Here is a 1110046-nt window from a genome sequence, read left to right as displayed (position 1 = left end):
AGTCCTTCAGTTGGTTCAATGTTCATTTTTTTTTTGGTTCAGGATTATACTTATTTTTTGCTGGGTAAGTTACCCTTGATCACAACCCAAGCTCTTTTGCTGTACAGAATATAGTATGCTAAGACCTATGGTCCTTCAGTGTAGTAGCTGCTAGGTCTTGTGTAATCCGTATTTTAGCTCCATGATATTTAAATCATTTTCTTCTTGTTGCTTCCAATATCTTTTTCTTAACCTGGGCACTTTCAAAACTTGGCTAAGATATTCATTCCATAAGATTTCCTCCAGGTGAGATCTCACCTCAGACACTTGCCACTCACTAGCTTGTGACCTTTGGCAAGTCACTTAACCCAAATTGCCTCATCCTGGGTCATCTCCAGTCATCCTGATGAATATCTGGTCACTGGAATCAGATGACTCTGGAGGAGAAGTGAGGCTGGTGACCTGCACAACCCTCCCTCACTCCAAACAAAGTCAAGTGCAAGTCATGTCACTAATTCTCTGATGGCATAGTCTTCTTTGGCAATGAAGGATGAACACAATCCTCCAGGGATCTCTTTCAGATGGTAACTGGTAGATTTTTTCTATTTCTGCTTTGTCTTCTTGTTCTATAACTTCAGGGCAATTTTCCTTGATAATGTCTTGCAGTGTTGTATCAAGATTCTTTCTTTTTTTAATCATAATTTTCAAGTAGTCTGACTATTCTTGTATTATTTCTCCTCAATCTGTTTTCCAGATCAGTTGTTTTGTTTTGCTGATGAGGTGTTTCATTTTCTCTTCTATTTTTTTCATTTTTTTGATTTTGTTCTATGATTTCTTGGTGTCTTAGAACATCATTAGCTTCCTCTTGCCCAATTCTAATTTTCAAGGAATTATTTCCTTCCTTAATTTTTTGATTATTTCCAGTTGGTTGACTTTCTTTTCATAATTTTCTTGATTTCTTGGATTTACCTTATTTTCCCCCTAAGTTTTCCTCAGTCTTTCTTATTTGATTTTTAAAGTCCTTTTTAAGTTCTTCCAAGAACTCTTTTTGTGCTTGGGACCATATGATCACTGAAAAAGGAGTGGCTTTTTTAGTTCTAGAATCTTCCTCTGAATGTGAACCCAGATCTTTTCTATCCCCGTAGTAACTATTTATAGTTGGGTTCTTTTTCCTTTGCTTACTCAATTTTATTTATTTATTTTGTTTTTAGCAGCTATTAGTGTAATCAAGCTGTAGTCCCAGCTTATGAGGAATGATGCCCCAAGTCTCATGTCCTTCTTACTGTTGTTTTCTGAGGTCTGTTTTGGGGGTCCAATCTTGGGCTTATTACTTGTAAGCCCCAGCTAGGGTCTGCAGTCACACTGTCTCTCAAATGATCTTGCTCCCTGTAGTCCCTCAGGTGGCTGCAAACTATAGTTGTCCTGTCTGCCCTGGAAGTGAAATCAGGGATTCTGGTCTTCTATAAGTGCCCACAGTCAACACAGTCCCGGCCCTTTGCTACTACACTCACTAGGTATGTGTTACCTCCTCCCCACAGCCACAGCCTGAGATGTGTCTGATCAGCAAAGCTGTGCTTAAGATCCTTCCACAGTGAAAGGTCTTTCAATCTTGTCCTACTTAGCTGTCAGACCTTCACACTGTCTGCAAAATCAAAGTTTTTAAGGCTGAGGCTGCTTCTCAACACAGCTGCCCCCGGGGATTGTCATTTGTTGGGTCTGTAGAGTCAACCTGGAGGTGTTTGCACTTCACTCAGGCTGAAACTCCACCTGCAGAGGTCTGGTCCTTCATGGAGTCTTCCTCCAATTGTCTTAGAAATAAGTTCCTAAAGTAGGCAACACCTCCCCCAGAAGGGCACTGAAATGATTCTGGGAGGTGGTAGTAAAGCTTCTGATGCAATTGAGGAAAGGCAGTGAATAAAAATAAGAGTGTGGTGGAAGCATAAGGAAAGAAGGGAAAATAAGAAAATTTGAAAAAAAATGTTCATACATATTTCATATGTTACATAGCAGAGTTGAAGTTGTAGTGGTTACATTATTTTCCAAATAAACACACAAAATGCAAGTTATAACCAATGAGTGGTCAAGTCCACTGACAGGTCTTAACCAGCAAGTGTTGGTAGGCAAGCATGTTGTGCACTGTCGTGAAGTCCAGCATGCATTGGCAAGAATATGTGCATATAATGGCTTGTTTATAATATGACCTTATACTGTTACATGGCACAATATTGCATCATCAAAATTTCAATGCAGGAAAACCCACAAATTTAAATTAATTTAAGAGGTGTTATTTAAAAAAATATGCATTTTTTGAAATGATGCAAATTTTAAAAAAATGTTAAAGGGTTAAAGGAAGTAGATTTCCAGCAGGGTACTGAGTAATTTTTTTTTAAAAGGGGATGGTAGGCCAAATCAATTTGGGAACCTCTGTCTTAGGAGATCAATTGCTTCACCCCACGTTTATTTCTGCTGCTCTGAGGTGATGCTCTGTCTTTTTTTATGGAGGAAATTTGTAGAGATGAAAGTTTTTTGACCTAATCTACCATCTTCCCCTTGTGTACATTTCGAAAAAAGTCTCTCCCTGGTCTCCGTTGTCAGTCTGTTGATGTTGCTATCCATGCCTGCTTCATTTATTCATTCCTCCTGCATTTCTATTTTTTGGGGTGTTTGGGAAGTAAATTATCTCTTTAGTTCTATTTGCCTTTCTAAAAATATTTCAAATGCATTATTATCTTTTGTCTGGTAGGGTTAGCTCAAATTTGCTAGTTCATCCGGGGCTGCATCCTGAGTTGCATTGGTTTTCAGAACACATTATTTCATTTCCTCCTCCTTTCTCTAGTTAATACAGAATAGTGGAATGTCCTTTCCTTTGTATTTGAAAGTCTTTTTCCTAATGACTTGCAGAACTTGTTTCTGAATTGAATTATTAAATTTAACCACTATTTGTTTTGGGAGTTTGTAGCTTTGGGTAATTTTTTTCGGGGGTTGATCTGTGAATTCTTTTTTTTTTTTTTTAAATTTATTTATTTAAGTTTTCAACATTCATTTCCACAAAATTTTGGGTTCCAAATTTTCTCCCCATTTCTCCCCTCCCCCACCCCAAAACGCCAAACATTCTAATTACCCCTATCACCAATCTGCCCTCTCTTCTAACATCCCTTCCTTCCCTTATCCCCATCTTCTCTTTTGTCCTGCAGGGCAAGATAACTTTCTATACCCCATTACTTGTATTTCTTATTTCCTAGTTGCAAGAACAATACTCAACAGTTGTTCCTAAAACTTTGAGTTTCACCTTCTCTTCCTCCCTCCCCACCCATTCCCTTTGGGAAGGCAAACAATTCAATATAGGCCATATCTGTGTAGTTTTGGAAATGACTTCCATAATAGTCATGTTGTGTAAGACTAACTATATTTCCCTCCATCCTCTCCTGCCCCCCATTTCTTCTGCTCTCTCTTTTGACCCTGTCCCTCCCCAAGAGTGTTGACTTCTAATTGCTCCCTCCTCCCATTGCCCTTCTTTCCATCATCTCCCCCCCACCCTGCTTATCCCCTTCTCCCCCCCTCTCCTGTATTGTAAGATAGGTTTTCATACCAAATTGAGTGTGCATTTTATTCCTTCTTTTAGGTGAATGTGATGAGAGTGGGCTTCATATTTTTTCTCTCACCTCCCCACTTTTCCCTCCACTGAAAAGTCTTCTACTTGCCTCTTTTATGAGAGATAATTTGCCCCATTCCATTTCTCCCTTTCTCCTCCCAATATATTTCTCTCTCACCCCTTAATTTCATTTTTTAAGATATGATCCCATCCTATTCAATTCACCCTGTGCTCTCTCTCTCTCTCTCTCTCTCTCTCTCTTTCTGTGTGTGTGTGTGTGTGTGTGTGTGTGTGTGTGTGTGTGTAATCCTACCAACTACCGAAATACTGAAAAAAGTTTTCAAGAGTTACAAATATTGTCTTTCCATGTAGGAATGTAAATAGTTCAACTTTAGTAAGTCCCTTATGATTTCTCTTTGCTGTTTACCTTTTCATACTTCTCTTGATTCTTGTGTTTGAAAGTCAAATTTTCTTTTCAGCTCTGGTCTTTTCATCAAGAATGCTTGAAAGTCTTCTATTTCATTAAAAGACCATTTTTTTTTCCCTGAAGTATTATACTCAGTTTTGCTGGGTAGGTGATTCTTGGTTTTAGTCCTAGTTCCTTTGACTTCTGGAATATCATATTCCATGCCGTTTGATCCCTTAATGTAAAAGTGGCTAGATCTTGTGTTATCCTGATTGTATTTCCACAATACTCGAATTGTTTCTTTCTAGCCTCTTGCAGTATTTTCTCCTTGACCTGGGAACTTTGGAATTTGGCCACAATGTTCCTAGGAGTTTCTTTTTTTTGGATTTCTTTCAGGAGGTGATCAGTGGATTCCTTGAATACTTACTTTGCCCCCTGGTTCTAGAATGTCAGTGCAGTTTTCCTTGATAATTTCATGAAAGATGATGTCTAGGCTCTTTTTTTGATCATGGCTTTCAAGTAGTCCCATAATTTTTAAATTGTCTCTCCTGGATCTATTTTCCAGGTCAATTGTTTTTCCAATGAGATATTTCATATTATCTTCCATTTTTTTCATTCTTTTGGTTTTGTTTTGTGATTTCTTGGTTTCTCATAGAGTCATTAGCCTCCATCTGTTTCATTCTAATTTTGAAAGAACTATTTTCTTCAGTGAGCTTTTGAACCTCCTTTTCCATTTGGCTAATTCTGCTTTTGAAAGCATTCTTCTCTTCATTGGCTTTTTGAACCTCTTTTGCCAATTGAGTTAGCCTATTTTTCAAGGTGTTATTTTCTTCAGCATTTTTTGGGGTCTCCTTTAGCAAGGTGTTGACCTGCTTTTCATGCTTTTCTTGCGTCTCTCCTTTCTCTTCCCAGTTTTTCCTCCACCTCTCTTACTTGATTTTCAAAATCCTTTTTGAGTTCTTCCATGGCCTGAACCCATTGATATTTATTTTGGATGTTTGGGATACAGAAGCCTTGACTTTTATGTCTTTCCCTGATGGTAAGCATTGTTCTTCCTCATCTGAAAGGATGGAGAAGATATTTGTTCACCAAGAAAGTAACTTTCTATAGTCTTGGTTTTTTTCCCTTTTCTGGGCATTTTCCCAACCAGTTACTTGACTTTTGGGTCCTTTGTCAGGAATAGGGTATACTCTGGGAATCTGTAAGATCTCAGTTCCTCCAAGGTAGCACAATCAAACATGCACAGTAGTCTGGAAGCAGGAAGAGATTTTTGTGCCCAGAATCTTAGCAGAGGTTCCTCTCCACAGCCACCTGTTCTCCAGTTCCACCAAGTTAGCACTGGGGGTTGATTTTCAGATAAGCTGGTTGAGCAGGGTCATCATTCAGTGTGAGACAAAGACCAGCTCTCCCAGGGCTTCCACACGGGGCTGAGGTAAGACTCAGCTCTTCAGTGCCCCCAGGGGTTTTTACGCTCCAACAATGGAGCAGTCTGTACAGGCTGCTGTGCAGCCTCTGTGGCCACTGCCTGCTGCCAGAGCTATGGGAAGGCCCTTCTCCCTTCCTGGCCAGCTGAAAACACTCCGTCACTGACTTTTGGTGCCTGTGGTTTGAAGGATCAGGGAACCACTGCTACTGGGACTGGGGATTCTGTGACTGAAGATTCCACCCCCAAGGTATCCTCCTCCCAGAGTTGCTCTCAGAGGCCAAGGCTGGGCTGGGCTGGGCTCCACGTCTGGTGCAACTGAATTTTCCTGTGGGCCTTTCAGGTCACCCTGGGCTGGAAATCTCCTCCACTCTGTTGTTCTCCACTTCTGCTGCTCCAGAATTTGTTGAGAGTCCCTCTCTGCAGGTGTTTTATGGGCTGTCTGGGGGCAGCCTCCGTATGTTTGTCTTTCTACTCTGCCATCTTGGCTCCACTCCTGTGGTCTGTGAATTCTTTTAATCAGTATTTCATTTTCTATGTTCAGAAGTTCTGGTTACTTATCTTTTATTATTTCCTTCATTCTGGTGGTAAAGTTTTTTGTCTTACTGAGTTTTTTTCTGGAAGACCCACGATCCTTAGGTTGTCTCTAAACATCCTATCTTCAAAATCACTATGTTTTCCCTGCATAGTGAGCCCATTTCCTTTTAATGTTATTGTTTTTGCTTCTTTTCCTCAAGGCTGTTCTTCATTTCTGTGTATTTGCATTTCCGATCTATTGTTCTCTCATTTCATTCTTTGGTAAGGCTTACCATTGCAGATTCAAGTTTTTCCATTCAGCTCATGATTTTTGCTGTGTAGAACATAAATTCTGTTTTCATAAATCTCATTTCTCTTTTTAAAAAATCAAAAACAGTGTGATGTGATTCCATGCTCTCCTTAAATTCTACCAGGTCCTTTGTCTCATCAAGTGTTGAATCATTTCCCCTAATTTTGTAGTATTCATTTATAGATGCCTGAATTTATTTACTTGGTTTGAGGTCATATTTCCTTATGTTGTTACTATTTTTCTATTTAATTTATCTATTTATATTCAAGGTCTTTAAGTCTTCTTCTTCTTGAAATCATTGGTACTTTCAATTTCCCAACTTCCTACCTACCTCCACTCCCCTCATTTTCCTTATGACTCACTTTCTGACTTCCTCTTTGATTGTAGTTTCCTTGGAAGCTGGATCTCAAAGCATTTCAGCCTCTTCATATACTGACCAATACATGGCTCACTAGCCTAGATATCTGCCTCAACTCACCTTTGGGTGGTCAGAATCAATTGTGGATGCTGTGCTCTTTCTCTTAGGCTTGGTGGAGTGCTATGAGGTCTCCCATATGACAATGCCTTCTCCTGGTGGCTTATTCCACTCCCTCTGTTCTTCAGTTCTTTGGCTCATCACCAGCAGTTCAGAGTCTATTTTCCCTAGCATCACCATTCAGAATTTTGTAGGGCTGGTGCTTTTGAATTGCAGCCCTTGATCAGGTTTTTGCTCCTAAAGGGCTGTGATCATGTTAACTGTTGAAACCCAAGAAAACTTCTGGAACCTGGAGCCAGGGTCTCCATGGCAGTGGAAAGAGGGAAGGGACACAGGGGTATTGAAGTAGGTTTTGATGTCATATCTTTGAGTCTGTGTGGGAAACAAATGAGTTATGCTTCCACAGGGCAAAAACTCCCAGATTCGAGTGATGACAGTTAATCAGAGTTGTGACTTAGCATTGTCAGGTACAAAGGTCAGAAATTTGTATATAAGCAGACACACCTTGTGTAAAATTATCCCTCCATTTTCTGATCATGGGTCCTATGTTGAAGCATGTTTGGGAAGGGGAGCACACCAAGGAGAAATGTGTAGTGGCCATGTCAAAGAGTTTGTGACCCGAAGGAGAATGGATCAAACCATCCTCTTATAGGAGGATCTGTTCTGAACTAACATTATAAGAATACCCTCACTTCTGTATCCAGAATTCCCTCCTCCTGAAAAGTGGTGTGGGGTCCACTTTGGCCAAGTGTTCAATTACTCTGAACTTTGCTGTAATAAATTTTCCTTAGTGCAGCCTTGCTGCCAGTAGCATGGGAGGTGGGGTAGAGTGCTGGTCAATGAGCATGAGTTTGGGATTTTTTAGATTCTGGGGATCCTGGACCATGGAGACAGCTGAAATTGCTTTATCTTTGATATATACTTTCTGTTTTGGAGAGGTTTGAGAGGTCATGAGGATCAGAGAAAATCTCTAGTTCACTATCTTGTTGCTTACAAGAAGCTGTAATTTAATTATAGTCCAGAAGGCTCATTCCCCAAGCAGACAGATATTTCACTAAACTAGTGGGATGGTTAGCCCAGAGTCTTCTATCACCTCTAATGCCATCCATCTATAACGTATACCTATATTTTACCTTAATTCAACCTATTGCTCAAAATGTCTTGCTTTACAAAATGGTGTATGCTGATCCAGTAGCCCACAACCACACAAGTATTCCTTGATTAGCTTCTCATCCATCTATCCATCCATCCATCCATCCATCCATCCATCCATCCATCCATCCATCCATTCATCCATCCATCCATCCATCCTCTTCTTCATTTGGTTACCTTTATAACCAGTAGTAGAATGCCTGCCAGCAGTATGTGTGATCTGACTGAAAGTTACAAGAAAACTAGCTGTTATCCTTGATAGAATCCCTGATCTCAGCCTAATGGCTTCAGCATGTAGTCTAATTAGTTGGTGAAAGACAATAATTTGTACAATTTAAATGTTTTAGTATTTATTTTAATATTTCATTTAAATGTTTTAAAATTCAATACTACTATTTATCCTTTAGACATGATTTTGCTACTATTGTTTTTAATCAGAAAGTCAACTGAGAATACCAAGTATTACTCAGCCTGCTTGGTGAATTATTATTGGAGTTCAGATCCATTCCTTTCAAAAGCTTTCTTCTTATCAGAAGAGCTTTGGTAGAGAATTAAGTGGTCTTGGATTAAGCACTGGTGTGGCTAAAATCTGGGCTGATTCTGTAATAAAAAAAAGGAATTAAACTTAATTTTATGAATTGTGGGTATAATTAATATGCAAGTGTTAAATATTACATAAAATGAATACATTTTAAATACTAACATTATATTGTTTCAAGAAAACTACATAAAGACAAAGGATCTTTTTGGCTAGTGTGAAGGCCTGTTAATAAATGTTTGGAGTCAGTTCTTTTGACAACCAAATTTGTACTAAAAGGAATATCTAGATTTTTAACATCTGCATTGGTAGATAAGTTTAGGAGACTGAGCAAGGTGATGTAGAGGTGACAGACAAAGCCTCCAATTTCATTGGGATAGGGAATTTCAGGGAAAAAACTCTTTCTAAAAATGCACTGTAATCTTAGGGCCTCAGGCCCTAAAAGATTAACTTGTCAGGGTCTTGCAACCAGTTTGTCAGAGGTATTTGCATCCTGGTCTTCTTGACTCTAAATTCAGTTAGCTCTTTTCCCACTAGACCCTGGTGTCTCTCTGATTCTATTTGACCTTTATATTACCAGGTCAGTAACACATTTGAGCCCCCAAAGCAAATTGTTTACAGGTAGCTTCCTTGGGCAGCTAGGCAGTACAGTGGCCTGAAGTCAGGAAGCCTGAGTTCAAATACAGCCTCAAACATGTATTTGTTATGTGACCCTGGCAAATCACTCAAATGCTGTTTGTCTCTGGTTCCTTATCAGTAAAATGGAGAGAACAGCCTCTACATCTCAGGTTTGTTGTGAGGATCAAGGAAGATAATATGTGTAAAAAGTGCTTAGCAAAAGAATTGGAAATCAAGAGGATGCCATCAGTTGGGGAATGGCTGAATAAGCTGTGGTATATGATTGTGATGGAATCTTATTGTGCTATGAGAAATCACAAAGCAGGGTGATTTCAGAAAAACCCTCGAAGACTTACACGAACTGATGCAAAGTGAAGTGAGCACAACCAGGAAAACACTGTACACAGCAGCAGCATGATGAAGATCTGTGAATGACTTAGCTATTCTCAGTAACATAATGATCCAAGATGGTTCCAGAGGACTCATGAAATATCTACCTCCAGAGAAAGAACCTATGCTGTCTGAATACAGACTGAAGCAGACTATTTTTCCCATTTTTTCTTTGTCTTTGAGTCTTCTTGTACAAAATGAATAACATGAAAATGTTTTACATGATTGCACATGTATAACCTATATTGAATTGCTTATTGTCTCAGGCAAGGGGGAGCCGAGGGGAGGGGGGAAAGGATAGAATTTTAATTCAAAACTTAAAAAAAAAACCTCAGATGTTAAAAATTGTTTTAACACATAATTGGGGAAAAATAAAATGATATTAAAAAAAGAAAGTTAATCTCCAGGCCATTCCATTTTTTCTTTAAGCTTATATTTCATCATTTTGTTTTCATTTGATCTGTGTTTTACTACACCCTAAGGTGCTACTATAAAGAATGTGTCATGGACCCATTGAACAGTCAGGTGAAGCCTATGGACTCTCTGCCAGAATCATGTTGTTAAATGCAGAAAATAAAATACATAGGATTATAAAGGAAATGAATTATTTTAAGAAAAAGTTATCAAAATATTTTTTAAACATTCATGATGCAAAGTGAAGTGACAATGCTATAAAAACAAAGAACATTATGCTTTTTGTACAGGCTAGCAGGTGGCACAGTGGATAGAGTACAGGATCTGGAGTCAGAAAAAACTTCAAATCTGGCCTCAGCCACTTAGAAACTGTGTGACCCTGGGCAAATCACTTAGCCTCAGTTATGAGTATTATAATAGCACCTACTTCACAGCACTGTTGTGAGGATCAAAAGAGGTTACAATATTTTTAGAGTGCTTACCATGCTACATAAATGCTTATTCTCTCCCCTTTGCCACATCTTTTCAATTTGACTCCCCTGTATCTGTCTGTTTCTTTTCTACTGGCTTTGCCCTCTCATCATCTCTTTTCTTCTCCTTCTGATGGAAGTCTTTTCCTTTAGGACTTCCAGTTAGTCTCTTGCCTGACTAATGCAAAAAGTGCAGGTGTCTCAGGTCAAACATGAGTCCTTAAGGGGCAGTGCTAAGTCTAGGCTTAAGACTTTTGTCTTTATACAAGTATTTTACACAAGTAAACATCTCCTGTCATTTGACACTTTCCCATATATTGCTTGTTGAGTTGGTGCAATGGTTAGAGAGCTGCAGTCTTCCTGAGTCCAAATGTGGCCTCAGGCACTTACTAGCTGGGTGACCCTAAGCAAACCACTTAACCGTGTTTGGCTCAGTTTCCTCATCTGTAAAATAAGCTGGAAAAGAAAATAACAAACCATTCCAGTATCTTTGCAAAGAAGACTCCAAATGGGGTCATGAAGAGTCAGACATGAATGAAACAATTGAACAATAACAACATATAATGTTGCTTGTGGTTTCAGCTATTGGCTTATTACGTATGTTTCCTTTCACCATTTAGAGCTATAGAGTGAATAGAGAGTCAAGGCAGGAACTAGGAAAATTTAGGGTCAAAGTCTATCCCTGGTATTTATTAGCTGAGGCAGGTACGTGGCCAGTGGAAATCATGCGGGACATGGAGTCCAGAAGACTTGCCCCAGATTTTTGCTAGTTTTATGACTCTGGGAGGGTTACAACCTCTCTCAACCTGTTTCTTTATCTATAAAAGGGAACAATTATTGTACTTACCTCATAGGGCTACTGTGAAGATCAAATGAGACAGCTATGTAACATGCCTTGCAGATATTAAAGCACTCAAAATGTTAGCTAATATCATTATTATAATGCTGGCAAGTCACTTCATCTCTGGTTGTAATCTGAATTTTTGAACACAATTCCCACATCAAGAATTCCCTACATGGATGAAACGGCAGATTCCTTGTGCATTCAGATTTGCCAAGTGTTCCAAGGGACGTTATTTCATCTTATCTTTCCAATAACCCTCTTAGGTAAGTACTACTGATATTTCTGTCTACATTCTATAGATGAGGCTGTGGGTCAGAAAACGTAAGTGACTTTCTCATGGTGACATGGCTAATGAGTGTCACAGGTTTGATTTGAATCCCTGTGTAAAGTGAGTCTTTCCCTCCTTCTCAGCTTGGATGAAATGCATCAGTCTGACCCCACAGTCTGCAAGAACAACTATAGTTGCCATAGGTTATTAAATGGAGGAATATTGGTAAATGCCTTTTGGGAAAATTATTCTAATTTAAAATTTTTACTGTCCAAAATATATATTCAACTATTAAATGGCATGTTCTTCTGAAATCCTTTTTCCTTATCAGAGGCTGTAATTAGTTTAGTTGGATAAATGGTAATGAGGCTCTTAGCAGAGTAATCAGACATAAGGAACTTTCCATTCATATGAGCCTGGGGAGAGAGAGAGAGAGACAGAGAGAGAGAGAGAGAGAGAGAGAGAGAGAGAGAGAGAGAGAGAGAGAGAAGGAGGGAAGGAGAAGGGGAGAGGGGGAGAGAAGTTAGAAGTTCAGGAGTTCCTATGTAGCCACTGGCAATTTTGAAACAATCTCTTGTACTCTGAATACTTCACACATTGCAAGGTGCTAATCTGTGATCTATTCTTTAAGGTAAGAAAGGACCAGTTTGCCCAGCAGGAGATTAGGATATATTTCAGAAGAATTCTGAGCACTTGGTTTAACTTACCGAATTTGTAAAATGGCAAAGAGAAGGCTCTTTGGTAAGTGGTTTCATTGTACCACCCCTTGAATGGTTGTGGGTCCTTCCTTCGATGAGAGATGTAGTTGGCAAGGGTTATTTGGTCAAATTGAGCTTGATGAGGACTTTTTGGCTGGTAATAAGGTCTCCAGTCTTCAGGATGCCTTAAAGAAAGTAAGAAGAGTTGTACGCCGTCTCGGGGAGGGAGTGGGGAAGGAGCGGGGAATGAGGAGAAGAGAGTGGAAAAAAATCTAAGAAATATGGAAGTGATTGTTGAACACTGAAAAAAAATAAAATAATTTTTTTAAAAAAAGAAAGAAGAGCTTGTGATGACACATCATGAGTAAGCCATTCCATTTGTCTAAGATTGATTCTGACAAGCTTTTTTTCTGCTCAAAAGCAGTTGTTGGGTCTATCACTTTTAATAAGGTGTCAGGTCTGTGAAGATTCGATGTTTTTAGTGGTTCAATTCAATTAAGTTCCATTTCATTCAACAAGCTCTATGTACTGCTATGTACATGGATCAATGCTAGGCATGACCAGTTCTGTCATGCATACATACATTTATTTATGCACACATACAAAATGAGTATGTGGTGGTGGTGGTTGCGGTGGTGGTGGTAGTAGTAGTAATAGTAATAGTTGTAGTAGTAGTAGTAGTGAGGGGACAGGGGTGAGATCAGTAAAAGCTATGGAGCTTAGGAAATATCTTTGAGTGAGTTGGTGCTTTAAAGTAAAAAAAAAAAAGTAATGAGTTTCAATTTGAACATGCTGAGTTTGAGATGCCAATGCAGGTAGCTAAGGGCTAGAGATATAGATTTGGGTGTCATTTGCAGAAACTGTAATTGAGCTCATAGAAGATACTAAGGTCAACAAGAAAAGATAAAGAAAGAAGAGAGTCCTGGACAGTGTTAAAGGCTACAGTCATGAAATAGGAAATGAGATATGTATAACGTCCATGAAAAGGAGACTAACAGTCAGATGGAGAACCAGCAGAGAGTAATATCAGGAAAAAGCAGAGACAAGAGAATACCTAGGAGGAGAGGAAGGTCAATAGTGTCAAATGCTTCAGAGAGGACCTTGGATTACAGTTAACCTTTACTCGATACCAAAGACCATTACGACTAGGAGGGTCTTAGAATAATGTAGCAATGAACCCCCATTGACAGATGAAGACACTCAGACTCAGAGAAGGAAAATGATTTGCCCAAGATAAAATTAGGCAATTCTAAACTTGCACTAAACTAATTCTTGCATTTCTTTCATGAAACTCTGAAATTATAGATCAGGAACTTGTCTCACCCAGGAGGTCTCTGAAGTTCCTTAGCATAAAGGACTTTTGCCAATTGCCCAGTATAATATCCATTGATATACTTTCCTTGATGAAGAATACGCAATCTAGGGGAGAAAGCATAGAATTAGCAGAGAAACAATATATGGTCATCATTTTGAGGAAAGTCATGTAAGTGGTTTAAGAAATGAATCCCATTTTTAGCACAAAGAGGTTTTGGGAAGGAATAAGAAGAGTAACTGGCAGTTATGTAGGGTGGACCAAAAGTCCTAATGAGGTTTAATCTTTAATAGCTTTAAAGCTAAGATCTCAGAGCTGTAGTGAGGAATCAAAACCTAAACCTGCATGGAGACTTTTGGGACACCCTGTACATCATTTTACATACATCATCTCATTTGATCCTCACTACAACAGTAAGGTAAGTGCTAGCAGTGTTATTATCCTCATTTTACAGATGGGAAAACTGAGGCTGATAGTGGATAAGAGGGTTACACAGCAAAAAAAAATGTGATAGGCAAGATCTGAACTAGAGTATTCTTGAATCTAAGGTTAGTATTCTATCTAAATGCTACAATGTCAGGGTAACGGATCAAGATGAAGAGCTAGCTGGTAAAATGAAAGATTAGGAATTAGGAATAGATTACTTATTCATGATAAAGATGCAGTTTCAAAAGCTTTTCTTCAAATATTTCTTGAACTGGTGTTTTGTTTAAAATGAAATTTGCAAAGAAGTCATTGTAACTATTGAATACATGTGAGTTGAAATGGTGTGAAAGCTGACTAGTTTCAAATGTAAATTGGTCAGTCAACCATAAAAATGTATTTTTAAAACACTTTCTGTGCCTTCATGGAGTTTACAACTTCATTTGAGAAGCATGAATAACAAAGACTAGACTGCAAACTCCTTACTAGACTGCAGATTCCTATTAGATGAGAAGCTCCATGAAGGCAAGGACCAACTTCTCATAATCAAGTGTCTGATAAACCTGAGAACTTAAATTATTGAAAGAAGATACTTCCTATTTGACAAGAACTCCTGGGTAACTGAAAAACATATTTTTTATAGAAATGAAAGAAAACTTGAATAATTACAGAAATATTAATTGCTGCTAATAAAAATGCCATTATTACCTAAATTAATTTACAGATTCAGTGTCATACTAACCAAACTACCAATGGATTACTCTATAGCAAAGGACTGTGTAAAAATTGTACCTTTTTCTGATCTCCCTGACCACTTCCCTCTTCCTCACCCCTCTAGTTGGTATAGTGAGCTACAAGTCATTAATATAAAGTAATAATAGTAGAAAGTAAGATTTCAAAGGGGAACCTAGAAGTCATTACCAGCCTGTCCCATAAATTAAGGGAGCATTACAGTTTCCTGCAAACTGTCTCATAGATTAGGGGGAGCATGGGAGTCACTGGAAATTCTCATATATTAACTAAAGCTTTATCCTGAAACTATGTGCAAACTCAGGGGAAGCCAGTTAGACTTTACCGTAATGGACCCTCAATCCTGCCAACTGCCCATGGTTTATAAGCTTCAGATAAGCCCTAGTAAGACCAGCAGAACACCAGCAAATATTATGCTAATGAATTAACCCTAAGGTATTGCAGGTAACTTTGAGATGATGTGCATATATTAGTGAAACTTAAGGTGACATGTCCCTTCACCACCAAAATCCAAAAAAAATGACATCCCAAATTCCTCCTTTGAGCACTCTTCCATTAGCTACAGGTCCATACCTCCTGAGGGCGCCCAGTTCTGATCCATGGTTATGTAACTATCTGTGCCCTTCCTCATTTCCATTCTCTTCCTCATGCTGCCTGACTTCCTTTACCTTCCCACCCCCTGTTCCCATGCTGTCCACTTCTGCACCCCTGTGCTGCTTGTCTCTGTATTCTCTGTATTTTATTAAGGGGCGATTGAAGCATTACTCCCCAGCTACTGCCATTATGGTTTTTCCTGGAGAGTATACAAAGAATTGAGGATGCCTACCCCTTGCTTGACCCAGAAGGATCTCCTTGTAGTCTCATCCCTTAGTCAAATTATTAATTCCATAAATTAATTGGCTATTTCAGAACCAAATTGTAACAAGATTCTTCTGGAGAAATAAAAGGTCAAGAATCTCATGGAAAATAATGGGGGAAAAGGAGGGTAAGTAGTGGATCTAGCAGTATGAAATCTCAAACAGTATTAAGCAACAATCATGAAAGCTATTTGGTACTGGTTAAAAAATAGAAAAGGTGAGTAGCAGAACAGACAGCTACACAAGATTCATAAGCAGCCAAACAACGTAGTGTTTGATAAATTCAAAGACACCAACTATGGGGTAAGGACTCATCATTTGATAAAAACTGCTGGAAAAATTGGACAACAATCTAGCAAAAATCAAATTAAAAAAAACATGTCACACCATATACCACAATAAGCTCCAAATTGACACATGATTTAAATACAAAAAGCCACATCACTAACAAATTCAAGGAGCAGGGAGGAGATACCTTTCACAACTGTGGAAAGGAAAGAGTTCTTGACCAAGCAGGACAGAGATGATCACAGAAGAAAATGAACAATTTTAAGTACAAAAAATTAAAGCAATTTAGCAAAACAGTATGGAAAAAATACAAGTCATTAATAAGAGAAATGAAAATGAAAGCAACTCTGAGGTTCCGTGTTACACCTATCAGATTGACATATATTTTCAAGGATGAAAAATGGAAAAGGTTCACAAAGATCACAATGACAAACTGTTTTCTCTTTTAAGGCTAGAAGAATCACCCTAATATGCTTAATAGAAGAGGTTGAGCAAAGCTAGATTAGATCAAGTAAATGTAGAGAAGATCCATGCTAGAGGCAATAAAATTGTGAAGGGATTAAGAGATCAAAATACAAGACTTTGAAGGAAAGGAAGATGCCAAAAAAGGTGACCAAAAGAATATTAGTAACTACATGTGAATTTCGGGCTTAAGTTTTTTGCTATTGTGCTAAGAAAAAATCAGCCCCAGAATCTATCGTGACCTTCCTGATGTTGTTTGCTGGCAGCCCGCAGGTCGTTTCTCCTACTGAAGTTTGAAAAAAAAAAATCAAACTTGAGACATAAATAACAGCTCAGGTTTTCCCAGCTAGTTCCATGACCTTCCTGATACAGGTATCCCTATCTTCCCCTTCTGTTGTTTGTTTCCTGATGTGTAAATCTCTCCCTTTCCCTTCTACTCTTTGTAAAATTCCATGGTATCCATTCTGTTTAATGTTCTCACATTCTATGGAAGCTTGCTAAAACTGACAGGCTAGGGTGACTGAGTGCTTGCTAAGTTTTCAGTGCAACCTATACTCTGAGCATTATAAAGCTGCAGTCCTTTCTTTCTCTCCTATCTCTGCAGTATTGATTGTTGATTGGCAGTAGTACTTGTCAGCAGGCTCTTGGGACAATTTTGTCACACTCCAAACCTATATACCCACTCTTCCATTTTCTTTATGAGAATCACATCATAAGAATATCCTTAATCAGGCAATTAGTAGGGAAAATGCAGGCTCTCACATGCAAAGTCAGCTTCTGGAGTAGCCTATGGCCATGCCCAGTAAATATTTCTTAAAGACCTGGATCATGTCCTTCTCAATCTCATGCTTGACAACAGACTCCATGGACTGATGCTTTACCACTTCCTGAAGGCAGTCCCAGTCCCCATCACCAAGGCTTAGCACCTTTTGTAGTCAGCTAGGCTGACTACAAAGGGACAGGCTGACAATCATCTGGGTATGAGAATTCATCCCTCTCTTGGCACCAATGACTCCATCCAACACCAAGACATTGCCATACATCTTACTGTGAAAGAATATAGTCTTTTTGGCAAGCATATATTTTGCATTCAAACAATATGGCCAGTCTATTGGAGTTGTGCTCTCTGAAGCATAGTTTGAATACTTGGCAGTTCAGCTTGAGCAAGGACTTCAGTGTCTGGTACCTTATCCTGCCAGGTGATCCTCAGTATCTTCCTAAGACAGTTCATCACATGGTGGCCAGAAGAAACGATACAAGGACACTCTCAAGGTCTCTCTCAAGAACTTTGAATTTGACTGTGCAGCATGGGAGACACTGGGACAGGACTGCTCAGCATGGTGTGCCCACATAAGAAAAGGTGCTGTGCTCTTTGAGCAAAGCAGAACTGAGACAGCACAAAGTAAACACAGGATGTGCAAATTTGGGATATCCCCCCCAAATATTCATACAGACTATCTGTGCCCAACCTGTGGTAGAGCATTCTGAGCTGGTATTGGTCTGATCAGCCACAGTCGGACACACTGAAATTTCACTTTACAATGGTGATGTCATTTTGGTCCTCTTCGAAGATGAAGAACAAACACCACCACCAACCGCTGTAGAAGACCAGGATCTCCTGGTAGCTGGAGTGCTGGTGGTGGAATAGCTATTCCACCTGCAGGGACATGGTCTGGCTGGGCCACAGGCTACACATGTCTGCCAGAACCAACCTTTGTAGATGGCAAGGTAGCTTGGGCTCCATGGTGAGACAGGGGATGCACAGGCCTCAGTGACTGCAACACACTGGGACCAGTAGCACCTGTCAGTCTGTCCTCCCACCAACCTTATCCTCCTAAATGCCCTGTTAATGCACTTAATGACAGAACAAGGAACAACATCACCCAAGTACAGCACTACCTGGGCACTGCTCTGATTATGAGTCAAGAATCTATGGAGAAAAATGCTCCATAGAAATATGGAGTACCTTTCATGGGACGCTATGATGTCATTAATTGAATGTTTATAAATGTGACCCATCTCAATTCCAACCCTTCCCACCACCTATGCAAGTCTAATCAAATGATCTCAACTCTTAAAATACTGAGAAGATTGAACCTCTCTGGAATGTACTTCCTCAATTCCCATCCTCCATACTGCTCCAAACACAGGACCTTCCACATAGTAAGAGCTTAATAAATACTTGTTGATAGATTGATGTATCTGGGATAAGTGCTACAAATGGACAAGTTGGGCCCAACATGAAATGAAGAAGCAAAGTGGGCGGTATTGCCCTTGAGAAATTGCGCAGTGCTTTAAATGCTCTGAAGCCACCCCAACAGAGAATTTACAAGTCATATAAAGAAGAGAGAAGGTAATAGGGGATGAATATGGAAAACCCTCTAATAGTATCAGAAGTGCTAAAGCTCAGCGTGAGCTGAATCTGGGGAAAAAAGCTAAAAGAAATACGAAGTTCTGTAGCTGTATGGGAGAAAGAAACCTAGGAGAAAGGATAGGACCACGACTCAGGGTGATATGATTAATGGAAAAAGGGAGAAGACAAAGCTTCTCAATTTTTGCTTTGCTTTTCTTTCTTCTTCCAAAGAGAATAATGATTGGCCTGGAGAGAACAAAGCAAAAAAGGTCAATAGTGATTGGATCTTCTAAGATTGTGCATGTAATTAGAGAAGACTTAATGAGTTGAAGTTACCTGACCCAAAGACTTCATGAGGATATGGCCTATCCTGTCCCCCATGGGACAAAGGCATGGAGTCAGGAGCTGGAATGTTCTTAAATTATGTTTTTTTAGAAGCAATCAATTCTGCTAGGTAGTATGTTCCTGTAAAATGTAATTTGATTTTTGAAAAAGAAGTACAACCTACACATTTTTCTGTAGTGACTTATCTGTTCCATTAGTTGAAAAGTGGTTGTACTAAATTCAAAGAGAAAAGCTAGGTTTGGAGAGGAGCAAGTAGAACAGTTTAGCTGAACACAGAGCGTAGAAAGTAAATAACATGCCATAAGCCTGGAAAGTTAGACTGGAACCAGATCGTGAAGAGCTTTGAACGTCATGCTAAAAAATTTGAGTTTGAGTCTAGTAGCAACAGAGAGTTACTGAAGCCTACATAGTCACTGCGAGACTTAGGGTGGGGGCTGAAGCATCTAGAAGAGTCCAAACTGAAGGTCCCAATACAGCAACTGTGGCCTGTCTAAGCTAACTATAAAGTGAAAGCTTACTGTATGACATGGAAAATATCTAGAGTGTTACAGGGGCTTCTATAATACCTATCCCTTTTAAACTCATAGAAGATACCCACTGAATGAAAGTGCTTGGTTTGTTGAGGGTTAATTAATGCTGTGACTCTAGCCTGCCTGGAAAAAAAATGCAAGAGTCTTCCTTAGTCTTCAAAATTTCTCTTTAGAGATTAGAGTAGGAGGATTAAAGACCAATTTATTTTGTGATTAACGAATGACAAGAGGTGACAGGAGAGGGAGCTCCAGATTTCCAGTATGGCTCTCCTGAGGCCAGACGAGTGGCCATTCAAAGTGGAGGGATTTGGGGAATTCAATGAGTAAAACTAACGGCTTGACCATTGATGGAGCTTCCATGAAACTCTGCCAGTCACCCAAGAAGCCCCACTATTGGCATTTCCAATAGCAGCTAATACCAACTTATCAGTTGGGAACCATCTAGATAATTCCTCTAGTGGGCGTCTGCTCATTTCAAATAGGGCATTGGGAAGATGCAATGATACCAATAAATATGTCACCTGGGATGTTGGACAGGCTTGCGATCCTTAAATTCTCGTAGTCTTATGAAAGACATAGTGGATAGAGGCCTGGGTGGGAAAAATTTGATGTACAAGGTGAATATTTGTGCTTGGAATTTTTAAAAAAATTGCCTGTTGAAAGATATTAAGACACAACCTTGACTCTCCCCAGTTACTTCATGGAAGAAAAATGACACATGGGACGACTAGACTCTTCCAGGAGATAAGAACATTCCTCTTTGAGAATACCTAGGGAAGGACATAAATGGTGAGGTTAAGTAATAGTAAAACAAATCCAACGCCAACAAATACTCATCGTGCCTTATGAAGTCTTATTCTCTTTTTAAAAGTCTAGATTTTTGTACAAACTGGAAGTGATTTTTTCACTTGATGCAGTATTCATCCTTTCATTTAATCAACAGTTATTAAACACCTACGATATATAAGGCACTGTCTTAGATGCTGGGAATATAAAAGACAAATCCAAGTACGGTTATCCCTTTCACATCCTGACTATTGCAGGTTGGCATAAAAAAATTCAATGGGAATTTTTTGAGAGTTTTACAGAATCGCAGAGGACATGCAGAGTCTAGCAGATAACAGAGAAAAAGTTTAGACACTCAGAAATGCATAATATATGTATAGTACTGCATAATGTCAACATATTTTATCTTATAATACCATAATGATTCAGACTTCTCTGATACAAAGGGAGGCGAAAACATGTTATGCACATTATCCAGATCATGGCGGGGGGGGGGGGGGGGGGGGGCACACTCCTTCCCTAACCTTTGCTATGTGGAAGGGATAACTGTAGTTTCCACCTTCAAGGAATTTGCATTTAATTGCAATTAAATAGCTAATTTCTTTAGATGTTTATAGACATACTCAGGATAAGGGCTTTATTTCAAAAGAACTATTTTGCATTCCCTTACTAAATGGGTGGGAACAACTTTTTTCCACTGACCATGTAGCTGGAACAGCCTTGGGTCTTCAAAACTGCCAGACTTGGACAGTGTTTCTCTTTCCAGTTTCGTCCAAGGGAGGTAAAGATCCTATTTACCCACAGCATAGGGACCACAAACTGAGCTGAATGAGAGGAAGGAATACCTTTGGGTCCTGTGGCTCTGACAAACACACTTGTGGTTGGGTTCTGTTCCATTTTTCCTATTTAATTCCAGGCATGAGGCATGGAATCTCCCCAGACTCAGGTTCTAGGCTTGGTGATGGTTTAGTCAAGATTCCAGCAGACATTTCAGCAGGAAAGCTCTGAGCATCAAGGTGTGTAGGCTGTGAGGGACCTTTAGCGTTAGTCAGGCAGTTAATAAACGTTTATTAAATGCCTACTATGCTTCAAACACTGTGCTAAGCACCAAGGAAAAGCACTTCTCGCAGAAACAGCTGGAAAGAGAGAAAAATTGCCCCCAGCTAGAAGTGGGAGTTTTCAAGATGCTGCAGCCTGTTCCAGTTATGCAGTCAAAGGAAAGAGGCTGTTCCTATCTACATGGAAGGAGGACACAGATGGTCTTCTTCCAGAGGTAGATTCCTGACATTTCCTATATGGGGATCTTCTTGTTAAGTGATCTATGTATGTGTAAAAAAAAGCCGCATTAAAGCTGTATAAATGATTGTAATTCACATTTGTATGAGCATATTAGGGTTTACAAATCACTTCCCTCACAGTTCTTTGAGGTGAGTAGTATAGACTATTCTCATTTTATGGATGGGGAAACTGAGTCTCAGAGACATTGTCAGTTGTTCATGGTTATCAAGCTAGGGAGGTTAGATCTGAAGCTAGCTCCCTCCTGACTCTGAGCCTGAAATCCTTTCTGATGATACACTCTGAGGCCCTGACCAACAGTTTAACAGATATATGGGTTTTTTTTTATCTTTAAAAAGATTTTTATTTAAAGTTTTGAGTTTCAAATTCTATTTTTCTCTCCCATCACCCCTCTCTGAGAGAGTAAACAGATACAGGTTATACATATGCAATTATGTAAAACACTTCCACATTAGCCATTTTGTACAAGAAAAGTTGAATAAGAGAATAAAATGAATAAAGCAAAAAATGAAAGAAAGTGAAAAATAGCATGCTTCAGTTTGTGTTCAAATTAGTATTAGTTCTTTATCTGGAAGGGGATAGTATGCTTCATCATCAGTCCTTTGAGATTGTCTTGAACCATTGTATTGCTAAGAATAGCTAAGTGATTCACAATTCTTCATCCAACAATATTGCTGCTACTGTATACAACATTCTCCTGGTTCTATTCACTTCTCTATGCATCAGTTCATGTAAGTCTTTCCAGTTTTTTCTGAAACCATCCTGCTTGTCATTTCTCACAGCACAATCATATACTACAGCTTGATTTGCCACTCCCCAGTTGATGGGCATCCCTTTGAATTCCACTTCTTAGCCATCACAGAAAAAGCTGCTATAAATATTTTTGTACAAATAGGTCCTTTTCTTCCCTGATTGATAAATGGTCAAAGGATATGAACAGGCAATTTTCAGAGGAAGAAATTAAAGATATCTATAGTCATATGAAAAAATGCTCTAAATCACTTTTGATTAGAGAGATGCAAATCAAAACAACTCTGAGGTACCACATCACACCTATCAGGTAAACAAACATGACAGAATGGGAAGATGATAAATGTTGGCGAGGATGTGGGAGAGTTGGAACACTAATACACTGTTGGTGGAGCTGTGAGCTGATCCAATCATTCTGGAGAGTAATTTGGATCTATGCCCAAAGGGCTACAAAAATGTGCATACCCTTTGACCCAGCAATAGCGCTTCTAGGACTGTATTCCCAAGATATCATAAAAATGGGAAAGGGTCCCACATGTACAAAAATATTTATAGCAGCACTCTTTGTGGTGGTCAAAAATTGGAAATCAAGGGGATGCCCATCAATTGGGGAATGGCAGAATAAATTATGGTATATGAATGTAATAGAATACTATTGCTCTATAAGAAATGATGAACAGGAAGACTTCAGAGAGGCCTCGAAAGACTTATATGATCTGATGCTGAGCAAAAAGAGCAGAATCAGGAGAACTTCGTGAACAGCAACAACCACAGTGTGAGAGAGTTTTTTCTGGTAGACTTAGAACTTCACTGCAATGCAAGGACTTAAAAAAAATTCCCAATGGTGTTCTAAGGCAAAATGCCTTCTACATCGAGAGAAAGAACTATGGAATTCAACTGCAGAATGTAGCAGACTATTTGTATGTGTGTGTGTGTGTGTGTGTGTATGTGTGTATATGTGTGTGTATTGCGTTTTGGTTTGTTAGAGGGTTTCTCCCACTCATTTTAATTCTTCAACACAGCATGACTATAGTGAAAATGTATTTAATAGGAATGTATCTGTAGAACCTATACAAAATTGTATGCCGTCTTGGGGAGGTAGGGGGGAGGTAGCAGGGGAAGGAGGGAAAAATAATAATCTAAGTTATATGGTAGTGATTGTAGAACACTGAAAATAAATACAATTAATTAAAAAAACCAAAAAAACCCAAATAGGTCTTTTTCTCTTTTTGGGGATGTCTTTGGGGTATAGACCTAGCAGCAGTATTGCTGAATCAAAGGTTATGCACAGTTTTTATAGACCTTTGGGCATAATTCCAAATTACTCTCCAGAATGGTTGGATCAGTTCACAACTCCACCAACAGTGCATTAGTCTCCCAGTTTTCCCATGCTCCCTCCAACATCAAACATTTTCCTTTTTTGTCATATTAGTCACTCTTAGGGGTGTGAGGTGGAACATCAGAGTTGTTTCAATTTGTATTTCTCTGATCAATAGTGGTTTAGAGCATTTTTTATATGACTATATCTATATAGCTTTGATTTTTATAAATTTGACTCAGTTCTCTGCTTATTTGAGAAATAAGTCCTTTATCAGATATATACTTGTTACAAATTTCCCCCAATTTTCTGCTTTCCTTATAATTTTGGCTGCATTGGTTTTGTTTATGAAAAGCATTCTAATTTTATATAATCAAAATTATCTATTTTACATTTTGTAATACTCTTTATATTTTATTTTGTCCTAAATTCTTTCCTTCTCCATGAATCTAACAGATAAACTCTTCCATGCTTTCTTAATTTGATTATGGTATCACCCTTTATGTGTAAATCATGTACATCATTTTGACCTTATCTTGGTATAAAGTGTAAAATTCAACAGACATATATTAAGTGTGCAAGCTAATATATTAGGTTCTATTAATATATTATAACCAAATACCGAAAAAATACAAATTCCAAGACCAATCCTTTAAGCAGGGTTCTTATGGAAATTACTGTCCCTTATAAATATTTTTCTCTAAGGCAGAGGTTCTTACCCTAAGGTCTGTGACCTTATTTATATATACATATATATCATATGTGATATATATGTATTACATTTATAGATTATATATATAAAATTACTTTAATAGTTATATAAGATATATGTATATATAAATCACACATGACATATGAATAGAATTGGTTTCCTTTCAAAGTCTATGCATTTGATTTTATGCATTTAAAAACATTATTCTGAAAATGGGTTTATCAGCTTCACCAGATTGCTAGTGGAGCCCATGACAAAAAAAGATTAAGAACTGCTTCACTAAAATCATGTTTTCGCAGAAGCAATGAACTCTGCTAGGCGAGGGTCTGCCTGTACAAAGTGATTCAAATTAGGAAAAATGTATAATCTGTACATATCTACTCTGTAGCACATTTATTATGTTAAGTGATGTACTAAATTCAAAAGAAAAAGCTAATTTTCCTCCTATGAACTAAAACAGGTTCAGCATTAGTAAGCCAGTGATAAATTCTTTGACCGCCCATTGAACAAAGAAAAGACAGCATGGTCCTCTGTCCTGTTCAGTCCCCTTAAGCTCTGCAGTCAAGGGGCAGAGCGCCAGAAAAGAGGGTCAAGGATGCTAAGAATCTCACCATTTTTGATAATCTATAACAGGTGTGGAGAACCTTGTGTTCTAAACATGAGCTCCTTGTCCAATGACCAATGAGTGGTCATACTGTTGGAGCAAGTGAACAGTATCAACCTTGACATTCAAGCTATAATAAAGCCAGAACACAAAAGGAAGTTTCCGGTAATGGTAAGATGCCTCTCAGCTTCTCTTTGGGGAGGTGAAAAAAAAAGTGAAATAGATTTGATCAAACTGGCCCAATTCTGTTGGACATGCACAGTATTCCAGCTCTTGTCTCTATGCCTTTGCCAGGCTGACATTTACATCCCAACTACCCTCGCTCTCCACTCTTTGTCCTAGAATCCCCACCTCCCTTCAAACTCAGCTCAAGCCATGCTTCCTACAGAGGCCACACTTCCCAGGTTACTAGTTTCCCTTGATTCTCTGCAAATTATTTTTTTGTTTACTGGGTACGTAGTTTGTTTATATACACAAATGCGCATATATATAGAGTCCTCCAATAAAGTATAAGTTTTTTGTTTTGTTTTTGTTCATACAGTAGGCGCTTAATAAATGCTTGTTGATTATCCTGTGCACAAATGCACAAGAAGCATCTTTCATGGGACATCTCATATTGCATGGCTCAAGATAAATATTTGCAACAAGCCTAGGCATCGATATACTTCTCACTTACACATTGAAAGCTTGTCTGTGATTCCCTCTTACATTTATGCCTTATGATTGCATTCAAGGCTTTGTGTGATCACATTAATTGAAGTGTGTGTGTGACACTAACACTTTGCTGACACTAACATTTATATAGTGTTTAAGTTTTGCATAGCGCATTACAAATATGTGATTGGATATCCTCAACAACCCTGTGAAACAGATTATAATAAATTATTATAATAGATTAACAATGGATTATTAATCCACATTTTACACTGGAGGAAACAGAGGCTGAAGGACTTTTCCAAGGTCACGTATAGTAATAATGATGTCTGAGACAGGATTCAAACTCAGGTCTTTCTTATTCAAGGCCAGCTTTCTGTCCACTGCACCAACTAGCTGCCTCATAGACCTATTTCCCCTATGGTTTGTGGAAACATCTGACCAGGATAAGATCGTGCTCATTCATTGAACCCTTCTCCCTCCTCAATCCTTCCTCCCCGACCAAGTTACTACCTTTCCCTTCTTTGTCTCCTCTCAGAAGCTGCAACTACACCAGGGTTCCTATCTCTCCCCATCTTCCACCATGAGAATCCCTTTACTATACTGTTTCACTATGACAACCCCCTTTGACTGCCTCCTACTCTTTCTGCCTCCCAGTTGAGGTTGCCCAGTGCAACTGAATTTAACCAGGGCTGTCTGTCTTAAGTGCCTCAGTGTTCTTGCCTTGACCTGCTTTCTCTACTTGTTCTTCCCCTCCTCCCAAAGGTTTGCCCTTAATAATGTGGAGTGTCTGCCTTCTTTCCTAGCCCATCTCTCCTATCCAACCACTGAGTGTGTCCTAGGCACCAGAATTCAAATAAATCCATGGTTCTCTTTTCTTGACTTCTCCCTTCCCTTATTGGGTTCAAAACATTGCTTTCCATCAACTAATTCACCATAAGGAAGCCTGTTATCACCATATCTTGAAAAGATGGACTATCTTTTCATGTAGTGTGTTAATATTGATATAAGTCCATTGGGACTAAATAATATGGTGGTCTCCCTGGAGTTTATTACAGTAGGTTTTTATGTATCTCACTGCTTTAAGAGGCCATTTGTTGTATTAGAAATAGTGCTGGATTTGGAGTCAGGAGAGACCTGGATTCAGAGATCGCTGATATTTACTAATTGTATGACCTTGGGCAAGTCATTTAACTTCTATGAATCCTTAAAAATGGAAATAAAAATATTTACTACTTACTTCCCAAGGTTGTTGAGAGGACATCTCATGAGATAATGTATGTTTGTTCTTTGAAAACTTTAGAGTGATAGAAATGTCAATTGTTATCGTTACATGTACACAGTGGAGGGAGAAAAGGGAGTAAGCACTTCTATATCTCTTACTGTGTGCCAGGCATTGTGATAAATATTTTTTATAATTATTACCTCATTTGATCCTCACAACCACCCTGAGAGGTAGGTCCTATTATTATCCCCATTTTACAGTTAAGGAAAATGAGACAGGCAGATTAACATCTTAACAGTGATTTGTCCAGGGTCACACAGCTAGTAAATGTCTGAGACTGGATTTGAACTCAGGTTTCTTCCTGACTTCAGACCCAGCACTCCAGCTTCTGTCTTGTAATAAGGAGAAAGCTTTACAAAATGGATTAGGTTATTGCTTAATTACTTAACTTATTGTGTTTAATTTGATAGTGTAAGCCTGAAAAGCAACATAGCTGTTAAGGATCATAGAACTGGAAGGGACCTCAGGAATTGTCTAGTTCAGGGGTGGGGAACCTGTGGCCTTGAGGCCACATGTGGCCCTCTAGGTCCTCAGGTGCAACCCTTTGACTGAATCCAAACTTCACAGAACAAATCCAAAGGAATTCCCTCAGACTCGCACAGCAATTAAGTGGCAGTCAGTGCCTAGTATTCAACCCAAGTCCTTTGACTCCAAATCCAATGTTCTTTCCACTCTACCATGACTCCTGAAGTTTATTTTTCATTTCCAAGGAAGAAATGGCGGTGAGGGACATTGACAAATGAGCTAGTGCCCCTGGAAATAATATCTTCCTAATATAGCTGGAATTGGCTCCTTTGAGAATGGGATATTTTGCCAGTGTCTAGAAATTCTGAGTCAACACTCTTTGGAATAAAGGAATCATACATTGGTTACCAAGTTTTGTCAGTCATCAGAAGCAGCTCTTGTTTGCTACACTCAAGGAACTGCATCAGTGGTAAAAGTTCACAGCAGTCAAAGGGGTTGGCCTTAAGTCCTTGGGGAACTGCAGATAACGTGACCTTTAAAGAACTAATGGATACCTATAGTGCCTGTTTTTCAGGGAAATGGGCTGAGAGAGACTGTCTGGTCACCCCCTCAGCTAACTCACTTAGCATCATCAGTTTTAGATCTGGGAGAAGACTCAAGGGCTGCTAGGTGGCACCATAGCACTAGTGTGCCTGGGCCCAGAGTTAGGAAAGACTCGTTCCTGAGTTCAAATCTAGCCTCAGAAATTTACTAGCTGTGTGATCCTGGGTGAGTCAGTTAACCTTGTTTGCCTCAGTTTCCTCATCTGTGAAATGAATTGGAGAAAAAAGTGGCAAACCACTCCAGTATCTTTTCTAAGAAAACCCCAAATGAGGTCATGAAGAGTCATATACAACTGAAAAACTGAACAACAAAGGGGACTCGAAGCTCTTTCTCTCTCTCTGTCTTGTTATCCAATTCAATAAACATATATTAAGAGCCTACTATGTGGCAGGCATTGTGCTAAGCACAGATGCAAGACAGTCTCTGTCATCAAGGAACTTAGAATCTTAATTTATTAGAGGCAGCAAATATATGTAAAGCAGCCTCTATACGGGATAAATAGGAAATAATGAATGGAGGGAAGGCATTAGAATTAAGAGGGGTTGGGAAAGCTTCCTGTAGAAGGTGGGATTTTAGTGGGGATTTAAAAGAAATCATATGTGTGTATATATGTGTGTGTATAGGTATACGTATAGATAGTGTGTGTGTATATATACATATATCCACACTATATATACTTAAACATATCTAAATAAGTTATATACACACACATACTCATGTACATGTATATATGCATATATATATCACTTTATCATAAAGCGTTCTAGAAATATTAGCTATTATTATTATTATTACAGTGTTTTAAAGTTTAAAAACACTTTCCTTACAACAACTTCATTATGCCATGTAACAGCAGAGATGACAGGTAACATTTATATAGTACCTCATGGGCCCCCTGTTTATTGTTGAGTCACCTCCGATTCTTAGTAACTCCAAGGATCATACTGTCCATGGAGTTTTCTTGGTAAAGATACTGGAGTGGCTTGCCATTTCCTTCTCCAGTGGTTCCTTTTGTCAGACAATCTGAGGTTAAATGAATTACTTGCGCAGGGTCACATAGCTAAGTGTCTGAGGTTGGATTTGAACTCAGGTCATCATGGCTCCAGGTCCAACACTCTATCCAAGGAGCCACTAGCTGCCCCTTTATGGGTCCACAGGCATAGTCAGATAAGTAACCTGATAGCATATTTTAAAGATCAAGCTCCTCATTTTTCAGGAGAAAATTAAGATGCAGAGATGTTAAATGATGTGGCTAAGGTCACATAGATGGGAGTAGGATTTGAACTCAAGTCCTCTGATACCAAACCTTAAAGATCTCACAACAATCTTATGAGACAGTTAGCAGAAGTGTTGTTTGTTATTGTTGAGTTGTGCCCTATTTTGGGGCTTTCTTGGCAGAGATATTGGAGCAGTTCAACATTTTCTTCTCCAGCTCATTTTACAGATGAGGAAACTGAGGCAAACAGGGTTACGTGACTTGCCCAGGATCACACAACTAGCATGTATGCTTGAGGTCAAATTTGAACTCCAGTCTCCCACACTGCACCACCTAGAGCCCAGAAGTGCTATTATGTCCCATTTAATGTACAGAGAAATCACAGCTGAGAAAAGTTAAATAAAATTTTTAAAAATCACACTGCTGATCTAGAAAGCTGAAGACCTGGTCATTAATTCCCAGTTTTCAGACTTCAAGTCTGTTGGGGATGGAAGCTCAATTTCATGTGGACAGTCTCAGGCTGGTAAAGGTGGGAACTTCTAAATCTTAGAGTTCTCATGAGGCCCCCCAGAAAACAGCAGGGAATCGAGGAGTGAGACCAAGCTATCTCGTATATTTCCGCCTCTTCCCGTGAGAAACATGATGGGAGAGAGCTCTCCCCGCCCTCGAGATTGGCCCGGATCTGGGCACACCTATTGTTATCTAATAGGCACGGTATTCAGGTGCAAACTACGCCGCCGGAGAGCTTAAGTAGGGTCAGGAAAGCCTGAAGGCGCTCTTAGCGCGGAGGGGCCCTGACAGGACAGAAGGCTCCGTTTTTCCTCTCTTCGCTCTCCCCTCCCCCTCTCTCCCCACTTACACTTCTACTTCCAATCTCTTACCGTAAGATCTTTGCCTCCTTGGAAGATTTCTCTCTCCCTCCTAAGGAAGAGCTCCCCCTGCACATGTAACCAGGACCCTGAATAAAGCCTAACCCTTGTTCGACTCCGGAAAGTCTCTTCTCTCATACGTTTATCCAGTTTGGCCAACCGAAGACCTGGGACAGGTAAGGTAAGACTTGGGTAGCCCTCAGGCCTCTAGGCCTGGCACAAGTCCAGTGCCTCCTTTCACTATTCCAGGCTATTTGCCTTATGTTCTATTCCCAAAAAAATGCAATCTGTAAGAGGAAATTGAAAACATTTCCACTTTTATTTCATCTTATTCCCCATTTAAGTTCTCTATTTACACGAAACTGATCTTCCAGTTGTAGACCTCCCCTCCATGATGTTCCATTTGCCATTACCAATGTCTTTGCATGGGATGACCTCCATGTCCGGAATGCACTAGTTTTTCATCTCTACTTCAAATTCCTGATTTCCTTTAAAGTCCAACTCAGCTGTTACCTCTACATGAGACTTCTTACTCATATAGACATCAGTGCTCTCTCTACCTTTTGAAATTGCTTTATATTAGTTTGTATTTACTTCATATTTACTCGTCTGTATCTGGTATATACACAAAAGCAAGTTCCTTGAGGGCAGGAACTATTTTTTATCTTGTTTTTACCAAATTTACATTTATCCATTTATATATAATATACAAATTTATAAAATACAATATACAAATTTACAATATGAAAGATACAAATTTATAAATAATTTTAGTTTACAAACAAATAAGCATTTGTTAAGTCCTACTATGTGCTAAGTATTGTACTAAGTACCTGGCGTTCAGACAAAATCTCCACCTTGCTGTCATGGAACTTAAATTCTAATGGTGGAAAGAACATGTAAATACCTATGTACAAAAAGTCTAAAAGGAGAGAAAGCATTAACATTAGCATAATGCCTGACACCTAGTAGGTAGCTAATAAATGTTTGTGGCTGAACTGAATTGAGATGGTTATATGCTTCTGTTGATGTTTTAGTCAATCTTACAAAATGTAACCACATCCCAAATCTAAATGTGACAAGTGAAACATGAACACATGACACTAGCTGTTGAGTTTATATTTACCATAATTTCCATATTCTTGTCAGCCAGGACTGCATAACTGTTTTCTTCACCATCATCAACAACATCTTTCATCTTATTAAAAAATATAGATTATTATTCATTGGTTGTAACTTTAGTGGTAGACTCTCTTTCAGAATTCTTCCACAACCAAAGCAAACTCTAAGTCCCCTGTATCAGAAGAGATATTGCCCCAAGATTTAATTTCTACTTGATCCGCACTTGAGAATTTTATCAGGCTCCTATATTGGTTAGGAAGTCATACTGCCCGTTATCTGAAATTTAAACTTATTAATGGATCTAGTTTTTTAAAAAAAAAATCACTGTCATGAAACTAGTCAACTAGACTAGTGGTGTCAAGCTCAAATAAAACTCTGCCCTGCCTCCCATCTTAACTCAGGAAATCACAAATAATTAACTATGTTGGATTTTACTCTTACTGGTTTTGTTAAGCATTTCCTAATTGCATTTTAATCTGGTTCAGGCTGTACTTGGTGGTTTTGCTGGCCCAAGCTGGACACTTCTGGCCTAGGGGGTTAGGAACAACAGGTTTCTTTTACATGACTGTTTCAACATGCTGGATTTGGTAGCAAGTATTTAGCAATTTCTTTAGTGTTTATCCTAATTGTGAATACAACTGTGCCATATGACATTACTTGGTATTACATGAATATGGATAGGATGTATAGAATCATAGAAGCTAACAAGTGAGAGAGTAGAGCAGGATAGAACCTTGGGGTACATGCACATTTAGGGAGTATGATATAAAAGATGAATTAGCAAAGGAGACTCAGAAGAAAGGGTCAGACAGGTGGGAAGAAAGCTGTGTCATAAAAACCCCGACAGGAGAGAGTATCCAAGAAGCAGTTAATAGTGTCAAATGTTGTAAAGAATTCAGGAAAGTTGAAGGTCCAGAAAAGGCCTGGGTTCTCTTCCTACTTCCTCTGGTAATTAGGAGATCAATGGTAACTTTGAAAGAAAACAATCAAAGTTAAGTGATGGGCTCAGAAGGCAGATTGCAAAGCACCAAGAAGTTAAAGAAAAGAGAGGAAGCAGAGGCAAGGGGTAAAGATAGTTTTTTTTCAGGAGTTCAGCTGAAAAGGAAAAGAGCTTGATAATCTGATACATATACTTATTTGTTTTATTTTCATATTTTTTCTATTTTTATTTTATTTTCATATTTTATTTCCATTATTTATTTATTTATTCATTTCCTTCCTTCCTTCCTTCCTTCCTTCCTTCCTTCCTTCCTTCCTTCCTTCCTTCCTTCCTTCCTTCCTTCCTTCCTTTCTTTTAACCAAATAAATACAAGGTAATTTGGGAGGCAAATGGGGGCAAGGAGGCACTAGTATCTGTGGGAGTCATAAAAGGCTTCAAGTGGAAGATGACACAAGTTGAATTTATAGGAAATGAAAGGATCTAAAGAAGTGGAGGTGAGAAAATACATTCCAGGTATGGAGGACAGCCAGTACAAAGACATGGAGATGGGAGATGAAGGATCATGAGTGAGAAACAGCAAGAAAACCAGTTTTGCTAAATCATAGAGTACATGAGGAGGAGAAATGTCTGGTCTTATCAGACTGTAAAGGTAGGTTGGGGCCAGGTTGTGAAGGGTTTTAAATGACACTTTGCAATGATCCTGGGAGGGAGGTAGACAGCCAGTCAACAAGGAAAGCCTACATTAAGTACTTACTATGCATCAGACACTGTAACTAAGCTTTGGGGATACAAAGAAAGGCAAAAAACCCCACTGTCCTTTCCCTCAAGAGGGGGAGGAAAAAAGCAAACAACTATGTATGTACAAGTGTATCATATTTCCATACACACATATACAAGTGTAACATGTACAACTAGGTATATACAAGTGTAAATGAAAGGTAACCTCAGAGCGGAAGAGACTAACCAGGGAGGGATGAGAAAAGCTTCCTGAAGAAGGCGGCGTCTGAGCTGAGTCTTGAAGGAATCCAGGGAAGCCAGTGGGTAAAGCAAGGAGGTGATTGTTGCAAGATCCAAGGACAGGACAAGGTTTTAGAATCATAATGCCAGGGCCCTAATCTAATCTATCTATTTTAGATAAACTCAGGACCATTTAGGGAGTGGCGTTTAATTTCTGTGATAAACTGAAACAATTTTTCTCTAAGTCCAGTTTGGTTGTCAGTGGGTGTTCCCAGAGCTGCCCTTAATTTCTGCATTATTTTTCTTGTTTTGCCTCTGAGGATGCTGTATTTTTGTCTGAGGCAAAGGATTAGAGTTTAAAGAGTGACTGGGGGATACATTCCAATTAATAATGATAATAGTTGGCAATTATATAGTATCCACTAAGGTTCTAGGGTTACAGGCAGCAAGGTGGTGCAGTAGATAGAATGCTGAGCCTGGAGTGAGGAAGACTAATTTTCCCGAGTTCAAATCTGACTTCAGACACTTACTAGCTGTGTAACCCTGGGCTACACAGCTAGTAAGTTTGCTTCAGTTTCCTTATTAGTAAAAAACGAGCCGCAGAAGAAAATGGCAAACCACTGCAATACCTTTTGTCAAGAAAACCCCAAATTGGGTCACAAAGAGTCAGACACAACTGGAAATGTGCCAGGTGCTCTACAAATATTATCTCATTTGATCCTCACAATCACCCTGGGAAGTAGGTACTAATATTATACAGTGAAACTGAGACAGAGAGGTTAAGTGACTTGTCTAAGGTCACACAGATAGCAAATGTCTGAGGCTGAATTGGATTCCAGGCCCAATATCTTTTGAACTGCCTCTAACCACCATGGGTAGTCCTGGCTAGAGTAGCTTCCTGGTGACTAGAATAAGGCTTGAGTGTTTTCTTTCCAGAATGTGATTAAATAACTCTGGCTAGCAACTGATTTAATACAGCGGGGTATATTGAGTGGGAAGTATATTGAGCATATTTGACTCCCAGGTCCACAACTTTCCCTACTTCTCTAGAGAAAAAAAACCAAATGAAAGCCCAGTTTGTACCCTTCAGAAAAGGTGCAATGGAGGGGATCCAAGCCCAACTTTTGTCATCTGGTTTTTGGGGTTTTTATGTGCATGTTATATGTGGGTTTGGAGTATTATGAATCACCATGGTAGACTGGTGAACTACCAGACTCATGAACTACCCTCCCATCCCTCAGATACTCATAGATCATAGGTTCAAAGCTATGCCCAGAAAAGACCTTTGAGATCATGGAATCCACCCTCTGAAGCTCAGACACTAATTATTTGCCTACTAAAACGATTTACCATAGGATTCCTTTAAATAGCAGTCTGTCTGCTTTCTATGCCTAGTTTTTTTTTTTTTGTTTTCTTTTTTTGGTTCAGACCCTTGACCCTGTGGGTTTTCTATGTATAGGACAAGGAGCAAACCAACTCAGCAACAACTCTACTATTTGTATTTTTAAAGAGCTGCCTGGGGCAGGTAAAGTGTGTCCAGGGTCACTGTGGATTAGATTTGAACTGAGGTCTTTCATCCACGAAGTCCTAATGCCCCTTCCCTTACACCATTTAAAATAGGATTCAATTTGTACAAATTTGATGAGTTTTTAGAAATAATTACTTTTATGGGAAGTCACTAGAGTTACCTGCTTAGACTGGTATCAAAGTGAGAGGAAAATCTGCCCTTCTTAGATGATGAAAGGAAAAAAACAGCCGCAGTAGAACTGTAGTATCTTAGATCCTGAATTTTAGAAATTCAGCAGTGAAACAAAGCTTTCCTTATGGTGACTAGACTTAACCATTTACATCATAATTGAGGTATTATGAAGCACCTCAGAGAGACAGTGGGGCTCGGAATGTAAGATCTTTGAGGGCAGGGGCTTCTGTGGGTATATCCCCCCCGCCCCCATAGCTCAGTACTTGGTACATAGGGGGGTTTAATAAATGCTTGTTGACTGATTGAAAAGTTACTCTACTCTTCCAGGTCTTGGGACAGCATCCTCTTGGTGTCTTCCTGGTTATTCTGGAGAATCCAATTTCATATGAAACAGAACAGCTTATCCATTACTGAAATCCCATTGTGAAAGAGGAAACATAAATGAGACATAGTCAAGAGTGTTCTTGAGCAGCATTTCCTAAACTTTCTTCTACAGAATGTTTCATTGGGTGGGAATAAGAGATCTGTGAGAAAATTTGGACACTGAATGATATTTTCTTCTTGAAAATATTAAGTGATAAAATCGTGTATATGTTTTGTGTACCAATTTTGGGGGACAGAAATTGACTTCAAAGGAGAATTTTAGTGATAATGGATGAGGAGAAGACTGATTCCTCTACTTCCACCCCTTATTCCATCTTCTCTCCTTTAGGACTTTGTACTAACAGCCATGCCTTCATTTTTAGCTTTCAATTTCTTAACTCCCCTCTGTCTCCTTCTACACTTACAAATGTACTTTTAAAAGTCTGTCCTTAAAAATCGTACCAAAAATACCCATCTCCTTGATTCTTTTTATCCTAATAAGCTATGGTTTCATCTCTCACTTTATTGCTAAACTACCTGAAAAGTTGTTTACATTCAATGCTCCTCCCCATCCCCACTTCTTTACGAGTTACTCTCCTTCAATTCCTTAAATTTTTTTTTGTCCCTCTTTCATGCTATTCTGTTAAAGGCCACCTAAAAGCGAAACCAGGAGAGTTGGTTTTTGGTTTGTTTTTTTTTTTTGTCATCTCTACATCCCTATAGCAAATGATGTTACCAACGATCGCTTTTTCCCTTGGCTTCAGCCAAACTGCATCTTGCTTCCCTTCATGCTCAGTAAGCACTGTTGGCTTCTCTTCGGTTGCCCAGTGCTCTGTCCAGGGTTCTTGATTTTCTCACAGGCTGGTGCAATGGAAAAAAGCAGTGGCTCTTGATGCAGATGACCTGGGTTCAAGTCTTATCTTTAAGGCTCATTATCTGAGTGATTTTGGTCAAATACTTAACCTCTTTAAGCCTTGTTCCCTCATGTGTTAGATGAGGAGGTTGGACTAGGTGGCCTCTGAGATCCTTTCCAGTTACGATCTGGGATCCTGCTCTTTCCTGATCAATCTTCTTGACTTCCTTGGCTTTAGCTATCTTTGTCTTTGTTCTCAAGTTATTCCTCAATTTATCCTCCTTCCACCTCTTTACCTGTTGAATTCCTTCATTCTCATCCCTTAAACGGCAACATTGATCTCAATTCTTCAATGAAGCCTTCCTTGATCCCTTTGGTCAACAATGATGCTCTACTTCAGAGCTCAGAGAGGACTTTGTTTGGCAACTCTTTAATGTGGTGTGTCTTACAGACTGTTAGCTCCTTGAAGACAGAAAGAGTGGCTTATTTCAGTTTTTTAATTCTCCTGGCCTCAGTGCTCTCTTCACATAATAGATGCTTTGTAAATGTCTTTTAAATGAACGAATGACTCATTAATCATCCCCTATCATTCTCCATCCCACCCACATACATAAACACTGACTTAGACTTTAAAAACTTCTTTCAGAAAATATGAACATCACCAGACTGAGTATTATGAATTATAGAGAAATAGAAACATGTGGTTATAATATACACATATTTTAAACAGAGCTGCTATTCCTACCTGTGAAATCTTCTTGGGACCATAATGCATTGTTCCAGTTGTGAAATGGAGGCCTCACATTGGTGTGGATTTTCTCAGAAATTTAACAGAAGAGAGTGGGGGTGGGGAAAGAATAGGATTTCTAAAGAAATTTGTATTTGAAAAGGGAATTGGGATCATGATTTAGTACAAATACATCTCCCCTCATTCCTGAAATATCATTGCCCAAAACACTCAGTAGGTTAAAGTGGTGGTTCCTGGGCCACTTGCAGGAGCAAGAGAATAGGAGTAGATGATCCCCCAAATCCTTTGCAGCTCTACTATTTTACAGGCAATTCTCTGACTTCTCATACTCATTCTCATAATGACTTTCTGACAATAGAAGTAGGGCTTGGGCCTGTGATTTCATTGATATAGAGAATAGTGAGGAAAATTCCTCCACTCATGCAGGTCAGTGCCTTCTCTCCAAGAACATGGGGAGAGAAGGAGTGAGATTAAAAGCTTTGTTTAGGGTCATCCACTCAGTATGGGTCAGAGGCAGAATCAAACCTAGGTCTTTCTGACTTTGAAGTTTTTTCTTGCCTACACTCCTAAGAACCCTGCCCCAACTCCCAGCCTCCCATTCTGATCATAGCATAGCTATTAAACTGAATATACTCCATTGTTAAGCAGTCAAATCTATTTATAAGTAGAGGAGAGCAAAAGAGAATTATACACACAAGGATCTACTGTGATTTAAAATAAAGAATATTAATAAAAGCTGAGATGATAATCATTCTCTAATGCAGTATGAGAAAATAGACACATAGAGAGTATTTCCTGACCTAAGTGGCCTGGGATGACTTAAGGGGAAAGTTAGATTCAAGGCTGCTAAAAGTCAAACTCTGGCCAGGAGCTGCTAGCACTGCTGAATCCTACTTTTCCTAATTAAACAATTCTTAAGGAAACGGTACGTATGATCAGTAAGTACACAGGCTTCTGAAAGTCCCATGCTAGATTGTGTTAAAACCAGCAGCTAAACAGATGCTTCAGTGGGAATTATACCAAGGAGATTCAGGTCCAGGGAGAAAAGGTCATATTTAAACCTGTATGACCTTTAGATGCTTAAAAGCTATAAACAAGAGACAGATATTTAGGTCGCTTTAGTTCATCTTTGATGTTCCAGGAGAGGATGACTCTGATCAGTCCTCTGATGTATTATCCAAAAGTACCCTAGAGAGACTTACTTAAGGTAAAGTTGTGGGTCATTCATGACCCATTGCCATCTTTAGTCATTGTGATCTATATCTGGCCACTGTACCCAGATGGCTCTGGAGGAGAAAGTGAGGCTGTTGATTTTGCACAGCCCTCCATCACTTAAATCCAGTTCATTTGCAAGTCATGGCACCACCTCCCTGATGTCCTCTTTGAGAGCAAAGGACAAACAACAATTGACCTAGTGCAATGATTATGTGACTTCAGGCAAGTCACTTCAACTCTGTGAGTCTGTTTCCACATCTGTAAAATGGGGACAATCATATTTGTATTACCTATTCCACAAGGTTGTTGAAGATTAAATGAGCTAATGTATACAAAGGGCTTTGGAAACTTAAAAAAACCCATTTAAATATCAGGTATTATTATCTGGACCTGCGATGCCATCTGGGTAAGGAATTCCTAGCATGGAAACTCCCTCCACTGATTGAGATTGGAGATTCCTCTCCAGCTTAGAGTCTTGGAGAATTGTCAGGGTGTGGTGAAAAAGTTATTGAATGAATGGATGAATGAATAACCTTGTTACTTTGGGAGTCCAAGAGAATTTTATTAAACATCTGCTTATAGGCAGAGCAATGTCCAGAGCACCAGGAGACACAAAAATAAATAAGATACACTTTAGAATCTGGTAAGGGACAGGAGAGATGTACCCAGATGAGTATAATATAAAATGGAACATGATAAGTGATATTTGAAGTCTAAGGAAGGAAATAGAATTTCTGACAGGGTGGATCAGGAAAGGCTCAATGTAGGCTTTGAGCTTGCTTTTCAGTAGGGTAGGGTAGGATTATAACAGACAGAGATGCAGAGAAGGGCTTGCCAAGTACAGGGAATGCTGTAAAGGTAAGGAAAGTGCAGAACGTATGATGGACTGGGGAGGGTCAGGTAGGTACTAAAATTCCCTTCAAGAGTGCAGATCACAACCATAAATTCTTGCCCATACTATGACTCTTGTTCATGTCATCCCTTAAGTTTCCCACAGGGGGAGCCTTCCTTGCTTCCTCTGGACATTGCAATGATATCAGTGGAGTGTCAGAATGTCTCCATTATCCCTCATCCTCATCATGTGATCAGGCCATTTTCTCTTTTAATATATTTCCCTGACAATGGCCTTTACTTCTATTTTTCTTCAAAGTTCCTTATTTGTTATTAATTACAGTGGGCTTATAATCATAACACATACCTCTCTTAAGCTCTTTATGATATCAATTTTTGGTTCCTTAAAGAATATATCTTGCAGTCCTCTAACAACCAAGGATGCTGGTTTTTAAAAAAGATAAGCCTCTGTTTCCAAGAGAAATTTCAAGATATTAAAGGAGCTTTGCAATTTTTATTAATTAATTGATTGGTTTTTAGTTTTCAACACTCACTTCCGTAAGTTTTAAATTTTCTCCCCTTCTTTCCCCAAGATGGCATTAAATCTGATATAGGCTCTTCATATGCATTCCTATTAAACACATTTTCACATTAGTCCTGTTGCATTGAAGAATTATAACAAATGGAAGAAACCATGAGAAAGAAAAAAACATAAAAAAAATAGTTGCTTTGCTCTGTCTTCTGATTCTATAGTTCTTTCTTTGGATGTGGATGGCATTTTCCATCATGAGTCCTTTGGAATTGTTTTAGGCCCTTGCATTGCTGAGAAGGGCTAAGTCCATCAAAGTCAGTCATCAAACACTGTGGCTATTACTGTGTACAAAGTTCTCCTGGTTCTGCCCACTTCACTCAGCATCAGTTCACATAAGGTTTCCCAGGTTTTTCTGAAGTCTGCCTATTCATCATTTCTTATAGCACCATAGTATTTCATTACATTCATATACCACAACTTGTTCAGCCATTCCACAATTGATGAGCATCCCCTTGATTCTTGACCACTACACAAAGAGCTGCTATAAATACTTTTGTACATGTGGGTCCTTTCCCCATTTTTATGGTCTCTTTTGGATACAGCCCTAGAGGTGGTATTGCTGGGTTAAAGAGTAGGCACATTTTTATAGCCCTTTGGGCATAGTTCCAAATTGCTCTCTAGAATTATTGGAAGAAACTTTGCAGTTTTCTAAAGGCCATCCAGCCCATGCTCTTTCTCCTGCTTAATTCTGGGTCCAAGTTTGTATCATCTCAAATATACATGCCGAGCGACAAACTCTACAGTTTGTCCATCCAACTGCATGTAATAATCTAAGCAATAGAAATTCTTTATCTACATGGTTTTCACTGTATGGATGGCAAAGCCAAATTCTATTGATTATTATAGATCTCTTGTAAGAGATCACAACATTTCAGGGCTTGATACAAACAGAATAATGCCATCTGCAGATGGAAGCATCTAGAAGACCTCACCCTTTGTAGGAAAACTCTCTTCTGCTTGGATTCTGAGCTTGATCTCCTCTCTCGCAGTGTTGAACACCTTTGATGGCCATCTATCTCCTTTTCTTGTGATCCAGAGGATTATTGAATAGGGGTTATTTCTATTATATATTGCAAGAAATTTTTTTCATATAAATTTATTTATTTTCAGTTCTCAACATTTACTTCCACACAGTTTTGAATTTAAAATCCTCCCCGTCTCCTCCCTACCCCCACCCCAGAATATTCTGATTGCCCTTTCCTCCAATCTGCCCTCCCTTCTATTACCCCCCATCCCTTTCCCTTCTATTTTCCTGTATGGTAAGATAGATTTCTATACCCCATTACCTATATATCTTATTTTCTATTTGCATGTAAAAACAACCTCTAATATTCATTTTTAAAACTTTGAGCTCCTATTTCTCTCCCTTCCCTCATTCTCCATCCACCCTCATTGAGAAGGGAAGCAATTTGATAAAGGATATACATGTGTGATCATGCAAAACATGTCGACAACAGTGATGTTTTGAAAGACTAACTATATTTCTCTCTGTCATGTCCCACCCTCCATGTCCCTCTACCAAAGTATTTGCTTCCAATTACCCTTTCTCCCAATCTTCCATATCCTCTATTATTTCCCCTCTCTTATCCCCTTCCCCCCATATGCTTTCCTGTATGGTAAGATAAACTTCCATACCCAATTGAGTGTGAGTGTTATTACCTCCTGAAGTCAAATTCAATGAAATGAAGGCTCACTTATTCCTTCTTACCTTCCCTTTCTTCCTCTCCATTGTAAAAGTTTTTTCTTGCCCCTTTTATGTGATGATTTACTACGTTCTACCTCTCACTTCCTCTTTCTCCTAATACATTCCTCTCAACCCTTAATTTTCTTTTTTAGATATCATTCCTTCATATTCAGCTCACTCTGTGCTCTCTCTTTCCATATATCTATCTACATCTATCTATCTATCTACATCTATCTATCTATCTATCTATCTATCTATCTATCTATCTATCTATCTATCTATCTATCTATCTATCTATCTACACACATATGTATACACACACACACACATATATTCCCTCCAACTATCCTAATACTGAGAAAGGTCTCATGAGTCACAAATATCATCTTTCCATGTAGGCATATAAACTGTTCAACTTTAATAAGTCTCTTATGATTTCTCTTTCCTGTTTATCTTTTCAGGCTTCTCTTGATTCTTGTATTTGAAAGTCAAATTTTCTATTCAGCTCTGGTCTTTTCAACAAGAATGCTTGGAAGTCCTCTATTTCATTGAAGTTTCATTTCCCCCCCTGAAGTATTAGACTCAGTTTTGCTGGGTAGGTGATTCTTGGTTTTAGTTGTAGCTCCTTTGACTTCTGGAATATCATATTCCAAGACCTTTGATCCCTTAATGTAGAAGCTGCTAAGCCTTGTGTTGTCCTGATTGTATTTCCACAATACTTGAATTGTTTCTTTTTGTCTGCTCACAATATTTTCTCCTTGACCTGGGAACTCTGAAATTTGACTCTTAGGAGTTTTCCTTTTGGGATCTCTTTCAGGAGGTGATTGGTGGATTCTTTCCATTGCTATTTTACCCTCTAGTTCTAAAATATCAGGGCAGTTTTCCTTCGTAATTTCTTGAAAGATGATGTTCAAGATCACGACTTTGAGGTAATCTAACAATTTTCAAATGATCTCTCCTGGATCCATTTTCTAGGCCACTTGTTTTCCCAATGAGATATTTCACATTGTCTTCTATTTTTTCATTCTCTTGGTTTTGTTTTATAATTTCTTGATTTCTTATGAAGTCATTAGCTTCCATTTACTCCATTCTAACTTTTAAAGAATTATTTTCTTCAGTGAGCTTTTGGACCTCTTTTTCCATTTGGCCTATTCTTCTTTTTAAGGCATTCTTCTCCTCATTGGCTTTTTGGACCTCTTTTGCCATTTGGGTTAGTCTAATTTTAAAGGTGTTATTTTATTCAGCATTTTTTTGGGTTTCTTTTAGCGAGCTGTTGACTCTTTTTTCATGTTTTTCTTGAATCACTCTCATTTCTCTTCCTAATTTTTCCTTTACTTCTCTTACTTGATTTTCAAAATTCTTTTTGAGCTCTTCTGTGGCCTGAAATGATTCATATTTTTCTTAGACGTTTTGGATGCAGGAGCTTTGGCTTTGTTGTCTTCTTCTGGTTGTATGTTTTGATATTCCTTGTCATCAATGATATAAGAAAACACCTCTTCATCGAGAAAGTAAGAATTTATAGTCTGTTTCTTTTCCCCCCATTTACTCATTTTCCCAGCCAATACTTGACTTTTAAGCTTTGTTAAGTGGAGGACTCCAGAAGCAGCCTCTGCTCCAGCAGTGTCTGTAGCCACCATGGGACTGGGGCTGGGACCAGACCATGCTCCCCTCTCAGCCACACGAGAAACCCTTCCCACTGACCTTTGAAACTGTCTTTAGTGTTTGTGGATTGAGATGTCAGGACTACATGGCAGCCACCAGTGATTAAAGCCTGCTCCTGCTCCTTTCATGCCGTGTGTGTGGCTCCACCAAACTGTACTCTGATCTCAGTCTGATGTGATAGACTCTTCCCAACAACCATGAACATTGTCTTGGGCTGAAAATTTGCTTCAGTCTGCCATTTTGTGACTGCTGTTGCTCTAGAATTTGTTTAGAGTAATTTTTTTTACAGATTTTTTGAGGGATTTGAGGGGGAGAGCTGTAGCAGGTCCCTGTTTGTATTCTGCCATCTTGGCTGTGCCCTATTTCAAGAATACTTGAATTAATTTTGATGTATAGATGGGTGACACCTGGTTGGAAGAGACCCCCTTAAGGCGTTGCTTGCACTATCAAATTAATTTTTTAAATTATCAATAAACAAAAATCTCTGTGTGTTCTCTGCATCATTCCTTCAATTGTGTGTTGCTAAAGAGGTAGCCTGTTGTACAAATTAAAGATAATGGAAGGAGGACAAGAAGAAAAGCGGGAAATATCTGCAGAGATTTTTATTATGAACTTTATTATTGTCAGGCATTGTAGAACCAGCTCATTTGGACTGTAACATAACAGATGTGATTACAGGGGAGGCTGAAATAGCACTAAAGGGAACATAGATGGGAAAAGCAGCCAGATTATAAGTACACATAGAGGATCTCTGTTCTGTAGGTGACTTGGTGGTGAGGGGGTTGGTTCAAGGACCATTTCTTGAATTATCTAAAAGAGAAAAAGGTACCAAAGATGCAGAAAAACATCTCTAACTTTATTAGTACCAAAGTAAGGTGACAGAAAGAACATTAGTAACTTCAGACCCAAATGCCTCCTTTTCCATCTATATACAATTTTTATGAGACAGATGTCAATGTATACATTGAGGAGTATCCTTTATGAGGACATTAGTGGCAATCAGGCAGGAAATCCATGAGCTATAAATATACATAAATATGTTTGTATACATATATATTCATTATGTATGTTTATATGTGCATATATACTTATCATCCATATAGACACATGTGTTTATATACAACAACCTACATATGCCTATGTGTGTGTAATTATGTACATATATACACATGTGTATATATGCGTATACACTTTCACACATTTGTACACATGAACCATACATATGTGTGTATATGTACAAATACAGAAACATGCCTGACAGTGATGGGCACTTGAAACAACTCTAATATCATAGGATGTATCTGTTCCCTGGTTCTTCCATCTGATGACTCTTTTGTCATAGAATCTTGGTTACTCAGCATTTACTAGGGAAGATGAGACTGAAGCTTAGTTTGCCAGAGAAAACCAAACAATTCTTATTTACCAAACTGTCAAAATCCTATCATTGCAATTAAGGGGATAGGCAATTAACTGTGTCTTAATTACAGCAGCTGCCACTTCCTCTGAATGCTGTAATTTGCAGAGAAAATGGGAAAAAACTTTAAATTAATGTGTGTCTTTAAACAACAGAAAACATTGCTAGAGCCTAAAGAAAATTGTCTGTAGTGGACTGTGAGACACCTCCAGAAAAGTGTCATTGTTGCAAGATGCACTCACAGGACAAAGATGATTTCCGTTCTCTTTGACAACTGCAGCATTCTTAATAAATGCTAGACTGGCATCATTCTCTCTTATTTTGTACTGTCCAGTTCATTGATTTATGAGTCAACATCATCTGTGAAACTAAGCTCCTCACACCTGTCATCAGAGTTGTGTTTTTTTAAAAAATCAATTTAAAATATTCTCGCACACAAGGACAAACTTCTGAAATGTAGGATTTTAATGGAAATGTGGGTGAATTCATTCAAATTGCCCATTTTATAGTTGAGGAAAGTGAGGTCCAAGGTCATATGAGTAGCTGGGTACAGATTTGAACTCAGGTCCTCAAACTAACATGCTTTCCACAAGATAAAACCCTTTTCCAGATTTTTACCAGAGCTTTATCAATATCTGCTTCCATTGTGTGATTACACTACCTAGGAATGCCCTCCACAGCTTCTTCCTTGTTTCTGTCCATTCTTCCAACCTTTCTTTCTTTCCATTCTTTCCTTCCTCCCACTTGTTCCTTTTATTCCATTCTCCATTCCTTCCTTCCTTCCTTCCTTCCTTCCTTCCTTCCTTCCTTCCTTCCTTCCTTCCTTCCTTCCTTCCTTCCTTCCTTCCTTCCTTCCTTCCATCCTTTTTCACTTCTGTTCAAGAATTATTCTCATTGGCAGAAAAAATAAGTAAAAAAGAGGTGAGAAGTTTTACCTTCTCTCCATCATCAGTTACCATTAGGATCCTATCCAACCCAAGTACTAGTCCTTTTTCTTTTTTAAAAAATTCAACTCTTTTCTGCAATATTCCTTAACAAAACAAACAAAAAAACATACCAACTAACTCATAAACAGTCCCTTTCTGTTGTTGTCAACCCTTTCTTACAAACTGCTCATTGAGAGCTTTAGCACTCCTAATTCTTTTGTTTTTTTTTTTTAAAACAGGCCAGGCTTTTACAAACATTCCCACTTCCCTACCTTGCTTCCATCCTCCATATGTATGCTTTTTCAGTTGTTTAATGAGCTCCCTGTGCAATAGCACTGGTTTCTTAGATTACTCTTCTTTTTCCTTCTGATCAGAACACTTTCTCTTTGAGTCTCCAGGATTTCATTCCTGAGAATTTCCCATTCCTTCCAGGCTGATTTTCCCTTTGAATTTTAATGTATTGGACACTACCTATTTTTTCTACGAACACTTTGAAATCTGCTTTCCAAAAATGTAGGGTGCATGCCAATCTATTCTTGGCTTTCCTCTCCCTCTCTTCCACAAATTCCAAGATGGATTGGTTGGAATGTCCCCCAAAGTTTCAGGTCTTTCTACCATAGCAACCAGGTGCTCCTTGTTGAAGGTCAGATATAGAATAATTTCCCCTTTTTGGTTCCTTTGCTCTTTGAAAAAAATGAAATTATCATTAAAGCAAATCAAGGAATTATTTAGTTGCTCTGCTTTTGGCAGAGAGAGAGAGCTCCAGCAGATGTCTGGATAATCGATCCCCCGTCATTACTATATTATGCCTCTGTGACAGGCTTGTAAGCTATTTCCTGAGATCCTTTTTTTCTTTCCTCTTTCTGTTCATGTAGTCTATGGTATGTTCTTTTTTATAAAAATATACATTTTTATTATCTTTCATTTTCATCTTCTAGATTTCCCCCTGTATCCATCACTGCTTCCTAGAGAGCCATCCCTTATGACAAAGAATACTTAAAAAAAGAAAACAAGAAGAAAAAAATCCAGTAAAACCTATTGATACTTTGAAAAAATCCATTATTATATGTAAAGTTCTGTGCTCATAGACATCTTCTATCCCTCATCCCCACCCCCTGCAAAGGAATAGAAGGAGATGTCTTAAATCTCTTATTTGGGCTAAGGTTATCCTCTGTAATTTCGGGACATTCTTTTTTTTAAAAATTATTTTGTGGTTCTTTCCATTTACATTTCTGTAGTCATCGTAGACACAGTTTTCCTGTCTCTACTTCATTTGGCTTCTGTCCATGTAAGTCTTTCCATGCTTTTCAGCAGTCATCATGTTATGGCACAATGATATTCTATGACACTCATGTCTCAAAATCTGTTTAGTCATCCCCCATGTGGTATGTTCTAATGGCAATATTACTTCTGTTTCTGCCTTGGTTGTACTTAGCCTAAATGTTCTCATTCATACCAATTCTGCTTCCTGGATTTCCTTATATGAGTGTAAAATGGGTTTGCTCTGGTCTCACTGTCTGGAAACTAGGAGATCTGTTCCACTTGTATAACTTTCCAGTGTTCCCTGGTATCCTGAGAAGATTGGGGTTGGCCTTTTATTTTTGTTATTATAGCTCCTAGTGTTTGAATTCTCCTATTTTTAGGAGCCACTGAGTACTATCTCTAGTTCCATTTAACCATTTCGTTTTTACCTCCGATTTGCTTTTATAATGAAATATTTGCTTCAAAGGTATAGCAACAACATACAAAGATTTCCTCTAATACTTTGGGATCACAATCTTCTCCAACAATATGATAGGCCAACCTAGAATATCCAGGCTTGGGCTAGTTTTTCTGTCTCCCAGAAACAGGTCCCTGTAGTGTGCCATGTAGGTACCTGTGTATTAAATGAACTGGACATGTGCCAAACTGTTACATGAATGTATCTTTTTAATGACAGCATTCTTGCCATCCAACCCTTCCATGCTCCCTTTACTTCAATTTCTTTTAAAATAGGCATAACCTTCCATTGCCATATTCCAGACATGGATTTCATCCCATTATGTCTTAGTGATAGCAATGAAGTCAATTGCCTCCCTGTATTAGTATTTCTACTTGTTTGTTCCCTATGCTTACAGATTTTGTGTAAATAATAAAACATTTCATTTTTCTATTTCATTTTTCAATTTCTAGCACTTAGCATGGTGCCTTTACTAGACACTTAAAAATATTTGTTGAATAAGATTGGACTGGGTATCTGAAGCCATACGTGTTGTCTCTGATTTCCTCTTTGGATTTTGTCTCCTGTGAACTAGCTGCTGTCTCAATTGTTTTTCCAATTGCTACATTGTAGCCAACATCTGTGATGAATTCTTTGGTGATTACACATAGGTAGTTTTCTCTCACTGTTTAAAATCTTTTAAACTAAATTTGCAAGATCCTTGTTAGAAGTATTCCAACTTGACCAGAAATCTTCAATTTCTACATTTTAAGCTAGGATTTAGGAACTCAAATTATTTTCTTAACTGGCCATTCTCTTACCAAATCTGCTTTTCCCTTCTGAAGTACTTTGCTGATTGAGCAACAGTGGTAAAATTACTTGTTTGGACTCTAAAGTCTTTAGTTTCTTGATAATTAATTTATAATCTTAATTCCTTCAGGCAGTATTGTTTGTGGTCATATGAATCTCTAGGAATGAGCAGAAGTTTTCTGGTTCAACCAGTCCTGCTCAGTTATGTAGCTTGCTGGTGGAATGGGCAGGGCTCAGAGCATTTACCCAGGTTACATTAACTGAATTGACGGAATCTATACTCCTTTGAAATACTTGGGGAGCCAGGTGATCTTGCCTCTAGGCATGTATTTCTAGAAGGTGGAAAGAATCTAACCCAAACTAAGAAAGTTAAGAAATTGTGTCAGTTTCTCTTTTTAAGTATGAAATTGTCAGTGGAGGAATACATTGTTAATAAGGCCATGGGCTGGCTTAAGACAGTGTACTCCACTTTTTCCAATCAAAGGGAAAAGGAGAGGGAGAATAGGGGTTATAAGGGGGAGGGAACTTCCTTATAAGGACCTATGGAATATGTTTGGGGATGGAGATGATTAATTCTCTTGAAATGATTCTTTGAACACTGATTGATGCATCTCCCAAATAAAAATGAGTGAGTGAGAGAGAGACAGAGAAAGACAGAGAGAGGGGGGTGGTGCTGATGACTGTGCAACTCTATCTCACTTAAATACAATTCATGAATGAGTTACGACATCACCCCCTAATGTCATTGGTCTTCAAAAAATGAAGGACAAATAACAACAAATACACATGTATATGTATGTGTATTTGCACAAATATATAACATGTACACACATTATAAAGTACAGATGTATACACATGTACATATTTGTAAAAAACCAGTTTTTAGGCGTAAAAGAATGCAGCTACCAAATGAAGGGAATTTACTTCCTGTCTCCTACTGCTCTGGCCAGAGTCCAAAACATAGTTCTCAATTGTATCATCTTCTAAAAGAGACCCTACTAGAAGGAAATATCTCTCATAACTATGTTTCCCAATCAGGGATGTGCTTGAGCCAGCTAAAACTAGTTTGTGAAAGCTGGTTGCTAAATTTTGGTGAGAATGTTTATATCTCAGAAATGAGTTATTTTATATATATTTCAATAAATATATAAATAAAACATATATATGTATATACATATTTTCATGTATATATTCAGAGGCTAAGCAACTTAACTTTTAAATAATAGCTTGTGTATAGGAGAAAATTGATTTCATTGCTTGTCTTTGATAGTTGTAGCAATAGTCTTCTCATCTCTGGTTTTGTTTTATTTTTACAAGAATACCTTAAATATCATTTTTTTGTTGAGAGTTCATTTATTTCAAATGATGATAGGTCTCAGCTTTGTAGAATAAATATCTTTGGCTGCAGCTTGAACTTAAAAAAATCCTTTTCTGTTCTTTTTTGTCAGTTTCCCATGGTTAAGGAGTAACCCCATCATTTAATCTGGCAATCCTTCATAGCTGAACACCTTTCCTCTGGTTGCTTGAAAAATCTTGTATTTGATTTGAAATTGTGAAGTTCAAGTATATATGCCTTGGGGTAGTTTTGAGTATCGGTATCTTCTAGGTATGACCTACGCAATGGATGAATTACTCTCTTGTAGAACAAAGAGTCTTGGCTTTTGGATTAATCTATTACTGGGATGGGTCACGCAGGTCACTCTGCAGGACTGGCTCCTTTCTGGGCTTGGCCACTGGACTTCTGGTGGCTCTTTTGACCTTTTAAAGTTTGCAATATCATAACCTTGTCCATTCCATCTCTAAAACTCATTCACCTAAGATTAAGAAAGAAGAAATGTGAGGATAGAAGAAAGTGAAGCACCATAAGTTAGTTCAGGGCCACATTTTAGCCCAAGTAGGAAGAGTAGGTTGCTGGCTCTACATCTCTCCCCACCTGGTGACTTAGAGCTGTTTGCCTTACTCAGCATAAAGGAAGAGAGAGATCTAGCTTCTTTATTGGAACTTATTATATGCACACTCACTTCAAGTTCAGCAATCAGTTAAAAACTTTTCTTCACCATACAATAAGTAGACCAGAAACAGTCACAGAGTACTAGGGTATGCTCTGCTTAGGACACCTTTCTATGAGTCACACATTTCTAGATACTGGCTTACCAAGCCTTCAACATACATTGATGCAATCAGAACTTCCTGCACATGATCTTAAGAATGAGCTTTCATTGTCTAGTTCCCTCCTATACTCTTGCCCCACCTCCCTTTAAAATTTGCTGTCCTTGGCAAACTGTCAGGAAGGTCAGGGTATTTTTGAACACGTTGTCCATACCTCTAATTACATGTGCAATAGATAACTTATAGGATATTTTAGTTATATTGGACAAACAAAGAAGGGACAGGACCCAGTTGATACAGGCAGATCAAATGATGGAAATGAATGGCAGAGAGAGAAGGCAGAAGTGCTAAGCTTTTATTTTGCTTCTGTTGTCTCTTCTGGGAAGAATGATCTTCAGACTAGAAATGATAAAAGATAAATAGGAAAGAGATGGAAGCAATGTATGGAACTTGTAAAGGGACAGATTTAGGCTTGGTATAAGGAAAAACTTCTTAGAAGTTAGCTGCCTCAGGAGGTAGTGGGTTCAACCTCACTGCATGTCTTCAAGAAAAAGCTAGATGACCTCATGCTTCTTATGTTGCTTATGTTATAGATCAAGTCTGATCATGATGGTCTAATGCTTCAGGCTTGGAATTGGAATGAAAAGAGACATCCAACAAGCAACTGACATTTAACAAAAGGAGGTTTATTTAATCATATCTTGGAAAGGGAGTTCAGTCAGGATACATTGATTGAGTTTCATGCAGCTTTCTTGCCTCTGTGTGGGCCATGTTAGTGGGCCGGGCAAACCTAAGTGTGGGTAATTCCTGCTTCCTTGTGGGCTGACTTTGGTAAATATGTCACCAAGGAGCCAAGCAAATGGCTTTTGATCCTGAGCCAGGTAAGTTCTGAAGATGGTTTTACTACTTTTTAAGAAATAACTAGCTCAGCCTAGGTAGTAGATTACTACTCCTAACAAAGTTGTAGAACGGATTTTCATTCAGATATGGAGTGGATTGGATAATGGGGGAGAGGGGGTTGGTTTTCAACCCTGAAATCCAGCAATTCTGTGCTTCTGTGACTCAGTCCCTCCTTGTTCCAAGTTGGGTTATTCTGGATTTATATGATCAATGCACTCTCAGGTGTTTGTTCCTGTAGTATATTTATGGTGAGTGGCTTGGCTCAGTGTCTGGCACATAGTAGCCACTTAACAAATGTTTATCGATTGACTGATTAATTATTAATATGTGAAAGTAACCTTTAGGTTAAAATGACTATTGAGAAAGGAGAATCTGGGAAGGGAAGAAAAAGGAGAAAGTGAAGAAGAATTAAAGATTTAAAAATATGAAAATTCTTATTAGCAAATCTATTCAGAAGTACTTGGAAAAAATAGTACATTTAGCTCTCCTGTTTTTTATCTTAATTTTTTGCCCTCCTGCAATAGCAACTTTCCCCCAAAGTGGTTAAAATAAATATGGATCCTTTTAGAAATCTATTTAGTTGAAATGTAAAGTCAAAATGTTGGTCTCTATAAGTAAGGATTTGCATTAGCAAGTTCTTAGTGATGGGAGGAGGAGGAACACATGAGGGTTGACTTTAGAGACTTCAGAACTGGAAATGTCCTTATAGAGCAATTAATCCAAGCCTCTTATTTTATGATAAGGAAATGGAGGCACCAGAAAGGTTAAATTCATAGTGGTAGACCTGAAATTTGAATTTACGTCCTCTGATGCCCCAAGCCATTGATTTTCTATTCTAGTACACTGTCTCCAAAACTCAGCTGAAATCACACCCCCCTGGCACTTTTACTAAGGTGAACATTCTTGTCTGCCTCTTCTTTTTCCCTTTAAGTTTCTGTAGTGCTTATAGCTATAGAGATACAAAAGAATTTTGCCAAGAATCACTTAAGGACAGAATTCTTCCACATCCACAGATAAAGGAAGCTTAGCTGATTCATAGGACCCTACTTGTTCAGGCAGAATAGGCAGGAGGCTCACACTGCTTCTGTATATCACCATGGCTCCTGCACTGTTTGCTGGGGAGGGCCTAGAGTTCTGGGATGGCATCCCATTAGTCATTCTCTCATAATTGGGGGACAGTGTTGGGATGGACTTGGGTGTGAGGGATATTTGGCAAGATCACAGCCACAAGCTATAAGCTAAACGAAGGAATTAGGGTAGTCCCAAAGTTTGGGGATGTTATTATTTTTTAAAATATTCTTCAAGGCTTTCCCCTCAGCCCATGTTTTCTTGTCTAGTTGAAAATTTCATTTCATTTTGTTTTAAATGCCTACAGTTTCCTGGAGAAACAAAGGAGTACATATAGCATCATGAAAGTTAGCCTTGCCTAGGACAAGCTATAGATAAAGAATCCTGGAATATTAGAACTGGAGGGCAACCTCATTTAGTTTAGTCTTTATTTTACAGATGAGGAAACTGAGGCACAGAGAGGTTAAAGTCACTCACAGTTTATAGAGCTAGGGTTAGAACCCCAGTTTTCTAGTCCAGTGTTCTTTCTACTCTGTGACAAGTAGTAAATGGGCGCAAGTCCTGGGTTGCTCAGAATGGCCACTCAGTTTTAAGTGGAATGAAGCTTCTATGCCTTATTGGAAGAAACTGTGTGTGTGTGTGTTCGTCCATCATTGCGAAAGAAGACCATGCCATTAGAGAAATAATGACATCATTTGCCCTTGACTTTGTTTTGAGTGAGGGAGGGCTGTGCAGGTCACTAGCCTCACTTCTCCTCCAGAGTCATCTGAATCCAGTGACTAGATATTCATCAGGATGACTGGAGGTTAAGTGACTTGCCCAAGGTCACACAGCTAGTGAGTGTCAAGTGTCTGAGGTGAGATTTGAACTCAAGTACTCCTGACTGCTGCACTGGTGCTGTATCCACTACACCACCTAGCTGCCCCTGGAAGAAACTATGGAAAAGTTGAATACACAAAGACCCCTGCCCACCTTCTCCAGGCTGCTGGCAGTTGCTGATGCTGCATATGTGAACATGTATCCATGTCTGCACAGTCTCCTTTGATGCGTGTGTCTCTCAAGCTAGACTGGATTGATACTTTCAAATCTTCATTCCTTGAGAAGCCAGTTTTAGTTCAACTGTCACATTAGTTTTACCCTAAGTAACTCAAGAAACTTGTAGTGGAGATTGCAACATTTCCTGGTTACAGTCAAGTGCAGAGAGGAAGAGTGAGAGACTGTTCACCCACCACCATTCCATTTCTCCAGACATCAAGGGAAGGGACTCAGAATTGGTTGTTTTTTTCCTGTCAGTTTCTGGATTTGGAGGTTACAAGAAGCTGGGTAGGGGATGAGAGACAGAGGAGAAGTTTCAACATGTGGGCTAAAGGTGTGTGTAGGGGTTCTTTCTTGTGATTAGGTATGTTTGTGGATGTGAGAGATTTACAGAACTGTACCCATCATAGACCATAGATTTATGGAGAAAAGGGACCTCTGTAGTCATCTAGTCTAACTTTCATTTTATGAACAAGGGAACTGAGACCTAAGGAGATTAGGGGTGGGATTTGAAACCAGTTTCTCTGACTTCAGAGTCTCTATCTTTCCCCTGTGTTATGATGCCAATTTAGCAGAGTCCTCTGTTAGGCACTGCTGTAGAACAAGGTTTCAAGAGTCCCAAGTCCAGAGTTAGGATCCCTAGGAATACTGACAAAATTCCATAGACAGAGGGATGACACCAGGGCCATCTGATAGAGATTGAGCTGGCAGAGTAATACTGTACAATCAGGCAAGGAAGAGAAAGAGTACTAGAGTTGTAAAGGGCTCTGAGAGAAGGCCGCATACTGAGGAGCCACTGTAAATGCAATGTGTCAATATCTGCCATGGTAGCTATGATTATAAATGCAGATATTATCTGGACCCCTGAGGTGTTTATTATGGATGATTAATGTTATTTTTCAGGTGCTGTCTGCTTTTCTTGGCTTGTAAATAATCCCGTTTACTCTTTTAAACCTTGTAAGCCTGTGCGCTTGTAAGAGGAGTTGGTAACCATCAGAATTTTAATTAGCATTGGTCTTACCTAGAACTTGGGCTTTATTCCAGGGCACCAAAATTTAGAGGATGCAAAAATTTAATGCACATACATTCAAGCAATGCTCACCTTGAGCAGTGTAGAAATAATTAGCTATTAATTAGGGTCCTAGTACCTAGTTAGTGAGAATAATTAATTAAAATAGACAAGGATCAGATCATGTATATTGTAAATGACATCCATCTATGAAAGGGGAAGGGCAGGGAAGTGAATAAGCATTTACATCATATATACTATGTGCCAGGCACTGTGCTAAGTGTTTTGTAAATAATATCTTATTTGATTCTCACAACAACCCTTCGAATTGGTGCTATTTTTATCCCCATTTTACAATTAAGGAAATTGAGGCAAACAAAGATTAACTTGACTTGCTTGGGGTTACACAACAAGTTAAGTATATGAGGCTACATTTAAACTCGAGTTTATAAATGATCAGAGTAACTAATTCTCCTTTTAGGTTAATTAGAATTTCTCTTAGTTCATTTCATTGTTTTTACATCATGATCTACAAATGTATTTGAAGACTTATTTAGCAATAAGCAATGGTTGTTGTCCTTCATTTTCAAAGAGGACCAAACTGACATCACCATGATAAAGTGAAGTTTCAGTGTGTCCAACTGTGACTGATCAGACCAATACAAGCTCGAAATGCTCTACCACAGGTTGGGCATAGATAGTCCGTATGAATTTTTGAGATAGATACTCCAAATTTACACATCCTATGTTTACTTTGTGCTGTCTCAATTCCGCTTCGCTCATAGAGTCCAGCACCCTTTCTGATGTGGGCATGCCATGATGAGTGGTCCTGCGTCAGTGTCTCCCATGTTGCACAGTCAAATCCAAAGTTCTTGAGAGACACTTTCAGAGTGTCCTTGTATTGCTTCTTCTGACCAGCATGTGATCACCTGCCCATCTAACACAACAAAGAACGAAATAGACTACATTGTAAGAGACAGAAAGAGAGGTTTTATGGATATGGGTAGGGGATGGCTGTGCCAGGTATCTGCACAGTTAGAACACTAAACTTTCAGAAATAACATTAAAATTTATAAGAAACCAGAAGAAAGAATAATAATGAAAAAAGATAAGGCATACAATCAAAAAGATTTAACCCTGAATTATTTAAATGAGCCTTTAAACATTTTAAAATGAGAAGTGGATGATAAAAGTAATATTGGCATTAACTATAATAATTTCACCCAGAAGTTAAATTTGTCACCAAAAAAAGCCAGTGTCAGCAAAGATTTGACTTATTTGCCAAATAGAAAGAGGTGACTGCCAAAGGGAATGCTGGGTTAGAATATAATATTGTTGATAAAATCTTACAAAGAAAGATGTTGGACGATTATGAGTAGCAACATTTCATAAAGCAGAGGGAAGCTGGGGAAGGTGAAACCTGTCTAAAAAAAGCTTGGCAAGTTATCCAGGTAAGCAAAGTCATCTCAAAGACATAAAATGGTGGAAATAGAGGGATTATAAATAGATTGCAACATGTATCTGAAATAATCTATAGATTTTGTCCTACTGTACGTGTATGTGGGATAAACAACACTTGAAGTCAATTTCCCTCTTGAATTTTCTTGATCATGACGTGCCCCAATATTAATTTATACGGTGGGATGCAGAGGAGAATGTAGTTAGTGGTAGATCAATGTCAACCTGACATTGGGTGGGGCAAATTTTATGTAAAAGTTGATAAAGTCAGGACTTGATTGGGCCAGGGGTAGAGCAAGGCTTAAACTGTACCTCTCTTATTATTAAATCCTATAAAACTTCCTATTTAAGACTTAAACTGGGTGGTCAATAAGAGGAATAAAAGGTCCCACCTTCTCATGGTGGTTGCCCTTCATACTTGATGGATTTTGGAATACCATATGAATCGTGCTCTGCTGAACAAACAGGTTTCCATTTGGAGATTGGAAAAGCCATGTCTATTGAAGTTAAGTGCTACTATATTCTTGCTGTCATGTTAGGGCTAAGTAAACTGCCTGTTATTAATGGTTAATGAAAGGAGAGAATTTGTAACTCAAAATGAAAAAAAAAAACAAATGTCAAAAATTGTTTTTACATGTAACTGGAAAAAATATAAAAATTTTAAAAAGAAAAATAATTTAATAACCTGCATGTGCCTCATTTTGTCCCAACATTGAAACTGAACTGAGGTGTTGGCACCACCAGCCAACTGTGATGGTCAAAGATAGTGACCACCTGCCCATCTGCACTCTAAGGAGCCACTATAAAAATAATCAGGGAGATTTCCTCACCAGTAATTATTGTCCTTAATATAACCTGCTCCTCAGTTTTGCTGGGTTCTTCCAGTGTAGAAATATTGAGACTCAGTTTGCCTTTTGCAGAATAATTTTTTCTGTGGTATTCCTTTAGCTGACTGATTTCCTCTTTGCAATTGTTAGGTACTCTGTTCACCATCAAAAAACATTGATTAAATGCCTGACTCATTGTTAGATGCTGGGGCTATAAAAACAAAAGAGAGACAGGTCCCCCCTCAAGGAACTGACATCCTACTCCACTTTGCATTATATAAGGATGTGTGTCCTATCCATGACCTGGGACTTCAATCACTGCCCAGGACAGGGCTGATTTATAAATGTCTTTTGAGAGAATGGGGCTAATGTAGTCTTCTATAAAGCTTAGCTCCCAAGAAGGTATCATACTCATTTAGCTTAAGACATCATTTTATTAGAAAAACCAGAAACTGATAAGTAGTGGCTAAGACTACCTGCCTGATGAATTATATTTCTAAATTCCATAGCAGCAGCTGGAGGTGTTTCCCCCCCTCACAAAGACTTTTATTGAACTCTGAAGGCTCATAATGAATCTTTTCAGGCATGAGATGTATGGGTAAGCCATGTTATTATAATAAAATATTTATCCTTTTAATCTATCTTAAATTTGAAAGGAACTTTTAATAAAATCGCTAAAAATGATCAGTGGCAGAAAATGGACAGATGCAGTGGATGCTATTACCTTCTATTTAGTCTTCCCAACATTAAGGAAAAAACTTAAGGACATTGGGGGGACCTAAATGAAATCTCATAGTTTGTTCTGATAAAATGTAACTTATGAGATGTTGGAGAAGGAAACAGAAAAGGTTGAGTATTCATACCTGGTGACATTTCTATGACACAGGAAATGTATCTTTTCCCTGTGTGAAAAATGATTTTACTAACCACCATGATTTGATCGATCTTCCTTACTATCCAGAGGAGGCTAGATTGACCTGGGAATCAGAATCAGTCAATCAGGAGGCAGACTGAGCATCCCTTAGCCTTGAGAGTACTGAGATCTTTTACAGTGTTCGCTTGCTGAACCCAGATCTCCCTCTGCTGTGCCAATGACCACAGAACTGACTTAAGCTGGTTCGTACTAGCTCTAGTGGACAGAATTAGCACAAGCATTCTAGTTCTGGGACCTTAGGAACTTTTTAACCTGACCCTCTTCCTTGTTCCATGTAGTTATCTCATGATCTCAGTGAAATGGCCCTTCCCTGGGAAACCGAAACTGAACCCAAGGGCCGTAGCAGTACCTGATTGGGTCACAATTTTTGCCTGTCTTTGCAGTTTCTCTTTGTCTTTATCATCCGTGTGGCCCACCCCCAAAGGGAGCCCAGTTTTGACTGCAGCTCTGCACGCATGCACAACACCCACTTGAAAGGAATAAATGTGCATGTGACTTAATTCTGCTTGTCTTTCTTAGACTGAACTCTGGAGACTGACGCCTGTAACCTCCAATTCTGGCTATTAGTGTGCGCGCTAGCTCTCACACACAGATGTGTGTCAATTACTTGTGACAAGCAAAAATTTTAATGTGATTTCATTGTGTGACAGCAGTGGTCACATGTAAATTTCTGCTGATGTTAGCCTGACTTTCACTTGATAAAACTGGATGAAGCTAGCTTCCTTACCTTTAACTAGTTTTCTGTTATTTGAGTTCTGAATTTAGTGCAATACACACATTTCATTGATCTCTTTTATTGTGTTTTTAATTCTATGACTTTAAAAGAATGAATATTACTCTAAAGAAAGGTATGGAAGTTATAGCTCCTAAAGAGCATAGTTCAATGACTATTAGAGATATTGCAGTGGATGTTGGTGTTGGTAAGTTTAGAATTTCAGGGATTCCGCAAGGATCAGGATCAATCATAACAAAGCTCAAAGAAAAATGAAAAAACAACACCAAGAACTGACAAGCAGTTATGTCACAAAGGCTAATTGATCCTTAAAACATAAGTGAAGACCTTCAAAGGGCTTTGGCAGCTAAAGGGATCACTATTAATCCCTCTAAAGTATGACATGGACTTCTTGAAGTTGGAAGAAAAAGAAGAAGGCCAGTAAAAAATAAACCATTTACTAAACATTGCTATGAAGAAAAGTCATTTGTCATAGACAAGACAAATAAAAAAACTGGAGTACTATAGATTGGGAAAAGGTCATTTTAATTTAGAAAACTCACTGTTTCATTCAAAGTGATACCAGAACTGTTGTCAGAGCAAGTCCAGGTGAATTTTCAAGATCTGGGCATTTTCATCAAATCATAAAACACATCCATAAAATGTTAAGGGATTTTTAAAGATTTATAATGGACCTGAAAGATTTGTCATTTTAAGTAAATGATGAACATCTATATCTATAGACACATATACTTACATATATATATATATATATGCTCTGAGAAGCCATTTTTTTAAATTGCAAACTCCTGAATGGTGATGACTGAAAACATGACTTTGTATCATGCCCCATGTCAAGAAATGTTAAGAAGTATATCCAAGAGATGGAAATAAATGTAGGAACTCACCTGATTTAAACTCTTGAAAATCTGTGGGTTATAATCAAAGCTAGTCTTGGAAAAATAGACTTCATCAAAGGTCTGCTTAATATCCAATATGATAAATATGGTTTCATGGTGAAGAATTAAAGAATATATGTCAAAATCTAGTAAGTTCAATGTCAAATCATATAAATAAATGATTATAGCCCAAGAAGGAAATATTGCATATTTGAAATATTTTTTAAAATGTCAGACATCATAAGATTTTTTCATAAGGTTCATTTACTTTATTTTGTCTTGATTAATTTGCACGTCACTTTAATGACTTGCCAGTTCCCACCTCCTTGCTTTGCACATGCTGTTCCCCATAATTGGAACATATTTTCTTCCTCTCCTCCACCACCTTTGTATAAACACAAAATTTACCACCTTCCCTACTCACTTCCGGGAAGCCTTCCATGATCCACTCTGCTTAGCTATGATCATATACTCCTCCACTTTTTTAATGTCTCAACACTTAGGTAGTTTTTGTACCATTTTGCACTCGTTTATGCATTGCTTTGTAAATATTTTCATGTCACTTCATACTTTGTCTCCCTAAACAGTCTTTAAGTTTCTTTACAGCAGGAACCATAGTTAAAAATTCTTACATATGGACCTCTGCAGCACCATGAACAGCAAACAAAAGGCATTGAAAAATATCTGTGGACTGTCTGACCGAGAGCATGTGCCATCTCCTAATCTTTCTAGGTTTTCTCACTATTTTTTCTAGTTTAACAGAAAACATATCAGGGAGGCATTTGGGAAGCTTTCTGTCATTATAATAATACCATTATTTATTGGTATAGTGCTTTATACTATTTTTTAAAAAGAATCTTTTTACTGATATATTTTGTTTTTAGGTTAATTAAGCTTCCTCCTATGCCCACCTACTCCAGTCCCAGAAAGCTATCATGTATAGCAAAGAATACTTTTTCCACAAAAAAAGAAAAAGAGGAAGAAGAAAAAAGAAATCAGCCAAACTCATCAATACACTGAAAATCTGAAAGCACATGCAAGGTTCTATCTCTCCAGTGATATAGGGGGAGGTATCTTTTCATATCTCCTTTTTGGAGCCATGCCTATTCTTTGTAACATTGTAATATTCATTTTTAACTTTTTTTGTCTGTTCTCTCCATTTATGTTGTTGTAGTCATTATCAATCTTGCTTTCTTGACTTTGTGCTTTATGCTTTTCGATGTGCTTCAATTGTTGTTGTTCAATTGTTTCAGTTGTGTCTGACATTTTGTGACCCTATTTGGGGTTTTCTTGGCAAAGATCCTGGAGTGATTTGCCATTTTCTTCTTCAGCACATTTTGCACTCAAGGAAATTGAGGCAAACAGGAGTAAGTGACTTGCCCAGGGTCACAAAGTTAGAAAATGCGGTCAGATTTGAACTCAGGAAGATTAGTCTTCCTGATTCCAGGTCCAGTGTTTTATCTACTGCACCATCTAACTGCCCATGGCATACTTTAATATCCCTAAGAAAATTCACATTTCCTAAGAGATCATCTAGGTCAAATTCCAGAGTACTTGTTTCTAATGAGACTTTTCATTGGATTTTAGGAGAGCCATAATATATCTATATGTTCATTGGGATAGATGGTCTACTTTAGAGAAGATTCATGGGGTTTACTTTTTATTATTTTTCTCTCTGGGATTGTCATTTTAAAATTTTTCCCCCTTCCCTTTTTTTATTCATCTATCAATGTCATTGAATGAAGCTGTCATGACCTTTGCCTGCAAAGGTCCTAAGATCTCTGACATAGTCATGCCTCAAGAAATAGGAAAGGGACCAAAAGATACTGTCAAGGAAGTAAAACTGAGTCACAATCATTCAAACTGTTACTTTCTTCCCTCAGCACCTCTAACAGCACAGCACAAGGTACAATTTTAAGCCAAGCACACATACAGATGCAGTTTCTTCAATATCTATACTCCTCAATATTCATGCTTGTCTGCCATGAAGAAGTCTCACCTACCTCTTTTTCTCACCTTCCTATCAAGATGATTGATTGCCTCTGCAGCCTAGGTATAAGAGCCTCTTTAGGAACATCAGGTCAAAGGCTTAGGGGTTTCTCAATTTTTATGTCAAATCAGCCTAGCATTAAGCAGAAAGAGAGAGAGAGAGAGAGAGAGAGAGAGAGAGAGAGAGAGAGAGAGAGAGAGAGAGAGAGAGAGGGAGAGAGAGAGAGAGAGAATTCCACTGAAAGAACTGAGATAGATATTTTGATATCCTAAAGCTATAATGAAATGAGCACTGGATTTTGAATCATGTGACCTGAGTTTGTATTCCAGTTTAACCACTTGGTGGATGTATAATCTTGGGGAAGTCAAGTAACTTCTTTCGGTTTCAGTTTCCTTATCTGTAAATGATGGAGGTGGACCAAATGACCTCTAAGGTCCCTTCCAACTCTAAATCTATGATCTCTATAAAACAGTCTGGTATGTCTACACTGGAGCACAAAGGAAATTGACTGTGTGTAGTCTTTCCAAATGGAAAAAGCACATTGAAATACAATTGTCATTTGAGAACCTGAGAATCCCCATGTTTCCTGGAGTAGTCAGAGAACTTTGAACCTACCATAGATGCATGCAAACAAGTACTTTCAATGTTGGTAATCCAAATGACTCCCCCTGCTAATCTCATATGCCACTGGTTATGACTGAATTTGAGCCAGTTTCCTTGTTATGTACATGCCTGACTTTGCCTGATTAGAAGAAACCAAACAAGAATGCCAGGGTGGCCAACAGCAACAAAGAATGTGCTGCTCAAGCTTCATGCTGGCATACACCATGTAGGAAAAAACCAGTGCCTCACCCAGTGATCATTGTATATCAAACAATACTGGAGAGACATGCTCCTTAGAAGCAGCAAAATAAACTGGCAAAAGCAATTGCTCTGAATGGAGAAGTAAATATCCTCCAAAATTCTCTTCCTTCTTAAGAAACCTAACCAGAATCGTTGTAAAGCAATACAAGGGTTCTCCACCCTTGCAAATGATATTACATATCCAGTTCCTATTTCAAAGACAGAAATTAAATGCAGTCACTTCACCTCAGCCTAACCCTGTGAAGAAATTTGCCAAATATCACTCAACTTTGAAAGAAATATGTCCACAATCATGCAGATATATTTTTGTAATCTTTTTTTTTCTTTTTAGAAGATTCTAATTATACATGCCCCATTCATCTATTCTTTTAGGCTGCTAGGTATAGTTTAATCTTCGTATTATTAGTTTCTGGTTACTTACCAGTTACTTACTTAGTTGACATTACCCCCTAACAGTGGCATGAAATGTAAGTTCTTTTGCTCAATTTGGCTCAGATGAGAATGTTTCTTTATAACATTCTAAATCTTAGCTGGAATCAAGTTTCCTACAAGAGCCAAAGAAAACAGCATTTAATTATTTGGAATGGTAGATTAAATTGGTTCCATGACAACTTACCATCAAACTTCTGAGTAGTATTAGACCCCTGTAATGGACAGACCTCCCTCAATTCACCGTATGTCTCTTTTCTGTTGAGCAGAAGGGACATAATATATATGTTTCATGTTGGTACTTGTTTGTATAAATTCGTAATGAGTATGAAAGGAAATGAAATAATAGGAGAGAAGAGAAGGTGGTGATCAAGCAAGCGAGGGGAGATGAAGTACACAAACAGAAAGAAATAACTAGGAAAATAGTTAAGAAGGTGAGCTGAAGTTAAGAGTTAAGAAGACTAAGTAAGAGTTAAGAAGTTAAGAGGCAGTAGAGGACTGAGTGGGGCAAGAACTAGAAGAAGGAAAGTTGAAAAGTTAGGAAATGATTAATTCAGGAACTTTAGAACTTTCTGGATATGGGGAAGAATTTTTCAGAGGTTGCCTGTTGAATTTTGACTTGAAGTGTGTGTATATGTGTGTGTGTGTGTGCATATGTACATGGGTATTGGGCATGGGAGTGAAATGATCTCCAGTTTACCCTGCATGTATGTTGTATGTACATAGTTGTTGTATACTATTTCCCGATCAAGGGGATTAGGATGTCATCTCCTTGAGGGCAGAGGCCAGTCCCAGAGATTAAGAATGACCTAAACTCTAGGAATTTCCTCCGATCAAACTCTAGAGACTTCCTTTGTCCTAATAAAGGACAGATGAATTTGTGAGAACCTCTGATGCACTCCAGCCTAAGCAACATTATTACCATCCAGATTTCATTTTGTACTGCCTTTGTTTGGTCCTTTTGGCCCATTATCCATACAGCAGAAGACCCCAGCTGAGCTTATACCAATTAGACACGTTGGTCTCAGCCCAATGATGCTGACGTTCACCTGGTAAGTAAGCAAAGATGGCTGCACCTGTTTTCATGCCATTCAGAATTTTTATAGCACCCAGGGGTGTTAGAGCACCTGTTCAGACAATTATTCCTTAATGGGAAGTGGGTTAATACTACTGTCCCTGTTTTACCTGTGGAGAATCTGAGAGATTGGCCTCCAGTCACAAAGAGATAGAGGTGGGCAAAGAGCTCCCAACTGTAGCCACCGAGATAAGTGAATTATTCTCTTTGGGATGCTGGGAAGCCTGAGGCCTGTAGGAGAATCATACTGGGGTCATGATGGCAGTGGAACAGATAGGACAGGAGCTGGGCCAGAAAAGAGGACAAAGATGAGAATAAAATTGGTCTAAGAGTAAGTGGGGTGATGTCACTGCTCTGAAAGTCAGAAACCAGATGAGCAGCCAGAAATCAAAGAACATAAAGATTAGGGCAAAGCAGAGAGGCAGAGATCAGGAAAATAGTTAGGACATCAGATTCAAGGCACCAGTAACAAGGAAACATTAGAAAAGCATGAATGTCTACTATAGGCAGGAAGTTTTAGAATATATTTTCTGTGGGCAAAGGGACCACTTTAATGTATGACCAGCCCAGAAGCCAGAGATGAGGCTCCATATTATGGAGGTGGAAAGTTGGTTGATTGGTCAAGATAAGGAGAGGACAGAGTTCCTGACAAGGGGATTGTGGCCAGTGGAGCATGGCCCTAGGATTCAAAGGTACAGTGATATGGTTGCTTTTGAAGTTACTTTTTCCATATCCCCATTTGAATTATATAATTATAATCCCTTAGAGATGAAAGGTACCTTAAAGGTACCTTAAAGGTATCTCATCCAAACCATTCATATCTTATAGAAACGAAGAGGGTGCAGCCTTATGTCAGGAGTGACATCTTTCTTGGCTTAGCTGACATGGACTTTTGACTACCTCCACTATCTCAAGGGTTCAGGTATTCCTCCTAGAAAGAATAAGATGTTATTTAAGTTAGATTATTTGCCTAATACTCCATGGATTATGCCATGTATTAATAATGGAAATATTGTCCAATTTTTTACAAGTTCTTAGTTTAGAATTTTAAAAAATCCCACAGATTTTAGATCTGGAATTCCTTGCTATGTTATTAAGTAGTGGTATGGCCTTGGGTCAACCACTTAACATCTTCTTTCTGTCCTTTCTTGAGTAGTATGTCGAGGCTAATTTGTATGATCTAGCCTAGTTTCCCAAGAGCAATATATGGAAATACATTGTGGGAAGTAGTGGAAGAGTCCCTCTTAAAGGCCCAGATTGAGGGGGAGAGGCTGAAAGAGTGGGATACCCTTTGCCAAGGAGTAGGGGAGGGGAGGAATATACAAAATGGATTTACTCTAACTCAACCAAGGGTGACGAATCAAGATTAGGTAGAGGAAGGTAAATAGAAGACAATTCCCACAGTTTCTAAAGGAGCCCTTTGTTTATAGGCTAGGGCTATGGGACCTAATGTAAAAGAACAAAAAGAATAAATTAGCCTAAAACCATTCTGACCTTGAACATGAAGGGACTGTAACAGTATAAGTCTCTCCCGAGATCCAGCATCTCAAGAGCTGGCACCACCTCTTGGAGAGAAGTAGCAACTTTATTCGGAAGGAAAGCTGATCAATCTGTGGCATAAGTCTTATGATGTAAATAATTTAAAACACAGTAATATGTATATATATGTATATAATTTACAAGTAAGTATATATACACACATATTGGGGGCACTTGCTTAAAATTTTTTTTGCTGGTAGAGGTACATGGTCCAAAAATCTTGAGGATTGGGAGATCCCACTCAAAACATTCCAAATCGCTCCATTTCTGGAACACTTTTGGAGGGAGGGGAGGGGTGCAGATCTATGATTTCATCCATGTAGGTGACTCTCACTGTGGAATTTCTCTGTAAATGCAGATCAGTATGTTCTCAGAAACTCCTAGTCTTAAAGAGTTACCTGGAGGGTACCGAGAGGTTTTCCCCTTTGGAAAGAGAAACCAGGTTAAAGATATAGAAAAACCTACACCTCTGAAAGTCCTGTGGTTGGGAAACTCTGTTTCCTAGAGAGGTGGTCTTCCCTATACCTCCAGTGTATATATGTAGAAGGCAAACTGAGTCTGAGAAATGGAAAAATTTAAAACTGAGTTTGTCCCTGGGATTGCTGGAGAGAGATCTCAGCGCTCTGGGTACTGTGTACCAGGGCTTATGAATCAGGAATCTGTGAATCACGAAAACTCCCTGAAATATAGGAAGATGTGCTGACCTGCCCATGTTGTGAAGATGATTTGGTTTTCGGTTGTTTTTCCACTGAGGTCAGTGGAGTTGGGCTGATTCATCTAACAAGTATTTATGAAGTATTTACCAGTTGTAAGGAAAGCTGTTCCAGCCCTGCCCATCCTAACCCCTTAAGACCTGAGACACTTATCTGGGAGATAATTGCCTGACACAGTCTATGCTATCTACGGCTAAAGGGCGAATAAAGAATAAAGATTCAACTAAGCCAAGGCTCAGGGAGGAAATCAGAAGAGGCAATGTTTTTTATAAGCCTTGTCACAGCATGCACACTACTAATCCAATCCCTCCTTCCCTTATGGCTTCTGAAGAGCCAGAAGTTGAGGGCTGGGGAGGCATAACTGATGTCTCTTAGGGCTTCCAGAATTCCTGTCTCAGGAGTTCTGGAAATATGCTAGCACCTCCTTCTCAGATTTTATTGAAATTGGGTCAGACAACAAAGAAGTCTCCATTTCCAGACTAGTCTGCTGCATTACTGATCCAATATCTGTCTTACAGCTACATCTTTTCTATAGAGATAATGGGCAATGATATAGTGAGGGAATTTTTGGGAAGGAGGGAGGAATAGACGATGAGTGAGGCTATCATGATTAGAAAGTGGCAAAAGGTTTTGATGATTTTATAGTAGAGGAATGGGATTTAGGAGACAGGTTATCAGTACTATCGATGTAGCATATTATCCTAGATACTCTGTGTGTGTATGTGTGTGTGTATGTGTGAAGGGGGAAGGCAGACATGCTATATGAACTCAGCCAACTAATTTTACCCTTCTACCTTATTTTTCTCATCTGTCAAATGAGAACAATAATACCTAAGCTGAAAGGGTCCAATGTGATAAAAAATGTGAAGGTGCTCTGAGAATTTCCAAGCACCCAAATGCAAGGTGTTATTAGTAGACAGAACTGTGCCTACTTTAGGAAGTAGGTATGGTATGGATATGTATAGTATGGTATGAATATCCCTAAGGTATCATTAGGGGGGTATGGGGAAGACTGAGACTCTACTGCCCTCTCTCCTTTTTGAGGCTTTAAAATAATTTTTATTGACATTTTTTGCATCATCTTTAATTTTAAATATAACCTGCCCCTCTTTACTGAATTATCCCTATAATTCTCATATAACAAAATAACCAATTCCTCCCACAAAGAGATAACCGTTGATAACTAGTTGTTAATGTGTTAACAAGGTGTTCACACCCTGTCATCCATTTGTGAAGGATGGATCTAATGCATTAAAAATGTTGAAAATTGGCCACATCCCTGATGGCCCTTTAAAGACTGAAATTATCAGCTCTGGATTCAGTCTGGGCTAGGATTAGCTTTGTGGAAGAGATTCCTGATTTTATACCCAAAGGGAGCAGGGTAGAGAAGGTTCCCTTTCTCCCTCTATTTCCCTTCCTGTCTCCCAGCAACATTCAAGAAGTAGGACTTTTGGCAGGAAAAATCAGAACTGCTTATTGAAGAGAGAGAGACAGAGAAAGACACAGATACACAGAGAGAGAGACACACACAGGGAAAGAGAGAGAGAGAGAGAGAGAGAGAGAGAGAGAGAGAGAGAGAGAGAGAGAGCGCTGACAATCAAGGGTTGCATTACAGAGGGGAGGGAACCTTGGAATTCCAGTTTGGGAAACCTATCAAGCAGAAATGTTCCCTTTCCAGGACAGACGGGAAAGCAGGTAGAAGACTCCAAGATGACAGAAAGGATATCAAACTTCTAGTACCAAAGGTTTGAGTCACCTTGGTCATATATGTTCCCTGAATGTGTGCCTCACTATTACAAAGGAAACATAGGATGTGCAGATTTGGTGTATCCACCCCAAATATTCACACTATCTGTGTCCAATCTGTGGTAGAGCATTCTGAGCTCAGATTGGTCTGATCAGCCACGGCTGGACACACTGAAATTTCACTTTATCATGGTAATGTCATTTTGATCCTCTTTGAAAACAAAGGATAACAACCAAGCAAACAAACAACCAGTCTCACTATTACTGCAATCTAGGTTTGTGTTTATTCTTCCCGGAAACATTCTGTGTATTTCTGGGAGAATATGCCTTTGGGTTATGATGGGGGGGGGGGGGAATGTTTTGTTGCTACTATTCTTACTATGCTATCCTATTAAAATGCTTTTGCTTTAAGCTTATTTCTCTACAGGCTGATTGCTAAGGGAGAACTCATTGGTGGGAACCTGTGAGCCATAGTTTTAAGTGTGTGGCCACAGAAAACACCTTGGAACCTAGGAATAGAAGCCTTCTTCTGAGGGACTCAATCCATTTCTAAGACTGGGAGTTAGGGGAACAAACCAGATGAGATGTTACCAGGAATTTAAAAAGAGAAAACAAAAGGCAGTTCAGTAAAACAAACCAGGCCATCAATCGAGTTTGATGCGTAGTGTTCCACACCCTTAGTCTCCCTCACCTCTGTAAAGAAGATTATCTACCATCCACTTTCCCAAGTATTTTCTTTCTTCTTCTTTTCTTATTTCTCTTCTCCCTTCCACCATTCCTTCCTTCTCTTAGAGTCTAGCATGGAGGTCCAGGTGATTTGGGGGAATTTTCTCACTTCTCTTTGGTCATGCACCCCAGTTCAGAAACAATTGGGAAGATTAGTACATGTCTCTACCAAGTTCTCTGGGATCAAGTACCCCATTGACAAGCATGCAGTTTATAGCAGCAAAGAAAAGGCTTTTACAACAACAAGGAACAGAAGCCTTTGAATGAATACTGCCTTGCCCAAAAGATTCCACAACGTAAACCTCCACAGTCATGTACAGCCTCGGTTAGGCTTCCCTTGGCTAAGGTCCTCTTTCCACTGGTTGAATCATCCCTGGCTGCTCCGTGGGGGTGGTTCTTTCTGCAGTTCCCCACAGCTGACGGCAGGGGGTTCCAGGTGTTGCTCTCTGCTGCTCCCAGCTGGTGACCACTTGGCATTGCCCTCTCGCTCCTCAGCACAGCTGTCTCTTGGCAAGTTAGAAAAAAACAACTTCAGTGCTTTCTGTCATCGCAGCCAACAAGGCAAGGGACGAAAACCTCAAGAATCCTGCCAGTCTGGCGGGAGTGATGGTTCTCTCTGCAGCATATCACAACTCTAGTAATGGATTACCAGACTGGGATTTCCTCTTACTGAAGTTTTTCCCTTAGTTATCCACTATTTCCCAACCCAAATATCATGGGATGGTATACCTAGAGGGCAGCTAGATGGCGCAGTGTATGGAATTCAAATCTGGCTTCAGATATTTACTAACTGTGCGGCCCTGGGTAAGTCACTTAACCCTATATACCTCAGTTTTCTCATCTGTAAAATGAGCTGGAAACGGAAATGGCAAACCACTCCAGTGTCTCTTCCAAGAAAACCCCAAATGCGGTCACAAGGAGTCAGACACAACTGAAACGACTGAACAATATACCTAGAGCTTGAGAGGACCTTTTAGTCAGGCCCCCTCATTTTACAGAGGAAGAAACTAAAGCCCAGGGATATGAAACGATTTGCCCATGATTCCACAGGAGATACATGTCAGAAGAGAGATAGAAACCTGGTTTATCGGACCCCAGGTTAGATACTTTCTGCTATACCAAGCTATCAGCCTTTTGCCCATAAACTTAGCCTGACGTTCTGTTCAGCTGTACTTAAGTTTCATGATTCCCTGTAGCAAACTCCAGGATTAAGTACAGTAACTAAAATTCCTGACCTCCTTTCCATTTGAATATTAGAGATGGGTGGACTCCAAGCAAGGAAATGTATTCCACTTATCCAAAAGCTCACAAAGGACAGCCAATTTCTCTGATTTAAACACTTGAATGGGATTATTCAAGTAGTTTAAGGCCATTAATGACTCCTATAATTGCTCACCCCACTGTTGATTGACCTGTCATTCCAGCAATACCCAAGACTTACCCTTATGCCACTACCATCCTTCCAAATAAGGGAAGGAGACTGGGACAGGCTGAAGGAGAAGCAGGTCTTTGGCCTGTCCGAAGAACTAGGACAGTGACAACAAGACTTTGTCACAGATGATAATACTGAGAGTGATACCACTTCCTTCTCCAGCTTGGTTCACCCACAATTTGGCTACTGACCTCTGACATAAAAATACCCAGGTATCGTGACTTTCTCCCTGGTCTGGCCCCACCCTGTTCCCTATCCATGGTTGACCTCCTTGGTGTCTCCTTCGATTCTCCCCTGCCTCCTTACCTTAGTCACCAGACTACTTAGTTATGGCTCTGTCTGTCAGTATTTCCCAGTAGGTATTACTGAGTACACTAAATATTTAGCTTTCAGGGCTAAAGAGCTTTCTGACCCCTGGGTCAGGTATTCTTGAACTTTTGGTAGGACTATACTTAATATTCCTACAATTTCCTGGCTTGGTCACAATTGAAGACTCAGACCTAGAAGATGTATGTAGCCTGTGGCAAAACCTCCATTTGTTGAATACTATTTACATAGATTCTGATCACAGGCAAAATCCTTGCTTTGATGAACTGAGTGCATAAAGAGGATTGATGGAAGAAGAGAAAACAGGACAGTTGGAGGGCACTCCAAGGGATGGAGGGGAGCAGGAGTAGGAAGAATTCCCAAGGAGAAGCTAGTCTGTCTTTTTCCTTTCTTTGCTTTTGGCTTTGAGAGGTGGAGGGAGGAGTCAGGGCTTGATGCTGTGTCTTTGAGTTGGGTTTCTCTTGGAGAAAGCTGCAGAGTAACAGTTGTTTGAAGGGGAAAGGAGGTTAATTGTTTTAACTTGAACAGAGTAAACTTGGAAAGTGAGAAATAATCCACATTCCTATAGGTCGCTGGTCCAAAACCACACCTGGCTTCGCATCCCTCTAATGATAATCCCCGCAGAGTTCCAGGTGTTCAGCCCAGTGACTGATTACAGACCCTGCCGAGTTCAGAGGGACAAGATTGAAACTATATATAAACCCCACAAAGTTTCTAAAGGTAAAAAGAAGCATGACCAATCGTAAAGGCTCAAGGAACTCTGGGAGTCAGAAGTCCTGCTTGTGCTCCTGATTTGGCTGGTACCTCATCTTTGTTTCTTTCCAGAAGATGTTTGGCTGCTCTCTTACTGCAGCTTCCCCCATCTGTGGAATGGGGATGAGATTATTGCTGTCATGGGAACTGAGGTTCGTGGGGCACCTTGAGGTCCCAGGAATATAATTCCTCAGAGTACCACAAAGAGCTATGTTGTCACTATTCCTGATGGTAAAGGTGCCAAGGCCATCCAACACTTCAGGGGATATCTGAGATACTGCTGGGGGAGAACTAGCTGCAGACAACATTTTTGAGGCATTGCAGAGAGCTGCCAGGGAAGACTACAAGATGGTGGCAGTTGCAAGACAAGACAGAATTCAGGACCCATTGGCACTCAAACAAGATAGCCTCTTGCCCAAAACAGTCTGCAAAAATTGATGGCAGGCACCTACCTTGGTTTTCGGTGTCTCTGAAGTCACTAAACTTCATTTACTGACAGTCAGAAAATAACATTTAGTAATGCCCAGAAGGAAATAAAAATTTAAAAGGCATGAAATGAATATATGAATATGGTGAGTATGGATTTGCTCACCAAATCATGAATATTAGAACTAGCGGTGCATCTCCTTTCGAAGCTTTAGAGGGTAGTTTTGAAATCAGTCTCAGAAATTTCAAGCTGAATTGCATTGGAGTGATTTTCTAGGCCTCAGTAAGCAAAATGATAAAATGAAGGACTTTGAAATATTACTTTTAATAAACGCATATGCTTTTAGTGCTAGAAAATTATACTCTGTATTGAAGGTATTCTTTGATAAGTCAAATCACATGTGTTAGAGAGAAGGCTACAAGGCTTATGTGGAAGGCAACCCATGAGGACAACATTTGAATGACAACATTGCAGCTGGATTTTTCTATCTGCTTTTGCCTACCGAGTATTCTCCCTGCCCTACACTCAACAAATTCTTCCATTTTACTTCTTAATCTTCATCTTCTCTTTTTTTTTCCAGCATGATCCTTACTTCTTTTCTCTCTCACCTCTTTCTGTTTAATCTTTCATCCATCTCAGCTCTACCCTTCCTTGGTCCCAATCTTTTTCTGTCCATTCTTTCCATTGTACTCTCTGGACCTTGACTCTTCATCATTTAACAAACTTCCTTTCACCCTTTCCTTTTAGGTCTCCACCCTCTTCCTTTTAGGCTATTATCATAGCCCTTGACAGGTTTTCCAATTGTGGCTTCTCTTTTTCTTATACCTCTTGACTCATAAGACCAGGGTGAGGTGTTTGTATACAATTTGTTCCCCACTTTTACTTTCTGATGGATGTTTTAGGGCAGCTAGGTGGCACAGTGGATAGAACACCAGACCCGTGTTCAAATCCAGCCTTAGACACTTGCTAGCTGTGTGACCCTGGGCAAGTCCCTCACTCTGTCTCAGTTTCCTCATCCCTAAAATGAGCAAGAAGGAAATGGCGAACCATTACAGTATCTTTGCCAAAAAAAACCCCACGTGGGGTCACACAGAGTAGGACATAATTGAAACAATAACAAAAGCACATTCTTTTCCTATCACTGAATAAAACATTCCTTTAAAATTCAAACCATTTGAATATATCACCTTAAGAACCATCACTAGCTACACCTCACAGGAACTTAGCCCTAGGGCAACAACTTTGGGAAAGGGAGAGGAGGCCTACATTTTCTTTCTTCCTCCCTAGGGCAGTTGCTCTTTAGGGTGTGGAGTTGAAGATTTTGGGAGGGAGAGTGTGTTCCCTCTCTATGCTGGTGCTTTAGGAGAAGCAACACCCCTCGATGATGCCATCACTGTCCCATACTCCTCTCCTAGGATGATCTTTCTGTGCTGCTGTATTGGGACAACTATAACCAACTGGGGCAAAGTACTTCATCATGGCCTATCCTGGGGACCCCTGCCACATAGAATATCCAGACTCTGAAACGGTGGCACTAACCTTTCAGGATTTCCATTTTTTTTCCCATTGCTCCACTCAATGAAAAAAAGTCAGGATTTTTGGTGATGGCTTTGAATCCCCTATCCCAATGCTTTCTCTCTCTCACTAAAGGGCTCTTTTTTTTTATTTGGAATATTTTTATTGTGGATTTTCCTGTTATCCCAGATTTTAACCATTGGGCTCTTCTTTTAACCTATATTGGCTCAGGTAGTCACCAAATGCTTACAATAAACTCGTGCTGAACCTGGGGAGTGTATGTGAGGGAATGGGATACTCTCCTTTTCCTTATTTCACTGAGGGGCTTCTCTACTCTGGATCCACACATGCAAACCAGGTCTAATTCTTGGAGGGTAAGGTGATATTCTCCTAGGTTCCTACAATACATAATTTCCCCCCAAATAGCTCCAGTAATCTCTTTTAATGCATAACATAGAAGCAGGTGGTAGTGTAGAGAATAAAGCATTAGGCTTTAGGCCATTGGGTTAGATGGTACAATGAATAGGGTTTGGAGTCAAGAGGACTCATTTTCATGAGTTCAAATATGGTCTCAGACACTTACTAGTTGTGTGACCCTGGGCAAGCCACTTAACCTCTGTCTGCCTCAGTTTTCTCAACTGTAAAATGGAAATAATAATAGTATCTGCCTTGCAGGGTTGTTGTGAAGATCAAATGATATAATATTTGTAAAAAGTGCTTAGCACAGTGCCTAGCACTGTGTTTATAAATGCTCATTCCCTGTCTTCCCATATGGCAATCCAATGGGTGGTCAAGACAAAAATTTCCTCTGGGTCCTTGCAACACATAGACAAGTAAAATTTTCCCAGTTGACACTTGCAACAAACAGAGTGATCCAAGTAGAGGTCTGAACTCGTCTCTAACTGTGACAAGTAAATTATCTCAAAAGAAAAATGAATTAGCTAAAAACAAATCCCCAAAGAGGAATGGGACTCCCCAAAAGGGATTAAGTAAGTACTTGGAGTTGGCTACTAGAGGTTTCTAAGACTTTAGGTAAAATTTATCCCATGGACCTATAGTCCACAGAAATTTCAGACAAGCTTCACAGTAAGGCATGCAGTTAAGATCTGCACAAAAGTAAAATAAGGAAAAAAATGAACATGGATGAGGTCTGTAAGCATAACATGCTGTAGGTGAATCCCTAGGCACCAGTACTCTGGAGAGGCTGCATCTATACTTACAGTGGGTGCAATAGTACTACAGAAATGAGTATTTGAGCATTCAATCATGCAAAAGTTATCCCAGAGAAACTGATCTGGCTTGCAAAGGAAACATACTAGAAAACTGACTGCTGAATTATAATCTAAACCAGAAAAAAAAGTCCCAATTCTCCTCATTGGATCCCTGCAAATCTAGACATATAAGAAGGGGAGTCATGGATGGCACATTTCTCCAGTGGGTCCCTGAAAATACATAGGGAACCCAGCTACCTCTCAAATGAGCCCCCACAATGGAACATCTCTTCTAGACTACTTCCAATTTATACTTGAACTTGCTGTTTGGGTCCTCCAAAGCAGCTGTCAACTCTCTCAGGTTCAAGGGAAATACTTAGGAGGGGAATCCTTCAAAAATGATAACTTGCCCACCCTTATAGCTGTCAGTGGTAGCATTGGCTATTTCCATTCATTTATTTAACAGACATTTATTAAAAGTGCCCATAGCACTGGGCTAGGTGCTGGTGATAAAAAGACAAAATGAAACTGTCCCTGCTCTCAAGTAACTTATACTTTTCTGGGAAGAAAAAACACATACACATTTAAGGGAGTACAAAATCTATACAAAGCAAATTAAAACTAGTTTCAGGATGAAGTGAGTTTCACTAGTAATTGAGGGAATTAGTGAGTACTCATGTAGGAGATGGTCCTTGTGTTGAAAGAAACTAGGTTTTACAAAAAGCAAATGTGAACTGGGAGGGCATTCCAGGCATGGAGTAATAGCCTTTGTAAAGGTATGAGATGGAATATGGTACATGGGGAACCTTGAGTAGGCCAGTCTGCCGAGAACCAGCATTCACAAGACATAGGTTGGAGCCAAATTATGAAAGGCTCTAAATGTGAGAGATAGGAATTTGTAATTTATTTGAGTCAATGGGGAAGCTACAGCTGTGACTTCTTTTTTCTTCTTTTAATAATATTTTTATTTTTTGCCAATTATAAATAAAAACAATTTTAAACATTTTTTTTTAAGTTTTGAGTTCCAAATTCTAACCTTCTTTCCCTTTCCCCTCCCTGAGACTATAAGCAATCTGATATAGGTTATATATGTGCAATAATGTAAAGCATTTCCATATTAACCATTTTGTGGAAGAAAACTCCAACAAAACACAAAAGAAAGTGAAAAATAGTATGCTTCAGTCTGTATTCAGATGCCATCAATTCTTTCTCTGGAAGCCGATAGCATTTCTCATCCTAAGTCCTTTGGGACTGTCTTGGATCACTGGATTGCTGAGAATAGCTAAATCATTCGCAGTTGTTCATTGTACAGTATTGCTGCTCCTATATGCAATGTTCTCCTGGTTTCACTCATTTCACTCAGTTCTTGTAAGTCTTTCCAGATTTTTCTGAAATCATTGGCACTGCAGTTTCTTAAGCAGCCTAGGGATATGATCACAACAATGCTTTAGAAGCATGAATTTGTTAATTATGTAGAAGATAGAATAGAGAAGGATAATATGGAAGGCAGGGAAACCAATTAGAATATTTTCAATAGTCCAGGTAAGAGGCGATGACGTGCTAAACCAGGGTAGTGTCCATGTGAATACTGAGAAGTGAATGGGGAAGAGAGAAGTCATGTGGATAGAATCAGCAACACTTTGCAACTGATGAGATGGAGAGTGGCAATTCAATTCTGGCAAAATTCTAGAACAGAGGGGTTCAAACATGGGCCCAAAGGACTGCATTACAGCCTGCAACACTCCTGAATATAGCCCAAACCAGATTAAAATGTAAGAAGTATTTAACAAAATAAATAAAAATACCATAGAACATAGATGATGTCAATATATGGTTTTCTGAGTCAATATACAGCTCAAAGGGATTCTTATTTACGGTTTAGTGACCCTGTTTCTGTTTGAGTTTGACACAACTGTTCTAGAACATGTAATTAAAAGCATGGTTAGGGACTGTTTTACTTTTAGTACTTGTATTCCTAGCACCTACTATAGTGACTGGTACTTAGTAAGCATTTAATAAATACTTGTGGATTGATCGGAGAGTGAATATCTGATGAAGAAAATGGTGATCACAAAGACCCAGCACTGGTTCATCAGGAACAAGTCACATCACACTTATTTCATTTCCTCCTTTTGACAAGGTTACTACATGGGTAGAGCAAAGAAATGCTAGAGACATAGTTTGTTGTTGTTTAGTTGTTTTTCAGTTACGTCGTACTCTGTCACCCCACTTGGGGTTTTCTTGGCAAAGTTACTGGAGTGGCTTGCCATTTCCTTCTCCAGTTTATTTTACAGATGTGGAAGCTGAGGCAAAAGGGTTAAGTGAGTCGCCCAGGGTCACACAGCTAGTAAGGGTCTGAGGGCCAGATTTCAATTCAGGATGAAGAGTCATACAGAAGTATTTTTATAATCTTTTTTTTCTTTTTAGAAGACTCAAATCATACATCCCCCATTCATCTATTCTTTTAGGTTGTTGGGTTTAGCTTAATACTCATATTATTAGTTTTTGATTATTTAGTTAACATTACCCCCTAACAATGGTATGAAATATAAATTCTTTTGCTCAATTTGGCTCAGATTAGAATGTTTCTTTATGACATTCTAAATCTTAACTGGAATCAAGTTTCCTATAAGAACCAAAGAAAACAACATTCACTTCACTTATTTGGAACAGTAGATTACATTGCTTCCATGACATCTTACCATCAAACTTCTGCATAGTATTAGACCTCTGCGATGGACAGACCCCCCCCTCAATTAATGGTGTGCCCCTTTCCTGTAAATCAAAAAGACCATAATAAATATGTTTCAGGTTGGTACTTGTTTCTATAAATACGTAATGGGTAATGAGTCAAATAAAGTAACAGGAGAGAAGATAAGGTGGTGATCAAGATGGTGAGGGGAGATGAAGGACACAGACAGAAAGAAATAACTAGAAAAAAGCTAAGGTGGTGAGCTGAGGATGATTAGTTAAGAGACAGGGAGAGAACTGAATGGGGCAAGAGCGAGAAGAAAGAAAGTTGAAAAGTTAGGAAGGTGATTATTCAGGGCCACCTAACTACCTAGAGATATAGCTTACCTAGAATTAGTAAAGCATTTGATGATCTGTTGTGCTACACTTGTGGACAAAATGGAGACATCAGTCTGGATTTGTCATTGATTGAGTGGACAGACTCCAAGAGTAGTCATTTATGGTTCCATGTTAACATGGAAAGAATCCAGGGGAATGACCCAGGAATCTGTGCTTGGTTCTAGGTCCTTAACATTTTTACCATTGACTTTAATAAAGGTATAGTTTCTCTACTTATTATATTTGTAGATGACACAAAGCTATAAAGATAGGGCATTAGATCATAAAATCAAGATCTGCAAGACTCTGGCCAGGCTGGACAATTGGGCCAAATCTAATAAGATAATACAGATAGATGTAAAGTCTGACAGATTTAAAAGATCAGTTGTGCAAATATGAAGTAGGGGAGTTATAGCTGAACAATAGTTTATCCAAAAAAGAACTGGAGACTTCACTTTGCTGAAAGCTCAATACAAGTCAACAAAAGTGATATAGTAACCAAAAAGCTAATGTCAAGTTAAGTCAACAAGTCAAAAAACATTTATTAAATGCCTACTGTGTGCCAAGTACCATGTACTGGGGATATAAGGAAAAGGGGCAAAATCAGTCCCTGCTCCAAGGAGCTCACAGTTTAATAGGGGAGACAATATGTAAACAACTGTGTACCAATAAGAAATACATGTATGTAGACTTTCATACACATATGTGCATACGCATTTGCATATAAGCATATACAAACATGTACATGTATAGATGTTCTATATATATGGATATACTTGTTCTATATGTACAGATATATGAGCATGTGTATTGATATATATGAATAATACATGTATATCAACACACATTCTATGTGTATATATATATATACTTATAGGTGTATGTATGTCTATATGCATATATATACATACATATATATAGAGAGAGAGAGACACATATATAGTATTACAGCTTAAAATTGTACTAAGACTTTGGGATACTCCGTATATAGGGACTTTAGGATTTATTCTAGGGAGGTGATAATTCTGATGCACTTTTCTCTGCTCAGGCCATATCTGGAGAATTTTATTTAATTCCTCATTTGAGGAAGGACATTGACAAGCCTGAGAGAATTTATAGAAGAGTAACCAGGACAGTGAAATGCCTTGAGGTTGTGCCATCTGAGTAAGCAACTGGGAAGGTTTACCTGGGAGAAAAAAAGGCTTGGAGGGAAGGAGGTGGTGGTATAATGGCTCTCCTCAAATATCTGACAGGCTGTCATTGTGAAAGAGGTACCAAACTCCTGCCTGGCCCCAGAGAGAATTGCTAGGAGCACTTGAGTAGAAGATACAAAGAAATAGATTCAGAATTGAGTTGAGGAAAACCTTCTTAACCATCAAAGCTACCCCAAAATGGAATAGGATGTCCAGTGAGATAATGGCTGGGTCTTAACTCTCTGGAAGTCTCCAAATCAAGGCTGGATGACATCATTTGATATTTTGTGGAGAGTATTCTTGTTCAGAGTATAGATTGGGTGAGAAGATTTCTGAGATCTCTTCCAACTCTGAGATTCTGGGATTCTAGGAAGCCCTAGGACCAAGGTTGGTCAATGTCCTGACTTGAGACCTGGAATATATGAAACTAAATTGCCCCCTGGAAACAAGTAAATTAGAATCCGGGGCAGTTCCACAGGAATTCCAGCTAAGCAATAAAGCATCTCTGAAATGGTCATCCTGTACATGAGACCTTTGAAATATTAGCAGTATCTTCATTATATTAGTAATATAATTAGTATAACTAGTAATTAAGATTCTAATAAATGGTCGTTTGGGGATTCAAAGTATAGCATGATTAAAAAAAAGAGAAATTAAAAACCTAAGTAAAAGTAGTGAATAGGAAGCTGTTTATGGAGTGAGGAAGACTTGGGTTCAGATCATGCTTCTGACATGTCATTTTTCAGGGACACAGGCAACTCTAAAACTATTAAGTTGTACAGATGCTGATCTGTGTTGGTAGAAGAATTTCTTACCAGGAGTTCCCTATACAGAACTGGCAGAAAGGAAGGAAGGAAGGAAACAAGGAAGGAAGGAAGGAAGGAAGAAAAGAAGGAAGAAAAGAAAGAAGGAGGGAAGGAGAGTGAAAGGAAGGTAGAAAAAAAAGGAGGGAAGAAAAAAACAAAGAAAGAAGGAGAAAAAAGAAGGAAGAAAGGAAGAAAGATAAAAGAAACAAAGAAAAAGGAAAGAAAGATGAAAGAAAAAAAGACAAGGAAGGAAGGAAGAAAGAAAAATAAAGGAAGGAAGAAGGAAAAAATCTATATGAATGAACAAACCAAGGCACCGATTTCTACTTTCCTAAGAGGGTTGAGGCTTCTCTGAAGGTTCACTCCTCCCCTCTTGCTCTCTTTCTCCACTCTTGTCTTAGAGGATGAGGTGGTCTCCTTCTTTGACAATGCTCACACCATCAACCTTTGATCTCATCCTATCCGATCTCCTGATTCTTTGTACCCCGTTCTCTCTCATCCAAATCATGCTCAACTTCTCCCTCACTGTTGTTTCCTTCTGTGCCTATAAATATATCAGGTCTCTTATTCTTTAAAAAAAAAAAAATCTCCTTGATTCTGTACTCCCTCAACTTTGCTTCTCTTGCTTGCTGGCTCTCTCTCTCTCCTCCCCTTCACTGCCAGATTTCCAGCAAGAGTAGTGTACTCTCACTGCCTTCACTTCCTCACCACCCCCTGCAATCTGGCTTCTGTCCCTACCACTCTCCTGAAATGTAATTGTTGGGGTTTACAGTAACATACAAGGGGTACAATTTTCATACCTTAAAAGAGTACAGAATCATTTAACCTTTCTTTTTACCCTGAATTTCCTCATTTGTAAAATGAGGATAATAATGTTTGCTTTATTTCGCTCTCAGGTTTGTTGGGAGAATTAAATAATATATACATGCAATCTTTGTGATTGCTATATAATTCACAGCCCTTATTATTCTAGAATAGACATCAAGGATGATTTCTGAAAGAGAACTTGTTTAGATTCCCTTGTTTCTTACAAGATTCCTTTACAACCCAGCCAAACAAATGTTATTCTTGTCCAAAATAGTATCAATAGAACATGGCCAAAGGCATAGATAAACAGTATCATCTATCTTGTCCTATTTTTACTATATCTCTGCCAAGTCAAACAAGTCATACAAAGGGACATAGTTTTTCCCACTGTTTCTCATCTCATTCCCCTCCCTTTACCCCGAATTTGGCAGAAAACAACAGATCTGTATGAAGGAGGGCAACTGTATTATATTTTTTTGTGGTTGAAATGGAAGAGAAATATATTGTTTACACATGTTACATCTAAATTTTGACAAAAGTGGCTAGTCTCCCAAAGCAAGGTAGATAAACAACTTAGTAGCTTTTGCCTTTGACAATCCGCTTGACAATCTGATGATCTCTATGGTTCCTTCCAGCTTGAAAATTCCACAATTGATGAGAAGCCACATGGCAAAGTGGAAAGAGCACAGGATTTGGAGTCAGAGTGCCTATAATTGAAATTCAACTCTCTTACTTACTAATCCTCTCTGGGTTTCAGCTTTCTCATCTGCAAAATGAAGGTCTACGACTAGACGATCTGTAAGGTCCCTCACTGTGCCTCAGTTTCTTTATCTGTAAAAATAGGTATAAAAGATCACCCGCCACAGTGATGTTTTGAAGACTGAACGAGAAAATGTAAATAAAATACTTGGTAAATCTTTAAGCACTATATAAAGAGAAGCTATTATTAGAATGATAAGGTGGCGTAGAGGACCCGACCTATAGTCAGGAAGACTTATCTTTGTGAGTTCAAATCTGACCTCAGACACTTACTAGCTATGTGACCCTGGGCAAGTCATTTACCACTGTTTGCCTCAGTTTCCTCATCTGTAAAGTGAGCTGGAAAAAGAAAAGGCAATCCATTCCAATATCTTTGCCCAAAATAACCAAAAACCAAAACCAAACCAGTGAAAATGGGGTCATAAAAAATTGGACATGATTAAAAAATGACTGAGCTGCAGCAGCAACAAATGTTTCAAATTATGAAAATAGAGCATATATAAGAGAGAAGACTTGAGAAGAGTCAGCTTTCCTGACAACCTAGTTCCTTTGATTCCACCTCAGCAGAAAGCCCCTGGTCTAGTTGAGCTTATGCTGCATGATGGGAATGCAGGTGGTTTCCCCAGGTTGAGAAAGTCCATGCCTCACTCTGGGCAGCAGCATGAAGAAACACAGACATGTGGGAAAGTGTACCCAGTGAGTCATGGGCCCAGCTCCCACAACAAAGAAACCGGATGGAGACTGGGCTTAGGAAGGAAGCAGAGCTGCTCAAGAAATGAAAATTAGGAGGGGGGACTTGATGTCATCTAAAGAAAGCAGAGTGGGAATTGATCTGTGTGGAGGAGGCAAATTCAGGCCGATCTGACAGCTTCTTGGATCCATAACCCAGAACTCAGGCCTCTGATTTTTTCTGTTTTAGGTTAAAAGAAAAAATTCCAACAACTTATTTAGTTCTTCTGCTGAAATTCCAACTAGAGATTCATTTTGGATTAATGAGTATTTGTTTTAAAAGCAAATCATCTTGGGAAGGAATGATGCAGAATCTTAGTTATAAATGACTGACAGAGAGGAGAGGAGAGGCAGGAGAGCGTCAGGTTCTCTGTTCCTGTGACATGAGCCTTTTATTGACTATAAGGTATAAAGTAGCCTTTTCCATCGTTGATCATTCATTCAATGTGTATTTATTAGGGGAAAGGAATAACTTTTATATAATGATCACTATGTGCCAGGCACTGTGTTAAATGCTTTTCCTATAAATATTATCTCATTTCATTCTCACAATAATCCTGAGAGGCAGGTGCTATTATTATCCTTATTTTACAGTTGAAGAAACTGAGGCAAAACCTAGTGAAGGGACTTGTTTAGGGCCACATAACTATTAAGTGCCTGAGACTGGATTTGAACTCAGTTCTTTCTGATTCTGGGCTCAGTGCTCTGTCAATGTATCAACATGCTGCCTCACTGATTTATTAAACATTTACTATGCGCTAGGTATTGTGCTAAGCTCTAGGGTTTACCTTCTAAAGAGGGGAGACAAAATAAAAAACAAACAAACTAGGTATATACATGATAGATAGGGAGTAAAGGAGGATTATTTCACAGATTAAGCTCTCTGCTGGGTGGACTGAGAGGTATTCTGCAGAAGGGGAGATCTGAGTCAAGTCTGGAACGAAGCCAGAGAAACCAAGAGTCAGAGGTGAGGAGTGAACTTCCATTTTTCCTTCTTCTATTCCTTACCTGTTAAAAATGAACTAGATCCTAGTGGAAGAGACAGGAGCTTGGGGGGGGTGTTTCTCAAGGATTTAGGTTCAGGGTTAATTGCAGTACAAATAGAACATCCAGCTGAAAAGAAAAATTGAACTGTAAGAGGCACATTATTTGGAAGGCCAAGTTGAACCATCCCATCATTCACCCAAAGCAATGATTTCCCTCCAGTTAAAGGGCTATTTATTAAAGAAATGAACTTCCTGCTCTTTGTGTGATCCTGCTTACCAAATGTCCTTGCTACCTAATCATGTGATGCATCTTAAATCGAATAGTGACTGAGTTAGAAGGCCATCATTCCTAGAACACTAAGCCTTCCATGAAACCGTGGACTCAGCCCTCTTTGATTTCATCCCTGTGCCTGTCTTGTTCTGGTTTCAGGAGCAACACCTTCAAAGTACATTGCCCATGAAACCAAGGCAGAGGCAAGGGTGAATGTGAACAAAGAATGATGGGAAATTCCTGTTGGATCCCTCCATCCCAACCTGACAGCAGAAGTTCTTGGCTTCCTCCAAACAGCTGCGTGGAGCTGGTGACCAAACCCTCCTGGAGTCTTTGCTGAGTCACTGCACATCACCAGAGTCCTGCATAGCTGGCCTCTAAGTGTTTCTGTAGCTGCTGCCTTTGGGAAGGGCTGCTGGGGAGCAGAGTACACTGCCAAATGTCTCATACCCAACACTGATGTGCCATTTGCATTTAATTTTCATCAGGACCATTTCACCTCCAAAGGGCTTGCCCACATTATCAACCATCCCTGAGAATTCCTGCTTAGAAAAGTCTGGAGTAAAAATTGTTTTTACAAGTGATTGGGGGAAAAATAAAATATTATTTAAAAAAAAGAAAGGAAAAAAGAAAAGACTGAAGAAACAGAATTTACTCAATTAAGAGAAGGGAGGCCTGGGGGATTTCACAGTCTGTAGATTTATGAAAGGATACAACAATTAGTAACCCTTCTGTTTCTCTTGAGATAACAGGCTTATGATATAATATGAGAAGCACATTAGGCATTAGAATGAATTTCCTTATTATTACTATTTTTTTATTAGTATTGAGAACTTAGGTGTGTAAATTCCTTCCGTTGACATTGAACTCCCCAGTAATTAGAGACTTGTAGTAATTAGAGACAGTGCCTGGGGGCACTGCTAGACTCCAGGAACTGTACAGGATTACATAGCTAGTGTAAACTTCCAGTGATTTCCTTTTGCCTTTAGGGGTGAAATATAAACTCCTCTGTTTGGCTCTTGAAGACTTTCACAACTTTGCCTCAATCTATTTTTCTAGTGTTCTTCCTTCCCCTCAATTCACAGTCCAGACAAATGTCCTCTTCGTTCCTCATACCTGGTGCTCCACTTCGAGGTGATTATTTCCTCTTTCTGGAATGCACCCCCTACTTACTTCTTGCCTTATAGAACCTCTCACTCATTTAAGATACAACTCAAGAATGTCCTTCTATACAAAGCTCCCCAGTTAGGTAGGGCCATTGCCCCCCCTCCTTCATCCTCTTGTATTTATTCAGCATATACTTCACATATGTACATACTGTCTCTGAGGACAGAGTTTAGTAGGTTCCTTTAGAGTAGAAACATTTTCAATTTTTGGTCATCTAGCACAATATCTGTTGTATGATCAGTGCTTCATAAATGTTTGTTGATTGATTTATTGATTGTCAAAGATAGAACTTGAACCCGGAGTTTCCTGATTCAGTGACTGGTCCACTATATTCTGTGTTAGACTGAGTCTCTCCCTATGATAAGGAACTATGTGACCATTGGGTAAGTTTCCTTCACCTCCATGAGCTTCAGCTTTCCTGGAAAATGGGCGTAAAGCTGGTACAACCAACATCACAAGTTTTGAATTATTAGTATGATAACCAAGCATGGCTATAGGATCTTTTTCTCCAAAGGATCTTCAAAGGAAGATGGTTACAGAGATCTGACTGGAATGGCTCAGATGGAGGAATTGGACTAGGTGACCCCCGCCCTGAGGTGATGCTAAAATGCCTCTGAGGTTTGGACTAGCGCTTATTGATGAAACATGACTTCCCCAATCTTGCCACCAGATGGCAGAGCAGCCCCAATCATTGGGAATTTGACTTTGGCCCTTGGACCGCTAGAGGGCTGTGGTCCCTCATTTTGGGAAGCGAAGGAAGGGAAAGAAAAAGAGAAAAAACCTATCACTTTCTACGATGATTAAGTAGGAAAGGAGGACTTAAAAAAACTGCAAACGGCCAGGGAGTGGCCAGCGAGGGTCCATTTTCACTTGCGGGGTTGCTCTTGGAGGCCTGGGGTCATGGCTCAGGCCAGACACCCCGCCTGCATTTTTCCAGCCCTGGAACAAATGGGAAGAAACGAAGTCTCCAGGCGGAGGGAAAACAGTGTGGTTATTGTTGCTGGGGAGCGTTCTATTGGCCAACAAACATACAAACATACTTCGGAGCATGGAATGGGGCCCTCAGAGAGGCCTTTTGTTCCATGATTGGGCTGAGTGGCTTCCAGGTCCAAATCAAGCTGGCACTTGAACTTGTGAAGGCAGGGAGAAGAAAGGCCATGCCGAGAAGCCACTGACCCGAAAGTCTGCTGCAGCATCTCTGGTTTTCAGCTGGGTGTCCCTTGACTGAAACCCGCTAGTAGCTTCCCACCAGCTGACTGGGGACATTGCCCTATTTGAGGAGAATAGGAGAAAAGTTGAGGGCAAACCAGGCTTGTGGTTAAAGAGGACAAATATGCTTTGGCGTCTGAGGCCCTGGAGTGAGGAAACTTTCTTTGGGAGTTTGAGGATTCTCCACACTGCTGGCATTTATAGTTACCGGACTTGGCATCAGAGCACCTGGGTTCATATTCCGTTTCTACCACTATCTGACATGAGCTGTGTGACCAGTGTGACAAGTCACTTAACTTTTCTATGCCTCAATTTCCTTATCTGCAAACAGACCTAAGGTGTCTTCGATGTCTAAATCTCTGATCCTATGATCCTTGGGTCACAGCCCTCTGACCTCCCTCATCTGTAAAACAAGGGGGTTAGACAGGATGGTCACCCAAAGTCTTCCGGTTGCATACTTTTCCCCTTCACTTTCACTTAATATCTTTTGGGACTACTTTCCCCAGCTGTCAGTTGATATGAATTTGGGAAATGCAAATCTACTAGCCTAAGTGAAATATGGCTGGGGAGTGGGACATTGAGATGTCCTGGAGTCCGCAGCCCCACCTCTCCAAATCATCATCATTCAAGCTAAGAATCTGCCTCTGAAATGTTCAATCACCCTCACTTTCCCTTTTGCAATCGGAGGAATCAGGCCTCATGGGCTGTATTTACCCTCACATACAGCACACTTACATAGGCTAATTCCTACTCAGTAGTACTATTCCGAGTCTCATTAGCATCCTGAGAAACTTTAAAAAAATGGTAACTCACTGACCTTTTACAAAATAACCTGATGGTGGGGAAATAACGTTCAACAGAACTCTAAAGCTGGGAAAGATCTTTGCAAACTATTAAATATAACTTCATCATTTTACAATTGAGGAGATCAAGACTCTGAGAGAGAAATGAACTTGCTTAAGTTCATAGTGAGTTAATTACTTTACATACCCTCATTTTACCTGTTAAATAACAAATTTTATTGGTGGCTTTGATTTTTACATCATAGTGGTGCCCAGATACACGTATCCCACCTCCCCAACCAAAGAGTGCTCCCGTTCCAACAAAAAAAAATATAGCTAAGATAAATCAGCTGACCCTGGTGATCCAATAGGACAGCATGCTGAGAGCCTACCACCTTTGTACTGAAAGAGAAAGTACTGTCTCATCTAAGGGCTTGGGCTAAAAGTACTCAATGCAATTATTTAGCTTTCTTTTAATCCAAATTATCATTTTATAACCTATTTCAGACCATGTATTAAGCATGAGAAATATCCAAGGAGATATTCCATGTTTTTACAGTTCTGAATGTGCTCTATTCATTGATATAACTCTCATTTCTAAAATGCCCTAAACACATTGTATTTTCCTCTGAGATAGGTGTGTAAGTGGTGTAGGTGTGTAAGTGTGTAGGTGTGTAAATGTGTAAGTGTAAGTATTATTTTCCTAATTTTGAATTCGTGGAGTTGAAGAGATATACCTAGGACTTAACATATATTCAAGTCTGATCTCAGACACAAGTCCTTCTGACTCTAAAATCAAGTGTTCTTTCTACCCCTACACAGTCTTAGCTGCTTATGTAGATTAGGAAATTCCCTTACCAATGTTTAGTCCTAGTGTATGTTTTATATGATCAAGGAGGGAAGATGATGGCTTCAAAGGAAACCTGCTAAGTAGGTCTTTTTTAGACCATGGACTTGCTCTGATTCCTCTGAAACATTGCTTGTTGGTCAAAGTTAATTGGCTCACATCTAAATGAAGAGATGGGAATGCATCCTGGTCAAGGACATGGAGATGTCTGGTGCTGGAAATCAAGTCAAGCCAAGAATCATTTATGAAGCACTTACTGGGTAACAGGCAACATGCTAAGGGCTGAGGATCCAAATCCTGCTTAAAAGCTTAAGGGTTGGTGGGAGGTGAGAACTTTCAACCAATGGACTTTGAGACAAGGGTTTCATAAAGAAAGATGGTCCCTTCCCTCAAGAAACTTAAGTTTTAATAGAGGAGACAAAATCAAAATAACTAAGTTCATCTAAAATATATGTAGAATAGATGGAAGACAGTCTGAGAGAGGAAGGTACAAGCAACTAGGGGGAGGGGGAAGGAGGTTGGGCTTGGTTAAAGGACAGTTGTTGGATCAGAGATAGTTCTCTGAGTTTACCAAGTTCCTCATCAAATGCCTGTGTCAGCTGACATCTCCAGCTCAGCTCTGGGCAGACAGGGTAAAGTCAGCTCTGGGGGAAATAAGAAAACCATTTTGGAAACATTACATAGAGTCTCCTTCCTATTAAAACCACAGCAGACCTGCTCATTCTGGTGGCTTTCTCACAAACAGGGATGTGTTCAGACAGCAGGAAGTTTGACTTGGTATCCATGATAGTTTTCAGCTTTTTCTAGTATAATGACTCCTCTTAAGTTTAAAAAATGATGTGGTCTCCCATCTGATAGTATCTGGACTCTTCAGACCTGTTGGTTGAGAAAATTCAGAAGTGAATATGAATTCAACTGTCCTCTCTTTAAATGAATTTTTATTTTGTTAATGACAACAACATCTAGGTATATCTGAAAAAATAGTAATGCATTTTTATGTGTACATTAGACATTAATTAAAAATCTATAGGAGGTATGCTTGTTAATTTATTGTATGGAATTGTACCATCTAGTTTGTTAGAGCTTAATAAAGATAAAAATGACAATATTTTGGTGTACATGTGGATTTGTGTCTTCTTGCAATAACTCTAAGTCCCTGGGCCTTCAGGAACAGGCTGAGAACCACTGTCCCACAGGAAAACAGACAATCATAAAATATCAGAGTTAGAAGGGACCTTGTTAAGCCTCTTCATTTTTCAAACAAACAACCCAAAGCCCAGATAAATGAAATGACTTGCCAAAGGATTTGCAGCTCTTGGGTGATAGATCTGGGGCTAGAGCTTGGGTCTATCCCTGTGAGATCACTATAGGTCTTACAGGCTAGTTAAACCATTCTAGGCTACAAGTATGATGATAACCTTTGCTGGAGCTGGGCACTCATTCATACGTGCATTTTTCTCACTAACCCTGCTTGTCCCTAGTGGGAAGTATTCCTTAGGGTTTCTCATGAATCCAAACTTCTTCTTTCCAAAAGCAGACCTTCACAATTCATTCATAGTGAGGTTTCCAAAATACCAGAAAAAGAGAACCCCAGGCAAGATGTGAATTTGGATTCCAAGATACAAGGAAGCTGTATTCTTAGAATTTGACCAGCAGGCATGACGCGGTAAGTGGGAGGTGGGTTGCTGAAGATGAAGGGAAATATCTTTCGTTCTTCTTCCTTTATTTAGGGTGTTTGTGTTTAAGATGACAACAGTGGGAAGGCAACACATTGCAGGTCAAAGAGCATTGGATTGGGAGTTAGGAAAACTGCATTCTACTTCCAACTCTACTGTTAATTAGCTATGTGATGTTAAAGCATTTACTTCAAATCATAGGGCTTGATTTCTCTCTTCTGGAAAGCAAACAAGCTCTCTTCTAGGATTATATGAAAAGTGATTTTCTGGATAATATTCATTTAATCAAAAAAGTTAAATTCCCTCAAATATCTCATTTCCTAATTACTCAAGGCTCAGCAAACAAATAAACAATCCAAACTATATTATCTGAAAAATAACAGAATCTGGGACTGAAAGAGATGTCAAGAAATCTACCTGATCTTGGAGCCCTGTCCTCCAGCAGGCGAATGATTAAATATAAGTTTTGCAAATCACTTTCCATAAAACAAGCCTGGAAAATAGATACTGCAAGCTGTATTAGCCCCTTACAGACAAGAAAACTGAGAATACAGGTCTTTTGACACTAAGTTTAGCCATTATGCCTCTTTGTATGAAACCACCTAAGACAGATTATGCTGATTCTTTTCTGAAAAGTAACTCATTCTAACATGTTTATCCTGATTGTCAAGAATTTATGAATAAATTATTAGTTGATTTTAATTCTGACTCTGAATGAAACCAACAAATCCCATGGTCTTGTCCATAAGCCATCTATGGGATTCTGTGGGCCCTGGAGTCAAATCTCAATGTAAGGATAAGCAAGAAGTAGTTGTAGAGCGAGTAGTCTTTCTATTACCAGTAGTATCTACCACATAGGAGGTCTGGGGTTAGATTGTCCCTGTAGGATTACCATATTCAAGTCTTAGAGATTTGTTAAAGCCTCTAATTTTAGCTTGCATGTATGAAGATAACCTTGTTGGAGTTGAAAACTCATTCATACATATGTTTTTCTCACTAAACCTGCTTTGCTGTAATGGGAAGTACTCTTTAGATTTTCTTATCAATCCATACTTCTTTCCAAAAACAGATCTTCTTAATTCATTCATGGTGAGGTAACAGAGGATCACAGAATCATCTATTTAGAGTTGGAAAGGATGTCAGGAGTCATCATCTAGTTTGGTATCCTCACTTTACAGAGGAGGAAACTGAAGCTTGGTTCACCCCTACAAAGTAAGCGACTTGCCCAAAATCACACAGATGATAAGTTGAAGACTCAGGCCTGGAACCTGGTCGTTTGCCTCTAAGTCCAGCACTCTTTCTATGAGAAAGGCTTGGGAAAGTAGGTACAAGAAAAAGAGTAAAGATGGAAAGAAGGAAGGGAAGGAGGAAGAGAAGGAAAATCCCACATGACTTTCAGAACAGCATAGCATAGTGGATCAGGGGCTTATGTAACAGACCAGAAGGCCTCAGAAGGCATCAAATCCAACACATTTATTTTATGAATAAGGAAACTGAGGCCCAGAAAAAGTAAAGTGACTCATCTGAGGTCACACAGTTACTAAAAAGAACAAAAGGTAGGTCACCATCTCCAAAATCCAGCACTTCCTCTGCATGGAAAGGGCTTGTATAAGTGTGTGTGAGATGACAGGATGGGAAAAGAAAAGAAAGAATGAAAAAAGAGTGAAAAGAGAGAGAAAGAAGAGGGAGAAAGAAATCAAGTTGGAATAGAGGGAGGGAAGAAGGAAGACAGGAAAAGAAAGAAGAGAGTGAAGGAAGGTGGAGGGTAAAAGAGGAGAAAGAAAGAAGAGAAGGAGAAAGGATGGAAGGAAAGGAAGAAGGAAGGAAAAGGAGAGAATAAGAGAGGAAAAATAGATCCCTAATGCCCCCCAGAATAATGGAAAACCCAGGCAGTACAGTAAGGGTTTAGGCCAGAGACTGGAGAACACTGTGAAGGGAGAAGGGTAAGGTAGTAGTAATTACAGCTCATACATATACAATACTAACGTCTACATGGTGCTTTCCTCAAAATAGCCCTGTAAGTAAGGTCATGCAAATGTTATTTTCAACAATTTTACAGACAAGGAAATTGAAACTCAGAATGGTTATATGACATAGAATCTCTGAACAGAAAGGAACCATAGAGACCATCCAGTTCGATTCCTTAACTTTTCAAATGAGGGAACTGAGGCTTGGAGACTCACACATGATCATTCAGTTATCAATTGATAGAACTGGGATTTGAACTTTGGGTTCCTGGTGCAATGTCATTTTTCATTCTACTATGCCATGGCTGAAATTTAGTAAGTGAGAGACTGAATAGTTGGAACACAAACATTTACTTTGCTTACATTATAATTCCTAAGGTAGCCTGTATAACCTAGGAGATGGTCTGCCTTCTTTTTCTCCCCCTGCTTGTTGAAGCACCTTAACAGAGACATTGTAGCTCTGAGGGAACAGAAGCTTCACTTCCATCTTTTCTGTAGTCAGGAGAGAGGGAAAAGAAGAAGTCTAGCAATTTGCCCATGATAATCATGTATCATAGGATCACTGATTTAGTGCTGGAAGGATCCCCATTTTACAGATGAACAAGCTGAGTCATAGATAAGTTAAGTGACTTGCCCAGTGTTTCACAGCTTTTTAGTGTCAAAGGTGAGATTTCAAACAATCAACAAACATTTATTAAGTGCCTCCTATGTGCCATGTACTGTGCTATTAGATGGGGATACAAAAAGAGGCAAAAAACAGTCCCTGTCCTCAAGAAACTAGAAATCTAATGGTGGTTGGTGGTGGTGGTGGGGAGAACTTGAACCCAGATCTTTCTGACTCCACATCTCTTGACATATCTATGCTGCATTGTGAGCAGTTATGAGAGATCCCTCCCTACATTATTAGCCACCAGTTAGCACAAATTAATATCACTTAATCCAGGAAAAAGTAGGTCACCAAAAGACCTTGTTTGTATCAAAGCCATGCTTATCATATCTCTCAGACTGACCCTGCCTGTAATCTTTTCCCTGCCCACTGGCCTCTAAAAGGACTATAGATAGACCTAAGATCAAAGCCAAATGTACTAGTTTGCTGAAACACGAACTACTATCTTTCTATTGAACCGTGAACCAAACTAGAATTTTTTTTTTTCCTGGCAAATCATTTTGATTCTTTTAAAGACTTTCTTTCTTTATTTTCCCTCTCTTTCTCCCTTTTATTTCTCCCAGTCCAATATTCTCTGCATTCCTCCATGTAATCAACTTCTAGCATTTCACACAAAGTACCGTCTTCACAGACATCCTGGAGTATAAAAAGTGCATACTTCATTTTCCCCATTTTACAGATAAGGAAACTGAGGCTCAGAGGTGTTGGATGATTTCTCCACAGTGACAATAAATGTGAATATGAGTTAGACCTGATACTTGAGTGCTCTTTCTACTATGTTCATGGCTGCCTCTCATAGAACCTGCATGATTGATGAAAGGGTGGAAGAGTAGAGGTCTGCAAAGGGCCCCAGAATTCATCTATTCAATCCCTTCATTTTCTAGAAGAGGAAACAGCCATCGGGAACTCAAGGCCACAAAAGTTATAGCAGATAACAGGGCTGGATTTGAATACTGGCCTTCTGACTACAAATCTATGGCTCATTCTGATAGATCATAAAAGAGGATCATGGTATAGAATTTAGAAACACATGGCAACCAGTTTTCCTCTAAAATCAAAGAAATTAGATGGAAATTAAAGGAAAGGGAAAAATTTTCCATTCTTGAGAAATGCTGTAGCTATATTCATTTAGAAATCTTTTCACTTAATTGATCACAATGTGGAACTAAAACATATTTTAAATGATCTGTTGTAGTTATTAAGGTTTTATGTTCCCTGTTCCCAATTAATTTTTTCTAAAGAGATGTTTGAAATCCATTATAATTTTCAAATTATTAAATCATGCAAATGAATATTAGTGCCTAACTGTCAATTTTTAAAAAAGAATTCCCTAGTGAGCCTGAACTGGTAACCAAATTATATATTTTTAAGAGAAATGTTGAATTGGAATAAATCTGAAGTATTCCAAAGCTTCTGTTTGCTTATCTGTAAAATGAGGTAGTTGGTGAAGAGGGCTCCTGAGGACCCTGACATATTTAAATCTATGGAACTGCTATGAAAATACTCTATAAACTCGATATGAACTAAGCTGAGCTTTCTTCTGGATCAATTACCTGCGATTCACCTCATTGCATACAGGGTTTGTTTTTTAATTTCAGAGACTGAAAAGAATTAAAGTCTCAGGTCCTCAACACTAGGTACATGTGATACCTAGGCCACATCCAGACTGAACAATGTTCATTTCCAAGAATATGTAAAAGAATTATCTTTTGAAAAAGGGAAGTTGGGGGTAATAAAAACCAGGGTAACTCCTAGAATCACCAGGAGGAAAAAGGAAACAAAAATGTGTTGTTTTGTTCTATATTGCTGTGGGGATCTCCAGCTAGACCTGAGTTCTATGTCAGGAGTGGAGAACCTGAAGCCTCAATGCCACATGTAGCCTTCTAGGTCCTTGGGTATGGCCCTTTGACTGAGTCCAATTTTACAGAACAAATATTTTTATTAAAGGGATTTGTTTGTGAAATTTTTATTTGGTCAAAGGGCCACACTTGAGGACCTAGAGGGCCACATGTGGCCTTGAGGCTGCAGGTTCCCCACCCTTGCTCTATGTTTTGTTCTAGCTCTAAAGAGAAAATTGACTTTTTGTTTTGGATGAGTTCTTAGAATGATGAGAAGGCTAAAAAATGGAATGGTTAATCATCTTCATGCCCTCTGGTGATTTCATTGGGATCACCGGCCCAAACGGTCAGAGCTAAGTCCTAGTACAGAATGAAGCTTTCTCTGCCAGCCTCTCTTCCATCTCTAAAGATAAATTCATAAATGTTCGGTATTCATAATAAAGAAAACCTTTCCCAGTTCGCTGAACAGGGAGAATTGTGCTTGGCTGTATCCTATCTGACCGGGAGATCATAGACTTAGAAAATGGAAGGCACTTGAGAGGTCATTTAGTTCAACCTCATTCACTTTCCAAATGGGGAAAGTGAGGCCCAGGGAAATTAAAGTTACATAGATAGTGTCAGAAGCAAAGTCCCTTAACTCCAAAGTCATACAAGACTCTTTCCACTGTACTACAGTTTCTCATGAAACATTTATCCTGTTATCTTTGTACTCACCATCAACTTGCTCCTTAACCACAACTACACCTCAATATTTCATGGTTTCGTGGATATGGGCATTCCCTATGCCAGCGTAGATCACAACCTTCCCATGTCTTCTCTCATGTATTAATCTTGTCCATGACTTTGTCCATGCCTTCCTAGAGAATTGTACTCTCTCCCATATTGTCATGGAGGCTTTCCTTGGGTCCTTGTAATATTTCATGGACGCTAGCACAGCACTTGGGTTGTCCATCTGTTATCCCTCACTTTTGCTCTATGGCCGGCCCACACCTTTTCCAGTCACAAATGTCTCTGATGATGTCTTCTATACCACTTCTCACATGCCAATCGTCATTGGTAATATGCTAAAGCCTACTTACACCCACTCTGTGTACTTCTGTTACTCATTGGGTCACCTGTAATTTTGACTTTTTTGAGATCATTATGTTCCAGCGTTCTTTGTATAGCATTGCTAAGAGAATATTGATGTGAACAAGACTTAAAAAAAAGACAAACCAGGAAGCAGCATGGAATTACTGATTGAGTTCAACCCACTAAATATTTTACCAAATTTTAATCTATGCCCATCTCTTCTTCATGGTCAATTCTGGGCCAGCTTATGGCGTATCTATAACATTTGTCTAAGAAAGATTCATGGAATCACAGATTTGGAACTGGAAGGGATCTTAGTGTTCATTGAGTCCAATCTCTTTATTTTAACAAATAAGGAAACTGAGTCCAGAGATGTTAAATGACTTGTCTAGAGTCACCTAGTTAAACAATATCTAAGGCACGACTAGAACCCTGATCTTTCTGACTCCAAGATCAACACTTTATCCACTACATTATGCTGTAAACCAATGGAGTAGGTTTCCTTGAAGTAGAAACTAAAATAGCCTTCATTGTTTCTCTGATGTCATGGTCATGATACCATGGAGAAGGAATAACACAACAACGGAATCCCATCTTTTACAAGAAGCCTTTCCCAACTCCCCTTCATTCTAGTACCTTCTCTCTGTCAATTATTTTCTACTTATTTTGTATATAGCTTGCTTTGTATATATTTGTTTGCATGCTTTCTCCCTGATTAGATTAAAAGCTCTTTGAGGGAAGGAATTGTGTTTTACCTTTTGCTTTTCCAAGACTTTGCGACCAAGTCCTAGTCATCTAAATCTGTTTCTAATAACTAGGTCCTAGCTCTCGGTTGCCAGACCAGACTTTTATGATGTGGCCTGCCTATTCATTTAGACTTCTCCCAGTTCCCTGATTCCCTATGCTATCTCCTAGGATCTTTGCTTGTTGCCCACTTCCAGACTTGGTGGAAAAAGTCAAAGCACTTGGATTTAAATCCTGCCTTGGGCAAACCATTTGACCTCTTTAGTTTCTTTAACTATGAAATAAGGGCTGGGGTGGGGGTAGGATAAGGGGGGGTGTTTCAACTAAGTGGCCTCTGAGAACCTCTTCAGTTCAAAATCTGTGATCTCATTTACGCTTGTGGCCTGCCTACCTGGAGCTTCTCTTCTTACTTTCTGCTTTAATTTTTTTTTGGATTTCTTGTTCATCCCTGGGAGTTCACTTGGTCTTTGGGTTCTGCCCATCCCTGGTCTATCTTTGTTGCAAGCTGAAGCCAGTTTGTGATAAGAAGAAACATTTAAACAATACAAAGATTCTACAAAGAGTTTTAATACTACTCTTGCCTGGTACTCCATCTCACCCTTTGAATTTTTGGGGTCCTACTTCATTGGTACCATGAGCTATTAGTATAAAATAATGAATGTTTTTATAAATAGTTATATCAGAATTTATACAACCAAATGAGAGCTGTGCTCTTTAAAAGGTAAGGTTTTTACCTGCATTCTAACAATGCTGTCTTTACTCGAAAAGTATTTGGAATTCCTCTTTTGGGACTACCTTCAAAACAGTTATGCTGTTGTGAAATCAGCCCTATTACTTTATAGTCACTTGATTTAGGTAGTCAAACTATATTTCTTTATGTAGTCATTCACTTTATTTACCAGACATTTCTCTGAATGATATTTAGTATTTTCCAAAAATCAAGTTTAAAAGCATGATGGTTACCCATTACTGAAGATATATGAAAGAATCCCATAAGAGCTAAATGTCTTCTGAAAGGAAAAAATAACAGGTAGATTTATAGATCATAGATTTAGAGTTCGAAGGAGTTACAGAGGTCATCTAGTACCATCCCTTCATTTTATAAATGAGAGAACCAAGACCCAAAGAGGCTGTGACTTGTCCAAGTTCCCATGGATAGTAAGCAGAAAAGCCACAATTTGGTCCCAGCTCATCTGACTCAAACTCTGATGCCATTTCCCAGATTGTGTTATTAGTTGGAGACAAATTTGAAGGAGGGTTATAGTTCTATAAGATTACAACTCCAGATTAGGTGAGTCTGGCAAACAATGATAAGAATAGAAAGAGAGATTTAAAATATGTTGAGGCTGAGGGCAAAAGGAAGGACAGGAAATAGAATCATTGTTTGAGGAAAATGAGAAGTTAACACACAACAAAGCAAAGGCGGAACTACTCAACTTCTGTTTTACTTCTCTTTTCTCTACTAAGGAAAAGTAATGCCAGATTAGAAAGTATGGAATAAAAATGATTTTGAAGGAATTTAAGCTCAAGATAAGGTAGATAAATAACTAAAACATTTATTATAATGTTAGGCACTGTGCTAAGTGCTAGGGATACAAATATGAGCAAACAAGACAGTCCTTACTCTCAGAAGCTTACAATCTAAAGGGAGAAACAATATATAAAGAAGAATTAGTAAGGAGATGTGGAAGGGGTGGAAAGTAAGGCTGCTGGCAAGGAACTAAAGTCCAGAGAGTCGGTTGAATGGAGAATGAAGTGAATATGTTTGGGATTCCTCTTGCAATGGTGATTTAGGCTAAGGACTCACCAATCCTGAGAGAGGGCCATGGTGAGAGCTATCCTTAATGGATTCAAATAAACTGACATGGATGAAATCCATGGTACTGAAAACACTTATAAACTGATCACTCAACCATCATCAGCAATCTTTGGGGTATTACGGAAAATAGGATAGCCAGTCAATAAGCATTTATTAATCAATCACTTACTATTTGCCAGGAATTGTGCTAATTTGGGGGATACAAAGAAAGGCAAAAGGCAGTCCCACTTCTCAAAGGAGTTCACAGTCCAATGAGGGGGAAATATGCCAATATATACAAATAAGATATAGACAGAATAAATTGTCAATAATTAAAAGTGGGAAGTAAGGGGCATTAAGGTGGATTGGAAAAGGCTTCTTTTAGAAGGTAGGATTTTAGCTGGAACTTGAAGGATGTCATGGAAGCTAGGAGGTGGAGATAAGGTGGGAGAGAATTTCAGGCATGGAAATTCATGGAGTTGGAAGGTGAAATGAATGTCTTGAATGAATACAAGAACAATAAGGAGGCCAGTGTCACTGGATCTTACACAATGTAGAAAGGAATAAGGTGTAAGAAGACTGGAAAGACAGGAGGGAAGTAGGTTATGAATACCAAACAGAGATTCTATATTTAATTTTGAAGGTGATAGCTGAGTTTATTGGAGCTGTGTGTGTGTGTGTGTGTGTGTGTGACATAGTAAGATCTGTGCTGTGGGAACTTTAATCTGCCAGTTAAGTGGAGAATAGACTGGGGTGGGTATAGATTTGAGGTAGAGAGAACAACCACAAGGCTTTGCAATAGCCCAGGTGTGAGGTGATGAAGACGTACACCAGGGCGGTGGTAGTGTCAGAGGAGAGAATAGGGCATAAACTAGAGAAATTACAAAGGTGAAATTGACCAGACTTGAAAATATTTAGCTATGAAGAGGGGTAGTGAAAGACAGTTAGGAGCTGAGGATAACTTCTGAGTTATAATCCTGGATGACTAGGGAGATGCTTTTGGCACTCTCCACAGTAATAGAGAAATTTGTAAGAAAGGAGAGTTTTGGGGGAAAAATAATGAGTACAGTTTTGAATTTGTTGAGTTTAAGATATCTACAGGACATTCAGTTTGAGATATCTAATGAAAAGTTGGAGATTGATATAGAGGGAGAAGAGAAGGCCAGAGGGAGAGCTAAGAGGGACACCCATCCTTTGTGGACATGACCTGAATGGAGATCCAGAAAAGGAAACTGAAAAAGAGTGGTCAGACAGTTAGGAGGAGATCCAGGATAGAGTGGCACCATAGAAACCTAGAGAGATGAGGGTTTTAAGGAGAAGATGGTGATCAACAGATTCAAAAACTGGAGAGTGATCAAGAAAGATGAAGAATTTTGAGAAAAGGCCATTAGATAACTAGCAAATTTGGAAGGAGACATTTCAATTGAATGGTAAGGTCTGAAACCAGACTGTAGAGAGTGAAAAAGATAATTAAAGAGGTGAAGACATCTACTCTAGATGTCCTTCTCAATGAATTTAGTCCCCAAAGGGAGAAGAGCTATGGGATGATATTTATCTGGGAGAGACTGATCAAGTGAGCAGTTTTTAAGGATGGGAGACATATAAGCATTTTGTAGGCAGTAGGGAAGCAGTCAATAGAAATGGAGAGATTGAAATAGAGATTATAGGACTGGAAAAGAGCAAACATGATGTTGATTTTCAAAAAAATGAAAAAGAAGGTAGATAATTTAAGCTTGTGAGCTTCTACCAATTCCTGGAGGAAAAAATACAGCAACATATCATTAAAGTAATGACTTGTAAGTGTTGCAGACTGTTGAGAGGGCAACAGTGACCAAATTTACAGGTCAGAAGATGTTAACAGATCAAGTGGGTATTCTTCTGGAACTTTCCTCATAACTAGAAAATCTATCTGGTGGGGAGCAGGGAAGTAAGGCTGAGTACCAGATTAATAAGAACTAGGGAATAAAAACAAAACCAACTCCAAGGAATCAAGACAAGAATGGAGCAATCACAGCCTGTGCTATGGTCAGTGATTTGGTTTGCATGCCCAACGGCGTATGGTCTGGGAGAGGTTATTCTTGCGTACACATACTTCTCCTGCCTGTAAACAGCTTTGATTCTGTGTCAGCACTGGGGCCTGCATGGTGATCACTGAGAGCTATCATGGATCCATTAAAAACATGTCACAGAAGACTGATTTCATCTCCTCTTGTCTTACAGGGTTTTGAGATTTTAAGATCACGGAACAGCCATAGATATTGTTTACCTGACAAGAAGGCACTTGGTGAAGTCTCGCAGTGAGATAAAATATGAGAAATGGGGATTAAATGAGAGTGGATAGGTGATTTCAGGACTGGTTGAACAGATAAACCCAAAGAGTGATGATGAGTGGACTGACATTAACATGACTAGAGGTGTCTAGAAGAGTGACATAGGACCAACATTATTTATCAATGGCTTTAGATAAAGCCATTGATGACAAATTGATCAAGTTTGTGGATTATGCAAAGCTGAGAAAGATAAGTAATATTCTAGATGACAAACTTAGTATCCGTCCCAATTTTGACAGACTAGGAGGATACATGGATTCTTTTAGTCAAGCAAGAATACAAAGTGTTGTGCTTGGGTTAAAAGAAAACCAACTGTAAAAATATAGGATGCAGTGCATGTATCAAGGTAGCATTTCTATAGAAACACTTGAAGGTTTTCAGGGATTGAAAGCCAAAGGAAGTCAACAGAGTAGAATGGCAGCTGGAAACTGGTCCATGGTTTTGGCAAACTAGGTGTTTGTTAGAGCTTCTGTGGGTTAGAGGGCATAAAAATTGTAGGACCATGATTCACCATATAGAGAGAAGAGAATTGGAAGGGATCTCGGAGACCATCTACTTTATCTCCTTTATTTTTACAGCTGAATAAACCAAAGGCAGGAAAGCTAAGTGACTTAACCAAAGTCATGCAGGTTGTAAACTTCAGAAGTAGAATTTGAACACAGAGCCTATTGTTCTAGAGCAGGGGTTCTTCTTTGGAATTAAATTTATTTTTCAGTCAATGAAAATCTGCCTTCTCTCCCTTGTCTTCTTTCTTTCCCATTCCCATTGAGAACAAAAGAAAAATAAAATCCCTGTTAAGAGCTTGTATAATCAAGTAGAACAAATTCCCACACTGATCATTTAAAAAAAAATAAAAAACATAACTATGTCTCAAACTGCACTCTGACTCCCTCACTTTCCTGTTAGTTGGTAGTTAGTATATTTCATCACAAGTCCTCTGGAACTGCATTTTGTCACACATTGATTAGAGTTCCTGTCCTTTAAAGTTATTTGTCTTTATGACGTTGTTGTGTAAAATGTTCTCCTAGTTCTGCTCTAAATCAGGGGTTCTTAACTTAGGATTCATAGACTGAAGATATATTCCAGGATATCCATGAATTTAAATGACAAAAAAATTATATCTTATAATTTTTTAAAAAATCTTATGTATTCTCTTTTATTTTTTTAAGTAGTTATTTTATTTTCTGCAATTACATGTAAAGATAATTTTCAACATTCACTTTTATAAGATTTTAGGTTCTAAATTTTTTCTCCATCTCCTCCTCCCTTCCCAAAATGGCAAGCAATCTGATATTGGCTTGTATTCTGTTTTAGGAATTTGAAAACATTAACCCAAGAAAGGTACGTTTCATTAGATTGCCAAATGGGATCATCTCACAAAAAAACTGAAGAATCCTTACTCTAAAGCCAGTGTTCTTTTTCCCATGCCAACAACTCAAAGACATGCACAATTTTAGCTGAAAATGCTACAGTTATAGTGTTTGGGAGGAGGGAAGGAGAATCTTGATCCACTCAGCCCTGCTAAGACCACATCTGAGATCTAGTTTCCATTCCTGGGTGCTAGATCTAAGGGAGAACCTTAATACGTTAGAATGTATCCGGAGGGAGAAGATTGTGAAAGGACTTTAAACCATTCATAATATGAAGATCACTTGAAATAATTGGGGATGTTTAGTCCGGGGAAGACAAGACTCAGGGGAAATATCCCTCAAACCATTTGAAGAGTTCTTATGTAGCAGAAGGATTTGTTTTGCTCGGCCCCAGAAAGCAGAACTTGTATTAACAGTTACAGGGGGGCAGATTTCAGCTTAATGTAAGGAAAAACTTCTTACCATTTAAGAGTATTTAGAATTAGAGTTGCTTGTGTCAGAAGGCAATAAGTTCCCTAGCATTGGAAGTCTTTAGGGAAAGACTGTTTGATCACCAGAGACAGTGTAGAAAAGATTCTTATTCATGAAAAAGTTAAACCTTAATGACCTTTGAGGTCTTTTTCCATGCTAAGATTTTATTGTTCTAAAATTATTATAAAATTTATTGCAATTTTATAGCAGAAAGACATGGCTAAAGGTCCCACTCATGTCACATACTGTGTCATCCTGGCCAAGTCACTTAACCCGTTAGGACCCAGACAAATCTCTAAGACTAGACATTACAGAGATGTTGATAATTAGTAGAGGAAGTCCCTTACCAGGAAGGCCCTGCATCAACAAAAGCATGGGTCTGGTAACACACACACACACAAACACACACACACACTCTAATAATTCTAAAAAAGGAATCTTCTGAAACATTTGAAGCAGTGACAGAATAATTTGAATTGTTGCATAACTTCCCAAGGGGATTCATTTGAAGGGGGAAACACTCATTTTGGATGTGCAAGTTCTGGTACATTTCTTACATCTATTCTCAGTTGCATTTCTGTTGACCTCACAGATGGTGTTGATCTATAACAAATGTACTAGAACTTACTGTTGTTGTGGAGTGGCTAGGTGGTACAGTGGATGGAGTGATGGGCCTGGAGTCAGGAAGAGTCATCTTCCTGAGTTCAATCTGGCCTCAGACTAGCTATAGGACCCTGGGTAAGTCATTTAATCCTGTTTTGTCTCAGTTTTGTCATCTGTAAAATGAGCTGGAGAAGGAAATGATGAACTGTTCTAATATTTTTGCCAAGAAAACCCCAAATAGGGTTGTGAAGAGTTGGACACAACTGAAATGACTGAATAACAAGTTCTGGTATGTTTCTTACAGATCAGTCTCATTCCTTTATACACATTAAATACAGTAGGGAAATCTCATGTATACAGTTCATATATATTTGATTTGGCATAGTATTAAACCAATTGATTGTGCCATGACTGCCACAGGCAATGGCACCAATTTAAATGATTCAAAAACAAGTATTTTAAAGTGACTTCAATATGGAAAGAGCCTATGCTATATGTGCAAATGTAGCAAACCAATGCTAAATTCAGATTTTTGCTGCTTGTTTTGTGTCCATATCTACTTGAAATGAACTTGATACTGAGCCCCTAGTCTTTCTGAATTTCTTCCTTGTTACCAGTTGCTCTTCTCTTTAGTTTTTAACATCATACTTTCTAGAGGATGCCCTTTTTCCTGCCTCTGAACAAAAGCATCTTAAAAAGCATTAAAAATTTTTTCCCCTTTTCTCCCTGTACCATTCCTCTTTCTATATCAAATCAGTGACCTCAGATCTGCCATCTTGACTCCTTCTTCATTTCTGTCCCAACACCTTTTCTCACAGGCTCTGATTCCCACAGGGAATCCCTCCCTTTCCAAATGGTATAGAGGTATAAGCTCTGGATTTGGAGGCAGAGCACAGGGTTTCAAGTCCTAGCATTTCCACTCGATAGCTTTGTGACCATGAGCAAGTTACTCTACTTCTCTGATTCTCAGTTGCATTCCTACTGACCTCATGGATAGTATCATGAGGATAATTATGTTATCTTGCTAAAATGATAAAGACATACTTTATGCTAATGTTTTCTTAAGGTTTTAAAAAATTTAACTTTTTTTCAATTAACAGTAATTATTCCTTCTTCCTATTCCCTCTTCCACCCATTGGGACCCCCCCCCCCCCAAATCCATGTAACAAACATGCACAGTCAAGTCAAGCAAATTCCTGGATTGGCCATGTTCAAAAATATAAGTCTTATTCTGCACTTTAAGCTCATCACTGTTCTGCCATCACTAATCTCGTGGATTTATGATTGGTCATTGCATTTCAGCTTTCTTAACTCATTTGAAGTTGTTTTCCTTTTATAAAGCTTAGTTTGTTATAGAAATGCCAATTATTATCATAACATGTCTGCAGCACTGCCCCTAGGTGTCCTCAGCTGAACAGCTCCTTTCCCCCCACTTTCCATTGCCTTACTTTGTCCCATTGAGATCTTCACATACACCGCTGAATTTTAAATGGCAACTTGCAGTGAAATCCACTACAAGTAAAAAGAAAAAAGGTACCTTTGACCCCTGTCTTGAGTGAAAGACCTAAATTTTCAATCTTCCCCTCCTTTCTGATTTTAAAGAAAATAGGCTATTCTGTACCCCCCCCCCCCCCCAATCTCTTTAGACACAGCTCCCAAATCAACAGAAATGGACGGTATTGATGTTCAATAAAAATCCCTCACTGAGATGCAAATGGAAAGTATTTTGTTTTCTTCATCTTACCATTGTTCCTTTTCAAGCTCCACAGTAATATTCATATTGGCAGTTGATGAAAAGCTTTGGACAAGATAAGTTAATGGGTTGCCATATTTATAGATAAATAAATGTAATCTTCTTAAGGTCAGGATAGAGAGGAAGACATTGAATTAAAGGATGAACTACCACTAGAGACCGGAAAATGGGCATACCCATTGGTGTATTGAGTAAGAAAATGTATCTTTCCCACTATTACTGAAATCACTGGTAAAAGATAAATGGCCCCATGACTTGTGCATGGGTGTTTTAAGTAGCCATGGCTGTCATTGAATAGTCAAGGACTGAGTAAGTTCTAGAAATTCCATTTCTGCTCCATGGCTGCTATAGACACTCTATGTATAAGAGTTTTTATAAAACAAACAAAAATACCTAGACAGATTTCACCCTCTCAAGTGAATTAGTCATAGGACTTAGAAGTGGAAATTAGATCAATTCTTGTTTGGCTTAGCCAGTTTGCCTTTTTCAAATAGAGGATTCCTGTAAGAGGGGCTGCAGAAATTAAACCCAATAAGAGTTTAATTAAATACAAGGGTTTAGAAGACTAGAGGTCTGGCCCAAGGAATGAAATTGTTTCCTGTTGTTTGAGTCATGGTTGTGAGACCTTTAGATCTACAATATTAAGACTTGACATGGGTTAGAGTACAAAGGAATGGGCATGAAAGAATACTCAGGGGTCAGGATGGGAATACCATTGGATATCACTTCATGGAAAATGCCCCCAATCTGGTATTCTTTACATGTGCCTTTCTTTTGGCTGAAGTTATGAGTCATTAAGAATAAACTGTAAATTATAATAGTTTAATTAGAACTCTCAGCTTTTAAAAGCCCATTCCTTCACATATATTTATCTCCTATGATCCTTAAAATTAGCTTTGTAGAGGTCTTTTACCCATAAATGGATACATATAATGAAAATGACTTCACGTTACAGTGGAAAGAGTCCTTGCTCTTGTTAGGGGACCTTAATTTGAATTTTACCTATGTCCCTTGTTACCTGTGTGACCTTAAGCAAGTCTTTTTACTTTTTCAAATCTCAAATTCCTCATCTGCAGGCTGTAAGTTAGTCAAAAAGCATCTAATAAGTACCAAGTACATGTTAACCAACTGTGGTAAATTCTGGGAACATAAAGAAAGACAAAAGACTCACTGCTCTTTAGAAGTTCATAGTCAGTCATGGGGGAGATAACATGAAAACAACTGTGTAGAAAGAAGATATATACAGGATATATACAGGATAAATTGGTGTTAGTCAACAGTGAAAAGGTACAGCATTAAGAGCGATTGGAGAAAGGCTTCTTGTAGAAGGTGGGATTTTAGCTGAGACTCTAAGGAATCCAGGGGAGCCAGAAGACAGTAATGGAGGGGCAGATTTCATGACATGGGGGACAAGCCAGTGAAAATGCCCAGAGTTGAGAGACGGCATGTTATACTCAAGGAACAGTGAGAAGGCCAGGATTGCTGGATCCTAGAATAATATGTGAAGGGCAATAAAGTGTAAATACATAAGAGAATCAATCACAAGAAGGAATTTTGAGTTTAAAATTCACTTTTATTTGCCTTGATCTCATCAATGAAGACTCTGTTGATTCTTCTTTTTGTGGATGGATTCATCCTTTTGGGATAAATAATAAAGAGATAAATGACCTCTTCCTTCCAATTTAGATGGAAAGCATTGCTTCTACTCTAGGAAATGATCATTTATTCCTTTTTCCCCTTCTTGTTAAGATTAGGTTCCTTTGGGTCATACTTGTGCTATCCAAAAAAAATACTTTAAAGTACCTAGTATCTGAACTAGCTAGGAACTAGTGGGAGAGTATAAAGATGTACAGAGATACTTCATACTGTCAAGGAGACTGCAAACTAGTAGATTCCACATGTTGTAGGATTTAGCAATACTAGCCTTCTTGCTGTTCTTTGAATATGATATGCCATCTCTCAACTCTGGGCATTTTCACTGGCTTATCCACCATGTCTGGAATTCTCTTCCCCCCAGACCCAACTTCTAGCTTCTCTGGATTCCTTTGAGTCTCAGCTAATTTGCCTGAAATAAGTCAAACCATTTTCTACATGGTGTAGTGAGAAGAATACTGAGGCTAAAGTCACAGGACCCAGATTCAAATGATGCCTCCTGAGGTTTACTGCATGTGTGACCTTGCACAAGTCACAATCTTCCTGGGCTTCAGTTTCCTCATTTGTACTATAAGAGGTTGGACCAGAGGTTCCTTCTAACTCTAGGATTCATTGACTTGTCTTCTTCAACTTAGAACCTGGTGTTTAGATTTCCATCCTGGTAAACAACAGTCTTTCTCTTAGAGAGGAGTCATTTCTATAAGGTACAAAAGTCAAAGTCCTTCATTGTCTTACTTTCTGAACTGTATCTTTCATCTGATGAGTAGGGTTTTTTTCTCCCCCAGTAAGTTTTCTGGTTTAAAGGTGTGGTGTATGTTCTCAGGAAAGAATTTCCAGATGCATTTTGGCATCTTCATTTGTGGGCAAAAGGCCAGGGCTTCCTGCCAATCCTAATAGCAGAGAATCCCAATAAAGCTGTGAAATTCCGAGTTTGATCTTGGTAGTAATGGTTCAGGATGTTTACCATTTCCCAAACACATCTTGGACCTTTCTTCAGCCATGCCTTTGCTCACTCTATTTCCTCCGGTTGCAAAACTAGCTTCCAGCTCTGCTTACTGAAAAACTCTCATTCTTTGAGGCAGAGCTAATATATTACCTCCTCCCAAAGGCCATCCCTGACCACCTTAGTCAGAAGCAAGCGCTGCCTCTGAACGCTGTTTAGATGAATCATATGCCCTTTTAGAATATTCTGCCTTATTAGCTTTTCCTGTATCTGTCTTTTTTCCCCTATTAGACTGTCAACATCCTGGGGACAGAGACTGTTACTGGCATATCTTTGCATCCAGCATAGCTTGAGTAATGCTTTGAAATTTTCAATAAATATTTGCTATTGATGCTGAATAAATAAATAGATGGTCCTTTCTCCTAAAAATCTCAATTCACGTGACCCTGATAACCTGTTTCTATTTTCCTCTTCAGTGTTGTCCCTGACTTGAGATAGAACAAACAAAGATCAGAACAGTTGTCCATCACCATCCCTGACTCTGCTCTTCCCATCCCAGCCCTGCTCCTACTGACTGGTCTCCCTGCTGCTGGAAGAAGAGAAAAGAAAGAGGAGAGGGGGATAGGAAGAAAGGAGACTTGGAGCTGCATTTCCAAACTGGATGTCTCTTAGTCATCTCCATCTCAACATGTTCAAAACAGAACTCTTTGCCTTTCCCCCTGCCCTTCCTCTACTAAAATTTGTCATTTTTGTTCGTCATCACCATTGTTCCATACTCAGCTTCCTCACCACACATATCTAAATTAGTTGTCAAATCTTGCCTTTTCCATCTCCACAATACTTGACTCTAATTCCTTCTTTCATATAGCCACTGCCTCAGCTCAGTTCCCCATCATCTCTCACCTAGTCTGCCTCAAGTATATCCTCTCCCCAATATAGCCTCCATATAACTGCCAGTTTTCTTAAATGCAGATTTGACTGCATTACTTCTCTGCTCAGTACATTTCACTGCCCCATGTCTAGTTAGTGACAAAGCTGGTGCTCAAACCTGGGTCTTCTAACTCCCAGTGCAGTGGTCTTTCCACCACAATCTTTTATAAGGAGCAGAGTAAAACAATGTAAATGAGGTGGGGAGGAAGCTGTAAATAGGTTCTGAGGGGCAGCTAGTCAGCACAGTGGATAGAGCCCTGGGCTTGGAATCCGGAAGATCTCCATGAGTTCAAATTCAATCTCAGACACTTACTACGTATGTGACCCTGGGCAAGTCAGTTAACTATGTTTGCCTGAGTTTCTCATCTATAAAAATGAGCTAGAGAAGGAAATGGCAAACCACTCCAGTATCTTTGTCAAGAAAGTCCCCAAATGGGGTCACTTTGAGTCAGATATGACTGAAATGACCAAACAACAACAAACTGGGACATGAACCCTGGAATTCTCAGCCAAGCAGGGGCTGCAGTGAACCTCAGAATCATAAAAGGAGGCTGCCTGCAATGGAAGGTGACTGGTGATTCAGAAATGGGCAACGTCATTCGGAAGCAATGGTGTGAGCTGCTGTGAGTTCAGGGCTGGGGCCAGTGAGAGTTAGGCATAGTCTCCAGCACATCGAACCAATGCAGTCACCAGAGTCTGAGTTTTAAGAGAGACACCTACCTTTCTTACACCTTACTCCTACCCACTGTATGATCACTGTAGATCACTCAGTGATCAGATCTGTGATCCATCAGTGATCTAGTGACAGGGGCTTCTTTGTTCGTTCTTTGCATGAGACATTCTACCTCTGGACATCTTCCATAACTAGAATGCTCTCCCTCCTCATCACCGTTTCTTGACTTTCTTGGCTTCCTTTGGGTTTTAACTAAAATCTCACCTTCCATGGAAAGCTTTCCGAAATCCCCTTAATGCTAGTGCCTTTTCCTATCCTGTTTTTAATCTTATTTGCACTAAGTTGTTTTCAAGTCTTCTCCTCTATTTATCTGTGAACTCTTTGAACGTAGGGACTATCTTTTGACTTTCTTTTATTACTCAGAGGATAGCACGGTGTGTAGCACCTAGTGGGTACTTAATGAGTATTTGTTGATTGATTTGTTGTTGGGTAGGTAGATGGTGTAGTGGTTAAGAGGCTGATCCTGGAGTAAGGGAAACTAGCTCAAATTGGCCTCAGACAATTACTAGCTGTGAATAAGTAACTTAATGTCTGTTTGTCTAAGTTTCTTCATCTGTAAAATGGGTATAATGATGATGATGATGATTTTATCTGCCTCCCAGAATTGTTATGAAGACCAAATGAGATAATAGTTATAAAGTGCTTGACATAATGTCTGGCATAAAACAAGTGCCATATACATATTAGCTATCATTATAATTATTCAGTGACTGCCCTAGAAGAATGTTTATGAAAAATGTGGTCTACATAATCCACCGATTTTATCTGTATCAGGGGATGGGATGGGGGAGCAAGTTGCCTATTTTGCATTGTTTTTAACTTGTTTCTTGTGTGTTGCTTTTCTGTAGTTCTCTGAGGAGACCACTGTGTTCTGGGGGACTCCCAGTAGTAGATGTCCCACATTAACCTTCTTTGGAGGCAGTAACTTCCAGAGTACCATTCATCTTGTCTTTCTGAGGTTGTGGAGATAAGCAAAGGGTAGAGATTGTGCAAGGCGAGCACCCAGGGGAGTTGGCCAGTAATGAGTTAAGTACTTTCAGATCCAGGTGTCTGGGTCTATCAGAAATTCTGCCTTTCAGAAACATCCAAACCCACCCTTCTCTTTTCCCTGAGGGCACATCCACCCTGGGGGCCTTAGTCTCTGATACTCTATTGGATAAACTGCACAGTGGAGCTTAAAGACAAAAGAGCTAGATCTTCATTGATAAGCCTAGATTCAGATCCTGACTCTGCTACTAACTACCTATGGGCAAGATAGTCACTTAAAACTTCTTTCACCCTCAGTTTCTTCATAGTTAGTAAAATAGTAAGCTAGAGTAGTTGATTTCTAAAGTTTCTTTCAGTTCTAAATCTTGTGATTTATGTAGATGGGAGACTATGCAGGCATATATTTCAAAGGACTTTCCATTGGGTCTCAATAAGGAAAGGCAACTTTCTTTACTGTAGATCACAGTATTTTAGTTATGCTTTAAGTGGATGATCTGAAACCATCTGATTCAGACACAGACTTCCTAAGCAACAGGAATTTTATAGGGTTGGTCAGCTCTTCCCTTCTAGAGTCATGGGTCTTGCCTGCTCAGTAAATGCGTCAAACCACTGCCACCACTTCCCCTCAAACCCTAATGGAGGCAGTCCAGACCCCTGAGCCTAAGAGCCCAGGAACCAGAAACCACTATCCAAACTTCCAGCCATCATTAGCTCTTGTGCTACCTGCTACTGCTTCTGCAGGTGCTATGAGCTCCTGTCTGCTCAGCAGCCATAGCTCCTGAAGACCTAGAAAAGAAAGTCCTTGGCCCTGTCACTACCGCGGTGCCTTACCATTTAATCTTAAAGACCTCAAAGTTTTTCTGTCTGACTTGAAACATCCTATACATTAGGTCTCCCCTGTTAGAACATGAGCTCCTTCAGAACAGGGTATCTTTTATATTTGTATACCTAGTAATTAGCTTGGTACTTTGCACACAGAAAGCACCTAATAAACTTTTTAAAAAAAATTCAGTCAGTCCCGAACTCCGTCATTTTGGTCTTTGAGGCTCTCTCTGTTCTCAAGACGTTTTGGAGTCTTCCTCTCACAACCCTCGCAGTCACACTTGGGGACTTTAATCTATATGTTGATATCTCAACAAACACCTGATCTTCCCACTTCATCAACTTCCTTAATTCCCATGACCTATATTTGCATTCCATCTGAACCACACACAAGGATGAAATAATGGGAGAGCCTAGCAGGCTGATCCAATGTTAGTTCAGGAACAAAATGATATACAATTCAACAGTTAACAGAAGGAGGTTTACTTAGCCAACACATAGAAAAGATAGTCAACAAATAGACTTCTATTACTACTACCACGAGCTAGCCTTTATGGAGCACTTATTTTAAAGTTAAGGGGCTTGCCCGGGGTCACACTGCTCTTAAATGTTTAAGGCCAAATTTCAAATCAGGTCTTCCTGATTCTACATTCAATATTCTCTCCAGTGTGCCACCTACTTTATTTTACTTAGTACGGATAGAAACACCTTCTATTTAAACTGAAAAATGTTTGGGCAGTGGGACAGGGTGCAGTGATCTGCTTGCTCTCAGGACATTTTAAAATCCAAAGGGCCCCAGTTTCACAGGTGGGTCCTTTCATGTCCTTTGGTGACCAGGAAGTCATGACAATATAACCAGAGGTCATTAGGAAGCTGCATCAAAAGAGACTGGGCTTGAATCTGACTTATCCCTTTGGGCCAATCACACCCCAAGGCCAGCTTCCTTACCTTTTAGGGAAAGAATTATACTAACTTTTATGGGAGGTGAATGGGGACCCTGGTAGATAGGGATCCTATTACAGATTATTATACCTTAGATCTCACCATCATCTATAATTGTACTTTATCTATGATTCTGAACTCTGAAATTCTTTAAATTCTTCAATTATTCATCCTAACCATAATCAAAACAGAGTTTCTCTCCTCCCAGTCCCCAGTCTAGTCTTCCTTCAAACTTCCCCAAATCTGTTGAGGGTATCACTATCCTTCCAACCATCCAGGTTCACAACCTTGAAATCATCTTTGCCTCTTTTTCTCCCCTTTATAACTCGATCCAATCAGTTGTCAAGACTTGTTTACCTCCCCAACACATTCCACATCCACTGCCTTCTCTTTACTCATCCAGACACTGCTTTAATCTAAGAGCTCATCACCTCTTGCCTAAACTATGAATGAATGAATAGATGGATGGATGGATGGAAAAAGCATTGGTTTAACACTTACTACATACAAAGCACTGGAAATACAAATAGAGAAGTAAGACAATCTCCACTCTACCTATCACAATAGCTAATTGTCTGCCCTCTTTCCAGCCTTTATTCTGTGAGATACACTTTCTACGTAGCTGCCAAAATACTTTTCCTAAGGCACATATCTGACCGTGTCTTTCCCCAGCTCAACAATCTTTACTGCTTCCCTGTTGATTCTAGTATAAAATACAAACTCCTCTGTGTGTCATATGAAACCCATCACAATCTGGTTCCAACCAATATTTCCAGACTTATTACATATAACTCCCTTTCATGCACTCTCTATTTTCCAGCCAAACTGGACAAACAGCTGCTTGGGATTTCCCCTCCTCTCTGTCTCTCTTCTCTCTGTCTCTTCTTCTTCTTCTTCTTCTCCTTCTTCTTCTTCTTCTTCTTCTTCTTCTTCTTCTTCTTCTTCTTCTTCTTCTTCTTCTTCTTCTTCTTCTTCTTCTTCTTCTTCTCTCTCTCTTCCTCTTCTGTTTCTGTCTCTCTTTCTCTGCCTTTGCATAGATTGTCCCTGACCTTAAAAAAAGAGCATTTGTTAAGCTCCTACTATATGCCAGTTCCTGTGTTTTTACAAATATTACCTCATTTGATCCTCACAACAACTCTGTGAGGTAGGTACTAGTATTATCCCCATTTTACAATTGAGGAAACTGAGACAGACAGTTTAAACAACTTGCCCATGTTCATACAACTAGTAAGGGCTTGAAGTTGGGTTTGAACTCATCTTCCTGACTCTAAGCCCAGCATTCTATCCATTGTACTATTTTTTGCTTTCTTTCCCCTGGAATTCACTCTCTTTTCATCTCCATTTAGAATATTTACCTTCCTCAAAGGTGAGTTCAGAAGCTATATCCTCCATTTGTTAGCACTCTCCCTCTCCGAATGGCATGTCATAAGAACATGGTGAATTAGAACAGACCTCAGCAGTCATCTAGTCCAATCTCTTCATTTTATAGATCTGGACACTGAGACCCAGGAAAGTTAAATGACTTGCCTAAGGTCACAAGACAGTAAACATTCAGATGCCATTTGAATCCAGGTCCTTTGACTTAACTCTATAACTGGTGTTCTATTCACTGCACCACATTTTCTCCCATATTTGTGTCTATATTTTATTCTTTTGCACCAATGGAATGCAAGTTCCTTTCAGGCAGGGACTGGTGTTTTTGTTTTTGTATCTCAAGCACTTAGTTAGCCTAATGCTTTACACACAGTGGATACCACTGAATTGAACTGAAAACCAGAAATGTTCAGAACTACTCATGTAAAATCTTCATATTTGTACACAGAGTACTAGACTAGGAATGAGAAGGTCTCCAGGCTCTGATACAAGCTGTGTGATCATGGATGAGCCACTTAAGGTCTCTGAGTCTCAGTTTCCTAATCTGCAAATCAATTATTAAGTGCCTACTATGTGACAGATATCATTCTAGGTCCGAGGATACAAAGACAAGATAAAACATTCCTAACCTTCAAGGGACTTACATTCTCTCTGTGGGGGAGAATTAAAGATTATGTGGTAACTTAATATATGTAAATATGTAATAAATATGAATATGTAAACATGTTAATGAGACAATATGTACAAAATGCTTTGCCAGCCTTAAAGCCCTATATAAGCGTTATCTATGATTATTTCATTACCTATCTCATAAGACTGTTGTGGAGAAAACAATTTGTAAACGTTAAAATGCTATGTAAATATGAGTTATTATTTCTCTTGGCATCCAGCACAATGCTCTGCATACAGTAGGTTCTTAATACATGTTTGTTGAATTGAATTACAATCTGTTCCTTTCTAAAGAAGGAAAACATGTTTTTGAAAGGCTGTTTAACTGACAAGGAGGATATTAATAAATGACATGCAAATTTCTTAATTTCGCTTTGGCTGGATGTAATTGCTACTTCTGAAATGCAGGCTGGTGCTGGCTCTCGGGTTTGTTTTTTTTTAAAGGCTTCTTAAGACTTGAATATGAGCTGTCTCAACCCACTGAACTTTGCTTCGGGGGAATGAAAAATCCTATGTTCAGTGCTCTGGGAGAAGGCAAGACCTGGGACAACTATGAGGAGGAAAAGAGGTTGAAGTGGGAAATCAAATGTCTTTGTTTTAAAGCTACATCTGGGGTTGATATACTGTGAAGCTTTTACTGAAAAGCTGCCTAATGTGCTTTTTATAGCAGTGTTGTTTGCACATGAGAAAGAAATTTCATTGATCATGCTTTTTACTATAACTTTATACGTAAAACTGTGGCTCTTTTTGATCTGAGCATGGACTTTGACTCTTGAGTTTGCTTCTCAGGGGTTGAGTGACTCCACCTTTTATTCCTTTTGCTTTTAAGAAAGAATCCCCAAGGAGCAGCTAGGTGGTGCAGTGATTAGAGCACTGGCCCTGAAGTTGGGAGGATCTGAGTTCAAATCTAGCCTCTGGTTGCTTACTAGATGCCTAATCCTGGGCAAATCACTTGACCCTGGTTGCCTTAGGGGGAGGGTGGGGAGGAAAGAGCACTGAGCTACACTTTTGGATGTTGAGAATAAAAAGTCAACTGCTGTTGCTAAATGGGACAGCTAGGTGGCTTGGTGGATGGAAGGCTGGGCTTCATCTTCCTGTATTCAAATCTGGCCTCAGACACTTACTAACTGTGCGATCCTGGGTAAGTTACTTCATCCTGTTTGCCTCAGTTTCCTCACCTGTAAAATGAACTGGAGAAGGAAATGGCAAACCACTCTAGTATCTTTGCCAAGAAAACCCCGAATGGGGTCACAGACAAGACTGAAACAACTGAACAATTATTGCTAGATAGAGAATGAGTGGTGACGCACAGATCCAGTGGTGGAGCACTAGGTAATGAGATAAGCACCAGAAGTGGGTGGGAGTGGGAGAGGGGCTATTATTAAGAAACAATAATAGCAACTATCTGATAAGTCATTGGGATTTATTGATAACAATGCACTGGCTACAATAATGATAGCTTACATTTGTACATAACAGCTTTGGGGTCACAAAAGACTTTGCATACAATGTTTGACCTTCACAATAACCCCTGACATGGGGGAAGAAAGTCTCATTCTCTCTGTTTTACAGATGAGAAAATTGGGGCTCACAGAGTTTTAGTGGCTTTCCTGAGGTTGTATAGTTAGAAAGATCAGTGCTGAGGGTTAGACTCTAGGTCTCCAAATCCATCATTCTTTTCCATGCAGACACTATACTGACTACATAAAACTGTATTCAGTTATGGGTTGCAAGGGTGCACAAGGCTTTTGATAATGTCTCATGAAAATCTTGGTAGAAGTCATTAGAATGGGATTATGCAGTATATCGGGAACCTTATTTGTCACTCATAATAGGTTTGTAGTAGAAAAACCATAGATATTGTTGCTGCTGCCCTCTGTAGTTTTCTGTGATCCAGGGAGTTAATTGACCTAGAGCTGGAATTGAGCTAGAAGATGTCAGTTATTGACAATATGTGAGAAGAGCCCTATTCTCTCCCCATCTTGAGGCTACTCATGCCAGTGAAAACTGGTAGTTGGTATTTCGAAATTGACTCTTATGCTTCAGGACTTATTGTATGGTTAGAAGGCAGGAGATCCCTGTGTGGCAAAACATTATAGTTCTAGGAAATTTGGTTATCTAGGTGTTTACCTTGTGTGCCTGTTTTCCTTTGGGTTTTGTATATCCCTTGGGTAAGTCTTATATTCTGCACTGTACTGTAAGTTACAGGAGGTCTAAAGGCCTCTTTAAGGTATGCCATAGGTATACCATATAGGTATACCAATAGCACCTGGACAGTGCTTTTATGAGGTCTAGTAAGGCTATTTCTTTGAAAACATATCTGATCTCTTATTGTCTTTGATTTGTTTGTGCCAGAGATTGTGGGACCCTCATATAGTTGAAGGTAAAGGTGATCCTAATGTTTATTCAAGGGCCAAATTTCTATATCTGGTTTTAGCCCTAAATTTCTATTTTTTGAAAAATATCTGAGCCAAAAATCACTTAGTAATATTTGAGTCACTTTTGCTGCTGTTGAAATATTTTCATCTTTAAAATACATTTTAGAAAAGACTTTATACTTTTCAGTCTAGGTAATTGAAGGTTGGTGAAATATCAATAACTATTTACAAATATTGATCAGCAGAAGGTATGAGTGCATGTCATTTTTCTCCTATGTTCAAGAAGAAAAGTAAGATGACTCAGTGATTACTCATACCTGTCATTGTCATGATGCTGATCATAACTTTTCTGTATTGATTTATTTAGGTCCCCAGCTTCCTCTCATTTTCCCTCTTCCTTTTCCTTGGAATCACAGTGTATCTTTAGACAACAGAATACGTAATATAGTAGACATGATCTTTGCCACAGGTTAGATATTAGACAAATGTAAGAAATAGAAACAATAACTTTGTTGTATATTAGTGTATTTTACCAAAGATTTAACATCTCCTAAGTGAGTCTGGATGCCTGAAGAAGTTCACCATCATTCAATCAACAAACACTTATTAAGTGATTACTATATGCCAGGCATTGTACTAAACTCTGGGGTTCAAAGAAATAGGGACAAACAGTTCCTTCCCTAAAAGAGCTTACATTCTAATGAGGAGACCAGATTTAATAGACAATCTTTGTAACTTAAAAAAAAGTCAGCTACTGACCTGTGACCAAACCTTCTGGTGATGAACCTCTCCTACTATAGTTAGACTGATCCTTGACCCAGTCCCTGTCTAGGTACCTTGGAGGAAATGTCTTTTGTACTAGCATAAGAGGGAAGAAGGGAGGGAAGGGGGGAGGGAAGAAGGAAAGAAAATCTGCTCTCCTCAGAGTTGAGTTATAGAGTCCTGCAGGGATGTTGCTAAAAGGAGTTCCTGTTGTTTCTATGTGTAATTCCCTTACAGAGATTGCATTTGAATAATGTCTATAGTCTTTTGGAAAAATACATGAGAGTAATCCAAGGTAATTATCATTATTATTATGCAATTAGGGGAATCCATGGTGGTGTACATAGTCCTTTTGGGCTGCACATATGTTAGTTTCTTTTTCATTATTTCTCTTGATTTTTATGCTTGTCATTTGGCATCTTCCCATCTTCCTACCCCCTCTTTCTTCTAAAAAACTCATTAGGAAATGAAATACACAAATTGTTAGCAGTGTGCTCTCCAGGCTGTACTTGTAAACTCTGAGAAAGCAAAAAAATAAAATATTTCAAGTTAGGCTCTCTCAGTCATATATGGCACTTTGGTAGGCTTTGAGAAAGCAAGGGAGGAGAGAGATGGACCAATGAAGGCCAATGACTTTCTTTTTGGCATTGTCTTCTTCCTCTTACCTCCTTGGGAATCAACCCAGTCTTAATAGAGTAAGGAGCCTGAAAAGTAGCTGGCATTTTATTGTCTTGCTCTTTTTTTGAATTTCCCATAGTGTTTACTATTTATTGTCCCTTGCTCATTGATTGTAAACTCCTTGAAAGCAGGTATTGTTTCACTTTTGTTTTCATAACCCTAATGCCTAATGTCATGGTGACTGACTTGAAATAACTACTTGCTGATTAATAATAGAAACCACTAATTATTTGTGGAAGGAGGGAAGTCAGGAGGAAAGGAAAGAAGGGGAAAGGAATGAGAGAGGGGACAGAGGGAAAAGGGAAGAAAGGAATAGATGGGATGACTGGGCATGTGACTGCCTAGTACAATGCTTTCTACATGTCACCTATTCAAATATTGGAAGGACTGTCCTAGGGAAGGGGCATTAGACTGCTCTCCTTACCCTAAATTTCCTGCCATTGCTTGCTGCCCTTTTCTCCTTCCTGGCCGGATGATAACTGCTAGAACACCCATTTCACTCAGGTGAAGTCCCGTTTCTCAACAGTTATGGACCCAACTCTTACAACCCACCTCCTGCAGAACAGACATGTCCATTTTCCCATTTGGATAAGCAGGGAATCATTACCTACAATTCTTCTCATAAGATGGCAGAAGACTAGGTTTTACTATCTCCTTGCTTCCTATCTTCTGTTGTGTGACTGCACTAAGGACCATCAAGACCATCTTACACCATTACCCCCTTCAAACCCTCAGCCATTACCTTTTGACCTACTGTTGCACCCTGAGGAACCCTGAGTTTTTTCTCCACCCTGAAGCTGAATGCTGAAATCTCCTTAAGAGAAAGGACTGTCTTACCTTTGTATTTGTATCTCCAGTGCTTGGGTACACATATGCATTTAGTAAATGCTTTTTCTCTCATTCATTCATTCTCTTTGGCTTCAAGGAGCCAAAGTAGGATCAAGCAACAGAAAAGTAAATTTAAACTCAACATAAGGAAAAATAGTCTAAGAACTTGAGCCAGCCCCTGGCCAAACTGTGTACTTAGTGACCTATCATCTGTTGGATGGAAATTAAGAATGAAATGCCTTCTTTAATGGAGACTCAAGGAAAATAATCCAATTATCAACTAACTATCCTTCTTGGAGGGAGAAATCTTCTCAAGTAGTCCTCAATGTGGCACATAGCCACTTTCACTAGATCCCTTTGGGGCCTCATCAGCTTCCCTTTCCCCTTTTCTAAATGAGAAGTCAGTTGAGGAGAACAATGTCAAAAGTTAGAAGTACACAGTTCTTGGTGTATTTGTCAGACTGCAGCTGGTTCAGTGGCACCATTTTGGCTACAATCCTGCTGAGTTTCATTTTCACTTTTTTATTGAAAATTCCAAATCTAGGGAATTAGTACTTCTCTGTATTGATTTTTTCAGAGACAGGTGAAAATTACACTCTGTGTGACAACCAAGAAGATGACTCTTTGACTGGTAGCAGGAGTGATAGATCTGCCACAATGAAGGTTGAGACCAATAGAAAGAGGAAAGATACTGTATATACTTTTTATGAAATGACCAAAGCAAAACCAATTTTGGAACCTAGACTCACACATAGCAGGTGCTCAGTAACTATTTGCTGAATTGAATTAAAAATGTAGTCTTGAACAACAAGCAGGTTAGAAGGATTTTTCTTTTTTGTTTGTCACAGACATCCAAGTAAGAACAAGGTTGGGCAATATGAATTTAAAGTTTTTATTTCAAGGGGGCATTGAGACAATGGGCCAAGTCTACATCTACTCTTCATCAGAACAGATAGTTGAGACTGAGCCATGTAGACAATTACTCCATATCATTCAATTAATTTAGAGGTCACGTTTTTACAAAATCATCAAAAGGTCATGGAAAAAACACTGACCTAGAGATAAGGAGATCTGGGATCAATCTCTTCCTTTCCATATATCTATAATAGAATAAATTTCAGATGAAATCGCATAAATAAAAAAGCTTTAAAAATATAAATGCACAGTATTGTCATTATAATTGTTCAACTCCACACTTTATTCAAACTGTGGAGAGCTAGTAGTATGTGAGATACAAAGCAGACAGTGCAACATGACTTGTAATCTAGTTTTGATTAGCTATAGAATGCTCTCTCATTTCATGTAGGACATACATCTAATGAAAGCTACACGACTTGGATATACATGCACTAATTCATCCTTTTGGTGACTCTTTCAATGTTAATGTGCATATTCTATGTTCTAATTCCAGATCTTTGATGATCCTGGGTCCTAAGAGGACTGAAGCAAGATTGGATGTGGATTTGCCTCTGAATGGGCCTCTGCAGGTTACCAATATGATTGGATCCCATTTCCCCCATTTAGGCTGAGACTTAGCATGAGCTCCCTGCACATTGACGATGGGACTCTCATTAGCTCATCCTTCTGTTACTCAAAGTTTTAGATAAAATATGGTCTTAGCTTACAGGAGAATAAAGTTCATAGATGGATAAGTATAGTACAACATAATACATGGTAAGTAAAAAAGAGAGGCATAAAATGCTATGCAAATTTCAAAAGTTGCTACTGCCTGTGGAAATTTCATGAAGGAGATGGGCTTGAATTGTTTTAAAAGAGAAGGAAAAATTTCACAAGCAAAGTGGGAGAGGTGGATGATTCTAGAAAACAGTAAGAAAAGAAGCAGAGTCAGGGACTGGCAGGTCAACTGGGGGATAGGGTAGCACAATTTGGCTGGATCATAGAGTGAATAGAAGAGACTACTCATGCCATATTTAGAAGCCTTCAAATAGCAGGTAAAGAGTTTGAATTTTTCCTGGTAGGTAATAGGGACCCATGAAAGATATTTGAGGAAAGGAGTGGTATGGCTATATCCATACATAATTAAGATTGGTTTGGTAAAAATATGCAAAATGGATTGACATGGAGGAAAGAAGCAAGAAGTTAAGACCTGTTTGTAGGCTATTGCAATAATTCAAGTGAATAACAAAAGTTTTTGGTGATGGGAGTATAGAGAAGGGGGGTTGCATATGAGAGATATTAGGGAGGCAGAATCAATAGATTTGATAAATGGTTAACTATGAGAAGTGAAGGAGAGGGAAGAATGAAAGATAGTATCAAGGTTACAATCACAGGAATCTGGGTGAATTTGATAGAAATGGAAACGTCATAAAGAGAAGTAGGCTTACATAAAAAGATAAGGTGGATTTCATCTAAGTTGCATTGGTGATTCCACTGTGACATTCAATGGAGATTTCCTGTAGGTGTGAAGACTGAGAGACATGAGCATGTTTGTAGACAGAGGGGAAGAAGCTAGTAGAAGGAGGGGGAGAGACAGAGAGGTGATCAAGATCAAGAAGAGAGAATGAGAATGGAAGAGAAAGATAAAAAGAGAGGTAGACAGAAAGAAGAAACGGAGACCGAAGATGCATGAAAGAGAGTGCATCCATTTTGCCTCAGAATCATGAAAAACAGATACTAGATTTGAAATGTGGAGACATCTTAGTTTTTCGGTGGGGCATCTTAGTATTTCTAAGCTCACACAAAGTCTCTTAAAACAGTGCCTGCAATGTCTGGAATGTAGTAAGCAACCCCCCCCCCCCCATAGTGAAGTATAAATTATTTTTTTTTCAAAATATCCCATCGTTTTAGATTATCTATTCCTTTTCACTACTCTACTGGATAGTGGAGGGTCCAGCGTATATTTCACTCCCAGAAAGCCAAACGTTAACCTTTCTTTTTTTCTGAATTCAGACATTTAAAGACAATATAAACAATTAAGTTTTTCATGCCCTGCTCCCTTCTGTTCATCCTCCCCACCTTTTCTCACACCTGTAAAATATTTATTCTTTGTACTTTTTCTTACGTGATGGCTAATTGTTAACATCAACACAGGTTTTTAAAGAAGTGAGTGGCAAGGGAAAAGAGAGAGGAAGAGAGAGAGAGAGAGAGAGAGAGAGAGAGAGAGAGAGAGAGAGAGAGAGAGAGAGAGAGAGAGAGAGAGAGAGAGAGAGAGACAGAGAGAGACGGACACATACGCTTCTGCACGCGCGCTCGCGCACACGCACGCACAAACACACACGCACACACACACACACATACACACACACGCACATACACAAAACCAGAGATAGAGACCTCTTGTTTGTCGTTACTGTTGGTCCTTCATTTTAGAAAAGGACCGATGACTTCAGGACGGTGATGTCTTGAATTGCAAGTGAACTGGATTTAAGAGAGGCAGGGCTGTGCAAAGTCACCACAGAGACAGACCTAGAGACAGCGATAGAGATAGAGAGATAAAGTATGGAAGATGTGCGAACAAAGCCCGGAGGAGTCCTGAAGCCTCCCAGAGAGCACAGCAGCGGACTGTGTTAGACTAGGGGCCCGCTCCAGCTGAGCAGGCTCGGAGCCAAACTGAATGACGCTGTGAGTGTCCCCCCAGGCACCCCCACTTTGAAGGTAACCCACGGACCCGGTTACCCGCCAACGTTTCAGCCAGATGTTCAGCACTCCGAATAAGAAGCCGAACAACTGCTTTGAAGATGAAAAGCCCCACCAACCCGCTAAGCAACCTTCGCACATCCCCGCCGGGGGTGCGGTTACGCCGGAGAATCGTCTCGGAGCCCAGGCCCGCTGCCCCTATCCGGGGCCAGGGAAGAGTAAAAACCCAGGAACGCCCGTGGAGGCCGGACGAGGAGAAGGGGAGAAACGACTAAAGCGCAGAGCCCGGGGCCGGGGCCGGGGAGGGGCTGGCGGCCTGCGCCCTTGACTTCGTGCCACAGAAAGTTCTGTCCCTGGTCTCCTCTTCCAACCTGCCCCGAATCGAACAACTGAAAGTGGCATGTGACTGGCGTGGCAGGCGGATCATGTTTCGCACATACAGCTGCACATATCTGGCACACAGGTGTTAGGTTCGGTATCTGCCAGCTGCTCCGCGGCAGACTGCTTTGGGGGAGGGACTGAGGGGGGAGCGAGGAGGGGGAGCCCCTCACACTTGTTGCTGCTGCTTTTGCTTCTGCTGCTGCTGCAAGAGAAGCGGGAGGAGGAGCCGATCCTGCCCGGCCACAAAGCCCCCAGTGTTCCAGGCAAAGCGACTTTTCTTCTTTGGCGCCTCCCTCCACATCCAGGAGGGGCGGGAGGAGGCGGGGGTCTTCACCCTTCATTGTGTCTACCTAGAACGCTGGCCAGGACTGGCTTTAGGTAGTTGAGGGTCAGATGAAGTTCTTACCGCTGGCTGGGCAGTATCTCAGGAAAGAGAGGTATCGGTCAGTCAGCGAGTATTCATTAAGTACCTACTATGTGTCTGCCAGGTACGATGCTAAGCGAGGAGGACACAGAATAAAGCGAGAACACTCCATCTGCCCTCAAGGAGTTCATATACTAATGAAGGGGACGTCATAAAAACAACTTTGTGCATACAAGAGGTGCATGCAGTGCACGGCACCTAATCTTCGAGTAGGCACTAGCCCTGAGAAGAGACCAAGAAAGATTCTTTACAGGAGGTAAAATTTGAGCCAAGGCTTGAAGCAAGGCAGGGGAGCTAGGAAACAAAGGTGATGGAGAGAGCTTCCTCCCTTCCTCCTCCAGGAATGGGAGAGAGCCACTGAAAAGACACGGAGTTGGGGAAGTTATATGTGAGGAAGGTTAATTGGAGGGGAGCAAAGTGCAAAAAGACTGGAAAAACAGGAAGAGGCTAGGATGTGAAGGCTTTTAAATGTCAAATAGAACACTTTCTACTTAATCCTGGAGGCAACGGGAGGCCATGGTGTTTTATTAAACAGGGAAGACGCGTGCTTTAGAAGAATCATTGTGGTCAAAGGACATGATCAAACAATTCTCAAAAGAAAGATGGCCAAACTATGAATACTCCAAATCATTAACAATAAGAGAAATGCAGATCCAGATCACCCTGATGTTTAACGTCACATTCAGCAAATCAGTAAAGATGATAAAAGGCAGGAATCATCAGTGTTGGAAGGGCTGTGGAAAGACAGGCACAATGAATTAGTACAACCATTGTAAATTAGTACAACCATTCTGGAAAAGCAAACTAAGTGGTTAAAATGCTCATATTCACTAACCCACAGATTCCACTGGTTGACATACAACCCAAGGAGGTCACTGATTTAAAAAACAAAAAGGCTCCATTTATACCAAAATATTTATAACAGTACTTTTTGTGGTCGCAAAGAATTGAAAGCAAAGCAGATGCTCATCACTTGGGGGATGGCTATTAAATTGTGGTTCCTGAATGTAATGGAACTTGGTCAGCACAGAGAAGTATGCAAAGACGTGAACTTAGGCAAAGTGATATCAGTAGAGCCAGGAAAACAATACATAGGATATCTACAAAATATTATGGCCTCATGGCCACACCCTCATGTGATGAGCCATTGGAATTCAGTTAGGATGATCCAGGAAGGACAGGCACACAGTTTGTGATTGAGCCTATACAGAATGCTTTTGTAAGTGATAGGATCTTTCTCAATTTGTGTTCTAGTGGCATAAGCTTCAACAGGCCCTCATAACTTCCATACTACATTGAAGACACTAGCAAAAGATTTGAGTCTTCATAACTCCTCACCTTTTCTCATCTGATGCCCTTGCTGCTTATTTTAGTGGAAAAAAAAAAAGATGCCATGAGCTCATTCTCCTTCCATTCTCTTCGTATCAAAACTCTTGACATCATCTCCCAGTCTTTCCCTCTCCTTGTTGAGAAGGTCGATCCCTCCAAATGTATTCTCCATCCCCTCTCCTCCCATCTTCTTTGACAGATTGTGTCCTCTTTCTGTCTCTGCCTCTTTCTGTCTTTGTTTGTCTCCTATCTCTAACCTCTATCAATTGGTTCCTTTTCTACTGCTTTCAAACATGCCTCAGTCTCCTCCATGTTGTTTTAAACTTTTACTAGACTCTACTAGGCTCTTGAGTTGTTGACTTCTCTTTTCCCATTCTCAGCCAGACTCCTTGAAAAAGTTGTCTGCACTCACCTCCCTCACTTCTCTTTCTCTTACAACCCTTGCGATTTAGCTTTTAACCTGGCCACTTTACTAACACTCCGCTCTCCAAAGTTATCAAATGACTCTTAATGATTTAATCTGGTGGCCAACCCTAATCTTTTTCTACCTCTCTGTAGCATTTGACACCACTGACCAACATCCCTTTTCCTGGTTGCTCCCTCTAGGTTTTTATGACACCTCCCTCTTCTTCTTTACCTTCTACCATTCTGACCACTTCTCTGTCTCCCTTGCTGACACTTAATACACATTATGGCCCTTTACTCCCTAGGGATGTTCTATCCTGGGTCCTCTTCCTTTTTTCCTTTATACTTTCTGTCTCTTTGACTCTGTCTCTCTTTGTCTCTGTCTCTCTCCATCAATTCCCCTAGGCAAAAACTATCCTTCTATGCAGATGAACCCCCAGAGCTACATATCCAGTTTCAATCTCTCCTCTAAACTTTAGTCCTAGATTGACAATTGTCTAATGAATTTTTAAAATAGGAAGTCCTGGAGACATCTTAAATTATACATTTCTTAAACTGAACTTTCTCTCTAAACCCTTCCCCTTTCCAACTTTTTTATTTATGTCAAAGACACCACCATTCTTCCAGTATTTCTTGTTCATAATCTCAGCAAGCTCTTGGACTCCTCGTTCTCTCTCATTGCACATATCATCATCTATCCAATCAGTTGCATTTCTACCTTCACAACATCTCTCACCTCTGACCCCTTTTCTCTACTCAGATAGCTACCACTATAGTTTAGGACCTTAACACCTCTCATGTAGACTAATGTTCAGTCTCCTAATTGGTCTCTTTACTTCTAGTTTTTCCCCACCCCAGTCCATCTTACACTGCTGCTAGACTAATTTTCCTTAAGCATGTGACATTCCTACTCAACCAATTTCAGCAGTTTTCTATTGCCTCTAAATAAAATGAAAAGCTCTTTTGTTCATCTTTTAAGAACTACATAACCTGCCCCCAGCCTAGCTTTCCAGTTCCACTGGACGTTATTCGTATTCTTGCCCTCTGCAACCCAGCCAAGCTGGCCTTCTCTCTGTTACTCATGACACTCCATCTCCTGTCTCTATGCTTTTGCCTTGGCTGTTCTCCATTCATGAAACACACTCCTCCCTTATCTCTGCTTCATAGGACTCCCCTCTTCCTTTAGGATGCAACTCAGGCCCCAAATTCTACATGAAGCATTTAATATTTCATTCTGGAGGTAAGAGGAAACAAGTGGAGATTGTTCAATAGAGATGTGTTGTGGTCAGATCTAAGTTTAAGAAAAATCACTGGTAACTGAATGGAGGACAGATTGGAGTGGGGACAAAATAAGTCCAGGAGACCAATAGAAGGCTATTGTTATAGTCCAGGTAATGGATGGTGAGGACCAATGTGAGGATGGTGGTAGTGAGTAGGAGAAAGGGAGACCTATGAGAGATGTTATGAAGGTAGATATGATAAGGATTGATAATAGATGGAAAACATAGCTTGAGTGAGGAGTCAAGGATGACACAAAGGCTATGAACCTGGGTGACTCTACAGTAACAGGGAAAATGAGAAAAGGGAAGAGTTTGGTGGTATGGGACTAGAACTCAAGAGCAAGATACATAGATCTGGAAATCATCTTTATAGAGATGATAATTGAACCTTTGGGAGCTGATGAGATTATTAAGAGAGATGATATTGAGGAAGAAGAGAAAAAGTTCCAGGACAGAGCCTTTGGGGACAGCCATTTAGTGGGTATGACAAAGAGACTGCGAAGGAGCTGTCAGATAATGAATTTTCTTTTGCTCATGTTGAATTGTATGTGTGTGGGAGGGGGAGTCTACCTGATGAAAAGCTGCATAGCACAACTACTAATGGATAGAAAGAGTCCTGATGCAGGAATAAGTCCTAGCACTTGTTTGGAAGGAACAGTAAACAAGGAGAGGCTAAAACAGAGAGTTAGAGAGGGATGTCTCTAAAGATCTGAACAACTATCATGGAAGAAAGGAGATTTTCTCCATTGATCCAGAGAGTAAAACTAGGGAAAATAAGAGGAAATGAAAGAGGCAGTTTCCAGTTCATAATAAGTAAGTACTCCATATGGAATCTGTGTATAAAACAGTGCTGATAATTCACAGAGCACATACTATATTTAGGAATCCATTATAAGTGAGCTTCTATACTCAGGACATAACTCCTAACTTTTCTGAAGCATAAAAGAGGCTAGACATCTCTTGGGGTCCTGAAGTCTTAATGTGGCAACTCCTACTGTGGAAAACAAAGTGGGGAAAATCTTCTATTTGTCTTTTAAGTTTTTGATGTTCAAATAAATTCTTCTCTTATTGGCTCAACCATATCATACATGGTATCTTGAGGCAGAGCCTGTAGAGTGACCCACTCTATCTCCCTCAGGTTGAAGATGGCAGAACTAAAGCACCATTTTTTCCTTTTTCCAGCATTAATATCATTTTTATTTAAAGTTTTGAGTTCTAAATTCTATCCCTCTCTCCCCTCTCTCTGAGATGGTAAGCAATCAGATATAGGTTATATATGTGCAATTACGTAAAACATTTCCATATTATTCATTTTGAACCAGAAAACTCAAATAAAAGAAAAAAGGAAAAATAGCATGCTTCAGTCTATATTCAGTCAACTGATACTGATATTGATTCTTTCTCTGGAGGTGGACAGTATGCTTCATCATTAGTCCTTTGGGATTGTCTTGGATCATTGCATTGTTCAGAATAGTTAAGGCATTCAAAGTTCTTCACTAAAAAATACTGTCAAGTACCATTTTTCAAAGAGACTGCGAAATGAAACATTTCATGTTCACAAAACTACTTTCAGTGGAGGAGGTGATGCAAGTTTTTATTAGTTAGTCCCAAGATTCTGTGAGGTTTGTTGGTTGGAATTGTGTATCATCACACTACCTTTGAAATGGGAAGAAATGAGGAGTTAACCAAGGATATTGTCCGAAGAAATAGCACAATGTACACAGAATTTTGTCATTCCTCCTAGGCACTGGCAACATTTTTTTAACCAGCTAGGAATACTTGGGATAGGCTAGGATATTGAAGAAAGAGGAAAAATATGAAATTTGGGCCCAAATCAAAACTCAATCCAATAACTATTGGTTGACTGTTTCTTATGCTATGCTTGACACTGTCAGGATTTAGAAATGTAAGGGACTTGGAGACAGTTAAGGAAATCAAGGCCTATGGACAGAGTCATAAGGAGGAATTTTTATGTTAAGGTCAAGTACAAAAACTTGCCTTTCTTGTTCAGAATGTTTTGGGGACAAGTGGTGTGAAACACATGCTCGTTTGAAGGAGGGGAGGGAGGAAGGACAAAGATATGAGGAAACTGGTATGAGGCTTTCCCAAGCATATCAGCAGAGTAGGGAGGGGCAAAACATTTCATGCCAGCTTGTTGTCTGGTAGTTTTTTATTTTTGTTGCTTCTAAGTTGCCAAAAGGACTGCAAATACCATTAGCATCCTCAAAATCTAACACTCTTTATATCTGGTACCATGTTAGAGAAGGAAGGTACCTGGCTCAAAGTCACACAGTTAGCAAAGGCCAAGGCCTTTGAAACCAGACCCTCTGAGTCCAGTGCCTATATCCTTTCCACTTAATCTTATTTCAAATTAGAGAAAAAGTAGATGAAGCAGGCTCTACCATCATTGTCTTTACAGTCTAGTTGAGAAAAGGTGGATACACATCAAAGTTAAATAATGGCATGAGACACTATATAATGAAGGACCAAATGAATGATTCTTGCTATAGAGAGAGATCGCTGTAGTCAGAGGGCTTCATGGAGGTAGGGTTGAGCTGAGTTTTAAAGGATGGGCTAGATTTGTATAGGAAGAGAGGAAGGAGATGAGTAGAGGATGAACAAAGACCTAGGGGGAGGCTTGAACAAGACATTTTGGGTGACAGAAAGTCCATGGGCCTGATTGGAGTTAGGGTTGGTTTACTACAGGAGACTAGTAGAAAACAAATTAGAGGTTATACTGTAGGTGGGGGTTTTGTATTTGGATTGTATTCTATAGGCAATGGGAAGCTATTGGGGGTTTGTCAACAGAGGGATGACCCCATGAAAATGGTGTTTTAGAAAAATAAATTAAGCAAAACTAAGTCTCCTCTTTCCTTTCAATTTCCCATTCTTTGAGCAGCTGAAAAAAATCAATACCCCCTCTTCCACAATGACATTTCTTAAATAAAAAAAGAACCCCAAAGGTGGGGTGGAAGACAGAATTTAATGCAGAAACCAAGATTAGGTTTCTGGCTATGTAGTACTTGTTCATGTAGGGGGGCTAATGTTCATCCAACACCTTTCAGGTTCTCCAGATCAACTTAACAGTAAAGTGTCTGAATCTGCTATTGACTTATCACTTAGGGAGCACTGAACTGATAGATGAGCAGATTGCACATGGAATCATAAGAGATCATATGAGGTTACTTGACCTCAGGTAACTTAAGAGGCCTTAACCAGAAAGGTGATGCTGTGATGGACACGCTACTTAAGTGCCTATCTGACTCTAATGATTTAGAAAGGGGATTAGATGTTCTCCAAAGCATTTTTTTTTGCCTTCGAATTTCACAAGTTGTTTATTTCTTTGTCTTGACTCAGGAGAGGTTCCAAGAAGGGGGTAAAATTCCATAAAGTAGAAGAGAAATGTAGGCCAAGGAAAAAACACAAGCACAGTGCTAGGAGATGGGGATAAGAAGATGTCAATGCAACAGTTCTGCCTTCAAGGAGCTAGAATCTCATCTGGCTTTGCTTCTTGGTTTAGCCATTTCCTTTTTCTTCAACATTTAGCAAGTAATTCTACCCAATGAGTCTTAATTTGCCCATTCAGGCATTGGGACTAATAAATTTTGCTCCATTATCAGATTTCTGCAGATGGATTCACTTTTGGTCATTATGAGACTCCAAAATGAAAGATGCCAAAGAAACTATTTCAGCAACATTTATTTCAAGTTAATTGTTGTCTTGCCCTATGGACCAGATTAGATTAGATGACCATTCAAATTCCTTCCAAGTTCAAGATTTTGTGAAACAGAAGTCATCAATTCATTGACATGTAGCTGAAACTCTTCTAGGTGTTGATGGTGCCTAGCAGGAGATGAGCTCCTTGAGAGAAGGGAATGTCTTGCTTTTTCATTGGTATCCACTTGATGAATTGCAAACAAGTATGTACTAATTTTTTTTCATTCATCCAGAGTTAGAAAGACCTCAGAGAACATCAAGTCGAACCAACTCATTCTACAGATGAGCATATTGAAATCTAGGGAGATTAAATTATTTACCCAAGATGAACCAAGTAGTGGGTAACAAGTGAGATTTAATGAAAATCTTCTGACTCCAGTCATTACTCTTTTTTTCTATGGTATTATATTGTACCGTATCAAAGGCAAGTCCTTTCAGAAGTAAAAGGGAAGAGTGTAGAAAAGTGCCTCAAAAAGTGTAGATGCTGTGGTTTTCTCTGTTTATGGGGCACAGTATACTCCCTTCAATCTCAGACTAAGACTAAAAATGATAAGTTACAAAGTTGGACTGCCCCTCAGGTTGCCACTCATTCAGGATCCTCCTATAGACCAGGAAGTTCAGTAATAGAGTTAGATCCCAATCATTAGATTGGGAGCTCTTTGAGGTCTTTTGTCCCTTTTTGTAATACTCAGTACTTAGCATTTAAGTCTTTGTGACTCCTTTTGGGGTTTTCTTGGCAAAGATACTAGAGTGATTTGCTATTTCCTTCTCTAGATCATTTCACAGATGAGGAAATTGAGGCAGACAGGGTTAAGTGACTTGCCCAGGGTCATACAGCTGATAAGTGTCTGATGCCAGATTTGAACTCATGAAGAGGAGTCTTCCTGACTGGCACATAGTAGGTGCTTAATAAATGCTTATTGACTGAGAAACTGTTGCCATTAACTGCCTTCTTGAACTTCTCTGCTTGCTTAAAAGAAGAGAAAATGATATCTTTGAAAAGTGATGCTGGACCTGGCTACAACCTTTTTATTGAATCAGAAGCAGGAGTGATTAGGGTAGAATATGGTAGAGTGGGGGGAGAGGCAGAGAGTCTTCATCTCCACATGACCCTCCCCTTTGCCTTGTTACCCTGAACATTTGTAATTGTAAGTGTGTAAGTGGCTAGGTGTTACAGTGGATAGAACACCTGACTTGGAGTCTAGAACTCCTCAGTTTGAAGCCTACCTCAGACACTAGTTGTATGATCCTGGGTTAGTTACTTAGCTGCTCTCAGTCTCAGTTTCCTCATCTGAGGGATAATGAAAGCACCTACCTTTCAGGGTTGTTGAGAAAATAAAATGAGATAATATCTGTAAAGCACTTTGCAAACCTCAAGACACAATATAAATGATAGCTATTATTACTAAAGTAACCTTTTCTAAGCCAAAGATTGTTTTCTTTTCCCATTGTAAACCACCATAATTGAGAAAACAGTGACTGCTCTGTGGACTTGAATCCACAGGGCAGAATCAAAAGACCTCTGTTGTCATCAGTCTGAGGAATTCTGATTCCTCCAAACAGATAAAGATCATCTAGGGCTAAATTGGTATATCCTGGGAAGTTGCTTGAGGTACACATAGCTTAAATGACTTCCCTGGGTCACACAGATAATAAGTAGGATTTGAACTCAGATTCACCTGACTATTTGACTACCAAGCTTCACCATTTGTCTGTGATTCTACGCTTCCTCTATATTCTGTTTTCTGTGAACAGACACTCAAAAACCAATATTTGCCGACTGACTGAATATCCACCCAGGATGACTAGCTGTGAGGGTGTCATCACCCATGAAGAGATGCTGCCTAGGTTAAGCAAGGACACTAGGAGCAATAGTCATTATAAAAATGATTTTTAAAAAACATCCCTCTCTTCTGTGCGCAAGGAGAGAGCCATGAATTCATTACTATGAATGAGGAATATTTCTCATAAACAGGATCAGAGGAAGGGCAACAGAAGAGAGAATGGTGATTAACTTGCCTGTTCTTGCCAATTATGATGTCCTTTGTTTATGTTTTTAACAAGTGTTTTTCCATTTCTGGTGGAATGGCTGCCTGGGGTCACTAGACAAGCCTTCAGGCAACTGGGAAAAACACAAACTAAACATCAGGGGCTGCCTGAAGCCTCTCAGACTTCAGTTTTAGTTGAGTTGACAGTACCTAAGTGCCTAATGATTTTTTTTCTTTTAGTTCTGATAAAGCATCCTCTTTCCAAAACCATATATATGGATGTTGGGAGCAATCAATAGCACAAGGTAATAGGACAAGGTAAGCAGTCCCCTGCTATAGTGAGGTTTGAGGTGAATGAGATTTGACTGCTTAGAGATAGCTCCTTCACCAGCCTGCTATAGGGATGCCCTCTACCCCACCTGATTAGAATTTTGCGCCACTAAACAACAAAGGTAGAGATGTTGCCTTCCAAAGGTCATTATAAAAATGGGCACATTATCTAGAACAAAGGTACTCCCATTCATACTTTTCTAGTGTAACTATATGTGTGTATGTATGTATATAATCACATATATACATATAGATATATATAATATGTATACATGTATATGTGTGTATGTGTATATGTGTGTATGTGTATGAGAACAGATGGGCAGCTCCTCTGGCTAAAGCTTGTTCTCCATAGAGTGCTAGTCAGTCAATCATCTTCAAAGCCATCAGTCGGTGGACCCCAAGAGCCACCCCGTGTTTTCTCAATGAGGCATCAGTAGGGATTGCCATAATCCATAAAGGGAAAGGTATGCTCATCAAAGAAACTTTTTCTTGATCAATACCTCCTCGCCCTGCACTATTAGCCTATAACATAGAGTAGTTTATTAAAATAAAAGAAAAACAAGTTGGAACTTAGTAAAGGGCAGTGCTGAGAGGCTTCGTCAGAAAGAAGTTTACTCTAAATTGGAGGAGAAGTTTATGATTTCAACCTCCACCAAGAAAACAAAAGACCCAGGAGTAAGACTTAGAATTTTTTGAGACCACAAACAGAAAATTTCTCCAAGCTGTAATTCCACACATGGGGCATATAGTCTCTGAGTAAAAAAAAAAAAGGGTATGATCCCTACAGGGCATAAAATTGCATGCTCCCTATAGCGGAAACAGTTAGGTGAGTTTTACAGAATGGCTGTGGTTTGGATCAATATAAGGAATACCCACACTGGTGAAAAGCATTGAAGAAAGTTTAAAAAAATGGCCTACTGAGTCAGGCTACCCAAGGCAGGATTCTGACAGCAACCCCAAGAAAGATCCTGCATAACACTGTACTCAACATTCTAACTCTTCTATCGTGGAGTTAATTAAACTTCACAGACTTAAGCACTTCAAAGTCTCATATTTCCATGGCACCTCCTTCACCAGTGCAGATCACAACCCTTTCACACTTTAAGAGATGGTCTTTGTAAGACTCAAAATTTCATGAATTGATTAAGGTCTTCCTTGAATCTTTCGATATTTTTTTGAATTCAATTACTTGGTGAATGGGCAATGAGTTCTGTGAACAAAATTTCACAGGCACTTAATAAATGTGTCAAAATAAAATAAAAAATAAATAAAAATAAAATCCAAAAATAAAATAAAATAAATGTCTGTTTCCTCCTTTCCTTTTTCAGCTTTATAGAACTGAAATTCTCTCTTTTTGCTCTTGTGATCATCTACCCCTTGTTTGGTTAAGAATTCCCTTCCCCGGAAGAGATGTCTGGCATGTCCTGTATGAGAGTTGGATGGCTAATGTAAGCCTGATCACTGACTCTTGATTAACATTTTTTTTAAAAAGAAAAAACAATAAAAATTAATTTGAAGAGTTTTGCCACACAAGTTTGTGATTTATGCTTATTGTAAGTGAAATCAGGATTGTTTTAAAAACTTCAGGTTCAGGATTTTTGAACACAGAAAAACATTAATCTTACATCCTCTACATTTTTCTCCAAATGCCCAAAATTCTTTCTTGGGCCAAATGTTGTGCAGGCCTGATCTAGGATGTAATAATCAAAATGAGTAAAGACTATAATTGTTAAACAATTTCAGCTTTTCTCAAGATAGCTATGTTGTAGGGGTGTACTTAAGCAGTAAGTGTGCTTATATCATATCACATGGAACACTGAGATGCATGTTGGGAGACTTGCTTTGTTTTTTGTTTTTGTTTTTTGTAAAACAGATATGGGAGCTGTGTCTGTAATTCAAAAGTGAAACATTTGGCATGTTCTAGTTTATTTTCTTACAATCCTTTAAGGCACGTATATTTAAGTTTGTTTTTTGTTGTTGTTGTTTTTCTTAGTTAATGGGAACAATTTGAGATACAATACAGATACTTCAGAATTTAGTCTCAGCGTTTGTATTAATTCTGAGGCCTTGATTTAAACCTCCCATTGTATCATGATTTCTTTTCAGGTATGTTGCATTAAGTGAAACTTGTCAAATAAATCTTCCTTTCAAAAACTGGGAAAAAAAAGAATTCCTCTCCCAGCTGTGGGAAACAGGAAGTAAGTTTTATTTTCACACTTTGATGTGGGGCATGTGACCTAATACAGTGATGATCAGAAAACTGCTGCCCATGCTCAATACGTTGTTTGAGGGAAATCCTATTAGAGGAGAACATGAAGCACATGGCCAGGGGGGACAGTAACTGGGGAAATCCAAAGTTCTGAATTTATAAGGGTCCTGCCTCATCCTGACCTGGTGGTAGTCCCTCAGGTGGCCCTGCTGGAAGCTACCCGTTCCTTCAGCAGAAGGAACACAGAAGGCCTTCCCTCTTCTGAACTCCATTTTTAATAAATTTTCCTTGATACCTTTTTATGTGTTAAGTTAGTCTCTAATATAGCCATAGTTGCAAAAAGCACATGATCTGTTTTTCTTTTTCTTTTGTTTTTTAAGCATGACTTTTTTCTGTTTAGATCATGTATCTTTTTTGAGCTTATTAGGATATATTGCCTAAGATATTGGTTTAAACCTGATTTCTGCCAAATTCCTTTCCAGTTTTCCCAGCACTTTTTGTCAAGTAGGGAGTTCTTCTCTGAGTACTTGATGTTCTTGTGTTTATCATACACTGGGTAATTGAGTTCGTTTGTTTCTGATTCTTTCTTATCTAGTTCATTCCACTGATCTACTTTTCTATTTTTTAACCTGTGCCAAAATACTGCTTTATAATACAATTTGTAGCCTGGAGGTGCTATCTCCCTTCATTTCTATGTTTTTCATTATTTCCCTTGAAATGCTAGAACTTTTGTTGCTCAAAATAAATTTTGTTATTATGAATCTAACTCTATAAAGTATCCATTCTCTTGGTAGTTTGGTCAGTATAACACTAAATCTATACATTAATTTAGTTAGTATCATAAATATCAGCTGCTATTATTATCCATTCCCTCTTTTCCACTGCCATTCCTTTGGCTCAATCCTGTGTCACCCTCACTTAAACACCTTAAATAGCCTAGTTAACTAGTTTCTCCACCTCTAGTTTTCACCCCTATAATCCATCCCTCATATCACTGCCAGATTGATCTTCCTAAAGCACAGTTTAAATGATGCCAGACCCAGCTTAAAAGCTTTTATTGGCTTCCTATTGCTTACAGAATAAAATTCAAACTTCTGATTCTGGCATTCAAGGTCTTCCACAATCTGGCTCCAACCTCAAACTCTCCATAGACATGAATCATCATCACTATTACTACCTCCCTCTGCTCCCAAACATACATGAATTCTAGGTTACAGCCAGACTCATCTATTCACAGTTTCCAAAAGATCATTTGTGGTTTTTCTACCTTAGAGCCTTTGCTCACACATTTCTTTTTGTCAGAAATGGCTTTACCCTTGTTTCTTTCATGGCCAAAAATATATCCTTCAAGGTTCATTTCCAGTTCTATCTCCTCTTTGGACATCCCCTCAACTACTCTAAACTCTAAATATTCTCTCTCTCTGTCTCTCTCTCTCTGTATGTGATTCTGTCTCTATAGGTCTGTGCATCTCTCTCTCTTTCTCTCTCCCATCACCATTCCTGCCCTGTCCATATCTTTTCCCTCTATTTCTGTCTCTCCCATCTCTCCTTTGCCTTGCTCTCCTTCATTGTCTGTCTTCCCCTCTTCTCTCCCTTCCTCACCTCTGTCTCTCAGTCTCCACCTTCATCTTTGTTTGTCTCCTTTCCTCCTCCCTCTCTCCCTTCTCTTCTGTCATCTCAGCTTCTGGCACACACATACTTTCCAATGCATTTATTTGCACTTCTCATAGAATTACATAATCTCAGGGGTAGAAGGGAATGAAGGGATTACCTAGTTTAATATACACCAATCACTAATGTTCTGTTTATCTCCCTTGACCACAACAAGTATCATTACTCTACCTTCTGCTCTGAGACCTTCAGAAATAGGGGATGAATTTGGATAGTTCTAATTATCAGAAGGGGAAATTTCTGACTTTCCTAAGAACCTTTGTCAAAGTTATTGGCCCTGTCATTCTCCCCTGTTCCCTTTCCACCACTCCACCCCGTGTTCACACATTAAATCCTTCATTCAATCAAAAAGAGAGTGTTGTGTGGGGCACATGAGCCTCAGTGATGCATTTCACATTCCCACCCTTTGCCAAAGACTTCATAGTGCCTCGCTCCAAGCATCACATTTATAGTTCACCCCATGCTGAACCACTTGGCACTTGTCAGTCCAGTGCTTCATCATTGTTCTCATGTCGTTTCATGTGTGCACTAAAGTCATACTCTGAAGGCTCATTGCAGTGAAGACATAACCCTGGGCTCTCAGAAGCTGAGCCAGCAGCACTTGAACTTTGATAAGAACCAAACTGGAAAGATTTCAAGTACACACCCAGCATCAAACTGTGTGTCTGTCACCAGCCTCATTAAACATGCAGATGTTTATCACTCAAAAGCCAGAGGCCACAATTCTGAGGGTGAAAAGTTCACCAAGGGATGAATTTTTCTGCCATAGTCATGTATGAAGTAGAGAAATAGCTTGGTCTAGGTGAACAAATACTGTCTGAGAACTTGGGTTTTAAGCCCACATACATCACTTACTACCTGTGTGATCTTGGGCAACTCACCTAATCTCTCTAGGGCTAGGTCTTAATTTCCTCATCTATATAATGGGGGTGGGGGGGTAGATTAGATGGTCTCTAAGATTCCTTCCATCTTTAAATTTATGATACTATGATCAAATATGGAAATGTGGCCAGACCACCCATTTGAGTAAAAGAGATCTGTCAAGGTGTCAGAATTAGGTGTCTCCCAAACTCCACTGGAATTTCCCAAATATTATGAGTTATATCACCTAACTTTCTTGTATATTCCCTCACAGTACAAAGATGATGTCCTAGGTTTATTGCTTAGTATTATTAGTTTCCTTTTAAAGAATATTGGTCTTCTCTCCCATACTAGAACTAAATCAGATAATAATATCTGGCATTTGTATAATGCTTTAAAGATTTTCCAAATCACAACAACCTTGGGAGGTAGGTGCTATTATTATCTCCATCTTACAGATGAAGAAACTAAAGAAATCAGCAGTTAAGTGACTTGCCCATGGTCGTACAAGAAGGAAGTAACTGAGGCTGAGTTTGAGCTTAGATCTTCCTGAGTCCAGGTTCAGTGCTCACCTCACTATACCACCTAACTGCCTCACCTATCTCCTTGTGGATAGAGACCGGATCTTGTTTATCTTTGAATAGCTTTATATGGGGTCTTGCTTATAAAAATTTATACATGGATGCACCAATAAACAAGCATTTATTAAGTACCTACTGTGTGCCAGATACTGTAATAGGTACTAGAGATAACCAAGATTAAAAAAAAATGAGCTAATCCTTGCTTTCAATGGAGAAAAAGATATTTTTCACTGAAAACTGATTTATTTGAGCTTCCTCTTGGGGAAGAGTTGACATTTGTTGTTTCTGAAGCCCAGAGTTTAACAGCAGTTCTACCTCTTTGGAAAAGTCCAGTCAGTTTGTGATTGAAGTACCATCCAGATTGCATGATCCAGATTGCTGCCATCCACAATGGTGATATGCATGTTTAGGTTCTAGTTGTGAATGAGAATAGGGTAGGCACAGTCCTTGGCAATAACTGAGCTATAACTTCTGAGCACTTGATTCTTTCACCTTTTATCATAGTTTAAGTGAGTCATTGAAATGAGCAGTTTTCACAGCCCACTGAAACCATGAGACTCAAACACAATTCTCTCCTCTGGGTTTCAGCTTAAATGGACTGTAGGTCAAGAAACTGCTGGCTGTCTCCTATTCAGTGTGGGCCTGCTTGGGACGAGTGTGACATTCATGGGAACAGAGGATTCAGGAATGTTAATCTTTCTTTCTCCATACTTATGTCAACATTCTGGCCTCAATAGTCCACCATTTCCCACCATATCTGAGCTGACTAAAGCAATCTAATTGGTTGGTGTACTAGGTATTATCTGGCATAGAACAACTGGGACTACACCACCCAGTGAGAGACCCCTTCCTGTGAACTAATTTTTGAGGGACTTCCCTCCCTTCAAATTTTAGATTACAATGGGATTATCCACAAGAATCAAAGTGTTCAGTTTCTGGCATAAGGGTTCTATTGTCTTTTCCCAGGTAAATATTACTATTTAGGACTAGGCAGTTGGAACTTCACTCCTGAGGTTGCTGAGAGAAACCACTTTGTTCTGCCAAAAAAAAAAAAAAAGTATAGATAAGAGGGAGAATGATGGATGGAGATCTCAAATGACCATTATGGTTGTTGTTGGCCCTAGATAAAACAGTGGAAAATGATGTCTTGGGCCCCTCCCCTTTTCCTTTTAGTACTGCCTTTCTTCCCCCCCACCCCCCAACTTTGTTTGATGGGTAAAGAAATCTCCAGTAAAGAGACTCTCTCTTCATCTATTGTATTGTGTCCTGAGGATGGGAAGAGATGGGGGAGGTTGCCTGGAAAATATTCATACTTTTCCTAGGCAACAGATTTTTTTTAGTGTCATCATCAATGTAATGGTTTGAAGGCAATCATTGAGCTCTTCTCTGTCCATGGTGCTGTAAAAGGCACAGTACTGAACCAGTGAAGCTCAGTCAGATATGTAGAAAAACATCGTAAGAGTTCTCTTTGTAATAGGAGGTAACTGAAGGGTTGGGTGTTACTCATATTAAGCTTTCAAATAATATTTCCAATTACTTTCAAATCAATCAATATGCACATATGTCATTTATACAATTGCATATACTATATATGATTTATACACTTTATGCAATTGTAAGAAATATATAAAAGATATATAATTAAACATGTAATTATATATGTATAGATAGTTATGTGCACACACATATATATATATATATGTAGATATATGCATTTATGTGTGTGTGTATCTAGGAGAGAGAGTGAGAGCTGCTATAGTCCCTGTAAAGATTGTAAGATTATAGAGTTAGAGCTAGAAAGGCCCTCAATGACTAACTAGTCCAACTGAGACTCAGAAAATGAAATCCTTTTAGACTATGAGATTCTCTGAGCAGGTTATTTAACCTCAGTTTCTCCATTTCCTCATGGATTAAACCAGGACCATAATAGCATCTACCTTGAAAGGTTGATGTGTCAAATGAATAGTATATGTGTTATATGAATGCTAATTATCACCACCACCACCACTGTCATCATCATCATCATCATTATCATTACTTCCTATGGTCACACAGATTGCAAGTAGGGAAGCCTGGATTTCAACCCAGGCTCTTTGGTGCTAAATATGTTACTCTTTCCACTGTATCTCCATCTCTGGATATAACAAGAGCTTATAATTTAATTGAAGACATGAACCTAACATACAAGAAGCCATTAGAGTATGGTAAACAATAATATATACTCAAAAGTTGAGGGTATGGCAACATGGTTCAATGGACAGAATGCTGATTCTAGACAGAGGACCTCATTTTAAATCTGCCTCCCATGTGACTTTGAGTCACATATGACTAAGCCTCAGTTTAGTTGTCTGTAAAGTGAGAGAGGTGCCTCTGAGGTGAGGTCCTTTCCAGCTCTAATTCTATCATTCCAAGACTGAACCACATGCAGTTAGATTTCAGAGTAAGAAGAAACTTTAAGGGGTCAGCTCTGTGGAAGATGTGGAACCAGCCATGGTGACATCAGAAATACCTCAAACAAATACATCGATGATAGCCTTGCCCCCAGTTCAAACACCCATGTAAGCCTTCTTTATTCCTTCTTCTTTCCTCTCCTCAGTAAGGGAAAACAATGGCAGGAAGACATGGCTCTCTCAAGATGCTGACCCTGGGAATGGAGTGAGAGATCCTAGGGATAAATATTTCTGAGGAAAAATTGATGGGATTTTGTAATGTTAATGGCATTTAAGATCTTCCCTGCCCATTAATAGGCTTCATGTGGAGTCCCTTAAAGTCCCTTGTAGAAAGGCTTTCACACCTTTTGCTTATGATGCCCTCTGGCTCTGACAAGGGTATATATACTCTGACTTGGTATTTTACTTTGGGGGCTTGCTTATGAGAAGGATCTTGTGATTCACTGGTTGAGACTGAATGGTCATATGTTCAGACCTCCCCAACTGCTCAGATATAAAAGCTCTGGATCCAGGGCTTGTTTGTAAAGTGTACAGCAATATTGCTTTGATTCAGGCAGTAGAGCTCTGCTTGTTGGTCTTTATTTCTCTGTATTTTCTCTGAATTTCAGAGTGCTGACTTTTCCCCTGAACTAGTGAATGTAATTAAAAAAGACTGTTAACCCCTTAAACAGCTATCTTTCCTAGTATAGCAGATCTAACAATCTGTGCTAGCAACCATCCTGGGCATACCAGCGTGGTTGCCTTTGCAGACTTGCTGCAGTTTGGCTATGGTGGACGTGAGTCTATTCAGCTGTTTTCTATGGGAACAGAGGACAATTCTGCTAGAATTCAGGGACCCTCTTGGCCTTAGATGCTTTCTAGCTGTATGATCCTGGGTAATTCACTTAACAACTGTTTGCCTCAAGTTTCCTCATCTGTAAAAAGGAGATAACATTTCATGGCACCTGCCTCTCAGAGTTGTGGTGAGGATCAAATGTGAGAATACTTGTACAGTGTCAGCACAGTGCCTGGCACGTAGTAGGTGTTCTATAAATGTTAGTTATGGTTGTTATCTTATCAACTCTACTTCCTCCAGATTTCTTTTGTGACTGGAGCCTGACTTTGCCCACAATGACACAAGATGGTAACCTAAGGCAGGAAATAAACACATTCAGACCTCTCTAGTGAACTGAAGGGCAAAGATATGGAACTGTTCCACCTTCCCTGAGCCTGGGGCTGGCAGGCCTTTTGTCCATGTGGCTCTTGTGCAAAGAACTCCTCTGACCCTGCCAGATACACAAGTTAAGAAGGAGACTTCATTTTTGGTAATACCTTTTCTCTCTCCCCAGAACTTTAGTCCAGTGGCACAATGACGTAGGTAAGATAATACTTCTTTTCTCTAGTCTTTGGAGATATCTCTCCTCTCCCCTCCTCTCATTGTCTCCCTGGCCCTAATTTTGAAAGCCCCCCAAATACACAAGTTGCCTGATGTGGGACAAATGGAGAAACAGTACTTACTATGTAACACATTCTGCCTACCAGCACCTGAGTCTGGAGAGATTGTTGTCATTGATCTCCTCTCCATTTATCCCACATTCAGGTTACAGATCACAAAGAGACACTGTAGTCGCAGAGAAGATTACTGAAGACTGATAGGCACCATGCACAATCCTCACTTTGTGTTTCTTCTAGGGAAGGTAGTTGCTCTCCCCTGCTTGACAATTGGCAGGTGTATTCAATAGCCACATGATCTGTTTGAATTGGTCACTTGGTCCCTTCTGGCTGTCCTGTGGAGCCATCCTACCCCTGCCAGGGTTTCTCCTCCAAGGACAATAACATTGTCACCCTGGAGTGGGGGAGGGTTCCAACATCAGAGCATAACAAATAGAACCAGGAGAGATGCCAGTGGCCTCCTGGTGCTGCTCTGGTCCTTAGCATTGATGAAATGTAGAAAACCAATGAGAATTAAGCAACAGTTCTCTCTCTCTCCCCTTCATCCTTCCTCCCTCCCTCCCTCCCTCCCTTCCTTCCTTCCTTCCTTCCTTCCTTCCTTCCTTCCTTCCTTCCTTCCTTCCTTCCTTCCTTCCTTCCTTCCTTCCTTCCTTGCCTGTCTCTGCTTTCATTAGAGAGGAAGAGAGGTGAGTCCTTTGCAAAAAGAATTATCATAGGATCATATATTTAGAGCCAGAAGAACCCTTAAAAGTCACCAAACTTCATATATGAGGAAACTGAATTCCAGGGAGAATTGCCCAAGGTCACTTTGGGATTTGAACTTTCTTCTGTGACTCCCAAACCAAGATGGTTACACCATACTGCCTCATCATTCTAGCCAATATACACAGCACTTTATGGTAACAGAACGCTTTGCATGCATCTTGTGGTTTCCCACCCTCACAAGGACTTTGTGAAGTAGGATAGGTGATTCTTGTCCCTGTTTTGCAGATGAGGAAAATAAGGCTCAGAAAAGCCAAATGAGTTGCCAAGTCACAGAAGTAAGTTATGGAGTCAACAATCAGCACAACAACGGGTGTTTCCAAAAGTCTATTAGTGCAGTGTATTCTAGATTTTTTGTGTGCCATCAATGCCCCCTGTTTACTCAAGTACTACGCGGCATAAACTGATATACCAAACAAGTACTAGTATATTTTCCCTTCCAACACGAGTCTGGATAGATTCATTTATTGAACTCTTTTCCCATCCCATATGCAGACTCCAAATATGATTTTTTTTCTTAAAAGCTGTCCAGATTTAAACATCCAAATGGATTAAAATTAAATTTGAGAAGTTTTTTGAAAACTTCCAGACACCCCCTGGGGTAATTGCAGACACTCCTCTCCTTCCAGGGATCTCAGGAACCTGGGGTTGGTAATCATTACTCCAGTGACCTTGAGCTGCTAGCCTGATGGTCGTAATGGGTCCCATACTCGGTACTGTGCTGTTTGGGAATTTCAGAGCAGTTTGTAATCACGTGTGATGCTTTTTTTTTGCCTCTACATTATTCAACAACAGGAAAATAATTTAATATTATTGACTATCCCTTGGAAACAAAGTACTGAACTTGGTCTTATGAGGAGACACAAAGGATAAAGTAGATAGGATTGAAATGAAAGCAAAAATAGAGGGGAGAAAACTTTTTTTGAAAAATCTAAACACCGATACAATGGAATTATAGTGTACGGTTTGAGTCAGAAATTTTGAGTCAGAAAGACCTGCCTGTGACACCAGTCACTAAATCACTCTGAACCTCAGTTTTCTCATCTGTAAGATGTACCTCCTTCAAAGAAGGTTATAGTGAAGAACAAATGAGACAATGTACATAAGCGATTCTCTGAAAACTTTAAAGTGTTATGTAAATGTCATTATTATTCTCATTAAGTATGTCTGTATGGAAAGAATTATTATAAAATATTCCATAGTACAATGGAAAGAGCATTAGACTTGGGAATCAGGAATTGTTGTTCAGTTGTTTTTTCAGTCATGTGACTCTTCATGAACCCCTTTTTTGGATTTAAGTCTTGACAGAGATACTGGAGTGGTTTGCCATTTCCTTCTCCAGCTCATTTTACAGATGAGGAAACTGAGGCAAATAGGATTAAGTCACTTGCCCAGGGTCACACAGTTAGTGTCTGAAGCCAGATCTGAACTCAGGAAGACTGAGTCTTATTGACTCCAGGCCTAGTACAATAGTCACTGTACCACCTGGCTGCCCTGAGTTCAGATCCTGCCTCTGGAACATACTAGCTATCTGACTGTTGGCAGCTCACTAAGTCTATAAGCCCCTGTTGAATCAGCTATCAAACAGAGATTGACATACTTTACCTAGTGAAGTTGCCATAGAGACATCCTATATAACTGTGAGCTAATAATGTACACACATATGTATGCATACCTATATGTATTCAAATATACACATATGCATATATATACATGCACTTCATCAGCCTTCAACAGTTTTTAGTCATATATACACACACATATATGTGTGTGTGTGTATATATATATATATATATATATATATATATATATATATATATATATATATATATATCTCCATACTGTCCCCCCACATATACATATACTGGTGAAAGTGATGAGGGCACAGACCAGCAAGCTGTGGCATTTGTACAAAAGATAACTCATAAGTTGAGTTCAAGGAGTACAGCCAGGACTAATGTGTAGTAGAGACAATCCTGTGTTGCATGTATAGCTGAAGAAGAAACTGCCTGGTTATCACTGAGTATATCAGGAGCTTATAGATCATGAGAACATTTCTTTGGGGATGTTTTAAATTGCCAAAGTTTGGGGGGAAAACGGGAGTTTCTCCCACTACTACCCCAATTACCTCTCCTTTCTCTTGCCTATCCTCCCCTCTTCCCTCCCACAGGGGCGCAGTGCAACTAGGTAACACGTCGATAAAGCACCAGCGTCAGGAAGACTTGAGCTCAAATTCAGCCTCAGGCCCATACTTGTTGATCCAGTCACTTAACCCTTGTCTGTCTTTCTCAGTTTCCTGAACTCTAAAATGGGAATAATAGCACCTGTCTCACAGAGCTGTGAGGATCAAGTGATGTATTTGTTAAGTACTTAGAACAGTGCTTAGTACATTATAGCTGCTTAATACGGGCATGTTCCTTTCCCTCCTCCTGCCTCCTAACCCCTGTTTCTTTGCCTTGCCTCTTTTTCCCTTCCTTCCCCTCTAAGCAGAAGATATCCAGATCTATCTCAAACCCTAAATTCTCCTGAATTTCATCCTTACATTTTCAGTTCCCTGCTGGACATTTCCACCTGGATGTCCCACCATAACTTCAAACTCAACATGTCCAGAATGGAATTTCTCATCTTCCTCCCTAAATCTCCATTTCCTCCGGACTTCCCTATTTCTGAATATCCCATCATCTTTCCTTTGACTTCAGAGCCATCTTTGATGCTTCCCTTTCCCTTTGACTCCTCTTTCCCATCCATTGCCTGACCCCAACAATTCTAACTTCACAACATCTCTGCCTTTCAGCCTTTCATCCCTTTCTTACTCTTCCCAGTAGCACCACCCTAGTTCAGGTCCTCATCCCATTCCTGGAGCATTTAGTTTGATAATCAAATCAATTCATGTGAAGATCCATGAGACAGTATTTGTAAAGCCATCAACACAATACCTGGCACATAGTAGGTACTTAATAAAGGTTTGTTTCTTTCTCTTCTTCCGCTTGTAATTGGTCTTCCTGCCCACATTCTCTTACTTGTCTAATCCATCTTCACACAGCTGCCAGAATAATTTTCTTAATGCATAGTTTTGATCATGTAGGATCAGATACTATATAAATTCCTCTGATTTGATTAAATACCATTCTGATTGGTATTTAAAGCCCTTCACATTGTGGTCCCATCCTTCCTTCCCAGCATTATCACATATCACTCCCTTTTATGCACATATAGCTCAATCAAAATGACTCTTACTTTTTTTAAAACATGGCATGCCATCTCCTTATGTTTGTGCTATCTGTCCCCTATGCTTGAAATGTCCTCCCTCACTATGTCCACCTCTTAGAGATGTTAGAGGTTCAATTTAAGTGTCACTTTCTACATAAAGCCTTTTCTGATTCCCCTACCTGCTACTGCAGACCTCCATTATCTTATATTAACTTCATATTTACTGTGTGTGTGTGTGTGTGTGTGTGTGTGTGTGTGTGTGTACCAAGAGCTCCACCAAGCCAATAGTGAACCAGGAAGGACTTTTATTAACTTTCTTGCAAAAGTGGGTGTCCAACAAGTAGGCACACCTGTTGAGACAAATACACAGTTTTTTATTTCCTGCTCCAATTTGTATTTCCCTCTCCTGTTTCCCCACTGGCTGGGTATCGCAGGGTTTACACCTATCCAGAATGTCTCACTTCCCCATGTGAGTCTCCACCCCTGTTTACCTCTCCCATTCCCCACATTTAGGTGCCTCCTTCCCCTTATTTTCTTTACTTTACAGCTGCCACGTAGGCACCTGCATCCTATTCAGCAGCTTGGCTTTTATGTAGAAGCAGCTGCCTCCTACAGTGATTTCCTACATATATACATATATATGTATGTATATATACATACACACATGCATACGCACGTACATACATACATACCCACCCCCATATACTGTCTCCCCTTACTAGACTGTTAAGACCCTGAGGGCTGGGACAGCTTCATTTGTCTTTGTAATCCCAGGGCCAAGCGCAGTACCTGGCTTATAATAAGAACTTGATAAATGTCTGTTTATTGATGGCTTGATTGACTGATGTTTCTCCCCAGCTCAAAAATCTTCAGTGGCTCCTTACGGTCTCCAGGATAAACTATAAACCCTTTAGCCAGGCACTTAGGTGCCTCCACACACTGCCCTCCCACCCATCTTTCTGGCCTCATTTCACAGCTCCCCTCCTTCATGTTTAACTCTAGTGATTCTGATTTGCCTTTCCAATCACAGTAGGTGTGCCACTCAATACTACTTGCATTTCAGCCAGAATTGGCGCGATTCCCTTATTTCATCCCATAAACTCCTTCTTCTATGCATGCTCATGGGTAACTCTCTGGGCACTTCCTATTAATCTCTATCCCTGGAAATCATTCCTTCCTCCTGCTGGATTCTTTCTCCTCCCTCAAGGACCAGCTCATGAAGTCTTTCCTCATCTCCAGCTGAAAAAAGATCTCTCCCACCTCCTGTTTTCCAGAACTTTTGTCTAGCTCTCCTCTTTGTTCCTAACACAACCCCCGTTATATCATATATATCAATGTACATGCTGCGTCCCATCTATGAGGCTGTAAACTCCTTGGGAGCAGAGACTATGCTGTATTTCATCTTTATATCTCTATTAATCTAGCCAATGCCATAATACAGTAGGAGCTAAATGAACACTGAATTAGAAATTTCTCCCTTTCTCAGGAAAAATGCAAAAAGTTCATTAAAAAAACAAGAAAATAGGATTTCCCCTCCAAAATGTTTCCATTTTTTTCCTTCATAGCTTTAGTGGCTATACATATGCCCACAGGCTTGACTATGCCAATCAGATGGGTGTGCATATGGGTGCCTCATCCCTTGGAAGATAATTCTGCCTGGAAGATCACGGGCGCTCATTGGGTGAATCATCTATGAGAGGTGCCAGATGAAAGCCGTCACCATCCCCACTCCCTTCCCTTGAAGATGACCAGGGAGTGTTGGCATGATACTTCTGAAAAATAACTGACTGCTGTGTTAGAGTGACTTTAGAGAAGGGAGATAAGTTAGAACGGGCAGTTTTCAAGAGCATTTGGGGAATGATGTGATATGAATATATATATGATGCATATAGATAGCTGGAAGTTTAGGGAATCTGGACTGTCTTCTTATGACCATAGCTCCTTTCCAGAGAGCAGGGCACCTCGCATCTTAACAGGCTTAGCAGATTCTCACTGAAGCCAGATCACTAGACTGAGTTTCAGTCCACTACTGCTTTCTTCCTCCACTCCCACCCCTTAAAAGAGGCAAAGTGTAGATTATCGTCACAGGTCACCAGGCAAATACTGGTTTTTAACTACTTTGGGGACCTGTTCCACACTCTTTCTTCAACCCTAAATTTTTCTTCTCTACATGATTAGATCTTCAATACCAATTCTATTAAAAGGTAAAGAAATATTTCTTTTTTAAATAATATTTTATTTTCCCTCAATTGCATGTAAAAACAATTTTGATTTTTTTTAAAGTTTTGAATTCCAAATTCTATCCCTTCTTCTCTCCCTCCCTTTCTCCCTGAGATGGTAAGCAATCTGATATAGGTTATATATGTGCAATCACGTAAAGCATTTCCATATTAGTCATTTTGTATATGAAAACTTGAACAAGAATGAAAGAAAGGAAGAAAGAAGAAAGGAAGAAAGAAAAAAGGAAGGAAGGAAGGAAGAAAACACTATGTTTTGGTCTGTATTCAGACAGCATCAGTTAAAGAAATATTTCTGTCTTGGGAAAAGGACTTAATGTCATCAGTCAATAAACACCTATTAAATACTATATACCAGGCATTGTCCTAAGTCATGGGGATGCCAATAAAGTCAAAAGATAGGTTCTGCTTGCAAAGATATCACATATCTTGTATATTCACATTCTTAAATTTATTATAGCATTGACTTTAGCCTACATATCTATCAAGGTTCCTAGTTCATCTGCAGTTCATGTGGTAGAAGGGAATGAGTCATTCATTCATTAATGCCACAGTCAGTGTTGGAAGCTTTTACATGGATGCTTTCCTTACATGGGTAAATATTCCACCTGCTGCAGGAAGAACAAAGACCTTAATGTCCCGCTTACCAAGGGTGAATCAAGCAGGCCTAGGAGCCCTCAGCAGCTGTTTTCCCCTTAAGGAGGCCTGGTGACTGCAACCTTAGCTAGGCTCAGCTGTCCAGAGATGTATGACATTGTGAAACCTTGGTGGCATCCATAGAACATGTTTGGCATAACCCATCTCCAGCTCCAGACAAGTAAAAGCTAAGTTCATGTCCACTTGAAAGTGGGCTCCCCCAAAGCTCTTTGCAACTAGTAACTCTGCCAATCACTGAAGAGACTGCAATACCATATGGCATGCTTTAGGCTGCCCAAGTGATTGTATTTAGACACATCCAAAAAGACATGAACGTTTCTAGCAAAGCTTTCAGAGTTTTGCCCATTTCTTTTTTTTCCCTCCTGACTTTTCTGTTATATTTTCTCCCTTTGACTCTTTCCTTGCTAGTGCTAGCCAGCTGTATATAAATAACAATGGGCTACCAGTCCCTTTTCTAATTCAACTAAAACCTTTCATCGAAATTGAAAGGAGAGGTCGCCATCACCCCTCTGGTTTGCAGTTTTGTCATAAAGCACACACACTCATACATGCACATACACACACATGCACACAAATGTGATTCTCTGGGAAATCAAAGGCTTCATATACATATATACAATACCCTCTGATAAAAAGAAAGGTGAAGAGAAAGAAGAGTGGAACAGCATAAAGAGCATTGGTCAGCAAGACAGAGGATCTGGACCTTCGTGATGGCTGTAACCAAGAAAGTCACTTCAATCTTGCTTGGCTTAGTTTCTCCATCTGTAAAGTGGTGGGGGCCAGGTGTGATAGTGCATGTCAATAGTCCCTACTGTTGGGAAGGTTGAGTCTAGTGGACTGCTTGAGTTTAGGAGATCTGAGATGCAGTGGGCTAAGCCAATTGGCTATTTATACTAAGTGTGACATCAATATAGTGAGCTCTAGGAAGTGAGGGGATTGGGTACTGGGGAGCCTGTTGTTCAGTTGTTCTTAAGTCATATCTAACTTTTTGTGACCCCATTTGGGGTTTTCCTGTCAGAGATACTAAAGGGGTTTGTCATTTCCTTCTCCAGCTCATTTTACAGATGAGGAAACTGAAGCAAACAGGGTTAAGTGACTTGCCCAGGGTCACACAACTAGTAAGTGTCTGAAACCAGGAGCTCATGCAGATGAGTCTTCCTGACTCCAAGCCTAGTCTTCCATCCACTGTGACACAGTTGTCCCCCACCCCAAAATTTCTTATCTCATCCATTTTACAAAAGAGGAAAATGAGAACCGGAGAGATTAGCATAATGTCCCAAAGCAATATGTATCAAAGCTAGAATCTGAATCCATGTCCTCTGACTTGAAATTTAGTGATTTTCCTGCGCACATCCTAGTGTTCATTCTAGTTTTTCTAGTTTCAAGTTTTCTAGTTTCTCAGACTGGTCATAATAGAGCTCAGGAAAAAATTGAGTTGTATGAAGGGAAGCTAAGAGAACATAGAACCAGTGGATTCAGGGATACAGTCATACTGGGAGAGGGGGCAGTTTATTCTCAGAAAGTATGGGCTATGAGGGTTGAGGGGGAATAGGGTCCTAGGACTGCTAGAACTCTGAGGATGGGACTTCAGCATTGGTTATACCACATAGAGGATTGTGTGGTTAGGTGCATAGGAAATAGTTGCTATGGGCAGAAATCACTCTCTCTCTCTCTCTCTCTCTCTCTCTCTCTTTCTCTCTCTCTCAGATGTTGATATCCTGAGACAAATCCCCAGTCATATTATCCTAGTTCAAATTCTGTCTCGAACTCAAACTGCATGTTTGTTTTCTTTTTCTATCATTAATCTATTTGCATTACTACTGTCTAAATTTCTGTTTCCTCTTCACAAAAACATATTAAAGCAATTATGTATTCATCAAAAGAACAAAGAATTGTATAATGTTCCTTGAGAGGTGTGTATGAGAGACGAATGCTGAAAATAGCTCAGTGACAAAATGGAGGCTTTGAGATCTCTTACCAGTCCAACTCCTTTGTTTTATGGGAGAGAAAAATGAGACTGGGAGAGGCCAATGACTTTTCCAAAGTCTAACAGTTGACTACTGTCAAAATAGGGACTAAAACCCAGGTCTTTAACTTTTGAACTGATAATCTTTTCATTTCTTTTTTTTAAATGAAAACACACATTTGACATACAAATTAGTTTTACAAAGGTGAATAATTAAAATTTTTGCCTTAATATTAGAGTCAAAAGACAATGTTAACAAAACAGTCCGAAAATCAAGACTACAGGAAAAATCTTAGGCCATAGTTTGAAACCTACCAGGTTATGATAGTGTACCTATATTCTACTCACTTGAAAAAGAAAATTCAAGGACGCAACCAGACAAGAAAGACTTCCTTTTGTTTTAGAAATACAAAATACTCTCATTTTTGTTATATCTATCTACAAGTTGTTTGTTTTCTTCTTTACTAAAAATTAATATTAAAGTACTTTACCCATATAGCATCATTATTATGGTCTGCATGTACAGCATATGGTATTTCTTTTTGTTTTTTGTATTTCTTTATTTATTTTTAGACTTCTACATTCATTTCCGCAAAATTTTGAGTTCCAATTTTTCTCCCCATCTCTCCCCTCCCTCCACCCCATAATACCTTGCGTTTTGATTACCCTTTGCCTCAATATACCCTCCCTTCTATCACACTTTGCCCTTCCCTTATTCCCATCTTCTCTCTTTTCTTGTAGGGTAAGATAAATTTCTATATCCCATTACCTGTGTTTCTTATTTCCCAGTTATATGCAATAATAATTCTCAACATTCATTTCTCATTCTTTGAATTCTAACTTCTCTCCCTCTCTACCTCCCTACCCATCCAAACTGAGAAGGCAAGCAATTCAATACAGGCTATATATGTGTCGTTTTGCAAAAATCTTCCCTAATAGTCACATTGTGTAATACTAACTATATTGCTCTCTATCCTACCCTGTCCCCCTCCCTTTTTTAAATTCTCTCATTTGACCTTGTCCCTTCCCAAAAGTGTTTACTTCTAGTTACTCCCTTCTCCTATTTTCCCTCCCTTCTATCATCCCCCTTACCCCATTTGTCCCTTCCTCCCCTACTTTCCTGTAGTGTAAGATTTTCATGCCAAATTTAGTGAGCATGTTCTTTCCTTAAGCCACATGTGAAGAGAGTAAGATTCACTTTTCCCCTCTCACCTTCTCCTTCTTCTCCTCTATTGAACAAGATTTTTCTTATCTCTTTTATGAGTTAAAGCCTGCCCCATGCCATTTCTCCCTTCCTCCTCCCAGTATTTTCCTCCTTCACCCCTTGATATTTATTTTTTTTATGGATATCATCTCTTCTGATTCAACTCAACCTGTATTCTCTGTCTATATGTGTGTGTGTGTGTGTGTGTGTGTGTGTGTGTGTGTGTATGCATATAATCCCTCCACCTACCCAAATACTGAGAAAAGTTTCAAGAGTTACAAATATTATTTTTCCATGTAGGAATATAAACAGTTCAGCTTTAGAAAGTCCTTTATGATTTCTTTTTTCTTGTTTACCTTTTCATGCTTCTCTTGATTCTTATGTTTGAGAATCAAATTTTCTCTTCAATTCTGGTCTTTTCATCAGGAATGCTTGAAAGTCCTCTATATCATTGGATGGCCATTTATTCCCTTGAAGTATTATACTCAGTTTTGTTGGGTAGATGATTCTTGATTTTAATCCCAGTTCCTTTGACTTCTGGAATATCATATTCCAAGCCCTTTGATCCCATTAATGTAGAAGCTGCCAGATCCTATGTTATTCTGATTGTATTTCAACAATACTCAAATTGTTTCTTCCTAGCTGTTTGCAATATTTTCTCTTTGACCTGAGAACTTTGAAATTTGGTCACAATATTCCTAGGAACTTCTCTTTTTGGTTCTCTTTCAGGAGGTGATCAGTGGATTCTTTCAATATTTATTTTGCCCCCTGGTTCTAGAATATCAAGGCAGTTTTCATTGATAATTTCATGAAAGATGATGTCTAGGCTCTTTTCTTGATCATGGCTTTCAAGCAGTCCCATAATTTTCAAGTTGTCTCTCCTGGATCTATTTTCCAGGTCAGTTGTTTTTCCAATGAGATATTGCACATTATCTTCTGTTTTTTTAATCTTTTGGTTTTGTTTTCTAACTTTGTGATTTATCTCATAGTCATTAGCTTCCCTGAACTCAATTCTCTCTTTTAAAGAACTATTTTGTTCAATGAGCTTTTGAACCTTCTCTTCCATTTGGCCAATTCTGCTTTTTAAAGCCTCCTTCTCCTCATTGGCTTTTTGGACCTCTTTTTCCAGTTGAGTTAGCCTCTTTTTAAAGGTGTTATTTTCCTCAACACTTTTTGGTTCTCCTTTAGCAGACTGCTAACATGTTTTTCAAGCTCTTCTATAGGCTGAGTCTATTTCATATTCATTTTGGAGGTACTGGAGGCAGAGGCCTTGATGTCCTCTGACAGTATGCTTTGTTCTTCCTCATCTGAAAAGATAGAAGGAGACACCTGGTCACCAAGAAAGTAACCTCCTATGGTCTTATTTTTTTTCCCTTTTTGGGGCATTTTCCCAGCCAGTTACTTGACTTCTGAATCCTTTGTCAAGAGGAGGGTCTTAGTGCCCCTCCTCTCTAGTACCATGCTCAAGGCTGAGATTCAGATCAGCTTCTTAACTCCCCCAGGGGCTTTGGGTGGAGGGGGCCACCACTGAGGGCTGAGGGTCAGATCAGCTGCTCCCTATCACCGGAGGCTTTAAGCTGAGCTGCCTGGACAATGGACCAGGTTGCTTCCTTGTAGCTGCCTGCCACCTGCTACTGCTTCTGCTGCTGCTGCCACCACTTGAGGCCAATACTGGGGGAACCTCATTCCCCTCTCACCCAGCTGGGAAAGCCCTCCCATACTGACCTTTGTAGCTTTCTTTGTAGCTTGTGGGTTGAGAGATCTGGGACTCTCCCCGCTGGAAATTCTGCCCTGGAGGTCTGTTCAGGTCCTGTTCCTCTCAGTGCCATGTGACCAGGGCTAGGCTCCACTCTGCTCAGTGTCCTATGAGATAAATCTTTCCTGTCAGCCTTCCAGGTTACCTTTGGCTGGAAACCTCTTTCACTCTGCTGTTCTGTGACTTCTGCTGCTCTAGAATTTGATGAGAGTCTTTTTTTATAGGTATTTTGTAGGCTGTGGGGGAAGCAATAGAGTATATGCGTCTCCATCATCTTGGCTCTGCCCCCTCCATTTCTTTACCCATAGGATCTTGGGCTCATAGGTAGTGAAGCTATAAAGGACCTTAGAGATCATCTGATCCAAAATCCTCATTTTATAGATATCAGAACTAAGGCTAAGAAAGGGAAAATAACTTGCTCAAGGTCACACATTTGATTAGCAGCCATGTTGGAAACAAAGTATGAGGCATTATGGGATTTGTAGCAACAGGGTCCTAGTTCTGATTCTACTACTTACTACCTCTGTGACTTTGGGGCAATTAGGTGGTCCAATGAATAGAGCACTGAACCTGGAGTCAGAAAGACCTGAGTTCAAATCTAGTCTATGACATTTACAAACAGTGTGACCCTGGGCAAGGTTATTAAGGTTATTAAATTTGTCTGTCTCAGTTTCCTTATCTGTACCTTTCCCTGCTTGTTGTAAAGATAAGATAATATTTGTAAAGGGTTTTGTAAACTTAAAAGAATTCTATTTGTTGTTTGGTCATTTCAGTTGTGTCCGACTCTTCATGATCCCATTTTGGGATTTTCTTGGCAAAGATACTGAGCAATTTGCCATTTCTGTCTCCAGCTCACTTTACAGATAAGGAATGGAGGCAAACAGGGTTAAGTAACTTGTCCGGGGTCACACAGCTAATAGGTATCTGAGGCTAGATTTGAACTCATGAAGATGAGTCTCTCTGATTCAAGGCCCAATGCTCTATTTATTATGCCACCTAGTTGCCCTTTTAAAGCACTCTATATGTGCTAGTTATGATTATGTTTATTTTACAACCTCTCTAAGTCAGTTATCTCAACGATAACATGAAAAGGTTGAACTAAATCTTTTTTTTAATTTTTAAAATTTATTTTATTCTGAATTTAAGAAATTAAACAAGTATCTATATCTTCTAGGGTTTTTTCCATCCATAAATTTATGAGTTTATGATTCTAGCACATTTCTCTGCTCACTTATTTATCTATATTCATGGATAGGAGCTGTGTTGTAGTAGAACTGGTTTATATCAGCTTGCAAAAGCAAAGTGTTAAACTTTCAGGGTAAGTGTTTGCATTAGAAATTGGCAAATACTACCCATCAGGACTTGATTTATTATTTTGTTTATAGTCTCAACTTAAGAAAGTCAGGGAGAAAATATTAATGATGTAAATTAAATTAAAAAGTGTGTCATGCATACATTTTCCCCAGAGAGTCAGTTGTTAATCATTTACCAGCACACTTCTGGATGGTGGTAGCATTGAAAAAGGCTTCAGAGATCCATTTTATAGATGAGAAAACTGAAGCCAGTGAAGGTAAGTGATCACGTCCATAGTTGTATGGGTACTAAAGTGTCAGAGGTTAGATTTGAACTTAGGTCTTCTAATTACAGAGTTGATCTTTCTACCACAAGAGCAGTAGTTCAGTATTCCTTGCTTATCTGATATTGAGATGAACATCTGACCCAAAGTTATTTTAAAACAGGCCTTCCACTACTCAATAGGCCACATGGAAATTCTGGGCTGACAAGCAAAACATTTTAGAAAGAGTCCCCCCTTGCCCTTTGTTGAGTGCTAAATGAAAGGAAATTTAATTGTAAGCAGGCCTTCTCTTTTTCCCCCTAAAATCCCTCCTTGTGAAGCCAAGTATACATGCAAGCATTTTGAGCTTAGTATTCTCAAAACACAAGATGAAAAACTCGAACCCTTACCAAGAGAAGAAGATTATGGGGATGATTCATGTATTTCTGGCCTCTATCCCTCCCTCTCCCTCACTTCCCTCTTCCTTTCTGCTGGGCAGTTGACTCCTGTCCTCTGGCTTAAGCTACTGTTCCAGGATCAACAAACATGTTGACTTACTGTAAGTCCTCTTGGCTACCAGTTTTCCTATTCCCGCCCAGTACAGAGCTATTACATGGAATTAAAATGTGGCTGAGCACCCAATGAAGCTATTACAGTTAGAACCCAGTTAACATGACGGGGCTTATGGAATTTCCATGGACAAAACTGTACAGTCATTTCAATGTGGTTCTCAGTGCCTATTTTCAGGATTTGAACTAACCTCATGAATAAGAAATAATAAATAGTAGCCCATAAACATCACACCTCCTCTTCAGAATGTTTTAATTGAGTGATCTTAGCACTCTTTGCTCTTCTTCTTTAGGCAAAAAAACAAAACAAAAAAACCCATGTTATTTTCTCTGAGTGAGATGGGGGGAAGGGATGCTTCGTAAAATAATTTAAAACTAATCCAAAACAAGGAAATACAGTCTCTTCACTTGGTGGAGAGTTCTGCTAGTCTTGTTGAAAACATCAGAGCTTAAACTAGGCAAGGCCAAGAATCCAGTGTCTCCCTCCTTTGTTTCTTTCCTCCTTTGTTTATTTGTTTCTTTCCTCCTTTCTTTCTTCCTTTCCTCCTTCCCTCCTTTCTTCCTTCTCTCCTTTCCTCTATCCCTCCTTTCTTTCTTTCTTTCTTTCTTTCTTTCTTTCTTTCTTTCTTTCTTTCTTTCTTTCTTTCTTTCTTTCTTTCTTTCTTTCTTTCTTTCTTTCTTTCTTTCTTCCTTCCTTCCTTCCTTCCTTCCTTCCTTCCTTCCTTCCTTATGGTTGGAGATAGTCAAAGGTTTCTTTGACTGATGGTAGCCAGAAGGATCTGCTAGGCTAAAAGTCTCATGGATTTAGAGCCAGAAGGGACCTTAGAAGCTATCTAATCTAATACCCCCTAATTTTTCAAATGACAAAATGAATGAGGTGAGATGACTTGAGCAAAGACACACAGGCAGCAAGGGGCAGAAGTAAGATTTGAACGCAAATTTTCTGGCCCCAAACTAGGACTCTTTCCTTTGGCTTTAGGCTTAATTTAGGGACATTGTGGTGTAGTGGGTAGAGGACTAGATTTGGAATCAGAAAGTCTTGCGTTAGAATCTCATTTCAGAGAGTTGTTAGCTAGCTGCATGACCCTGTGCAAATGATTAAACCACTTTGGGCCTCAGTATTTTTATCTATAAAATGAGGAGATTGCATTCAATGATCTTTAAGGTCCCTTGTAGATCTAAATCTATGATTCTACAAACCTTAGACCCAAGTAATTGGCTGGATGAGCACAAATAAAAGAGTATACCAACACAAACACACACATACACATGTATATCATGATGAAAATTATATGTAAGATAACGTCTGGGAAAACTCATCATATTGTTCCTGTTTTAAAAATTCTATTTATAAGACTAATTATTTGCAAAATATAAAATTCTACATAATTTATGGAATACCATAGTATATGATGAATTAAAGTCTTAGGTCATCCTCAAGTTGATAGAGAGATGCATGATAAACACATATAGGCATACTACCTATGAAGAAGTAGATACTATATGCATAGAAAAGCATATATGATCAGAGAGATGTATGACTAGTCATGTAGAAAGAACAAGGAATAATCAATGGATGGGTCACATGATCCACTGCTATCCATGTAATATCAAGAAACTCAGAGGAAAGCACCTAGCATGTTGTGTGGTTCTCTATGCAGGATTTATGGGAGTGAATCAATAAGAGTGGTACAGGATATGGCACAATTCAGACCATTGGATGGGTCCTACAGCAATAAAATCATTGATCCATTGAAGTAGTAAAGAAAGTACTTAAGTGAAGGCTTCTGTCTTTTAGCATCAGATAATTTATCAACTAAACTTGGTCCCTTGCTGAGAAATAACATTTTCAGGAGTAAAGAAGCTATACTATCCATCCATTTACAAAGACTATATAAACACACAAAGACAGGAGAGATTTAAACTCCAGAAAGCTCCCAGATGAAATGGAAACTCTGGGTTTAGACACCTATAACATTGTAGATGAGCAAAGTATCCTCATCATGGACCACAGTCAAGGGGATGGAAAAGATTGCAGGTGTTATAGCTGGGATTCCCGTTGACCTCTAGTGTTTTCTCCTAGATGGTTCCCCCTCTTTTAGTTGTATCTCTTTCTTCCCCATAAATGAGGGTAGCACTTACTGATCTGGGGGCTTTTGAATGTTTTCCTTCTGCTTCCAATGGGTTGCCCTCTCCCCCCAGAGATAAAGATGAGCCAGTACTGAGGGGCATGTGTGCACAGGCTCTGGGTGTTGGAGGATGGCTGTTGAATGGCTGGCACTCTGGCTGGCCTAGGGTATGTAACAATGGAGAGTTGTGGGCTGCCAAATATCAGGCGAGCAGACAAAGCTTGAGTCAGTTTTGGCTCTAGGTAGATCAGAGAGGGCCTTCCACTTTGGAAAGACTCGAGGAGGGGTGTTAGTAGTACTTGGCAAGGCTTTGCCCAGGCTACAAAACCATGCAGTCTCCACTCTGCTTTATTTTGGTGAATTCTTCATAGACCAGATTATAACTTCTCAGACTTTTAGACTATCCTGAAGGCTGACCAAGGGGGAGAGATGCGATAGAATAGTTCTCCCATGTGTTAGAGAGAATATAGCCATAAGGAATGATATACTCTATCTGTATGAAAAGCACATGTGAAATCACTGACATCTTGTGCATCATAAGTAGATTTGCAGACCACATATTAAAGGATGCTGCTTAAAAACTGAATTTGTTTGAAAAGTATCACAAGACTATTCATCAGATACTATAATGGTTCTTTTCTCTAAGCGTCCATCTTCTCACTTACCATTCACCCAGAAAAGGAAATCAAATATTATTTCTATTCTCAATGGACCAAGCTTTAAAGCTAGAATCAAGTCCAAGCTCTTTGTTTTATAGATAAGAAAACTGATGAAGTGATTTGTCCAGGGTCACATAGCTGATGAGAGTCTCAGGTAAGATTCAAACCTTGATCTTCCTGATTCGAGGTAGAATGCTGTATCTACTACAGCACACTACCTTTCTCTTGAAAAGAATGCCATTTGCAAGCATTTCATCCTTATGGAAATACAGGCATAACTCTCTTTCCACAGTAGTTATGTTCCCTGAGAAGTTGTGAGTACAGTTTAAAATTGCAGTAGAAGTGCATTCATTTGGAGTTAAGAATTCTGAATCTGTGATCATTTGGATAGGGTTTGCCTGAGGTTTACTTTTGCTTACTTAGCATGCCTTTTCTTTAGAGACAGCACCAAATGAGAGTAAAAAAGACTGATTGGCTAAGAAGTAAGAGAACAGACATTTCCAAGAACTTTAAAAGAAACTAGTGAGACATGCACTATCGTTGTATTCTCTACAATCATTTTGTCCAATATTTTAAACAGATCCCCCAAGGACCTCTACAGGCAGTCTTTTATGACATCAGTTTGAGTTTTTGCATCGTAGAATTTAGATCAGGAAGGGGCCATCTTGAGATCATCTCACTCATTTTACAGATGATGAAACTTAGGATCAGGGAGGTTAAGTGATATAATGGTTAGCCCAATGTTACACAAGGAGTGCACAATAGCTTTGTACCCAGGTTGTCTTGACTCCAGACAGAATGCTAGAACCTGGAGCCAAGAAGCCCAACGTTTGAATCCTGCCTCAGACACTTACTAGTTGTGTGACCTTGTGTGGTCAAGTCACTTAACATTTTTTGGACTCAGTTTCCTTAAGTGTAAAGTGGGGATAATAATATCTGCTTTCTAGAGTTGTGAGAGTCAAGTGGGATAATATATTAAAGCACTTTGTTCAACTTAAAACTCTTGATAAATATTTACTATTTTCCCTCCCTCCCTCTCCTTCCCTTTTTCCTTCCCTTCCTTCCTTCCTTTCTTCCTTCATTTCTTTCTTCTTTCCTTCCTTCTTTTCTTCTTTCTTTTCTTCCCTCCTTCCTTCTTTCCTTCTCCCCTCTCTGGTAACATATAATGAATATAATGAGTCAAACTGGTCATACTCTTAGACCCATACTTTTTGATCTGATCATATTTTAGTCCCTATTAGTAGGACTATAGCCTGAAGATATAATGAAAAGGGGGGGAAAAGGAACTAACCAACAAAATAATAATAGCTAAAAATAGCCTATGTGCAGTCCCCCTTGATATAAACCTCTGACATCTATACATAGGTTTAAAGTTTTGGGGGGTTAGGATTTATTCCTAATTTTTGTTTCAAAACCTCTGGCTCAAACAACAATCCAGTGTATTCTTTCATGGTCTGAACCAAAATCCAAATTTGGCATATGAAATAATTAGTAAAAGGCATTCAATAGAACTGATTATGCTGATAATTAGGCATAGGAACTAGACCTGTGATTTAATTCATACAGAAAATACTTGGATGAAAATGAAACTTCCTCTACCAATGGAGGCCAGCACATTTTCTGCATCTTGTAGTCTTAAAGAGTTTCCTGAAGCACTAACAGGTTAAGTGACTTGCTAAGAATGACACAATACAGCCTATAATATGTCAGAGATAAGATGTAAAAGGTCTTCCAGTCTCTGAGGCTGGCTTTCTATCCACTATACCCTGCTGCTTCTCTATCCAAGTAATTATCCAAGTAATTAATCCAAATGCTCAAGTAATTAACATGAATAAATCCCTTCCATACATACAAAGGCATAATCTTCCACAAAATCCCAGGCCACTGGTGAGAAGTATGAAAATTTATAGCAGGGTTGCATCCTGGTGTAATATCTGCTTCTGAAGCTTCCATGGGCTGCTTCCTTGCAGGCTAACGGTCAACTGCTAAACTGGGGCTGATTCTCTACTGAGACATTTATCTATTGAATAGAAGCTGTGAGGTGACTTCCCTGTAGAAAGTGTTTACAGCTCTTTTCTCAGGCAGCCCCTAACCTCAGAGCTATTTCAGCTATTTTGTAAGTCAGACCCTTAGCTTCACCCAGTCAGTCCGATAAGTCCCTCAGGTCAAGTCTTTCACTTTGATTCTATAACTCTTTCCACCCCAGGAACTCCTCTAGGCTCATATTTCATTTGAGTTGACATGAGTAAATTCTTTTACAAACCTCATCATGTCCTTGATTGCTGGCACTAATTTCATAGAGATAACCTTGAAACTTTATGTAGCAATACACAAGGCACAGAGTAGAATTAGTATCCTTTGTCCTGCATTACTGAAGTTACATTTTAAAAAATACCACCCTCCTTCCATATATTTAAAACAATTACCAAATAAGTTAGGACATATTAAAGTAATGGAATATTAAGTTACCCTGAAGCAATAATTATAAAAAATACAAAGTAATATGGAAAAAACATGAAATGATACCAAGTGAGATAGCATAATTGAGAACAGCATATATATTAACTATAATTACATAAATAAAAAGAAAGCAAAGTCAAAGGTAATGGCATTTCCAATGAATTTGGAGGACCTAGAGTAAATAAACTTTTTTTGCTTGTCATTTATTAGTTGTAAAAATATAAGGTATAATATTATATGTTTTTTATTCCCTTTCTGATTAAGACAGAAGTGATTCAAATTTGGGTGTTTTTTTGGGGGAAATTTGCCTCATATTTGATTCAAATGATGATCAGTTAGTTTTTGCCACAAATTTTGACTTTGTAGCAAAAATAATCAAATTTTTGAAAATTATCATGATGTAAACAGGAGAGGGAAAGCTAATAGATTAAAACAGGATCCAAAAAGATCTCAAAGGGCTAGAATAGTGAGCCAAAGATAACAAGATGAAATTTCTCAGGAATGGACCTGTTTACAAATAATCAGTGGCAAAGGAGAGAATGGGCAAGATGTGGCTAGGATACAGTTCATAAGAAATGGACTAAAGGATTTCAGTAGACTGCAGACTCAGCATCAATTAGATGTGAAGCAACAGTCAAAAAAGCTGATGTGATTGTTGGCTATTTTAATAAGGGTATTGTCCAGAGTGAGAGAGGGGATGTTGATTGTTTAGACTACATCTGGAGCATTGTACCTATTTCTCAGCATTGCATTTTAGAAGGAACATTGTTAGAGTTTATTCAAGAGTTCAGGGATATGAAATCACATTATAAAAAAGATTTATCAAAGAAACTGTGGATGTTTAGCCTAGAGAAGAGATGACTTGGAGTGGTGGAAACATGTTAGCAGCTCAACTGTCTGGAAGATGATTGTCATACAGAGGATGGATTAAATTAATTCTATTTGGTCCAATAGTGTGCAACTAGAGCTAATTGATGGAAACTACAAGGAGGCAGATTTAAACTCAATATAAGGAAAAACTTCCTAAAATCTAGAGCTACCAAAGATTACTGTATAGACTGCCTTGGATGACAGGTGATTGTCTTTCACTGGAAATCTTTCTATGGATCTTTTACATAGAATTCACACATTATGTAGCAGTAAACAAGTAAGCAGAGGTCCCTTCTGACTCTGAGATTTTAAGACTGACATTCTTACTATTCAAGTGTGCTTTTCTGTATAAAAGATATCTATTTGAAAATTTGTATCAATTGTTTCAGAAGGCATTCTTTGAGAAAGCCTTTTGAGAATAGGATGCAAATAATTTTACCTTTAAAATATGCTTTGCAAATTTGAAGTTTGCCTTTGTGAGTTTTGCTAGAGCTGGGCACACCGTTTTTGAAAGGGGTGCACTTTTAAATGAATTTCAATGTAAAGTGACTGGTACCTCATTGGGGATGGCAGGTAGCAAAAAGCAAGATGTGGAAGATGAAAATGATGCTTGGAAGAATGTGGAGTGAATGCTGAGCTTTGTTCTAACAATTGTTTGATCCCCTTAGATCAGTGGCTCCTAACCTATGCTATATGGAGAATTAGTAAAATAAATAAATTTGTTACTGAGGCCAATTGTGTTCTTTGCAGCTTTGCTGTGGTGGTTCAGTTAGGCAGCTAGATGGTGCAGTGAATAGATTTAGGTAGCTGGCCATAGAGTCAAGAAGACTTGACTTTGAATCCCAGGTCAGATACTTGCTATCTATATAACCCTTAAGCAAATCAAATAATCTCATGAATTTTGCTTTCCTCATTTATAAAATGGAGGTGATCATAATGGCACTGACCTCATAGGAGATCAGTAAAGGGCTTGAAAAAGGTATATTAGTGTTAGCTGTTATTATCAAGTATTAGAGCCAGGATTTAAACTAAGTCTCATGCCCCCAAATCCAATGGTTTTTTTTCTATTATGCCTTACTCCTCCAGTGCTCAGTAGTTAGAAAACACTGCCTTAGAAAGGGTGGTGTGGATGATGGCATGCGACTCTCAGGAGAAGGTATAGACTATCAGCCTCTATAGAAGTTGACCTTTACTCAGGACTTTCAGAGAGTGACTCCTGGGGAGACTGAGTTGAACTCTCTCACCATGCACACAGGACAGTGATGTCCTATCTGTTATGGGACTATTTATTAACATGGTGACATTTTATTTCTTTATAAGGCTGGAAGTCCTTTCTGAGAGATGCATTCTAAGGCTGTATTCTGAATAAAGGTAATGAATCTCAAGCTAGATGAGGGGCCAGTACAGAATGTTTCGTGCATTTCATAGGAACCTCTGATTTTGGTCTAGTGCCTTTTGCCTGTTTGTCAGTCAGTCAGTAAACATTTATTAAACACCTACTAGGTGTTTGGCAGTATGCCAAGCATTGAGGATACAAAAAGAGGCAAAAGATTGTCCCTGTCCTCAAGGAGCTCACTGTCTAATGAAGGAGACAGCACACAAACAAATACATGTAGGATAAATCAGAAATAAACGAGAAAGGAAAAGCATGAAAGTCAGGAGGGATTGAGAGAGGCTTCCTGTAGAACATGGGATTTTAGTTGGGACTTGAAGGAAGCCAGGAAAGGTAAGAGGCAGAGATGAGAAGGGAGAAAATTCCAGGCATGGGGAACAGCCAGAGAAAATGCCCAGAGCAGAAAGATGGAATTTCTTGTTCATGAAACATCCAGGAGGCCAGTGTCATTGGATTGGAGAGTATGTGGTAGGGAGTAAGGTATAAGGAGACTGGAAAGTGGGAGGGGACTAATTTATGAAAGATTTATCCTGGCTTCAGAAGTCAAGCCCAAAGCATATTGCCCATGAAACCAAGGCAGAGATAAAAGTGAATGTGAACAAAAAATGATGGGAAATTCCTGTCTGATTCCTCCATCTCCAGCCTAACAGCAGAAGTTCTTGGCTTCTTCCAAACAGCTGCGTGGAGCTGGTGACCAAACCCTCCTGGAGTCTTTGCTGAGTCACTGCATAGCTGACCTCTAAGTCTTCTGTAGCTGCTGCCTTTGGGAGAGGTTGCTGGGGATCGGAGGCTGTAGCCAAGTGTTTCATACCTAACACTAATGTGCTGTTTGCACTTCATTTTCAGGAGCATCATTGAACCTCCAAAGGGCTTGTCTATATTTCCTATCAATCATCACCCAGGCTCTCCAGACTTCTACCTCTTCTTCAGTGAATTGTATTGGCTTGTTTCTAGAACAATTGAGTAGAATACAGGAAGATTTTTCTGGGGAATTCCTAGTGTAGAAGCTCCTTCCACCAATGCAGATTTGAAAGGTATAGTTTTAGAAAGCTATTTGGGGGAAATTGAGATGCAAATTAACCTTCCCATGGTCTTACCATAAGAATGAGTGAAAGGCAGGATCTGAACCCAATTCTTCCTGCTTCTAAGGCTGGTCTTATGGTTATTATATCATATCATTATAACACACACACATGCACATGCACACACTCACACTCACATACCCATTTACATACAACACATAAAACTACCAGAACATTGGGTACCCTGAGCTCTGAACAGGCATTTTAAGAAATGCTATATCCTAATGGTGACATTATGTTGTCATAGAAAGAGCACTAGACTTTACTTAGGAGAAATGCATTCAAGTCTGAGCCTGACATTCAGATTCAAATAAATTCAGCAAGCATTTATAATGTGCTTACTGAAATAAGTACTTCATGTGCTTAGTGCTAGAGATACAAGGACAAAAATGTAGAGGCTCCTGCCCTCAAGAAGCTTACTTTCCATAAAGGGGGAGGGAGAAGTGTCAGCAATATATACGTAGATGAACAAATGCAAAATATATACAAAATAAAATATAGATAAAATTTTGGATGAGTGGGGGATAGTACAAACAACCAGGGACTAAGGAAAGACCCTATGGAGGGGATGGAATTTTATTTCATTTTATTTTTTAAAATTTTATTTTAGACTCAAACACCAGAACACAAATATGACATAGAGGAAAGAAACAAAACACATCATGAACTTAAATACAAAGTAAGAAAAGGAGAAAAAAAGCATGTCATGTGCATAGCAGAACTGAGAGGATTCAAAATGTGTAAACAACAAATTTTCATTTCAAGAAAGCTTGTGTGATAAATACTACATGTGGTGTTGAGAGCTGTCCATCTTCTCTTTGCTTCCTTCTAAGTTTCCTTTTGTTCTCTGCAGTGCATTTTTTTACTTTGTTCTGTTTTTCTCCGCCCAGTGTGAACCCAAAAGTCTACAGTTATGTGCAGATATATGTCTCTATAGCTGAGAATGGCATTCTAACAGTTTTTTGAAGAGAAAAAAGGATTTCAAGAGTCTGGGATGAGGAGGGAGAGCATTCCAGGCATGAGAGACAGTCTATACAAAGGCAGAGAGGTTGTAGAAAATGGAATGTCATGTACAGGGAACAGTGAGTAGGTTAGTTTGGCTCTAACTTAGCATATATGAGAGGGAATAATTTGAAAGCAGTCTGGATGAATAGGTTGAAGTGATGTTGTTTTAGGAGATTACATGCCAATAGGAATGTTTGTATTTTATCCTAGAGACAAAAGGAAGCTAATGGAGTTTCTTCAATAGGAAAGTGACTATACTTTAGAAACATTAATGACCAACCACAACAATTAGATTAATGTAATGACCAGTCTTAATTACAGAGGGATGATGAGGAAACACATTTCTCTCTTAATAAAGAGTCAAGGAACTAAGAACATGGGATACTCTGTGCCCTGGTGGTCATGATTGATTGGTTGGTTTATGTTGCCTGATTTTCCTTTTTTTTTTGCAAGGGAAAGTCCCATGGCAGGGGTGGGATGGGAGGAGCATCTCATTGGGAAGTGACAATGATATTTTAAAAATCCTCAATAATTAAGAAAATATTTTAAAGAGATATAAGGACTTAAGGAGGAAATGAGTGGATATCATTCTAATTAAATGTATTTCCTGACTACCTATTGTGCACATTATACTCTCTATTCCTCAATCAGCTCAGTTGAAATTTGGCTTAAGTGTAATTTGGATGACTCATGTTCATCTCTCTACTTTCCTCTTGTGCAATTTATATATGGATCCAAATGGTTGATTGATCTAAAAGACCACTGCGTTGATGTTTTTGGTTGAGTGTTGAGGTCAATGCATTTGATACCCCCAGAGAGTGTCCAGGCTAGGCTGATGGTCCCCAACCATTCCGAGTATAAGTGCTTTCTTTCAAGATATTCCTTAAAAATCCTCAGTCCCCTTCACATGATAGTAACTGTACTAAGATGTTTGTTTTGTTTTATTCTTTGGCCCACACCTGTGATTTCAAATTCACTACCCCCTTCCCTGCCCCAAGAAAGTTCTTCTACCGACCTAGATAGGCAGTAGCTTTACTAATCATAGTCTTAGAATAAGACGTTCTTAACTTTTTTTGCGGGGGAAGGAGGGGTTATCATTCATTCCTTTGGCAGTCTGGTGAACTCTATGGACTCTTCCTTGGAACGATATTATTAAATGCAAAAACATAAAGAACACAGGATTTGATAAACTCGGTTACATTGCAACACAGCTATAAAAAATGATAAATTCATAGAGCTCAGGTTTAGAGCCCCCATCTTGGAAAGTTGCCTGACACACTGAGTTTAAATGAGTTACCCAGGGTCATACAATCAGTAGGTGTCAAAGGACTAGAACCCAGGTTTTTCTGATTCTGAGGCTTGTTTACGTTCTCCCTGCCTTCTGTGTAAGCAACTTACTACTAATATCAGTTGCAATTGAGAAATTACAAGATGTCAGAATACTACCATAAATTCAGGAATTCTTTTGAATGAGTGTTGGAGTTCTTTTGTTGTTAATTAAAGATAAAAAAATGATCATATTTGGTGCATGTCTAGCTTCTTAGAGTCCTTGCAGCTATGCTACTACAATCTCCCAAGTCTAACAATAGGTTGGGTATCACAACACAAGATAATTGGTGGAACTGTAACAAGAGAGACAATGAAAAATTATTTCATTGAAAATCCAAGGACAATAGCTGCAGAGCTGGGGTATTTGTGCAATTTAACAAAATGCCTTTAGTAGGCATCTATTGTGTGCTGATCATTATGCGAGATGTTGATGGAAACAGAAATTTTAGATAAGATATACTTCTCCCCTCATGAGTTAGAACAAGGCAAGATAATACATGTTGAATGCAGAACAGAGGTGCAAGCAAGGGGGCTAGCTGAGATCCAAAGACAGAATTCTCATTATCTCCTGGGTTAGGGAGGTGGTAAGCAAGAAAAGCTGTATGGAGAAAGTATTATTTAGGTTGAACTTGAAAAGGTAGGGAAAAACTTATCCAGAGGAGAGACTGACAGGAGAAGGCAGTGAGTTGGTATCAGATGATCTGCGTTCAAGTCCTAGTGTTGATACTAATTTTGGCCTATAGACAAGTCACCTAACCCCTAACCCCTTGCCTCATGTTCCTCATCTGTAAAATGAGGAAACTGGACGAGATAACCTCCAAGATTTCTTTCAACTCTACTTCTATCATCCTATGGATAATAATGCTTGCACTGCCCACCTTACAAAATTCTTGTGAAAGAAGCAACTTGTAAATTCACTTGTTCAACAAACATCTGTTAAGTACCTACTATACACAGTACTATACACCTACTATACAAGTACCTACTATAGCACTCTCTTTATAGTGACATGTAGATGTAAGTGTGACCCTGCTTCTGCTCAAGGCTAAGGATAGTTTTCCTGAGGGTCAACCCTGTGACCTTTGAAAAAGTGAAAGGAGACATGACTCCTGATTAGCTGAGAGAATTCTGAGCACAATGCTGCATATTGACATGAGGGATGCTGTTTTAGTATACTTGGGGGAGGACTTTGAGAGAGATGAGTTAAGAGGAGGTGAGATACAGATTTCTGAATGGCAGACTGGTGTCCTGGAACTGTGGACAGTATGTCCCCTGTCTTTCTGTATCTATAGCCTTAGAGACCACTGAGAGTGAACTTCCCCACACCCCTTGGTGAGATCATTCTCTCTGTCTCTCTCTCTCTCTCTTTGTCTCTCTCTCTCTCTCTCTGATTTAGCTGAGATCTTCTCTTTCTCCCAGATGAAGAGCTCATTTACTCTTGTGCATTTTTTGCTGCATTTTAATCTGTAGAACTCAGATTTCTGTTTACTGTTTAGTTTGGATAAATGAGTTTACTAGCTACTTGCTATTCATGATAATCTTTTGTGTAATCAGTGTTTTGGTGGAAAGGAGCTAAGTTGGTATATGTAGGCTAAGGACTACTTTTTCCCCTAGAGAGTGATCAGAAAAGTGGCATTCATTCTGAACTCATACCTTTAGAGATACTTGAGGGATAGTAATTCACTTATTGGAGATTGGAAGAGAGATGACCTGGGGTCAATCTACTGATCCCTCCCGCTATTAGCTGGGCTGCTGGCAGTGCCTGCATGACCCTTCTTTTATTCTCTGCAAAGATGCACCAGATCCCAGATGATAATCTAGACATGTCACCCATGAGCCATGCTTTTTAGGCAATTTATACATATAGCTCACATGTCTTAAGTGTATAGTAACCTTAAGTCACCTAAATTTAGTCCTTATAAAGACAGGGATGCAGGTAATATAGTAGTGACCATATTGGTTTTTCCCTGTAGAGTAGAAATTGTTACAAAGTCTGAGTTAGGAGGGAAATGGAAAACTTAAGGAAGACACTGAGGATTTGGCTATAAGAAAGACATACAACAAATGGAGACCTGAAAATTAGGCAACTGCACCTTAAACAGGATGAAATGCAATAGGATCCAGCCAGGATGTGGAGGTTGTTGCTCATATGGCATGATTTCAGAAGTACTTTAACCCTTGCCTGCTCCCAAATATCTTCCATTGATCTTTCATGGACCCTGAAATTTTTACCAGTAGCAACACTGCTAAAGGACCTTTTGGAGTCATATTCTTTTCTTTTTTCCTCTTTGGAGGTAATATATTATTAGGGAAATATATTATGCTGAGATGACTTTACATTGTGGATTTGAGGGAGGATTTAAGGGAGGCTAGGATAGTCTAGATTTCAAGAAAAGGAAATTTACATTTAATGAGGTTTCACAAAATAGAATTTCCTTAGTCAGACCATATGTCCCAACTTTTGACTGAAAACATGGTGGAACATTAATGCTCTTTAACACATTAGGGAGCTAATAATTGTAAATTAGTTGTTCTGATTAACTCATTAGCACACATTGTCACCTAACAGAATTGATGAGATGAAACTAATGTTTTTTCTGCCTTCATCTTCCAGGTTTTGATGCATACCTAGGAAGCCACACTGCAAAGTCATTTTAATTTATAATTTTATTTATTTATTGTCACTAGAGAAAGGAGAGGCCAGGCAAATATGTTTTTTCTTGGTTAAATTGTAAACATAATCCTAAAGAAGCTAGAGAGGGATCAATGGATAAGCAGAAGCTACCTATGAGACTTTCTGATGCCATTGTGTCTTCATACTCCAAATAAGCATTATATGCTTTAAAGAACAGGATTTTGATGGTTGGTTGATGCTTGGATATATGAGCTTTATGGGAATGTAGGGTTAAAGTTAGAAATAACTGATAATAGTTGAATATTAATAATAAAAGCATCAAATTACTTCTAGTTTTAAAAATATCTTTCTAAATATGCATAATTTCTCCACATAGAATTTAATGAGAGGCAATGGGGCATGGTATATAGGGAGTTCCTTAGATCCAGGAAGATATGGGTTCAAGTCCTGCTTCTGATATATCCTAGGTGGGTGATCAGCAGCAACTTACTTAACCTTCCAGCGTCCCAGAAAAATGGCTCTAAGTTACAAAGAAGTTGTTTCTCTACATTAGTAGAGAAAATATCACACTGAGAGTTCCTCCACCTCGAAGATCTGAATTGTTTAATCCAACAAAAATTTTAAAAAAAAAAGAATTACATATTTTTTATGCTTAGCCAGTTTAATTTAGGCTTCCATTTTGTAAGATGGAAAAACTTCAGTGAGAGGAAAAACATGGTGTACTTCCTACCTCTTAGCTATGCATATCTATCAGGAGCTTAATCTATTTGAACCATAAGTCAATGGCAAAGAGAGCAAAATAAACTTACGTTTGTGCAATGCTCTACAATGTTAAAAAACAAGAACTATTTTCACAATATTTATATACTTTCCTATGGCTTCGTAGTCTACCTAGTCAACTGAAGACATTGTCTACATAGTCCAATTATTTACTCATTCTTTCAATCATCCATTCTTCTACTATGTACCTACTAATGTGCAAAGCACTGTGGTGCATGGTGGGATGGGAATGATAGCTATGATATGCTCCCTGCCTTTCAAGAGTTTACAATCTAGTAGAGAAATACACACTCTACCTAAAGTTTTCCTTATACTCTTAAACATATACTAGGAATGCAAAAAGTCACTAAAAATACAGTTAATCTGCCAACAAACATTTATTAGATATTGCCCTAGCTACTACTTAAACAGGTCTATTCAATGAATGGGCGTTGCCTCACACTAAGTGAGTACCTGCAAAGACCTTGGCCTAAAGGGCCCAAGGTCTCCCAGTGCATCCTGGGTCATCTCCAGTCATCCTGATGAATATCTGGTCACTGGATTCAGATGGCTCTGGAAGAAAAGTGAGGCTGGTGACCTTACACAGCCCTCCTTCACTCAAAACAAAGTCAAGGGCAAGTCATGGCATCATTTCTCTGATGGCAGGGTCTTCTTCAGCAACGAAGTGTACCCTCAATTCCCAATTTTTTGTCACCACAAAAAGAGCTGCTATAAATATTTTTGTACATACAATTCCCTTTCCTTTTCCTTTGATCTCTTTGGGGTATAACCTTAGTAGTGGTATTCAAAGGATAGACATAATTTTATAGCCCTTTGGGCATAGTTCCAGATTGTACTCCAGAATGGTTCACTCATCCCCTCCTTCATTTGTCACCTCTGATAGCTGTAAGGTGGTATCTCTGAGTTTTTTCTCTAATTAATAGTGACTTAGAGCATTTATTCTTACAAATATACATAACTGATTTTTTTCGTCAGAAAACTGCCTGTTCATATCTTTTGATCATTTATTAATTGGGGAATGGCTTTTATTTTTATATATTTGACTTAATTCCCTATATATTTGAGAAATGTGGCCTTTATCAGAGAAACTTGCTGTTTCTTGATATTACTTCATTGCAAAGTTTTTTGATATTACTTCATTGCCTGTGGTACCTTTTATCAAAATTTAGTTTTCCTGATTATCTCTTTCAGTTAGGTCCAATTTTGCTTTTGCTTTATCTGAGATCATGATTGCCACCCCTGTCCTCTTTACTTCAGTTGAAGCATGATAAACTCTGGCTCAGCCCTTCATTTCAATTCTGTGTATGTCTTTTTGTCCCAAGTGTTTCTTGTATACAGCATACTGCTTGATTCTGGTTTCGGATCCATTCTGCTATCTGCTTGCATTCTGTGGGTTAGCTCACCTCATTCTTATTCACAGTTATGATCACTAACTGTACATTTACCTCCAACTCATTTTCCTATGTTCATCCTTTCTCTCTCTTTTTTAAATTCTGTCCCTCCTCAAAAATCCATCTTACTTCTGACCACTGCTCCCCAATCCACCCTCCCCCTTACCACCTCCCATCTCCAATATCTCTTATTCTTTTCCCCTCCTATCTCCCTATTGGGTAGGATAGATTTCTATACCCAGTTGAATGTATGTGTATACATATACATATATGTGTGTGTATGTGTGTGTGTGTACATATATATATATATGTACACACACACACATACTTCCCTCTTTGAACCAATTCCAATGACAGTGAGGTTTAAGCATGCCCATTCCTCCATTTCCCCCTACTATAAAAGCTTTTCCTTGTATGCCCCCTTTATGTGAGGAAATTTATCCTATTCCTTTTCCTTCCCTTTTCTCCAGTGCATTCCTCTTCCTCACCTCTACATTCTTTTTTCTAGAGATCATCCCAATGTAATCAACTCACACCCATGATCTCTATGTAAATACCTTTTAACTGTCCTAATAATGATAAAGTTGTTAGAAATATCATCTTTCCAAATAAGTATATAGATAGCTTAACTCCATTGAATTCCACATGATGACTCTTTCCTATTTACCTTTTCATGCTTCTCTTGGGCCTTCTGTTGAATGTCAGATTTTCTATTCATTTTTATTCTTTTCATCAGGAATGGTTGTAAGTCCTCTATGTCATTAAATATCCATTTTTTTCCTGAAGGTTTATGTTCAGTTTTGCTGAGTAAATTACTCTTGGTTGTAATCCAGCTTCTTTGCCCTCTGGAACATATTCCAAGTCCTTTGCTCCTTTAACATGAAAACTGCTAAATCTTGTGTGATCCTGACCATGGGTCCCTGCCATTTGAATTGTTTCTTTCTGACTACTTGTAATAGTTTCTCCTTGATCTGGAAAGTCTGGAATTTGACTATGATATTCCTGGGAGTTTTCATTTTGGGGATCTCTTTTAGGAGGTAATATGTGTATTCTTTTAATTTCTATTATACTCTTTGGATCTAAGATATCAGGACAATTTTCCTTAATAATTTCTTAAAATTATGATGTCTAGGATCTTTTTTTTGAGCATAGCTTTCAGGTAGTCCAATAATTTCACCTGGATTTTATATGATATATATATAATATATATAATATAAAATATAATAAATATAACATAATATAACTTAATGTAATATAAATTCAGTTGTTTTTTTACAATGAGATATTTTACATTTTCTTTTATTTTTTCATTCTTTTGACTGTGTTTTATTGTTTCTTAAAGTCTTATAGTCATTAGCTTCCATTTGTCCAATTTTAGTTTTTAAGGAATTGTTTTCTTCAGTGAATTTTTGTGCCTCTTTTACTATTTGGTCAGTTCTAATTGTAAAAGTGATATTTTCTTCAGTACTTTTTGCGTCTATTTTGTCATGACCTTAACTCTCTTTTCATATTTTTGTTGCATTGCTCTTATTTCATTTTCCAATTTTTCCTTTTCCACTCTTATCTCTTTCTTTAACTCTTCCAGGAATTCTTGCTAGCCTTGAGTCCAATGAACATTTTTCTTTGAGGTTTTACTTATAGGTGTTTTCCCATTGATGCCTTCTTTTAAGTTTATGCCTTTGTTTTTCCTGCCACTGTAGTAGCTTTACATAGTCAAGTTCCTTTTCTGTTGTTTGTTCATTTTCTTAGCCTATTTGAACTTTATGTTAAAGTTCAGCTCTGTGCTTCAAATTTTTTCATGTTGCTGTGAAAAGAGCAGCTAGTTCTGGGAGTCTGCAGATTTTTGGTGTTTTTAAGATGGAACCATCAGTTACAACAAATGGAGAAGTTTTGAATGCTGTGGATAAGTTCACTTACCTTGGTAGTGTACTTTCGAAGGATGTACACATTGACAATGAGGTGAACACATGCATTTCCAGAGCTAACTCAATGTTTGGGAGGTTCTGAAGAAAAGTTTGGGAGAGAAGAGGTATTAGACTGACTACCAAACTGCAGATCTACAGAGTCTTTGTGCTGACCTCATTGTTGTATGCCTGTGAAACATGGACAGTCTACCAGGGACAGACCAGGAAACTGAATCACTTCCATTTCAACTGTCTTAGAAACATTCTGAGTATCATCTGTCAGGATAAGGTACCAGACACTAAGGTCTTTGCTCAAACTAAACTGCTAAGTATTCAAACTGTGCTTCAGAGAGTGCAACTCTGATGACCTGTCCATGTGGTTCAAATGCAAAATATACTCTTGCCAAAAAGACTATTTTATGGAGAACTTGCATGGGGCAAGCAATCACAAGGTGGTCAGAAGAAGTGTTACAAAGACACTCTCAAGGTCTTTCTCAAGAACTTTGGATATGATTGTGTGACATGGAAGACACTGGCACAGGATCACTCAGCATGGCATGCCCACATCAAAAAGGGTGCTGTACTCTATCAGCAAAGTAGAATTGAAAGAGCACAAAGGAAATGTAGTATGCACAAATTTGTAGTAACCACCCCAAATGTTCACTTGGACTATCTATGCCCAATCTGTGATAGAGCATTCCGAGCTTGTACTGGTTCGATCAGCCACAGTTGTACACATTGAAACTTAACTTTATCATGGTGATGTCATTTTGGTCCTCTTCAAAAATGAAGGACAACAACCAACCAATCCTGGGAGAGGTATAGTCATTGCTTCCCTAGTCTATGCTCTGGTTTTTATCCAGGAAAAGTCCCCCTTTCCCCTGCAGTTACAAGTACTAGTGTTCCTCTTGGTCCTGGAACTGTGAACAGGGCCACTGCTTTCTTGTGACCAATTACAAGTGCTCCTCTTCCTCCTGGAACTAAGAGCCAGAACTGTTTATGGACAATAGAGTTGTCAGTCAGTGCCAACTGCACCCAGAGCCAGCAAAGGATCTCCTGTAATCTCTTTCTGACCAGTTGTCTGACCACACCCTTCTCTCCCTCACCCCATTACTATCTTTGAAATAAGAGTTCCCAAAGTTGCTGCTGTCACTGCCATCTCCAAAGCCCATTGCTAGTGTTCCTCCTGAGCTCCAGGCCTTTGCCCACCCTGCTGTTATAGACCTCTTCTGGAGACCTCCTAAATTGTCGTAGGCTGGAAAAATGTCTGTCTCTGACCTTTTGTTGGTTCTGCCACTCCAAAATTTGATTTGAGATATTATTTTAAAGTAATTTGGAGGGTAATATTGGGAAAGTTCAGTTGGGTCTCAATTTGTACTCCACCATCTTGTACCCTTTCTGAGACTTTGGATACTTTTATTGTAGCTTTAGGAGCCAAAGAGAGCCAGTGAGAGTGTTGAGAAAACTAGTTTGTGCAGAAAGTTTTGATTTGAGAGTGGAGAGGTGCCTGACTGTGGAGTCAGGAAGAAGGTATATATATTTTATCTTTAATCAATAAGGAATCTGTGGAGAAGATAAAGAGAGAAGGTGGCATGGAACTTCACCCTCATAAGAACTGTTGTGAGAATTCCATGAAGAGGTTGTGATGACCTGATAAGTAAAGGATATTTTTAAAAAACTATTTTTCTGTGCTAACTCAAGAGAGGACAAAGAGAAAGAACTAATCTAGCTTAGTCCTAAAAATCTGAATATAATTCCTGAGAAGAAGTATGAAGATGATTCTTAAGAGTCCTTAATCAGTATCTAGAATGAATTAGATGAAGGGAGACTGAGTTTCCAAAAAAGTGAAAAAAAATCTACTGTTATATTGAAAGTATGAGATGACTCAGGCTGTGAACTAGTCAAAATCTTGTAAATAAATCTTGTCTTTGATTTATTATTATCTTTGTTTGTTAATAAATTGCATTGATTCAGTAATTTTATCATTTATTTAATTATAGAAGAATAAGAGTAATTACTAATTAAAAGATTTCTCCAGTTTATTAAATAATTAATATTTAATGAACAGGGCTGGAGGCTCAAGCTAATTAATGAGAAGAGACTGCAATATTATTAATAATAAATTATGCAAATATGCGACTAGATCACTATAGAGTAGTGGTTCTTTATACTTTTAAAATTGAGGACCTCAAAGAACTTTTGTTATGTGGTTTATATCTTTTGATATTTGCCATGTTTGCCAATTTAAAATGGATAATTTTTAGTATTTATTTAATTTAAAGGAAATATGAATAAACTCATGACATGTTAAAATAACATTTTTAGTAAAAAAAAATAAATAAATACATTTTCTAGAACAAAAAAATGAGAAAAGGGGCATTGTTTTTCACATTTTTGTAAATCTCCTTAATGTCTGCCTTAAGAGCAGACCTCTAGATTCTCATATCTACATTTAATCTGTTGTGATGCTATTTTGGCTGAAATATATGAAGAAACTCTGGCCTCACAGAAATATAACTGGAAAAAAGAGAAATATTTTAAATAGGAAAATAACATCTTAACATTATTATGGAAATAATTTTAACTTCTTGTCCCCTTTGAGATTGTTTTGGGAACCTCCACAGGTTGGTGGATCACTCTGAGAATTGCTGTGATATAGCTCAAGGGGATAAAAGTAAATTAAAAACCGAGCTAACTGATAGGCTGTGAAAATGACACATGAGGTGAGATGTACTATCACCTATAATACATGAAGGTTCATTGGGCATCTTCCAACCTACTACATATATCTTATTTCTAATGTTCTATGTATACGTTGTCCCCACCCTGACCCCTACCCAATAGAATGTAAGCTCCATGAATACAGGGAAGGACTGTTTTGATTTTGTAATGGATTTTGTAATCGCTAATCTCAAAGCTGGGATGTACTGGGTTCAAGACTTTTCTCTAACACATACTAGATATATGACTGTGAGTAAGTAAGTCATTTAACCTTTCAATGTGCTAGACGACTCTTGGAAATATATGTGGCAGAGAAGGTGCTGACCTGCCATCATAAGGGAAGTTCTCTCACCTGGGAGTTTCCTATACCAATAGAATCATAGATTCAGTCTCTATCCCCTATTCTCAGTATCTAACATACTACCTGGCACTCATTAGGAGCTTTATAAATGTTTATTGAAGGGACCCTAGAAGTCATCCAACCCTTTCACTTTAAAAATAAACAAACTGAGGGCCATAGAAGCTAACTGACTTATTCAAAGTCATACTGGTGGCAAATAGATGAGTCTAGGATTTGGACCCAGTTCATATAGCTCCAGATCTATTAGTTTTTTACACTGCTTCCCTTCATACTTGAGCTAAAGAAAATCACCATCCATTATGTTAGAATTCACACTCAATATGACTCACCAGTAGGATATGGCAGCTCCAAAGCTAAGACAATCTTGGGTTTCATGAAGAGGGGCAGAGTATTTAGGATTAAGGAGGGTCTATTGCACTCTGCCCTGGTCAGGCCATAAACAGAATTGCATTCATTTCTGGGCTGCATACTTTGGGCTAACACTGGTAAGCTGGAGAATATTCAGAGCACAATAACCAAGATGGTGAAGAACTTGAACATCAAACCACATGAGATTCTGTCGAAGGAACTAATGATGTTAGCACAGAGAGGGCACAAGATGAATATCTCAAGTATTTGAAAGACTGCCATGTAAAAAAGGATTAGATTACTTTTGCTTGGCCTCTGAGAGCCAGTTGGGGGCAATGTAGAGAAGGTACAAAGAGGTAAATTTAGGCTTGATGTAAAGGAAGAACTTCCTAACAATATCCCAAAATGGCATGAACTCCCTAGGCAAGGGTGGGGAACTTATGGTCTTCTAGGTCCCTGGGTGCGGTCTTTTGACTGAGTCCAAGTTTTACAGAACAAATTTTTTTATTAAGGGTATTTGTTCTGTGAAGTTTGGGTTCAGTCAAAAGACTGTACCTGAGGACCTAGAGGGGCCACATGTGGTCTCAAGGTCACAGTTTCCCCACCCCTGCAGAGAGTTAGTGGCTTTCCTCTGACTGTAGGTCTTCATTGAAGGGCTGGATGACCACTTACCAGAGGATCATATTTTAGAGGAGATTCTTGTTCAGTCATTGTTTGAACCAGTTTGTTTCTGAGGTCCCTTCCTTCTCTAATGGAATCTCTTGAGGTTCTATTATCAACTGTTCTCAGTTCCATGTAAGGAGTTTTTTTTTTTTTATGAAAACTATCATTATGCTTTCATATTAGAAGAAAATAATCTCTCTGGGTTTATACTGGGTGGAATCTTAAATTTGACACTTTAAAAATTTATTCACTCATATGACAAATGTTGATTTTTTTCTATGCCGAAGGCACCGTGCTATTTTCTATTTCAAGTGTATTTAAAAAGAAACCCTTTAAAAAATAGCCTTACTCTGACACCAAAGCTGGTTTTCTATCCACTATTGATGTTAAAAAAAATGGACCTTACTTTCAGGAGTCGTTACAAGCACTCTGCCATTTTCTGAACTCAAGCCAACACATGCTAAACTCTGAATTTTACCAATATTTGTGAATGAAAATCAAAATTCAGACTTTCTATTATTCTTCCCCAAGGGTAATGTTGGACAGCCACTTTAGGAAAACCAGTACCTTGAGGTAACATAGGAACTGGTCTCCATCATCCCCAGAAGCAGGTGAGACAAGTGATTCAGAGTGTCCAATGGAGGTTTGTCCATTCCTGGTGTTGACCATCCTGTCCCTGTACCTATGCTTTGGAGGTAGCTGAAGTCAGCCAGGCAAGAAATATAGCAGTGATCTCTTGTAGATAGCCAGATGGCAGGGAGATGCCTGCTGTGTATTGTAATGACCGACTTAAGCATGGGGCATTTTCTGCTGGAATTTGCTCTTTTTTTTTTTCTCGGGGTGCCAGGTGACGTGGGTTACTCTCACACTTCTAGCCAAGTTACAGGACAATGGTAGAAAACCACCATCTGGCCTTAAAAGACACCTTTAGCAAAACAAACCTTTTTGTTGGTTAGGAACTACAGGTTTTGCTTCAGACTATGAAATTCTTTCCTTATCTCTCCTCAGGTGCCTAACCTGAAGAGATAATAGCATGTAGACTTATGCTTTCATCTTGTCTGCATTTACTGCTTTTCTCAGTATGTTTTCAGGGTAATTTGGGGGCTCTAATACATTGATTTTGAGTAACTATTAATCTTTTTTTTTTTGGACTGACAATCTTTTTCACCAGTCTCTATGGTGTAGTCATATGGACATTGAATTCAGGGGCAGAGAATCTGAATTCATATCTCAGCTCTGTTTCTTAGTACTTATATGACCTTGGATTTCTTTATCTTTATTACAAGGGTATTGGATTAGATAATCTCTAAATACCCTTGTAGCTCTATATCTATTATTCTTTATGAGGCTCATTAGACCTGGAAGAAGGGCTTTACAGGAGATCTTGGATAACCTTTCTATTTTTCAAATAATGAGCCTGAAGCCCAGAGACAGGTGAAATGACTTGCCTGCAGTCATCTGCTAGTTAATGGTGAAGAAAGAACCAAAACTTAGGTCTATGTTATTATAACGTATTGGTAAGGTCCTTAAGCCTGACCTATGTGAAAAAGTAAAAGAAAGTGGGATATTTAACATGGAGTAACTTGAGATGAAACTCAATTCCAGATGTGTCAGACAATGAATGGACGATAAGTCATATCTGAGACAGCTAGGTGGCACAAGCACTGGGCTTGGAAATCAGAAAGACTCATCTTCATGAGTTCAAATCTGACCTCAGATACTTACTAGTTGGTAACCCTGGGCAAGTCACTTAATCCTGTTAATCTCAATTTCTTATCTGCAAAATGAGCTGGAGAAGTAAATGATAAACCATTCCAGTATCCTTGCCAAGAAAATCCCAAAATTGAGAACATAGAAAGTCAGACACCACTGAAATGATTGAACCATGACAGCAACAAAGTGATATCTGATGGGTGGAGCTTAATATAGCCTTGACTGACAGCAGGGTAGAGTTAGACAAAATCAGTCTTTCAGTGAAAGATAAGCAGAAATATCCACATGTTACAATACATGTATTGTGTACTGGACTCAATTACCCACTAAGAGGCACTGTGAAAACCACACCGAAATTGGTGATAGAAATCCTGGGATCAAATCCAGTAGTTATGTGACTCTAGGCAGATCACTTAACCTCCCTGGTCTTCAATTTCCTTATCAATAAAATGAAGATAATAATGCTTATACTACATACCTCACAGGGTTGTTGTAGAAAATAATTCCATAGCCTGAAAAGTATTATGCAAATGTCAACTATTATTAAACAATAGGGAATCATAGAGTTTTGGAGCGAGAAAGAGCCTTAGAATTCATGTAATCCACTTCTTTATAGAAATTAGGAAACTGAGCAATGTCGTTCTCAAAGCAACAGTTTAATGTGACTTTTTCAGAAAATTAATTAAGAGATCATTTGTTCGGGGATATTGATGAACCAGCCCTAGGGGTAATCCATTCCACTGCATAGTTGTTCAGCTGTCTGGACGATGGTTTCATTTTTTTCCTTTGTATAGCCAGTCAATAAGCATTTATTATGTGCCTTCTATGTGCCAGGCTTTGCGCTGGGGATACAAGAAAGGTGAAAGAAAGCCCCTGCCTTCAAGGAGGTCATAATTTAATGGGGAAATAGCATAAAACCAGCTATGTACAAACAAGCTATTTACAGTATGAACTAGAAATAATCAATACAGGGAAAGGACTAGCACTGAGAGGGATAAGAAAAGGTTTCTTGTATAAGGTAAGATTTTAGCTGGGTCTTAAAGGCATCTAGGGAAGTCTTTAGGAGGGAGAACATTCCATGCATGGGGGATAGTCAGTGAAAATGTCTGGAATTGGGACAGGGACTGTTTTATTTAAGGAACAGCAGGGGAATTAGTATCACTGGATTGAAGTGAAGGTTTGGTGTAAGAAGACTGGAAAGATAGTCAAGCAGAACTCCAAGTGAGTATGGTTTCCATTTAGGAATTCAGAATTTGGAGGATTAATGCAATCGGTGCACTGGCATGAGAAACAGGTGTCTCAAGAAGCTCTCATCATCTAGAGGGAATCTCTTGTCCCTTTGGACTCTGCATTGGAACCCTCCATAATATTGCAAACACCTACTTATCAAGCCAGTCCAATGTAAGCATATTGGACAAAATACTGACTATTAAAAAAGGAGTGGGAACCAGAATGAAATGGAAAGAAAATGGGTTGACTTATTTTTGAGAAATGGTGTAGTGCTTTTATTGACCTCAGGCATCTCTCTGAAAAATAAAGAGCCCATATTTCAACATCAGTGGATAGATAACCACCTCATTGTTAGACCTCAAGTCCTGCCTCTATCATATAGTGGTTTTGTGAACCCAGCTAATCATTGAACCTTTCACAGGGCTCAAGACTCCAAGAAAGTTGAAGAGTAAGCAAAGATTTGGATTTGTAGAGGGAGTTTCCTCATCAAAAGTTTGGTGTGACAATGAAATCACAAGTCTACACACACACACACAAACCCTTTTTGTGATGCTTCATGGCTTCTAGTCATGGAACATGTCTTTGGAGGATTAAAGTTGAGGGCCTCACCCAAAGGGCAATGGGGAGGCAAATGGTGGGCATAAACAAGATGTAATATATTACAAAGGGAGATTTATGCAAGAGAAGTACTATAAAGAATCCTTGAGGGAGGAGGGTTATTCACGTAGCTAAAGTGGTAGAGGCATGATTGTTGGAGAGCTCTGCATACCCCACTGATGCCTGCACTCAAAGACAAGATTTCTAGAAAAAGACCTCTAGCAGATTGGGTAGAGAGTCTATGAGTCAAAGAAGGGATGGATAGATTATGATCACCTTTGCTAGAGGGCACACGCAGGTTGCAAATTAGCAAAAAACCAAAGTAAGATTTAATATTTCCTAAACATTTCTTGTAAGCTTGTTCTCATTGCTTTTAACCTTGTTCCTTAGCACTTACGGAATAAAACCCTATTGAAGCACAAATGACTGTTTTCACCAAAGTAGTTATTAAAGTCTTCCTAAAGAGAATGGCTTTTTTTCCTTGTGGAGTCACCAACATCGTCAAACATTCAGGAAAAGAATGGCAAAGTATAGCTTAAGACAAGTCATTATCAGTTACTATTTGATTGACTTTTAATTAAGTCCCTGAAAAAATGAATTTAGGCTCAAGGGCAGGGGCAGAGACTAAAATAATTTTTCCCTATGCCTTCCAGGTCTGTGATAAAAATTATTGCAATGTCATTTTTTTCCTATTATTTTTCAAATTGGGGAAACACACCCCAACGGTTCCTAAGGGAAGAGATGAATTTTACAGGAAACCTGCAGGCTGGGCGCCCATTTCAGAGGGGACACATGGTCCACATCAGCCCTGAGTGCAATTGTAAAGTAGGTGAAATATTTTCTTTGTCTTTCCAACTTCCTCTTGCTTTATTCTTTTCTCCTCTTTGTTCATTAAATTTACTGAAAAGTAAACTCAAGGCCTATGACAAACTTGTTGGTGCTAACTGATCCGGGAATAAGGGTAGACAACTGAGAAGAGTCAGAGCCATCTCTAAGACACAGGGAATGGAAAGGGGTGCTCTGACTCAGGCTTTGCTCTCTCCCTCCACCCCTACATCAACCAATCCATTAGCCAACTAGCACTTATTAAGCACCTACAATGTGCCAAACACTGTGCTAAGTGCTCAGGATACAAGGCGAAAACAAACAAATGAAAAATGGGAAGTGCTGCTTAGTAATTCAGGGATGGAGACGTCAGTGGAAGCGGTGACAAAGAGGAATGAGTAAGATGCCAAGGCTAAAAACAAACAAGCAAATAAATAACCTTTTCCCCCTCCCAAATCTTCCCAATTACCTAGTGTTCTGTTCTCTTTCCTTTCTCCCTGTCAAAACCTATTCTTAGAAAAACTCATTTATGCCGAAATATAAGTGATAAGGAAGAATAAATAATATGCTAATGAGGGATTGGAGACTTAACAGGAATTGTTGGTGTCGTGAAGAGTGCTGGACTTGGGTCGGGAGAAATCTGGGTTCAAAATGCAATTTTTGAATTTACTAGCAGCATGACCATGAACAAGATACTTAACTTCTTGAAGATTTAATTTCCTCATCTATAAAACAGCAATATAAATACCTCTAGCACTTACCTCATTTGGGTTGATACGAAGATCTAACGACATAGTGTACTATAGAAGGCTTTGCAAACATAAAGTGCCATATAAATGTAATCTCCTATGATTAGGATTAAATTAGGACAATTTTGAAAAAATATTTTAATAACTACTATGATATTTATGACAAAATATTTTCCTAATATGCAGGTCTGATTATGTCATTCCCTTAGTCATCAAATTCTGGGTCTTTAAGGTGTAGCAGTAAAGTAGATATAAATGCTTATTCTTTAATGTTATTTCCACTGATAAATCCTATTACTTTTCGATAATGAATCATCTGACAGAACTAAAGATTTTGGGGGCAAAGTCTCATACTGTGCCAAGAGCAGGGAATGCTTCTTTGTATTTCCTAGGGCTTAGCACAGAGCCTGGAACACAGTAGGCACTTGGTAAATGTGATTAGCTGACTAGAAAGAACATTTTCCCTGGGTCTTCGGTAGCTGTGACCATAGCTTCTGCAGGAATGGTTGCCAGGCAGCATCTCCACAGAGGATGGTTGCGTCTCAGGATGATAAGAACTATGATGGGAACATTTCTTTGGAGTGAGGGTCCCAGGCAGGCTCCAGGCAGATCTGAAAGGAGATGGTGGTCAAGGTGGTAGTGGTAGTTTGACTGATCTGGCACATGCTCTCTCCTGTCTCTCTCAGGGTGCCTTTCATTTTGGCTAAGCTGGGTTGCTCCTATTCTGTGGGTGGTAGTTGGTGAGGATGACTGGTCCCCTCTCAGGAGATGTCTCCCTGGATAGTGGTTGTGAGGGCTGGGCTGAAAGGAGGAATAATGGTCTGAGAGGGGGATGTTAATACTTCTAGGCACCTGTGCTTATCTGTCTATTGTTGGCAGTTGGTAAGCAGTTGTCGCAGAGGTGGTGAATAAGATGAGCTCCATACTCATCAGGATGTCCATCACTAACCCATAATGATTTCCTCCCTGATTGATGGCTGTGAAGGCTGGGATGGAAGGTTGCTAAGTCTCTGGGGTTCAGGGTCTTGGGCTGTCTCTATCAGGGTGTGGGGGAAAAAAGATGATTGTCTATTCCTGTAGGTGCTGTAGCTACTGAATACCCAGAAAAGAAATTTCTGGTCACCAAATGACCAAATGAACCAATTTGAATAATAAGTGAGACTGTGATAAGGTAATTATTACTATCATTATTAGAAGGAATTTTGATGAAATGTCTAACAAGAGAGTACTTTGGGAGTAGGATACCCTATATTTGATCACATATAGGTGCTCATCTCATCTTCCTCGTAAATTCTATGGTAGCCTTGAGCATCTAAGGTCGATTGTTATTACTGGGTTTATCGTAGAATCAAATCTCTGGAATGGTCTTAGAATCACCTTGACTTCCATATAGCATCCAGTCTGGATCTGACCTTGGGTGAGGTCAGGTTCCTCCAGACCTATTTTAGTTCGTATTTGCACTCCTAGTCTGTCCAGGTCCCACTTCTAAGCTGAGAAGGGAGAAGGTTTTGCTTCAACAATTTGGCACTTGGTCAGTTTGTGGATGAGAAGTAGGTCATAGCAATTCAAGCAGGAGATGGTCTGGGCCAGGGTTTTGTCCCTATGGAAGCTGATCACGGAAAAATCTCAGTGGGGCCAGAAGAGAGGCCTGAGAGCCTGGACATGCCATCTGGCACCCCTGAGGTGATTATCTTTACAGCTAGCTCTATGCCAAGTGGTGGGGGAGGCAAAATATAGGGGATATGCTGGAAGGAAAGTCTAATCCTTAATCTTGTTACAGAGGGGAAAGAAAAATGTATATGGACTTTTTGAAGACAGGTAACGTGGTATACTGGAAGGCATACTGCACTAAGTTGTGTCCAGTGTGTGTTGGGGATTAGCCAGTGGAGAGCAGGTGGGACAGCGTCAAGGAATTCTGCCAAAATGGGGCAGGCATGGTTTGAGCACAGTGCTCAGTTCCAGGGATCAGAACAGGCGACCAACAATGTAGTCCATAGGTCAAAACCACAAATCTGAGTGATACCTAAACCATGGAGTTAGCCAAGAAAATGTGATCTGACTTCAGGCAACAAAGACCACACATAAAGCTGAGTCAGGAGCACATCATGGAGGAAGAATGATGGTCTATCAAGGAATAATGGATTGATACTTATAAAGAATAAACTTTACTTTTCCTGTTTTGTGCTCATGACTATGCTTATACTCAGATTTTCAAAGAGGTTTGCCTCCAGTGCCTTCACTTCAGAAAGAAGAAGGTATGGTTTCATTCCAGGGAATCCAATGAAATCACCATCATGGATGTCACTCCCATTAGCAGATCTGGAAACTAAAAATGGGCTGATCATCTGGAAGTCTGTCACTTGCCGGGTTACTCTGTACCCAACATTGGAAAAACACTCCAGAAGGGCAGGCACATGAGAATTAGTCAAAGAAAGGATATGGCCAACATGAAATACCTGAGAAGGTGACCAGGGTGAATGAGGATGAGGAGGGTTCTGCTCTGTGTGCTCTGCAGGTAACAGTGATCCAAATAGATTGACTATCACATATATTTGCAGGTAATGGGAAATTAGATGCTCAAGATTAAGTTGCTTCATAAGGAATACCATCCTAAACTAAAGGCAGTTAAGGGAGACTCACAAGAAGCTCCTGCATTGCAAGGTTAAGTCACACATGTCTAAGACTAAGGAAGCAGAAAAGCACCAGGAAGAATATCTACATGCTAAGAATTAAAGGAGATCATTAAGATTGTTCAAGGAGACAAAGGAATTTGCCCCCATTTCCTCTAAACATAGTACCCAGTTACAAATCTTGTTTAATAATACTTCCCCAACCACTAAAAAAAGAAAATCATTCTGAAGCAATGTTATTTTTAGCAATGGTGTGCTAACTATAGGATCAAAGAGTTAGAGCTAGAAAGGATGTTATGAATGTTCTAGTTCATGCCCTTCATAATGGAGATGATAAGAAAGGGGTCCAGAAAAGTGCAATGAACTCACTCAAAGTAATATAGGTAATAAGTTGAAGAATCACATGGCCCCCCTTCCCCCAAATCAATTGAAGATAAAGTAGCCATGTGGTCCTTCATCATTTCTCCTTCCCTAGCCCTTGAAACAATGGCCTGATGGAAAAGTGGAATAGGTTGCTTCAGGAGGTAATGGACTCCCACTCCCCCCACCTCTGAGGTCTTCAAGGAAAGTCTAAATCATCACTTGTTGGCAGTTTTTTATCAATCACTCTTTTTTGGTTATGGGATGAACTAGATGTTCACTGATGTCCCTTCTTACTCTCAAATTCTATGATTCTGTGAAGAATTCTACCATCTCGAAGGAATGCTGGGGATATGTTGGTTCCCATATTCTTTTTTTTTCAATCTCATAGCTTTTCTTTTCTACCAATGTAATGGTAATTTAAATGGGAAGATCTTTTCCATCCGTTAATAGGCCTGGGTCACATGGAAGTCTGAGTCAAATGGAACCTGTGGTGGGAGGAGTTCGCTGTACAGGTGGGGCAGAAAGGGATAGAGCAGGAAGTTAATCAGAGCAGTCAGAGCTGGGAAAGAGAGAACAGGCAGTATCTAGCATGAGTGGGAGAGTTTGTTTGAGATTTTATTTAAGGAAGCCTGCTTGTGATTTGTTTAAGGGAGCTGGTTTGTGGAGAGAATAACAGAGAAAAGGCATAGGGATGGTAATACTTCCTGCATTGCTATTGTGTACAGATTTCTTTGTTGCTATGATATTGGCTTTCTGGTGTTGGGATTCAGCTTTCTGGTGTTTGAATAAATGTCTTGGTTCTGTCTTCCATGTGGAGAGTGTGTTATATTTTGCAATTCAGAACTGTACTGGCATATTCATAGCTGCCAAAGGTGCTGTGAATATTGCATTGGTGCTACAACCAGGTGCTGGAAATTAACCCTGTAGCCTTTGGAATTTTGGGATCTCTTTGACTTATGCCAGAGTTCAGAGTGCTGGACTTGGAGTCAGGGAGACCTGAGTTGTAACTTGTAAGTCACTCCCTGTTCCTGCCTAAAATTAGTGGGTGTGAACAAGGATTTAGGGGGCACAAGTCTGGCTCAAGGAGGACCTGTCACAGTTAATACCAACAGAAAATAGAAGGGATAGATAGTAGGTGGATATTTCTAGTCAATTGACTATGGGGTCCACTACTGCACGAATTGGAAGGCACCTAAAGCCTGATCTGCCTGTTTCTTGGAAGGTTTTTCTGCATATAGGTTTCAGGTGACTAGCTAGACTTGATCTGAAACTCAGATAGGCTCCCTGTAGGTACACTGTGGGTTGGTTCCCTGTTTACATGCTGCTTTTGCTGTCCATATGGTATGTTACAAGTCAGCCTGGGCAGTCTCCAAATCCCTCTTAGTAGTTGTCAATCAGTAGAATCCTGGTGAAAAGCATGAGCATTGTGAACGACTGCTTTGGAAACCAAAGTTTTCACAAAAGGGAATGGTTTGGGTGGATGAGTAAACCAAGTTATTGTAGTAGAGTTCAGTCATTGGAGAGAGGGATGAGCCAGTCATCTTGTTGATATGATATATGGCAGCTGTGATATCACTGAGAATTCAGCTAGTCTGCTCTGTCTGTGACTTGCCTTGTCACTCTTATACCCAATGCTGGCAAAAACACTCATTCACCAGAAGAAGAGGCACATGACCATTAAACAGACAAAGGATACAGTTAATATACCTGAGATGGTAACCTAGCTGAGAACTTGAGTTCAAGTCATGCCTTACACAATTATTAGCTATAGTTCCATAACCTCACACAACTCCAATGTCATCTGCAAAATGGGCATTTTAATAACACTCATTTCACAGGGTTGTTGTAAAGATCTAGAGAGAGAACATTTTATAGCAATTTTCAAACATTAAAGTGTTATATAAATGTAGGGAGGAGCCCATATGTCATCAAGATTAAAAAAATAAAGCAACTGCAGGAAAGCCAATCCTATCCAAAACTGAGATAAGATCTGGACCCTATTTGGAGGTCAGAAGGTTGGAAGACCATGTAATTATAAAATTTCTTGGAGGAACAGGTGAATGACTTCAGTGTTGACCAAGGGTATTGCTCAAGTAAAAAAATGTCATCTTGGTCACACAGCTAGGAAGAGTCAGAGATGGGATTTAAACTCAGGTTTTTCTGGTTTCAAGGCTACTACTATACTTCACCATTGAGACAGAAGTAAAGCATTTCTTGGATTTGCTGAAGATTCCTCTCTTTTAATTGTCCAATGAAATGCTTCAGAGCAGAGAAGTTCTTAACCTGGAGTCTATGAACTTAAAAAGTCAACTTGATAATTACATTCAATATAATTGGTTTCCTCTGCAATCCTGTGTATTTTATTTTATGCATTTAAAAATATTATCCTGAGAAGAGGGTCTATCGGTTATATCATACTGCCAAAGGAGTGTGTGACATAAAAAAGGCTAACAATTCCTGCTTTAGAGGTTTGAAATAAAACAAATGTTATCTTATTTTACAAGGAGAAGGCAGACATTTTTGGTTTATAAAATGTTTCCTTCACACTGGTAACTAAAGTGAACATTACAGTGCTTTATATACATGCATTTTATATATATATATATGTAAAGGAATTATGTTCCCCATCTTCTGTGTAGGATGGCAAGAGGACTGTTGAATGCGTCCCAGATGGTATTAATAGTCAACAAACTTTTTTAAAGTATTTACTATGTGCCTAAGTGATAGGGGGATAAAAACATCCAAAATCAGCGTTCCTGTCTTCAAGGAGTTTATCTTCTAAAGGGGGAGACAACATACAAAAATTGTATGTACCAGATATATATGGTGTAAAGGAGAGTCATCTTGTAGGGAACACACTAGTAGCTGGAAAGGTATCAGGGAAGGCTTCTTATAAAACGGGAATTTGAGTGAGTTTTGAAAGAAGCCAGGGAAGTCAGTAGATTCAAGAGAATCCATAACCCACAAAAACTAGTATTCCTTTCCAGGAAACAAATACATAATCAGATGGTAATAATGTCCAAAAGGGCTTTTTCATCCAAGATTTATGACTTTAAACTCTCTCCATCAATGCAGAATAATTGTGTCACCATATAGTTTTATAGGGTCATCTGAGGCACTAAGGAGTTAAATAACTTGCTAACATACACACAAAGAAGCAAGAATAACATTCAGGTCTTTCAGAGCACAATGGCAGCCTGCTGCAAGTCACTATTCCACACCGTCTCTTCAAATGTAAAAGCCTCAAGTATACAATGCACTAGATCTCTGTCTAGGTAGAGGAAATAAAAAGTGTCTAGAATTTGGATGCAATGAGTTCAGAAACAAGTCTATGCCTTTATACAGCAGTTAGTAAAACATATTGGAAGAAGGAACCTGGTGAATCAATTGATAATAGTCAGTTTCATCCAAAGAATCAGTCCACAGCAATAGTTCTAATCTAACCTAAGACATCTAATTTCCTGTGTGACCTTGGGCAAGTCACTTAACCTCTATAGTCTTCTATTTCTTCATCTGGAATGAAGGGGTTTGACTAAATGAACCCTGAGATCCCTTTGAAATGTAAAAACACGTGTAATATTACGGCAGTTGTGTGGTAACCATGCCTACCGGCCTTCTTCACCTGGCAACTCTCAGTGGAAAGCAATGCAGTCAATAGTTCAGCCAAACTGGCTTGTCAGAAGAACTGGGTTCTAAAATGCTAGCTCTGCCTCTCTCTAGCTGCATGCCTTTGACCAGGTCATTTACTATTTGGGTCTCATATTTATCATGTGCAAAATGAAAAAATAGGACCAAACGATCTCTGTAGTCCCAACCAGCTCTACAATCCTATGAGTGAACAAGTATGGCCAAAGGAGCGAGGGAAACAAAACCTGTTGGTTGGTCACCATCTAGTCAAAACCTCCCACCAATGGAACACTATAGAGAAATTAGACAATTTCAGTGCAGTTGGATTACTCAAACCTTAATAGGGGTGGAGCAGCATAAAGATGACCACCAGGAGAGGGGTTAATTTTTCAAGAGGCTGACTCTGACAGGCCACAGCCAGCCAATAAGGGCTGACGGTAGTGACATAATGCTTGAAATTTGATCTCCTCCCAGGGCGAGAGATGGGGGTGTGGTTCCTGTGAAACCAGACTGAACAGAAATTAGCCTTCACCAGCTGCTCATGTAATTGCATTTAAATTCAGTTGAACTAATTTTTTTACACTTGATAAAAGCAGTTGTTGTCTTTCCAAATTGTTCCCACTCTTAAATACATTTTTTTTCTCCCCCAAACACAATATAAATGTACAATGGCATGGTTAAAAGGGCCCTTCCTCCTTCCTCCATCTCTCTTGGTTAGGACTGCTCTCCTTCAATCAGATGTTGGTACATGGTTTATTGTTGGAAGTCTAGGAAGTAAAGTGGTCCTATTTGCATAAAATTCTGTGACTCATTGACTCACAGATTGTAAATCAGACGAACATTGGATTTTAATTAATTATATTAATTTTATAGGGAAACAACAAAACTGAAAAGTCTGCAGTGCTTCATTTACTGAGAAAGCTCTGAAATGTCTTTTATTTTTAGCAAGAGCCATAAAAACATTTCATACCGAAATAATGTAAAAAAAAATCAAGGGAGGTTGTATTACTCAGCGTGATCGCGCCCTTTAAAAGACTCTGACATTTCCTATATTTTTGTGAGTTTCTTTGGAAAGAATTATGTATACGTACATACATTACATACATTGTGTGTAATATATATATGTATATGTGTGTGTATATATACTTCTATCCACATATTCAGCTATACATAAAAGAACAACTTTATAATACCATCCATTGCAGGTAGAGCTACAACCTGAAATTCTGTTGCTCAGGGCAAGTTCCATGAAACAGGTTGGTCAAAAAGCATGGGAGGTATCCTGGAATGAACTACTTATGACAGATTCAGTTGTGGAGGGGAGAAGTGAGAAATAAAGCTCATAGATCTCAGACCTTAGGAGAGAGGGACAGACATACGGAGACATCCCTTCCTCAGCTGGGTTAAGAAGAGAACTTGGAACACTTCAAAGCCCCTATTAGCAAGGCTGACTCTGTGGGGGAAGGAAGCAGGATAGGGCTGGACCAGGTAAGAGCTGGCAGGACAGAAGGGAAGAAAGCCACCATAAAGTAGCTTCAGATGTTTTACTAGGTATTCTTGCTAACTAAGTGCTAAGCTCAGAGGGTTTGTTCTTTAATTTGTTTTTTATGGAAAGTGTATAGGTGGAATCAGCCCCTAAATTTTGACATTCCTGGGTAAAACCCTGGTTGCCTCAGCTTAGCTATAGCTTTGACCATGGGCAGAATCCAGTGTTAAGAGGGTTTATTTTGGATTCACCCAGGGGGGTTTCATTGTAAGGCAGGTTCCTCCCATGGCATGCACCCCAAGGATAGTGTTACAGTATAATCGTATGTATGTGTGTGTGTGTATGTGTGTATGTGGACAAGTATACATCATGTATATAAATACATAGAACACTAGCAGTTAGGGAATTGACTTTTTTTTCCAGTGAAGTTAATGGGTAAGTCATATTGAAGAATTATTACTTTTCACCCATGTTAAATTTTTGATGAATATAGTACCCTTCCTCACTTTCTTTTTCATGCCTTTGAGTAAGAATCATTCAATGGACAACCTATCATTGAATTAGGAGGTCAGTAAGCGTAGGAAAAATAAACCAAACTGAAAAAAACCCAAAAACCCAACTCCCAAACAAACAAAAAGCCCCAAACCTTGCTGTGAGAAGAGGAATACAGTCCAGATGAACTGGAAGAAAAAAACCAGCTCTCTTCTTGCAGAGTGGTATAGGGGAATTTACTATTTCTGATTCTATTTTTCAACTCAACCATGCCTTCAGGTGCAATGGAGTGCTCCCCTTGAGGTCAATGTGCCTTTTTGTATTTAGAATGCTTTTATAGAGTGGAAACCCCAATTTATTGCTGGCCTCAGGAGTAGAAATAGAAATAGTGCTATAAGCTGATTGGGTTACATTAGACTTTGGCTGCATGCAGCTGTTTTGATCTGCTGTATCTCTGAATCAGAGCTAGAATGACTTCCACTGTGTGGTGTGTTGAAAGAAACTAAAAATGTAGAAATGAGGACTGACTCAGGCCATTAGAGCTCAGTTTTCAACTTTGTGTTCAGATCTTGAAGTTCAACACAATAGGTTTTCTCCTTGACTCTGGTAGACAATATTTGGGAAATCAATCTGAATTTCCTTTTTTATTCAAAGTGGATGGATTTGGAATCAGAAGACCCAGGTTGGAACTCCAGCTTGGCTCCCTACTACCTTTGTGACCTTGGACAAGTCAATTTATTACTGAGTTTACTTATCAGAAAAATAAGGGAATTGCACTGGGACTTCTAAGGACCCTATAATCTGTGATCCTATGATCCTTTGACTGTATGAAATTGTATCAGTGAGGTTGGGAGGAAGGCTGTGGAATGATTAGTATGACTACTATTTCATTTCAAATAAATTTCTATTGATCTTTTGTTTTGAAACTGCCTAAATTTCCCCTTGTATCAATCACTTTCCCTCCTCCCCCTAGGCTATTCCATATGACAAAGACTGTTTTTTTAATAGCCCCCATTTATATAGCACTTTTTGGTTTGCAAAGCACTGTACACATGCTATATCTTTTGATCCTCATAATCCTATGAAGTAAGTGTTATTATTATCTCCATTTTACAAATGAGGAAACTGTGGCTGAAATGGTTAAGTGATCTTCAGAGTCAAACAGTTAAGAAGTCTCTAAGGCAGGATTTGAACTCAGGTTTTACTTCAGTTCCAATGTTCTTACCTATAGTACTAGCAAAACGGGGCAAGAGATTTTCAAAAATCTGAAAACATATGCAGTGTTCTAAAACCAGGGGCCTCCCTCCTTTGCAAAGGAGCCAAAGAGAGGTATCTTCCCATATCTATTCTTTAGATCCACTTGATCTTTGCAATAGTGAAACATTTGTTTTTTATTGTCTTGTGAGTTTTTCCATTAACATCATTTTAGTCATTGTGTATATTGTTTCATTGACTTCGCTTTCTTCACTCTGCATCAGATCATGTAATTCTTTCTATGTTTCTCTCTATTCATCGTTTTTGTCATTTCTTACATCTCAATGATATTTTATGACATTCAAGGTAACACAACTTGTTTATCTGTTCCTCAATCTATCCCCATCATGGCATATTTTTGTTTCTAGTTCTTTGCTATCACAAAAAGTGATGCTATGAATATTTTGGTGTATATTAAGACTTTTTTAAATCAATGATTTCCTTTTGGTATATGCCAAGTAGTAGAATCTCTGGGTCAGAGATTGTAAACATTGTAGTAATTTCATTTTCATAATTCCAAATTGTTTTCCCAAATGACTGTACTAAATCTCAGCTCTATCAGTAATGCGTTAGTAGTTATCAATCTTTCTACAACCTTTCCAACGCTGACTATGTCAAGCTTTTGCCATCTTGGACAATTTGCTGGGTGTGGGGTGAAACAAGGATTTTTACAATTTGTGTTTTTATTAGTGGTATGGAACATTCTTTTGCCTACTTGTTAATAGTTTGTGATTCTTTTAAGAACTGCTTGTCCATTTTCTTTGACTGTTTATGTTTTAAGGAATGGCTTTTGGTCTTCTCTATTTTTGTTAGCTGTATAACCCCAATTTCTAAAATTAGATGCAATTACTATTGCTTATGTCTCATCTCATACCATCATTTTTGTTGAGGCAATGATAAAGGTAGAACTTTATTTCTAGTAATGAACTCCTTTGGTGAAATGAATTAATTAATTAAAAAGCATTTATTAAATGCTTACCATGTACAAGGTAGGGTAGTTAGGTGACTCAATGGATAGAGCACTGGGTCTGGAATCAGGATGACCTGAGTTCAAATCTGGCCTCAGATGTTTACTAGCTGTATGACCCTGGGCAAGTCACTTAACTCTGTTTGCCTCACTTTCTCATCCCTAAAATGATTTGGTAAATTACTCTAGTATCTTTGCCAAAAAAGCCCCAAAATGGGGTCACAAAGAGTCAGACACAACTGAAATAAAAGTAAAATAAAAATGTACAAAGCAAATAATAAGAACAATATTATCTTACATTTGGGCTTAAAGAACAGATTCCCAGAGCACTGAAATGATCAGTTTCAGTTCAGTGGAGAAAACGTATGTGCACAAAATAAAACTTTTTTGGACAGTAATTGTACATAGAAATATAATTGTCTGTCTGAATTTTTCACCATTTAACCTGCTACTTTGGCATTATTACTACATGCACTGGGTGCTAAGTTGGCTTTCATCTAGGTATAAGCAGGCTTTAGTATAGGCACTTACTGGAACACTTACTCTTTAGTCAATTTGTAATTTTCTTTTCCTTTCTAATATTGATTTTTTTATTTAAAATTTTTTACATAATCATTCTTCTTTTAAGTTCGCAGTTTTGCTAGCATATAGTTGTGCATAGTTATTTGTGATATTTCTTGTCATTTCTTATTTTTTGTGAATTCAATCTTGTTCATTTTTAATTTAGGTGATTTGATTTTCTTCTCTTCTCTTTGACCAAATTAGATAATGGCTTATCAATTTTGCTAGTCTTTTCAAAAGACTCGCACCCAGTTTCATTGACCAGCTCTATCACCTTTGTATTTTCAATTTTATCTTCTTTTCTAATTTTCAAGATTTCTTCTTTTGTGTCTATTTGTGGGTTGTTAATGTTGCTATTCTAATTTCTAAATTGCATCCTTTCTCATTAGCCTGATTATTTTTTAGTGGCCAGAAATGAGGAAAGTAATGGCCCCATTGCATTTGGAATACTGTATTCAGATGTGGGAGCTGCATTACAGGAAGAACATGGATAAACTAAGAGCATCTAGAGTTGGACAGTCAGGATAGGAAAAAACCCTGGAAAAAGTGCCATGGGAGGATTAATTCAAAAAACTAGTAATGCACAGCCTGAAAAAGAGAAAATTTGGAGGAAAAGGATATGCTGGCTGTTTTCCAGTATTTGAAGATCCTTAAAAATGAGTGACTTTTGTTTTCTTGGGCACCAGGAGAATTAGCACTAGTGAGCAAAAATGGCAGAGGTAGAAATGGGCTTTCCATGTCCATTAGAGCTGCTTAAAAATGGAATGGATGACTGCAGGCCTTTCAAAGCCTTTATTCACATACAATTTCGTCTAGATGACCTCTGCTATCTGTTCTATTTCTGAGATTTTGCTCTATGACCCTTGGCAAATTATTTAACCTTTTGGTGTTTCAGTTTCCTCATGTATAAAATAGGGATAATTATACTCATATTACCTCATTGGGCTATTGTGATTTAAAAAAAGTACTTTGTTATAAGAATACGTCAATCTCTCTCCCTCACTCCCACCACATAACTGCCCAACTTAGGCAAAGGCTGACTTTTTGACAGTAAGTTGGGGACTATAGTGTGTGTATATGGGGTGGTGGTGGTTTTTTAGCAGTTTTATGTTGTCTGGTGCTTGTAGTACCCAGGAAAGAAGGTAGGATGAGTATAATCAAGGAATATGAATTTCAAGAAGACTAACTATGTACAGCTTTTGTGGGGACCATGGTAGGAGTGTCTGATAAAGGATAGTGGAAATGTTTGGGAGTTGAGTTAGTAAGTGCTGAACTACTCAAATAATTTACTTTTGATAAGTTATGTCTCAGTTTCCTAATCTGTAGAATGAGGATGTTAGGATAGATAACCTAAAGTCCCATTTTTCTATCTGAATTCTATACTTGTTTAACTTAGAATTTCTTAAGTTTGACCTCTATGTTTCCTAGAGAGTTCAATTTTGTGTTTATCTTTGTCAGAAGCATGTAGATTCTGTTGATATATATTCTGTTTTCGATTTCAAAGATAATTTGGGGACATTATTTCCTGGAGGACATTAAGTATTTTTATTGTATTGTCATTTTTTGGCATACAATCTTTAGATTATCTCTAAGCGTTTAATAATCAAGAATTCATGCATACTTCTAAGATTGTCTTTTGATTCTGCTCTATAAAATGTTCTCCCATCTTTTTATTTAAGTTCCCGATGAACTCTTTTTTTTTTTCAGAGAATCTATTGCTTTGGAGTGTTTCAAATATAAGACAGTGTCTATTAGAGGCCACTAATGCTGTGTGTCAAATCCAATAGGGAAACTCATCAGATCTAGATTTCTTCATGATTTGTTTACTTATTGTTCTTCCCAACATTCAATCAATGAGAAAGGGTGGTAAGTTTTCAGAAACTTAGAGACTTTAATTATGGCTCAGGTTTTGTCACTGACTAGCTATGTGATCTTGAGTTAAGTAGTTAATCTCTCTTAATCTCTTTATGAGCAAGGAGCTAGACTAGACGAAATAATATCTTTAAGGTATCTTCAATTTTAAAATTTTGTGATTCCATCAAAACTCTCAAGAATTTATTAGGCATCTATTATACAAAAAGAAAAATAACACCTGCCCCTCAAGGAGCTTACTATGTATGTATTATGAATGTCAAGACATGAGAAAAGCATCTGATAATGGTAGATAAAGCCTTGTACATTTATAAAACAGGTCCTAAAACTACCCTCTGCTGAAAGAAAGTGGATTGTGTAATGAACTTCTATTAAATCTGTGTTATAGGACCAAGATTGGTGATAGCAGAAGGAAGCTATTTTGAACTGGGATCAAGAGTTCTTCCTCCTTCTCTTATTTCAAGTTCATTATAGTAATTTTAGTCTCATAAAAATCAGTGGCTTATTAGAATGGTGCAAGGAAAAGAGCCCTGTAAGAGGTAACTCACAAACAAAACAGTTAAATGTATCAACTATCAAATTATATGGATTGATAGAAATGGAAAATAAAGTCTAAAACCAAGTCTCTTAGGATCAAATATTGTTAAGCATATCCTCAAAAATATTCTCAAAAACAGAGAGCCTTTGTTCTCTTCTACTCGTGGTTAACATTTCCAAATTTTAACATTGACATTCAGAGTTTAAAGTCTAGACAGAAGATGCTGGGAATGAAACAATTCTTGCAATTCCTCTTTTCTTCTTATACCATTTTCTTTTTTCAGTACCTGAAAAAGAAAATGAGTTCTAAACTAAAAAATATCTGAGCACATATTCAGATCTACTGAGATGTATTAATCTAGTTACTTCTTACATTATAACATCTGCTACACCCATCTTCATATCCATCACAAGGTAGTGGAAGGACTAAGGGACAATCCATGCACTGGTAGACCTAACCTATCAAGACCAAGGGTTCTTTAACTGAAATCTGTGAACCTACTGTGAAAAAAAATAGTTTGATAAGTGTATAATAGCATAAGTGGTTTCTTTTCTAACCCTACATATTTTATTTTATACATTTCAAAACATTCTGAAAAGAAGTTCAGACTGCCAAAGGGGTCCATGACTCATATAAAAACATTAAGAACCCCTAATCTAAACATATGCTACAGCTTTCCATCTCTCTGCTAAAATAAAACAGTTGATAAATACTTTTCTTTCTTTCATGAAAATTTTATTCTTCAAAAAGAGGAGAAACATTAATAATAGAATTTATATGTAGCACTTTAAGGTATGCAAAGTGCTTTACAAGTATTATCTCATTTGATCATTCCAACAACCTTGAGAACTAGTTGCCATTATTGATCCCATCTTATAGGGGAGGGAACTGAGGCACACAGAAGTTAAGTGATTTGGTCAACATGAAACAAATAGTAAGTGTATAAGGCTAGGTTTGAACTCAGGACTTCCTGATTCCAGGCCCATCACTCTATGCGCTATACTACTTAACTGACATCACTAATGGGGGTTGCTATTCTGTACTGATTTTAAATATAACTTATTTCCCCGAACCCCAAGGTCTGGTTTTATGCAGAATGGGTTCCATCTTGAGGCCTCTCAAAACTTACTCTTCTGGGTTTATCTTGCCTCAACTCAGAGCTTTCCCTGTGAATCATGTAGATTTAGATCTTTATAGTTATCAGAGAAAGAGTGCTCATCTACTGTGTAAGCCCTAAGCCAGCAATACACAGCACTTTGACTATAGGACAGCTTTTATTTCGCCTTATGGAATGCAAACAACCAAAGGGACCCCTAGTAGCCCATTAAAAATAAATACAAATTCTCCTTCCTTATTCTATGAGTTCTGTGAGTTTCCTACACATTTCTCCAGATTTGTAACTCCCAGAAGAGAAAATTGCATCAGGATTGTTAGAAAGTCAATTCTAAGGGGGGCAAAGCCAAGATGGCAGAGTAGAAAGACACACGTACACTAGCTCGGAACCCACAGCCCATAAAATATCTGTAAAGAAGAACTCCCAACAAATTCTGGAGCAGCAGAAGCCACAGAACAACGGAGCAGAGGAGATTTCTGTTCCAGAGGGCCCTGAAAACCTCTCGCAAAAGGTCAGTTGCGCCCCGGACCCGGAGCCGAGCCCAGCCCTTCGTTGGCTGCACCACACCAAGAGGAGCAGATCCCAGCAGGCTTCAGGGATAGAATCTCCAGTGGCCACACAGTTCCCTCTACCCACAGACCCCAAAGGGTCTTCTCGGCTTGCTGAGAGGGAAGTGGGGTCCCCCCATAACTCAGGCCCCCTCTGGAGGCAGCAGCGGAGGCGGCAGCAGACCGGGGCTCCCCAAGCAGGCAGGAGCCCAGATTCATTGTTGAAGGTCTCTGCATAAACCCCCTGAGGGAACTGAGCCCGTGAGTTGGCCCTGCCCCCACCTGAGCACCTGAACTTAATCTCACACCGAATAGCAGCCCCGCCCCCACCAAAAGCCCTGAGGCTGGGGAGCTGCATTTGAATTGCAGACCCCAAGCACTGGCTAGGTGGATCTGGAGGCAAAGTGGGTGTGAAGAGAATACTCAGAAGTCAAGTCACTGGCTGGGAAAATGCCCAGAAAAGGGGGAAAAAAAAAATAAGACTATAGAAGATTACTTTCTTGGTGAACAGGCATTTCCTCCCTTCCTTTCTGATGAGGAAGAACAATGCTTACCATCAGGGAAAGACACAGAAGTCAAGGCTTCTGTATCCCAGCCCACCCAATGGGCTCAGGCCATGGAAGAGCTCAAAAAGGATTTTGAAAATCAAGTTAGAGAGGTGGAGGAAAAACTGGGAAAAGAAATGAGAGAGATGAAAGAAAAGCATGAAAAGCAGGTCAACACCCTGCTAAAGGAGACCCCAAAAAATGCTGAAGAAAATAACACCTTGAAAAATAGGCTAACTCAATTGGCAAAAGAGGCTCAAAAAGCCAATGAGGAGAAGAGCAGAATTCAAAAGCAGAATTAGCCAAATGGAAAAGAAGGCTCAAAAGCTCACTGAAGAAAATAGTTCTTTCAAAATTAGAATGGAACAGATGGAGGCCAATGACTTTATGAGAAACCAAGAAATCACAAAACAAAACCAAAAGAATGAAAAAATGGAAGATAATGTGAAATATCTCATTGGAAAAACAACTGACCTGGAAAATAGATCCAGGAGAGACAATTTAAAAATTATGGGCCTACCTGAAAGCCATGATCAAAAAAAGAGCCTAGACATCATCTTTGATGAAATGATCAAGGAAAACTGCCCTGAAATTTTAGAACCAGAGGGCAAAATAAGTATTCAAGGAATCCACCGATCACCTCCTGAAAGAGATCCAAAAAGAGAAACTCCTAGGAACATTGTGGCCAAATTACAGAGTTCCCAGGTCAAGGAGAAAATATTGCAAGCAGCTAGAAAGAAACAATTCAAGTATTGTGGAAATACAATCAGGATAACACAAGATCTAGCAGCCTCTACATTAAGGGATCGAAGGGCGTGGAATAGGATATTCCAGAAGTCAAAGGAACTAGGACTAAAACCAAGAATCACCAGCCCAGCAAAACTGAATATAATACTTCAGGGGAAAAATTGGTCTTTCAATGAAATCAAGGACTTTCAAGCATTCTTGATGAAAAGACCAGAGCTGAAAAGAAAATTTGACTTTCAAACACAAGAAAGAAGAGAAGCATGAAAAGGTAAACAGCAAAGAGAAGTCATAAGGGACTTACTAAAGTTGAACTGTTTACATTCCTACATGGAAAGACAATATTTGTAACTCTTGAAACTCTTCAGTATCTGGGTACTGGGTGGGATTACACACACACACACACACACACACACACACACACGCACGCACACAGAGACAGAGAGCACAGAGTGAATGGAATAGGATGGGATCATATCTTTAAAAAATGAAATTAAGCAGTGAGAGAGAAATATATTGGGAGCAGAAAGGGAGAAATGGAATGGGGCAAATTATCTCTCATAAAAGAGGCAAGCAAAAGACTTTTTAGTGGAGGGAAAAAGAGGGGAGGTGAGAGAAAAACATGAAGTTTACTCTCATCACATTCCACTAAAGAAAGGAATAAAATGCACACTCATTTTGGTATGAAAACCTATCTTACAATACAGGAAAGTGGGGGATAAGGGGATAAGCAGGGTGGGGGGGATGATGGAAGGGAGGATGGAGCAATTTGAGGTCAACACTCATGGGGAGGGACAGGATCAAAAGAGAGAATAGAAGTAATGGGGGACAGGATAGGATGGAGGGAAATATAGTTAGTCTTATACAACATGACTATTATGGAAGTCATTTGCAAAACTACACAGATTTGGCCTATATTGAATTGCTTGCCTTCCAAAGGGAAGGGGTGGAGAGGGAGGGAGGAAGAGAAGTTGGAACTCAAAGTTTTAGGAACAGCTGTCGAGTACTGTTCTTGCTACTAGGAAACAAGAAGTACAGGTAAAGGGGTATAGAAAGTTATTTGGCCCTACAGGACAAAAGAGAAGATAGAGACAAGGGCAGAGAGGGATGATAGAAGAGAGGGCAGATTGGTGATAGGGGCAATTAGAATGCTTGGTGTTTTGGGGTGGGGGGAGGGGACAAAAGGGGAGAAAATTTGGAACCCAAAATTTTGTGAAAATGAATGTTAAAAGTTAAATAAAAAATAAAAAAAATCATATTAAAAAAAGTCAATTCTAAACATACCAATGAGTTCTACCTTTCTGCAAAAGATCTGTACAGTTCTAGATTCACACTACTAGAATAATAGTTATATATACTCCAGAAAGCAATAAAACATTTGAGATCTATTGAAAATCCACCCTCCACTCATAAGATCTGTGCTGCCTTAATAACTCATGGTGATAGTAGAGTAATTATGCTTCCAACTGTTCACCTTAAGAAACTGATTCCAGGAACTTGTCAGAACCACAAATAATGGTAGTTGGGGCTATGTGGTTCTGCCTCTTCTCTCCTGAAAGCTGACTTTAGGAATTTGTTGTTGGTCAGTCATTTCAGTCATGTCCGACTCTTCATGACCCCATTTGGGGTTTTCTTGGCAAAGATAATGGGGTGATTTGCCACTTCCTTCTTCAGCTCATTTTATAGATGGGCAAACTGATGCAAATAAGATTAAGTGACTTGCCCAGGTGTCTGAGCCATATTTGAGCTCTGGAAGATGTGTATTCTTGACTCCAGGTCTAGCACTCCATCCATTGCACCATCTAGCGAAAATCTTCCTCTCTTTCTCTGAGTCCCAGGCTCTCAATTTGTCCTGTCAGAAAGTATTCCCTCCTGAGAGCCACATGGTCTTCTGCTTTGGTGCTATCTGTCCCCACCTACATTCTATGAAATTGATGTGAGGGCAGCATGGGTAGCCAGTCCCTGCCATGGACTTCACTTCCCTTGTGTATTCTCAGTTTCTGGTCACTTATCTCAGCTCTCTCTGGATCAGTTTTCACCCTGGCAGATACTTCTCCCTTTAATAGGTTCAATGAAAGGGTGTGACTCTAATCTACAATTTCCTGAGCCTTCAAATTTAGTATGCAATCTACTTGGGGGTGGGGTGTGAAGGGATTCCTACTCATGAAGGGAACCAACCAAAAGTCTCAAATACGACCTCATCTTTTAGCCTTGTTAGGTTGTTTAGGGGTATTCCTGACTATATTCTCTATACAAATGATAATAACAAACTAACTTCTGAAGTAGAAATAATGTGCTGAGTTAGGTTCTGATCCCTGAGATGACTAGCTCCCCCTCTTTCATTGTTCATTGTTTATTTTGTTTGTGTTTTGTGCATATCTATCTAGATGGCATTTCTCTCATAGAATACAACGGCAGACAAATGAGGTTGAATTCAAAGGAATTTCATGTTTCTATTGTTATTGTTTGTCCTTCATTCTCAGAGGATCAAAGACATCAGGAGGAGGAAGTCTTGACGTGAAAATGAACTGGATTTAAGTGAGGCAGGTCTTTGTGAAGTCATCAATTTCTCTCTCTCCTCCAAGGCCATCTGAGTCCAGGGGCAAGACATAGATCAGAAGGACTGTAGATGACCCCAAATGCAGTGGTAGACCTTGGTCTTTTTAAGCTAAGTTCTTTCTCAAGTTTCAGTTTGTTTGAGGCAACACCCATTCAGTGATTTAAGACTAGGTAAGAAATGAGGCAAAAATGGGCTAGTTTGCTTCCTCAAAGAAATCCTGTTTCTGTAAAAATGACAGCATCTCTGACATAGAATAAGCTGAAGTCTCTATCAGTGCTAAATAAAACAAAAGTATTTTTTGTTTCTGTTTGTTTTTTTTTAAGTTATCTTGAGAGTTAAAGAAATATCCAAGAAGAGATAGGGCTGCTGTTCAGACTGAATGGACTGGTGATAATGGTGGTGGAGAAAAGATAAAACTTCTTTATTTTCTCTAACAAGGAAAATAATCTGGGGAGGATCTGTAGACCAAAAAATAGTTAAGAGAGAATCAAAACCCAAAGCAAGTGAGATGGTGAGCTATCCTCAATGAGTTCAAGTTAACAGACTCAGATGAACAATGTCTTAAGGAACTAAAAGAACTTACTGTAAGATTACAAAATTGCTGGTGGTGATCTTTGAAAAATAGTGAAAAATGGGAGATTTGCCATAGGACTAGAGAAAGCTGAATGTTTTTATAATTTTTTAAAGAAGAAAATAAATTTTAAAAATTATTTTCTGCAGAACTTGATGTCAATTCTTGGGAAAATTCTATGACATAATATTTAAGTATGGTTCATAAATATTTAGAAAGAGAAAAAGTAAGAAAAGAAAGCAAGGTGTGTTGGAGGCATTTCAAAGAAAATGAACAGAGGAAAGTTCAGAAGGAGTCACTGACAAGCAGTACAGCTTTGAAAGTAGCATGTTGTATTTGTTCCATGTATACACATAAATTTTAAATCAAGTTGTATATACATAGTACAAATTTGCAGTTTTATGTGCTATCATTTTTTCCGGTCTACTTTGTACACAGAAATGCTCATTTTGGGAGTATTTAAGTTCAGAATAAAAAAAATTTAAAAAGAGAGAATAGATGTTTCCTAGGAACAAGCATGATTTCACCAAGAATAAGACACGCCAGACTGACCTAAATTCCTTTCTTTTTTTGGGACAGAATAACTCAATACTAGATCATGGCAATACTGTAAGAAAAAACTCTAGATTTCAGTGAAATGTTTGTCAAAATATTTCATAATATTCTTATGGATAACATGGAAAGATGTGGACTATATGGTAGTGCAAGTAGGTAGATGTATAAATGACCCAGAGTGGCTATTAATCAACATTAACCTACTGTGTTGTCTGACACTGGATTCTGTCATTGGTGCTTTTCTGGTCAATTTTTATCAATGACTTGGAGGAAGACATAGTTTACATGCTTGTCAAATTTTCAGGAAACTGAGAAGCTGACCTAATGCATTACTAAGATAAAAAAATCTTATTAGGCTAAAACAATAGGTTGAAATTAATAAGATGAAATTTAATAGGAAAAATGTTGAGTGCTTCATTTAGGTTACAAGGGCAATAACCACCATATGTGTAGTAGATTGGACAGATTTGGTTCAATCAACAGTACACAAGACAAAGATCTTGGGGTTTTAGTGGACTATAAGCTTGATATGAGTTAACTGTGAAATGTAACTCTCCAAAAGTTTAAGGCAATCTTAGAATGTTTTAGTGTATATATATATATATATATATATATGCCGCATTCAAAGTGATGGAGGTGTAACAATCCCTCTGAAATGTGCCCTGATCAGACCACATCTGAAGACTTTTTCAGTCATTGGTGTTATGTTTTGGGATGGACAATAGTAAATAGTAAGTTCGAGGGTATCTATCTAGTGGGGGCATCCAGTATGGTGAGGGCCCTTGACCTCTTGCTGTATGAGAATGGGTTTGAGTAACTGAGGATGGTTAGCCTTGCAAAGACAGTGCTTAGATGGGACATGATGACTCTCCAAATTTTTGAAGAATTGTCATATCTCTTTCTCTTAGAAATGTGACTTTTTCCTTTTGTGATGGTCATAGGAAAGAAAATTAGACTTGTTCTGTCTGATGTTAGAAAAACAAAAAAGAAAACATTTTTTGGTGTGAATTGGCTAAATTAGAGCCTTCTAGAGGAATGGGCAGACTCCAGAGGTAATAGATTCGTCCCTACTTGGGAAATTCAAGTAAAGACTAATTACCTATTGGTGATGTTAGACTTCCTCTGAAGTTTCTTCCTACTCTAAGATTCTACAATTTTGTGACTACTCTGTCTCTAGTAGTGATGTGCCTTTTAAGCTCCAGACTTGTCTTTCCAACTGCCTATGGTACAACTAGGGCAGCTAGGCAGTGCAGTGGATAGAGTGCTTATCCTAGAGTTAGGAAGCCCTGAGTTCAAATCTGACCTGAGGCATTTATTAGTTATGTGACTGAGCAAGTCACTTCACTCTGTTTGTCTCAGTTTCCTCATCTGAGCTGGAGAAGGAAATGGCAAGCCACTCCAGTGTCTTTGGACAGACAATTTAAAATGAATCATATATGACTGAATGACAACAATATACTACATCTCCAAATAATGCCTCATCAGTGCTACAAACTCAACACATCTCATACCAACCTTATTATCTTTTCCCCCAGACCTGCTCCTTGTGACTTTATAATTTCCGTTAATGGAACTACCATTGAACCTGCCTCCTGTGTATGAAATAACATATTTTTAAATGTCAGATTTCGTTGATGTATTACTTAGTTTTGCCATACTATTCTCCCCCTGCCCCGCCCCATTTTTATTCTTTATTATAAAGGATTGTTCTCTTAGGGGGAGGGGAAGGAAGAAGGAAACATTGAGGAACAAAGATGATTTAAAAACACATATATCGATAATTTTAAAAAACATCTTCTCCAGACTGAAGAGACTTACTGATGCTGCGTGAAGTGAGCCGAACCAGGAGAACATTGTACACAGTAAAAGCAACATTGTGTCATGATCAGCTATGACAGACTTAGCTCTTCTCAGCAATACAGTAATCCAAGACAGTTGCAAAAGACTGCTATCCACATCCAGAGAAAGAACTGATGGAATGTGAATACAGATCCAAGCATACTATTTGGAGGTTCTCTCTCTGTGTATGTGTGTTTTCCCTTTGTTCTTTCACAACATGATTAATGTGGAAATATGTTTAACATGATTATACAGTGTAACCTATTGCTTGCCATCTTGGGAAAGGGAGGGAGGGATAAAACTCTGGAATTCAATATTCTACAAAAATTCCAATTCCAATTACATATAATTGGAAAAATAAAATAGTATTACATAGCAATTATATTTTCCTTTATTTCTTGTCTTTCATCTCTCATATAAAGTTAGTCACCAAGGACTGCCAATTCCATCTTTGGGGATCTCTAGCATCCACTATCTTCTTTCAAATCTCATTACACTGATATTTCCCAACCTGAAGCCAGGGGTCCTTAACTTGGGGCCCCTGCATCTCCAAGGAGTCTGTGGATATATTTCAGGGGATCTATGAAGTGAAGTAGAAGAATGACATCTTGATTTCAATATAATTGGTTTTCTTTGTAACTTTGTATTTTATTTTACTGATTTTGAAACAATATTCTGAAAAAGGGTCCATAGTCTTTCTTTACCAGACTGTCAAAAGAGTCCATGACCACAAAAATAGTTAAGAACCTCTGCACCAAAACTCTCACTGTCCCCATCCTGAATTATTGAAATATTCTCCTTCCGAAGCTTCTCACCTCTACTCTCTTCTGTTAGTGCAACGTTCCATTTTCACTGTGGCATCTCTCACTATCACATCCTGTAGAGACCCAAAGTCTAACAATAATATAAAAACGTAGTGCATACTTCAAGCATTTCTTATCTCTGCATAGCACTGCCAGCCAGCTATGGGGATCAACCTGACTCCACTCTGGGTCTGGTCACAGCATAATAAAAATATTAAACCTCCTCCTCCAGACATGGCTCCACCCTGTTCCTCCTCTTCAGATGTCACATCCCCCTGCTTTCTGGAAAGTCTGCCTTTGTTGTTGTGGCTCTCATTATATAGTCATTAACGTGTAGCAACATCATTTCTGTAATTCCTGCCCTTGTCGCTGGGTAGAAGTTAGCTCTGCGAAGATACTCTTCATTCTCAAGTTCACATTTAGTTCTTGTGGTCACTTTTCCTTTGGCCAGGTAATCTACTTAAAACCAGTTCCTCTTCTCAGGTCATCATGGCAAGGAATTTGCTTTCTACCATCACTTGCATTCACCTAGATGCCATTTAATTCCTTCCTGCCTGCCTTCCTGTCCTCCTTCCTTCCTTTCCTTTTTCTTTCCCTTCTTTTCCCTTCCCTTCCTTCCTTCCTTCATCTAAATTCTGTATCTCCCCCACATATAAGGGTATGATTCCCCATGTTGACAGAAAGAGAGGAATAAGGAAGGAAGGAAGGAGCAAAGGAAGAAACAAAAGAAAGAAGGAGTAGCAGGAGTAGCATTGTCCAACTAGAACTGGCTAGTTGGGTGTCCAGTGGGGCAGCTACTACTGCTCACAGATTGTTGTAAATACTTCATGCTGGAGGAAGAAGGTGATGTCTTGACTTGCAGGTGAATGGGATATAAGTGAAGCAGGACTGTGTCATCCCCACTCTCTCCTCAGACAAACAGACCTGGGAAAGATCTTAGCTTAAAAAGATCAAGGTCTCCCCACTGTATCTGGGACCATATGCATTGATCCTGACCTAGGTCTTGCCACTAGACTCAGATGGCTCTGGGGTAGAGAGTGAGGTTGATGACTTTGCACAGCCCTGCCTCACTTAAATCCATTTCATTACAAGTCAAGACATCACCTTCCTGATGTCATTGGTACTCTTAGAGAATGAAAAACAAACAACAGTGTCTCCCCCAGATATTGCCTAACTCCTGCACACAGTAAGTGCATTAGAATACTTCCTGAGGCTAGTTATGTTGGGAATCCATATACCTAAGTAACCATTTTTATAAAGTAATCTGGTCACCTTCTGCTTAAACACCTTCAATGGCTCTCTATTGCCTGCTGAGTAAATTTCAGAGGACTTTTCTGAGAATTCAAAGGCTTATAAAATTGGTGCCACCTTTCTATTCTAGCTTTATTCCTCTTCTTCTCATACTTTTTGCCACAGCCAAAATAAACCACTTGCTGTTTCCTGAACATTCCCTGCCCCTTTTTTTTTTGCCTTTTCTTTCTTGCTATGCGACTTTCTGTGCCTGGAATATACCACAGATGCTTTGGATGCTGAATCCTTGCCCTTCCTTTAAAGACCAACTCATATCATTTCCTTTATGAAGTTTTTCTCACCCTAGTGTGTTGATAATGACCTTTCCTCTTGGGTCTTGTATAGCATTTGACTTTTCTCGCTCTCTGATGTACTTACTATGTAATATTTTATTTTATAATGATAGGTTTGTGACTTCTTTCCTTCCTCACCTTTCCTTCTATCCTATGCCTGGTACATAATAAGTACTAAATAAATACCTTTTCATTCATTCCTTTATTCATTCATTCATTTAAGTTTGGTATCTCCCTCAGAGCTCACCTAGCACAGCACCCTGCACACAGTAGGTGCTCAATGGATGTCTAATTTGTGCTAAACTGGATTTAAATTATAGAGGGGCTTATTTCAGCTTTATATAAAAGGCAGCCCTTCCTAATTTGAGCAAGACAAACATGGGATACTCTATGCAAGAAGTAGTAATTTCTCCTGTCACAGGATATTTTCAAATGGAGGTCTAATAGTCACTTCTCAGGGATATGGCAGAGGGAGTACCTTCAAGCATGCACTCTACTGGGTGACCTCTTAAACTCCCTCCCACTTGTAGATTCCCTGATTTCCTAGTTATGCAAAGAATCTCTTTTCCTCTTTTCTCTTCTGAGCTTGATTCAAGAGAAGCCTGAACAGCCTTACGGGAGATTTGTTAGTTTTAGCAGGTGACTGCCACTGTCAACTCCAGGCATGGTCTCACTGGAAAAAAAATCAATAAACAAAACAGGATCTAGTTATTCTCCTCCCCACTTGTCCTTCCCTCTGCTGAACCTGGCCTGCCCCTAATTCACCTCCAGAAGGTACCTAATGTGAGGTCCTACAAGATGCTGCTTGATGGGAGGGCCTTGGCTGTAGCTACTGTTCATTTGAGCTTGGGGCATCCTAATCTGTACCCTGGTATTGGAAGGACTCATTGCACTGGTGTATTTCAGAGCAAGAGAAGAGAAAAATATTGGCAGGAATGAGTGAGAGAGGCAGAATGAGCTAGCTAGCTAGAGGACGGGGCTCACACAAGATTAATGATTCAGAGTGGGGGTCTCTTCATCCAAAATCCCACCTTGCCATTTCAGACCGAGAGGGGATTTTTTTTTTTTTGCATCTCTCTCTCTCTCTCTCTCTTTTTCTCTTTCTTTCTTTCTCTCTCTCCTCTCTCCTTTCTCTCTCTTTCTTAAAACAATTCTTGTTTGTGTGCTGGGTTGGGCCTTGGTCAGATTGTCTTCTCAGTCTAGCCAGGGCCTATGAAGTTGCTATTTAACCAAAATCCATTTCAGTGCTGTAGGAAAGAGAAGGGAAAACCTTTCACACCCAAGTGGCCCCCACAGTAAACAAAGGGAAATCCTGCTGTGCCAGCTACTGGCTCCAGGAAGGCCCCAGTGGGAAGCCCAGGCGGTGTGTGCCAGAAGGAGGGCAGCAGCAGAGGCTGGGCAACCAGGAAGAGCCATTAATGTTTGCAAACTCCAGTTCCTCGGGGTGGCCTGTACTTTCCCCCTGCTTGGAGTCCCGCCTCACCCCCAGATAATACTGGTCTCCCACTGACTCCTTCCCTTTGCTTTTTCAGACCTCCTCTATGTTGGGTCACCACTACACTTCCAATTTGGGAAAGCTGTCATCAATTTCTGGCGACATGCAAGAGGCTCGTTAGGCTGTATTTATGAAGATTTATGGAGAAGCTAACACACATTAGGCCCTGAAAGCAGAGCTCAGGTGGGCTGTCTTCCCCAGGTGGCAAACCCAGTGAGGTAGCAAGCATTTGATGATTCTGGAGGAAGGAGGGCACAGGCCCCAGCCTGCTATGGGGAAGTAAAGAAGCTTCCTCTTTGCCTGTGTTCTCTGCCTGTACTCATTCTTCTTTAAAGAGAGAAAGAGCCTCATTTTCTGTGGCATCTCACATGGAGGGGGAAAGGCCAAGATAAATGGGTAGTTTCAAGGTCATTAGCTTCCTGAGCTCACAGTTTGCCTTGCTCTGCCAGAGTTCTGCTTGGAGAGGTTATAAATGTTTTTTGGTTGGAATAGGGGAGCTCATTGTTGGGCTCGGGATTCTGAGACCAGCTGCCAGTGGCCAATCTGAATTCTGGGGCTGTGGAGCTGGCCTTCATCCCCTTTCAAACTCTGCTTGTGTAAACATTTGAGACAATAATGTACTAGTGATTTTTTGAATGGTGGAGGAGAACCTGAAAGGTCCAGTATCCTTTACAGCCTACCCAGGAAAAGGTGACCTTCCTAGTACTACAGACAAACAAATGACAAAATCAGGTGATCATCCATCCTAGAAATGACCTGAACATGACACTTGGGTCTAAACTTTGGGTTCTCTTTGCCACACGGTCTCTGTGCTCTGGGATGAGAGAGGATACTGATTGCAGAAAGAAAAGCAGAGTGGTTGGAGGTAGTGACAGAGGAGAAGTCCCTTAATGGGATTCTGGACTAGAATGCCATTTCCCTCTCCTTAACCCTCTGCCCATCTCCTCTTTCATTCCCCCAGGTTGTCTCTGACTATCTCTCCTCCCCCTCTCTGTTACACCATTCTAATCAGCCTCTCCAGGGAACCCTTCTCTTTATCCCTCTCCTTCTGGTTGACCTCTCTCTCTGACACGTTCCTCTTCTAACCGCCCTCCCCCATGTCCTTCCCTCTTTTTTTCCTTTCCAAACTGTCTTCAATGGAGCACCTGGCAAATCGTGTGTTTGGCAGATGGCTTGACCTCTGCACACCTGCAGTTAAGCTAGTGTGACACACAGGTGTTCCTGACCTACATAGACGTGTAGATTTAGAACTAGAAGATACCTTAGAGCAGTAGCATCAAACTCAAATAAAAACGGGGGACACTAAACCATTCCTAAGTAATGACACATAAGTAATGACTTAGAAAACCACATATTAACATTATCTATGTTCTACTTTTGAAAAATGTGTTTTGGTAAACATTTGCCAGTTACATTTTAATCTGGCTGAGGCTGTACTGGGGAGGGTTGCTGGTACATTTGCCTGAATATTTGATACCTCTGCCTTAGAAATTACCTTCTACTTTTCAATTCTCTTATTTTACTGATGAGAAAACTGAGACTCATAGAGATGAAATGATTCCAAGTCACCAGCAGCAGAACCAGAATCTTAGCCCAGGTCCTTCAAACCCCAAATCTAGTGATCTTTCTAATGTTCAACCCTTTCTTCCTACAGCTACCTAGCTAGCCCACAGGCAGGTTCGATGTTAGCATCCTCATCCATAGATAACTTCCAAGGAGTGGCAAATGTCCTGTAAAGGAAAGGAGGTTTTCTTGCTTCTGAAAGGTCAATCAAAGGAGAAGTAATAATTTTTAAATTTTCCTCAGGGTAGTGAATGGAGGGTTTACCATAACCTGTCTCGTTCCATCCTTGAATTTCAGGAATACTGGAGAATATTATGTTTTCCAGGCTAGAGCTGTTTCCACCCCTAAATTCACTGCCCAGGATATAACTCTAACAACAGGACACTTATTTTCCCAGGAATCTTTCTCCTAATCTGCCTTCAGGGAGAGATGCAAGAAGGATGCTCCATGCAGGAGAGGTGACAATGAAAGTCAGTTCCCTGTGTATTCCCTGTGCATCAGGTGGATAGGTCTGGCTCTGGCAAGACCACAGCATGAAGCTCTCAAGCCTCAGCTTCTCACACAGAGAAATGGCTTTACAGGGTTCCAGCTTTACTGGGTCTGGTAGCAGAAGCAGCCCAGCCATTCCCTCGGGTCATATTTGCCTCTAAGAGAGCTATTGTTCTGTTGAAATTGGATGAAAAGAGCACAGTGCACATAGTAGGCACTTAAATGTTAGTAGACTGACTGAGGAGTGATTGATAAGGAGGAGAAAGTACTACAGAAAATAGCAATACTGAGAGAAGTTTTCTCATTCTGAGATGCTTGGATCTGCGTAAAAATTTTGGTTGGAGTCTATAAAATAAGGTGTCCATAAAGTTTATAGTCTACTAAACAAGGCAAAGATTAATCAGATCTCATGAGAGGATGGGGAACAGCAATGAGATAATTAAGGGGATGGTGGGATGGAGGTAGCTGTAAATTTAGTGGTAAAATCAATGAATTTGGAATTACAAAACCTCATTTAGAATCTAGTCTTTGCTATTCACTGCCTATGTGATATCAGGAAACTCTTTTAGCCTCTCAGGTCCCCAGTTTCTTCAACCATAAAATGGCGGTGTTTGAATGAGACCAGGAGTCTATCTTAGGTAGGGATTACCTTTTGTCTTTTTTTGTAGCCTCTATGCTTAACACGGTGCCTGACACATAGTAGGTGCTCAATATGTGCTTGTTGACTGTCTAAGCCAGGGATGGGGAAACCTGTCACCTTGAGGCCACATATGGCCCTCTATGTCCTCAAGTGTGACCTAGAGGGCCGCATGTGGTCTGGAGGCCACAGGTTCCCCAACCTTGGTCTAAGCCAATGTTACGCTATTGTACCATGTTGTTTTCCTTTGATGGGTAGAGGAAGGGTAGCAAATTCTATCTAATTAGTTGTCCTATCTTCAGAGAACAAAATAATTATCTACATTATCTCATTTTAGCTTCATAGCGACTCTATAAGGTATTGTTGTCCCCCAATTTATAGATGGGGAAGCTGAGGTATAGAGGTAATTGTTTTGCCCATGGTCACATAATTAGGAAGTGTTAGAGGTAGCATTTCAACCCAGGTCTCTAGTAACCACAGGGCCCCATTATACCCCGCTACCTCTCAAATGGGACAACTAGATGGTTGAGTGAATAGAGTGTTGGGTCTAGGGTCAGGAAGACTAGTGAGTTCAAATCTGGCCTCAGATACTTCCTAGCTGTGTGACCCTACACAAATAATTTAATTCTGTTTGCCTCAGTTTCCTCATCTGTAAAATGAATGGGAAGAAGAAATGGCAAACCACTCCAGTCTCTTTGTCAAGAAAACCCCAAAAGGGACCACGAAGAGTTGAACACAGTTAAAAATTACTGAACAACAACTTCTCAGATACCTGAAGGTAAGGAAAATTTAACCATGAAAGATGAAAATCCTTTAACGTCTCTAAGCCTTAGCTTCCTCATCTGTAAAAAAAGAAAGAAAAATATTTGTACTACCTACTGCACAAGTCTATTGTGAAAGAAGAACTTTGTAAGCTTAAATAAATGGCTACATAAATGGAAGATATTTTATTGCACAGGTGGCTGGGTGGCTCACTGGCTCAGTGGCGAGAGCACTGACCCTGAAGGCAGGAAGACTAGTGAGTTCAAACCTCGCCTCAGACACTTCCTAGCTGTGTGACCCTGGCAAGTCACTTAACCCTGCCTGCCTCAGTTTCCTCATCTATATAATGAGCTGGAAGAGGAAATGGCAAACCACTCCAGTATCTTTGCCAAGAAAACCCCAGTGGGGTCAGGAAGAGTGTGACTTGACTGACTGAACAACAATTTTGTTGTTGGGTGTGCCAGATCTCCAAACATGGAGGTGCTCTGAGGGTCCTTTGAAGTTTTTCTAGACTTCCTAACATAGAGACCTCTGCATCCTCTAGTATGTGAGTGGATGTAGCCTCCTTTGAATGACTTCCTAACCATTTGGCCAGTCTTCTCTCTCCTCCCTGAAGCATCCAAAGGATGAAGATCCCAGTTCACCCAGAGGTTGGGTGCCATGAACTGAATCAGTGAAAGGGGAACTTCCGTCCCTTATTCTCCCTCCTTTTTTCTCCAGCTCTGAGAAATCGGCCTGGGACTGTTTGTGTCTATTCTGTGCTGTTTGTCTTTCTCAGCTCCAGGTGCAGACCTTGATCTCCACTGAATCCTGGAATTCAAGTCACATCAACTTTGGATCCCGGATTCCAATCCGATAATCCAATTCAATAAATATTTATCAACCACGTACTATCTACCAGTTACTGAGCTAAATTCATGATAAGGTCTGGAGATACAATTAGTAAAAAGAAAATCTGTCCCTGCCATCGATGAGTTTATAATGTAAATGAGGAGATAGAACTCAAAGGGAAACAGGAAAAATTCCAAGTGGAATGTTGTAGGTCAGCCAGCATGGTGGGAAGCCCTGAGAATCCAGGGTGCCTGAGACTCAAGAAGAGCTGGAGACATGAAATTGTAACATTCCTGGCAATAGGGGCCAAGGTGGCTAGTGTTCCATCTGAGGCAGGTTCTCTATCCAGTATCTCCTACCTCACTGAGGGTATCTGCTATAGAGCTGTCCAAGTCAGGAGGACCTGGCTTCAATTCCTGCCTTGGATACATGCTGGAGATGATCCTGGGAAAGACATATAACTTCTCGATGTCCCTGATCTCTACAATTATAAATTGCAGAGCAGATATTAATCTACTCTGCTAAGAGGAAGTTTCCTCCTAGGGAACTCCTTTAACTGATGAAATGACAGCAGATCCAAAAAAGAAAAAAGAAAGAAAGAAAGAAAGAAAGAAAGAAAGAAAGAAAGAAAGAAAGAAAGAAAGAAAGAAAGGAAGGAAGGAAGGAAGGAAGGAAGGAAGGAAGGAAGGAAGGAAGGAAGGAAGGAAGGAAGGAAATATATTATCATAATATATGTCTTCACCAGGCAGATTTAGACACTAACCTTTCAGAAGTCAAGGGGCAGGACCTGACATTATCTTCCAGCTTCAGAGTTTTCAGAAGACTAGGAAAAGAAGAGAAAATATAAGTTCCTACGATAAGGTCTTAGGGAGATTGAAGGGTCCCTTCTGGAGATGGTAATTTACAATGTGCCTGATCTCAGATAGGAGATGGCACATTTAGAATTTTTTTATGTACGTGCATTTCTTCATTTGTTTTGAAAGGGTATTTTTCATTAGAGCTTGCAAAAGTAGAGAAATACTTCCCTGTGATACAACTTAGGGAAACACAGGGTTCAGTGAACTAGGTTTCACTTAGCCTAATCTGTCAGAATAATAATAGCTAGTGTTTCTAAAGTGCTTTAAGGTTTGCAAAGCATTTTACACCTCTTTTCCTATTTGATCCTTACAACAGCCATTGGAGGGAGGTGCTATTATTTTTCTCATTTTACAGTTGAAGAAATGGAGGTAGACAGAGGTTAAGTGACTTACTCAAGGTCACACAGCTAAGAAAATGTCCAGTACCAGATTGGAAATTGTCTTCCTGACTCCAGGCTTAACATTCTATCCGCTGCCCACTTTGCTGGAACTGTGGGAAAGACTTTGTGACCTAGAATTCTATGCCCAAGAATGAGGATGCTGCGTATTTGTAGCAACCCAAATCAGGGTGAGAAGGAGCAGCCTGGAACATGCTTACTCTCTTTCACTGAAGCCAGGGTCAAGCCAGAACACTAGAGCCCCCTTCCCCACTGTAGGGCAGTTTGCCTTTTGTACTTTCTAATGAGAGTATGGAGCAGCAATGACCTGTTACTCCTGAAACCTTGTCCACTTGGTGGGTATTCTGGGAATTTACCCAACCTACTTGGTGGTCCAGATTTGGTTGTGTTTATGTTGTGCGTGTGTATGTGTGCTCATGTATAAAACACACACATGCAAATCCTATTTAGACACCAGACACTTAAAATACTCAATTAGTAACCTTGAAGCAGGTGGAGGCTCACCTAGCCAAAAAGAGAGGGAGGTTTCTTAACCATTTCTCTTAGAAACTGTTCCCCAGGGGGAGATGGGAAAGAAGCTCCCCATCCCCCAAATGACAGAGTAGGAACAGAGGTCTGGAGGGATCCTGGATTAAGCGACTTGGCCCTTGTAGCTGAAGGTAAACTGGCAGAGCTCGGTGAAGTCCTGGGATGATGATGTTACATGCATGACTGCCTCTTCCAACAGTGTGGTTTCTGACACCATACACAGGGAGCCCTGACTACTGAGAGATTGGGGATTGGCTCATCAGAGCCCAGGAGTTGGACAAAAATCCCCCCCTCACGGTAGGACTGATCTGGAGTTTGCTGCTAGCTTCTCTCTTTCTCTGGTTGTCATTGTTACTCTTTGTATCTCCCCTCCCTATCCTTCCCAACCCTTTGGAGAGCTTTTCCTCGGCTCTTCTGAGCTGTTTCCATGTTCATTCCACACAAAGGGCCTGCATGTGTAGTATAATTTATCTAGTTATCAGTTACTTAGCATTGCCCCAGGGACTGACTAGTCACTTTGTGAATTGATTTGGTCATACTCTTGTCTATAGATTTCCTTTTCTCTCCACATATTTTCCCCTAAAGGAATAGAAGATCCTTGAGGACAGTCATTGTTTCATTCTTGTCTCTTACTGTGTTGTTCAGTCATTCTCATGTCTGACTTTTGCGAACCCATGGACCATATCACACCAATACTGACCATGGGATTTTCTTGGCAAAGATACTGGAGTGGTTTGCTATTTTCTTCTCCAGTGGATTAAGGCAAACAGAGGTGCCCAGGATCACTTAGTTAGTAAGTGTTTGAGGCTGGATTTAAATTCAGGTCTTCCTGAATCCAGGCCCAACATTCTATCCACTGAGCCATTTACCTGCCTCCTGGCACATAGTAAGTACTTAATAAATGTTTATTGAATGAATGAGTGACCACAGTACATTTCAGATTGCTGATCTGAACTTATTACTGCCACCCAGTGCATCTCCTCTTCCCCTCATGTCAATGTGAGCTCAAGGAATACAAGTTTATTAAAATAGTAGCCTATCATCATTTGAGTCAATAAATAGAAATTCTTAATTTGGAGTTAATGAACTTATTTTTTAAAAAAATATTTTAAGACTATATTTCAATATAATTGGAGGCAGGTAGGTGGTACAGTGTAGAGAGCACTGGCCTTAGAGTCAGGATGACAAGTTCAAATCTAGGATCAGACACTTATTAGCTATGTGACCCTGAGCAAGATACTTAACCTCTGCCTCAGTTTTTCTCAAATTTAATATGGAAATCATAATAGCACTAACCTCCCAGGGTTGTTGTGAGGACCAAATGAGGTAATATTTGTAAAGTTCTCAACGCAGTTCGTGGCACATTGTAGGTGTTATGTAAATCCTTCTTCCTTCCTTCCTTCCTTCCTTCCTTCCTTCCTTCCTTCCTTCCTTCCTTCCTTCCTTCCTAATCCTACGTATTTTATTTTATGCATTTAACACATATTGAAAAGTCATTCATAGGCTTCACCAATTAAAAGGAGTCCAATGATTGCCAAAAAGGGTAGGAACAAGAACCCCTCGACTAATCATAGCACCATAGATTTAGAGCTGGAAGACCTCAGTAAGTGCCAGAGGTTGCATTTGAAACTATGTCTTCAGAGTCCAAATCCAGATCTCTTTCCACTGGAAGGAATCTGGCAGTGGAAACTGTCCTCTCCCCATGGTTAATGCATGCAAAGCCAAACAAGAACATTTTGGGTAGTTATCTGCCATTTTGGATTATCCGTGGCACAGTTTTGCTCTTCCATTCACACAGATAATTTAGCTATGATGGTGCACATGCTCTGAATCATGCTTGAAATCTGACTCCATCTATACTTATAAGGGCACTCCTATTATGGCCACCTGTCAGGAATATTCTAGAGGAGAGCCTTGATCTGAGTGAGAAATTGGAATAAATGATTTCTAAGGTCCCTTCCAACTCTAAGATGCTAGCATACTGTGTTTGGCCCAGCTCACCCTGCTAAGTCTTAAACAAATAAAAATGTCATGGTGATAGCATTGCTTCTCCAACTGGTCACATGGTAAGAGTAGCAACTACTATGTTATCTCTTTAACCGAGACATATATGCATATGTGTGCCTTCTTTGGTGAGGCAAAGGGATAAAAGACAATTGCCAAGTTTGGGTGGATTTGGGTCAAGGTTCATTTGGTAGCTGAGGATGGAGGACAAGGGGGTAAGCAGAGAGGAAGTGTTTTTGCCTGTCCTTCATTTTTCAAGAGAATCAATCATATCAGGAAGAGGATGTCTAGATTTGCAAGTGAACTGGATTTAAGTGAGGCAGAGCTGTGCAAAGTCATCATCTTCTCTCTCTCTTCCAGAGTCATTGAAGTCCGGTGGCAGGACAAAACTCAAGATGACTGACAATGGCCTCAGATGCAGAGGTTGATCTTTGTGTCTTCAGTGTCTGACTAAGCTCCAAGTGCTCCACAGTGCCTGCTTCAGCTGACTTCATGGCTGTTGGAACAAATTGTTCTTGTCTACCCAGAAAAATTTTCACATACTTCGGGTAAACATCCCCCCAACTCTCCAAAGGGTTTGAGGATGGAGATAAAGGTATGAGCTGGATTGGAATGAGACAAGCAGGGCAAACAAAACATAGGCCAGGTACCATTAAAGAACCAAAATGGAAACCATTAGTCAGAAGCACATGAAGTTTTGGAAGGGAAAAGAGGAAGAAGGGAATGGTTATAAAGAGAATATAGACTAGTTTAAAGCAGCCTGTGCCTCTGCACGTCTTAATCTGGGTCATGAGGGTTTGGGTTCAAATCCCTTCTTTGATGTTTTGGGCAAGTCACAAAGCCTCCCTGAGCTTCAGTTTCTTCATTTGAGGTCCCTTCCAGCTCCTCAACTAGAATCCTAAGATGCCAGAGGGGAATGGTTGGCCCTCTCACTATGAGGGAGAGCTCTTTCCCCAGTGCTCTGGCAGACTGGATACTCTTCCTTCATCCTTCTGACCCTTTAAGGAAAATCATCTCCACAGTGGAAAAAGCCCCAGCTCTAGGCCAAGGACCTGTGTTCGTATTTCCCCTCTTATGCTTACTACCTATATGGCCTTGAGAAAGTCACATCCCTCCAGGCCCCACCACCTCGAATATTCCCAGATTGTTTGTCCAGTGAGTTCTGACCCTTCATAACCCCGTTTAAGGTTTTTGTGGCAAAGATACTGGAATGGTTTATCATTTTCTTCTCCAGATCATTTTTACAGATGATGAAACTAAGGCAAATGGGATTATGTGACTTGCCCAGGGTCACACAGCTAATAAGTATCTGAGGCCAGATTTGAGTTCCAGGTCTTCTTGACTCCAGGGCTACACCACCTAGCCTTCCTTTTTCTTAGATTAGACCCTTCTTAATGCCAAGTCTGTCCAAGAATAAATCCTTTGGGGTAAAGAATTGAAGGATCCTATCGAAATATATGTTGTTATCTGAGAGGATAACTAGACTGTTATCTCTCATTAACATTTTAGGATGAAGGAGCTGATTAAATTAGGTAATCCAGTCAATTCTTTAGGCCAGACTTCCTGGCTGAGAAGAGTGCTGCATGAGAAGTCTGAGCATGTAGGCTGGAGTGCTGGCTCTACCATGGCTCCTCTCTAGACCTTTAATGAAGGGGTTGGCATAGATGATCTCTAAGGTTCTTTCCAATTCTAATCTATGAACCTGAAGGCAGGATGGAAAGGAAAAGGAAAGCTCCGGAGCACAGTCTGTCCAGGAATACAACGTAGACCAGCACTAAGTGCCCAGTTGACTTTGGGTCCTGGAAAGACAGGAGAAACCCAACAGAAAGAGGGAGCATAGAAAATGTGTATGATATAGGCACCAAAAAACTACCTTACTCTACTTCATAATCTTGCAAAGGACTGGGAAGAGGGAAAGAAACATTTATTAGGTACCTATTACATTCCAGACACTATGTTAAACATTTTGCAAATATTATTACCTCATTTGATCCTCATGATAACACCAGAGGTGAGGTGCTATTATGATCCCCATTTTACATTTAAGGAAACTGAGACAGACAGAGGTTAAATGTCTTGCCCAGGGTCAAGCTGATGGTAAGGCCAAAATTGAACTCAGTTCAGAGATCTAACACTTGACTGTAGAGGGCTAGAGGTTGGTTGTGGGGAAGACTGCCTAGTTCTTACTCTGGAATCTTTCACTTGCCTTCCTCCGTGGTTCAGAAATGGATTTCAGCAATGAGCCCTGCTTCAGAAGATCAAGTTATTGATGGCTCCTGGAATAGACCTTCTCCTCCCCCTGAAATCCAGGGCAATGAGTCTTCTGTGTTGGGCACTCAAAAGAATGGAAGGGGAGCTGTGACCCAACTTGGTGAGCTTGAACAAAAGGCACATCATTTGACAAGAGGAGCAGTGAGGAGACAACTCTAACAATTAGCTTTTTCCCACTCAAACTGAATAATTAACAAGAAAGGAAGTGTCCAATTAAGGAAGAGCAAAGGCTCATGTTTTCCAATTTGTATGTAGTAAATCTCTCCCCATCTTTAAGAAGTGATAAAGGGCCCTTGTGCTGTACAAATTGCAATCAATGAATATCTTAAGCATTGGATTCCCAAACCTCTCTCAATATAATGATAAAAAAAATTCACCTCTCTATCATAATAGCTAGCATTTACAGAGTGATTTAAGGTTTATAAAGTGCTCTAACAAATTCGTATCTCATTTAAGCCTCACAACAACACTAAGAAATAGATACTATTTTTACTCCCATTTTACGGTTGGGGAAATGGAGGCCCAGAGAGGTTAAGTAACTTGCCCAGACTCACACAGAGAGTAAGTATCTAAAGCAGTATTTGAACTCAAGTCTTCTCATCTCCTGGTCCAGTACTTTATCCATGGTAACACCTAACTGCCTCATCAATTTAAAAGAGAATTTTCTTTATTTTTTTATCCATGCTTAATATTCAGATGCCTAAGTGGCATTATGTAGAGAGTGCCAGAGTAGCTCTCAGTAAGATCTGAATTCAATTCCTGTCCACTTACTAGTTGTGTGACCTGGGGCAAATCACTGATCCTCATTCAGCCTCAGTTCCCTCATCTAAAATAGTAATAATGATAGCACCTACTTCATAAGGTTGTTGTGAAGATCAAATTAAATAACATGTAATATGCCTTGCAAACCCTAAAGTGCTGTATGAAGGTTAGGTATTATTATTCTTATAATTAGTATTAATGGAGCAACAAGGAGGTACCATGACTTTCTGCTTTGTTTTCTTTTTGTGATTGTAGTCAATTAGATGGAGGGCTAAGACTGGAGTCAGGAAGACTCATCTTCCTAAATTCGAATCTGGCTTGAGGCACTTAATAGCTGTATGATGCTGGGCATTACCTGTTTGCCTCAGTTTCCTTCTCTGTAAAATGAGCTGGAGAAGGGAATGACAAACCACTCCAGTATCTTTGCCAAGGAAACCCCCAACGGGATCATAGAGTTGAATGCAATTGAAAAAATGACTGAACTTCATTAACACATCATGTTAAGGATGATCTTGTATTTGTGGGAACTTCTTTCCCCAAGATAGAGTACAACCATTTGTATCTTATTGTTTTAGAAGTTGGTACCACAGACTTACAGAGGCTGAGTAGCTTAGGCTGTAGTTAGATAGATATCAAGTGTCAGAGGGAGGGTTTGAACTCAGATCTTCCTGAGTCCAAGTCCTCTTGACTCCAACTTCAGCATTCTATCTATTATACCATGCTGGTTTTAATATATAGTATATATTACATACACTAACATACTTTAAAAAATATAATAAAATGATAAAAATATAATAATATAATTAACATATCATGATATATTCTAATACAGTACATAGCAAATGTTTTGTATTATGTGTTAGTATATTATATTGATTTATAATGTGATATCTAGTAATATGTAACAACAAATATATAATATGTTACAGAGCAATATGAGAAATACGTACTGTAGGATACAATACATATATATTCCTGAAGTAGATATACACTAATATATAATTTATATATCTAGAATATATATAAAATATATCACACACATATATAAAGTATATATTACAGACTGCATTGTACAATATATGCATATATCTACATACTGTATATATATGTGTGTGTGTGTCTGTGTGTGTGTGTCTGTGTGTGTATAATATTCCATCGATCTAGCCAGCTGGATTGATTGATAGCTCCCCTTCCTTTCCCTCCTTGTCTCTAATTTATACTTAATAAGCACCTATGAGACATGTGATGAAATGCACCTGCACAATTACAATTAAAAGAACTCACAAGCCCATACCATATTACACCATGCATTTGCACAGAGGAGAACCAAAGAAATTAATCAACAAAAAGTCAACAGGAAGTGTGCTGGCTCAGTGTCCTCTTCCAGGCTTGCCTGTTGAGTGAAACCGTTACTTTTAGCTTTGTTGTTTTTTACCGTTGTAGTCAATTAGCACTGTCCTGGTTCTCTCGATCTCCCTTTGTATCACTTCACCTCCCGCAAGTCTTTCAGAACTCCTTGTAGTCTTCATATTATCATTTCATAGCCTCATACTATTGCATTCTATCCAAATACTATGATTTATTCAGCCCTCCTCTACTTGTAGAGTATCAGAGATATGTTGTTTCTATGGGGCGGGGGGGGGGGAAGGAGGGAGTAATATTCCTCCTTTTTTTTAAAGCAACAATTCTGGGGGTCTACTTTTTGCCAGTCTTCTTACCCTCTTCTTTCCTCTACAATATGCTTCGGCATTCACCATTTTTGTGAAGTAAAGCTACTCCAAACTTATTTAAAAGATTAAATGTATTTCCAAGTTCAATCCAAGATCTTGGGATGAAGGACTATCTCAGGAGGCGGGGGCTTGAGAAGCACTACTCTTGCTACATTTTCCCTTAAGTCACATTTTCATTGGCCAATATTCTCAGCATATGGAAAGCCAGCCTTTTAAGGCTAGTTCATTAGGAATCAGTTCAGACTGGTTTGAGGGGACTCGTAGAAATAAGCATTTCCCCCAGTCATTTCAGATAAAGACAATCTGAGTGGGACCCATTCAGGGAAGTGCTGGAGTCAGCTGTGGAGAGCCAGTTGTTAAATGTTCAATCTCAGTATTTACATCGCATCTAATGTTACAAATCAGGGCTTGATTAATTGTTTTATTGATTCTCCAAACTAAAAAGTGTTAATATTGCAGATTAAACTTAATTTTTTTTAAAAGACAATTGCTAAGATATTTCTCATCATGAAATTCGAGGGGGTTTCTAAGTACCATGATCAGATGAGGTCCTCATGATTACAGATGTAATACATTTCCAAAAGGAGCTGCTCTCATGGTTTGATCTGATCATAGAAAAGGTTCTTTATGGCAATAAAATTTGTATCTTTCTGGTAGGTAGCTTTATCTTTCTTCAGTTTTCACATCCAGAAGTTTGGATGCAAAGAGCCCTTATTTGTAAGGACAAGAAAAGGAGAAACAATGAGAAATTCCTGCTCTGTGAGAACTAGGATCAAACTGAATTCTCTTTGCTCTGAAAAAAGGTTCCAGGAAGGGCACTTGAGTGGATCTCATTCAGATAACAATAGCAGCTGCCCCAGGGAGACATTGTCAGAAGTGGAAAGGGAGACTCCAGGGTTGGGGAGGACTGATCTTTCTAAATCCCTCTACTACCATGTAAAATGACATTGGATAGTTGTCTGGGTGGGAAGGGAGGAAAGGCTGAAGTAGCAACAAAAGACAAGAAGATGTCTTGCCCTCTGTTCCCCCTAAACCCTGTCTTCTTACAAAGAGCTGTGAGCTGGGAACCTCGTAAATGCTCAGAACATTCACCCAACAGGCCTCTGACTCAGAGAATAGCTTAGCTTTGTGGGTAGCTTCTCTCCCAAATTTACCAACCTAATATGGGTATTTTTTGGTTCCAAAGGTCCAGGGGAATGAGCTATTGGCAGTAGAGAGATGGGAGGATTGTTTGAAGGAAGATATAAGGACAAATAGATCCCAGTTTTAAGCTGTAATTCTGCCTTCCCCCAAACCCATGTATGCTCACAGGCTATCAGGCTCTCAACCTAGAGAGTGTGTGCATTCTATTTCTCATGACTTGCCATCTAATTTAATGCTCCTACCCACCGTACCATAGGAATTCCCTAATCAGTATCCTTGACAGGTGACCAATCAAGCTATTATCAGAGCCATATCTAGCAAATCTGGCAAAATTTGGAGAATATTTAAGACATCAATACGTTAGAAGGAGACAGATACTCCAGGACACTAGACTGATGAATAGGATGTGTGGGAACAATGGGGAAAGATCATCTTATGGAGGAATTAACCTGGGGTACGGCCACTTGAGAGACTGGAGAAAGAAATAGACTAAGATTCTATTTTAACTAATTATTCTTGATAGCTGGATATTCAACCCCTTTGTTTCTCTACTGCTAAAGGAAAAATGTCAGTCTTAGTGATCTCCAAATAGTGGCACCCTGGGACAAAACCTTGATTGTCCTGTCCTCGTTAGGACTAAATCTTACGCTTCCCCCCATCTTACCATCAGATTGTTTATGCCCTATCTCAAAGGTGAGTAAAGTGAAAGCCTTCATTAGTTTTTATTAAAAGAATTTGAATTATTCCATCTGACTTGTGTCTTCTGATTTCCTTTAAACCCCAAACTTTTCACGTTTGATTGATATTTTTCACTTTTCAAGCTAATTTTATCTACTGTGATAGAAAACTGATGTCAGAATTCCATAAGTCTCTTTCTGCAATTCATTTTTGAAAACTGGCTCATCTGTTTGGTATCATTTTGCCTCAGCTGACTTCTGTGTTAGTGGGGCTAATGTTCCTGGGGAAGTGGATATTGTAGGATTTTTTATTTAAGTCAGAAGGGACTTTAGAAGCCATCTAATTTGATACTCTTACCCAATGTACTATAGGAATTTCCTAATCAGCATCTTAGACAGGTGACCAATCAATCACCAGGCATTTATTTGGGACTATTATATACCAGACGTTGCGCTAGTCACAGGGGATACAAATACAACAGGAGAAAATAGTCCCTACCCTCAAAGAATTTACAATCTAGCTAGGGGAACACCATAAGTGATTTATAGGTATTACAAAAGAGATACACCATGGTTTGGGGAGGAAGGGCCAAGTAACTGGGGGAAATCAGGAAACCATCATCTAGTTTCTGGTTAAGTAGCTCTAGTTATTACTTTCCCTACCTCACAGTGCAGAAGCCCCTCCAATTTGTGAGCAGCTCTAACTCAGAAAATTTTCCCTTTGGAAATTTATTGCTTTATAACTTTTACGCCTTAGGTTTTAGTCCTGCCTTGGAATAGACTTCTTCCACTGGTAACCCTTCAAATATAGCCATAAGACTTAAAAGTGACTTTGTAGTTGTTCAGTCATATCCAGCTCTTCGTGAACCCATTTGGGTTTTTTGTGACCAATGTACTGCCATTTCCTTCTTCAGATCCTCTTGCAGATGAGGAACCTGAGGCAAATCGAGTTCAGTGACTTTCCCAGGGTCACACAGCTAGGAAGTGTATGAAACCAGATTTGAACTCAGGAAGATTATTCTAACCATTGTGCCACCTAGCTGCCCTAGGTGATTTTAGAAATTACTTTAATCTAATCCTCTCATGTTGCAGATAAAGGGACTGATGGCTAGAGAGTTGAAGTTATCTTGCCTAAGATTCACATAGGAAGTAAGTAGCAAAGCCAGAATTTGAACCTTGGTTTTCTCGTTCCTGGGATAATTAGTAAAATTTGAGTCATTCAGGAGAAGAACACTTTAGAATAGAAACTATCAGTATGTTTTTTTCATCATCATGCTCATTATTATTGAAGCAAAAATTTTAAAAATGGTGCTGTAATAAGATTTCATGAATTAAACATGGTTCGCTCAATTAGGCTACAATGGCAAATAAATTTCTCCACTGAGCATGGTTTGAACAGAGAGGATCCATAATCAGCCACATTTTAAAGATTTTTCAGTACTCTGACAGATCAGATAAGTCAAATATTTGAATACAGTGGAAAAAAAACCCACTGGTTTGGGAGTCAGAGGACTTGGATTCTAATTGTGCTTTCCTCACTTCCTACCTATATGACCAGGGGCAGCTAGGTAGTGTAGTGGCTAGAGCACCAGTGCAGGAGTCAGGAGGACCTGAGTTCAAATCTCACCTCAGACACTTGACACTCACTAGCTGTGTGACCTTGGGCAAGTAACTTAACCCCAACTGCCTCATCCTGGGTCATCTCCAGTCATCCTGATGAATATCTGGTCACTGGATTCAGATGGCTCTGGAGGAGAAGTGAGGCTGGTGACCTGCACAGCCCTCCCTCCCTCAAAACAACATCAAGTGCAAGACATGTCATCATTTCCCTGATGTCATGGTCTTCTTAGGCAATGAAGGACAAACACACACCTATGTGACCTTGGACCTGAGTTTCCTTACCTGGGAGGTAAGGGCATTATACTGCTTGGCTTCTAAGGTCTCCTTAACCACTAGAACTAGGCTCAAACAGCTTCTATGTGGCAATGGTTTAGAAAGTAGCTGATAAAATTCCTTTTGAAATATTCAAGAGGCAGCTAGCTGGCACAGTGGATAGGCCTGGAGTCAGGAAAAACCTGAGTTCAAATTTGGTTTCCTACACTTACTAGCTATGTGACCCTGGGCAAGTCACTTAACCCTGATTGCCTAAAAAAAATAGTTACAGTTTACAAAGTACTTTTCTTATCACAACCTTAGGAAATCAGTAATGCTGGCATTATTATTTTTATTTGCTATTATTATTGCTGTTATTATCTCCACATTACAGATTAAGAAAAAGAGGTTTAGAAGGGCTAGACTTGTACAGTTAGGAAGCACTGGCGTCAGGTCTTGTATGTAGGTCTCCCACGTTCCATGGTCTTTCTGCTAAGGCCCAGCGTCTCCCTTTACATCTTGGGCCATCTCTAGTTGTTCTGATAAACATCTGGCCACTGGACCCAGATGGCTCTGGAGGAGAAGTGAGGCTGGCGACCTTGCACAGCCCTCCCTCACTCAAAACAAAGTTAAGTGCAAGTCATGTCATCATTTCCCTTATGTCACAGTCCTCTTTGAAAACGAAGGATAAACACGCTGATAGCTTCAAATCTTTGCAAAGCTGCAGGACGCAAGCTTTACCTGGGACGTTCATCAATGGCTCATAATTTGCAGCCTGACATTTTCTCCTGCTCTAATAAAATTTAATTATTGAGCCAGAACCATATTGTGTGTTAGATGCAGATGAACAAGGTAGGGACAGGGGAGAAGGCATTTATCATTGGAGGTGCCAAAAAGAGTTAGTGGGAATGAGGTAGGAGCATGGTATTTAATGGCACCATCTTTGATGAGAGAAGTCTTGCCTTCTTTTGTCTCTACTACTTACTACCTGTGTGACCTTAAGCAAGTGACCTCTCTGGGTGCTAGTGTTCTGGTCTGTAAAATGAGGGACTAGGACCAGATCACCTCTACTGTCTTGTCTAGCTCTAATCTCACTGACACAGATGTAATACGCATGCACCACAGTGCATTTGGCACCACAATATCAAGCAGGCCTGAACATGAGACAGCAAGAGTCAGAATGGACATGTGGTAGCTATGGATCAAGCCATCAAGAAGAGGCCTACAATTCATCAGTTCTTCAGATCTTTAAGAACCTTCCCCTTCTTCTCCTCACCATGCCACACCCCACTGGCTTTATTAAGCATTAATTAATTAATTATTTATCTATATTCATTTCAGCAGATCACTTTGGAAATAAGCTCTCTCTAAATCACAGTTCTCAAAACTTCTGACAGATGAGCTTTTAAGGAAGTCCTTTCTTTCAGAAATATTTATATTTGATCCCTTTTGGACAGACTGAATGTAACTAGTGCTTATCACATCACTGAATATTATGGACAAAGTAAAGACACTGGGACCCTAAGTCTACCCTGAGGCAAAGACTAATATCCATTTGGACTTGGCTGTATCTAACCTCTATTGTTGTTTGGTATTTTCAGTTTTGTCCTACTCTCTGTGACCCTATTTGGGGATTTTCTTGGCAAAGATACTGGACTAGTTTGTCAATACCCTTCTCCAGCTGATTTTATATATGAGGAAACTGAGGCAAACAGATTAAAGTGACTTGCCTAGGGTTACAGAGCTAGTAAGAGTCTGAGGTCAGATTTGAATTCAGGTCCTCCTAATTGCAGGTCCAGTGCTCTATGTACCCTGCCACCTAGCTGGCACAATACCTCAAATACCTGCAAATACTTTTCAGGCAAGACCTAGGTGCATCAGGATCTAGGGTGGTGGCCATGATTCTGGTTATTGTGTTTTCCACAGTGATTTCTCATCCTCTGCAGTGACGCAAAATGTGGGCAGCACCTGACACTTTGGGATGTATGATCTGCTCACAGTGACTGTGATAAATTTTATGTTTAGATCATAGCATTTTTAATCTGGGTTATGTGGTGGATATTCTGTCTCATTTCACTTTGGAAATATGTTGAAAGTGGTCTAAACAACCCCATAACTGACATACCTTTTTAAAAATTATTCTAATATAACCTGTAGGGGAGGGAACCACATAATATGTAGTGGGAAAGCCTAAATTAAGGGTTAGGAATGGATTCCTTAACAGGGAACAGAAACATGTTTTCTGTGTCAAGTAGATCTGAGTTCAGGTCCCTACTCTGGCATGTAGTGCCAATGGACAGAACATCTAACTAACCTCTTAGGGATCTAGGCAACTCATTAAGACTCAAAGGTGAAGTATAAGCGTCCATCTGTTTTGGTAGAGGGACTTTCCTCATAAGGAATTCTTAGGACAATGGAATCATAGCACTTCCCTAACACTACCACCCCCAATTAAATTCATTAGTATATTATTTGCTAAGACATAATAATAAATCTCTGGGTGAGTTTGTCATTGTTCAACAAGTGCACCCAAACATTCATTAACCAATTACTAGGCCCTGGAGGAGAGAAATGTAACTAAGAGGTGTTCCCTCTTCCTTCAGGAACTTACATTCCAGCAAGTCAATGGAGGAAAAATCTTTAAATCCTTGACTGTACGACCATAACCCTTACATACATTTTCTACACCTTGGTGAGGCCCTGTTTCTAAGCCTTCTCCCATATGTATGATGCATACAGCTTGATGAATATCAGATCTCAGGGGTGAAACAGGTCTGAGTTTTCTGTCTGTCTTGGATCATTATTTAGAGGGAGATTTGGGTTGTTGCTAGGGGGCAGCTAGACGGCACTGAGTCAGGAAGACCTGAATTTGGACCCTGTCTCAGGCACAGTGAATAGAGAACCAGGTCCAGAGTTAGAAACACCTGAGTTCAAATCCAGCCTCAGATACTTACTAGCTGTGTGACCCAAGGCAAGTCACTTTATTCTGTTTGACTCAGTTTCCTCATCTGTAAAATGAGCTACAGAAGGATATTGGCAAACCCTTCCAGTACCTTTACCAAGAAAAACACAAATGGGATCATGAAGAGATGAACACAATGGAACTATAACAGGCATTTATTAACTATGCAACTCTGGGCAAGTCACTTAACCTCTCTATGCCTCAGTTTCCTCATCTGTTAACTAGAGATAATAATAGCAATTGTCTCTCAGGTTTATTGGGAGACTAAAATGAGGTAATATTTGAAAAGTATTTGTAAACCTTAAAGCTCTTATTACTATGAGGTGTTTTAACCTCATAGTAATAGGCCCTACTATGTGCCAGGCCTTGTCCTAAGCACCATTTCCGAGCCATAGCAAGAGCAGGTTAGCACATACATAGTGAAAGAGTTGCATTATGCATTTGTCTAATTCTAGGCCACCAGTTGAGTAGAATAAAGAGGATAAAGCACTGTTGGCATGTTCTTATGAGACTTGTGATTCACCTGAGAGAGCTTCAGGACCCCACTAATGAGTTCATACCAGTCCTTTTCTGGATGTGTATGTGCATTTGTGTGGTACTTGATTTTTGTGTACGTGACAGGTTGCCATCTACAAATGCAAGTGTGGTGGGGACAGAGACCCAGTTCCTCTCAGGTTCTACTTTCATTGGCTCATGAGCCCTCAGGAGCTGAAACATCCCCATTTTCTCTAAGACACTGTATGTTGTTCTCAGGCTCAAGTTCATAGGTAGGCAAGATAAGTGAAAATGTGATAATCTCAAGACAGAATAGACACATATATCTTAGGGTGTAATATTTCCAATCACCTCCTAGCTCCACACTCTCTTCCTAGTTGGAATTTGTTTTCACTGTCTTCTGATTCCTGAGCTGTAAATGGGAGAAATAAGGAAGTTCTTAACTGGTAGATATCCACCTTCTCCTGCCACTGCAGGTGCAGTGATGACAGCCATTACTCACAATGGTTAGGGAAGTAAGTCTCTAGTTATACAACAGATGGTACTAGTCACGTCAGCAGTGGTTTGGTATTGGATTGGCTGGTAAGATAGTCTTTCTAGATCTTTGCTTCTTTTCATCTCTAGGACTCTTGAGAGTAAGGAACCATGCTACCCCCACAGACACTGGTGGATCAGGAGTCACCTGCTGTGACTATAGACAAACATCATTCTCCAGAAACAAAGAGCACCCTCTATCAAGCATGTGCAGTGACATGGGCACAAACAACTCCCCGTACTGGATAACTATATAAATTAACAAAGTCTGTTTCATAAGGCAGGGGTATGCTGATAAATATTTAACAACTGTCTCATTGAAAAATAAAACACACTCATGATACTTTAAAATTTAATGTGCTATTAGCATTTCTCCATCATCAATACCTCATTTGTATCATTTGCTCATGTCCAAAGTGCAAATGCTCACACTGAAAATGTAACAATTGGCTCATGTGATCTAACTCCAGGACACCCATGGTGAACAGATGAGAGAGATGAGATCTCTCTAATCTTATCTCTCCACAGTGCTGGCCACCATGCCTCTGTCCCTTTCTCATTCAAGTTCTACTCACTCTGCCCTGGATCTCGTCTCATGTCTGCAGTCAATCCAATCTAGACCTTACTGGCACAAAAGCTAACCAGGAAATGTTTCATGTCTGGTAGTCTCTCTGGAAACACCATCCCCTATGGTACCAGGGCTGTAACCCTACATTCCTTATATTTGTAGACCCATGGAGTAGGGTCTACCCTCATACCACTCTGCCTTTCAACACCATAACTTTTCCCCCTGAAAATGTTTTTTTTTTAAATTATCTATAAAGAAGGTCTCAATATTCTATTTAAAAGCAAAACATTTCTTGGGCCTACATTCTCCTTTCTACCCTGAGAACCAATGGGAGTTGCACACATGGAAAAAAAAAAACCATGAAGGGAACTGAAAATTTGGCTCTTCTGAAATAAACCTTTTAAATGAGGCAATTTGACTGCCTTCTTCATTTAGCTTTGGAGCCAAGGAATAAAGTATTAAGAGCTCCAAAATGGTGGGGAAATACTGGTTGCAACTGTTCATATCCAAAATGGGCAACTGAAAAAGGGAGCAACCGTGACATGGGAAAAAAGAGAAAAAAAACACACCACTTTCCTTGGATACTTGCCCTAAATTCTTGGTTTCTGAGCAGATAAAAGGATTCCATAACTAGGCAAAATTGTCAAGTAGGGAAAATTCGTCCTTATCTTCTCTCTTCCAGTTTGGTATCTTTATCGCCATCAGCTCCTCCACATTCTGTCTCCTGTATTTGATCCCTGAGAGTTGTAGGCCTATGCTCCCTGGCACTCTCATGCCACCTAATATAATCCCATTCTCTGAGCTGCTTATCAGCTGAAATCTCCTAAAAGTAATGCTCCACATTTGTTAGCTGTCACCAGTGATGCTAATGGTGTGAATTTCATGTCATGGCAGGCTAGTATGACAAGAAGGTAGCATGGGATGGTAGAACAAACGCTGGCTTGAGGAGAGGGCCAGAGGATCTGCCTTCAAGTCCTACCTATATCTCTTCCTACTTGGGTGACCTTGAGCAAGCAACTTCTCCTCCTGGAGACTCAGTTTTTTCATCTATAAAATGAGGAGGTTGGACTAGATGACCTCCAAGGTGACTCCCAGATCTATGATTCTATGATCAAGTTTTTTTCTTCTTCTATGACTTTCGGAGAGGTAGGGTTATTGGGGTATCTCTCAAATCATATCTGATAATTGGGTGGCTCCTTATAGGACCTATGAAGACAGGAGCCAGTCACGTTCTCAGTTTCATCTTTTCTTTTTCCATAAGTATCATTCTAAGGGCAGCTTGGAACAAGGATCTCCTTCCACAAAGGCAACCAAATAATCACACGAGTGTAGCAGTTTGAAATCCTTTATCAACAGAAATGACAACGCCTTTGCCATCTCTACCAGTGTGGTGTGCGGGCAAGTTCATTTGACAAAAAAGAAAAAAGAAGAAGAGAAGAGAAAAGAAAAGAAGAAAAATGTGAATTATTGATTTAAACCACCCTGGAGCCTTGGCAAACACCCTACCTCACAACACCCGAGCTTCTTCCCAACATCCTGCCCCATCCCACTCACTCAACTTAACAAAATTCTCCATACTTTACACGACCATAAATCACAACATGCCTCCTTCATTAGCTGCTCCGTATTTAACAAAGGCCAATCTTTCTTCTCCACTCTTCATGTCACAACACAACTGCTGCTTCACACACACACACACACACACACACACGTACTTCTTTATAACTTTACTTCCCCAGTTTTCACTTGTGCATCAATTGACAGGATTCTCAATTAGCAGAGTCATTTCCAAATCACGGACATATCTATTGATCAGAGGAGATGACAATTTATTTTTAGACAGATACACACATGCTACATATTTTAAATACATTTTTCCATTTTGGCAAAAATGGTGTTGTAGCTAATGTATATACAGTATTTCCAGAAACATTGGTACTTTCCCATAAATATCTTCTGCATTTTTTTTCAGTGAGTAATAAAAAAGGTTGAGGTGGGATGTGTTTTATCCCACCACATTATATCATTCCTATTTTTCCTCTTTGTTGGATGGCAATCAGGGGCCCCGATGCCAAGCTTTGGAAGCAACAGCATCTGGCTCCTTGGCAGATTCCACAGTCAGTCTTGTTGCCAGCCTTTAAGCTGTGTCTGGGTCTGTTGCATGGTTTGGCTGCAGATGGACTCTCTGGGTTGCCTTGTGCTTCTGGATACCAGTTTTGGCTTACCTTTGATTCTGAGGACTTTACTCATTTTTATTCATTTGTGAATAAGGGCCCATCCAAATGCTTTATGAAACCAACATTGAAGTAGTCTAATGGCTCAAATTTTGCCTTTGAAAAGCTAGAGGTCAGTATCTCTGTGTTTGGGCACAACAGCATGGTGTCTTGAAGATGGGTATTTATGATTCCATGTTTCTTCCATGAACCTGTTTTGGGGAGTTTGAAACTTGGCCATATGTAGTCTACCTCCACCCCCAAAGGAGGAAACTATATGGCTATCTAAAAAGATAAAACCATGGGAGTACTCAGACTCCCCTAGGTCTATAAAGCTAACTGTTTCTTCCCTCTTTACCATGAGCCAGATGCTGGGGAGAAAAGGACAGCCACCCTTGAGATTTTTTCATCTTTTCCTCCTGCATCATACTATTGTCCATCTTGCCATGGAAAGAGCTCTATAGGTGGAATTTATACCCTCAAGGACTTTGGACAGGAAATACAGCTAAAAGCCAGATCTACCCCCAACTAACGTTTTTAGAACTCTGGCAGAACGTGGTAGGTTAGCACTTTCAAATCCTTTCACTATGGTGGACCTGTATGAACATTTGTTTTTGTGACCTGGCCCAAAGTGCTGGGTTTGCGTGTATGGAGACACGTGGAAACATACATGCACACACAAATTATTTATGTAGCTGTAAGGATACACAGAAATAAACAATACACTTTAATACCTCAAGGCTAGGTGAATTCATTACAATTAAGTCAGTCCTGGGAATTTTTGAGGGCTTCATGATATTTTTTGAGTTAATTAGAAGAGATACCTTGAGCTATCCCCAAATTAGAGATGGAAAGCATTGCCACAGGGATTTAGGAGTATCTTTGAATCAGAATGAAAGATACAATATTTTAAAGATGGTGCTACGGCTCTTGTCATTTTCCCTGGACTTGGAGATTACAAAGAGAGCCTGAAGTGAAAGAATCGTTGAGGCCTGTGAATTTATGAAGTGGTACATGCTACCTGTCTCCTTGTGATTAAAAACATGTATCTCTACTTGAAACTTCAGAAATGTCATGATGAAAGAATTCGTCAAGATTCACTGGAAAATATGAGTGTCTCAATCAATCAGTCACAGGATGGTAGAGATGTATAGCTGCCAGAGACTTCAAGATCATCTTATATACATTTTACATATAAAAAACTAAAGGGAATCAGTGGCAAATAGTACAGCTTAGATTTGAATTCAGGTCTCCTGGCTTCAATTTCACTGCATTTACTACAATCACCTAGCTGCAACCAATTAACAAGTAATTGATCAAGAACATTAGACCAACTGTTGATAAAGTTCTCTTCTCCCTTTTTCCCTACCCACTTTATGAACAGTTTACCCAAGCCGGCCCAACTTGCCAACAGATCCCTAACCAAATTCATATCACAAAAAAAAATGGATTGTTCATCTCGGACAGCTAAATGACATAAATAGATAAGCATTAGGACTAGAGTTGAGGAATTCTGGGTTCAAGTCTGCCCCCAAACTACTTATTAGTAAAGTGATCATGGGCACTTAAATATCTATATCTATATATCTATATCTATATCTATATATATCTATATATATCTATATCTATCTATCTATCTATCTATCTATCTATCTATCTATATATATATATTTCTGTCCTCACACACACATCTTCAGCTATCAGAGAAGACTTATTAGTATCACACTGTTGCTATACACGAAAATGGAACTTTTAGAGAAGAAATGGAGGCAAAAAATTAAATAAAAACCCAATAAGATGGTGAACATCTCTCAAACCTCACTATTACCTCCCTTAGTGCTTGGAAGATTACAGTCTTGCACACCTGCTCTGACTCAGAGAGAGGATCAAGGTTTGAGAGTAGAAAAGCTAAGTGGATCTATCAATCCTCAATGATGGGAAAAAGTCCCTCTTTTATGGACCCAATATATGGAGAGTTCCACTTGCCTGTCCCTGTCTGCACTTCTTTAATTGTGGCATCCAATGTTCTCTCCTGCTCTGCTCTGATCCCTCTGAGGTAGATAGTTATCCAGAATCCCATTTTACAGAAGAAGAGAGGAAGGACAGGACCTGTCCAGAGTTATAATGGCTACTTATCAAGCAGAGTTAGGATTGCAACCCAGGTCTTTTGTCTCTTAGTTCCGGGCTCTCAAGTCAAAAAGGGAGCAAGAAATTCTTCTGGGTAAAAAATTTAACTTCTTTGTATTTCAGTTTCCTTATCTCTAAAATGAAGATAATAATAGCATCTAATTTCAAAGATTGTTGTGAAGATAAAATGAGATAATATATGCAAGATGCTTTCTGAACATCAAAATGCTATATAAATGCTAACCACTATTATTATATTTATTATTATTATTATTTCATCTTAGAACAAGGGCAAGATTCCAAGAACTCTAAGGTTCCTCCATTTCTGCACTCACAAATTCCAGATGAATTCAACCCAACAAAGTGAAACTTCAAGAAAAAAACAACAGTCAAAATAATGGCTTAACTGAATTGACCAGTAAGTTTAATAAAAATGGTGGTATTATGTACATGTAAACCACCATGTAACTATATTTATTTTCTGACACCATTGTTTTAAGTCTCCCATCATCCAAGAGCCCCTTCCCTTGATTCTCCTCAAATTACTGTCCTATTTATCTTTCCCTTAACTACCAAAATTCTGGAAAGAAAAGTCAATACTTCCTGCTTTCATTTCATCACCATCCACAAATTCCTCAGTTTGCAGACTCTCTATCATTTTACTGAAATAGTCCTCTATAAGGTCATTAATAGCTTCATTTTCTTCCTGTCTTGTCCTCCTCAGCATTTTTCTACCTTCTGTTTCACATAATCTCCATTTCTGACTTCTGTGACATTATGACTTGTACTTCTCTTCTTACCCCTCCAACCACTTTTCTGTATCTTTGGATGGCTCCTTATTCTTTTCCCACTCATTAATCAATAGTTTCCCCAAAAGCTTTGTCCTTCTCCTCCTTCTCTTCTCTTTCTCTATTTTTTCTCCTGATTATTTCATTCACTTCCATGATTTTGATTCTTATGAATCTACATCTCCATCCCCAACCTCCCTAAGTTCTAGTCCCTTATTTCCACCTGCCTATTGGTTATCTGTTGTCATGTCAAACTTAACTTGTCCAGAACTAAACACATCTTCGTCCACAAAACTTCCTCCCTTCCTTGACTTCTCTTTCTCTTTTGAAGGCACCATGATTCTCCCAAATCCTAAAGCTTCTAAGTTCAAAGTGATCCAGGGGAATATAAGCTCCTTGAGTACAGGACTGCTTTGTTTTTGTCTGTGTGTCATCAATTTCTAGAACAGTGTATATGTCTATAGTAGGCACAGTTCATCTTCAATATTCCTGGGTTTAACTTTCACACTTCAAGCATTCATGTGATTTTATTAGTAACTTAATTTTCACATGCACAGTGGCAGCAGTGCATCTTCTTGACTATGCTCTGTAGAGAGAACGATAAAAGGTGTGATACATACAAGTTTGTGGAGCAGAGAGACATCGGGAGACGTTGAGGCTACTGATCCCATCATGGATCATGGGCCTCAACGTTAAATGTCAACTCACCTCTGCTATGCTTCTATACTCTGAGACCCTTAAGGATCTCAAACAGCCACTTCAATAAAGAACTATTTCAAACTGGTGCATCTTTCACAATCTCCACTGCCTTTCACCAACAGTGAAGGACAGAGTGTTAGAGATGATGTTGAGACCTCACTAGCCTTAGTGCCTTCCTACAGCAGCAACTAAAGTCCTAGTAATCTCTATCTTGGTTTTCAGAGGGCAACCAAGTTGGAGAAGTTTACATCAGTATAGTATAGAGTATAATACCCCCACATTACCATCTGACATAGTGGAAGGGCAGATTCAGGTTAAAAAATACTTTCCTTTTAAGAATTTTATTTGCTGTACAGTATTTATGGTACTGTAGATTTTGTGTGTTATAAAAATATTGTCTTAAATTAATGTTTTTTTCATTGAGATGTTAGTAGAAAAGGCCATAGAATTCTAGTGAATTATTAGGGAGAAAAAATGTTTTGCATGTTACCAATTTTATTTTATGTACTATATTTATGGGTTATTTCATGGTCATTGTGTTAGGAAAAGTACATATTATCAGAATTGATATTTTGTTATGAAGAATTATTTGCAGAAAAGTATATTTTCAGCAATCTCTAATGAAAGATTAAAGTTTTTGGTGGTCAAGGGAACCTAACCTCCTATTTCTCATGGGTTTGATGTAACAATATTAGTGTTTTGTTTTTACTTTTTGACACCAGTTTTTACTTTTGACATAATTTTCTGGGAACATTGCTCCTGCAAAAGTTGAGAATTGACTGTGTTTAACAAATGCGTGTTAATTTGTTTGTTGAATTTTCCAATCTTCTCTTTTCCTCACCCTACTTCCAATCGATAAGTCCTGTTTATTTTACCATGGAAGCACAACTCTAATGCTTATACTTTCTTAGTTTGAGTTCAATATTGGGATGAAATGAGCCACACACTAATCTTTAAACATTTAATACAAGGAAGTTTACTTTGCCATAACACAGCACGGATAAGCAACAAGGAAATAGAGGTACTCAGCTTCTCTCCTCACCATACCCTCCTGTCCATATGAAAAGACATCTGTTCAGCAGGGTAAGGTAACTTACTTGTGGGCCTCAGAAATATACAAAATACTAGGGACTTTGATTCTACACAGTTGCAACTTTTTATGTACTTAGATGCTTAGAAAGCTGTCAGGGAAGTCCCAGAGCCCTTTGTCCTAGGTCTACCTCATGATGGGTGGGGGGTGAGAGGGGTCCTTGATAGCATGTAAGCACCTGGAGGGCAGAGGCTATTTCATTTTTGTCTTTGTACCCCCAGCATCCATGCACAGTGCTTGACATATAATAGCCACTTAATAAATACTTGATGACTGATTGATAGTTCAGGCCTGAATTCTCTCTTAGCTGAGTTATTGTTATAGACTTCTGAATAGTCTTCCCACCTCTGATCCATCCCTTCTACAATTCATCTTCCACAGTAGGCAACCTTCATAAGGCACTGCTCTGATCATATTACTATTTTGCTTTCAAACCTTCCAGTGCTTCCCCCTTGTTTCTCGGATGAGGCACAGATTCTTGGTCCTGGTATTTAAGGCCCTTCATCATCTGATCCTACCTTTCCAGTTTTATTTTATGTTCATGTTCTTTATATTCTAGAAAAACTGGGCTACTCTATGGGCTACTTATTGTGCTGTCCTTTTTCTTCTCCATCCCTTTGCTCACACCATCCCCCATGCCTAAAATAGTCTGCCCTCCACCTCCAATCTCCGACTCTTGAATCTTCTTCTTTGCTTAAAAGGCTCAGCTCAGATTGTGTCTTGTCTATAAAACCTTCTTTGACCTTTCCAGTTGAAAGTCGTCTTTATATCCTCAAGGTTCTCATAACACTTTGTGTTCTAAGTTTTCACAGGGTCTGTGATTCCAATCTTTAAACTTCCAGTGCCTTGCATTGTGCTTAATAATTGTTTGTGAAATTAAATTGCTAAGAGCCAACATAGTGCAGTGAAAGACAAGTTACCTCTGGAGTCAGAGAACCTCTGTTTGAATTCCAGCCCCAACGCTCATATGATATTGAGAAGTTCAAGCCACTTCCCTGGTCCTGGGTTGGTCTAGATAAATTCTAAGATCCTTCCCATTCTAAGATGAATTTTTGACCTTTGACATTTGCCAAAATATTTACTTTGGGTTGAAATGTTGCACACTCCCCTCTAAGACATAACTACTTCATGAATATGTCACCATTCTGCTTTGCCCCACTTGAGCATTCTGTAAGAAGGTCTTATTGTCATTTAGAAATGTTACGTCCTTATGACTAGCCGTTCCAGTTCCATCGTTTCCTCAGCCTCATTTTCACAGACTAAGAGTCGGTCCTGAAAGGTGTGTGATGACCATTATTCCTGTTAATAAAAATGGTTTTTAATATGATGATGATGATGGTGGTGGTGGTAGTGGTGGTGGTGATACCAATGATATTTCTAAATGAGTTCTTCATTGTCCCAACCCTGAAAGCCTTTAAGTGATACTTTTGGACACTCTTGAGTCCCTTTCAAATAAACCAATTGAACTAGGCTGATTTTGCTCAGCAAACAATATAATTTTCACCAGAGAGGTTGTTGTCAGGATCCATAGCATTCTGTCATGGGTTGTTTCCCTTGTGGCAATGTAGTGGCAACATCTGGTTGGGTCATAGTTTATTGTACTGTGCACGCCTTGCTACTTGGTGACTTGTCAATATTTTGTTGTGCATAAGTCAATGAAGACAAGAGGACCTAGATTCAGGTTTTGCCTCTGACACGGTCTATGGGACGCTGTGCAAATCACTTAACTTCTCAGAGCTCTAGGCAAGTCTCTAAGTTGCAGAGAAGAAGCTGCTCTGCATTCATTGAGTGAGTCCCCTACCTCCCACCAACCCATGAATATCTTTATATCAATAAATAGCTAGCATTTCTATGATGCTTGCTTTTAAGATTGGCAAAGTGTTTCACATATATCTCATTTAATCCCTAAAGATAAAGATCCCCTGGGAGCTAGGTGCTATTATTATCATGCTCATTTTATAGATGAGAAAATCGAAGCAAACAGAAGTCAAGTGACTTGCCTAGGGTCACATAGCTAATAACTGTCTGAGGTTGGATTAGAACTCAGGTCTTCCTGACTCCAGGTCTAACCCTCTGCTCACTGTGCCATTTAATTGCCTAGGCAGAAGGCTACTCTCCATCACTACCTTCGGAAAGTTGTTTGTCTTTTTTTCATTATGAACTTCCTCACCTGAAAATAGGATTGTTCCCCCTAGGGAAATATGTCAATGTATTGAATGATTCTGATATTTAGAATGATTCCATCCATTCTTGCTCCATTCATCTGGAAACCCTATACCACAATGAAGAGTGGAAGCTATCTATAACTTAGTGTATAAGCCTTAAGGAGTTGCTGGAGGTTCACAGATAGTGCCAAAGGCAGGATTTGAATCCAAGTCTTCCTGACACCAAGTCTAGCGTTCTATTTACTATGCCATGCTGTCTTGCACCTTAGAGAAATATTATGATTAATAAAATAAAAATCTGTACATCATTACCTTTTTTTGAGGGGAGGGGGAATTGGGCTTAAGTGACTTGTCCAGAGTCACACAACTAGTAAGTGTCTGAGACCAGATTTGAACTCAGGTCTTCATGACTCCAGGGCCATTGTTTTATCCACTGTATCACCTAGCTGCCCCATGTCATTATCTTTATCAATTTTAACAGACAAGTTTTTTTGATCACCAAACATATACAGGACACTAAATATGCACAAACCTAATCACTGTATAGTGGCCAGCATGAAATAAAGACAGGTCTTATATCCTGGGAGGTAAAGTTAATTAATATCCATTAGCTTATAGGATGACTAATTGGCATGAACAAATGTTTAGAGTACAGGGACTATGTCCATTCAAGTCATTTTATCTTGTCTGACATTTAACATAACAACACTTGTGAGACCGCCTGAGGCGAGAGCATGGTCACTTATTGGAAAGGTTGTTCACTATACTGGGATTCAGGAGACTTGAGTACTAATCCCAGCTCTGTTGCTAACTAGCTGTATGCCAATGAACAAGGGGCTTAATTTCTGGGAACATCAATTTCCTCATTTGTAAAGTGAGAAGATTGAATAGGTAACCTCCATTCATTGTGTAGAATAAATAATGTGGTTTATTATTCTACATAATTCAGTAAACCCTTGCATTAAACCAAGGTCATGAGGACACTTCCACTCAGAGAGGGATCTTTCACCTTTCACAAAGAGAAGCTTTGGTTCTGACAAGTTCTTAAAATGTTACCACTTTGTACCATGTGATGTTATTCATGACTTGATTTTGTAGCAGCTCTATCAATGTGGAAAACTGTTGGATCATGGAATTTCCTTGGGGTGTGGGAATGAGATTTATTGATGCCTTAAGGCCAAACGTACCCTCTGGCATGTGCCCTTTGGCTACTGGGCAGTATAGGGAGCAGGCGCCACCGCTTCTCTGAGTCCTTTGAGGCATCTAAGTGGTGCATTCTGGATAGGAGGGTTTGTTTGGACTCTGGAGGACCTGAGTCTGGATCCTGCCTTAGACACTTATTAGCTGGATGACCCTGGTTAATTCATTTAGCTTCCGTTTCCTCATTTGTAAAATGAGGTTGAGAATAGCACCTACCTTATAGTATTGTCGTGAGAATCAAAGAAGATAAAATGTGGAGCTCTTTGCAAACCTTAGAGAGCTACCTTAAAGCTAGCTATCATAATTATGTTGTGCCTAGTGGTCTATATTCTAGAATACTAGGTTATTTCCTATAGCATCCTGGACTTAACATTCAAAACACCTGGGTTCTACCTTGACCTTGTCGTCTCCAAGTCAAATGTGTGTTCATCCTTCATTGCTGAAGAAGACCATGCCATCAGAGAAATGCTGACATCACTTACACTTGGCTTTGTTTTGAGTGAGGGAGGGCTGCGGAGGTCACCAGCCTCACTTCTCCTCCAGAGCCATGTGAATCCAGTGACCAGATGTTCATCAGGATGACTGGAGATGACCCAGGATGAGGCAGTTGGGGCTAAGTGACTTGCCCAAGGTCACACAGCTAGGGAGTGTCAAGTATCTGAGGTGAGATTTGAACTCAGGTCCTCTTGACTCCTGCACTGGTGCTCTATCCACTGTACCACCTAGCTGCCCCTCCAAGTCAAATATGTGTGGGACAAATCAACCTCTCCGAGCCCTAGTTTCCTCATCTAAAAAATGGGGATGATTAATAGCTGTCCTGCCTTTCCCACAGGGCTGTCATGAGGACCCCAAGAGCTAAAGGACATATGAGCGCTTTGTAAAATGCCAAGATAAGCAAACCACCACATGCTTGGGAATTGTTGCTCTTAGGAAACAACAACTCGAGTTAGGAGACTAAAGCAATCTATTATTGTTACTGTTATTATCATTACCATTATCATTATTATTCCCTGCAGGGTCAGGAAAAGTGACCAGGGGTGGGGGTGAACAGTTATAAGCCTGAGGTCACTGCCCTGTAGCCAGCAGCAGCCAAGGCTTGAGATCTCAGCTAGCTAGCATAAAGAGGAGCGCACCTAACAAATGGATAACAACAAAGGCATTCAAAGAATTCCTTGGCACCAGGAACCCTCTTGTGAGAGGAAATCCGATCTAGGAGGGGAAGTGAGTCAGAGCCTGCTTACAGTACTGGAGGGAGGGGTGCCTGGAGCCTAATTCCTTGGACTCCTCAGAATTTCCAGATTGGGTGAGTCTACAGGGTCAAGTCCCAATGCAGGGGACTCAGGAAGGAGTCTCATTGTGACCTTGACCCTCAGGGGAAAGAGACAGGCCTCCAGGGGCTCCCTGATGCATGGCCAAAACCAACCCGGGCCTGCCTTTGACCTACAGTTTTTGAAGCACAGATTAGGGGACCCTGCAGCAGGACTCAGAGGGTAGACTCTAAGCAGGCCACTTCAGAGATTCAGCTGCTGTCCAAGGGTGAAATTTTTGTTTCTTTTCAGTTAGGAAGCGGTGCTAATGCTGCAAGGTCATGTACTCAGGCCTGGGGTCAGCTCCTCTTCATAGGGCTTCTTCAAATTCCCAGGATAGTCCATGTTTGAAAAAAAAAAAAACCAGTAAGGAATTTCCTGCATAATTCCTCAGACATTCATAGGCTCAAGGATTTAGAGCTGTAGCAGACCCTAGACACCATCTAGTCTGACCCCTTCATTTTCCCCAATGAGGAAATGGAAGCCCAGACTGGGTCAGTGGCTCACTCATCATCATACAGGTATTAAATGTTTGAGGTAGAATTTGGCTTCAAATCTAACACCCTATCCACTTCACCACACTACCTCCCCAGTGCCCAAACAATGACCATCAAATACAAGGGGAGGAGGGGGAATAAATGCAGCTTTCACAGAATGGAGTTTACTTGCAATAGCCTGCTGGGTCAGGTATTCAGCTTTCTCACTCCCTCTCCAAATGGACCATCTTCATTCTCTTTTCTCTTTGAATACTCCAGTTGGTTTTAACTCACAGTCACTTCCAAGAACCAGGGAACCTCTCCATTTTTTTTTTTTTGTCATAGAATAAGTAACCAAGGAAAATGTATAAGGATGAGAGTTTGTCTCTTTGTCAGAAGAGAAAACCTTAGTTTACTTCTCCCTTCATACAGATGGAATTCCTACTGCTGGGACCCCCAACCCTTAGAGAGCCTCTACTGTGACATATTTTGCCATTTGGTACTGAATTCTCTGGTGAACAATCATCTGCCTTGGAGAAGGGAAGGACCCCGCTGCTGCAGCTCATCTCCTTAACAGGAAGATGGCAAACTAACCATAAAAGCAAGCAAACAAACGAACACACGCCTCAGGACTGGAGCCCTTATGGAACAGCAGCTCTGGATTTATGGGCGATCATGAGTGATGTGATGGCCCTTCTGCCTCAAGAAAGCAGACTGAGAATCACAAGAAGCCCTGGCCAACCTTCCTGGCCTTGAGAAGCCAGGCTCTATGTCTAGTATGGCAGTTGTTTCTCATACTCTTATACTCTTTGCGGTGACTTGATCGGAATCTATGCATTACCCAGATGGATAATGGCAGGAGTGTATTGGTAAATGTTTAACAACAGACTCTTTGGAGAGGGAGGAGAAATATGCACAGTACACTTTTAAGTTTAATTTGCATTATTAACATGTTCTTCATCACTTTCTTCAGTCTAGGCAATCAATAAAATAATAAATCAATCCCTGATTTGTTTGTTGATTTCCAAGGAATAAACGTTCATGCTGAAAATTTAACAGTTTTCTAGGTTAGAGTTTGTTTGAATTAGTTCCAGGACACTCCTGGACCATGGATTCCTAAGACATGCTGTTTTCTTTGGATGAATGAATATAAATGCATTTATTAAATACTCACTATGTGTAAAGCACTGTACTTTGGAATGATTTAGCAGCATGGAGATAGCTACGTCTTTGTTTGTCAACGAAATATTAAAAAGGTGTTTTAATGGTCTAGAGAAATATTGTTTAGCCTTCCTTCCCGGCTATAGGATGAAATCATTGGAATGTCAATTCAGCGGAGCTAGCTCTAGGTTTTGCTTTGGCTTTCAAAGAAGTAGATCTAGGCCCTTCACCACTCCTACCCCACCCTCAGCCAAAGGCGGAAGATGTACTGTATAGCTGGCTTGCTGTTGGGGACGTTTGATGTCCTGATGGTCCCAGGGCTTCATCACAATTCCCACTTCACTGGGGCGAGACCCGAATACACAAAGAGGGTGGATCGTAAGAATAGGAGAATCTGCTGCCATACAACCAAGACATATAAATATGAATGTCAAGCTATTGCAACCCACGAAAGGCTCTGAAAATACCAGGGAGCTCCAGAGCTCACTGGGCCTCACACGAGCACAATGAAATGATAATGAGGACAACCAAGAGCTAAGACACCCACCAGCAGTTTTATAGCCGTAGCCAGGAATGACGGGTCTCCGTGGAACTATTGACACTGGATGGCATTGTCATTTTTAGCACACATGCTAAAGCAGCAATTGTGAAAGGAATTGTCTCTGTCAAACGGGAGCCAGACTATTTATGGACATCCCTGCCTGCCCCACATTCTTGTGCCATGGGCCATAGGTAGGGGAAAATGGAAAATTACTACTTGGTTTCAACAGATTTTCCCATTGACTCACTGTATACACTTCATTAACCAAGAAAGAAATATGCTCAGTAGGCCTTATTATCAGGTCCACTCTTCCTAGCTTTTAGTCTTCCCAGTTTAAGCTCAGTACAGTCCCCTAACTTTACACTGCTTAATTCTCTTGTCTTGTGAACGAGCCCTGGGTTATACTCCTATACTCTCTCCTCCTTGGCCTGCTAATCCTGTGGGTGGCCTAAGAAATGTTACCTAGATCAGTGCTATCAAACTCAAATAAATATGGGGCCACTAAACCATAAACAAGGATCCCTTTGAGCTACTTATTGACTTAGTTTTTAAAATGTAATATCATCTATGCATTGTTATATTTTTAATTTATTTTGTTAAATATCTCCAAATTACATTTTAATCTGGTTTAAGAAGCACTTGGAAGTGGTTATGTGTTGACATCTCTGACCTACACTTTATGGGATTTCTTACTTCTCCAAGAGGAGGTAAAATTATTGGTTTGTAGTCTTTTAAATACTTGTGTCTAATCATAGTATTATAATATATATTCATAATATATTTAAAACTTTTTGAAAAATAGTTTTTAAAATCTTTATGCTCCAGGCACTGGGCATAGTAAGGTGGTTTTTGTGTCTTCACTGATTCTATCATGAAGAGGAGAGCATGTATGCATGTGTGGAGTGCTATTTTAATGTATTTTAAATTCTAGCTCAAAATTTGCCCTCTTTATGCTCTATATACATCAGATGGAGGGACAGGTAAGGGAGATAGTCTCTAAATAGTCTATTTTTGGTGCCTGAGAGGTCAGTGTGGCTCTGGGGAAGGCTAAATCAAACAGGTCTCTTTAGAACCAAGGCATTTCATCCATCTTGCCTAGGGAAAGAAGTTCCCCTCACAACCAGAGCTCTATTCATCTGTAGCAGCTGTGCATCTGGCCCATTGTTCACCCCTGGTTTCTTTTAGGTGCCTGTTGTAATGAAGGATGACAGGGCTGAAGCCACCTTTGAGCCTGTGCCTCCTCCAAGATGAGTGAATTAGAGATTTCACTGCACAACTCTACCCATGATAGCAATGCATTTGGGGCTAAATAAGAAATAGCTATAGAGCCACAGATTCCTACATCATGGGTTTAGAATTCAACTGAACAGTCACAAAGGATCCCAATAAGGGTAAGGACAGAGGTTGAAAGGGAAGCAAGGTGAGGACTGAATGCAGTTTTTGACTGGTGTTCAACAGCATTGAATTCCAAGGTGTACCTAGCTATTCTCACATCTGGGCTAAGTCTTCAAGATTGTGTCCTTATGCTGGGCACAGAATTGGGAATGGGGGTAGGTGATGGTTTGGGAACCAGGCACAGCATGGCAGCCAGGTGTCATCTAATCAGCAACTCATCAGTAAAATGAGGAGGTTGGAGATACCTAATAATTATAATAGTAGCTAGCATTTATATGTTACTTTTATGTTTTAAAAGTTATATATACACATATATACATGTATATACACACATATATTTATATATACATGTATATGTACACACAGACACACACACACATATATAAAATCTCATTTGAGGATCTCTTAAGGTTCTTTTTGGATCTTCAAACTTTGATCTGATAAACTCTGTTTTCCCACTTCTGACTTGTGACTTACCAGGTGAGGAGGCAACCTTAGGGGCATTAGTTACACACCTCTGACCTCATCCCCTGCTTTCCAGCCTCCCTTTCACTGCTATGCTTAGCGTAGCCACAATATTTGGAGTACCCAGGCAATTTCTTGAGGTCAGTTACCACCACCATTGTTATCTTCAGAAGTGGGCATAGACTGATGAGATCTAAGTTGGGATCTTTCCAGACCCATCTCAGACCATCAGACGGAAAAGTGCATAATCTATGCCCTTAGAAAAATTGCTTTTCTCTGCTTTCAGTAGGTTTTTGCAGGTGTCTGATCAAGACTTTCTCCTCCCCCCAATCCCAATGGGCCTGAGTTTGCATGCTCTGGTCAGAAAAATCCCCAAAGATTTCTGCTTTTTTACTCAAGGGAACCTTTTGCCTGAATGAGATCAGCAGAATGATGCCCTAAACACAGGCCTGGCTTCAAAAAGATCTCAGATGCAGATCTGTACTCTCCTGGCATGTATGTATCTGACCTTCTTCCTTGAGAGGACATGTTTTGGGTGGTACAGTTCACACATATGGTTAATCCCCCTTGTCCAAAGCCCAGACAGTAGAGATTCTCTCTGCTTCATTTTAAGTAGAAGGAATTCTCAGATGCATTGACCTTTGACTTACTCCTTGCTAACACCAAATGGATATGGCCAATACTGGTGGCCAGGATACCTTTTCAGAAAAAAAAATGCAGTTTTGGGTTTTGTGGTGAGAAAGAAGCAGGGCTACAGTTGCCTACATAAATATTATAAATGGAATCTGCAATGACTTCACTGATGGTGGTCACTGACTGCGTAGGTGGGGCTGAAGGGGTGGCATCGGGGCCAGCCACAGCCACTCCTACACTCTTCACATGTCAAGAATATCCTTTGGCTAGTGGTTGCAGCTGCTGTTTGCAATGCCTAGCACCGTTTTCATCTCTGCTTCCTGGCCTCGTGACCAGCCCAATGCCTTTACTCTGAAAAGGGCCATTCCATTCCTGATCAGTGCACACCAGGCTTGCTGTTTGCCACTGTTGCTCAGCTGTCTGCAGCTAGGCCGTGGTGTTTAAAGCTGTTCTCCAGTGTGCCTTTGAGGTGACTTCTGCTTGTTTCTTGCAGCTGTCCCACTTGTGCTCACCATATAGCAGCTGCCTGGGTATCCTGCTCTCATCCATCTCTGCACATGTCCTGCCCAGAGGCCCCAAATTGGAACATGCTTCTTTAGCTCTGGGAGACTGGCTAGGTTTTGCCTTGCTGCTGACTGTTAATTATAGATTCAGGTCCCAATTTCAGAGACATAGAGGAGGTAAGACACTATTACTTCTCCATTAGTCTGTGATGGTTTGGTTCAGTTGATTAGAAAAAATTGGGCCAAGGACATGGCTTTCATTCTCACGTGGGTCAGTCAGCTTTGCTCTGCTCATGACACCAGACAGAACCTCTAACCCTGCTACACTGTCTCATTAATCCTTGCCATCCATCACCAAGAGGACTGGAGGAGATATTGTGGATAGGCAGATCCTGGAAACCACTCAAAATTCTCACTCCACCCAATAGATGGAGAGTCAGCATCATTACTTCTACTCATGGAAGACAACATCATCGCCTTTTTGACCATCAGTAGACTCCTGAACATGACAGACTTCTGAAAACCAGGCTGATCTTAATTCCTTTCTTCACCGTCTTCATTTGGGAGCCATATTCTTGTCTAGCTGTTTTTGTAGTCCGGTCAGGCTTTTTGTGACCCCATTTAGGGTTTTCTTTGGCAAGGCACTGGTGCAGTTTGTCATTTTCTTCACCAGATCATTTTATAGATGAGGAAGATAGGGTTAAGTGACCTGCCCATGGTCATATAGCTAGTTATTGTCTGAAGCCAGATTGGAACTCACAAAGGTGAGTGTTCCTAACTCCAGAAGGGATGGATTTTGGAGGGATGCAATGTATACACAAGTAGGAATAGACTATAAGGTCCTTGAGGGCAGGCATAGTTTCATTTTTGTATTTGTGGTTGTATCCCCCAGTGCTTGGCACATCCTAGATACTTAATCAACAAGCATTTATTAAGCACTTACTATGTGATGATCTTAATGCTGGGGATATATAAAAAAAAAAGGCAAAAATGTAAAACCGGCCCCTGACCTCAAAGAGCTCACATACTAATGAGGGAAACCACATGTAAATGAATAGGTGTCTACAAGTGACATACAGGGTAGAAGGAAGGGAAACTTTGAAAGGAAAGTTCAAGTGAGTAGGGGCTTGGGAAGGTCTGAAGAGGGGACCGTTTGAACTAAAACTTCAAGGAAGCCAGGGATTCTCAGAGCAGATAGGGAATTAGAACATTCCAGTCATGGGGACAGCCAATGCAAAGACATAGAGACAGGAGATGGAATGCTGTATGTGAGGAACAGCAAGGGCAGTAGTGCTAGAGTGTGTGTGTGTGTGTGTGTGTGTGTGTGTGATTGGAGGTAGGAGAGGGGTGGAGTAGAGTACCAGAAGACTGGAAAGGTAGGAAGGGACCAGGTTGTGAAAAGCGTTAGGCAGGGGAGGGGAGCCACGTGGTACCCTGGAGTTTATTGAGCAGGTGACAGAATTGTACTTTGTGAAAGTAATTTTGGGGATGAAGGATTGAAAAGGGGAGGGACTTGTGGAAGGGAGACCAATGAGAAGTCTGCTTTGATAATCCAGGCTGGAGGTCAAAATGGTCTGAATTAGGGCATATGAGTGGAAAGAAGGGGACATAAATGAGACATTAATGAGAGCTGTCATAAAGGTAAATGCTTATTGATTGGTTAACAGAAGAAAATACAAAGTAATCAAAATAAGACAAAGAAATTTCAAGGGAGTAGACAGCACTAATAAAGAAGCTTCAGGAAAGCCTTCAGGTAGGAAGCAAAGTTGTATACATAACAATTGATTAATAGATTTCAGTTCTACATAAACAGTGAAAATCTTTGGCTGTTTGGGTGGGAAGGTACAATTTTCTTGGGTTTTATCTAGTCTTAGAGCAGCACTGTCTACATACAGTGCATAAAATCTTTTCTTTGGATTCTTATGCATGGGCTTCTAAAGTGCAGTCATTAGCATACAGCTGTTCCTGTATGATGAGCTCAAGGACTTGCAATAATATTCATGGCCTATTGAATTAAAGAGTTTCCCAGAAGAGCTGAGGTGTGTTCAGAGATAAGCTTCTGGATCTCCTATTTCCTAAAATATGACTATTTAAAAGAGGTTAAATGAGACTAGAGTTACTGCCCAATCTTCTTTTATTGCAGTGGTGATGGGGAAGAAGACAATAAGGTGAAGAAAAGGTAATTGAAGGGATTATGAACATATGGTAGCAACACTTTTAGTGACATGACTGGTGAAAACAATGAATTAGACAAAATGTTGTCTTTGTCATGACATAAACCGTTTCATATGGACTTTTTGGCCTGATGTTGCTCACACAAGTTGTTGGCTACCTCCTCCAAATTTTACCTTGGGAGCTACTTACTCTTTCCATAGCTGAAGTCCTGGGATTGCCCAGTGAGCAGACCACTTGTGATACTATTTAAATTATATAGTTAAAACTAGTACATATAGTTATAACTAGGAAGGGAGGAGGAGACTTCTGGGGCCATGAAAAGCACATGCAGTGGGTGAAGTAGCAAATAGGTTAGAAGGTCATTAAGATAATATGGCTTGTAGAGAGCCCAGAAGCACAGCCCATGGTGTGACATGGGTGGCAGGTAAAGATGAATTAGAGTTCAACTCCATTGGCCTTGAGATGTGGCAAAAATATTGAAAAGACAAGGCTGTTGGGCAGATATTATGATGGGAGAGGAGAAGAGAAAAGAAGGGGAAATGCCTTTTTAAATCACTTACTATATGCTATACATTGTCCTAATGGTTTATAAATATCTCATCTGATCCTCTTTTGAAAGGATATACAACAGCATGGGGCTCGGGAAAGGGAACAGAGCTAGTTGTACTGCAGTCACAAGAGCATGAGAGAGGACCATGAGGCGTACGAAGAGTAAGTCTGGTGGCTGTCACATGACAACACCTTTAAATTTTGGCATCCTAGACAGAGAGAGGCCCAGTTGTCCAGCCCTAGTTTTTGCTTTGCCAACTTCTAATTTGTTTATAATTAATATCCTACCTACTCCTTTGAAAAGGCTCATACAAGTTAATGTAATTGAAAAATAAGACCAGGATGGCCAAAAGAAAAATAGAGATCTTCTAAAAGGATCAGAGGCATAGAATTTCTAATCCTGATGAAACCAAGAAAAACTAGAGGCTATTGTAGGAGGTTTTCATGAGATCATATAGACATTAGAAGGATCAGAATTTGAACCCAGTTCCTCAAACACCAAAGCCAATATGCATTCCGCTGTGTGGCATTACCTCTCCTAAACCTAGCCATTGACGTAACTAGGCTTCTGGGGTGAGTTGATTACTATAATTGGGCACAGCACTTCAATTTGGCTGTAAGTTTTTGGCAGCTAAGGCCAAAAAGGGAAGCAAGTTGTGTTACATAATTTATATTGTCTGACAAAAAAAAAGTAGTTTTGCCTGCAAAACCAAACCTTTGTTCAAAAGCTACATTCAAGGAGGAATTATTGAGTAGGCCTTTGTATGAGGGATACTGGGTAATAGAAGGGGTTCTTCAACTGTGATTTTGCCAAAAACAGAAAAATAGTTTATACAACAGTCTTGAGTTAACTCTCTATAAAGGTTAAAGGCAGAATATGAAGGCATTTCTGTTGAGGGTCTGAGCCAATATGATGCAAATACTTTGCCTTCTGGTGATCTAACAACTTTGCTTCCTACCTGAAGGCTTTCCTGAAGCTTCTTTATTAGTGCTGTCTACTCCCTTGAAATTTCTTTGTCTTATTTTGATTACTTTGTATTTTCTTCTGTTAATCAATCAATAAGCATTTACCTTTATGACAGCTCTCATTAATGTCTCATTTATGTCCCCTTCTTTCCACTCATATGCCCTAATTCAGACCATTTTGACCTCCAGCCTGGATTATCAAAGCAAACTTCTCATTGGTCTCCCTTCCACAAGTCCCTCCCCTTTTCAATCATTGGCGATTTAGATATTCATCTTAGCAGCAGGATGTACCTACTTTATACTAAATGGAATCAGTTCAGTCAATTCATCTTCTACTTCCATTCTGACTCTCTTTTTGGTGCTGACTATGCCCTGGGACTATTCCAAGTCAAATTGTAAGAACACAGGAGATAATTAAATGGACAATGTCCTTAACCTAGATGCCATCTAGACCATTTTAAAGTATTTTAGCCAAAAGTGTTAAAAGTATGTGACCTATAGTGTGCTAGCTTTGGTCCTTTTGTATATTATAGAATATAACAAGTTCCACTCACCTTTTGGAAAAACAAAAACAGATCCCTCTCTGCACCCTTCTCACCCCTGCCATGATGTTCCCTCACTCATCATGTTCTCAAATAGTTAATGGAGTTAAAGGAGAAAATAGACCCTATTTCTACCCATACTTCCCATGTCCTGGAGTCTGGAGTTTCTAAAGATATGGCACTATTGAACTGCATATATTTTTTTCTGAGTTTAGTCATGTTGAAGAGGCGTTGGGTTTTGAAATGTCAAAGCATTGGCCTGAAGGAAGTAGGCATGGTTCCCATTTATATAGCATGGAATTTCTGGAAACAGGGTTGTAAATTTCAGCAACAATGTGTTAAGTCTAAACCCTCAATTGGTTGTCCCTGACCCTCTAGGGAAATCAGTGGTTGTGTGGACATCTTAGCATGCAAGTCAGGAACAAACACACACACACACACACACACACACACGCACACACACATCTTGCTTTCCCCTCGAAAGAAAAAAGCTATTAAAATGCCTTCCCTAAGACCAAAAGATGCTTTTGGTTATAGGCTTTGATTTGAGAACCCAATTTCTTCACACTGGTTTTTCCATGTGGCCTACAGTTAAATGCACAGCTTGGGCTTCCTAAGGCATTGGTCTCTGGAAACAGGAGGGGAAGTATATTTACACTGAATCAAATGAGATTACTTGCTTTCCATCCATGTAGGGGGTAGTGGGATATGATGTAGGCTGGCTTGACAGGCTAGGCAAGAGGCTAGAAATTCAAAGTCTGTGGATTTTGGTCCCTGCTGTGCTATGTGTGACCCTGGGCAAACCACTTAATGTTAGTTAAGTTCACTGTCCACATATATAAGAGGGGAAGCTGGGTCACACAGCTGGTAAATATTAGAAGCATGTTGCTGCTGAACTGATGAATGAGAACCCCTCACAGCTCTGTCATCTTCTCCAAAAATGAAGTAGATTTCTAGAACATGTCTCCTTCTTGTTTTGATCAGGTTCTTGGTATCAAGGTAGCAAGGAATGCCTTTTTACAGAAGTAAAGCAGCCTCTTTTGTGTAAAAACTTTCAGCTTGTCATCAGCGAGGGGCTGGGGTCCATAACCTCTGTCATTCTTGACTTTCTCCAACAGCCTTCTCCATGGGTGCCTTAGAATGCCATGGGCAGGGATGAGTCATAAGCAGAGGAGAAAAAAGGAACAAGAATAAAAGAAGGGAGAGGATGAGGAAGGAAGGAAGGAAGGAAGGAAGGAAGGAAGGAAGGAAGGAAGGAAGGAAGGGAGGGAGGGAGGAAGGAAGGAAGGAAGGAAGGAAGGAAGGAAGGAAGGAAGGAAGGAAGGAAGGAAGGAAGGAAGGAAGGAAGGAAAGGAGGAAGGAAGGAAGGAAGGAAGGAAGGAAGAAAGGAAGGAAGGAAGGAGGGAGGGAAGGAGAAAGGAAGGGAGAGAAAGAAGGAAGGAAGGTGTGAAGGAGGGCCAGCAAAAAGTGTTCCAGGTTTTGTATCAGCACTATAGGTGGCCTAGCTCTGCTTTATGATTTGGCTGAAATATGAAGACCTCATCTCCCACATATCTATGCTCCCTACTCACCCTAGTAAGCAGAGGTCTAGGGAAAGAGCTTGGAGGCTATGTGGTACAGTGCTAGATTTGGAGTCAAAGGACATGGGTTCTAATCTCGACTCTGCTTCTTAGCACTAGTGTGACCTTGGGCATACACTCACTGATTCTTTATAAACCTCAATTCTTCATCTGCAAAATGGAGGGTTTCGATGGCTCTTGAAGGCCCCTTCCAGAACCAAATCTGTGAATCTGGATCCTGCTGCTGACTGAAGAACGCTGTGTTAGTATCCCTTTCTCTCCAACCAGTGGGGTAATGCTATCTGCTGCTGCTTCTGACATCAAAGGGTCACTGTGAACAGAAATATGTGGGGAAGCTTGTTTCCCTTTGGCACCGTCCATCTGTCCATTGAAGTTCAACATGAGCTTAGCTAGAACTATCCCATCTGCTGGCAATTGCCCTGCAGCCGAGCGGAGGCCCTTACCCTCTAGTTGTAGCCAGATACAGGAGTTCAGATGCACTGGAGAGTAAAGAGGAAGGAGGACCCATGTTTTGCTGGGCATATTGCTTTAATTTACCTACATACAAAGGGGAAATCAAGCTTCTGATTATCATTTCTATAAAACCCTTTCCTGCTGCTCCTAGACACATTTGACATGTGTACTATCAGAGTCTAAAACAATTCAAAAGGAAAGAAAAAAGCCTCCCTTGTCTAAAACTTCAGGAAATGCGGTGGCCAGGTCTGTAGGAGTGTTTTCCTCTCACTTAAGCATTATGAAAGGGCAGCTAAGTCTTCAAAGCTAAATCACCCAGTGTCTATAATAGGCAAATGAGTAGAATTTCAGGGGAGCCCAAGTCTGAATGGAGAGGAAGTTCTCTGTTTGAGATCACTGACTAGCCATGAAGTGATTTTTGCATGTCTAGAAGTAGCCCAGTTGTAGAAGTAGCAGGGGCTGCGTTAGAATAGATGGAGAAATTTATTGCCCCAGGGGATCATTGGATCTTAGATCTAGAGCTGGAAGTGACTTCGGTGGCCAAATAGTCCAATCCTCTCATTTTGCATGTAGCACCTGCTTGGAGTTGCAAGATAAAAAGGTCCTTTCTGTAGGCTATAAGGATTTGTCTAATTGGCTTCTGAGTTAAACTGCAGGGATTTACGAAAGGGGCAATTCCCAAGCCTCAGGCCTCTCTTTCCTGCTGGCCACAAAGTGTATGAATTATATTCTGAACTCCAGAGGATTGGTGTGGCCTCCCACAAGCCACTCACGAGTGCTTGGCCTCCTCAGCAAGCCTGTGTCTGGAACAGGGCCACCTCCTGTTTGTGTCTTTTTTCCTTCAGTTCTGGAGCGGGAGCAGAGGGGCCTTGTGAGATCTCAAAAAGTAGCTAGCATCTTCTGTCTTCCCAGGCATTCAAGAAGTGTGATTTTGGAGCTCCTGGACAATTGGACTGGTAGAGGCAGTGAAAAACTACCCCAGAGGAGAAAAGTCATACACACAGCGAGAAACTCTAAGGAAAATAAGAACCCAACTGGTACTGATAACCATCTATTCAATGAAGGTGACATCTGAGAAAAGCTAACAGACAGCCCACTTCTAATGTCACAATGAGGCTTATATACTAGCCTCTGTAATGATTTTAGCCATTCTCTGATTCTTTTTTGTTGCTGTGTTCCCTTTCTATGTGGAATTAAAATTATATATCTCACACTTGACTTATATTTGAGTTCTTGACATACTTTTTCTTTCCCAGCTTGGGAGGATCCTTTGGACTGGAGCAAAAATTAGAATTGTCCTTCATGAATCTGGTGTGGAGGGGGAATCAAAGCCCTGACAGCCCAGTTGCCCTCTTGAGGGGAACCTCAGAGCAATGGACCCAGGACAAATATGAAAGCAGGTAAAGGACAGAGGTTGGCAAAGGTTGCCAGACCGTGGGGCATCAAAAACCCAGGTGCTAGTTACATATGAGAAGCCAAGATCCAGAGTGGTTAATAGCCCAAGGCTGGACCCAGGTGCCCTCACTCCAAAGTCCATACTCTTTCCAATGTACCACACTGTTCTGAGTCCAAGACCCTTATTTTGAAGATGAGGTCCAAAAGCAGGAAACCTTTCAGTCTTCTTTAGCTGCATTTCCCCTTTGTGGCTTTAGAGTCTCCCAGCAATGGTAACCTTGCAGAAGGTTGGCGTCTTTCACCCTGAATTCACCCAACCATGGTTATAATAGCCTAAGGTTTTATCATCCTTGTCACAACCTGCTTGTTTATATATATTTTTAAAGGCCCCAGTCTGGGCCTTAGGGTTCAGACTTTGCCAGGCTCATCCTGAGAAACATTTTCTGATTAGAGAATCAAGACTGTACATTATCATCCCAGTAACAAGTTTCATGCCAGAGACCAGCACCAAAATAATGACTCAAGCAGCAGCCTGGACTAACTGGCACTGTAGTGATGGCCTGAAACTGGATTACTTTCAAATAATAGACATAATGGAATATACTATACAGGAAAAAAAACTGTCAAAAACAGTCAACCCAATATTTTTGTCTTTCTCAATGACCAAATCAGATTGACCATACAGTTGTTCCTCTCTATCATACATGAACTGATTGTTAAAATTGTTAAGAAAAAATGAGCCATATCCTTAATTTTTTGCCTTGTCTCTGTACTCTCTCCCTCAATGAGGCTGTTTCAATACTTCTCTTCTTTCCTCTGGCTCCCAACTCTGTGGCTGATGCTTAACCCCAGATGGACTTCCATTAAGTACGTGAACTACGTCAATTTTCTTTCCCTCCTAGTCCAAATCTCTGAATACTTCCTTTTCTGTTGTTCCCTCTTATCTCTGAGGGGAAAAAATCTCACTCTTCTTATTTGTCAAGACTAACCCCTCCATTTGGTTCTAGATTTCATTTCTTCTCTCTTCTGAGACATTGACCTATCAATGATTTCTCTTAGTAGATCTTCAATCTTCTCTTGGTTTGTGGCTCCTGTCTATAGGTATGTTCAAGTCTTCTTTCTTCCAAGAAACCTACACACACACAAACACACACACACACACACACACACACACACACACACACACACATCCTTGAACTCTGAAGCCCCATCTTTCTCCCTTCCACTGTAAAAGTTTCTTAAAAAGAAACTCAGTCACTGCCCATACTGCCACACCCCCTGCTTCTTCCTCTCATTTTTCAACTCTTCATTCTCTGACTTCTGACCCCACCATTCTACTCCTGCCATCGCATTCATTCTTCATTGCCTAAGAAGACCATGCCATTAGAGAAGTGATTACATGACTTGCACTCGACTTTGTTTTGAGTGAGGGAGGGCTATGCAAGATCACCAGACTCACTTCTCCTCCAGAGCCATCTGAATCCAGTGAGCAAATATTCATCAGGGTGACTGGAGATGACCCAGGATGCAATGGGAGACCTTGCGCCCTTTAGGCCAAGGTCTTTGCAGATATTAAGTTAGGGTGAGATAATGGCCATACATTGAATAGGTCTGTTTAAGAAGTAGCGAGGGTACGGCCCCTTTAATGAGGCCAAGAAAGAGAACAGGCTGGGAGGGAAACAGCACTGGTTATTACTGATAATCACTGTAAAGGCAGGAGAGTGCAGAAGAGCCCTTAGGCAGGGGCCCATTGGTCTCCCATATTCAGAGTGCAGTAGGTTTAAGGTTTAAGGGGAAGGGTAGGGTAGGGCAGGGCAGGGTAGGGCAGGGCAGGGCAGGGGAGGGGAGGGGAGGGGAGGGGAGGGGAGGGGAGGGGAGGGGAGGGGAAGGGAGGGGAGGGAAGGGAAGCTAGCCAGTAAAAGTTCACTGGGCATCTTTTGGCCATTCACATTTACCTTCCTTTGGAGAGAAGGAAGGGGAGCGGGAACCAGATAGGAGAGGTAGAACTGAGCTACCCAGCTAACTGGGTCCCCATTCAGCCAGCTGCATCTCCTCACAGAATTGTGTTCGTCCTTTGCTGCCAAAGAAGACCATGCCATCAGAGAAATGACGACATGACTTGCACTTGACTTTGTTTTGAGCTTCACTTCTCCTCCAGAGCCAGCTATCATTAATGACTTTCTAATCACCAAATCCAAAGGTCTTTTCTCAGCAGTCTTCAAGCTTTTTGCCTTTTTTTAATAATTAAAAAAAGGATTATAACATGATAGATGGCAATGGGAAGGCACTCTAATTTAGAGATCACCTAATCCAACCCTTCATTTTACAGATGAGAAAATAAGCACAGAGAGGCCAAGTGACTTGCCCAGTGTCACACAGCTTCCAGTCTTGAACGTCTCATTCCAAATCTAATATTTTTTTTAAGCTATACTACTATGCCTTTCTCTTAAGGAATTTATATTCTATTTACATGAATGTAATTGGTCAGAATCACTTTTCAAATGAGATCAGAGATTTTTTCAGGGAGTAAAAGATATTTGAGATGCTCTAGTGGCTAGAGAGCTGACCTTGAAACCAGGAAAACCCAGCTTCAAGCACTGGCTAGTGCCATAGATGTGACCCTGGGAAAGTTATTTCACTTTTCAATGCTCTAGGCTAGAGATATCTAACACATGGCCTGTGGGCTGCATCTGGTTTATGACACTCTAGAGAGCAGCCTGAACCAGATTAAAATGTAGTTCCTATCTGCTTTTAATGTGGTGATGTATTAATTAAAAAAAGAAAAATAAACATGGGTGGTTTTCTAACTTAATATTTGGTTTAGTGCCTCCTGTTTCTATCTGAGTTTGACATTGCCACTTTAGACATCTCTCTAAAAGCCATAACTTGCTTTGGTAGGAGGAATTTCCTAGGAGTTCCCTGTACAAATGAAATCATGGGTCCTGTCTCTCTACAGGCATACCTCATTTTATTGTGCTTCACAGATACTGTGTTGTTTTTTTTCCAATTTGAAGGTTTATTGGTAACCTTGAGCCAAGCAAGTCTGTTGGTGCCATTTTTTTTTTCCAACAGCATGCACTCACATCGTGTTTCTGTGTCACATTTTGTTAATTCTTCCAATAGTTCAAACTTGTTCATTATTATTATATCTCATGGTGATCCATGATCTTTGATGTTAATATTGTAATTGTTTTGGGGAGACACAAACCACTCCCATATAAGTCAGGGAACTTAAATGTTGTGTGTGTTTTGACTATTCTGCCAACTGGCCATCTCTGTCTCTCTCCCTGTCCTTGAGCCTCTTTTCCCTGAAATGATACAAAATCGAAACGATGCCAACTAGTAATCCTACAATGGCTTCTAAGTGTTCAAGTAAAGGGATGAGTAAATTGATAGCAAAACTTTGTTATTGTCTTATTTTCAGAAATTACCACAGTCATTTCTAGTTTCTGCACCCACCATCCTGGTCAGCAGCCATCAACATCAAGGTGAGACCCTCCATTAGCTAAAAGATTGCAACTTGCTGAAGGCTCAGATGATGACAAGTATATTTTTTTTAGCAATAAAGAATTTTCAATTTAAGGTACATCCATTTTTTTAGGTATAATACCATTGTCTGCTTAATAGACTACAATCTAATGCAAACATAACTTTAATATGTATTGGGAAACCAAAAAATTCACATGACTTGCTTTATTGGGATATTTGTTTTATTATATTGATCCCAAAACAAATTTCCAATATCTCTTAGATATGTCTGTACTGAGGTAATGAGAGCATTTACAACTGTTGATGACCCTCTCAATCCTTAGTTTCTCCTCCTATATCTTTGTTTACTGATTCTTTGTCCCTTCTAATGTCTCCTTTTCCTGTTGCTACCTAGGGGAAATGTAGACATTCCTCAAAGCCCTGTCTTCATTCTCTCTCTCTCTCTCTCTCTCTCTCTCTCTCTCTCTCTCTCTCTCTCTCTCTCTCTCAAATTGATACTCTTTCTGTTATCCCATATTGACTCTGGGGCTGCTGGGAAGTTTCACTTTCCAAGCTGGAAGGAAAGATGGAAGAATCATGAGAAGGTGGAGCTACACTGGGCAAGGGAATTAAGGTACGATGGAGCCTCCCAGAGAAGGGTGCAGGGATGCAGGTACATATGAGTGGCTGGAGCTCTTTGCAAAGAAAGGGTACTGCCCCAGGTTGATTATAATAGTGAGTAACTGAAGCTATGTCTGGCTCGCTGAGTGATCTATCTGGAAAGAACTTGCTATTTACCTGAAAGTGACTTTCTCTGAGTAACTTGGGAATCACGTCAATTTATAAAGTCTCCACTACTTTTTCTGCTATTCCCTTCATTGCTGCCTGATGAATCCAACATTACTTACCCTTTGGAATTTACTCTCCTTTTAAAATATTATTTATTTGCTGTTTGTACTTTTCTAATGAGTTTTGTCTCCAGATAAGAATAAGTTGGCTTTTATTGCTCTGAGTGTTTGCTAGTACTGTATAATGGGCAAGAGGGGGAAATACAAAGACATTTTTTTTCAAAGTGTACTATAGAGCAAAGAGGCCAATTTCTCTTCAATGGCTAAGGAAGGGAAAGGATTTTCCCTCTTTTGGGGGGGCTCTGAGCTTATTGAATTCCATAAACATCTGGCATAACTAACTGGCTAACTTAGGCAGGAAAAGTTCAACCAGTAAGGAGAAAAACGAGGAGTCTCTATTAAGCCCTTTAGCAATATAAGGGAGAGGCTTCACTCTCTCTGTCAGATTTCATTGTCTCCCATTCTTCCTCACCTGTCTTCTATGCAGATGACTGTTAACAATCTTAATCTATAACTCTGACTTAATCTATCATTCCTTATTCTTACCACAATGATACATACATGCCAGGCCTAGAGGCCTGAGGGCTACCCGAGTCTTCTTACCTCTATCCCGAGGTCTTCAGTTGGCCAAACCGGATGCTCGTATGAGAGAAAGGACGTTCCAGAGTCGAACAAGGGTTGAGCTTTATTTCAGGGTCTAGTTACAAGTGCAGGGGAATTCTTCCTTAGGAGGGAAAGAGAAAGATCTCCCAAGGAGGCAAGGATCTTACAATAAGAGATTGGAAGTAGAAGTATAAGTGGGGAGAGAGGGGGAGGGGAGAGAGGAGAGAGGAACAGCGGAGCCTTGTTGTCCTCACCGCTCCGCGCCCCTCCACCCAAGAGAGCTTTCAGGCTTTCCTGATCCTACTTAAGTTCTCCAGTCGCATAGTTTGCATCTGAATACCGTGCCTGTTAGGTGTGCCCAGATCCGGGACAATCTCGAGGGCGGGGAGAGCTCTCTCCCATCACGTCTCTCACGGGAAGAGGTGGAAATACACGAGATAGCTCGGTTCACCTCTATTCCCAGTCGTTTCCTGGGGGGTCTCGTGAGAACTCTAAGATTTAGAAGTTCCCACCTTTACCCGCCCGAGACTGTCCACATGGAATTGAGCTTCCAACCCCAGCACATACATACTCCAATCTCTGTGTAAGGAGGGCAGTGATCTGAGTGCATTTGCAGGAATGTCTTCGTGGTGATCAATAGTTATATGCCATGTTGAGCCATCTGAGTATTTCAAATGCTCTGGAAACTGAGTTTCTGTTAAGATCTCTAAAGGAGATGGTACATAATCAAGTACATATTAAGTTCCTACTGTGTGCTGGGATCTGGGAAAATAATCACAAAAGTGAAACAGGACTTGGCTTCAACGAGCTTATATTCTACTGGGAAGTTGTTGTCTATTGGAATAATAGTAACTTTGATTATAATGTTTTAGAGAGGTATATGTAGAATTGTAGAAAGAGTGCTGGATTTGGAGTCCAAAGACCTAGGTTAGAGTCCTGGTTCTGACATTATGTGACTTGAGTTAGGTCTCTTAACCTCACTGAGATTTAGCTTCATCACTTGCAAAATGGGAAAAAATACTATTTACTCTACTTGTCTCATAGGGTTGTTCTGAGGAAAGGAAGTACTTTACAGGACCATCGTGATCATTTCTGACGCTACTATCAAGCCCAAATCCCGTTTCTCCTTTCTCTCCACCTCTTGTTTTAGGCTTTTAGTATTCCTTGTGAGTTATGAGGCACCAAAATAAAATACTGATAAGCTTTACTGGCCTGTCCATTTCTTTTGTGAAATCCCCACTAAGTCCTAGAAGTCCTAGTAAGGACTGGGACAACTCTATACATGTAAATCGTCATTCATTTGGACAATTGACACATTCCTACATCTCTCTATGAGACTCTGACAAATAGTTTGAGTTCCTAATACAAAAGGGCTTAAGTGAGAGTGCAATTCACTCTTTTATAGTTATCTGTTCTCTTATCCTTCCAGTGCTGTTTGGCACAATCTGAATTAGTGAGTTTTTAGGTAACTCTCTCTGAGACCCAGGTATTTTTCATCAAGTACTTATTTATTTAGCTACACAAGCACATTTATAGTGACTGGATTTAGCCTGCTAAATACTCCAGGTTTTTAATAGTAATTATTGAGTAAATGTATTCATTGTGAATGCATTAAAGAACACTTATTTGCATTTAATGTAGATGCAAATCAGCATTTAAAAGATTTTAGTTTGGCCTTTAGTGAACTGTGCACTCACACAAAACAACATTTGGAACACAGAGGAATACATAAACTGAAAATCTCAAATTTCTGTCCAGGTAGCAAATCTTGAAGTTAGAGAACTAGAAGGGAGCCCCAAACTAGAACTGAGAACATCTTATTACCTCCGGCAAGACCCTAATTTAGACAGCGGAATGGATACACTAGTGTTAAAGCTTTATAGAGTACCCTCTCCCTTACCAACTATGCTTAGAAAGATTTCACCAGCTTAATTGATACGACCTGAAAGATTATTAATTGCTGATTTTTCCCTGGATTTCTGACGGGTGAGATAGTTACAACCAGCATTTATGTAGCAGTTAAAGGATTACAAAGTACTTTACAAATATTATTTCCTCACAACAATCTTGTAGGATACGTGTTATTACCACCTCCTCCCTTTTACATATGAAGAAACTGAGGCTGAAAGAGGTTAAGTGACTTGCTTAGGGTCACATAGCACATAATGTCTAAGGTAGGATTTGATCTCAGGTCTTCCTGGCTCCAAGTCCAGTGCTCTATCCACTGTGCTACCTAGCTCTCTCGGCATCACCTAACTGCCTCATTTATACCATAATTAGGTTTGTTTAATATTTATATATTCTCTCATGGCAATTTGGTTCATACTACCACTATTTAGATAATTACCAAATCTGACTTTCTAGACCTTGCCTTTCTTCTGAGCTCCAAAGCTACATCTCCAACTAATCTTTACCTAGAAGTCCCATGAGAACTTCAATTTCAACATGTCCCATACTGAGTTTATCTTTCCCCTATACATACTCCTTCTCTAGCTTCATGATATCTATCTGTGGCACCCTCATTTGTCCTGTTTTTTATTTCATAGTCTTGGGGTTCTGTTTGACTCTACCATCTTTAACTCCCACTTCTCTCTATCCAGTTGGTTGCTAAGTCTTGTCAATTTCACCCTCAACACAATTTTCTATAAGTGGCAGAATATTTGTCAATCTGCATTGAGTTTCCTCACCAGGGAACTCCTTACACTAATAAAATCATAAGTCTGGGTCAAGGATATCTCTCACATTTATCTCCTCCTCTTTATTTCCACTGCCATCATCCCATAACAGATCGTCTTTTCCACTGCCTGGACTATTGCAATAACCTCCTTAAAGGTTTTCCACCTCCAAATTGTACTTCATACCACTGCCAAAATAAACTTTCTTAAGCACAAATCAAGTCATATTGTTCCTCCTCTCAAACATTTTCAGTGATTTCTTATTGCCTCTCAAATAAAATTCAAACTACCTTGTCTGGCATGGTATTTAGGATACTTTATAATCTGGTATCATCCTACCTTTTCACCCTTATCTCATCTTACTCTCTGCCACAAATTCTATGATCCAGCAAAATTGGACCACACTAAGCACTCCAACCTTCAAGTGCCTTTCTTTACTTGGAACCTTGTCTCTGGAATGTCCTCACTCTCTCTTTTGAAGGTATGCAAAATGTTTCACACATAGTATTATCTTGATTAAAACTCACAATAAACCCTGGGAGGTAGCTGTTATTATCACCCCCATTTTACAGATAAGAAAACCTGAGGTCCAAAGGGGTTAAATGACTCACCTGGCTTCACACAACTATGTCTCCCTGACTTCAGGTCCAGAGCTCTAACTACTAAATCACCTGCTACCTTTTGACTTCCTACATCTTTCTTTAGAACAATTCAAATACTACCTTTTCCATGGAGACATAGCTGACCACAATGCCACATCTTTCCTCACAGTCACTTTTTTTTGCATGTCTTTAGTACAATTAGTACTATATAATATGATTACAATATATGGAATTATAGTCATTTGCATTTTTTCTCCTTTTTCTTAGCCTACAAGTTCCATGTGTGCAGGGACAGAGATACAGCTAAACTTCACATTTCTTCCAGTACAGTGCTTGGCAGATAGTAGGTGTTTAATATATATTTCTTGAGGGAGTGAATGAATGAAAAATGGAATAATTTATAACCTTAAAAGTAGTTAATCAGATTGGCAGTGTACATTATGTCACAAGAAATTCTCCTTCATTTCAGAGTTTTCATGATAAGGAAGGCATCAATCTTCATTTCATTTATTGAACTGAAAATATATTTTGAAATTTCTTCTCCTGTGTTTCCAAAAAAAAGCAGGGGCATCCTATGACATCTTTTCTCCCTGTTTAATTTTTATATCCAACATAGATCTACTCTCTTGCAAGGGAAGAAAGGACTTATCTTTGTAATGACATATAGAAATTCAACAATGAATACAATTCATAAATACAATAAAAGCTCCTTAATTCAGACCAGTTTGGTCTTTGCAATACTTCTGACTGACCAAGATTTTGCTTATTAAGTCCTTTCCTATTTATAGAGGAAATTAATAGCAGAAAGGTTGTTGGAGGAATATTTAAACTACTTATGAGAACAAACTTTTAAAGTACCTTTCATATAAATAATTGATTGGCTAATTACAAACCATCCTTATCTATTCATTCAAGCAAGTTCCCCAAGGAACCCTCTATGGGCAACATTCTCTTTAACCTAGTTCCCGTAAGTGCTTGAACGTAATATAGTAATAAATGAAGCAATAACATAAAACAAAAAAAAAATGGTCTGTGACAAATACTGTCATTCTGACTTCTCTCTAGTTCTCGTTTAATTAGTCAGAATGAGTGAGATTCTCCTTTAGTTGCTCTAAAGCTAAACAGGGCTTATCTCTATTTTAGGGGTGATGGATATGTCCAATTAGGAGACACTCTAAAACTGTGATGCACAATCTTAGATTAGTCATGTCTGAGTATGGCCCATAATATATCTTTCCCTAAGAAGTTCTTAGCCTTAACTCACTGATGTCTTAGTGTTAGTCAATTTTATCATTTTGGAGTTTGTTCCTTTTTTGTTTTGTTTTTGGATATCACATCTTGCATAGTCGAGAAAGGAACTTGATTGCTCTTTGCCTGCAATAACCATATTTCTTCCAACCTGTAAAGTTGCTTTTGTACCAAAGTTTGAGACTTTACCATTATCTCCATTATATTTCATTGTGGTCGATTTAACTGGATGCTCCAGCCTAAAGCTGTCAAACAGGTAGCCACACACTCCTGAATGGGCTGAAACAAATTAAAATGTTATTGGGAAATACTTAACAAAATAAATAAAAATAAAATAGAATATATATAATATTAATATGTGGTTTTCTAAGTCAATATGTGGTCACAGGGATCCTCATGTACTATTTAATGGCCTCATTTCTATTTGACACCATAAAGATTGCTGAAGCAGGTGCTGTGGAGCACTTAGAGCTTGGTTAGACATCAAAGATGGCAAGGTCATCCACTGCATCCCAGACTTGATACTGGACTCTGACGACTCTGGAAGAAAGGATGAGGTTTATGCCTTTGTGTAACAATTCACACACAAATCAAGACATGATATCAGTGATATCACTGGTCCTCTTCAAAAATGAAGGACCAGCAACCACAAAAACCTTTTAAAATCCAAGATCTCTGGGGATCTTGGGTCTGTTAGCATTTTAGCAATCTCTTCCAACTTTGTGACAAGTGAAAATCTGAAGAGTACATAATCTATGCCTTTATCTAAGTCATCAATAAAAATGTTAACCAACCCAAGACTAGGCACAGGTCCCTAGGGTATGCCACAGGAAACCTTGTGCAACGCTGTCATTGGACTATTAATGACTATTTTTTGAGCTCTGAATTCATTCAATTGTATTATCATTTCTTCTCAATAAGAATTATGAAATATTTTGTCAAAAACTTTCCTAAAACCCAGGAAAAATACTTCTTTTTTCAACCATACCTATGATTTCATTAACATAGGAAACTTCTGGTGAAGATTGTCTTCTACTAATGCAAATCACCACCTTCTCTGCAACTCTTAACCTTACAGAGCTTCCTGGGGACATTAAAAAGTTAAGCAACTTGCTCAGGATCACATAACCAGCATGCTTCAAAGGCAGAACTTGAACCCAAGTATTATTGACTTGGAGGCTTGCTCCCTAGGGATGCACTGTGCTATGCTGCTTTTTTGTGTAAGTATATCTACAGCATTCTCCTCATCTAGTAACTTAATAATCCTATCAAAAAAAGGAAATAAGGTTAGTCTGGCATGACATTCTTAATGAAGTCATGCTGGGTCTTTTTAATCACTTCCTTTTCTAGGTATTCACTAACCAATTCTTTGATATTCTGTTCTAGATTGATTCTAGGAATTAGAGCAAGGCACGCTAGTCTACAGTCTGTAGATTCCAGTCTTTCCCCCTTTTTGAAAATCAGGATATTGTCCATCTCCGATCTTGTGGTACCTCTCCTGTTTTCTACAATCTTTCAAATATTTTAGGAACCTACTAACTCCTGATGCAGCTCATTCCTCTTTTGGACAGCTCTAATTGTTAGGAAGTTTTTCATTATATGGAGCCAAAATCTGTCTCTGTGATTTCCACCCATTGTTTCCAGTCCTGATCTTTGGGGCCAAGTTAAATTGTCTTTCCACGTGATAGGCTTTAAAATTCTTGAGGACTTCTGTCATATCTCCCTCTTGTATTCTGTAATCTAACTAGCCCCAATTCCTTAAATCAATAATAATTTGACCTTCTATCTTCAATACTTAGACAACTATAATCGTCTTCTTTTAAATGATTCTCTAGTTCACTGGAATCCTTCCTAAATGTGATACTCAGAACTAAACACAATAATACACCAGATAAAAATAGCTTTCATTCATATAGTGCTTTAAAGTCTGCAAAACAGTTTTAAATAAACATTATCTCATTTTTGTCCTTACAGCAACACTGGGAGGTACGTGTTATTATCATCCTCATTTCATAGATGAGTCAATTTAGGCAGAGATTAAGTAACTTGCCCAAGGTCACATAGCAAGTAAGGAGCAGAGGCCAGATCTTAACTCAGATTTTCTAGACTCCGGTTTACAGTATCCACTGAGCCACCTACCTGCCTCTATGTCAGATGTGGTCTGATCAAAGTAGACTATAATGGGAATCCCTCTTTTTAGGTAATATGAACCTCTGAATACAGTCTAATGTCGTATTAGATTTTGTTGTTGTTGCCATATTGATTTCTGTTGACTTATGTTGAACTTGTGGGCAACTAAAGTCCCAGTTCTCTTTTATATGATTATCTTCCTAACCATATTCACACTTTCTGTATTACCACCATTATCTTCATACCCTTCCCATTGGAACCGTGGACTCTGCCACTGGGGCCCTGATAGACAAATTTTTACCTCCTCTTGCTTGGAACCAGGCCTCTACATTACTTCCCAGGCATTTCCACACAATACTGCCACCCACATACCTCACCTTCTCTTCCAGTTTCTGCTTTATGCATCTCCTACAAGAATGTAAGATCTTTGAGGATGGAGATTATACTGTTTATTTCTACAATGGTTAACAATGTGCCTAATATATAATACAAACTCACTAAATCATCTATTCATTCATTCAATTCATTCAATCCAATCTATCCATTCATTCAATTCCCCTTTCAGCTTATATTGTAAGTTTGACTTTTTAAACCAAAGTATAGTATACATGTCCCATAACTTATTATTCCTTTAATAGTTATAGAATTTTGTCAGGAATTGAATTCAGGTTCACTGATCTCTGGTTTGTGGACCCAATTTGCTTCCCTTTTCAGAAATCATCATAATATTTACCCTTTAACTAATCTTGCTGCATCTTCAATACTCCTAATTTTTAAAAGATTATTGATAGTAATCACATCTATTAATTGGACTTAGTGACTTGAATTTATTGAGGGCAGAATCACTCACTCATCATTTCCTCATTTCAAACTAGAATGGACCTTAGAGAACATCTAGTCCAGGGGTGGGGAACCCGTGGCCTCAAGGCCACATGTGACTTTCTGGGTCCTCAGGTATGGCCTTTTGACTGAGTCCAAGTTTTACATAACATACCCTTTTATTAAGGGAATTTGTTCTGTGAAGTTTGGATTCAGTCCAAGAGCCACATTTGAAGACCTAGAGGGTCACATGTGGCCTCAAGGTTGCAGGTTCCCCATCCCTAATCTAGTCCAACTCCCTTATTTCACAAAAAGAAGAAACTGAGGTATAGAGAAGTTGTGACTTATCTAAGTTCACATTAGCAGTAAGAAGATATCTTCTTCAGTTCAAAGACTTCCAGGACAGAGAAAACAGAAGCAAAACTTAATAGAAGCCAATCCTCCCTCTGTTGTCTTCTGATCATCCTAAATGACTCCTAACAGGAGAGCTATTTCCTTTTGGCATCTTTCTTTTGCTCCCAACATAGCTTTAAAAGTCCCTTTCCTTACTTAGAATTCATCGTTCAGCTCGTTCTGAGCTTTAGCCCTCCTGTCCCTATACCTATAGGACTGTGTCTCTTATGTATTCATCCTTCTCATTTGTCAATTCCTACAAATAGAAATTAGTCTTAGGGACACTCATTTTTCACACAACAGATTTATGTTTTATAATACCTGATATACTAAACCCATTGAAGAAAGTTGACCTTATGAATATGCTGATTAGGGACTCATCAACACCTAAGATTTGAGGGGATCCAGGCAGAGCTCTTGGTCTAAAACCATCAGTCCAGCAATTTATCATTCCATCATCACAGTTTCATTCTTTGGGTCTGATAGGTTTTGGGGTCTTTAAAAGTTTCTTTTCAAACTTTTACCATATATCCCTAAGAGAATCATGCCCTATCAGTTAACATCTTATGGGGATTATTGGAAAGCACAAATAATTGCCTATTATTTATAAAATAGTATTAGCTTTTAAAAAACTTTGTATAAACCTGGGGAAGTAGAGCCATGATCACTGTTTTCTTCACTCTACAGTTAGGGAGATTGATGCCAAGAAGTTAAACAATTTCCCCATAGTCAGCAAAATGGCAGAGCCAAGACCTGAATCCACATTTTTGGACTTTGGTCCAGTGCTTTTTCTACTCTCTTGCTCTCTCAGTCCTTAACAGCAAGTATCGATAGAGGAATACTCCTGGGGAAGGGGGAAGAAAGACCAGGTCATAGAAGACGTAATTGGAGAGCACTGGAGGCAAACTTGCTACCTGGCCCCTGCAATGTACCCAGGTGTTGGCCCTTCCTTTTCCAAGGGATTTTTCAGGAAGTAGGAATGGAGAGGAAGAGAGAACCTGTCTCACTCCTGTGAATGAATGAAGAAGTTCCTGTCAGTTGTGTATAAACCATTTCAGTGTCTTCAGGGATGACATCTACCACTCTTCTAGAACATATTCATATAGGCCAAGGAAAGTTACAAGGAAAGCCATTCTGCTTTGAAGCTGACTTCACCTAGCCTAAGGTTTTTCTGCTCTAGGCTTCTATATCGGCTACCTGATTGACTAATGGTTAGAATTGACTGACACATGTGAGCCAACCCCCCCAGGAACTGTTCTTTGTAAAAGGGAGTTAATGATAGCTAAGTACAGAGCATAACCTCAAGTATCCTTCAGCACCCAGTCATTAACCTTAAGCAACTCCACGTTGCTCTCTGAGAAGGCAACTGACTGCTTGGAAATGGTTCCATCTGTGAAAACCTTTTCATGCCCCTGATTTTTTTTTTTTTTTACTGCTCCTCTATATAGGAGTGGGGGCAAGGAGGGTTAGTGATTTTGTTGCACACATTCTTAGACCAAGGAGAACTCATTAAAAAAGAGAACATTTTATATGCAGAAAAATTAACATTTTACATGCCATAATGAGGGCAACTTACTTTGAAATGTTCTTGCTTGTCCCTCGTTCTTGAAGAGGACCATGACATCAGGTGCATTTTGGCTGGATACCATTTAAAGGCTATAAGGTAAATTCCAAGATTTCATTTTCAGGCTCTTAAAAAGGCATAAAGTTATGCTCTTAATGTGAAATTAACCATCCCATTCCATTCTTACAAATGATTTAAAGTATAATCAACTATATATAATACAATATCTAAAAGCAGCATGTATATAATGCTGATAGCAGTGCCTTGCAGATGAGGATTATTTTTTTTATGATCTATTCACATGTCCTTAAATGACTAATGGGGCTGATCTGAGAGCAGAAGATTTTGCTACAATCCCAACAGATGTTTCCACATGTGGAGGTTTGGTTTTGATCCTAAAGTTGCTACTCATCATTCCCTTTTTCAGCATTTTATTATGTCACACTGCATATTCAAAGAGGTGGACCCCCTTCTATTGCTGTGTCTTCTTATGAAGCAGTCTTGCGTCATTTTCTCTCCCAGGGTCTTCTACTGGTTGCTCTCTTTTAAAACAATATCTTCGAAATTTTCTTGATTCAGTTTGAAAAGTAGTACTTGCTTGGAGAACCTAGAATAAGATCATTTTAAAATATATAAATATATATTAAATATATAAAATTACAGAAATAACAATAAATAATATATAGAAATAGTTATGTAGATCTTAGTTGTAGCATTTCTTAACTTTTTAGAGGTTGATGATAAATTTGTTCTCTCCCCTTCTTCTCTAAAAGGAAAGGAATCCAGAGGGGGTGGGTAGAGAGAAAAAATTCCTAGAGAAAGAAAGAAAAAAGGAAGGAAGCAAGAGGGAGGGAAGAAAAAAGGAAGGAACCCAGAAAAATCAAGATGCCTTCCAAATGATCTTCAACTTCAACCAACTTATTCAAAGAAATAGAAAGGTTATCACTGGATGGTACTGTAGTTTGAAAAGTTAAACGTGTCTCAAAAAGTGGAAACTAGGTCATATTAGAGAAGGAAAAGCGTAAAGAAATAGCAGAAATGTTTAGACTAAGTAAAATAAAAGCAAGAAATAAAATTCAATTTTCTAAAGACATTGAATGAATCTTTTTCCAGCCATAAGAAAAGAATAAAGGAAAATACTGTCCAATCTTTGGACAGGTAGTGAAAATTTTAGCAGATTACATGAAGAAAGGGGGGGACTTCTAACAATAATTAAGAACTTGTGAAAGGTTGATTAAGTTGTATCTGTTTAAATCTAGAGACTTAGGTGTCTTGCTTCCTAGGGTATTTGAGAAATCAGTTAAGGTCAGAAATTGATCAGGCAGCTCAAAGCAGGAGAAAGTCCAACACAATGCTTATTCTTTACAAATTAAATGAATACTCTTGAAAATTCCTCTAGTCCAATTGCCTGCCTCCAGGAAGGACCACACCTTTACCATGTCAGACAGACGTCTCCATACTCTTTTTAAAGATTGCCAAAGAATGAGATTCTATGATAATCCATGAAAGTGCTGTCTCATAATTTGTCTAGGTCTTTTAATAGATTGTTTTTGCCCTTATGTTTATGTAATGAAATTTTTCCACATGCTTAGAATCTGCCCTCAACTTTTTCTTCTCTAGCCTAAATAATGCCAGTTACCTTTAACTTTCCTTCAAAAACACTGTCTTTTGATCATCTTTATGTCATTTTTCTCGAACCTCTCCAATTTCTTCATCTTCCTTCCCATAAAGATGACTTTACACAGCCCTCCCTCACTGAAATCCAGTTCACTTGCGTGCCACGGTATCATCTCTCTAATGTCATGGTCCTCTTTAAGAACAGCCGCAAGTTAGGAGATACAAGGAGATACAAATCGAAGATCAGAAAATGACCTTCTAGAGCATATATTCTAATAGGAAAATAAGATACAAAGTTATTATAATATGCATTATAAATGATAAGCACATGAAGGAGATGCAGAACAAACTGCTACATGAGGTCCAAAAGGAAAGGTCATTATTGAGTAGAGAAAATGAGAAAGGCTTTACAGAGGAAGTGGAATTTGAAGTGGATTTTAAAACTGTTTAGAAATTCTATAGATGAAGAAGAGGAAATATATTCCCATCATAGGGAACAGAATGAGCAGGAGGATTAAAAAGAAGGCACTCAGGATATGTTTAAGATGTAAGGAGTTGACTAGCTTGAGCAGACTGTAGAACTCATGGAAAGGGTTAATTATATACAACTACAAAAGGAAGGGTAGTCCTAGATTGTAGAGGGATTTGGACCCTGGGCAAGTCACTTAATCCTGTTTGCCTCAGTTTCCTCATCTGTAAAATGAGCTGGCAAAGGAAATGGCAAAGCAATCCAATATCTTTGCCAAGAAAACCTCAAATGGGGTTATGAAGAGTCAAACATGATTGAAAAGCTGACTGAATAACAACTAGTGTCAGAGGATCCGGGTTCAAACAGCACCTCTGACACTTAACTCATCACATAGATATTGGGTAAGACACTTAAGCTCCTCCAGCTCCACTCTAGATCTATGATCATAAGACCTGTCAAAAGCTGGTAGCTGGGAGAATAGTGTTTCCTTAGTTGTAAAAGGAATGAACTATACTAGATGAACTCTAAATCTTGCAAACCTATGCATTAAGGGGACCTATGTGAGATATATGGTGAAAGTGGAATCTACAGGCCTTAATGATTGGCTAGGTGACATGAGGGAGAGAGAAGCATCAACGATGATCCCATTGATAGGGACGCAAAAAATTTGTATTTATCATTTGCCTTGAACAGCAACAGCAGCCACAAAAGTTTTCAAGATTGGAGTAGAAATTTGTTCTTTTTCCCCAATTTAGTTAGCCTTGATTGGGAGTGGGGAACAGACTGATGATTGAAGTGGTGAAAAGATTTCTGAATCCTTTTCCTTTCAAACAAGGAATGAGAATTGAGAAGAGGCTCTTTCATGGCTAAGCCACAAGTATTTGCCGCCATTGCCAAGGGAGCTACATTATGTGTGTCCACAGTGTTAATGCTCATCTTAGTCACATGCTACAAATCAGGAAGCAAGCATTCTTAACCCCTTTTGTTACGGACCCTTTGGTGGTGTGGTAAAGCCAATGGGTGCCTTCTCAGAGTTATATTTCTAAACAATAGAAAGAAAAGCCAACTTGGAGTTAGTGGAAATTAGAAATCTTTTTTTTTTCCATTCAAGTTCCAGGACTTCCTGACATACTTAAGACCCCCTGGTCTAGATGATTCCTAAGTTCTCTCTCTACTCTAAAATATTAAGATTCTAAGTCAGCCAAAGTGAATGAGTGTGAGAACTTTCTTTAAGCAGGTGTTCTAGATCTCCCAACCTTGTGTCTTTAAAACCCTATTTCCATGTCATGCTGCATGGCTCTCAATCTCTCCTTGGAATGATATTATCAGAATTTCCTGACGACATAAACTTTTATACTGCAATATGTTAGGCATGTATGTAATATCTGGGCATTTCGATGTGTGTGACTCAGAGAGCATGTCCATACACAAATCATTTTCTGTTCTCCTAGGATAGCAATACTGATCATGCTTCATCCCTGAGGTAGTTTGCAATGAGAGTTAGTTTTTAAAAACATCAAATGATTCTGGTAGGAACATTTCCAAGAATATCTCTGTTTGTCATGTTTAAAAGAGGAAGGGAAAATTATCTGCATCCATATGAGAAACTATTCTATTGGCTCCTTCATTTCTTTTCCAAGCTGATGGTATTAGACCGATAGATTGATGATCTGGGTTTGTTTTTTGTTCTTTGAAAGGGCTTAAATATGTTAATGAGGGGAAAGTGGCCAAGAGACCTAAGGACAGAGAGTGAGCTCTGTGAACGCTGGGGAGATGGCTTTTTTTTTCTGGGAGCACTTAACACGTCTAAAATAAGAATCCTAAGATTCTTAAGTGTCGTTTGCCTGGAAAAGAGAGTAACAGTGAGACAGATGTTTCCCTCATTATTTTTGTTTGGAGACAGCCACCAATGTTACGACATGTCACCCTCAGCAATGGCCAGAAATATCAATGCACAGCAGGACAGTTGTGCTAAACATGTCACTGAGACTTCTACTGTGGCTGAGGGAAGGGATATATAGGCTATATCTATGTATCTATCTATCACCTATCTTTTCCTTCTCTCTTTCTTTTCTTTCTGTTTCTATCTATCTCTCCTTATCTATCTATCTATCTATCATCTGTCTGTCTGTATGTCTGTCTGTCTGACCTTCCGTCCCATTTAGAGGCAGTGATTTCCAGAATAAAAGGATCAAATTCACTCTTTTTTTTGTGCCACAAGGCACCTTTCATCTTTTCATCTCTAAGGATCTTTCTAGCTCTAACTTTTAGGATATAAATATCATTCGTATTAGAATTTGGGGAGTGAACATACAAAAGCAACTTCTAAAGTCAAAACTAAGCCAAGAAATGGAGTTTAGCAATGCTACCTTGCAAACCTGTGTCTCTCTCTTAGATGTTTAGAAATACATGGATCATCAACAAGTGTTTTCCAAACGACCCAGAACATCTGAGGAGGATTTTCACTGCCCTTTAGCATGATGGGTAAGTGAGATTAATGGCATCCAAATGTAAATACTCAAGGAGATGATTTGGTTTGGTTGAAAGGCTGTAAACCTGCCTCTTCCTTCAAGGTTGCTCATTCTGGTCCTCTGAGTGCTGAGATAGAACTAGTTAGCTAGCTGTGCAGGGAAATGCTGTGTTCCCCTGTAAGTTGGGGCAGGATTTCCTGCAATGGGTCAAGAAAACATGCTTTCCCATTGTCCTTGTTTCAATGGTAAAGAGTCCTTAGGCTCCACAGAGGACCCTCTTAGTCACTGCCATGGTAACTAATAAAAATAGTCAGGTTCATGTTTGGCATTGTGTGTGGAATCACGGTCCCCTTCACAACAGACACTGACAAAAAGAGAAGGCATTCCTGAAGCAGGAGCCAGGGCCACCCCACGGGCAGGGCCTCTTCCCCTTCCATTCACTTGGCTGGCAACGTGGAAAAGTCCCAGTTCCAGTTCAACTTCAATGATTTAAAATAAATGGAGGGGAGAAGGTGGAGTTCAGGAGCCAACATGCCAAAAGAATGTTTTACCTTATTATTGGCTTTGCCTCATAAAGATTTTATTAGAAATATGGAAGCAACAGGGGAGTAAAGATTGCTGATAACAGTAATAAGTGACACTGAAGTTTACAAAGTACTCTGACATCCCACTTACATAGGCATATCAGTACTATTATCCACGTTTTACAAGAGAAGAAACAGATTCGGATAGAGCTAGAGAAATAGACAGAAGGAGAGGGGAAAAGCATTGATATAGTGCCTACCATGGGCTAGGCTCTGTGCTGAGTGCTTTTTACAAATGTCATCTCATTTGATCCTGACAACTCTGGGAGGTAGGTGCTATTATTGCCATTTCCATTTTACAGTGAAGGAAACTGAAGCAAACAGCGGTTGTGACTTAGCTAGTGTCTGAGGTCTGAACTCAGGTCTTACTGACTCCATGCCCTGCCTGTTCTATCCACTGTGCTACCTAGCTGCCTCTATATAAATCTTTGCCTCCATGTGTATATGTTTGTGTACACATATATACATACATACACATATACATATGTGTGCATAAAGGTATACATACGTGTATATATGTATACATGGCAGCTAGGTGGCACAATAGAGCACTGACCCTGAAGTCAGGAGGACCTGAGTTCAAATATGACCTCAGATACTTGCTAGCTGTGTGACTCTGGGCAAATCTCAGGGTTACTGTTTGCCTCAGTTTACTCATCTGTAAAATGAGCTGGTAAAGGAAATAGCAAATCACTCCAGTATCTTTGTCTGTCTGTCTGTCTGTCTGTCTCTCTCTCTCTGCCTCTCTCCTTGCATATATATGTATGTGTGTATAGATCTATATCTATATTCAGGCTCAGAGATATTGTGGGTTTGATTCAAGACCACCACAATAAAGCTAATATTTCAATAAAGTAAGTCACAGGAATTTTTTTGGTTTTCCGGTACATATAAAAATTATGCTTACATCAAAAATAGTCTATTAACTATGCAATAGTATTATGTCTAAAAAATGTATATTCTTTAATTTGAAAATACTTTGTTGCTAAAAAAAAAAAAATGCTAGCCATTATCTGAGCTTTCAGAAAGTTATAATCTTTTTGGTGGTGGAGGGTTTTGCCTCAGTGTTGATGGCTGCTGAATGTTGGAATGGCTGTAGAAATTTCTGAAAGTAACACAGCATTGAAGTTTTCCATATCAATTGACTCTTCCCTTCTCGTGAACACTCAGAGGCCATTGTAGGGTTATCAAACAGCCTAATTTCAATATTGTTGTGACTCATAGAATAGGAAGGCTCAAAGAGAGGGAGAGAGAAGTGATAGTAAGTTGATGAAGCAGTCAAAAATCAAACAACATTTATTGGTCAAGCTCTCTGTCTTATATGAGGTTGGTTCATGGTGCTCCGAAACAGTTATAATAGTAACATCAAAGATCACTGATCACAGATCATCAAAGCAGATATAACAATAAAGAACAAGTTTGAAATATTGGGAAAATTATCAAAATGTGACACAGAGACACAACATGAACACATGCAGTCGGAAAAATGGCACCAACAAACTTGCTTAACACAGGATTGCCACAAACCTTCATTTTGTTAAAAATAAAAAAAAAAGGTGATTATCTGCAAAGTGTCATAAGGGAAGCACAATAAAATAAGGTATGCCTGTATATGTGTGTATGTACACATACATGTGACGTATGTCCCTTTCAGACTTCAGCAAATTAACAGGTTGCAAGGGCCTAGAGCCCAAGATAATGAGATGTAAAGAGTATATCCCAAACAAACTGCCTTTGTACCCAGTAGATCAGGAGACTCTTCCAGGTGGGAGTGTACCATTCTATACCTAGTAAAGGATGTGAAACTTTACATTCCTCATTTGCAAATGAAAAAGCCAACAGAGACAAAGAGCTTGTCCCTAGGGTACTGATTGTCTACCTTTCCCCCAGTCATAGACCCACAGATGAACATTTGAGTGGAAAATAACACTGAACAACCTGGGGAATTATGACCCACCTGGCTGTTTGGTGATTATTGGGCAAATGACCATTGATAAGTAAATGGTCATTGCCTGTTATGGGTTAGCCTGCAGTTAGAGATTTGGGAAACGTACTAGATTGTCACCATAAGTTAGGGTGAAGTCTTTCTTCTTCAAACTCTGAAGCAGAAAGAATTGTCAAAAAGAGATTTTGACAATTTTGACAAAAAGCTTCTGCTCTTTCTTCCCCACCTGAGATCAGGCAGATCTCAGAGCTGAGGCCCTTCTGTAGAAGGAGAGAAGAGAGACCAGCAGTCACCTAGCCAAGGACTGCAGCTGAGCCTGAGGCTGAAGGTGGTGCAGACTACCCCAACCATCGAAGAGCAATCCTAGGGAGTCTATTGGAATGACCTGTGCAGCAGAAACACTGTGCCCTGTGAAATGCCTTGCCAAGAAACTTACCTGTCTGTAAACTTGGTGAGGACTCTATTAGGAGGGAAAAGATGTCAAGCCCATGCAGGTGCACAGCTCTTAGTTGCCTGGGCCCTGTGTTCCTTAGCTCAGTACTTTACTACCATTGTGCTTTAAGGTCATGCTCACTCTTCCCACACCATGGTGTGTGTTTGTGGAACAGCCCATTACAAGTTTGTTGTGGGGAGAGAAGCTTTGTAACCACTATCATTGCTATGCTACTTGAGTAAATGCCTTTTCTAAGAGTTAATTGACATGACTAACCAATTGTAAATGGGAAATACACCAATGTTAGGAGTGCAGCTCCACAGAGTTAATCCTAGAACTTTAAGGCAACACTCATGCAGTGAACCCAACCTACTGTTGCAAATTGGGGGAGTAGCCCAACAGCACTGTATATTGGGGAAGTAGCCCAGTGGGGCTATGTATAGTATTGGGACTTTTGAGGTCAGGGAATCATATGTTGAGGTTTGGGGTACTTGGGACCCCAAAATACTGACACCCCAGGTCTTGCCCGAGTGAATTCTACCTAAACCTTCTTTCAGCCAAAGTAAAACAAAGTTTATTAAAGATTCACCATATTGGTTTGACTCTTAAGAAGCCTCACCATTTGTGACAAGTAGGTTGGATAGAATCTAAGCTAGACTGAATCTCAGCCAGATAGAATCTGAGCACCTTCATGGAGACGAGAAAGATTTTATATACAGAAAGACTGTGGGAGGGATCTGGGGGTGTGATGGGAGGAGGGGTTTAGGGAGGGTCTTGATGAGACTGGGGTGACTAGAGGTCAGAACCAAGAGAGTGGGATTTTGATGTGATCAAGGATGGGAAAGGGCTCCAGGTAGTCCAGAGGTAACATACAATAGAGGACTAGGGTGGTAAGTAATCAAGCATGGGAAGCAGCCAGAGGCAATTGGACAAAGCAATAATGAAAGGTTTATGGCCTCAGGTGAATGCTAGATCAAGTGGCAAGATTCATGGAGGGTTCAAGGGGGTTCCCAGAGTCTGTACCTCATCAGGACTGTGGTATTGGGAGTTCCAACAGAGATAGGCATCTGCTCTAAGGGCACCAAGACTGTAAGTGAAGCCAGTAGGTAACAGAGACATGAACAGAGACATGAATCCAAGTCTTCCTGTATCCAAAGTGACATCTCTTTCCAGTATGGCACATGGCATCTCATGTTTATGTGTATGATAGGTCAACACTTCAAGGACTTGGGGATTTTGTCAATATGGGAAATTGTTTATTCTCTTACAGAGAGGTCAAAGGACTTGTACACAGCCACATAACTAGTAAATATAAGAGGGGGAATTTGAATCCAGGTTTTCCTGATGACAATTCTAGCATGATATTGACTGTACCTGTGTTGTACCTCACCTTTCCAAGTTTTTTTTAGTAAGTACCTAAGATATGAAATGCTCTATGTGCCACAAATATGAACTGTACTTTGGGCCACTATAAAGAACACATAATTCACATGAGATCCTCCTCTCCCATACCTCACCCAATATGTACATACACACATTCAAATATTCAAGTTACCTTTATTGCTTAAGAGAATCACATAAATTCCTCCTTTCCATTGTAGATTTGCTAATGAATAATGGGTCAAATCCAATATCTCTATGTAGTTCCCCATCCCACCAAAAAAACCCAAAAATTCAACACAGAAAAACCAGTGACTGACTACCTTTCCATTTCTTCTTCTAGAATCCCTGCTTTGCTGAGAATGAACTCCTCTTCGTCCTTGATTTCTTTCCCCCCCACATTCTTTCCATTTTCTTGCCTTTACTCTCTAGAAAATGCTCCATCCCTGGCCCCTTTGCCTAGTGTCTGCTATTCCTTTCCTCATATTCCCAATATGCTTGGCCAGAAGAATCCGTAGGTGTATTTCTTGTTCCTACTGCCACTTCCAGACTCTCCCTCTTTTACCATCACTAAGCAGCTTTTCCTTTTCCTTTTAAGACATGTTATCCATCTACATTATTCTTCCCAGATGCTCTTAGTCATCCACCAGCTCCCTAATCATTCTTCTTCCTTCCTCAAGGAAGTCCAGGATACTGACTAATCTTCCTTTTCACCTCAACCTTTGCCTTTGTACTTAGGGAACTCAATAGACAGCAGCATCCTAAATTTCCATGACCTCCACTTTCATTCAGTCTCATCCACCTGAGGCATGGTCAGCCTTAGTTAATATATCATTACCATAACATACATTTCAGCCTTACTGTGATGTAGTCCCTTCAACCCTCCCTGTTCTGCCAGCCCATCACTCCTGCAAGAGTTTTGTTTCTTACCTTTGTAACCTTGACCCTAGATTTAACAAATTAATCTATACAATGTCCTCTATCATTGAATACCTCACCCCTTCTCCTATCAAGGCCCAAGCATTCCTTACCCCCAACCCTGTTATCCCCACCATTTTCTTTTTCTAATCCTATTTCAATACTGATGAATACCAGTGGAAGAAATCAAGCATTCTTGACAACTTGGCCTAAAACCAATTTATGTTACTTAATCTCAATTAGGTCATGACTACTGCAAAGCAAAATACTTCTATTCCTCCCAAACTGACTCCGTAACCCTCCACACCACAGATGTTCCAAACCATCTTTTGTCTCATCAGACCCCTTTCACCACTACCTCCTCACCCCTCTCAGCAATAAATTTCCTCTCCTACCTACTAGAAAAAGTAAAGTCAAACATTTGTAACTGCCTCATTTTTCTTGCCCCTTCCCTCAAAACCTGTCTATATTTGCATCCATTTTAACCTCTTATGATCCTTCTTCCTGCCATGAAACACCTTTCTCCTTCAATTCACTTCAAAAAGAAGCATTTATTAAATACTCATTATGTGCCAGGCACTGTGGGAAGCACTAGCGATGAGATAGAATGTGACAGGACCTGTGATAATGAAAATGATAATAGTAATTATAGCTAGAATTTATGTAGCACTTTAATGTTTGTAAAGAGCTTTTAAACAGATTAACTCATTTGATTTCATCATGATTTAACTTTTATTGTGATTTTATTGGTATAGGGAACTGTCCATGTAGAAATTTCTCTAAAAATCCACATCAGTGCATCCTCTGCAACTTACAGTCTGGGAAAGCTGGATGGGACACTGAGCAATTAATTATCTTTCCCAGGTCACATAGACAGTATTTGTCCAACATAGGACTTAAGCCCAGGTCTTCTTGACTCTAAACCTGCACTCTCTCCACTGTACCTTGCTATATCAACACTGAGCCTACAAAGACAAATCAAAACAGTCCCTGTCTCCAGGGGTTTTCAGTCTTTTGGGGTACACAGATAAACAAATACAAAATAAATACTAAGTAATATGAGGGATGGAAAGGTCTCATATAGGATGTGCACTTAAGTAAAACCTTGAAGACATCTCCAATTCAATATATTCAAGCCAGAACTTGTGCTCTTTTCTCCAAGTTGATGTATCTTTCAAACTTCCTTATTTCTGTTGAAGTCACCACCATTCTTACAGTGTCTCAGGTTCAAAATCTTGGCATTCTCCTCAAATCCTCCATCTTTCTCATCCCATATATCTAATCAATGCCAAATTCTTGCCATTTCTACCTCTATAATAGCTTTCATGTCTAGCCCCTTCTCTTCATTCATATAACCACCATTTTAGTTCAGGGCCCATCACCCTTTGCCTGTTTTATTATAACAGCCTCCTAATTGGTCTTCCTGCCTCAAGTATCACCATAGTCCCTTTGGTCCTCCATACGGCTGCCAAAGCTATTTTCCTTAAGGATAGATCTGATTATGTCACTTCCCTAATCATTGGTTTCCCAATGTCTTTAGGATAAAACACTTTATAACCTAGTCCCAATTTATATTTTCAACCTAAGTGAATATTATTGCCCTCCCCATACGCTACAACCCAAACAAACTACCCTTCTCTCTGCTCCTCAAACAAGGCACTCCTTCTATCCCCATGCCTTTGTACCAGCCATCCTCCAGATGTATGCCTAGAATGCATGCCTTCCTCCCCTCTACTCCATGGAATCCCTCTTTTCTATCAAAGGGTAGCTCAAGCTCCTACTTCTACGTGTAGACTTTTTTGATTCCCCCTTCCAACTGTAAGCACCTTTTCTCCCTATAGACTTTGTATTTAGCCACTTGTATTTATTCTGTTTATACATATATATGTTCCTCTTGTCTCCCCTTAGAATTCAGTTTCCTTGAGAGTAGGAAGAGTTTCTCTCTTTGTATTTGTGTCCCCAGTGCCTAGCACAGTGGTTGGCAAACAGTAATTATCTAATCAATTCTTGTGGGTTGGTTGATTGATTAAAGTAAACTAGGTATTCCAAGAGGTAGAGGTAAAGAAGGAGAATATTCTAGACATGATAGGATGGTCTGCAAAGGCAAGAAGGTAGGAAATTGAATATCACATACAGGGAATAGAAAGTATACTGGTCTGGCTGGAATGTAATGTGGAATAGTTGTGTGAAATCAGTCTAGAAAGATAGGTAGGAACCTATCCCCAGGACTGTTGTGAGGGTGAAGTGAGATCATATTAATAAAGGGCTTAGCACAGTGCCTAGTATATGATAGGTGCTTAATAAACACTTGTTCCCTTTACTCCCATTATGAGACATTGAGGTGGATGGAGTTCTCCAGCTGGCAGTTGATGATTTGGGACTGGAAGGGGGGAGGGTGGGAAAGATGAGAACTGGATATGTAGATTTGGGAATTCTGCACAGAAATCAAAATTGAACAGATGGGAGTTGAGATCACCGAGAGAGCAAAGCCAGATGAGAAGTCCCAAGATAGAGCCTTGGGGCATATACAACTCAATGCTATTTCCAACTTTTTCTTTTGTAACTAGTATTCTCTCTCTGTCTCTGTCTCTGTCTCTCTCTGTCTCTGTCTCTCTGTCTCTGTCTCTCTCTGTCTCTCTCTGTCTCTCTCTCTCTCTTATTTGTCTTGTACTGTACATATTTATGTGCCAGTTTTATTCCCTCCACCTCAAGACTTCAAGCTTCTTGAAGACAGGGACTGTTCAATTTTTTATTTTCTATCTCCAGTGACTCATCATCTACCTTACCAATAATCAATAACTTTAAAAAGTTTGTTTAATTGAATCAATATAAAAGGTTTCTAACTGGACTATCTCAAAGGAAATCATGGAAACCTGAAGAGCAAATTGAGTGGGGAGGGAGGGAAGTGTAGGAGAAAAATAGTTTTAGTGGCCTGCTGCCCTCCGCAACTATGCCCACAACATCGATGTCCTGAGCACGAATTCTTTCAGCTTTGTGAAAGTTACTCCAATGTAATTGTTGCTTTGTTATTCGGGGAAATATATTTGACTAGAATCAGTGGCCTTCAGAATCTTGGGCTTAATGAATTGTCCAAGTCTATTCTTTGGGCTATGTCCAGAGCATGCTAAGGCATAGGGAAAATGAGTTTTCCATCTTTCTCTCTGATATGAAATCTATTGAAATATTTGCATGCTTTCACATTTCACTTCCTTTTATTAATTAGCAGGGACATCTGCATTGCCACAGGATCATTAATTTATGATCTAGTGGGTCTTTTCCACATCTAACTTCCCTGATGAAAGAGAATGAGACAAAAAGAAGTCGTTTGATCAAGACTTCTCCCACAGATTTAAAAGAAGGCCTCTGAATATCATTAAAGGTATTGATTTTCTGTTATCTATTTAGTTTATCAGAAGACAAACATGTCAACAAAAAAAAGTAGAGAATATGTTTATTATCATTTGCTATGTCATTGGCATGGAAGTTGGTTGGAAATTTCTTCTAAATAAAATCAAATTAATTTTGATAACACTAAAACTCACTGCAATATTTCTTGAAAAACTAAAATCTTAATCTCATTTGCTGGTTTGTCTGAAAATACAATGAAATGTTAACCAGTTTCCTAAGATTCATTCACTGAGGGCATATTTTCACAATACATTTCTGTTTCTTTGGGGCTTGGTTTCATTTCTACAAAGCATTCATAGGGTTATTGAATTAGAGCTGGAAGGGGACATATATCTAGTCTAATTCCTTCATTAATAAAGAATCTGTGGCCCAGAGAGGGTAGGCAACTTTTCCAAGATCACACAGGTTGCAAGTAACAGAGACAGGAGTTGAACTGAGATCTTCTTTCTCCAAATCCAAGTCTCTTTCCAATGTACCAAACTGAGACATTTAGGGTAACGAATCCCAAAGAATCCTTATGCCCGAAGTGCTCAATAACAATGAGGGAGCTGTATCACAAATCTCAAATATATGCCAGCATTCTTCTTCAAGATGAAATGCATTTGGTCTTAGAGGAAAATACATGTGTTCAGTTATTTGAAGCAACTGACACTTAGCTTGATGGAAAACTAGATTTAGAACAGGTATGAAAATCATTCTTCCACTTAGTACAGAGGCTTGCCCTGGATCTGGATAGCACTGTAAGTATTTGGAACAATTTTTGGTCAGGACAAATATAAGAAGTGCTCAGATATCTAGAGTGGATAGTTACTCTAGACATCTCAGGACTAGAGCCCCTACTTTTTCTATAATAGAAAGGATTTGTGTGAAAGTAATCTGGAACAGAGTCCAAAAATCCTGGAGTAAGCATAGAGGTTTCAATCATTTATTCTAGCCTATTTTCTGCTAATACCAGAATATGTTTACATTTGCATATTACTATTTCTTTCTCTGTATCATACATGTACAAGTGGCATTTTATGAAATTGAAGTGATTGTATATTCAAACATATAAATTTTATTTATCTGGAATACTGCCTCAAATTCCTAATTCACTATACATGAAGTAGACATAGCTCAGAAATCCGCTCCCCTTCCCTAAATGGATCATAGGATCATGCATTTAGAACTGGAAGAGACTTTGGAGAGCATCTGGTTCAACATTTTCATTTTGCAGATGCAGAAACTGAGACCCAAAGAGATTAAATGATTTGCACAAGGTCAACAGAGATAACATAGAGATGAGATTTTAATGCAGGTTCTCTGATTCCTAACTCAGTACTCTTTCCATCTCAATTCTATGACCTGATCTGACAAAGAGAAAGACAGTACAGCACATATATAGTATATGGGATCATTATTTTTTTGTACTAGCTAAAGCTGGTCACTTTAGGCAATTTTTTAAAAAGTAGTAACAAAACCTCAGTTTCCTCATTCATAAAATGAGAGCATTGGAACTAGATGTACTTCCCAGCTTTAAATCTGTGATACTATGATCTATGAATTTAAAGTCTTTCACAAATTTTAAAAAATAATATTCCAAGAGGGTATAGGTTTGTAATAAAAACCAGAAAAGTTGATTGCAGTAAAGATCATTTTCCCACTTGTAATCTTTGCAGTTCCCTTGCCCTATAGAATGAATTCAATGACAGGACAATGTGTTGACCATTTATGTTCTGGCATTCATTATCTATGAAAATCCTAGGGTCTGTAGGTGGCATAATGGATAGAGCTGAATCTGGAGTCAAGAAGACATGAGTTCATAATCCTGCCTTATCACTTCTATGGCTCATTTAAGTGCTGTCTGCCTCAGTTTTGTCATCTATAAAATTGGGATAATAGCGCTTTTCTCTCAGAGTGGTTGTGAGGATAAAGTGAAATAATATTTGTAATATGTTTTATACATTTTAAAGTGCTATGTAAATGCTAGCTTTTTATTATGAAAGATCACAGGTTAGTACTATGGGTTAATTCAAGATCCTAGATTAAGCAGAGAGCCTTGAATCATATACTCTAGCCCTTTTGCTGCTATATGTTTACATTTGTATATTACTACTTTTTGTACCATAAATAAATGATATTTTATGAAACTTAAGTGATTATATACTCAAGTCTATCACCACTATCTTATTGTCTTCTTTTTTGATGGGGTGTAGATGGAAAGTCTTGAGACAAGCTACTATCTTGTTATTATTCTTTTTTCATTTAATATTCTGTAGCCCATTTCAATTAGATATAAAAACACCGGGTTTTTGGAGTTGAATAAAAGTGTGATATAAGCTCATCTCCATTAGTAGTCTTATCTCTGGTACTCCAGTAGCAGACAGAACCCCAAGAATAGCCTATTCCCACATGATTCTGATATCTTCTGCCAGGTCTATATATTTTAAGAGCTTTTCAATCCATGTAACTTGGAGATTGTGAGGATTTCATATATGACATCTATTTAAAGTGTTGTTCTGAAGTTTTGGCGGTCAATGTTACGTTGATTTTATTACAGGGCTTATTATTATTATTACTAGTATGGGTAAATAACATGTTTAGATAACACTCTGTGCCTACAAAGTCTCATTTGACATTTAGAACAACCCTATGAGGTAGGCAAGGTAAGTATTATTATTTCAATCTGTTAGATGAATTGAAGTTCTAAGAAGCCAAGTGATTTAGCTGAAGTCACACACCCAGTAAGGCTAAAACCCCTAGTCTGCTGACTCCAAAACCAGGTCTCTTTCTTCAATATCAGACATTCATGCAATTCATGCATTTTAGTTCAGAGCAGTGAAAACAAATGAAAATGAAATAATTGCAAGGGCATAGGGCACATATGAAATCAGCAAGATGTGTCTGGCCAAGACAGATGCCATATGTGAATTTAATATGCTTGAAAATACTACCTGGAATTCCAAACATGAAATAAGATGAAACACTGTCCATTATAGCTTCTCATGTAGGAGCCAGTGAACATGTGAATAAAAGAAGATTTATTTCAATGGCAGACGGATGGCAGAGATTTCCTTTTGATGTTCCTTTCTTTCCAATGTAGTTATAAAGAGCTCCGGTGTTGCAAACTCCACCCTTGATTATAAACACACTTAAAAGTTACAATAAGGATAGATGTTAGACATGTGCAGCCCACATTTTTATTTCTATTAATGGATTTTGGACAAATAAGAAGAAATGATATTATATTTTTATGGCACAGGTGGTTTCAGTTACTCAATATGCTTGTCTAATTGTTCAAATGTTACCTACACAATATTTATAGCAAATATTCCTTTTTGAAGGTTTCCTAATCTTCTGGATGCTACCCACACCACATTTAGCATAAATCTCCATATTTTTTTTTTTTGCGTGCAAAAGCTGAAATATGCTCCTATCTTCCCCTTTGCCATCCACTCATAAGGAGCTGGATCTGACATGTAGAACCAAAAAAAACAAAAAACAAAAAACCCACTCACATTCAAAAAGGGGGAACTGCCACCAGCTGTTGCTAATAAAAACAACCATAGAACCTTCCTCAGTAGCTTCCTCCTTTTACTTCACATCTATATGCTGTTGGCAGTAATTGGAAGTTGGGTTAAGGGGGCATTTCTTTCTTAAGTGAGACAACAAGAAAGAAAGAAAGATGAGTGGAAGAAATAAGTGGACATGCTACTCTCCCAGAATATTAATATTCATGCAATATCTACTCTTTCAGATGGTAACGGATAAGATGAAAAATGATTTAAAGAAGGTTTGATCAATCATCCAGTTTCTTGGCAAGAAAATAATCCCTTTGCATTTTAGAAAGCACATCTGGGTAGAATCACAGTGGTTGAAAGAGTTGGGTGGTTGGCAATCAAATCTTTACCCTCCTTGTTAGTGTTGGATTTTTTTCTGAGATTCCAGGCCTTAAGGGGGACAGTTTTATTGAACGTTCTTAAGATTATAAATTCAGTACTGGAAGAGACCTGAAGAGCTATCTCTTTCAACCCCCGGATTTTACAAAAGAGGACAGGGGGAAGGAGAGAGGCCAAGTGACTTCCCCAGAGGGTCATACAGGTAGTAAGTGTCTTAAGTGAGATCTAGGCCTCCCTGGACCTTTAGTTCCAAACCTAAGGCTCTTCCTTTAGTGCCATACTGTTTGCAATCTTTTTATGACTCTTTTCCTGTTGGAGGATAAGGCTGTAGGAAATCCAGAAAGCTGTCTGGTGATCTGACCAATCTTCTCTGACTTCTAAAGAAAGCCTGGCCTCAGTGAAAATCCTCCTGTCATCATAACCCCTTTCCTAGCCTGTGAAGTTATTTCCTTTCTTATTCTTATCTGGAAAGTTCCTACAACCATAAGCAGCATCGTTAACAGGGAGACATTTTCTCAAAATCCATCGAAAGTCTAGGGGAGTCAGGAGGCTGCGGCTTCTGTCCTGGAAAAGGGCTCCAGGGAGGCATCTGCACAAAAGGACCTCGCTGCACATGTCAATATACAAGGGTTTCTTAAGGAATTAAGTATTTCATCGTTTTCTGCTACTGAGAGCACAAGTGAAGCCTTGTATAGGAGACAAAGATGCGTGGCCCCAGGAGGGGTAGGGGGTAGAGAGGGAGGGTCGGGCGGGGGCTGATCCATTTACAGCTCTTTCTCTGAATAGTGAAGGACACAGCATGAAGACTTTTGTGACCTGCCTCTCCCTTGCCAGATGCTAAAAGGCCATTAGTAAGCCAGGCTATCGACCTTTTCACAGATATTCCCACCCACTAGCCCCCTTGCTCTAGAGAATAGCTGCTAAGAAAGGGAGGAGCAGGAGAAATCACAGAAGGGTGGGGCACTAGGACCTCCCCAGAAAGCCAAATTTGAGGGATGGAGAACCCTCCCCTCCCCCCACCCCTCAGTAATTCCCCGGAGATTCCGAGTTCTCAGGATTCTGAAAGTTTTGTGGCAGTCCCAGTTTGGCCGCTGTTCAGCCTTGATGACTTTCTCCATGTTACCCTCTTTTCATGCTTTAGAATGGGGCATCCGTGGTCTCAAACTAAGAAAAAATTATTTCTGCTTCTCGTTTTATCAGATGAGATTGAATTTTCCAACTGCTTCTTTCATAGTAAACAGTAATAGTAATAATATTAAGAATTGTCATCGTCATCAGTATATAGTACTTTAAGAGGAATAAAGTGTTTGTTATATACGTGTCATTTCATTTGATCCTAACAACTGCATGATAGGTACTATTATTACCCCCTTTTTACAGACGAATAAATTGAGGCTGAGAGGGATTAAGTGATTTGCACCGGGCGGGGGCAGGTCCCCAGGCAAACGGTGTGAAATGTGGCTTCAGTAATTGGAGGGGGGGGGAGGGGAGGAGCGGGAGGCAGAGGACACCTCCCAAACAGGGTGAGGAAGGAGAAGGAGACCCTGGGAAAACAGCTGTCGAGACTGGCAGAGATGGTGGAGGAGGAGGAGGAGGCGGTGCAGCCCAGCTCTCTCTCACAATTATTCCAACAAAGAAGGCTCACCCCCAGCCACTATAGGCCGGTTTCCTATTTTAATTGTTCTCCCTAATTAGGTGCTAAAGACTACAAGTATTGCTGGTGCCCTCTGGATTCAAGGTCCTGGGGTGATGCCCCAGTTACCTTGCCCTAATTACAGCTCTACCTTCTGTCCAGGCTGTCTCAAAAGGGTACAACAGAAAGAACGCTGATTTTAGAGTCAAATCCTAGTTCTGATCTACACTACTTGTGACCTAGAGCGAGATATAATTCGCCTGGGACTCAGTTTTCTGATCTATAACATTAGATGATCACACTAGATAGACTCTGAGGTCCCTTCTTGTTCAAAATATCTGAGAATAAAATCTAAGATTTCTCCACTCACCTTTCAACATGGATCATTCTCTGATGTGCCATCCTTAATATGAGTGAAACCATAGGCTACATCAAGGGGCATTTACTACGTGCTGATCTGTACCTAGTATAAGCTTCAGGTACTGCCCTGTGTGCATTGACCCATTTTGCACCCCAAGAACTTGTCATCTAAGCCAGCAGACCAAGATGTAACTAGATAGTCAAGCTCATGGAACTCCATTGTGCTGGAGACCCGCCTCCTCTGGACCATCACTGCTCCAGTTCTGTAGCATAAGAAGTTGAACCGCTTCAATGCCCTCAACGTGAGTGCACGTTTATACACGTGGCTTCTAAAGAAACACTATTCCACTCGTTAGTACATTATGTTATTGCTATGGAAACAGCTATATTTTAAAGAAAAGCACTGGAACTTTCCTAGTTTCCAAGTACAGTTTTTTATTCTTCTTGTGCTAACAAAATAATGTGTTTCGCCTAAGAACTTGTTAGGTGGCCTGCGGCTAAATATAAAGAGCCAGATTCTCATCCTGTGTAACTCTATGGGAGAATCTGAACCATTGGTTTGTTCAAGATATCATATTTAAAAATAGAATTGGTTACAAAACTCTTACCATAAATGTGGTCTCTTCCATGCAACGCCAAGGATATTGTGACTTGTTTTTCATCTAGTGAGGTATATTCATCAGAATTCCAGGAGTATATCTCATGGTACATAAATTCAGGAAATGGTCCATACTTATTTGCGTTGGCTAAACTGAACTATATGACGTGCCCTGTGTGTGACCTGAACTTCCTATCTCTGTGCTTTTGCTCATGTTGTTCCTGAATGCTCTTCCCACTCTCTTCCTAATGAATTTCTATCCATCTTTAAAGCACAACCAAAATGCTAATTTTCCCATGAAACTTTTTCTGACTCCCTCAGAACTTAGCTACTTTTATCCTTTTGAACCTTACATAGTTCCTTGAAATGCATGGTTTTTATCCACTTGTCACAATTTTATAGTTTGTTATCTATATAGATATTCTCCCTCCAGACTGGACCATAAGCTCCATGAGGGGAGGGATCACAACTTATCTGAACTTTGTATCTCCTCCAGACTGAGCATGATGCTCTGAACATTTATTAAATGTTCACTATTGACTTAGCCAAATATTCCAATTTAGCTGTTGTTACCCTTTTATTTTCAGTGAACCAACTTCTCCCAATCTCTTCTACTTATCTATTCAGGGGTACGAGGGCAGATTTTTGTTTTCAGTGAACATTTACACCTCAGAAACTGACAAATTCCACAAGTCAGAGTTTGATTCATTGTTTTGACAATTGTCTACAGTTATGAAAGTGATGAATAAAGGTTAATAATGCAGATTAAAATTTAAAGTATGTTGTCTTTTTTGGACAGCCAGTTGTTAAACATTTACCAGCATGCCACTGTGTCTAACTTTTCCTACTTGTGAGCTGTGGACCCCAGGAAAGTAAAGGATATTGCAGGGGGTCTAGGAATAATATGCACAACAGGAAACTGTTATTCTGACCTTTATCATATCCACTAAAATTCAAACTTATTTTAAAAAATTACTGAATCCATGCCTGTTTTTATCATTACGCAATTTCTCAACCAGTGGATTCTACTAATAAAACTGATATCCTGTGAGGGTCTTTGCAGTTTTTTTTTACCTTTAAAAAGCAGTCTTCATAGTCAAAAAGGTTGGGAAACTGGAAAAAACTGGACATTGCTTTGGTTCATGGAATAGACTGATCTTAAAATTCAGTGAAGGATACTAAAGCAAGGATACTATTTATTAGAGCAATCAAAAACTTGGATCCAGTCTTCAATCCAATCCAACAAACAACAGGTTCCTACTGTGTGTGAGGCACTGTGCTGGGCACAGGGGGTACAGGGATCAAATTACAACAGCAAAGCATGGAGACCCAGAACTGAACATGAGTAAATCAAAGGACACTACAGCCAAATTTCCCCTGATGTTTGTGGGGAGCAGAGAGTGACATGCACACAGTAGGTACTAAGTAAATGCCATCTGTTGATATGTATCCATCATTAATTCTGGATCTCTTTTCAGGCAAACCTGAACAGCTTAATAAAAACAAAAAACAAAAAAAACCACCTTCCTTTTGACTCATAAAAGTTAAGTCCTACTGATCACAGCATATTTTCCCTATATTACTGTGCTTAATTTTTTTTGCCTGTACACCTCGGGCAGCACCTTGACATGTTCACATCTTTACATATTTACGTTAAATAAATCCTTTGTATTGGGAAGTTGGGAGATCTTCCTTAGTGTTCCAGCTCAGGCATCTTGCTTTAGAATGCTAAAACTAAGCCAAATAATGCTGAAGAATGATTGCATTGCATTGCTATGTTATTTTTCAATGCATTGTTATTGTTATGTTCAATCAGAGCAGAGGTTCTTAACCTGGGGTCTGTGAACTTTTTTTTTTTTTAACATTTTGATAACTGTACTTTGATCTCTTTGGTTTCCTTTTTTAATCCTTTGAATTTTACTTCATTTATTTAGAAACATTATTCTGAGAAGGGGTCTGTAGATTTCACCAGACTGCCAAAGGTATCCATGTCCCAAAACTGCTGCTCTAGAACAAATATTCTCTACTACACTGAGCCATTGGAGTTAATTAGAACTCTGCTCTTGGGAGCACACAGCTAACTTCAAGCATACGTTTTTCATATTGCCAATTTAGGTTAAAACAGAAGATAAACACTCATTTGCCAAAAGGTGTTACTTAAATCATTGTCATTTGTATTTATAGATTGTCTTCTATGCTAAGAGTCCAAAGAGCCTAGCCAATATTCCTTCATCTTCAGATTCCCCCAAGGAGATAGATGAACATTCCTGTTTCATGAATGGTCAAACAGACAAAGACAGATCAAGCGATTTGCAAAAGGTCACCACATAGTAACAGTGGCATGATGAGAATGAAGACACAAAGTTTGGTATTCTGGCTATACTTTGATAACCAGACAATTATCCCAGTATAATGAATATTTGTGGGTGTGTTTGCAAATTAGGGTACAGGTTTTAAGTTTCTTGGTTCTTGTTGGCTTTTAAAATAATTTCACTGAAATTATACTGAAAATATTCTGATTTTACATAATCTTTGGAGTGGTTCACAAAATTGGACAAAATTTGTTTCACCGAGTCCAATGAAAATTACTACTTTGTAGAAACTATCCTAAATTCCTAACAGAAAACTTCCCACATTGGAGCTTAAGGCTTATAACCACAGCAAAGTAAAAAGAGACTGTCTGTGTTTAACTCATCCGGGTCATATTTGGGATGTAATCCCAATAATTAGACTGCCTCCATGTTTGTAGATACCTATTCTTCCTATGGAAATTCAGTGGTGAACTTTGCACATGCATTGGAAGTGTTCGATTCTTGAATGACCTCTAAGACTGGGGTTAATCACTGGATTTAAGAGAGTCCTGCCTTCTGTCTATACTGTCTCAGAAGTTGGTCTTCCTGGAAGAATTCACTCATGAAAAGAAGGTGTGTGTGTGTTCATCCTTCATTGCCAAAGAAGACCATGCTATCATGATGACATGACTTGCACTTGACTTTGTTTTTGAGTAAGAGAGGGCTGTGCAGGTCACCAGCTTGACTCCTCCTCCAGAGCCATCTGAATCCAGTGACCAGATATTCATCAGGATGACTGAAGATGACCCAGGATGAGGCAACTGGGGTTAAGTGACTTGCCCAAGGTCACACAGCTAGTGAGTGTCAAGTGTCTGAGGGGAGATTTGAACTCAGGTCCTCCTGACTCCTGCACTAGTGCTCTATCCACTGTACCACCTAGCTGCCCCCTGAAAAGAAGGTGGGATTGTTCTGACTTTGCTGACATCATAAATAAGTAATTTCTTGGAGAAGAACTTCAGAATTGGACTGTAACTTTTTTCCCCCTGAGGTACTATAGTACTATGGCTCTTAGGTCAAGGGCTCTGGGTTCAGATCCCAGCTCACCTACTTGCTACTTGTGTCATTCCTAACTATCTGAATTTAGACAAGTCATTTTACCTCTAGATCTTAGGTTCCTCTTATCCCATCTGTGTCTTCTTTGTTTATTGTTTAGATGTTGCTTCCCACATTAGATTGTGAGTTCCTTGAGAGCAAAGACTGGTTTTTGCCTTTCCTTGTATCCCCAGTGCTTAGAAAAGCATCTGGCACATAGTAGGTGCTTAATGTTTGTTGGCTTGACTTGAGAGGATTGGACCAGACGACCTCCAGGTTTCTTTCCAGTTCTTAATCCGAGATCCTGTGATCATTCCATCTAATTTATAATCTATAACCCAACATCGCAAAATGCTGCCTGGAAGGCCTCTTATCTTCCCTACCTTTGAATTGGTTTATACCTAAAGGATTCCAAATAAATGTGTGTTCTTCCAACTTTTAATCATCTCCAAGGCAGGAAATTTTATTACTTCCCTGGGAAATCCTTATCTGTATTTCAAAAGGTAACAGAGTGTAGCAAGAGCACTGGCCTAGGCACGGATCTGCCTACTTGGTTCAGCTTTTCCACTACAGGGTGATCTTTAGCTAATGCTTTACTTCAGTTTCTTTTTCTGTAAAATGAGAACCTTGGAGTAGATGATCAAATGAGATAATACTTTGTTAACTTTAAAAATGTCTTATTGGATATTCTTTCTAAAATTGTCCGATGTTACTAGAGCTTGTAATTCCTAGAGGGAGAAGGGAATAAACAAAGGGAACAAGTATTTATTAAGCACCTACTAGGTGTCAGGCACTGCTAAGCACTTTATGATATTATCTCTTTTGATTCTCATAATATCCCCGAGAGGCTCTTAATATCTCCCTTTTATGGTTGAGGAAGCTGAGGCAAACAGAGGTTAAGTGACTTGTCCAGGGTCACGCAGCTAGTAAGTGTCTGGTGCCAGATCTGAATTCAGGTCCTCCTAACACCAGGCCCAGTGCTCTATCCACTGCGACACCAAACTGCCTCCAGGGAGCAAAATGTATTGGCAGCAAAAACCCTTTGCTTGGGGATATCCGTTTTGCAGTTGCTATTTCTAACTGCTTCCTGGCCTCCATTTACCAAGCCCATTTTCTTATTTCACACTTTATTTAAATGGGATCTCACTCATATGTTTTCATGGTCAGTAGAAAGTTACTTTGAATATCTGTTATTTACATGGGTTTTCAAATATACATTTGAATTTTGCCTTGACGTGTAATGCATATCGGTTGAATGAAAGAATTTTGGATGATGATACTCATAAAGCTTAGAATGTCCAAAGAAAAAATAAATAAGAATATTCTGCTTTGGGTTCATATGTTTCAGAGGGCGTTGTCAGGCTTGAAAATTTAACTTTGCTTATTGCTAGTAGCAGCTTAGCAATGTTGACACTGTTAGATCCATGTAGGCTAAATATCTCCTAACTTCAAGACTCTTTCAGGAATGATAGTTGCCTCCCTTGGTCCCAAATTTGCAGTTCCTTGGTGGTTTTTGTTTGCTTGCTTTGCTAGAAATCTCCTATTTTAATTATAGTATTAATATAATTATTTATTTTCAAAGCCTACTCTTGCCAGTGATCCTTCAGGCAAAGAAAAAAAATCTAATAAGTACTAAGTGGAAAAGTTAGGAGTTTGCCTTTCTTCTACCCCCCAAATTCTGTTCCAACAAGGTCTGTATAGACAGGGGAGCAAGTTCAGAAGATTACCAAGAATAGGGTCATGACAGCTATATTGCCCACCTTCTCTTAGGCCAGGTAGAATGTAAATTTCAAGGAGGAAAGTTGGGGAGAATGATGCTTCTGGGGTTTGGGGCAGCTTTATCACCAGTACTATTATCTACCACAATTGGTATTCACTAAATCTGAGTTTTATTATATTTTACAATAAAAGGATTATGAAAATTCTCAAGGCACCACAGGTATTTTTGAGAGATCAAAGTACCATGTTGGATAATAAGCAGTTTGCTGGTGCTGAGGAATGCAAGGTTTTGTTATTGGTCTGTGTACTTTGTGCTCCTGAATGGGGCAGGTGGTAACATTCACTATAACCTAATAGAAGATCTGATTATTAGGACCTCCTTGGAACCTTGAAGAATGAGGGAGGGAGGGAGGGAAGGAAGTGAGAGAGACAGACAGACAGAGAGAGAGAGAGACAGAGAGGCAGAGACAGAGAGACAGAGAATGAGCACATCAGCAAGCAGCAGAATTTACAGGTTATGGTCTTTGCTATCCTTCATTATTACACTGAGGGACACAGCTAGTCTTAATGGGAAGGCTCTGCAGGAGAATCAATTTAAATACAAACTTAAGGACCTAAAGAATGGATTGCATCTCCATTCAAGTAAGATAGCTGAAGGAAGCATTTGTTTTCAAGTACTTGCTGAATCACAGGATCTGCACCTCATTCTTGTGGGTAAGGAGCAATGACTCTGGGTCTAGTGATGAAAAATACCTTCCATCTTAATCCCTTTAGTGAAAGGCATCATGTACAGTATAAGGACACCTAGGTCTGTTATTTGAGGAAGGAAGGGAATCAATATAGAAATGAAGCTTGGTTGCAACTCCTTTTTCTGCTATTATCTATGACTTGTCTCCCTAAGATGGATCATATTTTGATTTCTGAATTATTGAAAGATGAAATTTTGGAATGTTGGAGAGACTCGGTTCATTTGTCAGATCACGAAGTCCTCATAACATTTCTCAGCCTTAATAACACATCTGCTCTTAGAATGTGGTCTCTTGATAATAGCTGTCTGAAAGTGTTTGAATTTAGGGATTATTTGAGACAACAGATTTCCTTCTATTTGGAATTGAATGAGGCATCTGCTCCCTTACCGTTAGCTTTGTGGGATATTCTCAAGGCATTCATAAAAGGGCAGATCATTTTGAACATTATGGAAAGGGAAAAAGACCTCTGTTGTCAATACGAGATTTGGAAGGAGGAATTAAGGACCTATAAGGACAGTATTTCATCTCTGGGCACTGTACTTCTCATAGTTTCTTCTCCAATATGAGAAGAAAATGACAGATTGAACAGAGGAAATAATGCAGCCTTCCAAGACCAGCAGTTTAGAAAAGACAATGTTAGAGAAGAAACTGCATAGGAAAACTCACAAAGTGATATCAGACTGTTATACCTTTGGGAACTTACAGAAGATAGGCAATCATGAACTATCATGCCCTTATGCCAAATTAATGGCCCAGTTCCACGATGAGGCAAGACAGGGAAATATGTACATAAAGGTTACCTACCCCCATTTATTTTTCAAAGAAATGTTAAAGATTAAACTGTACCAAGATCAAAGATGATGAGAATACATGATTTTTTAAAAATGTCACAAATTTGCTTTACTTGACACAGTATTTGAAAGATAGAGGGAGACCAGTAATGACTATTTAAACACATTTCAATATTAAGATCACAATTTGTAATTGGACAAATCAAATGTAAAGCAAGAGAGCTACTCACTTTATCTCCCTAAAATCAGCAAAAAACAAAACCAAAAAACAACCTTCCCATCTTGGAAAAGAAGAATTTGAAATTGTTGCCTGGTCTTGGCCTTCCCCTTGCCCACTTTCCATACTTTCTCTGTTTTGAAGAGTTCATACATTCCCACAGTTTCAGTTGCCAGATGTTTACTGGGATGGCTCCCATATCAATATATTTCCAGATCTCCAACTTTGAATTTCTAACTACCTACCAGATATTTCTCCCTAAATGCTCAACCAAGGACCCAAAATTCAGTATATCCAAAGCTGACCTCAGCATCTTTTACTCCACTCCTGCCAAAACCCATTCCTTCTCCTGACTTCATTATTGTTATTAATGGTCCTACCATTCTCATAGTTGTCCATGTTTACAACTTCTGTCATCTTTGATTCATCCCTCTCTTTTTGCCCCTTATAGCCATTCATTCACCAAGTCAATTCTTCAGTCAAAATATCTCTTCAATCAACGACCTACTTTCCATTCCTAACTTAGGCCCTTCATTTGAATTGAGTGTCTCCAATCCTCAGCTTTTATCCCCAACAAGAGCTCCTCTAGTCTCTTCTTCAAGAATTTCGGTGATGGGAACTCACTATTCCCCCAACCTTTTCCCTGCCACCCCTCTTCCAGGCAGACCTTCTTATTTTTGGAGAACTCTGTTGGTATGGGGCCCCTGAATGAATGACTCAGATCCATAACAATCTGAAGCAACTGAATTTTTGTCTGTCATCCTCAATGAGAGTCAAATGGATAGAAAAATGAGCATTTCTACCTCCCATATAGGGAGATACAACTCCCTTTACCCTGCTCAAGTTGTTCAGGAAATTCCCTTGATCAGTCCTCTACCTTTGCAACTTCTTTGTGTCAAACTGGAATCTGACTCACTATAATTTGTCCCTGTTTCTTCTCATTCTACTCTCTGAGACCAAGTACTACTTCTGGCAAATGTATGGATCTGATGATTTCAGCACCAGCAATCTTCAAAGTCCTCTTCTGGCCAAACAAAGTTTCTTTAGATTATACCAAAGGCCTTCCACACTCTGGCTGTTGCCTTAAAAATTTATCTTACATGTTTGCCCTGCCCCCTACCTTCATTCTGTGTTTGAGTCAAACTGCGTTACTTGCTTTTTCCTAATACATTCTGCTTTTCCCACCTCCGTGCCTTTACTCGTGCTGTTGTACCCTATGACTATACCCCCATTTCTACTCATTAAAACCCTTGCCCATTCTTCAAAGCCTGGTTCAAGTACTATCTCCTTCGTGAAATCTTCCTTGATTGATTTTTGCCAGAGAGAAACCTCCTATGAATTTTCGGAGTTCTATTTCCCATAATCCTAGACCTAGAGCTAGAAAGGACTTCAGATGCCACATATTCTAACTCCTTCCTCTTACAGATCAGGAAAGTGAGTCACAGGGAGGTTAAATGACTACAGTCATACAGGTAATAAGTGTGAGACAGGATTAGAACCCAGATCCTCTGAATCTAAAGCCTGTGCTCAAACTATAACATGCCTGCTCCCACAAAGCTGCACCTCTATTGTACAGTTATTTTCAGTCAGTCAATATTATGTTTATTTGTGCATATGTTTGTTTCCACTGTGAGATTGTACCAGCATCTCATTTGTAATTTATCATCACAGAGATTGGTCTGGGGCAATGAGAATCTAATTAACTTGTCCCTTGCCTTCCAGGCAATGTCACAGGTAGGTCTTCCTGACTTCCAGGCTGTCTCCCTGTCTGCTGTACTGTGCTGCCCCTCTGGTAACAGTTTACCAGCGATGGAAGATTCTGAGGATCACCTGGCAGGATAAGGTACCAGACACTGAATTCCTTGCTCAAGATGAGCTGCCAAATATTCAAACTATGCTTCAGAGAGCGCAACTCCAATGGGCTGACCACGTTGTTCGAATGCCAAATGTATGCTTCCCAAAACTATTTTATGGAGAACTTGAATGGGGCAGGTGATTATATAGTGGCCAGAAGAAACAATACAAGGACACTCTCAAGGTCTCTCTTAAGAACTTTGGATTTGACTGTGCAACATGGGAGACACTGGCACAGGACTGCTCAGCATGGCATGCCCATATCAGAAAGGGTGCTGTGCTCTTTGAGCAAAGCAGAACTGAGACAGCACAAAGTAAATGCAGGTTGTGCAAATTTGGGATATCCACCCCAAATATTCACATGGACTATCTGTGCCCAACCTGCGGTAGAGCATTCCGAGCTCGTATTGGTCTGATCAGCCACAGTCGGACACACTGAAATTTCACTTTACAATGATGATGTCATTTTGATCCTCTTCAAAGATGAAGGACAACAACCACCACCAGTGATGTCGACACCCTTCCTTCAAGCCGGAATTGAAACAGTGACCTAAGGATGACCACAAACTTTTTCCCTCTACAGTCCTCCACTCTACCAGCTGAGCCATCAAAAGGAAAATCTCTCCTCAGACACTTGACACTCACTACGTGTGTGACCTTGAGCAAGTCACTTAACCCCAATTGCCTCATCCTGGGTCATCTTCAGTCATCCTGATGACTACCTGGTCACTGGATTCAGATGGCTCTGGAAGAGAAGTGAGGCTGGTGACCTGCACAGCCCTCCCTCACTCAGAACAAAGTCAAGTGCAAGTCATGTCATCATTTCTCTGATGGCATGGTCTTCTTCAGCAACAAAGGACAAACACACACAGCAGTGATATGTTTCCTTTTGCATCTTTCCTTTACATTAATTCAACACTTTCAAACTTTCTTTCTTAAAACTCTTATCCTTGGAGGGCAGAGCCAAGATGGCAGAGTAGAAGGATGAACTTGTTCTAGTTCTCCCCCCATAGCACATAAAATATCTTTTAAAAATGACTCTAAACAAATTCTAGAGCAGCATATGCCACAAAACGACAGAGTGAAAGAGGTTTCTAGCCCAAGACAGCATGGAAGGCCAACAGTAAAGGTCTATCGCACTGGGCTCAAAGTAGAGCTACAGCCCACCTTTGGCCACAAGGTATGGCATGGACAGGACTGGAGCAGGCTTCAGGGAGCAAAATCACTGGTAGCAGCTGCGGTTTCCAGGTGTCTCAGCCTACAAACACCAAAGACAGCTTCAAAGGTCAGTAAGAAAACTCTTTCACCTGGGTGAGAGGGGCATGGATCCAGCCCCAGGGCAGCCACAGTAGCATCCACTTTTTGAACCCTTGGCCTAAAGACCCTGGGAGAATTGAATGGCTGACCTGAATCTCAGCCCTGACTGGCAGTCCAGGAGAGAGGAGGAGCACTGGTGTTGGTGTGGTGGAGCTAATGGTGGCTGTGGAGAGGGAATCCTACTCCCAGATCCTAGGCAGAAAAGAGTGCTTGTGGTTATTCCCAGACCAGAGCACAGGCCAGTTGAGGAGTAAACTCCTCTCCCTTGATTGTGTCACCTTGGAGGAGCTGAGAACTTAGAGGTCCCTAGAGTATACCCTCCTCTTGACAAAGGACTCAAAAGTCAAGTAACTGGCTGGGAAAATGCCCCTAAAAAAGGGAGAAAATAAGACTATAGAAGGTTACTTTCTTGGTGAACAGGTATTTTTTTCCATCCTTTCAGATGAGGAAGAACAAAGCATACTATCAGAGGAAGACATCAAAGTCAAGGCTTCTGCATCCAAAACCTTCAAAAAAAATATACCATTATCTCAAACCATGGAAGAGCTCAAAAAGGATTTTAAAAATCAAGTAAGAGAGGTAGAGGAAAAATTGGGAAGAGAAATGAGAGTGATGCAAGAAAATCATGAAAAACAAGTCAACAGTTTGCTAAAGGAGACCCAAAGAAATAGTGAAGAAAATAACACCTTTAAAAATACACTAACCCAAATGGCAAAAGAGGTCCAAAAAGTCAATGAGAAGAATGTTAAAGCAGAATTGACCAAATGGAAAAGGAGATACAAAAGCTGACTGAAGAAAACAGTTCTTTAAAAATTAGAATGGAACAGATAGAAGTTAATGATTTTATGAGAAACCAAGAAATTATAAAACAAAACCAAAAGAATGAAAAAATAGAAGACAATGTGAAATATTTCATTGAAAAAACAACTGACCTGGAAGATAGATCCAGGAAAGATGATTTAAAAATTATTGGTCTAACTGAAAACCATGATTAAAAAAAAGAGGCTAGACATCATCTTCCAAGAAATTATCAAGGAAAATGGAAAGAATTCACCTATCACCTCCTGAAAGAGATCCCAAAGGAAAACTCATAGGAATATTGTAGCCAAATTCCAGAGCTCCCAGATCAAGGAGAAAATATTACAAGCAACCAGAAGGAAACAATTCAAGTGCTGTGGAAATACAATCAGAATAACACAGGATTTAGCAGCTTCTACACTAAGGGATAGAAGGGCTTGGAATATGATAATCCAGAGGCCAAAGGAGATAGGATTAAAACTAAGAATCACCTATCCAGCAAAACTGAGTATAATACTTCAGGGGAAAAAATGGAATTTCAATGATATAGAGGACTTCCAAGCATTCATGTTGAAAAGACCAGAGCTGAATAGAAAATTTAACTTTCAAATACAAAAATCAAGAGAAACATGAAAAGGTAAACAGGAAAGAGAAGTCTTAAGGAAGTCATTAAAGTTGAACTGTTTATATTCCTACATGGAAAGATGTTATTTGTAACTCATGAGACCTTTTTCAGTATTAGGGTAGTTAGAGGGAATACATTTGTGTAGGTGTGTATGGGTATGTATGTATGTGTATATTATGTATGTGTAGGTATGTATATGTACATTGTGTATATGTATATATATGTATATAATATGTATATATATGTATATATACACATACACACACACACATAGAGAGCACACAGTGAGCTGAATGTGAAGGGAGAATACTTAAAGAAATAAAATTTACTGCTGAATGGAAAGTACTAGGAGTAAGAGACAGGGAGAGGTAGAATGTAGCAAATCATCTCACATAAAAGAAGGAAAAAAGAACTTTTGCAATGGAGGGGAAGAGGGGGGAGATAAAAGGAAATAATTGAGCCTTACTTTTATGGAATTTGGCTTAAGGAGGAATAACACACACGCAATTGGATATGGAAATCTATTTCACCCTGCAGGAAGGCAAGGGAGAAGGGGATAGGAGAGGGAAGATAATAGAAGGGACAGAAAATTGGGGGAAGGGATAATCAGAAGCAAACACTATTGTGAGAGGACAGGTCAAGGGAGAATGGAATAAATGAAGGGCAGGATAGGACAGAGGGAAATGTGGTTAGTCTTTTACAACCTAACTATTGTGGAAGTGCTTTGTATTGTTACACATGTATGACCTATACTGAATTGCTTGAAGCTTTAATAATGAATGTCAAAAATTGTTTTTGCATGCAACTGGAAATTAAGCTATTCAGGCAATAGAGTACCGAGATCTATTTTGCCCTACAAGAAAAGAGAGGGGAAGGGAGATTGAAGAAGGGTGGGTAATAAAAGGGAAGACAGACTGGAGGAAGAGGTGGATGGGGTACATGTCCTGGGGCGGGATGGGGAAAGATGGGGAGAAATTTTTGAATTCAAATTCTTTTGGAACTGAATGTTAAGAACTGAAAAGAAATTATATATTGAAAAAAATAAAAAAAACTCTTAGGCTTTGATATTTCATCTTACAGTAATCTCTTAGTTCTCTTCACCAATGCAATAAACTATTTTCAAGGACCTCCTATGTGTAAAGTATTGTGTTAAGAAGTAGATATTCAAAGACAAAACAAAAAATGGTCCCTGAGCCCAAGGAGTTTATGTTCTACTTACATTCTACAACATACAAGCAGCAAAACATATGCATGATCACTGGACATTGCACAGGTATTCTAGGAGCAGTCTGTGCTAAAGGGATAGAGGTGGAAACTGGAATGCCAGGTCTGGAAAATGAATAGACCATTTTGATTTGAATAAAGAGTGCGTGAAAGGAAATTATGTGAAGCAAACCCAGAAAGGTCGGGTTGTGAAGCTAGATTATGTCCAATTTATCTTTCACTGTCATTGAATCATAGGAGTTAAAGTTAGAAGGGATCATCTAATACAACCTACTCATTTCACACATGAGGAAACAGAAGGACAAACTGGTCCGAATGACTGCCAAAATCACATAGGTAGTAAATTGGACTCAAATTTCCTATTTTCTAATTCCAAATGTAATGTTCTTTCTACTTTTCTTTCCCTATCTTCTTTCAATGAGCTTTGATTACCTGGTTTAGGAGTCATAGATGACTATCCAATATGAATTTTCAACCCTGGAGTCTCACTCTGAAACTATTTCTCCTATCTCCAGTTGGGTAGACTCACCATTTTCAAGAACCTGTGATTGATGGAATCCTACTATGCCATAAGAAACGACAGTCTGGTTAGTTTTAGAAAAACATGGAAAGACGATGAAATAGTGCAGAATGAAATAAGCAGAATCAAGAGAACGTTGTGTATGTTATATATGTTGCAATACTGTTCAAAGAGTAACTATAAATATCTTTTTTAAAAAGAAAGAAAGCCTATGATGTATTTTCTCAAATCCTTAATCCTAATCCTGACCCTTACAACTTTGTCAATTCTCCCTCTTTGCCCTCTCCAATCTAACTCACATTCCATTTCATTCAAGACACACTTTCTATGTGCCAGGCATTGTGCTATGAGCTAGGGATATAAAATAAAAAATTAAAAAAATGTCCTACCCTCAAAATGCTTACATTCTCCTGGGGTTAATTTCATGTACAAGATAAACAGATTAAATATACAATATTTACATACATATTTACATTGTTCAGTATTTAAATATTGTAAGTATACAATACATTCAATACAGGTAATTTCAGTGGAGTAATGCAGTGAAACAGTATTAACAAATAGTGAGGGAAATTTTGAAAAGACCATTCTTTGCCTCATTTCTTACCTAGCCTTAATCATTGAATGGGGTGTTGCCTCAGTCAAACTGAGACCTGGGAAAGGCCTTAACTTAAAAAAGCCAAGGTCTCTCAGTGCATCCAGGACCATCTCCAGTTGTTGTGATGTATGTCTGCCACTGGACTTAGATGTCTCCAGAGGTGAAAGTGAGGCTGGTGACCTTGCACAGCCCTTACCTCACTTAAATCCAATTTACTTGCAAGTCATGGAATCACTTTCCCGATGTCATGGTCCTCTTCCAGAAGGAAGGATAAACAAGTGAAGGAAATGGGAAAGGTCATGTGTAGGTGGAGATAATTAATTTGGTCATCTTATTTTTCAATCCTCCACTCCCTCTTGGACAAACCAGGTGGCACAGTAGAGTTTGGGATTTGGAGTTAGAAGGATCTGAGATCTATTCCTGCTTCGGACAATTATTAGCTGTGTCATTCAGAACAACTCACTAACCTCACCTTCCTCATCTGTAAAATGGGGTAACCCTGGACAACTCATTTAACTGTCCTCAGACTCTGCTTCCTCATCTATGAGACAGATAATAAGAGTACCTATTTCAAAGGGATGCTGTGAGGATCAGGTGAGATTATATATAATACACACACACACACACACACACACACACACACACACACACACACACATATATATATAGCACTTTGGAAACCTTTAAGTACTATATAAGTGATTATACTAATGTTATCATTTATCATCATCCTTATTGTTTTATTTTTGTTATTATTGCCTGGGTTCTCTTGGTTTCTAGCACTGTCAACAATCAAATTTCTTATTCGCTTTTCTCAGTTCTCTGATATTAATCTGTGAAATTAATTCCTGCGGGGTACCATCACTCCTTTCCTTGCACCAATCCATGTCCCACACTTTCAAAAGTCAGCTCAAAAATCACCTCCTTTAAAGAATCTTCCTACCTCCCTCAATCAGTTCTGATTGCCCCACATCCCTTTAGTATTTATCTGCTTGAAAATGTTTAGTTGTTGTTTTTATAAATGTTGTCACTCTTACCTTGGGTATGTTTTGACTCTGCATCTCTAGAATGGAGACTATCCATGTCCTCTATTTTTCTTTGCTTCTACCTCTCACAGTATTGCAATCAGTTTCCACTTACACTTACATCAAGGATACAAGATCTTCAGTCGTGTGGATTATTTCTCTACTGATATAGACCACGGCCCCTTCTCACCTTTGAAACTGGTAAGCATGAATTGCTCTTAAATGGTGTGGTCTTTAGAGAAGGTATAGCATTTAATCACAGGCCAACATGCTTGAGACCTTTCCAGTTTTAGAGCACCCCCCAAGCTTGTGTTCTGTGCCTGTTGGTATTCTAGAACTCAAGGTGATGGTCACCTCTATGTCATGATGAAACATCTGTGGAACTGAGTTAAGTCATGCTATCCACACAGTGTATAAATACAGCTAATAGACTAAAACTTCAGATGAAAGATCTTCATTTTAACACTAACATCTCAGTATTAATTATTGGCAATATAGAAGAAAGGATATGGCTCTAGATTCAGAGAAACTGGGTTCAAATTTTATTTCTGATACAGACTACCTGTATGACCTTGGGCAAGTCACAGAATCTCCTGGAGGGTCCCGATTTCTTCACTTATAAAATTATACAGCTATCTCTTCTGGTTCTAAAACTTCAATTCTGGGAGACAGATCCAAAAATAGAAAATGTGATGCTTAAAGAAACTTCAGAAAGACAAGAATTTTGTTGTTATTCAATTATTTCAGTCATGTCTGACTCTTTGTGGCCTCGATTTGGATTTTCTTGGCAAAGACACTGGAGTGATTTGCCATTTCCTTCTTCAGCTCATTTTACATATGAGGAAACTGAGGCAAACAGGGTGAAGTGACTTGTCCAGGGTCACACAGCTAGTAAATGTCTGAGACTGGATTTGAATTTAGGAAGATGAGTCGTTCTGACATCAGGCCCAGAATTAAATCTCCTGCACCAGTGAACAACAAAAGAAACCTCAGAAATACATAATTCTAGAACTGTTTGTTCTTTTAAAAATTCTCTGTTGCTCACCAATTTCCCTCAATGGTAGGATCTTAAATTGAGAGCCGGAAGGGACCTTGGAAACCTAGTCCAATCCCCTCATTTTACTTATGGGGGAAAAATAAGGAAAGTGAGGGTGGAGGTGGATATGGCAATCTGTATTGGCCCAGTTGCAATGTTGGATGCTGTTCTGAGGCAGCTCTGAGAACTCCCTGGCCTGGGCACTTTTGCCTCCAGTTAGCTGAGCCTTCCCACAACTGTCATCCCCAACTGTCACAGAACCTTTCAGTTCTAACATTCCATCTCTCTCTCAGCAAAAAAAAGAGTTTAAACAGCTCCTCCTACCTCAGCTCCGAAACACATGGCTATCAGATAACAAGGTTAAGCATTTCTGAAGCGTGTGGCAGAATACATTAGCTTCCTCTCAAGGAAGAATAAAAGCATACATGCTTGAAGTTCAGAACATGTGCATCTGAAGGTGGGCTGTCCACAACCAACATAGACTTGGGTGATTCACTCTGGGAAAGGAGGAGGATCAGGAGAGCGGGATGAATTAATGGAACTCCTCTGGAAGTTCTCCCTTCCCCCTTCACATTTAATTGAGTTGTGATATTCAAAGAATGGGCAGCTGGGAATCTAGGTCAAACCTGGCCCTATTGAAGCTTCTATCTCTATCCCTTCTATCTCTACCCCTCTCAGTACTCCCTCCCCATGCCAAAGAATCCCCCTTTTCCACATACAGACATGATTAGCAACCTTAATGGTACAAGAGCAAAATGAAATAACAAAGTTAAGGATAATTATTTAGATGTATTTGACACCTTTTCTAAGTGGCCTCAATGCAAGGCACTTTATAAGCATAAAAGGATATAAATTATGCATGGGATTCCTTCAGCCACTCTGGAAATGCAATCAGTTTTGCATGGGTTGATTATTTTGAAGGTTATATAATACCTTTTCTAACAGCCACACAATAACAAGGACAGAGATGTCGGTAAATAGGAATCAGTTGGCTGTTACTTAGGACAAATACATCTAACTGGTCTGTAGAGTAACTATTAAAACAAGAATCTTTTTGTTTTTCAGTTCACTTGAAAATCAGGATCTGGTTTAAGACACTTACCTGAACATCGTATTGATATATATGGTGGTGTATACTACATTAGAGGCATTGTAAGGTTAGAAAAAGGAGTCTGAGAGGTGATGGTTTCCTTCCATCATAAACTCCTAGTAGCTACAAGTAAGCACCCAGAGCTCTCCCTGAACTACCTAATTAGCATCAATAAGAATATTAAAATTCTTGTACTCACTGACCAAAAGTTTTATTTCTCATAGTTACTACAAAATCAGTATTTGTAAAAGTCAAAGGAAAAACAAAAAAAAAAACCTTAATCTTACCCCCCCAAAACTTCAAAATGTCCATTCTCAAAGGAGAAAAATATAAACAAGCCATTGTGGCTGCGGAGGAAGTTCTTTGATAAGCTTTTAAAGACATATTTTAAAATGAAGGAATCACATATAACCAGTGAAGAATATAAAAACATTGCAAGATGTGGCAAAGGTTGCATCTAAAAGATAAATATACGGAAACTTGCAAAATATGTTGAACACAACACAAAGGGCCAATTTGCGTGAAGGCAAAATGAAAGGAGGTTTGGGGAATATGAAGACAAAGAGAAGATAGAACTTTAATTTTACATTGCTTCTATCATCTCCAAATAAAATGATTTTCAAAAATTCGAAAGACTTCAGAATGCTGACCAATGACTGTATGCAGATTTATTTATAAGGGTATCTTTTTTCTTTTTTCCCTTGGGGAAGAGGGAAGGTGAGAGAGAAGATGAATGCTTGTTAATTGATAAAAACTTAATTTAGCTTAAAAAAAGAAAGGTTACATAAGAGATAGAATGTTGGATTTCAGACATTTATTAGTTAAACCTGGACTTAACCTTAATCTCTCTGTGCCTCAGTTTTTCCATTGGCAAAATGGAGTGATACATTGCATTGTTGTAAGCATCAAATCAGATAATGTATGTAAACCACAGTATAAATAGAAGCCAGTATTATACTAACCATTACTAGTACTTTGTAACTAATGGACTGTGTGACCATTGACAAGTCACAATCTTTTTAGGCCCATCTTCACTTATAAAATAAATTCATTGAACTAAATCACTAAGCAGTGATCCCATGATTCCTGGAATTTCTTACACTGGGTTGAAACCAAGAAGATAAAATTTAATGGGGATTAATATAAAGTTTGGCATTTAAGTTTTTAAAATGAATTGCACAAATAATTGGCAACAGTTCCTGTAAAAAAATATGAAAGAAACAAACACTGAGGCTTTCAATTGACCAAAAGCTCAGTATGACAACCAACAGTATGATAAAGCTGCTAAAAAGTTAATGAAATCTTGGGCTATGTTAAGAGAAATATAGTGTCCTAATTACATGAAGAAAGAGTCCCATTATATTTTGCACTGGATCGACCACACGTGGAACATTGTTCAATTCCGGGGACTATATTTTAAGAGACAAACTGACAAAACCAGAGCGTACCCAGAAGTGGGTTGCTAACATAGAAAGGAATCTAGATATCTTGTAATATGAAAAACAATAGAAAGAGCTGGAAATTCTTGGAAAGGAGAAAACTAAAGGGAAGACGAAATAACTACATTTAAAGGGAAAGTTCTGAAAGAAGTAGTAGTATAAGTAATTGGAAAAGAGAGTTTTCTGAACTGTACAACAAATGCCCACAGGAATAGGACCGTTGGAAGAAGAGCAACTTGTTGTGTGTCATTTCAGAGAAAAGAACTAGGGTCAATGTGATAAAATGTGAGAAAATTAAAAGGAAGTAAATTTGACTCAAATTTGAACCTTTGCTAGTTTATTTAACCATTAGAGATGCACAATATTGAAATGGGCTACCTTATAAAGTAGTGAACTCCTCACAACTAGAGGTATTGTTCACACCAAGGCAGGATAACTGTAGATCAGAAATTTTGTAGATGAGATTTTTTTCATTTGACAGTAAATTGGTTTAGGCGCCTCTAAGCTCTGTTTCAATTCTGTAAGCTTATAATGCTATAAAGTTCTCATTTAGTGGGATAGCTGTAAAAACTGACTGGCCTGACAGTGAGACTTGGGATCACAGAAGTATAAATTTAGAGTTGGATAGGGCCTTGGAGGCCATCTAGTCCAATTTTCATTTTCAGAAAAGGAAACTAGGCTCAGAGAAGTTAAGTCACTTGCCCAGGTTTGCACAGCCAGCATTCATCAGCAGCAGAGGAAGGCCTTGGACTCAGATCTGATACTGGCTTTCAATCCTTACTACCCAGTTACCTCTTAGCTTCCAACAATTGTCCCTCTAATAAAAAAAAAAAAAAACAGTTTCGGCAGCACTGTAGCATTTTGAGTCTTTGACACATTGCACTTCAATTTTCTTGAATTTGGAGGCCATTGCGTCGAGTTTTGTTTTGGAGAATGTGTGCACTTTCATATTGTCTAAAAGTTTCTTTTCTGAGGATGAACCTAATGAACCTTAGGTTCTTTAGCAAAGTAGGGACAATATGCAAACTCCTTTTTCCCTACTGGAAGGTGATTTGTATATAGTTAAAAGAGCCCTGGACACAGAGTCAATTCCAATGCCAGATCTGTTCCTTGTTCATTGTGAGACCTTGAGCAAATCCTTTAGCTTCCACAAGTCTCAGATTCTTTATCTGTAAACATAAGGGGGATAGTAATTGCTCCAACTATGGACAATCCCACAAAATGTATTGGAGGAAGGCACTTTACAATCCATTATGCCCTACATAAATGTGAATTATTTGTTGTTACTGTTACTGCTGGTGTAATTTTACATCATTGTCTAAGTTGTTAGCAATAACAGCAAATATGGACAACATGGTACAAATTAGTCTTTCCTCCCATCCTCTCTTTGAAGAAAATCAATCTTATTCTACCTGGTGTTTGTTGAATGCCAAGACAACATGGTGAGATGGATGGCTAGCCTTGGCGCCATGAGGAGCCAGATCTAAGTCTTCCACTGACATATAACGGTGTCACACAGCTAAGTAACAGCTAAGTAACTCTCTAAGATGAAGTTGCAGAGCAAGGGCTGACCTGCTTTGCTATACCAAGAAATCTCACTGCCTACTCCTCTCCATTAAATAGTCCAGAAAACCTTCTTCTCTAATTTTTTGTACCATTGTGTCACTGGGATCTTTAAATGCAGCTATGTGCTACTATAAAGAATTTCAATATTTGTATTTCCACTTCTGATTAATTATAAGTATTCATTTTATTAAACTTGGAAAGATCACGATTTTCATTCAAGTCATACCAGTTCTGTGGGCATCGCACCAGAACACAGAATTACAGAACATATGAGATTGAAACCTGACACTCAGTTTTCCCTGTTGCGATGTGTTAAACAGAGAAAAAAATGTACTGCTTTATAAAAAGCTGGGTAATCAGCTCAAATCTCAAATAATAAGCTTAAATCAGTAAAGGAAACATTTAAAACAGTACACTCTCATCAGAACCTTAGAAGAAAATCCAAGGAAAATCAAATAATGGAGAAAAAAGCTTCCCAATTTATTTCTTACATTGCACTTGGATTTAGTAATCTAGATTTAAAAAAAAAAATATTTTGTATGAATCCTCATTTATTTTTTCTAGCAAAGATTTACCTTAAAATAGTGAGGTAAGTTTATTTGGAGTATTTCTGATTTATTCCCCCCAAAAAAGATGACTGCCTTTTATGACAAGTAAGAAATTGTTTTCTATATTTGAAAGGAGAAAAAGAAATAGTTTCATCTTTTTCTAGTTAAAATATACCAGCCCGCAAACAATCTCCAGCCCATTAGATTTCCTCAGACCCTCACCCATGCAAAGTAGCATCAAAGGAATAATGAGTCTGGTAAGAATGGCACTTGTTTGCAGAGTGAGAGAGAATACTATGGATAATATTCTAAATTGTAATTAAAATCTTTTTGAGGCTATGTATTGTACTGGATAGACATCTGACCTGAGAGGCAGGAAGACCTGGGTTCATGTCTCATCTCTGACACATACTGGCTATGAGCTCTACAGGCCAGAGGGGTAAAAATTAAATAGAATGAGATCCCAGTAGGCTGCATACTGACTTAGAAAATCACAAATTAACATTACCAATATTGTATTGTATTTTTATTTATTTGGTTAAACATTTCCCAGTTAAATTTTAATCCAGCCCTATAGGCCTTGATCTTGACATCTCTGCTCTAGTCAACTCTCTAAGCCTATATGCTGCAGGGGTGATTTTAGCTGTATTAGTAGAGTTTACTCAGCTAGGAGCTCCTCATACCATAACAGGCCCAGTAACCTGTTCCATATCAAAATCACAACTGTCTATAGATTGATTGGTGGGTTTCCATTCATTGCTATTGAACAAACAGTTACATACCTGTACTTATAGGAAAAAAAAGATTTTGTACAAAATATAGGGTGCAAGTCAGACAATTCCTACATTTTGGTCACTTTCCCCCAAGGTTTTACCTCAGCTACCATTTCCTCCCTATTGGTGAAAATCTGGTAAAGTATGGCAACTCTTCTTGTCATTTCCTCTATCTTCTAGAACAGTTCTTAACCCTTTTTGTGTGTCCTGGGACCCATTTATGTCTATGGATCCCTTCTCAGAATCATGTTTTCAAATGAATAAAATAAAAATATGCGATTACAAAGGAAACTGATAATATTGAAATAGTTATCAGAAAAATTTAAGTTCATTAACCCCAGGTTAAGAACTATTGTTCTAAAGAAGAAAATGATATGTAAAAATGACAAGGATTTTGCTAGTTGAGGTGTTGGTTTGTGCCCCTCCCCTTCAGTGCTTCTAGTACTTTCTTAGGATTTATTGAAGCCTCAGGACAATTATCATAGCCAGATATTAGTTGTCAGAGGGTATCAGGGCACTACTTTTTGAGAAGTGAGGACTAAATTACTCTGTTCAAGAATGAATCAGCCAAATTCTCAGACCTGCAGATGAGATCTTGGTAATATGCTTGTGGATGAGCTCACCAAGGGTCAGAAAGCTTCCTTTCCCAGGCTGCAAGAACATTAAAAAGGTAAGTATTTTTTCCCTCTGTGACTGAAGAAAATATACTGTTATATCTTCAGTGTTGGCAGAGGAGTTTGGTCTAAGTATTTCAAATTAATAAGGAGTCCTAATCAATATAAAATCATAGGCCTCCTCTTTTGAGATCTTCTATATTCCCTACATGGTGACAAATCTCTGGAAGATATAACTTGAACATTTAGAATGATGGGATTCAATTGAATTCTTAAAGATTTCCTTTTGGAGCCTCCATACATTTTGTGATGTCAATTTTGAGTCATCTAGACCAGGAACTAAAGAGAAAATGTTGCCAATTAGATAACATTATTTTTTATTGTTATAGTCTTTTGGAGCTGATGGAGCATAGATTTAGAGCTCAAAGGGGCTTCAGTGTCCATTGAATCCAACCCCTGTACTTTATAGATGAGGAAACAGAAAGACAAGGAAGTAAAGAGATTTGCCCAGGATCATGACATTAGTAACTGTCCAAGGTAGGATTCAAATTCAAGTCTTCTTTCCTCTAAGTCCTATGCTGTCTCCTGGGTCATCTCCAGTCATCCTGTTGACTCCAGATGGCTCTGGAGGAGAAGTGAGGCTGGTGATCTGCCTCCTTCACTCAAAACAAAGTCAAGTGCAAGTCGCTATTATTTCTCTGATGGCATGGTCTTCATTGGCAATGAAGGACAAACACACACGCTCTCTCCATTAGGTTGTCCTGTGAAAGAGGAATTCCGTTTATTCTGTTTGGCTTCAGGAGGAAAAACTTGGATGAGGGAGTTGGAATTTTCCCTAGGGCTAGGGCTGTGTCATATTTATCTTGGTGTCTCCCTCTGTGAATCACAGAATATCTGAGTTTGAAAGGATGTCAGAGGTCATCTAGTCCAAACTGTACTTTGAAGAACAGTTCTCTCCCCAACATTCCAGACAAGTGGTCATAAAACCTTTGCTTAAAGCCTTCTGGGTAGCAGTACATTCTACGTTATGATAGTTGTAAGTAGGTTAGGAGTTTTTCCTCTGATTCTAGCCGAGATCTGTCTCTATAGTTTTACCACTGTTCTTTCTTCTGCCTAAAAGAACATGAATAATGTCTTTCCACATTAAAACTCTTCAAGTGTTGGAAGACAGGTATCATGTACCTATACCACCCCAAATATTCTCTCTGAAAGTGAAATCTCCAATCTCTGTTTCTTATGCTCTAACAATTAACAACAATTAGACCATGCTCTAGAGGTCTTTTAATTGTCCTGATCACCACCTTCCAGTTTATCACTGACTCTCTTAAATTGTGCTACTCAGAAGTGAACACTCTCAATGTGATGTGACCAGAACAGAGTATGGCACAATGATCACTTCCCTCTGTATGGACGTTCTGCACATTTTAATGCAGCCTAACATCACAGTACCTCTTCTGGTTGCCATGTACCTCTGTTTCCTAATAGTGAGCTTGTGCTCTACTAAAATCCCCGGATCTGTTTCAGTTGAACTGCTATCTAACCATGTTTCTACCATCTTGTCCTCATGAAGTCAGTTTTTTTTAATTCAAGTATAAGACTTTGCATTTTTGAAATTTTATGCTATCAAGATTACAGTGTGTGAGATGTTCATAGAAGACTAGTACCTCTGATGTGAGGGCTTGCTGAGCCCTTTACAGGGTTGTACTTCACCTGTCACCCAACGCTCTCCTGTAGCTCTAAGAAGCCCAGTAGCACCTCTGGTAAAAACCACCCCTACAGACAGGCCAAATGAGATTGAGGGTAACTGACAGGCTTCAAACTTCTCAGTGAGTAAAGGGGATGTCTTCTCCAAGCATGTGAAGACATCCCCCAGTGGAATGGGTGGATGGGAACAATCTGTTCCAACAGCCATGAAAGTGACTGAAGCAGGGACTGTGAGGTACTTAAAGCTTGGTCAGATATTGAAGATACCAAGGCCATCCACCATATCCCAGGCAATCCCCACTTATCTTGACTTTTGCCTTGCCACTTTGATGACTCTAGAAGAGAGAGTGAGGCTCACAACTTTGTGAAACTCTGCCTCACTTAAATCCAATTCACCCACAAGGCAAGACATCACCCTATGATTATCTGGTTCTCTTTGAAAACAAAGGACAAACAACTGTCAAGATCTTTTTTGGAATCCACTTTTGGAATCTATTGTGATAACTTTCCTAACTTTTTTTGTCACAGGTGACGGCATATCCTGTTACCTATGTAAATTTGATAAACTTGTCATCTTATCCTTTATCTACATCACTGATAAAACTGTTAAACAGCAAATGGCCAAATACAAATCCCAGAGGTACTTCACTAAAGACCTCCTCCCAAGTTGACCTCAAACTATTAATAACTTACTTTTCTTTGTATTTAATCATTCAACCAGTTATGAATCTGTTTAAATGGAGTATCATCTTGTCCATATACCTCTATCTTTTCTACAAGAATATTATGAGAAACTTTGTTGAATGCTTTGCTAATATATAGATATATCAAATATATGTATGATATATATACAAATATATGTACACCACTTCCTTGATCTATCAATCTAGTTACCCTGTTTAAAAAAAACAAACAGCAGCCATGTTAGCTTTTGATGATCACAGCTTCCTTTTCTAGATGCTCATTAACCATCCCTTTAATAGAATTTTTCCAGAAATCAAAGTTAAGCTCAGCAAGCTATTATTTGTGAATGTGGATATCCTTTTAAAAAAATAAATAAATAAAAACCTCATTTGCTCTTCTCCAGTCCTGTAGCACCTCCACCATTCTCTAAAACTTTTCAAATATCGTAATTCATGACTTAGCAGTAACATTGGTCAGTTGTTTCAATACTTTGGCATATAGTTCCTATGTGTCAGGTGTTTTGTACTCAAGGGCAGGAGAGATCAATGTCTCTCTACGTATCTTGGATTTGAACTTTCTGTAGTCACTTTTTATTTTGTTCTTTCTACAGCAGACATTATTCTCTGGCAAAGAAAACAGAAATGAAACAAAACCTGGATAGCTTTGCCTACTCTCTCTCTTCTATTACCATCGTCTGATCCATCCCTAGCAGTAGGTCCCTCATTCATTTTGTCTCCCTTTTTCCTAACTGTAGCTTTTAAAAATCCTTTTTGCTATCCCTGGTTTTTCTTCCCAGCCCTCACTCTAGTGCTGCTATCACTATTCTTAGAGGGCTATACCAAGCTTCTGTGGCCATGCCTGCCTTTTTTAAAAGAAATTTGTCAGCCAGTGCATTTCCTGAACACCCATGTCAGTCTCTTTTGACAAGAACCTCTTTTCTTCCTCAACAAAATTGCCTTTCTCTGTGTCATCAGAATTTCATTCTTGAGATCTTCTCAACTCATCTGGACTGACCTGCCTATATAATTTTGGGCCATAAAATCCCACCTGTCTTTTCTATGAACTCTTTAACACCTATTTGTCAAAAATCTAGGGTTCCCATCATGTTTCTTCTCCATTATCATGAATTCTAAGTCATGGACAAGATTCTTTCTTCTTCTAAAGGATGAGATGATCCATAATGGGACTGGGGTTTTGCCAGCAGGGAATCTAGATTGTGCTATACTTATTTCATATTCACAAGCCCATCCCACCTTTTTTGGTTTATTGAAACTTCAGAGCAATTTTCATGTGCACTAGTTTGGGGCACATGATGGTAAGAAAAGAGATATGAGTTTTTATTCCCAGCCTCAGAAAAACTCAGCAGGAGCCTGTGTCCAGACACTGACTGTGTCCAATCTGAAACACTAGATAAGAAAGAAATGAATGGAATTCCAGAATCACCCAATCACAGAATTTGAAAGTTGAAAGGGACTCCATAGATCATCTAATCCACATAATCCACATTCACATAAGTCTCTCACCTAAGGTTGAGGAGGACAATAGTAAACTCCTGTAGCTGCTGAAAAACCTTTTTGTGGATCAGCAGGGGCAAAGCTATGAAGCTCACGATAGACCCTGGAATATGTTGAGCAGTCCCTAGGGATGCTGGCCAGGGTGGTTCCCCTCTAAAACTCAAGACACTTCCCTACGGCAATGCCAGGAGTAGTGACAACCACAGAAAAATCAAGCCAGTTGTTGGGAAATGCTGCTGTGAGAACTCACACTGGGGAGGTTTTCTCAGCTGTGATTCAAAGCAAATGACACCAAAGCCCTTTCTCACCACAGAGTGTTAGGTTTCCAGGGATGTATTCTTTTCCTCATTAATGCACAATTCTATGGGAAATTATATTCATTTATGTATGAGAGCTGAGAATGATCCTAATATAAGATTTTACTATTATTTACTTTGCTATTCTGTTCAAATTAAGTATTTTGTTATTAGATTTATGGTTCCTTCATGGTCTGTTGATAGAATAAGCACTGCCTAAGTCCTCAAGCTATATTTCTCTCCCACAGTGAATATAAATAATGTATGATTCCAGGGGTGAAAGGGATACATGGTATATGTTATTAAGGCAAGCCAAGAAGTCATTAACTACCCTGCTTTTGGCAAGGAAAGAGGTTCATTGGGTTCCAGATAACTGAAGTCCCCCTCACTAGTATTTTGTCAAGCTTGTGTTCCCAAAACTATTCATCTATGCTCTTTTCTGAACATGTGGTCTACAGTTTACCCTGATGACAATATTATTTTGACCTCTATTGACCTTCATTCTAAAGCTCTCCACCACATTTCTCACTCATAGATTTCATCAAATGAATATATCTTCATACATAATGCTAGTCTATCATTTTTACCTATCCCATTCCTTTTGAATAAACAATTATCTTTCACTACCATATTCTAGTCATGAGTTCCATTTCATTAAATTTCAATGATACCTGTGAAAAATTTTCTGCTTAACTCAGGCTTACTAATTACCCATAGTTTGTTTATTTGTGCGTAGATATCAGAAGCCATGGATTTTATTGCTGGCTGCCTTCTTGGACTCCATTTTCTATGAATTTGGGGATACCGGTATCTCTATTCTCCTTTCCACTTTGTAGGTACTCTCCATGGCAATAGTATCCAAAGAGGGGACTGTGGTCTGGCTTCTAAGGAGAATGTGACCGATTCAATTCAATAAACATTTATTAAGGGCCCACTCTGTAAACAGGCACTGGGGATACACATAAGAAAAAGAGAGTCCTTGACCTCAAGGAGGTTACCATCTCGAGAACCATGACATCAAGATGATAACATGATTTGCAGTTGACTTTGATTTGAGTGAGCTGTGCAAGGTCACCAGCCTCATTTTCTTTTCCTGTGCCATCTGGATTCAGTGGCCTGATATTCATCAGGACAGCTGAAGATGGCCCAGGATGCAACGTGAGACCCTGGCCCTTTCAGGCTAAGGTCTTATAGTATTCTCACTTTAAGTAAGATACACCTGTTCAATGAATAGGCTTTTTTAAATAGTTGCTCAAGGGATGGTCCCTTTAATAAAAAAAAAAAATCAGACTGGGAGGAGAAGCCCCTCAGGGTTCCTGGGTAAAAGAGAAATAATTAATTACTATTTAAAGAGGGAAGACAACACATAAAAGAAAGCTGGAGAAAAAACACAGAGGGCATGAAGTTTCTGAAAGTTAAGAGCCCTCTCAGGACAGAATGATTGCCTCATGACATAGCACATCACTTGATAGTGCTGGATGGCAAATTACTCCCATCACTGGAGGGGTTCAAAAAGAATCTGGGTGACCAGTTGTTGAGGTTGCTATATAAAGAATTCAACTTTAGGACCTGGCCCAGTAATCTCAATGCCCTTTCCATTTCTGAGATTCTATAGATCTAGTTCATCTACTCTTTCTGGATGTATGGGAATGTATTTTTAAGACCTCCCTAGAAGGAAATTTTACCACTTCCCTAGGGTGACTCATTGAAATGTTTCACAACCCTCCACTGTGGAGTTCTCCCTTGTAGTTAACCAAAATCCCTCATTCTCTATTTAATACTCATTTCCTTTTGTTCTCTACACAGTGGAGATGAAAAATAGTTATTCATCATTCCCTGGGTAAAAATCTTTTATATCCTTTATTTCTCAGCTTTTTTCCCCACTATCTACTTCCTTTATTGCATTGGCTCACTTGGAAAAATTATAGATTATTTTATGACAGTCAGTCAATAAAATTTATTAATTGCCAACTGTGTGCCAGGCATCTATCTGCCTAACCCATACAACATCCAAGTCAGGAGTTATGGTCATTGGATCACAGATTTAGGGCTGGAAGGGGCCTAACTCCCTCATTTTACAGATGAGGAAACCAAAGCTTAGAAAGGTTAAATGTCTTGCCCAAAGTCATACATCTCATTAATGACAGAGGTGAGATTGAATCCAGGTCTTTCTGACAGCAAGCCCAGTAGACTAACCACTATGCATCTGCCTCTCTTGACTTGAGCATGATTCCTCCTTGTGCTTGTCACTCCTAGAAGTTCTATAACCAACAATTCTGCACCAATAGCCTAAAAGAATTACTGCGCTAGTCAGCCATTCGTATCGTACCTGGCCCATAGGTGCTTAAGCAACACGGATTGATTAATAGGAGATATATAAAATAATCAGATAGAGATATATAAAATAATCCATCTCAATTGGAGATTTAACTACATTCCTGCTTCAAAGTAAAAAGTTAGACTTTCTAGGCCTTTCAGCACAACTGAATGAGGAAAAACAGGAGCAACAGTGGAGTGCCTCATACTTCTGAGCAAAACTAGCAACCACATGGCTTCAGAGAGTGAGTAGCCAGGGCAATGCAAAATATATTCAAACACACTATTGAAACAGGGGAGGAAAGAGATGGGCAGATGCACGTGGAACCCAAGATACAAAGGTATCAGGCCATCACCTCTTCCAGATAGCTTTATATTCAATGAAACAACCCTTAGCTTGATATAACCATGTAAAACAGAATAGATTAAGGTAGTCCAATATAAAGAAACAGAATGAAAAGGACTAGAATAGTAAAAGTTGGAGGCTCCTTAGAGATCATCTAGTCATCAGCTTCTGCCCACTCTCCACAGTTACACAGATGAGAAAACAGGCCTAGAAGGATAAGGAGTTTTTTCAAGACTATGGAGTAAATTAAGGGTATAGTACTAACTAAAACCGAGGCCTTTCTGACTTTTCTTCCAGTATTTGCAGATAAAAACATGACAGACAGACCAAAGAAGCATCAACATCTCTGCGTAGAGAAGACTCAAGACCCAAAGTTGCAAGGAGAGCCCACCTTGTTCTGACACAACAGTAAAATCCTTATAATAAACTCATGTGTTTTGACATAAGACTGGACAAAGACTGACCTAAAATGTATTTGTAGGTTTAAAAAACCCAGCACTAATTAAAAGTTTCTCCAGGCTACAACTATCTTAACATTTCAAAGATGAACCTTTTGTTTATTATGGAAAATTCTTTAATTTGCTACATTATTAAAATGGGTATGGCATCCATGTTTAATTGGCAGTACTACTGTGGAACCAGTCACATAACTTGCTTCATCTATCTTGACCAAACCTGACTTATGGGCACACAGTCACATCTTTCTTTTCTTTATTTTTTTTGTTTTATCCTTCCTGCCTTCCTTTCCTCCCTCCTTTCTTCCTTTCCTCTTTTCCTTCCCTCCCTTCTTTCCTTCCCACCTTCCTTCTTTCCTTCCACTTTCCTGTCCTTTCTCCCTCCCTTCCTTCCTCCCTTTCTCCCTTCCTTCTTTCTTTTCCTACTTCATTCTTTCCCTTCTTCCTTCCTTCCTTCCTTTCTTCCTACCTTCCTTCTCCCCTTCTTCCCATGTTACAATGGAAAAAATATTTTCTGGAATCAGAGGATGTGGGTTCAAGTATTAACTGACACTCCCTCTCCTATGTGATCCTGAGCAAGTCACAACCTCCCTGGGCCTTATTTTTCTGTTCTGTAAAATGAAGGGATTATATCAGATCACTGCTAAGTTTCCTACCACCACTGAATTTGTGATCCTACTAACTGATTTCTCTGTAACCCATCAGATCTGCTATGTAATTGACCTAAACTGGCTCATGTAAAAAAATATCAAGTGGATTTTGTGGTGTAGACACAGGGAGGGTTAAAGGACATGTGTCAATTTCCATGTGTCAGTAGCAGACTTTTAAAAATCAGTAGCAGGAAGACACCTGAGGATAGGAAGTATAGCAGAGAAGATAGGATGTTGACACTGGATTCAGAAAACCAAGGTTCATGTTTGCTCTGTCACTTACTTGTATGACTTGGGCAAGTTGCTTCCTTTGGCCTCAATTTCTTTACCTGTAAGGAGGTTGTCTTAGGGGAGCTGTAAAGTCCTTTCTTACTCTATACTTCTATAAATCTCTGTATCTGTTTTTCTTGAAGTATCCATGACAAAACTATCATGACAGCCCACCCCCTCAAAGAGAATAAATGAATGGGGAAAAAAAAACCATCTATTGTATTCTAACTATGTGCCATGCACTGTGCTAAGCCATGTGAGGGGCAGCTAGGTGGCACAGTGGATAGAGCGCTGGGCTTGGAGTCAAGAAGACTTGAATTCAAATCCAACCTCAGATACTTATTAGCTGTGTGTGTGTCTCTGGGCAAGTCACTTAACCCTGTTTGTCTCAGTTTCCTCATCTCTAAAATGAGCTAGAGAAGAAAAGGGCAAACCACTCCAGTATATTTGCCAAGAAAACCCCAAATGGGGTCAGGAAGAGTCAGACACAACTGAACAACAATTAACAGGAAAGCCCTGGAATACAAGTACAGTGGTGAGATAGCCCCTCTCTCAGGGAACTAACATTTTAATAAGGGGAGGCCACATATGTATGGGACAAGGGAAGGAAATTTTCATCTAGGAAATCCGTAGGGCAGTTAATTGGCACATCCTTTGTGGAAATAAAACTATTAGCCTGATCAGTGCTCCCAGATGAAGCAGGGTAGGTGACTCAGGAGGTTGCATAGATGACTGGATGTGGGATGAAGCCTGGTCTGGTCTGGGGCCAAATAGTTAGCTAGGTGAGTTTGCATTCACTGCCTCATCCATCTCACACTGGGACCACTGATCAGAGATGTTTAACTGGTTTCATGGTAAAGAAATGAAGACTTCAAGGTATAAAGATTGTTGCCCTTGAAGTCAGAGGGGCTGAGTTCAAATCCTGATTCTGATACTTACTGTCTCTGAGAACTTAAGCAAGACATAATTTCTATGGGTCTCCATTTCCTTGCCTTTAAAATAATGAGAGAAGACTAATGATCTCTAAACTTCTGTCCAGGGACTAAGGACATTGTTTCAAACAGTTCTCACTCCCAACATGTTGCATGACCAATAGGTTCCACTTCTCATCATCTTAACATTTTGTTGTTGAAAAGGGCCTTAGAAACTACCCCTATTCATTCATTTTACAGGTTAGGAAAGTGACTCTCAAAGAGTGCCTGGTCCAAACTCACTACAGCCAGTTAATGACAACCCAGGGCTCTGGAGTCCCAGGCTAGGTGCTCTTCCCACCACACCATGTTGCCTCTCTTGATGGAAAGGGAATCTTCATGGGGAAAAATCCTCATGAGAGAAGCCATGTGGGGATTTTTAAGTGTGATGCATTTTTTATTCCACTTTGAGCAAAATGCTGCCAAACTATTCTCTAGGGAATAGAGCCTCTATAAGGAGAGGAGAGCTCCCTTACTTGGAGATCACAATGAATAATCAGCCATTTAACACCTAAACTGCATCCCAAAGGCCAATAACTACCCTGGGGGAGGTTGATCAGATGGAGAGCATGACAGGGAGGAGAAGTAGGGAAGCAGACACCAGGGAAGTTGAAGGAATGAACAATTAAGGGTTATTGAAATAGACATGAGAAGGGAACAGGACTAAAGAACAGAACAGCTTTGGGAAGTGGGAAAGAAACATTCTCAGATCCACATACATACATACACACATATGTGTATATATATACATATACACACACACACATATGTATCCAATATATGTATGTAATTCATAATGTCATGTAAATATTTTCTACATATACTGTGTGTATACATACATATTCATTTATTTGTTTTTTTAAATTTATCTATCTATATTCCCTTAATTTTGGTCAGGTCTTTTTCTTTTTTTCTTTTTTAATCCATTAAAGTCTTAGGGACTGGGGAAGAGTGTGAGAGAATAAAGGCATCTAGAAGGGGTCAGATGAACATGAAAGCATAAGGAAATGAATAAAATTGTAGGACAATAGCAGAGAGGGGAAAAAGCACAGAGGAGGATGGCACTGGGTCTCAGCTCAGCCTTGCAACACTGATCAGTTTCCATACTCTACATAGAAATCCATGGGATTTTTCTTGACCTTTACAACTTCCATTTATTTTCCATTAAAGTATTAGAAAGTGACTATGGCTCAATCTGTGACTGTGGATCTATCTACATTATAAAATGTATCTGGGAGGAAAGTTTAGACCTCCAGATATTTCTAAATATTGCAAACTCCTCTATAAAATTGTAAGATCCTCAAGGGCATGGATAGTCTTGGATATCACTTGTTTGGTCCAGCCCTAGCCCAATGATTTTCAACTAAATAGTTCAAAATAAATGTTTGTTGAAGTGAACTCAAAGACCTATCTAGTTGTTGGATGATAAACCCAGTCAATGTATTTGTGCTTCTCTGTGATATCTATGAAATTAAAAATATATTTTAGATAGCCCCTTTCATGAAGAGGAAGGGGAAGAAAAGGAGAATAAGAATTTATTAAGGATCTACTATGTGGCTGTTGCTAAGCACTTAATAGATATTATTTCTTTGACTCCTCACTAAAACCCTAGGAGGTTGATGTTAATCTGGTCCTTTTATAGGAATGAAGGTGTAATAATCTCATAAGAGTTCATTTTTCATTATTATTAAGAGTTTGGTCTTAATAGGTTTATTTTCTTTAGGGTTACTGAAAGATCTAGAATGTGCTGTCTCAGCTAAAATTAGAGATTAAATCATCTAACACCTCTTCACTTATTTCTTTGTCATGAAATTCTCATTTAGTAATATGCTCCCAAACACAAAAGATTAGTCTTCTTCCTTTCCTTCTCTTTTTCCTTCTTTCCTTCTTTGTTTGTGGCTTCCTTCCTTCCATCCTTCCTTTTTTCCTTCTTCCTATGTTTACTTGACATCCTCTCTCCTACCTTCCCTCTGTTTCTTCCTCTCTTCTGCTCTCCCTTCCTTCTTCCCTTTCTTTCCTTCTTCTTTTCCTCTCTACCTCCTTCTCTCCCTTCCGTTCCTTCCTTGCTAGCTTCCTTCCTCCTTTACTTTCTGTGGAAACAAAAGCAAAAATTGCAACAGTTGTTGCCTTTAGGAAGCTTCCATTCTATAGCTTTCTTTTCTTTCTTCCTTTGCTTTCCCTCTTCCACCCGCTCCTTCTTGTCTTCCTTTCTTCCTTTGAAAACAGACAAAAACACAATAATTATCCCTGTCCTCAGGGTGCTTACATTTTGCATCTTCTCTTTCTTTTCCTTTTTTCCTCCTTCCTTCTTTTCTTTCCTCCCTTTCTTCTTCCTTTTCCTTTCTTCCTTGAGCATTTGTGAAGCATGTTCTATATGTGATGCTGTGATGCTGATATTAAGAGCTGAGAAAGCAAAGATGAAAAAGCAATTGGAGATGATTTCTGAGTTTCTTTCTCCCAACTCTAGCAATCTCTGTATCTCAGATAGCCTTATATCAAACCCTAAAAGAGGTAGTTCTTGTTGAATCTCTTTTTAAAAAGTTAAGATTCTGAAAGTTCAGAGGGTCAAAGATACCCTTTGCTGAATCAACTCACTCTGGTTTGGTTGAGCAGAGTTGATGGGCATGACATTGTCTTATGGCAGGTTCTGTCCCAGGGCAGGACTGTAAATTGGATCATGAATCAAAAGGGAAGCCCAAAGGTTCTGAGACAAGTCCTCTTGACTGTTGCTTTTTGTTGGGTGAAAACAGACATCCAAGCTGACATATACATATACATACACATATACATATACATATATGTATGCACAAATATACCTGCATGTACAACCCTATATGTAAATACATACACATATCTAGAAAATTAATTTCCATTATACATTTGTTGAAACATAAGCATAGTAAGTGGCTTCATTGGGCTCCTGGTTTATTTCAGTCTTATCACAAAACACCCATGACCTGAGAAAAAAATGAAGCCATGAGCCTCCAAAGTGACCATGCCATCCATCCTACAGTAAAGAATGTAGAATTCTTCACTATTTATATACATTAGAAAAGGATGAGGAGGGACAGTGTCCCCCATCAGAAGAAATCCCATGCCAGGTCAAAAGAAAAAAGCCTCAATCCCTTGAAGATGTATTCAAAGTGACTTTCACTGAACTGTCTGAAATTGGAAATAACATATAGCCTTGTGCCTAACACCTAACATTTGCTACCTTTTCTGATAACATCTGATTGGTCTTTATTTCCATATCTTTGGTTTGGGTGAGCTTAAATTTGAGCCACGCTAGAAAACACCTCTGCGTCTGATGATCCAGCTGAATGAAAGTACTCAGAGCTCGGTATCAACAAACAATAAATGACCTTTTTAAACACATCTAATTTGCCGAGCCCATTAGGTTTATGATAATAAATAAAACCTCTGTAATGCTTCATAATAACAATAATACCCTCCCGATCATTCAGCACTTAATGGCCAATTTAAGAGCATTAAACATTGTTAACAATCAATTTACCAGGTATTATTGTGCTTCTGTTTATAAATATCTAATTATATAGGTCATCTTGCTACCTTCCCCGGCCAGTAGTAGCACTTAACAGAGATGCACCGTGAAGAATAATTGCTAAGAATTCTATTACGATGGGTTCGTTGGGGAAAAAAAATCAGACCATCGGTGGGTTCCTCAGCTTTTATTTTGCACTGACACTTTTCAGAACTTTTTTTTTTCCCCAGGACCAGGTAATTAAAAGGGTATTGATGCAAAGGAGAGCAAAGCACCACATGGCTTGGCAAAGTGTTTCCATAAAGTTCTGTCCTGTAGCTGTGGATACAAACTCAAGCTGGTCATGTGCAGAACTCCAGCATGTTGAGCCCACTACCCCTCGGCACAGCCAAATGTTTCAGCAGCTGCCCTTTTGTCCTGTTTCTTAAATAAACAAAGAACAGATACAAATTAATGACCTAAATTTATGGCAAAACACACTGCCTTCCCAGAGCAAATAGCCTTCAAAGAACAGATGTTAAAATAACATTTCTTCCTCACAGACACCCAAAGTAGCTACTTTGTGAGCATGTTAGTTTATATCATATAGAAATTAATAATTTGAAGAAATGTAATCAGGTTGTACAATGTCACGCTTCCATTCCCATTCCCCTCTCGGGTTTCCTAAGCTCCCCAAGCCTGAGCAGAACACTGTGATGTACCCTGTTCTTTAGTTTTTGTTGGAGAGCAGAATAGGTTCATTTCACTTTGTCAATTTCCCTTTATTTTATTCTGTTTGGAGAGCAAAAAGGGATTAGGTGATCATTTTTGCCAGGGTTTTAAGTAACAGATAACAATTTGATTATGTTAACATCAGAGCAACAACTCTGTTTCTACAGACTCCCCGATGTCAGCAAATCTCCTTATTCCATTTACTCTGAACTGCAATATCAAATGCTGAGGAAAATAGGATTGTCCCTGATAAGCATTGCTTAGAATTTGCTTACAGATTTTTCCCCCTCTCCGGGCAAATGTCAGTGACACGTATGAAAAGACAAAAATGGCAGAAGAGACCCAAATCCTCATTTAGGGACAAGTGAACATTTTCTCTATCCAGAGACTACATGGTATCCTCATAATTTATGGCAAATGGCAAGGCAAGCTAGGTCACCTCTATGCATGCAGTGGAAGCAAAAGGTACAGTATGTTCATTGGCCACACGTTGCGTATTCTCTTTAGACCACACCGTACAATATTTCCAATCTTATTCAATAATTTAATATACATTTTCTCGTCAAGATTTTTGGCAGCAGGCTATGCAGCTTGCAAGATGGACTGAAAATTCCACAGGTGGGCTGATTAGTGGGTGGCATTTCTGAATTCTAACAAGCTGTTAGCATTATGTCTGTTTGCTTTAGGTACAGATGTGAAATGATTTGACAGTAGATTTCAAAAGTGTGTGAGTACATTTTTGTATGTCAAATGATGGAAATATATTTTTTTATATTTCACACATCTATGATATGCATTGTATTTATTAATTTCAGAAATTATATGCCACTGACGTGGAACAAAAAAAATCAATACAGGCTCCATAATGTATAAAATGAACAGATTGGAGAAGCATCCCACCCCCAGCTAATCAGAAAGACTTCTCTTGTGCCTTAGAAGAAGTCAGAAGGTGGGAATATCATAGCCAGGAAATAAGACTCTTGGAAAAGTTTGTTTTAATTGGTGATAAGACATCTAACAAACACTCTGTGGAATAACTGTGTGCCACATTTTTGCACTGACACCCACCCTATTAAAAACTTGTTTTCTAAAATTATTTCTGGATTTATAAACCAAATTCTCATTGAGACAATGCATGAAGATTTAAGAGGCTTAGCAACATGGTGTCATGGAAATGGCACAGGACTTGGGAGTCAGAAAACAAAATGGGTTCAAGTCTGGAATTAATTCTATGACCATCTCTACAAGTCTCAGTTTCTTTATCTGTAAAATGGGGAGAATGATACTTCCCATCTCAGATACTTACTAGCAGTGTGATCTTAGGCAAGCTAAGAGACTCTATGAGTCTCAGTTTCCTCAAGTGTCAAATGGGGATAAGACCACTGGTAGTATTTAGCTCACAGAGTTGTTGTGAAGATCAAATGAATTAAGTATGGCAGGTGTCTTGTAAACCTTAACTCACTCTATAAACACCAGCTGTTCTTATTAGCTGCCTCTCCAGGTTATTGTGAAGGAGGCCTTTGAGAACTATACAGAACCACAGAAATGTGAATTCCTGATCCCAAATAGAAGAACCCTATAGAGTACTAATACTAGGAAGAAGGAAGCCAGTCCTTTTCAACCCTAATGTAGGTTTCATTGTCTCCCAAGAGCAGTGAGACCAAACATTAGCTTAAATATTAGACTGTATGCCTTCCTAAACAAATCCCTACAGTTAGTCGTATTTCAGGTGCTTCATTTATTTTACTTAGGACACCACCAGGCATTGGAGCAAAAGGTCTCTAAGTGCTGGTACAGATCAGTGATTCATATATTTGATAGCATCAATACTTCAGGCATCTCTTCTAAAGCAGTATACTGATAACAGGGCTCCATCTGTGGGAGCCTCTCCATCACTGTGCTGCCCCTTCAAGGCTTAGATTTAGGAGTAACTTCCCTCCCTCATCACATCTATAGCTAACATTTATATAATATCCACTATGTGCTAGGCATTGTGCTAAGCGCTTTATAATTATTTTCTCATTTGATCCTCTCCACCACCCTGGGAGGTAGGTGCTATTATTATCCCCATTTTACAGATGAAGAAACTGAGGCAAACAGAGGCAAAGGGTTTGTCCAGGGTTATACAGTAAGTGTCCGAGGCCAGATCTGAACTCAGGTCTTCCTGACTCCTCATCTAGACACTTACTAGCTGTGTGACCCTAGGCAAGTCACCTCACTTCTGTTTGCCTCAGTTCCTCACCTGTAAAATGAGCTGGAGAAGGACTAAAAACAACCAAACAGCAGCTTCCTGACTCCAGTTCTAATGCTTACCCACCACACTACCTACGTACCAACTTACTTCCTATAGAATATCCTGTCTTGGTGCAATTATTTCTGTTTGGAAGCTAATATCTGAGAAATATCCAGTTAATAATTCAATCCCACCAGGGAGAGAGAGGTAGAAGAGGTAGGAGTAAAGATTCAGAGCTCCAGTTGCTCATGTGAGAAGTTCTCGAATGAAAGTCAATTAGCATGAGAAAGAAATGCTCCCAGAAAAATGGAACACAAGTCTGGCCAGGGAGGGCAAAACAGACCAGTTAGCACCTTAGAGCATTTTTATTTCCATCATCATCCTAGAATTGGAGAGCTTGAAAGAACCTTAGAAATAATCTAAGGCAGAGGTTCCCAATATGAGTTATGCATATCATCATAGAATATAAGAAACTCCTCAAGGGGGTAGAGGAAATATCTGGTAAATAGCAATTTTAACCTACTGAAATACTCCAGAAACAGCAAATAAAGTTGCGACATTTTTGTGGTACCCTTGGAGAAGAAAAATGAATCCCTTTATATTATTTCTTATATGCATATGCATGGCAAATTCTAGAATTAATTTGCTTTCATGTTGAACAGGGGGTTAGAAAAAAATTGAATGACAATCCAAGAAATACAGAGACCAAAAAAAAAAAAAAAGAGGAAGTGGCATGATGGATGGGACACAAGAAAATCAGAGTTCCAGTCTTGCCTCAGGGAGTTATTAATTAAGTGACTCTGGGCAAATCACTTAACCTCTCCCAGCCTTAGTTTCCTCCTTTGTAAGATGAAGATAATAATAGCCTGTACCTCACAGGGTTGTTATGAGTATCAAGTAAGTTAACATATGATAGACACCTCCTTAAAAGTATATTAACGTTCGCTGTTATTGTTATTGATTTAGTCTAATGGTCTCATTTATTAGATGAGTTGATGCGACTCCCAAAGATTTCTTAGTGCCAGAGCCTAGGCCAGTCTTGACCTCCTAATTAGCCATTCTGTTCTGTTTGAAGTACATATTGCTGCCTTTGTTTGGGTCCTACAACATGCCGTGCAGTTGGCACGAGGCATAATCTATAGGTCATTCTCATCCTTTTCTCCTTAATATGAATGTGAATGATCAATTTTTCTTTGATCCCAAACTCATGTTTAAGAATGATCATAGGGAACATTCACTATAACTTACTATGGTTATTTTTAACACTAGCACGCACACAACAATAAAAAGACAAGGAAAAAAGGCATACTAAAATGTGTCCATCTTCTGCACCTAAGAAAATCAAAAGAATTTAAATTATAAAATCTTTCACAATTAAACAATTTTCTTAAAATCTAATAAATTTGATACAATAGCCCCATGCTTCTCACAACTCATTTTATGAATGTCCTTTCCATATAAACAGACTTCCTGGATGGAACCTCTCCTTGGGCCATAATTTCTATTTGGAATTTCCATCCCCTTTCTGACATTGTAACCATGTTGGAGCCACCTTTTCCTCTTTATGGCTAACCATCAATCAATAAGCATTTATTTATTAAAGACCTACTATGTGCCAGACACTGATCTAGGTCTAGAGGGATATAAAGACAAAAAGGAAACAGTCTACGATCTCAAAGAGCAATTGGGAGAGACAAAATATCCAAATATGATCCATATTTGATCTATCCCTATATGATACCCATATATGATATGTATGTGTGTGTGTGTGTAGTAAGTCAATAAAAATTTATTAAGTAGCGACTATGTACCAGACATTCTGCTAAGTACTGGGAAAAATACAAGATAATTTAGGGAGAAAAGGGAGGCATCAAGGGTCTAGGGGATCAGTTAAGAATTCCTAGGTAGTTTCTGAGCTGAATTTTGATGGTAAGAAGAGACTGTAAAAAGTGGCAGTGAAGAGCTGACAAGGCAGAGAAAGAAATTGAATTCAAGGTTAGCATCATAAGTTCCTGTTCCTCTTCCCTTCCTCTCCACCTAGAAACCATTCATTTTATCTCTACCCTGAAAGTGCTGAAAATGGCAACATCCATTCCTTTTCCCCTCTTCTACCCTACACTGGCAGCAACAAATACTCCCATACATTATTCCTTCCGCTCCCAATGCCTGATGCTATGGTCAGTGCCAGGGTTGGGGGGGGGGGGGCGGGGTGGACAAGAGTCAAAATCTCTGATACTACTACCAAGGTTGCATCAGAAGAAATTTGTTCCTAGAATCTAACGTAGAACTCCATTTTTCCCAAAGAAAAAAAAATTATAAATGACAGAACTCATGGTGCCACCAATCTACTAACATTATACATTAAACAGTCTTGTGTGGGAATCTAGTCACTATTTCTACCACTGTCTGAACTGGGAAAATGAGTTTTTGAGTTCCAAATAACTGATTTGAAAATGGCCCCCTTTAACCCAGCCAATTCTTAAATGGGATCGTGCCTGTGGATGTGAAATGTAGTCCAGAATAACTGAAAGTCGGGAAGACCTGGGTTCAGGTCCTGTCTCTGACACATACTGGCTATGTGATCATATGCAAGCCACAATCACTCAGTGCTCTGGGCCAGAATTATTGAACTGTGACTTCGAGTCCCAGGCAGACCACAATACTCCCAAGTACAAGAACAGGATTAAAAGGTAATTGGGAAATATTTAGCAAAAGAAATAAAAATACAATGTATTTAACTAGTGAATTTCTAAGTCAATAGGTAGCCTTCAGGCATCCCTTTCTCTTTGAGTCTGACACCATTACTCTAGGCAACCACTGCTCCAGCACCAGAGAAGATGCTACCTGCATTGCAGAGGAAATTTCCTCATCTGGAAGTTCCCTAGACCAGTGAAATCACAGGTCCAGGCTCTGTGTACTGTACCTTATCTATAACAGCTTTACAACCTGTGTACGGCAGTATCACAGGGCTCTCTGGAACCTCCTCCAGCGTGAAATGACTGTTTTTTTAAATACCTTTTACTATTATCTGAAGACTTAACATCTCCCTTTCTTGTTTGTCAAATGTGGCACTGTTCCAGTGCTTTTTGTGTCCATGCCAGCAACTGAAATATAAAAAACCTATCCCCTGGATGTTCAATAAGCCAACTCTGGCCTTGGAGACAGTAGACCTAGGTTATAGCTTTGATTCTACCACTTGTAATTTGAGTGACATTGAACAATTGACTTCATGTCTGAAAGCTTCATTGCACTCATCCATTAAATGGGGATTATAAAGCTTGCAGCTAGATAGCTCAGTGGATAGAGTCCTGGTCCCAGATTCAGGAAGACCTGAGTTTAAATCTTGCCTCAGACAAACCTCTGTTTGCCTTAAATTCACTGGAAAAGGAATTGGCAAACCACTCTAGTATCTTTGCCAAGAAAACCTCATATGGAGTCACAAAGAGTCAGATACAACTGAACAAAAAATAGTAATACTGGCACCTTCTCCTTCACAGGGTAGTTGGGAAAATGCTTCATAAAGTATTTATTATATTACTTATCATATCATATTATATACTTGCATCACGTTGATCTATTTGTTTCATACCCTCTACGAGATTGCAAACTCCTTGAGGGCAGAGATTACATTGTGTTTCATCTTTGAATCTTGGTGCCTAACACAGGGCTTTGCCCATAGTTCTAAGTTATATATAGCCTCATAGCTCTAGAGCCAGAAGGGATGTCAGAGTCCATCTAGTGTCAGGGGTGGGAAGCCTGTGGCTTGGAGGTCAATGTGGCCCTCTAGGTCCTCCTTCCTTGAGTGAAGCAAAGGACTGCACTTGAGGACCTCAAGGGCCATATGCAGCCTCAAGGCTGCAGGTTTCTCACCCCCTAATCTAATCTAGACAATCTACAGATAAGGAAAGTTGAATGACTAGTTTAAGTCATACGGGTAATAAGCACTTGAGGTGGGATTTGAACTCAGTGCTCTTTACACTGAAACACACTGCCTCTATATATTGCCACCAACACACTAAGGAAATGTGACCTCCCAGGTATGGGAGCTCTTTCTGTGATACAGATCACAACCTGTTTGGTTGTGCTGCCTGAGGCTTGGGAAAGTTACATGACTTAACATAGCCGTACAGACAGTAGGTTTCAGAGACAGGTCTTGAACTGAGTTCTCAGTGGTTAGAGTACTAGTTGTAGAGTCAGGAAGACCTCAGTTCAATCTGCCTACAGATATTCTTACTAGCTTCCTGATCCTGAGTAAATCATTCACTTGTCCTGCCTGCCTCAGTTTCCTCAACTGTAAAACAGCTATCATGATAGCACCTACCTCCCAGCATTGTGACAAAGATCAAATGAGAATACTCAACACACTGTCTGGCATATAGGTGCTTAATAAGTGTTTATCCCCCTCCCCTTCCCTTCCTGACTCCAAAGTCCAGCTTCTCATGCACCCATATCATGCTGCAACCCATCCCATGATTCTTCTTTAATTAAATATTTCCTGAGAGAAATTTACAAATGAGATTCATAGAGATCTCTGTCAATAGAGATACTTCACATGGAGAGTTGTGTATTTGTGATGAGTCTATCGCCTTTTCAGTCCAATTAAAGTGTATTTGAACCCACCTCACCCCCACATTCCGCTATCATACAACTCACTCCCAGGAGTAACACAGGCAGAAGGCATACAACTGTAACACAGTGTGCATGAGAGGGTTGTAACTATGAGGGGATCTCATTATTCTAGGTCAACACTGAGAAGGGTTTTTTTTAGGTACAGAAAGCTATCCTGTGTTATTGTGAGGTGGAGTGCTTTGATGTATTTTCCCATCCAAATGACTCTTGGAGAGAAGTCAGTGTTCACAAACATGATGTGACCTTTCTTTCATTTGTCCAGCTGCTTTGGATTGTCTCAGTTCACCTGTTGGAGCCCAGCTGCTTCGTGATGCCATCACATGCCTGACATCAACTCTAGCCTAGTCCCAGATATCCAGCAAGACTTCTCAAAAGCACGGAAAAGAAGTCCACACACAATACCTGAGCTCCTTGAAATATTCCTGATCTCCTGAGTCTGATCACAGCCAATCAAAACCTTCAATTTTGGCCACAAAGTGCATTTATTTGCAGCATAGGAGGAAATAAGATTCCTATTTAGAAAAAAACACAACCAAATATTGCTTTGTTGAAATGTGTGACCTTCTACATGAAGACGCTGTCACCACTGACCCGCTGACAGTGGGAAGCATCCAGCGAAGTTCATTCAGTACAAATGATGGATTTGCGTGGATCCATCCACATTCTCTTTTTCACAGCCTCCCCTCTTGCCCAACGGCATGCATTTGTGAGACAGCTGGCGCTGTTAGGAAGGCCAGCATGTGGCTGCTGATGGAAGAAGCTACCTGTCCATACAGGGCCAAAGTCTCACTACCAGCATGCTCTAACCAAATCCACTTATGGGCTCAAGCAATAGATTCTACTTTAAATCATCCTATAATTCAAAACTTCATAATTTAGATTAGATTTTAGGTTAGACATAGATTTAAATTAGAATTTCCATTTGAACAGTTTCTGTCAAAAAAGAAGAAAAATACAAAAGAAAGTCAGGTTCCATCTGGGGTCATTCAAATTCTTTTGGCCAATGAAAACTGCCAATTCTTTTCTGTGGAAGAAAAAGAAAAGTAATTTTAGATTTCAAAATATGACAAATAACAAGAAAGCTAGGGGGGAGAAACTCTCCTAGGAGAGCCACGGCAAAGTGTTGAAGTTCAGTTTTTATGGTTTACAATTTCTCAAGAATTCCTTGAAAGATGAAAAAACTAATAGAATTTAAATCTGGAAGGACATTTTGTGAGCTTATCAAAAACAACTGCTCAGTGGACTACATAACTATTAAGTCAGCCACTCAAAGGTCTGTGGATTCTCATTTATGTTTTATCCTTTACGTCCTGTGTGGCTTTTAATGAGTTACTCAACTTCTCTGAGCTCTCTAGCCATAGGATTTTTGTTTTTCTATGATTAAAAAAAAGTCAGACTGTCATGTGGATGCATTTTCCTTAAGATGAATACTAATGAGAAGAGTTAGTGAGATAGGAAAACTTCTGTAAGTGAAAAAAGCCAATCAAAATGCATGCAAGTATGAATTTTCTTTATCAAAGAAATGTAACTATTAATTCCAAAATCTCCATATATTTTTTACATTTAGCATTTTAACAGAATTTTTTAACATTTTAAACAATGTCTAATAATTCTGTGTGGCACCTGTGCAGTGTATCAAAAGTAAGAAGGCATTCCCTCTTTCCATTCCTTGTTTTTATTTGAAGCAACCTTTGATGAATATTATATTTTTGGCTGCAAGGGTGGGGGAAAAGCCAATATATTTTCCATCTAGGCACCACTGCTTTTTGGATATTCCTAGAGTTCTCTAACCACAGGAAAAGCATCACCCTTTGTGAATCAAAGCCTTCCTTCAAATTACAGTCTTATTGTCAAGCATGGACCATATTCTCTTGTGAGGACTTATACAGCTATATTTTACTGACTTGCCAATTCCTTTTCATTCTGATGAACTTCAAAAGATAAGTCTGTGACTCTTGACATTGCATACTGGCTTGGTCACATCAAATACCACAGTGATAAAAATAGTAGTCATTTGGTTAGTTCCCAAATGGGAAATTTTAGAAAATATATAAAACTTTCCAAAAGGGGGCTGAAAATAGCCCCACGCTGTATACCATGTAAGCTGGAAACAGCTGTTCAGTGGAGGGGATAATGGATGGCTGGTCTGGAGAGCAGTGCTGGGGAGATGGCTAGTGATGCTGGGCGTAAAGCAAGGATCCTCCTGTTAGGGAGAAGGGAGAGCATCAGGGCAATAAATCAAGTCAGGAATTCAAATCATTGTATTTGCAATGAGGATTTTCTTCTCAGTATGTTGCATTTTTCTGCTCATAATTCTCTACAGTAGGGGAAAAAAGATGGAAACCATTTACATTATGGATGATTTAGGGAGCTGTTGAGCTAAAATATGGTCCTGATTTTAAAGCTCTCTTCTAATGAAGACTCACTGGAACTTCTTTTGCCTAGCCACAAAATTAGGCACAGGGATCCTTACCACTTAAATAAAAGTTTTATCCGTTGGATACACATTTACTTCTTTTGAAACAGACTTTAAAGCTTGCATTACTCCCCACCTGAGCCTTCAATTATTTTCTGAGCCTGTTTTGGGTTCTCTCGTCTTAACAGCACTGTCCTCTACATGTTCATGCAGTATTTATTGAATGTTAACTGTTATGGTTAAAGGGATGTTAGCAATCAATTTCGTTGAAAGATCTTCCATTCAACATTATAATTGCCATTGACTATTCATTGGCTTTTCCAAATATTTTCATGCCATCTATTCATCCTTCCTTAAAATATATTACATAGCTCTCAAAACCACCAATCAGTTAATTCAAATGATAACAATAATGATTTTGAAAACAACTTTTAAAATACCATCTTATATTTTCATCCTTCTCTGTAGCTTACAAAGCAATTTTCCATCTGTTTTGGGTATGTTATTGATTCTGTGGTATTTTGAGTTGTTTTTTTTCTTTTTCCTTAAGTAAAAACCCATTTATTTTATTCTCTTTCTTCCCCCATAAAATTGCTTTAGTTTAATTGTTTATGTGGTTTGGTTGATTGGTTTTTCTAAATCTATCCTCTCCCAGAAATGAGTTTAAGTTATGTCAGAATTTAAAAATTATATTCAACAAAGGACAAATCTCAAAATTAAACCAATTTTACCACTGGAAAGCAGGAACACCTTGTGGCTCAGGATTTATCTTATCAGCTTCTTTTCCTAAGCTGGGAAGCTCACAGTTAAAGTAAAAAAGGAATAGATTTGGAGCAAAACTGGCCTTTTTGCTGGGTAGACTAGAAGGTGGCATGGTGCTCCACAGGGTACCAGCATTCTCTTGATGCTGATACAGAAAGAAGGGTCACCATAGTGCCAGGACAAAAACAGCAGGGTCAGCTGCCACCTGACTGGCATGTCCTCACTTGACACAGTGCCTAAAGATAACAAAACTGAACCATAGGAAAAACAGAAGAATTCCATTAGATATAGGATACATCTCACGGGAGAGGTGAGTAGCCTCCAATCTGCCAAAGTTTAGTGAGTAATGAACACAGACCCTGAAAAAACTCATGGATTCCACAGTTTTTAACCACACTCCATGATTTTTCTGTCCCTATCAGCAATTTTAAATGTATGCACCTCCGCTGTCTACCCACTGCAGTGCTGAATTGGCAGCTTAGAAAGGTGCACCTTCTCTTACTGGCAGGGGTTGCTTTCCTCAATGTGAAGAGATAAGAAGTGTTTACCATTTGATGTGATCCAAAATGAGAGATTGGGTGGCTGGGAGCCATGGGGAGGGGGGAGTGATAGAGACATTGGTGAGAAAAGTAGAGGAGATTGGTAATATAGGGAAGGGCAAGAAGGTGGACAACCTCTCACTGATATTTGGCTGTTTCATGGAATGTTTCAACCTGAAGAGAAGGAAAAGTAAGAGAAGCAAAATTTTGGAAATAGTTTTTCTTTTAATACCTACAAAATGAAGGTGATGACTTGAAACACACTAAAGTCAGGAGAACTAAAGTATTATACCATAGGAATAGTAACCAGGACATCTGAACAGTGACAAGAACATTAAAAGCAGGTAGGTACAACCACCCAAGTACTGTACAATCTAACTTCCATTCACTGGAATGCTCTGAGGACTGAGGGGTTCTGGGTAATTGAATTTCTGGCTGACTAAGAGTTGACCTGTTTCAACCTGTATATTTTAAGAATGAATGGTTCTAAAGTACATCAGTCCACTTTCCTGCCCTTGTAAAAAACAATGTCGTGAATACAACTGAATCTTTCTTTGAAGACTGGAGAGCATGCCCTTCATTAGAATCATCATTATGAACAGAAATTCCTAGTGTAAAGGACTGTGGATGACAGTGTGATGGTTTAACAGATTGGAATGAGTATGTACTTAGTCCTCAGGACATCCCTTGGAGGGTTTTCTTAAAATAAATCCTTAATACATACTTCTCATCTTGTCATTTGCCTTTCAACTAAAAATGGAGAGAACAAAAACAATTCCAGTGAATTCAAGCTTCCAGTGAGTTGGATTATAGTTTATTGAAGACTCGCTATGCTTCAGATGTAGTGAGTTATGGTTTCTTCAGCCAAAAAATTCTCTATCTAAATTTCCTGTCATTGTCCGATGGAAAAATTAAAATTGGCATAGCATAAATCCAGCTAAGTATTCCCTGTCCCCTATATTTTTGATGACTCTACAGCAGTGATTCTGGGCTTTTTTTTTGCAATACCTAAAGTATGTAGAAAAATTCTCAAATGTTTCTGAGGACCACATTTATCTTGTCACCCTAATTTTTAAAAAATGAATTTAATGTACTTCATTTCATACTTGCTCCTCCCTATCCCCACCCCAGGCAGGAGGGTGTCAGGAAATCAAACAAACAGTTCACTTTCCAAAAAGACTGGGAATCACTGCTGTTCCCCTCTCACCACTGAGATGCCACCATCTGTGGATGGAATGAGGTGTATGTGCATTTACCAAGTCCAGAAAAATCAAACGGTATGAGAGACAGAAAGCAAATAATACATAATCTGATTGGACCTGGGGAGGAACTTTGCAAGGCCTGAAGTGGAGCCAGGTTTCCAGGCTAACCAGAACACTCTGGAAAATCAGCTGTGATATCTTCAATGACTGTAAGTGGTTAAAGTCTCCATTTTTTGCTTTCATCTGCAAAATAGCTTTTTACAACCTTAGGGGCTTCTCACATTATGTTGGGGAATTATCCCAATATCAGTCTTGGAAGGAAAAGTACCCCCTCCTGGGCCCTTCTAGCAAATCTTCCTATCCAACGACTGACCCTACGTAGATTTAAAGAGTTGACAAGATCACAGCCCAAGATGGTATGACAGCAGTTTTTATTAATAACTATTATCACAGCAGATGGAAAAACTGTAGACAAAACTTTGCATATAATGTGTCTACCACAAAAAATGCCTGATGAAACAGAAGGATTGTTAACTACCACAGAATTTTTTTTGCATTTTTCTTCCTTAATGGGATAAAAATGTTGAATTGTTACCCATTCTTTTGCAATAATTTTTCACAATTTTCCAATGCCTTTCATTTGAGAATCTTTATTCCCATGTGAAATCGGCTACTTAATAATTACAGGTATAATACTTCTGAAGAAAGCAAAATTTTAAATCCATCCATCCGGTATGTTTGAGCGGATGGGAACAAGAAAGTTGATCTTGGTATTTCTTTGGGTTCAGTGGAAAAAATCTAGACTTCAGGTCAGGAGAACTTGGATTCAAATCCGGCCTCTGACACTTGATGTGTAACCATGTGCAAATGACTTAACTTTTCAGGTTCAATGTCTATCTGTAAAATGGAGCTTATATTAGCACCTATCTCACAAGGCTTTTGTAAGGAGCACATGAAATAATGTGTGTAAAGTGCTTCACAAACCTCAGAGCACTCTATAAATGTTAGCTATTATTAGGTGTCCTCCGTCTGCTATATCCAGCTGTCCCTCTGGTACTGAGAGACATCAAATTCCTCATCACCAGAACATCTTTCGAGCCTGCCTTTGGGTTGTTCTCCTTCATTTTTGTCTTTTGTTTTTTAATTTGGTTTACAGTGCAAATAGCCATGGCAGACTCTAGCCATTAATTCAGGAGACTAGAGCCAGCATCTTTCAATCCCCTCTATTTTTTCCTCTGCATTCCCCTCCCATCCCACCATCCTATTCTCACACGGTCCAACTCAATTCAGTGAGGGTCTTACTCTCTCACTCTGACTGCCTTCAGAGGTTGAAGGCACCCTCCATCTTCTGCACATCTGCTGTAGGACAGATAGTCCATTAGGACTGCATGAAGGCGGGCACGGCTCTTAGCGCTGGCACTCAGACAATGGGAGAGTGACCAGTTCCAAAGCAGCAAAAAAAGAAAAACATCCTCCTGCTTCTGTTCCAAAAGAGCCTTCCAATACTCAGCAAAGTTGCCAGTGGTTGCCTGGTTCTTCAAACACAGGCTGGGCTTGCCTTTTCCTGTACCAGAGCTTTTGAATCAGGGAACCCACTCCAGCAGCTTAGCTTAATTACCCTGATCTTCAGAGAGGCTAGAAAACCCCCTCAGCTGAATGCTTCACAAACCGAACCTCAACTGCCAGGAGATGTTTGTCATGGATGCTATTCAGAGTATTAATTATATTACTGAGCACTGGGGGTGCAAGGGGCCTTCCTAAACTGCCTGCTCCCCCCCTTAAATGGGAGTCAAATGTAAAAAGTGGGAGATGGGAATCCAACAGCTGTAATCTATTAAATAAGCACAAACACCAAATTTGGTTGTTGTCGTTCAGTCATTTCAGTCTGTCTGGCTCTTCTTGACCCCATTTGGGGTTTTCTTGGCAGAGATACAGCAGTGATGTGCCATTTCCTTCTCCAGCTCATTTTACAGATGAGGAACTGAGGCAAACGGGGTAAAGTGACTTACCCAGGGTCGCACAGCTAGTAAGTGTCTGAGGCTGGTTTAAACTCAGGTCTTCCTGACCTCAGGCCTGGCACTCTATCCACTGCACCACCTAGCTGCAGGGACAGCACCAAAAATCTAATAGATGGAAAATCTAGAAATAGCAATGAGAAGGCTGTTTACAGTGCTCTATGTTCTGGAAAGCACTTTACAAACTATCTAAATTTTATCCTCACAACAACTCTGAGAAGTAGGTGATAATATTAGCCTCATTTTACAGATGAGGAAACTAAGGCAAACAGAGGGTAAGGTCACACAGCTAATAAATGTCAGAGGTCTGTTTCACCAAGCGGGGCAACATCCTCCCTTGCAGCCTGTCCTTTCTTCAGACTTTCTGAGCTCGTACAGGTAATCGGAATCCAGTAGAAAGAACCGTGACTCTTAAGTCAGATGCTCTAGATTGAAATCTCATCTCTTAATGCTTAATGTCTATATGACTTTAGACAAGTAACCTAACCTAACTTTCCTAAGCTTCCATTTTCTCATTTTTAAAAAGAGAGCATTGAACTAGAAAGCTTCTAATGTGTGTTTCAGCTCTTATTTAATGATTCTCTCTTCCTTCCTGCCTCCCTCCCTCCTTCCCTCCCTGTCTCACTCCCTCCCCCCTCCCCCTCCAGACTACCAAGATTCATCTTTTCTGTGCAGTCCTGGTTCCCTTCACCAGCACTGGCCTAACAGGTGGGTGCCAGAAAACCACTTTATATGTTGTGATTTGAGGGGTGTGAGGCAGCCCTCCAACTTCCCAAAATATTTTTCTAAACACCTCTCATAGTCCTTGTAATTCCATTATTGGGATTTGTTTTCTGTTGTTTTTTTTTTTTACTTTTGGGAGGCCTTTTGGTCTTTTAGAATTCCCTATAAAAGACAAACACCCTTTATCAGCTGAGGCCTTGAGTGAGCTATTACAGCTCTGAGAACTAGCCTTTTTTTAACATAGAGAAGTGATTGGGGCCAGGGAGGGAACTGGGGAATGGGAGAAGGGTAGAGAAGGAGGTATTTAAGGATGCTGGAAGAGAAAGTGGAAGGCACCAAAAACAAACTTCACAATTGTGTAAAAGGTCAGAACAAACCATTTCGTTTTCCAGAACCTCAATTACCTCCTTGGTAAAAACAAAAAAGGTCACAAGACACGTCAATGCAGTGAGAAGGAAAACAGTCAACTGAGGGGAGATGGGGAATCTTTGCAGAAAATTTCTCTAGTAAAGATCTTATATCCAAAATATAGAGGGAATTAAAACAAATATGTGATAATAAAAGCCATTCCCAAATAGATAAATGGTGAAAAGATAGGAATAGCAGTTTTCAAATGAAATTTAAAAAAGAATACAAACTATCAACAAGCATATGAAAAATTTCTCCAAATCATGTACAATGAGAGAAAAGCAAACAACTCTGTGGTTCCATCTCATGCTCATCAAACTGGCTAAGATGGAAAAAGAATTAAAAATCACAGTCATTGCAAGGGCTGTGAGAAGACAGGAATTCTATTGAACTGTACGTGGAGTTATGGATGGATTTAGTCATTCTAGAAAGTCCTTTGGAAATATATCTCCCAAACTGCTAAACTTTTCATACCCTTTGATCAAGGCATATATCCCAAAGAGGTCAAATAAAGTTGAAAAGAACCCCTATATACAAAATTACTTATGCAAGTACTTTTTCTTGACTAAAGAATTGAAGACAAAGTAGGTATCCATCAAGTGGGGAAATGATTAAATAAATTGTGGTATAGAAATTTAACAAATTTTATAAATTTAAAGATAAAAACAAAATATAAATTTATTTAATTTAAAAAGTTTAAGAAATTTAACAAATTGTTGGATAGAATATTATTATACCATAAGAAATTATTAACATGACCATTTCAGAGAAAATGACAAGATATTTATGAACTGATGTGGAGAGAAATTAAAAGAATTAAAAAAAAATTTACACAAGAATTAAAATAACATTGAAGGAAATTATTTTGAACAACAACAGAATTTAGATCAATAAAGTAATCAATCATGACTTTAGAAGACTGATGAAGTTTGCTTCCTGTTGATTGGCTCACAGGTGATGGACTACAGCCATGGTTCTCAAACTTTTTAGTCTTGGGACATCTTTATCCTCTTAAAAATCATTGAATTTCTCAAAAGCTTTTGTTTATGTGGTTTATATCTATTGATATTTTTCATATTAGAAATTAAAGCTGGCCATTTGAAAAAATATATATTTTGAAATTATACTAACATCCATTAAATGTTAAACATAAATAACACATTTTTTTATTAAAATAACTTTTCTAGAACAAAAAATTTATTGAGAAAAGTGATATCATTTCACATGATTTTGTAAATCTCTTTAATGTCTCGCATAACAGAAGGCTGAATTCTCATATCAACCAGTCTGTTATAATATGTTGTTTTGGTTGAAACCAGTGGAAAAAAAATGACCTCGCAGAGATATGTAATTGGAAAATGGAGGAGTATTTTAATAGGCAAATAATATTTTAGCATTGTTATGAAAATAGTTTTGACTTTGAAGACTCCCTGAAAGAGTCTTGGGGATGCCTAGGAGTCCATGGACCACACTTTGGGAACTGCTGGACTATAGGAACAGAATGAGACATGGTAAATATGTTAAATTATTTTTCTTGATTGTATTTGCTACAAGGGAGGATTTCTATTGAGATTGGGGAGTGATTTGGAAATAGTGATAGAGATTTTTTTAAAAAATAAAACAACATCAATAATTTTAAATTACAGAAAAGAAATCAAAAAGAAGTTTCAAAGGAGACACAAACAAACAAGACGATTTTGTTTCTCTTATCTAAACATTAACATACACTCTCATTTCTCTCCAGGCTGCACCCAGACTTCCCCTGCCATGTCTCATCTCTTCACCCTGAAGTATCAGACCTGGAATTCACACATTGGAAATACCCTCTACTGTTGTGGCCTCTCCCTTTGATTGGATATTTCCTCTCCGAACTTCTATTTAAGGAGAGCACCCAGGCGAGCTGCCACTTCTCATTCTTCTCCAGGTTGTACTTCAGACTTCCTCTACCCTGCTCCACCCCCTACATTCCCTTCACCCTTTTCAGCTTCCCTTTATATATTATCTTCCTCCATTAGATTGTGAGCTCGTTGAGGATCTGGGCTCAGACCTGAGTTAAATCAAGCGACATGATTGTTCAATTTTTATCTAATACTGAAGGTACACCTAGGAAATCCCCAAATGACATAAATCAGGACTTGATTTATCGTTTTGTTGATCATCTAGAGATAATAAAGTAATAGAGAAAATGTTAACAATGCAAATTAATACTAAAAATGCATTGTGCCTTTGCAGAGAGACAATCCTGAAACATTTACCAGTCCACCTCTGACAGGGACGTCTTTCTACTTATATTCCCAGTGGTACTTAGCACAGTGCTTGGCATACAGTGTTTCATAAATGCTAGTGAACTGACTTAAAAAAAACACCCAACTATATAATAGAAGTTCAGTTTCACATACAATCCCCTTTTTTTGGTCTTTACATACTGAAATTTTCACATTTGTTGATTAAGTTCATGATAAAAAAGAAAAAATTTAAACAAAAGGGATTAAGCTAGCCATTAGATGAATTTCCTCCAGCTCAAGATCTATGATCTCTGTTCCTACCCACCAGTGATTCATATTCATTTGCTTGACTTCTCTTTACTGGTTTTTTTGTGCCTTGCATTTATAAGTGACAATGCCAATGTTGATACATCCTCTCAGCCTGTGCAGTGAGTGTGCTTATAAAGATGAGTACTTGAGTACACAAAGGACATATCAAAACTGGAGATAGAAGGTAGCATAGACAGTCCAATACTATTTGAAACTTGCCTAATTGACTTGCCAGCAAGGCATGGTGGTTAAAGAAAAGAAAGAGATAACAGCAGCAGGGGCTGGGTGAGCCAGTACCATCTGTACATGACTGGTACATAACTGATTTATTGATCTGTGGGTCAAGTTTATATACTCTCTTAAGCAAGCAAGAAAGGTTATTCCATGAGAACATTTTAGTTTACATCTTTTACTTCCATGTCTTCGTTCCTTCTGCGTAATAACCTCAGGGTACACAATCAGGGTCAGCACAATCTCATCTTTACCTATCAGGAGTAGGATGGTGCGCCAACCCTAAGAACCTCAGTCTTTAAGCTAGTACAAGTCTGAAGTACCTCATATTCAGGACTCCATCAGTACCGGCTCTCTACATTGACTTACAGTTAGATTTGTTCAGGCAACATAATTATGCAATTCTGGAAAACTCTTTGTTCTCCCCTATCCATCACCCCTTCCTTCACGCCCAACATCCAATTAGTTACCAAGTCTTGTGACTTCTGCCCAGACAATGACCTTCACATCCATTTCCTCTTCTCCAATTACTCCCATGCTAATTCAAGTCTTCAGTATCTCTCATCTGGGACACTATAACAGCTCCCTCACTGGTCTCCCTATGTCCAGTTCTTCCCCTCCTCATTCTGTTCTTCCTATAGTTGGCAAAGCAATCTATTTAATGCTTGTCTCTGATCATATTAAGCTCATGACCAAAGATCTTCAGTTTTTCTCCATTGATCACATAATAAAATACAGATTCCTTAGCCTAATACTGAAAGTCTAGTCTAGCTCTGAACTGACTCTATTTTACCTTTTCAGACTTATTTCCTCCTAGTTCCTTTCATACATATCATATTTCAGCCAAAATAGACTACTATACCCTATCTTGATCTGTACCCTTTTGTCCACCTGCTTGGTAGTTACTCAACACATATCTCTATCAGTTGAAGTTTTTCTCTTCCCAAACTCATATGTCATTTCCCCTACGAAACATTCTCTGATCACCACAGCTCATAGTCAGTCATCTCTCTCTCTTCATATTTCTCTTGATACCAATCAAATTGTGTTTGTGTCCCTATTGAGTAAGTTGATTGAGGAAAAGGACATGGTTATATTTTATTTCTGTACTCCTACAGTGCACAGGAGGTTCATAATAAATGTTTGTTGATTTGTTCAATGCTGATGGGAGAATTTCTATGGGTAGGAAAGGGTTTGGTTTTTTTTAAAAATATTTCCCTTCAGTAGAGAATAGAGAAGTATAGTTTCTTCTTTATTACCAAAAGAAAGAATAGGTGGGAACAAAATGACAAAGTAGGTGGCTCTGAGACATCAGGAAATAAAATAAAGGATTAAATTTCCTTGGTGCACAAGATTTAACTTCTTGGGTCTCTTAATGTATGTGTGGGGTGGGGGGAACACCAATGGGAAGTGGAGAGTAAATGTCTGCTTAGAAGCTGGTCCCTTCTAAGATTATTTTAGGAGACCAGCTGCAAATTCCAAAGAGCTAGTAAGTCTTCTTATAGATCAGGCCATCAGTTAATAAGCATTTAAGTGCTTACTACATGCCAGGAACTCTGCTAAGCAGTAAAGGATACAAAGCCAGGCAAAAAAAGTCTTACCCTCAAGGAGCTCATATCTTAATGGAGGAAACAAACATGAAAATAATTAGGTACATGTAAGTAAGTATACAGAGTAGAAAGAAGATAATCTCAAATGGGAAGCAAGGGAATTAGAGAGACCAGAAAAGACCTCCTGCAGATGAGTTTGAGCAAAGTCTTGAGCAAAGTCAGAGAAGCTAAGAGGCAGAGTTAAGGAAGATAACTATTCCATGCACGGGGGATGGCCAGTACAAAAGCACCGAGTTGGGTGATGAGGAGTCCAGTATGAGGAAAGGGTTGAGGTAGGCAATAACGAGTTTTGTTTTGAACATGTTCAGGTTGAGATGCCTATAAAACATACATTTGAAGATATCCAAAAGAAAAATGGTGATATAGGACTGGAGTCCATGGGAGACCAGAGATGAATATAAGATATCAGAATCATATGCATAAAGAAGATAATTGAACCCTTGGGTTCAAGGGATCATAGGGAAAATAGTGTAGAGGGAAAAGAGAAAAGGGTCCCAGACAGAGTCTAGGGAGACACCTGTGGGTAGTGGATGTGACATCAATGAAGATCCAGCAAAAGAGTTTAAGAAGGAAGAATCAGAAAGATAGGAGGAAAACGAGGAAAGAATGATATCCTAAAAACCTAGAATGGAGAAAATGTCCAAAAGAGAATGATCAACAGTTTCAAACTCCGTAAAGAGGGAAAAGAAAGTAGAGGACTAGGAAAAGGCCATTAGATTTAGCAATTACGAAAGATCTGACAACTTTAGAGATGTTGGTTTCAGTTGAATATTCAATTCGGAAGCCAGACTGCAGAGGGTTATGAAAAGAATGTAAAGAAAGGAAACAGAGGCCACTAGCACAGACAGCTTTGTCAGAGTTTAGCTAAGAAATATAGGCCAAAAGAAAGGAGGAAAACTATATGACAATATCTAGTGGGGATAGTTGGTTTAAGTGAAGGATTTTTGCCTTTTTTTTTTTTTAAGGATGAGGGAGACATGGACATGGTTTAGGCATCAAGCAAGGATATAATAGACATGGAAAGAATGCAGATTAGTAAGTGTGGAGATAATAGTGGGAGCAATGTATTGGAATAGATGGTAGGAGAGATCAAGGAAGGGTGTGTTGTAGCAAGGTTGACTTTGGCAAGAAGATGGACCCTTCTTTCATTTGATGCATAAGTCATCGGTCTTTTTTGAAAATGAAGGGTGAACAGTAACAAACAACAAAGTCAGAGGCAGTGGAGGAAGATGTCCAAGTGATATGAGATAAAAAAGGGAACTCTAAGCCAATGGCCTCAATTTTCTTCAGTGAAGAATGATCTAAGGTTCTTAGCAAAGAAGTGATAAAGGGGGTGTAGTGAGAGGTTTGAGGAGAAAAGAGGATAGTTAAAACAGTAGCTGTAGAAAATAGAATCCATTATTTAAGAGTAGAATAGCTGCCTTGCTTCAGTGAGGGTCCAGTTGAGTTTCTATAACATTCGTTTATAATGGACCCAGTCATGATTTTCTCCAGCTTCACTCAGCAGCACATAAATAGGCATGAAGGAGGCAGATGGTAGAAGTAGGCCAGCACTGAAGGTTGGCTGATATCTTTACTCTAAAAACAAATCATCCATCTTTGATTGCAGCACATATAGACAGCCCTATAATAGGTAAAGTTGCCAAGTGGTAGGATTTTAGGGGAGCCAGAAAGTTCCTAGGTCCCCAAATATCTTCCCTACTGATTTGTCAAAGTTTCAAAAATTCCCACCTTCAGAGACTCATTCTTTTGGATTGTCATTACATTATATACATTATACTTATATGTGTATATCTCTCCCTCCCCCATCAGAATGTAAACTCCTTTTGAGTAGGGGTTGGCAAAACAACTACTTTGTTTTTGTATGTCAGTTGCTTAACACAGTGCCTGTGGACTGATTTATTAATAATTTAATTTCACCGAGCCTTCATTACATCATCTGTATAATGAGGAAAATGTTTCTTGGGAAGAATTGAACATGGTTGAGTTGAACCAACTCTTCCTAACATCATGAAAAACAATAATACTTTGCATGTGCATAATGAATCACTTTGTAGGTTTTTAAATGCTTCAGCATCCATTATTTAATTAATTTGATTTTTTACCTTGTGAGCTCTTCAAGGATCATTGTCCATGGTTTCGTGTGAGGGAACAGAGTTCTGGACAGATTAAGTGAATTAATCACAGTCCTATGTCTAGTATGTGGCAGACAGGACTAGAACACAGGACTCCTGATATCCAGTGCCCTTTGTGTTACACTGCACTTTTACCCCTTAAAAATACAATAGTTTTGGGGAGGGAACCATCAGGGTAGGATATCTCCAAGTGTCAATGCCTTCTGAGGATCAGCAGCCCTGAGAAGAGAAAGAGGTCTTGAGAGGTTCTTGACTCCCAGCAATCCCTGGGAAAACAAGCAAACAAACAAAAATCCTCAGACTCCCTCCTCACTGTTGTATTTCCCATGGTTCATTGACCCTAGACTGGTAAATTAGATTTTTCTCTCTCAAGGGCAAAAATATCTCTGTCTTTCTATCTCTCCTTTGCCTTTCTCTTTCCTCTGCTTTTCTCTTTCTCTCTGTCTCTTTCCCTCTCTGTCTCTGTATCTCTTCTCTGTCTCTCTCATTCTGTGATTCTATATTCCTTCTAGGATCCTGACTCTCCTTTGCCCCTATCATCAAAAAACCTGGAAAAATAAAACCAAACCAAATAAGTCTGGTCTGGAAGGTGGAACCCCCTGATTCCCTGAGTTGGTCCCTCCCTTGGTATTTAGTTCTCACTGATGTTTCTCTCCCCATCATACTTAAGGATGAACTTCCTGGCCAGATAGCGCCTTGAATTAGGGACATCCTGCTCAGCCCCACCCCACTGTGCCCAGCCCTGAAAGCAATCAGGCATGTTCCCAGTAACTTGTAGGGTAACATTTTGTACTTTTTCTAGAAGTGGGGGAGAAGCTTATTACCCTTGCGTTGAATTATTGCTAGTTATGCACATCTTTCTCTCCCACGATACACCAGGGGGGTAGGGACTGTGTCCTTCATCTTTGTAACCCCCGCAGTGCCCTGCATTCAATAAATACTTGTTCAAAGAATGAATGAACAAATGAATGACTGATTAAAGAACCTTTATCGGTCACCCTGGTCTTCATGGAGCTGTGCCCTCCAGTTTCTAGCCCTTCCTTAGCTATGTAGCTTACCTCCCACTGTTCGCCAAAATGAACCTTCAGCTTTTACCAGCTTGGCCCTCGATGTCCTCTGAACATAGGGTGCTTTGTTCTGCCTCCAAGATTTGGCCCACATATTTTTCAACCTATGATAGCCTCCCACCTTTACGAAGGGCTATCTAAAATCAGAGCTATCATTTAAAACACAGCTCAAAGACTTACTGCTCCTCAAAACATTCCCCAAGTATTGGAAACCAGATCGATTTCTTTGTCCTTTTTATGTTCTCTGTGTCACGTTAATGTCTGAATAATTAATTTCTGCCTTGCATCAGATGCTATACTGACCTTCCTCCCCAAGCTTCTTGTCACATATCCTTTAGCATCCTGCCATACACTTAGAATATAATTTTGTCATACGGTGACTCTTTCTGTTGGTATGTCAATGAACTCTGAGAGGATAGTTTCTGCAAACTTTGTAGCTCTTCCTGTTCCTATCACTCTGCACATAGTAGGTGTTTAATACTTGTTGTACTCTTGTCCTGTATTATTTTATATTAGTACGTAATCCCAAATCCTGCACTATGGTTCAACATTTTCAAATACATGTTGAACATCTTCACTTGGAAATTCTGCTGTTTCCTCAAACTCAGTTTGCTGAAAATAGAGTGTGCCTCCTAGCCTGACTGATCTGGTTCTATAATTCTCCAAGTAACTCATAATTCCAAGAATCTGTAACTCATAAATATTGACATCATTGACTCTCCTTTATTCCTATTTAGTCACTTATTAAGTCTCCTCCTTTGATTGGTTTCTTTTTTGAACTAAGGATAGAAACTGGACCAGTGATTTCACTGATCTAGAGAACTCCTGGATAAAGAAAACTCCTCTACATATGCAGGTAAGCTCCCTCTCTGAAACTTATAGTCTTAGAGAATAATCAAGAGCACTTAAAGTTAAGTTACTTGCACAGGATCATACAGCCACGTATATTCTAGAGGTGAGACTTGAATCCAGCTCTCTTTGGTCCAAGGCCAACTCTCTATTTACTATGCTACAGGTCATCTCTCCTGTCCATTTCCTCCTTTCCCCATGATGTTGTTGCAGTTCATGCTCTTTCTCACCTTCCGCCTTTTTTTAACTAGGTAAAAGAAGTCATTCTTTGCCTCATTTCTTATCTAGCTTTGATCAATGAATGAGCATTGCCTTAGTCAGACTGAGACCTGGGAAAGACCTTAGCTTAAAAAGTCCAAGGACACTCACTGTCTCCAGGGTCATCTCCAGATATACTGATCTATTTCTTGATACTGGACCCAGATAGCTCCAAAGGAGAAAGTGAGGCTGGTGACCTTGCACTGCCCTCCCTCACTTAAATCTGATTCACTTGCAAGTCATGGCATCACCTCCCTGATGTCATGGTCCTCTTTGAGAATGAAGGACAAAGAACAACAACCTTAGCCTTTGACTTTAATAATCTTCCTCTGTGCTTCTCCTCCAGTGCATCATACATACTAATGCCATGTTAATTGTCATTGAAGATCCCCCAAATCACATCTATCTGTTACTCAAAAACCTTGAATGATTCCCTAACTGCTGGCAAGTCAAGTCTGAACCACTCAGCTTGGCATTTGTAGCTTACCATAAGCAAGTCACAACCCACCAATTTATCTTCCAGTACTCCTGAGTATATACCCTGTGCAGCAGTCATCAGACACTTACTAGCTGTGTGACCTTGGACAGGGCACTTACCCTCTGTCTGCTTCATTTTCCTCAAATGTAAAATTGGGCTCATAATAGTACACACCTTACAGGGTTGTTGTAAGGATCAAATGAGATAATATTATGTGTCTGGCACATGATAGGTGCTTAATTTTTGTTTGTTCCTTTCCCCATTCTCCTTCCTCTTCCTAATTCTAAATATTTCATTATCAGCTTACATATTTTCCCATGCTTCTTTGAATTCTTTATACTTCTCATTCCTTACAATGTCTTAATATTACAATATATTCATGTTCTATAACCTGTTTAATCATTTGCCCATCAATGGATATCAGTTTTGTTTGCAGTTCTTTTATTATACACACACACACACACACACACACACACACACTCATGCACAAATATTTTAGTATATATGAGATCTTTCTTTCTGTCTGATCTCTTTGGGGCAAATGCTTAGCAGTTGAATGTACCACCAACTTTTAAAAGAATTACTTAGTATCTCTAGATTTAATAATGTCCTTATCTAACTTAATTTTTGCTTCTTCTATCTAGGTTATAGTTTCTGCTATTTTTTAATTTTGTCTTAATTATACTTTTCTCATTGACAATGGAAGGTGCAATGGAAAATATTTCCCAATCAATCTCCACAATTCAAGATGGAACCTCAGAATCATATTCTATGAATCATAGAACATAGTTTCATAGAATCTTTAAGTTGTAAGAGACCTCAGAAGCCATCTAGTCCAATCTTCAAACAAAATGTAAATACTGTCAAATAGTTACCTGGCCTCTACTCAAAATGTAAACTCATGAAGCTTCCTTTATGACCTTATCCCATAATGATCCCACCATTCTCTGAATTGTATTGCACAATACCAATGATTAAATATTGTTTTGTTCTTTCCTTGTTTTACAAATGCTAGTTTTGTCTCCCTATTTAGATGGTAAACTCTCCTGATCATGCCTTATACTTCTGTATTAGTATAGGTCTACACACTAACTGCACAATAAATAGTCTTTGAATGATTATTATTCTTTATTATTGTTGTTGTTCTTCCAATATTGTTCCAAACATGCAATGATGCACATGGGAAAAACAAAGTGGATGAAAAACATATATTACCCATACTATGAGATGCAGTTGGATGGGGGCTCATTTAATTAGTCTAAAAGTATTTCTCTTTTGGATAGGCATGATGGATGAACAATGAGCTGGAACATGGAAATTATTCAATGCTTTTAATGATTCCAGATAGCTCATTGACACAAGAATCTCATTTAAAAAATCATCCCTGTGATTCTGGCGTGAATTAACCATTAACTTAAGATAATTCAAAAATAGACATCGCCTCATTGGTATTATGACAGTATCTGTGAATCATGCAGCACTCTAATCTCTAAAGAATCAAAATTGAAAGTGACTCATCAGGCAATGAAATGATGTATAATTGGTATAAGCAGGTTATAGCATATTACTACAACTTCACATGTGAAGAGTGGCATGACAGACACGAGCAAGAACATATTCATGCCCCCAGAAGGAAGTTGTACAGCTATGAAATGAGAGTGAGGGATAACTACTGTACAGTGAATACACTGGCATCCATAAAATATTAAAAGAACCAATGAAGGCCATCATTCATGTCTTCTCATCACTAGACCCTGGACTTCACCCCTCGGACAATGGGGCTCAAATAGGTGAGGCTGAAGCTCATTTTTCCTTCAGGTAGGCTTCCAATCAAGGGTGTACTGGAGTCAGTTCCAACTGGTTCTCACAAGCCAATTATTAAATGTTCAGTGTGAGTCAGCAAACTACAAATCATGGTTTGATTTATCCCTTTATTGACTATCTAGACTTAAGAAAGTGATGGAGAAAATGGTAATAATGCTGATTAAACTTTAAAGTGTGTCTTTTCCTTCCCCCACCCCCATCCCCAGCCCCACCACCCACCCACCCAGCCAAGAGCCAGTTGTTAAGTATTTGCCAGTATGTCCCTGCTTCCATACCATATAATTTCCAACTACTTCCTGGCCATCTCCAAACCACACTACCATGTCATACCCAACCCTTTACAGCTACTAAATGTTGTCTTTCCACTTTGAAATACAATCTCCTTGAGGGCAAGGAGTGGCTTGTTGATTGTATTTGTATACCCAGGGCCTATTACAGTTCTTAGCATATAGTAGGCACTATGTGTTTCATTAAATGTTTTGTCTATCTATCTGTCTGTCTTTTTGCCTGTCTGTCTACATATCTATCTATCTATCTATCCATCCATCCATCTGTTTATTATCTATCAGCCTTCTCTCACTTAAATCAAAGTCATGTCATCATCTTCCTGATGTCATGGTCCTCTTCAAGAACAATGGACAGATACATCTATCTATCTATCTATCTATCTATCTATCTATCTATCTATCTATCTATCTATCTATCTATCTATCTATCTATCTGTCTGTCTGTCTGTCTGTCTGTCTGTCTGTCTGTCTGTCTGTCTGTCTGTCTATCTATCTATATATCTATCTATCTATCCATCCATCCATCTTCAGTTGAAGAAGCTGAGGCCCAGAGATGATACATAAGTAGTCTATGGTCACTGTTATGTAGAAGTAGATGGCATCTTGGTCTCCTGCTTCCCATTTCAGTGCTTTTCTTCCCATATTAAACTTCCCCTTGTTATATGACCATGCTATATAGCTTCCCTAAGCCTCGGTTTCCTCATCTATAAAATAAGGATAATAATACTTAGAGTGTCTTCCCCATAGGCTGCTACAAATTTCAAGTAAGATAATGTTAAAAAGTTCTTTGAAAACTTTAAAGTGCTAAGTAAATGTCAGCAATGGTTATTGAAAATTTCAAATGGTACCTGACAAAATGTGAAAGATGTCATTCTCTAATTTTCTCTTTCCAATATTGTACTTCCATGGTTCAATGAGTGTTATCTACCAAAATGTAACTTATGTTCTTTTGCCTCCTGTCCTTTTGCTAGATGAAGGGTGGAGAATTTCAACCTAACCCAATCCAACCCAACACTACCCAACCCAATCCAACCCAACCCAACCCAACACTACCAACCCAATCCAATCCAATCCAATCCAACAAACTTGTACTGAGATTACATCCTTTAAGTGCTAGGCTAAGACACTAAAATAAATAGCCCCTGCCCTCAAGAGTTGGCAATCAGATAAATACATACAACATAACTAGAGGAAGTAGAGAGAATACTAGTAAGTAGGTAGTTGAATAAAAGTTCTGTGTCAGAGATGGCCCCTAAACTGAACTTTGAACAAAGCTAAGAATTCTAAGAGAGCAGGTAAGGAGAAAGTTTATTTCAGGCATGAGTGACAATAATCAGTAAAAGGCCTAGATTTTTTTGTCTAGTATTGTAGTGTCAAATGTGAAGGGTAACTAATTAGCCAATTTGGTTGAAACAGAGTGATGGGGAAGCTCCAAATGTTCTCTGAAACAAAAATCCTGTATTTGATAAATTAGATAAATGTTACCAAAATTGCACAGTCCACACATAAAATTGGATCATATATTGAAAGCAATGGTTCTTAATAGATTCCCATAGATTCCAAAAAAGTCTATAAATAGATTTCAGGGAATATCTAAAGTTGGATGTGAAAAAAAATCTTTATTTTCGATAACATCTAATTGAAGTTTAGCCTTATATTCAATTATGAATTTTTTTTAAAAAATCATTCTGAGAAAGGGTTCATAAGCTTCACTTTTCCTTCCAAATAGGTCCATAATACACACAAAAAATTAAGAACGTTTATTCTATAAATAGTTCTCAGAAGAAGAATCACAAGCTATTAACAACCATATAAAGGAATTCTCTAAATCACAAATAAAAAGAAATGAAAATCAAAACCATCCTGAGGTTTCATCTAATATCCAGAAAATTGGTTAAGGTTACAGAAGATGGGAAAGATCAATGTTAGAGGGGTTGTGGGAATATAAGTGCATTGTTGGTGGAACTCTGAATCAGTGCAACCATTTGGGAAAGCAATTTGAAATTGAACAAAATAACTAAAACAATCAATACTCTTCAACTGAGAGATTTTGTTACTAGATATATGTCCAAGGAGGTTATTAGTAGGAAGAAGGTTCCCATATACACCAAAATATTCATAGCAGCCTTTTTTGGAGGATCAAAGAATTGGAAACAAAAGAGATGTCCATTGATTGAGGAATGGTTAAACATATTATGGTATAGGAATGTAATAGAACATTACTGTACAATAAGAAATGAAGAATATGATGAAAACAGAAGCATGGAAAGATTTATATAATCTGGTGTGAAGCAGTATAGGTAGATCCAGAAAAACAATATACACAAGAACAACAATGATGTAAATGACCACAAACAGTCACAAAACAATCAAAAGGGAATGTTGTGAAATTACACAGAATAAACATGGCCCCAAAGAAGAGTCATGAAGAGGCAGGAGGTCCACTGGCATGATACAGGGCATATATGTTTGGACTTTTTCAATAGATTGATTGATTTTGCTGAGAAAAATTTCTTCTTCCTTTTTTTCCTTAAAAACGTTGTTTTTAACCAGAGGGCAAAATAAATATTGAAAGAATCCACTGATCATCTCCTGAAAGAGATCCAAAAAGAGAAACTCCTAAGAACATTGTAGTCAAATTCCAGTTACCAGGTGAAGGAGAAAATATTGCAAGCAGCTAGAAAGAAACAATTAGAGTATTGTGGAAGTACAATCAGGATAACACAAGATCTAACATCTTCTACATTAAGGGATCAAAGGGCATGGAATATGATATTCCAGAAGTCAAAGGAATTAGGATTAAAATCAAGAATCACCTATCCAGCAAAACTGAGTATAATACTTGAAGGGAAAAGATGACTCTTCAATGAAATAGAAGACTTTCAAGCATTCTTGATGAAAAGACCAGAGCTGAAAAGAAAACTTAACTTTCAAACACAAGAATCAAGAGAAGTAAGAAAAGGTAAACAGGAAAGAGAAATCAGAAGGCACTTACTAAAGTCAAACTGTTTACATTTCTACATAGAAAGATAACATTTGTAACTCTTAAAACTTTTCTCAGTATCTGGGTACTTGGTGGGATTACACACATACACACACATAGAGAAAGAAAGAGATAAAGAGCACAGGGTGAGTTGAATAGGAAGGGATCATATCTAAAAAATAAAATGAAGGGGTGAGAGAGGAATATATTGGGAGGAGAAAGGGAGAAATAGAATGGGGCAAATTATCTCTCATAAAAGAGGCAAGAAAAAGTCTTTTCAATGGAGGGGAAAAGGGAGGAGGTGAGAGGGAAAAAGTGAAGCTTACTCTCATCACATTTGGCTCAAGGAAGGAATAACATTCACACTCAATTTGGTATGAAAACCCATCTTACAATACAGGAAAGTAGGGGAAAAGGAGATAAACGGGGTGGGGGGTATGATGGAAGGGAGGAAAAATGGGAGGAAGGAGCAATTAGAAGTAAACACTCTTGGGGAGGGACAAGGTCAAAAGAGAGAACAGAAGGAATGGGGGGCAGGATAGGATGGAGGGAAATATAGTTAGTCTTACACAACATGACTATTATGGAAGTCATTTGCAAAACTATTCATATATAGCCTTTATTGAATTGTTTGCCTTCTCAGTGGGGATGGGTGGGGAGGGAGGAAGGAAGAGAAGTTGGAACTCAAAGGTTTAGGAACAAATGTTGAGTAGTGCTCCTGCATACAACTGAGAAATAAGAAATGCAAGTAATGAGGTATAGAAATTTATCTTGTCCTACAGAACAAAAGAGAAGGGGATAAGGGAAGGGAGGGATGTTAGAAGGGAGGGAAGATTGGTGGAAGGGGTCATCAGAATGCTTGATATTTTGGAGCGAGGGGAGGGGAGAGATGGGGAGAAAATTTGGAACTCAAAATTTTGTGGAAATTAATGTTGAAAACTTAAAGTAAATTAATTAATAATTTAAAAAAACATTGTTTTTATATAAAATAGTTGTCTGGTACAGAAAGGGAAAGAAACTGGGAGAAATACTAGAGATATATAAAACAAGAAATCAAAAACATTTATCATTTTTAAAAAACATATTCTAGTGTTAAAAGAAACCATTTCTCTAATTCTATAGGGAAGAGAAGTGAAATGCTAGGGATTTAGGTGACTTGCTCAAGGTCATACAGATAATAAATATAAGAGGTAAGATTTAAACTGTAATGCCAAAGCTAGAATTCTTCCCAGTGTTCCATGCAGCCTCCTATTTAAATGTTCCAGGATCAGCTAATTTCTGTATTTCACCCTTACTGAGCTCAGGGGCAGAACCTTATTCCTGGGCTCCAATTTGCCAAGGCTTGTGCAAGAATAAAATCCTTCTGGGGGAAAAAAAAGAGGCTTACCATGGTGCCTGCATATACAAAGACAACCTAATTCCAGGCGGCATTAGTTCGTTAAAGTTTACTGGAGAAGTGGTGTTGTTGTGGGGTGGGGTTTGTTTGGTTTTGTGTCTTAATCCTTTGAAACTCTGCACCACCTCCATTCATCCCGCCTTGGCAGACAGGCATCCTGTTTCTCCTTCCCTAGGCAGCTGCTGCCCCAATCACCCTGTAAGGCCTCAAACACAGAGCAGTGTGCCGCTGGATGAGGCACAATAATCGCAATGGTGAACCAACACAGAGAGACAAAGTCTAGGCCAGGAGTACCCAGGGAGAACATTGGCTTTCTTTTTAATGGGTTTGGCAAAAAGCTCAGGTATCCCCAAGAGGGGCCCAGCAAAGGCAAACTTCATTTTAATAATAATAATAATATTTTTATACTATTTATATTTGAAAAATATAAAATAGTTTAAAAGTCATTTATATTTGCAAATGGCTCTTACGTGCATGTGTGTGTGTGTGTGTGTGTGTGTGTGTGTGTGTGTGTATGTTTGATCCTCACAATAACCCTGTGAGGAAGGTATTCTTGTTATCCTCAGTTTGCATATCAGGATACTGAGTCTGGGACAAGTTTAGTGACTTCACACAGCTCGTAAGTGTCTGAGACCATTTTCACACTCAGGTCTTCCTGATATCAAGTGATGACCTTGATGACCACCACACCACCTAGCTGGTTAATCATAACAAACATATCCTCACTGGAGTAAAACTCATGGCATCAGATGTTTAAGCACAAATGTTCAAATTTAGGCAGCAAGCAAGAGGAGCTAGAGGTCTTCATGTAAGTAGGAACATCTGGCCTCACAAGAATCGCTGAGTTCTGGGGGAATGCAACCAGGGGTGTCCTCGAGTCAGCTCAAACTTTCTCTGCTAAAATTTCAGGGTGAGCACTTACATCTTGAAAATCAGCAAATGCTACATATCAGGGCTTGATTTATTGTTTTGTTGATGATCTAGATTTAAGAAACTAATTGATAAAAAGTTAATCATGAAGATCAAATTTAAAAGCATATCTCATATATATTTTTCTCCAGGGAGTTTGTTGTTAAACATTTATCAACACACTTTTGGATAAAACCCACTAAGTCTGGAGGGAAAGAGTTATGAAGTAGCATTTCATATTAAAAGCACATACTTATGCGAGGAAATCCATGAACTCAAATGGAGAAGCATGGTGGAGAGCATTTGGGTGAAGACAAATGTATATGTAACAAAAGATGGTATTTTGTCATCAATGTATGTTACAAACCACCTGGACAGAAAGAGGAAATCAATGAGGATTTCAGAAAATTGATAACAAATCTGCCGTAGAAACAGTTGGTGAAGGTTTAGCTGTTCAGTTATTTCAGTTGTGTCAGACTCTTCATGACCCCACTTGGGATTTTTTTGGCAAAGATACTGGAGTGATTTGCCGTTTCCTTCTCCAATTCATTTTACAAATGAGGAAACTGAGGCAAAGAGGGTGAAGTGACTTGCCCAGAGTCACACAGCTAGGTCAGTATCTGAGGCTGGATTTGAAATCACAAAAAAGACCTCAAGCTCTATTTACTGTGCCACCTAGCTACCCTCAGTTGGTGAGAGAAGTGATGGGCAATTTTAATATGAAGACATCTTTTGTAACTCTCTCTCCCTCACCAAAAGCAGAGCCTCTAGTATCTTCTTGACTTGCCCTAATAATTACTGTATCCCTCAAAGATACATAGATGCACATGGAAAAGCATCTTTAGCCACAATTACTAACCAAGTCAATAAATACTTACTATAGTGGGGCTACAAAGAATGATAAACACAGACCCTGTTCTCAAGGAGTTCACAATCTAGTGGGGGAGACAAGATGCAAACAACCAGGTACCAATGAGATATATACAGGAAAAATGAGATAATCTCTGAGGAAAGGCACTAGCATCAGGGGAGACCAAGAAAGACTTCTTGCAGAAGAGGGGATTTAGCTGAAACTTGAAGGAAGCCAGGAAAGCTAAGAGGTGGAGATAAGGAGAGAGAATTCCAAGCATGGGAAATAGCCAGGGAAAATGTACAGAGTCAGGACATGGAGACATCTGTGCAAGAAACATCAATCAGACCGATTATGCAAAGTTTTTGTTGTTTAAATTTCCAACTTTTCTTATGTTGATCCATTGTTCTTACAAACTAATCAGAAGGCGCAGCACTTTTATCTTTTTCATGATAATTGTTATGGAACAGGAGGTATGTGATAGAATCTTTCAGGTACACACAGGGACAACAATATCAAATCCCATCATTTTTCTGCTACTGGCTCTTCAATTCTGTACCTTCCAGGTTCAGAGGCAGTCAAGAGAGTATGCTCCAGAATATTCTCAGAAATTACACCAGTTGCAGAATTCTCTCATTAGCTCAACACCTACTTAAGTAAAACCAGGAAATCTCTTCTTTTGTGGAGTAGTGTCCCTTCTTTCAATCTCAAACCACAAAATACTTATACAAAAGCTTATACAAAAACATTGTCAATGGCCATGTAATTTAATAACAATATTAAGTAACACAAATGTGCAGATAAACATACAAACAAGCTGTAAAGGCCAACTATGGGTCTCATAGCTAGTCTCCTCTAGCCCACTTTCAGTCAGTCTGAGAAATTTTTGAAGAAAGAGATAGAGATTTAAACTCTAGATTAAAAAATGTCTCTAAATGTTGTGGCACAACCAGGGAAGTGAAGGTTCTGTTGATTGGTCTTCACTCTCCCCAAAAGCCGCAGTTGCCAGTTTGGTCCATCCTCAGTTCCAGTCCACTTCTAGCTCATGCTCATTTACTCTTTTCTTACGCTCTGGTCTACACACTCATCTACTTACATCTCATTCTAGCCTCTCCACCTTCCTATTTGGGACCACAAAACATGGATGGAAACTCTTTCTTCAAGACCATTGGAACCTCCCTTTACTGCTCCACTAATAAACTGACCTCTTCTGAATGTCTTCAACCAGTCTAGTCCAAGGATTCTCTAGCATCTCAGAAAGGTACTGTGATTCTGAAGGGGGTCTTCCAAAGTTCAATAATAAATGGTTTCAAAACCCACCGATACTCTTTATTTGGACTTTTTTAGTCCAGCTTGAAAATTAAGCTTCCAAGTATTTTTTAGGTGGCAAGTATGAGAGTTTTTAAAGATCACATTCATATCATTCTCAGCAACAGAAACCACTTAACAATGGAAATATTTCCCAACATCCATTTTCAAAATTCTTTCTCCATACCATGAGATTCTTTTTGAAAAGAAGTTAATTTATCCTTCACTGTTAAAATGTAACCTTTACTTTGAAGGGACAGATGAAGTATGCTTATTTTATTGAAAATACCTTCTAGGCAACCTATTACTAACAGTCCCTTGTCACCCCAGAAAAGGTCAGTAAATCTGAAACATTTGTCTTTTTATAAAAGAAAAATTCATAACATCTTTAAGTCTAACAAGTCTTTCAAGCACATTGCCATCAGATTATGACTTTGTGATACCAAGGATTTTAATGGTCTCTCCTGATCTGAGTTTTTGTCAGATCTGATTAGATCATCTTTGTTTTTGCCTTATAATATGATTCATGAAAAGCTTGTACTAGGAATAAGACACGTCAGTTTTGCCATTTTCTTGTTGATCGCACATGTTTGAATTATAATATTGTTATCTTCAGTCTGCATTTTCTATGCAAGAACCTTTTGAGGTCATTAGTTCATTTCATGAAGTTTAGTTTAGCTAAAATTATATAATATAACCTGTAAACCTACTTGCCTAAGACATGTAAGTTGCAATATGTCATAGTACACTGAAAGTGAATGATGAAGTGAGGACATCACTGTGAATTTCTTCATATTAGGGAACCTCTCATTCTTCCCTCTGAGTATCTTGAAAGCTGTTCATGACATGAGATCACATGGATGGAGGTGAGAGTGCTGGTTTCAAGCCATATAGTAAGTACTAGGTTTATGGATAGAGTTGTGATAGTGTTGGTGTTGGAAACTCCCTGATGAGGAAATTTCTTCTACTAATGCAGGTCAGTGCCATTTTGTACCCTGTAGTCCTTGACTATCTGGAACATTGAGAAGTTAAGTGATTTGTCCATTGTCATGAAGACTGTACATATTAGAGGTGGCTCTTGAACCAAGACCTTCCTGCTTTCAAATTTTCTGTCTACAAATCCAAAGTATATCTACTAATAAAACTTAGTTTTCTTCTTAGAACAATATTGCTGTTACCGTATACTATCTTCTCTTGATTCTGCTCATTTCAGTCTTCAATATTTCATGCAATTCCATCTATGTTTTTCTAAGATCACTGAACTCATCATTTTTTATAGCACAGTAATATTCCATCACAATCACACCACAACTTGTTAAGCCATTCACCAATTGATGGGCATTCTCACAATTTCCAGTTCTTTGCCACCAAAAAGAGAGTTGCTAAAAATAATTTAGAACTTATAGGTTCTCTTCCTTTTTTTCTAATCACCTTTGGAAATAGATCTAGAAGTGGTATTGTTGGGTCAAAGGATATATAGACAGTTTAATAACTCTTTGGGCATAATTCCAGATTGCTCTCCAAAATGGTTGGATCATTTCACAGTTCCACTAGCAATGAATTAGTGTCACATTTTCCCACATTCCCTCCAACATTTGTTGCTAAAATTAAAAGCAGGAGATAGGCCATATTTTGTCTGCAGGTCATACTTTGCCAATCCTTAGATTAGAGCATTAAGCTGAAACTACTAAGATGAAATCCAACACAAATAAACATAAAGCCATACTTTGGGTTCAAAAAATCACCTATACAAGTAATATGGGGGGCGGGCACATGGTAAGACAGTCATATGAAAATGATGTTAGTGAGGAAGGGGTTAGCAAATTGCAATTTCAATGTGAGCCAGCAGAGTTATGTGACAAAAGAAAAAAAAAAGCTAATGCAGCCTTCATTAAAAGAGCCACAACCTCCAAGAATAAGGATGTGATAGTCCCTCTATGCTCTGTCCTAGGCAGAATTCTTTTAAAGTACTCTGTTAATTTTAGGTGTCATGGATTAGGAAGGATATCAACAAGCCATTGGGAATGCAGACGATGGCAAGAAGGTTGGTGAAGGACTTAGAGTCTTTTGTCATATGAGGATAAGTTGCTTTGGAGAAAACTCACAGGTGACATGATAGTTGTGTTCAAGTATTTGAAAGGCAGTCATATAGAAGAAGGTTTAGCCTTGTCAGAAATTCTGTTTAGCCCCAGAAGGTGGAACCAAGAGCAATGCATGAGAGCTACAAAGAAGCAAATTTAGGCTTGAAGTGAGTAGCCAGAAGTGGAAAGGGTTGGGTCAAAAGTCTATGGTTCTCCCTCCATAAAGGTCTTCTAGCAGAGGCTGGGTGAGCACTTACCAGAAATGTTAAAGTGGGGATTCCTTTTCTGATATGGGAAGGACTAGCTAGCCACTGAGATATTTTCTAAATCAAAAATTTGAATTTTTTAATTCTTGCGATCAACTTGTCCAACTATATGGTTTCTAAAAGTATTTAGACCCATTGGACATGGTCATAGGGAAGCTTCTGCTATATTAATAAGAATATTCCACAGCTTGATGGTAACAGTAGCCTAGAAGAGAGAAACATTGTGGTTACAAATTTTTTTGGCCTAGGGACCACTCCAGTAACATATAAGTTCCCTGTGACCATCCATCCTCCCGCTCTTCCTTGATACAAGGGAAAAAATACTAGAATGAATAGTGAGACAGCCATTGACATCAAAGAAGCAATATGTCTTTTTAATTAATTTAACACTTTAATGAGGCTATTTCATCAGTCTATGTACTTACTGCCTTTACCAGTTTAGATCATAACCCACTTTTGCCTTCTCATCCTGTGTGATTCTCATCCATGTGTTTCATTAAATCCTTCAGGAAGGCACCCAAGGCAGGGGAGGGTTGTCTTTCCCTGTTTCTTTTGATGGCTTGTGGATTTCAATGCAGTATTTGTGAGGTTCATCTTTTAACCTTCAATCTCACTACATGACTGGTGGGTGACCTGCTTTTTCAGTCATGAGTCTTTGTCAATTCCTTTAAAAAAATCATATGCAAAGCCAGTTAATCAGAGCTAGGAAAGCAATAAGCACAGTGACTACTACATCAGTGTAAGTAGAAAGAAGATGAGTGCTGCAAAGTGCTAAAAAACAATCTCACCCTCACAGAAGAGAGAATAGTACTTGCCTGTACTCTTTTGCAAAGGTAGGGGGTCCAAGGGTGTGAAATATTACCCTATAACATCCAATTTTTTGATATATTGGTAGTTCTGATGGGCTTTTCCCTTCTTTTCTCTTTATTAAAAAATCTGTATTTTAAGGGATGGTTCTGTGGGGAAAAGGGAAGCAGATACATGGGGCTTTGTGTGTATATATATATGTGTATATATAATATATATACATAGGCTTTATATAAACAAAAGTTATCACTAAAAACTGTCAGAAATAATCATTAGTAAATGGTTAATCAAAAGTATTTAGTAAACTGCAAAATGCTGAGAAAATTTGAAACAAAAATATTTTTACCTTTATGGTGCAGAGATGACCTAATGGAATGACTTTTGAGTATGAACCTAGGAATGCGCTAAATGTCTTTTGTCTAAGAAACAGTCTTGTTATGTTTGGAGAAATCCAGAGTCAAGACAACAAGCATTTATTAAATACTTAGCACACTTGAGGAACAATGCCAAATTCATCACAAGGTTGAGCACTAGGTAACAGAGTTTTTGCTTACTGTCTGAAAGACCATCTACGGAGTCACAGAGGAATTGAAAACTGCATCAGTGGGAGAATATGCACCATGGCAAAATGCTAGTTAAATTAGTTGAGTTGCATTACATTACACTGTGCATTAGGGTTGTAATTTTCTAGGTAGTACTCCTAAACGTATATTTGTACAGCACCTTACTTTCCACTCAATAAATCTTGAGGCAAAAAACGAATACCTTGTCTTGGCATCTGCTCAGCAAAGTCAGAGTGTAGTTTGATCATATTGATTGGTTAGTTCTTGCATCATTCTCAGTTATAGAACTGGTCTTAATGCAAAATGCCAATTTGGGGTAGCAACAGTTCTGTTTTTATTCTGTATAGTCGTGGAGGTAGAAGGGAGAAAATGAATATTTCAAACCAAGGATTTCTCTCTCATCCTTCTCTGCTTTATAATGGGAAGGTAATCTGTACATACATAGATGTACAGATGTATGTACAATAGAAGATGCTACACTCTATGAGGGGTAGAGGCATAAGCACTATAAGACTCTGTAGGAGATATAAATATTTCCATGCTGGATGATCAAGGAAGAGTTATTGTACCAGGTAGAATCTGAGATGAAGAGGAATAGGTAGAATTTTCAAGAAGAAACTAAGGGATCATTCTATTTCAGGCACTCTTGATTACACATGGAACTATTAGTCTTCAAAATAAACTTAAAATTCTCTCTCTCTCTCTCTCTCTCTCTCTCTCTCTCTCTCTCTCTCTCTCTCTCTCTCTGTCTCTCTCTGTCTCTCTGTCTCTCTGTCTGTCTCTCTGTCTCTCTGTCTCTCTGTCTCTGTCTCTCTCTCTCTCTCTCTCTCTCTCTCTCTCTCTCTCTCTCTCTCTCTCGCTCTCTCGCTCTCTCGCTCTCTCGCTCTCTCACTCTCCTTTCTGATATGTCTTCTATACAGCTGCCAAGATAATTGTCCTAAGACACAGCTTTGGGCAAATTATTCTCAAAAGCTTGCTGTGGCTCCCTATTGCCTCTGGGATAAAAGATTTCTCAATCTGGCATTTAAGGTCTTCCGTAATCTGACACCAGCTTACCTCTCTAGCCTTGTTTTCCATTACCTCCTTTACATATTCTAGCATCCAGGTTCTAATTAAACCGTACAACTACCTGTTCCTCACACTCAATATTCTCTCACCTCCAAGAATTTGCAAAAATTATCTCTCATGCTTTGAATATACTTCTTCCTCATGGCTACCTCTCAGACTGATCTTTCTATCAAATCAGGTGTGCAGTTTCATTCGTGAAGCCTTGCTAGATCTTTCAATGTTAATAACCTGAAAAGTTATGTGTAAATCTTTGTTTTTAACTACAGCATATGTTGCTGCTACAACCATCCTCCCATTGTCTTGTGTTTACTATCTGAGTACATGCTGTAGCCCTTTCCCCACCACAACCTATCTCTAAGTTGAATATAAGATCTTAGAAGGAAAGATTGTTTCATTTTTGTCTTTGTTATCTGCAGTATCTAGAAGAGTGCTTTGCACTTGGGAAATGCACAATAAATTCCTAGATGAATTGCACTGGTGTATGTCTGTTAACTCTACACAGTTCATATTCAATTTCTGGTATAATTATAGAATGTCCCAAAAGTAGGAGTGCTATTTGAAGCTTTTAGAGCTTAAAAGCTATTAGGAAGTAGGCAGGTGGGACAATGGACTGTGAGTCAGGAAGACCTGGCCTCAGATACTTACTAGCTGTGTGACCCTGGGAAAGTCATTTAACTTCTGTCTGCCTCAGCTCTAAAATGGGGACATAATAGCACATGATTCATGGGGTTGTTGTGAGTATCAAGCAAGATAATCCTTGTAAAGCACTTAGCACAGTGCCCGACATGGCTCCCCTTTCCTTCCTGGAAAATATGAACAATGACTATGTTCAAATGTGCATGCACCTTGCTTTTAAATAGAATGTCGTTTTCATCATCTAATGTTGGGCTAGAATAAGGATTATAGTAACGATTAAAAAGGAACACTAAAATATCCATTTCTGTAGTTCACACGTGATTGACTTAGTATGTGCAGGTCAAACACAGGAGGGGGTATGCCTTACTGGACGTGGGAGTCAGAAGACCTGGTGGATCTAGTTCTGGGTAGCCACTGTCTCTGTGCCTCAGCCTTCTCATCTATAAAATGTATGAGTTGCACCATGTGACCTCTAAAGTTCCTCAGTTTTTAATATGCTAATTGTATTTTATTATAGGAATCTTTAAAGTCATGTGCCCATAGCAAGTAAATCAAATGAGAGCTAGTTATTGTGTTAAAAAGAAAGAACTCAGTGAGATAGACATTATAAAAATTGTGTTATAGGCATCTGGGTTTGTGTCTTGCCCCTCTTCTGGACTTCGAGTTCCATTAAGGCACCAATTTCCCACCCCCAGCCCCCAGCCCCACCACTGAGTTGCACAGTGTTCTACACACAGTAGATGTCACGTAAAGGTTTGTTCAATTTAATTATGAAAATCACTGTGTAGCTAGAAACATACTGGCTAGGCATGTGGCTTGATGTGATAGATGTAAACCTGAAAAGTTATATGTAAATCTTTTTTTTTTTAACTACAGCATATGTTAAGTGTAGTGGAACTGATTATTTATGGAATCCAAGGTGGGTATTTGTGCAAATGGAAGAATAATTTTCTATTGTGAATAATCCCTTTCTAGCCACTTTATGCATTTGGATTTTTCATTTCTCACGCTTATTTAAAGCAAGGTTCACCTGAATAAAGATGACAACGAAATGATAATTTTGTACTCAGTTGAACTTTTCCCTACCCACAGCTCAAAAGTATTTCATAATTTGGTATTCCATCCATCTTCACAATTATCCCTGAAAGACATTCAGTTCAGCTGTTTTCAGTTGTGTCTGACACTTTGTGACCTCTTCTGGGGTTTTCTCAGCAAAGATGTTGGAGTGGTTTGCCGCTTCCTTCTCCAGCTCATTTTACAGATAAGGAAACTGAGATAAACTGAGTGAAGTGACTTTCACAGGGTCACACAGCTAGTTAAGTGTCTGAGCTCAGATTTAAACTCAGGAAGATGAGTCTTCCTGACTCCTGACCCAGCACTCAGTCCACTGCATCACCTAGCTTCTGAATCCCATCTACAATATCCCAAACAAGTCATCATTCAGTCTGTACTTCAGTAGGGAATTCACTAGGCAGCCCACCCTAGGATAACTAGGATAACTCTAGTATTGTTGCTTATGATTTCCATTTACCCCTGGTTTTACCTCCAAGGTCCAGACCAAGTAACTTTGATTCCTCTTTCTCTTGAAAGAAAGCCAAGAAGCCTTCACATATTTGAAGACAGCTATCCTGCCTTAAATCTTCTTTCCTCCCAACTAAACATCTCTAGTTCTTTAAATTAATTTAATGTTCATATGACATAGTTTCAAGTCCTCTTATCACTTGAGGTACCCTCCTCTGGCTGCATTTCCACTTGTCCATGTCTCTTCTAATATGTGGCACTCAGAAGTAGATACTCCAGATAAGGCCTGACAGGGGCAGAGAACATACAGAGGGACTGTGGCTCTGCCTGTTCTGGATAGTACATGTCATCAAGGCAATCCAAGACATCGTTATCTTTCTTGGCTGTTACAGCATATTCCTTACTCACCTCAAGCTTTCAATTAACAAGAACTCTTAAGGGTTTTTCCTCCCATGTAAACTGTCATCTTACCACATCTCCCACTCATTCCCATCCAGGGAAGCACTTGTATTAGCTGATTTTTTTTTTAAAACACAGTGTAGTGCTTTAAACTTATTTTGATTGGATTTCACCTACTTATCTTCAGCCCATTATTTTAGCTTACCAAGATCTCCTTAGTTTTCAATTCCGTCATACAATGTATTAGCTATCCCATCCAGGTTACTGTAATTCACAAATCTGCTCAGTATGACATCTTGTCTTTCTCCTGTTAGAATGTAAGGTCCTTGAGAGCAGAGTTTGTCTTCTTTTCTTATTGTATCTCTAGTACTCACCTAGTGCCTGAAAAATCAGCATTCTCTCTCTCTCTCTCTGTCTCTCTCTCTGTCTCTCTGTCTCTGTCTCTGTCTCTCTCTCTCTCCTCCCCCTCCTTCTTCCCTCTCTTCTTTCTTCCTATTCCTCTCTCCTTCTCTCTCCCTCTCCCCCTCTTCCTTTCCCTTTCTCTCCCCCCACTGCTCTCTCTCACACACTAATAAAAATGTTGAACAGAAAAATGAAGGCAGAAGTCTATGATACACCTCTAGAGAACTCCCTGCAGTTTAATAGCAATCCCTTAATCAACATTCTTTGGGCCTAGTGAATCAGGATGCATTTCTATACTTGTCCAAACAATCAAGTAACAAGCATTTATCAAGTGCCTATCAGGCATTGTGTTAAGGGCTGGGCATACATAATAAAAAATGGGAGAGTCTGATCTCAAAGAGTTTATATTTTATCAGAGAAGACAACATGGTCCTATGATCTTATATATACAAGAATATTATGAGAGGATTTTTCAGATGCCAACTTGAAATTAAGCTATGTGATACCTATGGCATTCCCCTATCAAACACTTTTTAAATATATATTTAATATTTTCTTTTCCCCAGTTATATGTAAAAACAATTTTTGTTCATTTTTTTTTAAATTTTGGTCTCCATTCCCCAATTGATAAATGGTCAAAGGATATGAACAGGCAATTTTCAGAGGAAGAAATGAAAGATATCTATAGTCACATGAAAAATGCTCTAAATCACTTTTGATTAGAGAGATGCAAATCAAAACAACTCTGAGGTATCACATCACACCTATCAGATTGGCAAACATGCCAGAACAGGAAGATGACAAATGTTGGAGAGGATGTAGGAGAGTTGGAACACTAATACATTGTTGGTGGAGCTATGAGTTGATCTAACCTTTCTGGAGAGCAATTAGGAACTATGCCCAAATGGCTACAAAAATATGCACACCCTTTGAACCAGCAATACTGTTTCTAGGACTGCATCCCCAAGAGATCATAAAACTGGGAAAGGGTCCCAGATGTACAAAAATATTTATAGCAGATCTCTTTGTGGTGGCCAAAAACTGGAAATCAAGGGGATGCCCATCAATTGGGAAATGCCTGAATAAATTATGGTATATGAATGTAATGGAATACTATTGTGCTATAAGAAAGGATGAACAGGAAGACTTCAGAGAGGCCTGGAAAGACTTACATGATCTGATGCTGAGTGAAAGGAGCAGAAGCAGGAGAACTTTGTGCCCAGTAATGACCATAGTGTGTGAGAGGTTTTTCTGGTAGACTTGAAATTTCATAGCAATGCAAGGACTTAAAAAAAATTCCCAATGGTCTTCTTAGGCAAATGCCTTCCATATCCAGAAAAAGAACTATGGGATTCAATTGCAGAATGTAGCAGATCATTTTTGTGTGTGTATACTACATTTTGGTTTGTTATATGATTTGTCCTATTCAATTTAATCTTCTACATAGCATGACTATTGTGAAAATGTATTTAATAAGAATGTTTAAGTAGAACCTATATAAAATTGTATGCCATCTCAGGGAGGGAGGAGGGAAGTAGGGGGTGAGGAGGGAAGTAGGGGGTGAGGAGGGAAAAATAATAATCTAAGTTATATGGTAGTGATTGTAGAACACTGAAAATAAATAAAATTAATTAATTAAAAAAATTTTGGGCCCCAAATTGTCTTCCTCCCTCCTTGCCCTCTCCCCTCATTGAGAAGGCAAGCAATATCCTATCAATAGTTTTTTAAAAATTATGTTAATCTGGTATGAACTGAACAATCAATCTATCAGTTGTATACTTATCAAATTCCTGGGACTTAAGGGAATACCAAGATTAAAAATAAGCAGTCTCCGTACTCAAAGAGCTTACATTCTCTCAAGGGAAACAATAAATACACATATAGTTAAAATACATACAAAATAACAATAATCTGGAGGTGAGTTCTAGACGCTAATATCAGGGAAGGCACCCTGCAGGAAGCAGCACTTGAGCTGAGCTTTGAAGGAAGGGCCAGGGCTAAAAGGAACCTCTTTTCATTCATTCAATAAACATTTATTAAATACCAACTATTTGTCCAGCACTGTGCTCAGTGTTTTGGATACAAAGACAAAAAACTAAATAGTCTCAGCCATCAGAGCTTTTCTTAGGGATCATATCTGTCCCTTCAATAAACCATTACTGAATTTTACCAGAAATATATGGCAAGGTCACTGGCCTGAAGTCTGAGTATGAATCTTCTTTCCTTTATTTTGAAAAACAAGGTATTTGAAAAACAAGTCCAGTGGCACCACTCATGTTTGCCAAAATTCCTCAAAGTTTATTGACAGTAATTACGTCAGCAATTCCTTAATCAATAATCTAATACACCAATAATGTAACCAATAGTCTAAGACGCCAGGCAGATGACTTGAATTCATAGAACAGCTTGAGGAGTGAGTTTGACAACGTGTCTGTGGGAAATCTGCCTGTCTGATGCAGGGAGGAGCTAGATCAAGGCTGGGAAACCACAAGTGCTGCCCTTTGACTGAATTTCTTGAGGACCTAGAGAGCCACATGTGGCCTTGAGGCTGCAGGTTCCCCCACCCCTGATACATGAAACAATCAGCAAGATTCCAAAGGGCTGAACTGCAGGCATCGTGGAGAGATGTTTTGGGGTGTCTGTCCCCAAGACCTGGTAATCATCTTTGCCTGTTCTATGTGTTCATTTCTGTCAGGAGAAAAAGGAAAGGAGAGTCCTGGTGTATAGTGACCTCTCTCACTGCCCTGACTCCTGCCATAGTAGAGTTTATAGATGGGTCATTCTTTCTTTGACAGACTTGACTCTCTCAATCTAAAGGGGGACACTTCATCCCTTACTCACATAGTGTCTCTGGTGTCTCAGAAAAGCACAGTTGGCTCCTATCCAAGCCATTACCTAAAGCATTTAGCATACCCTTGCTTTGTGTAGTTTGTTTGGAATTCCACAGTTTCTCTCACCTAGTAGGCATGCATTTGTCATGTGTTAAACTGAATTCAATTGAATTTGCTGCTCACAAAATATGGCTGTCTGCTAGCAAGTGGAAAATACTCAGCATAGGTAGAAGATTTGATTTGGTTTCCTTTGTTGGGGGATGGGGGGCAAGATTGATTTGTTGGAGTTGGCGGCTCCTTAGAGGGAAGATTGCTCTGGGTGGAGCTCAAGAAAACAGGTAGGTAAGAAACAATGGGAGGTACACAGGTGAGCCAAGTGACAAAGTTCACTTGAGGAGAGGGAGTGTTAACTGAAGAACTGGGTCCAGATAAACCTGTAGATGGAGGGAAACAGTTTGCCTTTAAATTCTTTACCACATACCATGGCTTAGCCTCTTTGGGTCTTATTTTCCATGGCCATTAAAATGGAGATCCTTCACAGGGATATCAATGGAAATTGTTAAGTTTGGAGTCAGTGAGTTGGATACAAATCTCCATATACTACTTATTACCTCTGACCTTGCCTTTCTTAGTAAAATAAGGGCATTTTACTAGTTACTCTGGGTTCCCTTCCATTTCTGAACCTTGTGATTTCTCCATAGCTCACTCACCACGGGATCCCCGGTGCTCTCATACTGATCCCTATGTGTCTAGAGATCTCTGCTCTAAGGCCCCCGCATAAATTTACCCTCTTTAGACAATACCCCATACTCTAGAATTCTTTTAGCTATTCTTTTACCCGTGAAGGCATTCCTGGCTAGATTCCTGAGAACCTTGCTTTCCAGGATGAGAACTACTTGACATGATAAACTGATCCATGCTAATGTATTAATGGGTGCTAATGAGCAGTACCATATTACTCTTCCCAGGTTAATATATATATGTATTGATAATTTCATAGGCACCTACCAGAGATGCAACACTTTAATCCAAAAGAGGGACTCTATGATCGAAATCCCAGTTCCATAGCAGTCTTGGGGAAGGGAGAGAGAAAATCTGGGGCCATTTTGGTGATCCTTCAATCAAACCACATGTGTGGTTCACTCCTTCACCTTCACCTTCAGCTTCATAACTGCACCAGGGGCAGCTAGGTGGTGTAGTGGATAGGGCACCAGTGCAGGGGACCTCAGTTCAAATCTCACCTCAGACACTTGACACTCACTAGCTGTGTGACCTTGGGCAAGTCACTTAACCCCAATTGCCTCATCATGGATCATCACCAGTCATCCTGATGAATATCTGGTCACTGGATTCAGATGGCACTGGATGAGAAGTGAGGCTGGTGACCTACACACTCAAAACAAAGTCAAGTGCAAGTCATGTCATCATTTCTCTGATGACATGGTCTTCTTCGGCAATGAACGACTTACGCACACACCTTAGTACCAGTCTTTGGAGTAGAGTCAGTAAGATCAGGCCAAAACAAGAGAGGAGAAGGAACAACATTGGCATAGTTTTTTTAAAAGTTCTGAACTGGAAGTCAAGGAAACATGAGTTCAAATACTAACTTCTTGGGTGACCTTGGGCAAGTCATCTCACTTCTTGTGACCTTAGTATTTTCCTCAGTAAATGAAGAAAATGGCCATGATGATTTCTAAACTCCCCAGGTCCAGCTCTAACATCTTCTGACTGACTCTGTATGGAAGAAGTGGGAGTCTGGGAGTGACCAGAGGAAGAGTGAGAAGCACATTCAAAGGACGATTCTAAAATACAAAATACACCCTTATTGTAATCCTTTACCAAGGGCAAATTACAATAATTTGAGCTGAAATGAATCCACTTTCTACAAGCTAGCCAAACTTGCTCTTGAGAGATTGTCCTGAATTTATCCAATAAATAGGCAACCTTCTTCTGTGTTATATCTTCTCTGTGGCTGCAGTTACAAGCAGCAGTATTTGACAGTCTCTCAGTAACATACTGAGGATTAGTTTCACTCCAGTCATTGCGCAGCTATAGAATATTCTGGACGATCTAATAAATTGTGCAATCGTGCAATGGGGACCATCGCAAGACCTTTCATTCAAAAACAATCAATGTATTTGTTTTCCCTTAGATTATTGATTGCAAGCACCTGTGTCTTCACCTTTCCCCCTTGGTACAGCGACAGGTGCATTTCAAGATTGTTTATTGCATTAGAAAAGATGGTCTCGGCAACCTGAAGGATTTCATCCTGGCTAGTTAATCATTAATTGCTCTTAAGAGATTATCTTGAATTCACTGAATAAATGCACAACTCTTCTCTCTAATTTGACTTTTTGGAATTGGTTACAAACAGGAATTTCACCCAGTACAGGATACAGCCTGGTTATTTTGTATCACAGAATAACTGAGGGGTAATGAGGTAACAAGCTTCTAATGTACTGTTGATGCTCTCAAGAGCATTTTGCCACAAATATTCTGTTTGCACTGCTAGGTATGTAGAAGTCTCACTCTCATTTATAAATGTCACCACTTCCCCACAACCCAGTGCTCCACACTACCAGTTACCATTCCCCATATGACTCCATTCAGACTCCTCTCTGTCACACCATATATCCAGTCCGTTGCCAAGTATTATTGATATTTACCTCCGCAACATCTCTTACATCCATTCTCCTTTCTCCATCATATAGCTACACCTTCACTCACACACATGGTAATTGATCATCCTGCCTCAAGTCCTTTCTCACTGAAATCCATATAGCTACCCAAAGTGATTTTCCTAAAGCATAGATCTAATCATGTCGCCCAAACTTTAGAGTCTCTAGGATCAAATATTTTTTCATCTTCATTTCATCCTTTTTAATTTCTATTTTTGTGTAGCTTTATATAAATGCATATAATCATTAGTACAGTAGTACATGCATATGATTTCAAATTAGTATACTAATACATGTATATTCTCTTTTTAAATAAGTAAATATGCCTATCTCGAGGGTGCGTGTTGAAAATTATTTATACCTTAGGGATACTTCATCAAAAAAGTTTGGAGAACACTGATGTAGAGGACTATTTTTTTAAAATAAAAACTAATGAAATGAAACTTCTGAAAAAATGTCCCCAAAGTCCTCTTCTGATGCCTCATCATGACCTAGAGGTAGCTTGGAGTTCTCAAAGGCTATGCCAGTAGGGCATAAGCTCTGATAGGTCTTACCAAGATAGAAAGGCTTCAGGTAAATGAAAGTAATGCCATGAAGTGAAAAGAATCCCAAACTTAGAATCAGAAGACTAGATTTCCAGTCATGGTTCTGCCACTTATTGCATTATGATCTTGGACAAATAACTTCACAGTTATTCAATTCAGTTTCCTTATGTATAAATTGAAGGGATTAAGTTAGATAGTCTCATAGGTCCCTTCCAGGTCTACATATAAAATCCTATGATCTCTGGGATGAACTGAACATATTAGGACTAATTTGGTGAAGTTCAGAGTGGCTTATCAACAGAAAGCTAGCCATAGATAATGTATATAGCTATGTATATTCAGATTTATGTGTAGTTATACATATTTGAATATATAGATATTACAGATATATGTGTATATGTACATAAGTATGCATGCTTGTGTATGTGCATGTGTGTATGTTATGGTCATATATACAGCATATACACATGTGTATATATAAATATATAAAAACATACATGTGTTTGTACTACATATGTGTGTGTATCTTATATAGGCATATATGTCTGTGTCCATATGTATATATATGTGTGTGTGTGTGTGTGTGTATACACATATCGGTTAGTGAGGTGGAATGTACAACTCAGTAACATGTGGAAGAATTACCCAACCAACGAAACCATGAATATTTTGAAGTCAAAGCATTTTTAAATATCTCGTCTTTCAGAGATGCAAGGAAAAGGATACTGGCTATGGAAGTACCATAGGACCTGGGTCAAATCATGGCTTGGTCACTTATTACTTGTGTATTTATTATTTAGTTAATTGGGCAAGTCACTTACTCTTACTAGGCTTTGATTTCTTCAACTGTACGATGGGGTGATGTGTGTGTGTGTGTGTGTGTGTGTGTGTGTGTGTATAAGATTGCTTCTAAGGTACTTTCTAGCTTTAAATCTAGGATCCTATGGGATCCATTAAATGACTTAATAAGACACAGGAGGATATACTAAATGACCTATCAAAGTTATTCTCATTTAAAAATTTTTAAAAATCACATCAAAATATAAGAAAATGCAAATTTCCCTCTCCCATTTTTCCTCTTCCCCACCCCCATTCCCAACTACATATCTTAATAGATTTTTAAATTGCAAAGGCCAGTGATAATATTTACCAGCCCTTGACACTTTCCCATTTCATACAATGAACTCTCTGATCTTAATGAGTCTCAGTAGACCAATGGACATATTCAGTCATGATTTTTATTCTGATTAAAATTTTTTTTCCTTATTCATAGTTTAATTTCAAGGTATAGAAGCAACAAGGTATAGAAACAATAAGTAGTTCTAAATGATCCTAGAAAGAAGTCCTGGGGATCTCACTATATAGAGAATCATAGGGCTATTCACTATCCATCAGATCTTAGCCCACACTATGATATGCATGTGGACGGGTGGCCAATTGAATTATTACTTAGTTCATACTTAGACCAGCACTTCAGAGAAGCACAGAGCTAGACTCAGGATTGAAGAAGGGAGAATTCTGGACTGGAATACATTTACAAAAAAAAAAAAATAGTGCTTTCAATGACCCCCAGCTGATCCCTGACCATCTCCCCTACCTACCAAGAAAAAAAAATCTCATTTTTAAACACTGATGTTCTTTCGCAGTAAATCAAGGCATCCTATGATCTCAGAAAAATCAAAAGTTCAAGTGACCAAAAGGGCAATGGAAAAAATGTACCCTTTGGGGTTTGGAGGTGAAGGGTGTCCAGCTCTGTGACTTCATTAGGCTAGGTGAGAAGGCTTCCTTTACCAATGCAGATCCCTACCTGCTCTACAACTTGGAGAAAGCCTCCTCTGATACCCTGAAATGCTAATGTCTTCCCCTGAATCTACTTCATATAAATTTTCAAAGTCTTCTATGTATAAATTATTTCCCCCTAATAGAAAGTGAGCTCCTAAAGGAAGAGACTGGTTTTTTTCCTTTGTATATGAGGAGGGCCTACCACGCAGTAGAGACTTTATAAATGCTTCTAACAATAACAGGAATGGATGTAATAAGTTGCAGCGTGAGAAATGACATAAAACATCTTCAAAGAATAATAACAGATTTAAAAGGAACTTCTGCATGTTGGGCACTATGCTAGACGCTGGGGATACAAAGATAATAACTGAAACAGTACCTGTCCTTAAGGAGCTTATACTCTGTTGGGAACAGACAACAGTTGTGTATGTAAGTATATAAAATAAGTAGAGAATGCACACAAGATGGCTAAACACAAGGTAACATAGGAAAGGAGGGCTCTAGCAGTTGGGGAGGGGGATTGTATAAGACTCCCTGCAGAGGGTAGTCCTTGAGCTACTTTTAATTTATGGAATAAAACAAGCAGTTCCACAACAGAGTATAATAAAAAAAAAGATATTGCACATGAAACTGCAAATATTGTGTACAACTTGCTATTCCTTTGAAATATACAATAAAGTTATCATGTAAATTTTTCCCTTTTTTTCTTCCCTTTCCCTGCCCCACCCTAGAGATAGCTACAATTAGACGCAAATAAGTGTGTGTATATGTGTGTGTGTAAAATTATTGTATACATCTATTTATCAGTTCTTCCTCTTGAACTACTTTTCAAAGGAAGTGAGGTATTGTATATGATAGAGGTGAGGAAAGGATGTATTCCAGACCTGGATGTTTTGTACAAAGGCACTGAGGTGAGGAAGGCAGTGTTGAGTGTTAGGAACAGAAGGGACAGGATGGCTGGATGATAAAGTGGGAATAACACATGAGAAGGCAGGAAGGATGATAAGCTATGGCCCCATTGTGAAGAGCATTAAAAATCAAATAGGGGAAATTATATTTTACCCTAGAAGCAACAGGAAACCAGCAATATTTACTGAGTAAGAGACTGATACAGTCAGACCTGGACTAAAAGAATATCACTTTCACAACCTTGTAGGGGTGGATTAGAATGGCAAAATGTGAAATGGGATAATCCATTGGGAGGCATTGGGAAAGTTCATAGGAAAAGTAACTGGGAACAGGAATTAAGATGGCGGCTATGGGAGAAGACAGAAGAGATTGGATGTGAGGGTTGTTCTCGAGATTGAAATGACAAGATTTGCCAAATGACTGGATGTGTGAGCTGAGGGAGAGTGAGGAGTTGAGAATAACACTGAGGCTAGAAACCTAGTGATGCTCTGTTGTTGTTTGACCTTCTTTCTTGAAGGAAACCATGACATCAGAATGTTTTGACTTGCAAGTGAATTGGATTTAAGTGAGACAGGGCTGTACAAAGTCACCAGCCTCACTCTTTCCTCCAGAGCCATCAGAATTCAGTGGTAAGTCATAGGTCAGGATGATGGGTGATGGCCCAGGATGCAGTGGAGAACCAAGGTCTTTTTAAGCTAAGGTTTTTCCCAAGTCTCAGTTTGTCTGAGGCAATGCCCATTTGGTGATTAAAGAATTAGGGAAGTTCTATAGAGGAGAGTGCAAAAGGAACTGGGAGAAATAACTTTCTGCTTTGGACATACTGAGATGTCTGCCAAACAAAGTCTGACATCCAGCAGTCAAATTGATCCTTTAAGAGGAAACTAGAGCCAAGAGCTAAGGCTGAGGGAATATTCTGTATGAGTGGTGACTGAGGGTCAGGGTAGGGGATGGGAATGGGTTGGGATACAGCTGATAAAATTAGCAGGGAGAACGTTACTGCCCTCCCCACTCCCACTGGAGGGAAGGGAGGGAGCCTTGGGGAAAAATAGCACTACTACTTTGAAATCCCAATATATATATATACATATATATATATATATATCAGTGCCTGTTTTCTTTAATCAATCAATCAATGAGAATTGATTAAGTACCAATTATGTGCTAGAAATAGTCCTAGGTGCTGGGAATATAAAGTCAAAATTATAAAACCATTTTGGTTCTCCAAGACTGCATTTTATCAACTCACATAAGACTGACTGAGGAATTAAGGGCACCTTTACTTCTAAATTCTCCAGAATGTTCTGGGGGAGTGGGACTGAATTTGCAAATGACTTTAGAGGGACTACTGGTAAAGTATACCTTAAAGGTGTTGCCAAATCATATCTATATATGCAGTGCACACCAAACTGCAGAAAGTAAATGTAGGTGTAATAGACTCCACAAGCGGCATGATGTCATAAATAGAGGGTAAGTTAGAAAGATTTGGATTGAAATTCAACCTCGGATACTTACTAGTTATGTGACCTCAGTCAATCAAAATCAATAAGCATTTATTAATCACTTGTTGTCTCATTTTAGTTGTGTCTGACTTTCTATGACCCCATTTGGGATTTTCTTGGCAAAGATAACTGGAATGGTTTGCCATTTCCTTCTCCAGCTCATTTTACACATGAGGAAACTGAGGCAAATAGGGTTAAGTGACTTGCCCAAGGTCACACAATTAGTAAGTGTCTGAGGCCAAAGATGAACTCAGGTCCTTCTGACTCCAGGACTAGCAGTCTATCCACTGTGCCACTTGGCTGCCCAAATTATATATGTCAAGTCATTTTACCTCTATAAGCCCCCGTTTCCATCTGTAAAATAGAAATGTACTTGTTTCACACGATTGTGAGGTTCAGATGAGGTAGAATACATGAAGTGCTTAGTAAATTTATTATTACAATAAGCTTACCTACAGGGATGAAGGTATAGTGGAAAGAGCACTGATTTTATAATCAGAGGACCTGGGTTTGCATCCTAGCTCCAGCACTCACTAGCAACTCCAAGCCTCAGTTTCCCATCTGTACAGAGGAGAAAATGATACCACAGAGGTTTACTGGGTGAAGCACTCTGTGATCTTCTCAATGCAAATGTAAGCTGTTACTTAGTTTTTTTTAATTATGCAGGAATGTTAGCTGATAATGCATTTTCAAAAGGGGGAAAGGAATTTAATTTTTGTGGAGAGTATACACATAGATGTGTCTCTTACTGTCCTTTCCACTTTTCTTCTTCTTTTCACCTACTGTTGTCCACATGCACTTCACCACAGGGCAGAATCTAACAATGAACTTGCAGTGCATACAGAAATATAACTGAGATATAACCACACAGAAGAGAGAGGCATGATTGCTAAGCAGCTTGAGATGGAATGTGAGAAAATCATGGGGTTTTCACATAGCATGTGGAGTTCAGTGCAAACAATCCCAAGCATCTTACTAATCATTAGGGATGGCACCTTTGTTCAATTTCATGAATAGAAATTTCAGGGTATTTCTTCTTAAGAAAGAAACTTCAAAAGCAGCAATTGTGAATTATGAAATATCACTTAGCCTTGATACATGACATAGAACTATCTCTTAATGCTTCATTTTTGGTGGGCTTTTTTTTATTTGTTTGTTGTCATTGTTGTTATTTTAACAATTAAGGATTGACAATACAGTTTAGGATTAGCTGAAGCAAGGAAATACCTGAATGGAATTGGAGACTGTCTATGAATGGGTTCCCACATTTCCATATCACTGGTCACACGGGAAGAAAGGTTACTAAAGCAGGAAAGGGGACTCTTCGTTATGCTTGTGTGTTCAGGTGTTAACACATTTGCAGAAACACATGTTTTTTTTTCCTCATCTACTAGACTGTGCAAGTAACATGCCCAGTATATGTTTTCAGACATCTCAAATTTTTAGCAGTCTCCCAACCCTTAAAATTTTCATCCCTTTACATGGTTAATGTTAAGATTCCCCCTGAGCAGAGATAACCACTTCAAAGTTAGCTAAGAGGAGAGAATGACTCTTGCAGTATAGAGAGTAGAGGCTAGTATCAATTTAGAAGTCCATCAAATCCAAAACAAAATAAGAGAAATAAATCCACAGAATTGATGACATGATTTTACTCCTGTTACATTCCACTCCACAAATGCATATGTTTTACAATATCTTTAATAATAATTATTAAACATAGTAAAATACTTCCAAACTTGGCGCATTGCATAATTGTACTTCTAGTGAAAAAAGAAATGATCTGAAGCCTTGTCAATATGCCGCTTCCTCCTCCCCCAGCTTTTAACAGAAGCAGCCTCCAGTGAAATAATCCAAGCTGTGTTCAAGAAGTTGGCAAGTGGGTCCAATTAAATGTGGTTTTACTGTATTCTGGCATTTGCATATCTAGTTTGCCAAGAAGTAATCTTTCAAAAAAAAAAAGATCTGTGCTGGTTCAGACACAGACTGGATGGTGCAATGTATCACAGAGCTCTACCCCATGACTCAGATAATCTCTCTTTTCTATTTCTTTTTTAATCCCTGTAGAAAATATATCTTACGATTCATACTCGCATTTGAGTTGCAAACACTATTCATTGGGCGGGGGGGTGGTGGGGGGAGGTGGGTGTAGACATATATACTTAAAAAATAAGATAGTTTTCATAGAGGTTTTGAACCATTTTGGTCAGACTAGTGCACTTAAAATCAGGAAGATCCTGGTTTCAAATTCAGCTTTAGACACTAACTAGTGGGGTGACTCTGGGCAAATCATTTAACATCTCAGTCAAATTCCTCATCTGTAAAATGGTGAAAATGTCTAAAACACATTTCACAGAATTGTTGTGAGGATAACTAAGACAATGTGTGTAAATCTGATAATTTGTATAAAATTGAGATAATATGTGTAGAGCACTACATAAGTATCTTTTGTGATTATTATCATCTGGATAGTAATTACTAAAATTCCTAAGACATTAGCTTTTAATCATGCAAACTTGATGCATTCATTCAAGTCTAGTCCAGTTGGATTTTTTTTAAATGGTTCTTTTGAATATTAAATACTCAATTGTCAAAGCAATAGGCACATCCATCGACAGAAATGTTCAACATGCAAAATGCCTCCCCATTCCCTATACTTGACATTTGTGACATGCCTTCTCTCCTCTAAGGGGCATCTCTTCTTGGAGGAGTAATGTTCAGGAGTACCTTTTATTTAACTAATGCCATTTAGTAACAGTTGTAGTGTTATACATGAAGGATGGGTTGTATTCAAAGACCAGATGGAAAGCTGTCAACAAAGGCCTCCTTCCGCTCTGCCTGGTGCATGATTCATCAACTGGCATTAAGACAATCCCTGAGATGGCCCCTTCACCTTGACTCCCATAGACAAACCAGGGAGGAAACAAATAAAATTCCATTCCTGAAGTAAGTGGGGAAAGGATCACATATATAGAAAACATTGCAAAATGAATAACCTAGCCTTTATCACAAATGACTATGAGCCCATTAAAAAAATGCAGAAATTTTGTTAAGCAAAATCCTTTTAAAACCTTTTTATAAAATTGCCAATCTATTAGTAGAACTGTGCTCACAGTAAACTCTCCACTCCAATGTGTGCAACGGAGCAGCTAATGTCCTTTGGACTCAGTCTATGGCACCAAGCGGAGGGTTGGTGTTTTTTTCCCTGTGTTTTTTAAATCTTTAACCAAACAAACTGTTAAATAAATCAACAAAAAAGAATAATTCACCAAACATATATAGTTAAAGCCACTACCATCAAAAAATGTCTATGAAAACTGCAAAATCAAAAGGAGGATTTGAGTTATCATATGAAGAAGAGAAAGAAGAAAGAGAAAAATAGATCATTTGTGGCTCAGATTTTTTTGTGAAGTGGCATTGCATCAAAGAGAGAAGTGGACAACCAGAACTCTGACAAGCTGAATGGGGGTTCTGAGGTCATCCAAGACTTGCTCCTATTATGTTAGAAAGTTGAGTCTCAACTTTGGACTGCTCAATATTTGTTAAAAGTTTATTTTTGTAGGACATTGCATTACACTGTGGTACTTCATTTCCCTGTCATGGATTTTCATTGTATATATTCCTCCCCTACTCACACCCCAAGGGATTCTTTCACTATTAGGCAGCATTCCTTATGCCCCAAAACTTGATATATCTAAATCTAAAGGTGAAAGGGATCTTAGACAGGACCAACTTCCTCATTTTTACAAACAGAGAAACTGAGACCCAGGGAAATTTTGGATTGCCCAACATCGTACATAAGTAGTAAATAATAGAGAAGCAGGCTTTGAATATTGGTCCACTGAATGCAGTCATTCTTCTTTCTAAGGTAGCACAATTCTCACCCTACAGGCAAACAATAAATTCTAGGTATAGATTCAAGGCATCTATGTAACTCAGTGGATAGAGTGCTGGCCTTGGAGTCAGGTAGCCCTGAGTTCAAATCCAGCCTCAGACACTTATTAGCTGTGTAAACTTACCTCTGTTTGTCTTAATCCACTGGAGAAGGAAATGGCAAACCACTCCAGTATCTTTGCCAAGAAAACATCACAGACAGTATGGTCAATGGGGTCACGAAAAGTCAGATGAGATTGAATGACAACTGAGCCCCACCCTGATTTGAGAAAGTCAGTTTATTTCTGTGTAAATCATGTAAATCACATGAGCAGCAAAATGTAACTAAAAGAAGCCTGAGGTCAGGAGGGCTGGCTTGAAATCCCACCTCTGATAATTATTATCTTATGGCCACAGGTAATCTCTGAGCTTGCTTCCTTATCTATAAATTGGGAATAATAATGCCCCTAACTACCTCACATTTTGTGAAGATAACATTTGTCACCCTTAAAGCACTCTGTAAATGTGAATTATTAATAATCACACTGACTTGTGACATTATAACTGTAACGGTATTTAACCTCAGCTTTGAAATGCAAACATGTACATGCCTTAGTCTAAGGCTCCACAAAAAATCAGCAGCAAAATTTAGGAATCAGACAAAAGTTCAGCTCCCCAGGAATGAGGTGGGAAAAAGCAGGGGTAGAGGGAGAGGAAAGGGCTACAAGTTACCATAGGGTAATAGGGCCCGAGCCTTGGGGGAAAAAGACAAATTTGAGTTGGAGAGGGTCAAGAGCACTGGGTTTGTTGTTGTTCAGTCATTTTAGATAGTGTCTGACTATTTGGGGTGCCATCTGGGGTTTTCTTAGCAAAGATACTGGAGTGGTTTGTCATTTTCTTTTCCAGATCATTTTATAGATGAGGAAACTGAGATAAATGGAGTAAAATGACTTGTCTAGGGTCATACAGCTAGTAAATATCAGGGCTGGGATTTCAACTCAGGAAGATGAGTCTTCCTCACTCCAGACCAGGGGCTCTGTGCAGTAAGGCACCACCTAGCTGCACAGGGTTTAACAGTTGAGTTACCTCAAGCATCCCTTCTTCTTCTGTAAAAGGATGAGATCCCTTTTAGTCCTACAGGTGCATATCTGGAGTCTTTGGTACAATCAAAGGAAAGAATTCAGGGGAAGGTGCATTGCAAACTTTAAAGCCTCATATAATGTTAACCATTCCTATTCCCAAAATGAAAGGGGCCATGATAACGTTACCAAGCACCATGGCCAGTCAGGGATCTGTTGAGCCTTGTGCCAGAATACTGGATTAGTTGAATCAGATAAAGATTATAAAAGGATCTGAGGAACTTATTAAATATATACATATATTTTTATATATACACATATATTTTAAATACATATAAATTTCATATATATACATACACACACACACACACACACACACACACACACACACACACACACACACACATATATATATATATATATATATATATATATATATATATATATATATATATATATATATATATATACACACACACACAAGCTTCCATTTGGTATTTAAAGTCCTTCACCCTACCTTTCTAGGCTGAGTACATACCATTCCCCCACGATTTTACATACGCTATCTCCATCTCCCATGCCCAAGATTCACTCCCCACTCACCTCTATCTCATACATGAGACTTTTCCAGACTCTCTAAGATACTAGTGCTTCCTCCTACCCTCTGAAATTACTTTATGTGTATAAATGTGTGTGTATGTGTATATACATACATTTATAAGTATACATGTTGTTTACCCTAATGAGAGATCCTTGAGGATGGAAACTTGCATTTTTTTCTTTGTCTCCTCAGTGGGTAGAACAGCTCCTGGTGCTTAATAAATATTGGCTGATTAACTATGATGTAAGTTACATAATGATCATTTAAATCAACATAAAAACATATCTGCCAATGATTTTTAAAAAATTATTACTATATTTAGAATTACTATACTTAGAATTATTAAAAATAATTTCCTTCATTGTATGATAAAAAGGGATAAGTAGCTGAGGTCAGTTCTGTTCAGCTGTTTTCAGTCATGTCTGACTCTTCATAACCCCATTTGGGGTTTTCTTGGCAAAGATACTGGAGTGGTACCATTTCCTTTACTGGCTCATTTTACCGAGGAGGAACCTGAGGCAAACAGGGTGAAACAACTTGTCCAGAGTCACACAGCTAGTAAATGTCTGAGACCAGATTTGAACTCATGAAAATGAATCTTCCTGACTTCAGATGTGGTGCCATGGATAGAGTGCTGTGGTTAGCAGTGCTCGATAAATATTATGCAACAGTTCACAACAACCTATGATGAAAAGACCTGAAGCAAATGAACTTTATAAAAAGATTTTTTTATTATAAAAAGAGCAATTCATAAGTATTTAATACTTGTCTTACATAGGATCATAAGTTTATAGCTTGAAGGTTACTTAAAGATCATAAAGTACAACCCCTTCAGTTTTACAGCTGAAGAAACTAAAGTTCAAGAGAGGTTGGTCAAAGTCATAAAATTACTAAGTCCCTGAGATGGGATTTTAATGCAGATCTTCTTGATTCCAAATCCAGTTCTCTCTCCATTTTATCACAGGGCCTCAAGTTGTTTTTCCATGTTCATTTGTACAATATCCTCAAGATGCAAATAAAGGCAGATATCAGGTATTTCCATTTTACAAATGGAACAATTAAGTATAATAATGATTACTTTTTTGGTGGGGGGATGATTCCAACCTATGATTTCATTGGCATAGAGGAGGTTCCCTTTGGCAATGAGATCAGCATAACTTATAGCCTTCAGGAGTTACTTAGGTAGGGCACTGAGAGGTTAAATTACTTTTCTAGGTTCAAATAGCCATCATGTGTCTGGGGTGGAACTTGAACCCAATACTTTAGGTCTCTTAAGATTTTTCTCTACTCCCTTTTGCCACGCTGCCTCTTTTATAGTAATGATAACATTTGCAATTCACTTCTGTGTGGTGTTTCTGCTTGCAAAGTACTTAATACATACACTTTTATTTGCTATTCCCACCTTGTGAAATTTTATTACCCCTCTTTACAGATGAGGAAATTGGGACTCAGGCAGGAGATAAAATGCCCTTGACCTAGGAAAATGTTAGGACCAGACATTTAGCTCTCCTGACTCTTGTTTGACAATTCCTTCAAGTGGATGATGCTTGGGAGAAATGAAAAAGCAGTTCCAAGAAACTAAGGTTCCTTTTCAGATTAAATGGAGAAATAAGTCAATGCTTCTATTTTTTAGCACCATAAAAAGCTTGAAGTTGTTCTTTGGCTTTTACCCTCGAACTCTGATATATATTTTTTCTTTACTTCTCTAATAGTCCAGTGAGAGCACTATTAAGTCACAAAGGAAGTCCCATCTGACAAGTATCATTTCATCATTATGTGTGAATAAATTGGATGCTTTGGCAACCTATGCAGCCTTGTCCGTCTTAGCTCATAACTATAGGAAGAGAATAATCTGAAGCTGGGGAAGGTTAAGGCTTCAGCCAGTGGAGTCCTCAGGTCTCAGTGTTGCTTGGGAATGAAACAGTCGTCAAAAAATACCCCCTCAAAAGGCATTTAGGAGTGAATTCTCAGTCATATTTTCCTTCCTTTCTCCCTCCCTCCCTCTCTCCTTTCCTTCTTCCTTCCTTCCTTTCATTTTTCTTTCCATGAAAGTCTTAATGGAAAATAGCATCAATCTTTCAAAGTCCTGATCTTGAATCCCTAAATTTGTAGTTTCCACTTAATTAACATTCATTAAGTATATAGATTTTTTTTTTAGTCTATCATGTTTTGTTAATTCCAGAAGCTTTGAAAAGTTAACAAAAGATGGGAACAATCAAAGTTGGAGGGGCTGTGGAAAGTCAGGCACACTAATGCATTATTGGTAGAGCTGTGAATTGGTATAGTCATTTTAGAAAGAAATTTTGAATCGTACAAAAAAAAAGTGGCTAAAATGAGGATTCCTATGAACTTACATATTCCACTACTAGGCATATATCACAAGGAAACCACTAACAAAACGACAGGTTCCACAAACACCAAAACATTTATAGCAGCACTTTTTTTGTGGAAGCAAAGAACAAGAACCAAAATAGATGCCCAAATAGATTAACCAAAATGGATTAGAGAATGGTTAGATAAATTGTGTATGACACAATGAATATGATGAATACAAAGAAGCAGGGAACCACTTAAATGAACTAATGTAAAGTTAAGTAAACAGAATACAACGTCCACAGCAATGTACCTGGAAAGAACCACAGGACAATCAAAACTAAAGTATGCAAAATTTCAAGGAATGAGTGTGATCCTCCCAAAAACATAAGAAAAGATACTCCCCCTGTCTTATTTTCAGAACTTAGGGGTGGTTCACAGACATGGAATAATGGAATAGTCCACATATGGACCGATGGATTTTCCTGTTCCTTTTTTTTTTCAGATCATTATTTTAAGGGATGGTTCTCTGGTAGGTGGAAAGGAAGGAGATACAAAAGGAAATCTGGGTGATATAAAATCAAAATATGGCAATAACATTTTATTTAAAAATTATAGAAGCCTTAAAATCCAAATTTCAGATTCAACTTTTGTCAGCCTTGCCTCAGTGCAGGACAAGTTATTTAAGCTTTGTGTGTACCTCTATTTTTCTGTCTTCAAAGTGGCAGAAATTCTAACAGTCTATTTTTCAAGTACATGGGGATGAACTGTTTTCTGATTTTAAGACTTCATGATTTAAAGTTGTGTGGCTTTGCTATTATATTTCAGGTTTTAGTAGAGACCTAGTAATGACAGTTTTAGCTCAGCATCATGCAATGGCAAGATCCTAGAAAGGGAAATCAAGAGACCTTAATTCTTAGCTTCAGCTCCTAACACTTAAGTTGGTGATGACCTAAGGCATATTACGTCCCTGCCTTTGGGTCTCAATTTTCACCTCTAAAAAGAAGGCCGAGGGAGGGAGAGGTGGAAGGTGACAAATGATCTCTATAGCTCTAAGAGTCTGTGATTCAATTATTCTAAAATAAATAGAGCTGTAGGCAGTTTGATATATTGGCTATTTATTGGTCCTGTTAGACCTTGTAATTAGGAAGCCCTAGGTTCAAATCCTGCTTCTCTCATATATATATATATATATAATAAACTCTGTGACTATGGACAGATCCCTTAAAGTCAGTGGCACCAGGCAACTCTATAAACTATGTTATAGTTGAGTTGCCAATTCGTATCATGGATAGAACTCTCCTCTACTAGTGAAGTTATAGATTCTGACCCACAACACCCAACCCCCAAAAAGGAGAGGACAAAAGCTTACACTTTAGATCAGAATCTCAGTAGGAGAATAGTTAACAAAGTGTTGTGCAAAATGGATATCGGGTATAGAATAGGGTACTTTAAAATGGGGAATGATTATAGACAATGACTTGTCATTTGAATCACAAAATCAATTCTTTCAAAAGCAAGTGGTCCAGGATACAAATATCTTAAGTCCGGACTATAAAATGATGGTATATGTTGTTTTGTTTACAAGGCTTCTAACTGTTATTATGGCACTTTTGGAAGAAAGGGAAGAAAATTATGTTCACACGTTGAGATCTAAGTAAAGAATTGATGTCTGGATTGCTTTTCTAGAATGTTGTGTTGTGTTGGGTTGTGTTTTTTTACTCACTGGTGTATTGGAAGGAGACTTGCACCTGGAATCAAGAGGTCTAGATTTAAAATTTCCATCTTTGCTAGACAGCTGTGTGACCTTGGGCAAGTCATGTAATTTCTTCAGGCCTTAGTTTCTCTATTGCATCTGCAAAACAGGGGTACTGATATTTAAATCACCTACATCACAAGGTCGTTGTAAAGAAAGCACTGTGATTAATCAAGAAGGAAGAAAGAAATCAATCTGTTGCATTTGAACGTTGTGAGTTTTTTTTTTAAAAGCAGGAATGAAAAAGGCTGAAGAGTCAGGATACTGGGCCTGTGAAAACTGTTACATCACAATGATTGATGTTACATTGCAACTGTCCCAATGTAATTTTATTTGTGTGTATTTGGTGGCCTCAACTCTGCTAATCTCTGCATGAGATTAGACTGTACAGTACTAAAGGACAAGAACTGCCATTTTTCATCTTTGCGTCCTGCAAATAGCAGGTATGTTTATTGAATTCAAAGGGCCTGGATTCAAATGCCAATTCTACTATGTCAGTGTAGGCAAACTCCTTAATTTATATAATCTCTAAGGTCCCTTCCAGCTTTAAAATCATACAATTCTAAACCTCAAAAACCCTAGGTAATTATGAGGTATTTTTTAAAATTAATGATTATAAATCATTTAAGGTCAGTCAATGCTAAACATGCCTACAAACCTCATGTTATTTTTTTTATTAAAATATATTTCACTGTAAGATAAGCTCATTAGAAAGAAAATTGGTTAATCAACTTCTTTTTTGAATTTGAGTTGTTCCAATACTGCTTTGAGGCATCCCTCAAGTAAAGTAACATAAATAGAATGTGAGAAAGCACATTTTCTTGACTTTGCACTTTTCCTGAAAAGTAAGAACTCATTGTGTCCCTAACACATACACAGTTGTTGGGGTTTTTTTTTCCTTCAAAAAAAGGGTTTCATCGAAGGGAACATTGAAGTTAATTGTCATACCTTGTAAGAACAATCCTGAAATGCCTCAATGCTCTCCTTCACATCTAGTAGTTGATAACCATTAAGGATGCTGGTGCTCAAGATCTAGAATTTGATTTTCATTTCAAATCTGCTTCTGGATCTAAAATGTTCAAAAATCAAAAAGCAAACCAATTTGCCTAACCATAAATAAAGGTTCTCGAGGTAACAGGGACAGAAAATTAAGCTATGTTATCTTTATTCTTTCAAATGGTAAATCCACAGCACTCTGGATCACTCTATCAAGTGAGTCACACAGGGCAAATTCTCCACCTCCAGTAAAGCAGACTTAGAAAAAATGTTGACAGTCACAGTTGTGAGTCTTTTCATAAAATGGACGGCTTAAGTAAGCATCATATCTGTGCTTCTTTGGTAAAGGTTTATATCCATATCGTTATAATATCAAAAAATGCCTGGGAGTGGGGGCAGATATTAGATGTGTCTTACAGGATATATTTAAACCTTTTTCCTTGGTATAAATAATTCTTGCAAATTTTCGACCTATATCGTTGCTCTCTCCTAGCATAGTTTTCTAAGACTACCCTTCTAAAAACCAGTTGTTTAGAAGCATCTTTTGTAATTATTTGGAAGACATTTGGGGGCTAAATACCTTTTAATCAATAAGGATTTTAAATAAATTGGAGAAGCAGTTATGAATTAGAAAGAATGAAATTTTTCACACAAAATACAAGTAAATGGCACTAACTTTAAAAAGCATGGTAGCTATGGTGCACGTGCAAGAAAGAGTTTTCATAAATGTTTTAATTACACATTATTGTGCCAATATGTCTTTCCAAAAATTGTCTAAATAAGCATCCTTAGGAAGCATTACTGTCTGTCTGGTAAATATGTAATTGGCACTTAAACATTTACCAAACAGCTAATTTATATGATAACCTTCCCAACAGTTCCAAAGGAGTGATTCCATGAAAAAGGTCACTGTATATTTTAAGTCTGTAAAAACACATTTAAATAAGACGATCAGATGGAAAATCAATAGTGCTTTGGTATATGTATATGTGCATGTATGTATTTGATCAAAGATGTACAAAAAGCTTGTTAGGATTACAAGAAAAATGCTCCTACAAGGTAAAACTGTACTGAGTCTGTCTTTATAAATGAGTAAATGTTTAGATATATACGTATGTATATGTATTTTAAAACTTATGCTTTTAACATGGGCAATTAGTATTCTTTTTAAGCGCTTTCCAATAACAACTTAGCTTTAGTTAGGCAATGTATACAAGGCCATGCTGTACTTTCAAGTACAGTATAATTACATATGTGTTATGTGTTTAAACAACAGACTTAATCCACCCTATAAATATTTTACCAATATTCAAACATATTTTTCATGCAGCAGCTCGGAGTGACTCCAAGCATGCATTGTACAAATCTGTGTATTGGCATGCTGATGCTATGACTTTTAAAATTCATATATATATATATATATATATACATATATATATACACACATGCTTACACTTAATAAAAGCAGTTTAATTTTTACAGAGATATACCTGCAAATAAGTCATTTCTATTTATACAGTCTATATAGATATCTCCCTGGCCTCTCAAATTCATTCTGAATATCCTCACTGAAACTGTTACTGAATAATGTGTTGTACTTTAAAGCCAAACTGGGCTTTTCTGCCAAAGAAATTCTTTCTTATGGCAAAAAAGGTAAATTTCACTGTAAAATCATTTCTGAAGAAAAGAGGTAAAGGAAGATGTCTCACTTGCCTTGAGCTCATAAATAGAATATCCATAAGTTTTTCCTTGAATTTAAGAAAAACTTTACCTTAGGAAAAGCGTGTGTGTTAGCTAGCTTTGGCCAAGCATTACAATGACCTATTTGTAAAGTCCTAGAAATTAAAATTTGTAGTAGAAATACCAACTCAATCTTGACAGGCAAGAACATAAATGTGACTGATATAGAACTAAATTGGACAATCTTTTTTCCAAAATGTTTATTATGGTGAAAATTCTTAAATGATGCTGACGATCTTAAAAAAAAAAAAACTTAAAAAAAAATTAGGTTATGTATGAATCATTGTCCCCACTCAAGTTTTATCTCTACGCGCAACAACTAATTAGAGGTAATTATATAGTTCAAACAGGAAACACTGATTTGTCCTCAATTATCTGAATATTTCAGGCAAAGGTGTTCTCTCAGTTTTTAATTCCACAGCTACACAGAGCTTTAGTATTCAAAGTATTTTGGCTTAAATAAATGCTTCTTAAACCGTTAAATTATAACTGGACAGACTTTTGATAGATTCAGGATAGGGCACCAATTCATTCTTCTTTCCTCTCTTTTAATAAAATACTTGAGCTCTACAAAACAGCAACTCTTACTTTAGAGATTCTATAGACCTTGTCAATGCGTATCAACAAAAAATCCAAAAAGTTTAAATTGGGGAAAAAAAAAGTTATTTTAAAAGCCTCCACAGAAAAAGGAAACAAAACTATGAAAACACCCTAACATTAATATAATCTGAAAGACTTAGCTGTATTGTCATTAAAACAGACTCTACATTTTTGCTATAAACCTGAAGCATTTCCTTTTGCACAAGTATTTTGATTAATTGTGATAAGTAGCTTTATTTTTATATATTCCTAAGACATATGCAACTGGACTTACAGGTAGTTTGTTCCTATAAAAATACTAATTACTTAATGATCAAGTAAAATAATTTTAAGGACAAATTGATTTATTTTTGTAATTGTACTTGATGATAGCTAAAATGAAATTACACAAGAATAATTTATTATTTTTGAAAATGCTTATAACTACCATTTTGTTGAAAAGGAGATAGTGGATAAAAACACTGGGCTTTTGTATTTAAATGGTCACATACTTAATAAAGTATTTTATTTACTATAGCTTTCTTAAGAACTTCCAATGTTGCAATAAACAGCAAACAATATAGACATAGTGGATTAACATCTAAAAATTTTGATTATAATTAAAATTCTTTGAGCTTATCATAAAACAGGGATGTGTAAAATTAAGATGAAAATCAAGGAATGGATTCTCTTTTAAGTTTTAATGAAATATCAAGGATAACATTAGAAAATGTGACATTTTAAGATGAAATGTTAAATTTAATTTTCTCTACATTTATTAGTACGTTTCTACAGTTTGAATATTTGTAGATGTTTATAGTAGCAAGCTTTAACAAGTACTAGGTTCACCATGTTAAAAAAAAAAAAAGAGAGAAAAAAGCTTACTCTTTGATGGCCATCTTAAAAAAACTTGAACAAAAACTGTCTTGGTCACTTAAAAATAAAGCAATGAATCAATTTTTAAAATCTACCCTCCAATCTGTAAATATTCATGAAAGACCAGACACACGTTAATATTTCAAGTAGCAGCCTTAACTGAAGACAACTAATCCAGCTCCCTGCATAGGTGAAAAAAGCACCTTTTGTATCCCCTACAATGTAGTATCACTGAGTAGTTTAAACCATACACAGTGATTACTAGAAAGTTTCAAATAAATGAAAATAGTTCGCAATCAGGGGGAGGTACAAATTTTTTAATTGATATCCCTACATAAGAAATAATTCACTATTCCCCCATTTGAACTCAAATACTATGTATGATAAATGAACAGATCTTTCATTTAATGTAGCAAAGGCAAATTTTGTGCCTAAAATGTTGATTTTGGCAATTTAAAAATTCTCTTTTTTAAATGCTATATCCTCCCTGCTTTCTATAAAATTGTTTTTGCTCTATGTATGCTTTTACAAAAGATCAATTCTATAAAAGTATTTTTTAATGTGTGCATATAAATGCCTTTAGTGCTAAATTCTGAATAGTATAAAATATTCAAACCATTTCTTTTAAAGTTACAGTTGGTGACAATGGAATCAAATGTGAAGCTAAATTGTTGACATGGTGGATAACCTTAATACAGAATATTTAACAGCCATTAATTTGACAAGAATATTGTTACTAATTACTGATTAACAACTAGGGTCGTCCTGATACTGGACTTACTGGAAAAGGTAAGGGAGAAGGTAACCCGGCAAGGCTTTAGAATTCTGTAAAGTTCAATGCAAGAATTCCTTATTGAAACTTAAAATATAAGGCCTTACAAAAGATTAATAGCTATGCAAGAAATAAACTGTTGGAAAGGTTCAATTGTACATTTCCCTTTCATGTGAAACAATGTTTGCTTGGTTACAGTCAAATATGAGTAGAATGCAATACAAACTATGTCAACAAGCTGAGAAGGAAATGAGTTATTCCAAGTTGTATGTTATGAACAGAGCATGCACTCCGATGAAGTCTCCTAGGTTGACCACTATTGAACTTAAGAACCACTGCTGAACTGATATTCAAATACAGTAACCTTGCATACTTCCTTTGAAGTTTATTATTATTTTTTTTTTAAAAACCAACAATATCTTCAGAATTCAAACAAATAATTTCCATCAACCAAGCTAAGTTAAGGTAGTTTTTTTTTTTTTCCAGTACTGGTAGCAATACTGAACCGGCATTTAACTTTTATGCATCCCAAAAACTAGTTTTAAATTAAATAAAAACAGCCAGAGGATGTAACTAACTGTTATGATAGTAATGTTCTTGATAGCATTATTATGAAAGTTTCTTTATATATTTTATAAATTTGTCAACTATATAGCTCAACTAGTGTTAAGTTTCTCAAACTAAAAATCCCAGCAAGACAAGTCTGAAACCATCATTCAGAAAAGCAATAACTAGAATATTTTGGTAGGTTTAGTTTCAGCAATGTGAATTTTTATGAAAAATATTTATTAATTTTTAAAAGTGAGAATTAAAACTTGAGTATTTTGAGTTTTCTCCTCCCAACCACAAAAAGGGATGCAAGCATACAGTTGATCAACGACATTCTGAATGCCTGCTAATTCTATTGCCTAGAATTCCAGTCATTAGCCAACCAGTCTTCCAAATTAAGATGTCCCGTCTCCTTCAATTTTCCACTTAAACTAGAACACAAGAGGATAGATTTGATCAATCTATTTAGGGTAAAATTACACATGAAAAGTGACTTATAACGTATGGATTGGTAATGTGGCACAGAATATCCTGAAAATCTTATGATGTCATTTGGCGTTTAAAAGAAGCCTAAGTTTTCAGACAATTACCTCAACATTTGGTACCTAGAGGATGGGTATTTTACACACAAATCTTTTTTAATCTGTGCATTTAGTAACTTAAATGGATGGATGAAAAAACTTAGGATCTCTTCCAAATGAATGCTTCTTAGTCAAATTATTTCATAAACTGTCGATAGAAGCTATAAAAAAATGATGTATTTCACAGCACAAAATTACCATTTATGAGATACATAATCAAACTTTTAAAGAACACACACCAGAAATCTGCTTCTCAGGTCATATAATTTATTGCAGTTAGCACAGTTTAAAAATTCACCAACACACCAAGAGTACAAAACTAAACAGCATCATAAGTTATTCCCCCCTCAGGAAAATAAAACGTACTATGATTGTCAAAGCTAGATGTCAGTCTAAGTTTTAGAACAAAGGAAGAATGTGAAACTAAGAGGAAAAAGCAATCACTCACAATGACCACAAAAAAAAAATCCAAAAGAAAAGTCCGTTTTCTCACAGACATTGATTGTCTTTTCTAAATTAATAAAAATGTATCTTAACATAAACTGTATTTAAAAAAAAAAAACTAGAAACTCTTCAAGTAACTAAAGATAATGCTCCAAGGCCATTTTCACAGCTTTTTTTTTTTTGTTTGCTTTAAATGCCATTACAGCCAAATTAACACACATTTGACCAAATATTTCCAAAACAGTCCAGCAACACACAATGGAGTTTTCCATTCAGTATCTTAAGCACAAAAATAGGCTATGTTTACAGTAGTTAAGGCGATCAAATTTTAAACAAAAGCAAAGGGGAAAAAAGGGAAAAACAGCAAACGTTTTCCATGCTACTCCCATAGACCTTATTTGTAAGTGCAAGACAGGAAAACAAACACTGTGCAAAATGCGTTCACCCTGTGTGTGTTGGTCATGAAAACCACACGTCGGGCTGCAGCCTCCGCTGCTTGGATACACATAGTCTGCTCACCCCCCTCCCCTTGTCAATCAAGGCTTCCCAGTCCTTTCAGCCTGGGGCTTTTTCAGTCCAAAGAATCTTTTCATGGGAGGAAAGGGTTAGGGAGGTGGGGAGGGGAGGAGGAAGAAGAGAAAGAGAAAGGGTGAGCAAAATAAGAGAGAAAGAGAGTGAAAAAGAGAGAAAGAGAGAGAGAGAGAGAGAGAGAGAGAGAGACTGAAAAGAAAAAGAATGACCTATCGTCAATTTGTGCAGTAGTAATTCTAAAAATGCTCAACTGGGTAAATGTCGATACCTAAACTTTGAGCTGGCATGGGTTCTGTGCAATTAGAAGTTTGTTATAAATGCACACTGCACATGCAAATCTTTAAGCCATTTGTAAACATTTATATTTTCCTTGTTATATAGCTAAGTTATCAATTTGTAGCTTAATTTGTATTCAACTTAACAGCTTCAACTTAAAGACAGTGGGAAAGTAGATTTAAATTATATAAAATAAAATAAAAACAGTGCATTTATGTTCTTCATAACACCAGTTTTTTCAAATGGTGCTATTTTCCTAAGGAAATTAAATAATTTTAAACTCACTCGTTAAAGTTATACAATGCAAACAAAGACAAAAATATATTGAAACTCATGCATTTCTGTAGCGTTAATATTTACTTTTCAAGACTCAACTATGAGCATCAACACAACCTGTCAAGTTCTTTGACACCCCCCCAACCCATGTAATCAATTACAGTATACAATAACAGTAATTCACATTTTTAAACACACAGTTCAACACTGCTGAAGCTGCAATATCCTTTTTTCATCCCAAGCAAACCTTCACAAAAGACAGAGTCCCAGTGATCCCAGTGTACTTTCAGAATTTTTCTCATTGGGAACTGTCAGAAAACCAGAAGTTGCCACAGAAAGTTTAAGTCAACTGCTTGTTTAAAAATAGATAATCCAGCATTTCAGAAATTTTCCATTTGGGTCTAAAAGCATTCAGGTTTCCAACAGCCAGAAAGGATTCATGCAATTTTATAAGTGTAAAGAGGCTAATAAAACTGGAGGGAATTTCTACAGCATTTAAAAATCATAAAAAAAATTACAGAGCTTAAAACACAATCGCAATGTTGAAGAAATAAAACCATATGTAAGCATTTTTGTGATATGAGGATTTGTTTTTTAAAAGTACTTACTGGTTTACTTTCCCTACTCCACAAAAGAAAAAACACCTCTCTATTTCTGACTTGCTCTAAAGTTTTTCTTATCAGAATGCTAAATTAGTGAAATTTTTCATGCTATCCTAAAGTGCAAAAACAAGTTAATATCCCAACTTTTTAGTTCAAGGAAACAAGACTGCTTTTAGACCGTACCACAACTATATATAGATTTTTATATATATATATATATATGTGTGTGTGTATATATATATATTATTTATATATATATAAAATTATTTCCAAAGTTCTTGAGAGCTATCTTCTAAGGTCCAGTCTCTGACAGTAGGTAAGCTCAGTGCTTCACTTTTAACAGACAAGGAGTTCACCAACTCACAGTGAAACTTCCGAATATGTCTGTAAAGGTCTCCAGACTGTGTGAACCTACGTTCACACCACTTACAGGCATGTGGCTTCTCCCGAGTGTGAACCACAGCATGGCGGCTCAGGTTGTGGGAGTACTGGAAGCTCTTCCCACACTGGGTACAAGTGTAGGGCTTTTCCCCTGAATGAGTCCTCTCGTGGCGTTTCAGGGTGTACATGCAAGAAAAAGTCTTACCACACAAGGAGCATGTTGGGACATTGACATCAGTAGCAGGCTTGCTGCGGATCCCATCCTGCTCTCGAAAGTGCGTGCTTAAATGAATTTGCAGAATATGGGGACTGGGAAACACTTTGTTGCAGAGAGGGCACATGAATATTTGGCCAGCTGGACTGAGTATGTTTGAGACATAAGGGAGTAAACTGCTGTCCATGTTCCCTTCCACCTGGACTCTCTCATTCTCTGGAGTTATCATGTCATCATCACTTGCTTTGTCCTCCCGATCTAGCTCCCTCAAGACCGAGTCTTCCCTCATAGGAGCCAGATGGGCCGGCTCATACTGTACCCTGTTATTAGTGCTCACACTTTCTTTCACAGTGCTATGTTCCATGTCATAGTCATTAGTGCCAACATCACTCTCATCACAGGAAGCCTCTTTCTCCACCTTCACCTGCACCAGGTTGTTTCTCAGCACGTCCTGTGAAGAGAAATAAGAGCTGTTCAGATTTTCAACTCCTGAAAGGCTGGACTTGACAGACAGGTCCAGCACACAGTCAACATCTGCTGAATCCCTCACGGAGGTGACAGACCTCTGGGACAAAGACTCTGTAGAGCTGCAGGGGCTGGCTACTGTTTTTCCAGCTGCTGTTGCGTGTGTATCTGCTTCTCCGCCAGTCTGGGGAATGCCTGCTGAGTCTGAGGGCAACCTCATCCACATGTTCCCAGGCTCAGACGCCAAGTCCCTTTTGCTGGGCAAGATGTTCAATTTTTCATCTTCTCCTTCATCTTCATCACTGGGCAAGTCGCCTGCCATGTGGCTACTGCCATCAGAAAGGCTCTCCACTTTGTCCGAACAACTTGAGGCATCTTCTTCCTTTTTGGTACTGTCCGCCTCCGTGGTGGCTTTCTCTTTCAGCTTCTTTTTGCAGACTTTGACGATGTCATACATGTGGAGATAACTGGCAGCTGCTAGCACATCTTCAATGGGCAAGTCTTTGAACTGGAGTTTCCCTTCATACATGAATTCAAGCAGGAGAGCGAAAGCTGGGGCTGTAACAATGTCGCTGTTCAGATGAACAATGTCTCTTTTGTCCAGCTGGTCCTTGTAAAAGAGGTGGAAATACATGCTGCATGAAGCCAGTACAGCTCGGTGCGCTCGGAACTGGGCATCTCCTACCAGAACAGTGCAGTCACAAAGAAAACCCTGATGTCTCTGCTCACTCAGACACTGTAGCAAATGTCTACTATGGTCTGGAAACTCCATACTGTCTTCATAACCTACAAAGAGAAAAATTCCTCATTAATGTTGGGGAGGAAACAACTTTTTAATACCATAGCCTTCACACTTAAAAAAAAAAAGTAAACTTTGGCTGCCATTATACACGTCTTTGAATTTTAATCAGGCATACAACCCAAGAACTACCAACTTACTATACCAAACTGCAGATGTGAAAAGAAAATGTAGTTTCCGAACTTTTTCTATTTCATAAAAATTGTCTTGCTAGCTTCCACTATACTTCTAGTCAAGTTTGAAAATGCTTAACTCTAATCGCTTCTTGAGGATATTAGAATTTAAATCACTTTCAGAAAAAATTTAATTAACTTTACTCAAATTATTTCCTATAAAACATCCAAAATGGCTTTAATTTCTAAGACAAAGCCTTATGCCAATGAACAAAGAACAGCCTAGCTAATGCTGATTAAAATTAAGGAAACTTGTTCAACCACCCTTTTTATTTTATTACTTTTGATGCTTCCATTACTGCACTTAAAACTATACACAATAGCTCCAGTACACACATTAAGTTTAAAGGACAATTCTCACTGAAACAAGAAAAAAAAATAAATAGCATAATTAGTTTAGAAATTAGCAAACAATTTACTTTTTAAAGTCAGAGTGTTATAACAACAAAAGCCTAGTGTATGAAAACAGATGTTAATACCTTAAGATTTGCAGGTATAGCACACATGTATGAGATCAGAAGGGACTACACTAACAGATGGAAAAGATCATTTTTACTATGAACAAATCCAAAGATTTTAGAAGTGAACTGAAAGAAAAATGACTGCATTTCTCTGTAGAAATTATACTTCTGGTTTCTCAGAAATCAGAAGGACTTTAAATTCTAAAAATTCTCAACTGAACTTTCATTAGCTGCAAAAGCAAAATAACTTCTATACTAAAATTCATTCCAACTGTGAAGTAAAGACATATCACTTTCAATTAAGGCAAAAATGACTGCTAGGTAAATGCATATAGAAAATGCATTTCTAAAAAACTATTCTGTTGCCTAGGTCTATATTACCATAACCAGAAGAAAATGTTTTGTTTCAACATGACTTGATATATTTCATCTCCTCCCTACCCTCTCAACTTCCATTCTTTCAAAAATGCATTGTTTCCCATTGTTTTCTGGGAGGGAGGGAGAAAGGAGGGGGTGGAAGAGAGGCAAGGATGTACAAAGGGTCAAAATTCAACTGCAATATGTAATGCCTCTACAAATAAATAAATAAATAGGCAAGCAAGCAAGTTCTACTTCCCCTTTCCTCTGACCAGATGCAAAGTTCTATGCCATTCATCTTAGAATGTGCATCCTGGGGACTAGAGCATATTAATACGGTACCAAGAAATTACTTTCCGTATTTCCCGCCCCCCCCCCCCCAACTTTACCCAAGATGTATTAAAACTTCCATTCAACCACTAAATATATTCTGCAAAATACCACTGCTGGAATAACCCAAGAAGATTTACAATACAATCACTTTAAGTGCCCCACAGCCAACATCAATCCTAATCCTTAAGAGGGCTAAAAATAAAGATTGGAGGGCAGCTCACAAGGTAGCTGTGATCAAATTAGGAGGCTGAGAGGACAGAGAGGGACGAAGAAGGAAGCTTATAAACATCTGATCCAGCTGACTGTGGCCATATGGCAGCTGCTGCCCAGATAAAGAGATTAAGAATAGAGGAGTGCGATTACAGCTGTCTGGCCAATTCAGGCAGCTCAAATCTACAAGTTCTAAATTAGTCGCTAACACAAAAACTCCTTCAAATAATTATTGTTATGCTGAAATAAAAGATCTCTTAAATATATATCTGAAAGAGAAAAGAGGAAACCAGTCAAGCTATTCTCCTGGGGACAAAAAGTTTTTTTGCCTAAAAAACAAAAACAACTGTTCTGTTTCAAAAGCACTACAGCTGTATGCTTCAGTAGTAGTGCTGCTGAACCTTTAAGAATAAAGTTTAAGAGTGTAAAAGTGTTAAGAGTATAATTCATTATACAATCAATTTAGTTTCTCAACTAGAACAATTCTTCCATAAAAAGTTTGAATACTTGATTCCATACACTTTGCTATTTAATATTCCTCAAAGCAAAAGGGAGCTAAAATGTCAGTGAAAAAATAAAACAATTTAACTTAAAGTGAGCTCCATAAACAATATATTTCAAAGCCCTACTTACATTTCAAAATTTGCAATACCTATATGTATTTTTAAAAGTTATTGATTCAAGTGTAAAGGGACAGATAATGCTGCAGTCCAAGCCTTTCGACTACAGCAAGATGTTCATTTAATACTCAATTTCATATATAATCCCTAAACTTGGTTAGAAAAGTAATGTGATTTTTCCAAATTAAATAAACAAAACACCAAAACAGAAATATGCTGAATCTAATCTATTGCTACTCCTACCTTTAGTACACATAAACCTGATTAAGTCCTTTCCTCTGAGTCTTGCTGGCTCCAGGTCTGTTAGATCGGTGGAAAAAAAGCAGACTAAGAGAGACAGATGCAAAGTGGAGATGATGTTAGAGAGGAATGAGATACCTTCTCCACACACAGATCTGCACACACTAACTCCCTGTCTGTGTGTTAGAATAAAAGGCTGAGGGATGGCAGGCTGTCAGCTGCTCTGACATCATGTTCAGATGGAAATGCTACCTCCAGCTGTGCTCCTTTTAATGCCATATGCTACTCCTCTACACTCCTGCCACCAGCTTTTTCTTAGGAGAACTTTTCTCTTCTGTTAGTATAAACAAAATACTTCAAAGTCTCCTTTTTTTTCCCAAACTTTCTAACAGAAGAAATTGAAAAACTAAACATATGGAGCTCTACTGTATTTATGGAATAGCAACACTTGTGTCTTAAGTTGGTGGACTGGCTTATATATTGACAGGATACTCAAGCCACAGTGCTATTCAGGAAATCCACAGATTCACTTTTATTCAACTTAGAGGGTTCGTTTCAAAGGCAGCTTCTTTGGGATATTTCTAAATCAAACCCATTTGACTCTAAATCTATATTCCCATTTTAACGTTAGCATAGGGCTTCCATTTGTTTTTCTGCTGAGATAATAATATACATGTCACAGGAATGTTGGGAGACTTATTGGAAACTATTACTTCAGCCTGGTTCACCACAATTATTCCACTCATACTTAACTACTTATCTCCAACTACCTTCTAAGTATAATTTCTCATACTGTCGTAATCAATATCAATTCCAATTCAAAATACCAACAAGCTGAAAGCTTTACTTTTCTAAAAAATGCTGAGAAGTGATTACATTCAGTGAAACAAACTAATAAACTGGATACAATCTGTAACAGAGGATTAAAATGGCCATTGCACCTGCATATCTGATCTAACTTTCTGGCCAAAAAAGCAGAACCTTGTCTTCCCCTTGATCTGCTTCCCACAACAGTATTTTTGGGGTCACGCTGTAATTTTACTGATCATAATAAAGAGGTCCCTCATATACATAAGTCCAGTTAGTGCAGAAAGTTTTTAACTGGTTTGGGGGGGGGGGGTTTAATGGCTGATGAAATAGAGGTGTAACCTCAGCTGGACAGAATGGTGCTACGCATGGTGCTACTGACATCTGTGAATGTCAGATTCATCCCCAAAGACCTTTGGAAGGGCGAGGTGTGAATGGGGGGGTGGGGAGAGAAACATGGCCTTATAGCTCAACTGTAAGTGCCCCAGCTCAAATGTTAATGAACTGCATCCACGTTAGGAAAAAAGTGAGGAATGTTAAATGAATGGCAAAGTCAACAGCTCTCCCTTCCCTCCAATCCTCAAAAACTAACTTTTCCTAACAATGAGTTTATTACTAAAGTCAATTAGACTTGGTAGTCTAAGGATCCGCTCCTTCTGCACAAATGTCCTCTCCCTGCTCCCCGTGATCAGCCATGAATCACCCCATTTACTCAGTGGGGTGGGGGTAAGTGACAGTTTAATGGGTCCCCAACACCGCAATGGACTGGGCGACTCCTCACTCGACCAGTCGACCCCGCTCGCTCTGCTGCTGGTCCAGAGAGGTTGAGGTTTTACTTTTCGTCTTTAAAGGGGGTCGGAGGAAGGAGGGAAAGGTGCCAATCTCTAGTTAGTACGCTCCAGGTAAAGCACGTTGGGCAGATTTTTTAAAGGGGGTGGGGGGGAAGAGGGTTCGGCCAGAAGGAAAGACTCGGGACTCGCGGCCAGCCCACAAGAAAACACCTTCAGCAACAGAAGAAAACAGAGCCGGGTCACAGCAGCAACAAAAGAAAAGTCGCCAGAAGAAGCCAAAGCGAGCAGAGTGCTCGCCGCCGCTTCCCCGACGCCCCAGCAGCCGGCCCCCGGGCCTCGCCGCAACTGCACCAGCACCCGCAGCCCCCTGCCCCGGCCCGGGCGCCGCCGCAGCTGCACCGCTCCCCCAGGAGCCCCGTCCGTCCCGGGCGCCGCCGCAGCTGCATCGGCTCCCCAGCCTCCCCCCGCTTCCATCACCCCCTCCCTCCCGCCCCCGGAGGCTCTGCAGCTGCACGGGCCCCCTGCCCCTCCGCCGCAGCTGCACCGGCCCCGAGAGGCGAGGCGGGCCCCGCACCGCACCCCCGGGGGGGGCGCCCCGCCGGCCTCCCCGCAGCTGCACCGCCCCCCGGCGCAGAGCTCCAACAGCCCGAACCACGCAAACTAACTCCGCTCCTCCGAGACGAGCCCCGGCCCGGCCCGGCCCCTCCTCCCTCACCTCGGGCTCACTCTCTCCCGGCCCCCCGGCTCCCGGGGCTGGGGCTGGAACAGCTGGTGCGCCCTCCCCCCGCCCCGTCCTGCCCCGGGCCCGCCCTCCACTCCCTGACCCCGGGCCGGGCGGTGGGGGAGGGGGCGGGAGGGGGGCCGGGGTCAGGGGGAAACGTGCCGTAACCGGGACTCACACCCTGGAGCGGCCCTAAGTCACCGCGTCCCCGCCGCCGCCGCCGCCGCCGCGTCCGCGTCCTCCTCCTCCTCCTCCTCCTCGCCGCCGCCGCTCCCGGACTTGGTGGGCTTCCTCCTCCTCCTCCTCCTCCGGCCCCCCTCCCTCCCGTCCCCCCCCCACCCCCCCAGCCCCGGCTCCGTCGCCCGCTCCCCCCCTTCCCCCTTCACTCCCGCCCCCGTTGGCAGCCGGAGGAGCGCGGCGGAGCGAAGAGGGCCCCACTCTCAACGGCTCCCCATGGCAGCAGCCCAGCGGCGGCCGCAGCCAGCCAGAGACACAGCGAGCGCAGCGCCGGGCGGGGGTGGGGGGGTGGGGGGGAAGGGAGGGGGAGGGAACGGAGAGGGAGGGGGAGGGGGCTGGAGAGGGAGAGGGGGAGGGGGAGGGGAGCGCGGGCGGGGGGACGGGGGAGGGAGGGGGTGGGAGGACGCACCACGCACGCACGCGGCGGCGCCGGCCAGATGTTTCCCCCCTCCTCCCCAATCCGACCCCCCCACCCCCCCTCCTCTCCTCCCGGCACCCTCCTCCCCGCGCCGGCTTCCGCGATTGACAGACGGCGGCTGGACCGGCGCTCTTAGCCCGCCCCTCTCTCTGTCACCCCTCCCCACCCCGCTTCCTCCAATAAGAAAGTGGCTCTACGGGAGGATGGAGGGCGAGCGGACGACGGACAGTGTGCCCCCCCCAATGGAGGAGGCGAACTAAAGCAGTCGTCCGCGTCGGCCAATTGGAAGGTGGGGATGTCGAGGGAGGGCGGGGCCCGGGCTTGTGGGCGGGGCCGAGCGTGGAGGCTCGCAGCGAGGCCGTGCGGGGTGGAGTTGTTAGTGCAGCAGCGGCAGAGGCGGCGGCGCTCCGGGGTGACTTGGCCGTGAGAAAGTGAAAGGAACCCGCGGGCGGCGGCCACAGCTGCTCTGGGAGGAGCTTTGTTTCCAGCCCTGGACCGCGGGGCTTCTCCCCCTGTCGGGGTGCCGAGGGAGGGTCTCCAGTTCCCAAAGGGAACAATAAATACCCTCCTTTAGTGGTCTTGACCGCTGCGAGCGGAGCAGGTGTCCCTGCGTGCCCACGGACGCCCCGAGTGCCCGAGCCTGGACAGTGCCGGGGGTGCCTCCCGAAGCGAGCCCTGCAGGCCGGCTTGGCCCGCTCGGCGGCTCCCGGCGTGCGGAAGGCTGAAGTTGCTAGGGACAGTCCTGAGTGGCCCATGTCAGTAGTCACGCGTCCAACTGGAGTTAGCGAACTCTGGTGTCCCTGGCGGAACTGGTGCACCCCGTACTGCACACCCTTGGTGTCCATGCCCAAGGGGCCGGCGTCCGCCCGGTACTGCTAACATTGGGCCGAGGTGCCCTTACAAACACAGCCATGGTCAGGGAACCTTTCCTGAGATGCCCTGTCCAGTACCTGGCAGGAGGCCCCGCTGCTGAACTGAAGACAAGAAAGCAGAGAAAAGATGCAGCCTTCCTCTGTTTCTTTTTGGAAACATGCAATCGCCAGTAGGATTTTGAGAACCCTGCTATTTTTAAGACACCCTACTAGGCCCCAAGGGAATTTTGTTTAAAATATAGAGATCTACCCTCAAACATCCACTGCACTGTTGCTGAATGATAACACGAGTGAAAATCAGATCACAATAAAGTACAGTTTAAAACAAGAGGCAGTAACTAATCTCTAATTGAGTGGTTGTGTGCCACCTATGCCAACTGGGGGCACATCTGGAGACCAACGGTTCAAATGTGGTTTGACTGACTGACTAGATAGGTGAAAGTACTTTAAGTGCACTATTTTCAATTGACCAAATTGTTAAAGAGCTTTTTAAAAGGTTTTAAAAAAAACCATTGTTAGATTTGATTATCATGTTAATCATAGGAAAATGTTAGAGCTGTAGGGGACTTTAAAATTCTGTCTCCAAACATAATGAAATTAAGCAGCTTTTCCAAGCTTCTACCCCTAGCTGACAGAATAGAAACTCGAACCCACATCCACTGACCTTCAGTTCAGTGTTCTTTTCACTGCATCACAGAATTTGGAGAATTAAACACAAGAGAAATCAGTATTCCCATACCATTAGTCAATTTGTCTAAATCCTTAACCAGTGTTTAGACTCTCCTGTGAGCACACTAGTGAGCTAAGAACTGTCATCAGAGTTTTTAGTCCTTACAATTCCCTGATAGAGGTATACTTTTGAAGAGTCCTAGATCTACTGGTAGGAAGTTCCATTTCTAATAGACTCCTATAAAACTTGCATTTAATACATGAATGACTTGTATTTCATTAGCAAACTTTGTTAAGCAGGTATTTGTGCAGAGCAAGGAAATGTAGTTTTGATTAGACATGGTCCTTTACTGCATGGACATAGCTTACCTACTAAGAATTATTTAAAATAATTCCCAAAAGATATAAGCTATAGGTCACTAAATAAGGAAATAGTAAAAATAATTTAGTGGGAGGAAGAGATCAGAATTCAGCTTAGGAGAAGCAAAGCATGAGAATGCAGAGCTTCAGTGGCTGGCTGAATAAAATGTAGACACAAGTTTTTACAGTACTCTCGTGAGAAGCAGAATAACTTAACCACCAATCTCTTAGGAGATCAGATAGATCATAGACTATGGAGAGAGGGTAGAAACTTTAAAAGTTTCTGATGTATTTACAAGGTGCTATTTTTTTTCCTAATACTCGTCACTTAATCACAGCCTTGTAGCTCCAGAGCTAAAAGGGACCTCAGAGACCATCTAGCTTGCCCAACTGCTCTAGATAAGGAAATGTAGGCCTGGGATGTTAGGTGACTTCGTAGGATCATAGCTCTAGAATTCTGAGAACATCCAATGCAAACTCCACATTTTACAGATGAGAAAACCAAGGCTCAGGGAAGTTAGGACACTTGTCTAAGGTCACATAGGCTGTAAACATCAGGTGAAATTAAAACCCAGGTCCTCTAATTCAAGAGCCAGTGATATCTTCATGCCTTCCTCACTGTGTCACAGGGCCCACTTTTAATATGTTAGTAACGGGCAAATTCTGGAATGCCCTGTGCCATTCCCCAAATAACCTATGAATTTCAGGAAAATCCTGCTTTAAAACTCAAGCACTTAGAGGCTGTACTGATGACTAAATCCCTTGTCTGTGAGCCGATTCTATACTGGAAGTAGCACATAGGTTTTGTCCATAGCAATTTTGTATCAGAAGGTTGAAAGAACAAATTAAATTTGACAATGTCTTAGAATGAATATTGGAAAGCTTATAAGGATCTTGTTTAAATATTTGAAATATGCCCTTAAGAAATAGATGCATTGAAAAGTTACCTATAAAATTAATTTATATATTTTTAATATTAAGCAGCGAGGTACAGTGGAAAGAGTGCTGTACTTGGAAGTTCTAGGAGCTGAATTCAAATTCTTACTTCGGCACTTATTAACTTGTGTGACTTTGGGTAAATCATACAATCTCTCTGGTCCTTATTTGTAAAATAAAGTTGTCAGACTATGTAAACTCAAATATTCCTTCCAACTTTAATGATTCCATAACAAACACAAATTCAGAGCAGCAAGATTTTGAGTCTAAAGGAAAAACAATACCATGTGAAATGTAATAGAATGGAAGATGAACATGTGAAAAGTCATTCCGCTTCCATCAACCCTATTTCCCATTATTCTGTGTCAAGATAACCTACAGCTTTCTTAAGTTACCCAGATCCTATTTCCTCAAACTTTGTAGAAATTCCTGGCTTTCAGAGAGGAATAGCTTGGTCTGGGGTAAAGAGAAGAAACAAGCAGACAAACAATAATAGTATATATAAACTTAAGTGAACCAATTGAAAGACATTGCAATAAATTAAACAGTGGGCACATCCACTAAAACAGAGTCCAAAAGGCCTGAACATTCAATAAAGTGAGTTGTGTATCACAGCAATCCCCTAATTCATAAATCCTACACTACTGAATTTCCATAAGCAGCAGTTTTTGAACAATATAATATGCTAAATGACTCCCTACTGCCTGCAAGATAAAAATACAAACTTCTCAGCCTGGCATTTAAAGCCTTCCACAATCCACAAAATACCTTTCCAGGCTTATTTCATATGACTCCTTCAAAAACTCTGTTCTAGTCAAATTGGTCTGTCAGGTGATCTTTGAAAAAGACATTCCATCTGCTGTCTCTGAGCCTTTGCTCTGGATATCCATCAGGTCTGAAATGAATTCCATCTGCACCCTCTCCTCAGCCCCTCCAATTATTAACTCTCCTTTCCTTTAGGATTTTATATATAATTTGTATTTGCTGAAATGGTGGACATATTGTAACACTAGAATACAAGTTCCACGAAGACAAGAATGATTTCATTGTCTTTGCCTGGATATTCTATGTACTTTTTCTCAATTCCATGCTCACAGTCAATGTCTATGTTTGGCTGTTTTACAGCTAGAAACTTAACTGTAGCTGCATGCAGTGGGTTGATTCTCTAGGGGTAGTTAGACCTGAGCCTAGTTATTTTTGAGAATTTGGCAGTGAAATAGGATTTTTTTTTCCTTTCATGGATTTTAAAAAGGATGTTCTGCCCTGTGGCTCTTAAAGGGAAAATTGCACACTGTAATTCACTTTGTGGATTATACCTGGCAACTTTTTAATTCGGTACTATCTTTCGTGAAGATACACTGGGGATTCTCTTCTATTCACTTATGTGAGTTTAAGGAAATTAAAATTTATTTAAACACCATCCTAAGGAAAATATTTAGGTAGGTCAATCTTCTCTTTCCCCACATCTAAGCAAATGGAGAGTCTTTTACATCTTATGGTACCTAAAAAGATACTTGACTAAAGGAGGTTCTAGTGATACTTGTTACTACATCTATTTTCCACTTGGTTAAGTTCTAATATGTTAATCAGTAACAGAGTTTGAAGTAGAAGGCTAAGGTCTCATACTTCCAAGCCCTTCCACTGTTTTACCTCAAGGTCAGGGGTTCTTAACCTGGATTAGATAGATTTCAGGTGGTCTGTGAACTTGCATAGGGAAAAAGATTACATATTTATTTTTACTCACCTTTATCTGGAATTTGGTATTTCTTTAGATTATTTAAAAACATTTACTCTGAGAAAGGACCTCTAGACTTCACAAGATTTCCAAAGAGGTCCATGAACAAAAATTATTTAAGAACTCTTGTACCCTACCATACTGCTTAGGAGATTAATGCTGAGATGAATGTTTAATTTCTTTTTTAAAGTTCTGCTGCTTTCTAGATGTTTCAATGGTGTTAGTTTTATCCCCAAAGTATAAACCCTTAAAAAATTATTTTTATAAAATTCTAATTCATCATTTGGAGTCTGCAAGTGATTATAAGCAATTACTTAACGTGGTCAAAATAAAGGAGTAATAGCCCTAAATATCAAAGTGCTCATATTCTTGACTGTTAAATCATTTGGTCACAGTGATTAGTGTAGTGAGTGCTAGGATCCTTTCCTCTTCAACCTTGCTCTTCCATTTCAGTGAGTAGGGAGAATAAAGATTTCTAGTCAGAGGGCAAGCATGATGATGGGTGGGACTAATAACTCCTAGAATTTTTTTTTCCAGTTGGGGTGGGGTGGTGGTGGTGGTGACATCTGGCCTGGAGATTTCATTGTTATAGGGAATTCACTTTGAGGAAACTCCCTCTCCTATGCAGATCTGCAACTGCTCAGTAATTTATAGTCTCAGAGAGTTGCCCAGGGAAACTGAAAGGTTGTGACTCCCTCTGGGTCACTGGAGGAGAACAAAAAATGTGAAAGAACTTGAGAAAGAGGAGTCCAGTCATAGACAGAAAAAAGAGAGCTTCTGGAGGTTCTGCTGTCATCTTGTAAAGGGAAGAAATGGCAACAATTTATTGAAGAACAGTAAAGAATTATGCTTCCCTTAGCAGAGACATGACCCATACAGTTGGAGAGGATAATCCAGTCTCCATCCTCCCTTTGGTTTGCAAAGAATCAATAGTTGGTGGGAGCACCAAGGGGGAGACAAAAGACAGCAAAAGAGTATTTTATATGTAAGCTGTGGTATTGTTGAAAGATATCTGGATATATTGTCAAAAGACTTGAGTCAGTATGACTAACCAGTATGGTGAAGGGTCTAAAGATTATACCATGGGAGAATCAGTTGAATAAAATGGGGTTGTTTAGCTCAGAGAAGAGAAGTCCATTTGGGTGTGGGAGGGTATGTGAGGGAAGGATGATAGTGAATTTCAAGCTTTTGAAAGACTTTTCTTTGCTTGATTCTCAAAGGCAAAACCAGGATGTACAACCAAGGTTGTAGAGAGACAGATTTAGGCTTGATATAAAAACTTAATTAGAAATCTTTCTAACAATTATAGCTATAGAAAAGTGGCATAGTCTGCCTCAGGAGGTGGTGAGTTCCACTTTGTTACAGGTCTTCAAAGAAAAAAGCTGTAGTAGAAACACTAGCTATAGTAACAAATCAAGAGAAAGAAATAAAAGGCATATTGATAAGAAAGAAACATTTATTAAATGCCTATTATGTCCAAGACCCTGTGCTGAGTGCTATACAATTAATATCTCATTTAATCCTCACAACAACCCTGGGAGATAAGTGTTAATTCTTATTCTCATTTTACAGTTGAGGAAACTGAGGCAGTCAGAGGTTAAGTGACTTGCCATGAATCACATAGCAACTAAGAATTTGAGATTGGATTGGAATTCTGGTGTTCTTGGGTCTAGAGCCAAAGCTGTACCCACTGCACCACCTAGCTGAAAAGGTGATGTACAATTAATCTTGTTTGCTGATGTGATGTTTTACTGAGAAAATCATAGAGAAACAGCAAAGACATTGATTGAGACCATTAATAGCTTCAGTAAAGTTTCAAGGTACTAGATAAACTCAAAAGACAAAAAAGCATTTCTTCATAGCATTAAAAAGACCTAGGAGATAATAAGAGAAAAGGATAAAATAATTACAAAATGCATAAAATATTTGGGAGTTAATCCACCAAAGCACACTAAAAATCACAGTATCTGTATGGATACAATTACAAAAACATTCCTAAAAGAAATAAAGATCAGCTTAAGTAGCTGGAGGAGTATTCAGTGCTCATGGCTGGGCCATGCTAATATAATAAAAATGACAATACTATTGAAATGAATTTGCAAACTTAGTGATATATCAATTAAACTACCAAAGGGAGACTTTACAGAGGTAGACAAAATAATTTTTTTTAAAGATTCATTTGGGAGAACAAAAGATCTAGAATGTGAAGGGAATTAGTGGGAAGGGGTAGAAATGAAGGGGAAATAGCACTTACACATCTCAAACCTTATTATAAAGCAACAATCATCAAAACAATTTATGTGTTTAAAAAAAACAACCAAAAATGGAACATATTAGACAAGCAAGAGTTAGAGATAAATGAACTGAAAAATCCAGAGTGCAATAATTTCCAATATATATGTTACCTAAGAAAGAGTGCCATATTTGTAAACAATGCCTGGGAAAAGAAGAAAGCACCCTGGAAGAAATTAGGTTGAGTAGAGCATTTTATACCATATTCTAAAATAAATTCAAAATGGATATATCACCTGAATATTAAAGATCATATCATACAAAATTTTAAAGGAGAAACAGACCAAATAACTTTTACATTTATGAGTGGTCAGAGAATTCTTAACCAAATAAGGATTAGAGGCAATTACAAAAGGTAAAAAAATAAATGAATATTTTGTATTACATGGAATTGGAAAGCTATTGCCTGAACAAAAATGATACAAGTAGAATAAGAAGGAAAGCCACTTTCCTGGGGAAAATCTTTTTTTTATCAGGTGTTTCTTAAGGATCTGATATCCAAAATATCTAGAAAACTAACTGAAATATATTAAATCAAAAGTCATTTCCCAATAGAAAACAACAGGTCAAAGGCTATGAACAAAAATCTTAAAAAAGAATTGCAAAACTTTAATATGTATTAAAAGAGTGATCCAAGTCACTACTAATGAGAGAAATAAACATCTGTAGTTTCTTCTCACAACTAGAAGACTGGCAAAGACAAATACATATGGAAATAGTCGATGTGGTAGGGGTTGTGGAAAGATGGGCCACACTAGTGCTTTGTTATTGGAGCTGGGAAGTGGTCCAACCATTCTAGAAAGCAATTTGGAATTAAGCAAAGAAAGTGACTAAGATGTCCATACCCTTTGACCCAGAGATTCCATTGCTAGGCATATACTCCAGAGATATTGCTAACAAAAAGAAAAGACTCATATAAACTAAAATATTTATAATAGCACTTTTATAGTAGAAAAGAACTGGAAACAAAGTAGATGTGACAAGTTGTAGTGCTGTGATGTAAGAAATGATGTGAATGTAGAGGAGGATGGAAAGAAATATGAACTAATAGAAAGCAAAAACTATATATACGACTGTAACAATGTAAACAGAAAGAATAAAAACAACGCTAAATTATACGACATTATGATGGAACCAAAGGAAGATGTGAGATAACCGCATCACCTCAACCTTTCCCATTCCTTTTCAGCAGTATGGAACCAAGGGTGAAAGATACCACATACAATTTCAAACATTGTTGAAATGTTGGTTAGTTTTGTGGAGGTTTTTTTTTTTCTCTTTAAGATTTTTTTATTATAAGGAATGACTCTTTGAGAGGGACTACAATGGGAAAAGTAGATGATACAAACCCCCCAAAAATCAATACAATTTTATTTTTTGCAAAAGAAAATTCTAGATAGCCAATTGTTGCATGTCTTTTAGAGAGGATATTTATTTAGGTCCAAGGCTCAATGAGTAATCTCTAACATTTCCCTGGCTTTATTATTACAGATAAGTAAGTGATTAGATGTATCTGAGCATGCCTCCCTATCATATCTATGGCCTTTACTGGTCTCACTGAGATGCCCTAGTGTGGAGGTGATGAAAAACCCAGGCATTTCCCCTTCTCCATCCCAATATGGAACTAAGAGGGACAGTCATAAGCTTAGTTTTTACTCCAATTTCTGATGAAGAGGTGGTCTTTCTCACTAAGATTAACATATCTGCATATATACTTAATTCCATCAGTCCTATTTTCTCCAGTACACTACCCCACTATCATTCCTTTTCTTTTCTCCTCCCCCCCTGCCTCCTCCCCAAACTTCAATTCGTCTCTATCTTCCAGTCCTCCCTCATTACCTGGTTGGTTGTTGTCCTTCGTCTTTGAAGAGGACCAAAATGACATCACCATTGTAAAGTGAAATTTCAGTGTGTTGGACTGTGGCTGATCCGATCAATATGAGCTCAGAATGCTCTACCACAGGTTGGGTACAGATAGTCTGTATGTATGTTTGGGGTGGATATCCCAAATTTGTACATCCTGCATTTACTTTATGCTGTCTTAATTCTGCTTTGCTCAAAGAGCACAGCACCCTTTCTGATGTGGGCACACCATGCTGAGTGGTCCTGTGCCAGTGTCTCCCACGTTGCACAGTCAAATCCAAAGTTCTTGAGAGAGACCTTGAGAGTGTCATTTCTTCTGGCCACCATGTGATCGCCTGCCCCATGCAAGTTCTCCGCAAAATAGTGTTTGTGGCAAGCATACATTTTGCATTTGAAATATTTCCTACATTACCTACAAACATGTTCAAATCTCATCCATCCTTAAAACAAAAAACCAACTCAATAGACCCTGTCATTCCTGCTACCTGTTGTACTATATCTCTTCTCCTTTCTCAAACTCCTTGAGAATGCTGCCTCCACTTCCTCTCTTCTCACTCTCTGATAAATACTTTGCCATCTGGCTTTCAACCTTCTCACTCAACTGAAATTGCTCTCTCCAAAATCAATAGAGGTCTCTTAATGGCTAAATCTAATGCCTTTTGGGGCAGCTAGATGGCACATTCGATAAAGTACCAGGCCTGGAGTCAGGAAGACTCATCTTCTTGAATTCAAATCTGGCTTCAGACACTTACTATGTGACCCTGGGCAAGTCATTTAACCCTGTTTTCCTCAGTTCCTCATCTGTGAAATGAGCTGGAGAAGGAAATGGCAATCCATTCCAGTATCTTTGCTAAGAAAACCCCAAATGGAGTCATGAAGAGTTGGACATGATTGAAATGACTAAACATCATCAATAGCCTTTTCTCAATTCTCATCTTTCTTGACATTTTCACATTTGATACCACTGACCACCCTTTCCACCTGGATACTCTCTGCTCTCTAGGTCTTTTTCTTACTGTTCAGCTTGATTCTTCTACCTGTCTGAGTATTCCTCATTCTCCTTTGCTGGATCATTATTCATTGCCTCCAAGGTTCTGTCTTGGGGCCTCTGCTCTCTTCTATTGGTGAAGTCATCCATTTCCATGGGATTAGTTATCACCTCTACAAATTACTCCCATATTTACCTTTCCAGCTCTCATGTCTCTCCTGAATTCCAGTCCCACAGCAACAATTTTGTATTAGACGTTTCTAACCAGATTGTCCAATAAGCATCCCAAACTAATTGTCTCCAAAACAGAATTCAAGTTGTCCTCTTAACTCACCACTCTTGAACTCCCCTATCTTTGCTGAGAAGTCCTTCCTATCACCCTGGTTCACACCCTTGCATCATCTACTCACTCTTACTTGGCATACATATCCAATCAGTTGTCAAATCTTGTCATTTCTATCTCCCTCCTCTCAGATACATTTCCACTCACATGAAGCCACCACCCTAATTCAGGCCCTTACCATCTCTAACCTGGACTGTTTTATCAGCCTCCTGTTTGGGCTTCCTGTCTCAAGTGTCTCCCCCCTCCTATGCATCCTCTACACAGTGTAGTGGAATGGAGTGGAGGAAATTCAAAGAGAATTTCCTAAATACAAGTCTCTCCATTCTCCACTAAATAAACTCCAGGAACTCCCCATAATCTCTAAAATGAAATTCAAGTTCTTCATTCAATGTTCTTCACAACCTGGTCCCTTCCTATTTTTCTACAGTTATCCCCTCCAATCCCAGGGGTTTGGGATGTGGCAGCCCAAAATGTGGAAAATTCTTGTAAAAATTTTAGGCCCTCGCTTCATGCCAGAGAAGAAGTCTAAATTTTTTCTTTTTCTCTCATGGGGTATTTATAGTACCTTGTTATAAATTTCGAGTTGATATTATCCAATATTTTACATATGTCTTATGCATTTCTGAATTTCTTACCTTTTTCTGTGTCGATTGCTGGCCTACATGTGTCATCTGTAGCTTCTACAAATCTCCCCCAAAATTCCCATTTAATTTCTTATACCAACTCAGGATATATTGAAACCACAATGAGGGAAGTCAGAATGTGGAACTGTACTCTACTTAGGCATTGTTTCCTTCCATGTTTTTTATATTCCAGCCACACTGGCCTATTTGCTATTCCCTACACTCAGTACTCCATCTCCCATATGTCCTTTGCATTGGCTGTCTCCCATGCCTGGAGTACTTTCCTACCACACCTCTGTTTTCTTCAAGATTTAGCTCAAGGACCACTTTCTGCAGGAGGTCATTTTTCTGTCCCCCTAGCTACTACTGTCTTTTTCTCCAATGTTTCCTTGTATTTGATTTGTATCATTGCTGAAAGGTGCACAACAGAAACATTTGTATAAAGAAAACTGATGAAATCACCTTGAGAAACAATACTCCCTCTCAGATAAAATGTTGAAAAAAGACACAAACTAGCATGAAAGAAAATATAGAGATTTGCCTCGCAAATGTACTAAGAGGGTCTGTTTGAGAGCAGAGCAATGACAGGGAGCAACGAATTCAGTGCATTTTTGTGTATCAGCTCATTTTTATGTGACTGTTGTCAGAATTTTGAAATTTTTATAATAAGGGTCAGGCACATGTGTAGATGTCATCAGCTTGTTAAGATGGCATCTCCACCTGGAGAACACCAGGGAGAACACAGTTCTGGGAGAACTGTGAGGATGCATGATTGTCTTTAAATGTACTGGAGAGAATGGAGCATGCATGGACATTCTGTAATTAATTCTAATTGGTCTACTCTATAATTGAGAAGAACCCTTTTTCATTGACTATATGACTGGAAACTTTGGCATCTTCAAAAAAGGTCTGGGTTGAGATCATTGTACACAGTAACAGTAATGTTTTAGCAGTGATCAGCTGTGAAAGACTTAGCTACTCTGATCAATACAATGATCCAAGACAATTCCAAATGACTCTTGATGAAAAATGATATCCACCTCCAAAGAGAGAACTGATGAACTCTGACTGGAAATTGAAGTATACATTTTTCACTATATTTTTCTTGCTTGTATTTATTTTTGTAACATAGCTAATATGTCTGACATGAGTTCCCATTTGACATCCTATTGCTTGACTTTTCAATGGATGGAGGAAGGGCTTGAGGGAAAGAGAGAATTTAGAACTCAAAATTTTTTTAAAAGAATGTTTAAAATAAATACATAAATAATGAATTTAAGCAAACAAAAAAAGACTTTAGTCACATCTTTGCCTCTCTGTTGTTGCATTCATGTTTGGGGAATCAAGATGACTTCTTTACTGATGGTATATTTTGAGATCAGGCAGTAAGGGGGAGGGCCAAGCAAGGATCAATCTTCAGGAATGACTTTGGTGTCTCCATTCTTGAGGAAGAACTCATTCAGAAGTAGAGCTGCCTATGGACATAAACTTGGTGGGATCCGTGCTATGCAGAAACACAGCTAAATTATGTTTAACCTACTGTGCACACACAGACACACACACACCTGATGGGAGTTCAAGTGGATGGCAGAGGAAAAGAGACACCTCCAACCCCCCCTCAAGGTACCAGTAAACCCTGAAAGAGAGATATAAAAGGCCTGCTCCTAAGAGAGTGGGGCCAGAGTGTATACATATTATATTTATAAGTTAGAAATTATAAGTTAAAGATAAAACTGCTTGAACATTATGGTAAATTAATACATGGACTACAAAGGGTCACACCTGGCAGAAAGGTGGGAATTGTTGAGTTTTACATCATAAGGTAGATATGTCACTGTTTACGAAGAGGAACAGATTTGAGGCCAAAGAAGAGGCTATAGGAAAAAGCTAGCAAAAGAACACTAGAAAAGAAGAGGAGGAAGAGTGGTACAGAAAGAATCAGCTGGGGAGAAAAAACTACAAGAAAAGCTGATCATAGAAGACAAAATACAGAAGCTAATAGGACCTTAGTTAACAGAAAGACTTTGCAGCTGTTGTACTGAGACTCTTGCTGATTGGAAGATAGAAATTGCTTTGCAAAAAGCAGATTGTTTTATTGGAAGACAACTGACTTCTACAATTATGCCAGTTATGTGGAGAGATATTTTTGCTCTTTATTGCCATCTGCAGCTAGAGAGAGGAAAAATCTCTTAGGGGTGACTTTCTTATCCTCTACTGTTCTCTCTAGATTGATAAGGAAAATTGTTTATGTGTGTTTGTGTGGGGAGGTAGGGAGATGGGGGTTGGGGATTGTTGTTGCTCGGATTTGAGAAGAAGCTTGGCTTTGTAGAGATCTGATTGGACAAAGGAGTATTCCTTGTTATTTGAAGATCTGGCTAGAGGAGGGTTACATGAACCTATCACAATCAATAGCTAGAAAGGGAGAAAATCTTCAGAATCCCAAACCATATCTGAAGAGTTTTGCAGGCCTCTCTGATTTAAGGGAACTGTTTGTCACTGAAAAAGGATAACGCTTTCTTCTACCTTGCCAAGGGTAGCTATGTGCTAAAGAGTTTATCATTGTATCAGTGGCCCAAGGATAGCAGAAAAGCAGCTTTGTCCAACAGGATAACAGAAAAGGACAGAAGGAGATCAAAAATAGTGAAGTTTTGCCTAGAACATGAGGAAGGTTGCAGATTGTTATCTAACAAAACCAGGACATCAAGACCTACTCTCCAGAGTAACAAATCAGTTGTTCTGGATGCTTAGGTTTCACTACTCATGTGTTTTCCTGATAGTTTTCTGTGCGTACCCATTCTTCCTGATGAACACTCTACATTCTGGTAGGAGAGAATGGCCAAAGTTTATGGGTGAACTGTTACTTTTTTAAAAATTAATTAAATTATGTTGTTTCTAATGATCAAGACTTAGTTTTGTCTCCCTTTCAGCTCCCCACCCCAGCAACTGAAAAGAAAAATTAACAAGAAACCTTATTTTCCGAGGTAGCTGGGTGGCATAGTGGCTAGAACCCTGGACAAGGAATGAGGAAAACCTGAGTTCAAATCCAGCTTACTAACTGTGTGACCCTGGACAAGTTACTTAACAGCTAGCTATTTGCCTCAGTTGCTTCAACTATAAAATTGGGATAATAATAGCACACTTTGTGGGGTTGTTGTGAGGATCAAATGAGATATTTGTAAAGCACTCAACACAGTATCTGATACGTAGTAAGCAATATCATTGTTGCTGTTCAGTGTTGTCTAACTCTGTGAACCCATTTGGGGTTTTCTTGGCAAAGAAACTGGAGTGGTTTGCTATTTCCTCTCCAGATTATTTTACAGATGAGAAAACTGAGGCAAACAGGGTTAAGTGACTTGCTCAGGGTCACATACAATAAGTGTCAGAAGCTGAATTTGAACTCATGAAAATGAGTTTTCCTGATTTTAAGCGCAGTGCTCTATCCACTATGCCACGTAGGTGCCCAGTAAGTACTATATAAATGTTCATTTCCTTTCTTCTCTTCCCCTTCTTACAACTATGCGTAATCAAGCAAAACAAATTCCTACATAGGCCATACTAAAAATGTGTGTCTCATTTTTCACCCTAGTCCTCCTCTTCTCTTTCAACAGGTGGGTAGCATTATTCATTGTGGTCCTTTGGAATCATAGTTGATCAGTGTATTTGTTAGGGTTCTCAAATCTTTCTAAATTGTTCACCTTTACAATGTAGTTGATATAGTATAAATTGATCTCCTGGTTCTGCTCATTTCACTCTGCATCAGTTCATATAAATCTTCTCAGATTTCTCTGTGATCCAGTGACACTGGGCGTCCTTACTGTTCTTTGAACAAGACACTCCATTTTTTCAAATTTGAGCATTTTTACTGGCTATTTCCTATGCTTAGAATGCCCTCTCTCCTCATTCCTGCCTTCTAGATTCTCTGATTTCCTTCATGTTTCAGTTAAAGTTCTATTTTTTCCAAGAAGCTTTTTTCTAGTTTTCCTTAATGTGAGTACCTTCTAGAAAAGTCTCCCCCAATTTTATTTTGTATATTTCTTGTTAGTAAATAGTTGTTTCTGTGTGTTCTCTCCCATTAGACTGTACTCTCCATGAGAAGAGGGAATGATTCTTTTGTTGTTTTGTTTTTACTTTTCTTTGAATTGCTGTAACTTAGCATAGTGCCTGGAACATAGTAAGTGCTTAATAAATGCTAATTGACTGACAGCTGCACTCTGAAAATGTCCCATCATTTTTTTAGCACAATAGTATTCTATTATAATCATTTGCCTTAATTTGCTTAGCTATTCCTCAACTGATGGGCATCCCCTTGTTTTCCAGTTCTCTGCCACTACAAAAAGAACTGCTATAACTATTTTGGCATATAGGATCATTTCCTTTTTCTTTGCTGTCTTTGGGTATAGATTTATTAGTGGTACTGTTGGGTGAAAGAGTATGTACAATTTTGACATAATTCCAAAATAGTTTACAGAATGGTTATTCCAATTCACAACCTTAACAACATTATATCAATGTACCTATTTTCCTGTAGCCCCTTGAACGTTTATCATTTCCTTTTTTGTCAGTTTTGCCAGTTGGATGAATATGAGATGAAACCTTAGAGCTATTTTTAATTTACATTGGCCTAGAGAGAGGTAGATCACATGATCAACAATATGAAAGAATGGACATTTTCTCTGATTCTCATGAACTCTCAGAACTCCCAAAAAGAAAGGCAATTGCAGCCATCTAACCAGGCTAAGACATCAAGAACTCTAAGAAGGTGCCAACTTGATGAATAGTAGAGGAGGCTAATCTCTAAACCCTGATGTGCTCACTCAGAACCCACTCTCCAACATTTTCTTTATATTCTGGTAGGGCAACATAACATGGACCAATGATTTGTGTTCTAGGATTTACTCAGGCAATTTCCTCGCTTCTGCTATTCTGCTGCTTTTTTAGCACACCCTTTCCTAGACCCTGTTCTACCATTCTGTCTCAACAGTATTAGCTAGCATTTAATAATAGTCAACAAAAACAGAATGCAAATTTTCCACCTATGTGGAGAGGGTTGTGTTATAGAAAAGCAGAACAGTGCTTTGCCTTGGGCAGGAGCATACTTCTATATTGCAATGCTCATTCAAAGAACTACAGAACAGAAGAGATTGGGGTGAAGCACCTGTGTGACTGTAGGGCTGCCCTGGGCCTGAAGGGAAAAGGACTATCATGCAACTGGGCCCATTCTATTCCCCCAGAAGTCACTTAGGAAATAGGCTCCAAGCAGCAAAAAGTGAATTCCCCAACATGGGAAGAGTCTGAGACAGTTTTGAGGTTCATCTCTGAGGGGGTCAATCATCAAAATTATAGGGGAATATAGAGGATAAAAAAGATCACAATTATCAAAGCTCTTAAGAGGAAGGAAATTCAGTTAAGAACTTTGAGCACAAGAAGATAAACCAACATGGAATATATTAATAATACAAAGGAAGATGGTCTCTAAGATGTCTAAAAGAGTCCAAATATCCTTGAATATACATTGCAAGATACAGGGAAATGAATCCACATCTGATGAGGAAGAGGATCTTGTGGATTCCCAGGAGAATGAGGAACCCGAAAACGATATTCCTAAATGATTCAAGAGAGAAATAAGAATTATGAAAGCAGAATTTATGATCTTTACAGTAGTAATAATCGACAGAATAGAAAAACTTGAATCCACTAGAGTGAATTTCTCCAAAGAAACAAAAGAGAGAACAACTGGTTCTGAATATAAATATAACAAACAGGGCAGACAGAGGCTCTTGGATGATACAGTGACTAGACTCCTGAACTTGGAGACATGAAGACCTGAATTCAAATCTAGCTCCAGACACTTAACTAGCTGTGTGACCCTGAGCAAATCATTTACTCTCTCTCAGTCTCAATTTCTTTGTCTGTAAAATAGAGATAATAATAGCACCTACGTACCAGAGTTATCATAAGGATAAAAGAAGATGATATTTGTAAAGAGCTTAGTATAGATCCTGAACATTCTAGGCATTTAAAAAATATTCATTAAAAGTCTTAAATTTTAAAAATTCAGAAATGAAGGAAAATCTGGAAGGAGAGAAGCAAAACCTAATACTATTAAGAGAATACATGACCTCTATACAAGCAAAACATATTGATCTCAAAGACAGGATGTGTAGAGACAACTTATATGCCATAAGGATCCCAGAAGAGCACAAATTAAAAAACAAAACCAAACCTAAACACAATAATGTAAGAAATAATATGAGACCAAACAAGAAAAAGAGCACTACAAGATGTAAAATGGACAATTTCGATTACATTAAATCAAAAAGGGTTTGTACAAATAAAACCAATGCACTCAAAATTAGAAGGAAAGCATAAAGACGGGGAAAATTTTTTTTACAGCAAGTTTCTCTAATAAAGGCCTCATTTCTCAAATATATAGGGAATTAAATCACATTTATAAGAATGTGTTATTTCCCAATTCACAAATGGTCAAAAAATGTGAAGTTTTCAAATCACTATTGATTAGAGAAATGCAAATTAAAATAACTCAGAAGTACCACCTCACAACTATCAGATTGACTAATATGACTGTAAAGGAAAATTATAAATGTTGGAGGGAATGTGGGGAAATTGGGACATTAATGCACTATTGGTGGAGTTGTGAACTGATCCAAATATTCTGGAGAGCAATTTGGAACTACAGTCAAAGGGCTAAAATACTGTGCTTACTCTTTGATCCAACAATATCACTACTAGATCTGTATTCCAAAGACATTTTTAAAAGGGAGGGTGGGAAGGACCTATTTGTGCAAAAATATTTCTAGCAGCTCTTTTTATGATGGCAAAGAACTGGAAATTGAGGGGGTGCTCATCAATTGGGAAATGGCAGAATAAATTGTGGTATACAATTGTAATGGAATACTATTGTGCTATAAGAAATGACCAGAAGGATGATTTCAGAAAAACCAAGACTTACATGAAGTGATACAAAGTGAAGTGAGCAGAATCAGGAATTCTTCTTTTCTTTTTCTTCTACTTCTTCTTCTTCTCCTCCTCCTCCTCCTCATTCTCTTCCTCCTCCTTTTTCTCCTCCTCCTCTTCCTTCTCCTTTTCTTCTTTCTTCTACTTCTTCTCTCCCTCTATCCACATGGGGAGTCATACCCTTACATATGGGTGCTCAGTTCAAAGGAATATAATATTTGATCACTTATACTTTGCAAGGTATCTTGGGATTTGGAGGCTAGATATTTTTCCCTATTTGTTTTTTTCAAAAAGGTGGAACAATTAATTCTCATATCTCATGTTGTTTTCATTTATGATTTCTTGAAATATATCTCTGAAAAAAATCTTTGAAAAAGCCCATTGTGATTCAAATGGGGTTACCCGACTATGCCTTTAAACCTAAATCCCTGTGACTTTCATTGGGTTTTGATGGCTCAGAGTGAGGAAGAGGAGGAGGAGGAGGGGAAGAGAGAAGAAGAAGAAGAAGAAGAAGAAGAAGAAGAAGAAGAAGAAGAAGAAGAAGAAGGAGGAGGAGGAGGAGGAGGAGGAGGAGGAGGAGGAGGAGGAGGAGGAGGAGGAGAATAAGAGGAAGAGGAAGAAGAAGAAGAAATTGTTTTCTGTTCTGGCCAAAAACTATGAAGTTCTTCCCTCACAGACTGATTCTTATGTGATGGCAAACTAGGTCATCTTTTGTTTCAATTCTTATCTAGCCCTTAATCACCAAATGAGCACTGCCTCAGACAAACTGAGACCTGGGAAAGACCTCAGCTTAGAAAGGCCAAGGTCTTTCACTGCATCCTGGGCCATTACTACTTATCTTGACATGTCTTGCCACTGGACTTTGATGACTCTGGAGGAGAGAGTGAGGTTGATCACTTTGCACAGCTATGCCTCACTTAAGTCCAATTCACTCACAAGTCAAGATATCACCTTTGTGATGTCTTCCTCAAGAAGGAAGGAAGAACCACCACCAACAATAAGAACAATATCCTAATATCTAAACCAGGGAAAGGTAAAACAGAGGAAGAAAACTACAAATAATCACTAATAAACATTGAATGGAAATTTTAAAACAAAATTCTGTCAGACTACAGTGATTTATCAATGAAATCATTTGTTATAACCTAGTAAGATTTATGCCAGGTATGCAAGAATGGTTTAACATTAGGAAAATCATCAATATAATTAGCCATATTAAAAACCAAAACATCCAAAACCACATAATCATGTCCATAGATACAGAAAAATCCTTTGACAAAGCACAACACCCTTGAATGCTAAAAACCCTACAAAGTATAGGATCTTAGGGGACCTTTTGAAAATATCATAAAAAGTATTTATCTAAAAATAAAAGCAAACATCATAAGCAACAAGGATATAGTAGAAAGTTTTTCAGTAAATACTGATGATTCATATTAAATAAATATGAATTAAGGATTCCACTCTTCTCACTCTTATTTGATATAGTTCTAGAAATTTAGATTATTTTTTAAAAAGAGATAGAACTATTGTTATTTGCTGATGACATGATGGTTTACTTGGAAAATTCTAGGAAATCAGCAGATACTGATACAGTTAATTTCAGCAAAATTGCAGACTACAAAATAAATTCTCAACATTCAATAGCATTTCTATGTAATGATAATAAAACATAAGAAACAACAATACAAAGAGAAATTCTATTCCATATAACTACAAAATTGCATAAATAGCTAGAAATTCTAATAAAAACTACAAAATCCAAAATGCATATCTCAAGACTTGTTTAGATTTAGTTATGAAGAGCTCCTTAAAGAAATAAAGAACAACCTACATATCTGGAGGAATATTCAGTACTCATGGCTCAGGCATATCAAAATAATAAAGATAGCAATATTACCAAAATTAATTTATACTTTCATGTCATATCAATCCAATTATCAAGGACATACTTTATAGAACTTTGTAAAATAATAGCAAAATTCATTTGAAAAAATAAAAGTTCTAGAATATCAAGGGAAACTATGAAATTATGTAGGGAAAAGGGAGGAATAGCATTTAAAGACTTCAAAATATATAATAAAATAGTAGTCATTAAACTATCTGACATTTGGTTTTGGGTATTTTTTTAAATAGAGAGATAGCTTAATGGAACAGACCAGAAAAGGAAGAAGCAGAAACAATAGAACTGAATAGTCCAGTGTCTTACAAAATGGAAAACATAAATCACCTAGGAAAAAACTCTTTATTTGAGATTTTAAAAACTGTTGGAAAAACTGAAAAGCAATTTGACAGAAATTAGATTTCAACCAACATCTTACACCATTTTGTAGAATACATTCTAAATGAAAATGAGGTCATACTATTAAAAAATTAGAAGAGAAACAGACCATATACTTCTCACAGCTATGGATAGGAGATACATTCTTAATTATACAAGAGATTGAGACAAATGCAAAAGACAAGTAATTTTTATTACTTGAAACTAAAAAGTTTCTGCACAGACAAAATTAATGCACCTAGGATAAGGATGGAAGTGGTGGATTGGACAAAAACTTCTATCAAATTTCTCTGATAAGGATTTGGTATTTTACATACACACATGTATGTATGTATATATGTATGTATATATATGTAACTGAAAGTCATTTCCCCAATAGATAAAAGGTCAAAGTATATGAAGAAACAGGAAGAACTGCCAAATCTTCACAACCACATGAAAGAACGTTCCAAATTATTAAAAATAAGAGAAATCCAAATAAAAACAACATTGAAGTCTTACCTCCTACCTTGCAAACTGGTAAAAATGACCCAAAAAATATCAACAGTCAATGTTGGAATTCTGATGAAATAACAGACATACTAATACAGTGTGGCTGGAGCTATGAAAAATAAGCCATTTTGGAAGGCAATTTGGAATTATGTAAATAAAGTGATTAAAATATCCATATTCTTTGAACCAGAGACTCCATTACTGGGCTTATACTCCTAAGGAAGCCATCAATAAAAAGTCTCTAACTCCAAAATACTTTTAGAAGCATTTTTTTAATGATAGTGAAGATTTGGAAACAAAAAAGATGCCAATTAATTGGGGATTGGCTAAACAAATTGTGATAAATAAATGTATTTAAATATTATTATGTTATAACAAAGGCTGAATATGATGAATACAGGGAAGCATGGTAAGACCTATTTGAACAGATGCAAAATGAAGTAAATTGAGCCAAGAAAACAATAGACACAGCACTATAATGATGCAAAAGGAAAGAACTACACACCAAAAAAATCAAAAGTACATATAGGGGGAGGAGCCAAGATGGTGAAGTAGAAGCAAATACCTGCTTGAGCTCTCCCCACAAGCCCTTAAAATACCTGTAAAATATGACTCTTAACAAATTCTAGAGTAGCAGAACACTCAAAATGACAGAGTGAAACAGATTTCCAGCCCAAGATAGCCTGGAAGGCCAACAGGAAGGGTCTATTGCACCAGGCTCAGAGCAGAGTGGAACCCAGTGTAGGCCACAACAGCACAGGTGGTTCTGAAGCAGGCTTCAGGGCATGGAATCACGGGCAGCTGCTGCCCATGAAAATAACACCTTTAAAAATAGACTAACCCAAATGGCAAAAAAGGTTCAAAAAGCCAATGAGGAGAAGAATACCTTAAGAAGCAGAATTGGACATATGGAAAAGGAGGTCCAAAAGCTCACTGAAGAAAATAGCTCTTTAAAAATTAGAATGAAGAAGATGGAAGCTAATGACTTAACAATACCAAAAGAATGAAAAAATAGAAGATAATGTGAAATAACTTATTGAAAAAACAACTGACCTGGAAAATAGATCCAGGAGAGATAATTTAAAAATTATCAATCTACCTGAAAACCATGATCAAAAAAAGAGCCTAGACATCATCTTCCAAGAAATTATCAGGAAAACAGACCTGATATTCTAGAACCAGAGGGTAAAATAGAAATGGAAAGAATACACCGATCACCTCTTGAAAGAGACCCCAAAAGGAAAACTCCCAAAAATACTGTAGCCAAATTCCAGAGTTCCCAGGTCAAGCAGAAAATATTACAAGCAGCCAGAAAGAAACAATTCAAGTATTGTGGAAATACATTCAGGATAATACATTCAGGATAACACAGAATTTAGCAGCTTCTACGCTAAGGGATAGAAGGGCTTGGAATATATTCCAGAGGTCAAAGGAGACAGAATTAAAACCAAGAATCACCTACCCAGCAAAACTCAGTATAATGCTTCAGGGGAAAAAATGGAATTTCAATAAAATAGAGGACTTCCAAGCATTCTTGTTGACAAGAGCAGAAATGAATAGAAAATTTGACTTTCAAATACAAGAATCAAGAGAAACATGAAGAGGTAAACAGTAAAGAGAAGCCATAAGGGATTTATTAAAGTTGAACTGTTTACATTTCTACATGGAAAGATAATATTTGTAACTCTTAAAACTTTTCTCAGCATTTGGGTAGTTGGGGGGAATGTGTATAGAAACATACACACATACATACATATGTAGGTGTGTATGGGTATGTATGTGTATATTATATATATATGTAGGTATGTATATATACATGGGTGTGTATGTGTATGTGTATATATATATATATGTATTTGTATATATATATATATATATGCATAGACAGAGGGCACAGGATGAGCTGATTATGAAGGGAGAATACCTAAAAAATAAAATCTACTGCATTCTGAGTGGAATGTACTAGGAGTGACAGAAAGGGAGAGGCAGAATGTAGCAAACTATCTCACATAAAAGAGTCAAGAAAGAGTTTTTACAGTGGAAGGGTAGAGGGGAAAGATAAAAGGGAATAAGTGACCCTTACTTTCATGGGATTTGGCTTAAGGAGGGAATAACACACACTCAATTGGGTATGGAAATCTATTTTATCCTGTAGGAAGGCAAGGGGGAAGGGAATAAGAGAGGGAAGATAACAGAAGGGACAGCAAATTGGGAAAAGGGATAATCAGAAGCAAACACTATTGTGGGAGAACAGGTCAAGAGAGAGAATAGAATAAATGGAGGGCAGAATAGGACAGAGGGAAATGAGGTTAATCTTTCACAACATAACTACTATGGAAGCATTTTGCGTAGCTACACGTATATGACCTATATTGAATTGCTTGCTTTCTCAATGAAGGTGGGTGGGAAGGGAGGAAGGGAGAGAATATGGAACTCAAAGCTTTAATAATGAATGTTAAAAATTGTTTTTGCATGCAACTGGGAAATAAGATATACAGGCAGTGGAGTATAGAAATCTATTTTGCCCTACAAGAAAATAGAGAGGGAGGGCATGGAAGGAGACGGTAATAGAAAGGAGGACAGACTGGATGAAGTGCATGCTGTTCCGGGGTGTGGAGTGGGGAGAGATGGGGAGAAAATTTTGAATTCAAATTCTTGTGGAAGTGAATGTTGAACAGTGAAAAATTAAAAAATTATATATTAAAAAATCAAAAGTAAATATAACAAGATTATAAATATCAAGTGGGACTCAAATGAAGAGATATGAGAGGACATTCTGGTTTTTGCTCCCCTCTGCTATCTGCTTTTGTTTTATGGGAGAGTTCATCCCATTCCCATTCATGATTATGGTTATTGTATATTTTCCTCCATCCTACTTTTCCTCCTCTTTGTCCTCTGTCCCTCTCTGTCTGTCTGTCTATCTCTCTCTCTCTCTCCTTTCATCATTTCCCTCCTTGACTGTGTTTTGCTTCTGTCTACTACCTCCTCTGGTCTTCTCTCTCTTCTTTCAGTCCCCCTTTACTTAATCTCCTCCTGTCCTGCTCTCCTGTGGAGAAAGATAGGTTTCTATATTCAAATGAATATGTATATTACTCCCTCTTTGAGACAATACTGATGAGAGTAATGTTCAAGCAATGTTTATTGCCCACCCTTCCATCTTTTCTTCCACTGTAAAAGGTTTTTTCACACTTCTTCATGTGAAATAATTTACCTCATTATACCTCTCCCTTCTGCTCCCAGTGTACTCTGCTTTCTCATCCCTTAATTATATTTTTCTTTCCGTCAAATTCACTTTATACACATATCCTCTGTCTATGTATATTCCTTCTAGCTGTACTATTAGTGCTACAATTTTTAAGAATTACAAGTATCATCTTCCAATGTAGGGATGTAAACAGTCCAGTTCCATTGAATCCCTTGCATTTTCTTTCCCCTTTTCCCCTTTTCACACTTCTCTTAGTCCTTAATATTGGAGATCAAAATTTTTGCTCAATTCTGGTCTTCTCCTTATGAAAGCTTGAAATCCTTCTATTTCATTGAATGACTACTTTTTTTCCCTTGAAGTATTATGCTTAATTTCACTAGATAGATGACTCTTGGTTGTAGTCCTAGCTCCTTTTTCTTCTGGAATATCATATTCCATGACCTCTGATCCTTTAATGATGCAATGACTAAGTACTGCATAATCCTGATTGTGGGGTTCCCTGATATTTGAACTCTTTCTTTCTGGCCACTTGCAGATTTTCTTCCTTGACTTGATACTTCTGTAATTTGACTATAATAATGTTCCTTGGAGTTTTTATTTTGGGATCTCTTTGCTGAGGTGATTAGGGGATTCCTTCATTTCTTATTTTGTCCTCTGCTTCCAGGATATCAGGGCAGTTTTCCTATAATTGTTTGAAATATGCTGTCCAGGTCTTACTTTTCATTACAGCTTTCAGGGAGTCCAATGATTCTGACATGGTCTTTCCTGGATCTTTTTTCCAGGTCAGTTGTTCTTCCAATGAGGTATTTTACATTTTCTTCTATTTTTTTGTTCTTTTTAATTTGATTGATTCTTGATATCTCATGGAGTCATTAGCTTCCACTAGCCCAATTCTGACTTTTAGAAAGCTGTTTTCCTCAGTGGTAATTTTTTTCCTCAATGCCACTTTTCCATTTGGCCAACTGTGCTTTTTAAGGAGTTGTTTGGTGAATTGTTGTATCTCCTTTTCTATTTAGCCAATTTTACTTTTTAAAAAATTCCAATTCTAATTTTTTAAACCATTGTTTTCTTTTTTCAAGCTGTTGACTCTTTTTTCACAATTCTCTTGCATCACTCTCATTTCTTTTCCCAATTTTTCTTCTTCCTCTCTTACATGATTTTAAAGCTCCTTCTTTAGCTCTTTTATGAGTTCTTTCCAGGCTTGAGACCACTTCCTGTTTTCCTTTGGGGATTTTCCCACAGGTATTTTAACACTGTTGTCCCTTTCTGAGTTTGGGTCTTGATCTTTCCTGTTACCATGATAACTTTACCAGGTCAGATTCTTTTTTTGTTATTTTGTTATTTTCTTTTTTGGCTTTTTTCCTTTCTTTTAAATTTGAGCTCTCCTCCCAGGGTGGAAAGGGCACAGTCTCAGGCTTCTTGTGTCAGGAACTGCAAGCCCTGACTGCTTACCTGTGCTGCACTGATATTGCCCTGAGGCCCATGGGGAACCTTGGTGTCTGGTGCTGTACTGATGGGGTGGGATGGTGGTGGATTGTACTACTAGATGCTGTAGGAGTCTGACAGCTTAACTGGTGCTGAACCAGGGTCTTAGTGCTGGTGTCTGGCATATGCTGAGGCCAGTGGGGTGTTTCTGAACATTGAATCATGGTGGTCTGACTTCTGGAGGCTGCCTGTTTGCCTGGGGCTGTGCTGAAGCACTTGGAGATCTGACCACTGAAAGTTGCCTATTTGCCCAGGGCTATGCTGAAGTACAAGGCTGTTCTTTGGAGCTGGAGTTTGCCCATTCCCTTGGCTATACTGAAGCACATGGGTGGTATTTGCCTGCTCCATTGCACTGGGGCTCAGGATATCTCTCTGGTTTGCTGAGGTGGGGCTTGCTGCTGGCTTGCTGGGATGCTTCCTATCCTGGATTGTGTTCTCCTTTTACCCAGGGGAGATAGACCTTTCTTGACAATCTTCCAAGTTTCTTGGGCTAAATCTTGTCTTTTTGCTGGTTGTGCTGTTCTAGGGTTTGTTTTGGGGTGCTATTTTATGATTGCTTGGAGGTGAATGTGGGAGAGTTCTGGCAATTTACTACTTATTCCTCCATCTTGACTCCCAGAAGTCTCAGAAGTCTAGTTATTTTAGAGCTTACCTGAAAAGTGCCATCACTTCCAGAGCTGTTGGGATTCTGCCTTGGCTTTCTTACGTTGCTGATGCTCAACTCCCCTATCTGGCCTTTTGCTTTCTCAGCCTCCTGGGAAGTGATTTAGACTCCCCATTCTGAGTGGGAGGAGTTGGTCAAAAACATCGAGGCGTCATAGAAAAAAAATATATATATACATATATACATATGTGTGTGTGTGTGTGTGTATTCATTTGGTATAGTGATAGTTTAGCAATGAGTAGGAAAGAAGTTGGTTTTTTTTACACCAGAAAGAGATAGTTCTTCTATGAACAACAGTTAAGGCAGATATTTTATAGCAGAGAGATTCCAATGGCCTAATTTAAGAATTTTCTCTGGAGGGGACTCATGTCTCCTTGGTTTGAATTCTCCTTTTCCCCACAGAAAATTTAGTCATTTATTTTGCACAATTTGCATTTACTTATCTCTACATATGTTATCTCTCTCTACCTCCACCTTACTCCTCAGGCAATAGAATGTGAGCTGCTTCAGGGAAATTTTTCTCGAGGGCAATTTTTTTCCTTCTGAAAAAACATATTTCATTTATATCTCTTGGTTTTTTTGATCACCTAGGTTTCCTCAGTGAGCTATCCCTTATAACAAATAATTAAAAAGAGAGAGGAGAAAGAAGAGTGCAAATTATCAAAACTGATCAATGCATCAAAAATCAGACTTTATATGCAATGTTATACAACTGTGAACCTCAGTCTCTGCAAATGAACAAAGAGAACTATCTTTGCTTATATTTTCTTTAGCCCAAGGCTTATTTTTGGTAATTTTGCAGCCTTCATTTTTGGTTGTTTTGTGATTGTTGTTCTTTCCATTTACATTATTGGAGTCATTGTATGTATATATAATTTTCTTGGTTGTGCTTTATTTCACTTTGCATCAGTTCATGTAAGTATTTCCATTTTTCTCTATATGCATCATGTCTATTGATTCTTATAACAAAGTAATATTCCATTACATTTATGTACCACAATTTGTTTAGCTATTCTCCTATGGATGGGCATCTACTTTGTTTAAAATTCTTTGCAAAAAGTGCTGCTATAAATATTTTGTTGTGCATGGAAACTTTCTGTCAATGACCTTCTGAAGAGTTTGCCTAGTAGTGTATTCTCTGGTTTTAAAGGGTATCAATATTTTAGCTACTTCATTTGCATAATTCCAAGTTGTTTTCCAGAAAGGTTTTACTAATTATCAGTTCCACCAACAAAGCATGTGTTCCCATTCCCACAGCCCCTTCAACACTAACAATACTCGTCTTCTGCCGTTTTTACTGATTTGTATGTGGTGAAACCTCAGAGTTATTCTGATTTACATTTCTCTTATTATTAGAGATTTAGAGTATTTATTAGGTATAATTCAACCCCCTAAATAAGTTGTTGAGAACTTTTGAGTTGAAAAGTATTCACTATGGCCATTAAAATGGGGTTGGGGTGGGATAGGAATCATTTATTCAAATGTATTAAATAATTTGATATTATGATTTTTTTTAGTAGTAAACCTGGAAATGAGAAAGCAGAATGCTTAAAATGGTCCTCTTGGAGATAGGAAGAAGACCTGAGTTCAAATTCCAATTCAGATACTTCCTTGCTCTGTAACCCTGGGCAAGTCATTTACCTTCTCTCAACCTCAGTTTCCCCATCTATAAAATAAAGAGGTTAGATTCAATGGCCTCTATGGTCCCTTCCAACTCTAAATATATGCTTTTATGAATTATGCATGCTCTTCTTTATGTATGTATTGGATTTAAATTCAAACACCCAAAACTGAAGGGCCTAATGTATTGCCTAATATATTGTGGATGTATGGTGAACTTATATTAGTTATAAGGATAATATCTGATAGTCTAAGATTAATCTTTCTGAAAAAGATCAGTTGTGAACATATTCTTCAAAGTTCATGCAACACATTTTTTGTACCTGCTGAATTCAGACTGCAGTTAGGAAGAAAAGTGGACAGAAGGTTTGTGTCAAACCTAGACTGAAAGATTTGTCAGATGTACTGCTGACACTGCAATGCAGCACAGTTAGAGGAACTTTTCTTCCAAATAACTTGTATCTATGTTTAAGACTAAGCTTCTCACTGGGGAAAAAAAAATTATACATTCTACAATGCAAATTGAGATCTAAATTAAACTCAGTAAAAATAAGCATTTAAAAAATGTAGCTGCAGTAATGACTATTGAAATGCCTTTTTGGTAAATGTTGGCAAAAAAAAATGGCTTGTGTATCCAGAGATGAGTGAATTCAGAATCTTTCAGGTTGTTCTCAAGTTTTAGTACTGCTCTTGCTGGTATGGTTAATTAGCGACCAGCTACTCTAAATGATTGTTTCACAAGTACTAAAGCCATGTCAGTGAGATCATGGCAAAATTAGGTTGAATTGGCGACAGGGGATGGTAAACAGAGTCAAGGATGTTTAGATTAAAATTCTAAGATACTTATTAGTGATGTGGTTCTGAGAATTTTTCTGAGCCTCAGTTTCCCTCCTGTAAAAAATGGTAATGGCACCTACTTCACAGGAATCAAATGAGGATCAAATGAGATTTTATATATATATATATATATATATAATATTATGGAAACTTAAAAGTACTACATACGTATTAGCTATTTTGTTATGAATTAAAATGCCTTGCAAAACTTGAAGAATGCATAAATGCCGCTGGCCAGTATTATTATCCAAGAAAAAAATTTAGTTGAAATGAGATCTATGGGTAACAAGAATTTTCAAGTGCCAGTTCTTTAGTTTGTGCCATGCTAACACAGTTCTATAAAGAGAGAGAAAAGATATATTTCCTGTCCTCAGAAAACTGTGAACATGAGAGAGATAACTCATATAACTGTAGAAGGAAAGAAGAAGAGGACTTGATAATCTTGTCTTCCCATCAACTGCCTGCCATAATCAGTGTCAATATTTTTGTTAAAGGTGATTTGAATTTCTGTTAGGCCATTAATCTGTTGACTTTCTTTGTGACCACTTCTATTTTGGAGTTTCATTGGATAGCAATAGTAATAATCTGCTGAACATTAAATATAGAAGAATAATAGCGACTTATCCCAGAATTCTTTAGAACAAGATGAGACTAATGATTTTCTATAAAATAATAACAATTATAGTACCCCTCAAAGTCTAGCCCCAGGTCGGGGGGGAACCTGTGGCCTCGAGGCTACATGTGGCCCTCTAGATCCTCAAGTGTGGTCCTTTACTGAATCCAGACTTCACAGAACAAATCTCTTAATAAAAGAATTTGTTCTGTAAAACCTGGACTTAGTCAAAAGGCTGCATCCAAGGACCTAAAAGGCCACATTGATCTCCAGGCTACCCGGAAACAGACATTATGAGTTATAAGTGAGAGCTTTTGTCAATTATATCCTTAGCTCCAAGTTATAAAATAATGTATTACAAGTCAATACAAGAGGACCAGAAGAAATAATATCATTTCTGAATCCAGATTAGAGGAACTAAGAGTGAAAATTGAGGAGTTGCTTAAATCTAAAGAAGGAAAAACTAAAGAAGCTGTAATAATTGAAAACTTACACAATACGAACTCCAAAAGTACTACCTGATAATGAAATGGATGGCAAAAAAATAATGCTGGTTTCTTGAATGATTTTGAAAAGAAGATGTGAATATTGAGAATGGAATTTCAAAGAGACTCAGGCCAGGAATCAAACTTATCAAGCAACTATACAAGAAAATAGGTTTCTTTTGTTTTGTTTTGTTTTAGATGCTAATGTCTAAAATAACTTCATGGAAGGAAGGAAGGAAGGAAGGAAGGAAGGAAGGAAGGAAGGAAGGAAGGAAGGAAGGAAGGGTCTACAATGTGTCAGACACTGTGCTAACTGCCTCACAGATTTCATCCTCACAACAATCTTGGGAAACACATGCTATTATTATCCCTATTTTACAGTTGGGGAAACAGAGGCAGAGGGAAGTTAAGTTATTTATCCAGGGTCACACAGCTAGTAAGTGTCTAAGGCTGGATCAGAATTCGTGTCTTCCTTACTCCAGGTCCATCATTCAATTCTCTGCACCACTGAGCTGCCTCATGAATAAATAAGTTCTCCCACAATATTTGACAGATAGTAGAAAAATATTTCAAGACTAATATACAATAATATATGCTGTGACCATTCCCAGGGTGAGGACCATAGGGAGATAGGTGACACTATCTAGAAATATGCCTAAAGGCAGATATCAAAAAAATTACCTTGACAGAAGTGAATTAAAATAATTATTGAAGGCAAGATATTGGAAAATTCTATCACCATCTACATGAAGTCAAAAACTTGAGCCACCAAATTAAAAGCATCAAAAAAAAAAAAAAACCATACAGAATGGAATCTAGAAAACAAAATTATATCAGAAATTCTTGTTCCCCTTAATCAACAATTTAATGAAAGTCATATAGTTAAGGGAATAAAAGATGTTAAATCACGAAGAGGAACAAAGCAAATCTCTATCATTAAAAAAAATTATACTATAGAGGCCTGAGAAACAAAGAAATTAGAGGAGGGAGAGAACTCCAGAAGAAGAAAGATAAGGAAAATATCTGATTTGTAAAATTGGATATTGGAGTAGATTCAAATGAGCTCCAAAATGATTGGCTCAAATATTTCACACTTGTACATAAATACCTAGCAAAGCACTTTGCCAGCTTCTTTATCATGCAACTTGAACCCATATTTCTTTTTTGAAAAGGTATCATCAACTGATTACCAAAAGATAGGAACACCAGTATTCCTTTCAAATATAATACAATTATAAATTTATGTACTTTATACAAAGCATTCACAATTTATATAATTTTAAATAATCTATCAATATTTACTGCCCCCCCAAATGATATATTTGTCTGATGAGAAAAGTGGTATGCCCAAGGGTATAAAGAAAAACTCATTCTTGATTTGGTGATTACTGAGCAAAGCATTTGAAAGCATCAATATTTGTAGGGTTTTGCTGATTATCGGAAAGCCTTTCATTCCATTTTGCATTCCCAGTTTAATCACATAGTGTAAATACACATACATATATATAAAAATACTTAAGCATAGAATATGAGGGTGTCTGACATTCACAAGGAAAACTTCTCTATTTAAAAATGTCACCACCACAATAACGCCCAAAACAGTTGACATAAAAGTAGCATCTTCTGGGGTCACAGTTTAAGCCCACTTCTTGCCTTAAATCCATTTATCATCACTCCTGAAAAAAACTATTTGATTCTTTTCAAGTGCAGAGGGACTCATATCTCTCAAGTCACTCATAACTCTCCAAACAACTTAGCAATCACTTGATATACTTGGATGATGACAATATTGGAGATGCAGTGTCTCCAGTAAAAGGCACATTAAGTCCCTACTTCACCTCATGGAAACTTTCTCCAATCACACCAAAATGTCATTAGGACACATGTAAAATGGCCTCCTAAGAACATTAGAGACAAAAGGCTTTGAACTTGAATCCTGATATCAAATGGAACCACTGAGTGAAGTCAACACTTACAAATATGCTTGCTTTTTCCAGGCAAGGCACATCAAGTACAAAGCTATCAAGGAAAAAGCTGCGGATATGATAGATAATTGGCATCTTCAAGTGAAAGTTTAATGGGATGAACACAATTAGAGCAATTAATATCCATAAAATACCCATCTTGATGTATATTTTTGGTAATATATCTAAAACAAAAACAAACAAAAATCCATACGATACTAATGAAATACAAAGCTCATTACCCTAAGGTGGATAAAAGAAGATTAATATTTCCTCCACCAAATAGAAGGAGGACAATTAATGGACTTCCTCAGAGAATATCATAAACAGGTTAAAAAATGTACAGAAATACTTTTGGAACAAATTGACCTCAGTTCACAAAGCAATAGTAAAGCTTGACAACAGGCATCCACCACTGGAGTTATTGAACATAACCAAAGTTGTTTTATCTCTAAATGGAGACTATGAAATGGGTGTGATCCAAGAATACAATCAAAGGGCATGGTGACATCCACATAAACTCAACCATTGACATATCTACAAGGAAGCATAAAAAGTACAAGTCATCTTTATTTGTTCATAGAGGGGTTTATGATAAGAGTGATTATTATGATAAGAGTCATTATCACCAGAAACTCCACAAAGATAATTCTTAAGGAGATCAGACTTATCAATCAATGCAGATTATGCAATCAGGTGATAGAAATGGGACAATAACTACGGAAGGCTGCAAAAATTTAGCAGATACCAGATGCTGAGAAAGACACAACCAAGTCACTTGAATTATATAAGAGAGCTCTTTGTCCTTTATAAACTAACAGATTGACAAATCCCTCTAATAAAACCCCTAAACCCAAAATATCCTTATGAATTCAAATAACCTGTACTAGAAACAGAACATTATTACAGATGAAACTGTTACCCAGAACCGCCTGGTCAAAATACAGACACATAAAATTTCAGGGATGACATTTTTAATAGATATCATCATACCAGGTACTCATAATCTCCAAAAAGTATAGAATGAAGAGTTTTCAAAATATAGAGAACTAGCACAAGAAAATGACACCAGAAAAGGAAGAAAACTACAAGGAATAGGTCATATCTGTTATCTTATTTGTTTCAGCAGTCAGTTGTCCTTATTATGCTTTTAAGGTGTCTATAAAAATGAGCTTATACCTCCCAATGTTCTTATTAAATTACAAAAATCAGTCACATTATCCACCTGCAATAGTTCACAAAATACTAAAAATGCAAGGACAATGGCCAGATAGCATCTTGTCTTTGGAACATTTCTTTCTGAACCCCATTTGAAAGTAAGAAGAGCTAGATAGTAATAATGAAAAAGAAGTTAACGCAGAAATTATTCTGGTACAAATAGATGTGACTTTATCCATGATACCAAAGCCTGACAAAAGGCACATGTCACTATGTTGAACATAAGTAAAAGTGGAGTGCATATGGATAGAGTACCCAAAGGTACTTCTCTATGGAGGATATCTATGTTAACTAAAGCAATACTATGTCAATAAAGCAGCATCAAACAAATGGCTAAATTCTATGGATTAATTGATAGTAACAAAAAGCAGTAACAATGGCTATCATTGATAGAGTACTTTACAGTTTGCAAAGCACTTTACAAATATTATCTCCTTTGATCCTTGTGACAATTCAGAACTAGATCATAAGGACTAGAAATTACATGGGTGTTATTTTTAAGGAATTTAGATTTGCTAATCAATTTAGATTATGTAAATAAACAGAAGCCATATAGATATCCCTGTAGGTTGAAAGAATTTAGTACCTACCAAATACTTAGTAAGATATGACCTTGTGGCTAGAATAGCACATCAGAAATTTTGACTCTTTCACAAACTAACAGATGATAAATCTCCTCATGCCAAATACAGACTTCAAAACATCCTTAAGAAGTCAAAAAATAAACTATACTGGAGCTGGGCCATTATCACAGACATAACTAGTGCTTGCAATTGCTCTGACATAACATTGATTTGTGATAATTTTAAAAAATATGAACTACTCATAATCTCCAAGGTGCATGGAACAAAGAATTTTCAAAGACAGATGTCTAGAAGAAGAAATCAAAATAACTTGGAACCGACATGAGGTACATATCATTCCTGCTGCCCTGCTTACTACTAGAATTGTCTTGAAGTTGCTTTCAGTGAAGCTAACAAAAATGAGCTTCTCTCCCAGTACTTTTATTCAACTACTAAAGCAGTTGTTTCATGTACTTGTATAACCATTTATAGAATATTAAATATAAAAAACAGCAACTTCTCTCAGCACTGTGTTTATTTGAATTCCATTGAAATAGATGAAAATAATTGTAGTCGATAGTAATAATAATTCACATTTTCCCAATAGCAATCTTAGTAGCTTAAGTGCAAACATTATTATCTCCATTTTAGAAATGAGGAAACAGAGACACAGAGAGGTGAGATGACTTACCTATTTTTTAAGAGTTGGAAGTAACAGAGCCAAGATCCAAAGCAATTCTCTTATGACACCATGTTCAATGGGCTTTTCACTGCACGACGCGGTAGATGTTGCAGGCTACATCTGGAATGCATGCTCGTCATGGAGAGGTACATGTTGGCTTTGAACAGGCTGCAACATGTCACCAAAGAGAAACTTGGAAACAGATCAAGGGTAAAAGATGTCATCAAAGACATGCATAATAAGAAGAAGTGGTCTGGCTCTATGAAAAGGGCGACATAGCCAGGTTACTCCACTCGTACCCTGATACCATATCAAGATATAATATCCAAAGAAAGCAAGGAAGGCCTCCAGAATAATGGGTAGACCTCCTGCAGTAAACTCAAGAAAGTTGCACAGAATAAGGAGTTATAGATGGCTTACAATCTGTACCATTAGAGAGAATTTCCAAATCAATGAGATCACAGATCCCTAAGAAAAACTGATAAAAAGTTATGAACTAATTGAAGGTAAAAGGTAGAGAAATATTAAGCTTTGTTTGTAGAAGATCCTTTCAGCTTGGGAATTGATCATATTTTAGATATTTTTTCATCCAGGAAAACATTTATTGACCACCTGCTGTGTGCTTGGCACTGTGCTAGAGATCTGCCTATGTACAAACATCTGGTCTGGGTTAGGGCCAAATAAGCAAGTAGAAATGGCAATACGTAGAACAAATTTTCAACTGTTTCCATAAAATAGACCAGGTATATTCATAGGATGCCAGGATACTAGGCAGAACTCCCAGGAGACTATTACATAGGTCACTGGGCAAATAGTGAATTAGTTTCTGAGATAAGCCAAACCAATGTAGAAGGAATCCCTGGTTAATTTGGTAGAAATAATTCTTCCAGCCTGATTATAGAAACTCTCTAGCATGTATATAGAACACTTAATCTCTGAAGTATTTAAAAACTTCTGAGTCCCCCAAAACATTCTTTACTGGCATAAAAAGGATTATATTCATCATTCAGAGGAGAGTGTTAAAATGAAGTCTAAGTAATTTAATGAAAGCCTCCAAATTAGGATTTGTGAGTTATAGAACTAATCATCAGTTCACTAAAACCATTATTCTTAAGAAATTCAGGAGGTTGTGAAGAAAGAAACCATTGTTTTTAAATAAACTAGGTTTGTTTCATTGTGGAAATGTATAACCAGATTAAAAAGATGGACCAGTCACATACCAAGAGCCAGAAAAATAGGATGGAGAACTTACATGTTCACTTTGTAAAGAACCGATGGTAACAGAACCAAAGTAGGGCCTCGAGTAAAATTGGGTGGGTCCTCAATTGTTAATTTCTAGGAGGAGGGGAACAAAAGTCACATAGAATGAGTGAGCATCTATGGGTTGCAATCTGCATCACTGAAGGCAACATCCATGTCAATGAGATCTCAGGTCTATCAAAACCCTAAGATTTAGTTATTCTTTTAAAAATTAAAATATACTCTTCATACTGTTGGAAAATATGTATTGAAGTAGCAATAGAAGGATAACACAAGAAACATCAAAGAAATCATTTTTACCTTCAAAAGTGTAACTCCAACAAAAAGTGTTCGCCCATGGTAGATCTGAATCCATAAGCCACTAATAAAAAGGAACTTTGCACTTTGTGGATGCTGTCTCAAAGGGTAGGGGTCTAATAGCAGTAAATCTGAACAGGGGAGGAAGGATGTGTAAAATTGCACATACTGGTTTGTCCTGAGACTATGAAAGCATAAAAGATTATATTTTCATTTGCATGGTTTGCTGGGTTTTATTTGGCAGATACAATAACAACAGGCTACACTGAGGCCATAAAACAAAGTGAGAACAGCAGCTCATTTTTGTGGCAGAATGTAATGGTTATGGCTAAAGGGCTTACATAATTCATCTTAAACCCTTATGCCTATATTTATTGTTGTTTAAATGAAAATTAAACTCTTAGGGCCATAAGGAAGCTTCTGGTATCAGATCAGGAATTTGACTGAGATCCTTTTCTATTCTCTGACTGCTAAAAGCTTCAGTCTGCAATGCTTAAAATCAGCATGAAAAGTACCTAGGACTGAACATACCTTAATGCAAAACAGTTATGTATCCTTTTCCCTCTCCCACTGTTCAAAATAATCCCAAAGCCCTGGGAGAATGACTGGAAGAATGAGAGCAAGCACTATTCTTGATTTCTGACTGAAAATAGTCTATTATGAATGAGAGAGCTCACGGCAATTCTAAGTTATAGTTGGGAGATACTGTTTATGGTGAGCATATACATACATGAGGCAATAAATAGTTTTTGCAGGTGATTTAATACTCAAACAAAACTGAAGCATGTGATAGCAGCCAAGGCCATTTATCACAAATACAATATTCTCTAACACCATGAAAATTATTCTTCTTTTATCTTACCTCTAAAAGGAGAATCAACAATTCATGTTTTAAAACCTGTTTATTCTTGTTCTGTCAAAGAATGAAAACTCTTTGGCAGAATATTGATTTCTCACTTCTTTGACTTTTGTCACTTGAGGGCAGAGCTCTAGAATCTGCTTGAAGGACAGGTTGTTGGGGGCCAATCTGGATTATCAAATGCATACCTTGAGGAATTTAGAAAGCATCAGCAATTATCAGAAAGGAAAGGGAGCAGGGAAATGTATCTTAAAACTGGTCGGTAAAATTCAGTCTACTATATTTCCATTTCTGCAAATCTAGGAAATGAAGGTTAATGCTTACCTTTGAGGAGAGTAGTTTGCAATATTAATAAAGAATGTATGTCATTATATGAGATGGAATTTTTTTATATTTCAGGGTTATTATAACATTTATAATTAAATCATCCTTGCAGATAGTCACAATACATTTACCAGTGTGATTGTAAACTTTTTTCAATCCCATCCCCCCACCAGGAGGAAAATAGGTGACAAACTAAATAAAAAATATTGTCTAAATAGTTACTTATTCCACCCCAACAAGTGAATATTTCTAACTTTTCAAAGAATTCTAGCTTTTAAACTGCTTTCATTTGTTCTTACATAAGTTAATTTGGATAAAAAAATATATATTACCCAAAATTTGGTGATTTTACTTATGACTATTAAAAAAAAACCAGCTAGAAAGGTAAAAAAATAGAATTCAATTGATTTTTAGAACAACTGCAAAATTCAACAAAAAAAAGCTGTTTTCTAAATAATATGTTATTTGACTGGTTGTTTTTAGAAAGGAATTTTATACAAAATCATCACTTCGTTTAGATATTGTGCACAAATTATAATGCGATACAACTTCAAGCAAAAAAAGAAATGTGAAAAGAAATTGAGTAATAAATTTTCATATGAAAAAATCTGTAATTTTTTTGTAACTACCATGTCTTTGAACAAACGGAAATGTTTCAAATCAAAGCATTACTGCCTTTTGTAGAGGTTCTTATCAATGAGATATTGCTTATGCTAATCCATTAGTCATTATTTAGTCAGCTGATTCAAAGGGACTTCTAGCAACAGCATTTGGATTATTGCTGGTAGGAGACACCTTTAGAAAAAGAAAGGGGAGGAATCAATTCATATGGGATATAGCTAAGAAAACTACTTAAAGAATAAAGAAGAATACATAACAAAAATCAAATAAATGAATGGAGGAAGTAATCAGGAAGATAATAAAATGGAGTAAAGCTATAGGGGTAAAAAAAGCATATTAATGCATATTTTAGATGAATGACTTAAGGGAAAAAACCACGAATCATCCATCTTAATAGTTTTTGAAATTTTCTCCCTTCCCTTATCTGGACAAAAAATAACCAGGACACCTACTGCCACTATCATGTTAAAAAAGGGCGATTTCACATTCCATAATTTTGGAAGGAGAAAGGGGCTTTGGTTTGGCTGCTATTCCAGGTCTTCTAGCCATCGACCCCCTTTCCCTCAAATAGAGGTCCCTTTCCTTAAGCAAAGAAGGACAATGAAAATAATTTTTAAAAAATTTTCTTCCCAGGGCATTCTGTAAGCAAGCAGTGTCTGCCACTGTTCAAAATTCTAACAGTTGCCAGTTATGTTACAGCAAATAGGAGTTACTTTGCAAAGAGCCAGATCCCACTTTTTAATTGTCCCACATTAAGGTAAAAAAGGAGGTTTGGATTTTTGGCCTTCTGTGTCCATTTTCACTTAGGTTTTGTATCTCTCGGCTTTAGAATTATTTTCTTAAAGCCTAGTTTCTTTTTTTCTAACAGTCTCTAAAAGTCCTTATTTTAACTCAAAATTACAATACAGGGGACTATGGCCAACGCTATGCAGATGGCCAAATAGATAATAAAGGCTCAGTTCATGAATAATATCCACTCAGAAAGAGGACAAAAGCAATGCAGGGAGGGATTGGGGGGAACAGGACCCAAACTGAACAAAATGTGCGTGCTATATTTAAAAAAACCCACGATCATCATCAGAGGGCAAAGCCCATATTAAGACTGCCCCATTGCTTTAATTATGTGCCAGTGGCAACCATCTGATGTGACTGTTTGCTCTTCCAGTCAATAAAAAAAAGTCATAACTGCCATCAAATTTTAATTTAATGTATTTTCTACACAACTCTTTCTGTTTTCCTTGTTTTTTTTCTTTTATAACATTAACACTTTTTTGTTAGAAAATGTGTGAAAGATTAATTTGTAGAATGAGGGGAGCTGTGGGTGCACAGCACAGGACAGATGGAGTGGGTGTGACATGACAGTTTTCGTCTGTGGCATCATTTTGTTGTTACTGTTGCAAGTGAGCAAAGTATAGCTACTGTTACAGTGATCTTTTCTTATGGGCCCAAGGAAAAGGTATGTTCCTTTTCCCTCCCCATCTCATCCAACCACCATTGACCTCTGCTCCTTAGATATGCAGCTGCATCCCATCATGTCTAGCTGGCATTTCAACGAATGTTGTGAGAGGGCTTTGGTTGGTCTGTTTGAGCAGCATCTTGTTAATTTTAAATCTCAGATTGAAATAAGACTGCATTAGTCTTTTGTATGGAACAGAATAGAACAGACTCTTTTTTTGGAATAAATACAATGTTTTCTGATTCATTAATGTTCTTTCCCATGTGAGATCATGGCCATTTCTGTTTGACAAACCCAAAGGTGTGAAACTATATGCAAAGTGAACTGAATAAAGGAACAGTATTTTTTCCCCTAAGCTTTTCGCAACAGCATAACAATCTATGCATATTAGAGGGGTATTTTTTTTAATTGTCAAAAAATGATGATGTGCAAGGTAAGATTTTTGCCTTGGAACAACTCTCATTTCCCCATAAGTATTGTAGGAGTTTGCTATTGTAAAGGCTCTTATTGAAGAATAAAGCAATTACTGCAGAAACTCACTGTCATATGGCACACAGACATTCCAAGAAAAAGTAAAACTTTGAGGAGGAGAAAAAGGCAAATTCAGGACAGCATGTGGGAAGGGAAGATGGGGGCCCTTTTACACAGAAAAAGAGAGAGAAAGAGAGAGAGTGAAATCCATTAACAATTTCTTTATCCTTTTTAAAAAATTCTTCCTTGTCAATTGAACCAAATCGCCACACATAAAACCCATCTTTGGCTGCACAACAGTGAACAAATGATTTGTAGAAGGATTAAGCCAGTCCATGTGAGCTGGCTGGTAGTTTCTTACAGGTATAAACCAAATTCACCTGAGGCATCTCAGCAAAGCATGTGGCAAACCAATTTAGGTGCCTTACTGAGCAAAGATTTGCCACAGAAAATACCTGTGCTGTGGGCTACACAAGCAAGACACATCCTTTGTCACTTGTCTTTGATCCTATCGGCAATGGTGGCATGCCTCTAGCATAGAGGAAAGAGAAATTTTTTTAAATAAGATGTTCCCTATTATTCTTAAGTCATTTTTATATGTTACCTCCTATCTTTCCAAGTCCTTTTGTAAAAAAAAAATTGTCATTTTTTTTTTTTACTCTTTTGTATCTACTAGACACAGTGGGTACTTAAAAAACATTAGCTGACATCATTAACTGTATAAGATCATATTAGAGTAGAGATTCCCCTAAATGATTCTTATCCAATCTATTTGAGCATTTGACTCTTATGGGAATCTTTCACTAGCCAGCATTTAATAATAGCTAGCATTTTATATAGCACTAAGGTTTGCCAAGTGTTATTTCATTTGATTCTTACTACCACTCTGTGAGGTAAGTGGTATTATTATCCTCATTTTACAAATAAGGAAACTGAGACTGAGAGAAAAGGTAATGGTCTTAACTGTCTCTAATACAAATATTTAACGTAAACACATCTCCTTCTCCTTCAAGGCGATGATACAATAAAAATAATAGTTTATATTAATGCAACATGCTGAACTGTCCAAGGTACCAAGCTTACATTATCTCAACAGTCTTGTGAATTAAGTGCTATTATTATCTTCATTTCAAAGATAATGGATAAGAAAAAGGAGATTCAGAGAGGTTAGAGAGATTCACCTAGGGTTCCAAAGCTACTAAGTGACTAGGGCTGGATTGAAACATGTCTTCCTGACATCCAGTACTCTCTCTGTCAGACACAAGATGGTTTTCAGGAGAGGCAGAGAGTTTATAACCAAATAATACAAGATACCTGAGCAAGTCTGTTTCAAGTAGATGATATCATGTATTTTTCTTTTCCTTTTTTTTTTTTTATCCAGGTCATGATTTCATCGGTATAAGGAGTTCCAGGCAAGGAAATTCCTTTTACCATTTCAGATCCGAAACTATTCTGCAAGCTCTAGTCTTAGACAGTTGTCGGAGATCCCGCAGTCACTATGTGTCAGAGGCAGAAACTGAGACCAGTTTCTGAACTCTGTTCTGAACTCTGAGCCTCCTTTCATATCCACTACATCATGCTCATAGGGCACAAACATAGATTAGAGTATGAGGTTTTGAACTGTATATGTATTAGAGTATTTATGGGGAGGAAATAATAATGACTAAATTCAAAGAATTCTCATTCTATGTGATTCATTTTCTGTACTAGTCACAGTACTGTAAGGCACTCTTAGAAGGTACTATTATCATTACCTCTCTCTCTCTCTATCTCTGTCTCTGTCTTTGTCTCTGTCTGTCTGTCTGTCTGTCTGTCTCTCTCTCTCTCTCTCTCTCTCTCTTTCTCTCTCTCTCTCTCAAGAGTGCATTCATGGGCCTATTTTCTTGAAACCTCTCCAATATTTGTCTATTTGTCATTGATAGAATACTTTGCTTCCTCCTACCCAAGAATATGAATGATTACAACATAGTCCATAAAATCTTTAGAAAATATGGTCTAATAATGTGCTTTGAGATCCTTGTTCTAAGGCATCTGACATATCTTCTTTCTTCAAACTATTTGGATAACTTTGTTCTGAACATTTGATTAGGTAGAAAAAATGAATTAAATAAGACACACACATAAATATGAGGAATTTATATTTCATTGAAATTATAGATTAAACAACATTATTTATATTACATATTGTAGATAACTACATGTCTATGTGTATTTTTATACACAAGCCTTTATTCTTTCTGACCATCTGGGAAGGTAACCAGTTATTAAGACATAGAGAAGAATCCCCTCTCTGCTTCCATGGCCTTTGGTACAACCAAGTTGATACCTAAATACATTGGCTTACATTACAGCCCCAAATGGTACATGGTTAACAGTTCTCCCAGATGCTTAGAGAAGATGAATATAGATATAGATAGATATCTATATATATGCATATGTACACATATTATATATATACACATATGCCATAGGCATACATGCACATTTATATTACTGTCTATAAAACCAATTCCTTAACTCCCTTTTGGCCCTCCTCACAGGAGGGAAAGTTGGAACCACATGAGATTCTTCTTATATACTAATATTACATAATGTACACTACCCAAAGACATGCACTAACTTTCAGTAAGGCATGAATTTTAAAATGGTAATGTAATAACATCACAATATAAAAACAAATCTATGCTTAAATTATCAGACATATTTGCTTACATAAAATAACATATAAATGAATGTAACATTGTTAAATATTATCCTACAAGTCCTCTTCTGCAAATATCTATAAGATATGCTTACCTCATTCAAAAAAATCTTTAAATAAAACTTAGATGCTTAGGCACATTGCATTTCATGTTAAAAGCAGTCTCCGTGCTCTTAAAACATCTAGGAATTCAGCCATTTAATAAAAGAAAAGCTCCTAAACTATCATGAAATCTATTGTAAGTTTTGGTTAAATGTTATTTTCTTGCTGTTTTTCTCATTCTCCATTTTAAAAATAATTTTTTCCTGGCCATTTTTGGATACCTGCATAAGATATTAAGAAATATTTCCTTCTTGTCTAGGTAGCACTTGATGAAAAAAATACCTACATTCAACTAGTGATTTTAGAATTTATGGATTATAGGATAAGCTGCCAATTAATTTAGCTGGGTGGAACTTTTTTACCCATTTTACGTTATAATTTCAGAGTACAGCTACCTTATTGATAATATAAATATGTTCTCCCTGACAGTCAGATAAAAGACAAAATATTTCCTGGGTATTATACTGATTGCTACTTATAAAATATGATCATTTTGTTATTTGAAACAGGCTATATGCAATTTCCCAGTCTACATAATCAGAAAACTATATTTTTCTTCAAAGGTCATTCATGATTTTATTGAACCATCACTCTCAGTCAACATATATTTATTGAAGATTGTCCTTTTTGATGACCATAATTTCAAATAAAGCACTTCCTTCATCATCATATAATAATATAGATAGTATCTATCTTGTAGAGTTGTGAGGATCAAAGGAGATATTTCTTTTAAAGCTCTTTAAAACATAAGTACTACATTGATATCAGTTATTATTTTTTATTACTGCATCTGATGGAATTAGAAACCAAAGGAAGTGGTGGTCACTGTTACCACATGGCTGCCTAGGACCCCCAAGTAGTGGGAGCAACAGAGGACAAAGCATCGGTAGAGCCTCAAATCAGCAAAGAGGGGAAAAGAATCTCCAGGGTTGCTTTGACAGGAAACACTGTTTCTCATATTTGAAGGTCCACAGCAGACTCCACAATGATGGAAGGAAGCAGGGCTTCGCAGATGTTCATTAAGGAGATCATTCTACCTCTCTATGGAACATTGTAGATAGAGTGCCAGATCTGGAGTCAGGAAGACTTATTTTCATGAATTCAAATCAGGTTCAGACACTTACAAGCTGTGTGACCTTGGGCAAATCACTTAACCCTGTTTGCCTCAGGTTCCTCATCTGTAAAATGAGCTGGAGAAGGAAATGGAAAATGGCAAACCACTCCAGTGTCTTTGCTCAAAACCCCAAATGGGGTCATGAAGAGTCAGACATGACTGAAAATGTCTGAAAAACAAGCATGGACAAGCAATCCTTGATCTTCCCATAGACCCCCAGGAATCCTACTGAAGTCTCACAACATTGAACAGAACCTAGAGTTCCTGAAGGTTATCCACAGTCTTGCAACTGTGGAAATGGCATTAAGACTTATATTAGGCTCTGTGTTATATTTTTCTTTGTTTTTCAAATGTCTCATACAATGCCTTGCATAGAGTAGGTAAATATTTGAATGTCGTTTCCTTCCATGGCTCTGAGTTTGTAGTAAGTCAGATAAGAGAGTTTCCCCACTCATATATTCCTCTATATTGATATGGAGGGTTAGACATCTAATCATTTGCTTTGGATCATAATAACTGATTAAAGCTCATGATCACGTAGGTATGGGACGGCCAATACCTCATCCTCCTGATATTAATTTGGTGTGAAAAGAGGGAATCCTTTCTATTTCTTGTTTGGGGTTTTCAATTTTTTCCATTTTACTTTATTTTTCAATTAACAAGTATTTTCTCTCCTTGTTATACTCCCCACCCCCACCCCAGATGCACACACACACACACACACACACACACATTTGGGGGAAAAAAAGAAAATCCTTTTTAACAAATAGGCATAATCAAGAAAAAGAAAGTCCCATACTGTCTATGTCCAAAAGTTTATGCCTCATTCTGCATCTTGACTCCATCACCTTTCTTGCAGGAGATGGGTAGCTCAGTTCATCATCAACACTAGGAATCATAGCTGCTTGTTGCACTGGACAGAGTTCTTAAGTCTATCAGTTATTTGTCTTTACAATATTGATATTATTGTATAAACTGTTCTTCCAGTTCTATATCAGCTCACACAAGTCTTCCCAGACTGAACTTAACCCTTTCATTATTTTTTATGACACAGTAGTATTACATCACAAGAATAATGTTTCAGCCATTCCCCAGTTGATAAGCATCTCTGTGGTGTCCAGTCCTTTGCTGCCACAAAAAGAGCTACTATAAGTATTTTATATAAATGTATCTCCTCTCTCTCTCTCTCTCTCCCTCTCTCTCTCTCTCTTCCTCTCTCTCTCTCTCTCTCACACACACACACACACACACACAGATATTTGTGGGTCAAAGGATATGTCCTTAAATGACCTTGAAGGCATAGTTCCAAATTGCTCCCCAGAACGTCTGGATCAATACAATGATATCCAAGACCACAGCTCTACCAACAGTACATTTATATGCCCATTTTCCTAAAACCCCTCCAATATTTGTCACTGATAGGATCCTTTGCTTCCTTCTACCTGTGAGAATGAATGACTGTTTGTAAATAATTTCACCTCCTAAGAACACAGTGTATATAATCTATAGAAAATATGAATATAATGTGCTTTGAGATTCTTATTCTAAGACATCTGACATAATCTCTCACATCAAACTATTTGGATAGTTTTGTCCTGAACATATGATAAGGTGGAAAAAATAAATTAAATAGGTGCAGGTGGACCATTATCAATTAGAACATCTCAAGTAGAAATCTGCATAACAGTTTAATACCATTATAGGAATTAATGCATTATTTTATAAATGACGCAAGAGTATAATGAAAAACCATTAACAATTTTTGAAAGCAAATTTCAGAAAATGGATGAGACTTAGGAGCAACCTGGTCTACATCCATAGACACTTTCAAATGAGTAGCCTGCCAAAGTCAAAATATTGGGTGGTAGGATTTTGACGGTATGGAATGACATGGAAACTTTATTTTATCCATCATAAATTTTCAGAAATCTTTTCCACACTGCTGCTCTGCTCAAATTGCTGACAACAAAACAGAGTGGACTATTTGGGGTTTGATGGTGTAAAGGATTTTGATTGACTCTTGAAATACCTATTTTTGTCTACTCCAAGACATTTCAGTAGAGAACAATTTGGTTTGAATGAACAAAATCTCTCTCTTTTTTAGGTTGCTTTATTCCAGTGACAAGGACTTTTTGTGCTTTTTAAAATCTTTTTTACCTTCAGTAGTTTATAAATAGTCCATGTAAAACTGCCCATTATTTTTTTTTCCATGCTAAGCTACTTATTGAAAAATTACACCCCCTCACACCTCCAGGCCTTTCTGAATCTAAATGAAGCCCTTTTTGCACTTAGATATCTTTGGCAGGAGAAAATCAGTAAAAAAGCTAGTGTTCAAACCCCAAGGGGGCAGCCTGCACACAGATGAAAATATGACCGTGTAAATCTGCAGTTTTTGCTGTCTGACATTAGACCCACAAGAGGAATTCAAAACTTTCATGGAAAAATTCTGCTAGACAAACAGATGAATTAAATATACCAGTTTGTCCCTGTTTCTGTGTACATTCTTATAAGCCAAGTAGAATGAATGAAGAATTTTGGTATTGACCCAAGTCACTTGGAAACACATTATAATAAGCCCCTGAACTCAGATTAATTTAAAACCTTTGGGGTAACAATATAATTCACATTTATTAATCACTAACTGAATTTACAATTAGATGCATAAGCAGCAGGGCAAACAAACAATCTGACTTTAAGAGCCTATAAGTGTGTGTTCAGTTAACTTGGTTCCAGTATGGTACTAATGAGCTCATGGTTTTAATCCCGATATGGGTGATTTTGCTCTGTTCTCAAGGCTACAACCTTGCCCCCAGTCAGGAGTATTGCAAATATGTGCTGGTAGCCACAAGAAGAACTAGTTAAGATTCTGTCCATGCTTTGCACAAATCCTTCACCATTACAGAAACGAACATTTCAAAGTATAGATTCAGCAGATAGAATTTATGCCATTAGATAATACAGCATGGGGTAGAGGGATGGGTGCTGAACTTAGAATCAGTAGATCTTCACAAGCACCTTGAGACAAGCAATTATCCTTTTCTATTTTACCGATGCGGAAATTGAGACTCAGAGAGAATAAGTGACTTATCTAGGGTCTCATACAGCTGGTAAGTAGCAGATCAATTCCAAAGCACAGCAGTCTTTCCACTCCACTACAGCTGCCTCCTATGAGCTGGAACAAGTTAGACAAACTATATCTTTCATTCTTGATTTGGTTTGTGTTCCTCACTATTTCTCTAGTGTGTTATAGATATCGCATATCCAGGAACAGGAGAGAACAGTAGCGAATAGTCTAATCTGGCTGTGCCGTAATTAAAAATGGCTTGTGACATGTTCAGTATTGAACACCCTATAAGATTTTCATGAACAATCATTTATGAATAATGACCAAGCACTTTTTCTTTTTTTCAATATGAATAAGAATTATGGATTTTGGTCTAATATAATCTCTCTTTAAAAAGAATACTTCCCTTGGACATAGTTCTTAGTATGGTTGTGTGCTGTGTATTCATCCCTAAAAGAGAAGAGTCCATGCAAATTGCCTCTCACCTGTCAGACTTCTCTGCCTCCTTCCCTGCTGCCTTCTCATAGTGGAGAAACCTTTGCTGGGAGGCCTGTTCTCCTGATGAATTGGTGACGCCCCAGTGTTAACCATCATTCCTTGAAGGTCCCTAGCCATGTTGACATCATTCTTGGTTCAGCTCACTTTCTGGGCTTCTCCACCTCCTTTTCTTGCTCCCTTTCAGGTGCCCTTTACCCCCAAACTCTCCATTTATCTCCCATCTATGTCTTGTCTTCTTCCAGTAGGATACATTTCTTGAGGTTAGGGACTGTCTTGTTTGCTTGTATGATTACTACTGGAGATAAAAGCACAGTGCCTATCATGTAGCAAACAATCCACCTCTCTTGTAACTAGGTGGTGGAGTGAAGTAGAGTACTGGGTCTGGAATCGGGAAGTTGTTGTTCAGTCATGTCCAACCCTTCATGACCCCATTTGGAGTTTTCTTGGCAAAGATTTGGAATGGCTTTCCATTTCTTTCTCCAGCTCATTTTACACATGAGGAACTGAGGCAAACAGGGTTACATGACTTACCCAGAGTCACATAACTGGTAAGTGTCTGAGGTCAGATTCAGACTCAGGAAGATGAGTCCATTCCTGGTCCTCTATCTACTACACCACCTAGCTGCAGAGTCAGAAAGGCCTGAATTCAAATCTGGCCTCAGACAGGTACTACCTGTGTAACATTGGGCAAGTCACTTAACAACTGTCTACCTCAGTTTCAACTTATACCTCAACTATAAAATGGAAGTAATAATACTGCCTATGTTGATGGGTTGTTGTGAGGATCAAATGAGATAAAGAGCTTAGCACAGGACCTGGCATGTAGTAGGCTTTATATAAATCCTAATTCTCTTATCTTAGGACCATTACTAAGAGTATATCCCTGAATACACTACGTGGTTCCAAACAGCTCTGGAGTTTGTCTGTTTTCTTAGCTATAAAAATGGGGATGATATTAATGCCATCTCGTTTGATTACCCATCCATCTCTCTCTCTCTCTCTCTCTCTCTCTCTCTCTCTCTCTGTATGTCTATCTATCTATATCTATCCATCTCTATCTATCTATTATATATTAGTTATTATTATCCACTTATGGTTAAATTGCAATCATTCATTCATTTGTTATGCAGAAATTTATTAAGTACCTACTATGTACAAAGATACAGTTTCTGCTCTCCAGAAGTTTAAACTCAAGTGAGGGAAATAAGACATCAGCCCAAATAACAATAATCTAAATAGAATAAAATAGAATAGAATAAAAGTGTACTTAAATAGAATAAAAGTGTACAAATGGAAGACTCAAATAGCTGTGAGAGTTTCAAGAAGGGAGAAAAAATTTCTGACCAGCACTGGAGGCAGCAAGGTGGCTTTCCTGGAGGAGGTGTCTTTTCAGATGAGATTTAAAAGATAAGGATTTCAAAAGGCATAGATGAGGTGAAGAGCTTCCAGGTGCAGGAAACAGTGAGAGAAAAGCCACAGAGGCCAGAAAGCTGAGGAAGCTAACTCAGGTAAAGTTCCAAGTACAAAAAAGCTGCAAAGGCTAGTTGGAGTCTTGTTATCAGGAGTCTTAAATGCCAAGCTAAAGAAATGAAATTTTATTCAGTAGTCCATTGATAGCCATTGAAGGTTTTGGAGCGGTTGAGTGACATGAACTGATTTGTTTTAGAAATATCAGTCTGGCAGCAGGAGAATGCTTATTCTGGAGGTAGAAGTTAGGATTCTTGCACTTGTCTAGCCAAACCTTAACGAAGGTTTGTTGAGATTACTTGACAGAGGGCGGGGGGGAATTGGAGTACAGCATTTTTCACAGGAGAAATCAGAAACATTAGATCTTCCTTCATCCTGCACCACTGGAAAAGACATATCTGGGACCGTTCATTATCTACCAATTAATCCAGAGTGGATCTAATTTGCAGTCTGAAATGCTGCATGCATGGCTTTCCCTGATGTATGCTCCTTGCTCCCCATCCCTCACCCATTATCAGAACACAAAATAACCATCAACATTCAAGAGGGGACCAGGAGGAATTTCACAGATAATTCTCTAAAGACTATGTCTTTATAATCAATCACTCAGCTAATTGATATTTAAACAATATATGATCCCACTGTATTTATTGCTTATTATGTTTTCTCTGGGTCTCAGTTTCTCCTACTACAAAATGAAGGGGTTACTCTAGGGTCATAGAGTGACATATGGAAGAAACCTTAGAATTCATCCTACCCCACATCAATTTTCCAGATGAGGAAACAGACTGATACAGATTAAGTGACTTTCTCAGGGTCACTGAAGCTAATAGTTATCCTTCCACATCACAGGGATGAGAGGTGTGGAAAACGCATGTAAATTTTTTTGTTCCTCCCTTCGTACCAGAAAAGGAGTCTGAATTTTTTCTTTTGTTTTTATGAGGTGTTTATAGCACTTTATTATAAAATTTGGGTTAAGTATTTGATCACAGGCTCCTTTTCATCTGCTGGCCTTCACGTGTCATCTTCAGTTCCACAAAACTACTCCCAAAATTCCCATTTTAATTTCTTATGCCAACCCACTGTATACTGAGACTGTAATGGGGAAAAGTAACTGTAAAAGTTTTAGCTTAGAAATATTGAAGAGAAGGCTAGGTTGAAGGGTATGGGGGAAATTCTATAGTACTTTCATTGACCTCAAACTGTTTGCTTGCTGCCTGTAAGAATCTAGCCTGTTAATGGCAATGTTCTCCAAGTGAAGCTATTGGATCATGATTCTGGATCATTGAATCATCAATTTAGGCAGAACTTCAAATTCTAGACCTCTCTTCTTCCTTACACTCCATTTTTTTAGTAGACATAGTCAGATCACATTAAAAAATTAATAGGAAGTATTTGGTTTAAAAAAAACAACAAACTAATTTCTTAAGAAACAGTAAGAACCCAAAGGCACTAAAAGGTCCAGAATCAACAAACATAAAATTACCCTTATATACGATACAAAAGAGGAAAGTAAATTGTTATATATGTTATCAGTCCAAATAGAAGCTACATCCCCTAAAACAAGACTTTTTTTAATGAAAGGACCATCATCATTCAAAACAATCTCATAAAATTACCAGGAGTCAGTCTAGACCTAGAGTGTCCAGTCTAGCTGAAACCCTGAATAGTGAATGATATTCCCTCCCAACAGCAGAGGGAAGAAAAGGTTCAAATCTGAGTGTCCTGTGTTCCTTAAACTCCTGGGTTTAGGGAACCTATACGGTAAAATGTTTGGAGCTGCCTGTACGTGGGAGGAATTGTGGGTGGATAGGAGATGCATCTGTTGGTTATTTGATGTTTTAGTTCCTTTTACTATTATAAGTAAGCAGCATGCAGTGTAGCCATACTTATGTTCTTCTATTTGAAATGCAGAAAGGACAGGAAGAGGGACAGACTTTTGGGTTGGGTAGTGTCATTTTGTTTTCCAGTCAATGAGGCATTATTAACCATAAGAAACTAATTGGATAAATGCACTCACATTAAATCTTTAGAAAATCAAGATTAGACCAGGTGGAAGACTGCTCTCTATATGGATTTTCTCTCTACAATCCATCCTTTCCACAGGTGCCAAAATGATCTTCCTAAAACTTAAATCTGGCAAAAAAAAAAAATCAACACTTTCCCCCCAATTTCCCCACCCTATCTCAACAAACTCCAGTGGTTCCCTATTGCCTCTAAGATCACATATAATATTATTTGTTTGACATTTAAATATCATCACAACCTGGTTCCTAACGATTTTTCCAGTCCTCTTTACTCCCTCCTTGAACTCAGTCTTAACCCAACACTAGTTCTACTCACTCTCTCTTCCATAAATGCTCCATCTCCCATCTCCATACTTTTGCTATCTGTACTCTCCATACCCATAGTCCTACCTGCCTAGAATGTACTCCCTCCTCAGCCTTTACCCCTTGGAGTCCTTCCCTGAAGATCTGCTTAAATACCACCTTCTCTGGGGATCTTTCTTCTAGTGTCCACAGCTACTACTAATAGTAGCGTATCCCCTCTCCAAATGATCTTGTACTCACTTTATATTTACTCTGTATAGATTTACATATGTACCTGTGGTTTCCCCCAGTAGAGTGTAAGCTCTCTGAGGACCTTCAAGTTTCATTTTTTGGGTAGTTTTTCCTTATATCAGGACTAAATTTGTTGCTGCAATTTGTGCCCATTGCTTCAGGTTATGCTCCTTGGAGACAGAAACAAAACAGAAATAAGATAGAACTATAGAATATAAAATATTGGACTTTACCCTAGAGTGGAGAATAAAATATTTGCTCAAAGATGGAATTTTAAGTTTTTCTTGGCATTAGAGGAAGTAACTGCATTTTGTTACTTATTAATAAATACAATATTTTTTCTTACATACACAAAGCTTTCAATACACCACAATTCCAAAATCAGAACTCTCCATTCACCCAATGCCCCTGTAAAGTAGGCTGCTGGAGAGAATGCCAATCCTGTATTCTTCAGAATATCAAAAGAGACAATATTTAAAAGAAAAGAGTCATAGGGAAGATGATGGTAATTGTCTCCCCTTGGGGAAGGGTCAAAATTTTTCAATTTCATCATGAATTGTTGCCTGGAATATGAGAACAAAAACTGATCAGATCTTCCTGGGGTCCTCAAGATTAAGAATTTTCTGGAGCTGGCCTAAAAATGTTGAGGCTATTGTGGATAGACCGAGTCTTTTAGGTTATCCCCAGCTTGTCTCCGTACAGATATGAATCTCAGGGATCCAGCCAGAACTAATCCAGTAGCAGCCATAACTCATTGTCCGAGACATTTCCTGTCATAGAGGAAATATTCAGAACTGATTTACAAGCTACAAGAGACTATCAGCCTCATTATATAGTAGTTTATAAACTCCTATCTTTCACTAACTTGTTCACCTCAGTTCTAAATATCTTTCAACTATTTCCAAAAATCAGATCCATATTCAGATTTTCCTCTGTGCTGCAGAAAACAGGCAAACATTTTGGAAAATGTATCCTACAAGAACATAAAAAGTATAGAGAATGTCAAGTCCCCCCTCTGCTTACTTATTGACTATAAAAAATAGCAGAGTAAAATGCCACCTAAGAGCCTTCTTTCCATCAATGTGTCTTTCTGGATATGTCACAATCACATAGTCCTTGAAAGATGTAAAAACAGACAGAGCTGGATGACCCCCTTTGGTTATTATTATCAATCACCATCACGATAGTCCTTCAAAGTAACTGTTGCTTTTCACCATTTTGCCTATGTGGCCCCCTTCTCATATAAAATGGAAAAACTGACATGATGTCAAAAATGTAGAGACCCAAAACAAACCTTAATGGGGCAGGTACAATAATGTTACCCTCTCTGGCAAAACAATCTATAAAACCATGTTCTATGTAAATATTCAAATAAGGTTTTAAAAATACACAGCACCATTTTAGCATTTCTATTTTTGAAAATTACCATTGTCTCTCCCAGTGGTCTCCATTTTAATGACACGGCACTGTTCCCAGCAGGATTCTGTCTGAAAGTGAGAGTAAGGCTGACAGTATTTAGATCATCATAGACATCACAGACTCTGAAGTTGTAAGGAAATTCTCTAATTGAATTTTTAATTCACTGTTTAATCACTGTTTTATTTTTCCAAGCAGGATTTCTTTACAGTAACATAAAGACCAATGCTTTCATGGTTAAAAATCTTCTGTTGGGGTCACAGCATGGGTATGACAAGATATTTGTAAAATCACATGGCTGTTTGGGAAAGAAAAGGGAGAAAGAAGATGGTTACAGGATAGAAGCAGTTGGTTCTTCCATTTCCCTTTTCTAACAGACAGGTTAATCAGTTGTAATCAAGATCCAAAACAGGAGATTAATAAGGTCACAGATGTCATCATCAATAGTCATGTAAATGTGATAGTATCTCTCCTCTATCACATCTACCCTGCGAGTGTTCTAATGACTCCAGGCACAGGAGGATGGCAAAGATGCTTGGGAAAATAGCTTCCAAAACTGGGTTGGGGGAGGAGGGATAAGAGGCAAAGGGAAACAGCTTTCCTTTGCTCTTAGTCTTTTTTTTTCAGTCATAATTCTTCTAAAAGAGTTAAATTTTTTTAAGTCAAGATCTCACCTTCTTTTCTCATGCTTACTGTTCTCTATTTACTTATGGTATTGATGGACTGATTCATGTAATTGTATCTTATAAAATGCTAGAAAAGAATAGCAAATCCCTTAAGTCAAAAGGCTAAATAAGGAAATGTGCTGGAGGTGAAGGAGGAAACAATGTGATCACTAGTTAGCAGATATATATATGTACATATATATATATATATATATATACACACACACACACACGTGAATGTGTATATGTATACACACATATGTAAAATATGCACTATATATGCAATGAATTTGAAGGTATTTTTGAGAAGTTAAATCTAGAAAGAAAAAAATAAATTGCTGACAATCTCCAGTGACTTAGAATTCAAATTAAAACCCTATTAGAATAGAATATTATTATCAATAAGGAGGAGCTAATTAATGAAGTGGAAAATGATAGGAACTCTGGGAGATAGTCCTCTTAGGGTTGATAAGCAATGAGGAAGGAGACTGAGGACGTATTCTGACATGTACCCTAGAAATTTAGGAGCTATTGTCAAAGATTTCAGAGGATCCCATGGCCTAAAGAGTCCAAAAGCAAAATCTGCTCAAGAGGGATGAAAGGCTCTCAACCATAATATTCTGGGAGTAGAATCACAAATTATTCCCTGGAGGAAGAAAAGAGGGAGGAATGTAAAGTGAAGGGCAGCTAGGTGGTGCAGGTGGATAGATGAAGCACTGCGCCTAGTAGGAAGACTCATCTTCCTGAGTTCAAATGTGATCTCAGACATTTACTAGCTGTGTGACCCTGGGCAAGTCACTTAACAATATTTGCTCGGGTTTTCTCATCTGTAAAATGAGCTGGAGGAGAAAATGGCAAACCGCTGCAGTATCTTTACCAAGAAAACCCCAAATAGGGTTCTGACAAAATGTCAGATTCAACTGAAATATGACTGAACCACAAACGTAAAGTGAGGATATCATTGTACAAAGAGTTTATCAATGACTTTAGGATTTAAAAGGTCATGTAAAAAAACAACAAGATCTAACACAAATAGAAACAATATTTTGTTAAAAAAAAAAAAAGAGGAGAGCAAATAAGTAATATTGGAAAGGCTAGGCTGAATATGTATCTTTCCTGTCCCACCCATCCCTCTCCAAAAAAATCTTCCCTTCAGAATTTCCCTATTACTGTTTAAGGTACCACCATCCTCTTGGTGTCACAGCCTTGGTGTCATTCTTGACTCCTCGCTTATACTTACCCCATGTATCCAATGTATTGCCAAATCTAGTCCTTTCTACCTTCCCATGTCTTCTATATACCCCCTTCTCTCCACTCAGAGAACCTCTGCCCTAGTTCAGGCCCTCATGGCCTCTTGTCTAGACTATTGGCATCATTTTCTAACTGGTTGCTTTACTACAATTTCTTTCCCACTGTCACCTATCCTCAATATAGTTACCAAAATGATTCTCCTAAAGTGTAGATATGGGTTCAGTGACTTTCAGTGGATCCCTCTATCACATCCAGGATCAAATGTTGTTTGACATTTGAAGGTTTTCACAACCTGATACATTCTGACCTTTCTAGTCTTCTTACACTGGACTCTCTTACATTCTCCCTACAATCCAGTTGTGCTGGCGTATTTGCAGCTACTAGAACAAGACTCTATTTCCTGTACCTTTGCACTAGCTGTCCCCATATGCATGGAATGCTCTATCCCCTCACCTCCACCCCTTAGGTTTCTTGACCTCTTTCAAGACTCAGCTCAAATACCAGCTGCTATAGGAGGCCATTCCTGGTCTCCCAGAAGCTAATGCCTTCCACTCTGAGATTGTTTTCCACCTACTCTGTCCAAATCTTGTATGTACTAAGTAGTTGAGATATTATGTTCCCATTAGAAAATAAGCTCCTTGAAGACAGGGACTGTTTTAGCCTTTGAGGTAGCTAGTAGATAAAGTGCTGGGTCTGAAGTTAGGAAGACCTCAGTTCAGATCTGGAAAATAAATGACACAGTGGATAGAGCATCAGTTCTGGAGTCAGGAAGACTCATCTTCTTGAGTTCAAATTCCATAACCCTGGCAAGTCACTTAATCCTATTTCTTTCAGTTTCCTCATCTCTAAAATGAGGAAATGTCAAGTCACTCCAGTATCTTTGCCAAGAAAACCCCACATAGAACCAGAGAGAACTGGATACAACTGAAAAAGACTTCACAACAACAGTTCAAATTCACAGTTAGATACTTACCAGTGATGTATGATCTTGGGCAAGTCATTTAACCTGTTTGCCTCTGTTTCCTCGAGAGAAAAAGGAGGATAATAATAGCACCTACCTCTCAGGATTACTGGAGATAATATTTGTAAAAAGTACTTCGCATAGTGCCTGGTACACAGTAGGTGCTGTATAAGTGCTTATTCCCTCCTTCCACCTTTCTTTGCATCTCTAATGCTTAGCACAGTGCCTACCCCACACTAAATGGAGACTGACTGATAAAATGAGTAGATGCTTTTAATAAATACTATGGAGAGCAAAAGAAAAATCTTAATGTGTTCAGAGCATAATATAAATGAAGGGAGAGATGGGATCTTTTGGTTTGAAAGGAATGGGGTGAAAATGTATAACGGGCAATAGAAATTCCAAATAACGTAGGAGCCCCCTACCTGCCCTCAGCCTGTTGCCACAATGGGGAGGTACAGCAATGGATTTGGAGGGCAAGGAGGTGACAGCTGTTGCCAAAAGCCCTACCCATCTCATGAGAGTTCCCCCTACTCTGAGGCTGCCAGTGGCCTCAGATTAAAGTGTAGGAAACCCACAGGGCTTTCAAGATGCTGTTATGGCAGCAATGGCACTGGGGTAGCATGCTGGACTTGGAGTCAGGAAGCCTAAAATTCAAATCCTGCCTCAGACACTTACAAATTACATGATTCTCAGCCAGTCACTTAACCTCAGAGTCCTTCAGCTTCCTCATCTTTAAAATGGGGCTATAACTCCCAGGGTTGTAAGAATCAATGAGATAATGTTAGTAAAAGTGTTTTGTAAACCATAAAAACCTATGTAGATGCTAGCTATTATTGGGTTGGCCCATAATATGTCTTTGTGTTTTGGAGAGAAAGAAAAAAAAAATCAGGTAAGACAGACCCCCTTCATTCAGCATAGTGCCACTCTAGGGAGCCTGAAGACCTTGCTTACTTTCCCGTTGTGTCTATGTTTGTATTTGATACATTTCCCAAGGAAGTGTCTTATGTGTATGTTTGCAGCAAGTCATTTGTGGTCTTATGGACAGAAAATACCCAGGGGCTAGGGGATTATGACTTTCACAGTGTGAAGGACAGCTCCATTCTTTCAAACCTCCCCTTATCTTCATAAGTGTGAGGGTGGCAGGACCTCTGCGGCCAGCAGTTGAGGGGCCTGGACACAATGAGGTTGAATCAACTGGCCTGAATGCACAACATTCCAGGATACTGAAAAACTCACAGATGTGATTGCTGAACCATTGCCAGTAAGCTCTGAGGAATCATGGAGCATGGGAGAGATGCCACAAGATTGCACATGGGTAAACATTGTCCTGAATTTCAAAAAGGGAAAGCAGATACTTCAAACCATAGGTCAGTTTTGTAAAAATGCATGTCTTCTCATATTTGGTCTTTCTTCCAATTTGAAATTAATTTTGACTTTCACTAAAAAAAAAAAAAAACAATCTGGATTTAGAATCAGGTGACCTGAGTTCCAGGTCCAGCTCTGCCATTACCCATGTGAGTCTGGACAATCACTACCTTCTCTGCAACCCAGTCACACTTGGCATCTTGCTGTTTCTTGCATACAAAGAATACTCTATGTTGAAGCTTTAACTCCTCTAAGATTCTTTTTGTAGTTAGCAAATATTTGTTCTCTCTCTTTTCTTAAACCTGAGTCATTATCTTCCAAAATATTTTTCATCTCTCATTGTGCTCACTATCTCCTTAAAGTCAATAAGAATTAAAATACACACTGTATTGAAGTAGAGGGTCTTGTTAACGTTTTTTTTTCCCATGACATTTCTTTTTTGTGTAATTTGCTGTTTTTAAGTCATTTTTCAGTTGTGTCCATGACCCTATTTGGTGTTTTCTTGAACAAAATCCTGGAATGGCTTGTCATTTCCTTCTCTGGCTCATTTTACAGATGAGGAAATGGAGGCAAACAGAGTTAAGTGATGTGCCCAAGGTTGTACAGCTAGTAAATGTGAGAAGTCAGATTTGAACTTGGGAAGATGAGTCTTCCTGACACCAGACCAGGTTTTCTATCCACTGCACCACCTAGCTGTCATTTTGTATCATAGGACCCCTTTTGGCAGTCTGATCAATCCCATGTGCCCTTTCTCAGAATCATATTTTTAAATACATAAAGTAAAAATACATGGCATACTAAAGAAAACCAATTGTATTGAAATGCAGTTATCAAATATTTTTGAAAACAAGTTCATGAACCTCTGTTCTAGATATCAAGGTGTCATCTTTGACTTCTCACTCACCCCCACCTCCAAATATCCAATCTGTTGCAGAGTTCTGCCATTTCCATTTTCACAAAATTTCTCAGATAAGGCCTTTTATCTCCTCTGACCCTGTCACTCTCATGCCTGGACTATTGCAATGTCCTCCTGGTTGGTCTGTCTGCCTCAAGTCCCTTTATATGCTAGTTCATCCTTCATTCAACTGCTAAAATGATCTTCCTAAAGCACAGATATAATCAGATCACTCCACCTCAATGAATTCAAGTGGTTCTCTGTTACCTTTAGGATTGAATATAAAATCCTCTAGCATCTCAAGTCCTTCACATCTTGGAACCTTCACACCTTTCCAATCTTCTTATACTTTCTTCCATTTACTCTACAATCCAATGACAAGGCTTCCTTGCTGCTCCTTGCACAGGGCATTCCATCTCTGGACTCTTTACCTTTTCACTGACTGTCTCCCATGGCTAGTGTGCTTTCTCTCCTCATTTCTACCTCCTTGTTTCCCAAGCTTCCTACTTAGTTCAAATCAGACTTTCTATAAGATAGCCTACTAGGCCTTTCTTAGTCTTTTCACCCCTCAATCCCCACTACTACTGCCTTCCGTTTGAAATTACTTCTCATTTACAGGGGCAGCTAGGTGGTGCAGTGGATAGAACACCAATGCAGGAGTCAGGAGGACCTGAGTTCAAATTTCATCTCAGACACCTGACACTCACTAGCTATGTGACCTTGGGCAAGTCACTTAACCCTAATTGCCTCATTTCTGGGTCATCTCCACTCATCCTGATGAATATCTGGTCACTGGATTCAGATGGCTCTGGAGGAGAAGTGAGGCTGGTAACCTGCACAGCCCTCCCTCACTCAAAACAACATCAAGTGCAAGACATGTCATCAATTCTCTGATGGCATGGTCTTCTTCGGCAATGAAGGATGAACATACACCTCCCATTTATACTTACATTACTCATAATTGTTTGAATACTTGTTTCCTCAGAATGGGAGTTCCTTGAGGGAAAACACTGTTTTTACCTTTGTTTGTATCCCCAGTGCTGAGTACAGTGATTGGTACATAGTAAGCATTTAATAAAGGCTGGTTAATCTCCCTGCCTCAAGTCTTTCCTTACTCCAATTAGTATGCAACTCAACTATTCAAAATGATCTTCCTAAATCTGAGATTTGACTATGCCATTCTCCTCTTCCCTAGTTCAGTAATCTCCAGTATCTTCTCTTGTATTTTATTACCTCCAGGATCAAACATGAAATTACCTGGTTTTGAAAACTCTTCATAACCTGACCCTTGCTTACCTTTCCAGCCTCTTTATGCCACGTTCCCCTCCGTGCTGTCTTCTATTCAGTAATACTGACATCCTTGATGTCCACTGTAGAAATGTTTCATCTCTTGACTCTATGCATTTTCGCTGGCTGCATCCTATGCCTGGAACACTTTTTCTCCTCATTGATACATCTCAGGTCTCTGTCTTCTTTCAAGTCTCAGCTCAGATGCCACCACCTGCAAGAAATCTTTTCTGGTCTTTCTTAATCTTAGTACCTTCCCTCTGATATTATCTCCAATTTATGCTTTATTTGTACATAGATGTTTCCATGTTGTCTCCACCATCAGAATATGAGCTAATTGAGGACAGAGACTATTTTTTGTCTTTCTTTGCATCTCTAGTGCGTAGCACTACCTGACACATTTTAGGAGCTTAATAAATACTTGTTGACTTGTCAATGTGTTGATTGACTGACTAGATGATCTAAAAACTGTGTGATTATTAGCATTCTACATCCTTTCCCCATTATTCTACCTCTGTTACTTGGAAGTAGAAGGGCATAGGTTTGAGAGCCATTTTTTAGTTTTCTTTTTTTATAGGTTACCATAGCCAAATAATCCATACCCCAATGGCCAACTAGCTAGTGATATGTTTCTGTATTTAGCTAAGTTGGCCCTCAAATTACAGACTTTATTTGTCTCTACAACTGTGCTTAAAGTGTTGCTAGAACTCCAAAATCAAGTTTTAAGAGGCTTGGATTTCCTCCATTCTAAAGGCTGAGGCATTTGTATAGGACTTAGCAGAGTTTTGACATGATGATGGTGATGATAGATTCATCTAATGCAGCCAAAAGTGGTTTACCTCCTGCTAGGATCTAAAAATGGAATAAAAAGGCTCTCCATGGGTGACATCCACATGAACTTATTCAATAATAAGTCAACAAAAAAGCAGGCACAAATAGCTGAGTATTGTGGAATCATTTGTGAAAATGGAGAAATTTATTCTGGAAATTCAGGTCAAGGAAAAGGCTCTAAAACTATGCATACCCTTTGATCTAGCAATATCACTACTAGATCTGCATCCCAAAGAGGGTGGTGGTGAACCTTTTTGTACAAATATATCTATAGGAGCTTTTGTGTGGTGACTGGAATTGGAAATTCCTATTGGAAATTGACCATCAATTCAGGAATGGCTGAAAAATTGTGGTGTATGATTAAAATGGAATATTATTATACTATAAGAAATGACAAGCAGGATATTTTCAGAAAAACTTGCAACGATTTACATGAATTGATACAAAATGAAGTGAGCAGAATCAGGAGAATGTACAGTAATAGCAATATTATACAATGAAGAATTGTAAATGACTTAGCTATTCTTGGCAATACAATGATCCAAGACAATCCCAAAGGACTCATGGTAAAAATTGCTGTCTGTCTCCAGAGAAAGAATTGACGTTGTCTGGATACAGACTAAAGCATATTATTTTTTACTTTCTTTCTTTATTCTCTTCCTTCCTTCCATTTTCCCTTTTTCTCTTCCTTTTTGTTTGTCTTCTTGTACAAAATTAATAATATGGAAATATTTTACATGATTGTACATGTATAACATATCATATTGCTTACCATCTCAGGGAAGGGACCAGGAGGGAAAGAGGGATAGAATTTGAAAATCAAAACTTTTTAAAAAGATATTAAAAATTGATTTTACATGCAATATATAAAATGTTATCTTAAAAAAAGAAATCTAGGACTATGTTGCTGTCATCAGAAACTACAGAAGGATTATCCTTAAGGAGCCTACACTTAGTAGTCAATGAAGATTAGTCAAGGAAATGGTAGAAACTATGAAATTTATCATTGGACTCTATAAAAATGTAGTACCTACAAAATCCTTAAAATGATATGACCTAAAATTTCTAGAATTATACAATAGAAGCTCCCTATGTTTTGTGGATTGACAAACAACAAATTTCAATTCTATGAATGCAGACCTCAACATATACTGGAGAATTCAACCAAGAAATTATCCTGGAACCAGATTGTTTTCATAGAACAAACTGTTGCCCAAATTGTCTGAGCATAATACATCCATAAAAATTTAAGAACAATGTTTTTAATAAATATCTCCATGTTAAGTGCTCAAAATTGTGTTTGTCGTTGTTGTTGAAGATCATTTTTGAAGAGGACCAATGACATCCCAGGTGATGTCTTGACTTGGACATCAAGCTACATGGAGCAAAAGGCTTTCAAAACATAGAGATCTAAAGAGTGGATCAGGAGAGGAAATGATCATCTCTGCTCTCCTGTTTGCACATTTGGGTGTGAATTCAACTAGAATTCCTGGAAGATACAGAGCAAGAATTTTGAGAGTTTGGAATGTTTTCATAAATGAAATGAGAATGCTAGAGGGAAAAACAACTTGAGGAAAAATGAGAGCTTTGAAAGAAAGGATTAGGAACTTTCCTTCCAGGTCCCCTCCTTGAGTTAGTAAGCAATCTGATATAAGTTATACATGTACAATCATGTAAAACATTTCCATATTATTAATTTGGTACAAGAAGACAAACAAATAGGAAGAGAAAAAGGAAAAAAGGAAGGAAGGAAGAAAGAGAAGAAAGAAAGTAAAAAATAATAGAGTTGTATTGAGAAAGTTTTCAGTGAGCCTCAGAGGGCTTTATATCCTAATACATAATACCTAATAATTCAATCACAAAAAGCAATTATCTTATCTACCTGCAAAATATGAAATATAAAAGGATAATTGTTTGTCCCAGAGCTTTTTCTAACTGAGCTCTGTCAAAAAAGATGAAGAGAAGAAAAAGAAGGAGGAGCAGGAGGAGGTAGATTGAATCCATGCTTTGTGTCAAGGTTTGACCAGATGATTCCTGAAGTTACTTCCAACGCAAGTATTCTATGATTCTCTGAGTTAGAATTCATATTCTATCTAGGCAGTTTGTTTTAAAAATGTTAAATATTAAACTTTATCTAAAACACATTCTGGTTTGTGCAATTATTTGGAAATGTTTGGAAGAAAGATCTTGTTTCTTTAAGGTGACAAGTTGTAAAATGTGGGGGAAAAGTGGGTTCTGCATTAATGCTTTCAGGGCCACATGGCATAAAAAGAGTATGAAGAGCTCTGATTACAAACATGAGGTCAAAAATATATGCAAAGGACACAAATTAATAGCAGTTCAATGGCACATGTTTAGGAGGTAATTTAACAGTTTTCCTCTAAACAGCAAACTGGAATGGATTGGAAAAGATATGGAAAGATACATTCCCTGGGGCAGCCCTGGAAACTTCAGAATGCAAGCTATTTAAGATCATGAACTTTTACTTTGTTTTCATATTCTACGTGCCTGGCAAATAGTAGGTGCTTAATAAATACTTGTTGGGAGAGGAGAGGAAGATGGCATAGTAGCAGTAAGAATTAGAACTGAGCTTCCCCTTCCCTCCTGGAAATCTCCAAACAGATTTTTAAAAAAATATTAGAACAAGTCCTGATAAGGAAATCCAAGTTAAAAAAATCATGGTAAGATATTTTTCTGATCCAGGTCAACATAGGGAGACAGTTGAAGAGGTGTGCAAACACTGGTGGGAGGCTCACCCAGGAACAGCTGTTGTGCTACATTTTGGTACAAGAAGAGGCTCTGCACCAGGGCAAGGAGAGGTTCCAAATCCAGCAAAGAGGTCCTCAGTTGCAAGGTACAATAATAGATGCCAATTGGCAGCTTTGTTGCTCACTAAGTTCCAGTACTGGGGTGGGGACCTGATCTTAGGGACAGATTTCCAGAATAAAGAGTGGTAACATCCTTGAAGACATATACTTATCAAATACCAAGTTCAAAATCAAGCAGCAGTTCTGAGTTGTGAACTCACAAGTAGAGCAGGGGCTCAAATCCAGCCTTTAGTTCAGTATGAGGCTTACAATGAAACAATTAAACAAGCAGTGTGGGACTCCACACCAAAGGGGAGCTTGCGGTTCTGTCGCTCCAAACCAGTAGAACTTTCCAGATGGCCGATAGTACCTGAGTCCAGTAGTAAACAGTCTACTGAAACTCCAACTGGGGAAAACCTCACAGTCCTCACAGTCAGGTCAGGAATTTACAGAACTCAATCCAAGAAGAAAGAAATTAGATTTTTATCCTAAATCAAACCACTTTGGGAGAACTGAAAGCTTGGAGGACCTGAGCCTGAGCTTTTTCTAAAATCCTGGAATACCTTAACAGTCAATATCCCCAAGAAAAGAGCAGCAGAGTCAGACTAGACATTTTTTCCAGAAGTGCGCAGAGTCCAGACCTAACATAGAGTCTAAAGACAAAAAGTAGTCTGGAAGAATAAACAAAGAAAAAAGAGAATTCCAACATAAAAAGCTATAATGGTGATAGGGATTCTCAAGACACAAACCCAGAAGAATAGAATGACTTCAAAATTCTATAAGCAAAGCCTCAAAGAAAAACACAGTTTGGGCATGAATTCAATTAGAATTCCTGAAAGATACAGAGCAAGAATTTTGAGAGTTTAAAATTGTTTTCATAAATGAAATGAAGAGTGCTAGAAGGAAAAACAAGTAGGGGAAAATGAGAGCTATGAAAGAAAGGATTAGAAAGAAAATTAACAGCTTGGTACAAGAGGTATAAAATGTTATTCAAGCAATACACTCTTTAAAAATCAGAATAGACCAAATTTAATGATGTTGTGAGACAATGGAAATATTTAAGCAGAATATAAAAACTGAAAAATAAAAGAAAATATAAAGTATCTCACTGAAAAAAAACAACTAATTTGGAAAAAAAGATAAAGATGAGATGATTCAACAATCAGTGGATTACTGAAAGTCATGACCTGCACCCCTTCCCCCATAAAAAGCCTAGGCATCATATTTTAAGAAATTATAAAATAAAACTGCCCAGATACCTTAGAAAGACTTCAAATATTGAGAAGTCGCAGGACCACACACAATTTAGCAGCCACCATGTTAGAGGAGCAGGGAGCCTGGAATATATTCCAATACTTACAAACAAGAATAGTTCTGAATCCAGAGACCTGATATTCCTCAGGATGATTGGAGATGACTCAGGATGCACTGGGAATATCAGGTCTCTGGATTCAGATGGCTCTGGAGGAGAAGTGAGGCTGGTGACCTGCACAGCCCTCCCTCACTCAAAACAAAGTCAAGTGCAAGTCATGTCATCATTTCCCTGATGACATGGTCTTCTTTGGAAACGAAGGACTAACACAAACCAAGAATAGCTACCTAACAAAACTAAGAATAATCCTATAGGAGGAGAAATGGATTTTTAATAAAATAGATGACTTCCAAGCTTTCCTGACAAAAAGACTGGAGTTGTATAGAAATTTTGAAACACAAACACAAAAGTCAAGAGAAATACTAAAAGATAAACACAACCAAGTAATTATAAAGAATTGAACTAGGATAAACTGTTTATATTCTAATATGAGAAGATGCTACTAAACCTTAAACTCTATCAAAATCAGAGTTCATAGTGACGATAAAATTAGACAGAAGTCCTGGGAGTGGTTCTGTTATGTTTTGATGATCTTAAAAGAAGAACATAAAGGAAAGAAAAAATTAATATAAATGAGTTCAATTTCTGACTTTATTTTCTAGCACCTTAGTGTAGTATTGCCAGTCAAGCAAAACTTAGGCTTACAGCCTGCCTCAGATAGACGTTAAAAATATCACAAAAATATTAGGTATCATAACTTCTAACCAAGTTTCCTCAACTTTAAAGTGGAATAATGTCCACATCATTATCTACCTCACGGAGTTATTGTGAGGAAAGTGCTTTGTAAACTTTAAAGTACTCTATAAATGTGAGCTGTCATTTTTTATTATTGTTCTATCTAAACAACCAACCACAAAGACTGAGCATACAGAAGTCAGAAGCATAGAATATTAGAACTGGAAGTAAAGCTGTAATTAGAACAAGCACCTTCCCAGGGATAGTCATATACCTGGGTTCACCTACCTTTTTCTTGAGTCACATTCCCACTCCTCTGATCAGTCTATGGGCATCACAGAAATCCCCTCCTGGAATGAGTTTCCCCTTCACTGTCTCCTTCCTTGTCCCAGTGACAAAAACTCCTAATTTCTGCTCTAGCTAGAAAGAATCTCAAGAGTCATTTATTCATAAAATCACAGAATCCCTGAACTTTAGAGCTGAAAAGAATCTTTTAGATCATCTAGTCCAACCCTGTAACATTATATTTGGAGAAACTGAGGCCCAGATTAGTTATGTAACTTGCTAAGGACAGAGCCTGGACTAAAATCCCTATTTCCTGACAATAGAGCTTAGTGTCAAAATTAAATAAAATTTACAACAAAATTGATGTGACATATTTAATGGTATGCATAATCATTATTTTCCCATGTGGTAATTAGGCATAAATGGTATGCTATTCATGTAAATGAAAACAATTATTATTTCTAAACAGACAAACCAAGCATTTCTTTGGGTGGTAGTAGAATGGGAATTGCAAAAAGAAGGAATGGCCAAGCTTCTCCAAGGACAGAAGGAGGACATTTATTTTTTTTTGCTTCTCCATCTCCCTACCAGGTCTGACCTTAGGGGACAGTGTTTTCCTGCCTTAAGCCAAGATGATCCTAGGACCCTGTTGTCCATCCTGTTGGTGGTGGGAACACTTGTCAGCTAGAGACTCCTACAGCCACCCCTATTCAGTACTCTACCAAGAAGGGAAAGTAAATAGTTGCTTTGAATAACTGATTCAAAGGCTCCCTAGGAAGTTAGTATAAATGGTTACATCTTCTGATAAATTAGCTTTGAGAAAAGCCCTCCTGTGGGTATTTTTTTAATACTCGGAAGCTACTGTAGTCAGAAACTAAAGAAGTAAAAGAGGAAACAAACTTAAGTTGCAGGTTTGTAAAAAAGTTATGTATTCAGGAATAGGCAGATTTGCATAGTGAATAAAGTGAGAGATCTGTCCATCAACCAATCAACAAGTATTTATTAAACACCTGCTAGTTACTGGGGATACAAATAAAAGGAATGAAACAATTCCTACTCAGAAGGAACTTGCATTCTAAGACATGGGTTCAAGTCTTGACTTCAACGCGTACTGCCTATGTGATGTTGAGCAAGTCACAACTTCTTAATGAGTTAGGTAGTTCTTTAAGACTTTAAATTGCCTACATAAAGGTCCTCCTAATCTGCAGCGATAGAGAACATTCCTTACTGATTGTCTCTATGCTGATGAAATTGTGTGTCTGCTTCAAAAACATTTTTTTTTGGTATTTAGTAAATAATGTAAACTTTAATCAGATTACTTTCCTAACACTTGGAGCTAATGGAATGAAGATTTTGAATGGGCTGAGGAAAGAAATAGGAATGGGACGTAGTTTTGGACTTTGGGATGCTGGTTCTGGGTGGATTGCCACTCTGTGTTTTAGTACATATGTTCAGTACTGGGTGGTGGGGAAGGTCTGGACTGCTAGAAGGTAAGACAAGGGTACTTACTGAGCTCCTGAAAGAAATGGAAGAAGGGAACAAGAAGATGGAATAAAAGTCCCCAAGGTAAGTGACCAAAGACAAGTGATGTCATATAGTTGTTAGATCTGAAATGAGACAAAGTTGGGAGGGATGACAGAATTCAGATCTAAAAATAACTGGACAGGTTAGAATAAAGGACCAAATCCAAGAAGTTTTACACTCAAGATTAAAAAATAAATAAATTTGACAACATGCAGTCTTCTCCATCTGCCAATATGTTTTTGCTTAAAAGAATGGTAGAGAACTAGATTTAGAGACAGAGAACCTGGGTTCCGAATTAGCTCTCCTACGACCTTCATAAGTTACTTCATTTCCCTAGGTTGACTTAAATAAACTTTAAAGTAACTTGCAGTTCATGATGCTAATTTCAAATGTTGCCACTGATACTTTCTTGCTGTGAGAACATTGGAAAGTCATTTATTCTTTTAGATCCCACTCCTTCACCTACAAAAGGAGGGTGATGAGAGCTCACACTAGCTACTTCACAGGGCTATTTTGAGGAAGATATTTTGTAAACCTTAAATCCTCTAAGAATGGGAGTTACCATTATTTAATGAGTCTATGAAAAAGAAAGTGGTCTCTCTTGCCCATTTAATCTCAAAAATGTTTACATACCTATCAATCACCCAAGAAACCATTTTTTTCACTGGTGCTCTCTCTGTATGAAGTCATCACAAACTGCTGAAAAGTGAAAGAGCCAAAAAATTTTTATGACTCCATGACACCAAGTATAGTAACAAGTCTGACTGTCTTTTCCCTGAATTTACAGGTTGTTTTGGCATCTCAGTCAACAAAGTATGACTTCTGATAATTAACTATTATAACTAACTTGGATATCTATTATGTATTAGCAATTTATTATTTCGTAACAAATACTTGCTCCTCTTGGCAGCTCTGGCCAAGTAAAACCTCTCACTCAGGCTCTCCCATGTGATGGGAATTAAATTCTTAGAGAACCAAGGGACCTTTTCTATTATGACCCCTTTTAGAGCACTTAAAAGCTTCTTGATTCCCTGAAAGAGCTCATTGATTTGTCAGGAGAGTTTCTCTTCCAGAAGAGGTTTTGTTTGGCCTGGCTCTCCCTACCTAAGGTCAATCCAGATTACATGTTGTTGTTACTATAACTAACATATTTGGTCCATAAGTCTTGAATGAGAGCCAGTAAGAAAAAAAAAAACGGTATATTGTGAGAGGCTTATAAAGGTCTAGAATATGAAGGAGGAAAGCACAAAAATGTGTGAAATTTGGAAGAAAGCAACAGCATGGAAGGAGGGAGAGGAAGAATTCAAAATATAATTATTGAAACGTTGGGCAAGGGTGTTTGGAGACTCTGAAAACTAGCACAGTGGGAACTCTGGGATGACAATGAACAAATCACTGGTAAGGAGCAAAACCTTCTGGGTAACATCAGGATTGCATACAAATAGCCATTACCTGGATGAACAGAAAAGATGTCATGTTCTATTTGCTCTAGTAAAGCAAAGTCTAGAGCCTAAATTACTACATTGGAGAAGGGTCGTAGAAAAATAACTGGTATGATTGGAAAAGAAGGGCTATGTTTATCTGGGGGGAAAGTTCACTTGAATGCCTTTAATATTAATATTGAACAAATTCTTTACTAGGTGATCCTCTAAGTACCCACACAACCAAATGAAAATATAGAAAATGTTAGAAACATCAAAGAGAAAACAAGGGAGGGAGGGGGAAGATATGTGAGAGCTGCTTTAAATATTGGATGACTGTCATTACAAAGAAGGATTAGTCTTGTTCTACTTGTCTCTAGAGGACAGAACTAGGAGCAATGGAGGGAACTTGAAAAGAGGTAGATTTATATTGTACAGGAAGAAACTTCTGGAAAAACTGAGTTAACCAAAAGTGGAATGGGCTGTCTCTGGAAGTAGTGGGTTCTCCATCACCAAAACGCTTCATTTTGTGGCTTTATGTATAGTATGGTGAAGGAAGCAGATAATAAGAGAAAGAACCAACCTTAGTCAGACTTGCGAAGTGGGTGGTTGGTTTATAAGCCCTTTCGCTCCATCTTTCAGTATCCCCACTTCCCTCTGGAACTACCAGCTACTAGTTACTTAATGTTCTCATCTTCCTCCTCAAACCTCACCCCTAAACTAGTTGCCCAAATACCTTTTACAACTAACCTACACTCTTCCTCCAACCCTCTGAAATTTATCCTCCTCTACAACTGCACAATAATGGCGTGGTAGAGGGTGGATGGAGTCATTCAGAAAAAGTAATCCCTGCTGGCACATAGTTAGTTGGAGAAAGTGTTACTGCTCCCAGATTAGGAGGCTACCTTAATAAGATTCTTGAAAAGAGATTCTAATATTAGTTATTCCTAGAAGTCCAAGAGGGATAGGGAGGGGGTTGAGGCAGATAATTTTAGTTCCAGGCACCTTTTAGTAACCCTAAAATCAAGATGTAGACAATAACCTGTTCTGATGTTATGCCTACAAATATGGTCAGTTCTGGTGATGAACAGAATCCCAGAGTATTTGAGCTAGATGTTATTATGGAAAGCATCCTGGAATATGGAGTCAGAAATCCCAAGCTTATATCCTAGCTTCAGCATAACTTTGGGGAATCACTTATTCTTTCTAAAAACCTCAGTCTTTTCAACTAAAACATGGAGAAGTTGGACTTAGTGATTTCTGAGATCCCTTCCAACTTTAAAATCCTATTATTCTATGTCCTTGGAAATCAATTTGTTCCAATCGCTTCTTTTGATAATGGCGAGGTTTTCCACAGTACATAGAAATTTGCAAAGCATTTTACAAACATTATCTCATTTGATTCTCACAATAACCCTGGGAAATAGGCGCTATTATTATTATTTTGCAGATGAGGAAAAAGAGGCTGAGAGATGTTAAGTGACTTGCCAAAGGTCAGACTTGAAGTTTGGGACTCTGTCTCCTGTAATAACATCAACAACAATAACTAGCGTTTCTATAGATTCAACTATGCTAATCATTATATGTATATATATATATATGTATGTATATATGTGTGTGTGTGTGTGTGTGTGTGTGTATAATTTGATCCTCACAACAACCTGAAGAGATAGGTGTTGGTATTGTTTCCATTTTACAGTTAAAACTGTGGCAAACAAAAGTTAAATGATTTTCCCAGGTTCACATGTCTAGTAAGTAAGTGTCTAATGTGGAACTTGAACTCGTCTCCCTGACTCCACACCCATTGCTCTATCTACTTTGCAACCCAGCTGCCTAATGGAAAATATAAAAACTTCCCCACATTTCTCTGAACAGTAAAATAGAAAAACACTAAAACATGGAATCAAATTTCTGCTCTATGTAATGGAATAGGAATTTTTGGTCCAAGTTAGAATCCTTTCTTTTTAGTCCAAAAATGTCACCATCTGTGCTTCTTGAATTTTGCATTTCCAGATAGGTAAAATGGAATCTTCACTTCAAGGAGTATTTATTATGCATCCATTATGGTGCAAGGCACTGTCTTAGGTACTTAGGGATACCTAGACCAAACCCAAAGCTATCCCTACCTTCAAGCTGCTAACATTCCTCTAAGGTACATACAGCATTTTACAAAATCCTACTTTAAGCAAACAAACCAACATAAAAAGACAATTTCAAATTCAACTAGCATAGCATTTTTAGACTCCCTAACTTAGTTCTAGAAATCAGCACCTTCCTTAGTTGTCTATATCTCTTTGAAGTTCTTGTTCTTTAATCACAAAAATCCACAACATGAACTTTTTTTAAAAATCAGAATGGAGAAATTCAAATTTGATGTTATAGTAGCATTAAGGTTGGAAAATTAATTCACTAAAGTGAGGAAATATAGAAGTTAAATTTTTGATGGTATCAATAATTTTGTTTCATCTATTGCAAGTGAACTACAGTTAGGTTCTCCCAAGAATGTTGCATGATTAGGAATCATGTGACGCTACCGTCTTTGAACAGTCAGAGTTGTATGTCACCAACAAGCTGGTCACAGGTACAGCATATTCTCAACAATGACTTACCTGTAAGAAAGGCATAGGAAATAACCATATAGGAAATGTATGAAGGAAAATGAACATGATTTGCACTGGTACCCACAAATCAAAATGACAGAGAAAAACCTAAAGCATATTGGGTATATCCTCTGTGCATGATTTATTGGACAACTGGACTAAGTTCACACCGTGTGAGATTGGCTATAGCAAAGAAAAAAATACAATGATGAGATCACAGACATATTAAAGTCCAAGTATGCCATAACCTGTCCATTTCATACTATTTATTTCATTTCTTGAATTAATCATTGGAATCAATTTTCTGCCAGAGGGTATCAATGTTGCTTTTCAAACTTGTATTTTAGCATTGATTGAATTAGTTTCATTTTTAATCTTTGTAGGCTTTGAGATTTTAACTTTTTGTTATTTAGAAATTTTATATAGATTGAGTGAAAACTGATCATTTTAGAAGTCAAAAAGCAGGGGTAATTATTAGAAAGGGAACAACCATAACTTTCAAGAAGTCAGCCTCTTTCCCAGGGACTGCGATAACACTTACAAGCACTACTTGCTATTTGGGACTGTAGAAGGATGGACCAAGTAAGGAGAGTTTCCCACACGTGAAAGTGAGTGAGGAGAGGTTAGATAGCCATTTACAGGCATGGTGCAGGGAAATTCATTGATTAACCCAGGAGATGAACTAGATGATCCCTGGAAAATCTCTTTCAATTCTAAAACTTGATGATTCCATAAGAATAAAAGCATACCCCCCGATAGAGTTCATCAGCACAGAGGTGAGTTTGGGCTACAGCATGCCCAGAATAAGGATGAAATTCATGAAAGTTGCCATAGAAACAACAACAGAAATCTCTCACTTCTGTGGAGTAGATTTTTCTGCTCAAAATCCATTTTTTATTTACTTACATAGGAAATAGCAAGTTAATGTGCAAAACTTCCACCTCCTTAACCATCAGGTGCCAGATGATACCCCAGTGCTAAGCAATGGTTTTGAAGCTACTGACCAAACCAGAGTTAACATGAGTCACTCACTATGACTGGAAGCAGTGTTTGAGAGGAAGCTGGTCTTTAGAGCAAATGCTGCACTGTGAAATTGTGCCTGTCATTTAGCTCATCCTGTTCATGCTGGCAGCCAAATGAAATGCAGATCTGCCTTTCAAGAGTAATTCTCTCACAAGATTCGAGTTTGCACTGGCGAGAAAAGTTGCAGCAACCATTTTTTTCACAGATGGAGTTTTACCTCCAAGAAAATATTTGAAGGTTTTTTTAATGACTACATTATCAATTAATCTATAGCAAAACTTGAAATAAATATTTCTATTAAATGTAACAAAAAGCAGCATTTGTATTGCTTGCACCTAAATTATCATCATCCTTGCAAAGCAGATGCAGAATGTAAGACTACTTGAACAATCAGCACTGTAATTTGCCCAGTAACATTGTTTTAGATCTAATTAGTGCTTATGCGAATTCTTTACAAAAATGTGAAAACTGCACCAGGATGTAATTGTTTAATGAATTTAGTGCAAGGCACATCTGCATAAATTCCATTTCAGCTGAAAAAACTAAGTTCAACTGCTATTTGCTCCAGAGCCAAAACATTGTGAATTGTGCCCACTCTGTTTTAGCCTTGCTCGGCTGGCTTTGATATTTCAGATAAATACTACAAAGTTAAAGCCTCCAGCTGCAGACCAACCCATCTGTAGATGTTTGTTATATTTGGCAGTATTGTAGAATGATTGTGCCTTCCTGCTGGAGAAAAAAAAGAGAGAGAGAGAGAGAGAGAGAGAGAGAGAGAAAACAACAAAGTCCTGTCAGCAAAAAGTACAGTTAGGAAACATACTCATCAGCCAACAAATGTAAAGTTTCAAAACGTATTTTTTTAGAGCTTATGTGGCAGGGCCTTTGAAACACCTGTTCATGTACACATTGGATCTCCTATGTAACATCTAATAATGTTCTCAATCTTCCCATGCATTGGCATTTATTTTCTATCATGATCAAAGGAAATACAATGGGAGGCAGATTTACTAAAGATGGTATTTCATCCTTTGTGGATTTCATCAGGCATTTTTTCTGTATGAGAAACAGGTTTAAATGAGTAAATCTTCCATCCCTTTGGAAGTGCTTTAGAAATGAACCTTTGGATTAATTTCAATCATCATTTATCCAGTGCCTACAATGTGTAACACGAAACGTTAGAAATCCCAGATATAAAGATCAGTCATGACACTGTTGCCCTCACAGGGCTTACCATCTAGTTAGGAATGGGGTGGGGGATGTAAATACAAGTTGAAAAACAATTGGGAGGAGTCAAATAGAATGACCTGAAAAGATCAAGGGAGGAATATGCTTCTAACTAAGGGGAACAAGAAAGACTTTATAGAGGAAGTAGCATATGAGCTGGATCTTTAAGAAGGGGAAAGATTGCCACAGACTGAGATGGGGAATGAAAATTACTTATGGACATGGGGAATGGTAAGCAGAATACTACAGAGGGGAAGAGGACAAAGATAGGAAGTCAACAGTTTGGTTGGATTGGAGCACCGAATGGGTAAAAGATGGAAGTGTGTGATAAAGCTAGAAAGGTGGAAATCCTCCAGGACTAGGCTATGCAGTTTGCATTTTGACCTATAAGTAATAGATAGTCATTAAAGTTCTAGGAACTGAGAAGTGACATGATCAGATTGATGCATTAGAGGGGTTGTTTAGCAGCTATGTGAAGAATACAAGAAAATCAACTTAAAAGCTATGACCAAAGTGTTAATGATAGGTGAAAAATCTTTGAACTAAATTAGTGGCAGTGGAAATTAAAAAGGAGAGGATGGATGGGAAAGGTATTCTATAGATGCAATCAGAAGCACTGGGTAACTGGTAGGTTATGGAGTATGAAGAAGAGGGAAGTGTAAAAGATGTCTCTGAGTTTATAAGTTTAAGTAAATAGGAGAGAATCAACTTTGTAAGTATAAGCCCCCATTATCTTTTCAATAGCTGCCTTGCTGCCTAGACCAAAGACCATGCCCTGGAAGATTTAACCCTTTTTAGCTCTAGAACTCCAATCCTAAAGCCCACAGGTAGTGATTATGGATAAACATTTTATGTTTATCAACCCATCGTATCAAGCTAACCACTCCAGCCATGATTCACTTTACTTCCTGCCATATTCTTGCCAGTCACCTGGCTAGCAGTCATTCTTGCCTCTCTCCTTCCACTATTTTTCACTTCTAGAATCAAAATCAAATTAATGCTTCCACTGCTACTAGAAAGGGTAGACTGATTCATTTCCATACAGCTCCATTCATTCTCCTTGTAAGTTTCCAAACCAAAACTTGGCCTCTACTCCCTTATGCACAGTCTTTTCCTTATTAGAAAGTAAGCTTTTTGAGGTCAGGGACTGTCTTCATTTTGGTATTTGTATCTCCAGTGCTTATCACAGTGCTTGACATATACCAAGTACTTAACAAATGGACTTTTTCATTCATTTTCTCAACTGTACAACATAGCACACACACTTAGGGGATAAGGATGAGAGGGAGATTAGTTTTCCCTAAAAGGCAACAAAGATGTGCCAGTGTCCTGTTTTGCCCTTGACTACCTCAACAAAGCCTCCCATTCACCTTCAGATATAAAATTCCCACTCACATGGACTTGGGACCCTCTAACTTGGCAAATGTCTGACAACCACACAAACCACCATATCTTGCCCTACTGAATAGCTGCACTTCTACACAGAGATGGGGAAGGGGCCAGGGAAGGCATGTCTATAGAAAATAAGTACTGTGGTGTACTTGAATACTCTTGTTATCTGAGAGCAAGTAATGTGACACTGTCATCATGCTCCACTCTTATCATCTCACTGTCATCATCACTGTGCCACCTAGCTGTCCTACATGTTATTCACTTTAAAAGGCAGTAGGAGGTGTGTCCTCCTATTTTTTTGCCTGATGGAATATAGCCTCAGCATCTATCCCATATTTTTTGTCTGTTGCAAATAGACAAGGTCTTTCCTTAACCTCTTAAACAGATGAAAACTCAAATGTATGTTCAAGCATGACCTTCAGTTGCTGTGCTGTGCAGTTCTGGAGGCAAGAAGATATGAGTTCAAATCTGGCCTCAGACACTCACTCTGTTTGCCCCAATTTCCTCAACTGTAAAATGGGTCTAGTAGCACCTACCTCCCAAGATCATTGTGAGGATCAAATGGGATAATGTTTGTAAAAATCACTTAGCACAGTTCCTGGCACATAGCAGGCACTATATAAATGTTTGCTGTCTTCCATTTCTCTTCCCTAATCTACCCCCATGTTGGTCCTTTGCTCATCACAGTTGCCACTTCCTTAAAAACCTCCACCTCACCAATACAGAAAACTTAAGAGGACCCAGGAAAGTAAAACATATTGCCACAAAATGCCATATACCTTGGCATAACTTCCTTTTTGGCAGCAAGTTGGCATATTCCTGACACACCTCCTACTGCCTTTTAAAGTGAATAACACGTAGGGCAGCTAGGTGGCACAGTGAATAAAACACTGGTCCTGGAGTCAGGAAGACCTGAGTTCAGATGTGACCTCAGACACTTGGCATGTATGAGCTGTATGACCTTGGGCATGTCACTTAACCCCAATCGCCTCCAAAAAAAAAGTGAATAGCTTGCTAAGATCTGAGGACTGAACATATCACAGGAGTGTCTACTACTACAAGATAATCTCCAATCTATCCTGCTTAGATACTGTTTGTACATAGTTAATTGCATGCTGTCTCTCCCATGAGACGGAGTTCCTTGAGACCAAAGACTCTTCTTTTCTCTTTCTTTGATTTCCCAGTGTTTAACTCCATGCCCAGCACATAGTAGATACCTAATTAATGACTTCTTGACCTTGGCTTGACATCCCTAAAAGATCATTTATCCAGTTTCTATTTATTTAGTTTCTTGCTTCTACTTCTCGTGAACAATTGGCAAGCATTTATTAAGCATCTACTGATGTGCCAGGCACTCTTCTTGCCACTGGGAATAAATAAAAAGACAAAAATGAAATGTCCTTTGCCCTCAAGGAAATTACATTCTTCCTTACAAAGGAGGAAATTTATTTCCTTACAAAGTAGAATACATATATACATATGTATACATACATACACAAATATATATATAGATATATATGCATACACACATATACACACACATATGTATATGTATATAATGGCTAGAAATTTATTGTTTATAATACCTATCCATTGCTTCTATCTCTGACCTCTGGAGCTAAACTGGATATGTCTAATCTCTCTCCCCTCCCTTTAAATATTTGAAGATACTGTCATATCCCCTCCAGATCTTCTTTTCTCCAGGCTAAACTTCACTATTCAGAGAATCCTTACATCATATGGTTTTTAGACCGTGGTGGCCATCTCTTGCATAGATCACTGCCATTTATATGACATTAAAATATATCACAGAATTGTTAGGCTAATTTTATTATAATTGATAAACTTAAAAGATACTTTGTATGTAGAAGGATTTTGTTAGAAGTACTAATCATCAAAATCAACTTCCAATCATAACATTTTAATTTAAATTTTATTTTATTTTTATTTTGATTATTAATCACTCATTTTTTCTCTCACCTCTCCTCACTCACTAAAAAGGAAGGACAGACAGACAGACGCAAAGAAGGAAGGAAGGGTAAGAAAGGATGGAGGGAAGTATACTGTATTACATCAATGTAGTAAAAATAAATTGCCATATTGGTCATATCCACAAATGAATTTATTATTCTTCATATTAGTGCAGTATATCTCCCCCTCATGAGGAGGGGCATTGTTCTTCTTTATCTGTCCTCTGGAATCATAGTTGATCATTTAGTTGGTTAGAATTCTTAAGTCTTCGAAAGTTGTTTCTTTTTATAATATTAATGGTTTAGTATACATCGTTCTGACTACTCACCTGAATCAGTTTGTACAAGTCTTTCTATGAATCTTATAAATCTTTTTTCTCATTTTTATATCACATAATAGTATTCCATTACACTTATATACTACAATTTGTTCAACTATTCCCCAGTTGATGGACATTTCTTTAATTTTTAGGTTTTTTCCATCAAAAAAAAAGAGCTGCTATAAATATTTTTGTACACATAGGACCTTTTCCTCTTTCTCTGATCTCTTTGGGGGCATAGGTCTAGCAGTGGGGTATAATTGGTTCAAAGGAAATTCACTGTTTAATTAATTTTCTGTTTATAGGTACAATTTGCTTTCCCAAATGATTGGACCCATTCATTGTTCTATTAATAATGCATCAATGTGCCCATTTCCTCATAGCCCTTCCAACATTTATTGTTTTCTTTTTTATTATCTTTACCAGGGCAGCTTGGTGGTACAGTGGATAGAGCACCAGTGCAGGAGTCAGGAGGAACTGAGTTCAAATCTCACCTCAGAAACTTGACACTCACTAGCTGTGTGACCTTGGGCAAGTCACTTCACCCCAATTGCCACAACCTGGGTCATCTCCAGTCATCCTGATGAATATCTGGTCACCGGATTCAGATGGCTCTGGAGGAGAAGTGAGGCTGGTGACCTGCACAGCCCTCCCTCACTCAAAACAAAGTCAAGTAGCTAGTCATATCATCATTTCTCTGATGGCATGGTCTTCTTCGGCAACGAAGGACAAACACACACATCTTTGCCAATCTGAGGGGTATGAGGTAAAATGCCAGAATTGCTTTAATTTGTTTTTCTCTAATTATTAGTAATTTGGAGCATTATTTTTCATATGTCTATAGAGACCCTGGATTTCTTCCCTTGAGAACTACTCATATCCTTAAACTATCGATTGGGGAATGACTCTTATTCTTGTAAGTTTGAATCAGTTCCTTATATATCTTGGAAACTGAACTTTTATCAGAGAAACTCACTGCAAAGATTTTTCCCTCAATTACTTGTTTGCTTTTTAATCTTGGCTGTATTGGATTTCTTTGTGTAAAATCTTTTAAATTTTATATAATAAAAATTATCCATTTTATCTTCAACAATCCCTCTTCTTTTTTATTATGTATTCTTCCCTTGTCCATAGATCTGATAGACAATATTTTCATTGTTTTTCTAATTTGTTTATGATGTGACCTTTTATTCCTAAGTCACATATCTTTATCTTATTTTGCCACATGATGTAGCAAGCTAGTCCAAATCTAATGTCTTCCATATTGCTTTCTAATTTTCCCATATATTTTTATAAGTTTTCTAAGTTTAAATGCTGAGACCCTAATAAAAATTTCAGAATGGCCTCTTCAGCCCTCATCAACTGAAAAATTACTAGTGTAGTGTAGAGGGAGTAGAAAGAGTGCTAGATTTGAGGTAAAAAAATTCTGAGTTCAAACCCTGTTCTGTCAATTACTAGCTGTACAACCTTGGGCCAGTTAGTCAACAAATATCCATTAAGGGCCTTCTATGGGCCAGGCACTATGCTAAGACCTGGGGGACACAAAGAAAGGTAAGGGAATAGTCCTTGCCCTCAAGAAACTCACAGTTTAATGAGGAGGACAACATGAAAATATTGTATGGATAGAAGATATGTACGGTATAAGTAGAAGTACTCTCAGAGGCAGCCAGATGGCACAATGGACAGAGTGCCAGGCCTGAAATCAGGGAAACTCATTTTGCTGAGCTCAAATCTGGCCTCAAGCACTTACTAGCTGTGTGACCTCGGGCAAGTCATTTAACCCTGTTGACCTCCATTTCCTCATCTGTAAAATGAGTTGGAGAAGGAAATGGCAAACCACTCTGGTACCTTTGCCAACCCAAATGGGGTCACCAAGAGTTGAACACAACTGAAAAATGGTTGAATAACAAAAAGCACTCAGAGAGAAAGCACTAATGTAGAAGGGAAATGATTAGGAAATGCCTTCTGTAGAGGGTGAGTCTTGAAGGAGGCCAGAGAAACCAACAAGTAGAGGTGAAGGAACAGAATATTAACTTGTCTGGGCCTTCCATTCCTTTAAAAGATGAGGTGGTAGGGCAGATGACTCGAAGGTCCCTTTGGCTCTAAATTAGTGATCCTAAGATCTCCACACAACAATTTAGGTAAGAGTCATTTGGTAGTATTTGTGCGTCAGTATCCAAACCTATAACTTATCAGTATAGGGAATTGATGCAGCAGAGGCTCCTCTACCAGGGAAGATTGGGAACTCCTCTGTGACTTGCAATACTATTGAGTTTCCTTCAAGTACGGATAAGTTGCATGCTTTCCTGTCATGATATAACCAATATGTTTTGAAGGCAGAACTTCAACACAGGTTTTCCTGACTCCAAGGTTGATCTCCCTATCCACCACACCATTATGGCTTCTTATAATAATGATAGTTTTTCAAAAGTCACTTTCAAATTTTTTGGAAGGTCTGTATTCATTTTATTTAGAAAATTCTCGTCTCATTATTGTTCAGTTGTTTTCAGTCATGTCTGACTCTTCGTGGCCCCATTTGGGATCTTCTTGGGAAACATATTGGAGAGGTTTGCCATTACCTTGTCTGGCTCATTTTACAAATGAAGAAACTGAGGCAAACAGGGTTAAATGACTTGCCCAGCTAGTAAGTGTCTGAGGCTAGACTTGAACTCAGGAAGATGGATCTCCCTGATTCCAGGCCTGGAACGCTATTCACTCTGCCACCTAGCTACCCCTGCTACCCCCTACCTCACCTCACCTCCTTCCTCCACTCCCAATCATTCTGGATGGTATCTAATTCTGGCTCATTTTGTGGACTTGAGTAAATCATTTATCCACCTTAGGCCTCACTTTCCTTATCTGTAAAATGAATAGTTTGGACCAGATGGTCAATAAAGTACCTTCAAGTTCTAAATTCTATGATCTTTATTTTCTTTTTCATAAAATTTTCACATATATTTGGTGAACAGGGTTTGTGTTTAAAGGGAGTTTGGGAATCCTTTATCTGAGTTGTATTTCCCAAGCACCTTTTGTCTTCCAAAAGTTATATCTTTTCAGTATCAGTTTACCTTAAAGGTTAGACATTTTCTATGCTTTGGCAGAGATAGGGAGATAAGGGAGGTGAAGGGAGGAGCAGTGCCTTAACTCCACAGAAACTCTGTCCAGTAGGGTAGTATCATGAGAATTTGCCCAACCTGCTTTATGGATGTAGTCCAACTCTGTTCCTTTGTTGTTTTTTTAGTCCAAAACCAAAAGGAATTTTTTAATCTCCCTTTTCCACAGAAAGCTTTAAATGAAGGGATTTTTTTTCCCCCTTTCAATAAATTCAAATTCAAGTCAACAGATATATGCTCCTACTTTACCCTCATGAACTGGCAAGTACTAAAAACGAAGATTTGATTTATTGCTTTGCTGATTTCTAGACTTAAAATTATGGAGAACATAATGATGCAGATTAAATTTAAAAATGTGTCCTGTGTGCTTTTTTTTTTTCCAGAGGTCTGGTTATTAAACATTAGCAGACTACTGGAAGATCCATGCTGTCCTAGGTTACTTAGGTGGCTACTACTGTGGGAGGAAGATTGAAAGGGAACTCAGGAATAACTACTAAAGTTTTTTTTAGTTTTCTTCAAGACAAAGAAAACCACTGACAGATAAGTGAGAGAGGCTAGGGATATGTACATGTGTTACCACCTGAAAAGATCATGAAGAAAAGGAAGAAAGGAAGAAAGGAAGAAAGAAAAGAGGAACTTGAGCTTTATTATTCAACTTTATATACATGGTTTTCATATCTAACTTTAGGATTTAGTAAATCACCCTCACCCTACCCCACACGTACACAAAAGACTCAAGTCGTCTACCACCTTTGCCATTATCATCTAAGGAAACTGTGACCTCATCAATGTGGATTCTCCCTTCAGTGATATAGATCGTTACTCATCCATGACTTCCCATTCTACATGACCTGTCCCCATCTCCATGTAAATCTGTGGAGGGCATCCTTTGGTATGAATAAGATACCAATGGAGCACATGGGCTTTCCATTAGTTTTTCCAGAATTTTCCTATGTGGTAGGCCTCTATTCTTGGCTAATCCTACATTGATCAGAAGGTGCGCTTTATATCATTTCTTTTGTATCATAGTTTTTTCATATCTTTCCTATTGTTAACAGTTTATCTCTCTATTCCCCTTTGTATGATTTTCAGTTTTTATTCTTTGGGAACCAGGGTATTCCAGCAGCATTTGAAGAATATTTTACTTATTTAAAAGAATATTTTACTTACTTAAAAGCAAATGTTGGGCATATAAGAGTTTCTCACAGCATGATAGACATTATACTCCTCCAAGAAGCTTACTGTCCCTTGAACTTTGGCAGAGAAAAAAAAATGGGTAGCTAATACCTTTGTCTGACAGCTTTACTAAAGATCTGAGAAATTTGTTTAACAATATACCATCATAAAGAATGGGGCATTTTAGGTTTTAAGTTGAGAAAAGTGGTATTTACTAATTACTGCTGTCTATTAATTCTTATATGGGCACATTAAGTAGATTTGTTGGATATTTCAACCTCAGTGATGAACTGTTTCCCCTGTTGGATTCCTCTGGAAACCCTAATAATCGAGGGTGAGACATCATTAAAGAAGTGCTTACCCTCTAAGAAATTTAAAGCACAGAAGAAGGATAAATGTTTTCTACCTTCATATTAAATTTAAGAGAAGTTATTGAGTCAGTAGGCTAAGAAGCAGCACTCAATCAAAAGGAAAGGGGCTTCTATATGAAAATCAACTGCTAAATAATTTAGAAAGAGTGGAGAAGTTGGCAGAAAAAGAAGGTCTCTTAAAACAAACTCATCTTGGATACAATTTAAGATTGAAGATCTCGAGGTGCCCAAATCCAACCCCCTCACATTTTGTAACTGAGGGAATTGAGGCCCATAGAGGTTAAATGACTGAGAAGTTTTATAGGTAGCAAATCTGGTATTCAAACTCAGGCCCACTGACTCTAAGTTGAGTGGGATTTTTTTCTACTCTACCACCCTTGACTCAGGGAAGAACAAAGATTTCCCAAATACAAACTGGGAGAATTAATTAAATTAGTCTCAGAAAAGTATTCAGCCATCTTTCTAGATCATAAGCTAAATATGAAATAGCAATGTAGTTATAAGGAAAGCATGTCAAGTTTAAACAAGAGCATTTAAACATTAATTTTAAGTATGAATTAATCTCACTTTCCCTTTACTATGAACTGTCAGGTCATTCATGGGATCATAGAGTTAAAAGCTGAAGGGAATTCAGAGGCTAGCTAGTCTACAACTTTATTTTATAGATGAAGAAACTGAGATATAAGGAAGTTTCAGTGCTTTGTCCAAGATCACACAGGTAGTCTGAGCTCAGTGTACTCTGACTCAAGAGTGTTCATGTGACACTATATTATGATGGTCTAGTAGAAAGAACTTTGTGATAGAAAAAAAGGAGACCTGTGATACCACTAATATTCAATCCCTTTGTGCCTCAAATTTTTCGTTTGTTAAATGGGGAATTCTGCCCTCCCTTTCACAGGGTTGATGCAAATGTAATATATACTAAAGTACTTTGAAAAATCTGGAAATGTTATATGAATCTAAGATATTTTAATATTTTTTAAAGTTAACTCTCAATTCCCACAAAATTAGTTCAGTTTCCTGTCACAGAGTAGCATTGCAGCCTCAACAAAGATATAGGTGTACAGACCTGTCAAAAATTTGTATACAGGCTAAAGTAGATAATATGACCATTAAGAGTAGTCTTGAAAGAGACAAGAAGTTACAAAAAAGTCAGTCTAATGAATGTCTTAACGTGGAAGGGGAAAGGGAAGTCCCCTATGTTTCATAATTTTATTAAATTCAATTCAAATTTGTATTAAGCACCTACTATACATAGGACACTGGTAATACAAAGATGAATAAAAGTGGAATAATGGTCTATGTCCCCAAGGGCATTATCATAGGGGTGTGGAGCATGTATACAGAGGGCAATGATTTTGTTACTGGCTGGAATGCAAGACTAAAAGTAGAGGACTCCTTATAGTCCTACTAAGTGAAACTCCTGAGGTGATATGGATGGATAAGATAGGATCTGACAGAGGTTAAAATAAGTTTAAACAAATTTTCTCATGCCAAATCAAATAATGGAGTGAGGCCAGAGAGTGACAGCTGAGGGAGAGTCAAAGGAGTTAAAAAGCCAGAGCTGTGGACTTTGCTGCTGACTGGGTGCAGCTGCACCTGAACTCACAAAAAGAGATGAAATAGTCTGAGACTATGACTAAAAAAGTAAAGGCACCTTCTTGTGAGAAGGCTGTGTGGGAGTTAAAACTCATCAGAGAATAGCAGAGAACCTAAAGGGAGAATGTCTTTGGAAACAACTCCCAGGAATACCACACAACCATTTTGCAGTACAACAGCCTATCATCAGACCTCTGACAAGGCATCAGTGACTTTGTGGGGAATGGTAGTGAAGGATCAGCAAGCAGCATTATTTGAATCAGAGAAGTGAATCAGCAGAGATATCCCTTTAGGAGCGTGAGATGCCCTAACTACACGTTTCCATGCCCTGTGGGTTTATATAAAATAGAAGACCAGTTGAGAACCCAGGAATTTAAGCATCTTGTAGGAGAGAGAAGAAAGATCCAAGTCCCTGGTAAGAAACAATTTGGGAAAAGGAGAAAAATAAGACCCCCTAGGCTAGGTTTTGTCCTTATTCTTAGTGACTTCCCCTTGGCTAGAGGAAGACCTTGTGAAACTTCAGAGTGCCAGTTGATTGGAACTTTTTCATCCATATCCTGGCAATATCCCTTATGAGAGCAATAACTGAAAGTTGTATATGTATAGGAAGGTGAGAACAAACTAGACACAATAATGGAAGGTTATTAAAGGTTCTACAAAGAGCCCAAGAAGAAAAGCAACTTCATGTCTAAGGAGAAATTTATAAGGACTCCCAAGAAGCAGGGAAAAGGATTTCCAGCAACCAAAGTATGGATTAACCCTTTGCCACAAATGCCAGCAGAGCTTGAACCCACTTTCCCCTAAACTCAGTGTGTACCAGTAGGAAAGTGTGCCGCACACTTTAGGGGATAATATTTTGGACTTATGATACCACCTTAGTAAATACTCCCTATAAAAACTCATTGCCTAATTGATATTAATTGATAATACACATTAGTGTAGGGCTCATGAGCTATATAATTAGAAAAATCACTCCCAACCATTCAGGGTTCCTCCTATTCTTAGAAGACAAATGACTCTGTGGATTCAATCTGCCTTCGGTGATCAGGCTGGGAGAATAAACCCAGAGACTATATATACTTTATTTACCCTTTGCTTCGAACTAATAGGTTATCTTGGGCAGCTAGGTGGCACAGTGGAGAGAGCCCTGGGCCTGGAGTTAGGTGATCCTGACTCATCTTCCTGAGTTCAAATCTGGCCTCAGACAATTACTAGCTATAAGACCCTGGGCAAGCCACAACCCTGTTTGCCTCAATTTCCTCATCTGTAAAATGAGCTGGAGAAGGAAATGGAAAATCATTCCAGTATATATCCCAAGAAAACTCCAAATGAGATCACAAAAAGTCAGACACAACTGAAAAGTGATTAAACAACAACAGATTTTCTCATTGGTCTGGTAAAATTGTGAGGGCTTGTGAGCTATGATGTTAGGGAGAGATTGACCCCAAAATAGGTCTTAAACCTGGGTAGCTTTCAAAAAATCCCACATGTGAGGAGTGCCCGAAGACTGCACATGCTGAACAAGTATGATGAAAAGCCAAACATGATAAATACAAGGATAAAATCAGCAATTCAACAGATATTTATTTATTCAGCAGTCACTACCAGCAATTCTGCGGCATAATAACTGTTACGAGTTCATTTCTTACCTAACCTAAATCACTGAATGGGCCTTGCCTTAGTCAAACTGAGACCTGGGAAAGACCTTAGCTTAAAAACACCAAGGTCTTCCACTGCATCCGCAGCAATCTCCAGTCATCTTCATTTATATCTTGCCCCAGGACCCAGATGGCTCTGAAGGAGAAAGTGAGATTAGTGACTTTGCACAGCCCCCCATCACTTACACCCAGTTCACTTGCAAGTCATGGCATCACCTTCCTAATGTCATGGTCCTTTTTAAGAACAAAGGACAAGTGCTACGAGGACTGTGTGTTGGATATGGAGGTAGAATGATTATAGACTTTTTTTTTTTTTTTACTCAAGCCTCTGGATCTCTTAAAGCACTAACTCCAGGCTCTCGGACAGCTAGATGGTACAGTGGATAGAGCACCAGGGCAGGAGTCAGGAGGTCCTGAGTTCAAAGCTCACCTCAGACACTTGACACTCACTAGCTGTGTGACTTTGGGCAAATCACTTGATCCCAATTGCCTCATCCTGGGTCACCGGATTCAGATGGCTCTGGAGGAGAAGTGAGGCTGGTGACCTGCACAGCCCTCCCTCACTCAAAACAAAGTCAAGTGCAAGTCATGTCATCATTTCTCTGATGGCATGGTCTTCTTTGGCAATGAAGGACAAACACACACACACACACACACACACACACACACACACACATAGCTCCAGGCTCTACCTTCCCTCTTAAGAGATGTCTCTTTGACCTCTGCTGCCAATAACATCAGGCCAGAGAGCATGCAGGGCTTGGGTCAATTACACTAATTTGCTGAACTCAAGATTAATTCTAAACCCCATTCCATGGTACACATGGTAAGTATTGGGTGGAGGAGGGGAGAAGAGCTCCCCAAAAAGAATAAATAGATAAAACACAAATATTTCATCCATCCCTACTGCAGGTATTGCACAAGGTGCTATAAATAATACAAAGACAAATACAATACAAGAAAATCAAGGCTTAATTAATTAAAGTGTGTTCCATTTGGGGCTCTGAAAATGAGTGAAGCACGATAAGAGGAATTTTGAGTGGGTTCACAAGCAATAAAGTTTGGAGGAAAAAATAGATCCTCTGAGAAGTGGGTTTATGTAGTCAGAATAAAAGTTTAAAAAGGGCACTTAATAGTCTTTAAAACTAAGAAGAAAGGCAGTGTGGTGTAAATAGACAGAAGACCAGGTTTAGAGTCAAGAAAGTCTGAGTTCAAGTCTTGTCTTTGACATTTACTGATTGTGTGACCATGTCACATGAGCCATTGTACCTTTAAGTATGACTAAGTTATATATGAGTTTCTGATCTATATCAAAGAAGTGTGTCTTAACACTAATAAAATCACAGATATAGACATCTCCAAAATCAATTAATAAACATTTGTTAAGTACCTACTATATGTGCCAACCATTGCATAAAACACTGAAGATACAAAGAAAGGCAAAAGATAGTCCCTACTCCCAAGGGGCTTACAGTCTAATAGGAGAGGAAAAAATACAAGGAACTGTGTATACGCAAGATATATACAACATAAAATAGAAACAATAAACATCGAATTTAGAGGGATCAGGAGAGGCTTCTCATAGAATATGTGATTTAGCTGAAAGCAACTCAAGGAAGCCAAGAGACAGAGGTGAAGAGGAAAAAAAAATCAAGCATGAGAAAAATGAACTAAAAATGTTACTTGAGTAGATGGTGATAAGTTGTTTTTTTTTTTTTTTTTATCAAGAACAGGGCAAGAAAGATTTTAAACTGCAGCAAAAAGGATATAGATTGGATGTTGAGAAGTGCAACCTTATGGTTGTGAAGTGTTTAAACATACTATATTAGGTAATGAGGCAACAGGATCCCCTTCTGAGAATTTCTAAGCAAAGAGGAAGCAACTTATATTTTTATGCTACTCTCCCCACTAAAGAAATCCCTATATTAGATGAACTGAAAGAATATTTTGGTTTCCCTTCTTACTCTATGATTTTATAAAGCAATTGTTTCTTAATTTCAACCGAAGTCCTGTTCGTAGGTAATTTAGAAACATGCAATTTTCCTCCAGTTTAGCAATATCGTCAATAGAATCTTTATCATATCCAATGTCACCATGTTCAAAGGATTTAAGGGTTCAATATTAAATTCAAATAAGCACAATGTACATTTCTACGAGAAAGGGGCAGGAGGGAAGGAGGGGGAAGGAATCTATTCAGTAATTTCTTTTTTTTTAATTAAATTATTTTGTTTGTTTTCAGTGTTCTACAATCTACAGTGTTCTTCCATATAGTTTAGATTTTTTTCCCCTCCCTCCACACTCCCTCCCTGAGATGGCATACAGTTTTATATAGGTTCTACACATACATTCCTATTAAATACATTTTCACCTTAGTCATGTAGCATAGAGGAATTCAAATGAATGGGAGAAATCATAATACAAAACAAAACATAATACAAAAGAAAATGGTCTCCTTCATTCTGTGATCAAATTCCATAGTTCTCTGGATGAGGAAGGCATTTTGCCTCAAGAGTCCATTGGGAATTTTTTAAGTCCTTGCTTTGCAATGAAATAGTAAGTCTATCAGAAAAATTCCTCACATGCTGTGGTTGTTGCTGTGTACAAAGTTCTTCTGGTTCTGCTCCTTTCACTCAGCATCAGTTCATATAATTCTTTCCAGGCCTCTCTGAAGTCTTCCTGTTCATCATTTCTTATAGTGCAACAGTATTCCATTATATTCATATACCACAATTTATTCAGCCATGCCCCAATTGATGGGCATCCCCTTGATTTCCAGTTCTTGGCCTCCACAAAGAGAGCTGCTATAAACATTTTTGTACATGTGGGACCCTTTCCCATTTTTATGATCTCTTGCGGATACAGTCTTAGAAGCAGTATTGCTGGGTCAGAGAGTATGCACATTTTTGTAGCCCTTTGGGCATAGTTCCAAATTACTCTCCAGAATGATTGAATTAGCTCACAGCTCCACCAAAAATGAATTAGTGTTCCAACTCTCCCACATCTTCTCCAGCATTTATCATCTTCCTGTTTTGTCATGTTTGCCAATCTGATAGGTATGATGTGGAATGTCAGAGTTGTTTTGATTTGCATCTCTCTAATCAATAGTGATTTAGAGCATTTTTTCATATGACTATAGATAGTTTTAATTTCTTACTCTGAAAACTGCCTGTTCATGTCCTTTGACCATTTACCAGTTGAGGAATGACTTGTATTCTTGTACATTTGACTCAGTTCTCTATATATTTTAGAAATGAGGCCTTTATTACAGACACTAGTTGCAAAAATTCTTTCCCAGTTTTCTGCTTCCCTCCTAATCTTGGTTACATTGGGTTTGTGCAAAGACTTTTCAATTCAATGTAATCAAAATTATCCATTTTTTACTTCATAATGTTTTCTCTTGTTTAGTCAAAACTTTCCCCATTCTCCATAATCTGATAAATACACCATTTCTTGCTCCACTAATTTGTTTATAGTATCAATCTTTATACCTAGATCATGTACCCATTTGGACTTTATTCTTGTGTACGGTATCAGGCATTGGTCTATGCCCAGTTTCCACCACACTGTTATCCAGTTTTCCCAGTAATTTTTGTTGAACAGTGAGTTCTTCTCCCAGAAACTGGGGTCCTTGGGTTTATCATATTCAGTGATTTCTAAAAAGTATCATGACAAATTTGCCTTAAATCATTGAAATGCAAGAAGGAAAACATAAGGGGGTGAGATTTGAGCTTACACATGGATATCTCAGCACAAATTTCCCTCTTTGATGTTGTATATTTCAAAATTTTCAAATAGTTCTCAATATTTAAGATCACAATTGCAACAAATAACTGAAGCCACATGTGACCAGAAAGTCTTGCAGAATGAAATCAGTGAAAAACAGCTTATTCAGCCTCTTCATACAAAAATGAATTGTTTTGATGAATGAGAATCCTTTAATGAATTACCATATGTCATGCCAGTAATTTTTTCAGTGTCAAGAAGAGAAAGTTTTCATTTGTCTTTTATTTGGATGTTGCTGCTCAAAAATAATGGAAACACATGACCTACTGGGATACCACATTTCATTATGGACCTCCTGAGTCAGAGGTTATATCGACACAGGGAAAAAGAAAAGGAGAGAGCAAGATTTGCCTTGTAATTTCAAGTCATATTCTTTTCTCTATAACAGAGGCTTAAAATAACCACTAAAGTGGTTTTATGTGTGTGTGTGTGTGTGTGTGTGTGTGTGTGTGTGTGTTTATAAGCAGGCCCACATTTCATAAAGCTTACTTAACTATTAACCTCTTTGGCTGTTTCCTCTTCTAAAAAATGAAGGGTTTGGGCTAAATGTCAATTCCATTTCTAAATTAAGATTCTATGATCCTACAAGCACATTTCTGTTTATACGTACAGGCATAAGGGAAAACTGAGGAGGGACTTCTGAGGATGGATAGCAGCTAGGTGGTACAGTGGATAGAGTGTAGGACTCAGAGTCCAAAAGACCAGAATTCAAATCCCGCCTCAAATTTTAATAGCTTTGATCCTGGACAAGTCATTTAGTTATCTCTTTGTCTCAGCTTCCTCATCTGTAAAATGGGGAAGATAATAGCGCTACCTCATGGAGCTGTTGTGAGGATCTGTAAAGTGTTGTTGCAAATCTTAAAGCACTTTATAAATATTAGCTATTATTACGAGAGAGAGAGGTTGGATGTGACTAAGAGAAACACGAGTTTTGCTAGTGAGGCTTTAGTTCACCTAAGCATCTATGACAAGGAGACTATAGATTATTTTTATATATAATAGAACTCTTGCTGTATACCAATCCCATTAAACTAATATCCCTCTCATCAACATTAAAGGTAGGTGTATACTCAGACACCTTTCCATCAAGAGGCAGCTAATGGGAGTATAGGTTGTTTTATAAAGGATATTGGGTAATATCGTAGACAATATCATAAACTATAATTTTGCAAAAGACAGAGAAATATCCTCCAAATGGAATGCTTCTGATATTGATCTTCTAAGAAGCCATATCATTAAATCATAATGTGCTTAAATTTCTTTCAGAGTAGGGAATCAGGAGAGGAAAACATGAGTTATTTTTGTCCAGGTGTTTTTCCATTCTGATGATTCAACATCCAATATTCAACATTCATGTATAGAAACTGGAGTTTCTAAAAAACAGTGAATAGTGACTGTGTCTGTTAAACTGTCTCAAATTTAAATGTTTAACTGGGTTTTGGCACGTAATAGATCACAATTGCTTCATTATTAAATTGTCTAATAAGATATATTGATATGCTGGTTAGAGAACTGGGCTTGCAGTCAGGAAGACCCTGGGGGTTCAAGCCCTTCCTGTGACAGTCATGTGACCGCATGCAAGTCACTTAACCTCTCCATGCCCCAAAGCAACTCTAAGGCTCTAAGTTATACAAGAGTTTCTCATCTGCATCAGAGGAGGGAGTTCTATATCAGTGAATTTCCTACATTAATGAAATCATAGCTAATAGTGCCCACTGCTACACAAAGCAGAAAAAAGTGCCTTTAATGAGTATATTCTCCTTTGGGTCTAGCCCAAGAGATGAGAGAGAGAGAGGCAAAGGTAACACTCTACTGAGTTAAAGAGCTAGATTTTACTTATATTCTTGCTGCTGCTTAAGGCCACATACCATGGACAGTTATGTAGAAGATAAGGAATGTAAAAGAAGTAGTGAGACTCCTTCAGCCAAAGAAGGTTCTGAGGATACTAAAGGATGCAGTCAATTGCTCACAACTGGGTTCCAGAGCTCACTTTTCACTCATAGTGCTGTGAATGGGACAAAATGAAACAGTTGCTCCATTCACATGACTACCTGTTCTTTACCTGTATCAGATGAGGAGGCAACCAGAGGTGACTGCTAGAGCACTGGAGCTGAAGTCAGAAATACTAGACCCTGACCATGTGTGTGACCCTGGGCAAGTCACATAACCTAATCTCTGAATTCTGCAGTTTCCTCATCTGTACAATGGAAATAATAGTAGTGTCTATCTCCTAAGGTTGTTGTGAGGATAAAATGAGATAATAACTATTAAGCCTTTTGCAAATCTTAAAGCACCATACAAATGCTAGATAACAACAACAACGATAGGAGTAAACAAATAATCCCTTAGCTCCTGAACTCTAAATGTCCCTCTCTGCTAGTTGCACTGGACTGGAGGTGATCCTGATTTTAACTTATCTTCTGCTTCATTCATTATGACTATCTCTAGCCCTTTGAGCTACACAAATTCTTGCTTCCTCCCAGAATATAATTCTGTCCCCCTGAAAGTCCTCCTAAACTACTCATACATGAACACCCAAGGGAAGGGATGGGGTGCACAGTATATGCTTGACCAGACAGGTGGCCACTACAGCGTGTGTGTGTGTGTATGTGTGTGTGTGTGTGTGTGTGTGTGTGTGTGTGTGTGTGTGTAGCAGGAGTGCCTGCACATAAAATGAATGGTTTTTCTTTTTTTAAAAGAACATATTTAAATCTTTCTAAGCACTTGTCCAAAGTGCATGGTCTAGATAGACTTCAAAGTTCTGCATCACATAGCACTGCTTATAAAATGTAAATTTCTTAGCTTAACACTCAAGGCTTTCCAGGATGTGGTAAAAGGAACTGGAATCAGATGATCTCCTGAGTTCAAATCCTGACTCTCAGATTTATTTGTGTTACCTTGGGCAAATCACTTCATCTCTCTTAGCCTCAGTTTACTTATCTGTAAAATGTAGGGAGTAGATTAGATGATATGTAAGATCTCTTCTAGCTCTGAATCCATGAATGCATTCTGGCTCCTTTTTACCCTTATATTACATCAGTTTTCACTTACCTGACATTCTCCAGACAGCTCCTCACTAGCCTTCGTTTCATTCTGCCCTTTTCCTGGATAGAATCCCTATGGACCTCGCTGTCCTGATTGGTGGCTGCCAGTTATATCTAGTTTAGTATTTTATTAGCCTACTAGATTTAGGTCTAGGCTCCAGAACTTCTCTTCATAGAAGTGAGCTTTCACATTGCTTCACCAGCCATGTGTATATCTTATCCTCTACCCTTTCTAGTTCTGGAACCATAATTTAATCAGCTAGATCATTAATCCTGGAACGAATGTATCAAGATACTTCCCTAAAGTTCCACTCACCACCCTTGTAACTTTCCAAACCAAAATAGCTCTCTCTAGCCACTACTCCCCTACATGTTATTTCTCCCTGTTGGAGTGTTAGCTCCTTTAGGGGAGGAATTGTCTTCACTTTTGCATATTTGTATCCTTAGCACTTAAGCCATTCTTAGCACGTTGTAAGTTCTTAATAAATTCTTTTTTTAATTCATTCATTCGTTCATTCACTCAAGCTAACCAAGTCATTCCCCAGACATGCCCTAGACTTTTCTGCCTCAGAACTTTGCTTATTCTTTTAGCTAAAGCTGAAATATCTTTATCCCACTTCTTCCTTTGAAGTCTCACAACACTTTTTTTAACCTATTTTCTTTGTCCTGGTACACTCACACATTTTACCTCATTTGACTTCAAATTAGTACCTAAAGGAGGGATCTTGTCTTGTTCTTTTCTGTATCCCCCATAGTGCTAAACATGGTACTCTACATAGTAGGCATTCCATAAATATTAATTGGATGAATTAGTGAATCATATATTTCTGGCACCCTGACTACAACTAAGTGCTTTTAGAAATATGTTGAACAGACGTATTAAACCTGAGCCAAAGAGAACAAGACAAATGGATCATAAAAACAAATCAGTGACTTCCAGATCATGTGAACAACAAGATAGCAGATGAGACATTTTCTCTGATCTCTATGACCTGTCAAATTTTCCCCCAAACAGAATGCCAGCAATGTCAGCTGTTTCTGTGGTCTAGGACCCCAAGAATCTAAGATTTTTGAAAACTAAAACCCAGGAACGGATGCTCATTGACCCTGTATTCACTCAGGATCACTCCACCACCTCCCATGCTATGAGGTGCAAAGATGTATTAGTAGACTTAAGGACCCAACACACTTATACATCCCTTACACTCTGGTCCTCTCTCCCTCTTTCTAGTGTTATAGAGACCCTGTGTCTAGGCTGTGGAAGCTTCCCTAGGTCTCAGAAGACAGTTTGACCACATCCCTTTAGGAGTAAAAGCTTGCTTGGGGCTGCAACCCAGAAGTGCCAGTGCTACAGAGCTCTGAAGTGCCAGTACTTCAGAAGTACTGGTATCAGGAAAACCATACTGTGCTAGTGCTAGGGAAAGCAGGTTCTGAACTGTTCATGGTGGGTCAGAGAACTAATGAATAGAGGCAGTGAGACTGGTAACTAGGATAGGGTATTATGCATGTGGAGAGCTATGCTGCACTCCCCTAAGCCTGAGGGAGGAGCACAGCATCCAGTTGAGGCCAGTTTTGGCCACTCAAAAGTAAGGTGGGGCAGTGACTATGCTGGGAAACCATTAATTTCCCAGTGCAGGAACTGAAGCTGAAGCACAGAGATCAGACCCCCAAAGAAACTATAATCAGAAGAGAAGGAGTCAGAAGAGGGTGATAAAAATAAAATGGAGGAAAAGATGGAAATTATCAAAAATTCCATGAAGAAGAAATTTCAAAGACCTTGAACATAAACAGAAAAATTGAAAAGGAAAAAAGCAATAACAGTAGAAGGAAATATGACCTCCAGATTTAGTCAATGAGTTTGGGTATCTATGAATAAACACTGCAAAATGAAGGAAAATGAGCCCAACACTTGATGGGTCAGAGAATTTGAGGAGTGGAATTTGAGGAGAATGTGGAACATGAAATGGGCAGCTAGGTGACACAGTAAAGTGCCAAGCCTGGAATTAGGAACACTCATTTTCCTGACTTAAAATATAGCCCCAGACACTTATTAGCTGTGTGACCCTGGACAAGTCACTTAACCCTGTTTTCCTCAATTTCCTCATCTATAAAATGAGATGGAGAAGGATATGGAAAACTACTCTAGTATCTTAGCCAAGAAAAACCCAAATGGGGTCAAGAGAAGTCCAACATGACTGAAAATGACTAAACATTATACAATCACAACATAGTGTTCCTGAGAGGTTTAAAAGAGAAATAAGAATTATGAGAGCAGAATTTATGTCCTACACAACAAAAACATTAGCAGAATAGAAAAATTTGAATCTGCAATGGCAAGCCTCACCAAGGAAACAAAAGAGAGAACAATAGATTGGGGATGCAAATACACAGAAATGATAGACAACCTAGAAGAAGAAAAGCAAAAAATAACAACATTGAAAGAAAACATGTTCACTATGCAAGCAAACCATATGGATTTCAAAGACAGGATATGTAGAAACAACCTAAATATCACAGGTCTCCCAGAAGAACATGACAGGACAAAAAATCTTAACACCATAGTGAAGTAAACAATAGAAGAGATCTGCACAGAACTAAAAAAAAAAAAAAAAAAAGGCTGCAAACTCCAAAATACATAGTGGTTAAATTTAATAATTCAATTCAGAAACAAGTCTTGCAAACCATCAGTGAAAAGAATTTCAAATACAAAGGAAAGTGTTTTCAAACAATATAAGATTATTCTCCACTCACTAGAAAAGAGAGAAGAAAATGGAATAATGTGTTCTGAAGAACACTGGATCTCAGGATGAAGTCCAGCGTGATCTATCCTGCAAATCTGAGCTTAACCACATAGAATTTTTCAAAATGGATGTTCAATAAGAAAGAAGAGTTTGAAACATTCTCAGAAAGAAAACCAGAGCTAAAGAGGCATTTGCTTCTCAAACACCCTAAGCAACAAAAATGCAAAAGGAGTAAATAAATGCATAGAGCAACAGCAACATAGACAATAGAAAAACTAGAAAAATACTACTTTCTAAATGTACACAAGGAGACAAGGGTAAATATGGAAATCTGGTAGAAGTGACAGTGAAAAGGCAGATAGGGCATTATGGACTGATGACACTCTGCCTACAGAACGTTTCCTTTATGGGACTAATTACAACTTTGGAGGGTACATGAAAGGGGGAAGTAAAGAAGGGAGATAGGAATGAGTGATAGAAAGGATATGCCAGGGTCAGATAAAGGCTAGCAATAAGGAGAAGGTTATCTCTGTGTTCTCAGAAAGAGAAGAGTCTTTACATGGGTGGTGGAAGAGAGTAGAGTTTTAAAAGTGAGGAGAAAAAGGAACAAGGCATTACTTTGGAGATGAAAGGTGTTCCATTAATGAAAGCTCTTATGAGTAAAAGGACATGAGGATCTTGCACTGGATGAGACCTGGGGATTTGGTGCCTGAAAAGTCTAGTTGTCCTGGGTAGAGGATGGGGGAGAATTGGAACTCATGAGAGCAATTGGCACTTGGAGGAGTAGGAGATCATGGACACAGAGATGAAATTTCCAGGCAAATGTAGGAGGAAATAGGTAAACAAGAGAGGTTATAGCTCTCAATAACAATTGGCATTGTTCTGGGAGTGAGGCACAGTGGAAAAGGGGAATCCATATTTAAGCTATAAAAGTGAGTGACAGAAAGTGCCTAGAAAGCAGAGATTTAGAATGGATACCTGTAACAGCAGGCAAAATGGGATTTTTTTTTTTTGCTTTCTTTTTGGAGTTCAGTTTCCCAGGCTCAGGCTAAATTGTGAGCATCTGAAGGCTCAATCTCCTTTGAACCCTAATAGTTCACAGCTTTGCTGAGTCACATAGGTTTCATGCCTACTGACTCTAAGCCAATTAGGAGTCAAACCTTTGTTATATATACTGGGAGGTTGGTGTTTTACTTTGGGGGTTCACTTATGAGAAGGATCTTGTAATTCCCTGGTTGAGACAGAGTGGCTGTATGTTCAGACCTTCCAACTGGTCAGATGTAAAGGCTCTCTCGATCCAGAGATGTATGTAAAGTACATAGCAATATTGCTTTGATGCAGGCAGCAGAGCCCTGTCAGTTGATCTTTATTTCTCTGCTTGTATTTTTTCTGTTTATATTTTCTGAATGTAATTAAAAAGGATTGTTGATCCCTTGAAAGACTATCTTTCCTAGTAAAGCAGATCTAAGAATTTGTGCTAGTAGCCATCCTGGGTATACCAATGTGATTGCTGTTACAATACCTTGGAAACTTTGATTTTATGAGGAATATAGCAAAAAAAAGAGACCATTGAGCATAGAATCTGAGAATGAGGATCTAGAGTAAACAGGAAGAGAAGACAGATAATGAGAACAGTGAAAAAATTCTTTTTTCACACACAAATGAAATACAAGAAAACTAATGAACAGGACTGAAGGAGAGGCAGTGGGAATCTATCTGACTGGGAAGAGAAGGGGAAGGGAGAAGAAATAGATAACCTAATAAAAGCAGGACGGAGGAACTAATAAACAAAATTCTAAGAGTAAAGGTATAATAAGTGAGAAGAAAGGATCAGAAGTAAGGGAAAGAATCAGTGGAAACAGGGCCACCTTTAAAAAAAATTTAAAAAACTGAAGGAACATAATACTGTGGTTTTAGTAGAAGAGTGGGAGAAAATCAAAATTTGAAAGAAAAACCAAACAGTCTTAGAGATCAATGGAGGAAACTAAAAACCCAACTATTATAAAGTTATGTGAATGGGTTAGATGATCCAATAAAATGAAAGAGTGACAAATTGGATAAGAAAGTAAAATGCTATAACCTGTTGCTATAAGAAAAACATTTCAAAAAAAAAACCACATATTAACATTTAAAAAAAAGAAAAACATTTCAAAAATAAAGACATACACAAAATAACATTGAAGGATGGAATATTTTTTTTTACTATGAATCAAGTAAGTCCAAAAGGGTAGAAATTGTCATCATGCTATCAGATAAAGCAAAAACAAACATTCAAAATATAAAAAAGGGATAAACAAGGAAACTATATTAGGCTGAAAGGAATCATAGACAACAAACCAATATCAGAAATAAATTTACATGCTCCAAATGCCTTAGTATCCAAATTCATAAAGGAAATGTCATCTGAGCTTCAAGATGATATAGACAACAATACAATAGTCACAGGAGACTTCAATATCCCTATATCATTTTTTGCATTAATGTAATAGACAGATAAGCAAACAAATATAAAAAAGTCAAAACAGTTAATTCATCCTTTACAAATTATAATGCAATACAAATAGAAATTGGTCCAGAGACCACAAGCAAGAGAATTAGACCCCAATGGAGACTTAATAATGAAATCTCAAATGATGAGTGGATCAAAGAACAAATCATAAAAAGGAAATTAATATCTACATAAGACAATGACAATGCTGAAACGGCACACCAAAATTTCTGGCATGTAGCTTAAACAGCCCGCAGAGAGAAAATCATGTTCTTATAGTCACACATAAATTAAATAGAAAAACAGAAGAATAATGAATTACATATATATTTTAAAAAATTTTAAATAGGCACAGAAGAGAAAATATTAAGAATTATAAGGGACATAATTAAATTGAAAACAAAAAACAGAAGTGATAAAACTAAAACTTGGTTTCTTTAAAAAGTATAAAATTGGCAAATCCTTAGCTATTCTGTTTAAAAAGAAGAAAGCAGTAAACTGAATCAATAAATTAGTAAATAAGTGTAGCGGTAAACACCATGGCATACACAGAGGAGCCTGCTGCACAGGTTCTTAGATCTTCTTTTCTAAAAGGAAAGCAACTTTTGAGGGGTCAACAATCACGTTAATCAAGCACATACACCAACAGAGAAAATACAAGCAGGACCAACAGACAGGGCTTTCAATTGTCTGACCATAGGCAATACATACATTATTACCAGAGAGAGAAGCACCAACATCTGGGTTTTCAAAGCCAGGAGGCTTCTTAAAATGGATGCCCAGAGTCTCATGTGAGGCACATGAACCATCTTCCGAAAAATAAATCCCAAAGCAAAACCTTACTTCAGAGTGTATATGTATATATATATACTCTTTTCAGAACTGGAGACCACGCCCCCCTCTCGACCCACTTCCTCATTAGCAATCAGCAAGAGGAGTGAGCCCTCACTGGAAACAAGCATCCCCTAATCAAGCCTCCCTCAATAACCTCACCTGAGGCCCATTAATAGTGGGGAAAATTTTTAACTCCAGATATGAGCAAGGCAAAAATCACAGCAAAACCAGGAGAAATAAAAAGAACAATGAGACCATAGCATGCCCAGTTAGTATGTTAACAAAACAAAAAGCAAAAGAAATAGAGAATACTTCCAGAAATACAGAATATTCAAATTATCAGAAGACCAGATAGAGTTTTTAAATAACACAACCTCAAAAAAGGAAATAGATCTAGCTATAAAAGAACTACCAAAGAAAAAACTCCTCAACCTGATACATACATACATCCTTTAAATAAGTTATTCCTAATGCTTCGCAAATTATTCTCAAAAATTAAGAAAGAACTTACCTGAACCTTTTTATGAGACAAATATAGTCCTAATACTTAAACCAGAGGAAAAATAAAACATGGAAAGAAAACTATAGGCCAATATCATTAACAAATATTGACCAAAAAATGCTAACAAAACTCTATCAAGCAAATTACAGTGATTAATCCAAGAAATCATTCATTGTGATCAAAAGATATTTAAAGATTCAAAAATCATTCAATATTAGGAAAATAATCAACAAAATTAATCATATTAAAAACCAAAGCATTCAAAATCACATGATCATTTAAAATGATACAGAAAAAGCCTTTGACAAAGTACAACCTCTTTTATTCTCAAAAAAAAAAAAATCCTGGCATAGAGAGACTTTTTTTTAATACCATAAAAAGTATCTATCTAAAACCAAAAGAAAACATCATATGCAGAGGGAATATATTAGAACTTTTTCCAGTAAACATAGGAGTGTTTGATTAGTATTAGTATCAGTTATTTGATACTATTCTAGAAATGCTAGCAGTGACAATGAGAAAAGAAAAAAGAATCAAAGGAAGAAAGATTTAAGTAAATAGGAGACACATTTATCCCTATTTGCTGATGATTTGATGGCTTATCTGGGAAACCTTAGGGAATCAGCAAAGGTACTAAGATAGACAATTAATAGCTTTGAAAAGTTCCAGGCTGAAAACTAAATCCTCAAAATCAGTAACCTACCTACATAATAATAGGAAAATACAAGGAGTAAAAATAAAGTGAAATCCCATTCAAAAAACTATGAGATACATGAAATATCTGGGAATAGCCTCCCAAAACACACAAAAGACTTGTACAGATTTAATCACCAAGCCCTCCTTAAAAAATTAAAGAACAACTTAAATAACTGGAGAAATATTCAGTGCTCATGGTTAGGTCATGCCAATATAATTAAAATGAAAATACCACCGAAAATTAATTTATATGTTTAAGGCTATGCCAATAAATTACCAAAAGGATACTTACAGAGTTTGATAAAATAATAACAAAATTCATTTGGAAAAACAAAAGATCTAGGATATCAAGAGAAACGATGAAAAGAAATAAGAACTAAGGGTGATTAGAACTTCCAAACCTCATACTATAATATAAAGCAATAGTCATCAAAACCACCTGGTATTGGTTAAAGAAGAGAGAGAGAGATCAGTGGAACAAATTAGACAAGGGAGATTCAGAAACAATAGAAATCAATAACCCAGTGTTTGATAAAATGGAAAATGTAAGTTACCTAGGGGGAAACTCCATATTTGATATAAACGGCTAGCAAAAGCAGAAAGCAGTCCGGCAGAAATTAGTCTTCTACCAACACCTCATGACACTCCACAAACACATAAACTAATCCATATCTCTGATTTTTCCCAAAAGAATAGCATGAGACATTGTCAAAAGCTCTGCTAAATCCAAGGTATGTGATGTCTATAGTTTTCCCCTGATCTACTAGTTTAGTAGTCACTTCAAAAAATGAAATGAGATTGTCTTGGTATGATCTGTTCTTGATGAAGTCATGCTAGCTCTTAATGATCACCAGTTCTCTTTTTGAATCATCATAAGCTATCTTACTAGAATATACTTCAGCAACATTCAGTGCCCATAAGTAACAACAGCTAAACAAGTTGTGGTATAAGAATATGGTGCAATATTACTGTGCAATAAGAATGACAAAGAAACACTATATATAGCTACAACTGTGTGAATGGAACAACAAAACAACTGAAATGAATACTGTGAAATTAAAACCAAACTTATCTCAAAGAATTGATGTGAGAAGTCACCTTCCCAGTTCTTTGAAGAGATATGGGACTATAGGTGTGAAATGTAGCATAACTGTTAAGAGTTTTTTAATTCGATAGGTTCATTATTTTGAATTTTTTTCATCTATTTTGTATTCTTGGTTACAAAGGATGGCTTTCTGGGAAGGAGGAAGAGGAATTAAATGGGAAATAAAGGCCATATAAAAATAGAAAAACCAATAAAATATATATGTATATTTAAAATAATAATACATTCCAGAATTTTTCTAGGACTTAAAGTGAAATGAACTCCTCTGTATATTGATATCATCATCTCTCTTTAAAAAAAATCAAGACAATTTAAGATTATCTATTTAAATGTTAGAGACTCCATAGATTTTAAGAAGCATTTCAATGTCTTAAAATATCTCCAGGTCATTATTATTAGCATCGCTTTTTAGATTTAGATGGAATAGAAAGGTCTCTGAAAGATAGTGATCCTGTGACATATCTTGGGAATTGCTTTTATGTTCACATGTCATTTCCACATGTTACATGTCAGTTATACTGAATATACTTTTGAAATCTGAATAAATAATAATCTATATTTTATATAGCTAAAAAAAGGCATGATATAATGAATGGAGAGGTAGCCTAAGAATCATGAAAGGATAGATGAATGAATGAAAGAATGAATTAATGAATGAAAAGACAGTTATTAAATGTTTACCATGCTTCGAGCACTGTATTAAGCAACAAGAACACATATAAGAAAGACAGATAGTCCCTGTCCTCAATGAACTTGCATTTTAATAGGAAGGGACAACACATACAGCAGAATGGGGGTTAGGGGAAGGGCATTTTGGTTAGAAGTCACTTAGAAAGAAATGTTTGAGAGGTCTAATGACACACCCTTTCCAGAGACAATGGTAGTAGTGATTTGATTAAAGCTGTCAAAGCAGTTGGTGGAAGTCGGGGAACATACCCACATGACAGCATTCATGGTCCCAAGAAGTTCAGAAATGAGTGGATAGCTCTTCACTGGGTCATATATCTTTAAATAGACAAACAAATAAACAAATCAACTCTTCATATCTTCTGAATCTACCTACTTTGAATAAATACTGAAGAGCAGTTATTTATAATGTACCGAAAACATCAACACAAGGAAGTCCTTTAATTTAACTCAACGCTTATTAAGTGCAAGACACTATGCTCAAACACTAAGGATACAAAGATAAAACAAACTTAAAATTACGAGTATATCTGGTAGAGTACAAAATGGTATGAAAAATTCAAGATGTTAATTTCAAACATATTCCAGCTAATTCCCACTTTTCCTTTCTCCCCCACCATTTAGAAAAGCTATTATCTATGACTGGACTATCTTAAAAGGCATATGGGAATTTGTTTATGACCTTTGAGGTCACATGCACTTTGGGTACCTTTCCAGGTAAAGGGAAAGACAAGAGAAGTTTGGGCCCTGGAAAATATCTCATCTGACATTATAGAAACTTGGATATACTGTTTTCTAAAGGCAATCCAATCAAATTGCTAACTCATTGTTATTAACATCTTTGAATAAATGAAAAAAACTCAAAAAAACTTTACTTGGTTTTGAAGGTAGTACCCTCTCCCCTCTCAGTCTTCAATGCTACACCTTGAAATGGAGAAAAATAAGTTCAGACATTGTTCTCCCAGAATGATTTAAATCCTTCTGTAGACCAGTTATAGTTGGAGCAAAAGCACCAAAATCTGATCTATGAGGAGTTAAATGAGAGATCCAGAGCTGGGGTCCTGCCACAATAAATATCACTAAATCAGTCAATCACCAAACATTTGTTAAGTGCTTAACATATGCCAAACAATCTAATCACTAGGGATACAAAATACAGGAAAAAAAATGAAATACAGTCCTTGCCCTCAAGGAGCTTACATTGTAATGGAGGAAGACAAATATATAAAAGGAAGCTAAAGGAGGGAAAGGGAGAAGGTAACCATGCAGGGGCATGGTGGCAAAATGTGGAGAGTTGGAAGCAGAGGAGAGAGGAAATGAAGGAAGACTGACCTGGGCCCTTCCACAAAATCAAAGTTCCTTAAAGAATACTCACCAATGGGAGAAGTACACCGGAGAAGAGGAGTGTTCCAGAGTGAGCAGGTTCTGAGGGACTTTTTACAGTGAGAAGAAATGTTCCAATGAAGCCAGATAGACTAGTGATTCCAGGACTGGTAGGTGGATCCCTGCTACCCTTCCCTCCTTTCTTACCCTGAAAAAGTACCAAAAGAATAGTTTACAGATCACTAGGCAAATGCCCTAGTTGTCCCCCCCGCCCGTCTGAACTAACCTGGAAAGAGTTCTTAGGCTCTTGCTCCCTAGAATCATTCAGTGCCACTCAAGGAATCCCTAGTTGAATTTTGTTTTAAGACTGTCGCTTGCAACACTGGTCCTTAGAGGACCTTAGGTCCAAAGAAGTCAGGCATACAGCCCCTGATCTGACGACCTAGTCTGAAAAGAAATATACAGAGGGGTAGCAGAGATGGCATCACAGTGGTTTTAGGGGGCAAAGAGAAAGACCTTGAGAAGCAAGATGGTGATATTGTAACTAAAACAATTTTGGATGTAGAGGAGCAGTTTCCTGGGGGACAAAAATTTCATCCTTTTTCCAAGGTTATGGACGATCAGGATTTGGCTGCATGATCTCTCTACTGGACATAGATGAAATACATAGAAATATGTTTATACTTCTAATTTCATATATATACATATGTGTGTATATGCATATACACACACAATATATGTATAATACTTAGAAATAAACTTTTCAAACATAACCCATTTGCAAATTGGGTTCTACTTGTACTCAACAGTTAGTAAGTACATACCATTAAAGTCCTCCTCTGGTACCTCATTGTGCTGTGGAAAGAGAACCAAGTACCACTTAATGGTTACTTTGAGGGCTCTCCTGGTTCAGAGTGAATGTAAATAGTAATGATTTCTCTTTTGGACAGCAATTCTGATGTTCTTCCCCTCCCAGTTTGATTTATTTTTAAATAAAGAAGCCATCCCTTGACTCACTTTTTAAAGAGGTCTGTTCTTTGAATGGACATCACCTCACTCAAAGTGAGAACATGGAAAGACTTTAACTTAAGAGGGTCAGGGTCTCCCACTGCATCCTGGGTGTTCTCCATTTGTCCTGATTGATATCTGGCCTCTGGAGGAGGAGAAAGTGAAGCTGGTGCCCTTGTCCAGCCCTCCCTCACTGCAATTGCAAGTCATGTCATCCTCTCCCTGATGTCATGGTCCTCTTCAAGAACGCAGGACAAACCACACACAACAGCTGTGGAAATAACCCTAGATGTGACCAAGTTCAAGTTTTCTCTGCCTGCCTGAAGATTCTTCTCATGTATCATTACTCTAGCTCATCCAATGGCATTTTTTGCACTAAAACTGAAGTTTTGATTAGTCAAAGGCAATGAAAAGACAATTTTCAAAGGAAGACATCCAAGTTATCAATAGTCATATGGAAAAATGCCCCAAATCACTAATGATTAGAGAAATGCAAATTAAAGCAACTCTAAGGTTTTGCCTCACACCTATCAGACCAGCAAAGTTGATAAAAAAAATAAGAAATATGACAAATGTTGAAGGGACTGTGGGAAAAGAAGCATATTGTTGTATCATTAATGGAGAGGTAAATTGGTCCAGCCATTCTGGAAAACATGTTAGAACTATGCCCAAAATATTACCGAATTGTCCATGCCCTTTGACTCAATGATACTAATGCTAGGCATATATTCCAAAGAGATCAAATATAGGACCCATATATACAAAAATAAGAATGACAGCTCTTTTTTTTTTCTATTGGCAAAGAACTAGAAACAAGGTGGTGGGGGGTACCCATCAATTAGGAATGACAACAAATTGTAGTATATGAATGTAATTGGAAAGTACTGTTCTATAAGAAATAATGAAAGGGATGCTTTCAGTAAAATCTTGAAAGAATTATATGAAGTGATGCACAGTGAAGTGAGCAGAATCAGGAGGAAAAAACAACATTGTAAAGACAGAAAACTTTGAAAGATTTAAGAACTCTGATCAATGCAGTGATCATCCACAATTCCAGAGAACCCACAATGAAGTATGTTGCACACCTCCTGATAGGTGGTGCACTCATGATGCAGAATGAGACATACATTTTTGGACATGGGCAATGTGAGAATATGTTTGCTTAATTATGCATATTGTTAAAAGGGTTTTATTTTTTCCTTTTTTTCCACAATGGGGAAGGTAGGGGAAAGGAGAATAAATTTATATCAATTAAAATTTTTTAATTAAAGAGGCCATCATGTGGGACATTGATGTTTTTATGTCCCTAAATTTTACTATAAAGAATGAATCACTTTCTTATTTAAATTATTAGTTAACAATTGTGCTTTATAACTTAATAGTGAAATTTTGATAGTGTTCCCCCTCTTTACTATCTATTCTTATTGGGCTTCTATTTGGATTATATAGTCTCAGTCAAATACCATTGCTCAACTGGTGGCCACTATTTAAATGACAGGCATAATACCTAGTAAGAGATAAACAGACTGTGGGCAATTAGCTTTGTAAACCCTAATCTATGAAGTGATGGCAAAAATTACATAGAACATAATAATTGTCTTCCACGGTGGCATTCTCACAAGTTAGCAATGTTCCCCCAAAAGCTGGAAAGTCTTCTTTACAAACCATTATAGATATAGCAGCCATAAATTTATCAAAAACTTTCTAAAAATTATTGCTGCCCTTCATTTTAAGCAAATTCAATATACAAAAAACTGGTATTACAACAAGTTAGATGTTTCATAAAAGGTTTCCCCAACTTTTTAAAATGTTCGTCATAAATTTTCTTTCTTTGTGTGAAGCAATTAAGGCTAAGTGACTTGCCCAGGGTCACACAACTAATAAGTGTCAACTGTCTCAGGCCAGAATTGAACTTAGGTCCTCCTGCCTCTGGTATTCTATCCACTGTGCCACCTAGCTGGTCCCATCATAGATTTTCTTTAGTCAGTTCCTGAAAGGAACTTGAAGGGCATGTAGTTTAATATTATTTCAGGTAGACCAAAATGTGAATTTGATTCATATAGCTATGAGGGACACATTTATTGTATCCAATAAGGCACACCTATTTTTATACTTTGACATTTTATAATGAATGATGAACAGCTAACCTCTACTTTGAAAGGACAGAATGAGAAGATATTAGTTTAAATTGTAACAGAGAGATTTAGGTGGGGTATAAGGAAAAACATGAAGTCAATTTAGAATAATTACATAATGGAACATCTTAACAAGGGAAGTAATAGAATCCCTTTAAATTGTATACTATCACTATCACTTCAATATTATCAGAAAATCTTTGATCTCATTTGTGTATATTCTCCTGACTTGGATATAAATTCTATTCCCTCGAGATTTTAGTGGATGCTTCATGAGTTGTAACCAAAGACATCCACCATCTAAGGCCAGTCTTTTGTTGAAGAGCCAGGACCTGTCAGAGTTCTTGTTCCATTGACATACGCTTTAAAAACTTACCCTCAGATAAAAATGAGATAGAACTTAGAATAGGAAATTAGTGGAGATATACATCTTGATGAGCAGCTTATATCCGTTGACTTACAATTACTGAAGTGAAATTGCTTAAAGTCAGCAGAACAGGGAAGGGATTAGTCCTTTTTTGGCCATTATTTCTATATTTTCAGGTGGATCTCCAATTTATTCACAGAATTTAAGAGGTGAACAAGACCTGAGAGACCATCTACTACAAACCCCTCACTTAATAGACAGGAAACTGATGATCATATTTGCCAAGTGACTTTTCCAAGATCACACAGCTATTTAATGGCAGGACCTAAACAAAAACCTGTATGCTCTATCCCTAGTCAGGGTTCTTTCATTACATTATTAACCATCTCCTTGTTTGGACTCTATTACTCTTTATTAATCTTTCTCTGTCATATGATTCTTAATTGATGGAGAATAACTTATGTGTGTGTGTGTGTCTGTATCACTTTAGGATTTACAAAATACTTTCCTCACAATAAATCCATGAGATAAACAGAACAATTGATATTATCCACATAATAAGATAGGAATAGGGACTGGACCCATGATTTCGTTGGTATAAAGAACTCCCAGAAGAGGAATTTCTTGCTACCAAGGCACATCATCTTCTTTGCATCTTAAAACCTTAGAGCAAGGATTCTTAATGTTGTTTTGTGTCACAGATCACACTGACAATTAATTGAAAACTATGGACCTCTTCTCAGAGTAACATAGTTTAAATAATTGAAGGAAATGCTTAATTACAATTAAAGGTTAGTAAAAATAAAGCTTTAATTTTTCTCATCCAAGATCATAGACCCTTTGAAATTTATTTATGGACCTCCAGACAAGAATCCCTGTCTTACAGAGTTGCCTAGAGACAGAGAGATTAATTGCCCAGGGTCACACTGTGACTATATTTCAAAGGCAGTCAGGTCTTGAATTGAGGTCTTCCTGACAAAAGGTCTAGTCACTACGCTACACTGCATTTCTCCATAACAATAGCTCTCATTTACATGCACCATAACTCTGTGATGCAGTTAGTACAAGTGTTATTTTCCTCATTTTAGAGATTAGGAAATCCTCAGAGAGGTCATGGAATTTGGACATGTGCACATAGCTAATACACACATATTAGAACTAGAATTTGAGCCCAGGTCTCCTGATTCCAGATAGTTTTTTAATCATACCATAATAACTATATATCAACTGACTGCTACATATCACTATCTGAAACCAAATTCAACCCATTAACTTCTTCCTTTTGTTAACTTTGCTACTGTAGTGTCAGCCATTCCTCAATCCGTAGTAGTTCTACCATCTTTGTGTTGCTAAGATTAGAAGCAACCCAGGTAGGGGATGTATCATTCTAGATAATACTAAGGCTCCTCAAAAAATGTTAAATGACAATATTAATAACACTTGATGAGAGTTATGAGGTACAGCAGGTGTGAATTATGAATTTTACCATATGAAAGGATAATTTTTAGAAGTTGGAAGAGTTGTGTGGGAAAATATTCTCACCGCTGGTGAAAAATCACGTTTTCACAGGGTTTGCAAACAGGGAAATATTTGTGGTTTTGTCTCATATGTTTTGCTTTTTTTGGCAAAAGCAAAAGGCAGTTTTCTTTGCAATGAAAACGGCCTTTCGTTTTCGCCAATGCTTCACATCCATTTTTGCCAAGCAAAAAGCTGTTTTCCCAGGAGAAAACAGCTCAAGCTGAAAGAAAAGAGAAGCACAATTTGTAAAATTTCCCCTCTTGAAAACACAAATTGTTCCATACAACCTAAATGCCATCCAAGTGGCATTTATATACAGAGAGAGGTACTGGGAGATAGGCAGTTAACATTTATGTCAATGGATTCTAACCAAGTCCATTTGAAAAGTCAAAGGGTCACAAGTCATATAGGTAGAAGTTATTAAATGGTGCTCAAAGTTGAGGCTAGTGTTGTAATCTTAATAATAATCTTAATAATTCACATTTATATAGTGCTTTACCTTTATAAAATATTTTTGCCTACATTATCCAACTTGGTTGTCAACATAATTTAGTTAGGGCAAATAATGTTATCGCCATTTTTCAGATAAGGAAACTCAGATCCATAGTAAATTTTGGAACTGGTGTTTGAATCTAGGTCTTGTGACTTTTAAGTTTAGTGCTTTTTCTACTACCCCTTAATACAATCCAACTGCATTTAGACTGACCCTTTGATACTCTTTATATGGTCTGTCAATATGTCAGGGCATACTTCATTCACTTTATGACCTTTTTATTAAAATATCATCAAGTCTTTGAAGTGTGGTGATGGTATTTGCTTTTAGAAATTTCTTTGGAATAATAATGTTCTTAAGTCAACTTCACCACTAACCCTGTTGGCCCTAGAGTATAAGACAAGAAGTCAAAGATGAAAGTGACAGAGTTGGAGGTTTAGGCTTGATAACAGAAGGGAATATGCCTAACAATCAAAATTATCCACAGATAGAGAAGCCAAGATGGAGGATTACAGGCAAGCACGCAGCTGAACCCTCCCAACATTTCCCTCCACACAACTTTAATGCTTCAAATCACATTTTGGAGCAGTAAAGCCAAAAAGAAGTTGGGATGAGACATTTTTCCAGCCTAAAAAAGCTTAGGAGGTGAATTGAAGTCTGTGACACCAGGATAAAAGCCTGTCTATACTCCATGCACAGGGTAGCAACAACAGTAGCTGAAACAACAGCAGGCAGTGGCTGCTGCTTTGGGAGCTCTCAGCCCAGAGAGAGTAAAGATATAGAACAACAGATCAGAAAAAAGATTACAAGGGACCCTTTGCTGGCATTGGGTACAATTGGTGCTAATTGGCAACTTTATTATCTCTATTTGCAGATTCAAAGCAGAAATGAGCTTTGGTGGATGCTCACAAGGGAGAAGAGACCTTGTTCACAGTTTCAAAGCAAAGAAGAATTCTAGCACTTGTGACTTCATGGGAGCAGGAGTCCTCCCTGAGTAAAGACTACAGAGAAGACTAGGAGAGCAATGAACATACCTATCCCAGGATCATATCACCTTGGAGACATCAAAAACTTGTAAACCCTGAAAACTAACTCTGAAAATAGCAGCATAAAAAAAGCCTGAAGCTCAGCACAGTGCTTCCTTACCCCAAGGTGAACACAGCCTAACTTTAACATAAAGTTCAAATTCAGGAAATAGACTAGAAAAATGAGCAAATAGCAACAAAGAATTTGACCATAAAATGATACTACAGTGGCATGGAAGATGAAGATATAAAATTAGAAGAATACAACAATATGAAACCAGCTACAAAAAAGTCTAAAAGAAAAACTCTGATTGAACTCAAACCCAGCAAGACTTCCTAGAAAAGCTAAAGTAGGAGATAAGAAGAAAAATAGATATAGTTGTAGAGGAAAAATTGGAGAAAGAAATGCAAGTGATACAAGGGAATTATGAAAAGAAAATTAACAACTTGGTAAAAGAATAAAAAGTACTAAAGAAAATAACACCTTAAAAACAGAATTTGATAAATGGTAAAAGAGCCACAAAAATCCATTGAAGAAAACTCTTTAAAAAGTAGAATTGGTCAAGTTTTTAAAAGAGGTACAAAATCACACTGAATAAAATAATTCCTTTAAAATTAGAATTGGGCAAGTGGAAGCTAATGACTCCATGGGGCATCAGGAAACAGTAAAATGAAGTCAAAAGAATGAAAAATAGAAGAAAATGCTGCTATCTGATGGCATAGTAGCAATTAACCTGGAAAACAGATTGAGGAAAGATCATTTAAAAATTATTGGACTACCTGGAAGCCATAATCAAAGAAAGAACCTACACATCATATTTCAAGAAATTATAAATGAAAACTGCCCTAATATCTTAGATCCAGAGGATAAAATATAAATTGAAAGAATTCACCGATCACCTCCTGAAAAATATCTCAAAATGAAAACTCCCAGGAATATTATTGCCAAATTTCAGAGCTACAAAGACCAAAAATATATACTTCAAGCAGCCAAAAAGAAAGAATTCAAATATTGTAAAGCCACAGTTGGGACCATACAAGATTTAGCACATTAAAGAAGTAGAAGGCATGGAATATGATGTTCTGGAAAGCAAAGGAACTGGGATTACCATCAAGAAAAATTTACCCAGGAAAACTGAGTGTAATTCTTCAAGGAGAAATGGATATTCAATGAAATAGAGAACTTCCAATCATTCCTGATGAAAAGACCAAAGCTGAATAGGAAATTTGACATTCAAACAGAAAACTCAAGAGAATAATAAAAAAGTAAACATGAAAGAGTAATAATAAGGGGGTTAATAAAGTTAAACTGTTTCACTTCTATATGTAAAGATGATACATGTAACTCCTAAGAACTCTGTCATTATTAGAGCAGTTAAAAGGAGTTTATTTACACAGAGAGAGGGCTTGGGTGTGAGTTGATTATATTGGAATGATCTCCAAAAAATTGAAGGGGTGAAAAAGAGGGATACACTGGGAGAACAGAGAGGAATAATGGGGAAAATTTCCACACATAAAAGAAGCATATAAGGAAGAGCTTTTACAATGAAGGTGAAAATGTGGGGTGGGGAGGCAGACAAGGCTTGTACCTCACTCTCATTGGAATTAGTTGAAAGAGGGAAGAGTATGCATGTATATATGTATGTATGTACATATGTATGTATGATGCACACACATGCATACACACACATTCAGTTGTTCAAAGAAATTATCCACAAGTGGAATCAGTTGCTTCAAGGGCAAATGACTTCCTCATCACTAAAGCCTATCACACAGTATTTGGATGACCAAATGTTGGAGATATTGTAGAGTTGATTCTTATGAAGATACAGGCTTGACTTGATGAACTCTATACTTTCCAGTTCTAAGATTCTGTGATTGAATGAAATTATGACAAATCGAGCTATGAAATATTTGCTAGTAAATCTATATATCCTAATTTTTAAAAGGTTCATAGTTTCTAGATCTTTTTTTATTTGAAAAAATCAATTTGAATATTTTTCTAATGTAATGTTAATATTTAGAAAATAAAGCAATTATTTCTACTCAGTATTGCACAGACACTTCCAACTCAACTTGACCAAACCAGAATTTATCTTTTCCCTTAAGCCTACCTTTTTTCCAAGCTCTCTTGTTTTTCCACTGAGGGCACTACTATCCTTTCAACCATTCAGGTTTGCAATCTCAATGTCTTCCTCAATTTCTCCTTTTCTCTCTCTCCCTCGCCATATCTAATCATTTTCCAAGTCTTGTCAGTTCTATATCCACAACTTTCTCTCTTTCTCTCTCTCTCTCTCTCTCTCTCTCTCTCTCTCTCTCTCTCTCTCTCTCTCTCTCTCTCTCTCTCTCTCTCTCTCTCTCTCTCACACACACACACACACACACACACACACACACACACACATCTTTCCCCCTTTCCCCACTCACATACATTTACCACTCCAGTATAGGTAGCAATTCTCTACAATCCCATTTCCCACAGGTGTTATTGACCATGTTGCTCATAGGTTCAAGAACCTTCAGTAGTTGCTTCTTCTAAAATAAAATATGAACTTCTTAGCTTGGAATTTGAAACCCTCCATGGTCTGGTTCCAGCCTACATTTTCACGTTTATAACACATTTCTCTCCTTCTTGCTCTCTGCATTCCAGTCAAACTAGTTAGGGGTTTTTCGTGTTGTTGGTACTGGTGGTTGGGTGGTTGGTAAGGAAAGTCTACCTTTGGATGCCAATTTATAGTTTCTGGGATCTCCCTCTTAGTTACTGAAAACTGAAAGTAAAATTCTGGGTTTTTTCTTCTAGAAAGTATACTGATTTATTTAAAATTCTGCCCCATCACTAGTACAGTTTTAATTTTGCACCTTCTGTCTTATTAATTTGGTGAGAGAGGTAGTTTCTTTTACACATAATACCTCACACTCTTGCTCTAGAGATCAAGAAAAAAAAATTTTAATTTGGTACCTATTAAGCTTTTTAAAGGTGTTTTTAGCTGTTCCCTAAACTTGGCATTCCACCTCCCATTTCAATGCCTCTATACAGGTTGCCCTGCATGCCTGGGATATAGTCCTTCCTTACCTTGATTCTTAGAATTCTCAGTTATCTTCAAGACTCAATTCAGCTACAGCATCTTTAGGGAGCCTTTATTGATCCCCTTAGTTGTTAGTGCTCCTCCCTACTCAAGAGAATTTATTTATTTGTGTAAATGAATAAATTTCACTAGTAGAATATATGCTCCTTGAGGTTTGATGCTATTTTTTATTATATCTTTCATTGCCCTTGTTTTAATAGATAGTTATTTAATTAATGTTATTTATTACCTAACTGAAAAAGGAGAACTAAAACAGCTTTTTAAGTTTAATACAATATTTTATAAATTATGCTTAAAGGTTTAACTTTTTGGTAATAAGAGCACAGTAATCAAATTATAAAGTAATCTCCAAGTTCATGATTTTTTAAACTAAGATTTTCCACTCCAGAATTTCAGGTTTTGTTCAATTCATATGGTCCCTTCTGATTCAAACTTTTTTTTTTGCTTTATAATGCCCTATTTAAAGTTATACTAGCAAAGAGTAGATGAAAATTGACCATTTAATTTATAGTTAATCCAACCTAGACACCGACACGTAAGCTAGTCTTAATTTTTTACAGATAGAGTGGACTCGTAATTCCTTAGCTAGAATGCTCATTTCTTTCACTGCCACCTCTCCACATTCTATCTTTCTCAGTCAAGGTTATAGCTCATCTAGTCCCTAAAAATTTTCCTTGTTACTCTAGCTGTCATATCTCTCTGTCTCTGCTGTCTCTCTGTCTCTGTCTCTGTCTCTCTGTCTCTCTCTCTCTCTCTGTCTCTCTCTCTCTCCCTCCCTCTCTCCTTTTAGTTCCTACACAAAGTTTAGCACTTTGCTATATACCATCTTGTTTGATTTATGTGTTAGTTCTGATTCCCCAGTCTATTTCTTTGTCCTTCACAGTGTCTAAGAAAATGGTGAGCATAGAGTAGGCACATAATAGAAGCTTGCTATTTTTCAACTGGTCTGGCCCATTGGTGTGTGCCTTCAGGTTACACAGATAGTAAATAGCAGAGGCAGAGTTCATATCTAGCAACACTGACTTCAAAGTCATCACTCTTTCAGCTAAATAATATGGGCTTTTACCGTATCATATATCCTTTTGACTTTATATAGTTCACATTTTGTAATTAGAGGGTTTGTGAAGAAAGCTTTCAAGCATTACATAAATAGAAAGACGTTGATGGTAGTGATGGTGGCAGTAGTAGAAGCAATAATAGTAGTAACAGTTGTAGCTGTAATAATAGTAATAGTAATCTGAACCTTTGGAGAATAGTAAGTTCCATACAAGACACACAATGGTATGTTTTATTTCAAACAACTTCTCCTGATGCATGATATTTCCTCTTTATCTGTTTTTCTGCTTCACATTTACAAGGAATAGGCTTCACTGAGTCATAACCATTGTAGTAAATATCAAGTTTCATAGTTTTCTATTTGCATGTTATCATCCTGCTTCCAGTCATAATAGGATGCAGTACCTTGGACAGCTCTGTCATACTAACTATACACATGTGGCACACCAGCTCTTCTACTGACTTTGTGGGAGTTTTTATTAAGTTAGCCTGAGGAAGACAACAGGACTAAGAAAGAGGGGATTGGTTGTAAATGCAGGAATATGACTGGCAACATAGCAACAATACTCAATTAGTACATTAGTGCACTTGAGAAATCCCCAGGGGTACTACTTGGAAGACTCTGGCTTCCTGTCTAATTTTACATCACTGGAGGCTGTAGACTCCCCAGAGTCTAGATCAGTCAGATGATTGCAGGACATCTGGGGTATGTCTGCAGATACAGAGCCATTCTGAGATTGGCAAGGAAAGTGAAGATTGGGTCCAGCTCAAATGCATGTGGCTATAAAGTTTGTAAGCTGGTTGCCCTCTAGCATGCACAGCGAGGGTACCTTCAGTTCAGCAAGGGCATTATCAGTGTCTGTCACACTTCCCTCTCCAAAGCGAATGTTAAGAAGCTGACATTTATCAAAATGAACAAACACCTGCTGCCAGTGAATCGTGCCCTGAATAAGGACGCAGCTAAGAGCATCCAAACAGTTTGTGACAAGGACCAGAGGATCTTGATAGTGAGTGTGTTCAGACATCAAGCTTTTACCTACACTGCACATGGCATTTTATTACAACCAGCTGTTACCCTGTAGGACAAGGATATTCATATCCATGACCTTACATCAAAAATAGAGAGGAAAAGAAGGAGAAGAAAAGTATGCCTGCTCCTTCTTGGGCTATGGCCCAGATCTTCAGACTCTTATTTCTTTTCTCATATACAGAAGTTCATTTATATTCCACTGGGCTTTTGCACATGAAATTCATCTCTGTGTGGGTGGAAGTAGCCCCAACTTACTTCCTTGCTGTTCACAGAGTTATTTTCATTATCAGAACATTATGTACTATCCCTGAAACTCACTGTGCTTTGGGAAACAACTGTTGGACTCTGGAGGGGGAAAAGCAAGCTTAATTGACTCAACTTGGCTCTTGCTATTGAGGATAGGCATTTGTTCTCCATTACTTCTAATTCAATAGTTTGGTCAGCAGGTATTCAGATCACTAACACTAAGGCTACACCAGAGGAACTAAAATTGGTGTTGACCCTAGTGACTTGAAATTGGAATTGTGCTCAAGGCTTGGCATTACCATCCTATTGGATCCACATCAGTTAAATGCAATCTGGTGGCAATGTTTGCCACTTTTCACATACCTTAGTGGAAAATTTTACTCTGATCACTCTGACTTTATAGACAAAAGGTTCATATAAGCAACCTCAAGTCTTTATCAGTGAGATTACAGTCTAATGGAGGCCTAGCCCAACTGGTGCTAAAAGATGTTAAACAAGCAAAGAAGAAAAGAAAAGAGCAATTTGAGATATACTCTGGAAGTTAAATAGCATTTTCTACCTTACATGGGTGTAAACCTTAAAGTATTGATGAAATGAACTGCCATAATTATAATGTAGTAATATTTACTGGGTCCTTTATAAGTTCCAAACTGCTTCAGGAACAGATGCTATACATGGTGTGCTAAATGAGTATTCTACAGAGTCTACACAGGAAAATCATGGCAAATCTAGCCTACAAAGTCCCATTTCAATCTTTTTCCAACATTCTTCTTTTGGCATGACTGATGAGAAGAGACTCTAGCCTTTGATAAGTTTGGGATAGAATTGGCAAGATACACAACTGTCTTCTTATTGCAGTTTTTCTTTGTTTAAAAAAAAACCTGGACTTTGAAACTTCAGTTTTACTTCCTGTATGATACACCTTTGAAATGCACATAGTTTCTCTTCTTTGTGTCTATGGTTATGTCAGTTAATAACATTACAAATTTTCTTTGTGACAATGTGCTAAGAGATGGGGATAAAAAGAAAGGCAAAAACATGATCTTTTCACTCAAGAAGTTCATATAGTAAGGTGGAGACAGCATGCAAACAACTATGCATTTGCAAGATACATAGAGTAAAAGGAAGATAATCTCAAAGGGAACGCACTAGATGTATGAGGGATAGGGAAAGACAAGTGCAGAAGGTGGAATTTGAGCTGAATTGAAGGAATTCAGGGAAGTCAGTGAGTAGAAATGGGGAGACCGTTACAGTATAATAAAGAGCCAGTGAAAAGGCACAGTGTTGGGAGACAGTACTTTTTGTGGAATAGTAAGAGGCTCAATGCTGATGTTCATGGAGTAACTAAAGAAGAGTAAAGTATAAGAAGACTAGAAAAATTAAAGGGTAAGACTGTGGAGGACTTAAAATGCCGAAGGAAGGATTTTGCATTAATCCTAGAGATAATAGGGAATCACTGGTGTTGAGTAGGTGGAGGGAAGTGTTAAATGCTCAGATCTACATTTTGGGAAAATTCCTTTGGCAACTAAGTGGAGGATGGATTGGATTGGGGAGATGCTTGAGGCAGGGAGGTCAATCAGAAAGCTATTACAATAGTCCAGGTGTGACATGATGACAGGCAGCTAGGTGGCTCAGTGAAAAGAGTGTCAGGCCTGGAATCAGGAAGACTCAATTTTTTGAGTTCAAATTTAGGCTCAAACACTTACCAACTGTGTGATCCTAGATAAATCGCTTTAACTTCCTTTGCCTCAGTTTCTTCATCTGTAAAACAGAAGCAAAGCATTCCAGTATCTTTGCCAAGAAAACCCCAAATAGGATCACAAAGAGTGTTTTCATGACTGAAAACAGCTGAACAGTAATAAAGTAATGAAAGCTTTTACTAATCAACTCTATGGAAAGAAGTGAGCTTATATGAAATATATCCTGAAGCTATAAATACCAATACTTTGAAAACCTACTGGAAATGTGGAATAAGTACAAGAGAGGATTTGAATATGACATTGAGTTAAGGTGATTGGGAAGATGGTGATGGTTTTTTCCTTTCTTTGAGGAAGGAAGGCAAGGCAATTGGGGTTAAGTGACTTGCCCAAGGTCACACAGCTAGGAAGTACATCAAGTGTCTGAGGCCAGATTTGAACTCAGGTTCTCTTGACTCCAGGGCAGTGCTCTACTCACTGGTCCACCTAGCTTCCCCTAATATTCTTAACAGTAACTGGGAAGTTTGGGAGAGGGGGTGGTTTGGAGGGAAAGAAATGGGTTATGTTTTGGACATGTTGAGTTTGGGATGCCTTCAGGACATCTAGTTCAAGATATTCAAATGGCAGGTGGTGATAGGTGACCATAGTTAACAAAAGAAATGAACTGAATATATAGATCTGGAAATAATCTGCATAGAGTTGGGAACTAATGAAATCACCAAGTGGAATAGCAGAGATGGTTCGTTTGGCTGCTATTCAATATGAAATGGACCTGACAATTTAGAATGCCTTATAATTATAAATACTTATTACTAAAGAATGGTAATAACTTAGGAAGTAAGGTGTTTCAGTGGGTGGAGTGCTGAACTTGGACTCATAGGATCTGAGTTCAAGCCCCAATTCTGTTATTCACTATGTGTATGACCTTGTGGGCTTCAATTTCCTCAACTGTAAAATGAGGGGGTTGGATTAGATGAGTTCTAAAATCCGTTCCAGCTCCAGAACTAGGAATTCCTATGACTTTTCTCCATCATGTAACCTGGGCAAACTCAATTCAATGAAAAAGAGCCTTCTCTTTTCTACACACCAAGAAAGAGATTAAAATTATGCTATAGCCACATGCTCTACCTTCAACAATTGTGATGTTTTCCTTTTATGATCTTCCCAATTTCATTTGCTTCAATTAAAATCTCAAACTGTTGTTGACTATTTTTCTTTTAATATGGTATAAGGCCTTAGCAACTCTGGCTATATGTGAAATCTGAAGGCATCACTGCAGGTGACAATGTTTATTATATTCTACCGGTTTTGTGCAGCTGTAGTTAAGAAATATGCCTGAATCTAATTTTTCCCACAAGTAGGGACATTTGAAAAATGTGAACTGAGAAACTTACTTTTTTAAATGTCTTATTGCATGTGATTAGCATGAATTTGAGAATGGTTGAGCATTTTACAAGGTGGTGGATATACAGAGGACCTTCCATCTTTTTGGAGAAGACACACTTTCACTAATAATAAATTTTATAAACATGAGACTTAGAAAATAATATGGGAAGAAATAGTAACTCAGGAGGTATGGAATGAAGGATGGAAGAGAGAAAGGAAAAATTAATGAAGGACGGAACTTAGGGAAGAGCAAGTTTGCTTGCTAATGGAGAGTCTAAATTTAGAAAGCAGAGATGTCTATCACCTGGTGACATCTTTACAAGTCAAAAATTAATCAGAAAGCAACAACTCAAGTTTTTAATTATTGCTATCAGAAAGAGAAAAGTTTGTTAGCCATTAAGGATTAATTCTTAATCCAAAATGTCATTTAGCATTAATCATCCTATACCCAACATAGCATTTTCCTAGTTCCTATATTTGAACTTGTCTCATAAAAAGGAAGTAAGTTTGAAATGTTCAGCTAAAAACATAATTTCTCTTTTTTATGGGTTAAAAAACAGCCCAATATTAGGGTGCAAAGTGTGTAATAAAACAGTATCACAAATCTCTTAAATAAATTGAACAAAAAATTGTTCAATATGATTGTTTTGTATAGTTTATTTTGTGGCTTTAAAACTCAATGCCCTATTAGAGAGTATCTATTTCTCCTAAAACTGTTAAAATGGCTATAGCAGGAAACTTACCAAACTTTAAAAAAGCATTAAAGTCATATACCTTAAGGTTTTTTTCCTTTTAATCTGTCTGAAGCATGTCCTCTGCTATTTGTTACACTAAGAGTAAGAATAATGAGAAAGTCTGCTTTCAGGATGAAAATCAAAATCAAAAGCCTCTCTCTCCCAACGTAAGATAATAGAAATTAAAAGATAATTTTCATTTCAAAGTAAACTTTTGTAGGAATAAGAGGTTCCCTTTGGCAAATTTCATTAAATATCTATAATACCTGGTTCCTTTTGTGTGTGTCCCTCCAAGTGTGCTATGTATTGTGTGCAATGTGTTGTGTCTTATGTGTTGTGTGCAATCATACAGAAAGCACCCAAGGCTTAGGTATTCTAATGCTACTTTTCTTTCTATGCTATTTAGGCAGTTAAGTGGTGCAGTTGATAGAGCTGGGCTTAGAATGAGGAAGGTCTGAGACCAATTGCATGGCCTCAGGCAAGTTATTTAACCTCTGTTGCCTCAGTTTCCTCATCTTTAAAATGGGAATATTAATAGTATTCATCTATTGTTGTGAAAATTAAATAAGATAATATTTATAAAGTACTTTGAAAATCTTAAAGCACAATGCAAACACCAACTATCATTATCATTGCTATTTCATAAAATACCTTTACTTTTAACTAATTGGGTCTTTAGCCTAAATAATAAAAGTAAATCCATCACTGGGGGCTCCTGAGCTGTGACTTTTGCATGAATGTGTACCTGTTGACTACCTGAATATGGGATAGGGCTTTTGGGGGGGGGGGAGACCCATATAGAAATTGGAAATGCCCCAATGTGATACATGTTTAATAAATTAATGAAGTATATATTTATGTAATATCTAAAGACTTTACCGGCATCACTCTCTCCCTTTCATTTCATAGATAAGAAAACTGAGGGTCAATAATGCTTAATGAGTAATCTAAAACAAAGAATGCTGTAATCTCCAGTCCAAAAAAAAAAAATCTTCTTTTTTTTCCAGTGAAACAAACACAATTATTAGTCTTTCTTGGGTATTTTCCATAAGGTGATACATGCACTTAAATCCAGGAAATAAAGATTCCCTGAATCTACTGAAGTTATCTCTCTAAACAGCTCATCCAAGAATGTATTCCAAAATGAAATATAAAAGACACAGACAGATAGAGCACACATTTTTTCTGTATTTATATCTTCCATATTTATATCAAGAAAAATGCATTTTAATTTAGGAATCTCAGCAACTTATATTTTAAGAACAAATTAGCCTCATTAGCTAAGACAAGATGCTGCATCTCCTTTATTGTTTCAAGATTTTTCATCAGACCCAGAGATGAATATTGGAGTTAGATGACACCCTCAAGTTATACATACACACAATTTAACAGATCAATATATGCCTTTGGCCACTATTTTTTCCAGACTTTATAGAGCACTCCTAAGAGATGAAAAAAATAAACTGTCTGACACAAGCATACATCTAGGACTATGTACTAAATCGAAATAAAAATAGCCTACTGAAATAAAAAGTTCCATCTTAGGAAGGAAGCTATGCCAGATGTCCAGGTCTGAGGGACATACTACAAGGAACTAGGGAGCACAGAATGGCTTTTGTGCTTTTGTTTGATTTGTATGAATTATGAATGTTCACACTTTTTACAAAACATAACTGGCATTAAATGATGTTGAAAAGTTTAAAGGACTTTATATCCCTTTTCTGGTTTGAACTTTAAGACAATTTAGTGAGATAGCTTTGTATCCTTGGACAGTTTCAGAAAAAATATCTTCCACATGGAAGGAAAGGGGGAAATTAGAAACCAAATAAATTAAAAGGTGACCACTCTAAAGAGTAAGATAGTTTTAAGTACCAATGCATTAAAAAGTGTATACATTTTTGTAATTTGTGTTTCATAAATAAGGGGAAAGGAGTTGTTTTGGTGTTCTTGATTTAAAAAAATCCATCTCACTTTACTCCTTCCAAAGCTCATTGTTCATGCAGTTCAAAGTGTCATAAGAAAGATACAGTTTGAAATTTTTTGGAATTAAAAGTGTGACAGTACGGAAAAATGAGACAACAGACAAAGGAGAATGTAAGCTCCTTGAAGACAGGAATGTTCATTTTGGTTTTGTATCCCCAGCTCCTAGCAAGGACCTAGTACACTGCTTCTTGAATGACCTGTTTCAGTCATGGCACTCATTCTATCATGTCTTTCCTCCAAGAACACACTTGCACAATTTCATAGCTTTCATTTGTCCCAAGTTTTCCATGCTATGTGGCCAAGTTGCCTCTCACTTTTGTTTAGCCATCATTCAAAACCATGTACCTTTATGCCAAGCATGGTATTCCCACTCAAACATAGATGCTTAGAGATTTCAGATCAGGAAAATCTCCCAGGCAGAATTCTGTGTCCTACTTGTGGTTCTGTTTAGATGCCAAAACACACAATGAGTTTTCCTCATAAATCAGTCCACCTCCTCTTAATCACTTTGGTAGTTTTATGTCACTCTCCCTCCAGTTATTCTACATCTTTCTTCTCCCAAGGTACTAAGTCCTGAGCACAATAGTCCAGGTGTGCTTCTGTCTACTCAACTAAATTACTATCAACTCTCCTATAGGATGCAAAGTCACTGCACTTACAGACCCAAATTACATTAACTGCCATGCCATATTGTAAACACATCCAATTGTTGCCCACTGCACCCCAGGTTTCTCTGGCATTGCTGGTTTCTGGATTCTACCCTCTTGATGCTCATTTTTGCAGATTCCTTTCGTTCCTGAAAGTATTTGGTTACATCTGCCCAGTTCTCATTTTGCTTGATCCTTTCCATATTTTTAACCTCAGAAACTCTGCACATCATTTCTCTTTATTCATTTGTGTTTGCAACACTTTCTGACTCCATATCATTGGCAAATCTAATTAACATGCTGTTTACTCTTCTTTTCCAGGTTACAAATGGGCACGTTCAGAGTCAACAACACTCACATTGATTCCCATGGCCTTTCTCTACACCTTTCCCGGTCCAATAGACTCAGAAACTATAATTACTTAACTTTCTCCAACTGGATTGTTGGGGGAGATAAGAGGGAGGGAAAGAGAGAAGATATAACTGTTTCAGTCACTTTAAGCTATTTTGATGGACAGCTGTGTCTCTTCCCAATCCAGCCAATTTGGAGATGGAACAATTACAAAAGGCAGCAGTTAACAAAGTCAGCTTGTCACTGTGAAGAGAGTGAAAAGAGGAAGGGAGAATGATGGGTCATAGAAATGGGTCAAAGTTTAGATAGTCAGTCAAAAGTTAGACCCAAACCATAATGTTAAATACCAAAAACATTTCAAGTAGAGCCCAAACAAGGATGGCTCGGCAAAGATCATAAATTTCTCTTCTCTTTCCCTCCTGGATCAATAGAAGTGGCTCTCCCCAATCTGTGCCCTTGGTCCAGTTCCCTTCCTGTCTTCCCTGGAACCTCATTCCATCACACTTTTCATTCTTGCATTGTCAAACTCTCTCTATCCATTGATTCCCTACCTTTCTACCTATGAACATAGTCTGTTATCCCTGTCCTTAAGAAATGAAATTTCCCTTGACTCTGTTACCCTCTCTGATCTACCTCAGCCATAACCTAATTCCTTCCCTTCATTGATTTTACCACATTGCTTATCCACTCTTAAATCTCTTGCACTCTAATTTCCATACCCACCACTCCACTGAAAATACTCTTTTCAGTCTCCCCAATCATCTTTTAATCATGCATTCCAATAGATTTTTTCTTAACTCCTCATTACTTCCTCAAGACATTTGATACTATAGATCACCCTTTCCAGCCTATGAATATGGTCTCCTCCCTTGGCTTCTATGGGCACAAATCTCTCCCAGTTCTTCACTTTCCTCCTAGATAATTCTTTCTCTGTGCCTTCTTCCTTCCTCTGCCCACTTAACACATGGCCATGCCCTAAGGTTCTGTCTTCTTATTTCTTTAGTCTACACTGTCTCTCTCCCATTTATTCAGTTACTATCTCTATATGGATGGCTTCCAAGTCTTTATCTTCATCCCAGTTTCTTCTCTGTCATTCAACCACTTCCAAATTCACCTAGCCCTAATGGTACTATCATCTAGCTCACATTTATCTTTTCTATTTGAATGAGATGACTTATCAAATAAGATTTATTTGTAGTAGAATTACCTGCCTGTTAGTGGGGCTTTCTTGTATTTCCCATGATATGACAGGGGCAGCTAGGTGGTGCAGTGGATAGAGCACCAGTGCAGGAGTCAGGAGGACCTGAGTTCAAATCTCTCCTCAGACACTTGATACTCACTAGGTGTGTGATGTTGGGCAAGTCACTTAACCCCAACTGCCTCATCCTGGGTCGTCTTCAGTCATGCTGATGAATATCTGGTTGCTGGATTCAGATGTCTCTGGAGGAGAAGTGAGGCTGGTGACCTGCGCAGCCCTCACTCACTCAAAACAAAGTCAAGTGCAAGTCATGTCATTATTTCTCTGGTGGCATGGTCTTCTTCGGCAATGAAGGACAAACACACACATGACATGATGTAACCTGAACATGTGCTCAGATGTATTTCATTTACAATTAACTGGTTCATTACAATGCTTTTTTAAATTTTTTTTTAGAAAGCATTTTATGGCAGTCTATAAGAAGGTCTCAAGCAGAAATCCAACTTCTAGCCACTTCTCAATATTCCTTCCTTGAAATAATTATAATTTGTATCTATATAACACTTTGAGGTTTACAAAGTGCTTCAAAAACCATATCTCATTGGATCTTCACAACAACCTTAGGAATTAGGTACTATTAATTCATCCCATTTTACAGATGAGGAAATGGAGGCAAACAGAGGTTAAATGACTTACTCAGGGCCACAAAGAGTGAGGCCAGATATAAACTCAGGTCTACCTAACTCCAGGTTCAGCACTATATTCACTGAACCACCTAGCTACCCTTCTCATCTCTTAATTCATTTCTGAACAAACTTTATTATCTTCCTTTTGTCCTAGTATATTCTGGTTTTTCTGACTTATTTTTGTCCTAAAACTGTTCTGTTTCATTGTATTTTTGAATGCTCAGAGAAAATACAAAAGGCAAATCACCTTTTAAAAACATATCTCTGAGGGTACAAATTATAAAATGGCAGAGTTAAGTGAAGAAACCCTTTTGAAGGGAGGGGAAAATTGAGCATATTAAAAGAATAATCCCCAAAGGAAACCTGTTTCTAATTGGAAAAAAGTTTCATTGTGGAGTTTTGAACAAACCATAGTTCCTAAATCATACATCATAGTCACTTTTTATATTGTTGGGTTTTTTCTGGTCTCATCCTGAAAGAAAAGTTGTATGAAGAGCAAAGCCAGGCTCATTCATGAAAAAGGAGAATGTTATAATTATGGTAGTAGGGCTTCAAGAATTATGCCCATAGGTGTAGAGCTAGAACATTCTAGGGTCATCTAGTCCAACCCATTTATTCTATTAGTGAATAAACAGAGGTACACAGAGTCCAAATGATTTGCCCAACATCCCAAAGGAAATCAGTATCAGAGGCAGGATTCCTACCTCAGCTCTCAAAATGCAGGATCAGTGTGCTCTTTCCATTGAAGCGCCTTGATTTTCAGCATGTCATTCTTAACCCCAGGTAGGAATTACCTGAGAAAAATTAATGCTCTTTTGCTAACAAATCACAGGTGTATCATTTGAGGTAGTATTATTACTAATTAGCTGGCTAAAATTAACCTAGAGAAGTGATGACAACATTGAACTTGCAATGGACCTGGGTTCAAGTAGCAGCTCCCAACTACTTATTAACTGTGTGATTATGGGCACATTAGCTAATTAGTGACAAGGCTGAAACTCACCTGGGTCTCCTGCCTCCTATTCCAGTGTCTATACCACACAACTCAAGCATCACAAAAGGTGAATAGTCCTCATAGGTATATCATTAGAGAATTATGATGGAATCAAATGTGTGTTCCACAAGAAAGTAAGTTCTAATTTTTCCTTTTCTTTATTTGTTCATATGTCTAAGTTTCTTCAAAGTTAGACAGAGATAATGATGTCTTTTTAAAATTAATTTATTTGTTTCCAGTTTTCAGTAATCACTTCCATAAGTTTTGAGTTCTCCCATAAGTTCTCCCCCTTCTTCCCCAAGATAGCACCTTATATGGGTTCTACACATACACTCTTATTAAACCCATCTTCATATTAGTTATGTTGCATAGAAGAATTAAAGTGAATGGGAAAAACCATGAGAAAAAGAGAAAATAGCCTACTTCATTCTGTGTTCCAACTCTACAGTTCTTTCTCTGGATGTGGATGAAATTTTGCATCATGAGTCCTTTGGAAATGTTTTAGGTTGTTGCATTGCTGTGAAGGGCTGTCTATTGGAAACGTCCTCAAACACCATGGCTCTTACTGTGTGTAATGTTCTCCTAGTTCTACTCACTTCACTCAGTGTGAGTTCATATCCAGTCTATCCAGGTTTTTCTGAAGTGTGCCTGTTTCTCATTTCTTACAGCACAATAGTATTCCATTGTATTCATATACCACAATTTGATCATCCATTCCCCAACTGATGGGTATTCCCTCGATTTCCAGTTCTTGGCCACCACAGAAAGAGCTGCTACAAATATTTTTGTACATATATAGGTCATTTTCCCATTTTTCTGATCTCTTTGGGATACAGTCCTAGAAGCGATATTGCTAGGTCAAAGGGCATGCACATTTTTATAGCCCTTTGGGCATAGTTCCAAATTACTCTCCAGAATGGTTGAGGCGGCTCACAGCTCCACCAACAATAAATTAGTGTTCCAACTCTCCCACTTCTTCTTCAGCATTTATCATCTTCCTGTTTTGTCATGTTAGCCAATTTGATAGGTGTGATGTGGTGTCTCAGAGTTGTTTTGATTTGCATCTTTCTAATCAATAGTGATTTAGAGCATTTTTTTCATATGACTACAAATAGCTTTAATTTCTTCCTCTGAAAACTGCCTGATCATATCCTTGGACCATTTGTCAATTGGTAAAATGACTTGTATTCTTGTAAATTTGGCTCAGTTCTCTATATATGTTAGAAATGAGGCCTATATCACAGATATTAGTTGTAAAAATTCTTTCCCAGTTTTCTGCTTCCTCCATAATGATGTTTTCTTTGGTGATTCAAAGTACGTGATTTCAGCATTTTTAGTCCCTTCACCACCACAGATTGTAACCTATCCATTGTTTTCTTTTCATTTTTTGTTATTCTTATCCTTTATGGTACTTATGATAGTCATAATTAGGATTTTGAAGAATATAGGCAAAGTTTAAGACTAAGCTGCCTTAACTACAAAGTGTGTTGAAAGTATACAAACTGCTCTGGAAATACCATTTCATAAACAAAGGATATGTTATGTACACTTTCAATCTCACTGTCATCCCTATGTCCAGGATTTGGTCTGAGGATGTGAAGCTACATGTGTTTGTTTAGCCAAATCCCAGGCAACCAGTTCAGTCATGGCAACTGACCAGTTTTGAATGACCCAAAGATGTTAAGGGACTTTGGTATCAGTAGAGAGGGAGATGGAAGGATTGGAAGCCACTATACCAGTGGTGTCAAATTCAAAAATAAATATTGATTTAGAAAACCACAAATTAACATTGTCTATGTTTTATTGCATTTTAATTTTTTTGCTAATCATTTCTCAATTATATTGTAATCTATTTCTGCTTGCCAGGGAATTGTGTCAGCCCCATGTTCCCAGGCTGAGAGTTTGATACTTCTGCCCTAAGCTATAGTGAACCAACCTCTCCTGCTACTGGATAGTCAAATGATGAGTAGACCAGACAAAATTAAATACAGTGAGTTGGTAGAATTCCTATGATTTCACTCACTGATACTTGCAAGTCATCCTAACTTTTCTCTGTCTGTATATCTTCCTTCTCTTCTGGATTGCTCTAATACCATTCCATTTCTTGATGATACTACTATTAAATTACTAACAAATCAGCATTTGGAATCCAAATAACAAAAATACTATAGGAAGGCCTGAAGATTGTTTAGCCCTTTTAGTATAATCACCATGGTCATAGAATCATAGATTTAGTATTGAGAGGGACTTCAGAGGTCATCTAGTCTGATCAGAGGATGATTATCCCAAGCAGGAAGCCTTATCCTGGTGGAATGGGCAGGTGAGAACAATTTGTTCCAATGGTCATGAAGATTGCTGAAGCAGTCACTGTAAAGCACTTAGAACTTGGTTAGATATTGAAGACACCATGGTCATCTACTATATACCATGCCATTGCCAGTCATTGTCACTTGTCTTGCCATTAGACTTCAATGACTCTGGAAGAGAAAGTGAGGCTAATGACCTTGTGCAACTCTGCCTCACTTAAGTCCAATTCACAGACAAATCACATCACCCCATGTCATTGGTCCTCTTCAAAAAAAAAGGATGAAGAAGCAAGCAGGCTATTTTACAAATGAGCTAACTGAGACCCACAAGGGTTTGAGTACCTTGTCTGAGGTCACACAGGTAATACATGACAAAGTCAGAATTTGAACTCAAATCCTTTAAATCTAAATATCTAAATATAACACTTTGTTCATATATATATGTGTGTATGTGTGTGTGCATATCTGTATGTGTTATATACATATGTGTATGTATACATATGCAATATTGGAATATTAAAAATTAATTTCTAACCATGTGCAGTATTGATTGACATATCAAAGGTTTAATCATTAGTTAAAATATCTAGGATGTTTTCTTGCTAAATGTGAAACAGTTCTCAGAGTTACCAAAACCACCAGATTGCCATGTTTTTTTGTTCTTTATGGGATGAGAGGCTATAAAAATCATTCAAGAAGTCTACGGAAGCACTTTTTCCCAGTTAATCCTTGGTTTTAGACATTTAAGCATTCTTCAGTCCACAGTAGATTCATAGGATCATAGACTTGATCTTAGAATGGACACTCAAGGTCTCTTAGTCTGACCACCTCATTTTCTAAATGAGAAAACTAAGGTCCATAGAAGTTAAGTAATTCACCATGTATATCATCCAAAGTGAACAAATTAGGCAAGGATGATTTTAAAAGACACCCAGATATTTTAATAATCAAGAATACTTTAGTTATTATTAATTGGGACCAGGGCAATATTATAAGATGAATGATATTTTGTAACCATTAATCACACATAACTTATAGAATGCAAGACCAGAATTAAAACAAATGACTTGATACAGAGAATAAATCACTTGACAAGTCCATAAAATATCTAGGTGCATAAAATCTTATCATCTTTAATTTAATAATAAATATCTATTGGCAGACTCATTCAGGTTTAGCATGTTTTGTTCTGTGCACTCTTTTATCAGAACTCATATTTTTAGGATTATGCTATCCTCTAAGTGTCTGTAGATATTTTGCTTCATTTTCATTCATCCCATTATTTTACTAATGATCTGAAGTAGGACTTAGGCCATGTCTACATGGCACACGAATCAATCAAAAGCCAGTCATTGTTGGATAATCACTACTGTGAATTGCCAGATAATGGATTAGATAGCAGAACAGTTGAATCCATTTGGTTGTTAAGATGCCTGAAATACCCAGATCAACCATTTGCAGTCTGGGTAGATACTGCCAACCAATTGATACAATTTGGTTGTGAAGATGATTTGAAATAAGCAGGCCACAAACAGTTATTCTAGCTATTTCAATTATTTTAAAAGACCATTCAGTAACCCAACTACAGATAGTCAATGCAGGTGTGAATAAAAACAGGGTTGAAACAAGGTTGACTCTCTTGAGTCCTGTGGAATAGAAGGCAATTCTAATAAGTCCTGTGGAAAAGTACAACTCTGACAGATGGGTATCAGTCTTCATTCAGGAAAATAAAGTCCACAGTGTCTCTTGGGACTATGACTACAGAAGAGCCAAATCAGAAAATATGTACAGATAATTTAATAATCCTTTGATGAGAAGTCCTCATGTGAGAAGCAGGGCTTAAACGTGATATAATGGAGACTAACAGGTGAGGTCATTCCGTTTGGTGATAGCTTTTAGTATGTTTCTTTGATTCAGAAGTAAATCTGACTATTTTTAATCAGACTGCTTTTTCACAAAAAGAATGACAAATTTAGAAAATGATTTAAAAAGAAAGCTTTAGAAAGTCAGTTTGTAGGTTAAATCTCTATCCTCATGCTCGTTCTATATCAGAAAAGACTCAGCCAACAAGTCTCATATAAATATAAGTTATTAGAGAAATTAGTTTTGTCCCCTGACCATTGTTAAGTATAGCAAAGCACTGTATGATAATAGTGGGAAAACCAATGACTTTTCACTAGAAGACCTGGGTTCAAGTTTTGACAGTGCAGTTCAACAGCTGTGTGATCTCAAGCAAGTTGTTTTATCTGACTCAGTTTTCCCATTTTTAAAATAAGCATAAAATATGTGTTGTGAAGATCAAATGGGATAATGTATTGTGAAAATAAAAACATTTTTATGATACCTTCAGGCTTACAAAGTGCTTTATATACATTCTTTCATTCAACCCTCACAATATCCTTGTAAGGTGTAGGGGATACAAGAATTAGCCCCATTTTAAAGATGAAGAAACAGAGATTTAGGAAACTGTGTCTTGCCCATGGTTATTCACCTAGTAAGTGGTGGAGGCGAGATTCAAATGTAGGCATCTTCTGTCTCCAGGTCTTTCTCTTGTACTGTGTTCAAAGTGGTTCATCCTGTTTCCAAATATTAATGAAAAACAGCAAATTATCTCTAGAAATATAGGATTTCAGATGTAGAAATGAGAAAGACCTTCAAGGTCACAGAGTCTAACTCCTCTCCTTTTATAGATGAGGAAACTAAGTCCGAAAAAAATGCTAGTATCTGAGGAGGGATTTGAACCTGTGGTTTCATGACTACAAGTGCTCTTCCCAATCTTCTCCAAAAAGAAAAAGTCACACAGGTTACTTCTCATCCTCAACCTAGTTTCCCTTTCTTCCCTCTGTGCCTGCATTGATTTCTGCTTCCCTCTCTTTGTTTCCACCACCCCTGTCACAAAGAATAAGCTTTTAAAAGTCACATCATGAGTTCTGAATTTTATGTAATGGAGCCTAGGGAGGGAAAATTATTATCTGCATTCATCCACACTCAATTCCTCTTCATCTTAGCATTGACATACACATACGATCCCTGAAAGCAAACATGGTGCAAATGAGTCTTGGTGTCCATCAACCAAGATCCCAAAGTCTGACTAAATGAGAAAATGCGAATGTGGAAGAGGATAGAGGGAGGTACAATCTAAATGCAAATCATTCTCAGTCCTAGAACCAAATACACAGTTTACTGCCTTGTTTTTGCATCTTAAAACTGCTTTAGAAAGCATATGCTTTATTTCTGTTCACCACCTCTCCAAAAATGACAGATTTATTTTAAAAGCTTAGGGGGGAAAATGTATCCCAGGTTGCCATATGCACAGAGGATAAGCTGCCCCACATGAAAGAATTCCCTGCCCACACCCCTCAGCCCCCTAAACTCCAGCTCACATATCATTCCAAAGTTCTCTAGGGACTGCAGAAAGGCATAATGGGGAACAACTGTTTGAAGGGTGGAATTAAAGCACATCATGGTGTCTTAGAGCAAAGAGAAGGAAAAGAATATTTACATAAGATGAGCCGCCAATAAATTGGAAAGTTCAATGTGTTTAGCAATCAGCATAGGCAGAGACAATGACAGAGGAACCAGATCACTGCAGCAGATTGCGTCTTTAGCGTTTAAATTTCCTAATTCCTGATGAAGGCAGAGACTGAAAAGGGTAGCAACACATCTCAGCCTCCCCCTCCTCACTGCAGGCAAAGATTGGTCCCACCTCTCCAATGCCAAATTACCCTCCTGATACTCTATCCTGGACTGATCATTCACATAGGACAGGTGTCAATCAGAAGAGATGCTTTGTGAATGTCACCTGGGGAACTGTACTTTCAACCAAATAGAAAGAGTGGGGCAGAAATTTCTAGTCTGCTCACCTAAACAGAGACATCTGTCATCAAGGCTGTACCCGAAGGCAACAGTAAATCCTCTTCCCAACTCTTCTGGCTCTTAGTCCCCCTGGGCCTTAAAGCTACAGATAACAAATTAAGGTATTTTATCTGTTTAGAACAGAAGTAGTTTTTGCCAGATCAATTGAGAGTTAAAAAACAGTTGGGGGTGGGAGGACACAAATGAAGTGTTGAATTATCAAAGATAAAGTAAATTAGTTTAACACCAGGCTTTTTTAAAAAGAAATATATGTTTAAAATAATTGACTTATTAAAATGGGAGGTAAATATATATATATATACTAAGACATCTAATTTTCTAAATAGCACTCAATATAATTCATAAGATTATAGATTTAGTGCTGCAAGGGACCAGAGAGTTCATCTAGTTCCATCCTCTCATTTTACAGAGGAGGAAACTGAGATGTAGAGAGAGGAAGTAACTTGCTCAAGGCGACACAGATAAATGGCAAAACCAGAATTCAGGTCTTCCCTCCCCACTCCAAAGTCATCTCTCTTTTTTATATACAAACATACACACATTTGAAGATTTATTCTTTTTTTTTTTTACCTGTACTTTTCATACTGCGATAGGAAATTCCTGGTGTAGAAACTCCCTTTACCAATGGGAGAGGTTGATTAGCAGCTTGCCTATAATTTAGGGTCTTAGAGAATTCTGTGGGGCTCTCTATAAAAAATAATTTGTATTTATAGAAATCCTAAGAAATAAGTAATCTTTACGTAGTGTTTAAATTCTTAAGCTAAGGTAAGAGCTGGAAGAGACTGTCTAATCAAAATGCTTCCTTTGATAATTTAGAAACCTGAGGTCAAGGGAAAATAACTGAGGTCACATATATGATTGGGAACAGGATAGGGATTTGAACATCCATCCTCTAACAACAAATTCATAACTCTTTCCACTTAACCACAATTTTACACGCAGAATATTTAAAATGTTTTACCGCATTTCAATTCCTTTGAGTAGAAGCTGACTTATTTCCCCCCATTTTGCTTAGTGGAAAACTGAAGATCTGATGAGTTTTGATCTCCTGAAGTCACATTTTGGTGAAAGAAAAGAGAATTGAGGATTTCACTCTACTCTTTCTCAGCTAGGGATTTTGGTAGGTTCTCACCAGTGAAAGGAAATTGCCTCACAAACATAGCTCAGCTTAGGGCTCTTTGAAGACAAGCTAGATCTTTTATTAAAAATGTTTTAAACTTCTTTGGTTTCTCCTGGGTAGGAGTTGGTTAATGCAAGAGATTGAAAAAACAGTCTAGGCACTTGCGATGTTCATTTCATATTTTCCAAACTGAAGAATGTTAATTTTATTTAAGATGATAACCTTACAGCTATGATTCTTATCATTTAGAGTTCTATAATGGCATAGTTCTTTTCCAACCAGATCATAAGTAACTTCAATTAGTACAGGATAACTGTGTGTGTATATATTTGTGTATCTATTCTAACTACAATAATAATCTCAGAAAACAGTAGCAATTTCCTGTTCAAACCTCTAATGTTCAAATCATTTATTGTTTTATCATTTCTGCTAAGAACGTAGACCAGAAAGAGTTACTTTAATGCCACAATCATATTAAAATGAATTGTAAAAAAGAGAGCAGCATTTTAAAAAAATAAAGTTCATATAATATCATCTAAAAAATTAAAGTCAAGACCCAAATACAAGTGTATTTGAAGTTGACACCAGTATGGTTTTCCATGTTCTGTCTTTCAGCTTTTGTTGTCTCTTTCCAATCAGAGTTAGTGAGTTATGAAGACACTTTTCCAATTCTGCATTCTTTCTGCAAGTGTGATGCTACAGAAAATTTAATGTAATTGTGAAGCATTCATTATACTTTAGAAAAATATAACCCATTAATCTGTTGTTTAAAAAAGATACAGTTTAATGACAAAACTTATTTTCATCTTCGCATTTAGTCTAAAGAACTGACTCTTTAAAAAAAAAACAAAATAACTCTTGTATGAAGAAATCCTATTCATGACTATTACCTATATGAGAATAAAATGTGTAATTACCTTTTATTAAATCTGTATTTATCAATTGTGACTTTCTCAGGGAAATTATAATTTGCAAAAATGTTCTATATTCCAAGCTTTAACAGTTGGAGGTGGATGTCCTTAAGGATGGGGAAAAAAAGTTCTTTTTTAAATGGCACATTTACTAATTATAAAATGCTCTTATCTCTCTGCAGCCAAAGCCAAAATGAACATGTGCCTTGTACTAAGAAATCCCAGGATTGTCACAACTTGTGCCAGCTGTTGAGGTTATGACACCTGTGCCAGCATCGCCAGCTCTGCCCACTGTCATCTGTTCCAACTGTTCCATCTGCACTGTTTGTACCAATTCTCCCATTTCTGCATCTGTACCTTCTGCAGAAACGGTTCCAACAATGCCAGCTGTGTCATTGGTGCCAAATATGCCAGATGTTCTATTTGTCCACCCTGGGCCAAATCAATGCAGTTTTGTGCTCATTAGTTTGAGCTGGTAGATTCTATTTCACAATTTTTTAGATGTATTTAGATGGAATTCAGGCAAAATATCCCTTATAACTGTTGTGCATCTTTTTATCCACTATTCATAACCAGAACTTTATCTGACAACATAAAGTCAGTCAACATTATTTTGATCATATTAAACTACGCATGATAACCAGTCCAGCCTTAATGACAGAAGAATTTTCCTGCAGTAAGAAGCTACAGATAAATGAATATAGCAAAAGTCATGGAACACAGACTATAAATCGGCAAAGTAATTTAAAATGAATAAACTTTGTTCAAATAAACAAATTGAGAATGCTCAGAGATCAATATGTTGAACTGATTAGAGTAATCCATGGTATAGTTTTCTATTAAACTGCCTGTTTATTGGTCTTTTAATTGATAGAGTTACGCATCCAGATTAATGTGTATGACATATTCCCATCTTCTATGTTCTGCTCTAGAGAGTGTTAACTAACTCTGTATAAGGATGATAGAACTACGCCTTATTGAAACTTACTGCTTTCTCATAGAGCTCAATAAGCTTACAACATAATTTTGGGAAAGTTCTTCCTTCTCCTCTTTTGAACATTCATTCTGCCTACACTGACATAAGCCCTTCCTTTTTTTGTGCTCTTCTGTCTTCAAGAAATCTTTTGATATCCCCAATATTAATATTCCACCCTACCTATGATCTATCAAATCAGCTCCTTTAGTTTGTTTTCTTATCAAAGAAATGTTGTTTAGAGGTGCTAACTCAAAAAGGATATACTACATTTTAACCAGACTGAGTTAATTTCACTCTAATCAGTCGACACATGTACTAGATGAGCCAGGCAGTCATCCTTTGGAGGTCTACAGCTAAGGAAGACATGAGGTCTACAGAAGTTTAGTCTGCCCTCCTTTATCCCAAACTATTCCAATTTACCTTGTCCTGTCCAATAGTGAAAATCATGGTTACTCATTAACATGACTCTAGAGCCAAAAGCTAAATGAATGATTCTATAACTCTTGCTAGACTGACTCCTAAAGGCAACATGTCAGTTCAACTAGCACTCGATTCCATTGATTTGGACTCAAGCTCTCTGAGTAGGGCACAAAGAAGTGATGGCTCAGCAGCTTTATTAGCTTTTCAGAGCCCAAAGAGAAAATAATAAGCTTCCCTAGTGAGTCACTAAATTACCCTAAAACTAGGGCAATAATGGGCTCATTTGGATCTCTGTCTAGGAATTGTAGAAGTCTGCAGTCCTCAGCTCTCCCTAGAACAATGCCATATCTGCCAGGATCTCAACTCCCTTCTATGACTGTGACACTCTCACCATAACCTTCAGTCTTCTTATATGGGAAGAATAATGCCCACGAAATCATATCCATCCTTACTATATCTGGGATAGATTTAACAATAACCATAGCCTCTCACTTTTCTCATCTTTGTATCTCCAATTCATAATTCTTCCCTCCTCATAATACCCATCAGATCCCTTTTTCCTACTCTCACTGCTTCCCTAACAAGGCACATTCCATACAAAGTAAATGGGAAGAGGGGAAAGGAGTAGAGAGAATGTCAATAAATAAATATGCCTGAAGAATAACTAGTTTTCTCAACCAAGTACTCTCAAGTATCAAGTTCTAGTATCAGGACCTTTCTTTGAATCGCTGTAGTCTCTGAGGAGCTTGTAAGTCCCATTTCAAGAAATTCCACACTGTATAATGCTGTCTCCCTACTCCATACGATGTAAGGAGAGAGCACATTTAATTAGGATGAAAATAGCTATGACACTAGTTGGAGTGCACCCTGTACCTTCTTAGAACATTTTAATTAATGTAACTTCTGCTCCCTGCTGACAAAGATGTTTCCAATGGTGTTTTGGTACAATCTATCACCGCCTTCATTGGTATGAGTCACTTAAAGACTCTCAGAAATCCATACTTCATAGTTTCATGGAAAATAAAAGACTGAGAGACCAAGATGCAGATGTGCATGGATACTCTTATTTGCTTTTCACTGTATTGGTGGTGTCTTTCACATAAGTCATTGATAAGTACCTAGAGGTCAGGTTGGCCCCATGCTACAGGCCAAGCATAGTAAAGCATTCTTGTCCAAACACCAGTGACCAAGCAGAGAAAAAGAATCTTAATTTTGGTTCATCAAATATATATCATCTTGAAGAGTTCCTTTTACCTGAAGTGCCTAAATATTGAATTAGCATGGCATCTTGGGAAGAGTGGAAAACTAATGATTAGAAGAGTTAGGGCTGAGTTCTAGTTCTGCCACTTGCTTACTTGAGGAGTCATGTAGATGCTCTCTTTAACTTAGAGATAGAGATGATACTTGCATTATCTCGCCTCAGAAGTCTCCTGCGTGAATAAAATGAATGAATGCATATGGATGCACTGTCAATTGCAAATTCTACACAAATACATTATTGAGGGTATATGTGCAATAAATATACATTTGAGGCTAACAAATTGGACTCTAGAGTTCCTCTGTGAACATTTTGGCATTAAAGGAGACACCCATACCTTTACTAGGTAATCCCCAGGATGGTTCAATGTTTTTGTTTGTTTTCAACATAGAAACTCATGAAAGGAACAAAAACACAAAATGAAATTTAGATCTATATGTCTTTCTTCTGCTTCCAGGATGATGGTGGTTTTGAAGCATCAAAGATGGGTACTAAGGCAGCAGCTGGTAAGAATCACAGAGCTTTTAATCTTGAAATGCTAATATTTATTTAACTGATATTCATAACAGGTAATTTTTATCCAAAGATCCCTCTAATAGTCAACATAATCTTTGAATCATGTGAGCATTTTTGCCAGTAGCTAAATTGGAACATATAAAGAAGTTAAAGCAAAATAGAATGGCTCTCTTTGTAGAATTAAATAAAAGGATTTGCGGACTTGGTTTCATCATGTATCCAGAGACATAGGATTTTAGAATCATAGATTTAAAGCTAGAAAGTACTTTAGAAGCCATTGAAACCACATCTCTCATTTCACAGATGAGGAAAGAGAGGCACAAAAAGTGTAAGTGATTTGCTCTGTGTCTCAAAGTAAATGACTGACACAGGGTTTGAATATCAATGCATTTCATGGTACACATAGTAATATGACCCTGCAGTGCTCAAGTAACAAAAGGTGTGTCCTGAGTATCTTTCTTCCTGTTTACCCTTCACTATTGCCCATGTTTTCAGATGCAGGACATAATTGTCAAGCTACAAATGGGATTATTGGAATTATCAAACAAATGTTCTCATTCAGTTGTATTGCACATATTAATAGTATAGTACTATTGCTATCCTAATACCTCAGAATTGAAGATGGTGCAAAAAAAAATATGACTTAAGATTGTCCATCGTTTCTTTCAATTTCTGTGACTTCCATTTCACAGTATTTTCTACATACAAAATATGGTATTTCCAGGAGAACACTAACAGTCTCAGAGAAGGAACATTATCTGACATGCTGATGTTCCTCCTGGAAATTCCTAAGGCTGATTTTGTTTTAAAGTGGCAATATCCAAAGCTTCAGTGCTGACATATGCAGACAAGCTATTCTTTTTACACCACATACCTATGCAGATTTAATAGAACTGACAACTACCAAGCAAAGAAGCATCTGGATGCAGAAATGAAATGTGTAAAGGTGGAGAAGAGTTTAGAGAGAACAGAAAGTCATGTCAGTTTTTTAAAAAGTAGGACAGAAAAAGGAGCAGATGTTTACCTAGCCAATTATATAAATAAATGAAAATGAGGAGTTCATTTAGTTAAACAAAACACATAAAACAAGGAACTTAAACATTCAGTTTAGTGAGTATTTATTTACTAAGCTTCTACTATGTATCAGGAAATGTGTTTAGGTACAAGAGATACATATACATACATACATAAACATACACACATACACACACACATGTCCTGTCTTCAAGAATCTTGCACTCTATAGGGAGGAAATGTTATGTACATGGATAAGTTAATGCAAAACATGTATGTGTGTATACATGTGTGTGCATGTGTATATATGTATGTGTATCATGAAAGGTCTCATGCAGGAAGCTTCAAAGGGAGCTTGGGATTTCAAGAGGTTCCAGTAAGAAGCGAGGGCAATCCAGTCAGGGGGTACTACTTATGCAAAAGCACAGAAGCGAGAGATGGAATGTTGTGCATCACGAGCAGCAAGAAGACCACTTTTGTTAGAACGTAAACTGTGTGAAGAGTAGTAATGCAAAATCCTTTTACAGAGAATGAGGCAAGTTGAGAAGGGCTTTAAATGACAAAGAGAGGAGTTTGTCACTTATTTATTTTTTATACTTGTTTTTTATATACCTATTTTCATTATCCTAGAAGTCATAAGGAGCCACTAAAACTTCTTTCCGCAAGGGAACATCATGGTCAGATCTTTGTTTTAGGAATGTAAACTTAACAACTGTCATTTCCCTAGAGGGAAACAAATCCTCTCTCCAAATCATTGGGGTTCTCCTACAGCTTGAAGTTCAGGATGAACAGAAAAAAGATTTTTATTGATAAATTATATTATCACTCCCCCCAAATCAAAAAAATGTTAAGCTACCTAAACCTAGGCTGCCATGGATTCCCTCTGAGAAAAGAATAATCCAAGTAGTAATATAAGATGGAAACAGAGGCTTGGTAAGAAACTTTCTCCCTAAGCTATTCTGTGACAATTTGTCACAAGTTTTCTTCCCTATCCCGTATCATGAGGGGCTAAATGAGATGTTAACTAAGGAAAAGTGTCCTTTTGGAGAGGAGCTAGGAAAGAGTGGTTCCACTTATGTGGGCGGGGGGAGGAGATCGTCCAAGAGGGAGTAAAGAACTATCTTGCTAAACCTCAATCTCTATCCATCAGCACAGAGATATAAATGGAAAAATGTCATCCCTCTATTTATACTTTCAGTCCCTTGTATCCTCATCACAAATACACTTTTAATGCCCAAACTCATTCATACATAAATATGCAAAAGGATCTGTGATTTCATTGATTTGTTTGCACCTTCCAAAAATGCAGATCGTATACCTACCTCTTCTATATAATTCTTGTCCAGGTGCGCCTCTAAGTTGAGGACAGAGAATTTATCTAATATGTGTGAGGCTTTCTTCGCTTTTTTTTTCTAGACATAACAGGATACCAATGAAGCACTATCCACCTCTAGGTCTATCCACATGTCATGCTTTGCTCTTGCTACCTGATAACCCTTTTTTTCTTTTTTGTCATATATTTCCCTGATGATATTCTTTACTCCTTTCATTTTCTAAACTTCCTCTTTGGTTATGTATTTCAGACTACTCCTACCCATGTACCTCTTTGCTTATGTGTGATATTCATTTTCAATTCTTTGGAGCCCATAATATTCCATGTCCTATAGCAATACAACATAAGTAGAATATTGATACTTTTTTAAATGGTACTTTCATTCAAGGAAAAGTATGGAATCATTAAAGGAACTCTGCAATTTCTTCAAGGCAATTCATCCTGCTCTCTTCTTTTCATCTTAAATCTGGGTCCAATTTGGACATTTGTATAATGGGTCCCAGATCTGATACTGACAAACTCTATAGGCTTCAGCTATGTAAGTAGTTGAAGTACTATTCAACTACATTTCATAATTTTGGCAATAGAATTTTCCATCCACTTGGTCTTTCCTGTGTGAATGATCAGAAATTTTGCATGGTTCTTAATCTCTTCCAGATGACTCTGCAATGTCTCAGGACTTAATGCAAATGGCACAATATCCATCCATAAGTGGCAGCATCTACTGGACTGCATTAATCTTGGGAAGAGCTTTTTAATTGGATGCTGTCCTCGATCTCCACCATCTCTGTCATAAAAGCCTTTGGTGAATATACTCCTCTCTATTTTATTCCTCTTCTAATATTTGTCACCAAGAGGTCATTGAACATGATTGCTTCTGCAGTTATAAGAAATCTTGAATGATTTTGATTTATAGATAGGAGAAACCACATTAGAAGAGAGCCCTTAAGAAAGTGTTCTGTTGTGCAAAATCAAATGCCTATTTGTAATCATCAAGGGATAAGTATAATGAGATCTTATATCAAGAAGTGGTCTATTATAGGATATAACTTGTGAATGTCTTCATTACTGATATCCTCATCAAGGAGCCCTCAATTCATGTATAGATAAGCTTGAGAAAGATACTGTACAGATGGAAAAGTAAGAACACAGGTTTGGTTTTTTGGTTGACTTTTCAATATTAATAAGGATTGAAAGTTTTTCCATGCCTTTGGTGCCTTCCTTGCTTTAGACAGATACCTTGTGAATGTCCTCCAAATTGTGTCACCTCCAATTTAGATGTTTTTCTTATCTTCGTTCTCTTCAGAGTCCATTAGAGTCTGTTACCACTTCTAAATCAAGTGTGGTAGTTATACTCTCCTTGACAAAAAAGTTTGTCATTAAAGTCTTTGTGTATATTTTCCACTTTTCTTCTATTTGTTGGCCTTCTATTTTTATATTCAAATGTTCTGGGATCAGTTTGCTCAGTTGAAGAACTTTATAAGCTTTCTTTAAACTGGTTTTGCCTTCTATTGCTTCTCTCTGATGGTGAGACAAAACTACTCTTTCTTCTATAATCCTTCATAAGGTTTTACAAATGAGTTTATATTTTAAGCTGGCAATGACTTTGGTCCAGATAAACTATATCTCAGGTCCTGAAAGAACTAACAGAGGGGATTTATGAGTTTCTATCAGAGATGGAATACAAAAACCAAAAGATCATGGGAAAGGGAAACTATGCAAAAGTAGGGCAGGCTCCCTAAAGGTATAGTAGGTTCCCCCTTCTTGAAGGGGGAACTTCAAAGACTAGATGAATAGCTCTCAGTATTTCCAACAGTGGAGATCCCTTTTGCGTATAAGTTGGACAAGGTAGATACTAAAGTTGCTTCCAACTCTTAAATTATATGACTGGATGCTTTTTTTCTCCACTTGGCAAGTAAGTAAAGGGTTTGATGACTAACCCACTCTTTAGAATCTTTTGGTTTCCTTATATAGCAACTGAGATGTCGATTAGATTTCTGTATAACATGAACATATACAAATATAATTTTTGTTGTCCATTATCCAATTTTTCATGATCAATTACTTGTTAAAATAGCTCAGGATTTACTTTTTTAATTGTATGTCATGCATCTCTCATTAAGGTTTCTTCTCTTTATCTTTTTACTAATTCTAATCATTGGCAGCTCTTCTAGTAGTATGTTCACTCATTGACCATTGGACAAGATTTTGTTATTTAGTATGGAATCAAGTTAAAGTTTATGGACTGTCTAGATTCTTAGTACTTTCTGTCTCCTTTTCTGTACTCTGCTGCCATCACCATAGAAGGAGAAGGGGACTGAACAAAGCTGAGGACTATTTTGTGTTTCTCTTTGCTTTATGGGTTGCTATACCCAAAGAATTCATCATCATATGGACAACCAGTGGTGAGAAATTTCTCCATACATAGCTATGCTGGTTCTCAGAAAGCAGACTCAGTCTACTATTGGGGATGTACCCATAGATTCTGTAGTATGATTATTCCTGCCAGATCTTACCCTCCACTGGTACAATACTTGAGAAAACACAGGGTTGTTCCCACATAATAAAGAAGGATCAGAGTAACACTGTGGCAGAAATGCCATTCACACTATAATAAAAAATAAAAGAATTCTCATAATATGTCATATATATTAATGCATTTATCACATTCTAATTTCCAATTTAATTATTTCATAAATATATTTATCATAATATATTTTATATATTATGATAAATATATATTACAAATATATTAATTTTATAATCTAATTATTTATAAATAACTATTTGACTTAATCTCCCCAAATGGATTGCAAGCTGTTTAAGGGAGTGAATATACCTTATTCATCTTTTTATCACCTAGGGCTAGCATAGTACCTTGTGGGTAGAAGGGACTTAATAGTTGCCTATTGAGTTTTGATAAATTAACAGCATTTTTACTACAAGTGCTACTCTAATGTATCTTTGTGATTTAAAGTTGACCCTTGATTCCCAGCCTACTACATGCTACACTAGGTCTTACTAAAGTGAAACTGGTGATGGACTGTGTACCTTACCTAAGATCCACTTTAGCTAAGTTCAGAGAGGTTTAACACTAAGAAATTGGATACCTGGTGATGAATTTTGTGGGTTAAAGTCCTGAAGATCACTTATTAAGGTGTAAATAGATTGTAAACCAGGAGAGAGGATCCACAGATAAAATTATAGATTTTCTGAAGTAGTGAATATGTGGTAAATATCTTTAAATCAGGAAATTTGAAACATTTTTTAAGTAGTGCATAACTTTATTAAAATCTAGAGAGCCATCAAGTTAGAATATGAAGATAAGTAGACTCTGTGGCTCCCTATTGCCTCTGTGATAAAATATTAACTACTCTAGAGGATCAGCAATTGACACTTTTTGCAATTTGCCTTCAACTTGTATTTCTAGAGTGAATTCACATCACTCCCCTTTGCACCCTCTAAAGTCCAATAAAACCGGCCCCCATATTGCTTCCCCCATTCAACATGGCCTACTTCCATGCTTTCTCACAGCTTGGAATACTTTCCTTCCTCACTCTTCCCTCTCATAATTGCCAGCTCTCTTCAAGGCTCAATTTGTGTGCTGCTTCTCACATAAGACTTCCTGATTCTGCCCTATTGTCAGTGCTCTCTCTGCTTCCCTGAAATTACTTTGAATTGATCCTGTCTATATTTTACATTCATTTGTCTATGTACATATTGTTTCCCCCAGTAGAATGTACATTCTGTGAAGGTAGGAACTGTTTCATTTTTGTCTTTGTTTCCTAAAGTTCTGGACAACTCTGGATACATAAAAAGCATTTAATAAATATATATTGAATTGAATAGAAAAAAAATAGAAATATCTTCCAGGAGAGTCAATCTTCTAATTAATGAAACCCCTGAAAAGAGAATCTATGACCCATAGTTTTCTGCCCAGTGACTGAATTGGTATACTTCCAATAACTAACCTATACAATTGTACTTTTCAGTAATATGTTTATATAATCATTCAAGTTCACAAATCCCAGCTAAATTTTAACCCAGAAACAGCTTTTCTGGTGATCAAAGTAAAATTCACTTGTGATTCAAGACCAGTTGTACAACTGTTACTTGAATAGGACTAAATTTGACATCCATTCAGTCCTTAAAGGAACCCACAGTACAAATATAATAGGAACTTTGTCTGCTCCATAGAAGAGCAAAGATAATTGTAATTAGCATCCCTGTTTTCAACAGAAGCCAAGGATTGGGCTAATCTGGGAGGAAATATACATATATACAAATATATGTATATATGTGTGTACATACATGTGTGTACATACATGTGTGTACATATGTATGTATATATGTGTGTATATACACACATATATGTATATATGATATAAGGTACTCATCCCTACTTGTTAAGCTCACTCAAAGCCTCTTTTATAGCTTTTGAGAGCAGTAGTGCGACCTGGTGACAGGACCATGTGGAGAAGCTGACACTGCCATGTCTCCCAGTGTGCCTGCGTCATGAACTTCCTTACTCCCATGAATGCCCTAATTATCACATGCCCCATTTATCTGAAGAGCTTTTCAGTCATGGACAATAAAATAGAAACATATTCAAGCATGAACAAGTCTCAATCATGGTATCCTGAATTACATCAAGGGATTTCTTTAGTTATGCTGATTAGAACTGCAGTATATGTCCAAAGAGCCAGGGTAGGTACTGATTCCAGGGCAATATTGTCCTTTTCCACAAGGACAGGTGAGGGATAGGAGTGAGTCGGTAATACTCTTTCATTTCCCCTGACAATTTTGTAAGGCAGGGGAGGGGGCAGGGGTAAAAGTCTAGCTTTTGTTTTCCATGCTTTCCTACAACTTATGGGGGAAGAAAAAGAAAGATATATTCCTTTAATTCCTGATAGTCCCATTTCCCCCCTTACCCCAACACCTTAAATCTGGAGTCAGTCTATTTTCTTGTTGTCAAAAATACTGCACCTGCACTAGGGCAAAGTGTCACTATCCAGTTTGATTTGATGATAAAAGGATAATTGTATAGATTGAGTCATTGATGAATGTGTTCTCAATGGCAGAGTCATCCAGTTCTAAAGCAACAGAATCTCCCAAGGGCATCACACCAGAATTCTGTAAAGAGGCATAACCCTCTCTGTGCTATCCTATCCATACCATTATTCACTTTCTCCAATTCTTTTTGAAGTACAGGTCTCATTCGGGTTATGCTGTATAGGTATGGTAGACATTCCTTGACTCTTATCAGAAGGAGGGTATGTGTCATGGCTCTTTAAGTTCCTCATATCTCCCTTCCCCAACCAGAACCTTATGCTTCACCTCTGGGACATTGGGCTCTAACAGATGATCTTTCACCTTATCTTCCCTGGAACAAGACCTCCATGCCACTTCTTGGCCATCTCTATACCATGTTGCTACATGTGTCCCTCTTGTCCTCTTTCCAGCTCCCCTTTATATGTCTTCTTCCAGTAGAATGTAAGCAACTTGAGGACAGGGACTGTATTTGCTTGATTGTTATCTGTATCCCTGTTGCTTAGCATAGTATCTGGCACATAATATGTGTTTAATAAATGTTTGATCTATCTACCTAAGCCATTAGGATTTTTATCTCTTACCACAGCTTCTGAGATGCTTCATGGCTAAGTTTTTCCTAGTTCAAATCACTTCAATTCAGAAAGGTTTGATTCAGCAAACATTTATTAAGTGCCTCTTGTTTTCAGAGCTCGGAGCTGTGTCCTAGAGGGTATAGAAATATTAGATATGATAGTTATCTGCCTTTAATGATATTATTCTCTAAAAGAGAGTGTAATACATATACTGAAGAGGAAGGGAATAAGCATTTACATAACACCTACTATGTGCTAATCATTATGATAAATGCTTTTACAAATATTATTTCATTTGATCCTCAAACAGCCATGAGATGCAGGTGCTATTCTTCTTCTCATATTTCATTTGAGGAAACTAAAGTCAAATAACTTGCTTAGGGTCACCAAGCTGGTAAATGTCTGATGCCATATTTGAATTCTAGTCTCCTTGACTTGAGGGTCAGCACTCTATTCAATGTACCAGCAGCTATTTATAGATAAAAGAAAGTAAGAGAACTAAGGTGAAGTTTTATATGAGATCTGAGAGGGAAAGGCTAGTGAGGGAAATGAGGAAAGAATTAATGGAATTAGTGGTATCTGAGTTGAGATTTAAAGAGTAGACAATAATTTACCTTTTTAGCAAGACCTAGATTGTGTTTACATGATACTAAAATGACTAGTCTAAATGTTATTCAAACCAGTTGTCTGGCATCAAGTGTAAAAGCATATAAAACTTTTTTGTTTGTTTGTTTGTTTGCTACATGCCATTGAAGGGGCAGCTAGGTGGTGCAGTGGATAGAGCACCAGTGTAGGAGTCAGGAGGACCTGAGTTCAAATCTCACCTCAGACACTTGACACTCACTGGCTGTGTGACCTTGGGCAAGTCACTTAACCCCAATTGCCTCATCCTGGGTCATCTCTAGCCATCCTTATGAATATCTGGTCACTGGATTCAGATGGCTCTAGAGGAGAAGTGAGGCTGGTGACCTGCACAGCCCTCACTCACTCAAAACAAAGTCAAATCAAGTCATGTCATTATTTCTCTGATGGCATAGTCTTCTTCAGCAACAAAGGACAAACACACACACATATGCCATTGATATGACACAGGACACACTTGTGAAATGGTTACTATAAATGAGGACAAAGGAAAAAGATTCATTCTCACCCAATCATCCACTAGGCTAGCCATTTGTACACTCACACTTATTATTTCACATATTACACACACACACACACACACACACACACACACACACACACACACGCCATCCTTCCTCCTCTCCCCATAGTGATTATCATGACTTCCACCTTATATCTCCTGGATTGAAAATTGTCCAGTAAAAATGATGAAACCAAGGACAACTCAACATACCAAGGATGTCTTAATGACACATCAAAGGAACTCACAACATTTATTGTGAAGCACAGTGCAGATCAATTACCTGCCTTACTGACTCCAATCTCCACCACCATTCTATCCTAACCTGTACAAAGCCAGCACATTCATGCTCCTACAATTACATTTTTGTCATGGAAAACATAAGAAGGCTTCCAATCATCCATAGGATAAAACTTAAGCTTAGCTTGACATTCAAGGCTATTCCCAATCCAGACCCACCCTCACTATCTAATATTATCTCCCTCTACTCCTCAATATATATCCTCTGATTCAACCAACATGGTCTTCCACTATTCCCTAATGCCTACTAAGCTTTTTCTGACTTACTGAATTAGTGAATAACTCCAAACTTTGTTCATACTATTCTCCCCACTTAGAATCTCTGTTTTGTTGCCACTTGCATTTCCAGATATTACTTATCTTTAGTACCACTAAAGACGCATGAAGCCTTCCCCAACTATTCCAGTATACATTAGGATTTTTTTTGTTGTTTTTGTCAAACCCTTATGTTTTTGTTTGTTGCTTGAAATAATTTTTCAGTCACTTAATCATATGGAATGCAGGCATGAGATAATCAGAGTACTCAACTCAGCTTTGAAACTTTGTCTTGGGGGCTGGCCTTTCTGATTGGCAAATGAGTATAATATTACTTATTCCACTTTTCTAGTTGGCCTTAGTCCATGCTTCACAACTCATCTAGCCATTAATCCAGAAATATGAACCTTCTTAGGAATCTGGTCTTCCATACCACATTTTTAATATCCCTCCCTTTCCAATACTGTCCTTGCTATAGGAAAAATCATCAAATAAATACTATCTTTCTTACTGGCAAAAGCACGACATTTGATTATCTTATGGTTTCACTCACAGTCCCTTGGAAGTCAGACCAAACCTCCCTTCCCTAGCTGTTACTCCCTCTTTTACAATGAAAGCCCCTAGAGGTTAGGGATGGTTTCACTTTTGCATTTGCATTCCAAGCACCTAGCACAACAAGAAGACAATACCAATTGTGTAAGTCAGAATATAAACAGAAAAGTATGAGTAAGTAAAATATAAGTAAGAAAAGTATAGAGTCAGCTTGTTAGAGAACAATTTCTCTCTTTGGGAGCTATCCAGGGTACTAGACTCCTTGTAACTCTCTTAACATTCCTCTGTCTTTGTGGCTGACTACCCCATTACCTGCCTTAAACCTTGTCTCTTTGACTTTGAAAACCACAACTAGCCAGTTTTCCCCAGGCTAAGATCTTTCCTGTTACAAATGACCCTGTATAAAAGACAGGATTATAGAGTAGGAACACTAGATTAAGAGTCAAGATATTTTGGTCCAAATGCCAGATCTGTCACTTATTAGGTGTTTTTCTATGGTCAGATATCTAACCTCTCTGAATCTCAGTATTTTCATCTCTAAAATGGAAATAATGCTTGTACTACCTACTTTTTATAATTATTGTGGGGAAAGGTTTTTTTGCACCATTTATAAGAGAAATAAGTTGGAAAGATATTATGTGCCCAACAACTATGCAAACTAAACAACTTGTGGTATATTAATTTAATGCAACATTAATGTTCAGTAAGGAATGATGAGTACAAAGAATTAAAATAAATAAAGGAAGATGCATATAAAGAAACAGTGAGGAAAGTAGATCCCAAAGAATAATATATACATGTATTATAAGCATGTAAATGAAATCAATAATTACCAATAACAAAATTCAAGTTAAATTCAATAGACCACATGGCTAAGGTTAAAACACACAGCCTTCCTTTCCTCTAATGAATGGTAAATTGCAGAAGTTTACATGGTTACATGTTGATTGCTTAAGTGTGGACAGTATATTATTTGGTTTTCTCCAGTAGTTGTTTAGGTTTGTCTTCCATGGTAAAACAAAAATTACAAATAAAAAAGGAAATTGCATTGTAAACCTTAAAGTTATATATGATGTAAGTTATTGCTCTTGCTAGTCTTTGTATATGAATCTTTCTAAGTTAGTTCAATTACTGCTGAAAATACCCTCAGAGCAGGGAGAATGTTTAGCACCTCTTCAAGAATAAAATAGAAAATTATGTCTGATTAGAGAGGACAATTTCATGAAATGAATTATATGCTTTTGAAATTAAAACACACTTAATATGTGTTATTACTTTTTTCTCCTATGGGGAAAAAAGAGTTGCAGGGAAAATTACAGATCTTTCTAGTGGCTTAGAACTCTGAAAGACTGAATAAGGACATTTCTTTGGTTACCTCCAATAGTCTAAAAGATCAAATATCTATGACTGATATGGGGGAAAAAATGTGTCATTCTCATGCTAAAAACATTTGTTGTCCAAGTTTTAAAGAAATCCGTGGGATAAATTGACTAATGTTGTGGTACTGTTGAGGTCAGATTCAGGAGAGTGGTTTGGGTATGAAAGAATTCACTTAGACGTTCTCTGTAGGCAATGGGAGCTTTATTATATGAAAGCTACATGGGCCTCCTTAGCAGGAAAGCTAATTGAGACCCGGATATTCAGGGGAATTATGCTTATATAGAAGTTTCAAAATGATGATGTAGTTTTAGAATTTTTATGGGGGTTAAAGATCAAAGACAGGACAAGAAATGATTTTATGACATAGGATGGAGACAAAAGGAATTCTTTATGTTTTAAAGATTTAAGGACAGGGCAGGGGGACACAAGATAAAGATTAAGTTTAAAAGGGACACAGATAAGGGAGACAAAAGCAATTCTTTTGGTATAGGCTAAGGAGAAGTTTTATGGTATTTCAGGATAAGGGGAAGGAACTTCAGGATGCCCTCAGGGTCAGGAGGGGTCTCACAAAGTACTGGAAAAGCAACTCTTGCTATTCTTTTAACACCATATGTATCCACATCAGTACCACTGACTACTTCACTGAACAATCATGCAATTAGGATTGAGTTGAAATATAAGAGTTTAGGATCAGTGAGAAGCGTATCAGATTGTATCTAGCATTCCTTTCTTTAAAAGTATGCTTTGTATAATTATCTAATGTTTTATTCAATGATTGGTACCATAGCCAAGATTAGGAATAGCAAATCTAGGCAGCTGCCTATCATGCAACATGTAATAGAGTACAATACGGGGCATTTATAATATTCTACTGTATAAATGTACATATTTTGATGCTTTAAAATCCCCACAAACCGTGTAATATGCATATTTATTTTGTAGTCATACATTACTGAGAATTCATAAAACCTGTAAATGACATTTTTCAAAGGGCACAAATATTCTAATTGGTACACTTAGTTTATTTCATTAATAGTTGTATATTTGAAAAATAGTTATTTTTATACTCTCACATATGACATGTATTTATATACATGCATTGAAGTCCCATTACATAATAATAATAATGGCTAATAATATCCATAGATAGCACTTACTATGTGCCAGGTACTGTGCTAAGTGCTGTACAATTGTTATCCAATTCGATCCTCATAACAACCTTCAGAGGGAGAAGCTATTATTATTCCCATTTTATATATGAGAAAACTGAGGTAAACAGAGGTGAAGTAACTTGCCCAGGGTCACACAACTAATAAGTGTCCAAGGCCATATTTGACCTTAATTATAAACTGCATTCATACACACATAGATACATACACACATACATATATACATACACATGTGTAGTATGTGTATATATGTGTGCATACATACTTTTTTACATATGACAAACTATATAGTTCACAGCCTGAACCACAAGATCAAGTCATCTTCAGTTACCTGATGATATCTTGCCCTGATTAAAGGAAAAATGCCTAAATGGAAAACCACTAAGTGCTTGAGGTATAAACTTGTAAATTGCAATTATGAGTGATATACTAATAACAACCATCAAAGGTTCCTTTACTAGTCTCCGTGAATAGGTGCTACACTCAGTCTTCTCCAAGGAACAATTGTTGAAGATAAATCAGACCCTTGTGGGTTAATTAAATTCAGACATTTAGTAGCATCTCAAGAGCATTAGTCTTCTCACACTGGGAGAATACAAAAGTGATTAGCAATTTAAAAGCACAGTTTACAATGATCAGATGATCTGAATCTTCAGTGATAAACCACCTGAGGTTATCTTACTTTGCCTTTTCCTACGTTGGGCATCTTAAGCTTAGAATAGTGAATTTAAGACTTTCCATCCTGAATTATTTCCTTCTAAAGAATTTTGTGGAAATAATGACTCCAGAAGTTTTACTGATCGTTAATTAAACATGGCCTAGAAATTAGGCAAATTATTAACAAGGCAAGCATTGTATTTGGTTACTCCATATGATACATCGAAAAGAATTGTCATTGGAGTCAAAGAACCTGATCTGAATGTCATCTGTACTATTCATTACTTGTGTTATTTTGGACAAGTCACTTTGGGCCTTAGCTTCCACTTCGGTAAAATGAGAAGGTTGGACTAAATCTCTAAGATGTCTTCCGCCCTAAATCTTTTGACTGTGTAAAAGGGGTTATGACTTTTGGGGAGACAGAGAGAAGGGAAAGGTAGGATTTTTATTCCAGAATTCTTAAGAAATGCAGAAAAAATATTTTACCTGAAATTGAGTGAACAGCATTGAGTGAAGTGAAATAGTCATCAGGGATAAATCTAACAAATCAAAACCATGAAATGATTTAGTTCTGGAGGCTTACCTTTGAGAATCTACAAAGAGACTTCCCTAAACAAAGCTCTTAGACTTGACTATGAGGAAGGGGGATTTCATTTTAATTTTAAAGTGTGCCTTGGAAGAATTAAAAGGTCCAATTTCTGAACATGTTTATGAGCATTGCTTGATTTTATTTTGAACCTTTCACATGTGACTCAAACATGCAAATTGGAGTGATGATGACTTACAAGGACAGCAACACCATATGGTAGTGGTTCAGCAGATAACTGTGCTAAGACATGAACACTGAAATAAAAACAGTTCTTTGAGCCCCAAATGACTTGATATTGGCAGTGGCTGTCTTTAGCACTTTGGTAGAACACTAATCGTTCCCCACTTACAAGATTCCCATCATAGAAACATGACATGCAGAGCCAAATCCCCGTTCTTCCTTGGGGGTAAATTTATAGCTCATTGACTCTCTGAATGTAAGAGCCTGTGGGGTGTGCTAGGCACTGTACGTGAAAAGTGTATGTACAAGTCAGATTTTACAAGGTTAAAGTGTGGTCTACATTCAAGCCAGGACAATAAGAACATGGGCTCATGGGAGTCAACTCCCTCATTTTATATTTGAGGAAATGGGCCCAGAAAGAGGAAGTGACCAAGATATTTCAAGTAATGAGTGGCAGCTAGGATTCAAAGCTGAATCTTCTGATTACTAATCTTATACCTTTTACATCATATCATGATAACTAATACTCTCCCCTTTCTTGAGAGCTTCTAAAATTGATTTAACATATCTTCTACTTAAACATAAAATTTCACATCTGAAAAGGACATTGGAAAGAGGATGATACCATGGAAAGAGTTCTAGTTTGGGAATAAAAGGTCCAAGTTCAAACTCATTTACCATCTTTGTGATGCTAGACAAGTGACATCCCTTCTGTGTCTCACTTTTCTCATGTATAAAAGGAAGAAGTTGAGCTAGATGGTATATAAAGGGCCTTTCTGTTCTAAGTCGTTGTTGTTTAGTCATTTTTCAGCTGTATTTGACTCTTCATGACCCCATTTGGGTTTTTCTTGGCCAAGATACTGGAGGGGTTTGCCATTTCCTTCTCCAACTCCTTTTCCAGATAAGGAAACTGAGTCAAAGGGGGTTAAACGACATCCCTGAAGTCAGACAGCTAGTGAGTGTTTGAGGTCATATTTTAACTCAGGAAGGTAAGTCTTCCTGACTCCAGGCTGGTGTTCTATCTACTGTTCCTTTAGATTTCATCCAGTTTAGCCTCCCAGTTTTATAGATCATGATACTGAGGCCCAAAAAGATTTAAACAACTTCCTCAAGATAACTTACCAATTTAATGGAAAAGTTAGGATTAGAGTCTAAGCCTATTGCTTCCTAATTAAATTTTATTTTCATTATATCTCTACCTGGTATTTCTATATTCTAGGGCTTGTGAAGAATCTTGAGAAGTCATCTAACACTTTCCTCCCTCCCAGACAGATGAGCATCTATGCTAGTAGATATAGCTGCATAAAGTTAACTGATTGAATTTAAAACATATAAACCTTAATTAGCACCTCATATTGTCAAATCAACTTCTTGCAAGTTAAAATATCAGAGAACCAAAATATCATAACACCTCTTCTATCTTCCCACGAGAAAGCTATATCTGTACAACTGGCTAAGCTGGCCTAATATGTAGATAGAGCAGGGACCTGCCTACATGGTGTGATTTGAGAGGGCTGCCTAAGGACCCTTGCCCTTAAAAATTCTCTTGCCAGTCTATCAAAATACCTGAAACTCTCACCATTAGATATTCATTTCTTTGGAATAAAGAATAGCCATATTTTAAGAGATGGACACCTCTGAAAAAGGTAATAATACTAAAACTAATAATAATCATTGTGAGGACTATAACAGATATTCAAAAAACAAATAATGTGGTATAATGACTAGAGAACTGACCATAGAGTCAGGAAGATCTGGACCCAAGTCCCACTTTTACCACATACTGGTTGTATGACCTTGGGAAATTCATTTAATCTCTCCATGTCTCAGGTAACTGACTATAAATTGTAGAGCAGATTCCACCCTAACTTAGCAGCAAGTTTACCCACTGGGAGTTTCCTTCACCATTGACATTACTGGTTCAAGTGTAATAGTTTGCAAAGCATTATCTCATTTGAACCTTACAACAGCTCTGTGAGGTAAATACTACAGGCATATATATTTTGCAGATCAGGAAACAGACTAAAATTAATTGACTTGTCCATGGTCACATAGCAAGTGTCAGAGATTGAAATTAAGCCCAGATCTTTCTTACTCTAAGGCTATTGCTCTATCCCCTCTCCAACAAATGTAGAAAGGGCAATATTATAGCACAAATTAGTGTGTCAAATACTAGAATCATAAATCTAGAAATAAAAGGCACTTCTGAAGCTATCTAATGCAATCCCCTCATTTTAGAAATTAGCAAGGCAATCTTCTCACAAATCCATAATGGAGGAGACATAGCAAAATAAGTTTGGATGAAGAAAAGATTCAAAACATAAGATGTCACCTAAGGAAGAACAAAGACTGATGAGACAGTTCAATGAGCATCCCTTGGACAAACAGAGCAACATGAGGACATTGAGTGCCTAGAAATGAGCAATGATGTTCTCCTCATCACCAACCTCAACAGTTATCTATTTGGCAGGTCATTTTTTCCAGGTCATTCTCCTACCTTCTTTATATTGACTTCAGTCTCTGATCTCCAGTATATACTTCTCTGCCATTCCCCTTAACTCAGAAGGCAAGGAAAAAAGGTCGCCATAATCCTTGCTCCCCACTGGAACCTCCAGACTACAGCTATGCCCCTATCATTAAGTAACTTCTCTTTCTTTGAGATTTGCTCCATCCTTACTCTGTGTCCTTTCCATTTTTATCCACATTATCTATTGACCTCTAGCATTCTTGGTTTCCAAAATAATTTTAGCATTCAATTCATAGACTTCTTTTCCACCCCATCTCCTGATATTATCCTAAAGGATTTCAGAATCTTGGTAGAAGAATTTTCCAACACACCATCCCCTTTATCTTCTCAACAACCTCAACATCATTGACCATCACATCTACTTAGTCACCTGCCCACACAGCCATAATTCAGATGTGATCTTCATGTTCATCTTGTTAATGAGACTACCAACTCTTCTCTAAAGACCATAACACAATTGGTAGCCCATTACCATTGAATAAATGAACAACTTTGCTTTAAGGAAATTTGGTGAAGATTGCCAAACTCATGGATCATTCAAGGAACTGAAAAAATCAGTTCCGTATTACAGAATCACATTATCTCAAGCATTGAAAAAAACTAAGCCACCTAGTCCAACTTATATCTGAACAAGAGCTCCACCTGCAACGTTCCTAGCAAATTGCCATTTTGCCTTTGCTCGAGGATGGCCAACAACAAAGAACATACTATCTCCCAAGGCAATGCATTCCATTTGTTGATAGTTCCAATTAATATGAATTTTCTTCACACATCTATCCAAAATTTATCCCTTTTACAACTTCTATCAACTGCGTTTAGTTCTGCCCTCTTGGACTAGGCAGAAAAAATCCATTCCTTCTTCCTCATGACCACCCTAGAAATACTTGAAAACATCTATCATGTACACTCCCCCCTTCATTAAATATATATGTGTGTATATATATGTATGTATGTGTTATATACATACACATACATACATATATATACACACATATATAAATACATATATGTGTGTGTGCATTCTCCTCAGTTGTTTTTCAGTCATTTGACTTTTCATGACCCATTTGGGTTTTTCTTGGCAAAGATACTGGAGTAGTTTGCCATTTTCTTCTCCAGTTCATTTTATAGATGCGAAAACTGTGGCAAACAGGGTTAAGTGACTTGCTTGGGGTAAGTATCCAAGGTCAGATTTGAACTCAGAAAGATGAGTCTTTCTTACGCCACGCCTGGCATTCTATCCACTGCCTCCAAAATGTATTTGAACTCAAAACCTGATCTGATACTTTGTTGTCATTCAGTCAATTAGTTGCGTCCAACACTCTGTGACTCCATTTGGGGTTTTCTTGGCAAAGATACCAGAATGGTTTGCCATTTCCTTCTCCAGCTCATTTTAAAAATGAGAAAACTGAGGCAAACAGTTAAGTGAGTTGCTAGTGTCTGACTAAATTTTAACTCAGGTCCTCCTGACTCCAGGGCCAACCCTCTATCCACTGTGCCACCTAGTTATCCCTATCTTTGCAAGATAAACATCCTCATTTCTTTGAACTGATCTTCACAAGGCATGATCTCAGTTTCCTTTGTCATCCATATCACCAGTTTCTGGATGTTTTCCTACTTATCAATATCCACCTAAAAGGAGTACATGCAACTAAACATGCAACACTCAACTAAACCCAGTTCAACATGTGGTTTGATTAGGACAGAGTATATCAAGATTATCACATCCCTATACCTGAATGCTATGTCTCTTATTGAAAATTAACATGAAACTATCATCTTTTTACTTCCACATTACATCATTAACTCACATCACTTTTCAATGTTACTATATTTTTCCCTTTTGGAAAAATTTCTCTTCTTTCATCAGAATGATGTCCAGAATAGCAACTTCCTTTGTCACTTCTATATCTTAAAGGATGGAACTGTCATTGAGACAACACAAAATTTTATTAAATTTTTCTGCATTAGCAGAGAGAGTATTGGCAGAATTTAGATAATTGAAGTCTCCAATTACTCTTTTCTGCCATATTTCCATGTCAGGTTTGTGGTCTGTTTCCTGAACTTCTCCTCTATTACCTCCTTCTGTCCTGGTGGTCTGTAGTATACTACAATAACAAAATTGCCTCTAATTCGCTTACATACCCAATGTAATGTCTCACATTATATAGGTGTTCTATAAATATTTCATATAAAATTAAGGAAGAAGATAGGTTGAAGGAAGTAGTGGTGAGGTTCTCCAAACAAGTATTTCTCCTGCTTCTGTGATCTATAAAACAATCCAAGACAATTCCAAAAGACTCATGATGAATAAAATGTTCTCCAGAGATAGAACTAATTAACTGAGTACCAAAGTATATTCTTCTCACTTTATTTTTCTTGTTTTTGTGACATGGCTAATATATTTTGTATCATTTCATATGTATAATTGACAATATTGCTTGCCTTCTCAATGGGTGAGGGATGGGCAGGAGGGAAGGAGAAAATTAGAAATTCAAAAAGTTTTAAAAGAATGTTAAAAATAAATAAATAATGCATTCTTAAAAAAATATCCGTGTTCATTTTCAACTCCTGACCAGCTATTTGAACAGAAAAATTATTAAAAATCTGACTTTTATTGTCACTCTTTTACTCACACTGAAACATTATTTCCTATGTTTCTCACTTTAACAGTCTCATAATCATTTCCAACACATTCTCAGTTGTTTTGTTTCCCCTCCCTACAGTACAAGTGCTGAGGAAACTCGTATGATCCAAGTTTAGTACAGTTTTCTTTGTTGTCAAATCAGCAAATAGAGGCAAGTCCCAATTTAAGAGGAGGGTATGTTCTAGGCATACTTACCTTTAAAAAAAAATGGCCAATTTAAAATCCACAACACATTTTCCCATAGAAACAATGTTATAGACAGTGATTACTTTCCCAAGTGAATACACACATCTATTTAAACTTTAACATAGCTATATCACTAAGAGTGCTGTGTAGATTCTAATTACTGTGTGTGACATTGCTTCTATAAAAAAATTTAAGCATTCATTAAGAGCCTACTATGTGCCAGATACAAGGAATACAAAGACAAAAATGAAACAGTTCTTGCCCTAAAGGAGTTTACATCTTTGGAAGGGAGGCAGTGGTGTATATAAACAGATAAATATGCATAAAATATATTCAAAGTAACAAGATAATTTGGGAGGTTGGGGAAACTATGAAGGGTCTCGAGTAAGAGATACAGGTTAAGCCGAGTTTTGAAGAAAACTTTAGAAGGTAAGTTATTATAAACAAAAGATTTAAGATTTACCAATGTTTCAAATTTCATGCAGTCTAAGTTAAAATAATGGAGGGGTAGGAAAAAAAGCTGCCATTCTAGTTATCATAGAGTAGTAGCTAGAGCATAAAAGTAATAGTAGAGAAACCTACGAATTGGCAAGAGACAAAATCCATAAAGAGAGCCAGCAATAAAACCTATAACTTCAGAGGTCTATATAGAATTGCATGAAGTTTTGATAATAAACAAGATGAACTGGATATCCTAACTGAAGCAACGGGAAGTAGGGAATGTTCTAGCATTATACATTAACATATACTTATAGGAGGAAATTTAGGAACCAGAGAGGGCATACACAGTGTCGAATATTTGATGAACATGGGTGAATAGAGAATACAGGTGATTTTATTGTTGTAGTATACTATAAGAGGGAGTACAGTGGATAAAGTGCTGGTCCTGGACTCAGGAAATTCACCTTCCTGAGTTCAAATCTAGCATCAGGCACTGATTAGCTTTGTGACCCTAAACAAGTAGCTTAACCCTGGTTTCCTCAGTTTCCTCATCTATAAAATGAGCTGAAGAAGGAAATGGCAAACTGTTCTAGTATTGTTGCCAAGAAAACCTCAAATGGGGTGACAAATGGTTAGACACAATTGAAAAATGACTCAACAACAATAAAAAGTATATTATAGACTACCAAGGCAGAAGAAGGTAACAGATCAGAAGTTCAAGAGACAAATCACAAACCTGTCGTATCAATGTGACAGAAAAGTATCTGGGAGTTTCAATTATCTGAACATCTACCAAAACTCTCTATCTATCCCTTAATGTTAGTACCTTCACTCTATGTTTTCATGCTTCTCTCCCATTAGGCTGTGAGCTCCTTAACAGCAGAGGCTATCTTTTGCCTTTCTTTTTATCCACAGTACTTAGCACAGTGTTTGGCACATAAATAGGTGCTTAATAATTGCTTCTTAATTGATTACTAAAGCAGAGGGGTTAATAAATGTTTGGCTTGCTTCAATGACAATTTTATTCTTCGAAATATGGAAGAAGTAAAAAATGAAACTACTATATTAACCATGATTCTGTACATTCAGTCTTTAAATTCATGCTAGAGGAGAGAAAATCTGAGCTTAATTTAACATGTACCCTAATATACAACTCCTGTACTCTAAAGATACATTGACAGGCACAGTTCCTTTGTCCCATTCAGAATAGACAAAACGAATGGATGAAGAAACTGCAGAAATATAGCTTGGAGGAAAAACATTTAGGAGAGGGCATGATAAGTGTCTTCAGATGCTTAAAAGATTGACCTGGGAAAGAAAAATTAAATTTGTTCTACTTGTCTTTAGAAGATAGAAGCAGAAACAACGATGAAAATTTCAAAGTGGTAGATTCAGAAACAATGTAAGGAAAAAATTTGCTAACAGTTAGAGTGATCCAAAAATGGCTTAAATCAAGAGGGTCCCTTCTCATTTGAGGGTTCTCGAGGGAAAGCTAAATGGCCAGTGGCTTGAATTGCTAAAGAGGATTTGTGTTAAGGACTCTACTTAGAAAGATTGGAATAAATAGCTTTTGGGGTTCCTCCTAATCCTGGCATTTTATGGGTATGATTCACAAAAAAACCAAACTCAGGCTGTCTTGAACGTTTCATCACAGATGGTGGAATGGAGGCAATTCTGGTTCTCTAGGTTGGGAATGAGAAGATGGGACTGATTCTGAGGTCACTACTGACAAGTTAGGTGTTGGATTGAAGGAACCAGCAGTAGTTATGGTACTAGTAAGGAATAAGGGGAAGGAAAGATGAAGGGAAGACAAACCCCCCAAGTCTACTCTTTCCTTTTCTCTATCCTACTACCTTTCTAATAAAAGGTCTGTCACCAACAACTACCTTGACCCTAACTTTGAAGTGATTTGAGAAATAGAGATGGGAAAAAAAATAATGACAGTTCCAGACAGTAGTCAATAGAAAAGGAAGATGAAAAAAGGAGGAATAGAAATCCCAAGAAGCAACACTGGGGAGAGAAGAGAATTCTCATAGCCAGCAGTGGATCTCAGGGGACTAGACATAAATAGAAAATATGTATTAGCTAATCATATGTGACTGAGAGACAGACTGTATTTATTTGGCATCTACTATGGTTCCAACATGGTGTTACAGTTCCTTACAGAGAAAATTATGTCAGGTGACCTGGCTTGGAATATTCCATTCTAAAAATCTATTCCCTGAGCTTCTTTCCTCCAAACTAACCCACTGTGTTTCCCTGTCTGTTTATCATAGATTACAGTTTGTCTCTGATCTCCCTGAGCTTTTCTTGACCAAAATCTGGGGTTGTATAGATAAGAGCTTTGTCTCAGCTTTGGCTCTATTTCTTTGTCTTTGATTCACTTTTCCCTTTTTTTTGTCACTTAGAATACAGCTCTCATGCTCTTAACAGCACGTCATTGAATATAATAGAGTTCCACAGAGTCACATAAATCATAGCACATTGGACAGTCTTAATATATAACGAGGCAGACAAAATTCAAGGTTAATATCATGGGTCAGATTTCTGAGTATTTTGTTTTTCCTTACAGGAAACAACTTGGAAAGAACACAGGAGATCTATTTATCTCTATTCCCAGCTTTACAACAGACACAATTATGACCTAGATAAAAAATCATAAATTTACCTTTCTGGACCTCAATGTTTCCACCTACCATCAGGTAATGTTAATAGAGCACTTGAAAATTCTTGAAAAAAGGTTCATACAAATATAAAACATTGCTTGCCTTTTGTTATTGATTTTCTCCTTCAGTATCAAAATATTGAATATAGTTATGTGCCATCTGTGAAAATGAACAAAATACCTCAATCAAATAAAATAAAGTCCTGATGACATGAAATACTTCAACACACATTTTCTCAGTTTTGAGAGTCCAAGAAAGTGAGAGAGAAGTAAAAAGGAGTAGTTATAAAGTAATAAAGTAATTTTTTTCTTTTTTTAACATTTTTATGTAAAGTTTTGAGTTCCAAATTCTACTACTCTCTTCTTCCCTCCCCTCCCCCATCCCTGAGATGGTAGGCAATCAGATATAGATTATTCATGTGCAATTATGCAAAACATTTTCATATTAGTCCTTTTCTATAAGAAGACAAAAAAATGAAAGAAAAAGTGAAAAAATATGCTTCAGTCTGTATTCAAACAATATCAGTTCTTTCTCTGGAGGCAGATAGCATGCTTCATCATTAGTCTTTTGGAATAGTCTTAGATCATTGTATTGCTGACAATAGCTAGATCTTTCACAGCTCTTCATCGGTCAATATAGCCATTACTGTGTACAACATTCTCCTCGTTCTGTTTGCTTTACTGTGCATCAGTTCAAGCAAATCCAGGTTTTTTCTCAAATCATCCAGCTTGTCCTTTCTCATAGCACAATAATATTCCATTACAATTATATAACACAGCTTATTTTGTCATTCCCCAGCTGATGGGCATCTCATTGATTTCTAATTCTTAGTTACTACAAAAAGAACTACTATAAATGTTTTTGTACAAAGGTCCTTTTCCCATTTTTGTATGTCTTTGGGATATAGACCTAGCAGTGGTATTACTGAATCAAAGGGTATGAATAGTTTTATAGCCCTTTGTACATAGCTCCAAATTGCTCTCCAGAATGGTTGGATCAGTTCACAACTCCACCAACAATGCATTAGAGTCCCAGTTTTCTCATATCCCCTACAATATCTGACATTTTCCTTTTTTGTCACATTAGCCAATCTGATAGGTGTGAGGTGGTATCTCAGAGATGTTTTAATTTCCATTTCTCTAATCAATGGTTATTTAGAGTATGTTTTTATGTGACTATGGATAGCTTTGATTCCTTACAAAATTATTTTAAGGGAAAAGTGCTAATGACTATAGAGGAGAGGAAGGAAGGAAGGAAGGAAGGAAGGAAGGAAGGAAGGAAGGAAGGAAGGAAGGAAGGAAGGAAGGAAGGAACAAAGGAAGGAAGGAAGGAAGGAAGGAAGGAAGGAAGGAAGGAAGGAAGGAAGGAAGGAAGAGAGGGAGGAGGAGTAGAGGTAGGAAGGAAAGAGGGGAAATAAGAGGAAGAGAAGCTTAAAGGAGGAATTAGTTCTAAGCAAAATGAACTCAGATGGACAAAAAATATTTAATAGCTCCTCTTTTTATAGTGACAACCAATTAGAAACTAATTGGTTTCACTTTCACTTCAGAAAAGTCTGAACAAAGTTTAGCATATAAACTATTGTGCTATAAAAAAATCAGGAGGGAAATGCTTTCAGAGAAACCTTGAAAGTCTTATTTAAACTCATGTAGAGTGAAGTAAGCAGAACCAGAAGAAAATTTAAGCAATGACAATAGTGTAAAGGTTAGGAACTCTGATCACCAAAGTTACCAATGACAATTTGAGAGGAGACATGATGAAGCATGCTACTCACATCCTTATAGAGAGGTCAAGAACCCATCCTGCAGATTTAGACCTATTTTTTGGACATGGCCAATGGAAGAATTTGTTTTGCTTGACTATACATGTTTGTAACTAGGTTTTTGCTTTCTCAATTCAGGGGGAGAGGGAGGGAAAAAGTTGGGTAGGAGAGAAGGTAGAATTTTGCTGATTGAAACATATAAAATTTAATTTAAAAGAAAAAGGGGCAAGTTTCTCAAAGGAATGGGAAGACATGAACCCAGAGAGGTTTCATAACAAATGGAAATGATCATAATGAGAGCAAAGAGTAGTAATGAACTGCACATGAACATAAAAAAAAAAAACATACCAAGTGGCAATGCTTTTACCTTCTCTATCTCCTGAAGGAATAGATATTTCTAAGAGAAATTCACAGCATAAAAAGGGGACAAGAGGCAAGATCTACAAGCGGCAAAATATAGGAACTGTTAAGAGAGAACTCAAAAGACGTAAATACCTTAGAAGCTCTAATTCCATAAGGAATACATAAACTTGGGAGGGAAAGTATAAAGGTCATGAATTAAAGAATAAAAAACTAGAATAAGAAAAGAGGAATGTTAAATGATAAAGAGAATGAGGGGAATCATTTTTTTTTTTAGAAAAAAGACTCAGAAAAAGAAAATTTCAAACTAAAAAAATGAATCAACGAGGAGGAGGGAAAGGGAGATTTTACTTGACTAACATAGAAAGGAAAAAAAAGAGAAGAATTGGATGACTAAATGAAAGAAAAGGCAATTAACAAGCCAGTCAAAATTCCAAAACTAGAGTAAGGGGTAAAAAAAATGGAGTATTGGGGGAAGTAAATGAAAGTGAGGGAAAGAGAGATAAGGAAAATAAGGTTGCCTTGAAGTAAATTGCTCAGAAATAAATGAAGAGAAAAGTTAATATCTTTACAGAAGAAGAGAGGAAACAATTCTCATTCAGGAAAAAAACCTTAAAGACAAATGGAGGAAAACTACACCTGCCTCATAACTTTAAATGTGAATGCATGAAAAGATCCAATAAAACTTAAAAAGAGTAATATATTTCATAAGAAAGCAGAATGCCATGATCTGTTGCTTACAAAAAAAATATAAAAAGCCAAAGATATATCAAGAATAAAAATTAGGGACTAGAAAAAAATTTATTATATACCAGGTTAATTTCCATCTGACATTCTGTCTGACAAAGTAAAAATTAAAATCATAGCATAAAAACAGATTTAAAAAGAAACTATTACACTGAAAGGAACCATATACAACAAAGCAACATCAATATTAAATTTATATGCTCCAAATGCTTTAGCATCTAAATTCATAAAGGAAAAATTAGTGGCAGAATGTTTTAATGTGTCTCTCTATGTTTTGGACAAATTTAATCAAAAGAAACATAAAGGGAAATGGAGAATTTCACAAATTGAATAAACTAGAGATAAAAGACTAATTGTATCTTCTAAACATGACTGGAGAAGAGGGGGATGGTGAATATTCAGCAAAGTTAATCAATACACCAAAAAAGTCAGAAAATATATGCAATGTGCCACACCCATGGAGCTCTCACCTTCTCCAAAGCAGTGGGATGGAGATGCCTTCTCATTTCTCCTCTTGGGGGTCATTGTTGTTTTTCATAACTTTGTGACATTCATTTTGATGGTATTACAGTTGTTCTTTTTCATTTATATTGTTACAGTCATTGTCTATATTATTTTCTTGTCTTGCTTTACTTAACTGTCTCAGCATATGTCTTTCCATTCTTCTCTAGAGTCATCATTTCTTCCCGTACAGTAATATTCCATTACATTCATATACTAAAGTTTGTTTAGCAATTCCCCCAGGTGGCTAGCTTCTACTTTGTTTTCAATTCTTTGCTGCTACAAAAAGTGCTACTATAGACATTTTTGTCTTTATTTCTTCTCATCATTGGCTTCCGTAGAGTATAAGCGTATTAGTAGAATCTCTCAGTCAAAGGGTATAAATATTTTAAGTCATTTTATTTCCATAATTGCAAATTATTTGTACTGATTCACATTGTACCAACAAGGCACTAACATGTCTATTTTCATAAACTCCTCTAAAATTGACTATTGCTATCTTTTGTTGTATTTGACAGCTTGCTGGTTGGGAAGTGAAACATCAGGGTTCTTTTTTTTGAGTTTATCTTATTATTAGTGATTCACAGTAATCTTTTATACAGTTGTTCATAGTGTGCAATTCTTTGAAGAGTTGTTTCTTCATATCCTTTGATCACTAACCTATTATGGAATAGCTTTTGGTTATATATGTATAAGGGGTCTTTTGTAGTATTCCCAGATCACATAACATGAAACACCTGGAGTTTATCTGAGCATGCACCCTAACAGGGAGGCACCCTTTTCTTGGAAGGAGTTCCCTGCCCCCCATACTGAATTTTCCTACATGAAGATGGGAGTAACTTCACTGACAAAAGCCAGGAATGCTCCACTATAATTGGGAGAACAACAATCTAGGATATCTAAAATAAATAAATAAATAAAATCTGAGGCAGAGGCTCTTACTGCAAAAGCAAAGGGCCCAATTTTATCCCAGACAAGGTCTCAATGTGTAACATTCATTATCCTAGCCCTCATTTCCTGGAATGCCAGATGAATTATATTTCATTCCTCCCCCATAGTGCTCTGATACACTTAAAGGGAATTAGGAGGCATCTAAGTTTTCTACCATTGGATCCAGACCCCACTGATGGTGTTCCCCAAATGATGAAAATCCCTGGCACCCCAGTTCTATTTAACCACTAATAGTCAGATTAGTTTTTATAAAAGAATGTTAATTTCAAAAGGTATTATCTCAAACATAAAATTTACTCCCCAACACATGGAGTTTAATCCTCCTCCCCACTTGCACTACTTCAGTCTCTAGGGAGGAAAAAGGATTAAGTTTATAGTAAATTCAGTTCCTATAGTACACATTCCCATTTTCCAAGTCCAAAACCTTCCTTGGACTAGAGTCCTAGGTATCCTGGCTTCAAAAAGTGCTACTATAAATGTTTTGGAGTATATAGGAACATTTTCTTACTGATGACTTCTTTAGAGTTTAAACCCATTAATGGATCTCTGATTCAAAAGGTACAGATAGTTTAGTTCTTTCAATTGCATAATTCCAAATTGTTTTCCAAAATGGTGGTACCATTTCACAATTCCCACTAACAATGTATAATCTTTCCACAACCCCTCTAACGCTGACTTACCACATTTTGTCATTTTTGTCAATTTGTAGGGTGTGAGGTGAAACCTCAGGGAAATTCTCCTGCTCTATTTCACATAAGAATGAGGTTCAATTGATGATCCTCATCCCTTCCTCCATGCTTGTAAACTCTTTTTCTACGTGGTGCACTGGATAGAGCACTAGTGCTGGAGTCAGGAGGACCTGAGTTCAGATCTCACCTCAGACACTTGACACTCACTGGCTGTGTGACCTTGGGCAAGTCACTTAACCCCAATTGCCTCATCATGGGTCATCTCCAGTCATCCTGATGAATATCTGATCACTGGATTCAGATGGCTCTGGAGGAGAAGTGAGGCTGGTGACCTGCACAGCCCTCCCTCACTCAAAACAAAGTCAAGTGCAAGTCATGTCATTATTTCTCTGATGGCATGATCTTCTTTGGCAACGAAGGACGAACACACACATTAAAAATAGAAAATTCCACTCTTTAATTTTTCCTTTCTACATTAGTATATTCCTCCTCTTACATTTGTCATTTCCCCTCCCATCATTTTAGCAAATCTGATAAGTATGAAATAGCGTCTCAAAACTGTTTTAATTTGTGTTTCTCTAATCAATAATTACTTAGAGTCTTTTTTTTATATGACTATATATAGCTTTATTTTCTTCATTGAAAAACTGCTTATTCATATCCTTGACCACTTATCAATTGGGGAATGAATCTTATTCTTATAAATTTGTCAAGATCCTCTATATATCTGAGATGCGAGACCTTTATCTGAGAAACTGTCAATAAAAATTTTTCCCCAATTTTGTGCTTTCCTTCTAATCTTGGCTAAATTGGTTTTATTTGTACAAAATCTTTTAAGTTTAATGTAATCAAAATTATCCACTTTACATTGGGAATTCTTTCTTAAATAATTTGCATTGGTTTCCAGTTTTCTTAAACACTGGGTTAATATATTTGTTTCCGATTCTCTCTTATCTAGTCTGTTTCATTGATCTCCTCTATTTTTTAACCAATTCCAAATGATTTTGATTTCTGCTGCTTTATAATACAGTTTAAGGTCCAGAAATACTATTCCCACCACATCCTATCTCTTTTCATTATTTCCCTTAATATTCTAGGTTTTTTTTTCTCCAAATGGATTTTGTTAGTTCATCAAGGTTGATAGTTTGATTGTTTAAAATCATAAATTAACTGTTAGTCTTGTCAGTTTTATTATATTGGCATTGCCTAGCTATGAGCACTAAATATTCTTCCAGTTATTTAAGCTGTTCCTTATTTAAGGAACACTTTGTAATTTAATCTCTACAGTATTTTGTGTGTTTGGATAAATTGATCCCTAAATATTGTATAGATCTTGTATTTATTTTGAGTGGAATTTCCCTATTATTGTTTCTTTGAATTTTGTTGTTAATATATAAAAATGTTTGATTTTTATGGACTTTTGTAGCCTCAACCTTACAGAAGCTATTAATCACCTTATTAATATTTTTGATTCCCCAGAACTTTCTATGTAAACTGTTATGTCTTCAGAAAATAGAATTAATGTTATCTCCTCTTTTCCTATCTTTATAACTTTAATTTTTTTCTCTTGTTTCTAGAATTTTTATAGCGATATCAAATAATACTGCTTTCTTAACTTTTGTTTATCATGCAAACCTCATGTGTATCTACATTGAATATGATACTTGCTTTTAGTTTTAAAATGTTTTATGATACTAAAAAGGTCTCTCTATGCCCATATTTTATAGGAATTTTTTTAAGCATAAAGGAGTGTTGTACTTTGTCAAAGGCTTTTTTTTTTTTTTTGCATCTATTAAAATCATGTGTTTGAGATTGTTTAAAATGTGATTATATTCATTGTTTTCCTAGTGTTGAACCATATTTGGTATACATCCAACTTGGTCATATGTTTGATTTCTTATATTGTGGGAATCCCTTTGACAGATTTTATTTAGATTTTTAAATCAATATTCACTAATGATATTCTATGCTATATTTTTCCCAAGTTTATTATGAGGATTATGTCTGTCTCCTAAAGAAGTCTGATATACTAATTTATTTCTCAGTTTTTGAGAATAATTTATGTAATATTGGTACAAATTGCTGTTTAAAAATTTGATGGAATTCTCTTGTAATTCAATTAGGACCAGGAGCTTTTTTGTTTAAAGAATTCTTTTTATAGCTAATTCCATTTCCTTTTCTGATATTGGATTAAGATTCTTATTTGGTTTTCTGTTTGTTTAGGTATTTTTTATTTTTAGAACTATTCCACTATTTCACTTACGTTCTCAATATTGTTAGCATATTCTGTTTATTACTTCCATTGTAATTTCACTTTCTTCATTTTCTGTTTTATTGATTAAAATAGATTAATCTATTTGATTTTCTGTCTTCTTTTTAACCAGGTTGACTAAAGGTTTGTCAATGTTGTTAGGCTTTTCAAGGAGTCATCTTAATTTTGTTTATGACTTCTACAGTCTATTCTAGTTTATCTCTTTCTGTTCTAACTTTCAATAGCTCCTCTCTTTTTGCTTACTTGTGTGTGTTTATTGATTTCTTTATAATTTTTAAATGGATATTCAATTTATTATCTTTTTCTACTTTGTTAATGTATGTTTTTATGAATATAATCTTCTGTTAAGCTTTAGCTGCTTTCAAAATTGTTTTATTTTTGTCATTATTATCATTTTTCACATAATTATTAAGTTTTTATGCAATCTTATATAATTTGTCCTTTGATTCACTCAGTATTAAAGATTTCATTAAGTGAATCTTCATTTAGGTCTATGTCTATTGTTTGTATTTTCTGTACTAGTTTTTTTTTTTTAATTCAGCTATGGTCCATAAAGAATGTGTTTACTATTTCTGCCTTTTTATATTTATTTTATTTTATATTTATTTAAAATATATCTGTGTCTTAGACCAGGGCTTCTTAAACTTTTTCAACTTGTGACCCCTTTTCAAGATTCTGCAGTGTTCATTGGTGTTGTGTGACCTGAGGTCATGCACAGCATAAAGTGATCATGCCTTGTGTTCAGAACCAAGGCTTCAGTGAAGTTGTGCAATGCAACATGGTCAAGTACTGCCAGAAACACCTTAGATTCGTTATATGTTTGAATTTGAATTAATTTTTGGTCATTACACATTCAGAAACCTTTCACTATTGCCAAATTTTTCATGAACCCACATGGGATTATGACTCATAGTTTAAAAAATCACTGTCCCAGACCATAGTCAATTTTTGCAAAAGTTCCATGTGATTAGAAATATGAATATTTTTAATAGCCTAGTTTTGGAGATGCCATAAATCTTTTAGCTCTAGTTTCTCCAGAAATTTGTTCAAGTTTATATTTTCCCTTTTGTTTATTATTCTCTTAAATCTGCCCAAAACAGAGAGATGCATGAAGACATATTCCACTATTGTATCATGTTTTATTATAATTTATTTTATTATTTTAATTATATTTTATTTTTATATATTTATTATTTTAATTATATTTTATTATAATTCAATAACTTTTCATTTGTGAATTTACATATGAAGGCATTTGAATCAGATAAATTCAACATCAATATTAGTTTATTCCTATGGTTCCTTTCAATATGATGAAGTTTCCTTGTTTGCCCCTTTTTGTGTTGTCAGTTTTTATTTTTTACTTTGGTAACATAATTGCAGCTCCTGCTTTTTTTTAAAAAAAATTTACCTGGTGCATAGTAAGTTTTATTCCAACCCTTCATTTTAATTTTGTATATGTCTGCCTTTTATGTGTTTTTCCTGTAAGCAACATATTATGGAATTTTGTTTTCTTATCAAAGACTTTTGTCACCCTCTTTAATTTTGTTGGATTGTTTAACCCATTCACACTGAAAATTATGAAAGTTGAGTTTATTTTTCCTCTGTCTTTTTCAAATTGATATTTTTGTTGTTGTTGTTGTTGTTTTTGTTCCTCTTCCTCTGTTAAAGACAGAAAATTGTCTCCAGTAATTTTTGCTCAATCTACTTTAAGGCAACCCTATTCCCATACACTCTCTTCCACTCAAATTAAGCCTTCCTCCACATCCACACCTGATATTGGTCATTCTTTTTTGAAGTTTTACTTAATTTATTAATTCTTATTTCCTTTTATCTAGTTATCTAATTTTTCCTCTCAAAATCTCCCTTCTTTTCCTTCCCTTCAATTCCCCCCCCCTTTTTTTATTTCCTATATCTTCTTCTAAAAACTCTTTTCCTCATTTTCTTAGCTAATTCTCTTTCCTCTGCCTATTCTAGACTTCTATTCTTTGATTCATGATTTTAATATCTCTTTATTCCTTCTTTAGTTACTGTCTTCTTCATGGAATTAAATTTCTAAAGTATCTATTTTGAGTTCCCTTTTCTAAGCAGTTTCCATGTTATTCCCTTATATCTCTTGTCCCTTCCCCTCCCTTTCTATTATGATTTACTCTTTGGATTATTAATTCCTATAAGAAATAGAGTGACCAGAAGAATCATGCTAGAAAATTTCCTGTATCCCTAATTATAGGGTTTATTATTACTCCCCACCTGCCTTCCCCAAAGAAATGAAATCTATTCTTTGAATCCATACCCTAAGGGCCAAATCTATGTAGATTTTACCCAATGTAAGGTTCCCACATCCCATTATAGAATCTCTCTCTTATCCCATGAGAGTTTTTTTCAGTGGAAACCCCCTCTTGCTCCATTGAATCCAGATTTCTCCTTTCTTTTCTCCTATTTCAATCCCTCTCTTTGCCACCTCACTCATTCTCCTATAGGCCAGAGAAACTACAAAAGTAATTTTCCTTTATTTTGTCAATGACTTGATTATGATACAATCCATTCTTTCTTTTTTTCTGCCCTTCCTCCTTCCATGTGTTCTCCCATTCTGCAGTTTAGTCCTACAAAAATATTGATTCATCTGTAGGAAGGGTGCTGTGGAGTTTAATGCTTGGTGTTTGAAGTCTATTTCTCTACCATCACTTATTTTATTTAAATTTCATTTTCACTATTATATTCTCATGTATTTTTAGAAAGAAATTTCTTTTTTTTTTTGCACCAAAGATGCATTTTTTTTATTTTGTAATGTTTAACAATCACTGCCATACACTTGCGATTTTATCCCTCCCCACCTACTCCCCACTACCCCCCTCCCTCCCCACGACTGCATACAATTCTGTATAGATTCTACATATACTTTCCTATTGAGTATATTTTCACTATAGTCATGCTATGTAGTCAGACTAAGATAAATGAAAGAAATCGTTTAACAAATCAGAACATGATACACAAACACAAACACATACACAAACATGATCTGCTACAATATGTGAGTGACTTCCAAATTTCTCTCTCTGAGTGTGGCAGGCATTTTGCCTTGAGATCCTCCATTGGGATTTTTTTTTTTTTTGGTAAGAAGTTCTTGTGTTATTACAAAAATCTAAGTCTTAGATTTTTGTAATAAGACTTAGAAAGAAATTTCTTACTGGTTCCTATGTTATTGATGTTTTTAACACATAGATTTCTCACTTTCTAAGGGTTTCCTCCCCCCAACATTTTTTTGGTTATATTTGTAATAAATATAACAACCAAATTTATACACACACAGACACACACATATGTGTAAAACAACCAAGCTTCCTTGGTTGCTCCTTTTTTTCTATTTTATGTAATTTATTGAAAAAAATAATAGAAAAATTTACACACAATTCTTTCCCCACCAAACACATTCCCTTTCCATTGATTAAAGAGGGTTCCTGATTTGGGATTTTATCAGCAGGTGAGGAAAGCGCTTCAGGCAAAAGAGTGTCACAATCACCAGTCTGCAAGTTATAGTCTTAGAGAATTTCCAGGAGAGCATTGAGAGTTTAAGTGTAAACCTATGAATTCATTTTTAAAATTTATTTATTTTTAGTTTTTAACATTCATTTCCACAAGATTTTGTGTTTCACATTTTCTCCCCATCTCTCCCCTCTCCCCACCCCAAGATGGAACGCAATCTGATTACTCCTTCCCCCAGCCTGCCCTCTCTTGTATAATCTCCTCCCCCCCTTATCCCCTTCCCCTTTACTTTCTTGAAGGGCAAGATAGATTTCTATACCCCATTGCCTGTATGCCTTATTTCCAGTTGCCTATAAAAACAATTTTTTAACATTTGTTTTTAAACTTTGAGTTCCAAATTCTCTCCCTTCTTCCCTCTCCACCCACCCTCATTGAGCAGGCAAGCAATTCAATATAGGTTGTACAGGAGCAGTTATGCAAAACACTTCCATAATAGTCATGTTGTGAAAGACTAACTATATTTCTATCCATCCTATCCTGCCTCCCTAATTATTCCATTTTCTCTTTTGACTCTGTCTCTTTTCAAAAGTGTTTGCTTCTGACAACCTCCTCTCCCAATCTGCCCTCCCTTCTATCATATCCCCTCTTATCCCCTTCCCCCCTACTTTCCTGGAGGGTAAGATACTCAATTGAGTGTGTATGTTATTCCTTCCTTAAGCCAAATAGGATGAGAGTGAGGTTCACTCTTTACTTCTTACCTCCCCCTTTTCTCCCTACATTGTGAAACCTTTTTCTTGCATCTTTTATGTGAGATAATTTATTCCATTATACCTCTCCCTTTCTCCCTCTCCCAATATATTCCTCTCCCATCCCTTAAATTTATTTTTAAGACATCATCCCTTCGTATTCAATTCATGCCGTATCATCTATCTATCTATCTATCTATCTATCTATCTATCTATCTATCTATCTATCTATCTATCTATCTATCATCTATCTATTTCTTGCAACTATCCCAACACTGAGAAAGGACTCATGAGTAACAAATATCATCTTTCCACGTAGGAATGTAAACAGTTCAACTTTTTATTATTTTTTTTTATTTAACTTTTAACACTTATTTTCACACAATTTTGGGTTACAAATTTTCTCCCCTTTTATCCCCTCCCCCCCCCAGACCCAAGCTTTCTAATTGCCCCTGTGACCTATCTGCTCTCTCCTCTATCCTCCCTCCCTGCCCTTGTCTCCGTCTTCTCTTTTGTCCTGTAGGGCCATATAGCTTTCTTGACCCCTTAACCTGTATTTCTTGTTACCCAGTGGTAAGAACATTACATTTGGTCCTAACACTTTGAGTTCCAACTTCTTTAGCTCCCTCCCTCTCCACCCCTTCCCCTTGGAAGACAGGCAATTCAATATAGGCCATATCTGTTTAGTTTTGCAAATGATTTCCATACTAGTTGTGTTGTATAGGACTAACTATATTTCCCTCCATCCTATCCTGTTCCCCATTACTTCTATTTTCTTATGGTCCTTTCCCTCCCCATGAGTGTCGACCTCGTATTACATTCTCCTCCCCTACCCTCTCCTCTATCCTCCCCCCCACCCTGCTTGTGCCCCTGTCCCCCACTCTCCTGTATTATGAGATAGGTTTTCCTATCAAAATGAGTGTGCATTATATTCTTTCCTTTAGTGGAATGTGATGAGAGTAGACCTCATGTTTTTCTCTTGCCTCCCCTCTTTATCCAACCACTAATAAGTCTTTTGCTTGCCTCTTTTATGAGAGATAATTTGCCCCATATAACTTCTCCCTTTCTCCTCCCAATATTTCTCTCTCACTGCTTGATTTCATTTTTTTTTAAGATATGATCCCATCCTCTTCAATTCACTCTGTGCACTCTGTCTCTATGTGTGTGTGCGTGTGTGCATGTGTGTGTGTGTGTACTCCCACCCAGTACCCAGATACTGAAATGTTTCAAGAGTTACAAATATTGTCTTTCCATGTAGGAATGTAAACAGTTCAACTTTAGTAAGTCCCTTATGACTTCTCTTTGCTGTTCACCTTTTCATGGTTCTCTTCATTCTTGTGTTAGAAAGTCAAATTTTCTTTCCAGCTCTGGTCTTTTCATCAGGAAAATTTGAAAGTCTTCTATTTCATTGAAAGACCATTTTTTCTCTTGAAATATTATAGTCAGTTTTGCTGGGTAGGTGATTCTTGGCTTCAGTCCTAGTTCCTTTGACTTCTGGAATATCCTATTCCATTCCCTTCTATCCCTCAATGTAGAGGGTGGCAGATCTTGTGCTATCCTTATTGTATTTCCACAATACTTGAATTGTTTCTTTCTAGCTGCTTGCAATATTTTCTCTTTCACCTGGGAATTCTGGAATTTGGCCACAATGCTCCTAGGCGTTTCTCTTTTTGGATATCTTTCATGCGGTGTTCTGCGGATTCCTTGAATATTTATTTTGCCTTCTGGTTCTAGAATCTCAGGGTAGTTTTCCTTGATAATTTCATGAAAGATGATGTCTAGGCTCTTCTTTTGATCATGGTTTTCAGGTAGTCCCAGAATTTTTACATTGTCTCTCCTGATTCTATTTTCCAGGTCAGTTGTTTTTCCAATAAGATATTTCACATTATCTTCCATTTTTTGAATCTGCGTGGTATGTTCTGAGATATCTGTCTTTCTCATAAAGTCCTTAGCGTCCATCTGTACCATTCCAGTTTTGAAAGATCTATTTTCTTCAGTGAGCTTTTGAATCTCCTTTTCCATTTGATTAATTCTGCTTTTGAAAGCATTCTTCTCCTCATTGGCCCCTTGCACCTCCCTTGCCAACTGAGTTAGGCTAGTTCTCAAGGTGCCAATTTCTTCAAGATTTTTTTGGTTCTCCTTTAGCAGGGAGCTGATCTGCTTTTCATGCTTCTCCCTCATCCCTCTCATTTCCCTTCCCAGTCTTTCCTCCACCTCTCTAACTTGATTTTCAAAATTCCTCTTGAGCTTTTCCATGGCCCGAGCCCATTGGGTGGGCTGGGACACAGAATCCTCGATTTCTGTGTCTTTGCCTGATGGCAAGCATTGTTCCTCCCCATCAGAAAGGAAGGGAGGAAGTGTCTTTTCTCCGAGAAAATACCCTTCAATAGTTTTATTTCTTTTGCCTTTTCTGGGCATTCTCCCCAATCAGTGACCTGACCTCTGAATGTTCTCCTCACACCCACCTCGCCTCCTGGTCCTCCCAGCCAGCGTTTGGGGACTGAGATTCAAATGCTGCTTCCCGCCTTAGGGTTTTTGGCTGGGGCAGGGCTGCTAATCAGTGTGAGAATTAAGTTCAGGTGGTCAGGGGCAGGGCCGCCTCTCTGGCTCAGTTCCCTCAGGGGGTTTATGCACAGACCTTCCACAATGGATCCAGGCTCCTGCCCGTTTGGGGAGCCCCTGTCTGTAGCCGCCTCTCAGCTTCTATCTCCTGGGGGGGCCCGAGCCATGGGGGCACCCCACTCCCCTCTCAACCCGCCAAAGAGACTCTCTCACCTACCCCTGTCAGTCACCTGTTTGTGGGGGGGCTTGTGCCACCGCTGGAGATCCCGTCCCCATAGCCCTCTCGGATCTTTTCCTCACGGTGTCGTGGCCGCGGCAGGGCTGCCCTCTGCTCCCCGTCCCGGTCCATGGCGCGAAGGACCCCCCGCGAGAGGTTTGCAGGTCTCTCTGGAACAGAAATCTCCCTCGCTCCAATATTCCGTGGTCTCTGGGTGCAGAATTCACCCTGGGTTGGTCCCCTCTAGCCGTTCTGTGGTTTGTGGGTTCGGAGCTATGTGTATGTGCATCTTTCTACTTCGCCATCTTGGCTCCGCCCCCCTCAACTTTTTTTTAATAAAAAATATTGTATTTACTTAGAAGCATTCAGAATGTCAACAAAACAGTTGCAACTTTTGTTTTGTTTTTGCAATTACAGAATGGTATTCAGTTAACAGAGCAACAATTATTTCATATGCTGCATCAAAGACAACTGAAGATGAAAATGTACTACATTCCCATATATAACTAATTTGTGCTGTGCACCAACAAGAACCTGCTTTAAATTTCCATGCCAATTTACAACCCACATACTGTACCAGGTAAGGTTAGTAGCTATTGAAAATACCACTAAAGGATAGGGCTATCTAAAGACACATTCTATAATGTGTTAACTATACAAAAAAGACACTGTACAGTTTAAAAACAAATCTTACACAGCCTTACATTTCAACTTTTTTCTTTAAAAGGAGTGTATTGTGTATAGGAAGGTTAAATGCTTTATAGACAAGAAAAAAACTGCTCTAGAATCAAGTTATTCATCATCATCTTCATCTTCCTCATCATCTTCATCCTTCTTCTTGTCTTCTTCATCTTCCTCATCTTCCTCTTCCTCCTTCTTTTCCTCGCTCTTCTCAGCCTTGACCACTCCTCCCATTTTACCAATATCAGGTTTTCCTTTAGCCCAGTAGGCAGCAACATCCTTTTCATATTTTTCCTTCAGTTTAGCTGCCTTCTTTTCATAAGGTTGCTTGTCATCTGCAGCAGTATTATTCCACATTTCTCCCAATTTTTTTTGCCATATCTCCAATGGAAAGACCAGGATGCTCCCCTTTGATTTTTGGATGATACTCAAAGTAGAATAAGAAAAATGCCAAAGGAGGCCTCTTGGGCAAGTTGGGATCCTTAAACTTCTTTTTTGTTTCTCATTTAGGTGGTATATAGGTTTTCATTTCTCTTTCGTGATGAACCTTATCAGCTTTTGCCGTGTCCTCAAATATTCCTTTCTCTTTAGCAGGCATTGTCTTCCACCTTTCTAAGCATTTTTTAGAAAATTCTGAGAAGTTCACAGAAGCATCTGGGTGTTTCTTCTTGTGTTCCTCTTGGCAGGTTTCTATGAAGAAGGCATGTGATGACATTTTTCCCTCTCGACTTCTTAAAATCACCTTTGCCCATTTTGACAACTTTCCCTCCATGCCTCACAGAGAAGCCCAGTGTCTGTCTAGCTCTTGCTTGCCCTGGAGCTGTCTCTATGGAGTTCAATGTACTGCAATGGCTATGGGAGTGTGAGCCAGACACAGCCTCCTCACTCTCTCCTTTCTGTAGCATTCAAAAGTTCAACTTTTATAAATCTCTTATGATTTCTCTTTCCTGTATTTGATGTGACTCTTGCATTTGAAAGTCAAATTTTCTGTTCAGCTCTGAACTTTTCATCAAGAATACTTGAAGGTCCTCCATTTCATTTAATATCCATTTTTCCCCAGAAGGATTATACTCAGTTGTGCTGGGTAGGTGATTCTTGGTTTTAATCCTAGCTCCTCTGACCTCCAGAATATCATATTCCAAGCCTTTCAATTCTTTAATGTAAAAGCAGCTAGATTTTGTGTTATCCTGATTGTATTTCCACAATACTCAAATTGTTTCTTTCTGGCTGCTTGCAATATTTTCTCCTTGACCTGGGAACTCTGGAAATTGACTACAATATTCTCAGGAGTTTTCCTTTTAGGATCCCTTTCCAGAGACAATCAGTGGATTTTTTTAATTTCTATTTTCTCTCTCTTGGATCTATCTGGTTTTTCCAATAAGACATTTCACATTGTCTTCTATTTTTTCATTCTTTTGGTTCTGTTTTATAATTTCTTGATTTCTCATAAAGCCATTAGCTTCCATTTACTCCATTCTGATTTTGAAGGAATTATTTTCTTCAATGAACTTTTGGACCACCTTTTCCATTTGGCCCATTCTGCTCTTTAAGGCATTCTTCTCCTTGTTGGCTTTTTGGATTTCTTTTATCATTTGGGTTAGTCTATTTTTAAGGTGTTATTTTCTTTAATATTCTTTTGGGTCTCCTTTAGCAAGCTGTTGATTCCATTTTCATGATTTTCTTGCATCACTCTCATTTCTTTTCCCAATTTTTCCTCTACTCCTCTTACTTTATTTTCAAAATACATTTTGAGCTCTTTCATAGCCTGTGACTAATTCATATTTTTTCTTGGAGGCTTTTGATGTAGGAGCTTCGACTTTGTTGTCTTCTGATTGTATGTTTTGCTCTTCTTTGTGAGATTCTATAGTCTGAATTCTTTTATGCTTACTCATCTTCCCAGTCAAATACCTGACTTTCTAACTCTTTGTCAAGGTAGGACTCGGCTTCCAGTGGGGGTGGGGGTGGGGTAGGTATACTGCCCCAGGCTTCAGGAATTTTGTATCAGATATTCAATCCCCCACTGTCTGTGGGCTCAGAACTCTGGAAGCAGCTTCTGCTGCAGCTGCTACTGCTGCTGCCACTGCTGCCACCACCACCACTCTGCTGGGGCTAGGGCCAGACCTGGCCAGAAGGTGAAGTCTTGCTTCTCTTTCACTCAGGTCCCACAGAGTTTTCCCACTGACATTTTTGGTATTTGTGGGTTGAGAAGTCTGAAAACTGCCACAGTTGCCAAAGATTCAGCCCCTGAGTCCTGCTCCAGCCTGTCTATGCCTGTGTGGGCCACACCAGACAAAGCTCTGCTACCTGCCCAGTGAGATAGACCTTCCTGTTGACTTTCTAGATTATCTTGGGCTAGGGATTTGTTTTACTCTGTCAGTTTGTAGGTTCTGTAGCTCTAGAATTTGCTTTGAGTCATTTTTTACAGGTATTTGGAGAAGAGCTCGGGAAGTCTCTGCTTTTACTTTACCCCTGTTGCTGTTTTTTGTTTAACGGTTTTGTGTTTCTATTGTCTGAGGTGTTTTCAAAGCTAATAAGCTTTTCACACGTGGTTTTGGGTTTGGGTTATTTTTTGTAGGAATGCTTTGAATACTTCCCTTTTACTGATTGCCTGTATTTTCATTGATGATTAGGCTCAGGTTTTTAGAGTATGCCATTTTGGATTCTATCCTGAGCTTCTTTGTGATTTGGAACATATTCCATTCCCTTTTGCAATTTCTGGGAGTACAAAATAGTTTTGTGTAATACAAATTTCCTTTCCTATAACATTGAAGGTCTTTCTTTTGTTTGCCTACTGAATTTGTTATTGGAATTATTCACTTTCATCAGTTTGTGTTTTAAAGTTTATGGTACAGGGATTTGGGAGGGAGGGGAATTGACAAGGACTCATATATTCTCATATTCCTCAATATATACTCATATATTTAAGTTTTCATATCTTTGTGTCTTATTTCCCAACCAAAGTAAATTCCTTCAAAGCAGGCATTGTGTTTTATCTTGTATCTTCCACAATCTAGCACAATGCAGGCCACCATAAATATAGGTTAATGCTATTCTAAAATGAATTCATTATTTACTTAAGACCATCATAGAACTCTGAAATCATATGGTGCAAGAAATGGAAGAGCTCTTCAAGATCTAGTCCAACTCTCTTATTTTAGGGATGAGGAAACAGAGAGTTTGAACTAAAGCATGATGATTCCCAAGATAATATATGGAGTAATTTAGTAGCCAGAACCAGAACTCAAGCTGTTTGACTTTCTGCCTGTTGCTCTTTCCCCAACACCATGCTGCCTATGTTTATTTCTCCCTAAAAGCAGTGTCAAAATTTGCTTTAATATTAGTGATTTTTTTTTAGCAACAACAAGATGGAGAGGCTGTACTTGAGCCTTTTGACATGACAAAATGTTCTAAGCACTAGAAAGGCTTTTAAATCACTAATACAGGCATACTAAAGGCTAACTCTCCACTCTAACAGCATCAAAGTTATTGTGATTTTAACCTACACTAATTAAGCTTTCTTTGAGAATAAGATCAGCAAAATATTTAACAAAGGAAATGAACAAATCTTAAGGAATAATGATGACCATCTTGGTATTTTATCCACATCTTCCTCTGGGGCAAAATCTGCAGTCATTTGAAATGCCAGTTAGCTGTAGGCCTGACCAATTCTCCTCTCTTCCATGGATATTTCAAGTCAACAGCTCAAATGCCCACAGGCAATAGGAAGGGAAGATGCTGGCAGCCTTTGTTCCCTTTGGTTCACAGCATTTCAAGATGGCATTTCAAATTCCTGTAGGTTAGGAAGAATGGAGCATGGCTAGATGCAATTGGTGTTAAATGGTCTGCTTAGAGGAAGCACATAATTTTCTCTAGTTTATTAAGTCTGGTGAACCCCCAAATCCATTTAGGTCCTGAACTCCTAGAATCTTTTTAAGTTTTGGTTATTGATTACTTGTTATTGGGTACCTGCAAATCTTAACTCTACAAATAATTTTACTCAAGGGGAGTACTCAAGAGATTTAGAGGAGTACATATTTATCTAACACAAATTGAAACAGCAAGCATATGGAATGTCAAGTGAACTATGAACAGAGTAACAAGAATGTCAGTTTATCAAAACCTGACCCCTATTTTCTCTTTTAAAAACTACCTCCACCATTTTGACCACTATCTCATCTCAAAGCATGATGGAGCTAGTCTAGGACCCTGAATCGAAGAGCCTTAAGAATAGCAGTTTCCTCAAGGCCACTAGATCTGCTTCTAGGCTAGCCCCCAAAAGCTTTATGGAGGTTGTGAAAAAGATACTCACTTTTCTCGACCTGATCAGCAAGAGCTTCTGGCCAACTCCCACCAATAGGTGGATAACTACAGGAGCCTGGGGAGGGGGCAGCATGTCTCAGATCACAAGTCTAGCTTCCAGCTTCTCCTTCACAATTACTGTCTGAGAGGGCAGCACCTGTGGATCAGGAACCAGCCATCCTCCCCAGCTTCCAACCAACTATGATTTACAGGGCAGGCAAGCCATCCTAGCTCCTGAAGGAGAGACTAAAGGCAATGTAAATCAGGCAGCTCACACCACCACCACTTTGAGTACTATCTTCCCTTAGATTCTTACAGGGACAGTTCTGGGTCCTGAACCTAAGAGCCTTGGGAATAGCTATACTTATAGCCCAGTGTCATATGGTTCAGAATCAGAAATTCTTTTGATTTCATCAATGGAAATGAGATCAAAAAAGAGGCATTACCATCTACTTTGCTACTACATGCTAAGCACCATGAGACCTTTCCATCTGAGTTGCAACTTAAACCTTCCATATGCATTGTCTTCTCTCAAGGAGCTCATATTCTAGTGGAAGATTATTATTGTTTATTATTAATAAGAGAACAAGAAGTATCTTCCTTTTCTTTTTGTATCACTAGCCCTTAGCACAGTGCTTTGCACAGGGAAAGAACTTAATAAATGTTTTATTCATTCATCAAAAATTACTTCTAAATTACAGAATACTTAATAATAATCATAATAAACAAATAAGACACAGTTATTCCTATAAAGCAGATTACAATGAACTAGCGCTCCTCCTAGGTAGAGAGAGATAAGTCTAGCAGAACCTACCTGAACATAAGGCTAGCTCATAGCACAGAAAGAGAGATTCACTGTAGATAATCCACCAGCCTCAGCTTCCCCAGTGGCAAGAACTACAGACCTAAGCCCTGATGCCTCTTTACTTATAAGATGAAATTATTAAGGTAAGTCAAGAAATGTTTTAACTGATCTGCTTAGGACAGAGAGGGAGCTCCAGTAGATGAGACTGATCTAACTCTTTAGGAAAATTCAACAATATGTGTAGTAGTAGTAGCAGCAGCAGCAGCAGCAGCAATAGCAGTGGTATGTATCTACAGCCTGAAATTTCAGATTTTCCAGAAACATGTACAGTTAAACTGGTATCTCATACAGCTGGAAAGAATGCTAGGAATTCAGAAAGGGATAGGGGGAGAAGAGTATAACTCATCACCCTAGCTTGTTACAAAGAGGGTCTAAAATTGTTGGTCAGGATAGAAGCTATGTCCTTTCTGAAAGACTCCTGCTGCTGAGCAGGGGTCTTAGCACAAGGCAGGTGTGGCATGCCTGTGAAGCATTCATTCAGCCTCCGCCTCTTGGAATGAATTGTTTTGGTGTGCAGATCACACCACGGAAATCTTCAAAAGAATGAAAGGAATGAACAGAGGTTACTGTAGTGCATTATGAGAAGACTAACCCCCATTCACAATTTTAAGTAATAACCTTTCTTTGTGAGCAATCAGAGTCTGGACTCAGATGCATGGAGCTGCTTGTAATTTCTCTCATTTCTACAAATTCAAAAACTAAGACACTCAGGAAAACAGCAGTTTGTTAAGTCATACTCTAATGTGCTGAGAGTACCATGATGAACCAGGGTAGTAAAATAATTCTAAAATTCTTTCAGGACTTTCCCCATTGCCCAGTGTTGGCATTTGGGGGATGTAGACTAATGAGAGGGGATACGAACAACCTGAGCCTGGGTTGAAGAAATGAAAGCCTACTCTCCCTCTCCCCAGCCTATCAAACAGAAAAGAAAGAAGAGAAAGAGGACAGGGAAGAAATGAAAGAAATGGAAAGAAAAACAAGTTAAAAAAAAGAATACAAAAATAAACCAAACCCTTTAAAATGTTTACTTTTAAAGAAAAAAAAACAAACAAAAGAACAACAACTCAAGCTTTTAAAAATGAAAGTGATTAAAGAAACTTGAATCTCGTGTAAATCACAGCAAAGCCAAGATGAGAGTGGGTCCAGGTTGGAATGAATGCTACCTACCAGGTCTGCCAAATCCCCAACATGCCGGATCACTGGAGGAAACCTGTGGGTGGTAGACTTGGAGAAGAATGAAGTAAAGGGCTGGGGGGAGGGAGGGTGCGGAGAATGGTTCAATTCAATAAATATATATTAAGCACTTTCTGCATGCAAGGCTCTGTACTACTTTCTGAGACCCTAAACTTAGATAAATGCTACTTCTCTCATGGAACTTAAGGTCTAGTAAGGGGATAAAACACACACACACACACACACACGCACACACATGCACACACACACATACACATACACACACACAAGTGTAACCAGAGTGTTCCACCTACAGAATCTCAGTCAGCATGCTCTCCACCAATCAAGATTCTCCTTCCACATAGACAATTGTGCGCAAAATACCCCAAGCTTGGCTTGAAACACAGATAAACAAGTCTACACAAAAATCATGAGAAGTTTATTTAGAGAACTGGAAATTGCATTGTTTGAGGAAAAAACAGTAGTGTGAAGGTAAAAGCTAGCATCTTACTGATGCTGTTCTCTTCTCTTCTTTCTAAATGCATGAGCTTGTCTGTAAACTTCTGGAGTTTTGCAGAGTCGGGAGTGGGGGATCTATGACCTTGAGGCCACATATGACCCTCTAAGTCCTCAAGTGCAGTCCTTTGACTGAATACAAACTTCATAGAACAAATCCCCTTAATAAAAAGATTTGTTCTATAACACTTGGACTCAGTCAAAAGGCCACACCCTAGAACCTAGAAGGCCACATGGGGTCTCAAGGTTGCAGGTTCCCCCACCCCTAACATAGTTTTACATTGCCTTGGTTCAGTATTGAAATAGGGCTATAAAATCTTGTGGGGAGTGTATCTCTCCATGTAAGTTTGTTACTCCTCAGAGTAACATTATGAATTATTTCTTTGATGCCTGTGATATAGGTCTAAGTCCCTTCAGTAGTCATTATTCCAATGAGAGTTTTTTTTCCTTAACTGAGTTTATTTTGTTTCTTCAGAACCCTTAATATAGAACTGGATTGAAGTTGCTTTCTTTCAGTATTTTCTGATTTTTTCTATCGAGATCATGAGGAAATGATGTGGTGGTTGGCATTCCAGGCTGGATATAAGAAAATTGAGTCTTTTTGTCCAGTTTGGTTACTGATGTACAATTCTCTCTCTTTGCATCTCTGATTTTCTCTGGGATGTTCTCTGTGTGATCAGAACTGACATTTATATTTCCATTTTAAGGTCTTTAAGGAACTTTATACATATTATTTCTTTACATATATTACATACAAATATAACCTTACATATTAATATATTTCTTTGGATCCTCACAACCATCTTGTGAGGTAGGTGTTATGATTTTTCCCCATTTTATCATTAAAGAAACTGAGGCTGAGAGAGTTTAAGGGAGTTGTTCTTTGTCACATAGGTGGTAAGTGAATGAGGTAGGATTTGAACACAATTCTTCCTAGTGCTGAATCCATTGATTTCCCCATTACAGCAAGCTAAAAATTAATGAATAATAAATTAAGTAATTTTTAAAAGAATCAATTTTTTAAAAAAGTTTTTGAAAGGAAACAACAGCTACAATAAGCCATATTTCCTTTCATTACAATCTCACTCAAAATAAGCATATTACTATCCTGTAGTAATGCAGTCATATCTGACATTCGTATAGCTTTTTAAGATTTGCAAAGCACTTTACGTATATTATCTCATTTGATCTCCACAGCATCCCTGTATGGTGCATACAATTATTATTCCCATTTTTCTGAAGAAGAAATTGACATTTCAAAGTTGTAACAAGGTCACACAGTTGTTAAGTGCCTGAATCAGGATTCAAACTCAGGTCTACCTGACTCCAAATCCATCCAGAATCTCTATAACGCTCAAAATCCTTGTCTTTATAACCAGTGTGGTGAAGCTTTCTAAGGCACATCCCAGTTATTGAGGACCACACCCCAAAGGAGCTTTCTGCTAAGATCAACAGAAACTTTTGTCCTTGTTAGTTCAGGAAGTCCCCCCAGGTCTCCCAAAATGGGCCATATTTGTGCAACGTTCTTTACTCAACTGTCCTGGAGTGGGATGTTATTTTATGCAATATAGACTGCAGCGCTGGATACTAATGCATCATTGACTAAATAATGATAACATGTTTATATAGCACTTTAAGGTTTACAAAAGCCCTGTAAGGTAGTGCTAGTGAAAGTCGACTCATTTTATAGATGAACACACTCACGGAGGTGAAGATTGCCCAGAGTCGCACAATTAGTAAGTATTGGAGCTGAGTTTCTGACTCAACTCTTGTACTCCAAGTACAGTGTTCTTTCTAGTATACCATAGGGCTATTAAACACAAAGACTGAAAAATAGATTAAAGATCTTAAACCTGGCCCAAAATGAAGCAAGAAAACAGGATGGGTCTCAATGGCCTTTTACTCAATGGCTAGTCAAGCATATCTGCCAAAAAATACTGACTCCTAGAAGTTCAATGAAGATAGCAAATGTGAAGATCATGGGATCATAGATCTAAAGCTGGATGGGTCTTAGAAGCCATTTAGCAAAACCCTTCTCATTTTAGAGAGGAGGAGCTGGGCCATCTCCCGTCATCCTGATCAATATTTTGCCTTTGGACCCAGATGACTCTGGAGGAGAAAGTGAGGCTGGTGACTTGCACAGCTGTCTCTCACTTAAATCCAATTCACTTACAAGTCATGCCATCACCTCCCTGATGTCATGGTCCTCTTTGAAAAGGAAGGACAAACAAAATAACAGCAAGAGGGGGAATACTGAGGCCAGAAAGGAAAAGTGTCTTATTCATGGGTCATCTATGCAGCAATTAGCAGAGACAGAATTTGAACCCAGATCTCTTTTCACTCAACCAGGGGCTTGAGGTTGTATGGAAAGGAGGGGGGAAATCTACAAATAAAGCAACAATTAAGCATTAAGAAGCATTATCCTTATTGTGGAGCAGACTAATTTTAGACCTAGCAAAAAGTAAGTTGACTAGATAAAAATTGTCCCCTCCAACCACACCCAAGTCTAATCATACCTCCATTACTTCCTGGCTAAAGATATCACAAAGGATGAAACATTGAATTTGGAGTCAAAAGGGCAAAAGTTCTAATCCTTTCTCATTCTTATTAGCTATATGTTGTTGGGTAAGTCACTTTCTCTTTATCAGTTTCAGTTTGCTCATCTGTAAAATGAGGATAATAACAGCACCTATTTCACAAAATTGTTTGGATTAACAAATAATAAAACATATGCAAAATACTTTACAAGCCTTAAAGCTATATATAATTTAGCTGCTATTATTTTATGATAATTTTCCAATAATTTCTTAAATTACACTCTGGAATTCTGAATCTCAACTGACTGAGCATAACTGGCATAGTGAGCTCAAAGTTGAAATTAAAGAACCTTTATTTATGGTTCATAATTAGATACTATAAAGATGGTATTGCCCAGATATTTTACATCTAGGTGACAGGAGATCTGGCAGCACCAGGGTTAGGACCACCTGAAGCTAAATTATCTCTAATATACTTACTGAGCAGCTGAAGTCCAGAAGTCAGCATCAAGCTTCATACTAACATGATGAGCAATGACCATCTGTCCTCAGAAGCCAAGCAATATGACCTTCAGTTTCAGTCAATTCTTGTATCTCTCTTTCTAATAATAAAAGAGGAAGGGAGAAATCTACTCTAATAACTAAATGGTGTTAGCAGCAACAACAAAATATAGCAAAAAAAAGATGGCCATCACATGTTATTTATCCATATTTTCATTATATGGGCTCTATTTTTAAAAGGGCAGCAAGCTGAGATTCAAGTTCAGATTTTTGTTTTCTTTTCTTAAAAAAAGATACATATATATATAATTAATATGCAATCAAAGATCAAAGCTGAATGCATTATTCTCCAAACTTCATCATTTACTATCAATCAAGATGATATGGAAATATCTGGCTAAAGCAAAAGCCCAGCATTATAAAGCTCGAACCTCAAGCTGCGGAATCTATATTGAGAAACAATAATCAATCTAAAATCTGTGAGAACTGTGTTGGCAGAAAAAAAAAACACGAGAAGTCAGAGACAGTAAATATTATATAGAATAACCTTCTCTATCAGTGGCTGCTAACCTCAATTGATTCATTAATTTCTCTTGTGGATTGGATTCATTTTCCCTACCCTGTTTCCAATATTTTTTTCTCCAAGTCTGTCAAACAAGAAATGAGCATCATCAGAACAAAAAGGGGAGAAAAAAACCAAGTGTCTGACTCTCAGTAGGAATTCAACATTTGACAAAGAATAAGATAAACATGTCCAAGGTAAATAAAACTAGCCATTTTAAAATGTTTCTCATGGACCAAGTGGGTCTCATAATACCAAGTAAATGTGGGATTTGCTCTTTTAGTAAAGAATTTCATTTTTCCATAACAAGAATGTAGTATATAATTGGGAGAAAAACCCAAATGAAACTTTTGTCCTCTACTGAATGTACCAAAAACTTAGTTAAATTTTAAAAAAAATAAAGGAAAAGAAAGGCCTTATCTACCAATTAAGCCAGTTCTCATTGCCCTTCTCATTCCTACATCTCTCTTCTATATACGGAATTTCCTATACAAAGAAATTCTCTGTCCAAAAAAGTCAGACAAAATATATTTTTCAAAGAACTCTCCAAGACCGCAACAAAATTTTCCTAAGAAAACTCCCTTAAAATTTCACTCCATCAACATCTGTCTTGGTGCATATCATTTCCTGTGGTTTTCCTTTGATGCTTCACTTCCCTCTCCTTTTTCCTCTGGCCATTTAATTTTCTTCCTACTCCTGTCTACTCCTCATGCACTTTTCTCAAATATTCTTTTCTCATCTTCCATCTACTATGATTTGAATAAACCTTTCATTCCATACCTGCCTTACTTTCCCTCAATCTCTTGGCCAAGAGTTTTGAAGTTTTTAACATCTTTGGGATTTATTTTGGTGAATTTTTTCCATTTTAATGCCTTCCTACTAGATGTAAGGGTGATATGTAAGACAAATGTAAGGGGTAGATAGGAGGTACTATAGAGCACCAGTGCAGGAGGACCTGAGTTCAAATCTCACCTCAGATACTTGACACTCACTAGTTGTGTGACCCTGGGCAAGTCACTTGACCCCAAATGCCTCATCCTGGGTCATCTCCAGTCATTCTGATGATGGCTCTGGATTCAGATGGCTCTGGAGGAGAAGTGAGGCTAGTGACCTGCATAGCCCTCCCTCCCTCAAAAAACAAAATCAAGTGCAAGTCATGTCATTATTTCTCCGATGGCATGGTCTTCTTTGGCAATGAAGGACGAACACACAAGGGTGATATGAATATGGCATTTGTAGATTCATAAGTCAGTAGAGTTGGTTTGGCATACTTATCTGATTTGGGAGATCTATATTTCCTCCTTTACTATTTGTTTGGTGTTCTGTTTGTTCCACAAATAGAAAGACAGGGCAATTGATATATGAATCACATTGGCAATGATTGTTGCCAATAACTCTTCTTAGAGTATGTGTCCCTACCCCCCACCCCTACCATCCCCAGCCCACCCCAACTCCCACCCCCCCACCCCACCCCTGATGATTATAAAAACAAAACTGCCCATGTTTCTGAGTTGATGTTTCTAACCTGGACTGCAGAGCTGAGTATGTGAGGAAGAGCAAGGGAGAGCTGTGGGAAATCAGGCTGCTTGTGGATCATTCCATGTGATGTCCTATGTTCTGTAAGTGACACCACATACCAAGGGGTGAAGCAGAGATGGCACTGTATCTCTGTCCCAAGGGCAGCAACAACTCCATCCTTAACAATATCATTTAATCCTTTATCCATTCTGTCAAATATATTGTGCCAGAGATTGTAGGATTCTACCAGTCAGAAATTAACAAAAAAGAAAGAAAGAAAGAAAGAAAGAAAGAAAGAAAGAAAGAAAGAAAGAAAGAAAGAAAGAAAGAAAGAAAGAAAGAAGAAGGAAGGAAGAAAGAAAGAAAGAAAGAAAGAAAGAAAGAGAAAGAAAAGAAATTAACCTTGACCTTACTTTACCATAACAAAGAAAACCATTGTACTTGGTCAAAGAGGATGACCTTTCCTGATAGGGGAGTCTTCGGTCCATGATCATACTTTCAATATACCACCCTTAAACATTCACAATTAGAGCTCCAAAGTTATCCTCTTTTTTTCTGTGAATCTTAGAATGACTCAGTTCTATTTCAAATCTGTCAAAGTAGATTCTTTTCATAAAGTATCTATAGTCCAGGATAATATACAAATTATAAATTATCTATTAATATAAAGAGAAATCAGCATTCAGCATTTCTGTATATGGGGACATGATTTGACATCAAAACTAAATATGTGATAATAACAAGGTACATTACGTTATTTTGGTATTTTAGCTTGGGCTTTTATTATTTAGCGCACACACACACATACACACATACACACACCTCATTGCTCCTCTTATCAGCCTAATGTATGCCTCTCTCCTTTTCACTCTACACAAAAAAGAGTTTCAAAATTGAGATATTGTGAAAATCCAATCATAACTGTTATCAAGTGTCCACTCTGATGGGTTTTTTTTTTTTGATGTAAGAAATATGAAGAACCAGATTTAGGTTCCTCCAGAGACAAGGCCGCTATGTGAAAATTCAGTCTCTGCAGTTTCTTTGGCTATTCTTCTTTTTTGTTGATTGGAGACCTTTTTATTTTAAAGTAAGATTTCTTCAAGGTTGATGTGAAAATGTTACCAGGGAGAAGAAACAATGCTAAACAAAAATCAAAGTAAACTTATTTTTGTCATTTCTTGCTACTCACTGACATGAACTATCTCTGCTCAAGCCAGACTGGTCTCTTCACCGTCCATCATACCTTTCAGCCTTTCTGTTGTTCCTTTCAAACCCCATTGATCACCCCAACCTACATGGATTTCTCTTTTTTCTAAATTCCCATCAAACTAAATGTGTATACAACTCACTTCGACACTTCATCTTGTGCTGTCTTATAGTGTCTGTATTATGTAGTTATGTCCCATCTCCAAAATCAGCCTAAGTTCCTTAAGGGTAGGAGTGAGGAAACCATCTGTTTTACCTCCCACAGCACTTAGCCTAGTGCTGAATACTGAATACATAGTAAGTGTTCAAAATGATACTTTGAATTGAATGAACTACCCACAGAGTCAAACAGCACCCAACCAAAAATGTAGGCTATCAAATGAAGATATTAAAAATATATAGATCTGTAAACGTCCTTTTCTTCCTCTTCTTTTTATTTGTGGTAAACTCCCACATTAACTGAGTCCTATACCAAGTTTTGTTCAGAATATTCAAAAGGCATGTCTCTCCTATCCCCACCCCCACTTCTTACCCTGGGGAAATTGTATAGGATATAAGATAAGACAAATAGTACTTTCTGGATGAATCTGTGATCTTATAATGTGGGTGCTGCATCCAAAGATTAGATCACCATTCATGACTTCTCATGTTGTGTTTTGATCCATATTCTCCCATGAATACTCCACCATGAAACACTTGTCTTAGTTGTCTGTATTGAGCATATCAAGAATTGTCTTCTAGACATCTTGACATTGCGTATGAAAACTGTCCATCAGTTATCCCCTACTCTTCTTACATTACTGACCCACCTCCTTTTCTGGACATGTATCTCCAATGAAATTCGTTATTTGATTTCTCATAAGCCATTGTTGGTTAGTTATCTGTTAGAGCCTGTTGTGCTCCCATTATGTATCTCTTCATTGCTATTTGGGTAATCTATAATTTTATCACCATCAATAACAACTCAAACTTATACAGAGCTTGAAAATTGTCTCATAAATATCTATCTCATTTGGGCCTCACAACAACCCTATAATATATTGCCATTATGAAGATAACACTAACAGTGGCAACTGGTGGTGCTGTGGATAGAGTGCCAGGCCTGGAGTAAGGAAGACGTCTTTCTGAGTTCAGATCTGGTCACTAGACTCTTACTGACCTGTATGACCTTGAGCAAGTCACTTAACCCTGTTGGCCTCAGCTTCCTGTAAAATGAACTGGAAAAGGAAATTACAAACAGCCAGACACATCCAAAGCAATCTGCCAAAGGCTGCATTCTGCTGGCACACTCTTTGAAAACCCACTGTCAACTCTGTTCCTTCATGAGGAATCAGAGTTGGTCTTAGCAGAGACAAATAATCAACAAAGGAAACAACATGGATTGTTTTTTTAGATGCTTGGTAATTTTTTGGTTTTATTATTACTTTAGATTATTAGTGAATTAAAATAAGAAATTTGAGGCTAATAACAATATATACCTAACTCTATTTAATCAAGGAACATGTCATGAATAGGTTAGATTTGAAGAAGAATTCTGAAGGCAGGTGTAAAATAAAATGTTGATTCAAACATATATGGTAGAGGGAGGAAAAAAATTTTCTTCTTTCCTTCTCTCAAGAGAAGAAAAAGGAAAAGATGTACAAAACTGAGAGAAAAAAGTTCATACGATTAGGGCAAAGAATATGAACAGGAAAATGACAAGAGGTGAGATATTCCCCAGCACTTGCTGCTGAGTGGCCTGAAGCCTTAATTATCAAATAGAAAAACATGTTCTCTTAACTCAGTAGATAAAGTGGCTAAGACCTCTAAATTCTTAAAAATGCAATTCTAAATTGTAGTCTAATTAATGGTTTAAAATAGAAAAAATTTAGTTCCTTACAATTTCATTCTTAACACTTTCTCCCCCAAGCAAATGTGTGGCAAACTCTGTGAACTTAATGCAGAAAATCTTAACCAGTAAAATTAATTTGATTTTTCATAACTTCTTTTCAAAATAATCATATTGGCCCACTAAAAAAGCATTAGAGACTACAAAAGCATTAGCATTAGAGCATCATTTTCTTTCAGATGAGAATTCATCATTGATCTGAGATTTATGGATCAGATATTTCAAATTAGCATTAAAAAATACATATCATTTACATTTAGACACTAAAGTATTCCAGCAGATCTTCTGCAAATCAAGTTTCCATACTGTGAATATTATTTTTCTGTTGATTTCCATTAAAGAATACTTATTTAATTAAAGAAAAGGTATGTGACATTGGGAAAGTCAACAAACTTATCTGACACTCAATTTCCTCATTTGTAAAATGAGTTGTTCATAAAAAATTATGAAAGGGATGGTTTCAGAGAAATATGGGAAGAAAAAAAGGAAAGGAGAGGAGAGTGAGGAGAGGAGAGGAAACTTCATTGAAGTTTTTTAAGTGTATAGAAAAGAACAAAAGGAAGGCCATAAAGAATTATATATAAGCAAGATAGTTTTGAAAGTTATTGTATTTGTTACATATGCAACCCTCTTCTATTAGATATATGGAAATGCTCACTTTATTTGGTGTTTGTTAAGTTCAAAATAATAAAAATAAAAATTCCCTCCAAAGTAAGAGGGTTAGACAATTAAAGTTGTTTCTGGTCTTAAAAAAATCAGTGTTTCCATGTGTAACCCACTGGGGGAAAAAATTCTTTCATTTATACTTTAGTGAATCTGTGATCTCGCTGATGTGAGTTCCTCCTCTGAGTTCTTCCTCTGAGTCTTTCAATATTTTGTAGTTATCAATGCAGAACTCAGGCTAGCTGTTATCCCTCCATCTCATTACATGACCAGTATACTTCCCTTTCTAGGTTTTTAATTATTTCTTTTATGTCACTATTTCAAAGAAATTATCATTATAGGCATTCTGTAGCCTACTTACATATACCACATCTTCTCCACTGCCCTTCAGTCACCTGTCATCTTTATTTTTCTGAGAATGTGATGTTACATGACTTACAACCATTTACAAGGGTGAGCACAGGAGAAGTTTTCATTAAGTGTCTACAATGTGCTAGGTACTGTACTAAGCCCTTTACAAATATTATTCCATTTGATCCTTAAAACAACCCTATGAAGTAGATGTTAGCATTATATCCCTGGCACGTAGCTAATAAGCATCTGAGATAGTATTTGAACTGAGTTCTTTCTCACTCTAGCCCAGCCCTCTAGCTCTTTAGAAGATTACTCATGTTGAATGAATTAATGAATGAATAGATGAATGGGGAAAGTATGTATTAAAAGCACTATGCTAAGTGTTAAGGGAATAAACACAAGCAAGAAATATAGCTTTTGCCTTCAAGAACTGTACATTCTAGTAGAGAAAGACAACATGTAGAGAGTTGGAAAACAGAGTGAAGAGTACACACACGCTACCATATGGTGGAAAGATGGCCAGAAAGTATAATGCCGCACCTTAGAACAGGACTGAATAAAATGAAGGTGCACCAGAGCCCCAGATCACAGGACTTGGACTCTGAGTTGAATTGGGGGAGACGGACAGGGAGAAAGGAGCACAGAATAAAGGACTAAGAGGTTTGAACTGCTGGTGGCTTATCAAGGAGATGGCTAGAAAGTTGCTAAGAGGATAGGGGTCTGCTATAAGGAAATGGTGATCATTGATAGTGCCATATAATTCCTCAAATTGAATATAGCCTGTTCTACTCACTCTGTTCAATTATGAGCCCAGATAATTGTCTATCTTCAGTGTCTGTCCAAAACATGGATAGATATAGAATTGCACAGAGATAATGGCTCACCTTAGGGTAGTTGATAAATGTACTTATAGAGAATATAGAGAAACAAGAGAGTACAGGATTGAATCTTGGGAAACACCCACAGTTAGTGAATGTGATATGGATGATGAATCAGAAAGGAGGGCAGGTAGGAGGCAAATCAGGGGGGAGATGTGTCATGAAAACACAGGAGAGAATATACAAGAGGAAAGTTAGATCAAAAGTGTCAAATGCAGCAGAGAAGGATTAGACCATCAGATTTTGGCAGTTAAGAGATCATGGGTAATTTTGAAAAGAGTAGTTTCCATTGAGTGATGAGGTTAGAAGCCAGATGCAAAGGGTTGAGGAATGAACGAGAGGAAAAGAAGTGGAGACAGTGAAGATAGACAGCTTTTCTAAGAACATGACTCGGACTGGGAAGCAACTTTTATAACCAATGTCTCTGATAAAGGCCTCATTTCTCAAATATTTAGAGAACTGAGCCAAATTTATAAGAATACAAGTCATTCGTGAACTGATAAAAGGTCAAAGGGTATGAACAGGCAATTTTCAGATAAAGAAATCAAATCTCTCTATAGTATGAAAAAATGCTCTAAATTATTATTGACTAAGCAAATGTAAATTAAAACAATTCTGAGTTACCACCTCATACCTACTAGACTGACAAAAATGGCAGAAAGGGAAAACAATAGATGTTGGAGGGAATATGGAAAAATTGGGACACTAATTATATCCCAAAGAGATTTTTTTTAAGGAGGAAAGAACCTATTTGTATAAAAATATTTATAGCAATTTTTTTGTGGTGGTAAAGAATTGAAAAAGAGGAGATGCCCATCAATTGAGGAATGACTAAACAAGTTGTAGTGTATAATTGTAATGGAATATTACTGTGCTATAAGAAATGGTGAGCAGGCAGATTTCAGAAAAAAACTGGAAAAATTATTATGAACTGCTATAGAAGGAAGTGAGCAGAACCAGGAGAACACTGTACACAGCAAAGCAATACTGTATGATGATCAAATGTGCTATTCTCAGCAACACAATGATACAAAACAATTCCAAAGGACTAGTAATGAAGCATGCTATCGGCTTCCAGAGAAAGAACTGATGGAGTCCACATGAGATCAAAGCATATTGTTTTTACTTTCTGTATTTTTTGTTTGTTTTTTTTTCCTTTGGGTCTGTGTCTTCTTTTACAACATGACTAATATGGTAATATGTTTTGTATTATTGAACATGTATAATCCATAAATTGCTTACTGTCTCAGTAAGGGGGCAGGTGGGGGAGAGAAAGAATTTAAAACTCAAAATTTTTTAAATGAATGTTAAAGAATTGTCTCTATGTATAACTGGGGGAAATAAAATATTATTTAATATTTTAAAAGGGGGAAAAAGAACCTGGCTTAAAAATGGAGGAGAGTAGAATCTATATAAGATAGTATGCTGTCTCAGCAAGGGAGTGGAGAGGGAGAGAGGAATGAGGGGGAGGTAGGGAAAAAAAATCTAAGGTATGTGGAAGTGATTGTTGAACACTGAAAACAAATAAAATAATTTAATTTTTAAAAAATGGAGGAGAGAGTATAAACTGTTGCACAATATCTCCAAAATATTGTAGAATAATATCTTGAGGGAATGGTTGGGCCTAGTGGCTTTTTTAAGAATGAGGACGCTTTGTACATGTTTGAAGGAACCAGTTAATATAGAGAGATTGAAGATTTGAGAGAGAATAAGTATAACTAACCATGCAATCTGCTAGAAAAGACAGGAGAGTGTGCAATAAGGCACATATGTAGAGGCATTGGCCTTGTCAGGGAAAAGGGCCACCTTTTGTCAAAGATCAATGAAAGAGAGAATGGAGTGGGAAATGATGTTAAGTAGCTATTAGATGAAGAGAAGTGGAGAAGAGAGAGTTCATAAGGAATGACCGAAATTGTTTCAATAAAGAGACCATCAGCTGACAGAAAGGTGAAAGAGGTATGAGGAATTTAAAGAAGGAAAAGAAAGTTTGGAACACCTTCAGTAGGTAGTGAGATAAGGAATCAGCTAGGAATAAAGAGACTGCCTTGATGAAGTGAGGACTCAACCTGGTTGAGGTAGGATAGCATGAATTTATAATACACTCAGTCAACACAATTGTAGACTTTCCATCAACTACATGAAACAAATTATGAATAGGGGCAGAGGAAGTGAATGGCAGAAGTAATCCAGGGTCAAGGTTGGCAAGAGTGATGATAAGACAAGGACACAAGAGAAATAGCTAATTGCTGGATTGACTGGATAGGGAGGAAAGTGAAGTCAGACAATTCCAAAAGACCCACGATGGAAAATCTATCCACATACGGAGAAAGAATTGTGGAGTCCGAATGCAGATCAAAGCATACTATTTTCACTTTATATTTTTTTGGTGATTTTTCTTTTTGTTCTGTTTCTTCTTTTATAACATAATATGGAAATATGTTTTACATGATTGCACATACATAACCTGTATCACATTGCTTACCATCTTAGCGAGGGGGGAGGAAAGAAAGGAAGGAAGAAACTTTGGAACTCAAGATTTATGAAAATGAATGTCAAAAAATGTCTTTACATGTAATTGGGGAAGCAATTAAATGCTATTAAAAAAATAAAACAAAGTGAAGTCAAAGCAGGGATAATTAATTGCCTTAAAAAGTACTGAAGGGGTAGAGGGAATGGAGGTTTTGATAAGGGCAAAGAACTGGAGTAGGATAAGCAAAGAATAAGGAGGGGTGGAATAATAGGAGTTTATGGGCAGATAGGGGAATGTCAGAATAATTAAGGGAGTGGAACACTTGTAGATGATGGAAAGATCTAGTGTGTGACCATCACTATGTATGGCAAAGGCAAAGTGAAGGAGCAGGTCATGAGGCTGAAGAAATGGGAGATCAAAGAATTTGAGGGAGAATCTACATGGATATGAAAGTCCCCTACTATGAGAACAAGAATTGAAGATGGAAAGAAGATACTGAGCCAGGTGCTAAACTCCTTCAGAAAGGAGAAGGAATGACTTACAGATCTATATCATACAGTAATCATAATTTTGGTTGAGTGGAAAATGTTAATTATGCGATCTTCAAAAGAGGAAAGTTTGCTAATGGAAAGAGATGAAGGGAGAGTTTAAAAGTGATCTCACTACAATAAAGTGAGGTAGGTGAGTTCTATCATGAGATGTAATTGGGCAGGTTCCACAGTGCTGGCCAGTCTTCTTATTTTGTTTGAGAAATTGGAAAATGCTACAGCAAGGAAGTTGCTTCACAAAGAGGACAGAGAGGTGATAGGAAAAAAGCCAAGATTGGTAGTTAGGGTACAAATCATCAAGCCAAAGAGCCATAAATGTAAAAGTATATGGAGCAAAATTGTCAAAACCAGGATCAAAAAAGTTTGACAGACTAGTAAGGTCAACTAGATCAGAAATCAGACTGTAGGGCATTATTCAGTTCAATTGATATTGATTATACCTATACCATGTGCAAAGCCTTGCAAAACCTCTTGGTTTGATACTGAGGTAGACAACCGGTGATCAAGTTTTGGGGAAAATTATTTCTCTTTATTTTCTGCATTCTATGTTCTGGGGACAAAGGAATGCATAGATTTTGGGTGAAGAGTTGCCAGCACACACGGGGTGAACATTACCCTCACCAAAGAATGAAGATGTTATTTTTTATTTTATATATAGGGAAACAGGCTTAGAACAGTTGTTACTTGTATGTGGTTACACAACTAATAAGTGGGTAAGTAGATGGCATTGTAGACAGAGGTGTAGACTTGGAATCAGGAAGGTCTGCATTTGAAATCCTGCTTTTTGATGTTGTGTGTGTCCTTCGTTCTCGAAGGGGACCATGACGTTAGGATGATGACATGACTTGCAGTTGACTCTGATTTGAGTGAGGAAGGGCTGTGCAAGGTCACCAACCTCACTTTCTTCTCCTGAGCCATCTGGGTCTAGTGACCAGATATTCATCAGAATGCCTGGAGATGGCCCAGGATGCACTGCAAGACCCTGGCGCTTTCAAGCCAAGGTCTTATCATAATCTTACTTTGAGTGAGATACACCCATTCAACGAATAAACTTCTTTAAGTTACTCAAGGGATGGCTCCTTTAATATAAAAAAAAAAATCAAACATAATACTATCATACCAAAAGAAGTGAAAAGATGATTTCAGAGAGACCTGGGAGGACTTGTAGGAAATGATAGGGTCAAGTAAGCAGAACCAAAAACACATTAATACTTTTTATAAAAACAAAAAATTCTTAAAATCTTAAGATAACTTTACTCAAATTGACAATCAACCACAATTCCAGGGGAATGATGAATGCTGTGCACCTCTTGAAATCCTGCTTAGACATTTGTAAATGGTGCGCATACAGGTAAATCTCAAATTTATCTAACCTCAGTTTTTTCATCTGTAAAATGGTGATAATAATAGCACCAACCTCATCGGGTTTACATGAGAATCCAATGAGATCACACATGCAAAGCCCTTTGTAAGCCATACAACACTATTGAAATACTGCTTATTGTTACTGAATGAAAGAGCTGGGTCTTCACCCCCCGTCTTATTCTAACTTGGAGTCAATGCTGTATTCACTACAGCTAAAAAGAATTAGCATGTATAGCATCTACTATGTGCCAAGAACTGCTCTAAGTTCTGTACAATCATTTGATTCTCACAACAACTCTAGAGACAGATACTATTATGACCCTCATTTTACAGCTGAGGAAACTGAGGCAGAGAGTAGTTAAGTGATTTGGTCAGGGTCACACAGTAAGTGGGTCTTCCTGACTTCAGACCCAGTCCCACCTAGCTGCTCACTATCACACTGATGATGGTGAATACTATAATATTATAATTATAATATTATAATGAAAGAGTTTTGAAAAGCTGATAGTTTCATAGGTAGCCTGCTGTAGTGTACTTTGGTAAAAAGTACACTGTATTTGAAATCTGATTCGAACTTCAGCCCCAGCACCCACTAATTGTTTGATATCAGGCAATTCACTTAATGCTATACCCTCTCATCAAGCGCTTGTTTTCTAAAAAAGTGTCAACCAATTTAAATATGTGCTTAATAAACTAAGGCCATATTAAAATTTTTGTTTCTGATGTGATCAGAGGTGAACTTTTCTATGAGAAAAGAAGAAATAAAACAGAAAAAAAAAATGCATGGGAGGAAGGGGGAAATGATTACACAGGCAATATTACCGGGCTAGAATTCATTTTGGTTTGGAAAGTTGCTGTGTCTGCTCCACTCATAAAGTAACGGTTCAGCATTAGCAGCTCTTTAAAAGGCTGAGAACAGTGCTCCCTCCTTTAAAACAACAAAAAACCCAGTTTAGGAAGGCCTGAATCATGATGGCAACGTACCCTCCCAGAGCTTAAACTTCCCTGCCTCTGCATTCCTAATCCAAACAGGAAGGATTAGAGTGACCCCCTTGTCTGAAAGGACTGAAGCAGGCCCTGGAAAAGCTCTGGTTACCTCGCGTCCTGAACAAACCACATCCTTCATGACAAATGCTCCAGATTCAACCTCTCTTTGTAGTTCATGGGAAAGCAGTGCTAATCCACCAAACACTGAGCACATGCACACACACACACACACACACACACACACACACACATCCATTAGCTAGATTCAGCTCCTCCTTACAATGCCCAGGCTGGGCTCCCTGTGCCACACTGTACCCACTGGGAGGCAGTTCTCCTCAGTCCCTTTGCTTTGCACGGTATTTCTCTCATAGGCAAGTCCTACACTTTGTTGTCACATCTTTAGTCTTGAGTTTCTAAACATAAGATGCTGACACATTAGGAAAAAAAAAAGCAGCGATCACACCTTTGGCTCCTCTAAAATTTCAGAGGAGAAAAAAAGGGAATTATAGCTAGGTTCTGATTAATGCAAATAGTGAATCCCATGAAGTGGTAGCATTATTTTCATTTTCATTCCATATTTCCATTGGGCTAGAACCAATTACCATATTGTGCATATAATTATACATTTGAATAGTGTGAATTGGAATAATTCACAAGATTCACCGTTTATACTAATTGGAGCAGGAGTTCTTAAGATTTTTTAAAATTTAATATATTTTCCAATTTAATTTTTTTTCACGGTTTGGGTTCCAAATTCTCTCCCTCCTTCCCTTCCTTTCTCCCTCACTTCCCTTCCCCATTGAGAAGGCAAGCAATTAGAGGAGGGTTTCTTAACCTAGGATTAATATCTATAGGGAAAAAAAATTCATTTATTTTTACTAACCTCTAACTGAAATTTAGCATTTCCTTCAATTACTAAAAAAAAAACCACACATTATTCCAAGAAGCGGTCTGTAGGTGTAACCAGATTGCCAAAGGGGTCCATAAGAGAGAGGGAGACTGCATCAGCTATACCATATCCAGTAATCCCAGCCTTGTGCATGGGTAAAGATTAAGGACAACTACAAAAACAGTCAAGTTTAGAGAATAACAGGCCCATTCCTTTTCCTCTTGATCGCCAGCAAGAAAAGACACAGCACCCTGGAGAGGATGCAATCTAGTCTGGCAAGATTAGTTGACTACCAACCTACTGGGTTCAAAACACCATGCTGGGTGCTAGTAATGCAAAGATAAAATGGGGGCAGCAGGAATAATTGAGAAACAGATCCGTATATTCTAGATCATTTTAATAGGAAAACCACAACACCAGTAAAGAACATGGGAGGAAGCCAAACATTCTAAGAGGTGAAGGCAGGGTGCCTAGGATATAGCAGACTGCACAAGGCACAGAAGTCAGAGACTGAATGTTATATATCAGGAATAAGTAGGCCATTTTTACTGCTCCACAGAGTGAGTGAAAGAATAACACGTAATCAATCTAAAAAGGGAAGGGCTTCTTTCTAGTGAGAGCCCATCATATCTAGCCCAATCCATATCCTCCATGCTGCTCTAAGACCATCTTCAGGTCATGCCACCAAAGATACCCTACCCTCCTCACCTCTAGCTTTATCTCTGAGAACTGTAATCAGATTTTGGTTATTGGTTTGCCTTCATTTTGAATTTCCAGTCTTTGAGCTCTGCTCCTATCCCCTACTCCTTACATTCTTAAATGTGCATCTCAGAGGTTACTGCTACTTCTCAGGTAGGTAGCTATGTTATATGGCTCCCTTCCTTCCAGCAGCTCTAATTCTTCCATCCTGAAGGAAATAAAGAGTAAGATCCAACACTACAATTCCCGGAAAGAATATGCCAGTCACTTTGCCCTATGACTTCATTCAACATCCCTATGCCTTTTCCAACCAAAACAGCAATTCCTTGGCTACCACTCTCCTGTATGTGTTGCCTTCTCCTATTAGAATATAAGCTCCTTGAGGGCAAAGATTCTCTTGCTTTTTTTTTTCTTTTTGGATTTATATTACCAAAGTGTAGCATCTACAGGAGTCATCTTCAGGAATTCCTCTACCACTCCACAAAAACCTCTTCACCCCAGAAGCTCACTCCATCCCTGGACTACTTCTCATATTGGAAGTACCCTCCACTCCTGAGACATCAACATCTGATTGGCAGTTGTGTTACTAGTTCTCCCAGAACCCCCAATTTAAGGGAGACCCAAACCAATCATTCTTCTTCAGGCTATACTGCTGACTCTTCTCCACCAGGGTTTCTCCTTTCCTTTTCCCTTCCCCAACCTCCATCTCTTCAGCTCCCTTTTCTATGTTGCCTTAATAGGAACTGTATTACCCTCTGCCTGTATTTGTATTTCCACTGCTTAGCACAGGGCCTGATGCATAATAAGTGCTTAATAAATGCTTATTGACCTACTAACACTGTACCCTGGCACATGGTAAATGCTTAAAAAGTGCTTATTTTATTTATTTTAATTTATAATAATTTATTCATTCATTCCAAAGGAGGCTGAAGTCAGACGGTTCCTTCCATTGCAAATGGAACCTAAGTGAGGCCTCAGCCGTCGCCAGGGAAGGGGAGGGGGCAGGAAGTCAACCTGAAATGTTTTCACTTTTCAAGAGATATTTAGGAAGTAATTTAGTGGAACCCATTCTCTCCAGCTTACTTTTAGTCACCATGCTTCAGATCTCTCCCTTCCTAGACTTACATTTCCCTTGGAATGAGTGTTCAGAGTTGATAACCCTATTAGTTATCCTATACTTAGCTGTGGTTATGTCTGGCCAAAGACAAGATATTTAGGTCCTCTGAGTACCATCTATGTAGACACTGGTCAGGGAACTAGTGGTTAAGAGGGAAGAGGGAAGGAAGGAGGCTTCCAAAAGGCTGCTCCCTACAAGTTCTACTTACAATAGGATATGGCTACAAAGCACAGAATGTTTTATTAAAAACCTAATGACCTCATTTTGCCAATGAGAAAATTGAACTGACTTGCCCAAGGTCATTACAGGTGAAAAGGGATGAGAAACCTCATCCTTTTCCCACTTCACACCACCACACTGCCTGAGGGGCAATTTGAGGGGAATGATTTGTAGACCACAAGTGAGGGGGTGTATTTGAACAGCTGCTTCTCCCTTGTTGGGAACAAACAGAACCGAGAGCTTGATCCTCTCTGTGCTGAGGCTGCAGTCAGATGTACACTATGGTGGGAGTTGCTTGGAAGGGCAGACCTTGTTCCATGCTACCCCTACTCTAAGGGGGGCATTGTTCCAGCTGTAGAAAAAAATGTGGCTCATGCATTTTAGAGCATAGATTGCTAAGTGTAATGGGACAAAGTAAGTTCATTAACAGGTGACATCCTTTATGTTTCAGAAGAATTAGGGGAATAACTTACTATTCGCTGTGCAAAGTCAGGATCTAGGAAATGACAAGATGGGTATGGGTATCTAGTTGGGTAACTCTGAGCCTCAATGTTCTCACATGGAAAATGGGGACAATAGTAACAATATTCCTTACTTTATGGGATGCGTATGAAAATGGAACCTTGTGGTGCCATTGAGTGCGAATTTTTATATTCTTGTAATAGCCCCCACTTCCCAGGGTTGTTAGGATGATTAAATGAGATCAGATAGGTAAAAATACTTTGCAAACCATAGAATTATATGAATTCTAGCTACTATTGTTATTGTTATCTCTTCATCTTGTTTGATAGAGAACAGATAGAAATAATCTGGGGATAAATTGATATCTTGGTTGTTATCCTTTTATCCTTAATCATCTTTGGATTATTGTGTAGGGGGAAAAAATAAATAACCACTTTTATTATTATCATCACTATTATATCATTCTTATCTTTTCTAGTGTGGTTCAAATAGAAATATACCTGGAATAAGTCACTAGCTTGCTACTATTCTTTTGTGCCCAGGGTCACCACAGGTGACCTTAAGAAAGGAGAAAATCTGTATACTACCTTCCAGTTCTGACAAGAAAGAAGGGAGGAAGGAAAGAAGGAAAGAAAACAAGAAAGGGAGGAAAGGAGGGAGGAAGAAAGAAAGAAAAAAGAAAAAAAGGATAAAAGAAGATGAGAGAAATGATTATTAATAACTAACATCTCAGGGAGATTCAGAGCTTCACCCCCTTCAAATTGCTGATTTTAAAAAATTCAACCTCTTGAAGGGCATTACTGATGGTGAGACTGAATTCCTGCCCTCATCTTGGTCAGACCCCACTCAATATCTCAAGGAATCTAATCTAAGGTGTGGAAGCCCATTGTGTTCTACTCAAGCTTGGGTGCAGACAGATCCTTTTGTCTAGATAGACCACCTATAATTTCTGATCCTAGATCACAATCATAAATTCTCCAGTTCTGCACAATTTGGCCATTTGTTTGAAACTCTTTTATCTATGTCGGGTTGATTCACAAAGACGTTTCCCATGGAGCAACTTAGGATTTTACTTTCGAATAAAGTGATTTCAGCAGTTCCACAGAGAAAAACCACTTTTAATTACACTTGAAAAATCCTGGGGCTTATTACTGTTGTCCAATTTTACTATTGCTTTGTGAAATAAGAACTGTTTGCTCCAAAATTATTTCTGTAAGTTTTAACCTGTTTATTGTGTGCTTGGGGAATATCAAGCAATTTTTCTCCTCATTTTTGGAAAGGAAATGTTAAATTTCAGAGTGATGAGCCTAGTGTTTTACTATGGGTTTCTAAAAAGATCAAAGAAAGAGGAAAAGAACCTACATGGACAAAAATACTAATAGCTACAATGACAAAAATTAAACCATCCTTACCCTTAAATCTTTCTGCTTTTGAAGTATAATTTATTATTGTTTATACTGGTAGAATGCTGATAAGAGTAAGGCCTGGGTTTGGGGGTTTGGTGGTTTGGGGGGGTTGACCTTTGTACTCCAAAGGCTTTTCACATAGAGGGTACTTGATAAATGTTTGTTGAATTGGACTGGATTTTTTGCTCCTATTTCTCCTTAGTAGCATGTTTTGGTATTATGTCAGTTAGAGGTGCCTTTAAATTCTATTTGATTGTAATCACTTTAATATTCTTTTCAGGTTCCTGTCAAGAAATATATTCTCAACTTTCAAGCTTTTTCACAACATAATTAATTTACCTGTATTGTTCAACAACAACAAAATAATTTTTCACCCATAGGTCTTGCTTAATTGTCTTTTAAATAAACAATCTGTTTCTAAAATCTTGAAGTATATTTCAGCATAACAACAGTTGGGCACCTTCAGTAAGTCCTTTAAAATAGCTAGATTACACAAGATCTTTGCAAAGTGTATGTTCGTCCTTTGTTGCTGAAGACCATGCCATCAGAGAAATGATGACATGACTTGCACTTGACTTTGTTTTTGAGTGAGGGAGGGCTGTGCAGGTCACCAGCCTCACTTCTCCTCCAGAGCCATCTGAATCCAGTGACTAGATATTCATCAGGATGACTGGAGATGAGCCAGGATGAGGCAATGGGGGTTAAGTGACTTGCCCAAGGTCACACAGTGAGTGTCAAGTGTCTGAGGTGAGATTTGAACTCAGGTCCTCCTGACTCCTGCATTGGTGCTCTATCCACTGCACCACCTAGCTGCCCCTTCTTTGAAAGGACTCAAAGTGCAAATATAGAAACATTTCATACCAAGCACAAGAGATGTATTACATTAAGATGTATTGTGCCTAATGTGCAATTTTTTTGTGAATGAGAGGTATGTATAGGATTTTAGAAAATTTTCTATGGTTTTTTTAAGGATATTAATTCTATTATCCATTTTTGACATGTATATTAAGACTGGCATTTCACAGGTGTTAGTTGCTTTAAATGTGCTTTTCCTATCAGTTTTGATTTCTGGATGCCCTTAAGTTTCTTAATGTATTCAGCCATAGTCTGGTCCTAGTCTGGTCCTTCATATCTTTATGATTGATGACTCTCACCTCTAGAACAGCCCAGACATTTGTAAATATTGTCTTTATTCACTGGTTCAATGTGATTTCCATTTATCCTCATCATCATCGCCATGACCATCATATCCAGATTTGGGTTAAGACTCTTTGGGTATATACTTCAGAAAATTGAGTTTCCCTAAGAATAGTGAACTAAGAGCTAATAGAAGATAAATAATGTGAAAAACGTGTATGAGAAAAATAAGCAGCATTATAAAACATCAGGTAGAAACTTCTAGATCATTGATGAGTGATGATAAGCAAGCTAATATTATGTGTTATTTCAGTCACATATGGGGTTCCTTGTAGTCCAAATCTAGGTAAAGAAAGAGTACAAAAGAAAAGAAAATACTCTTAGCTTAGCAGTTCTAAATTCAGTGTGTGTGTGTGTGTGTGTGTGTGTGTGTGTGTGTGTGTGTGTGTGTGTGTGTGTGTGAATGCTAAGGCAACACCTGCAGAAAAAGAGTTATCATGGAACTTAGATCTGTTTTATTCACAACCTTAGGGTAAAACAGAAAATGGCATCCTAATAATATAATACCTTGGGACACAAACTTTATTACCTGGAGGTAAATTTAAATCCAAGCTGATAATCTACTTGTGTGATCAAAATGAAATATAGTTTTGAAAGCTGGAAGTAACTATTGTCTAAGATTATCCTTAATCTTCTACTTAGAAAAGTAAACAAAAACAAAGAATCACCAGAATATCAAAGCTAGAAGGAACCTTAGAGCCTCTACTCCATCTTCCTCTCACTGCAACATGTGATGAAGATTTTTTAAAATTCACAAATATAGAATTAGTGGCTGCAAAAGTGAAGAAATTAAAAGGGGTTTCTTTTTGCCTTTTTTTCTCAAAAAAAGATTTTCCTTGTTCTACCAGTATTGTATTTGAATGAATCCTTTCCCTAGCTATCATATTGACATGGATTCATATCTGAATTTAGCTTAGACTCTCCCTGATCTTTAGGGGTAATTTTCAAATCTTTCTACACAAGTCAACATGTAGTTTCCAGTAATAAATAACAACCTCTGTGCTTTTACCTCCTGCACGAGCTGTTTTGACAAATCACCACCCTAAAGAAGTTTTTTTGTGTATAAGAAAAGTAATCTGTCTAAAGGAAGAGAGTATTTTCAAATTGTATTTCTAAAAACTGTCAACTACCCAGAAATCAAGAGAAAAAGGAACTGCAGAGTAAAAAAATAGCACCTGACTAAATAAGGCCAAAAAAAATAAAAGTAGAGACAATCAAGAGATAAATTACAGGAAGAGGGAAAAAAAATGGGCATTTAAACATTAATAGAAGTGGAAAATGAAAGAAAATGAGAGAGTTCCCGCCTTTTTGTTCAGTGGAATGAGTACTGAATAGGATGGAAATGTTAATGGAACAGAAAAGGAGCTTCCCCATTGAACTATCTCATTATTTAGGATTTCAGGAAAATGAAATACAAGTTGTGGGGTTAATATAGATCCAAGTCTCCATGGCAGATGTCTACTTTGCTGGTCTCATTAGCCTACGTTAATGGCCAAGCTATTATAACAGAAAGGCCTCAAAGGAATGAGGTCAAAAGGTCAAGTCACATTCAGAGCTTTGGCTAAACTGAAATATCAATTCCTTTGGGGGTTTTTTTGGTGCCCTTATCCAGTAGGATGTTCATACCTATGTATAAACCAATTATCATTATCATTACCACAGTTGTAGCTCCCTATTTTCCCCTGCTAACGTAAGTTTTTTTCTTTTATGACAATGTAAATGTTTAAAAGACCTCCATACAGCTATTGACTTTCTGAAAGGGACCTCTTGTTGACCTTAGCTGTTTTATCCTTTTAAGCAAGTTTTGCTATTAAATGGAACTTTTCCAGAGAACTTATTTCTTGGCACTTTTTTCATAATTTAGATGAATACAAACTAAAGTCTTTTCTTACTTCCCATTCTTCTCATCAATGGTCTTTTGGTTCTAGCATAACTTCCCTCATTCCTTTGCATCCGCAACCCCCACATCCTGGAGCATTTATTCATGTGTACATGGAAATTCCTTTACATTGGCAATACACTGGCTTCATTCACCAAACTCTCTATGCATATGCTTTCGATCTTTTTCTCTGAGCTCTGTTTTTATGTCAGGAATTTACCAAGAAAGTTCATTTAGTTTGGCTGTAGTTGATTTCTAAAGGGAGGTTGAAATGATCAAAGAAGACCATTTTGATGATAATATGAATAGAATCCCTTTGGCTTCTTCAAGAATCAATCTTCAGCTACTGAGTAGAAATTAAGACATTTGTACTTGTAATATGATCAATAGCAGACATCATTCAGGCAATAGTTTTGCACAAACACATCTGTTTTTTAGGGTTCAATAGGATGGAAAATACAAACCTGTCTTCCAAACTGGAAAAAAAAACCCACCAGTGTCTATGAATGTTTGAGTTTTGATCATTTTTAAAGACTGATAGTTTCATATGTAATTAATTGTGATATAGTAGAAAAAGAACAAAATTTGAAAAAGTTTCAAATTCCAGCTATCTCAGTTTACTGGCTATGTGACATTGAGGTTGCTATGCAAAAACTGTCATTCTGCTTCCTTATCTGTAAAATAAGGATAATGATATCTGTACTGTCTGCCTTACAGGAATGCTTTCATGATCAAAATGAAATGTTACGCAAAGTAATTTTAAAAACATAAATGCATACATAAATACATATCTCTGTGTTTGTGCGTGTTATTCAGTCATTTTTCAGTTGTGTCTGACTCTTCGTGACCCCTTTGGGGGGGTTCTTGGCAAAGATACTGGAGTGGTTTGCCATTTCCCTCTAGCTCATTTTACAAATGAGGAACTAAGGCAAACAGAATTAAGAATTTTGCTTAGGGTCAATATGGCTAGTAAGTGTCTGAGGCAAGATTTGAACTCAGGAAGAGGAGATACTCTGACTTAAGACGTAGCAGTCTTACCACTGCACCACCTAGCTACCTGCATGTGTGTGCGTGTGTGTGTACATACATATATTTACATATATATGCACATAATTGTTAGTTATCATTATATACAATATTAACACATAGAGAGGCAACCATCATGAGAGAGTGGAGAATGTACAAGTCTTAGAATCAGAAGTCTTAAATTTGAGGCTTATTATAATCTATACGAGCAGTAATGTATATAATATTATTTACCAACCCTAAACCCCAACAAGAGACAGTGCTGACAGGTAGATAGAGTGCTGAACTTGGTGTCAGGAAGATGTATGTTCTTTTTTTCTTTGTTTTTAAATAATATTTTATTTTTTTCCAATAACATATAAAGACAATTTTTAACATTCTTTTAAAAATTTGAGTTCCAAATTTTTCTCCCTTCCTCCTTCCCCCTTTCCCTAAAATGGTAAGCAATTTGATATAGTTTATACATGTGCAATCATGTAAAACATATTTCCATCTTAATCATGTTGTGAAAGAAGAAACAGACCAAAAGGAAAAACTCCAAGAAGTAAAGCAAGTGAAAATAGTATGTTTCAATTGGCATTCAGACTCCATCAGTTCTTTCTCTGGAGATGGATAGCACTTTCCATCATGAGTTCTTTGAAACTAATCCCACCTCAAACACTATCTCCATGACCCTCAGCATCTCAATCCACTCCTCTGGGTTTCAGTTTCCTCATCTGTAAAATGTAGGGGTTGAACTTGATGACTTTGTCAGGTTCCTTCCAACTCTAAACCTAAGATAAAGGCCACCTATTATGTTATTCTGGACAAGTCACTTAGCCTGAAACAAAGGAAATAATATTTGTACTGCCTACCTCAAAGAAATCTTGTAGAAAAAGTGTTTTGCAAATTTTAAAGTGCCATATAAAAGCCTTATTATGTCATCAACAACCTCGTGGTTGTCATGAGGAAAGTACTTTGTAAACACTGTAGCTCTATAAAATGTGAATTATTATTACATTAATTTTCTTTTTTGCATCTGATGATTCTCATAAACATTCAAGAAGAATTATGTGTTTTGGTATAATGCTGATTATGGACAATCAATCCTCTTTGAGAAGCAGTGTGGCATAGTAGACTTCAGAGTCCAGATCACAGAGTCAGAAGAACCCTGAGTTCAATAAAAGAGGAGCACCGCCTCCCCTACTTCTTAGTCTTGTGACCATAGAGAAGCCACAGCCGCAATTTTCTCTTCTCAGTAATGGGGATAATAATATCTTTAGCTTCTATCCCCTGTGAGTTGTTGCAAGGGTCAGATGCAATTATGTATTTAAAGTGGTTGCAAAGATCTTTTTGTAGTATCAAAGAATTGGAAATTGAGGAATGCCCATCCATTGGGGAATGGTTGAACAAGTTGTGGTATATGAATGTAATGGAATACTATTGTGCTACAAGAAATGATGAGCAGGAGAAAGACTGAACAAGTTCCAGCATGTAATTATGATGTAATATTATTGTACCATAAGAAATGATGAGCAGGACGCTCTCAGAAAAACCTGGAAAGACTTGCATGGACTGATGCAAAGTAAAATGTACTGTTTACAAAGTAATAGCATTATTTTAAGATGATCAGCTGTGAATGACTTAGCTATTCTCAGCAATACAACAATCCAAGACAACTCTGAAGGACTTATGATGAAAAATGCTCTCCATTCCCAGAGAAAGAACTGATGGTGTCTGAATACAGACTGAAGCATCCTTTTTTTAACTTTATTTTTCTTGACTTTTTTGTCTGTTTCCTTTCACAACATGACTATTATGGATATGTTTTGTATGACTACACATGTATAACCTATACCAAACTGTTTGTCTTCTCAATGAGGAGGGGTGTGTGGGGAAGAAGGGAGAGAATTTGGAACTCAAAGTTTTAAAAATGAATATTTAAAATTATTTTTACATGTAACTATTGGAAAAAAGCTTAAAAACAAATAAATGCTTTTAAAAATGATGAGCAGGCAGATTTCAGAAAAACCTGCAAAGAGGTACATGAACTGAACAAAAGTGAAGTAAGCAGAACCAGGAGAACATTGTACATGGTAACAGCAATATTGTGTGATAATCCACTATGGCAGCCTTAGCTCTTCTCAGCAATACAAGGATCCAAGATAATTCCAAAAGATTCATGTAGGAAAATGCTATCCATATCCAGAGAAAGAACTGATGGAGTCTGAATGAAGATCAAAGCTTACTATTTTCACTTTCTTTGTTTGTGTGTGTGTGTGTGTGTGTGTGTGTGTGTGTGCCTTTTGTTCTGTTTCTTCCTTCACAACATGACTAAAGTAGAAATATGTTTAACATGATTGCCTATGTAAAACCTATGTCAGATTGCTTGCCATCTGGGGGAGGAAGAGGAAGGGAGAAAAATTTAGAACTCACAATCCTATAAAAAATGAATGTTGAATGCTATCTTTACATGTAATTAATAAAAATAAAACACTGTTTACATTAAAAAATTAAAATAAAGTGGTCGCAAACTCTAAGTTTCTTAACAAATGTCAGTTCCTGCTACAAGAATCAGTATGGTGTATGATTAGAGCTAGACTTTTAAGTCAGGAATTCTTGAGTTTGAATCTACCCTCAGACACTATGCTACCCTAGGCAAGTCACTTTATTTCTCTGGGTCTCTGTTTCCTTTTGTATAAAATGGTGCTAAGTAATACCATCTACCTCTTAAGGTTTTTGTGAGACCCAAATGAGAAAAAATATCCACACAGCAGGTGATACATAAATAAGAACTTTATTGTTGTTTGGTGAATTCCATTCAACAAATTTTTATTAAACTCCTACTATGGGAGGAATACTGATTCTTCAATGAGAAAGTTACAAAGCAAAGGAAGACAAAATCCTCAGAATAACCTCCAGGCAAAGGTCAGAGGACTATGATGTAGAAAGGACTGATATAGTTACCTTCCAAATTTGATGTTCTGTGATTTTGGACAACTCTGAACGTATGAAAAAAAACAGTTCCTATGAGGAGGAAAAAGTGGAGATGTCTAAAAAGCTAAACTGGATACATGGGAAACTCTCTAGCCAATTTAAATTTTAAAAGAGAATGTACAGGAGACTGAAGCAAGGGTAGTGCAGTGTTTTCAAAGGTTCAAGAAACATAGTTTCTGGGTATTTTAATAATTTTATTAATAAGCACTATATTTTTTAATAAAAATATGGTCATTAGGCAATCTCTCTTAGACCAAAGACAATTATGGTGTGCTCACAATTTACATACTTTTCAGAGATTATATGTTCCCCAGCATGGAAATCAACCTTGGTTGGTTAATAATTAACAAGAGAATGAATATTACAATGAGGGGCTGAGAGTGACATCATGTCAGCCTTGGAAAGAGAGACTGTCTCACCCCTAACTTAGAGCAATTTAGACAAAAGGGTCTATCTCCCTTGAGAGAGCTTAATTGAATATAATTCACCTTAGACTGGAAATTCTTTATAAGTTTGGGTGGGATCAGATAAAGGAGAAGTTTAGCTAGATCTTCAGAGACTGAAGAGACCTTCAGAGACCTTCAGAGACTTGAAATGAGGATAAAGAAGAGCAAGAACTCTGAATCTCCACAAATCATTGGTTATTAATAATGATTTCTCTCAGTAGGTAATGGCTGGGTTGTCTTGGTCCTGTAAAAATAATGTCAACAGAACTAAGGCTCAGATGACCACAAGTTGGATATGTTGTTGAAAGTATACTTGTTAAGGCATGTAGAGCGGACTACAGGTTCTCTCAGATTCATTCCAAGTTTGAGATTCTATGATTCTGTGAATAGACCTACAGCAACTAAAAATACTATAGAAAGGAAGGGTGCAGAGCAGTGACTATCACTTTCAGACAGGAAGCCAAATCATATAAGGAATGGTCTGTATTATTTACCTCAGTTTGGAGCTCCAGTAGAGTCAAAACAGAACATCCCTACCTGCATGCATATGGATCTGCCTCATTTGCCTGAAAGAAGAGAAAGCAGTGGAATTATTCAGTTCAAGAGCTAACCCCACCAAATTAAACAATCCTACCACTTACTGGTTCCACCATTCTTTCATTTTTCAGTGGGTTTTTAGGCTATTGAAGCTATGTAGCCTAAATGAAAGCTGGTTTCATTGTGTGACAAAAGGGCCCTGCTCTCCAAGGTTCTGAAATAGTGTTTGAAATTTGAATTTTAATTGCAAAAGTCAAGGTAGTTTCATTTTATATTAGCTCCTCAATTTTACACCCAGAGAAAAGCCATCTGTGAAAAGGATGAAAATGAAATAATTATCAAATTTAGACAGAAGAAACTGAGTAAGTTCTTAATACACCCACATCCATTCACTAAAATTAAGGGCTATGAACTCTATAAAACAGATTCCTTTATACATTGCTGGCCTTCCTTCAAAGTTACAAAAGTTAATCCATGCCAGTGATGTCTAAAATCATGATAGGAATTTGCTGAGTGCCACGGGAAATATATCCTCTTGGCTATGTATCATCCACTCTGGAACAAGGTACAAGCCAGGGTAAGCATCTGGAACAGGGGTACCTGGTGGCAAAGGCAAGAAAGAGCCAGTGAGATGGGGGTGTGGATTAAAGATCATGGAATAAGAAAAACACAAGATAAAAGGAAGTAAACAAAGATTTGGAATAAAGAGAAAAATATCTATAGCCATCTGAGTGAATCTAGTCAGGAGAGAATTGGGTCTTTTGGCCAGTGGGAAATCACAGTTCTCAATTCATGGAGAGAAAGGTATCATCTGATGTCACTACTCTCCTCATACCAACTGCAGTGATGCTGGTTCTTTCCAAGTCTTTCTACATAGCACCACAGGGGTTGACATTGGGCTGGACTGACATCTGCTGCTACTTCTTACTGCATTCTGTGCTATTTGGAGATATTCTATTGATAACATCCTTCTTTGACCTTGCTTCTCTCTCCTTCCCCCTCCCAGTTTTCCTTTCACTGTCATCTTTGTAGTAATTGCTTTAGTCCACTAACAAGTCTTTCCATCTATTGTTTCTATTTTTTAAAATGTAGATTTAGTTTCTGATATCAAGTCTTGTCCTTGAGAAACTGTTGGACATAGGTGATTTGCTAATACTAGTGGGTAAAAAGTTAAAGCTAGATCTCTTACAGCAGCCCTTTAATAGCCTTAAATTCTTTTTAAGTCAAGTCACTGGTTTCTTTTGCATGCATTGTCACCCTCACTTTATTACCATAATTCGATGCTGTTGAGCTGTGAAGACCACGTGCTTTTAGAATAAATATATATTTAAAAAATAAAGCTGAGCTCCTGTCATATGGATTTTGGTTTAAGCTGTTTGGATTCAGCTGTTGCAGCTGAAGATGGGCTGTTGCTTACAGAATACTAATCTCAATTACTATTCTGGTCTGTTCTCTCTTGTAAAAAAAATACAAGAAGAAAGCCTATTTTGGGTTGGTCAAGCAAAATTATAGGTTGAGCCCCTAATTTGGAGACATCGTGTATGCTAGAAGAGAAGTTAGGATTTGTCCTGGAGTGCCTTAGTTTTGCACAGAGCCAGAAGTGTCCCAATTTTTAGTAATCATTTCATTTCCTATAGCAGCTTTAACAATTCATATCTCCATAGAATTTTAAGGTTTAAGAAAAGTTTTCCCCAGAATAATTCCATAAAGTATATAATACAAGTATCATTTCCCCTCTTTATAGATACTGATACTGAGACTTAAAGAAGCTGTTATTTGCCCATAGTTATACAACTAGAAAACTATCAGAGCCAGAATTCTAATTCAGATGTTCTGAACTCATGTTCAGCATCCTGTCTACTGTTTACTATCATCCTGTCTACTGTCAACAATATTTCTCAGGGACTCACTGTGTGCACAACCACATACCAGGCATGGGTAAAAATTATGTTTTACTGGATTGAGACTGAGAATATTAATTAACAACCTTTATTTACTAATGATATACTATCCATCATGTATTTCGTTAGTCCACTTTAGAGGTTTAAACTCTAGATGGGATCAAAGGGAAGACAAGAGAAAAAGCTAAAGATACAAAGAGTAACACAGAGGGTAAGAAGTAGACCCTCATCATCAGAAAAATGACTCACAGGTCAGAGAACAGTAATTCTTAATTCTCATGAAAAATAAATGGAAAGGAGCACCAATGTTTTTTTACTAGTCTCTTTTCAGGCAGTATGATGTAGTAAATCAGAACTATTTTCTCCTTATTTAGCTAACCAGTTGCCTTTTCTGACAAGTGAAGGAGAGGCCAGTTGCAGGGTTTTAAGCAAAGGAGAAAGAGTGACTATTTTTTCACATTTTGTGAAATTCTCCCATCATTTAGAAATTCTGAAGGAGAGAATTTGATATAATCATCATTTATTTTAGACTATTCTCCAAGATGCAACTGTCTCACCAGAATGACTGGAAGGAATATAAAAGGAAGTGAAAGAAAAAAAGGATCATCACCACAAGGTGCAAGAGAGAGATGCCTGCTCCTGAGAGCTGCCACAAAGAGAACAAGCCCTATGTCCTAGATTGGCAACAGCATGAATAGATGCCCTAGCAGCTAGGCTTAGCCCTTCTTAGGGAATGGGTATGGAATCCTCACTCTCCCCACCCTTCATTGCCTTCAAGGTCTACGACTACACTGCCTTGGCACACTGCAAGAAGGTGACAGGCCATTACCAATGAAGTGAGACTAGGAAGGATTTGTCACTGCTAGAAGGACCCATCCCAGACCAGAGCCTCAGACACCAAGCCTCTGTCCTATAAACCCTAGACCAGGATGAAAGTCTAGGACATGAGATTTCTTGCAGCCAGTACCTCATATTAAAAATAAGACCTCTGTCACCAGTCCCAATGCTTGGTTTCTTATGTGGGCAATCTTCAGGCTATGCAATCATTACCTAGTTGAATTTTAGCTTCAGTTACTCAGACACTCCCATCTCAGTGTATTCATACATATAATATCAGGAAAGAATAAATATCCCTCTCCTCTCAATTGTGCAGCTCAAAGCAGTTCTTTTTATTCAAAAGCCTCCAGAAAAGAGTGAGAGGTTTCAGTTCAAACCTTTTGTACGCACACTCAGTTAGTCTCAACCTCTCCCTAGTCATCAGTCTTTTCATTTCCCTAACCAATTAGAAGGTGTTAGCTCCCTAGTTCCTTAGGACTGGTTCCTTAAAATTCTGCATGTTGGATTGGAACCAGATAAGAAATATCTGCTCATGATACATATAACCCATCAGAAAGTACAAATCCATGTTCTGAAGCCTGGGCTAATCATTGCCTAATTCCCCCCCATCATATATACATACATATATACACATATACACACATATACATACATACACATACATACATACATACATATATGCAAAGCAAAGCCAATTAACAGAAGATAAATTAAAAAAGAGAGGAATGCTCCTATTCAAATAGTGCCAGGAGTGATAACACTCCAAATGAACTAAGACTGGGAAACTAAAGATAACACCAATGGTTTAATACAATAATGGGAGAAAAAGGAAGATCAAAGAAGGGAAGGGAGATTTGCTTGGGGTGAATGGGAAGATGGTTGACATTACAGAGAGGTGACAGAGCTACTAATTCTTATTTTGGACCCTGAGTGTCATACAATGTGTTCCCACCAGGCCACATGCCAAAGCTTACACCTCAAAAGTACCCTCTGTCCCTGGAGCCCCTCCCACTGAATGGAGGGTAGAAGGTCTCCTCTCAGAACTTCCATTTGAGGAGGACGTTCAAGACAGCCATCTCTTCATTTCCCACCAGGCTGACATTCCTCTGGACTTCATCATGCTCCACTCTACTCCACCCTCCACCTCAGCTCTACCAACTCTTAGTTTCCTTTCATATATTGTCTTTCCTATTAGAATATAAGCTTTTTGAAGACAGGAACCATCTTTCTTTTTGCTTGTATTTATATTCCCAGCACTTGGCACCATACCTGGTACATAGTAACAGCTTAGTAAATGTTTGTTGACTGACTATCCCTCTCAACTTTGATCATGTCACCTGAGGATCTGATGAATATACCATTTATCCCTTTATCCAAGTCACCAATAAAAATGTGAAACAACACAGAGCCAAGCACAGGTGCCAGGCACTCAGCTAGGGACCTCCCACCACATTACCAACACTGAACCATTAAAACCCTCCCTGGCTTCTTTTAAGTCTCAACTAAAATCCCACCGAGAAGGAATCCCACCTAGGAAGCCTTTCCCATCTCCTCTTAATTCCAGTGTCTTCCCTCTGTTAATTTTTCCTATTTATTCTATGTATATAATTTGTACATATTTATTTGCATGTTGTTCCACCCCTCTCCCCCATTAGATTTTAAGCTCCTTAAGGGCAGGGAGTTTCCTTTGCCTCTTTTTATATTCTCAGCACTTAATGGGGTTCCTGGCACATAGCAGGTACTTAATAAAGATCTATTGAATTATTGAATTGAATGGATAGACAGTCATTGCTCTGGGGGGAAAGATGTCTAGGGTTTTTGTGGAATATAATCTCATAAGAGCCAGCAGTGTAATGAGGGAGCCAAAAAAGCTAATGCAACTTTGGACTGCATTAAGAGAAGCATCATTTCCAGAAATAAGGAGGGAATAGTACCACTGTACTCTGACTCTGTCCTACCTCATCTGGAGTATTGTATGCATTTCTGGGCACCACAGTAAAGACACTGATAAGCTAAAGAGTTTCAAGGGAGAGCAACCAGGATGGTGAAAAGCTTTGATGAGGACTGGTTGAAGGAACTATTCAGTTCAGAGAAAAGACGACTCAGGAGAGGCACGATATCTGCCTTTGAATATTGGGAGGGCAGCGATATGGAGGAAGAATTAAATTTGTTCAGTATGGCCCCGGAAGGCAGAACTAGGAACCATGGGTAGAAATTGTAAAGAGACAGATTTAGGTACAACTATGGGAAAACTTCCTGAAAATTAAAGCTGCTTAACTAAATGGGCTCCCTAGACTGCCCATCCCTTTCTCCCCACTCATATGGCTACCAGTTTACCTGAGGCCCTCCTCACCACCTGTCTGCACTTGCTGCATCATCCCAACTGAATTCCCGGCTTCTTGTCTCTCTTTTCTCTATTTCTTCCTTCACACAGCTGACAAAATAATCTTCCTAAATCATGCATGTCTGATTATGTCACTTCTCTTCTTAAGAATCTTTGGGAACTCTGTTTCTTGGAGGATAAAATGCCAATTCTCCATTTAGTCTTTTAAAGCCCTGTACAACCTGGTTCCAGCCTACCTTTCCAGGTTTGTCTGTCACTTCCCCTTCACAGGCTATATGTTCCAGACAAACTGGCCTACTTCCTATTCCCCAAATCTGGCATTTCATTTTCTGTCTCTGATTCTGTATAAGCTATATTCCATCACTGGAATGAACTTCTCCCTCCCCTCCACCTATTAGAATCTTTGCTTCCTTAAAGGCTTGGCCATCTCTTCTAGGAAGCCTTTCCTGATTTCTCTAATTGACAGTATCCACTCCCTCCTCAAATTAGGATGGATATGCTTATCTCTTTCCATGTTGTATTCCCTAGTAGAATGAAAATCCCTTAGGACAGAGAATGGTTTTATTTTGTCTTTATATTCCTAGCATCTAGTACAGTGACTTGCCCATAAAATATGTGTTCAGTTGGGTTAGATGTCAAAACTATGAGGTCCTCAGAAATAACAGAGGCAGCCAGGTGACAGACACAGTGGATAGAGTGCCAGCCTATCTTCCCGAGTTTAAATCTGGCCTCGGACACTTACTAGCTGTGTGATCACAAGCTGGGCAAGTCACTTAACCCTGTTTGCTTCAGTTTTCTCATTTAAAATGAGCTATTGTTTGCCCTTCAAAGAGGACCATGACATCAGGGAGGTGATGCCATGACATGCAAGTGAATTATATTTAAGAAAAGGAGGGCTACTCAAAGTTACCAGCCTAACTTTCTCCTCCAGAGACATCTGAGTCCAGTGGCTACCCAGAGATCAGAACAACTTGAGACGGCCCTGGATGTAGTAGGAAACTGTGGCCTTTTTAAACTAATATCTTTCCCAGGTCTCAGTCTGACTGAGGCAATGCCCATTCAGTTATTAAGGATAGGTAAGAAATAAGGCGGAGAAGGACCCCTTTACCTAGTCAAAAAAATACATATTCAATCTGGGATGTGAAGGCCCTCAGCATTTCTGACCAAAACAGAAATAATTACTATTTACCTTCACTCTGAACCAATCCGGGTCTAAACAATGACCAAAGTAGGGTTTGACCTGGGATCTATTGTTGATAATCATTGAGAGCCAGAGTGATTTAGCTTTAAGGCCTGGTGCTTAAAAGAAAAAAGTTTCATCTATCAAAATTGGAAGGTGATCTCTTGAGGTGCAAATGAATTGGATTTAAGTGAGGGAGGGCTGTGCAAAGTCACCAGTCTCACTTTCTCTGCCAGACCCATATGGCTCCAGTGGCGACATATAGATCAGAACAATTGGAGATAACACTAGACGCAGGGGGAGACCTTGGACTTTTTAAGCTAAATTTTTAACAGGTCTCGGTTTGACTGAGGTAACACCTACTCAGTGATTAAGGCTAGCTAAGAAATGAGGCAGAGAATGGCCTCTTTACTTACTCAAAATAAATAAACAAACAAACAAACAAATAAATAAATAAGGGAAGGGAAAGCCCTCAGTGGCAAACTACTCTAGCATCTTTGCCAGAAAAATTCCAAATGGGGTCACAAAGAGTTGAACACAACTGAAAACAACTGAACAATCACAACAGAAATCACTGGGGTATCTTTTGACTAAACAGGTGGGTTTGCATACTTTTTTGTAATGAGCATTAATGAGCTCATTATTGAGCAGTTATTATGGCACAGTAATCAAATACAAACTTTGGAATCTGGGTATCTGGGTTCAAATTTTGGTTCTTTCATTATTTGTATGACCTTGAATAAGTCACTTTACTTCCTTAGATCTCTGCTTTCCCATCTATAAAATAAATGAATTGGATTAGATGATCTCTAAGATTTCTTCCAGCTCCAAATCTATGTTCTTAGGATTTGTGGCTGTTGTTGTTCTTAAGGTGATGCCTTCCCTGTATATATTCTGGGGAAAAGGAAAGCAATGTTCATTCAATGTTTCTATATTTAATAACTGATTGTCTCCATACTAAGGCTAACTTTGAGAACCTGCCTAAACCTCAGTTCAAAGAAAAAAGCTCCCACTGAGGAGCTGTCATTGTACTGAAATCTTGTAACTTAAATGTTTGAAAAAAAACTAAAGGACTGACATATTCATACACAAAAAGAAAAACTATTCAACTATTGATCGTCTTTTTTTTTTTTCAGAACAGAGTTCTATATTGTCCAGTTGGACTTTCTTAAACTTCGGAAGCAGGATATATGATTTCTTAGCAGAAGGGGAAGCAGCAAAATAGATACATTTCTTATTAATGGAATGAACAAGAAATTAGTTGTATCTCATATTTCAAATCTTTACCAAATCAAAACATTTTAAAGCTAGAAAAGGAATTTTAAAAGCTAGTCTGGTCTTTTCCTTTCAAAGATGAGAAAGCTGAGTCCTCAAGGGAGGTTAGTAACTTGTCCAATTTCATACAGCTGCTTAGTGCAAACGGGATTAGAAACCAGGTCTTCTGATGCTTAGTTCAATATTCTGCCCCCCACGCTATGTGACTATCTTGTGTGCTGGACATAAAATTTCCTTTTGCTATTTAAGCAGTCTTTTCCCTGGTGTTGTGGTATGATTAAAAGTTCATCTAATCATATTTTTGTCAAAAATCACTGGTTTTTAATGTTTATAGTTTTTTGTTCTCATTTCTCTACTTTTTTATAGAAAAATGAATACTGGCAAATAAAAGGTAATTTTTATTTCAGTATTTCCATAAATTTGAGATCTCTTCAGTGTAGCTACTCCCTCCCCTGATTCAGATAGCATTCCATTTAGGCATTTTCATGCTGTGGAATTCTTTTTTTATGTCCTTTGAGAATCCTCCATATAGGATCTACTACCTGACTATTTTAATATTTTATGAGTATCAATTCAATGCTCAAGCTGTCCATCTGTTATTCTTGACTCTTTCCAGAATATTGGCCCATCTGTTTCCAGCCATGCATATCATAGATGATGTCTTCTATGCCATTATTATGACACAAGTCATAATTAGTAACATACAACAGCCTCCTATTATCCACAATGCATCTTTCCATTGATTTTTGAATCAGCAGCAGTTTTGGTACTTGATGATGTGCTATGGTTCCTAGTCCTATAGCATTACCAAGGAAGATACTGGTGTTTAAAAAATAGGAAATTAACCCTGGTATACTAATAGAATTATGAGAACCAAGATGTGACCCCAAGAAAGGGAATGAGGACCATCATAGACTTTTTTCTGAAAACTATGCATCAATGTGCTGCTGTAGCTAACAATAATAATAAGTTCAAATAAACCAAACACTTGAAATCAATCATCAAGAAAGAGCATTGAAAGCAAAGCCTATAACCTTACTGAAATCACAGTATAGCTCTAACCTACACATGTTTTAGCATGCAAGCAATGAAAATGGAATCATTTTGGAGAGAGGCATCCAAAGCAAGGTGTTTGGAATATTGCTATTTGGCATTTAGGTGGCCCAATGAATACAATCCAGGACCTGGAGTCAGGAAGTTCAAACACCACCTCAGACACTCACTAGCTCTATAACCCTGGGCAAGTCACTTAACCTCTGACTCAGTTTCTTCATTGGTAAAAAGGAGCATAATAATAGCACTTTGCATTGTGTAAATGCTAGCAATCATCAGCACTTTATACATGGCATGTTAAACTTCTTCAAAGGAGGGGTAGAGTTTAAAAATATAAATATAAATATAAATAAAAATATAAATAACTTGAGAAAACATTTAGATAAATTAATGGATGAGAGTCATAATGGAATTTAGCTTGTGATTCTGTTATTTCTAATTCATGCACATGTATACAAAATGGAAGTGAAGTGAAGAAGATGATGGCATAATGATCTAGTGTGTTTAAGTTTTGAGACACTCAACTTAGATCATTTAGGAACTAATAAACAGAAATGCCAGGAGGAATATGAAGTCTTTGTTATACTTCAAGGATCTATTATTTCATCCATTTCTATTTCCTGTGCTGATGTAGATCACAATCCATCCGTGACTTAATAGATGATTTAACAAATTCTTGTGGCCAAAAGAATTCATTCTTCAGTTGCCAACCTGGCGATGAGCCTCTCTATACTTATCTAATTTCTGTAATGGGAGTTTTTTCTTTTCCCAGTATCCCTGTTTTTGTCTTCTGACCTATCTCAGAAGCCATGGGGCTGCAAACATTGGAAACTCCTGTTCAAGTATCAAACAAGTGTCTATACAAATGGCTTTAAGTTTAAAACACTACATAAAGTTGAAGTCTAAAAAAGAGCATTTATTTAAAATCACAATACCAGATTCAAAGTCCCATGGGATGTTAAAAATAAAAATAAAGTCTCTCTCCACTCTTCTCCACTTGTCTGTTGTTTTCTAGGTGCAAGCTAGGTGTAATGTTTATGTTAGATGATCTTCTTACCTTCTCCCAGAATAACTTCCTTCTTTTACATTTCAGAGCCACCCTATCCTAGCCCTACATTTTACCGATTTATTGGAAACCAAAATATTGAAAAATAACAAATGGAACAGTTTCAGAGAAAGCTGTATTAACTGATGCAGAGTGGATACAAAAATAGGACAAACAACTTTAAAAGACTTAAGAACTTTGACCAAAACAATAACCAAACACAGTTCCAAAGGGGAAATGATAATGAGGTAGGCTACTCACCTCCTAACAGAGATGATGGATACAAGATACAGAATAAGACATATATTGTTGGACATGGTCAATAGGGGGATTTGTTTTGTTTGACTACACATATTTATTACAAGGAGCAAGAGAGAAAAAAGGGAAAGGGAGAAAATAAAAGTTTGTCGATTTTTTAAAAAAATAATTTAAATTTCAAAGGAGGAGAAATTGTTGAGTGATATTGGAAGTAGCGATGGGAAACAAGGAATATCTTTACTCTACCAGCACAACCAACAAGCGCAACCAATCTCTAGAAGGATAGCCAGGGATGCAATAATACCAAGAAAGATTGAGGACTCAGTGAGTGCCAGAAGATGGAAGCAGTGAGAAAGGAAATTTACAAAAATTTTCCAGGATAATCCTAATGATATATTGGGTCTGCTGTCTACAAATAAATGTAGCTGTTATGGACAGAACCATCACCAGTAGAATGACTACTAAGTGATAAATTCTTTGGCCATGGTGATAAAGAAAGTTCCAAAATGGCCCTCTGTTCTATGTGGAACCATTGCATTTCTATAACCATGCCAACAGAGAAGCAAAAGAAAGAGCAAATCATGACGAGAATTATACCATTTTATGGGCTACCTATAAATAGTTGATATTCCAAATGGGAGATCTTTGTTCAACAAGCCAATGACTTGATGTACTACTAGAGAAGCTATACTATTTGAATATCGACATTCTTACATGAATGAAAGGAGAAGACAAAAAGTTGTGGCTAACAAGAAGACAATGCAAGTGCTCTAACAAAAACTTTAGGATTAAATACAAACTCCCCTTCAGGCATTTAAAGTCTTTAACAAGTTGGCTTCATGCTGCTTTTCTAGCCTTATTTATAACACTGCTCTCCTTCCTGCCTTTCTACAATTCAGCCAAACTGGTCATTTCTCTGTTGTTCATATGCCGTGCTCCATCTCCCATCTTCATGCAATTATCATGCACGCAATGTGCTCTTTTCTCTCTTCCACCATCTCTTACAACCCTTTTCACCTCAAATGTCACCCTCAACAAAAAACTTTCTTGATCTCCTCAGGAAAGTATGGAAAGTGAAAACTAGTGCCTCTCTACCTTGAAAAAAAAGACCTTATATACTAATTTTGTATGTATTTTATTTATGCTTAAATGAGCATGTTGTCTCTCCCTATAGAATGTAAGTTTCTTGAGGGTAGGAACTATTTGATTTTTATCTTTGTATGTTTAATTCCTAGCTTAGTGTGCCTAGTACATAATTGTTGCTTAATAAATATTATTGATTGATTCTATAGCAAATGAAAGAATTGGAAGACTTAATTTCACTGTGCGCTCAAAAGCAACAAGAAATAGAATTTCAGAGATGACTTTATCATCTTAAGGAACACACACAAACAAAACAGCTTGAAGATATTTCCCGTTTATGTGCCAACATCTGTTGAAGAGGATCAAATAGAGAAACTTCATGAGGAACTTAAGAAAATCTCCTAAACTAAGTCAGTTTCCTAGATGCTCAAATGACTTTGATGTAAAGCTTGGCCCAGGGAAAAGCAAGGAAAACACCTTGTAAAGCAGTGGTGTCAGACTCCAACAGAAAGGGAGGCCATTACCATTTTGTAAGAATCTCTGCAAGCTGCATGTTAATTCAGAAAACTACATATTAACATTGTCTGTGTTCTTTCTCGTGTTCTAGCTTATTTTTATTTATCTTGTTAAAAATTTTCCAATTACATTTTAATCTGATTCAGGCTGCACTTGGGAATATTATGGGCTGTGAGTTTGACACCTCTTGAAAAATATGATTCAAAGAGCCCAGAGACTACCTCAACTGGTAAACTTGGTGTGCTTGCCAAGCAAAGAGACATAATTATAACAGGAAAGATCAGTTTGGAATTCAGATTTATTCAAAATGTTTTGGAGTACAAGGATGAAAGGTTATCAGCAAGAGTATTTCATAAAATAGTAAAGATGAGAGGTTTATTCTCTGAAACGGAAAGAAAGTTTAAGCCAAGATATTGGATTAATACTTTCAAAAAAGAGCCAGTTTTTTATGTGTTCCTCAAAAAAGGGGGGAAAATAGACGTTCTGAGAAAGAAAACTAGCTAAAAATTGCACAAGAAATTAAACAACAAACATGAAAAATGAGCTAATGAACAGAAAAAACTGGTCCCCCACATTCTCCCCACCTCCCCCCCCAAGCAATTAGGTATTCTGAAAAAAAGCTAAAGTACCAGGAACAATGCATATGAAAAATTAATATGCAAGTTACCCTCAGTGATATGTGCAATATTTAACCTTTTCACCGACTGTCCCCCTGCCTGGAATGTTCTTCCCTTTCATCTCCTAGTCATAGTTTCCTTGACTTTCTTCAAGACTCAGTTCAAATAGCATCAGATTTAGGAGGTCTTTTCCCAATCCCCCAGTCCCTCTGGGATTACCTTCCACTTGCATTGGATTGATGGAGACAGACAGAGACAGAGACAGGGAGATACAGAGACAGAGTGAGACAGAGAAAGACAGAGAAAGAGATCTCGTATGCACATATTTACTTTCATGTTGTTTCCCTTAACAGAATGTTATTTTCCTCCTTTCTTTGTACACTTGGCATGATGCCTGACACACGGTAACTGCTTCATAAATGTTCATTTGCTGTTTGACTAATTGGCAGAATTTGAAATATCTTATAAGTTAGAGGCATAACATCAGAGAATTGGAGTAATATGGGACAAGATATTAGACTTGCAGCCTGGGAGACCTGCATTCCAATTGTGCTTCAGACACTTACTAGCTATGCGATGCTAGAGAAATCATTTAATCTCCCTGAGTCTCAGTTTCCTTATTGGTAAAATGAGGTGGGACTTGGATCTGAGGCCTCTAAGGTTGCCTCCAGTTCAAAATCTACAGTTCTACCATAATATAATTGGCTGGCCTTGCTACCTCAGGGCCAGGCCTGTTTACCTTTATGCCTCCACACTCCAAGGTTCTCAGTTACCCCAAAGGAGTTATGGAATCTCTTATTTTATCATCAGCTCAAGCCCTGATTTACCCTATTTCCTTCTTTTTTTTGAGGGGTGATTAAAAAAAGTAGTGACTGGCCCACTAGTTCCATTTAATTACTTTATATTGAATTAGCTTTTATAAAGGGACACTTCCTTCAAAGATATAGCAGAAGCAAACACAAACATTTTCCCCAGCACCTGCCCAACTACGCTGCTTGAAGGAGGTGAGGGAAGGCTATGGCTTAGCTCAGTCCCTAATTAGCACTAGTCCCACTGAGTTCATGTCCAAAGCCTATTTCTGCTGGGCTACCTTCCCAGGACCCTCGCTCTTCAGTGCCTTGGTGCTGTGTTGGCTTCTATACTTGGCCTGGTTTCCTGGACTCTTAGACCTCTATAGCTCAAGCTCCAGAGTCATATCAGAGACTTTATTCTCCTGGACTAGAAAAGAATGAGCAAAAAGTGATTAAATCAAAGATTCAGGCCTATGTGTCAGGGTCACATCAGCTCAGGAGAGAAAGAAGAACCTAAACCCTTCCTCACTTTACTACACAGTGAGTGAAGGAATCACCTCCTTTGGACACAGATGTTGAAGAAGTCCTGGGCAAGTGCTGATTTAGGCCACTTTAAAAATGCCAATAGCCCATGGGAAAAGACTGAAACCAAACATCCACTCATTCCTCAATCCTCCAGTAAATCAATCAATATTCAATAAGCATTTGTTAAACACCTACTATGTGCCAGGCACTGTGCTAAGTGGTGGGGATAGAAATAAAGGCAAAAGACAGTGTCTTGGCAACAGATGGATGGCAGGCGGGCTGAGAGATGATGAGAAGTCTAGCATGACACCTAGGCTGTCGTAAGGAACTCAAAGGATGGTGGTATACTAAACAGCAATACAGATGTTTGGAAGGGAAGTAGATTTAAGGGGAAATTTAATAAGTTTAGTTTTAGATATTTTGAGATATCTATTATACATCCAGTTTGAGATATTTGAAAAACAGAGGCAAGACCCTGGAAAGAGGTTAGGGCTAGGTTTTTTGCATGTTCGTCCTTGGTTGCCAAAGAAGACCATGCCATCAGAGAAATAATGCATGACTTGCACTTGACTTTGTTTTGAGTGAGGGAGGGCTGTGCAGGTCACCAGCCTCACTTCTCCTCCAGAGCCATCTGAATCCAGTGACCAGATATTCATCAGGATGACTAGAGATGACCCAGGATGAGGCAATTGGGGTTAAGTGACTTGCCCAAGGTCACACAGCTAGTGAGTGTCAAGTGTCTGAGGTGAGATTTGAACTCAGGTCCTCCTGACTCCTGCACTGGTACTCCATCCACTGCACCACCTAGCTGCCCCTGGGGCTAGATAGGTAGATTTCAGAATCATTAACAAAATTAAATCATAAACAAATAATTAAATCCATGGGAAGAAATGAGATCTCCAAGCAATATAAAAGGAGAAGAGAAGAGGGCCCAAGACAGCCTTGTGGGACACCCATAGGTAGTATGGAGTATGACCTGGATGAAAATGCAAAAACAAAAAAAGATACTGAAAAGGAGAAGTTAGATAAGTAAGATGAGAACCAAGTGAGAGCGCAGAACAAAAACTTAGAAAGAAAAGAGAATCAGGTGATCAACAATGTGAAAAGCTACAGAAATGTCAAGAAGGATGATAATGGATCAAAGGTCATTGGATTTGGCATATGAGAGACCACTGGTCACTTTGGAGTGAGAGGTTTTGGTGGAATGAGGTCAGAAGCAAAATTGTAGAGAGTCAAGAGAGTAAGAAGAAAGGAAGCGGAGGCACCTATTGTAGATAGTCTTCTCAAGGAACTTAGTCACAAAAGACAGGAGAGATATGGGATGATAACAGGGATAGAAGGACCAAGTCAGGGCTTTTTGAGGATAGAGGAAACATAGACACATTTGTATAGGAGAGAATGAGTCAATAGATAGAGAGAGATTGAAGATAAGTAAGAAAGTGGGCATGACAGAAGGGGCAATATTTTGGAGGAAATGGGATGGAATGGAATCACTTGTGCAGGTAGAGGGGTTTGCCTTGGTTAGGAGTGGGATCACCTCTTCATGTGAGACAGGGGTGAAGGAGGAGACAGTGGTAAAAGGCATCTGAGTAACATAAGATGAGGAAGAAGGGAGAAGTGGGAGTCACAGCAAATGGTCGCATTTTTTTAAAAGCAAACTATGGGGCACAGTTCTCACCTCAGAGGATGGGGAAAGCGGAACCATGGAAGGTTTGAACAAGGATACCCCACACACACACATTAAAATGTGAGATCTTTCTGGACAGGGAATATTCTTGCCTTTCTTTGTATCCCCTGGTGCTTAACACAGTGCCTAGCCCATAGTAAGTGCTTAATAAATAAATACTTGTTAAATGACTGACTGACTGATCTCATAATGAGGCACCAGAATAGGAACCTCATGGAGGGAAAGAGATATTAATCTTATTGTGAAAGAATATCTTTCTCAATTTTCTAATACATAAAATGGAGAAATTAACAGCACTTACTTACCAGGATTGTTGTGAGGAAAATTAAGATAATATTTGTAAAACACTTTGCCAGCATAAAAGTGCTACATAAATACTAGCTATTATTGTCCTTAATATTATTATGTCAAAACTAGAATCCACAAGGTCAAAGGTCATTTTGATTTCCAGAATCGAAGGTGCTACTCTTTAGAGCAACCTTATTATGGACTCAAACCATAAAATGAAATCTTCATCTGGGAAGCAGCTTTCCTTTAACAAGGAAACAGGAGCCTACTATTCAGAATTACTTGCATGTTAAAACAGAGAAGCCATCTCACAGGTGGGAAACTTAGTGATTAAACCAAGAGAGGATGCTAATGCTAACAGGTAAGCCAATTCTTCTAATGGATGGCAATAACCAGGAGCCTTGAATAGTCACCTTAATAATCAATACCCTGTTGGGACTTTTTACCTATCATTTGTTTTAAGGGATGCCTTGTTTTGAACAATCATTCTAAATCCTAGTAAACTGAAGAATTAATTAGCAAGCTCCGAGGCTCAGCTAACTAATGCTTGAGTCTGGTAAGCCATCTGCTCAGGAGCACCCACTTCAAATATTGGCACTCCTGAAGGATGGGTGTGCAGAGCAGTCGTGTTTCTTAGACAAGTTGCTATTTGGTGCTTAACCACTGTCACATTCAAATAGATTCAAAATAACATCACCCATTAAAACCTATCTATGAAATTTCTGAACTTCTACTGCATGACTAGTCAGTGGTACTATTTAACACTGATTTGTCCTCTAATGATTCACATGTGCTCTTTTGTCTCCCAATGAGATCCAAGCTCCTTGAGGACAAGAGGGCCCATGCAGTGGGACTTGTTTATTTCTCACAGCATTAGTCATGAACAGATGTGCAATAAATACTTCCTAAGTCATTGATGAATGTGCCTCTTAGCTCTCTTGGCTTCGAAGCCACACTGCTGACTCATTTTGAGCTTGCAGGTCATTTGAAAGTCTCAAATCTTTCTGCACAAGAATTAGCATTCAGTAGTCTCTCCCTAATCTTGTGCTTGTGAATTTGACTTTTAAAAAAAAAGTTTATTGGAAATGTGATTTTCACCATGAATTCCTAGGGAAGAGTGTCCTGTACCTAAATGATGCAGAGTGTACCTCCTCAGCAATTTCTAGTTATAGACAGTTATCTAGGGGCAATGAGTAGTTAAGGAACTTGCCTAAGATCACATGGCCAGGATGCACGACAGACAGACCTTGACCCCAGGTTTTCTCAGTTCCAAAGTCAGCTCTATCCCCACAACAGTGTGTCTGATGTTGATTTTCTAAACTAAGTGAAAAACATCACATCTCTCCCTTGAATTTCATCTTGTTAGATCTGACACACCCCTAGCCTGTTCAAGAACTTTTTTGGATCCTTATTGAATGTGTTAGTTCAATTTTGTTGACTTTGTCATCTATTCATTTGTCTTTGTCGCTGTTTAAAAAATATTCATTAGCATTGGGACACCATTTCTCAGGTAGACGGGAAATAAGACAGACCCACTGCAAGAGCTAGACAGGGACTCAAACACAAAAGCACAGGCTATGAATGCAGTTGTTAGAACTGGGGTATAACAAAGCAGCAACTTATACATGTAGAAAGGACCAAGGGTTAAATCCCAAGAGGAGATGCTGACATCTGGAAGAAAGCTTGTATATTCTCACGGTTTCTCCAGGGAATCCCATGACTTCATCAAAGGAGAAACTATGAAGTCCCAGAGATGGCAACAGACAGAGGCAATGGCAGAGACACAGAGTTCTGGGATAAGCTAGAAGTAACAGGAACTTGACCCAGCAGCAGTTAGAGAGTGACAGAGGAGTTTCTGAATAATGCTAAGTTTCTGGACCAGGGTTCCTGGACCTAATTGAGGAGCTCCTGGACAAAGGGGGAGCTAAAGGTGAGAGTCAGCAAGAGGGAGAAACAAAAACAGATCTTGCCCTAGTACTGTGACGTGAGTGGACTGAGGAGATACAAATAAAAGAGTTGACTCTCTAAGTAACCTGTAATGTTTTCTCTTTTTGTGGGGCAGTGCTCAGCTCTAGGGTAATAATATAAGTCTGGAGTTCTGTGAAGTTCCCTGGTGAAGTGTGGTTTAATGAAGAGGGGAGAATAATTTTTACCTTCATGAGCTCCAGTATCAGACATCTTGTCTGATTAGATAAAGCCTGTTCTATAATTCATTTTGTTAGCCATAATGCTTGCATGGAACTGAAGACCCATTTCCCCTTTATCATGGAAATTTTTACAGGAGAAAAATTATGCTAGCAGAGAAAACTCTGGGTTTGGGCATGAGTCAGAGAATAATTATTGAGAAAATATTAGAATCGACCCCAGTCTATACAAGCATTCAGAGCTGGTCCCATGTTACATATATAAATGAAAGTGGGGATTTTTCATAGAATTCCCCAACTTAGAAAGGACCATAGTCATCATGTACTTGAACCCCCATTATTTTATAAAGAATCTAAGTTCCAGAAAGAAGAATTGACTTGACCAGTGTCATACATCTGACCAGTAGAAGAACTGGGATTAGGACCTAGGTCTCCTAACACCAAATTCATTGTTATCTTCGTTAATTACCCTTATTCTTTCTTCTCATTATACCATATCTTTTTCTGCTTATTTTTCAGGAGTGAAAAGGAGACAAGGAAAACAGGGGGGAAAGGCTACAAGATTCATTAAAATCTATTTTCATGAATTTATCTTTAATATTAATAATTAATAAAGCATGAAATCTAGTGGTCTTTACTAAGTCATGCCTAATGCATGTTCACTTACAGTTACTAGTTACTGTTAAACTAAACCAGAAATCAAATCTGACATATTTTAAACCTCTACCCAATAACACACTATCCCTGTGACAGGTTAACAGCCCTTGGAGCGTCTACTCAACAGGATCTTTCCAGGATATCATCAGATCATTCCAGGCCTGTCATATCTCAGTGCAGTGGTCAGTTTCAGACTATTACTCAGAGAAGCTCTGATCAAAACTATATGCTTCCCTGGAGGCACAGAGTGAACAAACAACAAGTCATGATAAACCTTCCCTGGCATTGCTCATTTTCCCAAATGCTTTAGATGGCACACACTTATTACTCCAACCGTTTGCTATTAATAAGTCCTCTCAGAGCAAAAGAAAAACCTTTAATTCCATCCAGATGCAAACCATGTGTAATACTAAGTACCTTATCCCTGATGTTTCAGTTAAATTACTGAGAACGAGCCATGACTCAGACGTTCTTAAGCATTCCTCTTTGTCAAGAGAATCGGAAACTTAGGAGTCTGGGGGAGGCTGGCTCTTGGCAATTCACATACTAGCTCATCTACTGTAACTCATATCATTGCATGGCAATATATTTTTTTCTCCTTACAAAAGAAGGCAGTTACCGTTGAAGAATAAACCCGGGAATGCAGTTGCACATATTCCAATTCCCTCAGAGGAAAATAGAATGCAGCACACTGCAAACCCAGAGCAGTCATCAAAAAAGATTTTTGTAAACAAATCCTCTGCTGCAGACTATGGCAAACTGCCTTTCTATAGGCAAGTAGCATTTGAAGAGCAGTATTCTGTCAGGCCCAATAGAGGGAAATGAAAATATATACCAGAGTGACTTTTGCATCCTGTTCTAAATTATCTGATGAAAGACAATGATATACCCAGACAAGTTAGTGATTTTCAACTTTCCCTTACCCTTGACAGAAACTGGAGTCTCTAGTGCCTAATCAATCAATGGACCTTCCTTTCTTTTTTGGCCACTATTCTGCTCTGCAATGATTGTGTAAATTTCTGGGGCAACTGAGAAAAGAAAAATAAGTCTATTTTCCAAGAAGATTTTTCTGGAAACTTAATGATATGAGGGAGATGATATTGGGAAAAGATAATGTTAGTCATTAAACAATTTAGATCAAGAACTTGTTTAGATCCACCTTAGATGGAAAATGACTTTGTTAAAAGGAGAAATATATAGGTAGCAGTGACTTCTTGATGAGGCATAATCACTAGCTATTTGATTTCAGTTATAACTGACAGAGAAAGCAGGTCATCATAGGGAAGATTTTTAAAGGTCAGATTACTATAAAACACTCTGGGGGCAGAAAATGTTTCAGCCTGAAATTTTACCAAAGAAATAGACTTTATTCAGGTTGGTTGGTTTGTTTTATCAGAAACTACTTAACCTGAAAAGTATCTACTTTTTTGAGTATAACATTTTTGAGTAAATTCTGTGTAGTGTTTGGAAAATAGAAAAGTACATCTTTATACTTTACAGTGGGCAGTTAAATGGCACAGTAGGTAAAGCACTGGACCTGGAGTCAGGAAGACCTGAGTTCAAATTTGGCCTCAGATATTTACTAGCTATGTGATCCTGGGCAAGTCACTTAACTCTGCTTGCTTCTTAAGTATCCTCACATGTAAAATGAGCTGGAGAAGGAAATGGCAAGTCACTCCAGTCTCTTTGCCAAGAAGTCCCAAAGAGGCCCCAGAGTCAGACACGACTAAAACAAATGAACAACATACTTCACAGTATTGGATTTTTCTTTAGAGCCTTCAAATATTTCATAGTATCTAATTTTCCTCTTGTTGCTTTAAAATTTCAGACCTTGGAGAAAATACTAAAAGGTGAAGACCCTAATCACAAGTGACACAAGTAGAAAATGCATTTGACTTTTGCTATAATAATCACATCACTATGCAGAATGACTAATTCTCCAAACTGGTAAAGGAAGTCAGAGCGATGAGTCAGGGAGTGAATGATCCCAATGAATGAAAACAAAGTTTATACTTTTCCCAGATGGGATGTATTTTATTTTTAAAATATTTATGAATGATTATTAGTTCTATGTCTAAACTTCATTAATAGCTTTCCTTCTGCATGAATTTTAATATTTCTGAATGCAACATTACTTTATACATGCATACCATTGTAGTATTGAATCTTAGAGTTTGAAAGAAACACTGAAGTATCAGCTAAGTCATTTTTCTTTTTTTTTTATTTTATTATTTTTTAATGTTTAACAATCACTGCCATACAATTGAGATTTTATCCCCCCCACACCTACCCCCCACTACCCCCCTCCCTCCCCACGACTGCATACAATTCTGTATAGATTCTACATATACTTTCCTACTGAGTATATTTTCACTATAGTCATGCTATGTAGTCAAACTAAAATAAATGAAAGAAATCGTATAACAAATCAGAACATGATACACAAACACATACACATACACAAACATGATCTACTACATTTTGTGAGTGACTTCCATATTTCTTTCTCTGAGTGTGGAAGGCATTTTGCCTTGAGAACCACCTTTGGGATTTTCTTTTTATAAGAAGTTTTTGTGTTATTACAAAATTCCAAGTCTACCGGAAAAAACTCTCACACACTGTGGTCGTTGCTGTGCACAAAGTTCTCCTGGTTCTGCTCCTTTCACTCAGCATCAGGTCATATAAGTCCTTCCAGGCCTCTCTGAAGTCTTCTTCTTCATCATTTCTTATGGCACAATAGTACTCCATTACATTCATATACCATAATTTATTCAGCCATTCCCCAACTGATGGACATCCCCTTGACTTCCAGTTTTTGGCAACTACATAGAGTGCTGCTATAAATATTTTTGTACATATGGGACCCTTTCCCATTTTTATGATCTCTTGGGGATATAGTCCTAGTAGTGATATTGCTGGGTCAAAGGGTATGCACATTTTTGTAGCCCTTTGGGCATAGTTCCAAATTGCTCTCCAGAATGGTTGGATGCGCTCGCAGCTCCACCAACAATGAATTAGTATTCCAACTCTCCCACATCCTCTCCAGCATTTATCATTTTCTTGTTCTGTCATGTTTGCCAATCTTATAGGTGTGATGTGGTACCTCAGAGTTGTTTTGATTTGCATCTCTCTAATCAATAGTGATTTAGAGCATTTTTTCATATGATTATAAATATCTTTAATTTCTTCCTCTGAAAATTGCCTGTTCATATCCTTTGACCATTTATCAATTGGGGAATGACTTGTATGATTATACATTTGAGTCAGTTCTCTATATATTCTAGAAATGAGGCCTTTATCCCTGAGCTTAGCTGTAAAAATTCTTTCCCAATTTACTACATCCCTCTGGATTTTGGTTGCATTGGGTTTGGTTGTGCAAAAACTTCTCAGTTTAATGTAATCAAAGTTATCCATTTTGCATTTCATAATGCTTTCTATCTCTTCTTTAGTAAAAACTTCTTCCCTTCTCCATAAATCTGATAAATACACTATTCCTTGCTTCTCCAGTTTATTCATGGTATCAATCTTTATACCTAAATCATGTACCCATTTGGACTTTATTCTTGTGTACTGTGTCAGGTATGGGTCTATGCCTAATTTCCGCCACACTGTTATCCAGTTTTCCCAGCAATTTTTGTCAAACAGTGAATTCTTATCCCAGAAGCTGGGGTCTTTGGGTTTATCAAACAGAAGGTTGCTATATTCCTTGCCTACTGCATCTTGAGTGCCAAGTCTATTCCACTTGTCTACCTCTCTGTTTCTTAGCCAATACCAAGTGGTTTTGATAATTGCTGCTTTATAGTAAAGTTTGAGGTCTGGTAGCGCTAGGCCACCTTCCCAAGCATTTCTTTTCATTAGTCACTTTGATATTCTGGACCTTTTGTTTTTCCAAATGAATTTTGATATTATTTTATCCAGCTCTAGAAAGTAATTGTCTGATAGTTTAATTGGTATGGCACTAAATAAGTATATTAATTTAGGTAGAATTGTCATTTTTATTATATTAGCACAGCCTACCCATGAGCAACTAATGTTTTTCCACTTACTTAAATCTGACTTTATTTGTGCAAAAAGTGTCTTGTAATTGTGTTCATATAATACCTGGGTTTGTTTTGGCAGGTAGACTCCTAAGTATTTTATACTGTCTACCCTAGCTTTAAATGGGATTTCTCTTTCTATCTCTTGCTGTTGGACTTTGTTGTTAATATATAGGAACGCAGAAGATTTGTGTGGGTTTATTTTGTAACCTGCAACTTTGCCAAAGTTGTTTATTAATTCAAGTAATTTTTTACTTGAATCTCTGGGATTCTCTAGGTAAATCATCATATCATCTGCAAAGAGTGATAACTTAGTTTCTTCTTTGGCTATTCTTATTCCTTGAATATCTTTATCTTGTCTAATTGCTACAGCTAACATTTCTAGTACCATATTGAATAATAGTGGTGAAAATGGACAACCTTGTTTCACCCCTGATCTTATTGGGAATGCATCTAGCTTATCCCCATTGCATAAAATGCTTGCTGAAGATTTTAGATAGATACTGCTTATTATTTTATGGAAAGTTCCCTTTATTCCTACATTCTCCAGTGTTTTTAGTAGGAATGGGTGTTGTATTTTGTCAAAAGCTTTTTCTGCATCTATTGAGATAATCATGTGGTTTTTGTTAGCTTTGTTGTTGATGTGATCGATAATGCTAATAGTTTTCCTAATATTGAACCAGCCCTGTAATCCTGGTATGAATCCTACCTGATCATAATGTATTAATCTCGTGATAAGATGCTGTATTCGTTTTGCTAAAATCTTATTTAAAATTTTTGCATCTATATTCATTAGGGAAATTGGTCTATAATTTTCTTTCTCTGTTTTGTCTCTTCCTGGTTTGGGTATCAAAACCATATTTGTATCATAGAAAGAATTTGGGAGGACTCCTTCTTCCCCAATTTTCAAAAATAGTCTATATAGTATTGGAATTAACTGTTATGTAAATGTTTGATAGAATTCACTTGTGAATCCATCTGGCCCTGGAGATTTTTTCCTAGAGAGTTCATTGATGGCTTGTTCAATTTCTTTTTCTGAGATGGGGTTGTTTAAGTATTCAAATTCCTCTTCTGTTAATCTGGGCAATTTGTATTTTTTAAAATGTTCATCCATCTCGTTTAGATTATCGAATTTGTGGGCATAAAGTTGGGCAAAGTAGTTTCTAATTATTGTTTTAATTTCCTCCTCATTGGAGGTGAGTTCACCCCTTTCATTTTTAATATTAGTAATTTGATTTTCTTCTTTCTTTTTTTTAATCAGATTGACCAAAGGTTTATCAATTTTATTAGTTTTTTCATAAAACCAACGATTGGTTTTATTTATTAATTCAATAGTTTTCTTAATTTCAATTTTATTAATCTCTCCTTTGGTTTTCAGTATTTCTAATTTGGTATTTACTTGGGGATTTTCAATTTGTTCTTTTTCTAACTTTTTCAACTGCAAGCCTAAGTCATTGATCTCCTCTTTCTCTATTTTATTTATGTAAGCATTCAAAGATATAAAACTTCCCCTAATAACTGCTTTTGCAGTATCCCATAAGTTTTGGTATGTTGTCTCACTATTGTCATTCTCTTGAATGAAATTGTTGATTGCTTCTATGATTTCTTCTTTAACCCAACCCTTATTTAGAATTAGATTATTTAGTTTCCAATTGATTTTTGGTTTCTCTTTCCATGGCCTTTTATTACATGTAATTTTTAATGCATTATGATCTGAAAAGGATGCATTGATTATCTCTACCTTTCTGGACTGGATTGTGAGATTTTTATGTCCTAGTACATGGTCAATTTTTGTAAATGTTCCATGTACCACTGAGAAAAAGGTGTATTCCTTTCTATTCCCATTTAATTTTCTCCAAAGATCTATCATATCTACCTTATCCAGAGTTTTATTTACCTCCTTAACCTCTTTCTTGTTTATTTTGAGGTTAGATTTATCGAGTTCAGAGAGGGGGAGGTTGAGGTCCCCCACTAGTATGGTTTTGCTATCAGTTTCTTCCTTCAACTCCCCCAACCTCTCCTCTAAGAATTTGGATGCTATACCACTTGGAGCATACATGTTTAGTAATGATATTGCTTCATTGTCTATGGTGCCTTTTAGCAGGATATAGTTTCCATCCTTATCCCTTTTGATTAGATCTATTTCTGCTTTCGCTTTGTCTGAGATTAGGATTGCTACTCCTGCCTTTCTTACATGAGCTGAAGCATAATATATTCTGCTCCATCCTTTGACCTTTATCCCATGTGTATCCCCCCATTTCAAATGTGTTTCTTGTAAGCAGCATATTGTTGGATTATGGCTTTTAATCCATTCTGCTATCCGTCTCTGTTTTATGGGAGAGTTCATTCCATTCACATTCACAGTTATGATTACAATCTGTGTATTTCCCTCCAACCTCTTTCCCACCATTTGTGCTTTTAGCTCTCCCGTCTCCCTTCCCCTCCTCAATAGTATTCACTTTTCTCCCCCTCCTCCTGCAGCCTTCCCCTCCTTCTTTTAGCCCCCCTCCCTTTTACTCTCCTTTACTCTTATTGCTTCTTTCCTCCCTTTTAGCCACCCTCCCCTTTCTTCCCCCTTCCCCTCCTACTACCTATAGAGCTAGTTAGGATTATCTACTTAAGATTATTGTTCCCTCCTTTGAACAAATCAGATGAGAGTACCTCTCAAACAATGCTCATCTCCCTCCCCTCCTTCCCTCTACTATAGTTTTGTACTTCTTCCTGTGATATAATTTGCCATTTTCTGCTTCCCCCTTTTCACACCTCCTATTACAATCCCTTCTCATACTTAAATCATATTTTTGACATGATATCATTTACTTTATGCCCGTTCCCTCTACATATATCCCTTTTATCATAATAGCTGCACAGTTCTCAAGATTAACAGGTATCATCTTCCCTTATAGGGAGGTAAACAGTTTGCCCTAATTGAGTAGCAAGTTTTTGTTTTTGTTTTTTCCCCTCTGTTTACCTTTTTATGATTCTCTGGAGACCTGCATTTGAAGATCAAATTGTCTATTGAGTTCTGGTGTTTTGGTCAAGAAGCTCTGGAAATCCCTTATTTCGTTGAATGACTTTCTCTTTGCCTGAAATGTTATGCTGAACTTTGCTGGGTAGTTGATCCTTGGTTGAAGTCCCAACTCCTTTGCCTTACAGAATATTGGGTTCCAATTCTTTCGATCTTTTAATGTAGAAGCTGCAAGGTCCTGTGTGATCCTGACTGGGTGTCCTTGATATTTGAATTGTTTCTTTCTGGCTGCTTGTAGTATTTTCTCCTTCACTTGATAGCTCTGGAATTTGGCAACGATATTTCTTGGGGTTTTGAGTTTGGGATCCCTTTTGGGAGGGGAACGGTGGATTCTTTCAATGACTATTTTGCCCTCTGAGTCTAGTACTTCTGGGCAGTTTTCCTTGATGATTTCCTGGAAGATATTGTCCAGACTCTTTTCTTCATCATGGGTTTCTGGCAGGCCAATAATTCTTAAATTTTCTCTCCTGGATCTATTTTCCAGGTCAGTTGTTTTTCCAATTAAATATTTTACATTTTCTTCTATCTTTTCATTCTTTAGATTTTGTTTGACTGATTCTTGTTGCCTCATTGAGTCATTAGTTTCTACTTGCCCAATTTTAATCTTCATCGTATTGTTTTCTTCAGTTAGCTTTTGCTTCTCCTTTTCCATCTGACCAATTTTTCCCTTTAAGGAGTTATTTTCTCCATTTAATTTTTGTACTTCTTTTTACATTCGACCAATTTTTCCAGTTAGGTTTTGTGTTTCCTTTTCCATCTGATCAATTTTCCCAATTAGGTTTTGGGTTTCCTTTTCCATTTGATTAACTCTTCCTTTTAGGGAATTATTCTCTCCAGTTAATTTTTGAACTTCCTTTTCCATTTGTTCAATTTTCCTTTTCAGAGTGATGTTCTCATCAGTGAATTCTTTTTTTATAATTTTAAAATCATTGGCCAGTTTTTCTTTTATTTCCTTCTTCAGATGTTCCAGGTAATCTAGTTGTGCTTGCGAGAAATTCATAGTCCCTTCTGAGGTTTCAGATGGAAGTACAGTCTCAGCTCTGACCTCTTTGGTGTTTGTGTTTTGGTCCTTATCCCCATAGAAAGATTCTGTGGTTTTTTCACTTTTCGTCTGCTTTTTCCGATTCATGATGTTGGCTGAGTGTTGTAGCTTCTGGTTCTTTCAGTCAGAAGGTACAGATCTTTAAGCTGAGCTGATGTGTGTCTAGGCTAAAAGCAGGCTTTTGTTTTTTGTTTCCCAGATCAACCCTGGGGTTAGCTTGTTAGGTGTGTGGGAGGGGTGGTCTGGTCTCAGGATATCTCCTCAGCTGACCTGAGGCAAAGGCAAGGTCAGGGGATGGTGATCCCAGCTTCCCTATTGTCTTCCCTTTTCCCCTGGAGGGCTGGGGCACGCCTAGAAGCTAATGCGTGTTGCCGCCCCTCCTGGGGCTCGTCTCCCGGCGCTGAGGCTTGCCTGGGTCTCAGTGTGAATTTTCTCTGCCTTGGGTCGTCTGTCCTTCCAGATCACCTCCGCCACAGTAGGAAGAGCCAAGAGGACAGTAGGCTCTGCTTTTCTTCTTTCCTCTCTCCCCTCCCCCTCTCTCCCCGCTTGTACTTCTACTTCCAATCCCTTAAGATCCTAGCCTCCTTAGGAAATCTCCCCCTCTTCCTCCTAAGGAAGACCCCCCTGCACTTGTAACCGAGACCCTGAAATAAAGCTCAACCCTTGTTCGACTCTGGAACGTCCTTTCTCTCATATGAGCATCCGGTTTTGGCCAACCGAAGACCTCGGAGGTGAGGTAAGAAGACTCGGGTAGCCCACACAGGCCTCTAGGCCTGGCAGGAAGAATCCCCCTTTGCTATTTTTATAGCCTCTGGTGTTATGAGACTATTTGCCCCCTTCTGCTGTTCCCGCTGATCCAGGATTTATCTGGGGAAGTATTTTATGGTTCTTTCACGGTCATCAGGGGGGAGGAGAGAGCATTTACTGATCACTCCACCATCCTGGCTCCCGGAAGTTCAAGTAGGTGACTTACCGAAGTTTAGTCTTCAGGCTGAAGGTTTGAAGGGCTGCTGCGCTGATATCTGGCGCTCAGCGGCTCTCACCGGCTCGGTTTGGCTTGTCTCCTGCTCCGCTGGTTTCGCCCGCCACTCTCGGGCTTCTCAGGTCCCTTCCGCCCTGCTGCGCTGACCACGCTGCGCTGTGCGCTGGGGGCTTACCCCCGCGGAACAGATCCTTCCCGTGGACCTTCCAGTCCAACCTGGGCTCCGAATCTGTCAAAGTCTGTCACCCACTGGATTCTACACCTCCAAAGTCTGGTCAGATTCTCCTTTCAGAGATATCCAGAGGAGTTTGTCCAGGAGCTTAGGTGAGTCGTTGCTTTCACTCCGCCATCTTGGCTCCGCCCCCCTAAGTCATTTTTCTAATCCAAGAATCCAATGTTTAACTAAATTTTGCCACCTTCTTTACTAACTCATTCCAGTGGTCAACAGCTATCAGTAAATGTAAGGAAATAACATCTACATAACCAATCCAAGGACTGGATTTAGGATCAGATTTGAGTTAGAATCTCAGCACTTCCACTTATAGCTATGAGACCTTGGGCAAGTCACTCAACCTTTCTTAAATCTGTTTCTTCATCTATAAAATGAGGTTGCAGACAGTCTCTAAGATGCCATATAGCTCTCAAGGTTAGACTCTAATAAATTTTGGGTTCTGCATAGACACTACTAGGTTTCTCTATTTTTAAACTTTTGTTATATTTTGCAGTATATATTTTTAGAATGTTATGTTCTAGCATAATTTTAAAAGAAGTTCAGTCTGTAAAATATATCTAACTTTTAAAAAATTATGTAGAGTTATAACATAGATGTTTAGTGACCGAAAGTTAAATGAAAATTTGAAATCCATGAATTCTTGCTTCAAAATGCAGAATTGAGGTCAAGAGAAACAGTTGAGGAGTTGAAGAGTTCCCTTCTTATTTAGAAAATAAATCACTGAGATTTATATGCTGATATACATATGAACAAAAACACATTCATTCAACAGACATTTATTAAGCACCTACTATGGAATTACTGTTAGGCATGATTCTTGTCTTCAAGGAATTTGCAAGCTAGTAAGGGTAGATCACATAGTATTAAAGATAACTTCCTCATTTTACAGAATAGGAACCTGAAGCCAGCATAGCATTCAATTCAGTTAAACAAATATGTTAAGCACCTACGATGTATAAAGCAATAACTACTTTTCCATAGCACACTAAGGTTTGAAATGTGTTTCACATGTCATCTCCCTTTAGCTTCACAGTAATCCTATGTGGCAAATACTACAGTAATTATTATATCCATTTTACAGATGGAAAATGAGGATCAGGGAGATTAGGAGACTTGACCATGGGTTGTACTGAGGATGAAAAGATGATTACTACTGCCAAAGCATACGGACAAGAAAAGTATAATTTTAAAAGAAGAGAGATTAAAAAAACCCTGGGAAATTGATTCTGAAACAAAGAGCCATATCAAGCTATAAAAGAGCTCCGATCATGAAAGATTTTACTAGTCCAAGAGCTAAGAACTATACATAAATCCATTCAGGTAGAGAGGATGGTAGAGAAGAGTCAACAACAAAGCAAGCAGTTGAGAGTAGAAAAACCAAAAAAAGTAACTGCTGCAATTTTAATTGAGACAATGAAAACTCTGACAGAAAAAGAAAATAGACCTGAAACGTTGAAACATATCTCCCCTGAAGTTTTAGTGCTGAGAAATGTTTAATGCCAAGATATTCAGATTGAGTTAAACCTATTGAAACCTGATAGGAAACCTGGGTTACGCTGAATAGCAATTATGAACAGTTTAAGATAATTGAAACAAATACAGTTTCCACATCAGTGGCGTAAGGGGCACCCCCACGATCTGGAAAAGTCTGCGAAAAATTTTTTAGTCCTCCCTTTATATCAGAGAAGAAGTCTGAATTATTATGGTATTAAAAGATAAAAATATGTTGATATTACATAATACTATGCACATATTTTATGCATTTCTGAGTTTCTAAACTTTTTCTAAGTCATCTGCTGGCCTTTGTGTGACATCTGCAACTTCTGGAAAACTCCCCCAAAATTCCCATTTAATTTCTTATGCCAACCCTCTGAATATTGAAACTATGATGAGGAAACTTGTGATGTACAAGGGATAACTGTACATAGTTGGAACTAGATATTTATATTTCTTTAACTCTTGCTCTACTTTTATGTACAAGAATATTTTATCTTTAACTATTAATAAAGTTATACTTTTATGAAAAACTATCATTAAATGGGAAAGAGTGGTATATTCTCTTTGACTCTGTTAACCACACTTATGAAAAACCTAGGAGACTAAACTATTGTTATATCCTGTATCATTTCCTACCAGGTGGAGGTTTAATTTAATTGTAGTTGTGATACCTAGGAAGAGGTCAGAATGCTGTCCTGTTAAACTTAACATAGATTTATCTATAACTCCAAAGGTCATGAGCTCTTATTTATTTGTTAATAGCAACAGAAACTAAATAAATATAAATCTCTAGGAAAAAGAAGGGAAATTGATGAGTTCAGAAATTTTTTAAAATTAAACTTAGGTCACTTTGCCAAGCACTTTGGGAGATATAAAGTTTAAGTAAAACAGTAGCTAATATAGAGTATCATTATGGAGTTTATAGTCTAGTAAGAGGATATGGAAAATATACTAAAATACAAAATATTATAAGATAGCACAAAAGAAGTAAAATCTAAAAGATATGTGAGGTCCTAGGTAGAAAGGTTCATTAACATATTGGGAGAATCAGGGGAAAAGTTTGTAGAATTTCAGCATTTTAGTTAGGTTCCAAAAAGTAAGTAGAAATCCAGTGGTACTGATGTTGAAAAGAAAAAGTGAAAGGAAGATTTGTTTGTTTTAGGATTAGAGGACCTAAATATGTTTATAGATAGAATTTAAAAAGCATTAGTAGAAAGAGTGAAACTAGAGATTGTGAAAGAACAAGGACTGTGGAAACAAATTACTAGAGGAGGTAGGAGGGGATGGGGATCAAGATTTGTCTTATATACAGCAAGAAGTTGAGACACCTCTTCAGAGATATGTGAAAGACAAAAGTGATGATGCTGAGAAATTTTGAGAAAGAAGGAAGTTAAGGAAGCCTTTGTAAGACTTCAGTCTTTTCAGTGAAGAAGGCTAAATTGTTTACTATAAATATGGGTGATAAGAGAACAGTTGGGGTATGGAGAAGAGAGAAAAAGGTTTGATATGCTCTCTATGGGGAAGAAGAGTCCCTAAAAATTCAGTAAAGAATTTTCAAGTGCCACAGAGGTTATCATAAATGTATATAAAATTAGATCAATGTAGTTGTTATCTCCAATAACTGAGTATTAACTAGAACATCAAGGATTAAGGATTGAGAAAACAGGAGTAGGGAGCTGGGAGGGAAAAAAAAGTATTGAAAGAATTGGAGTGTCTAGTCAGAATGAGAGGAAAGGCACGGGGGAAGAGATTAATTCATATTACACCCAAAGTATGGAGTTCATTTTTAGATACCATATTTTAGAAGAGCTAGAGAAGCTGGAGAACTTCCAGGAGAGAACCATCAGGATGGTAAAGAGCCTTGGATTCATGTCATATGAAGATTCATAGGTGGAACTTGGGGTATTTGTTCTGAGAAAGAGAGTAGTATTAGGGGGAGGATGTGATAACTATTTCTAAATATTCAAAGGACTCCCATGAAAATAGACCTAGATTTAGTTTCTTTGGTCAGAGAGCAGAACTAGGAGTATTTTACATTTGTATTCCCAATGCTTAGCACAGTGGTTGGCATGTATTAAGTATTTAATAAGTGTTTTTTAATTAGTTCATTCAATGGGTGGGAGTTGAAAATAGACAAATTTAGTCAGCATAGCAAAAAAAATGTCCAAACAATTGTAGCTATCCACAGGCTGCCTTGAGAGGTAGTAGTTTCCCCTTCACCAGGGATCAAGTAAAGACTGGGATATCAGTAGTCAAGTAGCATGGGAAAAAACCATCACATTTCATGTACCAGCTCTCCAGACATGACAAAAAGTCCTAATTGAGGAAATGTCTAAAAATGTAAGTAAATAAATTAAAATACCAAAGAAATAGTATTTATTAAGGGACACCCAATCACAAGTCCAGAAAAAAGGGGGGAAAAAGCCCACAATATCTACAGGAAAAACCTCAAACAAGAAAGAACACTAGCATACCACAAGATCTACTAGAATTCCTGAAAGAAATGAAATAAGACTTCTAAAATTATTTTAAAATAATATTATCAATTAAATGAGAACTCTAGAGGAAAGAACTGGAAGAATGAACAATTTAATATACAGTATCCAAAACTATATCCAGTCTAGTCTCCTTGATAACTAGAATGGACCAAATAGAAATCAATGTCTCCATGAGACAAGAAATAACAGAATGAAATTTAAAATGTAAAATAAGAGAGACAATTTAAGATATTTCCTGTCAAATAATGACCCTTCTTATTACCTGTGTGGCCTTTATATATATCACTTAATCTCCCTGAGCTCCATCTCTTAATTTATAAAATGAAGAGGCTAGACTAGAGAGATACTTTCTATGACCTCTTCTACCTCTACATGTATGAACCTATGGGAAAAAATTCTTGTTCAATTATGGATTTAATTGGTACATTCAGGTAGGACCTCAGAGGTCCCAACCCTGAAATTCTGGGAAGAAAGTCACATCACTAGATCTTTGAATTAAATTGTTAAAATAATTTTCAGCACTAAAGACAGTTTCTTCAATTTATCCACAATGTCTCTGCCCACTGTTCTCATAATCTATATTTGTCTCTAGACTCATGAGCATGTCCAAGCCATAGTTATTACATATGAAAAGAAATGACTTATACTCAGGTTAGGGAAAATGAAGATGTGGTATTCATCTAAAAGGATGAGTATTTTTACAAGTAGATTCTGGTGAGATCAGTTTTCATGGTCAAAATGGACTCAAGAATGGTTTCCCAGAAGTGTTAAATTTTGTAGGAATGTGAAGAAAAAGAAAAAAAGTGATATGCCAGATGAGTAAACGAAGTTTTTTTTTCCCCAGACATATCAGGCTACATGAAAGAATCCGTAGAAGTAGAAGTAAAAGGGAGAAAGGAATGAAGGAGTAATTAACTGTGATTGACAAGAGTAAAGACACAACAAGTGGAGGAGGATAAAGATATGACAGAGCTCAACTGAGCAGTGGGCTTGATAATTTGGCAGTGAATACAGATCTAACTAGGCCCACCTGGAGTGGAAAGCAACAAAGAAAACATTTGCAATTGACTAAGAAGATTTAATTAAGTAGAAAATAATATGATGTTTGGCTAGTCATGCTGTATCTTGGACGCAAGTCTTGAAGCTCTTTTGAAATTATGCAGTGGGCAATGACTGACTTGTTTATGCTTCTGAAATATGAACTGGTTTATTGTTTTCACTCTGGGACTTTACTTCCACAGATTTTATTTTCTAGCACTTTGGCTTTTACCTCCAATGTCTTTTTGTACTATCACTATTGTCTCCTTTAAAATCCACATAAATACTAAAAGGGTTCTATGACCTCACTGATTTAGTTACTCCTGCAGCAGTAGAGATCATAACCCATCCATGCCTTCTCATCTCCTAAGATTCTTTTTCATGTTCCTCCATAATGTGTATTTTTAAGACTGGGTTTCCACATCTCCTCTTCGTTAGAAGTATAATACAACTCATGAGTCCAATCTCACTACTGATCAGCATGGGAATTTTGACCTGTTCTATTTCTAATGTGAGCTGGTTTGCCCTTACTTAAGCAATATGGTGCGTCCCCCCTCCCCAACTCCTGGACATTCATCATAATAATGCCCGACTTAGTGTAGATATCCAATCAGACTACTTCAACTAAGATCAAGAGTTCACCTAACCTCAGTCTCTCCAGTAGCTGATAATCATTGACTGTTTCATATATTCTTCACAGTTACATAATATCACCAGAAGAGCACTGTTATTTAAAAGATAGGTTTTTGTGACAGAAACCACTTTGGTATTATTGAAAGGACTGTACTATTTTTCAGCTGTGATCTAGCTTATTCTCTACTTCATTTCCATGGTCCAATTAACGTCTAAGATAAATATACTGCTGAACTAATTCAATTCTCCTCTAAAATTGTTGTTCTACTGTATATTTTTAATTTTTTGATTGGTAATGATATTTCTTCATGATATATTTATTCCTTCTCATTATTTTGAACTTTCTATACTATACTAGTTCAATTCTCCTAACAGTCCATCATTTTGCTACATATTTACAAAACCTATCTTGCATTTATTGCCATAAAGAATTCATTTGCCTTAGAGCTTCCAGTATTCATTTTTAAAAGCCTACAGTCCATCTGTTACCATCTCTTCAGATATGCAATTTCATTACCCCTTGTTGCTTCCTCCAACTTTTGGCAAAAGAAACCAACCTCCACTAAGCCTACTTATTTCATGTGATAAGAAATTTATCATCAAGTTTTTGTCAAATCACCTCAAACAAATTACTAAGCAACAGTATGAACTCTTTTATTTGTCACATCACATTGTTAATATTGTCAGCACCAAGACCTAAGGCAGCTATGTATCATAGGTAAAGGAAGTTTGGAAAGGAATAGTCAAAACAGAGGTGGGAATTTTAGGTTAAAAGGTCATTAAAGAAGCAAAAAGCAAAACAACTGTTTAAAGACAAGGCAAAAAGCTAAGCAGACAGCCGAGAAACTGGTGCACAAGATCAGAAGGGAAGGCTAAGTCACTAAATGAACAGAAGATTTTGAGACCCTATTCTTCATGGAGTACAACTAGCGTAGCTTTGGATAGTTTTTTCTGCATGGAAGAAAAAGAAGGAATCCAACCTTATATTTGATTGCCTTTTTCTCAGTCTTGTGAAACGCAATTTGAGTATGAATTAGATATAACCAGCTCACACCAATTAAGAGAGCATGGTCCCAGTGCAGAAGTTCCAAAACTAAGTGGCTTAGCTCCTCCTAGGCTTGGTCTCCAGAGGTCTGGTTGGAGAAGAGTGTAGCTGCAGGAATAATGACAGGGCAAAAACTGGCCAGAGTAAAGCATGGTTAGGGATATAGGGTCAGTTGGGTCACTTGCATCCTCTTCATCGTCAGAATTTGTTCTTTCAATACATTTGGAAGGGAGGTGTGGAAATGATGCTAAAGTCAAGTGTAAATCTTGATGCAACATAACGTCTTCCTGGTTGAGCTATGATTCTCCCTGAAGAGGGTGAAGAAAAATACGTGTCCAGAGCTAGTCTGATTACAGTTGTTAGTTCTTCAAATTTAAGCCAAACAGCTCCAGAACCAGAAGAAGTCACCACCAATATCACTTGGAACCAACCTTAAATCCCTTAAGCTAAGTTGAGGGAAATGATCTCAGTGTCATTATCCTAAACTGAAGCAGCTGGGTTGTTAAGAGGTGAGGAGACATGTAGGGTGAGACACCTTAGCAGAGGCAACTAAATCTTGAAGACCCTCAAACTCCCTCGTTTCTATATCATAGAATCCACCCTGTGGATCTCAACTATGCTACTCCTCTATCCCTCTTTTTCTTTTCTTAGATGTTTCTAATCTTGGCTTAACAACTGAATTTATTCTCCAGAAATGATTTCTGTTTGCTGTGGGTCCATTCTCCCCACTCTCACCCCTCCAAAGAATCCTAATACTTAGGTTCCAACTCTCAATTCAAGACAACTTTAAGGATCTCCTCAGCCTTCTTATCCTGCACTCTCAATATATTGTGTAAATAGAGGCTGAAAGAAACAGATGTGTGTGTGTATGGCATATGTGTGTGTCTGGGTCTACGTCTGTGGAGAAAGGGAACTCTTGTTTCTGGATTATTTATAAGGATACAAAGTGTAATTTAGAGTGATACCATACCAGAATATCATAGAAGCACTAAGTGATCGTGTCATCTCCTAGGTATTATTTCCCTGCTGTTCTGGATCTCACCTAGGATACCATAGACAAACTATAAGCACACTACTGGTCAAAAAAAGATTGTTAATAGTGTAAGCTAATGAGACCACGTTGTATCTAATTTTCATAGCTCCCAAAGTACTTTATATTGTGCTATGCACATGATAAGACCTTAAAATTTATTGTGTTTACAATCAACAAAAGTTTCAACTAAGGCTGTATTCATGTTTAACATGGGTCATGCAGGACAAGTAGAGTTTGAGAGTAATCACAATTGTTCAAATCTGTCACCAGGCATTATTTTAGTACCTTCTCTACCAACAGATTAGCAACAGACTTCCTTCCTTCCTTCTTTCCTTCCTTCCTTCCTTCCTTCCTTCCTTCCTTCCTTCCTTCCTTCCTTCCTTCCTTCCTTCCTCCTTTCTTTTTCCCAGAACCTTAAACCCAGTGCACTCTGAAGCCCATAGGTTGGACAACAATAGGTTCCTGCCCAATCTCCACTTAATGTCTGGTTTAGGGTGATTGTCAATAGTAACACAGTTTCTCTTTCCCTCCCAATTTGATTTAGTTATTTTTTCTTTTGCTTATTAAAAGGGCCATTCCGTAAAAAAGAGGCCTATTCACTCAATGGGCATTACCTCCTCTAAGTGAGTAAGTCAAAAGGCCTAACCTAAAAAGGCCAAAGTCTCCCATTGCATCCTGGGTCATCTCCAGTCATCCTGAAGAATATCTGGTCACTGGATCCAGATGGCTCAGGAGGAGAAAGTGAGACTGGTGACCTTGCACAGCCCTCCCTCACTCAAAGTCAAGTGCAAGTCATGTCATCATTTCTCTGATATCATGGTCTTCTTCGAAAATGAAGGACAAACAAAAAACAAAGGCAGGAACCATAAATCAAATAGCAAAGCATTTAATTAGGACAAAATGCCAAAGGAAATAGCTAAAGGAAATCAGATAGCAGAATCATTCAATGTGACCACACACAAAAGAACAGAGACTACTACATTGGAGGGGAAAGAAAGCTCCCAGGACAAGTCATATTCCTAGGTAATGAATGTCTGCACTGTGGTTGGGGTACTCCTCACAGTTCCAACACCCTTTATTAGTTGGTTGTGCCTTGTTGCTTCTCCACTCCATCCCCTCAGCTGTAATTTCTTTGTACCTTCAAAGCTACCATTTGCAGCTTATCCACTGAGCTGCTGCTACTATATACTTGGATTAGGGGCAGCTAATAGTGGATTGAATAATGGATAGAGTACTGGACTTGAAGGCAAGAAGACCTAAGTTCAAATTTCACCTTTGATACTTATTAGTCATGTAATCCTGGACAAGTCACTAGGTTTCTATCAAACTCAATTTCTTCATTTGTAATATGATAATAATAGCACCTGCCACAAAAAGGTTGTTAAGAGGATCAAATGTGAAAAGATCAGAACTGCATAGAAACTTTGAAGTTCAAACACAAGAGTGAAGAGAAACATGAAAAGGGGAGCACAAATGAACGACAATGGACTAAACAAGGATAACTGCTTACATTCAAATATGGGGAGAGGATACATGTGTTCCCTCTGAAATCTACCATCAGGGACATAGAGGGAGTCCAATTAGACAAGGCCTGGGTGTGGTTTTGTTACATGTTGATGGCTTTAAGAATGAAAAGAGAAAGGAAGAGGAATACACTGGGGTAGGAAGGAAAGGAATATTACAGGAAATTATCACACATAGTTGAGAAGACATCTATACAAAAAGAAAAGTGATGAGGGCAGATGCTGTTTGAACCCTTCTCATATAAACTGGTCAAAAGAATGAAGAACATAGACAAACACACACACAGTTGAGTACAGAAATACATTTCACTCAACAGGGAAAAAGGAGAGAAAAGGGGGAAAGATGAAACGGAATTAGAGAGCTTAGATTAAGGCAAGAATGAGTTATAAGTGAACAAACTCTAAGGATGTATAAATGTATTTATAGCTCTTTTTGAGGTGGCAAAGAATGGGAATCTGAAGGGGTTGATATAAATTGGAGAATCAATGAATATCAACGGCATATAAATGTGATGGAATATCGTGCAGAACTCTTACCAATGTAATGACCAACCATGATTCCAGAGGACTAATGATGAAATGTGCTACCCACTTCCTGACAGACAGATGGAGGACTTAGAGTGCAGAATAACACAAATTTTTTTCAATGTATGATCAATGTGGAAAATTGTTTTGGCCAGCTATACATGCTTGTAATGAAATTAGTTTTTCTTGCATTCTCAGTTGGTCAGGGAAGGAAGAGGAGAGAGAGATTAGATTTTGGCTAATTAAAACAAATAAAATATATTTTTAAAACTTTAAGCTTATATAAATGTTAGATATTATTGTTGTCTACTCCTATAGCTTCTTAATTTTGAATGGAAACATTGTTATTTGGAGGGTTCACTGAGTCAATATTCCTGGAGCCCAATCAACACTTTTAAGGTCTTTTAGTAGTTAAAACTACAACTGTTCCATAACCAGGCCACTGTACAGACCTTTTTTCTTGACTCAATCCAACTCATCCCTTTCCAAGGGAGAGTACCCCAGCCTTTGTCTGTCTGAGTTAGGGTCAGTGAATTACTGCCTATCAGCCATTGGCAACACTTTTATTATGTAAATGACAAGTCTCAAGGAGAGTGCTTAGCCTCACTAGAGAACAAAAGAATACTTAGTCATTTTTGCCCTGCATTTCTGCTACTGAAGTAAAAGTCCCTTTCCCCTTTACACATACTATACATCTAATGTAAAATTATATGTAAAAACGAGATGGAAAAATAGAAAATATACAAATATGAGTAACTTGAACTATACCTGTTCAAATAGTATGTCTGAGTATTGTGTTTTCCTCAATCTGTATATAAAAATACTATGTATATATTAAAAATTCACACTCAAGCATTACAAACTAGGACTTTAAGGGTGGTTCAAGATGCGTTAACATATAATTACAGGCACATATACCAGAATGATGATTGAGAAGCCATTTGAGTACCAGCATTTTTGTGGTAGTGGTGATGGTGCTTTGGACCAGATACTCCTATTTCACTCAGTTTGGAAGTAAAGTGGTCCCTTACAGGTTAGTTCCCATTACTGATCAGCACAGGAGCTTTGACTTCCCTCTCCAACCTGAGCTGGTTCTCCCACCGTTAGTCAGTTAGATAGATTCCCTGCTCCCAAGGAATCACCATAACCCTAACCATATAGTACCAGACTTAGTGTGGACAACGATTTGCCTTAGTTTACTTCAGTTCAGAACTTTCAGGCTAAAGAGCTACACCAACCTGAGACTCTCCTGTACCAGGGATTACATGTATTATCACTCATAGAAGTACCAATGATTTTGTCAGAAAAAATAAATTCAATGCCTTCCAGTATCCTTAATCTAATTCTACTGGAAGCATGAATTTCCAAGTTGTTGTTTTGTTTTATTATTGTTAAGAGATGTAAGGATTCAACCACATTTTTTAAAAACAAATATTTTAGAAATTATTTATTTCATAAAAGTTCCAGTCTAGCCATATTCCAAAGTAACTGGAGAAAATGTTAAAGTCACTGTTTCCAACTTTTTATGTAGATGACTATCTACATGTGATCTAAGAGGCAGCCTTCCCCCTTCCCAAAAGTATTTCTCCTGCCACCTCTCTATATGATGACTTCAGTGTTCTACCATCAATTCCTCTTTATGGTTAAAATATTATCTGTACAAGATTCCTGTTTAAAATTATTTGTTCCTGAATACTTTCAACAAGTATCATTTAGCACCTAATATGTGCAAAGTACTGAGTGAGTTTATTCATATGTGCACATTAATTTATTAGATGAGCTAAGCAGATAGCAGGGGCAAGTAGGTAGTGTAGTGGATAGAGTGCTGGGTCTGCAGTCAGGAAAATTTATCTTTTTGAGTTCAAATCCAGTCTCAGACACTTCCTAGCTATGTGACTCTAGGCAAGTCACTTAAATCTGTTTGACTCAGTTTCCTCATCTATAAAATGAATTGGAGAAGAAAATGACAAACCACTCTAATATCTTTGCCAAGAAAATCCCAGATGAGGTCATGAAGAGTGAGACACAACCAAAACAGTTAAAGAACAACAAAAGGAGCCTGGAAGACGGAGACATAAAAAGCTCTAACACAACTGAAGATTCAGGAAAGTTTCAGAGAATAGAGCCTTGCCCAAGTATGGTGGTGGACGTTGGGTATCCAGGAGGCAGCATAAAATTACAGAACCTATGTGAAAGTTTCCCCCAGAGGAGGAGACCTTTCAGAAGGAAAGAAGTAAACAATCATAACCTATTGAAGTTTTGCCTGAGGCTTGCCCTGCCAACTATTCTGAACAAATGTTTCTTTATTACAGTTATTGTATTGTGAGTTGCCTATTACCTAGTGTCTATCAGAGGCAGGATTCAAACCAATTATCTCCTGGCTGGCTAAGAATTCTTTTTACCATACCACTCAGTACAATTATCCTACAATCACTTCTACATAAATCCTCTATGAGTAGAGATGGAGTTGTTGGGTTTTATTTTTTTAAGAGCAAGTTCTGGCTTCCTTCCATCTATTTATTCTCCATAGTTTTTAAAATTATTTTGCTAAGTCATAAGTTAAGAGTGTTTTCACTTTCCATATGTTATTATATCTATGCTTATCAGATGTACATTAGGTAAGTAACAATACATAACCCTTAATTTCCCCTTGTAATTTTTCCTTTCTAAACAGTTGACTTCTGTATTATCAGCTTCCTTGCCCTTCCCATGTTTTTTAACAATAGCAATTTTTAAAATGTGTTAACATTTACTTTATTTTTTTGCATATTTCCTACATTTTTTTTCAAAAAATCAGTCAAATCTGACTAAAAACTACACTTAGAGCATCAGAGATTTAGAACTGGAAGGGACCTTAGAGACCATCTTGTCTAAACTTCTCATTTTAGAGACAAGCCTGAGTCTGAGAGGTTAGGTGATTTGCTGTCTGTTCATGCAGATAATAACTATCAAAGATGGGACTTCAACCGAAGTATTGCTAATTCAAAATCCAGTACTCTATACACTACGTTACACTGCCACTTCTCCACAAAAGAAAAAAAAGTACAACTCTGGACTCTCACTGTGTGTTCTGAGTGTGACCCTAGGTTCTCTAAGACTATGCCAGTGGAAACAAATCTCTGGCAGGTCCAACCAAGCTGGAGGTTTCTGCTATTGGCATGGTGACTGACAGTACTGTCATACAAGGAATAACCTAAGTTCAGAGAGGTCCATCACCAGATGGTCAGACATCAAGTGATGAATTTTTTTGGCCATAGAAAATCATGAAATCATCTACTAAGGCCCAGAGGGATCTGAGTCAGTGGAAAGACTATTCATATTAATGAAATCACAGATCTTTTGAAGTTTTTAAGCACAGTGTTCCTAAATATTCTATTTCTGTTCACATCGTATACTTTTGAAGATGGGGGACACGTCTCATTTTGCCTCTGGGTCTTCAAGCCTTAAAAAAAAAATTCTCATTTGGAAAGCCCAGGAAAACTGGAGCCATAGTGAAAATACCTTTTGACTAACTACAAATAGGTTCTAGGGAATTCTAGGGACTCCATAATACCTGTGAGACAGAAGAAGCTAGGAATTATGTCTGTTGTAAAAATCAAGGTTAGGTGTCACAATTGTGCAGTATTCTTAAGAGAGACCTGGATTGAGAATAGAAATAAAAGGAAAGGTAATGGTTTTAAGTAGCCTTCTGCTCAGAAGAAGGGCTAATGACTAGACAAATACCAGGTTGGGAAAAGGGCAATCCCCTTCTGTGAAGATGAATTAGCTATTTCAGCACCTATGCAAATACAGCAGCTCCCTCAGCTCATTCTCCCAATTCACTTCAAAATGGCAGGTTGGGTTCCCAGAAGGCAGACTACTGACTACTTCTTTCCCAGAAGTAGCCTGACTACTTCTTCCCCCAGGGTGCTAGGGGTAACCCTGAGGATTACCAGGGTTTCTAGTACTGTCATTCATGAACTTCCATCTGGTGTACTCTCCACTGAATGTCAACCAGCCAGAGTTAATTAGCTTTTTGAAAAAGCTACTTACTGAGATCACATATAGTAGGAACAGTAAGTATAAAACATTTGGTCCAAACCAAAGGAATATTCTCCCACACACAAGGTCCCTGAAGTGAACAGCTCAAACTTACAGAGCATGTGTCCAAGCTCCGACTTACCATTAATCTTTTTCTCCCTTATTGAGGCTTCAAGACTAGGTTTCAAGACTTTGAGTGCAGTGCCATGATGGGTTCTGAGGACTGGTTTCCTTGTAGGATGTTGAAGCTGATTTTCTTGGGTGTGTCTAGTTTGTCCTCAGCATTTCTCCCAGTTCCTAATGTAGCCACTGCCGCTCTGGAGACATGGCTGTGTTAATGGGAAGTCCAAATCTTCTGACTTCTCAAAGTTCACAAGGTGGTATTGTGGTCCAGGTTGGGGTGGGAAAACATAGAACTCATTCCTCCATTCCCAAGGGCAATTCCCTCCACCACCACTAGACTGAACTGTTGCTGAAATCTGTTGCTATAAACTCCTGCTGTACTATACATAGGCCTAACCCCTATTATTACACAAGCCTAAAACAAAAGGTCAAGTTGGAGAAGAGTCTGGGTTGCTTCACAGCACCAAAATTCAATTGACTCAGATAGATGAGAGAATTAGCTGCCTGAAAAGAGTATCAAGCCAGGAAATCAGTATTGGATCAGGTTCAGAAGCTTTCTTTTGCTCTTCTTTGTGTCCTCAGAAAAATAAATACTTATTGACTGACTGGCTAGAACTGGCCATTTGACTTAACCCAGCTCTCCCAAGTTTAGGTTTTTTGTGAAAGATAATTGCATTCTTTGTTCCTGTGGCTGTGCTAATAGGCCAGCGTTGTTCTAGGTTAAGGCTATATGGTACCCATTCCTGACTCAACCACCAGCAAGGTTATAGTCCCAGCTAGGCAACAATAAAGTTGGATAAGAAAAGACATACTCATATACCTATCACATTCACAAATCTCTAAACTCCATTTTTGAGATCGCAGGGAAATTGTGTATATATAGATATAATGTGTATATGTGTGTGTGCATACATATAGTCTAAATGAGTAAATGTTCCACATAACTGAAGTAGGCCTATTTAAGCATATGAATTTTGTTTATGTAGCTATTTTTATGAAAATTTTTATGAAAATCTTACAAAAATATGTTACAATTCACTCCCTTCTCCTTGATATTTTCTTCTCTATAGGTTTTTGTGACACTACTTTCTGCTGGTTCTTCTCTTACCTATCTAACCACTCCTTCTCAGTCTCCTTTGTTGGATCTTCACCCAGGTCATGTGGCTAACCATGGATTCTGTTTTAGACCTCTTCTCCTTCTATACTGTTTCACTTGGTGATTTCATCAGTTCTCATGGTTTCAATTATCATCTCTATGTTGATGATTCTCAAATCTATTTATCCCGCCCTAACCTCTCGGCTGACCTCTAGTCTCATTTCTTAAACTGCCTCTTAGACATCTTGAACTAGATGTCCTGTAGACATATTAAATTCAACATGTTCAAAATTAAAATCATTATTTTCCCCTCTAAATCCTCCCCTCTTCCTAACTTCCCTGTTACTACTGAGGGTTCCATCATCCTCTGAGTCACACAGGCTTGCAACTTAAGTGTTTATACTCAACTTCTCACTCTCTCTCAACCTTTTATATCCAATCTGTTACCAACCCCTAACAATTTGACCTTCATAACATCTCTCACATATGCCCCTTTTGTCTCTTCTGACATTGCTATCTCCCTTGTACAGGCCCTCATCAAACCACATCGGGATTATTGTAAGAACCTGCTGCTTGGTCTGTCTGTTTCAAGTCTTTCCCTACTCCAGTTACCAAAGTGATTTTCCTAAAGTACAGTTCTGAGTATCACACACACACACACACACACACACACATACACACACACACACATACACACACCTGCCCCACTCCATAGATCCCTATCACTTATGGGATCTAATATAAAATCATTTATTCAAAGCCTGACCTTCCCCTTACTTTCCAGTCTTCTTATACCTTAAACTTAGAAGAAAAGACCTTAATAGACATGCTCCCACACTATGTATTGAAAAAGAAACTTTTTCTACGTAACTCCTGTCCTGATCTTGAAGAGGGAAATAGAAGGAATGGGGGATTAATATTAATAATAACAACTACAACAACAGCTAGTCTTATGTTTGCCATACTGTGCAAATACCATCTCATTTTATCTTCACAATTACCCTTTGAGACAAATGCTATTATTATTCCATTTAACGGAGGAGGCTGAGGTTTGGTGACTTTGCCCGTAGTCACAGAGCTAGTGGGTGTCTGAAACAGAACACCCGGCTATTTAGAAACAAAATGAAAAGACCTGGAATTGAAGCGGGATGCCCATCAGTTGGGGAAATGGTATGCAAATGTAATAGATCATAATTATGCTATAAGATATGATAAGAGAGAGCCCTAGAGGTCATCTATAAAATATCAAGCCAATTAGAGCCCAGAGGAACTTCCTCAGCAAGCAAGTATCCAACAGTGGAGAGGAAGAAGAACTTCCTCTAAGAAGGAATTGTTTGGAAGGACGAGAAGAAAACCTGAGGCTTCAGGTTTGACCCCTTCTTCCTTTCTCCAGCCTTGGACAGAGAGAACCTTGTGAGGATCATGGGGTCTGGAAGATTTGAGACCTACCGTCTTCTCATCAGCATCCCAGTATCATCTTCCAGGACAGCAACAGTAGGCAAGGGCATCTTCATTTGGGAGTGAAGGAGAGGTTGGATATAGACTCATAGCTCCACAAGGGCAACAACAAAGAAGTCATATTATGTTTCAGAAAACTTCTTGAAAATGGACTATCTTCAAGAATCAAAAGGATTCTAACAATCAGGAATCATGACTTACTTCTTTGCCAAAGGTTCTCTCAAGGCTTGAACAATTTTAATCTAAACTATGTCTACATCTGGTAGAGTTTTTCAGACTATTTGGTGGGGGGATAGGGGGAGAGAAGAGGGACAATATTTTTTAACAACTATCTTATTATACTACCTTAGTAAATATCCCCCAAAACTAATTAATCTGGCTAACTAATTGTAACCAACTCATAATCATAGTTGGAATGACATTAGTGAGACTTTAAGAGCTATTTAATATTAGAAAAATAGTCCCAAGCCCACCAGGCTGCACCTAGAGTCCTAAGGGAAACCAATAGCCACATTCTGGGGACCTGACTCATAAGTGTGAATGGGAATAAGAACAGTAGCTCTAGAACAAATGCTGTTTAAGAAAAACAACTCTGAAAGACTTAGAAACTCTGGTCAAAGCAGTGATAATCCACTTCTCTAGTGAACCTATGATGAAGCTTGTTACTCATGTCCTGACAGGCAATGGACTCAAGATGCAGAAAGTAACATACCTTTGGGACTGGCTAGGTGGCACAGTGAGTAGAGCACCAGCCCTAGAGTCAGGATGACCTGAGTTCAAATCAGGCCTCAGATGCTTGCTAGCTGTGTGACCTTATTTAACTCCAATTGTCTTGCCTTGCCCTTTCCAAAAAAAAAAAAAATGTGTCTTTTTTGATGTGACCATGTGTGGATTTGATTTGCTTAACTTTGCTAATTTGTTTGAAGAATTTTTAAAAGTTTTTTAAAGGAGGGGTGGTAATTGAAAAGGAGAGAAGTTCATGGTAGTGATCTCTCAAGCATAGATAAGCAGACCAGTTTCTCACTATACTTTTTTTTAAAGAAAATGGTATGAAATGGAAATTCAAGATTTCTTTTTGCATTCTACTACCTATGTATAGAAAAACTCAATATTTATGTTCAAAATTAAAAATTATAAAAAATATGTATTTTTAAATATTTTATTTTTCTCTAATTGCATGTAAAAACAATTTTTAAAATCCACTTTTAAATTTTATTTTATTTACTTGTTACATTTTAAGTTCCAAACTATCTCCCTCAATCCCTCCCCACTCTATTCTAGAAAAGGCCACCATTTCACACACACACACACACACACACACACACACACACACACACGTGTGTGTGTGTGTAAAACCATGCTATGCATATTTCTATTTATCAGTTCTTTCTCTGGAGGTGAATAGCAGTTTTCTTCATAGGTCCTTGGTGGAAGATCTGACTATTCTAATACTCATAATAACTTAATCATTCACAGTTATTCTTCAAACAATACTGTTGTTATTCCATGTTGTCTTGGTTCTGTTTATTTCACTCCTCATTATTCCATGCAAGTCTTCTTCTAAAATCAACCAGCTTACCATTTCTTAGAGCCCAGTAACATTTTTTTTTTAATTTTGAGTTTCAAACTTCCCCCCTCCTCCCTCTTTCCCATCCCCTCTCCCTGAGATAGCAAACAATCTGATATAGGTTGTATATGTGCAACCATGTAAAACAGAAAGGATTTAAGAAGAAAGGATACTGGATTTGAAATCAAAAGACTTAGATTACAGTGTCAGCTCCACTATTTAATGAGCTTTGTGGCTTTGTGTAAGTCAGTTAGCATTTTTAGATCTCAGTTTCCTTGTCTGTAAAGTAAGAATAATGATATTTCCCTTGTCTGACTCACTGGACTTTTGTGTGGTTCAAATAAGTTAATATATGTGAAAATGCTTTGAAAACTTTTTGAACCTTATAATTTCCTGAAGAAGGGTTAACATTAGGAAGCTAATCTTCATGATCTCAGCTCTCTAATTCTTAAGCTATCAGTTAATATGTAGACAATTCTTTAGAAAGTATTGGTGAACCCCAAACTCTTGTCACTTTTTTACTTCTGCAGATATTGAGCAAGTTACAATAAAAAGCTTATGTGTCTTTTTTTTGCCACCTTCTATGCAAAAAGAAATTCTTTCTGCTATACCTAGAGTTAGCATACCATCCTCAGGCTGTTAACTATTTTACAGAATATTTAATAGATTCTTCAAATTAAAGCTCCCTTCAAGCAAAACCATTGAAGTATCTTTCTTTAGGTATTTCTTTTAAAAAATTATTCTTTCCTTTTTAAGAAGATATTTTAACATATTTGTCATATTTTAACATGTCTAATATGGCAGTTCTGATCCTAATTTACATAATAAGGGCAGGAGAAGGTGGTAAAGATAAATCCTAAATCGGATGCAAGATTATTTAATTCATTGCCTATCCTCTGGGGAAAGCTGTAGCTTTATACCTTGATAATGAAGATAGGTCACTGGAAAAGGAGTTATTTATCAAGTGGCAAATTGGTATTCATTAATAAGACAAATATAACAATTTATCTGTAAATTGTTACATTCACTGAAAAATCATAAATATGTATATGCATATGTGCTACAGACTTACTGTGTTCTAAAATGAAGAAATTTACACTGATCCTCTAAAAATCTTTCTTTGTAGAAACTATTCATTTATAGGATATAGGAGATAGTATTTCTTTATATAAAATGCAAATGTGAAAAATGAGTGTTAAAAATTAACTCAGAAATAAAAAGATACAGAATCTTGCAAAAGATCTTTGCTTTACAAAATCGTAGAATGCTAGCACTGGAAAAAGTACTTCAAGATCCTATAATCTAACTCTCTCATTTTGGAGTTTAATCAATTGGTCTTGACTGACTCTTCATGACCCGCTGTGGAGTTTTCTTTGCAAAGATACTGGAGTGGTTTGCCATTTCCTTCTTCAGCTCATTTCACAGATAAGGAAACTCGGGTAAACAAGGTTAAAAGTGACTTGCCTAGGGTCACACAACCTGTAGGTATGTGAGGCTAGATTTGAACTCAGGAAGACATCTTCCTCAGTCTAGGACCACTGCTGCACCCACTAGGCCACCAAGTTGTCCCATTTTGTATCTGAGAAAATGGAGGTTTAGAGAGATCAGGGAACTTTTCCAAGGCTATGCAGTTTGTGTCTGTAGGAAGTGTTAAGATTACAATTTAAGCCTTTCCTGAGTCACCAGTATTCAAAAAACTTTGTTTGAATAAGGTCAATGACAATTTTTCACTTTCTAATCCACAACAATCTGTGGGGGAGTGTGGGGTATGGGGAGAGGAGGTGGTAATTAGGTAAATGTTTAGAGAGGAACTTCTGCATGCCTCGATAATGGAATAATATATTTTCTAGGTATTGCCAGGCTTGTTTATAGCATTAATATATTAACATGAGCATTGTTCAGGAATTGAAGATGAGAAAGAGGTATGATCATTCAGTTCTACAAATATTTGTCATGTGCTTTCCAAATGCAATTCCCAGGGAACAAAATAAAATTGTTCCTGCTCTTGAGAAATTTCCATTCTATTGGGAGAAAACATGAATACAGAGAAGTAAATCCAAAGTAACTGCAAGAGGAAGAAAATATTAAAATTAAGTATGGGATCAGGAAAGGATTCCCATAAGGTATGACACCTGAGTTGAGTCTTGAAAAGTTGTTCAATCCTGTCTGAGGGTCTTCCCATCCCAAAGTGATTCTTTTGTGAAGTCAAACTAGGCCCTCTTTGCCTCAATTCTTACCTAGCCGTTAGTCACTGAATGGGTGATTGCCTCAGACAAAATGCCCTCCCACTGCATCCCGGATCATTGCTAGTCATCCTAACCCATGTTTTATGGACCCAGATGGGTCTGGAGGAGAGTGAGACTTTGCACAGTCCTGCCTCACTTAAATCCAATTCACTTGCAAGTCAAGACGTCACCCTCCTGATGTCACTGGTTCTCATCAAGAGCATCAAGCACAAAAGATGTGGTGTCTGACTCTTTGTGACCCTGTCTGAGGTTTCTTTGGCAAGGATGGTTTGCCACTTCCTTCTCCAGCTCAGTTTACAGATGAGAAAACTGAGACAAACAGTTAAGTGACTTGTCCAGGGTCATAGTAGTAAGTGCAAAAAAGTGTCAGAGTTTGGATTTAACTCTAGGCAGGGCACTCTGTCCACTGTACAACCTAGCTGCCACCTAGCCAAAGAATATTAGAGATTCTTAAAAGACCCAAGTTTATCTTTCTAGGCTGATTACTCATGCACTTCAGCCAAGGTGAACCATTTGCTGTTTCCTGTATACAACATTCCACATTTCATCTCTAACCCTTTGCATAGGTTACACTTCCACGCCTGTAATGATTTTTCTCCTTACCTCTTGGAACCCCTACCTACCTTCAAGACTCAGCTTGATTTTCATCTCCTATAAGAGGTCTTTCTTGATTCCCCTACTTCTTAGTGCTCCCGACCTAATCACAGTATATTTGTTTTATTTCGTGGTGATGGTAGTATGCTTATTTTAAAATAAATTCTACTGATATCTTCTGTTTTTATTTTTTTTTAAATTTTTAAATTTTTTAATGTTTATCTTCTGTTTTTATATAACCTAAATTACCCACTGTCTCCTATTTCCTCCCCCATTTCCAGAGAGCCATCTCTTATAATAAATATTTTAAAAAGAAAAAGAGGAAGAAGAGAAAAAAACTGCAAAAGCAAACAACGTATGGGGTGGGGGGAGAAATCTAACAATCTATACCATATTCTACATTCCATAGCTATGTATCTCCCACCTATAAAAAAAGAGTAGGAGGAGAGGAAGATGTTTTCTCCTATCTCATCTTTTCTTCATATTTCTTCAATTCTCAGCAGGTTATATTCTGGGCTTTTCCATGATGACCCAGAAAAGTCTTCATCCTGGAAAGATAATTTCATACCTGGAATTCATACCCCAAAATACCCTTGGTCCTTTCAGTCCCTCCTTCTTCTTAGATGATTTATCCATTTAAGGAACTGTTTGTTCATACCCTTTGATCCCTTATTCATTGAATAACGGTTTTTGATCTTCCATATTTCTGTTAGTGTCTATCTTGATGCCAAACCAACAATCAACCACTTTCCTTCTTCTCCTTGCATTAGTTTTGTTTATGCAGAAGCTTTTAAATTTCATTAAATTTCATTAATTATCTTTTAAATTTATTTTAAAATGTATTAAATTTTAATTATCTATTGTTTTAAATTATTTTAAAATTAATTATATTAATTATTGTGTGTTTTAAGTTATTTATTCATTAAATTTATATTAATTATTAAATTTATTTAACTTTATCATTATTATTAATTATTTGTTAAAATTATCTATTGTTTCTTTTAGAATTGCCTCTATTGTTTGGTTAAGAATTCATCTCTTATTCATGACTGGATAATTTGATTGTCTTTCTAATCATTTTATGGTATAATATTTAGTATTTAGGTCATGTATCCATTTTGAATTTATTGTGGAACATCATATAAGATACTGGTCTAAGTTTAATTCCTATTAGAATACTTTAATAGTTTTCCTGGTAATTTTGCCATGTAGGCAATTCTTTCCTAAGTATTTATGATTTCAGCTTCAGTTACTCAGCTACATTATTTCTGTTTCTTCCTTGTCTTTCTGTTCCATTGGTCTGCTTTTGATTTTTTTTTAACCAATACCGAGCGTTTTTGATGATTGTTGATTTATAATATAATTTATAATATAATTTGATGTTGACAAGTACTGCTTCTTAATTCTTATTTTTTTATTTCCCTTCATACTCCAGATCTTTTGCTCCTCTAGGTGAATTTTGTTATTTGTATCATGTCTGAAAAGTATTTCTTTGTCAGTTTGATCACCTAAAATCGTAAATTAACATTGGTGGTATTGTCATTTTTACTCTGCTAGCATGACCAAAGCCTGAGCACTGACTATTCATTCTTCCAACTAATTCAGTTGTTCTTTTTTGTTAAGCAGTATTTTGTAATTGAATCTAATGAGTTTTGGTAGATTGATCCCCAAATATTTTATGCATTTTGTAGTTACTTTGAATGGGATTTCTCTATTATTAGCTCGTGGATTTTGTAGTTACAAATATAAATGCGGTTGATTTTTGTGGATCACAACTTTGCTTAACATATGATCTCATTTAGTTTCTTTAACGATTCCCTAGAACTCTCTAAGCAAAATATTATGTCATCAGCAAATAAGGTTAGTTTTATCTTTTCTTTGTCTGACTTTAAATTTTTAACTTTTTTCTCTTAGAAAGAATAGAATCCTTGCCTTTCTTCTGTATTTATTGGAAAAGCTTCTAAAATATCTACGTTCCACATGAGGTTTGTTTTTAGCTTTACATAGAAACAATTTATGAGGTTTTTAAAGAATCCCTCTGATTATTATTTGTAGGCTTTTTACAGCATAAATTACTGTTGTACTTTGTCAAGAAAGTACTTTAAGAGTCAGTTAAGTGGTATGGTGGTGCATTGGACCTGGAGTCAGGAACATCTGAGTTTAAAACCTGACTCAGACACTTACTAGCTGTACGACCCTGGACCAGTTATTTTGTCTATGTTTGTTTGGCTCAGTTTCCTGAACTGTAAAATGGGGATATAATAGTTCCCATCTCCCAGGGTTGCTCTAAGAATCAAATGAGATATTTGTAGCATAGTGCATGGTACATAGTAGGCAATATTTGTTTCCTTCCTTCAAAGGCTTTTTCTACAATAATAGTGGTTTGGATATTTCTGCTTTTAATATGAATAATTATATTGATTATTTTCCTAATGTTGAATCATTCTTGCATGCCTGGTATAAGTCCAATTTGATCATAATGAATGAATTCTTAGATAAATTGCTTTTGTCTGACAGAAATTTATTCAAAAACTTTTGAATTGATATCCATTAATGACATTGATCCATAGTTCTTCTGTGGTTTAGGCATTTGGATGATATTTGCTTTATGAAAGGAGTTTGGTGGAGTTATTTCTTTCTCAGTTTTTGAAAGGAATTTTATTTGTGGGGGTTCTAATTATTTTGATGCCTATTCTATTAATTATCTCCTTTTTGTAGTTTGTTAATGTAATTTTTATTTTTGTAGTTTGTAAATGTAGTTTTAGGGATACAATTTTCCCCTTGAGGACTACTTTAGCAGCATCCCAGAAATGTTAGTATTTTTGTCATTATCTTCTTACATATAATTATCAATTGTTTCTATGATATGTTCTTTGACCTGCTCATTTATATAGAATTTCCTTGTTTAAGTTTGTATCTTTTGTTTGTTTTTCCTGAACTGATTATTGTTTTTATAGCATTATGGTCTGTAAAGGATGATAGTATGCTCCTACTGGAAGAAAGTGGAAGATTGGTAAGCAGATCTACTTCTTCCTCTTTCTGACTCCCATTCTTACTTGGCCTCCATTACTGTCATTCCCAATTCCACCCTTCAGGTTTGACTTCTTCCTTGTGGGCCATCTTAAAGCAATAGGAGCTATGTGAGTCTTGGCCCTTTAATTTTTTAGTCATTTTTTGAGATTTGAGAAATATGAATTTAATTTATTACCCATGTATAACCTGTTCCTTTTGTATTAACTTAGCTCCCCTAATTAACTCTTGGATACCAATTAGTATACCTTGAATCACCTGGAAAAGGAAAGCTTCCATGAAAAAAAGCCAATCTTTAAAATATCATGATTGGTTGTCTGACATGTGCCGCTTTTTAGAACCACGTATCCCTAAATGATTTATTTTTAAACATAAACAAATAACCTCAGTGTGAGGTATCTAGCTCTAAAACTTCAGCACAAAGACAGCATCTTTCCTCCTAATGTTTGGCTTTTGCCCAGTATTCTTGATACATGGAGTACAACATACCAAAGGTCATGACTCCCACTACAAAGCCTTGGGCTCCCACACACATATGGATCAGGTGGACAGACATTTTAGTGTCCCCTCTGCTCTTCAGTTTGTATAATCCATATGCAACAATAGCTGCAAAGCCTATTATTCCAATTGGGACAAATGGTGCCTCTTTAGCTTTTCGGGCAAGTTTTGATCTGGAAATCTCATCATAAGTGGAGAGGGAAATATCATTGTCTGTTGACATTGTAGCTGGTTCAAGAGACTTCAGAATGAGATGAAGCAAATCCACCTCCCACAAGCCACCACTGGCTTTGGCTTCGCCATTAACCCTAGCCGGCTGCTTCCTCCAGACCTCAGGCGCTCAGGAGGAGGCTCAAACTCAGGAGTAAGCATTTATTAAACACCTGCTAAACACCAGGCACTATGCTATGAACTTTACAAGTGTTATTGCATCCGATCTTCACTACAATCCTTATCCCCACTTTACAGTTGAGGAAACTGAGGCAGGCAGTGGTTAAGCAACTTTCCCTAAGTCACCAGGTAGAGATGTGTCTTGGGCTAGATTTGAACTCAGATCTTGCTTACTCCAAGTCTAAAAGTCCATCCACTGGTAACTAGCTCTCTATTTAAAATTAATTTTTAAAAAACTAAAGTGTTACCCATCAAATGAGGAATGGTTGATTAAATTATGCTACATAAATGGGATAGAATATTAGTATGCTATAAGAAATGATGAAGGGTACAGTTTCAGAGAAATTTGGGAAAACTTAAATGAATTGATGAAGAGTAAAGAACTAGAAGAATAATTTATACAATGACAATGACATTGCAAAGACAAACAATTTTGAAAAAGTTAAGAACTCTTATCAATGCAGTGACCTATTTATGACTACAGAGGATTTATGATGAAACATGAAAAGATGAACTCAAGGTGCAGAATGAGATGCCTTTTTTCTTTTGGACATTGACAATGTAGAAATCTGTTTTGCTTGACTGAATATTCAATAAATGGTCTTGTTTTATATAACATTTCTGTATGAAAACAAAATAAAGAGTTTTGTTTTCCTTTCTAAAAAAATAAAATTAATTTTAAAAAATTGGACCACAGCAAATAATCAGGGTGATTGAGTCATAATCACCCAAGGGAAGGGTATTAGGTGCCACAAACATTACTTTCCCATTTCCAAGATATTTACTTCATGTCTCACAACCACCCCTGTATCTGGAGTTAGAATTGAAAAGGTTGGGAAGTATAGATTGTCCTTTCTTCTTTCTTCCAAGACCAGCTTTATATATAGCTATAAGTACCACTGAAAGAGGATGAGACATGAATAGAATATGGTTTTGGAAGGGTACATAGTATTGAAAAGAAATAGGATAGGCAAATTAGGAGCTGGAGGGGCAGAGTAATAGAGTATATGAAGAAGATTTAAGGACATTAAAGAGCTAGAGTGTGGAAACAGGATGAAAGGGTACTTGGGAGAAGAAAAGCAGGTGGAACAGGAAATAGAGTGCCTGTAGAGTTCTCGGTCAGGAAGACTCCTCTTCCTGGGTTCAAAACTGGCCTGAGATAGTTATTAGCTGTATGACCTTGGGCATGTCACTGAACCCTGTTTGCATCAGTTGCTCATCTATAAAGTGAGCTGGAGAAGGAAATGGTAAACCATTGCAGTACCTTTGCCAAGAAAACCCTGACTGGAGTCACAGACTTGGAGACAACTAAAATGACTAAACAACAACAAACAGAAGCAGAATTGGAGAACAGATCACTAGCCTGGCAGAGAGGTAATGTGGGGCATAGGAAGACTATTCAGTACTCCAGATAGCTGCTAATGCTTTCTTGATTTTCTTTCTTTGAGTTTAATTTCATCTTTCAAAAGGTGGAGGACATTACAGGGAGGAATTTTTTTCTAGATCTGATTCTCACCAACAAGGAGAAATTGGTCAATCAATGGATAGTAAATTATGAGAATCTTGGGGGTGGGTAGATGACCATTTCATCTTAAAATTTGTGCTGGTGAAAAGGAAAACCAGACAAAGTCTGATGTATAGCTTAGATTTGGGAAAAGCAAATTTCAAAGAGTTCAGAGAAAGGATAGTTAGAATTCAATGAATTACAATTATATAGGGGAAGAAGTCAGCTCAGGAAGGATGTTAAACTTTCCAGAATGAAATTCTATATGTGTAAGGAGACATAATAACAGAAGAGGAAGAAAAAGGGGAGTTGTCTAATGAGACCAATGTGTAAGCACATGCAGCTCACCAAACAAATTAGATTTTAAAAGGTCACAATCAGAAGATGGAGGCAAAGACAAGTAACATAGCATTAATATAAGCATAACCCTATTCTGAAAGAGCAGTGTTAAGAGTGCTAAAGTTCAGAATAAAATGATGTCAACAAAAACTAAGGTTTAGGTTTTTAAAAACTCTATTGGGGAAAAGAAGAGTAAAGAAATGACAGGACTGCCACACAGAGTGAAAGGGACTATGTATGATAAAGAACAACAGAGAGAAAATATGACTATTCAACTCTTACTTATGTCAGTTGTTTTTGATTTCCCAAGAACAATGATCTGTATATTAAAAAGGGCAAAACAGAAATGGCTAATAGGGAACTGATACCCAAGATAAGAATGAGAGCACTGAGTTGCCCTGGTTAAATTCATCACCTGGACAAGATTAATTACATTTTCAGGTCAATAAACAATCAATAGCATTTATCAGGCAATAACTAGGGATCAGGTACTGGCTAGGTGCTGCAGATACCAAGACAAAAAGGAGATAAGTCCTGATCTCATGGAGCTTACAATACTGAAAGAACTTGTATATGTATTTTGTGGAGCCATGGTCAGTATTCTTCAAAAGATTGTGGAGAATGCAAGCAATAACTACAAATTAGAGAAGGGTGAATGTATTGTTTAAAAAACGAAAGTAAATGGAATCTACAAGTTATAGGTCAGTGAAATTAACTTTGATCCCTGGCAACATTTTAGAATATACTATTAAAAGTATGTGAGTAAAAATGAAGTCATGGTTATGAAGGCCAACGTGGCTTCATTAAGAATGGGTTATATCTGACTAATCTAATTTGTTTTATTGACAGGTTTACTAGATTGGTGGAATTACCTACATTTTAGCAAAGCATTAAGAGTCTTAATTACTTAGAATAGTATCTGATATATAGAGGTACTTAGTAAATGCCTGTTGATTGATTAATTAGCAATAATAAAATGAGGTAGATTCAAAATTCATTGAATGGCTGAACCCAAAGATTATCCATCAATGGTTCAGGTTTACCTAAGAAGAGATCTCCACTTTAGTGACCCAGCGATATATGTTGGGTCCTATGATGTTTTTTAATCAATGTACTGGATACCAGCATAGCTGGAACACTTAAAAAATTTCCACATGTCACAAATTCGGAAGTGCTGGATAACAGATAACAAAAATATCTTGACAAGCTAGGTGACAGGGATGAAACAATAAGGAAGGTAGTGGAAAGAATGCTAGATTTAGAGATGGAGGAGATGAGCTCAAATCCTAGCTCTGTTAGCTGCTACCTATGTGATCTTGAATAAGCTAATGAGTTCTTTGGACCTCAGTTTCCTTATCTGCAAAATGAGGGGACCAGACCAAATGACCTCTAAAGTTCCTTCTAACTCAATGCTATTCTCAAAGCCTCCTACATTTGGGTTCAAAAAAATCAACTTTCAAAAAAATAAAATGGGAAGTACATAGTTGAATAGCAATTTGTCTGAAAAAAAAAGGTTTGTGTTTTTTTAAAAAACGAATTTTTAAGATCAGTATGAATCAGTGATGTTTTGATGATCAAGAAAGCTACTGGGACTTAAGGCTGCATAGTGAGACAGAGTGTCCTACTGTCCTCTTTCCTAACCAGACTACAACAGAAGCATTTTTGTCAATTCTGGGCACCACATTTTAGGAAAAACAAGTGATAAATTGAAGAGTGTCCAGGTAAGAGCAACCAGGATAATAAGAACAAAACAAAACAAGAGCCTCTTGAAACCACATTACATGAGCACCAGTTGAAGAAGTTGGGAATGATTAGCTTGGAAAAATCAAGAAACCACTAGCAATTGGCTGAAATCTGAGGGTGGGGTTTTTGATAGCCATCTTTAAGTTATCTGCTCTGCTCTTCTCCTCTCTTCTCCCATCTCCTCTCTTTTCCTCTCCTCACATGTGGTATCATGTCCTTACCTGAGGGTGTTCTGCCCAAAGGAAGGTAAATTTGATTTCTGAAACCTACCCAGTTATCTTGGAGTCTCATGGTTATATTTCTTTCATAAAGACTATGCCTTAAACCCAATTCACTCTGGCTCTCATAGATTGGACAACAATAGATCCCTGCCCAGTACCCCTTAATGATTATTTTCAGGGGCTCCCTGGCTCAGAATGAATATAAATAGTAATTGTTTTTCTATTAGTCAGTAATCCTAAGGGTCTTCTCCCAGTTTAATTTTTTTTTTTTTAATCAAAGGGGCCATCCCTTGACTCACTTCCTAAACAGGCCTATTCACTGAATTAGGTTGCCTCTCGCAAAGTGAGAAGCCAGAAAGACCTTAGCTCAAAAGGGCTAAGATCTCTTGCTGTATCCTGGACCATCTCCAGTCATCCTGATCTATATCTGGCCACTGGACCCAGACGGCTCTTGAGGAGAAAGTGAGCCACCCCTCACTCAAGTCCAACTCAATTACAAGTCATGTCACCATCTTGCTGATGTCATGGTGCACTTCAAGAATGAAGGACAAACCACACACACACACACACACACACACACACACACACAAGTATTTGAAAGACTGTCAAGTGGAAAAGGGATTCAATTTGTTCTGTTTGACCCCAAAGAAAAGATCTAGGAGCAAGGAGTACACATTGCAAAGATATCTCCAGATTTAGGCTTGACATAAAGACAAATCTTCTAAACATTAGAATTATCTAAACTGGATGCCTCATGCATACTAATACTAATAATATCTAACATTTGTATAGATTTTAAGGTTTGCAAAGCACCTTATGAATATTATCTCATTTTTCCCCTCAAAATAACCCTGCAAAATAGGTACTATTATTATCCACATTTTACAAATGAGGAAAGTGAAGCAAACAAAGGCTAAGTGACTTACCCAGAGTCACAAAGATAGTGTCTAAGGCTATATTTGAACTCAAGACTTCCTAACTACTGATCTATTGCTCTATCCACAGTGAATTCCTCCTTACTAGAGAGATCTTCAAACAAAAGCTATGTGATCACATGGATATGTTGTAAGGGAGATTCTTTCTCATGAGTGAGTTGGATTAGATGGTCTCTGAGACTCTGTAGCCCTGCTCCAAGTCTCTTGATCCTAGACTGGGACAATTGATTTCACATGGAGAGAAACTCTGTTCCAAGGTCACCTGTTGTTGAGTCATTTGTCAGTTGTGTCTGACTCTTTACCATACTGACATTTCCTTTTCCAGCTCATTTTACAGATAAGAAAACTGAGGCAAACAGGGTTACGCCTTGCCCAGAGTCACACAGCTAGTAAGCGTCTGAGCCAGATTTGAACTCAGGAGGATGAATGTTCCTGACTCCAGGTCTGGCACTCTATCCACTGGGCCACCTAGCTGCCCTCCAAGGCCATAAACATATCCAATTCTATCACTTTGCTCAAAATGGTGTGGTCTTAACCACATGGCAACTCAGTGTTAACGGTGTAGATAACTGAAAACCATCTGTGCCACTAATGGTGGATCAATGGTGTTATTTTATATACATGATCTTCATCTGATACATCAGTAGAGAGGGATGCAGTAGAGGAGAACAGTCTGATATCTTCTTTCACATGCTCTACTCCTGCCTTGGTCAGCAAAGGCAGAATATCTGAATGTTTTCATTTGTCTAAAATCTAGATATATTTATAAGTTCACAGTACATGAAACTATTGAACTGGCTAAAGCTGCAACATCTTTAATCAATTACCTCTGAGTCACCAACACCATTTTCATTGCCATTGACAAGTGATTATATATTACTTATTTAATTACCTGAAGAAGCCTCTTCTCCCTTAAGCAGTTGCTCATCTTAATGCTTCTTTGGGCTGGCTGGAGTTGCCCCATCATTAGACAAGCTAGCTGCTGTTCAATCCTGAATTGTCTTGCTGTGTTATACATAGGCCCACGGGTGTCTCAGATACCATAAGTTAATCATAAGATACTTTCTACATGGCTGACACCAGTCTCTATCCAATGAGCAAAGCACTTCCCTCCTTCCAACTTGATTAAAGATTTGTTCACACCTATTTTACACTTTGTATTGATTGATTGATGTTTTTGAAATGTCTGGATCTTCTGTGACTACATTAATTGGGGTGAGAGTATAAACCCCTAACCTTAGCATAATAAGTAATTAAAAGTTAATGTCTATAAAATAGTGGTTTTGTCTCTTCTCAGAGACTCCTCATAGATCAAAGTTAAACTTATACTCTCCTCTCTGACTCCTTAGGTCATAGCAGTTAAATTATCAGTATCTGACGTTCCAAAGCCCTCTTAAAGAGACAGTAACAGTTTTCATAGTCTGGGAGAGAGGCCATTGAAGCTATTATTCCAGTATTCTTAACTGGGAAAGGGTAAAAGGAGGTCTCAGTCACTGGAGGCATATTGCCAGGCTTTGCCTCTAATGATATTCAAATCACAGCAGGAGGAAGAAAGAGTTCATCTCCGATCATCTAAGTTACCACCACTGGAGCTTAGTACTCAATGGTAGGCTCTCCTCACTTTGCTTATTTCATTCACTGGGTGATATTCGAGGGTCATTTGTCACGTCAATCAAGGATGATAGATAGACTTTACAGTAAGGAAGCAGGGTCTTATTCAGTCATATTTGGTTATCTTTATAGGTACCCAGGAAGAGAGATGCCTTATTAGTAGACCTTGTTGAATATAACATGGAGTTGGAAGTTTCTAGTAGGAAAAATTCTCTTGTGGAACATTCTACAAGAATCTGATGATCAAGAAAATGATGGGTTAGGAGCTTCAGGAGGGAGGATAGGATAGAGGAGGATAGTGTCTAGAGAACAAGCAGTCAGTCCCACAGGAAACTTATGGGTTTCAGAGAGATAAAAGATAAAAATAAAAGGCAGTTTTTTTCCTAGATACTACTATCATAGTAGTACATGCTGCTATCAAGAAAAGAAGTTTGTCTTGAGTCTAAGAAATGTCATCTCAAAGGGCAATTTGAAATAGAATGAGGTCAAATTAAAATAATTTCAAATAGACATAATAAAGAATGTCATTTTAATCATCATTTCTACAAAGTATAATAAACATTTTAATAATGTACATCTATTTAATAATCTTATCCTTTTGGGTTATAAAATGTTATTGGTTTAATGGTAAAAATTTTACTTAGCACAAAGCTTTGTTACTGTTGCTGCTGTTTAGATGTTTTTCAGTCATATCTGACTTTGTGACCCCATACTGACATGGTATGCCATTTTCTTCTCGAGTTCATTTTACTGATGAGGGAACTGAGGTAAACAGTGTTAAATGATTTGTCCTGGGTCTCACAGCTAGTAAGAATCTGGAGTCAGATTTGAACCCAGCAAAATGAGTCTTCCTGTCTTCAGGCCCAGCATTCTCTCCTTTGTGTCACCTAGCTGACTCCTACCTACCCCCCAGTCCTTTATTATAATGGCAATATATGTGGCCTCTCAAGGAGCTTACATTCTGATGGGGAAAGACAATACACAAGAGATCTGAACAGCAGGAGAGGGGTAGTTTAGGTAATGAAGTTACTAGGCCAAGTTCCAAAGTCCAGAGAAAGTGAGGAACAGGGGCAAGAGGAGAATGAAGGCAGCCTGACCTGGGCTTCTCCACAAAATGGAGGCTTCGATAGAAATTTAGTAATGGGAGAAGGTGAGCAGGCCTTGCGGAGGTATATTTCAAGAGGAGTAGGCCATGAGTGTGGCAGGCTTTTCCCCAGGCAAGGAGATCCTAGGTTCAGATTCCAGGATGAGCCAGCAATACAGGGGACAGGTTTTGAAGTCCAGAGAAAGTCATGGGGACTGAAAAAAGAGTATCAGGTTTAGCAGTTAAGGGATCCTTGGTAATCTCAAAGAAAATAGTTTCAGTTGCATTGTAGGGTCAGAAGTCAGACTACAAAGAGCTGAGAAATGAGTCACTGAAGAAATGGAAGCAGTAAATGTATACATTCTAGGGATTTGGCACTGAAAAGGATGAGAAATACAGGATGGTAACTTGAGAAGATGGCATGGTCAAGTGAGTGCTGTTTTTTCTAAGAATGGTATAGACTTGAACATGTTTGTATGAAGTGTGAAAAAAGTCAGTAGATAAGTAGAAATGAATTGGGAAGAAGAAAGAGACAAAGAAAGGGGAAGAAGGAAGAGAGAATGAGATTGTTGGTGGATCAGTCTCTTAAAGAAGGCAGGATGAGATGGGATGAAAGGCACAAGGTAAGAGACTGTTTGGACAAGAAGTGCTATGTGTTCCTCAGAGATCAAAGGAGGAGAAGATGCAGATGCAGAAGGGTTTTGAGTTGTGGAGCAGGATTTTTTTTCGAAGAGAGGAAGTTAGAACTGGCTTTGTGAGGACAAAAGAGCTTTGGAACAGTCATCAAAGGAAATGAGAAAAAATTAGAGAATAAATGAATATAAATTTTATATTTGTATGAAGAGCTGATGATCACCTTTTAGGAGTTCTATAGATTGATCCCTGGGACTTCTGGGGTGGAGGAGAAGTCAGAAGAAGTGAGAGATCTTTTGCATCATCACAATACTTGAGACATCAAGAAGGCTAAAGGGAAGGCAAGGTAAGAAAACACGCATTTATTAATCTCCAACTATGTGCCAGGTACTATGCTAAATGGTTTACAGATATTATCTCATTTGATCCCATGACAACCAAAGGAAGGAAAGGAGGAAGAAAACAATCATTTATTAAGCACCTACTAAGTGACACTATGCTAAGTGTTTTGTAAATAGGATCTTACTTGATCCTTACAACTACCCTTAGAGGTATTATTATCCCCATTTTACAGTTGAGAAAGCTGAGACAGATAGAGGCTAAATGGTTCATCTACAATCACATAGCTGCTAAGTGTCTAAGGCAAAATTTGAATGTGGATTCTTTTGACTGCAAGCCCAATTGTCTATCCAGTATGCTACCTAGCAGCCTCAAGGCTGGTGAGGACTGAGAATAGACCATTGGGACTGAGAATAGGAAATCATTGTTCAGTAGAATAGTGAGAGTGGATGTTAGATTGAAGGAGATGAAAAGAAAGATGAAACATCAGTTTGTTAGCTTTATGGATGATCAGCTAAAGAGACATGAGACTGGATGCTGGAAAACCAATTAAGAGGCTATTTCAGAAGTATAAAATATAAGATAATGTAGAGAGTAGAGAGGAGATGAATGAATGGGAGAGATTTTTAGGAGAGAAAATTGATAAGAATTTGCAAATAGTTGGATATGGAATTGAGTGAGATGAGGGTCTACGTTATTGGAAGAACAATCTCAACTGAAACAGGTTAGAAATGAATTTAAGGGGAAAGATATATTGAGTTTGAGAGGCTATGGAATATCCAACAGGCCATTTAAAATGTTAAACTAGAACTCCAGAGAAAAATGAGGGCTAGATATATAGATTTGGGTCTTACTCCACTGAACGTCAAAACTGTGCCTTCTCTCTAGCTATTGATATCCTGAAACTTCCCTCATTGCCTGTGGCCTTCTAATCTTGGAAAGACTTTTCCAAGCTTTGCTTCACTTAAATCCAATTCTTATGCTAAGATGTGTGTTGGGATGTCATTGGTGCTCTTTGACAACCAGACAAACCACAGTCATTAGAGGTCTGCTTAGCCCTGGCCTGGGATCCTTCTCCAGTTGGGGAGTTCCTTCTGTAGCCTCCATTTTGTGAAAGGGCCCAGGCTATCCTATCTTTACTTTGAACCCTCTTCCCCCTTCTTCAAATGCCTGTGAACCAGGCACTTTCCTCTTACCTTTATCCCCAAAGCTCTCCAGTTCTTTTGGATCTATTGTTTTCTCTCCATCTCTTGAGAGCAAAGGCTACCTTTCTTTTTGTTTTTATTTGTATCCTCTGGGGCAGCTAGGTGGTGCAGTGGATAGAGAACCAGTGCAGGAGTCAGGAGGACCTAAATTCAAATCTCACTTCAGACACTTGACACTCACTAGCTGTGTGACCTTGGGCAAGTCACTTAACCCCAATTGCCTCATCCTGGGTCATCCCCAGTCATCCTGATGAATATCTATCTGGTCACTGGATTCAAATGGGTCTGGAGAAGAAGTGAGGCTGGTGACCTTACACAGCCCTCCCTCACTCAAAACAAAGTCAAGTGCAAGTCATGTCATTTCTCTGATGACATGGTCTTCTTTGGCAACGAAGGACGAACATATACATTTGTATCCTCAGCATTTAGCACAGTAGCTGACAGGCATACCCTGTAAATACTTAACTTGGGTAGAGATACTAGTTGAAACTGTAGGAACTGATGAGATCATCTAGAGATAGTGTATAAAAAGGAAGAAAGAACCTTAAGACAGAATCATAGGGAATATTCATGGAGGGGGAGGAGGATGCTGAACATAGATGCTGATTCTGAAAAGGAAATAGGATTGGTCAGATAGTGTTAGAAGTGATCCTGAAGCTGGCATCTATTAATTTAGGCTCAAGGTCAGAACAAAATTAGATACTCATAGATCTTTTAACAGTTAACAAAAGAAGGCCCCTTATCTCTAAATGGAAATGTATGTGTTCTGACGGTCTGAGAGTGGTGACTCCTGAGGTCTTTTGGAATCCACCAAGTCTAAAGGGCATTGACTCTAAGTGGGTAGGATCTTTTATGGCCCTAGGCAGCTAAGCTGCCCCAGTGAATGGAGCACAGTTCCTCCAGTCAGAAGACTAGATTTTAAATCCAGTCTCAGTAACCTCAGGCAAATCATTTAACCTCTATCTACCTCAGTTTCCTCAACTGTAAAGTGGGAATAATAACTCCCATCTCCCAGAGTTGTTGTGTAGATCAAATGAGATAATACTTGTAAACTGCTTAGCACCGTACCTGGCACCTAATTGGCACTTAATTAATCCTTGTTTCCTTATTTCCTTTCTCCTTTCCTTAAGTGACCAGACACCCAGATCAACACAGCCTGAGGCCACCAGGAAGCTGTATCTAGGAGGTACCACTTGAATCTTACTCCACCCCCTGGGCCAATCAAATCCTAGTTTTGTTGACTTTTAGAGAAAATATACCTTAATCCATACTGGAAGTAGGCTGGGGAAGGAGAAACTTGGCAGCTATCAGTCCTATCACAGATAGTAAGAGAACCAGGGAAATCAACAGTTGCATAAAAAAATAGGTAAGAGAATATACAAAAGATAAGTGGACAGGAATTCTGCTTCACTCTTCCTTTTTCAGTTTACATCTATCAGGTGAAAAAGGTGGCTAATGTGTCTTTCTGCCTATCACAGACTTTCCCAGGTGTCATTCATTCTTTCATTAATCTACTGGTGCTACTATGTACAAAGCACTCGATAAATATTTGTTATGTAAATAACTCTTACTACTTCTAGGGTCAGCTCTGCTTATCTTAGATCGTTTATAGACAAATAGAAACTGTGCGCAGAATATTTCCTGTCATGGACATACGTGCAGCTCAGGAGAACCCTGACCTTTGATCTATATAATTTTAGAGATAAAGGACTATATTTATTAGCATCTTTTATACAGAACTGAAGATAGATAAAGTGATAACAGTCAAGTGTTATGAGATGATTGAATGAGGTGATATGCATAAAGCACTTTGCAAACCTTAAAACACTTAAAAGGAACTCACCTTTCTCATCAGTTGTTACTACTTCTGGGCTTTCCTGGTCTTGTCTATGGACTTTCAGATGTTATGCAAAACAACTTACATAACAGCTTCTGGAGGCTGTGCCTCCAGTGATACGCCTCCTCATTGAAATATATTTAACTTTGCCCCTTTTGGGCACTCCAGTATTTTGGTGTATGTTTGGTGCCCCAAACTGCAACTCCATGCCTTGATTAAAGATCCTAGTTTTTGCCACTATGGTAATCTTTATTTCAGGTGGACAAATGTTATTACTGTTAATTGTCTGCTTTGGTTTATCCATAAACCAAGGTTTTCATCTTTCATGCTAATAATTAAAACAAATGCTATGGGATTTTCATTTGTAAACTTTTTTTGAGTTGATAGCATAAATGAAGTGCTAGTAATTATCCTGTTTATGTAGACAGTATAGACAACCTAGGTTACATACTAGAAACCTTATTTTTCACCTTAATGAACTGCAATCTAGGCGAAATTCGGCATTTCATTTGGTTTTTTCTTCCCTTCTCTGCATTATTTTCCAAAATAAATTACTTTCATCTCCTTCTTTTATTGGACAAATCTTTGGATACTTTGATTTCTCCATGTACTGAATTACTATAAGGCTAGATTTCACATTGTAGTTTTGTACATTTTGAAATTTCTTATCTCTATCTTATTATTGTGCAGGGAAAGACCCCAAGTGTAGAGAGGCCCATCTGTTGTGAGGGCTGTCATTGTGTGTGGCTTGAAGGGAAACAGAATTGACATCTCTAGCATCTTCACACACACCCCGCCCCCTTCTCATTCCTTCTAAGAGGAGAAGTAGGTTCAGGTCAGAGGCCTCTCTGCTCTCCTCAGAGTGAGGCGGTATCAGGCTAGGATCATAACTATCTGTTCCTTTAAATATTGTTCATCTAGGGAATATGATAAAGTTTACTGTAACTTCTGATAGCTTTGTCTCATTGTTATTGTGGGGGAAAGGAGACTCCAAGCTCTATATCCAAGGCTTAACCCCTTTCCCACCAAAATACCAGGTCCATTACGAAAGCAAAGAAACTCGCTTTTCCCTATTGTAATGAAATAGAAATCAGAGAATATATACATAGGAGACTATGTACCAGTCAATGCAGAATGAAGGAGCTTTTCTGTTGGAAGCAAAATAACTCAGCTCAATCAGGACTGTTCCAGATCTTATTCAAGAAGAAACTCACTATCACAAAGATTATTTCCATTCTATTCCTCTCATTTCATCAATGCTCTTAGTTGCGTCTGCCTCTCTGATTGGACAGCTGGACAGAAGAGCAAGTCATTTCCCATAGCTTCCCTTTATAGGGGGCTCAAAATACCAGACACCTCTTCATTTGCTTGATTTTGACTCCACCATCATCTTCATCATGCCTCTAAGTTAAGAACACTCTGGCGTTTTACCTCATCTCTTCTTTCTTCCTCTCACCCCCATTCCCTTGGCAGAGTGCCTGGCACATAGCAGACACTTAATAAATCTTTATAGTATTGTATCGTATCACCTTCCTAGCCCCCCAAAAATACATCTCCTTGGGCTTCAGTTTCTTTGTTGTTCAGTCATGTCTGACTCTTCATAGCTCATTAAGGTTTACAAAGTGCTTTACATCCATTGTTGCATATTAATGAGAAGAGATTTATATTACTATTTTTTCCTGGAGCACTAAGAGGTTGAGTGAGAAGGAAGGCAGTAAGTTCTACGTAAATAGTTATTATTATTAGTTCAAATCTAATCTGAGACACTTTCTAGCTGTATGACCCTAAGAAAGTCACTTAACTTCTGTCTGACTTAGTTTCTGGGGAGTGTGGCATTGTTCAGGAAGACTAATACCTCTGGTATGAAGGCTTGGCAAGCCCTTTCTGGGCTGCTCATCCACCTTTGGTGTCCACTTTTACCCAACTCTGGCCTATGGTTCCAAGAAACTGTAGTGTGCCCACTGGCCACACCCTGGCAAAACTGTCTCAGCAGATAGGTTAAACCAGGTAGAGGGTAACTGACAGACCTCAAGCCCATTGGTGAGTTCCCCAAGCATGTGAAAACTTCCCTAGTAGAATGGGTGGATGATAATTTGTTCCAATGGTTATGAAGGTAACTTGACACAGTCTCTGTGGAGCACTTGATTGGTTGAATATTGAAGAAACCAAGGTTATCTGAGGTATCCTGGGCCATCTCCATTTCTCTCGACTTTTGTCCTATCCTTGGACTTCCATGACTCAGGAAGAGAGAATGAGGCTGATGATTTTGTGCAACTCTGCATCACTTAAATCTGATTCACTCTCAAATGAAGACATCACCTAGTGATGTCATTGGTCCTCTTTGAAAATGAAGGATGAACAACAACAACTTAGTTTCCTTAACTTTAAAATAAAGATAATAGCACCCATCCTATCTGTGTGTGATCTTGAGTAAGTCACTTCACATCCCTAGGTCTTGGTTTCGCCATTTTAAAATGAAGTTGTTGGATTAGATATGCCTCTTGTATAACAGATATGTCTCTTCTATCTCTAGATCCTACCACTAGCTCAGAGACATATAGTCAGTATATGAAGTTTAATCCACCAGGTCATGCTTTAAGTTATGGCTCTAGAATGGTAATTGTCTTTAATATATCAAACATGTGTTTTGAATTCTGACTGGAAATGTGAAAAGAAAATATGGATATCCCAATTTTCAGTTTACATAAGGTAGAGCTATGAAGGGTGTGATTATAGAAGCTTTCTGAAAGAGAAAAAAAGGGACAACATATAAAGAACTCTTGCTTCAGCTGAGAAGGTGAATTTATGTAGATCCTTTAAAGCTATAGGAGAGCTTAGAGGTCACCTACTACAACCTTCTCATTTACCAATGAGCAAACTGGTGTTGATGCTTGTGCCATGTTATCCATGGAACTTGCACCAGAGATGGGACAAGAAGTGGATCTCTTGGTCCAAGGGTTCTTTCCATTATATTCCTCTTCCAGAAAAATCTCCTTAGCCATTCTTTTAAAGACAACTCAAATTCTACCTCTCTGAAGACTGCTCTTATCACCACAGCCAGAAGTGATCTTTCTTCTGACAACCTGTACTAATCTAGTATCACTCATCATTTATTTTATACTGTCTCGTATTATAGTTCTTGCTACCTATTTCTTATTAGATTGTAAACTACTGAAGAGTGGGAGTTACAAACATCTGTATTCCAAGATACCTAATGTAGCACCTTTTATAATATTATGACTTTGTTAATGTTATTAATAGCTAACACACAGCTCTTTAAGGTTTGCAAAGCACTGTATATATATCCATCTATGTAGACACATACATGTATACACAAACATATATATATACGTACTCACATACATATATGTAGAGAGAGAAAGAAAGGGAGGGAAAATCTTTTTTGATCGTCACAACTCTCCGAGGTAGATATTATCATTATCCTTATTCTGCAGAAGGACAAACAACAATTTGCAGATGAGGAAACTGAGGCTGAATAAAGTTAAGTGACTATGAATTCAATTAACTGTCTACTTGCAGTTTTCAATGGAACGATAAACACAGGGCCACGAACTGGGCCAGATGCAGAACCCAGAAGTTTCACTTTTGCCCCACTTTCTGAGAGTCCCTACTAATATAACATCAAACAGTATTTCAGGTATTTTCTAGAGAAACCTCTTTTCAGAAATAGAGCAGCCATGTGAAAGGAGGATTTTTTCAAGCATTTGGCAGGTACACTGGATTGGGAAGGGACCTTTTGAAAGGTGAGGAGTAGGAAGAGACCCAGTACAGTGAAGTATGACTAGTGTTTAACACATTGTTATTTAGTTGAAGTGCTTGGCCTCTCTGTGTGATCCACTTTGACCTGGAGAGCACAGAGCTAACAATATTCCTTTGAATGAAAATAGAAAAGAAACAAAGGAGCTTTAAAAAACCTAACCATTTCTGAATTTCAGTCCTAAAAATGCAGAACAAAGAGATGTGGTTTAGCTTTTACAATCCGATAGACTAAAGGAAAATCAATGTAGCTGTGAATTAACTGGTGAACTTACCAGAACATAAAGTGATAGCCCATCTATTTTATGATATTCACTCTGTGTCTCAGGATTCCTAGGCTCTAAGATAACATTGGTTCATGTGAAAGAAACTGTCTCTCTTATAAACAAATACTGAATATTCTCATAGTGTTAATTGATTTTTTTTTTATTCTTGGTGCCAAAAAAAGTAAACTCCTTTATGCTTCCTCTCTTTAAATGATCTTGCTATTAAACAGAAGTTTTTTTTGAAGTTAAAAAGTCAAGAGTCTTTTAAAATTTGTGGGGTTTTTAAATTGTCGTTGTAAGCAATGTGTGCATTAACAATTTGTTATTGCCCAGAAACAGAGGAGATGCTGTGTTAATTTGACTTCCTGAAACACCTGTTAATCTTCTAAATATATTTTTCTGTAATTTCTGATCACTTTTATACAAACATGAGTAGAAAACAGTGAAAATGCTAATAGCACAAAAAATATGTTCATCAAATTCCCACCTACTATAAGAGAGAAGCCAGAATTATTTGATGGCATCTCTAAATTCAAACATTGTAAGTAAATAAGTATAGGATAGTGAGTGAAAAATAAGTCAGGTACAGATATGACTTTTTTTCCAGTTGATTCTGAAAAGAATTCTAATTTAGAAATTGCGTATTACAGTAAAGGACTACTATATGGATCACAAGGTCTTCTAGGACTTCAGGCAATATCTACAAAGGCTAAATATTGCTAAATAATTTTCTCCGTCAGCGTTTGAAACTTGTCATTAGCTGATTTCCACAGAGAGGGAACCCCACTGAAACGGCTGAATATCAACAAAGTACTAGGTCAGGGGCAGGGAACCTGCGGCCTCCAGGCTGAATGTGGCCCCTCTAGGTCCTCAAATGTAGCCCTTTGACTGAATCCAAACTTCACAGAAGAAATTCCTTTAATAAAAGGATTTGTTCTGTAAAACTTGGACTCAGTCAAAAGGTCACACCCAAGGACCTAGAAGTGGTCCTCAAGGCCACAGATTCCCCATCCCTGTACTAGGTCCTGGGATAGGCTTTGGGGATACAGACAAAAGAAAAACAGTCCCTGCCCTGGAGGAGCTTACAAGGGAAGAGAATGTGTCCATATGGCAGCTGTGAAGCTTTTATGGGATTTCAGCCTCTGAATCTAGAAGGAAGCTAGAGCTTTTGAGAGGTAGAGGGTAGGAGGGAATACTTTTCAGGCAAAGAGAAAGGAGTTGGAGTGTTGGAAGAAATAATGTTGTTGTTGAGTCATTTCAGTCATGTGCGATCTTTCTGACCCCATTTGGAGTTTTCTCGGTAAAGATACTATAGTGGTTTTCCATTTCCTTCTCCAGTTCACTTTACAGATGAGGAAACTGAGGCAAACAGGGTTAAGTGACTTGCCCAAGGTCACATAGCTAGTAAACGTCTAAGGCTGAATTTGAAGTCAGACCTTCCTGACCTCAGGGCCAGGACTCTATCAGTGGCATGGAACAGTAAGAAGGTCAAATACAGACTCCTGTTTGATTTTTAAGTTTAATAACCTGGCTCTAGCCTACCTGTCCAAGTCTATCGAACATTACTCTCCCTTACTCGTTCTATGTTCTATCCAAACTGATTCACTTGCTCTTCCCAGTACATGACATTTCATCTCTACTCAGTGCCTTTATATACATACTCCCGTTTTTATCTTGTAGAATTCCTAGCCATGGTCAAAACACAGCTAAAGTACCTCCTACAAGAAGCCTATCTTGCTCGATTCTTTCCTGCAACCTCCAGTTGCTAGTGCCCTTCCCCAGAAGTAACTTTGTATCTACTTTTTGTTCATTTTGCATCTAACTATCTGTGAACACATAATTTTCTTGAAATAAAATGTAAGCAACCTGAAGGTAGGGACTGTTTAATTTTTGTCCCTGTATGCACAGTGTCTCTCATAGTATGTGGTGCATAGCAGTTACTGAATACATGTTTAATGAATGAAACAGTTCTTTTAGGAACTTATTTAGAATTTTTTAGCTGGGAGGGGTATAGAGGAAAAAAGTTCCTGCCACATTTGGGTTTGAAACTTAACTGTTATATTTATTACCTGTGTAATACTGAGCAAGTTATTTAACATACCTAGGCTTTGTTTTCCTGGAGAGAACCTTATTTCATCTGCCATTGAGGAGATCCAAAGAAAGAAAAGAAGTCAGAAGGTAGGGAAGTCTCTCTAGCAGCTGAGAGTAGAAAGATTTGAGAAGCACTTGAGGAGAAAGTGAATTTCATGTGTGGAAGATGTCTTGGATATACCCAAGACCCATCCCATGCAAGATGGGATGGAAGATGGAATGTCAAATTCAGGGCACCACTAGTACTAACAGTTCAGCTTGGCTGGAATGAAGAATCTTTGAAGGGGGCTAATGTAAGGCTGGAGAGATAGGTTAGAATCATATTGTGGAGGACCTTATATGCCAGGGAAATAGCACAGTGACTATATGAGTGGAAAGAAGGGTTCAGATGGGAGATGTCAAGAAGGTAGAATTAATAAGATTTGGCCATAGACTGTATAAGGGAAGATAAGGAAGCCTCACTGATGACTCTGAGATTATGAATTCTGGGTAACTGAAAACATGGTAGTATCCTCAACAAGCAAGTTTATAGAAGGAATATAACGAATTCCATTTTGGGTTTGTTGAGTTTGAGTTGCCAATGAAATATTCAAAAGGTGATTTCTAGGAGGCAAGTAGAAGTGTCCAGTAGGCAGTAAGTGATGAGGTACAAAATTCAAGGACAGTGATTAGGGTAGGAAACATATAGATGTGGGAATCATCTACATAGAGCTGATGTAAGAGATGAAAGTGGATGTGATCACCAAGAGAGAATATTTAGTGTGCGTGTGTTCATCCTTCGTTGCCAAAGAAGACCATGTCATCAGGGAACTAATGACATGACTTGCACTTGACTTTGTTTTAAGTGAGGGTGGGCTGTGCAGGTCACCAGTCTCACTTTTCTTCCAGAGCCATCTGAATCCAGCGACCAGATATTCATCAGGATGACTGGAGATGACCCAGGATGAGGCAACTGAGGTTAAGTGACTTGACCAAGGTCACCCAGCTAGTGAGTGTCAAGTGTCTGAGGTGAGATTTGAACTCAGGTCCTCCTGACTCCTGCACTGGTGCTTTATCCACCGCACCACCTAGCTGCCCAGAATATTTACCAGAGAGAAGTGAAGGTCGAGGTTGGAGAAGAGAGGATATTCATGCTTAGACAGGGTGATTGAAAGCTAGTTAAATAGGAAGGAGTAGAACTCAGTGACAATATTGTCATGGAATCCAAGCGAGAAGACTAGCCAGAATGGGGGAATGGGGAAGAGCACTAGTTGATAATGTCAATTAGTGTTCCCAAATTTCAAATGGAGATTAATCTTTCAGATTTGGGAATAAGAAATTAGAATTCTTAGGAATTTTTGAGAATTCCCCAAATCAAGTTATTCTGTATTTTTATAACATTTTATTTATATGTTTATAAATAATGAGTGCCTATAACAATAGTGAATCTCTTTTTGTGATAGGGTTATACTAAAAGTTTCATAGATTTTATGTTAAAGATACTTTTTAGGAATAAATGCATAGGGTTTTTAAAAAAAATATTACAAACCAATATATTAGGACAATAATTTAAACCATCTGGCTTAGACTGTGAGCTCCTTAAGTACTGGTATTATTTTTGCCTTTCCATCCCCCATGCTTAGTACCAGTGCCTGGCACACAGTAGATACTTAATAAATGCTTGTTGAAAGATTGATTGACTAGCTCTAGGAAGTGGAGACTCAAGGACACCTCAGGAATGTTTCTGGGGAAGACCTTATTGCTGGAGGGAGGATCAGGAGAGGCTTACCAGGACAGAATGTGTCCTCTTTGGAAGTGTACTTTCTATTTTAACTTTCTCCTCCCCCTCAGCCTCCCAACTAGCTGCTCAGCTTAGTTGTTTCCATGCTTTAGTTAGGAGCTGGAGGTTCCCTTCTAAATTTCAGTGCCCTTGGACAAAAGTCTTACTTCCCCAAGCCACAGTTTTGCTGACATTTCCCAATTCCTCCCTTTGAGTTCCTCTCTTTAACCCAATTGGCCCCCAAAGGGTATCATGTTTGATTAATAGAATTTGATAATCTCCTGCTACCTTCTTCCCAAACAGCAGTCACAGCAATTTCCAGCTTTCCCTGAGTTTGCAGGTAATGGAGAGAGCAGTGTTGCTCCTTCCCTTGTTCCACTCAGAGGAAATAATGTCTTTCTTCTTCTATTCACATAACAATTAGGTTTCAGAAAAAATAAAACTAACCTCTTTCTTAGACAAAAGATAAGGATTTTTGTTTTGGCAGAAATTGTTCGTCCCATTCTTGCCACAGTTTCAGGATCCTACAGTTTCGAGCTGCAAAGGGAAGGGAACAAGCATTTGCTTTACAAATATTATCTCATTTGATCATCATCATAACTAACATTTATATAGCATTTACTATGTGCCAAGCATTGTGCAATGTACAATTATCATCTCACTTGGTCCTCACAACAAGCCAGTGAGGTAGATGCTCTTTTTATCCCCATTTTACAGTTGAGAAAATTGTAACACACAGAAGTTATGTGCTTCAAGGAACCTTAGAAATAATCTAATGCAACACCTTCATTTTATATGTGAGAACATTAAGGTCTAGAGAGGCTACATAACTAGTTTAGTATCACACAACAGTAACAGAGGTATTTCAATCTAGGTTCTTTGCCTCCACATTAAGTACTTTCTACTTCAATGCCAATTACGTCCAACCCTTTATTACTTTTCTCCCCCCAACACTCATCTAGCTGCATGCTGAAAATCAAATAGAAGTTTAAATATAGTCCAAACTTAAAATGAAAAGTGATCTCATAATTCTGACTTCATGTATGAATAAAAATCTCACATACTACCACATGTTCTTTACAATATGTATTTACCATTATATATATGTGTGTAATTATATATATATTTATTAGCTGTGCAATGTACTATGTCATAGGGAGGGACATTTCTAATAGTTTCTGTGTTGTGTGCTGTAGGAAGAGTGACAATCATGTTGTAGAAGGGGATCGCAGGCTGAGGAACTCTGAATGGTGACTTATTGGATCTGGGATTTCAGGAATCTGGAGAAGCCTCATATTTTACTGATGTCATGAAGCTGGATATGAGCATATGTTATATATCATTCATATGACATTTATACAGTTTGTTTCTTGCTCTCTACTTCTGTTTTCCCACTGAAAGGTGGCAGGAAATCCTTCCTTCTCTGAAGATACATACTCTTTGTGGTTCACAATATTGCTTGATGAAAAGAGGAAGACCTATTCTTCTTCATGATACCCCAAACCTCTCCATTTCTATCAATTTAGGCATAAGAGTTAATATTGGTGTAATTTATATCAACAGAAAAGAATTTTATTTTAAAAATACATATTGAAACATGTTAATGTAGATGTCTACCATGTATGTTTTGCTATAGAAACAATGCAAAGTAGAAAAAAATGCAAAAAGTTAAAGAATTCATATTAAAAAAACATGATTTGTAAAGAAGCCCACAGCAAATCAATTATGGATTATTATTTTTTAATTATGAATATAATACTTCCATGTCCAATCTACCAAAGATACTTTGTATCAACAGAAATTTGATTGGTGTTGGTTCTTGAGATGAAAGTTCTTCTGAATGTTTCTAGTGTCAAACTGAAAACAAACTGAATTCTCAGTTAATAAGGTGATTCAAAACACTAGGCTTATTCAACATTAAAAGTTCTTTCCAAACTTTTGAATATTTTTAAATGTCAGTTTCATACGTAAATAACTTTGTTATCTAAACATGGTCAAATTTCCACAGAATAAGAATCCAACTAATTTTTTATCTTTAAAGCAAAGAACTAGTTAGTATACAGATATTTTGTAGAAATGTTTTGCCAACAGGAAATGTATTATAGGTCTGATAAGTATGACATGAAATAATATGATCTTTTGGGGAGAATCGGAGAATGAAAAGTATTTCCAAAGTTTTTCTATTCTAATGTTTCATGATTGAGAATTATGTCACTGCTTGTGTGGATGAAAATCATCACATTTAAATTTATAGTGTGGAATTCTACAGATCTTAAATAATATTTGTTAGCTCTACTACTTGCTTGGTGGTTATATAGAAAATATGAGAAAGACAACAAGGGTGGAGGTGGGGGAAACTGTGAACTCTATTGATTAGGTAAGTATTTCTTGATTTTGTATTCCAACCAGATACAAATAATGGTTGTTTTCAGAGAGGACAGTATTTCCAAAAGAATGGTCAGTGAAACGTTAACTTAAGGATCCTATTTTTCACCATTCAAGAGCAGTAAGGAATTTAATGTTGTACATTATTCTTTATCAGTTTCCATGTACTTCCACTCTGCCCACATTCCTAGGAGTTATATGGTCCAAACCAGAACTCCACCTTCTACAAGCCTTCATTATGTTAGTGAATCCCCTCTGTTGATATCTCCAGTTTATTCTGTACACATCTTCATTGTACAGATGTTTGCATGTTCTCTGCCTAAACCCTCCCTCCCCTTTTGCCCTTTTATATATCTCCAGTGCTTAACACAGTGCCTGACAAATAGTTATTGGTTAATAAATGCTTGCTGATTACTTGTCTGACACAGCAAAAGTTACATAAACATAGATACAAACTCCAGTACACAAGGACTAAGGGGACTGAGTAGGACGGGATGGGTCAATCTTTCCGCAAGACGTCTTGAGCCACGTTTCTGAAGGAGGTATGAAAGAGGGGCGGAAAACAGTGGCAGAAACAAGAAAATAATACATATTGGAAAGGTGGAATGGAGAGTGGACAGGAACAGCTCCACAACGGAATAATACAAGGCTGCTAAATAATGATTTTTTTCCCCAAAAAAACATTTTTTAAAGCAGTATGGTAAAAGTTGTTTCAAAGTAAACCTCATAACTTCAGGGGACAGTATTTTAATTTTGCAAGAAAGTTTACATATTTTAAGTATTCGTCTCAAGAACCCTTGAGGATTTCCTTTCATTCCAAAGAAGTAAAAAAAAACAACCAAACCATCATTGTTAAGTTAAATTAATAAAAGTCTATCTCTTTCAATTCGGAATCAAAACACAAAAAATCATTCTCCCCCGTTGAGAGAGGTTCAGCTTTTAAGGCTGAGTCCATTCACCAATACAATCTGGTAAAGCATCTGCTTTCGTACAATTCCATGGAAAATTCTGCTTGGGAGGTGCTATTTTAGAAACGGTTTTTAATCGTGGAATTAAAGGGTATATGGTAATGTCATTCTGCACAACAGATTTAAGGTGGTCGTCCACGTTCTGGTGGGAGAGCACATCTTCCCACCCTACGCTTCCAATGCCCAACTCTTCCCTTTCCAGACGTGGCTCTCCCGGTGTGGGGCACACCACTTCTCAGGATGCGGATGCCTTGCTGCCTGGCTTAGTTAGAGAATCGATCGCAGGTGCCTCGTTCCCTCCCGCTCAGCGACACAAGCCGGGAGGGTGGAGGGGTGCTGTGGGGGAGACGGGCGGGGGCTGGGAGCGGCACCTCCGGCAGCCCCCTCGTAGGCGAGGCGTCTCTAACCGCGGCCTCGCCTCTAACCGCGTGCAGTGCAGGGGGGGTGGAGGTGAAGGTGGGAAGGGAGGCGGCTTGGCTCCGCCCGGACGTCGAGCCCCGCCGCGGGCCTCGGAGAGGCGGGAAGCGAGCGAAGGAGCATGAGGGCGAAGCAGCAGAGAAGCCCCGGCGTGGGCAGGACCCCCTCCCCTCCCGGCCCCGGGTCTGTCTGCTGGGGAGTGTTCTCGCGAGAGGAGGGGGGCGGAGAGCGGGGAGCTCCGTGTTTGTGTGTTTGGGGTTGTCGCCCGCCCGCTCACGTGCTGTGGAGGAGCCCGGGCCGCCCCGGGGGTAGGAAGGGGGGGGAGCTGAGGGAGGGGAGGAGGCGGTGGGGGCGGGCCGGGGGACGGGGGAAGCCGCGCTCGCCCGCGCGCCGCGGAGAGCCAGTCCCTGACGTCAGGAGTTTTCCTCAAAGTCAACAACAAGCCCCGCGGCGGCGGCGGCGGCAGGAGCCCGGGCTCCCTCCCCGAAGGACAAGGGAGGAAGAGGAAGAGCGGGCGGTGGCGGCCGGAATCCCTGGGAAGGAGGAGAGGGCGGCCACGTCCCGTCCCGTCCCGCCCCGTCCCGTCCTGTCCCGTCCTATCCCATCCCATCCCGCGCAGGCCCGCGCCACCCTGGGAGCGGAGTCCCGCAGCAGTGCCCACCGCGGCTAGGGAGGCTGCCCCGAGGAGGGCGGGGCCCTCGGCCTGGGGCGACCCCAGCTGCCTCCTCCCCCTTCCCCTCCGTGACCCGGGCTCCCCCCTCTCCCCCGCCCCCCACCCTCAGGCCGGGGTGGTGTTTGCTGGTGATGAATTGAATTTGTAGCCGATACCCGATTCCCATGTAGAGTCTCCGCCTCCCTCTCCTCCTCCTCCGCCGCCGCCGCCGCCGCCACCTCCTCCTCCACCCCGGCCTCGCTCCCCCCTCCCTCTCCCGCCGCCGCCGCCTCCTCCTCCTCCTCCTCCTCCTCCTCCTATTCCAGCTTCGAGGCCGGGCCGGGCTCCCTTCCTCCCTCCCTCCCTCCCCTCCAGCCCGCCCTCCCGCCGGCCACACCGGGCACCAGGGGGGCGAGAGGCACTACGGGGTGGGGGGCGGACAGGAGGGGAGGAGGAGGAGGGAGGGAGGGGGGACCCCCGAGTCACCCCCTCTCCTCCCCCCGCCCCCCGGCTCCATCCTCTGCCACCGCCGCCGGAGCAGCCGCGGTGCCGCCGCCGCCTTTGCAGGTAACAGCCTCCCCCTCCCCCCCAGCCCCTCTGCCTTTCCTTTCCTCTGCTCCCGCCGCCCCCCCTCCTTGTTCCTCCCCCTGCTTCGGGCGGGGAGACGGCGGCGGGGCGGGGCGCGGTGGGGGGGATGTCTGGGCTGTCACCGCACCGGTGAGATGGGTGCCTGAGGCCGGCGTGCGGGACCGGGAATGGGGTGGGTAACGGTGGGGTGGGGGTGGGGGCGAGCCGTAGGCAGGTTGTGAGGGAAGGGGGGGATGGAGGTGGCCCAGCGTAAATGACACTCACTTGACATCCCCTCTCCCCCCCGGAAGCGGGAGGAAGAGGGAGGGGGAGTGTGAATGGAGGGGATGGGGGAGGGTTGTCTCTGGCCTAGCGGTACGGTCCGTGTCTGGGCTGCCTCGGCCCCCAGCGCCTCCCGCCTCGGCGCCACGTTCCCTCCCCCCTCCCCCCGGGCCCGAGGTTTCCCCCGCGCCCCTCCCGCGGCGTGGGCCTGGGGCCGCCCGTCTGGCCGGGGGGAGAGGTTATGTAACGTGCCCCGCATCCCCTGGCGCGTGGGTGTGTGTGTGTGTGCGTGTGCGCGCGTGTGTGTTTGGGTTGGGTCTGCGCGAGGGTGACTCCCGTGACTCCCCAGCGCCCTGTTTGCAGGTCTGGGTTGGGGGAAGAGGAGGAGAAGGTGCCCCGGAGTCGTCTTCCTCCCCCATCCTCCCCACCCTCCCCACCCCGGGGTGCAAACGTGCTCGTCCGTGTTTTTCATAGTAGTGGGGTTTCGATCCCCCGGGAGTTGTGTCTAAGAATAGAAACGTGCGGAAGATGCTGGGCTGGGCTCCTCCGGGGATGCTGCCGCTCTGGGCCACGGCGGCGGCGGCTCCTCGGGCTGCCAGTAAACAAACCCGTCCTGCTCGTAGTCCCCCCTCCCCCGCGTCGGCCGCACCAGCCATGATGCGTGGGGGGGCTCGGGGCCCGGAGTTGGTGCCGAGTTGATTGGTTCGCTGTGCGGATCAGATCGTCCTCACCTCGTGTGGGATTTCCCTGACAGTCACGGCTCTGCCGGAGACAGGGTATCCAAGAGGCTGCTGAGAGCAGAGGAGATGTCGCACACGCTAGAGTCAAGAGTAGGAGACGGCCCTTGCTGCCCGTGCGTGGAGCGTTCGGCCGAAAGCCCCACGGGTCAGAATCGCTCAAGTTCCTGAGCGAGGATCCAGCTGTGAAACGCACTTTCCGAGCACAGCTGGGTCGGCCCTTGGGGACAGCGAGGGGCATAGGGTCCATCCGAGCTGCAGAATGCAGAACAGTCGGTGGTTTGTGGTAGATGGTTCATGGCCACTGACATCGGGGATTGTAGCATCTTCGCATTTCAGTGTCAGAAACGTGTTACATGCTATGAAACATTTATCATGAATTCACATGAGCATCATGCATGAGTAAACAGTTGGCTATTCTAAGTAGAATTTCTCTTGAAAAATTTTCTTCTTGTGAGTTTTGGAGTCTCTGTCCACTTAAGAAATAACTGAATATGCCCCAAAGGCTAATTTACTCCATTAAAGATGCTGTAGGTAGTAGAAGGGTTAGTCATCGAGTGCTTGAGTGTCCCATGTGAACATGAACTTATAAAAGTTGTAATAACTATAATTGAAGTTAGTGAAGCATGAAAGCAACTCGAAATACGTTTCAAATAGACTACTAGTGTATATCTTTTGTAGTGATTTACACTATTATTTTAACTAGAAATTTCATTTTACAGTCATTATCTTGACTTTGCAAGGTAACTGAGCAGATTCAATTTCCTAAATTGACAGTATTTTTAATTGGATTCATCTTCCAGTTATAGTGATTGCATTGTGTGATTGAGATAAACATTGGAATTTAAGTGAATTTTAGTTCTTAGTTTTTGTGTATAATTTGTGTGTTGAGTGCATCGTCTATATTTTGTGTGTATTCAGTGCATATCTTCTGTAAATCAGAAAAAAATCATCAGGTTTGTAGAAACTAACCTTGCTAGAAGTGACCTCTGCGGTTTGTGATTTATTTTTATGTTCCTATGCTTAGTTTTTCCTGTTCTTTTAAAAGCTCAGTTGCTCCACTTTTTGATTTGAAAACTAAATTTTGCCATTGGTCTTAGATTTGTATATATCAAACTATTCAGGTATTTTGTTTGAAGTTTTTTGTTTATAAAACTTTATGAGAATGTTACTATTTTCATTAAGGTTTGAATCAGGACTTTTAACGTTTGTATTTTATTTAAAAGAATGTTGCCATTAGACATCCACCAAAAATAAACCTGCAAATGTGAATATTAATGTTTAATTATTAAAATTGTTTTGTATCTGATGCACTGGCAATTTATTATTGTTGCATTGTCCCTGGCAATAAATATTTGTTTTGATTACTTAATTGAAGGTCTCAGCTTTAATTACTTTACTGTAGCTTCTTACTGCGTGTACTACCTTTAAAAGAGGAACACAGTCTTGAAACTTAGATGGTAGAAAGTTTGAAGCACTTCTTAAAGCTTTACGTGCATGTGAAGAGAGAGTTTCTTCTGTAGCTTTATGTCTACAGTTTTAGTTGTATTTACTTCTGGGAAGGATGAGGACATTATTGTTAAAAGTTTTGCCATGTTCTGATTAGCATGACTGATACATTTATAATATTGAAAAATAAAGTATTGTGGGTCAGAAGATTTAACTATGAATTGATAACAAGATAAAAGGGCCAAAATATTCATTCTGACTAGTTTGAACCAATACCTTTATTTTATTTTGTTTCTAGTTTTAGTAAATTGGTGTGCAATTGGAGTTCAAAACTCATTTCTATACAAGACTTTTGAGTATTTTAAGTTGTTTAAAGTTGGTTTTTTTTGACAATGTACAGTGGAGAATATTCATCAAGGTTCTGAATAACTATTTGGTAGAGTGTGTAGCCATATGAGTAGTGGTTACAAGGTGTTTATAATATGTGTACATTTCATATTCACGTGGAAAAAGTACCAGATCATATGATGTGAGTTTAAGCTTATTGTTATTCTTTAAATTATGTGGTTATGGATTTAATCTGGTGGTCTTAAAATATGTTTAGTTTTAACTTTCTACATAATGTGACATTTGTATTTAAAGTACAATTTCTTCACTTGTTTTACTCTTACTGTAATAGACTTTATAGTGAAGATGTCAAGTGTTAGTAATGTAGAATAACAATTCCTATAGAAGCAAATAAATAAACAGAAATGAGTCTTAATGGTTTTATTGAATAATCTATTGGAATCCCTTTTTCTTACAAGTGTTTTCAGTGTCAAATTAAGTTTCTTCACTGCTTCTTAGCTCTTCGTTGCAGTACTCTAAGCATTCCTGTTATTAGTTTTACCTGATACAAACACTAGCTTCCAATAAGCCTACTTCACAATTTTACCCATAGTCTAAATGAATGAAGCATTGGAATTTTCTTTTAGTATGCCTTCTTCCCAATTCCCTTGGTTCTGCAGACAACCCCATCTCCAAGTGGGACTATTACCTTACTGTAGGGTGAGAAAAAATAGTGTGTGTGTATTGGAAAGGTTTACTATATAGAAATAGAACTCTTGTAGAGGAATTTAAAATAAAAACAAGAAGTAGTTTTTCAGAATCAGAAATTCTTTTAAAATTTTAGGGGAAAGGATGACAATGTAATGGCATTTTCATATGCTCAACATTTGACTAAGTAGACTTGTAGTCCTAATTTAATTCTTGAATCTTTAACCTTTTTCCATGAGTGTCACCCAGATTAGATTCTCAGTTCCTTTATGTAGACACACTATTTTTACTGCTTTGGATCCTCCTGGCTATTGTGCCTAGCATAATGCTACACATACATTCAGAATATTAAAATTATTCATTTGAAAGAAACCTTAGAAATTTTCGAGTTCCATCACCTCTGTGAAGAGAAAATGGGTATTAAGAAGTCAGGTGACTTGTTCAGGGTTACAGAATAGTTGATAACAGAGATGAGACTAATTTCCAGAGTCCCAAAACAGTGCCTTTTTCTGTGTTATTAGACTCCCTCACCCCCTCCCCAAAAGAACAAAATAAATTCAGTCAATTTTAGTGACAGCAATTTGGTCAGTTTCATAGTGGTGGTTTTTTTTTGTTTTTTGTTTTTTTGGCAAATGTGTAGAAAGTACTTAATTAGTTGACTTTTTTTGTAACTTTTAAATTAGTTGTATTCAGAGTATAGAAAGACCCATTTGTTTTCATGATGGAAAGAAAACAGTGAGATTTAGTAGTATGTTTCAAGTTGTAAATGAAATAATATGAGATTGTGTAGTATGAGATTGGCCATTTTCAATCTGGTTGTGTTACCAGTTTTGTCATCAGTGAAATGAATAGTTGTATCCATCAGGAGTTTGGTGGATCAGCTGGTGTCCACGAGCTTTTGTTGTTTGGTTGTTAGGGGAACCAGATGATCTTGAAATGCAGTAAGAGAGACATAAAAACATGATAAAGTTGCTTTCTTATTTCATTAAAATGATTAAAACATTAAAACTAAACAAAAAATTGAAATGAGAAGGAAGAAAAAATGCTTTCTAATAAGAGATGTCTACATAGAAAAACTTAACAGTTTTAAAAAACGCATTTGGGAAATGAACTGTGTATGTGACAAACAAGGTAACTTTTCCTTTCCTACCATTTAACCTGCCCATAGATGTTTTTTTTTTGGTTGACACATCCTGAAAAATTTAATGATGGGTACAGCTATAAAAAGTTTTTTTTAAATTTGGAGTTATTTTCATTATAGAGATAAGGAGGAACCAAATATTTTTCGCATTGTTATTTTCTGTTTTTGATACAAGTTTTTTAATGTGGTAAAAAAAAAAACAAAACAAAAAACCCCTTTTTAAAATGACATTTTGGTGTATAGTAAGTTTCAATGGCAGAGGCAGAGCAAGTTAACCAAGGCTACCTTCTCAACATTATTATTGTGAAGCTAAAAACACCTATAAGTTTTTATCCAGATTTACTGTTATATTGTAGAAAGTACTTTTCTCACCTATAACTTTAACATCAGGGAATGTACCAAGTATTTGAATTATGGAAATTCTTGATAGTTGTTTGTTTTTTATTTCCCATATCACCAAAAAACTTTATGGCATTTGCTAAATGATTCTTTGTGTCTTCTAGCTAAGGAATTAAGGCATTAACTAGAGGACTTGTGTATACTTTTTATTACAGGAAAGTTTATTATGGTTGGCATATAAAACATTGGCTTTTGTTGGACTGGTGAGAATCCAGTTGTCATTTATGTGTGAAAAAAAGTTCACTATTTGATAACAGTTGTTACTGCCAGTCATAATGTATTGATTTACTGCTAACTTGCTGTGAGCCTCTGGAACTACTTCATTGAGTAGTTTCCTTATTTTCAAAATGGGAAATTTACTATCTGTTACTCCTTACTTCACAAGATTATATTGTATTCTGGGGAAATAGCATTGGATTTGGAATCATAAGACCTGGGTTCCAATCTTGCTTTTTTTTTTTTTTTTAATTTTGGGCAAGGCACTTTGTTTCTTTTAATTTCCTTACCTGTAAAATTAGGAGTTAGTTTCTAATAATCTCCAGGAACTCAGATGTAACATCCTATGTAAATTGTAGGTCAGGGTTTTGTTTTTTTTTTATCCTCCATATTTTACTTTTGAGGAGAAGAGAAATTCTCAACAGGATATGAGACCAATTTTTTAGTATTGCTTAAAAGCCATAGTAGTTGCATGCAGTAAGATGCTTTAAGAAAATATAGCACTTACTTACTTCTCGAGCAAAGAATGCCTCTGGAGTTTTGCTATTTAGCTTTGTTTTATTTTAGTTTCCAATAAAAAACTCATTTATTTGAGCTACCAGAGACTAAAGCAAGTCTGAAGTTTCGAATGATTTTTAAAGATAGGTAATAGATTGTAATGCAAAGAATATTAGTTTTGAGATCAGAAAACAGGTTTGAATCCTGGTTCTGTGTTTGTTGTGTGACATTGGAAGAGTCACTTATTTTCTCTGGGTCTCAGTTTCTTCATCTTGAAAACAAGAGATGAGAAAGATAGTTTCTAAGATAACTAAATGTTATGGACCTATACTGGAATTTAGATGAAATTCTTTTCACCACCTCACTTAAACATACAAACCACTTATTAATTTCTATAGGTACTATGCCAGCCACTTTGGAAACAAAGACAAAAGAAAGGAAAGAAAAAGAATGAGACAGGAAAGAGAACAATGAAACAAAAAAGAAAAGAATGAGAGGTGAGAAAATGACAGTAGAAAAAGCAGCTCCTGCTATCTAGGATCTTACATTCTACTTGGAAGAGAAACTCCATATACTCAGATAATTAAATACAAAATAGGTACAAAATAAATACAAATAGATATTGGGGGAATGAGAAGAATATTAACAGCTTGGGAAATTCAGTAGGAGGTAACACTTGAGCCAGTCTTTGAAAATAGTCTAGGGATTCTAAGAGTTGGAAATGAGGATGGGAGAAGATACACCCACTAAGGTAAGAAGATAAAGTAACTTAAGAGATGAAGTGTCTACAGGAAATAGCAAGTAGGTTACTTAGACTAGGACTTGTGTATGAAGGAAAGTAATGTGAAAAGTCTGAAAAGACAGCTTGTAGACCTTCTGAAGGAAGGGTACCTAGTATGGTGTTTCCAGTAGTGCTGGAGTCAAGAGAACTTGACTTCAAATAATGCTACTTGTGTGATCCTGGGCAGGTCATGTAATCTCTCTGGGGTTCAGTTTCATCAGCAATATGAGGGGGTTGTGCTAGATGGTCTCTGCAGTCACTTTGAGATCTAGCTTTATTTCTAGATCTAGTTCTGTGACTTAAAGACCGAATAAGGAATCAGTCAAGCATTTTGTATCAGGCGCTATGCTAAGTGATGAGGATACAAAGGAAGAAAAAGTAGTTCATGCTCTCGAGCAGCTCACAGTTTGAGAGAGACACCATGTCAAACAACTATGTACAAACAAGATGTGTACAGAATACATTGGAAATAACAGATGGAAGGCATTAGCATTAAAGGGGAATGGAAGAGGCGTCTTCTAGAAGATAAGATTTTGCCTGAGACTTAAAGGCATCTCGGAGGAAGAAATGAAGAGAAAGAACATTCTAAGCATGGGAGACAGCCAGAGAAAATGCATAGAGCTGAGACATGGAATGTCTTATTCTTGGAAGGGCCAGGAGGGTATTATTGTATTGAAGAATATGGGGGAGTTGGGGTAGGAAGTAAGGTGTAAGAAAACTGGGAGCCTAGGATCTGGCCAAGTTACGAAGGGCTTTTAATACAAAAAAGAGGATCAGAATAAACTATTAAGAGGATTAGGGTAAAATGATGGGAAATTAACAATTAACTCACTGTCTTGTGGGAGAAACAGCCAGGAGGACAGTGTTGCTGGATAACATAATGAGTTAGGATAAAATGTACCAAGACTGGGAAAGTAGTTGAGGGCCAAGTTATAAAGGTATTTGAATGCCGCCAGAGGATTTTATATTTGATCCCAGAAGTGATAGAGAAACATTGGAGTTCAATTGAATAGTGGGCCAGCATGGTTGCATGTCTTTTTGTATTGTCTTTGAAAAGCGTGAACTACTGAAGCTTCTTGATTTGGGAGTAATAAAGTGAGATCTGTAGGAATATCCCTATGACAGGATGGATTGGAGAAGGCAGAGACTGTAGGCTCAAAGACTAATTAGGAGGCTTTGGCTATAGAAGGCAAGAAGTGATAAGAGAAAAAGACTTGAGAAATATGGAGGTAAAATCACCAAGATTTGGCATCTGAAAGGAAAGAGTCCAAGATAATTCCAAGTTTGTGAATCTGGGTGACTGGAAGGATGGTAGTATCTTGCTCCTGACCTGCTAATCCTTATTTTGGCATGATTCCTCGCTATCCGGTGTCTCTTTTGGTCACAGCAAGCTATTCTTGAAGAGAGTCACAAAACAAATTTTATTTTACTCACAAAAATTTATGGTGCCTAACCTTAAGTAGAGCTTGACAGTCCTGTTGAATCTTATTGACTACCTTTTCTCATTCCCCAAAGTAAGTATTGCAGTCCCATTATAAAACATCTCCTTAAAACATCCGAATCACATCCCTGCTCAAATTATAATAGATCACTTGCTAGGTCAAAGGTATATATGTTCTACTCTTTAGGCATAATTCTAAGTTGCTTTCCAGAATGGTTGGATTAATATATAATTCCATTACCTGAGCATTAATACATCTGTTTTTCCATAGTCCCTCCAGCATCGGTCATTTCTGTTTTTTGTCAACTTTGCCAAACTGATGGGTATGAGGTTGAACTTCAGAGTTGCTTTAGTTTGCATTTCTCCAATTATTAGTTGTTCAGAGCATTTTTTCCATATGACAATTTATAACTTGGATTTCTGTTTTTGAAAATTTCCTGTTCGTATTCTTTGACTACTTTTCAACTGGGGAATGGCTCTTGTAATACATTTGAGTCAATTCCTTATATGTCTTAGAAACGAGACTTTTATTAAGAAACTTTCAGCAAATATTTTTCCTAGTTAACCTATTTCTCATTAAATTTTCAGCACCATTAGTTTTGTTTATCTAAAATCTTTTTAATCTTACATAATCAAAACAATCCCTTTTGTCTTTATTGATCCTTTATGTCCCTTTGTAGTCATGAACTCTTCCTCTATCCATATACCTGAAGGGTAATTTATTCCTTGCTCGTATGATTTTTTTTTTATGTTGTCATTCTTTACGTCAAAGTCATGTAACCTATTTAGAGCTGGTCTTGGTGTATGGTGTGACATGTCAGTTTATACCTAATTTCTGCCATACTGCTTTCCAGTTTTCCCTGCAGTTTTTGTCAAACAATTTAGTTCTTATCCTTATCCAAATCTGGGATATTTGGATTTATCAAAGGGGCAGGGGCAGCTGGGTGGCACAGTAGATAGAGCATAGGTCATGATGTCGGGAAGGCCTGAGTACAACTCCATCTTCATACGTCTACTAGCCCTGTGATCTTGGAGCACTTAACCTCAGTTTGTATAATTTTCCTCATCTGTAAAATGGTGGTAATAATAGCACCTACCTCCCAGGATTGTTGTAAGGATCAAATGAAATTATAATTGTAAAGTGCTTAGTATGGTTCTTGACACATAGTAAGCACTATATAAAAGTTAATTGTTATTATCATCATCAAAAGCAAGAGTATTGTGCTTATATTTGCTTTCACATGTTGTGTCTCTAATCTATACCACTGATTGGCCTCTTTTTTTAACCAGTACCAAATCATTTGATGATTACTGATTTGTAGTACAGTTTGAGTTCTAGTATTCCTAGGCCTGCTTCTTCTCAATGTTTTTTTACATTGTCTCTCTTGAGATTCTTGACCTTTTGCTTTTCCAGATGACTTTTGTTATTTTTCTAGTACATGAAGCAGCCCTTTGGTAATTTGATTTTTGTATGGCATTGAATAAGTAAAATATTTTCATTTTTATTATATTGGCATAACCTACCCATGGGCAATTTATTTCTGATAGTATTTACAACTGTATTTGTGTAAAGAGTGTTTTGTGGTTGTATTTATATAATTCTTGTGTTATTTCTTAGAAAATAAACTCCCAAATATTTTGTAAATTCTGTAGTTTTTTTAAAATGAAATTTCTCTTTTTTTCTTTTCCTGTTGAGTTTATTGGTAATACATGGAAATGCTGATGATTTATGTGGCTTTATTTTTTATCTTCAGCATTGCTGAAGTTACTGTTTTATTTTATGTTTTCAATTGACTCCATGGTTTTCTGAATACACCATCTTATCTGCAAAAAGTTTTTAGTTTTTCCCTCACTTTCTTTTTCTTGTCCTTTTTATAGCTAGCATTTCTGATATTCTTTTTAAAAAGTGATGATGATATTGAGCATCCTAGACTTACCAGTGATCTCATTGGAAAGGCCTCTAATTTATTTCTGTTATATATACTAGTGACTTCTGGTTTTAGATAGAAACTATATAAAGGAAAGATCTGTTTATTCCAGTGCTTTCAAGTATGTTTTTTTTTTTAAATAAAAAAGGAGTTATATGTTACCAAAACTTTTTCTGCATTTGTTGATCTAATGATATGATTTTGGTTGGTTTTGTTATTAATATTGTCAATTATAGGTTTGTTTTTTTGTTTTTTGTTTTTTGTTTTTTTTTTTAGTAACGAACTGGTGCTACATTCCTTATAAAGAAAAACTGGTCAGACTCTCATCTTTGTGATATATTGTTGTTGTTTGTCCTTCATTCTCTAAGAGGACCGTGATATTAGGGAGGTGATGCCAGGATATGCAAGTGAATTGGATTTAAATGAGGGAGAGCTGTGCAAAGTCACCAACCTCACTTTCTCCTCTGAAGGCCGTCCAAGTCCATCGGCCAGATAAAAATCAGGACAACTGGAGATGGCCCAGGATGAAGTGGGGGACTTTGGCCTTTTTAAGCTAAGGTCTTTAACAGGACTCAGTTTGACTTAAGTAATGCCCATTCAGTGATTAAGGCTTAATAAGAAGTGAGGCAGAGAATGACGTCTTTACCTAGTAAAAAAAAAAAATTGATTTCTTTGCTATGAGCATACTTAAAATATTTGCTTAGTATTCATTAGGGGTATTGTTCTTTTTATGTTTTGATACTCCTTGGTTTTATATCAACATCATATTTGATTCATACAAGAACCATAAGAACCTTATTTTTTCTGTTTTTTTTTCCCAGTTTATACAATGTTAGAATTGATTTTTAAAAAATGTTTGATAGAATTCACTTGTAAATCTATTTGGTTCTGAGGTTTTTGTCTTTGGTAGCTCATTTATGGCCTTTTTAGTTTCTTTTTTTCTGAGACTTGCTTAAGTCCAGTATTTGTTGCTCTGTTAATCTTGACATTTTATGGTTTTGTAAGAATCCATCCATTTCATTTAGATTTTGAGTTTTTTGGCATATAATTGAGCAGCATAGTTATATTTGTTTATTTCTTCATTGTGATTTCACCTTTTTCATTTTTTGATATTGGTAATTTGATTTTCCTCTTTGAAAATCCAAGTAGCCAGTGGTTTGCCTACTTTATTATTTATTTTAAAAACATCTCCAGTTTTATTATTTCTTTCTTTTCTTTTTTTTGCTTTCAGTTTTGTTAATTTTTTCTTTTTTCAGGATTTCTGTTTTGTGTTTAATTTTTTTTTTAATTTGTTGATTTTTCTAGATTTTTTTTTTTTAGTTTCATGTCCTATTTGTTGATTAGTTCTCTTTCTTTTTTATTGATCACAATATTTAGAGGTAGAAAATTTCCCCTAAAAACTGCATTGGCTACATGTAAAAAATACAGTTATGTTGCATGTAGTTGGTATGTTATGTTGTTGTCATCTTTAATGAAATTGTTTTCTGCAGTTTATTTTGATTTGCCAGTTTTTTAAAATATTGAGTTATTTAGTTTAGTGAATTTTTAATAATTTCTTCAGCAGCCCTATATTGGATATCATTTTTACCACATTGTGTTCCATAAAAGATTAGTGTAATTTATTTGTTTTTCCACATTTGTTGCTGAAGTATCATGCTCCTGTACATGACTAATTTTTTCAAAGGTGCTACACACAGAGAAATATATATATATTTTTTTCTTTTCCCATTTAGTGATTTCCATAGGTATGTCATACCTAACTTTTCTAAAATTTTGTTCAGGTCTTTAACATCTTTCTTAGATTTAGCGTTTTTTTCCCTCTTAGACTTATTTAGCTTCAAAAGGAATAAATCGAGATTTACCCCACTACTGTATTTTTACTGTCTATTTCTCCTTGTAAATCATTTAACTTTGGAGCATGTAGATTCTTTGCCATTTGGTGCATGTATTTTTAATACTGATATTAAATTATCATTATCAATTATGTCAAAGATAATTGACATTTTCTGTTGTACCTTTCAGCAAAATGTAGTTTCCTTATTTATTTCTTTTTATTGTCTGTTTTTGCTGATGCCTTATTTGAGGTCCTAATTGCTACCAATGCCTTTTTTTATAACTTTAGCTGAAATATAATAGATTTACTCCAACTCTTTAATTCTGTGAATCTTTATGTTTTAAATATGCTTCTTGAAAACCACTTATTCTTGGATTCTACTGTCTAATCCACGCTGTTATCCTCTTTCATTTTATGGATAAATTCATTCAATTCACAGTTATGATCACTAATTATCTATCTCCCTCCATCTATTCTTTTTATCTTTTTTTATTATTTGTTTCCTGACTCATCTTTATGAGGAGGATAGTAACTAAGTAAGAAGTGGCACTAATGCTCTTAGCAAGTTTGTTGGAGTCTGCTTCTGTTTCCTTTTCTTTCCTTGGTCCAGAGCCCAATCAAAAGTTCTTGCCCTTTATTTTCTTTTAAATCTCTTTGGAATCCACATTTGGTGGATTAGTGTGTAGTTGTTGTTTTAGGATTCATTACTTAATCTGTTCTGCTACTTAATCCCCTCCACCCCACTTCTCTATTCCTCCTGTTTCCTTCCTAAATGAAATCCATTTCTGCTCCTGTATATGTATTCTTTCCTTTTTTGACCAATTTTGATGAAAATAAGGTATCATCCATCACCAGCCCTTTCTTGTTATGTAAGTCTTCTTACTTGTGCACATCAATTATGTGAAATAATTTTTCTCATATTTCTTTCTATACTCCACCTCCCACTGTATCCCTTTCCACCCTTCTCTTCCTTTCTTTTGTCAAGATCATTAAACATAACAACCCCCCTCTCCTCCCCGGCTCTTCTATTAGATTCCTCCTGTGACCCCTGATTGGATTCAGAGGGAACACATTATGATCTCTTCATTATAAGATGTAAACAATTCATTCTTATTTAGTCTCTTTGTATTGCTTATTTGTATTTACTTTTTAATTTACATCTTGATTTGTGTTTGTACTGGGCTCTGGGCTTTTTATCAGGATTGCTTGGAAGTCCTAACTTTCATTAAAGATGCTTTTTTTTTTTTCTGCTGTAGGATAATTCTGTTTAGTAAGGTATTCTTCATTGTAAACCAGTATCTTTGCCTTCTGGAAAATCGTATTCCAAGATCTCTCCTAATATATAGGTGTGGCTACCAGATCTTGCATGCTTCTGACTAGCTCCTTGGTACTTAAAGGAAGTCAGGTAAACTAGGAGGGAGAGCATTCCAGGCATGAGGAGCAATCAGTGAAAATGCTGCTGATGAAATATAGTAAAAATCAGGAGAATGGAGTACTGTATTCGAGGAGCAGGATTTATTTCAGGAGGTAGATTTTTTTCTGTTTTCACCTTTGATATAGTTCTAAGAAATTTGAGCAGTTTTATGATATCTTGAAATATGTTAGAGATTTATTTATTTTTCGGGTGATGACTTTTACCTTTCCAATCAGTTATTTTTGATATGTGTGATGCCTTGTTTTCATCTTTTTTTTAGTCTTTTGACTTTGTTTTAATATTTTTTATTGTTTCATGAAGTCATTAACTTCTATTTGTCCTCTTCTGATTTTCAAGGAAACTTTTACTTGGATAAGGTTTTATTTCTCTTTTGCCAAGCTATTAATTCCCTTTCCAAATCTTTCTTCTGTAACTCTTTTCTTTTCCCATTTTTCAGGATTTCCAATTTGATGTTTAATTGGGGATTTTTAATTTGTTCTTTTTCTGGTTTTTTTCTTTGCATGCGCAATTCATTCATCTGCTTTTTCTCTATTTTATTGATGTAAGCAATTAAGAGATAAACATTTTCCCCAAGTACCTCTTTGGCTACATCCTGTACATTTTGGTATATTGTCTTATAATCTTCTTTACTTTTTAAAAAAAAAGTAAATGTAGTTTAATTATTTATTTTTAATTGTCAGCATTCAATTTTATAAGATTTTGAGTTCTAAATTTTTCCTTCTCCCTCCCTTCCCCTCTCTCCAAGATGGCCTGCAATTTGACATTGTCTATACATTAATTTTTTTTAAATTTATTTTTTAGTGGTCATTTTCTTTAACGAAATTAATTGTTTCTATGATTTGTTCTTTGACCCACTTATTTTTAGGATTGAATTATTTATTTTCCAGTTCAATTTTAATCTCTCCGTTGTCCATTATTGAGTGTTTTGTTTTTTGTTTTTTTGCCTTGGATCTGAAAAGCATGCATTTACTATTTCTGTTTTTCTCCATTTGGTTGTGAGGTTTTTATGTCCTAATACATGGTCAGTTTTTGTGTAGGTACCATGTATTGCTGAGAAAAGGGGCATATTCCTTCCTATTCCTGTTCAGTTTTCTTCAAAGAGCTATAATATCTAACTTTTCCAGAATTTTATTCACCTCAACTTCTTTCTTTTTTATCTTTTGGTTAGCTTTATCTAGTTCTAAGAAGGAAAGGTTGGTCCCCCACATATAGTTTTATTTTCTATTTCCTCCTGTTACTCATTAAACTACTCCTTCAAAAATTTAGATGCTGTACTGTTTGGTTCATATGTTTAGTATTGTTATTACTTCATTGTCTATGGTAACTTTCAGCAAGCTGTAGTTTCTTCCTTATCTCTTTTAATTGTGTCTATTTTTGCTTTTTCTTCATCTGAAATCATGATTGCTATCCCTGCTTTCTTCAGCTGAAGCATAATACATTCTATTCCAGCCCCTTCCTTTTACTGTGTGTGTGTTTCTTTCTACTTTAAATGTGTTTCTTGTAAACAACATATTGTAGGATTCTAGTTTTTAATCCATTCTGCTATCCACTTCTGTTTTATGGGTGAGTTCATCCTATTCACAATTATAGTTATGGTAATTGTATTTTTCCCTTGTTTAAAATGCCCCCCCTTGTCTCCCACCCTTTCCCTCCTCACGAGTGTTTTACTTCTAATCACCACCTTCCACAGTCTACTCTCCCTTTTATCAGTCTATTCTCCACCTTCTATTATGCCCCACTCTTTTTATTTATTTATAGGGTAAGATAGATTTCTGTATCCAACGGAGTGTATATTTTTCCCCACTTTAAACCAGTTTTGATGAGAGTAATGTTTAAATTTTACCCATCCCCCTTCCATTTTCCCCTCCATCATTATATCTTTTCATTCCTCTTTTATGTGGCATAATTTACCCCCATTTCAATCTCCCCCCACCCTTCCAGTGCATTTTCTTTCTCACCCCATCACTTATTTATTTATTTATTGGGTATCATCCCATCAAAATCAACTTATATCCATACTCTCCATCTACATACTGTATTATGCCACATAATTGTTGCAGATTTTTGTAAAAAAGTGAAGTGTGACCATTATGTGAAACTTTAAATAAAATGTGCCCGTATTACTTATCTTTTGGTTTCTGCCTGTCTCACACAAACTTTTCACTCATTGAAAACTGTCTTTCCACAGTTCTATTTCCATGCTGTTCATTGAAAACAATCCCTTTTAGCTTGAAGCCTGCAGAATACTTTTTATATTTACCCATAATCAGAAAGAAATGCTTTGCATGTTAATGTGTTGCTGGTAGGTGAACTGTATAGTTTAGCTGGTGCAGGAAGATGCAAGTCTTATATCACATGAATTACTCATGGGAACTTTGCCTGGTCACTCCCTACCTTTGTACCTATGGCTCTTCATTAAATTGAGTGATAATATTGTAAGTACTGCAGTACTCTAAACAAACTATGCAAGTTGGCTTTGGGAAATGTGCTGACAGTGTGTGTGCACTGAGGATTCTAGGCACCTGGCTCAGAATGCACAGGAGATAAATGCATATGCATATGCTACTGGTGACTACCTTGATGCTCTGATTCATGTTGAGTAGAATTATACCATATGATGATTATGCAGTGAAAAGTTATAAACTAGTTTTCGACTGAAAAAACACAATTATGTGGTGGTGACAATTATGTGGTGAAATACAGTATACTTCTAATTGCTCTTTTAGTAATAAAGTTCTTAAGAGTTACTAATATTATCTTACTATATAGAAATATAAACAGTTTAACCTAATGGATTCCTTATATTTTCTCTTTCTTGTTTTTTTTTTTTTTTTACTTTTTTATATTTTCCTTGAATCTTGTATTTGGAGGTCAGATTTTTAATTTAGCTGTGATTAATTAGGAATGCTTGAAAGTCCTTTATTAAATGTCCATTTTTTTCCCCTGAAAGATTATATTCAGTTTTGTTGGATAGGTGATTCTTAATTGTAATCCTAACCTTTTTTCTTCTAGTATATCATATTCCAACCTCTTCGCTTATTTAATATGGAGGCTGCCAAATCCTGCGTAATCTTGACTAGCTCCACAATGTTTGAATTCTTTTTGGGTAATACTTGCAGTACTTTCTCCTTGATCTATGAGCTCTGGAATTTGGCTATGATGTTCTTAGGAGTTTTCATTTTGGGATCCCTTTCACACAGTAATCAGTGGATTCTATCAATTTCTGTTTTGCCCTCTGGTTCTAATATATCAAGGCTGTTTTCTTTGATAGTCCCTTGAAAGATGTTCAGGATTTTTTTTTTTTTTGATCATGGCTTTCAGGTAGTCCAGTAATTCTTATATTGTCTCTTCTGGATCTATTTTCAAGGTAAGTTGTTTTTCCAATAAGAAATGTCACATTTTCTTCTATTTTTTTACATTTTTGATATTGTTTTATCATATCTTTAATATCTTGATGTCCTGATAGAGTCATTAGCTTCCACTTGCTCATTTCTAATTTTTAAGGAATTATTTTCTTCAGTTAGCTTTTATACTTCTTTACCATTTGGCCAATTTTATTTTTTTAGGGAGTTATTTTCGTTGGTACATTTGTTTCGTATCTTTTTCATGATTTTCTTACACTGCTCTCATTTCTTTTCTCAGTTTTTATTCTGCTTCTCTAATTTTCTTTTTAAAATCTTTTTTAAGCTCTTCCAGGAATTCTTTTTGGTCCTGAGACCCAGTTACATTTTTTTTTTTGAGACTCCACATATAGCCATTTTGACACTATTGTTTTCTAAGTTTATGCCTCGATCCTTCTCATCACCTTAGTAACTTTCTATAGTCAGGTTCCTTTTTTTTTGACTTTTGCTCATTTTTTCTGCCTTTTTTGTGACTTGGTATTTTAATGTGAGAGTTGATTGGGTTCTGGTCCTGCACAGTCCTAAGCTTTTTGTGTTGAGGGTCAGGGACTTTCACTGGGCTTCCAGCCTTAGCTGCTTGCTTTCACTGGAAGGTAGGTTACCCTTCTAGCTTGGGATGGAGTAGGGTGGAGCATCCCTATTGGCCTCTCCTGGGCAAGAAGTTTAGCTTCCTGAGAGGTGAGGCCTTTCTGCTTGGTTCCTGTTGTAACAGTCTTTTGGTCTGGGTTTCCTACCATGATTATTCCACTGAAGGTTTCAGATTGAACAGGGTGCTGGAACTGATAATTTGCACAGTTCATAAGGTCTGAGCCATGTAGGTGGTCTTTGCTTTTGTATTTGCTTCTTCCTAGTTACATAGCCTGAGACCACTCAAGACCACTCAGTTGCCTAAGATGGCAATCTTTATGTCCTCTCCTCAGTCTGCACTTCATCTTAGACTCTCAGCTCAGGTATAAGAGTGATAGAGCTTGTAGTTTATAATCTATTCCTGCTCCCTCAGCTTAAGACTCTATTTGCCAGATCTGGGACCTCTTCTTGCCCCACTGAATAGCCACTAGCCCCCTCATTTATTCCCTCTGCTGGAAAGCTCCATGTTGTAGCACACTTCTCTCCAGATTAAGTTCAGTGTCCACTAACCTCTCTGATATTTCTTTTGGCAGTACTTACCTGTACCTTTGGAAAAAAAAAACAACTATCTGATGTTTTCTCTTGGATTTCTTGATCAAGGCTTTGTCTCAAGTGGTTTTTAGGTCTCTTTGGTATTGTTATGGGGGAAAGGTGGGCTGTACTGCTTCCTTTTCCATCACATTGATTCTAGTTTCCTTATGAGCTGCTTCCCTGTACTCAGTACTTTACTGTCATGATTCCCTGAAGAGTCACTAATGACTTGAGCTTTTGTAATTGAACTTATGATTTTATTTAGGTTATTTTTTTTAATGTTTTTATTGGATTTTTTTTTACATCATCATAGCCACCCCTTGTATTCCCTCCCCTCTATCTTCTAGGGATTCATGTAGCAAATATTAATGTAACAAATACTGCATTTTTTTTGAGAGAAAAAAATATCAGCACAATTGATGGATATAATTGAAAAAGTCTGAAAATATATGCATGTGCAACACCTGTGGACCTTCCACTTCCACAAATTAGGTTGGGAGTGTCATCTCATAGCTCTTCATTCCAGTCATGCTTGATCTTTATAATTTTGCTATATTTACTTTTGATATATTCTTTCCATTTACATTGCTATAGTTATTACATTTATTGTTTTCTTGGCTATGCTTATTTCATTCTGAATCAGTTCATGTAGATTTTCCATAATTCTCTATATTCGTTACACACATTTTTTTTGTCATTTCTTACAGCATAGTAGTATTTCATTACCATCCTAACTTGTTCAGCCATTCCCTAATTGATGTGCATCCCCTCAATTTCCAATTCTTAACCATGACAGAAAGAGCTGCTATAAATATTTCTTTCTACATATAGGTTCTTTTTTTAAAATTTTGATCCTGTTGGGCTACAGACTTAGAACTGGTATTGCTAGGTCAAAGGCTATGTACAGTTTGATAACCTTTTTGGGCAAAATTCCACATTGCTGTCCAGAATGGCTGGATCAGTTCACAACTCCTAAATTTAGTGTCCCAGTGCTCACTTTAGTGTCCCAGTTTTCTACATATTCTCCTTTTCTGTCATATTTGCCAGTCAGATAGTTGTGAGGTCATTCCTCAGATTTGTTCTAATTTGCATTTCTCTAATCAGTAGTGATTTAAAGCATTTTTTCATATGACTATAGATAGCTTTGATTTCTTCTTCTGAAAACTAACCATTCATATTCTTTGACCATTTATCAATTGGGGAATGACTTATAATAATATAAATTTGACTCAATTCTATATGTTTTTGAGAAATGAGACCTGTATTAGAGAAATCTGCTGTAAAAATTTTGCCCCAGTTTTCTGCTTTTCTGCAACCAATGCTTTGATTTTGTTTGTGCAAGCCCTTTTGAATTTAATGTAATCAAAATTAACCAATTTATATCCTGTAAAGCTCTTTATCTCTTGTTGGGTCATAAATTCTTCTTCCCTTATCCATAGATCTGACAGGTAAAATTTCCCATACTTCCCTCATTTGCTTATGATAATCATTTTTTATGTCTAACTTACGTAACCATTTTGACTGTATCTTGGAATACGATGTGAAACTTTTGTCTATACCTACTTTTTATCAAATTGCTTTCCAGTATTCCCAGCATTTTTTGTCAGATAGTGCTAGTTCTTGTCCTAAAAGCTTGGATCTTTGCATTTATCAAAGACTAGATTACTGTGGTCATTTACTTCTGTGTATTATTTCAGATTGTTTTGATGATTATCTCTTTGAAATACAGTTTGAGTACTGTAAGGCTGCCTTCTCTTTTTTTTCATTGATTCTTTTTGATATTCTTGATCTTTTGTTCTTCCACATGAATTTCATTATTTTTTTCTAGCTCTATAAAATAATTGGTAGTTTGGTGTGGCAATGAATAAATAATTTTATTTAGGTAGATTTGTCATTTTTATTATATTAACACAGCCTAGCCATGAGTAATTCATATTTTTCCATTTGTTTAGAGCTGACTTTGTGTGAAAAATGTTTTGTAATTGTGTTGTGTAGTTCCTGGGTTTGTCTTGGCAAGTAGATCATAAGTATTTTATTTTATCCACAGTTATTTTATATGAGTTTTCTTCTATTTCTTTCTTCTGGATTTTGTGGGTAATATACAGAAATGCTGATGAGTTATGTGGTTTTATTTTACATCCTGCAATTTTGCTAAACTTGTTAATTATTTCAACTAGTTTTTTGTTTATTTTTGAAGGTTCTGCAAGTATATAACCATATTGCCTTCAAAGAATGATAGTTTTGTTTCCTCATGATTTATTCTAATTCCTTCAATTTCTTTTTATTTTCTTATTACATTTCTAGTACAGTATTGAATAATAGTGGTGATAATAGACATCCTTGCTTAATCTTATTGGGAAGGCCTATAGCTTATCCCCGTTACAGATAATGCTTGCTGATGGTTTTACAAAGATACTTTCTTTTCATTTTATGAAAAGTTCCATTTTATTCCTATGCTTTCTTGTGTTTTTAATAGAAATTAATGTTGTTTTTTTGGTCAAAAGCCTTTTCTGCATCTATTGAGATTGTTATATGATTTCAGTTTCTTTTTCTAAGATAGGTTTATTTAAGTATTCTATTTCCTCTTTCGTTAATCTGGTGGGCAATTTATATTTTTTTGATTATTCATCCATTTCAATTACATTGCTATATCAATTGGCCAAAACAGCTCCTAATTGTTGCTTTAAGTTCATATTCATTGCTGGTGAATTCATCCATTTCATTTTTCATACTAGTAATTTGATTTTTAAAAAAATCAAATTAACATATGGTTTATCTAGTTTATTTTTTTCCATAAAAACAGTTCTTAGTTTTATTCAATTTTTTTCTTATTTTCAAATTTACTAATCTCTGATTTTCAAGATTTCCAATTTGGTATTTAGTTGGGGGATTTTACATTTGTTCTTTTTCTAGGTTTTTTTTTTTTAGTTACGTATCCTTTTCATTGATCTGCTCTTTCTCTGTTTTATTGATATAATCATTTCAGGATATAAATTTTCCCCTACTGTTTTGACTGAATCACATGAATTTGGAATGATGTTTCATTGTCACTCTCTTAACTGAAATTGCTGATTATTTCTATGATTTGTCCTTTGATCCACTCTTTTAGGATTAGATTATTTACTTTCCAATTAATTTTTAATGTGTCTTTATTCTTTGTTTGTCTCTGTCCTTTGTGTGTGTTTCAACTTTATGGGATTCTGGTTTTTAATCCATTCTCCTTTTTGAGATATTCCATGAATTCTTTTGGGCCTGAGACCAATTCATGTTTTTTTGGGGGGACATTACATGTAGCTGTTTCAACATTATTATCTTATGAATTTGTGTTTTGATCTCCTATTCACTGTAATAACTTTTTATGGTCAGGTTCTTTTTTTGTTTTTTGCTCATTTTTCAAGGCCATTTCTTGACATTTAACTTTATATTAAAGTTGTGCTATGCTCCTGGGGTACAGCAAGTTTTAGGATTTTGGTCAGTTGCTGTTTTCAAAGCAAATTCTTTTTTCCCCCCTCAGTTCTTCTAAGGTGGTATGATGTAAGGAGAAGTGTATTTGCTACTCTCCTGGCCTTTGCTTTGGTCTTTGAGTGACCACAGTCACTCTCTTCTGCTCCGGAACTGTGACCCAGTTCCCCAGTTCTGTTCCTCCTTGGCCTGGGACTGCATCCCAGAGCTGTACGGGCAGTGCAACGCAGTCCTATCCCCAGTGTCAGCAAATGGTTTCCTGTAATCTCCATCTGACCAGTTTTCTGACCCTCTTACCCTCTGCCAATGTAGAACTCCAGAACCTACCCTTGTCTCTGTGCTGGAGCTTCAGAAGCCACCCCTTGGTAAGTCAGTAATCTCCAAGTCTTATTGCTGGTTGTTCTGGGTATAGACTGCCTTGGACTGTGCTTTATTCTCACCCCAGTGAAACAAAACCTTTCTGGCAATCTTAAGTTTTCTTGGACTGGAAAGTAGTTCCCCCTATCCTTTTTTTGGATCCCCTGCTCCAGAATTTGTTGTGAGACATTGTTTTAACATTGTCTAGAGGGGAATATAGGATAACTCTGGTGAGTCCTTGCTTTTACTCTGCCATCTTGCACCCCTTTTCTGGTCAGTAAAGTAGTTTTTTTTCTTCCTCACCTGCTCTTCAATTAGTCTTATTTATTAGTTTTTCCTTTACTTTTTTTCTGAGGTAATCAAGGTTAAGTGACTTGCCTACGGTCACATAGCTAGTAGTTTGAGAGGTGTTTGAGACCTTACCTGGAATCTCCAGTGATACTTGCTGGAATTAACCATGGATAATTTTGATCCATGGGTTACTTTTCCTCATATTTCTTTGTAAACATTTCAGTGTTCTTACTGAATTTTTTTAAGTCCTTAGAGTATTTTGATGTCAAATTGACCTGTAGGAGGTACTTACTAGTACACTGTAGGACTGGATAGGTTGGTCAGTTTGGGTTGCTGGCATCCATTTTTGTATTTCTTTCATTTCCCTATATACTTATCATATCACTACCACAGAGAGTCATCCCATGTAACAAAAAATAAGAGAAGAGTAGTTCACTAAAACTAACCAGCATATCAGCTGAGCCACACATTATGTTCATTGTCCTGTATCCAAATTTCTCCATCTTTTTTTTTTTTTTGATCACTAAAGCAATGACATTAATGGGAGCTGGGGACATGGTTACAATTACAAAGTTGGACACAAATCAAGGATAGGAAACTGGGTGGGAAGGTTACAAAACAAAGGGACCAACAGCAGGGTGTGGAAGAAAAGATGGTCCAGAGATCCTTGAGCCAGCCTAATATGGCCTCTCCTGTCTTTCTTGTCTGTGTGTTCACCCATTGATTCCATCTTGCCAGGTCCAAAGCCACCTCAGTCCCCTATACCCCTGCCCCCTTGGAATGCTACATGGTCCCTTCCTCTGCCTTGGTAACTTCCATGGTCATAGCCACCTCTGCCACCTCTGCAATCATCTCCAAAATTATCTTCCATATAAGAGCCTCCAGGTACATCAGGTTTAGGTGCCTTACCCTGGGTTACATTCCTTCCTCCAAGAAAAGTTCAAATTCTCACATGTGGGATTAGGACACTTCCAATCTCCATATTGCTGCTGCTCTCCACCACCGCCCTCTCCACTAGGGAATCCTCCTCAGCTACTTCCACCACCTCCAAAGCCTCTATGGCCCATTGGTCCTCCACACCTATGGCCACAATGGTCATTGCCACCTCCTCGGTTAAAGTCTGTTCTTCGAGTAGCAAAGGAGACTTTAATGGGGTTTCCAGAAAAATCTTTGCCATCAAACCAATCAGTGGCTACCTTTGCAGAGGGGTATCATCAGATGTTACTGTAGTCTTTCAGCTTTCCTGTCTCTCTATCTATATATAAGTTCATCATAGGGCTACCCTGTCTTCTTATTAGTCTTAATAATGCCAGTTTGCTTGAAGTAGTCTGCCATAGATTCAATGGTAACATTCTTACCCAATCCTTGGATGAAGATGGTATTATTTTCAGAATTATCCTGTTCAGAGTCACGGTGTGATCCTTGATCCTTGGGTCCACCAAATTTATTGAAACCACCACGGTCACTTCTACCCATGCCACCTCAGCTTTCATGGCTACCTCCATGACCTCTGGGTTCATAGCCACCACTGCTACAGTTGTAGCCATCACCACCACTGCTGCTGCCACCACCCTGTCCTCTTTCCCCTTGGTCCTGCTGGCCACCCCTGTAGCTGCTACTGTTACTACCTCCACTCTGGTCCTGGTTGTCATAGCTACTAGCACTTAATGCCACTCATAGATGACTGATCTTTGCCCTAGCTACCTCCACCAGCCCCTCCACCGCCCCCACAGCTGCTGTTTCTAGGATGCTTGTTGCTGCCCATAGGAGCTTTGTTGTCTACCATAGCCAGACTGTTGACCATAGCCCCCATTCTGGGGCTGCCCATACCTGCTTCTCTGGGAGTTACTACCATAGCTCCCTGAAGTGCTGCTAGGAGCTGGCTGCTGGATAGATTGCCAGAATTAAGATGATTGCTGACCATAAGAAGGTTGGGAACTCTGGCTTCTATCATAGCCACTGTTGAACCATATCTTTGGGGAGAGTACCATAGCTTGTATTTTGGGTTTGTCCACAGGAGGAGCCATACCTACTTGGATCGTAGCCTGAGGTATCAACTGATTGGCCATAACCACTGCAGCTCTTTTGGCCATAGGGCTGACCGTTGGGAATAGCCTTGTCTTGGTTGGGTAGGGTAAGCCCCATAGCTTTGTGTGGCCTGCTTGAGTGTACTTGTTAGAGGTTGTGACCGTGCACACAAAGAAGAGAGATGGGTACTTTTTTTTCTTCCAGTTTTCCTTAGGACCAGGCTTGGTCATTATGATTATATAATGTTCACTTTAAAAATAAAATTCTTTCCATTTCTATTGTTGTAGTTACTGTGTATATTCTATTATTGGTTCTACTTCATTCTATCAGTTTATGTTTCAGTGCTTCATATTTATCATTTTTATGGAATATTCCATTATATTCTTGTTTCACAGTTTGTTTAGCCATTCTCTAATTGATGGGTATCTACTTTGTATGCTGTTCTTTCCTCTTGTGGTCCATTAAGTGGCATAGTGGATCAAGCACCTAGCCTGGAGTCAAGAAGAGCTGAGTTTAGATTTGACCCCAGATACTTCCTGTGTGATGCTGAGCAAGTCACTTATCCTTTGTTTGTCTTAGTTTGCTCATCTGTAAAATGGGGATAATAATAGCACCTATCACTCAAGGTTGTTGTGAGGATCAAATAAGATAATTGTATAATACTTATTTAGCACAGTGACTGGCACATAGGTGCTATGTAAATGCTAGCTATTATTATTATTGTTAAAATATCATTATTCCAAATTGTTTTTCGTCATGGTTCTACTAATTTGCAGGTACACCAACAGTGCATTAGTATGCCTGTCTTTATAAATCCTCCAGCTTTGACTATTCCTGTTTTTTCTTCTTTGTCCTTTTGCTGTGTATGAGGTGAAACCTCAAAGCCGTTTTATTCTGTATTTCTCATAAAATCAGTGATTTGATGCTTTCTGTCCTGTGGTTTTTTCCCTAGTTTACAATTGTAAAATATATATATATATATTTATATCCTTTGAACATTTATCTGTAGGTGAAGAGAGTTTGAGCTTATATGTTTCTGTTGTCTGTTTTTTGCATAAATCTCCCTTATAAATAAATTAATTAATCCCTTATAATCTCATCACTGGAATAATCTCATCACTGGACTCAGATGGCTTTGGAGGAAAAAGTGATACTGGTGACTTTGCACAGCCCTCCCTCACTTAAATCTCATTTATTTATATATCATAGCATTACCTCCCTGATGTCATGACCCTCTTCTAGAAAGAAGGACAAACAACAACTTCTGTGAGTAGAAAGAGGAGGTGCCCCACTGGGAACTAACTTGAACTGGCCAGTTGAGTAACACAGCTCCCTTTTCCTTTCCCCTTCCTCTTCCCCTTTCCCTTTTCTTTTCCCTTTCTCCTTCCCCTTCCTCTTCCCCTTTCCCTTTTCTTATCCTGTTGGGGGTGTAAGCTCAGTTCCATGTGGACAGTCTCCGGCGGGTAAAGGTGAGAACTTCTAAACCTTAGAGTTCTCATGAGGCCCCCCAGGGAACAGCAGGGAATTGAGGTGTGAGACCGAGCTATCTCGTGCATTTCCGCCTCTTCCCGTGAGAAAAGTGCTGGGAGAGAGCATCCCCGCCCTCGAGATTGGCCCAGATCTGAGCACACCTATTGTTATCTAACAGGCATGGTATTCAGGTGCAAACTATGTGGCTGGAGAGCTTAAGTAGGGTCAGGAAAGCCTAAAGGCGCTCTTAGCGCTAAGGGGCCATTAGAGGACAGAAGGCCCCTCTTCCTTCTCTCCTCTCTTCGCTCTTCCCTCTCCCCTCTCTCCCCACTTCCACTTCTGCTTTCATTCTCTTACTGTAAGATCTTTGCCTCCTTGGGAGATTTCCCTCTCTCCTAAGGAAGAGTTCCCCCTGCACCTGACCCCCAAGACCCTGAATAAAGCCTAACCCTCGTTCGACTCTGGAAAGTCTCTTCTCTCATACGTTTATCTGGTTTGGCCAGCCGAAGACCTGCGATAAGTAAGGTAAGACTCGGGTAGCCCTCAGGCCTCTAGGCCTGGCATTATCCCTTTCCCCTTTCTTTTCCCCTTCCCTTTTTCTTTCCCTTTCTCTTCCTTTCTTTTCTTTCTCTCTATATAGTATCATACCCTTATCTGCTAGTGCTCGCTTAAGGACAACTCCTTAAACTGAAATTACTCTGGCTGTCGTTGATTGGCCAACAATAGGTCCCAGGCCAAGCCTTGGTCATTGTTTGGACCCAGATTGGCTCAGAATGTAAAATAGTAGTTGTTTTTTGGCCAGAAAGCCTGAGGGTCTTCCCCTTCCGGATTAATTTTTTTTTTTTGACTAGGTTAAAAGGTCATTCTCTTGCTCATTTCTTACCTATCCTTAATCGCTGAATGGGCATTGCTTTGGTCAAACAGACCTGAGACCCTAGCTTAAAGAGGCCAAGGTCTACCCCTGGATCCAGGGTCATCTCCAGTCCTGATCTGTATGTTACCACTGGACCCAGATGACTCAGGAGGAGAAAGTGTGGCTGTTGACTTTGCCCAGCCCTACCTCACTTAAATTCAGTTTTTGGATGTCAGTGGCATCATCTCCCTGATGTCCTGTTCCTCTTGGAGAATGAAGGAGAAAGAACAATAACAGCAATCAGTCAGTCAGTCCCTAATTAGAGATATTTGAAATAAAGATTTTTTTCCTCAATCAGCTGCTTCTCTTCTTGCTCCAGATAGAATATTTTATTTGTACAAAAGTTTTTGAATCTCATATAAACAAAACTATTTTGGCTTTTGCCTGTTCTCCTTTTTTTAAGTATTATCATTTAATTACATTGTGATGACCTGGTTTTGAGCCCTGAATATTCTTTCAGTATATGAGTTCTTTAGCTATTTTTTTTTCAGCTTTTTAAGTTGTATTTTTTTTGTTTTTCTGTTTATATCATGATTTTTTATTTTTGCCTTGTCAGAAGACATGATTTCAATTCCTACTTTTTTGTATTTACCTAGTGCAGAGTAAATTTGCCCTAGCCTCATCTATGTATTCCATTTATGTCTTTCCTTTTAAAATGTCTTTCGTAAGCTACGGATTGTAGTTTTTTCTTATCTTTCAGTCTTTTATTTTCCATTTATTCAATTGTTTAATCCATTCACATTTAAAGTTATGAGTTCCTTTATATTTAACTGCAGTTTGTGTTTCTGTTATTTTTGTTTCTTGAATTAAGATTTATTTTTGTTCCCTTGTATTTTTTGTAAGTACTTTATCACTAGGATTAGTTTTTCTTTAATTCCTTTAATGATATCCTATACATAAAAGAAATATATATTTCTTCCTTGCCCTCCCTTAATTCCTCCCCTTTTAGATGTTAATCTTTTTCTGAGTTTTGGAGTTTTACTTAGTGACTTCACATTTCCAAGTTATGCCATTCCAAGTAATTCCAACTTTAACCCCTTTGCCTTTTGGAATATATTTGTTTGCATGTTATCTCTCCCATTAAATTGTAAGCTCCTTAAGAACAAGTGCTGTCTTTGGCCTTTTTTTAGTAACTTAGCATAGTGCCTGGCACATAGTAAGCACTGAATAAATTTTTATGAATTGATTTGTTTTTCTTTTTTCTTTCCTTTAGTTATCTAATTATTCTCTTTTTTCCCTCTTAATTCAGTGGTTAGATTTTCTCTTTTCCCATAGTATTTCACTTTTTCTAGTGATTTCCTTGCTTTGTTTTCTTCAGTAGTTCTTTTCCTTTTCTGTTCTGAACATACTCTTTGATTCATGGTCGGTATTATTTTTTTAGTCTCTGTTTTCATCATAGCATTATGGTTTATGAAGTAGCAAGTTTGAGATCCTTCTAATAATGACTTCCCATATTATTGACATTGTAAATTTTGCCCCTATACTCCTATAACCTCATTCTCAGAGTATCAATTCTTGAGGGAAATGAGAGAGGACATAGCCTCAGGACATTTCCCATTGTTCTAAATTTTGCAGTCTATTTCCACCCCTTTTCTTTCCCCTCATCCCTCCTCTTCCCCCATTTGTCATATAGTTGCTTCTCTAGGTTTATGTTCTTACACCATTCTGGGTACCAGTTGCCCCCATCAGCTCCTCCTTGCATTCTTCTGTGTCAGGATGCTTAATAATGTCATGGAGGCTTAATACTTTTCAGAGGAAGTGCTGTCTCACTTCTGACAGATTAGACCCATTGTAATGTCCCCATCTTTTATTATAGAATGTATTTCCTCCTTCTTGGAAGTGCCCATGGGTGGGATCCATTCCTCACATTGGGTTGAAACCTTTATCTTTACTTTTGTTTAAATTCCTCACTTTGCCATCTCTTCTATTCTCCTGTAACCCTTCTTCCTAAGAAATTAATGGAGTTATTTTCACTTTCTTCTTCACACATGAACATGACTAGTGTACATCACCACTTTTCCCATTATCTTCTATGTTATCTTTCTCCTTTTGCTCACTTTCCCACACTTCAGTTTATTCCCACAAAGTATAATGGTTCATGTAGGAGGGAAGCAGGGAAGGAGGTTTTTGTTGTGTTATGCCTGTTCTTCCCGCATCATTTCTTTTTCTTTAAATTCTACTTTCATCTTTATCCTCTTGTGTATGTAAAAAAAAAAAATTTCTTAATGGTCTCTCTGTTTTTAATCATCTTTAGACATAGTGCAACTTATTTTATTGTTTTTTCCTTGGTAGTTGTATTTATTTAACTTTCTTATGCTTATATTGTTTGAGGTATTTGCAGGTTCATTATTCTTACCACATGTTTGTTTTCCCAGAATGCTACAAATACTTTGTTTTTGAATGTCCCTTTAAAATGAATATTAGTCTCATATTTACAAGTTAAGCCATTTTGCGTTGCTTTGCTTTTTGGAATATATTATTCTATTCCTACTGCAGTTTTTACTGGGTGCAGAGCAGTAATATAAATTTTTTTTTCTGTATATTTGAAGACCTTTCCCCTGTCTGCAGAATTGGTTATCATTGAAATTGTTGAATTTGACTACTTAAAGTATATTGGAGTTTCAAACATAGGGGTTATGTTTTTGTTTTTGGAGATGATATGTAGATTTTTAAAATTGGTGCTTCATTTTCTGTATAGAGAAGTTCTAGGCAGTTTTGTTTTAAATGTATCAGTTCCTACATTCTGATGTTTTGATTTGTCCTGTTCTTCTTGGTTACTTGCAGTGATCCTTAGATAGTCTCTACGGATCCTGTCTTTGAGATCAGTGACTTTTTTTGTATAGAGAATGTGTGCTCTTTCAAATTTTTTGTTTTTTGCTTCTCTGTCCAGATTGTCCCCTTGATTCATTATATTTGTATTCCAAATCTTGTTTTCTCTTTAACTTTTTTGGAGAGATTCACCACAATAGATTCAAGTTTTTCTATTCTGCTAATCATTTCTCACCATAATATATGCTGACCATAAATTCTAATATTTGTTTCCTTCTAACTTATGTTTTCTGTTTCTTTTTTTGCACCATTCTGAAATCATTGTGGCTGCATTCTGTCCTGGAATTTCTTGGTAGGCAGTTTGAACCTTGACTACTATGTTTCCTCAGAACCCTACACATATAGCCCAGGACCCTGATCCTTTGAAATAGCAATGCTTTCATCCTGATGCTTGCAGCTGTCTCCTTGGGAAGCAACCTTAGTGGAGTAGTAGCTTGGAAACTTTCTGCAGGTCAAGTAGCCTTCTGAAGGAGCAGAAAGTTCTTATCTGCAAAGTCACTTGCAAATGGTTCAACATCAGAAGTGGATATGATTTTATCAATGGAAATGGCATTAAAGAAGAGGCATCACCATCTGATGTTCATTTGTACCCTAAGGGCCTTGAGACCTTTTCATCTGACTTGCCCCTGAAACTTTCCATAGATATAGTTTTCCCCTTTAGAATGTGAGCTCCTTGAGAGCAGGGAATACCTTGCTTTTCTCTTCATATCCCCAAGCATTTAGCATAGCACTTTGTAAATAGTAAGACCTTAAAAAGTCCGTTCCTACCTCCTTCCTTCCTTCCTTCCTTCCTTCCTTCCTTCCTTCCTTCCTTCCTTCCTTCCTTCCTTCCTTCCTCCCTCCCTCCCTCCCTTCCTCCCTCCCTTCCTCTCTTCCTCTCTTTCTTCCCCCCCCCCTTTTCTCTCTCTGTTACTATTTCTTATCCCTCTACTAAATTGTAATCTTAATATTAACCTGTTTGATCAACAGGAATTCACCATTTACAGTCCTGGTTAGATAGAGGGTCGTTAGGCCTTATAGTGTGTTTCGTCCCTGTGTAGTCTAGGCTTTCAGACATTACCATCTGCTTTACTACTAAGGACTCTTGGACCTTTTTTCATCTACTCTGCCATAATATTCTATATATGTCCTCTCTTCTGATAATAATATTAGCTCCTTGAGAGCTATTTGTATCCTTACTGCTCAGAACACAGTAAATGCTTAATAAATGCTTATTCATTCATTTATTCATGAGAGCTAGTGTGACGTTATTTAAACTTCTGTCCTTTAGTAGCTTGTACATGGCTTAGCACATACGTGGACATTTAATATGCTGTTGAACATAGCATATGTTTGATGTTTAAATCAGGCTGAGGTTTGTTTTTGGGGTGGAGTGTGGATGTCTCTAAGGGATGTCTTTCATTTAATGAACAGGTAATCACAGAATTATAGAATCTTGAAATTAGACTGAGCTTCAAAGATTATCTTGTCCAACCCTAGTAACGAATCCTATCCACATCATTCATGATAAGTAGTAATCATTTGTTTTTATTTGAAGACTTTCAGCCATTGGAAATTAATTATCCCATGAGAGTGCCTGCTTAATTTTGGGACAGATTTAATGGTTAGGGAACTTTTTTTTAGTATTGAGCTGAAATTTTCTGTTGGAAAGAGAAACTTAGATATTTGTGTAAACTTTTTATTTCATTGTAAAAGTTTTAAAAAATGTGTGTTTTTGAGAAAAATAAAGGAGACATTTCCAGTTTTGTAAGGCAGTGATTTGGAAACAATGCTAAACTTACTTTTGTATGATTAGCGTGGTAGTTTGGTTTGAGCAATGGTCTCCAAAGTGTAGGCTGTGGCATCACACAAAAGAGTTTGTGGTCGACCCATCAGAGGTTGAGAAGGTTGGTTATATTTTACTCCCCCTTCCATAGCCAATTGTGGGGCATGTTTGCAATACAGTTATACCTACCCTTTACTCTTAATTGCTCAACCTTTGCCACTCTGTTCACTCCTACCTTTTGCAGGATTCACTTTCTCTCTTTGTACATCAATGGCAACCAGGGCACCTACAGTAGCAGCTTCACAGGTGCCAGTGGAAAAATTCTACCTACATTTTACACCACCACTCCCAGCTTGTCACTTCCTCAGGCTTTGTGTTTTAGGGCAGTAATTCTTAAAAAAAAAAAAAAGTAATAAACTCCACCTTCTTCCCTCTTTTTTATTTTGTGTAGAGTGAGCAGAATGAGTGGTAGAGTGAGTCACACAGGATAAGCAGGCATGAGGTTTTAAACTGTACTGCAGATTTCAATTCATTATTATCTGCCTAATCCTACTCTTCTAAACTACCATGTTCCTGTTGAGGACCCTACCTCCTTCCATTGACCCAGGTTTCCAATTTGGGTAGTATCTTTGACTCTTTAGTCTTTTTCATCTTTCAAGGAGTTACTAAATTTTGATATTTCTGTATCTACAAAATTTTTGGCATGTCCTCTTCTTTGCACTTACATAGCCACTGTGGTAGTTTAGGCCCCTATTACCTCAGCCTGAGTTATTGTACTATGCTCTCAATTGCTCTCTGTGTTTCATATGTATTCCTTCTATGCACAGTTGTCAAAGAAATTTTCCTAAAGTACAGCTCTGACCTGCATACTCTACAATCCCTCCCCCCACCCCGCAACTGCAGTAGCTTCTTATTGACTCTAAGATCAAATATAAATTTTGACATTTAAAGCCTTTATAATGTGCTCCTAGCCTACCTTTCTGCTCCTATTTAATGTTTTTCTTTCTCATACTTTTTAGTCAAACCAGTCTTGGAAGGTAGGCTGGCTCAATGGAAGGAGCACTAGTTCTAAGAATCAAAATCTGAATTGAGAAAGCCTCAGACATGAGCTGTGTGACCCTGGGCAAATCACTCAACCACTGTCAGCCTTGATTTCCTCATCTGTAAAGTTGTGATAATATAATACCTACTGCTTAGGGTTGTTGTGAAGATGAGATGAAATAATACTTGTAAAGTGCTATATACATGTGGTGATGATGATGTCAAACTGGCCTTGCTATTTCTTACGCTCAAACAAAAAACACAACTAAAATATACAAACATGAATAGGAAATTAAGGTATAATACCATCCATTAAGCAGAATCATATAAAGAAGGAGAAATTGATATTTAAAAACTTCCTGCTGAATTGAACTCAGAACTATCCATGTTCTTTTTTTTTTTTTTTGCATTATATAGTAAATAGAATATCACTCCTGTTGAACACATTGCCTGTTTACTAATTTGTGTTCTGTATTTGATGGTTATATTGTGTGTCTTTAAATAAAGAAATACCTTTAAAAAATTACAACCTGATCTCCAGGAACTTTAAAATTTGTGCAATTAGTATTAAGAGGAATTGGTTATATAAAAGGTTTGGAATTTAAGTAGATTAGTTTAAGTGAATCACCATAGCTAGAAAGATGTCTTGAAGACATCTTAAAGTCAGTACTCCATAAACTGAACTCGTTATCTTCACCCCTCCCTATTTCCTCCCTTGAAAATGTATACTGGTTTATTTTGTGGTTATTTGTAAAGAGTTAGCCATGAAATGACGAATTTTTGGCCAGCCCTGGTAACTCCTGAAGACTTTCTTATAAGGTATTGAGTAGGGGTAGTTTTCACACTAATTTTTGAAATATTAAGGAATATTGAGCTTCTGGAATGTTATATGTTTCACTGGAAAAATAGCAAATAAAAACATTCAGATTGGTTATCGTGAAATAATATAAAATTTGAGAAAAAATAGAAAATTTTTGTTCTACTTTCAAACATTTATTTTCTATTGTTTAGAACACAAAGCTCTATAATTACAGTGTTTTTTTAAACATTGTTTCTATTAACTTCTCAAGTCAGAAGTTTCATTATCAGTTGAAACATGTCACAAGATCAGAGAAGTACATTCATTATAGCATTATTTAATAAATAAGTTCCCTAGTTTGAAGAGCCAAATTTTTATGTGGGGTCAGGCAGTTGAAGACATTTACAAAGAATTAGTTGTTTGTTATTGCTGTATGAGTTGCAAGAATGGAAAAAAAAAGAAATTCTTTCTTCAATACTTCCTTCCAGGCTGAGTCATCACTAGAGAGTGGGAAGGGCAGCAGCAGCAAAAGAGAATCCAAACCCCAAAGCTGATATCTCAAAGTATCTTTTCTTGAAGTTGAGGGCTCAGAGGGGAGCCATCATGAGCGATGTTACCATTGTGAAAGAAGGTTGGGTTCAGAAGAGGGGTAAGTGCTAAACAAAACTGAAAATACTAGTAAGAATAAAAATTAAATTGTTGGTAATAGTTTAGGGGTCTGTTGGGAATTGCTTGAGAAGAAAAATGTAATGTCTGGCATTTTATCTTACCCAGTTGAAGTGAAACTTGTGATCTGTAGTATGTTTTCTAGTTGGAAAAAAATATTGCTGTGTGTTACAGTTTAGGTGTTGGTTTGTATTTTAAAACATCTCTTTTAATTCTTCAATGTAATAATTTATGATTTGGCTGGCAAGTTAGTCTTGACTTTTTGACTTTCAGTTGTACTTTATTTATGTGTTTTGAAGAAACTTAAATGTTTTGTACTTTTCCAAGGTAGTCCAAAGTGCTCCATTCTGAATAAATGATTCAGGATGACTTTAACTCTTTACATATTTTAAATACACACACGTGTGTAATTGTAGATATATATATGTATATAAGTGTATATAGTTTCTAATGTAGTGCATTGGTCATTTGGATGCTGTATTTTAAAAAAAATAACTTGACGGGCTTTTAATTTTGGGGGAGTTAGGTGGGAGGGATCAGTATATATAGATCAGTGGGAATTGATGCTATGAATAATAGAGACAAGTCATGGATGATAAAGGATTTTTTGGTTTTTAAATTTGTATAATTTTTGTTATTTGAAATATTTCTAGCATTAAAAATACTTAGTTTAAACAAAAATTTATTCAAATATGTCATTTTTTGGGCATAAAATGAAATAGAAAAATGAAGTGAATGAAAAATTTAATTTATCCTTATCCTTCATAATGTCACCTGCTTACAGAGTAAATGTGTTATTAGAAAGCTAGAGACTTTAGTATAGTTGCTAAGCAATTGCAGTTTACTCACATGACCATGTTGAGTGGGATGGAACTATTCCATTCTTAGAATTTCAAAGTTCCTGTGTAGCTATTTTCTGTGTCAAAAGTTATTGGCAGACATTGAATTCCTTATAGAATTAAAAAAAAAAAGATTTCTAGTTGATGCCTATTCTACCTTTAAAAAAGGTTATATTGATGTCTTTTTTTACACTGACATTTCTTCATATTCCTTCTGATCCCTATCCCCTTGTCGCAAAGAAAGCAGTTAAGCAAAACCAGTTGATACAGTGAATGAATGTAACATTTCTCTGTTGAGAAGAGAGAGCTGTATATTTCATTATCCATTCTTCAAAATAATTTTGGTCATTTAAAAAAAACTGAGTTTCCTTGCCTTTTATCTGCTGTTTTCTGACAAAGTAATTACACCCTGAATAGAAAATACACCCACAATGTATTATTGAAACATTTTTGTATAATTTTCAGTATTACAAACAATTTCAAATATACTTTCAAAGTTTTGTATTTGTATGCAGAACACACCCAGAATGGTGTCTCTTCTTTAGAAAGTACTTTTCCTACTTCTAAATTTTGCTTTCATCTTCTCCATGTTTGTGACTGGTTTGGTGACTTATTAAATGAAGCTTTGCATTGGTAACTGTTTATTATATTCTTGAGTATCTCAACTGAACTATCAAAGAAAAATAGCAAATCTGGGTTTCTAGTTAAATCATTGCTTGTCACCTTTTGGACACTGTTGGTCATATTAGCTGTTGGAAACATGTCACTCTTGTGAAAGTAACTCAAAAACAGAGTGGACAGAGGAAGGCAGTTTATTTTACATATCCCGGGACATGGGTGCTGTTCACAGAGAACAGATACCTGGTACAAAAGCAAAAACAAGTTTGAGTACTGTTAGTGTCACTATGTTCCTCCCTTGAGAGCTGGGATTGGTCCCAGCTCTTCTGGGTAACTACTCTGCCCACTACATAATGCTCCTTGGTGTATTCCCTCCTTTAACATAGATCCCATGATCAGAAAATGGAGGGATAATTTATACAGGTTGTGTCAGTTAATATACATGAAGCTTATTAAGCAAAAGCAGTTGAGGAAATACCTTGACCGTGTTCTCCTGCTTTAGTTTGACCCGTCTCCTGTGAAAGCAGGACTTTAAGGATTTTTCTCAGTACTTCCTATCACTTAGCTACCAAATAGATGTTTCTGTGGAGGACAAACTTTATCTCTTTCTCACATTTCTCACTTTATCTCTTTCTAACATATACAATCTTAGATATATTTAGAGATAGTAAGCTCCATAAAAGATACTTTGTTTCTGGGATTTGAATATACCTTGAATCAAATTATTGTCACCCCAGATTCAGTACCAACAATCATGATGTATCAACTTAGCTTAAAAGATGGGTGTTAATTTTATCCCCTTATATCAGCATTGTAAAAGGTTTCTATATTATATATTTTGTGGACTCAATCAAATTTGATTTGCATTTCTGATATAAATATAAAGCTGAGGAATTACATAACTCTGTCCATATCAGTGACTGTTAATATGAAATACTTTTTTATATGAAATAGATTCTTTCATTATTTTGATTGCTACTAATGAATAAAATCCTTCTACATAAAAAAATTAGAATTATATTATACTTTAACAATTTAGCAACAACTAATACTAAGTAAAGTGGTTATTATAGGTTTTCTACATCCCAGATATTCAGTCACTAGATTATTTTGTCTCCCACTTCAGTACGAGCTTGTGCTTCCCCCAGGGGGCACTATTAAGGCATCACTAAGAGTATAAAGTACCTACTAATATGATGTATACGGGCCTCAGTCTATGAGTTTGCTGATAGTGATCTATGTATTTCTAAAGTAAATGCTAAGCTTTTTGTTCTTTAGGTCTAATTTCAAAACAGACGGTGCTAATATTGACTCACATCTAAGAAATGTTTGCAGTGTTTAGAAGTCAGTACCTCAGCAGTGTGGGTAATTCAGTGGGTATGGGGAAGTTGCAAATCATAGGGAATTACAAATTGCAATATTGTAAGTATAGGGTTTTGCTGTTTTAAAAAACTGTTTTTTTGGTGGTTAAATATTCAGGTGTTAGTCACATAGGACTAGTCAAAATTTCTGTTAGAGATTAATATATTATTCAAGTTGTTGTCTTAATCTTTTTGTAATTTATTTTGTACAACTGAGCCATAACTATGGTTGGTGATTTGTGTTTTGCTCTAGGGCAGTAAATTTAGACGGGTCTGACAGCCCTTGCACTTCTTTAACATGTAGAAACAAACAGAGCTTTCTACCTAGTTAGCAAGATAATTAGTTAAAATGGTAATTTACCAGATGGTGGCCTGCAATAAACTGCCCTCCCCACTTCTACCTCCCTTCTCTCTCCTTTTATCTTCAGTCCTCCCATTCTTCCCATCTCCCCTCCCTCCACACCCCTCCTCACCCCAGTAATTGAGAATATGATGCTTTCTCTGGCAGTGATTTCTGGCACTTCTCTCAGTCATAAAAATCTTAGATTTGACTCTTTTGCATAATTCTAAGATGGTTTTATTGCCAAAAAATGTTTTTAATGGGTGAGGAAACTGCAAAAATGTGTTCACTTCTTAGGATCTTTGTACTATTTAACTAATTGAATCTTAGTGTTGTGTTGTTTCTTTGTAACCTTTGTATGTTTCCAGATGATATGGATTTCTTTCCAAAAATAAGTGAGTGGAATTATATTGTACCTTGCAGTATAGTTATGGCTTTAATGTTAGTGATATTTAAGAACATTATTCTCTGAGAATATTTGCCTCAGAAGTACTGATGATTTATTTAAATCTTGTATTTATGAAGCTTTTTGTACTAAACGAGTAACAGTGACTTCAAAATAGTAATATTGAGAATAAGGAATTAGTTTTGCTGAATAAATCAATTCCCAGTATGCAAATTAAGATGTGGGTAAATACTGAACTTTGTGAAGTTTTAGTATTTGATTAAAGTTTTATTTTTCTTGTGGCCTAATCAAACCTTAAAAATATATAGAACACAACAGAGATTCTTTTATACTTTCCTCATGTAGAGATTGTGCCTTTTGTTCATATTTTATTCAAATCATGATTTCAGAGATAAGTTACTAAGTGACTAAGGAGAATGAAAATGATAGTACCATTTCCTGTTTACCATACAGTAGCAAACTTTTTCCATAAAGAGTAGTGCAGTCTCATTGTAGCAATGACTGTATGATCACATGGCATGTTAGAAAAATCCACTTTGACTTTTGGAATTATAAATTGAGTGCAGACCTGTGAAAATTAAATGTTAATTGTTTAATTACATTGAAAGCCTGAACTTTAGCTAATGATTCTCTCTTCCATTGTTGACAGGTTTGTTCTTGTAGTTTCAACTCTCGAGAACTCAGCATAGTCATATTCTTGAAAAGACAAGATGCAGTATGATCTTTTATTTTTGGTAGTCTTTCTGGTTGGGATCTGTCAGTTTAGGACACATTGATCTTTTCTGTATGATAGTGTGCGGTGTAGGAGGCAGGACTTCCACATTCACTTTTAATTACCATAATTTTTTGAAACTCTTGAAAGGTAAGTTTCTAAAGTTTTTGTAGAGTTTCTTTGATTTGTAAAATGGACATATTACTACTTGTTGCAAAGTCCTTGGGTTGTTTTAAACATCAGGTAAGGTAACACAAAAGTATCTTGGAAAAAGGAAGGGCTTTTACTGTATTTGGAACCAAAAAGGAACCTTGAAATCTAGTCCAATTCCCTTACTTTGCAAATGTGGAAACTGAGACCTATGAAAGTGAAGTGACTTATACTTGACAAGATAGTAAACAGAAGAGTATAGGTTTCAGTGATGGCCCTCTTATTTCAAATTCAGAAATGGTTACTATTTTCTTGCGACAATCCTTTAAATGTTGATATTCTGCTAGCATCTATCTTCGTACATCATCTCTTCTCTCGAAACTCATCTCTCTGGTAATCTACCGTTACAGCCTCAATGCATTTTTATGTGACCAGTAGTCACTCCTCTAGCCTTGATCTCTCTCTCTCTCAAAACATGAGTTCAAAATCTAATACTTTTGTGACCTTTGACAAATCAGTCCATCTCTCTACCTCATTTCCTATGAAATTAGACCTGATGTCTCTTATGTTTTCATCTAACTCTACTATTCTATGATTCTCTAAGCTCTAGATCTTCATTTACACTTGGAATGAATTAGAAAAGTATTTATTAAGATCTTAGTATATGCCAGGCAGTCGTTAACTGCTGGGGATGCAAATCTCAAATCAAGACATTCCGTTCTTTCAAGAAGCTCATAATTGAGAGAGATAATAAATAAAGGAAGATTAATTATAATAATAATAACTAGCAAGTATAGCAATTAAAGGTTTGCAAAGTACTTTACAAGTACTCATTCTGTTCTATTGTATTCTATCTCATTCCATCCTTACAACAACCCTGGGAGGTTGGTACTATTATTATACCCCATTTTACAGATGCAGAAACTGTAGGAGATAGCAGTTATGTGATTTGCCCACAGTCACATAGCTAAGGAAATATCTGAGACTGGATTTGAGCTTGGGTCTTTATGAGTATAGTTCCAGCATTCTATCCACTGGACTGTCTAATTGATTCATGTTTGTGTTTAGTTCACTGAAGATGGAAAGGCCATCTCCATCAGGATGCCTTGTTTACATTCAAACTCAATGTCCAAAACAAGACATCTTTTTCTTACCTAATTCTGATTCCTTTAATTCAAGTTAAGGGTGTCAGCGTTGACCTAGTTACCAGTGATTAGAAATTTTGGTATTTCTTGTTTTTTCCTCTTCCATTCCAAATCTAGTCTCACTTGCCAATCAGCGAATATTTATTAAGTGCTTATTTTGTGTAGAAGTCATTGTGCTATGCGCCAGTGATCCAAAGAAACTCAAAAGCAGCCTGTTGTCAACATAGAAAAAATAAATAGGACCATGTGAGACATATACAGACTAGATGGAAGATTGCCCCCTAATCTTTACGTATCCAATTCATTACTTCAAAGCACTTCATCATAAATTTTTCATCACTGGAGATGTTTATGTAGAAGCTGAATGACCACTTCTTTGGAATGTGATAGAGGAGCTTTATATTTTGGGTGGGTGAGTTGGATTAGCTTGAATTCTCAGTTTCTGTACTTCAGCCCTGAGGTTCTGTAATCCCTTTGGCATGGATCTGATCATATGACTCCAGAAATCAAAACCTTGCTGTGCTTCCCTTTGTCTACCGAATAAAGTTTAAAAATTTTTAAGTCATAGCCTTCAAAACCCTACACAGTGTCTACAACAGTGCTGCCACTATCTTTCTAGCCATATTACACTGTTAATCCACTAGGTACACTATGCTTCAGCAGAGTTGCTTTCTTTTTTATCCATCCCTTTTTCCCTTTGGAATCCCTCTGCATTGCTTGGATTAGGCTTTGCTCCATATGTATGAGATTGTGCCTAATATAAATGTTCAGAGAAACTTTGTGATACAAAATTTTCCAGGCAGAAAATCTTTTTTCTTCAGAATTAAGAGTGCAGAATTGAATTGAGCAAAGAAAAAACTAGTTTTGTGCTGTATCTTGTGAGAGTTCTGCTTAGGACAGCCAAATATCTAGCGATTATTATTATTATTGTTATTATTATTAGAAAGAGGGAGAAAGGAAGTTACAGAAGTTACTCAATGGTACTATTTAATACTTACATGCCACTTCACATCTTTGTTATTGTGGACTTCATAAACAAAAATTGAACATTTACATTTACATATATGTATGTGTGTGTGTGAAGAGAATTTTATGTGAAACCATGAATCTCTTTTATGAAGAGCTTGCTGTTTTAAAAAGAACATAATAAATTCAGTCTACTCTTTTCAAAGTTTTTCTATTTGTATTCCTTCTGAAAACCTTCTGAACATTTTTAAATGCTTGAATGTCAATTTTTTTCCCTTTAATTCTTTTTTTAAAAATTTTTTTGGCAACACTGTTGCCCACTTCCCTTTTGTCCGCAGGTACCCCTCAGTGAGGAAAAATAAAAACACAATCATTGTAATAAATAAGCTTAGTTATGCAAAATAGTCCCACATATTTGACATGTTCAAAAATGTATGTTTCATTCTACATCTTCAGTGTATTACCCCAGTGTCAGGAGTTGGGTAGTGTGCTTCTTTAGTGATCCTACAGAGTTGTTGGTCACTGCATTTATCAGGGTAGTTAAGTCTTTCAAAGTTGTTTCTTTACTATATTGTTGATACTACATAAATTGTTCTTGTGGTTTTGCTGACATTACTCTTCCATCAGTATTCCTTTCCTAGGTTTGTGAAACCATCACTTTCATCGCTTCTTATGGTACAATAATAATAATACTTCATTTTATTCATATCCCATAATTTATTCAGCCATTTCTTAATTGAGGAATTCCTTACTTCTTACCTCTCTCTAAATAATAATACTTCATTTTATTCATATCCCATAATTTATTCAGCCATTTCTTAATTGAGGACTTCCTTACTTCTTACCTCTCTCCCTCATGTTTCTTCAGATTGGTTCAATTTCTGTCATCTTATAATAATTATTTAGAGAAGTGCTTAATAAATGTTTATTGAATGAATTTTATTATGTGCAAAATATTTCTTCAAAACTTAAAAAAACTTGATGGTTTCTATAAAAATAGTATTGTTTAGAGAAAATACAAGGATTTTTATCTCTCCAACTTCAGTTTGAATTGGACCTGTTTATTATAACTGTAATTGAGAAAAAGGTGAGACGTCAAGTTGCCAGTTTGAAAATGTTACTTTAGAAAATTGATTTTTGCTTTTTATCAGGGGAATAACATTGAAAATAATTTAGTAAATATTTTTAATTAATTAATTTTCAGTTTTCTACAATTACTTCCATATATCTTAGATTCTCCCCCACCCTCTCGTTTCCCCCCTCCCTCCCCAAGACAATGTACAGTCTTAAATATTTTCTATACATACATTCTTATTAAATACATTTCCATGATAATCATGTTGCATGGAAGAATTAAAATGAATGGGAGAAACCATGAAAGAACAAAACAAAAGAGAAAATGGTCTGCTTCATTCTGTGTTCCAATTCCATAGTTCTTTCTCTGAAGGTGGAAGGCATTTTGCCTCATGGGTCCATTGGGAATTTTTTAGGTCCTTGCATTGCTGTGAAGGGCTAAGTCTACCAGAAAAATTCCTCACACATTGGTGGTTGTTGCTGTGTACAAAGTTCTCCTGGTTCTGCTCCTTTCACTCAGCATCAGTTCATATAAGTCCTTCCAGGCCTCTCTGAAGTCTTCCTATTCATCATTTCTTTTAGCACAGTAGTATTCCATTACATTCGTATTTCCCGAGTTGATGAACTCCTTGATTTCAAGTACTTGGCCTCCACAAAGAGAGCTGCTATAAATATTTTTGTACATGTGGGACCCTTTCCCATTTTTATGATCTCTTCGGAATACAGTCCTAGAAGCGATATTGCTGGGTCAAAAGGTATCCATATTTTTGTAGATCATTGGGCATAGTTCCAAATTACTGTCCAGAATGGTTGGATCAGCTTACAGCTCCACTAACAATGAATTAGTTTTCCAACTCTACCACATCTTCTCCAACATTTATCATTTTCCTATTTTGTTATGTTAGCCAATGTGATAGGTGTGATGTGGTACCTCAGTTGTTTTGATCTGCATCTCTCTATCAATAGTGATTTAGAGCATTTTTTCATATAACTATAGATAGTTTTAATTTCTTTCTCTGAAAACTGCCTGTTCATATCCTTTGATAATTTATCAATTAAAGAATGACGTGTATTCTTGTACATTTGACTCAGTTCTCTATATATTTTAGAAATGAGGCCTTTATCACAGACACTAGTTGCAAAAATTCTTTCCCAGTTTTCTGTTTCCCTCCTAATCTTGGTTGCATTGGATTTGTTTGTAAAAAAACTTTTCAATTTAATGTAATCAAAATTAGCCATTTTGCATTTCATAATATTCTCTGTCCCTTGTTTGGTCAAGAATTTCTCCATTCTCCATGCATCTGACAAATACACTATTCTTTGCTCCCCTAATTTGTTTATATTATCAGTCTTTATATCTAGATCTTGTATCCATTTGGACTTTATTCTTGTGTATGATGTCAGGCATTGATCTATGCCCATTTGCCACCACACCATTATCCTATTTTCCCACCAATTTTTGTCAGCCAGTGAGTTCTTATCCCAGAAGCTGGGGTCCTTGGGTTTACCAGACAGTAGATTGCTTTATTCATCGACTATTGTGTCTTGAGTACCTAAACTGTTCCACTGGTCTACCTCTCTATTTCTTAGCCAGTACCAAGTGATTTTGATGATTACTGCTTTATAATACAATTTGAAGTGTGGTAGCACTAGGCCATCTTCGCTAGTATTTCTTTTCATTAGTTCCCTTGATGTTCTGGACCTTTTGTTCTTCCAGATGAATTTTGATATTATTTTTTTTCTAGCTCTAGAAAATAATTATCTAGTAGTTTGATTGGTATGGCATTGAATAAGTAAATTTAATTTAGGTAGAATTGTCATTTTTATTATATTGTCTCGGCCTACTCATGAGCAACTGATTTTTTTCCACTTACTTAGATCTGACTTTATTTGTGTGGAAAGTGTTTTGTAATTGTGTTCATATAGTCCCTGGGTTTGTTTTGGCAGGTAGACTTTCACATATTTTATGGTGTCTACCATACCTTTAAGTGGGATTTCTCTTTCTATCTCGTGCTGTTGGACTTTGTTAGTAATGTATAGAAATATGATTTATGTGGGTCTGTTGTGTAACCTGCAACTTCACCAAAGTTGTTTATTATTTCAAGTAGTTTTTTTACTTGATTTACTGGTATTCCTAAGTATATCATCATATCATCTGCAAAGAGTGATAACTTAGTTTCTTCTTTGCCTATTCTAGTTCCTTCAATTTCTTTTTCTTCCCTTATTGCTACAACTAACATTTCTAGTACCAAACTGAATAACAATGGTGATAATGGACATCCTTGTTTCACCCCTGATCTTATTGGAATTGCATCTAACTTATCCCCATTGCATATAATGCTTCCTGAACGTTTTAGGTAGATGCTGCTTATTATTTTATGGAAAGTTCCATTTATTCCTATGTTCTCCAGTGTTTTCAATAGGAATGAGTGTTATATTTTGTCAAAAGCTTTTTCTGCATCTATTGAGATAATCCTGTGGTTTCTGTTAGTTTTGTGGTTGATATGATCAATAATGCCAATAGTTTTCTTAATATTGAACCAGCCCTGAATTCCTGGTATATATCCTACCTGATTATAATGTATTATAATCGTGATAAGTTGCTGTATTCTTTTTGCTAATGTCTTATTTAAAATTTTTGCATCTGTATTCATTAGAGACATTGTTCTATAATTTTCTTTCTCTGTTTTGACTCTTCCTGATTTAGGTATCAGAACCATATTTGTGTCATTAAAAAGAGTTTGATAGGACTCCACCTATTTTCCCAAATAGTTTATATAGTATTGGAATTAACTGTTCTTTAAATGTTTGATAGAATTCACTTGTCAATCCTTCTGACCTCAGAGATTTTTTCCTAGAGAATTCATTGATGGCTTTGTTCAGTTTCTTTTTCTGAGATGGGGTTATTTAAGTATTCAACTTCCTCTTCTGTTAATTTGGGCAATTTATATTTTTTTAAATACTCCTCTATCTCATTTAAATTGTCAAATTTATGGCCATACAGTTGGGCAAAGTAATTTCCAATTATTATTTTAATTTCCTCCTCATTGGAGGTAAGTTTACCTTTTTCATTTTTGATATTGGTAATTTGGTTTTCTTTTTTTAATCAAATTGACCAAAGGCTTATCAATTTCATTGTTTTTTTCATAAAACCAACTCTTAGTTTTATTTATTAGTTCAGTAGTTTTCTTAATTTGGTTTTCAGTATTTATAATTTAGTATTTACTTGAGGATTTTCAGTTTGTTCTTTTTGGAGCTTTTTCAGCTGCATACCAAATTCATTTTTCTCCTCTTTCTCTATTTTATTCTTGTAGGCATTCAAAAATATAAAACTTCCCCTAAGTTTTTTTTTCCTCTACTGCTTTAGCAGTATCCCATAAGATTTGATAGGTTATCTCATTATTGTCATTTTCTTGAATAAAGTTGTTGATTGTTTCTGTAATTTGTTGTTTAACCCACTCATTCTTTAGGATTAGATTAGTTTCCAATTAGTTTTTGGTTTATATTTCCATGGCCTTTGATTACATAAAAGTTTTATTGCATTGTGATCTGAGAAGGATACATTGACTATATCTGCCTTTCTGCACTGAATTGTGAGGTTTTTATGGCCTAGTACATGGTCAGTTTTTGTGTATGTGCCATGTACTGCTGAGAAAAAGGTATATTCCTTTCTATACACATTTAATTTTCTCCAGAGATCTAACACATCTACCTTATCCAGAGTTTTTTTCACCTCCTTTTTCACCTAACTTCTTGTTTATTTTGAGGTTAGATTTATCAAGTTCAGAGAGAGGGAGGTTGAGGTCCCCCGCTAGTATAGTTTTGTTGTCTGTTTCTTCCTGTGACTCCTTTAACTTCTCCTCTAAGAATTTGAATGAGATACCACTTGGAACATATATGTTAAATAATGATATTGCTTTGTTGTCTATGGTGCCTTTTAGCAGGATATGATTTCCTTCCTTATCTCTTTTGAAAAGATCTATTTGTGCTTTTGCTTTGTCTGAGATTTGGATTGCTACCCTGCTTTTTTTACATCAGCTGAAGCTCAAAATATCCTGCTCCAATCTTTTACCTTTACCCTGTGTGTATACCCCAGTTTCAAATGTGTTTCTTGTAAACAACATGTTGTTGGATTATGGTTTTTAATCCATTCTGCTATCTGTCTCTCTTTTATGGGAGAGTTCATCCCATTGACATTCACACTTGTGATTACTATCTCTTTCCTTCCTTCCTTTTCCCCCACATTTATGCTTTTAGTTCTCCCTTTCTCCCTTCCTTTCCACAATAGTTTTAATTTTTGACCACTGCCTCCCCCAGTCTTCCCTCCCTTCTTTTAGCCCCCCCCTTTAGTCCCCTTTTCCTTTACTACTTCTCTCCCTTTTAGCCTCCCCTCCTTTTTCTTTCCCCCTTCGCCTCCTACTGCCTATAGAGCTAATTGTATTTGTATACTTTAACTGAGTTTATTGTACCCTCCTTGAATCCAATCAGATGAGAATCCCTCTCAAACAATGGTCATCTCTCTCCCCTCTTTCCCTCCACTGTAATATATTTTTGTGCCTCCTGTGATGGAATTTATTTTTTTCTGCCTCCTCCTTTTCACATCTCCCATTACAATTTCTTCACACCTTAAATCACTTTTGTTATCATCACATCATTTAATTTATACCCACTTCCTCTATCTATTTATATCCCTTTTACATTTCATAATAAGTATACAATTCTCAAGATTAACAAGTGTCATCTTCCCTTGTAGGGATGTAAACAGTTTGCCCATATTGTGTAACAAGGTCTTTTTTTCCTCCCTGTTTACCTTTTTATGCCTCTCTTCAGAGCTGTGTTTGAAGATCAAATTTTCTATTGAGTTCTGGCCTTTTCATCAGGAAGGTGAAAATAATGTTTCTGCAAGAATAGTGAAGAATGGAGTAGTTGTTTTAGAGCGAATAGTGTAGAGTCAAATATAAGTCCTACAGATAACTGGAAACAGTGATAGATGCTGGAAATAGCACTTACAGCTGTAGCTGAAGTTTCCATCTTGGCAATATGTTAAGGACTATTGAGTGAACTTTCAGTCTTTTGACTGTACCTTGATATAAAATCAATCAATCAATAAACATTTAGTAAGCGCCTACTATGTGTTAGGGAATGTGCTGAAGGCTAGGGATGCAAAAAAAAGACAAAACACAGTCCCTATCCTCAAGGAGCTCATGGTCTGACATGAAAACACATTATATACAAAGCAAACTACATATAGGATAAATTGGAAATAGTAGTTATACTGGATTTAAGTGGGGTTGGGAAGGGCTTCCTGTAGAAGATGGGATTTTAGTTGTTACTTAAGAGAAGCCAAGGAAGTTAGTATGTTAGAGTAGAGAGGAGGGAGAATGTTCCAGATAGTGGAGACATCCAGAGAGAATGCTCAACCTGGAGATGTAGTGTTTTGTTAATGGAGCAGCCAGGAGGCCAGTATCACTGCATTGAAGAGTATGTGTTCAGGGAATAAGGTATAAGAAGATTGGAAAGATGGGAAAGTGGTAGATTATGAAGTATTTGAATGCTAAACAGCATTTTATATTTGATCCTGAAAGCAACAGAAAGCCACTGGAATTTATTGAGTCAGAGGAGGCGTAGAGGAGGTGATATGGTCAGATTTGTGCTTTAGGAAAATCAATTTGGTAGCTGAATGAAGAATAGATTGAATGGGGAGATTTGAGGCAGGCAGACAGACCTCCTCCTTCCTCCTTTCACCCCCAGCTTAACTATTTGCTGTAATCCAGATTTGAGATGAGGAAAGTGTGCACTAAAGTGGTGGCAGTGTCAGAGGAGAGAATGGGGTGTTTTGAATGGATGTTACAATAGTGAAATTAACAGACGTTGGCAACAGATTGGATGTGGCGAATTAGAGGTAGTGAGAAGTTGAGAAGCCCTAGGTTGTGAATCTGAGGCTCTGAGAGGATGATGTATATAGTGACAGAGATGATAGGCAGTGGGGAGGACTTAAGAGGAAAGATAATGAGTTCTATTTTGGGCATGTTCAAGTATGTATATTTATATCATGCTGATTATCATAAATCATATGTGTATAGGATCAAAGGATTTAAAGCTAGAGGGAACCTCAGAGGTCACCTAGTTTACACTCCTCATTTTATAGGTGATGTCCCATTTGTTTGTATTGCAAACTTAGTTTTTCCAAAATGCCTCTCCTATTTTTTCCAACTTTTCCTTTCTCTAGACTTTTCCATGTTTGCAGATGGTACCATTATGCTTCTACTCACATGGATTTGCATCCTTAGAGATATCCTTGACTCTTCTCTTCCTCAGCCTCTAGTTATCTGCTAAATATTGTCATAATTTCTCTCTGTCCTCTTCTGTTTACTCTTGCTGTTATTTTTAATTTTTTCCCCAATCACATGTAAAAACAATTTTTAACAGTTTTTTAAAATTTTGAGGTCCAAATTCTCTCCCTCCCTCCCATACTCCCTCATAGAGAAGACAAATAATTTTGATATAGATTATACATGTCCAGTCATGCAAAACATTTCTATATGTCAGCTGTGAAAGAAAACACAAATGAAAAAAACAAACAAAAACTTTAAAAAAGTATTCTTTGATCTGCAGACTCCATTAGTTCTTTCTCTGGAGGTGGATAGCATTTTTCATACTTGTATAGCTGAGAACAGGTAAGTCAGTCCCAGTTGGTCATTGTACAGTAGTGCTATTACTGTGTACAGTAATTTTTCTGTGTACAGTAAGTGTTCTCCTGGTCTTTGCATCAGTTCATGGAAGCCTTTGCAGGTTTTTCTGAAAGCAATTCTGCTTGTCATTTCTTATAGCACAATAGTATTCTGTCACAATCATATCATAGCTTGTTCAGCAATTCTCCAGTTGATAGGCATGTCCTTCAAAATCCAGTTCTTTGCCACTATAAAGAGTTGTTATAAATATTTTGGTACATATTGATTTTTGTTTTGTATATCTTTGAGATACAGCACTAGTAGTGAAATTTCCTTCCACTCTTACAACATAAGGCTTTCATCTCTTTTTCCTTGACTGTAACAGTAACCTCTTATTAAATGGCCTCCCAGTGCCTAGTTTCTCCAGTTTCTTCCTTTTGCAATTCATCCTCTATCATAGCTGACATATTTATACTTTTATATTTATATTTTTAATTGATGTTCTTGATATGCAGATCTAACCATGTTCCCCTCACCCCACACATTAAAATAAGTATCTTTAGTGGCTCCTTGTTGACTCCAAGTAAGATACAATATAAAATCTTAAACCTGACATTTAAAGTCTTCTGTGGCTGAGGAGTTAGGCATATGGCCTACAATACTCTGAAGTTCACCTGAACTGGATTAAAATGTGATTGAGAAATATTTAACAAAATAAATGAAAATATATTAAAACACAAATAATATTACATACTACGTTTAAAAATCTAATCAGTATGTGACCCAGAGATCCTTATGTACTGACTAGTGGTCCTTGTTTAGATTGACAACACTAGTTTACAGTATGACTCCCATCTCTATTTGTATTATTCCTCTTCATGTACTCTCCAGTATCGTCTGACTGGCCCACTAGATGTTCCCTGTACAGGACGTTCCATCTCCTACCTTTGTGCCAGTGCTGAAGTGGTTCCTCATGACTACTGTGGATTCTCTTCAGAGCACAGTCCAGGTGCTTCCTCCTATGTGTCCTTTTCCTCTAGGTTCTAGCACTCTTCCTACCTCAAATTACTTTTTACTATTTCATATATATTTTGTATTTATACACTTGTGTTTGTGATGTAGCTCCTCAATAGAATATAAACTCCTTGAAGGTAAGAGTTATTTTATTTTCTCTTTTTATTCGCAGTACCTACCACAGTGCTGTGTACACAGTAGGTATTTAGTAAATGCTTCAGTTCAGTTGGATTAAATTAGGAAACTTAAGGACCAGAAGAGAATATATTAGGTGGTCTGTAATTTTATGCTGTCTAATTTTCAATACTTAAGGCAAGAAATTTAAATAAATACTTTGAAAGTAGATTTCCTCCCGGAAACTTGAGTATGTTGTAATCTCAAAAGATTAAACTGCAAAAATTTTAGCAAAACTACATTTTAGCAAAACCTTTGATAAAAGCGTCTCATATTCTCCTTTGAAGAAGATGGAGAAATATGGATTAAACAATAATGCAATTAGATTTAATTCAAATTGAATGGCTGAACTCAAGAGTAATTGTTTATTATTAGTGTCAGCAGGTAATAACAACTTCACAAAAAATATTACAAGAGAAATGAATATGCATGTGAATCTCCAAGCAAGAGCAGAAAGTTCGTAATCCAAACAGAAGCTTGGTTTCTGGAAAATATGACAATTCAAAAAGACAGGTTAATTGGGATTCAGGGCAACATTAACATGGCAAGAAGTCTTCATTGGAGTATTCCAAGGATCTGTATTAACCTCTGTTGCTTAATTTTTTTTATTAATGCTTTTGGTAAAGGGATAGGTTGCATGCTCATCAAATTTGTAGGTGACACAAAACTGAGAGGCATACCTTGCACACTGGATGAAGTCAGAATAAAAATTATTTTACAGCATTGGGCTAAATCAAATAGATGGAATTAAATACAGATAAATGTAAAATCTTATATTTAGGCACAAAAATCAATTTCAGAAGTACAGGATAAGGGGTGGTGTGGTTATATATCTGGTCTTAAGAAAAAGACCTCATGGGTTTTAGTCCACAGCAAATTCAGTATGGGTGATGTGGCTGCCAAAAAAACTAATGCAATCTTTGGGCTTAGTTAAATGAGCATAGCTTCCAGGAATTAGGGGGTACTATATTCTGTGAACTATATTCTGCTTTTGTCAAAATTCATCTGGAATATTGTATTTAGTTTTGAGTAAAGACACTGATAAACTGGAGAATGTACAGAGTAGGCAGTGAGATTGCTGAAAGGGCCTTGAATCTATGTCTTATGAACATTAGTTGAAGGAAGTGGGCATGTGTGATCTGGAAAAGAGAAAATTGAGGGGAGGTCATGATAACTGTATTTAAGTACTGTATTTGAAAGGTTGTTATGATGGGGTGGGATTAGATTTGTTTAGTTTGGTTCCAGAGGAAAGAATCAGGAGTAATGGGGTAGAAGTTAGAAAGAAGTAAAAAGCTTCCTACTCATTAGAGTGATCCAAAAGTGAAATTGGGTATTTTGTTTTTTTCTTCATTTGTTTTTCTTGTTTTTTCTTTTTTTCTAGGACTAACCTACAAATTGATTAAACAGATACTTTGAGAAAGTGGTTGGAGGTCTTCAAGCAGAGACTGTGTATTCATTTATTAGATATACTATAACAGATAATCATTTTATGTATGACTTGATCTGGGCAGCAGTTGAGGTTCCTCTCAACACATAGATTCTGTTCTGTAATTTTGTGCATGAAGCAGTAGAGTTCTGTTGCATTTCTCTATTTAGATTTTAACATTTAATAAGTAAATTTAAATGTCAGAGAACTTGCTATGTAGTTCTTTAGATAAAGTAAAAAGGTAAACTCCTCCAAAAAAAAAAAGATCCCTGTGCTAGGCCTTAGGTGAGATACAATATTTAGATAAGTCATTGAACTTAATTTTAATAAAGGAATACAAGTTACTATAGTATAAAATGACATGATAAGTTCATCAGAGAGGTAAATTCAAGGACAGAGAAGTAATCTAGACTAGGAGTTCTTAACCTTTTTTGTGCCATTTACTCTATTGGAAATCTGGCGAAACCTATTTATCTTACATATTACTAAATATGTAAAATGAAATACATAGGATTATAAAAGAAACTAATGCTATTGAGATATGATTATTAAAATTTTTAAAAAAATATTCACCCAGCATTCAAAATTCCTGATCTAAAAGGATGGGAGTGGTCAACAGAGTGCTTAATGTCAAGAAGTCAGCGAGTGTGAGGACTGAAATAAAACTATTAGATGTATTGCTTAGGACAGAGTACTTTCAGTAGAATCATCAAATGGAAATCAGCTTTGGAGGAAGTTGATAGAGAGCAGATGGTGAGAAAGTAGGTTCAGTGGGGGGTAGAAAACTTTTCTTTTTATTTATTTTTTATTTATTTTTGGTGTTCTATAATCACTACCATATAACTTAGATTTTCCTCCCCCCTCCCTCCTCCCTCCCTTCCTGAGATGGCATACAATTTTATATAGGTTCTACACATACATACCTATTAAATACATTTTCACCATAGTCATGTTGTATAGAAGAATTAAAATGAATGGGAGAAATTATATAACAAACCAAAACATAACATAAAAGAAAATGATCTGCTACATTCTGCGATCGAATTCCATAGTTCTTTCTCTAGATGTGGGAGGCATTTTGCCTTAAAAGACCATTGGTAATTTTTTAAGTCCTTGCATTGCAATGAAGTTCTAAGTCTACCAGAAAAAATCCTTGCACATGCAACTATGGTTGTTGTTTACAAAGTTCTCCTGGTTCTGCTCCTTTTGCTCAGCATCAGATCATATAAGTCTTTCCAGGCCTCTCTGAAGTCTTCCTGTTCATCATTTCTTATAGCACAATAGTATTCCATTACATTCATATACCATAATTTATTCAGCCATTCCCCACTTGATGGATATTCCCTTGATTTCCAGTTTTTGACTGCCACAAAGAGTGCTGCTATAAATATTTTTGTACATGTGGGACCCCCTTTCCCATTTTTATGATCTCTTGGGGATACAGTCCTAGAAGCCCTATTTCTGGGTCAAAGGGTATGCACATTTTTGTAGCCCTTTGAGCATAGTTCTAAATTGCTCTCTAGAATGGTTGGATCAGCTCACAGCTCCACCAACAATGAATTAGTGTTCCAACTCTCCCACATCTTCTCCAACATTTATCATCTTCCTGTTTTGTCATGTTAGCCAATCTAATAGGTGTGATGTGGTACCTCAGAGTTGTTTTGATCTGCATCTCTCTATCAGTAGTGATTTAGAGCATTTTTCATATGACTATAGAAAGCTTTAATTTTTTCTTCTGGTAGAGAACTTTTCAATGAAGGAATCCCTTTGAAAACATGCTGGACAAATATTGTGTGAATGATGAATATGATGGATTCAGAGAAACTTGATAAGAAATGAAGTGAATAAAAACAAGGGAAAGAAAACAAGCAAAATAAACCCAATAATTTGAAGGAAAACAACTTTGAAATATTTCACAACTGTCATCAATATAATGACCATGATTCAGAAGACTGATGTTGAAGAATGCTTCCCACCTCTTGAAAGAGAGGTTATAGGTTATAGGTAAAGAATGAGATAACATTTTTAGAAGCACCCATTGCATTGATTTGTTTTGCCTGATTATACCCATTTGTTATAAGGGAGGGCAATGATTTTGTTGGGAGCTGACAATTTGTAGGTTAGTCATAGAAATGAAGAAAAAACAAGAAAATAAAAATATTAAAATTAAAAATTAAATTAAAATATGTAAGAGAGCAGATGCAAATTCAGAAGTAGACACAGACAAGTAGGGTAGTCTTATTACTACATGTTACATTTGATATATCTTTAAAAAATATACTCTACCTATCAGAAATTCACATTTTCATATACAGTCCTCTTTTCTGTCCTTTATATATTGAAATGATTGTTTGTTGATGTTTAAATTCTTAATTAAAAAGAAAATTTGTTTTAAAAACAATCTGATAGGAGGTCATCTAGGGTGCTTGAATGCTTCATTTGTTGGAGAGCTCTTCACAAAAGTAGCCCTATTGCATTGTTAGCTCTTATTGTTTGAAAGCTCTTCAAATTGAATTGAAATTTGCCTTCCTATAATTTACATTTACTGGGTCAGGCTGTCTTTCTGTCCTTTCGAATTGTAGACAATTTTTCTATACGATGTCCTTAAGATATTCGAAGACTGCTATGATGTATCCTCTTTTCCAGAAAAAAATCTTCAAACCATCTTTAATATTTTCAATACATCCTAATATGATATGGTTGCCAAACCCAGTCTTCTGATCTTTTCCATTAGGATTAATTACCATTTGTCTTTATCCGTTTTAAAATGAGATAGCCAAGGTTAAAAAAACCCCAAAGCATTCTAGATGTGGTCTGTTTCAGAATATAATGAAACTGTTGCTCTGTACCTGGGATAATGTATTTCTGTTATTGCAGCTTATATTTTTGTTGGCTTTTAAAAACATTATTCTTAGACTAAACTGGTGGGACTCTTTATCAAGTTTAATAAGATCTTCCCATGACAGAAATATCATCTTCATAAATAATCACACTTAATACTTGGTGCATAAGGTTTTGTATGGTGCATAAGTTGCTTCAGTGTTATCTGTCTCTTCATGTCCCCATTTGGGGTTTTCTTGTCAGAGTTAATGGGGAGGTTTGCCATTTCCTTTTCATTTTACAAGTTACCAACTGGGTAAGGTGGCTTGTCCAGAGTAGCATAGCTAGCAAGTGTCTGAATCCAAATTTGATCTCAAAAGGATGAGTCTTCCTGTCTGTGAAGTCAGGAAGCCCAGCACTCTGTGGTTCCTCACTTCCATACTATATGGATCTACATAATTAAATTAACATTTATTAAGTATGAACTATATATGTACTAAGAACCAACTAATTGATAAAAGGTGATTGTTTTTTGGCTTATGTAATTCATTCCCATTTATTACCAAAAACCAGCTTGGTAATAGGGATTGAGTGTTAACATTGTGTTCTGGGAATATTGTGGAAGCGTTTAAAAAGATGATGTTGGTTAGAATTTAAATTTTTGAAAGTCTTTTTATACACTGGATTCAGTCTTTGGAGAAAAGAAGAGTATTTGAATCATAGTCAAGACAACAAATTTCTTTTTGTGCTCTCGACAAGGTTTGAAAGTCTGGGCTGGGTATATTAGTACATCCATAGTGGTATAAATCCTGTTATTGAGGAGACTGAGGCTGACAGATCTCTTGAGCTCAGAAGTTGTAGCTGTAGTAGGCCAAGCTGATTCGATATCCACACTAAGTCTGACATCAATATGGTGGGCCTTAGGAAAGAGAAGGAAAGCAGGTTGTGTGAGGAAAGGCGAGCCAGCCACCCCACATCAGAAGCAGGGCAGGTCAGAACTCCTTTGCTGATCCATACTGGGATGAGGGCTGTCCTACTGGCTCCTTCCTGCTGCCTACAAACTTGCTCACATCTCCTCCTTTCTTCCAAAACCCTCACTTGATCCAACCATGAGGGAAAGAGAGCAAGTGTGAGCACAAGTGAGCTGTTAAACAATGAGCTGAGGACCTTGCTTTACACTTCACCAAAAAAGTTAAGGCCATTCCTTTCTTTTTACATCAGTCAAACATGTTCCCACACTATCTTGTCCTTTAATCCTATGTTACATGGAGAGGGGGCCCTTCTCCTTACCAAGGCAAATCTCTCTATGTGTACCTTCCTTTTCCTTCTTCAGAGGACTGTTTCCATGTTCTCTTTCATCTTCAATTGCTTATTTATTTGTAGTACATAAAGATTTCAACTATAGTACTCCATAATTTTAGCCATATACCACTAGAAGGCTATAATAAAATGGTCATTTCTTTGAAGCAAAAATTTGGAGCCTGCTCTTTTCCCCGTCTTGAATTCTGGGCCCAAGTTATTGTCCATTTATAGCACATGCTCAAGATACAGATATTAATGGACAATCTTTATCACCTCAGAGTTCTCAATCTTTTTTGTATCATAGATCCATTTAATTCTGGTAATCCTGTCAGCTTCTCTAAATATTTTTAAAGGTGTAAAATAAAAATACTTAAAGAAACTAATCATATTGAAATACTGTTATCAGAATACTAAAAAAAAAAAGTTCATGAATTGTAGGTTAAGAATCCCTGTTAATACTTGTCAGTCTAGCTGAATATCATATTTTTGATAATAGGAATTCTTCATATACTTGGTTTTTCCCATATGTGTACTTTGATCATATTCTTTTGAGTGATTATGGAACTCATCCAGGAGGTTTTGCAGTGTTCTGGGGCTAAAAGCAATCAGCACAATCTCATCTGTAAGCAAGAATGTATGGAAAAGCCTCACCATCTATAAAGAATTTCTTTTCAGTATGAATTCTGTTCTGAATCTCCTCTGTGGATGTGGAAAATATTTTTCTCCTACTTTAAACAAATAGGTTTTTATGGATATCTCTTGTTTTCACATGTTCTAAGTATCTCCCTATACCCTTCCCTATCTCAGAGAGCCATCTCATATAACAAAGATTGTTTTTTAAAAAGAAGAAAAAGAGAAAGCAGAGGAAAGAAAACGCATAAAACTCATCAATACATAAAAAAAGACCCTGGCCATTATATATAGCATTCCACATGAACTTCTTACTTCTGGAAAAGAATGGTGAGAAATGTCTTCTCATATCTCTTCTTTGGAACTAAGTTTCTTGTTTTGTAATTTGCAACCTTTATTCCCAAATATTTTGTGATTCTTTCCATTTGTATTGTTTTAGTCATTTATATTGTTTTCTTGGCTCTGCTTTCTTCATTTTGAATCAGTTCATGAAAGTCTTGCCATTCTTTGCATTTATCACCTGTGTTTTTTCTAGCAAAATAATATTCCATTACGTTTATGTACCACAATTTCTTGAGCAATTTTACAATTCCTAACTGCCACAAAAAGTAATGCTATAAATATTTTGTTGACTATTGAGTCTTTTTTATCAATGACTTTGTGATCTATGTGTCTGACAGTTGGATGTTTAGGTCAATGGGGATAGACATTTTAAACACTTTATATGTGTCATTCTAAACTGCATTCCAAAATAGTTGTACTAATTTACAGTTCTACCAGCAATTCATTTTGTGGGTAGCAAAGACTATTAGTGAGCATGTATTTTCTTGTTTTATGTCATACCTGATATTAATAATCACAAAATCAAAGTTTTCCTATTTTTCAGGAGATCTTGTCCAATTTTGACATAGTTGTGTGATGATAAAAATGTGTTATAGTGTGGAATGAGAGATATATTCCAGGATTATTCTGCAAGGAAGTTGAAACTGCCCTTTCTTCTCATAGGAGGGTGAGGGGAGAGAAGTTCTGGACCATTTTCTCTCAAACCACAAAGCCAGATTTTCTGACTATCCATAACCTTATGTTTAGTATCCTGGCTGCTGCCAACTTTTGAGCAGAAAAAGACTACATATAAACATCTGTCTGCCAATACTATGTCTTCTAAAGAATACAGAGAGGAATGCTCCTCTGACAAAACATTGGTTTTTTTCTGCTTTTCTTTAAGGCATTTCTAGTTATTGTCTGTGGGCTCTGTAGGATATCAAATGGACATGCTTCATAGAGAGGGGTCCCTTAAATGCCTCCAAACAAAGGCTCATATTAGTAAGCTCAGAAAACTGATTAAGGAGCTCAGTAAATTGAATAGGAAATCCTATGATCAACCTGCCCTACATAATATATAAATAAACCATCACTATTACATTACACATATGCTTTGCATAAGAACTTGATACCCTGCTTGTTTAAATTTAACAAGTTTGAGTACAATGAATGAAATGAGTATTTCTCAGAAGGCACCAACTAGTTGAAGGCAGGGTTCCAAAGGGACACCTGCTCAGTCAATGTTGGATTGATTGATTCATCCCAATCTATGAGATTTGATCATCAAAAGCTCACTCTACCTTATATTTATTTATCAGTACCTGGCTTTAGCGATGTCTGAAAGCTTGTATGTATGAGTCAAATTATTAAACTAAATTATATTTTTAATTGCACATAGGGAACTTGACATTAAAAGACTCATGTTGCAAACGTTTGTGTATTTTGTTGTTCAGTCATATTCAACTCTTTGTGACCCATGGATCATAGCATACTACGCCCTTTTATCCTTCACTTTTTCTTTAAGTCTGTCCAACCTCATGTTTGTTGCTTCTATAGCATTATCTAACCATTTCATCCTCTTTATTCCCATTCTTTTGCCTTCAGTCTTTGTCAACATGAGAGTCTTCTCCAATGAGTCCTGCCTTTTCATTATATGGCCAAAGTATTTAAGGTTCAGCTAAGTTCAGCTATAGCCTCAGACTCTTGGAGTTATCATTACCTAGTTCACTTTGGGTGTTGGGGTTGCATAGAGCTAAATACAACTCTATATTTATGGAAACATACATATAGTATATACACACCGAAAGAAGTATGTGTGTATATCTATGTGTATGTATATTACATAGACTTGTAGGCAACAAAGACATGACAACATTGATGTTAATGGTGTTTATACTACAATTAGCTATGTGAGCTTTCATGAGACAAAGTTTTAGATCCTTCAAAATTAATTAAAATCAAATGGAAAAATAACTTTGTATTGACCTCTCAAAGAACTTATAAGGAGATGACCAACTCAGTGCTCAATTACCCATTCTATACCAATTAAACTTTTAAAATTTGCTTTTCAATGCTGGCATTGTTCTACAGATGTTTTATTTCTTGTGGCTTTGTTAATTAAGGCATCACTTTTCCTTTTATGCTTTGTATCACAATCTCTAGAGTAGAATTTGAAGTTGGAACTATATTTGACAGGGGAGGAATAACACCTGAGGCTTCTCATTCTGAGGCTATACAGTAAGCTTTTTCACTTGTCCAGAAAACTGACATTAAAATTATTGTAAATGTGCCCAACTTTACTACGTTTTAAATTGGTACCGACTACCAAAAAAGTAAAATTTCTAATTCCAAATGGTAATGGCTTCCAAATAATATGTTAGTTGTTTGAGGAGTACTACGCTATAATGTAGCACATCAACATTTCCATTATAAAATTCAGATTTTTCTAGAGTTTGTAATTTGGCAGTTATTAACCTACAAATAAAATTTCTTTGTCTGTGAGGTTGAATTTTCTGTCTACTCAGCCAAATTTTATCAAACAAAATAGCCAAAGTAAAAACATGTTTTATAGACAGATATTTACATAGACATATTGATATAGTTGATATATTTATTTATATTTGGATAGAACTACAGATAGTCTTTACCTTCTGTAAGTATGGAAAGATAATAGCAAAGATGACTTTAAAATCACTTAAATTTATTATTATTTCTGATTTAAAGTCATAAATAATTCAAGCAAGTTTAAGCATCATGTTAGAGATGAACTTGACACACAAAAATAGGTATCAAGAAAAATTTATTAAAAATGGAGTGCAGAAAAGGGAAGGGCTTCTACATTCCTTCCCCTGAAGGAAGGAGTAGCTTCGAGCATGGCCACTGGAATGACTACGACCAGATCAGGATGGGGCAGGACCCTTATAGAATTCCTAACTTTGAACCCCACCCCCCAACCCCTTGTCTCCTGGCCATGTGACTTCATGTTCTTCTCTGATAGGCTTTCCTTCAAACAACTTATTGAGCATGTGCAGTAGTTTTCTGACTTTCACCTCACTGTACTAGGTCACCTCCCCCCTCATCAACCAGAAGTGTGGAAATAAAACTTCCTGTTTCCCACAAACTCCCCCCCTTTTCTCTTTTTTAAAATTTTTGTTTCCACACCTAAATCCAATCCAATCCTCCTCACTTTTTTTCCCCTATGAATTCTTCCTTTCATCTATTTCCCCTTTATATGAATAAAGGGAGCAAAAATGTAATTGATAAAGTACAAAAGGGCAGTCCCCTTTCATAAGTACAGATCCAGAGATTCCAAAGGAAAAGATAAATTAATGAATTGTCCATTTATACATATATATATAAATACATACATATATACATACAGCAGTCTGAGGAGGAACATCATCTGATGCAGTTTTCTGGTCTGGATGCTTCTTCAAGCCATCTTCAGCACAGCATCTCAGCATCTTCTTCCCTTTATCTTCTGGTAGAAATCCAGATGTACACTCTGCATTTACAATATAGACCACAAAATGTTTTTCTTTTAACATTTACCAACTGAGACAAAAATAATAGTGACTATGTATGCTATCCTCATAGGTCCTCAATCTGTTTCCATGCTATTGCTAAGAATTAAAGGAGACTAACTTATTGTTGTTGGTCTAAAATCCTAAACCTAATACATAATTTTAGACTTAACCTCAGATGTTTCCCTACCAACAATCTATTGTTTAATAGATCTTGTATTTTGCTTATGAAACTTTTAATTATAGGAAATTGCCATATAGGGACATTTCAGGGAAACAGCACGTCCCTAACTTCATGCCAATTCCAGGCAGGAGTAGATTGTAATTGGCATTCAGCCAGGTTTAAAGTCTGTCAGGTGTCAATGGGGAAATTGAGTCAGGAGAATCCTACCTTAGCTTAGGCTGAACAGCCATTCTCCCAACCTTCTCATGAGATCACCCCTTTGCAGTTCATACCAGCAGCTCACAGGCTTACTGGCATCATGGATCAGTGGCTCAGATTGCCTTTCTTACTATCCATACCTGGAGTTAAGACTCAGAAGAACAGTCAGTTAATAGTCCCATAAAATCTTAAAACAGCAAGCTCCAGTAATCAGTTTCAGATATGACTAATTTTCCGTTGGCTAAGGAACATCTTTTGAAGCAAGTTTTAAGTAGTTTGCATCCCTTTCTATACTTGTTCTAGTTCCTGACTAAATAACAATCATAAAATCAAATTTACCATCAAATCCCTAAGTTATTGATCTAATAGATTTTACATCTGTTTCCCAAGCTTCCCTATACCTTTCTAACCCTGCTCAATCTAAAAGAATGAGCTGCACGTATAATAAGTTCAAACACTAACTTCAACTTATGTCCATGAAATGAATTCAAATCAAAACAGAAACATTTAACTTTTCCACCTATGCAAAATATTACCAGAGGTTACCTGCTTCTAAGAGACTTAGACTGAAGAAACTTAGACTGAAATTCTTTTCTCCAAACTGAAGATGTCTCTGATTTAGTTTCAGTAATTAATGCAGTCAATTGTTTTAATACCCAATTGCTTTTACATCTTTTTGTAACTGTAAAGACCTTATTCCAAGTTGGGACCCCTTTGTCCATTACTCCAAAGAGTTTTGGTACTATTTGTTTAAAAGGGCCCTGGAAAACCTCACTTTGAAAACTCCTTGGATTTCCCCATGTGAACTGGCTCCCTGGAGGCCCATAAACTTTTCCCTATCACTATGCCCAGATCTCTGTTCTATTTTCCACCCTTGAGCCTATCAATCTAAATATCCAGGTTATTGGCTACTCCCATCAAGACCATCCCTGGAACCCTCAGACCACCTGGGACCCCCCCCCCCCCCACTCCTTCCTCAGTCTCTTTGTAGATAAGAAACTTTTACCTTCTTTAGCTGAAAGAAGGCTTGGGTTGAATTCATTTGAGCAAGACCCAGTGTGTCACTATTTTGGGGTCCAAAGCACCCCTAGACCTCAGTAATTCCATACAATTACAGTTAACTTTAAATCCCAGTCTTGTTCTATGGAACAGTGATTTAACATCACATTATATGCACAGCTCTCCTTCACTCAAAACAAAGTTAAGTGCAAGTCATGTCATTATCTCTCTGATGGCATGGTCTTCTTCAGCAACGAAGGACTAACACGCATGTACTTTGGTTGCCTTCCCTTCATCTAATCATTCCCATAACATTCAGAAAGAATGATCTAGTTCAGGAATTTTATCTTTTACACCAGAGTACCCATTTACCCGTTAATTGAAAACAGCAAGATTCGACTACTTGCACGTGCTTACGTCTTAAACTATCTGCTTTGGTTATAGAAACATGCCATGTAGATGAAAAGCAAGGACTAAGTTAGATATCATCTGTACCTTATAACCAGACTCAGAAATAGCCAAAGGGGAAACCATTCCTTTTCAGAGGATCACAGTGGGAAAACTGAGTCAGAAGGATTTGCCTGTAACAGTCACATTCCTCTCTGAGTAATAGAACACAATTTGTGATGGTTCCAGAGGCTTTGCATTTGATGGCAGGTTTCACTAGTCACGAACATTACCAGGACTTACATCTTAAACTTAAATTTGTCCTAAAAGCTAATCAATAGAGATCATTTCTGTACATTTTAAAATTCTCACCAAAGCAAGTTCCTGCTTCAAACAAGCTCCTTAGAGCTGCTGGGGCTGTACTTTTTGACTAGTCTCAGGACTGCTCCTTTCTGGAAACACGTATACACACAGTGTAACAGCTTTAGGTTTTAGTATTAAAACCATAAACAGCTAACTTACAATTTTCATAAGTGATAACTAAATTGTTCTAGTTGTAAACATAAACTTCAGATGACATCAGTTGCATTTGCAAATCATATAAAAATTATTGACAGAAGGATGGTCTGTCTTACCAAGTGCAGATAGCAACAGGCTGGCTTCTTTATCTTGACCCATCCCTCTCCACTCTCTACCCATGCCTGTGGCTATGTGCTGAACCTGGATACTTCCAGACCATAGCTGCTGCCCCTTTTATAGAGTCAGGATCCAAATTGTATACTTTTTAATAGCTTCTATTAGTAGGTCTTGAAAAAGGGCAGAATTTTCCTTTTCTCCCTGGGTACTTTCCCTAATTTTTTAAAATTTACTTTCTATTGAAATGCAGTTCTTAGGTCTTATAACAGGTGAATTATCATATGATCTCCCTTTCCCTTATCCTCACTCCTCCCATAATCCCATCCTGGGTTACTAGTGGGAACAGCAGTTGCTCCTGGGGGAATCATTGCCAGCCAAACGTTTCCCAAACTTGTGCACTTGTTCCTAGATTCTCCTCTTCTCCTCAGTGGTAGTAAGGTCTTCTGAGTATCTCCCCAGTTTCTCTCTAACCTGAATGAAGTCTGAGATGGAGAATGGAACATGCACTCTAATTGTCCCACTAGAAGCAGGCACTTCCCTTAGGGGAAAAAGCCCTGAAGGCCTGTGGTCACAGGGGCTTGGGAAGAGAGATAGGAAGTCCCACAACTTGTGAGGGAGGGTCTGGGGAATGCTGCCTGAACTGGGTTAGGCTTCAAGGCTGAGGTATCTGGCTATCAAGGGGAAAGATCAGCTGGCACCTGAGGAAGAGGAGTCAAGAGGGGAGATACCCAGAGACTCCCGTGGTACTGGGGCCTGAGGCCTGAGTGGGTGTCGCCTCAGGGACAGTAGCTGCAGAGGGACACACTTAAGCAAGACCATGGGTGGGAGCGTTGGGGGGGGGGGCAAAGCCCTGAGGCCCTGATGATCCCCTGAGAAGGGGATCATCAAAAATGTCTGGTTGACCCCACCACTGCCCCTTTGAGGGGCAGTTCTGGTTATAAGCATCTCGCAATCTTTCCTGAGAACAGGGAGCTTGACAAAGGCCATTATGTAGGAAACTTCTCTATCTATTTTCCTTCTAGGCCCACAATATAATTCTAACTGTAAGAGAGTATTTATTTTTAAATAAATGGGCCATACTTTGTGACCCTCTAGGCGATACTGCGGCCAAACAGTGTTGCAAAAGAATACAAACTTTTTCTTTTTGAATTCTTTAGAGAAACTGAATTTTCCCCAACTTTTTAATAGACAAAACAAAGGTATACTTTTGGGAATTGCAAAGAAGTGACCTATTATAACGAATTAACTTACAAATACAAATTGGGTAGGCCTTCCAAAAACCATACAAAAGATTTTACAAAGCATTTCTTCATACAACAAATATTTTCCTCTCTTAAAAACAGTTTACAATTTATCACATCACAAAGATACTTTTGTAAATGCTTGATTTATAGCAAGAACAATCTTAATTAAAACTCCTTCTTAATAGCAGAAATAAACTTTTTAACATACTTACATCCTCATATGGAACAGGCTTGAAAATCACATCTATATATATAAATATGTGTGTGTGTGTATATGTATATATATACATATATATTTTAAGGATTCTCATTTTCTCAGTAAGAATTCTACAACAAAGAAACTCTTATACTGAATTCATAACAGTTTCTTAACCAATTCATCATTAATTTAACAATGCAATTCCTAATATAACTACATTTAGATGGATTACTTAAAACATTTAAAGTGTTTAAGTTTACTTAAAACTTAAAACAAGCCATTACCCATTCAGGTGAATGCATTTCCACATCACCTTGCACAGTAATTAATCCCCTTACCACCATGTGGGGACACTTTATCACCTGATCAAATAGAATCATCTCAGATTTGATTGAGCTATTAACTATTAAATCAAGTTAATCATTTATCACTGCTTATTTATAACCAAATATAAATTTCAGACTGTCAGATTTCTATCATGTCCTTTTAAAATCTCAATCTATATATAACAAATTTGAAAATTGTGTAACCATTACATTAGATTAATGTTGCATCTAACATGCCCATCCTTGTGTCAGGTGCATAACAATATCTTTTTGTGTTGAATCCTGATAGGAACAGCATTCTGAGAGGCTGCTTTGTATTCCTTCAGAACATATTTTAGCTTGAATCATATCAAACCTTGATTTATAATCACTAATGATTAACATTTTAACCTTTTTTCCCCTTAAGTCAAATACTCTTGCTACTTAAAAGAAAAATTCTCTTGAAGGAACATGTGACTGGCCATTTTCAGCTCTGAATAGCCTTCTTCCTTTTACTCTACTTCCTTTAAAGAGCTAAAATGCCATCTTCTGGCTCCCTTCCTCCCTCTGAGGGTAACCAGACCAGGAGCTTTCCCAGTTAACTCAGATTGGGAGGCAGTAACCTCCCCTGAGCTCATGGTCTGGGCACATAAATATGCTGTCCCATCCATATCCTTCTGCCATGAGAATTTCAGACAATACAAAGAATTGAAATCCTTCATACTCTCCTCAGGTTAGTCCAAAATCCAGGCAGAGACCTGAGGAACCTAATTTAAGGCTCCCAATCTTCGAAAGCAGAAGGTTCCGTACTCACCCTTCTTGTCTTCATCCTTCAGAATCTGGAGAGAGTCAGTGCCTCCAAAAGAAATCACTGAAATTCTACAGTGAACTTGCAGTTTTAAACACACTATCTGGTATCAGATACATTGATCCAATTCAAACCTAAAGTACAGATTTTAGCTTTGAAAACTCAATTTTAGCTGCAGACTGCCTAAGGTTCATCTTCCTTTTTCTTTCTTTTCACATTCAAAACCAGGGACCAGGGTTAAGAATGCAGAAAGAAAGATTTTTTTTTCTTTTCCTTCCCTGTGTCTTTCCTGTCCCACTCACTCCTCTGAAACTGCTCCAGGTAGGGGTCGGAGAAGGGGAAGATAATGGGGAATCCTTGCTTACTCACTGCATTTACAGCCTTACCCCACAAACATGAAATACTTTACAAACACACAAATAAGATATTCAACAAAACATTGTGTACATCAATTTGAATTTGAATTCAGGTCAAAAAACTTGTAGTTTCTAGCCAATTTAAGGATTAAATTCCTTCCTAATAAACTCACTTCAGCCTCAGGGACAAACAAAAGCCTAGAGATCGTTAGCCTATCCAGACACCAGATGGCTAAGAGAAATACAGGTTGGTCGCTATTGGGGCTAAGTCCCTAGACCCCAGCGACCACCACAGTTCTTTTGACCTGGGAGTGGATCATATCTTCCCAGTATCCCCAAGGGCTCTCCTTCTTGCCATTACTTTAATTCTCGAGATTTTGTCCAAATTCTCTCATTAGCTTAGTGCCCAGCAGGAGACTTTTGGACAGAAATAGGACCAACAAAGAGTTTGCCAGGCACCTGAACTTCCACTTCCTCAGTAAAAGACCAAGCCAGAGCGAAAGGTGCTGGGGTGACCTGATCTTTGCTCAGTATACTGACTCACCTGGTCTGCTAGCAAATTTTGCTCCCTTCCTTCCTCTGAACTCCCTGCCTGTGGTCTGATGTTGAGTTCTTGGACTGGAGTAGATCTAACTTACAGGGACTGTAAAAAAAACCTTTTTTACAGGAGCGCTCATCCTGTAAATTTAATCTGACTTCCTCCAAGGCAGTGAGTCGAGTGCCCCATGTTTAAGGGGGGAGCCCTATGTTGGGCACCATGTTTGTTAGAGGCAAACTTGACACAAAAAAAAGGTATTAAGAAAAATTTATTAAAAATGGAGCTCAGAGAAGGGAAGGCCTTCTATTTTCCTTTCCCTGAAGGAATGGGTAGCTTCCAGCATGGCCACTAGAAGGACTACAACCAGATCAGAATGGGGCAGAACCCTTATAGATTTCCGAACTTTGAACCACCCCTTCACCCCCTCCTGGCCATGAGACTTCATGTTCTCCTCTGGTAGGCTTTCCCCCAAACACCTTATTGAGCATGTGCAGTAGTTTTCTTACCTTCACCTCACTGTATTAGGCCATGCCCCTGATCAGCCAGAAGTGTGGAAATAAAACTTACTTCCTGTTTCCCACAGTCAAGTTAGTAATAGACACATTATCATTCTTTCCTAGAACAAGTATCTCTTAGCTAGAGAAATAATATGTGACCAAAGGCCAATCTCTGAACTGCTGGGTGGACCAAAGCAAGAGACTACCTTTCACCTGATGTAGCTGTTGAGTGTGTTGGGGATTAGTTAAGTAACTTAAAGTCTGAAAAGCTACTTCCCATTGTTTTTAACTTGGCTCTCTTTGCTTTTGATCTTTAGGAAAAAGAAGAAAAAACATTTCATTTATTCCCCCCAACTCACTGTTTGAGGAAGAGGAATTGGAATGTACCTTGTTCCCTATTGCCACTTCCAAGTTCTCCTCCTACCATTACTGAGGAACATCTTTTGAGGTTCATAAAATCCATATCTACCACTCTATCAAAATCCTGGTAGCTTTTGTCTACAAACCTCCAGGATACTCTTCTTCCTTCCTCAGGGATATGGGATCCAGTATCTGGATCACAATTTCTCTTTTTTCCCCAACTCCAGCACTGCTAGGAGACAATTTCAGCTGACAAATTGACACTTCTTCAAACACCCTAATTTCCCCCTTCATCAGTTTACTCCTCCAATCCCAACTCAACCATATACAAAAATGTTTATATCTTTGATCTTGCCGTCAGGCACAAATGCACCACTTACATCTTCTGAGCTCTGCAATTCCCTTATCCGATCAGTCTACTAGTACTTCCATCTCTTTCTTTGCCTTGCCTTGCCAAACCCAGTTCTTTGTCCACACAATGACTTCCATTTCCTTAGCCCCTCATAGGCCAATCCTAGGTCATCACCCTTGCACTATCCTACTCTCCCCCTTTCTCCAAATAGACCCTTTTGTGAACCAGCTCAAGCCTCTCCTGTCCTATTGAATCTCTTTCTCCTTTATCTCCTCAGTAATCTTTCCCTGCCAAACCTCCTTCTTGGATTATTCCTACCACTTCTGTGAGTCAAGGCTGTGTATGAGGGTAAGGGGGCAGCATGGCTCTAGAACACTAATGAGATTGGGGAGTCTTTTATCCATTATCCATTTATCCAGGAGGCATACTGAATTAGAACTATATGTCTGAAATATCTCTGGCTAAGTACTAGTCTCATTTCATAAGGAATGCTGCTTCCATGGTTGCTCTTCAGTGGGAGAATAATACTCAGCATATAATTACTAGTTTAGCACCTTTCCATCAAATAATACTTACACAAAAAGTCATCACAAGTAAAGAGTAAACCCCTTTATCCAAGCACAGTAACACAGAGAAATTAGGATAATTCTGCATATTAGAATATAACCAAAAATATGTAACAGTGAATGAACTATCAGACAGGAAATGAGATAATATCTCAGTTCACACAAGGAGAGAGAGAGGGCCCAGTCTCAGCAGTGGGAAAGTTCTGTTTCTGCAGTCTCTAGAGAGGCAAGCTAGGAAGTGGGGACATGTAGAGGAGCCAGTTTCCCATACACGTCTCTCGCTCCATGTTTCTGAAGGGGTGTTCTGAAAACATGTCTCTATCTGAAGAAGCTCTGACACCAATTCAGTAAATGGCCTTTTACAGGTATGTAGCAGGATACTCAGCCTTCTATCAGTCATATCACATCTCTGTTTTATACACTCAGCAGTGGCAGAACATCCCAGGCTTAGATGAAAATCTGGTTTCAGAATCTTTTATTCAACATACTGCTTTTTAATAAATCCCTGAGAACCTTTGAAATTTTGTCACTACCAGCAGAGATTTCTCCTTAATGTATTTGACCAGGTCTTCTTTCCAGTCTTATATTCAATTCCATTATCATTTCCTTATACGTTGTATGGGATATTGTTATGGTACAATATGAGTGTAGTAGTTCTCTGTTGTCATCAATGAAAAGAGAACAAAATAGAGAAAGTAAGCAACCATCAGGATATCTATTCTATTTCACATCTATTTTTCTCCAAGGTTCACCTACAGATACCCTTTGGATTATCTATCTCTGTTAGATCTCAAAGCTAGGTTCACTGAAATGTTGTTTTTCTCCTTAATGGTTGATTATTTTTTTCTTGATATTTGAATTGATAAGAGGCATAACAAGAAAGTCAGTGTTGCATACTTGCAAGGAGAGACAACCTTGGTGTCAGGAAGACTTGTATTCAAGTCCTACGTATGACATACTGGGTGTGTTGCTTTAGGCAACTCTCATATGACAGGAAGTTGCAGAGAAGATGATCTGCACAGGTTGAGGAAGTTTGCTCATTTGATAATTCCCTGTACTAATGAAATCACAAGTTCAATTTTCATCCTTTATGCAAAATTACATTCCTTGTAGTTTTTGTTGTCCTTTACCTTGATTTGAAAATTAGTGTGGTGCCCTACACATGAGTCTGGTTGGAATGGAAATTATGTTAATGGCTAGTTTCTGGATTCTTTCTACATCTCTCTGGTATTGGTTTAATTTCTTTAGGAAATAGTGAAAGCCTGAAACAATTTTAAAGTTACTCTAATAGTTTGGGTTAGAATTTCTGTAATAAATCATACATAGTTCCACATCTTTATGTTTTCTTGTAATTTTATCTCTTTTTTTTTTTAACCAGCCAACAGTTTACTTGTATATAGACAGCTGACTCAGAAATGGCTGCTGTATCTGTATTTGTGACCAGCACTTCCACTGCTAAGACCTAGGCAGTTTTGTTGTTTTAAAATTAAAAAACAAAATTGTTTGGCTTATTCATTGCCATCTTGAAGAAAGTATTAATAATGTAGAGAAGTGAATTTAGTAATTTACAATTTTTAGGGTTTTTTATTTCTTGACTCTGAATTCCTAATTTCCAACATACTTTTCACATGATCTCCAACTTAAATTTTTCATTGAAGTCACTAAATATTGAATTACATAATGACTTGATTTGTGGCACCTTGTCAGGTTCTTTGTAGAATTTCCTTTGCAAAAAATGTTGGTCCATTAGGTATAATTATCTTCATGGGGTTTATTTACTTATGTTAATACAGGCATACCTTGTTTTATTGTGCTTTGCAAATACTGTCTTTTGCAGATACTGCTTTTTTTTTTAAATTGAAGGTTTTGGCAACACTGCACTGAGCAAATTTGTTGGCACCATTTTTCAAATAGCATATATTTCACATTGTGTCTCTGTCACATTTTGATAGTTCTCTAATATTTAATTTTTTGAATTTATATCTGTTATGATGATCTATGATCAGTGATCTTTGATGCTACTATTTTAATTGATTTATTTTTGGTTTTCAACATTCACTTCCACAAGATTTTGAGTTCCAAATTTTCTCCCCATCTCTCCCCTCCTCCTACCCCAAGACAGCATATATTCTAATTACCTGTTCCCCCGGTCTCCCTTTCCTTCTGTCACTGCCTCCCTCTTCCTTCTCTTATCCACTTTCCTTCTATTTTCCTGTAGGGCAAGATAGATTTCTATACCCCATTGCCTGTATATCTTATTTCCCAGTTTTTTATAAAAACAATTTTAATATTAATTTTTAAAAACTTTTGAGTTCTACATTCTCTCCCTTCCTCACTCCCCACCCATCCTCATTAAGGCAGACATTTTCATCTAGGTTATACATGTGTAGTCATACAAAACACTTCCATAACAGTCATGTTGTGAAAGGCTAACTATATTTCTCTCCATCTTGTCTCGCCCCCCTATTTATTCTATTCTCTACTTTCACCATCTCTCCTCAAAAGTGTTTACTTCTGATTACCCCCTCCTCCTTTTTTTCCTTCCCTTCTATTATTCTTCCCCCCCCCCCCCATCTCTTTCTTCTTCCCCCCTACTTTCATGTAGGGTAAGATAGATTTCCACAACTGATTAAGTGTATCTGTTGTTCCCTCCTTAGCCAAATCTGATGAGAGTAAGGTTCACTCATACCCTTTCACCTCTGCCACCCTTTCCCTCCGTTGTAAAAACCTTTTCTTGCCTCTTTTAGGTGAGACAATTTACCCCATTCTACCTCTTCCTTTCTCCTTCTCCCAGTACATTTCCTCTCTTAGCCCTTAATTTTATTTTTTTTAGATACCATCCCTTCATATTCAGTTCACCCTGTGCCCTTTGTGTGTGTGTGTTATATATAAATAAATATATATGTACACACACACACACACACACACACACACACACACACACACACACACACACACACACACACCCCCTAATACTGAGAAAGGTCTCATGAGTTACTTATATCATCTTTCCAAGTAGCAATGTAAACAATTCAACTTTAATAAGTCTCTTATGATTTCTCTTTCCTGTTTACCTTTTCAGGCTTCTCTTGATTCTTGTATTTGAAAGTCAAATTTCATATTCAACTCTGGTCTTTTCATCAAGAATGCTTCAAGGTACTCTATTTCATTGAATGTCCATTTTCTCCCCCAACATATTATATTTAGTTTTGCTGGGTAGGTGATTCTTAGTTTTAATCCTAGCTCCCTTGACCTCTGGAATATCATTTTCCAAACCCTCTATTCCTTTAATGTAGAAGCCATTGACTCATTTTTCATGATTTTCTTGCATCATTCTCTTTTCTCTTTGCAATTTTTCTTCTACTTGTCTTACTTGATTTTCAAAATTCTATCTGAGGTCTTCCATAGCCTGCAACCAATTCATATTTTTCTTGGAAGTTTTGGATGTAGGAGCTTTGACTTTGTTGCCTTCTTCTGATTGTATGTTTTGATCTTACTTGTCACCATAGTAAGATTCTATAGCCTTATTTTTCCCTCCACTATTGGCTCATTTTCCCAGCCAATTTCTTGACTTTTTAGCTCTTTGTTAAGGTACGACTCTGCTTCCACTGTGGAGGGTGTACTATCCCAATCTTCAGGGGTTTTATGCAGCTCTTTTCATAGATATTTCTAGGGACCTGTAAGTTTTCTTCTTCCAAGGTGATTGTACGTGTGTGTTCGTCCTTTGTTGCCGAAGACCACACCATCAGAGAAATGATAACATGACTTGCACTTGACTTTGTTTTGAGTTAAGGAGGGCTGTGCAGGTCACCAGCTTCACTTTTCCTCCAGAGCCATCTGAATCCAGTGACCATCTGGATGGCTGGAGATGACGAGTGTGAGGCAATTTGGGTTAAGTGACTTGACCAAGGTCACACAGCTAGTGAGTGTCAAGTGTCTGAGGTGAGATTTGAACGCAGTTCCTCCTGACTCCTGCACTGGTGCTCTATCCACTGTACCATCCAGCTACCCCCTTCCAAGGTAGTATGATCAAAGAAGAGGTATTTATTCCTCTCCTAGCCTGTGCTCTGGTCTGCCAGTGACCACAAGCACTCTTCTGTCTTGGACCTGTGAGGAGGATTCCCTCTCCACTGCCACGTCAGCATTCCTCTTCAAAACAGCCAGTACTGCAACCCAGATCCAAGCACCAGCAAAACAAGAGAATCCTGCCTTAGTGCCAGCAAAGAAATCCCTGCAATCCTCCTCTGATCAGCTGCTTGATCCCCCTACCTGCCCCCAACCCTGTTGGGCTGAGACCTCCAGAAGCAGTCACTGCTTCCCTGAGACTAGGAGTTGACCTTGCTCCTCTCTTACTAAGTTCTCACAGACCTTTCCTACTGACCTTGTCTTTGGTATTTGTGAGTTGACAAATTGGGACACTGCCACAGGTGACAGTGATTCAATCCCTTGAGGCCTGCTGTGGCCCAGCACGCCCCTCTCTGGATGATGCTCCTCTCCCATCCTGATGCAACAGGCTTTTCCTGTCAACCTTGGTAGTCATGGTCTGGAAGCATATTTCACTTTGCCATTTTGTGGGTTCTGTTGTTCTAGAATTTGTTTAAAGTAATTTTTTTTTACAGGTATTTGGTGGCATTTGGGGGAGAGTAAGTCAAGCAAGTTCCTGCTTTGACTGCCATCTTGGTTCCCTGATGTGACTGTTATTATTTTGGGGTGAGCCACACTTATATAACACAGTACATTTAATTGCTAAATGTGTTTGTTCTGACTGCTCCACCATATAACCCTGTCTTTCCCTCTCCTCTGGCTTCCCTGTTCATTGTGACGCAACAATATTGAATTAGGTCAATTAATAATGCTACAGTAAGAAGTATTCAAGTGAAAAGAAGAGTCAATTGATGAGGCAAACATCATTGTTTTGCTTTTAGAAATTGCAGCAGCCATCTCAGCTTTCAATAACCACTACCCTGATCAGTTAGCAGCCATCAGCATTGAGCTAAGACCCTTTACTAGCCAAGAGATTAAGATTCGTAGAAGGCTCAGATAATGATTAGCGTTTTTAGAAGTAAAGTATTTCTTAAATTAAGGTATGCACATTTTTTTACATAATACTGTTATACACCTAATAAACTATATTTCAGTGTAAACATAACTTTTGTATATGTTAGGAAAGAAAAAAATTCATGAAACTCTGTTTATTGCAATATTTGCTTTCTTGTGGTGGTATGGAACTGAACCTGTGATATCTCTGTGGCATGCCTGCACTACTGTTACTGGTAAATTGACTCATTTTAAGTACTTTAAGAGAGCACTGTTAAGTTTTGCAAGATGCCTTTACATGCTAATTCCTGTAATCCTCATATAACTATGGAAGGTACGTGCCATTATTATCCTCGTTTTATAGCTAAGGAAACTGAAGCTGAGAGGTTGAGTCTTTTACTTGCCTAGGGTCACATAGCTGGTTAATGTCTCAGGTGGTATTTGAACTTAAATTTTCCTGACTCCAAGTCCAGTACTCTTATCTACTTGTCTCTATTATCATATCTGATTATGAACACTGCAAGATGACAAAATGTTTTATGAAATGTTGTTTTTTAGTACACATGGACACATGATAAAATCAATTCCTTTATTTGCCTTCCTTAGTAAAATCCTAAAACTATCCTTCCATTTAGATTCAGTTTTTTATATGTTTTGATTTCATTTATAGAGATATTATAGTATTTGAACTTACTGGCTGCTGGGCAAAAATCTCAAATCAAGAATTTCAACATTTAAATTCTTATTTGTAGCAAAAGATTACGTGCTGCTTTGCCTCATTAATTATTATTAATAGTGCAATTAAGTGCTCTTCACTTCTTTTTTCACCATCTTATCTGCTTCATAATACTGGGATCAAATAAAAATTAATTATCTGGTAGACAGCCTTCTAGTAATAGCATCTTAAATTTGAATATTATATAGGAATATTGAATATTATATAAGACCCAATGATAACTAAAGTTTTTGAAAATTCAATTAGTTTTTCATTTATTTTATAAAGTAATTAGAAGTCTTGGATATTTAATAATCAATATTTATTCACAGCCTGTCATTGATATTGTTCATAGATTGTCTGAAATACTGAAATTGTTTAACACACTTCTAAGCAAGACAAAATACTTAGGCATCTGTTACACTTAGTTGAAAAGTATACTAAAATTGATTCCATTGTTTGTGGATAGTTTTAATATCTTTTTAATATTCTGATGAGATATAGTCCTTTCTCAATTGTGAGCTCTAATAAAATCGTATCCTAGCTTAGTGTGACTTTTAAATATGAAAAAAACTCACATATGCATGTTTGGTCATTAGTGTTCTGAGGAATTTTGATCTGAACAAGAAGTTGCTTAAATGCTTTAAAAAACTATCCACATTAAAAAAAACCTGGCAACAGGATGTTACACTTCATTGTGATTCTTTTCCTGGACAGAAGTGTTAGGAGTAAAATGGTCTGTGATGATGAAACACTAAGGAAAATATATTTTACTTTAAAAATTGTATTTACATGTGTAACCTTTATAACCTTTATAAGCTATAGGGAAGGATCTTTATCTAATTTCTGTTCTAGCTGGCAATTTGGTTTTCCACACTGAGCCTGCATTTTTTTTCTCAAGGTACTGTAAGGGTTTGGGGATAAGTTTCTTAATGCTAATGGCTTGAGTCCCCATTTTGGTATTCTCTCCTAAACCGTCAGTTGCCAGTTACAATTCAGCCTTCTCCTATGTATTGATTGACATGTTGATTAGAACCTCAGTATCATTTAACCAATTATCATCAGTTAGCTTTTTAACAAAGAGATACTTTGCTGAGAAGATATTGCAAGAATAGGGTCTTCTGAACCAGAAGCATTCTCACTTACAACAGATTGATTCCTGGAGAGAATGTACTCAAACTTATAGTGGTTGTTACAGAGCATTCAGCAGTACCACCTCCTAACTCCTCCTCAACATCGTTTGCTAATCCTGTATAGCCAATGGATAAAATTGCTCCCTTGCTTATAGAAACCAGCTTCTTGGTGATGGTACACTAGTGATTTGGGTCAAGTCGGTTTCTTGAGGCTGTGCTTTTCTCCCCAGGCTCAGCTGCTCACTAACTCTGGCATAGACTCTGATTCTTGAATCCTTGGTGTTCTCTTTACCTTCCAAAACTTATAGGGTCACAACTTAGTTTGTTCCCTCTCTAATATTTCACCTGAGGCAGGCAAACGGATATAATAACAACAACAGCAGCAGCAACAACAATAATAGCTTTAGCAATAATAAAAGTAATAATAATAGCAGCTAGTTTTGATGTGCCACTTAAAGGTTTGCAAACCACTTTACATGTGGCATCTTGTTGGATTTCAACAATCCTGTGAGATAGAGATTATAATTATTCCATTTTAAAGATGAGGAAACAGATTGAGAGATTAAGTGACTTGCCCAGGGTCACACATGGTAAGTGTCTAAGACAGGTTTTGAACACAATCCTGAGTCCTCCTAGTCCAACCCTATCCACTGTGCCATGCATTTACCTTACCAGGTGACTTCTCCTAATGGTTTCATATTTAACTTGGGTGGGAGATGAATCCACCAGTGTTTGTGCCATCTGAGGGTTTATAGCAGTTATTACTTCCTCACTTTAAGCATGTTTAGGTGTTAAAGAGAACAGTTAAATAACTGGGACCTTTTGTATGCATGCTTTCTTCTGGCTTAGAACCTATTGTAAATATCTCACCGTAGACTAAAGGGACTGGAAATAATCTTAGAATAGCTACAGATGTTCCACAGGCCACAGGGAGATTAACATGTTGGACATGTTTCTGAGGGTTGGGTTTTCATAGATCAGGCTTTAATACACTGTTTTGAAGTTGATTTTGAAAGTTTTGTCTCTGCCAGTAGCATGAATGCCAGGATCTTAGCGTGTCCTTATCCTCTATTTCTTTTTCGTGTTTGTTCACATAGCAGATAGACTCCATTGAATGTTACAGGGACAGAGATCTTTTGCCTTGGTGAAATAGTATGGGACAGCTTTCCCACTCTTGCTCCTACCACCTCCTCAAAGTTTCTAAAAAGCTTTAAAAGGTTTTGCCTGATTCTATCTACCAAAGACACAAAAGGAGTTGGTGAAAGCGCATTTGAAAAGTGATTGGTATGCTTATCCACATTTCAGAATTTTGGACTGCATGAGGGATACAGAGCCTTAACTTTGTAATAGAGAGATGAAAGGAATTTGTTTACCTTGACTGAGCTAGGAGGAAAGGTCCTGAGAGCTCTCTGAGGGTCTTTCTGTGTCTTTGTGTAATTATGGGCCTAATAAAAGAGCTAAAAGTATATTGATTAGCTCATAAAGCATGATGACCACTGGAGTCTCACAAAATATTGTCCTAGTCGTTCTCCCTTTCTCACCGCTTCTCTCCCAGGACAGAAGCCCCAGTAGCAGAGGAACTTTCCAGTAGATGGCAGCAACAATTCAGGAGAGAAACATGGAGACAGTAAAGCTTGAGCTGATGGGTGGCTGCTAAGGCAGGGCAGGGTGGGATGGTTGAGGCAGTGTTGAGGCAGTTAACAGGGAGGGAATTCCAGGGTTGAAGCACAGGAACAGTAAAGATCATGGGATCATACATTTATTGCTGGAATGGACCTTAGAAGCTGTCTGGTATAGTCTGTCCTCCCTTCTCTCTTCGCATTTGTTCTGAAGCCCTGACGTGTAAAGTGATTAGTAAGGCTATTGGGGAGGTTGTTCAGTGCAGACACCAAATTGAAGTATTCAGTACTTATGTTGAGGTCCTTTAGATGCTGCTGTAGGTGGGTGCTGAAGAGCCTCTGAATGAGATCCATAATAACGAGAATTTAACCCAGCTATCCACAGTTGAAAAACTAAGTGGATGAAGAATACTCATTGTTTAGACTGTGCTATGCAGTTGGACAGACAGCTCATAAAATTGGCCTATGAGTACATACATCTTAAATAATCAACTGGGTTCAGGATTTGACTAGGAGGAAGAGATTAGAAAATCTTTGGTCTTAGCAGACCCAATACTTCATGATATCATCTTACATATCATCATTCACATTTTCTTTAAAATAATAATGTTTTCTTGTTATGTCTAATAAAATCAGGAAACTTCCTGATTTCTATAGATGTTACTTCTTTTCTCTTCTTCAAATTATATTGCATTTATTTAGTTGCTTAAACATTGTGAGTGCAGGGATTTTTTTTTCCTGGTCTCTATATCCCCAAAACAAATCATCCTGGAACAAAGCCTTAATTCAATTCAACACACATTTATTAGGCACCTATTTCTTTCAATGCGTTATGCAGAATGATTTGTTAAGACAGAATGATCTTTTGGCACTTTGATTGGATGTTCTAGCTTTTCTGTTTATTTTGATCTATTAAATGTTTGTATATGTTTCTATATTCTTTTGAAAAGTTACCAGTTGCTTTCATCATGTTTATTTACACATTTGTCATTTATTTAAAATGTATTGTGATTTTATTATTTGGTTTATTTTTCATTATGATCTCTCAGAACTCTGCTAAAGATATATCACATCTTTACTTGTTTTACTCGAGCATTTAAATAATGGTGATGCAGAATACAGCTGAAATAAACTTTGGATTTCATTTATTCCAGCCCCCTTAATTTTACCGATAAAGCAACTGAGGTCCAGGGATGTGAAATGGTTTACTTAGGGTCATTCAGAAAATAAGTGGAAGAGCTGATGCTTGAAGCATATGTTCTGATTCAAAATCCAGTATTTTTTCTACTGCATGACATTAAATTTTTTTTTAAACAAGTCCCTCATCATAGGATTCTAGATTTTGCATTGAAAGAAACATTACAAGTCATGGTCCAAGATCCTCCATTTTGCAGATCAGGTAACTGAGACTCAGAGACATTAAATGATTTGCCCAAGGTTCCACAGACAATGAGTGGCAGGAGCCAGCTAAGTTCTGTAATTCTAAGTTCTACTCTTTCAACTGTACTTTAGCCTACCTCAAATGTATTCTGTTATATAGATGTTTAGCCAGATTTTGATTGAACAGCTCAATATTGCTTTTCAATTAATTTTTATTTTATTGGTAATAATTTCATCTACAGACATTTGAAAAAATAATTTTTGTATCATTTTTTTTTTCACTACAGAGAGAATTTGGTTATTCATTGTATTGTCACTTAAAATTGTTGGAGCTTTTTTTGCAGAGATTTGTGGCTTTGAAAGATTAGAAATCTGACGAAATGATTAAAGTTTCAGACAGTTTGGGTTTCATATTTAATTCATTTTTAAAATTTCAGTGCAACAGAGGCAAAAAAATCCACTTTCATAGGTATATTGTGGAAAAAGACATCAAGTCTCCTACAGTTTTATTAGACATTTTAAAATATTCAGATCTCTGTGAAGATTAATTTCAAAACATTTTTTCCTATTAAGCACAAATGAAGCATTGATAATAGTTTCGTGCCCATGGTGGCATAGCTGGCACTTAGTAGACAACTGCTGGATTTAATTGAATATAGAAACTGTTGATACAGCATCAGTTATTCATGCTACATATTTTGAAGCTAGATAAAGATAAAATAATGCTTGGATTCATGGAACATTAAAATAATGATTTGGTCCACATGGGATAATCTGATCACTTCTATTATAGGAATCCCAGGTTTTGTGATTAATTTTTCTACCGCCACCTGAAGTTGTTATGATCAATGAAGGAATTTATGTTTAGATAGTGTAAGGAGGACGGGGAAAATAGGAGAGTAGCTGAGAGTTTGTGGCAGAGAAGAGATATTACTAACGTGCTCCATTTCTGTGCCTCAGTGACAGTTTAGCTGGTGTGATAGATGTCACAAAGCTATCTTTGCTGTTTTGTGATGCTCTTTATTCCTTGTTGCTCCTCTTGGGTCTGAGATAGAAATGGCAAGCCCATGGTTTGTGGTGAATACCGTTAGATGTCAGGAAGAAGCCAAAGTCAGATTAAAAACATACCAAGTGAATTTATTTTGATGAATTGGTGATTCCTCAATATGATTAATCCCTTCAATCATGAAACTCATAATACAGAGTGGGAAGTCAGTTGGTTAGATTAAGTCCAGAGAGTAAGTCATGACAGAAAATGTACCTCTCTTTATTCTTTGTTGAGGTGGAATCAGAGAGAATTAGAGAGAGATTCTGGTCCTCTGTGTCATCTTGTCTACCATCCACACGGAGATAATGAAACAGAAGCAGATGTATAATTGGCTTTTTGCCTCTGTGTCATTTCTGTGACTCCATTATCTCAAGAATATGAAATAATGTTGCTATTATTCTACGTAAAATTTAATTAGAAAAATGTATGTCATTTACTGTCATACAGTGATTCTGTCAGACTAGTGGTTTCTAAGCTTTTACCGTGTAAAGACCATTTTTTATCCTAAAAAATTAATGTACTTTACATAGAATCATAGATGTAGAGCTGGAAGGGGAATCTAGGAACTATTTAGTCTGGTCTCAACTTGAGAACCAGTGAAGTTAAGTGATTTCTCCAAGTTCACACAGGTAGTAGGCATCAAAATTAAGATTTGAACTTAGAACTCTGACTTCAGAGCCAATGTTCTTTTCAAAAATATTGTACCATAGTATCTGTTGAGTAAATATATCATGACAGAATTTCTTTGATCTCAAGTCAATTTAAGGAACATTTGTTAATTGCCTATTAAATGCACAAGATAACATAGTTTCTGCCCTCAATGAGTTTACGTTTCATTGTGGATAAGTGGGAAGAGAACTACACTTGATCAATGGTAATGTAAATCATAATGTGCCTAAGTGCATAAGATTATTCATATTGAGTGGCTGTGAGATGTGAGGAAGTGAGGGAAGTTTTTTATTTGGAGGGTAATTTGGGAAAACTTTGGGGAAAAAGTGGTGTTTTAGATTCTAGGCTGAATCAGAATAGAAGAAAGCACTATAGTTCAGCTCTATCCTACTATTAAATAATACAATTATTAAACAGCTTATCTGTTAGACATGTAGTAATATGATCCAGATCTCCCTCGGATGAAAGTGAAAGTCTCAAAACCTCATCTATAAAACATTCGCTGTAGGAGTTGTGGAAAAAGTGAAAAGTGAAGGTCAAAGACTTCTACCTAAGAACTTCAATTGCCTCCTGTATCCTTTTAGAGTTCAATTTCTCAGGATCCATGGCCATGGAAATGTCTCATTTCTAGGTGTTTGATAATAACTCCCATAGTAGTTTCAGGGATTCTAGATGGTAGTTCTTAGAATCATAGTGACAGACAGTTCTACTGAGGCTATGCTGTGAGAAAAGGGGGGACATAATGTAATATTTACTGTGCTTGCACAGAATGATGATATTGCTAAAGTTAACTTGTGAGCTTAATGTTGGCAAGATGCCTTCTTTGTGAAAGCAAGTGGGTGTTGTTCAGTGGGGGGGGGGGGGGGACCACGGGGAATCCATGAGGAACCTGTAGGGGAATCAGTGTATGCCTTGATTGGCCCCCATTGAGGCTTGAGGGGATTTAGGGGAATACACAGATTGTCCCTGTCTCCGTCAACCCCTGTCTTGAGACAGGGGTAGTTCCCTTCCCTTCTCACTAAAAAGAGTGATTAGGGAATGCTATAGGAGCTGGTTCTCCCAGCAACCATTGGAGAACACTAGACTAGAATAAAGCCGATTATTAACCCCTCCACAGATCAAGAGTGAACCTGTTAGAGGCTGGAATCCAAAAACTCCAGTGCCTCCTGTGTGTTATCTGTGGAACATTTCCTCAGGAAGAATTTCTCCAAGGGACTAAAGTGAAACTGACAGGCTGTAATGTTAAGGTTAAAAGAAAAAGAAACACCTTTACACTAAGGCAGAAAAAATCTTAGTGTGAAGACCAAAAAACCTGTTACTCAGGCTGACACTTTATTTAAAAAATATATAGAAGACTATGCCCTTGACCTCTCTCCTTCCCCTTAAAAAAAAAAAAAAAAAAAGGCCTTGAGTGGGACAGAGCCAAGATGGTAGAGAAAAGGCAGTGACTCACCTGAGCTCTCCCCAAAACCTCTCCGAGCATCTTTAAAAAAAATGCCATGAAACAATTTTTGGAATGGCAGAACCTACAACATGATGGGGTGAAATAATTTTCCAGCCACAGACAACTTTAAAGGTCGCAGAAAAGGTCTGTCACATCTGGGTGAGATTGGAGCACAGTCCAGCACAGCCAAGACTGGGTCACGGCAAACCATGAGCAGACTTTTGGAGCCACTGAATCAGCACCAGCTTCTTCAGGAGTTTTCAGCCTTTAGATGGTAAAGGGGTTGATTAACTGGTCAGAAGGAGATTATAGGGGTGTCTTTGCTAGCATTGGCTGTTAGTTTGCATCTACTTGGATCTGGATCACAGTCTTGGGTGGCAGTCTTAGGGCGAAAAGGAGCACTAGCACATCAGAGCTTGTCGCTGCAGAGGAGTGGGATCCCTTGTCACAGTTCCAGCGCAGAAAAGAGTGCTTGCAACTACTCACAGATCCCAGCATAATCCAGAAAAGTAGTAAACACGCCTCTACTTAGATCAGATTACTTTGGAAGAACTTAAAAGTTCCAGGTCCCTAGCAGTGTCTCTGAAAATAGCTGTACAGAATCCCTGAAGCTTGAGACAGTTCACCCTGCACCCTGGAAGCAGAGCTCCACTTTAGCAAAGAGGTGAATGTCAAGAAATAGGCTGGAAAATGAGCAAAAAACAATAGCAAAAAAATTCTGACCAAAAAAAATTACTATGGTGACAAGACTGAAACACACTTAGAAGAAGATAATACAGCCAAAGCCCTTACATTTAAAGCCTCCAAGAAAAATCTGAATTAGTCTTAGGCCATGGAAGAGCTCAAAAAGGGTTTTGAAAATCAAGTAAGAGAGGTAAAGAAAAATTGGGAAGAGAAATAAGAGTGATGCAAGAAAATCACGCAAAATGAGTCAACAGCATAGTAAAAGAGGCACAAATAAATACCTTAAAAAAGACTAGGCAAAATGGGAAAAAAAAGTGCAAAAAGCCAGTGGAGAGAATGCCCTTTAAAAGCACAATTGGCCAAATGGAAAAAAAAAGGCACAAAAATTCACTGAAGGAAAAAAACTCTTTAAAAAGTAGAATTGACCAAATGAAAAAAGAAGGTACAAGAGCTCACTGAAGAAAATAATTCCCTAAAAATTAAATTGAGCAAATGGAAGCTAATGACTTTTTTAGAAAATAAGAAAAAACTAAAAACCAAAAGAATGAAAAAAAATAAAAGACAATATGAAATAGCTCGTTGGAAAAACAACTGATCTGGAAAATAGATCCAAGAAAGATAGTTTTAAAAAATTATTGGACTTCCCAAAAGCCATGATCAAAAAAAGAACCTTTACATTTTTCAAGAAATTATGAAGGAAAACTGCCCTGATATTCTTGAACCAGAGGATGAAATCAAAATGGGAAGAATCCATTGATCATCTCCTGAAAGATCCCAAAATGAAAACTCCCAGAAATATAGCCAAATTCCAGAGTTCTCAGGTGAAGGAGAAAATATTGCAAACATACAGAAAGAAACCAAGTATTATAGAGCCACAGTCAGGATAGCACAACATTTAACAGCTTCTACATTAAAAGATAGCAGGGGTTGAAATATGATATTCCAGTGTTCAAAGGAGCTAGGATTAAAACCTACCCAGCAAAACTGAGTATAATCCAACAGGAGGAAAAATGGATATTTAATGAGAGAAGATTTTCAAGTGGTTTTTTTTTAATTAAAATTAATTTTTCAGTTTTCAAAAATCACTTGCGTAAATTTTGAATTTTCTCCCTCTCACCCTCCCCTCCCCAAGATGGCATGCAATCTTATATGGGTTCTGCACTTACATTCTTATTAAAACACATATTCACACTAGTCATGTTGCATAGAAGAATTAAAATGAATGGGAGAACCCATGAGAAAAACAAAACATACGTAATAAAAGTGAAAATAGTCTGCTTCATTCTGACTCTATAGTTCTTTCTCTGGACGTGAATGGCGTTTTGCATCACGAGTCCTTTGTAAACATATTAGGTTTTTGCATTGCTGCGAAAGGCTAAGTCTATCAGAAATAGTCCTCGCACACTATGGCTGTTACTATATATAATATTTTCCTGGTTTTCTCACCTCACTTAGTATCAGTTCATACAAGAATTTCCAGGCCTCTCAAGTCTTCCTATGCATCATTTCTTATAGCTCATTGGTATTCCATCACATTCATATATCACAACTTGTTCAGCCATTCTCCAACTGATGGACATTCCCTTGATTTCCAGTTCTTGGCCACCACAAAAAGAGGTGCTATAAATATCCTTGTACATCCCATTCCCATTTCTGCGATCTCTTTGGGATACAGTCCCAGAAGCAATATTATTGGGTCAAAGGGTAGGCACATTTTTGTTGCCCTTTGGGCATAGTTTCAAATTGCTCTCCAGAGTGGTTGCACCAACTCACATCTCCACCAAAAATGAATTAGTGTTCTAGCTCTTCCATTTTCCCCAATATGTATCATTTTCCTGTTTTGTCATGTTAGCCAATCTGATAGGTGTGATATGGTACCTCAGAGTTGTTTTGATTTGCATCTCTCTAATCAAAAGTGATTTAGAGTATTTTTTCATATGACTATAGATAGCTTTAATTTCTTCTTCTGGGAAAGAAGAAAAGGAAGGGGAAAAGCATCTATTGAGAAGTGACTAAAAAAAAGTACCTGAGAATTGTATCTCTAGAAATCATTAAAGAAAATAGCACAGACATAGAACAAGTTGCCTATGTGAAAATAAAAAGAACTCACTGTTTACCTTCTGAAAGAAACCCCAAAATGAAAAATATTAGGAATGCCATTGCCAAAATCCAATACAAACTGCCTGGAAGAAAAAATTCAAATCTTGAGGAAACAGTTGGTATTGACCAAGATTTAGTAGCTTTATTTTAAAGAAGTAGAGAACATGAAATACTATATTCCAAAAGACTAAAGAAACAATCTACAACTAAGGATTACTTATCCAGCAAAATTGAGTTTGCTCTGACAGGTAAAAAAATGGACCACTAAAATGGAGGATTTTCAAATAGTCTTGATTTAGAAAAGAACAACCTGTAAATTGAAATGAGCTTTGAAATATAAATATCAAAGTTAGAAGAAAAGAAAGGTGAAAAATCGAAGTAGACTTTGTAACAGTTAACTGTTTATAGTTAACTAAAGTAAATAGCTAGGTTGTACAGCGGATAGAGCATTTGGCTAAGAATAGACATGAGTTCTAATTGAATCTCAGATACTTATTAGCCATCTGACCCTGGACAAGTCATTTTTAACCTCTATTTGTCTCAGTTTTCTGAATTGTAAAATAAGAATAATAAGAATAATAGCATTTACCTTACAGGATTGTGAGGATAAAATAACATAATATTTGTAAAGAACTTAGCACAGTGCCTAGCTCATGGTAGATGCTTAATAAATGTTTTAGAGGCAGGTGGTGGTGCAGTCAGGAAAAGTCAGGAAAATGAATTCAAATCTGGCCTAAGACACTTAACTATGTGACCCTGGGCAAGTCACTTAATCTCTGTGGCAGTTTCCTCATTTGTGAAATGGGGATCATGACAGCACCTACCTTTTAGAGTGTTATGAGGATCAAATGAGATATTTTTTAAAGAGCTTAGCATAGTGCCTACCACATGGTAACTGCTTGATAAATGCTTTTTTCCTTCCTTTTCCCTCAGGAGAAGGTGGAACGTTAAAGGGGGGTGGAGGCGGTGGGGAGGAGAGATGTTAAAAAGATTCTGTTAGAATTCTAACGTTAAGCATGGAAGGAATGGGGGAATGGGCATCACTTGAACTTTGGTTTCATCTAAACTGGTCAGAAGAGGGTGGAACATGCACATTTTGTCCTGAAAATCATTCAGTGAAAGATTATAAATGGGAACAGGAAGAGGTGATCTAAGGAAATAAAAAGACATTGATTAAGTTCCAACTATATGCCAGGCACCTTGCTAAGTAAGCACTTGCCAGATATCTTACTCAAGCCCTACAATAACTCTAGTAAGTAGGTGCTATTATTATCCCAGTTTTACAGTTGAGGAAACTTAAGAAAGATGGAAGTTAAATGACTTGCTAAGGGTCATACAGGTAATAAGTGTCTGAGGCTAGATTTGAACTCACATCTTCCTAACTCCAGACCCAGCTCTCTATCCACTGTACCACCTAGTTTATATTCACCAGAGGAATATGAGGGGAGGGTAGATTCAGGGAAGGATTATTCATAAGTAAAACAAATAAAAAGCTTAGAGAAGAGGTAGCAAAGAGAAAGGTGAAAAGAAAAAAAGAAAGGGTAATAGATTGAAATAAACAGGAAGAGAATAGTATAGACAAGAAAAGGTGGAAGAGAATAGAAGTCAGTCAATAAGCATTTAAGAGCCTACTATGTTCCAGACACTGAGCTAAGTTCTGAGGATCCAGAAAGAGGCACAAGATAGTTTGTGCGTTGTCATAATCTACTGGGAGAGACAATAAGTAAACAAATACCCACAGATAAGCTATATAAAGGATAAATAAGATACGATGAATAGAAGGTAGGAATGAGGGATTGGGAAAGGTTTCCTGTAAAAGATGAAATGTTAGTTGGGATGTGAAGGGAAGCCAGGAGGTGGAAATGAAATGAAATCATTTCAGGCATGGAGAAGGGCCAGACCATATTCCTGGAGCCAAGAGATATGGAGTCTCTTGTTCATGAAATAGCAAGGAAGCTAATGTCAGAGTAACATGAGGGAGAGTTAAGTGTAAGAAGACTGGAAAAGTAAGTGTGGGAGCGGGGGACTAGGTTAATAAGGGCTTTGAAGGCCAAAAAGAACATTACAATAGACTTATTGAAAGGAATAGAATAAAAGGAAACAATTATTATAACTGAATGTAAATGGGACGAACTCACCAAAAAAAGAAGTTCACAAAATGGATTAGAAAGCAAAATTCACCATTATTTTGCTTAGAAGAAACACTTAAAACAGAAAGATTCAATGAACACAAAAAAAGAGAGGCAGCACTTTCAATTTCAAAAAGACACTTAAAATAGCAAAAGAGGGAAACTACAGTTTCCTGAAAGGTAACAGACTATAAGTTGATTTCAATAATTAACATATATGCACCCAGTTGAATAGCTAACTACTTAAATAGAAAAACGAATTGCAAGGAGAGTTAGAAAATAAAACTAATAATGGAGGATCTCAATTTAACTCTTGTCAGCCCTAGATAAATCAAACAACAATGAAAACCAACAAGAAAGAAATTAAGGACCTGATTAGAAGTTTTGAAAATTAGATATGATTGCACTCTGGTGATTATTGAATGTAAATAGAATGGAGTATAGAGTAACCCAAGTGTACAAGGCACATTTGCAAACATTGATCATGTTTTAGGACATTAAAAAACTTAACAAACAAATGTATAAGAGCAGAATTATTATATATATATCATTTGTTGATTACAATGTAACAATAAATTTTTGAAATAAAGGTTTGCCACTGAAATAATATTAAAAATCAACAAAAGAATAATTTAATCCTAAATAATTATTAGGTCCAAGAAAACCACAAAAATGGTAGTTTTATTAAAGATAATGACCATCAGATGATATTCTGTACTTTCATGAATATATTCAAGGCACTCATGGGAAATGCATATTTCCAAATATGTTTATTATCAAAACATATGAATGAATAGAATGTTGGATTGGAGAAAGATAAAAGAAAGAAGAAAAGGTCCTTTATGAGCAATAATATTTATAGCAGCTCTTTTTATGGTGTCAAAAAACTAGAATGTAAGAAGATCCCCATCAGTTGAGGAAAAGCTGAGTAAGGTGTGATATATGCATGTGATATTGTGTAAAATGTGTAAAAATTGTGTAAAATTTTGTTGTAAAATGAATTGTAAGAGATGATTTTTAAAAATATATGGCAAGCATATTGAGAACTGATAGACTCAGTGCAAATTGAAGCATATTACCTCTCTTTTGGACATGGCTAATACAGGTATTCATTTTGCATGACTGCACATATTTGTAATGGATTTAGTTTTTGTTGCCTTCATAATAGGTAAGGGAGGGGAAGAAGGAAGGAGAAATATTTGGAGGTGATACTAAAGAAAATAGGATAAAAATATTAAAAAAAAAATCAAAAGCTTTATTTCAGCTAATGCTGAGTGAAGTTAATAGAACCAGAACAATTTGCAAAATAACAGCAAACATCCTTGAAAGCTATAAGAACCCTGATCAATAAAATGATTGCTCATGATTCAAGAAGGTGAAACATGCTATCCATTGCATAGAGGTGATAGATTTCAGGTGTGGAGTGAGAAACCTATAGTGCTGTAAGAATTTTGTTTTTCTTTTCTTTTTTACAATTTTGTTTTTCTTTTTTACAATTGGACAAGGAGCATAGAAAATAGATTTCTTAACTTTTTAAAAAACTAGACGTGGGAGAAATTCTTCATAAGTGAAATGTTCTGCACACTTTCAAACGACATCAGTTTATTATTAATTTTACTTTGTTTCAAGAGCTCTCTAATGAAGTAGAAATAACCTATAAATTTTTGTAACATAAAAACATTTTGTTACAATTCTTTTAAAAGAAAAGGTTATATCTGAGCCAGAAAAAGGTTCATTATGAACAAAAATTTTATGGTGTCAAAAAACTAGAATCTAAGAGGATATCCATCAGTTGAGGTTAGGAAGTAGTTCAGTTAGGGGTGGGGAAACTGTGGCCTCCTAGGTCCTTCGGTGCAACCTTTTGCCTGAGTCCAAGTTTTACAGAACCAGTCCTTTTATTTAGGAGATTTGTTTCATGAAGTTTTGATTCAGTCAAAGGGCCACACTGGAGGACCTAGAGGGCCACATGTGGCCTTGAGGCTGCAGGTTCCCCATCCCTGCTCTGTACTTTTTTTCTTTGTTTTGACTATCCTGTTTTCTACTATAAAAACAATATTTGTTTCAGAAGGAATTTGATAAGATCACTTCTGTTTTTCAAACAATGCATGTAATATGAAAATGAATTATTATTTGAATGTTTGATATATTTTGCTGGTAAATTTATCAGTTCCATTGTTGGTTTTCTTTTGTGGAGTGTAGAGAAGTTCATTTACATTTTTTTTTTTCAATTTTTCTATGATTGCATTCTTTAAATTTTCTGTTTCTTGTTTTGTTAATCTGGGCATTTTATTATTTTGCAAATATTCATCCAGTTCATTTAGGTAATCATTTTTTGGCATATAGTTGATCAAAATACTTTTGAATAATTTCATTTATTTCTTCATTTGTTGTGAATTCTGTATCATTTTTGATACCATTAATTTGCTTTTCCTCTTTCTTTTAAAAAATTCAAAATAAATAATGGTCTGTCTGTCTGTCTGTCTCTCTCTCTCTGTGTATATATCTATATATCTATGACTTACTTCCTCCCCCACAAAAAAGCCCCCAACTCCTTGTTTTATAAATTAATTAATTAATCAAAGATTTTCCTTTCAGTTTGGTAATCTTTTGGTTTTTCAGAATTTCTATTTTGGTATTAATTAGGACTTTAAAAATGTGTTGGCTTTGTAGATTTTTTTAGTTGTATGATTAATTCATTGATATGTTTTTTCTTTTATTGACTGAAAATGTTTTGATATAAATTTTAGTGAGAATTTTATCATTATTGTCAATATCTTTAATGGCATTATTGTTTCTATGATTTACTCTTTAATCTGCCAATCTTTAGATTTCCATTTAATTTTTAATCCTTCCACAGTCTTTTATTGACTATAACATTGAGTTCAGTTAACAGTATATTTATTATTCTTTTTTTGCATTAATTTGAGAGGCATTTATGCCCTAGTACATGAGTAATTTTTGTAAAAATGTCATGTGCATATGAGAAATATGTATGTACTACTTTCTTTTCTCATCAATAGCTAGTGGTTGGTGATATGTAACTTTTTAAGAAAATCTATTCAGGTACTTACATTTTTTTTTTTTTAGATTTGTCTGCATCTAAAAGAGGTACATTGAGATTCTCCACTATTATATTTTTGCTTTCACAATATTTTTCTAATTCATTTAGGCATTTAGTGCTGTGTCATTCAACATAAACATGCCAAGTAGTGATATTAATTTATTGTCTGTGACTTTGCAGAATCATGTGTTTTTTGTTCCCTCTTTTAATCAAGTCTGTTTTTGCTTTGTCTTGTCTGAAATCATGATTGCTATTTCCAGCCATTTTGAGTTCATCTGAGGTATAACAGATTTTGTTCCAGCCTGTTATTTTAACTTTATGTGAATCTTTTATGTTTTAAGGATGCTCATTGCAAACATCCTATTTTTGGATTCTCCTTTGTAATCGAGTCTGCATGTCTCTCTTTGTGGGTGAGTTTATTCACACTCATAATTTTGATTAATTTTGTATTTCCCCTGTATATATTCTCATACTTTTTATTCTTTGCTTCCCATACCTTCGTCATCAAAAAGTGCTAGTGCTCTGTTTTCAGTGGATTCTGCTTCTGCTTTCCTTCTCTGCTCTGCCCAGATCCCAGTTATGTGTCCTCACTTCCTTCTTCCCTCCCATCTTCCTTTCCTCTGTCCCTCCCTTCTTACCTTCCTTCCTCCTTTCCTTTCTCCTTGCTCATATACTCCCTGAGGTTAGTTAGTTTTGCTTGTAAATAATTTTCCTTAATATAGCCTTCCTCTTTTTTTTCCTCTCTTGAGTTGAATTTTTTTTTTGTACCCAGTTCAGTGTGCATGAATGTTTAGGTGTGAATGTACATAGACATGTGCTCCTTTGACACAATAAGATGAACATGAAGTTTGAAATGTATCTGGCTCTACTCTACACTTTTTTCTTACGTTGATCTGGACTGGAAAAATCAATCACTGTTCTTTTCCTTTGCATTTCCTCATCATATCTTGGACTGATGCTTCTTTCTTTTTTCTTTTAAGTCTTTTTGATTAGTTATGTGGGAAAGCTGGGCTGTAATTCTTCCTCCTACTCCACCATCTTTGTTGATCTCCTGTTGTGTGTTTTCTATTATTCAAGTTCTATTCTATTCTATTATTCTATTAATCAAGTCATATGTAGAGTACATATGTCTAAGCATATTTAAGTATATTTACTATTTCAAATTATGTAGACTTTTAATCATGCATTTGTTTTTATGATACCTTATTGGCAATATCTCTGATTTATTTGATATCCATTATTTGATAAGGAGTGCAACATGACATTTTACTTTTTGTGGTTGTTGTGAAGAAAAAACAGTAGATACTACCTGAATTCTGATACATCTTTAAAAGTGTCCAAATCTTTATGGTATTTATTGTCTGCCTTCCAAACTGTATGTAGAATGCTTTCCAAATCTTAAAATGCTATACAAAATTTAGAGAGAGGACCTATAGGGCTTATCCAGCAGCATGCGTTGTCTTGGAGAAGCAATACAGAAGAAAAACGAATTAGGCTCAGAGTTGAAAAGAAGGAGCAGAGTGACTAAGTGGTCTGGATTACCTTCAAGTAATAACAAAATTCCCTTTAATGATCCCATGGCTTCACATGAAAGCAAAGGCTCCATCACTTTAATATCAATATCCTACTGGTGTTACTTACTGTATGTCTATAGGACATGATTATTTTTATCTTTATTACCAAGAGCAATAAGATACACATGTATTTTTGAATTACAAAGAATCTGTAATGTTTTTATTATGTGTGGGGCCAAAATGTTGTCATCGTTTTTGCAGAACACGTTTTCAAAATTTTAATGAAATTGCATGGTAGAGCAATTTGTAAAATCTGCCCTTGATTATTCATACTTGTGGAGAGAAGATCATTTCCAGATGAGTTCTGTTCTTTTGTCATGTGCTTTACTAATTACATTTCAGTATAGGTATGTCTGGTGTTCTGGGATTACATGTCTAACTGAATATTGAAGCTACTGTAGGAGAATGTGTGGCTGTGGAAACTACAGTATTTGGAGTTTAATGGACATGATTTTGCATTTAACTTTGCTGAGCCCCTGTTTTCTTACCTGTAAAATGTGGGGATTAGACCAGATCAGTACATCTTAAACCATGCAACAGTAAAATGTTTCTGAACATGCAAGCACCAAAAACTAATTAAAAATTAAATGTGTAATGAATCCGAGGTGTTTGGGCAGTGCTTGTCTATATTGCATTAGGCAACTTTACTGCAAACTTGGTTCTGAACACAAAGTTTGCCCTCAGGCGATGCAACACCAACTTATGTTGCCTCAACAAAAAATTTAAGAAGCCCTGGACTAGATGATCTCGAGGGTTCTTTCTAGGTTCAAATCTTTGATCATATAATCTGACCTTTCAAGAATCCAAGAGGCAGCTTGCCCCATAAAGAGTCTCTTTTTTACTCCTCCAGGAACTCACTCAACATAGGCTGGACTAAATTCTGTCTGACATAAAATATGGTCCCTCCCAATACTTCTCTGGAGAAAACAAAAAGAAGATGCTTTAAGTATGGGTTTCAAAGGGATTCTCCATATGCTTTTCTTTTAATTGGCTACAAATATATTTAATTTATATATTTTAAGGAAAGGAAACAATCCTAAGTAGTTCTTTAAAAATAACTTACCTGTGTAATAACATTTATTTATAGTTTTGTTTTCTTTCTTTTTTCACTTCCCTTAAGCTTTGTTATATGAAACCCATGTGTTTTTTTTAATAGAAAATAATTGAATAGGTTGATTTTTAATCCATTTAAATCTATCCTAATCCAACACTTAGAATGTAGAACTTTCTTCCAGAGTTACAAGACAATTCAGGATGTTCTCGTAATTACTTTATTACCACCAATTCTCAGAACCTCATTGTTGATACCTTGTTTTTCGACTACAACTACCATGTTATTTTTTCCTTTTTATTCAACTTCTTATAAAGCTTGAAACCTTCTGAAGTATTCTTTTAAAAATTATTGTTGTTATTCTAGATTTGTGATTTTATCCCTGTTGGAAAACATATGATGATATGTTTGATGTAAGGGTCAAAGATTATCTACTTCTCTTCCTTTACCTCTGCCTGTTCTTATCACATATTTTCCTGATGACATGTCATATCTCAATTCTTCTTACTCAGAATTCCTCATTGTTGTTGTGTTATGGCCTTTTCATACTCACCATATACCTCTTCATTGTTGGTATTCCATGTCCTATAGACATACAGTAAGTAACACCAGTAGGATATTGATATTAAAGTGATGGAGCCTTTGCTTTCATGTGTAGCCATGGGATCATTAAAGGGAATTTTGTTATTACTTGAAGGTAATCCAGACCACTCAGTCACTCTGCTCCTTCTTTCCAACTCTGAGCCTAATTCATTTTTCCTCTGTATTGCCTCTCCAAGATAACGCGTGCTGCTGGATAAGCCCTATAGGTCCTCTCTCCAAAGGCACATTTTAATTTGGGCAATGAGCAATCTTCATCCACTTGGTCTGTTCTTTGTAAATGTTTGGATCACACTCTTTTGAGTAGTTCTGTATCTCTTCCAGGAACCTTTGTAGTAATCGAGAATTTGATACAATGAGCACAATGCCATCCACAAATGAAACTCTCTGGGTGACCGCGCCATCCAGAGGGGAAGTGGAATCTTCAATTTGAACTCTTTGCTGGGTTTCCTCTGACATAATGTTAAATACCTCAAGTAAGCATACATCAAAATCTTTCAAGATACCTTCAGAATCATTTTTAACAGAAATAACCCAGTTGAATGATCCTCTGATCATAGCTAGTAGATGAGGCATAAAGCTAGAAATCATCTTGTTTAAGAGACCATCAGGTAGCATTTTGCTGTATTGAATAAAATACTTTTTTTCATAATTAAAACACACTTAAGTATGTAAGGTAATTTTGAAATGATAAACATCTCTAGGTGGTAATACACTAAAGAATGTATTTTTCTCTCCTCAGTGAATAAATGAATTACCAGGTTATCAGCCAGACATTTATATTTTTATTTAAAGTAACTTGAAGGATTTTGAATGAAAAGGAGCCCTCTCTCTCTGTTTCTGTTTCTCTTTCTCTCCCTCTCTCTTCCTCTCCCTCCCTCCCTCTATCCTTCCTTCCTTTCCTATCCCCCACTCATCTTCTCTCCCCAAATGATTTAGAAGGGTCTTTAGTTATTAAAATGATACAAGTTGTCCCAAAAATCTTAGTGCAGTTTTTAAACTTTAGTGACTCTGCAGAAACTTTAATAGCTTAAAACTGCACTAAGACTTTTGGGATATTCTATATGTTTAATATTTTAAGACATTATGTATTTCTCTGAGCAAGGAGTGATACCTACAAACAGTGAAAAATAACCAGTATGTATGATATGTAAAAGTTTTAAAAATGGCTCTTTTTTTCCCTATTTTTCTTTTGGGTCTAGATCTGAGAATCCATCCCTGCTTGAAATTTCCGTTGTGGAAATTTCTTTCACTAATATAGATGGGCAAATTATGTATAACCTGTATATAGAGAGAGTTAGAATTGCTTGGGTTATTCAGGTTAAGTGATTTGCCCAGCTATCATGCATCAGAGGTAGAAATTGAACCTAGGTCTTTCTTACTGTCAGGCTGTTTCTGGGATATAGCTATTACTAAATGAATTTAAATCTGCTTTAAAAGGAAAGAATAATCTTAGTGGTTACATAAATAACTTTTTATTATTGTTCATGCAAAAATGGTGAGAGTTCCTTGGTACAGGAAATAATAATAATAAAAAACTATTGGCAGAGCTATAATAGGTTAGATAGTCTTTGACCCTTACATCAAAATATTTTAAAACTTAAATTTCCTTAAACTTTTTGCAGCTGGGCAATAAACATCTTGACCTAATGAGAGAGTTATTCTAGTTTTCAGTCTTTGTAAACAAAGACCTGATCCAATTTGCTAAAAATATACCTTTTAGTGTTTAGTAGTGCTACTTTAAAAAAAAAAAGAACTTGTGATTTCCTTACAAGTGCATAAAACTATAAAATGAACTTAGCTTTTAGCTGATAAACATGTTGATTCATTTGGCTCAAAGCTTCTGAATGGAGCCAAAGGGGCACAGATTGTTCTTTACCCCACCCAGTGGTAGAATGTTTTTCTTCCTTTCCTCCTCAGTGAGGGAAGTAAACTGCGACAAATGACTCCTCTCCTTTCATCTAATCTCAAGAATGTTTAGGAGGGAAGGGGAGAACAATTTCTCACTCTTACTTCTCCTTTCTTTTCTTATTGGGGGTCATGTGATATGGAACCCAGATCTTGTAACAGTATTGAGAAACTCTGTAGGGCTTCATGGAGGAAGGAATGTAATGTACAGTGGCATAATTGTGACTTGGCTGCCAATTATTTCTCATATTCCTATTCTAGAAGATGTATCTTACATGCAGACATTGGGAAATGGATTTTAAAGAGTTGAGAGAAAGGATAGATAGGATCCTATGATTTAAGATTCTATAGGGGAAGTTGGCCCAAGATAGGATATCTTAAAGAATGAATTTCTAATGACACAAACAGTTGTGGTGAGGAAGAATGTCTAAATAGATGTGTATAGATATACAGAAACTAGAGCAACTCAGTTTAAAGAACTGAAGAGAAAGGGCAAATAACTGAGAATCAGTCCAATATAATAGCATGATCTTGAAGCATTTCAGGAGCACTTTGGCCCAGAATGAGCTGAAACTTAACAGTAATGCTTCTTTGATGGTTTTATGTTCTCATCACTAAAATATTGCAAATATTTCTGCCCTCTCATTTTGTGCAGGTCTTGTCTTATGTCTTATAAGTCTTCTGGAGAAGTTCTACCTAACATGCTGGCGGCCTTTCTTTCAGTCATTTTTAATATTTTGCGTACATAAACACAACATTTAGGCTTCCCATCTCTTAACTCTTTTTCTATGACTAACTTACTTTGTTTTCCAGTGGCATATCTCCTGAACAATGCATTTTATAATGAGAATATCATTATAGATATGGTTCTTATCATACAGTAGTATATCAGCCTTATCGGTTGTAGACAACATTCTCACTTTTAGAGAGCGAATAGTTAAATTAGTGTTTGCATATTGGCTAAAATAGTTCCCACTGAAGGATGTGTAAAGAATTTTAGCCAAATTTCTGTTACTTATTATTTAAAGTTTTGTGCTTCTTTGAAAGAAACTTTGGTAATCTTCCAAAATTCAGTTTGAAAAATTCTATTTAAAAATTTGAAAGCATATTTAAGGTCATAGTTTATATAGGCATACCTCAGTAGTATTGCAGGTTTGGTTTCAAAGCACTGGAATAAAGTAAACATAACAATGAGTCACATGATCTTTTTGGTTTCCTAGTGTATATAAAAGTTATATTTACACTATACTGTAAGCTATTAAGTGTGCAATAGCATTATGTCTAAAAAAAAGACAATGTATATGACATAATTTAAAAATATTGCTAAAAATGCTAACCATCATCTGTGCTTTTGGTGAGTAACCATCATCTTTACTTTTGATGGATCTTGGCTTTATGTGGATAGCTGCTTACCGATCAGGATGGTGATTTCTGAAGGTTGATGTGGCTGTGACAATTTCTTAAAATAAGACAACAGTGAAGTTTGCCACATCTATTGACTCTTTCTTTCACTTGAACATTTGAGCATTATTAATGGACATCGTTTCAATATTGTTGTATCTTAGGATAGGGAGGTCCGAAAAGAGGTAGAGAGATGGGGGAACAGTCTGTTGGTAGAGTAGAGAGATTATACACAACATTTATTGTTTAAGTTAACCATCTTATATTCATGATACTGCAAAATGATGACAATAGTAGCATCAAAAATCATTGATGACAGATCAGCATATTAGATATAATAATATTAATAAAGTGTGAAATATTGGGAGAATTACCAAATTATGATGCAGAGACACAGTGTGAGTACATTCTGTTGGGAAAGTGGTGCTGATAAACTTGCTTTTTTGAATAAGGGTTGCCAAAAACTTTCAATTCGTAAAAAAACACTATTTGTGAAGCACAGTAAAACAAGGCATGCCTCTAGTTAGCTGTATTACTTTATGGAAGAATGAAATACGCTTTTCTAAGAATTCTTTTGAAATATAAATAAAGGAAAAAGTGATGGACTATAATAAGTTTCTCTTTTTAGATATTTTTGCAATTACATGTAAACAAAATTTTTTAACATTTTAAAAAATTTTAAATTCTATATTCTTTCCCTCCCTTCTTTTCTTCCCCCTCCCTAAGACAGTAAGCAGTTTGATATAGATTTATACATGTGTAGTCATGCAAAACATTTCCATGTTAGCTTTGTTGCAAAAGGAAATAAAGACCAAAAAAAATCCAAGAACAATAAAGTTGAAAAAAATATGCTTCAATCTGCATTTAGACTCTATCAGTTCTGTCTTTGGAGGTGGATACATTTTTCATCTTTAGTCGTTTGGTAATTGTTTTGTAAGTCATTGTATTGCTGAGAAATAGCTAAGTCATTCACAGTTGGTCATCATACAATATTGCTTTTACTGTATACTGTGTTCTTCTCCTGGTTCTTCTTACTTCACTTTGTATCAGTTTATATAAGCCTTCTCAAGGTTTCCTAAAGGCATCCTGCTCATCGTTTGTTATAGTACAATAGCATTCTATCACAATCGAATACCACAACTTATTCAGTCATTCCCTAATTGATGGGTATCCCCTCAGTTTCCAATTCTTAGCCACCACATAAAGAGTTGCTATAGATATTTTTGTTCAAATAGGTCCTTTTCCTTTTTTGTTTTTTAAAAAATCTCTTTGACTCCAGACCTTGTAGTGGTATTGATAGGTAAAAGGGTCTGCACAGTTTTATAACCTTTTGGGTAGAGTTAACTATCCAAATTGTTTTCTAGAATGGTTGGACCAATTTACAATTCCATCATCACTTCATTAGTGTCCTAATTTCCCCACATTCCAAGGAGTGATTTTCTTTAAACCAACAGTAGTTTATGCTAATAAATAATAGTATTTCAGATTTTTTTTAGTCTCTTTTAGAAAATGTTTATTTTTAATTTTCAACATTGATTTCCACAAAATTTTTTGAAATTTTCTCCCCCTTTCTCCCTTCCCCCTCCAAAAATGCCAAGCATTCTGATTACCCCTTCCACCAGTCTGCCTTCCCTTCTAACCCCATTCCCTTCCATTATCTCCATTTTCTCTCTTGTCTTGTAGGGCAAGATAAATTTCTATATCCCGTTTCCTGTATTTCTTATTTCCCAGTTGTATGCAAAACCAATTCTCAACATTTGTTCCTAAAACCTTTGAGTTCCAAGTTCTCTTCCTTCCTCCCTCCCCACCCATCCCCACTGAGAAGGCAAGCAATTCAATATAGGCTATATGGTTTTGCAAATGACTTCCATAATAGTCATGTTGTGTAAGACTAACTATATTTCCCTCCATCCTATCCTGTCCCCCATTTCTTCTGTTTTCTCTTTTGACCTTGTCCCTCCCCAAGAGTGTCTAGTTCTAATTGCTCCCTCCTCCCATTTCCCTCCCTTCCATTATCTTCCCCACCCTGCCTAGAGGAGCTTTCCTGTAGTGTAAGATAGATTTTCATACCAAATTGGTGCACATGTTATTCTTTCCTTGAGTCAAATGTGATGAGAGTAAGCTTCACTTTTTCCTTCTCACCTCCCCTGCTCTTCCCCTCCATTGAAAAAAGCTTTTTCTTGCTTCTTTTATGAGAGATAATTTACCCCATTCCATTTCTCCCTTTTTCCTCCCAATATATTCCTCTCTCACCTCTTAATTTTATTTTTTTAGATATGATCCTTTCCTATTTAACTCACCCTGTGCTCTCTGTGTGTATGTGTGTGTATGTATGTGTATATGTGTATATAATCCTTCCAACTACCCAAATACTGAGAAGAGTTTCAAGAGTTACAAATATTATCTTTCCATGTAGGAATGTAAACAGTCCAACTTCAGTAAGTCCATTGTGATTTTTCTTTCCTGTTTACCTTTTCATGCTTCTCTTGATTCTTGTGTTTGAAATTCACATTTTCTTTTCAGCTCTGGTCTTTTCATCAGGAATGCTCAAAAGTCCTCTTATTTCATTGGATGACCATTTTTTCCCCAGTAGTATTATATTCAGTTTTTCTGGGTAGGTGATTCTTGGTTTTAATTCTAGTTCCTTTGACTTCTGGAATATCATATTCTAAACCCTTCAATCTCAACGTAGAAGCTGCTAGATTTTGTGTTATCCTGATTGTATTTGCACAGTACTCAAATTGTTTCTTTCTAGCTGCTTACAACATTTTTTCCTTTACCTGGAAACTCTGGAATTTGGCTACAATATTCCTAAGAATTTCTTTTTTTGGATCTCATTCAGGTGGTGATTGATGGATTCTTTCAATATTTATTTTGCCTTCTGGTTCTAGAATATCAGGGCAGTTTTCCTTGATAATTTCATGAAAGATGATGTCTAGGCTCTTTTTTTGATTATGGTTTTCAGGTAGTCCCATAATTTTTAAATTGCCTCTCCTGGTTCTGTTTTCTAGGTCAGTTGTTTTTCCAATGAGATAGTTCACATTATCTTCCATTTTTTCATTCTTTTGGTTTTGTTTTGTGATTTCTTGGTTTCCCATAAAGTCACTAGCTTCCATCTGTTCCATTCTAATTTTGAAAGAATTATTTTCTTCAGTGAACTTTTCAACCTCCTTTTCCATCTGGCTAATTCTGCTTTTTAAAGCATTCTTCTCCTCATTGGCTTTTTGGATCTCTTTTGCCAATTGAGTTAGCCTATTTTTAAAGGTGTTATTTTCTTCAGCAGTTTTTTGGGTCCCCTTCTGCAAGCTGTTGACTTGCTTTTCATGATTTTTTTGCATTGCTCTCATTTCTCTTCCCAATTTTTTCTCTACCTCTCTTAATTGATTTTCAAAATCCTTTTTGAGCTCTTCCATGGCCTGAGACCATTGCATATTTACTTTGGAGGCTATGGAAGCCTTGACTTTCTTAGAAGGTATGCATTGTTCTTCCTTATCTTAAAGGATGGAAGAAAAGACCTGTTCACTAAGAAAGTAACCTTCTATAGTCTTATTTTGGGCATTTTCCCAGCCAGTTATTTGATTTTTGAGGCCTCTGTCAGGACTAGGATATACTCTGGGGACCTATAAGTTCTCAGTTCCTCCACAGTGGCACAATCAAGGGTCTGCGCACTGGTCTGGGAGCTGCCAAAGCTTTTCTGTCCAGAATTTCCTCTCCACAACCACCTCCAGCACACCATATTCCAGGACAGTGCTTAGGGCTGAGGTTCAGATCAGCTGCTCAATTCCCTCAGGGGCTTTAGGCTGAGAGATCCACAAATCAACACTGCCACTGCTGCTGGTGCTGCCTCTTGGGGGCAGGACTAGGGGAGGACCCAGCTCCCTTGTCACCGAGGTAAAAAAAGAACTGACTTTTGAAGCTGCCTTTGGCGTTTGTGGGTTGACGGATCTGAGAATCACCACTGCTGCTGGGGATCCCAACCCCGAGGCCTGTTCCAGTCCTGTTCCTCCTCGTGCTGCTTGGCCATGGCTATGCTGTACTCTACTATGTGCCCTGTGTGATAGACCTTTCCTCTCGGCCTTCTAGTCTACCTTGGGCTGGAAATCTCTTGCATTGTCATTCTGTGGCTTCTGATGCTCTAGAATTTGTTGAGAGTCATTTTTTACAGGTATTTTATGGGCTGTGGGGGAAGAGCTAGAGTGTGTGTGTCTGTCTGCTCTGCCATCTTGGCTTCACCCCCTCAGTTCCTTTTTTTTAATAGAAAATAGATCTCATAATTGATAATTCTGGGAGTGTACCATTGGCTGTGTTTAAGCTCAGTGGTAGCAGTAATTGAATGAAATCTGTAAAATAAGGAAAGGGTCACATGGTTAAGAATTAAGAGTATTTGGTGAGGTTTACATGTTTTTAAGCTTGATAATTCAAATGAATTAATTGGTGGATGTCATGGTCTTCTTTGAAAACAAAGGGGCAAACACAAACTGTGAGTAGACTGAACTGCCTGAGTGGGGACCCAGGTAACCCAGCTCATCCTCTCCCTTCTGCCTCCATCTCCCCTTCCTTTGGGGTTTATTGGCTAGATGTCCTCTTCCCTCCCTCCCTCCTTTCCTTCCTTCCTTCCTTCCTTCCTTCTTTCCTTCCTTCCTTCCTTCCTTCCTTCCTTCCTTCCTTCCTTCCTTCCTTCCTTCCTTCCTTCCTTCCTTCCTTCCTTCCTTCCTTTTTTCCTCCCTCCCTCCTATAGTTTCTCTTTCCCTCCCAGTTTGATTTAGTTATTTTTTCTTTTGCTCATTAAAAGGGCATTGCCTGAAAAAGAGGAAGACTTTACCTTCCTCTAAGTGAATAAGTCAAAAGGCCAAGGTCTCCCATTGAGTCCTGGGCCATCTCCAGTCATCCTGATGAATATCTGGTCACTGGATCCAGATGGCTCAGGACGAGAAAGTGAGGCTGGTGACCTTGCACAGCCCTCCCTCACTCAAAACACAGTCAAGTGCAAGTCATGTCATCATTTTTCTGATGTCATGGTCTTCTTCAAAAACGAAAGACATAAACAATTGGTAGAACACATAGGAAAGATATTTATGAACAGTGTAATATTATTCAACTTTTACCTGTGTTAGGATGCCACTCCCCATTCTATACTAACTGACAATTTTGAGCCAGAAGAACTTAGAGGTCAGCAACTGTACATCTCACTTTTTAAAGGATGGTAACTTCTGTTGTGCAGTAAGGAAAAGATTGGCCTTTTTTGCAGTGGTTCAACCTGTAATACATATATGTGTGTGCGTGTGTATGTATGTGTATATATATAAATGGAAAACTTTAGTGTAGGGGAACTTTTACCATTAAAAAAGTAAATAATCAGTGGCATATTTTTAAACATAAATAATTTGGAGTCAGAGAACCTGGTTTCAAAGTCTGATTTTCCCATCTACTAGTTATATGCCCTCAGTCAAGTCAATTAGTCTCCAAAGTTCAGTGTCCTCATCAAAACATGGAATGCACTTGACTAATGTTAGTTTCTTATGGAAATGTTAAAAAAGAAAGAAAATGAAGATGGAGTACATCTGCAAAGTGAAAGACTTCCTGAAATTGTTAATACTTAATGAAAGAGCATAGTATTAGAGTTGACAGATTTTAAGGAGTTATTTTACTACTTTCTTCAAGCTGGTTGATCTTGGGTGTATCGCTTTCCTCTTATATAAAATGAACTAGATGAGTGCTTAGAGTCTTATCCAGCTCCCCAAACTATAATTCTCTGATACTAAGAAGTCAAGCAAACAAATCAATAAAAATTATTAAGTGCCTACTATGTTCCAGGCACTGTGGTAAGTGCCAAAGGATGAAGATGATGATGATAGTTAGCATTTATATTGCTCATCAAAGCTTCCAAATTGTTTTACAAATATTATCTCATGTGATTCTCACAACAACCCTTGGAGGTAGATCATACTATTATTCCCATTTTATAGATTAGTAAACTGAGACAGAGGTTAAGTAACTTGCCCAGGGTCACATAGGTAGTAGTTAGTCTCTGAGGCCAAATTTGAACTCAGTCTTTCCTGACTCCAAGTCCACTGAGCCACCTTGCTGCCAAAAAGTAGTCTCTGCTCTCAGGGAACTCACAGTGCAATGGAGAGACATGTAAAGAACTATGTACAAGGAAGATGTAGACAAGATAAGTTGGAGATAATCTCAGAGGGAAGGCATTAACTGGAAGATTGGGAAAAGGTTCTTACAGAAGGTGAAACTCAAGCTGAAACTTGAAGGAAGCCAAAGAAGCTAGAGGGGGAAATGAAGAGGGAGAGAGTTTTAGGCATGGAAGACAGCCACTGAAAATGGCCAGAGTTGGGAAATGGGAATTTTATGCTGAGGGATAGCAAGGAGGCCAGTGTCACTGGATCATAGATTATGTGAATGGGGAGTAAGATTTGTGAAGACTAAGAAGAGACCAGGTTATGAAGGTCTTTAAAAACTAACCAGAAAGTTTTATATTTGCTTCTGGAGGCAATAAAGAGTCACAGGAATTTATTGTATAGAGGGGTGGCATGGTCAGACATACTTTAAGTAGATCAGTTGGACAGTTATGTAGAAGGTATACTCCCAAGGTACTGTGAAGTGGGATGGATCCTAAAATGTAAAGAGAAGACACAAAGGTAAAAGATTCTTCATAGTCGTGTGTGAACTAAGTGGCTTAATAAATATTTTAAAAATAAGTATTTGTCAAAAAAAGTTCTTTTTTACATAATGTGTCCTTAAAAATGTCTTATTTAAGAAGCCATCATGAGGCAGAGATAGGTAGTATAGCATGTGCCAGGCAAGTCTAATCACTAGCAGTTCTGTCTAGATGACTACCTCCTCTCATACTCCTGTGAAGATTGCCAAAGACCTGAACCCAAGAGCTTTGAGAATAACATCACTCCTCCTCGCCAGCCTCTTTACCACTTATCACTGTCCTTACTTGCAGCCTGGCCTCTGCAGTCATCACTGAAGGGAGCAGTAATCAAGAGAGGGGGCCCACCTTGCTTCCTATCACTAATGCCAGCTTTTCATCAATTGAATCAAACAGCTCTGAGAGTGGTATCTTTCCTGCTCTCTCTTCTCCCCCACCACCAACCTGCCAACCATTTGTCCTGCTTTTCACCAAGGCCCTGAAGGTACCATCCTGGGAATCAACTGTTGGCAGAGATAAGACCTGGTGACCTCTTCAGTGGGGATGCTGTAGCCATAGCTACTGAAGACCCTGAAGAGAAAATTCTTACCAGTGAAGACCTTAGCACTGTTGAATGATTCAGCATCAGAAATGAATGGTTTTGTCAGTGTAAGTAACATTAAAGAAGGTATATTACCACCTATTTGCTGCTGCCCACTAAGGACCAAGGGATTTTTCCATCTGACTTGTAGCTGAAATCTATACAAGTTAGCTCTTATTAGGTTGCAACTTTTCTTGAGAGCAGGATTTGTCTTTTCTTTTAGTATATCCCAATGCTCAGCACATTGTAAGTGCTTAATAAATATCCATTCATTCATTTAATCCATTTCATTTATTCATTCATTCATTGTACCTCAGTAATCAAAAAGGGTATCTGAATGAAGAGATCCAGAATCTACATTTATGCCTATAAGGAACAGTACTTAAGATTAATAATTTTAAAAGTCTTTAGGTTAGTCATGGTCTCTCAAAATAGGATAGTGCAGAAGGAGCATTTGAAAATGAAGAAATGAATTAAAGTGGCAAAAGATACCAATGATGGCATAGTGGTATAGGGATTTGTAAGCATTCCTTCCCCAAAACAAAACCACCGATGAAATAGGTGAAACAAGTGCTTTGCCTGGGCTTACAAAATGACTCACTGATGAAAAGGGGAATCCAACTTCAGTCTTGTGCTCCTAAGAGAAGATGAAGCAGGTACTGATTTGAAAAAAGTAGAAAATGTTTTAAATGATGCTAAAAAGTCAAAGGACAATCCATAGTGATAAAAAGAGACTCATTAAGTATTGGGGATACATAAAGCAAAGTAAACCTTGCACTCCGAGAGCTTACACTCTAAAAGGGGAAGACAGCAAATATAGGGGAGCCTTGGCCAGAAAAAGGTGTCTGGAGGTCACAGGGATGGTTGGTGGAGTTATATGGTTAAATAATTGACAAATCTTTTCCAGGATACTTTTGATAGAGTAAAGGTAAACATGGTGCTAAGACTGACAGAGAATATCTTGGTAGTTCTTGGGGCACATAGACCTTTTAAATTCTCACCACGGTCCCAGAGTGGTAGTTAAATGCCTTGTTGGAGAAGAAAGGTAGAGTATAGTGGTTTTTGTATAAGGATGACAGAAATGTTCCAGAAATGTCAGTTATTCATTATAGTGATCAGTTTAAGACATTAAGAAAGCAATTTATTTTCATCGCAATGCCTTAGGAGTAAATATGAATAACAGTTTTACAATATTTCTCTAGTAATAGACAGTGAGTACTGGATTAGCAATCAGAAAATCTTGGTTCTAGTTTTGGCAAGTCCCTGAAATTTTCTTACCTTAATGGGATGTGGATAATTATGCCTGTCTGTAAGATAGCATTTTTTGGTGAATATCAAATGAAAAAAATATTAAAAATTGCTTTGAAGAAAAACAAAGCAGTATACAAAGGTACTTCAGTGCTTCATGGTATGGGTACTTAATCCACTAATGCTTATTACAACTCCTCGATTCTTTGTGAATTACTGTAGCCAAAAAACCAAATACAAAGTGGTGTTCCCTTGGTGTCCAAACTTCTTGTATCTTCAGATTTAACTCAGCTGCTCTTTGGAGAACAGGCATTTGAAGCCTTTCTAGCTTGGTAGGCCTTGCCAGAATTTATATGATCTGCATTGATATAGGCTTTAAGAAATTTCTGGAGTCAAATCTGTGCTTTGATGAGGCATTGAACAGTTTCATTTGAAACAGTCAGTTTCGTTGTTTGAAGAGTAAATTTTCTGTTCCAGAAAAAAAGGGATTCTTCAGAGTTCCTCCGCTGCTATTCTGAGTAACTGAATTCTTGTAATTTTTATTAGCAGTATTATATTACAAATGGTGGTTAAAATGCAAAGATCTGATAAATATGAGTGTATTTAATGTGTTTTGGGGGCATCATTTTCACAGAAGACAGTGTCTAGCAGACCATTGTATCAATCTGAACCTGCCAGGGATAGATGCACTAAGGTATCCCAGTCTAGTTCCCCTAACGGAGAAAAAAAAAGTTGGCAGAAATAGTGGGAAGCAAAGATTTTAGCAGTGGTGAGTGGTGAAATGAATCGCAGGTGATGTGAATGAAAGTAGGCAAGAGTTGATTGAGGGGCCACTAATATTCTTCCTATCATTTTTTTCTGGGTCTGTGTTCAACAGTTAGTGAAATAAGAATTAAAGCAGTTCTAGTTTTATAACTGCAATTCTGAATTACTTTTTGCACTAACTCATCTATAAGCCTGTCCTCCTCCTTTCCACATGATATTATTTTTATTTTCAACATCTTTGTCAGATATCTACATTTATTATTATTATTACTAAGATTGATGACAGCGACATTTGGAATTATGGCAATAATCCTTTTTCATCCAAAGGCTGTTATTTCATAACAAGAATTTTCTTTGTAGCGTAATAGTATGTATTTCAGTGTCCTATACATTTAGATTGATTTTGGTGATGAATAGAGCCCAGGAAAGCAGCAGCATCCTTGAGGTTTTATTGACCAATAGAATTAAGATTTTGTTTATGGAGCTTCTAAGTTTCTTTTCAAGAGTTTTGAGTTTTCTGCTATTAATTGGACAGCCTTTCAGATAATGAAACTTAAAAGAAATTTAGCTTTGCATTTCTAATTTCTAGACTCAGATTTTGCTTTCTAAGCAAATTAGTAGATTAGGGCTTCCAAAATTATCCTTTCTAGATCTATTAAGAATCCCATATTCTGTTACTTTTGGCAATAATTGTCTCCACATTTACTTTATAGAGTCCTCTTTGGTGGAGCCCACAGGAGGAGAGGAAGCACAAGATTCATAAGATGGCGGGCGGGTGAGTGACTGAGAATCTGGACTGGGACTTGAAAAACTAAGCAGTCAGTCATTGCTTCATAGCAACAGAAAAAGCATTTGAAGAATAAATGTGGTTATCTTTTAGGTGACTGGGTATGGTACATAAAGATAGGGAAAAGGCTTGATGCTTTTTATCCTAGGGTTCAACTATTAGAGCATTTGAACCACAGTGTTATCTACATTTTCACTCTAATTTAACAGTTGATTGGTGATATGGGAGAAAAAATAATAAATATTAGAGTAGTCTTCTATATGTTTGGTGATAGTGATAAAGTAATATTAGTAAATGAGAAGTTGTCAGAGAATGAACAAAGTTAAGGTGTATATTTTAATGACAATTTGGGGTTTTTTATTTTAAGGAAATACAAATTCTGGCGGTATATGCCAGTTTAGTACCTGGACAAAAGGACCCATAAGTCCTGCTTAAAGCACCATATGCTACAAAGAAAGTTATAAAAATCAAAGACACAAATTGATCCTGATAGATATTACAGTAGCATAAAAATAATAACAAATTCTGTGATTCAGAAGAGAAAAAATAAAACAAATTGTAAATAAATAGATTTACTGTAATTAATATAACAACAATGAAAAAAATAGCAAAGCCACCCAATGATAATGTGATGAGAGTGTATTGTGGGAAAGAAGTGGATAAAATGTGATAATTAGTATAAATATGGAAACTAACTATGGAATATTTAAAAAGTATTGAAAGTGGGAACTACAGAATTATAGCCAACTTAAAAATGAATCAGTTCTTTAAGAAGTGGTTTCCATACTTTCCATGTTTGAGGATCTCTTTATTTTCTAATGGAAATAGATTTTTTTAAAAAAAATAAAGTTAAGTGTTGTCTTTTCCCTACTCACAATCATTTATGGATATATATATATCTCCCATTTCATTGGACTCTCCTGTAACAACGAAAATCTACTGAGCAAAACCAACCAGCATAGCAACTATTTCTCATAGTATACGCAAAATTTCACAGCTAAAGACCTCCAGTTTAAAAGGAAGGAAATGCATTTTGTCATTGGTTTTCTAAGATTTCTGTTTGACTTCCTTTTATTGTTCTTTGCCTTTACATTTTTCTACCCATTTTTGTACGTTGTTCTCTTGACTCTACTTATTTGACTTCATCAGTTTATACAAGTATTTCCATTTATCTATGAGTTCTTTGTATTATCACAGTTTGGCCAGTCATTCCCCAATCAATAGGCACCAGATTTTTCTCCTATTTTCTTGCTACCACAAAAAATAATGCTATTAACATTTTGCATGTGGAGTCTTCCTTTCTGACTTTGACCTCGTTAAGGGTATGTGCCCAATAATAGAATCATAAGGTTAAAGATTATTTAGTTACTTTTAGTTTAGTTACTTTAATATTTCAAGTAACTTTCCAGGATAGTTGTATCAGTTCACAGTTTTAACAATAGTGTATTAATATGTCATGTCTTTCCACAAAGCACTCCAACAATATTTCTGTCTTTTATCTTCATTGCTCATTTTATGGCTATGAAGTGAAATATCAAAATATTGATAGTTTGCAATTCTTTTGAAAATAACTTGTATTTATATCCTTTAAGCATGTATCCCATTAAGGAATGACTTTTGGTCCTGTTAATATATTTGTGACATTGTCATGTTTTGTTCTTTATCAGAAATATTGGATAAAAGTATTTCCTCCATTTTACAGTTTCATTCTAATTGCATTATTTTTGCTCATGCAAAAGCATTTAAATTTTATATAACCTAAATTGTTGGTTTTATCTTTTATTTCATTAAAATTTTCTCTATAACCACCATTGTGAAAGTATTCTGCTTTGTTAATTTTATTTTTATTTGACCTATTATATTTTGCTTGTGTATCTGTTTGAATTTATTATAACATATTGGGTAAGATGCTGGTCTAAATCTAATTTCTGCCAAAGTGTTTTCCATTTTTCCCAGTCCTCATTGCCTAATAGAGAGTTCTCTCCATAGGAATTTGCGTTCTTGGATAACTGAACAGTGATTAAATATGCAAATTTGAAACACAAAACACAAAGCAACTTGTGATTATTTTGCAGACTTGCTTATCTTTTCTACTGGTCTCTTTGTAATGAGCGCCAAATAGTTTTATTTATCACTATTTTGTAATAATTAGAGCTCTGGATGTGCTGTATCTCCTTCTTTCATATTCTTTGTCATTATTTGCCTTGAGATTCTAGACTTCTAAATGAATTTTGTTATTGCTTGATCTAGTTCCATGAGATAGTAACCCTTTGGCAGTTTAATTGGGATACCAGTAAATCAGAATTGACTTAGACAGTGTAATTTTAATTATATTGGTACTGCCTGACCAAGAACCATGATTATCCTTCAGATTATTTAGATCATGTTATTTTTTTGAAGAATGTTTTGACATCATTATTTATATAATTCTTGAATGTATCTTGGTATGTTGATTCCCAAAGTGAATTTCAGTACTTATTTGAATGAGATTTCTCTATTACTTCTTTTTGCTTTAAAAGATTTCTATTTAGAAATGCTGATGATTTTTGTAGGTTTTATTATGTATTTTGATGTTTTATTACAATTATTAATTATCTCGATTGGTTTCTCTGCTATTATGTATGGGGAGGTAGGCTAGTCTTCTACATCAACCATCATGCCATCTACAAATAGTTATAATTTTGTTTTCTCTGCCAGCTTATGCCCTTAATTTATTTTTCTTGTCTTTTTGCTTTAAGTAGTTGAGAAGAATGATAGCTTGCATCCTCTCAACTCTGTGAGGGAGGTAGTGTTATTCTTCCCATTTTATAGATGGAGACTCAGTTAAAGAGAAGTTAAAAGTCATTTGCCCCAGGATCAAACAGCTAGGAAATGGCCAAAGTAGAATTCAAATTCAGGTCTTCCTGACTTCTAATCCTGTGTTTTGTCTACTGGGCTACCTAGGTTTTATTTCCACATTTTTGGGGGAAGCTTACAATATTTCTACATTGTAAATAATTCTGCTCTTGGTTTTACATGTGTACTTTTTATTGTACTAAAAATGGGCCCTTTCATGTCTGTGCTTTTAAAGATTTAGTATAAATGACTATCGTATTCTATCAGCTTTTCATATAGTAGTTCCTGTTGTTTTGTTACGTATATCTTTAATTAGGCAAATTATTTTCCTAGTGTCATTCCATCTTTACTTCCATAGCATAGCTTCATGTTAATCATGGGGAATATTTCTAATCCTGTAGTAATTTCTGTTAACTGCTATATAACCAAGAGGCCCCAGGACTCTACCAGACCCTGCTCTGACCATCATATTGGCTAGACACAAGGATTGCCCTGTTACTTTTACTTCTTCCTTGTTACCAGTCTAGGATCAAAGATCCTCTAGATTAGAACTTCCAAATACTGAGGGAGTTATTCTACTTAATACTGGATGAAGCCTCAGGCAAGACTTCAAACTTGCTATCTACTCATCTGCTGCTGTAGGTATAACAACCAATTGCTCTGTGGCTCACCTCAGAATCTCTATGATTCATATTTCTGTGAGGTATAGGCCAAAGCTCAAGTCATTCATTATTCGTGGAAGACCTGTTCTGTTGGTTACAGGCTACTCTTTCCATCAGGCCTATTCTTCTCATGCTTTCTTTTCATCTTTGTAGTCTTAGAAATCAGGCTTCCCCCAAAGCCTGCATATCTGTTTACTATTTTCAGCACTAGATTTATCTTCACCAATGACTAACACATTTAATTTAGAGATGTTTCTTTCTCTTTACTCACACTTTCAGACTCTTCTACAACCATCAGTCAGTAACCTTTTCTCCTCCGAGGTTCATTTCAGATGGGGTATGTGTAACCCTGTGGAGATTTTGGTGACTGCTCTGTATTAACACCTAGGTCATTTTTCTTCCTTTATCAAGAAGCTTCTTACATGGCTCATAGTTTTCTTTTCTCCACCTCATACTCTTAGGGGAATTCAGTTTGATGTCCCCTCAAATTCTCATCTTCCAGTTCATCAACCTCTCCACCATAAGCTACTCCTAGTTACACCGGGATAGTTATACCCTTGCTTTTAACACACAATTGTTTTATCTCCACAGTATATAATTTTGATATTTTTTTCTGACTATAGTGTCATCCTTTTGCCTCTCCTCTGTTTTACCCACTTTAAACCTCTTCTCAGTCCTCAATGTAATAAATATGAGTACTGGATTTTGACAAAAGCCTTTCCATTATCTATAGATATTAAGTGATTAAATGGAACAAGGGTGTTTTGTGTCTGGGAGGTAACAGTAGTAGTGGTTATGACATAATAGTTAGGAGCTTGAGCTGATGGAGTTGAGGAAAAAACACATAACTCCTCAGTCTACCTCGAAAGCTACAGGTAAATATTTCATGCTAGCTCAGGGAGAGTAAGTAAGAGCATACATATAGAATGGTGCCTCAACTTCTTTTGTTGAAAGGCCATCTTTTTTTCCCCCCATTGATTATTAATCTCCTACATGTTGGTTAGTCCTGTTCTCTTAGCATGTTGTTTAGAGGTATATCCTAATCTCCTTTGTTTTGTTTTGAATATTCTGTCTCTGATTTCTTATATACAGAGAATAGCTGTGGGCTATTAGATATTGAAATTCTGAAACTTAACTTGCACATGCTTTGGGGCTTCAAGTCTACAGATTCTTAGTAGATGATCCATGGGGTCTGTTGATAAGTGCATTTTCTCTGTTTTTAAAACGAGTAGGCAATTTTCTTAAATATTGCAGTGTGATATTTGACCTTTTTAATTCATTTGAATTCACATTTAAATTATCTCTGTGCATTCTTTTGTCCCATATGAGACATTCCTTTTCCCATCTTGATGGTTTTAAACTGGCTTTTCCCCATGACCAGAATGTTCTATCTCCTGAAATCCCAAATCCCTTGAAGTTTGAACTCAAGTACCACCTCCTTAAAGAAGCATTTTCTGATTCTGTCAGTTGTTTTTGCCCCCTCTAAAAAACCAATCTTTTGAATTTATTTTGTATTTATCTTGCTTTCCTATACCTGGAGTAGAATAAAAGTCATTTATTTCACTTTCAAATTTGTTGTCTTTTTCTATATTGTCAGATTTTATTCTGTATTTTTAAGTTCAAATTTAGAGAAATTTTTTTTAGAGAAATTCATTTTTTTCTGTCTGTCTTTGACTTGTTCATTTCATTTTGACATGCTTTGATTTCTGTCATAATTGACATCCTAATTTCTCTGAAAAAATTTTTGAATTTTACAGAATTTCTTGTATTATTTCTGCTCTATTATTTCTGACAAACTTATAGCATTTGTTTTTTGAATTTGGAGTTTTCCATTAACTTTCCTTAAGAGCGTAATATTTGTTATCTTTTCTTTATGTTGCAACTTTGATTACTATACATTTGGGATGTTTCTTTTAGTTTTGAGGTCTTGGGAAAGGCATTGCTTCTGAAAACAATTTACATCACTATCTTACAAATCACATTACACTATTTTGGATGTCATAACATTTCTTAAATACATACATGCTAGTTAGTGTAGTATTATTGTATATTGAGTTAGAAAAAACACAATTATAAAAAGTTACTATGGGTTCAATAATTGTATTAGTCATACTAGCACTTGCACACATTTGAAAAAATAATAATGCATATTTTTGGGACATATTTAACTTAATCTTTAGAAGAGATATTGTTTTTATTTGTAAGTCTGGATTTATATAAAATTATAAAGAAGATTTTTTTTTTTTAGCATCCTCTCCTCTTTTTAAGGCCTTCCCCCTCCCCCCCCATTCAAGTGTTCCCTAGCCTTGGGTGGGCCAAATGACCTTACATCATAATGTGTATGTAAAACACATTTTATAGGAGTTACCTTTGGTACCTGCCTGTTGGACCTTTCTAGGCTAAGTATGTTCCTGCCAGAATTTAAATATCCCTTGTGTTAGACTAGATCTTTAGGGATGACTAGATCTGATGAAGAATTTACTATTAATAAAGGATAATTTTAATTTGTTATATTTCCCAGAGATAGCTGTATTTTTATCTGATTCCTGGAAACCAACCTTCGTTTCTTCCATGTGAATCGATGACATAATAAGTACTGTGCTAATGTAGCATAGGATATAGATTCACTCTCACTGCTTGGGAGGTGGCTGATTACCTCTTTCTTCAGGGTTCTAGGAGTAACCTTGAAGGTTGGGGAGGATTTCTAGTACTTTTGCTCATGAACTCCAATGTGTGTTTTGTAATGTCATCTGCCAGACTGGTATCTTCCCAAGATCGATTACGAGTTAATTAGCTTTTATCAAAGAATATTTACCAAGAAGATATATAACTAGGATCAAAGTACAAAATCCTCCCAAAAAATCTGGGAAAGCAAACTTGTAGGTCCTAGTTGATTGGAATTCCTTTTCTTCTTTTGTGGAGGGACTTAGGGACTTCCCTTTCATATGTCTAGTTTGATCTCTTTCAGTTTCCATCTAAATGCATTGTTTCTAACTGGTCCATGCTGAAGAATGGGAGACAAGGAAGTTAAGAAACTCTAGGAGTCCCCTATACCTCTTACAGGAAGGATAGTCCATATCCTCATAGAGTTCAGAATTTTTTCCTACAATCTCCTCTTAATACTTAGTAGACCAAGAGGTCAACCTAATTTTTTCAACCAGTCTTAGTACATTTCCTCTGCTTACACTTTTGATCATTGATTCACTAGAAGTTCCTAGGAATTGTTCACTCCTAGTATACACAGTTGGTTGACTATATAACACAATCAAAGACCTTTTTTGTAACTGAATAAAAGTGGTAAGGTATGGTTCGTCTTTTTAGTTACTGTTGAAGTAGGGATGATTGTAGAACTCTGGGCCTTTAGTGTTCAGTTGGGTAGGATATACTCCCCCTCCTCTCTGAAACTGGAATAGTGGGAGGAAATCAGGTTGGAGTCTTTAGGTTATACCTCTCATATAATAGTAGGTTATCTTTACTGGTAGAGACTGATCATTCTTTCTGGCACCTACAGCTCTGATAAAGTATAACAGAAGTGGGTGTTTTCTTTTGGGGAATGATTAAAATGTCTATCCCAGTAACAACTATAAAGTTAAGTTATTATTTACTTGTGAATTTAGCATATTGATGGTACTGGAATCTGTTTTCTTGTTAATACTCATTAGAAAGTAAGGACTGTAGATTATGGGAGAAGTACAAAGTTTGGGAATTATTCAGTAGTGTACAATTTTCTTTCTGTTAACATTTACGAAAATGCCGTAAATGTTTATCAGTCTTATACTTGGAAAAGTCACTAAGAGAATTCATAAGTCCTTTGCATATTATGATATTAAACACAGACTCTTTCAAATACACTTATTCTCATGGGTACAAATAAGCTACTTCAGTAACATTCAGACACACAACAAATAAAGTGTTAATCACCTCTCGCACACATGTGACTACCATATTTACCTTTTCCACAGTGTTACTTGCTCAGGAGGCGGGCAGCTAGGTGGTGCAGTGAATAGAGCACCAGTGTAGGAGTCAGGAGAAGCCGAGTTCCAATCTTACCTCAGACACTTGACACTCACTAGTTGTGTGACCTTGGGCAAGTCACTTAACTCCAGTTGCCTCATCCTGGGTCATCTCCAGTCATCCTGATGAATATCTGGTCACTGGATTCAGATGACTCTGGAGGAGAATTAAGACTGGTGACCCATGCAGCCCTCCCTCACTCAAAACAAAGTCAGGTGCAAGTCATGTCATTATTTCTCTGTTGGCATGGTCTTCTTTGGCAATGAAGGATGAACACACTTGCTCAGGAAGACTTCCTAGCTCCTTTTCTCTTAACTAGTTTGCCTTTCTGTTCAACTCCTCTGTGGAAGCAGTCAGGACACTTTCTGGGTGGTAGCTAAAAAACAAAATGATATTAACAGCTATATTTATTTCATTTCAACTCAGAAATAATGTATTCTCTCCTTCCTTTTCCTTTCCCTAATAGGTGGACTTACCTATGCTAGGATTGTTGCATTTGAAGGATAAAAAAATGAATGATATCTAATGCAGAAATAGATACAAGATGGGAATTTATTGGTATTGTGACTGATTGTCACATAAAACTTTCTGTTCTGTTCAAGATATGCTGGAGTCTGAGAGGCTGTTTTAGAGTTAACAGCAAGATTGGCCAGCAGTGCATGAAAGAGGCAAAATATTTTATGGATGATTTTTCTGTGGCTCGTTAGATAGTTTTAGTTAAACTTAATTTCTCTTTTTAAAAAAAAATTAAATAACTTATTAATAGTTTCTACCCACCCCCAACATGCCTGGAATATTTGTATCTATATTATTGCATGAGAATCTTAATATTCTTTTTCTTGAGGTACATGTAATTTATCTTCACATGGAGTTCCATGGTATAACACATGTAAATAGAAATTATATCTATCTTAGCTTCTTCTCGTGATAACAGGTAGGTATGTCATAAATTTTATTTTTTCCATATGTTAAGTTTCTTCACTATCTAATATTTTACTCTAATTGTATAGATTTGTAATTTTCTTCTGTTATTTGGATTCTGATGTTGGAATCTTACTAGCTCTACTCTGAAATATTACCTTGTCTGTCTAACTTGAGGAACACTTATTATCCTTTTACTTTTAGCCCTCATCTCTGCTTGTAGGAATAGTTTTGTCATTTCTACCCCAACAGTAGCTTTTGAATCTATCCCCTTTACTCCACTCAAACTGCCACTCCACTAGTGAAGCACAGTCCCTGGTACATAATGGATGCTTAATAAATATTGATTGTTGAAGTCTGATACTTTTTGCCAGGGCTGTTGGAATAGCCTCATAATTATAGGCTTCCTTACTCCTTTTTTCCCCACTCTAATATATCCTTCTCACAGCTACCAAAGGAATTTTTGAAAAGAACACTATTACTTTTTGCATCTGCTGCCCTGCCTGATTTCAGTTCCACAGAACAAGATACCTCTGCACCTTTGGTGTCCTATCTGTTCTCTCCCCCACCTCTTCTGGTCTCTTTTTGTGTATTGTCTCCTCCTTTAGACTGTAAACTTGAGGTGGAGGAACTGTTTTTCTTTTTATTAATTGTATCCCCAGCAGTTAGCACAGTGCCTGGCACATAGGAGGCGCTTCATAAAATATTGAGTTTATTGGACTGATCTGAGTTTCATGCAGGAAAGACCAAATGGATGAAAAATGTTGCTCAAATTTTAACATACATCTGAACAGACATCCTACAGAGCCTATCCAACTATGTGTGTGAACTGAGCTCAGATTCAAAAAGAAGGAAGAGAAAGGCTAAAATATCTTTGGGAAAAGCATAAAACATTTATACTGACTCCAAAGCTTCGCATATAACAGCAAAGGTGTATCATTTCAGTACATGTGTTGCTCTGTGACAGCAAGACTGAACACCATTGCTGTTAGAACTAAAGAGAAATATGACAAATGCAGTGGAAACATAAATGGAGAGTGTGAGCAAGCAGTGTGTAATCAGCAAACAGTCCCAAAGATCAGAAGTAAAGGATATTGTCAGAATGTTTTATAGTGTAAAGAGATGAGCTGGTGACAGCTTTTGGGAGGATATGGACCAGAGGTCCACAGAAGGAGCACTCATGGGTGGATTGTGATTTCCATAGCAGGGAACTCTGGAATCAAAAAGATCACAGATCCATTTGAGTAATTAATACAGATCTGACTATCATTCCTTTATTCAGTAATCATCACTGCTTTCCTGTTACTTTTAGGATAATGTAGAAAATCTTCTTTGGCATCTGAAGTCCTTGACTACTTTTCCATCCTTATTACATATATACCATGTATGCCATATCCTGCAGCATATCTTCCCAGCGTTCCTCATATCCCTGTTTCCGGTATTTGCCTTTGCACTGACGTGAGATGTACCCTACTGTCCCTCTGCCTAAAACCTCAGCTTAAATGTCAACTTTTCATGATGCCTTTTTTGATCTTTCACTTTTTACTCACTTTGTGTTTGCCTCTACATAGGCATTCATGTGTGATCTCCTAATACGAGTATGTGTGCATGTGTGCGCATATGTTCCTAATGAGCAAGGGATTATTTTGGTTTTGTCTTTGGATCCCAAGTTCTTAGCACTTAATAAATATTTATTTGTTTGATTATATATACGATGTCCCTGACTTAGCAACATCCTAGTGTTAAATCACAGCTCTTATCTTTCCCTTCTTCCTAGATTACCAGAGCTTCTGGTACTCCTGGTATGAGAGTCATTATTAAAAATGCTTAAAGCTTTCAGAGACTTCATGGATTCAACAACAGAGGAAAGGAAGATGAATGAAGAGGGGGAATAGCTTAAAGATCTGATAAGACTCAGGCATTAAGCATTTCATGTGCCAGGCACTGTACTAAGTAAGCACCGTGGATACTGAGAAAGGCAAAAGACATTGCTTACTTTCCAGGAGCTTACAATCTAATGGAGGTGACAACAAAGAAACAACCATGTAAGAACAAGCTATTTGCAGGATAAGTAGGAAATAATAGAGGGAAAGCACTGTAATTAAGTGGAATTTGCAGTATAGTGCTAAGCACAAATGATTTCCTACACAAAAATATCTTGCTCAATATTGTCTGAATTTTAAAAAAATTTTCAATTCATTGAATGACCAGAAATTCTATCTCTAAGAAGGTTAAAGAAGCATCAGTCATTTGTTCAACAGTAGCATGCATCCGTTAGTATCAATTAGAATTCTAATTCAGAAGGGTCCCATCCCTTCTAGCTCCAACTACATGATCCTATAATCTTGAGACCTAATCTGATCTCTTTATCTTATAGAAGAGAAAATGGAGGCCCAGGTACTTAGTGGTAGAGAACAGATTAGTTGAATCATATTCCTTTTATCCAAATACTAAGATCACCTACATTGAGGTAGTGTGTGGAGAGAGCAGGACTACATATAGGGAGGGAAGTGCAGGAGGGACATAAGTCATTTTGAAAAATGGATGATTCCAGACATCAGAGCAGGCTGGCCAAGTTGGATGCCACTTTGGGTACTTAGGAATAACATTAAAACATAGAAAAACATGTAAAAAATACTGTTTGCCTGTTTAAAATATTTTTGTCTCATGCTATCATTGTTTTCGTCTTTAATTCTCAAAGAGGACCATGACATCAGGGAGGTGATATTATGACATGCAAGTAAATTGGATTTGAGTGAGGGAGGGCTGTGCAAAGTCATCAGCTTCTCTTTCTCCTCCAGAGCCATCTGGGTCCAGTTGTGACATATAAATCAGGATGACTGAAGGTGGTCCTGGATGCAGTGGGAAATCTTGACATTTTTAAGCTAAGTTCTTTAACAGGTTTCAGTTTGACTGAGGCAATCCCCATTCACTGATTAAAGCTAGGTAAGAAATGAGGCAGAGAATAGTCTCTTTCCCTAGTTTAAAAAAAAAAAAAATCCATCTGGGAGGGAAAGGACCTTCAGAGTTTCTGGCCTTAACAGAAACAATTGGTAGTTACATTCACTCTCACCCAATCAGGGCCCAAAAAATGATCAAGTGGGGCTTTGCCCTGGGATCTTTTGTTGGCTAATCAATGAGAGCCAATGATTTAACTTTAAGGCATGGTTTTATGCCTAGGAAAGAGGACCGCATTCTCCTTTAGAACTGATGCTAAGTGCAATTTTTGCTTAATTAGTCATAAGAAGCTGTTTTGCCAGATTTGTGCATGAAAGAGCTATAATTTGCTAGAATGGTTAAGCTCCTCAAAGGTCAGTCATGTATATTTTCTTAAAGTCCTAGTCTGGGAAAGAAGAAAGAAGAACTTGAAGCTCACTATTCCTAGAAACTTTTTAGTGACCCCCCATTCTAGACGAGTTGCCAGTTGTTGAACTTTTCTTGCAGATGTGATTTTGTTTTCTTTTGCTCTCTTCAGTGATTTGACCTGATGTTTAACATGCTAGCTTCCTTGTGTTTAACTGACTCACATAAATTTTAATATTATATAACTTGGCATTCTATAAGTCTAAGACCTTCCTACAAATATTTAGCTACCTAAAGAGAAATGAAATTTTAGATACTTTTCTATGACATTTATCTGTTTCCCAAGTGTAACCCTGAAATCTGATCTCTAAATGGATTTCATGTTTAATATAACATTATTTCTTAAGGTTAATAAGTAAGCATAAACCAGAAGTAACAACATATGAATGAATTTATGGTACTCAGAACTACAGAATTAGACAGCTGCCTAATGAATGATGTTCTAAATGTTGCTAAATGATTAATAGTAATTAAAAGGTTAAATAAAAGCTGAAGAAAGCTTTGAATTTTTAAATGTTTGCAACAGCTAGTTATCTGACTGATGCAGACGTTTTTGTCAAAGTTGAAAAAGTTATAGCTAATTAATTTCTTGGGAGACATATGATGAAATTGTAGGTGTGATAACATATTTGAGTAACATATGGTCATTATGGGGCACCTTTCTAATGACTGAGCAGCAAGTTAAATATAGACTTTTTAGTTTCTTTTCCTTCAATACCAGTTCTTTGTTACTATTTTTTAAAAATGAATTTTGCTAACTGAAGTAGAGTAACTTGAGATTAGTCATTCAGAATGGATTTTTTTTGTATTTTCAATTTAAATGTCATAATTTTGAAAGTTTACTTAAAATATAGCTAATTTTAATTTTTCTTAGCAGACATAATTTAGTATACTTAATTGTTAAATGTCATCTGCATGTCAGTTTTCTAGTGGATAAACTTGAGATTTTAGGTATTTTGGCATTGTTTCATTTACATACTTCTTATGGATAAGAACCAAATACCTTTAAGTCATAACAGATATAAGTTGACATAATTTAAGGCTTTTTATAAATCCATGTTCCAAGAATGAATTTAAGTATCATTTCAAGTAATTTTTACTCTTCCCTAATGATAGTGTATAACATTTATGATAGTAAATTTTGAGCTGATCTTTTGGCAGTTTACTTCTTCCTTTTATTTTATTCGCCATGCATTTGTATTCTTTGTTTAAATTAATGTGAGTGTAAGTTGGTGGATGAGTCAAAACTTGTCATTCATTCATTCAAAATTGCCTACCAAGAAGTGAAAGCTTTGACTTTTCTGTGATTTAATTTCTTCTGTGCTATAAAACTATCTACCTTTGAAGGTATTCTAGTTAATTTTTATTATCCAGTACTACTAAATTGATGATTAAGAAGAGAAAAATTAATCAATTTTATTCAAAATTAAAGACAAAGCAATATATGTTGGGAAGAGTTGTCCACTTAAATTTCTGTAAAAAGAACAATAAAAGTTCAATTATAGGGTAGAAGCACATAACTGCCTTTTCTTCCTGTGTTCTGTTGTACCTAATATTATTAATCATATTGTTTTTAAAAAATATACTTGATATCTTTAAAAAAAAAACCAATCATTTCATATTGACATGTTTTTAAGAAACATGGCACAGTATTAGAGGTAGTTTGACCTGGAACTCTTCTGGGATACTGTGTCTAAATCTCTGTGATAATTTTTAGCACTATAAAGTTAAATGAATAAAGGAAGGAATACATGAAATAAGTTAGTTTTACTTTCCATAGCAAAACAAAAACTACAGCAGCACTTATTAAAAACAAAACAAAACAAAACAGCTTTCAGTGAAATCTGAGTGCTACTAGTAGAATCTGGATTCAAATCCTAATGCTACAATTTCTACTTGTGTGACCTTGGGCTCCTTTGTGGACCTGAGTTATCCATCTGTAAAATGAGGGATTGAACCAAATGACTGCAAAGTTTCCTTCTAGTTCTACATCTGTGAAGGTGATCTAGGGACATTGGGGTAACCATGCCACTAATTTAAAAACCAATTCTAGTCCTGTACTTAGAGTAAACTGTATATACACAAGTAACCACTAGGGGTTGCTGGAATATTTGTAACTCAGGTGGCTTAGGCGTACTCTTTTCCAAGTAAAACAATAGAAAAGACAAAGGTAAATTTTCACTTGGAACAATCTAACTTACTTGTTTTACTTAAGTTTAGTTTTTGATATGTGAGTTTTCAATTTTTAAGTTAGGTAGAAAAGACTGAAACATTATTCAATGTCTGTTAATTTGATTCTTGTTTCATAGCCTAAGAAATGCTTATGTAATTTATCTTGGAAAATGACAGCCTTTTTTAAAGTAATTTATACAATTAATATAATAGTAACATTTCAACTGAAATTCTGTATTGTAGGCTGTTTACTAGTTTATGGCAGTTTAGATAGTATGAAATAACAGTTTAGTATCGTAGAGTAATTTAGTTTATTTATGGATCAGGCATCAGTAATAATAAAATAAACTTTATATATTGAATCTCCTTTTAAAAATAAAACATTGAATCCTGCCAAGAGAATATGTATAGAATATATGTGGTAATTTCACTAGGACGATTTCATTCTAAACCTGAGTAATTGCATTGAGCTAGAATAATTTTTTTTCATTCACAAGTTTTTAAAGTATTTGCAATTAAGACTAATCTAGTTATATATCGTGAAGTAATTAAGTGGCAGCACTCTATTCTAGAATTCAAAGTTAAAACTGACTATAATCCAAATAGGACAAAATCCTGAAAACCATGGGTTTTTTTTCCTAGAATATTTCTAGAACATGAAATTATTATTGAGGATTTAAATTTTAAATACAGTATAAACAATCTTTACCTTGCCATGCATAATTTTTGTTGCCAGATGTGATGAAGTCAGTGTTTTAGCAATTCTCATATCTTATTTATTTCCAGAAATTGCTTATTAAGCCCCGAAGGGATTTGTGATTGGAGAGAAGGGTGTTAGAGAAAGTGTGTGTTAAAAGTCTCATTAATACTATGAAAAAATTCCTTTTTGTGGAGCATGATGAACTCTGTCACATCTAAGCATTTTTTGGATGCTTTCATCGCCATCTGTAGAGGGTGGATCATTGATTATGCATCAGTCAGATAAAAAAGATAATTTCGACATTATCTTTCCTTCTCTAAATATCTTCCCGCTGTAAAATGGCATGATAGTTTGAGCAAATAATTACAAAATAGTTTCAGAGATGGTAATAAAAATATGAAATATGCATAAACATTTAGGCAGTATTATTTTCTGTCAAGTGTAAAGCTAGTAAAATGATTTGAATGATTAGAGATCTAGACTTTAAGGAGGAAAAATATTTTGGCCTTCTCATACTAAAGTTTAATAGAAATAATAAACCAATATTTTAAATGTAGCCATTTAATATTTATTTACCACATACCCATAAAAAAGTTAAAATTAAAACAAAATTCTAAAACTTACATTTCTTGTGGAGGTAGTAAGCTTATTTAAAAATATATGAAGTTTTAAGAAGCAGTACTCATGATTAATAGGTATCGGGATAAGCCTTTTATCCATTTAGCAAAACTAGGTATTTTAAGTTTTGGAGATTACCCTAGTCTAGCTCCATAAGGTCTTAAGGAGAAATACTCCTGAAATTATGTTACCTAGCTAAACTATGATGGGAGATATTCAGGAAAACAAACAAACAAAAAAAGTTAAGTCCCCTTTCCCAAATCTCACAATGAAAAAAAATTATCTCTGGCATCTGCTGTGATTAACAATATAATAATATTTATATTACGCAGATTAGGATGACAAAATGGTAGACAACGTATTTAACTTAAGGAACAAAATCTCAATTCAGATCTGTGTATGAGGTATGCTGGATCTCTTGTAAAAAGTAGTAGTAAAGGCAGGCCCAACCTATGAAACAGTCTTATGTATACAAAGTTCTCTCACCCTTACAGGATTATCCTGTGGGATAGCCCCCAGTAGAATGAATTAACTTTTAGCAAAGGTAATTACTAAATGGATATAGAAAGAGTAGTATACAAAGCATTCCCCCCTAAACTTCTCCATCTGCATACATATGATATCTGAGGAAGACAAGGCTCAAAATTAAAATACAAAGGTAGTAAGGCCCACGTACAGAGGATGTGTGGCAGAGGGTTGACTCAGAATTTATGGTTTGTGTACATTCTTTTCTCTTTCCATAGAGTTCTCTGAGTATATCTCTGCTGGGTTCTGAGGATTGATACCTCTGTAGATTCCAGAGCCAGCATTTATTTTCTTGATTAAGGGGTCATGCTTCTTGAAGTTGCTTCCTCTCGTAGGCTTTTAAATGATAAAACCTTTAAAAAGGAAAGCTTACCACTGTACTAATATTTTCATAAGTAGCTCAAACAAGGTCAATATCTTTTTAACCAGTCACAAGATGTTTCCTGTGTGGTGTCATCTGTTTTTAATACAGTGGCTAGTAGACATTTTCAGTGTAACATGTCCAAAATGAAACTCATTATCTTCCCCCTAAATATTCATATGTCTCTATTTTCTCTATCACTGTAGAGAGTAACACTATTCTCCAAGTCCCTCAGGCTCAAAACCTAGGAGTCATTGATTCTTCATTATTCTCACTTCACCTATCCAATTCATCTCCAGGACCTGTAAATTTAACCTTTGCAACATCTCTCTAATAGGCCTCCTTCTCTCCTCTGACACTGCCACAACTCTGGTATAGGCCCTTATCACTTCACTTCTAGAATATTGCAATAGTACGTTGGTAGATCTGCTTCAAGTACTTCCTCATTCTAATCCATCTTCCACTCAACCATCAAAGTGATTTCCTAAAGTATAGGTTCAACCACTCTACCTCATCATCCACTTAATAACACTCCAAAGGTCCCACTATTGCCTCTAGGATTAAATTCAAAATCTTCTACTTGATATTTAAAGCCCTTCATTACTTAATTGCTTCCTTCCCTTTCAGTCTTCTTACACCTTACTCTCCCTTCCATATACTATTTGATCCAGTGACACTGGCATTATGGCTCTTTCATGAACAAGATACTCCATTTTTCTCTGGTTGTCCTCCATACCTGGAATGCTTTCCCTCCTCTACTCCACCTATTGATTTCCTTGACTTCCTTTAAGTTGGAACTAAAATCCCACTTTTTACAGGAAGTTTATCCCAACTCTTCTTATTCTTAATTCTAATTCTGTTTGTTATTTACTATTTATCCTGAATATTGCATTTTGCATATATTTGTTTGTTGTTTCCCTCTTTAGATTGTGAGTCCCTTGAGAGCAGGGACTATCTTTTGTCTCTTTTTGTAGCGTAGCGTCTAGCTGTGAGTGGGCCCTTAATATGCCAAAAGTCCTATGATCCTTTCAAATTGATAAAAACCTAATCCACACATTGTAATGAGGATATAGGAAAATTTCATAATATCAAGTTGATGGATTACTTTGTGTAATTGATTACTTTTAGAGCATTACCCTTCTAGATAATAGCCACACAGATTCAAAGCAAATATATTTTTAAAGACTATAGAAATAAAAGTAGCAATAAAACATTTTCCCTGTAAATCTGGGGCAAATGCTTCTACAAATATACACTAACACTGGTAAGAGTAGACAAATATAGGGGTCAGCATAAGTCTGGGGCACATATACAAGGAACAGATGTGCCCAGAATGCATGTTTGTGGAAATGTATTTGCATGAAATGTGCCTCCATCAGGTACAGATAGGGTTGCTGCTATTTTCTATTAATGTTGTTGTACTGCAATTGCTGGATTTTCTTCTACTATGTTGGTTTTCAACTTGACTTTACATTGGGTGAAGCCTTTCCTTGAATATGTGGACATATATTGAAACTGTCATATATTGCTCTGTATTGCTCTCAAGTGGCTATTATGTACTTGGTGATCTACTGGTTGCCTGGTTACTTCACTGGATGTGAAGGTGTGGTATTTCTGTTTCTACCTTCTGGCTAGAGTTTATACTCTTCCACATAAGAGGAGGAGTAATCTCTGCCAGCTCTTTTTTAGTTAAATCCCAGTTCTTAATTATAGTGCTTTTAGGAAGGCAAAGAAAAAATCTTAACAACTTTCTCCAATTATGAAAGACTCTTTGTTCTCAGAACCCTGATGGAAGTTGGTGTTTCTTCTCCAAAAGGAGATTCCTATCTCAGGTATTAATCTCTTTGAAACATTCCAGCTAACTAGTTCCTACGGGCATAAATCTGTTTTTTTAATCTCTTCATTCTGTTGTAGAAACTTTTTTCTACTTAGTCAAAAATTCCTTGTAGCTCTTTGCTTAATGCCTGATTGCTAAACTATACACTGTCAGCATCAGTTTGGGACCTCTAAGAAACTGCTAGGAATTTTCTGGTTCCCCACCCATCCAGTCTTTCCATTCCTGAAACTACTGATGCTTTTTGAAATTAGCTAGGCTCTTCTTGGAATAGTATTCTTTTCCTGTGACACCTGGCAGGGCACATTTTTGCACAATAGATTACACATAGTAGGCACTTAATAAATGAGAGATGACTGATACTAATCTTCCTTATGCAGAGCTTGATATATTGCTTGTGTTTACCCCTTCTCTGTTGGCTTCAACGGTGCTTAGTCTTTCTCATCCTTAAAAAAATCCTCACTCTACCTTAGCATCCTCTCAAGCTCTTGTCCTATGTCATTCCTTCATAGCTATACTAGAAAAAGTTTTCTATTCTGCTACCTCCAGTTTCTTTCCTCTCACTCTCTACTCAACCTCTTTGAATTTGGCTGCTAGTACCATTACTCAACTGAAACTGTTTTCTAAAATTTGCAATTCTCTTTCTCTTTTTCTCTTTCTTTTTTATTTGTCTCCCTCTTCTGCAAATAGGTATTTACTTTGAAGACGTAGCCTTAACATACTTCCCCATAATACATACCTAGTAGCACACTTCTTACCTGTGCAACTTGGTGGGGAGATTAGGTTGAGTTATAGTTTCTATATGGCATTTGCCTCCCACCAAGTTCAGATGTGGCATGGCAGATGGATCCGTCTTCAATATTTTTACTGCTAGACTAGGCCAATCACCAGAGACTGATTCTCATGGACTGACTTCCTCCAAACCTAGTAGAGACTTACAGATTTCTGGTGTTGATTCTTCTGACTTTTTGTAGTTCACAAGGTTTTTTTCACCTAAAATCAGGAAAGAGTAGACACAACAAAGATAGAAGCAACAGCAAACAGCAGGTCTAGGTGCTCTGGGCTTGAGGCTAACTCTGGGAGATAGAAGGCCCAAGGTCCTTCTCCCCTATCCCCTAACCCCACCGGAAGTGCATAGCAGCATGTCCTCCAATGAAAGAGCCAGTAATCTTTTAAGTGCCACATTTGATGTCGTTTTCTGAGGACTAGAAATCTTTTTAAATTTCTCTGCTTTTTTTCACATTGTTGATTAGTCTCCTCCTGGGTATGCTTTCTTCTTTGGTTTTTGTGACACTGTTTTCTCCTCATTCTCCTCCTATCTGTCTGAGTATTCCTTCCTAGTTTTTGTGCTTGGTAAATCTGACATGGGTCAGTACTCTTGTTTGTTCAGGTTTAATGTTGTAATGAAATGAGGCACTCACAGGTCATTCAGTGGTCAACACAAAGGTTTATGTAGCCATAACATAGAAAGGAGTACTCCAGCACTTACTATGGTTAGATGTAAACTCTCTTATCTCTATATGGGCACTCTGCTTTTCAGTAAGGCAGGGAATTAGCATATGTTGAATTGTATAGTCTTGGAATATTCACCAAATCTGAAGGGCTGTAACTCCATGTGAGTGGGTCTTTTTATGCCCTTTCATAACCAGGAGATTGCATCAAAAGAACTTGCATGGAGGGAAGCACAGCTTGATCCTTAGCCCTCTGTGCCAATCAAGTCTTGAGTACAGCTTTGTTATCTGTGACAGAAAAACTAGCCTAATTTGCATGAGCAAAGGAGTTAGGCTATTGCTCTCACCATATTCTCCTTTGCTGGGTCATCATCCTTATTACACTGTCTGACTAAAGGTGTATGTCCACCCTCTCCCAGGCTCCTTTTATTGTATACTGTCACTTGGTGACTTGAAGAACTCACAGGAGTTTAATGACAATCTCTATGCTGATGACTTAAAATCCATATATCCAGTGCCATTTTTTTTCTCCTGAAATAACAGGACTCTTACATCACCTGCTAGTTAATTGACATTTCAAATTGGATGCCACATATATATCTATATGTGCACATAGATATATATGTCTTAAATTCAATGTATTCAAAATAGAAACTCCTTATGTTTTCCCCCACAACCACTCCTTTACAGAATTTACCTATTTTTGTTGAGGCCACCACCATTGTTCCACTCTCTTGGTTCGGTAAATTTGGCTTTAATCTTGACTCCTCATTCTCCCTAACCTCTCACATTTCCAAAAAGCTACCTCTTCTGCATGATATCTCTCACATTAGTCTCCTTACTGCCTATGTAGCAATTTAGTTCACATTTTGATCACTTCTCTTAGAAACTATTGTAATGGCCTCAGAATTGGTCTCCTGGCCTCAGCCCTTCCTCCACTTCAATATATCTTCCACACAGCACAGATATAATCCATACTACTCTCTTCCTACTTCTTCCAATGACTTTCTGTTGCTTCTAGAATAAAATACAAACTTCTGTTTAGTCTTTAAAGCCCTCCATAACCCGATCTCACTCTTTCTTTTAGTCTTATTATAGATTACTCTTCTTCATGTACATGGCCAAGTTTCAGTCATATTTGCCCTATATCTGTTGCTTGTATACATCTTTCCATCTTCCTTTTCCTTACCTTTACTCCCTGCAGATATACTCCTTCCTTACCTCAGCCTCCTGGAATCCCTCTCTTCTTCAACCTCAGTTCAAGTAATACTTTCTATATGAAGCCTTTACTGATCCCATTAGTTGCTAGTGTCCTCCCCAGCTTCCCAGGAGCGAATGGATAGAGTGTTGGGCATGGAGTCAGGAAGACTTGAGTTCAAATTTGACCTCAGACACTTACTAGCTGTGTGACCCTGGGCAAGTCACTTAACCTCTGCCTACCTCAGTTTCCTCATCTGTAAAATGGGAATAATAGCACCTACTTTACAGGATTGTTGTGAGAATCAAATGAGATGTTTGTTTTAAAAAATAGCACTTATATGCCTGACATACAGTAGGAACTATGTAAATTAAGGCTTATTTCCTTCTTTCCTTCCAGATTATCTTGAATATAACTACTTGTATATGTTTGTATTTATATTTCCCCTTATGCTGCATATATTTTTATGTTTGGTACCTCTTCCATTAGAGTAGAAGCTTCTTGTGATTAGAAATTGTTTCATTCTTTGTATCCCCAGTGGTTAGCACTATACTTCCACATAATAGACCCTTAATAAATGCTTGTTGATTGATTTAAGAGGATTCATAAAAGGACATCAGCTATAATAACAGAATGAGAAGTCATGGGTGGTTTGGGATTGGTACTATTGGAGGAAATACCCACATTGATAAGTTCACAAATCCATTGAAAAAATACTTAAAAGGTCAATCATACTTGACTTGAAGAACATAAAAGTAAAAATGCTTAAACTGAGAGTGATGTATAACTGAAGTAAAGTTTTTTCAGAGAATTAAATTTGGCAAATGATTAAATCTTAATAAGGATTAATTGTTTAGCCTATTTTAGGGAAAAAATTAATTTGACAAACCTACTATTATGTGAAAATGAGGTAATGAACATGAGCAGTACATAATTTCCGTAACATTTATAGCATCAACTACAAAGAAGGCTGAATTAGTGTCATCAAATACAAAGAATGTTCATTTCAATATCAAGGCTTTTCAGAAAGTACTGCTCATGGTTACTATAATGAATTCAACATTCAGAGTCTGTGTTATTTAAAGCTGCTATGGTATGTTCAGACTTTAAGGGAAATACCTTTTTATCTCCTGTATTTGGACTTGTCATATTTGCTCCATTTTTAATACAGTATTTTGTTAAAAATTTCTATTATATACCATAGCATTTGAATTTTTATATGAAAATTAAAAAATTGAAAGTTCATCTATTAACAAACCAAATTATTTACTATGTAGGACGCTCTTTAAAGATTGAGCAGGATGAAAAGAATGTTAGCTTTTTCCTATAAATAGCTATCAAAATGTAAATAATCGACTAGTAATATGTGAGCCTGCCCTGGAATATACCTGGGTTAAGTTCTTCTGAGGTAAAAATCTAAACATTTCTCAGAAATAGGCCATTTTACCCCCTTTCTTTGGGGAAATTTTAAGCAGTCTGTAAGAGTTGGACTATACAAAAGAGTTAAACTATGGTTTTTATATATGCTAAGACTTTCAGTATTCAAATTGTGTTCACTGTATAAAACTGGATTTGTTTTTATTTTCTCATATACTCTGAACTATATACTTGGCTAAGATTACATTCTCAGATTCATCACTGCCTGATATAGATATGTTTTACAAAGTAGTTTTCAGAATATTTTTCAGTCTTATATATTTATCTTTTAGAGCAATTTGAATTGTGAATTAAGTTTTTGTATAAACATGGTTTTATTTTTTTTTCTATATCTATAACTGCATAAAACGCACAGTTGTATTTAATGTCATCCATTCCCTTCTTCTGCTTCCCGTGTTATATGGATACTATCACATTTCCTCAGGTCCATACTCCTGCCCCTTTGTTGTTAAAACAAGGTTAGTTTATATGAATGTAGGCATAGTAAAGTGAGTGGAATTGAAAGAACATCATTGTAAATAGTTTTTGCATGTTGTCTCCCCCAATCGAATATAAGCTTCTTGAGGGGAGAATTTGTCTTTGTTTTTCTTTGAATACCCATCACTTAATGCAGAGCCTGGCAAAGATCAACTTCTTAATATATATTTGTTGATTTGACTAGTTGAGAATAATTTGTGCTATAGCAATAACAGTGTAAAGTGAAAAAAATTTGAAAGACTTAACATTTCAGATAAACACAGTGTTCATCCATGATTTCAGAGGACCAATAATGAAGAATCCTATCCTGATAGTTGATAGACTATACTGAATGATAGACCTGTTTTTGGACATGGTCAATATGGATATTTCTTTTGCTTGACTATACATATTTGTTTCTATGGTTTTGTTTTTCTTTCTTTTTTTTTCAGTGGTAAAGTGGTGGTAGTGGAGAGGTTGGAGGGAGAAAAAGAATGCTTGCTATTTGAAAAAATAAAATTGAGTTGATAATACCAGGTAGCTGGTAAAGTGGATAGAGCATTGGCCTTCTAGTCAGGAAGAATTGAGTTCACTCTACCTCAGACAGTAGCTATGGTAATCTGAGCAAATCATTTAATCTGTTTCCCTCAGTTTCCTCAACTATAAAATGGGAATAATAGTAGTGCCTGTCTCTCAGAGTTGTTGTGAAGATCAAATGAGATGTTTGTTAAACACCTGGCAGATAGTATCAGGCACTTATATAAATGCAAGCTCTTATTATATTCATATTTATTTTTAATAATTTTTTTATTTTTCCCAATTACATGTAAAAACAATTTTAACTTTCATTTTGAGTTCCAAAATTTCTCCCTTCCCTTCCCTCCTCTCCCCCTCCCTACATTGGTAAGTACTAAGACTAAAAAATAAAGAAAGTAAAAACTAGTATTCTTTAATCTGCATTCAGATTCCATCAGTTCTTTCTCTGGAGACAGAATTTTTCATCATTAGTCCTTTGGATTATTATATTGCTAAGAATAGCTAAAGTCATTCACAGTTGATTATCATATACACGGTTGCTGTTACTGTGTACAGATTTCTCCTGATTCTGCTCACTTTGTATCAATTCTTGTGTCTTTCCGGGTTTTTCAGAAAATCCACCTGCTCATCATTTCTTATAGCACAATATTAATCCGTTACAATCATACACCACAACTTGTTCAAACATTCCCCAACTGATGAGTATCCCTTCAGATTTACACTTCTTTGCCACCACAAAGAGTTGCTGTGAATATTTTTGTACAAATAGATCCTTTTCGCTTTTTTGGGGGGTACAGACCTAGTAGTGGCATTACTGAGTAAAGGGTATGTACAGTTTTAAAGCCTTTTGGGCACAGTTGCAAATTACTTCCAGAATGATTATATCAACTCACAACTCTACCAGCAGTGCATTAGTGTCCCAATTTTCTTGCATTCTGTCCAATATTTATCATTTTCCTTTTCTGTCATATTGGCTAAACTCATAGGTGAGGTGGTATCTCAGATTTGTTTTAATTTTGCATTTCTTTAATCAATACTAATTTAGTGTCTTTTTTCACATAACTATACATAGCTTTCATTTCTTCATCTGAAAACTGCCTGTCCATATTCCTTGACCATTTGTCATTTGAATTCTTTTTTTTAAAATTTATTTATTTAACTTTTAACATTCATTTTCACAAAATTTTGGGTTCCAAATTTTCTCCCCATTTCTCCCTTCCCCCCTCCCCAAAACGCTGAGTATTGTTCTTACTACCAGGAAATAAGAAATACAGGTAATGGGGTATAGAAAGTTATCTGGCCCTACAGGACAAAAGAGAAGATGGGGACAAGGGAAGGGAGGGATGTTAGAAGAGAGGGCAGATTGGTGATGGGGCAATTAGAATGTTTGGCATAGTCGGCGTTTAGGAACAGTTGTTCCTAAAACTTTGACTTTCAACTTCTCTTCATCCCTCCCTTCCCACCCATTCCCTTTGGGAAGCAAGCAATTCAATATAGGCCACATCTCTGTAGTTTTGCAAATGACTTCCATAGTAGTCATGTTGTGTAAGACTAACTATATTTCCCTCCATCCTATCCTGCTCCCCATTTCTTCTGTTCTCTCTTTGGATCCTTTCCCTCCCCAAGAGTGTTGACCTCAAATTGCTCCCTCCTCCCACTGCCCTCCCTTCCATCATCTCCCCCACCTCTCCTATCCCCTTCTCCCCCACTTTCCTGTATTGCAAGATAGGTTTTCATACCAAAATGAATGTGCATTTTATTCCTTCCTTTAGTCGAATGTGATGAGAGTAAGCTTCATGTTTTTCTCTCACCTCTCCTCTTTTTCCCTCCACTGAAAAGTCATTTGCTTGCCTCTTTCATGAGAGATAATTTGCCCCATTCCATTTCTCCCTTTCTCCTCCCAATATATTTCTCTCTCACTGCTTAATTTCATTTTTTTAAGATATGATCCCATCCTATTCAACTCACTGGGTTGTGTGTGTGTGTGTGTGTGTGTGTGTGTGTGTGTGTGTGTGTGTGTAATCCCACCAACTACACAGATACTGAAAAGTTTCAGGAATTACAAATATTGTCTTTCCATGTAGGAATGTAAACAGTTCAACTTTAGTAAGTCCCTTATGACTTCTCTTTGCTGTTTACCTTTTCATGCTCCTCTTCATTCTTGTGTTTGAAGGTCAAATTTTCTTTTCAGCTCTGGTCTTTTCATCAAGAATGCTTGAAAGTCCTCGATTTCATTGAAAGACCATTTTTTCCCCTCAAGTATTATACTCAGTTTTGCTGGGTAGGTGATTCTTGGTTTTAGTCCTAGTTCCTTTGACTTCTGGAATATCCTATTCCATGCCCTTTGATCCCTTAATGTAGAAGCTGCTAGATCTTGTGTTATCCTGATTATATTTCCACAATCCTTGAATTGTTTCTTTCTAGCTGCTTGCAATATTTTCTCTTTGATCTGGGAACTTTGGAATTTGGCCACAATGTTCCTAGGAGTTTCTCTTTTTGGATCTCTTTCAGGAGGTGATGGGTGGATTCTTTCAATATTTATTTTGCTCTCTGGTTCTAGAATCTCAGGGCAGTTTTCCTTGATAATTTCATGAAAGATGATGTCTAGGCTCTTTTTTTTGTTCATGGCTTTCAGGTAGTCCCATAATTTTTAAATTGTCTCTCCTGGATCTATTTTCCAGGTCAGTTGTTTTTCCAATGAGATATTTCACATTATCTTCCATTTTTTCATTCTTTTGGTTTTGTTTTGTGATTTCTTGGTTTCCCATAAAGTCATTAGCTTCCATCTGTTCCATTCTAATTTTTAAAGAACTATTTTCTTTATTGAGCTTTTGGACCCTCCTTTTCCATTTGGCAAATTCTGTTTTTTAAAGCATTTTTCTCATTGGCTTTTTGAACCTCTTTTGCCAATTGAGTTTGCCTATTTTGCAAGGTGTTATTTTTCTTCAGCATTTTTTGGGGTCTCCTTTAGCATGGTGTTGACCTGCTTTTCTTGCATCTCTCTCCTTTCTCTTCCCAGTTTTTCCTCCACCTCTCTAACTTGATTTTCAAAATCCTTTTTGAGCTCTTCCATGGCCTGAGCCCACTGAATATTTATTTTGGGTGTTTGGGTTACAGAAGCCTTGACTTTTATGTCTTCCCCTGATGGTAAGCATTGTTCTTCCTCATCTGAAAGGATGGGAGGAGATATCTGTTCACCAAGAAAGTAGCCTTCTGTGGTCTTACTTTTTTCCCCTTTTTTGGGCATTTTCCCAACCAGTTACTTGACTTTTGGGTCCTTTGTCAAAAGTAGGGTATACTCTGGGAATCTGTGAGATCTCAGTTCCTCCAAGGTGGCACAATCAAGCGTGTACTGGTCTGGATGTAGAGAGGGATTTTTGTGCCCAGAATCTTAGCAGATACCTCTCCACAGCCACTTGGCCTCCAGTTACCAAGTCAGCACTGGGGGCTGATTTTCAGATAAGCTGGATGGGCAGGGCCACCGTTCAGTGTGAGGCAAAGACCAGCTCTCCCAGGGCTGAGGTAAGGCTCTGCTCTTCAGTGCCCCCAGGGGTTTTTACACTCCAACAATGGAGCTTCCGTATGGGCTGCTGTGCAGGCTCTGTGGCCACTGCCTGCTGCTGGAGCTATGGGAAAGCCCTTTTCCCTTCCTGGCCTGCTGATTAAACCCCATCACTGACCTTTGGGGCCTGTGGGCCGACGGATCTGAGGCCCCGCTACTGCGACTGGAGATTCCGCCCCCGAGGTGTCCTCCTTCCAGAGTCTCGTTGTGCCGCGCCTCTGCTCAGCCAAGGCTGGACTGGGCTCCACGCTCAGCTCCGTGTCCAGCACAACTGACATTTCCCTAGGCCTTTCAGGTCACCGTGGGCTGGAAATCTCCTCCACTCTGTTGTTCTCCACTTCTGCTGCTCCAAAATTTATTGAGAGGCCTTCTCTACAGATATTTTATGGGTTGTGGGGAGGACCCTGAGTAAGTGTGTCTTTCTAGTCCGCCATCTTCGCTCCACCTCCTTGTCATTTGAATTCTTATGGAATTGAATCCATTTTTATATATTTGAGAAACTTGCTATAATTCATGTTTTTCTTAATTTGTATCAGTCTTGCATCAGCCTTAGGGTATGATTTCTTATACTTATGATTTTCAAACTTTCTGAAGCTGATGACCTGTCAGTTTCCTTTTTTGAGATACCTACTCAGAATGCTGAGTAGAAGGAAAATCATGTCATGCTTCCTCTTCTCCTCCCAACCCCTGCCCTGCCCCAACTTTTGGTGGAATAAGGAAATGGGACCTTGACAAAGTTTTGTGCATGTAGTTGGTGAGTCCTATGTTAAAACAGTTTGAAAACCCTGATGGCATAGAGGTATCACTTAATCACTTCCTGTTTAATTCAGTATCTAAATGGTTTTCTTTTCTGCTATCTCATGACATTTTAGATTGATCTTGAAACTCATTATGATATTGGATCATTTTTAATACTGCTTATATAGTCTATTTTACCCTGTCTCATACTTGGAAAGTTTCATTTCATTTTTTCCCCTCCAAAAGTAGCCTAAAGTTATTCCTCTTGAATTTCATTGTCTTTATATCCACCAGGTGGATATGTTTTAACTGACTACTACTTTATCTGGTAGTAGTCATTGTCCCTGTTCACCTTTTTTTAGACTCTTAATGTTCTCGACTTTTTAAAGTGTGAAGAGCCATTAATTGATCATGATGACAAAAAACTCTTGTGATTTCAATAATATATTTAAATGAATTTACATTTTAACAATCAGAGTGACATTCACACACATTTGGAAAATAGTGATATGTATATGCGTCAAGATATTATTTCCTTGGTCTGTTGATTGTAGATGCACTTATTTGTTAAAGCACATCATTTCATGTATTTGTTGGAGCTAAGTGAAGAGCACACTTTGTGTTCATGTGTCTTGGACCCTTTACAACATTCCAGTGAGTCATCTTGGACCCTTGAGTTCACAGGAGGAAAATCTGTAGATGACAATAAAATCAGCAAACCTCTTTTCAAAAATTTAATTAGTTTTCAGTTTTCAACAGTCACTTCAAAAAGTTTTAAATTTTCTCCTCCCCCCTTCTATTTCCCTCCCTGAGACAGCATGTAATCTTATGTGAGTTCTACACCTCCATTCTTATTAAACACATTTTCACATTACTCATGTTGCATAGAAGAATCAAAACAAATGGGAGAAACCATGAGAAAAATGAAAAGAAAACATAACAAAAGAGAAAATATTCTGCTTCATTCTATGTTCTGATTCCATAATTCTTTCTCTGGATGTGGATGGCATTTTCCATCAAGAGTCCTTTAGGAATTTTTTAGGTCCTTCCTGTGAAGGGCTAAGTCTATCAGACTTAGGTCTGTGCCCAGTCCTTGGACACTGTGGCAGTTACTGCGTATAATGTTCTCCTGGCTCATTTCACTCAGCATCAGTTCATATAAGTCTTTCCAGGTTTTTCTGAAATCTGCCTATTTGTCATTTCTTTTAGTACAACAGTATGCCATTACATTCATATACCACAGCTTGTTCAGCCATTCCCCAATTGATGAGCATCCCCTTGATTTCCAGTTCTTGGCCACCACTGAAAGAGCTGCTATAAATATCCTTGTGCATGTAGGACCTTTTCCCATTTTTTATGATCTCTTTGGGATATAGCCCTAGAAGTGATATTGCTGGGTCAAAGGGTTTGCTCATTTTTATAGCCCTATGAGCATAGTTCCTAATTGCTCTCCAGAATGGTTGAGTCAGCTCACAGCTCCACCAATAATGAATTAGTGTTCCAACTCTCCCATATCTTCTCAGCGTTTATCATCTTCCTGTTTTGTAATGATAGCCAATCTGACAGGTGTGATGTGGTACCTCAGAATTGTTTTGATTTGCGTCTCTAATCAATAATGATTTAGAGTATTTTTTCATATGATTGTAGATAGCTTTCATTTCTTCCTTTGAAAACTGCCTGTTCACATCCTTTGACCATTTATCAATTGGGGAATGACTTGTAAATTTGGCTCAGTTCTCTATATATTTTAGAAATGAGGCCTTTTTCATAGATACTAGTTGTAAAAATTCTTTCCCAGTTTCCTGCTTCCCTCCTAATCTTGGTTGCATTGGCTTTGTTTCTGCAAAACCTTTTCAATTTAATGTAATCAAAATTATCCATTTTGCATTTCATATGTTCAATGTTTTCTATCTCTTGTTTGGTCATAAATTTCTCCATTCTCCATAAATCTGACACACTATCCCTTTCTCCCCTAATTTGTTTATAGTATCAGCCTTTATACCTAGATCGTGTACCCCCATTTGGACTTTATTCTTGTGTGCAATGTTAGGCATTGGTCTATGCCCAGTTTCTTCCACACTGTTTTCCAGTTTTCCCAGGAGTTCTAGTCCCACAGTGAGTTCTTATCCCAGAAGCTGGGGTCCTTGATTTTATCAAAAAGTAGATTGCTATCATCATTGACTACTGTGTCTTGTGTAACTTAACCTATTCCAATGATCTACTTCTCTATTTCTTGGCCAGTAAGTACCAAGCATTTTTTGAAGGACTTTGGGAGAAAGGCAGAATGAAGGGAAAAGATTTATGAACCACAACAGAGGAGAAGAAATCTATTTTAAATAATAACACGTGGAGGAAGAGGGCTGAGGCCTAAAGGTATGAAAAGTATTCCTAAGCAAAATTTTGCCAAGGAGCTCCATTCTGATTGGCTTCCGGTCTGTACTCAGTCCATCTCTGGGCCCCCAATGACTTGGGCAGTATCTAGGTGGCTCTGTAAATATCACCTCTACCATTCACTACAGTGACTCTTGATTTTATTTGTCAAAATAAGTGAACTTGAATTAGGAAGGTGACTATAAGTTTGCTTTGTGTCAGGAAGGTTTATGTAGAGTGGCTACAGAGGGGAAATACACTGGAAGTTGCATCTTAGTCATATACCTTTTGTAGTCATGTAATAGTTTAAGATAACTGTACTGAAAATGTGTTAAACTACTTCCTGAGTTACTTTTATGAGCAACTTTAGAGTTTAGATTCCTTTCAAACGTTTAGTTTTTTCAAATGGAGCAACTTTCTGAGGTCACTGTATTTCCTTTTTTAACATAAGAAAATCATCTAAATTGATATAAATTTTTTATACTGTGCCAAGAATAATAAATTTCTTTAAGAAAATGTTCAAATATGCTTGTCATCTCTCATCTTAAAAGGTTTCCCCATTAGGAACAAATGCAAGCTTCTTATTTGAATGCAGTAGGTTTCCACGAATGTAAAAACCCTTGTGCCATCATAATTTAGAAGCTCCACTCTTCCCAGTGGAATCACAGGTTAATAAAAAATGTAGTTTGTGTATGTATGTATCCCTCCCTCCCTTCCTTCCTTCCTTCCTCCCTTCCTTCCTTCCTTCCTTCCTTCCTTCCCTTTTTCTTTCTTCTCCAAAATATTTCTGTCCTTCATTATAATTAGAATTCCCCAGAGGTATATATATATATATAGCACATAAGTAAAAGCCTGCTGCACTGTTCTTTCTCATTCTCTCTCCCCCCAATTCATTCCTTACACTTATTGATAAATTTTACTACCACTTAAGAAGACCACTCTCTTTTTTCCCTTATGCTTGTCTGGTTTATTGACCAGTACATACATTATCAGGTATGAAGAAGGAGAGATGGTGGGTGACTTAGAGTTGACTGAAATGAGGAAGTCAAGACCAAGGAAATCAACAGCCTTATACCACTGCTGTGCTCTGCCTATTTTTGTCTTGCCCAGATTAACTTAAAACCCAGAAGAGTCTTAGTTCCTTATTCTCTCTCTTTTTTTCCCCCCAGTTAATACTATATTATTTTTTTTCAAATTACATGTAAACATAGTTTTCAATATTTATTTTTATAAGATTTTGAATTACAAATTTTTCTACCTCCCTTCAGCACCTTCCTAAGATAGCAAACAATTTGATATAGGTTATACAGGTTCGTTTGTGTCCGTCCTTCATTTTTAAAGAAGACCATGACATAAGAGAAATGATGCCATGACTTGCACTTGACTTTCTTGTGAGTGAGGGAGGGCTGTGCAAAGTCAGCAGCCTCACTTTCTCCTCCTGAGCTGATTATACAGGTATAATTATATTAAATGTATTTCCACATTGTCATGTTGTGAAAGAAGAAACAGAACAAAAGGGGAAAGCCACAAAAAAAGCAAAAAAAAAAGTGAAAATAGTATGTTACCATCTGCATTCATTTTCCATGGTTCTTTCTTTGGATGGGGATAGCATTTTCCATCAGGAGTCTTTTGGACTTGTCTTGGATCATTGTATTGCTCAGAAAAGCTAAGTCAGTCACAACTGATCATTGCATAGAGCTGCTGTTACAGAGTACAATGTTCTCCTGGTTCTTCTCACTTCATTCAGCATCATTTCACGTAAATTTTTCCAGATTTTTCTGAAACCATCATGCTCATCATTTCTTCTAGCACAGTACTATTCCTTTGCATTCATATACTGCAATTTGTTTTAGCCATTCCCTAATTGATGGAATTTCCTCAATTTCCAATTCTTTGCCACCACAAAAAGGCAAATAATTTTGTACATGTGAATCTTTTCCTTTTTTTTGTGATGTCCTTGGGGGTCCTGACCTAGTAGTGGCATTGCAGGAACAAAGAGTATGTACAGTTTTATAGCCCTTTGGACGTAGCTCCAAATTGCTGTCCAGAATGGTTGGATCAATTCACAATTGTACCAACAATGCATTAGCATTCCAGTTCTCCCACATCTTCTCTAACATTTATCATTTTCCTTTTCTGTCGTATTAGTCAATCTGATAGGTGTGAGGTGGTACCTCAGAGTTGTTTTCATTTGCATCCCTCTAATTAATAATGATTTAGAGTATTTTTTCATGCAACTATGGATAACCTTAATTTCTTCATCTGAAAACTGCCCGTTTATATCTTTTGATCATTTTTCAGTTAGGGAAATTATTTGTATTCTTATAGATTTGACTCAGTTTTTGGTATATTTGAGAAATGAGGCCTTTATCAGAAACACTGGTTATAAAAATTATTTCTGATCTTTCTGCTTTCCTTTTAATCTTGGTTGCATTAGTTTTGTTTGTGCAAACCCTTTTAAATTTAATGTAATCAAAATTATCCTTTTTGCATTTCATAATGTTCTCTGTCTCTTGTTTGGTCTTTAACTCTTCCCTTCTCCATAGATCTGATAGGTAAACTATTTCTTGCTCTCCTACTTTGCTAATGGTATCACCTTTTATGTTTAACTCATGTACACATTTTGGCATAAATTTTATTTATTTATTTATGCCTAGTTTCTGCCATGTTATTTTCTAGTTTTCCCAGCAGTTTTTATTTTTTTATTTTTAATTTATTTATTTAATTTTTAACATTCATTTTCACAAAATTTTGGGTTACAAATTTTCTCCCCTTTTATCCCCTCCCCCCCAAACCCAAGCATTCTAATTGCTCCTGTGACCAATCTACTCTTTCTTCTATCATCCCTCCCTGCCCTTGTCTCCATCTTCTCTTTTGTCCTGTAGGGCCAGATAGCTTTCTTTACCCCTTTACCTGTATTTCTTATTTCCTAGTGGTAAGAACATTACAGTTGATCCTAACACTTTGAGTTCCAACTTCTTTACCTCCCTCCCTCCCCACCCCTTCCCTTTGGAAGGCAAGCAATTCAATATAGGCCAAATCTGTGTAGTTTTGCAAATGACTTCCATAATAGTTGTGTTGTATAGGACTAACTATATTTCCTTCCATCCTATCCTGTCCCCCATTACTTCTATTCTCTTTTGATCCTATCCCTTCCCATGAGTGTCAACCTCGAATTGCATTCTCCTCCCCATGCCCTCCCTTCTATCATCCCCCCCACCCTGCTTGTCCCCTTGTCCCCCACTTTCCTGTATTGTGAGATAGGTTTTCCTACCAAAATGAGTGTGCATTTTATTCTTTCCTTTAGTGGAATGTGATGAGAGTAGACTTCATGTTTTTCTCTCACCTCCCCTCTTTATCCCTCCACTAATGAGTCTTTTGCTTGCCTCTTTTATGAGAGATAATTTGCCCCATTCAATTTCTCCCTTTCTCCTCCCAATATATTTCTCTCTCACTGCTTGATTTCATTTTTTTTTAAGATATGATCCCATCCTCTTAAATTCACTCTGTGCACTCTGTCTCTGTGTATGTGTGCATGTGTGCGTGTGTATGTGTGTACTCCAACCCAGTTCCCAGATACTGAAATGTTTCAAGAGTTACAAATATTGTCTTTCCATGTAGGAATGTAAACAGTTCAACTTTAGTAAGTCCCTTATGACTTCTCTTTGCTGTTTACCTTTTCATGGTTCTCTTCATTCTTGTGTTTGAAAGTCAAATTTTCTTTTCAGCTCTGGTCTTTTCATCAAGAATGCTTGAAAATCCTCTATTTCATTGAAAGACCAATTTTTCCCCTGAAGTATTATACTCAGTTTTGCTGGGTAGGTGATTCTTGGTTTTAGTCCTAGTTCCTTTGACTTCTGGAATATCCTATTCCATGCCCTTCGATCCCTTAATGTAGAGGCTGCTAGATCTTGTGTTATCCTGATTGTATTTCCACAATACTTGAATTGTTTCTTTCTAGCTGCTTGCAATATTTTCTCCTTGACCTGGGAACTCTGGAATTTGGCCACAATGTTCCTAAGAGTTTCTCTTTTTGGATCTCTTTCATGCGGTGTTCTGTGGATTCCTTGAATATTTATTTTGCCCTCTGGTTCTAGAATCTCAGGGCAGTTTTCCTTGATAATTTCATGAAAGATGATGTCTAGGCTCTTCTTTTGATCATGGCTTTCAGGTAGTCCCAAAATTTTTAAATTGTCTCTCCTGAATCTATTTTCCAGGTCAGTTGTTTTTCCAATGAGATATTTCACATTATCTTCCATTTTTCCATTCTTCTCTCTTTGTTCTGTGATATCATACTTTCTCGCAAAGTCCTTAGCGTCCATCTGTGCCATTCTAGTTTTGAAAGAACTATTTTCTTCAGTGAGCTTTTGAGTCTCCTTTTCCATTTGGCTAATTCTGCTTTTGAAAGCATTCTTCTCCTCATTGGCTTTTTGAACCTCTTTTGCCAATTGAGTTAGGCTGGTTTTCAAGGTGTTAATTTCTTCAACATTTTTTTGGTTCTCCTTTAGCAGGGAGCTGATCTGCTTTTCATGCTTTTCTTTCATCTCTCTCATTTCTCTTCCCAGTTTTTCCTCCACCTCTCTAACTTGATTTTCAAAATTCCTTTTGAGCTCTTCCATGGCCTTGAGCCCATTTAGTGGGCTGGGATATAGAAGCCTTGATTTCTGTGTCTTTGTCTGATGGTAAGCATTGTTCTTCCTTATCAGAAAGGAAGGGAGGAAATGTCTGTTCTCCAAGAAAGTAGCCTTCAATAGTCTTATTTCTTTTCCCTTTTCTGGGCATTTTTCCAGCCAGTGACTTGACCTCTGAACATTCTCCTCATACCCACCTCGCCTCCTAGTCCTCCCAGCCAGTGTTTGGGGTCTGAGATTCAAATGCTGCTTCCAGCCTTAGGGCTTTTGGCGGGGGCAGGGCTGCTATTCAGTGTGAGAATTAAGTTCAGGTGGTCAGGTTGGGGCAGGGCCACCTCTCAGGCTCAGTTCCCTCAGGGGGTTTATGCACAGACCTTCCACAATGGATCCAGGCTCCCGCCCACTTGGGGAGCCCCTGTCTGCAGCCGCCTCTCAGCTTCTACCTCCCGGGGGGGCCCGAATCATGGGGGCACCCCAATCCCCTCTCGACCACCAAAGAGACTCTCTCACCGACCCCCGTCATCTGTGGGCAGAGGGACTTGTGCGGCCACTGGAGATCCCGTCCCTGAAGCCTGCTCGGGTCTGTTTCTCTTGGTGCCGTGGCCGCCGCAGGTCTGGGCTGGGCTGGGCTCCGCGTCTGCAGCGCGACGGACCTTTTGCAAGAGGTTTGCAGGTCCCTCTGTGGGTGGAGGGACCCGCGTGGCCGCTGGAGATCCCGTTCCCGAAGCCCGCTCGGATCTTTTCCTCTCGGTGCCGCGGCCGCTGCAGGGCTGCCCTCAGCTCCCCGTCCTGGCGCCCAGTCCGCAGCGGGAAGGACCCCCCGCGAGAGGTTTGCAGGTCTCTCTGGAACAGAAATCTCCCTGGCTCCAATATTCCGTGGCCTCTGGGTGCAGAATTCGCCTTGAGTTTCTCCCCTGTAGCCGTTCTGTGGGTTGTGGGTTCAGAGCTATGTGTATGTGTGTCTTTCTACTCCGCCATCTTGGCTCTGCCCCCCTTCCCAGTAGTTTTTGTCAGATAGTGAATTCTTATACCAGAAACTGGAGTCTTTGGATTTATCAAACAGTACATTACTGTAGTCATTGATTACTGTGTCTTGTGTACCTAACCTGTTCTACTGATCTACTATTTCTTAGCCAGTACCAAATAATTTTGATGATTGCTGCTTTATAATATAAGATCTTTTCCACCTAGATCACCTTCCTTTGCATTTTTTTCATTTCCCTTGATTTTCTTGACCTTTTGTTCTTCCAGATAAATTTTGTCATTAAAATTTCTAGCTCTATGGAATACTTTTTTTGTAGTTGGGTTAGTATAGCACTCAATACCTCAATTAATTTAGGTAGAGTTATCATTTTAATTATATTAGTTTGAGCTACCCATGATAATCATATGATTTCTCTTTGTTTTGTTACTGACATGTTATTTAAAATTTTTGCTTCAATGTTCTTTAGGGAAATTGGTCTATAATTTTCTTTATCAGTTTTGACTCTCCCTGGTTTAGGTATCAGCACCATATTTGTGTCATAAAAGGAATTTGGTAGGACTCCTTCTTTTGCCTATTTTTCCAAATAGTTCCATATAGTATTGGAATTAATTGTTCTCTAAAGGTTTAGTAGAATTCACTTATAAATCTTGTCTAGCTCTGGAGATTTTTTCTTTTTACCTTTAGTCTGTGTGTATCTCTTTGCTTCAGATGTGTTTCGTGCAAACAACGTATTGTAGGTATTCGTTTTTAATCCACTCTGCTATCCAATTCCATTTTATGGGAGAGTTCATCCCAGTTAAACGTGTATTTCTCTCCATCCTATTTCTCTTCCTTTTTATAGTTTTCTTTCCCCTTCTATTATGTCCTTCCTCACTAGTATTTGCTTCTGAGTACTGCCTCCTTCAATCTGCCTTCCCATCTGTCAGCCCTTCCCTCTTTTCTTTCCCCTTTGCCTTCCTACTTCTGTCTTCATTTCTTCCTTTCCTTCTACCAATCTACCCCACCTTCTTCCCTTTTATGGAATTTGGCTGCAATATTCCTTGGCAGTTTTCATTTTGGGTTCTCTTTTCGGAGGTGATCATTGGATTCTTTCAATGATTCTAGGATATTAGGCCGGTTTTCCTTGACAGTGGCGTGAAAAAATCTCTCTCGGCTCTTTTTTTTGATCATGGCTTTTAGGTAAGTCTAATAATTCTTATTTCTTGCATCTGTTTTCCAGGTCATTTGTTTTTCCAGTGAGATATTTTACATTTTCTTTTTTTGTTCATTCTTTTGGTTTTGTTTGACTGATTCTTACTGTCTCAGAGTCATTAGCTTCTGCTTGTCAAATTCTAATTGTTAAGGAACTATTTTCTTAAGTTACTTTTTGTACCTCCTTTTCCATTTCTCCATTTCCACTTTTTAAGCAGTTGTTTTCTTAAGTGGAGTTTTTTTCCCCCAATTTGGCTTATTGTATTTTTTAAGGAATTGTTTTCTTCAATCAATTTTTGTCCTTCCTTTCCAAGCCATTGACTCTCTCTTGCACCATTCTCATTTCTTTTCCCAGTTTTTCTTCTATGTGGGTTTTTAAATCCTTTTTGAGCTTTTTAAAGAAGGTTTTTTGTTTTTGAGACCAATTCATATTCCGCTTTGAGGCTTCCCATGTAGGTATTTTGACATAGTTGTCATCTTCTGGGTTTGTGTTCTAATTTTTTCTGTCACCATAGTAGCTTTCTCTGATTAGGGCTCTTTTCTGTTTTTACTCATGGTTTTATCCTATTTTGTGACTTTCAATGCTGACCTCTGCTCCTGGGACACAGGCTTCTTGTGCTGGGGCAAAGGTTCTTGTCACTGGCTTTCTGTGCCAGGGCCTTGGGTGCTAGTGGTTTGCCCATTGTATTGGGATGACCTGGCTTAGTCATGCCTGTTGTGTTTAAGGGGTTCCTGGGCTGGCTGTTTGCCTTTTGCACTGGGGTTGGAGACCTCATAGCTGGACTGCTGTGTCACTAACTTGCTGAGCTACACAACGAGCCTCAGTTGCTGATGTGTGCTGTGGTTGAGAGCCTCCCACTGGCTTGCTTGCATACCACCTGCATTGGGCTGTGCTCCCCTTTTGCCCAAGTTATAATGACCTTTCCTGAAGTCCTTTTAAATTATCTTAAGCTGAAAAATTGTTTCATTCCATCTTTTTGTGGGTTTTGTTGCTCCAGAATTCTTTTAGAGGCTTGATTTAATGTTGTTTCTGAGGAAAACTGGGGAGAGCTTAGGCAGCTTCCTGGCTTTTCACCTGCCATCTTGCATCTGTTTTCTCAGGAGATCACTTTTGCGTCTGTTCTTAAGAGTTTTACTTCCTGTAGCAACCATCAAAATGCATTAAATATCTAATGTTAGCTCCCACACTCTGTATAGGAAAGTAGATCAAGACAGGGAATTAGGTATTGAGCATTTTAACTAACTGTTTTGAATTTAGAACAAATGACTAAAACTTCTAAGTTTCTTAATCTCTTATGCCCCAGTTTTCCATTCAAAAGACAGGGTTACCCAAATGTTGGAAATCCCCACAAAGAATTACCTCTAGTTATCTGTTTGGGAGTTGTTTGAGAGTAACTGACTTTGCTTTGGGTCAGAGGCTAGATTTAAACTCATCTTCCTGCCTCCAATCCCAAACCAAGGTTGACAACTAGAATAGCAAAAACAAACCAAAAAAACCTGGAGTGATTATGAATTAATGATCCTTGACTGTTAATCTGTAGATTTTACATATTTTGTTACTTTGAAATAATGGTATTATTACAGCTATTTATAGTAATATAAGAATAGCAATAATAATATCTCACCTTTATTTTATCCTTTAAGGTTTTTTTTCTTTACAGTATCCATATTAAGTCTCTGGGAAATGTCATACCTAAGCATAAAAAATTCTAAGGGCAGACTTAATTCTAAAAATAAATTAAATTAAAATAAGTTAGTATGAACTTTTAATTGGAATAAATTTAGATATGTTTAAAGTATTTGAATTGCTATATAAAGCATATAGCAATTAAAATAGAATAATGATTAAGAAAATTATAATGAAAGTATTGGGTATTAAAAAGCATTGCCCTTTTACATTTAAACAAAATGATTATTAATTCAGACTTTAACATAAATTACTTTGGACCAAATGGACATGAAGTAGGCGATAAATGAAAATCAGACAGTGAATTCTAAAAGGAGTAAATAGATTTTTATTTCTGTGGGAATAGTTATATTTTAAACCCACACAGAAATACTAATATTAACATAATGGAGATTTAGACTACCCAAGATGGTGTCATCATGATGTAGATAGAAGATACCAGGGACTTGCTTATAGACTGGAGAACTCAGTCAGTGAGGATCGTCTGCATTAGCCTACTATGGGATGAAGAAGAGCTATTTTAAAGATACTAATAATTCCATTTATACAGCCTTTCATTGCTTTCATTCAAAGCAAAATAATTCCATTTATGCAGTCTTTCATTGCTCCCAGCCACTTGAATGATTCCATTTTATTTTTTTTGTCTCTTGACACTTTAAAAAAAATTTTCCTGAACACAAATACAAAATAGAAAAAAACCCCAAAAACATACCATAAACTTAAATATTGTAACTTAAATTTAAAAAAGAAAAGCATGTTATGTACATAGCAGAACATAAGAGAGGATTCAAATTGTGTAACAATAAATTTTCAAGAAAGCCTGTATGATAAATAATACTTGTGTTGAAAATTGTCCATCTTTTCTTTGCTTCCTTGGAGTATTGTTCTCTGCTGTGCACTTTTTTACTTTGTTCTTTTCCCCCCTACATGCATTCCCCCAGAAGGCTACAATAAATAAAAAGCCAATGAGGAGAAAAAAGTAGCCTAGACGTCATCTTTCAAGAAATTATCAAGGAAAACTGCTCTGACATTCTAGCACCAGAGAGTAAAATAGATATTGAAAGAATTCACTGATCGCCTCCTCAAAGAGATGTCTAGGCTCCTTTTTTGATCATGGCTTTCAGGTAGTCCCATAATTTTTAAATTGTCTCTCCTGGATCTTTTTTCCAGTCATTTGTTTTTCCAGGGAGATATTTCACATTGTCTGCTATTTTTCCATTCCTTTGGCTTTGTTTTATAATTTCTTGATTTTTTCATAAAGTCATTAACTTTCATCTGCTCCATTCTAACCTTAAAGGAATTATTTTCTTCAGTGAGCTTTTGGACCTTCTTTTCCACCTGGTTAATTCTACTTTTTAGGGCATTCTTCTCCTCATTGACTTTTTTGGATCATTTTTGCCATTTGGGTTAGTCTATTTTTTAAAGTGTTATTTTCTCCAGCATTTTTTTGGGTCTCCTTTAGCAAGCAGTTGATTTGTTTTTCATGATTTTCTTGCATCACTCTCATTTCTCTTCCCAATTTTTGCTCTACTTCTCTTACTTGATTTTCAAAATCCTTTTAGAGCTCTTCCATGGCCTGAGACCAATCCATATTTTTCTTGGAGGCTTTGGATGTAGGAGCTTTGACTTTGTTGTCTTCTGTTTGTACACTTTGGTCTTCCTTGTCACCAAAGTAAGATTCTATAGTCTGATTCTTTTTCTGGTTTTTGTTCATTTTCCCAGTATTTACTTGACTTTTGAGCTCTTTGTCAAGTTCTCAGCTTCTGGGGGGAATCGGGGGGCGTGTACTGTCATCCACTCAATTCCCCCACAATCTGTGGGCCTAGAGTCCAGAAATAGTCACTCTCACTGCCTCTGCCCCTGCTACTGCTGCTTCTGGCTCCTTCTCCCACAACCTCCTCCACCCCCTCCGCCACCCAGGGTCTGGGGAGGACCACTCTACTCTCTCACACAGGTTCCACAGGTTTTTTCCACTGACCTTCCAATTTGTCCTTGGCATTTTGGGGTTGTGAAGTCTGGAAAACACCACAGGTGCCTGAGATTCATTCCTCCAAGGCCTGCTCAGGTCCTGTCTGTGCTAGTGTGTCCCACGTTGGAATGTGCTCTGCTCCCAGTGTGGCGCAATAGACACTTCCTGGTGAACTTCTAGGCTATCTTGGGCTGGAGATTTGCTTTTCTCTGTCATTCTGTGAGTTCTGCAGGTCCAGGATTTGTTTAAAATCATTTTTTATAGGTATGTGACTGGGTTTGGGGAGAGAGTGCTGGCAAATCTGTGGTATTACTCCACCATCTAGTTAGACAATATTTTGATAAACATTTTGTTATGTCAAAAGTAAGAGAAAGAAAATATTCATTTCTGCGCATTCAGTAGTGATTTGTATATCGATTTGTATCTATTTTTTCTTGCTGAAGCAGAGCAGTTTGAGCCTGAGTATTATAGAATGAAAATTGCTCTTGTAAATATGGAAAGATAGATATGGATTGGGCAGTGGTCCAGATTGCTACTGTGAAATTTAAGAAAGGTGAAGATACAACTTTTGACAAGAAGATAAAATGGATTTAAATCAGTTATACAAATTCAACATTTATTGAATACCTATTAAGTTCAAGATACTCTTAATACTTTACTATGAATTAAAAAGACTATGAAATTTTCTTTGAGATTTTTTGTTCTAAAAGGTCCAATTTATTTATTCCTTACCAACATGCAACACTTTAGTTTTTCACAAGAATGCCAGTAATTTTTAGTTTTATGTTTTTGAGTTTTTGGATCTTCCCTTCTGCGATAATCTAATCTCTAGTTTTGAGTATGACAACTGTACGCCACAGAATAGGAAAATACCAGGGAATTTGTTGAGTAATTGTACAAGATCCAATCAACAGAAATTTTACAGCTTATTTTATACCTTGCTCAAAATTACCCCTCGCATCCTGAAGGAGAAATAGGAGTCACCCTCTGTGGACTCAGCATGTGAATGAAAAGAGGGTGTTGGGGAAGTAGCCTTCTTAGGAGCATTACCTTATTAATTAGAGTTATGCAAGTGAATTGACCCTCTTCACTATTCTTCACAATCCTACCTAGTCATTCCTGTTATTTAAGTTTCAGGAACTCCCTAGAGTGTCAAATGCAAAGTTGTTAATTTCCTAAGTAAAGTCCTTTCATAACCTAATTTTAACTTACCATTCCATCTTTGTTGTACATTACTCCCTTTCATCCAACCAAATAGTCTTTCTTGTGCTTCCTGGAACACTGCATTCTGTTCCCCATGACGTAGCCTTTGCATGTGTGGAATTCACCATCTTCTCATTTCTTCTACTTAAAATCCCTATTTCTTTTAAAATCCAGCTTAAAAGCAATGACTAACATAAGATCTTTACTGATTTCCCCTTAGTTGCTTTTTCCTCCTCTTCATTACAGTTATTTTGTATGTGTTATACATATTAAATTGTCAGGAGCAAATTAATATGAGCCACAACAATAAAAATAGAAAACTCTTGGATTTCCTGTGTCACTATTTGGGTCATCGATATATAGGGACCTTTGAAATTATTTTAGAGTAAGTAACAAGGGAAGGCACTCTTGACCTCATAGGCATCACTGAGAATTTTGAATGTGTGTATGTGAAATCAACTATTTGAATAAATTAAAATGATAGATTAGGTAGAAATTGGTGGGAGAGTAGAGTTTACTCATATGAAGAAATCCATGAACCAGGATGGGGGAAAGAGTTACGGAAACTATTTGGTTGCATATATTGGAAGTGTTAACTATCATGATGTGTACCAAAGACCCTTTAGATAGATAAAGTGTTCCGTTCTGTTTTCTTCACCATTTAGCATGTGTGACCTTTAGACTGGAAAAGCCAGAACAAAAATGATTAATGCAGAATTGATGCCCCAAATAAGTAAAGAGATACTTAACAAACATATATTTAGCACTTGTGTAACTAGGCATTATGCTAAATGCAAAGAATATTATGTGAAAACTCAAAAACAGTCTCTAACTTCAAATATATTCTGATGGAAGATAGAACATGTAAATAAAAGGTTCATACAAGACACATATAGACTAGATAGAAGTAACCTTAGAGGGGAGGACTCTTGCAACTGGGAATATTAAGAAAGGGCTCATTGACCCAGTGTCATTTGAACTTAAGATACGAAAAAACCTAGGGATTCCAAGAGGTGCTGATGAGGAGGGAGAACATTTCCAGCCTGAGGGACAGCCATTGCAAAGGTACTCAAACAGAAGATGGAGCTGGGTCGGAGGAACAGGGAGTAGGCAAATCATATCTTTATTATAGGTTACAGGGAAGGAAATCAAGTGAGAGAAGACTGGAAAGGGAGGGAGGGGAGCATTTGTAATGAACTGCAGATGCTAAAAGTTGCATCTTTGATCTTAGAGGTAATAGGGAGCCATAGAACTTGATCAAGTCATAGGTAGTATTAGGGAAGCATTGGGATGTACGGAGATAATGCGAGCAGACTCATGGTTTGGGAAAATTGCTTTTAGCATCTGTATAGAAGATAGATTGGAGCCAAGTGAGATTCAAGGAAGGGAGACAAATTAAAAGTCTACTGTAATTTCCTGGTCACATGAGGAACAAGATGGCAAACTAGATTTTTTTTCTGATCCCCATGGCCTCTCAGACCTCTCCAAAATAGAAATTATGTGCCAAAGATAAAGCACCATTAGTTGTTTCCATGAGCTTGGATATCCAGACTGCAAAGGGCTTTATAAACCTAGACACTGATAATCACTGACCCAAGCCTACTTGGCAATGCACTCCCTTCCACCCACACCTCACCACCTCCTAAGCTATTGACAGCAAGCTTGCATTAGCCAACCCGTATGCTGGTTTCCCCTCCCTCTTTCCAGTGCTATGAAGACCCTGGTTCTAGGTTGTAGAAATTTGTTCAGAGATAGATAACCCACTTGACCACAACCCTTCAGGAGCTAAGTTTCCTGGTGTCTGCAGTCTAGAAGTACCAGTGCTGTAAGTGCTGAACTGCTGGTACTGGGGAAAAGAGGTTCTGAAATGCCAGTGTTCGGCCATAGAATGGAGGAACAAAAACCCTTGGTTTACCACAACAGGGCAATGTATGTATGGGGGGCTGTGCAACACTCCATCAAGCCTGAGGGAAAGAATATAACATGTAGCTGGGGCCACTTCTGATACCCAGAAGTCAGTTGGGGCAGCGACCTGGGCTGGTGAAATGTGAATTGCCCAGTGTAGGAGGAGGCTGAGATGTGTTGAGATCTAGTCCCAAAGAAAACTGTAATCAGAGTGGGGGAGGAAGTCAGGAAGTGAATGATAAAGCAAAATAAGGGATGGGGAGCCACTGATAGTACCATAGATTTTGGGAAGAAGAAAACTCAAAGACCTTGAACATAAACAGATGAATCAGCAGGTAAAACAGTAACAACAGAAGGAAATATGGCCTCCAGATCTTGTAAATGAGTTCAGGCATCTATGAATCAGCAATGCAAAATGAAGGAAAGTGATCCAATGCTTGATGACACAGAGGATCCTGTAGATTTTGAGGAGAACATGGGACCACAACATGCTGCTATTTCTTAGTGGCTTAAAAAGAGAAATAATTATGAGAGCAGAATTTATGCATGGCAAAAATAATGAACAGCTTAGAAGAACAAATCTGCAGTTAGAAAAGCAGATCTGCAATGGCAAGATTCAAAGAGAATAGTATATTGGGAATGCACATAAGCAGAAATGAAGGACATCATAGAAAAAGAAAAGCAAAAAACAGAAACATTAAAAGAAATTACACACACACACACACACACACACACACACACACACACACACACACACACACACACACACACACACACCAATGACTTTAATACCATATTGAAGGAAATAATAGAGAACTGCCAAGAATTTTTGAACATAGAAAATGAATTCTAATTGAAAGAATTCATAGACCACTTCCAGAAAAAAAAACCAAAAAAAAACCCTAAGACTTCAAATACAGTGGTTAATTTTAATAATTCACATCAGAAATAAGTTCTCTAAGCCATTAGGAGAAAGACTTTGAAATACAAAGGAAAGGACATTCAAGTAATGCAATTCTGCACCCACTAGAAAAAGGAGGAAGGAATGGAATAATGTGTTCTAAAGAGCAGTGGAGCTCAGGATACAGTTCAGTGTGACCTATCCTGCAAATTTGAACTTCACCTTGCAGGACAAAAGATGGACATTCAGTGATAAAGAAGAATTTGAAAAATTTTTAGAAAGAAAACTAAAACAGGAGAGATTGATTCTTGAATACTCCCAACAACAGAAATGAAGAAAGAGAGTGAATAAAGGCTGCAGACCAAGGACAGCACAGTCTCCAGACTTCAAATCCAGTGTTCTTCCCACTCTACCACCTTCCTCAGGGCAACTTATGTGCTGAAAATGGTGTTCGAGGACAACTTTCTTTGTCAGTGATGTACAAGATCTGTTTGTTTGAATCAATCTTCCCCACAAATCATGTACACTAAGAATACTTCTAGTCTTCCTTGTACCAGTCCTATAACATTTCACCACATATTGCCTTATTATTTTTATATAAGTATATATTATTTTCTTAGGAACATATATTTTGTCCAACTTTGTATTTTTGTGCTTAAGTGCCTGCATAGATGAAACACTTTGAAAACTCTTCCTATAGAGAAGGGCTTGAATAAACATCTAGGTTGTACGTCACTGAGTTGAACTTGGGAGTTAGGAAGAACTGAGTTCAAATTTGGCATTAGAACCTTACTCAAGACCCTGGATGAGTAATTTAGCCTCTTTCTGTCTTAGTTTCCTCTCTTGTAAAATGGAATAATAAATAGTACCTTACCTCTGGAATTAAAAGAATAAACATTTACTAAGCACCAGTTATGCTCCTGCCACTGTGCAGTGCCCTTTACAAATATTATCTCATTTGATCCTCACAGTACCCCTTGTAGGTAGATGGTATTATTATTCCTATTTTAAAATTTGAGGAAAATGAGGCAGACAGAGGTTAGGTAACTTGCCTTACTGGACTTGAACTCAGGTTTTCCTGACTTCAGGTCCAGTGCTCTATTTAGTGCACCACCTATTTGTTTTGTAAACCTTAAAGTGCTACCTAAATGCTAACTGATACTGTTGTTATTTCCAAGATAAAGTATGTGATTGTTTCAGGTAAGTTGCTAGTACTGTATGAACTGACAAGACCTGGCCTGTCAAATTTCCTTTCATAACATTTCTTTCATATGCTCCCTTCTTTACTCTGACACAGCATCACTTCATACCTGGTCTTTTATAAAGTAGCATATTGGTTAGACTGCCTGCAACACATATCTCACCTCACTGTGTTCAGCTACCAAAATGATTTCCCCCAAGTTTAGGTACAATCATGTTACCCCCTCCTATGCAATGAAAACTTCACTGGCTGCTTATCACCTCTAGAATCAAGTGTAAAATCCTCTTTCACATTGATGGTGCAGTGGATAGAACACCAGTGCAGGAGTCAGGAGGACCTGAGTTCAAGTCTCACCTCAGACACTTGACACTCACTAGCTGTGTGACCTTGGTCAAGTCACTTAACCCCCATTGCCTCATCCTGGGTCATCTCCAGTCATCCTGAGGAATATCTATCTGGTCACTGGATTCAGATGGCTCTAGAGGAGAAGTGAGGCTGGTGACCTGCACAGCCCTCCTTCACTCAAAACAAAGTCAAGTGCAAATCATGTCATTATTTCTCTGATGGCATGGTCTTCTTCGACAACGAAGGACGAACACACACACTTTTGTAATCTGCCCCTCCTAGCCCTGTCTTTCCAGCCTTCTTGTACTTTACTCTCTCATGAACCCTGATCCAGTGACACTGGTCTCCTTGCTGTTCCTCAAAAAAAGATACTGCATCTCCAACTCTGGCTGTTTATACTGGCTTGCCACTCCCCAACCTTCCCCCCACCCCCAATGCCTGTAATGTTTTTCCTCCTCATCTCTGCCTCATGGCATCCCTGGGTTCCTTTAAGTCCCAACTAAAATCCCACTTTCTATAGGAAGCTTTTTCCTAATCATTCTTAATGCGAGTACCTTCCCTCAATTGGTGATTCCAGTTTGTACATAATTATTTGTACATAAATTATTAATTTCCTCTATTAGATTGTGGTCTCCTTGAGAGCAAGGATTGTCTTTTACCTTTCTTTGTATCCCCAGAGTTTATCACAGTGCCTGGCTTATAATAGGCATTTTATAGAGACTAGTTTGTTGAAGATCATTTAATTTAGTTATATGATGATCAGTAATAGCTACCTTACATTCACACATACTTTCAGGTTTACAAGGAGATTTATAAATATCTCATTTGATCTTCACAGCAACTTTAGGAAGTAGGTGCTATTATTATTCTCTTTTTACAGATGAGAAAACTGAGGCACAGAGTGGTTAATAACTGATATTTATATAGTACTTACTGTGTGCTAGGCACTGTGCTAAGTGCTTTAAAATTGTCTCATTTGAACCTTACAACAGCTCTGAGAAGTAGGTGCTATTATTGTCCTCATTTTACAGTTGAGGAATCTGAAGCTTGGAAGTTCAGTGACTACTAGCTCACAATAGGGTTACAAAGTGTCTGAAGTGATCATTTTAAACTCTGATTTGCGTGTCTCCAGGTCTCATTGCTCTATCCAACATTATATACAGTTGTTTCAATGGTAATAGACGGATTTTATTTTTGTTATTTTTAAAGTAGTAAGGGAACATTGAGGCACACTTAGGTTATATCCCTAAAGAGAAATATTAGATTCCATAGTATTCCACATATTTTTTTGTATCCTGATATGAACAACATAAGGTCTTGACAATGTAATACAGAGAAAGAATTTAAGAAAGAATTTTCCATCTCTATAAACAAACATTACATAATCAATTAAGTGTAACTTTTCAATATTGAATGTCTTTCTGACTGTGTGAATACATGTAATATGGTCCTTGGTTTATAGTGATTTCTTTGTCATGTTTCATCTGCTCTTGAATGTTTGATTCTGAAACTAGTGGAACAAATGCCTTCCTTTTGATCTCCTCCCCCTTTTTAATCATATTTTGCAAACCTGGTGTAACATTTATCTTTATTTGTTTAAGAGGCAACCCAGAATGAGTTTTTTAACACTGGTGCAGATTGTGGTATTATGTTAAGTTAAATTATGTAAAGATGAACGTTATATTCTATGTAGGTAATCACAATAACTAAGTTACTCATAATATTCATTTGATACCATCAAGCAAATGGTTATTTTTTTGTTTTTATCTGTTATTCAGGGACTAGTTCACTAATTACAAGATATTTATAGTATATTCAGTAAAGTTAGTCATATCAAAGTGAGAGTGGGGTCATGGAATTATATATCCTTGGAAAGATAAACAAGAAGATTGATATTTGTCATGCTTAGCATAGTGCCACCAGTCAGGCATACTCAGTTCATATTAAAGAAGCTAATCCTTTGATTTAATGATTACATAGTTGAGATGTTTTGAAATACTGTTCTTGGCTCATGGAAAATGCAGGAAAAAATTTGTATCTTTTACAACAAAAATTACCTAATAAATTAAAAGAATTAGAAATAGTTTAAAATCATATTGAAATTTTACTGAACTTCTTAAGTGAGAATAAAACTATTAAACAATTGACATTTTCAAACTTACGTGCTTTCCCTATTGTCCTCCTAAGGAATAAGAAGAGTTTTTAGATGCATTTCTCAGTCTCTTAAGCTTATGAAAGTAGTTGGGATAGTAGAGACTTTTGTGTCTTAGGCTCATCTAATGGTACGGACAGTACTCTTAATTGGTATTCAGATCATAGGCAAGCACTGAGCTCAGCGTGCAGCCAAACATGGAGCTTTAGGATTTGAACAAAGCCACTGGCCAGGCAACTGAGTTGTCAGGGTAGCTAAAGCTATATTGTAAGGAACTCTTGAATAATAGGGAGACTGAGTAGAAGTATCACTATGCAAATGTAATGGAAAAATTTCATGTCACTAGCCTTTAAAAACAAACAAAAAGAACTTATTCATTATTCTTTCTGTTTGATTTGTATGGATCATAGATGTAGTTGGAGTTTGGAGTAAAGTAACTGTATAATTCATTAATCATAATACCAATCTGAAAAATTTTGTAACAAATGGAAATTTTGCATTAAAAAATTAAGAAATTAGAAAAGAAAGTATTTAAGTATTTAAACTAATTTATTGCTACCTTTTACAAAGGTTAGTTTTCATTATCTACAGGTAATCTTTCCTCATCCACATTTATTTTTAGTATCACCCTTCTGTTGATTCTGTTTATATTCTACATAACTTATTTGTACATAGTTTATTTACTGTTTCTTTTGCTAGACTGTGAGCTCCTTGAGAGTAGGGGTCTTTTGCCATTCTTTGTATCCCCAGAGCTTAGCACAATGACTTAACACATGATAGGTTCTAAATAAATGTTTATTTATTCACTGGCTGACTATAACATGTCTCCATTTTTTTTTGTTTGTTTTTGTTTTGTTTTTAAAGCTGATTTGGAGAACCTCTGTCTTTTTAATATATTTAATGAGGCAATATTACTCTGGTTACTGTAGCCCAGAGAATAATTTAGCCCTTCTGGAATGCTTTGATTGCCCCAATTAGTGCAGAGCCTCGGTGAAAGTTAAAAGATAAAAAGCAGCTGAAGAGCTTTGTGTGATGGTTAATCAGTTCATTAGGATTCCAATGGGCTGTAATACAGGTGATATCATTGTTTGTCCTACAGTTAAAGAGAAAAAAGCATGATATGGTAAAAGTAAAACTTTAAAGGTTTTTATTTTTCAGCACAACAGACACTTTCCGACAGATACCCCCAATTCCCTTATAAAGTTCATTCCCTGAAAACATTAGTTGCTTAGTGTTAATGGTATGGTATTAAAATTGGCCATAAGCTTTATTACATTTGAACATTTCAAGCAAGACAACTTTTACTCTACTTAGTGGACTTCTAACCTCAAAACAAGATAAAACCAGTTGGATCTTTGCTTTGCCCATTATCTTCTGTGTGAGACAGTTATGTCTCCCCTTCTGTTGATTGTTATTCTGAACTTATGGAAACAAATTTCCCCATTATATATCTCAATTTCCCTCTTCTGCTAGAAGATAAATCTAGTATTAATCTATGTTGATAGTGTCTCTGTTTAAATGTCTCCTCCTTAATAGCCATAGGCAGAGAAATTCTCTTAGGTATGCTGATCAAAGCCTGAGGAGTGAAAATATTTAATCAACATCCACCACTGCTTTCTTCTACAATCAGTTTATTTTCCTATATTTGCTGCAAGTCGAAAGACTTTCTGGTTATCTATGGATCCCTACATTTCATAAGTCATGTACTACATAGTTTCTGTGGAAACAAAAGTTTTAATCATTTCTCACAGTTGATGGCTTATAATTCTTCTTCTGAAAAGCATTCATTGTAACTTCTTATTTTATTATGTTGATTTTTTTCCCTCTTTTAAAATTACATATTGGTTTATTAATATTTTAAAATGGCCCTTATTGTCTGTTTTCAATCTTGTTAATAGCTCTTAATTTTCATAATTTGTAACTTTGAGTTTGTTTAGATATTATTTGTTGATTTTTTTAGTTTTCTCTCTTAGTATCATGAGCAATTCATTGGTATTTTCAATATTTTTATTAACATAATTGCTTCAACTTTTTTGCAGGTATTACCTTAGATATATGACATTTTTGTTTTTTGTCTCATAGCAATGAAATTATAAATATTATAAATTACAAATGATATAAAGATAAACTTTTATAAATACTAAATTATTCATCATTTCTTAGATAATATCTTAGGCTTAAAAGTTATAGGACATGGTTTAGAATTGCAGTTCTGCCACTTACTACATTTGTGATCTTAGCCAAGTTACAATTTCTTTGGGCCCAATTTTCCTTTTCTGTAAAATCAAATGGTTGAACTAGGTAAGGTCCCTTCCAGGTCTGAGTCTATGATGAGTCTGAGTCTTCTCTTGGTGTTTTCCTTATTGATGACAGTTCTTATTGTATTACGTATAATGCTTTTGCCTTTCCACAGCTTTTTAGTGCTGTTTCCTAGCATGTGATCAGTTTTTGTAAAGTTCCATTTAATGCTGAAAAATTAAGATTTCTCCTCAATAGACCACAAAAGGTATTATGTCTAGCTTTACTTAAATTCGATTCATAGCATTGTCTTCTTAATTATCTTAATTTTTTTCTAACCACAATTGTATGTGACTTTAGTATTCTACTTTATAACTTAGAAAACGGATCCTTTGTTTAGCTTTATAAAACCTTATACAACCTTGCCCCGACTTATTTTTCAAGCTTTATTATACATCACTCTCACTCATGAACTCTGCAGCCAGATTCAGCCAAACCGTACTCGTTACCCTCATGTGACTCTATTTTCTGTGCACCCCACCTTTGTTTCATGGAAACCACTTCCTTCAAAGTGCAGTTCAAACACCACTTTGTATATATGAAACCTTTATCTAAAGCCTTTAGAGTAGCTAGGTTGTGTGGTAGATAGAGCACTGGCTTTGGAGTTAGAAGGCCTTAAGTTCAAATCCAGCCTCAGACACTTACTAGCTGTGTGACTCTGGGCAAGTCACTTAACCTTGTTTGTCTCAGTTTCTCATTTATAAAATGGGTCCACAACTGGAGAAGGAAATAACTGGGACTGAAACAGCTCAACAACACAAGAAGCCCTTCAGATGCTACTGGTTCTCTCAAACTCTCTTGTATCTACTTTGCATTTATTTGTATTTATTTTCTCTCTGCTTATTCTATATATTCTTTTTATCCATCATTTTTGTCTCCTCATATTAACATGGAAGGTCTTTGGAAGTAGAGATTGTTTCATTTATTATATATTTGTCCTCAGAATCTAGCACAGTACTTGGCACAAAATAGATCCTTAGCAAATACTTAATGGATTATGAGATATTCAGATGGAAATATCCAGTAGGCCTAGACAGGTGGTGATGCAAACCTGAATCAACACAGAAATTAGGGCTAGGTTATATAGATTTTTGTGTCATCTGCATAGAGATGATAAATGAATCCAGAGGAGCTGATGAAATAACAAAGAGAATGAGTATATAAAGAGAAGAGGATCAGAATCTTGAGCGTAAGCAAATTTTACTCATTTCTGAAGTATCTTTTCTGGTTATTCTATGGAGACTTCCTGTAAGTATTTTTCTTACTTGGAATATATCTTGGTTTTTTGAGAGGATTCAAGGGTTTCAGGTCTAGACAACCTTTCATTTAAATTGTCTTATTTGAAACTTTCTTAGAATACTTTATTTTATGTCATTTCTATTCATTAGGAACTGTTTTATTTTTGCCTATCACTAGTTCCTAGCATAGTTAACCTTTTACATAGTAAAATAAATAATAAATGGTTTATTGAATTGAGTTTTATTGAAGTAATTTGCTCTAGTTTTCTGTGTCTTCACCATTAAAATGAATATTTGGGATGTGATGGTATATGAAAACTGTAACTCTAAATACCAATTTCTTTTTTATTTTACCTTGAAATTGAACTTCCTTCTTATTTCTCTCCTTCACTTTCATATCTCCCTTTCTGTACTGAGTATATGACTGTTTTCTCCTCACTTTGTGTTTTCATTGTCTTTCTACTTTCCTCTTCCATCTCTCAGCTTTTGATCTCTTCCTTTCTTAGCATACTACTTCCACATCTTAGTTAGCTATGAATATGGAATTGACGCATATTTAAAAAATAACTGTCCATCCGTTGGAGAATGGTTAAACAAGTTGTGGTATATGAGTGTGATGGAATACTACTGTGCTATAAGAAATGAGGAGCTCAATGATTTTAGAAAAACATTGAAAGACTTGCAAGAAATAATGGTTAGTGAAATGAACAGAACCAAGAGAATATTGTCTATATCAACAGCAGTATTGTTTTAAGAATGACTTTGAACAAAAAGATAGTTTGACTATTATAAATACTCAAAATAACTATAAAGGACATCTGAAGAAAGAAGTCATCTGCATCCAGAGAAAGATCTGTTAAATAGAAATATGTATAAAATAATTTTACATCTATATCTATATATGTGTATCTAATGGTAGCTATCTCTAGGGTGAGGGGCCAGGGGAGGGGAGGAAAAAATCTATATGATAATTTTGTTGTATATGTGAAAGGAATAGCAAGTTGTGTGTAGTAGATTTGCAGTTTCATGTACAATCAGCTTTTTATTGTACTATGCTGTGGAAATGAGTGTTTTACATAAACTTAAAACTTTAAAACAGGGAAATATATTTGGTACAATTTTATGTTCCTTGTACTCTTATAAATCAGTTAAGTTTAATTTATGAATTTTTTAGATTCTAACTTACTTCCATGTGACTCTCAATTGGTTTTTTTTCTATATTTAGAAATTTCCCCCCCCCAAACCTGTATTAGAGAATTGTTGAAGTTCAGATGTTTTGTAACAACTGGTATGTTTTTAAATTTGTTTGACAGTGTTATGTTAGTATGGTGATCAGTTATTAGATAAAATAATTATTTTAATTCAATATGGATTTTAAGGAAATTATTTTTTTTCATTTTCCACCTTGTAATACTGCTATTTCTAATAACCACCCTCTTTGATAGTTACATTGCTTTGCAAAAATAGATTTTTTTTTTTAATATCTTTTGTTTTTACATTTCCTAGATTTTTCTCTGTATCCCTACAGGCGCATCCTTTATAACAAATAATTTTTAAAAGGCAGAAGGAAAAAAATTCAGTAAAACTGATTAATATATCAAAAACGTAAATTATATGTAATATTCCACAACCATGGATACCCTTACCTCTTCAGAGTGGAAGGTAGTTGTCTTATATCTCTTGTTTGGATGCTTCTTGGTCTTTGTAATTTTGCAGTCTTTATTTTCAGTTGTTTTATGGGTTTTCTTTACATTTATATATTGTGTTCATTGTGTATATCGTTCTCCTGGCTGTTAACTTGGTTTTGCATCAGTTCATTCATGTACTCTAGTTTGCATAGTAGTTCCCCAGTTGGACATTTACTTTGTTTCTAGTCCTTGGCTCCTGCAAAAGCATTGGTATAAGTATTTTGGTATATATTGACCCTTTCTTCTTGTCAGTGACCTCATTGGCGTCTTTGTCTCATAGCTGAATCAAAGGGTATTTTCTAAAATAACTTTTAAATTTGTATCATTGCAAATTTCTAGAATGGTTATGTCAAATCACAGCTCCACCCTGTTATTTTGATTTACCTTTCTTTCATTATTAGTGATTTGTAGCATCCTTTCATGTGATTGTTAATATTTGCAGTTCTTATTTTGAAAACTTTGTTCCACTTGTCTGTTGGGAAATGGGTTTTGATTTTATTGATCTGTTAATTTTTGACATGTCTTAGATATCAAACCCATATCAGAAATAGCTGATGCAAAGATTTTTTTTTTGCAATTGACACTTCCCTTTCAATCCTAGATATATTTAAATTTGTGCAAAAGCTTTGCAATCTCATATCATCAAACCTAGTGTTTTTTTTTATAATTGCCTGTGTATTTGTCTGGTTAAATATTCGTATATATATGTATGTATATGTATATGTATATATATCGATTTACCTTTAGAGGAAGTTGTGGAGTTTAGTCTATAATGTTTCATGCCTGCTCCTCTGCTGTCATTTCTCTTTAAATTCAACTTTGATCTCTATACCTGTGTACTTTTAAAAGAAATGTTATAATACCTTCTCTTGTTGTTTTTAACCTGACAGATTTCTCCAGAATGTTTCTCCTAAAAAAAATTCTCTCTAAAAAGTGTAATTCATTTTATAGCTTATTCTTTTCTTGGTAGTTGTATTTGTTTATATATCTTGTTTTTCTGTTGTATAGGTTGGCAAGTCAAATACTTTTTCTTTTCAGGAACGCTTCAAGTGATTCCTTTCTTTAATGTACTTTTTTCATTAATCATTAGGCGCAAGTTTTCAGGTTATTTCATTTGAGTATGGATGAAGTGACTGTTTTTCAATAATATTCCCACCTAAGATTTCTAGTGGACATAGAATTTTCTTGTGATATTCAAATTTCTTTTATATGTTACAATTTTCTCCTAATAACTTACATGACCATGTTCATTGTTGGAATTAAGTCTCACTATATACTATGTGTCATCACTAGACCTTTGATTGCTCTTGTATTTTAGGTAATAAAGAAGTTCCAGGCAGTTGTCTTGTATTATTTCTTGCATTATGTGTTTTTTTAATTTATCACGTTCTTAAAGTTCTATGATCTTTAGTATGTAGATGTCGCTACACATTTTTTTCCTTCAAAATCAATGGCCTTTGCTTGAATAAAGCTCTTATGTTAATTTTATTGTTATTGCTTTTTATTTCTCTTCTTCCAGATTGTCCTTCACTATATTTATATTCCCCATTTATAGCCCTCTCTTTTGCGTTTTTTGGAGAGACTTGCCATTGTAGAATCAAGTTTTTCTATCCTATTAATTGTTTCTGCTATTACAAGCATAAATTTTGATATTTATTCCCTTCTAACTTAGTCTTTTATGGTTCCATTTCACTTTTGAACCATATGAGAACTTACAGCTTTGGTTTTTTGCTCTCTTGGGAATTTATAGAGTTGTGTTTCATCAGATTTTTGGTTAAATTTCCTTTGTCTTGTAATATTAACTCAGAGAGGTTTGAATTGTTACCTTTCCTTCTAGCTTTATTATATTCTCTTCATTTATCAGATTGTCATCAGTTTTTATTGCAATTTTCTTCCTTTTGAAGTCTTTGGTAATTTTAGCCTTTTTTCCTTAGGGCAGCCCTACCTGACGTAGGGGCATGATGGAGAAGTCAGAGAATTCCAGAGACATCTGAACTTAGCCAGCTCCTTAAGTGGAGGTTTGGAGTTCCTGGTTCCACTTTCCAGAAAGGCAATGGGTAGTGAGGAGGTGGGGTACCAAGACTGATGAGACTGTCCCCAAGAATAAGCTTCCTGGGACATGGTGGAAAAGCCCAAGATGGCCCAGAGTAGTGTAGCCAGATGAGAAACTAGGAGTCCTAGTCATCTTATTTTGGGTCTGTTTTTAAATTGTGCTGTCTGCCTTTAATTAGTCAATAATATCTGTTTGCCCACTGTTGCTTTATTTTTTGTGTGTGTGAGTCAGAGAGCATTTATTTAGTGTGTTATTTTTAATACTTTATGCCTATAAGTGTACCTAGGTATTGAGGGGTAAATGGTAACATTATGACATTCCCTGTTCTCAAGAAGCTTACATTATAACTGAATGAAACACAACAACTAATGTTTGAGATGGAAGAAATGATTACTTCAAGATTAAGATTATTTTTTTTGAGAGGGATTCAAGATGGCAGAGTAGAAAGACGCACATACACTAGCTCTTACCCCACAGCCCATAAAATACCTGTAAAGAAGAACTCTCAACAAATTCTAGAGCAGCAGAAGCCACAGAACAATAAAGTGGAGGAGATTTCTAGCCCAGAGTGACCTGAAAGACCAACAGGAAAGGTGTGCCATACCAGATGTGGAGCAGAGCCCAGCTTAGTCTTGGCTACGCAGCACCAGGACGAGCAGAACCAAGCAGGCTTCAGGGACAGAATCTCCAGCAGCAGCGCAGATCCCTCAACCCACAGGCACTGAAGGTTAGGGAGAGGGTCTTTTCCACTGGCTGAGAAGGGAGCAGGGTGTCCCCATAACTTGGGCCTCCTCGGGTGGCAGCAGTGGAGGCAGCAGGGGACGGGGCTCCCAAAGTAGGCAGCATCCTGCATCCATTGTTGAAAGTTTCATTGTAAACCCCCTGAGGGAACTGAGCCCTGTGTGGGGGACCTGCCCCCACCTGAGCAGCTGATCTTAATCTTACTCTGAATTGTGACCCTGCCCCCACCTAAAGCCCCTGAAGGTTTGGAGCAGCTCAGCAGAATCTCAGCCCCTAGTGCTGGCTTGGCAGAACTGGAGGCGAGGTGGTTGTGGAGAGGAAACTCAGAAGTCGAGTAAGTGGCTGGGAAAATGCCCAAAAGAGGGGAAAAAAATAAGACTACAGAAGGTTACTTTATTGGGGAACAGGTGTCTCCTCCCATCCTTTCAGATGAGGAGGAACAAGGCATACTGTCAGAGGAAGTCAAGGCCTCTGCCTCTAGGGCTTCCAAAGGGAACTTAAATTGAGCTCAAGCAATAGAAGAGCTTAAAATACAAGTTAGCAGCTTACTAAAGGAAAACCAAAAAATTGCTGAGGAAAATAACAGCTTTAAAAAGAGGCTGTCTCAGTTTGAAAAAGAGGTCCAAAAAGCCAATGAGGAGAAGGAGGCTTTAAAAAGCAGAATTAGCCAAATGGAGGAGAAGGTTCAAAAGCTCACTGAACAAAATAATTTGTTGAAAGAGAGAATTGAGTTCAAGGAAATGAATGACTCTGAGATAAACCAAGCAGTTAAAACCAGAAGTTTGAAAAAATAGAAGATAATGTGAAACATTTCATTGGAAAAAGAACTGACATGGAAAATAGATCCAGGAGAAACAATATAAAAATTATGGGACCACCTGAAAGCCATGATCAAAAAAAGAGCCTAGATATTATCTTCCATGAAATTATCAAGGAAAACTGCCCTGACATTCTAGAACCAGAGGGCAAAATAAATATTGAAAGAATCCACCAATCACCACCTGAAAGAGACCCAAACAGAGAAACTCCTAGGAATACTGTGGCCAAATTCCAGAGTTCCCAGATCAAGGAGAAGATACTGCAAGCAGCTAGAAAGAAACAGTTTGAGTATTGTGGAAATACAATCAGGATAACACAGGATCTGGCAGTTTCAACATTAAGGGGTGAGGGAGGAAAATACTGGGAAGATAAAGGGAGAAATGGAATGGGGTAGGCTATAACTCATAAAAGAGATAAGAAAAATCTTGTTCAGTGGAGGAGAAAAGGGAGAAGGGGAGAGGGGAAAAATGAAGCTACTCTTTCCACATGTGGCTGAAGGAGGGAATAACATGCTCACTAAATTTGATGTGAAAATTTATATCATATCACAGGAAAGTAGGGGAGGAGGCGACAAGTGGGGTGAGGGGAATTGATACAAGGGAGGGCAAGTGAGAGAAGGGAGTTACTAGAAATAAACACTTTTGAGAACGGACAAGGTCCATTGTGGGGGGAAAATAAGGGGGAATAGAGTAGGACAGAGAGCAATATAATTAGTATTACACAACATGATTATTATGGAAATCTTTTCCAAAACGACACATATTTAGTCTGTATTGAATTGCTTGCCTTTTCAGTGGGATTTGGGGGGGGGGGGAAGAAGTTGTAATTCAAAGTATTAGCAACAAATGTTGAGAATTTTTATAGCATATAATTGGGAAATAAGAAATACAAGGAATGGGGTATGAAATTTATCTTGACCTACAAGAAAAGAGAGAAGATGGGGATAAGGGAATTGTGGGGTATGATAGAAGGGGAGGGTACATTGAAGGAAGGAGTAATCAGAATGCAAGGTATTAGGAAGCGGGGGGAGGGGAGTGATGGGGAGAAAAATTGGACATGTTACAAAGTGAGGTAAAAGCAATTAGTATTAAAACAATTGACTGAATTAATCACTGAGAATAAATCGATGACATCTTTAGTTTCGGGAAAAGAATTTTAGTCTAAATTTCCTAGAGGAAGGTAACCTTGGGTAAAATTTGGCATTGATGGAAAAGTTAAGGTTTTAAAATTTGGCATTGATGGAAAAGTTAAGGTTTTAATGGTAAATTTGATTTTATGATTGCTATTTAATCAGGAACTGGAACATGTATAGAAAGGCATGTAAGCCACTTAAGACTTGCCTCAGAAGATGTTCCTTCACCAAAGTGAAATGATAATCGTATTTGAAACCTGGTTATTGGAACTTGCCATTTTAAGATGCTATGGGACTATTAAGTGACTGTTCTTCTGAGTCTAACTCCAGGTATGGATAGCAAGAAAGGCGGTCTGAGCCTTCAATCCATGATGCCAGTAAGCCTGTAAGATGCTGGTATGAACTGCAAACGGTTATCTCATGGGAAAGGTAGGAGAGTGGCTTTTCAGCCTGGGCTGAGGTAGGATTCTCCTGACTCAATTTCCCCACTGACACCTGGCAGACTTTAAGCCTGACTGAATGTAAGTGGACAATCTAATCCTACCTGGAATTGACATGAAGATGGGGAGATATTGTATCCCTGCAATGTCCCTACTCTTGGTGGCAATTTCCTACAGTCAAAAGGTTTGTAAGCTTCATACCAGAGCTATTAAATTATAGATTATTGGTAGGGGAACATCCGAGGTTAAGTCTAAAATTAAGCTATTAAGCATAGGACTTTAGACCAACAACGTTAGGGTCCTTTAATTCTTAATAATACTGTGGAGACAATTAGGTCAAGAGCTTGTGAAGTTAGCAACATAAATATTGTTTGTGTCTCAGTTGATTAATGTTTAAAAAAAAATCTTTTGTGGTCCATATTGTAAATGCTTTAAAAAGAAGTATCACCTGACCAAAAGTTTGAATTGTTTTATCTCTTATAAATTGTGTTAAAAATGAAAAATAAAATTAAAAAAAAAATTTTTTTCCCCTAATCTTCAAAATGGTCCTCTTATTTATTTCACTCCTACTTTTGAGTCTCCTCTTTGAGGTCATTAGTTTTATCCCACCTTGACAGTCATTATCAATAGTAACTGTTGCTCTGTCCCACCCAGCTTGATGTCTTTCTTTTTCTTGACTTCATTAAAGGGGCCATGCCTTGGCTACTTCTTAAACAGGCCTATTCAGTGAATGGGTGTTGCCTCACCCTAAGTGAGTCCCTGCAAAGACCTTGGCCTAAAGAGTCCAAGGTCTCCCAGTGAATCCTGGGTCATCTCCAGTCATCCTGAGGAATATCAGGTCTCTGGATTCAGATGGCTCTGGAGGAGAAGTGAGGCTGGTGATCTGCACAGCCCTCCTTCACTCAAACCAAAGTTAAGTACAAGTCATGTCATTGTTTCTCTGATGGCATGGTCTTCTTCGGCAACGAAGGATGAACACAATCCTTATCCTCTTTGAGGTCATTAGTTTTATCCCACCTTCAAAGCTTGGTTGTCCTTCCACACTTTGTCCTTGACCCTTTCCTCTTTTTTCTTTACACTACTATTGTTAATTTCCTGAACTCCTGTTGTCTGCCTTGAAGAAATACAAAGACAGTAAAAGGCATTAATCTTATTTATTCAAACCTAAAAGGGATAATAATGACTTACATTTATATAGCACTCTAATGTTTATAAAGTAATTGATATATATTATTTCATTTGGTCCTCATAGCAGCCTCACTAAGAAGTGGTATTATTATCACTATTTTACTGATGATGAAATTAACCTAAGAAATTATGTGACTTGCCTGGGGTCATATAATATGGGGCAGGATTTGAACCCAGGCCTTCCTTATTCCAAGTCCAGGGTTCTGTCCTTTATGCCACTCAATTTCCTGGGCAGATGCAAATACATAAATAGAAGAAACATAAGAAACTGGCATGAATCCAAGTAGATAATAGTGTCCCATGGTTAATGGGGTTAATAATGTGTGTGGAATTGAATTTTGAGGAAGGTAAGTTGATTTAATAAGGCCTTCTTGTTAAAGAGAGAGCTTGTACATACCTGAGCTGTTTCATTTTTAATTAGCATAGGCCTGGATATTCTGAAACTTTGTTTCATTCTGGTTCCCTTGGAGAATAAGACTCCTTTAAGCCCTCAAATTTGTTTGCTCTATATTCTTTTTTCAGTTGGTTATCTGTTAAAATATTTTTACTGCTTTTCTTATGTCTTCTGGTCTAACTAACCACTCCTTCAGCATCTCTTTCTAGTTAGCTACTTCTCATGAACAGTATGTATTCTTTACTCTAGCTATCTCCCCCCAAACCCCATCCAATCTTTGAGGACCAAGTCTTTCTATTCAAAAATCCTTAATTTCTGCTTCTGACAACTACCTACATTCTCAATTCAATCCTTCTGTCTAAACACTTCTATTTTCTTATTTTTCCTGTCATGTATAATAATAACTACTAACTTTATGTAGTGTTTTTCCAATTTTCCAAATTGCTTTTTGTATCCCCTCTCCTATATCTGACAGGTGTTTCAAACTAAATATAACCAAGACTAAATTAATCTTTTCCTCCAAAGTTTATTACTGCTGTACATAGTACCTGTTAAGTTTCTGCTGTAATAATAAATACTGAAACAACCAGATTGATTCTGTCTTTTTTATTGATCCTATTTACAGTTAATTGATTTTGTCCTGTAACTGCCTACATTATGATTCTTTGTCTCTAAATTAGTTCAGAGATTCAGATATCCTGTAATGAGTTAAGTTTAGAAATCCAGTCCTCTTGTTAATTTTACTGTTCCATTCTTGTGTCAAGGAAGTGTTACCCTTGAAGGATACTTGGTTTTTTATCCAAAGAAGTCTGGTCCAATGTCTCTAAATTTGTAAGTGGACTTAGACAAAGAACATTTCTACTCACAGGAGTGAAGGAGTGTTGCTAGTCTCTCATTCCCTTATCTCACCAGTCATATTGTCTCTCATAACTCAGCTCTGTAACAGCTTGTGTTGATTTCACTATTCATGATGTCAAGTTCTGTTAACCAATCGTAATTTGTTCCCCATCTAAGACTTCCTCTTCTTTTTTCTGTATTCCTTCACGCTATTAAAAAACTTTCCCCTTCATTTAGGATCTTAGCTGAAGAAGCTGAGAACACATTTATTGGTAAATTCATGCTTTACTAATAAATTGATCATGCTTGGGAACTTTGTGTCTCAGATGACCTTAATTTTAAATATAATATTAAGATCTCTGTATTACATGCGAATAAGTAAAGGCCTTTAACATTATGGGAAATTGCCAGGCCTAGAGGCCTGAGGGCTACCCGAGTCTTCTTACCTTACCTCTCGCAGGTCTTCGGCTGGCCAAACCGGATAGTCGTATGAGAGAAGAGACCTCCCAGAGTCGAACAAGGGTTAAGCTTTTATTCAGGGTTCTGGTTACAAGTGCAGGGGAATTCTTCCTTAGGAGGGAGCGAGGAATCTCCCAAGGAGGCAAAGATCTTACAATAAGAGATTGGAAGTAGAAGTGTAAGTGGGGAGAGAGAGAGAGGGGAGAGCGAAGAGAGGAAAAATGGAGCCTTCTGTCCTGTCCGCTCCGCGCCCCTCCCACCTAAGAGCGCCTTCAGGCTTTCCTGATCCTAATTAAGCTCTCCGGCCGCATAGTTTGCACCTGAATACCGTGCCTGTTAGATAACAATAGGTGTGCCCAGATCCGGGACAGTCTCGAGGGGGATGCTCCTCCCATCACGTTTCTCACGGGAAGAGGCGGAAATACACGAGATTGCTCGGTCTCACTCCTCGATTCCCTGGTGTTTATGGGGGGCCTCATAAGAACTCTAAGATTTAGAAGTTCCCACCTTTACCCACCCGAGACTGTCCACATGGAATTGAGCTTCCATCCCCAGCAGGAAATATAGTTGATAATTCAGTAAGGACCCCAGAACAGCCATTATTATCTTTATTTTCTAGCAGAGGAAATGGATATTAATTTAATTAATTGATTTAAGGTAATAGGACCAGTGACCAAGTTAGAACCTTAGTCCAAAACAAATACATACTTTAAAGTTAGAAATCAGTTTTTAATGGAATACTTTTTTTAATATGGTAATAGAATGTGAAGCTCAGAATGAGAACTGAATTCAAATTCTGCCTTGTAATAATCGGTAGTTCACAAACCCTCAGAGCTTCAGTTTCCTTATCTGAGACTGGTAGGTGGCATAGGGCTTGGAGTCAGAAAGACCTGAATTCAAAATCTAGACTCTGACACTTACTAGCTGTGTGACTCTGAGCAAGTCACTTGACTTCTGTATGCCTGTTTCTTCATCTGTAAAAGGGGGATGACAATAGTACCTACTTCCCAGGGTTATTGTGAGAATCAAATGAGATAATAATTGTAAAATACTTAGTGTATTGCCAGGCACATAGTAGGTGCTATATAAATGTTAGCTCATAAAATGAAATAGTATTTGTAAAGCAATTTGCAAACCTTAAAGAGCTGTATAAGTGCCAGTTATATGAAAAATGAGGGTAATAATACTTTCAGTATTTACTTCAAAAGATTCTTTTAAGAAGAATACTTTATAAAACTATACATAAATATATATTTATGCTAAATATAGGTACTATCTAAATTTGAGTTGTCATTAAACCGATTACTACTACTGTTTCTTTTTTTTTAGTCTGTTATTTTTTCTGAGTTAATACACTATTTCATAGTTCCCTATTTGAGTTTGCAGCTTACATTTTAAACTTTCTTAATTTTGGCCTAATGATTAGACTTCTGATTTGTCTCATTTCGATGTAGTTTATATTTTAAGTTCTGTACTTTATTAGTTTCATTTTAATGTGTTTAAAAATCCTGACCTTTGGATTTTGATATTAACATTTTATATAAGCAGCCTTTTACTTATTACTCATTTTCTTGATTATCTTTTGGGGGATGTTTAAGGATTGTTCTGAATTTAATTTAAGTAGTTTTTATTTTTAGTTAAATAGTATTTTTTCCAAATACATGGAAAAATAATTTTCAGCATTCATTTTTTGGGTAAGATTTTGATTTTCAAATTTTTTCTTTCCCTTCCCTCCCTCCTTTGCTACCTCTCCCTTTCTCTCCCTCTCCCTCCCTCCCATTTCTTCTCCCCAAGACAGTAAGCAATCGAATACATATATGATCATGTAAACATATTTCTATACTAGTCATGTTATGAAAGAAAGAACAAAAGGAAAAAGCCACAAAAACCATAAAAAAAAAATGAAAATAGTCTGCTTTGATCTCTTCATAGTTCTTTGCCTGCATGTGGATAGCATTTTCCATCATGAGTCTTTTGGAATTGTCTTATATCATTGAGAAGAACTAAGTCTATCATAGTTGATCATTACACGTTGTTGTTACTGAGTAAAATGTTCTCCTGGTTCTGCTTACTTCACTCAGCATCAGTTCATGTAAATCTTTCCAGATTTTTCTGAAATCATCCTGCTCATCATTTTTTACAGCACAATAATATTCCATTGTATACATATGCTACAGTTTATTCACCCATTCCCAATTGATGGGCATCTCCTCAATTTCCAGTTATTTGACACCACAGAAAGAGCTGCTATGAATATTTTTGTACATGTGTTTTTCTATTTTTATGATCACTTTGGGACGCAGAACTATTAGTTGTATTGCTGGAGCAAATGGTGTGTACAGTATTATAGCCCTTTAGGCATAGTTCCAAATTGCCCTCCAGAGTGGTTGGATTAGTTGACAATTCCACCAATGATGCATCAGTGTTACAATTTTCTTACATCTTCTCCAACATTTTGTCATGTTAGCAAATCTGATAGGTGTGAGGTCAGTACCTCAGAGTTGTTTTAATTTGCATCTCTGATCAATAGTGATTTAGAGCATTTTTTCATATGACTATAAATAACTTCAGTTTCTTCATCTGAAAACTTCCTGTTCATATCCTTTGACCATTTATCAATTCAGGAATGACTTGTATTCTTATAAATTTAGCTCAGTTCTCTGTATATGTGAAAAATGAGGCCTTTATCAGAAATACTGGCTATAAAAATTGTTTTCTATCTTTCTGCTTTTCTTTTAATCTTGGTTGCCTTGGTTTTGTTTGTGCAAACCCTTTTTAATTTGATGTAATCAAAATTATCTATTTTGCATTTTATAATGTTCTCTATCTCTTGTTTGGCTTAAATTCTTCCCTTTTCCATAGATCTGACAGGTAAGCTATTCCTTGCTCTCCTAATTTGGTTATGGTATCACTCTTTATGTCTAAATCATGTAGCCATTTTGACCTTGTCTTGGTGTACGGCATGAGATGTTGGTCTATGCCTAATTTCTGCCCTATCGTTTTCCAGTTTTCCCATCAGTTGTTGTCAAGTAGTGAATTCTTGCCCCAGAAGCTGGAGTCTCTGGGTTTATCAAACATTAGATTACCATAGTTGTTGATTACTGTGTCTTGTATACCTAACCTATTTCACTGATCTACTACTCTATTTCTTATCCAGTACCAATTAGTTTAATGATTAGTACTTCATAATATAGTTTTAGATCTGGTATAGCTAGGCCACCTTCCTTTGCATTTTTAAAAATTAATTTCCTTGATATTCTTGACCTTTTATTCTTCCAGGTGGATTTTGTTATTTTTTTCTAGCTCTATTAAATAATTTTTTGCTAGTTTGGTTGGTATGAATCTGAATAAGTAAATTACTTTAGGTAGAATTATTATTTTTATTTTATTAGCCTGGCCTACCCATGAGCAGTTGATATTTTTCCATTTGTTTAGATCTGACTTTTTTTGCATGAAAAGTGTTTTGTAATTGTCTTCATATAGTTTCTGGGTTTGTCTTGGCAGGTAGACTCCCAAATATTTTATATTGTCTATGGATATTTTAAGTGAAATTGTCCTTTCTGTCTCTTCTTGCTGAACTTTGTTGGTAACATATAGAAATGCTGATGATTTATGTGGGTTTATTTTATGTCCTGAAACTTTGCTAAAGTTGTTAATTATTTCTGGTAGTGTTTTAGTTGATTCTCTAGGGTTCTAAGTATACCATTATAAAATGTGCATAGAGTGATAGTTTCGTTTCCTCATTGCCCCATTAAATGTCCATCTTTTTTTAACCTGAAAGATTATGTTCAGTTTAATGGATTGTTGACTCTTGGTTGTATTTCAAGCTCTTTTGTCTTTCAGAATGTCATATTCCAAGCCCTCCAGTCCTTCAGTGTAGAAGCTGCTAAATCCTGTGTAATTTTGATTGTGACTCCTTGATGCTTGAATTGTTTCTTTCTAACTGATTACAGTATTTTCTCCTTGACCCAATAGTTCTGGAATTTGGTTACAATATTACTTGGAATTTTCATTTAAGGAGGTGATTGGTGGATTCTTTCAATGATTATTTTACCCTATGATTCTAGGATATCAGGTCAGTTTCCCTTGATGATTTCTTGAAAGGTGCTGTTCAGGCTCTTATTTGGTCATAGCTTTTAGTTAGTCTAATAATTCTGAAATTATCTGTACTGGATCTGTTTTACAGGTGAGTTGTTTCTCCAGTGAGGTATTTTAAATTTTCTTCTATTCATTCTTTTGATTTTGTTTGACTGCTTCTTGATGTGTCATAGAGTCATTAGTTTTCACTTGTCCGATTCTAATTTTTAAGAAATTATTTAATTCAGTGGGCTTTTGTACCTCTTTTTCCATTTGGCCAATTCTGTTTTAAAGGAACTTTTTTTTCTTCAGTGGATATTTTTCAGCTTGGTCAATTCTATTTTTTAAGGAGTCATTATCTTCGGTTTTTGTGCTTCCTTTTCTAAGGTGTTGACTCTTTTCTTTTATAATTCTCTTGCGTAACTCATTTCTTTTCCCAGTTTTTCTTCTATCTCTTTTACTTGATTTAAAATCCTTTGTAAGCTCTTCCTACAGGACTTTTTGTGTTTCAGAACAATTCCTATTCCCCATTGTAGCTTTGCATGTAGGCATTTTGATGTTGTTATCCTCTTCTGAGTTTTATTTTGATTTTCTCTGTTGCCATAGTAGCTTTCTTTGAGCCATCTGAGCTGTTTTCTGGTTTTGTGATCATTTTTAAAAGTTGAGCTTTGCTTCTGGGGAACAGGGTGCACTGTCCCAAGCTTTTTGCATTGGGGGCCAGGGGTTTTATCACTAGCTCTTTGTGGTGGTTTGCCCAATGTGCTATGGTGGCCCAGACTTGTTGCAACTGTTGTGCCCTGGGTTTGGAGTCTGGTAGTTTTGCCCTCTATGCTGGGCCTGGAGGCTTCACAGTTGGCCTGCTGAGCTATAACTGTGGGACCTCAGCTGCTGATGTGTGTTGTGGCTAAGACCCTCTTACTGGCTTCCCTGGACACTGCCTGTGCTGGGCTGTGCTTTCCTTTTATCCAAGTTAGACCTTTCTTGAAATCCTTCTGAAGTTATCTTAAGCTGTAAAATTGTTTCACTCCATCTTTTTGTGGATTCTGTCACTCCAAAATTCTTTTACAGGATTGTTTTCTGATGGAAACTGGTGAGAGCTCCTGGCTTCTCTCCATCATCCTGGCTCTTCCCCCTTTCTTAATACCTTTTTAAAGAGAATGCATCTGAACTTCCACATTTTGCCTCCCTTGTTTCAGGTACAGGTATTGTTTGTGCCATTCACTTTAAGGTTGGTCCCATTCAGATTTCATCTAGTATCATCCTGCATGTATTTAAGTCAAGTCAAGTCAGGCATTGATTAATCACCAGTTAAGCTATCTCTACATACAAAGAAAGGCAAAAATAGCCTCTTCCTTAAAGCAACTCATAATCCTAATTGGAGAGATATTATACAAATAGCTTAGTACAAGCAATACATGTGCTGGATAAATTGGAGATAATTCATTTTTATTGCCTCAGAAGGAAGGCACTAACGTTAAGCTAAACTGGGGAAGGTTTCTTTTAAAAATTGGGATTGTACCTGAGACTTGAAGGAAATCAGGATAGTAGAAGGGAAGGAGGAAAATTATTCCATGCATAGGGGAACAACCAATGAAAATACATGGAATTGAGATATGGGTTGTCTTACTCTAGGAATACTGAGGAGACCAGAGTCAATGAGTCACATACATCTTAAAGGATGATCATTTCATCTTGCTATTCTTTAATATATTCATCAAGATTTTACAGTTCTTGATTTTTCAGTTTCAATCCATAATCCCTTGTTTAATTCTACTGACCACTCAGGATACAAGATCCATTTGATCTTGTCTCAGTGAGTACCCTTCAGTTTCCCACTGAAATGTCTGTCTGTAATTCCTGGAATAAGATTTCCTGAATTAAATTCTCTCTTTTGGTGGGCCACAGTCTCATGGTCAATTACCATAATTTAATGATTTCTGATGAGTTGTGACTCATGATTTCTTTTTTAAAACAACCTCACTTTTTCCATAGATTCATGTTATCATACTAATTGCTCATCAGGGCTTCCCCCAATTTTATTAAGAGCCGTGTTTCACAGATATTTATCTTCTGATCTTTTGTATCAACTGAATAGCAACATTTCTGTCCTTTTCTGCTACTTTAATACATAGTTATTTAATATACTTCCTTCATCAAAAGAAATTGCAAATTTCTACATCATATTAAATAGTCTTTCAGAATTTTATTTGGATCAAAAATTATTCATTCTGGTACTTGCCTGGTGGTGAACTTTGCAAAACGTACCTAGTCTGACATTTGGAAAAGGCATCAATTATCAGATGGATGCTCAAATAGCCCTTCTCTGGTGTCTCATTCTGGTATGATAGTAAGCCAAGTTCTTTAAGACAATCCCAATGGAAAACATCCTCTGGTATGTCCTGTAGTTTAGAAAAGAACATTATCATGAACATTTTTGTATCTGAAAACATTCGTTTCTCTGATCCCTCTAACTACTGTGAACTTTGTTGACTTTTTTTTTTCTTACTGGAATAAGGATTTCATGTCTGTGGGAAGGCCTAGGTAAGGAACTCTCTTATACCAATGCAGATCAACACCCGCTTTGCCAAAAATAGTTTTAAAGAATTTCCTGTAGAATTTAGCTTAAGTGAGTAGATGAAGAGACTTTATACTTGTTATCACCTTGAAAAATTTTAGAACAATTTATATGAGAAGGGGTGTGATTAAACAGCAAAAGTTGGGCTCGATGACCTCTGAAGATTTTTTTTTTAATCAAATCTATGATCTCAGTAAAGTCTTAAAAAAATATTCATTTTACTTGAAACTTGTGAATTGGCATCCAGTGCTTTCTGAACAGGTAGAAGAAAACAAAAGTGTAGGAAGGCTGCTAATTATAGTAATTGCAGCTGGTTTCAAAGTACTTCTAACAGTTTGTGCATAATGCTTACTTGAAAGCGTCAAATGGGTGCTAGTTGTGAAATAGAACACCTGTTTGTTGTTGAGCATGTGTTTATGCAGATGATTGTTGTTGTCAAAGCACCTTGATGCTGACTAGTCCTGTTTACATTTACATTCTCCCCGAAGGATTAACAGTGTTCTCTCAATAAATTTGCAGTCTATTCTCCTCTCTCAGGCTGCTGTTGAGAGGGTGGTGTGAAAGAGGCAACAAGTGCTTGCTAATCACTTGAATATACATAATTAGAGACAGTCTGGTGCACTGGATTCTTTGTATAACCATAACAATACTGATTGGCAGCAGCAGATAACAATGGTTGTTTCTAGATGCAGTTGAATGTACTTGGTATTTTGTTCTTATTTTATTGGACTATATATACTTCGAGTTTATATTGTCATTATCCTGAAACTCCTTTCTTATTCACTGTGTTGTACTAACTTGATCAGTGTATGAACCAGTAAAAATTAAACAGTAGTTTTATAGATTCTGATATTGGCTAAAAGCTGAAGTTCTTAATTGAAAAAAAATTTAATTGGTAGATCCCAAACACCTAAACATTATTTCCACTTGATGGATAATTGAAATAAATAACCACTAGAGTTGAAAGTAAAGCACTAGCTAAGTATCAGTTTTAAACATTTTAGCAACATAATCTAACAGTTTGAATGCATGTGTTTAACTAAATACATGTGTCTGTAGGGTAGGCCACAGAATAAATTACATTTCTTCACTTCCTTAGTTTGTTTGGCACTTAAAAATGTTTCTCACATTATGACTCTAACCAGTCTTTCCAGGCTTATAATACACTATTCACTTGGGGCTTCTAGTTCCTGAACTATGCTACTTAATTGTCTCAATGGGAATTTCCATCTCCTGTTTCAGAGCTTTTCAGAATCTGCTTCTACAAACTCCTCCTCCACTCCAAGTCTTGGAACCCTTACGTAACTTAAAGGTTCAAACCAAGGGCCATGTTTTGCAAGAATTTTTTTCTGATTGCCTTAGTTGTTGGTGCTACTCAATCCTGAATTACCTGTATTTCTTTTGAATATATTTTGTAATTAGTCAAATTAAGTATTTATTAAGTGTTTACCATGTGCAGTGCAATGTTAAGAATCAGGGATTGTATGTAAAGTGGATTTGTTTTTCTTTTTAAGATACTAGTTCCCAGGATCCATGGGAACTAGTCTCTCTCCTCCCTGCTCAAGGCACCCTCACTCCCAAGAAGTTCATAAAATAAGGGTCCAAACTGTGTCCATTTTCTAATGTGATGTGAAAGCCAGACTTCAAAATTTCTGCATTTTTTCAGTATACATAGATCTTTAAATACTGTGCCTTTTACCTGGTAAACAGTATTTCAACAGAAGTGAAAGGAGAGAAATTAAACTTACTTTTTAGGTTGAGTAAAAAAAGTTGAATAATTTCTCTCCTTTGGGAGTTCCCTCCCGAACATGAATATCCTAAACCAAGAATTTGTTTGTCTGGTGAAACAAAAGATTATTTTTTAGCAAAACCTTCTTTTAAGTAACTTTGTTTTCTTGAAATTTGGAGTGCCTAGAAAAACTTGGGATGTACAGTCAACATACCTGGCCCTACTGTGGGTAGGCTAGAATGTCACTTGAGCCCTGATATTGTTTTTATGGCCTTCCTATGACTCTAACGTGTTCCATGATACACACAAAGATACACTAATGAGAAGTATCATGATGGAGGGGAGAATTAATAGACTTGGAATCAAAAGACTGGAGATAATGTCTTAGTTGAGGTATAGATACTACTCTGTGACCTTAGGCAGATCACAACTTCTCTAAGTTTTAGCTTCTTCAACTCTAATTGTGCAAGAAGGCCCAAGAACTCTTCCAGGTCTCTATATCCATAATCCTATGATTATTTTTATCCACAAGCTTTGCGAATTCAGTCATCATTGTATAGCAGCTTCTAAATACCTGGTTCGAGGATTTCTGATGATATCTGTAGCCTACTGACCTGAGTTTCTCAGAGGGCCATGAACAATTCTAAAATTAGTTTGAAGAGCCTTTTTTATTTAGAATGACTATAGAAAATAAAATGTAGATTGTCCCTGTAATCCACTCCTACTTCAATATGTTTAGTTGAATGTATTGATACTATCACCCCTTGTATTTTTCTGATTTTATCATAATAAATATTTTAACTTTTACTTTTTATAATTTTAAAATAACTTTTCTTACAACAATACTATGGCATGTAAGGTAGTGAAACTATTATACAGATGGGGAAATGAAGTTCAGATAGATTATAGGTTAATTGACCCTAGGTTACACAAAAAGTGTTGAAATCAGGGCTCAAACCTAGGTTCTGTCACTCCAAATCAGTGCTTTTTCTACTTTATTACCTACATTACTTCTTTGTCTCTTGCTGCTCCATAGTTAAAGGAATGTATGCTGCATATCATTGTTGTCTAAATACTTTTGAAGCATAATATTGCCAATGCTAAGATTACTTGTTTTCAATTAAGTGCAGGTTCAAAACCCATGCTATCGTAAGAAATCTGACTCAATGTATAACCCACATTTACAGACATAAGTAGTTATATTCATATGGCAGTCTACCAATCCATGGAATAATTTGACAGGATGGACAAATGTTGGTCTTAAATATGGCTCTGGCTCTATAAAGAGATATTGAAGATACGGAGATATGGAGAATTTGATTCCAAAGAGTCTGTCAGAAATGGGTTGTTTAATATATTTACTTAAGAGTAACAACATCTGTTTTCCATTTAAGAAAAAATACCTACTTCCTATTTCTTTTCTGTACCTAGACTTAACATCTCCATGCAGGTAGTGTGGTAAGAATGGATAGATCCCACAATATTGATTAGGAGATTCTGCCAGAAGTTTCTGTGCCAGAACTCTGTCATGTCAAATACGGTATTTTGCCAGTTTCTCTTTCCTTCTCACTGAAAAATGTCCAAAGAAGGAAAGCATAGTAGGAAATTTCATCTATATAATTTATACAGTTGAAGACATCTCATTTTCCATGTATTGATTATCCTTACAAATTCCCATTTTCCTATTCACCTGACATATAGGGTATTGAGGAATTCTTTCTATAGAATTCTTACTCTCCAGGCAAAATTCCTTCATGGACAAATATCACTCCTTGGATTAGCACTAGAATACTCTCTCTGGCTAGTATTCTTTTTTTTTGTAGTTAAATAATTGGGACCAGGTTATATTGTAAATTTACTTGTTTTGATAAGTTCTTACTAACTTCAACCAAAATGGGACAGATCTGCTGATCTAATTTATTTGCACTAGTATTTTTTCTTTGTGGACCTGATCGATAAATGACTGTACCTCTAATCTGAGAATATTTCCATAACTGCTAATGATTCTAAGAGATGCAACTTTTTTTTTACAATGATTTCTCTATTTAGAATTGACCATTATGTTTATTTAGAGAAGAAAAATTTAGGATTAACAGGTTTGCAACTACTTTAGGAATGAATGGAACAAATTCAGCATTTAGTTGCTTAAAATAACATTTTGTTTATCTGTGGTGTACTTTACCTGTCTTCTCCCTTTTATTTAACCACATCATATTTTTCCCTATTCAAACTGGACTAGAATTGTCAACCTTGCTTTCTTACTCTGTTTCTCATTTTCAATTCGATTTTTTTATATCTCATAGGAGTTAGAACTGAAAGGGATCTTAAACATCTTTTAAAAATCCCCGTTTTACAGATGACAAAACTGAGGCTCAGAAACAAAAGTGACTTTACCAGAGTTCCACAGTGGCAGAGTTAAGATTTGAAACCAGTACATTTAAACTCCCTATCTCCTATTATTTTCAGCATTTGAATCAATGAACGATATACCTTTAGTTCCTGGATCCAGTTTTTCTGGTCTATCCTTTTGAATCTTAGCTAAATTCTTTTATTATTAGCTGTTATTTGGAGCTGGAAGCCTACCTTTCATTGGCCTTCTTAAAGGGCTATTGTCTTGACCTTGCCAAAAGGACACATTGAAACATCCAAATCAGTTTCATATTGGTTAATTTTCTTAAAGGTTATATTTTCAGTATCCACTGGGTAGATCTAAAACTATTTTAAAGCAGAGATATTCAGTTAAATCCTTCAGTATTAAAATTCTTGGACAAATTTATTTAACAATGACCCCTAAAACATTTTAATATTTTTACATATTTGAAGTCTATTTCCACTTGGGAATGTTGTATTTAAAAACTGAAGAATGCAATTTGTCATAAACGCCTGAAGAATTGTGTTTATAGATACTGGTAAAGACTAAGGTAGCATAGAAATCAGAGGGAATGTAGAGTTTGGGTGCCACGTTTTTGGAAGGAGATTAATGAGCTGGATTGCATCCAGAAAAGGGTGAATCTTGATAGTATGGGAAATGGCAACATTGCCTTAGGAAGATCACTTGAAATAACTAGGAATATTTAGCTTGGAAAAGTGAAAATTTTTGATGGATGGAGGGAGGGAATGGTGGGCTAGGACACACTAATTTGAAGGGCTGTCATGAAGAGGAAAGAAGGGATTAGATTTGATATGCTTTATCTCAGATGACAAAGCTAGGAGCAATAAGGGGAAACATGAGAGAAGCAGATTAGATTCTATGTCAGGAAGTCTTAATAGTTAGAACAGTCCAAAAGTGGAATGGGCCTCTCAGGATATTTCTTCTTCACTGGAGGTTGTTTAGGGAAATCTAGGTGATTGTTGGTCAAGGATATCACAGGGGTTTTTGTCTAGGTGTGGATTTGGTTTGGACTGGATGTCATCTGAGATCCCTTCTCACTCTGAGATGGTATGAGAGTGAATGTGAGATTCATTGTTGTCTTGCATGTAGTTGGTGCTTAATACATGCTGATTGATAGATTGAGTTGTTAGCATATATTAGCAAATTTAACCTCACCAAGACTTCCTTAAATTATTCAACTCATGATTATTTTTAAACAATAAAAAAATAAAAGCTATATAACATTTTGAGTCAAAACCTTTGAGTAGAAATTTTTGTTTCATATAATTGTCATTTTGAATGCTATGCAAATGCACTTCATAAAAGAATCTATGCTGAATAAATATTAATTTCTCTGTTATTTTTTAACAACTACAAAATTGTGTCTTTGCTCATTGAAGTTTTTTTTTTTTTTTTAATGGTGGAAGTGCCTAGGAATGCTTTGGAGCAGAAGGGTGCAGGTACCCTTTGCTCCATGCTAAGCGAATGTGAAAACTGATTTTATTGGTTCTAAATAATCCCAAGAAAATAGCCTTCCAAATTTCAGCTTATAAATTATAATTAGTGGCAGGTATAAGGGCAAGGATTTCTTCCCTCCCTCCTTCCCTCTATCTGTCCTTTCTTTTTCTTTCCCTCCCCTCACATCTTGTTTTACCCTTAATTTTTTTCTTGACAGATGTTTAAGTTTTAACTGCTTTGCCTTCTTGAACTTCAGTGCTAATGTGCCCCTATAAAGCAAAAACATTTTGTACTTTGTGAATTACTCATTACTCATTTTTATCTTACAGCACAGAAGTACTAAGCACTCTGCTGAAGAGAGTGTGGGTCCATGATAGGAGTTTGTCATAGTACAATTTGGTATCCATTTAAGTTCAGTCATTTCTGCTCTGGTAGCAAGCTTTGACTTGGCCACCTACCCAGAGATTCCAGAGTTAGTTAAGCTGTCTTAGTAGAGTCTAGTCTGTCACAATTTTTATGTCCTTGAAAATTTACTGATCAAATTTTGGGTAGTTGGGGAAAAAGTAATCTCTGCACTTTTTCCTTTTTTCTAAGGACTTTTCTGTGCTATGATAGATCTTCCAGTAGATTTTCAGATTATAGGAGCTGCTTTACATAAATTTTGCCATTTTTCTACATACTGATTAAATTTCAGTCTTTTCTATGCCTTCTCCCCAGTTTGTAGTTCTTTGTAATTTTTATCCTCTTTTTAGGAAAGTACTGAAACAGAAGTAAATGAGGTATACTTAAGGACTTAAGACTCTTGGGAAAGTGAATGGAAGAGAGAAAAATGGTAGAAAAGGGTTTGTAAAACAATTTTAGACTTATTACATACATAAAGTAGAAATAATTTTAAAGTGATGGAAATTAAGTAGTTGGTAGATTTATACTGTCTAGCAATCATTTAATTGGAAGGGATTTAACGAGATCATATAGTAAGCTTCCTGCATATTGCATACATAGCCGTACTATCACCAGCAGGTTCTCATATAGCCTCTGCTTTTTCACCTCCTCGTGACAGAAAGACCATTTCAGGAGAATTTCTATGCCTACATTGGTTTTCCCCCCAAAACAAACCTAGGGGTACAGTATTGTTAAGGGTTCTTGATTTCATTAGTATACTTATACTCTTAAAGTACAAATCACAAACCCTCTGTGATCTAATAGTTTAATAATTAGTTGTAGTCAAAATAATTTACCACCTTGTAGCCAGTCCTCTGATGGGTGATACTGAACACTTTAATAAGTTTAAATTGTTAAGCCCCATATAAAGGACTTAATTAGCATAAGACTTCAAAGAAGCAGTTATACCAAGTATCCACTAGATATTTCATAAATGGGCAAGCTATTAGGAGCACGTGCCTGTGTGTTCATGAAGTTGCTGTGTTCTTAATATTTAGAAAATAAAAAAGTGATATAACTTGAGCGTCTGTTTTGCTATTTTTTTTCTTACAAAAAGGATATGGAAAAATTCAATGCACTTAGAGTCAGGATGTTCTTTAAAGTAGTTACAATTTAAGGCTTTCTATAACCTAGTGCCTTCCATATCTGATAAAGTTATGGTGAATCTTAAAATGGAGTAATTTTGTGGTTAAGTGCTTTGGAAGTTGTAATATGCTATGTAACTGTAATTATTTATATTGTTGTCATTTTTTTCAGGATTTATCTCCCAGTACACCCCAGTGCTTAGGTAGCTAGGTGGTAGAGTAAATAGTGTTAGAACTAGAGTCAGGAAGACCTGAGTTCAGATTTTGAACTCAGATGCTTATTAGCTGTTTTACCCTGCTTAGGAGTCAATGGGAATGACACCTGGTCAAGACTTGGAATAGTAAAGAATGAATGTCATTGTTCTTTATTTTATCTTTTTGTGTGTGTGTTATTTAAACTGATGTTAGACTTTAAACCCTTTTGGGGCCAGAATGTTTATCAGGGTTGATCTTTGTACAGAGCCCAGTACTGTACCTTTCAACTCTAAAGGTGCTTAATAAATGTTGTCTTCCTAAAAAACAAAACAAAATAAACTTAACCTTTGTCTCCCTCAGTTCCCTCATCTGTAAAATGGGGATAATAATGGCACCTACCATGTGCTACTAATTAGCCATATAAGGATAAAATGAGATACTATTTGTGAAGTACTTTGTAAATCTTAAAGCATTATATAAATAGTGGCTTTTAGTTATTTTTGAATTTTTCTGCTTCCACATATACCCTCTTACTCTAAGAGCTTGAATCAAGTCACCACTACCTTTGTTTCTGAAATTGTTGTTGTTCATTTGTACTCCACATTTCTTGACCCCATGGACACCATAGCCTTCTATCCTCCACTGTCTCTTAAAGTCTGTACAAGTTCATGTTTGTTGTTTCCATGACACTACCTATCCATCTCATCCTCTGCTATCCCCTTTTCCTTTTGCCTTCAGTCTTTCCTAATATCAGGATCTTTTACAATGAGTCCTGTTTTCTTATTTTATAGCCAAATTATTTAAACTTCAGTTTAAATATTTGATCTTACAGTGAATTAATTTCTCTTAAATATTGGCTGATTTTTGTCTCCTTGCTATCCAAGGGACTCTCAGAACTCTTCTCCAGCATCACAATTCAAAAGTGTTGATTTTGTAGTGCTCAGCTTTCCCAATTTTCACAGCCATACATTGCTATAGGAAAAATCATAACTTCGACTATATGGACCTTTGTTAGCATGGTGATATATCTGCTTTTTTGGTATGCTGTTCAGAATTTCCATAGCTTTTTTCCTTCAAGGAGCAAGTGTCTTAATTTTGTGAGGGCAATTGCTGTCTGCAGTGATCTTTGAGCCCAATAATATAAAATCTGACACTGGTACCATTTCTTCTCCCTTTTATTTGCCAGAATTTGGAACTATTGGCAAGGTCTTAATGTTTTGGTTTTTTGGGGTTTTGTTTTATTTTTGATGTTAAACTTGAAGCCAACTTTTACATTTTGCTCATCTCAAAAGGCTTCTTAATTCCTCTTTATTTTTATTTCTCTTACAACCTTATTTCTGACTTTTGATTCATTAATCATGGCATTTTGCATATTGTACTCTGCACATAAGTTAAATAGATTGACAATATACAGCCTTGTCATATTCCTTTTCAAAACCAATCAGTCGTTCCATCTTTGGCTCTAAGTGTTGCTTCTTGGCGCAAACTGTCTCCTCAGGAGACAAGTAAGATGATCTGGTACTTCTATCTTTTGGAAGACTTGCCACATTTTATTGTGATCCACACATTCAAAAGCTTTAGTGTAAACAATGAAGCAGAAGTAGATGGTTTTTTGGAACTCCCTTGCTTCATAATCCATCGAATCTTGGCAATTTGATCTCTAGTTCCTCTGCTTCTTTGCAAACCTATCTCCTCTTCTGGTAGTTTTCAGTTTACATATTGCTGAAGCCTAGCTTGCAGAATCTTAAGCATGACCTTGCTGGTGTGTGAAATGAGTGCAGTTGTTCAAAAATTTGAATATTGCTTGGCATTGTCTTTCTTTAGACCTGACATAAAAAGTGATCTTTTCCAGTCCAGTGACTGTTGTTGAGTTTTCAGATTTGCTGGCATATTGAGTACTACACTTTAATAGCATCATCTTTTAGGATTTTAAATAGCCCAGCTGGAATTCTCTCACTTTTACTAGTCTTCTTGTTAGCAATGCTTCCTATGGCCAGTTGACTTCATTCTCCAGGATGGCTGGCTCTAGATTAGTAACCATATACATCATAGTTATTGGTGATGTTGACTTCTTTCTTGTATAGTTCTTTTATATATTCTTGCCATCTCTTCTTAATTTCTTCTGCTTCTGTTAAGTCCCTACCATTTTTGTCTTTTATCGTGGACATTTTTGCATGAAATATTCCCTTGATATTTCTCATTTTCTTGAAGAAATCTCTTGTCTTTCTCATTATTTTGTTTTCTTTTATTTCTTTGCATTGTTCGTTTAAGAAAGCCAGGAACACATGAGCTCAGATCCTTTACTGACTGAGTGACTTTGCTGGGCTAGTCACTTTATTTCTTGTAGCCCTCAGTTTCCTGATCTGTAAAATGTAGATGATAATAATAGAACTTACTTCACAGGTTTGTTGTGAGGATTAAATAAGATAATAAATTTAGAGTACTTTGCAAACATTAAAGTGACTAATCTTGTATTTTATCACATTTACCAATTTCTGGGTTATGAGGTAAAATTTCAAAGTTGTTTTTGCATTTTTCTTATTGTTAGTGATGTGGAGCAATCTCTTGTTTATTGAGTCTTCAGTTCTTTTTAGAATTATTGTGCAAGTACTTTGACCATATTCATAGAAGGATTATTAATGGTCTCACATATCTGTTTTAGTTTCCTATGTATCTTTAGCTCGCTGTTTTCATAGCAGAGGAAGCTGAAAACCAGAGGGATTGTCATGTGCTGGAGATAAATGTACTAGGAATTTTCCTTCTAGATTCTAAACCTGGTTCTCTGACTATAGTTATGGTGAACTTTTTGATATACATGCTGCTTGCTACATCTCCAGTCATTATTTTTCATCAGTATATTATTGATCATTGATTGATATATTTTATTGCATGACTGTTTTACATTGTTTTTCACCATCTACAAATAGAGTGCTTTAGTTTTGTGAGGCTGTTATGCAAACAAATGTACTATTTGTTAAATTACTTATTGTCTTTTCTCTGTTTAATGCCATGACACTTCTGTACAGTCTAGAGCTTAATTATATTTTATATATCTTTTGTGTTGTTGTAGTTGTTTAACGATTTGAATAATACATGTTTTCTGAGTGGGCAGTACTTATGTATAACCCTTGTATAGATTATTCTTGTACTCCTAGATAGGCTGTAAGCTCATAAAATGTGAAGATCCTTTCCTGTACTCTTATATGTCTCACAGTGTTGGACACATAGTGTACCTTAAATTGTTTTAAAACTTTAAATAATTTTTTCTAGTTATCCGCCTTTTTCCTTCTCCTCTACCCCCGTTGAGCAAATAATGATAAAAAACCCCAAAACAAAGCTCCCAATTCATAGCTGTATAGTTCAGAAATATCAGTTTTCAAATTAGTTCTGTTGGGAGAGTAGTGGAGTGTCTTCCTTCTTTTAAACTAGTGGTTTATCATTACACTGATCAATATTCTAAAGTCTTTATTATATATATAATATATAATATAAATATATACAAATATAATATAAATGTATAAATTATTCTATTTCTGCTTATTTGCTCAGCATCACTTCTTAGGGTCCTCTGAAAGTGTCCATTTTATCAGTTCTTAAGACCCAATAATATTTCAAGTTATTCTTATATCACTCTTTACAGGATAACACCCCCTTATTTTGCAATTTTTGATTAGAATGAAAATAACTTCCATAAATATTTTGGTCATAAAGATCTTTTTTCTTCTTTTTTAAGTTTTTATTTTTTGGGGATGGGAGGGAGTATCAGAAAGTATGCATAGCTTTTTGAGTATAGTACCAAATTGCTTTCCAGAATGGCTGGACCAATTCACAGCTCCACCAACAGTGCAGTAGGGTACCTTTTTTCAACAATCATTTCAACATTTGTTTTTTCTCCTCTTTTGTCATCTTTTACAGTGTCATAAATGGGACCTTCAAGATGCTTTAATTTTTATTTCTCCAATTATTAGTAATGGAGACCTCTTTTACATGAATATTGATAGTTTATATTTCTTCCTTTGAAAACTGTCATTTCATATCTTTTTTTATTTTTATTCTTACCAATTAGAATCAATTCCTTATATATCTTATTCTTTATATATTCCTTATATATCTTACAAATGATACCTTTATCAGAAAAGCTTGCTTGAAATATTTTTTCCTTTAGGCACTTTATTCATTTTTGAATTTTCCTTAGATTTGTTTCTGCAAATACTCTTTATCACTTGTTTAGTCATGAACTCTCCCCCTGTTTATATATATATCTATATATCTATAAAGAAATTTCTTTTCTAATTTGTTTTTGATGTGACCTTTTTACATCTAGGTCATGTAGACATTTTTAGCTTATCTTGGTGTGCCATAGTAGACATTTAACAAATAACTACATAATATTGTTTTTTCTTTTGTTATAGATTGGGACTAATGAAGGAAACCCCTCTAGAAATGCAAATCAACAGCCATTCTACCATTTATAATATTAGAAACTTATTTTATATTTCATTTTTGAAAAGCAACATGTAGGTAATAGATGAGATACAAGTGTTGACTTATCAGTTACTAGAAACATGTGGTTGGGACCTTATTATCTTTATAAGAATGATTAAAATAAAAAAGGAATATTTTGTGTCAATGATGCTAAAAATTTAATCGCAATGACTATAAGTAGTGCTTATAGTAACATAAATTTGAAGCTGGGAAAAGACGGCACAGATTATTTAGTTCCAACTCTCTTACGTTACAGTAAGAAAACTGATAGCCAGATAGGTCAGTGACTTCCAAAATTATGTATAACTTGCTTCACAAATAGCAGAGTCAGAATTTGAAGTCAGTATTTCTTGCCTCACAAACCAGTGCTTTTTTTCAGTGGTTTTGTTTGGAGAGACATCTTTATTCAGTTTGAATTTTGCAATGTCTGAAAGAGACCAAAACTTTGCCTTGTAAACGTTTTATATACTAGTTAAGCCCTCTAATAAAAACATTATTTTTTGTTCTTGACTTTTCTTTGGGGGTGTGAACTACATTTTTACTTTCATATTATAACTACTTCTATGACTAATGGTTAGGTATACACTTTTAGATATTAACTTTGTGTATAGAGATCAGAGACTTTAGTTGATAGAGTGGTATTGATGATACATATCTGTAAATTCTGCATCACATTTAACTGGCAGCAGAAGTGGGAGGGCGGAGGGAGAGGGAAGGAAAGACAAAAAGAAAGAGCATGAGCTAGGGATTAAAGAAATCCAGCCTCAAAATCATAAATATAATAGTCATCTTTTCCAGGTCATATTGAAGAGCAGGACAGCTTTGAAATATGATTTTTTTTCTTTTGGTGACAGGCATCCATGAATAGTGATGAATCTAGGAAAACTCCTAGGCTAGACATGATCTTGACAGTTGGTGGACAGATGCTCCTGATTTGAGTGTGAGACTGAGGTACTCAGAAAGCTCTTCAAAACACTCTCCTTTGCCAGCCAACTTTACTTTGGTTTTATTGGGACTTTGTTTTTAACCTGGTAACAGTATTGTTTAAAGAGAGGATACAATAGAAACAGTGTGAAATATTTATAATTATTCAATTGGATGGTTAGATCATTTTTAGCCCCCCAAATTTTGTTTTATATATAATCTCATAATTTATACTTTAATAGGTAACCTAAAATAACAAAACACATACATGTATAGCTTACAGTGAACATTTCTAAATGAAAAAGATGCTGTTGAACAAAAAAATGTCATATTAACCAAAAAGGTCAGTTTAAAAAGTTGAGTGTGGTGTTCAGTTTTTCATTTTTCTATCAGACTTGGAACTGAAAATTGAGGAAGAGTGATGCAGACCATATATAATTGTCACTTTGTTTAGTTGTATTTCATAATACTGTTGTGTTTTCTGTCCAGAATAATGACTTTTCCACATTTGAGGGTATAGTGAGTCTATAATGTCTCCTTTGGCTTCTGAGGGAGGAATGGAATGATGAGGTAGCCCATCCTTAATCAAGGTTCTTCCACTTTGGAATTTGTTCTCTGTGTTCATCTCAAAAAATTGTTTGACCTTCAACGCATAGTAGAAGGGCCATCTGTTTACTTAGGCTTTGCCTGGGGGTGTGATGGCCGCTGGAAATGATTAAGTTGAGCGAATGGGGAAGCCTTTTGTATAACAAATTTTGATAATTATGTTGTTTTCTAATTGTTTTATTCATGGGCATGCTCTCAGAAGCATGCATGAAGTACACTTTCTGAATGTAAAAAATGAGATGAAACTATTTTGGCAGAATTATGATCTTATATAAGCAAGCAAGTTTAAGTTGCTGTTATTTGGATTCATATATTTTTTCTCTTCAGTTTTACATTATGGTGTGTTTGTCTTTTTTTATGGTAAACATAATATAATAGTAAAAACTTAAGCCAACTGTCCAGTACTTACAGCATCCATGTAGTAATTGTATCAAAATGTATGAATTGTTCTTAATGTTAAACATTTAGTCCATGAGAATAACATAACACCTGCTGTGACCTTTTAAGCTATGTAAATTCTAGTAACTGTGAAGTCAAAATTTATTCCCTTCCAGAATGTGTTTAGAAATTGTTTGGACTGTATTATGCTTGGCTCTGTTAATGATTTTAATATGTAAAATAGACTGATTTAAATCTGGTAGAGAACTACAATGCCTTTTTTTTTTTTAACTTTCCCTACTAAATTCCTGTGTAGCTTCCTTGACTCATTTTGTCCAGGTTCAGTAGAAGAAAATGAATGGTGATGGAGTCATGTTCATTTCGCTACCTCTCAGAGACAATAGAAATATTGAGATTTGTCTAAAGCAAGTGTTTTGAAGGCTTTATAAAGTTGCAGCTTGAGAACTTCCTTAATTGATGTGAATTTGACTCATTTACTGTGAATCATACCACTCAGGAAAATTTTTTTTCATGAATATACCAAGTAAATAATATCTTATTAGCTCTTATTAGTATTAAAAATGGATTCTAGTTACTAGCTTCCTATTGGGTCTTTAAAGTAAAAGATAGTAAAGAAGTATAAGATTTTCATACTATTAGGAGTCCTTTATTTCTCCTTAGTAGTCATTTTATACTTGTATCACTGGACCTTTTATTTCTTCTGCCATTAGGAATAAAGGGAGTATCCTGAAGGCATGTTGAAAAAAAAAGGAAAAAGTGGTAATTGTAGATGATACAATGCTATAAAAGAGAGCTAACATGCAGGTTGATAGAACTGAAATTCAAAACGATCTTGACAGGCTAAAATAATGGGCCAAATTGAGTGAGATGAAATCTAGTAAGTGTCGGCGAGGAAGACAGTAGTATTACTGTACTTTGCTCTGGTAAAAAATAACCAAACATATAAAGAGTATTATATTATTCTGGATACCATGGTTTTGGAAGGACATAGTCAAACCAGAGCATGTATCTAAAGACCAATTCATATTTTTCTTGGATGTTGGAGCTTTGACTTTGTTGTCTTCTTCTGAATTGGACAGCAGGGTTTAGTAAGGTGACTCAAAACTATGTGCTACATGCTTGAGTTGATGGAGATAAGGATGTTTAGTTAGGAGAAGAGACTATTTAGGAGAGACACACTTAGAAATGTTTTACATAGCCCAAAAGAGCAGAACTTGGTGATGATTGCAGAGAGATCAATTTTGTCTCCATATAAGAAAAGAATTGAATATCACTTGGAGGCTGCCTCTATATGTTATTAAGATCTCCATTGCTAGAGGTCTTAAAATAGACTGGATCATGACTCGTTTAGGAGACGTTAAAGAGCACACCCCCTGTATAGTTATAGGTTGGATTAGGTGGTGATGATCCTTCAGACTTTGAGATTTTATACTCTGATTATATGATGTGAAATTTAGTGATATTACTGCCTTAGAATTAGTATTTTTTTTCCTGAATGTACTATATAAAAGATTCTTCAGCCATTTAAGCATGTTTAAAGGATCTAAATTGTGTGGGAAAATGTATCTGTGAGATTTCTAGCTACCAAACAAGAGATAGAGAAGATCATGAGAAGTAAAATGGATAATTTTGATTATATGAAATTAAAGTTTTTGCACAAACAAAACTAATGTAACCAAAATTAGAGGAAGCTAGGAAAACATTTACACCATGTTTCTCTGATAAAGGCCTCATTTCTCAAATATGTAGGGAACTCTATAGGGAGCCAGATTTAGAAAAATAGAAGCCAGTCCCCAGTTAATAAATGGGCAAAGGATATGAACAGGTAATTTTCAGAAGGAGAAATCAAAGTTATCAGTAATCATATGAAAAAAAAAAACAACTCTAAATCACTCTAAATTCTGAAGAACAATTTGGAAGTATGTCCAAAGGTCTTTAAACTGCATATCCTTTGATGTAGCAATTCCACTATTAGATCTGTATCCCAAAGAGATCAAAGGAAAGGGATAAGGATTTATTTAAAAACGTACACACATATTTATAGCAGTTCTTTTTATGGTGGCAAAAATTTGGAAATTGAGGGGCCGCCCATCAACTTGGGAACTGCTGAATAAGTTGTGGTATATTGTTAAGGAATAATGTGGTATAAGAAATGATGAGCATGATTTCTGAAAAAACCTGGGGAAATATATCTGAACTGATTCAGAGTAAAGTGAGCAGAACCAAGAGAAAATTGTACACAGTAACACAGAGAGTAATGATGATTAACTGTGAAATATTTAACTACTGACCAAGACAATACCAAAGGACCCATGATGAAAAATGCTATCCATCTCCAGAGAGAAAACAAATGTACTGAGTGTAGATTGAAGCATACTTTTTAAACTTTGTTTATTTTTCTTGGCATATGTGTGTGTGTTTTTGAAACATGGATAATATGGAAATATATTTTGTGTTACTCGTGTATAATTGAAATCATATTTCTTATCTTCTCAAGAGGTAGGGGTGGGGTGGAATGGAGGCAGAGAATTTAGAAATAAAATTTTTAATGTTACAAATGAATGTTGGAGGAGCAGAGCCAAGAGGTGAGAATAAAAGCAGTGACTTAATTGAGCAGTTCTTTTTATCGTGGCAAAGAATTGGAAATTGTTGGTCACTCACAGGCCAGGAAAGGATACATTTTCCCACACAATTTGATCCAGCAATTCCACTACTAGATCTGTATCCCAAAGGGATCAAAGAAAAGGGATAAGGATTTATTTAAAAATGTACACACATATTTATAGCAGTTCTTTTGTGGTGGCAAAGAACTGGAAATTGAGGGGCTGCCCATCAACTCAGGAACTGCTGAATAAGTTGTGGTATATTGTTAAGGAGTTTAAAAGTCAAGTAATTGACTGGAGCAATGAACAAACAATGGGGAAAAAGCCTCAGAGTATAGAATCTTATTTGGTGACAAGTTCAAAGCATGCACTCAGAAGAAGACAACAAAGTCAGAGCTCCAACATCCAAGAAAAATTTGAATTGTTCTCAGGCCATGGAAGAGCTCAAAAAAGATTTTGAAAATCAAGTAAGAGGAGAGGAAAAATTGGGAAGAAAAATGGGAATGATGCAAGAAAATCATAACAAGTGAACACCTTGGTAAAGAGGACACACAAAAAAATGCTGACGAAAATAACATCTTAAAATAAAAGACTAGTTCCAAAAAAGCCAATGGGGAGAAGAATGCTTTAAAAAAAAGAAAGAATTGGTCAAATGGAACAGGAGATCCAAAATCTCAGTGAAGAAAATAATTCCTTCAAAATTAGAATGGAGCAAAAGGAAGCTAATGACTCTAAGAGAAATCAAGAAATTATGAAACAAAGCAAAACAAAAACAATTTTAAAAAGACTGTGAAATAATACCTCATTGGAAAAACAACTGACCTGGAGAATAGATCCAGGAGAGCTAATTTAAGAAGTATTGGACTACCTCATAGCCATGATTGAAAAGTTGAATATGAGGGAATGATACCTAAAAATAAGATTAAGGAGTGAAAGAGAGAGGAATGTACTGGGAGATGGAGAAAGGGAGAGGTAGAATGGGGTAAATTATCTTGCATAAAAGAGGAAAGAAAAACCTTTTACAGTGGAGGGGAAGAAAGGGAGGTGAGAGGGAATGAGTGAACCTTACTCTCATTGGAATTGGCTTAAGTAGGGAATAACATACACACTCAATTGGGTATGGAAATCTATCTTATCCTACCAGGAAAGTATGGGAGGGGACAGAGATAAGAGAGGGTGGAATAATAGAAGGGTGGGCAAAAGGGAGGATGGGTTGATCAGAAGCAAACACTTTTGAGGCGGGACAGGGTGAAAGGAGAGAGTAGAATAAATGGAGGGGCAGGATAGGATGGAGGAAAATATAGTCTTTCACAGCATGATTATTATGGAAGTGTTTTGTATGACTACACATACATAACCTGTAGTGAATTGGTTGCCTTCTCAATGAGGATAGAAGGGGAGGGAAGAAGGGAGAGAATTTGGAACTCAAAGTTTTAAAAACAAATTTTAAGAATTATTTTTACATGTAACTGGGAAATAAGATGCACAGGCAATAGGGTATAGAAATTATTTTACCCTACAGGAAAATAGAAGTGAAAGAGAATAAGGGAGGAGATGTGATAGAGGGGAGGGCAGATTGGTGGAAGGGGTAGTAATCAGAAGCAAAACACTTGAGGAGGGACAGGATGAAAGGAGAGAGATAATAGAATAAATGTCCTTAGTGATATAAGATGGAAGGAAATACAGGTAGCAATAGTAACTGCAAAAATTTTGACCCCCAAAAAATGAAATGTTAAAAATATTTTACATGTAGTTAGAAAATATTTAATGAAATAAAAATATATTCAAAATAAAGGCTGTAAATTTAACTTAGCTTTGTTAATTATGTTTATAATGAATGACATGAACCAATTAATAATTTTTTGGATGTCCTTAAGTTTATCTAATTGACCCTGGAATCTGTGAGAAAGTTATAAAAACAAATTTTTGATTTGTTACTGAGTTGCTCTTCCTTTATGTTTATTTAGCTGTTAAGGGTTACTTTAATTCAGTAAAAATTGAAACACTTTGCTGGGTTTTGGGGATACAATGACAAAAAAGAGAAATAACCTTTGCCCTCAAGGAATTTATATTATACTGTAATGTAATGAATGAAATATATTTTGAGACTTGTGAGTCTTGAAACTTTTATTTTGGCATTTTAACAGAATGATTGAGATTAAGGATAAACTTTCTATCACACCTCCTTATACCTAAGGACAACCATCTGAATGACATCCTTGAAATGAATTTGTTCTTCACATAGCCTTCTCTTTTTCCTGCCTATGTCATAATAAAATGACTTATCATAAGCTTAGTATGTACGAACTTCCAGGACTTCTTATGAGGTGTTTTTTTTTAACTATTAAACTTATCTTTCTTATTACCAAGACTGCTCCTAGAAATGAAGAAATTATTGTTGACGATCCCACAGGTATAAATTTCTGACAGATATGCATTTTAAATTACAAAATAGATTCTTTCTCATTATAGTTGTACTACATTCTTTGACTTCTCCAATCCTAGGGTCTTGGACAAGACTTTTCCATCATTGAAAAAGTTCTCAGGTATAGTTTCTACATAGCTCTGAATTGCATGTACCTTCTTACAAGCATGTCATGTAGTTTGTGAATCAACAATTGATTTCAATAAACCTATTTTAAGCCTTTGTGGATATCTGTTTTGACACCTGTTGAACACTGTAGTTTATCCTGTTGCTATTTGAGAGAATTGTCAACTTTGTGTTTTTTTTGTCATGGTATGGTAGATAGGGTAGTGGAATTGGAGTCAGGAGCTTAGGTTCAAATCCCACCTCAGACACCATCTGTATGGCCCTGGGCAAGTCGCTTAAACTCTCTGTACCTCAGGTGTCTTTTCTGTAACGCATGAGAGTTGGCTTGGATGGTACCATAGGATGCTTCCAGTTTTAAATCTATGATTTTATGTAAATTCCTAAAGGAAGAAGTTACAGTTTAGGAAACTAAAAGCCACCATTCTTATCAGAAATAGTCATATGACTTGAATCATTAAATTACATTTTCATATAAACTTGTTAATAACAATTTTGGTGGCAAATAGCAATCTAGGAAACAGCCAAGTATAATTCTTTAAAATATTTATTATAATGAGTAGACATTACTTTTCATTTTGTTTGGATAGTTGTCAAGAGGTTTTTTTGAAGGAGGGAATTACTATTATTGATATAATGTAACCATTTTTAGATACATGACTTCCTGAATCTGGAATTTAATGATCTAGCCAATAAAAATTGATGAAATTCTCTCCTAATCCTTCTTATACTAAAGTGCATCATTATCCTGTCAAGTTTCAGACATTTTACCTAAAGCATAGTATAACTGAATGAGACTTCTGAATTACAGCTATATCCTTAATTGCCACCAATGGATACATTTAAGTTCCCCTTGACCAAAGAAATTGTTGAGTAATTTTTTTATACTGGACATGTTGGTCATTTGATAAGCTAGAGATATTTGAAAACAAATCAAACTGCCCTTTTTCAACAGCAGTTGTTCTTCAGATTATTTGTTATCTCTATCTACTTTATGACATTTAATCCTCATACCTTCTAAAAACTGTATCTTTCGGTAAGGACTCATGAGTGTCAGAGAGTTTGTTACATAATAAAAACTCTTCAGTAGAACCTAGAGATTGAACCTGGACATTGTTTAGTTTCAGATCTACAGTAATGGCTAATGTTATGTAGTACTGTTGGTTTTATGACATGCTTTAAGTACATTATATCATAAGAATGCTCTCCTGGAAGTAATACAAATTATTATCTTCCTTGTACTGATGAAGAAGCAAAAGGTCACTCAAGTATTGAATTCAGGTCTTTTATAACTTCATGTCCAGAACCTTTCCACTGCATCGCATCTAGACAAATTAGAGTCAGCAAACAAATGACCATACATACTAAAAACCTTAAAGACTAGGTTATCTTATCAGCTCTCTTACATTCAACTATCATTTTAATGCTAATATCTCTCAAATCCACTTATCCAGCCCTAACCTCTCAGTTGACCTTCATCTCATATCTCCAACTGCCTTTTAGATATCTTAAACTTTATCTTTCCTCCCAAATCTCCCCCTTCCAAACTTTTTTATTATTGTTGAAGAGGTTACTGCCATCTTTTGAGTTTCCCACCTTCAAAAACTAGGGGTGTCATCATTTACCTCTTGCCCTCTAACCCCTCCTCTCCCAGTATCCAACCTGTTGCCAAGACCAGCTGATTTTATTTTAGAATTGTAACAATTCTCACATACACCCCTTCTCTTCTCAGATAGTGTCACCACCCTAGTTCAGGCCTTTATCACCTCAGGTTTATACTACTGTAGTAGCCTGCTGTTTGGTCTGCCCTCCACAGATCTCTCCCCGCCGCAGTCCAGTCTACTAGTCAAGAGTGTTTTTCCTAAAACAGAGCTCTCTGTCACCTCCAGGACCAAGTTTAAAATCCTGTTTGTTGTTCAGAAACTTCTAAAATCTCTTTGCCTAACACTCTTCTTATATCTTAACACCCTTCCCATGTATTCTATATTCCAGTGACACTGGTTTCCTTGATGTTCCTTGAGTAAGACACTTGTCATTTTCACTGGCTGTTCCCTTTGCAGGGAAGGCTCTCCTTTCTCATCTCTTATACCTCCTGACTTCCTTGAGGTTCCAGATAAAATCACACCTTCCACAGAAAGTCTTTCGTCATCCCTCTTAATTCTAATACCTTACTACTCTTATTTCTAATTTATTCTGTTGTAGTTTGTACATAGTTGTTTATATGTTGACTCCTCCATTTGATTGTGAACACCTTGAGTTCAGGGACAGCCTTTTGTCTTTCTTTGAATCCCCAGTGCTTAGTATGGTACCTGGCATGTAGTACATGTTTAATAAATAATTAATGCTGATATAACAAAATCTTTGAAGTATGTTTGACTCTAATGAAGGCATTTTCCTAATCTGTTTCTCTCAGTTGTCTCTCCTTTTCTCAATCCACCCTCCCCACTTCACTCCCCTTCTAATAAACTCTAGTAACTTCCTTTTACCTCTAGGATTGAATACAAATTCTTCTATTTATTTAAAGCCTTTCACAACCTGGCTCCATCCACCTTACTGACCTGGTTTACATATAAGTCTTCTTTCCTGCAATCTTGTCAAACTGGTTTTGCTATTCCTCATACAAGATATTATATCTCCTGTCTTCTATGTCTTTTGAGCGAGCTGGTCCTACCTGGAATGTATTCTCTTCTTAACTCTGCCTCTTAGGAGCAAGCCTTAAGTTCTGTCAATCTCAGTTTAATTCCCACTTCCTACACCTCTGTGCTGCTCGTGCCTTCTACTTTCCTTTCCCCATTATCTTGTATTTATTTTGTATCCATTTTGTATCTACTTCTATGTACATGTTGTATACTCTCCTTTCTGCCAAATTTCTTGAGGGCATGACTGTTTCATTTTTGTCTTTTTTCTCCTGTATCTAGCATGGTATCTGGTACCTAATAAGTATTTGATCCTTGCTTTTTGATTGACTTTAATATTATTTGATTGATTTGATCACCTAACATTTATTAAATACCTATTGTAGTGCCCACCAAAGCTGTATGTCAATGCCTAATCAAGTAGTAAAGGTAACTTTGGTATCTTGAAGGTGTCAATAGAATGTAGACTGGCTCATCCTTCTAAACTGAAAAAGGCTTCAAATTTATCACAATTATGGATTGTGATTTTAAGACTAAGATTTATTTCTGGAAACATTTATCACAAAAAGATTGACCTACAAATGCTCCTCTTCCCCTTCCTCCACACCTCCCCATGATGCTTCATGAAGGCAGCCAGCTAAAAAGACTTTGGTAGTTTGTGATTTACCTGAGTAGAAACACATCTGATGGATTTTCTGGATCCTTAATTATTGAAGTATTATGGGTAAAGGCTTGCTTCAGGAAAGAGATTCTTAAGACATCGTAGTGTTGATGTTGAAGGTATCAAACCTTACACTGTTAGGTACTATGATGTGATGGAGGACAATTTGTTCTAGATTTGAAGTTGAAAGAGAACTAAGGAGAGTGGGCAAGTTGTTTAACATACTGAGTCTCCATCTGCCAAACATTAGTTTGTAATACCTGTAGTACTTATCTAACTGGATTGTTATGATGATTGAATGAAGTAATACATATAAAATGCTTTGTAATCCTGAAGGTGCTAAAAAATGTTACAGCACCAAAAATCTGAGGGTATTAATGTCTGTCTGATGGCCATATATCTACTTTCCTAGGGAGCTGAGAATTTGTTAATAACCTTGTTTATTCCAAAAAGAACAAAAAAGTTTTGGAGTTTTTCTACTAGGTCTAAGTCATTGTGAGTGCATTGATAGGCAATGTTAATAACTAATTCCCTTCCCTTTTTCCTTATTTTTCTACCTCTGGATTCTGACCAGATGAGTGAGACAGCTGTGGTACGGTAGAAAATGATACTGCATTGTGCTTCAGGAATTGAGACTTGGAGTCTTGCCTCTGCCACTAATAAGTTCTATGACATTGTACTAGTAACTTAAGCTCTCTGCATCTCAGTTTCCTCATCTGTGAAATGAAAAACTTAGACTCAGTGTTCTTCCAACTCTATCAGACTGTCAACGTATTTGAGATAAAGTGTAAATTCTGTTAAATTCTAGAGAAGTATAATAGTTTCTTTGTATTTTTCTGTCCTCTAGACAAAATCAAACATCTAACGTGTGTATTTATCACAAGGGAGTAAATTATAGCAATCAATACCAGTGTATTATTCCATTTTAAGTTATAAGGAGCAGAAATGAAGATTGAGATGAATGTTTATGAATGATTAAAATATAGTTTGTATCAGGTAGGAAAACACTTTGCATTTTTAGCTAAACAGATCCATAGCAGAAACACAGCTGGCATTGACATATCTTTTTCCTTGCAATTTACTTACTGATTATAGGAAAAACAAATTAAAAATTCTTTTCACACTACTTTTGTCAGAAAAATATGGTGTTTTACTTCACATTCTAACTTGATCATCAGTTTCTTCAGTTCACTGAACTGTTTTTTAAATGCATTAAAAGATTTTGATATAATTTTGAAAAACTTAAGGAAGCCACATATATATCATATACATATAAAATATAGAAAATTAAGTGAGTACATACCAGTTTTACTTTGATAGAGTGCTTTTATAGTGAGATAGTAAAATTTTTATATAAATGGTCTTTTAGTTACCAGTTTCTTTTTTAATTGAATGTTTTAAAGGTAAAATGTATAATTTTTGTATAGTATTTATGAAAACATAGATAATATACAATAATTTAAATGTCAAGTTTTCTGGTATATGCTCAGTGAAAAGATTTCAGTCTTTTTTTGTGTCAAATATACCAGATGATTTTCATAAAAAACTATTCTTACAGTGGTGGATAGTCTTTGAAATGGGTCAGTAAGGATATTACTGAACTGCCATAATGTTTTCTAATGAAATTTTAATAAAGAAGCCATACTTTAACTTAGGTTCCTTCTTAAGAATCTTTTTTTATTTATGTAAGATACTAATCATTTGTGATTGAGTTACCGAAAAAAATTTTTAAGTGGACTCATTTAATTTTGTTTTGCATTTTACTATATTGCAGTGGTAGGCCAATAAATTAAACCCAGGCAGTTCTGTTGCTAATTACACACAACTTCTCTTGAGTATCAGATATTCAGATCCATTTTATGAATATGGTAGAGAGAATAACAACTGTAAAACAAAGCACTGTGCATGTAAGTGACTGTTAGCGTGCATTTCAGAAAGGATAAATGCTCACCATATGGTACAATTACTGTGTCCAAGTTTTCAAATTAGCTTCTCTCATCCTCCTTATTACTGTCTTTAAAAAGAGAGGAAAAAACCCAACATGATTTATCTACTCTGCAGCAGAACTCTTGACGCAAAACAGCAGCCCAGTTCTGTCCAGTTTTTTTTTTCCTTAGCATAATAGAGGCTGTCGGACTTTTTTATACTAATTACTGTGTGAGCCTCAGATGAACCCCCTTCAATTCACAGGGCTTTGTTAAGGGAGGAGCTGTCAATGTGTCTGCCCGTTTGCAGCTGTGCTGTGGCTTTAGCTTGCTTAACATTATGCTGCTTTTTAGACTTGACAGAAGGGATTTTTTTTTTTTTATTAAGGCAAAGCAGCCTTGTAGCGAAATGGTTTAAGCAGCTGCATTGTAGGGAAGCACAAAGAAGTTATTATTGTGTCTGTTTAGGGGGGTCGGATGGAGGGGGAGATATTCGGCTGCTGTTGATGCCGATTGTTGACTTGCCATCTGCCAGATAGGGAGAAGAAAAAAATGACAGCTCCAGCAGGGTGTTCAAGAGGTTGTTTGGAGAGACGCATAAACATGTGCAGATGTCGAACTGAATAATGGCTAGAACTTGAGACGGTTTATGATGCTGCTGATGTGTGTGCATATACAGAATGAATGTATGTGTAGATTTGGTTAAGAAAGGGTACATACCAATTATCATTGTTTTCTGCTATCCTCACTTTTTATTCTGTTAATTAGTTCAGGATTTTAATACTTCAAATAAATAAGAACTTTAAAAAATTTGTGTATATAAAAAGCCAATGTGTATAGTACTTGTCTGTAACTGATTAACAGTAGCTTTTGATCAAGATGAAAGCTAGGTGAGTTCCTATTACCCTGCTCCTTCATAACAATGCCCTTAATAGAACATATATACCCCTATTCCTGCATTAAAAAAAACAAAACAACTGTTAAATGAAACTGAGTTTATTTGTTTTATAAACAACCACTAGGGGCTATGTAGAGAGTACCAAACTTATTTCCATGTATAGTGCAATCACACTTTGAAGTTGAACTGGAAATCACAATCCAGCCTATGGAACTTTTATTTTAAGTGCTAATGAGCTATTGTATAAGACAGATATTTTCTACTCTTATGATTGTTTCGTTGATGCCCATTTCTTTCCCACCCACTTTTGGTTATTAATCATGAGATGTGTGGAATAATCTTATTTTCCATCATACCCTGTCATGACATTCATTCTTATGTCTATTATTTCACTTTCTTACATCTTTCTTTTAATTAGTAATATTTTAAGAAGAAACCCTGGTGCCAGGTAAACTTTGGAAATATTGCTGATTTTTTTTTCTTGGAAGAGTCTCTTTTTATCCACAAGACTAAAAACCAAACATAACATAAGGGGAAAATGAACAACAACAAAAAAATCATAAAGTCCTTGAGTTATGTTTAGAAGCCTTGTGTTAACTTGTTCTTTTTTTGCCATTTGAGTTTGTTTGTAAAATGTGATGAAAAAAAGTTTTATGGTAAGTTTATTCATCTTACGTGCATAAAGATGAAATTATTTTGAATTTATCTAAATTCATGCTTATACATCATCAATATCTAATGTTGGAGGGCAATAAATGATAGATATTTTTCATCTCAATATCTGTGGACTGGTATCTTTCTGAAGGAGATAAAGGGTTTATAAAATGTTAGTTATATTTTCTTTACACAAAGAGATTTTGGCTTGATCATTTCAGATAAACTTTCAGTTTAATTTTTTTTAATCAAATGAATCAAAAAGTAATGATCCACACGTACTGAAAATCACATATAGTGCTTTACAATATGCAAAATTAGCTTCACATGTATTGGCTTCTTTATTTCTCATAATGGGCATTATCTTCATTTTGTAGATGAGGAAACTAAGTCTTATAGACAGTAATTGATATATACAAGATGAGATAGCTAAGTGGTATTCTGTAGATGAACTGAAGTACAAATCCCAGTCTTTTGTCTTTGAGTTCCTTATTCTTCGTCACTAGTGTTTTGTGGCAGGTTAGAAATTAATTTGTCTTATTTATTTCAAGAGTAGCTTATTTGGAAGACCATGATGCATGAATGAAAAAAACACTAAGACCTTCCTGTAAGTCAAAGTGCTGAGTTTACAAATAGGGAAATAGAGACAATCCTTGCTCTCAAGGAGCTCACAGTCTTGTTGGGGAAGAAAAGTACCTACTAGAGTTTAGCTGCAGAATAAATTGAAAGATCTAGAAGTCCTAAATGTTCTACTGGACTTCTCAAAAACTATATAATGAAAACAATTCTTTTTAATTTCATAGTTCCCACAATGCTCTTGATTAGTTTGTCAGTAAACCTTTTAAGTGCCTACTGTGTCCTAGGCACCAGGCTAAGCACTGGGAAGACAAAAAGAGATCAAAGACAGTCTGTTACTTTAATAAGTAGATTGAACAGGGATAGTCTACTTTTTCTGATAGAGAAGCTCCTATTGCACCAAGACACTAATTTGTGAAAATATGCAGTGAGCAGCACAGCAGAGATTAGAATACATCTTCTTTTTTTCATCAGATCTTAGTTTTTAGTTTGAAGGTCCCATTACAAGCGAAACAATTTAGTCAAGACTCATGGTACTGTGACTTTGAAATTGTGTCCTGTAACTTTTCATTTGTGTTCTCAGCTGTTGTGAACACCTAAGATTCTTGGTGTTATTCAGAGAATTGCAGCAATCATCAATTTATTTTACTTTAGACAGTCATTTTATAATTCAAAATTAACCTTTTCACAGGACTATGGAAATATGTTACTGTTAGCAAAGCAAAATCTTCATAAATTCATTCTGTTTTGAAAATAATCTCTCTATCTCAATTTCTTTGAAAAGTACATTTGTATTTCCCAAAGTTCCCTGGGCTTCCCTGCAGTCTCTTCTAGCTCTAGATGGATGAATCTATGAGCCTATACCTATGCCACATGAAGAAGAAACTATTTTTTATCATGGACTTATTTTAATATAACATTTTTAACATTTATGTAGTAATCTTTACTAATAAATCTGATTACAGTAAATAAAAATTGAATCCTCAAAGTAATAATGATGAAAAACAGCTTACAACTTTTTAACATGAATATTGAAGAAATAGCTCTATGAGAAAGTATTGCTTTATCTTCACAACTTTCTTGTTTCACAGATTTAAAAAAAGGCTGACAAAGTGCATGTTCATACAAATGAAAACCAGGGGAAGAGGGTTTTTTTTTTCTTTTATGAAAGGGTAAAAAAGATAATGTTTTATTGGTATGAAGAAGTTATTAAATCTTGTTAGGAATGAAACAAGCAAACATTTACTAAGCACTTACTACGTATCAGGCATTGTTCTGGTATTAATATTTATAAATACAAATATTATCTTGCTTGGCTCACACAGCAGCCTTGGGAAGTAAGTGATTATCCCCACTTTATAATTGAGGAAACTGATGCAGAGAGGCTTAGTGACTTGCCCAGATTAAAGCAGCTAGTAAGTGTCTGAGACCACATTTGAACTCAGATCTTCCTGACTCCAACCCCAATGCTGTGCCTCAGGAGAGATAAGAGATTGACTTGGCAATTTCCTTAGCATGCAAGGGTTAGTAATTGTTAAATATTTCTCTGATAAAGCTGTTCCTATAAACATTTCTCCTCTTTTTTGTTACAGGTAACAATTTAAGAATATAGGGTAGGAAAACAGTGATTCACATTTATATTGTTCTTTAAGTTTCCCATAGTGCTGTCCTCCACAAGCCTCAGAAATAAAGCAACACATTTAGAGAGGTCACATGATGATATGCCTGATGTTCCACAGGTGGTGATGATGAGTGTCATCCAGGATTCAAACCTAGGCCTTCTGCTTTAAAGTCTGGCAGCGTTTCCATTGAAATTCTAGGTGTTATTAATTGTACTCATTGCCCTTAATATTTGATCCAAAGAACGCTTTACTTCCAGGATATTCTTTTAAGGTTACCTTATGAGTTTTTATTCTATGTATCTGAATGCAGAAATGGATACTAGCTTCAGAGTTGTTAGTTTTTGTAAATAGTTACCGATTTACAAAATCTGTTGTAGATTTGATACAATGTGATTGATGCCAGTAAATTTCACAGACAGATTTTACAATCTAATCGTCTGTGGAAAAAGTAACAAGATTCATAGTTAAATGTATATAGAATGTAATTGATATTAGCGAAACAAGCAGTGTCTAGACAAGCAGAAATACTCTATCTTCTTAAAAGATCTTTTGGTAATTTATAAGGCAACATTTTGACTATGAGAAAATTTCTACAAATCAGAGAAACGATTTTGAATTTTTTATTGGATGACTCAAAAATTCAGAGATTTTTAAGCTTCACTTTTATGAGTATGATTAAATTGTCCTAGAAAAAAAATGAGTAAGGTAATCCTCCTCTTCCCCAGTATATTGCCCAGTACAATGAAAAGGAGTATCTGATGTTGATTAGCGTAGTTTCTTAGGCTTCTTGGTAAATATTTTCCTTAATGGTTTTTATTTGGTTTTAAAGTGTTTTGTTTTTAGATAAACTGATTATAGATGAGGTCAGTATTGTAGCACTTTTTATTGACATAAGAGGATTAAGAAAAAAGGATAATAAATAGCAGAATGTTTTAGTGCCCATTTTAGCCTGGGCAAATGACTTTGCTCCCTTATCAGGGATAGGGAACACTGAAGTAAAGTACATAATTGTATGCTGTCGAAATTAAAGGTTCATGGAATAGCAGATATTGCTTCCTGGCTTCTCTGCTAAGTGATAGTTAAACCTAATTTTTACAATGGCCATGGGAAATAACACCCATTTCTTCATTTGTATTAGCTTCAGCTCTGTGAAGAGATTTCTGTGTGTGTGTGTGTGTGTGTGTGTAGCAAAAATAGTTGAGAACTCATTGTAAACATATAAATCATTTCCTCTAATATTCTACATATTACCTTCCAGTTTTAAAATGATTAAACAGTTTGAATTATTAACAAAGGCAGTGTTTAAAAGCACATAAGATTTCTATTTATAATCTCATATTTGTTATATAGAGAATTGTTATTAGTGATATTGTAAGCAAGTATTATTCTTCATTAAATAAGTAAAATTTAAGCATAAATATATCCCCATTAAATGAATATGTTATCCTGACTGTACAAAAGTACCCTTTTATGCAGTTGGGAATTCTAAATATGTTCTTCTTTGTATTTTTTTAGCTATATCACTTTTGACAAAATAGATCAAGGGGATAGCTAGCTATTTTGTTAGGACTGCTTTTTGACAGTTTTTGAAAATCAGACATGACTATATTGACCATATACTGTAGAATTCTTGCATGGTGATGGGTGTTGTTTAAATCCTTGCATTATAGCTATCATGTCACTAACTGATTTGGGTGAGCTGTCCTGTAATCTCTGCTTGTTCTTAAGCTGAAAGAAATCCTGTAATGTGTGCCAAAAGTCCTTCCTTCTCTTTTATGTGATATATGAACTTTTGAGTTTTCAAAAACATTTTACAGAAGACAAAGACATGTTCAAGCCAGTTCTGTATATTTATTAACTTTTAAAGAAAACACAGTGTGATTTGTAATGATGTTGCAATTTCATTATGAAAATTGGATAGGTACTGATCCGCTTCAATCCTAGTTACATATGTTTACCTGTGTGTTTGTGTGTAGGGGCAGAGGAGAGTTGGGGTGGTCATCTTCCTTTAAGGAAAAAAATAGTATTCTTTGGTTTCCTTCTGAGTATGGTTCTCTTTGGTTTATTCAAAAGTGATTCATAGGTTCTAATTTAGAAAGTTTTCCCCTTTTTATATCAAAATGATAAATGTGGTATAGATTAATGCCCTGCTTTAGACATTTAATAAAACGGTAGTACATGTAGTACTTATATACTGTAGAAGTGTTCATATTTTCCATTTTAGGGTGATTTGAGTGATAGTATTCAAAACGTAGAGGTATTTTCCTCTTATACTGCCTTTCTCTTAGTTATAGCCTTTCTTTTAAGATTACTGGAAATGTTCTAAAAACAGTTCTTACTATGTATTGTGCAATAGTCATAATTATGGAATGATAAAAATACTTATAAAGAACAAATACACCAGTTTCAGTATTTTGTTAAGTACTATGGTACTTAAAATTCAGTGTCTGAAATTTCTATCGATGTGTTAGGTAACACTGCCCTCAGAGGGCCAAGGTAAGTAAATTCATTTTTAACATTTAGATGCAACATTTCTGATATATGCCTAGTTGTTTAGTTCTCATAATTGTAACAGGTGCAGAAAAACAAACATGCTGAACAGTTTAATTTTATTTATTTTCTTTTATTTTTACTGATAATCACATTGTTATTCTTGCTCATAGTTGTCTCAATCTGTGACAAAATACTTAAACATAAAAGCAACTCACTCCAGTGTCAAACTATATGAACTGCCACATAATTTGCTCTATCAGCATTCTGAAAAAAACAATGCCTAGAGTAAAATCCTTGGAGTAGTTTGTGGTTACATTTTGCTTCTATTTCCCTTGTGTCTCTTTGGCAGCTGTCTTTCCTATATTGAAATAATTTAAAACCTTAACATCTGATGATTTATTTTTTGTGTGCTAAAATATATTAAAATTTATCTTCTTTTCCTTTGTAGCATTAGTATAGTCTATCTTTCCAATATACTATAATTTTTCAAAAAAATAACTTGATATGAAAAAACTCTTATTCCATAATACTTAAAATAAATGTTATTCATTGACAGGTCTATAAATTCAAAACATTTGAAATTATTAACTGACAGTTAATTAGCATAGTAACTTAATGGTATAAAATTTATATTTTCTACCAGATTAGATTTAAATTTTCTACCAGAGGTTACTGATGTACTTTTTTTTCCCACCAACGAGATCACTTAACTAAAATTTTGTATTCAGTTCATTTAACAGCTCCTGAAATAATATGTTGAAAATGACTTTAAAAGGTGGTAATTATTTTAATGAATATGAATGAATTATTTACTGGTATATTAAAATGAGTCTTTGATTTTTATGATTTTCTAGAATTGATTGGTATTACATCTTTTTAAAAGGGTGATTTAAAAAATTAAAAATAGATATATTGATTAACTCATGACAGTGATGATGAGGGTAGCAGTGATAAACAAAGAAAATTCCATATCAAAATCCCAACCCTCATTTTAGCCAAAATACATAGGCCTCAATTACCTGTATTATGCTAATATCAAGTAAAGACAAACCAGAAAACGAAAAGAAAGGTAATTATCAAATATCCATTATGAAATTTTTAGGACCATAGCTAGGGTTTAAGCAGGTAGACAGCCATTTGGGGTCTTATACAAAGGGGAGTACAACAAGGATAGCTTTAAAATTCTTATTAATAAATATGTATGTAATATGCTCTTTTAATTTTGTCAGAGCACATTGAGAATTCTCTGATGAAATTATAAATTCTTATCATTCTTATATATTTTTAATGCCAGAAAATTTTACTTCCATTGCATGTAATTGTTGTTTTGTAATTTGGTTGTACATTTTATTTATGTGTCTCAAAGCCACTAGAGTCTAGTGGACAACAACCCACTTGGAAGCATTTTTTCAAACTTTGCCCAGGGAACACAAAATATCTTTCAACCCTGGTAATGATTTCTGCTTTGCTTAATATAGTGCCTTGTATGTGGATAATAAACAAATATTTGATTCATTCACAGTTTTCCTTTAGCTACATTTTTTTAAAGGAATGGTTAACCTGCCAATATTCACTTGAGTTTCAGCCCCCTCTTTCTTGATTTATCCTATGATGAAAGTTTTTAAAAAGTGAATAGATAGTTTAAAAGCATGAGACCAGAGTAGACTCAAAAGGCCCAAATAATCCAAAAGAGACTTAGAATAATTGGGTATTTCAGTCTTGGGTTCTTACACTATGAGACTGTGTATATTATAGGTAAGATCCTATTAATTATTTTTTTTAAATCAGTGTTTATTGTGATGAAATTCCATTAGACTATGAGTTTTTACCTTATATGAAGTCTCTTTACTGTGAAACTTCTCTACACTTTTCCCAGATGTTTCCTGTGAAATAAGTGTTATTATTATTATTTATAACAATCATAAAAATGTATATTTTCCTAGAGACTGATAATTGTTCTGCAATTTTATTTGGCATCTCCACCCTGTATATTTAATTTAATCAAGGATATAATTCTATAAAATTATTTGTTTGTAATATTATCAAGCCTATGTTCTCTCAACCTTAGGGTACCTAATTAAGTGTTTTATTACATTGTTTTAATTCTTTTAAATACTGGAGCCAAAATGAAAATATCTTTAAACAATAAGGAAACTTTAAAACCTCTCTGAAGCACATATCTTTTCATAGAATACCATTGTTTTGAAAGCTTCAAATTCTGTGACCAAGGTTATTTTGTTAAAATGATTCATGAGTTACTTTGTATTCTTCAATATATTGTATAAAATTAGAGACCTCTTTCTACAATGCAATAAGCAGATTAAAAAGAAAGCATTGCTTTCACAATCTAGAAGGGCGTAAATGTAAGCAAAATAATAATTTAGCTTACATTTAACCCAGCAGGAAGCTGGGTACAGATTGAGCAGTTCTCCACAGCACCTCTACTGCTATATAAACTAACCTCACAGTTAATTCTTCATTAAATGGCCAAGATGTTATTTTTCTGTTGGTTAATTTGTGTGGACCCTTTGTTCTTACCCACAAACAAAATCATTAGAAAATATTCCTTTCCTTTGGGTTTAAAACTTGATATTCCGATTCCTTTATGAAGATCATGTGTTGAGGCCAAAGTATATTTTCTTTAAAATTTGAACCAGTTTCTCTTTTACTATGAACACATTGCAAAGAATTTTAAAAGTGTTATTTGAAATGAGTTGGCTATCAAACCAAGAGAAAATTTAAAAAGCGATTAAATACTGGCCTATCAACTATCCTGGGATCTCACAGAAGTTGACATTCAAGCATCTTGTCAGTACATAGGTATTTTTCTCATTATAGTTGCTTCAGCTTCAAAGGCAAGTGTGGACCTTGGTCTCCTTTAGGCAGTAGATACTGAAAAGTATACTTAATATAAAAATGACAAGTTCATGCATTATGCAGTGGAAGCATGGTTTCCTGACTATAATGCAGCTTTTCAAAATAAGCATGAAGGAGCATATGTGGCAAAGCCGAGGAATGTGGGTGCATCTGGAAAGCTTTTAAGGCGCCTTGGAAGCACAGCACAGACTTCACCCAGATCGTCAGCATGTTCCATCTGGCCAGTTGCATTGGTGACACTGACCAGTACAAGAACAGACAAATCCTTCAGGGACTGCCTGCAAGCGCTAGATAATCTGAGTGAAATCACTGAAAAAAAAGAAAAGTGGAAGGTTTGAGATTTGACCTCATCAATCAATATCTTCAGAAAACCGTTAGAGAAAAAGACAAGAAAGTTGAAAAACATATGCAGTACCTTAAAAACTGAAAAATTGAGGTGTACTATATTTTTAGATGAAAGAGTATTACTGAAAAAAGTAACTGTCTTAGAATGTTTTTCAAAGGAAACTTAATGTGGTCTTACATCATGGAATCTACATTGGAACAAAGCTCAGCTCTTTTCATAAAATATCAAAGAATCAATGTGAGACCTGGAGTTTTGTTTTGTTTTGGATAGTAAACACATCTAATCAAGTCAGCAAAATACTCATTGAGTACCTTCTCTGTATGGGTTTTTCAGGGTATATGTACAAAGAAGTATAACATGCAAGTATGTCTGCTCAACACAGCCCATTTGCTTGGTCACCAGAATTAATTGGATGAAGAAATGGGTAAAGGAAATGTCTATTCATATTGATTCTGAAATGTCATTGCTCGGATCATCTAAAATCCATCTTTCTCAATACCAAAGTCAAACTTCTAAAATAGTCTTGAAAATGGTCATTGTTTTTTGACTCTATACTCATGAGATTTGGTGGAGTATTGGATGAGCAATAATATTAAGGTGAATGACAAGGGAGTGAGGTGCTAATGCTTTGTTGCATGTTTTGCAGCCATCAAGCATTTTTTGGAAGAGATATCGACATCACTGCTCAAAGATGAATGATGACAACTGGCCAATGAATTGTGTTCCTCAGACATCACTACAGAATTGAAAGCTCTTAATTTGCTACTGCAGGGAAAAGAATAAAAAATGAATGGACTTGCCTAACAAATGAATGACAACCTGCTAAAATTTAGTTTCAGATAAAAAAAACTTGAAGATACTAAATATTTATCAAGCATTTAATAGGTGGAAGAACTTCATTTTTAATATAATTTCAAGCATAACTTGACCAGTTACACTGTATAAATGTCCCATTTTAAAAAAAACAATTCAAACTGTTTGCTATAATTCTTAAAACGTACATTTCCCCAAGATGCTTATCAAATAGGATGGTGAATTCATTGAGAGAAGTGTCACTTCTTTTACTTGGCTGGATATTGACATACTTTTATTGGAAATGATTGAATTTTGGACTTATCATGGTCATTGTAAAATTCTCTAAGAAACATCAGACTCCCAGTGTTTTTATATATTGACACCTAAATGTTGATCCTATCAAGCTATCTATGTGTTTTCCAGTTACTAGATTATTTTCTTAACTCATGTAATATCAAATGTATGCCATGAAAATTAAGTTTTTGCTCACCCTGATGATACTTATTTGTGAATCTTTTGTAAGGAATAGGAACTTAATTCTTCAGTATTGTGTAGGTAGTTTCTGTGTGTACTCCTCAGTTACATCTAGACTTTTATCATATCATGAAGCATGCAAATGGATTCTTCACTGAGAGTAATAGGGCACATCAAACAGTAGCACACCGAGCCTTACCTTTTGTGAAATTTTCCAAAGCTTTTCTTAAAATAGCTTTAATTTTTTACTTGTTAGATGTTTTATCTCTATTTTTTATTAAAGTAGATTCTTTTGATGCTATATTCTTGCATATAATTAATAATACTAATTAAAAAGCAGTCATTTAAGTAGATCTATACTTTGTGCTCTTATTCTGACAGATCATTTGCTGTCTTAATAACCTATCTCTGAGAGTATGAGATGTCACTTGAGTAAAGGTAAATGAAATTGTGATAGTACAGCATGATTCAGATCACCCTACTTTTTTGCACTTGACCATCTTCATACTAGGTATTTGTCCTTTGTATCTACCATTGGATAAAAAAACATTAACTGACAAGGTGACGCTCAGATTGAATGAAGTTGTCCTTTTATGGAAATACTGCTGAAAAAATAACATAGTAATTTATGAAAATAATTTAAAGGTTTAGTAGATGGAAGAAAAAAATAGTTTAATTTTGGAAAGATTTTTTAAAAAATTGATCCATGGATTCTAACAAAAAAGAAGTCAACATTTGTTTTTCCATTAGTGTTTAAATTTCCTTCTCACCTGTCTTCCTTTTTTCTCTTAATCTCGTGTTTGGCTCCATTTCTTATGGCAAGTAGCCCTGGCAGTAATGGTCATCTCTGCAGACAATGAAGGGCTAATAAGAAGCAAACAGTATATTCTTCCTGAGGTAAACGTTTTACTATGAATTCCAATTTCTTGATTTCCAGTGGACACACAAACATAAAAATCAATAAACTTTGAATTTGTTGGTAATTTAAACCAAAATGTAGCCATATCATTTTTTATGAAACTGGAATGTTTTAACACATCCTCTGTGAAGGTTTAGAATTTAGAAAAACAGCATTGAAACTGATTAGAAAGAAGAATACTATCAATCTATCATTACTCTAGTGTAAACCTCCAGAGTATTTTCTTTTACTAACTCAGAGAATCTACATCATAATAAACCTGACTAGTTATTGATATTTTTAGTAGCTATAGTAACCAGTGTCAGTCAATAAACATTTATTAAGCACTTTCTTTGTGTCAGGCACTATGCACACAATATGATATGTGACTTTGGGGAAAATACTGAGAATGACAATGTGAGATGTAAATTGATACAGATTAAACTAAAACAGAGGGTGGTGTAGTGGAAGAGGGATTGGATTTGGAATCAGAAGAACGCAATTCTAGTCCTTTTTCATAACTCCTGTGAGCCTGTTCTCATCTATAAAATGAGATTTATATTTTAACCTAACTACTTTATAGGCCTGAGAGGATCAAGTGAAATAATGTCTTAAGAACTTTGTAAACATAAAGCTCTGAAAATACATAGAAGTTGTTACTATTGTTAAACACAATGGAAAGCTACCAGTCTCCTTTGCCAGGTTGTAATGGAGGAGATATTTATATTCTAGAGCTGATCCTTTCTGCTAACACTTTCCGGAATTCTTTGTAATAAAAATGTTGGAATGTATCCTGTGCACCCAAATCAGACTGGTTGCTATCCATGGCTTTGCCTCTTTAGTTTCAAATAAGGAAGTAATACGTAGATTCAAGTGAGGTTTGCTTCAATGTTTTCTTTGCTGACTTTCATAGAAAAGTGAATTTCAATGACCCAACACAATAAAATCATGCCTTTATTGTGTGATTATAGGGGTATCCAAATGCCAGCTTTTTTCCTTGGCTTTTGGACAGATTTTTTTTATTTAGCAAATTTTCAAAAGTTATTTTTTTTTCAAATGACATGGTTCTATCAATTCCTAACAAACTTGAAGCAGAAAGACTTTTTTTAAGTGACAGAAATACATTTAAGAAATATATATGACGAAGGAAAGAGGTTAACTATCCATCAGTCTATTAACAAATGTAAGACCCTGATTAAATAAACACTTAAATATTAACCAAATAAGTAACTGATATTAAAAAATCAGCACAACTTATAGATTAACTTACTACTAGAATAAGTCACAGAAAAGTTCTGAGGTAGCTAGTCTCAACAATTTTTACTCACAGTGAGGTCTAACACCAATGGCACCACCACCATATTTTAAGAATTATGTATTTTTAATTTCCCTGTAAGTCTTAGAATTTTAAAATTGCGTCAAGGGCCAGATAGATTGATTCTAACAACAACAGCAACAAAAACTCTTCACTGCAACATCACTTTTGGCATCTCTAATTTTATATCACTCAATAATCACATATTAAGTTCCTATTATGTAACTTTCTCTCTATACAAAACAACTCTTGGCATAAGAAGCCAAATATAAAGTACACATTTGGACCAGTCAAGTATTAAATGTTATTCAGACCATAGAATAATTAATTATAATTAATGAAAGCAAGAACTGTTAAATTTTAATGCCTGGATTGCTTATGCTCCTTGAAAAGGTAGGGCTGGGGTCGGGGTGGGGCTGGATAAAAGACTACAATAACAGATGTGCAGGGAAGTGTAATGAAATACACTGTTTTATTTGCCAGTTCCTTCAGGAGAACTCTCTCCCAGGGAGGATCTTCTGATCTCATTTATGCATTCCCCTCGTAGGCTCTTAGAGTTAGATTTTTTATTTCTTAATGAATTTGGAAAAATAACATATATGTTATGAAATAAAAAACTACTTTTTAGCTTCCTAGGGTTGACATTATAAGGAACACAATGTGCTTATATTTTGGGATCTCTTTTTCTAGGTGGATAATATCATATGTTGAGGTTTCTAATATTTCAGTAATTAAATGAAGCTGTATTATTAGTGGGAATATTTCCTCTCACATTTTGAAAAAAGATTTTTCATAAAATAATTTTAATTAAATTTATATTTAACAATTGTATTGTGGGTCTTCTTTAGTATAATTTATTTAACATCCTTCATGAATATAGTGTACTATTACTTTACTTATACTATAACCAGGTCTACAAGTACTGCATTTTTTTCCTGTATGTATTATGCAGATGATTGGTTAATAAGAAAAACCTTTTTTGTTTGTACCTTTCCTTTTATAAAGTGATTGTAAAATATTTAGTTCACTTTCCTGTCAGGAAATCAGAACATACTGAACATAAATTCAGTCTCTCATTGATTGTTGAGTATCTCAAAATGCTTCAAATAATTATCCTAAACACTTAATTTCCATTGTACTGTAGAGACAGAAATTAGTGTGCATGGTTACTGACCCAAAATCCTCTATATTATTTTCTTATGATTATTTTTCTTATGATTTATCTATTTTGATAAAATTATAATGTAAGACATGTTACTTGAAAATTTTGATGAGTTATCTTTTATATAATCAGGATTTGATATTAATATATATGATAGTACTTTATAATAATATGGATTCATACTTATCTGTTTATGGAATTGTTTAAATTTTAAGAGGGGTGTGATTTTATTATCTTTTTGTTTTTAGTACAGGGGATTAGTTTGTGTAATTGTCTCTTTTAACTGGGTCCTTGAAAATGGAAAATTTAAGAAAGCAAGGAATTGTCACTATTTTACCTTTTTACTACAGGGGACTGTTGTCAGCTTTCACCTTCCTTCTTGTCATGCACTACTGTAAATTTGTACTTTAGTTAGATGTGGACATTTTAAGGACAAGATCATGGGACATAGTTAAGCTCTAAAATGGAATAAAAATGTGACTAGCATTGTATTGGACCATGGACAAACTATATTACTTAGCCATTGTAAACTCTTTAAAACTTTTAAGCTGTCTACTTTAGTCCACAGTAATAAATTCCTAGCCCCTGAAGCAACATTTCATTTATAGTGATATTAATTTTAAGAACTATAACACCTAACAAGGTATTGACTTGCAGCATGCTGTCTGTTTTGTGTTTTTGATTTAACAAATTAAACAAAATCAAAACATGATTTGAAATTAGATGGCCATTAGAAAATTAATTCTATTAAAAGAGTAGGTCTGATAGGCAGAATTAATATTCTTTAACAGAAAAAACTAGAAACATAACTTAATGCTTTTCTTTAGATTACTGGGAAAGCTAGGTGGTGCAGTGAATTGAGGGTTGAACCTGGAGTCAGGAAGACCAGCCTCAGATACTTATTGGCTGTGTGCTACTGGACAAGTCACTTAACCCTGTTTGGATCAGTTTCCTCTTCTGTAAAATGAGCTGGAGAAGAAAATGACAAACCACTCCAATATCTTTGCCAAGAAAGCTACAAATGGGGTCATGAAGAGTGGGACATGAGAGAACAACCAAGATGATGTGTTGAGGGCATAACATGAAATTAATGAAAATCTTGGGTATGTCAAAGAGATTTTCTGTAAAGGCAAGAAACCAATGAAAGTGGTGCAATATTTAATCAGTGTAACTATATAGAGTTGTTAAAAGACCTTTGGGCCTTTCATGTCAGTCCAGATAAATTTTTGGCAACTGTTTTGGGAAGGTGGATGTAATTAGGTACCATGGGTTGTGTTTTATTGTAAAAGAGACATACTGTATGGTTTGTTATGGTCTTACTTGATGCTTTTCTATAATACTACATCATTGTTGGAAAAGGAATTTGTTTATAGCAGCTTGTAATAATTCATTTCAAAGCCAGTTTATTAATTACTCATCCACAGGAAACCTTTAAAATGACTTACAATAAGAGGTTATCAAAGAAATCACATCAGTTTCAACCCAAGCAGCCTAATGGATTTAACAAATAAAAAAGTTTATGCTTCTACACATTTTATGTTTTACATAACAAATTCCCCAGTGGGATACTATGCCACTTGTAGGTGATCGAAGTATTTTATAGAGTGATGAGGATTTCCCCTTCCATATCTAGATAATCCCTGCAACATGGTATTATATTTGCTTATACCGGAAAATTTCTTAGTTACTGGGTGGAGACTGAATTGGCTCTTGGTAAAAGTTCTTTTCGGCAGTGCTTCAAGACCAAGGGGTCAGCAGTATTGTTGAAGAACATGCCAAGGGTGGTTGTACTGAAAACATAGTCATTATAGCTGTTAAGGCAGAGTGACTTCCCTACACACTTCAGGACAGAGGTGACCACTTGAAAGTAACCTAAATATAATTTACCCTCAAATTGGGGGTCTGAGATTTGAGAGAGAAAATAAACAAGGTCACCTACGGAAAATTACTTTCTAATGGTAAGAAGGTGTAGTGGAAGCAGAGGAAATGGGTCTAGATCCCCAAAGTTTATGTACTTTTACATTTTGATTGACTGTAGATGATAATATAATTGTTAAATATTAGTATAAAAATCATATTCTAAATTTTTCCTGGTGAAACATCAGAAGGACCTCTCCCTTCCACATGTGTCCAAAAATTCTCTGCTGTAAATGTAGTAGGCAGTTAAATTCTGGTGCTCTACACTTGTGCGTTCTGGCCATGTCCTTAGTTTCACAACTAACATGAATGTTGTAAGGGAAGGGTGGCTACAAAAATAAAATCAATGAGCTTAGGAGCTTTTATCACAGGGGGAAAAAAGTTGAAAGCACAAATTAATATGATAGTGGGATTATTTATGCATTCATTTGTCAAAAATCAGTCAACAAGCATTGATTAAATTATTTTCCCAAGTCAGGCGTATTTGACTATGTACTAAATAATAGTAAATTTAAAGAAAAGAAAAACAGTCCATGCCCTTAGGGATCTCATATTCTAATGGTAAAAACAAACCTGAAAAATATCTAGGCACATATGAAGTATATACAAGTAGATGGAAGTTAATCTTATAAGGAAAGGTATCTTGTGGGGAGCAGGTTTGAACTGAGTCTTGAAGAAAACTAGGAAGACAGATCATGGGGCATTCTCCCATAAAAGGTGGAGTCTAAAAAATTTATTCTGTATTTTAAACATTCTTTCCATATTAAAATTTGAGTTCCAAATTCTCTCCTTTTATAGCTTCCCCACTTACTGAGAAGGCAAGCAAAATATCAATTAATTATACATGTAAAAATGTGAAACATTTCCACATTAGCTATATTGAAAAAAATAAAGCAAAAATATTATACTTCAATTTTCACTCATAGTTTATCAGTACTCTGTCTGGAAGTGTATAATATTTTTTCTTCATAAGTCACTTGGAATTGTCTCTGATCATGGTATTGATTAGAATAACCAAATCTTTTACAGTTGATCAAGATTCAACATTTCTCTTACTGTGCACAGCAATCACCTGGTTCTTTTCACTTCACTTAGCATGATTTCCTATGTTTCTTGCCATTTTCCCCCCTGAAATCACTGTCCTTGGCATTTCTTATCTCATAATATTAATTAATCAAAATCATACATCACAGCTTCTTCATCCATTCCCTAGTTGATGAGCATGCTTTCAATGTCCAATTATTTACCACCACAAAAAAAGCTGCTATAAATGTTTTTATACATATAGGTCCTTTTCCTTTTTCTTTTATCTCTTTTGGCTACAGAACTAGTAGTGGTTTTGCTGAATCAAAGAGTATATGCACAATTTCATAGCCCTTTGAGCATAGTTCCAAATTGTTCTCCAGAATGGTTGGATCAGTTAACAACTCTACCAACAGTTTATTAGTGTATCTATTTTCTTCAACCTCTCCAGCATTTGTCATTGCTAATAGGTGTAAGGTGAAATATCAAAGTTGTTTGAATTTGCATTTCCCTAATCAGCAGTGATTTGGAGCATTTTTTCATATAACTAGGATAGCTTTGATTTTTTCTGAAAACCGTCTTCATGCTCTTTGATTATCAATTAAGGAATGGCTTTTACTTTTGTAAATTTGATTCAGTTCCCTATATATTTGAGAAGTGAAGACTTGATCAGAGAAACTTGATATAAAATTTTTTGATATTATTTCTGTCTGTGGTATCTTTTAGTAAAATATAGTTTCCCTAATTATCTCTTTTAATTAGGTCTATTTTTGCTTTTTGCTTTGTCTGAGATCATGATTGCGACTCCTGTCCTTTTTTACTTCAACTGAAGCACAATAGATTTTGCTCCAGTGCTTTATTTTAATTTAACTCTTTCTGTTCCAAACATGTCTCCTGTGCACAGCGTATTGTTGGAATCTGGTTTATAATCTATTCTGCTCTCCATTGCTATAGGTTAACTCATTCCATTCACATTCATAGTTACAATTACTACTTAAATCTCTTTTTACCCTGTCCCTTCTCAAAAGTCAGTTTTGATTCTGACCACTGCTTCCTTTAGTCTGCCCTTCATTTGATCAAACCCTGCCTTCTTTCTCTCTCTCTCTCTCTCTCTCTCCCTCCCTCCCTCTTTCCCTCCTCTTTCTCTCTCCCCACCTCGCCTCCCTTCCTCCCGTTTTCTTATCTCCTTACTCTCCCATTTCGCTACTGGGTAACAGATTTCTATGTATTTTGTGTTTGTGTGTTATGTATTCTTCCCTTTTTGAACCAATTCCAATAAGAGTGAGATTCAAATATTGCCCACCATTCCTCCGCAGCCACCTCCACTATAAAAGCTCTTCTGTATGTGCCTCTTTAATGTGAGATCCCCATTCTACCTCTCTCAGCATCTCCCAGTGGGTCCGTTTCTTACCTCTACATTTTTGGAGCGGGGTGGAGAGATCATCCCAGCATAATCAAATCACATTCATGACCTCTCTTTGTATAGATTCCTCTTTACTGCCCTAAGAATGGTAAAAGGTTTTAAAATTACTTACATATATAATCTTCCCACATAGGAATGCAAACAGTCTAATCTTATTGAGTCTCTTATTCTTATGTTTACCTTTTTATGCTTCCCTTGAGTCTTATGTTTGAATGCCATATATTCTATTTAATTCTGGTCTTTCTGTTAGGAATGCTTGAAAATACTCTATTTCATTAAATATCCATTCCCCCCACCCTGGAGTATTAGGTTCAGCTTTGATGAGTAGGTGATTCTTGGATGTAACCTCAGTTCTTTTGACTTTCAAAATATCATATTTCAAGCCCTTAGCTTCTTTTTAAAAAATATTTATGTATTTATTTTTAGTCTACAAAGTTTAGTTCCACAAACTTTTGAGTTCCAAATTTTTTCCCCCTTCCTCCCCTCATTCCTCCCCAAGATGGCATGCAATCTGATATAGGCATATACATTCACGTTCCTTAGCTTCTATAAATGGAAGCTGCTTAATCTGTGGAGCTGAATGTGGCTCCACAATAATTTGGCTTTAATATTTCTAGTAGTTTTCATTTGGGGATCTCTTTCAGAAGAAGAATGGTGCATTCTTTCAATTTCTATTTTACCTTCTTTATCTACAATATCAGGGCAGTTTTCCGTAATAATTTCTTGAAAGATGATGTCTAGGCTCTTTTTTTTATCATGGCTTTCAGGTAGTCAAATAATTCTTAAATTCTCTCTCCTGGATCTATTTTCCAGGTCCCTTGTTTTTCCACTGAGGTATTTCATGTCTCCCCCCCCCCCCCCTATTTTTTTCATTCTTTTGACTTTGTTTTGTTGTTTCTTTGCATTTCATGGAGTCATTATCTTCCATTTCCCTCATTCTAATTTTTAAAGAATTATTTTCTTGAGTGACCTTTGTATCTCCTTTTCTGTTTTGCCAATTCTGCTTTTAACATCATTTTCTTCAGTTATTTTTTTACCTTTTTCATTTGTTCTTTTTTGCTTTTTAAGTAGTTCTTTTCTTCAGTGAATTTTTGTACCTCTTTTAACATTAGTCCAACTGATTTTTAAGGAGTTCTTCTCCTTAATATTTTTTTTATGCCTTTTACAAGCTGTTAATTCTCTTTCCATAGTCTTCTTGTATCACTCTCTTCTTAATTTTTTCTCTACCTCTCATCACTTTCTTTAATTCTTTTAGGAATTCTTGTTTGGCCTTGGACCAATTAGTGTTAAGGCTTTGTAGCTATTTTCACACTGTTGTTTTTTGACTTTGTCTTGCTCTTCTCTGCCACTGTAATAGCTTTTTTTGGTCAAGTTATTGTTTTATTGTTTTCTCATTTTCTATGTCACTCCTCTTCCAGTCTGTGTTCTGGTCTTTTCCTAGGAAGGGGGCCTCTGGCTCCACTCTAGCTGCAAGCAGTAACATTCCTATCGGCCCTGGGACAGTGACCAGGTCCCTTGCTCTGCTGAAGCCATAAGCACTAGTACTCCTTTCTGCCTTGCAACTGAGACTAGAACCCCTATTTGACCTATCATAAGTGCTCCTCTCCACCATGGAAGTGCAACCAAGAACTGCTTATAGACAATAGAGTTGCTAATCAGTGCCAGCAGAGGGTCCCCTGTAATCTGTTTCTGAGCAGTCATCTAACCCCTTTATCACTTGGGGCTGAGAGCTCCCAAAGCCACTGTTGTTGCTGCCTCTTCTGCCCAGCCCTGGTGCTGTGGGCCTGTCCCAACCCTGGTGTCATGGATCTCTCTTTGCCACTCCCCACCCCCCCCAGTTTGTCTTACCCTGACCTTTTAATTTTTTTTGGTTGTCACAAATAAAATTTGTGGCATTATTTTAAAGTTGTTTGGAAAGGAATATTGGGAGAGCTCAACTGGGTCTTATCCTGTACTCAGTCATCTTGACTTCCTCTCAGCTGAGTCTTGATAAGGAAAGAGGAGAGAGCATTGTGGGTATGAAGAGTTGACTCAGGAGGCCAGGAATTGGAGATGAGGAGGGAGTATTCTAGGCGTGGGGAGCAGACAGTGAAAATGCTTGGAGTTGGGTATTGGAATGTTTTGTGTGAGCAACAACAAAGAGGCCCGTGTCTGTAGTTCTCAGAGTATGATGACTTGAGTGTGGGAATAGAATGTATAGTAAGAAGACTGGAGAAAGGGGAGGGTTATGATGGGTTTTGATTGTCAAACAGGATCTTATATATTTGATCTTGGAGATGATAGGGCTTTGGTTAGACCTGTACTTAGGAAGAGCAGTATGACATCTGAGTATAGGATGAACTGGAATAGAGAGAGAACTGAGGGAGGTCAACCAGAAGGCTGTCATTATTGTCCAGAGTGAGGTGATGAAGGTCTTGACCAATGTCATGGCAGTCAGAGGCGATATCCATGAGTGATGTTACAAAGTAGAATCAGAAGAGTTTAGGCCTGGTTAGTTTCAGTTGGATGATGAGGTCTCATGCCAGATTGCAGAGTTTTACAAAGAGGAATAAGTTGAAATAACAATCACAAGTTATTTTCCAGTAAGGTTTATTTGGAAAAATACACACACACACACACACACACACACACACACACACACAAGCACTGCCATTTCTTTTATTGAGATATGAACTGTAGCTTTTGCTAATTCCTGCCTTTATAAAAAATCATGTTCATGATGTCTTGGAAGTTTGTTTTAAGATTGTTCTATTAAGGTAGTTTTTGAGAGTTCTGGAACAACCAATTGAGCAATCAGCCTACTGAGTAGATAAAATATTTTAATTTTACTAATGTGATAGTGTTTTGAATTTGTGTTGTTTCTTGCATCCAAGGATTTAAAATTCTCAAGGAAGATTGTTATAAATTTTAATTTTTAAATTTTATTCAATATAAAATATATTTCTTGAAGTCAGTACATTTAGTATTATTTAAAATAAGTGACTGGCTTCTTGTGCCACTGATGGTCTCAGTAGCATTCCCCTCCCCCCCAAATTAAACTACCTAGTATTTATGGTAGCATTTGTTGTACTAAACTGGAATTACTATGCAACAGCTTATGAAATCCAAGTATTTTAGGGAAATAGCAAATATTATTACTTAACTTTCAAATTCATTATCAGAGTACCATGAGTTCCTTGTGAATATGATAGGTAATTACAGTGATTTTTAGAGTTAATTAAAAGAAAAGTCTAATTCATTCATCTCTGGGGATGTTTGGCAAATTATTAACTGGTAATTAATAAGTCTAATGATTACATATGTGTGGATTTTAAATTATTGTTTTATATATGCATTTCTTTTTTTCAGGATCATAAGGTTTAGTTTTTAAGAAATAGTATTTTATTTTTCCCCGAGTTACATGTAAAGATAATTTTTAACATTCGTTTTCTTTTGTTTTCTGGAGACAATCAGAGTTAAATGACTAGCCAGCGTCACACAGCTAGTAAGTTTCTGAGACCAAATTTGGAACTCAACATCCTTCTGACTCCAGGGCTGGTGCTGTATCCACTGTGCCACTTAGCTGCCCCAACATTCCTTTAAAATTGTTTTTGAGTTCCAAATTTTCTGTCTTTTTCCCTCACATACCCCCTTCAGACAGTAAACAACTTGGTATAGGCTATACATGTTCAGCAAAATGCATCTCTTTGGTGATGCTTTGAGATATTAAGGATCATTAGCCAAAAAAAATTGAAACACTATCAAGTTAATTCTTCCAATCTTGTGTCCCTATTACTAGAGATCTAGAAATCAGATTTAGATAATAGGCCTTCCATGCCTGAATCTTGGGAGGTTTTCGATATGCCTTAAGATATAGGATGTTTTCTTTTTTATTTCCTTATATCTTCACTTATTTTTTCATTCTTCATGGTGATTGGGGAAGGGAAGAATATTAATCATATAATCAGCAGATTGGATAGCCTTTTCTTAGTCTTTATCCTTCTTGACCTCCTGGTAGCTCCTGATACTTTTGATACTCTCCCTTCCCATCCCCTATTTCTCACCCTCCCACCCCCACCCTGTCCATTCTCTCTCCCTCTTATGAAATTGCTGTCACTCTATAGCTGTCTGACTACTCCCTCTCAGTCTCCTTTCTGGAATTATCATCTGTATACTGTCCCCTTTTCATGAGCAATCTTAGACCCTCATTTCTTCTTTCTCTACCATCTTTTAATGATCTGATCAGTTTGCATGGGTAATCTCTTGTAATCTCTCTGAGTCTGACTCCCAAATGTATGTTTAAGATTGACTCCCAAATATATATATATATATATATATATATATATATGTATGTATGTATGTATGTATGTATGTATACAATCTTAATATCTTTCCTCACATTTCTTTTCACTTCAGTCCCAAATCACTAAAAGTCCTCTGTTGTCCCATAGGCATCTCAAATTCAACATTTCCCCATTAGAACTAATCTTACCCCATTAGACTGACCCCTATACCGAACTTTTCTACTTCTGTTGAGGGTACCACCATTCTTCCAGTCGCTCAGGTTCAAAACCTTGAATCGATTTTTGACTCTTAATTCTCCCTCCTTCCACCTTCATGTTTCTCATAGCCAACCCCTTCTTTTCCCTGGTATAATCACTACCCTGTTTTGATTCTTCATCACTATTTGCCTTGCCTAATAGCCTCTTAATTTATTTCCCTAGTTGTAGTCTTTTTTCTTTTTTTTCCCTCCATAATCCCTCTTTCACATAGTTACATGAAAGTGAAATGGATGGTCGGGAGATAGTTGGTTTGTCCTCAGGAAAAATCTTTAACCAAAGGCTGATTGAGGCTTGTTGGGGACATTATAAGAGGGTATTCTTATTCAAGTGTAGACTAGATGACTGTGGAGATTCCTTTCAGTTTTGAAATTCTGAGGCTCTGTTAGGGAAAAAAAGATCTTTCTTTGATTAAGGATGATAGAAGTCAGTATGAGGTAAGTACAGAGTGATTGATAGAAAGTGTAGCAATTCGGAGAAAGGAAAGATCACTTTTAGGTGGAATCTTGAGAGGGTGCTTCATCGAAGAGGTGTCATTTTAGCTGGACTTTGAAGAATGAATTATGTTTTACATTTATATTTTATCTATTTGTTGTTTTAAAGTTTGCAAAATACTTCACAAATATTGCCTCTCTTTATCTTAACAACTACCCTGGAAGAGAGGTGCTATTTTCTCAAAAGTATAGATGAGGAAACTATGGCAGACAGAAGTCACTTCTCCAGAGTCATGGAGCTAGTACAGAGGTTCCCAAACTTATTTGGCCTACTGTCCCGTTTTAAAAAAAATTATCCAGTGCCCCCCCTGAAAATCTGTTTTCTTTAACCCTTTAAATTTTTTTAAATTTGCATCATTTTGAAATGATGCATTTTAAATTTAATAATTTGTTATAAATTTGTAGCTTTTTTCCCTGCATTGAAATTTTGATGATGCAATATTACATCTTGTAACCATATAACATTTTATTACAAGTCTTTACATGCACATATTCCTGCTAGTAAATGCTGAACTTCTGACAACGTGTGACTTACTTGCCTGCCAACACTTGCTTCTTAAAACCTGTCAGTGGACTTGACCACTGATTAGTTGTAACTTCCACTATAACTTTAACTCGATGAAACATGTATGAATTTTTTTTTCAAAATTTTCTTATCTTCCCTTCTTTCCATATGCTTCTACCATCCCACTATTTTTATTCAACATCCCTCAATTGCACCTGAGGCTACTACCACCCTTCCTGGATCATTCCAGTACCCCCACAGGGAGCAGTATCACCCACCTTGGCAACCTCTGAGCTAGTGTCTAATGTCATATATGAATTATAGTCTTCCTAACTCTAGGTACAGTTCTCAGTCAAGTGTATCATGTAGCTGTCTATTTAGGTTTAGTGCAATTGCTACAGTGGAAATGATGTTAGAAAAATGTAGGGACATGGGGAGAACAGGGCATTCCAGAGAAGCAGAGGACTGGTTTTGAGTGGGTAACTGTTCATTTTGGCTGAGGGATAGAGTATATGTGGGTCAGTAACAACTATAGCCACTGTCACAATGATAACGGTTAGTATATAGTTCTTTTAAGGTTTGCAAGGTGCTTTACTTATATTAGCTTCTTTTATTCTCAAAATAGTTCTTGGAAATAGTATCCTTATGGAAAAATAAGAATTAATGGATCCAAAGAGAAATCATGTTCATCCCCCTTATTTTACAGATGAGGAAATTGAGGCAGAGGTTCACTTATTTGCCCAAAATCATACAGCCAGTGATTTTGGCAGGATTTGAATGTGGGTCTTCTTGTGTTTAAACCCAACATTCTATGCATTATATCACTTGGCCCAGATTATAGAAATCTTGAATGATAGATTGAGGAGCTTGTGCTTTATTTTGAAGAAAATGTGCATTCATTGACGGTCTTAAATGTTAAAGTGATGATGCCAACAGAAGTTACACTTTAGGAAGATTTTTCTGTGAGGGATGTATAGGATAAGTTGGAATATGGAAATCAAAGCACACAGCCATACAGACTATCTTAGTAGCCTTCTTGTGACATCATGATGCCTGAACTAGAGTTGTGGTAGTGAGAATGGAAAAGTTGGCAAAATATGGTCTGAGGTGCCAGATGCAGCCTGCCGTCTGTTGTTCTGCAGCATTAGCTAAGAATGATTTTTACATTTTTAAAATAAAGTTTTACTGCATTAAAAAATGTAAAAAAAAAATTATTAGCTCACAAGCCATGTACTGCTCTCACTGTCCTCCCCACCCCCCAATGGATCTGGCTATAGTTTGCCAACTCCTGGATTAGAGAGACATTTTGAAGGAAGAATTATCAGGAATTGGTAGTTGATTCATTCTGGAGGAAGCTTCAGAGCATTCTTTAGTTTTAAGCCTAGGTAACCGAGAGGATTATGGTGTTATTAGCAAAGTCAGAAGGAGGTAGGTAGTTTTTGAAGGAAGACAAGGAACTTGACTTTTAGGTTAATAGTGGCACATCTGAATCAGACATATAACAAGCAGTTGAAATTAAGGGTACATATTGTCCAGGACTATATTAGACTATTGTCAAGAATCAAGTTTGTATAGAGGTATGGAGCATGTTTATTAAATAGGACTTAGGACATCTCATATTAGTCACTTAGCTTGTCAATTAGTTGCTTGGTGTCTGTTTTATTTTTTTATTCAGGGGTGGGTGAAGATCATTCTATTTACAAGGATATTGTTTTGGACCTTTTATGGTGAGAAATATGTGTCTCAAAATAAATTATACTGTTTAAAATCAATTTTGCTTGAGTGTCACTATTTCTTTTTGTAGTATTATAGAAAATGGAATTTCTATGTGTACAATAACATAGTGTGATTGAAAAGAAATTATTTTGGCGTCATCTCATAGAGAAAATACTCTTTTTCTTTTGCCCTTTTAAGAAAATGACACAATTTGTTAGTCATAGATGGAAAAAAAGATATTATTAGACATTTCTGTTGTGATGTGTTTTGCATCAAAATAAATTGATACTGTGTAGATAAATTATGAGTACTTATCTTAATGTGTTGAAAATATGTTCTAACAACCATGTGATAAAATGAAAAACTGAACAAAATGTGTACTCAGATGAATGATTCTCTGTACAAATAATGTACAAATAATGGTGCAAATGAATCATCAAAGTGTGAAATGATTTAAAACAAAACATATTTGGGTTTTTATTGAATCTTTATTGTAGGTTCATATATTTTGTGAGCTAAGTTAATAAGGAAATTGGCCAACTAGATTTTTAGAGTCCAGTGTTGTAGGACATACAGTATACCATAATTTATTTTTCACATAAAAGCCGCTGTTCATTTCTTCAGCATTAACATGTGTGCTTTCCTCATGTAGGAGAATATATAAAAAACTGGAGGCCAAGATACTTCCTTTTGAAGACAGATGGCTCATTCATAGGATATAAGGAGAAACCTCAAGATGTGGATTTACCTTATCCCCTTAACAACTTTTCAGTGGCAAGTAAGTTACATTGCATTTTTATACTCATCCTTATTATATTTTTGTTATTTGTATGACCTTATACATTGAATGCCTCATAATATATAATGGTAATATGAAATATTTGGTTTGGGTTTTATAGCAGCATAAAATTTCCTTATCACTGTTGGTAGTCTAAATGAATATGACTTGATATATTCTGAAGTAAATTTTCATATTAATTTGAATCTTATAGTTGGAAAATCTTTAAATATGTACTTCAGATGTACCTAACATAAGTGGGATCAAAGACTTCTGAACTTAGATGTTAAAATTTTTTAAATTTTATCTCAACAAATTCATAGTTTCACATACTTTTTCACTGACTATAATAGGAGAAACATTTTAAATTAGAAAACTAATTGCCGTAGAAATTTCATATATTCATTCCGGTTTTAATTTCCTAATCATTATCTCTTAAATTACTTATAATTTAAAAATATTTAGAAAATGTGGACCAGATTGTAAAATGACACAAAACCAAGCTAAGGGATTATTCGCTCAGATAATCAAGCAATCAGCTCTTCAGGCTGCTTGAATTTATTGATTAATCATTCAGAGTCATTCAGAGTCTCTCTGTACTTATATAATAATGAAGCATATTTGCACTCATCTTGTGTTAATTTTTTTTAAATTAAAAATGTTTAAAGGCTAAAGGGTGTATTTAGTGAGTTATAAAGAAATAAGCTTTGCAAGATCATCCTTATTGACATCAGTAATGTATTTCTATGTATTAGCTACATTTGGGAAAGAAATGAGAACTCTCTCGACAGTGGAACAAGACAACAACGTAGAAACCAGTGTCTGTATATAAAAGCCCCCTTTTTCTATTTTGTTCCAGTTGTTACGTTGTTGTTGTTGTTGTTGTTATTCTCTATAGATTAAATTGGAGATCTCTGTGATATAAAGCCAAGGAAATGCTAATGAATCATGGATTCATTAAATATCTTGTATGATGTAGTTAGTTGACTTTTTTCAAAAACTTTCTAAGTGTATTATTAGGATCTCACTGTGTATTTAAATCTTTTTTTAAAAAACATTGATGCCAGATGGATGCAGCATTTTAAAAAATGACATCTTTCTCTCTTATCAAAAATTTCCAAGACCTGTTTTATTCAGTCTTAGAATCATAAAAATATTACAGCTAGAGGGACTTTAGAGATCACCTATAGAGTCCACATCATCACTTTTCAGATGAGGAAACCAAGGTCCATTAACATAAAGGAACTTGCCTCAGGGTACTCAGATAAAAAGAGTAGAGACCAAAGTAAAGCCTGGTTTCCTGACTCCCAGTTCGGTGCTCCTTATACTGTAATATGCCTCTGTTCCAAAAATGTGAACTTCTCAGAAGTACTTCCTGTCCCTGATAGGTCATTAAAATATTATTTGTTCTTTTTAATGATCTTTATTTTTCCCAGATCAATAGTTATTTGTTAATAATTCATACATCTAAGAAATACTTTCATGGGATAGTGGAAAGACAATGCTTAGAATCAAAGGACTTGAATGTGAATTCTAGTTTTGCCATGTTATTTGTTTGACCAAAGAAGTCACCTAGTCTCTCAAGGTCTCAATTTCCTTATCTGCAAAATTAGAGGGTTACATTAAATGACCCTTTTAAGATCCTGTGAAGCTTTAGATCTATATTCCTTTAATATATTTAACCTGAATATATTGCCTTAGTCTCTATATCTTAATGACACTTGCAATTGGTTTGCTTGAAACAATTTATAAAAATTTAGTAAGGCAGAGCTCCTTTATCCTTTGATCAAAATGCAACATTTTTTTGACCTTATGAAATTTCACACCCGAACAAGTTTTAAAGACATACTGTATGTCATAGTCTGCCAACATCTGTTACAACACTTCCACTGGCAGGATCTGAAATAAAATACTGCACTCTTGGGGAGAAATCCTTTTTAGTGACTGACAGTCAACCCATCCATGAAATAAATATTAGCCTACATCTGTAAGTCTTTCTATAACTGATATGTTGGGGAAGTAGTTGGCTCAGCTGACTTTAGTAAAGTCGTGTGAATTCAGCTTCTCTTTGTAAACTAATTCTTCAGTTTTTAGACATGTTATTACCACGAAATGGAAGCTAATCTAAGTATTCTATATGATTTTTCTTGGATTTAGACTTTAATGGAAAATGATGTATAATAAATACTTTAATAATTCAGTTAAATTAATGAAAGATGAAATGACTCCATTGTACAAGAGACTTTTTTTTAAAATGTCTTTTCCCATGCTGTGTCTTATTGCTATTCTTAGAAATGATTTTATTCTATTTTTTGGATACTTGAATATAGTATTTCAGATATTCATTTTATGAGAAGTAGAGAGATGGATTTTATGTTTAAAGAGCAAAATAAAATTTTATGGATTTTGAGAAGAAAAAACCACACTCACACCCGCTAACACATACATGTACACAATTTATGCTTCCTGCTTCCCAATAATCAACATAATGAGAAAGGGAAAAAAAGAAGAAAAAAATGTGACCAAAGCCAGAGATCATAGGGTTTTCTTCCTTCCCTTGGAAGGATCAGTTATCAAATCACAATAATAATCCATGTGGAGGGTGATGCCAAATCTTTGTAGCTCATAGTGGGTCTCCTAATGCCAGGTGGTGAAGATGAACCAGAGCAGCACCAAGAAGCTACAGCCCAGATGATGACCCCTCTGGTACAGTCGCAGATTTCTTCTCCCAGTGTGAGTTGCTAGTGATGACCAGAACAGCTTCAGAACATCAAAGCCAACACAATGGTACTTTTGACATAGTCAACAATTTTTCATTGAATCAAGATCATCTGTAGTAAAGTAACTAAGAGGTCATAAACCCCATACATGTAATCAATCTAATTTGATACCAGAGTTCTCCCCTGTACTGCCACCAACTTAGCATTCCTAGCACACTTTGCGAAGCTTCTCCCTCTCTCAGAGTCCTATCAGAGGAATAATACAAAATCTTTGTCCCCCTGGAGACCTCTGTGGATGGACTGTACTTTTCTTCCACAGGGGCTAAATAATGACTCCATAAGTACATATGTGGGCAACTAAGTGGTTCAGTGGATAGAGTGTCAGACATGGCATCAGGAAGACTCATCTTTTTTCAGTTCAAATCTGGCCTCAGACACCTACTGGCTATCTGAACCTCAGTAAGACACTTAACCCAGTTTGCCTTGGTTTTCTCATCTGTAAAATGAATTGGAGAAGGAAACGGCAAACAATTCCAGCATCTTTGCCAACAAAACTTCAAATAGGATCCTAAAGAGTCAGGCCCAACTGAAACACGTACGTAAGCGTGTGCTGAATAAATGTGTGAGGGGCTGAGTAAGGGTACTCTGTTACCCACACTCAAGGACTCAGAATTACTACTAACTTAACTAAGGGATCTTCTTTATTCCATGTAAGTACATATCCACCATAGTCATAGAGTGATGGTTTGACCTCCCTCATTCTGTTAGAAAGTGAGACATCTCCCAACAATATTACCTCTTGGTCTCTCAAGTCTTCTCTGGGATTGTATTGTTTGAACCATTCCACAGCCAGAGAAGTCTACCAGTTGAAGGGGAGAACAAGCTATTTCTCCATTGGATACAGAACTCTTGGAAGGGGGTAAGCCTTTTGGGGCCAAAGCAGCTCTGGGCTGAGTTTAGAAGCCTCTTGCCCTGTGATGAGAGAGTGTCATTTTCAAGTTGGGGACAAGATGAAGACCTCTTGGATTAGGTGGGCACCTGGCATGGACTAGCATAAGGAGGCCAAGAAGGGCAGGAAGTCCTTGGAGGGATCATATAATCTAGTTCCCATTACAACACCAATCTCTAAACTTAGAAAGGTCCTGAAAGGGTCAGCCTGAACTATGTCCAAAACTTATCAGGTAAGTCTTTCCAGAGACTGGATCCCAGGAACCACTGGACCAAAGAGTCCTCTGTAGGGTGACATTGATTTGTCACTGATATGGTTTCTGGGAGATTTGAACCTAATTTGGTCAATCAGATATATAACAAAGCAGTTGATGATTAGCAGCAAGGGTTAACCTCTTGCTCTGAGGTGGGAGAGTGTTATTTTGCTAGTTGGAGAAAGGTTGAGTACCATGTTGGCTTTATCTGTAGCTAGAGGTATCATATGATCTTGTGCCCAGCACAATAGTGATTTGTAAAATATTTGAAAGTTCCCAGAGTTCCCCTTTATAATCTGCACAAAAGTCCTTCTCTACCTTCTTTATTAAAACTGCTTTTTCTAAAATACCAGTTTTCAAAAAACATTTCTTTTAGTAGGGGGTAGTGGATTTGTAATTGCATTGCTTTAGGGAGAGAACTCCTAGTGAGGAATATTCTCCTACCAATGCAAATCATTACCTGCTCTGCAAATTATAGTCTTAATGAATTATTTGGGACACTGAGAGGTTAAGTGATATTCTCAGGGTCATATAACCAGTGTGAGTCTGAGGCAGTACTTAAATATAAGTCCTCAATCATTAATCCGTCAAGGAATATTTTTTAAGCACTTCTCATGTACTGTGAGACCTTGTGCCAGGTGATGTGGATATGCAGATAAAAAATGAAACAGTATCTACTTTGAAGGATTATACATCCTAGTTGGGGAAACTTGCAAATATAAGTATCAGCAAATACCTAATAAATGTGTAAGGGTAGAATCTCATTCATTATCCCACCCATTTAAAAGCTTTTTTAGATTAGAACACATTTTTGTATTAATAAAACACAAAGGTTTGTACTACTTTTCTTCTTCCATCTTCTACTCAGTCATAGTCAGATCATAGTGTGAGAGACTTATTCACACCCTAAGGAATTTATATAAAAAGAAAGTGCTATTTCAAACCCAAATAGAGATTCTCAGATTCTGGTTTACTGAGATTGGAGCAAGCATGACTTTCGAAGATCACCTTTGAAGAGCAAAACTAGCGTTGAACTTTGTCAGAGAAGAGAGATATCAGGAAACATGAATAGCCCTACAGACTTCTTGGAGTAGATGATACAGAATGAGGAAAGTCCTCAAAAAAGGTTAGCTCTTTCTCTCAGATTCTCACAGTGCATGTCTGTGGATGGACAATAGACTATAATTTGCTGTTTCATTTCCTAGATGTTTCCAGTAAACTAAATTTGCTTCAACCCTAGAGAGGCCAAGGGTTAACACACACACACACACACACACACACACACACACGATATAAATATAAAGTTAAGCAGAAAGTCCAAATGTTAGGAATTTTAACTGGAAGTTCTATGTGAGTATGACTAAACTCAGAATTTTTGTCTAAAATAATCTTCTTAAAGCAGATTGAGAGGGAATCAAGTGACCTTAAGGACATTATATTGCCTTATAGGCTTAAAATGAATTCATTATTGTAAAGGGGGATTAAAATATGAAGAATAAATACAAGGTAGTTAAAATTGTTCTAAGATTTTAGTTTTTGGATGCAGGGAACTGAGGAGATTAAAAAAGGCTTCATGTGGAAGATAGGGTATAAGCTGTGTTTTGAAGGAAGAGAGGAATTTGTGGAGCAAAACTACTCAGGGTTTGCATTTTAGGAATGAGGGATGACAAGTGCAAAGACAGGAGATGGAATGACATGTATGAGGAACAGAGAGAAGGCTGATTTGGATGATTACATAGTGCAGGAGGAGTAATATATACTGTGGCTAGAAAAATAGGTAGAGACAAGATTCTAAAAGACATTAAAAACTAAGCAGGGTTTATCAAATGTTCTTAGGAGCAGTAGGGAGCCACTAGAGTTTATTGCATAGACATGGGACATGGTTAGTTCAATACTTAAGGAATACTACTTCCTTTAAGGAATTTCTTCTTCCTACTTCCAGGCTGATCTCCCAACTTGGGTGTGGAGAAACCTCCATTACAAAATGGAGTAACCATCTCTTTCACCTCAGACCTTCCATCTTCTCCTGTGCCTGTCCTTAGGGGAAGAATTAGAGGAAAGTCCCTGGGGAGTGGGACTTCCATCTTCTGCATACAATTTCCTGCCTAATCTTCAGAGGAAAGAAGAGTAGTGAAATGAGCTTCTTATCTGACTGTTTGCCTTCTATCCCACATGCTAGTCCAGGGCCTTTTAAACTTTTTCCACTTACCACCCCTTCAGAGTTGTTCTAACCCAATATTCAGCCTCCTCTAAGAAGAGTGGTGCCTTCTACTCAATGATGAGTAGTCTCACCTGTCATACCCTACACATGGCAGTGATTTTTCTTTACCATTATAGGTCATTATCCCAATCCCATTTCCCAAAGCCCACCTTCCCATTCCTTATTCCTGTCCCCCTTAACCTTCCCACTCTAAAGTTCTAACCAAATGCCACCCATCCACTGTGCCTTCTGGATTGCCTGTAAGCAACAAACTTCCCTTCATCCTAAATTTTTTCATCTCCCACACCTTCTGTCTTTTAGCTCTTACTGAAATGTGGCTCTCCATGCAGCCTCACTGGCCACCCTTTCTAGTACTAGCTGCATTCTTGTTTATTTTTCTTAGCTCCCTGGTCAAGGGAAAGGAGTTGAACTATTTTTTGTTCCCCATTGGCCACCTCCAGATTTTCTCCTTATCCCTGTCATTCAGTAATCTCTTCTCCTTTCAGGTTCATGCCATTTGTATCTCCCACTGAATCAGAATTCTGATAGCTATTGTCTACAGCTTCCAAGTCACTCCACTTCCTTCCTCCAATGATTTAAGTACATGACTCAAAATTTTTCTCTTATTCTCAACTCCTGCCCTTATATTTAGGGACTTTAACATGCGTATTGACTCTCCCTCAAATATCCTAACCAGTAGGTTCTGTAACCTACTCATTTCTTATTACGTGCTCTTCCAGTCCCCCTCAGCTACACTTTTTGGCATTCAAAGAGTTTTGTAACCTAGTGCCCTCCTCTCTTTCCAGTCATACATGTTCCAGTTGAAGGCATGTGATCTTACACCTAACTCTCCAACATGTACTCTGATTCAGTGACATTGACCTTCTTAAATTTCCAGGAAGACACTCCATCTCTTAGTTCCTGATATTTTCTCTGGCTGTCTCGTATGCTTGTTCTTCCTCTTTGTCTCTTGGTTACCCTAGTTCCTTTAAATCCCAATTAAAATCCCATATTCTTCAGGAAGCTTTTCCTAGCGTGTTGATAACTTGCTCTGAATTTAGCTAGACTTTACCTTATACAACAGGTACAAGTCCATCCACCTTTGTTTCGACCAACATCTCTTGAAGCTACTTCCTCATCTCTCCTTTCTTTCCATTCACTTAGCCAATACCCTAGGTCAGACCCTCAACTGGTTTATTTTTATCTGCTCTTCCTTCTTCATCTTTCTAGTACAATCCATTCTCCACAGAGCTGATAGGATCTTTTTTTAAGTTCACTTTAAAAACATGTTTGAGTTCCAAATTCTCTCCTTATCAACCCTTCCCCATCCATTGAAAGGCAAATCGTATGATAACTATCATATATGTGATGCTGTGCAAAACATGTTTCCATATTAATAATTGATGTGATCTTCAAGTGCAAATTTGACCATGTCCCTCCCCTAGTTAATAAACTCCAGGGCTCCCTGTTGCTTATAGGATCAAATAGAAATTCTTCTTTTGGATATTTAAAACCCTTCACAACTTGTCCTCAGTTTACCTTTATAGCCTTACTTCTCTTTGAATGCTTCATTTCCTCCAAGGCCCAAGTGCCACTTTATACATGAAACTTTTTCTCTCCCTTCCTCACAATTATCTTGTATCTCATACATATACTTGTATGTGTACATATGTTCTTACTGGGTAAGCTTCTAAAGAGCAGTGACTATTTTACTTTGTTTTTATATTCCTAGGGTATATTGTAGTAGACTGTTAAAAGAGCTTATTGATTTTTTGACCACTCACCTCTACTTAGTGTTCTTCCACCTCTATAGCACCTAATAGAACTTATACTCCACTGATATAGTACTGAGTCCTGTACTACCTTTGTGCAAAGAAGAGTCATTGGTTAGGGCTGAACTAGAGAATATGCCTAGTAATTTCATGTAATTTGACAAAGGCCTATATCTCAAAAGACCTGGAGATTTCAGAGGAAATAGATAGGCATCCTTATAAATGGGGAATAGTACATAAGTAGAGGGCTGATTGAAAAAATGAAAAATAGGAAAAAAAGAGAGGTTGCCTGGTTCAAAGTTTTATGGAGTACATTGCTCCTTTATTACAATATTGTTTCTGAACTATAATAAGGACTTTCATTACAAGTTCAGCCTTTCTCATTCATTTGTTTTGTGCTTTGCTTCCTCTTTTACTAATTGCCTGCACAATAGCCTTCCAGCTAGGAAGTTTGTGTCATTTTTGACCAATTTGTTATTGTCTTTCTCTTTTCCCCAAATGCCCTAGAATCTATTACTATGGGTGCATTTTTAGAATTTAAAAAAAAAAGTCAGAGCTTATTGAGAGATGCTGGAACAGTTCATAGTATTTGAATCACCCAATTAGCATTATTCATTTCTTGTGAAAAGTTATAGTTAAGGTTTTCATTTGTGGAATGTGTTCCTGTTTGGCATATTAAGAATTAAGTATCTGAAGTAGAATATTAAAAATAATTTGTTAAATATCATTATTTCTTTAAGTTCACCAGTGTATCTCCTAGTGGTCTTGTTAGGTATATTCTTTTTTTCTTAGTTCTGCATGTTAATTATGATTGTTAGACAGTTAACAAGGTTAACAGGAACCTGTGGAACCCAAAGGAGAATTCTTTTGTAAAAAGTCCAAGTAGCTATCAAAACCTACGTAGTTTTTTTCATGATTGTCCAACAGACATCCCTTATTTCATACTTGACTTCAAGATTTCTCTTGGTCAAGTGATGCCAAATACCAAATATCCACCTCTCTATAAGTTTTAACCCTCTATAAGGAGAACCCAAACGTCATACCATATCAACTTATCCAAATTAACTTCCTCATTGTTAGTGGATCATTTTAATAACATTTCAAATTAGCTTTTAATGATAACATAAATAGGACCTAAATTGTTAATTTGAGGAGGGAAAGTTTATCATCCAGTATTATGGAAGTCACTATATCCAATTTAAGTGCCTCAGTGTAGTGTAGAGGTGACTTTTGACCAGGAATGCTATGCCAGTATACTCTAATCTCAGGTACACCCTGTGAAGCTGAAAAAGGGCTTCAAGCATGGACCAAGTGATAGGTCCTCACTGTCAGCTAATTTAGCTTTGTCAGATGGATTCATCACCAGATGGGCCACACGTTGATATATTTTTCAGTCACAGGACCCTCAAAAATTATCTAGTAAGTCATAGAGAAGTTGCAGTCTACATCAGTAGAGGAAGTACTTATAACAATGAAATTATAGGATCTTAAAATATTATGAAGACTTAGGTCACAAAGAAGTCTTAAAGTTTGGCCAATTTACTTTTCCACTAAACAAACAATCTAATATAAAAAGTGTACTGAATTTGGAGTCAGAAAACCTGATTTCAGATCGCTCTCTGCTACTTATTTGCTTTTATTCACTTAGGTATAACACTTAACTTCTTTATCTCAGTTTCCTATAGATAGCTTTGATTTCTTTGTCTGAAAACTGCCTGTTCATTTCCTTTGACCATTCATCAATTGGGGAATGGCTTGTTTTTCCTATAAATTTGACTTAATTCGCTATACATTTGAGAAATGAAGCCCTAGTTTTCTGCTTTCTTTCTAATCTTGGCTACATTGGTTTTGTTTGTGCCAGAGGCTTGTCATTTAATGCAAAGAAATTATGCATTTTCTAGCCCATAATGCTCCATTACATTTAATCATAAATTCTTTCTTTATCTGTAGATCAAAAAGATGAAATATTCCATACTCCTCTAATTTGCTTATGGTATCAACCTTTATGTCTAAATTATGGACCCATTTGGATATTATCTTGGTAAATTGTTTGAAATGTTGGTCTATACCATTTTTTTGCCAAATTGCTTTCAAGTTTTCCCAGTCATTTTTATTAAATAGTGAGTTCTTGTTTGAAAAGTTTAGATCTTTGGGTGTATCAAACACTATGTTACTATAGTCATTTACTATTGTGTATTATGTACCTAATTTATTCCATTGATCCAGTACTCTATTTCTTGGCCAGTAACAAACTTTTGATGATTACCACTTTTACAATTTGAAATCTGGTACTGGTAGGCCACCTTTGTTCGCATTTTTTCCCCATCAGTTCCCTTTTAAATCATGACATTTTGTTACTGTTTTTTCTAGCATTATAAAAAAAATTTTTTGGCAACTTGATTGGTGTGTCACTAGAGAAGAAAATTAATTAGAAATGCCATTTTTATTATATTGGCTTAGCCTACTCACAAGCAATTAATATTTTTCTAATTATTAGAGCAAAATTTATTTGTTTGAAGTGTTTTGTAATTGTGTTCATGTAGTTCCTGGGTTTGTCTTGGCAGGTAGATTCCAAAGTATTTTATATTGTTTGTAGTTATTTCAAATGAAATTTTGCTTTCTACCTCTTGCTGCTGGATTTTGTTGGTAATATATAGAAATGCTGATGACTTATTATATATTCTGCAACTTTGCTGAAGTTAACTATTTCAGCTAGTAGTTTAATTTATTATCTAGGTTTCTCCAAGCATACCATCATAATGTCTGTAAAGAGTGATAGTTTTGTTTCCTCATTACCATTCTGATTCCTTCAATTTCTTTTTCTTCTCTTATTCCTATAGCTCGTATTTGGTGATAATGAGTTTCCTTACTTAGCCACTGATCTTCTTTGGAAAGCTTCTAGCTTATACCTATTTCTGTTAGTATTTGTGGATGGTTTTAAATAGATGCTACTTATCATTTTAAGGAAAGCTCCATTGATTTTTATGCTTTTCGTATGTTTTTCATAGGAAAGAGTGTTGTATACTGTGAAAACTATTTTCTGCATCTATTCAGATAATCATACAGTTTCTGTTGGTGTTGGTATTGATATTGTCAGTTATGTGATAATTTTCTCATACTGAACCAGCCCTGCATTCCTGGTAGAAATTTACCTGTTCATAGTTTATGATTTTTTTGATATATTATTGTAATCTCCTTGTTAGTATTTTATTTAAATTTTTTTGCCTCGACATTCATTAGGGAAATTGGTGTGTAGGGTTTTGGGTTTTTTTTTATTTTGCTTCCTGGTTTAGACATGAGCACCATATGTGTGTCGTAAAAGGAATTTGGTAGGATTCCTTCTTTGTGTCTCTTTCCAAATAGTTAATATAGTATTCAAATTAATTGTTCTTTAAATGATTGGTAGAATTCACTTGTGAATTCATCTGGTTCTGGGGATTTTTTAGGGAGCTCATTGAGGGCTTGTTCAATTTCTTTTTCTAAAATAGGGTTATTTAAGTATTCTATTTCCTCTTCTTTTAATCTCTGCAATTATGTTTTTGTAAATATTAAATCAGTTCCACTTAGATTATTAGATTTATTGGCATATATTTTGATAAAATAACTTCTAATAATTTCTTTAATTTCTTCCTTGGTGGTGGACTCACTCTTCATTTTTGATAGTGGTAATTTGTTTTTCTTTTTTTTTTTTTTAATCAAATTAACCAGTGTTTTACCTCTTCTATTGTTTTTTCCTCATAAGATCAGCTCCTGGTTTAATTTATTAGTTCAATATTTTTCTTACTTTCATTATTATTAACCTCTTAATTTTTAGGATTTCTAATTTGGTGTTTAATTGGGGATTTTTAATTTGTTATTTCTTTTCTAGTTTTCCTTTTGTTTTTTTTTTTCATACCCAGTTCATTTATCTGCTCTTTCTCCATTTTATAGATGTAAATATTTAGAGATACAAATTTTCCCCTAAGTATTGCCTTGAATGTATCCAAATGCCTTGTGTCCATTTTACATTTTTCTTCCAGGTTTTGCATGTAGCTGATTGACTTCATTGCCTTTTTCTGAGTTTGTGTCTTGATTTTTCCTATCACCATGATAACTTTCTTTGATCAGATTCTTTTGTTGTTGTTTGCTCATTTCCCAGCCTATTTCTTTACCTTTAACTTTATGTCAAAGTTGGTCTCTGCTCTCAGGGTGGAAGAATCATTGTGCCAAGTTTCAGGTTTTTTGCACTGCTGTTTTCAGAGCATTTCCTGGGGGTTCTGTAAATTTTTGGTTCTTCTAAGGTGTTATGATCTAATGAGAGATGTGATCACTGCTCTCCTGGCATGTATTCTGGTCTGTAAATGATCCAGCCATTCTTCTCTGTCCTGGAACTGTGTGATCAGGGCCCCTGCTCCCCTCTGGCCGCAAGTGTTATTGCTCTTTATGTCCCTGAAAATGTGATTCAGGCCCCTGTTCTCCTGTGGCCACAGGCCTCTTTCTGCCTTGGACTTGAGACCAGAGCCCTTCCTCCCTTGTGAGCAATCACAAGCACCCTGGAACTGTGATTAGGTTCTCTGCTTGCAAGCACCAGTGCACTAGTATTCCTTGGAACTGTGTTATGGGCAATACAACAGAGACCTGCACCCAGTGCTGGCAAATAGTCTCCTGTAATATCCTTCTGACCAGTTACCCTACCGCTTTAGCCTCTGTGGGCTAAGAGTTCCCACAGCTTCTGTTGTCCCTGACACAGATGCCTTCTAATCCTCTATTGGATTCCCTGACCACAGCCTGCACTGCTCTGTGCTCCAGGCCACCACCATTCCAGCGAGACAGACCTTTCCTGCCTACCTCTTAAGTTGTCTTGGGCTGGAAAATGGTTTCACCCCAGCCTTTTGTTGATTTTGCTGCTCCAGAATTCAATTTGAAGTATGAACTTTAAAGTTGTTTGGCAGGGAATTTGGAGGAGTTCAGGTTAGTTCCTGCCTTTATCTGCCATCTTGGCACCACTCCTTTTTATTCATTTTTCTAACCTACTTCCTGAATTCAGACTTCACATTAGGACCAGCATTTCATACTTCTGGAAGGAAGGCCTAGACTAGCCCTGCTGCCACTTTCTTGGAGTGGTTGTGTTATTCCAGGATTTTGAGGACAGCTCACACTGAGAAACTACAAGCTTTCAGTGCTCCCAAAGTGGACTGATCCAGGATAAAGTCTTAATTGCTCCCCTGCACCCCTCCCCCAGTCTGAGCTCTGTAAACTCCTAATCTGGGTTTAGGTTCAAGCTATAGTAGATTGCTCCAGGAATATGCTATTATCTATTGGGTAGAAAACTCTGCTGGTTTACAGTGATAGAGCTTTGACTGTAATTCTTTTTCTGATTATTCTTCTGCAGACTTCAGAATGAAATCCATGCTGAGATTGAAACTCTGCTCTGCTCCTGGCCTCCAGACCAGACTGATTTTGCTTACTTTTGAACTTAACAGCTTTTCCATTACACAGCCTATAGGAAGTGCCACCACTCCTTACTCTCGAATGCTACCCCTACATGCAGATCACCTTCTCTATCTGCCCTGAATCTGTGACCCACAACTGGGAAATGAGTGAATAATCTGACAGTTTTTGGTACCTGTTCCCATGCATGTGGTACCCTGCTGTGGCTCTGGGACCTCTTGCTGTGGTGTGTAGTCTCAGCCTGGGTTGTATAGTACTTCTGGGTGCACTCCTGACAGACCCTGTGCTCACTCTCTGTACTGATTTGGGCTTGAAAAATGATGCACTGTGACATTAAAGAAAACCAGTGTCATTGAATTGTAGGGTGGATGTATAAGAAGACTGGAAAGGGGGAAGGTTATGAAGGATTTTGAATGTCACAGGATTTTATGTTTGGTCCTAGAGGTGATAGGGAGTCTCTGGAATCTATTGAGTGAAATTGGTGGTGAAATTTTTAGGAAGATCACTTTGACAGCTGAGTGCAGGTGAACTGGAGTGGTAAGAGACTGGTAGCAGGCAAACCAATCAGCCAGCTATTAGAGTATTTCAAGTGGGAGGTATTGAGAGTCTACAGAAGGATGATTCCAGTATTAGAGCAGAGAAGGGGGCGTATGATGCAGATGTTACAAAGGTAAAATCAACAGGCCTTGACAAATGATTAAACATGGTAGCTAAGAGAATTTGCAGTTGACAATAACACGTAGGTTGCAAGTTTGGGTGTGACTGAGAACATAGTGATGGTATTCTCAGTGGTAATAAGAATGTTAGGAAGTGGGGAGGGTTTGGCAGAAAAAAATGAATTCATTTTTGGATGTACTGTATTTAAGAAGCGTATGAAATACCCAGTTTGAGTTATTCACATAGGGAGTTGGTGATGTGGACCTAGAGCTGAGCAGAGGGAAATTAGGACTGGATTTGAGAGTCATCAGCATAGAGTTGACAACTGAATCCATGGGAGCTGATGAGATCACCAAGTGCAATAGTACAGTAGAAGAGGACCCAGGACAGAGGCCTGTAGGGCACTCCCAATAATAAATAATTCATGGGCATGACTTGGATGAAGATCCATGCAAAGAAACTGAGGAATGGTCACTTAGGTAGGAGGAGAGCCTGGAGAGAATGAGGCCAAGAGATTGTCAGTGATTTGTCCAAGGTCACATAGGTTGTAAGGAGTAGAACCAGGATTTGAGGTGAAATGAACTATAAAAAAAAAGCTAAAGCAATAAGTTTTTCTTGCTTTTATTCAATTTTTTTATGTTAGGCTATAAAATGTATATACTAAAAATCTTAAATTTGGGTCACTTAGAATTATTAAGTTCAAATTGATGTTTATTAATGCTGGATAAGCATTTTTAATAAGCTAAAAATAGCATTATTTTTCATTACGGATAGTTTGTCTCTAAAATAAAACTATCTTAAAACATTTAGCTTTTATAATTAAAAATGGAGCTGGTTACAAGAAATTATTTTGTGTCAGATAAATATTGACACTGGAGGAGATGTCATTAGTCAACTAGTTCAATCCTGTCTAAAGCATGAATTTCTTCTGTAGTAGGTAGCATGCAGGTAGTCATATAGACTGTACTTGAATACCTCTGATGATGGAGACTTCCTTCCTGCTCCCCTCATTATTGAACCCCCCCATTCTATATTTGGACAGCTCTAGTTTTAGGATAGCTGTTTGGTAGCTTTATTTTTTGAAACAATTAAGCAGAATCACCTTCCCTTCTCGCTTCTACACATTGGTCCTAGTTCTATACAGCCCTGATTGATTATTGATGATGTAAGCATAAATAATTATTCATGACAGTCTTTCAGATATTTAAAGACAGTTGTCATGTCTCTTCTTCTATTTCTTTGTATAATAAAATCAGCTCACTACTTTGAAAACTGTCTTCCTTACATGTGCTTTCTTTGAACTTCCTGTTCTCTTTAGTCCATTAAAATTGTTTTTTACAATAATCTTTTTTTTTGGTATCCCTATTACTACTTTTATTTTTCCCCTGCGTCTTCCCCATTTGCTCCCACTATCTGAGAGTAAGATGGGGAAAAGGGGAATACCCTTATGACAGATAAGCATAGTGAAGTAAAAAAATATACAATTTCCTCTTCTTTTGTTCAAGCTAACTACTTCCAGTTCATTCAGCTGAATATCATTTGGCATGATCATACCGCTCTTCCTTACTCTAGTTGCCCTCTTCTGTATATTCTGTAGCTTATCAATATCTTTCCTAAAATATAGCACCCAGAACCAAATAATATGTTAATGAAGTCAGACCACAGCACAGTGTGATCAGTTATTACTTCCATCCATCTAAACATTGCTTCTCAATGCATCTTAAGTTTACAGTATCAGTCTAGTCTAAACCTTACCTGAACAAGAATCTTGTGTACAATATTCATGACAAGTATACATGCAAACTTTGCTTGAAGATCTCTAGTGGAAAGGACTCTATTATTTCTTAATCATCTTTAATTAGCACTAAGTGTTAGTAAGTTCTAAATTTGCCTGTTTTCCCCCAGGAGAACAGTAATTGAGGAAGAAGTCAGATTTCAGGGGATATAGGAAGCAGTAAAGAAATAGAGATAGAAAATAGTTATTTGAGAAGTTCAATGATGAAAGAAAATGGGTACCCAAAAAAGTCAAGCAGTATATTATTTTTTCACTGTTGAGGAGACCTAACCTCATTTTTGTTTAGTATTTTCTTTTCCCCCAGTTACAAATAAAAACAATTTTTAGCATTTGTTTTTAAAACTTTGAGTTCCAAATTTTCTCCTTTCCTCCCTTCCCACCTCGCCTCATTGAGAAAGGCAAACAATTTGATATCAGTTATACATGTGTAGTCATGAAAAACATTTCCATAAGTCAAGGTGTAGAAGAAAACACACCAAAAAAATCTCAAGGGGGAAAAAAGGATGCTTCAATCTGTATTCAGAAACCATTAGTTCTTTCCCTGTTGATGAATAGCATTTTTCATTGTAAGTCCTTCAGAGTTGTCTTGGATTGTATTGCTGAGAATAGCTAAGTCATTCACAGCTGATCATCTTGTAGTATTACTGTTATTTTGTACTCAGTACATTTCACTTTGCATCAGCCCTTGCAAGTCTTCCAGATTTTTCTGAGAGCATCCTGCTAATAATTTCTTATAGTATAATAATATTCCATCATAATTACAAAGCACAACTTGTTCAGCCATTCCTCAATTGCTAGGCATCCCCTCAATTTCTCATTTTTTTGTTCCCAGAAAAGAGCTGCTATAAATATTTTTGTACATATAGGTCCTTTTCCTTTATTGTTTTTTATCTTTTTTAGAGTACAGACCTAGTAGTGGTATTGCTAGGTCAAAAAGTTTGCATGGTTTTATAGCCCTTTGGGCATGGTTCTAAATTGTTCTACAGAATGATTAAATCACTTCAGAATTCCACCAACAGTGCATTAATGCTTCATTTTTCCCACATCCCTTTCAACATTTGTCATTTACCTTTTCTGTCCTATAAGTCAGTCTTATAGATGTGAGATAGTGCCTCAGAATTGTTTTATTTTACATTTTACAGTCAGTAGTGAGTTTTAGAGTATTTTTTAATATGGTTATAGATAGCTTTGATTATTTCCTCTGAAAATTTATATCTCTAGATCTTTTATCAGTTGGGGAATGACTCTTACTTTTATAAATTTGACCCAGTTCTCTATGTGTTTGAGAAATGAGGCCTTTATCAGAGGAACTTGCTTCAAATTTTTTCCAGTTACTATTGCTAACTGCATTTCCCTTTATCTTATTACCTCTGCCCCCATTTATACCATTCTCTCTCTCATTTCACCCTAGTCTTCCTCAAAAGTGTTTTGCTTCTGACTGCCCCCTCCCCCAATCTGCCTTCCCTTCTATCACCTTCCCGCCCTCCTCCCCCCCTGTTTCTTTATCCCCTTCCCCTCCTACTTTACAATAGGGTAAGATAGATTTCCATGCCCAATTATGTATGCTGTTCCCTCTTTGAGCCACTTCTGATGAGAGTGTACGTGTGTGTGTGTGTGTATGTGTATGTATGTGTATCCCATGTCTTCCCCTCTATTGTAAAAGTTTTATCTTGCCTCTTTTATGTGATATAATTTACTCCATTCTACTTCCTTTCTCTTTTTCCAGTACATTCCTTTCTCTCACCTCTTAATTTTGCTTTTTTTAAATATCATCCCTTCGTATTCAGCTCACACCAGTACCCTCTGTCTATATATACTCTTCGTAACTATTATAATAATGAGAAAGGTCTTATGAGTTAAAAATATCATCTTCTTATGTAGGAATGTAAACAGTTTAACCTTATTAAGTCTCTTATGATTTTCCTTTTCTATTTAACTTTTTATGCTTCTCTCGAGTCATGTATTTGAAAGTCAGATTTTCTATTCAGCTCTGGTCTTTTCATCAAGAATGCTTTAAAAGTCCTCTATCTCAGTGAGTGTCCATTTTTTCCTTTGTAGGATTATACTCAGTTTTGCTGAGTAGGTGATTCTTGGTTTTAATCCTGTCTCCTTTGACCTCTGGAATATTGTATTCCAAGCCCTTTGATCCCTTAGTGTAGAAGCTACTAAATCCCGTGTTATCCTGATTGTATTTCCACAATACTTGAATTGTTTCTTTCTGGCTGCTTGAAATATTTTCTCCTTGACCAGGAAATTATGGAATTTGGCTGTAATATTCCTGGAAGTCTTCATTTTGAAAGGACATGGTTGTTCCCACAACCTCTGGCCCTGGGGCCCCATCAGGATTGCCACACCCTGAATCTCAGCCAGTTATCAAGCAAGAGTTATCTTCCCACCCTATTTCCCCAGAGACCTGTTGATATGGTCCAACTTCTGAAGAGGTACCCAATTGTGTGGCAGGGCCTTTTGTCTCTAAAGAATGACACAGCCACTTGTGCAGCTCCACTTTGTTTCTGGAAACAATGTCCTGGCTCATTGGTCTCTTCCCACTTCTGAGGTGGCCCCCCACCTTGAGAATCACCCAGAGGATGCGCCTGGAGTCCTCCCAGCTGGAAGGGGTTGCTCGGAGGGTGGGGGTGGAGACCGATTACTGCCTGTTGCTGGCCTTGCCCAGCGGCCAAGACCAGGAAGATGTTGTGAATCAGACTGAGTCCATCAAGGCTGCATTCATCACCTACCTGCAGACCAAACAGGCTGCAGGCATCATCAATGTTGCCAACTTGGGCTCAAATCAGCCTGCTTATGTCCTACAGATTTTCCCTCCCTGTGAGTTTTCAGAGAGACACCTCTCCCATCTGGCCCCCAACCTCTTTGCCAGCATCTCCAACATCTCCCCCACCTCATGATCATCATTGCCTCTTTGTGAGCCACTGACACACTGCTGTTCTGAGTTGGTTAATTCTTTCCAAGGCCCTGCAACAAAAAGCAAAAATCCAACCACCACCACCACCAAATCAGACAAAAGGAAGAAGAGGATACAGAAGCAGATTGTGAAGACATTGCTGCTGGATGCCCAGCCTCCTGTCCTGCATGGCCTCGATCAGACTGTGTCTCGCTGGGTGTGGTGCTGCTACTTTGTATGTTTACATGACGCTTTAGCTTAGGGACAGCGATGTACTCAGCAGGCAGATTGAGGCCTGGGCCTGGGCTGGGGGTTAAATAAAAAAACGTTTTTTAAACAAACAGAAAAAGAAAAAAAAACTTGAACTGCCTTTGCACTAAATTAGTGACTTGGACTTTTGCACAGTTGAAGACATGCTGTGACATTCTGGATGTCTTGATTGTACATTAACATGCATCACGGATTCAAAATGCAGAAATCTTGGAGTCAAGGAACATTTCATTGGATTGTTTTTGCCCCCTTTCCCTAATCCCAGTTCCCCTTCTCTCCTGGCTCCCTGTCATCCTTCTTAATCAGCTCTCCTGCTGCCACCATCTTTAATTCATCTGAGATGTACAGTTTACATTGGGGGAAAAACAGCAGTGGGGAAACCTTGGTTTTCCTTCGTGGTGGGTTATGCAGAACTCAGTGGGAGTGTGTGTGTGTGTGTGTGTGTGTGTGTGTGTGTGTGTGTGTGTATAATACTGACTTTAAAAAAATCAAATCCCCTGACATACATTTTTTTTAATCTGTGCCAAAAATGTGTTTTCAGAGAAAATCTTATTTTCGTACTCAGACTTTGTATTGTCACTCATTTGTAAGTGTGCTTCATTTAAACATGGCTCACCCCTCCCTCCATCCATTCTTCCAAACCTTCGTGGGCCCCCCCTTCCCCATGCCCTGCGATGTGGGAGTGTTATACAGTTGTACAAAGAGACTTTTTATTCCCTATCCCCTCCTCTATGTTGGATTACAAACTTTATTAAAAAATACAAAACTTAAAAAAAAAAAGAGAAAGTGGTTGGTAGATGCTTTCAATTTCTATTATACACTTTAGTTCTAGAATATTAGGGAAGTTTTCCTTGATAATCTCCTGAAAGATGATGTCTAAGCTCTTTTTTTGATCATGGTTTTCAGGTAGTCCAATATTTTTTAAATTATCTATCTATTGTCTAGTTTCCAGGTCAGTGATTTTTCCAGTGAGATATTTCTCATTGTTTTCTATTTTTTCTTTCCTTTGATTTTGTTTTATTGTTTCTTGATTTCTCATAAAGTCATTAGTTTTTATTTGCTCCATTCTAATTTTTAAGGAATTATTTTCTTCAGTGAGCTTTTGTACATTGTTTCTCATTTAGCCAATTATGCTTGCTTCTTCTTATTGGTTTTTTTTGGACCTCTTTTACCAAGTGACCTAGTCCTTTTTTAAGGTGTTATTTTCTTCCATATTTTTTTGTGTGCCTGCTTTACCAAGCTGTTGACTTGTTTTTCATGATTTTTTTGAATCACTCTCATTTCTATTCCCAGTTTTTTCCCTGACTCTCTTAGTTGATTTTCAAAATCCTTTTTGAGCTCTGCCATGATGTGAGACCAATTCATATTTTCTTGGAGTCTTTGGATGTAGGAGATTTGACTTCATTGTCTTCTGAGTGGGTGTTTTTGATCTTCCTTGTTACCATAGTAATTTTCTATATCCTAAGAGGTTTTTTTTTCTGTTATTTGCTCATTTTCCTAGCTTCTTACTTGACTTTTAACTCTTTGTTAAAGTAGGGATCTGCTTCCAAGTTGGCAGGTGCATTGTTGTCCCAAGCTACAGAAGTTTTGTGCAACTACTTTCAGAGATGCTTCTAGGTACCTGTAAGTTTTTGGTTCTTTCAAGGTGTTTGCTATTCTTCTAGCCTGTGTGCAACTACAGACACTCTTTTTTGGTTTGGAAATGTGTGGAGGTCTCCCCCCTCCACTGTGGCCACAAACTCTACTATGCTGGTGCTTCTTCTTGCCTTGGGACTGCCCCTCAAGACTAGCACCTAGATCCAAATATGGGTAGAGCAACCAAGTCCTGCCTCGATGCTAGCAAAGATACCCCTATGATATCCTTTTGACCTTGCTGTCTGTGGAATGAGAAACAGTCACTGCTGCCGCTGATTTAGTCACTTCCAAGGCCTGCTTCTGATTTTCTGTGTCTGGGACTGTGTTGGTATGGCCTGCACTGGACTTCACTCTGCTCTCATCCAGGTGTAACAGACCTTTCCTGCTGAATTTCTAAGTTGTCTTTGGCATCAGTGACCTGAGAGGTCTACAAACCATCACTGCTGCCAGTGATTCAATTGCCTGACCTTCAGGTTTCCTGAGGCCTGGTCTGTACTGGCATGGCCTGTGCTAGACTTTACTCCTCTCTCACCTACATGCAATAGACCTTTCCAGTCAACCATCCAAGGTGTCTTGAGCTGGATATTTGTTTCACTCTGTCTTTTTGTAGTTCTATTGCTGTGGAATTTGTTTAGAGTATTTTTTTTTTTTGACAGGGCAATCAAGAGTTAAGTGACTTGCCCAGGATCACACAGCTAGTAATTGTTAAGTGTCTGAGGCTGGATTTGAACTGAAATCCTCCCTTATCCAGGGCTGGTGCTCTATCTACTACACCACCTAGATGTTCCTATTGCCACTTTTTAAAAGATTTTTGGAGGGGGTGACGCTAAGATGGCATAGTAACAGCTAGTGCTCTCCCCTCTACACCCAGACAAATACTTGTGCAAAATGACTCTAAACAAATTCCAGAGATGCAAAACCAACAGAGTGATGGAATGAAGCAAATCTGCAGCCCAAAACAGCCTAGAAGGTTGCCAGCAAGTGTCTGTCGTGCCACACTGGGAGCAAAGCACAGTCCAGTGTGGGCCACACAAGCACAGGTGGGACGTGAACAGGCCTTGGGGAGACTGAATCTCAAGCATCTATGGTGGTTTCCAGACTTCACAACCCCAAAACACCGATGACAAATTGGGAGATCAATGGAAAAAACCTGTGGGACCTGTGTGAGAGTAGATTAGTCAGGCCCCAGCCCCAAGATGGAGGATTCCTGGGAGGAGCTGCCTGTGGCAACAGCAGCAGGAGCAGAGGCAGTGGCAGCAGCAGGGACTGTTTCTGGGGCTCTAGTTCCACATATTGTAGGGGAATTGAGCAACTGACAGTACACCCCTCCATCCACAGTGGAAGCAGAGAATTACCTTGACAAAGAGCTTAAAAGTCAAGTTAGTAGGTGGGAAAATGAGCACAAACCAGAAAAAGAATCAGACTATAGAATCTTACTTTGGTGGCAAGGAAGACAAAAGCATACAAACAGAAGACAACAAAGTCAAAGCTCCTCCATCCAAAGCTTCCAAGAAAAATATGAATTGGTCTCAGGCCATGGAAGAGCTCTAAAAGGATTTTGAAAATCAAGTAAGAGAAGTAGAGGGAAAATTGGGAAGAGAAATGAGAGTGATGCAAGAAAATCATGAAAAACAAGTCCACAGCTTGCTAAAGGAGACCCAAAAAAATGCTGAAGAAAATAACACTTTAAAAAACAGACTAACCCAAATGGCAAAAGAAATCCGAAAAGCCAATGGGGAAAAGAATGCCCTAAAAAGCAGAATTAACGAGATGGAAAAGGAGTTCCAAAGCTCACTGAAGAAAATAATTCCTTAAAGATTAGAATGGAGCAGATGAAAGCTAATGACTTTGTGAAAAATCAAGAAATTATAAAACAAAGCCAAAGGAATGAAAAAATAACAGACAATGTGAAATGTCTCACTGGAAAAGCAAATGACCTGGAAACTAGATCCAGGAGAGACAGTTTTAAAATTGTGGGACTACTTGAAAGTCGTGATCGAAAAAAGAACTTAGACATCTTTCAAGAAATTATCAAGGAAAATTGATATTGAAAGACTCCATGGATTGCCTTCTGAAAGCATCCCAAAAGTAAAACTCTAAGGAATATTGTAGCCAAATTCCAGAGTTCCCAGGTCAAAGAGAAAATATTGCAAGCAGCCAGAAAGAAACAATTTGAGTATTGTGGAAATACAATCAGGATAACACAAGATCTAGTGACTTTTACATTAAGGGATTGAAGGGCTTGGAATATGATATTCCAGAGTTAAAGGAGCTAGGATTAAAACCAAGAATCACCTACCCAGCAAAACTTAGTATAATCCTTCAGGGGGGAAAATGATCACTCAATGAAATAGAGGACTTTCAAGTATTCTTGTTGAAATGACCAGAGCTGAATAGAAAATACTATTTTCAAACACAAGAATCAAGACAAGCATGGAAAAGTAAACAGGAAAGAAAAATCATAAGGGACTTACTAAAGTTGAACTGTTTACATTCCTACATGGAAAGATCATATTTGCAACTCTTGAGACTTCTCTCAGTATTAGGGTAGCTGGAGGACTTATACCAATATAGACAGAAGGCACAGGGCGAGTTGAATAGATAGGGATGATAATCTAAAAAAAAAAAAAAAATTCAAGGGTGAGAGAGGAATATACTGGAAAGAGAAAGGGAGAAATAGAATGGGGCAAATTATCTCACGAAAAGAGGCAAGAAAAAATATTTCAGTGGAGGGGAAGATTGGGGAGATCAGAGGGAAAGAGAGGCTTACTCTCATCACATCTGTCTTAAAGGAGGCAATAACGTGCCCACCCAATTTGGTATGAAAATCTATCATATACAACAGGAAAGTAAGGGGGAAGGGAATAAGCAGGAGATGGGAGGGATGGTAGAAGGGAGGGCAAATGGAAGGAGGAGGTAATTAGAAGCAAAATTTTGAGGGATAGAGTCAAAAGAGAATAGAATAAATGGGGGACAGGATTGGATGGAGGGAAATATAGTTAGTCTTTCACAATATTACTGTTATGGAAGTGTTTTGCATAACTTCACATGTATAACCTTTATTAAATTGCTTGCCTTCTTAGTAGGGATGGCTGGGGAGGGAGGAAAGGAAAGTAGTTGGAACTCTAAAAGTTTTAAAAACAAATGTTAAGATTTTTTGTTTTTACATGCAGCCAGGATATAAGAAATACAGGCAATGGGGTATAGAAAACTATCTTGCCCTATAAGAAAATGGAGGGAATGGGGATAAGAGAAGGGAAGGATTTGATAGAAGGAAGGGAAGATTGGTGGAAGTGGTAATTAGAATTCACACAGTCTAGGAGTGGAGTGGAGAGATGAGGAGAAAATTTGGAACTCTGAATCTTGTGGAAGTATCAATTGAAAAATAAAAATAAATAAGTATGTATTTTAGAAAAATAAAAGATGTCTGGAGGGTTTTGGGGGAGATTTCAGGTTAGTCCGTGCCTTTACTCTGCCATCTTGGCTCTGCCCCATCATTGTTTTGTTGTTGTTGTTGTTGTTGTTGTTGTTGTTTTATAGACATAGCATGCTATAGTGGATAGAAAGAATTCTGCCCTTTGATTTAGGAAGACCTGGGTCAAAATGTTTTCTGACAGTTAACAGCCATTTATATCTTTCATTGATAGAGTTGATATGAGTCTCAGTAATGATAATGTAAAGTGGTTTGCAGAACTTTAAACAGTTATAATATTTTATGTACAGTAGTTTCTTATTTTTATTGTATTTATCTTTGCATTATGTTACAATTTCTATAGATATCTATAATGTTTTCACAGTAAAAAATTGAGGTGTTCCATATTTTAAAATAAATTTGCTTATGCATTAAATAAACCTGTTCCTCTTCTTGATATGCCTAAACTTATATGCCAAATAAGCTAATCTGATGCTTAATAAACCCCTAACAGAAGTGGAAAAAATTTCATTAACTAGAATTCTCTTTAAAATGGCAAAAATATCTATTCAGTTAACCAAAATATAAAACTTTTTAAAAAATCTTGTTGAATTCATTTAATGTCACTAGGTATAATTCTCAAGAGCCCAATTTACTAAGAATGGAAAGGCACCAAGAGCAATGTTCTTAACCTTTGTTATGCCATGGTCCCCTAACCCAAGCCTTTGGCAGTCTGGTGAAATTCTGTAGACCTCTTCTCAGAATCATGTATTTAAATGTCTAAAATAAAATACATAGAAGTACAAAGGCAATCAAGTATATTGAAATTTAATCATCAAAATGTAAAAAAAAATTCACAGACCTGAAGTATGAACCATTGCATTAGATGAAAATAATAGAGGAAAATATAATGAAGTACCATAAGGCATAGACCTCATGTTTGCCATTTGAAGTCTAATGATAGGAAAATGTTTATATTCTTTGGTTTTTAAAAAGTTTTCCCGAGGGGCAGGAGCCAAGGTGGCGGAGCAGAAAGACACACATATGCTAGCTCCGAACCCACAGCCCATAAAATACCTATAAAGAAGAACTCCCAACAAATTCGGGAGCAGCAGAAGCCACAGAACAACGGAGTGGAGTAGATTTCTGTTCCAGAGAGACCTGAAAAACTAACACCAAAGGTCCATCGCGCACTGGACCTGGAGCAGAGCCCAGCCCTGCCTTGGCCATGCGGCACCGAGAGGAGGAGATCCGAGCAGGCTTCAGGGATGGGATCTCCAGCGGCCACTCAGGTCCCTCCACCCACAAGCTCCAAATGTCGGTGAGAGAGTCTCTTTGGCTCCCCGAGAGGGGAGCAGGGTGTCTCCATAACTCAAGTCCCCTTGGGAAGCAGCAGCAGAGGCAGCAGTGGACAGGGGCTCGCAAAGCAGGCAGGAGCTCAGATCCATTGTTGAAGGTCTCCGCCTAAACTCCCTGAGGGAACTAAGCCCTGTGAGGTGGCCCTGCCCCCACCTGAGCACCTGAACTTACTCTCACACTGAATAGCAGCCCTGTCCCTGCCGAAAGCCCTGAGGCTGGGAAGCAGCATTTGAATCTCAGCCCCCAAGCGCTGGCTGGGCGGATCTGGAGTCAAGGTGGGTGTGGAGAGAAAACTCAGACGTCAAGTCACTGGCTGGGAAAATGCCCAGAAAAGGGAAAAAAATAAGACCATAGAAGGTTACTTTCTTGGTGAGCAGATATCTCCTTCCATCCTTTCAGATGAGGAACAACAAGGCTTGCCATCAGGGAAAGACACAGAAGTCAAGGCTTCTGTATCCCAAACATCCAGAATATATATTCAATGGGCTCAGGCAGTGGAAGAGCTCAAAAAGGATTTTGAAAATCAAGTTAGAGAGGTGGAGGAAAAACTGGGAAGAGAAATGAGAGAGAGAGATGCAAGAAAAGCATGAAAAACAGGTCAACATTTTGCTGAAGGAGACCCCAAAAAATGCTGAAGAAAATAACACCTTGAAAAATAGGCTAACTCAACTGGCAAAAGAGGTTCAAAAAGCCAATGAGGACAAGAATGCTTTCAAAAGCAGAATTAGCCAAATGGAAAAGGAGGTTCAAAAGCTCACTGAAGAAAATAGTTCTTTCAAAATTAGAATGGAACAGATGGAGGCTAATGACTTTATGAGAAACCAAGAAAAGTTTTCCCTTAAATTCTATGGCCAAAAAATTTCACAGGAGCAGATGTCTCTCATGTGGTGTCAGCTTGTCATATTTCAAATATTTCAACATAAATCACACTTATAAATGGTTTTTAACTATTAGTACGTGATTAGGTGCTAGGTAATATCATATTTATATATGTATGTATATATATATGTATTCTTTTCATTTATTTCATAAGCTATAAGTAAACTCATTCCTGTCATTTAACCTTGTGGGACATTTGTATACATATACGTATAGATACACACACGTATATATAAACATATAACTTCTTTCCTTTAATAATGAAATCTCTTGTATAATTTTTATACAGTATTTTCCAATATAAGACAAAAATACAATTTTCCTAGAAATTTAAGACAAGCAACAGAGGCAAATAATTTTCCTTTAAAATAATGTTGAAGTTTTATTATATTCATAGGAGACAGGTTTTGGTACATAGTGATTGACAGAATTTGACAGGTTTCAGAAATGCTTATACTGAAAACAGGAGCAACATCTTTATGGTCCATTTTTTTTTAATTTAGGGCTTTGGTTTCTCATGACCAGAATTACTTTCAAATTTAAAATTTTGCTGTGGAAAATTTATGTTAATAGGTGGAAAACTGCAACTTAAATCTTTCCTCATTGCTCAAGAGTGTCCAGTGTTATTGCTGCCAATGGGATTCTAAGGCAATAAGGTTTAGGATTTTCAAAATTAAAAAATTTGTAATATGAACAAACTGTATAAAATTATATCTCTCCTAAAATGGTATTTAATGTCACTAACCTATTCCACTTCCCTTTATTGACATAATTTATCTGTATGTGGAATACAGAGTATGCTCATTCTCTTTATTCTGGAGCCATATCAAACTCAACACATCCAAAAGGAATTCATTGTCATTTCCCCAAACTCACTTCTCTTCCAAACTTCTCTACTTCTGTCAAAGGCAACAACATTCTTCCAATATCCCAAATTTGTTATTTTGTCCAACTCTTTACTCTTTTTCATTCTACGTATCTTTCTGTATATCATTCTATATGCTATGTATCCAGTCAGTTGTCAAATCTTGCCATTCTACCTCCACAGTATCTCTTCCGTCAGATTGCTTTTCTTTACTCACACAGTTTAACCCTTAATGCAGGCTTTTTTTCCCCTATTCTCAAGTTATTGCAGCAGCCTCCTTGTCCCCCAAAGCTCTGATCTGGCCCCTCTACTCTTTTCCTTGTAAGCTCTTTCATTTTGTGACCTCATCAGCATGCATTCAACTGTTTTTCTAGCTCTAATCTCTCTTTGCACCTCCACTCTCACATCTCTGACTATCCATCATATATCTCTAAATGGTTATCTCATAGACATCTTAAAATTCAAAATATGAAAACTGAACTCATTCTCTTTCTTTTCTATACTCTCTCCTCTTCAAAACTTTTCTACTCCCTGGCTCATAACCTAAGTATTATGTTCAGCTCCTCATTCTCTCCCACATCCCATATTCAGTCAGTTGCCAAGTATAATTGATTTTACCTTCATATCGTCTCCTGCATATGCCTTTTCTCCTCTGACACTGCCACCATCCTGATGAGACACTCATCATCTCCTACCTGGACTATTGCAACTCCTGGTTGATCTGTTGTCTCCATTTAGCTGTCAAATTTATTTCCTGAAAGCTGATCTAAATATGTCATCTCCTTCTTTTGTCAACTTTACTGACTCTCTGAGCAGCTAGGTGGTGCAGTGGACAGAATGCAAGGCCTGAAGTCAGGATGATTTCATCTTTTTGAATTTAAATCTGGCCTCAGACATTTACCAGCTGTGTGACCCTAGGCAAGTCACTTTACCCATTTGCCTTATTTTCTCATTTGTGTAAAAAATAAAAAGATTAAAAAAAAAAAAGCTGGAGAAGAAAATGGCACACCACTCCAGGATCTTTGCCAAGAAAACAAAGAGTCAAACATGATGAAACTACAAGTGGCTCCTCATTGTTTCCAGAGTCAAATAAAAAATCCTATTTTGCTTATAAAGTCCTCCATAACCTGGTCCCCCTTTCTCTCATTTTTCCAGTCCTTTTATACCTTAAACCAGAGGTGGGGAAACTGCAGCCTTGAGGCCACATGTGGTCCTCCAGGTCCTTGTGTGTGACCATTTGACTGAGTTCAACTTTTACAGAACAGCTCTTTTTATTAAGGGGGTTTATTCTGTGAAGCTTGGATTCAGTCAAAGGGCAGCACTTGAGGGCCACATGTGGCCTTGAGGGCGCCAGTTCACTACCCCTGTCTTAAATCTTTCCTCTTTACTCCAATCTCTCCCCAACCCCATATCCAGTGGCCTTGTTGTTCCTTGCACAAGACGCTCCATCTCCTGATTGAATCTTTTCTTTAGCTGTCCACCATGGCTTGATTGCTCTTTCTCATTATCTCTTCTTCTTGACTTTCTTCAGGTCTCAACCTTCTCTCAGTTGATTTTCTCTAATTTTTCCTGTACATAGTTGTTTATCTCCTGCATTGGATTGTAAACTCCTGAAGAAAGTGGACTGTTTTTTGTCTTTCTCTGTATCCCCAGTGTTTAGCACAGTGCCTGGAAAATAGGAGATGTTTAGTAAACGCTCACTAGCCCTTGGCCTCTGTTCTGTGAGCCCAGAGGAGAAAGACTCATCCATAAACTCATGTCTATTTATAAGATTCAGGCAAAAGAGATCTTTACCTCTTGTGGAAATCCCACTGTTGAAGTTGATCTCTACCTTGAAAAAGGTCTCTTCTGAGCTACTGTGCCTATTAATGCTTCTGCCTGTATCCGTGAAGCCCTGGAGCTCTGAGACAATGAGAAGACCCACTACATGGGGAAAGGTGTCTCAGAAGCAATTGAGCATATCAATAAAACTGTTGCCTTGACTCTGACTAGCAAGAAACTGAATGTTGTGGAGCAGGAAAAGATTAACAAATTGGTGAATAGAGATGGACAGCATGGAGAATAAATCTAAATATTGGGAGTGTCTCTGGCTGTTTGTTAAGGCCAGAGCTGCTGAGAACTGTCTCCCTGTACCACCGTGTTGATGACTTTGCAGAAAATAATGAAGTCTTCCTCCCAGTTCCAACCTTCAGTGATCAGTGGTGGCTCCCATTCTGTTAACAAGGAAGTCATTTGCAAGTTCATGTTCTTCCTGTTAGAGCAACAAACTTTAAGGAGGCCATGCACATTGGAGCTGAAGTCTACCACAACCTGAAGAACATTATTAAGCAGAAATAATGGACAGGATGAAGTCAGGGGATGAAGGTGACTTTGCCCCTAATTTTCTGAAGAATAAAGAAGCTCTGCAGCTGCTCAAGAATGTTATCGGTAAGTCTGGCTATACTGATAAGGTTGTAATTGGCATGGATGTTGCCCCAGAATCCTTCCTATCTGGGAAATATGAATTAGACTTCAAGTCTCTTGATGGTTTTTCCAGATATATCTCTTCTGAGCTTTGAGACCTCTATAAGAGATTCAACGACCATCCAGTGGTATCTATTGAAGATTCCTTTGACCAAGGTGATTGGGAAGCTTAGAAGAATTTTACTGATACTGTAGGCATCCAGGTGGGAGGGGATGATCTTACAGTAACCAATTCCAAGTACATTGAAAGGCTGTGAATGAGAAAGCCTGTATCTGCCTCCTATTCAAAGTGAACCAGTTTTGCTCTGTGACTGAATCTCTCCAGGCATGCAAGCTGATCCAGTCCACTGGGTAGGGAGTAATGGTTTCCCATCATTCTGGGGAGACTGAAGATACCTGGTAGGTCTCTGCATTGGGCAGATCAAGACTGGTTCCCCCTGCCAATCTGAGCGTCTGGCCAAGTATTACCAGCTTCTCAGAATTGAGGAAGAGCTAAGCAGCAAAGCTAAATTTGTTGGAAGGAACTTCAGAAACCTTTGGACCAAGTAAGCTCTGTGGCCAGGAGACCTTAGAACTCAGAGGCACTAGTAACCTCTGTAGAAGTCTGTTCCTGTCCTAGGAATGGGTAGCACCAAGTACAAAACCAATTTTGTTTTGGGGGGCAGGGACCTCTGCTTCTTAACTTCTCTCTCCTTTCCATCTTTCTATGATGTTCTAACTGCTTCTTTAGAACTGTCTTTCTAGAGACTACTGATCATCTGGCTCTCTGTTGGAAGACCTTTATTATCATGTGACTGGGTAGAATGATCTGTTCTCACCCCCACTCTGATGTTGATGCATGGAGCCATGTACTTGTGATGCTGCCCTGATGAGCCACAGGTCACATTCTTAGTGGCTTCTATGTGCAGAATAAAAATATTCAGTAACAAACCCCCAAAAATGTTCACTGGCTGACCTCCTAATTGATCTTCTTGCTTCAGCTTTTTCCCCACTCCAGTTCATCATCCTATGCTTTTTCCCCTAGTGACTTTGCTTGAAAGTGCAGATCTAATCATGTCATTTCCCTACTCAGTTAATTCTAGTGTCTCCCTTTTGCTTCTAGGATAAAATATAAACTTCTCTGTTTTGCTTTTAAAGCACTTTAAACTTTATAACCTTGCCCCATCCTATTTTTTTCAGGCTCATTGTTCATTGCAATTGATCATCCTTATAATATTACTTTATTTTTATTGCTTTATTTTGTGTTTTCTTTTGCAACATGGCTAATGTGGAAGCATATTTGGCATAGCCTCACATGTATAATCTACAGCGTAAAAAAAGAATACTTGGCTACCAGATTTGTTTCTGAATTATGTGTGCCTATTTTGATCAACTTTTTTTAAACCAGTACTGAATCCTTTCTCTGTTTACTGCTTTGTAGTACAGTTTGAGATCTAGTACTGTTTGACTCTCCTTTTTCCCCTTCTTCCCCCCTTATTTGCCTTGACAACCTTTTATTTATTCACATGAATTTGATCATTATTTTTTGACCTCTACAAAACGATTCTTTGGTAGTTCAGTTGGTGTAGTATCAAATAAATAAGTTCATAAGTTTTGTCATTTCTGTGATATTGGCTACGCATATCCAATTAGTAATGAATTTTTTTTCCATTTATTTCTCCATTTGGATTCATATCATTATTGGTGAGTATCTTGGTGGACTCAAGAATGTTTCATATAGTTTGTAGTTATTTTGAATGTAATGTCTCTTCCTATTGGGTTTTATTTACAATATATAGGAATGCTGATAGTTTATGAGGATTTTGTACCTTTGCTGACTTTATTAGTTGTTTCAGTATATTTTTATATTGATATATATTTTTTAATTTTTATTTTTAATAATATATATTTATATTTTTATATCGACAAGTTGGTTTGTGTTCTCTAAGTAAGTCGTTACCATCTACAAAAAATTAATTTTTTTTGCTTTTTGCCCATTTTTAGTCTATTTTCCCTTTATTCTTTTTGCTATTGCTATCATTTTTAACAGTATGTTAAATAGTTGTGACGATGAACATCTTTCCTTTTTTGCCCCTAATCTTATTTAAAAAGCCTTTAACTTTTATTGATTACCATACTATGCAAAATTGCACTTTAAAACTACAGAGCTTATGGACAAAACCTTCAAAGTGTGACATGCAAAAATTAGATATTCAGTTGTGTCCTACTCTTCATTATCCCATTTTGGATTTTCTTTGGCAAAGATAATGGAGTGGCTTGCCATTTCCTTCACTATCTCATTTTATAGATGAGGAAACTGACACAAACAAGACTAAGTGACTTACTAAGGGTCACACAGATACTGAATGTCTGAGACTGGATTCAAACTTAGATGTTCCTGACTCCAGGCCTCACACTCTATCCACTGCATTACCTACCTGCTCTGAAGAGAAAGAAAAAAGAAAAGATTTGAGCCTAATAAATATTCTAGCACAGTTTTATAAATGTGAAATGGCCAAGGAATACATAGACACAACAATGAATAATAGTAAACTCTTTGGCTTCCAGTTGCTGTTTGGAACTTTACTTTGAAGAAGGCCTTAAATTTGTTTGTAGAAGTGAGTGTCAAAAAGTTTCCAGTTTGTGAGTTTTTGTGAAGTGGTGCAATTTCCTTCATTTTCACTATTTTCAGCAGAAGAAATCACTCATTAAGAGACTTTATATTCATATTACGTCTAAGATGTTCTGTAATATGTCAATTACTTTGCAACAAATTTGCATTTTCAAAATAAGTATTATAGCAGAATTGACTACTGAGAATGTTTACTCTTGCTTTTAGTTTGATATCATTTACTATGTTAAGTAAAATTCTGTTTATTCCTACGATTTCTGGTCTTTTTTATAGGAATGGGTCATGGATTTTGCAAAACAACTTTCTAGTATCTGTTGATATATCATCTATTGATAATGATGTGGTTTTTTTTTTATTTAGGTTAATAATGTGATTTACTATTTTTGTATTTGCCTTATATTTTGATAATTCTCCATTCCTGCTATAAATATACCTGCTCATGGTATAGCATCTTTCTAGTTATTATATTCTATTTTATACTATTTATTTAAAATGTTTACATCAGAATTTATTAGGGATATTGTTCTAAAGCAGGGGTTCTTATCCTGAGGTGTTTGATGTGGTTTTTAGAAAATAGTTTAAGAACTGTATCTCAATATAACTGACTTTCTTTGAATTTTTTTGCATTTTAATTTATACTTTAAAAACATTATCCTGAAAAGGAGATCATAATAAGATCATCAAATTTGATAAAGTGGTCTATGATACAAAAAGTTAATAACCCTTGATTTGTAGTTATCTTTTTCTCCTTTGTCTCTTCTTTTACGCATCAAAATTATACTTGTGTCATAGAAAGCAGTTTGAAGAGCCTCACCATTTATTATTTTTTTAAGCAGTTTTATTGAACTTAATTGTTCTTTGAATGTTTCATAGATTTTGCATTCAGATTCATTAGTTCTTGGATTTTTTTTTCATTTGAGAGTTCATTTATGGCTTGTTCATTTTTTTCTTTTTCTAATATTGGGTTATTTATATAGTCATTTTTTTGTTAAACTATTTATTTTTGTAAATTATCCATTTCTGTGTTATAAGTTTTGGTAGCATATAATCATGAAAAATTTCTTTTAGATAATTTTCTTTATTTCCTCTTTATTGGTTTGGAATTATCTTTTTCACTTTTGAGATGAACAGTTTGGTTTTCATCTCTCTTTTGAAAATCAGATTAATTGTTTTTTATTGTTTTAAAACTAGTTTTGTTTCTTCTATTCAGTGTTTTTCTTTTGCTTTCAATTTTATTAATCTTTAAATTTTAGATTTTCTACTTTGTTGCTTCCTTGGGCATTTTAAATTTGTTCTTGTTTTTAATTTATATGGTGATTTATTTATTTATTCTTTTTCTCTTTGGTTGATGAAAGCATTGAGAAATAATAATTTTCCCCTATGGACTGCTTTAGCTGTCTCCCATGAATTTTGATATGTTGTGTTCTTGTCCCTTTTTTAGTGTAGTTTTCTATTGTTTCTTTACATTTTTCTTGAACCAAACAGTTGTTTACAAATAAGTTATTTAATTTCCATTTATTTTAAAATTCTTCGGTATCTCTTTATTGAATTTTTATTGCATTACAATTAATCAGTGATTATTGTGTTATTTCTTCATGTGTGTATTTTTGGTGAGGTCTTTATATCCTAATATATGATTATTATGTTAAAGTGACCTTGAAAAAATCTTCATAAAATCATTTTGTTTCCATTCAGCAATAGTTATAGATCTATTACTTCTAACTGTTCTTATCTTCTAGTAAGACCCTTAGCTTCTTTCTTATTTATCTTTTAGTTTATAGTTTAAATTGTACTATCTCTGAAAAGATTACTTTTGAGATCTCCCATTATTTAAGTCTTCCATTAGTACAGGTTTTCTATCTATTTTTCCTATAACTTTATGTACTTTTTCAGAAATTGTTAGATGCTATGCTATTTGGTGCATGCTTGCAGGTGCGCGCGCGCGCACACACACACTCTCTACTGTTGTTGATCTAGGTTGTATTTAAAGACAATGCAGTTTCCCTTAAAAATTTATTTCCTTTTACACACACACACACACACACACACACACACACACACTCTATAGCTTTATCTGAAATCATAATTGCTTTCTTTACTTTTTAAAATTCAGGTGATGCATAATAGATTTTATTCTAGTCCCTCATTTGTAATAATGGGAGTTAAAGATCTTCTCTACCCATTAATAGGCCTCAGGTAGAGCCCATTAAGGGAAACTTGATTAGGGGAGGCTTGTTTTGTAGGAAGGTCCACACCTTTTGTTCCTTTCTAATGAGGCACTAGGTCATGAATGTGATGATGTCCTCTGACTGAAAAATGTGTATGTGTGTGTGTGTATACACCTACATACATATGTATGTACACAACATACACATACATATATATTCTCTAAGGTGGGGTTTTGCTTTGGGACTTATTCTTTGGAAGAAGGTTCATGTACCAGATCAGACTTTCGGTAGCAATTAAGGACCCCTCCATTCCCCCACCCCCTCTTTGAAAACCCAGATGTTAGTGCCTCTCTCTCTCTCTCTGGTAACTGTGTGTGTTGTTGTGTTCATCCTTCGTTTCAGAAGAAGACCATGCTGTCAGAGAAATGATGACATGACTTGCTCTTGATTTTGTTTTGAGGGAGGGAGGGCTGTGCAAGGTTACCAGTCTCACTTTCTCCTCTTGAGCCATCTGGATCCAGTGACCAGATATTCATCAGGATGACTGGAGATGGCCCACGATGCAGTGGGAGACCTTGGCCCCTTTTGGCCAAGGCCTATTCAGGTACTCCCTTAGGGTGAGGTAAGGCCCATTCAGTGAATAGACCTGAGTACTTTAAGAAGTACTCAGGGGATGGCCCCTTTAATGAGCCAAAGGAAAAATAATTAAATAAAGCTGGGAAAGAAACAGCAACCTTTAGTATTGATATTCATTCTTAAGGCAGGAGGGTCCTGGAAACAGCCCTTAAGTGGAGCTTGTGCAGGAGCCTAGTGTTGTCCAGTCTATGGGCTTCAGAGTGCAGTAGGTTTAAGGTTTTGGGAAGGGAAGGGAAAAGAAAGGAAAGGAGAGTGGAGCAATCTAGCCAGTAAACCTCAACTTAACTGGGTATCCTCTGGCCAACTGTGTATGTATGTAATAGTCAGACAGTTGAATCTAAATCTTGATCTGTAACGTATGTATTGCTTATGGTCAGATAGTTAGAAGTTCTGTTTGTTGGGCTTTATTTCTCGGCTTGTGTTTTCTCTGTTGGTATATGTGATTAACGAAGATTGTTGACCACTCAAAAGTTGCTTTCCTTAGAAAAAGCAGATCTAAGAACCTGTGTTATCAAGCCATCCTAGGTGTGTCATGGTGCTTGCTGTCACACCATTTTGTAACTACATCTGAATCTTTCTTTCAGGGGTTTCTTGTAAACAACATGTTCTTGGATTCTGCTTTTGCACATTCTGTTTAAGTTTGCTGTTTTATGGTTGTTAACTGTGTGTTTCCCTCCATCCTGTGTTTTTGTGCTTTTTCTTCTCTTTGCCTCCATCTTCCTCTTTACAAATAAAATTATAATAAATGAGGACTTAGCCTAACATTTCTGATTCATAAGTAAAGTGTTACTGTTGTGTTCTTTCTATTTCTACTTTGCCCTCTTATTCTAGGTGATCTGACCAATTTTCTTTTAAGATTTCTTTAAATATGATATGTAGGTTCTTATTTTGGTCATGGTGTCTGATGACCATAGTCTTCATAGTCTTCATAGTCTGATGATTCTTAAATTATTTTTTCCTCATTCTGTTTTCTAGGTCAGTTGTTTTTGCTGTGAGGTACCTTATATTTTCTTCTGTTTTGTCAGTCTTTTGTCTTTGTTTTAATAGTTCTTGTTGATTCATGATGTCAATGTTTCTTATGTGGTCCATTCTCATTTCAGAAAATGTATTACTTGAGCAAAGTTTTGCACCTCTTGTTCTAAGCTATTGTTAATTTCCTTTCCAATTTTTTTTTTCCATAGGTCTCTTCTTTTCCCCAGTTTTTTCCTCTAGCTCTCTCATTTTATTGGAGAAAATAAAAATCAAACTCTGCTTCATTTCTTCCAGGAATTCTTGTTGAATTTGTGTCCAAGCTGTATTTTTCTTTTAGATATTTTGAAGTAATTCTCTTCTTTTGCCTTTTTGTCTTAAAGGTTCCTGTTATCCTAATAACTTTTATGGTGGGGGCTTTTTGTTTATGCATTTTTCAGCCTACTTCATGAACCTTTGAACTTTATGTTAGGCTCAGGCACTGTAAACTTCTGGAGAGCACACCAGGATTGGTCCCATTTCTGCTTTCTCTTGTGGTATTGACTATAGTGTTGTTTCAAGATCTCACAGATAACTCAGACTGAGGACCTGTGAGCTTTCAGTGCTTCCAAAGTGGTCTGATTCAGAACAAATTCTGATTGTTACCCATAACCCTATATTCCTCACCTGGGTTTGAGTCTGAGCATCAAATGCATTTTTTTGGACTCAGCTACTGTCACCTACCTGGGAAACTGCAGGTCTACAGTGATTCAACTGTAAGCTTCCCTTTGGTCTTGGATTCTTCTTCTGTTTGTTTCTCCGCAGTCTTTAGACTGGAGTGTAGGCTGGAACTGAGACTGCTCTTTCTCAGATACGCTATTGCAGTATTTTTCCCCTTCTTTTGAACTTATTTCTTTTTCTGGACACTTTCTAGACCCTAAAGACTAATCTAGGGTGTTGGTAATGTAGGCTGACTTGCTAGGCAGCCCTGGATCTGTGACCTGGAAGGGTTAGTGGGCAATAATAGTGCTTGTATGCACCTGTCCCATGTCTCTTTGCCCCCTGTATTAGGTCTGCCACCCCTGTTCAATGTGGTTTACAGCCTTTTCCTTGGGTAGAGGAATGCTCAGCCCTTGTCATTCTCTGCCATTCTCTGCTGTTGTCGTGACTTTCCCCAATATCTACAGACTTCTGTCTCTTCATATGCTTACTGGAACTGTTACTGTAACTTTTTATTGGATTTCCACAGAGGGATTATATCTGATAAAATTTCTAGATCTGTTTGGGGATGTTTTGAGGGGGGTAGCTTACTGTACCTCTTTTTTTCTACTTTATCATTTGTCTCCTTCTCCTTATTTTCATTTAATTTATTTTTCCTCAAACTTTTCCCCTTCTTACCTCCCGCCTTGCCCCATGCTGCCATTGGTATTGGAGTTTTTTTTTTTTTTAAATCAGGATTTCCTTACCTATCTTTTTCTCTTTGTTACATCATGTTCTCCATCTCTCTGGTTGTTCCCTCCTCTTTTACTTTTGGTTTTAATGTATTCACACTGTGATTTTTGCATGTGTTCACATGCCTGCATGTGTTTCTCTACGTAAGTACATTCTCCTTTTGTCAGTTGAGATGAAATACGTTTTCTAAATACTCTTTATATACCTCTGTTACATACATAATAATTTCTTTGCACATTACCTTCACCTCTTCTACCATGTTTAAATACTTCTTACCTTCCATACCTCCATTATATAGTGTAATAATTTTCCTTCATTTCTTCCCCAATATAATCTCCTACTTCTCCCATTTGTTTTCTCTTAAGACCATCATGATTGAGGAAGCCTACCACAAAGGGCTCCATCAGTCTTATTTACCTTTCTTTTTGACCCTTACAGATATTATGGTTCTGAGAAGATATCTTTTATCCCATTATGAACAAACAGCATGTGAAAAATTTATTTCCACATGTAGCCTTCCTATTTCAACAAATACATTTCTTTTGACTTCTGTTCATTCACTTTAAAATGTCTAATCAATTCTGACCTTTTTTATCAGGAATGCTTGGAAATCCTTTGGTTCATTAAAGCTTATTCTTCCCCCTTCCCCCCCTTTTAGATTCATACTCAGTTTAGTTTAGATAGGTTATGTTATGTTAAAAATTTGCATTTTAGAATATTATATTCCAACCTTTTCTCTCTTTTGTTGTTGTAGCTGACAAGTCTTATGTGATTTCTTAAAATCAAGCTTTATTATTATCATTATTTTGGGGTCATGATTTTCAGGGAAGCTAATTGTTTTGTGTTCTCTCCTTTATTTTTCAGGTCACTTGTTTTAGCTATTATATTTCTTATATTGTTTTCTGTTTTCTATTTCAATCTTTTAATTTTATAATGTATCTTATTTTTATTCAATCATTGTTTTACATTTAACCTGTTCTAATTTTGAAGGCATTCAGTTCTCGGGTAAGATTTACTACCCTCTATAATATATCTATTCTCTTCCTCCATTCTTTTCTCCATTGATTTTGTATTTCTTGTTTCATTTTTTCCAGGTATATTGTTTATACATATATCTGTAACATATTTACATATATATTTATATATATATAGCACACTTATAGTTTATGTATCACTCATATTTGACACTTGACACATTTGTAGGCATTAGTTGATAACACCTTTCCTTCTCAAAATGTCCTAGAAGGTAGATAACATTTCTTAGATTCCTGATAAGACCTTGAATGTTGTTGGTATTTATATTTGTTGAATGAATTATTCTCTGTGCTGCTATTATTAAATTTTGATTCTGTATGCCTTATTATTTCTGAATAGAAAGAAAAAATGGTTTTGCCTTTATTACAGGTAACCGCTAAGAATACTGTTTTATATTGGTTTTCTTTTTCTTCAATACGTAGTTATTATTACTGAACTCATAGTTGTTCCTTGTCAACATAATGGCATTTTTATTAAAAGAGTGATAAATTTTTACTTGTAACATGATGAATTGTACCTTTATTTTAGCTTTTTATTTCATTCTGTACAATGGTTGATTAAAAAGAATAAAATTGGAATTTAAATGGTTAAAATTGTTGAATTAAAACCTTAAACTTTTAAATAAAATCAGAACAGATGATCTCTAATTTTTTTAAATTTTTTTTTTTTTTTTTTTTGAAACTGGCAGGTTTCAGGCCCTCTAATTGGCTTCCCAGCTTCGTAGAGTAATTACAGCTCCGAGCAAACTTTGTCATCTGTGGTTCAGAATGGTGTAAAGTAAACAACGTTTTGAAATACAGCTTGTAGTTTGAGTTGCTCAGGAGAGTTTAACTAGCATAACTATCTAATTTAAGTATGAGCAGTAGCTCATTTGAAATTTAATAAAGGGTATCAAGCTATATTATATGATAAATAATCCTAATTATTTTTTTTATGATAGCCATTACTTATTTAGGCATGTTGAATTATTTTTCCAGATATACATATTTTGAATATATATATTTATGTGCAAAATTCTTTCCTAATTTTTTGTTGTGGTTTTAAAATTGTATTTGACTGATGATGATTGTGACTCCAGTGAAAGAAAAAATACTGTTAAAGATAAAGTGATATCTGGAATTGGCTTGATGAATTCCCTTTAAGCATTTGGATCAGTGTGGTCTGAGATAGTCTTAAAACTAATTGTTCCTTTTTATTTTTCTGTAGCTACCATTTGGGCATATTTGTGATTCCTAGTTGTGGAGGGCTGACATGAAAGAATTCAGAGTTGTTGAGTTCTCTTTCCTGGCTCAAGCAGTTTTTGAACAGTAATTTAGAGTTCCAACTGTTTTTTGCTCTTTTGAATTTTAAACAATATTCTTCAAAATGCAGTATTGAAGTACTTGACTTTCAGTGATTCATTTAGCCTGGGAATAGCGACTAAAGTGGTAGCCTTGGGCTGAACTCTTAGTACTCTAATAAATTCCACCAATTAATGCCTGCTGAGAATTAAAAGTGCAATATTTTAAATAGTTTTTAGGATGGTGACTTTTAGAAGTCACATGTTTAGCATTAACCTTCATTTAATTGTTGTGTTTAAAAATTTTTTCTGTTTCTGTTTTCATTTCTGATAATTGTTTCAATGAAATAATTTTGTAAGCTTTGGTCTTTACAAAATTGTGCATGTTTTGCCAGGGTAATAAAGGAGTAGAATGACAGGCCAGTAAGCACACTTCAAGAATTGTTATTACTTATAATAGTTACTAGATAGGAAAAATCTTGCTTTTAGGTTACATAAGATGGAATATGGAAATCAGAAAATGTGGATGGGAATTCTGTAAATCAGATGAGCAACAAGAGCAAAACCACCAGTTTGTATCTAGTATCAAAATTGAACTGTGGAGCAGTTATCAGCAATCTAAGAGTAAGCCTCGAGATGATTCTTGGCATTGGCTAATGGGAGAATTGAAAGTCAGAAAGTCATTGTTTTGTCACCTTTCAAATTTCTGTTTCCCACCTCTTGTAGTCTCTTCTTATCTGCCCAGATTTGCCTAGTGCCTTTGTACTGCTCTCTTATTGTCCTGAACCCCACATTCCTAGGAGAAGAATTATGTTCCAATGGAGTGAACACTATATTTGGAATAATAGTACCTGGGTTTATAGTTCACCCCTGTTATGATGCATTGACTTTGGACAGCATATCCACCCTTTCTGGAACTCAGTTTTCTCATCCTTAAAATGAGACAGTTAGATCATGTGGCTTCCAAGGGCTTTTCTATCTCTAAATCTATGGTCCTTCCTGCCCTCTGTGACAAAAACCATCCAAGGTTCATTAATTAGATACTGCTGCCAATCACCAAATCAATGTTAAGAGATAAGTTACTTGCAGATTTTATTTACCCTCAGAGCTCAGGCTCATCTGTATGAAAAGTTAGAGAACCAAGAGTATCAGTTTCAGCAATGTTATATAGAATGTGAATAAATAAGCAACATAGAAAAGTGGAATTTTGCAGAAAGCAAGAGAAGAAGGGCCATACATGCTTTGGAACAAGTAACACAAGGGGGACGATACTGACATCTGCCAGCTGGTAAAGCAGGAGCTGTGGCTTCTTTTCCAGTCTTGATTCTACAGGTGTTATGAACTTTGAGTTTCCAGAAACAATGTCTGGACACTCAAAATGGGCAATGTCTTCTTTCCCACAATGGTGATAAGACATCTGAGCTGGAGTTTCTTTCCCATCAAAATTCTTCTCTTATCACAGTGACTCGAAGAGGCCTGACTGAGCTAGAAATTGACATCTCAAATGCCTTAAAATAACCATTTTTCCATTTTTTATTTATTTAAAGACAGAATGAAATAAAGTGTTATTTATTTGAAGGAAGGGATGCAGCAGACCACAATCTACAATTGGAAATGGTCAAGAAGTTTGACTGTAAAGAATTTGTTGGGTTTATATAAGAGCTAGAAAATATAGGAAAGGTGAGTGAAAGCAATTAGGAAAGTGGACCAAATTTTTCTCTCACCAGTCCCTCAACCCAGATCACTTCAATACTTGTGTATCTGTTATTTAAAGAAATGATTCCCAAGTTAATAATAGTAATAATCATTTATGTGTGTGTATAGTACTTAGCTTTTTTTTTTTTAATCATTGCCACATCATTGTTTTAATTATCAGTATTACTGTTTTTATTTGTTTTCTTTTTTTTCCTCACCTCTAAATCTGGAAAGTAAGTCTCCAAAGAGATTATTTTTCAGAGTTACACAGGATAGTGAGGGAATAGCAGAGCTGAGGCTCAAACCCAAGTTTCTGCCATTCGGTGCTCTTCTGCTGTACTGCACTACTGTTTTTTTTTTTCTTACTACAAATGATAATTGTCCATTAAATGATACTTTTTCTCAGGTTACAAGAACTTGATTTGCAAGTGTTGCCCGAACCTATGTCTACTAATGCAACATAAAATATACAAAAATTCAAATACCTCTGCGTTTACTTATTAGCCTAATTAATCCATTACTTTCAATTATTTATTCCTTTTAAAATTTTCCATTAAGTCATTTAACAAATATTTATTGTGTGACTTCTAGATCTAAGGCACTATGCCTTAGATGCTGTATGAAGTACAGATCTGTATGTCATGTGGCTTTTTTCTTCTAAGAGCTGAACTTTAAAAGGACTTGGGATTGTTAGGCAAAAAGAGGACCAACAAGAAAATTCCAGGCTTAATGGAAAAAGACATAGAATTGGGAAGGGACACAAAAAATAGACCAAAAGAGTAAAGAAGAATTTTTATAGGGAATAACAAGAACGAAAAGCAGGCAAGAGCTTGTTGTGGATAGAATGTCACAGATGCTAGTCCTAGTTGTTAGAACTTTATAGGAATTGTGGAAGGAACTATTAAAATTTTTGTGTAGGTGTTTCAAATGACTTAAAGAAATTAATGCCATGTTGATGTGTGAAATTGATAGGCAGAAGAGGTCAGTTTCATGCAAGATTTGAAATAGAGAGATGAATTAGGAAAAGTTTTTTCAGTATTTCAGGCATGAAATGATATTGACTTGAAAAAGGGCCTATAATTTTCATCTTTTTTGGAGGGATAGTGCTGGGGACCATGAAACTGTGAGTTTCTGTAAAATAAGTTCCAACATGTAACTTTCAAAGCTATCCTGTTTGCATTTCCTTCTGCCTTCCTTCTTTGTACATTTTTAAAACAATGTTCCAATGAATCTTATTTCTTTTCTTTTTGGCAACCCTAGCCTCTAAATCAAATTTTAAAAAAAGAGGAGGAAAAACAAAAACAAAACCCGCAGCAAATGGGCATAGAAAATCGAAACCAATTCCTGCATTGGCTGTATCTGAACATGTATGTCTCATTCAGCCCCTTGAGTCCTTCTCTGTGGGGGTATAGTTTTCCAGTATATGGTGTTCTGGAGTCAGCTAATATGTTTAAAGAGATGATTTTTAACTTTTGAATTTAAGCATTCACACCTCAGAAATCATAAAATACTGTTACAGACCAGGGCTTGATTTATTTATTGTTGTCGTGATTGAATAGATTTAAGAAAGTGGTAGAGAAAAGTCTGTTGAGCATACAGTTCTCCCTGCCCCCTGCTACCCTTCCTTCCCAGAAAGCTAATTGTTAAAAATTTACCAGCACATCCTTGTTTATAAAAGGACCTAAAATGAGAGGGGAATTATAATAATGGAGGTTGACAAATACTTCAGATTCTTTATAGCAACACTTTCTGTGATAGTTAAGAAGTGGAAACAAAGTAGGTACTCATCAATTGAGGAATGCCTAAATACATTGTGATATCTGAATGTTGTGGAATATAATTTTGCCATAAGAAATGCTGTGTGATAAAGAGAAACATGGAAAGATCTATAGTGATTGAGAGAGTTGAAGTAAGCAGAACCAAGACAACTCTATACACAGAGACAGCAACATAAATTGAAAGAACAACTACATGCCTCCAAATCAAAAGTAAATATAGTATCCTTATCAAGATAAAGCAGGCCTGGAACGGAGAGGTGAGAAGACACTCACTCGGTTTATCTACCCCTTTGTGGAGGGGAGAGCTCCATAAGTGTTACACATCGCACATGGTTTGGGACTTTTTCAGTGGAATGACTTTCTGGGAAAGATGGGAAGGAGGGATACTTGTGATAATAAAAATGACAATGTAAGAAATGGAAAATATCAAGAATTTTTTAAAAATGAATATTGAATTGTAACTATAATTGTTATGTTTGAAATATAGTGTTTAGATTCCTAATATATTCATTCAACAAATATTTGAGTATTTATCATGTGCAGAATATTGTATTAAGCATATGTAATACAGTTGTTGCCCTGAAGAAAATGTTTAATCATGGAGATGTGAGTTGTATAGGAATAAGTACAATTCAAAGCAGTATAAGATAAAGACCACAAAAATAGAATAAATCAAATCTCTTATGATTTAAAATGGATTTGGGTGATCAAGGAATGCTTCTTAAAGGAGTTGGTATTTTAGTTTGGCCATTTATGGTGAAAAAACTTTTGAAAGCCAGTGATGAGGAAGGATGGGGATGAAAGGAGGGCAGATTGGTGGGGAGGAATAGGATAAGTAAAGTATGAAGATATGTTCAGATAATTTTGAATAGTCAAATCTGGCCAAAAAGAATAGGACAAAGCCTAGTAGGAGTTCCTGGTGGTATAGTACTTTAGGTTCACATAGTAGGAGGTTTTTAAAACTGATGAGTTTCACTTTATTTGGTAAGCAAAGAGAGAGGGGAACAGTAAAAGATGTTAAAATTTCCATAAGATTTTAGTAGTTTGATAAACAAAGTTATAAAATATAGATCTTCTCCCTTTTAATGTTTATAGATTTAATGTTAAAAATTTGACATGTTATTTGAGTAAAAATGTTTATGGAAACATCTTTTATTTCTAGAATGCCAGCTCATGAAAACAGAACGACCAAAGCCAAATACATTTATTATCAGATGCCTCCAGTGGACAACTGTTATAGAACGAACATTTCATGTGGATACTCCAGAGGAAAGGTCACTTGCCTTTTTTTTTTAATTTGGGAATTCGGGGATCATTCAGTCCATAGGTAGATAAGTGGCTTTACACCTATTAAGTATACTTTTGGTAGTGTTGTCATTTGTTTCTTTATAGTCTTTTTTTGAGTATGATAGATAAATAAGTAAACCTAAGCCACAGAAACAGACCTTGAATAGGAAGTACAAATGCTAATAAAAAAAGGAAGAATGAATTTTTTATTCAAATATACTATTCTCTTTTCCCTTAAAACTGTTTTGCACATTTGTATTGTCAGATAACATGAATTTAATTGTGCATGTTCACTAAAATTTATTTTTTTATACTCTTACCTGGTTTAGAATATTACTATTCCAAGCTGGCTTGTAAGAATTTCCTCTTTAGCTTTCATAGGATAAAACATTTTTGAAATTTTTTCAGACTATTTCATGTTTACTAGGTTCATAAGATTAGCTCATAAGAGAAAATAGAAGTTTTTAAAAATCAAACTCTTTCTCCCTACTTCAAGTTTCTCCACTTCAACCTGTCCTCCATTCAGCTATCAAAGTGTAGTTCCCCATTATCTCCAGGATCAAATAAATATGTCTTGATCTAGTTTTTATGCTCTTTCATAACCTGTCCCCAAACTTGCACCTTTCCAGTCTTCTTATACTTTCTTTTCTTCCACGGACTCTGTATTCCAGTTCCTCACACCAGGCACTCCACCTCCCAACCCTGTTTTTCACTGACTGCTGTGTCTGAAATGTTCTCCCTTCTTATCTCTGCCTCCTGGATTCCCTGACTTCCTTCAGTTCACAAATAAATTCTCTCCTGCCAGAAGGCTTTCCATGTCCCCTAAATGTCAAGGTCCTCTGAAATTACCTCCAATTTACCGTGAGTGCGTACACATATACAAGTATAGAAGCATATACGTGTATGTGTGTGTGTATATACATATATTTTTCACGTTGCCTTTATCATCAGAATATGATGTTCTTGAGAGTGGGGATTGTTTTACCCTTTCTCTGTATCCCTAATGCTTAGCACAGTGCTTAGAACATAGTAAGCACTTAATACATACTTCTTGATTGACTAATAATCAAACTACTTCGATTTGAGTATTGATTAGATTATTCTGTTTTTTCTTATTTATGTCAGCTAGGTGGTACAATGAATAGAATGCTGGGCCTGAATTCAGGAAGTTCGGAGTTCAAATGTGGCCTCAGACACTTCGTACCTATATGACACTGGGAAAGTCATTTAATCTCTGCCTGCCTCTTTTTTCATCTCCAAAATGGGAATAATGACAGAATGTATCTCCCATGAGGAACAAATGAAATAATATGTGTAAAAAATGCTTAGCACAGTGGCTGGCACATAGTTGACACTTAAACACACACACACACACACACACACACACACACACACACACCTTTCATGGTTTGAATCCTTATGCAAATATTATTATGGCACTCACTGGTGATTTCAGCAGTAATTTCTACAGAGTCCAGAACACATCATTCAGTTACACTAAACACCCAGTAATTGATACTACATTATGCTTTTTGTAGGACAAAAAACAGTATTATTTTATTTCCTTTAGTTGCTGTCTTTATCTCTCCTTTATCTCTTCTTTGAACAGTTAACTCTTAGTTATCTGTTTGGGATCAAGGAAAGGAGAGAAGTGGCATGAATAATTCAAACATTGAATAATCACTGAATTGTTGTTGACATTTGAGTGTGTTTTTGCAGTTATATTTGGATATGAATGTATCAGATATTTGTAGAATTCATTATACTTTTTCAAAACAGTGAAACCAGTTTTGCAAAAATAGAACTAAACTAAAAAAAAATATTTGTTCTCTCTATATTGTGCCTTCTCTTTCTTGTTCTTCCCACTGTTCCACCCTCCATGTTGCAAGTGAATGGGATTACTACTTAGATTGACCAAAAGCACCATCCTAAAGCAAAGCTATGGTGTTTGAAAATTATTACTGAAAAATCTTGGGTTTTTAATAAAAATTCTTAGGAAGCACTGAGGCTTCTAAACATCAATGTCAGAATTTATGAAAGAAATCTTACATTTTTAGAGGGGCAGTGTTGCTCCATGTTACTTTGATAATGTTGAGATTATTTGGTTGTTTGTTTTTTGCCTTTCTTTTTAAATATACAGGGAAGCTTCTACTTTATCTTTTCTTTTCTTTGGACATGTGTTTCGTCCTCTAGCCCTGTCTTTTCCTTTAACCCATCCTGGTCTATCTGTTTTAGAGGTTTCTTAAAGTAGTAAATCTTTTTAGCTTAGTCCATATAGTTAATGTTTTGTAAACTACCATATTTTGGATTTTGGGTACATTGTATTCTCAGTCATTGATGATTAATTTGGTTACTGCTCCATTCTGTTTCCAATATTTAATATATTATTCAGCTTCTTCCAGCATTTGGAAGTGTAGATGGCCTTCACATTTTTGTTGAGCTAATAGAATCAATCAACCTTGGTTTGGATGTATTATAGGAAGTGAATTAAAATTGTCTTGTTTCTCTTAGCCTCCATGGAATTCTCAAAGTAGCACATAGAATTTCTAAAACTTAAGCCTATTTTTAAAAACTGTTCTATTATACTTCCAGCTGGGCAATACCAAGTAAAGATCCTGATTGTGTTTTTTAAAATGTCATAATTATATAAAAATTGAAAATTTGATGCAATAAATCATAATGTAAATAAATTCGTTATAGATAATTGAGAATAAATGGTACTGCTTTTTGTATTTAAAATTTTTAAATATTTTTCTCCATAGTCCTATTTTTTTAACCTCTTTTAACCACTTCTTTCCCTCTTCCTCCTTTCCCTATACTTATAACCACCAACCTTTAGCCTCTAATGCTTAAACACTTTTAGAATTAGTATTTTTTTCAAAACAAAATATACATGTCAGATTAGTTTTCTTAACCTAGTTCTACAACTGGAAACCATTTGTGCCTTTTTTCTAATCCTGTATTAACAGAAAATGTCATTTACAATTCTTAGGGACGAATGGACAGAAGCTATCCAGGCTGTAGCAGATAGACTTCAGAGGCAAGAAGAGGAGAGGATGAACTGTAGTCCTACTTCACAAATTGACAATATAGGAGAGGAAGAAATGGATGCTTCTACAACTCATCATAAAAGAAAGGTAGGAAAACACAATGATGACTTGTTAGACTATTCAACACATCCCTAATTTGCCTAGAAGAAATATGCTAAAAAGTGCTATTTGTAAAAAGGTGTCAGTCAGTTACCATATGATATGCAAACATATGGAGTGGTTCTATTCAGGTGAGGCTAAACTCTCTTGTGTTGTTTAAAAACAAATTGACTGCAATACCACTTTGTTTTTCTGGTTCAGCACTTTTAGCACTGAATGCTGATGTGATTTATTGTTAAGGAGTTGTGACTGATATGCCAAGAAGCAAAAGGATACTGTTAAGTATTGCACTACTTTATGCATTTGAATTTTTCTCCTTGTTTTTAATACTGTTTTAGAAACTTGGAAATAAATGTCTTTCCCTAATGACTTGGTCCTTTTCCATTTGGCATTCTGTGTTTTGCAGAAAGCAGAAACAGAAATGGTTCTGGTTTACTTTCTTGTTGGTGCCCTAGCATCTCTGATGTCAGCAGGAAAGTGAGCAGCCTGGAAAATAGAGCTTTTTTTTTTTCTTGGAAAGCTGCTGTTCCTGAGCCAATGTGGGGAAAACAAAGGCTTTTCCTCTTGTTGTTTCAATCTACCAAATAATGCGCTATCAGTTTACATATAATGACAGTGATGCATGTTCTTCCCCCCCCCACTCCCAGAATTATAGAAAATTAAGAAGTCAGTTACTTTTAAGTGAAATATCATTTTAAAAGACATGTAAGGAGATGCATTGTCTCTTTAACAATGCATTTATTATTCGTTTAGTCTCTGAGAGTCCTTGAGAGGAAACATTACTTACATTTTGTCACTGATAGACTCAGCATCTTAGTGTTGGAAAGGCCCTTACAGGTCCCTTAAGAAGATCCTCTGCCCTAGGAAGCATTGATAACTTGCAGACCTCCAGAGCTAGCTCTGAAAGTAGCAGCATGAAAAAGCATGAAGCTTAGCACAGTGCTTCCCCAGCCCTAAGGTGAACAGAGCCCAATTTTAACATAAAGATCAAAGTGAAGACATAGGTTGGGAAAATGAGCAAACAACAGGGAAAAAAAAGAATTGACCACAAAAAGCTACTGCAGTGGCAGGCGATACTAAGATATAAACTTAGAAGATGACAGTGTGAAAAAAAACACAAGCAAAGCCTCAAAGTGCTAATTGGACCCAAAACCAGCAAGAATTCCTGGCAGAATTAAAGAAGCAGATAAGCATTGGTAGAGGAAAATTTGGAAAAAGAAATGAAAGTGATAATTACAAAAAGAGAATTAATAGCTTGGTAAAAAAGGCAAAAAAAAAATACTGAAGAAAACAAATCCTTAAAAGACAGAATTGGCTTAATCATAAAGGAAGCACAAAAATTTGCTGAAGAGCAATTCTTCTTTAAAAGCATAGTGAGCCAAATGGAAAAGGAGGTACAGAAATTCACTGAAGAAAAGAATTCCTTAAAAAACAGAATTGGCCAAATGAAAAAAGAGGTACAAAAGCTCACTAAGGAAAATAATTCCTTAAAAATTAGCATTCAGCATCTGGAAACTAATGACTCCATGAGACTTCAAAAATCAATTTTAAAAAGTCAATAGGATGAAAAAATAGAAGAAAATCTGAACTATTTCATTGGCAAAACAATTGACCATGAAAATAAATCAAGAGATCATTTTAAAATTATAGGACAACCTGAAAACCATAAATTAAAAAAGAGCCTAGACATCATATTTTGATAAATTATTACAGAAAACTGCCCCAATATCTTAGATCTAGAGGGTGAAATAGAATTCGAAAGAATACACCTATCACTTTCAGAAAGAGATACCCAAATGAGATCTCCCAGGAATATTACAGCCAAATTCCAGAAATTCACCTCAAGGAGAAAATATTGTATGTAGCTAGGAGGAAATAATTCATGTACTGTGGAACTACAGTCAAGATTATGCAAGATTTAGCAGCCTCCATAACAAAAGAGTGGAGGACTTTGGAATAAGATATTCTAGAAGGCAAAGGAGCTAGGAATCAAGAATAACCTGCCCATCAAAACCGAATATAATCCTTAAGGGGAAAAGTGGATGTTTATTGATAGAAGACTTCCAAGCATTCCTGATGAAAAGATCAGAGCTGAATAGAAATATTATATTCAAACATAAGACTCAACCATGAAAAGGTAAACATGAAAGAGTAATTGTAAGGGACTTAATAAAGTCAAAACTGCTTACACTTCTGTTTGGGAAGATGATATATGTAACTCCTAAGAACTTTGATTGTTATTAGGGCAGTTAGAAGGAGTCCACATAGACAGAGGACATAAATGAGAATCGATCATGTTGGAATGATCCCCCCAAAAATGTAGAGATGAGAAAGAGGGTTGCACTAGGAGAAGGGGGAAGGGAACAGTAGAATGCGGAAAATTATCTCACATAAAAGATGCACATAAAGAGGAACTTTTATGGTGAAGGGTACAGTGGTGGAGTACTTGAACTTCACTCTCATTGGAATTGGTTCAAAGAGGGAAGAATACATAAACAAACTCCATTGGATATATAAATCTGTCTTACACAGTAGGGAAATAGGAGAGGAAAGGGATAAGAGATATATGAGGAAGGGCCTTACACAAGGGAGGGCAGGCTAAGGGAGACAGTCAGAAGCAAAACTGGCTTTTGAGGAGGGACAGAATACAAATAGAGAAGGATAAATAGACAAAATAAGATGGAGAAAAATTCGGTTAGTTAATTATGAATATGAATGGAATGAGCTAAACCATAAAATGGAAGTGGATAGCAGAATAGAAACCAGAGTTCAGCAATGTGTTGTACATAAGAGACACACTTAAAACAGAAGGATATACAGAGTTAAAATAAAAGGCTAGAGCAGAATCTATTAGGCTTCAACTGAAGTAGAAAAGGCAGGGGTAAGCAATCGTGATCTCAGACAAAGCAAAAGCAAAAACAGACCTAATTAAAAGAGGTAATCGGGCAAACTCATTTTACTGGGATACCAAGAATAATGAATTAGTATCAAAATTTTTAAAGTTTCTCTTATAAAGGTATATAAGTAACTGAGTTAAATTTATAAAATAAGAGCTATTTTCCTCAACTAATAAATGGTTAAAAGATAAGAGCAGGAAGTTTTCAGAAGAAGAAAGAAAAGTGATTTATAGTCATATGGAAGATGCACTATATCATTATTAATTACAGAAACGCAAATCAAAACCTCTCTGAAGTACCACCTCAGACTTATCAGAAATGACAAATGCTGTAGGGGATCTGGGAAATAATGAATTGTTGGTGGAGTAAAGAATTGGTCCAACTATTCTGGAGACCAATCTGGAACTATATGTAAAGGCTATAAAACAAAACACGCCCTTTGATCCAACAATATATCTGAACCCCAAAAGATTGAAGATAAAGGAAAATAACCTATATATTAAAAAATACTTTTAGCTGCTCCTTTTGTGGTGGCAAAGAATTAGAAGTTGAGGAGAGGCTCATCAATTAAGGCAGAGGTTTCCAAACTTATTTGACCTACCACCTCCTTTAAAAAAAAAATTACTCAGCACCCCCCAGAAATCTATTTTCTTTGACATACCTTTAGTGGTGTGGCTTTTTAAAAAATTTGCATTGTTTCAAAAAAATGTAAAATTTTTAAATGGCATTAAACTAATTTATTGTAAATTTGTAGGTTTTTCTTCCATTGAAATTTTTATGACACAATGTTGCCTCGTGCAACCATGTAGTATCATATTGTAAACAAGTCATTACATGCATATATTACAGTGCATACTAGACTTCTGACAATGCACGACACTTTCACATGCCAACACTTGCTTTTTAAGACCTATTGCTGGACTGAATCACTTATCCCTTATAACTGGTATTTTATGTTTATTTGGGAAATAATGTAATCACTACAACTTTAAGCCTTTTATATAACAAATGAAACATGTATGAATGATTTTTCAAAATTTTCTTATCTTCCCTTCTTTCCTTATGCTTCTACCACCCCCTTATTTTATGCACTGTCCTCAATTGCACCCAAGGCTGCCACTGCACCACGGGAGAGTATCACCTACTTTGGGAGCTATGAATTAGGGAATGGCTAAACAAATAGTGGCATCTGAATGTAACAGAATAATATTGTGCTGTAAGAAATGACAAGGGAGGGTGTGATTTCAGGAAAAAAAACATGGGAAGACTTATATGAAGTGAGAAGAACCATTAAGTCATTTTGTACAGTAGTAACAATGTTATAATCATGATCACCTGTAAAAGACTGGGCTATTCTGATCAATGGGGCAGTTAGGTGTTGGCAGTGGATAAGGTGCCGGGCTTGAAATCAGAAAGACTCATCTTTCTGAGTTCAGATCTGGCCTCAGATAGTCACTAGCTGTGTCACCCTGGGCAAGTCACTTAGCCCTGTTTGCCTCAGTTTCTCATCTGTAAAATGAGTTGGAGAAAGAAATGGCAAACTACTCCAGTATCTTTGCTAAGAAAATCCCATATGGTATCACGATGATCAGATACAACTGAAATGACTTAACAACAACTTTGATCAATATAATGATCCAAGACAGTTTCAAAGAACTCATGATGAAAAAATGCTACCTCCAGAAAGAAAATTGATGAACTCTTAATTGAAAACTAAAGTATAATTTTTTGCTTTATTTTTTTGAGATAGGACTAACATCAAATACATTTTGCATGATTTCACAGGTATTATTGATATATTATTTGCCTTCTCAGTGGGATGGAGAGGTGTGGGAGGAAAAGAAAGAATATGAAACTCAGAATTTAAAAAGTAATTAAAATAGTAAATAATGTGTTTGTATAAAAGTCATCAAAATATACAACCGTTCCAACATACAAAAAAACAAGAATGCCTAATTTGAACTATGAATTTCCATTATGAACAGTTTTTAATAATGTATTTTCATTACGTTTAACAAAATAGTTAAAAAAAAAAAGATTACTCTCTATCTAGTTCCCTCCAGCTCCTTTCCCAGTATAAATAGCTTCTTACATCCCTCTCAAGTGGTTATCCAATTTCTGCTTAAGCACACTGGTGACTTTGCTATTTAAGACCATTCAGTTTGTTTAAGTCAATTCTTACTCATGTTGAGTTGATATCTTTCTCTTTATCTCCATAGGTCAGCATTTTGTTATTTTACCCTCTGCAGCCAATGAAAATAAATTATAGTTGTTCTTCCTCAAGTATTTAAAGATAACTATCACATCCCTGTCATGTCTACTTTTCCTCATATCTACGCATCACCAATTCATTTTACTGATCTTCAAATGACTTCATTTTAAGCCCCCTGACTTTATTACCTTTCTCTGGTTTTGTGTATCTATGTTCATACTAAAATATTGTGACCAGACCTGAACAGAATATTGCAGGTGTTGTGTAAACAGTATGGAATTTAACAGGCTAATTATCTTCTAAACACTATTTGTATTAGTGAAGTGAATGAAAATTTTTAATTTTTATTAAAATAAAAATTATTCTTTAGCCACATCATTCCATCTAATGCAATTGGTTTTTAAAAAGTTTTAGAACCAGGTTTTATATTTATGCCTATCAAACTTTATCTGAATTCCTATTAGATTTGTTCCATTGTTTCAGCTTATTAGAATTCTTTGGGATATTAATTACTTTATACAAAATATGATCTATTCCCCTCTATCTCTGTCAGCATATGTTATAAGCATGTCATCATTGTCTGCATCCTAAGCACTGATAGAAATATTTAACATGAAGGGGCTTAGGACAGCTATGTCATTCTCATAGAGACCTTTTTCCAGGTTTGAATCTATTAATCAAAATTTTTGAATGGAGTTATTTAGGTAATTTATAATCCATCTGACTTTACTAACTCCTTACTCTCCTTTTCTAATTCATCATCTACCTCACCACTCTCACCATTGGTATTCTTTAAAACCCGTGTTCTCTTCTCTCTTCTGTGTATATTTTTTCTGCAATCTCAACAGTTCCTATACGTTTTACTATCTCTGTGCTTATAGGTCTATAACTCTAGTTCCAGTCTCTTCCTTAAGCTTTAGTTTTACATTACCAGTTGCCTGGATATTTCAAACTGGATCTCAGACTCAGCCTGCCCCAAACAGAACATGTTGCCTTTCCTTCCAAAAGCACCTTTCTTCCAAACTTCCCAGTTTTGCTGAAGGTACAATTCTTCCTGTGTCTTAGGCTTGCATTAGCATTATGCTAGACTCCTCACTCCCTCTCCTATAATCTAAACTAATAGGCATAGCTTCCCATTTCTACCTTCACAATTTCTCTTGCAGTCAACCCCTTCTCTCCATTCACACAGCTATCACCTTAGTTCAGGCCTAAATCAGTCAATATATTTTAAACAATCTTCATTTTTAAAGTCAAAATAATATAAAGGATATGTAACATTAGTGATACTAAGTCTTAAACTTCTCATAATATGTAACTTAATAAACTAGAATTTTAATAATGAATTCTTAAGGTTAGTGATTAGAAGGCTGATTTTAAGGGAACTTTTTACTCTCTCAACTTAAATATAAGTTTTTGTCTTGTTCTTTGACACCATGAACAAAGGAATATCTTTCTTACCTAAGCAATGTATCATGGTTAGAATACAAAATCAAGTTGCATTCAGATTGCAAAACACAAATACTTTGTAATTTTGGCAGAATATGAGCATTTGGTAGCAGTGATGCTTTTTAAATATTCTGAAGAGTTTTGTCAAAATAGATCTGAAGTCTGTTTCTGACTTTGTCACCAGGATTGTTTTTTTTTTTTTTACTAATATTTATTGCTATGCAAAATGCATATTACAAAGAAAAAAGGTTGACAGTCAAACTGACAGAAGCTGTGAAATTCAGAATTAGGCCTGTCATACTTTCTTTTTTACCTTATTATACCTAAGAATTATAGTCCTTATGGCAAATTGTCTTAGCAGAATTATTTCACCTTTCCTCTGTGAATTCCAAAGCATTTTATAGATTTTTTTTATTCATACTTATTATATCTGTGAATTAGATCAGACTGTAGTGATTGCATCATTTATCTTTTATATACAGGTATATTTAGAACACATAATATGCATTTTATTTTTTTTTTTTGTAGTTCTTTCAGCTAGCAAATGAAGCAAATGCAATTAAAACTCTAAATAACAGAATGTTGTGGAGATCTAAATTGACATTGTGTTGAGAATAATGTCTTTGTATTTATATGCAATTTCTTAATCTTTATCTAAAAATGAAAATAAAAGTACTTTTTTTTTAATAATGGAGGTTGAATTGTTCCATTGAGGACATCTTAGGGAGCATGAGCCTAGAACCTCCCTGGAGGACACTCTAGACATGGTGACTCCATTTTGGGTGACATTTTAGATGCTGAGACACCATATGGATGAAAGGAGCCAAAGAGTCCACCACATTTGCCACTGCACAGTTATTGTGTCATCATGTTCCTGAAGGTCCTAGAAGTTTCCAGGGAAGCTTCTGGCTCATGTTTCCTGGAATATCCCCTCCAGGCCAATTTGGCCTATACTACAATCAAGGAGTCAGAATAAATAAATATTTGTTAAGTGTTTACTGTGTGCTAGGCATTGTGCCAAATGTCAGAGATCCTCCCCAAAAGAAAGCAAAAGATAGTCCCTTCCCTCAAGGAGCTCACATTGGGGCATGATGAAGGCATGCAGCTGTAAAGGGAAATAATCAGAGGAGGTGTGAGTTATAAAGTTGAATTCATTTTGCAGAATGATGACTTTCTGGAAATCATGAAATCCAGGATGTCAACCAGGTAGGAAATAATGAGGTGAATTTTCTGATGCCTTCCTTGGACGGAGGGAATGGGAGAAGTTCCAAGATGTCCACCCCACCCCCACCCTCATATAGAGGGACTCTAGATACAATGAGTGCTGAAGAAGTATGAGTTTCAGAATTGATTTCATCTTGCAGGATGATAAGTTTTGGGAGAACTAATATTCACATTAGAATACCACATGGTCTTCTTACAACTATATGAAATATTTAGATATCCATTTTAAATTTATCATCAATTAGAAGTTGAGTATGGCCATTAGACAGTTTTTTTTAATCTGCATTGTAAACTGTATATTCATAATCAGTGATATTTAATTATCATCAACAAAAATTGTTGACTTCCACTGTATATAAAGCATTTTATGGGAATGCTGAGAATATAGAAGATACAAAATGTAATTTTTAAGTGTCATCTTCTTGACTCTTAGTAAAAGAGAAAAAATTAAAAGAGGTAAAATCAAAACAAACTTATGATAATACCCTATTGACTATAGGATAAAGTTCAAGTACCTTAACCTTTCATTCAGAGCCCTCCACAGTCCAGCCTCTAGTTTCCTTTTCCATGTATTTGGTTTACTGGAATTATGTTTACTTACCTTTCTATCAAAATCCTGTGTGTTTTTCAAACATAGAAAAACTCAAATGCTACACCTCTTTTAGAAAGTCTTCCCCAACTATTTCAGCCTAGCTGATATTGAATCACTCATTGGGCTTTTAAATATATATTTTAACTGTTGTGACACACGCACACACACGCATGCCTACAAACCATTGAATTGTGTCTATCACTTTTCTGTATCTCCCATAATAATAATAATTGCTAGCATTTATATAGCTCTTACTGTGTGCCAGGCTTATTATTATCTCATTTGATCCTCACAACAGCCCTGGGAGTTAGTTTGTGTTATTATCCCCATTTTACAGATAGGGATCCTGAAACATCTAAGTGACTTGCCCAGGGTCATACATCTAGTAAGTTTCTGAGCCAGATTTGAACTCAGATCTTCCTGACTCCAGGTCCAGTGCCCTGTCTATTGTACCACCTAGCTACCCCCATAGAGCCCACCATGGTGTTTTGTTTTATTGACCCAACATGGTGGTTAGCAAGTGTGTCCATTGGTCAGAATATAGGCTTTTTCCTCAAATAAAGCTTTATTAATTTATTTAAGAAGCATTTATCAAGCACCTGGTGTATACTAGACACTGTTATCAGATGGTACAAAGACAAAAATGAAACAGGCCCTGCCTCAATGAACTTACTGGGAAAAATCCATACAAGTCATCGTAAAAAATAATGTGAATACAAAGCAATAGAGGGGAGAGCATTGATGACCAGGGGGAATTAGGAATGATCTCATGTAGGAAATGACATTTGAGTGAAGTCTAAAAGGAAACAAGAAGATTTTAAGAGGAGAGTAGGGAGAGTATTCCAGGGAAGGGAGGCAGCATTTACATATTTATGTGAATAGGAGATGGAATGTTGTTTATGGGAAACAGCAAGTATACTTTTGGCTGGAACACAGAGCGTGTGAGGAAAAATAATGTAAAATTGACTGGAATCACAGGTTGGAACCATATTTTAAAAATCTTTAGATAATTTGAGACAAGTCATATTTTGCTGTCTCGGCTACAAAATATTAGACAGTTATTATTTAGTACTCAGTTTGTATTGAATTAATTTTATATCTAAGCATCTATTTGTTTCCATAATTAATTACGTGCTATCATAGTGATTATGCTGCGTTTTTTTAAGTGACCTTAAGAAAAATTTAAAACTTCTTCAGGCCCTGATATCTATAAAAAGAAAGATCTTTAAAATATACTTCAATTCTATGAACCATTTGTTACTCATTTTTCATTACTCATTTTTCATTTGTCCCTTTCCAGACAATGAATGACTTTGACTATTTGAAACTATTGGGTAAAGGCACTTTTGGGAAAGTGATTTTGGTTCGAGAGAAGGCAAGTGGAAAATATTATGCTATGAAGATTTTGAAGAAAGAAGTAATTATTGCAAAGGTAACCTATTTCCCCTTTCTTTCAGAAATTTTGTTTTCAGGAATCCTGTGAAGTAGAAATTTTCACTTTCGCAGTCATATAATGGATAAAGTTGTGATTCCATTAAATTAAAATCTGATTTTTAATATTTTCTTTAAAATTTGGAAGATATATAATAATAATTACTGATATTCTTACAGAACAATAGTTTTAATTTTAAATATGTGGAAATGCAACATTATTATCTGTGCATGAACAATACTAAAATATTTTGCATTAAAAAGCACTGGTATTCTGAATTCAATATTATTATTCAAATTCAACTTGCTATGATTGGAATTGTTTGACACATTTATGGTACTCTAAGATAGACAAAAATGAATAAATATTTTAAAGGAAAATAAGGGGGTAGATTCTTGGGCTTTTGAAGCACGGCTACTAGCAGGCTTTGATATTCTGTTGCATAGCCTTCTAAACTCTGCTGAATTATTCTAGTATCTTTCTCCTAGCACTGATTTACCTCTGGAGTAAAATTTAATGTCCTTATAAACAGATACCCACTCTATCTTTGTCTGTGTACCGGAAAACGATTTCCATTCTAATCAAGAGTTGTGCCTGTAAGTCATTGTACATCACTTCTTGACCTGGAATATTTGCTTCCGTTCTTTGTGCCAAACCTTGTTCTTTCTTGATTCCTAAATCTGCTCCAGGCTTCCCAATTTTTTATTGCCTTTTACATGTAAGGCACTGTACTTGGCGCTGGAGGAGATATGATCTGGAAATAATTAAAATATGTTTGTTTCTTCTAAGGAGCTTACACCCTCCTTGGGAAATTAAATACATATATGCAATGCATATGTATCAGGAATTCTTCTCCTTTTCTCCTCTGAAGAAAACCTAAGTGTGCATCCCCTCCCAAAAAAAAAAAAAAAAAAAAAGGAAATAGAGTGTTTAGGAACTTCTGGGATAGCAATTTTGACTAGGGATGCAGTGTGGGAGAAGAACCAGGTTACCAGTGCAGATTGAATAAGTGCTATGCTCTAAAAGTTGGGAGACTGGGCTAAACTGGACTGAACTGAACTGAAGTGAAGGAAGTGTTCAGACTGCCAGAGCTGTGCTGAAGCACTGAATCCTAGGGCAAAGGAACTTGTTATTGTTTGTTGGAATCAAGCAAACCCATCAGAGGATGAGGAAAGGTACTTAATATGAATCTCTAGGAAAGATGCCAAACCTGTGCTTGTAATTGAGACCATGAAAATTTAATATAGTGCTATGAGTTTGTGATATTTCTCTTAATGTCATGGGGAAGAATATTTTCCAAGTGATCTTCCAAGGAATCAGATATAAGTACTGTCATTGTTGTTTCCCAATTTAAATAAGTAAGCTTTTGTTAGCTTGAGTGTTTGCATGGGAATGGAAGACCCTTTGAGAGAAATAAGCCAGGTTAAGTGTTAACTCTTTGAGCTAACTCAATGGATAACTATTAGTATTTAATAAATAGCTAACATTCTTTTCCTTGCCTTTCCATTTCTTTTCCTTTGCCCCAGATCACCAGTGTACATAAGTATCTATCTCCCATATTTGTTTACCGGTCTAGCAGTACAGGATGATTTTTGCCTTCAGTTTCTGTGAAAGAAGTTTGTTTGGGAGAAGGAGCAGGAGAATGTGTTGAGGTGAAGAAGAAATTGCAAAGGATATTTGAAGGATGACATGACATATATTAAAAACCATACCATAAATATATTACAACAGAAGCAAAATACCTACTTCTTTGTGCTGTAACTAGGTGATGATTATTAACCTAGTGGGATGGAAGCAAATACAAAAGATAAAACAGATAAGTTTAATTGCATGAAATTAAGAAGTTTTTGCATAAGTGCAGTAGGTAGAGTACCAGACCTGGAGTCAGTAAGATCTAAATTCAAATCCAGCCTGAGACACTTGCTAGCTATGTACCCTGGAAAAGTCACTTAATGACTTTTAAAGCCTGTCTCAGTTTCCTCATCTGTAAAATTGGAATAATATAGCACCTACCTCCAAGAGTTGTGAGGATCAAATGAGATGTTTGTATTTAGCACAGTGCCTGGCACATAGTAAGGATTATATAAATAACACCTATCATTATCATAAGTGAGATGACAAGGAGAGAAGAGTGAACCCTTAGCAGATATTCTCGATATTTTCAGTCAGATATGAGGCCAGGTTCTTGACTGAGAGGGTTGCAAGGGAGAGCAAGTTTAAAGAGCTATAAAAGGTTTACAAAAGGCACAGTGGTAAGTGAGATAGTAAGTCAGTTAAAAATGACAGTATTACTTTACTACAGTATGGGCCTAATTGATATTAAGCAAAGTAAATTTGTAGTGGACCCACTCAGCATGGTTATGTTGTTTTCTCTAGCTTTATTCAACAGCATATGAGGAGCAAAGGCAACATCTGGTGGGAGTAATCCAAGACTGAGGCTTGGCAGGGTAAGATCATTATGATAGGATAAGGAATAAAAGACTTGAGAGAAGAAGACAGTGTGGAGTTCAGCTGGTTTACCAAGGGGTCAAGATAGAGAAGACAGGACAGTATAGGGTTGACTCGGAAATAACCAAGGGGTTGAGGGATTAGAGGTCACAGTGAAGACCAAGAATAGGGTTTGGGGTTATAAGATATATAGAGAGGTGGAATGACAGCAGATTGTGATCAGGTAAGAATTAAAACATGTGTGCTGTTTGTCCCGAAGAGTTCACTGCTAGGTATAAACTGAAGTCACTGACAAAAAGAAAGACTCTATGTGCAGTGAAATATTCACAACAATACTTTAAATGGTAGCAAAGAACAGAATGCAAATAGAAACCCGGTTATTGGGAAATGGCTAAATAAATTGAGTTACATGAATGTACTTATTGTCCCATAAGAAGCTATAAACATCCTGAGTACGAAGAAGATTATGTAAAACTGATGCCAAGGGAAGTAAGCAGAGCCAATAAAATAATATACACGATTACAATCAGAATAATAACCACAAAATAATTCAAACTGACTTTTGCAAAATTATAAAGAATAAGTTTGGTCTTAAAATAGAAATATAAGAACATACTTCCTTCTTCTTTGCAGAGGTAGGGGAGTCCACAAGTGTGGAACATTGCATGTAATTTCAGATTTTTATAATATATTCATCAATTTTGCTGATTTCTTTTTCTTTTTTTCCCCCCTTTCCTCTTCAAAGAAATTCTTTGTGACAAGGGATGGCTCTCTGGGAGGGAGACTTGTGTCCCCCTCAGGAAGGATTTAGGTATATGAAGAAAATTATTTCAATAAAAATCTATTTAAAAAAGAAAAGTAGTGGAAGGGGAAGCTAGGTGGTGTATTGGATAGAGGGCTGGAATTGGAGTCAGGAAGACTACTGTTTGTGAGTTGAAATCTGCCTTCATGTACTTAGTAGCTGTGTGTCTGAACCCTGTTTGCCTCAGTTTCCTCTTCTGTAAAATGAGCTGGAGAAGGAAACAGCAAACCACTCCATTATATTTGCCAAGAAAGCCCCAATTGGGGTCATGAAGAGTTAGACATGACTGAAATGAGTGGACAAGTAGAAAAAAAGCAAGAGATGAACATGGAAGTTGAGAAAACAAATTAATAAATGAAGACAAAATGTTAGTAAAACAATGGAATAGAATGTGTGAGCAGTTTTCAAGATGTTAGCACCATTAACCTTTGGTGTGTCTCAGAGTTCTGTCCTGTGCTCTCTTTTCTTTTTCTATACTATTTCCCTTGCTGATCCCATCAGCTCCTATGGGTTTAATTACTAATTCTAATCTGATGATTCTCCAATCTATTTATCTTGCCCTAGGCTTTCTGCTGACCTCCTGTCTTACATTTTCAGCTACCTTTCAGACAACTTGAATTGTATGTCCAGTTGACTCTTAAGAGCCAGGACTTTCTTTTGTTTCTTTTTGTATCCCCAGCACTTAGCACAATGCACTTAATAGGTGCTTAATAAATGTTTATTTATTGGTTGCTTGATTTTGATGTGCTAATAAATTAAGAAAGATGTGAAATAGAGAAAGACCTAAGAAGGTTAGAAGGAAAGTCAATCCCTATGAAGAGTTTGGCACAACATTTCTCTAGGGGAGAGAAATTGATACTAAGTGTGGCTTCTTGCTTGAGTAGTTTTGAGACAACTGTGTATTAACATGACGGTAAAATGATTAGCTATCTTCCTAGGGCATACATATATATGGGAGTATTTGTATGTTTGTATGTGTATCTCCAGGCCATGATTACAGATAATTTCCTAATGCTCACGGATTTCCATAATACATTTCTGCTAATTCATGTAAGTCCAAATAGTAATGCTAACAGGTGTCCAGAAAACATTACTGAAACCTATGAAGTCTTGGGCCCCAAACTAAATGAAGTCCTTAGGTGTTTTCATCAATAAGTCAATCAACAAACATTTATTAAGCATTTTATGTGTGGTAGAAACTATTCTAGGTACTAGCATACAGGGACAAAAATAAATCAACCCCTACTTTTTTAAAAAAAATACTATTTTTGTTTTTCCCCCATTGTGTGTAAAAACAATTTTTAACATGCATTTTAAAAATTGAGTTCCAAATTCTCTCCCTCCTTCCATAATACTTCATTGAGAAGTCAGGCAGTTTGATATAGTTATACACATGTAGTCATGCAAAACATATTTCCATATTAGTCATGTTATGTTAGAAAATATGGACCAAAATGGGAAAAATAAAGGGGGAAAAGTATGCTGCAATCTCTGTTGAGACTCCCATCATTTATTTCTCTGGGGATAGATAGCGTTTTTCATCATGTCATTGAGTTGTATTGCTGAGAATAGCTAAGTCATTCACAGTGGATCATCTTATAATTGCTATTAACTGTGTTGAATGTTCTCCTGGTTCTACTCATTTCACTTTGTATTAGTTCATGTAAGCCTTAACAAGTTTTTCTGAGAGCATCTAGCTCATCATTTGTTATAGCACAATAGTATTCCATCATAGTCATATACCACAATTTGTTCACTTGTTCCCCAATTGATGGACATCCCCTCAATTTCTAAATATTTGGGCATATTTCCAAATTGCTCCACCAACAGTGCATTAGTGTCTCAATTTTCCCATATCCCCTCTAACATTAGTCATTTTCTTTTTCCATCCTATTAGCCAATCTAATAGGTGTGAGGTAGTATCTCAGAATTGTTTTAATTTGCATTTCTCCAATCAGTTTTGATTTAGAGCATTTTTTCATATGGCTATAGATAGCTTTGATTACTTTATCTGAATAACTGACTTCATAGTTTTTGATCATTTGTCAGTTGGGGAATGGCTCTTATTTTTATAAATTTGACTCATTTCTCTATATATTTAAAAGATGAGACCTTTATTAGAGAAACTTGTTTCAAATTTTTTCACAGTTATGATTGCTATTTTCCCCCTTTTTATTCTATTTTCTGTTTCCTTTTACCCTATCCTTACTCAAAAGTGTTTTGCTTTTTGTTAGGCAGTAGTTAACTGTCTCCCCTGGTCAACCCTGCCTTCTCTGAACACTTTCCCTTTTCTTATCTCCCTCCTCTTCTACTTTCCTATAAGGTAAGGTAGATTTCTGTAATCGAGTATGTATGTTATTCCCTCTTTGAGCCAGTTCTGATGAGAGTAATATTTAAGCATTCCCTGCCACCTACCCCATCTTTTCCTACACTGTAAAAGCTCTTTCTTGCCTCTTTAAAGTGACATAATTTACCCCCATTTTATCTCTACCTTTCCCTTGCTCCCAGTGCATTCCTCTTTCTTACCCCTTAATTTTATTTTTTTAGATATCCCATCAAATTCAACTCATACCTGTGTCTTCTGTCTATATATACATTTCTTCCAATTGCCCTAATAATGAGAAAGTTCTTATGATTTAAGGTATCATCTTCCCACATAGGAATGTAAACAGTTTAACTTTTTTAAGTACCTTATGGTCTCCCTTTCCTGTGTACCTTTTTATTCTTCTTTTGTGTTTTGTATTTGAAGTCATATTTTCTATTCAGCTGTGGTCTTTTCATCAGGAATCCTTGAAAGTCCTCTTTTTCATTAAATATCCATTTTTTTCCAATAAAGGATTATGGTTAGTTTTTCTGGGTAGGTGATTCTTGGTTGTATCCTAGCTCCTATTGACTCCAGAATACCATATTCCAAGCCCTTTGATCCTTTAATGTAGAAACTGCTAAAATCTTATGTTATCCTGATTGTGGTTTGAAAATACTTAAATTGCTTCTTTCTTGCTGCTTTCAATATTTTCTTCTTGACCTGGGGAACTCTGGAATTTAGCTATAATATTCCTTGGAGTTTTCATTTTTGGATCTCTTTCAGGAGGTGATTGGTGAATTCTTTGATTTCTGTTTTACCCTCTGGTACCAGATTATTAGGGCAGTTTTACTTGATAATTTCTGGAAAAGGGATGTCTGAGCTCTATGATATTGAAATTATTTCTCTTGGATCTATTTTCCAGGTCAGTTGTTTTTCTAATGAGGTACTTCACATTGTCTTCTATTTTTTCTTTCTTTTTGCCATTGACTCTTTTTTCCATGATTTTCTTGTATCACTCTCATTTGTTTTTCCAATTTTTCCTCTACCTCTCTTGATTTTTAAAATCCTTTTTGAGCTGTTCCATGACCTAGGGCCAACTCATGTTTTTCTTTGAGGCTTTGGATGTAAAAGTTTTTGACTTCTGAGTGTTTTATTTTCCTTGTCACCATAGTAACTTTCTATAGTCAGAATTGTTTTTCTGTTGTTTCCTCATTTTTCTAGCTTGTTTCCTGATTTTTAACTCTTTGCTAAAGTGAGGCTCTGCATCCAGGGTAGAAGGTGCAATGTTCAAACCTCAGGGGTTTTGTACAGCCGTTTTCAGAGATACTTCAATGGACTTGTAAGTTTTCAGTTCTTCCACAGTGGTATGAAGAAGTGTGTTTACTACTCTTCTGGCATGTGCTCTGGTCTGTGAGTGACTACAAGCACTCTTTCCAGCCCTGGAACTAATATGGGAGTCCTTGCTTTACTGTGGCCACAAGTTCTGGTGTACTAATATTCTTCCATACCCTGGGACTTCCACTCAGGACTAAGACCTGGATCCAAATGTGGGCAAAGCCACAGAGTGCTGCCTGCAGTGCCAGCAAAAAGACCCCTATAATCTCCTTCTGACCAATTATTCTACCCCCTTAATGTTTGTGGGCTGAGAACTCTGGAAGAAGTCACTGCTGCTGCTGATTGAGTCCCTCCCAAGGCCTGTTCCTGGTTTGCTGGGGCCTGGTCTGCATTGGCCTGTGCTGGGTTGTGCTCCACTTTCACCCAGAAGTAACAGACCTTTCCTGCTGATCTTATAAGTTGTCTTTGGCTGGAAAATATTTTCATCCTGTACTTTTGTGGGTTCTGCCACTCTAGAACTTGTTTTAGGGCATTGTTTAAAGGTCTTTGGAGGGGTTTGGGGGAGAGCTCAGGTGAGTCCCTGCCTTTTCTCTTGTCATTTTGGCTCTATCCCTCCTCCTTTCCCCCCAATCCCTACTCTTAAGGAGCTTATATACTATTGGAGGAAAGCAGTACCTACACAGATAAATACAAGGCATTTGTAAAATACATCCCAATTGTGATTTGCAGTTGAGCTGAGCTTTGAAGTTAGTTACCACTTCTAAAAGATGGTAAGAAAAAGTATATCCCAGATATGACAGAGCCTATTCAAGGATAGAGAGATAAAAATTGGAGGCTGTATATTAGGAACAATAGGTTCATCCATTTGGCTATACTATAGAGTATGAGCAGGAGAATAATCTATAGTAACCTTAGAAAAGTGAACTGAAGTCAGATTGTGAAAGGCTTTAAATGCCAAGCAGAAGAGTTTGATTTGATCTTACAGGAAAAGGGGGGCAAATTGAGCTCTTTTAGTAGAAGAGTAAGGTTGTAGGACCTGTAATTTAAGAATACTAGTTTAGGAACTATGTGGAGAATAGATTAGAAAGGAGAAGCTTTGAGGCTGGAAGACTAGTTATGAAGATATTATACTGCTGCTGCTAATCAAATGTATGAAGAGAGATGTAGATTTGGTAAGTGAAAATCTGAGTAAAAAACTGGTGCCAGAGAATATAGAAATAACAAATTCTTGACCAGAGATGGATTGTACTTAATGAGTGCTGATTAAAAGTGTCTGCAGTCTTAGAAATTAGTCCAAATGGATTTAAATGAAAAAGGAAGGAGGGAGGGAAAGTATTAATAGGTATCCACCAAACTAAATGCCATAGTCAGTAACTACCATGTAGGAAAAAGAACAGTAATGGAGACATCTGAAAATTCACAAATTTAAGAAAGGTACCAGGAGTGAAACCTGTGATATCAGAAGTCTTTAATAACAAAAGTAACAGTAACATCAGCTAACACTTATTTAGCGTTTTAAGGTTTGCAGAGAGCTCTGCATATATATCATCTTAATTGATTCTCATGACAATCCACTAATGTAGATACTGTTATTCCCCCCATTTTACACATGAGAAAGCTGTGTGACAAGAGGTTAATTGACTTGTCTCAGATCATATACTAGTAAGTATTTGAAGAGATATTCAAATAGAAGTTCTTCCTTACTCCCACTCTTTCCACTGTGCAATACCATCTCTAAAAAATGCCCAGTAAGTCATGAAACTGGTAGAGTAGGTGGACAGGAACATGTCTTATTTAACAAATGCCATTCTTTTTTTAAAAAAAATTTATTTGTTTATGAAAGAAGAATCAGAACAAAAGGGAAAAACCATGAGAAAGAAAAAATGTAAAAGAGAAAATTGTATGCTTCAATTTGCTTTCAGACTCCATAGTTCTTTCTCAGGATGTGGATAGCATTTTCCATCATGAGTCTTTTGGAGTTTTCTTAGATTACTGCATTGCAGAGGGCAGAGCCAAGATGGCGGAATAGAAAGACACACATATGCTAGCTCCAAACCCACAGCCCATAAAATATCTGTAAAAAAGAACTCCCAACAAATTCTGGAGCAGCAGAAGCCACAGAACAGCGGAGCAGACGAGATTTCTGTTTCAGAGAGCCCGAAAACCTCTCGCAAAAGGTCTTCGCGCTGCGGACCTGGAGCCGAGCCCAGCCCTGCCTTGGCCACGTGGCACCAAGAGGAGCAGATCCGAGCAGGCTTCAGGGACAGAATCTCCGGCGGCCGCGCGGGTCCCTTCACCCACAGGCCCCAAAGGTTGGTGAGAGGGTCTTCTTGGCTTGCCGAGAGGGGAGTGGGGTGCCCCTATAACTCAGGCCCCCTCGGGAGGCAGCAGCGGAGGTGGGAGCAGACCAGGGCTCCCCAAGCAGGCAGGAGCTCAGATCCATTGTTGAAAGTCTCTGCATAAACCCCCTGAGGGAACTGAGCCCGTGAGATGGCCCTGCCCCTACCTGAGCACCTGAACTTGATCTCACACTGAATAGCAGCCCCGCCCCCGCCGAAGCCTTGAGGCTGGGAAGCAGCATTTGAATCTCAGCCCCCAAGCTCTGGCTGGGAGGATCTGGAGGCGAAGTGGGTGTGAAGAGAATATTCAGAAGTCAAGTCACTGGCTGGGAAAATGCCCAGAAAAGGGAAAAAAAATAAGACTATAGAAGGTTACTTTCTTGGTGAACAGGTATTTCCTCCCTTCCTTTCTGATGAGGAAGAACAATGCTTACCATCAGGGAAAGACACAGAAGTCAAGGCTTCTGTATCCCAGCCCACTCAATGGGCTCAGGCCATGGAAGAGCTCAAAAAAGATTTTGAAAATCAAGTTAGAGAGGTGGAGAAAAAACTGGGAAGAGAAATGAGAGACATGCAAGCAAAGCATGAAAAACAAGTAAACACCCTGCTAAAGGAGACCCAAAAAAATGCTGAAGAAAATAACGCCTTGAAAAATAGGCTAACTCAATTGGCAAAAGAGGTTCAAAAAGCCAATGAGGAGAAGAATGCTTTCAAAAGATTACTGCATTGCTCAGAAGAGATAAGTCTAACAAAGGTGGCCGTAACACAGTGTTGTTGTTACTGTGTACAGCGTTCTGGTTCTGCTCACTTCGCTCAATATCAGTTCGTACAAGTCTTTCCAGGTTTTTCGAAATGTGCCTGCTTATCATTTCTTTGTAGCACAGTAGCATTCCAGTACTTTCATGTACCACAACTTGTTCAGCCATTCTAAGTAATTCCCCAATTGATAGACATCCCCTCAATTTCCAATTCTTTGTCACTACAAAAAGAGCTGCTATAAATATTTTTGTACACATGGGTCCTTTTCCCTTTTTTTAGAATCTTCTTTGGAATACAGACTTAGTAGTCGTATTGCTGGGTATGGAGTTTTTGATAAAACTGCTGATGCCTTTGGGCATACTTTCAAATTATCTTCTAGAATGGTTGGATAACTTCACAGCTCTACGAACATTGCATTAATGTTCAAGTTTTCTCACTTTTTCTCCAACCTTTATCATTTTCCTTTTGTGTCATGTTAGCCAATCAGTTGTTTCAATTTGCATTTCTCTAATCAGTAGTGATTTAGAGCTTTTTTTCTTATGACTACAAATACCTTTAATTTCTTCATAGGCCTGTTCATATCCTTTGACCATTTACCAGTTGGGGAATTACTTGTATTCTTATAGATTTGACTTCATTCTCTGTGTATTTTAAAAATGAGGCCTTTAACAGAGACATTGGTCATAAAAACTTGTTTCCCAGTTTTCCACTTCCCTTCTAACCTTGGTTACATTGATTTTGTTTGTGCAAAAACTTTTTAATTTAATGTAATCAGTACTATCCATTTTGCATTTTATAATGTTCTCTATCTCTTGTTTGGTCATAAATTCTTCTGCTCTCCATATATCTGACAGGTAGCCTATTGCTTGCTCTCCTGATTTGCTTATGGTTTTACCCTTTATCTCTAAATCTTACACCCATTTTGACCTTATCTTAGCATATGGTATAAGATGTTAGTCTATGTCTAGTTTCTGCCCTGCTGTTTTTTTCCCAGCAATTTTTGTCAAATAGTGAATTCTTATCCCAAAAGGTAGAATCTTTGGGTTTATCAAACAATAGATTGCCATAGTCATTGACTCTTGTGTCTTGTGTACCTAACCTCTTCCACTGATCCACCATTCTATTTCTTAGTCAGTACCAAGTAGTTTTGATGATTGTCGCTTTACAATATAGTTTTAGATCTGTTATGTCTATGCCACCTAGCATTGCATTTCTTTTCATTAATTCCCTTGATATTCTTGACCTTTTGTTCTTCCAGGTGAATTTTGTCATTTTTTCTAGCTCTACAAAATAATTTTTTGGTAGTTTGATTGGTATGGCATACAAACATCATTCTTTTGGATTTTTTTTTTTTTTTTTTGCAAAATTAGCAGGTTGAAAAAAGTAGCCTTTTGGTAGAGATGCTGTTTATATCTATCACTGAAGTTCTTCAAAGACTCCAGGTATTCACATATGTAATTTTAATTCCTACCTCAGGTTAAAGCGCAATTCATTTATAGTCATTATAAGTGAATGTGTAAAGGAAAGATCAAAATATTATAACCACTAAGTTTTGTCACTGTTATTTTTAACTTTATATTTTGACAAGTTGCTTTTAAATGCAATTAAAAATTATTGGCATCTGTGTTTACTTTTTATCTTAAGCATACCTTATCTTCATAGCAGTAACTAAATAATATGTGAACTAGAATAATATAAAATTTGCATTAATGTTGGAAAAGGTACTATAAAATATATTAATATGGTATTACTTCTAATCTTATCAAGTGAATGTTGAACAAGTGTATTATTGTTAAAGTTATTTAATGTATATCAACATATTAATCCTTTTGAAGAATTTAAAAGATTATTTTCATCATTGATAACAAATAAAGAGATGAAAATTGATTTTTAAAAGATAGATCTCTTGGTCAGCATATAGTACATACTATAAGCTTCTTAAATTGAATTGATGTCAATAAGAAAAGTGTAGTTTATACTAAGTTTATTGGTTTCCTAAATATTGGAAATTCATCTCTATTTCCTCTTCTTTGTTTAGTCTGCCCAGTAGCTGAAGGTCAAATGATACAGCATTCTGAAACGTGTAAGGGGAATACTAGATATCTTGAAATTCATTCTCTGCTAGAAAGCTTTTACTAAATAAATGGGAGTTATTTACCTCTTTTCACTGTACTTTTTTTTCTTAGTTTATATTTTCCACTTGTAATTCTACATGTTAGACCTAGACACAAAATTTTAGGCATAAAGACTTGCAAATAATAGTATTGATTTCTTTATGTATATAATATTTGTCCAGTGTCATTTCAGTATGTGAAGGACTTGTGATTTTGGAAGCATGAGAATTCCCTTACACAACATGGATTGAGACCTTTCTGTAAATTATGATGAGAAATTGTTAGTCACTAAAACTTTTGCAAACAGTACGTTCTTTTTTATTACAATATTGGTATTAGTTTGTGTTGCAAATAATACAATTAGATTAAAAAAAATTATTTCAGTTGGTTAAGTATTTACTTCCCACTATTTGTGAGTACTTTGCAAAGACAAAACTAAAACAAGTTTCTACACTCAGTGAGCTCACGTATGGGAAAAACAATGTGTATGTAGATAAGTAAATTATAGATAAGTAAAGAAAAGACTAAACAAAATAAATTCTAATTCCAGGGGATGGAGAGCTCTAGTTTTGGGGTATTGAGGGAGACATTCAGAAAGGCCTCATCTGTAGATGGTAGCACTTGATCTGAACCTTGAAGGAAACTTAGAGATGAGGAGAGAGACCATTCCAGGCATGAAGGCAGGAAACAGATTATCAGCTGACATGTCTCTACTAAGTCTTTTGTTCTTCACACACACACACATATGTATATGTATATATGCACACACATGTGTGTATATATATATAATATATATCTGTATATATAATTTATTTTTCAGTTTTCAACATTCATTTCCACAAGATTTTGAATTCAAAATTTTCTCCGCATCTCTCCTCACCCGCCACCCCAAGACAGCATGCACCCCCCCCATCCATCACTTCCTCCAGTCTGTCCTCCCCTCCATTACACCCTTCTTCCATGCTTGTTCCCCTCTATTTTCCTGTAAGGCAAAATAGATTTCTACACTCTATTGCCTGTATAGCTTAATTTCCAGTTGCATGCTAAAACAATTTTTAACATTCATTCTTTAATGAGCTCCTTAAGGCTTCTGTTTCCTGTTTACCTTTTCATGTTTCTCTTGATTCTTATGTTTGAAAGTCAAATTGTCTATTCACCTCTGGTCTTTACAACAAGAATGCTTGGAAGTCCTGTATTTCATTGAAATTGCATTTTTTTCCCCTGAAGTATTATACTCAGCTTTGCTGGGTAAGTGATTCTTGGGTAGGAACTGAGACCCAGGTCAGCTGCTCAATTCCCCCTGGGTCTTTAGGCCTAGGGCTCCAAAAGTGGGTGCTGCTTCCACAATGGCTGCTGCCCGCTGGGGCTGGGACCAGGCCACACGCCATTCTCACTGATCTTTGGAGTTGTCTTTGACGTTTGTGAGTTGAGAACTGTGGGAACTGCAGCTGCTACCCATGATTCCACACCCTGAAGCTTACTCCAGTCCTGTCTGTGCAGTGCTGCTCTCCACTCTGAGCTAGTGAGATAGACCCTTCCTGTTGGCCTTCTAGGCTGTCTTGGGCTGGAAATCTCTTTCACTCTGTCGTTTTGTGGCTTCTGCTGCTCTAGAATTTTTTTTAGAGTCATTTTTACAGTTATTTTATGATCTATGGAGGTAGAGCTTCTACAGTTCCATCTTTCTACTTTGCCATCTTGACTGTCTCAAGTCTTTTATTCTTAAAGGTAAAACTTTGTCAGTTTTCAGTCAAGCTCCAGGCTGTTCACCACCTCAATTGCCTTTCTCTGTATGTTCTGGTTAGCTTTTCAGTAATCTTCTGAAAATGTGTAACCCAGAGTAAGCACAGTATGCCAGATGAATTGACTGGGAATATGATGGAATGATCACCCTCTTTCTGGAATCTTCCTTTTTTAATGTAGCATAAGTTTTTACTGGCTTCCTTACCTCACAGTCCATTAAAGCTCTCAATTTTTTTCAGTGAGGTTGTTAAAATTTGAGAAGTATGATAGGTTTTTGGTAAAGAATTTAAAATGCAGGTACCTGTGTTCTCTGATATCTAAACTGAATATTCTAAGTCTATTGAAGAGTTCAGGTTTACTCTCCCAGTATTGCAGATGCACCAGCAAGTCACTATCCCAGAATAAGTCTACATTTTCCCTGTAAGTATTCTCAGAGTATGTTAAGAAGACAGGGATGGATTTTTCTAATGCTGGAGATCTTGAGCCTGCATTATAATGTGTTCTCCCCAATTTTAACCACCACTGATTAGCTTTTGCAAAGAGTTATTTCCTTTGAAAATATCACATGAAAGCACTTCTCCCCCATAACCTTGGTGAACATTCCACCTTCATTGGTAGAATTCAGCATAGGCAATGGATGAATTGTTTCGGAGCCTTCTTGACTTACCTTTGATGTATGTTGTACGAAGCAGGTTAACAGCTAACCACTCACTTTTGCTACCTTTTGAAACTCACAAAGTTCTAGCCCTTGCCAGTACTTCTTTACTTAAACAAGGGGGAAAACACAAAGAGGCAAAAATAGAGGCCAAGTGCCAGCCCATATGGGGATAATATGAGACCTTTTCCCATCCAGAAGTTTCTAGCATGACTGTCCCACCTAAACAGCTGTTGCTCAAGAAAGAATAAGAACAAGAGACTTGCTTTGGCTAGCATTGCCTTTTGAATCCACTCCAGTCTGGCTCAACAGTTCATCTCTTTACCCAGTGGTTAGCATTCTAAAACCAGAATACAGAATATCTCTGTATGCTCCAAATTGAGGAGCCAGCGCCCCTCTATTACACACCATGATGCCTTCATGGAATTAATCTCTCCAAACTTATCCATGTGTGCTGTCAGCAGGCAGACCAAGCTGTACATTCTCTGAGGATGGAGCTCCATTGGCCAGGCCCCAGTTACATATGAATAATTACATGTAGTTAAATCTAAGTACAATGGGCTGTATGTATAAGTTTCAACCTTGATAATTGGGAGAAGCATTACCAAGTTGGCCATTGCATGTTGGAATTTTTTCAACCACCACATCTCACAGAGACCTCCTACTAAGGCACAGTGTGGTTTTTATCCATGTCAGTGGAAGGAATACTTCCCTTCATTAAATCGCATATTCTCACAGTGTTGAGGTATATTTAGTTTTATTTAAACAAAAAGTGTTCTTTTTTTGTCAACAAATGTTTTTTAATTAGTCCGCTTGAATGTGTGATAAACTAAAAATTGTTTTTAAACACATTTTGAAGCCTATCTATTGAATAAATTTGGTGTACTTTAGGATCTGAGTTAAAAATGAAATAAGTGGAGCTTTATTATTGCTGAAAGCACACTGTTACATAGCTGGGGAGGCCTTTATTCTGAAGGAAGAGTGTTTTGGAAACAAATTGTCTCTATTGGAGAAATATTTTAAGACTAAATAAGGGTTTGTTTTGCATTTTAAAATGAACACACAGTCAACCCTCAATTATCTGCACTAGTGAAGTGTAAAATTATTATGGTTAATTGAAATCTGCAAATAATGTACTTAGTGGATTTAAAAATCGAGCCCTATTTTCCATGGCAAGAAAGCATGCCAAGGGGAATAAGTGTGTGTCCCTGAAACCTCTTTAGGGCTCAGTACCTAGATTAATTATTTCTGGATACATATTTTCCCTGCTTTTCATTCTTACATAGAATTCAGGATAAGGCCTCACTCGGAATAAAAAAGGCCAGAGTTTATAGTTTCAGTCTCTACTATTGTCCCTGATTCCACGAAGCTTTTCATATGGTGGGTACTTAATAAAGTTTGTTGAATTTTATTGGATTGCTGAACTTAAACTGAACTCAAACTGAACTCATCATCTACTCTTACAAACCTGCCCCAACTTCTAATATGCATATTTTATTGATGGTGCCACTGTCTTTTTAACCATCTAGATAGGAGAGGCTTGTCTATTGAACGTCTCAAACTGGACACTTTAAACACTCAACATGTCTGCAGTTGAACTCATTATTTTTCTCCCCAGACACTTCTTTCTTCCTTACTTATGGCACCACCATGCTACTAGTCACCAGGGATAACACTCATTTATCCACTATATCCAATCTGATGCAAAGTCTTGTCAGTTATATCTTTTCAGCTTCTCTTATATATATCCCCTTCTTGCCTTTGACAAATGCCACTACCCTGGTGCAGGCCTTTGATGCTTCACACCTGGGACTGATCTCCCAACTCAAGGCTCTCCCTGCTTTAGTCCATTCTCCACTCAGCTGTCAAAATGATCTTACTAAAGTACAAGTCTTACCCTATTGCCCCAATTCACCCACCCCTCTCCCCATAATGAATAAACTCCAGTGTCTACCTGTTGCCTCCACAGTCAAATGTAAAATCATCTGTTTGGAATTATAACCTGTCCTATTCTTTTTTTTCTCTCAAATTACATGTAAAGATAATTCTCTACATTCACATTTATAAGATTCTGAATTCCAATTTTTTTTCACACTTCCACCCTCCACTCCCTCCTTCCCAAGATGTCAAGCAATCTGACATGTACAATCATATTAAACATATTTCTATATTAGTCATTTTTTGTAAAAGAAAAATCAGAATGAAAGGGAAAAACAACAAGAAAGAAAACAAAAGAATATCAAGGGAATTAATGAAAAGAAATGCTTGGGAAGGTGGCCTAGCCCTACTAGATATCAAATTGTATTTTAAAGCAGCAGTCATCAAAATCACTTAGTACTGACTTAAGAAAATAGAGGGGTAGACCAGTGGCATAGGTTAGGTACTCAAAACACAGCAGTCAATGACTACAGCAGTCTACTGTTTGATGAACCCAAGGACCCCAGATTCTGGGATAAGAACTCAATGTTTGACAAAAATTGCTGGGGAAACTGGATAACAGTGTGATGGAAAATGGGCATAGGGACCAATGCCTGACAACATATACAAGAATAAAGTCCAAATGGAAACATGATCTTGGTATAAAAGCTGATACTAGAAACAAATTAGGGGAGCCAAGGAATAGTTTATCTGTCAGATTTATGGAGAAATTTATGACCAGGCATGAGATGAAGTGCAAAGTGGATAATTTTGATGACATTAAATTGAAAAGTTTTTGCATAAACAAACCCAATGCAACCAAGATTAGGAGGGAAGCCGAAAACTGGGAAAGAATTTTTGCAACTAGTGTCTGTGATAAAGGCCTCATTTCTAAAATATATAGAGAACTGAGTCAAATATATAAGAATATAAGTCATTCCCCAATTGATAAATGGTCAAAGGATATGAATAAGCAGTTTTCAGAGGAAGAAATTAAAACTATTTATAGTCATATGAAAAAAATTCTTTAAATCACTGTTGATTAGAGAAGTACAAATCAAAACAACTCTGAGGTACCATATCACACCCCTCAGATTGGGTAACATGACAAAACAGGAAGATGACAAATGTTGGAGAAGATGTGGGAGAGCTGGAACATTAATTCATTGTTGGTAGAGCTGTGAGCTGATCCAACCATTCTGGAGAGCAATTTGGAACGATGCTCAAAGGGCTACAAAAATGTGCATACCTTTTGACCCAGCAATATCGTTTCTAGGACTATATCCCAAAGAGATCATAAAAATGGGAAAGGGTCCCACATGCACAAAAATATTTATAGCAGCTCTCTTTGGCCAAGAACTGGAAATTGAGGGGATGTTCATCAATTGGAGAATGGTTGAACAAGTTGTGATATATGAATGAATAATATGAATACTATTTGTACTATAAGAAATGATGAACAGGGAGATTTCAGAGACGCCTGAAAGGACTTATATAAAGTGATGCTGAGTGAAATGAGCAGAACCAAGAGAACATTGTACATAGTAATAGCTGCAGTGTGTGAGAAATTTTTCTGGTAGACTTAGCCCTTCACAGCAATGCAAGGACCTAAAACATTCCCAAAGAATTCTTGAGGCAAAATATCATCCACATCTAGAGGCAGAACTATGGAATTGGAATGCAGAATTTAGCAGAATATTTCCTTATGTGTTATGTTTTGTTTTATTTTTTCACATGATTTCCCCCATTCATTTTAATTCCTCCATATAACATGACTAATGTTAAAATGTGCTTAATAAGTATGTATGTGTAGAAACCATGTAAGATTGCATGCCATCTCGGGGAAGAAAATTTAAGACTTATGGAAGTGACTGGAGAAAACTGAACACAAATAAATTAAATTTAAAAAAAGAATGCAGAGTAAAAAAAAAAAACAAAAAAAATTTTTAAATAATATGCTTTTATCAGTATTCAGACTCCATAATGCTTTCTCTGGATTTCGATAGCATTTTCTATCATGAGTCTTTTGTAGTTGTCCTTGATCATTGTGCTGCTGAGAAGAGCTGAGTCTATCAAGTTGATCATAACGTAGTGTTGCTATTACTATGTTATGTGCAATGTTTTCCTGATTCTTCTCACTTCACTCAACATTTCATTTGTCTTTCCGTGTTTTTCTGAAATCTGCCTGCTCATCATTTCTTTTAGCACAATAGTATTCCATTACATTCGTATACCACAACTTGTTTATCCATTCTAAATTATTCCCCAGTTGATGGGCATTCCCCTCAATTTCCAATTCTTTGCCACCACAAAAAGACCTGCTACAAATATTTTTGTACATGTAATTCCTTTTCCCTTTTTTATGATCTCTTTGGGATACAGTCCTAGCAGCAGTATTGCTGGATCAAAAGATATATACACAGTTTTATAGCCCTTGTGGCATAGTTCCAAATTGCATTCCAGAATAGTTGGATCAATCCATAACTCCACCAACAATGCATTAGTTTTCCATTTTCCTCATATCTTCTCCAACGTTTATCATTTTCTGTTTTTGTCATGTTAGCCAATCTGATAGGTGTGAGGTGGTACCTCAGAGTTGTTTTAATGTGCATTTCTCTAATCAGTAGTGATTTAGAGCATTTTTTCATATGACTATAGTTTTGGTTTCTTCATCTGAAAACTAACCTGGCTTATTCTTACCCTCTTATACTTTACTCCCTTCCAAGTCCTCTGGAGTCCAGGCACATTGGCCTCCTTGCTGTCCTATGCAATGGCACTCCATTTCTCAGGGCATTTTTCACTGGCTATTTATCCCCTGTCCCTGAAATTCTCTTCCTTCTCACCTTCACTTCCTAGCTTCCTTCAAGAGTCAGCTAATCTCACCTTATTTCCCAGTCTTCCTTAATGTTAATGCCTTTTCCATGTGATTATCTCCAAATTATCTTGTGTGTACCTTATTTGAACCTAATTATTTGCATTTTGTCTCCCTCATTAGATTGTGAGGGAAGGAATTCATTTTTGCCTTGTCTTTATATTCCCAGCTCTTAGCACATTTCCTGTGTTTATTAAATGCTTGCTCAGTTGTCTTTACTTGATTCTCTTTATCTCATGCTTCCCTTTCATTTGTTCCTTTTGGTAATCCCTTTCTCACCCATTACATTTTTTCTCACTACTTCTATCCTACCATAGTTTAAGATCTCATTACCTCTTTCCTAATTGCTATGCCTTCTTCCAGTTTTTCCACTTCATGCTCATATTGATGCAAAAATAATCTTCCTTTAATGTCAGGCCTCCCATATCCTGCTGCACCTATCCTTGAGGGTAGAGGAGTGGTACACTCTACTTAGATGAAGATACTCACATCTACTCATACTTTCCCATCCCAATGAATGAATTCCTGTAGATCATCCATATTCCATTCTGTCTCCCTTACCACCCAGTTCCTCATTCCCATCTCCCTCAACCCTTCCATCCCAAAGTTTCATTGTAACTCTCTCCATCCCTCCACTGTACACTCTGGAATGCTTGTTCTATATCTCTGTCCTCCTCCTAGCTGCCTAACACTGCATTTCTTTACTTTGGGCTTTTTCTCTGGCGTTCTCCCATATCTGGTATGCTTTTCCTCTTCTTCACTGACTGCTTCCTCTGAGTTCCATCTCAATTTCCACCTTCTACAAACCTTTCTCAACTTCTCTTAATGTTATTTCCTTACTTAAAAAGCTTTAATGACTTTCCGTTACCTTTATGATAAAGGACAACCTTCTTAGCTTGGCATTCAAGGCCCACTACAATCTGATTCTAATCTTTATTTCTGCTCTTACTTTATTGACATTTAAAAATTCTATCACCAAATGTAGCAGATCATGTTTGTGTATGTGTATGTGTTTATGTATCATGTTCTGATTTGTTATACGATTTCTTTCATTTATTTTAGTCTGACTACATAGCATGACTATAGTGAAAGTATACTCAATAGGAAAGTATATGTAAGAATCTATACAGAATTGTATGCAGTCGTGGGGAGGGAGGGGGGTAGTGGGGGGTAGCTGGGGGGGGATAAAATCTCAATTGTATGGCAGTGATTGTTAAACATTAAAAAATAAAAAAAAAAGAAAATTCTCAAAAAATAAAAAAAATAAAAATAAAAATTCTATACTTTAGTCAAGCTGGACCACTCTCAAGAGCTAGTGATATTTTTGTCTGTCATCTTATTCTGTCCTTTCCTTCCTCCATGCACTCATTTATACTGTTATCTATAGCTAGAAAGCACTACTTTCACATCTCAGTATGTTAAAATCCTTTTTCCTTCCAAAGTTCAGCTCAGTTCCCTTAATAACAAAAGGCTTCAATCATGAAACATTGTCTGAAACTTTTTTCTACCTGAAACTCCTTATAACATTTTGTGTAGACTCTCCTTGGAAATGACATTCTACGTTATGTCAGATTTAATTTTGTATATATTCTCTCTTCGATTATCTTTATATCTCTAGCATTCAGGACAGTGTTTGGTACATAGTAGGTGCTTGGTAAATCTTAGGAATTAGACTGAATCTCTAGGCACATTTTAATTTGGGAACCAAAAGTCTTGTTCTTCTGCTACTGTGTTGACATCCTGGATCTTGAGCTGGGCCTAGCCTTTGCACTTGAAACGCGCCCCCCCCAACCCCCCCCATGCCTAGGATGCGCTCCCTCCTTTACCTCATGAAATCCTTCTCTTTGATAGAAGGATTTTCTCTTTGCCTAAGCAATACCTTTTACATAAACCCTTTCTGAATGCCTTCAAATATCCTCCTTCTCTAACTCCCTTTTATTTAAACTACTTATTTATGTATTCTCTATCTATTTATGTATGTCTTCCCTGTTAGAATATGTGTCAAGAACAGATATTATTTCATTTTCTCTCTTATCTTCAGTACCCAGCACAATTCCTGGCACATGATAGATGCTTAATAAATACTTGTTGATTGATTGATAGCTAGAAAGTAACCACCTCACTATATTAATTCAATTCAGTAAACATTTATTAAATGCCTACTGTGTGCCAGGCACTGTGCTAAGCTCTGGGGAAACAAAAAGAGTTAAAAGGCAGTCCCTGCTCTCAAGGAGCTTGCTGTGTTGTAGATTAGTCTCAAATATAAATAATCTCTCTGATTATTATTGAGATTTGACTCTCTATATAAAACTGTATTAGGAATAACAGGAAAATTATGTGTTTAATTTAAAGAAGATTTAGCATTTCTAAAGGATAAAATCATCTAATACCATAATCCTAAGGAAGCAGTTTATGATATCAGAGGTTAAATCGAAACTAGGGATAGTTTTTAAGCCATATCAAAAGCTGGACATTAAAGCTTCTCATGGGGATTTCAGTTTGGTCTTTAGTTTGAGGCTCCGCAGCTTGTCAGTTTTCCAAGGGACATATTGGAACTTAATCAGTTTCTTACATAATTTATTGCTTCCTGATGCCTGGGTGGCATTATTCATTTATAACTAAAGTGATATTACTATTGAAAATCTTTGACTATAGTCAATATTATGTAAATGTACTAATGGATACTTTTTCAGTGATTTAAGTTAGGTTTTAGAATATATTTTTGTTTCTCCCTCTAGCAGATTTATCTTCATAGTTAAGCTTCCTTCAGGCTCATAAGAAATTTAGTTTATGTTCTTATTTTACAGTTAGGTTAGAAAGTGGAGAACATGGCCCAGAATTTTGCTAGGCATTATGGGATTGCCACCTCAGGATGAAAAGTTTATTATAGTCTTCTGGGCCATGTGACCCACAAAATGGAGAAACAGATATTATTTAATCATGGGAATCTTTTAAACAGGTTCTAAAATAGGAATGATAAGAAGAGATGAAGGTGTTTCTCTGTATTCTATCTTAAGAGTATGAATCCTAACAAAATAAAAAGCCTGATGAAATAACAGTTGCACAAGCTGACCATATAGGCTAACATTTGTCGTTCCCCCCCTTCCCCCGCCCCTTCACTCTCTTTGCTGTGGAAAACAAAAATCAAAAGCTTTTTCTGGTTGGGATTGCATTGTGGTATTGCTCTATGTTGTAGTGGTGTTTAGAGAACTGAGAAACTGAAGGAACTGGAGCATTACCCCAAAGTATGTGGTTCCATTAGACCTTTAGCAAAGTATTCTAGTATCAAGCTGTGTCCAGTGTTTCCTTGAAGTCACTTGGGGGGCACAGAATGAGGTTTATAGAATGTGAATTTCCTGTTATGGGAGGAGATGAAGATAGCTTTGAGGTCTTGCCCAGAGCAAACTACCATCAAAGGCAAACAAATCAGAAAGTGAGACGGGAATATAAACAGGCAAACTTCCCCAAAGAAACAAAAGGGAGAACTGATGGAAATTTAAATCTGCAGAAACAAAGAACAATCTGGAAGTGAAACAAAAGTATTATTAAAAGAAAATGTAAGCTCCATAGAAGAAAAACATGCATCTCAAAGACAGGATACCATAGAAATAGCTGAAGAATTATAGGTTTCTTAAGATCATAATGCAAGATATAATGCAAGAAAATTGTCCAGAACTCTTGAATACAGAAAGCAAAGTGCCAATGAAATGAATCCACAAATTGCCTTTGTAACAAAGCTATATCCTTTTAACTTGAAGACACATTGTTGAATTTAACAATTCCATTGGCAAATAACAAATTCTGTAAGTGAACAAAGAGAAAGACCTTCCAACGTTAAGAAAATCTGAATATCAGAAGACTTTTCTACATCTATGAGAAATCGCAGGAGGGAGTGGAATACTGTTTTGAAGAGCAAAGTCACTTAAAGGTGAAAACTATTGTAACATAACCCTGCAATCCCAAACCTAACCATTAATGAAAAATAGATAGACATTCAATAAAAAGTCATCTAAAGCACTCCTACAAAAAAATCAAACCTGAGGAAATTGTTTACTTACAAACACACCTTAGACTACATAAATACAAGAAAAGTAAATAAGACACAGATAACAAAATAAATTGCTGTGGAAAATAAAAAGCAAGACACTTATGGGTTTAACAACAAAATAATAACAGAGAGACCATCATGATTTTTTCTATAAGTATATAAGGAGACAAAGGTGTAAGTGGAAGTCATATAGAGGTAAAATTGGTAAAATTTTGTACTGTCTCACAACATCCCATCTTCAGATGAATAAGTTTTTGGGGAGTAGGGACAAGGTGGGAATATATTACAAAATGGGAAAGCACATGAAAACAAAGAAAGCAGGAAGAAAATAGAAGGGAATATTATATCGATCCTAATCAAGTCAGAGGTTAATGAAAGAAAAATAATCTTCTTGTCTGTCATTAAGGAGAAGGAAGAGATAGAATTTGAAACTCAAAACTTAAAAAAAGTATTGGAAAATTGTTTTAAAGTGTAATTTGGGAGAAAATTTTAAATTTATTAAAGAGAGAACAGGGCGTACAAGAGAACTACTGAGGTAGCAAAGAGAGGGATTAGAACAGAACAAAAGAAAGGAAAAAATCTTAGTTTAGTGATGGTGAAGGCAGGGTTCCACTGATAAGCACACTCCCAAAGGGAGCTAACAAATAAAATTTTTCAACAGATAATCCAAAAAGCAGATAATCTGCATATAGACAACAACCAACCATGAGAGGTAACTTAGTATAGAGGAAAGCAAACTGTACTTTCAATCAAAAGAATTGCATTCAAATCCTAGCTCAGTTATTTATAAGGTCTGCAGCCTCAGAAGATTTTTTTTAATTGTGATGATACTCATTTAATCTCACCTACAAAAAAAATTTTTAAGATATATAAAATATAGCAATAATTATCAAATTTTATACAGTATACTAGGACCATAGATTCATAGGTTTATAGTTTAAATGAATCTTAGTTGGAATTTAGATTTGAAAGGGACTTTTAATCAGCAACTTTTTTGAAGTGCCTATTATGTACCAGAAACTAGAGTCAGTCAGTCAGAAAGCATCATGATCCAGGGACCGTGCTAAGTGTTGAGAATACAAATAGAAAGAAAGAGAACCTCTGCCCTCAAAGGGTTTACGTTTTAATGGGAGAAGATAACACTTAAGAGTAAGTTAATGAGGGTGGGGCAGGGAAGAAAATATTAAAAAGGGGGCATAATAGAGAAGTCTGGGGCCCTTCTCCCATGGAGATTCTGGGAAGAATAATTTAATCATATGGGAAGGCCCTCAGGGTTTGAGTATATTTGTGGGCTCTAGCTCTGAATTCCAAGGCCGAAATGATCTTCCAGTATAAAGAGGTTTATAGGGGAATGATGAAGAATTCTTGAACCTAGCCTGGTCAGAAATGTTAGATGCAGATACAAAAATAAGGTAGTCCTTAACCTTGAAGAATTTACATTCTAATATGGAGATTAAAGCATATATAGGGGAGTGGTGGCCAGGGATGGGAGTTCAAATCTAGGCAGTCAAAGGATATGTGAATGGAATCATAGGGTAGTGGAATACCAACCACTACCATGTTGCAATGGTATTATAAATTTGATTATTGTTCCTGAAGCAGTAAGAAGAGGAAATAGAAAACAGGAGTGTGTATGTTTGTGTGTAGGGATGGTATTGTGAGACATTAGGGGCAGAGCAGACAGCAAGAAGCCTGTGCTGGGCAGAGGGTAGATAGTATGTATAATACTGCACAAATATGGCTGGCTAGAGTGTGTTGAGGTCAAGACAACTCGTTCTTAACTATTCTAATACCCCTATTTTTGTAGATAAGGAATATGAACCTTATAGAGTTTTAATCTAGATAGGTCCTCTGGCTACAAATCCAATGCCCATCCAACACTCATCCACACTGCATGAAAACTTTAGATAGCTCAGTGCCATAGTGGAGAGAGTGCAGAACTTCAAATGAAGAAAAACTTCATTAAAATCGTGCCCCAGACACTTACTAGTTGTGTTATCCTGGGCTAGTCACTTCTAATCTCTCACTCTGTTTCCTCATCTGCAAAATGGAGATAATAATAGTGCTTGCCTTCCAGGTTTTTTGTGAAGGTGAAATGAGATAAAATTTGTTGCTGGATATGCGCTGATGTGCTATGTAAATGCTAACTACTACTACTATGACAATGAGGACAGTGATGATGATAACATACTTTTGACAGTGACTATATAACACCCATTCTGGGGACCATTTTCCTAACCTGCAATTATACTCACAGTTTAGTGATCCCAACGAGTAGTTTAATTCTCATTTTAATGTTCTAAAAGAATGATAAGAGGTTGTAAGCATCTAACATTGTAGCTCTTGAGCCCCCACCAACATTGTCTCTATTATCAATCAGTATCCTCATTTAGCTTATAGTAAAGGGCATTTACAAAGCAGGTATAGTAAGACCAACTGGTACAAAACAGTTTCCCCCAAACTTGGGGGCACTCTTGTTTCTGCACACATAAATCATTATTTCCCCTTTATAAAGCCATCATAGATTCCCCTTGAGTGTAACTGTCTTCTGTATTCTGAGAGTTGGTTTTGTAGAATCTATGCTCAGTACTTCTCTGTCATGAAGGGTCACGATCCCTGAAGTAGCTATTTGTTTCTTGGAACTTTCTTGCATATCCATTGGCAGGTGTTCCCTCCACTGTCTGCCAGTACTACTCTGACAGCAACTGATTGATCACTCATGGGGTTACTATGTTCTCTGTCTTTAGTCACTACCATTATGAACTCTATCAGCTGCTGTTACTGGTGATAGTACATTGTGTTATTCTTGTCATGAGGTGTTGGGGGAGAGTTTTAAAAAATAAAACCTTACTCCCTCAAATTGTTGCCTTCAAGAAGTTTCTCTGGAGTTAGTCTACCACTAGACTGACCTACTGCTATACTTTGTGATTTCAAACGGTTGCTATTTTGTACACAGGAGATTGGCTGATTCTTTTAGTCAATCACAAGATATTTCCTTTGTGGTATCATCCATTTTAATCTACACATCAAAGCACTTTATTCTTCTGAAATTGATTAAGGATTTGTTTTACACCTAATTTATTCTTTTGATTGATTAATTCAGTCAAACTGTCTTGGTATTTTTTTTCTTTAATCAGAGTAGAGATGGAAAGCCCCACCTTTACAAATATATGGAACAATATTTCTACATGCATAATATAATTGAAGTAATGTAGCTATAATGTATATAATGTAATTTCATGATTGATGCATAATACATATGTACACACATGCACACACATACACACACTACATGGAAACCTTCCCCAACTCCTCTTAATTCCTGTGATGTCCTTGTTTTCAATTATTTCCTACTTATCCTGCGTATAGCTTGCTTTGTATATATTTGTTTGCATGTTGTCTCTCCTGTTAGGTTGTAAATTCCTTGAGTATCTCGGTCCTTGGCACACACAGCACCTGACACATAATAGGTGCTTAATACATGTTGATTGATTACATAATTTATAACATAGCTTACATTTGCATTGCCTTTTAGAGTTTGTGAGGCATATATAATTATTTCCTGTTTTATGGTAGAGAAACATGGGCTTATACCAATTAAGTGACTTGCCTGAAATCTCAGAGCTAGTGGAAAGGTTGATATCTACATAGTTGGAGGGAGCATTTACTTTGATAAGGACAGCTAGGTGCTGCATTGTGGATAGAATGTCAGTCTTTGGGTACAGAAGACTCATCTTCGTGGGTTCAAGCTGGCCTCAGACACTTACTAACTGTGTGACCCTAACCCAGTTTGCTTCAGTTTCCTCATCTGTAAAATGGGTTGGAGAAGAAAATGGCAAGCCACTCCAGTATTTTTGCCAAGAAATCTCCAAATGTGGGGTCATGAAGAGTTGGATGTTACTGAACAACAACACCCACATTAATAAATTCCTAGGTTCATTAAAGGATAATACATAAGATTTGTCTAGAAAGGGCTGACAGATGATTTTAGTTTGCTTGCAGCAAATTTGTCATACTACGCTAATGCTGCACAGTAATCCAAAATCTTTTGTAGAAATAGGTTGTCTATTATAGAATAAAGAGCTGTCAGGATCTTAGAGATCAGCTAATCCAGGATTCTTAAGTTTTTTGGGTGTCGTAGACCCCTTTGGCATCTAGTGAAATGTATAGAGTCCTCAGAATTATGTTTTAAAATGCACAAGCCAAAATATATAGGATTAAAAATAATTATATCGAATATCAAACTATTAAAAACACAAGTACATAGTCTCTAGGCTATGAACCTCTGAGCTTATGCAACTTCCTTGTCTAACTGATGAGCAAACTAAGGCTCAGAGAAGTACCATGACTGGGTCATAATAACATGGGTATTACAAAGCAAACCAAGATTTGAACTGTGGTCCATTAACTCCAAATATAGCACTTCTCAAAATTTTTTTGCTGTGAGGCCCTATTTATCACTGTGTAGAAACTTGTATATAGCTTTCTTAAGGACTTTTGATGATCGCAACATGGATAGATAAGTCTCTTATCTTCTTAAAATCAGAAAACTCAGTGACCACTTCCAGAATGTATTAATTATGGAAGCATGGACATTTGTTCTCTCAGAGCCTCTGTTTCTCATCTGTTAAATGGAGATAATAATATTTATGGTACCTACCAAAGTAGGTATTAATAAGAATTAAAGAAGATGATTTATTTTTTAAATGCTTTATAAAATCTAAAGATTTATATTGTTGACCTGAAAACTTCGTTAGAGAAAAGGCAACAGGCTAAATGCATACATTTTATGATTTAATTAATTAATCAATTCCCCATAAAGATAACAGTTACATAGCACTATGGAGCCAGGATCAGAACTGGCTGACTTAGTACAGAAATTGACTGTCTTAAGTACATTTTGCCTTGAGAAAGGAGTTCTCACACTGTAAACACATTGTAATTAGGTTTTGTGATCCCAGGCTATGGGCATCTTCCTTCCTTAGCATGCCTTTGTGATCCAAGGTAAGGAAAAGTCCCATCACCCAGACTGCAGACATCCTGTCCTAAACAGGCCTTTGAAATGTTTATTCACAACCCAAGGTGTAGGCATTCTCTAAACAAAGGAGACTATTAGGTCCAGACTCTTCTTAATTCAAACTTTGGCCCTTATTAAAGTCTAAAATTTATATTAAATGTTAACATTCCTTCCTTTTGGTCAAAGGCAAGCCGAAGGCGTCGCCTGTAGACCAACAAAGATATGAAAAACTAAATCTTCATGTAGGTCTTGGGAAAGCTGTCTCTGTCTGATGTCATCTTCTTCAGGCCCTTTCAAACTTGGAAGGCAAGGTCCACAAAGGAGCAGGGGCAATGGAGGTGACAGACGGATCCAAGAGTCTACATGGAAAACCTGACACGGTCTCCCAGAAAATATCTGATTTGATAGTTGACATGAAACAATACAACATAGTTAACATGGCTAAAGGCACTTAGCAATAGTTTAGTTTCCCAGCCACGCAGGACTAGGCTCAAACAACACATTGAAGTTTTTTTTTTTCAGTTCACAAAATTGCATTTTTACATTAAGTCAGGTACAATTAAACTTAGATGGCTCACAATAGGCTTGTTTTGAAAAAAAGGAGATTTACATGTCATCAAGACAAACAAGAAAGCTTAAACATGAACCATACAAATACATGCAATCGTTAATTAACATTAAATTCCTGATATCTCAGTAATCCATGCTTGATTTTCATTCAAACATTACTTTTTGAATCCCAGATTTCTCATGTAGTTATCTGATACCTAGATATCTTTTCTTTGACAATAAGTTTTATTCTTGGGATAGTTCAAAAAGAAAATTCTGCCTTTCTGGTTCAAATCTAGAAGTTCCCAGATACTTCTGACAGTATAAATTAGTACAATTACTTAAAATTTGTTCTCCATTTTTGAAGTTTCAGAAAATTTCAGTTTATCTTATTTGCTGTTTCTGTTTTTACCTAAATCTTCTACCTGGAATAAGAATCTTTTAAAATGTGAAGTTCAACCATAAAACGAACTCATCTGTCCTTTAAATTATTGGACAGGTACTTTAACAGAGAAGAAATAATTTACCACTGTCTTATACAATCTTGTGCAAAAATCCAGATTTGAGATCTTATTATCAAAAGCATGATAAATTTTAGAAGCCAATCATATACTCCTGTATATAATTCTTAGAGGAATCAGTCTGATCCTGTTACCTTTCCTCAAAATTTGCTCTTATTACTTTGTCTAATCATTTCCTTGATATTATCTCTATATTATATTATTTTTATTTGGCCAGGAATTAGGTTAAAATTGTAAGCTATTCATTCCTGTATCCCATTTTAGTAACTCAGAGATGCTCCAATTTCCATTTATTATTTGATAGACTTAGTTGTACTTACAGAACTTCTTAATTACAAAGATTTGCTGTAAAAGAAAAAGAGAGGGACAACGTTAACAGAAGGAAAGGATTTCCTTAGTTCTGCTTGATTCCAGCAATAAGCTATTATTTGACATGTGAGGTCACCAGGTGCTGGAAGCAGGGCTTCAGAGTAATCAGGTGGGGAATTTCCTTTTTCAGAAAGGAAATAGCACATTTGGGAAATAGAGTTAGGAAGATCCTACCTAGGCCGTGTCCAAAGTCGTCTTCAAAACCTTTCCATGCATCCACCATTAGCCTGCAGCACATGTCAATTGGCTTTATGATAACTTAGACAAGTATTCCTGTAATCAGAGCTTCAAACAACAGTAAATTGCAGTCCCAGTCTTATATAGCAAATCAATATTGGCTGGTATCCCTCAGATAAATACTTCCTCACACTTTAAACCATCTGAAACTGACACAAAAGTGTTCAGAACAACTATGGGGGAGCAAGAGGGGTTTAGATAACCCATATTTATTCCCAAATCTTATCTACCTTTCATAGTTTCAAGCAGAACTTAATTTATCTTTCCAAATCTCTCAATCCTGTTATCCAGATTATTCCATTTGCCTTTGCATTTTAACCATAAGACAAGATAGCTCCTAAGTTATTACTTTTTTACTAGCATAACTGTCCTGGAATCCTATTCCAGCTTAAACAAAGCAAAGAAGTTAATGACTAAACTTATAAATTGATGGAATTGTCTTTGTTTCACAAGTTGTTATTCTTCCCTAATTATACTCACTCTGGAAGAATGAGATACGTCAGGAATTAAATCTTTTACATAATAAATTCAAACGCAAACTTTAACTCTAATTTAGGCCATAGAATGACCACATATTCAGATCAAAACAGCTTAATTTAACAGTATATTATTTTGAAGCTTTAGTAGGCCTTCTAAGAATCACACATGATTTTTCAAAACATTTCTTCTAAAAGTATTTCCCTTCCTTAAAAACAGTTTAAAATTTACTCTGATATTCACTAAACATTTATGAAGGAAACTAGTTGGAAACTTTTTAAATGCTTGATATCTTTTTTTTTCTTAAGCAAAAATAAACCCTTAAAACTGGAATTCATTAAAGCTGTGTTGTTACAAAAATGTTCTTAAGTAATATGAATTTCCAAAGTATTATAACAAACTGAATTCTTAATTATTGCAGTATTCCTAGATGTAAGAGACTGGCTCACAGAAAAACACTGTTGCTTTTAAATCCTTTTTTTTTTTTTTAAACAATGGGAACATCTTAAGGTGAGTCTTAAGTAGTTTACAAAAATTTCTGCGCATGTTCTAATTTCAGATAATAATGTTAGCTTTCCCAGTATGATTACACAAAAGGCTCACATGTTTTGCTAGTCACTTGTTATTGACCACAGAAATTTGCTATAGAAGGAAAAAGCAGGGACATGTGACATACCAAATGTGACAGGATAAAACATCCTTTACTCTGTTTGAATTCAGATGGGAGTGAAATTCTCCAATGATGCAGTATCTGTTTCATAGCCAGACTCAGGAATAGACAGGTGAGAAACATTCCTTTTTAAAGGAACACAATAGGGAAGCTGAGCCAGGGGAATCCCATCCTAGAACAAGTCTGGAATTGTCCCCTCGGTGTTTCCTTTTCAGATACAAGCTTCACCTGTTAACAGTACAGGATCACACTCCCTCTGAGTAGCTTTTGGCATTTGTCTCAGATACTGATTTAATGCAGACAACTATACCCAAATTCAAACTCAAAACCAAAAATCGTTATGGTCCTAAATGACTTTACCTTAAACAGCAAGTCTCACAGTCAGATAACAGTTATCTCCACCCTCTTGGAGTTACAATAAACAATAAAGATTTACCAGGGCACACATACATAAAGGATTCCATTTAACATCTTTCCTTCTCAAATTTAAAACTTGTCCTGATGTAAAAGCCAATTATTAAAAATTCTCTCTATCTATTACCACTTCTGTGCAAGTAATAGTCATTGTTTAGAATCTGCATTAACCAACCAGATTCCTTTACTAGGACTGATGATGTTACCCACAGGAATGGGAGGATTGTTCTGAATGGGCAGAGGGAATCTAGATAAAATTTTCACTCCATTCCCTCCTTTTCATACACAGGAAGCACTTAACAATTTTAGGTTTCAGCATTAAAACAATAATCCCAAATAACTTAGTTAACAATCCTACAACTTCATAGAAGATAGCCAAATTGTTTAGCTTCACTTTTTTAACAGACAAGGGTGAAAATACCTGGTTTTCTAAATGGCAATTACAAAACATTATAAGACAAGGTTAGCAGGACTGATAAAGTAACATAACTGGTGTTACACAATTTTCCCAACATCTTTTAGTTTCAACAAAATTCAAATTAAAAATTGCTCTGTCTAACACTATTTCTAGATTACAGTGGTCACTCAATTTTCACAATCTAAGAGAAATTCAGAAATACAATCCTAGAAATACAGTTTTAACACAACAATGACTACAGATGGTATAATTTGCATTTCCAGAAATTATTGATCTTATTACTTTTAGCAATTAAAACCACTTCAAAGGTAACAATTACATTAGAGAGATAATAATGTTGTATGTAACATATACCAGTCATTACATTAAGCATTTTACAATCATTTTATCATTTTGATCCCTTAACAACAAGCACAGTTATTTGTATAAATCAGAAAATGGGTCAAACAGAGATAAAATACTTTTTGCAACTGGAACAAAGAAGTGAAGCTTACCACGAGCAGAGAAACTGATGTCCCAGTGGTGACTTTCACAGGCAGAGTTTAGAGAATGCTCACTACAGGCCTGATTCTTCCATGTTTCCCCCAACTTCCCACAGTAGCAGAATTTACTGAGCCCTTAAGGTGATATGCAGGTGGGGTGGGTGGAATGCCTAGGACCTAGGTGGCATTTCCAAGCTTTACCTAGAAAAGTGGGCTACCCACAATCTTAGGAGTTATTTCAAATGATCAGTTCCTGAAATGTTTTATGATTAATCTCACAACATACAAATCTGCTAAAATGATTTTACTTCAGATGATCTAACTTTCCATTGTAATTCCAGGTTGGCCAGACCAGAATGACAAGGAAAAGTCTCAAAGTTTTGTTTGTTTATTTCCCTAACTGCAGCCCTTGAAGTCTGGCTGCTTGCATTTAAATCTTACAAGATAACAGACATTCAAAGCACACACGATATGAACAGGGACATATACTGACGGACAGATTGACAACAGGACAAATACAAACTGAGCTCACAAAAAAAACAACCGAGAGAGAGAGGGCAATTAGAAGCTTGTTAGAAATCCCCATCATGAATTGGCTATTATTATTCTGAGAAAAGGGGGTTGCAAGAATTCAAAACCTGATAATAAAGGGGAAGCCTGCAGCCTTTGCTCAGAGCACCCCTGCAGTTGTTGGAGGAGTGGGGAGCCTTGGTGCCCCAAAGTTTTTGACTGTCTTAAAGGAACAGGCCCCATGGGAATAGTTTCAGGCCTCTAGTTCTTAGGTGGATTGTAACTGTCCTCTTCAGGACCAGAGCCCTTACGGGAAAATGGGGAGAGGGAATGGGGAGGAGGGAGGCAACAGAGGCTTGAACAGAGGCTGCCTTCCTCAGGTCTAAGGTAGGGGAAGGCGAGGGGGAAAGATTGCATCTAAGTGCTATCAGTTTCCCCAGATCAGAGGCCTTCAAGGGGAAGAGGAGGGAAGAAAGGGGCAAGGAATAGGACGGAGGGCATGAAGGGAAGGACAGACTGGAGCCCTTGAAGAAGAAAAGATTTTTGCCAGGACATGGCTAGGTGCTGAAGCAGCTCCCAGCCTTGCAGGGAAGAGGCTACCTGTCTTTTGTTCTCGTTCAGTCAAGTCAGCAAGCCCAGGATGAAACGTTCTCACTGCTGGCTAGTTGTTTTGTTGGCCTTTAAACTTAATTTGGTTGTAAGATAAAGTAACTTTGACCAGTCCAAAAGAGCCCTGTGGTGGCCAACATAATTTAGGGCTATCCTTAGTTGATTGACACTAGTGCTAGTAATACTTGTGATCATCAGGTTGGTAGCAGCTTGGCATACAAGAAGTAGGGGTCTAGTCAGCCGGATTTCTACTTCTAGTTTTTTGACTGAGCCATAGCTAGCTGATTTCCCTAGATCGATCTTCAGAGGAGACCTAATTAATACAGAGGCGTTTTCACGCAGAGTGGTCTCTGTCCTGCGGTTATCTTTAAAGGGAATTTTTGAGTCCTTTGGAAGCTGGGAATGGAAGGACTTACCCCGACCCCGTCAAGGCCCAGGACTCCAGGAAAAACAGTTCCTATTGGCGCCGGAGTCCTGGCGTTGGCGAGATGATGGAATGTCCGTCCTGTTCCTCAGTTCCAATCCACGTTTGGGCGCCATAACTGTTGACCTGAAAACTTCGTTAGAGAAAAGGCAACAGGCTAAATGCATACATTTTATGATTTAATTAATTAATCAATTCCCCATAAAGATAACAGTTACATAGCACTATGGAGCCAGGATCAGAACTGGCTGACTTAGTACAGAAATTGACTGTCTTAAGTACATTTTGCCTTGAGAAAGGAGTTCTCACACTGTAAACACATTGTAATTAGGTTTTGTGATCCCAGGCTATGGGCATCTTCCTTCCTTAGCATGCCTTTGTGATCCAAGGTAAGGAAAAGTCCCATCACCCAGACTGCAGATATCCTGTCCTAAACAGGCCTTTGAAATGTTTATTCACAACCCAAGGTGTAGGCATTCTCTAAACAAAGGAGACTATTAGGTCCAGACTCTTCTTAATTCAAACTTTGGCCCTTATTAAAGTCTAAAATTTATATTAAATATTAACAATATAAATATCAATTATTAGTATAATAATGACATAAGAATGTAGACATTCCTGAGGAATAAAGCTTCCTTATACAAAATTAGCCCTTATCTAAGTGTACCTGTTCATGCCAGCACACTTGTCTTTTATTGAGATGAATGAGCCCACTTTGATGGCTTCTTAGTTACTAATCTTCAATCCTTTTCTGTTTACTAGCTTTTTCTCTACTACTTACAAAGATGCTGAAAAACCCCTTACTTGATCCTTCTATTCCCTCAAACTATCATCTTAAATCTCACCTCCTTTCCATGGTTAAATTTCTTGAGAAAGCCATCTACAATTGGTGCTTCTTTTTCCTTTCTTCTAACTCTCTTCTGGAATGTAAGGGGTGTTCGTGGAGGAGTGGCACTTCTGGTATAAGGACTTACCCAGCCCTTTACAGGGCTGATTGTCCACCTTGCTGTTCACCTTCATTCAACTTTCACCTGTGACTCCAAGAAGCTATAACATTTGCAGTGGCCACACCCCAGTAAACCATGTTGGCAGGCAGACTAAACCAGATTGAGGGTAACCCACATGCCTCAAACCCATTGGTGAGCTAGGGGATGCCTACCCCCAAGCATGTGAAGGCTTCTTCCAGCAGAATGGGCAGATGAGAACAGTTTGTTCCAGTGGCCCTGAAGGTGGCGGAAGCTGGCACTGCAGCACTTAGAGTTTGGTCAGACATGGAAGACACCAAGGTCATCCATTGCTTGTCCTCATGACTTTTGTCATTGTACTGAACTTTGATGACTCTGGAAAAATTATGAAGGACAGACAACTCTCCTTAACTCTTTACATCCTGATTTCTGACCCCATGATTCAACTGAAATTACCGTCTACGAAGTTTGCCATGACTTCTTAGTTGCTAAATCTAATGACCTTCCATTAATACTCATCCTTTTTCACTTCTATGTTGCCTCTGACACTGTTGATCACAGTCTTCTTCTAGATGTTCTCTGCACTCTAGGTGTTCTTATCACAGCTCTCAAAAGTTTTTTGTTTTATATGTCTCACTGCCCCTTCTCAGTCTCCTTTGCAATAGATTATTAAATTTAAAATGTCATTTTAAAAAAATTATATTTTTGAAATGATGCAAATTTCAAAAACAAAAGAGGAAAAATACCATTAAAGGGTTAAAGAAAGATTTCTAGGGAGGCACTGAGTAATGTTTTGTAAAGGGTATGGTAGATCAAATAACTTTAGGAACCTTTGCCTTAGAAGTACTCCAATCCAACTCCTTCATTTTATAGATGAACTAATTGAGACCCAGAGAAGTTAAATTATTGCTCAAGATAATTAAGTAGCAAGTGACAGAATAAGGATTTGAATCTAGGTCTTCTTGCCCCAATCCAGTGCTTTTTATGTTCTAGCACTTTGCATCCCATTATCTTAACATTCATCTCAATGTTTCAGAATAAGATTAATAGAATAGATGAAATACATCCAGACTAATTACACAGTCTTGAATCAGTGATAATAAGGATTAGGCTGAACACAACACTGTTTTTCAGACAAAATTTGTTACATCATCTTGTAGTAGCCATACCCTAAGCTTTCTGAGGGCACCCAATTTTCCTGGTATACCAAAAGTACAATTTAAAAAAAAAATAATTTTGTAAAGTTGACATATGATATGTAAGGATTCCAATGTTTCCTTCTGTTCCACTGGTGTTGGCTATGAAGCAAACATTGCCTGAAATCTTATTGTGATTTGTTGACAGTATCAAAAAACTGGTCCATAAAAATTCTGCTTAGGATCTTGCCAGAAAGAAAATCTTAAGATGCCATTATAGTTTCAGTAATTGGGTTTGTTTGTTTTTTTTTTTTTAATTTTATACATGAAGGTGGTAATGATACTGCTATTTTTGAAACCTTAAAATATGCCGTATCTTAAGGATGAGCTGTAACAGTTCACTGTTATGAAATAGATTAGATATTAAGAATTTTTAGGGGAGAATATTCTTACTGTATGAAAGATTTAACCAAAGAATTATGTTTGACACTTGGAAACTGAGTCTCATAATCAAGGTTAAGATTTATTATTAGTAATAGAGGGAGGGGGAAATGTAGTCCTTTTTTGAGCCCTTAAAATATACTTTTATATGCCCTTCATTTCTAAAGACAAATTATTGGGTTTTTAAAAATTACATTGTAAGCTGTTCCCTAGCTATTTTTCTAAACATTTATGGATAAATCCCCTCATGGGATCTGCTGAAATACAGCCTTTTGGCTAAACAACGATCTGCCTTGCAACTTGCAAAGTCGTCGGAATGAGACACAGGACAGGGACTTGGTAGTAAATTCTGTATATCTGTTTTAGTGTAGGATGACAATGTTTCAGTCACCATGTAGCCACCGGAATTTACACAATAGTTTAACTATTTGGCTACTCCCTATTATAATAAATCATATCAAGAAAGGAAGCATGACTCTTCTTTTAAAATATTTTTTCTACTCTGAATTTAACTGTATGTTCTAGAGTCATATTAACATTTCAGTCTTAATACTCTTGTTATGTTAGCTTACAGATTTGCCCTTTTCTTTTACAGGATGAAGTGGCACATACTCTAACAGAAAGCAGAGTATTAAAAAACACTAGGCATCCCTTTTTAACAGTAAGTAATCTTAAACAATAAGTATTTTTCTTTTCACCTTAAAACTTTGTTTTGATGATTATTCTACTCTATAAATTAACGTCTAAACAAAAAAAATTAAGGTATCTTTTGTTTACTTTAGTCATTCTGTTTGCTTAAAGTAATTAAGAAAGTGATGGAGAAAGAACTCAGATTTTTTGAAGTTTGGAGAAAATGTCAATTATTATGGAATCTCATATTTGAAAAGAACCTTAGAAGTTATCTAGTCCAACCCTACTTCCAAATATGTGAATTCCTTCTACAATATATCTGGCAAGTAGCCATCTAGGCTTCCATTTATAATCTATATATAAGAGGCACCAAAGTAAAGTGAATAAATAGAAGACTAAACTTAGAATCAAGAAGGCTGGGTTTCCAACACTGCCTCAGACACCTATGTGCTATTTGACCTTGAAACAATTCACTTAGTTTTTAAGTGCTCCAAGCAGCTTTCTGCAACTATTAGTTACAAACTTGCTGCCAGTCTGCACTGGAAGAGTTTTACCTCTGGGCCTTCTCCAAGATAGTGAATTCACATGATTTTGCCAGTGTATATTTTGATTTGTGGTCGTAATGTGTTTCCAGAGTTATATTAGCATATTGTGACTCCTTTTTGATCCCTATTTTTAAAATACCAAAGAGTAACAAAATCAGAAATTCAACTTAAATTTGAAAACAAGATTGTAATATATAAATGCTCAATTAGTATTGCCTTAAAATAACCATTATAGGAATACATATGAAGCAACCTTATAGTAATTATGTTACAACTTAGAGGAATATCCTACAGATAAAAACTAGAAATATGAAAAGGCATGATATAGAACTATCATAAGCAAGGTATAAAAACTGTGAAGTGGGTGTGTGTGTGTGTTCTGTTATGTTGTGTACCTGTGTGACTTAGCTATCCCTTTGAACTAAACTAATAAGCCCTTTAGTCTTACTCCTAGAATTCTTTAGTTTATCTGAAGCAGAATCCAGTAAAGGGGTTTTACTTCCTGTATTTCTAGCACTATTTTGTTTGTTACTTGAGCTCTATTAATGTAGATTGTGGCAAAATAAGGCTTAAGTAGTGATATATTTTATACCAAATCCCTTTGAATGACAGTATTCATGTTGTAGCATGTTGTGCCATACTAGACTGAGTTGGTGAACTGAAACATTTAGAGGGAAAAAGTGACATTGAAGACATATTAAAAATCACAATCAATAATTTTAACTATCCCCTAAGAGAACTTGTCTCTACTAGAATAAAGTGAAAGTTGAAGATAGCATGTATGAAAATTTCCAGGCACCACAATTCAGTATCCAAAGACTCAAAAGCCTACTATTGTCATATTTATTGTTCAGAAATGCTCATTATCATTGTATGGTTTATTTTAATTCAAGATTATCATAAGTTCAGAAACAAAGAAGTTTTTCTATAAATAGTCATTGTAAAGCTGAACAGAATTAATCTATATTTCTTACAAGATCTCATCTGAGCACTTAAGATACGATATTAATGAAATATTTCTGTCCATTTCATCAGTCATAGCTTATTCTTTTTAAGTATTTCATAATTATAATGATGACATTATGAGCATATTTTTTTTCTTTTTTCTTTTCAAGTCCTTGAAATATTCTTTCCAGACAAAAGATCGTTTGTGTTTTGTGATGGAGTATGTCAATGGAGGAGAGGTGAGCTAAAGAAACATACTTAGTTTTGTATCTAATTTATTAAAACATAAGTATAGCAATTATTTACTATGTGGATGAAATATAGATCTGGATGTCTTGTATGATAGTGACAAAATGGTTTTGTTGACTAGATTTTCCACGTAATGGGAAGAAAGAAAATAGTAATCATTTTGTCTTAATTGCCATTCCTGGTATTTTTAATTTCATAGAACAATTTAACTTTGCTTGAGTGTATTTAATTTCCTCCAGCTCCTTATGTGTTTTCTATTCCTCACTTTTGAAAAACTTATTAACATACAGACAGAATTTACTGGAGTAGTTGATCAGAAATACTTTGTACTAGGAGGATTCCAAAATCCTCCAACTATGTAGTGTAGTCTGTAGCAATACTGTCAAGCACAGATAGAAACTGAGGCCACTAATCCATATGAAAGGATCCTGTTGGGCCACATAATTGATTTAGTTTTAAAATGTAATGTTACCTATGTTTTTTTGTATTATTTGTATTCATTTTCTTAAATATTCCCCAATTACATTTTAATCTGGTTTGGGCTACACTCAAGAGTGGTGTGGTCATTGTGTTTGTTGCTTCTGGTTTATAAGGATAAATTATTCTTTTTCCTTCACAAAGGAAAAAACTACCTTGATTTGATAACCTAACTGTCTTCTGCAAAATTCTTTGAATCCACAGATTGATTGGCACTATCAATAAAACTTATGAATTCAGCAAATGTTTCCTAAGTGCCTGCCACTGTATTATTAATACTACATTATAGGTGATGTAAAGATGAATAAGATATACCTAACCTCACCAATCTGAAAAGTTCCACCTGAAGAGAAAAGATGTATACAAAAGGTGTGATAAGTTCTATGGTATATGTACAAGGAATTTTAAAAAGGGAACGATCAGTTAAGGCAGGAGAGAGACTCGGAAACAGAGGGTTCATGTAAATGTTAGAATTTGAGTTAGACCTTTAGGGGATAGGTGGTATTTGGACAGAGAGAAAAGAAAGAATTAGTATTCTAAAAAGAGTTAACAGTGTGAGCAAAGGCAAAGAGGTAGCAAAATATAGGACATAAACAAAGTAAAGAGAACTTTTAGTAATACAGAATTTGGGAAGTGAACAGCCTGGTTAACAAGATCTGAGATTGTGGTTTGGGATTTCTGGGTGGCTTAATATATATGAATGAATTGGCCAAGCTAGTACCTCAAATCTGATATTGGAATGAAATGAAAAATATATATGTGTATATATGTATACATATATATGAATATGGATATTTCTATAAGCCTAAAAGCTGGAGACTAAGTCAGTTAATCCATTAATCCATAAACATTTATTAAGCTCCTCCTGTGGCCCAAGTACTATTAGATTTGGGGGATACAAAGGCAAAACTGAAATAGTTCTTGCCTTCAAGAACCTTGCATTCTATTGGGAGAAATAAGGTATAGATATATATAGGTAAATATAAGACATATACAAAATTGATATAAAGGAATTAGCTGCTGGGAGAAATCAATAAAAGTCTCATATAGGGGTTATTATTTGAACTGAGCTTTAATAGAGATTTAGGCATTCTAAGAGAAGGGTGAAGAGGCAGTATATTCTAGGCATGAAGGGACAGTCTGTAGATTAAAACATTAAAAGCTATCAGATGCAATCTGAAGTCAAAAGCTGAATGGGAAGAACATGTTTTAAACTATAGCACTTTAATCTTAATGCACACTTTCAGGTCTGTAAATGACCGTAACACTTTCCGAATGGAATAAAACCCCAACAATACTAATGAAACAAAAACCTGGACATTATTAATGGTTGGGCCTATCAGCCAGTATCAAGTATAGAAAGATGAAAACTTCCTGTTTGAAAATTAGGAAGATGATTGATAAACAGTGTCAGGATTCTACAGAAATAACTCTGTAACAAGTAGACATCACTTCACCATATAATAATCAACGCTTATTTAGAGGTTCAGTGTTGTATTAGTCAAACGAGTGGTTCATTTCCAGATGGAATCTATGAAATGGCTAACATCCAAGAATGGAATCCAAAGGCCCATCATGGGCAACATTCACATAAACTTTGCCATTTGATAAAGAAGTGTCAAACAGATAGCTAAGCTGTATGAATTTGTTTCTGAAGGTGGAGGGGTTTAAGATAACACTTCTTTACCAGGTCATTGCCACTAGAAATGATTGGGACTTAGTGATCAGTGTAAATTATTCAAGGAAAGGGTTAAAACTATGCCACTCATCATTGAAGCCTGTAACAATTTAGTGCCTATTGAATAGCTCAGAAGACATAATTTGGTGGCTAGAATTTTACATTAGTAGTTTACTTTCTTGCGTGGACTGAAAAATGACAAATCTATACTACAAATATTGATCTCAAAAGATCTTGGAGAACTGAGTTGACTGTCCTGGAACTAGATTGTTACCATAGACTGAACTCTTTGTCACAATTGTTCAGACATACAATTGACTCATTAAAAACTTCAGAACAACATTGTCAGTACTTATTTCCTAGTCACATGGAATGAAAAGATTTAAAAACATGGGGATCAGAATCATGTTGGAATAGATGGAGATTTATCTCATCTCTCTCCTCCTGTATTAGATGAGAATTTTACTGAGGATGTGTTCAGTGAACCTATATAGTATGATACACACACACACACACACACACACACTTTTGTTCATTGACAAAAAAGCAGTTAACGTATACAATTGGGCATGATCTATAGAATAGAATATGAAGGAATAATAAGAAGTATCCCAGGACTGTTTCCACCCAAGCTTCATTGAAAAATGTGAGAAAATGATAGTAAACCACAAGTAATAATTATCATTAACTCATAAAAATTTTTTTAAAAAGTGTTTTTAATAGATGCTGTCATGCTAAAATTAACCGCATATTATGGAAAGCTCTTAACAAATAGAGACCTAATGGGAAAAAAATCAAAACCATTTGATAATAGGATGAAGTAAATATTTCCATCAATCTACCTGGTTTTAGATTTTCTGAAGATATGTTCAGTGTGCCAGTGGAAGACAGATGATTTTGCATCCCAGTTCTTTTCTTCAGCTACCAAAGACAATGATTTTATCTAGGTATCTAGTAGTCCACAGATCATTGAATATAAAAGAACACAAAATGAGATAGCCTCTTGCCCCCTGACCATTTATTTCCGAATTCCATCAAATATAAGGTGAGGAAAATGAGAATAATTATAATAATTATATAGGCCAATTACAACTTTATACTTCCTACAAAGTGTCTACCCCCCCCCCAAAAGTACAAACATAAGAAAACAACATATTGTCTAAAGAACAAAACAGATGTGCCCCAAAGTCCCAGATGTGTAAAGAATAACTCACCAATTTGGTAATTATTGAAAAAGACACTTTAAAACACTAGCATTTATAAAACCTTTATTTATTGTTGCAAAACTTTTGACTCAGTTCCACATTCTGGCTTATCCACGTCCTACAAATATATTATGTACTACAAATACATAAAATACACCCAAGTATTGGTGAAATTTTAAGCTTTCCATAGTTGTTAAGTTGTTCAGTCAGGTCCAACTCTTCATCATTCTGTGTACTATGTTGTATGTGAGATTTTCTTGGCAAAGATACTGGAGTGATTTGCCATTTACTTCCCCAGTGGACTAAAGCAAATAGAATTTAATTGACTTGCCCATGGTCACACAGCTACTAAGTGTCTGAGGCTGGGTTTGAATTCAAGTCTTCCTAAACTCCAGGTCCAGGGCTCTATCCACTGAACCACCTAGCTGCTCTTTCATAGTTTAGAACTGTCCTAAGACTTTGGAAACACCCTATACAATGAGGATGACTGAGTATTAAGTTTACTTCTAATTATATAGGCTAAGAGTAGAAGAAAGGAGCCCTGACGTGCTATGTACTCTATGGGATCACAGTGAGTTGGACACTACTAAACAACTAAATAACAATAAAATAGCAGCTGTTCATTTATAAAAGCATCTACATCTTCCATCCTCCCGTTTCCTGCAATTCACAAACATTCTAATGAAAACAGTGTATTAGAGCTAATAGTGTACGCCAAGAAGTCTGTTTGGATTCTCAGCGTTTAGTTTTAACAGAGAAGTCTTTGAGCTTGATTCTGTTGGTCAGCTAGAACCATTGGAAAAAGGTGATTCTGATCAGTACTTTGACTTTTCTCCAGACAAGACACACTGAACATAAAACGACTTTTTATGCATGGCAAGAGACCTCCTGAAATCCTGAAATAAGTCAAAGCTTAAGGGAAACAACATGTTAAACATATTTGTTATACCAGCTCTTACAGTCCTGTACCGAGTAGCCCAAGTCAGTAGCTCAGGTCTGATATTGAGTTGAGACACATAGGTTATTTATCAATATGCTAGTATGCAAGACTTATTGAATAGATCTCATGTTGGTTTGTTTCTGGATAGAGCCCATGAGATTGCTAAGATCTAAGCATGCAGTTGTAAGGTCTTCCATGGATAACATACACATAAAATCAACCAGTGTTATATTAACCAAGTAACATGAAACAAATAGCTGAGACATAAAGATTTGTACACAGTAATGGAAGATTTTTTATCATACCGATGAAAGACCACATCATTGCTACCAGTAATTATAGAAATGTGATCCTTAAGTATCCTAGACTTTCTACTTCATGCGGATTTTGTAAGAATGTATTGAAATTGTGCAACATATCACTGAGGATCACAAAAATTTAGCACCTACTCGATAACTGAAACAAACAAGCAAGTGGAGAATTACACCAGAAACTCACTGTCCTTTGTAAACTGCCGGATAAGCAATAGCTCAGTGGTACAGTAGATAGAGCCCTGGCCTTAGAGTCAAGAGGACCTGAGTTCATATCTGGCCTTAGACACTTTACATTTACTAGTTGTGTGATCCTGGGCAAGTTACTTAACCTTGATTGTCTCCTCCCAAAAATAAATAAATTAGTAAACCAATAGGTACAGCTCAATACTACAAAGTATAAACTCCAAAAAATCCTTGAGAATTCAACAAATAAACTGTACTGGAACCAAATAATACATCCCAAACAAAATATTCCAGCAGCCAACCAGACGCAATATTGACCTATATGAATATTTTAAAATTAAATTTATTTTTTTCACAGTTTAAGTGCTAAATTGTTTCCCTCTTTCGCTCCCCACCCTGTGTAGAAAAGGCCACCATTTGACACAGATTTATAAATATATGTAAAACCATATGCATAATTCCATTTATCATTTTTTTTTTCTGGAGGTGGATAGCATCTTACTTTATAGATTCTTTATAGTTAATTTGAATATTTATAGTCTACAGAATAACTTAGTCATTCACAGTTGTTTTTCAGACAATATTGTTGTTACTGTATACAACATTCTCTTGGTTCTGCTCATTTTACTTTTCATTATTTCATGCAAGTCTTTTCATGTTTTTTTTTAAACTCATACAGTTCATCATGTCTTACAGCATAGTAGTATTCCCTCATAATCATATACCACAACTTGTTTAGCCATTTCCCAGTTAATAGGCATCCCCTCTGCCCCCAGTTCTTTGCTGTCACAAAGAGAGCTGTGATAACTATTTTAGAACATACGGGTTCTTTTCCTTTTTTTCTGATCATCTTGAGAAGCAGACCAAATAGTGGTATTTCTGGGTCAAAGAATGTACACAGTTTTATAACTCTTTGGGCATAATTCCGAATTGCTCTCCAAAATGGTTGGATCCACAGTGAATGTGTCCCAATTTTTTCATAATTCCAATATCTGTCATTCTCCCTTTCAGGTGTAAGAGAAAATCTCAAAGTTATTTTGATTTCCATTTATCTAATCAATAGTGACTTAGAGCCTTTTTCATATGACTTATTTTGTTTTGTTTCTGACTTCATCAGAAAACTGCCTGTCCTTTAGAAATTTATGAATTGGGGAATAACTCATATTCTTACATATTTGACAAAGTTTTCTGTATATTTGAGATATGAGACTTTTCTCCAGGAAAATACCTATAAAACTTGCCCCCAGTTTTCTGCTTTCTTTATAATCTTGGCTAAGTTAGTTTTATTTGTATAAAATATTTTTAATTTAATGTAATCAAATTATCCATTTGAAATCTTACAGTGCTCTGTTTTTTGTTTATTCATAAATTTTTCTCCTATTCATAAACCTGATAAGTATTATGTTCCATGTTCTTCCAGGGTTTTTTTTATGATATCTCTATATCTGGGTCATGTATCCATTTTGACCTTATCTTGGTAAATGGTGCAAGATATTGATCTATACCCAATTTCTGCCAGACTTCTTTCCAGTTTTCTCATCAGTTTTTATCAAATAGTGTATGCTTATCCCAAAAGCTTAAATCTTTGCAATTCAACACGATTGACCCATATGAAATTTAAAATCGTTTGAATAAGTTTTGCCTCACTGAATACTTAGTAACCTCCCAACTATGTGGCATATTAAGTTTTCAGAATTGTATACTTATTCAAAATAATCAAAGCCATCTAGCAGTGGAATGAAGTACAAATGATGAGTTGTCCTGGAACAGTTTTTGTTTGAACTTTATCAAATACATGATAAGAAGAATTAAACTGTTACTACTATCCCTGCTATCAATATGTAACAGTTATATAACACTTTAAGGTTTATGAAGAATTTTACATAATGTTATTTACTGAATTCATGGGAGAAATCTATGTATCAGAGGATGGCAACATGGTGGAGAGGCTTTGGGTAAAGATTAACATAGGTAGAAACAGATACCACATCATGGGATCATAGATCCACAAGATAGTAGTCAGCAGATCCTGGATTTAAATGTAAGCCATCTAAGTCCAATTTAAGTACCTCTACTACATATCTTACAGGTAGGTAGGACAAGAGGAGAAAAAGATGATGTGTTCAGGAAACAGATCATAAACTTTCCACTGAAAAATTATATGTGCTGAAGGACTTCATTTACCTACACATCTGCTAAGCTCCCTCTCTCCCTTCCAGTGGCAAAAGGCCTGATTTTTCAAAAGATGAATAATGGAGTTAGGGAAAATGTCTTGGATCTGGAAGTCCCCAAAAAGGTGGAACTGATAACTGAACTTGTGCACAAAGTATAATTCTCCTGCTGGTTTGCTGCGGTGGGGCTTGCTGGGATGCTTCCTGTCCTGGACTGCCTCTCCCCTTTTACCCAAATGATATGGACCTTTCTGGCTGATCCTTCAAGTCTCCTGGGCTAAAAGAATGCTCCTTTGTTCCAGTATTTGTTCTAGACTGCTATTTTATGGCTGTTTGGTGGCGAATATGAGAGATCTACAGCAGTTTACTGCTTACGCTGCCATCTTGGCTCCTGGAAGTCCCCTTCCAGAATTTGTCTTAAGAGATTAATGTGGATACATAAGAAAACTCTTGTACTGCAAGGCAGTTTAATACAGTGAATAGTATGTAGAACAGAAAGCCCAGCAAACTGATATTTGAATCTCAGCTCTGATTCTTGTTAGCTGTGAGACCTTGGATAATTTATTTAACCACCTTCAACTTCAGTTTCCTTATTTGGAAAGTGAGTAATATTTTTAATTCCTGCTTACTCACAGGGTTGTTGTGAGACTGAAAAGTTTAATGAAAACAAAGAATTAAACTATTCTGTCAAAAAAGAAACTCATCTTCCAAGTTAGATAGTAAAAAGACACACATTCAAGGCTAGGTAACAGAGGAGGAATGTAAAAGCAAGGCTTAGTTCTGTAACAAAAATATCGGAAATACTGAGATTCAAAATGAGCTGAATCTAGTAGCAAATGTTTTTTCAACAATAGAAGTTTTTGTTTTTTTTTTTTAATGGATACATTGGGGAAAAGCACTATCAAATAAGGACTAGGTGCACTGTGCAAGGTGGATGGGATAATGATAATGACTTGTATTTAACTCTTATGTTTTATTTGTTTTAGCTTATTAATAATCTTTGGGCTAGAAATAGCAGAAGAGAAATGACTACTACAGAGTTACTAGGCTGGTATGTCAGTTAAACCACATAAAGTTTATCTCAAATTCGTCATGAAAACACTTCCATAACAGTCATATTGTGAAAGATTAATTATATTTACCTCCTAGTATAGTTTTGCTATCTATTTCTTCCTCTGACTCCCTTAACTTCTCCTCCAAGAATTTGGATACTGTACCACTTGGAGCATATGTTTAGTAATGATAATGCTTCATTGTCTATGGTGCCTTTTAGCAGGATATAGTTTCCTTCCTTATCTCTTTTGATTAGAACTGTTTTTGCTTTTGCTTTGTCTGAGATTAGGATTGCTACCCCTGTTTTTTTAACTTCAACTGAAGCATAATATATTCTGCTCCAGCCTTTTACCTTTACCCTTAATGTATCTCCCTGTTTCAAATGTGCTTCTTGTAAACAGCATATTGTAGGATTATAGTTTTTAATCCATTGTGCCATCTGCCTCTGTTTTATGGAAGAGTTCATCCCATTTACATTCACATTTAAGATTACTATCTATGTCTTTCTCTCCTTCCTATTTCCCCCGGATTTATGCTTTTAGTTCTCCCTTCTCCTTTCCTTCCTCAAGAGTTTTAATTTCGACCACCACTCCCTCAGTCTTCCCTCCCTTTTATCAGCCTCCCTCCCTTTTCTTTCCCCTTTTCTCTCCTACTGCCTGTAGTGCGAATTAGATGTCTATATTTAACTGAGAATATTATTCCCTCCTTGAACTAAATCTGATGAGAATAAGGCTCAAACAATGTTCATCCTCCTCCCTTCTTTCCATGTATTATAATGTTTTTGTGCCTCTTTATGTAATGTAATTTCCCCTTTTCTGCCTCCTTCTTTCCTCTTCTTCCTTCACACCTATTAATTAGGTTTTTTATCATCACACCAGTTAATTTATACCCACACCCTCTATCTATGTATATCCCTTTCAAATGTTGTAGTAAATATGTAGTTTTCAAGATTAACAAGTGTTATCCTCCCATGTGGGAATATAAACAGTTTGCCCATATTGAATAATAAGATTTTCTTTTATTCCCATTCCCCCTGTTTACCTTTTTTATACCTCTCTTGAGTCTTGTATTTGAAAATAAAATTTTCTATTGCTCTCTAGTCTTTTCATCATGAAGGTTTGGAAATCCTTCATTTCATTGAATATCTATCTCCTTGCCTGAAAAAATTATACTCAGTTTTTCTGGGTAGTTGATCCTTGGTTGTAGTCCAGTCTCTTTTGCCTTACAGAATATCATATTCCAATCCCTCTGATATTTTAATATAGAAACTACAAGTTCCTGTGTGATCCTGACTGTAGTTCTCTGATACTTGAATTGTTTCTTTCCAGCTACTTGCTGTATTTTCTCCTTGATCTGATAATTCTAGAATTTGGCAATAATATTCCTTGATGTTTTCAATTTGGAATCTCTTTCAGGAGGTGATAGGTGGATTCTTTCCATGACTATTTTGACCTCTGGATATAGGACATCAGGGCAATTTTCTGGGATGATTTCTTTGAAGATACTGTCTAGGCTCTTTTTTGCTTCATGACTTTCTGGTAGAGCATTAATTCTTCAGTTTTTCTCTCCTGATTCTATTTTCTAAGTCAGTTGTTTTTCCAATGAGATACTTTACATTTTCTTCTGCTTTTTCATTCTGTCGATTTTGTTTGACTAATTCTTAACGTCTCATAGAGTCATTAGTTTCTACTTACCCTATTCTAATTTTTAATGAATTGTTTTCTTCAGTTAGCTTTTATACCTCCTTTTTCAAAGAGTTATTTACTCCAGTAAGCTTTTGTATTTCCTTATCCATTTGGCCAATTTTCTTTTTTAAGGAGCTGATTATATTTTTCAGATCATTGGTCAGTTTGTCTTCTACCACTTTAATTTGGCTTTTATAATACTTCTTGAGGTCTTCCAAGGATGCTCTTTGAGCTTGAGACCAGGTCATATTCTCTTTTTTAGATTTTGGATGTGGGTACAGTGTCAGTACTTTCCTTTTCTGGATTCATATTTTGTTCTTCCCTATTCCTGGAGTAAGATTCTATGGTGTTTGGTTTTTCTAATTTGCTTCTTCTCATGGTGATTGCCTTTTTCTTGGCTTTTAAAGTAGATCTCAGCTTCTTGAGCACAGGGAGCTCTGTCCCACATTTCATGTCTTGGGAGCTAGGGTTGTGGCTACTGACTTTGTGTTCTGTTCTTTCAACTAGAAGCTATATAATGCTGCAGCTTATTTGGTGCTGAGTTGGCTAGTGTGTGCCAAGGCCAAGGCCAAGTGAAGTCTCAGTTTCCCCAGGGTTACATTTAAGCTCAGGGCATGAGGTATGGAGGAGGGGTGGTTTTGCTTCTGTAGGTCTCCTTCCTTTGGGCTGTACTAACTCCCTCTGTGCTGGTGTCTGCCCAATTGCCCTGGCTGTGCTAGGGCACTCCTGGCTTCCTGGTCTACCCCCTTTGGACTCAGCATCTCCTGCTCAGATGTGGCTTGCTGGGACACTTTCATCTTGTTGTGGTCCCCTTTTGCCACAGCAAGAGGGACTCTTCCCAGTGGTCTCTCTAGCCTCCCAATCTAAAAGATTGTTTACCCGTTCTGCTGGCTCCACTATTCCAGGATTTTTCCTGGGACAATATTCTCTGTGTTTTTAAAGTTTAACCAGGAAGGATGAGAGCATTTAAAGTTTTCTCTGCCGTCTTGGCTCCTGGAAGTTCAAGTAGGTGACTTTCAAACATTTAGTCTATGGGCTGATAGCCCCAGGAATAGCTGCTGCAGCTGCAGTGGGCCCTGCACTTCTCTCTCATCCAGTTATACCGTAATATAATCCTGTGCTGAGTGGTTTTGGAATCCCAATTTCTGCAAGTGATTCAGCCTGCCCAGGGCCATTCCTGATCCACTATGACTGCTTCTTCTCCTGCATGCTCTGTGCTCCCCCAGTCCAGTGTAATAGATCCTTCCCGTTGATCTTTGGAGCTATCCTGGGCTGGATATCTGCCACACTCTGTCTCCCAGTGGATTCTGCCACTCTAAAATTCATTCAGATTCACTTCTTCAAGGTATCTGAAGGAATTTGTGGATGAGCACAGGCGAGTCCATGCTTTCACTACACTATCTTGAAATGAAATTTCCAGTGTAGTGCCCCAGGAAGCTGGGATAGAAACTCAAAAACTGCAAAGAAAATTAGGGACAGTTTCATCAAACCAATACTAGAATTCCAACCCCTCATACAACATAATCAAAAAGTCATCACACAGACTTTGCCCAAAGACCAGTTTCAAGAAACTTACTACGTCTGAAACCAGTCAATTCTGCCTTTCATTAGTTTTAATAGTTAAGTTTTTCTTCATATCAAGTCTAAATTTGTATCATTGCAATTTCTACCTATAGCTCCTAGTTCTGATCTCTTGTGTATCAGCCTAGTTATTCTATGCCTCAGTAGCATTGCTTTTTCTTCCAAGTCTTGTCTGGTAAGGAATTGCCCAAATTATTCCAGAGCAAGGGAAACATACCAAATGATCTGAAGTATTTCTCCAGGATATAAGGAGTTTTCTGAGGGAGCAATAACCTTAAAGTCAAGGCAACTCTGTGCTAAGGAAGGAGTTAGAAAAGGGCCATAGAGGATCAGCTGGTACTGTCTAAAACCAGTCTTTTCTTATCAGATAAGTCTTCCCCAATACTGGATCTCCACTGGATTGGAGAAGAACACTTCCTTTTCCAGGATGCATTGGTTTGCTTCCAGGATATTGGATACCTGATTTGGCCAGTCAAATGCATAATAATACAGCTGATGATTAGCAGCAGCAAACCTCTTACTTTAATATGGAAAAATGCCATTGTACCAATTGGGAGCAGTTTTAGGACTTCTTGCGTTAGCTGAGTGCTCAAGGAGTGGTACAGCCAGTCCAGTGGAGCAGGAATAGCTGCCTTTTCCTTAGCTAAAGGGATCTTATGGTCCTGTGCCCAGTTTTATATGGCATCACCACCACAAGATCCCAGATGGTAACTTGGACCTATCTCCTGACTTCTGATATTCTTGTAATGGCCCTAGCCTGATTGTTCAGCACATATGGTATCTCTGATAGGTTGATGATATGCCCCACAAACAACTTGATGTGATGGAAAGAATCAGCAAAATTCCTTCATTGTTCTTGACCACTTTGATTGTGCAGTCCTGTGCTCTCTAAGCTGAGACCTCTTGACTAGACTTATAGCCACCATCTAAGATCTTCTCTGCTTCATCCATCAAGGCTCTCTCACGTATTAGCCATGTTGTCTGCAACTGAGCCCACTTGGAAGAATTTGTCAGGACATCTGCTTCCCTAGGGTATCTTCTGATACTGGATCAGTGTGTGTTGAATTCCAATCTCTTCTAGGGGGTGGAACCATTGGTCAACCAGATAGAATGGTGTTTGTTAGGAACCATATCAAGCCCATTGTGCCAGGCAGTATTCCAGGGGTAAGATGTTGGATTAATATCTACTTTTTGCTAGGTTGCTTTCCAGTTTTCCCAGCACTTTTCCACTTTCCAGAATAGTGAGTTTCTATCATGAGAGCTGGGATCTTTGGGCTCATTAAACACTAGGCTCTGGTACTCATTTGCTTCTGTTTATTGGGTACTTAATTTCTTCCACTGATAGACTTTATTTCTTAATTAGTATAAAATTGTTTTGTTGGTTTCTCTCTTGTTGTATTGTTTAAGATCTGGTGTTGCTGGGCCTCTATCCTTCTATAGCAACAAGCACCCTGACACATCCAGGAAGGCCTGCTAACAGGTTCTTAGACCTACTTTTCTAAGGAAAACCACTTTTGCAGGGTCAACAATCTTTTTAAATCACATATACCAACAGAGAAAATATAAGCAGAGAAATAAAGACCAACAAGTAAGACTTCTAACTGTCTGACCATCATATATCACAGATCAAGAGATAGATCCATTTTTCTGACCATTACACACATACATAGTTACCAGAAAGAGAAGCACCAACATCTGGGTTTTCAAAGTAGGGCTGGGGTGGGACTCCATAATGGCTACCCAGAGTCTCATCTAGCACTTCTTCCAAAGAGTAAGCTCCTAAGCGAGGTGTGGGCCTTCCTACAAAACAAACCTCCCCTAATCAAGTTTCCCTTAATGGGCCCCACCTGAGGCCTGTTAATGGTCAGGGAAGATCTTTTAACTCTCATCAACTTTACACCATCTGACTTTTTAAAAAATAATTCTTTTTGAGATTCTTGACTTTTTGTTCTTCAAAGTGAATTTTGTTATTTTTTCTATAAACTAATTCTTTGATGATTTGATTGATAGAGCACTGAATAAACATTAATATACATAGTTTTGTCATTTTTAACATATTGGCTTGGCCTGCCCATGAGCAATTAATATTTTCCAATTATTTAGATGTCTTTTTGGAGGTAATATTTTTTTTGACAGACAAAGGAAAAGAGTTTATTAAAGATTCACCATATTTGGTTGACTTTTTTTCCCCATATAATTTTTTTTTCAGTTTTCAACATTCACTTCCACAAAATTTTGAATTCAAAATTTCTCCCCATCTCCCCCCTACCTGCACCCCAAGGCAGATGTATTCTGATTGCTCTTTCCTCTAATCTGCCCTCTCTTCTGTCACCCATCCTCCCACCAATCCCCTTCCTTTCTGTTTTCTTGTAGAGTAAGGTAGGTTTTTGTACTCCATTGCCTATATATCATATTTCCAAGTTGCATGTAAAAACAGCCTTTAACTTTCCTTTTTAAAGCTTTGAGTTCCACATTTTCTCCTTTTCCCGGTCCCAACCCATCCTCATTGAGAAGACAATCAATTTGATAAAGGTTATACATGTGGGGTTATGTAAAACACCTCCATAATAGTGATATTGTGAAAGACTCACTGTATTTCCCTCTATCCTGTCCCACCTTCCATTTATTCAATTTTCTCCTTTGACCTGTTCCTCTAACGAAGTATTTGCTTCCAATTACCCGTTCCCCCAATCTGCCATCCCTTCTGGTATCTCCCCTCTTATTCCCTTCCCTCCTGCTTTCCTGTAGGGTAACATAAATCTTCATACCCAATTGAGTGTGCATGTTATTCCCTCATGAAGCTAAATCCAGTGAAAGTAAGGCTCACCTATTCCTTCTCACCATCTTCTTCCCTTCCATTGTAAAAGCTTTTTTTTTGCCTCCTTTATGTGAGATGATTTATTAGATTCTACCTCTCCCTTTCTCTTTCTCCTAGTACATTCCTCTCAACCCTTAATTTTCTTTTTTAGATATCATTCCTTCATATTCAGGTCATCCGTGCCCTCTGTCTCTCTGTGACTCTCTCCCTCTCTCCGTACATATGTACATATATGTATACACACACACAAACACACACATAACATTCCTTCCTTCCAACTATCCTAATACTGAGAAAGATCTCAATTACAAATACCATCTTTTCATGTAGGAATGTGAGCAGTTCAACTTTGATAATTCCCTTATGTTTTCTCTTTCTTGTTAACTTTTTCAAGACTCCCTTGATTCTTGTATTTGAAAGTCAAATTTTCTATTCAGCTCTGGTCTTTTCAATGGGAATGCTAGGAAGTCATCTATTTTTTGAAATTCCATTTTTTCCCCTAAAATATTTTACTCAGTTTTGCTGGGTAGGTGATTTCTTGGTTTTAATTCTAGCTCCTTTGACCTCTGGAATATTGCATTCTAAGCCCTCTGATCTCTTAGTGTAGAAGCTGCTAAATTTTGTGTTATCCTGATTCCGTTTCCACAGTACTTGAATTGTTTCTTTCAGGCTCCTTTTTATATTTTCTCCTTGACCTGGGAGCTTTGGAATTTGACTACAATATTCCTAGGAGTTTTCCTTTTGGGGTCTCTTTCAAGAGATGATCAGTGAATGCTTTCCATTTCTTATTTACCCTCTGGTTCTAGAATATCAGGGCAGTTTTCCTTGAAAATTTCTTGGAAGATGATGTCTAGGCCTTTTTTTTGATCATGGCTTTCAGGCAGACCAATAATTTTTAAATGATCTCTCCTGGATCTATTTTCTAGGTCAGTTGTTTTTCCAGTGAGGTATTTTAACTGTCTTCTGTTTTTTCATTCTTTTGAATTTGTTTTAAAATTTCTTAATTTCTCAAAGTCATTGGCTTCCATTTGCTCTATTCTCATTTTTAAGGAATTATTTTCTTCTACCACTTCCAGGACTATATCACCAAGAGATCATAAAAATGGGAAAGGGTCCCACATGTACAAAAATATTTATAGCACCTCTTTGTGGTGGCCAAAAACTGAAAATCAAGGGAATATCCATCAATTGGGGAATGCCTGAAAAAATTGTGGTGTATGAATGTAATGGAATACTATTGTGCTATAAGAAATGATTAACAGGAAGACTTCAGAGAGGCCTAGAAAGACTTGTATGAACTGATGGTGAGTGAAAGGAGCAGAACCAGGAAAATTTTGTACACAGCAACAACCACAGTGTGTGAGGAATTTTTCTGGTAGATTTAGTACTTCATTGCAGTGCAAGGACTTAAAAAATTCCCAAAGAACTCTTAAGGCAAAATGCCTTCCACATCTAGAGAAAGAATATGGAAATCTATTGTAGACTGAAGCAGATTGTTTTCTTTTGTATTATATTTTGGTTTGTTTTATGATTTCCTCCATTCATTTTAATTCTTCTATGCAACATGACTAAGGTGAGAATGTATTTAATAGGAATGTATGTGTAGAACTTATATAAAACTGTATGCTGTCTCAGGGAGAGAAGGGGAAGGTAAAGGGGAAAGGGAGGAGGGAGGAGAAAAAAAATCTAAGATATATGGAAGTGATTGTAGAACACTAAAAACAAATAAAATAATAATAATAAAAAATAAAAAATTGTTTACACATATAAAAAAAAGGCTGTAATATCCCAACGATATCCCAAAAAGGGGAAAAGGACCTATTTGTACAAAAGTATTCATGGTAGCTCATTTTTGTTGTGCCTAAGAATTGGAAATCAAAGGGATGTCCATCAGCTGGAGAATAGCTAAATAAGCTGTGGTATATGATTGTAATGCAATGTTATTGTACTATAAGAAATGTCAAGCAGGATGATTTCAGAAAGACCTGGAAAGACTTAGATGAACTGATGCATAGTGGAGTAAACAGAACCACGATAACATTGTATGCAGTAATAGTAACATTGTTTGATAAAGTACTGTGAATAATTTAGCTGTTATCAGCAATAAAATTGGATCATTATCCAAGACAATCCCAAGGGACTAATGATGAAGCATACTATCCACCTCCAGAGAAAGAATTGACATTGTTTGAATACAGACTCTGAAGCATTCTATTTTTCACTTTCTTTTTTTTTGTCTTCTTTTACAAAAGTACTAATATGGAAATGTTTTACATAATTGCAAATGTATAAACTATATCTGATTGCTTCCCATTTCATGGAGAGGGAGGAGGAGAAGGGAGGTATAGAATTTGGAACTCAAAATTTTAAATAAAAATGTTTAAAAAATTGAAGAAGAAAAAAACAAATTATTTTCTTCAGTGAACTTTTGGGCCTCTTTTTCCATTTGACCCTTTCTGATTTTTAAGGCATTCTTCTCCTTATTAGTTTTTTGGACCTCTTTTGCCTTTTGGATTAATCTAATTTTAAAGATATTATTTTTTTCAGCCATTTTTTGGATTTCCTTTTAGCAAGCTGTTGGCTCGTTTTTCATGATTTTCTTGCGTCACTCATTTCTCTTTCCAATTTTTTCTCTACTTCTTTGACTGGATTTTCAAAATCCTTTTTGAGCCCTTCCATGGCCTGAGACCAATTTATATTTTTCTCAGAGGCTTTGGATGCAGGAGCTTTGGTTTTCTTTTCTTCTTCTAGCTATATGTTTTGATCTTCCTTGTCACCATTGACATAAGAAAATATCCCTTCACCAAGAAGGTAAGAATCTATAGAGATTGAAATATCATTCTCCCCCGTTTGCTTATTTTCCCTTCCAACTACTTGACTTTTGAGCTTTGTTAAGTGGAGGACTCCAGAAGCAGCCTGGGCTGGGGCTAGGCTGGACTGGGACTGAGACTGGACCATGCTCCCCTCTCAGCCCATTCAGAGACCCTTCCCACTGACCTTTGGAGCTTTCTTTAGTGTTTGTGAGTGGAGAAGTAAGGAATCCACAGCAGCTGCCAGTGATTTCAGTCCCCTAATGCCTACTCCCACTCAGTCCGTGATGGCATGGCCCACGCTGAACTATGCTCCACTCCCAGTGTGGTGCAATAGACTCTTCCTGTTCACATTCCAGATAGTTTTGGGCTGGAAATTTGCTTCATTTTGTGACTTCTGCTGCTCTAGAATTTGTTTAGAGTCATTTTCACAGGTTTTTTGAGGGGTTTGGTGGGAGACCGATAGCAGATTCCTACTTCTACTTCTTCATCTTGGCTCTTGAGCCTGGGTTGACTCTTAAGAAGCCTAACCATTTGTGATGCTTATATTGACAATCGGGCCAGATTGAATCTAAACTAGATAGAATCTGAGCATTGGGTAGTGTTTTGTAGTTTTATCTTTATAGTGCCTTTGTACGCCTAGAGAGAAGGCTCCCAAATATCTTTTCCATTCTGTAGCTATTTTAAGGACAGCTAGATGGCACAGTGCATACAATGCAAGACATGAAATCAGGGAGACCTGAATTCATATTCGACCTTACTAGCTGTATAACCTTGGACAAGTCACTTAACCTTGTTTGCCTCAGTTTCCTCATGTGTAAAATGAGCTAAAGAAGGAAATGGCAAAATACTTCAGTATTTTTGTCAAGAAAACCCCTCATAGAGTTACAAAGAGTTAAGAATGAAATGACTGAACAATAGCAGTTATTTTTGATGAACTTTTTCTGCTGGATTTTATTTTTGATAATATATAGAAATGTTAATTATTTTTTGAGTTTATTTTATATTCTGTTTGAGCGAGTTGTTAACTATTTCAGTTAATTTTTTAGTTGATTCTGTGGTTTTCTAAGTAAAGCTTTATGCAAAAAGTGATAATTTTGTGTCCTTTTTGCCTGTGTTTATTCCCTCTTGGATAAAACTTAGTTAAGTTCTTGAGCTAGCTGTGCATCTGAGCAGTATATCTGCGGATTTGCTCCTGGATGGAGTTGTAGCAGACCATAGAACTAGCAGTTCACTGGCTGCTGAACTCAGTCATTTTTGACCAGCTTGAAAACTCTTTAACTGTTCAGAATTATATAACTTCAGGCTTCCATTTGGTCTAGGATTCCTATCCTCCTTATTCCGCTACCTACTTTAGACCGAACTGGAGGCTAAAACTGATACTATTCTCCCCATCTCTCAAACTCCCCCTTTTCTTGGGTCAGAACCACACAGCTTCTGCTTGCTCCTGTACATATTCTCTACTCAGTATATAGTCTAGGGACTGCTTCTAGCTCTGGAACACTCCCCAAGGTACTGGTTCTCTCCTCAGTATATTCTGGATCTGTTTGTTACACAGTACTGGCTAGTGAGTCATGGAGCCACCAGCTGGTATCTGATTCTGCTCCTTACAAAAAGTGAGATCATATCTGTGGGTCTGGGACCACTTCTGCACCCAGTGCTCAGATGTGGCCATCTTAATACTTGACTCAGTTTACCTAGCTAAATCCTGTTTCTAGTGTCTTTAGGCCTGTTTGTTTCCATATGCAGATCTGGACTGGAAAAAAAATGACATGGTAATTTTTTCTTAGGTCTCCTTATTGGGACTCAGTAATGGTATTTTTTCTAGATCTCTGTGGAGGAGTTGTGTGGGAGAGGTCCACTGTACTTTTTCCAGCTACACCTTGGATGGTCTCCTCTAAATGTATTCTTAAAATCTGTTGTTGAGTTCCATTTGCACTCCTACTGGCTTCTTTGGAAAATTTCCTTATCCCCCTGCTCACTGTTGTTTTTTTACTCCTTATTAGAATTTTTTTCTCATTGTGTCTTTAGAATTTTATTTAGGATTTTATTCTCTCATCCTTCCTAGGCTTACTTTCCCAGTAGTATTTTATCCCATATTCTTTAAATTGACTGTTCCAAAATCTAGAGTGTTTGACCCTGTGCTATTTAATATTTTCATCTGTAATTGGATAAAGTCATAAATAAAACATCTATCAAATTTTCAGTTTTCACAAAGCCAGGAGGAATAACTAATACATGGGGTGACAAAATCAGGATTTCAAAAAACCAGGAAAAGATAGAACATTGGGACATATGTGTTAAGATGAAATTTAAAGGAGGTAAATGTAAAACCTCACATTTAGGATTTTTAAAAAATCAAAAAATAACAATGGCTATAACACTTTAAGATTCACCAAACACTGTATTTTCTTTTGAGCTTTACAACATGCTGTTGTTGTCCCAATTCTAAAGAGGATAATTCCAAGGTTGAGAGGTTACACAACAGTGTCTGAGGCAAGATTCCAGTTCAGGTCTTACTTATTCCAAGACCAGCTCTGTATCTACTGTGACACCTTCATGAAAACAGTATACACAGTGGGCACAGGAATGTCAATAAAAAGAATAATAATAGCAACATAAGCAGAAATGAATGCTGTAAAAATGTTACTAAGCAGGATAAGCAAACTGTGCTGTGTGAATATGATGGAATATCATTGTGGTATGAGCAATGATAAGTATGGTGCATACGGAGCATATAGACCATGGAAAAAGGAACATCTGGTGCAGAGAAGTGAGCTAAGCCCTGAAAACAACATACACAGTGTCCACAACAATGTCAACAGAAAGAGCAACCACAAAAAAATCAAAAATGAGTGTTGCAAAAGTATAGAGAGCAAGTATGGTTTGAAAGAAGAGATATAAGTAACTATTCTCACGTTTGTGCAGAGAGGTAGGGGATCCACAAATGTTGTGCATTTCACATAACCCTGAGGGTCTTCCCCTCCCAGTTGAATTTTTTTTTTGTATTTTTTATTAAAGGGGCTATCTTTTGAGTCAGGCTTTAAGAAGCCTATTCAATGAGTGGTGTATCTCAGTCAAAGTAAGATTATGATAAGACCTAAGCCTGAAAGGGCTATGGTCTCACATTGCCTCCTGGCCATTTATAGTCATCCTGATGAATATCATCCCACCGGACCCAGATGGCTCAGGAGAAGAACGTGAGGTTGGTGACCTTGCACAGCCCTCCCTCACTCCAGTCAGTCAACTGCAAGTCATGTCATTCTCTTGATGTCATGATCCTCTTTGAGAAAGAAGAATAAACACAACATTTCACATATTTTTTCATGCTTTTTCAGTGTATTGATAATTCTGGATTTTTTCTGTCCTTTAAAAAAGTGTTTATTATATGGGATGGCTGGAGGAAATTATGGTAATATTAAAAAAAGACATGAATAAAAGTTTATTTAAAACAAAACCCTCCCCCGCCAAAAAAAAAGACAGTGGATAGAGTGTTGGACTTGGAGTCAGAAGGACTTGGGTTCAAATCTTGCCTTAATGAGTTACTAATTCTATGACTGGGCAAACTACTTAACTCTCTGGGCTTCATGGAGATAATAGCAGTACCTACCTTGCAGAGTGATGGAATCAAGTGAAATAACGTATGTAAAGCACCTTGCAAACGTTAAGGCCTACATAAATGCTAGTTATTACTATTATCATTATCACTGTCAGCATCATTATTAAGTTTGCCACACACACACCCCCGTGTGTGTGTGTGTGTGTGTGTGTGTGTGTGTGTGTGAGAGAGAGAGAGAGAGAGAGAGAGAAAGGGAGAGAATGTATGTCCCTTCCCTCATTGCAATTAGAATACTAATGCTGTGGATGCAAAATATAATGTTGGACTTGGTTGATGGTTAGTTTTACTGAATTGTGTTTTCTCTTTTTATATTCTTTGTTATAAGGGATAACTATCAGAGGGATACAGGTAGACATATATTGGGATAATAATAATATGAAAAACAAAAGATTTCATCATATTTTTTAAAAGGCTGTTGAAATATTGTTGGCAAAAAAAAAAAATGATTGAAGTGGTTAATTAGGGTGGTGACTATGTGAGTTAAGAGAAGATGTACATAAGACATGGTTTAGAAGTGGAATCAACAAGACTTAGAGGTTGAAAGAGAAGTAAGTCAGCCAAGAAGTGTTTGTTAAACACTTGGTGCCAGTGATGGAGTTACAAAGAAAGCCCAAAACAATACTTGCCTTCCAGAAGAGTCAGGTAAGACTTCAAAGCAGGCCTGGATGACTGGAATGGTGGTGGCTTTGTTAACAGAACTAGAGAAGTGTAAGGTAGGTAGGTTCTGAGGAGAAATATAAATGCCCTTTCTAACAGGTTGAATATAGGATGCCTCTAATATATGTTGGTGAAGATGTCTGTCAGACAGGTGGTAAGGTGGAACTGGAGTCTGAGAGAGCCATAAGTTGGATATATAGATTTCAGAGTCATCTGTATAAAGATGACAAGTGAACCGAGGAGATTGCAAAGGGCAGTCACTAAATGCAGAAAGACAGAAGAGAAGCAAACTTAGTGCAGCCTGTTGTTGAATGATGACTGAGTGATTGCAAGGAAGATTATCTAGCAAAAGAGACTGGCGTGGAGTGGTCAGAAAAGGAGATAACAGTGTCGTAGAAAATGGGAAGAGAGATTGGTCCAGTGACTGGGAGGATTGATAATGTAAAAAGCTGCAAAAAGGTCAAGTAGAATGGAAAATGAAAATAGGCTTTTGGATTGAGCATTTAAGAGGTCATTGGTCAACCTTGGAAAGAGCAGTTTCAGTTAAATAGTAGTATCTGAAGCCAGGAATTTTAAAAAGAGTAGAAGGTGAGGAAATGAAGGCAAGAAGAGAAGACGACTCTTGGAGTTTGGCTCTGAAAGAAGAGAAATAGTTTCATAGCTTGAATGTAATACAGATCAGTTGAGGACCTTCAGTGACAGAAAAGGAGGTTAGACTTTACCATATAGGTGGTGTAGAAGCAAGAGAACTTGTGAAAACAAGACTGGCACAATCAGAGTGGTACTAGGAGAAATGAAGTGGGGAGACATTAGAGACAGAAAGACCAGTCAGTTATAAGGCTGTGTGTGAGAGTAGTCCAAATGAGAGAAAGTAAGGACCTGTATAGCAAGAAGTATTTTAGAGGTACAATTAATAGGACTTTGAAACTAGGTAGATGTGGGGGTAAAGGAAGATGTCTATGAGATTATAAGAATGGGAGGCAGAGGTTCCATTTTTAGAAAGAGGATCAACAGAAAAAATTTTGCAGAAAGGTAAAGAATTCAGCAATTCAGAAATATTTATTTCTTATGGAGCATAGTGCTAGATGAAATATAAAGTGTAGATAATACACAGTCCCATGAAATTTATACTGGTGATAATCACATATCCACTCATTTTTAACACAATACAATAGGTTTATACAATATATGCATAAAAGAAGTGGGTAAAGTAAAAAGTGAGTTAAAGGTGGAGCAGGGTCATTACCAATTTAGGAAAGGCTTCATGGAGGAATTGATTTTTTAGTTGGATTTTAAAAGATTTTGAAGAATTCCATGGGATTGGGGTGCTTAGGAAATATGATGGGCTTAACATTTCCAGCTATATGTAGGGTATAATGAGATGTTTATTTTAGATGGAACATGAAATATATGAAAGAGAGTAGTATCAGATAGGACTGAAAAGGCAACGATGAATGACATTAAAAGAATTTTGAAGTTAAATTGTTATATAATATGAAAACTTTGAAAGGTTTTGAAAAGATAATTATATGTTGGCTTCTTGCTTCATCTGCTTCTGGCTTCCATATACAGCATCTAATACAAGCTTCTGGTCTCATTCTGTGACTTCTCTGGTCAAATCAATACCTTCTGTGTGTAGCGGTTCTTTTCTATCTTAGTTTCGTAAAGCCCACATCCAAATTTTTGTCAGATGACACCAATAATTACTATACAATTATTCTATAGTTCCTGAAGTTTTTTTTTTAATTTAGTTTCCCAGAAATAAACTTCAGAGTCTTTAAAAGAGGCATACGTAAGTTAACTTCTGAGACACAATACAGTACAACCATCCTTATCAGGGGTTGATATATTTGACTCTGAGGGCTTGCTTATACTAAAGTTCTCTTATAACTGTGTATATAGCATTTTTATCTGAGCACTGTTTTTCTCTTAGAACTCTCCATGTTTCTTTTCAAGCTGCTTTCCTCTGTGTTTCTTAAACAAACATCCTTTTTTTCTGCCCTTTACAGTAAATAAAATGTTCACAGTAGAAATAGGGAGTGCATTATATCATGTTTTGTAACTAAGGCAGTATTTATATTATTAAGAAGAGTGATTCTAGGAAAACAACTACTAAAAGAAATGGATTTAGGGGGTGTGGGAGAATGGGAGTGGGTCTGTATATGAGGTTAGAAAGCTTCCTTGAGAACTTGCTCATAGTAGCACATCTGCTTGCAGCTGTGATGTTAACTTCTATAAATCTCTGATGAAGTTTATATCACCACAGAAAAAAATATTTAAAAGAAAAAATGAAGTGATCCTGTGGAAAGGGTGAAGGAAAACAGATGGACAGCCAGAGTGCTCAACTGGCAACCTGAAGTGTCAAGAGAAAATAAGTTAGGCCTGCAGCGCACTGGGTACAGTTCCTGTGGTAAACTTTTGGAAGGACATGGACAAGGATCTCACATGACAGGCATGCATGGATGGGTTGTGCAGATCCATTCGAATATTTGAGACAGGGGCATAGGATCATAAATCTGGAGATGTCCAACTCCCTCATTTTACAAATGAAATTGAAGCTGAAAGCAATGCATTCACGTGAGGACAAACATCGGAAATGGCAAAGCTGGAATTCAAATTCAGATCCAGTTTATTTTCAACACACCATGCCTACTTTGTAACTAACTAATATTCTGTGGAAATGTTTTTCATATTTCTTGGGGGTAAAAAAAAAATATCTCTCACTTCCATCCTGTTACTCCACTCATATAGTCATAATATCACTTTAATTTAAGTACCCATCATCTTTTCTCTAGACTAATGAAATTGTCTATTAATTGATCTTCCTAGCCCTGACCTTTCTCCCTTGTTAATCTGTACCCCATTCAGCTGCCAGATTGTTCTACCCAGATCATATTTCGGTTCAGTAAGTTCCAGTAGCCCTCTATTACCTCTCAGATCAAGTACAAACTTTTTTGTGTGACATTTAAAGTGAATGCTTCACTATCTGACTTGAGCCTACCTACATTTCTGAACTTATTATCACTCAGTACTCTGTTATCCACTACATTCCAGCCCAGTTGGCATACCTGCTGGTCCCTATTCATGGTATTCTTTCTCCCACCTTTGTATCTTTGAACAGTCTCTCCATATACCTAACTTCAAAGCTTACCTCTGGTGACTCCTCCTATAAAAGGTCTTTTGTGATCTCCTTTTCCCATATCACCAAAATGCTTTGTTTGTAATTTTTATGTTTTTTGCATTGGCTTCTCTGTGTACGTGTTGTTCCGCTCAAAAGAATGTAAGTTTTTTGAAGGAAGGGACCTTTTCAGTTTTGTGTTTATATTACTTCCACATGGTACAGTGCCTGGCCTATAGTAAATGCTTAAAATCTTTATCAAATGAGTGAATGAATCTAATGAATTAGTCATATTGTTATTTACATTTTATGTAGATATAATTCAAAATACTTCTTCCAGTTATTGATTTTTTTGTGTATATTTTAACTCTGTATGTTCATTATCCACTCATGTAGAAGAATTTTCATCTTTTGACATGATTTTTAGTGTCATTTCTCTGTTACAATCCTCTCATACTCTAAACATTTTTCATTAGTTGGCTGGCATTTTGTCTTGAAAGAAGTAAAATCGTCTCACTTTAACTTCATGTAAGACAAAGGTGCTGGCAGTCAGAACTATAGTCCTATCTACTAATTTATAAAGGTGTGATTTGAGTGATTTTTAAGTTAAAATCCATCATTTCCAGTCTATATTATGTATAGTGATCATTTTAAACTTTCTACTCAATTCATAAATTGTGATCTTCATTATCAAGAGTTTGTTTAACATGCTATGGCTACTGTAGTTATTAATCATGATCAGAATTGTATTGTTTTTGGCCAAGAGAATTCTGAAAACTAAAAATGAACTACAGTGTATTCTTAATAATCAGTCATCATGTGAAAAAAAAGAAGACTCTTAGAATATGTTTTTGAGTGTGACTATCACAATATGAAATATCATTAACTTATGTTTCCTGAAATTCAACTTGAATGAATACTAGATAGAATTACTGCCCGGAACCTTCTAGCATAGTGATATACACTTAGCAGAATAAGGAGTAATATGAGACGATGCTTTAATTTAGGGATTTCAGAAATGCAGTTTTGTTCATTAGTACCTGATGATTTCTACTTATAGCCATGGCCTGGAAACAGATTTCTATAGAAGTTTGATTAAATTTGGAAAAGGTAAAATTAAGCAAGTAAAATGATCTGCTGTGATTATTTTTGTTCTGTACCACCTGGACAAATGTAATTGATATAGCCAACCTATTGAATAAGACATTTTGATAAAAACCCAGTCATGAAGATTTGTGTCTGCTTTGGAATGTACAGAAATGGAATAAATTTTAAATAGTCCATGGTAATTTTGAACCCATTGCTTATGATTCTGTAGTTGAATACTGCACATATTTACCAAATGATTCCTGAGAGATTTTTTAAAAATTATTTTTTACTTGAAAGTTCATTAGGATTCATAAGTTCATTGGGAATGGGGAGGAGCTGGTGTAACTCACTGTCATTCATAAATTAATGCCATATGTATGTGGGCTTGAATTAAAAAGAGTCCATTTTTTGCCCAAAAGAGAGCTTCTTGAATAAGAGGGGACAAAAACAATTTAGGAAATCATGTTCTGAAGTTTCCAGATTTCTAGTATTTGCATCATTCAAACCCCAAACCTAAGCTTAATAGAGAATCAGGGCTATTAATTTGCAGTGGATGAATCTTAAGGAAAATTTTGTTACCTTTTATGATATAAAATTTGCTGTGGTTCCCATGGTTTTATTGACTGTATTTTATTAAACAGACAACAATCAAATATGCCTTTTATATAAAATCTGAGGTGATTTTAGTTTTCCCCTTTTTTCAATTTACTCCTTTTCAACTTACTACACTGATTTCTTCACATGCTTATTTTTTTTACTGACATTTTTTCCTTGGTTTTAAAATTGTGCCAGTCATTGGATTTGGTACTAAATAGCCATATTTTTGTTTTTGGTTCTGTGATTTAAAAAAAAAAAGAACCAGATCTTTGATTTCCAAGAAGGAAACTCCTTCATGTAGGTCAGCACCTACTATACAAGTTATAGTTGCCTGGGACACTGCTTTACTTATTCAAGGTCATATACATATACACATACAGATAGGTGTGTGTGTGTGTGTGTGTGTGTGTGTGTGTGTGTGTGTGTGTGTGTGTGTGTGTGTGTGTGTGTGTGAAACAGAGAGAAAAGGGAAGGCAGAGGGACTTTAATCTAGGTCTTCTTCAGTCTCCTAAGCCATTTATTCTTTTCATGCTCCCTTTCTTTTCTGAGGGGAAAAAACTAACTTTGTGGCAATGTGAACCAAGTGAAATGTGATTTTTAGATTTGTTGTTAGTATCATTTCAGCATTTTGACTCCTATCCTAAATACTCAGAAAACGTAGTTAGAAAGAGCATAAGCTAGTTTGATACATCTTGATAGAATTAAAAAGGAAAAGGGAATCAGAATATTTATATATTATCTGTCATGTCTTTATAATTTTAGTTATTAGATGTTCATATTTTGTATGTTGGGGGTCACCTTTTTGTTTCTTTGTGCATAAGGCAAAGTGGTGGAACTATGATGAGCAAAATTCAGTTATATGATGATCAAAGTAAAATCTTCCTGGATAGATTCTTGAAGATTTTTTTTCAAATAAATTATTGTCATCCTTAGCATTAACTATTAGACTGTATTTCTGTAAGTTTAGATTTTAAATTTTTATAAAGCCCCCTCCTAATGTAATAAAAAGTATCTTGCTTTTTTGATGAAACTAATGAAGGTTATTTACCTATTTATATTTACTGCATTAGAGACTATCATAGTCATGTCTTGCTGCCACCTGTCAGTGCTGTTAGGTAATTTAGTCTTAAAAAGATCAGTCCTTGCTGCTGGGGAACCTTGGATTCATTAAAGACACTTTGCAGTATCCTAAAGGCAGTCTAATTCTCTTCCCTCCTATTCAGTGCTGGGCTCACTTCATCCATCTGCACTGACTATTCCAGATACACATATAAGTTCTATAGGCTGTCTGTCTAAATTGCATAGCATAATCTAGGTAATATTCTTCATCCACTTTGTATTTCCCATGCGGATGGTTAGGCCAACACTATTGGAAAATTATGAATCTTATGAAACTCTTAAATGTTCTAGGACTATATGAAATTAGCAAAATATCACATGCCAACTGGAGTATCAGATATTTGCAGATAGTCATTCTTCAACTTATATATTATGCTGGATATCCTCCAACAAAGTGGTAAATGCCTTTGCTGAGTAAATATTCTTGTGTTATGCCTTGCTGGATGTTTATGATGAATGGGTCTTTGAATAGGGTTATTTTTGTTACTTTGTCTTTAATACATGGGTGATATATACATCCTGTTGTATAAGAGCTTTTAAAGCGATGTTTTACTCTATTGAATCAAATATTTTTTTCATAATTAAACAGTAAACACAAAAACAATATGACATGAAGCAATGGAGAGGTGCATATTCAGTATACGTTCAGGATACAACATATAACCAATGAAGAACTTGAGATAACAGGTATAAAAGATGTCTTTAGGGAAATGTGTGTCAGGAAAAGAATATGGCATTGTCATATGATGGGGGGGAATGGATGACAGATAGACAATGAAAATTTTCCTCTGGCATCCTTATGATGTTAGGATAATGTAAAGAAGGCCTCCAACACATCAGATGGACTCCCTATATCAAAATTATAGGAGAACATACTCAATCATAGATGGTTTGCAATTTGCATCCTTAGAGGGGAGGGGCATAAAGTAATATGTATTTGATAAGCACCTACTGTGTCCCAAGCACAGTACTAAGCATTTTACAGATATCTCATTTTCTCCTTGCAACAAGGCTCCCTTGGGAGGTGGATATTATTATTCTTCCCGTTTTTACAGATAAAGAAACTGAGGCAGACAGAACTTATACATAACTATGAGCTTTTCCTGTTTTTCAGGAATGATTCCATTTCCCTATTTTCTGTTCCATTGATTCATTGAGCTGCCTCAAGGAGCTCATAGTCAAGAATATTGTGTTTCTTGTAGTCTGAGATAGCTTTTTAAAATACCTAGAAAAAGAAAGAATGAAATATCTCTAAGTAGAAAATTCCAGTTTCTTCTCCTTATTCTTGAAAATAAAAAAAAGATCATTTTAATACTTATTCTCAATTCCTTCCAATTCTTGCTTTTAGAGAAAGAGGGCTTACTGTGCCTTATGTAGCTAAAGCTTATATCTGTGATACTCTTCAATATCAGTCTTTTAAATGAAGTCAGTACTTTTGAAACATTTGGTTTTATTGAGAGAAAGTTGAAGGAAAAGCACTGATGTAAAAATGTTTATCATGTTCCTTCTGCCTACTTAACATTTTTTTATAGAAGGCTCAGGGTCAATAGGAGTAAGACAGTCAATGCCTTTCTAAGGTCTTTGCCTCAGACTCCCTTTTTGGTGGGCATATAGATGTCAAAAGGGAGCAGTACCATTAGGAATCTTCACAGTGATCCATAATTTCCCTTAGCGTTTGCCTTTTCCCTAGAAGCAATGAACACTAGGAATTTATTTTCTGAATAATAGAGCAAGCTGACTAGGGACTCTTCAGGGTCCAAATGATTGAGAGTTAAAAGGGATACGGCCATCATAGAAGGTATTATCTAGAGGTCTGTGATCAAATTATAATTAACCTACATTTGGGGGCAGATGGGAAATTGTTTAGTTCTAGGACTTTCATTTGCCATCCAAAGAATACATTTGGGTACGCTTGGAGACATGGCTGGAGAAGGCTAAACTTCTAATACTTAGAATATCCATTATTGAAAATGTCATGGGAATGATTTTCAGCTTCTCTCTTTTTTTGGTAATTTAAACTATTTATTAGAAATTTTGAAGATTTGTGAATAAAAATACAGAAAAGTCTATTTTGTATTACTTCCTTTCTTAATAACATTTTTTCTTCTGTTCATATTTTTTCCCTTTTGGTTGAGGAAGTAATCTTGTCTCTTATAATATTATTTATTTTTTATGTTATACAGAGCCTGTTATAACTGCTTTGCCAAGTATGTTTTTAAATTCTTTGAATTTTAAATCAATTATGAACTTTTTTCACTGTTTAAAGTGGTAGAACTTGTTTATATTATAGTAAATTGCATTCCTGCCCTCCACCATTAAAAAAGAAAAAAAATTGACAATGGTTATAATCCTAGGAGTAGGATTGCTAATTTTGGAGAGATTGTATCTCTTGTTGCTTTTTGAGCCATTGCATGGCTTGAGAAAGAACAGTAGAGGCAGTATAAACCATTGTTTGAAACTATTGTTCCTACCAAGCATCCATTTTAGCTCAGGACCTTAGATCTGATATAGGGCTCCTGACATGCCCGCATAGCTTCCCTAAGGGCCTGTTTTAATTCCCAAAGCACTTTTAATTCGTAAGCAATTCAGTATCTGTATTTCCTATCTGTAGGATGAGAGACTCATAGCTTTATAGATATAAAATACTTTATAAGTCATTTAATCTAGTCCCTTCATTTTACACAAAATTGTGGCCAACAGAAGCCAACCACTTGATCAGGGTCAAACTCAATATTAAGCAGCAGAGATTTGAACTCTAAATGCAACATTCTTCCCTATACTCTCCTCACTGAAGTTGTGCTTTAAAAAACAAAGTTTAAAGTTAGATGAATTGACAACTGATTTTTGCTTTGCAAAATGTATGTCAGAAAGTGAATGGATAATAAAAACTATTTTCTGGAATTATCTTGAGAATTATCACAGTGGGTTATTATAAAACTGTAAGACTTTTTATTAGTCATAAAAATAATTTTAATTTTCACTCTGTTGAATGAGTAACAGTATTGAAACGATGCAGGATAGCCTTGTTTATTCATTTCACCTTAGGTTGAATTAGAGCTGTTCCACTGCACCTTGGGTCCTTCTGTGGACCCCAGGGGTTTGTTAATCAGCATTATTGCACAGACTGTCATGCCTTATTGCTTAATTAATTAGTTGTCTTTAGAATACTCAAGATCCTAGCTCAATCAATATTATGATAATGAATCTAATCATTGAAATTAATGAGACTTGTATTAAACATATTGTGCAATTCTCTGGGTAGTGACTATTAAGCTATTACAAAAGATTTGCAAAAAGAAAATCAACTTAAGATTAGAATTTTCAACAATTCTACATTTGGGGAAATACAAATATATATTTGTTATAAAATGCACTACATCGTATTGCACTTAAAAAGAACCAAGACTAATATTCTAAATATAGCAGTTTATTGTGACAGTGAACATTCTGATTTATGATCAAATAAACAGATTTCCAAAAACAATAGTTTGCTCACCATTTTTATTTGCATGAAGAGTTGGACGTGACTGAAATGACTGAACAACAAGCAATGGTTTATTAACTTCACTTCAGAACAAACAGAATACTTGAGGAATGGAGAAGGGAGTGAGTATTTATTAAGAAGTACCTACTGTTTGCCAGGCACTGTACTACATGCTTTTTATGAATATCTCATTTGATCCTCACAAGAACTCTGTCAGGTAGATGTGATTATATTGCCATTTTATAGTTGAAGACACTAAGGCAAGCAAGAAACTTAAAAATTCTAAAGAGAAAATCTGGTTACACATCCCAGGTGGACTCATTTTTTCTTTTGAACTGAATATATTTTTGGGTGTCAGGTCTACGATGATTCCAATACAAATATTTTAAAATCAGAACTTCTGTCCTAATTTTCATTATATAGAAACATTTGTCATTTTTTTTAGCATATAGCATTTATATTATATGGAATTTAGTTTATGCCTGTGCTTACAATAGTTTTTGGATATATAGTTCATTTTTATTTGAACTCATATTGCTCTGTGTGTGTGTTTGGTCTGGACCTTTTATTTCATAGGTATGAGTACTATCTTGTATAAGAATTCTCTCTACCAATGTATACTATAATTTTTGTAGCAGTTCTATGTAACATATATGCTTAGAGAGTTGCCTAGGGCATTGAAATTTTAAATTAATTTTCCAGGGCTATGGTTTTTTGGCCACTGCCAACTATTGCTTCTTAATGTAGTGTATGTCAAATAAATATTTAATATGTAATTTCAGTCTTGCCTAATTACTTTCAAACTAAATAGTTTAAGTGGATTTTTCAAATTATTTTGCATGCTTTTAGTTACGTTCATGGTTTTTATATTGATAGCATATTCTATGGAAAAGAACCTCTCTCTGCCATTGTCTATTTATGTGGATTCCTAAAAGTCATTTGACATCAATCAGATGTGGTCAACTATACCTATAGTCCATACAACTGTGGAAAGTTGTGGCTGGTGGATTGCTTGAGTTTGAGATATCTCAGCTGCAATGAGATTGGTCCATACTAAGCTGTGGCACTGATATGGTGAGCTTCCAAGTCTAGAGGGCCCATCAGTCTATCTGTGCAGGTGGTGAACCAGCCTCGGTGAAAAAAGAGTAGATTAAAGCATAAATACAGGTCATCATTAGGATCCAGCCTGTGAAGGGTTGGTTGGACTTCTAGCATGAGTGAGAAATGGATGCCCAGTTTTCACGCTTATATCTCCCTCTTCCCCCGAAAAAAAGGTCATTTGACCTCACCATATCCAGGTTTCCTCGTCTGCAAAGTAATGGTCCCCTCTGCCCCAAGGGCTTATCCTGTGGCCCATTTCAACTTACTTTCAAAATTAACTTTTACTTAGTGTCTTTAGGCTTTAAAAAAGTTAAGAAGATAACTATTAAAATAATTGATCACAAAAATTAATGAGTTTTTAGTACAAATATTTGAATAGGATGCTCAAATAAAGAAAGATTTCAAGAAATACAGTTATCTTTTTACAAAAAATTGATTTTCTCACCAATTATAAATTCCTAATTTAAACCTGGTTTTCTCGCATGTCTTACCAGAACCCTTTTCCCCCCAGTTTTTACTAAAACTCTTAATTATGAGTAAAAATTATCATGGAGTTTTAGCAAGGTTTCAGGGTTCTTTGGTAGTTCAGCATCAAAAGTCCTTGCTGGTGACTTTTCTTGGTCACTGACTTCCTTCCTCACCCTTCCTGTCTTGTGAGACTATTTAAAGGAAGGGCATGACTCATTCAGGTTCTTTTTCTAGCCTTTTTGTACCTTCCACAGGTAGAAGCAACAAAAAGAACACTCAGAGTATGATCTTCTCTTTAGTCGGAAAGTTTCTTTCCATATGAAAACTATTTTTCTTTTTTTTTCTTCTTCAGGGAAGTTGCTTTAAACTTCTTCCCAGCTTTCCTGATTGCCTTGTAAAGTTACCTTTATTTCTGTAGTGACTGTTGTACGCAGTATCAGACATATCTCCTCTTGAAAAGGTCCCTTTTCCAGATACAAATTCATAATAACTGTAACATAATTTTTCTATAATGCCTTTATTATGCAGTGCTCATCCTAGAAATATTTATTGAATGCTGCTTAATGATAATAGCTGCTATTGTGCGTGGAGGTTTGCATCCATTGTCTCACTTCATCCCAGCTCAGTCAGTGCACAGTGTCTTGTATGTTGTAGTCAGTTATAGAATATTTGTTGGATTAATCTCATCAAAACTGTGAGTTACATAGGGCAGATGTTATCATTTCCATTTTAAAGGTGAGGGTACTGAGACCTTTGGAGATGAAGTGACCCTCATAAGGATAGTAAGAAAATGAAAGTCTTTCCTTCTCTCATTTTTCCTTGGCACTGCCTTCTGAGGGGTGGCCATCTCTTTGCTAGTAACATGCTTGCCAATATCTCACGAGGCCTAAATTATTTAGGAGGAGAACCAATATAGTTACTTTACTCCAGTCAGACTGAAGTGTTGAGGTCAAGTAAAACTTGTATATACCTAGAGGCATTGACCAGTGGGTGAGAAGATGATGTCAAGGGCCAGATGTTAATGCCCAGTGTTGGTTACAGAAGCAATAAGAAGTCAAAACGTGTATTAGCAACCACCCAGCACACAGGTAGGCTCCTAGCATAGGTTCTTTATTCTGTTTTTCTAAAGGAAATACAACTTTAAAGAGGTCAGCAATCTTACTTTAATTACAGATAAGTAGAAAGAAGTGAGTATAGAAAATACAAGTAAAGAAATTGGCACAGAGATTCAACAGACAGCTCCAGCAGTCTGAACAAAGTAATACAGCCACCTACGTACACCATCTACGTACAGCCACTACGTACAGATCGAAAGAGCATGAACATCTGAGTAGTTAGGGGACTCTTAACAAATGTCTCCCTGATTCTGCTCCAGGGAATCAAAAGGACCTTCTCATAAGTGAGCCCCCAAAGCAAAATGTATATATAACAAAGACTCAGCCCCTGCTTGACTCAGATTCAAAAGGCTGTGTGACTCAGCATAGATGTGAATTATTAGGGTTCAAAGGAAATTAATCCTTCAGAAGTTTACAGTTTATCCTGAACTTAGGAAATTGAAGTCCAGAAAAAAAAAACACCAAAAAATCCCATGTTGCTTATGCTTACAACATGTTACCTAATGGAGTCAGGAAATTTGGTGCACTGTGTCAGAAAGCTAGAAGTTCTTTTAACGTGCAACAAATCTTGCTGTGCTGATATTGCTCACAGTGTTTCCTCCAAAACTCCTAAAGTTATTGATGAGAGAACAGCTTAACTCAGCTAAGCCATCAAGATCACCAATTCACATACTTGACCAAGGGATGAAAATGACTAAAAACCTTTGCACATTTTTATTTGTGCTAAATAAAACCTCACACTACCAGAGACAGAGAGAGTAAATGTGAGTAGTGATATTCAAAGCTAGGTCTTCTGGTGGCAAGCCCAGTGCAATTTCTGTTATAACACACTTGTCTTATGTGTTTGTCCTTCATTTTTGAAGAGGACCGTGACATCAGTAAAATTATGATATGGGTTGCAGTTGCAGTTGACCTCTTTAATTAGAAAAAAAAAATCAAGCTGGGAGGACAAGACCCTCAGGGTTGCTGTTCCAAAGAGAAACAGTTATCACTGATAATGACTCTAAGCCAGGAGGGCCCAAAAATCATTCATTAAGTGGAGCTTGGTCAGAGACCTGTCATGGTCCAGTCTATGGACTTCAGAGTGAATTGGATTTAAGGAAGGAAGGAAGGAAGGAAGGAAAGAGAAAGAAAGAGAAAGATCTAGCCAGTAAACTCCCAGTTAACTAGGCAGCTTCTGGCTACCAAAATTTACCTTCCTTTGGAGAGAAGGAAAGGGAGAGGGAAAGGATGGGCTGAGTTACCCAGATAGTTGGGTCCCCATTCAGGCAGCTTGGTCTACTCACAGGTTATGTTTGTCCTTCATTTTTGAAGAGGACCATGATATCAGTAAACTGATGACATGACTTTCAGTTGACTTTAACTTGAGTGAGGGAGGGCTGTGCAAAGTCATCAGCCTCACTTTCTGCTCTTGAGCCATCTGGATCCAATGACCAGATATTCATCAGGATGACTGGAGGTGGCCCGGGAAGCAATGGGAGACCTTGGCCCTTTAGGCTAAGGCCTTTTCAGGTCCTCATTTAGAATGAGGTAATGCCCATTCAGTGAATAGGCCTCTTTAAGAAGTAGTCAAGGGATGGACCCTTTAATTAGAAAAATAAAAAAATTAAACTGTGAGGGCAAGACCCTCAGGGTTACTGTTCTGCCTGAATATTTCCTGTAGGATTTATTAAAAGTACAAGAAATTATTTTCTCCCTTCAGAGAATTTATGGGAAAAATGATGGATGAAAAGACCTAAGCATGCAAAATCTCAGCTAACCCAAGTGGTAAATAGTCAATGTTGAATGAGTGGTATAGGCAAAGTATATAGGGCCTCAAGACTACAGGATTTCCCCCACTCCCTGCCTTCCTGGTATATACCTTCAGGTATATACCTTCAGAATTCAATGAGCAAGAGTGTTAGTGGAGGCTTTGTGGAAGGAGGTGTTACTTGAACTGAGAATGGAAAAATTCAGTGGACAGATATATAATGGGAGAGGAATAAAAAAAAAAAGCAGTGTTGGGGAGAAGACAATATACAGGACATGTTCTGTGGATAGTAAGTAGACCAGTCTAATTGGAATTTGGAGTTTATATAGGGAAGCAAAGAGAAATAAAAGTGGAAAAGGGGACAGGGGCCATTTTTTATTCTCAGCTTCTGTCTTATTACTTTGTACATAGTGTAAATGGTTGTTGAATGAATGGATGAAAGGCAGATTCAGGACAGATTGTCTAGAGCCTTAAGTACAAAGGTAAGCAGTTAGGATGAGGATTGAAGCCATTTTTACCAGTCATTTTTTTCAGGATTATTTTCATCACTGTACAGAAATCTTAAAGACACCCCCCCCAAAAAAAATTTCAAAACATAAAGGAATGAATCTATTATAATGAGTGAGGCAGGTTTTTTTTTTGAGTAAGTGATGCTAGCCTGGTATCCCCTAAAATTAAACCATGACACTTAACTCTCCCTACTTAAAAGTCCTGCCAATACAAAACGTAGATATAGATGTTACCTATTCATATGTCTATATAAAATCAAATGGTCCAATGAAAAGAGAATGAAAAAGTTTATAAGCCCTCTGAAGGTAAGGACTATATCTTATTTGGCTTTGCATCTCCTTCAATGCCTCATACATCAACAAGCAATCAATAAATTCTTGCTTAATTGAATTAAATCAAATTGAATCAGATCATCATAACATATTTTATCTGATATCAAATCTTCAAGTAATTGAGAACATCTGGATGATTAGCTGAATTTTTCATTTTTATTGAAGTTGTTTAATGTCATGTATAAAGACAGAAGGAAATGAATGAACTCTGATGCATATCAGTGAACAACCTGCTTATCTATAAAGCAAGACTCAGATCTGCCACAGACATTATGTAGAAAAAATTTAAATCATATTTGACTCTAAAAAAACTTTGTTTTTAGTTAATATGTTTTTAGAGTGGCATAGTTTCAAAGTGCTAACTTTTATATTGCTTTATAATTACTTAATTCACAACTTAAGAGAGGTTTATCATCTCTAGCTATAATACAGTGACTAGGTCATTGAGGGTCTATTTACTGATAGCATTACAAACTTTTGAATTGTTCTAGTTCATTTGTTAAGCAGTGTCCAGATGAGTACCAGGACTTTTTTTCCTCTTTAGTACAAAAGTAAATTAAGTAATTAGCTGAAAATCATACTCATGTTGTTATTTTAATAATATGACTCAGTACTTCATCCTAAAAAGGAAATTGTGATGGACAGACTAAGGGACACAGGATGATGATATACACTTTTTTCCTCTGGTAACTGAAGGTTAAATGGGTAGCAAACAGAATGCCTTAAACAAGATTGGTATATTGATTAAAACGCTGATTTAACAGCTCGTAGTCTCCCCTTGGAAACCTGGAAAAGATAAGCCAGCTGCTGTCTAAGAGTGCTGAGTGTCCACTGAGAGTACACTATCTATCATCACAATATGGTGATGAGAGGTGTTTTATGTTTGTGTTAATTTCCCCCACTAAATCAGTAATTATTACAATCCTGTCCCTGCTGTTTACCCTGCAGCTGTTTTTCCATTTGTCGAGAGAGCGGGTGTTCTCTGAGGACCGCACACGCTTCTATGGTGCAGAAATTGTCTCTGCTTTGGACTATCTACATTCTGGAAAGATTGTGTACCGTGATCTCAAGGTAAAAAAAAAAAAAAAAAAAGTAATCAAATTTTGTTTTTTCAGAGACTATGGGGACAAACACAAAGTAATTACAAAGTTACACAGTTTTGAAAAAAAACAGATTTGGTTTTGATATAACTGTGCCTTGTAGAATGTGCTTCACAGCATAAAGCACACTATTTTATTCACTAGTCTGAAGGTACCTTCTGTATTTCTGAGTATTGGATGTACAAATAAACATTTCTTAATTATATGAGCTATATAAAAAATTTAATTTTTCTACAAATGTTTATAATTAAAAATAATATTAGGCATTGGCCTAAAAATTAACTGAATTCATAGGTAGGTAAAACCCTTAAGATATTTAGTTTTATTTCAGGATTTCATATGAAATCTTATTAAAAAAATTTATTGTAAATCAAGTTGTTAAACTAGGATACAATCTTAATTTTAGTTTTAGTTTACAGTTCTTGATGTTCTAAGACCTTTGAGAGTTTGAATATTCAATTTTTCAAACGTTTTAACATTTGAAAAACATCTGGTTACTAATAATACTGTATAGTATGATTTATTTCTTCATAAGCATTTGAGGACCTTTATTAAAGTCCTTTAGAATGTGTGAAAGTTATTCTCCCAATACCCTTATGAACTAGGCCTACTGATTTAAAAGCATATATTCTATTATACTATAAAGAAATGGGTAAATGAAGTAGTGATAATTTATGCTAAATATGACATGCCAAAGAATTCCTTTCAATTAAAAAATTCTCCAGTACATTTATTACATTCTGATTTATTTGCTTCACCAAAGCATTAGTCACTTATAACTTTTTAGGAACTCTTACGTTGTATAATTTAATATCCCCTCATAGGTGCATGTAAAAAGCTCCCATCATTTCATTCTGTATCCAGTACCAATATTTCTCGATTAATCTGTCTCAACATTTTGGGGTTTTTCTTTGGTTGTGTTCATATCACACACCTTTAATTACTGGATGACAACACCTGAGGGAAATAGCTAACAAGTATAAAGGTGGTACAGAGAGGTGTGTGTGTGTGTGTGTGTATACATATAGCAGCTATAGTTAGCTGCAAAAGGAAATAGAAGTTTACACAATGATGTTCCAAAACAATAACTATAGAATATCATTTTTAGTAAAGAGCTATAGTCCTGATTAAAGAATGATTAGCTGCATCAGAACACTGTAGGAAGATGGTGAAAAATCACAGAACACTAGGATACAGTTTACTTGATTTTGTCCGAGCTTTGGATAAAGGATCTCATGATATTCTTAGTGAGAAAATGAGATGTGGACCATACAGTAATACAGTAAGTTGGATTCAGCATTGATTGAATGACCAAATTCATAGTGTATCATTAACGGATTAAAGCCAATGTGGCAGGAAGTCTGCAGTGAAATATTTTTGCTTGACACTGTGATGTTTAAAATTTTTATTAACAACTTGGACAATGGCAGAGATGATACAATGCTTAAATTTGCATATAACACTAATGTGACAGAAGTAGCTAATACATTCGATGACAATCAAGAGGCAAAAAGAAGCTAGATCATTAAATCTGATAGGATGAAATTCAGTAGATAGAAATGTAAATTCTTGCACTTGGGTACAAAAAATAAACTTCAGAAGTACAGGATAGGGAGACATGGTTAGGTAATAATTTATCTAAAAAATCCGGAGGTTTCAGTGAACTGCAGGCTCAACATGAGAAAGCAGTGTTTTGTGGCAACTAAAAAAGCTAATTTAGTCTTGCGATGCATTAAGAGAGGTATACCTTTCATTTCAGTCATCTGAGTATCGTCTTTAGTTTTGTGCATCACAATTTTAAAAGATGTTAACATCCAGTGGAGGGGGTGCCAAAATGGGGGGAGGGAGGAAGGAAGAGAGAGAGGGAGAGAAGAAAGAAAGAAAGCCTTTTTTAAAATGCATATTATGTGTCCACTAGTTCACCCAGCAACCATAAGTCTGTGTCATATGATAATTGGTTGAAGGAACTAATGATCTTTTAACCTGAAGAAGAGAAGACTTAGGGGGATGTGGTAGTTCTGTCCAAGTATCTGAAAAGTTATCATGTAGAATAGGGTTTAGATTTGTTCATTTTGACCTTGGATGTCAGAAACAAGAGTAATGGGAAGAAGTTGTAAAGAAGCAAATTTAGGTTTCAATGTCAGGAAAAAAATTTCTTCATAATTAGAGCTGACCAAAAATGGAATGAGCTACCTTGAGAAATGGTGAATTCCCCCTCGAAGGGGGAATTTCTAGGAAGAGATTTGATTTTTACTTATTGTGTATATACTAAACACATATTGTGTGGAGACTAGAGATAGTCACTGAATTCCCTTCCAACTCTCAAATTCTGTGATTCTGTGTTGTATTGGCTTAGTAATCATCTACATAGAGATGATCATTAAACCCAGTGAAATCACCTAGCAACATAAAGAAATGTATTTCACTGCAGACTTCCTGCCACATTGGCTTTAAACCATTAATGATACCCTATGAATTTGGTCATTTGATCAGAGCTGAATCCAACTTACTGTATTACTGTATGGTCCACATCTCATTTTTTCACTAAGAACATCATGAGATCCTTTATCCAAAGCTTGGACAAAAATCAAGTAAACTGTATCCTAGTGTTCTGTGATTTTTCACCATCTTCCTACAGTGTTCTGATGCAGCTAATCATTCTTTAATCAGGACTATAGCTCTTTACTAAAAATAATATTCTGTAGTTATCGTTTTGAAACATCATTGTGTAAACTTCTGTCCATGTTCTCTTGATTAGATTGCTTTAGACTTTAGTTCTGTATGCAAGTCCACTTAAGAAATAGAATATATGTGTGTGTGTGTATATATATATATATAAGTATGCATGTATATGTATGTATATATGATGTATATGTGTATCTAAACATATACATGTCATATATACATATACACACACTGTCTCTACAGCTGTACTTATACACATACCCTTCAGAATAATTATTTGGGATCACAGATTTAGGCTGAAAGGTACTCAGAGGTCTTTGAGTACAACTCCTTTTCTTAGCTAAGGAAACTGTGATCCAGAGAGCTTGTGAACTTTCCTAGTGATGGGGCCAGAATTCAAACCAGTTATAGCCTATGTATAGAGGATAGAGTGTTGTGGCCTGGAGTTAGGAAGACCTAAGTTCAAATCCAGCCTCAGACACTTACTAGCTGTATGACCCCAAGCAAATAACTTAGTTTACCTCAGTTTCCTCATCTGTAAAATGATTTAGAAAAGGAAATGGCAAACCACTCCAGAATCTTTGCCAAGGAAACACCAAGTGGGGTCACAGAGTGTTAGACACAACAGAACAACAAGAATTATGATTACGAATCCATCACTTATCACTGGATGATGTTCTCCATTTCCCCTGAACTTACAGAACTAGATGAAGTTCTGAATTTTCTAAAACACAGTGGAACCCACAGTTCACATTTCTTAGTCACTCAGGGTTTACCAACAGAGAATTCATTGAAATTTTGTTGTTTTACACACAGATGATTAGGGAATAAAAAATTATTATACAATAGTCCCAAGTTCTTAAAGGAAAATAGATGTAACTGTCTTGGCATAATGCATTATTTTTACATCACCTTTAAGGTTTAAGTCTTGTCTCTGACACATTGCAGCTCTGTACCATTAGTTAAATAAGCAAGGCACTTAACCTTTCAATGAGCATGGAAGGGGCTAACCATCTGCATCAGTGGACCATTCCTACACTTTAATTTTCCCATAGCAAAATGAAATAACAAGTCTATAGCTTACCACACAAAAATATATTAAATAATATGTGAAAATTCATATGAAAATTCACAAAATATACAACCAAATGTATATAGAACATCAGTGTTTGAAAAACATAAAAAAATAAAAATAGAGAAAATAGTTCAATATTTAATAAATGCACTTGGGAAAATTGGTTAGCAATTTGGCAGGAAATGGATTTAGACCTAGGGCTTAAACTGTATACTTTACTGAATTCCAGCCAGGTGATAAACTTTAAATACTTTCAGAAAATGTAAGAATGGAATCATCATGGAGGGGAAATGACAGGGAAGGAAGAGTCCATGGTTACTAATCATATGAAAAGATGTTCAACCTGACTAATAACTAAAGAGATATAAACCTTTGAGATACAACCTCATAGCCTTCAGATTGTCAAAAAAAAAAATTAATCAGAATCAGTAAATGTCAGCAGGATTTGGGCAGACATAAAGCTTGTTCACCTTCTTGTAGGATTGTGAATTGTTAGAATTATTTAGAGAATAGTCTGGCAATTGATAACAATGAGCAAGTAACCATAAACTTTGATCCAATGATTCCCTGTTGGAAATATATACCCTGAAAGTGTCATCCTAGCATAATTTGTAGTTACCTAAAAAGTAGTAACTTGAAGCAACCTAAATGTTCAACAGTAAGGAAATGGTTAAATGCATTATGGTGCATTAATACAACCAGATACAATAATGTGGTTAATATCAGAAGCTTTAGAAATGTATAGAAATCTAGAAACACTTTTTTGAAATAATTCTAAATAAAAAAGGAGAATCAGCAGAAAAGAATCCATACCAACTACAATGATATAAAAGAAAAATGAATGAAAATGGATAAAAGAATCCAGATATAGATTTCAATATACAATGGTTTAAAAAGTTATTACCCTAATTTATTCATTGAAATCATTTATATATAAATAGTTATAAAACACGTTTAATTCGTTGCATTGTTGTTCAGTATTGTTTATAATAAAACATTTTTAATAAAGAGCGTATTTGCTTAAACCTTATTCTATACACAGGTATTGATTCCATTATAATAACTGTGAATAACATATAGAAGAAAAGAAAATCTTAACAGTAGCACTTTCATAAATCAGATAGCTTCTTCAGAAGAATCATAGGATTTATTTTTATAAGAAGTTATAAAAAGTAACATTGACCTAAAAACCTAACTGAAATTTATATTTGTGTTGATTTTCCAATCTTTGGGGCCATGGCCATTGCTTGTCAAAAATTGATTCTAAGTTCTTTTCTATCTCTGACATTACTTGACTATATGACTTTTATAGTTAGAGCCAACACCTGTAATTGGGACTTTTGTTAATTGCAGGAAGGATTTTCAAGTCCTAGAAACACGTAAGTAGGGATATCTGGGTCCCCAAAACTGAGGCTTAGAGCATGATTTCCTCTCTCTCCCCTCTTTCCTAATTATAGCAGTCATGCTGTAATTTTATCTTCTCTGCTGGAGAATTCAGATACCACAATTCTTTGCCTTGTATTTACTTTCATAAATTTCTACCTTCTTACCATATATTTTGCAGCTAAAATGAAGAGAGGCTGAATGAGGGAAGCCATTTATTGATGTTGCTTTAATAATGTTCTTCCCAAACTGTATAACTCTTAACCCCCACATGATAGCAGTTGAATGATTAATCAGAATTTCAACAGACACCAATAACTTTTTGAATATAGTAGGATTATGCCTAAAAATCTTATGAATGAGATGTACCAGTTAACTCCTTATTAGGGTACTCACACATATCAGTGACAAAATTTTTCTGTTTTATTTTCAATCTCATTATTTTCAGTTTTAGGTATCAACAGAAGCACAGATGTACACATAAATAGCCTCTTTGTCCCAACCTGATATGATAGTCAACAAAAAGAATGGGGGGGGAGGTAAGAGTAGGGAAGAGAATATTTTAGAATAACTTTCTCATGACTTTGTCTTTAAACTCAGTCATAAAATCCAACAATACCATAACTCAACTGATAACATCCATTATTATTGCTTATAAAAGCCCTAAAAGGCAAAGATTCCCTCCTCATGACTACTCAAAGAAAACATGAAGAATAAATAATAAACCCCTAAATAATGCTGATAGTTGATTATAGTCCTTATTTATAACATAAAATCTTATCCCTTGCAATCATGAGTCTAACGCTAAAGACTGATATAGACAGTTAAAATAAGCATAAAAACCACAGCCCTTCCTAAGACAGACTACATTTACTAAAGAGAGATAGTGAGTTACAAATAAATTGATCAGATTGATAAGATACTGAAATTAATAAAAAAAATTATCTCACTTTTACCTAATCAATATATTATTACACTCTTAGTTGTATCGAGTTATGAACTAAGCATAATACAAAAGAAGTTAGTTGAGGCAGCAAGGTGGGACAGTGGATAGAATGCAGAACTTGGAGTTGGGAAGACTCAGGTTCGAATTAGCCTCCCACTTACGAGCTGGGCAAGTCACCTAACTTCTCTTTGCCTCAGTTTCTCACCTAAAAATGGGAATAATAACAGCACCAGGATTATTGTGAAAATCAAGTGAGATAATAATTATAAAGTGATTAGTAGTGCCTTACACATATTAAGTATCACATAAATTTTATTCATTTGTTCATGTATTATGTGTGGTTTCTGGCAAATTTATTCAAGTGTACTTAAAAGTGTGCTTCATTTTTTAAAAAGCAAAAAAAAACCCTCCAAAATTTGGTCGTAAAAGACTAGAATGATGATCTTAAGCTTAGCAAATTAATAAGGAGAAAAGCAGAATCCTATACTTAAGCTCCAAAGATCAACTACAGAAGTGTAGGATGAGGACATCGACACAAATAACAGTTCCTATGAAGACTCTGGGGGTTTTTGTAGACTACAAATTCAACAAAAGTTTAAGCAATCTTAGACTTCATAAAAAGGAATAATGTTCCACATGACACATGTATAGCCTCACTGTACTCTGCCCATCTGGTTAGACCCTGCCTTCATTATCAAACATCACATTTTAGGAAGGACATTGATAAACTGACATAGGTGCAAAGTGACGTGACCAGGATTGTGATAGATGACACTGTTGGTTGAATGAACTGAGGACATTTAGCATGGAGAAGAGAAAACTTAGGGGGTATCATAGATATCTTCAAGTATTTGAAAGACTAGTGTTTTAGAGGGATGAAAATTATACTAATTGGTTCTAGAATTAGGAGTAATGGGTGAGTGACAGACAAGCAAATTTGGCTTAGTATAAGGGACAAATTCCCTAGCCATTAGACCTGTCAAAAAGTAGAATGAGCTGACTCAAAAGTCAATGTGTCCTCCATCATTGAATATGTTATCTAGGACATTGTAGAGGATGCTCCTATCCAGGTACAGGCAAGACTAGATGTTGTCATCCACAATGACTTGCATTCATTTCCTATATCCAATCTCTTGTCAAGGCCTCTCATTTTTACCCTTGTAACAAATTTAGATAATATCCTCCTTGCTCCTCCAACACTGCTGTCAACTTAGTTCAGGTCTTTATCTCATTAGACTATTGCAAGAGCCTACTGGTTATTTTCCCTGCTACAAGTTTCTCATCCCTTAAGTTCGTTGTCTGTTCAGCCATCAAAGTGACCTTTCTTAAGCTTAGATCTGACCGTGTCACCTCTCCATACTCTTAGCTTAGCTTAGCTATTTGGCACATTGATGCTTAGTAAATGTTTATTGAATGACTGACACATTGATTGTACAAGTAAATCATAAGGCAAATAGGTGGCTCAGGGGATAGACCACTGGGCCTGGAGTCAGGAAGACTCCTCTTCACGAGTTCATATCGAGCCTCAGACACTTATTAGCTGGGTGACCTTGGGCAAATCACTTAATCTTGTTTTGCCTTATCTGTAAAATGAACTGGAGGAGGAAATGGCAAGCACCTTAGTAACTTTGCCCCCAAATAGAATCACAACTAAAAAATCACTCAACAACAATAGCAAAAAATCGTAAGTTCAAAATACTAGGTTTTGTGAGCAGATAGTCTTATGACTTGAATTGACTGGTTGATTGACTGACAATTGCAGCACTTACAGTAGTTAAATCTTTCAACTCTATACCTAGGTATATTTTTACTTACAGAATCAAACTGATTTTTACTTCTTTCTCTAGATTTGCCTCTGTATTTGTGTGTTTACATGAATGTAAAATAAATGTGATCTGTATATGTGTGTGTGCATGTAATTAAAACCAAGCCAGAGCTCTTCCTCTGTGTGTATATATACCTACACACATTTATTTATGCGTTTAAGCATGGGTATTATCTCTCCATTTTTATATTTAATAGTGAAGAAATTTAGAATTCTAATTTCCTTGCATCATTAGGTTTAGGTTGTATTTAAAGAGAAAAGCTGCAAGGATTTTGGAAATTAGTAGTGGATTCCTGTTTCCTATGGATGTATATTTTTAAGAATGCTCATCTAACTGCGATGATTTATGGAAAATTCTTAAGTACAGAATAGGAAGGTTTATTAGATGATAATCCTCTATTATATCTCTCTTAAAAGTGGGAGTTGATGGAGGAATCTTTTAAGGTTTCCAGATTTCACAGTTCTGAGTTTTCACAACCTAAAAATGACTTTTAAAGCCATAGAGTCCTTGCTTGTTTTAAAGGTCTATGATCACAATTCCTAAATATTTAATGTAATGTATTTTTTCACTTATACAAAAGTAGAAACCTTATTGGAGCTATAACTTTATCCTTAATCTGTAAAGTATTGAAAACTTTGGTGAACTCCGAATACATTTTCTCCTTCCCAGAAATAAGTGTTGTTGAAAACCAAAGGACAGTTTTTAAACTTTCGTTCTTTCCTAATACACAGTTGGAAAATTTGATGTTGGATAAAGATGGCCACATAAAAATTACAGATTTTGGACTTTGCAAAGAAGGGATTACAGATGCAGCTACAATGAAGACATTTTGTGGTACACCTGAGTACCTTGCACCTGAGGTAAGTTGTAGGAACTTAAATGGAAAATTTATGTTGACACTATTATTTTATAACAAGAAATATTTAAGCTTTTTTAAAAATGGTGCTACATATTTTTGGCAGAATTAAAACCAAATAAAATTGTATTTCATTTGTTCAAAGTATCATTATGGCTTGAGCAATTCTTAAATATTAATGTATAAATCCTTTTAGCAGCATGAGACTGATAGTAGGCAAGTATACTGATAATTATATAATGAAAATAAAAGATTTTTTTTCCTTTTCATATGATTTGTGTCTTGGATCTTTCCACCATATTTTGAATCATTACTCAAATATATCAAATTTATGCCTGATAAATTTTGATCATATCAAACTTTTCATTGTGACTGTTGTTTGTGGTTTTATAAACCTTATGATGAACTATTCTTGGAAACAAAGAAATAATCATAACTGATTCCGCTACATAGATGCTATAATAGTATTTGTTAACAGCAATTTATGTCAGCAAGGTATCTCCTTTGCATATATCAAAATCATGAAATTTCTTAAAAGATGTACAATAACTTTTTCTTTATTTACTTTCTAATTGTTAATATTAGTCAAGACATAAAATAGGGAGAGGTATGTTGGCCAAAAGTATTTGCTGCTGTCATGGAGAATATCCTGTTCAGAGTTCAAGTCGAGTAGGAATTTCCTAAAGATGTTTAAGTCCTACACATGCTGTTGTCTGTTGATGGCATAATGCTTATTACCTTAGAACACAAATAGTCATTTAAGTGAGGTCCGTAAGTAGCCTAAAGAGTTAGGTCTTTCTACACTGGAAAAAATCAAGTAGATGAGGAATGCCTGTTTAGACTAAAATATGCAGTTGGATGGAGTTTGTCCCATCAGTACATATATCTTGGACAGACATTGCACATAGGCAGTGAGTTGGGCCCAGAATTGAACAGAAGGAGGAGAGCAGGCTGGATTATCGCCTTTGAAAATTGTGTGGTATGTTTAATGACTTCAAGTTTCTTCTTGAAACAAAGACTCATTTAGAAAAAATAATCTTCTTTTGATTCTGCATGACTAAGATCCATGGAATCATACATTCATTGAAAACATTGTTGAAAGTTACCCTAAGAGAAATGGAGAGACATTTTGTGAGGGCTAAGAGGCTGCAACACATTGCCAACCAAGAAATAGTATAAGAGAAGCAACGTTAAGGATGTCTTAGTATAAATGACTAAGAATAAAAGATGAGCTGGTTATATGGCAAAGGGTAATCTATGAACAGCTCATATACTCCAGTGGAACCCGTGTGATGATAGAAGTACTAGAGGCTGCCCCTTACATTGAGGAGCAGTTATATCTCAAAGGAATGATTGTCAAGTCAGCTACATGTATTGGGGTGTTAGAGACAGTCTTACTTCATCCTAATTAAGAACCAGCCTCTGTGAGCATACGTCTTTGGTGGGCTGCTTAGTTAAAAGCAATCCAAGGACACATATGCATTACTTTATTTCCATGCTGAAAAGAAGCATGGTATTTTTATTGAGATAAAAAATTCAAAGGGAGGAAGAGACTTATGACCACCACTCATTTTGCCAGTGTAGACTATAAATTTGTGTTTGTTGTACAGTGCAACTAAGAACGGGGCAATTGTTTTTCCTTAACCAGTCTCAGTACCAGTCCCAGCATATTAGGTAAACTCCCCTTTGAAGATTTATGGGAGCATATAAACAATATCCTCACAGAATAAGAGAACATGGATAGATTTCTGTCTAAATCAGAGGGTATACATGTGTTGAGACCCAGATCAATTGAAATATTCAGAATAAGAGAAAAAGTAAAAAAAGGTAAGAAAATAAATGGAGTACATTCTGTACTAGCTGTATCATCTTGTTTGATGTTAAAGGAATACCTGACTATTTAAATATCCTACATAGAACAGAGTGTGGTGATTATGACTGTAACAGCCTCTGCTATTACCTTGGGGCTTGGAATGTAGGAGTTGTGAACTGTTGTAGCCTAGGCCAGTTGAGTGTTCCCACTAAGTGTGGCACCAATATAACAATCCTTCAAGGTGGGGGGAGGGGTTAAGGGATCAGGCTGCCTACTGGATCATATAATATTTGTAAAAGTGTTTAGCAGAGTGCTTGTCACCTTGTTTTTGTTCAGTTGTGTCTAAATCTTCATGATCCTGTTAAACTATACTATCCATGGGCTTTTCTCATCAAAGATACTGGAGTAGTTTGCCATTTCTTGTTCTCCAGTGGATTAAGGCAAACAGAGGTTAAGTGAATTGCTTAGGATTATACAAGTAGTAAGTGTCTGGATCCAATTTTGAACTCAGGTCTTCCTAATTTGAGGCCCAGTGCTCTTTACAATAAGCCACCTATCTGCCTTCTACTTGGCACATAGTAGGTGCTCCATAAATGCTTATTCCCTCCTCCTCCCAACCCTAGTCAGAAACGAAGTAGGTCAAACCTTCCATGATGATTAGCATGTGGATGGGCCAAGATAAGGAGACCCAGTCTCAAAAAGTAAATAAATAAAAATGAAAAGTTAAAATCTACATAGTAATAAGGATACCATTGGACTGAACCTCAGGAAACTGAGGTGCTGGTTTATAGTATGATACTATTCAGCAAAAAAAGAAAAGTTATAATTTAGAAGTCAAGGAGTCATATATTTTGGCTATGAACGTTTTCTAAAGGCTCAAGAAATGTTATTTGTTAAATATTGGGAGGTAACTGTAGTTACAAAATTGGTATGACTTATTAGTATCATTAGCACTCATTATTATATTTCCACTAGAGTATTCTAGTTAATTAGAGGTACAGTTTTGAGATTTCTGAAGTCAAGTGCTAATATTTTAAGTATGGTTAATTTCCAATAACATCATTTATGGAGGCGTCACAAACATTTCTCCCTGAAATATGAAATATATTAGAACTAGAATTTCTATTTCGGTTGCTATATCAGCTAAAAATTCAGAGAACACTATTCTATGTTAAATCAGATACAATATCATGTTTTTTAGAATGCTGTTGTTTTAGGAAATGTAAGGAGAAAAACAAGTTTTTTTGTTTCTCCAGAATTCATTTGTGCTATACATTTGCCATATTTAGCATAACAGAATTAGTATGTCATAATTAGGGGAAAATATTTCTGAAGGAGATAATTAATCTCATTTCAGAAACAGATGATCTCCTAAGAAACTGAGATATTGTTTCCTATGCAAATATACCCAAGAACAAAAACCAAGAATACCAGTTAAGAAGACTCTCATTGTTTTCAAATAGACTTTCTGTTCGAAAAGAATTATGTATTGCTCTTTTATTAAGAGTATGTTTTGTTTCTTGTTTTTAAATACATATATACTTTGTAAAATCATTTTACAGAATTGATATTATTAAAATGAGAACACCTCCTCAAGGATTAGAAATCAGGATGTACAACTTATAATGTTGATGGGTTATCTTTAGAGGAAAGTGATGAATACCATTACTTTAGCTCTTGTTTGAGGTTGTTGACTCTTGAAATAACTAACTTTTCATAAACTTTTTAATATGGACAGTGGTAGTGAATAAAATGCTACTCTGATGCTTTCTAATATGATAGTGGTTGCCCTGGGTTGTTGAAGGTCATGTGTGCAGAATACTAGCTTTCAGAAGTCCTTCCATGCTGCTGAGGCAACAAGTATGTGTCCAGTGATGTTTTTTCTTTGCAGCATTTCATGAAGATTGTTTGTCTTGTGGTTGAGATGTTAAGGAAGAATATATTTTACCTTCAGTATTCCACAGATCTTTGAATTTTTTAAATATTTGTCATACACATCACTTACATAAATCTTTTGGTAGCTTAGAACATAAATATTCTGCTTTTTGAAAAAGAAATAAAAGTTTAATTCAAGAATCTTTTAAAATTATTTCTACTACATCTACCCTTGCCTTTTCCCCCAGTGATGTCTCCTACTCTCCATTCTCTCTAAACTTCTCTCTCTACATTAGGAAAGTTCTTTCAGGTTCGTTTGAGTCCTGGAAATATAGAATATGTTATTTTCAGTGCTTAATAGTCATAAGAATAGTGATCTTGTTTCAGACCAGAAATATTTTCACATTAGTACTACTGACTCCTTCAGAATGAGCTATTCTGAACATTTTTTCATGTTCTTGTAGAACGGTATCATTTCACAAAATAAACCTCTTGTTGCAAGCTATTTCTTATTTTGTCTACCTGTATGATATCTTGACATTGTTATGGCATAGTTACATGCTGCAAATGCAAAATAATTAATGGATAGACAAGATTGCAAAACCTTTATGTATATTTTGTCTTTAAAGTAAAATATGTGATTCAAATTTCACGTAGCCAAGAATGTTTAGTTGGGTTCAATTGAAAAAGAATCTTTAGAAGAATAATTAGCCTTTTGCTTAGATTCTTTGCACTAAATTTTTAATTGTACTTACATTTGAAAGTAATTGTAGCTGAATACAAAGATAAACATAATTAGTTTGTATGTGCAGTTCATTAAATCTAAAATGTTAGAACACTACTGTTTTACTTCAATAACATCAATTGACGAAGGCCAAGATCTCTTCAGTTTGGAAAGTTCTTTTATTTCAAAATTGTTTTTAGGGGATTGTAAAGATAGCCTTGCAGATATATATAAAAATATTATATTTCATTTACTAACATTTTCAAATGCATTAGTGGTAGAATTTGGAAAAGCTATTGTGTTCAAATCTCTCATGTTTACAAGGATTAAACTTGGCCTGAAATAAAATTGACCCCACAAATATATTTTTTCAGTGAATATTGTATTTTCTCACCCCAAAAGTTATAGAATAAAGTAGAAATAACATATAAACTCTTGCTGTTAAATTTTACTATTTGGTATGGCTCTCATTGAATCTACACTGTTTTATGCGGTGCTAATTATTTAGAGTCTCAGCTTTGGTCTTGAGTTAGCAGTACCTGATCAACTTTCCAACTGTAAAACAGTTTGAAAATCAAATGTAGCTTACATGCAAGACCCAACAAAATTAAAAGTGTTAAGTACGTTTTGGCAGTTCACTTTTATTATGCCCAGTCCTCAAATGTACCAGCAGATAATCATCTGAATGTTAGTTATTTTTCACATGCTTATGTGATCACACAAAAAGTACATGCTAAAAAGAAGCAGATGGTGACAGATGGGGAAGGTTGAATAAGGTGGTTTTGGAAACCTAGAAAAATGCACTTCTGTAATCGTGTCAAAATAAAAATTATTTGATAGTCAAGTTAGAACTAACAGAAAGACATTACAAAAATGATTCAATTGTAAGGAAATGTGTTTCAGCAAGGTTCAGATGGTATTTAGAAAAATGTCTATGGCTATATTTCATCCAAGTATAAAGTAAGATTTTTTTATTCACGTAACGAAGGGCATTATTGTGATGCATTTTTCTTACTTTTCTAAACACCCATGCAAAGTACATTTACCTTTAATTTTATTCAGCCTTTTTGGTGACCTACTTATATAATACCTTTTTTTGACCTACTTTTGTGGAAAAATCTGAACTTATGACACCATATTGTTTTAATAATTTTTATTTCCAGTTAGGTAGAAATATTTGCTAAAATATAGTGTAATGTTATATAGCAAAATATAATGAAATAAAAATTTTGGCAATTAAGAGATTTTTTTAAAATGCTCAAATCCATTGCTAATGACTCAGATATTCATTAAGATTGGGAAGAGGTACAAAGTGCTAGGCAAATTAAGGGTAAGTAGGGGTTGTGGGGTTTTGGGGGGGTTTTTTTGTTTTTTTTTTTTTAATAATTTGCTATCACGTGTAGCAAATGTGATTAATTGTTTTGTTTTTCCTCCCTTTGGAGGGTGCAATTATATTCTACTTACAGTAAATGACAGTGTGGCTGTCATTCTAAAGTGTAAACAGCTCCTAATCAGCATTTTGTTTCTGAGCCTTTTTAAGACTTCCAAAACTGAAGCCAAAAGAAAATACATTGACACCCTTAACTCAGAGGACGAATTATCAGCGGATATAATTGTGTGGTGACAAGCATAATGTTTTACACTGTCTTCCCTAAGAGTCCATAAGACACAGTGAAACTATCGTCTTAAGGTTATGGTTGTATTCTTACAGTTTCCAACCTTTTTGTGAAAAGAAAAATCTCCAGCACTTAACACAATAACTGGCATAAATAGATCCTTAATAAATGCTTGTTGACTGACTTATTTGGTCATTCCAAGTCAACAAGTCATCAAGCATTTATTAAGCCTCTCACATATAGCAAGCCCTGTGCTGAATCCTAGGCGACACTAACATACATGCACACATAAACCTTTCTTCTATACTTTTTGTATACAAAAACCTTTTTATACACACACCCTTAAGAAAGTATACAAATTTTTCCAAGAATCTTCATTGATTGGTATTGATTAAATCAACATATATTTTCTTGAAGATACTTTTCAGATATTAATCTTCATGATGCTACTGTAAGAGTCTTATCTTTTGTTCTGTGGTTGGGGTAAAGTAAGAGAAAGGATCACAGCTATCTTTTTAGTAGAGATAATGGTTATATTTTGAATTTATATTTAAGAATGTACACACAGCCATCATGAATGAAAATTCTTAGGTGAAAATATTGAATGGTCCATTTTCTTTGCCAAACTACTGTGTAATATTTCTGGATCTGCCTAAACCACTGTCTTGTCATTGTAATATGAACTAAAATTACTTGTGCCCCTATTCCAGAAGGAGCCATATGGAGTCTGTAGCACCAAGACATTGTTTCCTTGATTGATGTGCTTGCTCCCTTGTCTGTAACTCTCAGAGTTCCTGCACCCATTCTTGCTCTTGCTTGGACAGCTTTGTGATTTTGTGAATTCCATATGAAGACTTAGTAAGAGCTTTCTGAAACCAAGAGAGGTCAAAGCAAAATCTCCACTACTTCTGGTCATTCTGCAAGTATTCCATCACAGCTGGTCTCACAAAAACCATAAAGAATTCCCTGTTCGGGTTGTTTGCAAAGACTGAGCTAGTGTGGTACCATAGTAACCTGTGCACAATGGAACTTTAGGAAACAAGAGAGAACATGGCTTTTAAAAATCATTTCACTAATAAGATTGTATCTGCATTTGATTGTTTCCTCTTCAAATATTTTTCCTTTTTGAGCTGCAGTTTGCTTTTTAAGTACAGTGTCCTTGAAGTGTGTGTTAAGGACAAGCTCTACAATTTAGTACATTCTAATTCATAGCAAATGACATTTGCATTTTCAGTCTCATAAGAGTTTTTATAGCAGTTGAGAACTGTACAGGAAAAAAATCACAATTAAAGTACAAAGAAGCTATGCTGTAAATGATACATCTTGAAGAAAAAAGAATACTTTCTCTGTATTGTAAAGAAGTTCAGCCTCATGTTACTAATTTTTTTTTCAAGTTGAATTAGAAAATCCTTAATGGTCATAGTTTTTGGCAAGGAGATACCTTAGATAATATAAAAGGGTATGCTTGTCACCTGAAATTCAAGGTTAATAGGCAACATTTAAAAAATGAATTAACAGTAATTTGGTGCATGTAAGTTCACAGTTTACTTTCACAACATAGGTGTGCAGACAGTTTGTTTAGATGTTTAATTTTTCCCCCCATCTGTTCTGTCAAAATTATTGATTGAGCAGTAAGCCACTCCAGGGCATGCATTACCTCCTTATAATTGCATGCCTTAGGTACAGTTGTGTGGCCCTGTGAGCAAACTAAGAGAGATGTTCCTTCAGCCACCCAATAAATCCTAACTGGAATAAGAATGATTTGTTCATTCATGATGTGGGCTGGGGATTTTTTTTAAAGTTCCTGTATTTTAAATTCATGTACTAGAAATATCAGTTCCCCATATCCTTTTGGAACACGGAATCTCCTGTCTCTAGGTCACAATTTAAAATATAAAAAATATTTTTTAAATGCTAAGAGAAAAACAAAGGCTGAGTAATGGTCATTTAGAGTGGAGTTGTAAAAAATAATTCTTTTTGTCTACCCACTTTAATAGCAGGAAATTTCTGCATCAGATGATTCTTTGTCATAGCATATTATCCTCTACCTTTTGCCTCTCTGAAACTTAAATCTCCATATGAATGAAATGGCAGAATGAAACTTCTGGCTCTTAATAAAAAATTAAAAGGAGTAAAATCTAACTTCTATTAATAAAGCAATCATTAAGCATTTATTAAGTGCCTGTTACATGCCCAGCACTGTGCTGTGTATTGGGAATACAGAGACAAAAATGAAACAAGTCTTGCCCTTGAAGAGCATATCAAAAAGAGAAAACATATGCTTAAATAAGGATATGCAGAATATGTGCCCAGTAAGAACAAGGTACAGTGGATGGATCAGGAAACGCTTCATGTAGAAGGTATATGTTAGGTAATACTCTTGTGTTTTTATGTAATTTAACTGTTTTATCACAGAGAGATTGCATATTTCTTCCTTTTCTTCAATGGCTTTCTTTTTCTTCCTCCTTTTTCTTCCTCTCTTGGAAACTGGTTCACTGTAGTTGTTTGGTAAAGGTATACCAGTGGCTGTTGAGGACTTTTATATGAGGGGGAGTCAATAAGCAGGATTACCAGGTTTCATAGACACTACTTATCTGTAATCAGAACTAGTACTGGTTAACTAGCTAAGTTTTGAAAGTTGTATTGTTCTGCATTTGAAACTTGTGCAGATGACCCTTGTCCACTAGAGATTTTGAGTCTTCACTGTGTCACATGCAATTTGATTTAACGTAAAATAGTAACATACCATTAAAGAAATAATTTTCTGGCCTTAATAATGTGTTTAGCATGGTATAGTTAATAGTAATTTGACTTTGGAGTCAGAAAGACCTAGATTCATGCCCTGACTTTTCATATACTGTTAGACTATGGTCATTTAACCCCTTAGTCTCTAAATTGTACCTAAGTTGTGGATCTTTTTTCATGCTAGGTATTCTCCACAACAATGAAGTCACAGGTCTGGAAAACAAAGTCTTCATTGATAATAATCACAAAAACTAATATTTATATAGCACTTGAAAATTTGCATTTGCTTGCATTTATTCTGTCATTTGATCCTCGACAACCCTGTCTGGTAGGTGCTATTAACATTCTACAGATGAGGAAACCAAGGCTGAGAGAGGTTAAGTGATTTGCTCAGGGTCAGGTCACACAACTATTAAATATCTGGAGGGAGAATTAACTCAGGTATTTCCTTGGACTATTATAATTTGAAATATAAGATGAAAAAGATACCTATAAAATGAAAAATATACATGGATTTAAAACTTAATTTAAAATTTTACTTTAAAGCTTTGTAGCAACAACTTTTGGAGTCAGATTATTAGTATCAGAATTTTTACCTGAATTTTATGTGTTATGAGGTTTTATGTTGATACTTAATCTTGATAGGGATTAAAAGCTCTTGAAGGATGGGCCACCAAAGCACAAGATCTGGCAGATCCCACAAAGTTGAAAAGGCGGTAAATGGGCCCCTTGATGGGTTGAATGCCTTTATCCTTTGACCAGCCTCAGACTAACCACATTCAGATAGGCCTATCTCCAGAAGATTGGCCAGAAGGTGGCCATTTTTTTCTAAGACAGCAGCTCATAAAGATCACATACAAATTAAGGGGATTATGATTCACACTGGTGAATCAAGTACCATAGCCAATAAAATTACAAATCCTTGAAGTTTTTAAGTAAGTTTTAAGGGGCATATTTTGACCCATAGCATTTTCATATGAATACAGTATTTATTGGAATTCTACTATATGAAATATTTTTCACTTTTGTGTTAGATCATGTTACCCCTGAGTTTGAACAGGTCCTCAACAGCAATCGTTAAAATGAAGAAAATCAACAGAGGCTAGAAAGAAAGGAGCCACAAGGGAAGTGCAGTATAATTTTGAGAGATGGGATACAATTAAAGGAAAGAAGGAAAAGCTATCTTTAAAGGATATAGTGTATTGAATGTTATGTGTTGTCTCATAATAAAGTATTAAGGAGGGAGAAGAAGAGAGTGAATTTGTTGGATGAGCAGTCAAAGCTTATTCCAAAACATTCCTGTGGATGAAATTTTTTTTAATCGTTTCCTTTTTGGGATCATCCAGGCTTTCAGATAAGTAAGGGATATGACTATGAGTGTGAAATTGGCCAGAAATCTCAATTATCCTAAAGACAGGAATTGATAGTAAAGAATCCTTCATTAGAGACTTCCCTGTGCTCAGGTGTTTGGTTTTTTTTCTTCAGTAATCTATAATACTTGAATTGACATATAAAGCTAACAAAGATTGCATATTTTCCTCAGAATTAAGTAATATTATAAGTGTTTATAAATGTAGCTATATATGGGATATATGTAATATATAAAAAATATTACACATCACTTAAAGATCGCATGTTCAGAAGGAAACATTTTTATTTTGGAAATTGGTATTCATTTTACAAGGGGTATAAAATCTGTTTTCCTTTAATTTGAAACAGATTTTTCTACAATGCACTTTAATTCTTTCATTTGCTTATTTCTTTTCAAAAATAAAAGCTTTTTTATGCAGTCACTTTCCCTTCTGGCTGTCAACCAGGTATTTAAACAAAAATAAAGGGTTGCCAGTTTTGCCAGCTGGGAATGAGAACCCGGCTGGTGATATGCGGGTTCGGGAGATTAATCCAGCATTTATGCTTTTTATGGTTTTATGAAAAAAGAGGTTAAAAACCACATTTGGCTCTTTTTTGGGGGAGAACCACTGTTTTGTTGCTATTATGGGAATGCAGTAAAAGATTTGCTAAGACCCAAAATTTTTTGTTGTTATTAGGTAAAATCCTGTATAAAGTAGATAAATAATCCCACCTGCAGTATGCCCTTCTTATTGGCCATGAGTTATGTCCTTATGTAGTAACCAAAAATCTGGGCCATTTAAAAGTTATACCTGGATAACTTATTCCAACTTAAGTGTGTGTGTGTATGTGTGTGTGTGTGTGTATTTAAAGTTCTTACTCCTTTAAATTACTTTTTTTTCAACTTTATGCCCATAAGTTTTATTGCATGACAGTGAAAATAAATTCTTAGCATTTAAAATGTTTTTACCCTCTATTTGTAAAAGATTTAATTTGAAGTGTGACACCTCCCATATAATTTCTTGCTTAGATTATAAACTACCAAAGGCTTTATTGACAAAGAAGAGGTGTTATATTCCTCTTGTAATGATTAATGTTTCCCCTAATTCTCTTTTTTCCTCATCCACCAAAACAAAACCCCAAAAAAATTGCTTTTAGAGTTTCTTAGATTCCGCCTAACTGAAATCTTGACTTTTTCTTTTAAAAAAAATATGTTTTAGGTAATAAGATTTTTATTGTGTGTGTATAAAATGAATCTAATAATTAGCATACCAGCCACTCAGTAAATTCACATTTTACTTTTACTTATTTTAAATTTTACTCGTTTTAAATTGTCACCTTTGTCCTTAAAAATACTTAATTATTGGATGTCCCTCTGACCTCTAGATTTTTGGTATAAGTAGATAATTACTTTGTAATTTCAGACTTATTTATCCTTTGAATCCAGATTTATCCCTTGAATGACACTGCAGTGCAGGGGTGGGGAACCTGCAGCCTCAAAGCTACACGTGTCCTTCTAGGTTCTCAGGTACAAGCCTTTTGACGGAATCCAGGTTTTACAAAACAAATCCTTTTATTAAGGGGATTTGTTCTGTGAAGTTTGGATTCAGTCAGAGGGTTGCACTTTAGTACCTAGAAGGCCACATGTGACTTTGAGGCCGCAGGTTCCCCACTCCTGCACTAGTCCTTACTCTTTTCTCCCAACCCCAGTAGCCACCAGAAACTGGAAAGAACATTGGATTTGAAATCAGAGGACCTGAGTTTGAAATCTGGCTCTGCTACATATTATTTAAGTGAATTTGGGCAAGTTATACCACCCCCTTGGACTTCAGGTTTTTCTCATCTGTGAAATGAGGGGATCGAAATAGATAATGCCTGAGTTGCCTTGGAGCTCTAGGGTTAGCCTATAACCATTTTAATATGTTAGCTAAGACTCCTAAAATGATTAAAAAGAATAAATTAAAACATCTTAAAAATTTAAAAAGTAAAATTTCTGTAGAGTTGGAAAGCATAAAAATTTGAACCATGAGCTGAGTACATTAGTCTATCCTATAGATAGCTACTGACTGTCTTCAAAATCAGCTCAGAATTCTTTTAAGAAATTAATTTGTTCCGTATAATGTCTTAAATTTGGGTTTTCATTTCTTTTTCATGCAGTCATTCTTTGCTATTTTTTTCTTCACAATGTCTCTTGGTATGAGAGCTTTCTCCTTCTGGAAAATTTCTGGAAATTTTATCTGGATGTCTCTGGAATATCTCTGGATATTTCTGGAAAATTTCTCTCCAGAAGAGGCAATATTTACATGCAATAATAAGACCATGTCTGAAAAGAAAGATCTAGCGCTGGCTATTCCACCTTTTCCTTCTGTATCAGACATTTACAGAAAAGGATTTCTGAATTGTTTAAAAAAATCTGAGTATCTGTTTTGCCCCTATCCATATCACATAAAACTCTGAGATCCAAAAGGATGTGTTATATTAAACTAATAAGTTTTTCTTGACTTATTCAAAATAGTGAAATTACTTTTTAAACCTATTTTTCATGTACAGTGAAACAATTTAAAGGCCACTTGTCATATAAGAAGAATGAAGTTCAATGAATATTGTATGCATTTAACATATCTTTGTCTTAATATAATGGAGCTCTGGGCATTAACATTTTCTTATAAGCCAAAATGTGAATTGTCTGATGTCTATTATTTTCAAAGATTGTCCTTAAAACTTTAGCTATCTATGAGCTCAAAAAGTCTTAAAAATCTGTGCAAAGACTGTGAGTATGTTTGTGTTCTTTCTTACGTTTGTTTTCTAGGCCCTGTAAATGAAATCCACTTATTCCAGTTTTCTTCATCTTTTAGCAAACAGAAAGTTCTTGGATTTCAGTATGGAATTAAGGCCTATTAGAAGTTTTTAATCAGTACACTCTCACACCTGATCTGTGATTTGAAATTTAGCAGAAACGGAACCAGAAAGTACAACTAGCTAGACCCATATTTCATATTGATCCATTGATATTCTTGAGTTTGATTTATTTAGCATACTGTTTTATTATTCTCTGCTTTTTTGGTGGGTGTCCATTAGTAGTTTGTGGATGCCAAAACATGTCTTCTAAAAATCAAATGTTTGGTCTAATAAAGAGCTATCTATGTATGATAGAATCTCAGAACTACTTACCTAATCATGGAAGTGGTAAAATATTTTAGAATTAAAACATATGTTTCACACAAAGTACTTAAAATCTAATGTTTAATTATTTTTTTCATTTCTCTTTTAGGTATTAGAAGATAATGACTATGGCCGTGCAGTGGACTGGTGGGGTTTGGGGGTTGTCATGTATGAAATGATGTGTGGGAGATTACCATTCTACAACCAGGATCATGAGAAACTTTTTGAGCTAATACTAATGGAGGACATTAAATTTCCTCGAACTCTTTCTTCTGATGCAAAATCCTTACTTTCAGGACTCTTAATAAAAGATCCAAATAAACGGTAAGACTCAAATGATGCTGATTGAAAATACATTCTTAAAAGACTTTTCCACTGCGGTACCTTTTGAAGAAGCTGTCAGAAAGTACTTTTTTCTTTTAACATCTCAGTCTAGAACATTTTTTTTAACCAAAGCCTTATATTTCCTTTGTCGTCCCCACACCAGCAACATGAAATACTGAGCATCAGTATTCAAAAGAGCTGTAACTCCTATTTTGCTGTCTATGGCTCACTTGATTGTTGCTTTTTTATCCCCATTATTTGATTTCTTTTATATCAGACTAGAATATACATTTTCTTTACTCTTTCCACTTCTGTGCTTCCTTTTTTTAGAAGTGTCATCATCTATAAGAAGATAATCCATCAAAAACTTTCTACCTCAGATGATCGACAGAACAGATAATTAGAATATTTGGTAAACATGTTAATGTACATTTATAAATAATTATACCTAAATGTCACGTACTTAATAAGCAGTTACTAAGTGCCTTCTGTGTGCCAGGTACTGTACTACACATACTGGAGCTAAAAGATAAGCAAGATAGCCCCTCCCTCAAGAAGCCTTCATTATATTGGAATGAGGAAGGAAAACAGATGTGTGTGTATGTGCTTGCGCATACATATATCTCTGTGTGTGTGTGTATATATGTGTGTATGTGTGTGTATGTATGTGTATATGTGTGTACACACACACACATATACATATACACACATACCACACACACAGTATTGTCAACTATACCAGGGATTCTTAACTTTTTTTTTACAGTATTGGGTCACTTTGACAATATGACAAAGCCAGTAGATCCTTCTCAGAATCATATTTTTTAATGTAAAAATAAAATAAATATAATTAGAAAATAAATATAATATAATTATAAGCTAATATATATTGAAATACTAGAAAAAAATTTTTGGAAAACAAGCTCATGGAAACCAAGTTAAGACCTTCTAAAACTAGAGGGAACATAGCCCTCTTGTAGTAGGTGGCTCTCGAGCTGGCCTTTGATGGAATTTAGGGATTCTCCAAGGCAAAGTGAGGAAAGAATGTAGCGCAGACATGATTGTCAGTCTGTGCAAAAGCAGGAGATAAAATGTGTACAGAGAAAAATAGACCATTTTAACCAACTTGTATGTGAAGAAGAATAATGTGAGACAGAAACCTGAAAGGATAAGTTAGAATCCAGTTGTTAAAAACTTTAAAAAAAAAACCCTCCCAGAGAAGTTTGTATTTTGTATTCCCGGAGGAAGAGGAGCCACTGGAACTCCTTGATTTGGTGGTTGATGTGGTCACCTTACTTTCAGAATTTGAGTTTGGCTGCTGTGTTGTGTGGAGGATTGAGTGAAGAGGATAGGGAACAGTGGGCAGATGGTGGTGATGGATGGAACTGGATGAGTGACTGTAAAGGGGGAGAGGAGATAGATGCAAGAGATATTGGGGAAATGGAAAGTGCAAAACTTTGCAACTGGTTGGCTGTGGAAGATAAGAGAGAGTGAGCTGTTACAGACGATTCCTAGGTAACATCCCTAGGTTATTAGAATAGTATATGATGCCCTTATTAGAATTATAGAAGTTAGGAAGAGGTAAGTGAGGTTTGGGGGGAAAAAATAAAAATAGCTAACATTTACATAGTACATTAAGGTTTACACACCACTTTACAAATATCTCATTTTATCTTTACAGCCCTTGAAAATAGGTATTATTACTACCCGTCCATTTTACAGCTAAGGAAACTGATAAAGGTTAAGTGTCTTACTCAGGGTCACACATCTAATAAGTCAGTTGAGTCAGGATTTGAACTGAGGTCTTCGTGACTCCTTATCCACTGTACCACTTACCAGCTTGTAGAGAGTTTGGGGGTGGGGCATATTATTTGTTCCCTTTATACCATTGAAATAATACTTTTGTTTTTCTGGCTTTCTGCTAAATTCTTTTATTTTCATCAGGTTAATAGAACATCAGCATACTTTTAGCCTTTCTTTAAGATAACAACTTGTATTTTATGACAATATGGAAATTTTATTTATTATTGTCTTTCATTCTAAACTGACTTTATTCTCAAGTGTCACCTTGATCAGAACATGTTTCACAGATACTATTCCTTTAAAGAACAATGAGAAATATTTCAGGTATACCACAGATGTTAGAAGAAACCTAAAAAGGGCTGCATTTTTCTTTCAAATAAATGTCATAAAATGTACCCATAATTTTGACTTGATTTTTTTCCTATGCTTGTTGCACTTAGGGTTAGAGAGCATCTATCAGTGTGATGCTGCCATTTATAAGCCTTATGATCTAGGGCAAATCAGTTTTTGAGCCTCAGTTCCTTCATCTGTAAAATAAGGTATCTGCCCTAACAGCCTCACAGGGTTAACTTCAGATGAGATCATGTTCATATATTGTGCAACCATAAATAAACCTTTAGTAACTCTCAATGTACATTAGTAATCCTTTGAGAATCAAGGCCTATTCTTGAAAGTTGGAAATAAAGGAAAAGCCTCTTGAGAGGAATTTTGTAATTCAATCTTCCATGTACAACTAACTTCCCTCTTTGCAGATTTCAATACAAACTTAATCTAACACAAACTTAAAGTATTTTAGTCCTTCTGTCTAAACAGTTCATTCATAGGTTGGCATAAGCTCGTTAGTCTATAGCATCTGTCCTACATGTTGATGGATATATATGTACACAGATATACATACACATATACATATACATATCTAATTTTAGGATATTTTATTTATAGTATTTTATATGTGTCAAATCATTCTTAGTTTGGCCATTGGCCACCATGTACATATGTGCATGTGTATTTCTATATGTTTTCTTTTAGGAACATCCTAGCCCTAGATTTATCCTTTTTATCTTGCATGTTTGCATTGTCCTACAGCATTGAAGACCTTTTAAATGGAGAGACGTTGAATCTTAGATTTAGAGTAGGAAGGAATCCTAGAGGTCATCCAGTCATTGTAATCTGCTCCTTTTGCAGATGAAAGGCCTGAAGCCCAGAGAAATTAAATGTCTTATTAAGGGTCACATTGGTATTGAGCTACGCTAAGCACCCTGGCCCTCTGCTTCCAGATCCAGCCAACTTTTCACAATATTCCACCACCTCCTATCTGGAAGAAAGGGACGCTGAAACTTTGCATCACTTCTGAAATCAGTAACACAAAGGAATCACATTTAAGATTTCCATAGGCATAGATTCAGGATCTGAAACTATTGGGTTTTTTTATTGTAATTCCTTTTTACTGTGTCACAAAACCACAAAGAGATAGAACACTGTAAAAATGATTGGTGCGTGTATTTTTTGAAGTGAAATGGAGACCTCTTAAAAAAAAAGACATGATTCTATGTAAATATAATATGTACTTTAAAGAAGGGGGAAAATGTAGCTTCTGAGATATTCATAGCTGTTGTGAATCAGTAGATAATTCAGATTTTGGTTTGGGATGCAGATCATGGGCTCTATAATTTGTGAATACTAAAAAGAGATAGCATTTGTTATAACTGAATACCACAGATCAAAGTGGCCTCCTTTTTTGAGGGGTCCACATCAGTATTTGACATTACCTGTGAGAAGAAATTCCTCTCAGCAGTGCAACTTCTCTGCAGCACGAGCCAGCGTGTTCTTTGTGTCCCTGAGAAATGAAATGGCTTGTCCAGGGTTATATAGCCAACATGTGCCGAGGAGGAACTTAAACCTAGATCTTCCTGAAGCCACTTCTCCAGCTACTGTCCTACGTTGCCCTTCCTCTTAAACTAATGACAAATTTGCAAAGCACTTTACATGTGTTGTCTCATGGGATCCTCATAACAACATGGTGAGATAGATATGATTATGCCTATTTTACAGATGAAGAAACTGAGGCACAGAGAGGTTAAGTGATTTGCTCAGGGTCAGAAAAGTAGTAAGTATCTGAAGCATAATTCAAACTCTAGTCTTTCTGATTCCAAGTCCAACATTACACGCTGTGCCACCTAATTGATCACTATTAATTATTTATATTAGTTGACTTTCAAGTCTGATGTAATACTTGTGAGTCATTTGGTGACTAGAATGAAGGCAACTATCAATACATAAACTTGGTGTGGTTTCATACTATGAGGGCATTTCATATTAAAGATTTTACTTCTCCATTTCTAAAGTATTCCTCTAAGATTCTCTGGGTATATTCTTGGATGGTGCATAGTGTCTTTGAGACTATATTTAGTTAAAGAATGTACAATTCACTGACAACAGGATATATTATGAGGTGACATGAATGGAAGACATTCTGAGTAAATTGTCTTGAGTGTTTCTCAAAATATATTTCCAACTTCTTTCCAAGAATCCAGGATCTCTCTGTCCTTTTTAAAAAATGGTTTTTGCTAGGAGTCACTTCAGGCTGTAAAGAGAGCCTGCCTACCTTCTCTTGGCCTGGCTATTCCCTTTCAACCTTCAGGATATTCATATATTAGTTAATTCTTCCATTTCTCTCATGCAGATTTGGTGTGCTCATAATATACTAGCTCTTCTCTGAACATTAAAGAGAGAAAATGGCCTGTTTTTCAGTCCTGCAGTTCCTTTCCTTTTCTGTTCTCCCCAAATTCCTGTCTTTTCTGAGAACAGTATGATTTCCACTTTCATTGTCTCCTCATAAATTCAAATGGTAGCAACCAAATTATTCAGCATGTAATTATAAAGCAATGATAACTGGTTTTCAAGTGATATAGTAAATCAGTCTGGAGTGCATTATGACCATACCTTCTGTTGCCCAGACTAGTAGTACCCATAGCAGATCATTCAATCATAACTTGGTCTGCATTTAAACTATATTTTTCAAAGAATATATTTTTATCCTAACTACACCACAACACATAAGCAATACTTGGTGTCAGCAACCATAAGCATTTATTAAGTATCTTGTGTGTAAAGCACTTTGCTCAGTAGAGGGGGCACCTTTGTAGAATAAACAGTCTACTGTTAAAATCAGTTTCTCGCCTGACTGATTCCTCCCCTAACCTTTTTTTGTTACTGTTGTTAAAATGTTTTTATTTATTCATATGTTTCAATATAATAATATGTATGTATAAATTTAAACTGGATCCTGTTCTTTGGAAAGTAATTTAAAATCCCAATATGAAAATTTCATGAATTAGTTCTGTTTCTAGTAGTATTTTTTATTTTTTCTCTACCCACATTTCAGCCATCATTAATGATCTATATCTCAAGTCAAACATGGTATATATGTAACCAACTTACATTTTGACTTGAAAATACAGGGGAGGGAGAGAAAGAAATGTTTTATGTTTTCAATTATGATACTCTTCTGGGAAGTTGTTTACTGATAGTTTGTTCAAGAGTAGGCTATTACAGTCTCAGTGAAACTTTCTTTGCTTATATGGTTAATATTTACTTAACTTTCTTTCTCCTCTGATAGCCTTGGTGGAGGTCCAGATGATGCAAAAGAAATTATGAGGCATAGTTTCTTTGTTGGAATAAACTGGCAAGATGTATATGATAAAAAGGTAAGAAACTCTTTATGGCGGAATGTTCTCTTTTTGGCTGATAGGTTGAAATGAATGTACTTCTAATTTATGAAAGAAGGCTGTATTTTATTAGCTTGCAAAATAAAAGGTATTGATAATTTTGAAACTTAGATTGAAATTGCCACTTAAATTCTTACCAACTCACTTTGCAATTCATGATTTGGATGAGTTCCTAAACTCCCTTTTTCTTCCATGGTAAATATGGTCAAATAGTTGATTTTCTTCTTGCTGATATAAGATATGTTTCCCTTTTGTTTTTGATTTGGGGACTTCTGTGTCTTTTGAAACATGAAATACCAATAGAATTAGATCTAATAACAAAACTTACTTTTATTTGCCATCTATTTGTTATTCCTTATTTTTAAAGAACATCTTGGCTTAAACTTCAACATCAGAGATAGAGTGTGACTGCTCGCAGCTGGGTTACATGTATCATTCTTGAATCTTCTTTGGGTTGTTTACAAGCCCAGACAAATATACATTAATATAGAGTCACATTTTTTTCTCACTTAAACAGATATATCACCTTTGCTGTCAATAATTTTTTCTGTACTTGGAAGGGGGAAATTAGTCCTATTGTAACTCTTATATGTATAATCTTACCTCTAGGACATGAAGATTGAATTCAAGAAAATACTTCACCATCTCTGGTGGAATATACTTACTGATTTTATCATTTTGATTTACAGAAGCCTCTTTTTCTTTAAATTTATAATGGAACCTTTACAGGACTTAATAAGCCCTTTATAAATCAGATTTAATTCTTTTATTACATTTATTTTAAATTGTTTCCAGTTTTCTATCTTTTTAAAACATCAGCATTATTTATTAACATTTAAATAAGTTTTTCATGTGTCAAGAATTCTCATTTATTTGTGTTTACAGTAAAGCTAGAGAGATGTCATCTACATTGAATACCTGGATTGCCATAGTAAAGTGTCATTGCTTTATGTTAGTTTGTGTTATTGTAGGCAGTAAAAGATGCTGGTTAGCTGTCTAGCTTGTTCCCCATCATTGATGTAGTAAAGCAGAGCTGTACAATAGGTCCATATCATGAAGCTGTGCTTGAAGATATTTTGAGACCAATATAAAACTCTTCCAGTTGATGAAGCTATGTACCTTTTAAGACTCTCTTTCATTTACCTCTGTGAACTAATGTGCTACCTTTATGAAGTACATATAGAAACACATGGAAGAGATTATCGAGTATTTTAAGTAAGTCAATACAACTCCAAAGAAACTGAAGATAGAGGCTAGTTCTGTGCCTCAGAAACCTTATTTGTAGTCAGAGAGTTTCATCAGTATACAAAGTTGAAAGCTTCCACTGAATTCTATCACATTGGCATATGTTGTCCAAATGATGAAAACTTGGTCAAATCATTTCCTTAGAGTGTACAATGTGTGGTAGCACTAACATGGTGTCAGATTTCAAAGCAAGGGGAAAAATAGCAATAGTGTCAACTCCATGTGACTCTGAATCTTGGGTCTCTCACAAATGCAGGTCCTTGGGTATATTCATCATCAATGACTGCTTATATTACGTTACATTATATTACTGCTTATATTATTTGGCAAGTAGAGATAAATACCAACAAGGTCTAGGAATAGAGCTAGAATACTGCCTTTGAAGTGAGGCCTACTGAAGCCCAGCATCACTGTGCTACACTTGTCCAGAGTCAAGGTGACAGCAGGCTACATATGCAGCTGGTGAATGTTGAATGCAAATAAAGGGATTCTGTATAAGGACTGGTGGAAGGAATTCTGTTAAGGACCTAGAGTTTAGTAATGTGGCATAATTCTAAGTGATTGATAGACATAGGGTCCCTTATTTGATCAGAAGTATTGAGTATTTGTAGAACAAAGAAAAATGGACCCTGCATAGAGTAGTTTTGTCTAATAGACCAATAGATTAAATGGAGACCTGACCTCTTGGCCAGGATTTTCTGTAGTCAACCTCATGTCCATGAAGGACAACCACTAGAAAATTGTCTTCTAAAATGGAGAATGGAGTCAGAGATGAGGTGTGTGTGTGTGACTGAAGGTTCTGGAGCAGCGTTTCATTTTTCTGTAGTCAACAAGAAACAAAACCATAAAAAACCCTTATGATTTAAATAACACACTGGCTTGATTTTGCTGATAAAAGAGCTATTCTCTAGGTGAAAATTGAGCCCTTAACTATATTATTAACTCTTTTAGATCACTAGGATACTTTAGAGGTCCCATTTATAAAATCAATGGGTTAATTGATTTTATTCAAGTAATTGTGAGCCTCTCCCTAAATGTATACTTAATAAATAGGAGCTTGTTCATCTATAAATTAGACCATATACTTTCTTATCTCTCATTAAGTTGGCATCATATTAAGGTAATTAACTGGTTTTGTAATTTTATTATATGTTTGAGGGATATATTTATAGAAATTGCAGCTAAATCTTAAAATCAGGACTTCTCAATATTCATAGTGTTTTTGACACTTCTGTATATCATATGGGGGCAAGGAGAAGACAGTTTTAAACAGATTTAAATAATTTACCTGAGAAAGTACAGACATACCCAAATAGATATGGAAAAATCTGAGAAACATATGCTTTAACATAAAGGGTTTTAACCCTATGATGTATAGGAATCTTTCCCTGACAAGGGGTACAAGAAAGAGTAGCTCAGTAAACTTAACAAGGTTAAAAGATGAGGAGGCCTTTGTTCTAGCCTTGAAAATATATCTTATTTTTGAACACATGGGGTATAAACAGTACCCTGATCTTCGGTGCTTATTAGCACACACAATGATTGAGATAAGGCTATTTAGTCTAATAGTAGAATCACAGCTTTGGACTAGGTCCTTAAAAGAGAATAGGTAGACCTGGAAAGTAGCTGAACTGAGTGAAACGTAGACAGATGACCAGCCCTGAAAGGAGCCATCCACAGAGAACTTAGAAGTGTGTTCCGGAGTGAAGCTTCCATCCAACCCCTAGTGAATCTCTTGGTACCATAGGTAGCAGCTGAAGAAAAACAGCAAACAGGGCAAGGGCCAATTCAGTGTTAGGAGGGCTTCCACAAGGTACTTTTTTGTCTCATACCCTACCCAGCATTTTTCTGGGAACCTCAGAACTTGAATCATATTAGATACTTAAAGAAAAGGTAATAGGAACCTTAGCCCTGTCTAAGGGCAAATCACATAAACTGGCAATTTTATTATATATAGGAGTACCATTATTCCACCCTACAGAAAATGCAAAACATAAATGACTTGTACTTGAGCTAATAAAGAGTCAAATTAATTCTTCTTTCTTCTAATACTTCAGAATTAATGGAAATTGTGGCTCCCCTAGAAGCAAAATATGAGGTTTTGAGGTTGATAGAAACAAGTGAGACTTGCCTGTACTCTAAACTTAAGGATTCACCCATGCCTTAAGAGATAACTTGTTACAGTAAGAAAGAATAAGGTCAACTTTTCTCCCCAACATGGTTGCTTTACAAAAATGAATAAGAATGGAAGAATGTTATACACTGGACCCCCATTGCATCGTCCTTTCCTGACCCTCCCACTATGAAGTCATGTAATTGTTCCCCCTTGCTCCAAGAGTCTTGATTTAGGAACTCCTCTGCTAGTAGCTCTTTTTGTCAGTCTGTCATTACCTCTTCACAGCTTCCACCTCTGATATCAGGAGTTTCCATCATTGTTTGCCCCTGGATGGCAGTCAGTGACTAAGAAGTTCCTTCAGTGATGTAAACAGGGTCTTCAACCCCACCATGGACCCTTGAATATTCTTTGTGTGTACCCCCTCTTTTATCTTGGGCTCTCTGTCTGTGCTTACTCTATTTGAGAGGCTTGACAGATCTGTTTGTCCCCTTTAAAAAACTACATCCAAGGGTACTACTCATCCTTGTTGGACCAGCAGGGCTTTGGGCAAGGGTACTCTTTACACCCTACCAAATAGTTGTAATAAAAGCCTCAAAAGAGATCTCACATGTAGATGTAGAGATGTTCACATGTAGTGTAGAAATGTTCATGTGTAGTGAGAGAATGTTAAAGTTGGAAAGAATCTTAAAGATCTTCTAGTCTCATCCTGTCATTTTAGAAATCAGGACACAAGAGCTGGGGAAATTAATTGAACTGAGGCTCTCCAACTAAGTGGTAGAGTAGGTACTCAAAACCTCAGAATTTCTGACTCCAAAGATAGTTGCTCTACTTTTGGGTACGTATTTTGTGCTTTCCCTGCTCTTTTCCCCTAGGGATTTGCTGAATGTTGCCAAACTGGGCTCTTTTAGATATTTGACTATTTTAGTGGATTTCTGGTCACTTGGGGATATTCTGTTGTACGGATTGCAACTCTTATGCATCTATATCATTCTGTGTGCCTCTTTCTTTAGGGTTTTGGACATTATGTAAGTGCCATTTTAGTACCTGGGGTGTCCATCAGTTATCTTGTGCTCTTCCTACCTAACCAATCTGCCTTCTTTTCTTTTTATATGTTTTATAGAATATGTTTCTCTTTTATGCTACTTCTTACATGTAAGACAATGTTAACTCATTAACACAATTATAGGGGTAAATCTGGATTTGAACAGACATTTAAATATTCTCTTTTTCTGATTTCCCTGCAGTATTCAGTATGCACACACATACATACCACACCCTTTACCAGCAGAGATGATTGCTCAACACTTCTTATAATAATGTGTAATTTCAAAAAGTAATTGTATTAAATTTTAATGTATTAATTAAATAAAAGGAGTAGGTACATTAATTGACGCTGAACTTTTTACTATAATTGTATTATGAAATGAAAATTTTTCTTTCTATATCTATTTTCTTAATCTTGTGGATTAAAAAATATATACTTAATCAGTTGACAGCTGTTTGATCCTTCAAGATATTCTTAAATTCTGAGCTATTACACAGTTTCAAACTTGCATTTTTACTTTCATAAAATCTAGAACCACATAGTTAAAAAATCATTAAACTTTTAAATTTTTCCTTTATGTCAAAATTCTATTTCAATTAATTTCAAGAAAGATTAAGGTTTGGAGTTAATTGATGTGAATAGTTGACATGCTTCTGCATTGTTTATTCACCTCATGACTCTCCATGTCTAAACAATTATTCCAAAAGACTGTATGAAACAGCATCACATTAGCAATGACTATTTGAGCACAGTGAGTGAATAATGATGAGGTTGGAGTGTTGTTGGGGTGTTTTTTCCATTTTTTCAAACATGCCTTTCTTATTATAATTTAATTTGTTTATTTTTTTATAATGTGGATTTTTAACTGTAGTATGCTGGAATCTTGCAACAGCACTGTTAGCTGTGGAGCTCAATATAAAGTGACCCAAGTACTTCCACTCAGTATGACATGTATTTATCTTGATACCCTCCTCCAGGAGGAATTAGTTATAAATTTTCCCATATACCTTACTGGGAAACAATGCTCTACCATTGATTCTTTCTTGAAGTTCATAAAACATGGTATACTCTAACATGAATTTTCCTTGTGTATTTTTTAAAAAGTAAAAAAGATGAGCTCCCCCTCCCTTTTTTTAAGCATTTAGATTTGAATGGTTCCAGTGAGGCAAAATAAGCCATTCTTAGGTATCTTTTTTGTTCTTCACTGTTTTATGACTGTGATGTTACTTTAAACTCAGTTGTTATGAAATCAGTGCTATCACTGTGCCTATTTCATTGTAATCTATTCTATGATAATATTGTAAGGAGAGCTATTATGCTTATATGGAGGATAAATTGGATAATAACATTCCAGACCTTTTAGTAGAAGGACTTATGCCACATATATAGGCAATTCATCATCTTTGGCCAAGTACTCAGAAACAGAAGTTGACAGTTCAAGTCATAATTTTTGTAGCTAGTTTATTTGAAGGCATGCAGCATTTTAATCAGTTCAATGGTGATTTACAAACAGGTGGGGGGAAAATGTGTCTTTACTGGATAACTGCATACTAAATTTCAACCTAATGTCACTACAAAATAGATGTGCTATCCTAATAGTCATGGTTCATACCAATATCATCTTCCCTGTTTTTTTAATAGATGGTAGCATTCTCTATTCAAATAGAAGTGAAGCTTTGCATTGCTTTCATCCAACTACTCCATCTGAATTGATAAAACAGAATGGAGGTCCAATCTCTAGTCTAGTTTCCCTTTGGAAGAAAACAGTATGATTAAGTATCTATTCTGTTTTATCTATTTTCTTTAGTCCAGATTGACTCATTTTATTTTGTATTGAGTAATTTTTGTATGTTATGATTTGAAAGTGTAGAATTCTTTAATATGACTCAATGAAAATTTTGTTTCTTCACTGAAATTTTCCTGTAACACTTTGGAATTCTTCCTGTCTTGGATTCAGTTTAAGAAAATTGAATTCTTGATGTATTTATAGAATCTCATTATAAAAGGGCATCACTCCTTGAGGAATGTAATGACAATATTGTAACAGGGCTTTATTATGTTATTATTCTTAATAACAGTATTTTAAGGAGTATGTTCGTTGAATAAAACTTTGTTTATAATCAGCCTTTGGACAAGCTATAGCACATTGTTTCCTCTTATTTGCAATAATATGCTCTTACAAATATTACTGATAGATGGGCCCTTTAATTTTTATTAGTGTTTTTAGAACAGATGCATATGTGAACTCACTACATTAGAGAACAAGAGCCACTATTCTAGTATGGATATTTAAACATTAGTCATTGTCTGGGGAAAATATGAAACCAGTAGTACTTCATTTTGTGAATACCTTAAGAAGATAATCAACAGTGATAATCTTTAAATTGTTCTTGTCATGTTAAATTATATAAATAATGGGTGATTGTGGAATTCTCAGAACCATCTCTGTAACAACTGAAGGAAGGATCAGTTGGAAACATGACTGCAAATAGTAATTTTTGGTGTAAGAAAGTCTATTATTGATAGCATGAAGTCCCTATCTCTAAAAGCAGGCACCCCAGCATATGCAGGAGGGACTTCTGTACAGGTTCTTAGATCTTTTCCAAAAGGAAAGCAACTTTTGAGGGATCCACAGTCACTTTAATTAAACACATATATCATTTGCTTAGTTCAGGGAGAAAAGTCAGCACACTGAATTGCAGGGAAAATGCGAAGAAATAGTAATCAATAGAAAGGGCTTCCAACTGCCTGACCATAAGCCATAGATACATCACAGATCAGCAGACAGATCCAACTGTCTGATCATACATACATACATACATACATAGTTACCAGAGAGAGAAGCACCAACATCTGGGTTTTCAAAGCAGGGGGATCCTCAGCAGCTGCCCAGAGTCTCCTCTGACCAAATAAACACTTCCAGTGAGTAAACCCCAAAGTAAAACCTCACCTCAGAGTATTTATACATTTTTCGGAACCAGAGGGCATCACAACCCTTAAGAACCAGTGCATTAGAAATTAACAAAAGTGTAGTCCTCTCCTAATCAAGATGTCCTTAATGGGCAGGCCCATTTATCCATGGGGAAGATCTTTAACTCTGATTAGCATTACACTGTCATAGGCTATATCTGTTGGTTACTTCTGAATAGTGTTTATAAGTAAGCAAAAATAGGGAGGTTTATTCTTATTTTAGGTAATTTTGAATATTGAATTTACAAAGTATTTGGAGCTATTGACTTTTATCCTTGAATTGTAAACATTATGCTTATATTGACCTTGAAGTTATCATTTCACATTTCTTATTTACTAAATTTTTAAGTGGGAGTGGTTTTTATTTGTTTTTCATACAGTCTTACTTTCTTCATTAGAGGACTACACAAACACATTTTGACATCAGCTCAGAATGAATGAATCTAGCACAGTATCTTATTTGATTCGGAGTTCAGCTCTTGTATTTCCTCTGGAGTGCAGCCCATCTATTTTACAATTCCCCTAGCCAATGAGTTCTGTAGGTCAGGAGTTTATAGTTTATAGTTTAGAATTGAGTGGATTTTCTTACCCTTATTTTTTTTAATGTAACATATTTTTAAAATTACATGAAAAAATTCAAGTGAAAATAAATCATCTGAAAGTCATGTTGTTGAAAGCAATAGAAAGGCTTTTCTGTGAGACCAAGAATATCAATTTATGTGCTCTTTGCATTTGCTTTTATTTCCAAGTGGTGGTATGTTTTTTCTCATTTCTTTAAAAACCATTTATAAGTGGACACACATGCTGTCTCATAAGTAAGTATTCTGAACTCACTTTTTATACACAGTGAACCTCTGTGCTTCTGTCATGTCAGCTTTCATTTTCTTGTGGAGATGGTGCCAAAGTTCTGTGTGCCGGTTCCTCATTTCTTGACAACAGTTTTTCAAAAGGCAATAATATATTTAATTTTTAAAGGATCTTCCTCTAAATTGAGTAGTCTGTTTGGAAAATGTCCTCAAAGTTGGCATATGGTGATCAGAGGGAGGCATTCTGTAGAGTACTATCTTTGTCCTCTGGCAGCAGACCAGGTCTTTGGATTTAGGACTTTAGGAAATCATTTAGTCACAGTTAGTTGTGAATAAGTGTGAGGAAGCTGGGTCAAAAGAAATGGCTCATCATTTTTGGAAGACACACAAGGGTTATGAGGGCTTAAAGACTATTGCTCTTACTGCACATAGGCTTTATAAAAGCCTGGTTTTTTTTTAACTTTTTAGTTTTGACACAGTTTTTAATTTAATTGTTTTTACCTCGTATTTTGTACTGTGTTCTGTTTTTGGTATCTGTGTTACAGTTACATCTTACTGATTAAAACAGACCAATCAGTTAGGTATCTAAAGTTATCCATATTTTGTGAGATTCTCTGCATGCTATTAAACAAATAGAAAATTTTAAGTCCTAGAATTTTAGAATTGGAAGCTACCTCAGAGATTATCTGGTTTGGCCAGCTCCATCAATTTATAGATGGCCTCAACTCTGAGAAGCTTTTAGTCTGATTATTGAAGAGGACCAATATTAAACTGATCTCATTGCTGTTCTCCATGCATGACATTCATTTTCCCATCTTTGTGTCTTTATAATTGAAATACAGTCTGACAAAACTATTAGAAACTCTAGCTTCCCTCAAAGTTTATTTTAAACTCCTACTAGAAACCTATCCTGATCCCTTTATTTCTCTCCTCCTTTGAACCTATTTTGTATTTAATTTTCTATGTTCATGTTACTTCCACTTAACAAGATATAATCTTCTTGATGCCAGAGACTATTCATTTCATAGCGGCTCTTGGAAGAGTGCTTGGCACAGATCAGACACTTAATAAATGGTGGATGAATGAATTAATAAAAGAGATAGCTAGTTAAAGGTCAAGGCAACATATAATTTAGTGCCAATTCTGAGGTCCAGGAATGAACATGGCAGGTGAGGAGAACAGTACAAAGAACATGACTGGAGAGAAGATTCAAGGTGGGCAGTAGAGGATGGTAAGAGTTGACTAGGTAAGGTGAACCAGTTAACAGAGGGTCTTGAAAACAAGACTGTGGATTTTGAGCTTGATAGAGTAAGCATTAAGGAAACACTATTCTGCAGCAGGGGGGGTGATATCATTAAAATGTAGTTTTATAAGATAAATTTCTGGTATGCTTGTTGGATTGTAGAGAGAGTTGCCTTGAGATGAAGACTGTAGTGAATAAGCTAGAAAAATGCAATATTGTACATATAAGGTCGTGAGGAGCTGGATAAAGATGGTATCCGTGTAAACTGATTTCAGTAAGCATTTGTTGAGCAGTATTTATGTGCAGTGTACTGAGTATACAAACATAGGAATGAAACAGGTCTTATCCACAATGAGTTTACGTTCTCCTGGGGAAATACATTCACATACATATATAGATAGCTATATCTTTAAATGTAGATATCTAAATACATAGATCTCTTTCTCTCCCTACATATATACATTTATATATATATGTGGCATCATGTAGAGGATAGACTAGAGAAACATGAGATATAGAGACCAATTAGGAAGGTATTATGTACCAAGAAGTAATGAGGATCTGAGTTAGAGTGGTAGTTGTGTGAATGGAGAGAAGAGGATAGAATGGAAGAGATTCTAGACAGTGAATCAAGATCTGGTAGTTGATTAAATGTGGGTTATATTGGAGAGAATTATATTTAGGTTGACTCTGAAGTTTCAAACTTGAACGGTTTTTCCTCTCAACAGAAATTAGAAAGTGTGGAGTGATAGGCTTAGAGAAAAGAATGAATTCTATTTTGACAATGTTAAGTTTGAAAGATCTACTGGAGAATCCGATGGAGATATCCAGTAGGCAATATAGTGAGCATTCTAGGTAAAAGAATGTTTTGTTTGGTGCAAAACAAGCAATTCAGTTCCTAAACTATAATTGATGTGATTACACATGGATATGTGATCAGCCTGGAAAAATAGGCTGGAGCCAGGTTATGAAGAGCTGTCAGTACCAAGTATAGAAGTTCATCTTTTATTCTAGAGGCAGTAGAAAGCCACGAACATTTCCTAAGATGGAAAATAGCAAGATCGTACTTCTATGTTAGGATTATTATTTGTCAGCTGTGCAAAGCACAGATTGCAGAGGGCAGAAAGTGAGGCAAAAAGACCACTTAAATGGCAGTTATAATAGTTCAGGCTAACAGTGATAAGGGCCAGAACCAAGGAGGTGGCTGTATAAGGAGCAGGGAACAAATGTGCAAGATGTTGGCAGCTGACTGTGGAGTCAGGAGTGGGAGAGTGGAGAATGAAAAAGAACTCCTGGACTGTGAACATGAGGGACTAGAATGGTGGAGCCCTCCACAGAAATAGGGAAGTTAGGAAGAATAGATTTATTCACAGTGGGAAAGTGTAAGTTCAGTTTGAACGTATTTTTGAAATGTCCATCAGAGATCCAGGTTAAATATCCAGCAGGCATTTGTAAATAAGGGACTGGAGTTCAGGAAAGAGAGGAGCACCAGATATATAGATGAAATAGACATTTGCCTAGAGATGAGTGTTGAACCCATAGGAGCTAATGAGGTCACCAAGAAATTGTGGAGAGAGAAGAGGGTTTAAAAGAGAACCTTGGGGTATACTATGGAAAGGGGGTGGGACATAGATGATGTTAATGCAGAGCTGTCTAGTTCAGTCATAAGGGGAGGCAGAAATCCATAACAGAGATCTCATGAAAAACGTTGGGGAAAGAAATATTCAGAAGAAGGGAGTGTAATATCAAACAGAGAAATCAAGAAGAATGAGAACTGAAGAAAGACCATTGAATTTCACAGTAAAAAGATCTTTAGAGATTGTAGTTTTAGTTGGCAAATTCAACAAATACTTATTTAGTAGATTAGGTGTGCAAGGTACTAGGAGTGTAAAGACAAAATCGTCACTGCCTTCAAGAAGCTTAAATTTGAGGAGACAGATCTAGAGAACTGAGTATCTGTGTCCCTGGCAACTGAAGGACCTTGTTAAGAGCTATTGGTATAACAGAAGTAGGAAGTGAAGAGCCAGAGGGCCAAGTCTTTGGCCTTAGATACACTTGTTAAGAGATGGTAGAAGGAGGGAGTCAGCCTTAAAGTAGTAAAATTCTTACCTGAAGAATTTAGTGTCATAGGAGTTGGGAGGGTTGGAGGGTAGGGGTGGGGTGAGAAGTGGTATGAAAGCCTAGTTCTGGAACTCTCTGCTTATCTGCTGAATTCAAAAAAGTTTTAATCCATTTTGGAATTTGAGTGTGTGTGTGACTGGGGTGGGGAGTCTTTCAGATGAATTCAAATATCCAAGCTAAATATTCTTACCTGGAAACATTTAAATCATTATAACCAATAGATTTCCTTTCCTTTCTGGCCATGTTTTTGTTTTGCTATACTGAGAGGAAATGCTAACACTGATGAGATCACTGTAGCCATGGAAGTATATAAAAGTCTGAGTGAATGTCAGTTCAGCCTACCCTTTATGCCCACGCAGGATCTGCAAGGATAATAAATTTCATTGTGATCACAAGACTAGGGTGGGGAGGTGAAAGGGGAGATCAAATTCCTTCTGGAGTAGCCATCAGAATTGGGACCAAGAATAGTGGTAAAAAATGAAGAGGTATACATGCGTACTAATTAGAGTGGTAGTTCTTCACGCTTTAAATTATGTGTCTGTGTTCATATTTAGAAACTGAGCTTTGCGTCTGTCTCAGAATCTAAGCTAGATTTTTATTCAGTACTTATTCTTAATTATAAATTTTGGCATACCAATTAAAAACCTTTTCCTGTTATGGTTTAGTAATCTCTTTTCATGCAAAGAAGTAATTCTCAAATTAACATTCATTTTGGTTAAAATTATAATCTTACTCCAGCAGTATTTAAAAAGCAGAAAAACATTTTAAGATGGCAGTGGATAATTTGGTCAGTCCAGTACTCCCTCACTAACAGAACAATATAGAGTAGTACTCTTCTATGTCCCTTGAGTCTCTTATTCTTACTGGTCTGTCTGACCACTCTGGAGTCCTAGATATTTTAGAAAAGATAGAATAATCACAGTAACCAGCTGGCAAAGTTTTTCCACAAAGTTTAATGTCACAGCAGTGGTGCAACTATCCAAAAAATTGTCTAAAGACAACTACCACAAAAGAAAATACTATTGTACTTTGCTTTGCCCTTAGAATTGTTTAGTCTGTGGTGATTGTACAGTTCTCAAATGTGGATTTTTCATGAATTTGGCTACTTGCATGATGCCTTTTAGGTTTGCATTATATGAAAACACTGCAGGAAAGGGTTATATATAGTTAATTCCTGTTTGCTCATATTTAGGGAATTAACATTCTTTGTTTTTTTTGTTAAGTCGTTTTTCAGTTGTGTATGATTCTTCATGACTATATCAATAAGCACCTCAACATACACAATGGATCCTGCTATTATCATTTCTTAGATCTGCATTCATAAAAGGAAAGGCAACTTTTGAGGTCTAACAATCACTTTAATCAAATACATGTATCATTCACTTAGTTCACTTCAGAGAAAATACAGAGAAATCAAAATCAACAGATGTGCTTCCACATGTCTGACATAAGCAATACCTACAGCATAGATCAACACACAGTTCCAGCTGCGTCTGACCATAGTTACCAGAGAGGGAAGCACCAACATCAGGGTTTTCAAAGCTGGGGGCGGCTCCTTATTGACTTTGCAGAGTCTCCACTGGCCAAACAAACACTCCCAGTCAGTAAGCCCCAAAGTAAAACCTCATCCTCAGAGTATTTATGTATTTTTAACAGCCAGAGGGCATCATAACCCTTGAGAACCTGTGCCTCATTAACAAAAGTTGTGGGCCTTCCTACAAATCTTCCCAGGCCCATTAAGGGGTTGGGAAGATCGCTAATCACATTAAAATAATTAACATTACAAATAGATATACTGTTTCTAGTTAAAGAAACTCTTGTTTCTGTACTTTACTCCTAGTGAAGGGTCTTGGTTGATAAAGGCAAGATTCAGTTAGAGGCACTTGATTATACTAAAACAAAACAGTGAAAGATACTACTTCACTTACCATCACAGTGACCCCATCTGATATTTTCATACTGGCGTGGTTTACCATTTCCTTCCCCAAGCATTCTGGTAATTGTAATAATGTAATATGCTGACTAACTGTTACCAAATATGTATAGTAATAGAAAGATTCTTGGATTTGGAGACAGAGAATCTGAGTTAAAATTTTGGCTCTGCTACTTACTCCCCATGTTGCTTTGGACAAGTCAATTCAACTTTCTGAGGCTCATTTTCCTTATTGTAAAATAAGGACTTTGGACTAGATGACTTTTGAGTTCCCTTCCAGCCCTAAATCTATGATGCTTTAAGCTATGATCTGTATATATACAAGCCCTACTTCACTGCTTTGCATTTTGTCACCTTGATCATGTAGTGCTGCTTAATAAATACCCGGTTTCTGTCTTAATATTACTTTATTGTTGATTATCCTTTATAAGCATAAAACAATCTTTGTTTTTCCTTTTGTTGCTGTGTTCCTCACCCCCCTGTATTTCATCCCATTCCAGTTGAAAAGTGAAACTCTTCAGTCAGGGGAGGTGCTTGCTTCCAAGGGGCCTCTGGGCTGTTATCTTTTGAATTCTGCTACCAGACCCTGTGCTCTGTTTGCCACAGCATGTTTCTACCAAAAGAGAGTGGTTAGAAGGGGATTGGGAGCCCTCTCATTGCTGTGATTGTGGTGGGAAAGATGTGTTGCAGCCACTTACAATTGAAACAAAAATGCATTTTTCCATAGAAATAGTATTACAAATGGCCTTTAGATTCTGTAGTACCAACAGAGCCGTGGTTTAGCTACATCATTGGTTATTGAGGCTTGAGAACCCTGATGACACTCTTTCTATGAAAAAATCTATTCCAAATTTTAAACAATTAACTCACAAATATTTTTACAACATAGCCTGTTTAACAGTTGGTGAAAGCACTGGGCAAACATTAAAGTGTCCCTAACTATAATGTTAGCATCCTGTACTTGACTTCCACCAAACAATCTTTTGTCACTTCTTTAACCTTCCAAGACAGCTATCAGATTAGACTTTTCTGAGCAGCTTTTTAAATTTTTTTGATAAGTTCTGGGCTAAGTCATCTTCCATATTCCTTCCAAATTTTAAGGGGAAATAAATAAAGAAAATACCACAAACGTTCCTTGTGTACCTGCTAGATGATACAAGGTGATTAGGAGGATACAAAGTCTAGACTACTCAGTTCTGCCTCTATGGAGTTTACAATCTGATAGAGAAATGTGGTTATTAATTAAATTCTCACTCTTTTACTATAGCTGACATGTTAGTTTTTGTCTGATTTATGACATAAAGAGTCGTTTTTTAAAAAAAACTTCACTTGGTCTTGTCATTGCTTCTAGCTGTCATCCTATATCTCTACTCCCCTCCTTCCTTTCTTTGCCAAACTCCCTGAGAGAGCAACCCACAATTCTAAACAGGCTCATTAATCTAGCTTACAATTTCATCATTTAACTGAGACTGTTATATCCAAAGTCACCACTGATCTCTTGGTTACCGAATTTAATGGTCTTTTTTTTTAATTTTTAAATTTATTTTAAACTAAATACAAAATAAGAAAAGTATTATCATGTATACAGCAAGACATAAGAATTCAGTAAAAAGCAATACATTTCCATTTCAAGAAAATCTGTATCATGAACACTACATATTATTTTCAAAACTGTCAATCTTTTCTTTGTTTCGTTGTATGTTTTCTTTTGCCCTCTGCTGTGCACTTTTTACTTTATTTTTTCCCTTTCTTTTCCCCACTCCCACTCCCAGGTTACAATTAAGCACAGATATATGTGTTTGTGCACATGTGTGTATATACATACACAAACATACATATACCCACACTCACAGACATATATATATACACACAGATATCTGTAGACACACATAAACACTCAAAAGCATATATGTAAGACCATATTATACTTATTTCCACTTGTCATCTGTTTCTCTGAAGGTGAATAGCATCTTAATTAAAATTGTCATTTTAAAAATTATTTGAACTTTACCTACCTATGCACAATAAACATTATTTCAGCTATTTAGACCTAACTTTGTATAAAAGGTGTTTTGTGTATATATTCATATAGTTCCAGTGTCTGTTTTGTCAGGTATGCTCTCATGTTTTTTTAATACTGTCAAGTAACGTTATTTTATATGGTCTGCAGCTATTGATTAATATACTGCCAGTGTAGTTTCCAATTTTTCTCTTTTGATTAAATCTGATTTTAGCTTTAACTTTGTCTGAGATCATGATTACTATCCCTGCTTTTTTACTTAATAAATTCTACTCCTTACCTTTATTTTATTTTTGTGTGTATCTCTCATTTTTATAGCATTTCCTGAAAGCAACATATTGTTGAATCCAAATGTTTCATCTGCTATCAGTTTCTATTTTTTAGGTAAATTCATCCCATTCATATTCTAAGCTGTAATTACTTATAGTATATTTTCCTCCTTCCTGTTTTTCTCACTATTCTTCTCATGTATTCCTATCCCTCCTCACACCTCTATTTTACTTCTACCTGCTACCTTGTCCTCCTATTCCTTAACCTACACCCCCTCCAAGAATACCTCCGTTATCCTTCCATTCCCATTAAGCTAAACACCCTTCTATATCACCCTTTAACCTATTCCCTCATTTTCCCCTCTGAAGAACCTCCTTTATCCTCTTATTTCTTTCTGAATTTAGAAGATTTTTATACCCTTTTAAATATATATGTTGCTTCTCTCTTTGTCCCATTCCCCTTAATCAACACACCCTTCTATAACCCCCTTACCCTATTCCCTAACCCTCCCTTATCCTCTCTTCTCTCCCTATCCCCTTACCCTGTTATTTCTTTTGAATTTAGATTTTTATACCCTTCTAGATATATATATGTATGTATGTGTGTATGTATGTATGTATTGCTCTTTAACACATTCCGCTTGAGAGTAGGGTTCCAGAACTAGCCATCCTCCCCTCCCATCCAATTCCTCTGTATCAATTCTTCCTCTCGCACTTTGTTTGCATGAGATAATTATTCCTTTAGCCTTTTCCTGCATCATTTTGCTTTTTAGAATCACATCATACTCAGCTCTACCCCACTTTTTCCTTAAAACTACCCAATTACAAACGACAGCCGGGGGGAGGGAGGGAGGGTTGTAATTGAAAAGCATGGAATCTTCCTTCCCATTCCATTGTACATGCTTTAGTGATCTATTTCCCGGTCCTGTTAAAAATTTTAAGCTATTAGTAGTGTTTAAAGGAGTAAAACTTATTTATGCAGTGATTAAAGGAACATCATTTAAAAAAAATAATGGTCTTTTCTTAATCCTCATCCCTTTTGACTTCTCTGCTGTCTTTGATGCTGCTCATCATCTTCTTGATAATCTCTCCTAGATTTTGGTGACATTTCTTTCTCCTGGTTCTCCTATCCTAATGGATCCTTCTCAGTCTCTTTTGCTGGATCTTCATCTAAGTCATGTCTGCTATCTCTGGGTGACTCTCAAGGCTCTGTCTTATGTCTCTTTTTCCTGTATATTATGTTGCATTATGATCTCATCAGCTCCCATGTATTAAATAGTCATCTTTATGCAGATGATTCTCAGATCTATTTATTAAACCCTCTAGCCTCCTTGTCCACCTGTGGTCTTACACCTCCAGCTACCTTTTGGACATATCAAAGTGAATATCCTGTAGACGTCTCAAACTAAACATGATTACAACTGGACTTGTTATCTTTACCCCTAGATGCCTTCCCCTCCCCTTCTCAAATTGCCAGTTGCTGCAAGTTACTCATACTAGTAATCTTGCTGTGCAGTTACAGATTATACCATACATACCAGTGTATATTTTTGCCCATTTTATAGGACTTGGAACAGAGTTTATTATTTAAAAAATTATTGTTGTGTCTGATTTTGTAACATTTATTGTTGGTCATATCTGTGACTTATTTCATCCCAACTCCTAACTGATATAATTTGTAGAAAAAAATTTCTCTATTTTGCATTTTAGACATAAGCATTCTAGAAATAATTTTTATTCATTTTAATTAAACTAATTCTAATCATTTGCTTAAAAAGAATTCAAAGACAGAAATGTATCCTGCCTTTGAAAATCTCTGACACAACCAATTTTGGAGCTAAATCTTATAACATTCTCAAATAATAGCCAAAATTACAGTCAGGATTGAGCAAGAGTTCAGGGTTTGAGTAATAGCCTGGGAATGGTGTTAATTTTTAAAATGTTGGTGCACTCTAAAGAATTATGTTCATAGAATCATTTAATCCTCTAACCTCTAAGAATTCTCTTTGCCCCCTTTGTAGAGGTGGATTGAAGTAATCCAAAATTTCTTCCTTCCCCTAGTCTGATCACTTCAGGGAGGAGTTGTTCTGGGATTCTAAACACTTCAAAGAGAAGTCCTTCCTGGATAGACTCAGGGGGAGAGAGGTCTGGGGATGGTCTAGAAACTTTTTAGGCTTTTGATAAAAATTATAATAAAGATTTAAGCTAGGGCCTTATATTAGAATTGATAGCTAAGAAGAGAATCATAAGGTTTCTAATTGAGATTAATCAACCCAAAGTCCTTTGATGAAAATTCTGAGATAATGCTTTCTTAGCATTTCTGAAAGAGGAACCTTTTAAAAAGTTATTACTGTCATTTTCTGGCAGTCTTCCCCTCAGCTCCCCAGGAACATTTCAAAGCAACACATTTAAAGCAAAACAAACTGAATCACTGACTGTGTCTGAGAGCAAATGCCTAATTATCCAATATATGTTTTTCCTCTAGCCCCTACCTTGATCTTTTTCTCATATTAGAGAAAAATAGTCGAGGAAGACCAACCAAGACAGTAACCACTTATATCAGCATTTGATACATTAAACATCTAAAATGTTCCCTCCCAGTGAGAAGAAAAGGAGGGTATAATAAGAGTTCTGTGAGAAATATGACTTGCTTTATGATACCTTTGTTAATATTTCCAAAATATATGTACTGTAACAAAAATCAAGGAGTACCTGAATGTCATTTATAGGTTACAAATTCTCAAATCTTTTGATTGAAACAAAATAGCCTTGACATGAAGGTGACTAAATGTAATTGAAACTTTGAATTGGAAATAATTTCAAAATTTTGTCATACTTCAGTCATTATTGTATATAATATTTATCCTTATGTAGTGCTAGAAAAAAATCTGATTACTTAAGGTTTCTGGTAATTTGGATTCAGTATAAAATATACTGTCTTTTTCAGGAAGTATTTTTTTAAAAGCCACCAAAACACTATTTAGTATATTATATATGATGTTGCTTGACTGAAAATAACCTTCAAAAGGTCCGTAATTTTATCAGTAAGACAGTAGTCATAACCCTTCTATTCCTTACTAGACAGATTAACGAATTACTATGGGAAAAATAAATAATTAATGTCTCATGACCAGCCTCTGAAATGAGCCAGGCTATTCAATGCACTGTAGACAAAAGTGTCTGTCAACACATCCATCTTCAACTTTTCCAGTTGTAAGCACTGCTTGAGCCTTGTACTCTGCTGAATAACCTCTGAGAACCCAAGCTTATCTTCAAAGCCATAATGAGACAGAGAAGGATATTGGTGGAAGACAGATAATATAATGAAATTAGTTTATCTCATTGTTTTATCAGTACCAATGAAAAGACCCTTCATTTCCCTTATTCTCTCAAGGAATCACACAGGTCTCATGCAGTTACTTTAAATATAGCAATTCTCTAAAGTTGCCATCTATTTTGTATTTATCTATATAGGTACATATTAAAGGATCAGTCTGGTGACTTGACTGACCTTTTCAGAGCTTAGGCATCCAGTAACAATGGCCACCTTCACTGCCAGTATCACCACATCAATTCTCTTTAAATGTATTTACTGTGTATATATTTTAATTCATTTATATGAGTTCCTGTAACTTCACAGAATGTAAACTCTTTGAGGGCAGGGGCTGTTTTTTTTTCCTTTACATCCCTAGTGCCTAGCATAGATCAAGGCAGATAGTTGACAATACATGTTCATTGATTGGTTGATTTCTGTCCCATTTAGTCAAACTGATAACAGTGGAGATGACAGAAAGTCTTTCAGTGATAAATATCACTGTCCCTGCCACATTTCAGGGCTAACACCGAGCCTGGACCTCTAGTTCAAGAACTGATGGAACAGAAAATCAAAGGGCCAAGCATGACAATGGCTAATGGTTTAGGGGATCAGGACATGTGGCCTGATTGAGGATAGCATTTATGCAGCCTTTCATCTCTGTAGCCTAGTTACAAATGGCTTCTCAGGAAATGTGGAAAGGCCATTATTCCTAAAGAAATTTACTCCATGTCCCACTCCCATTCTGAAAAAGAATATGTGGAAATGTGCCTCCACGCAGGTCACCAAATACCAGTGTGAGTTGATGGTGTTTACAGTTAGCTTGGTTAACATGAGGACTTAGTAGCCCATCAACATGGTTGTCTTTATATGAAGTGGAGATTACACAAGAAAAGAAGACTCTAAAAGTGATTTGTTCAGTAAGCTGAAATATATTGGTTGAGTTCAGCACCTTGAACATGGAGGGTTACAGTTTCTGAAGTCTCTGAAGAACCATCTTTTCCCCCCCAGCTTAATGTATTTTTTAACCAACTGTATTTCCCTTGCAGTCCTAGACATACTATCTAATGACTTTGCTTATACTTTGACTACTTGAATGCAAACAGACTTTCCAAAGTTGGTTTTAAACATGAGTTTTGTATCGTAAAAGGGATTGCGTGGTTATGTCCAGAAGAAAAGCAAAAGAGCACAATAGTAATAGCATCTACTTACTGTAAAAGAGAATGTATGTGAAGCCAACCTATAACAGCTGACTTGTAGACTTACTTTTTTCTGTCTAAAATTCGGAATTGTCAGGTGGTTTTTGGGGGGGAGGAAATATAATTATTAGTGTTTTTAAGAGACTATACATGTCATGCCCAAATATGAAAAACCAATTTTGCACTTTTGCTCATGTAAATACTACCACTGACAAAATTCAGGCCTCAGAACTTTAGCTTTTCTTTTAGAGATATTGAGATCCTACAGATGTTTCTAGTCCCAGTGATTTCTAGAGCAAGTCATTGGTCTGATTAGGGTTCCTTAGCTTTAAACTGGCTTTGACTTCATATTTGCTCAGGGAAAGGAAGGCAAAATCAATTTTCCTATAGGCACAGGCAAAGCATGAATGCAAACCTTTTAAAACTATTCTGACTCCTCCCACCCTTTTTGGGAAGAGGATTTGGTTATTTTCATAGAAAATCCTGCTATCTAAACTGTTCTTAATGAAGTACCCAATAACTTCCTGATTACTACATCTTAGGACAGCCTTCAGTCTTCATTCACTTTGACATTTCTGAAGAATTTGATACTGTTGATCATCCCCTACTTCTTGATATGATCTCTGCCTTTAGTTTCTTTTCTAACTGTGTGGTATGGTAGAAAGAACACTTGATTTGGAGTTGGAGGAACTAAGCTTGAATCCTGGCACTGAAAAGTACTGTACCTTGCTGGGCCCTCAGTTGCCTTATTTATAAAATTGCTCTAAATCTCTGATGCAATGCTCTACTGACTTTTCTTCTTCCTCTTCAGTGTGGGTGACCAAACTGCTCTCCTCTGCCCTTAACCCTTTTCTCTGTATACCATCTCCCTTTCTGATTACATATACATATACATAGATGTAAATTCACCTCTGAGTCACTCCCTTATTGAGGAATCCATCCCTGGTTTTTCCTGTAACCTCTAATCTGACCTTTCTAATTGCCTGAGGCACATTTCACCTGTGCATATCTCAGACTTAGCATTCCTATTACTGACCTTATCTTTTTCCCAATTTGCACCTATTTTTAGTTTTCCTTTAGTTTGATTTTTTAATTAATCTTCTCAGTCACTCACTCTTGAAACCTTGGAGCATTCCTCAGCTCTTCCCTATTCTTTATTCTCCACATCCAGTTACCAAATCCTGTAGGACTACATCTCTTGCATGCCCCTTTTCCTCTTACAGTGTAATATATTGCCCTAGCTTGGGCGCTGCTCATCTCTTTGAGTATTTTATCACCTCCTAAATGGTTTTCCTGTTTGAGGCCTTCATTTTCTTTGATCTTTTACTCCCATAGCTGCCAAAATAACCTTCTAGATGTACTACTCTGACCATGTCACTGTCCTGCTTCAAAAGGTTTCAGTTATTTCCTTTTTACTGTAGATAAAATACAAGTTCCCTAGACTGGCATTAAAGAGGCTAGTTGCATCTAACTTCCAGCCTTATTTCATATGAATACCTTTCATATACTTTGTCTTCTAGCCCTAGAGGACTCTTAGCTGTTCCCTGATGCCCCCTGTCCTGTCCTATCATCATGTGACGACATCTTCTCAGAGCTATAAAATATCCAAGTTGACAGGGATTTCAGAGACCTCCAAACTCCATTGCCCCCTCCTTGTTTCTTGGATGGGGGTCCAGCGCTTTTTCTGACCCTCCCTGCCAAGAGCTGAAAATGAGCTCTTAATCTGCAGATTTTTTTATTGTAGTCCTTTGCATCTTTCATTTGTCTTGATCATGTTCTACTTTGGATCGTGCTTATTTGTTCATGCAACTTAATTTTCTTTCTTTTTTTTTAGAGGCATTTTGAAATTTATTTTTGGTTTTCAGTATCCCCTTTTATAAGATTTTGAGTTCTAAATTGTCCCCCCTCTTCCATCCTCCCATCCACAAGACTGCATGCAGTCTGATATAGACTATACATGTACAATCATATTTCACATATTTCCACATTAGTCATGTTGTGAAAGAAGAATCAGAACAAAAGTGGAAAACCATGAAAAAGGAAAAAAACCAAAAAAACAATTGAAGAAAGAGCAAATAGTATGCTTCAGTCTGCATTCAGAGTCCATATTTCTTTCTCTGGATGTGGATAACATTTTCCATCATGAGTCTTTTGGAATTGTCTTAGATCATTGCATTGCTAAGAAGACCTGACTCTGACAAAGTCAGTCATCACATAGTGTTGCTATTACTGTGTGCGGTGTTCTTCTGTTTCTGCTCACTTCCCTTAGCATCAGTTCATTTAAGTCTTTCCAGGTTTTTCTGAAGTCCACCTGCTCACCATTTCTTATGGAGCAGTATTATTGCATTGCATTCCTATGTTGCAACATGTTTAGCCATTCCCCAATTGATGGGCATCCCCTCAATTTCCAGTTCTTTACCATTACAAAAAGAGCTACTATAAATATTTTTTTACATGTGGGTTTTTTCCCCTTTTTTGTGATCTCTTTGGGATAACCATACCTAACAGTGGTATTGCTGGATCAGAGGGTATGTGCACAGTTTTATGGTCCTTTAGGCATAGTTCCAAATTGATCTCCAGAATGGATGGATCAGTTCACAACTCTACCAACAATTCATTGGTGTTCCAATTTTCCCACATCTTCTCCACCATTTATCATTTTCCTGTTTTGTCATGTTAGCCAATCTGATAGGTGTGATATGATACCTCAGATTTAACTTGTTTTAACTTGCATTTCTCTAATCAACAGTGATTTAGACCATTTTTCCATATGACTATAGATAGGGAGTTTGCTGTTCATACCTTTTGACCATTTATCCATTGGGAAATGACTTGTGTTACATATTTGATTCAGTTCTCTATGTATTTTAGAAATGAGGCCTTTACCAGAGACATTGGCTATAAAAATTGTTCTCTAGCTTTCTTCTTCCCTTCTAATCTTGGTTGTACTGGTTTTGTTTGTGCAAAAACTTTACGTAATTAAAATAATCCATTTTGCGTTTCATAATGTTCTCTATCTTTTGTTTGGTTATAAATTCTTCTGTTCTCCATACATCTCACAGATAGACTATTCCTTGCTCTCCTAGTTTGCTTATAGTTTTACCTTTTATGTCCAAATCATGTACCTGTTTTGACCTTATGTTGGTATACAGTGTGGACAGCTAGGTGGTGCAGTGGATAGAGTATCAGTGCAGGAGTCAAAAGGACCTGAGTTCAAATCTCACCTCAGACTCTTGACACTCACTAGCTGTGTGACCTTGGGCAAATCACTTAGCCCAATTGCCTCATCCTGAGTCATCCTGATGAATATCTGGTTACTGGATTCAGATGGCTCTAGAGGAGAAGTGAGGCTGGTGACCTGCACAGCCCTCCCTCACTCAAAACAAAGTCAAGTGTAAGTCATGTCATTATTTTTCTGATGGCATTGTGCTCTTTGGCAACGAAGGCCAAACACACCATCAGAAGGTATACAGTGTAAGATATTGGTCTATGCCTAGTTTCTGCCATACTGTTTTCCAGTTTTCCCAGCAGTTTTTGTCATATAGTGAGTTCTTATCCCAGAAGCTGGAGTCTTTCAGTTTATCAAACAGTAGATTACTGTAATCATAGACTGCTGTGTCTTGTGTTCTTAAACTATTCCGCTTATCTACCACTCTGTTTCTTAGCCAGTACCAAGTAGTTTTGATGATTGGTGCTTTATAATGCAGTTTTAAATCTGGTAAGGCTAGGCCACTTTCCCCAATATTCTTGACCTGTAATTCTAGATGCATTTTGTTATTATTTTTTTCTAGCTCTATTAAATAATTTTTTGGTAGTTTGATTGGTATGGCACTGAATAAGTAAATTAATTTAAGTAGAATTGTCATTTTTATATTAGCTGAGCCTACCCATGAACAACTGATATTTTTCTAGCTATTTAGATCTGACTTTATTTGTGTAAAAAGTATTTTGTAATTATGTTCATATAGTTCCTGGGTTTGTCTTGGCAAGTAGACTCCCAAATAGTTTATATCATCTACAATTACTTTAAATGGAATTTCTCTTTCTATCTCTTGCTCCTTGGCTTTGTTAGTAGCTTATAGAAATGCCAATGATTTATGTGGGTTTATTTTTATATCCTGCACCTTTGCTAAAGTTGTTAATTATTTCAGGTAGTTTTTTAGTTGACTCTCTGGGATTGTCTAAGAATACCATCATATCATTTGCATGGAGTGATAGTTTTGCTTCCTAATGGCCTATTCCAGTTCCTTCTATTTCTTTTTCTTCTCTTCTAGCTAAAGCTAACATTTCTAGTACAGTACTGAATAACAAAGGTAATAATGCACATTCACCCCGGAACCCCTTGAAAAAGGTTCTAGCTCATCCTCATTACATATAATGTTTGCTGGTGGTTTTCAATAGATGTTACTTATCATTTTGAAGAAAATATCATTCCCCAGTTTTTAATAGCATTGGGTGTTGTATTGTGTCAAAAGCTTTTTCTGCATCTATTGAGATAATCATATGATTTCTGTTAATTTAGTTATTGATATGGTCAGTTATGCTGAGCTCTTCCTGGTTTAGGTATCAACACCATATTTGTATCGTAAAAATACTTTGGTAGGACTCCTTCTTTGCCTGTTTTCTCAAGTAGTTTATATAGTACTGGAATTAATTGTCCTTTAAATGTTTAGGAGAATTCACTTGTAAATTCATCTGGCCCTGGAGATTTTTTCTTAGGGAGTTCATGAATGGCTTATTTAATTTCTTTTTCTGATATAGGGTTATTTAAATATTTTATTTCCTCTTCTGGTATTCGGGGCAATTTATATTTTCATCCATTTCACTTAGATTGTCAGATTTATTAGCATAGAGTTGGGCAAAAGAGCTCCTAATTGTTTTGTTTCTTCTTCATTGGTGGTAAATTTACCCTTTTCATTTTTGATATTAGTAGTTTGATTTTCTTTATTTTTTAATCAAAGTTTTATCCATTTTATTGTTGTTTTTTTTTCATAAAACCAGCTTAGTTTTATTTATTAGTTTAATAGTTTTCTTAATTCAATTTTATTAATCTCCCCTTTAATTTTCAGAATTTCTAATCTGATATTCAATTGGGAATTTTTAATTTGTTCTTTTTTCTAGCTTCTTTAGTTGCATGCTGAATTTATTGATCTCTTCTTTGTCTATTTTATTAATGTAAGCGTTTAGAGATATAAAATCTCCCTTAAGAACCCCTTTGACTTGCATCTCATAAGTTTTGGTGTGTCTTCTCATTATTATCATTCTCTTGGGTGAAGTTGTTGATTGTTTTTATGATTTGATGTTTGACCCACTTATTCTTTAGGATTAGATTATTTAATTTCAAATTAATTTTTAGTCTGTCTTTCCATGGCCCTTTATTACATGCAGTTTTTATTGTGTCATGATTTGAAAAAGGATGTATCTAATATTTCTGACTTTCTGCATTGGATTGTGAAGTTTTTGTGTCCTAGTACATTGTCACTTTTTGTGTGGATGCTATGTACCACTGAGCAAAAGGTACATTCCTTTCTGTCCCCATTCAATTTTCTTTTTTTTAATTAATTAGTTTTTAGTTTTCAGCATTCATGTCCACAAGCTCTTGAGCTTTAAATGTTTTCCCATCCCTGCCCTCCCCCTTCCACAAGGCAGTGTACAGTCTGATGTAGGTTATACATGTGCATTCATATTAAATAATTTCATATTAGTCATGGTGTAAAGAAGAGTTAGGACTAATGGTAGGAACTATGAGAAAGATGAAACAAAACAACAAGAGAACAAATAGTACACTTTGATCTGCATTCACACTCCATTGTTCTTTCTCTGGATGTGGACAGCATTTTCTGTGAGTCTTTTAGAGTTATCTTAGATCCTTGCATTGCTGAGAAAAGCCAAGTTTATCAAAGTCAGTAATTGCACAATGTGGCTGTTACTGTGTACAGTGTTCTCCTGGTTCTGCTCACTTCAACTCAGCAGCAGTTCATTTAAGACTTTCCAGGTTTTTCTGAAGTCTGCCTGCTCATCATTTCTTACAGCACAATAGTATTTCATTGCATCCATATAACACAACTTGTTTAGCAGTTTCCCAGTTGATGGATATTCCCCTCAATTTCCAATTCTTTATCATTACAAAAAAGAGCTGCTATATTTTTTGTACATGTGGGTCCTTTTCCCTTTTTTATGATGTCTTTGGGATACATACCTAATAGTGGTATTGCTGGATCAAATGGTATGTGTACAGTTTTATGGTCCTTTAGACATAGTTCCAAATTGCTCTCCAGAATGGTTGGATCAGTTCACAACTCCACCAGCAATGTATTGGTGTGCCAATTTTCCCACATCTCCTCCAACATTTATCATTTTCCTGTTTTGTCATGTTAGCCAATCTGATAGGTGTGATGTGGTACCTCAGAGTTGTTTTGATTTGCATTTCTCTAATCAATCCCCATTCAGTTTTTTCCAGAGGTCTATATCTAACTTTTCTAAAATTCTATTCATCTCCTTAACTTCTTTCTTGTTCATTTTGTGTTTAAATTTATCTAGTTCTGAGAATGGGCAATTGAGGTCCCCCACTAGTATAGTTTTGCTTTCCATTTCTTCCTGTAACTCATTTAATTTCTCCTCTATGAATTTGGATGCTTTACCACTTGGTTAATGTATGTTTAGTATTGATATTACTTCATTGTCTATGGTACCTTTTAGCAGGATGTAGTTTCCTTCTTTATCTCTTTTAAGTAGCTTTATTTTTGCTTTATCTAAGATCAGGATTGCTATCCCTGTTTGTTTTTTTTTTTTTTAACTTCAGCTGAAGCATTATATATTCTGCTCCAGCCTTTTACTTTTACTCTCTGTGTATCTCTGCCTCAAATATGTTTCTTGTAAACAACATATTGTAGGGTTCCAGTTTTTAATCTGCTACTCTCCTATCTGCTTCCATTTTATGGGAGAGTTCATCCCATTCACATTCACAACTATGATTTCTAACTGTATCCTCCTGTTTTTCCTCCATTTATACTTTTCTCTCTCCTTTCTCTCCTCACCATTGTTTTGCTTCTGACCACCATCCTTTTCTTTCTCCATTCTCTATTCCATCCCTACTTTCTCCATTCCCTTCATTCCCATTCATTCTCCATACTTTCCTCCCTCCCTTCTCCCTATACACCTCTTTTCCCCCACCCCACCCTCCTTTTTTTCCTCCTGCTTCCCTGTAGGGTAAGATAGATTTCTTTACCCAACTGTGAGTGCATATTATTCCCTTTGAGCCAAATCCATTGAGAGGAAGGTTCAAATAATGCTTGCTGCCCCATCTTTCCCTCTACTGCAATAGATCTTTTACACATCTTCATGTGATGCCTATTCTGCCTCTCCCTTTCCTCTTTTCCTATTACAATTCTTTTTTCCCCACTCCTTAATTATTTTTTATCATCACATCACATCCAACTTATTTCTACACCTTCTGCCTACATATCCCCCTTCTAAATGTCATAATAAAGATACAATTCTCAAAAGTTGCAAGAATCATCTTCCTGTGTAGAGATGTAAACAGTTTAACTTTATTGAATAATTTTTTTTTCTTTTCTGCTCACCTTTTTATGCTTCTCTTCAGTCTTCTATTTGAAGATCAAATTTTCTGTTCAATTCTGTTTTTTTTTTTTAATTGGGAGTGGCTGAAAGTCCACTGTATCATTGAATTTTCATCTTTTCCCCTGAAAGATTATATTCAGTTTTGCTAGGTAGTTGATTCTTGGTTGTAATCCAAGCTTCTTTGCCTTCCAGAATATCTTCTTCTAAACCCTGTGATCCTTTAATGTAGAAGCTACCAAGTCCTGTGTAATCCTGACTGTAGATAAACAATGTTTAAATTGTTTCTTTTTGGCTGCTTGCAGTATTTTCTCTTTGACTTGCTAATTCTAGAATTTGGCTATGATGTTCCTTAGAGTTTCTCTTTTGAGGTCTCTTGCAGAAGGTGATAGGTGGATTCTTTCAGTGACTCTTTTGCCCTCTTGCTCTAGGATGTCAGGGCAGTTTTCCTTGATAATTTCTTGAAAGATGCTGTACAGGCTCTTTTTTTATACTGGCTTTCAGACAGACCAGTAATTCTTTTTTTTTTTTATTTGTTTTTAGATTACAACATTCATTTCCACAAAATTTTGAGTTCCAGGTTTCTCCCCATCTTTCCCCTCCCCCCACTCTATAACACTTTGCATTTTGATTACCCCTTCCCTCAATGTGTCCTCCCTTCTATCACACCCCACCCTTCCTCTGTTCCCATCTTCTTTTCTCTCTTTTATAGATTTCTATACCCCATTACCTGTATTTCCTATTCCCCCGTTATATGCAATAACAGTTCTCAACATTTATTTCTAATACTTTGAATTCCAACTTCTCTCCCTTCCTCTCTCCCCATCCATCCCCACTGAGAAAGCAAGCAATTCAATACAAGCTATATATGTGTCATTTTGCAAAAGACTTCCATAATAGTCAGGTTGTGTAAGACTAGCTATTATTTCCCTCCATCCTACCCTATCCCCGCTTTAACCTATTTTCTCATTTGACCTTGTTCCTTCCCAAAAGTGTTTACTTCTAGTTAGTCCCTTCTCTCATTTGTCCTCCCTTCTATCATTCTCCTCACCCCACTTGTCCCCTTCTCCCGTACTTTCCTGTAGTGTAAGATTTCCATACCAAATTTAGTGAGCATGTTATTCCCTCCTTAAACCATATGTGAAGAGAGTAAGCTTCACTTTTCCTCTCTCACCTCCTCTTTTTTCTCCTCTGTTGAAAATGATTTTTCTTATCTGTTAATTATGAGTGATAATTTGTCCCATTCCATTTCTCCCTTTCTCCTCCCAATGTATTCCTCTCTTACCCCTTAATTTTATTTTTTTTATAGCTATCAATCCTTCTAATTCAACTCCACCAGTGCTGTGTGTGTGTGTGTGTGTGTGTGTGTGTGTGTGTGTGTGTGTATAATCCCTCTGCCTGTCCAAATGCTGAGAAAAGTCTGAAGAGTTACAAATATTATCTTTCCATGTAGGAATGTAACCAGTTCAGCTTTAGAAAGTCCTTTATGAATTCTCTTTCCTGTTTACCTTTTCATGCTTCTCTTGATTTTTGTGTTTGAAAGCCAGATTTTCTCTTCAGTTCAGGTCTTTTCATCAAAAATTCTTGAAAGTTCTCTATTTCATTGAATGACCATTTTTTCCTTGAAGTATTATACTCAGTTTTGCTGGGTAGGTGATTCTTGGTTTTAATCCCAGTTCCTTTAACTTCTGGAATATCCTATTCCAAGCCCTTCAATCCCTTAATGTAGAAGCTGCCAGATCCTGTGTTATCCTGATTGTATTTCCACAATACTTGAATTGTTTCTTTCTAGCTGCTTGCAGTATTTTCTCCTTGACCTGAGAACTCTGAAATTTGGTCACAATATTCCTAGGAGTTTCTCTTTTTGGATCTCTTTCAGGAGGTGATTGGTGGATTTTTTCAGTTTTTATTTTGCCCTCTGGTTCTAGAATATTAGGGCAGTTTTCCTTGATAACTTCACGAAAGATGATGTCTAGGCTCTTTTTTTGATTGTGGCTTTCATGGCTTTTGATCATAGCATAATTTTTAAATTGTCTGGCTTGGATCTGTTTTCTAGGTCATTTGTTTTTCCAGTGAGATATTTCACATTATCTTCTATTTTTTCATTCTTTTGGTTTTGTTTTGTAATTTCTTGGTTTATCATAAAGTCATTAGCTTCCCTCAGCTCCACTCTCATTTTTAAAGAACTGTTTTCTTCAGTGAGCTTTTTGAACCTCCTTTTCCATTTGGCCAATTCTGCTTTTTAAAGCTTTCTCCTCCTCATTGGCTTTTTGGACCTCTTCAATTGAGTTAGCCTATTTTTAAAGGTGTTATTTTCTTCAGCATTTTTTTGGGTTTCCTTTAGCAAGCTGTTGACTTGCTTTTCAAGTTCTTCCATGGCCTGAGCCCATTGCACATTCATTTTGGAGGTACTGGATTCAGAAGCCTTGACTTCCTCTGATAATATGCATTGTTCTTCCTCATCCAAAAGGATGGAAGGAAATACCTGTTCACCTTCTATAGTCTCTTTCACTCTGTTTTTCTGTGGCTTCTGCTGCTCTAGAATTTGTTGAGTCATTTTTTTACAGATATTTTATGGGCTGTAGGGAAAGAGCATCTTTTTACTCCGCTATATTAGCTCTGCCCCCATAGACCAGTAAGTCTTAAAGTATTTCTACTGGATCTATTTTCCAGGTCGGTTGTTTTTTTCAATGAGGTATTTTACATTTTCTTTTACTTTTTTTCATTCTTTTGGTTTTGTTTGACTGATTCTTGATATCTGAAAGAGTCATTACCTTCCACCTGCCCGATTCTAATTTTTAATGATTTTTCTTCTTTTAGATTTTGTACCTTCTTTTTCGTTTAGACAATTCTGCTTTTTAGTAGAATCTCTTCAGTAAGTTTTTGTAGCTTCTTTGCCATTTGGCCAATTTTATTTTTTAAGGAATTGTTTTGTACAGTCAATTTTTCTCTTTCCTTGTACAAGCTGTTGATTATCTCTGGCATATGTCTTATTTCTTTTCCCAGTTTTTCTTCTACCTCTCTTGTTTGGCTTTTAAAATCCTTCTTGAGCTCTTCCAAAGAGGCTTTTTGGGCTTGAGCCCAATTCATATTCGCCTTTGAGGTTTCAGATTTGGGTATATTGGCAATATTGTTCTCTTCTGAGTTTGAGTTTTGATCTTCCCTGTCATCGTAGAAATTCTCTATGGTCAGTGTTCATTTTTGCTTTTTTTTGTTTGCATATTTCATGGCTTTTAAAGTTGAGCTCTCCTGCTAGAGCACAGGGGGCACTGTCTCAAGCCTCAGGGTTCAGAATCCTGATCGTTAGCTTTGTGTGCTGGAACCTCAGGTTCTGGCAGCTGGAGGCTGTAGGGGTCTGACAGCTTACCTGGTGGTGATATCTGGTGTGTACTGAGACCTGGTGGGCTTTTTCTATGTTTTCCTGGAGTTTCACTGAAGCATGTGGAATTGCACTGCTGGAGGGCAACCTGCCCACCTGGGGCTGCACTGAAGTTCTGGGACATTTGGCTGCTGGAGGACACCTGTCTAACTGGGGCTGTGCTGAAACACAGGGAGGTCCACTATTGGAGGGTATCTGCCCACCTGGGCTTATGTGGTTCTCCAAGCTGGAGTCTGCCAGTTCCCATTGTGGGGTCCTGGTGTTGGCATTTGCCTGCTCTACCACTCTGTGACTCAGTATCTCCTGCTGGTTTGTTGAGGTAGAGCCTGTCATCTGCTTACTGGGATGCTTCCTGTCCTGGATTGCACTCTCCTTTTGCTCAAGTGATACAGACTTTGCTGATTTGCTGATCCTCTAAGTCTCCTGGATTAAAAGATTGGTCCACTTCATCTTTCTACTGGCTCTGCTATTCCAGAATCTGTTTTGGGGCAATGTTTTATGGTTGTTCAGGGATAAGAATGGGAGAGGGACAGTGCTCTACTGCTTAATCTGCCATCCTGGCTCCTGGAAGTCTCTCCTTGAAACTTAATTTTCTTTGTAATTTTTCCAAGAGCAGTAATGATTTTCTCCTTTTGTCCCTAGCAACCTTCATATAATATTGATTTCAAATTTATTTAATAATAATGATAACTGGCATTTATTATACATTGCTTCTTAGTTTGCAAAGCACTTTCCATTATAACATGTCATTTGATCCCCAGAATGACCCTGTAGTAGGTAGGTGCTATTATTATCCCCATTTTATAGTTGAAGCAGTTGAGCCTTAGAGAAGATAAATGATTTCCCCAGGATCACATAGTCTGTGTCTAAGGCAAATTTGAATTCAGGTCCTTATAATTCCCAAATTCAGAGTTCCATCAACTGTATCACTTATTAGCTGCATCCTTTTTTTAAAGGGGTGAAAGTTACACTGCATCAGTTTCCCCTTAAACTGAAAATATGCTTAAGTTTTTTAATATATCCAATATTTTGACAGATGACATTAAGTGTGCTGCCAAGGGTGAGAATGGGGAGAGAGTGGGTACATCAAAGGTACATGATGGGTATTAATGATAAGATGACCCATTTGTGATGGAAAGAAAAAAGCTTAAAATAAAATGATGCATTTTTATAGGGCTTTGTGGAAATATTGGCCTTACCTTTTGTAGATTTGAAAAGGTCAAATGGATCCCCATGGTTTCCACACTTCATTAATGGTAGGGCCAGAACTCAAGCTCAGATCTTGAGACTGTATCTAGTACTCTTTCCATAGCAGCACATTTTTTCTCATGTATGACTCTGGGTTTGGAATCAAACATTCTCATCTTTAAATTGAGGCAGCTAGATGGCACAGAGAAGAGAGCACTGGGCTCAGAGTTAGGCAGGTCTGAGTTCAAATCCTACCTTAGACACTATGGGCATGTCATTTAGCCAGCCTCTCTCCATGACCCTGGCCAAGTTCCTGAACTTCCCTAAGCCTCAGTTTTTTAATTCGTAAAATAGATCTAGTAGTACCTGCACTTTACTGACCTCACTCACCAGGCTATAATAATGAAGATACTTTGTAAACTTTAAATCACCATATAACATGTGAGATATTATCAGTCTATCAACAAGCTTTTTTTACGTGCCTGATATGCACTGGGTATAGAGACAAAAATGAAAGTGTCTGCCATCACGGAGTCAACAACATTTCATGGGGACTATTTGTTTAGAAAGTTACTATCTGTATCCCCAGGAGATCATAAAAATGGGAAAGGGTTCCACATGTACAAAAATATTTATAGCAGCTCTCTTTATGGTGGCCAAAAACTGGAAATCAAGGGGGGATGCCCATCAATTGGAGAATGATTGAATAAATTATGGTATATGAATGTAATGGAATACTGTTGTGCTGTAAGAAATGATGAACAGGAAGACTTCAGAGAGACCTGGAAAGACTTATATGAACTGATGCGGAGTGAAAGGAGCAGAACCAGGAGAATTTTGTACACAGCAACAACCACAGTGTGCAAGGAATTTTTCTGGTATACTTAGTCCTTCATTGCAATGCAAGGACTAAAAAAATTCCCAATGGATTCTTGAGGCAAAATGCCTTTCACATCCAGAGAAAGAATTATGGAATTCAGTCGCAGAATGAAGCAGATCATTTTCTTTTGTATTGTGTTTTGTTTTGTTTTATTATTTCTCCCATTCATTTTAATTCTTCTGTGCAACATGACTAAGGTGAAAATGTATTTAATAGGAATGTATGTGTCGAACCTATATAAAATTGTATACTGTATGAGGGAGGGAGGGGGGAAGGAGAAGGAGAGTGAGGAAAAAAAATCTAAGATATATGGAAGTGACTGTAGAACACTGAAAACAAATAAAATAATTTAATTCTTAAATAAATGATCAATTGATAAAACATAAGTAAAATGCTATTAAAATAAAAAAGAAAGTTACTGTCACAGCAGAGAGTAGAAACAGGCCTCTCACCTCCCTCCCAGCGTGAAGAGAGACATTAATGTTGAAGGTCTTTAAATAGCTACAAACAGACTGCCCCAGGTACACCCTGCAAGGCTTTATGCATATGTATTCAGTGTTCCTTTCGGGATGAACTTACTCCCAAGTCCAGGAGGACACACTTCTCTTCTGCCTAGTGAGTCAGTTGCTTGTGTCAAATCATCCTGATGGAGCAGCTACAGAAAAAATCTGTCCTGGCAGCTACTGCAGGTTTGTATTGGTCCCTGGCAGAGGGCCCTATTCCAGGTGGGGAGATTAAAGGGTGCTGAGAGGGCAGCCCCATTGTTTTGGACTATCTATTACCCGTTGATAAATAGAACCGGGATTAGATTTAGGCCCCAGAAGAGTGCTTAGATGAATCCATGAGCCTCGAATGACGATTTGTGTATTTGGGACTGAGAAAAAAAGGATGAGGGAGAAAGGGGATGAAAATTGCTTAGTTACATGCTTGCCAAGATCTGAAATGTAGTAATTTACTTTTAAAATGTGTTTTGAAATACCACCAAAACCTCTTATTATATTGGCTATCTATTGGAATGATTTAAGTAGTTTTACATTGTTGTTTCACATAAAATTTGATATCTTAGCGGTGACAGTTTTTTATCAAAAGACTTGCACATTGATTTGGTCCCATAATGTGAAATCTTGATTTGGAGAAATTCTACCAAGTGCACCAATTTTGACTTTATTTACAGCTTTTCCCTCTCATATGAAAATGTTATTCTGAAAAGGCTCCTTATGAATGATTTTATGTACAGCATTTCCTTTGTTTCCAGCTCAAAACTTCATGCTTTCTTGTATAAAAAAGGAGATATTTAAACAAGTTTCATCTGGGTACCAATACCAGGTTCACAAAGGAAAAAGTGGTAGCTATCCCAGAGGTCATTTTTTTACAGTCAGGAGGGAGCTGAGAGAAAGATGATATGACTCCAGCTTCTTTACTCAAGACTCTTTCCCCATCCTCCTACCCAAATTTCTTTCACCTGTACTGGTCACAGACAAGTTGCAAAACAGAAATATTTATATGTCTCATCAGGATCAAAGACAATTTATTTTCCTTTGTGAAATGCAAAGACATGACCAGTTGATTAAAGAGGATTGGATTATTAAAATATGCTTTTGTTGCTAAGAAATACAACCAGATAGCATGAAGATCATTGGTTCATAGATTTCAAACTAAAAAGGACCTTATCGTCTATCTAGTCCAATCCTTCATCTTATAGATGATGAACTGAGGCCAGGAGAGGTGACTTGCTCAGGGTCACCATCTGAGGCAGGATTTGAACACAAGTCTTACTTGAATATTGCCACACATTTTCAGGACCGTTATTAAGGTCCTGGGGAAAAAAATTGGTACTGATCCCTTTGCCCTGCTTCCCCATCAGTAATAAAGATCTGAAGCCCTTTTGATTAACTAGGGGAGAGGAAAGCAAACAACTCCCAAAGTTCATTTCATATCACAATAGCTTCTTCTGTAGCTTCTTCTAAGTTTGAAAAAACTGAAAAATTCAGTCTGTGGAGACACAAGGAGCCCAAAGTAGCCTCATGCACATGTGGTGAGTTGGCCAGGAAGCCCTCTGCCATTCACACCTAATTAACCATTTGGTCAGTGATTTTATCTGTGTTGTGTTTGTCCTTGTCTGTTGAAGCTGAAGCTTCTCTGATGACACTTTGATTCTCTGCTCCTTCAGCTGGTACCTCCTTTTAAACCTCAAGTAACGTCTGAGACAGACACCAGATATTTTGATGAAGAATTTACAGCTCAGACAATTACAATAACACCACCTGAAAAATGTAAGTAAATAGTAAGTGATCCATAAGGACCTAACTAAGATGGGGAAATAGAGCATATTTTACTATATAAAGATATTGAAATTTGAATTCAGCAGCAGGGTGAGTCTATTCATCTTAAAAGTAATCTTCCAATGAAAGTGGTGAATAAAATGAGACAAATAAAAAACATTTAATTTTGAGAGAGAGAGAAGGTCTAGCTGGGTGTAAGACTTCTCTTAGTATGAAAGATTATAGCTTAAAATGTATCTGTCACAGATAACTTCTTTACTTCCTGATCTTTCCTGATTTGCTGCTGCTACACACTGCCAACCTATAACCAGCAGTGTGAAGGTGTTGCAAGCTGTTGTGATACTTCAGGTATCTTATGTAAAATTCATTGGAAGTCTGCTCTGATGAATCTGGAAGAGAAGCATGTCCTAAATAAATGACTGTAGTGGAAGAAAGGGTAATCAGACCCATTTTATCCCTGTTCCCATTTGCTGACAATGGCCTGTTTCTCAGTGGTATGTGTATATCACCATTAGTCAAAAAATGAAGCTCAAACTGTGATTTAAGGAAACTTCAAGGGAGGAAAGAGATTTCTCTAAGAGTAAGACAATTCTTGCACACATATTAGCCATGTCACACTATTTTGATTAAAATAGCTTTGCCCAGATTGTTGCTATGTGCTGAGCATCTATGTAAGGGAAACCCACAAGTGGAATACCATCTCACCCATTTAGAGAATTGCAGAATTCCAGAGATGGAAAGCATCCCAGAAAATCAAGTCGTTCAAGCTCTCCTTATGTAGATAAGGAAAACCTGGATCTCTGAGAGACATCATGATATTTTGCCTAGAGAAACATTGCTGGTCAGTAGCTGAGCTAGAACCTCAGTTTCCAGATTCTCAAGACCAGTGAACCTTCCACTATATCACAGCTGCCTCCTCTACAACTAGGAAATAGGACTAGGAAATAACCAGAGGATGAAAGATGTCATCTAAGGGGACAGGAAGAGCAGTGAAGTATGTCCTGCTGTTGTCTTCCTGGTGTGTCTGAGGTACTGGAAAGGAATGAAGAGTTCTGGAAAAGGGCGAGAGGCATCTGTGTACATGTGCTGCTGAGACAAGCATTGGAGAACTGGGGATAGGGACTGATAGTGCCCAGGGCAGTGCAGGCCCACATAGGCGTCTCCCACAGCCTTGCTTGTTATGACCTAAGCTGTTGCAGTTTTCCGGTCATAACAACAGTAACAACAGTTAGCATTTACACAGTACATAAAGTTTTTCAATGTGCTGTACATTTGTTATTTTCACAGTAGCTCTGGGAGGTAGATACCCCTATTATTTCCATTTTATTGATGGGAAAACTGAGGCTGAGAGGTTAAGGGACTTAGCCAGGGACACAAAATGCCTGGGAAAGAATTTGAAGCCTGGTCTTCCTAACTCCAAGTCCCATACTCTTACCACCTATTGCTACCTAGCTGCCATAGGGTTTAGAGTTGGAAGGAACCTAAGAGATTTTCCAGTCTCTGCTCATTTTGGAGATGATGAAACTAAGTACCAAAGAGGTTATTTGCCAAGTTTATACTGGTACTAAGTAGGAGGGCCAAAATTCTCTTTCAAATCCTCTAACTTCAGATTCAGTGCTCTGATACCAGAAGACATTTTTCAGTCATCTCTAGAACACAATTTGAATTTTATACATTTATGTTTCAGAAATCTTGATGATTAACATAAATTACAAGCTCAGACATTTCAAAATCTTTAAAGAATATTGGTTAGGATCTCAGAGAGATAGGTTATAGGTTAGACTAGAGAGAGATATGAAGTCCCCACATTATCATTCCTACATAGAACTCTGAGCATCCACCCAAAACTGTAAGCCTGTCAAAGGCTGACCCTGGCCAGATCACCACATGCCCCAGATTTCTGATGTAGCATCATTACTGTCACATGGAGCTCAGGAATGGTCCAAAGAAACCACACAAAACACTTTAGATGGGCAATTGGCTTGATGGGGGTGATTTTCCTACCAAAGGAGATCCACGGAGGAGATAAAATCAATTAAGTTAATAAGCAAAGTATTGTATCAATATGAGTGAAGGAAGAAGTGATTGTCTCTCGGGTTGTGTCCTTTGTTTAGCAAAGAGGGAGGTGTGGAGTTCTGCCCAGGTAGTGCTCCTGCTGGCCCTCTGGTTCAGATATCAGTGCTGCTTTTGGCCTCAGCTGTCAGATTATTTCTATAACCGTTAAATGCAGCCCCTACATTGTGAAGTGCCTTTCCATTGCCTTCCGTGCACATGCTATGGTCGATGGGAATGGGCACTAAATGACCTTGTGTCTCCAGTCATTGACTCTATCGTAGGTTCTCTCAAAGGACAATTCAAGGAGATTCAGAGAAACATTGAACTGTGGTTACATGTAACATAATCTTTGCTCTATGCAGCTTTAAAAAACAGAGCTGTTTAGAAAGCCAGGGCAGTTCTGACTGTGCAGAGACCAGCAGAGAGGCTTTGTTCATATAAGTCCACAACAGTTCCACTAGTTAGCGATTGTCTTCCCACTCACTGCCTTTCCCTGAAAAAGGAGAATGCAGTTATTTTTTAGTACAGACCAGCAGTTGGAGAGGCATAATGTTCCAACTGCGACACACAGCTGCAACAGCATGCCAAATTGTCCTTACTGGGGTTAATTAATTGAACAGATTTTGGAAGGCATAGTCTTATGTTGTTGGAACCATTGATGGTCCACCACCTTTACTGTACAGAGATGGGATTTCTTTGAGATCTAGTGGCTTTTATTGCCATATAATTCAATTTGTTAAATTCATCAAGAAAATCAAGTAGAGAACTTCACATGTGTCCAGAGACCGGGGGGGAGGGGCAGGGGCAGTTAATGTTTTTACATTCAGCAATCCAGGTGTTTTGCTTATAGGTCATCATTGGTATTATCATTATCTATTTTTGTCTGCTAAGCCCACATAACTAGACCCCTCAGAATTTTAAGAATAAGCAAAACTGTATGTATATATACACAGGGACATAGCTCTTCATGAAGCTCCATATATCATTAGAACATTTCAGACCTGGAGATACAGCTACAGTTGTCATTTGAATTCCATAGAGTCTCCAGTTGAACATTAGTGCAGTAGGGCAAAGGGATCTTTTCCTGTCTCCACCTCCTCTTCAGGGCTCCATGGGTTCCTCTAATTTTTTTTGTTCTTGCATTATCCCTCACTGCATGGAGGCCCAATGGAAGATGAGCATAGGGATAAGGTCCTAAAGAATCACAGTCATGTGATATCTATCAGTGGGAAGCCTGGTGTCCCAGTGGGTGAAGATGCCACAGATTATGTAGCATGTGTATTTCCTTAATTACAAAAATATTTATATGATGACAAAATAGTTGGTTTCTCTGAACTCATTAGTAATATAGAGCCTTGTTGGCAGTAATTTGGATTTTGCTTGGCAGTAGCAGCAGAAGAAGCTAGATGAGTCTTACACACTAAAAACCCAGGACTCCCGCCTGTCCCTTCATTGGGATGGTTGTTCTTAGTGGGACTGAAGTTGGTTGCTTTGGAACCCTAGTGAGATGGTGTCTTGTTTATGCTTCTCTTTGGCTACAAGAGTTCAGATTGCACCGGGCTTTCTACATGTTGAATGTGCTTGAAATTTCTCAGCAAAATAAAGCTGTTCATGTGGGAAAACTTTTTTAAAAAATGATTGGCTCATGTCATAAAGGAAACATGGGGATGTCAACCTCTGTGTCTTTGCAGAATGAGGAATTTTATACAATGTGTCTCAAGAAATATTACTCTCCACCTCTTATGAGAAAAGGAAAGTTCTGTGAAATGCAACAACTAAAAAGATATGCTTATGCTGTATAGTTCTCTTGGTAATGAACCATCTGATAAGAAAGTAAGGGTCCCCCAATTAAAATAATCCACAAAAAATGCAGATTTTAAAAAGTGGATTATTTCCAGAAAACAGATGGATGCTAATGATATAGCCATTAGGTATAGGGAAATTGAGGCCTGCCTTGGTAGTGCTAAGAAATGTAGCCAAGACTTGGAGTATTCTTAAACAAAGTTGTAGTGTTTTATTAGCCTTTCAGGCCTACTATGCCCTAGCCTTTCAGGGACGTGGTATCCCAAATTGATCAGGAATGGATTCTCATTCTTCGTGAGTTCTCACCTGACACCATTACTGCCAACACTATACTCATTTGGACAATTGTTGTGTGAGCTCAGTTCTGAATGTTTCATTATCCTCCCTCCTTGGCCTTGACATTTACTGTTAGATTATACCCATGACTTGGAGACTGCCAGAGCTTGTGCAGAGCTCCTCTGATGAGAAGCTCATTCCCTCTAAGAAATTAAGTCAGAGACGGACAAGAAGGAATGAGTGAAAGTGCCTCCATGGTAGGAAGAGGCACCCAACAAACGTTTGTTAACTTGATAGCTATTATTTGGGGTGCATTGTAGACACCTGCCTGTACATAGTGTCAGAGTTCTTAGGATCTATTGGATTGAGAATAAAAAAGAAGAAAGAGAAAAACTGAGACTCTATAAAAACAGATGCTTTTATTTCCTATTTCTTAAGTGAATACAAAGCATTCTTTTGTATATCAAAGCTATTAAGTGCTTTGTTTATAGAACATGGTGTAATAACATTATAACTAAGTATCATAATGGCCTAAAATGTAACTCTTATTCTGTTTCTCCTCATATTTGTTAGAAAAGTAATAAAATAGCCAGGACAGGAGAGGCTGGGATCATTTCACTTGATTAAAAGGATACATGTATGAAAGGCTATTAAATAGACAAATATGATCAATTCTGCCATTTATACAGTAGAAAGAATAAGATGAAATGTGCTTTAAGTATAGAGGTAAGATTTAAGTTAGATCTATAAATCTTTTTTCTGGGAAGAAGCATGAATCACCATACAGTTAGGGAGAAAGGTGGTGAGATGGCATTCTATGAATATTTTTAATAGGAGTAACAGTAATTAATGATAATATTAAGTTGTTTTCAAAGCATTATTTCATTCCTACAGATGATGAGGATGGTATGGACTGCATGGACAATGAGAGACGGCCACATTTCCCACAGTTTTCCTACTCTGCAAGTGGACGAGAATAATCCTCTTGAGTTCTGCTGCATCACTGTCATCCTAGGTTTATTATCAAAAATGATTCCTGGGCATCACCACCAGTACTAGCTATTCGCTGAGATAGCAGGAGCACTTTCAGACGTCGTCCCAAATTGAACAAGATCCTTCATCCCTCTTCCCCCTTTTATCTTCACCCCTGCCCCCCACCTCCTTTTTCCCCCCCTTCATCCCTCTCTTACAAACATTCTCACAGGCACGCACACACACAAAGAGACACAAACACACTTGCCTTTTTGTTTTTGCATGAAATTTTATCTCAGTCTAAGGTCTCATGCTATTGCTGCTACCGTCTCACTATTATAGCAACTTTAAGAAGTAATTTTACAATCTTTGGAAGTCATGAGTCCTCCGTTATACGTTTGTGCACCAATTGTCATCTTTTGTTTTTCCCTCACCTCAGAGGTTAAAAAAGAGATAAATTGGTTGTAGATGCATTTCTTAACTTTTTAGAAGGTGAATCAGAATATTAATTAGACTAAGAAGACTTAGTTCCTAACGTTTTCTTGCATCTGTTTGTGCTGGTCCAAATAAGTAATTTGGAGAGGGTGGTGATGTGCTTATGCAAAGCTTGGGTTAGGGCATATAAGTACTTGAAGCAGGTATATGTCATTAACATCTGGCTGGAATTCATTTGGAAAGCATTTGAGCAAAGGACTTAACTGTTGATATATACATATATACACATATGTGTATATATATGCACACATACACACACACACACACACACATACACACATATGTTTATATAAATTCCTGTCGGCTACTACCGAAGGAGTAGAGGGGCTCGAGTTGCCCAGCATCACACTCAGACTTCCAGATTTCCTGTGCAGTCATGGACAAGTGAGCGTCATAGCCAAGAAATGAAGGCGGCATAAACTCAGCATTGTTCCAGTCGCTTGAAGGGTCTAATGAAATGATTTGCACCAGAGAGCATTTTTCCATGTGCTTGGCATTTAAATTTTTTTTTCCTTCTTGATGTACATCACTCCTGATGGCTAAAGAATGTAGACAGGCGTAGGGATCCTGCTTTTCACCAAAACTTGTGCACCAAGAGAAACAGGTGTTTGCCTTCCATGTTTTCACTTTGACTTTGTTTTATGTGAATTATCTTTTCACAGATGTTAAGATCTTTGAGTGTCCTTTGGGGTTGGTGTTGTTTATATTGCAGTAGTATTTATTTTTTAGTGATGAAGATTGCGTGTGTCCTCCTGGCAGAGACAGCTACAACTTACATAGACTAGGCTTAAAGCAGTGTAGTTTGTCCTACATGCAAAGGAATGTACAAGCTGATGAGAATCATGCACTTTTTTCTCCTATGTGGACATTTTAACAAGGCTCTGAAATTGTATACGCTGCTTAGAAATTGGCTTCAGGGGAAGAGATACTGTCATTTAACTTCCTTGGTGCTGTAAAAGGAGAGAGCCCAACTACCAGTACCAGGGAGTTAACAAAACAAACGAATGTTTTTGCTCCTTTGAGAATTAATGTATTATGAAAAGCCAGGCAGCAGAATAGAAATGATGGTCTGTTTGGGGTGAAGGAAATGCTTTCAAGTGGTTTGACACCAGAATGAGGATGAGAAAAGCACTTTACTTGGCACACTGAACATGAAGAGGACTGATTGAAGAAACCACCGCTAGTATGTACCAAGTAGGAAAGAAAGGGTAAGAAAACCCAGAATGTCTGGGCAGATCATGGTACATTATTCACTGAATTGTCATCAGGGAAAAAAAGAACACCTCTAAGTTTTCTTTTTCTGTACATACTCATGTCCCCAAATCCCAACATTTCTTACTGAATGGGGCATGTATGCAAACCTCATCTTTCTCCTTTATTAATGATCTTCAAATTTAAACCCTCTGGTGCTAGGAGCTGAAGTTTTCCATGGCAGCCTGTGTCAGGCCTGAGGGGCCAGAAGGCTGCTCTTACTACTAGTAGAAGGAAATCCTTGCAGTATTCTGGTTTCACTATCTTAGCAGCTCCCACAGTGACAAATGGCAGCATTATGTAGTGTTATGATTGTGGTGTATGAAAGAGCAAGGGACTTTTAGATAGGAAAAATAATATTCATATGCATATGTCTTAGCTGCGTGATGCTGAAAGTATGGATTTAATGGGAGACCACTGCTGGCAGTGGCTACACTGGGGCTGACAAGGGGGATAAAGGGCATTTTATTAAGGCAGCTAAGACACATTCAGACATAGACTTTATTCTAATTTTTCATATTTCTGAGTGAAGTTGATATTTAATATTAAGTGGGCAATTAAGGCAAGGGATATTTCACTTTTCCTTATACTTACGAATTTCATCTTTTTACTTGGTAATATATTGAGTTTTCATCTTGGGAAAAGAAAGTAGGAATAGTGAACACATCCCCATAAGTTGTTTTGCACTCATTACGTAAGAAGGTATCAGATGAGCCGAGGACAGGAGAGCCGGGGACTGGCTGACTGACCATTCTGAGCATTTGCTCCTTTGAAATGCCCTCTGTGGACCAACAGAAAGCCTATCACCCATATGCAAGGCACATCCACTAGTTTTTATTGTTTGTTTTTAAGTCTTAAGATTGAGTGTTCTTTGTGACCTTGGCACTGGACACTTCCTCAAGATTAATGGCTGGCTCTGACTGAGCCCCAGGCCATCAGCTCTTCCCAGCTGACTCTTTCTCCAGCAAATGGCCTGTGGTTCTCTCCCTGTGCTTAGCCACTCCGCTTTTGTAATACCATCATAAAGTTTGCATTTGAATTTGGTGAAATATTGGAAAGCTGTTTCAGGTTGAATTTGAGAAAGGATAAACTGTCTCCCACAATGCTGCTTTCAAGAAAACTGATGACTTATTCAGGACAAACAGAACATCATGGAGTTGAGAGTTTGATTTTGTGCCCCAAATCTTCATTCAGCTGGGAAAGGGGATGAAAATAAAAACAAAGTTGCAATGTTGAAAAAAGAGGTTGAGGGAGCCTGTATTTGCTCACAACTGCAGTTTTAGAATTCTGGCAGGTGAAAAGGGACCTGGAACCCTTCAGTCAGTCATTGGATATTTTGGACAGGTTGACTCTGGCTTGTACTGACTGTCACTAAGCGTGCCCTTTTGTACCACAGCCATCTTGGAGGAAGTCGGCTCTTTCTGTTTAGACGGGAGGCAGATTTGCACACAGCTTTGCGTTCTACACTAACTGCATCTTCCAACACATTCCTGTTGCTTAAGGAACATTATTCCAGTATTGTTTTCCATTTCCCACCCCTGATTTCTAGCTTCTTAAAGCTGACTCTTCTTGCAGGGGCCATTGTGCTTCTCCTAGAGTACACAAGTAAGGTCCTTCCTTACTAACTGCAGGGTCTATCTATTACACCTCAATGTACACACTTTGCTGCTACTGTTTGTACTGTCTACAGTAGAATTTCCTTATCTTGCTCCTGGTAGTGCATTACAGGCAAGCATGAACTGTAAAGTATTTATTTAAATAAATAAACAACCATAAATGACACCTCTAAATTGGTAATTGAATTACCTCCCTGTAGCTTTAGAGTTTGTGACATTTCTTGACCTTGCTAGTTCTTTCATTAGATCCGTGCAAGATCTAGTCATCTGGTTAAGGATTTTAAGCAGACGTGACTACGAACCCAAGGAACTGTATTACCCTTACTGCTGGTCATACTTAAACTGTTTGTTTCCTTAAGTATATGACCCACAAGGATGTGAAATAACTACAAGAAACTGTTTTTGTACACTGTACATCCTTAGTATTTTTACACGTATATGATAGGGATGCACATTATTTTCCTTCGTACAGACAGCTTAAATAAAGCACTATGTCAATCTGCTACTTCTTTGTTTATTATTGTTGACTGTGGTCCTCTCATTTCTGAAAGGTAAAGGTGAATTTTTTTTTTCTGCAAAAGAACATTTTTTATAGTTATAGTATTAACCGCTGAAGATTAGACTCCTATAATAGAAATATGATGTGAAGACAAAAATCCACATTTAAATTAAAACAAAGGATTATTTTATTTCATTGAAGCAAGTGCATTCTTTTACTTTGCATTTCAGTGTGGATTGGGCACAGAAGAGATAAACTCTAGAAGGGAAGACCATATTCTTTCTGTAATGATGACCATATAGCTTTGTCTAGGGACTGAGGGACAGAGGTGTTCTCGTTCAGGAATCTATCCTGTTCCATGACTTCCTAAATTTTAGTCTCTAGATTCCTTTGTAGGAAATCATGTCATCTTTGTATCTTTGAGTGTTCTTAGTTTCCACTCATTATTGGATATTTAAAGGCTTTCATAGTACATGACAGATTTGTATGTAGGTCAGCAGGAGTCCAATTCACATGTAGAATCCTTCTAGAAGGGGACTCTAGGGAATCTATATTCTTCCACCTGGCTGTTTGTAGTTTTATCTCATATGCTGAACCATGTAAACTGGCATAGTTCCTGTGACTGGGCCACATAAAAGCATGGGCCAGTTACATTCAAGAGTACTTAAGAATTGCATATTATCTAATCAGATCCAAAGACATTCTCACATCTGCTGTCTTGGAACCTCTAGAGTTGATAGTTTCAGCAGACCAAAATTAAAATGTCCCAAAAGATTCTGCTAAAAGAAGATGTTTAAAGTGACTATTTTAAAACTATGTTGTTAGAGCAAAATTAGGGCTGATTAAGCTCTTCCACGGGGCTGTCTGTCTCAAAAGGGTTCCTCAGGATGGAGCCTGAAATTTTTCCGAACGTGAACAGAACAACCACTGTTTTAGGCTTCGACGTTGTAGACAAACAGAAGGTCAAATATATTCTCTGGAAACGTTCAGGTTAGTGCCTCTAAACCTGACCTAGATCGATTTTTGACTAAACTTAGTCTTATTGCTTTATGACCAAAGTTTAAATAAAGAAAAAGTTACTGACCAAGGATTAGGGGCATCAGAACAGCCCCAAAATGAATGAATTATAGTTTACAGCTCCAGCCTTGGATTTTGGTGTCAGAGTGCTGGATTTGGAGTTGGAGGACCCGTATTTAAATCCTGGCTCTGCCATTTACCTGCCTCTATCACCTCAGGTAAGTCATTTTCCATTACTGGGCTTAGTTCCTCATATGCAAAATGAGAGGATTTGGACTTATAATCTGCATGGGCTTTGCAGATGTAAATCTGTGTTCCCATAAAATGTTCAAATACCACAATCTGACA

At 37.3% G+C, this 1110046-nt stretch overlaps 3 protein-coding genes, 2 long non-coding RNA genes and 3 pseudogenes across 22 annotated transcripts; 2 read left to right on the top strand and 6 right to left on the bottom strand.

The window, feature by feature from the left end:
- Positions 1 to 8192: 8192 nt before the first annotated feature.
- Positions 8193 to 34827, bottom strand: SPMIP3 (sperm microtubule inner protein 3). Of its 2 annotated transcripts, none has more exons than XM_072647626.1 (6): positions 34679 to 34827; positions 20092 to 20183; positions 19935 to 20003; positions 13417 to 13512; positions 12103 to 12278; positions 8193 to 8453 (listed from the first exon to the last, which is right to left on the bottom strand). In XM_072647626.1, exons 3-6 carry the CDS (start codon positions 19988 to 19990, stop codon positions 8383 to 8385), a joined length of 399 nt encoding a protein of 132 aa, XP_072503727.1. In that variant the 5' UTR covers positions 19991 to 20003; positions 20092 to 20183; positions 34679 to 34827; the 3' UTR covers positions 8193 to 8382. The 2 variants fall into 2 exon arrangements, with proteins under 2 accessions (XP_072503727.1, XP_072503728.1); XM_072647627.1 differs by lacking the exon at positions 34679 to 34827 and adding an exon at positions 26774 to 26853.
- A 203139-nt stretch (positions 34828 to 237966) lies between these two features.
- Positions 237967 to 239510, top strand: LOC140524108 (uncharacterized). The gene is made up of 2 exons (XR_011973567.1): positions 237967 to 238028; positions 238941 to 239510. It is a non-coding gene; the product is annotated as an uncharacterized lncRNA (long non-coding RNA).
- A 148295-nt stretch (positions 239511 to 387805) lies between these two features.
- On the bottom strand, positions 387806 to 396527 carry ZBTB18 (zinc finger and BTB domain containing 18). Of its 4 annotated transcripts, none has more exons than XM_072647622.1 (3): positions 396440 to 396526; positions 393946 to 394029; positions 387806 to 391535 (listed from the first exon to the last, which is right to left on the bottom strand). In XM_072647622.1, exons 2-3 carry the CDS (start codon positions 393956 to 393958, stop codon positions 389953 to 389955), a joined length of 1596 nt encoding a protein of 531 aa, XP_072503723.1. In that variant the 5' UTR covers positions 393959 to 394029; positions 396440 to 396526; the 3' UTR covers positions 387806 to 389952. The 4 variants fall into 4 exon arrangements, with proteins under 4 accessions (XP_072503723.1, XP_072503724.1, XP_072503725.1 ...); XM_072647625.1 differs by lacking the exon at positions 396440 to 396526 and having other exon boundaries at positions 390596 to 390735; positions 390848 to 391535; positions 393946 to 395670; XM_072647623.1 differs by lacking the exon at positions 393946 to 394029 and having other exon boundaries at positions 396440 to 396527.
- Positions 396528 to 568646: 172119 nt separating this feature from the next.
- On the bottom strand, positions 568647 to 569287 carry LOC140524107 (high mobility group protein B1 pseudogene; annotated as a pseudogene).
- A 34388-nt stretch (positions 569288 to 603675) lies between these two features.
- Positions 603676 to 680805, bottom strand: LOC140529166 (uncharacterized). Its single transcript, XR_011975443.1, has 3 exons — positions 680673 to 680805; positions 675846 to 675935; positions 603676 to 603747 (listed from the first exon to the last, which is right to left on the bottom strand). It is a non-coding gene; the product is annotated as an uncharacterized lncRNA (long non-coding RNA).
- LOC140524106 (HIG1 domain family member 1A, mitochondrial pseudogene) lies at positions 655606 to 655887 on the bottom strand (annotated as a pseudogene).
- Positions 680017 to 1108687, top strand: AKT3 (AKT serine/threonine kinase 3). 14 transcript variants are annotated; one of them, XM_072647611.1, is made up of 18 exons: positions 680255 to 680387; positions 713566 to 713726; positions 751485 to 751575; positions 784392 to 784453; positions 886507 to 888026; positions 902773 to 902898; positions 905546 to 905685; positions 947224 to 947335; positions 950341 to 950485; positions 960169 to 960300; positions 997469 to 997534; positions 999164 to 999232; positions 1036065 to 1036187; positions 1044863 to 1044991; positions 1058382 to 1058596; positions 1064019 to 1064106; positions 1099603 to 1099705; positions 1104743 to 1108687. In XM_072647611.1, exons 7-18 carry the CDS (start codon positions 905646 to 905648, stop codon positions 1104826 to 1104828), a joined length of 1308 nt encoding a protein of 435 aa, XP_072503712.1. In that variant the 5' UTR covers positions 680255 to 680387; positions 713566 to 713726; positions 751485 to 751575; positions 784392 to 784453; positions 886507 to 888026; positions 902773 to 902898; positions 905546 to 905645; the 3' UTR covers positions 1104829 to 1108687. The 14 variants fall into 14 exon arrangements, with proteins under 14 accessions (XP_072503720.1, XP_072503721.1, XP_072503717.1 ...); XM_072647610.1 differs by lacking the exon at positions 751485 to 751575; XM_072647612.1 differs by lacking the exons at positions 784392 to 784453; positions 886507 to 888026.
- On the bottom strand, positions 702790 to 705489 carry LOC140523136 (RNA-binding protein FUS pseudogene; annotated as a pseudogene).
- Positions 1108688 to 1110046: the final 1359 nt, after the last annotated feature.

Source organism: Notamacropus eugenii, chromosome 2, assembly GCF_028372415.1.
Source record: "Notamacropus eugenii isolate mMacEug1 chromosome 2, mMacEug1.pri_v2, whole genome shotgun sequence".
NCBI classification, from domain to species: Eukaryota; Metazoa; Chordata; class Mammalia; order Diprotodontia; family Macropodidae; genus Notamacropus; species Notamacropus eugenii.
This window is presented reverse-complemented; position numbering and strand designations above follow the sequence as displayed.

Coding starts and splice junctions, on each gene's coding strand:
- SPMIP3 (XM_072647626.1), bottom strand. CDS start 19,990: ATGTCTTTCATAAGACTACGAGAATTTAAGGATCGCAAGCCTGTCCAA. Junction 13,513..19,934: donor AAGCCTGTCCAACATCCCAG/GTGACATATTTA, acceptor TTTCTCCCCTAG/ATTGCGTATTCTTCATCAAG. Junction 12,279..13,416: donor GAACTTCAGAGACCTCCTGG/GTGAGACAAGTT, acceptor ACTTTCTTTAAG/GCATCCTGAAGACTGGAGAC.
- AKT3 (XM_072647608.1), top strand. Junction 947,336..950,340: donor GTGGATACTCCAGAGGAAAG/GTCACTTGCCTT, acceptor TACAATTCTTAG/GGACGAATGGACAGAAGCTA. Junction 1,044,992..1,058,381: donor CTGAGTACCTTGCACCTGAG/GTAAGTTGTAGG, acceptor TTTCTCTTTTAG/GTATTAGAAGATAATGACTA.